The 989,629-nt window shown below is 41.4% G+C and overlaps 3 protein-coding genes across 6 annotated transcripts; 1 reads left to right on the plus strand and 2 right to left on the minus strand.

The window, feature by feature from the left end:
- Positions 1–43,347: 43,347 nt before the first annotated feature.
- LOC145349307 (E3 ubiquitin-protein ligase TRIM62-like) lies at positions 43,348–80,020 on the minus strand. The gene is made up of 6 exons (XM_080197808.1): positions 79,457–80,020; positions 68,215–68,310; positions 59,389–59,622; positions 57,600–57,622; positions 47,188–47,336; positions 43,348–43,892 (listed from the first exon to the last, which is right to left on the minus strand). Exons 1-6 carry the CDS (start codon positions 80,018–80,020, stop codon positions 43,348–43,350), a joined length of 1,611 nt encoding a protein of 536 aa, XP_080053934.1.
- Positions 80,021–120,109: 40,089 nt separating this feature from the next.
- Positions 120,110–945,485, plus strand: nbeaa (neurobeachin a). Of its 4 annotated transcripts, XM_080197464.1 has the most exons (58): positions 120,110–120,450; positions 251,769–252,000; positions 262,975–263,075; positions 265,138–265,233; positions 273,505–273,626; positions 274,470–274,596; positions 282,016–282,135; positions 283,025–283,171; positions 295,472–295,669; positions 305,100–305,233; positions 329,271–329,379; positions 330,976–331,128; positions 333,130–333,298; positions 364,361–364,440; positions 364,707–364,769; positions 367,007–367,104; positions 368,520–368,612; positions 371,106–371,214; positions 379,981–380,062; positions 399,813–399,936; positions 402,176–402,368; positions 407,234–408,250; positions 418,570–418,790; positions 425,434–425,587; positions 429,924–429,932; positions 431,503–431,683; positions 442,552–442,682; positions 447,777–447,884; positions 452,598–452,766; positions 485,914–486,352; positions 498,281–498,435; positions 505,776–505,905; positions 517,324–517,451; positions 543,962–544,023; positions 570,341–570,405; positions 572,655–572,763; positions 585,421–585,587; positions 650,252–650,376; positions 726,395–726,538; positions 730,285–730,421; positions 799,421–799,538; positions 799,702–799,804; positions 803,715–803,830; positions 805,970–806,082; positions 833,782–833,922; positions 846,074–846,193; positions 863,853–864,005; positions 869,282–869,449; positions 903,854–903,916; positions 904,249–904,338; positions 910,017–910,209; positions 913,604–913,675; positions 917,835–917,990; positions 920,628–920,798; positions 933,504–933,605; positions 933,778–933,974; positions 934,720–934,871; positions 943,943–945,485. In XM_080197464.1, the coding sequence occupies exons 1-58, from the start codon at positions 120,139–120,141 to the stop codon at positions 944,031–944,033; spliced, it is 8,832 nt and encodes a 2,943-aa protein (XP_080053590.1). In that variant the 5' UTR covers positions 120,110–120,138; the 3' UTR covers positions 944,034–945,485. The 4 variants fall into 4 exon arrangements, with proteins under 4 accessions (XP_080053590.1, XP_080053591.1, XP_080053588.1 ...); XM_080197465.1 differs by lacking the exon at positions 903,854–903,916 and having other exon boundaries at positions 120,111–120,450; XM_080197462.1 differs by lacking the exons at positions 120,110–120,450; positions 251,769–252,000; positions 262,975–263,075; ... (21 more) ...; positions 429,924–429,932; positions 903,854–903,916 and adding an exon at positions 431,121–431,209 and having other exon boundaries at positions 517,324–517,457.
- Positions 726,417–735,580, minus strand: mab21l1 (mab-21-like 1). The gene is made up of 2 exons (XM_080197466.1): positions 733,712–735,580; positions 726,417–726,504 (listed from the first exon to the last, which is right to left on the minus strand). The coding sequence occupies exon 1, from the start codon at positions 734,982–734,984 to the stop codon at positions 733,905–733,907; it is 1,080 nt and encodes a 359-aa protein (XP_080053592.1). The 5' UTR covers positions 734,985–735,580; the 3' UTR covers positions 726,417–726,504; positions 733,712–733,904.
- Positions 945,486–989,629: the final 44,144 nt, after the last annotated feature.

The raw sequence follows: 989,629 nt of genomic DNA on the forward strand, positions 1-989,629 counted from the left end.
AATAATTAACTACTAATGGACCTTAGATGTGTCTAATTGACAACAGGCAATGTTGTTTTCCAGCAATTGCACCTTATGGCATCAAAATAATAGAGCAGGTTAAACTTAGCCGTTCCTGTGAAGCAGGATAGTGTTCTTATCCCTATAAAATACTCTATATCCTCTCTTGTACTGACTGATGACAGGGAGTATCTACTAGTTGTAAATAAACATATCTTAATCACAAAAATCAATCGATTGGGAACCCTTCTCTCTTACACTGTGGTAACATTATACTACATTTTTGACCAACCACAGCATCTTTTCCCTTGTTACTTGTGGGCTACCTTAAATCTATGGTCATTGAACCATTACTTGAGCTCTTTGGTATCCTTGTTAACATTTCATACACTATTAACTTTAGTACCTATTAAAGCCCTGTTATTTGAATATTTCAGTACACAGGGATTGTTGTTAAAGTCATTTGCATATTTTAATAAATCCTTCATTCCAACTCAATTACCTTACCTCAATACATAACTACCTACAGCTTTATCAAGATGTTCCTTTTGAATATTTGCTGATAACCAAAAGTGAATCAATTATTAACAAAGGCAAAATGGCCCTTTTCAAATCATCAGCTATTGACATTTCATCTATTCCTACCAGAAAACTTAAAATATTTGATGGCAAATTAATATGCGGGATTGAGAACAATACTATTCGGACAAATCTGCTCCTAGATAATTATGGCCTTCCTTCCCCAGCATATGAGCACCTTCTACAAGATTTAAAATAAGTATATCTTTTAAAAAATCATTCAAGTATACATCAGTTCACATGCTTTGGCCGACAGGACTTTTGATCAGCATTTTAACCCTGCTTTTTTGACTGAGAGTAAGAGAAATGTTTCAGTTCAGGAGATTACATAAAAGGCGTCAAATAAATAGATGCACAAGATTAGCATCTTCAAACCACAGCAGACGTTGGGTCGGTCTCTTGAAAATTGAGTGTTTTAATAATCTGTGACATTCCGGGGTTGCTAGGATACCATGCATGTTTCTGTTGTGCTCTTAATTGGGTGTACCGAGGATTAGTAAGAAATTGGTTCACAAATGCAAGTCACAGAGCTGCCTCGTTTTCCCCTGCAGAAAACAAAAATATCTTTAAACCAATTACATGGAGAAGGACTCTGACTGAATGACCCTCAAAATATCATTCCGAAAGTTTACAATCAAGATTAAAAATGAGCATCATGGAGGCACAGCTGTTAAGATGTGCCAGGGCAACAGTATGTGTGACTGGTTTCATTAGTTGTTGTCATGACCCCACCCCCCCCGGCTAGGTAGGTCTTCTTACCATGGGAACAGTAAGTGACAGCTTCCCCATAGCTTTTTTCATTGAAGTGTACTCCCTCCTTGCCAATCTATTGGGAAAACGGAGCATTAGAAATCCCAAATGGATTCTGCCACCTGCTCACCTGGCTGACAGAAAACAGCACAGCGAGGAGCAGCTGTGTGAGTGAAAATTATGAAGGAGGGGGAAAAAAAAATAACGTGACTAATTGATGCCGTATTCTGAAATTATATTTTGCACCGTTTTCCTCTTGTGGACTTGCGCCACATCTCGCATGCACACTGATCTCCTGCAGCACCACTCTGTGGTCAGCTACCAGGAGGTGACGTGCGTGGCCTTCTGATTTTCCATCTTATGCTGAGGGAAATGACCATTCAGTTCCTCTATGCAACTGCATGGTGGAGCTTTGACACAGTACGCAGAATAATAAACTGAAGTGCTGCCACACCACAGCACAGAATATCAGATCACTGATGCCATGTCTGCAAGCTACATTCTCAGTTGCTTTTAATGTTTTATACATGGAACTGTCATGTTTCAACTAACCTTAACATGTGATTGACAGCGAGATACTTGTTTCATTTATAGTAATGATGAGAAACCTCTTTAGCAATATAACTGAGAAATACAAAATTCTCAAAATGCTATTTTGTGGTTACTAGAGGTAGAAGTTTCAGATTATTTGTGTGGTCGAGCTGATGATCTCTTCTTCTTATTGGGTGTTTGCTCTGCAATTGGAGGTTATTATAGATTAAAGACCAGAAGTCAGCGAATAAATATAAATTATTGTAATTGATAACTAAAGCACATACCTAAGTGTGATTCAAGATTGCTTCAAGTGTATGGATAATCTATTTTTGGTTTAAATTTGTACTTGCAAGACACAATTGTCATGTTTTTATAATAATGCAAAGGCTTATTGTGTGTTTGTTTATTTAGACTAGGCACAGGAGGACATATGAACATGAATAGAAAACTTGAAGACACATCAGCAGCAGAGCTGTGCTTCTGTGCTCTGCTGAAAGCCCAGACCAGAGGGGACGCTGCATGGGATGTTGTGGAGCAGAGAAAGGATGTCCCGGGCCAGAACAGAGGAGGAGTGCCCTGGAGAGAAAGGGTTGCCGGGGGGGTGGGGGGTGGTGTCTCCCTAAACAGAGGGGAGGGGGAGGGTGGGAGTTATTCTGAACTGGAGTGAAATGGGTGGGGGGGAATGTCTTGGAATGGAGCATGGGGGATTGGGTTGGGTTGGGCTAGGGTTGAGGGGGGAGGCTGGGCTAGACAATGGTTGGGGAGGGGGTGAGGGCTGGTATCAGGGTGGGGTGCTGTGATGTGCCCCTGGAAGGGGGCAGGGTCATGTGTGAGTAGCGTGTCCAATGCAAAGCTGGGTCTGGGTTATTTATTTCCCTTCTAACTCTTTCAGAATAACTATTAGGGTAAACTGGCAGAATTATCTGAAGTTAACGATTTAAATCACTTTTGTCAGATGGTTCCCAGCCCAGTGCAATTGTCCAGAGGGAGTGAGTACTTTATATGAGTACTTCATAGAGGGATTCCCCAGTGCATCATTGGGGTACCCCGAAAATGCAGCATTCAAGAACCAGGAAATTATGGGCCATATTTTTCTAGTGATGCCATGCTGCAATTCCTAAAGGCACACACAACTGTTTTTAAAAAGACCCTTCCCCTTTCAGTGAAGTACAATGATTTACAATGCACGTTTGCAATGCATGTTTAATTATCAATACGTAGGTGTATAGAATTGATGAATCTAAGAGCGTCTAAAGTGTAGAGATAATATGCTGTAATCATAACATTGTTAGGAGGTTTCTTTAATTGTTTACAGTAATCTGTGAGATTGTAATTCTTTGATGATGTTCCTGCTTTCATTTGTGATCTTGTCCTGGATATAATAGGACTATACAGTGGTACAGCTGGAGTGGATCTACTTTGTCCCCAGTTACACATCACCATTGCACCTTTGTGTGTAGTGACTTCATAGGATCTTGATTCTGAAGGAATTCTTATCACTTTGGCTGGTTAGCAATACTGTCTGTGGGATCCTGGATGTGAACTTGTTCCAACAGCTTTGCAATCCTGTATCTATGTTTTTATTATGCACATTGCTCACCTTCTCTTGTGGTTTTCAAAGTTCATAGAATAGAATCAATGGCATGGAGACAGTCCCTTTGGCCCAGACTGGCACATGCCAACCAAAAAGCCCATCTAATCTAACCCCATTTGCCAGCATTTGGCCCATATCCCTATAACCATTTCCTATCCATGCCTTTCAAATGTTGTCAATGTCCCTGCCTCAACCACTTCCTCCGGTAGCTCATTCCACATAAGCACCACCCTCTGTGTAAAAAAGTTGCTCCTCAGGTTCCCATTAATTCTTTCCCTTCTTAACTTAAACTTATGCCCTCTAGTTCTTGATTCCCCAACATTGGGAAAAAGATTCAGTGTATTCACCCTATCAATGCCTCTCATGATTTTGTACACCTCTATAAGTTCACCCTTCAATCTCTTACGTTCCAAAGAAAAAATTCCTATATGTCAAATCTTTCCCTATAACTCAGACTCTTGAGTCCTGGCAACATTGCTCTCTAAGGAGAAAGTAGAATGGGTAAAAGTAAGTAGGTTGGCAAGCCATGGTCTGCTAAGCTTGAGCCCTGCTAGTGATGGAATAGTTGCACTTAAAGGTATCACTCTAAGATGTAACATTGCAGTGTGTAGATCTTACTTGTTCTGTCTATATTTGAGATTTAGGGATTTCACCATGTGAACCATTCATTCAGTTAGGCCATTGGACCTAGGATAATGAGAAGAAATAGTGTGATCAATATTGCACTTCTTGCACTCATATCCCAAAATAACTTACCAACAAATTGTGGACCATTATCCATAATGATCTCTCTAGGAACACCAAGTGAACTGAAAGTAGCACGTAAAGTATGAGTGACATTTGTGCTTGATGTATTTTGCGATTGCCGAATAATGGGGTACTTGATAAAATAATCAACAATGATCAAGAAGTCAGTGGCACCGTCTTGAAAGAGCTTTCATTACCATGGGTAGGAACATCATGTGGAGTGGGTGGTTCTTTGTGCTGACTTGGCGTATGCTTACCACATGCCTTCCACTTCTTAACAACAATTTTAATCTCATTGTTAATGCCCAGCTAATAAACAGACTCTCTTGCAAGACTTCTCATCCAACCTATGTCCACGCATGAGTGATGAAATTGTTGAAGAATATCAGCTTGCAAAGGTTCTGGTACAATGACCTGCCAATCTTTAAAAATGACTCCCCAAAAGATGCCTAGCTCATCCTTTAGAGCCGAAGTGGTCTCATCTGTTCATGGGAGACATGCTGAATTGAATCAGGCACAACCTCAACTCCAATTGAATGATGGTTTTCCAAGCTTTCTTTAATGTGGAATCTTTCACCATTCCTTCTTATAGCCTTCTTTGTGTTGAGCAAAATGTATCCAATCAGTTGATGGACTTGCATTCTTCTGCAAATGTAACTTGCAGCTCACCTGAAATTGCCAATATTTTTAGAAACATTCTGGATAACAGGTTGTGGACTGAGGTGATAGGAATAATTTCTGAGAATCTGCTTTATGAAGTCTGACTGATTCCATTGCAAGGTCATGGTATGCCAGTAACCCTGCTGGGCCTTTGGACTTAACAATGTAGAACATCTGTGAGAACCAGAGGATTAACTGCACTTCACTCCGGGAACCTGCACGTTAGTGAACTCTTATACACTGAGAGTTATACAACAGTAGCTTTCGCTATGGTCTTCCATGTCTGTGGATACATGCTCCTGTGTCAGTCTTGCTCATTAACGAAAAGTTACCGTATTACTTGGGGTGGGTAATTTGAATATTGATAAATACTTTGAACTGTGTGACAGCATTCATGTTTTCAATGAGATTGATGGAGTGAAAAGCCCTTCATTTCATCATGCACATAATTGTCATGTTTTAATTTGTCAGTCACTTTATATGGATGTTTCTGATGGGATACCTGACGTCTATTCTTATTGCTTGGAGCGATCGGTTCAATGCATGGCTCTTTATAGCTACATCAGTCTTTGCTGTAATGCACTGCTATTGCCAATGGCCCTTTCTGCCACATTCTTTGTAGCATTGATGGAAAGCTGAGCATTTCCTTGGTTCATGCAGAAGGTCACAACTTCCACATGCCTTCCTCGTTTAGGTGTTCTACTGAGTGTGTCAACAATTGGGATTCAAAGCTTCAATGAGTTGTGAGGATTGTTTTGTATTTACATTCACCCTTGTGTAGGTGTTCAGTGCTATACATTTTGCACTTGTCGAAAAATCACTGTTTGCCCTTTTCTCTGCATCCACTGACAGAGTGGTTTATGGATTCTGTAGGCTGTTGTCAACATTACATGGCTGTTAACTATATCATACCCATACTTAACCTTGCTGCCATGCTATTTGACCACCGCTGAGCACCACATTGTTTAGAAGGGATCACTGATGCACACCACATTGAAATTTTATCATGATATAAAGGCACCAGTCAATCCTAAGGGAATAAGTGAATATGTGTGATCATTTAGCTGAATAAGACATTTGGAAAAATATATAACATCTGTCACGATCTCAGGATATCTCAAAGTATTTTATAGCCAATGAATTACTTTTAGAACTTTGGTTACTATTGTAATGGAGGAAACTCAGCAGAAACTTGCCCACAGCAAGTCCCATAAACAGCAGTGATGGTATCAAAGAATCTGGTTTACCGTTACTGATTGATAGATAGATATTGGTCTGGATACCAGGAGGAACCTCCCTGCACCTCCTCAAAATAGTAGGACCTTTTGCGATTACCTGAGAGGACAGGCAGAGTCTGGATTTGTGGCTTATCAGAAATACAGCACCTCTAGTCTGAAAAGCAACAACTCACAATTAACCTCTGCTTTCTGCCTTTTAGCCAGTTTTATATCCACTTTAACACTGCTCCTTACGTTTATTTATTATTCACAAATCAGCTTACATTAATACTGCAATGAAGTTACTGACATTACCTGTTAGCGTCGGGATATCATCACTCCGCCTATGTTCCCTGTGCCTGCACACCTTGCTCCATTTCACCTGACAAAAGAGCAGTGCTCCAAAAGCTTATGATTTCAAATAAACCTGTTGGACTCTAACTTAGTGTCGTGTGACCTCTCATCTTGTCCACCCCAGTCCAACACCGGCATCTCCACATCATGTGAAAATCCCCTAGTCGTCATACTCCAGCGCTTGTTCGGGTACACTGAGGGAGAATTTAACTTAGCCAATGCACCTGATTAGCACATCTTTCAAATTGTGGGGGGAAACTGGAGCACCCAAAGGAAATCCACACAGACACTGAGAGAACATGCAGACTCCGTACAGACAGTGACCCAAGCCATGAATCGAACCCAGGTCGCTGGCACTGTGAGGCAGCAGTGCTAACCATTGTGCCTCTGCGCTGGCCTTTACTCCCATGGGCCATTCTGCCACTGCTCCTTTACTCCCTTGAGCTATAAATTTAGTAACAACTCTATTATGTGGCTTTTTCATCAAACTATTTCTGGAAATCTATAATCACAACATCCAATGCATTATCTTTGTCAAATGGGAAACTGCCGTTCATAGAGAAGAAAAGAGAAGGTGCAGAATGTAGTGTTATAGTCATATCTAGGGGTGTAGAAAAAGATCAACTTAATATGAGGCAGGTCCATTCAAAAGTCTGATGGCAGCAGGGGAGAATCTGATCTTGAGTCAGTTGATACGTGACCTCAGACTTATGTATTCTTTTCCTGATGGAAGAAGATGGAAGAGAGTATTTCCAGGGTGCATGGGGTCCTTGATTATGCTGGCTGCTTTTCTGAGGTAGCAAGAAGTGTAGTCAGAGTCAATGGATGGGAGACTGGTTTGCATGATAGGTTGGGCACCATTCACAGCCCTTTGTAGTTTTTTTGGTGTCTTGGAACGAACAGGAGACACATCAAGCCGCGAAACAACCAGAAAGAATGCTTTCTATGGTGCATCAATAAAAGTTGATGAGAGTCGTAGCGGACTTGCCAAATTTTCTTAGCCTCCTGAGAAAGTAACGGCATTGGTGAGCTTTCTTTACCATAGCATCAGCATAAAGGGACCAGGACAGGGTTTTGGTGATCAGGACACCTAGAAACGTGCAGCTCTCGACCATTCCACTTCGTCCCAATTGATGTAGACAGAGGCATGTCCTCCACTAGGCTTCCTGAAGTCTCTGACTATCTGCTTCAATTTATTGACTTTGAGGGGGAGATTATTGTTGTCACACCAGTTCATCAGATTCTCTGGCCGGAGCTCCACCACCTTGCCTGCCATGGAATCGGGACAGATGAGGGTCTGATAACAGAAATCTCCATTGACCTCATGTGGGAATTTCTGGTCTTACCTGAGCGTCGTCATAAAACTCGCTCTCTTTCTCTTTCCTGTACTCTGTCTCATCTTTGTTTGAGATCTGATTCACTACGGTGGTGTCATCAGAAAACTTGAAAATCGAGTTGGAGGGGAATGTGACCACACAGTCATAGGTGTATAAAGAGTATAATAGGGGGCTGAGGTGGGGCACCAGTGTAGAGGACGATCGTGGAGGAGGTGTTATTGCCTGTCCTTATTGATTGCGATCTGTGGGTTTGGAAGTCTAAGATCCAGTCACAGAGAGAGGAGCCAAGCTCCAGGCCAGGGAGTTTGGAGAGGAGTTTCGTAGGAATAATCGTGTTGAAGGCCGAGCTGGAATCAATAAATAGGAGTCTTATAGGTGTCTTGTTATTTAGGTGTTCCAGGGTTGAGTGCAGGGCCAAGGAGATAGCGTCTACTGTGGATCTGTTGCAGCGGTAGGTAAACCGTAGCTGATCCAGGTAGTCCGGGAGGCTGGAATTGATTTGTGCCATGACTAACCTTTTGAAGAATTTCTTAATGATGGATGTCAGAGCCACTGGGCGTTAGTCATTAAGGTATATTGTCTGGCTTTTCTTTGGTACAGGGATGATGTTCATCTTCTTGAAGCAGATGGGGACTTCAGGCTGGTGTGAAGAGATGTTAAAGATGTCTGTGAATACCCCCGCCAGCTAGTCCGTGCAGGGTCTGATTTAATTTAATTAATTTGTTCTGCTCCTGCTGATCCAATTTTACACCATTATCCAAAATTCAAACAATCCCTGTTCTGTGCTTCATCTCCGATTTCTCCCAGGTCTGTTTCATGTATACCTGTCCTTCTTTTTCTTCTCACATGCAATATTTCACACTCTTTGACATGACATTTTTGTTACAATTCTGCCCATTTATAAATCTAATTTAATTAATTTAAACTGTTTCTGCTAATCCAACTTTCCACCTCTAGTTTGGCACTATCTGCAACTTGAACAGTTGTTACTGGGTTCCTGCATCATAGTGCTGCTTGCTGCAGCATTCCACTTAACACTGCCTCCCACTTCAACATCACTCTTCTGACAAGTACCCGCAGTATTCAGCCCTGAGCTGGTTTGAGGGGGAGTTGGAAGATTTGAGGTGAGCAGAATCAAGGAGTCGCGCAAATTATCCAGCTTGAACCCTGCTTTGAGAAGACCAGAGAGACACAGAGTTATGTTCTTTGTATTGTTTCCATTGTTGCTCCTCGGTAGGGTGGCATTTCACAAATACGTGTGCAGCTAACCTTGCACTGTGGGGTAGAAAGCATCATCGAGGCTGGTATTTTTCAAATGCGTTGGTTCTACGATAGTGGCATCATGCCATCATGCAAAAAATCCTCCTCAATAAGTCGTAATGAATTCAACAGGAAGAACAGATTTTGTCGAAAACAAAAACTAAACATCAACAGCCAGGTTGATTGAAAGAATCGACCTGCTGTCTTACGCTGCAAGTGCCCTACTTACGCTCAATTTCCCTGTTTGATCAGACAACAAGAAAGGAGTGTTAACAGGGAACTGAAGGGAGGTAAGCTAATTGAAGGAACTGCCCTGCCATATTGTCTTTCAGCCATAATAAGGAGGACATGCAAACAGAAACGTACAACCCATGTGGTTCAATGTTTGATCTGTGTAAATACATAGTGTTAACTTTAAAAATTCACTTTGGACATTCTCAAATGGCAGCAGTGGCTCAAAGGATGAACTGTGACAGAGTCTTTTAATAATTATTCAGTGTTGATATAGTAAGAAAAAGAAGCAGACAACAGATCAGGATCTGACCTGGAGTCACGAATTGAACTTTGCGTTGAGGCCCACAGTCATCTGTATAAAAGACTCGTCCCTAGATAATCAATGCTACCCAAGAAATGTTTCCTGATCAGAAGACACATTGACCTGTCCGATCCAAACTAAAGGGAAGGCAATGGTATGGTGCTATTGTCACTGGACTAGTCAACCAGAGACCCAGGATAACATTCTTGGGACCCAAGTTTGAATCTCGCCACAGCAGATTTTGAAATTTGAAGCCAATAAAAATCTGGAATTAAAAGACTATGGCTGGAATCTTACCACCCCACCGACCGTGGGAATCAGAGCGGGCGAGGGGCAGACAATAGAAAAGTCTGCTGACCTCAGGAGGGATTTTATGGTTTTGGGACAAGGGAGGCCATAAAAACCCACCCTATGAAATCATTGTTGTTTGTCGTAAAAACCCATCTGATTAAATAATAGAGAAGGAAATCTGACATCCTTACCTGTTCTGGCCTGCATGGGACTCCAGATCCACAGCAATGTAGTTGACTCTTAAAAGCCCTCTGAAATGGTGGAGCAAACCACTCAGTTCAAAGCAATGAGCAATAAATGCTGGCCCAGCCAGCAATGGCCATATCCCTTGAGCAATTTAAAAAAGGACTCATCCCAATCTATGCTAGAGATGAAATGATTGCTGAATAGATGACACATCATCCTTCCTGATCAGAACTAAACTGCATAAATATAATAATGTAGAATAAACTGCAACAACTCTGTTATGATCAAACCCTGGGTGACTGACAAACACAAACACACATACACACACGCGCATGCGCCCTCCATTGAAGTTCCTTTGAGTCAAATTCCGTGGCATCCTCCCACTGCGACATTCCATGGTCCCTCTTGGAACTGAGTCTAATCCACACAAGAACATTCCAGATTTTCCATACTAATTCAGTCACTGAACTACATTTTCACAACTTACATTCATGGTCATCTTTGATTTGTACATCCTTTATAAAAAAAACGTATGTTTTACAAGTCCAATATGTTCCATCAGTAATTTGGGACTATGATCCATTGTCGTGATAACTCTAAATTGCCAAAAGAACATAAGAACATAAGAACATAAGAACATAAGAAATAGGAGCAGGAGTAGGCCATCTGGCCCTTCGAGCCCGCCCCGCCATTCAATAAGATCATGGCTGATCTGTCGTGGCTCAGTTCCACTTTCCCGCCCTCTCCCCATAACCCTTAATCCCCTCTCTTATCAAAAACCCATCAACCCGCTTCTTAAAAATATTTAGCGAGGCAGCCTCCACCACTTCAACGGGCAGAGAATTCCAGAGATTCACCACCCTTTGAGTGAAGAAGTTCCTCCTCAACTCCGTTCTAAACCGCCCCCCCTTTATCTTGAGGCTGTGCCCCCTAGTCCTACTGTCTTTTTTGAGCGGGAAGAGTCTCTCCACCTCTATCCTATCCATCCCATTCATCATCTTATACGTCTCAATGAGATCTCCCCTCATTCTTCTAAACTCTAACGAGTACAAGCCTAGTTTATTCAGCCTCTCCTCAGAGCTCAACCCCCTCAACTCCGGTATCAGCCTAGTAAACCTCCTCTGCACTCCCTCCAAGGCCAAAATATCCTTGCGCAGGTGCGGCGCCCAAAACTGCACACAGTACTCCAGCTGCGGCCTCACCAATGCCCTATACAGCTGCAGCAAGACCTCCCTACTTTTATATTCAATCCCCCTCGCTATGAAGGCCAGCATCCCATTCGCCTTCCTGACCACCTGCTGCACCTGCAGGCTGGGTTTTTGCGACTCATGCACAAGGACCCCGAGGTCCCTCTGCACCGTCGCCTGCTGCAGTTTTTCGCCACGTAAGTAATAGTCCTTCCTACCATTCTTCCTACCAAAGTGGACCACCTCACACTTGCCAACATTAAATTCCATTTGCCATTTCCTGGTCCATTCGCCCAGCCTATCTAGATCCTTCTGCAGACTCTCCACACCCTCCGCACAATTTGCCTTTCCCCCAATCTTGGTGTCATCAGCAAATTTCGACACCCTACACTCGGTTCCCTCCTCCAGATCATCTATATAAATGGTAAAAAGCTGAGGCCCCAGCACCGACCCCTGGGGTCAAAAGTGTTCAGTTGAGGTCCACCAAAGACCAAATAGATGGAATTTCTGAGGTAGCTCGAGCACAGCTACAACACTGACATCTACCTGACAAAGTGCACATTATCAAGGTGTGCCCTGTCCACCTAAAGGAGAATTCCAATCTGGCAAACTACTGCCCCATCAGCCTCCTTGTAATCATCAGCAAAATGATGGATGGTGTTACCAAGCGACTTTACTCACCAACAGCCTGCTCACTGATGCTCCATTTTAGTTCTGTCAGGAGCACTTGGCTCCAGAGCTCGTTACAGCCTTGGTCCAAACCTGGACAAGAGAGCTGAATGCCAATGTTGATTTGCAAATGGCTGCCCTTGACATCAAAGTAGGCTTTAAACAAATGTGGCATCACCTGGCAAAATTGAAGTCAGTCGAATCAGTAGACATCTCTCCAGCAGTTGAAATCATGCCAAGCACAAAGGAAGATAGTTGTGATTGTTGGAGGCCAATCATCTCAGCCCCATGATGTTGCTGCAGGAGTTCCTCAGGACAGTATCCTAAAAGTGAACCATCTTCAGCTGCTTCATCAATTATCTTGAAGAAGATAGTGGGCTGGATTAGGACATCAGAATAATGCGCAGGTTGTTCAGTCAGTCATCAATCAAAGCATCAGATATGCCAAGCCCTGCAGCAATGGAGAAGTGACAACGGGGACAGGCAGAGGATGCTACTTTAGTCATAATTATGCATACAGGCAGCATCAGGGTGATAGGAGCAAATGTGGAGTAGATCTTTTCTGCTACAGTGATACTGTCCCAAAATGAGGATGAGGAAGAAAAGGAACCTTAAACACAATCAGCTGTTCCTGCACATGACAGGTTACAGCTCCTCGAAGATCATCCATTTACTGCGGTCAGAATATGAAGAATTAACTAATTGTCGTATGAAGATCATTCTATGGAATGTCAGAACACTTCCAAACAACAATATGAAAACAGTGCGTAGAACAGCATGAAGGTAGGACTGGTACAACATTGAGAAAGCCACAGCTTGAGGAGGTTGGTGCAGGCTACACATTCTACTGGATTGGCAAGTCCAAGGACCAGACTCACCAGCCAGTCATGGGCTTTGCTATTTAATCTGAACTGGCACACAAGCTTGATTCGCTTCCTAAGGGGGAGGGCAAAATAATTAGAGAAAGACATCATCTGAACAAACTTATTATTTTTGGTGATTTCAATGCCTGAGTAGGCACAGACTGTAATACATGAGAGCAGTATGAGGACAAGACCAGGATTGGCAGAGCAAATGTCAATGGCCAGCTCCTTCTAAGTGCAGTGAGTCTGACCTGACCTTCACAAATCCAGTCTTCCAGCAAAGAAACTGAAAACATCCTGGACGAACCCCAGAACTAAACACTGGAACATATTGGATATTATTGTATGACAGAGAGATCTCAAGGACTTACATTCTACTCACTCCCTTAAAGGTGAAGAAAGCTGGTCTAACCATCAACTTTTCAGGAATATTGTGTCTTTGGTGATGAAATCTAAGGAACTTTGGCACAGAGATAAGCCACAAAGGAAGCTTAATGTGAATGTTCTTAAAGACATGGCCAAGAGAAAAGAACTGGAACACAAACCTTGCTACAGTTACTAACAAAATACCCCTCCATTCGGTTGATATGTTTTCTTACCTTGGGCAAAAGTGAACTCAGTGTTTGGCAGGCTCGCTTACAGGCGTTGGAAAGAACACAATGTTTGTCTTTGAGATCAAGGGGTGATTCTCCCAGCCTGCTGAGTTGGAAGACTCAAACGGAGGCCATTTTCCGGGCTTCCCACTGGCCTCTGTGAGTCTCAGGGCACAGCAGACTGGGAGAATCACCAGAAATATGCCAGAAATCAGCACAGAGCTGAATAAATTATAGCAATTCTGATTTTAATATTTTTTGCATCTAATTCATGGGCCTGGGGAACTGGCAGCCAGATCCTGCTGGAGTAAAGTCTCAGGATGCCAGGAGGGAGGGGATGTCCCCTGGACATTGCCAGCTTGGCAGTGCCAGCCTGGGCCCCAGCACTGCCCAAGGGGCAAAGTGGCAATGCCCACGGGGTTCGGGCAGTGCCAAGAGGGTGGGGCTCGAGGGGACGGGGCCTATAGGAGAGGGGACAATTGCAGGGGGTGCCACTCTGCATTTTGGACTGGGTGATAGAGGGAGGGAGGCCAGCAAACAGGGCTGGCCATCGGGGTCCGGGGACTGTCAGGGCTGCCAGTGGGGCAGGGAAATCAAGGTGAGCTGGGAAATGGGAGTGGACAGGTCTGGGGGAGTGGGGGGCAGTAATCAGGCTGCGGGGGCATCGGAGGGGCAAGCATGTGGGGTCACATGTGGGCAAAAGGCGGGGAATTATAGGCCGGTTAGTTTAACGTCTGTTGTAGGTAAAATGTTAGAATCTGTCATTAAGGAGGAAATTGCGAGGCATCTTGATGGGAATTGCTTGATAGAGCAGACGCAGCACGGTTTCATTAAAGGGAAGTCGTGTCTGACAAATTTACTGGAGTTCTATGAGGATGTGTCTAGGGCGGTGGATAGAGGAGAGCCGGTGGATGTGGTCTTTCTAGATTTTCAGAAGGCGTTTGACAAAGTGCCTCACAAGAGGTTATTGCAGAAGGTCGAGGGACATGGAGTTGGGGGTAGGGTGTTAGCGTGGATAGAGGATTGGTTGTCAAATAGGAGGCAGAGAGTGGGGGTCAACGGGTGCTATTCGGATTGGCGGATGGTGACTAGTGGAGTGCCCCAGGGGTCGGTGCTGGGGCCTCAGCTTTTTACCATTTATATAGATGATCTGGAGGAGGGAACCGAGTGTAGGGTGTCGAAATTTGCTGATGACACCAAGACTCCTGCTCCTATTTCTTATGTTCTTATGTTCTTATGTCACGGGGCTGGTCAGAGATGGAGCTGGTCAGCAATCGAGAGGCCAGCAAATGCGTTGATCTTGGCACTGATAGACCGGCACATGCATAGTTTCTCACTCAGCACTATGCTGCCGATCTCTCCAGGGGGAATAGGGCCCATCTCCTTCAGGCTCTCTGTGATGGACAAATTGTGGGGGATTCATTTTGAAACTCCCACTGAAAAAACAGAGTGATTTACTGCAGTTTTTACGCAAATTTAACAATTAGAATTTTTTGGGAAGAATCGCTCTTCTGCTCTCCACTTGTTCTTACATTATTTCTTGATGGCGGAAACTGAGATAATCTGCTGGCATCACATAAAGCAACTAGAAGCTTCCTATCTTTGCTATCAGTTTGCAACATCAGATAGCAGGATAAAATCACCAATGCTCTTGCAAAGGGCTACATCGAGAGTATGCTCATCAGGGGCCACCTATTGGGATTACCGGGTGTAATCTAACACTTTCTCCACCAAAATGCATTCAGTAGAAAAATCCAATCCCTTTTTGTCTTCAAAACTTGTATCGTCTTTTCAAGCTTTTAAGTAGTTAAGGTCAAGGAATGTTTGGTGTACCCACAGCTTAAATTGCAAATCCCACTACTGATACAGGTAATTACTTTCTTTCACACATCAAAAGCTTTATTCTGGGCTCTTTTGTGTTCTTGACTCTGTTTGGTGCTGTGTCAGCATTTTCAGCAGTTTGTGAGCTTTTGCTAGTTTTCTGGATTGACATGTTGTTAAGGTTGACTATCACCTTCAGGGAAATAATCTAATAAGAAGATGGAATTAATGTTATAGGGAACAGTCAAAAGCTTTTATGTAAGTGTATTCAGCTAGCCAAAGGGGTTTCGTATCTAGCAGAAATAGAATTTATAGATTTTAAAACTGTCATTCTCTCCCGTGGACATTTGTGTTAAAGTAATTTGATAAATGAAAGAAACGATGAGTCCTGACCAAGCTTGAAGAATTTCCAGTTTTTGAGATAACACTAACAACAATAGCAGCAACTTGCATTTATGCAGTGTATAGAATTTGGAAAAAGATCAAAGGGAATTCCATGGAAGTGTAAGGACACTCAGTTCAAGAAAGAGGATGTTTGAACATGGCTCTCAAAAGAGGAGAGGGAGTTGGAAAAGCAGAATAATTAGGGAAGGAGCTATAGAGCGTGATGTAGGTGAAAGCATGGCCCTCAGTGGTGGACTGAATGATAATGGCATGCATTCAGGCCAGAGTCAGAAAAACAAAGAGTTTGGGGAAAAGGGCTTTGCCATAAGAGCAACTTACAAAGATAGGTAAGGGTGAGAATATGGAAGTATTTCGATTGTAGGTCAGAAATGAAGCGGGTGATTGCCAAGCAAGATAGAATGTGGAGTAAAATTGGAGCAGCAGCATTTTGGATGAGTTACAGTTTATGCAGTATGGAGGATGGAGGTTGCGTGGCCAAGACAACATTGGAATAATGAAGCCTGATGGTGATAAAGGCACAGAGAGGGATTTAAATGACAGATGAGCTGATGAAGGAGAGGAGGGAGACAATTCTGCAGAGAAAAAAACAGAAAGTGCTGGAGAAACTCAGCAGGTCTGGCAATATCTGTGGAGGGAGAAACAGAGTTAATCCTTCGAGTCCATATGGTCTCAGAACATTAATTTGGTTTCCCGCTCAACAGATGCTGCCAAATCTGCTGAGTTCTTCCATCATTTTCTGAATTTATTTCAGCAATCCCTTCTGGCCTCACACCACTGACAGAGTGAGTGAGGGTTGTAGATTTCGCTGCATTTGACACCACCCCCCACCAAGTGGGAGTGTCTTTGCACCTCATGAGGCAAGGAAGCTCCCCATCATTGATACATCCTGACTGCCTTTGCACTAGAATGCACAGGGAACTCTGATCTTCTTCAAATAGTGCCATAACGCTCACCTTAACCTTCAGGGCTGTAGTTTAACATCTCATCAACAATGCAGCAGTTGTCCAGAACTGCATCAGAGTCACATCCTAGATTATCAGCTCAAATCCTGGAGTGGGTGTTGAATTTAGAACCAGGGTAATTTTCAGCTCATGGCCTCCACCCCCCCACCCCGCTCCATATTCATTCCCTCCAGATTGCCAGTGGGAGCAGGAAATCCCGTGTAAGTCCCAAACTGCAGTTTACACGAGTGGGGTTTCCCATTCCAATCGTCCCTCCTCTGCCACTGACATCATGGAAATACTGACATTGAATGTCTGCTAGTCCCCCCTCCCCCCCCCCACCTCATTATTCATTCACATTGGCACGAGGGCTTGCCAGATTGAATCACGACAGGTCCCCCACAATGTGCACCTGGCAAGCAGAACACATGCAGATGAGTCCATCTCCCAGGGGAGACAGGCATGCCCAGGCAGTATCCTAGCACTGCCCCATGGCACAGCCCCCCCCCCAGAATTGCTCCCTGGAACTGCCCCCAGTGCTGTCCCTTGCCCTCTCCCGGCAGTGCTCCTACATTGCCCTGCCACTGCCCCTAGCTCTGCCTCACCACTTCCCCCTGGTGCTGCCTAGGCACTGCCGCCTAACAATGCCCCCAGTGCAGGGGGGCAGTGTCAATAGGGTATTCCCTGGGGGGGGGTGCTCCCTTTGAGAGGTGGCGCTCTGTGAGAAGGAAGTTTCAGTGGGGGCTTCTATTTTTAATTGTTTATATTGAGGTACCCTTTAAAAATGACACCCTGGGTCTTTTAGAAAGTAAGCTGCTGGCACAGCGGGCAAAGACATCATGGAATTCCCCCCTCCTTCATTTTTTTAAACTAACTCCTGAAAAATACGGCGAAGGAAGCTGTCTTTGTGGCCGGTGGCTTCCACACCATTTTCCCACCCGTCATGCCGTTCTGCAAATAACTGAAGAAATTCTACTTAACATTTTGTCTTAGTGATTGGATAGCTAGTAACTTAGCCAATCGATACATTGGGAGAATGCTTTGATTCTGCAGATTCACATTGATCCAAAATGGTCAGCCATTTAAAAAAAGCAATAACAGCTGAGTAGTTTTTCTTAGAACAGGTCACTAGCTTGTCCCCAAAGGCATAAAGCTTGAGGGGTGCCCCTCCACATCCAACATGGCTGACCAGGAGCCTCTCCCAGTCTTACTGCCTGCTACTGGCACGTTGGAAGGATTTTTATACTCAACTTATTTGACTGCGTTATGAGTGCCCCTTCCTTGGCCATCAAGTCTTGATGTCGAATTCACATCCGGTGATTCTGGCTCAGAGGCACTGACGCCACCCATTACATCACAAAACCTCCACTCGTATTGCAAGGTAGCTGATATCAAATCAAAATTTGGCACTTTCAACGCCAGCATTGCACCTTAAATACTATCAATTTGACCTTTTGAGAAGCTTATGTGATGTAACTGGTTATCTCCCTGAGCCTCCCCTAGATTGGAGTAGCAATAAATCAGAACCCTTGGATTCTTTGCACACAGCACGTGCGTGTGAGAGTTGCTGGCATCAAAATCAATGGCAGAAATGCAGTGGCCTTTCCAAAGGGAGCTAGTGGACTGTCTGTCACCTTGACTTAAAAAAATCATAGAGCATGATTTGAGCCAAGTAAGAAATTGCCACAGACTGTTTTGCTCGATTGATATCTCTCTGTTGCTTTTGCAGTTGACTGGTAGCCTGGACAGCAATTCCTTTGTCAGTTTAATTGTGAATAACATATTGTCCTATTATTCCAAATCTTATTGATTTGTCTATTAATTGAACTGATCCAAATCGCCAATTCTGCTAAGAATGTTACTGAAAATCAGTTTATCCAGTCTGTTTTGATATGCTGGAAACATCTTTTTTTTTCAGCAAAAGTTCCCACTTGAAAGTTCTCTGATTGTTATTGCTCTAGAATTTGAAAGGGAAGTTTGGCAGGCCACTGGGCAACATCCCTATATCTTAGTTGGAAGCTCCGAGTGTGAGTCCCATGGTGACACACTGGTTAGCACTGCTGCCTCAGAGTGCCAGGGACCAGGGTTTGATTCCCAGCTTGGGTCACTGTCTGTGTGGAGTTTGTATGTTCTCTGCTTGGGTTTCCTCCAGGTGCTCCGGTTTCCTCCTGCGATCCAAAGATGTGTATGTTAGATGAATAGGCTGTGCTAAATTCTCCTTCAGTGTACCTAAGCAGGTGACTATGAATGTCACAGGGAATGTGGTGACTAGAGGATTTTCACAGTAACTTCATTGTAGTGTTAATGTAAGCCTACTTGTGACTGATGAATAAAATTTATGTGTTCATAACACAGACAAGTAACTTGATTATCAGGCTGTAGATCCTTCCAGCACACACTAATAGCAGGCAGCAAGTGCAGTCAACATTCCTGGTCAACTATGTGATTGGAAAAAAAAAGTTGAAACCCTACCATCACTCTCCATAGCTCCCGACTACAGCATGCAACTTAAAAGCGTATGTTTCCACAGCAACTCGTATTCCATGAGTGATCTGACACTACCACACTTCAATATTCTAAAGAACAGATGGTATTTTAAATACTTTTTGACAATTAACTACTTTGTCAAAAGGCCCATTTCCTGCATTAGCCATAAAAAAGTCAGTACGGAGGTGTACACAGAATCTGTAGCCTTTATTCAAGACAATATGCATAGACAAGAATGAAATGTGCTATGCACACTTGACTCAGAATAAATGGTTTGACCCATTATGGGGGCATTCTCTTTATGAAAGGAAGTGTTCTTTAAGTACATTGTATTCTTTGGGCTGTAGATTCTGAGTACAGTGCACCTCCTCATTAATATCACAAGTGTCACCTTTACATCAATTTTTCTCAATACGCAAGGGAACAAAGACTTTGCCTTCAAGGATTGTGTACCTTTAAGTTCAGTTTGGAAGTTTGTTTGAATGGCTGTCTGGTTGACAGGGTTACCAGATACATTGGAGGCATAAGAGGGAGATTTGAGTGCCTTGCACAATATGTTGTTGTATAATGTATTCTCATGGACACAATTGTCAGATCTGATTGGTTGAAAGGGATGTTCTGATCAAAATGGTACTTAAATAGATGTAATCAGGCATTAAGAGGCCTGCGAATACTGCACACCTCAGTGAAGAATTATGAGTTTGTACACACAGACAGGACAGGCTAACACCCACTCTGTAATTTATGTTTGAGTGAAGGAAGAATTTTCACACCTGGAACAGTAGAGAGATCAAATTTACATACACTGGATGGAAAATAAAATAACTTTACAATCTTTTGTTGTGTAGTTATGCAGATAAACATAATGCTTTTAAAATGAAATTAATAATCCTGGTGTATTTTGGCAAGCTAAGTTATACAACAGTCTTGTTTATTTTTGCACTCAGATGACCTGTGTTATGTCAGATTGGTATCAATGTCTGGTTAGGCACCTCGTGGTGTGTGCCTCTGGTGTGAAATATGGCTGCTGAAGGTGGCTATTCCTGGGAGAGCCCACTTATGGCATGCTTCAGATCTTAGGCTGGCCTGAACTCAAAAACAGAGACCAGAATGGGTGACTGTAGTGGACTGGGGAGGTGGCGGGTCGGGAAGAAGGACAGAGACATGAGGGCGCAGGTGAGGCCAGTCTTGGTTAGGGTGGGGGGGAGGTCAGGATTGATGGCAGGCACAGGGAACCTTGGGGTGGGAAAGGTGAGGTCCCACATGGAAGACTAGAACACAGACACAGCAGTGAGGGCAGGGGTGAGTCGGTTTTGATTGACAGGAATGGGATGGAATGAACACAGGTTCTAGAGTCAGAAAGTGGGGGTGCAGGGGGGTTGCTTATCGGACACAGGAGGATCGGGTTTCACAGACACTCATGGAGGAGCACAGGGAGAGAGTGGGCAGAATTTCACTGACCTGCCTGCCACGGGAATCATCGCAGGCGAATGGGTGGACCACGCAAAGGTCCTTGACCTTGGGTGGCATTTTCTGATCTTGGGGTGAGTGCAGTAAGAAAATCCTGCCCAGTGTTGTGGTCAGTCCTGAAACAACTGTGATGCTGAGTGACAGGCGGTCATAGTCCAGGGACTGAGGCCAAATGGTAAGGATGAGAGATTCAGGGCAGCCCCGGAGCTTCACAGGCGATACTACAGCACAATGGGTGGCACACACGTCATGGTCCTACTCCAGGGAGGGGCAAGGCCTGTGCACACTGGGGCTCAGCCTGGGGTGTAGGACATGGTCACAGTCTCACACCCGGTGGTGATGGCTGTGTCTGGCTCAGTATTGAACTGCAGATGAGATGCTCATAGCCAGGGAGGCACCAGCGTGCAGCGTGCCAATGGGGGAAAGGGAATAAAAGGGTGGAGGTAATCTTGAAGCTCTCTTCGGAGGTTCACCTCTGTATATCGCTGTGCCCACGGGGTCCAGTTGCAGAGCAATGAGGTCCTCATGGGACATAGTGACATCAACAGTGATGGGGTTGGGGTGGGAAGGGCAGAGGTGATGGTGGGTGGATAAGTCAGTGTCCACCCACCACGTGATTCACCGAGTTGCTCGTCTATGCAGAATTCATGAAGTTTCAAGTGGAAGGTCGGGGGTGGGATTTCCCATTGCGCCTGCCACAGGAATCGCAGAAGGAGGAGGGGAACCAAGCAGAGGTCTATTGACCCCAAGTGAGAATTTCCAACCTTGGAGCAAGTGTAGTGCAAAATCCTGCCCCAGGTATGAGAACACCAGCCCACCGATCAGCAGGAAATTCACCATTAATCCCACTCAGTCTTCCAGGGGCACTTCCTGGATTCTGAAGGATGTCTGTCAATTCATGTTGTACATTTGTCTCTGTTAAAGAGAGAAGGCTTCTTTTGTAGAAGATTGTAGGCCATTCTGTTCAAGATGTGCCAGCCAACTGTGGCTGCAGAAGGAAGAAGTTGAGGCATAACAATACACCTGGGGCTCGGCATGTGAGATCGTTGTTTTAAGTGGCTTTTCTACTTTGACGATACTCCCACATTTTGCAGGAATTCCTAATTGAAGCTGTGAAATGTGCTTTAATGGACAGATGTAGTCCCAATGGGAATGAAGAAACACTTCGCTGCCAGTGTTGCAGTGAATGTGGGTGAATGTCTGGAAAGCAGAAGTTCTATATCTCCCAGTGGATACACCCAGACATTTTAAACTTCTATCAACATGAAAATAAAAATCGCAAATGTTGAAAATCTGTCATAAAAGCAAAATGTTGCAGGAAATAAAAATTGAAAATGCTGGAAAACCTCACCAGGTCTTACAGCAAGATAGAGAAATCAGAGTTAACATATTGGATGGGATTCTCCAACCGTGCTTGCCCCAAAACCGGAAAATCTTGCTTCAGGTCAACGGACCTTTGCCCCCTGTGGTGGCCAGGACAGGAAAATTCCCCCCATTTGACTGCAATATGACTCTCCTTTGGAACTCAAGATGGGGCCTGTCATCAAAGGTGCTCTGATGAATGGGGCAATAATCATCGAATCCCTACAGTGCAGAAGGAAGCCATTTGGCCCATCGGGTCTGCACTAACTCTCTCCCACCCATGAGCACTCTCCCCACACCAAAACCCCACATAATAATCCCATTAATCCACCTAACCTACACATCTTGAGGTATTAAGGGGCAATTTAGCATGGCTAATCCACCTAACCTGCACATCCTTAGACTGTAGGAGGAACGCTAGGTTCCTCATACAGAGGTGATAGCAGATGCCTTAGTAATTATTTATCAAAATTCGCTAGACTCCGGGGAAGTGCCGGAAGATTGGAAAACGGCTAATGTTACGCTGCTGTTTAAAAAAGGTAGCAGACAAAAGGCAGGGAACTATAAGCCGGTTAGTCTGTAGTTGGAAAAATGCTAGAATCCGTCATCAAAGAAGAAATAGCCAGGCACCTAGAAAAGAATGGTTTGATCAAGCAGACGCAGCACGGATTCGTTAAGAGGAAGTCGTGTTTAACGAATTTATTGGATTTCTATGAGGATGTGACTAGTGCGGTAGACAGAGGGGAACCGGTGGATGTGGTGTTTTTAGATTTCCAAAAGGCGTTTGATGAGGTGCAACATAAAAGGTTGCTGGAGAAGGTTAGGGTGCACGGAGTTGGGGGTAAGGTGTTAGCTTGGATAGAGGATTGGCCGTCTAATAGGAAGCAGAGAGTTGGAATCAATGGGTGCTATTCTGGTTGGCGGTTGGTGACCAGTGGAGTGCTGCAGGGATTGGTGCTGGGCCTCAACTGTTTACCATTTGTATAGATGATCCGGAGGAGGGGGCTGAGTGTAGGGTGATGAAATTTGCTGATGACACGAAGATGAGTGGAAAAGCAAATTGTGTGGAGGGTGTGGAAAGTCGGCAGAGAGATCTAGATAGGCTGAGCGAGTGGGCGAGGACCTGGCAGATGGAGTATAATGTTAGCAAGTGTGAGGTTATCCACTTTGGTAGAAATAATAGTAGGAGGGATTATTGTTTAAAAGGCAAAAAGCTGCAACATGCTACGGTGCAGAGGGACCTGGGGGTCCTTGTGCACGAATGCAAAAACGCAGCCTGCAGGTGCAGCAGGTGATCAAGAAGGCGAATGGAATGTTGGCCTTTATAGCGAGGGGGATAGAATATAAAAGCAGGGAGGTCTTGCTGCAACTGTACAGGGTACTGGTGAAGTCGCAGCTGGTGTACTGTGTTCAGTTTTGGTCGCCACAATTGCGCAAGGATATATTGGCCTTGGAGGGAGTGCAGAGGAGGTTCACTAGGCTGATACTGGAAATGAGGGGGTTAGCTTATGAGGAGAGACTAAATAGACTGGGTCTGTACTCGTTGGAGTTTAGAAGGCTGAGGGGGGATCTTATAGAGACGTATAAGATAATGAAGGGGATGGATAGGGTAGAGGTAGAGAGATTCTTCCCTCTTAGAAAGGATAGCAGGAATGGAGGGCACAGCCTCAAGATAAGGGGGGGGGAAGCAGTTTAGATCAGAGTTGAGGAGGAACTTCTTCATTCAAAGGGAGGTGAGTCTCTGGAATTCTCTGCCCGTTGAAGTGGTGGAGGCTACCTCGCTGAATATATTTAAGTCACGGATAGATAGGTTTCTAATGGACAGGGGAATTAAGGGTTATGGGGTGAAAGCGGGAAAATGGAACTGATCCACTTCAGATCAGCCATGATCTTAGTGAATGGCGGGGCAGGTTCGAAGGGCTAGATGGCCTACTCCTGCTCCTATTTCTTATGTTCTTATGCTCTTATTAACCCAAAACACCCAAACGAAACCCACGCAGACATGGAAAGAACGGACAAATTCCACACAGACAGTGACCCGAGGCCGGAATCAAACCGGGGACCCTAGCCTGTGAGGCAGCAGTGCTAACCACTGTGCCACCATGCTACCCATAAATGGAGTAAGGCAGTGAAAATGGCCCCATTTCCCTTGCCCATGCTGCCGACCTGCTTCTTTGCCACCGGATGACACACCATCAGACCTGGGCAGAAATCTCCTGGAAAGATGCTGGTTGAACTCCTGTTATGCTGATTGAATGCTAATGACTTTTTAACTGAGGTGCTGAACAGAGAACGCCATACACTTCCCACCAGGCTGTAGCAGGTCAGCTGCTATTGGGAAGCAGAAAGAACCCTTCCATTACAATCCATAGAGATCCAAGAGGTATTACTTTGGTAAGGGAATTAGAAAATAAAACACAAGAGGTGAAACTTAATTTCATGAAACTATCCTTAAATAGAATGGAAATGAAACCTGATGAGAGGAAAAGGAACAAGGGGGAGTAGCACGGTGGCACAGTGGTTAGCACTGTTGCCTCACAGTGTCAGGGACCCGGGTTCAATTCCAGCACCTTGTCACTGTCTGTTTGGAGTTTGCACATTCTCCCCATGTCTGCATGGGTTTCCCCCAGGTACTCCAGTTTCCTCTCACTGTCCAAAGATGTGCAGGTTAGTTGATTGGCTGTGCTAAATTGACCCTACTGTCAGGGGGATTAGCAGAGTAAAAATGTAGAGTTACAGGAATAGAGCCTGGGTGGGATTGTGGTCGATGCAGACTTGATGGTCTGAATGGCCTCCTTCTGCACTGTAGGGATTCTATGATTCTATGATCAAGACAGCATCGACTAAGTGAGACAGTTAAAATGGCCTATGGACTATAAAGGATCCTTTTAAAACAAAGAAAGGTTATTAGGAGGTAGGCATTTCAAACATCTGCAATGGAAATGTAATAAACTGTAATGCATTCAGTATAATAGCATTATTAGTCCTATAATTTTACACTTCTCCCTGTTCCTGTAGGAAATTGCTGACCTGCCCCCAGCAACTGATGGTGATAGCATTATGAAATCATGAACACACTGCATGGAGAAATAGGAAAATGTAATTCGGCCCAACTGATCTGTGCAAGTTTACATGCGCCATGTGAGACTCCTCCCACTCTGTTTCATCGAATTCTCTCAGCATGTGCCCAGACTGATAGTTCCCCTCAGCCAGTACCACCAGAACTAGTTACCTGGTCATTTTCCTCATTGCACTAATCTGCATCCCATCACGGTGCAGTCAGTACAAGAGATTTGGAATATTTGTGAAAGAGGCCCTCGAGTAAGTCACAGGTAAGATCTATGGCCCTTACCAAAACATCAGGCAGTAACGTCCTCAGAGTGGCAGTCAGCGTCAGATTGCCACTCTGAACCCATCTACGTGTGTCACATTTCGTCCATGCCTGTCTCGCCTGACATTCTTGACTCAGACCAGATGAGATCCAGGCAGCACAGTGGGACCCTGGGTTTAGTGTCAAAGTGTAAAAAGAATGAGAGAAGAGGATGACGTTCCCGCTTTTTGACAGCACTAATTTCCATAAAGCAGGTGAGGTTAAAAGTGCCATTGAAAAGAACAGGCCAGTGAGATAGTAGCTGTCTAGGTAATCGTTTGGGATTTGGGGAGTGGGGAGGGGGAGGGGATCAGACATAGAGATGTGCGGGAGTTGGGGTGTCAGACAAGAGGTTGGTGGGGCCAGATATGAATCATAGAATCCCTACAGAGCAGAAGGAGGCCATTCGGCTCTTCAAGATTGCACCAGCCACAATCCCACCCAGGCTCTATCCCCATAACCCTACGTATTTACCCCACTAATCTTCCTGACACTAAGGGGAAATTTAGCATTGCCAATCCACCTAACCTGCACATCTTTGGACTGTAGGAGGAAACCAGAGCACCTGGGGAAACCCACACAAACACGGGGAGAATGTACAAACTCCAAACAGACAGTGGCCAGAGGCTGGAATTGAACCCAGGCCTCTGACTCTGTGAAACAACAGTTCTAACCACTGTGCCACCCACTGTGGGGCCAGGGAGGATGGACTTTTGTTGGTGAAAGGATGATGGACATTGGACGGGTAGGAGGGTTCAAAGATGGGTGAGTGGGGAGGATCGGACGTGGGGGAGTTGGGATGGGTGTTGGAAATTGGTGGGGCTTTGAGGACCATCTAGTCAATCTAGTCAGATTGGCACAAAGAGAGGGAATTCACTGGGTCAAGCTGGGTCGGGTCAGGTCAGGCGGCCGGAGATGTGGGAGAGATTCCCATATGGGTGAGGACGTTGGGTGGGGAATATCTTGGAGCTCAGTGGAGGGACGTCAAAGAATTGGTATGAATATCTAATATAGTTGCGCTGAAGTTTGAAGTAGTTTTATTTCTTCTAACTCTTTCAGCTATGAATGCAAAACTGACAGAACCATTCAAAGTTAGCAATTAAATTGCTCTGTTGGATGGCTCTCCGCACAACGCAATTGTCCAAGGGAAGTTAACACTTCTGAACAATTGTAGTGCAAATACTTGCCTGGGATCTTCCCAGATGGATTCCCCAGAGCAAATCTCCCCCCCCAATTCAGACTCTGTGGAGCCAGGAAGCTAGGGTCCATAGTGATTAAAATTAGCTTAATGAAAGCAACATCTCGAGTGTTTTCCCAATCATTATCTGATGGAGGACTGACAGCCCGAACATTGAAGAAGAAGTGAATTGATTCAGACACTTGGAAAAATATTCATTAGCAGCTCCAACGCTCCACATGGCTTTGGACCATGCTGAGTTTAGCAGCAAGAGAAGGTTTGAAGCTTACTGCCAAAGTGGACTATAATATTGATTAAAAACTATTCGAGCAATTAGGTTAATGGATGCACTTTTTGAGTTTGGTTTGCATCTAGTTCAGTCCTATTGGGACAAAGAATTTTCCAACTCCAAGATTTTTGAAAAATTGGAAAGCTCATTGATGTACGTAACTACTTTTCTCTTCTCTTTCACACTGGCCATTTTTAATATTCCTCTCATGAATAAAAGATATAACATTTTCACTGAATTGTATCGGACTGGAAATAACTAATTTCTGCTGATGTCCTGTTCCACATTAACAAGCATTTCGGTTTTATTTAACAAACTGTCGCATGCTACATGAAATTATAAATTAAAGTTCGTGTTCATATTTCACCACTTCTCATGTTGTTTTGAGAGCCATGTAGCTTTGTCATGTGTGAATAAATCAGTGTGAGACATGCAAGCCTGAATTCGTAATGGATTTCTGTAATTATCACATCACTGCAGGGAGCATTCATTCATTCGTGAAGTTCAGGGTGCATTATTGTGTAATCTCAACTGGTGCAGCAGCAGGATTGGTGAGGCTGCTGTACACTAAGTAAAATGGAGACAGTCTCTTAACGCTTGTTGTTTATACAGTGTATGAACAAAGCGTGTTGACAATTTAGGGACACAAAAATAATGCGAGCAATGTGTGGTCACTATTTGTTTCAGATTGAAACCCCAGACGATAGTGGGTCATGAGGTAAAGGCTCATTTAAAATATCTATTCTTTCAAATTAAATACCTCTTTTTGTAATAAAGGCATCATCATGTGAGAAACGCAACTTCTAAATAGAAAAATCACCACATAAAGAAATACCAAGTAACAACATCAGATTAATCATAACCTTATTTGTGGTTTGTTTCCCATATGAATCGATAAAAAACAAACATTACCAAGAATTGAAACTGCAGAGTTAATTAGCATTTTCAATTTCAAATTCATCATCGCAAGACAATAAATAAAGTGATGTCTCATTAACCATCCTAACAAGAATAGTAAAGCTTTCACTCTTCCACCTTCTTCCATCGGGTAAAAAATGTAAAAGTCTGAGGTCACATACCAATCGACTTCTTCTCAGCAGACTTTTGAATGGACCTACTTCGTATTCAGCTGATCCTTCTCTACACCCTAACTATGACTTTAACACTACATCCTGCACTCTGTCGTTTCCTTCTCTATGAACAATATGCTTTATCTGTATAGCGCACAAGAAACAATACTCTTCGCTGTATGCTAATACATGTGATAATAATAAATCAAATTAAATCAAATCAAATCAAACGATACTGCAGATACCAGAAATTGGAAAGAGTTCAGATCAGGGGTCCTCATTGACTGGAAACGCTGGGCAGTAGATAATGGTCACAGTGGTGCAGGGTCGCTGGCATCCCCACTGATGCAATTTCTGGGAGATCCATTGGGATTAAGCGCCAGTTAGGCTGCCTGCTGTTGAGATTCTTGGCTCCACCAGGGATGAATTCTTGGCAGCTGTTCTTCTGGGGGGCAGATATCCTGCCTTTGAGAGCTGCTGGCTGCTGACTGGGACTGGGCATGTTGGTGGTGCCAGTGCTGCAGAAGGTGGAGTTGGAGAAGCTCCATAGTGCAGCTGAGTGAGGTGGCAGAGGCCAAAACCAGTCAGAGGAGGCCCTACCAAGCGGAGGAGGTGTGGGTCACCATAAAGGGCAGCGTGGTATCTGCATCTCCAGGGTGCCCTCCATATCTGTTCAAGGTTTCTTCTGTTGGTCACAGGATACTTGAAATGGTGGGAACTCCACTCAGCACACCCTCACCTAGTACACCCTCATCCAGCACACCCCTCACCCAGCACATCCTGCCCCCCAGCGCACCACTCCCCCAGCACACCCCTCAGCCAGCACACCCCTCACCCGGCACACCCCTCACCCAGCACATCCTGCCCCCCAGCGCACCACTCCCCCAGCACACCCCTCACCCAGCACACCCCTCAGCCAGCACACCCCTCACCCAGCACACCCCTCACCCAGCACATCCCTCACCTAGCACACCCCTCACCCGGCACACCCCTCACCCGGCACACCCCTCACCCAGCACACCCCTCACCCAGCACACCCCTCACCCAGCACACCCCTCAGCCAGCACACCCCTCACCCAGCACACCCCTCACCCAGCACATCCTGCCCCCCCAGCGCACCACTCCCCCAGCACACCCCTCAGCCAGCACACCCCTCACCCAGCACACCCCTCACACAGCACACCCCTCACCCAGCACACTCCTCAGCCAGCACACCCCTTACCTAGCACACCCCTCAGCCAGCACACCCCTCACCCAGCACACCCCTCACCCAGCACACCCCTCACCCAGCACACCCCTCACCCAGCACATCCTGCCCCCCCAGCGCACCACTCCCCCAGCACACCCCTCACCCAGCACACCCCTCACCCAGCACATCCTGCCCCCCCAGCGCACCACTCCCCCAGCACACCCCTCACCTAGCACACCCCTCACCCAGCACACCCCTCACCTAGCACACCCCTCACCCAGCACACCCCTCACCCAGCACACCCCTCAGCCAGCACACCCCTCAGCCAGCACACCCCTCACCCAGCACACCCCTCACCTAGCACACCCCTCACCCAGCACACCCCTCACCCAGCACACCCCTCACCTAGCACACCCCTCAGCCAGCACACCCCTCACCCAGCACACCCCTCACCCAGCACACCCCTCACCCAGCACACCCCTCACCCAGCACACCCCTCACCTAGCACGCCCCTCACCCAGCACATCCCCTCATCCAGCACACCCCTCACCCAGCACATCCTGTCCCCCCAGCGCACCACTCCCCCAGCACACCCCTCAGCCAGCACACCCCTCACCCAGCACACCCCTCAGCCAGCACACCCCTCACCCAGCACATCCTGTCCCCCCAGCGCACCACTCCCCCAGCACACCCCTCAGCCAGCACACCCCTCACCCAGCACACCCCTCACCCAGCACACCCCTCACCCAGCACATCCCTCACCTAGCACACCCCTCACCCAGCACACCCCTCACCCAGCACACCCCTCACCCAGCACATCCTGCCCCCCCAGCGCACCACTCCCCCAGCACACCCCTCACCTAGCACACCCCTCACCCAGCACACCCCTCACCCAGCACACCCCTCACCTAGCACACCCCTCACCCAGCACACCCCTCACCCAGCACACCCCCCACCCAGCACACCCCTCACCCAGCACACCCCTCACCCGGCACACCCCTCACCTAGCACACCCCTCACCCAGCACACCCCTCACCCAGCACACCCCCCACCCAGCACACCCCTCACCCAGCACACCCCTCACCCAGCACACCCCTCAGCCAGCACACCCCTCACCCAGCACATCCCCCACCCAGTGCACCCCTCACCCAGCATCCTCCAACACCACTACTCCAACTCTAGCCCCCTCCACCACCCCCACAAGCAGCCTTCAAACATGCTTGGCAGGGTTTCCTCGACGATCTGTCCCCTACACCCGTGGCTGGCTGAATACCGGCGCTGACGGGATGAGGCTTCAACATGGAATTCCCTCACAGGATTGTAGCTCTTACCTCTGCCACTCTGCCAGTTCCCTTACTGTTTACTGTCAGCACAATGGAGTCACCAGTGAACGGCCTTTGTCACTCAGTAACCACCCCTTGGTTTTCTGTGGAGGCTCAAATGGAGCTGGGACGGTGGACTTACAATACTCATGAAATTGCAAGCCCACCCTGTCAATTTGGGATGGATTCCAAGTTGCCCCCACCCAAAAAGTCAGGCGGGAGCCTGTCCACAATACTGCCAGCTGGTTCTCAGTCATTTAACATTGGGAGCACTGTTCCATGCCTTAAGGTGAGACTTCTGTCCCACCTCAGGAGGAAGTCCTGCCTTACAGAGTTGTCAGTCACCCAATTGAATGGCCAGTCGCTCTGTTGGCCAAACAGCACCGGGTGGGAATAGTAACCACTACTGGAACTACAGACAATCCAAGTGAATCCAGACTCCAAGGTAAGTCCAATGTATCTTCAGGGCCAGGCTGGCTAGCCCTTGAAAGGAAGGGAGATTTTGAGAGGCTGGGGAGGCAAAAGTAAAGCAAATGTGTGATCTTAGGGACGGGGATTTTGGGGGGATAGAGGGCCCACAATGGAGGCCCCTGCCTTTGCCCAACACATCCCATGAAACTAAAGCTGTTAGGCTACTTGTTCGATGCAGGCCTCTTCCTGCCACAGGTAAAAGGAGGTCTTTAATTAATTGCCCATTATATGCCACTTAAGGCATATAACCTAAGGGTTAATGAGTCACCCTACACATCTACTGCGGTTCCTAACATTTGAGATGGGTGGGGCAGGGGAGATAGGTGATGAGCAGGCCAGATGCTGGAATTTATCTTCCTTCTCCATCAAACTCACCTACATAGGAGCATAAGATCCAGCCCTTCGTATCCAGCAAAACAGAATGAAATGTAATTACCTACCCCTCAATGAGTAGCAAGCACCAAAGACTTTACTTACTCAGCAATAGCTTGTGGTTTGCGAACTGCAAACCACAAGTTATTGCTAATATCTTAAGCTCGAGTGGGGAAGGAACTAAATATATAAAAGTTTATCATCACACTCACTTTCACAGCCACTGGCAATGCCATCCTTGGCTATTCTGAGGTTCCAGTTGTGTTTTCAATAATTGCAGATTTCAGTGATGATGTCCTTATTGAAAGCAGCCGGTGTCTAATTCTTTGTTCCTCATTGAGGTTCAGCTAGGAGAATTGCCACCAAGCACCATGGATGGTGTGGCCTCCAGCTGTGAGCCCTCCACTTCTTTCATCTTCTAGCAGCTTCTCCTTCTCTGTGCAACCTCTGTTCATCCTCCAAATTATCCTGCCTTCGCAGGTAAATGCCTGCTCATGCACCCAAGTCTGGGGACAACTGGTTTGTGTGGAAGCCTTAAAACCAACAAACTCCCTTCCAGCACCTGCCATACCTCACCCTGCAGAGTTCTGAAACTTGAAGCAACAATGGAAAGCAGTTGTAGAATCTTAACAGCAACAAGGAGTAAAATAACCTGCATGTCGCTGATAACCAGTTTAAAAAACATTGGTATGGGCCATTCTTATTGTTGAACGTTAAACCATTGAGGTTTAGAGAGAGCATTAGCTGGACCATCGAGCTCCAAAATGGCACCAGCGGCATCATCAGAGCTGCTGTTTGATCTGCTTGCTCTGCATACTTCCTGCTGGCACTCACCATGTACATTTCAACAACCTACATCAAAGTGGTGTTATCTCACCCACAAGTGCTGTGGATGTCGGCACTCATGAGTGTACAAAACACTGGGATGAATGAGCCCAGTTCTTGTTGCTTTATCATTTATTGTAAAGGTGTTTCATTGACTGTATTAGGTAAGTAATTCTAAGTTTTGACCCAAAAACAATGAAAGAACACTGACGTGGTTCAAGTCAGGATTGTTCCTTATTCTGAGTGGATCTTGAAGGTGATGATGTTCACCCGATAAAGCTGCTTTTCACCTCCTTAAAGGCTGACATATCAGGCTGAGGAGATGTTCTCAAAATAGGTTTGGTGAATCACTATAGTGAAAATTGACAGCAGGTTATAGTTCAGAGTTATTTTGTGGGCAATCCTTTCGATCCCTGTAATGATGCTCTGGCCAGAATTTTACTGGCCCACTCACCAAGGAAATTGGAGCAAGCGAGGGACAGAGCATGAAAGGTTCATTGACATCGGGTGGAATTTTACTGTTTCATTATGAACAAGGCCGTAAAATCCCCTCCCCATATCGCAGACTTTATTAATGAACACAAAAAGGATTTACTGATAAAAATCTTATTTGATTTATTATTGTCACATGTATTGTTATACAGTGAAAAGTATTGTTTCTTGCGAGCTATATAGTCAAAACATACTGTTCATAGAGTACATGGGGAAAAGGAAAGGAGAGGGTGCAGAATATGCAGTTACAGGTAGGGTGAAGAGAAAGATCAGCTGAAATATTTGATAGGACCATTCAAACTTCTGATGACAGCAGGAAAGGAGCTATTCTTGAGTCTCTTGGTTCATGTTAAATCCACCCTTCAAGCTGCTGCTTTTTTTTTCCTTCTGGCATTCATTTTCAAAAGTTCCTGGCCTCTCCAGGATAATGAGGCAATTAAACCTTCTTGGAACTCAATCCATTATGTTTGCAAGTAAAGTGGAAGTAGAAAAGTACAATATATACATTTCAATATTATCCTGATGTCCAGGAGAGAAGGGAGATCCTAAGGAGAGGAGGACAACTCAAACTAAGCACAACTGATGCTGCAGCAGATTATAAATTATTCCGAAACAACTGTGTCTCGGATTACAACTGCATCACGTGTGCAGCTAACTCTTTCCATGTCTCTTGCCTAAAAGGACTCCATCTCCAGGTGTGATTCGCAGACATCTTCAACCTCTCTTTACAACAATCTGAAGTCCCTATCTGCTGCAAGAAGACAACCATCATCCCAGTACCAATGGAAAAACCAAGCAGTGTGTCTTAATGACTATCGTCCAGTGGCTCTGAAATCCATCATTATGAAGTGCTTTGAAAGGTTAGTCATGGCATGAATCAATTCCAGCCTCCTGGACTGACTGGATCTACTACAGTTCACCTACCACACAATAGGTCCACTGCAGACACCAACACTGGCCCTGCAATCAACACTGGGACACATAGATAACAAAGACAACTATGTCAGACTCCTATTTATTGACTACAGATCAGCCTTCAACACCATTATTCCTATGGAACTCCCTCTGCGACTGGATCCTGAATGTTTTAACCCACGGACCATAATCAGTAAGGATAGGCAACAACACATCCTCCACGTTTATCCTTAACACCGATGCTCCACAAGGCTGTGTTCTCAATCCCTGACTATACTCCTTATACACGTATGCCTGTGTGGCCAAATTGGCCTCCAATTCAATTTTCAAGTTTGCTGACAACACCATTGTAGTGGGCCGGATCTCAAACAATGATGAGACAGAGTACAGGAATGAGATGGAGGATCTGGTGAACTGGTGCAGAAACAATAATGTCTCCCTCAATTTCAACAAAACGAAGAGATTGTCATCAACTTCAGGAAGCGTAGTGGAGAACATGCCCCTGTCTACATCAACAGGGACTAAGTAGAAATAGTCGAGTGCTTCAAGTTTTTAAGTGTCCAGATCACCAACAACTTGGTCCCCATGCTGACACTATAGTTAAGAAAGCCCTCCAACACCTCTAATTTCTCAGAAGTCTAAGGAAATTTGACATGTAAGCTGAGACTCTCATCAACTTTACAGATGCACCAAAGAAAACATTCTTTCTGGCTGTATCACATCTTGGTAAGGCTCTTGCTCTGCCCAAGACCACAAGAAACTACTAAAGGTTGTGAATGTAGCCCAATCCATCACACAAACTCGCCTCCCATCCATTGACTCTGTCTACACTTCCTGCTGTCTCAGCAAAACAGCCAGCATTATTAAATACCCCATGCACCCCAGACATTCTCTCTTCTAATTTCTTCCTTCAGGAAAAAGGTACAAAAGTCTGAGGTCACATACCAACTGACTCAAGAACAGCTTCTTCCCATCAGACTTTTGAATGGACCTATTTTGCATTAAATTGCTCTTTCTCAACACACTAGCTATGACTGTAACACTACATTCTGCCTCTCTCATTTCCTTCTCTATGAATGGTATGTTTTGTTTGTATAGAGTGCAAGAAACAATACTTTTCAATGTATACTAATACACATGACAATAATAAATCAAATCAAATCAAAAATGATAACCTACTCTGAGTCCCAATTGATCACACACACCATGTGACCCTTACTCTGCTGTGTTGTCCTTAAAGGGACAATCACCACATTCCCACAATAACTAAAGTCAAATAAATTGTTGGCCTGTTTCTTTGAGCAGCCTTTGATGATTCCACAAGACCATTGATTGGGTCACTCAATGCTGCTACCAATGAGCAGAGGAGCATCAGCAAGTGTACACTTAGTGAATTTGAGCTTCTAAAATTGCAATCAGGAGACTACACAAATCATGGGATCTCAATTTGGACATTGTACATGGTTTCTTGTCTGAAGCAGGCAGTGCTCCAGCTGCATTTCTCTGGATTTACCAATGATGGCAGCAGCTGGAGTGCCAGCATAGCTGAGGTGGTAGGTGTGCCAATGTAATTTCCATTCCATTACTGCCCATGCAGGAGGCATGGTGGCACAGTGGTTAGCACTGTTGCCTCACAGTGCCAGGGATGCAGGTTCAATTCCTGGCTTGGGTCATTGCCTGTGCGGAGACTGCACATTCTCCCCATGTCTGCTTAGGTTTTCTCAGAGTGCTCTGTTTTCCTTTGAAAGACATGCTGATTAGTTGCATTGGCCATGCTAAATTCTCCCTTAGTGTATCCAAACAGGCGCCAGGGCAGGTGACTAGAGAGTTTTCACAATAACTTCATGGCATTGTTAATGTAAGCCTACTTGTGACATTAATAAATAAACTTTTTTTAAATACACTACATAGAGGTACTTCAAATAAGCCTCGTTAATTGGTCATTTATATCATTGCTGTCAGTGGAGCCTTGTTACGTTGGTCTACAACAGTAGCTGTATTCCGAGAGTACCTTTGCCTGTGAAATACTTTGGGAGATCGTGTGGATAAAGGATATATAAATACGAGTTCCTGCTTTATCGGGCATTGCTCTTAATATCAGATTCATTACTGACTTAATGCTCACACAATAATGCATTACATCTGTTCAATAACTCCGCAAGAAAGAAAGTCTGCAGTAATTACAAAATAAATAGAATGAACAGTTAACTAACCATTCCACAGTGAGCAGACAACACGTGTTAACATGACAGACTGAATCCACTAAACAGCTGCTCTAATATGCAGTCATTATCTCATGCTTGGTTTAATTGTTGATATTTGTTGTACATAGACTTGTTTTCTCACATCATCATTTTTATCCCCACACCCCCACCACTCCCACCTGAAGGCATTTCTTTCTTGCAAGGGGTATTAGTCTGGATAACTTTGCATTCCCTCTGGTAACTGGCCATTATCCATGTGCGAGCCTTCACGTTGAATGGCAGGGGAACAATGCATCCTCCGTGGGTGTCACAGCCGAACCCAATCTTATCTTCGCCCAGTGTTAATGTTCATTCAAAGTCGATGTCAGGCAGGGGTTGCTAGGCTGCTATCAGGAGCAGGAATCAGTGCAAAAAGAAATTCTGCACTCTGAGTCAGGAGCATTTAGGTCAGCTGTAGCCTCATTATGCCATACTGATGGAGATAAGCTAATTGACCTCAGGTTGGAGGCCAAATCTGGCACTTTCTTGGTCTATTCACAAGATGAACCCACTGAGCCAGTTGAGGAGTCAGTGATGCTGTACATTTGTTTATCAGGTGATAATACAAACACCCCTTTTTTTAAGGAACCTCCAACCTAAGACTTGCACATAATTGGATGGCTGTACTCGTGATGAAACGAAGGAAGGAAGTAAAATGTGGCACAGGGTCATAGAATTAATTAGGCAGCAAGGTAAAATACAAAAATACATGGAGCAGCATGAAGCAACAGTAAGTATCCCTCAATCCAATATAATTTTCTAAAATACTGACTTCATTGAGATTGTTCCTTTCACATGACCCCAGAACTATTTTGAATAAACTGTCCTTGTTAGTGGCAGAGTTTATGATTAATTCACTATGTCACTTATGTTGCACTCAGAAATAAACCTGCCTCTTTGCATGAAGGGTGTTACGAACAGTCATCTCAAAGAGAAAGCCACCTCTCTCCCCTCCCTTTCCGTCTCTCCCCATTCCTTCCCGCTCTCCCTTCTCTCCCCTCCCCTTCCCTCTCTCCCCTCTCCTTCTCGGTCTCCCCTCCCCTTCCCGCTCTCCCCTCAAGTGTTTCAAATTCAAATGCATAGTATGAATGTGCATAATTAGGACAATGATTTATTTATATAGTAAGTACTTCTGCCCCAGTGAGATCAGATGCTCTAACCCAGTGTTTCCCAAGCTGGATTCTATGGAATCCTTGGGTTCTATCGGAGGTTTCCAAACATTGCGCAGAAGCAACTGTTGAAATTTTGAACAAAGCTGTCCTTCCTGCTCATCCAATTGGAGGCGGCTTTTGTCCTGCATTGGCCACTGGTAGGTGTACTAGTCAGCCTATCAGAAGCCAATATACTGAGAAGCTGGCCTCTCATTGGATGAGGCGGAGAAAAGGCCAAAGTGAGCAATAAAATTCTGAGTTGGGGGTTGCACAATTGAAAGCAAAGACAAGCAGTGAGTCAAAGTCCAGTCGCAGAACGAAGGCAAGGGCAGAACGAAGGCAGGGCAGAGCGAAGGCAGCAGCGGAGTGAAAGCAGAGTCAGAATGAAGACAATGGTGGAGTTAGGCCAATGGCAAAGTGGGCTGTGGATGGCAAATGGCAGGCAAGGCGGCAGAGCAAAGGACAATGAGCTGCAATGTGGGACATGGGGTGAGGCAGCCATGGGGAGAGGCAGCCATGGGGTGAGATACATGGGGAGGGGCAGCCATGGGGAGGGGCAGCCAGGAGGAGAGGGACATAGGGAGTGGCAGCCATGGGAAGAGGCAGCCATGGGGTGAGGGACATGGGGAGAGGGAGCCATGGGGTGAGGGATATGGGGAGGGTCAGCCATGGGGAGGGTCAGCCATGGGGAGAGGCAGCCATGGGGAGAGGCAGCCATGGGGAGAGGCAGCCATGGGGAGAGGCAGCCATGGGGAGAGGCAGCCATGGGGAGAGGCGGACATGGGGAGAGGCGGACATGGGGAGAGGCGGACATGGGGAGAGGCGGACATGGGGAGAGGCAGCCATGAGGAGAGGCGGACATGGGGAGAGGGCTATATCTGTGAGCAAACGAAGCAGTTTCAAACTTCCCATTAAAAATGACAAGAAAATCAGACTTAATTAATTTGTTGAATAAAACAAAATATTTTAATGATAATAAATGCATATATATAGGAAAAGTCTTCTATACATTTGTTTTCTATGTTTGTACCTATTTCACAAAAAACGCTTCAATATAATCTTCACTATAACAAGAACGTTTAGGGTTCCCTCAATGTTCTTGAGAGGTCAGACGGGTTCCGTGACTGGAAAACTCTGCTCGGGCCCTTTTATTTTGTCAAACACAATATAACAATTTGCATGTTTGATAGTCAGTCATTAGTACCCTGAGCTACCTCACTTAAAACAAGTCACAGTTACAGTTAATCTTAGTTAGAGTGTTTTTTTATTTTAAATTCCTCTTCAGTTATGACTTATCTCAGTCAACCTGCTGTTGAGCATTGGAATTGGCCTTTGCAATCGACATTCTGGAGAGAAAAACTGCCCAGTGTGTTTCTTCTGATCACACTCCAAGGATTCCTGCAGGAATGTATCCCTGCCAATGTCAGGGGATCTGATTTGGTTGTGATGTGCCCAGCAGTGAAATAGCTTGTCATCCTTAATCCAAAGCTCACACAATGACTATTGGGATGAAGAACCAGAGGGCAACAGGCCGCAGTGAATCCATATCAGAGCACACAGCCAATGCTTCAGAGAGAAATCAGGAGGACAGAAAATTAGAAAAAGCGTTGTCAGGAACAGAAATTTCTCACATCGGTTATCAAACCATGGAGAAAGGTCAAAAAATATGGGAATTATTATTAGTAATATTATCGCATCAATACTTAATGGGTTCCATTGACATCCTTCTGTTATTTTTGAGCATCTATAGAATCACATTTATATCATCCATCATTTTTATGCCAACTCTTTTCTCCAGAAACCAAAATTAATTTCACTGTCCTATTCTTCCTGTTCACTGCCATGTTCAAATGTTAGCCCATTTACAAAAGGGACAAGTACTTGCATTCTAATAGCTGACAGAGAAATGGCTCAAAAGGCTAGTGAACAGGTTCAGCAAGTAATTAGGAAAATGAATAAAATGTTATCGTTTATTGCCAGGGGAACTGAATACAAACGTTTGGAGGTTATGTTTCAGCTAAGCAGAACACTGGTGAGGCCACAACTGTCGAACTGTGTACAGTGTTGGTCACCTTACTTAAGGAAGGATGTAAATGCATTGAAAACAGTTCAGGGAAGGTTTACTAGACAAATACCTGAAATGGGAGGGTTGTCTTATGCGGAAAGGTTGGACAAGCTAGGCTTAGATCCATTGGAGTTTAGAAGAGTAAAAGGTGACCTGGGATGTCCGTGAAGGATTTTAACAGGGTGGTTGTAGAGAAGATGTTTCCTCTTTTGGACAATCTAGAACTCGGGGTCATTGTTTAAAAATAAATGGTTATCATTTAAAATGGAGTTATTGCAAAGGATTTTTCACTCAGAGAGTCGTGAGTCTTTCAAACTCTCTTCCTGAAAAGCTGTTGGAAGCAGAGTCTTTGAACATTTTTAAGGCAGAAGTGGAGAGTCTTGATAAGCAAGAGCATGATAAGTTTCAGGGGTAAGTGGGATGCAGATTTGAGATTACCATCAGATCAGCCATAATCTTATTAAATTGTGGAGCAAGTTCAAGGGACTGAATGGCCCACTCCTGCTCCCTGTTCACATGTTCATTTGTCACACAAATATGTAAAGCTTTCTTGTGATCATATAACTGACAGTGTTTTTGAGATTGTAATAAACATTCTAGAGGCCTCAAACTTTTAAATGAAATTTGAGCTTCCAGTTAGTAGCTGAAAGAATGACACAACAAGATTTCACATTTAAAAACTTTTAGTGTAACAAGCAAATTAGGAGCAATATTACCTAAGCAGTATTTGTATAGGCAACTTATACTTTAAACTACTGAACAAATCTATCCCTTTTTACTTTAAACTCAGCCATAAAACATAGTTCACAATTATACTTTATACTGTCCCTTAAGTTGACATTCAATATGCTTGGAATCAGTTCAAGATGATTCTTAACTCCCAACAATTTGCATCTGTTCTTTTCCTTTCCCAGTCTGATAACTTTTAACTCTTTTAACATTTCATGATAAGGTTGTTTCCTGGTGATTTTTCCTTCGGCACAGACTATGTAAATCTTCCAGCCTCATTTCAAATTCTCATAAAGTTGGTTGGTCTCCAACAGCTCCCTCTCTCTTGGATATTGGAAGACCATCTATGTCTTTGCATTTTCAGTGATACCTAAGAAACCCATCTTCTCTCAAAGCCCACCCCCACAGCCATTTGAATCACATGGGGCTTGTATCCAGGTAGAAATGCTGGTTAGCTATTCTTGAGACCTCAACTGTTTTTATTCTGGAAGTAAATAGACAGTTTAAACATAATTGTTTACACCACAACATGCTCAACACCTTCCAGGAACTTTGGGGACTAGCAGTCTGACCACTATAAACACAGGTACTGTTATTTTGTCTCTAATTCTGAACATCTTCCACTTTCTTTCCAGAAAATAACCCAGACTACCCTACAATCATTAACAGCCATACAATGCAGGCTATTGACAGGGAGAATTCAGCAAAGCTCACATGGCTCACTCAATTACATTCCAAATTAACGATACGGTTCTGAAAAATAACCCTCTTATAAACCGCACATTTGTAATAGGGCTTACAATGTTAACACAAGACAAACAAACTGATTCAGACTCTGCCTCCTAGAACTTCCTAGGAGGAATTTACCAGCAAATGCTGAAAATAAATAAACAACCCACTGCACAAAGTTTGATGCATAAGGCTGGCTCTTTTGGGTGTTATAGATGCCTCAGAGATCCAGAACAATGACTGCAACACGTGCTTACTTTAGGGTCCATTGCACCAAACACCATATTGGTTGAGGAGTTTAATGTGCATTCAGGGAGCATCGACTGGAAATATGCAAAGTAGGGAGATTATGATACCAATTAAGATGTAACAACAGTTTTATCCTCGTCTCACAATTTTGAACATTTGCAATTTTGGACACCTTCTCTTAATCACAAATGAGCACATTAACCAACAGGAAGAACCTCCCACAAGTACCATTTGAAAAGGTCATTGACTACTTTCAATTCGTTGTTGATTGTTTCTCCTGGCTGTTGTTACAAATGTTAAAGAGGTGCTTTCTCGAGTTCTTTAAAATGACTAATGTCTACAAGAGTGGAATGGCAATTGCTGAATGATTTGTTAGGTAAGGCTTCTGCACAAACTTGTTGCTCCCACATATGGGTGCAATAATAGACATTCCCCTTAGAATGGAGTACAATTGGGATAATGAGTGGACATGGGAGAGTGCAGGGCAAGCCGACAGAAGAGAAAGGAGATAGATGGACTTGCAACAGGAAATTATATACATCCTGAGAGGAAATCTCCTTCCTGAATCTTCTCACAGAAATCTGCCACTTGCTGCAGGTGTAATTGCAGCCTCAGAGCAAGGCTGCATTGCCACTGGCTGTAAAAGTGATGATAGCAATGAACTTTCACACACCTGGATACTTGCAGCTGAAGCTGAAGCTGGAGGTGTTTGCATAGTCTCCCAGTTTGCAGGAGGTCACTGGTAAGCACTATTCAAAGACAGGTAATTACAACCCATTCTCTCTTTCCAGAGAGCAGCAAATGGAGCAAGCGTACTACTTAGTGAGGACTGCAGGACACCCTCCCCTCCCCCATTGACTGCATACATAGTGCATTGTGCATGTCAATTCTGAGTAGCACTATTGCCAAAAACAATTACACTCTCTCAATGCACAGCCAATGTGTTATCGACCATACACTGTGAATCATACAGGTCAATACCTGATATCCTGGAAGCGGTTATGATGCCATCATGCTGTGGCAGTCCACTGTGTCATCAGAATCTGAACCATTTTGACATGCCTAAAAGTCAACTAATTAATCACTATTGTGCATTCCTTTAGTTCCTGTTTTCCTCTCCTAATCTTTCTAACCAGTGACTGCCACGTAGCTGGTAGAAGACTTCTGAATTTCAGTGGGGGAATATTGCAGAAAATCTTGGAGGACAACCTTGGGCAGCTATGGGCTTAGAAGGTCCAGCATTGGACTGCTCTGTAGTATAAGGGTCTAGAACATGTGGAGTTAAGATGGAACCAAGTACATTACCACCCACAGAGTGAATGTAAGATAGCACAGGATCTACACTTAGGAGTCGGTCTAGTGTTGGATAGAGTCGTGTGTACAAGCAAACATAGATTCATCTCCTAGCTTAAACCCTTTATTCTATTTATGTGTATAGTTCTTCAGTTAATAAATACATTCAATTAACCTGATCAAGGCGAGAAAGATTTCATTCATTGAATAATATCCAACAATGTACAGCATGGTGGCAGTGAATGGAAAAACCCAAAATCTTGCAAACAAAGTATAGGAGATGTAAAATTCTGCAAGACTAAAGAAAAATTCAATGCAGCTTTCTGATGCCATCATCAAGCTCCGCAAACAGACATGCAGAGGGAAATCACTCAGCTTAAAAACCTATGATGAGATAGTGGGAATATTGCAGGGCCGCTTCTCACCTAAACCTTTGGTCATTACCGAGAGGTTTAGGTTCCATAAGTGTGACTAACAAGAGGATGAATCAATTACACTGTTCGTAACTACTGAAGAAATTAGCTGAATACTGTGAATTCGGGGATATCTTGAACGACACCTTTAGAGACAGACTAATGTGTGGGCTAAGAAACAAAGCTGTCCAAAAGCGGTTGTGGACAGCAAATAACCTAAACTTAAAGAAGGTTTTAGATGTCGCTGTCTCCAAGGAATTGGCAGCCAAGGAATAGCTCAACAGTTACATTTGTGCACTAGAATCCATGAAATGAGATCAGAACACAGACGTAAGTTCAAAATTGACACTGATGTGCAAAAGTTCACCCCTCTCCCAAAAAAATGATTAAGTGTGGGAAAATTGCGATCTGATTCAGTGCCGGCATGTCTTGCATGAATCACACATGTTTTCTCACCCAGAATGACAGTCATTTTTTTGGGAAAGTTCCACCCAAGGCTTCCAGACCATTTGAACCTACAAATTAAAGTGGGGAGATATTATAATAATGTAAATACGAGGGTTGAACTAGTATGACTTAAAGTATATTGGAGAATCTGTTATGAGGTCAGGATGTTGACATCCATCTTGCTCCTTTGAACAATGGTATCTGCAGACATGTTAACAGCAGTCTGTACCTCCATGGCAGCAAGCTGATCTTGCCAGACATCAAGTCTGAGTTTCTATTGGGTAGTTTCTGATTGTGATGCAAAAGCACCTGAGCTATTGGTCATTGGATGCAACATTATGGTTTGCTCCACAAGTGTGGCAATGTAATTGGCCTCCAATTGCATGCGAAATGAATAAACTCCAAGCTCTGTGCCAAACCCTTTGAAAAGTTTGTGTTGGGTTCTACCATGTTCCTTGACATTGCATTTAAGATTTCTGGCAAGCCTGACAATGTACTGAAATTTTCAGCCCCATTCAATTTTACTCTCGGTAACAAGGGGCAAAGTGTAAAATCGGTTCCCTCCTCCACCCTCCCTCAATCCTGTGGATTTCCTGATTGGCAAGCCACATTAAAATGATCCCACTTGAAATCACTGTCCTTTTGGTTTGCATTGAGGAAATTATTTGAACTGAATTTTGAAACAAGTCAGAGGCTAAATTCCTTTCAGTTGCAAAACAGTTAAAGGAGCAAAATTTCCCCCTTTACTGTTGCAGGGGTTTACAATCGGGTAAAGAGCTTCAGTAAACTTGTGGTAAAAGGGAACTAAAAGTGTCATTTTCTCAGCATCATAAAATGCCAGCACTCCTCCAGTATAATTCAAGTAAACACCAACTCGCTCTAGCTTACCCCTGGCAGTAACTTTTAGGGATACGTTGTTGTGCCATGCCGTATACTGCTCGCAGCTACATTCTAGAGACCATGACATATTGTTCCTGCCTAACCAACATTTGCCTTTCCTGGGTATGGATGAATAAGCAACCCCAATCTCCCAGTCAGACTTGCTCTTCACCACTATCTCCCAGTAATGATTGCCAAATGTAAACCCTTGAGAGCCAAGCACGTACAAAGTGTCATCAAAGCGTTTGGGGCTATAAGGAGCCTTTACAGCTGTATCGGTGTAGCGTACGATTGTTCGGTCTTCTGAAAGGTTAAGGTTTTCATTTGCAGTTACCGGGTCAAAAGTAATTGTCATCGCATCTGTGTTGTTGGGATAAGGGAAAAAAAAGCCCATTAAACTGAAAATATTTAACACTAGATTGCATTATCTTGTAACGGTAAACATTTAATTATTGTTCATCAATGGCAGAATGTTCAGTTAGATAATGTGATGCGGCAGAACAATTGTTTCAGTAGGCCTTGACCCAAGTTTGACTTAACTAGTAGCATAAATGTAATAAAAGTTCCTCAATTGTTGCACAGAGACAATAATGATGTGGAGATGCTGGCATTGGACTGGGGCGGGCACAGTAAGAAGGAACCATGAGCTTTCGGAGAACTGCTCCTTCCTCAGGTGACTCTCCTGATGAAGGAGCAGCCTGACATTAAGAAAGAATGTCTGCTAAAATGAAGGTTTAAATGAATCATTATCACAGAATCCCTATAGTGCAGAAGGAGGCCATTCGACCCATTGAGTCTGCATTGAATATAATCCCACGTAGGCCCTATCCTGTCAAGGAAACCAGAGCACCTGTTGGAAACCCACGCAGACACGGGGAGAACATGTAAACTCCACACAGACATTGACCCAAGTCATGAATCAAACCCAGGTCCCTGGAGCTGTAAGGCAGCAGTGCTAACCACTGTGCCACCCATATTTAAATAATTAGTTAAATAATTAACCTGCTTCCCACAAGCAGATTCATCGCAGCACTTGTCCCATCCTGGTTTAAACTGGACATGAGGCTGGTTAAGTTCCTGTTTCAGTTTTTTGTATTTTATCTGTTGATGTGGACCCCAACCCACACATTTTTTGGAAGGTAAAAATCAGGCCATGGAGTTGGGAAAAAAGTAACTAAACTTTAGGTGGGATCCTACCAGGATAGTTTTGATTTTGCCAATGTTTAGTCGGGGGGCTTGCTTTGCTGACCCAGGGTTTGATATCTAATGGACAGCCAGACAGCGCTGAGTGGGCTGAGGAATCATAAACTGTGCCCACATATTCCTGCAGGGAGAGTTTGCTATTTGAATCTCACACAGAAGTGCCCAGTGGAAATTGGAGGTTTATTTAAAGGGAAAGAGAGAGCAATCATAAGGAGACCCTGTTAAGACATTAAAATACCTTCCAGAAGCCAGTTGAGAGTGTAACTGGCAAAGATCTGGGAGAAACTGTAAGGGGATTGATAAGAAATATAGCTTCATTTTGAGGAAATGATATATCACTTTTGAGGCAATCATATTTTGAATTGAGGTACATCTGTACTTTAAAAATGTCAGAATGTCCTGTGGTAATATATTACTAAGCAACTGTTATTCATCAATGATGAGATCCGTCAGGATTCGTGGTGTAATTCATGACTGAAACATTATTTTCATTAAAAATGTAACTACCATGCAGAAAAGAATAATGTGAAAAATCCCACATTAAAAGAAATGGTCCAAATGTTCAGTCACTGGTACATGTCAGGACCCTGAGAAAGTCTTGACATTCTCAATTCCATGTTATTGACACGCAAAGCCTCTGTTCAGCGTATTCCACAATTCCTACAACAGTGCGATTGGATGGCCATATCCATAGGGACCTGAACTGTATGCCCTATACTTACCTTGGCATTTACATGGATGTGTATAGAGCTGTTCAAAGCAGGTGTAAAGTCTTCTCAGCAGCATAACCCTAAGTCAATCAGGTAAAGTGTCAAAGCACTCCAGCACCCACAGAAAGGTTCACCCCACCCTCCCCACCTCACTAAGCAATGTTCACAGCTCCCCCCCATTCCTCGAAATGATCATTTCACCCACCTGCCCAACAATGATCATCTCCCTATAATTAAAGCAAAATACTCTGGAATCTGAAACAAGAACAGAACATGCTGGAAACACTCTGCAGCTCTGGCAGCATCTATGGAGAGAGAAGATCACCTCCCTCCCTCCTAACTTACCACCCCATCTCCTACTGTATAGTGCTCAACCTCTCCCACACTCGCCTCTGTATCCACCTACCAGAATCCATGGCAGGCTCCTGTCCAGCTGATGTCAGGAAGGTCAGCTTTGGCAGCGAGTGAAGGGTTGAGTGTTTCTGTGGGTTGAAGAAGGAGTGGACACCAGTGCAGCAAAGGAGAGAAGTGAACACTCTCAAGGGGCGAGGGAAGGGTAGTGAACCCTGTCAGGGGTGAGGGAAGGGAGTTAGTGTCGTCAGGGAGTGAAGGAGGAAGTGACCCCTGTCAGGGGCGATGGAGGGGAGTCAGTGCTGTCAAGGAATGAGGGAAGAAATGAACCATTATCAGGGAGTCAGGGAGGGTGTGAACACTGTCGGTGGGTGAGAGAGGGAGTGAACTGTCAGGGATGAGGAAGGGAGTAAACTGTTAGGGAGCAACGGAGGAGAGTGAACACTAGCAGGATTTGAGGGAGGGGAGTGAAGATTATTAAGGAGTCATGAGTGTTCACTCCCCTCCTGCACCCCCAGGCATAATTACTTCCAAATTACACATTTCTTTTAGGGCCACCAACACCGATCCACCTGTTGGTTCTTAGCACAGAACACAACTTTTATTTATATAGTGCCTTTAACATAATAATATATCACAATGTGCTTGACAAGACTTGGGGCGGCATAATGCACAGTAGTTAACACTGCTGCCTCACAGCGCCAAGAACCGGGTTGAATTCTTGGCTTGGTCATTGTGTGGGGTTTGCATGTTCTCTCCTTGTCTGTGTGGGTTTCCTCCAGTGCTCCAGTTTCCTCCCAAAGAGGTGTAGGTCAGGTAGATTGGCCATGCTAAATTGCCCCTTAGTGTCAGGAGGATTAGCAGGGTAAATACATGGGGCTACAGGGATAGGGACTGGGTGGGATTGTGGTCAATACAGACTCGATGGGCCAAATGGCCTTCTTCTGCACTGTAAGGATTTTATGACTATAAAACATAATATGACACAAGGAGTTATTAGGGCAGATGACCAAAAGCTTTGTTACACAATTGGGTTTTACAGAGTGTGTTAAAGAATGAAAATGAGATAAAGAGGCAGGGGGATGTAGCGAGGGTATTTCAAAACCAAGGTGTTAGATATCTGAAGATGTGGCTACCTATGGTGGAGCAATTAAAAATAGAGATAATCCAGGTAGTCAATCTGAATTAGAGGAGTGGGAGGAATGGCCAATATACATGTAAAATCTAATACAGTTTAATAAATAGGATGTATAAGCACATTATTACTTTCAGTGACATAAATAGCATTTAATTTGTTATTTAAATTTAATTTAAATTATTTATTGTAACCTTTTCAAATTGTCAAAGAATGAGAGCTATTGCAATATTGGTGAACAAATGTTCAGACTCACATGTCAGTAGGGCTTTCCTGACTGACGTATCATTCTTGGACAAGCTGTTGAAGAATTTGCTGATTGACTTCATCAAAGAAGAAAGCTTGGCCTCATCAACCACGGTATCATGGATAACTAGTCTCTGCTTGTTCAGTAAGGAGTTGATGCTAAAAGATAAAATAAATTAACATGCAAGTTGTGTCATCAGAATGTTACAGCATTAACGACAGGCACAAAACATTTTAAACCGAAAATCCAGGTAGATTTAAATATATCTTAGGTATTTAAGTTACTGAGATCAGCTGAGGATCCATTGTGTATAGTATGGTATAATCCACTGGAGACCTACCTGTCACACTGAAGGTGCCAACTGTATGCTAGAATTGCTAACCAGTCAATACTGAGGTTAAGCCTCAATACTTGAATACTGCTGCAGCTTTTCATTAGTCACGAGAAATAGACACTGGATAGTAGGCTTCTGTTAGCCATGTTAGGCTTTTACCTTCATAGAGTGGAATGATAGAATCATAGAATCTCTACAGTGCAGAAAGAAGCCTTTAGACCCGTCAAGCCTGCAATGACAGCAATCCTAACTCAACCTCATTCTTGTAACCCCACATATTTACCCTGCTAATTCCCCTGAGACTAAGATTCTATTTAGCTTGGCCAATCAACATCTTTAGACTGTGGGAGGAAACTGGAGCACCCGGAGGAAACTCACATAGACACAGGGAGAACGTACAAATTCCACACAGTCACCGAAGGCCAGATTTGAACCAGATCCCTGGCTTAGCAGGATTCTACTTGGTATTTGCATGAAGCAGCTATAATTTGACAGGGCAATTTGTAATTTCATTGCAATCTTTTGTTGATATTTCCTACTGAAGCCATGCTCCCTTCTTAAAGTTGTATTTCTGTAATCTATCTGAGGTTTTTGGAAGGAAACAACCTTTGTGCAGAGTCTAAACAGCATCCCGGGATGTTTCACCAGGCACCTCTTTCCCTCTCAGGGGAGAAAACGTGTGATCGGTGAGAACGCAAGGCAGCTATCTCCATACCTTTAGGATCAGGAACAAGTCATTGGCATCAGGACCGAGGCAATTATATTTCCTCATTTCTGAGGAGATCTGTATACTGATCCCCTAAAGAATCTGGACTAGAACTTTCCAACCTTCTGTAGTCAGACTTTGAAACCACTTCAAGGATGACTGCTGCCATGACATTCTTCAGTTGCTGAACTGTTCCAAGCAATAGCTAGACATATCTGACTAACCTCTGAAATATGTACATCTTTACCATGCAGCTGCTGGTACAAGACCAGGAATTTCATTATTACCCCCATGGACTGTTGCTATCAAATGGAGGATTACCACTAGAGCCCTTTCACAAAATCAGGAGCCTGACTTAAAGAAGGCTACAGTGAGACTTATATAGAATCCTGGCTCTTGGTGAACAGAAGGCCTCAGCCTCTAAGGAGTTTTTTTTTTAGCAGTGCCTGAACAAAATTAATGCGTGGCCCAGCTTTTGCCAAAGAGGCTGGCACTCTATCATGGTGAAAACCCTGGGAATGGACAAGTTTTCTAAGCCCTACCCCTGGGCCTGGCATTTCCCATCTCCACAGGAGCAGGAGGGGAGTTGGGTTGGGGTTCAGGCATGTGTGATTCATGGAGGCAGCTGACTCCACAGATTTCCAGTTCCTGAACCCCAGCTGCATGAATCCTGGAGATAAGAGAATGCTGAACTTGATGGATTCTTTGGATAGCCAGGTTCTTTGGAGAGGTAAGAAACTCTTTGGTTAGGGTTCCAGGTTACCTTTGAGAGAGTTAAGGCACCCTTTGAAATTGTGAGAATTTAACATGATTATACACTTTTAATGCACAAACTCATTGGAACTGTCCAGCTGTCAAGGAACTGTTCAGTTGTCAAGGAACTGACAAGGAACTGTCCACATGTCCAGGAAATGTCAAAACTGTGAAAGCTGTCCAGGAATTGAGCAAGGATATGAGGTGAGCTGGCATGGAGGGGGTAAGGGCAAAGTATGTTGTGTGGGGGGGTTCATGTGTTAACATAAATAGGCAGTAAGTTGGAATAGGCATATGGGGGAGACCATGGGTGTAGACAGAGGGGTTGGCATAGGTTGGCCTAGATGAGGCACAGAATGTGTGTGTGTGTGTGTGTGGGATGAGTTGAGGCCTGTTTTTTAAAATTTAAACTCATTGCCATGTCACAGAGGCAGAACTCCATACCCATCAACTTCTGCATTTGTTCTAGGGCCACCCAGCCTGACTGCGATTTCAGGCCATCCGTCCCACCCCACCAACTAAAAATCCAAGCTGTGAGTGGACATTTTTAAATGCCGGGTTCAGAGAATCAGAAAATCAGCCAGCTCTGCACAACCAACCTGGGGATAAAAATCTGGGCAAACAGCTCTGTGAAAGGCAATTGACACGGATCATGGGGAAGAAGGGTCTGCCTCAAATAGTGGCAGACACAGTCTCTCAATCAGGAATGAGAAGAGATTCTGTACGCTAAGACCTGTCATTGTACTAATCACTCCTCTGAGTTTAATCAGCATCCTTTTAAGACAGGAGGTGGAATTTTACTGGCACCCTCGCCCCAAATAGAACAGAATTCCCTGTTGGCCTCAGGCAGGGTTTTGCGAGCCTCACTCGAACGAGGTCATAAAATACCGGCCAGGGTGACTCAAACAGCGCCAAGAAGTAACCGTACCAACGATCCTGTATAATGTCAGTTAAACTCCAGGTTCTTGTGAAAGGTTACCTGCACCAATTACTCTGTTTATCTCAGTAAAACTTTTGATTTGATTTGATTTTTATTGTAACATGTGTTAGTATACAGTAAAAAGTATTGTTTCTTGCGCGCGAAAGAGACAAAGCACACCGTACATGGAGAGCGAAAAGAGAGAGTGCATAATGTGATATTACAGTCACTAATAAGTTAATTCCTTATAAACACACCTCAGCACCCGATTTGCTTCAACTATGACTTCAGTTTTGGTATGAACGTTCCAGCTTCTGATCGTGTTCAGGTTGTAATGTAAATTCAGTCGTGGTTGAACTAATTTCGACTGTGAAATGATGTGAGACTTCCGGCAGGGGGTGGATTCACACCACTTCAGTTTGACACCACATGCAGCTTGGCGTCAAATAAGGTTTAAAAACTACCCAAGGGAGTTCTACTATGAATAATGGATTAGACAATGCAGATGCTCCCACAAGCACAGCCTAAACATTTAAAAATGTAACTTCCGCGATAGAGCTTGACACATGCATTTAACTATGCACTTACAGTGTTCTCTCCTCAGCAGAGGAATTGGAGTCACAGCCAGGCAGGACCCAAACAATGTCTGAAGATGGTGGCTGCTGTTGTTGCAAATATATAATTCATGTTTCATGTGTTTTAAAAGGAACCTTTTTATTTTAGAATATAACTTGTAGTTTTAGGAATGAAAGTTTTAACTGTAGAATATGGGGTATATGTGATGCAGATTAGCCGGGAGGTTATGACATTTCAAACATCAGAATAGAAGAGATAGAGCTATAAAGGACTGGACAGCATACTCCAGATTGCCCACCTGGAAGAAAAGCCAGCACGGAAGCAACCTGCTCCATACCAGCCTGCCACATCAGCCTGAAAAGCATATTAATGGGCACTGCTAGGACAATAAGCAGGCCAACGAATCCCGGAACAAGATAAGGCCGAGAACCTCCTCATGAACCTGCTCCTGGATCTGATCAAACTTGCCATAAACAGGTGCAGGCAGCAGACAACCGAGGGGTCATCCTACCCAACTGCCTGCCCCTCTACCAAGGCCACAGTCACAGCCAGCTATCCCTGGAAAGAGAGCATGCGATATCCCTTGGAAGCGTTCCATGCCCACTGGACACTGCAGCAGCTGGGGTGTGTTATCGACCCCTCTAATCACATTTTAGTTTTTTTTCTGCTTCATCTTTTGTTTCAAGCGGTTCCCTTCTTTTTGGGGGCTACCCTTTTTAATTTGTCCCTCAGTTAATTTGATTTAGTTTAATTGTTTAGTCAAAAGGAGTAACCGATTTTTTTTTGTTGTCACTGGTTTTTTTGCTGTTTAATCTGAAAGGCTGGTTTTGATAAGCGTCGTCATGTGTCACATATTTCCCAAACTACTCTCGTCCAATTTAACACAGTGCATTCAGTTCTCCACATGGAGAGGGTGGGGTTTATGATGTTGATTGAGCTGTTCCCAAGTTGATTGTGACCCAGAGTGTGTTAAAGTTGCACTCCTGTCACGATGAAATGCATTCTCCATTCTTAGTGAAAGCAGTTGTTACTAATTGAGGAAAGGTTAGGACAGAACATGGAAGGAAAAGACGATTTGTGTCTATGTTCTCTGGGCTTTGTGAAAAAACCCCAATTTAGGAAATACTGGTTCCAGATTCTTCCTTTACTCTGAATTGAAGCTGAGTACATTCTACTGAATGCGTATCATTGGATTGTTTTTGCTATACTTTGTTCAGCAGTTAAATCTATATTTGAAGGTTCTTGAAAACAAATGCTTGATGGTTGAGTAAATATGTATTTTTGGGAATAATTAATAATATTATAAAACTATATATTGGTGGAAATCACAAGTTTTCTTCTAAATATTCAAATTGTCTACAGCTTAGTGAACTTCACGAATTTCTCATGTTCTATGTATGTGCATTACAGAAAATATAGATCTTCACCTAGATCTGTGGATGTTTTCTGGGAGGTAGTCAGAGACTATTGATGTGTGGCACTGTTGTTAATTAGCAATGACAATGATTATAGAGTCTGCATGTGCAGTACAAATTATTTGAGTCAAAATTATCTTTATCAGTTCTGTACTGGCTCAAAGTACTTCATACCATGGGCTACAGTTTCATTTCTGCCCTGACTAGAAATGGTCACAAATTGAAAACTTAAAAGAGGAAAGAATCAGGAGTCGAAAACAGGTTCAATCCTGCTTTCCTTCCATTTAAAACAAGGGCAGCAGGTGCCATTATAACGATGCAACTCCCCATCACCCCCACTCTCACCCCCAACCCACCCAATTGGGCTCCTTGCTCTCTATCAGATAATAATTCATGCCCAGGCAAAGTAGAATTTTAAAAATTTCCCCTATGAAATCTGTCCATAGATATCAATGAGATGAGTATTGTTATTTGTAGTTTGGGCTAAGATTAATTGAGGGAGAAAAGTTGCCAGATATTTGGAGGGTTCTCTGCTATTTTTAAATTGGTATCATGGAGTATTTCAATTTCCACATGTGCAGTTAGGAGTACAGGCACGTCCAGAGCTGCCTGTATCACATTAGATAATGAGCTAAAATCATAGCCTGAACTCTGAACCTTCTGACATAGAGGTGAGAGCACCACCAATTATGCCAAGTTGTTTCAAGATATAGAATAGCTTCAAGTAAATAGTGAAAAAGATACACAGATGAACGTTTTGTCAACAGATGTAGAATCATAACAAACAATCATGAATATTATTCATATATATTGATGAAGGGACTTGCACAAAATAGAATATGCAGCTTGTCATACTTGGAATTCAGTTTGAAAAATAAACTCTGAATTTTCAAAATGGATGCTCACTGTAACTGAGTGAATGCCCACTTATTACAAAAATCAACAGAGTGCCAATATGCTGAAGGAATTGAATGGAGAGGATTATTGTGCTTTCATTTTTGCTCATAGATCTGCTCGCACACAGATCAGTTGGCATGTCAAGCAATGCCCAGGAGCAATGGCATGACTGGAGTGGACATGAGGCTGCTGCATCTCTGCAATATCGCTCAGCAGCAATGGCAACAGCAGCCTTTCACAGGTGATGGTTTGTGCCATGGTGGTCAACTCTGCGTTTGCTATTGCCTGGGTGTGTCTCAGGAGCCCCCCACATTGGATGGCAGTCCCTGCTGCATTTACTGCAGAGGAAGACAATGGGCTGAGAAGGTGTGTGATTTGCTCGTCTCTGCTTTCTCTTGTTTTTTCCTAGGCCCTCTTCTCAGCCAGCTGAGATTTTAGTTTCTGCTGGCCTCTTCCAATGCCCTTCCTAACAGCATCCTGAGGTTACAGGTGTCAACAACTGACTCTCAGTTGTCAGTATCTACCACCTTCATACTTCATTTGCAATTGTCCATATAGTGGAGGTCTGGATGCCCAGGAATTTGTTACCAGTGGCCAATTCACCATACAGAAGGTCTTTGGGTATATGGCCATCATCCATCCAATGAACACAGCCAAAGCCAGTGCAGAGATAATTGGTTTAGCAATGAATGCATACCAATGGAATTAACACGACCGAGGACCTCTGATTGGTGACCTTTCCTGCCAAGAGATGCCAAAGATATATCTGTGACAGTGAAACTTTTCAGCCTTTTTCCTGCCTAGCATACTTTGTCTTGGTATCACCAATGTCCAGGAGTGTGCTAAGGGCACAGGCTTGTAAACTCATGGTTTAATATTCTTGGTCAGATTGCTGTTGTTCCACACTCTCATACTCTGCTTGGACATAGCAGCTGCAGCTTTTGTGATGCATGTATTGATTTCAGCACCAAGTGACAGATTGCTGGTGATTCTGCAGCCTCGATATGTGAATTTATCATGAACCTCTAGCACAAGAACATAAGAACTAGAAGCAAGAGTAGGCCATCTGGCCCATCAAGCCTGCTCCGCCATTCAATAAGATCATGGCTGATCTCTTTATGGACTCAGCTCCACTTACCCGCCTGCTCACCATAACCCTTCATTCCTTTACTGTTTAAAAATTTATCTATCCTTGCCTTAAAAACATTCAATGAGGTAGCCTCAACTGCTTCACCGGGCAGGGAATTTCACAGGTTTACAACCCTTTGTGTGAAGAAGTTCCTCCTCAACTCAGTCCTAAATCTGCTTCCCCTTATTTTGAGGCTATGCCCCCTAGTTCTAGTTTCACCTGCCAATGCAAACAACTTCCCTGCTTCTATCTTACCTATTCCCTTCATAATCTTATATGTTTCTATAAGACCTCCTCTCATTCTTCTGAATTCCAATGAGTATAGCCCCAGTCTATTCAGTCTTTCCTCATAAGCCAACCCTCTCAACTCTGGAATCAACCTCGCGAAATTCCTGAACAAGGTCCTCTGTACAGCAGCATGCTGCAATCTTTTGTCTTTTAAATAATAGTCTATTTTGCTATTATTCCTACTAAGATGGATGACCTCACATTTACCAACATTGTACTCCATCTGCCAGATCCTCGCCCACTCACTTAAATTATCTATACCCCTTTGCAGACTTTCAGCATCCTCTACAGACTTTTCTCTTCCACCCATCTTAGTGTCATCTGTAATTTTTAACATGCTACTCTTGGTCCCCAACTCCAAATCATCTGTGTAAATCATAAACAATTGCAGTCTCAACACTGATCCCTGAGGCACACCACTAGTCACTGAGCGCCAAGCAGAAAAACACCCATTTACCCCCACTCTTCGCTTTCAATTAGTTAACCAATTCTCTATCCATGCTAATACATTACCAGTAACACCGTGCATCTTTATGTATAGGTTTCCCATTGTCCACTGCACATGTAATGTTCTCAAATTGTTGAGAATGTCACATTGTTAATGCTGATAAATAGTAGTACATCAACATCCCGAAGCATGACATTTGACTTCCTGAGACCAATGTTCCAACCAAACTCTTTACTGGTATGAGGGTGACAGTAAAAAGTCAGATGAGACTGGAAAAACCAGCAGATCCAAGCTACCACTAAGCAGAGCGCATGATGGAGACAAGTCTTTGGGCACCTCAAGGGTACAGAGAACAATGTTGAAACTGGTACCCAGCACCCCATAGGAAAAGCACCAAGTTAGATTCTAAACCACACAAAACATACATGTTTTCATCAAGGGAATCACAAAAGCAACACACATACACATTATTTATTTGTTATATTCGTTTGCATTTAATTCAACAGGATGGAAAAAGCTGTTTAAAATTATCAACAAGAATAACAGCTTGTATTTATACAGTATCTTTACCTTAGTGAAAAATGACCCAAGGTGCTTCACAGGAATGTTATTTGACATATCAAGAAGTTGGTGGTGTTGTGGTATTGTACGGAATAATAATCTAGAGACCTACAGCAAGTTCTGGGGCCCAGGTTCATATCCCACCACAGCAGATGGTGACATTTGAATCCAGTAAAAAAAATCTAAAATTAAAAGTCTAATGCTGACTATGTAACAAGTTTAAGGGCAATTACAGATGGACACATCATTTGAATGATTTTTTAAAAATTGTGACATACTGTTTGGGCCAAGTACAGTGGGATCTGTTTCTTCACCTTTGAGCATTTCAAAAGGAAGAAAGATACACTAGACTGATGAGGAGCAATGTTCAGTACGTTGAGTAAAATGAGACTTTTGTTAAAAAGAAAGGTTTACATTATTAGAGGGCTTTTCATAGCTTCAGAATGTCCCAAACTGTTTTATAGCCAATTAAGTACTTTTCCAGTGTAGTCACTTCTGTAATGTATGAAATGTTGAATAAGTAGCACCTATGATGTGGTCTTTCTGGATTTTCAGAAGGCGTTTGATAAGGTACCTCACAAGAGGTTACTGCAGAAGGTCAGAGGACATGGAGTTGGGGGTAGGGTGTTAGCGTGGATAGAGGATTGGTTGTCAAATAGGAGGCAGAGAGTGGGGGTCAATGGGTGCTATTCGGATTGGCGGTTGGTGACTAGTGGGGTGCCCCAGGGGTCGGTGCTGGGGCCTCAGCTATTTACCATTTATATAGATGATCTGGAGGAGGGAACCGAGTGTAGGGTGTCGAAATTTGCTGATGACACCAAGATTGGGGGAAAGGCAAATTGTGCGGAGGGTGTGGAGAGTCTGCAGAAGGATCTAGATAGGCTGGGCGAATGGGCCAGGAAATGGCAAATGGAATTTAATGTTGGCAAGTGTGAGGTGGTCCACTTTGGTAGGAAGAATGGTAGGAAGGACTATTACTTACGTGGCGAAAAACTGCAGCAGGCGACGGTGCAGAGGGACCTCGGGGTCCTTGTGCATGAGTCGCAAAAACCCAGCCTGCAGGTGCAGCAGGTGGTCAGGAAGGCGAATGGGATGCTGGCCTTCATAGCGAGGGGGATTGAATATAAAAGTAGGGAGGTCTTGCTGCAGCTGTATAGGGCATTGGTGAGGCCGCAGCTGGAGTACTGTGTGCAGTTTTGGGCGCCGCACCTGCGCAAGGATATTTTGGCCTTGGAGGGAGTGCAGAGGAGGTTTACTAGGCTGATACCGGAGTTGAGGGGGTTGAGCTATGAGGAGAGGCTGAATAAACTGGGCTTGTACTCGTTAGAGTTTAGAAGAATGAGGGGAGATCTCATTGAGACGTATAAGATGATGAATGGGATGGATAGGATAGAGGTGGAAAGACTCTTCCCGCTCAAAAAAGACAGTAGGACTAGGGGGCACAGCCTCAAGATAAAGGGGGGGCGGTTCAGAACGGAGTTGAGGAGGAACTTCTTCACTCAAAGGGTGGTGAATCTCTGGAATTCTCTGCCCGTTGAAGTGGTGGAGGCTGCCTCGCTAAATATTTTTAAGAAGCGGGTTGATGGGTTTTTGATAAGAGAGGGGATTAAGGGTTATGGGGAGAGGGCGGGAAAGTGGAACTGAGCCACGACAGATCAGCCACGACAGATCAGCCATGATCTTATTGAATGGCGGGGCAGGCTCGAAGGGCCAGATGGCCTACTCCTGCTCCTATTTCTTATGTTCTTATGTTCTTATAACAGTGACACCTACACTAATGAATGAGATATGGCTTAAGGAAGGAAGATTAGCAACAGACCTAGAAATCCAATAGTGATAGTAGATTTGATAATTAGAAGGACTGAACCTTTGCAGTCCAGTTTGGATGCAATGTTGCCTGCCTTCCATTAAAGTCAGTGGTGTAAAACAAGATATAATTGGATGCCTGCTCAATATCATCTGTTTCAAGACAAGATCTATATACTTGCAGAAAGAACATTTGCAGTGCATTGAGGGCCTCAATTGTTAACCACGTATGTCTCCATACTTTTTCTATTTGCATTTTGCCCCTATAGCCTGTTCACTTGGACACAGTCTCCTTCGGCTACATGAAAGAGATTGCACTTGGACCACTAACATCTACAAAATGACCTCTGAGCCACCTGAGATTGGCCTAGCAGAGGAAGATCAACTTCATTTAGGCAAATTGAGCAATACCATTTTCCAAACTCTTTCAAATTGTTGGGAAAAATTGTTAAATATACAACCCTGTGTCATTATATTTAATAAATTTCCAATGGTTGTGCAATTAGCTTTTGATTAGCCCTTATATTATATATACTTATGTATGATTATATGTCAGAAAACCAAATGATATACTGAATTTCTTACTTACCGATATTCATTGCAGTTTGCTCCCTGAAAAGATAGCAAAAGAGTTTCAATTACATCAAATTAGATAGCACAGAGATAGCCATTCAACCCTAACAGTTTATGCTTCACTTGAGCTGCCTCTCATTCTTCCTCATCTAACTCTATCAGCATAATAATCTATTATCTTATATATACTTATCTAGACTTCCCTTTAATGCATCTATTCAATTCACCTCTCTATTCCCTATGGTAGTGAGTTCCACATTTTCAGCACTTTCTGGATATTTAAGATGCCTTGGAATGCATTCCTTGCTGGTCTCCTCTCTGCCACCATTTGTAAATTTGAGATCATCCAAAGTTCTGCTGCCTGTGTCCTAATGTGCACTAAGCCTCATTCACCCAACAACCCTGTGCTCATTGAGTATATTGGCTTCCAAATAAACAATGCATTGCTTTTAAAATTCTCATTCATTTTCAAAAACCCTGCCTTGTCCCTTGCAATTCGAGCCACACAAATTCAAGGCATTGATTATCTCCAACAAGGGACAATAAAACTTCTCCTTGGCATTCAGTGGCATAACCATCACACAGTTCCCCTTATCAACATCCTGGAGGGTTTACCATTGACAAGTATCTTACCATATTGTACATATATAGTGACTACAAAAGCAGGTCAGACACTGAGACTCCTGAAGAGAGCATCTCACCTAATTGCCCAAAGTCTATCCTATCATCTATAAGGCAGATGGGGAGATAGGAGTTTGATGGAACACTTTCCACTTGCATGGAATGGCATGGCTCCAATAACACTCAAGAAGTTTGAAACCATCCAGGACAAAGCAGGGCTTGATCCATTAATTTAAATATTCACTCCCTCCACCATCAATGCACAGTGGCAGCCGTGTGCACTATAAACAAGGTGTACTGCAGCAATTCCCCAAGACTCCTTTGACAGCACCTTCCAAATCTGTAACCTCTAGCACCAAGGAAGAGAAAAATAACAGATGCATGGGAATACTAGCAAGTGCAAGTTGCTCTTCAAGCCACTCAACATGCTGACTTAGAGTTACATCACCTAACTATAAATCTAAACTTAACTCTTCACTATCACTGGGTCAAAACCCTGGAAATCCCTCTGTAACAGCACTTTGGGTGTATTTACACCTCATGACTGCAGTGTTTCAAGAAGGCAGTTCACCACTACCTTGTCATGGACACTTGGTTTCCGTCATTTCCATCAGTCCTACAAACTCCCCGGGTCTCTGCTATCTCCAAATTCTGGGAGATTAAGCATTCCAGCTTTTAATCACTCCACTATGCCTTTAGCTGCATTGGCCAGTGGTGGAGGTCATGGTGCTGTGGGCCGAACCTGCTTTTATCAGAGAACTCAAGAAGAAGAACAATCCTGTGAAGATCCCTGGAATATTTGTACTAAGTTAAAGATATTTGATTTCTTGGCGACTGTCTTAGTCTGATAGTCTCTATATATCACTCTTCACCACAAATGGAAAACCTCTCTCTCTGTGCCTACTGCACCAAAAACTCCCATAATTTTAGCGGTTTCTGTATGGTCACCTCTCAGCCTTCTCATTTCAGGAGAAAAGAGAACCAAACTGTTGATCCTTTCCTAATTGGTATAACATTCCAATTCTAGTCTCATGCCAGTATATCCTCTTCAGTGCCTCTATATCCTTTTTATAATTGCTTTCAGACAAATCTGTTGGAAGGAGAACATTACACAGCTTTTAATGTTAATGCGTTAAGAATAATAGTGAATAATACTCCTGGAAAGTCATTTAAAAGTAAGTTACCTTTAGAAATCTGAATGAGTCACTGTGATTTAAAATGGTGTTTATCTGCTCAATAGTTCTATTTAAGTCATCAAGCTCTTCCACCCAGTCTTTAGTCTGTGCTTCAATGTACAGTGTGGCAGCCTGACGTTCAGCTTCAATGAATTGTAGGGTCTGCTGCTCATCCTCTTCAATAAGTGCTTTAATCCCCTTATAATGCTGTATAGCTTTTTCTAGATATCCAGAATACACTTCCTATATGAATTAATGATCCAAAAAAGAAAACACTTTAGATTGCTTTCATGCAAATGCCCATATTCGAATATTTATATCTTCATTTAAGGGCACTTTTTAAAATAACCCAAAAATAAAGAATCAAGGAATTGTGAAAAATAGTTAGTCTAACATTACAGTAGTATCAGTAATGGTAACTATGAAACTATTGGACTGGCATGGTGCTATTGGACTGGCAAATCCAGCTAACTCATGTTCGCTCAGAGCAAGAAACTTGCCGCACTTACCTGGTCTAGCCTAGATTTTTTTACCCTTTCATAGAGATGTGGGCATTGCTGACTGGACCAACATTTATTGCTCATTCCTAATTGTTTGTGTGGAGTTTGCATGTTCTCCCCATGTCTGCACGTGTTTCCTCCGAGTGCTCTGGTTTTCTCCCACAGACCAAAAATGTGAAGATTAGATGCATCAGCTATGCTAAGTTGTCCCTTAGTGTCCAAAGACATATAGGTTAGATGGATTAACCGTGGTAAATGTATGGGATTACAGGGATTTAGGATGGGGGGGATCTTGCTGGGTAAAATGCTCTTTTGGAGAGTTATTGCAGACTCGATGGGTGAATGGCCTCTTTCTGCACTGTACGGTTTCTATGCAAAATTGCCCTTGACGTCAACCACATTGTTGTCAATCTGTTGTCACATGTAGGCAAGACCTGGCAGATTGCCTCCCCTAAAGGACATTAGTGAACCAGGTGAGTTTTTATGACAATTGACAATGGTTTCATAATCAGAATTAAAAATCTGATTTTTAATTCCAGGTTTTTATTCAATTCAAATTTCTTCATCTGCCGTGATGAGATTCAAACATGTTGTATGCGACATGAGCTGGTTTATGGACAGATGCATCTACCTGACAATGTGGAAAGTTGCTTAGGAGTGTCATCTCCACAAATACCAAGGGAAAATCCAATCTAGACAAAAAAATCTCATCAATTTACAGTAAAGTGATGGGAGATGTAATTGACAGTGCTATCAAGCATCACTTACTCACTGGTAACCTGTCAGTGCTTAGTTTGGATTCTGCAAGACCCACTTGTCTCCAGACCTCATTATAACATGAATCCAAAGCCTACAAAGGAGCTGAATTCCAGAAGTGAGATGGGAGTGACTGCCCTAAACATCAAAGCAGCATTTAATGGAATGTGGTAATAAGCGATCCTTGTAAAGTTGAAGTAAATGTAGACTACATGTTTCCTCTTATGGGGAAATCTAGAATAAGAAGTCACAGGTATAGGTTGTGAGGCAGTAGATTTAAAACTGAGATGAGGAAGAACTATTTCTCACAGAGGGTGGTGAACTCATAGAATTTGTTGCCCCAGAACGCAGTGGAACCTGAATCATTGAATGGTTTCAAGAGGGAGCTAGACATATGTCTGATAATAAAGGAAAAGAGGAATATAGGATCATGTGGGGAGGTGGATTTGAGACAAGGGAAAGATCAGCCATGATCTGATTGAATGGCGGAGCAGGCTCAAAGGGCTGAATTTGCCTACTTCTACTCCAAGTTCCTATGTTCCTAAATGGGAATCATGGGGAAAACGCTCCACTAGCCAAGGTCATAGCTAACTGTTATGTTACAAGTGGACAGGAGCCCTGACCCAATAGATGTAACTTTTGTTTTCTATTTGGAAACATGGATGGACAGAATTATGGCAATTAACATTTTAAAAAGAATAAAACATTTATTAAACATGAAATGATTCACTGTAACACAATACTCTTTCACCCCACCGATAACTTCACAGATTTTAAAGGATAACACAAGTTACAAAATGTTATACTATGACGTTCTCAGCAAGAACAGAATGCATGTAAGCCAACAACCCAGCTGTAGTCAGAAACACTTCACTCTGATGCCAAGTGGCAGATGCCATTCACTGCTACTTATGTGGATTTCTCATCAAATCCCCCAGATGATATCACACTGTAAGCTAATTTATTTAATAATCCTCTTCATCTCTTGAAGGACATAATGCAGCTCTAAGCCAATTTGTCTCGCTAGAATTCTAACTTCCACATGAGTGTTTCTAAACACCACTCTCGAAAGGACACACCTTGGAATCTTCTCCCAAATAATGCTTTCTGTCAGGTTTCTACACCCAATGGTCCACTTCCAGGATTTGACTCTCTCCTTTCAGTATTCCTCTGCCTTGTATGGCCACATGTACTCAAGCTTCTATACAATCTCTCCGGTACCCGGGCATACCAACAGAACACTACTGCTTCACAGACTGTGTTGAAGTGTCACCAACCTCAGAATTATTTCAGAAGTCTGGCTTCTCACCAGCCAACTTCACCAGGTTTGCACCTTTCAGTTTTGAGTGCAATTTTCTCAAAAAGATTAAATGATAAATGGGAGAGCAAATGGGAGATTTCCTTGCCAATTTTTTCAGCGAGGTAACTCAAGTTAATTTATGCCATTCTGTGCAAAACATAAGAACATAATAAATAGGAGCAGGAGTAGGCCATCTAGTCCTTCAAGCCTGCCCTGCCATTCAATAAGATGGCTGATCTGAAGTGGATCTGTTCCACTTTCCCGCCTGCTCCCTATAACCCTTAATTCCCATGTTTCCAAATAGAAAACAGAGGCCATAATGTGACTCTCGCCATGGAGGGTGGGTGGAGTCTCAGCTCATGTGTGAGGCCAGTTGCTGAGCTCTGGGGGTGCCAATTCACAGGCATCCTGAGATCTATCAAACCCTACACCCCCAGCCATCCCCACCCACCCGATAGACATCACTCCATTCCCATTAGTTCCTGCCCCCTCAGACCCTGGTCCTGATGCACAGTGCCAAGGTGTTCAGTGGGCAGTGCCAGGTTATCTGGCGGAGAGTGCCAGGGTCCCAGTTGGCACTGCCCCATGCGCACTGCCCAGCCCTGCCCCCTAGCCAGTCAGGGGGCTTCAATGGCCTCCAGTGCATCTGGTGTGGCCATCACATCTGGTTCCCTCCTGAGTGTAATCCTCATTCAGCAAGGGGACTATGGTTGATTGAGTCCCGGGCTTGTTAATGATATACTAAGCATATGCTAAGAAATTGTGCACAAAACCAATTTTTTGTCCCTTGTCCTATCTTACCGGCTCAGCACACCATGGAAAGCCAATAAGTTCCAGCTCTTTGTCTTTAACTGGGAGCCTTTCAATGCCCTTTCTTTAACTTCACCTTGTTCAATTTCCAGTTCCTTTTGCTCCTTTTCCTTCAGTCTTTCTGGGACTTCTTTTTTCATTCCCTGGTTTCTAGGACTATTTGTTGTTTAGCTTCTGGCACTTACTGTCTTGCCTTACTCCATTGTCCTGCTTCTTTCCTTGCAGTTTCTGTAAAAGCTGCTTCCTTTCCAGCCACCTGGTTCCAACTGCTGCTGGGTCTACTTTAGTTTAAAGCTAAACTCAAAAATTATTTCTAACCTAAAGTGGCCCGTGATTGCTAAGCAGCAGCTTGATCTTTCTTTAACACTTGTTTGTTTTCATGTTGTAAACCCTCTACTCACAATGCACGCACAGTCTGAAATGAGATCATAGAAATCATGGAAATCAGCCCATCGAGTCTGCATCGACCCCACCCAGACACTACCCCGATATCCGTACATATTTTACCCACTAATCCTCTAACCCATGCATTTACAGTCAATTTAGCATAGCCAATCAACCTAACCCACGCATGTTTGGGATGAAAACCCACAGACGTGCAAGTACTTTTGTTTAACATGAATCTAACTAAAGTTTCAACACTTCCTTACACACAGAAACTACAAATACACAGATACTACAGAAACACAAAATGAAACTCACTTAAATTTATAACCTATATCTAATGACCAAAAATACAAATATAGATTATTTAAAACTATCTCTATTCCCTGCCATAACATAAAGGAAGATGGTTACAGTTCTTAGGGGCCAATAAATGCGGCCTCATGACATTACTACAGAAGTTCCTCAGGCTAGTGCTCTAAGTTCAAGCATTTTCAGTTGCTTCATCTATGACCTTCCCTCCATCATCAAGTCAGAAGTGGAAATGTTCATTGTTGATTACACAGTGTTCAGTTTTATTCACAACTCCTAAGATACTGGAGTAGTCCATAGCCACATGCAACAAGATCTGATCAACATTTAGGTTTGGATTGATAAGTGCCAGGCAATGACCACCTTCAACACATCTCCCTTTGACACTGAATGGCATTACCGTCGCTAAATCCTCCACCATCAACATCCTTGGGGTCACCGTTGACTTGGAGCTCAACTATACCAGCCACCTAAATACAATGGCCACAAGAGTTAATATTTTGCGACAAGTGACGCATCTCCTAATTCCATAAATCAGGAGTGTTCCAAAGGCTGGCAGATTGCATCAAACAGCATGTCCCAGCTGCTATTCACAATGGACAAAGTACAGACTATACCCAGCCAACACGTGTTTGCCAAACTCAAAACTCAATGTTCAGTATTAGATATGATTCCACAACTGGACAACATCTGCTAAATAATCTTCAGTGTGTGAAGAACCGCACTGAGAACTAATTTAACATTGCCTGTTGGGATCACAGTATAGCATATTTGTGTGCATTGGAAACTCTACATATTAACACAAGGCCCTGTTCTTTGCAAGCATAAAGAACAAGTATAAAGTTTGAGCCTGTTTCAGCTGAATGAAATAAATGCCAGCCATTCGCTGATTCATTCCCCAGGGCAATGTCTTGACCAATCAATGTCAAATTTCAATGCTTGGCAATTATCCATGGCAGCGTCTCAACCAATCAGAGTCCACTTGCCAACTAATCAGCACTCTCCTTTCATTGCATAAATTGTTGTTTTACCTTATACTGTTATTCCTGCTCCTGAAGGGTGCAAGACAAAAAGTTTTGACATGTCCTTTTTTTCACAATAATCCTCTGTGTGCTAAAAATTATGCTGACAAACAATTTAAGATTGTCAGTCAGGCTTATAGTGTGGCACATTTGCATGTACTGGAAGCTACATGCATTAATACATAAGGCCCTGTTCTTTACAGACAGAAAGAACAGGTACACACATTGTACACACAATGTACACACATTAGTTCATTCCCCAGGGCAACACCTTGATCAGAGTCAAACTACCTGGTTTAAATTTTAAACAATGCATGGCAGTTAACTGTCAGTCACCATTAACTGATATATTCTCCATGGCAATGACCCTGCCAATCAATCAGCACTCTCTTCTCATACAGTATGAAGTTGTTGTTTCCACCCCCCCCTCACCTTAGTATTATTATAATTTTCCTGCTAAATACAAAACAAAAAGTTTTGACAAAATGTATTTTTTCAACAATATTTGGATTTACAAAATACATTCAAGAAGATGCCACATTAAAGATTTATGCACAAGATAAGGCAATGGAGTTTGCAGTAATATATTAGCATGGATAGATGGTTGGTTCATGGATTTGAAACAGAGAGATGGGGTAAAAAGAGTATGTTCAAGTTGGCAGGCTGTGACAACTGGAGTGCTACAAGGTATTGGAACTCAGGTATTTATAATCTATGTTAATGACTGAGACAAAAGGATAAGGGTAATGTACCTAAGTTTGATGATTGTACAAAATGAAGTGGCGATGCAAGCTTTGAGGAGGACACAAAGAGACCACAAAGAGATATAAACCAATTGGATGGAATCTTGCTGGCTAGGATGAGAAAACCAGCTTGTAGGTTTCTCTCCAGATTCTCTGGCACTCTGTGGAGAAAAAAATCTGAGGCGTGGTTTCTGCCATCATATTGAGGGCCCGATAGAGTTGACAACAACAGATCAACAGAGCCTGGGAAAGGGTGCTCCAATCTGCATTAAAAATAAACTCCCCACAACAATCCCATGGACATAGAGGAGCACCCCACAAGCAACGGGGCAACCCTCCCCATCACCCATGAGCACTGGATCATCCCCCCAACCCAAGCACAGGACCAAACACCCTCCACACAAGTACTGGAGCAACTCATCCCACATGGTGGCACTGTGGTTAGCAGTGCTGCCTCACAGAGCCAGGGACTTGGGTTCAATTCCAGCTCAATGGTCTGTGTGGAGTTTGCACATTCTCCCTGTGTCTGCATGGGTTTCCTCCAAGTGCTCTGGTTTCCTCCCACAGTCCAAAGCTGTGCGAGATAGATTAATTGGCCATGCTAAATTGATCCAGTGTCAGGGGGTTAGCAGGATAAATATGTGGGCTTATGAGAATGGGACCTGGATGAGATAGTGGTCAGTGCAGACTTGATGGGCCAAATGGCTTCCTTCTGCACTGTAGTGATACTATGATTCTACATAGGACAAAACTGCCTGACCCAGCCATTAGAATGCAAATAGATTCGCATTCTAATCAGTAATCTGTAAACTGTCTGCGCTTTATATGCTCTGTCTGAGGCCAGAACTCTCCATTCACCTGAAGAAGAGGGAAACCTCGAAAGCTAGTGAGTTTACTATCAAATAAATTGGTTGGACTTAAACCTGGTTTTGTCAGACTTTTCACTGGGTGCAGGGTGCCCAGGCATGTCCTCCTTCCACCCAGGGGTGTGGCTGGGGGAACTGTACTTACTTTTGTAACCCCGGTGTGTTCTCCTCAGCTGAGTCCCATTTTTCAATAGCCGTTGTGAAATTTATGGAGGAAAAAGCCTTTAGATACACTTCAATGAGGCTCCCCCAGCAAGGGGTGTGGAAAATTGGAAAGCGAGATCCCGCTAGCGAGAATCCCATTTTCCAATTCTCACGGGATTTTATGTCCTTGATGCCATGGGCGCACATGGCAAATGCAGGTGAATGGGTAGCAAAGTGGCCAATGAAGTATAGTGTGGGGCAGTAAAATATTATTGTAAGAACAGAAACGTGGAATATTTCTTAAAAAATTCTGAAATTTGTTAACGTTGACAGTAAGAAAGATAACTTGCACAAGGAACACCAACAGTCAGCATATTGGTATAGTACGCAATTAAAAAAGCAAATGGCACATTAGCCTTTATTGCAAAGCGATTAGAGTACAATAATAAGGAAGTCTTGCTAGATATAGATGGGACTCTGGTGAGATTATACCTGAAATACCGTGTGCAATTTTGTCTCCATATTTAAGGAAGAACTTACTTGCTTTGCAGACAATACAATGAAGATTCACCAAAAGTGGTGTCTGGGATGAAAGGGTTAGCCTATGATGAAAACCTATGTCTGGGGTTCACCGACCTCATCCATGACTGGGATTTTCCGGTCCTGATTCTGCAAATGGAGATTTAGCTGAATGCCAAATTCTCCATTCTCGTCAGCAGACATGGCAGGACATACAACATGGAGAATTCCGACCTGTTTTTTAATTGTAAATTGGGTCTATGTTCTCTGGAGTTTAGGAGAGTGAGAGGTGATCTCATTGAAACAGTCAAGATTATGAAGGGGCTTGACAGGGTAGATAGTGAGACATTAGTCCACAACTTCTTGGTTCCCCAGCATCGTATTTGTAGAGTACCCGAATGATGCACTGGGGAGTCTCTCTAGTAAGACTTTACTCAGCAATTATCCAGAAGGGCTAACCTCCCCGGGACAATTGCGCTGACAGGCAACCAATGGCAAAGCGATTTAAATTGCTAATTTCAGATGGTTCTGCCAGTTCTATCCTCATAGTTGCTCTCAAAGGGTTAGAAGGGAAAAAGAATTTCTAACTCTAAACTACCTATTTTAAACACCCAGACCCAGCCCAGCATGGGTGAACCCCAAACCTAGGATCCCCCCCTCCTCCACAATAGTGGATTTCCCACATCACCCCCACCCCACCCCCCACTCAGCCAGATCAAACATTGGACACCCCCTTCCCACTGCCCCCTCCCCTCACCCTCCTCCCTTCTGCATATCTCCTGCACTGACTCTTATCTTGCCCAGCCTGAGTGAGGAAGATCCAATAAGACAGTGGCTTTGACATCCCAGCAAAGGTGATTTGCCAGTGATTGCCACTCTGAAGAAGTTACAGACTATTATTTTCCCTGGCTTGGGAATCTAGAGCAAGGGAACACAGTTTCAGAATAAGGTGGGGCGGGGGGGGTGATTCATTTAGGACTGAGATGAGGAGAAATTTCTTCACGCGTGGGATTGTGAATCTTTGGAATTCTTTATGTCCAAGGGTTGAGGTATGCAGTCATTGAATATATTTAAAGCTGGGTAGACATTTCTGGTCTCTCAGGGAATCAGGGAACAGGTTCAAGGGGTTGAATTGCCTCGTCTTGCTCCTAGTTCTTATGATCAAGGAATATAAGGAACAGGAGGGAAAGTGGATTGAGCCGAAGATGAGCCTTGATTTTATTGAATGGTGCAGCAGGATTAATGGGCTGCATGGTCTTCTTCTGCTCCCATTGTCTTCTTCATTCAAAAACAGTTATAACCACTGAAGTTCCATTTTCACCCAAATTAACCCCTAACATGTATCATTCATATACACAACTTTACCTACATCTTATCCAAAACGTACATTTCTGTATCATCTCGATGTTATATCTTTACTTCTTAGACAAGAAGATTATTTCCTCTAAAAATGTAATTAGCTTTTAAGATAACACTTACTAACACTTGGGAATTCAATTCTCGAAGGTGTTTGACAGCTTCTTCTGTTTTTGTCCGCTTCACATTAAGCTCCTTCATTTTTGCTGTGAAAGACAGCTGATAAGAAAGAAAAAGGAATTAATTACTGCACTCACCAGTAACCTGTTATTTATACAAGTCCTGAGAAGTATTATAGTGTGTCTCATCATAAGGGCAAATTGCTTCATGATAACGCCTTCATGAAGTGCACAGTCATAGAAGAGATTTTCAAAAGAGCACTCAGTCAAGCCTGGTAAATGTTCTTTTAGCTGCTATAGCAACCGTATCCTGTAGTAAGTTATCTAAGTTCTTATTATGCTCAGGAGAGCTGTGATGTTAGCAGCTATGCTGGAAGCTTTACAGTGCTTGTTTTGCATTTTTGTCCAAGTCTTGATCTTTCTGTAGTGTCTTCAAAAATGAGAGTGGAGGAGGGAAAGCATTTCAGGGAGAGTTATAATCAATTGATGTCATGGCCTAAATAAATCTCTTGTGTACACAATAAAGAAAATCAAACAGCAACTTTCTCGGCCATCTTGCTTGCTGCCTAGTAACTGGCCCTCAAACTGGTGTCAGCAGAGTTCTCAAGCAGGTTTTGCCATGTACCCCACTGGGTAGAAATAATACATGCCTCAAGGAACATAAAGGAGAAGGAGAAATAAACACCAACACTTCTGAATAATCTGGAATCATAGATTAAATGGCAAAAATCTTTTTGGTGGATTTTAAACGAGATTGTTTTAGCATCTGAAACAACTTTACGCAGCTGCAATTCGAAAAGATCAAAGCCCAGTGTAATGCATACAGGACAGTGAGGAAGAAGCCAATGGATTTTCTGTGGTAATATTTTAATTAGGTGTTTTCCCAAAGTAGTATAAGAAGTAAATTGTTCATCTCCAATGTGGTTGAGTTCATACAACTAACACAACTGTATTGCAAAGTATTGAGGAAGCATGCAGAGATTTATTTACTTTTTTTCAGACCTGTTCTTAATCAATTTGAATTTTATACTTTGATCAAGGCTGTAGTCATAGCATGGAATCAGAATAAATCCAAAGCTGATTAGATCTACCATTAATAATTGACAGGTTTTGAAATTGTATAAAACAATCAAATAGAACCACAATCACCAAAGTTAGAAAAATCAGTCAGAAGATCCATTTGCCACTAAAGTTCAGTTTTCCACCTGATGGAAACTAAGCAGGCTATTCACTATTGTCTCAAAAAATTGTATTATTCAGCTATCAATAGCTGCCTTGGCCATGGTCTCTTGTCCTGAATACCCAAATCCCACCCACCAGGTTGGCATCTTTGACAGTGAGTTCACCAAGAATCAGATCTTTTAAAATCTGTCATGAGATGTGTACGTTGGTGGCAACGCCAGCGTTTTTTGTCCATCCCAAATTGCTCTTGAAAAGGTGGTGGTGAGTCACCTTCTTAAACTGCTGCAGCCCATCTGGTGTAGGCACACCTGCAGTGCTGTTAGGAAAAGAGTTCCAGAATTTTGACCAATCAAAAGTAAAGGATCAGCAATAATCCCAAGTCAGGACGGGGTATGGCTTGGTAAGGAACCTGCAGATGGTGGTGCTCTCATGTGTCTGCTGCCTTTGTCTTTCTAGGTGATAGAGGTCATGGATTTAGAGGGTACTGTCGAAAGAGGCTTGACAAGTTGCTGCAGTGCTTCTTGTATATAGTTAACACTGCTGCCTCTGTGGAGAGAGTGAATATTTAAGGTGACAGATGAGTTGTTGATCAAGTGGGCTACTTTTTTCTGGGATGGTGTTGAGCTTCTTGAGTGTTCCTGGCACTGCACTCATCCAAGAAACTGGAGAGTATTCCATCACACTCCTGACTTGTAGATGGCAGACAGGATTTGGGGACTCTGAAGGAGTTGTACCCATGGCAGAATTCCCAATTTCTGACCTGCTCTTGTAACCACATAATTTATATGGCTGGTCCAATTAATATCTTATCAATGGAAACTGCAAGATGTTAATGGATGTTCATTGAATGAGGCCAAAGTGTTAAATAGCCTGGGACTTACACCAGAGAACTGAACCAAGCTTGACACCTGGCCCACCAGCTCCACACTCTCTGCTCGCCCCAAGTTAAAATTGGTACTTCCAGAAATCATGGGCAGCATAGTGGCACAGTGGTTAGCACTGCTGCCTCACAGCGCCAGGGACCCGGGTCCAATTCCCGGCTTGGGTCACTGTTTCCCCATGTCCGCATGGGTTTCCTCTGAGTGTTCTGATTTCTTCCCACAGTCCGAAAGCTCTGCTGGTTAGGCGCAGTGGCCATGCTAAATTCTCCCTCAGTGCATCCAAACAGGCACCGGAGTGTGGCGACAAGGGAATTTTTCACAGTAACTTCGTTGCAGTGTTAGTGTAAGTCTACTTGTGACAATAATAAATAAACCTTTAAAACTTTGATAATCAGAAGAGATGTACAATGGGAAGTGAAATTGATTTCATGCAGTTTCCAATATCACCCAAAGTCAAAACTACTCCAAAGATCCTTTGCAAAAGTCACACAGGGAACTAATGTGGACAAATATTCAGAGGTTGTTTTGAAATGAAACTACAACAATTGAGTTTAATTGATAGCTTCAGTGACTGGACCAGTCACAGTGATTTGTGCCAATCATGTAGTTGCTATTCTGATTGATGGATATGCAAATCTGAAAGAACGTTAAGGAGGTTCAGTGGAACATCTAATTCTGATAAATATTTTATGTGCTCCAGCTGCTGTAATTTTATGCTAGAATGTTTAGAAATATATGAATCCATGATCAAATCTTCATATTTAGACACTTTATTGGTTATTAACTGGTTCTATTAACCAACATTCTAAGTAGACTTGCTGAGTGTTGTGTACTCATGTTTGTTCCTAGCTGGAACAAGATCACTTTAAGAGCCTGGTCACGTGACATGTTGATGACATCATCAGCCATTTGAGCAGGAAAATTGGCAGTGTATTCTAACGGCCTACACAGAGTAAACACCTTTCCAATAAAATCTTGTCTGCTTGTACCTTTGTGGTTGCAAGGCTATCCCTTAAACTTAACACAAAGAAAACTGATGATGAGGAAGTTGGAACCACACTGGCAGACTGGCAAAAAAATACGGAAAAATATCCTCGGTCTGTGCTGCAGACATCCAAAAAGGATTAAGCAGATAAAAACATCACTACACCAAAACTGCAATGGGAGGGGGGGGGGGTGTGTGGCGATGGGGGGGGTGCCAAATTGGGTGACAGCTATCAATGGAACCAAACTTCAAACAAAGATTTTGGAGAAAACAACATTGAAAAAAAGTTTGCCATGTGCTCTGCCAGAAAGATCACGGGGAGCATTATGAGTACAAAAAGGACCCTTCAACAATAACTTAGACCTGAGGGTTTTGCAAAACTTGGAAGAAAACAGGCTGAGCTCAGGGTTACTTTGTTTGAAAGAAAACAAAGTGAGGAAGTGCTAAAAACTTTGTGACACACTGTACTTACACAATCCCTTCCCATCGTAAACATAAGAACATAAGAAATAGGAGCAGGAGTAGGCCATCAAGCCCTTCGAGCCTGCCCCGCCATTCAAATATGGTGAGAGTTTTTGACGCTGTGGGACCGTATGATGAGAACGCTGAGCAGTGGGGTTCATTATCCAAACAAACTAAATTGTGGCGGGACATAGTAGTCCCATCTTTCCTGAGCTCCATGGGGTAGAAAACATTTGGGGTGGGGGGGGGTGCGGCGATACTCCCAAAAAAATTTCAAGTGTCAAATTTGCATAAAAACTGGAGTAAATCACATTGTTTTTTTCTGCGGGAGTTTCAAACTGAATCTCCCATTCTGTGCATCACAGAGTGTCCTAGCATGAAATTCTTTGGCCGGAGTCTATTCCTGCTGGAGAATCCGGCGACATCATAGCGCAGAGCGGGCCAGTACACATGCACCGATCAGACCGCGCCGAGATCGGTACATTCGCAGTATCCTGCACTGCCAGCCTCCCGATCGCTGGTCAGCTCAATCACTGGCTAGCAGAGCAACCCCACCACGGTCTGATTGCCGACCTCCCAAACATGTCCATAGCCTCAACACCGCACCAACCCCCCCACCTTCCGCAGCACCAGTCTCACAACCCCTGCTGCAGCCCCGACCTCCCCCAGCAAGCTGACCCCACCCCCCCAACTCCCAGCCCCAATCGCTGGCCTCCCTCCCTCTCTCTGTTCATCAGCCCGAGTGCAGAGTGGCAGCGGGACTCTCCCCCCCCGGCCCCACCAATCTGCCCCCAGAGGCCCCACCCCATTAGGCCCCACCCCGATTAAGCTGATGCCTGGTAGGCAGTGCCGAGGTGCCCCCTGGGCATTGGCACTTTGCCCCTCTGGCAGTGCCAGAGGACCGGGGCTGACACTGCCAAGATGACAATGCCCGGGAGGCACCCCCTTTACCCAACTCGATTGACCCCCCCCTCCCCCTTTCACTCCCGCAGGCTCAGTCCACCAGCAAGTGAAGAGCTACAGCAAACCTTGCTGAAGTGACCTACTCGCGACGCCAGGCGCCAGGTGGGAGGAGACGCTAGCAGGTCCAGAGCCTTCAGTCTCAGATCCATTAATGGGATTCAAATGATATTATGATGCTCTGCGCCAGAAATCTGGTGCCCAGGTGATCACAGAGGCCGTGACACCCAGTGGGGAGCCTGCGAAACAACCTTGAGTCTCCCGGCCCATTGCACTACAAAAGCAGCGCAGCAGGCTGGGAGAATCACCCCCTCAATCTCCTGCGAAGTTTGGTGAGCCTGAAAAATCAGGCTTGAAAACCTATGATAAGATTGAGAACAATAATGCAGGGCCACTTCTCACCTCAGCTTTTGGCCATCACTGAGAGGGTCAGGTTCCATAAATGTAACTGACAGAAGGTGAATCAATCACGCAGTTCATAGCTACTGTCCAAACATGTGTAGGTTAGGTTGATTGGCCGTGCTAAAATTGCCCCTTAGTGTTCTAAGATGCTTAGGTTAGAGGGATTAGCGGGTAACAATATTAGGGATATGAGGGTAGGGCCTGGGTGGGATTATGGTCGATGCATACTCGATAGGCACTGTAGGGTTCAATGAGATGATTCTATGATTTAAAGGTGTTCATAGAATCATAGAATCCTACAGTGCAAAAGGAGGCCATTTGGTCCATCGAGTCTGCACCGACCACAATCCCACCCAGGCCCAATCCCCATAACCCCATGCATTTACCCTAGCTAGGCCCCCCTGATGCTAAGGGGTGATTTACCATGGCCAATCCAACTAAGTAAGAAGTCTGACAACACCAGGTTTAAGTCCAACCGATTTATTTGATAGTAAATTCACAAGCGTTCGGGGTTTCTCCCTTCGTCAGGTGAATGGAGAGTTCTGGCCTCAGACACAGCATATAACAGCAATCCAACTAACCCACACATCTTTGGACTGTGGCAGGAAACTGCAGCATCCGGAGGAAACCCACACAGACACAGGGAGAATGTGCAAACTCCACACAGTGACCCAAGCCAAGAGTTAGGTGAATGCTGTAAATTTGGAGATGTCTTGAACAACATTATTAGAGACGGATTAGTGTATGGGTTAAGAAGCGAAGCTATCCAGAAAAGGGTGTAAACCAAAAGTAACATAAACCTAAAAAGACTTTGGGAGTTGTGATCTCTATGGAATTGGCAGCTCAGGAAGCCCAGCGATTAAGCTCAAGCAATATGGTACATAAGTTATCAGCTGAAACCTGAACACAGACACAGGTTCAAAATTACAACTTATGTGCAAAAATTGGGCACACAGCAGCAGCTTATTGGAGTAAAGATGCAACAATTGTGGTAAAAAGGAGTACATTGATGAGGCATGTTGGAGGAAGAAACAACAAATTCCAAACAATAATTATAAAAGGAAAGAACCTGGTGTATCAAATGGAAAACTGAATAGAGGGAGAAGATCCATGGGATATTAAAGAGCTTGAAAAAGAACCAGCGTCACAGATAGATGATGAACTGTCATTGAATGTACTAACCATCATGGGCTTGGTAAATCATTCTTGGGTCACTCCTTTACTAAATCGACCACAGATGAAAATGAAGGAAGACACTGGAGCAGTAGTTTCTTTGGTACTGGAACAGTTTACCAAGAGGAATTACGACATATTGCCTTAAAACCCTCAAAGATAAAACTAAAAACTGATATTGGGCATATCGTTCCACTGAGGGGCCATATCAATGAAAATGTGCAGCTAAATGGACAGATCACAGACTTGCCCCTGCACGTTGTTAAAGGAAACTATCCAGCATTAATGGGGAGAACCTGGCTGGAAAAGATCAAATTAAACTGAGCCTAGGTGAATCTCATGTCAGATTCTAAAGCAGGTCATAAAATCATAGAATAGAACCATAAAGTCCCTACAGTGCATTAAGAGGCCATTTGGCCCATCAACTCTGCACTGACAACAATCCCTTCTCGGCTCTATTCCTGTAACCTCTCAGGTAGGTCGACCAAAGATTTTAAAGGAAAATGCCATTGTCTTTAAAGGAGAGCTAGGAAGCATGAAAGAGACCTCAGTCAAGTTAATGATTAAGATCGAAAGTCAAGCAAGATGCTTAAAGACTAGGTCAGTGCCATATGCAATCAAGCCTAAGGCCGAGGCAGAATTAGAGAGGCTGGTCAAGACAGGGGTCCTCAAAACCATTAATGTAAGTATTGGGACACACTGCTAGTGCCCATGATGAAGAAAGATGGTTCAGTATGCATCAATGGTGATTTTAAAGTCGCTTTAAAACCAGTACTGTGTACCCCCAGCCTTTAATTGGTAATTTATTTGCTGGGTTAGCTGGAGACCAGCATTCCAGTAAAGTTGCCCTTAGTCAATCTTAAATCAAAATAAATATGGATCCAGATTCGCAACAATATTTGACAATTGTGGCACACAAAGGGCTATTCAGATATAAAAGACTTCCATGTGGCATCATATCTGCATTTGTTCCCACATGCCATGGATCAAATTCTAAGTGGACCAGAAAGAGTCCAGTGCTGCTCAGATGATATCTCAGTTACTGAAAAGAATGAAGAAGCGCATCTTCGCAATTTAGATGCTACATTCTAGAGACTACGGAAGGAGAAATGTGAATTCTTCAAATCTTCTATTGAATACTTGGGGCACATCAATTATGCAAAGGGACTGCACAAATTTCCTTCAAAAGAAACAACCATAACTGAGACACCTGCTTTTCAAACGTACATCAACTTTGATTGTTTCTGGGCTTATTAAACCATTATAGAAAATTTGCCCCTAACCTGGTAAATATTGTCAAGCACTTATACAATTTCTTGTGTCAAAACTGGAAGTGGAAGTGGGTGGATCAGTGCAGGAAGGCCTCTCCCCACCATCACTGACATTCTACCAATAAACAATAGTGGCCTCCTTGCGAGCTCAGTGGTGGCCCTCTTGACCAGGTATGCTGTGGCCCTTCGAGAATACTCCCAAGGTAGCAGCTCCATTGAAACAGCAACCCTGCTCTCAGCAAAATCATATCCCCTTTCCATGGGCTGCTTGGCTGATCCCAGCAAACCTAACGCCCTTACATAGGTTCAGGGGCCTCATCCATGGTTACTGATCCTGGACAGCTGCAGTTCCATTTGGCGACCACCCTGGTGGTGCTGCTGGGACTGAACAACCAGCAGCCCTTGAAGATGGGAACTTTACCCTTGGAAGGACAGAAGCGCCAATGCCACACAGTTAATAGGATTGTGTGGTGACTTCCAAAAATACTGCAATGGATTTACCTCTAGCTTTCAGTATGTCATCATTCAGAAAATCTATTTTTTAGTTGTTCAGGCCAGAATACTCTTTGAATCGTAAAGTAAGTGCCTCTTTGAATATTTTAATTACGTTTCTGACTGATACACAGGAGTCCCTCATTGCCTGCAAACCCACCCTGGTTAAATTATATCTGGGTGGCATCGTGTCAAGTTCCAAACCTGACCTTACACTTGGGGGGTTTCAACCTCCACCACAACCAAAGCCATTTTCCTTTGGCAATTAAAATTCCACCCATGAGTTCAATTTCTGCAATGGCCTAGTGGTATTTTCGGTGATGATTAATCCAGAAACTCAGGTAACACTCAGGGGACCTGCCACGGCAGATGGTGGAATTTGAATTCAATAACAAAAAGTCTGGAATTAAGAATCTATTGGTGACCATGACACTATTGTCAATTGTTGGAAAAATCTATCAGGTTCACTAATGTCCTTTAGGGAAGGAAATCTGCCACCCTTACCTGGTCTGGCCTCCATGTGACTCCAGAGCCACAGCAATGTAGTTGACTCTCAATTGCCCTCCAAGGGCAACAAGGAATGGGCAATAAATGTTGGCTAGCCAGTGACGTCCATGTCCCACGTATGAATAAAAAATAAATAGTTCTGGAATGAAAAACTAACCTCAGTAATGGTGACCATGTCCCTATCAGAATGTTTAACAGCTCAATTGGTTCACTAATACTGTTTGGTGACAAAAATCTGCAATCCTTTCCTGGTCTGGCCCTTTTGTAGCTCGCTATAGCAATGTGGGTGACTCTGAACTGCATTCCGAAAATGGCCGAGCAAGCCAATGAATGGGAATTCAGGGTGGGCAATAAATAAAAGTGATGCCTCCATCCTGTAAACTAAAATTATTTCACTAAAGCTAGCTATAACTTTTTGACTTTATGATTTTAGGATTATCATTGTCAGGTATAAGAGGCTGGCCTCCCTCACACTGAAACCAAATTTACCATAAATGTTGACATTGAAGTTTGAAGCCTTGAAAAATCCCCCTAAATCAGGGGTCGACATATACACTGTGTATAAAAGTGAACCACTGACGTGGGTGTGGGTGGTCGCCATTTTGTAAGATCATCAGTATCCAATGCAAACAATGTGTGTGTCTTAATCACCTGTGCATTTCACAACACAGCCTGTACAATCTGTTCAATCCCTTGTGCCCAATTAAAGAGTAAAACATGCATTTGTGAGGTGAAAAATTGAGACTGGCAAATAATAGGAGTACATGCAAAAACATGTGTCTGAAAAATGATGTTGTCTTATATACAGTGATTTATGGTAAGTCTGAGTTCAAGTCAAATTGTAAACAGTTGTCTGAGATCGCTTCTCATCCTTTGACACGTGTTGAAAAGGCATACTTCAGAAGCGTGTATGAAATAGAAGACCTGGCTATGGCCAAAGTCAGTAGGCCTCTGAGAGTAGGAAGGAAGCCTGTCTGCAGGTAAATTTGTCGACCATAGGTATAGCAGTTCCTGCCTACAGCCCTGCCATTGGGGCATGGAGCTTTCGTACAGCTGCTGCCAGAGGCTATCCCCACAAGTGTGAGCTTATCACTAAGCAGGACAAAGCCGAGAAGATCCCAGCCTCACCTATCCCCATCATTAGCTTCCCAATTTGCTAATTATAGCTTACCTACCACTGCTGGGAGGGTAGTGTGTTCACCAATGCCCTGCTCCCCAGAGATTTCCCAGAGGTGAAAATGCATCGTCCAGCCAACCCAGCATCCTAATTCCCATTTTACCTCCTGGTCCCAGTTTCAAAACCCACCTCTGTGGGAACAGTTAAGCTCCAGCGCTATGTCATGAATGAATATGATTTGGTGGCCATTACAGAGACACAGTTGTACGGTGGTCACAACTGGGAGTTAAATATCCAGGGGTATCAGATTATTTGGAAGGACAGACAAGAAGGTAAAGGAGGCAGTGTAGCACTGATATTTAAGGATGACATCAGGGCAGTAGTGAGATATGATATAGTTTCTATGGAGAAAAGGGTTGAATCCATTTTGGGTGGAAATTAAAAATAGTAAGGAGAAAAAGTCACTGATAGACATAGTCTGTAGGGCATCAAATAATAACATCATGGTGGGTCAAAAAATAAACAAAGAAATAACTGATGCATGTAAAAAATGGTACAGCAATTATCATAGGTTATTTTAATCTACATATCGATTGGTCAAACAAGTTCAGTCAAGGCAGCCTTGAGGAGAAGTTCATAGAATGTACCCGCAATAGTTTCCTCGGACAGTATGTAATGGAACCTATAAGGGAGAAAGCTATCCTAGATCTGGCACTGTATAATGAGACAGAAATAATTAATGATCTCACAGTTAGGGATCCTCTCAGAAGGAGGGATCACAATATGGTTGAATTTCAAGTACAGATGGAGCATGAGAAGGTAAAATCCAATACCAGTGTCTTGTGCTTAAACAAAGGAAACTACAACGAGATGAAGGAGGAATTGGTTAAGGCAGACAGGGAGCAAAAACTTTATGGAGGGACAACTGAGGAACAGTGAAGGACTTTCAAAGTGATTTTTTACAGTGCTCAGCAAAAGTATATACCAGTGATATGGAAGGAATGTAGAATAGGTATAATCAGCCATGGATATCTAAAGAAATAAAGGAAGGTATCAAATTGAAAGAAAATGCAAACAAAGTGGCAAAGATTAGTGGGAAACTAGAGGATTGGGAAATCTTTAAAGGTCAACAGAAAGCCATGAAAAAAGCTATAAAGAGAAGTAAGATAGATTATTAGAGTAAATTAGCTCAGAATATAAAAACAGATGACAAAAGTTTCTACAAATATATGAAATTAAAAAGAGTGGCTAAGGTAAACATTGATCCTTCAAAGAATAGGAAGGGGGATTTAATAATAATGGGAAATGAGGAAATGAATGATGCATTGAACAGGTATTTTGTGTCGGTCTTCATAGTGGAAGACACAAAAAACATGCCAAAAATTAATGATAAGAAGGCTATGGCATGTGAGGATCTAGAAATGGTCATCATCACTGAAGAGGTAGTGTTCAACAAATTAATGGAGCTAAAGGTAGACAAGTCTCTTGGCCCTGATGGATTGCATCCCAGGATATTAAAAGGGGAAATAGCAAATGCACTCAAAGTAATTTACCAAAATTCTGGCCTCTGGTGTGCTTCCGGCAGATTGGAAAAAAGGAAATGTGAAGCCACTATTTTAAAAAGGAGGTAGACAAAAGGCAGATAACTATATGCAGGTTAGCTTAGTATCTGTAGGGAGGGGGAAGTGCTTGAATTATCATCAAGAAAGAAATAACGAGACATCTGGATAGAAATTGTCCCATTGGGCAGAATCAGTTAGTGCAGATGTTCAATTCTGTCATTGCAATATCAAATGATCTCAATTCACCCTTACCTGGATTTCACTTTTTGCTTCTTCTATGGTCAAGATTGAATGATTCTTATGCTTCCCTATAATACTGCACAGACTGCAAATGATTGAATTATCTTGTTTGCAATAGAGCTTGAGAGTTTCCTTGTGCTCTTCACACTTCCGCAAAGTTTTTGCTTCTATGGGGTCGATCAAAACATGGTCTTTGAGTAGTGGTTTCTCACTGTGCGGGCGAAGATGGGTTACGCAAAAGAATGTCTCGCACTGGACACAGCTCATTGCAGCAGGTACATCTTCCTCAAAGCAGTAGTCACAGATAGTTTTTCTTTCCTGGCACATTGACAGTTTCTCAACCTTTTCAGCCAGTTTGGCATTCTTAAGCAACCGTGGCTTTTCAGCAAACTCAATGTGGCATTCTGGACAGATATAATGCTCCTCTGGTGACTTGTGCTTCAGATGATCTTGAATGCATCTTAGGCAGAAGCTGTGGTCACAGGTGAGAGTTATCGGGTACGAGAATATCTGCAGGCAAATAGAACAAGTAACTTCATCCTTGTAGCTGTCCACAGGTTTAATGTAACCAGCCATTGTGACCATGTAACAAAATGGAGGGTGATCAACTATTTATACACTCATGGGATCTTCCATTGTTCTTTACCTGTATTAGTTTATTTGAGCATGTAAAGAAACAATAATTTTCCAACTGATTTTCCTTAATAATTGCAACAATCACCTTCTTAGTTTTAATAACCATCTATTGTGCAAAACATCTGAGAGAATTTTGCTATTTTTTTCAAAGAGAATGGTGTAGTCCACAGATGTCTTTTTCCATTTAGGTACTGTCAGCAGTTGGAATATTGAACTTTATAAATACTTAATATTTGTTTTAATTAAATGAGTATGACATGAAATAAGATCCCTGCTCACTGGTTATGCAATTTATGAAACATAAAGGGAGGGAGTTAAATGTGATAGAGGTGAAGGGATATAGGCATTGGTAAACTGTTCAAAGATAGCTGAATGTTTCAAATCACCCTACTTGTAAAATGGATTTCTTTTCATTCAAGGATCTTGTACTGTATATGTTGCAATGTGTTTTGATGCACAAAGCATATCACTGGAATGATGAGGTAATCAACTTGATCTTCTCCAAAAGTGCAAACAGTCAAGTACAAACTCCTGCTTAAGCAAAGATTAATGAATAAGGTAATCTCAGCAAGGTGATTAAATGGTGCTGCAATGAATCTGAATGAATCTAAGGAAAGGAAAAATTCCTTCTGTGAACTATCCAGTGGCACTGCTTGTTGCTGCTGTTTACAGCCAATGAATCATTTTTTGGCCGCTGTTGCTTTGCTGAGTGCAGATTAGCAGCAGCCATGTATCCAGAGGAAGTAGGAAAGTAAGCTGGCAAAAGGAATGAAATGTAGTTAGCTGTTTTAGGGGCAAAGGGCGGGATCTTGGGCTCACTCTCTCCGTGCGCGGGAATTGCAACGCGGGCTCAAACTGCAGAGAGTTTGAGAAGACGTGAATCTCACTGGGGAGATCGGGTTTCTAACCTTGGACTAAACTCATTGGCGGAGCATTGTGGAACACGTCAGGTAAGGGTGGAAACCTAATTTGAATGTATCAGCATATCATTAGCGAGCACTCACAGCGCATACCCACCCCTCATTAAATATTCAGCTGGCGCCAGCATGACATCACATCAGTGCCAATTGCAATAACTCTACATAAGCATAAATCTGGCACCTATGAGAGAGATGTCAGAGGTGAGTGACGGATGGCCATTAATTCTCAGGCAGTCCAATACTCAAGTGGCACCAGGGAGAATGCTGGGGATGCAAAGAAGTGCAGCGCGGGGCCAGGGGTGAGGGTCACTGTTGACTTTGTTGAGAGGGTGATTTGGGAGATGTGAGCAGGCCTTAGAGGCCTTATCTTCCCTTCATGGCAGGACGCCCTTACTCCAAAGGGATGTGCTGGCTGCCTGCAGAAGTTGCTTCCTGGTTCCTCCATGCAGGATTAGTGTTCAAACAGTAGCTGAGTGGGTGCCCTTCCTTGTGGGGAGCTGCAAACTGGGTGGGAGGAGGCCTCAACAGAGGGGTGATCATCAACTGGATGCTACTTAACCACGTGAAAAAGTTCTTTTCTCATATCACTTTTGTTTCTTTAAAATCTGTAACCTCTCATTCTTGATCATTTTTGATTTTGATTTGACTTGCTTTATTATTGTCACATGTATTAGTATACAGTGAAAAGTATTGTTTCTTGCGCACTATATCGACAAAGTGCATAGAGAAGAGAGTGCAGAATGTAGTGTTACAGTCATAGCTAGGGTGTAGAGAAAGATCAATTTAACATAACGTACATCCACTCAAAAGTCTGATTTTATGAACAGGAACAGATTTTGCCCATTCTGTGCTGACCCTTCATGATTTTGAATTCTTCTATCTAGCCTTCTTTTCTCTAAAGAAAACAATCCCGACTTCTATCTACCTTCAGAACTGAAGTTTCTCATCCCTGGAACCATTCCTGCCAGTGATTTTCATGGGCAAGTTTGGTTGGGAGTGGTGGAGTGGTGCTGCCAGCATTGACTGTTTGGGAGCAGGTGGTAGGATGAATAGAGTGCCGGCATTGATTGGGAGAGGGGTGAGATGCTTGCTCTGATAGAAGGGAGAGGATGTTGGGTCTGATCACAGAGTGTGGGGTAGAAGGCCCAGGCTTTGCTGGTGTGTTTAGGCCCTGCCCCTTTTCATGACACCCATTTTTTTTGTCAGAAGATCTGGAGAGAAAACCTCCTGTTTCTCTCATAGAAACATAGAAACTAGAAGCAGCAGTAGGCCAGTCAGCCCTTCAAGCCTGCTCTGCCATTCATTTTGATCATGGTGGATCACCAAATTCAATATCCTGAGCCCACATTTCCCCCAATATCCCTTGATCCCTTTAGCCCCTAGAGAGGAGTATGTCAGTTTGCTGACACTTCGCCATTTTTTGGTAAGATTCTACTCATGGTCACGTAATCTCCTTGATCTTGGACTCTGTGCCCCATTAATAAAACCCAGGATACTCTGGTTGTAGTTTTCCAGCCACATTGCACCTGGAGCAGATCGTGCTAAACCGGGAAAACTGCATGTGGGCCTGAAGTCAGGTTCGGCACCTGGTACCAAACAGTTTGTGATCTTCCTCGTCCTGCTCTGCTGACACGAAATGGATCTCACCCAGAAAGAGCACAGGGCTGATTAGCATGAGAGTGACTGGATTTCAGTCTCATTAGCAAGTTCAGCATGCAATAATCTCTCCCTTCTCACTCCCAAGATCCTCAGTCTGTTCCTCAGTGACTGGCCCATGCTTTGTCTCTGCCATCCATGGCTACAAATTCCTGCTTCAGACTTTCCACTGAGGTTGCCAGCCTTGCAGCGTTGGTCTGGGTGTCATGCAATGCCAACACCATCTCCTGCACCTGAAGGCTGTGCAACTCTTTCCCAGCATTTTCTACTTTTATTTCAAAACTCTGAAATTATTCAAGACGATGTGACAAAGAGAAATGGTGGAGTGCACAAAATGGAAGAAATGACCGCCTTTTTCATTTTAATCTTTGCCAAGTTATCCTTGCAATACTTTAATGTAATAGTCAGCTGACTTTGATTTATAACATAAAATGTAAAATGCTTTTCACATTAGTGTACAGCAATTCCAAAGCTATACAATGAGTCGCAATGTGGGAATAATGAGTCAAAGCACATCACTGGTTATAAATGTTCAGTGTCCATGTATATGACACAATTAGCAAACACGAGTTATTAATGTGCCTATTAAATTCTTCTGAAAGTGTCAAAGATTGTACGTACATACCAACTAATAGCCAGTAGTTATTAAAGGCAGAGTATTGAGTTTGACCACCACAGATTTTTTAAAAATGTTGCCCTTTTCAGCATGAAATCAAACAGATTGCAGTAAAGATTCATAATATAAAAACATAAAATAGCACCATCATTTCAAGTGCTTACCAACCATTTAAATAATGATTATGGAATTAATATTAAGCCCTGCAGACATCTTGGTAATTACATCCTTCTTGAGGATTTGGTTCGTCTTCAAGCCCACAGGCAGGGGGCAGGTGCATATTCATTAATCTTATTACTTAACTGACTGCTTTTTTAATTATAAAACAATGGGAGCCTATGACGCCAAACCTTCAATTTGTATATTCAAATGTGTCTGCATGTGTTAGTAAAAATGTTACTGACAAATGCCTTAATGTTGCATTCATTCAGTGAATCTCTGGAAGGTTCAAGAAACTGGTTTCAAAGATTGAAATGTTTGTTTCATGACATTCATAAAGCAAAATACAATTATTATCTGAGTCATTCTTAGGATTTTTTTCATCCTCTTTTTCACAGAAAGGATTTGGGAAAATGTTGTTATCCATACTGGATTTTTAAAACCAATGTGCATGAATTTCTGCTGAGGTTTCGGCAGAGAGCGACCTTCTCGACCAACTGGGCCAAATGACTTTTTTCTGCCCCGTAATTTCTATGTAATTCTTGTGAGATGTTTTGCTTTTCTATTCTTCATACCAAAGTGGATAACCTAACAATTTCCCACATTATATTACATCTGCCAATTTCTTTGCTCACTGGATAAACTTCCCATATGCCTTTGTAGATTCCTTGGGCCAGATTTTCATGGAGTCAGAACGACTCCAGGCTATTTAATGGCTGATTTTTGGTGGTGCATGATAAGAGCATGAGGGATGAGTGACACCCTGCATTCCCAACCTGGCCAGTTCTGTTTCAGGGGAGATATCTCCCAGCTTCCTCCAAGGGGCATCACGGTGGCATGGAGCAGCACAGTGGCATGGGCAGCACAGTGGCACAGTGGTTAGCACTGCTGCCTCACAGCGCCAGGGACCCTGGTTCAATTCTGGCTCCGGGTCACTGTGTTGAATTTGAACAAAGAACAAAGAAAACTATAGCACAGGAACAGGTTCTTCAGCCCTCCAAGCTTGCACAGACCATGCTACCCAACTAAAACCCTATGCTACCCAATTTAACTAAAACCCCCTACCCTTCCAGGGACCATATCCCTCTATTCCCATCCTATTCATGTATTTGTCAATCCACCACTTAAAAGTCACTATCATATCCGCTTCCACTACATTCCCCAGCAGCGAGTTCCAGCCACCTACCACTCTCTGTGTCAAAAACTTGCCTCGTACCTTTCCCCTTGCACCTTAAACCTATGCCCCCTAGTCTTCCACCCTAGGAAAAAGATTCTGACTATCCACTCTGTTCATGCCCCTCATAATCTTGTAGACTTCTATCAGGTCACCCTTCAACCTCCGTCGTTCCAGTGAGAATAAACCAAATTTCTCCAATCTCTCCTCAGAGCTAATGCCCTCCATATCAGGCAACACCCTGGTAAATCTTCTATGTACCTGCTCCAAAGCCTCCACATCCTTCTGATAGTTTGGCAACCAGAATTGAACACTATATTGAAGTGCAGCCTAACTAAGTTTCCACAAAGCTGCAACATGACTTGCCAATTTTTAAACTCAATGCCCTGGCCGATGAAGGCAAGCATGCCATATGCCTTCTTGACTAATCCTCCAGTTATATTGCCACTTTCAGTGACCTGTGTACCTGTACACTCAGATCCCTCTGCCTAACAATACTCTTAAGGGTTCTATCATTTACTGTATATTTCCTATCCGTATTAGACCTTCCAAAATGCATTACTTTACATTTGTCTGGATTAAACTCCATCTGCCATTTCTCCACTCAAGTCTCCAACCGATCTATATCCTTCTGTATCCTCTGATGGTCCTCATCGCTATCTGCAAATCCACCAGCATTTGTGTCATCTGCAAACTTACTAATCAAGCCAGTTACAGTTTCCTCCAAGTCACTTATATATATCACAAACAGCAAAGGTCCCAGCACTGATCCCTGAGGAATGCCACATGTCACAGCCCTCCATTCGGAAACACATCCTTTCATTGCTACCCTCTGTCTTCTATGACCAAGCCAGTTCTGTATCCACCTTGCCAGCTCACCTCTGATCCCATGCAACTTCATCCTCTGAACCAGTCTGCCATGAGAGAACTTGTCAAAGGCCTTATCATGTAGACAATATCCACTGCCCTACCCTCATGACTTCCTCGAAAAACTCAATCAAGTTAGTGAGACATGACCTCCCCTTCACAAAACCATGTTGCCTCTCACTAATACGTCCACTTATTTCCAAGTGGAAGTAAATCCTGTCTCGAGTCCTGACACTACTGGTGGTTAGCACTCTGCCTCACAGCGCCAGGGATCTGGATTCAATTTCGGCCTTGGGTCACTTTCTGTGTCAAGTTTGCTCTTTCTCTCCATGTCTGCGTGGGTTTCCTCTTGGTGCTCCAGTTTCCTCCCATAGTCGAAAGATGTACAGGTTAGGTTGATTGACCACACTAAATTGACTCTAGTGTTAGAGGGATTAGCAGGGTAAATGTGTAGGGTTACAGGAATAGGGCCTGGGTGGGATTGTGGTCAGTACAGACTCAATAGGCCAATTGGGCTCCTTCTGTACTATGAATTCTATGATTTTATGAATTTACAGAGTTGAGCCAGCTTCTCCATCATCCATGGTTCACTGCCTGTCAGAGAAATTGTGAACCACAGTCTGGATCAGGGAAACTTTTGAAGGCATGTTCAAATGGCCTTACCTATGTCCCCTCCTTGGCAGCTCATGCCCCCCACCCACCCCATAGCCCTCCAAATCCTCAGTGCTAACTTATGGCATTTCAATGCCCAGAACCTGTATGGAACCTCTGAACCCCACAGTAACAATAGCATATGTGGACATGCTTTAAAAAATAACTTCTCATTGATAATCTTACTTAAAGTATCATTAACAGAAGGTGGAAGATGAAGGATAATGTGAGAGGTGTGAGATAAAAATAGAAAAGCAGAGGAACAGAGAGACTTTGGAGTCCATGTCCCTAAAGGTGGCTGGACAGGTTGATAAAGTGGTGAAAAAGGTGTATGGGAATCTTGCCTTTATTGGCTAAGGTATGGAATATGTGAGATTATGCTGGAACTATATAAAACACTATTTAAACCAGAGCTGGAGTATTGTGTGCTGTTACTTTTGTTGCACCATAGAAAAAGTGTGATTACACTGAAGAGAATATAGGGAAGATTTATTAATATATTGTTAAGGCAAGTTGCGAGGAAAGATTGAATAGGCTAGGGTTGTTTTCTTTGATACAGAGGAGGATAAGGAGGGAATCACTGAAGTGTGAAAAAACATAAGAGGTACTGACAAAATGGTTAGGAAGGCCACGTTCCCCTCAGTTGAGGAGCCGTTTACCACGGGATGAGGCAGGACAGTGGATGTCTTTCTCAGCTAGAGGGTGATGGGAATCTGGATCTCACTGTCTGAAATGGTGGTGAAGACAGATACTCTCATAACTCTCAAAAAATGCTTAGATATGCATTGGAAATATCAGAACATACAAGGCTGTAGACTAAAAGCTGGAGACTGAACAACAAAGAACAAAGAACAAAAAAAAAACAAAAAACAAAACAGCCCAGGAAAGAGGCCCTTCGGCCCAACGAGCCTGCGCCACCATTTTAACACTACCAGTCCCCCCCTCCACCCATGACCCTTACCTATTGTTTTATGGCCATCCACATTGAGGGAAACTAATTTAGGGACAATTTATTACTGCCAATCAGCCTAATAGCACATCTTTGAATTGGGATTAGGCTGGATGGTTACTTGCCAGCCAGCACAGACACAATGGGCCAAATGGCCTCATTTTGTGCTGTCATCTTGTTCTCCTGCTGTGGCATACACAAGTTATGATGCGATCATTTCAAATCCTATTTAAAATGATTCTGAGATGTTTTGCTTTCTGTAACGTGGGATTTTTCATGTTGAGGGATTTGAAGGTACTTGTAGTTACTATCGTATGTTCTGAATCGTTAAGCAACATCTGGTATTGCAGTTATCTCTTGATGAGGATCCTTCTAAGAATCTCACTCTGGATGGAGGGAGGGTGAATAAACTAGGCTTGTACACGTTAGAGTTTAGAAGAATGAGGGGAGATCTCATTGAGACGTATAAGATGATGAATGGGATGGATAGGATAGAGGTGGAGAGACTCTTCCCGCTCAAAAAAGACAGTAGGACTAGGGGGCACAGCCTCAAGATAAAGGGGGGGCGGTTTAGAACGGAGTTGAGGAGGAACTTCTTCACTCAAAGGGTGGTGAATCTCTGGAATTCTCTGCCCGTTGAAGAGGTGGAGGCGGCCTCGCTAAATATTTTTAAGACGCGGGTTAATGGGTTTTTGATAAGAGAGGGGATTAAGGGTTATGGGGAGAGGGCGGGAAAGTGGAACTGAGCCACAACAGATCAGCCATGATCTTATTGAACGGCGGGGCAGGCTCAAAGGGCTAGATGGCCTACTCCAGCTCCTATTTCTTATAAGTGCAAGTGAGAAACTTCTGAAAGGAATTCTGAACCTTCCAACTGAGTGCATAGTACCTGAGCAGCGTTACTGCTGCCCTGAGAGGGCTGTTTCTCATAGAGGCTTGGAGACTTCAGAAAGAATGTGAGCTGCTTTATAATTTCCAAAAAGATGCAACCAACTGCAGCATTGAACATTTTGTGTCCTGGCTCCAGGTTGCCAGCAGCATCATTTTTCTGCAGTTCATGCAGATATTAAACAAATGGATAGACCAGAGTGTCGTAGCAATTGAGTAAGCATGCCTCCAATCTAATGTTCACAAATGGATAGCTGTAACTCCTGAAACATTGTTGAGAAAGTGATTGTGCATTGCCAGCAACATCATTTTTCTGCAGTTCATGCAGATATTAAACAAATGTTTAATATCTAGACATATTCATCCCTTCCCCATGGACATCCAAAGCTTGGACTGTGGTTTTCACATTAATTGGATGTCCAGTGAATCTCTGTCCATATCATCCGGCAGGTTCTTTCACACACTACTATTACCTTCATCAATCACGGAAGAGTCCACTCTATCAATGTACAAAGGGTTTGCAATGATTTGCAGTGCATCAAGTTAATCTGTGCTGGCTTTCACAGCAGCTGCCATGATAATTACATATTGTGTTAATCATCCATCCCCCATGATTTTTCATGCACGGTAAGTTAAAGGTTGGCTGTTTGGAGCCAAAAATGATCCCTGCACATCTGGCTTGTGGCTCCTTGAGAGAACAACAGCAACAACCCAACAACAGAGCTCCACTACAATCAGATTCAAATAGTAATTTGGTAGTACAGAAGTTGAGCTTTGCTGAAAAAAGACATTTTGTCAAAGCATTTTGTTTTGCAATCTCAGAACAATTGCAAGAATACCAATGACAGGAGAAACAACAATTTCATATTATATGAGAACTGAGTGCCGATAGGTTGGCAGGTGTATCTTAATTGCTAGAGCTGTTGCCATGCAGAATGTACTAGTTGATTGTGACTGACAGTTAACTGTCAAGAATCATTTGAAATTTAAAGCAGAAAGCTTGACACTGGTCAAGTCATCACCCTCTGGAATAAATTAGCAAATTACTAACACTTATTTTGTTTAACTGAAACAGCTGCAATGTGTGTACATATTCTTTCTGTCTGTAAAGAACATGGCTTTGTGTATTAATACATGTAGCTTCTAATACATGCAAATGTGCTGTACTATGAGTCTGACTGACAATCTTAAATTTGTTGTCAGTGTAACTTTTAGCACACTCAGGTTTATGTCATGAATGATGTCCAATCACAGAATCACATCTAATATTGGACATTGTGTTTTGAGTTTTGCAAGTGCAGGCTGGTTGGATCCTATGCTGAGTCTGAATAGTAATAGGTACATGCTGTTTGATATGATCCGTCAGTCTTTGGGACATACAGCCCACATACTTAGCATCTTACTGGTATTGAAATTCATATACCACATTATTCAATTGTGTGATAGGCAGAACATTTTTTGGCTTAAAGGTAGCAGCTTTTTGGTGGTGAACATTGTTCATGTTGCTACAGAATAGTAGCAGCATGAAACAGCTAGCTTCACCTATTACTCAGATTTTTTGAGGTACAACTTGTCCATGCTGCCCAGTTTTTAGTATTAGGCTTGTCCCAATTGCCTGTGTTTGGTTCATACCCTATACTCATTTAACCAATGTAAAAAATATTTAAAAGGCTGTTAGAAGCCTTTTTTTAGAAAGTTGTTAGAAGATATTCTATGAACTTGTCCAACTTGATAAAGAGTATCTCTACCATGTGCATGGATAGACCAGAGTGTCGAAGCAACTGAGTAAGCATGCCTCCAATCTAATGTTCACAAATGGATAGCTGTAACTCCTGAAACGTTGTTGAGAAAGTGATTGTGCATTACCATCAGCTAATTCTTTTTGTTCTCCACTGCAGATACTCACAGATAGTTAAACAACCAAAAGGATAGACAGCCTGCCCCCGGCTCTCACTCCGCCTGTGCCCCCAGCTCCACCTGCACCTTGACATCACTTCTGAGGTTGCCTCAGAATCCTCAGAAGATGCACCATCACATCATTCCCCAGCACTCTACACCAACAGAGAGACATTCACCTTGGTGGGTATTCATTTTAGAGTGGATCCAGGGTCACAATCTGGTGAGAACATCTCCGACATGGAGGATCTGACAACACTCAAAGGACTGTTGGAGACCATGCCCGTGCTGAACCCCAGGCAGATGACAAGCCTCTGGATTTGACCTCAAGAAACCTGATGGAGATGTGGAGACAGGCAGAAGAACACCTGGCACAGAAGCCAGAGGCCACATGTAGACTTGAGTAAAGGCTGGGGTGGACTTCTACTCTGTGAGTACTGTCATAGCTTCAGCTATGGTTTCCTCCATAGAGAAGATGGCAACACCACAGCAGGTCCAGTCATATAGAGTCCTCAGTAAATGTGGGAAATGCGCACAAACCTGCACCGCATCTCACCAAACATAGTTACACTGCAGCAATGGCTAGGTGAGAGGGGGATGAGGCACTTCAACTTCCCTCCAACTGCCTCTTCTCTTCAAGATGTCAGGGAGATGCCATCATGCAATAGGGAGCAGTAGCACCAGAAGGACACCCTGGGGCTTCATCTTAGAAAACTCCAAAGGTTCTCTCTCTCTACCTCCCATCTTCCAGCGACCCCATCATCTCGAGTGGGTCAGGCTGAAAAGGGTGCACCTGCACTTGTTCAGGAGACCCTCAGCAAGTCAAAGTCCCCTAAGCCTCAGACCACCAAAAGACAACCACCAAGGGTATAGTCAACAGGCTACCTCCCCCGCAGCAATGGATGTAGGGGCTGAACCCAGACATTTAATAGAAAAATAAAGAATATTTCTTCCTAGTCATCAAATGAAACATCTGGCTCCTCCATCTCATCCTTTGCCAAATCATGGAATCATAGAGTCCTAAAGTGCAGAAGGAGGCTATATGGCCCATTGAGTCCGCACAATCCCACCCAGCCTCATCCTGGTTCCCCCTGACACTAAGGGGAAATTTAGTATGGCCAATCCACCTAACCTGCACACCTTTTGACTGTGAGAAGAAACTAGAACACCCGGAGAAAATCCATGCGGACACGGGAAGAATGTGCAAACTCCACACGGACAGTGACCGAGGCTGGAAGTGAACCCGGTTCCTGACGCTGTGAGACAGCACTGTGCCACCGTGCTACCCAATTTTCTGTATCAACAGATGATTACCCAGGTACACATCATCCCTTTGCTAAGTAAGGTTGTGCAGGTTACAGCAAACCTCAATGATCCTAGACATTCTTTCTGGTGAGTATTGAAGTGCTCCACCTGAGTAAACAAGGCAGTGGAACCCGATTATTAACAGTCCTGTTATCTGCTCTATTGTTATCTTTGCTGAGGCATCGGCAGCATTGTACTCCTCCTCAGTGGCACTGCAGGTTTCACAATGGTGCCATCAGCCAGGTCCTTTGTGCATATGCCCTATTAACAAGGAGCCAACCCTGCAGTCACTGAGGGGAATAAATACTTGTGGCATCTGTTCAGGATGTAAGCATTGAGAGAGTTCCCTGAATAGTGCACGCACACCTGAAGGATTTGTTTTCTGTGATCACAGACCAGCTGCACAGTCATAGAGTGAAACCTTTTTTGCTAACCAATGCTGGACTGGTTTCAGGGAGCTTTCAGTACCACATGTGTGCAGTCAATTGCCCCTTCCACTTGTGGGAATCCTACAATTACAGCAAATCCCACAGCTCTGACTGGTTGTCTGTCTGTCTGTCTCTGGCTGTCTGGTTCTCTAGGTCTGCACTGAATCTGACAAAATCATTTGCTGTTCTGAAGAGCATGTGGCAGACTGAGATATTTTGCACATGTTCCTGTAGAACCTTGAAAAGAGCCACTGGAGAAGTTCAACGACCCTCTCAACTTCAACACTAGCAGAATTGCATTACCTCCCAGTCCTCACGGTCACAGCTCTTCATGGAGCAGCTGGCACTGGCATATCTGAGTTACCACATCCTGCAACATCATTAGCCACATCTGCCATTATCTCTCAGACATCTCTAGGTAACTCCACTACCTGCGGTAGATACGATTACATGTCAATGCTCGCCATTACTCAGACCTCTGGTTACCAGCATTCTGCAATGTTTGACCCTCTGCTGCCACTCCCTGCTGATGTTCTGGTAGATGCTCTGCATGGCCGTGGGTCACCATCTAGGAGTTCCTCCATAGCTGCAACAAGAAGTGCCGGTTTGACTTGCCCCAGCTTCACGTCTGCCTGAGATTTTCTGTGAACAAGTTGCAGGGAATGATCTGGTCTGCATATTCTTTGAGGACTTCCCTCATATCCTGAGCACTTCTGCCCAATGGGAAATCCTATATTTAGCATCAAGCAAACCCTTACCACCACCAACCACATCGTGATCAATCCAATCCTGAAGGAGCTAAATTGATATCTCTTCTTGTTGATTTAGCCATGTACATGGAGACAGGAACATTGACGCTAGAGTTGGAAGCCATGACAGTGCACTCTATCACTGCTAATCTTCCTTCCATCATCCTCGAGCTACAATCCAACACACTTGCCTTGACCTCAGATAAATTCCACTCACCCCCTTGTGTGCAACCGGCTATCAGGGACATGTCAGATTCCCAAACAGAACTGTACTCCCCCCCACTTAACCCTCAACCTGTCATCCATCATTTTCCCACTAATATCCTTGAGCTTCCTTTGATTCTCAGCATCTTGAGGATACCATTTCCAATATGTCTCCTTCTCTTCCCACTGTCATCCTGGACTCTGGACTTTCAATATTGAGGTTCCATACATGGTTCCATGTCCTCCCGATGTTTCCCATCCTTAGCACATGTGTGCTGCTGCCTACAGATGCATCATAAAAAGCATCCTTTCCGGTTGTATCACAGTTTGATGTGACTCCTGCTCTGCCCAAGACCGCAAAAAACTGCAAAGGGTCGAGAATGAAGCCCAGCCCATCATGCAAACCAACTTACTATCCATTGACTTTGTCTACACTTCTCACTGACTCAGGAAAGCAATCAGCATAATTAAGGACCCCATGCATTCCAGACATACTCTCTTCCACTTTCTTCTGACGGGAAAAAGATACAAACGTCTGAGGTCATGTACCAACTGACTCAAGAACAGCTTCTTCCCTGCTGCTTTTGAATGACGTACCTCTCACTAAGTTGATCTTTCTCTATACCCTAGCTATAACTATAACACTACATTCTGCACTCTCTCCTTTTCTTCTCAATGAATGGTATGTTTTGTCTGGACTGCGCACAAGAAACAATACTTTTCACTGTATGTTAATACATGTGACACTAAAAATCAAATCAAATCAAACCTCCGTCCCTTCCTTCCTCCATGTCTCGGTCAGCAGAAGTGTCCTCCAGCTCATGATCTTGCTGGGATCTTGCTGGGTCAAGCATCAATAATACCATGTTTGGGTGTCCATACAGAGGAAAACATACCTGAACATGGTTCTCATACAATTGACTCATGATTACTAGGGAGTCCCTTTAATCAGCCGATTGTGCTCATCTTTAACTCTGCTCACTGAAAACACTCACTCCATCTTAGGGGGGATCGCACTTTCACAGCAACTGCATTGAGACTAAAAGAAAATGGTATGCATCACCTTTCAAACATGTTCCACCACCTTCCATCCTGTCTTCAACCAACTTCCCCCATCACCCTTGACCCATCCCAATATAACCAATCCTCTCCTCTGTTACTCTTGAACCATCCTCATTAACCTTGACTCTAGAACCATCATCCTCCACATGCCATCTCTTTCATCTGAGCCCACAAATGTTACTGTCCCCATGCCTATCTTGACCCTGATCCCCCCGTTATCCATGCCACCAGTTTTGTCCATTTCCCTGGCTCCCCCCATGAGATCATCCACTAGCTGATCATTACCCTGGCCTTGCCACCCAACTGCATCCCATTCCCCTCTCTCACTCTGACTGCTTCCTCCATTGCACAGTTCTCTCAGTTGAATCCCATGACCTCACTATGGACAGCACCAACCCTACCTGCTAGGGCCTCTCTTTCCCACTATCGGTCAGAAGCCCCATCCCAATCCATTCACAGGATCCCCACACCCAAAACACAAAGCCTTTCCTTTCCAACCACATATTTCCATCCTCAGCCCCACATCTTTCACCCTCATTAGCTTCAGCTGATACAGAACCTTGCTGCTCATATTCTATTTCTCAAAATATTTCACTCATCCACAACCCCTGTGTTTGCTGACATAATTGTCAGCAATCTCCATCTTATAGAGACTTACAAGATAATGGAGGGGCTAGATAGGGTAGAGGTAGAGAGATTCTTTCCACTTAGAAAGGAAACCAGAACAAGAGGGTACAGACTCAAAGTAAGGTGGGGGGGGGGGGGGTGCAGTTTAGAACAGAGTTGAGGAGGAACTTCTTTTCTCAGAGGGTGGTGAATCTCTGGAATCTCTGCCCATTGAAGTGGTGGAGGCTACCCCGTTGAATATGTTTGTCACGGTTAGATAGATTTCTGATAGATAAGGGAATTAAGGGTTATGGGGAGCAGGCGGGTAAGTGGAACTGATCCACTTCAGATCAGCCATGACCTTATTGAATCGCGGGGCAGGCCTGAAGGACTAGATGGCCTACTCCTGTCCCTATTTCTTATATTCTTATGTTCTTACATTCTTCAATGTCTCAAATTTAAAATGATCATATTTGTGCTCAGATCCCTTCAGGGCCTCATTTCTCCCTATTTCTATAATCTGCTCTGAGCTAAATGTACCTCCCCCCCACCAAAAACTCTGAATTTCTCCAAATCTCTGCCCCTGAGTTTCCACCACTCTGTATGCCTCAACACTGACAACTGTGGTTTAAGTCACCTAAACTAAGATCTGAAATTTATTTCTTATCTGCTCCAATTCTCCACATCCTTTGAAACCATTCTTCGGACCAATTTGCTTTTGGCTAAATATCAATTGTTTTCTGATTTTTGCCTCTATGAAGTACCTTAGGATGTTCTCTGCATTAAAGGTATTATATCAATACGTACACCCCCCCACTACTCCCACCCCACCCCACCCTCCCACGTCTGCATGGGTTTCCTCCAGATGCTCCAGTTTCCTCCCGCAGTCCAAAAGATGTGCTGGTTAGGTGCATTGCCCATGCTAAATTCTCCATGTACCTGAACTGGATCAGAGTGTGGCAACTAGGGGATTTTCACATTAATGTAAGCCTACTTGTGACACGAGTAAATAATTTTTTTTTTAAAACTTAAGCTGCCATTGCTATTGGTTAGCTTTGAGCCAGTGAGTCCAAATATCATTACCAAGAGAGGAGCAAAGAAGGAATGAATGTTGAACAGTTAATTCCGCTAACATCCCTGGAGGTTAACATAATCATTGGAAAAGGTGCTGAGACAACTAACTGCACTCTGACAACTCAGAAGGAGATGATTGCGTAAGTTTCTGGAATTACTGCTAAAGCTGTCAACATCAGTAGCAACCTGAACTCATTATATTTTTCAAGTGTCCAACAGACTTGTTATTAATTATATTAACTTGTCAGCTGTGTTAAGTGGATTCTAATCATAAAATCACCTCGTCAATTTATGCCAGTTTCAAACATTCAGCTTAATATCAATTCATAATCATCCAGCCAATTGTTGGTGAATTATGGCAACAAACTGAACTGCCACTGTAATCTCCATTATTAACTGTCATTTAATCATATTTACATTGTAATTATGCATACTTTAATATGCAAAGTTTAAATGCAGCTAATTGTCTATGGGTGATTATGAAGAAATATTAGTTCATGACTTTCTGGTTTGACTTCGCTTATTTGAACATTTGGCAAGAAGGGGTTAATGCACTGATTCAGTTGCTTCAGCATATTCTAATCATGGGGGATGGTAGTGTGTAGGTGTTATTAGAATCCAAATTGTTGATGTAAAACAGGTTTAATGAGTCACCTAACCTAAGGCATCTAACCTTTACCTGATCAAGGGCAGTGAAGTTCTGGTTCTTTGACGAAGAGATATATCGAAGGAGTCATTTTTATCTGGTGCTCTGAAGTCATGATTTCTTTCAAGATTTATTAGGGACCAATCTCTTTACAGTATCCTTTACCAGAACTGAAGATGAGAAATGCGCAGTTACCACAGTAAAAGGTGAAACAAACTGAAGGACAGGGAAGGAGTAAGAGAGTCAGGTATATCAGCTAAGAGAAAAGGTAATGGATTGAATTACCTGTAAACTATTTAATATAAAACAAACAATATAAGGGTTAATCCATTGGAGGCACATTATGGAATTATCTACTTTAGGGCAGATTCATAGAATCCCTATGATGCAGAAGGAGGACATTCAGCCCATTGAGTCTGAACCGACCCTCCAACAGAGCATCTTTACCAGTCTCTATTCCCGTAACCCTACATATTTACCCTACCAATCCCCCTAACCTACACATCTTGGGACACTGAGGGAGAATTTAGCATGGCCAATCGACCTAACCTGCACACCTTTGGACTGTGGGAGGAAACTGGAGCACCCAGAGGAAACCTGGGTGCTCCACAGGAGAACTTGCAAACTCCACCCAAACAGTGACTCAAGGCATGGCACCATGAGGCAGCAGTGCTAACCACTGTGCTACCATGCTGTCCTCTGTTGATTTCTCCAGGCCTGACAGTCTTGCACTTTGCACCTCAGTTGTTCATAACAGCCTCCCATTTTCAAAGTTGTCTAACATCAATTTTCTCTTTCTTGTCTACATCTATCCAACAAAGGACATTAAAAAAAAATACAAGTACTGTAGAATGAAGACCTGGAAAAGATACATCCAAACAAAGTTGGGAAAATTGGGAAAATAGAGAAAGTGACAAGGGGGAAAAGGGTAATCTGCAAAAGCAGCACACCTGAAATTCAAATAAAAATTGCTGGCAAAACACAAAAGTGCCAACAATTTTGAGAAAGGAGAAACAAACTGTCTCAGGCATCCTCCAACACTGGCTTCTGATGAACAGTCTCCATCTCAAGTTTAAACCTGATTCACCTCCTCCAATAAACTCATTATTTTGTAATTATTAGTTAACATAAAGGAAAAAGAACATGTCGATAAAATCTAAAGTTACTAAAGTGAGTGCTGATGCATTCCAACTTGCACTGTTCGTTATTCTCTCATATAAAGTTATATGTTTTCTTTTCTATTTTCTGTATATTTTCCCTGACGTTCAGATCAACAATTGTCATTGGAGCACACAATTCAAAATGACTAAATGGCAAAAAAATTCTTTATGTGTACCAATGCGAATTCATTGGCAGCACCTCCCAAACATGTGATCTCCATCACCTAGAAATAGAAGAGCAGCAGGTGTATGCTTTCATCACTTTGAAATTCCACTCCAAGTCATACACCTTCTTGACTTGGGCATATCAGGTCATTCATTCATTCATTATCACTGGAAATTCTGGCAGACAACATTGTGATAATACCTTCACTACATGAACTGCAGTGGCTCAAGAGCTTCCTTGGTAGGAATAATGGTAGGAAGGACTATTACTTACATGGCGGAAAACTGCAGCGTGCAATGGTGCAGAGGGACCTCGGGGTCCTTGTGCATGAGTCGTAAAAACCCAGCCTGCAGGTGCAGCAGGTGGTCAGGAAGGCAAATGGGATGCTGGCCTTCATAGCGAGGGGGATCGAATATAAAAGTAGGGAGGTCTTGCTGCAACTGTACAGGGCACTGGTGAGGCCACAGCTGGAGTACTGTGTGCAGTTTTGGTCGCCGCACTTACGCAAGGATATTTTGGCCTTGGAGGGAGTGCAGAGGAGTTTTACTAGGCTGATACCGGAGTTGAGGGGGTTGAACTATGAGGAGAGGCTGAATAAACTAGGCTTGTACTCGTTAGAGTTTAGAAGAATGAGGGGAGATCTCATTGAGACATATAAGATGATGAATGGAATGGATAGGATAGAGGTGGAGAGGCTCTTCCTGCTCAGAAAGGACAGTAGGACTAGAGGGCACAGCCTCAAGATAAAGGGGGGGCAGTTTAGAACAGAGTTGAGGAGGAACTTCTTCACTCCCGTTGAAGTGGTGGAGGCTGCCTCGCTAAATATATTTAAGACGTGGGTTGATAGGTTTTTGATAGGCAAGGGGATTAAGGATTATGGGGAGAGGGCGGGAAAGTGGAACTGAGCCATGACAGATCAGCCATGATCTTATTGAATGGCGGGGCAGGCTTGAGGGGCTAGATGGCCTACTCCTGCTCCTATTTCTTATGTTCTTATGTTCCTCAGGACAACCTGTAATACATGATAGTGACACCCACATCCTCCGAATGACTTGAACAATATTGTTAGTCGATGAGCCAAGTCTACAGCAAGAAGAAAAAAGCTCACCAAAAATATAAATTTAATCAATTAAGCTACAAAACCCGAATAAGCGTTTTAGTGACAACAAATCTTTTTATTTGAGCTCGTACAGGAAAATACATTTTGCTAGTCTTTTTCATGCCGCTTTCACAAAAAAAATCACAGAATCATAGGATTTTTATAGCAAAGAAGAAGGGCTTTCAGCCTATAGTTAGTGTACCATCTATCCAAATGAGCAATTCTTCCAGCAACGTTCACTTCCTTTCTCCATAATCCTGCATATTTTTTTTCTATTAACAGCCTTTTGGACGCTTCAGTCAAACTTGCCTCTGCCATTTTGTTAGTCAGTACATTCCAGGCCTTAGCCACTCACAGTTTGCAAAGGTTTTTTCTCATTTCACTGTTGCTTCTTTTGTCCTCTTGTACCTTAAATCTGTGCCCTCTTGTTTTTGTTCCTCCCCATCTACTCTCTCCGGGTCCTACTCTGAACACCTCTAATAGATTTCCCCTCAGCCTTCTCCTCCAAGCACATCAGTTCTAATCTCTCCAACCTGTATTTATAACTGAAATTCCTCAGCCTTGGAATCATTATTGTGAATCTTTTCGGCTCTCTCTATAAATGTCTTTTTATTCTTCCTAAAATGTAGCAAGTGTAGCAATTCTTCAACAGAGGCTGAACTGATGTTTTTTTAACAAGCTCAACCAGTTTTCTTGAGGGTTGGGGATTAAGAATAGTTATCAGGATTAGTAGTGATGATTTAGGTTGTACATTTTGGAACACCTTGATGGTAGTTCAGGAAAGAAAACAAGGAAGCAGGTAGACTTTATTTTGAATCAAGCAAACAGCACTTTTCTGTGTCACTGTAATCCATTAGTCTGACAACATGTTTAAACATGATTATACTTATGCAAATACACTCAAACAAATGTATTTTCACTTTATTTGCCAAGTGTTGACTGGGTGGTAATGACACTAAAACAGGGTCAAATTTCTTGCATTATATTAATCATATTAGCACCACTAATCGGGTCACTGCCACTGACACCCCCAATGTGGCCCATGCCATTTAAAACAAGGCCTCCCATCGTGTGTCTTATGTGCCAGCCAAATTTTATATTTATTCATTCAGGATGTTGGCACTGCTTCCAGGACCAGCTTCTCGCGTTGCATCGTCCTTGAAAAGTTTTAATTAACGTTATATATGTGGGGCGTAGCTCCTTTAAGGGAATGGGTCATGTGACCCTGGGTGTTGGGAGAGCTGTTGGGATCTGCCCAGAGTGGGCAATCTATGTTGGGATTGTGGTGTGACAAGACCTGAATAAAGAGTTGTGTTCCCTGACTCCAGTTTAGAGGTAGTTATTAAGAGAAGCTTCGGGACTACCAGATTTAACACCTGACCACAACACAGTGCAGTTAAGCCAATTTCGTGTGAGACTGAGTTCACGTATAGGTGAAATATTATTAAAACTGGTTGGTTTTTTAATGGCTTCACTGTCATTTTTACTGATACCAGCTTTTTATTTTCAGGCTTTTTTCAGGAGATATGCCCTTTTAATATGGCAATTGGGTTTCCTTGATGGATATAGGAGCCAAATTTCTACCTTAAGCAGGGAATGTTTGGAGTTGGCACAGCAGAGGATTTGACCAAATGAAAGCAGAAAGTGCTGGAGAGACAGAGCAGGTCTGATAGTATCTTTGGAGAGGGAAGGATTGTTAATGTTCAAGCCCAGTATGAATTTTCTTTGGAGCTGAAGATGTAGAAATGTGATGGGTCTTATGCTGCTGAAAAAGAGGAAGGGGAGCTAGATAAAACAAAAGGTATGGTCCGGAATAGGTTGGAAAATGGGAGACATTAAATACCAAAGATGTCATGGAACAAAAGACAAAGGGAATTTTAATGGTAGCAGTAGTAAAGAAATGGAGCAGAGGTCCAGGAGAGGTGTGTTAATAGCTGAATCAAGATCAGCTTTGTCTAAAAGCAAAAACTAAAAAACAAGATACAAACTGGAATTTGGGGAGAAAATTTTCAAAAGGGAGGACAGGGTTCACGGTCTGAAGTTGTTGAACTCAATGTTTAGTCTGGAAGGCTGTAAAGTGCCTAATTGGAAGATGGGGTGCTGTTCTTGCATTGGGCTTCACTGGAACATTGTATCAGGCTGAGAGCTGAATTGTGAGCATAAGAGAAAGGTGGTGAATTGAATTGGTAAATGATTGAAGGTCAGAGTCATGGTTGTGAACTGAGCTCAGGTAGTTCCGCAAAGCAGTCATTCAGTCTGCGTTTGGTCTGCCCAGTGTAAAGAAGACCAGATTGTGAGCAGCGAATACTGTGGACCAAATTGAAAGAAGTACAAATAAATCACTGCTTCACCTGGAAGGACAATTTAGGACAAGTGAGGTAAAAAATATTGCACCTCCTGTAATTGCATGGGAAGGTGTTATTGAAAGAGAATAAGATGTTGGGTTTGATAGAAGAGTGAACCAGGATGTCTCAGAGGGGGAACAGTCCCTTCAGAATGCTGACGGGAGAGGGGAGGGGAAGATGTGCTTGGTGATGGCAACATGCTGGAGATAGCAGAAATGGTGTGGGATGATCTTTTGAATTCAGAGGCTGATGGGGTAGAAATGTGGAACTTTATTGTGGTTCTATGAGGGAGGAAAAGGAGTGAGGTCAAAGAGGTCAGGAAATGGGGTGGACACTGTTGAGACTTTGACCAGTTCAATGGACAATGGATGGGAAGAGGCTCACATGGGTAAATCTTGAATTAATTTTATTGACCGCGGAGTAACAGGAACACTCCTCTGTAGCTCATCAAAATAACTGGGCCACTGCCAGCTTGAGAATCCACCCACCAAAATTATTGTATGTGTTCACCCCATCCCTGCTCACCAGAAATTACATGCCCTGAGAAAATTCCAAGCCTTCCTCTGTCAAATCTAGTTAGAGTTGCATCAGAATGCTTGTTTGTTGCAATGCAACTGATCTGGCAAATGTAAAGGCGCAAAATCAGAGGGGCCACTTCACTTTCAGAATGCACAGCCAACCAAGTTTAAAATAATCCATTTGAATGCAAGTAACACATCAGAGGGGGAAAACCTGCACTGTGTCATAGAGGAGCCAACAGATTGCCAAAGGGGTCCATCATAGAATCAAATTAAGTTTGTAAGAGATGGATGGCAGAAGGATTGTTCATTTCAAGTGTATCTTTTGGCCAGAAGTGGAAATATATCATCTATGATTCATTAAGTGCTTCACAACAATTCACAATGAATTGGGTAATCACAAGCTTCCCAGCTGCTCAGATAAGAAGAAAGCCCTGTTAGAATTGATAGTGATTGCAATGGGGATTGTAATATTTACTTGTACATCTAGAATCTTCCCTCAAGGGTGGGATTTTCTGACACTTCCCACCGATGGGATTTCCTGTGTGGTGTTGGTCAGCGAGGGGGGTGAAGTTGAGGGGTGGTTGGGGACTCCAGTGTGGGTGGTGGGAAATACAATGGGAGAGTGGAATCCTCGGTTTCGGGGTATGGGGCAGTCCCGTAGGAAATGGTAGTGTGGGGAGGGGAATACCATGCAGGTCTCGCTCTGTGTGTTTATGATAGTTACTCTCTGAAGTTAGGAGTGCTTCATTTCCTTCTAAATCTTTCAAAATAACTATGAGCATAAAACAGACAGAACCATCCAAAGTTAGCAATTTAAATCACTTTGTCAGATGGTTCCTAGCATTGTATTGCTTCACCTGGAAGAAATATTTCGGAGCCTTGGACAGTGAGAAGAGATAAAAGGAGAGGCTTTGCGCTTCCTGCAATTGCATGGGAAGGTGCTGTTGAAAGAGAGTGAGATGTTGGGAGTGATCGAGGAGTGGACCAGTGTGTCACAGAGGGGAAAATGATCCCTTCAGAATGCTGATGTTTGACGGGTGGGGAAGATGTGCTTGGTGATGGCATCATATTGGAGGTATCAGAAATGGTGCAGGATGATCCTTTGAATACAAAGGCTGATGGGATGGAGCATGTAGAACTTTGTTGTGATTCTATGAGGGAGGGAAAGGCATGAGGGCAGATTGCAGGAAATGGTCCAGGGGAAGATAGCTCTTCTGGACAATTGCCCAGTAAATTCTTACATGGGAACTTACAAGTGGGATTCCCCAGCACATCTTTGGGATAACTCCCAAATACAATGATGGGGAGCCAGGACATTATGGTCCCATATGTTGTATTGTACTGGAGTGAGCTTTCCAGTTATTTCCAGTTATGGGATCTGATGTAAGAGAAAGTTGACATACCTGCTTTTAGCTGGCGGCCATTTTCACTTTGAATTGTAAATTTTTGTAGCATTAAAGAAACATTTGTGACCTTCAGGGCAATCTTTCATTGGCATTGAAATATTTTATTTATTTATAAATCATTCTCAATTGACAGGTAACACCGAAGCATGTATATCTCCCACAGGGAAACAATGACATCGATGATCGTGGAGTTATGTGTTTCTGCACACAAATATCAACGGCAGGATTCAACAGACTCCCCTTATCCTGTGTGCATATGCAAATTTCAAGGAAACATTGCAGTCAACTGTAGCTAAGGCCCCAGATGAGCAGGATACATTCAAATGGTGAGACCAAACTTCAAACTGTAGTGGCATGATTCCATAAGAGAAACTGCCAGGTGTGGCTGAACACAGGCACAGAACCAAGGATGAGAGAAAAGCCTGTGCTGTGACATTACAGCTAAGAATGGAATCTCACAATGTGCTTATCAGGAAGGATGCGTTCAAATAAAGAAGCTGGCTTCGCCAAAGTCATCCTACTTTCTATTGTCTCATTTTACTTTCTACTGTCTTCAGCTCTGATGAAGTGTCATCCAGGCTCGAAATGTCAGCTCTATTCACTCTCCATAGATGCTGCCAGGCCTGTTGAGATCTTCCCAGTATTTTCATTTTTGTTTCGGATTCCAGCATCTACAGTAATTTGCTTTTAGTTTGCATAAGTAATTGTTGAGTACTCCCCCTGTCATTTCTTTACTGGTTTCTCTATTTTCTTTGATTTTGTTTTCCTCTTACAATGAAAGAAAACTATAGAGAAGAAAATAAAATGCATTGCATCTGTATGAAGGACCCATGAACTGATAACATGTTGATTTTGTTGGGCATTTGTGCATGTGCTTCAACTGTTACAAAAGGTCAACAGCAACCGCCACATTGTGTTTGGCTTCTTACCAGAGCCTACTTGTATCTTTCATTTTGCCAGCTTTGTACAAACAAATGTCCCTGATGCTGCCGATAAGGTCAGAGCTCTTTGATGTCAATGGCCAGAAGTCACATTTGCTATACTGCTGTTGGCACAAAAATTTCAGGGCCTCAATTTTTGCAATACTATCCTTCACTTCAAAAGGCTTGTTGTAATTTAACTTCAAAACAAGCTACATTCATCATGAAAGAACACAATTTTATTTTCTATTTAAGAGGTCTCTTGTTCCCAACTCTCCTTTCATATTCTTTGTTTTGTGAGATATATAACAGGATAGCAATAAAAATTTACGACTAGAAAGGCTCAGCACCGAGATCCACTAAGTGGATTGAATCTGTGCCTCTTAACTGTTTCTTTTATTCCTCAAAATCTGTTTTTGATAAAACTATTCATATGATCACTGTAATTTTATCAAACATATTTTCACAAATTGAGTCTTCAATCCACACAATACTTTGTTCCAAGTTTTTATTATTTTTATTACATATTCCCCTGAATGATGTATGACCTTTATATGTGCTTTTTAAAATGATAGTCAACAGGGGCATTAATGGATCAAAGCCTTTGGCCCAGATTTTAACCATGATGGAGAGGCTATGCATCAATGCAGTGCTAGAGAGTGCCCCATTTGTCTGAGTTTAAAACCAAGACCCCATCAGACTCAATGTCTGATCATCAAACTAGACAAGACCCACAGTGATGCTTCCCTATAAATTCTCCACTGGGCCATCAGAGAAAGATGGGAGCTGCCCTTTGTTGAAGATGATATCAAAACACCCTCCCACCAGACTAAGGAGACCTGGATGGAGATGGCAAAGGAGGTGCTGTGAGATGACAGATTGAAACTGGTTCAGTGCAGAAAATGAGTCAATGATTTCCCCAATATGCAAGGATAAGTGCTGGTGTTGCATCATCAACAAGAGTCTCTCATGTGGTCATCAATAATATGTGGACAATTAAGCCCAAGGTATCAACCATCCCTAATTTTACAGCATCATCCATATCTGAGTCCACTGCCCCGTGTCCCAGACTACATGGCGCCAGGATGCTGTTTGTCCCATAATTTGGACCTTTATACTTCGCACAAGTGCAGTACCTGCTCTCGTCCTGCCTGGAGACCGTCACAGGTCTGAACTAAATGGAGGAACAAGACTTGCAGGGGACCATTTATTGCACAATGTAAAAAGCTCTATAATTGCTCCAAATCTTTGTCACATTTTTAACTTTTTTCAGTTTTGATGTAAGGCAATCAATCTGAAACATTAACATTGTTTCTCTCTCCACAGATGCAACTAGCCTTGTTGACTATTTCCATTATTTTCTGTTTTTACTTCAGATCTCCTACAACCACAGTATTTTTTTTTACTTGTTTCCTATCCCTATGTGTCTTGATTGCATTGTGTCAACCACACAGTATGGGATTGAATGTACACAAATGCCAGATTGGAGCTGGCTGTTCACCTTCTCTGAAGGACATTAGTGAACCAAACTGGGATTTTACAACATCCTTATATTATAAGTGGTAACTGATGATTAACTAAACATTATTGAATTCAATTTCACAACTTTCTTCATCAGGATTTAAACACATTGAGTTACTAGCCCATGACCACAATTACTATACTCATTGTTTTTAGACAAAGGAAGCTGGTAATGGTTTTGTGTTTGCCATTTATAACTCCTTTAGATCCTTTTTTCATTACTTCACTTTCCCTCAGACGTTTGCCTTTTACTATCATCCCTCTTCTAATGTTAACATTTCTGCTTTCCACCCTATCACAGATCTTCCCTTTTATTCCTTCCCAGCTCTGTTTTTAAAGTTTATTTATTAGCATGACAAGTAGGCTAACATAAACATTGTGATGAAGTTACTGTGAAAATCCCCAAGTCGCCACACTCCAGTACCTGTTCAGGTACGCTGAGGGACAGTTTAGCATGGCCAATCCACCTAACCAGCACATCTTTTGGACTGTGGGAGGAAACGGGAGTACCTGGAGGAAACGCACATTGAGATGGGAAGAATGTACAGACTCCACACAGACAGTGACGCAAGCTGAGAATTAAACCCGGATTCCTGGCATTGTGAGGCAGCCATGTTGACCATTGTGTCACCATGCCACCCTGTACCTGCTTAAAAACTATTACATCTCTAACTTTATTCCAGTCCTAATCAAAGGTCATTAACCTCAAATCTCGAGCCCTATTTCAACTCTGTTCAAGCAAAAGTTAATTGAAGTCATGGCATTTTACTCTGCTTCTACATCTACAGATGTTGCCTGACCTGCTAAACATTTCCAGTCATTTTCTGTTTTTATAACAATAGAAAATAGGAATGGATGAAAACAGGATAGCAGATTAGGCAGATTTAATAATTTACAATACACTGAATTGTATTTACTGTACAACAGTGGGTTAGACTCTAATCAAAAAAGTCAATTATCCTTTGTTTATCTTCAGGCAGTTTCTTGTTCTTTTGTAGAGCCTATAGTGCACTGAGGCATGTTTGCATATTATTTTCACCATAAGTGCTTGGTGATTTTGAGATGCCCACACATCCCAAGTGTCCCCATTCATATAAAGTAATCCTCAGGCTACTATTATAGTGCCAAACTGAATCTGGGGTAAAGTCTTGTTACAACTAAGTATCCTTCGACATGAAAGAACAAAACAATTAGTAGAGAAGAGTCTCTTAAAAGTCTACTTGTGGCAGGTACTTGTGTATAATAGAATTTTTTTCCAAAGCGACATATTCATTGTGATTCATTTCCTGACGTTTGGTGTTCAAAGGACAACCACGGTCCTTTCAGTGCTTAGTGCCCATAATTGCAGTAGCAATTGACATTGAATCATACCTGTCTGTTGCATAGAACATATCTTTCTTCCTAAATCATTTCATAAACTCAGCTTTCAGCAAGTGCAGAGCTACATTGTTCATCTAAATTGCTGTGTTAGCAGCTTTCCTGGACCCCTTACACAATTAATAGATTTAAGTGCTTTCTCATTGCATTTAATAAGCACTAATGTTCATTATTAATGCATTCTCATTGGATGTCCCACAACTCTGATTGGTTGAGATGTTGCCATGGAGAAGCAATGGGGAACTATAGGCTCCCCATGCCTCTATTTAATTCAAAAAAGGCAAAAGGCTTGAATATATTCCTTTTGTTTACACAGAACAAGTCCCTGCATGTAAATGTCTGTCAGTTCTAGCAACCATAAATAAGCAACATCACAAGCTCAGCTGGTTGTCTAAAATTGGTTGTCAGTTTAACTATTAGCGCACTCTGGATTGTTCAGCAAGTGCTGTCTACTTACAGAATCACAGCTAACAGTGGACAATTTGCTTTGGAATTTGCAAGCCCAGATTATTTGAGTATGGTTTTAAGCCCAGACTAGAAATTCCAAGGTATTTTGTGAAGTTAGCCTAAACTCCCAATTTTACGTTTGATTTTTGGCATTGGTGAGCATAATGTGTTTCACCCACTGTGATGCAAGTGACCCACTAGGATATTTTTTACCAAACAAAGTTTATTTAAGAACATAGTTCATATGTAACAAAAATAATTAGCATAACGTTTACCAATTACAAGACTTAAACATGTCACAGTATAACTCTTAACAGATAATTATCTAAATTGCTCCAATTTAAAACAATATCCCTCAGACATACACCTTCTTCACCATGTCTTCAGAATTAGTTAACACCAACACAAGTATGCTCATGTGATGCTGGACTTCTAGCTTTCTAACACCTATGGACAAAAATCCAAGTCAGCAGTTTTCAGAGAAGGATATATCCTCAAAACAGCAAAACCTCAGAGAGGTAAACTCAGTCTCTGGCAGCTTCCAGTCTCCAGATATCAGAAAGTGGAAATGAGAATGACTGCTGTCCCTTAACTCAACAGCAGCATCTAGCCAGCAACACTTAGGGCCCAATTTTAACATCACGTTGTGCCCGTTTTCAGGCACGAAAACTTGGTAAATTTGGGCGTGAGGTGAATAGCAAGCTCTGCCCCTGCATCTGCGCTGATTCCCCCTTTACCAAGCGGCTAACATGACTGCAATAGGCACTGCGCCCGAAATGGTCACTGTCATTTATATTGACTGATTGGACTGGACCCCCAAACTTACCTCCATTTCCCCTTTTACCACCGCATTCGCCCATCCAGATTTGACGAAAAACAGACATGATCAGCAAAGGTCTGTTTTGGGCACTCCATCTTCTGAGGAGGTAAGTTCAGAGTTTGCGTCAGTTCTCTGACTCAGATCAATGGTGTGGGGAGAGGAAGGGGGCCAGATCATTCTCTGCTGTGGGGGGAGGAGGGAGGCAGGATCATCCTCTGGTGGAGGGGGAAGGAGAAGGGAGGCCCAATCATTCTCTAGTGCGGGGGAGGACGAAGGAGACCAGATCATTCTTTGGTGGGAGGTGGGGGAGGAGGGAGCTCTTTGGTGCGGGGGGATAAAGGGAAGGGAGGTGGGCCAGATGAATCTCTGGTGGGGGGAGGATGGGGGGCAGGGGCAGGGGAGTCCATTGCTGGTCTGTATGCGATCAGTGGGGAGGAAGTAGGGCAGGTGGTTGCGATCAGTCTGGGTAGTGGGGGGGGGGTGGATAAGCAGGACAGTTATGTTGTGGGGGTGAAGCAGTGTATGTGGGGGCCATCGCTCCTGGCCCAGGAGCGATGTGACAGAGGAACGTTTTTCAAATGTCATTTTACTGCGCGCGTGCAGGTGAAGACTCCAATCAGAACAGCAGTGTTTTGGGCACAGTAAGTCCTGCCCACAAACTTCTGCAGCACCATTCAGATGTGCTGCTTTTTTTTCAGGCCAAGTATGTATGGGGGCACCTGAAAAAATGGTTTACAAGTCACACCCACGTTTAGCATTAGAATCAAAATGGTGAAACCAGGTCCTTAGTCTTCAAAGCTCCACTCCAGAGAGGGAGAAAAACATTGCAGTTTCTCTCAGCTCCAAATCAGCTTTGGAAAAACCAAACTAAAACTGGACATCCATTGAAGCATAGCTGTCCCCAGTCACATGACATGCCCTGTCAATCATCCCCAATTAAGCTTTACTCTGCCGTCCCAGGGGAACACTGAAACAATTAAACACTGCATTAGTTCATATTAAAACCAACATGACATGAATTATACTGTTTCCGTAACAATAAAGGACACTGACTACAGACAACATGGCTCCAACAAAATACCAGGGATTGCTAAAACATTCTGCTGAGAAGCATGATTAAAATACATTTCTTAAAGGTACAGTACCATAATGGTCTGTACCAAACAATCAGAGGAACATCTAATTTTAGACATCTACTTTGGATGATGACTCAGCCAATCAGAGTTGACCTAATCAGCACTCCTTTCTCTTACAGTATAAATTGCTGTGATAGCTTGAAATTGGGCATCTTTGCATTTGATCTGATAAGTGTACAACCAAAAACTTCAGCAACCAATCCCCCTTTCAGCAAACTGTAAAACTCATTTCTTCGTTAACATGGAAGTTTTAAAGTTTAGATTTTCCTTTGGTGACCATGTGCTGTAAATTATATAGTCCAGACGGAAAATCGGCCAGGTTTTCAATTATGCTGTAATTCTATTCACTTAAGAATCTGAGCCATTTGCCACTGTTACTCTTCGTGGTCAGATTTAGTGCAATAGGGACAGCGGTAATATAATTGTGTTGCATTAGCTTACGTGTTGTACATTAAATGCCAGCAAACCCGACTGAAATATCTTGATCTATAGGCTGAATCTGTTTCGACATTTTGGGCAGCAGCTAAATTATCAGCTGTCCAAGGATGTGACTCACCACCACCTTCTCAAAGGGCAGTAAGGGGTGGGCAATAAATGCTGCCTAGCCAGTGACACCCACATCCCCAAGAATGAATTTTAAAAATTAGGCAATTATTCGCCATTTCTTTTCCATTTTGCACCTTCTTTCTTGTGTTTGTAAACTCACTCTGTAATCAAACGTTCTAAAACATAAACTTCTATAATCAGGGAGTACAGATTATTCAATATGAAAAGGCCAACTTCAAAGGCACAGCCACTCATAGAATCATAAGTGCAGACATTCAGCCCATCGAGTCTGCATTGACACATGAGAAATACCTGATCTCCGACCTAATCCCATTTATCAGCAATTGGCCCATTGTCTCAAATGTTATGATGTGCCAAGTGCTCGTCCAGGTAGCTTTTAAAGGATGTGAGGCAACCTGCCTCTACTACCCTCCCAGGCAGTGCATTCCAGATCATCAGCCCCTGGGTAAAACATTTTTTCGTCGCATCTCTCCTAAACTTCATACCCCTCACCTTGAACTTATGTCTGCTCGTGACAGCTGATCCCTATCCACTTTGTCCATGTTCCTCATAATCTTGTATACTTCAATCAGGTTGCCCCTCAGTCTCCTCTGCTCCAATGAAAACAATGCAAGCCTATTCAATCTCTCTTCAAAACTTAAATGTTCCATCCCAGGCAGCATCTGGTGAATCTCCTCTGCACCTCCTCCAGTGCAATTACATCTTTCCTATAATGTGGCAACAAAAACTGCACACAGTACTCTAGCTCTGGCCTCACCAATGTTCTATACAACTCCAACGTGACTTCCCATCTTTTGTAATTTAAAAGTCTATTGATAAAGGGAAGTATCCCATATGTCTTTTTCACCTACTAGCATGCCCTCCATCTTCAGAGATCTATAGACAAACAGGCCAAGGTCCCTTGTTCCTCACAACGTCCTAGTGTCATGTCATTCATTGAATAACCTCACATTCACACATCATCATCATTGCAACAAGCTATCAAAATACAATATCTTGTTGCAAATAGGAGCTTCAAAAATGCCCAATGGTTGAACAAATAACAGCAAGGATTTGGTTTGACGTAAATATCAAAATAGTCCATTTCAACATTCAATGCCAAATTAGGGTCCAGAAGATTGATGCAATGCATCAGTTTTCTACATCGCTATCTGCAAACTGGAGATAAGAATCACCTTAGTTCCCTATCTTATAGACAACTCTATATAGCTACCTTTGAGGTTGCATAATCTGCTGCTTTCTGCAAGTTTCCCTGGCCTGTTCTTCTTGCACAAACCCGCTGAGTTAATGGACAAAAGACACAATGAGAAGAACAACCATTCACCCAAATCATCACGGAAAATAATCGGTAGAAAAGTATGATGAAGTTTGTTATTCTAATAAAAATGTCAGGTCTGGTAAGACAATGATATATCAGGAGATAATGGTAATACCCCATTTTCCCAACAAAACGTGGTGATTTGATTTGGTTTATTATTGTCACATGCATTGGGATATAATTGAAAGTATTGTTCCTTGAGCACTATACAGACAAAACATACAATTCATAGAATAAATAGGGGAGAAAAAAAGGAAAGGATGCAGGATATAACGTTAAGTCATAGCTAAACTGTAGAGAAAGATCAGCTGAATAAATGGTAGGTCCATTCAATAGTTTGATGGCAGCAGGAAGAAGCTGTTCTTGACTTGGTTGGTACGCAATCTCAGACTTTTGTATCTTTTTTCCTGATGGAAGAAGATGGAAGAGAGTATGCCTGGGTTCCATGGGATCCTTGATTATGCTGGCTACTTTTGCCAGGCAGTAAGTGTAGACAGTGTCAATGGATGAGGGAGGCTGGTTTGCGTGATGGACTGGGCTTCATTCACAACCCTTTGCAACTTCTTGTGGTTTTGATCAGAGCAGGGGCCACGGAGCAGGAGCCATACCAAGTCATGATGCAACCAGAAAGGATACTTTCTATGGTGCATCTTCTACTGTGCATGATGATTGGATCGTTCCATCTTCTCTAATGTGAGTCTTGTCCGCAGTGTACAAAAATTGTATGTTTATATTGTTTTCATATTTTCTGTTCTGTAAATGTCTTTTTTTGAAAAGACATCGCTGTATCCAATGAAAAGAAAGGCATTCATTAGTTTGTGGTGTTCCGGTCTTGCAGTGCGAGTATTCTCCACATGAGGACACAAAGCAGCAAATATACCACAGCCCAATTGCATGAAATCGGAAATGATCAGTTTTTGGTGAGAATTATCAGCTAAAGGTACAAGGGTTTTTTTTAAAGTTTTTTTTCTGTAAAACCCCTTAATGTTGCTTTCAATTCCGTTTTTAAACAGTTTCTTCGAACACTTCTCAACATAACTTCCTCGTTAAGTCATACAAATTTCGCCAGAACTACAATTTCGTCCATAGAAATGAATCAGCACCTTCAAGCGTGACGTGTTCATGTACATTGTTGTCATTCAATGTATTATTATCTAAAATATCCATTTGCTTTTGAGTTCGAATTGGAGAAATATAAATATGAACTTTATTCCTCGCTATTTATTTACACCATTAAAATTCCTCGTACTCCACTCTTCAGCATCACAACCAAAAAAAGGATGTGATCATCAGTGACCGTGTTAACTAACTACATCACCTTGACGCAACAGTTCTACATGTTTTGACACGCTTGTTGTTTTGCTCAGACTTCACACATAATAACATCTATGCGCGATTTTTTTCCATGTACGGCGCAACTAAGAAGATGCAGAGTTCATGAAGATGGCAATAATAATGTACCTAAGACGTTAAGGAGGAATCGACTGACTTCAATATTTTAATAATTCCGGATGTATTGTCATTCACGGTTTGCAGAAATCCGAGCTGCCATCCACGAGAAAATAAAGGATTCCATCTAATTACGAAGCTTGTCTGCGTGCTGCGATGCTTTCGGACAACAGTTACCTGACCCTGGCCTGCTATTCATGCGTGTGTGTCACCAAATGTCTGTAATTTTCAAATTAGCAATACACAAATTTCAGTTGCCTTTTGCTTTTTTTGTCAACTGGCAATTCTACTTTTCTTTGGGTGGATGGACTGCGTTTCTGGGATAGTGCCAATACTTGCAGTGGTTGCCACATCGTATTTGTTAGGGGCCTAACCAATCAAAATACAGCATTAAGCATACGTCTGCAGTAAGCATTGAATCACAGCATCCCTACAGTGCAGAAGGAGTCCATTCGGCCCATCAAGCCTGCACTGACAACAATCCCACCAATGCCCTATCCCTATATGCCTATTTAGTTACTTACTAATCCCTCTAACACTAAGGGGCAACTTAGCATGGCCAATCCACCTAACTCACACATCTTTGGAGTGTGGGTGGAAACTGGAGCACCCAGAGGAAACTCATGCTGACACGGGAGAACGAGTAAACTCTGCACAGTCACCCAATGCTGGAATTGAAATGGGTCCATGGTGCTGGGAGACAGCAGTGTTAATCATTGTGTTTCCATACCACACTGAACACTATACCACCGTGGTCACAGTGGTTATCACAGCTGCTTCACAGAGCCAGGGACCTGAGTTTGATTCCCGGCTCCACACTGTGTGGAGTCTGCACGTTCTCCCCATCTGTGTGTGAGTTTCCTCTGGGTGCTCCAGTTTCCTCCCACATTCTGAAAGACGTGCTGGTTAGATGCATTGACCTGAACAGGTGCTGGACTGTGGCAACTAGGGAAATTTCAGTGGTTTCATTGCAGTGTTAACCTTATTTGTGACTAATAAATGAACTTTAAATTATACGAACATATCATCATCATTATCATAGGTAGGTCCTTGGTTCTTGCTGGTGCTTCATCCTAAGCCATTTTCTTGGCAGTTTGCAGGTTGGTTTGCCATTGTCTCCTACTATGTAAATATATATAATCATAGAATCATACAGTGCAGAAGATGCTTTGACAAAGTGTCATTTGGACTCGAAACATCAGTTCTTTTCTCTCCTTACGGATGTTGCCAGATGTGCTGAAATTTTCCAGCATTTTCTCTTTTGGTTACTTTTTAAAGGATATGAGGCAGCCTGCCTCTGCCACTCTCCCAGGCAGCGCATTCCAGACCATCACCAACTTCTGGTAAAAAAGTTTTTCCTCATAGCCTCTCTAAACCTCCTGTCCTTCACCTTGAACCTATGTCCTCTCGTGACTGACCCTTCAACTAAGGGAAACAGCTACTCTTTACCCACTCTATCCATGTCTCTCATAATCTTGTACACCTTGATCAGGTCGCCCTTCAGTCTTCTCTGCTCCAATGAAAACAACTCAAAGCCTACGCAACCTCTCTTCATAACTTAAATGTTCCACCCCAGACAGCATCCTGGTGAATCTCGCCTGCACACCCTCCAGCACAATCACATCCTTCTGATATGTGATGACCAGTACTCTAGCTGTGGCCTCACCAAAGTTCTATACAATTCCAACATGACTTTCCTGCTTTTATAACAATTTGATAATTTAAAGAAGGGACAATTTTATCCACCAACTCATCCATCTTTTAATGATTTGAATCTAATCATTGCAAAACCATTCCTCACACAGTCATGGCCTGCCTCAGCCTATGAGGTATCAAGCAGTTTTGAACTTGATACACTTTTCTTCCCCAGTACATGGTACCAAATCTAGCCACATACCTGGATGCCACCCTTTAGCTCAGCTTAAGTCTGATATGAAGGCACATGGAATTCCCAGACTGGCTTAAGTCACACTCAAATCCTTATAAGAAAGTCACAATGCTGAGTCATATAGAATTCCTACAATGCAGAAGGAGGCCATTCGGCCGAGCCTTCACCAATAGCTATCCCACCCAGGAACTCCACATAGTTATCCTTTTAGTCCCTCTGACACTAAGGGAAAATTTAACATGGTCAATCCGCCTAACCCACACATCTTTGGACTGTGGGAGGAAACCCACGCAGACACGGGGAGAACATGCAAAGTCCATACAGTCACCCAAGACTGGAATTGAACTCAAGTCCCTGGTGCTGTGAGGCAGCAGTGCCAACCACTGTGCCACCATGCTATCCCCTATGCGGCTTTGTTTTCAATTTTGTTAAATTGAAAAATGCAAAACTCATTTGCTATTCATAGACAGAAGAACTGGGATAGCATGTGATGCAGTTCATTGATAAATTGTTCAGGTAACTGGATAGCTGAAGCAATTATTTTAAAGCAAAAAAGAAAATGCTGGAAAATCTCAGCAGATCTGAAGCATCTGTAAGGAGAGAAAAGAGTTGATGTTTCAAGTCCAGGCAACCCTTTGTCAAAGCAAAGTGATTATTTTAAAGCTCATTGTTGAGCCATTCAGGGGAACAGAGTTAAGGCAGGTTATTAAAGCAAGGTGAAAATACAAGTAGTAATCAGAGTTTAACTGAGAGAAAGGCGCAGTAGAGAGAGAGTAGCAGAAACATGGAGGGCAAGAGCTGGGAGACATTGCACGCATTCAATATGGACATGGGAGAAGTACAATTTCCTGTGTTGACTGTCAGAAACACAGATCCAGAATTATATACTTTTTGCTAAAAATAATTAAAATAAATATTTCAGCCTGAGAAAAAGATTAATAGTGAGAGAGAGAGCATTACATTTAGCCTCATAAAAAGGCCACGATTGAGCTGATTGCAATGTACCATTTGTAATAAACTTGCTGAATAAGATATATATCATTGACGTGGTCTGTACATGCATGCAGCAAGGACTGGCCAATATTCAAGTTTCAGTTACTAAAAAGCAAGTAACATTCATGCTACACAAATGCCAGGCAATGATCATCTTCTATAAGAGAATCTTATCATCTCCCCTTGATGTTCAAAGGCATTATCAACATTAAGCCCCTACCATCAATATCTCAGGGTTAGCATCAATATGACTCTTAACTGGACCAACCATAAAAATGCTGCAGTTCAGGAGCAGATCAGCGTATGGGAATTCTTTGACAGGTGACACACCTCCTGACGTCCCAAAGTCTATGCACCAATGTACAAGACACACGTCAGGAGTCTGAAGTAAAAACTTTCCATTTGCTTAGACATGTGCAGCTCCAACAACAATCAAAAAACTTGATGCCATTCAGAATAAAGCAGCCCTTTTGATCAGCACGCCATTCATCACCTAAAACATTCACACCCTCCACCACTGATACACAGTGTCAGCAGTGTGTATGATGTGTACAAGATGTACTGTAGCAATTTTTTATGGTTCCTTCAACAGCACTTTCCAAACTTGTAGCCTCCAGAAATATAAGGGTAGCAGACGTATGGAAACATTGCTTGCAAATTCATCTCCCAACCAGTTACCAGCCTGATTCGGAATGATATTAACATTCCTTCATTGTCATTGGGTATAAGTCGCAGAACTCCCTTCTTTACAGCACTGTAGATGTACCCACATCAGATGGACTGCAGCAGTTCAAAAAGATAGCTTACCACCACCTTCCCAAGGGAAATTAATATCAGCAAAGCGATGCTCACATCCTATGAAAGAATAATATAAATGAGCACCCCATCCACCGTGTTCAACATTCACTCCCTTCTCAATAGATGCACATTTGCTGCAATGTGTACCATATAAAACACTGCAGCAACTTGCCAAGCATCTTTCAACAGCAACTTTCACATTCACAACCTCCACTAAATGGACAAGGGCAGTCAACATAAGGGAACACCATCGCTTGCAATTTCCTGCTAAGCAACATACCATCCAACTAGGGGTTAGATTGTCCTTTCTTCACTATCATTGAGCCAAAAAACTGGAACTTCCAAATAACAATCTGGGTTACTGAAACCACATTGACTGAAACAGTTCAACATGACAGCTCACTACCACCTTCTCATGGGCAATTAGCAATGGGCAACAAATGCTGGCCTTACCAGTGATGCTCACATCGCATAAACATATAAAATATTGAGAACCCCTTCCTTTGTGTTACAGTATGGCACTAAGACAAAAGCTGAAAGAAGAAAACATGCCAGATTGTATCCATATTATATGAATTATTGCGCCAATTTCTAAAGTCTCCAAGGAAATGTTGGACCAGGGAATACCTACATTAAGAACCCACTTCTTCTGTTCGTGGCTATCTTATTTCAATGTGAGTTAGCTGCAGAGCCAGCTCTGCTATTCAATAAGGTCACATCTGATTTGATTGTAACTTCAATCGCACACTCCTGCCTATGCCTGATAACTTTCCATCTCCTTGTTAATCAAGAATCTATCCAGCTCTGCCTTAAAGATATTCAAAGACTCTCCTCCACTGACTTTTGAGGAAGAAAGTTCCAAAGATTCAGAACGATCTGTGACAAAATAAATTCTCCTCTGCTTTGTCTTAAATGAGTAACCCTTTATTTCTAATTCTCCAACAAGAGAAAACATTCTCTCCCTCTCCATCCTGTCAATATCCTTCATGATCTTAAATGCTTTGATCATGTCACCTCTTATTCTTCTAAACTCCAGTGGATACAAACCTAACCTCCTCAACTTTCTTCATAAGATAACGCTCCCATTCCAGATATTAGTCTAGTAAACTTTCTCTCTTAACCAGATACCTCTACACTTAAGCTCTGCAATCTCTCATCATTTAGATAATAGGCTTCTTTTCTTCCTGCTAGAATGGGCAATATCACCGTTGGCTACATTATATTCCATGTGCCACATTTTTGTCTGTTCACTTAGCCTATCTATGTCCTTTTGTAGTCTCCTTATGCCCTCTTCACGATTTATTTTCCTACCTATCTTTGTGCAGTCAGCAAATTAACAACCATATCTTCCTTCCCTTCCAAGTTGTATAAATAACTTGTAAAAAGTTCAGGCCTCCAGGCCTAACACTTGCAGCATACCAGAGGTCACATCCTGCCAACCAGAAAAAAAACCCCATTTCTGCCAATTCTGCTTCTTGTCAGCTAACCAATTTCCAATCCTTGCCAATATGTTAGGTTTTCAAAACAATGGTTGCGGGATGGTCCTAAACATGCAGCTTAAAGACAATCGCCTTAAAGACAATCATCAAAGCAAAAGAACAGAAAGTGTGGGAGTGAAAACGAGAAATAGAATAGAAAAAAAATGTGGAGAAAAAAATAAATGGGACTAGTAATGAATGCATTTAAGAAGGGAAGTACACGACGGAGGAAGTAATTTGTGATTGAATCTGATGGGATAGGTGGGAGAAGGTTCTTGTGGAGCATGAACGCCGACATTGACCTCTTGAGTCAAATAGTCAGCTTCTGCGTTGTAAAACACGATGTAAGAAAGAAGTGCGAGGGAAAGTCAGGGGAGAAGTTAAGGAAAGAATCAAAGAACATCTCTGATAGAAATGGTAGCGACTCCCTTCTACTCATTCCATCCAGCCCTGTCATCACTCCACCCTACCTTTATGTGGGTCAATCCTTCCCCAGTTTATGTATGCATTCCATTTAAAATAAATAGCCTGTGAGCAATGCCACGGAAGATCAGTTGTAAATTATGAAAAAGTGATCTTTTCCTCTTGAAGATCAATTTTAAGTGATTGCATGAAATATTGCTACAATAAATCTGACATTAAATACAAGGCCGGTACATCTCGACCACTAGTGAAACAGTGCAGATGCTGGAAATCAGGAACAAAGCTTGTATTGGAAAATATTTAAAACACGACAATGTCATAAATAAACAATGTCAGTGCAATTTTCAAAGTATTTAGTATTTATGCATGTAAACGTGTTTTTCGTCAGAAGGTATTATGTGCATTGGTCTATAAAATGAAAGAAGCCCGGAGTTTTACTTGCCTCTATGAAACTTACGACCAAGACTTTTCATTTTATAATCGCCTCCTCTTAACTGGCCAATTTTATTTGAAAATGTTCCCATATAAATAAGAACGAATAAAGTAATTGCGAACCATGTAATCATATTGCTGCTCTACTTGTGATTTGACTATTGGAGCTTTTGTTAATGAGATATTTAGAATTGGACAAAGTTAGTTTCCTTTAGGTTCATTACAAATGGTATAGAGTAAAATTACACAGTTTCCAATTGTGTTTTAGCTATCCATGGAACCAAGCTCTTTAATGGGAATTACTTTTTTTTGAAGCAAAACAGTGCAACGCACTTATAGGTGATTTTTCTACTATGGTCATTTTTCTATGACAGCACTAAATCATTCTCAAAGAAATCTGAAATAAATTCTTCTCAGCCTGTTCTAAGAAACTTTCCAGCTAATTTTGCTTGTTCGGGACCTTCGTTGCTTTATTTTTGCCTCACGCAAATAAAATGATTGTCCTTCAATGATCCACACTGCTTTGTGTGTGTTTGGTTGATCTTACATGGCCGTCTTCCTATTCTGTCAGAAAAAGGTAAATGCCGAGGACAGGAAAGATCTAACTTCATCCAATCCCAAACAATAATACATCGGAAAGCGATCTTGCATTTGTATCTAAGTTATTGTGGTCATGCTTTGAAATGATCCATATGAAAGTTACTTTTCCCAATTTCTCAAACACAGTAGCAAGAACAAGTAAAAAAAAGGAAACACAATTGTTTTGACTAGCGGCTTTGCTGAAGATCTTTATTGAACAGTTATGAAATATTGAGACTCTTGAGATGCTAATTTTTCAGAAATGTTATGGGGATATCAGGATGAGTTAATTTGGTTTAATGATCTTCCGTGGAGTTAACCGGATTTCCAGGGCGAAAGTGGGAATGTGAGTTCTTGAGATGATCGCAAAAAAAAGCCCTTGTACTTTCTTAATATCAAACACATTTCCGCACAGACAAACCCTGACATATGAACAGGCAAAATGATAATTATTTTGAGCATAATACTTTACAGGTATATTTAAAAGGGCCTAAAAATTTATAACAGACTGAAAATTAAAACATGTGCAGTTTGATCTGAACGATTGATTAATCGTCCCATAATAAAAATTCCACTTTTAGTATAAGTGAAACATATATTTGCAATAACCCTTTATTCCGTAACCCTTTCGGGAATATAATGACGCAATTGCAGATTTTTTCGGACGTATTTTATTCACAATGAGAAAAAAAGTCCTGCCAAGTGCTGCTTTGAGATGTCGAGAATGAAGCATGCATCAGAATAACACCTTTGTAGTTACAATCTTCAATCGCTTTAATGGGGTGGCGGCGACGGGGTGTGGGAGTAGCAAGGGGATGAGAAAGGTTTTTGCAGACGGAATAACAAACGGGTTGTGCACCGGTTTCACGCTTTCAGCTGGGGCTTTGTTGATGCTCGGTGCAGCTGCTGCTGAAGCTTTTCTTCCTGTTGGAACAAGCTGATGTCTTGTGCTGACTGCTTGGGAGCTTTTGCACCATGTGCACTTGTCACCTGGGCACCTGAGACTTGTCTAACGGGACCCCGCCGGCGCCCAGCGCGCATGCGCGCGGCAGCCGACTGCAGCGAGGGGGCCAGAAGATGGCGGAGAAAGTGGTTCGGGAGCGAGCGAGCGGCGGCAGCAAAATAAACCTCAACCGTTCGCTTTAAAATTAGCAGGAGAAATAGAAGCAAAAAAAATATATATACAGAAAAAGGATCACCTTTTGTGATGAATCAAAGGACGGATTGTTTCCACCTAGCTGATTTTTATTAAATGTGGGTTGAATTCTGCTGAGCTTTTTTTTCCAGAATATTCGACACCCCCCCTTTCCATTCCCCCCCCCCCCCTTCCCCCAACCATTGGTGCCGGTGAGGAGCTCGGAGGACATGGCGAGCGACAAGCCGGTGCCGCTGCCAGTCAGTATGCAGCCGCCGGCTCCGGTGGGAGAAGGCGCCGGCTCGGGCTCGGCAGGCGGAGCCCGGGCTCTGGAGCTCGGCACCAAAGCGCAGCCGGCAGGAACAGCGGCGGCGGCGGCGGCAGCAGCAGCGGCAGAGATGGTGGGCTCGATGGTGTCCATCTCCGGCATTAACCCCTCGGTGCCCATCAGGAATATTAAAATGAAATTCGCTGTTGTCATCGGCCTCATTCAAGTTGGGGAGGTCAGCAACAGAGATATCGTGGAGACGGTGCTTAACCTGGTGAGTGTTTTGGAGTGTGGCAATAAAATGTGTTTATGCCCTTGAGAATTGTGGTTGGGGAAAGAATGGGAGATATTGGTCGTATTTTTAAAAAACACAAACGTTGCCGTGATTTCTTGCATGTCTGACACATTTAAATATTGTTTTGGAAAACCGATGTAGAATCCAGTGCTGTGGGGAGGATTTATTGTCGCTGGTTGTGTCGCACCTGGCTGAAAGGGAAAATGTTTCTCCATTAAATAAGCAGAGATAGAAATCCGGACCACAACCATGTAGAGTGACTGGCATGTTAGCTGCGTCCAAATGACTGGGGCCCCGTGATTTTATGGAAATTGGTCTGTGTGGACTTTATGGAAATTGACGCGAAGAAGGGACAGTCGGATAGACTGTGGGTATCATCTGAACGCCTTGCCTGTGAGATTGTTCTCTTGCGAATAAAATATTCTGATTTACTTTTCTTTTTAAACATTTGAAAACATATTCCTTGCGGTGTAAGACGTCAGCACTGCCTTCCATCGATCCGCAGACGTTGTTTGCCTTTTGACAAGTTGCGGTTCAAGTCCCGAAGGTCCTGGTTCTACCAGACCAATGTGTCAGATTAGTATTATTTGACTTTTTATGGGGATGGTTGAGACAATCGCAAAGTACAGTGGGATGGCATGTTGAGGCGCGCAGTGTTTCACTGTTTTAATGTTTGAAAGTGCTGTTCTCGATCGATTTCCTAGACTATTTAAGATATTTCTACACTATCACTGTTTCCAAATATACAGTGCCCGAAATCCGAACGCACACGAGCATACAGATGATAGTAGCGCCTTTACTGGCAAAGAACTGGTTTGAATAACAAATTAGGTTTGGGAAGATAGTGCAGTAGCAGTGTACTCTCACTTCCTCGATTCTGAGCAGATGGACGAGAGGACCACTGTGCTTTTTGGAAATTTACCAGACCTACTTGAAATTGATAAATGAATGCTATACTATTCACCTCAACTTAATCTGAAATTTGTCAGTTGGGAAGCCAATGATTGAGAGATACCGCTAACATCTTAGAAACCGCAAATTGACTGCTGTGTTATTGATTTGCGTAGTGCTTTCCAGAAGCGTTCACCCCTGCACAGAAAATTAAGCCTTTCATGTTTATACCAAAAGCCATTTTTTAAAGTTACCAGTAAATTTTCTGGAAGAATAACACCTTATTTGTGTAGAACAAGTTCTGCTAATTAACTTTCTTGCTCTCCTGATTTCAAGGTTACCTTTTTGGGGACTGAAAAATTGTATAATGATAGAGGACCGAAGGAGACTTCTTGCCACATCATGTCAGTGCCGGCTCTTTGAAAGAGCTGTACATTTAGTTCAACTCTGTTCCTTGCCTTTTCCCATTGTATGCATATTTATGTACGTCAAATATAATCCTAATTCCATTTTGCAAATTCTAATGGAATCTGTTTTTGTTACCTTTTTAGGCAGTGCATTTTAGCTAACAATTCATTCTTCAATTTTCTTTCTTCATTTAAGTCTTTGAATACCTTAAGTCTGTGATATTTGATAATTAACTCTTGTACTGGAAACGGTTTTCCTTTATTTACACTCCAAAACCCTTCATGAGTTTGAACACCACTATCAAATCAGCCCTTAACATTCACAGCACTGAGGAGAACAATCCCAGTTTATTCAGTCTGACCAACTACTGAAGTCTGTCATATCTGGTCCCATTGTTGTAAATTTCTGTGTAATCTTTCCAAGTCCTTAACATCGCATAAATGTACAATCCAAAATTGACCACAATTCTCCACCAGGGGCCTAACCAATCTTTTATAATGTTTAGCATAACTTTCTTTTGTATCCATTCGTTTGGAAGTCAAGAATCAAATATATCTTTTTAATAGCCGCATCAATTTGTTCTTACTCCTTCAAAAACAGTATGCATAAACTTCCAGGTATTTCTGTTCTTTGACCCTCTTTTCAAATTGTGCCATTTAGTTTGAGCCAATAAGTAGAAACCCAGCAGAGCAGAAGGTGGCCATCTGGCCCATCGAGTCTGCGCTGACAACACCCCACTCAGGCCCTCTCCCTGTCACCCCAAATATTCACCCCACTAATCCCTCTAACCTGCACATCCTGTAACACTAAGGGGCAAGTTGGCATGGCCAGTCAACCTAACACACACATCTTTGGACTGTGGGGGAAAAAACTGGAGCACATGCAGACGCAGGGAGAATGTGCAGAATACGCACTGACAGTGATCCAAGCCGGAATCGAACCCAGGTCCCTGGAGCTTTTGAGGCAGCAATGCTAACCACTGTGCCACTACGCTGCCCAATTTAGATTGCTTCTTTTAATTTAAAACTTCTTGGCATTAAATTTCATCTGCTCGTTTCACCAATTTATATCCTGTTCCTATTTGTTACTATTTTTGTCGTTGTTTACTATATTTGAATGTCATGCCACCTGTAAACTTTAAAATGATTCCCTGTCCATACAAAAGCAGGTGTTTAATGAATATTGAAAAGAGCTTAATTATTAATACTGTGGCACACCATTTTGTACTTTACTCCAATTTGATAAACAGTTTGATCCAAATTGACTCTGAAGCAAAGTGTAATGGTCAGATGTATTTGTGATCATAAGTGTTTCCAGTGGGATTCCAAAGAATGCAATACTCAGTCCCCTGATTTTTAGACATAGACATTGGCCTCCTTCTGCACTGTAGAAGTCTTTCAGTCCATCGAGTCTGCACAATCCCATCCAGGCCCTATCCCCATAACTCCATGCATTTACCCTCACTAGTCTTCCTGACACTAAGGGGCAATTTAGCATGGCCAGTGCACCTGACCTGCACATCTTTGGACTATGGGAGGAAACCACAGCAGCCAGACGAAACCGACGCCGACATGGGGAGAATGTCAAACTACTCACAGACAGTGACCCAAGTCAGGAATCAAACCCAGGTCCCTGGTGTTGTGAGGCAACAGTGCTAACCACTGTGCTACCCATTTTCTGGGAACATCAATGATTTGGACTCAAATGTAATTTATAGATGATACAAAAATTGGATGTGTGTGACTAATGATGAAGAAAAGATGATGTGCCGGTTAGGTTGATTGCCCTTTTGTGTCTGAGGGATTAGTGGATAAATTACTTGGGGTTACGTGGATTGGGCCTGGGATGGGTTTATTGTCAGCAGGCTCCATGGGCTGAATGGCCTCCTCCTGCACTGTTGTGATCTTCTATGATCGAAATCATTGGACTTGTGAGCTGGGTGAACATTGGTAAATAAAGCTCAATTCAGAGAAGCATTGGGCAGAAAATCCCATTGGCAGCAGTATGATATGGATAGGTTCTATTTATAATGAAAGTATTATTCCACTTTTTTTTAAACTCCATCCTTAAAGTTATAAAGCCAGTGCTCAGAATGGACCGTGGAAATCTAAATCTATTCCTTGCTTGCTCCAAAAGCCAAATTTAAAATCCAATTGAATCCAATTCAAGGTCCCCATAAGAGAGACAAAAGATCCAAGCTGACAAGACAAAGCATAGCACCCCACTTAGGGTTGATCCGACTCTTGATCTTAGCCATATTAAAAGACATAAAGTGTGTTTCCCTCCAGGAGAATGAACTAATTGTGGGCAACAATTTTTGGTGGTCTTTCAGCTAATAGCAACCAATCAACTTCAGAAATGCTTTCCCAGGTATAGTATATGCTTTGATGAGTTTCTGACAGTTAATGATATTATTGGGACTAAACATAGAAATTAGAAGCAGGAGTAGGCCATTCAGCAAAGTAGCACATCTCTAATTTTCAGTTTCTTTTCTAATTTTCAGTTTCTTTTCTTTAAATCTTATCTGTGCAGAATGCATACATTCAAAATTCATACAATGCGATGTAAACACCATGTACGGTAAAGTATTCCTTTGTTCAGATGCAAATTACGTTCCTCTTGACTAATACATTTCCATGCAAGCTGCCTAAGATCATGTAGATGTGTTAACTAAGATTTTAATTCATAATATGACATAACAAAATGATGTATTAAGATAACTGAAATTGCCAAAATTATACAACAATTTAGAATCATAAAGTTAAAGAGCATTTCAGTAATGTTTTACAGTAATTCTCTGTTAAAGAATTGTATAATTTGGTTTCTTGGTGTAAAAGTCTTTGCAGCATATTTTCTGTAATTACTGATTTACAGTTGTTGTTTGAATTCAAGCATAGTATGCCATCTGGACCAGCTAACCTATCCATTTTTGTGCATTGCTGGCCTTCCCAGTGCATCCTCTCTCTCAACTTTCACCATATGTGTTACCTCCACTGTCTCAGCTTCTACAAATATTTTGTGAACTTTCTCTCCCTAAGTAAATGCAAAATACTCATTCAGTATTCTAGTTCTGCCCTATCTCTCAACATATATCACCCTTTTTGTCCCCAGAAACGACCCACTCTATTTCTTCCTGCTTATTATCTACAAATAAAGTTTAGTAACTGGTACATAAAACCTTCCTGATCTTCTTACAGGTTTTGGTGTAGAATCAGATTTTGCACAGTTGGCTTTTGATTCAACACTCAAAGAAGGTCTGTTTCTTTTTCAGAAATTGGTGCTTTAGGCACTCGAAGTGCTGTAGATTGTGCTTGTGATTTTGTTTATCTCTTGCCATGATCATGTGATCTGCATGGACATTTCTCATCTTTACATCAATTTCAAATAAGTATCTTTTGTTCCACATACTTCTATGTTTCCCACACCCCACTTTGTGACTTATGAGGGAAGTTGAAGCAAATAGATCCTTTTACCTGAAACTGCGTTGTTTTATTTGTTATATACTGATGTTTCTGACAGAACTCTTTGTGTTCAACTTTAACAGTTAAGTTTGGTAGTAGCAAATTCAAATGTATCCTTAACCATCTCTTTATTGAAAGCTGAGCAATTGTGTACCTTGTAGTGGAGTCATCTAGACTTGTGCAGAAAATTAGCCAGTCACTATTTTATACTAAAGAGTGGGGTGGGGGCGGTGGTGTGGGACGGGGAGTGGAATTAAGTACCAGCAGACATGAAGTGGTATTAGACAAACTAATAGGACTGAAGGCAAATAAGTTCTCTGGCCCTAATGACTTACATTCTAGGATCAAAAAAGAAGTAGCTACATTGGTTGTAATTTTCCAAAACTTCTTGGATTCTGGAGAAGTACAGCTGGAAAACTGCTGATGTGACACTCCTATTCAAAAAGGGAGAGAGGCAAAAAGTTAACTTAATGTCAATTAGCCTAACATCTATTGTTGGAAAAATGTGGGAATCAATTAGTAAGGACGTAGTAGCACATTTAGAAAATCACACTCTAATCAAGTCAGCGTAGGTTCATGAAAAGGAAATAGTGTCTGATTAGCGTTTTTTGAGGAAGTCTCAACCAGACTGGATAGAGGGGAGCCAGTCGATGTGTTGCTTTTGGACTTCCAGAGGCATTCGACAAGGTGCCTCACAAAAGGTTAAGTCAAATGATAACCCATGGTGTTGGAGATAGTATATTTGAACGGATAGAGAATTGGTTAATGAACAGGAAACAACGAGAGGGGATAAAGCGTTCTTTTTCAGATTGGCGACCTATAACCACAGGGATCAGTGCTGGGACTGCAACTGTTTGCAATATATATTAATGACTTGGAGGAAGGAAGCAAATGTAGTGTAGCCAAATTTGAAGACAACACAAAAATAGGTGGAAAGGCAAGTTGTGAAAGAGCACCAACAGTTTACAATGAGATATTGATAGGATAAGTGGGCAAAAGGTTGACAGATGGAGAATAATGTGGGAAAATATGAAGTTCATTTTGGAAGGGAGAACAAAAGAACATTATTATTTAAATAGAAGCTGCAACACAAAGGGACTTAAGGGGTACTTTGGCACAAAACACAGCTAGCACACAGATGCAGTCGGTAATCAGGAAGGTTAAGAGAATGTTGACATTTGGTTGGAATATAAGAGGAGGAAAGTCTTGCTGCAACTGTACAAGATTCTGGCGAGACCACATCTGGAGTACTAAGAGCAGTTCTGGTCCACTTATTTCAAGAATAATATTATTTCATTAGCGGCAGTTCAGAGAAAGTTCACTAGGATGATTCCTGGTATGGAGGGATTGTCTTAAAGAAAGGCTAAACCGATTGGGATTTTACTCATTGGAATTTAGAAGAATGAGAGGTGATCTCATTGAATCATATAGGATTCTAATGGGGCTTCACAGGGTAACTGCTGAGACAATATTTCCTCTCATGGGAGAGTCTAGGATCAGACAGCATAATCTCAGGATAAAGGGATGCTAATTTAAGGTTGAGAGAGGAAGAATTTCTTCTGAGGGTTGAGAGTCTTTGGAATGCCTGGACAGCTGTGAGGCAGAGTCCTGGTGTATATTTAATGCTGACAACATAGATTTTTGATCAGTAAGGGAATCAAGGGTTATAGGAAAAGGGCAGGAAAATGGACATGAGAAATGATGGATCAGGCTTGAATGGTGGAACAGGCTTGAGGGATGAAAGGCCTACTATTTCTTATGGATTAATGGAAATTTGAATATCATACAGCATTTGTTTCTTGAGTGCTTCTTTAACTATCGTAATGGATCTTTTAACTGCTCTGTTGAATGTTAGTTGTTAAGGAGTAGTAACAGTACTTCATGAAATTTTGGAATAGAGCGGAACAAAATTGAGGATCGTTTTCTGTTTTTGTAATCAGTAACAAGCAAAAGCAGACCACAACTCACTGCCTAATCACTGATCAGTTGTCACTTGCACACCATCTTTTGCTTGCTTGTATAGCTCCTCTTCAACCTGGAGTTTACAAGACTGGGCTGATTCCCTTATTATCAATATACTGATTTATGCATCAGGATGTGGATTTGGATGTGTATCTTCACACTGATTATGCCTTCGTTGCTGTCCTTGAAAATGTTGTTGGAACTATTCAACTGTTGATCAACTTTCAGCTTGGAAAACATGCTTCTAATCTAACTTCCGTGGTTCGTGGACATAACTCACTACAAGACTAGGTAATTTGAGGAACTCCCTGATGTTAGACATTGCACTTATCCAGATATTTCTAATGCTTCACCAGAATTGGTTTTCAACTTAACTGTGTTTGAAGTACTTCATAAGTTTGCTCTTAACATAAGAACATAAGAACATAAGAAATAGGAGCAGGAGTAGGCCATCTAGCCCTTCGAGCCTGCCCCGCCATTCAATAAGATCATGGCTGATCTGTTGTGGCTCAGTTCCACTTTCCCGCCCTCTCCCCATAACCCTTAATCCCCTCTCTTATCAAGAACCCATCAACCCGCTTCTTAAAAATATTTAGCGAGGCAGCCTCCACCACTTCAACGGGCAGAGAATTCCAGAGATTCACCACCCTTTGAGTGAAGAAGTTCCTCCTCAACTCCGTTCTAAACCGCCTCCCCTTTATCTTGAGGCTGTGCCCCCTAGTCCTACTGTCTTTTTTGAGCGGGAAGAGTCTCTCCACCTCTATCCTATCCATCCCATTCATCATCTTATACGTCTCAATGAGATCTCCCCTCATTCTTCTAAACTCTAACGAATACAAGCCTAGTTTATTCAGCCTCTCCTCATAGCTCAATCCCCTCAACTCCGGTATCAGCCTAGTAAACCTCCTCTGCACTCCCTCCAGGGCCAAAATATCCTTGTGCAGGTGCGGCGCCCAAAACTGCACACAGTACTCCAGCTGTGGCCTCACCAATGCCCTATACAGCTGCAGCAAGACCTCCCTACTTTTATATTCAATCCCCCTCGCTATGAAGGCCAGCATCCCATTCGCCTTCCTGACCACCTGCTGCACCTGCAAGCTGGGTTTTTGCGACTCATGCACAAGGACCCCGAGGTCCCTCTGCACCGTCGCCTGCTGCAGTTTTTCGCCACGTAAGTAATAGTCCTTCCTACCATTCTTCCTACCAAAGTGGACCACCTCACACTTGCCAACATTAAATTCCATTTGCCATTTCCTGGCCCATTCGCCCAGCCTATCTAGATCCTTCTGCAGACTCTCCACACCCTCCGCACAATTTGCCGTTCCCCCAATCTTGGTGTCATCAGCAAATTTCGACACCCTGCACTCGGTTCCCTCCTCCAGATCATCTATATAAATGGTAAATAGCTGAGGCCCCAGCACCGACCCCTGGGGCACCCCACTAGTCACCAACCGCCAATCCGAATAGCACCCATTGACCCCCACTCTCTGCCTCCTATTTGACAACCAATCCTCTATCCACGCTAACACCCTACCCCCAACTCCATGTCCCCTGACCTTCTGCAATAACCTCTTGTGAGGTACCTTGTCAAACGCCTTCTGAAAATCCAGAAAGACCACATCCACCGGCTCTCCTCTATCCACTGCCCTAGACACATCCTCATAGAACTCCAGTAAATTTGTCAGACACGACTTCCCTTTAATGAAACCGTGTTGCGTCCGCCCTATCAAGCAATTCCCTTCAAGATGCCTCGCAATTTCCTCCTTAATGACGGATTCTAACATTTTACCTACCACAGACGTTAAACTAACCGGCCTATAATTCCCCGCCTTTTGCCTGGCACCCTTCTTAAACAACGGCGTAACATTAGCCGTTTTCCAATCTTCCGGCACTTCCCCGGAATCCAGCGACGTCTGGAAAATAACCACCAAGGCATCCACTATAACCTCCGCCATTTCTTTCAGAACCCTCGGATGCATTCCATCCGGTCCTGGGGACTTGTCCACAATCAGCCCCTCCAGTCTGTCGAGCACCACCTCTCTAGTAACAGTAATGTCATTAAGACCCTCCATTCCTACCACCTTTCCATCTCTAACACCCGGCAAATTATTCACGTCCTCCTCCGCGAAGACAGAAACAAAAAAGTTATTCAAGACCTTAGCCATATCCCCATCCCCTACCACTAGCTCCCCTTTCTCATCCTCTAAAGGACCAACGTTCACCCTAGCCAGCCTCTTCCTTTTTATATATTTATAAAAAGTCTTGCTATCCTTTTTTATATTAAGTGCTAGCCCAGCCTCATAGCTTCTCCTACCCTCCTTTATCAACTTCTTTGTCAATCTTTGTTGACATTTAAACCTTTCCCAATCCTCTTCTCGCCCGCTGCTCTTAGCTACTCTAAATTCCTCCGCTTTTAATTTAACACTTTCCTTCACCTCCTTCGTTATCCACGGCTTATTACCTCTCTTCCTACTGTCCTTTTTAACCATCGGAATAAATTTCTGGTGAGCACCAAGAAAGATCTCCTTAAAGATCCTCCACTGCTCCTCAGCAGACCTACCTTCCAACGCACTCCCCTAGTCCACATTTGCCAATTCTTCTCTCATCCTACCATACTCCCCTCTATTCAAACAAAGGACGCATGTCCGGGAACCCACTTTCTCCTCCTCCATCTGCACCAGAAACTCCACCATACAATGATCACTCTCTCCAAGAGGATCCTTCACCGCAAGGTCCCTAATTCTACCCGCCTCATTACATAGCACCAGATCCAAGATAGCTCGCTCCCTCGTCGGCTCCAACACACACTGTTCAAGGAAATTATCCCGGCAGCATTCCAAGAACTCCTACTCGAGCCCACCTCGTCCAACATGGGTCGACCAATCAATATGCAGATTGAAATCTCCCATAACTACTGCCGTCCCATTCCTGCACGCCGCACTTATTTGCGTGTTAACAGCCCGCCCCACCTCCAGATCATTATTTGGGGGCCTATAGACGACACCCACCAGCGTCTTCCTCCCTTTGCTGTTCCTAATCTCCACCCACAACGATTCCACGTTCTGCTCTTTGGCTCCGATATCATCCCTTGCTACCACCTTGATACTATCCTTAATCAGCAGAGCTACGCCACCCCCTCTTTCCTCCTGCCTATCCTTCCTAAACACTTGATAGCCCTGTACATTCATCTCCCAGTCCCTGTCACCTTGCAGCCACGTCTCTGTAATGGCCACCAGATCGTATCCATTTGTGTCGATCTGCGCCACCAGCTCATCCACTTTATTCCGAATGCTTCGTGCATTCAGATAAAGCGCTTTCATCCCAGCCTTCACCTGGACCCTATTTGCCGTAACGCCACCAATTGGGACATCGTCGGCCTCTTCCCTTACCTGTACCCTATCCTTAACTTTAGACCTCGTAGCGTCACCTACCCTCGCACCCTCCCCCCCCCTAATTAGTTTAAAGCCCTGTCTACAGTCCTCTTTACTCGATTCGCCAACACTCTGGTCCCAGCACGATTCAGACCAACCCCATCCCGCCCGAACAAGTCCCACCTACCCCAATACTGGTGCCAATGCCCCATAAATTCGAACCCATTCCTCCCACACCAATCCCTGAGCCACCCATTCACTTCCTTTATCCTGTCAACCCTACGCCCGTCTGCACTCAGTTCAGGCAGCAGCCCAGAGACGACCACCTTGTCGGTTCTACTTTTTAATTCCATTCCCAGCTTCTCATACTCCCTCCCCAGATCCTCAGTCCGCACTTTGCCTACGTCGCCGGCACCCACATGTACTACAACGACCGGGTTCTCACCCTCCCACTCCAGGTTCCTCTGCAGCCCAGCTGCAACATCCTGTACCCGAGCACCAGGCAGACAACACACCCTTCTGTGCACTTTGTCATTGTGACAAAGGACAGTGTCAATACTCTTCACCCCACTATCTCCAATCACTACTACGTTCCTTTTCCCCTTCTCTTTGCCTATGTCCTGCTGCATCACTGTACCGTGTGCAGTTTGCTCACCAACCTCACCTGCCTCGTCCTCTTCCAGACTGGAAGCAAGAACCTCAAACCTGTTATGCAGATTAAGAGGCTGAGGCCTCCGCTCCTCACCCCCCTTCCTCCTCCTCCCAGCAGCCCCCTTTTGTCCCTGACCCTTAGATTTAGCCAGTCTAGGGGCACCCTCTCTCCCCCTGATGAGCCTCAGTGTCTGTAGCTCAGAGGCCAGCTCATCCACCTTGAGCTGGAGCTCCTCCAGCAACCTGCACTTACTGCAGACATGGTCACTGGGAAGGACCCTGGGGTCCGCCAGTTCCCACATCATACAGAAACCACACATCACATGCCCCTCCATTATTCACTGTAATTTTTTATGGGGAAAAAATTTTTTTCCTTGTTTCTTGCTGTAGTAGTTTTGAAAAAAATTTTTTTCCTTGTTTTTTTTTTCAAACAAACTCACCTGGCCTTTTTTCCTTCCAGCCCTTTTTGATATTAAGCCCTATTAACTCACTCTGCTGCCCACTCACTCCGCTGCCCGCTCAGACGCTGCCCGCTGTCTACACCAGGCCTCCTTTTAAACCTGGCGCTGATTTAAAGCAGGCTGGTCCACAAATGCCTTTTCACCACACCCTCAGAATTCTTAAAGCAGTAAATACAATAAATAAATGCTTTAAACAGTTCTACAAAGAGTAAAGTGCTTTAAACTTATTTTAAACAGGTTTTTAACAGGTAAAATCTTAGCTCTCTCTCTCTCAGCTCCAGCAAACAATGGAAGGCTTCACCGTGTAACCCCTTGATAATTAAAGCAGGCTGGTCCATTGTACCGCCCTCTGCTCAAAATGGAACAATCTGCAGCTGTATTGATGCACATGTTGACGTACTTTTGATTTACCAGTTTTGTGTAAAAGTCTGTCATTTTGAATAATTGTTTGTAACATGAATTTTGCACAATCCTAGCTTCCCTTGTTCAGGTATTCTGGTTTCACTTCAAGATTGTGAACTCCACCTTGCAGTATCAGTATTTTTCATTAGCATTGCATGAGTTCTCTTTCCAGCTTTCGTCTTCATCAAGCTGTTGCATGATGATCACCTTTTGTCATTTGGTGTTTCTGTACTTGTATGGAACATACTCTGTTCCACCTTCTTCTGTCGGGAAGAGGACATAGAAGCTGGAGGACATGTACCAACTGACTCAAGAACGGCTTCTTCCCTCCTGCCGTCAGAACTTTGAATGGACCTATCTTGCATTAAGTTGATCTTTCTCTACACCCTAGCTATGACTGTAGCACAACCCACTTTTCACCAGTACTCTTCAACTAGGTCTTTCATGTTAGGCTTGACCGACGTATCTTGAGTGGACAGAAACTGTACTAGTAACTTGTGTAGGACAAAATTCCTGAGCAAAATTTCTTTGCCACCTCCATGGTAAAAACAGTCTTTCACAGTTTACATTTGAGATCGTGTGTATGTTCATTAACTTTACTTGGATTATTTTGTCCACTGATCCACACAGTTTTCTGCCATGTAATGTACGGTCTAAGGTTATGCCAAAACTGCAAAGTTGTCATAAATTCTTCAGTGCTGCAGTCAACTTACTAGTATTTGCTACTTTATTCACTTCTGATTCCAAATTTGAAGCTTTCTGCCCTCTCTTGTGGCTTAGGATTGAAATGCTCCCCCAACCTAGTGATTGTTCAGAGTGGCACATTTTTTGCCTTGCTGTGAGCAGAAAAAAATGTTAGTGTGCCATATACCTCTGGCCCAATTTCCGTTAGCAAAATTGCTTTTTTTGCACTGAAGAATTGTTTTACTCTGAATTTTGACCTTTTCCACCTTCAAGTTCCAAAATGTTGTTAGCTCTGGAAAACATGCCCCTTCTTTCAGTGTACAAATTGATTCTTGAGCCCTTTTGTATGTCCCTTGCCATCCAGTGTATTCTGTGGATGCTGCCATATTCCATTTGCAAAGTGACACAGTAAGCACTTTACTGCAGCAGTCAAATCAGTCTGGTTCGTGGTTGAAAATGTCCCTTAACCAGATGGGATATTTTAATTAGATGGACAGTAGGACCCTGTGGCAGCCTAGTTGACAACACAGCCCCTGTCAACAAAATGAAGGAGATGGTCAGCGACTTCAGGAAGTGTAGTGGAGGACATGCCGTGTCTACATCAATGGTGACAAAGTAGAAATGATTGAGAGCTTCACATTTTTAGGTGTCCAGATCACGAACAACCTATCCTGGTCGTCCTCTGCTGACACTATAGTTAAGAAAGCCCAGAAGTGCCTCTACGTTTTCAGAAGACAAAGGAAATTTTGCATGTCCGTTATGACTCTCTTCAACTTTTATAGATGCACCATAGAAAGCATGCTTTCTGGTTATATCACAGCTTGTTATGGCTCCTGCTCTGTCAAAGACCTCAAGAAACTACACAGGGGATGTGAACAAAGCCTAGTTCATCACTCAAACCAGCCTCCTACCCATTGACACTCTATGCTTCCTGTTGCCTCGGAAAAGCAGCCAGCATAATTAAGGACCCCAAGCACCCTGGACATATTCTTGTTCCACCTTCTTCCGTCGGGAAGAGGACATAAGTTGGAGGACATGTACCAACTGACTTAAGAACAGTTTCTTCCCTCCTGCCATCAGATCTTTGAATGGACCTATCTCGCATTAAGTTGATCTTTCTCTACACCCTAGCTATGACTGTAGCACTACATTCTAGACTCTCTCTCCTTCTCTAGGAACTGTATGCTTTGTATAGCGTACAAGAAATAATATTTTTCACTATACTAATACATGTGACAAATCAAATTAAATTTGATGGGACAGTTCCAAGCTCTGATACTTGCATGCGTGCTTACTGTGATGAAAGTTCAAGCTTTACAGCAGTTCTACTCCATTGTCTTGGAAAGTTCTCATCAGCAAAGATGTTCTTCTCTTCTGTTTTTAAATCTCCAATTGTTCAACTTAGTCTGCTGTAGGGCTCTGATGTTGTGTTGGGGACCTTTTTTAACCGATTTGGGTTGGGTTCTATTACAGTTTTTAAAACGCTGGAACAAATATCTCACTTCAGCCATGGCTTGGCACTGATTGCTCCCTGCTCTTTTGCTCCATGATGGAACTGAGCATTTCCCAGATATGTACAAAAACTTACCCACACCTAAACAAACTTCCTAGGCTCTCAAGTTGATCCTGAATATAGTTGCTTTAGCATATCCATCTTAGTTGTCAGTTTTGTGGCATATCGATGGCATAAATGAAGATGTCTGACATGAGATACAGCCAGTTCACAAGGGTAAGTTTATTATGTTACTTTTCATTGTGCATGTTCACATTAACATAATATATGAATACATTACAGTAATTGGTCATTTCAGTGAGTGAGCTGTTGCCTTAGAAGTGAAGTACATGTTTATATTTCGGTATTACCATAAATTAAACATCATAGGTTGAAGGGATTAGGATTTTCGAACTAGAAATGTGAAGATGGCATCTACTTCACTGACTTCTATGGTTAGATCAGACACCTGGGATTGATTGTATAATGTCATGCATTGAGAATTTTGAAGTCTCTGAATTGTTTAAGTGATTATTTTACTTGTTTGCAAATACATGGAATTGTCATGTAAAGTGGCGGTTGCATTTTTGAAAATCGTCACTTTGGGTGAAATACCTTTGAGCGAAGCATCACGTAGGAATCAGTGTTAAAGCCAGAGTTAGGTCCTGAGGATAAAGTCAATGTAAAAGTTGAAACATTGGACCATACAAGCTGGAATACTGCAAAGTGTAGTACCATAATTAACTTCAAAATTACTGCCTTGCCTGTAGGCTTCTTCCTTGCAGCGACCACTTTAAAGCACCAAATATACAATAGGTTCCTCAAACTGAGGTAGCATACAGTACAGAGTAGTACCCCTGTACAGCAAATACTCTTTAAAAACAGTTTGCAGCAATTCCTCAGGTACGTACTAGACAAACAGTATCTGTATTGTTTAATACACAGTGGAGAATTATTTTTTGAAAAAACAAGAGTCTACAGAGTTCCTCAACAGGTACAGGATATAGGACAAAAAAGCGTAAAAATGAAGTTAGTTGAACCTGGCGGGTGTGGGTGTGACGTAGTACACGAAAATGCAATTAACAATGTTACTTTAATGTACAGCAAGGACAAAATGCAATAACAATCATGGGCCAGACACCACTCTCAGAATCAATGGGCCTTGTTGAGCAATCACGTAATCACATTGGGGGCCCTCTGGCATCATTATAGAACATAGAACATTACAGCGCAGAACAGGCCCTTCGGCCCACGATGTTGCGCCGACCAGTTAAAAAACAATGACCCTCTAACCTAAACCAAACCCTTTCCATCCATAAACCTATCTCTTAAACGCCCCCAAACTAGGCGCATTTACAACTGCAGCAGGCAGGGCCTTCCAATCCCTCACCACCCTCTGGATAAAGAACCTACCCCTGACATCCGTCCTATAACTACCACCCCTTAACTTAAAGCTATGCCCCCTCGTGCTAGCTTTCTCCATCCGAGGAAAAAGGCTATCACTGTCCACCCTATCTAACCCTCTAATCATCTTATATGTTTCAATAAGGTCCCCTTGTAGCCGCCTTCTTTCTAACGAAAACAACCTCAAATCCCTCAGTCCCTCCTCATAGGACCTCCCCTCCATATCAGGCAACATCCTGGTAAACCTCCTCTGCACCCTCTCCAAAGCCTCCACATCCTTCCTATAATGTGGGGACCAGAACTGCACACAATACTCCAAGTGTGGCCGCACCAGAGTTTTGTACAGTTGCAACGTGACGCTGCGGCTCCTAAATTCAATCCCCCTACCAATAAACGCCAAGACACCGTATGCCTTCCTAACAACCCTATCTACTTGATTCCCAACTTTCAGGGATCTATGTACACATACACCTAGATCCCTCTGTTCATCCACACTATTCAGAGTCCTACCGTTAGCCCCCTACTCTACACATCCGTTATTCCTGCCAAAGTGAATTACCTCACACTCTTCCGCATTAAACTCCATCCTCCACCTCTCGGCCCAGCTCTGCAACTTGCCCAAGTCTCCCTGTAGACTAAGACACCCTTCCTCACTATCTACCACGCCTCCGACTTTGGTGCCATCAGCAAATTTACTAATCCACCCAACTATACCCTCATCCAGATCATTTATAAAAATTACAAATTATAGCAGGGAACACCATTTTAAATGGGATCCAGACATAAAAATAAACTCCCTTAAAACTAAACCATTTTAAAAGGGGACAGTTAAAATAGGGATTTATTGTATTACTTGTTTTGCTTTGGATTTGAATTGCTTCTGCCATTTTGTGATTTTTTTTTGATTTATTACTGTCACGTCTTAGCATACAGAATTATGGGTTATGGGGAGTAGGCGGGTAAGTGGGACTGATTCACTTCAGATCAGCCATGATATTACTGAATGGTGGGGCAGGCTCAAAGGGCTAGATGGCGTACTCGTGCTTCTATTTCTTATGTTCTTAGACAGTTAAAAACATTGTTTCTTGTGCATTATATAGGCAAAGCATACCATTCATAGAGAAGGAAAGAAGGTGGTTCAGGATATAGTGCTACAGTCATATCTAGGGTGTTGAGAAAGATCAATTTACTACGACGTAGGGGCATTCAAAAGTCAGACCTTTGAATGACAGCAGGTTCTTGAGTATTTGGTACATGACCTCAGACTTTTTATCTTTTCCTGATGGAAGAAGATGGAAGTATGTGTGTCTGGAGTGCATGGGGTCCTTGATTATGCTGGCTGCTTTTCTGAGGCAGAGCGAAGTGTAGACGGTGTCAATGGATGAAAGGCTGGTTTGCTTGTTGGACTGGGCTGCGTTCATGACCCTTTGTAGTTTCTTGCGGTCTTGGGCAGAGCAGAAGCCATACCAAGCTGTGATATAACCAGAGAGAATGCTTTCTATGCAAATGGTGAGAGTCATAGCGGGTGTGCCACATTTCCTCGCTCTTCTGAGAAAGTAGAGGTGTTAATGGGCTTTCTCAACTATAGCGTTAGTGTGAGGAACCAGGACAGAAGTGTATTAATGGCTTTTTTAATAAAATACTTGAACAAAATATGCAAGGATTATTTAATTTTTGTTATACTCAACATATAGGCTAGTTAATATTAGACTCTGAAATGGGGAGGGGTTCGAATGACAAATTCAATACCGGGGATCTTCTAAGTAGCTTTGGTGGAATATTGACTTAAAATTGAAGAAAAATCAAATGCTTTGTTTGACATTAGTGACCATTAGATATTAGCGCTGTGAGGGAAAATGTTGATACTGGTTATGCATACTATCTAAATATATTAATTTTTCTCAAAATACTGTATTTTACATATAGTTACAATCCCTGCAACTGGGAGTAAGCTACCAACACACCTCAAGAGTTACTAATTAGGCTAGTGTCCCCAAACCCCTACCCCACCCCCCAATTTATTCGTTTTGTATTTATTCATTTTTAGATTTTCTACATTTAGTTTTTAGTTTGGTTATGTTTCATTAGCTTTTGCATATTTTTCTTTTCCAGTTGATTTGTGTGATGTTTGGAAAAATAATTCTCATGACATTTGGATTTAGTAGGGACGATTGGAGAGGAAAAGTGGCGGGAAGAATTTGAGGGCAATAGAAAATAAAGCGATTGGGTAATTCAGAGTGCACTTTGAATGGCGGCACGGTAGCACAGTGGTTAGCACTACTGCTTCACAGCTCCAGGGACCTGGATTCGATCTCCAGCTCAGGACACTGTCTGTGTGGAGTTTGCACATTCTCCTCGTGTCTGTGTGGGTTTCCTCTGGGTGCTCAGGCTTCCTTCCACACTCCAAAGATTTGTGGGTTAGGTTGATTGGCCATGCTAAAATTGCCCCTTAGTGTCCTGAGATGCGAAGGTTAGAGGGATTCATGGGTAAAATATGTAGGGATATGGGGGTAGGGCCTGGGTGGGATTGTGGTTGGTGCAGACTCACTGGGCCAAATGGCCTCTTTCTGCACTGTAGGTTCTATGATTCTAAGTAGAGAATGCATGATTAGTTTAATCCCTTCTTGATCTTAAACTGCTATTGGAGCAAAGAGTCCAAAAATATTTTCAAGGGAACTAGCTGTTTTGGGAAAAAGGTGAATATTTAAATGGTAAGGGTGAGGTGGAGAGTGGGATCAGATGGGATGGAGAAACATACCTGATGATCTATTCAGCATTTTTCTGTGCTTGTAACACTTGGCAAATATTAGCCCTGGCCCTCTATCTCGGTTCAAAGTCTACTCCAGGGACATGGAAAACACAATCTCTCTTCATATTGAAAACTCTCCAGCCCAGGCAACATCCTGGTGAATCAACTTTGCACCCTTTCCAGTACTATCACATCCCTCCTGTGATGTGAATTCCAGTACTGCATACAATGCTCTCGCTATGGCCTAACCAATGTTTTATGAAGTTCCAACATAACCACCCTGCTCATAAGCTCTGTGCCTAGGCTGATAAAGGCAAGTATACCAAATGCCTTCTTAACCATTTTATCCACTTGTCCTGCTGTCTTAAGGGACCAGAATATATGCTTGCCAAAGTCACTGTGATCCTCTGTTTGACAGGGCTCTGCCATTCATCATGTTTTCTCTTACCTTGTTTGTCCTGCCTAAGTGCATCACCTCTCACTTATCCGGATTGAATTCTGTTTGCCACTGATCAAAGCATCTATATCCTATAACTTAAGGCTATCTTCCACACTATTTACCAATTTTTTATCGTCCCTGAATATACTGATCAATCCTTCTACATTCAAGTCTATATCAAAGAACAAAAAAAATTACAGCACAAGAACAGGCCCTTTGGCACTCCAAGCCTGCACCGATCATGCTGCCCGACTTAACTAAAACCCCATACCTTTTTGGGAACCAAATCCCTCTCTTCCCATCCTATTCATGTACTTATCAAGACGCCCCTTAAAAGTCACTACTGTATCCACTTTCACTACCTCCCCCAGCAACAAGTTCCAAGCGCCCACTACTGTGTAGAAAAAAATCTGCCTCGTACATCTCCTTTAAACCTTGCTTCTTGCATCTTAAACCTATGCCCCCTAGTAATTGACTCTTCCACCTTGGGCAAAGGTTTCTGACTATCCACTCTGTCTATGTCTCTCATAATCTTGTAGACTTCTATCAGGACCTTGTAGACTTCTATCAATTTTTATTGTTATATCAAGTACAAATGGCAAGCACCTCTGATCCCTGAGAGATCATGTTGGACACAGTTTTCCAGTCTTAAAAATGTCTCTTGACCATCACCCTCTGATTCCTGCCACTCAACAAATTCAAGATTCAACTTGCCAAATTTCCTTGGATCCCATGGGCTCTTAGCTTTGCTATCTCCCATATGGGACCTTGTCAAAAGCCTTGCTGAAGTCCAAGACTACGACAAATGCGTTGCCCTCATGTATACACCTAGTCACCTTTGAAAAGTTCAATCAATTTGGTCAGACTTGCTCTTCCCTTAATAAAATGCAGACAAATTCTGTTTTTCAAAACTACTTCTAATAGTTTCTTGTTAGGGTAGCAGATCAGAAACCACAAGGTATATTTTGATGTCAGGCTGGACTCCCAACAATTTACTATTTTGGCATTCATATGAGGATAGAGTGTTTAACTCTAGGCATGATTCCACTGACAAGCTAGTGAGCTTTTATCAAAAGAAATTTTATTTAACGACAAAGTTTAACTATAACAATTGAATCAGCTTAACTTCTAATAATTGAACAATACTTAAGGCAGAATAGAATTCTTAATTGCTGACCGTTCACTGTGAATTCCAATTCAAACAATATTCCTGTTACACACATAAACCCCCTCTTTAAAATTAGCCAGCAAAACCTGCTTCTTCTTAGGCTGCTGGTTTGGAGCTCTGAAAACCTTTTGAGAGAGACGTGTCTTGCTTTTTTTCCAGACAGTAACTGCTGGTTTTAAAAATGAAAAAGAAACTTTTTCTCTGCAAGCTTAGCTTCTCCCATTAAATGTATGACTCTGTCCCTATCAATCATTTTATTCTAAACTTTACTCTGAAACTCCTGGAGAAACCTAAGTAAACACAAATGCATGAGCTCACCTTAAAAACAAATACCCCAAGTACTTATCCTGGTCTCCCAGCTGCTGATTTAAAAGATTTTTAAAATTAGCACCCTGCAAACAGATCTGAATTCTAAACACACCCCTTTATAAGAAACATGATTCTATAGGCACAGTATTATCACATTTCTTACTACTGAGATTAGACTGACTGACCTGTAGTTTCTTGGCTTACCCCTTCCTCCTTTCTTGAATAACGGCACCACATTGGTTGTCCTGCAGTCCTGTGGCACCTCTCCTGATGCACTACAGGAAATGATGTCCCGAGGCATGGTACATTGGGGAGACCACGTAGACTCTACGACAAAAGCTGAATGAGCACCGCTCGACAATCACCAGGCAAAAGTATTTCCTTCCTGTTGGAGAACATTTCAGCAGTCACAGGCATTTGGCCTTTGATCTTCAGGCAAGCGGCCTTCACAACACATGACAATGCAAAGTTGCTGAGCAGAGACTGATAGCCAAGTTCCGCGTACGTGAGGACAGCCTCTGCCGGGATCTTGGGTTCATTGCACACTATATGTAACCCCCACAACATGTCTGGGCTTGCAAAATCTCACTAATTGCCCTGTCTGGAAGCAATACACACCTCTCTAACCTGTGCTTAGCCCTCTCTCCACTCATTGTCTGTACCTTTAAGACTTAATTACCTGTAAAGACTCGCATTCTAACCATTATTTTGTAAATTGAGTTTGTGTCTTTATATGCCCTGTTTGCGAACCCACTCATCTGATGAAGGAGCAGCGAACGCTCCAAAAGCTAGTGGCTTTTGCTACCAAATAAACCTGTTGGACTTCAACCTGGTGTTGTGAGACTTCTTACTATATGTTCCTCTCCTGTGGCCAGAGATGAGTTGAAAATTATTGCCAGCACCCCTGTTATTTCCTCCCTTGCCTTACTCAACAGCTTGGGATACATTTCACCCAGCTCTGGAGATTTATCTACTTTTAAGCCTGCCGGACCATTCAGAACTTCCTCTCTGTCTGTTTTAATTTCCTTAATTGTGTCACAGTCTTTCTCTCTCTAGTGAACACCGACACAAACTTTTCATTTAGAACCTTACCTACGTCCTTTGGTTCTGCGCAAAAATTACCACTGTGGTCCCAAATGGGCCCTACTTTTTCCCTAATTATCCATTTACCCTTACTTGTAAAACAAGTTTGGATTTTCCATTATTTTACCTACTTGTATCCATTCAATTCCCCCTTTTCGCTCTTCTAATTTCCTTTTTAAGTTTCCTCATGTACATTCCAGTCTAGCCAAATCATATCTGATGCTATTTAAAATCAGCCTTCCCCCAGTTCTGAAATTTGATTTCAGCCCATTCCTTGTCCTTTTCCAAAACAATCTTGAATTGCTGAATGTTCCCTCACTGATACTTCAACCCCTTGCCTGGCTTTGTTGTTCAAGTCCAGGACTGCCCTCTTTTGTAGGACCTTCTATATACTGGCTTTAAAAATTCTCCTGGATGCATTTTAAGACTTCTGCTTCCTCTAAAATTTTCACACTGCAACTACCCCAATTGATGTTGGAGAAGTTGAAATCCCCCACTATCACTACCCTGTTACTTCTCTGCAATTTGCCTACATATCTGTTCTTCTGTTTCCTTTGGACTATTACGGGGCCTGTAGAATGCTGCTAGCAATGTGAGTACTCCTTTTTTGGTTTTTAAGTCCTACCCCTATGGCTTCATTTGAAGAACCTTCCAAGACGTTGTCCCTCCTTACTGCTATAATTGATTCCCTGATCAAGATTGGGACACTTCTTTTGCCCCCTTCCCTGTCTCACCTAAAGATCCTATATCCTTGAATATTGAGCTACCAATCCTGCCCCTCTCTCAACCATGCCTCAGAGGAAACAGTGACATCATACTTCCATGTTTTAATTTGAGCCCTCAACTCATTTGCCTTGCTTCCGTGAATTAAAATAACCATTTATTATTACTAAACTCCCTTGTGTCTTAACTGGCCTATAACATTTATGTCTTTCTGATTTACTTGCTGTCTTTTCTAATTTTGGCTGTGCTTTTCTCCTTGCTAAACTGTCTCTCAGGAACCCACATCCTTGTCAAGTTAGTTTAAACCCTCCCCAACAGAACTAGCAAACCTCCTTGCAAGGACGCTGGACCCATATAGACTCAGGTGCAACCTGTCCACCTTGCACAGGTCCTACCATTCCCCAGAAACAATCCCAAATATCCCAAAAATATCCCAAAAATCTAAAACCCTACCTTCTGCACCATCTCTCCTGCCATGCATTCATCTGGACTAACCTTCTACTTCTAAACTCAAGCATGTGGCTCTAGCTGTAATCTAGGAATTACTACTTTCTGGGTCTTGTTAATGTACGTTCTAGCCCCCTAAGTTCTGCTTACAGGCCTTCATCCTTTTTCTACCTATGTCATTAGTACCAATATGTACCACGATTTCTGTCTGTATGCCCTTGAACAGTTACATGGCTTCAGTAAAGCAATATCCTATCCTGGAATCTCTTCAGTGGCCGCAGAAAGATTTGTCTGCTCCCCTTACAGTTGAATCTCCTACCACCATAGCCCTGCCATTCTTCCTCTTCCTGTCTTGTGCAGCACACCCATCCAAAGTGCCATGACGAACTTATACTAACTTTATTTCCCTTGTCCTACTTTGCCTTCTTAAATTACTTTATAATAATGAGCCCTACTTACTCATTTGTGTTGTTTTTCAGTTAATCCCTGCTTCCAAAGAAGAAAAACAACTAATGCCCACAGTTGCCAAACTGCCATTCTCCGCGCTGATTGCACAGAGGCCTTTTTTTAATACAGTGAAACCCCTAATTTATGCACCCGGATATAACGGGATGAATCATTGGGCCCTTTTGTTTTTGCTCTTTCCAGGGAACTGAAAAGTTTTTGGTGAGTTAATTTCATTATGTTCAAGCAAGGAACACTCGATGGCTTTTTTAAGAAATAAACTGTTTTTGTTTGGTTTATTAAAAAGCTTTATTAAAAATTAATTTGTGTTTTAATTTCTACTATAACAACAATTTATTCGTGGAATTTTTAAGTTAGAAGGTAATTTACTTGCCAGATGGTAAACGTGCAAAAAACGGGTCAAATAGGGCAATAATAGGGTGTTATATGATGTTAGGTCAACGTTGGGCCAGTTTGAACGCTGATTTTCTTGAACCCCAATTTAGCACGACCCCGCTTTTTTTGTGATAACATTTTATGAACCGCAACCATCGCATTACAACGGGGCAGGACTGTACTTTGTCTCAGCTGTTTCAGGAACTAGTTTAAACAGTTGGGCCACAATTAAATTAAACTCAGCCCCCATGCAATAGGAGGGATTTGTCTACCCTTTAGAATTCAACCTTGCTAAACAGTTAATATTATCAAGGATCTAACTGTACATAGTACTAGATTTTAAGACAAGAGATTAACTCTTAAATGGCCACCCATGCCAAATAACCAAAGAATTTATGATAAATCTTGCAGGAGTAAACTAGACAATATGGAGCCCAGAATGTTAAGGTGAGGGTCCCAAACTTTATGGAACGTAGCTGATTTTGCTCAAAGTAAACAAGTCTAAAGTTTCATTGGTATACGTTCCAGAATGATTTTATATCAATTCTGAATTGAAGGAGGCTTATCACTAATCCACGGGCAGAGGATATTCTTCTGTGTTGCAAATTTTAGGATGTTGTACAGCCTTTTCCCATTCGCATTATTGACCTTTATTTGGGAAACCCAGCATCAGCTACAAGGGATCCAACTCCTAAGGCTGTTTCAAAGATCCTCTCAAGCATTTTAGCACCATTAAACCAGTAGGCCTTAATCTTGCCACAGGAATAGAAACAATGCAGGTGATTCCCCACATTTATCCCGCACTTTTGGCACAACGAGGATATGGCAAGATTAAACCTGTGCCTAAGCTTGGAGCAATATGCAGATGGTGCAATATCTTAAGCTGAATTTCTTTTGCTCTGTTACAAAATGAAATTTTATGAGCACATTCCCAAATATCACCCCAAGTCTTTTCGTTGATATTTACTGTGAGCTCACTTTCACAACGCAATGCTGTGGCGATTCTGTACTTTTTGAGGAATGTATTTTTTTGTCATGTTTCTTATAAATCAGATATTACGATTCAACTCTCTTTATAAGGTGCCGATATAAGAAAATAAGAACATAAGAAATAGGAGCAGGAGTAGGCCATCTGGCCCTTTGAGCCTGCCCCGCCATTCAGTAAGATCATGGCTGATCTGTCGTGGCTCAGTTCCACATTCCCGCCCTCTCCCCATAACCCTTAATCCCCTCTCTTATCAAAAACCCATCAACCCGCGTCTTAAAAATATTTAGCGAGGTAGCCTCCACCACTTCAACGGGCAGAGAATTCCAGAGATTCACCATCCTTTGAGTGAAGAAGTTCTTCCTCAACTTCGTTCTAAACCGCCCCCCCTTTATCTTGAGGCTGTGCCCCCTAGTCCTATTGTCCTTTCTGAGCGGGAAGAGTCTCTCCACCTCTATCCTATCCATCCCATTCATCATCTTATACGACTCTAACGAGTACAAGCCTAGTTTATTCAGCCTCTCCTCATAGCTCAACTCTGGCATCAGCCTAGTAAACCTCCTCTGCACTCCCTCCAAGGCCAAAATATCCTTGCGTAAGTACGGCGCCCAAAATTGCGCACAGTACTCCAGCTGCAGCCTCACCAATGCCCTATATAGCCGCAGCAAGACATCCCTACTTTTATATTCAATCCCCCTTGCTATGAAGGCCAGCATCCCATTCGCCTTCCTGACCACCTGCTGCACCTGCAAGCTGGGTTTTTGCGACTCATGCACAAGTACCCCGAGGTCCCTCTGCACCGTCGCCTGCTGCAGTTTTTCTCCACGTAAGTAATAGTCCTTCCTACCATTATTCCTACCAAAGTGGACCACCTCGCACTTGCCAACATTAAATTCCATTTGCCATTTCCTGGCCCATTCGCCCAGCCTATCTAGATCCTTCTGTAGACTCTCCACACCCTCCGCGCAATTTGCAGTTCCACCAATCTTGGTGTCATCAGCAAATTTCGACACCATACACTCGGTTCTCTCCTCCAGATCATCTATATAAATGGTAAATAGCTGAGGCCCCAGCACGACCCCTGGGGCACTCCACTAGTCACCATCCGCCAATCCGAATAGCACCCAATGACCCCCACTCTCTGCCTCCTATTTGACAACCAGTCCTCTATCCTATCCACGCTAACACCCTACCCCCAACTCCATGTCCCCTGACCTTCTGCAATAACCTCTTGTGAGATATCTTGTCAAACGCCTTCTGAAAATCAAGAAAGACCACATCCACCGGCTCTCCTCAATCCACCACCCTAGACACATCCTCATAGAACTCCAGTAAATTTGTCAGACACGACTTCCCCTTAACGAAACTGTGCTGCGTCTGCTCTATCAAGCAATTCCCCTCAAGATGCCAGCAGCCCACATGCTGAACATGCGAAAGAATAATTATTTCTAACTGTTCGAGTGTTTGTTTTAATTTTAAGTTATTGCAGTTTTGTTATTTTTTGGGTTATCCCCTACGGTTTCAGAGTAGAGTTTAATTATGTTGATCGACGTGTGTGTCAGTGGGAGAAACTGGGCTTACAGAGAAAAGCAGGCAATTGCTGTTTGAATTTGAATAGGAACTGCAGCTCTTTCTCTATCTATCTCTGGAAATTAAAGTCAGAGAACTGCTAGAAAATGAGTATCTCCAGAGATCCACAAAAGGCAAAAATTATTTTTTTCCCACTGTTTCTCTGGGATTCTGCTGTTTGACAACAGGTCTTTTCTCTGCAAGCTGCTGTTTGAGAGTCAAACACAGGTGTCTCTCTCTATCTCTGCCTTGAGGTGTTGAAAGGCTTGAGAACAGGTAATTCGAGTAAGTATGTCTAATTTTGCATGCTGATTCTGAAAAGGAGTTTATATCTGAGGAGTATTGCGTAATTTGGAACTAATAGTGATGATTAGCAGTGTAGAATTGTACCTTGTCATGTTTAAGTATTTCAATTGGTAAAAGTTATTCTAATTCGTTATTGTTATAGTTAATTGTATTGTTTAATAAAGTTGATTTTAATAAAATCTTCCTAGTGGATCAGCAGAATCACATATGGAGTGAAACACCTTATGTTCACACTAATGCCAAAATCAAAAATAGTTGGGGTCTTGGCTAATGTCATCATACACCTTGGAGTTTCTGATCTGGTCCTGAATACAACTAAGGATGTGAACAACAGAATTTAGGATGACCAAGTATACAACGGGTAGAATTTATTTTTTTTTCTCTCATGGGATGTGAGCATCACTGGCCAGCATTTGTTGCTCATCCCTAATTTCCCTTGAGAACATGGGGAGACACCTTATTGAACCACTGCAGTCCATCTTGTGTAGGTCCACCTACATTATTGTTGGCAAGGGAATTCCAGGATTTTGACTCAGTGACCGTGAAGGTGATATGATTTCAAGTCAGTGTGGGGTGTGGCTTGGAGGAGAACTTACAAATGGTGGTGTTCCTGTGTTTCTGTTTCCGTTGTTATTCTGGGGTCAAGGCCCTGGGTTTGAAAGATACTGTCAAAAGAGTCTTGAAAAGTTGCTACAGTGCATCTTGAATACACTGCTGGTGGAGGAGGTGAATGCTTAATGTGTTGAATGATGTGTCTTTCAAGCGGGTAGTTTTGCCCTGGGTTGTGTTGAGCTTCTTGAGGATTGTTGGTGTTGCGCTCATCCAGGCAAACTGGCACGTATTCCATCATATAACCTAGCCTTGTAGATGACGGCTAGGCTTTGAGGAACTGGGAGGGAAGTTACTCGCCATAGATTTCCTAGCTTCTGACCTGCGCTCAGCCTTAGGATTTATAAAGCTAGTCCAGTTCAGTTTCAGGTCAATGGTAACTCCCAGGATGTTGATGAAGGAGTCAGTGATGGTAATGTTATTGAATGTCATAGGAAAATGTTTCCGACTGGCAATGTTCATTGCCTGGCACTTGTGTGGCTCAAATGTTACTCGCTAGAATGTGAGACACCAATGAATCAAATCAAACCAAAAAACAAATAGCGTGAATAGGGTTAACATAAACATAAATATCAAGAGCTTCAACAGCAGACTAGCTCATGCAGAGACGGAATTGAGGGCAATGTTGCAGAGGTGGAAAAAATGATTTCAATGATAATGATATACCAGATGAAGTTCATCTTGGAGTCAAATATACCACCAGTGTTGTGAAGTTTAGTTTAGTCTCAGGCAGCTGTGAGGGAGAGAGTTGGAGTCGGAAGCTGGAGAACAGAGTTTGGAGTGACAACCAAAAGCAATTGCTTCAGTTTTCCTAGTATTTAATTGGAAGAAATTTCTGCTGTTCCAGTACTGGGTGTTGAATAAGCAGTCTGATAATTTTGCAATAGTGGCAGAGTCGAGAAAAGTTCTGGTTAGAGATAGTTGGGTATCATCAGTATACATATAAACTAATGTTGTGCTTCTGAGTGTGCCACCAGGGTAGCATATAGATGAGAAATGGGAGGGGATGAAGGATAGTTCCTTGGTGAATACCAGATGTAATGGTGTAGGAACAGAGAAGGAAGCCATTTCAAGTGATTCTCTGGCTACAATTAGACAAAAATGGAACCAGGTGAGAGTAGCCAAATCCAGCTGGACAACAGTGGAGGAAGATGGTCTGGTGAACCAAGTCAAAGGCAATTGCCAATTCATGAGGATGTGGAGGGGTAATTTACCTTGATCACATTTGTGAATTTGATAGGAGACGTTTTGGTACTGTGACAGGGACAGAAACTTGTTTGGTGGGAATTAAACATGGAGTTCATGAAAAGGTGGGCTAACTTCATAACATATTTTTGAGTTTCTAACCTGGTCCCTAATAGTGCCCAATCTATTATCACCACATTTAGAACAAGTGTTGTAAAAATTTACTAAGTGACTGGGCTCCACAGAGAGCAGGATTTTGCATCAGGATTAAAGATAAGAATTAAAACAAACAGCACCAGGGCTTGCAGAAGCGCAACTATTTCTGCATTCATCATGTGACCCCCCAATCACCGCCCCCTTCCACCCCACCTCCCTACCTCCCAACACACCTTCACACCCACACACCCCTTATTCCTTGCAGCAATTTCTTGTGTTTTAGGATGCAACTAGGAAGATGTAGGTTATCTCAGGCTTAAGTGAAACATGAACAATAAAATCCATGCAAAAAGCATTACATTCTTTTTGTTTGATGGTTGTGTTACCACCACTAATGCGCTGGTCATTCAGTGTGGCATGTGATTTTTTTTCCTCTTTTGGCCCACTGTACTTGAATTTTGTAGTTTTACAATAAAAGTATCGTCAGCAGTTTAAAAGAAACGAAACACCACTTTGTACCCTACCATTTAACCCTTTAGCGCTGCTTGAGAGCAATAGTTCATCCTGAAGATAACAGTGGACATTCCTGCAACTAGCTGTTTTCAGATAGGTGAACAGATCTTCAACAGTTTCTAGTGTAAAGTAAGTTTCAATGAAAATGAACAGATAATTTGCACAAAAGGAACAGACAACTGATATTTTCAATCCTAATTTATTTTGGGGAGTTTTAAGACATGCCCACTGCAATGGAGTTTGAGACATGATGATTGTTTGCTGCATCTCTTTTGTTAGCCACCAAGCCAAGCTCCTCAAAAGTCCTAAGAGCCCTCACCTTGATCTTGCATTTCTTCTTGTGGCCCCTCGGAACTCATTTTGTCTTGCATCTTGCTCTCTCAGTTCTATTGCTACTAACCTGGTGACCAGTGTACTTCTCTTCCTGGCAACCAAACCAGCTGACCTTGTTAACCGTTTCCCTTTCCCCTTAAATCTACTGCCATCAGCCACTCCTCAAAAAAATCAATCGTTGACCCATCTGTCCTAGCAAACTGACACCTCATCTTCAACTTCTCTTTCCTTATCAAAGTATTGTCACCCCCGAAATCTGTGCCTATCTATCTTGCAGCCCATTTCAAAATCACAGATGACAACTTGAGTTTGTCATTGTGTTGTACTACCACTTTATGGCCTTAATCCATATGAAATCTTTGACATAGTTGAACATATCATCTTCTTTTGCCTCTCCTCCTGTCTATCTGAGTGGCACTTCTATCCAATCATAGCAAGGGAATCCCTGCAATGGCAGGAACCAAAAAGAAACGGAGAAACAGGCTCCAATTAGAGAAAGAGCCATGGGAAGCAGCCCTTAAGTGAAATGGTGGACTTGGGAGAAGCCCTATAAGTTAAAGGGATCACAAAAGAAACCCCAAAGAACAGAAATGTTGATAACTCTGCTGCAGGCTGTTGAGGCAAGGATATACCTTTTGGAGCTGTAGACTACGATTCTCATGGGAAAAAATCAAAATGCTGCCACCAGCAGGAAGATTGCCTGATTCACTGGAGCCAGAATCAGTTGACGCTGTAACAAGCACGAACTCTATTTAAACACTACTCGCAGCATTGCTCGCCATTGTAGGCAAGCAGATGGCTGGAAGGAAGGCAGCCTCCAGGTCCCTGAACTCGGACCCTAGACCAGATGCTCAATGCAGTGGCGAAGGGGAGGGTCACACATTTCTTTCATATGGGTCGAAGACCTCCTGGAAGTTTCTTCAACCCTGCTTGGGAAGTAGTGGTGCAGGCATTAAATGCCAGCAGCCTGACCAGGAGGGACCCAGCTTACAATGTTGCAAGATGATGAATGACCTTAGAACTGCAAGGGTGAGTACCCAACTGTTTGCCATGGCACCACTGTTGACACCTAACCGGTAACCCCTTCAAGTCCTAACCATGCCCCTCACAACAGCATTTATGCTGGGTACTGTGCCACACATATCACCTGATGGTAATGAAGGGCATGCTCTGCTGAGATGGATCCAGAAAGATCCAGAGGCAAGAGTTGAGGGCAGTCATGACCTTCATAGCCACTGGAAGCGTGTGTCCTCTTCTCCCATTGATGCCAGCTCTGTCAGAACCTGCCTCTGGATCTTTCCAGGGCTTCAGTGGGGACCCATATGGCATCTTCCAGATCTCAGCCCATAGGTACATCCATGAGGTCACAGATGACCTTTATGCCCAGGCATCAGATTACAACTCTCAAGGTGGACCATGGCCACACGGATATCAGTCTGCAGGTTCCTTTGCCTTCCCAAAATGCCTAGGTCCAGGGCACAACCATGTCGCTCCGAGAACTCCATTTCAGCGGAGCATCCCCTTCATTACCATCAGGTGACATGTCAGAACCTGACACACGTGCCGCACTGTCTCCCAGTGCCATTACAATCTTCAATAGCACATGTTGGCTGGCAGCTCATGGAATGAACAGTGCTTTGTAAAAACCTTTGGACACCCTCTTCAGCCTGATGGCTGGACAGCTCCTGAGTCTCAGCAGCAACCCCTGATTTTTGGCTGCTTGCTCAGGTGGTGCTTGGTCAAACTTCAGCTAGCCATGGTACTCTTGCCACTGCATTTCTGCCTCAGCAGCAGCAATGAGAAATACTGTCAACTGGTCTGGCTCAATTCTAGAATTCATAGCCATTCTGTGAGGAGTTGGAGAAGGAATGAAAGGGTGATTCAGCAAGGTCATCCATCCTTGGACACTTCCCTTGTCATCCTGCAGATGAAGCCAGTCCAACCCCTTGCCATTCCCGTCTCCCTTATCACTTAACTTGCACAGTAATGGATAATTGATGCTGCCGATTTCATCTTATTGTTGTCAATGGCCGCCTCACCGAGGGAAAGCCCTCCTATTCCTCCATGGTAGTGGAGCATTTCATTTTCTGTTGAAAATGGATTCTCCTCTGTGGCCCCGTGCCTTCTGGATCCACCAGTATTGTCAAGCACTCCATGGTGCAAGGCATCAGACAAGATCCAAGTGTGGTCCACAAGCGTCAAGCCCTGCCTATGACTGCCTCTTCCCTTGAACTCACCTTGAATGTTGTGAATGATGACAGAGTTACATTTATCAATGATGATGGACACTTGACAGGAGACTAGTCTGTTGTAGGTAAAATGTTAGAATCCGTCATCAAGGAGGAAATAGCGAGGCATCTTGAGGGGAATTGCTTGATAGAGCAGACGCAGCACGGTTTCATTAAGGGGAAGTCGTGTCTGACAAATTTATTGGAGTTCTTTGAGGATGTGTCTAGGGTGGTGGATAGAGGAGAGCCGGTGGATGTGGTCTTTCTTGATTTTCAGAAGGCGTTTGACAAGGTACCTCAAGAGGTTATTTCAGAAGGTAAGGGGGCATGGAGTTGGGGGTAGGGTGTTAGCGTGGATAGAGGATTGGCTACCTAATAGGAGGCAGAGAGTGGGGGTCAATGGATGCTATTCGGATTGGTGGTTGGTGACTAGTGGAGTGCCCCAGGGGTCGGTGCTGGGGCCTCAGCTATTTACCATTTATATAGATGATCTGGAGGAGGGAACCGAGTGTATGGTGTCGAAATTTGCTGATGACACCAAGATTGGTGGAACGGCAAATTGCGCGGAGGGTGTGGAGAGTCTGCAGAAGGATCTAGATAGGCTGGGCGAATGGGCCAGGAACTGGCAAATGGAATTTAATGTTGGCAAGTGCGAGGTGGTCCACTTTGGTAGGAATAATTGTAGGAAGGACTATTACTTACGTGGCTAAAAACTGCAGCAGGCGATGGTGCAGAGGGACCTCGGGGTACTTGTGCATGAGTCGCAAAAACCCAGCCTGCAGGTGCAGCAGGTGGTCAGGAAGGCTAATGGGATGCTGGCCTTCATAGCGAGGGGGATTGAATATAAAAGTAGGGATGTCTTGCTGCAGCTGTATAGGGCACTGGTGAGGCCGCAGCTGGAGTACTGTGTGCAGTTTTGGTCGCCGCACTTATGCAAGGATATTTTGGCCTTGGAGGGAGTGCAGAGGAGGTTTACTAGGCTGATGCCGGAGTTGAGGGGGTTGAGCAATGAGGAGAGGCTGAATAAACTAGGCTTGTACTAGTTTAGAAGAATGAGGGGAGATCTTATTGAGACATATATGATGATGAATGGGATGGATAGGATAGAGGTGGAGAGACTCTTCCCGCTCAGAGGACAGTAGGACTAGGGGTCATAGCCTGAAGATAAAGTGGGGGCGGTTTAGAACGGAGTTGAGGAGGGTGGTGAATCTCTGGAATTCTCTGCCCGTTGAAGTGGTGGAGGCTGCCTCGCTGAATATTTTTAAGATGCGGGTTGATGGGTTTTTGATAAGCAAGGGGATTAAGGGTTATGGGGAGAGGGCGGGAATGTGGAACTGAGCCACGACAGATCAGCCATGATCTTACTGAATGGCGGGGCAGGCTCGAAGGGCTAGATGGCCTACTCCTCCTCCTATTTCTTATGTTCTTATGTTCAATGCTGGCAGGAATGTGAGAGGGCACAGGCATTATTTGGAGTAAATAAGAAAGCCCATAGGATGCACAGGCCACCATCTTCCTGTTGAATGACACATTCCATAGTACGGGCCAGCCAGTGTTGGAATTTTGACTTCAAAATATCAGTCAAGGACCTCGCTCCCATTCCATCCAGCCCAAGTACTTGACAGTTCAGCCCTGTTCCCTTTTAGTGGCTTGCAGCTAGGCCCTCTTTCTGGAAAGATTCATGCCTCCCAACTCTTCCAGCCCAATCCAGCAGGCTCTAACCCACAGGGCCAGTGGCATCAACATCAGGGTTGGTAGAGCTTGACTCTCTGGCCTTATTGTTGCGTTTTCCAGGAACTCCATTTCATTCAGGGATCCTTGTTTCTTGTGAGCTGAGGTAGATGCTAGTGTGTTGCTGATGTAACTGATGACCAGGCTTGAGTATCATTCCTCAGATGTTGGAGTGCAGCTTCAACTAGACAGTAATGACATTGAGAGTTAGGCCTTGTTGGAAGCAGAACAGATTGATCATTTGGTACGGAAAGCAGGCCATCCAAACTTCTCATTTCTGTTAGAAATGGGAAGCTTCGCAGGCAAGGATAAAAAGACTAAACCAAAACAAAATGGTACTAGAAAGCTTTCCTTCTAAAGAGGAAGGTTTAGTTGGGAATAACATTCTGTGAAAAAAAGGGCCCAGACTAAACAACTGTGCTCAAGAAAGGAATTGGGGTCAATCAGGCATGAGAAGATCATATGAATAACGCAGGCATTGGTCTCCCCTGCAGCTGTCAGTCAGTGAGCTTTATGCAGCTCATGTACTGAGTGTTCCTTATGTTAGCCAAGCCAGCCAATACTCTCTGATGTGGTTTGAGCTTTGAGTGAAACAGTCCTGTGACATGCTATGGAGCGGAATGTGATTGTGAGCAGCACCTGATAAAGGGAAACTGGTGTCAAAGGAGTTCAAAGTCCTCTAGTAATAATTGTGGCTCCTGAAATTAAGAAACGCCTATCAACAACTTAGAAGGCTCACAGATGTTCAGGGGCATGCACGCACGCATTTCCATCTAAACAGGAGACTTAACATGCAACAGGCAGGAAACGTTGATATCAGTACTAAGGGACCTGAAATTTAAATCTCTCAGCAAGACTTCCTACCATCCCACAGCGAGGTGGAGGGGTGGCATGTTGGCACAGTGGTTAGCATTACTGCCTCAGTGCCCAGGACCCGAGTTCAATTTCAGCTTAATTAAATGCAAATAGGCAGACATGCAAAATAAATAAGTTCCCACCTGCATTGGGTTGGAACCTGATTGGGGGGCTGGTGGGGCCAGTTAGGTGACTTGCAAATCGCTTGGCGCCCAGCGGGAATGTCATTTGGCCCTTGTACCGAAAGCAACAGGGCCTTTGGGATTCCCAGAAGAACTGAAATTGAGTTTGGAAGTTGATACTTGAGAGCATCTGTTGTGTAGTATGGTGTGTTTGACCACAGTTTGCCATAAATAGGTTCTTGAAGAGAAGTGAAAAATCCCACTCTGACTTACGTATGCCCAAAAGAACAGAACCTCAGGAGGAAAAAAAAGGGTTTCTACATAGACAATACAGCAATCGTTACTTGGCCTTTGGATTTTCATGGACAGGTGAGATCTCTTGCCCAATCCCAGAAAATCTTATTTGGAGGGAGAGAAACTCAAATGCTGCAATGGTATGAAGAAAATTAAAGTTTCATTTTGCTGCAAAACAATGTTCACGCCCCAGTACTTCAAGATCTGAGATAACAAAATGTAAAGCATGATCAATGTATGATAGAACGTGTGCGGGTTTCAGAATGTGCAAGTGACAAGTTACCTGGTGGCTGAGCTTGCAAAATCGAAGAAGACATGCAGCATATCCAAAACCCTTATTTTGTCGGCATGCAAAAGGATTGTGAGATTAATGTTGGGAGCTTATGCTGTCAAAGAAATCAACGAAGTTAAAAGCAAAACACTGCAGATGCTGAAATCTGAAACAAAAACAGAAATTGCTGGAAAATCTCAGCAGGTCTGACAGCATCAATGGAGAGAGCCAACGTTTCGAGTCAGGATGCCCTTTCGTCAGAACATTCCTCTTTCTGATATACTCAAATGGCATGTTGATGAAATGTCAGTTTATATTGAACAGGTGCTGCAAGAGAAATTAGAGGAAAATTTACCTTGTAGATTGATGACTCCACAGATATTAGCGGACACCGCCAAATCATAGTTGATGTCAGGCACATCCATGGATTTTCTTTTGAACAGAATTTCTTCCTTTGCAAAGATTGCTTGGTAATGTGAACGGGGAGCAAACATTTCATGTCACAGTTGCTGAGCTGGAGGAAAACAGTTTTAACTGGACCAAATGCAATAGCATCTGTATTGACTGAGCAGCTTCTGTGACAGGAAAAGTCAAACAATTTGATTAAAATGAGAGAACAGAATTCTGATATCCAGGTCAACTACTGTATCCTGTATCATGAAGTCCTTGTTGTGAAACAACGTTATCTGAGTTGACTACAACATTAAATCAAGCAATGAAAATTGAATTATGTGAAATCACGTGCTTTGAAATTGTGTTTGTTTGCTATTTTTGTGTGAAGCCATGGGAGTCAAGTACTAGGGTTTATGTGTGTACACAAGTGCGGTGATTGTCTAGGGAAAGATCTTTTTGTGTTGTGAGCTCTGTAATGTGCTGAAAGAGTTTTCGGCTCTGAATTGCTGCATAAAGATTTAATATGTAATACAAAAACTGCTGGAAAATCTCAGTAGGTCTGGCAGCATCTGTGGAGAGACAAAGGGTCATCCAGACTTAAAATGTTGACTCTATTCTCTCTCCACAGATGCTGTCGGACCTGATGAAGCTTTTCTGCATTTTCTGTTTGTTTCAGATTCCAGCATCTGCAGTACTTTGCCTTTATTTTCATATATGATGATTCTTGGTGTGCTAAGCTTGCACATCTTTCAGATTATATTCAGCCACCTGAATGAGCTGAATGCTGAAATGCAGGAGGAAAATGAGAATATTGACTGCTACAGATGAATTTCTGTTTCAATCCAAACTGGCCTTTAGGTCGGAAAACATAGCGAGTTGGTCAGTTAACATGTTCAAGCTGGCATCAGCAAATCTTTTTGGCAAAACTCTACTCAACCTCATCTCCGCACATCTTAAAACTACCGGAAAAGTTTGAATGCCACTTACCCAGTCAAAATCACGGGGAGGATGTGATTCATTGAGTTCAGTTTCTTTTGAATTATCAGAGAAATTGTCACAAACTGATCAAGATAAATTTGCAGTTTGTACACGATCTGAAGTTTGGATTGTACATAAACAGGTTGTTTGGGGGACAAGAATATCCACCTATTTCAGATTGCACTATAGCAGTATTGTTACCTTTCCCATAATCTATCTGTGTGAGTTGCTGTTCCGAACACTGACTGCTATTAAAGAAAACAAAAGGAGGTAGTGCCTGTCAGTGGAACAAGTCCTCTGAATGCCCTATCATCAGTTCCTCCCTGGATCAAGAGACTCTGCTTGGAGGCAGGCCCAGTTGTCACGTTAACGTTGTGTAAGGTGCTGCTTCAGTATTTCCTTCATTTATGAAATTGTGTATATTTTGAATAAGGAGTATTGTATTTAACATGCAACTGGTGATGAGGCTTTCATTGTAAACTAAATAAATTTGTATTAAATGGGTGTATTGTGTTTTTAGAGAACAGTAGTTGGAGAAAATAGGAAATGTGCTCCAAATTTTCTTGTAGTATGAAGATATGCTGAGACACACAAGACTGGGCACCACTGCCCTAGATGCATTCTACTCTCTAACCATTATCTGCAGAATGTTTATTATCAACTCTAGGAGTGAATTAACAATTGCAATCTATTGAGCTATGCTTTTATAATTTTTAGATTTTTGTTTTTCTTTTTATAATCTTTTTTGATTACCTGGTTTAACTTGTCTTTTCCTGTCAGTTCAACTGTCTTCTAACTTGGCTTAATGAGCAGAACCAGTTACTTAAATCTCAGCAGCTGATGAAAGGTTATCTAAGAATGCTGGTTTTGAAAATCCACGTTGATAACCAGAGAAAGGTTACAGCACAGAAGGAGGCTGTTCAGTCCGTCTTGTACATGCCAGCCCAAGAACACCGGATGCGCTTTCTAATCCCACTTTCCTTCACTGGGCCCATAGCCTTATAGCATACAGCACTTAAGGTGCAGATCCAGGTAAGTTTAGCGTCTCTGACTCCACCACCAACTCAGGTAATGAAAGCCAGACACCTACTATCCTGTGTAAAAATAAAAAAGAATGTTTCTCCTCATGATTCCTCTAAACCTTCTGCCACTTTTCTTGAATCTATGTCCCCTAGTTCTAGATCTCCCCACCAAGGGAAACAATTTTATCCTGTTCACTATGCCTCTTGCTCTCATAATTTTGTATGCCTCTATCAAGTTATGCCTCAGCCTTCTTTGTTCCAAGGAAAATACACAACCTATTCAATCTCTCCTCATTGTGAAGACCTGTCAACATCCTTGCAAACCTCTCCTGCACTCCAGAGAAATTGCAACCTTACTGTAATGTGGTGACCAGAACTGCACACAGTACTCCACTTATAGCCTCAGCGGTGTTTTATACAATTCCAACATTGTTGCCTTAATTTTTTCTTCTGTAGCTCTGCCAGTGAAGGTGAGCATTCCATATGTCTTCTTTACAGCCTTGTCTACTTGAACTGCTGCCTTTCAGGACCTGTATACTTGTACATCAAGGTCTCTCACTTCATTTACTCTCTTTGTAATATTCTCCTTTATTGCATAATTCCCTAACTGTTTGACCTCCCTACATGCATTATTTTGCATCTCTCTATGCTAAAATCCGTCTGCCACTTTACCGCCCATTCCACCAACCCATCAATATTGTTTTGGAGATTATAGCTCTTCTACACTGTCCACTACTGGGAAAATCATTGTATCATCTGAAAATTTTGCAATTGTGCCTCCCCACGTTCTTGTCCAAGTTGTTAATACATAACACAAACAGTAAGGGTCCTAACACCAAGCTCTATGGAACACAACCTGAAACAGTTTTCCATTTGCAAGGGCATCCATCAACCATTACCCTTTGTTTCCTGTTACGAGCCAACTTTTGATCCTGTTTGCCACATTAGCCTGTATCTTATGGATTTTTACTTTTTTGACCAGTCTGCCATGTGGGCCGTTGCCCAACACCTTGCTAAGTTCCATGTAGACAACATCCGTTGTACTATTTTCATCAACCCTTCTTTTCCCTTCCTCAAATAATTCAATAAAATTTATGAGACAAGAAATTTATTTAACAAATCTATCTTGATCATCCCTGACTAGTCCATGCCTATTGTGACAGTTAGTCCTATCTTTCAGAATTGGTTCTACTAATTTGTCCATCACCGATGTAAGACTAACTGGCCTATAATTGTTTGGCATTTTCTTCAATCTCTTTTTGAACAATGGAACTGTATTTGCATTTCTGCAGTCCTCCAGTAGCTCCCCCGTATCTAGTAAGGGTTAGAAAATCAGCCTCAGAGCATCTGCTGTCTCCTCCCTTCGACAACCTCAGAAACAATCCATCTGGCTCTGGCGACTTATCAACTTTCATGGATTCCAATCCTTCGAGTACTTTGTGTCACTTCATGATAATACCATCCAATATCTGTATTCCTCCTGGACTTCTGTAGCTGCATTATCCCTTTCCTTTGTAAACACGGAGATAGAATAGTCATTTTGAACCCTTCCCACAGCTTCTGCATTATCACGCAAGTTCCCTTCTTCACCTCTGATAGGTCCCACTTTTACTGTAACTAACTTTTTACCATTAATATATTGGTAAAACATCTTTGGGTTTTCATTAATTTTACTTATTAATCTTTTTTTCATGACCTGTATGATTTCCTTGTTTCCTTTTTTGCTTTGTCCCACAACTCCCTTTATTTAGAACATAGAACATAGAACATTACAGCGCAGGACAGGCCCTTCGGCCCACGATGTTGCGCCGACCAGTTACAAAAACAATGACCCACTAGCCTATACCAATCCCTTTTCGTCCATAAACCTATCCAGAGATCTCTTAAACGCCCCCAAACTAGACGCATTTACAACTGCAGCAGGCAGGGCATTCCAATCCCTCACCACCCGCTGGGTAAAGAACCTACCCCTGACATCCGTCCTGTAGCTACCCCCCCTTAATTTAAAGCCATGCCCCCTCGTGCTAGCTTTCTCCATCCGAGGAAAAAGGCTATCACTATCCACCCTATCTAAACCTCTAATCATCTTATATGTTTCAATAAGATCCCCTCTTAGCCGCCTTCTTTCCAACGAAAACAACCCTAAATCCCTCAGTCTCTCCTCATAGGACCTCCCCACCATACCAGGCAACATCCTAGTAAACCTCCTCTGCACCCTCTCCAACGCCTCCACATCCTTCTTGTAATGCGGGGACCAGAACTGCACACAGTACTCCAAGTGCGGCCGCACTAGAGTAGTGTACAGTTGCAACATTACACTGCGACTCCTAAATTCAATTCCCCTACCAATAAACGCCAAGACACCGTCCAGGCTTTGTTCTTTGTGCCTATTGGTGTGCTTAAAAACATAAGGATTTGCAACACTTATGAGAAAATAAACAGTTATAAGCCCAAGGAGGAATTGAGACATGTTTAGGGTGGGTTGTTCTGTTGGAACATCTGATAGGGCTGTTCTGGACTGCACTATTTTGGGCCTCTGGCACCTCCTATTTCTGTCAGTTATTTTTACTTGTTTTCTCATGCCTCCATTTCTGCCTGCTTCACTAGCACACCTCAATTGCCTCAGCTCTTTGCAGACTCTGTGTGCTACTAAATATCTTGTACGCTTTCATTTTCTATTTGATCTTCCCCTGCATTCCTCTGGGCAACTGGGGTGGGGTGGGGGGGGGCAATTATTTGGCAATACCGCTCTTATTTTTGGAGAGGTCATGTCCACTTTGTACATTTAAGATCTCATTTTTTAGTGCTTCCCACTGGTTTTCCACTGATTTATCCTCCAACAGTGCTGCCCAGTCCATCTTTGCCAAGTCCCTTCTCATTCCTGTAAAATTTGCCTTTCCTTACTTCAAAAGTTTTACTCTTGCTTCATCTCTGTCCTTTCCCATGGTAATACCAAATTAATGGAATTGTGATCACTATTTCCATCTGGTCGCCAAATGTTGCTTCGCCTACTTGTCCTTCTTCGTTCTTCAAAAATAAGTCCGGAATTGCATCTCCCCTTGTAGGGATTGTCACAAATTGGTTGAAAACATTTTCCTGGTCAGACTGCTTGCATTTTTTTCCTACCGTGTCTCTTGCATTGTTTGAATCCAGGTTGATATTGGGATAAAGTCTCCCGCTATTATTGCCCTCTTGTGCTTGCAGGCAGAAACTTGACAACATATTTGTTCTCCTATCTCCCTTTTGATTAGTTGGGGGTCTGTAGTATACTACTAGTAGTTTGACTGTCCCTTTTTATTTCTAAACTCAAACCATAAAGCCTCGTTTGTTGACCCATTTTGTGTATCAGCTGTTTTCATAACTGGAATTGATTCTTTAACCATTATTGCTACTCCCCCTCCTTTTTTATACATCTCCCACTCTATTGTGTCTGAATATTCTAACCAGGGATATTGAGCTGCTAATTTTGTCCCTCCTTTAGGCAGGTTTCCGTTATAGCAGATGACATCCTGCTGTCATGTCTACCTGTGCCCTTGACTCAGCTACCTTGTTTGTAATACTCCTTGCAGTTTAACCCGGTCAATTTCCCTTGCTGAACACTTTTTAAATTTTGCTTCTCCTGTAATTCCAACTATATCACTGCATCTTCTATGTCACTGGTTAATGTTCTACTTCCATTTTTTTGATTTGAATCTGATCCTGTTCCATCCCCATGCTGCACTAGTTTAACTACATAAAAGTAGTTTGATCTTAAAAATAATTTGGAAACGTGCACTAAGCTAAACTATTCAGGCTGTTTTTGTTTCAACCACCCTCTAAATTTTGAAAAGCAGTTCAAACCATTCTAATGTTTAATATTGCATTTGACATTATGGTAACATGATTTTTATTGCACTACAATTAGCATGAAGATCATAATGTGACTGGTTTAAAGGAACAGTCACCTTGTCAAATCCAAACCAAAATACTATACTTTTCTGTCGCAGAAAGAATACCTGAAAAGTTAAGAAAAATTACATATACTGAAAAACTGAACCTGAGTTAAAAAATATTCGAAAGGAGTGATGGCCAGTTGATTGTATCAATTCTTTCCAGATACCAATGAAAGAAGCAGTAGACACTAGAAATCTTGGTGTGCTTAAAAACATAAGGATTTGCAACACTTATGAGAAAATAAACAGTTAAAGCCCAAGGAGGAATTGAGACATGTTTAGGGTGGGTTGTTCTGTTGGAACATCTGATAGGGCTGTTCTGGACTGCACTATTTTGGGCCTCTGGCACCTCCTATTTCTGTCAGTTATTTTTACTTGTTTTCTCATGCCTCCATTTCTGCCTGCTTCACTAGCACACCTCAATTGCCTCAGCTCTTTGCAGACTCTGTGTGCTACTAAATATCTTCGAATTCTCTCAGTTTGCATCTTATTGTATTACATTTGTCATTTAACTATTTCCTGTTTAGAGGTTTATAATGTGCATTGTTATGGTATTAATATAAATTTTTACAAAATAAATTTACATTTTATTTTTTAAACAACCTTTATTGTACCAAAGTTATTTGCAATGCAATAAAAATCGTTATCACAGTGCCGAATTTAATATAAATATTAGAATGATTTGAACTGTTTTTCAGAGTTTAGACATGAGGGTTGGCGCAAACAGCCTGACTTACTTAGTTAAGTGCACATTTGCAAATTATTTTTATGATCAAACTATTTTCTTGTATTTAAACTAGTGTAGCAGGGGGATGGGATCCCAGGAGTAGGATCAGGTAGATCAGATTCAAATCAGGAAAAGGGAGGTAGAATATTAACTAGTGATATGGTACCTGAAAATCCTAACAGCACTGTCCTTTATTCTATTTTCATTTCCACCCAAGAATTCCCCAATAATTTATAGGATTTTGAGTGTTCTTTTACTTTTCCTGGGACCAGATGAAGATGTGTCACAGCTATTGGGAATTTGCTTTGATTCTCCTCAGTGGTCCTTTTTTTGAGACATGACATTTCTTGGGGTCCTTTTACCAGTGTCAAGCTGATGCACCCTTCAATTCTCCTTCAATACCTTATGGATTGTGAACTGTGCAGCTCAAGTTTGGACCTCTTTACATGCTTTATTAACGATTCCATATCGGAAACACCCCTGGTTTCTGACATCCCTCTGCTACTAGTTACAGCCGCTTTACAGCTCCTAATCCAGCCTTTAACTGCACTTTTAAAACTAGCAGATGAAAAGTACATCCTAAATAACCCTACTTGGGTAGGAACATAGAAGCAGGAGTAGGCCACTCAGTTCCTTGAGCTTGACCCACTATTTTCCCATATTATCCCCAAATCCCTTGATGCCAATAGTATCTAGAAATCTCTGACTTAACTTTGCTCTGACGGAGCTTCTACAGTCCTCTAGGGTAGAGAATTCATAATATGTCCATCCTCCTAAACCCTTGAGAATCCAGGCCCAGTCTCCACAATCTGTGCTCATACAACAGTCACATCATTCCAAGTATTAGTGTAGTGAACCATCACTGTGCTCCCTCCATGGAAACTACATACTTCCTTATGTAAGGGGCCCAAAACTGTACACAATACTCCAAATGTGGTCCAGCAAAGATTCCGCGCAACTGAAGCAAAATGTTTTTAATCCCTACACTCAAATTCTCTTGTGATAAAGGCCAACATAACAAATGTCTTCCAAATTGCTTTTTGCACCTGCATGTTAGCTTTCAGTGATTCATAGAATCGTAGAAAAACTACAGCACAAACAGCCCTTTGGCCCACAAGTTGCGCCGATCTTATCTCTACCTACCAGGCTTACCTATAATCCTCAATCATATTAAGTCTCATGTACTTATCCAGAAGTCTCTTAAAAGACCCTAACGAATTTGCCTCCGCCACCGACGGCAGCTGATTCCACTTACCCACCACCCTCTGAGTGAAAAACTTATCCCTGATATCTCCTCTGTACCTACTCCCCAGCACCTTTAAACCTGTGTCCTCTTGTGGCAGCCATTTCAGTCCTGGGGAAAAGCCTCAGAATCCACCTGATCAATACCTCTCATCATCTTATACACCTCTTTCAGGTCCCCTCTCGTCCTTCGCCTCTCTAAGGAGAAAAGATTGAGCTCTCTCTCAGCCTATCCTCATAAGGCATGCCACCCAATCCAGGTAACATCCTTGTAAATCTCCTCTGCACCCTTTCAATGGCTTCCACATCCTTCCTGTAATGAAGCAACCAGAACTGAGCACAATACTCCAAGTGGGGTCTGACCAGAGTCTTATACAGCTGCAGCATTACCTCCCGACTCCTAAACTCAATTCCTTGATTGATGAAGGACACCCAGGCCCCTTCAGGGGCGCTAACAGTTCACAATCTTTTGCTGTTTAAGAAGTACTCTATACCTCCCTGATAACCACTTATACACATTATATTTCATCTGCCATGTTCTTACCCAGTCACTGAGCCTTCCAGTTCCCCACAACTCTGCTTTCCACCTATTGATGTGTCATGTGCAAACTTGGGGATATTACATTTGGTCCCCAGATCCAAATTACTGCGATTATGATCAGCTGGGGTCTTGCGTACTGAACCTTGTGGTACCCCATTAGTCACAGCATGCCAATCTGAGAATGATCCATTTATTTCTACTGTTAACCAAACCTCAATCCATGTCAAAATATTGCCCTTTATGCCATGTTAACTAACCTTTATTGAAAACCTGAAAATCCAAATACACTATATCCACCATTTCCCCTTATCTCTACTGCTGGTAACATCCTAAAAAAATATTCCCAGTAGATGTGGCAAGCATGATTTCCCTTTGAAAAGTCAATGATGATTCACACCAGTCAGGTCATTATTTTCTAAGTTGTCCAGTTTCACATCCTTTATAATAGATTCTTGCGTTTTACCAACCACTGACAATAATCTAACAGGTCTGTAGTTTCCCATTTTATGTCTACCTTTATTAAACAGTGAGGTTATATTTGCAACCTTCTAAACTGTTTTCCTCTGTGAAGGCAAAGTAATTATTCAGTTTCTTTGTCATTTCCCTATTCTCCATTATAAATTCTCCTGTCTCTACCTGTATTGGACTACGTTTGTCCTTGCCAATGTTTCCCTTTTTACATACCTACAAGAACTATTACAGTCTGTTTTTATATTATTTGTCAATTTTCTCCCTTTATCAGTTTCTTGGACCTCAAAGTCTGAAATACTCCTAATCTTCAAGTTTACTACTTTGGCAACTTGATGAGTCTCTTCCTTTGATCTAATACAATCCGTTGAAAGTATTGTTGGTATTAACTGGTTAAAAAAAAAGTTTCCACTCTATCATTATGTTTGTCTATGCAGTCATAATGGCACAGAAAACTTTCAATACACGTGGTGTATGCTGGCTCGAGAGCAAACCATTTCCTTGTTCTCTTCAAAGTCCTGCAATTGCCTATCCAATTTCCAATTGAAATTATTCATCATTTTGGCTGCTGCTGCCCCATTAGGCAGAGAGTTCCAGGTTATTACCACTTGTTAGGAGAAAAATTCTTTTTCACACTTCCACTATATCTCTTGCCCAAAACCTTAAATCTGTGTCCCCAGTTCTTATGCCATCAGCAGTTGGAAACAGCTTTTCTTTGGTCTCCCATCTCTAAACCTGTCATAATCTTGCACACCTTTATCAAAGCTTCACTTGTTCTCTTTGCAACAATGGAGATTAACTTTAGCTTTTCTAGCATAACCTTGTGGCTAAAATCTCTCAAACTTGGAACCAATCTGATCAATCTCCTCTACATCCTTTCAAGAATCTTCATTTCTTTCCTAAAGCTGTTGAATAGAACAGTTCTATATAGGTACAGCATAATTTCCCTACTTTTGTACTCAATATCTCTATTTATGAAATTCAAGATACTATGTGCTTTGCTAATTGCTCATAGTGTCCTGTCACCTCCAAAGATCTGTGCAGGTGAACCCCAGGTCCCTTTGTTATTGCACATTCTTTTGAACTGTGTTATTTGGTCTATGTTGCCTCACCCTTTCTCTTCTTCCAAAATACATTCTCACCTTTGTATTAAATTGCATCAGCTTCTTGTCTGCCTATTCAGCTAAACTATCTATGCCCCATTGCAGTTGATTTGTATCGCCCTTGCTGTCAGTCATTCCAAGTTTGGAATTGCAACAACTTTTGAAATTTTATTTTGCGTTTCAATATACAAGTCAATAACATATATGACAAAGAAGCAAAGGTATTGGCACTCAATCACTGTCTACCATCCTCAGGGCTGAACAACAATCATTTATCATGACTCACTGTTTTCTGTCATAAGTCAATTTTTATCCATGCTAACTCCTGTTCCGTGGGCCGTAATCTTGTTAACTATCTTTTTGTGTGATACTTTTCAAAGGCTTTCTTAAAATCCATACAGATAAATCCATTGCTGTTCTTTGATCAACTTTCACTGTTACTTCATCAAAAAATTCAATTAGATTAGTCAAACATGATCTGCATTTTACAAATTCATGCTGGCTCCCCTTAATTAACTCAAACTTCTCCGAAGTGCCAGTTGATTTTTTTTTTATCTCTCCCCTGATTATTTTTAAAACCTTACCCCACCAGTGGTATTACTGTAGTCACAGGAATGTCCTTGCATGCTTTTTAATTGTCACATTTACCACCCTCCAATTGTCTGGTACCTCCCCTGTAATGAGGGAAGATTATGACAAAACTGTCTGCTACTTCCTTTTTTTTTAACAACCTGGGGTGCAAACCATCAGGAGCTGGGCAGTCTTTCCTTTAAACTCTTCCTATCAAATTTTACTCCATTCATTTCCGCTACCATTTCCGTTTATGCTGATATTTTGTCAGCTTCCATTCTTTAGTAAACAGTGTTGCCAGGCACGTCCAAGCATTATTCCTAATAGATCCTATCCCACCTTTCACTACCTATTATTTACGTGCTGATAGAAGATTTTTGGGGCCCCTTTTATGAGAATGGGCTAGTGGTTAACATATATTCTCTACTTTCCAATTGGTTTCCTCTTTACTTCCCCTTTCAACTTATTATGTTTGGCCTATATCTCACTTAAAGAATTCGCCTGATATGCAGTATACACCTTTTATTTAATATAAACAAAAAATGCTGGAAATATTCAACAGGTTAGACACTGGATTGGGAAACCGTTCAAATTTCAAGGTTGATGACCTTTTATCATGAACAAAGATACTCAGGGAAGTTTTTAAGCCTGTGGAAGAAGGAGGCAGGCAGGGAGAACCAAAGGAAAGGTCTATGACAGGGTGGAGGGCAGGAGAGATTAACTAATAAAATATTTGATGATATGAAGATCAAAGAGCATGCTAATGGGTATAGTAAAGAAATAAAGATTGTGTTCAGATCAGGTGTGAAATCTATATTAAGTCCATTTAAAAGAAACCTAAAGGGATCAAGAAAGAAATAAACCAATGGAAAAGTGAACAAGAGAAAACACATTGAACAAGCTGGAGGCAGAGGACATGATCTAAATCTTTCAAATTCAGTATTGAGTCCAGAAGGCTGTGAACTGTTCCTTGAACTTCTTTGGTGCACTGTAGCTGACCGTAGATGGGAAGGTTAGAGTGGGAGCAAGGTGGAGAATTAAAATGATCAGTGATAAGCTTGAATTCTGTTTGCACACTGAATGAAGGTGTTTAGTAAAGTGGTCACCCAGTCTACATTTGGACCCCCAATATTGAGGTGAACATAATTGTGAACAGCAAAAACAGTACATTATATTGAAAGAAGTTCAGGCAAATTGGTGTTTTACTTAGGAGTGTCTTCAGAGTGTTGAAAGGGGAGGGAAGGGAAAGATGTATTTGGTGGTGGCATCATGCTGGAGCTGTTTTTTTTTCATGCTATTGCCTAATTCCCCCTCATGCAAGGAACCCTGGCTTTAATTCCTTTATCTTTCACTCTTGTCGGAATGTATTTGACCTGGACCTGAAATATCTCCTCTTCAAAGGTCACCCGTCGTTCTGTTAGTTTTTCTGGAAACTAACCTAATTTAGAAGATCCATCTTAGAATGTTCCTTGCTCGTCTGAAATACTAATTTAAAGGTAATGAGACATTTGCGCTTGCCCAAGAGTTTTCCCACAGTCATTTAATCCACTGCATTCCCTGCACCAGATTCAGCAATGCCTCCTTCCTATTTGGATTGAGTGATCAAGAAATGTCTCTTGAACATGTTTCAGAAGTTTCCCCCCCTCCTACCATCCAATCAATATTCGAAGAATTAGAGTGCTTCAGATTTGACAATTTATTGTTCAAGCGCATCTGTCATTTACCTGCAGATTTGTTCCTTTATCTCTTTCTCGGAGTTGTATAGGATACCCACATTAATTTGGCTATTCCCTTTGTTCGTCTCAACTATAACCAAATATATTCTGTTTTTGTGCTTTCTGTTTCCAGAGCAGGCCATGCTCTGTTTCCAACACTGCAAAATGGTGGTGCAGTGGTTAGCACAACTGCCTCATAGCCCCAGGAACTTGGATTCATCTTTGGGTGACTGTTTGTATGGAGTTTGCACAAACTCCTCGTGTCTCTGTTGGTTTCCCCGGGTGCTCCAATTACCTCCCACGATCCAAAGATGTGCATGTTAGGTGGATTGGGCATGCTAAATTGTCCCTTAGTGTCCCAAGATGTGTAGATTAGATGGATTAACCATGGTAAATGTGTGGGATTACATGGATCGGATGGGATAGAGGGCCTTGGTGAGATGCTCTGTCAGAGTTGGTGCAGATTTGATGGGCCAAATTTCCATTTTATTCTATAGGGATTCTATGATTCTTTCCTAATGAGTACTACAACACTTCCTTTTTTACCTTCAGAATACTTTGCTTGGTGAATATTAAGTACCTAGTCCTTACGTTTTGAGGAAAGCTATTTCCTTTTGATTATTGACTCTAGCATCTTGCCAATAATAGAATTAAACTAACTGGCCTATAGTTTCCTGCCTTCTGCCTTTCTCCCTTTTTTAACAAGGGGGTCACATTGACTGTTTTCTGATCTTTTGGTACCCTCCTGGAATTTATCAAGTTATGAAAATTTTCAACCAATGGGTCCACTATCTCTGCAGACACATCCATTAAAACCCTAGCAGGTAGTTCATCAGGTCCTGGTGACTTGTCTGTCTTTAGCCCCTTAAGTTTTTCTAATGCTCTATCCCTTGTTATTAGGATTATTGTAAGTTCTACCACGCTAGGGGCGATTCTCCCAGCCTGCTGCACTGCTCTAGCATGTCTCCCAGACAAATATTTGTAGCATCATCATTTCTGTGCTGGAAATTGTTGAGGAGCTGATTTAAATATTAAAATTTGAATTTGCGTCTAATTAGCAGACCTGGGATTGAAGCCTCCAGGCCCACTAGCATCTCCCCCCTACCCCTGCCCCCCACTAGGAGGGTTTACAACAGCTCTCTGCTAATGGGGAACAACTGGCTGATCCTGCTGGAGTGAACAGAGGCCATGGATGTCCCCTCAGGAGGGGCTGTCTCCTGGGCACTGCCAGTCTGTCCCCTGGTTCTGCCCAAGGGGCACCTTGGCACATAGGTTGGGCATGCGGATTTTCAATATGAATTTTGCTAAGGCACTCCGCGGTGCTCAATGCGAGAGATTCAGTTTTAAAATCAATGGGAGCTACTCCAGTTTTCACACAAATTTGACACTTAGAACTTCTTTGGGAGAATGGCCCTGTTATTTGAAATCAACCCATAAATGTCTTCCATGGTGAAGACTGTTGCAAAAAAAATTTAGTATATTCGCTTTTTTTTGTTTGATGTTATCAGTTCTTCTGCCTTGTTCAGTAGAAGTCCCACATTTACTTTAACCACTCGTTTCCTATTTATATATGCATTGAAGCTCTTACTGGTTACTTTAATGCTGCATGCAACTTTTCTTTCAAAATTCATTTTCTCCCTTCTTATCAGCTTTTTAGCCTTTTGCTGTTGGATCCTAAAAACCTCCCAGTACTTTGGTCCACCACTATACCATGCTTCTTTGTATATCCTTTTTTTTGACTGGGATGAACTCCTGCAGAGCACTTTAGATCAGCTGCTTGAATATCTGTCACTGCTCACCTATTGGCCTGTATCTTAGCTTGTTCACTTTAGACAATTCTGCCCTCGTACCATTATAATTGCACTTTATTTGAAGACACTAGTTATGGAACTATGACATTCACCCTTAAACTGTATCTGGAACTCTGTCATATTGTGTTACTACCCTCTAGGGGGTTCTTAACCACAAGATCCCTTACTAATCCTCCTCCATCACACAAAACCAAATCTAAAGTAGCTTGTTCCTTGGTAGGTTTCACAACATACTACTTTAAAAAAAATCTCTGATACATTTCACAAATTATTTTTCTATGCTACCCTTGCTGATTTGGTTTGTCCAATCAAATTTAAATCCACATGATAATTGCAGTTCCCTTCCAATATTTGTTATATTGATATTTCCCGATTTATGCTCTGACATTTTTTTAGAGGTCACATTTTGGGAGTCTGTAGACTACTTCTACCCCTGTCTTCTTTTCCCTGTTACTCATGATTTAAACCAAACCAATTCTACAACACTATTCACTACCTTTTATATCATGATTCAGCACTGCTTTGAAACCTTCTTTGATTAACAATGCTATCCCACCTCCATTCCTCTTTGGCCTGTTCTTTTGGAAAACTGTATATGCTGGAATATTGAGAACCAAGTCCTGGTTATCCTGCAGCCACATTTCTGTAATAGCTAATGCATGATACTACCTACACCTGTGCTATGAACTCACCATCAAGCATTCAGAAAAAGTACATTTAGTGTTGATTTTTACAGTGAAGTTTAAAGTTTACTTATTAGTGTCACAAGTAGGCTTATATTAACACTGCAATGAAGTTGCTATGAAAATCTCCTGGTAAATAACTCTGGATTTGCTCTATGTTGCATATTTTTGTTTATATTTTTTGCCCTGCCTTGGCCTGTCACACTAGCCAAGGTCCTCCTCACTATCCTGTGCCACTGCTCCCTTGTATGTGCTTGATTCTTTAAACTTTCCATTTTTGGACACACACACACACACACACACACACACACACACACTCTCTCTCTCTCTCTCCCATCCCCCACCACTGTTAAAATGAGATTTGAAAAACAAGAAATGCAAATGCCCAAAGACTTCTGGGTTTCAGATGGTACTAATATAACAGGAAGTCAGAAAGAAAATTCCACTCAGTAAACATGTTGGTAATGGGTTGCATTTTCTTTTGATTCTATTCTTTATTTTTATTCTGTTTTCAAATTCATTCCCACTTTGTACTTCAGCTATAGTAAATATTTACAGTAAAAACTTTAATAATGCGTCATGGTTTACTTATAAAACTGTTTCAAGGTCCACAAGATTGTGGCATTGTTCCACTCAAGTTGTTGAGCATTCACAGCAATACTGTTATATTGCTGTTCTGAAGTGGAACTTGTGCCAGCTGGCGAGATCTAAAAACACTGAAGTGCCTTTGTGCAGTTTCATTATAGTAAGGTCATTTGGAACATGGATTGAGCACTGACACAGGGTTGCCTCTGGGATATATGGGAACCCTTTTGTTTATGGTTGATGAATGTAATTTGAGGATATCTTTAAGCAGTAGCAGGTGTCAAGATTTGAAATAATTGATATTAAAAAAGCGAGTAGTTGTAGTATACAGCTGTCAAGCATAGGACTGGAGGTATTCCATTAAACTAATGGTTTAAGAAATGCCAGGGATCAACAGGATATAGTGATAATGTAAAAATATTTTAAGGTGACAATTGGATTTGATGCCTGCAGTCAAACATACAGATTGGGTTGCTCCTGCATCTTGAATGAGAGATCTGATGGCCTTAGCCATTGTATTTGGCAATAACGTGTGTGGTCTTCTTGGCGCCCTCATGAGATGGCCTCGAGTTTTGCAGCTGACAAATATCATGTCTTGGGTCTGATAGTTATTTTTTGTAATTCAGATTTAATCACCTCATAATATTTCGTTTTTAAAGCAGCCTGGATGTGGTCGCTGCAATATGTTTTAACTGATGAGATGGAGTTATTCACGTAATTCAAAAATATCTTTTACCGAATCATAGAATAATGCCCATCATGCCTGTGCCAGTTTTCAGAATTTTTCAGTTAGTAACATTCAACTGCTGTTTTCACACAGCCCTTCAAATTTCTTGTTTGTAAGTATTTATCAATGCAATTTTGTTACTTGTTACTTATTATTGAATGTTCTTCCATAATCCTTATAGGCCAGGGTTGTGTGAATTGTGGCTCACAAGTCTCATCTGGCAATGAAGAATTTACATCCAGCCCTCAAGTTGCTGTGCATCATAATTATTTAAGCACTGATCACTTGAAATAATTGTGTAAAAACCCACTAACTGATTTTCATCAGTGGTTGATTAATATCTGTCAACTTAAATGTTTTGTAGCCTATCAGTTTACTGGGATATGACATTGCCAAAACAAAGCACTTTGCAGTTCCTATATGGGCTGCTGTATGTCTGACATTTAATCTACACATGAAGTGTGAGCAATCTTGAAAAGTAGCAATGTGAACTATGGCTGCCAGTTAGGCTTTTCTTTAAAAATAATGAGCACTGTAGAAAATGAGGACAGGGAATATCGGGTTTTCAACAAAGAAATGAATGCAAAGTATTTTGTTGCACAATTGACTTGAAGGCTGTTTGCCTGATTTGTCAGAGGCGTATCACGGTACTTATGAGCTAGGTTCAAGTCACAGAGGATTTTTTTATTCAATAAAAAGTTCAACAAGGGAAACAAATTTGCGTGAGAGGGTGTCTGGATGCACTGAATGTCATGCTTCCATGATATAAAATAGCAAAAGTGACTACAGGAGAGTTCCCTAATTTAACTGGAGTAAAAGTGGGGCTTCTAAAAGAGTATAAGTAACAAAATAAAAACCCTGAGAAAAATGCAATTTTTCTGCATCATGAGGCTTTCTGCAGAAGTGTCCTTGACATTGACATTGATAATGTTGTTTACAGATTAATGGAAGTAGTGAATTACATTGGTGAAGTGGATGTAATCATCAGCAATTCATTTCTCTTAAAGACATTGATTGCTGAACACTACGACAGATTTTATCATACAAGTGTTAAATGGCTTAGCCTAGGAAAATTATTGTAGTGAGTGTGGGAGGTCAGGAGATGAAATTCACACTTTGCTGGTAACGCAGGTGAAAGAAAATTATTTTCCTGAATTAAAGACTTCTAACTGGGAATGCATTGTTCAACAGTATTATTTCAACGTAGTAGCAGCGAGGAGCACGAATTGCCTGTCCTTTCTCTGAATGACATTTGTTATCTCATTACTGCTATTTGGCAAGGCACTTACTGTTACTCCTTGCCAGCCTGCATAGTCTGCTTCTGGCTGTGTCAAGGCGATGCAGTCCAAAGCTGTTCAAGGTCATCCTTTAAGGCCACTGCAATCTCTGCTGCTGAAATTCAGAAGCCTTTCACAAACCATACTGTAGCCCATGAGGTAACACATGCCTACAAATACTAAATGGGTAAGAGTCATGGAAGATACGGATTGCACAAGGTTGATTACTTTATCTATTTATGGGATGTGGCAATTTTTGATTTAAAATGCATTTTGTCATGTGTTAATGGTGGCTTTTGTTTTAACATTGTGACCAAGAGGATTCTGCAATGGTCAATAACTGAGGAAAGGCAAGATGTGAGACTGTTGGTGATGGAAAAATGTATTTGGGTTGTTTTCAGTAGTTCCACAGTTGGGTAAATTTAACACAGCTCAGCACTAGCTAGAAAGGAACTATGTTGGTTGCTATCACTGTTTTTCCTTCTTATTTGTGTCTTCCATTGCTGCTTGCTTTCTACTGCCAACTTCTGTTGTCGACTGGTTACTATGCAGCAAGTGGCAAAGGCTGTGTCTTCGTGCTAGTGAGGTAGAAGAGAAACAGCAGAGAGGATGAATCTTGGCATGCACTCTTAGTGAGCATTGTAGGGATCCTCCAAAATACTGCAGGCAGTGGAAATATTGTTTAAGGTCTGATTTGTCTGATCTGTATTTTGTGTGGCAGGAAGCCTTTTGTTATGTGTATATTGTGGACCGGTGTTGCAGCATGTGCTCAGTGAATAGCCCTCATAACTCAGTAATCAGCTTCTGGTTTGTCATGATGGCTTACATGTTGGATGAGGTGGGCTCGAGGAGGAGTTCTTGGAATGCTGCCGGGATAACTTCCTTGAACAGTGTGTGTTGGAGCCGACGAGGGAGCGAGCTATCTTGGATCTGGTGCTATGTAATGAGGCGGGTAGAATTAGGGACCTTGCGGTGAAGGATCCTCTTGGAGAGAGTGATCATTGTATGGTGGAGTTTCTGGTGCAGATGGAGGAGGAGAAAGTGGGTTCCCGGACATGCGTCCTTTGTTTGAATAGAGGGGAGTATGGTAGGATGAGAGAAGAATTGGCAAATGTGGACTGGGGGAGTGCGTTGGAAGGTAGGTCTGCTGAGGAGCAGTGGAGGATCTTTAAGGAGATCTTCCTTGGTGCTCAGCAGAAATTTATTCCGATGGTTAAAAAGGACAGTAGGAAGAGAGGTAATAAGCCGTGGATAACGAAGGAGGTGAAGGAAAGTGTTAAATTAAAAGCGGAGGAATTTAGAGTAGCTAAGAGCAGCGGGCGAGAAGAGGATTGGGAAAGGTTTAAATGTCAACAAAGATTGACAAAGAAGTTGATAAAGGAGGGTAGGAGAAGCTATGAGGCTGGGCTAGCACTTAATATAAAAAAGGATAGCAAGAGTTTTTATAAATATATAAAAAGGAAGAGGCTGGCTAGGGTGAACGTTGGTCCTTTAGAGGATGAGAAAGGGGAGCTAGTGGTAGGGGATGGGGATATGGCTAAGGTCTTGAATAACTTTTTTGTTTCTGTCTTCACGGAGGAGGAAGTGAATAATTTGCCGGGTGTTAGAGATGGAAAGGTGGTAGGAATGGAGGGTCTTAATGACATTACTGTTACTAGAGAGGTGGTGCTCGACAGACTGGAGGGGCTGATTGTGGACAAGTCCCCAGGACCGGATGGAATGCATCCAAGGGTTCTGAAAGAAATGGCGGAGGTTATAGTGGATGCCTTGGTGGTTATTTTCCAGACGTCGCTGGATTCCGGGGAAGTGCCGGAAGATTGGAAAACGGCTAATGTTACGCCGTTGTTTAAGAAGGGTGCCAGGCAAAAGGCGGGGAATTATAGGCCGGTTAGTTTAACGTCTGTGGTAGGTAAAATGTTAGAATCCGTCATTAAGGAGGAAATTGCGAGGCATCTTGAAGGGAATTGCTTGATAGGGCGGACGCAACACGGTTTCATTAAAGGGAAGTCGTGTCTGACAAATTTACTGGAGTTCTATGAGGATGTGTCTAGGGCAGTGGATAGAGGAGAGCCGGTGGATGTGGTCTTTCTGGATTTTCAGAAGGCGTTTGACAAGGTACCTCACAAGAGGTTATTGCAGAAGGTCAGGGGACATGGAGTTGGGGGTAGGGTGTTAGCGTGGATAGAGGATTGGTTGTCAAATAGGAGGCAGAGAGTGGGGGTCAATGGGTGCTATTCGGATTGGCGGTTGGTGACTAGTGGGGTGCCCCAGGGGTCGGTGCTGGGGCCTCAGCTATTTACCATTTATATAGATGATCTGGAGGAGGGAACCGAGTGCAGGGTGTCGAAATTTGCTGATGACACCAAGATTGGGGGAAAGGCAAATTGTGCGGAGGGTGTGGAGAGTCTGCAGAAGGATCTAGATAGGCTGGGCGAATGGGCCAGGAAATGGCAAATGGAATTTAATGTTGGCAAGTGTGAGGTGGTCCACTTTGGTAGGAAGAATGGTAGGAAGGACTATTACTTACGTGGCGAAAAACTGCAGCAGGCGACGGTGCAGAGGGACCTCGGGGTCCTTGTGCATGAGTCGCAAAAACCCAGCTTGCAGGTGCAGCAGGTGGTCAGGAAGGCGAATGGGATGCTGGCCTTCATAGCGAGGGGGATTGAATATAAAAGTAGGGAGGTCTTGCTGCAGCTGTATAGGGCATTGGTGAGGCCACAGCTGGAGTACTGTGTGCAGTTTTGGGCGCCGCACCTGCGCAAGGATATTTTGGCCCTGGAGGGAGTGCAGAGGAGGTTTACTAGGCTGATACCGGAGTTGAGGGGATTGAGCTATGAGGAGAGGCTGAATAAACTAGACTTGTACTCGTTAGAGTTTAGAAGAATGAGGGGAGATCTCATTGAGATGTATAAGATGATGAATGGGATGGATAGGATAGAGGTGGAGAGACTCTTCCCGCTCAAAAAAGGACAGTAGGACTAGGGGGCACAGCCTCAAGATAAAGGGGAGGTGGTTTAGAACGTAGTTGAGGAGGAACTTCTTCACTCAAAGGGTGGTGAATCTCTGGAATTCTCTGCCCGTTGAAGTGGTGGAGGCTGCCTCGCTAAATATTTTTAAGAAGCGGGTTGATGGGTTCTTGATAAGAGAGGGGATTAAGGGTTATGGGGAGAGGGCGGGAAAGTGGAACTGAGCCACAACAGATCAGCCATGATCTTATTGAATGGCGGGGCAGGCTCGAAGGGCTAGATGACCTACTCCTGCTCCTATTTCTTATGTTCTTATGTCAGCACCATGACTGCTGCCAGAATACTGGGCATTAATCTACAAATGTTCATACACCAGCTAGATGAAGCAGTGAAACCTCTTCCAGTCCTGGTAAATCTGAGGGGGTGCCTGAGAAGCAGCAGATGCCTGCAAAGCAAAAGCATGCAGTCAGTTATACCCTGGACAATGCCTCCCTCTGCTCTAAGGCTGCAGAAGATTGCAGATTTCAGTGAGGATCTCTAGTGAAGTGTCAAGTGTCAGATCAAGTCCAAGATCAGGTGCAGTGCCCTTTCTTGTCAGTTTGGATCATATACCTATCTTGTGGGGACCATGAATTGGATTTAATTTGAATTTGCTTGCTCCAAAATCCAAATCCAATGAGTTGGATCTGCCTGGTCCACTCTGTGTTTTGGCTTTCTAACTTTAAGAATGGAATTGATTTAAAAAAAACACGATCTGCATACTTCTGCTGGATGCTCCCTGTGCACACATTAAGACCAGTAACTTGGCATCTTGTGTATCAGCATGTGCCTCGTACATCACTCTGGAGGCAGAATCGTATTCATAGTGCTGAAAAATGATACTGAAAATCCAAATTTTGTGGCCAGTTGCTGCTTATGAACTTAATGAAAATCTTCCATGATTTTGAACCTTCCTTCTCTTTCCCCCCCGCCTCCCAATTATTCTTTGAACTTTTTCAGTTCAAAGAACAGCAACCCCACTTTCCTCCAGTATCTCCACATAAATGAAATCGTGTTCCTGGTACCATTCTACTAAATCTCCTCTGCATCATCTCTCATTAAGTAACAATTTCTTTTGCAATTAAAGTCAAATTGTCTTCTCTGAAAAAAATTTTCTTTGGTTATGGTAGACAAATAAGAGGTTGAACTTAGGCTAATTGTACTTTGGGATATGTAGAAAGATTAAGATTGCCACTTGTAGACCTGTCTTTCATGTATTTGGAAAACTGTGTTGCCCTTTTAAAACAGAAGTTTCTTTGCTTGTTTTTGGTTTACCACTCTGACTGCCTTTGAAATTTTCTTTGTTGTTTATTTCGATGCTGTTCCTCGAAGGAAAATGTTAAAAGTGCATTGAGTAACTCGTGTCATCATGAGATTGAGCACCTCAGGACCTACGAGTTACCGAAAGGAGCATTATTCCATGTGATTCCAAAAAATGGCCAGCCATTTAAATACACGGATTGAAGCTGTGACAAACATTGAGAAGCTTAGCACATCACTTAAGTTACAAAAAAGTGAAAGGGAAGGTTGGTGCAATAGCTGCAGGTCATATTTTTACACTTGGTTGCAAGTCCAGCTTGAACCATTAGGATGAGAAGAACGCGAGAACTTAAATTGTTTTCAATTTTGTTTGTAATAGCTCTTTGCAAAACAGGTAATAATTTGGCAACAACTGGGTATCCCTAAAGGCTGACACTTGTCAATAGAAACGTAATAACAATCTCTTGAAATACATTGCTAGAGCTGTAAGGAATGCATGTTATTTATCTGTAAACCTGGGAACTTGGTAGCACTACGTGCAAAAAAAAGTTCTGTCTGTAGCATTGATGTAGCTTGCCATGATAGCTGCGAATAGTGTTATTTCCTTTTCCTTTTTTTCCTTGCACAAAGAAAACTAATGCATTCTTTTGGATGGGAATGTATGTGCAGCTCACCATTGTTTTGTTGCAGCTTCATATTTCAAGATCTTGAGCAACTCTGGGACATAGGAATAGGAGTAAGCTATTTAACCCTATGCATCTGTCCTGTCATTCAGTGATCATGGCTGATCTGCAACTCCATATGCAGCCAGTTCTTTGTTATTACAAATGTCTTGTTTTATTCTTTGAATACTTTGAAGCAATAGTAATTCACTTCATTTTAATTTTGCCAAGCAGTATGAAGTATTTTTGTATACACCTCATTTTTCCCTTGGGTTTAGCTTTGATGTATTGCCAATTTATGTACGTTGATTTTAAGTAATTTATTGTACTCTTGATTCCATGACTTTAAATGATTAATTGTTCCAGAGTAGTTCTGTATTTTGTCTTAACGCTATAACGTTTATGTGGAATATTTTACAATTAGGGATAGGCAATAAATGTTGGCCTTGCAGTGATGCTCATACCCTAAACTAACACACAAAAAAGAGTTTAGTTCAGTGCAGCAGCTTTTTTGAGAATTTTAGAGGTATGGGTAAAATATGCAAAACATGCATTTGTACTTGCTATATTTGTCAATATAAGCAACTGTAGAATAGGAAATCCTTGAAAATACAATTTTTGAAAATCTATCTGTAAATCCGGAATGATGCACAAGGCCAGACTAAGTGTTTCTTTGGGTAGGTTGGTATGTTGTCCTAAAATAATGCAGTTATTTACTGGGCAGTTTTTGGGTGACTTCTGAGATTTTCTTTTAAATGTTTATCATGCATGATCCAGCGTTAATCGCTTTTGGCCTCAAATATTTTGCTGGTAATCCATCCCAAAATTTCTTGCTAATGTCGATTTTTAGCATAGGTTTTGAGATCATCTATGAGTTTCCTTTAATAAAGATGTGGAATAAATGTTTATTCGTAACAAACTGAAGAGCATAGGTTATTAATATGAGATAGTGGTTAAAAAGCCTTGAGACAACCATATAAGGTTTGTTAACTTGACTGAGATGCCTCATGAGATATCACTGAGAAAAGAGACATGCTTTCGAAGCTGTTTGTTATTGCAGTTCATTAGGGCTGACGTGATGCCAGATTTCAAAGGAAGCAACAATTTATGTTACATGAGAAACGGGTGCTGATTGACTGGCAAGTTGGCTTTAATGAGCAGAAATGTTACCATGGAGAATGTGCCACGGAGCAGTTGTCCCCCATGTTTTTGTTTAATTCAAAAAGGGACGTTTGGATTTTGTTCAATGTGTTGTTCAGAATCACATGAAATGTTTAACATTATTTTTGCAAGTGTGAGCTATTTTCCACTAAGAGAGTGCTGCTGTCAAGCAAAAAAGATGTTCTGTCTACCACACGAACAAGTACTTTGGTAAATGAGTTTCAGTGCCAATGAGTTGCCAGGTATGTAAGCTGAATGTCCCAGTGACTGGTTGATCATGTCAAACAGCATGTCTCTTGGGCTGTTTGCAACTGGTAGTGTACTTAACCGTACTTAGCCAGCTCATGCTTGCAAAATTCAGAACATAATGTCCTACATAAATGTGATCCCACAATTGGACAGCACTTATGTATGCGCTAAGAATAACATTAATAACCAGTTCAAGATTATCAGTTGGAATAGCAGTGTAGCCTTTTAGCATTTGCTGGAAGCTACATCTATATTCATATGCAAGGAATTGCCTTCTGCAAGCAAAAGGAAAATGTCCAAGCGTTGCACCTTTTTTGATTTAAACAAAAACGTGAGGGACAGTAACTCCCTGGTGAATTCTCCACAGCAGCACCGTGACCGATTTAGAACCAGCCTGACAGTTAATCAGCACCATCTTCTCATGCAGTTTAAATTGTTGCTACCTTTGAGATGTGGCATTTATGCATCTGTCCTGATGAGTGCAGGATGTCTCCTTTTTCTAGCAAAGCTCAGGTTCTGTTCTACAAAGTGTCATTTATGAGATAGCAAATGAAGTAAAAGTAAGGAAGTTTTCAACAATGAGAAGCTATGCGGTAAGCAATGTTGGTAATGAGAGTGGTTGAGAGGAGCAGAGAAATTGAAATGGCCAATGTTGTGCTGATAGTTCTCGATGAAAAGATCAAGAGCAGGTAACAGGCCAGATGGAGCGGTCCAGGTGGAGGAGATTGCTGGAGGTGGGTGAAAGAATCTGCTAAAAGGGGGGAGGATTCCAGGCTCTCAACTGGACCTGGAAAAAATTATCAGATTTGTTTACATTTTCCATCCTCCTCTCTCCTTCATCTGGTCCATGTCTGACACTTTTTTTCTTTTCCTTGACCTCTCTTCATTTCCAGTGATAAACTGTCCATGAGTACCCATTCCAAGCCCACCGATTCCCACAGTTACCTTGACTACAGCTCTTCACATCATACATCCTGTCAGAGCTCCATCTTTCTCTCAGCTCCTTTGCTTCTACTGCATCTGTTCTGATGCCAGTTTCCAAACTAGCGCTGCCTTCTTATGGTTGACACAGCCCTTGATTGCATCCCACCCATCCTTTGGGTCACTGCTCTCACCACCACCACCTACTCAACACGTCTTCCCCTCACTCTCCGTCAGCTTTCTGCAGGGACTATTCACTCCTGGACACCCTAGTTCACTCCTCCATCATTCCCAACACCTCACCCCATGCAATCGTAGAAGGTGCAACACCTGCCCCTTTACCTTCTCTCTGCTCACCATCCCAGGTCCTAAATACTCCTTTCAGGTAAAGCAGCATTTCACATGCACCTCCTCCAATCTGGTCTATTGTATTCGCTGCTCCCAATGGGTCTGCTCTACATCGGAGAGATCAAATGCAGATTGGGTAGCTGCTTTGCTGAACACCTTTGGTCTGTCTGACCCAGACCTTCCTATCGCTTGCCACTTTAACACACCACCCAGCTCTTCTGTCCTCATGTCTGTCCTTGGCCACCGTCACCCCATTTCGATCTATTTTTCTTTTAATCTCATTCATCCGCTTTCATCATCCTTCTTTCTCACTTCCGTTTTTCACTTTTCCTTTCCTGTTTTCCATCTGCATGTTTGCATGTTTTCCCTGTATCTGCATAGGTTTCCTTTTGGGGCTCTGGTTTTGTCCCATAGTCCATGCTGGTTGGGTGCATTGGCCATGCTAAATTCTTCCTCTGTATACCCAAACAACGCCAGAGTTTGTCTAGGGTGACTTGGGTATTTTCACAGTAACTTCATTGCAGTGTTAATATAAGCATACTTGTGACACTAATAAAATAAACTTTCAAACAGAAACATCAGATGGAAATAAGGTGAATTGGAGTCAAATTTAGAATGAGAAATAAAGTGGGAGAGAAAAATTCAATTAATGCAAAAAATCTGAAGTCTTTATATTTTCTGTTTTTTAAATCTTTCTAAACTTAACCAATCTGATAAATGCCTTAAAAAAAAAGCTAGTTAATTTCATTCCAGAGTTTGAGATTATCTTTGTTGTCTTCAGTCAGTTGCACCTGCAAAAGGAACATTAATTCTGTACCAACCACACAGTTCCCAACAGGAACACTGAACCACATCAATTAAATCACACAACTATTGTTTGGACAATATTTTCTATAAGTGACAAAAAGTATCCCTTAAGATTGCTTGCATGAAATGTTATTTTCATATCTGCTATTATTGACAGGTATACCTGTAAATCTGTTAGATTGTCACACTTTACCTATCCATTTCAAGAATGGCTAGAACCTGTCGTGTATCAAAGCATTCACCTGCAGGTCGTGATGCATCTGGCTTAAGAATTCCTAATTTTACGGTTGTGTTCCCAAACAAGGATACCCACTTTTTACTGACATTAATCCTTTAATTTCAACCTGAACACCCAAACAGAAATGTCAGGCATGAAAAGTTGCATCAAAAATATTTTTATAATTTCTATAAATGCACAAATTATAATCAGTCAAAAAAGTTAGCATCTAATATCAGCTGTGAAGCTCTACACATCATTTTTTAGTTCCTGTGTTACAACTGGGATGGGAGGAATATGCAGATTCTGTAGACCCTCTACTCCATGGATTATAACAATGTTCATTTCACTCACCAAAATGGCCTATTGTTATCTTCACTATTAGATGCAGAATACAAGAGACTTTAAAAAGCCTTTTCTTTCGATAAAATCAGAACAATTTATTTATTATGCAACAAAACCTCTTTTTTAAAAACAGATTGGTTAAGTTTAGAAAGATTTTTTTTTAAAATGAAGACTTTAATTTCTTCTTACTTTAATTGTATTTTTCTCACCCACTTTATTTCTCTTTATTTAATTTGACTCCAATTCACCTTATTTTGATCTGTTGTTTCAGTTTCTTTCTCAATTCTTTAAAAAAAACAGTTGAAATGGACTGTTAGTTCTTTTTAGACTAACTTCCCATTTATTTGAGGTACCAAAGGAATGCTGCCCTGATTTCTTGCAGATTATCTGTAGAATTAGGTCTATGACATCCAAAAAAAAGGCAAATGCATGGTCAATGTGTGCTTTTATTCTAGAGTAGTGCCTGTCTGAGAAATGATATTTGGCCCTTACCTATTTCATGTATTTATTTAAATTGAGTGAATGAGATCAAGATGATATTTAAACTGCTGTTGAGCCAAATGGCATTCTATCTGGTTAATATACAATCTGTAATCGGAAACAATCCCAGCATATGCATATGCATGTGTGCGCACAAAACAGATCAGGTCTCTGCAGACATTGGTGTAAGGGAATGCTATAAAGAGAATAAAGTTCTTAAAGGACTTGATGCAGTCAATCTGACAGAGCACAGCTCAGTTCTCTGGAATCTAATCAGATGGATCTTCAGTGAAATGCTCTCTTTGTCACCTGTACTTGTCGCAGCTTTGTTGGCTTTCAGAATGCATGAATCAGACAGATGAAAATTTTCTGGTTGAAGGGGAACACTCCATTTGGACTGCAGGCACTACAGGGAAAGAGGGGAGCAATCTTCCTTCACAGTTTGCTTCCAAGGCACAACTGAGTTCAAAATAAAATGTTCAGAGAGAACCCCTCCTCACCCCAGATGGTTTCAGCCAATCAGCAGGAGCCCAAGGCCTGGCAACAGGAGCCTTTACATTTCCACCAATTAAGCAAAATAACTCTTAACAGGTGCCTTACTGGACATCTAGGTGAAATCATGTGGTTTCTTGAAAAAAAGCTTGGTCACAGATTAAAGTGAACTTGTAGGCTTTTAAAAAAAATGCACAAATAATTCAAAGTCTGTGGAATACGTCTGTTGAAATTTTGCCCCATAATTAGAACTGCAGAAACTCAAACTAGGGTAGCTGTCATTTCCTAAATGATGTGTACATTGAGTTAGTAAAGTTTTGCCTTATCTATTAACACCTCAGTAATAACATTTCCAAGCTTTTTTTTTGTGTTCTCTAAAGCTATCTGACAGATTCATGAGTTACCTGTTACTGCAACTGAGTGTTGGAGTCATAAAATCTATTACTGAATCAGGGACAGGGACTCAACCAAATTAACGTAAACAAGATAACAGAAATGGAGAAATTAGTGGCACTAAAGATGGACAAATCCCCAGGACCATATGTCAGTATTTTAAAATACGTTCGAGTGAAAATTCTATAATCTTCCAAGTTCTCTTGATTCTGAATTTACATTTCCCTTTACATAGGGAAATTGATCATGTGACTCTCTAAGAAAGCTCAAAGGAAAACCAAACAATTATAAAGCAGTTAGCCTAATGTTATTGAAAAATTGCTCATCTGTAATTAAATACAGTATGACAGAACGCCTTGAAAATTTTGAAGAATTCATGTTTAATGAACCTGATTTGAATTTTTTTTGAAGAGGTGACTGAAGACAGGGAAACCTTTATATGGATTTCCAGAAGCATTTAATAAAGTCCCTTTATAAGAGGCTGTCAGTTGATGTTCATGGAACTGAAGGCAAATCATTGACCTGGCTAGGAAACTGATTGATTGGCAGAAGTTGGAGAGAAGGGATAATGCACGTAGTTACTCTACTTGGCAGAATGCAAGAATATAAGAAATGGGAGAAGGAATAGATCATATAGCCCCTCAAATCTGCTTTGCCGTTAAATATGCTCATGGCTGATCTTCTGCTTCAGCTCCCCTTTCTTGCCTATCTCTCCAATTCCTTGACTTCCTAAGAGACCCAAAATAGATTATCAGTCTTAGTCTATTATGACTTCTGGGGCGGGAAAAGCTACAACAAGAGCTTATAATAACATGAAGCCTTTACCAAATGAAAATTCCAAAGTTGTTTCAGAGAAGTATTTTAAAACAATGTAAGAAACCATTCCTTCCAAAGATTCTAGCCCTTGGAGTAAAGAAACTTCATCACCTTAGACCTAAAAGATTGGCCCCTTTATCCTGGGACTTTACATCAGTGTTCTAGAATCCCTAGCCAAGGGGAAACAACCACAGTGCTTCAATCCTATCGTGTCCCCTTCAAACTCTTGGTTATTTCAATGAGGTATCTCTCGTTTTTCTAAACTCCAGATAATATGGGCTGAGTTTATACAGCCTTTGTTCACAGGACAACTCATTTCTCATTTGTGACTATTGGTATTCCACAAGTATCTGTGTGGGGACCTCTTTATTAATTCATGACTTTGTGGGGATAGGAAGTCAGGTATCCAGATTTGTTGATGGCATAAAGATTGGTGGAAACAAAGTTACAAATATACATTGATTAAAGTGAAAAGGCAAAACTGTGGAAAATGGATATTAATGTACACAAACATGAGATCATCCACTTTGGTTCTGAAAAGCATAGAACAGGATAATTTCAAATGGTGAAAACTGTAAAAATAGTACATGTCCAAAGAGACTTTGGTTTAAGTTCACAGATCACTAAAATGTTATGAACTAGTACAAAATAATAGACATGACACAAGTGGTTGCGAAGTGACCAAATGCTGGGACCTGAGTATTGAAGGATATGTGATATTTATGAAGGACAAAAGGAAAGGAGAAAACGGAGTGGATAGCTGTGTTAATAAAAGATGAGATCAGCTCAGTCATGACAAGTAATCTTGGTTCAGAAGATCAAGGTGTAAACTTCATTAGGGTGGAGATGAGAAATAGGAAAGGAAGTCACTGGTTGGAGTAGTTCATAGGCCTTTTAGGTACACAGCAACAAACAATGGAGGCTTGAAATAAATATACTGTAATTGTGGGTGACTTTAATCTTCCCATTAATTGGACAAATCGAATTAACCAATATAATCTGGAGGATGATTTTACAACAGTGAATTCAGGATGGTATCTTAGACAATACATTCTGGAATCTGCCAGGGAGCAGGATATTTTGGATTTGGTAATCCATAATGGGACAGGAAGGACCTCATTGCAACAGATCTTCCAGGCAAAAGTGATCATAATATGATAGAATTTCACGTTCAGTTTGAGAGTAAGAAATACCTTTTCAATTGCCTTCACTTAAGTTTAAGGTAGAATTAGCTGAAGTAGACTGGGTAAATAGGTTTAAAAATAAATGATAGGCATTGGCAGATGTAAGAAATCTTAATGGGACCTTTTTTAGAGAGCTATTTTACAATACTCAACAACAAAATTTTATTGAAGAACGACTCTATCAGAAGGATGCACTGTTCTGTCCAACCAAGAAAGTGGTTCTTTCTTGATTCTTTAAAAAAAATTGATCCTTTTTAAAAAAAAAGGTGCACAATGCTGCGAAGATTAGTGGTAGGCCAGAAGATTGGGAAAGTTTTCGAAACTAGCAAATGATGACTTAACTTCTTCCCCTCTACATTTTTTTTTATCAAGAACTATAAAAACAGATAGTAGAAGCATCTCCAAATATATAACAAGGAAAAGAGTAGCAAACATGAGCATTGGTCCCTTATAGAGTTAGACTAGGAAATTAATAATAGAAAATGAGAAATGGCAGAGGTTTAGATTAAATATTTTTGTTTTCAAGAGTAGAAGGTACAAAAAGCATTCTAAAAATAGTGAGAAATCAAAAGGGAGGGAGAAACTTAATCAGTACAACTATAGAAAAAGCAATGAAAATACTAATAGGGCTTGAGGCTAACAGATCTATTGGACCTGATTGCCTGCATTATAGATGCATAAAGGAAGAGGATGCTGAGATACTGGATGCATTGGTTGTAATCTTCCAACATTCTAGATTCTGGAAAGAGCCCAGCATGTTGGAAAAGCACAAATGTAACATCTCTGGTCAAGAAAGATGGGAGACAAAAAGCAGGAAGTTATAGACCAGTTAACCCAATATCTGACTTTGGGAAAATGCTAAAATCGATGATTAAGTAGGAAGTATCAGGACGTTTAGAAAATCATAATACAATCCAGAGAAAGTCAATATCGTTTTGTGCGAGGGAAATTGTTTTGACAAGTTTATTAGAGTTCTTTGAGAATGTAACAAGCAGGGTGGATGAAGGGGAACAGTAAATGTAGTGCATTTGGATTTCCAAAAGATATTCCATTTAGTGCTACATCAATGTTTACTGCACGAGAAAAGAGCTTAAGGTGTTGGAGGTGATATATTAACATGGAAAAGGTATAGGTTACTTTCTACTTTAAAAAGTATAGGAAATAAAGAGTTGGGAAAAGTGGATCAATATTTCCATGCTGGCAAATTATAATGAATGGAGTGCTGCAGGGATCTGTAGTGGGGCCTCAACTATTTACACTGATATTAATGACTTGATGAAGGGATTGATTGTATCATCAACAAATTTGCTGAAGCTACAAGTATAGGTAGAAAAGCAAGTTTTAAGGAGAATACAAAGGGATATAGATAGGCTAGTGAGTGGAAAATGTAACAGATGAATATAATGTGGGAAAATGTAATGTCACAATCCAAGCTGATACTGGAAAGGCTTGAACCCAGAATAAAAACTTGGATTGATAGATCCTAACTTTACTGAGAGAATTCACAGGAGTCTGTTGATTAACTTTTCAGACAAAATATTGACCCAGAAAAATGAACGATATTGGACCAGACAAAAAGGTTGGAAAGATCTCAATACCAACATCTGAAAATGATTTAAATGATCCTATCTTTTACTGCAGTAATATCTTTACAGACACATTCAGAATCAGACAGAAAATTGACAAATATCTAACATTCACAGTCAGGCTAAGTATGCAAGCTGAAATTTTGCTGCAATTTTATGGGGCATTGGTGAGACTGCACTTAGTGCTGTGTGCAGTATTGGCCAATTTAAGAAGGGGTGTAGTTGCATTCCAGGCAGTTCAGCGATTTTGTTTTTGATTTGTTCTTTCACTGGGAGTGGGCATTGATGACTAGGCCAGGATTTATTGCCCATCCCTAATTGCCCACGAGAAGGTGGTGGTGAGGCGGTGGTGCCTTGAACTGCTGCAGTTCCTGTGGTGTTAGGGTGGGAGTTTCAGGATCTTGACCAAATAACTTTGAAAGAACGGTAATAAATTTTTAAGTGAGGATGGTGAGAAGCTTGGAGGGGAACATATCAGTGGTATTCCCATATGTTTACTGCCCTTTGTCTTTCTTGATGGTAGCGGTTGGGAGTTTGGAAGGTGCTGCCTAAGGAGCCTTGGTGAGTTCCTGCAGTGTATCTTGTAGATGGTATATGCTGCTGCCACTGTTTGTCAGTATTGAAAAGAGTGGATATTTGTGGAAGGGCTGTTCTGTTCTTGGATGGTGTCAAATTTCTTGAGTTTTGTTGGAGCTGTACTCATCCAGGCAAATGGAGTATTCTGTCACACTCCTGACTTGTGCCATGTAGGTGGTGGACACGTTTTGGGGAGTTACGAGGTGAATTACTCACCTGTGACTTGCTCTTGTAGCCACAATGTTTATGTGACTTGTCCAGTTAAGTTTCTGGCCAATGGAAATCATTAGGGGGATAAGGCCATAGTAATACTATTGAATGTCAAGGGATGATGGTTATAATCTCTCTTGTTAGCGATTACTGGGTCATCAGTAATGGTCATTATTAGGCACTTGTATGGCACAGATATTACTTGTCAGCCCAAGGCTGGACATTGTCCAGGTGTTGGACAATCTGTGTTGGACGTAGACTGCTTCAGTATGGGAGGAGTCATGAATAGTGCGAAACATTGTGTAACCATATGCGAATATTCCTAGTTCTGACTTTATGATGGAAGGAAGAACATTAATGAACAATGAAGATGATTCGATTAAGGACACTACCCTGAGGAACTCCTGCAGTGATGTCCTGAAACAGAGATGATTGACTTCCAACCATCATCCTTTGTGCCAGTTATGATTCGAACCACTGGAGGGTTTTCCCCCGATTTCCATTTACTCTAGTTTCGTTAGGACTCTTTGGCATTCTACGTCAGATGCAGCCTTGATGTCATCCTCTCTCCTCGCCTCTCAAGTTGAGCTGTTTTGTCCTTGATTGAACCAAGGCTGTAATGAGCTCAGGAGTCGAACTGAAACTGAGTTTCAGTGAACAGGTTATTACTATGCTATTGCCACTTGATAACACTGTTGAGGACCCTTTCATCATTTTGCTGATGATGGAGAATAGACTGGGGTGGTATTTGGCTGGATTGGATTTGTCCTGCTTCTTGTGTATAAGCACAGTGAGAAGTCTCACAACACCAGGTTAAAGTCCAACAGGTTTATTTGGTAGCACAATTGTTGGAATATGGTTGGGGCCCTTAAATTTCACAGAGCCTTTGAGAACGTGGTAGTCAGCCTCCCTTTTGAACTGCTGGAGTCCAACTGATGTTTTTCCCTCCAGAGTTCTGTTTGGAAGGGAGCTCCAGGATTTTGACTCAATGATGTGAAGAACAGCCATATAATTCCAAGTCAGGATGATGCTTCATTTAGATGGGTACTTGCAGATGTCAGTTTTCCTAGTAAATATGCTATCCATGACCTAGGTGTTAAAGGTCACAGATTTGGAAGATGGTGTTAAAGAGCCTCGGCGAGTTTCAGCTGTGTGTCTTATGGATCTTGTATACTATGTCCGCTGTCGCTGCTAAATCGCAGATCCATTAAGTGTCTATTACATAATTACATAGATTATAGTTGAAACATATATAAATATATATGTCTCCATTTGTAATGGAACAAGTAGCCAAGCTTGATATGTTGCAAATTCACCCCACCATGCTTCTTCCCCACTGACAATGCAAGGTTTGCCCTGCCTCCAATATGGGGAAATTGTATTTACATAGCAGTTGCTATTTTAACTATGGATGTTAGGAACCTGTAATAGAAAACAATTAGCAGATAGTACATGAAAACATAATTTTAATCTGGTACATGCTTGCTATATTTTCTAAACAACCACATTTCCTGAAATGTGGTAACCTAAGCTTAATAAGTTTAATTTAGTATAAAAGGATTTGTTATAATTATCTAAAATGGAGGAAAAATATTGTCCTTAATAACTGAATTCTTTGATCCAATTACAGAATGTTTAATAAATAATGGTTAACTTGTTCCAAATAATTTTCATTGAAGAAAGCAGTGTTCAAGAAACAGGACATAACATTAAGCGAAAAGATCGGCAATTGAAATCAGTCATTAATTAATACAACACAATAAAGTCTTGTTTAAGTATTTAGATAATCCTCACCTGGCATGTTTTGGGTGAACTACACTCTTAATATTGTAAGATTTATTCAGAATCTTAAATGGTATTTTTCGATTTAAGGAACTTGTGTTAAAACTCTTACAATCGGGGGAATGTAAATCCCAGTTGAAACAATAAAAATGCTTGTTTTAGTCCCAGTGCTTTTTAAGAGTGCTTTTGCATAGTGTCATTGCATATTGAAGCTATCTAGTTGATGCAGTATGTACTCAGTGGCTAACAGTATGTTTTCTAAATGATGCTGCTATTATTGACTAAAATAAACTTTTTTGTGTTTTTTTATTTATTAGTTCATAGAATATGGATGTCATTGACTCGGCAAGAGTTTATTGCCCACCCCTAATTTCCCTGGAGGAAATGGTGGTGAGCTGCTGTCTTGGACTGTTGCTGGTATGTGGTGTAAGTACTGTTAGGAAGGACTTTGACCCAGCTACAGTGAAGGAATGGTGATCTAGTTTGTGGCTTAAAAGGGAAACTTGCACCTGCTGCTGCCCCAGTTTTTTGAGGTTCCTGGTTTGATATGTGCTGTTGAAAGATACTTGGTGACATGCTATAAGTGCATCTTAGACCTGGTATACACTGCTGCCGCTGTGCTTTGTCCTGGATGGTGTCGAGCTTTTTGAGGGATGTTAGAGCTGCACTCATTCAGGCAAGTGGAAAGTAATTCATCATGCTCCTGACTTGTGCCTTGTAAATGGTGGACAGGCACTGGGGAATCAGGAAGGGAATACTCACCTCAATTCCCTGCCCCTGACCTCCCTTTTTATATGGTTGATCCAGATCTGTTTCTGGTCAATGGTAACCCCCAGAATATTGAGAGTTTGGGATTCAGCAATGGTAATTCCATTGAATGTCAGATTCTTGCTGGAGATGCTTAAGTGGCAAGTAACAGTCACGCTGTTCATCAGCCCAGCCTGATTGTTGTCCAGGTCTTGCTGCACATGGATGCAGACTGCTCCACTATCTGAGGAGTTGCGAATGATGCTGAACGTTGTGCTATCATCCACAAACATCTCTTGTGACCTTATGATGGATGGAACGTCACTACCCTAAGGAACCTCTGCACAGTCATCCTGGGATTGAGATTGATGTCCAACAATCATAACGTCTTCCTTTGTGCTAGGTATGATTCAAAACAGTGGCGAGCATTGTCCTGATTCCTATTGACTTTAGTTTTGTGTTCTGCCAAATACAGCCTTGATGTCTAGGACACTCGCTCTCACCTAACCTTGAGTTCAGCTTTTTTGTGCATATTTGGACCAAGGTGTAACAAGGTTAGGAGCTGCGTGGCCTCAGTGGAATCTGAACCTCAGCATCAGCGAGCAGTTATTGCTGAGTAAGTGACACTTGATGGCACTGTCAACGACCCCTCCCACTACTTTGACTGAATAGATTGATGTGGTGGTAATTGGCCAGGTTGGATTTCTCCTGCATTTTGTGGAGAAGACATAATAGGCAATTTTCCATATTGTAAGAAGTCTGACAACACCAGGTTTATGTCCAACCGATTTATTTCTTATCAGCTGATAAATAAATCGGTTGGACTTAAACCTGGTGTTGTCAGACTTCTTACTGTGTTTACCCCAGTCCAATGCTGGCATCGCCACATCAGTTTTCCATATTGCCAGATATATGCCAGTGTTGTAGCTGTACTGGAACAGCCTGGCTAAAGGCACAGCCAGTTCTGTTATAACTAGTAAGGCCAGCATACCCTACGTGAGGTAGTGGTGAACTGTGTTGCCTGAAATAAAGCTTTGTGGCTTGAGAGGGCATTTTCGGGGGCAGTTAAGAGTTAACCATGTTACTCAGTGTCTGGATTAGAATGACAGATTTCCTTTACTAAAGGACGTTGGTGAACTAGCAGATGGGTTTTTTATGACAATTGGGTAATTACATGGTCTGATACAGTTTTTTTTATTCTAATTTTAATTAATTGAATTTAAATTCCCCAGCTTGTGTGGTGAGTTTTGAACTTTTGTCTCCTGTGCATTTGTCCAGGCTCTGGATTGCCAGCCCAGTAACATGAACCATTATTCTATGGAGTTTAATGCGGAGAAGTGTGAGGTAATTCACTTTGGTAGGAATAACAGATGTGTTGAGTATAGGGCTAACGGGAGGACTTTGAATAGTGTGGATGAGCAGAGGGATCTAGGTGTATGTGTACATAGATCCCTGAAAGTTGGGAGTCAAGTAGATAAGGTTGTTAAGAAGGCATACGGTGTCTTGGCGTTTATTGGTAGGGGGATTGAATTTAGGAGTCGCAGCGTCATGTTGCAACTGTACACAACTCTGGTGCGGCCGCACTTGGAGTACTGTGTGCAGTTCTGGTCCCCACATTACAGGAAGGATGTGGAGGCTTTGGAGAGGGTGCAGAGGAGGTTTACCAGGATGTTGCCTGGTATGGAGGGGAGGTCCTATGAGGAGAGGCTGAGGGATTTGGGGTTGTTTTCGCTGGAAAGAAGGCGGCTAAGAAGGGATCTTATTGAAACATATAAGATGATTAGAGGTTTAGATAGGGTGGATAGTAATAGCCTTTTTCCTCTGATGGAGAAATCTAGCACGAGGGGGCATGGCTTTAAATTAAGGGGAGGTAGTTATAGGACGGATGTCAGGGGTAGGTTCTTTACCCAGAGGGTGGTGAGGGATTGGAATGCCCTGCCTGCTGCAGTTGTAAATGCGCCTAGTTTGGGGGCGTTTAAGAGATCCGTGGATAGGTTTATGGACGAGAAGGGATTGGTTTAGGTTAGTGGGTCATTGTTTTGTAACTGGTCGGCGCAACATCGTGGGCCGAAGGGCCTGTTCTGCGCTGTAATGTCTACTAGGCTGATACCGGAGTTGAGGGGGTTGAGCTATGAGGAGAGGCTGAATAAACTAGGCTTGTACTCGCTAGAGTTTAGAAGAATGAGGGGAGATCTCATTGAGACGTATAAGATGATGAGTGGGATGGATAGGATAGAGGTGGAGAGACTCTTCCCGCTCAAAAAAGACAGTAGGACTAAGGGGCACAGCCTCAAGATAAAGGGGAGGCGGTTTAGAACGGAGCTGAGGAGGAACTTCTTCACTCAAAGGGTGGTGAATCTCTGGAATTCTCTGCCCGTTGAAGTGGTGGAGGCTGCCTCGCTAAATATTTTTAAGAAGCGGGTTGATGGGTTTTTGATAAGAGAGGGGATTAAGGGTTATGGGGAGAGGGCGGGAAAGTGGAACTGAGCCACAACAGATCAGCCATGATCTTATTGAATGGCGGGACAGGCTCGAAGGGCTAGATGGCCTACTCCTGCTCCTATTTCTTATGTTCTTATGTTCTATGTTCTATTGTATCTCAATTCAACATTGCATTACAATCACTTAAAGTACAAAAGGGACATTAATACGATTGTCGGAATTTTACTGCCTTGCCTGCCCGAGGCTCGTAGGATGCCAATGGAGAATGCCATTTTGCGGGCCTCACCTGCTCCAATTCTGGGGCGGGTGAAGTGGTAAAATTCCAGCCAATGTGTCTAATTTTGTTTTCATTTTTAATCAATAATTCCGGGATTGTTAACAAATTCTAGAAACCTTTCTTCCTTATCAGCATTCTGCTAAATTTGATAAGAAATGTTCTAAAACTTGAGAATTTGAAAATGTTTCTGCTGTTAAAAATGTAGTTTATGTTTTTGGTGGACGGGAATGGCAGAGGAGGTGGGGAATCGAGCAGGAGACTGAAAATGGCTTTAATGCTGGTGGGATTTTCCCTTTCGATTGTCCCCACGCTTTGCCACTGACGTAAGATCCTGATTTTAAAAATTGGATTCCAATTTACATCTAATTTCTAATGCAGATTAGGTGCTACGCCTGATTGTACCCCCACTTTGCACTGTCCATCCATGCTGATGTGAATCATGACAGGTCCTTCATGATGTGCACCTGGTGAAGCAAATCCATCCATCAGATGTGCACAGGTGAATACAATCATCAGGGGGAAGAGAGTCTAGCCCTGGAACTGGGGGGTGGGGGGGTGTCTTCTGTGTTCAGGAGGCTGTGGTGGGTGAGGAGTTTCATTGGCGGGGAGAGGGGGTCTGTTTCCTTGTAAACCTCTTGTTTTTTTTAATGTCGTGGCACCCTTTAAACACGGCACCCTGATCTTTTGAAAGTCAACGTTGCTGGTGGGCAAAGCTCATTCAGAGCTCTATGTCGTGGGACCTGCCTCCTGGTTTTTTTGACTGACAAAAGAAATTGCAGGAAAAGCTGACAGTGCACCTGGGGGTTACAGTTGCTTTTCCAACCCAAGTTGACACTTAGTCAAAATATCAAAAAATTCTGCACTATAAGTGCATGAGAATATTTTTCTCCTTTCTAAGGAAAGTTCTCATCAGAGTCTCTTCACAGGTGCCTCAACTGTTTTGTCTCCCAGTACTTTTTTTTAATATTTCTTATATCACATAACTGTTATTAACCTAGTGTTAAGTGAATTTACATTTGTCATACCAGTTTAAATTGGAATACCCAAAAGTAACTGAGTGAATTAATTAATTTTTGCCAACCAGCAAAGAAGAAATCTAGTAACAGTCAAGCAATGAACAATTCATTAACTTTCAATGTTGAATAACACTACCTAAAGCCAAACATTGCAATGTAAATAGTTCTACAATGAGCCACCTAGCAATTTGAATAGCAGGTTGTAAAAGCAGTTTGTTATTTCAGTAAATTACTGTTAACTGAATTATTATCAAATTTTAATTGAGGTGAATGCTTGAAATCGGTTGGTCAGATAAAGAAAGATATGTAGATAGCTAACAACTTTAAGCAGCCAGTTTATTGAAAGGATTAGTGTATTATTAACTGTATTTGAATGGGCCAGTTCCTTGATCTCAAGAAACATATGCATTTAAGTGATGAATTTACATCTCTTGCAGCTGACTTGTACAGTCATGCAATTTGCCTTCTGTAACCAGTCTCTGTTTTTGATACACCTGACATTTTAAAGGTTAGCTTTTATGTGGAAGGCAGCACAAAAATAGAAGACTAATGAGAGTAGCAGGTGTCTGCCAAGTGGTGTCTCAGGCACCTTTTTGCATATATTAGTTTAAAAAAGCCCTTTCAATTGAACCGACCAATTTGAGTGATGCATGTCAAACATGATGTCATTAAATTTAAATTGCCAGGTAAGTGCTCTGGCTGACATCCAAGTTAATAAAACAAACAAAGTAGGCTTGCAGATCACTTTCTTCTCAGCTACTTGACCTTTCTTTAACGCAGTGTTATAAGAAATTACATATTCATAGCACACTGAGCAATTTATCTCTGATATGTTTCTTCGAAAATGGCCTTCAATCTTTATGAAACAATGTTTTTGTATATCCAAACCTTCATAATTTATAAATAGTTTTAGCCTTTTTAAAAATATTCCTGACACCTAATATAATGACAGACCCTCTTTTGAGGAAACCTGTAAATTTTAAACTCCACTTTGGGGCAACATCCTAGACGTTTTACAGGATGTTTTGCCTATGATATCTCTTCTAATAAGTACATTTATTGTGTGTGGATAGTTCTTCTTTGCTTCCTTTTGCCCCCTCGGTTTTTCATATTATTTAAACATTTTATTAAACAGCTTGCTTCCATCAACTTTTTCAGTACTTTTCAGGATCGGTAGCTCTTCAAAAAAGGTCCCCACCATGTCTGCGCCATAGATAGCAATTTTACCGGAAAGGAATATTATCAGTGATGTTCATTAAAAATTCAATAGTTGAAAGTGCTTAAAAACTATCGCAACGATGTTTGACCAAAGATTCCTAATAAACTGCTATCACCTTAATAGAAAGATTCCGATCAGCTCTATAACTGGGTCAACATGTTGAAAATGGAAATTAACATGAATAAATACACTATATCTAGGTTAGAAAATGAAGAAATTAGAGCAGGGCAAGTTGAGGAGCTATCGTATTGCTGTTTTTAAATTCCTTTCTTGGGACCGTGATCCCCTTGCATCATGCTTCCTTTTTGACTTTGGTGCTACGTATTAGTCTCTTGATGAGAATTAGGTTCCAATGTTAACATTTTATCTCGCAGATTGAAATAAAAATGTAGAGAATATTGGATTTCTGAATATAATTGCCTCACTTCCTCTTGCTTTGCATGCACTATCTTGATATATTTTTACTTACTTGTTCACTTACTCAAGCTTTGTTTCTGGAGAGCACGAAGACAGTCTAGACCCAGTCGACCCTGAGGGAATTTTTCTCTAATCTTGGGTTGGTACTGAGGTTGGAATAGCTGCCCAGTAACAACTTGAAGTGGCTATGATTAAAATCAGCCACTATTCTCAGATTCTAAGGTCTCTGCTGTCACCTACAGGGTGGACTGTACTCAGGTGGGAATGGTTCAGTAAGTACTCAACATCAATCTTGAACTCTATGAAATCTGATGGCTTCAAGTCAAAAATCATCAACATAACAATGCATTTTTCCTTAATTGTTGAATCAATACTTCTCAAACTTGAACATCACTTAGAGGAAACTCTTTTGGAAGTGAGGGACTTTACTATTCGCCACCAAGATGGGTTTGATAGCATTGAACTTGCAGCATCCTAAAGGATTTCACTGCCAATCTGGACATGAACCTTCAATCAATTAATTAGCTTAACTTTTATCAATTGAAGTACTTAAACGTGAAAGGATACAATTCTTAACTGCTACTGTTAACCAATTTCTCTTGATTCTAATCCAAGGAATATTCCTCACAGACTTAACTCCCCTTCAAAAACATCAGCTGGCAAACAACAGGCTTAAGTAGTTTGTACTTGCTACCAGTGCTAGAACCTTTGAACACACTGGGGAGAGATATGCAAAGAGACATCTGTCTTTGAACCCTCAGACAACAGCCTCCAGAGAAAGAGAAAAACACCTATTGTTTCTTGTAGACCCTAGCAAATCTGCCTGCTTGTTTGTGTAAGCTTAGTTCCTCCCATTTGCACTTGACTTTTTCTCTTGTCAGTCAACATATTCTGAAACCCCAGAGAAAGGGAAAACTCTAAAATACACAAAAATGCATTAGCTCAGGTTAAAACACTCACCCCATTATGTCCAAGCAATTATTCTCCTGCATTCTCAGCATGTGGCTGTCTGGACAAATCAGCACCGTAAAAACAGAGCTGACTTCTAAATATTCCTTTCACAAGAAATATGATATAAATACATTTCTTTAAGGGACAGTATCATCACAATGTTCCTCCATATTATTCTCATGATTTTATGGACTTTGCTGAATTAGCATCAACAAATTATTTTTTAGGAGAGGGCTTCAATTGTCATCTAAATATTTTGATAAGCTTCCTATAGCTGGGAATCCAGCTACTCAACAGGTGAAAGCACTAATGTCTGTATGTGATGAATTGGGATATTGGGATATTTGGATGTTTGGAGAACATTGCACCCTGTTCTGGGGGGTTTTCTATTGGTGTTTTGATTCTCTTAACTTAAGAAAACTGAAGAATTAAATTTGCAAAAGGAAGATCTTTGACGTAATTAAAATTTATTAAAAACACAAAAAATCATTTACAAGGCAAAACATTAACCTCGGCCATGGGAGGCCTTTGGATGGTCAAGTAGTTCTGAATCAGTGCTAAAGACCCCTCCAAAGATCTGAGGCACTAAACCAACATCCAATACAATTATACCTTTCAATATCTAAGATACTCCTAATTAGCTTAGATGTGATTTCATTTCATGTTAGCATGTCAGTCCAAAATCAGACATTACCTCAGCCAATTGCAGTGCACTACTTGACTTGATCTTTCAATTATCAATCAAAAAAAACTGATTTCCTCCTCTTGGCATGGCTTATTTCCTCATTGCTATGTCTCTAATGAGAGATATAGCAATGTCTCTCATTACCGCCTGAATACCTTTCCCGTTGGCATATTGCCAGAATAAACTGATGGTGTCAATTCTGGGCCCAAGAACTGATACTTTCTATTTTCTGTTTTGGACAATAAAGCCTTTTACTTTAGACATGGAATGTTGCAGTATCGGTCCCAAACTTGAAACTACATTATAATTCTGCTGACTAAATGGATTTAGCTGTTGAACTCTTGAACTTCTATAGCCTCTGCAGTGCTCATGTTTTGACTGAGGCAAACAGATATTTGAATTAAATTTAATATATTTATAAACAACAATAAAGTCATCTCCTGTTCATTTTAATAGTGGTTAGCATTCACTTATGAGCAAATTGTTAACATTATCTTGTTAGGTGAAAGTCATTTTGGCTCTTTCCTTCCCAGCTGTTGCGAAAACTAAAATTGCCTATGGCTCTGCTACTTAACTCGGAATCCCCTTCCTAAGGACAAAGGTTTCACTGCCTTCCCTGCTCCCCACCAATGTAATATCAGAATTGATTATTTTTTCCCTGCCAAAAAAAATTACATTCAATGGTTCCCTGCTCCATAGGTAATATTGTAATCTCTGATCATGCCACAATCTTCCTGGATTTTTTGTTCAGTGATTTATTAATAATCCAAATTATGGAAATTCAATGCATCTCTTTTTTGCAAGAGAATTTCTAAATGACTGACAAAGAGTAAATTCCGCACTGACAGCTAGAAATAAAACTGGCCAACACTGAAAGAAAATGTGGTAAGAACCCTAGCATTGGAAGAAATTAATGCAGTCCAAATAGTGTTAGATTCCTTATTGATTCAACATGATGAAAGAAGTGTAAAATTTGCAAAACAAGAGCTATGTGAATTTGGAAATAAACCAGGTGTGAATACTTTGCTCAAATAAATGAAAACAAGTTACTGAGAATGCTAGAATCTGAAACAAAAATAAAGTTCTGGAAAATCTTAGATCTGACAGCATCTGTGATGGAAAACAGAGCTAATGTTTTGAGTCTGGATGACCCTTCTTCGTCAGTACGTTTGACGAAAGATCATCCAGACTTTCAACACTAGCTCTGTTTTTCTCTTCACAGATGCTGTCAGACCTGTAGATATTTAGCTCTTCTTCTAAAGGAAAAAGTAGACTCTGAAACTATTTCTTCTGTATTGTATTCAAAGGGCAATAGAAATATTTAAGACTGAGGATCTTAGTAGGACATTTAATGCACTAATGCGTAAAAGCAGTTCTTCTGTTTTTGAACTCCCAACGATTTCTGAAGACCAAAGTTCAACCTTAAACATCCCCATTTCTAAAAGGGGAGTATTACCCATATGGAAAGACCTTCAGTCTGGTAACACTCCATGATCTGATGGTTTTGGAAGTGAATTTTGTAAGAAATTCAAATATATGCTGATAGAACCTTGAGTGGCATGTAAACCTATTATTTGAAGTAGACAGCTACCTCAGTCTCCTAGAGAAGCAAATACTTCTTTCATTTTGAAGAGAGGCAAAAGCCCTGAAAATTGTGCCTCCTGTAGATCAGTCTTGCTTTTAAATGTTGATGTGAAATTTTACTGGCATTGCACCTATTTAAAAAAAACTTTTTTCTTTAATTATCCAGAGTGATCAGACTGGGTTTATAAAAGGCTGTAAATTATGTAACAATGTCAGGAGATCATTAAATATCATTCAGGTTTCTCAGTGTTGAAACGCTGGGATAGATGAACCAGCTGTATTGTTTTCTCTATGCATTAAAATTTTTATGCTGTAGTGTACCAGTTTTATTGATGTTGTTATGCTTTAAAAAAAACACTCAAGAATATTTTCCACAAAAAACAAAGTTGCTCGTACCATGTTATTCGGGCTTGGATTGGCAAGTGGCAGCTCATCTGCAAGTAGTCATAAATTACCATCTTGACCAAGAAAAATGAGGACAGCACCTACAGCCTTCTCTATCATGACCATTAGCAGGTCTCTGGCTAATTACCACTTAGGGTAACCAGTGATTAGAATTTATCAGTCACGTTAACACCGAGGCTGTAAGAGCTGGGTAGAGGCTGCTCAGTGATGAGTGGCTCACCTTTTAACCTCTCAGTCCAAATTTCTACATTCTCCACTGGAATACTTGGCACTCTTCTGGATGGTTGTTAGCGGGTGTTAGCGATGGAAAGATGGTAGGAGTGGAGGGCCTGAATGACATTATTGTTACTAGAGAGGCGGTGCTCGACAGACTGGAGGGACATATTGTGGACGTGTCCCCAGGACCGGATGGAATGCATCCAAGGGTTCTGAAGGAAGTGGCAGAGGCGATAGTGGATGCCTTGGTGATTATTTTCCAAACCTCGCTGGATTCCGGGGAAGTGCCGGAAGATTGGAAAACGGCCAATGTTACGCCGTTGTTTAAGAAGGGTGGCAGGCAAAAGGCGGGGAATTATAGGCCGGTTAGTTTAACGTCTGTTGTAGGAAAAATGTTAGAATCCGTGATCAAAGAGAAAATAGCGAGGTATCTTGAGGAGAATTGTTTGGTAGAGCAGACGCAGCATGGTTTCGTTAAGGGGAAGTCGTGTCTGACGAATTTATTGGAGTTCTATGAGGATGTGTCTAGGGCGGTGGATGTGGTGTTTCTGATTTTCAGAAGGCGTTTGACAAGGTGCCTCACAAGAGGTTATTTACAGAAGGTCAGGGGGCATGGAGTTGGGGGTAGGGCGTTAGCGTGGATAGAGGATTGGCTGTCAAATAGGAGGCAGAGAGTGGGGGTCAATGGGTGCTATTCGGATTGGAGGTTGGTGACTAGTGGAGTGCCCCAGGGGTCGGTGCTGGGGCCTCAGCTATTCACCATTTATATAGATGATCTGGAGGAGGGAACCGAGCGTATGGTGTTGAAATTTGCTGATGACACCAAGATTGGTGGAACGGCAAATTGTGCGGAGGGTGTGGAGAGTCTGCAGAAGGATCTAGATAGGCTGGGCGAATGGGCTAGGAACTGGCAAATGGAATTTAATGTTGGCAAATGTGAGGTTGTCCACTTTGGTAGGAATAATGGTAGGAAGGACTGTTACTTACGTGGCGAAAAACTGCAGCATGCGACGGTGCAGAGGGACCTCGGGGTCCTTGTGCATGAGTCGCAAAAAACCCAGCCTGCAGGTGCAGTAGGTGGTCAGGAAGGCACATGGGATGCTGGCCTTCATAGCGAGGGGGATTGAATATAAAAGTAGGGATGTCTTGCTGCAGCTGTATAGGGCACTGGTGAGGCCACAACTGGAGTACTGTGTGCAGTTTTGGTCGCCGCACTTACGCAAGGATATTTTGGCCTTGGAGGGAGTGCAGAGGAGGTTTACTAGGCTGATTCCGGAGTTGAGGGGGTTGAGCTATGAGGAGAGGTTGAATAAACGAGGCTTGTACTCGTTAGAGTTTAGAAGAATGAGGGGAGATCTCATTGAGACGTATAAGATGTTGAATGGGATGGATAGGATAGAGGTGGAGAGGTTCTTCCCGCTCAGAAAGGACAGTAGGACTAGAGGGCACAACCTCAAGATAAAGGGGGGCGGTTTAGAACGGAGTTGAGGAGGAACTTCTTCACTCAAAGGGTGGTGAATCTCTGGAATTCTCTGCCCATTGAAGTGGTGGAGGCTGCCTCGCTCAATATTTTTAAGACGCGGGTTGATAGGTTTTTGATAGGGGATTAAGGATTATGGGGAGAGAGCGGGAATGTGGAACTGAGCCACGACAGATCAGCCATGATCTTATTGAATGGCGGGGCGGGCTCGAGGGGCTAGATGGCCTACTCCTGCTCCTATTTATGTTCTTATGGTTGAAGCCAAAACAACACCAAAATTTAAACACCATCCAGGACTAATCAGTTGACTTGGTTTGTACCTTTGCACTGGACGTGATTCCAATTCCCATCATCACTTGTCTCACCACAGTTGCAGTACATGAAATCTATAGGATACATTGCAGCATTGGATACATTCAACCGCAAAGCCCTCTGCTGCAAGTTCTACCAGAAAAAATCACCTCATGAAGGAGCAGCGCTCTGAAAGCTTGTGATTTTAAATAAATCTGTTGGACTATAACTTGATGTCGTATGACCTCTCATTTTATCCACCCCAATCCAACACCAGCATCTCCACAAAATATCTGTTGGACTATAACTTGATGTCGTATGACCTCTCAGTTTATCCACCCCAATCCAACACCAGCATCTCCACAAACTATGAAGACAACCATGTTGTGGGAGCACATCACCGCTGAAGTTTTCTTCCAGGTTCAATTATAAAAGATGATATATGAGAATAGTAGACTGGGTGACCCATTGAGCCTGCCCTACCATTCAATATGATCGTAGCTGATCTTCTGCTACAACTCTTTCTGCCTAGTTAACATATCCATCAATTCAGAGAAACCCAAATTCTCCAGTGACTAGGTAGCACTCTTTCTCCTTGATGTTCTTCAATGCAGCTCAGACTCCAGCTCAGCAACTCCTGAACTGAAGTTGCTCGAGCACCAGACACCACAGGAATGGCTGTCTTGAGATTGTAGTGCTCTTCACAAACTTATACCCATCACAGTTATGGAATGGCACCTATCCAACCTTATCTGTTTAACCTGTTGAATTTATCTTGGATTGTCTTGGACCTGCACTGCATTTTTTCATTGTCCCTATGCCAGTATCTGGAAATCGTTATGTGGCTCCATTTTTAATTACCATCACAACATGGATTGATATCTTTAAGAAGAAGGCCTACCACCACCTTTTAAAGACCAGTAAAGATGTGCAACAAATGCTAATGCTGTCAACAACCAAAGATCATACTTTTCTAAATGCTTTCACTTTGTAATCAAAAGTCAGGTTTTTTCATGTAATCGTGAAATTTACAGTTTCCTGTCAGCTCCAGAATTGATTGATTAACATAACAGTATTTTTATAGACATTAACAGTAAAAGAATTCAAAATCAAAGTGAATAGAATGTCTTTAGGAAGCCAAAGACAAGATGCTATTTGGTTGGAGGTGGGAAGAATAAAAGAGCTAATACACTACTTGGTGTATTTTATAGGTCACCCAATAGTAGAATGGAGATATAGAACATAGAACATTACAGCGCAGAACAGGCCCTTCGGCCCACGATGTTGCGCCGACCAGTTAAAAAAACAATGACCCTCTAACCTAAACCAATCCCTTTTCATCCATAAACCTATCCACGGATCTCTTAAACGCCCCCAAACTAGGCGCATTTACAACTGCAGCAGGCAGGGCATTCCAATCCCTCACCACCCTCTGGGTAAAGAACCTACCCCTGACATCCGTCCTATAACTACCTCCCCTTAATTTAAAGCCATGCCCCCTCGTGCTAGTTTTCTCCATCCGAGGAAAAAGGCTATCACTATCCACCCTATCTAAACCTCTAATTATCTTATATGTTTCAATAAGATCCCCTCTTAGCTGCCTTCTTTCCAACGAAAACAACCTCAAATCCCTCAGTCTCTCCTCATAGGACCTCCCCTCCATACCAGGCAACATCCTGGTAAACCTCCTCTGCACCCTCTCCAAAGCCTCCACATCCTTCCTATAATATGGGGACCAGAACTGCACGCAGTACTCCAAGTGCGGCCGCACCAGAGTTGTGTACAGTTGCAACATGACGCTGCGACTCCTAAATTCAATCCCCCTACCAATAAACGCCAAGACACCGTATGCCTTCTTAACAACCTTATCTACTTGATTCCCTACTTTCAGGGATCTGTGTACACATACACCTAGATCCCTGTGTTCATCCACACTATTCAGAGTCCTCCCGTTAGCCCTATGCTCGACACATCTGTTATTCCTACCAAAGTGAATTACCTCTCACTTCTCTGCATTAAACTCCATCCGCCACCTCTTGGCCCAGCTCTGCAACCTGTCTAAGTCTCCCTGCAAACTATGACACCCTTCCTCACAATCTACCACACCTCCGACTTTGGTGTCATCAGCAAATTTACTAATCCACCCAACTATACCCTCATCCAGATCGTTAATAAAAATTACAAATAGCAGTGGCCCCAAAACAGATCCCTGAGGCACACCACTAGTAACTGAACTCCATGACGAATATTTACCATCAACCACCACCCTCTGACTCCTATCTGCTAGCCAATTCCTAATCCAATTTCCTAGATTACCCTCAATCCCATTCATCTGCATTTTCTGCAGAAGCCTCCCATGGTGAACCTTATCAAATGCCTTACTAAAGTCCATATATACCACGTCAACTGCCTTTCCCCCATCCACCTCTTTGGTCACTTTCTCAAAAAACTCAATAAGGTTAGTAAGGCACGACCTACCCGCTACAAAACCATGCTGACTATTTCCAATCAATTCATTACTCTCCAAATAACTATAAATCCTATCCCTAATAATTTTTTCTAAAACCTTGCCCACAACAGAAGTAAGACTCACCGGTCTATAATTCCCGGGGAAGTCTCTGTTCCCCTTCTTAAACAATGGGACAACATTCGCTATCCTCCAATCTTCCGGTACTATACCTGAGACCAACGACGACCTGAAGATCAGAGCCAGAGGCTCTGCAGTCACCTCTCTTGCCTCCCAGAGAATCCTGGGGTAAATCCCGTCTGGACCAGGGGACTTATCTATTTTCAAACCCTCAAGAATATCCAGCACATCCCCCTTATCAACTGCAATACTGTCTAGTTTACGCCCCTGCAACCCAGTGTTCTCCTCAGCTACATTCATGTCCCCCTGCGTGAACACCGAAGAGAAATATTGGTTCAATGCCTCTCCAATCTCTTCCGGTTCCACACACAACTTCCCTCTGCTGTCTGTAACTGGCCCTAATCTTGCCCTAACCAACCTTCTGTTCTTAACATACCTATAGAACGCCTTAGGATTCTCCTTAATCCTATCAGCCAAAGTCTTCTCATGTCCTCTTTTAGCCCTTCTTAACTCACTCTTCAACTCCCTCCTAGCCAATCTAAAGCTTTCTAGTGCACTACCTGAGCCGTCAAGTCTCATCCGAACATAAGCCTCCTTTTTCTTTCTAACCAACGAATCAACTTTTTTAGTGCACCACGGTTCCCTAGCTCTACCAATTCCTCCTTGCCTGACAGGGACATACCTATCAAGGACTCGCAGTAGCTGCTCCTTGAAAAAACTCCACGTTTCAGACGTTCCCAGTCCCTGTAGTCTCCTAGTCCAACCTATGCTTCCTAATTCTCTCCTAATAGCCTCATAATTACCCTTCTCCCAGCTAAAACTACTGACCTGAGGTTCATGCCTATCCCTTTCCATCACTAAGGTGAACGTAACCGAATTGTGGTCACTATCACCAAAATGCACACCAACTTCCAAGTCCAGCACCTGGTCTGGCTCATTTCTCCATATAAGAGGAGAATTACCAAATAATTGGTGTCAGGTGCAAGAACTATAGAGCAGTGATAACGGGAGACTGAGTAATCAATAATTGAAAGCAGAGACATAGCAAGAGAATTTGAACAAGCATTTTGCATTTTACTGTATGTTCAAGTTACAAAAAGCACTTCAAGAACAGGAGAAAATCATGGGGGTAAAAGGGAGGCAAGAACTTAAACCGATTGCTATCATTAAAAAAACATACATAAACTAATGAGACTAAAATTTGACAAGTCATAGAAACTAGAAGCAGGAGTAGGTTATTCGGCCTTTCAAGACTGCTCCGCCATTCGTCTTAATCATGGCTGATCTTCGAATTCAATATTCTGATTTCGCACCCCCCCCCATCCTTGATCCCTTTAGCCCCAGTAACTATATCTAATTTCTTCTTGAAATCAGGCAACATTTTAACCTCAACTACGTTTGGTGGTAGTGAATTCCACACATTCACCACCCTCAGTGAAGAAATTTCTGCTCACCTCAGTTCTAAAAGGTTTATCCTTTATCCTCAAACTATGACTCCTAGTTCTGGACTCCCTTACCATTGGGAACATATTTTCTGAATCCACCCTGTCTAACCCTGTTAAAATTTTGTATGTATCTATGAGGTCCCCTCTCACTCTTCTAAACTCCAGTGAATGTAATCCTAACTGACTTAATCTCTCCTAATATGACAGAACTGCCACCCCAGAATCAGCCTTGACATTCGCTGTACCCCCTTTTATAGCAAGGACATTCTTCCTCCGATAAGGACGCCAAAACTGCGAGCAGTATTTTAGGTGTGGCCTCGCCAACGCCCTATATAATTGCAGCAAACATCCCTATCTCTATACTCAAATCCTCTTGCCAAGAAGGACAGCGTATCATTTGCCTTCTTTACTGCTTGCTGTACTTGCACACTTACTTTCAGCGACTGATGCACAAGGGCTCCAAACTCTTGTTGGGTACCTACCTCTCTGTTTACACCCATTCAAGTAATAATCTGTCTTCCTATTATTGCTACCAAAATGGATAATCTCACATTTATCCACATTATACTGCATCCGCCGTGCAGGTCCCCACACGCAGCCTGTCCAAATCACACTGAAGCATCCTCCTATCAGCTCACCCTTCCACCCAACTTTATCATCTCCAAATTTGGAGATAATACATTCTGTTCTCTCTTCCAAATCATTGATATATATTGTGAACAATTGGGGTCCTTACACACATCCCTGCGGATCTGTCACTAGTCACTTACAATCAGAAAAGGACCCATTTCTGCCAATTCTTTGTTTTCTATCTGATAACCAGATTTCTCTCCATCTCCATCTCAAGATCCATTAATAAGAAATTAGTAGCAGGACATGTAGAAAATTGTAATACGAACGGGCAGAATCAACATGTTTTTAATAAAAGGGAAATTGCGTATGAGAAGTTTAATAGAATGCTTTTGAGGATGTTACAAACAGGGTAGTGTTATGAACCCATGGGTACCCATTAACTTTTAAAAAGAAATTCAAACCCCAAGTTATTAATTGAAAGAAATTATGCCACAATATTTTGGGTTTTAAATAAACACTTTCACTGCACAACAATTAAAGCAAATCTTTACTAACTTAACACTTAAACTTTATTGTTTAAGTCCAAAACTAAACGGATCACTTCCTGTTCTATTTTTAATTCTGCCCTAAGAGTTCCATATACATTACAAGATATTGAGGTTCTGTCACTTCTGGAACCAAATCAGGATCTGACACATGTCTGAGGATTGACTTTGACTTTCCTCCATTTCCCAGTCTGGCACTTAGATTTCCAGATTGCTGTCTGAGGATGCCACTGCTGATTTCTTCCACTAGCTTTATCAGGAAAATTCAACAATGCTAATTTTTAATGGACAGGGATTTTTCATCCCAAGCATAGGCTCCATTCACAATTCCTGCATTGTAACTCCAAATCAGGAATACCTCTGATTCCTAATGGCTTCAATGCATTATGTTCTGGCTGTTTCCTCTAAGTCTTCCAAGCTGTCTGTTTCTCAATACACAGATAAACCCAGTGCAAAGGATTGAATTCCTCCAATCAATCTCCTTGTAACCTGGCCATCTGGGAAAGAGAATTCAATTAATTAACTTCAATTCCCAAACTTCTCCTTTGATCTGAAAAGTACATAAATATTTTAAGACCGTCCCTTGTTTACCTTTTCCTTCCAAACCTTTCTTTGATCTGGGACCACATGAATAATTTATCTCTCTTATGGAGACAACTATAGATATCTCGATTTTACCAAGATTCAGCAAGGGGTTGGCCATTCTTCAATGTTTTCATACTTCTAACTGATCTTTTTAAAGTTAAATAAACACAGACTATCCTTTGAATTGCAATTACTTTAGGTTTTGTTTATTGGCCTGTCACTCAGGTTTATCTCATCTTACATTTTAAATTTAAATTCCCAACTCCAGGTTAAATTCCTGAAGCATATGAATATACAGTTGCATGATTCATAAAGGGAAATTAGCAATGTATAACATTTAGATTTTTAAAGAAACTTGATAATGTGCTACGTATAAGGTTGCCATGCAAGATGCACAATCAGCAGGACAAATCCAACAGGGCCAATTACTGCCCCATCAGCCTACTCTCAATCATCAGTAGAATGATGGAATGCATTCTCAGCCATGCTATTAAGCAGTACCTGCTCAGCAATAACCTGCTCAGTGACACCCGATTTGAGTTTCATTAGGGTAACCCAGCTCCTGGCATCATTGCAGCCTTGGTTCAAACATGGACAAAGAGCTGAATTCCAGAAATGAGTTGTGACATCAAGGCCGCATTTGACCAAGTGTGGCATCAAGGAGCCTTAGCAAAACTGGAATCAACGGGCATCGGGGCAAACTCTCCTCTGGGTTGGAGTCATATCTGGCATATAGGAAGATGGTTCTTGGGGAGTGCGGGGGAACGGTCAGTCATTTCAGCTCCAGGACATCCCTGCAGGAGTCCCTCAGGGTAGTGTCCTAGGCCCAAATTCAGCTGCTTCATCAATACCTTCCCTTTGTCAAATGGTCAGAAGTGGGGATGTTGGCTGATTGCTCAATGTTCAGCACTATTCACAACTCCTGAGAAACTGCAGCAGTCATGTTCAAATGTGAGAAGATCTGGGCAATATTCAGACTTTGGCTGACTGGTGGCAAGAAACATATATGTCATGCAAATGTCAGACAAGGACCATCACCAGTAAGAGACAATCTAACTGCTGCCCATTGACATTTAATGATATTACCATCACTGAATTCCCCCACTGTCAATATCTTTGGGGTTACCACTGACGAGAAACTGAAACTTGGATAAACACAGTAGCTACAAGAGCAAGTCAGAGGCTAGGAATTCCATAGTGAGTAACTCACCTCCTGACTCCCCAAAGCCTGTCTGCCATCTACAAGGCACAAGTCAGGAGTGTGAAGGAATACTCCCCACTTGACTGGATTTGTGCAGCTCCAACAATACCCAAGAACTTGACGCCATCCAGGACAATGCAGCCCACTTGATAGGCACCACATCCACAAACCTCCACCATCGACGCTCAATAGCAGCAGAGACTATCTGCGAGATGCACCAATATCTACAAACTCATCAAAGATCCTTAGACAGCACCTTCCAAACCCATGACTACCTTAATCTGTAAGGACAAGGGCAACAGATATATGGGAACACCACCACCTACAAGTTCCCCTGCAAGCCACTCATCATCCTGACTTGGAAATATATCGTCATTCCTTTCCAGTCGTTGGGTCGAAATCATGCAGTTCCCTCACTAACGGCCTTGTAGGTCAATCCACAGCATGTGGACTGCAGCATTTCAAGAAGACAGCTCACAACCACATTCTCAATGGCATCCAGGGATTGGCAATAAATGGTGGCCAACCAGCATCGCCCATGTCTCATGATTGAATGAAAAAAAGCCCATGCTATTGGTCTTAATATTGGCAAGTAAAGAAGATTGGCTAACAGCAAACAAGTTGGGAAAAATTGGTGATTTCTACATTGACAAACCAAAGATAGTGGAGTGCCACAGGTATTAGTGCTGGGCTTTAATTACGTAAATATTAATGACTTGAATGAACATAAGAACATAAGAACATAAGAAATAGGAGCAGGAGTAGGCCATCTAGCCCTTCGAGCCTGCCCCGCCATTCAATAAGATCATGGCTGATCTGTCGTGGCTCAGTTCCACTTTCCCGCCCTCTCCCCATAACCCTTAATCCCTTCTCTTATCAAAAGAAGGGATTGAGTGTATTATCACCAAATTTGCTGATGTCACAAAAAGAGGAAATCAGGTTATGAGGACGGCACAAAAGGATATAGGTAGGTTAAGTGAATGGACAAAAATTTGACAGATGGAGTATACCGTGGGGGAATGTCAGATTGCCTTCTTGGGTGAAAAGGATAGAAAAGGAGCATATTATTTAAGTGGACAAGAGGCTGCAGAGGAATCTGAATGTGCTTGTACACTAATTACAAAGAAGTTAGCATGTGAGCACAGCAAATAATTAGGAATGTTGCAAAAGGGCTGGTGTGTAGATGTAGGAACATCTTGTTACAGTTGTACATGGTGTTGGTGAGACCAGACCTAGAGTACCATAGACAGTTTGGCCTTTTTAAGGAGGCGTATAGTTACTTTGGAGGTAGTTCAGAGAAGGTTCCTGGAACGAAGGGGCTGTCTTCAGGAAAGGTTGACCATATTGGATCAAAACGCATTGGAGTTCAGAAGAATGAGAGGTGGTCTTATCAAAACATTCAAGATTGTAAGGGGACTTGACAGGATAGATGCCAAGAGGATGTTTTTCTTGTGGGAGAATCTCAAAACTAAGGGACACTTTCAAAATAAGGGATTTATTATTTAAAATGGATGTGAGGGGGAATTTCTTCTGTGGGTCATTAATCTTTGGAGTTATCTAATCCAGTGAGTTGTGGAGGCTGTGTCACTGAATAAATTCAAAGCTGAGTTACACAGATTTTTGATTTACAAGGGAGTCCAGCGTTTTAAGGGGCAGGCAGGAAATGGGGTTAAGGTCACAATCTGATCAGCCATTATCTTGTTGAATGGTGAGTAGACTGAAGATGCCAAATGGCCTATACCTCTTGTGTTCTTATTGTGGTTTTATTGGCATTTATCAAGATGAAAACTTGGCCAAAGTAACGGTAAATGGGGAGGTTGCTGGAATACTGGATGAGACTGCAAAGGAATTCCAGGAATACTGGATGAAATGAAAAATAAAGAGGAGATACTAGGAAGATTGACAATACCTTCAACGGGGTAAGTCACCCAGTCTGGATGGGCACAACTGGGTTGCTGAGGGCGCTAAAGGAAGAAGTTGAGCAGGCCTGTAACAATTGTCGAGTCCTGCTTAGATTCAAGAGTGGTGCCAAAGGACTGGAGGATTCAAAATGTTTCACCTTTTGTTCAAAACAGATAAACCCTACAGTTAGATTGGGCAGTTTAATATCACCCTGACAGCATCTATGGAGAGAGAAACAGAACTAAAATTTTGAATTAAATATCAGAGCTCTTTGCAGCCAGATCCAAAGAAGAATTTCTGACAAAGAGTTTCTAAGAAGAGAAGGCTTTCTGCCCTAACGAGCGGAGTGTTCACAATAAAGTGGATGAATTATCACACAGTAGACGTAATTGCATTTGATATAGTCAGGATTATAGACAAGGAACGGGCCTGCAGGGTGACCAAGGATGGGAACTGAGCATCCAGGGACATTCATTGTTTAGGAGGACAGACAAAAAGGTAAAGGTGCTGGAGTTGCATTACTGGTTAAAGAAGAAATTAACTCCTTGCTGAAATTATGGAATCTACATGGGTTGAACTAAAACACCAAAGGACAAAAAAAAGTTAGCAGGTGTTGTATATAGACCCAGCTGCAAGACCCCAAACTGTAGTGGTGATGTTGGGAATAACATTTAACAGGAAATAAGAGATGCATTTGATAAGGAACATCTGTAATTATGGCTAACATAAATAATTTATATAAAATTGGGCAAATCACAATACCATAGAGAAAAAATTCCTGAAGAATATATGGGATGGTTTTCTGGATCAATACATTGAGGAACCAACGAGAGAGCAGGCCATTCTAGACTCAGTATTGTGTAATTAGAAACAAATAACTGGTAATGTAGTGCGAGACCTCTTGGAGATGAACGACCATAACATAGAATTTTTCACCAAGATGGATAGTGACACAGTTGATTCTGAGACGAGGGTCTTCAGTTTTAATAAAGGGAATTATGATGATGTGAGGTGCAAGTTGGCTATGATAGGTTGGGAAATGTTACTTACAGGATGACAATAATTAGATAATAGTTAACATTCAAGGAGTGTATGGATGAACTGCAACAACTGTTTATTCCTGTCTGGTGCAAAAGTAAAACTGGAAAGGTAGTCAAACCATGGCTTACAAGGAAAATTAGAGAGAGTTTTAGATCCAAGGGAGATGCATGTAGATTGGTCAAGAAAAACAAAAGACCTGAGGATTGGGAGCAGTTTTGAATTCAGCAAAGGAGAATCCAAGGGATTGATTAAGAAGGAGAAAATAGAGTACGAACATAAGCTTGTGGGAAACAAAAACTGACTGCAAAAGTTACTATAGGTATGTTATGAGAAAAAGATTGACAAAGACAAATGCAGCTCCCTCAAAGTCAAAAATTTATAATGGGGAATAAAGAAATGGCTGACAACTGAATACATACTTTGATTTTACCTCCACAAAGGAGGACATGAATAAGATACCAGAAATGTTAGGTTAAAAAATGGTTTAGTGAGAGGGAGGAACTGAAGGAGATCAGTATTATGGTGTTGGGAAAACTAATGGGATTGAAGGCCAATAAATCCCCCAGGCTGGGTAATCTACATTCCAGAGTATTAATGGAAATGGCCCAAGAAATAATGGATGCATAGGTGGCCATCTTCCAAGAATTTATAAAATTTAGAACAACTCCTACAGATTGGAAGGTAACTTTTGTAACCCCACTATTTAAAAAGGGAAGTAGAGAGAAAATTTATAGAAGGAATTATAGACCAGTAAGCCTGATTTTGGTAGTGGGGAATATTTTAGAACACGTTGATTAGTAGTGTCTCAGATCTAGATGTGAACCCGTTAGAACAAATCGCAATTACAAAGGAGGAAGTGTTAGGTGTTTTTGGAAGCATTAAGGTAAACAAATCCCTTGGGCCAGATGGTATCTGTCCTAGATTACTGAGAGAGATGAGATGAAATTGCTGGGCCTCTAACAGAAATCTTTGTTTCTTCATTGGACACAGGTGAGTTCCCAGCAGATTGGAGGATTGCAAATGTGGTCCCATTATTTAAGAAGGGTAGCAAGGATAACCCAGGTAATTATTGGCCAGTGAGCTTGACATCCATGGTAGGGAAGTTGTTGGAGAAGATTTTTAGAGATAGGATCTGTATACACTTAGAACTGATTAATCTCATTAGCGATATACAACATGGTTTTGTACAAGAAAGATCATGCTTCACAAATTTGGTTGAATTTTTTGAAGAGGTGACAAAAATGATTGACGAGGGAAGGGCCATGGATGTCGTCTACATGGATTTTAGTAAAGCATTTGACAAGCTCCCTCATGGCAGGCTGGTGCAAAAGGTTAAATCTCGGGTTCAAAGGTGAACTAGCTAGATGGGTACAGAACTGGCTTGGCCGTAGAAGACAGAGGGTAGCAGTGGAGGCGTCTTTTTCTGATTGGAGATTTGACTTGTGGTGTTCCGCAGGGCTCTGTACTGGGACCTCTGCTGTTTCTGATATATATAAATGATTTGGAAGAAGATGTCGCTGGTCTGATTAGTAAGTTTGCAGACAACACAAAGATTGTTGGAGTTGCGGATAGTGATGGACATTGTCAGAGATTACAGCAGAATATAGATAGGCTGGAAAATTGGGTGGAGAAATGGCAGATAGAATTTAATCTAGATAAATGCGAAGTGATGCATTTTGGTAGATCTAATGCAGGAGGGAGCTACACAATAAATGACAGAACCATCAGGAGTATAGACACAGAGGGATCTAGTGTGCAAGTCCACAGATCCTTGGTGAAGAAGGCATATAGCATGCTTGCCTTTATTGGACGGGGCACAGAGTACAGAGGTTGGCATATGATGTTGCAGTTATATAGAATGTTGGTTCGGCCACATTTGGAATACTGCGTCCAGTTCTGGTCGCCACACTACCGGAAGGACGTGGAGGCTTTGGAGAGAGTGCAGAAAAGGTTTACCAGGATGTTGCCTGGTATAGAGGGTATTAGCTATGAGTTGAGATTGAGTAAACTAGTGTTATTTTCCCTGAAAAGACAGAGGTTGAAGGGCAACTTAATAGAAGTTTATAAAATTATGAAGGGCGTAGATAGGGTGAACAGTTGAAACCTTTTCCCCAGGTCAGAAATGACAAACATGAGGGCTCACAAGTTCAAGGTAAAGGGGGCAAGGTTCAATGCAGATATGCGGGGGATGTTTTTTACACAGAGGGTGATGGGGGCCTGGAATGCACTACCAAGCAAGGTGGTTGAGGCAGAAATGCTATGATCATTTAAGACTTACCTAGATAGTCACATGAACAGACTGGGAATAGAGGGATACAAACAGATGGTCTAGTTAGGAACATACGATCGGTGCAGGCCTGGAGGGCCGAAGGGCCTGTTCGTGTGCTGTATTGTTCTTTGCTCTTTGTTCTAATCCATTATCCAAGATTTTATAGCAGAGCACTCAGAAAACAGGGTCAGCATGGATTTACAAAAAAGGAAATCATGCTCGACAAATCTACTGTAATTCTTCAAGGATTCTTATGTACTGAGTAGAGTTGATGAGGGGGCGTAGTGGATGTGGTTTATTTGGACTTTCAGATGGCTTTTGACAATGTCCCACAAAAGAGATTGGTGTGTAAAATTTGAAGCACGTGGAGTTGGAGGTAATGTATTGAGATGGATAAAAAAACTGGTCTGCAGACAGGAAACAAAGAGTAGGAATAACGGGTCTTTTTCTAAATGGCAGACAGCGACTAGTAGAGTACCACATGGATCAGAACTGGGACCTCCAGCCATTCATTATATATAATAATGATTTAGGTGAGGGAAATAATATATCTCCAAATTTGCAGATGACTCAAAGCTGAGTGGGAGGATGAGTGAGTTGTGAGGAGGTGGCAGAGATCCTTCTGTGTGATTTGGACAAGTTGAGTGAGTGGGCAAAGATTGGCAGATGCAGTATAATTTGGATAAATGTGAGGTTATCCACTTTGGTAGTAAAAACAGGAAAGCAGATTACTATTGGAATGGCCATAAATTAGGAGAGGGGAATGTGTCACAAGACCTGGGTGCTGAAAGTAAGCATGCAGGTGCAATAGATAGTGAAGAAGGCAAATGGACTTCAGAGTGAGAGTATTTGAGTACAGGAGCAGGGATGAGTTTCTGCAATTGGAAAGGACCTTGGTGAGACCACATCTGGAGTATTGTGTACAGTTTTGCTCTCCTTATTGTGGGAAGGATATCCTTGCTCTAGAGGGATTGCAGAGATGATTTACCAGATTGATACCTCAGATGGCAGGACTGACATATGGGTAAAGGTTGAGTTGATTAGGATTGTATTCATTGGAGTTCAGAATAATGAGGGGGGATCTCATAGACATCTATAAAATGCTTTCAGGACTATACAGAATAGATACAAGAAGAATGTTCCTGATGGTGGGGATGTCCAGAACCAGGGGTCAGAGTCTGAGGATATAGGGAAAACTGTTTAGAACAGAGACTAGGTTGGTAACTAGATATTTAAGGTGATTTGCAAAAAAAACGCAACATGAGGAATAACTTTTATGCATGTATGGTTAGAATTTGGAATGCACAGCTTGATAGGCAGGTGAATACAGAATCACTTGTGATATTCAAAATGGATGAATACTTGAAGGAATAAAAGGTGCAGAAGTACAGGGAAGTAACGGGAGTAGGACTAATTGGATTACTCTTCAAAAGAGTTGGTTCAGGTTTAGTGGGCCAAATGTTCTTCTGCACAATATTGTTCCATGATTTTTATCAATAGACATTCTGATCTTGACAGACCTTTAGACCCACATTTTTATTGTACGTGATGGAGTAATTTTTTACAGGTTGACATGTTTATACCAAAAATGCCAAATGGCTAAAGCAAGAACTATAGATCTCTCATGGTTTGCATTACTGCAGTATAAACCACCCTTAAAAAAGAGACCTGGTAATAATTCTGGCCACATCACTTTCAGACAAGGTTTCAAAGGAATTAAAATATAAAATACTAGAATAATATTGGATTCACACATATAGAGTTGTGTTAATTTTTAATATATATGAGTCAATCCACAGGTTCTGGTGATCAGATGACAAAACATTAAACCATAGTATCATATAACAGAAGGAGGCTTTTTTTATGAGGGTCTTTGGAATCTGGAATGCATTGCCTGGGAAGGTGGTGGAGGCCGGAAATTTTACAACCATTAAAATATTTGGATGAGTACTTGGAATGTCATAACCTTCTAGGATATGGGACAAGTGCTGGAAGATGGGATTAGCACAGCTTTAGTGATAGTTATTATCAGTGCACATTTAAATCTATTTGTCCCAAACCTCTCCACCATTGCTTTCTGTTGGCTTTTTAAAAGAGCTGCCAAAATAATTCCTGTTCCCTGTTCTTTCTCCATATCTGCAAATGTTTCCTTTTCAAGTATAAATAATTTGAAATCTTGGGAGTGATTCTCTCATCCCGCTGCACTAATTGTTTAGCTCAGTGGGCCGAGAGATTCAAGTGCCAGCCAATTTGCGCAATGTGCTGGATGTCTGACCCTGAAAGCGTCTCCCAGCGCCAGATTTCCGCCGTTGTCAGCTCGCGCCGGAAATAGCTGTGGAGCTGCATTAGATATTCACCTCCTAATTTAAATATTATTTAAATGTAGTTACTACCTAAGAGTATTTCACTCCAGCAGGGTTTGCAGTGGATCCTCACTTTCTGGGAACTGGCAGCCCAACCCTACTGGAATGAATGGGGGTGCAATCTAGCCCTCCAGGCAGTGGCTGGTGCCCTGTGGGCATTGGCACCTTGGTAGTGCCAAACTGGGACTACTGAATGGGCAAAGTGCCGATACCCAGGGGCTACCTTGGCACTGCTCATTGAGCATGGGGTAGTGCCAAGGGAGCAGAGCCAAATAGGATTGTGGCCAAATTGGGGAGCGGGGCTTCTGGAGGCAGGGGTGGGGCCTTTGGGGGTGATTGATGAGGCTGGGGGGATCCTATTGCCACTCTACAGTTGGGATTGGTTGGGGAGGAAGGGTGGCCAGCGACTGGGGCTGGCCATCAGAGTAGTGGGGAGGGGGCAGCCTGCTGGAGGGATTGGGGCTGCTGGTGGGGAAGGGGAGGTGGGAGTGGGAGAGGTGAGGCTGGTCCCTGGCATGTTTGGGGGGCGAGCGATCAGGCTGTGTTTGGGGTGAGGGAGAGATTCAGCTTTGTAGGCCAGCAATTCTGAGGCCAGCAGACTGAGGCCACTGCACATCTGCTGATCTCTGTGCCGACAGTTTGGTGCATGTACCATGGCATGCTCAGCAGAATAGGCTCCCGCCCGCCCACTGATTTTTAATGGGATCTTTTAATGGAGCTTTAGATTGGTTTCACAGGTCGGTGCAACATCAAGGGCCAAAGGGCCTGTGCTGTGCTGTAATATTCGATGTTCTATGCAAGTGTATTCAGTAGTGCACAGTGTAGGAGATTCAGTTTTAAACTCCCTCTGAAAAAATAAGTGTGATTTACTGCAGTTTTTATGCAAATTCAACTTTTAGAATTTTTTGGGAGAACTCCCCTGCCCCGTTTAGTGTGTGATGTCTCCCAAAAGCTAATCTTTATTAGATCAGTGGGGTAGATGACCTGACAACCGCCATAAGATTTATCAACTGCTTTTTAAAGTAATCATTGTAAACAAGTCAAGTTGCTTCATTTTTGCCCCGTTGAAATTCATAAACAGGTTGTACATTTCTTTAAAAACTATACTGCAAATGTTTTCTAAGAAATTTCTAATGTCAAAATTTGTATATGTACCTGTTGCAGTTCACTGTAATGAGAGTAGGTAGCGCTAGAATAGGTGATCCAATGTTGGATTTTCAATCATTCTTTACATAGTCCCTGTAGCACCACCATGTGGCATTGTATGATCCTTTGCCCAAAAATAACTGAAGATGCTTTGAGAAAAAAATTCCTCAAAAATTGAAATTTATCTATTCCAAGAACTAGGTTTGAAGCAAAATCAACAAACAATTTAGTGCATTGGTTTAATTCCAAAACTGCAGTCTAAGCATGTGCATTTTGCCTAACTTATCATCAGATTCAATTGAGCTGCTTAATATTTTTTTCTGACTTTTAGCATTTTCTGCTCAGCTGTTTCAAAGTAACTTGAAGAAAAGCTAGAAACAAACTTGAAGAACTTTATTCAAGTTGCATTTCAAAAAACATTCTGAAAGAGAAGTAAGATGGATCATACCAATTTAGTTTTTGTATTCTGTAAACTCAAGAAAACAAACTGGATGTCTTATCCTAATTTGAATCATTTTTATATGAAAACATGGATGCGATATTACTTGCCATTCACTCCACACTTCTACTGCAGTGAAGTAGGAGAATTTGGTGGCCAGTCAAATTTCCGATCACTGCAACAGCATGGGAAAATCCCACTGGCGTGAATACTGGTAAGATTCCCGCTGGTGAATTTTCACAGCAGGCAAAGCCTCTTTGAGAATAATGGAGAAGTAGGTGAACATCAGATTGGATGAGGAGGCCGATGGCCATGCCCTTTGCGGAGTAAAGGGGTGCATTAAGAGTGAGGGGGAGGATATTCTGTTGCCAACTTGTTTATTTTTTAAAAAAACTTGCATTCTTTTTCTGACAATGAGGAAAGTTAATAGTGATCACATAATATGTTTAAAGTCTTGCCTGCACTTAAATACCTCAGGATGCTCTGCTGTTATGTAACCCTCACCTCCTCTAAGTTTTGCTGCTCAGTCTGTAGAACCACAGAATTCCTGCAGTACAGAAGTAGGCTGTTCAGCCCATTTAGTCTCTGAAATAGCATCTTACAAAGGCCCATCGCTTCCCTGGTCCCGACGCCTTTACCAACCTATTCGGCATGTCCACTACGACTCTCACCAACAGAAAACGTCTTTTCCGGATATATCACAGCTTACTATGGCTCCTGCTCTGAATCAGACCGCAAGGAACTGTGAAGGGTTAGGAACATTGTAGCCCAGTCTTATCACGCAAACCAGCCTCCCATCCATTGACTGTGCCTATACTTCCCATTGCCTCAGACGAGCAGCCAGGACATACTCTCTCTCACTTTCTTCTATCGGGAAAAAGATACAAGACTCAGATCAAGTACCAACCGACTCAAGAACAGCTTCTTCCTTGTTGCCATAAGGCATTTGAATGGACCTACACTATGTGATTAAGCTAATTTCTGTCTACATTCCAGTTACGACTGTAACACTATATTCTTCATCCTCTCCTTTCCTTCTCCCTGTATACCCAATGAGCAGTATGTTTTGCCTGTATAGTGTGCAAGAAATAATACTTTTTACTGTATCCCAATACATGTGACAATAATAATAAAACAAACCAAATTTACACACCTTTGGACAGTAAGGGGCAATTGAGCATGGCCAGTCCAGCTATCCTGCACATCTTTGGACCGTGGGAGGAAACAGGAAACTGGAGCTGCCAGAGGAAATCCACGCAGACAGGGAAAGAACATGCAAACTCCACACTGTCACCCAAGGCTAGAATTGAACCCAGTTCCCTGGAGCTGTAAAGCAGCAGTGCTAAACACTGTGCTACAATTCTGCCCTACGATTCTACAAGGAATTCAAAGACTTGTTGTTAGATCAACTAATTGGTACATATGATCACTCATTGGACATGGATTTGTTCCTGCATTAGCTCCATAAGGCAAATATTTCCCAAATCTTGTTGCCCCTCCCTCCTGGTCCAGCAATGTTTTATCTTTGTTTTCAAGTGGTCTTGTTCTTCCTTATCTCTAATTTTCTGCAAGCCCATAACCTTCTGAGACATTTGTACTCATCTAATTTTGGCTCCTACAGCATTTCTGATTTTAATCGCTCCACAACTTGGCATGTTTTCAACGGCCTAGATACTAAGCTCTTGATTTTTATGCCTCCACTCCTTCGCCTCTCTCTCTTTCCCCATTTAAGATACTTCAATACCTACCCTTTTCCTCTTTTGTCCCAACTCTTGGTCATCTGACTTGAATGTCCATGTGTTTTTTGGTCTCACTTTGTCTTGTAATGCTCCTGTAAAATGCTTTATTACATTAAAGAATTATTTCATGAATGATATGAACTTGGTGTAGTCTCAGACTTGCAAGCAATGTTACAGGAAATCTGCTAGTTATAAATTTGTGGGTGGGATTTTTCTCCCTCTCCATGGCACGTTTTGAGTGAGGTGGCAACAGAATTTATGGTCCTGCTTTTGTCAATGGCGTTTCCAGTTGAATATACATCTTGCTGCCTGGAAACCCGCAGCGGACTGTGCAGTCGGCAGGACAATAACATCCCGCTGGTGTGAATGGCAGCAAGATTTCAGTGAGGGACTTTCTTTTATTCATTCATGGGACATGGATGTCGCTGGCTGGGCCTTGAACTGAGTTGCTTGCTAGGCCATTTCAGAAGACAGTAGACAGTCAACCACATTGCTGGGTTTGGAGTCACACATCGGCCAGACCAGGTAAGGATGGCAGATTTCCTTCCTTAAAGGACATTAGTAAACCAGATGGGTTTTCCTGACGATCAACAATCGTTGATCAGTAGATTCTTAATTCCACATATTTTTGATTGAATTCAAATTCCACCATTTGTTGTGGTGGGATTCGAACCTGGGTCCCCAGAACATCAGCTGAGTTTCTGGATTAATATTCTAGCGATAATGCCACTAAGACCATCGCCTCCCCATGTTTTCTCCCACTGTTTCACATGGTTTTTAGCTGGGGGTGGTGTTTAGATGTAGTTTAGTTGGAGGTATTTGATGTCTGTGCTGAGGTTGAAGAGGATACTTTATGAAGTGGATTTATGCTATGCTTAATCATTGTGACAGCAGTCAATTAATCAGACACATGACCACAATGGGTGATCAAATATTCCTCGGCCTGACCTCTGATGACTTAACTGATTTTACATTTTCCTCCCTCACTTGAGGTATTATTGGGTAATTCATCATGCGTTTTTGAATTAAAGGTTGGAAAACTTAGGAGCTGGTACTTTTTCATCAGAAGTAAACTGAATTTTAAAGCCTACAATCTTCATCAAAATGGGTGATGCTTTATTTTGTTCTTGCCATTTGAGTAAAACAGTCAATCTAATAGCACGTGAATGTTCTGTAAATTTCACAAATTTCATTTCGTATTGAAATATTTCAACTTGTGGAAAAATGAAAACAAAGGCAACAATATGTTAGAAAAAGCCAGTCTGTTAAATAGGATGAAGATATCCAGTCAAATTGGATTAATTTATATGTATTTTTGTACAATTACCTTATTTAATGGTATGCTTCTGCGTATGCTCCTCTCTTGTCAAGTGCGTCTTTTTCATAGGGCAAATGAAGACAGATGTATGTGTAGCTGAATGTAGAGGAGACCTTTGTTTTTGACAACTAATGCAGTGACTAAGACAATAGAAAATGCACCCCAGAGAGCTTATGCAGAGAATGGATTGCTAAAAAAACTATTTACTGCCTCAGTTAAATGTTAAAAGGTTGTCGATATTTTGAAAGAATAACGTCTTGGGAAATGTTTTTGTGAGAACCCGAGGCTGATATGCCTTCATTGGAAATGATTTTATCATTTTCTTTTTTCAGATATATTAAACAAAATATAGTTTTTCCTTCCGAAGGGGAAATCTTTCTTTCCTGTTCTTTAAGAGCTTTAGGGTTTTTGTCCTTGTTGTAAAATCAGAGAAAGATACAGCACAGAATGAATCATTTGGCCCAGTGTACTTGTGCCCGATCCATGAGCGGGATATCAAATTAGTTTCACTCCCATGTTCTTTCCCCATAGCCCAGAAAATGCTTCCTATTGGAGCATGTATTCCATTTATTTTTAAAAAGTTATTATTGACCTTGCTTTCATCAGGAAGTGCATTACCCACATCAGTCCTTCAATCAAATTAAACACTATTTGCCCTTAACAAATTTTTGCAGGCTTTCCTTAATGAATCCATCTTTATCCAGATGATTGTTAATATTTTCGCAAGTTATAGTTTCAAAAGGTTTTTCCATCACCAATGTTGGTTAAACTGATTGGCCTGTAATAGCTTGGCTTACCCTTGTGCCCATTTTTACCTGTGCTCTGGCAATTTCTACCCTTTCTTCTCTGTTACCTGAGATGCATCTCATCTGCTCCAGTGACTTCTCGACCTAAGCATAACTCAACTAATGAATACCTTTCCTTTATCAAAGGACAGTAGCTTAATCCCTTGATGCTGAAATCATGCTATCATGTCAGAGTTGAGAAGTTGGGGTGAGTCATGTGATGCGAGTTTCTGAGAGTCCTGGTGCTGGTCATTTTTAAACCCTTTACCCTGATGCAAGACTCATAGCCACTTTAGCCTGGATATATTCTGTTCGATATCCTTGGAACATTTTTGGGGTAGTATTAACGACAGAATGTCGGGAAAATCCTCAATAAAAAGGAGCAGTTGGAGGCATCCGAGGTAGAGGTGGGCCCTCAACATGACAACCAAGTTGGGGAACAGGCTGTGGGCCCGGTGCTGTTGAAAGCGTAGCAGGAGATGACTGCAAACATCATCACTGTTTTAAATGTTAACCTCCTTGTTTTGACACAGAACATGAATGTTCACTTGGATAACCAGCCTCTCTCTGTTGACTCTGTCTACACCTTAAGGTTAAAGGGTAGGTTCTTTACCCAGAGGGTGGTGAGGGATTGGAATGCCCTGCCTGCTGCAGTTGTAAATGCGCCTAGTTTGGGGGCGTTTAAGAGATCTGTGGATAGCTTTATGGACGAAAAGGGATTGGTTTAGGTTAGAGGGTCATTGTTTTTTAACTGGTCGGCGCAACATCGTGGGCCGAAGGGCCTGTTCTGCGCTGTAATGTTCTATGTTTAAAGTTTATTTATTAGTCACAAGTAAGGTTTACATGAACATTGCAATGAAGCTACTGTGAAATTCCCCTAGTCACTACAGTCCAGTGTCTGTTCGGATTACTGCACTTGATCAGCACGTCTTTCAGAATGTGGGAGGAAATTGGAGCACCTGGGGGAAACCCACGCAGACACGGGGAGTACATGCAAACTCCACACAGACAGTGACCCAAGCTGGGAATCGAACTTGGGTCCCTTGAGCTGTGAGGCACCAGTGCTACGGACTGTGCCACCCTGTGTCTCAGCAAAGCAACCAGCATGATTAAAGTCCCCACCCACATCGGACATTTTCTCTTCCACCAAAGAAAAAGAAAGTCTGGGGTTAAAAAGAAAGTCTTGAGCCAATGGACTCGAGAACAGATTCTTCCTTGCTGACTTCGCAATTTTGAATGGACCTACCTTGGATTAAGTTGATCTTTCTCTACACCCTAGCTATAACGTTTTGCACTCTCTCGTTTCCTTCTCTATGAATGCTTTGCTCACAGGAAACAATACTTTTCACTGTATGCTAATACATGTGACAGTAATAAATCAAATTAAATAAACTACAGCATACTGGCAAGAGGCCCAGTGAGGGGCAAGATAAGAAGCCTTAATGTCGAAAGTGCCACTACTTTTGTTGAGACTCGGCTATAATCCTTAGGCAGCCATTGCATGGTATGGCAGATATCCTGATGAATCTGGAAAATCGGGGCCGGAGGAAGAATATCCGTTTTCTAGAGGGAGCTGAAACCAGGTTCCCCGTTAAAATTTTGAAGGTTGGCTGCCACGTTTTTTAACTCCGAATAGAAGGCAGGGTGAATGAAGTGTGAAGGGGCGCATCATATCCTATTCTTGAGGCCCGGGGCATCCAATGTCCACGGCCTATTATTTTCCATGGCTTCGGAGAGTTTGGAAGGATGCCAGGTGTGTGGGACCTGGCTCTATGATGGGGGCGAAAGTCTCATTCTTCCAGGACTTATTGGCAACAGTGCAGCAAAAACACAAAGGCTTTAATGTGGTTAGAAAGTGGTTGAAGGCTTTTGGAATTCAGTATGCATGGTGCTGTTGTCCTGAGGGTCACTCTCGAAGGATCCATTAGGATGTTCGACAATCCTGCTGAGGCTTCGGCTTTTTAGAATCTGTGAAAAGCAATAACTCAGAATCGTGATCTGAGGCTCCTTGTTAATTCTGGATTGTACCCCCGTAATTATTTCCTCTTTTGATCCACATTTTCATATTGAAGGGGATAGTTGCCATGAGGCAAATTTCACCAACTATCCTGTTTAGAGTCATATCCTGAAGTTTGTCATTGCTAATCTTGTTAACAGTTGAACATGAGCGTGTATGGGGTGTCAGGGAGAGGTAGTACCTCTGGTAGGGGAACATGTCGTGTCCTTTCAGGGCGGTTTGTCTACCCTTTGTCCCCACCTGGCAATCAGTTCGCACCTGTGGCTCCCTGTAGCTGTTTGCATGCCACAGCGGCCACGGCCCGGGCAACGGCTTCGACAAGCTGGCTGAACCAGGTGAGGGTAGCCGACAGGTCTCAACCCTTGGTGAGGTAGGGAGATGTCTATCCCAGCATGTGAAGACAGACTCTGGCGGATTGAGCGGACAAAACCAATGGAAAGTCCAATGCTCAAGAAGGCAGTCTCTGCAAGCGTTGTGGAACGCGCAGAGCAGGACAACTCACAGGAGACATCTTGGTCATCCACTGCACCAAGTCCCATCTCCAGCCGTCTTGACATTTGTCTTGCCACTGGATCTAGATGGGAATTGGGAAGAGAGAGTGAGGCTGACGCTGCGCAACTCTCCCTCACTTGAATCCAAATCAAGCGCTAGTCTCGACATCATCACCACCATCGTCACCATCATCGTCCTGTTCAACCCCTGAAGTCCTGTGGCAATGGACGAGCGACAAAGCAGCAGGTGTGGATACTACAGCTCCCAGTGTCATGGACCTGCACATAGGCGGCTCAGGTCTAATGGTCATTTTCCGCTGACCGAAGCAGCAGTGAAAATTGACGTCTACCTGTGCAACTGAGCAGTCCTCTTCAGAAACGCACTGCTCACCTCCGTAGAATGAGGAAGGGGCTAGAAAAGATACCCTAAACATTGCCTGCTTCATTACACCCTGGCCAGTTTACCGCGGCTGGCGGGAATCCCATCTTGCGGTTGAACAAATGAAATAAAACACAAGGTGACACCACTCACCATTGGCATTTGGAATGTGCGCATGCTTTTGGACAACCCTACAGCAGACAGACCAGAGCCTTAGTTGCCAGAGAGCTTGCAAGGTACAACATTGACATTGCAGTCCTGAGTGAAACTCGTCTTGCCAACGTAGGTCAGTTGACTGATACTGGAGGTGGATACACTTTTTTTTCTGGAGCGGTCGCAGCAGTGATAAGTGTCATGATGCTGGAGTTGGATTTGCTGTCAGGAATCACCTTGTTCGGAAATTTGATAGTCTACCCAAGGGTGTGAACGACCAGCTTATGACATTACATCTTCTGCTACAGAACAGAAGTCAAGCCACCCTGATCAGTGCCTATGCCCCCACAGTGAACAATCTGGATGAGATGAAAGACAAGTTCTATGAAGAACTAGACACCCTACTATCAGCAGTGAGCAGTATTGACAACCTGATCTTGCTTGGTGATTTCAATACAAGAGTAGGGTGGCAGGGAGTCATTGGGAGGCGTGGAGTGGGCAAGTGTAATAGTAATGGCCTACTCTTACTGAAGACCTATGCAGCACACGATCTCCTCATCACCAACACAACCTTCCATCTCCCTACCCGTAACAAGACCTCTTGGGTGCACCCCGCTGTAAACATTGGCATCTTATCGACAATGAAATTGTCAGGAGAAAAGACAGGCAGGATATCAGAGTAACCAAGGCCATGTGTGGAGCTGACTGCTGGACAGATCACAGGCTCATTGTCTCCAAAATGAGGCTCCGCTTCAGACCCAGAAGACGACCACAAGGAAGCAAGGTTATGAAAAGAATCAATGTGGCCAGGCTAAAGAACACCAAGAACACCAGCATTGGCTGAAGACCTAGAAATCAAGCTTGCTGACATACACCTCGCAGGCAGCGCTGTGAACGACTGGGAACACTTCAGGGATTCCTCCCATACATCTGGACTGAAGATGCTCGGGCCCTCTACCCATAAGGAGCATGACTGGTTCGATGAGAATGATGAGGAGATACAGGCTCTACTTGTTGAAAAGCACCGTCTTCATCGAGCCTGTCAGAACGACCCATCATCAGCTGCCAAGAAAAATGCTTTTATCAGTGCTCGCAGGACAGTTCAGAATAAACTGCGTAAAATGCAGAATTCCTGGCTGAGCACCAAGGCAGATGAAATACAGGGATACGCTGACAAAATTGACTTGAAATGGTTCTGTGAAGCCCTCAACTCTCTACTGACCTCAATCTCTCAGGAGCTCCCCCCTCCTGAGTACAGATGGTACAACTCTCATTAAATCAAGAGCTCAGATCCTGCAGAGTTGGGCTGACCACTTTGAAGCCGTCCTCAACCGACCATCATCTATTAACGATGAGGCAATAGACAGGATTCCCCAGGTTGATACCAACAGCGCCATGGATGACCCACCGGCTGTAGCCGAAGTCACGAAAGCTGTCAGCCAGCTATCTAGTGGCAAAGCCCCAGGGACAGATGCCATACCTGCAGAGATCTACAAAGCTGCTGGTCGTGTACTTATCAACAAGCTTACTGAGTTATTCCAATCCTTTTGGAAGCAAGGATCCATTCCTCAGGAACTTAAAGATGCTTCCATCGTATACCTCTACAAGAGGAAGGGCAATCGGCAAGTATGCGACAACCACCGAGGAATCTCGCTGCTTTCCATCACAGGAAGAATCCTCGCAAGAGCCCTGCTAAATCGTCTGATCACTCAACTGAGCTGGGCCTGCTTTCAGTCGCAGTGTGGCTTCCGCAAAGGTCGCAGACTATTGACATGAATTTTGCTGTGCGCCAATTTCAGGAGAAGCGTCAGGAGCAGAATTGCGAACTCTACACAACCTTAGTTGACATCGCGAAAGCCTTTGACACCTTCAGCCAACAAAGCCTGTGGAGGATCATGTCAAAGTTCGGCTGCCCCCCCCGCCCCCCCCTCCAAATTCATTCAGATGGTATGCTAGTTCCATGATGGCATGAGTACTGGATGGCAGAGAATTCTCTCAGGCATTCCCAGTCACCAATGGTGTCAAACAGGACTGTGTGCTCGCACCCACACTGTTCATATGATGTATACTGCCATGCTGAATGATGCCTTCCAGGACAGGGAATCAGCCTCAAGTACAGAGTGGATGGGAAGCTCTTCAACCTGAGGAGACTTCAAGCTGTTACCAAAATGAAGGAGACTGTTCTGAGAGATTTCCTCTTTGCCAATGACTGTGCCCTGTATACTGGCTCAGAGCCAGAGATGTAAGTCAGCATGGACAAATTTTCCACGGCTTGTGATAATTTTGGACTCACCATCAACATTAAAAAGACTGAAGACATGAACCAGCCTGCTTCTCATGCACCGTACACAGGATTCATCACAATCAAAGGGCAGAAACTACAGGCAGTGGAGCAGTTTACTTATCTTGGCAGCACCCCCTCCCAAGCAGTGACTATTGATACAGAAGTTAAGCAGAACTTGTCTTTGCTGTTCTGATGTTTCGATAGACTGCGCTGCACTGTATGGGAACGTTGAGGAATCAGCCCAGCAACAAAACTGAAGGTCTACAGTGCCGCGGTACTCACTATCCTCCTGTATGCCTGTGAAACGTGGACTGTGTATTGAAGGCATACGAGACAGCTCAGTCATTTCCACATGACTTGTCTTTGCAGAATATTACGCATCAGATGGCAAGACAAAGTACCAGACACTGAAGTTCTCTCTAGAGTAAGTCTACCATCAGTCCACACACTGCTGATGAGAGCGCAGACCTGGTGGGCAGGTCATGTCATCCGTATGTCAGATGAGGACATACCCAAGCAGCTCGTTTTTGGGGAACTCTGCTGGAAGGCGCTCGTATGGAGGGCAGAAGAAATGTTTCAAAGACACACTCGAGGCCTCCCTGAAGTCGCTTGACACAGACACGACCACCTGGGAAACCCTGGCACAAAACAGCCTCATCCACAAAGGCTGTCAAGCTTATGAAGCAAGGTGTATTGCTGAAGCACAACTTAAGCGCGAGCTGCGCAAGTCCAAAGCCACCAGCGCAACAACTACAGTGTCTACACAAGCCTGTCCAATATGTGCCAGGACGTTCCGTGCCCGAATTGGCCTGATCAGTCATCTTCGGACACACCACAACCAGCCTCAAAATGACTAATGGTGTCGAGGTCCTCATCGATGATGATGGATGAACAGCAACAGTTGAATGTACCCCTGTCATTCCATCTCTTAATCGATCCTGTTACATAATTTATCACATTGATGGGCAATTCTATGAGTGTACATGATAGAGAATTTTTGCTTGTTATCCTGATCACCCCATTGCTTGAGAAGGAGAAAATTGACATTGCTGTGCTGCAGGAAACTCACCTGGTTGACAGGGAGCATCTCAGATGCAAGAGATGGATATGGCCGGAGTTTTTTGCTGCTTTCTGGAGTAGCAATCAAAAAGTAGCAGTGTTGGTTACTAAGAATCTGCCTTTTAGTTTGACAAGCTGTATAAAAGACAAAGGGGTTAGGAATGTGGTTGTCAAGGGATTGTTATATGGGGACAGTGTATTGATACTGACTGTTTATGGTCCACTAATTATTCCCCAGACTTTGTCCTCTAAGCTCTTTATGGAATTTGTTGAACTCGCCTCTATTATTTATTTATTGGTGGTGATTTCAATTGCCATCTTAGCACACTCCCTGTTGCAATAAACCGTACTCTCTCTCCAGTTAGCTAGACTGACTTCCAATTGTTGCAGCTACTCCATTAATCTACACTTGTTTCCAGCCAAGAATAAGATAACTAAACTTCTAGCCAGGTCCTCAGGTCTTCTGCAAGCTAGGCGTTGGCCTCAGCTTGTGAAGAGGTGGGTTATTTCAATGTGTGGAGAACTTTGCATCCTGAGAACAAAGAGTTCACTTTCTATTCAGATACTCATTTGTGTCACACCAGGATTGACTTTTTTTTTGTGCCATAGAGATCCTGAAGTTGGTTGTCACTTGTACTATAAGTAGTATTGTGATCCCTGACCAAACCCCAGTTTTTTTTGGATTTTGTCTCAAGGGGGCCCACCCAGGTCCTGGAGATTTGATGCACCTTTACTTAAGGGCCATAATTTCATTTTATGCTTCAAGACCAAATTTGATGCTTGTTATTCAGTTAATTCTCTTTCTGAAGACCTGAGGTCCTGGCTAGAGGTTTGGTGATCTTATTCTTGGCTGGAAACAAGTGTAGATTAGTGGAGTAGCTGCAACAATTGGAAATCAGTCTAGCTAATTGGAGAGAGTACAGTAAGAATAAGATCTACAGTAAGAGATCGTTTAAGGAGATTTTCTCGGTACTCAGCAGAAATATATTCCGACGGTAAAGAAGAACCGTAAGGGAAGGGATAACTAGCCGTGGTTATCGAAGGAAATAAAGGAGAGTATTAAATTAAAAACCAATGCATACAGAGCGGCTAAAAATAGTGGGGAATTAAAAGATTGGGAAAGATTTAAAAAAAACAAAGAATGACTAAGAAAGCGATAAAGAAAGGAAAGATAGAGTATGAAGCTAAACTAGCTCTAAATATAAAAAACGATAGTAAAAGTTTTTACAAATATATAAAGAGGAGGAGACTGGCTAAAGTGAATATTGGACCCTTGGGGACGAGAGGGGGAATTTAGCGGTGAGTAGTGAGGAAATGGCTGAGGCTTTAAATAAGTTTTTGTGTCAGTCTTCACGGAGGAGGACACAAATAGCTTACAGAATATTAAAGATAGAGGGATGGTAGGAGATGAGATCCTTAATGCAATTACTGTCTAGAGAGGTAGTGCTTGGTAGATTAATGGGACTGAAGGTAGACAAGTACCTGGGACCGGATGGAATGCATCCCAGGGTTCTGAAAGAAATGGCAGAAGTAATAGCAGATGCCTTAGTAATTATTTATCAAAATTTGCTGGACTCTGGGGAAGTGCCAGAGGATTGGAAAACAGCTAATGTTATGCCGCTGTTTAAAAAATTAGCAGACAAAAGCAGGGAATTATAGGCCGGTTAGCTTAACGTTCGTAGTTGGAAAAATGGTAGAATTGATCATCAAAGAAGAAATAACAAGACATCTAGAAGAGAATGGTTTGATCAAGCAGACGCAGCACAGATTCTGAAGGGGAAGTTGTAATTAACGAATTTATTGGATTTCTATGAGGATGTGACTAGTGTGGTAGACAGAGGGAAACCGGTGGATGTGGTGTTTTTAGATTTCCAGAAGGCGTTCGATAAGGTGCCTCACAAAAGGTTGCTGCAGAAGGTTAGGGTACACGGAATTGGGGGTAAAATGTTAGCGTGGATTGAGGATTGGCTATCTAACAGGAAGCAGAGAGTTGGAATCTATGGGTGCTTTTCTGGTTGGCAATTGGTGACTAGTGGAGTGCCGCAGGGATCAGTGCTGGGGCCTCAACTGTTTACCATTTACATAGATGATCTGGAGGAGCAGGCTGAGTGCAGGGTTACAAAATTTGCTGATGACACAAAGATGAGTGGAAAAGCAAATTGCGTGGAGGGAGCGGAAAGTCTGCAGAGAGATCTGGAAAGGCGGAGTCAGTGGGCGAGGACCTGGCAGATGGAGTATAATGTTAGCAAATGTGAGTTTATCCACTTTGGCAGAAATAATGGAGGGATTATTATTTAAAGGGTGAAAAGCTGCAGCATGCTATGGTGCAGAAAGACTGGGGGTCCTTGTGCACAAATTGCAAAAACTCAGTCTGCAGGTGCAGCAGGTGATCAAGAAGGAGAATGGAATGTTGGCCTTTATAGCGAGGGAGATAGAATATAAGAGCAGGGAGGTCTTGCTGTGCCTGTACAAGGCACTGGTGAGGCAGCAACTGGAGTACTGTGTGCAGTTTTGGTCCCCTTATTTGCGGAAGGATATATTGGCCTTGGAGGGAGTACGAAGGAGGTTCACCAGACTGATACCGGAGATGAGGGGGTTAGCTTATGAGGAGAGATTGAATAGACTGGGTCTGTACTCATTAGAGTTTAGAAGGCTGATGGGGGGAACTTATTGAGACATATAAGACAATGAAGGCGCTAGATAGGGTAGAGGTAGAGAGATTCTTCCTGCTAAGAAAGGAAAACAGAACTAGAGGGCACAGTCTCAAAATAAGGGGGGGGGGGCACTTTAGAACGGAGTTGAGGAGGAACTTCTTCACTCAAAGGGTGTTGAATCTCTGGAATTCTCTACCCATTGAAGTGGTGGAGGCTACCTCGTTGAATATATTTAAGTCACAGGTAGATAGATTTCTGATAGACGAGGGAATTAAGCGTTATGGGGAGAAAGTGGGAAAGTGGAACTGATCCACTTCAGATCAGTTGAACGGCAGGGCAGCTCGAAGGGCTAGATGGCCTACTGCTGTCGAAGGGCTAGATGGCCTACTCCTGTTCTTATGTTAATTCTTGTCATGTGAAGCTGAAAGAAATTTGTGTAGTTAGGGAGGCATTGGACACTTCGTTGAACCAGTCTGCAAAGAGGAGTTTGACATTTGCTAAGAAGGAGTTGCATGAATTTGGGAATAAACCAAGTAGGCATTTGGCTTTTCTTACTGGAAGAAATCAGACTCCAGGAGAATTGCTTCCATGGGAAATAGAAAGATTTATGCAGAATATACTAAAGAGGCTTTGAAGAGTTTTATGCCAATTTATGTAAATCAGAAAAATCTAAGGACACTTGGTATTTATGGCGTGTTTCTTTTCTTCTCTTGAGCTTCCTTCTGTCTCAGATTTGAGAACAGTTTTGAATGCAATCTCTAGGGAGATGGTTTCTGCCATAAAGGAGCTTCGGCCTGATAAGGCATCTGGGCATGACAGTTTTGGGTGTGAATTCATCATAGAATCATAGAATATTTACAGTGCAGAAGAGGCCATTTAGCCATTGAATCTGCACTGATTCTTTGACGGAGTGTCTTACTTAGGTCCTCTCCTCACCTATCCCCTTAACTTCACGTATTTCCCATGGCTTACCGTCTAATCTACACATCTTTGGTCGCAAAGGGACAATTCACCATGATCAGTCCACCTAACCTGCACATGTTTGGACTGTGGAGGAAATCAGAGCACTCAGAGGAAACCCAGGTAGACATGGGGAGAATGTACAAATCCCACACAGTCCCCAAAGCCAGAATTGAAACCAGAACCCTGGAGCAATGAGGTAATAGTGCTAACTACTGTGGCACCTACAATTCTACAAGGGATTCAAAGACCTGTTATTAGATCCATTAATTGGTATGTATAATCATTCATTTGGCGTAGGTTTGCTACTTCATTTGCTCCATGAGGCTAATTTTTTTTGATCTTGAAACTGAGCAAGAATTCTGAGCAGTGTACCTCTTACAGACTCGTTTCTTTATTGAATGTGATTTGAAAGTGCGATCTAAGGTTTTGATGATGCATCTCGAGAAAATTCTTCCTGTGATTAGGCTGGATTTATTAAGGGTTGGGATTCATGCAGTAATGTTAGGAGATTGCTGAACATTATCCAGGTCTTCTAAAATGTGCTTTGGATGGGCTAATGATTTCCTCCGATGTCGAAAAAGCCTTTGACAGGGTAGAATAGAGTTATGTGTTCCATATGTTGCATACATTTGCATTAGGAGGGGACTTTGTGATGTGGATTTAGGTACTCTGTAAGAATTCAATGGTGGCAATTCTTACAAATGATTATAAAGCGGAGAAATTTGGCCTTCAGAGGGGGACAGATAAGGGATATCTCCTGTCTCCCCTTTTGTTTAGTCTAGCTATTGAATTTGGTACAGGCTGTTGACTCCCAACTTAATGGCTGTCCAGTGGACATAGGCAGCACAAGATTTGCTTTATCTCCAAACCCAGTATCTCTGTTCCTGCTATTATTGAGGTGGTGGCCTGATTTTGGATCTTTTCAGGTTATAAGACTAATTTTGTGAAATTGGAGACTATGACCCTGGGCAGTTGAAGGAGTTGGCCCCTCCTATTCGTTTTCCTCTGGGCATTCATATTATCCCTGATGTTTGGCAGCTGTGCAAGGCTAACTCCCCTCCATTATTGGCCTCCGTTAAGTGGAACTTAGATCATTGGTCACCTTATTGATTTCCTGGTTGGGTAGAATTGCCTTGATTAAGATGAATTTCCTCTGCAAATGTTACCTATCCTGAGGTTCACTATGGTCGTTAAAGAAATTTGAGTCATTTAGTTCTTTAGTTTAGAATAAGAAAAAGTCTTGTTTAAAATTAGCTAAGTTGCAGTTGCCTGGCTCCAAAGATGTGTAGGAGATGCCAAGTATTAAGCTGTACCAATTAGCTTCTCATCTTCGATTTATACGTGAATGGGTTAGGAGAGACCTTTCCTCCATGTGGCTTCATGTTGAAGCTAATTAGTCCTTGTGCTCCTTGCAGTCACTTATATTTCTTACAGATTCTAAGATGGTCTTAGACAAGTGTGATAATTCCATCGTTATCAACACACTTGGAAGATGGTCCGTGAGTTGGAGGGGAACCTAATTTAACTTTTTTTGACAATTCAGGTTAATCTGTATTTTCCACCAGATCTTAAGGACCATGGTTTTGATATCTGAGGGGATAGAGGTCTCCATAGACTAGGGAAGATGTTTGACTGCACGATCCTCTTTTAAGCAGCTGTGTCAACAGTTTGATATTCCAAAGTGTTCAATTTTTAGATATTTGCAACTTAGAGACTTTGTCCTTAGTGAGACAAGTCTTCTTTTGATGCTAAGATTTCTCTGGTGGATAAAATCCTGCTATCTGTGGTGCTCAGGCATTTAATTATTAAGTTTTACAACACTCCCTGTTCTAAATCGGGTGATAATACATTGGACACGCTATGACCGTCGGAGAGTGACTTCACAGTAAATATTGACGAGAAACATGAGGTGATATTTTGGAATGTGCTAACAAAATTTCAGTTTGTAATAGAACAAAAGAAACTGTCTGTATATAACTCCAAGCTTGTGGCACAGGTTTAACCCAGCCATCTCCTTGTGGTACCAGAGTGCCGTTTGGATGTGGGGATTACAGGATTTCTAATCCTGTATCAAGATTAAGGCCTATTGGTTTAATGTTCTTAAAGAGTTGGAGAGGATCTTTGATATGGCCCAAGAAATGGATCCATTGCATCTGATACTGGGTCCCCCAGACCAAAAAAGTGGTAATGTGAATGGGAAAAGGCTGTGTAATATCCTAATATTTGCAGCAAGGAAGAATGTCCTTTGCTTGTGGATTAATGATATGCCTACTTCAATTTGGAATTTTTGACCTGTTACCTCAAGCTAAACTGGATACATTCCACGGAGTTCTCGGCTCCACATTGTCTAGTTCGCTCCTATGAGGTTTTCCATAAGTTCTGTGGCTCTATCATTTTATCTTGCGAGCTTGGTAATGCACTGCTGAGTCAATTGTGGATGTATCTGTTATTCTCTTACCCAGTGTTCCCCCATTTTTTGATATTTCATGCAATATTCTAACTATGTTGGGAGTTGTGAGTTTTAAACAGAAACAAAAAGATGTGATTTGCACGTGTAGATTCAAAATAACAACAGATTTATTGTAGGAGCTGTTGTCTGTATTGAGTAGAAGATGAAACTAAAACCAGAAGCTTGTGAAACACTGCAATTTCATCATCAAATCATGTGATTGGCTCTTAACGTACTCATGCAACCGCTTAAATATATAACATTCCTCACCCTTCTATGATTGTGACAAAAAATTGTTATGATATACATAGGATCATAAGCACTCTAGATGCACCATTACTCTCAAACTGTCAATAAGAAAGTCAGTCAGGAGGATGTCTATACCTTCTTGGTTGTATAGTGCATTTTGGAATTTGGCTGAACTTGACCCTAGAAATATGATGGAACTTTAGAAGACACTTCTTCTCTTGGAACTAATTCTGCATTATCTCACATGGGCATAGTATGCAGAGACAGTCATTAGGTAATTCCGATTCAACTATGTTTTCCATAGTAGTATTTACAACACTAGGGACCAAAGAAGTTGGTACATCTGGAGATGATTTGGCAAAATCATTGAGATGCCAACAGTTAGTCAGTATGATCTAACTAAACTAGTTCATCTTTGGTTTGAACTGTGTCAGAATTGAACCTGTTTTTGCTAAAACTACAGCTCATGGCTTTATTACGCACTCATACTCGATCTCCTTGTTGAAATGAGTGTTGTTTTGCCCTCACTTCTTGACTAGTAACTTGAGATTGTTGTTGATGCTCTACCATTTCTGAAGTTTCTGGAGGTAATAACAAATCAAACATAGGTGAGGTCAGAGATAGGTGTGTGAACACTGTGGAGAATGTCAATATATCAAAGGAGGAAATGTTGAATATCCTAAATTGCATTAAGGTGGACAAGTCCGTGGGCAGATGGGATATATCCCAAATTACTATGGAGGCAAGGGAAAAAAATAACTGGGGCCTCAACAGATATCTTCACATCCTCTTTGACCAAAGACTAAGTTCTAGAGGACTGGAGGATAGCCAGTGTTATTCCCTAATTTAGGAAAGGAAGCAGAGATAATCCAGGAAATTCTAGACTGTTGGGCCTGACGTAGTGGTGGGGAAGCTTTTGCAGAAGATACTGAGGGACAAGACATATGCACATTGCAAGAAGATGGATTAGTTAGTGATAAGCAGCATGGTTTTGTATGGGGAAGGCCATGCCTCACCAACTTGAATGAATTTTTTGAAGAGGTGATAAAAGATATTTGATGAGGGAAGGGCTGTGAATGGACATGGCTGGCTGGTGCAAAAACTAAAATCACATGGGAATTGGGGTGGGCTGGCTATAGAATTGACTCGGTTATAGAGATGATGTGGACATGGAGCAGTTGAACCAGGAACACTCCTCGTCACAATGGATGTCTCAACACTCCACACCAGCATCCCCCACGACGATTGTAACGCTGCAACTGCCTCGGTGCTCGACACCAACAACTGCCAATCCCCAGACGCAATTTTACATCTCATCCGCTTCATCTTGGACCACAAAGTCTTCACCTTCAACAACCGGTTCTTCATCCAGACACACGGAACAGCCATGGAGACCAAATTCATACCTCAATATGCCAACATCTTCATGCACAGGTTCGAACAAGACCTCTTCACTGCACAGGACCTTCAACTAATGCTATACGCTAGATACATCAATGACATTTTCTTCCTTTGGACTCATGACGAATAATCACAAACAACTATATGATGACATCAACAACTTCCATTCCACCATCAGACTCACCATGGACTACTCTCTGGAATCGGTTGCATTCTTGGACACACATCTCCATCAAGGATGGTCACCTCAGCACTTCGCTGTACTGCAAGCCTACGGATAACCTCACGATGCTCCATTTCTTCAGCTTCCACCCTAAACATGTTAAAGAAGTCATCCTCTACACACAAGCCCTCTGTATACACAGGATCTGCTCAGATGAGAAGGATCACAACAGACACTTCCAGACGCTTAAAATTGCCCTCATAATAACAGGATGAGGCGCTCGACTCATCGATTGACAATTCTGATGCACCACAGTGAAAAACCACACTGACCTCCTCAGAAGACAAACATGGGATGCAGAGGACAGAGTACCTTTCGTCGTCCAGTACTTCCCTGGAGCGGAGAAGCTAAGACATCTTCTCTAGAGCCTTCAAAACGTCATTGATGAAGACAAACATCTTGCCAAGGCCAGCCCCACACTCCCACTTCTTGCCTTCAAACAACCACACAACCTCAAACAGATCATTGTCCACAGCAAATTACCTAGCCTTCAGGAGAACAGTGGTTACAACACCACACAAGCCTGCCACAGCAACCTCTGAACGATGTGCTGGATCATTGACATGGATACCATCATCTCACATGAGAACACCATTCACCAGGTGCATGGTACATACTCTTGCAACTCGGCCAACGTTGTCTATCTGATACGCTGCAAGAAAGGATGTCCCGAGACATGGTACATTGGGGAGACCATGCAGACGCTGCAGCAACAGGTGAATGAACACCGCTTGACAATCACCAGGCAAGAGTGTTCTCTTCCTGTTGGGGAACACTCATCAGTCACAGGCATTCAGCCTTTGATCTTCAGGTAAGCATTCTCCAAAGTGGCCTTCATAACGCACAACAATGCAGAATCGCTGAGCAGAAACTGATAGCCAAGTTCCACACACATGAGGATGGCTCCAACCAGGCTCTTGGGTTCATGTCACACTATTTGCAACGCCCATGACTTGCCTGGGTTTCTCACTAACCGTCCTGGCTGGAGACAATACACATCTCTTTAACCTGTGCTTAACCCCACTCTTCACTCACATTGTCTGTACCTTAAGACTTGATTACCTATAAAGACTCGCATTTCAACCATTATCTTGCAAATTGAGTTTGTGTCTATATATGCCCTGTTTGTGAACACAATTCCCACTCACCTGATGAAGGGGCAGTGCTTTGAAAGCTTGTGGCTTGTGCTACCAAATAAATCTGTTGAACTTTAACCTGGTGTTATAAGACTTCTTACCTTGGTTATAGAGGATGGAGAGGTGGAAGGCTGTTTTTTTCTGAATGGAGATTTGCAGGGATCAGTGTTGAGACATTTGTTGTTTGTAGTATATATAATGTGGAGGAAAATGTGGGGGGTCTGATTAGTAAGTTTTCAGATGACACAAAGATTGGTGGAGTTGCTGATAGTGCCTGAGATTGTCAGAGGAGAAACAGGATATAGATAGAGACTTGGGCACGGAAATGACAGATGGAGTTTAATCTGGACAAAAGAGGTGATGCATTTTGGAGGATCAAATTTAAGTGTGATTCATACTGTCAATGGCAGACTCCTTAGGAACATTTAGATATAGAGGGATCTGGGTATGCAGGTCCACAGTTTGCTGTAAGTAGCAAGTGGTGATTAAGAAGGCATATGGCATGCTTGCCATCATCAGATGGGGCATTGAGTACGAGAGTTGAAAAATCATGTTGCAGCTGTACAAAAACTTGGGTCGGCCACATTTGGAGTATTGCGTGCAGTTCTGGTCACCACACTATCAAAAGGGCATGGAAGCTTTGGAGAGAGTGCAAAGAAACTAAGGCGTTGCCTGGTTTCGAGGATGTTGCCTTGACTATGAGGAGAGGTTGAATAAAGTAGGATTATTTTCATTGGAAGGACAGAGGCTGAGAGGAAAACCTGATAGAGGTCTACAAAATTGAGAGGCATAGACAGGGTGGATAGCCAGAAACTTTTTCCAAGGGTGGAAGTGTCAATTACCAGGGGGCACAGGTTCAAGGTGAGAGGGGAAAAGTTGAAAGGAGATGTGCAGGGAAGTTTTATGCGCAGAGAGCGATGGTTGCCTGGAATGCACTGCCAGAGGAGATGGAGGAAGCAGGCACATTAGCAACATTTAAGAGGCAATGGGTGGGTACATGAATAGGAAGGAAATAGAGGGATATGGACCAAGTAAGGGCAGAAGGTTTTTTTAGTTGAATTAGGGCATCATGATCAGCACAGGCTTGGACGGCAGTAGGATCTGTTCCTGTGCTATACTTTCCTTTGTCTTTTTGGTTCTCAGCTTTTTCTTTAAGAGTAGTAATGCAGGTGAACTTTGGGTAGTCGCAAGAATAGTTTTTTTTTATATAAGGTGTCAAAAAGCTATTCACACAACTTGTAAATGGACCATGCCCTTTCCTTCAAATCCTTCAATTGATCCGTTAGTTGCTGGATGATATTGTGCAGATTTGATACACTATATTCCATTTACTTTGAGATAATTCTTAAGTTCTTCTGAAGTAAACTGTGAATGACTGTTGCTCAGAATCTGTTCCAGTTTACCAAGTCTTGCAGAACTTTTATTCAGTTTGTCAATGGTTTGTTGAGATGCAGTAGATCTCATGATAACAACTTCTGACCACTTTGAGTGTGCATCAACTATCACTAAGAATATGTAATCCTCAAACAGACCAGCAAAATCTACATGTAATCATTGCCATAGTATTTTAGGTCAAATCCAAGGGTGTAAAGGAGATATCAGTGGTGATTGAGATTCAGCGATCACATTTATCTGCAAATATGCTTGGGGAAGACTAATCTCTCTGATTTCTGCCCACATGGTAACACAGCAAACAAATCCTTGTTTGAAGGAAGCACACAACACTGGATTTATGGTTGTTTTAAAATCACCACAAATACAATCTGAACTTGGTTTCATGATAGGTACGATGGGGATAGCCCACTCATTGTACCTGGCTCTAATGCACCAATGTTAACAAGTTGTACTAATTTTTCTTTGACCTTGGGATGAGCTGCATTTGGCACCACTCTTACTTCGAGATTTTTGGTTGACCATTAGGCTTTATCTTGAATTTCAGTTGAACAGCTTCAATGAGCCAAGTGTCTTTTTGAACATTGTCTTTTATTTATCCAGATGGTCTCTTTTGTCATCAACCAGCCTACTGACATCACTCCAATTAAACATTTACCTTCTCTAACCATGATCTCTCAAGGAGCTTGAAAATTACCGCAGACTACATGGAGAGGCAACTCTGCTGCTTGTCCACGCAACACTACTTTGACCATGATGCATGTAACCTTTTAACAGCACAATCTCTTCCATGTATGTCCTTACAATTGCATTAGCTGGTTTAAAGGAGGAAACTTCAACTTCTGTTGGTCTGTAGTTTAGGAATTAAAAATACAGCAGCACCACTATTAACCTCTATCTTAATATGTTGTCTGACTTTGGAATAACTGGACGTGATTCATCCTGTATGGATAAGACGTTCAGTTGGAGCTCTTCAAAATGTTTCTAGACATTCTCTTCTTCTCAGTATATTCTTTTTTTCTGTGTTGCAAATGTTTTTTGTAGAATGCAACTTGTTCTTCTTGAAGGCACCCAGATCCTCCTCCTGAATTTTTTTCTCTGGAAAAGCTGGTCCAGTCCAACAAGCTTTGACAATGTGTCCCATTTTACCACGATTTTTGCATTGATTATCCTTGCTCCGACATTCATTCACAGGCACATTTTGGCAGATCTTCAACATGTTTGTTGCTATTTTGACTTCTTGTGGGCAGGCCCCAACTTTGTGGACCTTCATTCTTGCACAAATTGAAACGTCTTTAGCAGCCAGTTCCTTCGACACTGATTACTACTGCTGTTTTTAAAACCAAAGCATGTTCAGAAAGCATTTCTTTGAATAGCTTTGAAGAGTATCTTCTAATGACTCAGGAAACTCACAATGTTGTGCCAGCTTTTGTAAGATCAGTGTTTTCACCTTCCACTTGATTTCTTCGGTGAAACATGAACTATTCTGTGATATCAGCTGCTTTGGAGAACAATGTCCTTCTCAAGTCATCGTAAGTTTTGGTTCCTGGCTTTGCTGGATGAGCCAAGTAGTGGAGCAAATTGAAGGAATTTCACAGTAACTTCATTGCAATGTTAATGTAAGCCTTACTTCTGACTAATAAATAGACTTGAACTTTTATTGCATTGAGAGGAGCTGGTATGAGCAACTTGTTGGCAATTTTGTTACGCAACATTGCATTGGAACTCCATGAATCGTTTTCTTCATTGAAAGGACCCATGGATCCTAATTGTCCCACCCTTTCTCTTGTAGGTACCAGTGATTCAAGACTGCTCAGTATATTTTTTTCACCGTCTTCCCAGCACTCCTCTTTTCACTCTGGAGGCCATAGACTTGCTAATGTTTTCTTTTCTTTAAAGGCCCCAGCTATACAGCAAAGCAGCTCTTTTTTTTTCCAAATATGCCAGAAAATGCTTGGAATCTCGCCCTTCCCTGATTGGAAAAAAACACTTCTTTAAAAGCCATGCAAAATTCTTTTCTCTTGTTTTGTCTTCCTGCACTGGCACTTGAATCTTTGATAATGTTGTTGCTTTTCCCACGCCGTCTAATATTTGAAGTGTGAGGACCCACAATGTTTTTTCTTCTATTTAGGATTTTTTCTCAATGTTCTTGATGAAACAAAATCCTGACTTGTTGCCAGTTTTCTCTTTGTCATGTCCTAACTGTGTTGGGGATTGTGACTTTTAAACAAAAAGAAAAAATGTGGTTTGCACATGGAGATTCAAGAGGTTCATTGAAAGATGTTCTCTGCAGAGAACAGAAATTGAAACTAAACAGCACCCTGTTGAACACCCCAAATGACATCGCCATCAAGTCATGCGACTGGCTCTTACAGCAATCAAGCAACAACTTATATATTTAACACTCTCCATCTTCCATGATGAAAGATGTCATAATTTGCCTTTTACAAATCCATGCTGGATTTTTTAAATTCACATTTGTTCGAATGACCTCTTTCTGCACTGTAGGGATTCTGTAATTCTAGTCTATGATTGCTAATTGTGCTGAATTATCATTTCTAAAAATATTCCCACTGCTGAGGTTAAACTGACTGGCTTCTAATTGCTGGGCTTATCCTTCCACACTTTTTTGTCAGTGTCTCTGGAGTTTCTATCCTTTATTCTCTTAAGTCACCTTTTCTGCACACATCCTTTCCTATTGAATTAAGTTTAAATATAGCCTGCCTGTCTAATACCTTTTCTTCATCAGTTTCTAGCCCATTTAGTATCTGAGTTATGCCCTCTGCCTCTGTTGAACAATCCTTTCTTTTTGGACCCTAATCACCACCTGCCGCCCTCCCCACCCCGCCCCTTTCCTCTTGCTATTTATATTGGTTGGGAGACTTTTCGATTCCCTTTTACATTAGTTGCCAATCTCTGCTCATAGTTTCTCTTATTTGCTTTCTTCATTTCCCCTCTGAACTTTCTACTCAAACATATGAGTTAGGAGCTGGAGTCAGCCGTTTGGCCCCTTAAGCCTGCTCTGCTATTCAATAATATCAAGGCTGATCTGATTGTGGCCTTTGCTCTACATTTCACTTACCTTTCATCCTCTTTGTAATCAAGAATGAATCTAACTCAATTTTAACAATATTAATTGACTGTGCCCCCACTGCTCGCAGAGTTGCAAGGACTTACAATCTTATGAGGGGAAAACATTTCTTCTCATTTCCCTCTTGAATGGGAGATCCTTATTTTAAACTCAGTCTTAGTTCGAGTCTCTCCCATAGAACATAGAACACTACAGCACAAAGGCCCTTCGGCCCACAAGTTGCGCCGATCACATCTATACCCACCAAGCCATAGAACTATCTGTAACTTCCAATGCCATTAGATCCCATATACTCATCCAGAAGTCTTTTAAAATACCCCAGCGAGCTCACCTCTACGACCACCAATGGCAGCCAATTCCACTCACTCACCACCCTCTGAGTGAAAAACTTTCCCCTAACATCTCCTCTGTACTTGCTTCCCAGCACCTTAAACCTGTGTCCTCTCGTAGCGACCATTTCAGCCCTGGGAAATAGCCTCCGAGAATCCACCCTATCTATTCCTCTCAACATTTTATAAATCTCTATCAGGTTGCCTCTCAACCTTCGTCTCTCCAGGGAGAAGAGACCTAGCTCCCTCAACCTATCTTCATAAGGCATGCCTCCCAATCCAGGCAACATCCTTGTAAATCTCCTCTGCACCCTCTCAATAGCTTCCATATACTTCCTGTAGTGAGGCGACCAGAACTGCGCGCAGTACTCCAAGTGGGGTCTGACAAGGGTCCTATAAAGTTGCAGCATTACATCCTGACTCCTAAACTCAATCGCTCGATTAATGAAGGCCAGTACACAATACGCCTTCTTGACCACATCCTCCACCTGGGAGGCCGATTTAAGAGTCCTATGGACCCAGACCCCAAGATCCTTCTGCTCTTCAACCCAGCTAAGACTCCTACCCTTGATATTGTACTCCTGCATCCTGTTGGTCTTGCCAAAATGGACCAGTTCACACTTATCTGCATTGAAGTCCATCTACCACTTCTTCGCCCAGTCTTGCATCCTATCTATGTCACGCTGCAACTTCTGACAACCCTCCAGACTACCCACAACATCACTAACCTTCGTATCGTTGGCGAACTTACTAACCCATCCCTCCACTTCCTCATCCAGGTCAATTATGAAAATGACAAACAGCAAGGGTCCTGGAACAGATCCCTTGGGCACTCCACTGGTGACCGACCTCCATGCAGACAAAGACCCATCCACAACCACTCTCTGCAGGCAAGCCAGTTCTGGATCCACAAGGCCAAAGCCTCTTGGATCCCATGCCCTCTCACCTTCTCAAGAAGCCTTGCATGGGGTACCTTATCAAATGCCTTGCTGAAGTCTGTGTAAACCACGTCCACCGCTCTTCCTTCATCAATGTGTTCAGTCACATTTTCAAAGAACTCAACTAGGCTCGTAAGGCACGACCTGCCCTTGACAAAGCCGTGCTGATTATTCCTGATCATACTAAACTTCTCTAAATGCTCATAAATCTTGTCCCTGAGAATCCTGTCCATCAACTTACCAACCACTGAAGTCAGACTCACTGGTTGGTAATTAAGAACATAAGAACATAAGAAATAGGAGCAGGAGTAGGTCATCTAGCCCTTCGAGCCTGCCCCGCCATTCAATAAGATCATGGCTGATCTGTCGCTGCTCAGTTCCACTTTCCCGCTTTCTCCCCATAACCCTTAATCCCCTCTCTTATCAAAAACCCATCAACCCGCGTCTTAAAAATATTTAGTGAGGCAGCCTCCACCACTTCAACGGGCAGAGAATTCCAGAGATTCACCACCCTTTGAGTGAAGAAGTTCCTCCTCAACTCCGTTCTAAACCGCCCCCCTTTTATCTTGAGGCTGTGCCCCCTAGTCCTACTGTCTTTTTTGAGCGGGAAGAGTCTCTCCACCTCTATCCTATCCATCCCATTCATCATCTTATACGTCTCAATGAGATCTCCCCTCATTCTTCTAAACTCTAACGAGTACAAGCCCAGTTTATTCAGCCTCTCCTCATAGCTCAACCCCCTCAACTCCGATATCAGCCTAGTAAACCTCCTCTGCACTCCCTCCAAGGCCAAAATATCTTTGCGCAGGTGCGGCGCCCAAAACTGCACACAGTACTCCAGCTGCGGCCTCACCAATGCCCTATACAGCTGCAGCAAGACCTCCCTACTTTTATATTCAATCCCCCTCGCTATGAAGGCCAGCATCCCATTCGCCTTCCTGACCACCTGCTGCACCAGCAAGCTGGGTTTTTGCGACTCATGCACAAGGACCCTGAGGTCCCTCTGCACCGTCGCCTGCTGCAGTTTTTCGCCCCGTAAGTAATAGTCCTTCCTACCATTCTCCCTACCAAAGTGGACCACCTCACACTTGCCAACATTAAATTCCATTTGCCATTTCCTGGCCCATTCGCCCAGCCTATCTAGATCCTTCTGCAGACTCTCCACACCCTCCGCACAATTTGCCGTTCCACCAATCTTGGTGTCATCAGCAAATTTCGACACCACACACTCGGTTCCCTCCTCCAGATCATCTATATAAATGGTAAAAAGCTGAGGCCCCAGCACCGACCCCTGGGGCACTCCACTAGTCACCAACCACCAATCCGAATAGCACCCATTGACCCCCACTCTCTGCCTCCTATTTGACAACCAATCCTCTATCCACGCTAACACCCTACCCCCAACTCCATGTCCCTCGACCTTCTGCAATAACCTCTTGTGAGGTACTTTGTCAAACGCCTTCTGAAAATCTAGAAAGACCACATCCACTGGCTCTCCTCTATCCACCGCCCTAGACACATGCTCATAGAACTCCAGTAAATTTGTCAGACACGACTTCCCTGTAATGAAACCGTGCTGCGTCTGCTCTATCAAGCAATTCCCTTCAAGATGCCTCGCAATTTCCTCCTTAATGACAGATTCTAACATTTTACCTACCACAGACGTTAAACTAACCGGCCTATAATTCCCCGCCTTTTGCCTGGCACCCTTCTTAAACAACGGCGTAACATTAGCCGTTTTCCAATCATCCGGCACTTCCCCGGAATCCAGTGACGTCTGGAAAATAACCACCAAGGCATCCACTATAACCTCCGCCATTTCTTTCAGACCCTCGGATGCATTCCATCCGGTCCTGGGGACTTGTCCACAATCAGCCCCTCCAGTCTGTTGAGCACCGCCTCTCTAGTAACAGTAATGTCATTAAGACCTTCCAGTCCTACCACCTTTCCATTGCTAACACCCGGCAAATTATTCATGTCCTCCTCTGTGAAGACAGAAACAAAAAAGTTATTCAATACCTTAGCCATATCCTCATCCCCTACCACTAGGTCCCCTTTCTCATCCTCTAAAGGACCAACATTCACCCTAGCCAGCCTCTTCCTTTTTATATATTTATAAAAAATTTCCTGGGCTATCCCTGTTCCCTTTCTTGGAAATAGGAACCACATCCGCAATCCTCCGGAACCCCTCCCATCTCCATCGACGATGCAAAGATCATCGCCAGGGGCTCTGCAATCACTTCCCTCACCTCCCACAATAACCTGGGGTACATCCCATCCGGTCCCGGCGACTTATCTATCTTGATAGAATTTAAAAGTTCCAACACATCCTCTCTCTTAATATCCACATACTCAATCTTTTCAGTCTGCCGCAAACATGTAGTACAATCTCCCAGATCACTTTCCACTGTGAATACCAAGGCAAAGTACTCATTAAGCATCTCTGCCATTTCTTCCGGTTCCACACAGACTTTTCCCCCTTCACCTTTTATAGGTCCTATCCCTTCTTTTCTCATCCTTTTACTCTTCACATATTTGTAGAACGCCTTGGGATTCTCCTTAATTTTACCCGCCAAGGCCTTCTCATGACCCCTTCTGGCTCTCCTGATTTCCTTTTTAAGCTCCTTTCTACAAGCCTTATACTCCTCTAGATCCTTAACATCTCTTAGCTCTCTGAACCTTTTATACACCTTTCTTTTCTTCCTGACCAGGTTCACCACAACCTTCGTGCACCACGGCTCCCGTGACCTACCAAAACCTCCTTGTCTCATCGGAACGTTGTCATGCAGAGCTCCAGTCAAACGTTCCTTGAAAATCCGCCACCTTCCTTCTGTACTTTTCCCCAAGAACACCTCCTTCCAGTTTACTCGTCCAATTGGCTGCCTGATCATATTTCCCCTTACTCCAGACAAACACCTTCCTAGCTTGCCTGATCCTATCTCTTTCTGATGCTATCGTGAAGCAGATAGAATTGTGATCTCCATCCCTGAGATGCTCTCCCAGCGAGAGATCCGTCGCCTGTCCTGGTTCATTAGCCAGCACCAGGTCAAGTACAGCCTCTCCTCTCATCGGCTTATCCACGTACTGTGTCAGGAAACCCTCCTGAACACGCCTAAAACTCCTCCCCATCCAAACCCCTTACCCTAGGGATATTCCAGTTGATGTTTGGGAAATTAAAGTCTCCCATCACGACAACTCTGTTATTACATCTCTCTAGGATCTGTTTCCCTATCTGCACCTCAACTTCCCTGTCACTATTGGGCGGCCTATAGAAAACACCCAGCAACGTTATCGACCCTTTGCTGTTCCTAACTTCCACCCACAGAGACTCTGTAGACAGTCCCTGCACGGCATCCACCTTCTGTGCAGCCATGACACTGCCCCTGATCAACAGTGCCACTCCGCCACCTCTTTTGTCCCCCTCCCTGTCCTTCCTGAAGCATTTGAATCCCAGCACTTGAAGTACCCAGTCCTGTCCCTGAGACATCCAAGTCTCTGTAATGGCCACCACATCACATTCCCAAGCAGCAACCCACGCCCTAAGCTCATCTACTTGTTCACTACACTCCTGGCGTTAAAATAGACGCACCTCAGACCCTCGGTCTGGGCACTTCCCTTCTCCGTTACCCGTCTAACCTCCCTCTCATACTGTCTACAGTTCTTCTCTACCTGGGAGCTAACCTCCTTACTTTCAGTCTCCTCATCTCTATTCCCTCCCCCCATCCTTTCTAATTTAAAGCCCCCCCAGTAGCCCTAGCCAATCTTCCCGCCAAGATATTGGTCCCCCTGGGATTCAAGTGCCACCCGTCTTTACTGAACAGGTCACACCTGCCCCTAAAGAGGCCCCAATGATCCAGGAACTGGAATCCCTGTCCCCTGCTCCAGTCCCTCAGCCACGCATTCACCCTCCACCTCATTCCATTTCTGCTCTCGCTCTCCCGCGGCGCAGGCAGCAATCCTGAGATTACTACCTTCGAGTTCCTCTTTCTCAGCTGTCTACCTAATTCCCTATAATCCCTTTTCATGACCCCTTCCCTCTTTCTGCCTATGTCAGTGGTACCTATATGAACCACAACCTCCGGCTCCTCACCCTCTTTCAGGATGTCTGGGACGCGTCCAGAGACATCCCGGATTCCAGCTCCAGGGCGGCAAACCACCATCCGCAAAAACGCCTGTCTGATCCCCTCACTATGGAGTCCCCTATTAACACTGCCTTGCTGCTCTTTTTCTTACTTTTTTGAAGTACTGGGTCAGGCTCAGCTCCAGAGACCTGGCCACCGCTTCCTCCCCCAGGTGAGCTGTTCCCCACAGCAGTACTCAGACAGGAGTACTTATTTTGAAGGGGGACATCCACCAGCATGCTCTCCATCACGTGAGCTTTCCCCTTCCTAACTGTTACCCACTTGCCTTCTTCCCGTTGCCCCGGTGTGACCACTTGCCGATAGCTCCTGTCAATTACCTCCTCGTTCTCTCTAATGAGATGAAGGTCCTCGAGCTGCAGTTCCAGTTCCTTAACCTGGTCCAATAGGGACTGCAGCTCCACACACTGAGTGCAGATACGGATGTCTGGGAGACCAGGACCCTCCAGGACCTCCCACATATTGCATTGGCGACAACATACTGGCCTCACACTCATACTTGCCCTTTTTAGAAATACAGAAAAAAGTAGTAAAAACTTATAAACTTACCTTGCCTCACCCTTTTTGCTTAGGCCCTGTGAGTCAAAGCCCTTCCAGCTCACACAAAAGAAACAAAAACAAACTTAACAGTTCTCACTCCGAGCCCCTCTCTCTCTCTTTTTTAGGTTAGAGGAGGTGGGAGGGTGGGGTACTTTACCTGTGTAGAGTTTCGGGATTCCTCACCAGTCCAGTTTATGGTAAGGAAAGAAAAAACCCAAGTCCCTTTGCAAACTACTTCCGGTTTCCGGAATAAAATTAAAAAAAAACTAGCAAAGTTAATTTTAAAAAATCACTTTAACTTATCCACAAGCTCTCCTCTTACAAATCACTGCCTCTCTTCAGTGCTCCCAAGGAACCATAAAGGAAAACATTCTTTCAGTATCCACCCTGGCAAGTACCCTAAGGATCTTGTGTTTCAAAAAGATCACCTCTCATTCTTAACTCCATTTGACACAGACCAACCTTGTCAAACCTTTCTTCCTAAGATAACTACCCCATTCCATGTATTAGTCCAGTGAACAGCTTGCACCCTGCACCCTGGCTGCATGGCGCCTCTCTCACCTTGAACTCTGGCTGCTTGGCCCCAGCTAGCACCCCAGATGCTTGCTGCATGCCCTGCTCTCACCTTGAATTTTGGCTGTGTGGCACCTGCTCTCAGCTTCATCTCTGGCTGCGTGGCCTCTGCTTGTACCCCGGATTCTGATTGTGTGCCCTCCCTGCTTGCATCATGGAATCTGGCCACGTGGCTCCTGATTGCACCCTGGAATCTGTCTGTGTGGTCTTCACTTGCATTTCTTGTGAATTTTGCAAACAATTCAGTGGTGATTTTGGTCTGTCTTCTTTCATAGAATTTTAGAGGTTTACAGCATGGAAACAGGCCCTTCGGCCCAACTTGTCCATGCCACCCTTTTTTTTAAAACCCCTAAGCTAATCCCAATTGCCCGCATTTGGCCCATATCCCTCTATACCCATCGTACCCGTGTAACTATCCAAATGCTTTTTAAGTGACAGAATTGTACCCGCCCCTGACCACCCTCTGTGTGGAAAAAATTACTCTCAGGACACTTTTGTATCTTTCCTCGCAGCTTAAACCTATGCCCCCTAGTTTTAAACTCCCCTACCTTTGGGAAAAGGTATTGACTAGCTGATCTGTGCCCCTCATTATTTTATAGACTTCTATAAGATCACCCCTCAGCCTCCTACGCTCCAGAGAAAAATGTCCCAGTCTATTCAGCTTCTTATAACTCAATCCATCAAGTCCTGGTAGCACCCTAGTAAATCTTTTCTGCATTCTTTCTAGTTTAATAATATCCTTTTCTATAACAAGGTGACCAGAATTGCCCACAGTATTCCAAATGTGGCCGTATCAATGTTTTGTACAACTTCAACAAGATGTCCCAACTCCTGTATTCAATGTTCTGACCGATGAAACCAAGCATGCCAAATGCCTCCTTCACCATTCTGTCCACCTATGACTCTACTTTCAAGGAGCTATGAACAGATACCCCTAGATCTCTTTGTTCTGTAACTCTCCCCAACCCCTACCATTATATGAGTAAGTCCTGCCCTGGTTCAGTCTACCAAAATGCAGCACCTCGCATCTGTCTAAATTAAATTCCATCTGCCATTCGTCAGCCCACTGGCCCAATTGATCAAGATCCCATTGCAATTGGAGATAACTTCCTTCACTGTCCACTATGCCACCAATCTTGGTGTCATCTGCAAACTTACTAATCATGTCTCCTATATTCTCATCCAAATCATTAATATAAATGACAAAAAATAGTGGACCCAGCACAGATCCCTGAGGCACATTGCTGGACACAGTCCTCCAGTTTGAAAAACAATTCTCTACAACCACCCTCTGGCTTCTGTCAAGAAGCCCATTTTGTATCCACTTAGATACCTCACCCTGGATCCTGTGAGATTTAACCTTATGTAACAAGCTACCATGTGGTACCATGTCAAAGGCCTTGCTAAAGCCCATGTAGACAACATCAACTGCACTGCCCTCATCTACCTCTTTGGTTACCCCTTCAAAAAAATTCAATCAAGTTTGAGATTTTCAGTAGGAGAAAGATCAGTGCACCTCCCTAATTAATGGCAGTTAATGTCAATGCTCAAAGATTGTAGCAGGCAGAAAAATTGGAAAAGTTCTTTTAAAAAGAAGTCAGCTATGTGTTTAGCTTGGCCTGGAGCTGAGGCCAATTTGGAAGTGTTTCTTCCAAGGCAATAGTTGAATCTAGAAGTCCTCATTGAGAAAAGATGATAGCAAATGTTTCAGGTTGATGATCTTTTTATCAGTTTGTCCATCAAAGTGTGCTCAGTTTCACTAGGGAAATTTCAGTTAACACAACTTATATTTTCCACCTCTAAACTGTGGATGACCGTGAAGTTTATCAATTCCTGGAACCCACCTGCACACAATCATCAGTGCATTTCTAATTTCGAAGCAAATAACGTTTGCCAAGTAACTTGACAAAGGAATTTTAATAGTCATGAATGATACTTTGCAATTTGTTAAAATTATGGCAGATGAATGTTAATGTTATTGTTAATTTAATTTATATTTACTCTAATTTTTTATTTTTACTAAATATCTTTAAAAAGCTTCTTTCGGTCCAAATACTGACATTCTATAGTAAGAACTGCAATAGAGTTTAAATGGCTTTTGCATTTAAATTATCTCTTTTCCTGTGAATGGCTAATTAATCATGAGCCGTCTGGGTAAACTATTTCCTATTATCATACTTCTTAACCTAATCATGTATCAAAAATGTTGCAGTCACTTTATAGAAAAAATGGCAAAGAAATCCTGAACTGTGACAGATATCCCTTCCTCCAGGCAGGGTACCTATGAATACTGTGCACTTGTTAGTAGGTGCCACTGCCATGCCTGCTATTGTCGCACACCTTCCTGCCCCTGGAAACCTGACCAAGAGGCTTGTACTCCTTATACTTGCCACTGACCTCTTGCACCAGCAATAATTTAATGTATTGAGTAGCAGGATCCTGACTTGCCAGTGCACATTAATTCTTTAAATGTTTGCCATTACTTAGCTATTGTCATATCTTTTAATCTAGTTTCCCAATCTGCTTGGCCAGTTTGAGAGGGGGAATTTTGATGGATTGATGAAGTTTGGGAATACACATAAGGCTTAAAATGGAGGATTATCAAGATGTTAAAGGATGGGGGTGCAAATAAGAAAGTTGGAGGAGGTTACAAAGATTGAAAGGTGTAAGAGCATGAAAGGATTTAGAAACATGGATGACAATTTTAGAATCAAGGTGTTGTCAGACTGAGTCATTGTAGGTCAGTGAAAGGTGCAAATTAGGTTGGATGGAATGTTGGCTTGGGGAATCTGGAGGTGACAAAGACATAAATGAAAGTTTTTAGCATCAAATGATCCGAAAATAGCAGAGAATGAGTGACATTGTGGCTATAGAAATAGGTGATCTTGGTGATGTATACAATGGGAGGTCTGATACCTTCGAAGAGCAGTCAGTGAATTGCTGGAAAGATGGTGGCATCTTAAATTAATAATCCAAACTCCAGGCTCTGGGAAAATGGTTTCAAATTCCACCATACTACTAGTAGAATTTACATTCAATTAACAAAAATGGAATATATATAGTTAGTTTCAGTAATGATGACCATGACTAACATCTGGGTAATTAATGTCCTTTAGGGAAGAAAAGATGCCATCTTGATTGGGTTGGTCTATATGTGACTCCAGGCCCATGGAGCAGTAGAACATGCTGAATGATGTTTGCTTTATCGATTGATAATCTGAAATGGTTCAACCTACTAAATGCTCAAACAACAATCCCAAACCCCCTTCCTCCTCTCCCATTACCAGGATGGCGCTTTTAATCAAGATATCAATTTTCCCCCCATGCATTATATCTAGTACTTAACTGTATTGAAGTTCATCTGTAATAATTTTAACAAATTGCAAAGTAACATTTATGACTATTAAAATTCCTTTGTCAAGTTACTTGGCAAACGTTATTTGCCTCAAAATTAGAAATGCACTGATGATTATGTGCAGGTGGGTTCCAGGAATTGATAAACCTCACGGTCATCCACAGTTTAGAGGTGGAAAATATAAGTTGTGTTAACTGAAATTTCCCAAGTGAAACTGAGCACACTTTGATGGACAAACTGATAAAAAGATCATCAACCTGAAACATTTGCTACCATCTTTTCTCAATGATGACTTTTAGATTCAACTATCGCCTTGGAATAAACACTTCCAAATTGGCCTCAGCTCCAGGCAAGATAAACACATGGTTGACACTTAACTGTCCTGAAGCCATTAATCCCATAAATGAATAAAGAAAAAAGTTGGCACAGAGTCAAAATATTGAAGATGCTAGAAATTTGAATAATTAAAAAGAACTGGAAACACTCAACAAGTCAGGCATCTGTAGAGAAAAAGAGTTTATTTTTCTGTCAGTGATACCGATGGAAGATACTTGACCCTGAAACATTGGCCAGAATTTTACTATTGCTCCTGCCACAGGAATCAGAGCGGGGGAAGAGTGGACCAGGAAAACATCCGTTGACTTTGAATATGATGTTGGGTTTTGGACGAGTGAAGCTATAAAATCTGCCCAACAACTCTGCTTACGCAGATATACAACATAAGAACAGACCATTCCACCTGTGTGCTTTTCTTCAGTGAACTATTGGTGTTACTTTAAGTAGGCCGATAGTGTTCTTTTTCGTATTTAAAGTGACTTGTGGTGTTGTTTGAATTTTTGCAGCACGTTGTACATTGCCCATAGTAAGACAATAAGTTGATTAGAAAATGTCTTCTTTCCCCATGGAATTGTTTTTCTAAAAATGTTCTTGTCAATTTTCTCCATTCTCCAGTCCTATTCCTCTCCCCCTTTCTCTGATTGCATTGTTTACAAGATGAGAGAAAATTCCATTATTCTTATGTATTCTTTATTCTTAAGAGTAAAAATAAATAGATTATTTGATTGGGGGTCATAGTTGAACCCTATTCTTTTCTGCCAAAGATTCACATGTACTTAACACTTACTGATTGTTGGTTGGCACATTGGCTTATTTTATCCTTGTGAGGCAGGGGAACTAAGGCTATAATGTTGCTGCTATTGATTCTATAGATGATTTAGTTAACTCAGATGGAGTTGAGATCAGGCACAGAACCCTCTTAGCTTCTCTTCTTTACTAGGTGAGCTTGCTGAGCCAAAGGAGAACTTAGTGAACTGATTGTAAAAATTACTCATCGCAACCATTTTAGCCTGATACAGGTGGAAATACTCTGATTTAAATGTTTTGAAAAATTTGAAAAGTTGTGTTAAATTGTTTTTTGCTTTTCTCTGTTTTTCCCCCATGACAGCTGGTTGGAGGAGAATTTGATTTGGAAATTAACTTCATCATTCAGGATGCAGAGAGCATAGCATGCATGATAGAACTTCTTGAACACTGTGATGTCACCTGCCAGGCTGAAATCTGGAGTATGTTCACAGCCATTCTGCGCAAGAGTGTGCGCAATCTTCAAGCGAGCACAGAAGTTGGCCTTATTGAACAAGTGCTGTTAAAGATGAGCAAAGTGGATGACATGATAGCAGGTAGTAACTATTTAAGCCATGCTGATACTATTGAATCTGCTAAATTATAGGACCCAATTTGAACTCTGCAAGTAAATGGATTTGAATGGGTTAAAATTGGGCCCATAGATTTCAAAGTTTAAAATCAAGCATAGTTTTTACCTTTTTTGTTTCGCAGCAGTCTCTTCTGGTGAAACAAAGTGAATTGACAAAATAAAATGGTGATTTTGATTGAGACACTTATTGATTTTTACAAAATATTAGAAAGTATGTTACTTTGAGTATTCTGTAAATAATTTAACAATTGTATGTATCTCTTCCTCTTGTCCTTCTACAACTTCACTTCTCTTATCCTGCTCCACTTCTGCTTTTCACGCTCTTACATGTTTTTCATTTTCCTCCAAGTCTGTTTTCCTCTCTGTTTTGTTTGGTTCCCTCGTCCTGATTTGCTTTTGTCATTTCTGGAATTGTTTTTCACTCTCCTATTTATGGCTGGACAACTGGCTCGTGATGCAGCGCAATGCCAACAATGTGAGTTTAATTCCTGTACTGATTGAGGTTATTCATGAAGGCCCCACCTTTTCAAAATTGCTACTCACCTGATTTGTGGTGACCCTCAGATTAAATCACTACCAGTCAGCTCTCTCTCAAAAGGGAAAAAATTCAGCCTATGGTCATCTGGGACTATGGTGACTTTATCGTACCTGTATGTTTTACTGTTCTCCAATTATTTTTTTTGCTTTTCATTTTCTCCCTCACTTTTCCCTTCTCTCTAATTTACTCCCCTCATTTCCTACCTCCTTCCTCCTTGATTTGGGTTTCCTCTTCTCTTTATTCCTCTTATTTCTTCATGCTTCTTACAGAATCACAGTTGCTAGACAGGAAGACAATAAACATATGAAAATGAAGGACAGGAAAAGACATCACCCATTTTATCTTGATGAAATATATGCATATAGACTCCCATGCATCCCACCTGCCACCGCATTAACCAGCCACCAATGCTGGAGAGGCAAAAAAATCCAAGAAATGCTCACACCGACAAAGCAAAAACTGAGGATAATTATGCTCCAATCCAAAGGCAATCAATCAGAAAGACATTCCTCAACATCTCTGCTTTAATAGATACGATTTTGGCCTTAATCAGAAGTTCATCCAACACCCTTTTGAATGTTTGCAGAAAATCCACACTCCTCACATGAACTGGTCCTGATTCTAAAAATAAATCCTAAAGTTAATCTAATTTGATGCTTACTTAATTTATACTTATGCTTCTTAGTCGTCCATTGCCAAAAAGCTCAAACGCTCTATCCACATGGACCAAATCTCATGTTTTCATTACTTAGACTTTAATCAAGTCTCTATTTCTATATTTGTTATGGCTGAAAATTGAAGGCAGAAAATTAATAAACAGATGTGGAAAACAGGAACCAAAGGATTGAAAACAGAAAACAAAGGGTTTGGAAGTACTTAAAATGGTATTTACTCTGAGGTAAGGTATTTAGTGGTTAGGCAGATGAGCTAACTGCACAGATAGATGAAAATATGACACAGTTATTACTGAACCTACGAGGGAGCAAGCTATCTTAGATCTGGTGTTGTGTAACGAGGCAGGTAGAATTAGGGATCTTCTTGTGAGGGATCCTCTTGGGACGAGTGATCATAGTATGGTTGAATTTTTGATGCAGATGAAGGATGAGAAAGTAGGGTCCCGAACCTGTGTCCTCTGTTTGAACAGAGGGGAGTATGATAGGATGACAGCAGAATTGGCGAGTGTAGATTGGGGGTGCAGATTAGTTGGTAGGAAGGCTGAGGAACAGTGGAGGATTTTTAAGGAGATCTTTTTTGGTACTCAGCAGAAATATATTCCGATGGTAAAGAAGGAATGTAGGAGAAGAGATAACCAGCCGTGGTTATCTAAGGAAATAAAAGAGAGTATTAAATTAAAGGCTGATGCTTTCAGAGTGGCAAAAAGTAGTGGGTGATTAGAAGATTGGGAAAAATTTAAAAATCAACAAAGAATGACTAAGAAGGTGATAAAGGAAGGAAGAATAGACTATGAAACTAAACTAGCACTAAATATAAAAAAGACAGTAAAAGTTTTTACAAATATATAAAGAGGAGGAAGCTGGCTAGAGTGAATGTTGGACCCTTAGAGGATGAGAGGGGGGATTTAGCGGTGGGAGATGAGGAAATGGCTGAGGCTTTAAATAAGTTTTTTGCCTCGGTTTTCACGGACGAGGACACGAATAGTTTGCCGGATCTTAAAGATAGTAGGATGGTAGAGAGGTAGTGCTTGATAGACTAATGGGACTGAAGGTGGACAAGTCCCCAGGACCGGATGGAATGCATCCCAGGGTTCTGAAAGAAATGGCAGAGGTGATAGTGGATGCCTTAGTAATTATTTGCCAAAATTCACTGGATTCCGGGGAAGTGCCAGAAGATTGGAAAACGGCTAATGTTACGCTGCTGTTTAAAAAAGGTAGCAGACAAAAGGCAGGGAATTATAGGCCGGTTAGTTTAACGTCTGTAGTTGGAAAAATGCTTGAATCCGTAATCAAAGAACAAATAGCGAGGTACCTACAAAGAATGGTTTGATCGAGCAGACGCAGCAGGGATTCGTTAAGGGGAAGTCATGTTTGACGAATTTATTGGATTTCTGTGAGGATGTGACTAGTGTGGTAGACAGAGGGGAACTGGTGGATGTGGTGTTTTTAGATTTCCAAAAGGCGTTTGATAAGGTGCCTCATAAAAGGTTGCGACAGAAGGTTATGTTGCATGGAGTGGGGGGTAAGGTGTTAGTGTGGTTAGAGGATTGGCTGTTTAATAGGAAGCAGAGAGTTGGTATCAATGGGTGCTATTCTGGTTGGCAGTTGGTGACTAGTGGAGTGCCACAGTGACTGGTGCTGGGGCATCAGCTATTTACCATTTAAATAGACGATCTGGAGGAGGGGGCTGAGTGTAGGGTGACGAAATTTGCTGATGACACGAAGATGAGTGGAAAAGCAAATTGCGTGGAGGGTGTGGAAAGTCTGCAGAGGGATCTGGATAGGCTAAGTGAGTGGGCAAGGACCTGGCAGATGGAGTATAATGTTAGCAAGTGTGAGGTTATCCACTTTGGCAGAAATAATAGTAGGAGGGATTACTATTTAAAGGGCGAAAAGCTGCAGCATGCTACGGTGCAGAGGGACCTGGGGGTCCTTGTGCATGAGTCGCAAAAACCCAGTCTGCAGGTGCAGCTGGTGACCAAGAAGGCGAATGGAATGTTGGCCTTTATAGCAAGGGAGTTAGAATATAAAAGTAGGGAAGTCTTGCTGCAACTGTACAGGGTACTGGTGAGGCCGCAGCTGGAGTACTGTGTGCAGTTTTGGTCGCCGCACTTGCGGAAGGATATATTGGCCTTGGAGGGAGTGCAGAGGAGGTTCACTAGGCTGATACCGGAGATGAGGGGGTTGGACTATGAAGAGAGACTAAATAGACTGGGTCTGTACTTGTTGGCGTTTAGAAGGATGAGGGGGGAATCTTATTGAGATGTATAAGATAATGAAGGGTGTGGATAGGGTAGAGGTAGAGAGATTCTTCCGGCTTAGAAAGGATAGCAGGACTCGAGGGCACAGCCTCAAGATAAGCGGGGGGGTGGGGGGGGGTGCAGTTTAGATTGGAGTTGAGGAGGAACTTCTTCACTCAAAGGGTGGTGAATCTCTGGAATTCTCTGCCCGTTGAAGTCGTGGAGGCCAACTCGCTCAATATATTTAAGTCATGGGAAGATACGTTTTTGATAGACAAGGGAATTAACGGTTATGGGGAGAGAGCGGGAAAGTGGATCTGATCCACTTCAGATCAGCCATGATCTTGTTGAATGGCGGGGCAGGCTCGAGGGGCAAGATGGCCTACTCCTGCTCCTATTTCTTATGTTTCTTATGAAACATAGCTTAAGAAAAGGCAGGAATTGTAGTTCAGTATTTATAGCTATGCAGTTTTCAGACAAGATGGAGAAATAAAAGGGTGTGGATTGCAATATTGTTTAAATGAACAATTACAGCTGCAAAGCAGAGGGCTGGGATGTGGTGAGTGCTGATATGCCAGTGGGATCGTGAGATAAGGTCATGTGGATTGAACTGAGGGGCAAAAAAAAGGAGCAGTTCTTCTGCTTGAAGTATATAGTGTCGTAGCAGTCAGAAGATAGAAGAGCACATGTGTAGGCAAATGGCTGAGAAGTATGGAAGCAATAACTTATATTTAAAAAAACACCTTTAATGTAATGACATCCGTAAGCCGTTTCACAGGAGAATTATATAAAAGGATATTAGGTCAGATAATCAAAAGCTTGGTCAAAGAAGTAGTGTCCAATTGAAGGAAAGCAAGTTAGAGGTATGGAGGTGTGTAGAGGAAATTTCAGAGCTTGGGACCGGGGCACCTGTTGGTATGGCTACCAATTGTGAAACAATTAAAATTGGGAATAAACATATGTACGAAACATACAAAATAGGAGCAGGCCGCTCAGCCCTTTTGAGCTTGCTCTACCATTCAATAAGATCATGGCTGATCTGACTGTAACCTCCTGCCTACCCACCTGTAACCTTTTACCAACCCCTTTTTTAAATCAAGGATATAGCACATAGAACATTACAGCGCAGAACAAGCCCTTCGGCCCACGATGTTGCGCCGACCAATTAAAAAGCAATGACCCTCTAACCTAAACCAATCCCTTTCCATCCATAAACCTATCCACGGATCTCTTAAACGCCCCCAAACTAGGCGCATTTACAACTGCAGCAGGCAGGGCATTCCAATCCCTCACCACCCTCTGGGTAAAGAACCTACCTCTGACATCCGTCCTATAACTACCACCCCTTAATTTAAAGCTATGCCCCCTCGTGCTAGTTTTCTCCATCCGAGGAAAAAGGCTATCACTGTCCACCCTATCTAAACCTCTAATCATCTTATGTTTCAATAAGGTCCCCTCTTAGCCGCCTTCTTTCTAACGAAAACAACCTCAAATCCCTCAGTCTCTCCTCATAGGACCTCCCCTCCATACCAGGCAACATCCTGGTAAACCTCCTCTGCACCCTCTCCAATGCCTCCACATCCTTCCTATAATGTGGGGACCAGAACTGTACACAATACTCCAAGTGCGGCCGCACCAGAGTTTTGTACAGTTGCAACATGATGCTGCGGCTCCTAAATTCAATCCCCCTACCAATAAACGCCAAGACACCGTATGCCTTCCTAACAACCTTATCTACTTGATTCCCAACTTTCAGGGATCTATGTACACATACACCTAGATCCCTCTGTTGATCAACACTATTCAGAGTCTTACCGTTAGCCCCATACTCTACACATCTGTTATTCCTGCCAAAGTGAATTACCTCACACTTTTCCGCATTAAACTCCATCCGCCACCTCTCGGCCCAGCTCTGCAACTTGTCCAAGTCTCTCTGTAAACTGTGACACCCCTTCTCACTATCTACCACACCTCCGACTTTGGTGTCATCAGCAAATTTACTAATCCACCCAACTATACTCTCATCCAGATCATTTATAAAAATTACAAACAGCAGTGGCCCCAAAACAGATCCCTGAGGCACACCACTTGTAACCGAACTCCATGACAAATACTTACCATCAACCACCACCCTCTGTCTCCTATCTGCTAGCCAATCCCTGATCCAATTAACGAAATCACCCTCAATCCCATACATCTGCATTTTCTGCAGAAGCCTTCCATGGTGAACCTTATCAAACGCCTTACTAAAGTCCATATATACCACGTCAACTGCCTTACCCCCATCCACCTCTTTGGTCACTTTCTCAAAAAACTCTATAAGGTTAGTAAGGTGCGACCTACCCTCCACAAAACCATGCTGACTATCTCCAATCAATTCATTACTCTCCAAATAACAATAAATCCTATCCCTAATAATTTTTTCTAAAACCTTGCCCACAACAGAAGTAAGACTCACCGGTCTATAATTCCCGGGGAAGTCTCTGTTCCCCTTCTTAAACAATGGGACAACATTCGCTATCCTCCAATCTTCTGGCACTATACCTGTGACCAACGACGACCTGAAGATCAGAGCCAGAGGCTCCGCAATCGCCTCTCTTGCCTCCCAGAGAATCCTAGGGTAAATCCCGTCCGGCCCAGGGGACTTACTTTCAAACCCTCAAGAATATCTAGCACATCCTCCTCATCAACTGCAATACTATCCAGTTTACAACCCTGTAACCCAGTGTTCTCCACAGCTACATTTATGTCTCCCTGCGTGAATACCGCAGAGAAATATTGGTTCAATGCCTCTCTAATCTCTTCTGGTTCCACACATAACTTCCCACTGCTGCCTCTAACTGGCTCTAACCTTGCCCTAACCAATCTTCTGTTCTTAACATATCTATAGAACGCCTTAGGATTCTCCTTAATCCTATCAGCCAAAGTCTTCTCATGTCCCCTTTTAGCCATTCTTAACTCACTCTTTAACTCCCTCCTAGCCAATCTAAAGCTTTCCGGTGCACTACCTGAGCCCTCAAGTCTCATCCTGACATAAGCCTCCTTTTTCCTTTTAACCAGCGAATCAACTTTTTTAGTGCACCACGGTTCCCTAGCTCTACCATTTCCTCCTTGCCTGACAGGGACATACATATCAAGGACTCGCAGCAGCTGCTCCTTGAAAAAAACTCCACATTTTGGACGTACCCAGACCCTGTAGTCTCCTAGTCCAACCTATGCTTCCTAATTCTCTCCTAATAGCCTCATAATTACCCTTACCCCAGCTAAAACTACTGACCCGAGGTTCATGCCTATCCCTTTCCATCACTAAGGTGAACGTAACCGAATTGTGGTCACTATCACCAAAATGCACACCAACTTCCAAGTCTAACACCTGGTCTGGCTCATTTCCCAGCACCAAATCCAATATAGCCTCACCTCGAGTTGGCCTATCTACATACTGCGTCAAAAAACCTTCCTGCACGCTTTGTGCAAAAACTGACCCCTCTAATGAGCTAGAGCTATAGCTATTCCAATCAATATTAGTAAAGTTAAAGTCCCCCATAACAATTACCCTATTACTTTCACTCCTATCCAGGATCGTCTCCGCAATCCTTTCCTCAACCTCTCTAGAACTTTTAAGAGGCCTATAAAAGACTCCCAACAGGGTGACCTCTCCTCTCCTATTTCTAATCTCAGCCCATACTACCTCAACAGACAAGTCCTCATCAAACTTCCTCTCTGACACTGTGATACAATCCTTGACTAATAATGCTACCCCTCCCCCCCTTCTACCTCCTTCTCTACTCCGACTGAAGCATTTGAACCCCGGAACCTGCAACAACCATTCCTGTCCCTGGTCTATCCATGTCTCTGAAATGGCCACAACATCAAAGTTCCAGGTACTGATCCACGCTGCAAGTTCATTCACTTTATTGCGAATACTTCTCGCATTAAAGTATACGCGTTTCAAACCCTGCTCTGCTCCACCCCCATGATGCCGTGCATTGCAGTCCCCATCTATGCCCCCCTCACTTTCATCCCTGCTACTCAGGATCCCACCCCCCCCTCTGAATCAGTTTAAACCCCCCTGCGTAGCCTTTGCAAATTTTCCCCCCAAGATATTGGTTCCCTTCTGATTCAGGTGTAGACCATCACTCTTGTAGAGGTCCCACCTTCTCCAGAATGAGCTCCAATTGCTCAAGAACCTGAACCCCTCCCTCCTGCACCATCCCCTCAGCCACGAGTTCAAACTTTCCCTCTCTCTGTTCCGCTCTAAACTATCCCGTGGCACAGGCAAGAGTCCCGAGATAACCACTCTGACTGACTTGGCCTTAAGTTTCCACCCCAACTCCATAAATTTCTGCTTAATATCCCCTTCCCTTAACCTCCCTATGTCATGCGTCCTCACATGAACTATGACTTGAGGCTGATTTCCCTCTCCCTTAAGAGTCCTGAACACCCTCTCTGAAACATCCTGGACCCCAGAGATATCTATCTCTGCTCTGAAAACATTCAAAGATCTCCTCCTTTTGCCTTTTGCAGAAGACAGTTCCAAAGTCTCACTAGCCTCTGAGAGAAAATGCTTATTCTCACCTGTCTTAAATGGGAAACCCCTTATTTTTAAACAATCACTCCTGGGTTAGGGTTAGAGTTCTAGGTTTTCCCACAAGAGGAAACATCGCTGCCACATTGATTCCATCAAGACCCCTTACGATCTTGTGTGTCATCAAATCGCCTCTTACTCTTCCAAACTCCAGCAGATATATGCTTAGCCTGTTCAATCTTTCCTCAAGATAACCTGCCTATTTCTGGTATTAGTTTACTAAAGCATCTCTGAACTCCTAACTCATTTATATCCTTCCTTAAATAAGAGGACCAATACTGTACGCAGTACTCCATACGTAGGGTAGGATTTTCTTCTCCCTCTGTGGTGTGTTTTGTGGCAGTGGGAGGTGGTGCACTGTTTGGTGGCAGGATCTTATGGATTTCCCATTGTCAACAGTGTTTCCTGTTGAACTCACCCCTCCCACCAGGTGTGCCATTGGTGGAACTTTAAGATCCCACCAGCGTAAATACCAGCAAGATTTTGGCATAGGTCTCACCAGTGTTCTGTGTAACTGAAGGATAACCTCCTTAAGTTGATAATCAATTCCCCTTACAATAAATGATAATATTTTATTAGTTTTCCTAATTACTTGCTGTATCTGCAATCAAGCCTTTTGTGATTCATGTATCAGGGCACCCAGATCCCTCTGCAATTTATCACCATTTATATAATATGCTTTTTTAAATCCCTTTGCCAAAATGGATAATTTCATATTTACCCACATTATACTCCATTTTTCAGACCTTTGTCCACTTGCTTAAATTGTCTATGTTTCAGCCTTTAATGTTCTCTTTAGGATTTACTTGCCTACCTATTTTTGTATCATCAGCAAATTTAGCAACCAAGTCTTCGGTCCCTTCATCCAAGTCATTTATATAAATTGTGAAATGTTGAGGGCCGAGCACTAAACCCCTGTGGCACACCACTAATTACATCCTGCCAACCAGAAAAAGACCCATTTATTTCAACTCTCTATTTCCTGTTAGCTAGACAATCTTCAATCCATTCCAACATGTTACCCCTTCATGGCACTTTATCTGGAAACCCAAGTGCTGTACATTCACCAGTTTTTCTTTTTCCACAACATGTGATTTCTTCAAAGGGCTCCAATAAATTGGTGAAGTATGACTTCCCCTTCACAAAACCGTGTTGACTCTGCCATGAACTTTTCCAAGTGTCCTGTTATAACATATTTAAGAATGACTTGTAATATTTTCCCTTTCTATGCCCAACGCCTCCAACCTTCTTCACTCCCCATGTTCCTCCCACTCCTCCACTCCCTCTCCAATCTCAATGCCCCCTTCCCACTCCAATCCCAGCGCCTACTTTTAACTGTGTCCTTTGATGCAGAATCAGCAGTGGAATTTAATGCTAACTACTTGAATTGTTCTAAAACAAATTAGGAGTTTTGTATTGGGCAGAAAGACCACAATTTTCTGTGGATTTGTTTGTGGTTTGAGCATTTTAAGGTGAAAGTTTTAAAATTTCAGCCCAGTTGGTATCGGAAAATAAGCAATATTTTTCATTCAATTTTTTTCACTACTTTCCTTATCCAGAGCTTCCAAGTGACCATTCATTTGCAGTACAGAACATAGAATATAGAACATTACAGCACAGTACAGGCCCTTTGGCCCTCAATGTTGTGCCGAGCTATGTCCAATCCCAAGATCAAGCTATCCCACTCCCTATCATTCTGGTGTGCTCCATGTGCCTATCCAGTAACCGCTCGAAAGTTTCTAAAGTGTCCGACTCCACTAACACAGCAAGTAGTCTATTCCGCACCCCAACCACTCTGAGTGAAGAATCTACCTTGGACATCCCTCCTATATCTCCCACCATGAACCTTATAGTTATGCCCCTTAGTAACAGCTACATCCACCCAAGGAAATAGTCTCTACACATCCACTCTATCAATCCCTCTCATCATGTTATAAACCTCTATTAAGCCGCCTCTCATCCTTCTCTGCTCCAATGAGAAAAGCCCCAGCTCCCTCAACCTTTCCTCATAAGAACATAAGAAATAGGAGCAGGAGTAGGCCATCTAGCCCTTCGAGCCTGCCCCGCCATTCAATAAGATCATGGCTGATCTGTCGTGGCTCAGTTCCACTTTCCCGCCCTCTCCCCATAACCCTTAATCCCCTCGCTTATCAAAACCCATCAACCTGCGTCTTAAAAATATTTAGCGAGGCAGCCTCCACCACTTCAACGGGCAGAGAATTCCAGAGATTCACCACCCTTTGAGTGAAAAAGTTCCTCCTCGACTCCGTTCTAAACCCCCCCCCCCCCCCCCCCATCTTGAGGCTGTGCCCCCTAGTCCTACTATCCTTTGCGCGGGAAGAGTCTCTCCACCTCTATCCTATCCATCCCATTCATCATCTTATATGTCTCAATGAGATCTCCCCTCATTCTTCTAAACTCTAATGAGTACAAGCCTAGTTTATTCAGCCTCTCCTCATAGCTCAACCCCCTCAACTCAAGACCTACCCTCCAAACCAGGCAGCATCTTGGTAAATCTCCTCTGCACTCTCTCCAATGCTTCCACATCCTTCTTATAGTGAGGTGACCAGAACTGAACACACTATTCCAAATGTGGTCTCACCAACGTCCGGTATAGTTGCGGCTCTTAAACTCAAACCCCCTGTTAATAAGCCTTCTTCTCAGCTTATAGTGGTATATCCAGAATAAATGCACACAAAACTGTAATTGAGATAAAAATGTGCTACTTAAGATAAAAATGACAGATTCTGGACAAGCTTTTCATACCTATATGACTTAGAATTGAGATTCCCAGCAATGCTGCTTTATTTTCTCAGGTTGCTTCCTGGTTGTGTTCTTGTAATGACATAAAATGTATCAATTTCCAGCTTTCATATTTATGGTGTGAAATATTTATTTGCAGATCTGCTGGTTGATATGTTGGGTGTTCTAGCAAGCTATAGCATTACCGTCAAGGAACTCAAGCTGCTTTTCAGCATGTTGCGTGGAGAAAATGGATTCTGGGTAAGTTTCAGTTTTATGATGTAAGACTTAAGCAGTGAAACCAAAGCCCTTTTATAGTAGCATATAACAAGAAAGCAACAAGTGAGAGGAGCTTTGTTGTGAAGATTGAGGCCATCTGATCAGCTGCTACTTCCCTTCCTTCCCCGAGCCCACTGAACCAAACTTCCTCTAAACTTTGTCCCAGTCCTGAACTCTCAAATTTCTGTGGTTTCTCTTATATCTTACATGCCCTCTGAGTTCATCTTGTCTATGAGATTCAACTTCTTCCTTGATCCACTTTCTATTAAATTGCTAACCACCCAAATTCCCTTCATGACCCCATGTTAATTGATATCATGAATGGCTCTTGCTCTTTAGGTACTATCACTTGCTTTCAATTCTGCTGTCATCAGTCCCTCCTCAAAAAAAAAGTCAACCTTGACAAATTACCATCTATTTCTAACATTTCTTTTCTCTCCAACATCTTTGGATACGCTGTGTTATTAGCTTCCAAATTCAAAAAAGAAAAAAAGAAAGACTTGTAGTTATATAGCATCTTTATTTGATGCTGAATGTTCCAGAACTCTTTACAGCCAATGACATAGTTGAAAGCAAAGCTCATACAATGGGCAATGTGATAATGGCTGAATAATCTGTTTGGGATTTTGACTGAGGGATAAATATTCGCCAAGGACAGCAGTGATAAATCCCCAGCTTCTTACGTCCACTGGTGCAGCACTTAAATCAGCACTGCACTGGAATATCAACCTGGATTGTTGCACTGAAGTCCTGGAGTGGGTGTTATTGAGGTGAGAGTGTTACCAGCTGAGCCATAGGTGAAACTGTGATCCTTAGATTTGACATCATTATCCATGCCCATCTTTCCCAGACACCGTGCCTAAATCCCTTCAGGTTTCCACCTTGCCAGAGAATGGAAATGGCTCTCATCAAGGTCACAAATTACATCCAGTGTGACTGTGGTACAGATAGACAATCCACCTTCTTGCTTATGTACGTATCTGCAGTCTTTGCAGTTGACCAAACCATCTAATGTTGCTCCTCTGTTATCCATCTGGATGGCATTGCTCTTGCTCGGTTCCATTCTTATCTATCTAATTGTAATAAGAGTATCAGCTACAATGACCTAATTTCCTGCTCCAGTACAGTTACTTCTGGTGTCTCCCTTGGATCTTTCTTTGGCATCCTCCTATTTATGGATGAAGAGAAATGTAATATGATTATCTTCAATCTCCTCTACAAACTCAGTTCTATGGCTGCTGACTTCATCCCTCTCTCTGGCATTTGTTGACTAAACTAGACTGAGGCTCAACTCAGAGATAATTACAACACCAAATACACTGTGGTGTTGTAATTATCTCTGAGTTGAGCCTCCAGCCACAAATCTGTGTCATGACTAAGATTGCATATTTCCACCTTCATAATATTGCTTGCCTCTGCTCCAGTTTAAGCTCATCATTTTTGAAACCTTCATCCATGCCCTTTCTACCTCCACATTTGACTACTCCAATGTTTCTTGCCCCATGAAGCTCCTTAAGGCATTTTGTAAGGATGAGACTGTGGCATTGTGGTAATGTCACTTGATTCATAATGCTGGGGGTATGGGTTGAAATCCCATCATGGCAGTTGATAGGATTTCAATTCAATTATTAGATTATAAAAGGTCTGGAATTAAAATGTAGTCTTAGTAACGGTGAAACCATCAGGAAATCTGCCATCTTTACCTGGCCAACAATGTGTGACTCCAGATCCATAGCAATGAGCTGACTCTTAGTTGTCCTCTGAAATGGCCTAATAAGTCACTCAGTTCAAGGGCAATTAGAGATGGACAACAAACGCTGGCTTTGCCAGCAAGACATCCCATGAAAGAATGTCATTAGTTCCTGTGGTAACACAGATCAGTTGATTTTGCGTATATTAACTGTTTGTGTTTAGATAATCTGATTTGACTGTTTTGCTTAAAACAAATCTGCTAACTAAATCGCAAAGATAATATGTTGTCATAGATGCTCAATCAATAATATGCAAATAGATTGAAGACTTGTAATTCTAATTTTTTTCACAGCCAAGACATGCAATTAAATTGCTGTCAATTCTGAATCAGATGCCACAAAGACAAGGCCCAGATACCTTCTTCAATTTTCCTGGACGGAGTGCAGCAGTAAGATTTATCATAGATTTAATTATTTAATCCTGTGTTTACTATTTTGTACATTTAAAGATTCGCATAATCTTGCTCCATTTTGCAAGTAGCATCTCAATACCAGGACTTCCTTCAGCAAATTAAACGACTCACTTTTGACTTTTTTGTAGAGGAAGAAAATCTTTTGAATTCTAATTACAAAATAAATACCTATGTAGAAGGATACTTAGCTGAATCATGTTTGGCCCCAAAAGTATATTCAGTTATCTTCTAAATTTCTTCATTACAGGTGCTATTAATGCATTGAAAATAATAGCCTACTATAGATCTGAAATTTTCCTTTCACTAATTTAAACTTGGCCATACCTCCATTATAAGGTTGACTCTGGATTTAGATTGACCTTTCCTGTGCCATTAATATCTTGTGAAAATATATAGTTTCTGATCTTCTGACATCATATATGACCATCATTATGATTATTTTCTGGACTTCCTGCACTGCTTGAATGTACACTTCATGTATAAGTTGCTGAAATTGGCTGCAGTACTCAAGGTGCACTGTGAATATAGTTTCAGTGTGATATCCTGATACTTTTTTTCCCACTGTTTCAGTAATATATAATGCAGCATTTAATTTGTTCTGTTTGCTGCACTGAAGTAACTGGATAACACTCCTGAGAGCATTTTCAACTTCAACAGTGAATTTCTTTCACCTTCTAAATTAGCAAGTAATCATGGAACATATACCCTTACATGGATTTGTATTGAACTTCATCTGCCACTATGTTAGTGATTTACAGATTTTTTTGTTAAATGAATGCTTGGCCTGTGCTCAGTTATGCAATATCTTCTGATAGGCAGTACGGTGGCACAGTGGTTGGCACTGCTGCCTCATAGCACCAGGGACCTGGGTTCGATTCCTGGCTTGGGTTACTGTCTGTGTGGAGTTTGCATGTTCTCATCATGTCTGTGTGGGTTTCTTCTGGATGCTCCAGTTTCCTCCCACAGTCTGAAAGACGTGTTGGTTAGGTGCATTGACCCAAACAAGCGCCAGAATGTGGCAACTAAGGGAATTTCATGGTAACTTCATTGCTGTGTTAATGTAAGCCTACTTGTGACCAATAAATAAACTTTAACGTTATAGGTATTAAGTATGAGTAGTAACAATTTGAATATACTTGGTTGATTCTACCAAAAAACCTCTTTGTTTCTCTCAGTTTCTCCTTTTTCCTTTCTCTTCACTTTCTTGTTTCAAATTTTTCTCCTCCTTCCAGTTTCCTCTCCTCCCTTTCTTCATTTCTCACTCCCTCCTTGTTTGTTTTTGTTTTCTTTCTCTCCCTTCAAGAAAGGCGCTGAGTCATGCCTGAGGTATTGTATCTAAATAGTAGGGAAAGGACCTTGGATCCAGTCATAGCTGACATATTTTTACATAGTGGAAAAGGGCATTAGAACAAATTATGACAGAAATCTTTGTACATAGCGGTACAGTGAGGGAGAAGGGAAGGATGGAGAAGAAATTTTGACTGAGAAAATTGTTATAATGTAGTGTGAATACCAGCAGTAATGGATTTATGTTCTAGTGCAATATTACAATCGATCTGTCGGACTTGACAGTGCCAATGCCATCCTGTTCAGCCTCCCAACATAAACTTGTGCTAAGGCAAAACTCTGGTACCATATCTTAACTTTGACCATCTCAAATTCACTAATTACTACTTTGCTTGCTGAATTACACTGGCTCCATCGAACCTGTTCTCACATTCAAGTCGTTCATGGTTGATTTGTGACATACCTCCATTTAACCATCTATGCCTCCATATCCCTTAATACCTTTGGTTGAAAAGTATCTGTCAACCTTGGATTTGAAATCAAGAATTGACTGCCATTTGTGGAAGAGAATTTCAAAATTCTACTGCTTTTTAAGTAGAAGCATTTCTTAATTTCATTCATGAAAGGCCTGGTTCAAATTTTAGTCAAAATCCCCCAGTCCTGGATTTCTCAACGAGCAGAAATAGCAAAATGCTCATGACTTTCCGCACTCCAGAGAATCAAACTCAAGTTTGTGGAATCTTTCCTTGCGATTCAACCTTAGGAGTCCAAGTATTATTTGGCAAACTTCTGAATTAGCTACATGACTTACTGTAAGTATAATGCAGTTAAACAGATGTCTAAGAAAAAATATTTAGAAGCATATATCTTCATTATCCAAGCTACATCAAGAATTTGATGGTTGCTAGTAAAAATATTGGGTTGGAATTGCTGTGATAAGGCATACAAGATGAAGGCATGTAAAATGGTTGGCTCCAACGTATCCCCTTCTGATGAGCTCAATGCATTCTATGTCTGTTTTGAGCAAGAGGTCAGTGAGAGCATGCCCTCCACCCTGGAAGAACCTGTATCTGAGGTCACCATTGCGGATGTCAGAGCAGCTTTCTCAAAGGTTAACTCATGGAAAACAATTGGTCCAGATGGAGTACCCAGACGCGCACTCGGATCAGCTGGTGGGGTATTCGCAAACATAGTCAACCTTTCTTTACAATAATCTGAGATCCCTATCTGCTTTAAGAACAAAGAACAACACAGCCCGGGAAACAGGCCCTTTGGCCCAACGAGCCCGCACCGCCATTTTAACACTACCAGTACCCCCCCTCCACCCATGACCCTTATCTATTGTTTTATGGCCATCCACATTGAGGGAAACTAATTTAGGGACAATTTATTACTGCCAATCAGCCTAATAGCACGTCTTTGGGGTGTGGGAGGAAACTGGAGCACCCGGAGAAAACCCACGCAGGCACAGGGAGAATGCGCAAACTCCCACAGACACTGGCCCAAATCCATGTGTCTGCATAGCAAACAGTGATAGTCACTGAGCTGTCATCTTGCCCAGCATCTGGTCCAGTTTAAACACACACTAACGACGTGAAGCACTAGGCCAATCTCGAACAACCAAGAGCAGCCCTAGTACGACCCATCGTGTGTATGCCCCTCGTTGGACAACAAGGCAAACCGACTTAAAACCTGTGAATGAAAGGAGAAAAAACATTATCATACCACATCCATTTACCTTACCAGCGACACCCCAATGCTAATGAACCTTATTTAAAACAATCTCCTATATCCACCCATCTCCAACCCACTCATGTGCCTGTCTAAGTTACTCTTAAACAACTCTAGCATGCTTGCCTCCACCACCTTACTTGGCAGAGCATTCTATACCCCCACTACCCTCTGTGTGAAAAACCTCCCTGTAATATCTGTGTTATATCACTTCCCCCTCACCTTAAGCCCATGGCCCCTCGTACTATGTGTCTCTATCATAGGAAATAGCTTACTTCTGTTTACTCTATCTATACCCTTCATAATCTTATATACTTCTATTACATCCCCCCTCAGTCGCTGTCTTTCAAGTGAAAAGAGCCCCAATTTCTTCAATCTTTCCTTACAACCCAGTCCTTCCATACCAGGCAACATCCTGGTAAACCTCCTCTGCACTCTCTCCAGAGCCTCCATGTCCTTCCGGTAGTAAGGCGACCAGAACTGGACGCAGTACTCTAAATGCGGCCTAACCAACGTTCTATACAACTGCAACATTAGACTCCAGCTCTTATATTCTATACCCCTTCCTATAAAGGCTAATATACCATAGGCTTTCTTCACAACCTTCTCCACTTGTACTGCCACCCTCAAAGACTTGTGCCCTTGCACCCCCAGGTCTCACTGTGATTCTATACTCCTTATGGGCTTACCCTTTATCATATAACTCCCCCCTGCATTATTCCGGCCAAAATGCATCACCTCACATTTATCCGGATTAAACTCCATTTGCCATGTATCTGCCCAATATACCAGCCTACCACTATCCCGTTGTATTGCCAGACACTACTGCTCACTGCCTGCCAATCCAGCCATCTTGGTGTCATCAGCAAATTTGCTGATCACACCACTTACTCCCTCTTCCAAGTCATTTATATACACTACAAAGAGAAGAGATCCCAGTACTGAGCCCTGCAGCACACCACTAGTGACAGACCTCCAGCTAGAAAAGGACCCCTCCACTACTACTCTCTGTCTCCTCTTTGCAAGCCAGTTCTCAACCTATCTAGATACCTGGCCACATGTCCCATGAGCCTTAATCTTTTCTACCAACCTACCGTGAGGGACTTTGTCAAACGCCTTACTGAAATCCATATAGACGACATCAACGGCTCGTCCTTCGTCGACCGCCTTTGTCACCTCCTCAAAAAATTCTACCAGATTCGTAAGGCAAGACTTCCCCTTTACAAAGCCACGCTGCGTATCCTTAATCAGATCGCAACGCTCTAAGTGCTCATACATCCTATCCCCTAAGAATCCTCTCCATCAACTTGCCTACCACTGACGTTAAACTCACCGACCTATAGTTACCCGGGTTATCCCTCCTACCCTTTTTAAGCGAACGTGGTACCGTTGTTTTAAGAAGACAACCATCATCCCGGTACCTAAGAAAAGCCAAGCAGGGTGCTTTAATGACTATCGTCCGGTGCTCTACATCCATTATTATAAAGTGTTTCAAAAGGTTGGTCGTGGCACGAATCAATTCCAGCCTCCCGGACTATCTGGTTCCATTACAGTTAGCCTACCGCCGCAACAGATCCATAGCAGATGCCATTTCCCTGGTTCTGCCAGAACACACATGTAACAAAAACTCCTTTGTCAGAATCCTATTTATTGACTACAGCTCAGCTTTCAACACCATTATTCCCATGAAACTCATCTTCAAATTCTGTGGCCTGGAGTTTGGCTCTTCCCTCTGCGACTGGATCCTGAACTTCATAACTCACAGACCACAATCAGTAAGTATAGGCAACAACACCTCCTCCACAATCATCCTTATCACTGGTGCCCCACAAGGCTGTGTTCTCTGCCCCCTGCTATACTCCTTATACACCTATGACTGTGAGGCCAAATTCTCCTCCAATTCAATTTTCAAATTTGCTGATGACGTCACCTTAGTAGGTTGGATTTCAAACAATGATGAGACAGAATACAGGAATGAGATAGTGAATCTGGTGAACTGGTGCAATAACCTCCCCCTCAATGTCAACAAAACAAAAGAGATTGTCCTCGACTCCAGGAAGCGTAGAGGAGAACATGCCCCTGTCTGCATCAATGGGGATGAAGTAGAAAGGTTGGAGAGCTTTCAGCTTTTAGGTGTTCAGATCATCAGCAACCTGTCCTGGTTCCCTGATGCCAACACTATAGTTAAGAAAGCCCACTATCACCTCTACTTTCTCAGAAGACTAAGGAAATTTGGCATGTCAGCTATGACTCTCACCAACTTTTACAGATGCATCATAGAAAGTGTTCTTTCTGGTTGTATCAGAGCTTGCCCAAGACAACAAGAAACTACAAAAGGTCATGAATGTAGCCCAGTCCATCATGCAAACCAACCTCCCATCCATTGACGATGTCTACACTTCCTGCTGTCTTGGCAAAACAGCCAGCATAATTAAGGACCCCAGGCATTCCAGACCTTCTCTCTTCCACATTCTTCCGTTGGGAAAAAGGTACGAAAATCTGAGGTCATGTACCAGCTGACTCAAAAACAGCTTCCCTGCTGTCATCAGACTTTTGAATCGACATAGCTTGCATAAGTTGATATTTCTTTACACCCTAGCTATAACACTACATTCTGCAATCTTTTGTTTCTTTCTCTATGAATGGTATGCTTTGTGTTGTGCTCAAGAAACAATACTTTTCATTGTATGCTAATACACGTAACAATAATAAATCAAATCATCTAACAACTTTGGCCTTCAGATTTGCCTGTATCTTCAAATCTTTTGTTCATAAAATTGTTGGAATCGTGATCAGATAAATGAGTAGTAAGGCAAATAGAGCAGCTGGCAGCTGAAAGAATGAGGCAACTAGCAGGATTATTTTGTTAACTAATGGGATTTAAAGACTGAGCAATGCATTATTTAAGTTCTGTGAAGGAGATGATTTCAATATTAAATGGTGAAGTGAAAGGGAAATAGAGGGAAGGAAAGCTTGGATTGGGAGAGATTGGGAAAACTGATAACAAGTAAGAAAAACCTTCAATTTAAAATTTTTGAAGTACCTTCTTAAAAATTTAAAAAATCGATGACATGAGATTCCACAATCCTCAAGTTATTTTTCGGTGCCAAAGCAGATGATTTACCTTCATTGACACTTATTACATTGTTAAAAGCTTTCCTAACATTCTGTTGCTGGTTTGAGTTCCTCAAAAATAGGAAGTCTAAGTGCAAGATACTGTTGTCACCAAGCTGACAACAGAGTGGTGCAGCTTGGACAGTGCACTGAACTGTGCACCTGTTCCTCACCTAAAGTTGTACCATTTTTTGCTGTTACTTTGATAGTAGCTCCTGGCCCCTCATCTGCTTTGGATTCCGTATAACCCAAAGATAGATGAACTAGTGGACTTATTGAAGTATCCTTCTTTATCTGTACCAAAATGTATTTTGTCCAACAGGACCAAATATGTAATATCTGTATGAGCAGAATAATAAAACCTGTCTAAAAAGTCTGTAATTTATATCGGTAAAGCAGCTTTACTTTTCTTGCTATGAAATTCTATGTCCGTCACAGAAAATTTAAAATATAAATTGAATCACCATTGAGCTTGAGTTGAGAGGAATTTGATATCAACACATATGCATAAGTACACATAAATAAAGAAATAAAGGTAAGATGCAACATTTTGAATAATTTCTGTTCCAGAGGTAGATGGCACTTATGTAAGACTATCAGCTGTCCAATACACTGATCTTAAAAGTATTATCTAAACAACCACCCCTGTTAGCACAACTACATATCATGAAACTTGATTATCCGTTAGAGAATTGATATTCCATTACAAGGTATGAAGTAACATTGCAACTCTGACTCACATGCTGTGCCTTATCTAAAGGGGGAAAATTGTTGGATTTTTCAACGCAAAATGCCGTATGTAGAAACGCCATCTTTGAAAGGGTCCAAAGGGGTAGTTAGGAAACCCAGTGCCTGATCCTGTCACAGCTGTTACAAAGTTGCCTTTGCATGGGCATCTTTGTAGCTATTGTGAAACAAGAATGAAGAAGTGTGCCTCATTGGGCACTGTCACTGGGTCACATTATTAAGAACAAAAAACGTACAGCACAGGAACAGGCCCTTTGACCCTCCAAGCCTGTGCTGATTATGATGCCCTAACTCTACTGAAAAAAAAAAGCTTCTGCTCTTACTGGTCCGCATCCCTCTATTCATGTACCCATCTAGATGCCTCTTAAATACTGCTAATGTGCCTGCTTCCACCATCTTCACTGGTAGCGCGTTCCAGGCTCCCACCACTCTGTGAAAACCTTTCCTGCTCCTCTTCCTTAAAGTTCCTCATCTCAAATTGAACCTGTGCTGCCTTGTAATTGACACTTCCATCCTATCATAACAAAGGCTCAATTGAAGCATGAATACATTCATGGTGTGTACACATCGCCCTCATGTAAATGTAAACGTTAGTCCTTTTTCTCCCTGCTACGTTTCTTCAGAGGTCTCAGCCATCAGATTTTCTGTTGCTGCTGTCCTTCCTACCTAGTTGCCATCACAGCAATTCTTCTACTGATTCTCATTTTGAAGCCACAAACACCTCTTTAAAAGTATTTCTTTAACCTTGATCACTGCTGCCTATATCCTAATTTGTACAAACCCTGTCAGTAATCATCCCTGTGCATGCTGATTTACATTGGTTCATGGTCTGGAATGCTTCAATTTTAAGATTTTCATTATTACGATCAAATCCTTTCATGGTGCCATGCATCTCCTCCTTCGCTCCCCCAACCTCTACAAGTCTTCAAAATCTCTCTGCCCCTCCAGTATTGTTAACTTGTGCATTCTGATTTTAATTGCTGCACCATTTCTGACCTTATTTTCAACTGCTTTGGCCCAACTCCAGAATTCTGTCCCTAAATCTCTTCTCCACTACTTTTTAGAATCTACCTCTTTGATCAAATTTTTGATCATCTGTCTTGATATCACCTTCTGTGGCTCTCTTTCAAAATATTTTATTGCCGTGGTTCTTATTTAATGCCTTGGGATGTTTTGCTTCTTTACAAATGTACAAATGCGAGTTGTTAAAATATTCCCATTGCTGATCCAGGTCTTGTCAAGAATATGGCTGACCATCATATACTTTATGTTGACTGGCAGCAGACAACATTATTCTGGCAGCATGTAATCAATATGTCCACAGGCTTTAGTCATAATTCTGAAATCTGTTACCTTTTACTTTTCCAGGCCATTGCTTTGCCTCCAATTGCTAAGTGGCCTTACCAAAATGGTTTTACTTTAAATACTTGGTTTCGCATGGATCCGCTAAATAATATAAATGTGGACAAAGACAAGCCCTATCTCTACTGGTATGTACTCACGATTCGCTTCTGCATAATAACAGTGGGAAAATATGTTTTGCATGTGGTTTAAGCAATACTTTATTGTGGTCATCCTGAATGGAAATGGAAATTTTTTTAATAAAAAGACTTGAAATAGTAAAAATTGCCGTTTCCATGGAAGTGATTTATATGTGCTTCATATTTCTTTGCATTTGATTTAGTATTTTCAGTTTCTGTGGCAAATGCAATATACAGCATCCATTAATTGTCTTTTCATTAGACTTTAATTAACTTTTGCCCTTAATTTTCACTTAGAGATATTGTCTCGTATAGATTTAATAAAGAGCATTAAATCATGCATTATTCCTCACTTCTAGAAAAATAACTCCGCTCAAAGTGTAGCATTGAGAAATTAATAACTGTGAAGAATGAGGCAGACAGATTTTTAAAAAAAATCAAAGCAGAAAATCATGTAGATGCAGAGCAGCTTCATTAGCACGTGAAAAGAAAGAAGGCTAGTATTTCTAATTGACTTCTATCATCAGATAAAAAGAGGAAAAACAGACCATTTCTGCAGGACTGACAAATGAACTTTGAGGGAGCGGGGGAGGATATGTGTGATTTGATGTGTTAAGTTTTCTAATGTTTCTAACAATTTATGATGTTTCGTCCCATTAACCCTAACCCTTTTCCCAGATGCAGAGATGAAATTGGGAACCAGTGTGTGTTGAATGATGTTTCCTTACTACTTTCAAAATTAAGCAGTATTAATGTCATGTAGCAGTGAACCTAAAGAACCATAATTTATCTGCAACAAACCTGTAATTTTTTGTGAAGACACACAATAATAATCCATTTTGTAATTTGCAGCTTTCGAACAAGCAAAGGAGTTGGCTATTCGGCACATTTTGTTGGAAACTGTTTGATTATAACATCATTAAAATCAAAAGGAAAAGGTTTCCAGCATTGTGTGAAGTATGATTTTCAACCAAGAAAGGTAAATACATGATATAACTAACATTAATGGACTGAAAGACACATCTTATGAAAGACCACATATGTTACTGTGTCAAAAAAAATTGTTTTACACTGTCAAATGAGTAGATTGATTTTTTTTAATTTCATTTGTCTTCTGTGATTTATATTCAAAGTTAAAACTTTTATGATGCAGGTTTTGACTATAGTGCATAATTATTAAAAAGTCTAGGTTCAAATGTTATGCACTTCTGTAATGAGACTTGTGCTTCATATATTTCTAACACAAGTTCATCCTGGTGTATTCTATTGCTTGATGTAATAAAATACAACAACAAGCTGGCAGGGTGTCAGCTTTGGTTCAGTAGTCATATTCTTGTCTCTGAATCAGAATGTTAACGATTCAAATCCCACTCCATGTGATTTGAACACAAAATCTGTGCTGACAGTTCAGGTTAATGCTGAAAGACTGCTGCACCATCAGAGGTGGGCATGATAGATCCAACCATACTGTTAGAACCAAAGAATTCCTATGGTGTAGGAAGAGGCCATTTGGCCCGCTGAGTCTATACCAATTCTCTGAAAGAGCATCTTATCTGGGTCCCACCCCCCCCTTCCCTGTAACCCTATACATTTACCATGGCTGATCCACCTAAACATCTTTGGACACTAAGGGTCAATTTAGCATTATCAATCTATCTAACCTGCACATCTTTGCCCATCTATTCCAAGATAAACAAGGGAGTTTTTCCCAATGTCTTAGCTAATATTCATTCCTCAATAACCATCACTAAATCAAATTAAATGGCAATTATCTAATTGCGATGGCATTGGTTAGTAATCAGAGTCCAAGAATAATGCTCTGGGGACATGGTCCGGCAGGTGGTGGAATTTGAATTAAATATATTAAGAAATCTAGAATTGAAAGTCTGACAATGACCATGAAACTTTTGTCAACTGTCATAAAAACCCTTCTGGTTTACTAATGTCCTTTTAGGACAAGAAACTTGCTGTTCTTACCTGGTCTGGCCTACATGTGATTCCAGATCCACAGCAATTTGGTTGACTTAGATGTCCTTTGAAGTAGCCTAGCAAGCTGTTCCATTGTATCATTTTGTTAAAAAGGATGACCTAGCATCAACTTAGGCATGGAAATGATAAGGGCAAACTCAACCTAGTTGACCTTTTAGTGTTCTCCTTGGAAAAACCTGTGGGCTTATACCAAAATTGGGTGAGCTGTCTCACATACATCAATATCCATCACCAAGAGTGACGCAGTAGCACTACTACTGACTGAGCTAGTCAAGTTCTAAAGAACATAGCTGCTAGACTAAAGGTCTGTGGCAGTTGGCAAGGGAACCAACAAGAAGGAAAATATTCCTGACCTCTTGCACAGGAATGACCATTGCATCATCCTTTTGGAAACAAAGCCTATCTTCACATTGAGGGTACCTTCCATTGTGTTGTGTGGTACTAGTAAAGTGTTAAATGGGATGGATTTTGAACAGATCTTGTAACTCAAGACTGGGCAACCACAATTGTACTCGACCACAATCTGTAACCTCATGGCCTGGCGTATCCCCCATTTCTACCATTATCACCAAGCAAGGGTACTAACCTTGGCTCAGAGTGGAGCACCAAGCATACCTAACATTGGCGTATCAATCTGATGAAGCTTTAAGCAGGACTACTCGCATGCTAAACAGCTTGAGCAGCAAGTGATTTCACAATCAATGGATATGACCCAAGCTCTGCAGTCTTGCCACATTCAACCGTGAATGGTAGTGGACGATTAAACAATTCACTGGAGGAGGAGGCTCCACAAATATACCCATCCTCACTGATGGCGGAGCACAGCACATTAGGGCAAACAATAAGTCTGATACATTTGCAACAATCTTCAGCCAGAAATGCTCACTGGATGATCCAGTTTGGCCTTCTTCAGAAGTCCCTGCATCACAGATGCTAGTCTTCATCCAATTCAGTTTACTCCATGTTGTATCAAAGAATGACTGAAGGCATTGGGAGTGCAAAGGCTATGAACCCTGACAATATTCCACAATAGTACTGAAGACATGCCCCAGAACTTGCACCCTTAACAAATCTGTTACAGTATAGCTACAACAATGGCAACTACCCTGCAATGTAGAAAATTGCCCAAGTTATGTCCTGTACACAATAAGCAAGACAAATTCAACCCAGCAATTACTGCCCTATTAATCTACACTTGATTAGTAGTGAAGTGGGAGAAGGGGTCATAACCATACCATCAAGTGGCATTTTGGTTGCAGTAACCTGTTCACAGACATTCAGTTTGATTTCTACCAGGACCATTTAGCTCTGACCTCATTACAGTCTTACTCAAATGTGGACAAAAGATCTGAACTCGAGGTGCGGTGAATGTTACTGCCCTTGACGTTAAGGCTCCACTTGACCAAGTGTGGCACCATGGAGCCCTAGCAGAACTGGAGTCAATGGGAATCGGGGAGAAGGCGCTCTGCTGATTGGATCATACTTAGCACAAAGGGTAGATGGTTATGATTGTTGGAAATCAGTCATCTCAGCTCCAGGACTTAGTGCAGGAGTTCGTCCGAGTAGTGTTCTAGGCCCAATCATCTTCAGTGCTTCATCACTAATCTTCTTTCCATCATAAGGTCAGATGTTCACATGTGATTGTATAATGTCTAGCACCATTCACAGCTCATCAGATATTGAAGCAGTCCATGTCCAAATGCAGTATAGACCTGGAAAATATCCAAGCCTGCATTGACAAGTGCCGAGCAATATTCACACCACACAAATACCAGATAATGATCAGCTCCAATAAGAGCGAATCTAACTATTACCGCTTCACATTCAATAGCCATGCTACTGCTGAATCCCCCTCTCAACATCCAGGAAGGTTATCATGGATCAGAAACTGAATTGGACTAGGCATAGAAATACTGTGGCTACAAGAGCAGGTCAAAGGCTAGGATTCCTGCAACAAGTAACTAGCCTCCTGACTCCCCAAAACCTATCACAATCTACAAAGCACAAGTCAGAAACATGATGGAATCCTGTACCTTGCTTGGATGAATGCAGCGCCAACAATGTTTGAGAAGCTTGACACCATCTTGGACAAACTGCTTGATTGATACCCCATGCATAAACATTCACTCCCTCCACCACTGATGCTTTGTAACAGCAGTATGTACCATCTACAAAATGCACTGCAGGAATTCACCAACACTTCTGACACAGCTTCTTCCAAACCCATGGCCACTATCATCTGAGTGGACAAGGAAGCAGATACATCAGAACACCACCATTTGGAGGTTTCCTCAAAGTCACCCACCATCCAATCATTTCTTCACTGTCACGGTGTCCAAAATCCTGGAATTGCTTTCTTAACAATACAATGAGTGGACCTACACCATATGGACTGCAGTGATTCGAGAAAACGAAAAAGAGTGGCTAAAGTAAACATTGGTCCTTTAGAGGATAAGGAGGGGGATATAATTACTGGAAATGAGAAAATAGCTGTGGCACTGAACGGGCATTTTGTGTCAGTCTTCACAGTGGAAGACACAAATAACATGCCAAAAATTGATGAAGGTAGACTATGGCAGGTGAGGACCTAGAAACTATTATCATGAAAGAGGTAGTGTTGGGCAAATTAATGGGGGCAAAAGGTAGACAAGTCTCCTGGTCCTGATGGAATGCATTCCAGGTACTAAAAGAACATAAGAACATAAGAAATAGGAGCAGGAGTAGGCCATCTAGCCCTTCGAGCCTGCCCCGCCATTCAATAAGATCATGGCTGATCCGTCGTGGCTCAGTTCCACATTCCCGCCCTCTCCCGATAACCTTTAATCCCCTCTCTTATCAAAAACCCATCAACCCGCGTCTTAAAAATATTTAACGAGGTAGCCTCCACCACTTCAACGGGCAGAGAATTCCAGAGATTCACCACCCTTTGAGTGGAGAAGTGCCTCAACTCCGTTCTAAACCGCCGCCCCCCCCCCACCTTTATCTTGAGGCTGTGCCCCCTAGTCCTACTATCCTTTCTGAGCGGGAAGAGTCTCTCCACCTCTATCCTATCCATCCCATTCATCATCTTATACGTCTCAATGAGATCTCCCCTCATTCTTCTGAACTCTAACGAGTACAAGCCTCGTTTATTCAGCCTCTCCTCATAGCTCAACCCCCTCAACTCCGGCATCAGCCTAGTAAACCTCCTCTGCACTCCCTCCAAGGCCAAAATATCCTTGCGTAAGTACGGCGCCCAAAACTGCACACAGTACTCCAGTTGCGGCCTCACCAATGCCCTGTATAGCCACAGCAAGACCTCCCTACTTTTATATTCAATCCCCCTCGCTATGAAGGCCAGCATCCCATGTGCCTTCCTGACCACCTGCTGCACCTGCAAGCTGGGTTTTTGCGACTCATGCACAAGGACCCCGAGGTCCCTCTGCATCGTCGCCTGCTGCAGTTTTTCGCCACGTAAGTAAGAATCCTTCCTACCATTCTTCCTACCAAAGTGGACCACCTCACACTTGCCAACATTAAATTCAATTTGCCAGTTCCTGGCCCATTCGCCCAGCCTATCTAGATCCTTCTGCAGACTCTCCACACCCTCCGCACAATTTGCCGTTCCACCAATCTTGGTGTCATCAGCAAATTTCGACACCACACACTCGGTTCCCTCCTCCAGATCATCTATATAAATGGTAAATAGCTGAGGCCCCAGCACCGACCCCTGGGGCACTCCACTAGTCACCATCCGCCAATCCGAATAGCACCCGTTGACCCCCACTCTCTGCCTCCTATTTGACAACCAATCCTCTATCCACGCTAACACCCTACCCCCAACTCCATGTCCCCTGACCTTCTGCAATAACCTCTTGTGAGGTACCTTGTCAAACGCCTTCTGAAAATCAAGAAAGACCACATCCACCGGCTCTCCTCTATCCACCGCCTTAGACACATCCTCATAAGAAATAGCAAATGCACTAGTGGTAATTTACCAAAATTCACTGGACTCCGGGCTGGTTCTTGCAGATAGAAAAACTGCAGATGTGATGCCACTCTTTTAAAAAAAGGAGGTAGACGAAAGGCTGGTTAGCTTAACTTCTGTAGTAGGGAAAATGCTTGAATCTATCATCAAAGAAGAAATAGCGAGACATCTGGATATAAATTGTAAAACGCAACATAAAGGGAAGGCCATGTTTGACTAATTTGATGGAATTCTTTGGGAACTTTCACGTGTGCAGTGGACAACGGGGAACCTGTGGATGTGGTGTATCTGGATTTCCAGAAGGCATTTGACAAGGTGCCGCACCAAAACTTTCTGCATAAGATAAAGGTGCACGCTGTTACGGGTAATGTATTAGCATGGATAGAGGATTGGCTAACTAACAAAAAGCAAAGAATGGGGGTAAATGGGTGTTTTTCTGGTTGGCAATCGGTGATTAGTGGTGCTCCTCAGGGATCACTGTTGGGACTGCAATTATTTATGATTTACATAAATGATTTGGAGTTGGGGACCAAGTGCGGTGTGTCAAAATTCGCAGATGACACTATGATGAGTGACAGAACAAAGTGTGCAGAGATGCTGAAAGTCTGCAAAGGGATCCAGATAGTGTAAGTGAGTGGGCAAGGATCTGGCAGATAGAGTACAATGTTGGTAAATGTGAGGTCATCCATTTTGGTAGAACAACAGCAAAATGGACTATTATTTAAATGGTAAAAAATTGCAGCATGCTGCTGTGCAGAGGGATCTAGGTGTCCTTGTGCAAGAATCACAAGGAGTTGGTTTGCAGGTGCAGCAGGTAATTAAGAAGGCAAATGGAATTTTGTCCTTCATTGCTAGAGGAATGGAGTTTAAAGACAGCGAGGCTATGTTGCAACTGTATAAGGTACTGATGAGGTCACACCTGGAGTATTATGTACAGTTTTGGTCTCCCTACTTGAGAAAGGATATACTGGCACTGGAGGGGGAGCAGAGGAGATTCACTAGGTTGATTCTGGAGTTGAGAGGATTGGCTTATGAGGAAACATTGAGTAGACTGGGGCTATACTCTTTGGAATTCAGAAGAATGAAGGGAAACATTATAGAAACATAAGATTATGAAGGGAATAGATAAGATAGAAGTCGGGTAGTTGTTTCCACTGGCAGGTGAAACTAGAACTAGGGGCATAGCCTCAAAATAAGGGGAAGCAGATTCAGGACTGAGTTGAGGAGGAACTGCCCAATGAAGTAGTTGAGGCTACCTCATTGAATGTTTTTAATGCAAGGATAGATACATTTTTGAACAGTAAAGGAATTAAGGGTTATGGTGAATGGGCATGTAAGTGGAGCTGAGTCCACAAGAAGATCAGCCATGATCTTATTGAATGGCAGAGCAGGCTCAAGGGGCCAGTTGGCCTACTCCCGCTCCTAGTTCTTATGTTCTTATGAGAAGGCTGCTAACCATCCCCTGGAGTGCAATTGGGAATGGACAAGAAATGCTATCCTAGCCAGCGAAGTCTACACCCTATGTTTTCTACATTATTAAAGTATTTCATTGTTTGTAAAACCAAATGCCAGGAGAGGCACTGTGACTACAATTTATACGCTATTGAAATGACTGGGTTCAAGCTAATGTGTGATCATATAGAGCAAGTTTTCAAAGCTGAATACCCACAGTCTGGTTCTCCTTAACAGCATATGAAGTAACCAAAAGAACAAGCAAAATTCTGTTTATAATAAGATAACAAAATGTTGCAGATGCTGGAATCTGAAATAATAATAGATCATGTGAGAAAACCCAATCAGGTCTGCCAACACATCCATCAGGAGAGAACCAGTTGATGTTGCAAGTCATAGACCATTTGACAGAACTAAAAGGAAGCAGAATGCTAGAACAAAGGAAATTGTGAAAAAATAGCAACTTTAAGACAAAGGGCTTGGTTGGAGGGGAGGAAGGAGATGTTTTGCTTTGACTTCAATGTATGGAATATTTAAAAAAAAAGGCAAGGGGGTTTAAGATGGAAGAGAAAGTTCAAAATCTAAAGTTGTCAATCTCAACTTTGAGTCCCGAGGCCTGCAACATGCCAAACTGGAAGATGAGATGCTACTTCTCCAGGCTTCACTGGGCTATAAGACATAGAAGCAGAATTAGAGCATTTGGCTCATCAAGTCTCCTCTGCCATTCAATCATGTTTGATATTTTTCTCATTCCCATTCTCCTGTGTTTTCCCCATAACCTCTGATCCCCTTATTAATCAAGAGCTGAATCATTGCAGCAGGCCAAGGATGGACTCTGCTTACGTTTGCTATTGAAAAAAATCAGTGTTTATTTTCAACTGACTGCTTTACCTGATAACACATTAAAATTAATAGACTGTATGTTTGGACCATGCAGATGTCAGATATCATTAATATTGATGGTAAAAGTATATTTTGTATATTTTTCAGTGGTATATGATCAGCATTGTGCATATCTACAATCGCTGGAGAAATAGTGAAATTCGTTGTTATGTCAATGGTCAGCTGGTTTCTTATGGAGATATGGCTTGGCATGTCAACACTAATGATGTAAGTTCAATGTAGGTTAGTGGAAAAATAAATGTGTTGAATAACGATTTATTTGAACAGGTGCTAATTAAAATGAGGGACCACAATGTATCAAACTTCTTATATTTATCGCATTTCCGCTTGTTAGTGTTTCCAGAAGGAATTTTATAATACCAAATCTCTCAACGAACCTTTTTACTTTTTTTGACAAAGGAATGTAAAGTGATCATGTGTAATGCAGTTATTTACATACTTTGATGCCTGAGGTATAGCTCATTGCACCAATGCTGTTGATTAAAGGGGGTCAAGAGTTTTGAATCAACTCTGAATGATGGTGCAGAGATGATTTACCAAAATTGCCCCAAATATAGGCAACTTTAGTTCTGTGGAGTGATGAAGGAGACCGGAATTATTTTTATACCTATACGCAATCAAAGGGATTTCAATAGCATAAGTAAAGAGAAAATATTTCCACTGGCAGGAAAGATCAAAAATCAGAGGATCTAGATTTAAAGTAACTGGCAAAGTAATGAGAGGGAAATGAAGGTTATTTTTACGTTGAGTTATGATCTGGGATGCACTATCTGAATGAGTGGGAGAAACACTTATCAGCAACTTTTCAAAGGAAATTGGATGCTTTCTTTAAAAAAAAGTTGTGGTGCTGAGAATAAAGAACAGTGGAGAACACCAATTGGATAACTCTTTCAGAAAGAATTAGCATAGGCTTGATGGTGCAAAGGCCTCCACTTGTGCTGTAAATTCTCTGATTCTGAGCTGCAGTCTCTTAATTCTGCAGGAAAATGTTTGTTTTCACTGCTTTTCAATGTCATCTGATAAATTAAAGTTAAATTCAGTGTTCAAAATGCATTATTAAGCATTCATCATTATATTATTGGTTTTCTTTGTGTAGAGTTTTGACAAATGCTTCCTGGGCTCATCAGAAACTGCGGATGCAAATAGAGTATTCTGTGGCCAGCTTGGAGCTGTATATGTGTTCACTGAAGCACTTAACCCAGCACAGATATTTGCAATACATCAGTTAGGACCTGGATACAAGGTATGCCTTTATGGTTTAGTGGAAGGCGAGTCTTTATTGTGTAATGATTATCTGTATGTGCAAGATATTTACTGAAATTTGAACTTGGAATTTATGATTATGATACTATATGTACAAGCTCGTGTGAGGATATTTGTCCTGTCTTATGAATTTAGTGTCCCTCCATCAGGGTTTTTGTATCTCGTTTATAGAGGTTTTTGCATTAACTACCTTAGTCAGAAGTATACACTTGCTCTTTGCATGAAGAAATTCTTCATTCAGTCTGTCCTTATCTTTAAATCACCAGGATTAACCTGGACATGTTGTTCTTTTCTTCTATGTTAATGTGGCACTCTGGATTAACTATATCTATGCCTTAGTATCTTGCATTCTTCTGTAAAGGTGCAGCAGAACATCTGTTTCCAATGATAAATAACTCCAGTTTCTCCATCCTTTCTGCACATATTAATCTGTTGATACTAAGGAGTTTTTGTACTTGACTGGAACTTTATTGCTATTCGCACTGCATTAATGGCATGCATCATTATTTCATGTTAGAAGGAAATAATGAGTTACCACATTGTTTATGCTATGCCATACTTTATTGAAATGTTTGTACTACTTTGCTGATACTCTTACTGATGAAAAGTTCATTATCTTTTTCTGACCGCCATTGCAATCAGTGATGATTTACACCTGTATTCTCGTTGATGGAAAAATGTTGTAGGTGGCTGGTATTGATGTAATTCATAACATTCACATGATCCTGAGAAGACAATAAAGACAAAAGACAAAAATATTGAATGGCCTTATCTCTGTAGCATAAAAATTTGTGACAGACTTTTTGGGTTTTTTTTCACTTTTGGTAGGCTTGCTGGGTTTGTCTCCTATGAATGACTTAAGACCCTCACTCCTCTGTGCTCAGGTGAAAGAATTGTAGTAGCCTACCAACTGAGCTTTCCACTGTTCTTAACTATTGTGTGAGACCTAGAAGAGGGCAAAGGAAGGATGTGCCATAGAAATTGCTTCCATAAAATTGCGATAATGTAATCACACTCTCCCTTCTCTGCATTTTATTTATTTCTTATACTGTTTTCAGTAAAGCTTTTTTTGTCCTTGACCTTCTGAATTTCCTATTCATGCACTGAATTTAATTATACTTATTGGCCACTGCTTTTAGGTTGCCTACTTAATATGCCTCTTACTGCATGATAGAACCTAATTGTGTATAATTTATATTAATGATTTGGATGAGAATACAGGAGACATGTTAGTAATTTTGCAGATGACACTAAGTTTGGTGGCATAGTGGACAGTGAAGAAAGTTATCTCCAGTTGCAACAGGATCTTGACCAATTGGGCCAGTGGGCTGACGAATGGCAGATGGAGTTTAATTTAGACAAATGCAAGGCGATGCATTTTGGTAGATTGAACCAGGGCAGGACTTACTCAGTTAATGGTAGGGAATTGGGGAGAGTTACAGAACAAAGATCTAGGGGTACAGGTTCAAAACTCCTTGAAATTGGAGTCACAGGTGGACAGAGTGATGAAGAAGGCATTCAGCATGCTTGGTTTCATCAGTCAGAACATTGAATACAGAAGTTGGGACATCTTGTTGAAGACATTGGTAAGGCCACACTTGGAATACTGTGTGCAATTCTGGTCATCTTATTATAGAAGGGATATTATTAAACTAGAAAGAGTGCAGAAAAGATTTACTAGGATGCTACTGGGACTTGATGGATTGAGTTATAAGGAGAGGCTAAATAGACTGAGACTTTTTTCTCTGGAGTTTAGGAGGCTGAGGGGTGATCTTATAGAGGTCCACAAAATAAATCGGCTAGACAGTCAATATCTTTTCCCAAAGGTAGGGGAGTCTAAAACTAGAGGGCAAAGATTTAAGGTGAGGGAAGAGATACAAAAGAGGCAAGAGCGACTATTTTTTCCACACACATGGTGGTGAGTGTCTGGAACAAGCTGCCAGAGGTAGTAGTAGAGGCAGGTACAATTTTGTCTTTCAAAGCATTTAGATAGTTACATAGGTACGATGGGTATAGAGGGATATGGGCCAAAATCTGGCAATTGGGATTAGCTTAGAGGTTTAAAAAAACAGTGGCATGGATAAATTGGGCTGACGGGCCTGTTTCCATGCTGTAAGACTTCTATGACTGCAACAGGAACATAATATGGAGAAAAAATAGTCCTGAACACATTGCAAGAAATATTTTCTCAAGACTTCCCACTTGGCAGGAAAGCAAGCATTCAGAGCAGGAGCAGTTAAAGCAGTGAGTGTTCAGAGCAGGACCCCTTAAAATGGCGGGAGTTCATAGTGGGACATGTTAAAACAACAAACAACAGTCTGAGTTCAGGGTTGAGGTGGGGAAAATAAATCAAAGTGTGACATCACTGGGAAACAGGTAAGCAATTGGTTGTTGAGTGTTTTCTTTATTTATCTTCCAGAGCTAGTGTAAGCTATTAGTAATTGTAAGGTTTCACTAGTAGTAAGCCATACTAGTGGTAATAAAGATTATTGGTAGTATTTGTGCTTATTCATTAAAGTAATTTACAGTACAGATTTCAGGGCAGCTGATATGCTTTGACTGCAGAATGTGGGAGCTCCTGGATGCCAGTGTGATCCAGGGCAAAACATGTCTGTAGTTAGTGTCTGTGGCTTGAGGGGCTTTAGCTCAAAGTCACTGTGCTGGAGACTGAACTGCAGACAGGGTGGGAGATGGGAAAAAGTTACCTAAACACTTGAATCTTGGATTTTGGAGAAGTGTAGGAGGATTGGGAAACCGCCAATGTGATATCCCTGTTCAAAAAGGGAGGGAGGCAAAATGCATGTAACTGTAGGTTGGAACTGATTAAGGGAGTAATAGCATCACATTTGGAAAATTATCTAATCAAGCAGAGTCAGCATGGCTTCATGAAAGTGAAAGTGTGTCTAACAAATGTGAGATTTGAGGAAATCTCAGCCAGAGTGGATAGAAGGGAACTAGTTGCTGTGTTTTATTTGGACTTCCAAATGGTGTTCGATAAGGTACCTCAAACGGTTAAGTCATCAGCTAAGAGCCCGTAGTGTTGGAGATAATATATTGGAATGAATAAAGAATTAGCTAATGAGCCAAAACATAAGTGATGATAAGGAGTTCTTATTCAGGTTCGTGACCTGTAACTAGTGGGATTTCACAGGCATAAGTGCTATGATTGCAACTGTTTACAATTTATATTAATGACTGGAAGGAAGTGAATGTACTGTATCAGTATTTATTTGCAGATGATGATTGGTGGAAAGGCAAATTGCATGAGGGGTACAAACAGTTAGAAATATTGATAGCCTAAGTAAATGAGCAAAAAAAAACCAATCCTTCAGTACATTACAACCAATGCATCTGCCATCTCTAGCAACTTATTTTAGGATCCAAGTATGCAAGCCATCAGAGCCATGGGCACTAGCTGCCTTTAGCCCCATTAGGTTTTAAAGTATTTCTCTCGTGATGGAGATGGTGCTTTTAGTGTTAAAAAGATGTTTGAAGTATCTTCCACCATAAAGACTGATACAAAATAGCTGTTGACCTCCTCTGCCATTTCCTTGGTCCCCTGAACCATCTCCACAGATTCATTTTCTAAGGGGCCTACGTTTATTTCGACCACTCTTTTTATATTCCTTATGTTAGGGACCAGATTAGAAACTTTGGTGTTTTATGAAGTTAGAATAGACTAACTATTTTTGATTTTGGCATTAGTGTGAGCAGGAAGTGTTTCACTCCAGGTATGATTCTACTGACCCACTAGAAGCTTTTATTATAACAAACCTTGGTTTAACAATACAGTTTAACTATCAAAAGAATTAAGAACTTTTATCAATTGCAATACATAAACATGACAAGGTATAATCCTTAATTGCTTGCTATCTATTAGTTCTAATTTAAGCAATATTCCTTATATACTCAAGCCCCTCTTTAGAATCGGTTAGTAAAACCCAATAGACGTATGCAAGTTGCCAGTCTTCAAGCCTTTTAACACCTCTGGATAGAGATAGGGAAAGACACCTGTCTTCTGAGTCAAACAGCAGACTTCAGAAAGACCTGTCTTCAAACAGAACTTGATAGAAAGCAACCCTTGCAGACATCTGGAGAGAGATACTCATTTTCTAGTAGCTCCCAAACTTCATTTTCCAGAGAGAGAATGAGAAAGAACTGCTGCTCCTTTTCAAATTGAAACAGCAACAGCCTGCTCAACTCTAAGTGTAGCTCCATCCATTTTCTTGACTACTTGTCAATCAACCACCAGCTCTACTGAAACCTCGGGGGGGAAACCCAGAAGTATCAAAATGCATAATCTCAGATTAAAACAAACACCAACTAGGAGCAATTATTCTTCTGCATGCTCAACATGTGGGCTGCCAGTTGCAGACAATTAGCACTGTAATCAGAGCTGAAGTTTAAAATATTCCCTTAAACATGACAAACTTGCTTCTCAAAGACACAGTATTGTCATAGTCACTCGTTTACTCAGTATTTTCTGTCCTATTTTTAGTCCTCCTTTGCTGAATTCATCTTAATCTTCAGGGCTACCATTGACATTTGTCTCCTTATATGCTTATTCTATCAAATTAATACTCTGCTTAACTTATTTGGTTAGCCATGGTTGGTTCATCCCGATACTCTATCCTCCTTACTGGGATATATTTTTGCTGAGTGTCATGCAAAAGAGCACACCTCAAATACTTGCCACTGCTTCCTTAATGTCTTTTCAGCTGAACTTCCCACCCAGTCCACTTTAGATAACTCTATCCTCATTTCAGTGTACTTCCCTTTAACTTAAACAGTTGTTTTTGACACGAGTTTCTCAAACTGAATATTAATTTCTATATTTTAGCAGATCCAAGATAGCTTATTCCCTGGTTGGCTCCATGCCATATTGCTCTAGGAGCCTATCCCCAATGCACTGTGAATTTTTCATAGCTACCATTTCTAACTTGATTAACCCCAATCAAAAAGATTAAAGTCACCTTTTTTTTTCACATGCTCCCATTATTTATTGATTTATACCCTTTCCTATAATGTGCTACAGTTTGGAGGGTTTGAGAGACTACTACCAATGTCTTTTTCCTTCCTATTTTATTTACCTCCACCCAAATTGACTTTTAATCATCTAAGCCTAGATAATCAGTTATCATTGTTTCAATTGTTTAACAGTGCTACTCCATTTTCTTCCCTCCTGTCTTTCCAAAGTCAAATATCCTGAATGTTTAGTTCCCAGTTTTAAATTTTTAACCATGTCTCCATAATGACTAGGTGATCATGTCAGTTTACCTCTTTGTGCCTTCAGTTCATTTACATTATTCCAAATGCTGCTTCTGTGAAGTTACACAGCATTTTGGTTTGCATTTTTGCCGTTTTTAATAATCCTAGCTTTTCTTTGTACTGTAGTCCTATTTGCCTGTTGCCCTTTTTTGCCTTGTCGACTGTTCTTTCATTACTGTCCTTGTTTCTCGTTCCCTTGACACTCTGCTTCGGTTACCAGCATCATCATTCTAGTTTAAACTCTTGCTAACCACAATAGTAAATACTTGCCTTTGGCATCAGTCCTGGTCCTGTCCAGGTGTAACCCATCCAATTTGTACTGGTCTCACCTTCCCCAGAACCAGTCCTAGTGTCCCAGGAACCTGAAACCTTTCCAGCCGTGTATGATCTGATATATCCTCCTATTTCTACCTTTGAACATAAGAACATAAGAAATAGGAGCAGGAGTAGGCCATCTAGCCCCTCGAGCCCGCCCCGCCATTCAATAAGATCATGGTTGATCTGTCGTGGCTCAGTTCCACATTCCCGCCCTCTCCCCATAACCCTTAATCCCCTTGCCTATCAAAAACCTATCAACCCGCGTCTTAAAAATATTGAGCGAGGCAGCCTCCACCACTTCAACGGGCAGAGAATTCCAGAGATTCACCACGCTTTGAGTGAAGAAGTTCCTCCTCAACTCCATTCTAAACTGCCCCCCCTTTATCCTGAGGCTGTGCCCTCTAGTCCTACTGCCCTTTCTGAGCGGGAAGAGCCTCTCCACCTCTATCCTATCCATCCCATTCAACATCTTATACGTCTTAATGAGATCTCCTCTCATTCTTCTAAACTCTAACGAGTACAAGCCTCGTTTATTCAGCCTCTCCTCAACTCCGGTATCAGCCTAGTAAACCTCCTGTGCACTCCCTCCAAGGCCAAAATATCCTTGCGCAAGTGCAGCGACCAAAACTGCACACAGTACTTCAGCTGCGGCCTCACCAGTGCCCTATACAGCTGCAGCAAGACCTCCCTACTTTTATATTCAATCCCCCTTGCTATGAAGGCCAGCATCCCATTCGCCTTCCTGACCACCTGCAGGCTGGGTTTTTGCGACTCATGCACAAGGACCCTGAGGTCCCTCTGCACCGTCGCCTGCTGCAGTTTTTCGCCATGTAAGTAATAGTCCTTCCTACCATTATTCCTACCAAAGTGGACAACCTCACATTTGCCAACATTAAATTTCAGCAAGTGGCACTGGTAGAATCCTGAGATCACTATCTTTCAGTTTAGTTGCTCATGCCCTACATTGCTTTAGGATCTCATTTTTTTCAGCTTATGGCATTGGCACCAATGGCTGTTCATCCTCCCCATCCAGAATGTCTTGTAACCACTCTGACACACAGAGGCAATGTACAATCCTGGAGCCTTATTTACAGCTACAATACCTATTCCCCTTACAGTCAAATTTCCTATAACTATCACATATCCATACCTTCTCCTCCTCTGACATACAATGGATTCAACTGTGGTGCAACAAATTAGGCTGTTACTGCTCTCCACAGAGATAATTCTCCCCAACAGTATTCAAAGCGGTATGTCTGCTTTACAGGGGGGTTCTTGCACTCCTTGCCTAGTGGTCTTACTCTTTCTGGTGGAGACCCAGTTTCTTCCTGCAATGTGACCATTTCTCTGTGCTAGCCTCAATACTCTAAGCTTCACAGTGCTCCACAGTGTCCTCAGCCACTGCTTCATTCCCAAAATCCAGGTTTCCTGTAGTTGCAGCTGGAGATAGTTCCTGTACATATATTGGCTCCGGGCAGTGTCAATATGCCTTGCTTCCCACAAAGTAGGAGGAGCAAACCATGGCTTTGAGCTTTCCTGCCATAACCCCATTTGCTCCTTTTAAAGTTTCACACTGTCTGACCGCCACGGCTCTGTACTACAGCGTTACATAAAGTCCCTCTTTTATTTAATGTTCCAAGTTCCCCAAGACCTGCTTTCTAATTTAAAGAGCCAAAGTACCCACCAATCAGAGAAAAGAAGGGACTGATCACCTCCTCCCTCTTTCACTGAGCACAAGCTGCACATTAATACAGCATTGAAGGAGCTGTTTCTTGTGGCCCCTAATTCATGGTATCTGATACTGGATCAAACAGTGCAGAAGGGACCCTTCAGCCTATCGAGTCTACACCAACACATCAGAAAAACCTGAACTGTCAGCACTTAGCCTGTAACCTGAATGTTACGATTATGCCAAGTGTTCATCCAGATACTTTTTAAAGGATGTGAGGCAATCCACCTTTACCATCTTCCCAGACTGTCACCTCTCTAGGTAATAAAGTTTTTCCTCACATCCCCTCCCAAACCTCAAAGGTCTGTCCTCTCATGACTGCCCCTTCAGCTAAGGGGAACAGTTATTCCTTATCCACTCTGTCTCTCAATCTTGTACACCTCAATCAGATCACCCCCATCCGTCTTCTCTGCTCCAATGAAAACAATCCAAACTTAATTAACTAGCTGCAGCTAAGAGCATGTAAACTCCAGTTTTAAAGCTGCAATCATCCAATCAAAAAAGCAACTTGCAGTTAATTGCTATATTAAAGATCAAACTAGATTTTAGATTGAAATTGGCCCTTAAATTAATTATTCCTTGAACCTTACCCCTTGAGACTTCTTGTTTCACCAAACTTCAGCTGCATTCTGATACAAGGCAGCACTCTAGTGCAAACAAAATAATACCATTTATATAGATGATCTGGAGGAGGGAACCGAGTGTAGGGTGTCGAAATTTGCTGATGACACCAAGATTGGGGGAAAGGCAAATTGTGTGGAGGGTGTGGAGAGTCTGCAGAAGGATCTGGATAGGCTGGGCGAATGGGCCAGGAAATGGGAAATGGAATTTAATGTTGGCAAGTGTGAGGTGGTCCACTTTGGTATGAAGAATGGTAGGAAGGACTATTACTTACGTGGCGAAAAACTGCAGCAGGCGACGGTGCAGAGGGACCTCGGGGTCCTTGTGCATGAGTCGCAAAAAACCCAGCTTGCAGGTGCAGCAGGTGGTCAGGAAGGCAAATGGGATGCTGGCCTTCATAGCGAGGGGGATTGAATATAAAAGTAGGGAGGTCTTGCTGCAGCTGTATAGGGCATTGGTGAGGCCGCAGCTGGAGTACTGTGTGCAGTTTTGGGCGCCGCACCTGCGCAAGGATATTTTGGCCTTGGAGGGAGTGCAGAGGAGGTTTACTAGGCTGATACCGGAGTTGAGGGGGTTGAGCTATGAGGAGAGGCTGAATAAACTAGGCTTGTACTCGTTAGAGTTTAGAAGAATGAGGGGAGATCTCATTGAGACGTATAAGATGATGAATGGGATGTATAGGATAGAGGTGGAGAGACTCTTCCCGCTCAAAAAAGACAGTAGGACTAGGGGGCACAGCCTCAAGATAAAGGGGGGGCAGTTTAGAACGGAGTTGAGGAGGAACTTCTTCACTCAAAGGGTGGTGAATCTCTGGAATTCTCTGCCCGTTGAAGTGGTGGAGGCTGCCTCGCTAAATATTTTTAAGAAGCGGGTTGATGGGTTTTTGATAAGAGAGGGGATTAAGGGTTATGGGGAGAGGGCGGGAAAGTAGAACTGAGCCACGACAGATCAGCCATGATCTTATTGAATGGCGGGGCAGGCTCGAAGGGCCAGATGGCCTACTCCTGCTCCTATTTCTTATGTTCTTATGTTCTTTTATGGGCTCTGATTTGAGACTTCTGAAACTGGATTAAACCAGTTGTCTGATTAACTAGCTTCAGCTGAGAGCCTGGAAGCTCCTGTTATAAGGCTACAATTTAACTTGCATCATTCAAAAGAGCAACTTTAGATTGAATTTTAGATTGAAATTAGCCCTTAAATTATTCCTTAAAATTTATCCCTTGAGACACCCTGTTTCCCCCAAACTTCAGCAGTACTTTAATGCAACAAGACAGCACTCCTCAACTATCATTACAAAGAACAATTTAAATGAACATCCATCTCATTTTTATGGGATTTTGCTCTATGTAAGTTAGTTTTGTGCGTAAATGAATAGATTCCAAAGTGATTTGTGGAAGTGCTTCAAGGTATTCTTCAGAGATGTAATAAAACCTTACATAATTTTAAAATTTCTTAAATTGCTCAGTGCTGATAATCTGTTCTGTAAGCGTTGCCTCAGGTATCTATCTTCTTTTTGGGGCCTTTGAATTTTGTTCCTTTCAAGAAGTCTTCTTCCTTTTTGCTGGATTGTCATTTTCGATTTATTTTGGTCTCTATGCATTGTCACCGTGCAGTCATAACACAGCTAGTACTCCCTAGCTCTGTTTCAGCACTGCTTGTGTTTCTACTTCTACCTTTGCTTTAAATTCTTTGAACCTATCACTAATCTAATTTAATTAGAATGTCCCTTAAAATTTATATCCAACTGCATCCTTCCCCTTCTGATTGCAAACTTCTTTTGTGTTGCCTCTTCCATCTTCATACTCACCCCAGCTGAGATTCAAGCAATTCCTATTGTTTCAGTCTCAGCTGAATTTTGTTATTTGAATGCAAATAACAAAACACTTGCGTAATTCTTAAGAATTAAATAAATTGTAGACTAAAAGAAAATAACTTCAATAGAAGGATAAAGCAAAAAAGATGCTTTAAAGAAAGGAGGCAGGGATAAGAAAGTGGATGGCAAGAAACTGGTGAACAAATGTCAAATCTTCATTTTAATTAAATTTTTGTGGTTCCTATTCTTTCTCTTTCTCACAATAAACAATGTGAGAAGAGGTCCTTCACTTTAAATAGATGTAAATAAATTTTGATATTTATTTGGACATTTGTTCTTTGCACTCTTGAGCAGCTTCTATTCTGCTTGTATGATCCTATAGTTCTGACTCACTACAGGCCTTAGTCTCAATCCTTCTTTAACATCCTTTAGTATTTGTGTGTCTGTGGAAAATTAAAAAAAAAACTTGCATTTACAGAGTGCTTTTCATGATCACCAGACATCTCCGAGCACTTTACAGACTAAGGTGCTTTTGAACTGTAACAAATTTCAATAATGTAAGAAACATAGTAGTCAGTTTGCACACAGGTAATTTCAACACACAGAAATGTGATAATAAACAGATAATCTGTTTTTGTGATGTTGATAGAGGGTTAACCATTGTCCAGGGCATTGATGGTAATTCCCCTGCTCTCATTTGAAATAAAATGCATTGGGATCGTCTACATTCATGCAAGCAGGCAGATGAGGCCTTGTTTTGATGTTAATCTAAAGCACTTAACTCTCTACTGCATTTAAATATTAACATTGATTTCTTTTGCTTAAAACCCAGAGTGGGACTTGAAATTGGAATGTTGTGACTCGAAGGTGAGAGTGCTACCAACTCAGCCACCACTGCTATTTTTACTTAACTGTAATGATATAAATTTGATCAAAAATATTTATAATTTTTAAAAATTCATTGGCCAAACCATGCTTTTCCTCATCCTGTTTCTCTGCCCTGCCTGTTAGGATAAGAGGCAGTAGCAAAAATGTTAATTAGGGAAGATATGTACTCTGAGCATGGCTGTCAATTCACTGCACTGAATTACTTTTATTTTTTCCAAAGAAGTCTTATTTAAATTGATTATTCATCAAAATAACATCATTCTTCTCTATCAACTTTCTGCTCTGCAGCCCTAAGCCACCCAAACCTATTCTCTCCCAACCTTGGTTGACCCGATCCCTTCCAGCTGTGGCCATTGGCCCTGACTTTTTTCCCATTCAGTTCTCTCACATTTCAACCCAGGCTCACATCCCATCCTTAGCTCCAGGCTTTGCACTCATTGTTAAAGTGCTACTAAATGCCTTCCTGTTTCCTCCCCCTTTGCTCGCTTTTGGATGTCACCCCCTACTCATTCCTGGCTTGCCCTCACTCTTTGGCCCACAGTTTCATTTCCCTCTTGAGCCAGTTGCAGTGGTTTCCGGACATGCCAGTAATGGTCAGAGCCGAGGCTCCAGATCTACCACATCAGTGATGGGAAGAACATCTGGCCTGGGATAGAAGTGCATCTCAGCACTGTCCCCAGTCTTGCTGTGGGGCATCCTGCCTTTTAAATAAAAGAGGTAAAAGACAAATTAAGTCAATCAGTAAAGGAACATGTGAGAAGAGACTGAAGGAAAGAACGACGCAGAGAGAGAATGAGGAAGAAAGAGAGAGAGAGATAAGAGCTGATGAAAAATTGTATGTGGGAGGCATAGAAAAAGAGAAACAGAACAAATGGAGGATTGGAAACAATTATTAAGTGTGAAAGAAAGCAAGAGCACATGTCATTTTGACGATGAAAATATAAGATCAGCGAGTAAAAATTTAATATTTAAAAGAAGTCATTGTGACAACAAGGTTGTATTTCTAATTAAGCATTTTAGATGGAATAGAATGATAACAGAGTATATTTAGGTGTTATAGAATGGTAAGATTTGTAATCGTGATGGGGTGGGAGTGAGTGCATGATTCTTAAAGTCCAAGGAATTGAGAATTGGTAAGCCAGTTTCATTCTTCGGATATAAAATCAAATTAACCCATACTCACAGAATTAAATTGTCATTTCTTTGCTGGCTTTGTGTTTTTTAGTTTTGACATACTGAGCCTGATCCTGGTCTGTTGTGTTATGTGCACACTTCACTGCATGTTCAGTACAACCATCTTCCAGCTGTTCCTCAAAAGTGTTAAAAATACACCAAACATTAATAAAAATGAGTTTATTTTAGGCTTTTACAGGAAACAATGTCAGCCGTAAAGACATGCATATAAAAATAATGCCGCATAAATAATTTTGAACGCATTGTTTACTATACTTGTGAAAATGCCTGCATAACTGACTTGTTTGAGTATGGAGGAAGCATTGTATTTAACAAATGGTGTTATTTGTTATTGTTCTAAACTCATGTTTTTCTTATACAGCTTTGTGAACATTTTCTGCTTTGTTTTGTTAATATTATGAAATATTTCAAATGTTCTGGAAAACGTAAATCAACATATTATTTTTCAGAGTACCTTTAAGTTCAAATCGGAGAGTGACATCCATCTTGCGGAACATCATAAGCAAGTACTGTATGATGGGAAGTTGGCTAGTAGTATTGCCTTCACGTATAATGCCAAAGCTACTGATGCACAGCTTTGCCTTGAGTCATCGCCAAAGGAAAACCCTTCAATTTTTGTACATTCTCCGCATGCACTCATGCTGCAGGTTAGTATCAAAATCCTATCCTAATATGACCTATGATTTCCAAATAACTTAAAAGCAAACTCCAGTTAATTAAGTGCTTGACCATGATGAGATTTAGTTGATGCCATTTACAAAATTGTGTTGATGATGATATTACTTTGATTGCTATCACTTAATTGGATACAATATATATTGGAATGTTACAGGCATTGCTTCTCAGAGAATGTAGATGCATGAGGGAATACCATGTTGTTTAAAACAACTGACGCACGTTTTTCAGTCAATTTATCGAGCTGATAAAATATTTTGTTCTTAGTTATATCTTAGTGATATCCAATTGTGATGAGACAAATTGAGTGCCATTCAATAATTTGAACATGCTCGGTCATTCGGTAAGATTATATCTGATCTGGTGTGGTCTCCACTCCACTTTGCTATCTGTGCCCCCACTACTCCTTGTCCCCCTTATCCATCAAAAATCTCTCTAACTCTGCCTTGAATAAATTCAATGACCTAGCTTCTTCTACGGAAGAGAATTTCACATACGATCGACCCTTTGAGAAAAATAAATTCTTCAAATCTTTGTCTTAAATGATAGACCTCTTAATGGTAGTCTCTCTGACAAGTGAGACATCTACCCTTTAAAATCTTATATGTTTCAATAAGATCCCCTCTCATTAACTGCAATGAGCATAGTTCAACCTTTCTTCTTAAGGTAAGGCCCTCATCCCAGGAGTCAAGTGAACTTTTCTGTGCTGTTTCTAATGTAGTTACATCTCTTTTCAAAGAAAGAGACCAAAACTATACACAGCATTCCAGATATAGGTTGGAATTCTCTGACCTCGCCTGCGGCTGGGATCCTCCGGTCTTGGTGCAGTGAATGGAGATTTAGCTGAGTGCTAATTTCTCTGTTCTCACTGACAGGCTTCAAGAAGAGAGGTGGGGCAGGGGAAGGCGGTTGGTGGGGAGAGATGCAATTTGGGGGGCATATGATATTGGAGAATTCTGGCTGTAGTCTCACTAAGTCCCTGTATAGCTGCTGTAATACTTCCCTACTTTTATGAAAAACTGCAGCAGGTGACGGTGCAGAGGGACCTCAGGGTCCTTGTGCATGAGTCGCAAAAACCCAGCTTGCAGGTGCAGCAGGTGGTCAGGAAGGCGAATGGGATGCTGGCCTTCATAGCGAAGGGGATTGAATATAAAAGTAGGGAGGCCTTGCTGCAGCTGTATAGGGCATTGGTGAGGCCGCAGCTGGAGTACTGTGTGCAGTTTTGGGCGCCGCACCTGCGCAAAGATATTTTGGCCTTGGAGGGAGTGCAGAGGAGGTTTACTAGGCTGATACCGGAGTTGAGGGGGTTGAGCTATGAGGAGAGGCTGAATAAACTAGGCTTGTACTCGTTAGAGTTTAGAAGAATGAGGGGAGATCTCATTGAGACGTATAAGATGATGAATGGGATGGATAGGGTAGAGGTGGAGAGACTCTTCCCGCTCAAAAAAGACAGTAGGACTAGGGGGCACAGCCTCAAGATAAAAGGGGGGGCGGTTTAGAACGGAGTTGAGGAGGAACTTCTTCACTCAAAGGGTGGTGAATCTCTGGAATTCTCTGCCCATTGAAGTGGTGGAGGCTGCCTCGCTAAATATTTTTAAGACGCGGGTTGATGGGTTTTTGATAAGAGAGGGGATTAAGGGTTATGGGGAGAGGGCGGGAAAGTGGAACTGAGCAGCGACAGATCAGCCATGATCTTATTGAATGGCGGGGCAGGCTCGAAGGGCTAGATGGCCTACTCCTGCTCCTATTTCTTATGTTCTTATGTATTCCCCTTGCAATAAATGCCAGCAGTCCATTTGCCTTTCTCATCACTTGCTGTACTTGCATACAAACTTCTTGTGATCTGTGTACCAGGACACGCAGATGTCTCTGCACCATCAAATTCTGCAATCTCTCACCATTTAAATAATATACTACTTTTCTCTTTTTTGATTTATTATTGTCACATGTATTAACAGACAGTGAAAAGTATTGTTTCTTGTGTGCTATACAGGCAAAACATAACTGTTTATAGAGAAGGAAACTAGAGAGTGCAGAATGTAGTGTTACAGTCATAGCTAGGGTGTTGAGAAAGGTCAACTTAATGCAAGGTAAGTCCATTCAAAAGTCTGACAGCAGCAGGGAAGAAGCTATTTTTGAGTCAGTTGGTACATGACCTCAGACTTTTGTATCTTTTTCCCTGAGGAAGAAGGTGGAAGAGAGAATGTCTGGGGTGTGTGGGGTCCTGCTGGCCGCTTTGCTGAGGCAGCGAAAAGTGTAGACAGAGTCAGTGGATGGGAGGCTGGTTTGCATGATGAATGTAGCATGGGCTACATTCATGACCTTGTATAGTTCCTTGTGGTCTTGGGCAGAGCAGGAGCCATACCAAGCTCTGTTACAACCAGAAAGAATGCTTTCTATGGCACATCTGTAGAAGTTGTTGAGAGTCATGGCTGCCATGCTAAATTTCCTTAGTCTTCAGAGAAAGTAGAGGCCTTGGTGGGCTTTCTTAGCTGTAGTGTCGGCATAGGGGGACCAGGACAGGTTGGACACCTAAAAACTTGAAGCTCTTGACCCTTTCTACTTGGACACAGGTGAGGTCCCAGAGGATTGGCGCATTGCAAATGTAGTACCGTTGTTTAAGAAGGGTCAGAGGGATAACCCAGGGAATTATAGGCCGGTGAGCTTGACTTCAGTTATAGGCAAGCTAATGGAGACGATCCTCAAGGATAGGATGTATGAACATCTGGAGCGCTGCAATCTGATCAGGGATACGCAGCATGGCTTCGTTACAGGGAGGTCGTGCCTTACGAATCTAGTGGAATTTTTTGAAGAGGTGACAAAAACGGTTGACGAAGGACAAGCCGTTGATGTCGTCTATATGGATTTCAGTAAGGCGTTTGACAAGGTCCCTCATGGTAGGCTGATAGAAAAGGTGAAGGCTCATGGGATACAAGGCCAGGTATGTAGATGGGTGGAGAACTGGCTTGGGAGGAGGAGACAGCGAGTAGTAGTGGATGGCTCCTTTTCCAATTGGAGGCCTGTCACCAGTGGTGTGCCGCAGGGCTTGGTACTAGGACCTCTTCTGTTTGTGGTATATATTAATGACTTGGAAGAGGGGGTAGGTGGTGTGATCAGCAAATTTGCTGATGACACTAAGATGGTTGGATTGGCAGGTACTGAGGAGCAGTGCCTGGCAATGCAACAGGACATAGACAGGCTGGTAGATTGGGCAGATAGATGGCAAATGGAATTTAATCCGGAGAAATGCGAGGTGATGCACTTTGGCCGGAATAATGTGGAGGGGAGTTATACGATAAAAGGTAGAACTATCCGGAGTATAGATACGCAGAGAGACCTGGGGGTGCAAGTGCACAAGTCCCTGAAGGTGTCGGTGCAGGTGCAGAATGTGATGAGGAAAGCGTATGGTATGTTAGCCTTCATAGGAAGAGGTATAGAATATAAGAGTAGGAGTCTGATGTTGCAGTTGTATAGAACGTTGGTTAGGCCTCACTTGGAGTACTGCGTCCAGTTCTGGTCGCCGTACTACCGGAAGGATGTAGAGATCCTGGAGAGAGTGCAGAGGAGATTTACCAGGATGCTGCCTGGTATGGAAGGGCTGTCTTACAAGGAAAGATTGAATGAACTTGGGCTGTTTTCCCTTGAGAGACGTCGGCTGAGGGGGGATCTAATAGAGGTTTATAAGATTATGAAGGGGATAGATAGAGTAAATGGTGGTAAGCTTTTTCCGTTATTAGAAATGGATAGAACGAGGGGTCACGAGCTTAGGGTGAGGGGGGCTAGGTATAAGACAAATATTAGAGGGCAGTTTTTCACGCAAAGGGTAGCGGGGGTGTGGAATGCACTGCCGAGTAAGGTGGTGGAAGCAGGCATGCTAGGGTTGTTTAAGAGTCACTTAGACAGCCACATGAGCGGGCTACATATAGGGGGATATAGTAGGCCTTACTAAACATTGTAGGCTTGGGAATACGTTTTGCCTCAGGGATGTTACAGTCTTTAATAATGAATTTTTTGTCTCCACAGGCATTTAAGTCCAGCAAGGGGGCATGCATGCGGCAGGTTGTAGTGGGCTGCTCTTGGACGTTGCTTCGGGAGTTGCCTATTGCTGCATGTCGTTAGTGTGCTTAAACTGGACCATCTCGAGGGCAACATGACAGCTCAGAGACTATCTCTGTTGCTGTGCAGACACATGGATTTGGGCCTGTGTCTGTGGGAGTTTGCACGTTCTCCCCGTGGTTGCGTGGGTTTCCTCCGGGTACTCCGGTTTCCTCCCACATCCCCAAAGATGTGCTTTTAGGCTGATTGATTGGGTACTAAATTGTCCCTAAATTGGACCTCCCTGATCCTGGCACATTAGGCGTAGACTAAAATCATGAATAGGACACTGAGACAGTGGGACGGCGGCGCGGGCTCGTTGGGCCGAAGGGCCTGTTTCCCGTGCTGTGTTGTTCTTTGTTCTTTGTCACCATTGATGTAGACAGGGCCATGTTCTCCTTTATGCTTCCTGAAGTCAATGACAATCTCCTTTGTTTTGTTGACATTGAGGGAGAGATTATTGTTGGCACACCAGTTCACTAGATTCTCTATCTCACTCCTGTGCTCTGTCTTATTATTGCTTGAGATCCGACCCACTACGGTGGTGTCATCAGCAAACTTGAAACATCGAATTGGAGGGGAATTGGCCCCACAGTCTTGCGTGTATAAGGAGTATAGTAGGGGGCTGAAAACACAGCCTTGTGGGGCACTGGTGTTGAGGATGCCTGTGGAGAAGGTGTTGTTGCCTATGGTGGTCTGTGAGTTAGGAAGTTCAGGATCCAGTTGCAGGAGGTGCCGAGGCCCAGGCCACAAATTTTGAAATGAGTTTCGTGGGAATAATAGTGTTGAAGGTGGAGTTGTAATCAATAAGTAGGAGTCTGACATAGGTGTCCTTGTTATCTAGGTGTTCCAGGGTTGAGTGTAAGGTCAGGAAATGGCATCTGTGGTGGACTTGTTGCAGCAGAAGGCAAACTGTAGTGGATGCAGGTAGTCTGGGAATTGATTGTGCCATGACTAGACTTTCGAAGCACTTCATAATGATGGATGTCAGAGCCACCAGCTGACAGTCGTTAAGGCAAGCTGCTTTTTTCTTCGGTATCGGGATGATGGTTGTCTTCTTGAAGCAGATAGGGACCTCAGATTGTTGTAAAGTGAGGTTGAAGATGTCTGTGAATACTTCCGCCAGCTTTTTTCTTAAGTGAAGAAGTTTACATTTTCCCGCACTATACTTCATCTGTCCAGTCACTTAACCTGTCTAAATTTCTTTGTGAGTTCTCTGCCTCTTCTTGACAACTTGCACTCCTGTCTGTCTTGGTGGTGTCATTGACAAATTTAGCTACCATACCTTCAGTGCATTCATCCAAATGATTGACATAGGGTGGAATTCTCCCAAAAAGTTTTGCCCCAGTGGGAAAGCTGGTGAGATTCCACTGGCTCATTTGGTGCAATTCCGTTTGCAATTCACCCACACTAAGAAATTATTTTGGAACCAAAGTCTCCCCCTGCCCCCTCAGGAGCTTTCCCCAACATGTATTCCCTTTTCAGTTTTTTTACACAGAGGGTGGTGGGTGCCTGGAACTTGCTGTCGGGGGAGGTAGCGGGAGGAAGTACGATAGTGACTTTTAAGTAGTGGGTTTACAAAAGCGCGAATAGGATGGCAATAGAAGGATATGGTTCCCAGAAGAGTAGGGGGTTTTAGTTCAGTCAGGCAGCATGGTTGGTGCAGGTTTGGAGGGTTGAAGAGCCTATTTTTGTGCTGTAATTTTCTTTGTTCAGGTGCCTGTCACCACCACCTCTCAAGCCCTGTTGACATGGCCAACCAGGTCATGTCACAGTACACACTGGGGGTTCGGAGAATCCCAAAAGGAGTTCTTGTTAGCAGTAACTGCACTGTGGCCCCTCCTCTGCGATTCTTCGGCCCTAGCGCAGTTTGCACTTGAGCACTTATTTTGATTCTCTAGAAAGCAAGTCATCTGGTCCACGGAACCTGTCAGCCTTTAGGCCTAATAGCATTCCCAGCATCTTTTCTCTAATGATGGTGATTGATTTTGGTTCCTCCCTTGAGTTCACCAATTGATTTTCCAAGAGTTTTCGAAGTGTTCTACAGTGAAGATGAACTCAAAATACCTGTTTAATGCCTTTGTCATTTCCTTGCTTTCATTATTAATTCCCCAGACTCTCTTTCTCTAGAAAAGTAACACCAGTTTTAGTTTAAGTTTTCCTATTTAAATTCTTGTACAAACCCTTACTATTTGTTTTTGTTATTAGCTAGCTTTCTCTCTTCATCTTTATCCCTTTTTTTCACTCATTCTTTGCTGGTTCTTAAGGTTTGACCAATCTTCTGACTTACCATTAGTCTTTGCAGGTTTGCAGTATTTCACTTTGATGCTATCCTTAACTTCCTTATTCAGCCATGGATTATGAAAGAAAGAGTCTTTTTTTCTCATTGGGATAAATATCTGCTGAGAGTTATTAAATGTCTGCTTAAATATTTTCCACTGCATCTCTACTGCCCAATTTTTTATCCTAGTTTCCCAGTTCACTTTAGCTGGCTCTGCTTTCAAATCCTTATTATCTTTACTCGAGTTTAAAATTCTAGTCTTGAACTTGTGTTTACTCCTTTCAACTGAATGTGAAATTCTTATCATGTTATGATCATTGTTACCTAGAGGCTACTTTTTATTTATTAATGTCAGAATAGGCTTACATTAACATGACAATGAAATTACTGTGAAAATCCCCTAGTCACCACACTCTGGCGTCAGTTCAGTACACTGAGGGAGAAGTTAGCATGGCCAATACACCGAGTCACGTCTTTCCCGACACGAAAATGTTATTGAACATGCGGGTTAGTGTATTTTGAAAGAATCCTGTGCAGTCTTGGCTGTGTGTGTTTTTCATTCCGAACCTATTTTTCGGACTATGAGAGGAAATTGAAGTACCCGGAGGAAACCCACAAGGACACAGGGAGAAAGTGCAGACTCCATGCAGACTATGACCCAAGCTGGGAATTGAACCCAGGTCTCTGGCACTCTGAGGCAGCAGTGCTAATCACTGTGCCATCATGCCACCCACTAACTATGAGGTGAATGATTAATCCTGTCTCATTGTTTATTATCAAGTCCAGAATTGTGTACTTCCTTATTGGATCTAGAACATGCTGCTCTAAAAAAATTATCCCCAGTAGACTCTTATGTTTCAGGCCACCTTAACCGTGCCAAATCCATGTGTAGACCGAAGTCAGTCACAACTATTGCGGTACCTTTCTTACACACCTCATTTATTTTTTCCCTTATACCCTGTCCTGCTGTGCAACAACTGTTTCGAGCCAAGGTCATTTCTCACTACTATGCCAATGACATTCTTCGTTAACAAAACTATCCACCACCTTTTACTTGCTTCCTACCTTTTTGAAATGTCAAATATCCTTCAATATTTAGATCCCAGCCTCTGTCACCTTGCAGCCATGTCTCTATAAGGGCTATCAGGTCATGCAGCTGTGTTAATAATTGATCTATTTTCATGCAAACTCTGCACGCATTCAGATTGTATTTAACTCTGTCTTTTTACAATTTTTGTACTCTCCAGTCTTATCTGCTGGTGCACTCAAGTTTGTATTATCTTGTCCTTTCCTGCCATACTTTGATGTTAACATTACCCAATCATCACTCTGATCTACTACCTCATTGTTTCTCTTTGATATACCATTTCTCCTCTTGCATGTCCCCTTTCCCCACATCCCCGCCTCAGCTACTTAGTTTAAAGCTCTCTCTATCATCTTAGTTATATGATGTGGAGATATCAACTTCATCACTCACCTGATGAAGGGGCAGCACTCCAAAAGCTTGTGATACCAAATAAACCTGTTGGATTTTAACCTGGTGTTGTGAGACTTCTTACCTTATATGACTTAGAGGTTTACAGCATGGAAACAGGCCATTTGGCCCAATTTATCCATGCTGTCCTTTTTTTAACCACTAAGCCAGTTCCAATTGCCCACATTTGGCCCAAATCCCCCTAAACCCATCTTACCCATGTAACTGTCTAAATCCTTTTAAACTACTACCTCTGGCAGCTTGTTTCAGACACCCACCACCCTCTGTGTGAAAAAATTGCCCCTCTGCACTGTTTTGTATCTCTCCCTTCTCACCTTAAACCTATGCCCTCTAATTTTAGACTCCCCTACTTTTGAGAAAAGACATTGATGATCTAACTGATCTCTGCCACTCATTATTTTATAGACCTCTATAAGATCACCCCTAAGGCTCTTACCTGCAGGGAAAAAAGTCTCTGTCTTTCCAACCTCTCCTTATAACTCAAACCATCAAGTCCTGGTAACATCTTAGTAAATATTTTCTGAACTTTATCTAATTTAGTAATATTCTTTCTATAATAGGTTGACCAGAGCTGTACACAGTATTCCAAGTATGGCCTTACCAATGTCTTGCACAACTTACACGAGATGTAGTCAGTGTTCTGACCAATGAAACCAAGCATGCTGAATGCTTTCTTCACCACTTTGTACACCTGTGACTCCACTTTCAAGGTGCTATGAACCTGTACCCCTGGATCTCTTCTGTAACTCTCCCCAACACCCTACCATTAACTGACAACCTGCCTTGGTTCAACCTACCAAAATGACAGAGTACTGACTCACCAGAGCACTGGTCCCAGCATACTTCAGGTGAAGACTTGTGGCAGTATCTGCCTGCCACAACTGACCTCTTTAGCCATCTGCAAAAGTGCGTCGTATGAAACTACCCCATCCTTGTCAGATTTGATTTGTTGCATGGCCATCATTTTACATAGCTGCGGGAATGTCAATGTAACAACAGACTAGATAGAGAGGTAAGACTGCCCTATTCTCCTTGGTCAAGAAGTTCAGAATCAGGAGATATAGCTTTAGGTGTGATAGGAGGTTTCAGGGAGATTCAAGGGGAGAACCTTTCCCAGAGAGTAGTGGAAATCTAGATCTTGCTGCCTGAAAGGGTGGTAGAGGCAGAAACCCTTAAAATGTTTAACAAGTATTTTGATGTACTTGGGGTGCTGTAGCCTACAAGACAAGGCCCAAAAGTTGGATAGTGGGAGTAGACTGGTTGGCTGGTTTTTGGTCAGTGTGCACAAGATGGGCTGAATGGCCTCCTTCCTGGCCGTAATAAATGTTTATGATTTCTGTGATTTCCTCTCAACAGTTATGTGGCACTAATAACCAACTTGTGTGCCATCACAATATATTGATAATATTTGCATCACTGTATTGCCCAAGTAAACTATAATATTTTAATATTTCAGCATCTCAGAAATGAGATGTTGAATGCATTGCTTTAGGACATGTAATAATATTTGTTGTGTTCTGCTTTCCCTTAGGATGTAAAAGCTATTGTGACACATTCGATCCACAGTGCGATCCATTCTGTTGGTGGTATTCAGGTTCTTTTTCCACTTTTTGCACAGTTGGACTGCCATCAGCAAAATGACAGTCAGCTGGAGACCACAGTCTGGTAAGTATTAGAAGAAAAATATCTCAGTGCTTAGACTTAATATTCTGGAAAAATATTTAAATATAGGTGATGACTTCATGCCTCCTTCAAAATGCCAGCACTATATTGTTTCAATTTTAATAAATCAAATGACATAATACTTAGGACCATCTTAATTTCTAAGTCATTTTGGTGATATAATGGTAAGTTTGCAGAAGTATTTTACTGATAAGCAGTAACTTGTACTTATATAGAATCTTTTTGGTCTGAACCGTGCTGGGACCAGAGTGCTGGCGAATCGAGTAAAGAGGACTGTAGACAGGGCTTTAAACTAATTGGTGGTGGGGGGGGGGGCGGGGGGGGGAAGGGTGCGAGGGTAGGTGACGTTACGAGGTCTAAAGTTAAGGAGAGGGTACAGGTAAGGGAAGAGGCCGAGGATGTCCCAATTGGTGGCGTTACGGCAAATAGGGTCTAGGTGAAGGCTGGGATGAAAGCGCTTTATCTGAATGCACGAAGCATTCGGAATAAAGTGGATGAGCTGGTGGCGCAGATCGACACAAATGGATACGATCTGGTGGCCATTACAGAGATGTGGCTGCAAGGTGACAGGGACTGGGAGATGTATGTACAGGGCTATCAAGTGTTTAGGAAGGATAGGCAGGAGGAAAGAGGGGGGGGGCGTAGCTCTACTGATTAAGGATAGTATCAAGGTGGTAGCAAGGGATGATATTGGAGCCAAGGAGCAGAACGTGGAATCGTTGTGGGTGGAGATTAGTAACAGCAAAGGGAGGAAGACGCTGGTGGGTGTCGTCTATAGGCCCCCGAATAATGATCTGGAGGTGGGGCGGGCTGTTAAAGTGCAAATAAGTGCGGCGTGCAGGAATGGGACGGCAGTAGTTATGGGGGATTTCAATCTACATATTGATTGGTTGACCCATGTTGGACGAGGTGGGCTCGAGGAGGAGTTCTTGGAATGCTGCCGGGATAATTTCCTTGAACAGTGTGTGTTGGAGCCGACGAGGGAGCGAGCTATCTTGGATCTGGTGCTATGTAATGAGGCGGGTAGAATTAGGGACCTTGCGGTGAAGGATCCTCTTGGGGAGAGTGATCATTGTATGGTGGAGTTTCTGTTGCAGATGGAGGAGGAGAAAGTGGGTTCCTGGACACGCGTCCTTTGTTTGAATAGAGGGGAGTATGGTAGGATGAGAGAAGAATTGGCGAATGTGGACTGGGGGAGCGCGTTGGAAGGTAGGTCTGCTGAGGAGCAGTGGAGGATCTTTAAGGAGATCTTTCTTGGTGCTCAGCAGAAATTTATTCCGATGGTTAAAAAGGACCGTAGGAGGAGAGGTAATAAGCCGTGGATAACGAAGGAGGTGAAGGAAAGTGTTAAATTAAAAGTGGAGGAATTTAGAGTAGCTAAGAGCAGTGGGCGAGAAGAGGATTGGGAAAGGTTTAAATGTCAACAGAGATTGACAAAGAAGTTGATAAAGGAGGGTAGGAGAAGCTATGAAGCTGGGCTAGCACTTAATATAAAAAAGGATAGCAAGAGTTTTTATAAATATATAAAAAGGAAGAGGCTGGCTAGGGTGAACGTTGGTCCTTTAGAGGACGAGAAAGGGGACCTAGTGGTAGGGGATGGGGATATGGCTAAGGTCTTGAATAACTTTTTTGTTTCTGTCTTCACGGAGGAGGACGTGAATAATTTGCCGGGTGTTAGCGATGGAAAGGTGGTAGGACTGGAGGGTCTTAATGACATTACTGTAACTAGAGAGGCGGTGCTCGACAGACTGGAGGGGCTGATTGTGGACAAGTCCCCAGGACCGGATGGAATGCATCCGAGGGTTCTGAAAGAAATGGCGGAGGTTATAGTGGATGCCTTGGTGGTTATTTTCCAGACGTCGCTGGATTCTGGGGAAGTGCTGGAAGATTGGAAAACGGCTAATGTTACGCCGTTGTTTAAGAAGGGTGCCAGGCAAAAGGCAGGGAATTATAGGCCGGTTAGTTTAACGTCTGTGGTAGGTAAAATATTAGAATCCGTCATTAAGGAGGAAATTGCGAGGCATCTTGAAGGGAATTGCTTGATAGAGCAGACGCAACACGGTTTCATTAAAGGGAAGTCGTGTCTGACAAATTTACTGGAGTTCTATGAGGATGTGTCTAGGGCAGTGGATAGAGGAGAGCCGGTGGATGTGGTCTTTCTGGATTTTCAGAAGGCGTTTGACAAGGTACCTCACAAGAGGTTATTGCAGAAGGTCAGGGGACATGGAGTTGGGGGTAGGGTGTTAGCGTGGATAGAGGATTGGTTGTCAAATCGGAGGCAGAGAGTGGGGGTCAATGGGTGCTATTCGGATTGGCGGTTGGTGACTAGTGGGGTGCCCCAGGGGTCGGTGCTGGGGCCTCAGCTATTTACCATTTATATAGATGATCTGGAGGAGGGAACCGAGTGTATGGTGTCGAAATTTGCTGATGACACCAAGATTGGGGGAAAGGCAAATTGTGCGGAGGGTGTGGAGAGTCTGCAGAAGGATCTAGATAGGCTGGGCGAATGGGCCAGGAAATGGGAAATGGAATTTAATGTTGGCAAGTGTGAAGTGGTCCACTTTGGTAGGAAGAATGGTAGGAAGGACTATTACTTACGTGGCGAAAAACTGCAGCAGGCGACGGTGCAAAGGGATCTCGGGGTCCTTGTGCATGAGTCGCAAAAACCCAGCTTGCAGGTGCAGCAGGTGGTCAGGAAGGCGAATGGGATGCTGGCCTTCATAGCGAGGGGGATTGAATATAAAAGTAGGGAGGTCTTGCTGCAGCTGTATAGGGCATTGGTGAGGCCGCAGCTGGAGTACTGTGTGCAGTTTTGGGCGCCGCACCTGTGCAAGGATATTTTGGCCTTGGAGGGAGTGCAGAGGAGGTTTACTAGGCTGATACCGGAGTTGAGGGGGTTGAGCTATAAGGAGAGGCTGAATAAACTAGGCTTGTACTCGTTAGAGTTTAGAAGAATGAGGGGAGATCTCATTGAGACGTATAAGATGATGAATGGGATGGATAGGGTAGAGGTGGAGAGACTCTTCCTGCTCAAAAAAGACAGTAGGACTAGGGGGCACAGCATCAAGATAAAGGGGAGGCGGTTTAGAACGGAGTTGAGGAGGAACTTCTTCACTAAAAGGGTGGTGAATCTCTGGAATTCTCTGCCCGTTGAAGTGGTGGAGGCTGCCTCGCTAAATATTTTTAAGAAGCGGGTTGATGGGTTCTTGATCAGAGAGGGGATTAAGGGTTATGGGGAGAGGGCGGGAAAGTGGAATTGAGCAGCGACAGATCAGCCATGATCTTATTGAATGGCGGGGCAGGCTCGAAGGGCTAGATGGCCTACTCCTACTCCTATTTCTTATGTTCTTATATTCTTAACAAAGTAAGGTGTCCTCAGGTTCTTCACAGGAGTGGGGTGAAACAAAATTTCACCAGCATTATGATGGATGATCAAAAGCTGGACCAAGAAACTAGGTTTTAAAGAACATTTTAAAGCAGGGCAGAGAGATTTAGGGAGGGAATTCCAGAGCTTAAGGCCTTGATGGATGAGTGAATTGATTATGGTACTGTGGTGCAGGGAACCATTCAAGTGAGGTGGAATAAATAGGAATGTAGCAGTAGTAGGGGACTGTATAGTCAGGGGATAGACACAGTTCTCTGCAGCTGTGATCATGAGTCTAGAAGGCTATGTTGCTTGCCCACGACCTGGGTTCAGGACATTCTCTCAGGACCAGAGAGGGAGGATCCAGTTGTCATGGTCCACATGGGAACCAAGAAGATAGGACGAAGAAAAGGTTCTGCTGAGGGATTATGAGCCACAAGGGTTTAAATTAAAAAGCAGAACCACAAAAGTGATGATCTTTAGATTACTATCTGAGCCACAAACAAATTGGCATAGGGTAAATATGATTAGACAATTGAAGGTGAGGCTCAAAGATTGATCTGGGAGAAATGGGTTTTGGTTCATGGGGCACTAGCACCAGTACTAGGGAAAGTGGGAGTTGTATTATTGGAATGATCTTCACCTGAACTCTGCTGGGACCAGTGTTCTGGTGAGTTGTGCAACTAAGGTGGTAGAAGCTATGTGCACCTCATCAACAGCATTACCCTCATCAACCCTCTGTTACACTATCAAGTTAAACTCTAGCAAGTTAGTTAAAAACTATTTTCCCTTAAGAAATTCATGCTGGCCTTCCTTAATTAACGCACATTTGTTCATGTAACTATTAGTTTGTTTCTAGAAGTTTTTTCACAACCAAATTTAAACTGACTGACCTATAGATGCAGGATTTATTTTTACACCCTTACATGACTAAGGCTCTAACATTTGCACTTCTCCACTCCTCTGACACTACCTCTGAGCTTATGACTGTAAAGTAGAGTCATAGAAGTTTACAGCATGGAAACAGGCCCTTTGGCCCAACTTGTCTATGCTGCCCTTTTTTTTAAACCCCTAAGCTAATCCCAATTGCCCGCATTTGGCCCATATCCCTCTATACCCATTGTACCGATATTTCTATCTAAATGCTTTTTAAAAGACAAAATTGTATCTGCTTCTACTCCTACCATTGTACCTGCTTCTACTCCTACCTCTGGCAGCTTGTTCCAGACACTTAGCATCCTGTGTGTGAAAAAATTGCACCCTGGACATTTTTGTATCTCTCCCCTCTCAACTTAAACCTATGCCCTCTAGTTTTAGACTCCCCTACCTTTGGGAAAAGGTGTTGACTATCTACCTTGTCTATGCCCCTCGTTATTTTATAGACCTCTATGAGGTCACTCCTCAGCCTCCTATGCTCCAGAGAAAAACATCCCAGTCTATTCAGCCTCTCCTTCTAATTCGATCCATCCATAGTAATGGACAATGTCTTCGCTATTTCCATTCTCACTTCTATCAGCATCCTTGGATGCATCTCATCTAATCCTGGTGTCTCACCAACTTTAAGTACAAATAGCTTATAAAATATGACCTCCTTTAACTATAAACCCATTTATTGCCTGAATTGCTCTTCTCACCATGGCCTGAGTACAGTAAGAAGACTCATAACACCAAGTTAAAGTCCAACAGGTTTATTTGGAATGATGAGCTTTCGGAGCACTGCTTCTTTATCAGGTGAGTCACCTGATGAAGGAGCAGCACTCCAAAAGCTCATGATTCCAAATAAACTTGTTGGACTTTAACCTGGTATTGTGAGACTTCCTATTGTGCCCACCCCAGCCCAAAGCCGGCACCTCCACATCATGGTCTGAGTGGCATATTTTTCCTTGCTAAAGACCAGTGGGTAGTATTCATTTTAATACCTCAACTATGCCCCCTGCTGCCATGCATTAATCCCCTTTTTGGTCTCCAATTGGCTGTAATCTTCCCCTTACCTTATTTTTAAAATATTTATATGCTTATAGAAGAATTTGGCATTCCCTTTTATCAACTTTAAAGTTAAACTGTGTGAATTTAGCATGGTCAATGCACCTAACCAGCACATCTTTTTGACTGTGGGCAGAAACTGGAGCACCTGAAGGAAACCCATGTAGACACGGGGAGAACATGCATATCTGCACAGTGACCCAAGCCAGGAATCAAGCCTGTGTCCCTGCGCTGTGAGGCAGCAGTGCTAACCACTGTGCCATTGTATCGCCCATTGTGCCATCGTGCTGCCCATGGTTATGTTAGCTGCCTTTTGATGCCACCTTTTTGCATCTCCTATTTGCTTGTTCACCTCCTCACCTAACCTTCTATATTAAGTGTTGTTCTCAATTGTATTTTTGATCGGACATCTTTCATAAACAATCTGTTTCGTATTTATCTTAATTTCTATCTCATTTGTCATCCAGAAAGCTCAGAAATTTTTGCCTTATCTTTCCGTTTCGAGGGTATATACCTTATCTGTGCCTGAACTATCTCTTATTTCTCAGTAGCCCATTTTCCTGCCAACCTTCTGATTATAATTCAGTCCATATCTGTTCTTATCCCAGTGAAGTTGGCTTTCCCGCGGATTATTATTCTTATACTGGATTGTTCTTTGTCATTTTCCATAATCTCCCTAAACAATAATCACTGTCCCCTAATTTTTCACCTACTGACACTTTATCCACTTGGCTCACCTTATTCCCAAGAACCAGGTCCAACAGTGGCATGGAAACATACTGCTGTAGAAAGTTCTCCTGAACACGTTGTAGGAACTTTTGATCCCTTGCCCTTTACATTACTACTATCCCAATCTATATTTGGTTAATTAAAGTACCTCACTTGTGGGGATCTGTGACATTGACTATCAGATGCTGCATATGGCGGGCTAATAGACATCTTGTTAGGAAGGTTGTGTTCCAAAATCTATGCAAAGCCCTGCACCAAGTTGAAACTGGACTCATCCATGCTCGTTGCCATTGAATATAGGATTTGCAGTGCTTAAAATATTTGTTTATGTACACCCATCAGTTTTCATCTGTAACCTGGCCAATAGGAGTCCTTATTTGACTCTCTGCAGCAGAACTAGACAGCAACCTCACCTTTCAGTAAACTGATAATAATTCTTTACCCTGCACAACTTGCACTTGTGCCCAGGATCTCATCTCTAACCCTAACCCTAACTCTCCTCTATCTTAACTTCTGAAATACATGCAATGTCAGTCTCTCAGATGGTGGTTGTGAGTATAAAACTGGGTGTTTATGTCTCTTCCTTGTTGGCATCTTCTTCCACTGACTGAGAAAGTTCCAGTTCTCGGGTATTTGAAATGAAAAAAGTGGAGAACTATTGAGTTTTGATGAGGGAAGAGGAAAAAGTAAGTATATCCAGACACCATTTGCAGCTTTCAGATCAGAAGAGATGGTAGGATGAGAGGAGGATGATTAGGTATGCTTATAGCTTCATTATTGAGTTCCTCCCAATGACTAATGACTATGGTCTCAGTGATGCCTCTTCCCATTCAGTAATGTCTTCCCATACAATCTCTTCCATGGAATTTTAAATACGTAGGCACACTTCCTCAAGTTCTTCCTTAAGTCCTGCTGCCTATTGTTATGTATTATCCTCCGTAATAAAGAGAGAAACATGCTAGTATGTATCTGGGTGATGTGGCTGTCATGGTTGAATAGTTGCTGGTGTGTGTAGGGATATGGCTTGCAACCATGTTAAGTCTATGGGGATGAGGGATAGCAAATAGGGGGACAGTTTAGAATGGAGTTGAGGAGGAACTTCTTCACTCAAAGGGTGGTGAATCTCTGGAATTCTCTGCCCGTTGAAGTGGTGGAGGCTACCTTGCTAAATATATTTAAGACATGGGTAGATAGGTTTTTGGTAGGCAAGGGAATTAAGGGTTATGGGGAGAAAGCGGGAAAGTGGAACTGAGCCACTTCAGCTCAGCCATGATCTTATTGAATGGCGGGGCAGGCTCGAAGGGCTAGATGGCCTACTCCTGCTCCTATTTCTTATGTTCTTATGTTCAAATGAATGTTGAGATTGAGTAGTGATTGATGAGACTTGTTGGCAAGTGATGAAATAAAATACTACTGCCACTTGCAAGTTCCCCTCAAGCCACGCATCATCCTGACTTGGAACTATATTGGCATTACTTCATTGTCGCCGGGTTAAAAACCTTTCCTGACAGCAATGTGGCCTACCAATATTAGATGGACTGCAGTGGTTCAAGAAGACAGTTCACGCTGACTTATTAATTAAGAATGTGTAATCAATGCTGGTCTTATCAGTGATGTTCACATCCTATGAAAGAATTTAGAAAGCAGGTGTTTTTTTTTTAAAAAATGTACTTGTTCATGAGATACGGGCATCTCTTGCGAGGCCAGCATTTGTTGTTCATCCCTAATTGCCCTTAAACTGAGTAGTTTGCTAAGCCATTTCAATGGATAATTGAGAGTCAATCCATTGCTATGGATCTGGAGTCACATGTAGGCCAAGCCAGATAAAGATGGCAGATTTCCTTCTCTAAAGGATATTGATGAACCAGCTGGCTTTTGTTTTACAACAAACGACAATGGTTTCATGGTCATCATTAGGCTTAAAATTCCAGATTCTTATGGAATTCAAATTTCACCCACGTCCCTCAGCCTGGGGTATTAGTCCATTGACAATATCACTATGTCACTGCTTTCCCTATTATATAGATGATGTAAGGAAGTGAACAGTGGATGATGCTAATGGTGTAGTTAGTAGGATGTACGTTTGAAGATGAACTCACTCATCTTGGTGACTCATGCCACGTTGTTAAACTCATCCCTACACTGCTTCTGTGAATACTTCGGACACTGAGCTTCTTGATCTCACTGCCTTGGGAACATATGTCTACCTTTCTGCAGATCCTCTCTCCAACTCTTCCACCAAGGCTCCAGTATATCCCCCTGGTGCTTATTCTGTTAGCTATTGTTCCATGTATCGCAGCCCAGAGTGACATTTGAAAAACTCCCACTGCTTCTTGAAGCCACAGTGCACCTCCCTTTTCAGAGGTAGCAGTAGCTACTCTTAATATCACGTCCTTTGCTGATGCATGTAGCTGGTGGACAATGCAGGAAATCACGGAATTATTCTGACATAGGCAACCATTTGGCCCATCGTGACTGCATTGTTCTTCCAAATGCGCAAAGTGATTTCGTGCCATTCCCCTGTCTTTTCCCCAAACATTTGCATATTGTTTATATTTACATAATCATCTAATGCCCTCTTAAATGCCTTGATTGAATCCGCCTCCACTGCACACCCAGGCAGTGCATTCCACTACTGAACCACTTGTCTGTTTTTTTTTCTCGTATCGCAGTAGCTTCTTTTGCGAACCACTTTAAATCTGTGCTGTCTCGTTCTTGACCCTTTTCAAGTGTGAACAGTTTCTCCCTATCTACTGAAGCCCCCTCATGATTTTGAACATCTCTAGCAATTCTGCTTTTAGCCTTCTCTCTTCAAGGAGAACAGTCCCAACCTCTCAATTTACCATCATAATTGAAGCTTCCCATCTCTGGGACCATTCTTGCAAACCTCTTCTACACTCTTTCCAATATATTCACATCCTTCTAGGATGGCATGGCGGCACAGTAGTTAGCATTGCTGCCTCACAACGCCAGGGACCTGGGTCCGATTCCTGGCTTGGGTCAATGTCTGTACATTGTCCCTGTGTCTGCATGGGTTTCTTCTGGGTGCTCTGGTTTCCTCCCACAGTTTGAAAGATTAACTGGTTAGGTGCATAGGCCATGATAAATGTAGTGTGGTGCCCAGAACAGTACACAGTACTCCAGCTGAATATGCATCTAACAAATATTTAAATGAACATGCAAAACCAATTTCATGTGCTGCATGTAATGCAATATTGGACATAGGTTTTAATTTTTTGAAATTTATTCATTCCTGGGATGTGAGCGACATTGGCTAGGCCAGCATTTAATGCTTCTCCTGAATGACCCTTGAAATGATGATGATGAGCACCTTGAATTGCTGCTGTCCATGAAGTGTAGGTATATACCTACCGTGCCTTTATGAGGGGAGTTTCAGGATTTTGACCCAGGGATAATGAAAGAATGGAGTTCCAAGTCAGGATGGAATGTAGCTTGGAGGGAAACTTGTATTTGGTACAGTTCCATGCATCTGCTGCCCTTGTCCTTCGAGGTGATAGAGGTCACAGGTTTGTTGAAGTGGCTTAGTAAGTTGCTGCAGTGCATCTTACATATGATACACACTGCTGTCACTGCACTGGTGATGAAAGGAATGAATGTTTTAAGGTAGTGAGTTGGGTACCAATGATTTATCCTGGATGGCGTCCAACTTTTGAGTATTTTTGGAGTTGTGCTCATCCTGGCAAGAGGAAAGTATTCCATCATACTCCTGATGTGTGTCTTGTAGGTCTCCAAAAAGCTTTGAGAAGTCTGAAAGTGAGCTACTTGCTATCAAATTCACAGTCTCTGTCCTGTTCTTGTAGGCACAGTATTTATGAAGCTGGTCCAATTCGGTTCCTGGTTAATCATAACCCCAGGATGTTGATAATGGCATAATCGGTTAATGACATACTGTAATCCACAGAAATGGACATGAAGATCAGCCAATTTCTTTCCCGTTGCCAAAAATAAATGATGGTTCACCAAGATTTGATGGATAACCTTATTGAGAACAGATGTTTATATATTCAGATGCTTGTACGTGACCATGTTAACTCATTGACGTTACACTCCAGTAAAACCTTTAAGTAAAAAATATATTTATATTTAAAAATGTCTTGTATATACAAATGGAATTCGAGTCTTTAAGACTCAAAATATCAGTCTTTCCCCTCCATACCATCCCCCTGCCAAATATTATCATCACTTTACTTTGAGGCAGGGTTCTTTTACTTCCATTGTTAGCAGCAGATGATGTTATTGTCTCCCTCGTCAAAGATAATGTCCTTTGTTTTTCTTCTGCTTCTGAAAGAGTCTTCTGTTTTCTGATATTGCTTGAATGGAATGAGCAAAGCCAAGTATTTCAGTTATTGCAATTTCTTCTTTGAGCAGTATCCAACTGGTTGACTAACACCTTCCAAACCCATGACTGCTACCATCTATAAGGACAAGGGCAGCAGATACATAGGAGCACCACCACCTGGAAGTTCCCTTCAGGTCGCTCGTCATCTTGACTTGGAAATATATTTCTGTTCCTTCGCTGTTCTCGGGTCAAAATCCTGGTACTCCCTCCCTAATAGCACAATTGTTGGGTCAAAATCCCTGAATTCCCTCCCTCGACCACTTGGACCACTAGATAGCTTACCATCACCTTCTAAAGGGCATAGAGATCAGTAATAAGTGCTGGTATAGCCAGTGATGCCCACATCCCATGAATAAATTGAAAAAAGACATGGAAGCGGTTGGTTGATAGGTCAAATCTTCAGGCTTATTGAATTCGACAAATGTGAATTTCTTTGCATTTGCATGAGCTCCCTTCTCAGGAGTGGAGACAACTGGATCTGCGAGGGACATTCTGTACTGAGGAGAGGATAAATAGAGAGCCAGGCTCGGGGCCTTGACTTACCTTCTCGGGAGCGGAGACAGCCGAACCTGCGAGGGACATACTACTGAACAGAATGTGTGAACATCATTTTACAACAAAGAGTAGGGAATCTTGTATACAAGAGTAAGGAAATTTGATAATAGAATTAACTTAAAGGCTTTGTGTCTGATTGCAGAAGGCATTTTAAACAAAATTAATTAGTTTACAGCGTAAATAGAGACAAAGAGGTATGATTTGTTGGTGATTACTGAGATGGTTAAAAGGACACCAGTCTGGGAATTCAATATCCAAGGGTACTCAGTATTTCAAAACGATAGATAGAAAGGAAAAAATGATGGTGTAGCTTTGCTAGTTAAGGAAGGAATCAGTGCTGTAGTGAGAAATGACATAGGCACTGGAGATCAAGATGTGGATTCAGTCATGGTAGAAATAAGAAATAGCAAAGAAATCCCTGGTGGGAGTAATCTATAGATCCCCAAACAATAGTTCTGCTGTGGGACACAGTATAAACCAGGAAATACTGGGGGCTTGAAAGAAAAGCATGGCAATAACCATGGATGATTTTAATATGCACACAGGCTGGAATAATCTAATTGGCCAGGCTAGCCTTGAGGGAGAGTTCATTGAATATATTAGAGATTGTGTCTTGGAGAAATATGTTGTGGAGCCAACCAGGGAGCAGTCTATTTTGGATTTGGAATTGTGTAATGAGCTCATTACGAGGACCTCATAGTAAGGATCCTGTAGAGAAGAGTGTTGATGGTATGATAGGATTCGAACTTCAGTTTGAGGGCGGCAAACTGGAGCCCCAAAGAGAGGCATATCATGTTGCAAAGGCCAGTGGTAGGCTGGAAGACTGGGAAGCTTTTAAAGATCAACAAAGGATTACTAAAAAAAACGAGCAAAGATAAATTATGAAAGAATCCTAGCACAGAATATAAAAAAAAGCAAAAGTTTTTGTAAGTAAATAAAAAGAGAGTAGCTAAAGCGAATGTTGGTACCTTGGAGGATAAAACTGGAAGTTAATAGTAGGCAACACAGAAATGGCGAGACACTAAATCAATATTTTGCCATCATCCTAATAATATCAGATAATGCAGAGGTAATAGAAAGGGAGAAATTTTGAACAATCATCATGAATAGGGAAATAGTACTCAACGAACTACTGGGATTGAAGGCAGACAAGTTCCCAGGGCCTGATGGCCTACATCCTAAGGTATTAAAAGAATGGCAGTAAGATCATGGATCCATCGGTTATAATATTCCAAAATTCCCTGGATGTGGAAAGGTCCCAGTGGATTTGGAAAATGCCCTTCATCAAAAAGGGAGGGAGGCAGAAAGTAACAAAACTATAGATCAGTTAGTTTAACATTTGTTGGGAAATTGTTAGAATTCATTATTAAAGAAATCATAACAGGACATTTGGAAAGTAATCCATCAGAGTTAGCATGGTTTTATGACAGGTAAATCATGTTTGACTAATTTTCTAAAGTTCTTCAATGATGTAACAAGCCAAATTGATAATGGAGATCCTGTTGATGTGGTATATCTGGACATCAGGAAGGTGCTGCACATAAGGTTATCACAATAGGTAAGATCACATGGGGTTAGGGATAGTTTAAAAACATAAAAACTAGAAGCAGGAGTAAGCTATTCAGCTGTTTGAGCCTGCTCTACCATTCATTTTGATCATGGCTGATCATCAAATTCAATATCTTGACCCCTCTTTCTGCCCATATCCCTTGATCTCTTTAACCCCAATAGCCATATCTCATTTCTTCTTGAAATCAGACAATGATTTGGCCTCAAATACATTCTGTGGTAGTGAATTCCACACACATCCAGAAATTTCTCCTCACCTCAGTTCAATCATCATAGAATCCCACAGTGCAGAAGGGGGGCATTCGGCCCATTGAGTCTGCACCGACCACAATCCCATCCAGGCCCTATCCCAATTACCACGTACATTTACTCTAGCTAGTCCCCCTGACACCGAGGGGCAATTTAGCATGGCCAATCCAGTAACCCGCACATCTTGGACTGTGGGAGGAAACCAGAGCACCCAGAGGAAACCCACGTAGACATGGGGGGAACATGCACATTCCACACAGACAGTCACCCAAGCCAGGAATTGAACCCAGATCCTTGTTGCTGTGAGGCAGCAGTACTAACCACTGTGCCACCTTGCCACCCCAAAGATTCTCAAAGGTTTACCCCTTATCCTCAAACTATGACCCCTCATTCTGGACACTCCCATCTTTGGGAACATTATTTCTGAATCTATCGTGTATCCCAGTTTTTATGAGATCTCCTCTCACTCTTCTAAACTACAGTGAATATAAGCCTCACCAACTGAGTTTCTCCTCATATGACAGACTTGCCATCCCAGGAATCAACCTGATAAACCTTCACTGTACTCTCTCCATAGCAAGGACACCCTTCCTCAGATAAGAACACCAAAAGTGCACACAATACTCCAGATGTGGCCTCACCAATGCCCTATTCAATTGCAGCAAAACATCCCTATCCCTATACTCAAATTCTGTCACTATAGAACATAGAACATTACAGCACAGAACAGGCCCTTCGGCCCACGATGTTGCGCCGACCAGTTAAAAAACAATGACCCACTAATCTAAACCAATCCCTTTTCGTCCATAAACCTATCCACGGATCTCTTAAACGCCCCCAAAAGGCCAACATACCATTTGACGCCTTTACTGCCTGCTGTACCTGCATGCTTACTTTCAACGACTGATGCACGAGGACACCAGCGTTTTGCTGAGTATTGACCTCTCTCAATATCTACCCATTCTAATAATAATCTGTCTTCCTATTATTGCTATTAAAGTGGATAACCTCAACTTTATCCACATTATTACTGCATCTGCATTTATTAGCTTGGATAGCAGACAGGCTAACTGACAGAAATCAAAGAGTCAGGATAAAAGGTCTTTTTCTGGTTGGTAAGATGTAACTAGTGAGTGTCACAGGGTTCAACTATTTGCAATCTATGTTAATGACTTGAATGCAGGAAAAGAAGGTACTAAAGCCACATTTGCAGATCATACTAAAATAGGATAGGAGGTTGCAATGAGGAAATATGTTTACAAATGGGTATAGATAGGTTAGGTAAGTGGGCTAAAATGTCGCAGATGGAATTTAACATGGGTAAGTATTTAACATGGGCAAAGTATTAGAAAAAATTATTAGGGATAGGATTTATAGTTAGTTAGAGAGAGCACGGTTTTGTGAAGGGTAGGTTGTGCCTTACTAACCTTATTGAGTTTTTTGAAAAAGTGACCAAAGAGGTGGATGGGGGTAAGGCAGTTGACATGGTATATATGGACTTTAGTAAGGCGTTTGATAAGGTTCACCATGGAAGGCTTCTGCAGAAAATGCAGGTGTATGGGATTGAGGGTGATTTAGTTAATTGGATCAGGAATTGGCTAGCTGATAGAAGACAGAGGGTGGTGGTTGATGGAAAGTATTCGTCATGGAGTTCGGTTACAAGTGGTGTGCCTCAGGGATCTGTTTTGGGGCCACTGCTGTTTGTAATTTTTATAAATGATCTGGATGAGGGTATAGAAGGATGGATTAGTAAATTTGCTGATGACACCAAAGTCGGAGGAGTGGTAGATAGTGAAGAGGGGTATCATAGTTTACAGAGAGACTTGGACAAGTTGCAGAGCTGGGCCGAGAGGTGGCAGATGGAGTTTAATGCAGAGAAGTGTGAGGTAATTCACTTTGGCAGGAATAACAGATGTGTAGAGTATAGGGCTAACGGTAGGACTCTGAATAGTGTTGACGAACAGAGGGATCTAGGTGTATATGTGCATAGATCCCTGAAAGTTGGAAATCAAGTTGATAAGGTTGTTAGGAAGGCATACGGTGTCTTGGCGTTTATTGGTAGGGGGATTGAATTTAGGAGCCGCAACATCATGTTGCAACTGTACAAAACTCTGGTGCGGCCACACTTGGAGTATTGTGTACAGTTCTGGTCCCCACATTATAGGAAGGATGTGGAGGCATTGGAGAGGGTGCAGAGGAGGTTTACCGGGATGTTGCCTGGTATGGAGGGAAGGTCCTATGAGGAGAGACTGAGGGATTTGAGGTTGTTTTCGTTGGAAAGAAGGCGGCTAAGAGGAGATCTTATTGAAACATACAAGATGATTAGAGGTTTAGATAGGGTGGACAGTGATGGCCTTTTCCCTCAGATGGAGAAAGCTAGCACGAGGGGACATAGCTTTAAATTAAGGGGTGGTAGTTATAGGACGGATGTCAGAGGTAGGTTCTTTACCCAGAGGGTGGTGGGGGAATGGAATGCTCTGCCTGCTGCAGTTGTAAATGCGCCTAGTTTGGGGGCGTTTAAGAGATCCCGTGGATAGGTTTATGGATGGAAAGGGATTGGTTTAGATTAGAGGGTCATTGCTTTTTTCTTAATTGGTCGGCGCAACATCGTGGGCCGAAGGGCTGTAATGTTCTGTGTTCTATGTTCTAAGTGTGAGGTTATTGATTTTGGTTAGAAAAATGGAATGACAACTTATTTGTAAATGGAGAGACTTCGGAGTGCTTTGGTGCAGAGGGATTTGGGTGTCCTTGGGCATGAATTACAGAAAACTGGTATGCGGGTTTGGCAGGTAATAAGGAGAGCAAATGGAATTTTGGCATTTATAGCTAAAAGAATAGAGTATAAAAGTGAGGAAGTGATGCTGCAACTATACAAGGCATTGGTGAGACCGCACCTGGAGAACTGTGCATTGTTTTGGTCCCCTTATTTGAGGAAAGATGTAGTGGCATTAGGGACTGTTCAGAGGAGGTTCATTAGATTGATGCCAGAGATGAGGGGTTTGTCTTATAAAGAGAGATTGAGCAGTTTATGCCTTTGCTGTCTAGAGTTTAGAAGAATGAAAGGAGATCTAATTGAGACATAAGATGATAATAGGTAATGACAGAGTAGATGTAGAGAGAATGCTTCCTCTTGTGGGGCAATCTAGAACATAAGATCATAGTTTTAGGATAAGGGGTAGCAGATTTAAAACTGAAATGAGGAGAAACTACTTCTCTCAATGGGTTGTGAATCTGTAGAATTCACTACTCAGCATGCAGTGGATGCCGGGACATTGAGTAAATTTAAGAAGATAGATTTTTATTTAGTAATAGGTTGAATGGTTATGGAGAATGGCAGCAAAGTGAAGTTCAGGCTGAGATGAGAACAGTCATAATCATATTGAATGTTTGAGCAGGCTCGAGCAGCTAAATTGCCTATGGACCTAATTTAAGATAGTAAAATTATAGTGTTCATCACTGGCACGGATCAAAGTGAAGTTGGAGACAACTTCAATAACATGAACCAAAGTTGTTCGTTTGGAGCAACTTTGTAATTGAAAGGCACAGGAGAGTGCCGACTTAGTTTTTGCCACTTCATATGATTGTGGAACTGAAGAATTTTATTCTTGTTCACAGCATTGGCTGGATGCGTATGGAGCCAACCTTTACAGATAAAATTTGGGCATAAGGGCATACAAAAGGAGAACATGAGTAGACCATTCTGCACTTTAAGCCTGCTGTACTATTTAGTAGATCATGGCTGACCTAACTGAACTCCACTTTCCTTGCTTGTCCACTCACTTAACAATACTCCATAAAAATTTAGAAATAGCAACACAGCATCTGCATAATTATGGAAAGTGCAAATACTTTCCTTAGTTGGCTTTTAAGACAAGTCTAAACTGCATCCTATGGTAGAGCTGTTCTTTATCTGAGAGAAATTCCAAATTTAAACTGGCATATAGTTGCTGTTCCGAAGGATACAGTTGCTGCACTCCTGTCTCATCAAATGGGAACTAGGTTCAGGACTACCTGTGTGCTAGTTACTTATCATAGAATCATACAACGCAGAGAAGCCCTACAGCCTATCAAGTCTGCACCGACACATTAGTGTTATGGGTCAGGGCAGAAACTTCAAAATGCTTTATGGAGACCGCCGGAACCAAAAGTTTTTTATGTTGAATTTGGCGAGGCTGAGCATGGTATGTTTCATTTCAGGTATGATTCAACAACCAACTAGGAAGCTTTTATAAAACAAAGCTTATTTTAGAATACAGTAAGCATGTATTGTAAGAAAAAAATTACCAAGAACTTTAAACAATTACAACAAAAAAAAAGAAACCAACCATAATAATGTACCAAAAACACTTAATAGAATATTAAAGCTGTTCCAACAAACCAAAACCTTTTGTGGACAAAACCATTTTCACAGGCTTAATACAGCATAGATTAAATCTTACTTGATTAGAATTGAGTCTTTTCGAAGGTTGCACTTCCCTTCCGGAAGGCAAAACATTGCCTTGAGATAACCAGCAGAATTTCCAAATAGAATAAGGAGACAGAGATTTCAGCTTCTTTCTTGCTTGATGCCTCTGCTAAAACTAAAAGCTAAACAGCAGCCTCAGAACACTCAAAACTGAAACCTAAAACTCATTGGAAAAAAACACTATACAAAAACACATGACCTTTTCTCCTAACAATGCAGGATCGTAAAACTAATCCCAGAGTAAACACAAACAACCCCCATTTAAACTATTTAAGAAGCAATAAAAGGGCTCACCATAGTCAAGCTGACAATAATGACATCACTGAAGCTGTGAGCTAAAAACCACTGAAACTGAGAGCTGCAGAAATCATTTTTTTAAAAAAAATCTTTCTTAAAGGGACACTAATGTCTCATTAGAAACTCGTAGCCAATCCCATCTGCCAGTATTTGGCCCATAGCCCTGAATGTTATGATGTGCCAAGTGCTCATCCAGGTAAGGATGTGAAGCAACCCACCTCTACCACCTTCCTATGCAACACATTCCAGACCGTCACCACTCTCTGGGTAAAAAAGCTTTTCCTCACATTCTCCACCACCTCTCCCTCCACCCCCCGCCCCCCCCCAACCACCTGCTCCTCACCTTGAACTTATGTCCTCTTGTGACTGACCCTTCAACTAAAGAGAACAGCGACTGTCTCCACTCTGTCCATGTCCCTCATAATCTTGTACACCTTGATCATGGCACCCATTGGTCTTCTCTGTTCCAATGAAAAGCTCTAACGAAAACAACCCAAGCCTACACAATCTCTCTTCGTAATTTAAATGTTGTATCCCAGGCAGCATCCTGATAAACCTCCTCTATGCCTCTTCCAGTGCAATCACATGCTTCCGATAATGTGGTGATCGGAATTGTACACAGTACTCTCGCTGTGGCTTTGCCAAAACTTTTGGCTGGGGCAAGCTTTGTGATGCCACTTAAATGCTAATGTATTCAAAACATGGGTTAACGTTTTGTTTCAAAGTAGTTTCTCTCATTGTTTCCACTATGCTGAAAAACTACATCGCTCTGCAAATGTTTTATGGCCTTCAGTTGCAGGTTTAGAGAGAGGGGATATGCATATAGTAGTGAGGAACCTGCTCCGTGATTCTGAGGACATAAACCAGTTTTTGAAAGGAATCAGCACTACCACAACAATCTGGAGCAAAATAGTGGGTTGTTTGATCCCTGATACTTTGCATGATCAGATTTGGCACTGGTATCAATGAATTATGAATACAGTTCCACCCCCTAGGATGTGGGAGGCAGACAATAGTGGCTGCATCAATTTTTGTATGACTGAATTACATAGGCCAAAAATGCATTCAACACTTAAGATTCTTCTTTAGTACATGTGCATACATATAAATGACTTATAGTAGATTTATTCTTGTGCATGTTTTGGAGAGATTGGAGTCCCAAATCTCTGTAGCAAGTATAAATTGAGTGAATTGAAAAGGCTTTTATTTTACTATAGTTTGATGCTTCAAACAAAGTAGCTCTGTTTAATAATACCACAGAGCTGTATACGCTAAAAGATATAGCATAGAAAAATACCCTTTGGGTACAGTAATCATGGCTATCACTTCAATCGCACAACATTTTAAATGAATCCTAAAGTAAAAATACCCTTATAGTTATTTGTAGTACAGAATTTGAGTATTGCTGAAAAAGTTTTTTGTCTTGCAGCATCAGGATAATCACAAGAAAAGCAATGTCAGGGGAATGAGTAACTTCATATGGTTTGAGAGGAGGGTGCTGGTTGGTTGGCACGTGGATAGTGATTTGTCAAGGACTGGCCATGGAGAATGCACCAGTTGATGGTGCCTGATAGATAACTGCCAAGCATTGTTTGAAATTTAAACTAGACAGTTTGATTCTGGTCAAGGCATTGCCCTGTGGAATGAACCAGTGAATCTCAATCACTTACTTTGTTTAGCTGAAACAGGGACAAGATGTGCACATGTTCTTTCATTCTGCAAAGGACAGAGCCCTGACTATTAATATATGTAGCTTCCAGTGGACAGAGAATTGCCACACTGAGAGTCCAGAGATAATATACTTATGGAAGTATTGTGGCCAACTCAGGATTCCATTGTGCCCTAAGCAGAAATCTTGTGTGGTGTCATTAATTTGGATCTAGTTGTCACTGACTTGGTATCTTTGATGCCGGGGTTAGATTTAGGTGCACAGTTATATCACCTTTAAATTTCTAGTCTATAATGAAAAACTATTCTGTCTATGCTTAAAATGATAAGGATTCTGGTTGATGTCTTATTTGAAAGACTTTCAAAATTAGGACCCTATTAGTTAGAACAATATAGATTACAGGTCATGTTTAAAATTTTGAAAGGATAGGACCGTGTAGATAGTAGCTGAATGTTTTCGTTAGTTTAAGGGAGGGACTGTAGATGCAAGGGCTGGAATTCTCTACACTCACCCAAGGCTGGGATTCTCCAATCTTGCTGCGGTGAATGGAGTTTTGGCAGCCAAATTCTCTGTTATCAGTGGCGGGATGAACAAGATTGGAGAATCCCAGCCAAGGTGCAAGAGATGTGGACCAGAAAGCAAAAGCAGTGAGGCTAAAAACTTACTTACATTGTAGGTAATTGAAGCAGAAATTTTCAACTTGAAGGTTGGATTGGATAGCTCAATGAAAGAAAAGACAAAAGAGGGATATGGAAAAAGGGGAAGTAAATGATTAGGTTGGTTGCTTGTGTGTAGAGTGGATGTCGATGGGAACCAATTGGACTGAATAACTTGTATTCTTGTTGTAATTTGCACGTATTTCTAAACGTCACCAAAAGATAGAGGCTAATGATGAATGCCCTGCATCAATATTTGAGAACCTATGGTTACATACAAACATACAAATAAGGAGTAGGAATAGAACACTCGTCCCCTCAAGCCTGCGCCCCCATTCGATAAGATCGTTGCTGATCAAATTGTAACCTCGACTCCACATTCCCACCTATCCCTTTAACTTGCGCCCTCTTGCTTATCAATAATCTATCTAGTTCTGCCCTAAAATTATTTGAAGATTCTACTTCCACTGCCTTTTGAGGAAGAGAGTTCCAAAGACTCATGATCCTGAGAGAAAATGAATACTCTTCCTCACTGTCTGAAATGGGTGACACTTTATTTTTAAACAGTGGCCCCCTAGTTCTAGATTCTCCAGCAAGAGGAAACATTATTCCATATCCACAAGCTTTATTGATCCCCTTCAGCTCTTTTGAGAGTGTATATTATTATCATAGCTGTCTGCTCAAATTGCTGCAATCATTTTTAAAAAATCCTCCAGCTTTAGCAATAAATCTGTGATGTACCGATTACATTCTTGTTATAATTACATTTTCATTTTTATTTCAAAACTACCGAGTGTTGGAGGGATGGAACTTTGCCCTGAATCATGATACATGTCCCTGATAACAACATGTACCTCGATCAGTGGAACTCAGTGCCTCCAATGAAAAATTAATCAAGTCAGTTAATCCTGAGACAAAAGAATTTATTTGCGATTTTAGTTTTGCAATCAAAGAAATAAATTTAGTAACTGAATGATACGATAGGCCATGAAATAAACATATGGTTACATCTAATTGTAGAATCATAATATCCTGTCACAACTTCTACCTGCTTCGTTTTATTGGCAATGTTAGAAATCTTACATTTCTCCATGTCATTAATGTAAATAGTGAACAATTGCAGGCCAAAGACTGATCCCTACAGTATTCTACTAGTTACATCTTTCCACTCTGAAAAGAGCCCATTCCAACTTTCTATTTTCTGTTTGTCAGCCAGTTTTCAATCCGTGCCAACACATTCCCTCCAATTCCATGGATGTTTTATTATATGCACCAGCCTCTTATGCCTTTGAGAAATGCCTTTTGGAAATCTAAATATGCTGTATCTGTAGATTCCCTTGTATCTATTCTCCCTGTTACATTTTCAAAGAATTTGAGCAAATTTGTCAAACATGATTTACCTTTAATAAAACAATGTTGATTAAGTTTGATTATATTTGACTCAGTTGGTCTATGCTGGTGATTGTAGCTAACCAGATTTCGGAACTGGAGCTGCAGGTGAACTCCCTGTGAAATACCCACAATGCTGAACAAGTTGTGGATTGAATACATAGTGAGATGATCACACCATAGGTGAGGATTACGCAGGCAAAAAAGGAATGGGTGATCCTCAGGAACAGTAAAAGACTCGGGAAGGTAGTGCAGGAGTTCCTTGTGGTCATCCCCCTCTCAAACAGTTATACCGCTCTGGATACTGTTTCCCTTAGGGGAAAAGAACAGCAGCCAAGTCCAAATTCACAGCATCGGTGGGTGGGATTGCTGCACAGAGGGGTGGGAGGAAAATGAGTGGCAAGGCTATGGTGATGGGGATTCAGTAGTTAGGGGCACAGACAAACACTTCTGTGTCTGCAAACGTCAATTAAGGATGGTGAACCCAAGATGCCATGGAGCAGCTGCAGGGCATTCTCAAGAGGGAAGGTGGACAGTCAGTGATCATGTTACACTGGTACCAACAATATGGGTAAACTAAGAGATGAGGACCTGTAGGCTGAGTACAGGAGATTTGGTGATAAACTCAAATGCAGGACCTCAAATATAGTAATCTCAGGATTACTCTCAGTTCTGCATGCTAGCAAGAGCAGGAATAAAAAGATAGACTAAATTAACATGTGGTCGGAGAGATGATGTAGCTGAGAGGGATTCAGATTCTTGAGGCACTGGGACTGGTTCTGGGAAATGTGGGACCTGTTCAAACCAGCCAGGCTGCATCAAGGCAGAGCTGGGACCAATGTCCTTACAGAGGCTTTTGTTAGTTTTGTTGGGGAGCATTTAAACTTGTGTGGCAGTGGGATGGGATCCCAGAAGTAGGTAAGATTCAGATAAGGAAAATGGAGATAGAGCATTAGCTGGTGATGTTGAAGATGTAGTGATAGACTTGGAATTGCAGGAGAAGCAAAGTTTAAAAATTGTCCAACAAGAAAATTGTTGGGGTTAAACTGTTTAAACTTCAATGTAAGGAATATTACAAATAAGGTAGGTGAGTTAAGGGCACAGGTAGGTGCATGGCAACAAGGTGTCATTGCTATAACAGAAACCTGGCTAAAGAAGGGAAAACACTGGCAGCCCAATATCCCTGGTTGTAAAATCTTTGGACGTGATAGAGTGGGAGATAAAAAAGGAGGGGGAGTAACACTAATGGTTAAAGAACCAATTCCAGTTGTGAGAAAGAATGATGCACCAAACAAACAAAGCTTTATGGGTTGATCTTAGAAATTAGAAAGGGACAGTCACATTGCTGGGAGTGTACAACAGACCCCCAAATAGTGAAAGGAGGTGGAAGAACAAATATGTTGGCAAATTTCTGTCTAAGAACAAGAGGGCAATAATAATGAGACTTTAACTATCCCAATATAAACTGGGATTCAAACAATGTAACAGGAACTAAGGGAGAAAGATTAATGTAGTGTGTCCAGGAAATTTTTTTCAAGCAGCTAGTGACAAGCGGTGAGGGGGAGAGTCAGGCTGAGAAGCAATGAGTGGAAGAATTGGGCAGGGCAGGGATGAGCGAGAGAGTCGAGCAGGGGAGAGGTGAGTGGAAAGGATGAGCGTGGAAACAGTGAATGAGAGACTCGGGCAGTGAGAGGCAAGCTGCAGCGTCAGTCGGGGGAGCGGGATAGTTGAGCAGGGGAGTGGTGAGTGGAGGTATTGGGCAGAGAAGCAGCGAGCGGGAGTGATGGGCAGAGGAACGGTGAGCGAGAAGCACCTCAGGCAAGGGAGGTGGCGAGCGGGAGACTTGGGCAAGAAAGTGTTTGACTGAGAAGTTGAGCAGAGAAGTAGCAAGTGGGAGAGAATATTGAAGAGCGGAAGAAGTCAATCCAAAATAGTGCTGATTGGCAGATTGGGTGCACGTGCTCCGTTGATTGCGGCACAAAACAAATTCAACGCCTTGAACATAAATACTTGTTCATAAGTTGGCCTATTTGTTGTCTAAAAATTTGATCTAAAAAATTTGACTTTTGCACTGTTATATACTGTATTCATACATCACATTGTAAATCTGAGGAATCTATTATACAACATTTTACACCCATGTTCTTCTGATTCCTTACATGGCAGAAGACTTAGGAAAACAAAGTTATAAAAATAATTTGAACTGTTTCCAGATACGTTGGGACATGGAGAGCTTGTTGCTGTGGTATGATTGTTGTAGCTGGCTTGTTTTCATTCCAACCCTCTTTTTTTTTCTGTTGCACATTTCCTGGTTAATTGTGCATAGGTTTCTATCTTTTGATCTCTTGAACATCCTGCCAAAGGTTCTGTGAAAATAGCATATGTAATTTACGTAATCCCTTGCCTGCACCTACAGTACAGAAATACACAAACTCTGCTTGACCATTCTGCGCCTCATAAAATGTGAGGTTCACTCTGAAGATAATTGTTAGAACCATAGAATCGCTACAGTGCTGAAGGAGGCCATTTGGCCCATCAAGTATGCACTAATATTCTTCAAGTGGAAATGTTAGCAGTTCTCCAGTTGTGAACTTCTAGCTTTAAAATTCATTTAGGTAGTTTTGTTCTTAAAATAATCAATCTTTGTAGCAAGCCCTATGGAGAACTCCATAAGAATGGTAAGGAAAACTGTTCTTTTTGAATTTTCTAACCATATTGATATATCTTTGTGCAGTGCAACCCTTCTGGCCTTTCTGGTTGAGCTGCTGAAGAGTTCAGTGGCCATGCAAGAACAAATGTTGGGTGGTAAAGGATTCTTGGTAATTGGCTACCTCTTAGAAAAGGTAAGTCTATCAAGATACACAACATATTATGCCGCAGGGATCGGTGCTGGGGCCTCAACTATTTGCCATTTATATAGATGATCTGGAGGAGGGGGCTGAGTGTAGGGTGTCGAAATTTGCTGATGACACGAAGATAAGTGGAAAAGCAAATTGTGCAGAGGGTGTGGAAAGTCTGCAGAGGGATCTAGATAGGCTGAGCGAGTGGACAAGGACCTGGCAGATGGAGTATAATGTTAGCAAGTGTGAGGTTAGCCACTTTGGCAGGAATAATAGTAGGAGGGATTACTATTTAAAGGGCAAAAAGCTGCAGCATGCTATGGTGCAGAGGGACCTGGGGGTCCTTGTGCATGAGTCGCAAAAACCCAGTCTGCAGGTGCAGCAGGTGATCAAGAAGGCGAATGGGATGCTGGCCTTTATAGCGAGGGGGATAGAATATAAAAGCAGGGAGGTCTTGCTGCAACTGTACAAAGCACTGGTGAGGCCGCAACTGGAGTACTGTGTGCAGTTTTGGTCGCCGCACTTGCACAAGGATATTTTGGCCTTGGAGGGAGTGCAGAGGAGGTTCACTAGGCTGATACCGGAGATGAGGGGGTTGCACTATGAAGAGAGGCTGAATAGACTGGGTCTGTACTCGTTGGAATTTAGAAGGATGAGGGGGGGATCTTATAGAGACATATAAGATAATGAAGGGGATGGATAGGGTAGAGGTAGAGAGATTCTTCCCGCTCAGAAAGGACAGCAGAACTAGAGGGCACAGCCTCAAGATAAGGGGGGAGCAGTTTAGAACGGAGTTGAGGAGGAACTTCTTCACTCAAAGGGTGGTGAATCTCTGGAATTCTCTGCCCGTTGAAGTGGTGGAGGCTACCTCGCTAAATATATTTAAGACACGGGTAGATAGGTTTTTGGTGGGGAAGGGAATTAAGGGCTATGGGGAGAAAGCGGGAAAGTGGAACTGATCCACTTCAGATCAGCCATGATCTTATTGAATGGCGGGGCAGTCTCGAAGGGCTAGATGGCCTACTCTTCCTATTTCTTATGTTAACTTAATTTAGACAGTGGAAATATATCTGGTTGAGCCTGGTTGATGAAGTTAAACGAATAATGATTTATTTTATGACATGTAGATAAACTTGTTTCTCATAATACTGATTTTAAAAGCTTTTGAGATATTATTGAATAATATTAAATAAGGATAACTTACTTTTTATAATGAAAGCTGTGACATTCAGTAGAATTCAAAACTTCCGTTAATTTTGTCAGAGAGCTTATTTGCAAAGCTTCATTTTTTATCTTGTGTGCGAACAGGAAGTCTTTTTGAAATAGTGGGCTAACTGTGTAGTTTCACATGCTTATATAATAGCTAAATATTTACAGCTGCAGAGATAGGTATGTTTGATTTTTGTCAGATTTTGTTGTCATATGATGCAGTTATGCTGAATGACACAGTGGCGTGAAAATTTCAGTTTTTCCAAACTTTTTTTCGATGTTTAAAAATTACTTTGTATAGATTATGTATTCAGGGGGATAAAGATCATGATTTAAAAGAAAATTCAATCACTTACCACATTTTCTGATTTTTCTTCCTTCTTCGTATAGTCATCCAGAGTTCACATAACACGAGCCGTCCTTGAACAGTTTTTGTCTTTTGCTAAATATTTGGATGGTTTGACCCATGGAGCGCCTTTGTTAAAACAGTTGTGTGATCACATCCTATTTAATCCTGCCATCTGGATTCATACTCCTGCAAAGGTATGTTTTTAAAGAATATTAGGAACCCTTGAATGTGGCTGGGAATGCACCCTCCTTTCTGTTTTAACTTACTGATTTTCTGCACAATCATTTTGCCCCACTCTATGAGGATACTGATTCTTTGCTGGGGTATCAGACTTGTGCTTTTCTTCGTGTGTGAACCTTGATGGTGAATGTTTGCACACTACAAGAGGTTTAGAAACCAGGTAGTAAATTTCAGACAAGAGGACATTTAACGTAGTGTTATCAGGAGAATTTATTAAGTGCCAAAAATTATAATTAACAGATCAGGGCAATCTGCATTCCAGTTCAGATGGTTCTTGCTTCCCATATGGTTCTAGTGGTAACTTATTTTCTCTTGTCTCTCCCTACATCATCCTTAAGTTTGTATAACAAACCTCTCCAAATTTTTTGTTCTTGTCTGTTGTAGCCAGGGCCTTTTTCTGTATTCCAGTGTGTGCTGTCACATTCTAATTAATCAATGCATACATATCACTGCTTCAGTTAATCTTGTTATTTCATCTGTCAATGCTTTCATTAATTGTGGCCTCAGGTCTGAGTACGTGCCGGACAGCAAATATTTAACATGTAAACCATCCATTGTTAACTCTTTCCTGTATAAATATTCACTGGGACATGCTGACTCCTGCATTCATAAAATCACATAATCCCTATAGTGCAGAGGGGAGGCCACTTGGTCCATCGAATCTGCATCAACTCTCTGAAACAGCACTTTATCCAGGCCCACCCCATCCCTGCAACCCTGTGCATTGACCGTGGCTAATCCAATTAACCTACAAGTCTTTGGTCATGAGGCAATTTAGCATGGCTAATCCACCTAACCTATGCATCTTTGGACCCTGTGAGGAAACTGGAGCACCCGGAGGAAATCATACAAAGGAAAAATGTGCAAACTCCACACAGACAGTCATCCACTGGAATTGAACCCAGCTCGCGGGTGCTATGAGGCAGCAGAGCTAACTGCTGTGCCACCTTTATGCTCCAAGATGAATCCATTTGATTATAGCTCCAAGTCAGCTAAGTTCTGAAATTCCTTTCCTAAACCACGACACCTCTCTGTCTCATTTAAAATGCTCTTTAAAAACTACCTCTTTGACAAAGCTTTTCATGAATTAAATGTCTTCTTTGGTAAGGTTTTAAGTTGTGTCTGGTTATGATCCTCTGAAGTCCCTTGGGATGTTTCACTCTGTTAAAGACACAATATAAATGCAAAAATAATGTGAATGTTGGAAATCTAAAATAAAAACAGGAAATGATGGAAATTCTCAGCAGGTCTATTTAGAGAAAAAGAGAGTTAATCTTTCAGGCCAATAAACTTTTATCAAAACTGAGAAAAGGTAACCATGTATTAGATTTTAAGCAATTCAAAGGTGGGGAGGAAGGTGCAAAGGAGAATACAAGGTCTGTGATTGGGTGAAAGGCAGGAGAGATTAAATGATCAAAGAGTTGGTGCTGCAAGACCACAGATAATAGAAATGGGACAAATAAAGAAATAAAAGCTGTGATTAGAGGGACATGATTGACAGACTGATGAATTGTTCCTGTGCAAAAGCCATGAAAAAAGCAAAAAATAAGAGAGGAATATCAAAATCTGCAAAGAAAACAGAGACAAGATGGGCAGAAGTAACAGGTCTGAAGTTGTTGAAATTGATGTTGAATCCCAAGGCTGTAAAATGCCTAATCGTAGGATGAGGTCCTCAAACTTGTATTGAACTTCATTGGAACACTGCAGGAGGCTTAAAGAGGCCAGAGTGAGAGCAAGGTGGGGTGTAAGATATTGCCTGCTATTTTAATTGCATGCTAATATTGGTAAACTAATTGAAGTTTTTGATGAAGTGTTAATAACTGCACAGCTTTGAAGGCTTTACTGTAATTGAATGTATATATAAATGATTTAATTATGTTAATATTTCATTTTTGGGCACACGTTTAATTGTGTTTAGCAGCTGAGACAAGTTGTCTTTTATGTTTAATTTCTAGGTGCAGCTTTCCCTTTATACCTACTTGTCTGCTGAATTCATTGGCACAGCTACAATCTACAGCACTATACGTAGAGTGGGTACTGTGCTGCAACTAATGCATACACTTAAGTATTACTACTGGGTAATTAATCCATCTGATTGCAGTGGCATTTCTTCCAAAGGGCAAGGTAAGAATTATATGAAGCTGTTTTTCTAATGTTACAAAAAATGCAATTAACAGAATCTTCTCATGTTACTCCTTCAAAATTCTAATATTGCCGCTTTCAAATGTTTGAGCATATTTGATTACACTTATTTGACTCAACAATTGTAATAGCTGCTTAATATAATAGCTACAAAACGCAGCTTAGATTTACAAGCGATATAATTAAAGGAATTTTGACATTAAGGTGCTTTCTGATAAACACACAGATGTTGATGGAGAAAATTTACTTAATATTTCAGTAGATTAAAAATATCAACATGGGTACCAGAGCAGGCCTTTGAGCCTGCTCAAAAATCAGAACTTCTTGAACAATATATCTGGTATCTTTACTCGTGGAACTGGCTTACATTAATTTAGTCGGTCTGCTTGTGATGAAAATACCAATGCAACTGGTCTTCTAATGATAAAGAACTCATCCATGCCTTTGCTACCACTAGGCCCAACTACTTCAAAGCTGTTTTAGCCAGTTTCCCACCTTGCGCCTTCTTTGACCAACATGCTCTTCGTCCCATTCAGCCGTCACTCTCTTTCTGACCTGTATTGGCTCCCTGACAACACCCTGATTTTACAATTCTTATCTTTCCTTTCAAACTCATCCATGACCTTTCCTTTGCTCTCTTTCTAACATTCAACTGTCTAAGATCTCTGCACTCCTTCAATTCTGGCCGCTTGCACATCCCAAGTTTTCATTGCTCTATTATTAGCAGCCCTGCCTTCAACTGTCTCGGGCTTAATCTCTGAAATTCCCCCTCTAAATCTAAATGCGCAGTTACCACCCCTGCCTCCTTTAGGATGCTCCTTAAAACATACCTCTTTCATCTGTTCTAATTGGCTTGGTGCCAATTTTTGTTTGATAAAGTTCTTGTGAAGCATTACGGGATTTAAGAAAAATATTCTTTCATGGGATATGGGGGACATTGACAAGGCCAGTATTTATTACCCGACCCTAATTGCCACAGCTGAGTCGTTTACTAGGCTATTTTGGAGAGAAGTTAAGGGACATCGCAGTTTGTCTGGATTCATGTGGTTTGAATCATAGAAACTCTACAGAAAAAAGCCATTTGGCCCATTGAGTCTGCACCGACCACAATCCCACCCAGACCCTACCCCCATATCCTGACATATTTACCCGCTAATCCCTCTAATCTACACATCTCAGGACACTAAGAGGCAATTTTAGCATGGCCAATCAATCTAACCTGCACATCTTTGGACTGTGGGAGGAAACCCACACAGACACGAGGAGAATGTGCAAACTCCACCCAGACAGTGACCCAAGCCAGGAATCAAACCCAAGTCCCTGGAGCTGTGAAGCAGCAGTGCTGATCACTGTGCTACTGTGCCGACTGGGTAAGGATGGCAGATTTCGCTCCCTAAAGGACATTAGTGAACCAAATGGGTTTTTAACGACAATGATAGTTTCATGGTCACAGCTATTAAACCTGTCTTCAAATTCTGGATTTATCAATTAATTGAATTACAGTTTAATTTATTGAATGAGACTAGCTGTATATTCCAGATTTTATGAACCGAATGTAAATTCCACTAGCAGCCATGGTGGGATTTGAACCCGTGTCCCCAGAGCATGAGCCTGAGTTTCTGGATTACAAGTTGAGTGGCAGTGCCACTGCACTGCCACTCCCTCCCCCATGTTTATAGTGTTAAAGACACAATGTAAATTACAAGTTGCAAGTTCTTGTTTAGAAGACAAATAAGAAAACTTAGTCATGAACAGGAAAAGAATCTTGTGTTGTAGTTGTCAACTCCTGTTCGCTTTTGTATTGATTGTTGCAGTATATTTTGTTGTTTTATTAGCACTTTACAGGTTGATGGCTGAATGCATGAACTGTGCTAAAAATGGAATCACCTGGAAAAAAGAAAGATTTTCTGAAAGTCAAACTAATGTAGGCAAATGGGAAACTATAACTTCGTGCTAGCACAAACGATGTGATAGAACTTTGGTATGAAGTCACCCAAATTGGATTTTGGCAAGTGGTTTTTGACCATTTCAAGGTAGTTTTCACTGACAGCTGTATAGCTAGTTAGTGTGATGTGAACTTAAGTGTTTCTGGGTTGAATTTTTCCAGTTACTTTTTGATCATTATTTCTCACAATTTGCCATGAGAAAAGACTAAATGGGGCAATGGCATGAACACAACGTAAAGGAGAATGAAATTGAGTAGCTATTAGTCCCAAACTGGTCTCTGTCTTTCTGCATGCTGTTGGTGTTTCCAGTGGGTATGGGGGAGAGTGGTGGAAGCTCACCAAAACAACTGAGGGCTTCGTTAACATATGGAACTGAAGGTTGGACATCCTGTATGCAATTTCCCACCATTTGTCATGCAGAACATTCAAGTTCAATCATCAAAAAATTAGTGTTGCTAGAAACTGAGGAGGGTCAGGTGACAGTTTATTTAAAGAGCAAAGGAATAAAATGTCTGAAATAAATATATCAGGGGTGGCTCAGTGAGTAGCAGCCTTATCTTTGAATGAGAAAATTGCGAGTTCAAGTCCCATTCAGAAACTTGAGTGCAAAAATGTAGAGTAAAATTGATTATTGCAGGAATGCTGCATTATCAGAGGTGCCATCGTTTTGATGAGATATTAAACTGAGCCTCTCTGCTCAAATGGATGTAAAAATCCATGACATTATTTCAAAGAAGAGCAAAGGAGTTGTCTCTGAAGTCTTGGCTAATATTAATCCCTCAATCAACATCATTTAAAAAATAGATTTTCTTGTCAGTGTGATGCTGTTAATCTTGATCTGGATGTGAATTATGACAATTGATGGTAAAAAAGTTATGTCAGAATTGTGTAATTCCAGACAGATATTGATTTCAAACTATAATCTGCAGAACAACTTTTTCAAAGTCACTGAAGATAACTTGATCATTTGCTTAATTGTGTGGCTTGGAATGGCTTATTTTGATATGTGTTTGACTAAAGTTATCTTGCATTCAAGTGTTACTCTTTTGTTATTGACTATTATGCACAATGTTTTGACTTCTTTGGCTCAATAAAGCTGCCAAACAGCCTTCCTCAGCCAAAAGGATGGAGATAGTCTGGCCAGCTGACCTCCATGACCATTTTTGCTACTGTTCTATAATCAGTGGGTGTTTTTTCCCCCCATCAAACTGAGATGAAAGATCCCTTATTACAGGCTGCTAACCTTGTTTACCCAGTGGCCTGGTTGAGCTCATTCCCAAGCAGTCTTCTGTTGAGGCAAGCCTACATGTGCTATTGCACTACCTGTGATTCGTGTGTAGTTGTCACATGGTGAGACTTTACTCCCGCTGTTGACACAGAGTAAAGCTAAAGAATTTTTTTTCCCAATTTTCTCCCCTTCTCTCCTCTCCTGAAGGTGGTGACTCATGCTGGGGTATGGTTCCACAGGCACCAGCAGCCCTCCGGTACCTCACCCAAGGGTCTGTTCTTCATGTGTGAGCCTATACGGTGAGTATCGGTGGGCTATTCGACTGTGGGGCATCATTGCCAAGGGAGTCCTTTCTGCACCTGATGTCCATGCATGCATTTTTGGCAAGATAGCTTCATATTGACCTGGAGTTGATAGTTTGCTGACTTTTTTGTGCCCCCTCTCTACTCTGAAACTTTGAATCTTGAAGTTTGTGTTGAATTTGATTGGAACAGTGATAGCAAGCTTGGAATGCAAATTAAAGGCAAAAATTGAAATCTCAAACCATAGATCAAGATTCTGCTGAGAACGTAACTGTGTTTAGGTCAGCCTTCAAAACTGGGATCTGATAATTATATTTTAACCAATATGAGAATGGATTGCACAACAGTTCAACACAAGTATTGGTGATATGTGCAGTAATTACTTTGTGTTGAGGCGCTATGGTCCTAATGGCCCAACTGCATAATTTTGGATGATTGAAAAATAATAACTGATGAACATATTAAATTAGTACTGTATTATCCAAATTAACTTGTTCATACATTCTGCTACTTTCTTTTTAAATATATTGCATTAAATTGGTTGTTGAGCTGTGTTTTATAAATGAAGACAAAGGAGTTGTTAGTAAACTTCTGAAGAATAAAAGATGTATGTTATGATGTCACATGGAAAGGAGATATGGAAAATGAGCTTCAGTCACTTCCTTACATTTTTTCCACTCCCCTAAATTAAACTTATAGCATAATTTGGAATCTGCGTTCATCATCAAGATGCTTTCTCTTTTTCTTGTAACCTAAACTATAACGTTTTCTTGCATTATTTTTCTGAGGCGAAGAATTGAGAACATAATGTAATTAACAAAAGCTTCTGTCAATTAACTGCTTCTGAAAATCACAAAGGTCTAATATGCCAATTCTTTCTGGAAAAATTGAATCCTACAGCAGTAACAGTTGTAACTATGTGAGACATTATTCTCAGAGAGACTGCGCTGAGACAAAAGTTGACCAGATTTAGTAGGGGTCCTTTGAATGTATTTGATAATCAGTATGTTGCACATTCAATAAGGAAGGATGCAATAATTTACATCGTGAAGTAAGAGAAATGAGCGAACTGTGGTTAGATGAATTCTTTAAAAATAATACCTTAGCCGAATTAGAAGAATTGACGATAAAGATGTTGAGCTGGAAATCAATTATTTTTGGTTGGATGAAAGATGACCTTGCCCATTATTAAATTACTGGAAAATGTAGCTGATCAGTGGATAAACAGTTCCACAAAGATAATACAAGATCTATGTGATGTATTAAAGAACATAAAAGTAAACATTCTGTAGATTAATAACAAAAATAGGACTAAGATTTGTTTTTTCAGGAAGGAAAATTGATACATATTGTGGCAATATTGCAGTAAAACAAAAAAAGGTATCGAAGGAAACCAAGATGAAAATCCTCAAGTATGGGTAAAGAAAATAGCAAGGACTTTTTACAAGCATGTATGAATCAAAAGGGTAGTCAGTGAATGGACAGGACCACTTGCAAATAATAGAAACTCTACAGTGCAGAAGGAGGCTATTCAGCCCATTGAGTCTGAATTCTACCTCGGCCCACACCCCTGCCCCATTCCCATAACCATGTGCATTTACGTGGCCACGAACCCTAAGGGGCAATTTAGCATGACCAATCCACCTAACCTGCATATCTTTGGACTATGTTAGGTTAGGTGCAATGGCCATACTAAATTCTCCCTCAGTGTACCTGAACAGGTACCGGATTGTGGTGACTAGGGGATTTTTCACAGTAACTTAGTAGCAGTGTCAATGTAAGCCTACTTGTGACTTAGAATGTGCAAACTCCACAAAGACACCAAGGCTGGAATCGAACCCACACCCTGGTGCTCTGAGGCAGCAATGCTAATCACTGTGCCATCATGCTGCCCATAAATGAAGGAAGTCCTTTTAATTTTGAATGAGGGAGTGGTATGCTTAATAAGTAGCTCCCCTCAGTTATTAAGGTGGGGGGGAAATAGTGCCCGAAGATGATGTTAGAAATCTGTTATTGGAGGTACAATTGGAAAGAACTTATAGTTTAAAAATAAGTAAAGAAGTCACCAGGCTAAATGGTATGTGTCTCAAATACTGTCGGGAGTGGGGAGCAGAAAGCTGATTTTCTTTCTGAAAATTGGAGTTTTGCTGAAAGATTAGAGATTTTCATATGTTATATCATGGATTGAAAAATGGGGAAAGGGTCAAGCGAGTATGTTACAGTTCAGTTAGCCTTGTATCAGTTGTAATTGCTATAGACAATAAAATATACACTTCGAATGGCATGGACTAATCAAGGGCAGTCAGCCTGGATTTGTGAAGGATAGATCACATTTGGCCAATTTAATTAATTTTTGAGAACATTTGAGTGTACAGCTTAAGGGAGTATGGCTATTGTAAAATATAAATTAGAATATAAATTTTAAAAACATAAGACACCACAATGAGGACTTGTTAGAAAGGAAAAGCTACTGAAGAGAATGTAGCTAATGGATGGACATATTATGTGGCGATATAAACAGTGAGGACCAGTAAATTGATATTTTTGTGTTGGTGAGTCATAGCTGATAGAATGCATCGGAGATTTGCTTTCATTTATGTACATATTTAGACATGGTCACAAGATTAATGATTTTTAATTTTGAAGATATCCTAAATTGGAAGTTTGGCAAACCATAAGGAATTGCAGATTATAACACGTAATTGAATAGTGGTAATAAACAACTTGAAAGGAAAGGTCAGATCAAAAATGTGTGTGGTTTGGTGAAGGAAGGTCAAGACCAAATTCAGTATTAAATTCAAATAGAGTGAGAGAGAGAGAGAGGATTATGGACATCACTGTGGGGGAAAGGGCAGGGCACAGATGTGGGTGTGGTGAGAAGGAAAGGGAACCTCTCTGTTGTCTTTGCAAGGCCTGGATTTCATACCACTGAAGAGAAATGAAGTGGATTATTTCCCTTTCGAGAATTAGATTTTTATTAACTTAGGTTTGACTTTGCTGACAGTGGAGGGGAGAGAGAAGGAATTGAAATGTTTCCTGCGTTAAATTTTCCTTTGGGTGCATAAGGGTTCCAAAAACAACCGTGTCATGATTTTCTATCATTGACTCAAAGCTGAGGGTCCTTTTTTTGCACACCACATACTTTCGCTCTAACTTGGAAGAATGATCTTTCTGTTCCAGCAACATCATGATAGCTAGCTTTTGTATAGCATCTTTAATGCCTAAAACAGGAGTCTTATGAAGCAAAAATAGAGACTGAGCCACAGAAAGTCCTTTTAGGGCATTTTGCTAAAAGCTTGATGAAAAAAGTAGGCTTTAGGGAGCCTCTTAAAAGAGGAAAGTAAGGTGGGAAAGTTTATGGAGGCAATGCCAGAGCTTGGAGTTGAGGCAGCAGAAGGCACAGTCATTTGTGAAGATGCAATTTAAAATCAGGGATGCTCAAGAAGCCAGAATTAGATGAGCTTGGATAGCTCAATGGTTATAAGTTAACTGCACCTACATCTATACGAAAGATAACTGATGGATTAGAAACCAAAGCAAGTCATTGCAAGAAACTTCGACATAGAAACATAAAAAAAAGAGCAAAGATATGCCATGTGTCCCACTGAGCCTTCTGCGTCATTCAGTCTGATAGTGGCTGATCCTCTATCTCAATGCCATTCTCCTACTCTCTACCCCCTTGATGCCTGTACTGTCTAAAAATCAAACTTTTTTTTCTTAAGTACACTTAGTGACTTTGCCCACACAGCTTTCTTGTTCTTTGAGTGAACAAGTTTCACCTCATCTCAGCCCTAAATGCCCTACCTTGTTTCATTAGACCGTGACCCCTTGTTTTAGACTGCCTAGATCCAGTCTGTCCAGCCATGTCAGAATTTTATACATTTCAGTTAGATACCCTCTCATTCTTCTAAACTCCAGTGAATACCTGCCTAGTTGATGGAATTTCTCTTCATATGACAATCCTGTCAACCCAGGAATCTGTCTGGTGAACCTTTGCTGCTCTCTGTTTAGATAAGCATATATTTTCTTAGATAATTTTACAGCGCAGTACAGGCCCTTTGGCCCTCAATGAGGAGACCAGAATTGCACACAACACTACAGGTGTGGTCTCAGCAAATCCCTGGACATCCTTCTGTATTCAAATCCTGTTGCAATGAAGGCCAACATACCATTTCCCTTTCTAACTGCTTGCTGCACTTGCATGCTTGCTTTCAATGACTGGTGTACAAGCTCACCCAAGTCCCTTTGTACATCAGCATGTCTCAATCTAATACCATTTATTTAATACTCTGCATTCTATTTTTCTACCAAAATGGATAATTTCACACTTACCCACATTATACTGTATATGCCATGTATTTGCCCATTCACTTAACTTACCTAAATCGCTTGGAGCCTCTATACTTCGCCCTCACCACTCATAATAGCACCTAATTTTGTGTCCTGGCTATGATCAATTTGGATTTAGGAAATGCTGTGGACTTTAGTAAAGCGTTTGACAAGGTGTCTCATGGCGTGCTGGTGCAAAAGGTTAAATCTCACGGGGTAAAAGGTGAGCTAGCTAGATGGGTGGAGAACTGGCTTGGCCATAGAAGACAGAGGGTAGCAGTGGAGGGGTCTTCCTCTGGTTGGAAAAAGTGACTAGTGGTGTTCTGCAGTACAAACAGCAGAGGTACTGGGACCTCTGCTGTTTGTGATCATGTATAAATGATTTGGAAGAAGATGTAGCGGGTGCAATCAGTAAGTTTGTGGACGACACGAAGATTGCTGGAGTTGTGGAGAGTGATGAACATTGTCAGAGGATACAGCAGAATATAGGCTAGAAAATTGGGCGGAGAAATGGCAGATGGAATTTAATCTAGATAAATGCGAAGTGATGCATTTCGGTAAATTTAATGTAGGGGGGAGCTACACAATAAATGGCCGAACCATCAGGGGTATAGACACACAGAGGGACCTGGGCGTGCAAATCCACAGATCCTTAAAGGTGGCACCACAGGTGGAACATAGAACCCTACAGTGCAGAAAGAGTCCCATTGGCCCATCGAGTCTGCGCTGAACACCATCCCACCCAGACCCTACCCCCATATCCCTACATATTATACCCACTAATCCTTCTAACCTATGCATTCCTGGACACTAAGGGGCAATTTCTTAGCATGGCCAATCAACCTAACCCGCACATCTTTGGACTGTGGGAGGAAACCGGAGTACCCAGAGGAAACCCATGCAGACATGAGGAGAATGTGCAAACTCCACACAGACAGTGACCTGAGCCGGGAATTAAACCCAGGACCCTGGAGCTGCGAAGCAGCAGTGCTAACCACTGTGCTACCGTGCTGCTCAAAGATGGAGAGGGTGGCAAAGAAGGCATATGGCATGCTTGCCTTTATTGGATGGGCATAGAGTGTAAAAGTTGGCATATGATGTTGCAGCTATATAGAACGTTGGTTAGGCCACATTTGGAATATTGCATCCAGTTCTGGTCGCCACACTACCAGAAGGATGTGGAGGCTTTGGAGAGAGTACAGAAAAGGTTTACCAGGATGATGCCTGGTATGTAGCGACATAGCAATGAAGAGAGATTGGGTAAACTGGGGTTGTTCTCCCTGGAAAGGAGGAGGATGAGGGGCAACCTAATAGAGGTGTATAAAATTATGAAGGGCATAGATAGGGTGAACAGTGGGAAGCTTTTTCCCAGGTCGGAGGTGACGAACACAAGGGGTCAGTAGTTCAAGCTGAGGGGGGCAAGGTTCAACACAGATGTCAGGGGAACATATTTTACACAGAGGGTGGTGGGGGCCTGGAATACACTGCCAAGCAAGGTGGATGAGGTGGACACGCTGGGATCATTTAAGACTTATCTAGATAGCCGCATGAACAGACTGGGAATAGAGGGATACAAACGAATGATCTAGTTGGACTCATGAGTGGCGCAGGCTTGGAGGGCCAAAGGGCCTGTTTCTGTGCTGTATTGTTCTTTGTTCTTTGCTGCAGCAGTGATGAAAGTGTTAAATGAAAGAAGCAGAGTGTACCAGTAAGAAGTACACATCTGCTTTGTGGGTTATGAAAAAGCTTTCGACAAGGCAAAGTCCCAAAAGCTGTTGAAAGTGCTGCAGGCAATCAGTGTTGATTAAATAGATAAAAGAATGATTGTAGCTCAATACATGGGATTGCTTGCTACAAACAGGACAGTATTTGATCATAGCATCACAGGGCAGAAGGAGACGATTTGGCCCATCGAATCTGCATCAACTCTCTCTTTGACAGAGTGTCTTAGCCAGCACACACACACACACACACACACACACACACACACACACACACACACACAGTGGAACTTGTTAAGCAAGATTTACACATACTTGTGAAAAACAGTGAAGTAACATCGGAGATTCTTATTCTGGTTGCCAGGACTTGAGTGTTGCCAGCATGGATGATATGTTCCTCTTTTCCTATCCCTGAACTGATGTTGAATTGTGTTTAGGAGAATCCTACCCCAGAAACCATGGTGATACTGTACTAACAAAGAATCTGATTTTACAACTTTTATGTCCACTCCTTATTATTCCTGAATCCCTTCTTTGGAATTAGTCCAAATTTACCTGTTCAATTGGATGATGGTGCGAGTCATCTGATGTCACCCCACCTCTGTAACTAGAGTTTTGTAAACTAAAGGCAAATATCCATCTTTATTCCTCCAGAGTCTACATTCAATTTTGAACATCTCCGTTAGGTACAAAGCAGTTACAAAGTCGCATCCTCTTACCAGTAGTACATATAAACATTCACATCAACGTGCTCTAATCCACGATCCCACGAATACTAAACGTTAATAACACTTCTTGTCAATAATGTCAAAACAGAAAGAAAAGTTTTCCTCAAATACAGATGTTGTGCCCTACAAATATAATTAGTTAATTAAATCAATGCATGGTTTTGTTTGAAGATAAAGTGTCATCCTAAATTCAAGCTACTGTTTAGCAATTTCTCCCATCCACACACTCAGGCAACTTAGTCACAAAACCATAACACGGAAACATAGAAATTAGAAGCCGAAGTAGGCCATTTGGCCCTTCGAGCTTGTTCCGCCATTCGTTTTGATCATGATGATCATCGAATTCAATATCCTGATCACCTTCCCCCCCCCCCATATTCCTTGATCCCTTTGACTCCAAGAATTATATCCAATTTCTCCTTGAAATCAGATGTTTTGGCTTCAGCAGTTTCTATGGTAGTGAATTCCACACGTTCAACACCCTTTGGGTGAAGAAATTTTTCCTCACCTCAGTTCTGAAAGATTTAGCCCTTATCCTCAAACTATGACCTCTAATTCTGGACTCTCCCCACCATTGGGAACATTATTTTTGAATCTATTGTCTATCCCTGTTCAAATTTTATAAGTTTCTATGAGATCCCCTCTTCTAAACTCCAGTGAATATAATCATAACTAATATAGCCTCTTCTCAAATGACAGACCTGCCATCCCAGGACCTGATAAAGTTCAGTTTCTCACAAACAACAGGTACCAACTTGTAAAGTATCCCAACTGCTTTGACTGCCCATTATCTTGCAAACAGACATGCAAATTGAGCGAATTAAAAAGTGGTTAAAGGGTAAAATCCCCTGATGTTACAAACCAGCAACAAACCCTAAGAAATAGTAGTTTTATCAAAATCTTGCATCAGGGTGCTGAATGGCCTACTGTTGTTCCTATGTTCCTCTATCATCAAGTAACTGTGACAAGGTTGGATTGGCTTTATTCTAAGGAATACAAACTTGTTGAAAGAAGTAACCAAAGTAAGATTGGAGAAGTATAGACCAAGGGGAAAGAGACTGATGATGTCAGATAATTTGAAATTGAAAATGGGAGACTCCTATGAGCAAATGAAGAGGAAAGCTCAAGATTGAGAAGCTTGGAGAAATGAGCAAAGATCTGCCCTTACTTAGATCATGACTACTACTATCCTGGTAGCTTGTGGGACTGGAGGAGATTAGAGATAGAGAGGCAAAGCCATGCAGGGATTTGAAAACAAGGGTGAGAATTTTAAAATTTAAGTTGTGTTTGACTGGGTGCCAATACAGGGAAGTGAACACAGATGTTGGCTGGATAGGACTAGAATCATAAAATCCCTACAGTACAGAAGGAGATCATTCAACCCATTGAGTCAGTACCAACCACAGTCCCACCCAGGCCCTATTCCTGTAACCTCACACATTTACCCTGCTAATCCCCCTGACACTAGGGGCAATTTAGCATGGTCAATCAACTTTACCTGCACATTTTTGGACTGTGGGAGGAAACTGGAGCACACAGAGGAAACTCATGCAGAGATGGGGAGAAAGTGCAAACTCCACACAGTGATTGAGGGTCCCTGGCACTGTGAAGTAGCAGTGCTGACAATTGTACCACCATGCAGTTGATAAGGAGGATATGCTAGATATTCTTGAGGGTTTGAAAATAAGTCCCCTGGGCTGGACGGGATTTACCCTAGGATTCTCTGGGAGGCAAGAGAGGCGATTGCGGAGCCTCTGGCTCTGATCTTCAGGTCGTCGTTGGTCACAGGTATAGTGCCAGAAGATTGGAGGATAGCGAATGTTGTCCCATTGTTTAAGAAGGGGAACAGAGACTTCCCTGGGAATTATAGACCGGTGAGTCTTACTTCTGTTGTGGGCAAGGTTTTAGAAAAAATTATTAGGGATAGGATTTATAGTTATTTAGAGAGTAATGAATTGATTGGAGATAGTCAGCATGGTTTTGTGGAGGGTAGGTCGTACCTTACTAACCTTATAGAGTTTTTTGAGAAAGTGACCAAAGAGGTGGATGGGGGTAAGGCAGTTGACGTGGTATATATGGACTTTAGTAAGGCGTTTGATAAGGTTCACCATGGAAGGCTTCTGCAGAAAATGCAGATGTATAGGATTGAGGGTGATTTAGGTAATTGGATCAGGAATTGGTTAGCAGATAGGAGACAGAGGGTGGTGGTTGATGGTAAGTATTCGTCATGGAGTTCGGTTACAAGTGGTGTGCCTCAGGGATCTGTTTTGGGGCCACTGCTGTTTGTAATTTTTATAAATGATCTGGATGAGGGTATAGAAGGATGGATTAGTAAATTTGCTGATGACACCAAAGTCGGAGGTGTGGTAGATAGTGAGGAAGGGTGTCATAGTTTACAGAGAGACTTGAACAAGTTGCAGAGCTGGGCCGAGAGGTGGCGGATGGAGTTTAATGCGGAAAAGTGTGAGGTAATTCACTTTGGCAGGAATAACAGATGTGTAGAGTATGGGGCTAACGGTAGGACTCTGAATAGTGTGGATGAATAGAGGGATCTAGGTGTATGTGTACATAGATCCCTGAAAGTTGGGAATCAAGTAGATAAGGTTGTTAGGAAGGCATACAGTGTCTTGGCGTTTATTGGTAGGGGGATTGAATTTAGGAGCCGCAGCATCATGTTGCAACTGTACAAAACTCTGGTGTGGCCGCAGTTGGAGTATTGTGTGCAGTTCTGGTCCCCACATTATAGGAAGGATGTGGAGGCTTTGGAGAGGGTGCAGAGGAGGTTTACCAGGATGTTGCCTGGTATGGAGGGGAGGTCCTATGAGGAGAGACTGAGGGATTTGAGGTTGTTTTCGTTGGAAAGAAGGCGGCTAAGAGAGGACCTTATTGAAGCATATAAGATGATTAGAGGTTTAGATAGGGTGGACAGTGATAGCCTTTTTCCTCGGATGGAGAAAACTAGCACGAGGGGGCATAGCTTTAAATTAAGGGGTGGTAGTTATAGGGCGGATGTCAGAGGTAGGTTCTTTACCCAGAGGGTGGTGAGGGATTGGAATGCCCTGCCTGCTGCAGTTGTAAATGCGCCTAGTTTGGGGGTGTTTAAGAGATCCGTGGATAGGTTTATGGATGGAAAGGGATTGGTTTAGGTTAGAGGGTCATTGCTTTTTAACTGGTCGGCGCAACATCGTGGGCCGAAGGGCCTGTTCTGCGCTGTAATGTTCTATGTTCTATGCTACCCTAAGGGTGCAGGTGGCAGAGTTTTGGATAACCTCAAGATTTTATGGAGAGTAAAATGTAGGAGATTGGTCAGGAATACTTTGGAGTAGCCAAGTCATAGAACCAAGCTTGTTTTACCAATGTAATGGGAGAGATTAGGTTTGCTCTGGCCACACAATTAAACCCACAGATTTATGGAAAATTAACTCTTTGTGCATTCTCTATGTTGTTTTAATTGATTTGCTTTGAAACAAGATGGAGTCAAGAGATCAGGTGACCTTTCTCTCTCAGCTGGAGGTTAGTCTGCTCAGGGCATTAAAAATGCAAATTGCCTTTTGGGATGTTCCACTGAGAAAATGCAACATGTTACTACTTGTGGATTTTAACAGCTGCTGTTGTCCAAGTACCTGTACAAACTACTGCACAATGGCCCCGCAGGTTTATTAGCTGCAGAATGAAATCCCACAGAAAGGATGTGAGAAGAACTTATTTTATCTGAAAGAGATACAAATGGCCAAAATGCAAATCTTATTGTGTGTCAAATCTTAAGTCGTCAGGGGCTATTTGTGCAGACAATGGGAAAGAGTCACTTGAGGAAACCAGCTTTTGTTAAGAAACAGTTATTGATTCACATTTTGAGTGCAGGCTTAAATCAAGCCAGTTATTCTGGGGGACAAAGAGACTCAGAGGAAAGTGATCCTGCCCAGAAAATGAAGGACCATGCCTAGAATCCACAAATAGGTGGAGGAGCCTTTTCCTACTAATTTGAAGAACCAAGCCAGACCTTTGCTACAAGGTCTTGATTACAACCTGACTGGAACAAAACCAGAAACTTGCTGCTGCATGGAAGAAAGCACTATAAATTTGTCGCCAGAAATTTCCAGCTTCCATTTCTTCAGTGAACCAAAATGGAGTCATCAGGTCTACAGTGTTTTAAGCTTCTGACTCAAAAGACTAATTAACCGTTTGGACTTTTTACAAACTCAAGTGCTTTTAATTACTCTTCTGTAATCAGTTTTTTTGTGTGTGCCCTCTGTGAATGATTGTCATTGTGAATACATTTGGATATTGACAAACTTTTTTTTTTGTTTTAAACTTATGAGAAATGTTATCTTGTCTTTTCTTGAGATCACGATATTTAAGGGGTAAAAACACACCCTCTTAAAAAAAAATCTATTTGCAATAAGTCGAGAAGAGGAAAGAAAGGGGAACCATTCTACTGTCCACCTGTCGATTTGGTTTGGGAGTTGTACATGCCTTTTATTGCGATGATGGGCTGAATTTTATGAGAATGATTCTAAGTGTCCTGCTAGTGTGTAAGTGGGAGGGTTACTGATCCTTTTTTTTGGATGAGTTAAAAAATCATCCAACCTTATGGATTTAAGTCATTGAAAACATGGGCTAGACCATTTCTTGCAGCTGCAGGCAGTAGGCTGCGTTTAATTCAAAAGCCACTCTGCGAAGGGAACTATTGCGCATACGCAGATCTGTGTCTGTATATGCGCAAGAACATCTGTAGAGGGAGCTATTGTGCACATGCAGACCTCAATTCTGCACATGTGTAATTTCAACAGCAGGCATCTGACAGACAGAGAGGCAGGCAGGCTTACAAACTCCTCCCCCCCCCCCCCCATGCCCCCTCACTGGGAATTGCAGGCACCCACATCCGATTGTGAGCCCCACACCACAAGGACATGCAACCCCTGTCAGCCTCCCCCATTTCCTAGACCTATCACCCCTCTCTTTCCCCCACCCCCGATCTGATTGTGATGCTGAGTGGCAGCAGGCCCCCTGCCCCCAATACGATCATGAGACAGAGTGCGCAGTCGCTCTTACCTCCCTAGTTGGATCACCGGCAGAGTGGTAGTGTGTTCCCCCCCTCCTCCATGATTGGGCTGCCCTTTCAGGCTCTGCCCCTGGCAGTACCCAAAGGTGCCTGATGGACATTGACAAGGTGCCAGGCTGGCACTGCCAAAGGGGCTCTCAGTCACCTGGGGGGCCTCAGTGGCCTGTGGTTCCATTGGTGAGGCCAATATGACTCCCCCATTTTGTGACAGAACTTCTCGCGGCGGGGCCATAAAAGAAAGCAAGGCTGGACAATTCAGCACTGGACTCGCTAAACAGATGTAAATTAAAAGTATAGTAAATTTGAATAAATTATTCAGCCTCTTGCTCATTTGTGGCAAGAGGCTGACCGTGCTGGAAATCCAGCTCTCATAAGTTCACAAGAGCCATTGATGGGCAGGGTGAGCCCATAAAATCTGGCCAGTGTCAGTTGAACCCCCGAGGCAACAATTATGTTGCATATGGAGCCAGACTTAAAAGTATGGTTGTGATTGGTACTTAATTGCCAGCAAATGCTAGAAATACGCAGAGGGTGGCTACTTGAGCAGTAGACATGCATCACAGGATTAATGACACACATATTTGATGAATATATTCTACACTCAGAATTCATTTGGAAGGAGGTTAATGTCCTAAATTTTGCTGTTGAAATAATGGTAGGGTTAACAGTTTAAGCTGTATTTTGGCATCCATTACTCAACACATCTATTAACAACTTGGGATAGCAAGTCACATATCTGAGTTTGCAGATGGCATGAATGTGGGACGCATTGTAAACAGTGTAGATACAAACATAAAATTATAAAGCGATATTAATTAATTTACTGAAGAGACAAAATTCTGGCAAATGGATTGCAATATAGATAAATGCGAGGTTGTCCATTTTGGACCTACAAAGGAAAGAACAGAGTTCACCATTTAGAAATTACTCTGTTCTTCCCTTTGTAACTTTTCACCATTTAGAAATTAAAGTTACAAGCAGTGGAGATTCTAAGAAACTTAGGGTTCTTGTGCATAGATCAGTAAAATGTCATGAACAGCCACAGAAAATAATCGGAAAGACTAATGGAATGCTGGCCTTTATATCTAGAGGACCAGGATGGAAGAGAGTAGATATTGTGCTGCAGCTATACAAGGCCCTAGTTGAGAGTAATTCTGGACATCTGGAGTGGGATTCTCTGGCGCACTTGCCCCAAAACTGGAGAATCCCACCCGAGGTCAATAGACCTTTGGTTAGCAGCCCCCCACCCCCCACACCCCCCCCCACACCCCCCCAACCCCCCACTCCCCTGCCCCCCAACCCCCCACTCCCCTGCCCCCCAACCCCCCACTCCCCTGCCCCCCAACCCCCCACTCCCCTGCCCCCCAACCCCCCACTCCCCTGCCCCCCAACCCCCCACTCCCCTGCCCCCCAACCCCCCACTCCCCTGCCCCCCAACCCCCCACTCCCCTGCCCCCCAACCCCCCACTCTCCTGCCCCCCAACCCCCCACTCTCCTGCCCCCCAACCCCCCACTCTCCTGCCCCCCAACCCCCCACTCTCCTGCCCCCCAACCCCCCACTCTCCTGCCCCCCAACCCCCCACTCTCCTGCCCCCCAACCCCCCACTCTCCTGCCCCCCAACCCCCCACTCTCCTGCCCCCCAACCCCCCACTCTCCTGCCCCCCAACCCCCCACTCTCCTGCCCCCCAACCCCCCACTCTCCTGCCCCCCAACCCCCCACTCTCCTGCCCCCCAACCCCCCACTCTCCTGCCCCCCAACCCCCCACTCTCCTGCCCCCCAACCCCCCACTCTCCTGCCCCCCAACCCCTCCCCCCCTCCCCCCCGCCCCCTCTCCCCCTCCCCCCCGCCCCCTCTCCCCCTCCCCCCCGCCCCCTCTCCCCCTCCCCCCCGCCCCCTCTCCCCCCCCTCCCCCTCGCCCCCCGCCCCCCCCTCCCCCCCTCCCCCCCTCCCCCCCGCCCCCCCTCCCCCCCTCCCCCCCGCCCCCTCTCCCCCCCTCCCCCCGCCCCCACTCTCCCCCCTCCCCCCCGCCCCCACTCTCCCCCTCCCCCCCGCCCCCACTCTCCCCCTCCCCCCGCCCCCACTCTCCCCCTCCCCCCCGCCCCCACTCTCCCCCCTCCCCCCCGCCCCCACTCTCCCCCTCCCCCCCGCCCCCACTCCCCCCCTCCCCCCCTCCCCCACTCCCCCCTCTCCCCCCCTCCCCCCGCCCCCTCTCCCCCCCTCCCCCCCTCCCCCCCGCCCCCTCTCCCCCCCTCCCCCCGCCCCCCCTCCCCCCCTCCCCCCGCCCCCTCTCCCCCCCTCCCCCCCGCCCCCTCTCCCCCCCCGCCCCCTCTCCCCCCCGCCCCCTCTCCCCCCCTCCCCCCCGCCCCCTCTCCCCCCCTCCCCCCCGCCCCCACTCTCCCCCCTCCCCCCCGCCCCCACTCTCCCCCCTCCCCCGCTCTCCCCCCTCCCCCCCGCCCCCGCTCTCCCCCCTCCCCCCCGCCCCCGCTCTCCCCCCTCCCCCCCCCCGCCCCCGCTCTCCCCCCTCCCCCCCGCCCCCGCTCTCCCCCCTCCCCCCCGCCCCCGCTCTCCCCCCTCCCCCCCGCCCCCGCTCTCCCCCCTCCCCCGCTCTCCCCCCTCCCCCCCGCCCCCGCTCTCCCCCCCTCCCCCCCGCCCCCGCTCTCCCCCCTCCCCCCCGCCCCCGCTCTCCCCCCTCCCCCCCGCCCCCGCTCTCCCCCCCCCCCCCCGCCCCCGCTCTCCCCCCTCCCCCCCGCCCCGCTCTCCCCCCTCCCCCCCGCTCTCCCCCCTCCCCCCGCCCCCGCTCTCCCCCCTCCCCCCGCCCCCGCTCTCCCCCTCCCCCCCGCCCCCGCTCTCCCCCCTCCCCCCCGCCCCCGCTCTCCCCCCTCCCCCCCGCCCCCGCTCTCCCCCTCCCCCCCGCCCCCGCTCTCCCCCCCGCCCCCGCTCTCCCCCCGCCCCCGCTCTCCCCCCTCCCCCCCGCCCCGCTCTCCCCCCTCCCCCCTGCCCCCGCTCTCCCCCCTCCCCCCGCCCCCGCTCTCCCCCCCTCCCCCCCGCCCCCGCTCTCCCCCCTCCCCCCCGCCCCCGCTCTCCCCCTCCCCCGCTCTCCCCCCTCCCCCCCGCCCCCGCTCTCCCCCCTCCCCCCCGCCCCCGCTCTCCCCCCTCCCCCCCGCCCCGCTCTCCCCCCTCCCCCCCGCCCCGCTCTCCCCCCTCCCCCCCGCCCCCGCTCTCCCCCCTCCCCCCCGCCCCCCGCTCTCCCCCCTCCCCCCCCGCCCCGCTCTCCCCCCTCCCCCCCGCCCCCGCTCTCCCCCCTCCCCCCGCCCCCGCTCTCCCCCCTCCCCCCCGTCCCCGCTCTCCCCCTCCCCCCGCCCCCCCCCTCCCCCCCCGCCCCCCCCTCCCCCCCGCCCTCCCCCCTCCCCCCCGCCCCCGCTCTCCCCCCTCCCCCCGGCCCCGCTCTCCCCCTTCCCCCGCCCCCGCCCCCGCTCTCCCCCTCCCCCCCGCCCCCGCTCTCCCCCTCGCCCCCGCTCTACCCCTCCCCCCACGCCCCGCTCTCCCCCTCCCCCACGCCCCGCTCTCCCCCTCCCCCCACGCCCCCGCTCTCTCTCCCCCCCGTCCCCCCCCCCCACTCTCCCCCCCGTCCCCCCCCCCACGCCCCTCCCCGTACCCCCCCCACTCTCCCCCCCCCACTCTCTCCCCCCCCCCCCCACTCTCTCCCCCCCCCACTCCTCCCCCCCCCCCACTCTCTCCCCACCCCCCACCTCTCCCCCCCCCCCACTCTCTCCCCCCCCCCCACTCTCTCCCCCCCCCACTCTCCCCCCCACTCTCTCTCTCCCCCCCCCACTCTCTCTCTCCCCCCCCCACTCTCTCTCTCCCCCCCCCCCACTCTCTCTCTCCCCCCCCCACTCTCTCTCCCCCCCCCCCTCACTCTCTCTCCCCCCCCCCCCACTCTCTCTCCCCCCCCCACCTCTCTCTCCCCCCCCCCACTCTCTCTCCCCCCCCCCACCTCTCTCCCCCCCCCCCCCACTCTCTCTCCCCCCCCCACTCTCTCTCCCCCCCCCCCCTCTCTCCCCCCCCCCCCCACCTCTACCCCCGTCCCCCGTCCCCCCCCCGTCCCCGTCCCCACCGTCCCCTGTCCCCCCCACTCCCGCTCCCACTAAAATTCCTGTGGTGGATGGGATGGAAGAATTTCCCCCCACGTCTTTAGTAGGCTATAATTGGCCTTGGAGGGGAATGCAGCCAATGGGGACTTCTCAATGGTTAAGTTATCTAAATAGCAAGAGGAGAATATTAAGCAAACAAAGTTGTTCCAAACAGTCTCTTGGTCGTACAAAGCTTGAATATTGCTGAAAAGAGAGAGGTGTTGCCAAAGCTTTTTGCCTTGTGCTCATCAGGTCAAATTTGAAACAATCGCACCAATTAATACTACAGAAGAAAAAGGATGCTGGTTGGTTGGCAAGTCGATTCTGATTGGCAGAAGCATTCTAAGAAGAAAGCCGGCATGCATGCTCTAGCAATTGGCTCATTGAATCAAACAGCATGTTTCTTCAGTTGTTTGTAAGAAGTCAGTAGTCAACGAGCTCATTTCATGTGAAGAGAGACTTGCAAAACTCAAATCAGAATGTCTTTTGTTAGATGTGATTCTATGATTGGCAGCACTTGCTAAACAACTGTAAGTGTGTGTGTGTGTTAAAAAGTGTGCCAACAGCCAATTTAAGATAGGTAGTCAAACTCAATGTGGCTCATTTAGAGCTTGCTAGAAACTACTTACATTCATATACAGGGATCTGTTATCTGCAAACAAAAGGTTCAACTCTTTTTGTACCTTTTTTTGAATTTCCCAGGAACTTGGGAGCTAATAGTTTTCTGTTGCTTTCCGTGTGGCTATGCCTCAGTTGATCAACTTGCCAACAAATCAGTATCCTTTTCTCCTTTAATATAAATTGTTTTTGGTTGTTGAAAATTTGACATTCTTGTTTGTCTTGATGTGTGCAAAATGAAAAGCTGTCGCAACATGTTTCTGTTCAGCAATATTCAAATTGAATATTGAAATGATAAGACTGGTTTAGTTTATGCTCCGACTGCACAAATACAGCAACTTTACAACAAAGCATGTCAATAGTGATGTAGACAGTGAAATGCTGTTGTTGCTATGCTAACAGTGAAGTGACATAACTTGGAAAGCAACTTCTGAATGTTGACATTTCTTTGCCTATCTGTTCTTTTCCTGAAGTTTCTGTATTGCTTACATAAGAGTCGCCGTAAGCACCTTAGCCTCACTGTTACTTTGACAAAATTCTTATAAAAATGTATTTGTTCAAGATTTGTCCTAAACCTGAGGAATGGTATTGTCTATATACAAGAGAGAGATCTTGGTAAAAGTGTAACTAGGAGGTCAATGGCTAGATTTCACATCACCTAGTGAGTATCATACCCTTTCTTTAAAGTGCATGCTTGTTTCTACTGGCCCCATTTTTCATGTGAAGAGAGAGTTTTCTACATAAAGATTTATTCTACGCTGCTGGGTTTCATGAAATCCATGCCTAAATGCACCTTTAAAGCTAAAAGTCGTGGTGGTTTTGAAACCGCTCTTACATGACAAGCTTTTTAATATTTTTGCTAATCACAGTACCGTCAGTTGATGCAGTAAGTACTGCAATTAAATGTTGACACTTTTAAATGGGCTTTGCCGTTGACAAAGCTTGGAACTGGAATTTTGCCCATGCATTTTCAGACAGACTATCGTGATAGCATATACATCCATTTTATATATTTACATACATTCACACAGTTTTCAAAAGTTTTTGGAAGCAAATGACTTTGTTTTCTTTTCAGATTTGATCATTTTAAGTTTGAATGAAAATCTGGAAATAGAATAGCTGGTCTCTGTGAGAGAGAGCAAAAAGTTGTCACATTGTCATAAAAATCTAACTGGATCACGAATAGTCTACAGTGAAGGAAACTTATTGCTAAGGAGAAAGCCTGAACGTTACAGCAATTAACTCATTGAATCAAACAGCATGTTTCTTCAGTTGTTTGTAATAAGTCAGTAGTCAACGAGCCCATACTTGCAAAACTCAAATCAGAATGTCTATTGTTAGATGTGATTCTATGATTGGGCAGCATTTGCTAAACAACTGTAAGTGTGTTAAAAAGTGTGCTAACAGCCAATTTAAGATAGTTAGTCAAACTCATAAGTGGCTCATTTAGGCTTGCTAGAAACTACTTACATTCATGTACAGGGGCCTAATCTGGTTCATATGTGAATTGCACCTAATGTGGTTCATATGTGACACGGATCTATGGAACACCACCAGAGTGAGAGGCATGGGAGTGCATTGGTGTGAAGGGTAACATGTATATTGCATCTGTAAAGCAATCAGCTTGTATTTTACATGTTTTTAAATTGCTGTTTCATGTTCAGTGCTTACTCCAGCCAGTCATTATATGGCTAAAGCATTGTAGAGGGATAAAATAGAAATGCAGTCACGGATAATGGAGTTTATGAAATACTATAGGCAGCATTTGAAGAATGGAGAATGTGAGCTGGAATGTTGGGTGAGAAATTTCCAGAGTTGAAAAAGTTTGAAGCAATAGTGATATTTGTAATTGGTCACTGATGTCAATCATTACACAGCATGTTTGCTACCTGTGCTGTGATAGTTCATGCCAAAAGTACTACTTTTGTGCATTTCATTGATCGAGTCTTGAAATCCAAATAGAATGCATGTCTCTTTTCAAAATTTATACTGTGGGCATTGGTTGGCTGGTTGCTCATATCAACAATAAAATTGGCAGAGATCTCAAAGATTGCATATAACACATCCAACTTTTCCTCGCTTGTTAACTGTTTTTCTTCAATATCAGTTCGTTTTCCTTGAACTTAATTCCAAGAAAAGGAAATAATTATTAAATGTGCAAGTAAAATTTGATGTAGGGAAAACATGTCTCCACATCACATTTCTACTATTTTTCATCTAGCAAATATCAAGTTGTAATCCCAAAATCCCTAGATTTACTTGTTTGGGGACAAATGTGCTGCAGGTTGTGGTACAGTTTGTAAGAAAAAAAATGATAGAAAACTTCCAGATTTTTTAAAATGTAACAAGTGAGTTCTCATTATTTGAGAGATCATCTAAAAGGTTCTGTTGATGGAAATTAAATACTGAGTAGTTTAAGGTATTAAGGTGAACAGGCTTGGGTCTCTTTTCTGTTGAAAACATAAGACTGAAGGATGACCATTAGACAGAGGGCAGAATCTTCTGGCCATTCATGTTGGTGGCTTTGCAGATCCTGCTGCAGTGAAAGGAGATTTGGCTGAGTGCCAAATTCTCCATCCTCGTTGCAGTAGCAGCAGTGTGGATGGCTGGTAAGATCATGCCCTGAGTATATCCACTTGTGAGGAAGAGTAAAACTGGAAGCCACCAATATAAAATTAAATCTAATAGGAAATTCAGAAGCAAATTTTTTGCCCAAATAATGTAAATCTCTCCATCACATGGAGTGTTTGAACAAGTGATATAGATGCATTTAAGAGTGATTCAGTAAGCATATGAAGGAGAAGTGAATAAGGAGCTGTGCCAATGGAATTAGCTGATGGAGGATGGGTTTGAGGCAAATATCCTCTTTTTGTTCTTTCACAGAATGTGGGCATTACTGGCTAGGCCAGCATTTAAGGCCCATCCATAATTGCCCTTAAGGAGATAGAGCTGAGCTGCTCCTTCAACTGCTGCTGTCCATTTGATATAGGTACACCCAAACTGCTATTAGGGAGGGAGTTCCAGGATTGTGACCAAGTGTGAGTGATAAAATACCATTATAGCTTCAAGTCAGGTTTGTGTGTGGCTTGGCGGGGAAGTGTCAGGTAGTGGTGTTCTCATGCACCTGTTGTCCATGTCCTTCTGGGTGTTAAAGGTTGCGGAAGGTGCTATCAAAGAACCTTGTTGAGTTGCTGCAGTACGTCTTGTGGCTGCTGCCACTTCATGTTGCTGATGGAAGTAGTGAATGTTTAAGGTGGTGGTGGGATGCCAGTCAAACAGGCTTCTTTTACCTGAACTGTGTGGAACTCGTTCAGTCTTGTTGGAGCTGCATTCATCCAGACAAGTGGATAGCTATATATTCAATGTGAAGTGTTCTTTGAAGATGCGATATGATGGGTTGACATTAATATCTTGGGATACTCATGTTATACACAAGTAAACCAAAAGATAATTGAGTAGTGTACCCTGCAGTGTTCGGTCTAGAAATTTTCAGGTGTTACCAAAATATATTTCACTGAATTGTCCATTTGAATAGCGTCTATTTAGTAATTGGACGTTTAATTTGCTGTGAAATTGGTGAATTTTCTTTGTGGTCGGAAAACCATGATAATGCCTAAAAGATATTGCGGTTTAAGTCAAAACATACATACTCAGTCTTCAGGTTTTTAGAAAGGCCAGTTTTATGTGTTAGAGAATTTAATTTAAAGAACATGAACTTTAAAACATTTATTATTGATACATTCCAATGTTATTAATTACAGGATATTGTTAAGTTATCTTTTCATTGTAAAAGGCCAAAGCATTGCTGTTGTGGTTGACATCGAAACATATGTATATCTCTTCATTACAAGAGCATTATCAAGGTCCTTTTAGTAGTAGAATAGAAGTTATATTCCATTTATGCACTGTTATATGTTTATAAGTAATTTTTTAGGATAATGAATAGTTATTTATTTTCTTTCTATGGCACAAATCATGCTCAGTTCATAGTAAATACATTTGATCGGCTCCCAGTAATGAACAAATATTTTTGAAGTGTCAACTAGAAGTTTGTTTAGTGGCCCCATTAAACTATTTGTTTTTCTAACTTTCCCACTGGAGTAGAAACATTCTGGGGTCGATCTTACCGCGAAACGGTAAAATCATGAGCACTGAAAAATTGGGCTCGCGCCTGATTTCTTGTGATCTTGCAGGCACCAGATATCCGGCAAGATCAGCCTCGGGCTCTTTCTGGGCAATACGCTGATCTCAATATTTAAATTTTATTTAAAGTAGTATTGAAATATTACAAATCAGCCTGGGATGCAATCAGCTGGGAGGCCAGTGATATTGCACAGAACAGAGAGATCTGCACACGCACAATAGCACCTTCTGCTGCAATGTGCCAGCTTTTGGGAAAGATTAGGCCCTACCCCTCACCCTGCTGGCAGGAAACAGATCTTACTTCATTTTGTCCTCTGTGAGATAAGATTCGATTTTTAACTTGCCCAAAAAAAAGTGATTCTCTCCCATTTTCTTGTATGTTTGGCACTTAGAATGTTTTTGGTGAGATTGCTCCTTCCGTTTTCAACTCAGTCCTTCCTAGTGAGAAATATTTCCACCCCGCCTGCCATGGGAATTGGAATAGGTGGCGGGTCGACAATGGGAAGGTCCATTGACCTCAGGTGGGATTTTATGGTTTTGCAACAAGCGAGGGTGTAAAATCCCACACGTGGAACAGATAGCACACTATTCTTTAATCTACATCTGCTGCAAGATATACTCTGAGAATCTTTTTTTCTGCTAGCAGGAAGCATTCTAAGTGAGATGGGCAGCAACAATCCAATATGTAGTTAGAAAATGCTTCAGCATGAGATTTATCACATGCTGTACTTGATACTAAATTGCCTATCTCAGTGAGCGACTTTGGGGGAAAAAAAATCAACTGGTAAGGGCCCTTTTAAACTTATTTAAAACTTTATTGTTTCATGGTATATGAGTGTAATTGCCTAGGCCGGCATTTGTTGCCCATCCTTAACCATCCTTGAGAAGATGGAGGGGAGCCACTATTTTGAATGTCTGCAGTCATGTGGTGTAAGTAAACGTACATTGCTGTTAGGAAGGGAGTTACATAAATTTGAGCCAGTGACAATGAAGGAACAATAATATAGTTCCAAGTTGGGATGGTATATGACTTGAAGTGGAACTTGCAGGTGATGGTGTTTCCATGCATCTGTTGCCTTTGACCTTTTAGGTGGTGGAGGTTGCAGGTGCTGTTGAAGGAGGATTGATGAGTTTCTGCAGTGTATCTTGTATAATGTAAATACTACTGCCACTGTGCATCGGTGGTGGAGGGAGCAAATGTTAAGTTGATGGTTGGGGTGCCAATCAAGTAACCGCTTTGTCCAGGATGATGTTGAACTTGACTGTTTTTGGAGCTGCAGTCATCCAGACAGTTGGAGAGTATTCTATCATACCCCTAATTGTGCCTTGTGGATGGTCAGCAGGCTTTGGGGAGTCAGGAGGTGAGTTACTCACATATGATAAAAGCAAAATACTGCAGATGCTGGAATCTGAAACAAAAACAGAAAATGCCTGAAAACCTCAGCAAGCCTGACTGCATTTGTGGAGAATAGAGCCAACATTTGAATGGTTATCCTGACTCGATAAGTTGGCTCTATTCTCTATCCATAGATGCTGTCAGATCTGTTCAGATGTTCCAGCGTTTTCTGTTTTTTGTTGTGGTGAGTTACTGACCACTAAATTCCCAGCTTCTGACCACTTTCTGTTGTCATACTGTTTGTGGTTGGTCCAGATCAGTTTCTGATCAATGGTGACCCCCCAGGATGATTGATAGTGGGGATTTCAGCAATGGTAATGTCATTGAATGTCAAGTGAAGGTGATTAGATTCTCTTGCTGAAAATGGTCATTGCCTAGTACTTATGTGACCGTAAGACATAGGAGCAGAATTAGGCCACTGGGCCCATTGAGTCTGCTCCAACATTCAATCATGGCTGATTTTTTTTTTCCTCATCCCCATTCTTCTGCCTTTTCTCCATAACCCCTGATCCCCTTATTAATCAAGAACCTATCTATCTCTGTCTTAAAGACACCCAATGACCTGGCCTCCACTATCTTCTGTGGCAAAGGGTTACATAGATTCACCACTCTCTAGCTGAATAAATTCCTCCTCATCTCTGTTTTAAAGAAGTTGTGCCCTCTGGTTCTAGTTTTTCCTAGTAGTGGAAACATCCTTTCCACGTCCACTCTATCCAAGCCTCACAGTATCCTGTAAGTTTCAATAAGGTTCCCCCTCAACCTTCTAAACTCTGAGTACAGACCCAGAGTCGCAATCATTCCTCATACAACAAGATCTTCATTCCAGAACCTCCTCTGGACCCTTTCCAAGAGCAACACGTGATGTGAATGTCACTTGCCGTATATCAGTCCGGGCCCTAGCCCGAATGTTATCTGGGTCTTGCTAAATATGGATGTCGATTGCTTTCGCATCTGATGTGTTACAAATGATGCTGAGCATTGTTGAATCATCACTTCTGACCTTGTGGTGGAGGGAAGGTTGTTGATGAAGCGCACCACACTTAACTAGTAAGTAAGTTTTATATCTTTGGGGGTATGTTTTGTAAGTCTTAAATCTGCATCTTGTCTGTGCCTTTGATCCTCCTCCCCATGGCAGTTTTTAATATCGATAATATGATTATTATTGTGAATATCTAGTTCATAACTTATGCCCAGGATTCTCTCAGCCCATTGCATTGCTTGAGTAGTCAGCAGGACACGGGACACTGGGGGGCCTTTAGTGGGACTTACGACCAGTATCCAGCTGATCGTGATTCTCCAAAGCCTGTTTTTTTCAGTGTAATCAGCTCCGCACCATAAATTGCAATTTTCTTATGTTTGTGGGCCTGGGATGGTAGTTTCCGGGCCTGCTAGCATATTCTACCCCCGCTCTCCAGGAGAGGTTCCCACCAGCGGGGATTACAGCTCCTCCCCACAAATGAGGAACGAGGATCATCACCCCACTGGTGGGGACAGAGGCCATTGGGACCCTCCTGGGAGACCACCTCAAGGGAGGTGTCTAGCACCTGCCACTGCCCAGGGGCACTGTGGCACTGCCTACTGGGCAGTGTGTAGGGAGCACTGGGAGGAGCATATTGGGGGGGGGCATAATTGGTGGTGAGGGGGGAACCTGTGCCACTCTGCAATAGGATTGACGTGTAAGGGGAGTGAGGGGGCGATGGCTATCAGAGAGTGGGTTGGGGCTAGCCATTGGGGTGGAGGCTGGTGTCAAACTGGCATTGGGCTGGGAGATTAGGACTGGCCAGGGGTGGGTCCCATTGGTTGGCGATCTGGGTGTGGGGAAGTCGGGAGGCCAGCGATTGGGGAGAAGGGGGCATGGGAAAATATTGGAAGGCCAGTGATCGGGAGGCTGATGTTTGGGTGCAGGGTGGGGCAGTGCGTATGCGCCAATCTGCTCACTGACAGATTGGCGCATGTGCAGTGACACACACAGCACTATGCTGCCAGCCTTTCCAATGATATGAGGCCCCACCCCCCACTTAGCAGAGTGAATTATGTAGAGGCACTTTATGATGTATAGGGTGTCAAGAGATTCGTTCAGGTAAGTACACCCAAAAAATGGGTGGGAAATTCTTCAGTTTTTCTGCCCGTTGGGCACTTTTTTTTGGGGAGAATCCTGACCCATATGTTTTATTTTTGTTTTTATAATTAAAGTTTTAACTGTAGAAAATGAGGACATCTGGTTAAGAAACTGATGAAGTAGAGTAAATGCTAGTTCTATCATCCTTGACTTAGCCTGTAAGTGGAAGCTGTATTCTGTATAAAAGGTTTGTAAGGGGAAAAATGACTGGAAGTTAAAGGAAGCAATTGACAAGAATCCTCAATGTAAGGCAATTAACCTTTTTGCAGCTGGAGTTTTTGAAATAATTAGCTTGGTTGCAGTTTTAAGCAATAACAGCAGGCGGTTAGAAACCAAGAGTGTTTTCTGATATTTTAAGCAAGAGTCCCTTAGGAGGCCCTTGTTTGAGCTACGGAATCAGTAGTTATGAGATTTTAAAGGAAAACTGGAGAGTCACTTAATGGAAGGGCCTTCATGAAATCCTGCACGTTGGCAAATAACCAGAACCCTAAAGAGCAATCTGGAGTAAATTCTGCAGAGCTTCAAGAGAAGAAATGAATGTACCTTCAAGATTTTATCAGTTAAGGGAACTCTTGTAGGTGGGGGGAACTAAAAAAAAAATAGGTTTTGCCAGCATGAATTTTTGTAAGCATGTTAAGTTCATAGTGCTTACTTTAATTTCTCATATAAACATAAAGATAATAGTTCTGTTTTGTTAAAAATGTGCAATCTGGTGGCATTGTTCTGTCAGTTAATTCCTGGTTGTTTGGATTTCTTCTTTTCAATGTTAATGGTCCTGAACAGAATTACAGAAAGAGGCCATTTGGCCCATTATGTCTGCGTCAACTCTGAGTATTTTATTTAGTGCTGTTCTCCTCTTCCCTGTAATCTGCACGTTCTTCCTCATCAAATAAGTCAAATTCCCTTTTGAATGCCTCGATTGAACCTGCCACCATCACACACTCTGGCAGTATATTCCAGACCTTAAAACTTTGTCACATAGCAAATGGTTATCATATTGCTTTTGCTCCTTTTGCTAATTACTTCAAATCTGTGCCCCCTTACTCTTGACCCTTTAATGAGTGGGGGCAGTTTCTCCTTATTTACTATTTATCATGCTAAAATTATTGGCCATGCTAAAATTGCCCCTTAGTGTCCTGAGATGCGTAGGTTAACGGGATTAGTGGGTAAAATATATAGGGATATGGGGGTAGGGCCTGGGTGGGATTGTGGTCGGTGCAGACTTGATGGGCCGAATGGCTTCTTTCTGTATGGTAGGGTTTCTATGATTGTCAACCCCTCTTGATTTTGAATATATCAATCCGATCTCCTCTCAGCCTTCTCTCCTCCAAGAAAAACATTTTGAACTTTTGCAAACTATCTTTATAAACTCATCCCTGGGACCATTCTCCAATGCCTTCACTATTTTCCAAAAGTGTGGTGCCCTGAATTGGATGCAATACTCCAGTCAAGGCCAAACTTAAGATTTAGACAGGTTTAGCATAACTTTTGTGCTCTTATACTGTATGCTGTATTAATAAAACCTGGGATACTGTGCTCTATTAAATGTGCTCTCAACATGCCCTTCTACCTTCAATGACTTATGCACATATACACCTGCTCTTGTACCCCCTTTTGATGTGTACCCTTTATTCTATATTGTGTACTTCTGTCAAAATGAACCGCTTCACATTTCTCCACATTGAACTTCGTCTGCCATCTGTATACCCTTTCCTTCAACTTGTCTATGTCCCTTTGAAGTCCAATATTATCCTCCTCTCAGCTTACAATGTTTTAAATTTTTGTATTGTCTGCAAAGCTTGAATTTGTGTCCTATACACTTAAGGTCTAAGTCATTAAAATATATTTGGAAAAGCAAGGGACCCAACACTGATCCCTGAGGAGCTCCACTACAAACCTTCCTCCTGATGGATCAAGGAAGCATCCATCAACCATTACGTTTCCTGGTACTTGGTCGATTTTGTATCCATGTTGCTATGTCCCTTTAAATTTGCTCACAAGTCTGTTGTAACAGTATTGTCACAATGTAATTTTATCTTTGCATTGATAAGTTGTCAGAAATGTAATGCTTTCTGTCACAAATACATTACTTGAATGCATTCTGCTTTGAAAATCTACTCAGCAAAGAATACCAAAATTGAAGATGGTACAGGAAAGCAATTGAAAAGTTACTTTTCATAAAATACAGAACTCTATATTCGTCAACATGATTTAAATTAGTACATTAATTTCATAAGACAGCTTTTAAATGTTTGTTGTAAAAACGGTGTAGTCTGGAACTTAGCAAAGCCATAGTTTCTTAGTAACTTCTGGCATGATCAGTCATTTTGTAAGTATAGAAAAGTACTGAATTAAAAATGGGAAAATTGTTTGTTGGGTGGGACTAATGGCCTTTTCACACCAAAGAGAAACAGGGTGGGGATGAATGGAATGCCATCTGAGTAGATCTATATGGGCGTCACTTAAATGGTACGACTTGAAATAAAACTGACCTAGTTTTGATAGATTCCATACATAGTTAATGACCAGTAAAACTTTATAGTATAGCTTTTAATTATACAAATAATTTAGTAGCAGGTTCCCCAATAATATGCTGTGTGTTAGCAAGGGAAAGGTGCCGCCCACCTGACCGCACTCCAATCCTGAATCTAGTGGTACTACGCACCAACTGGAGTGGCTATCCTCAGAAAACCAATGACTTGCTGTGTTAGGGTGTCATTACATTTAGGGGGAATCCTGACTTACAGATGTTCAGTCGTAATCCCACAGATGGTGGGTTTGCACCATTGGCTCCCCAGTGAAGCATGTGCACCAAATGTCTGTACCATCACTTCCTCTTGCACTGAGCAAGATTGAGTGCAACACACATCAGTATGGTGAAATTAGTCTGTCTCAGGACAATCTAAACTCAGCTCATGTTCCCTATTAGTGGGGGAACAGTGAACGAATTCACCTTTGCAATTACTATTTTACTCAAATTAACTGTTGAAATTTCTAAAACAAATAGGATAACTGGTAATTGGAATTGTACTTTGTTTCTATAATTTAATTCTTTTTCTTGTATTCAGCTGCACTGTAGAAACCTTTGATCGGATCTTTTTCACTCTGTAAAGTTTGTTTTCTTAAACTGGCACAAGTTGCTTTAGATGTTGCCTGAATTTTTATAACTCTAAAATCTGTTGTTAAGGATCCATTTGTATGTTTCAGGAATTTGCATTATAGGAAAAGAGTGCAGGTCCTGGAAATGTACTTATAGATTTAAATATTTTTTGAACTAACATTTGAAAATGCATGACAGAAAATATTCTTTTTGTTTTAAGATGGCCCTCGTCCATCTCAGAAAGAAATTATTTCATTACGGGCTTTTATGCTGCTATTTTTGAAGCAACTAATTTTGAAGGTAAGAACTGAAATTTATATTAAATGTTTGAATTGATTCACTTTTCTGTACATTCTGATTTAGATCAGTTAGATTAGTGAAATCAGGAAAGAAGATCATTCCTGTGCATGAAACATATTTCCTACAATTGCAATGTATCAAGAATTTAGTGAAAATGCTGAAAATATGTTTGGTGCTTAAAAAAACTGAGTTGATCAAATATTTGGTGATCTGACTTTGTGTGTCATTGTTAGAATATAAATTGTCAATTGTACTTTTTTAAATAGGATCGTGGTGTGAAGGAAGATGAACTTCAAAGCATTCTTAACTACCTGTTAACCATGCATGAGGTAAATTCCGAAAAAATTGACATTTCTTTTTTCTTACAACATAATCATATTAATCAGGATAAGAAATACAAAAATAGAAAAATACACTATAAATGTATGCATTATAGATATTTATTGGGATTCTCTCTTATAAGTCATAAGTAATTTTGACATATAAAGTGTGCTTGTTATTCTCAATAGGCTTAATGAATTAACTGGAGAACACAACCATACAAATCAGGAAAGTCCTAGTTTCAGTCCAAGATCTATTGTAAGTTAGTTCATCACAGTGCATGTGTCTGGATGTTAGGAGAGGAAGGGATTGCATTTAGTTGAAATAACTTCCATGGCCAGACAGCCCATGTGTATAGTCTAGGCCAACGTTTTCGAAACGTTTTTTGGCCATGGAACTCTTTTGACCTCAAGTGTATTCATGGAACACCAAAGAAATATGCTTATAATGTTAAAGAGCTAAGCCCACAAAATTTGATAGGTACAGATATACAAAGACACATTTATAGAAGTATTTTTTATTTCTTAAATGTACATATTTGTTATAATTGTTCTCTTATTTAACAAAGTACTTAAAACTGATCTTTTTGTCATTTTTAATGAGAGGAGTCATGCTACTCTTTTGCTCAAATTTGTTTAATTTTTAGGAGTGCTGCTGGAAAGCTGGATTCTCATTTCAGATGCACACTTACTTTCATCTCTCAAATGTGCACTCTCATCTCGCTGTCTCATGCACATGAGTACTCACTTCTTTCTCTCATACTCCTATCTTTCTCTCTCATCTCTCTCTCACACACGGTCAGCTTTCTATCTCTTACACAAACCCCTCATTTCATGCCGTCTCACATTTACACAACAACACTTTCTCATTCACATGCCCCTCTCAGACAGATGCATGCAAGCACACACGCACAGTATCTCACCTCTCTGTCTTTCACTCAGACCAATCTCTCTCTCACTCACCTCTCTTTCACATTCACACTCACCCTCACCTCACCTTCTCTTACACACATTCACCTCCCTCTCTCTCTCTCACATTCATACGCACACATCTTTCAAAGATACACCTCTCAAGATGGCATAATGATTAGCATTGCTGCCTCACGATGCCAGGGATGTGGTTCGCGTTCCTGTCTGTGCGGAGTCTGCATGGTTTCCTCCTGTAGTCCAACAGACGCGCTTGTTAGGTACACTGATGATGCTAAATTTACCCTCAGTGCACCCAAACAGGTGTTGGAGTGTGGTGACTAGGGGATTTTCCCAGTAACTTCATTGCTGTGTTAATGTAAGCCTATGTGTGACACTAATAGAGAAACTTAAATTTGCTTCCGCTCCTGCACCAGCTCTACTGTCTACCTTACTCCACATGCACATTCTGGATGTTAGAGGACTTTTTTCCTGCTGTTTTCAGCTTTTCCAATCAGAGACTGGCTTGTCACTGCATTGGCTGCTCTCTCTGCCAATACAGGGAGAAACCAGCCTCTGGACCAGCAGCTTCATTGCATTTTCTGAGTTTTATACATACGTCTTGCCTACCACAACCGTTGAATGTTTGCGATGGGACCCCAAGGTTCCGCAGAACCGAGTTTGGGATATACTGGTCTAGACCCAATGATGAAAATAAGCCATTTGCAAAGTTACAATCCTCATGAAACTGTATCAGAGGCAGAAATCAACAACTTAAGGAGAAGAAGAAATTGAAAAGGAGAGTAAAGCTTTTATTTAGTTTTGTAAAATCAGTTGCAATCTGAAATCTTGAAATTATTGGAGCATAAATGTGGCAATATATTTTAAGTACCATAACTACTTAAATTTACAGCATTGATTTACGTTTATATAGCACCTTTAACTCAACAAAATATCCCAAAGTGCTTCACAGAAGCATTTTAAAAATAGTATGACACCAAGTCACAAAGGTAGTTAGGTCAGACGACTAAAAGTTTGGTCAAATTGATGTGTTTTCAAATGCCTTAGAGGAAAACAAATTTGTCCACCACCCTCATGTATTTTGAGCTTGGTAGGAAGTTACTGTTGAGCACTATCTCTGAATTGAAGAGAGTTTTATTTTGTTTGGGGGGAAAAAAGAAAATTACTGTGGATGCTGGAATCTGAAATGAGGGGTCATCCAGACTTGAAACGTTAGCTCTGGTTCTATCTGCACTGATGCTGTCAGACCCCCTGAGTTTTTCTGGCATATTTATTTATTTTGTCTGTTTTGCTGACTGGCTTTCTGTTCCATGAAACAGGATGAAAATATTCATGATGTCCTGCAGCTGCTGGTTGCACTGATGTCAGAGCACCCTGCATCAATGATACCTGCTTTTGATCAACGAAATGGAATACGGTGAGGACATATATATACCATAGCTACCAATAAATCAAGTAGGGAATTCAGGCAAAACTGCTTTATCTAAAGAATGGTAAGGATGTGGAAATCATAGAATCCTTACAGTACAGGAGGAAGCCATTTGGCCCATCAAGCCTTTACCATCAACAATCCCACCCAGGCCCTAACCCCATAACATTACGTATTTACCCTTCTAATCCCGCTGACACAAAGGGACGATTTAGCAAAGCTAATCAACAAGGGTGGCACGGTGGTTAGCACTGCTGCCTCACAGCACCAGGGACCTGGGTTCAATTCCGGCCTCGGGATACTGTCTGTGTGGAGTTTGCACGTTCTGCCTGTGTCTGTGTGAGTTTCCCCTGGGTCCTCTGGTTTCCTCCCACAGTCCAAGGATAGGCAGGTTAGGTTGATTGGCTGTGCTAAATTGACCCTCTTGTCAAGGGCTTAGCAGGGTAAATATGTGGGGTTATGGAAATAGGGCCTATGTGGGATTGTGGTTGGTGCAGATTTGATGGGCCAAATGGCCTTTTTTTGCACTGTAAGGTTTCTAACCCACACATCTTTGGACTTTGAGAGAAAACTGGAACACCTGGAAGAAACCAGGGAGAACATGCAAACTCCACAATCACCCAAGGTTGGAGTTGAACCCAGATCCCTGGTGCTGTAAGACGGCAGTGCTAACCGCTGTGCCACCGTGCTGCCCACAATGCTATCTCAAGGAGCAGTTGAGGCAAACAAACAGATGAAATCAAAAGAAAGCTAGATAAATGTGAGAGGGAAAGGAATAGAAGGATATGCTGGTAGTGCTAGATGAAAAGTTGTGGTAATTGTGAGGCAAAGATTAGTTTGGCTGAATGACCCATTTCTGTACTGTAGACTCTTTAACATTTGCCTGTGCTGATTGCACCATGAGCTTTACTAGTTGTTCAATAGTTGTCATTTTTATTCAATCTGTTTGCAGCTTTTCATTGTGAAAAAAGTATCTATTTCTTGTGTTAATATTGCCTTTTAAATGAAATAATTGAGTTTACAAATAAAAATTGTCTATTTTAAGTGTTTGCAGTAGTGCCTTGAAAATATAACATATTTTTGAAATATGGCAAATTTCTTGGCCAAAAAAACACTTTTGTTAATTTCCACGTCTGGAGTAGAGACTATTTTCTTTAAAATTTTCAGACTTTTAAATTATCTGAACATATTGAAATACTTTTTCACAGGGTACCCACATTTCAAAAGAGACAGAAGAACATGTTACCTTGTTTGGTTTGTTTTAAAGAACAATTTTAGGGTGACATTCAGCTCTAGATAACAAGTATGTGAAAGTTGTAAAAAGTTTGTAAGTGAAAAATGACTCTGATTTCATTTGTTTTAGTAAATCATTGTAATTAATATATCTTTATTGTCCCATCCAGGGTTATTTATAAGTTACTGGCTTCAAAAAGTGAAAGCATTCGAGTTCAAGCATTGAAGGTTCTGGGGTACTTCCTTAAACACCTTGGTCACAAGTGAGTCCCTCCAAATTCATTTTCAAAGAATTTTTCATTACTTTTAAGGTAAATCCACTCTATTCTTTCCATGTTCTCAAGCTGCAAGAAGCCTTTGGAATGCAAGAGCCATAACAGTGTGGAGAGCCATTACAGCTTCAGTGAGAGTGATTGGACAAAGTATTGAAACTTTCATTTTTATATTGCAATTAATGTATTTTGGGTTGAAACTTATCTCAATATGCTTAGTTTTAGCAGTTCAGTACTAGTCTTCTTTTGAACCTGTTTATTTGGTGCCCTGTGATCCAATTTGAACTGGTATGAAGTAGCTATTTATGAAAGAGGCGTAACAAATGGAAAGAAAAGTAGACGATGGTTATGAATACTAAAAACACTATTGGAGAAGAATCAAGAGATGTCAAAAAAATTAGAAAACACAAAATTAATGAGGCTTAATACATCAAAAATTTAGCAAATTTGACTAGTATGCATATGAGTATGCAAACATGCAAAACATACTTGGAAAGCTAAAATACTGGATGCAGCTACTGTAATGGAAATGTGGCTTGAAATTGGTCAGGATTGGTAACTTAATATTCCTGGCTATAATGGCCGGGGGAGAAAAAGGGAGTAAAGTTGTGGTGTTAGTGAAGAACTTCCTAATGGTGCTAGAATATGTGGATGCCCCAGAGGGTTGCATTAAGGCAGTATGTATGTGAAAGGAGTTAAAAGATGGAATGGGAAGTACATCACAGTAGTGATTAAATACAAGTAGAGACATTCAGCCCAATTTACATGATAAGGGCTACAGGACAATTATAGCAAGAAAATTAATAATATAAATTATAATAACGATAGCACATATGTTCAAAGTAGAAAATGATTTTTTAGAATGTAATCAGGACTGGTTCTCAGAACAATATGCTCTCAGTCCAACTAGGGAAGGAATTATTTGGAGGAAATAAAGGGGGTATATAACTGACCTGAGTAGAACAACAGTTTGAGAAATAGTGACCATAGCATAATTAGGGTCAACTTAAAAATGGAAGTGGGTGATAAATAGCTGAAATGAAGCTAGTGGTCAATAGGATAAGAAGTGAATTGTCCGCAGTTATTTGGGGAAAAAAATACTATCAAATGGGCTGACAATTCAACAATAACAAATATTCTAGTTTCTGATCCTCCAAAGGATTTTTTTATCACTATATTTTTCATTTAAATAATGGGATTCAGATTTGAATGTGATCTTTAAAAAAAAAATTCTTGATCATGACCAGTGCATCTAGGGCATATTTTGTTGCTTTCTACCATGAAGGTGGAGTGATGGGGAGCAATGTGGAATCATCTTTTTGCTCTTCTGCATTATGAATGAGAATGGCTTGGGAGCAAGTGATACATTTTTACCCAATACTTCCCACAACTTTGAAGTCAGCAAACATAACTGGAAGAAGAACTGTTGTTGCTTTTTATAAGGTGATGTTTAAATATCTGGATTTAGTAGTCTTGATTGAAACATTTCCATGGATGGATCGGCAGATGGAGAAACTAAATTATTCTCTTCCAACATCTGTTAATCTTTAATATTAACATATCAAATATGTTTTGTCTTGCTACCAATCGATAATTAAAACCACAGCATTGACTGACTGGAATGAGCTTGGGTAAATGGATAAAATGCCCTTTGAACTTCAATTCTTTGGTTCATTTTGTTTCAAACATAATTGGGATTTCAATACTGAAGACTAAAAATCAGGAGTCAAGTGTTCAATTTTCCAAGTGGAAGCAGCTTCCAGTTTAATTACCAATGTTGAAAACCGAAATAAAGCCACAAAGTTTCTTGTTTGTAACAGGATAAATACTCTGCTTTAATTGCACATGCCTTTTTGGAGAGTTATGTGTTTGTGAAACCAAATGATCAAAGTGGGGTGGAGAAGGAAAAATAACTGTCTATGAATTAACAAATGGATCCCTGAAACTTGGTTTCAACCAGTGTTAAGCATCATGAATCAAAAGTAATTACTGGTTTTCATCTTATGGTTGTATGTTGTTTATTGTGGGTTCAGAGTGGCTACGTACCACATGTACATATGTAACATTTAGTCCACTTAAAATAAGGAAATCATTGTGGCATTTCTTTGGAACATTGTGATATTGGACACATGTAAGTCGATATTGTTAAATGTCTTGACTATTTTAAGTTTCTGACCTTTCAGAAACTACAACCACTGAAAAATGAGCAGTAACATTTGTATTAAGTTATTGAATCATCTTTATGATGTGTCAATAGATCACAATCTTAACGTGGCTCTGATATTGCTCTTGACTGAAAATGGTAAAAAAAAGTCCGAAATTGGAAAACCTGAATATTGCAAATAGGAACCTTTGTGGCCTGATTTGGAAAAAAGACTTAACAAAAGTGGCTCCTAAATGAAGGCAACATAGATTTAGGTAAATTTTTCATCACAGTGCAAAATGAACTAGTGCCGTCATGTCTAGTCTAATTGACTCTTTCAGAAGGAAGGTGGAAATCATGCACACGCATAGTCTATTCACTTTGCTTGGAGAAAGGCTAATGCTGCACACCAATACTCTTACCGTAACAACGTACAACACACTTTATGAGGTAAGGCATTGATCACCAGGAGACAACCATATCAACTAATGTAAATGTTGTGAGAAGTGTATGCTAGGTACAGTGTCATTCAAAGGTGAATTTATTGCTTTTTTTTCCTGCAGCTATAACAACAGTAAATATTTATTTTTGTTAGGAGCGTTTATCAATTCCTGCATTCTTATTGTATTTGTGCAGAAAAGGTAAAGTTGCAATAGTGTCGGTATTTTGTGCAGTACTTTTTTCTTATTCCTAGTAAAAATATATTTTTCGTAAGTTGAGCGCTTCTGGAATAATCTGTGTATTCGTACTTGCTGCTCGTAAGTTTAAATGCTTGGGCTTTACAATTAGTCCCTATTTACAGCATGTAGTTCATTGGAGATCATGTAGATGATTCTTAATAGCCACTTGAAGTGGCCCAGTCTGTTTTTTTAATACAATTACTATGACAACTTGGGATTGACAATGAATACATTCCTACATCAGTCATAAGCCAAACAATTAAAAAATTGAGATGCCTGCTATGTCCCACTCTTGAAAGACAGAAATTGCTTGCTGTTAGGCTAGTACTAATACAGAAACCAATGAATCAACAAATACTGAATTTTACAATTCTTCAATAAACAATCTGAATTAGTCCGTAATAGATTAAATAGCCTTGTTGAATTCAGTCCATGGAGCCTAATAAGTATCACGTGAAAAAGTCAGATAGATTTGATGTTGTACAGTGATGGCACATATCTCAGTATTTCTATGGAAATTGGTTTCCTAAGAGAACTAAAACCTGTATGAGGTTTCTCAGTAATTATTCAATTAAAAAACCTCAAGTCAGAGTTATTAATCTTACAAAAGCTACAGATGTAAGAAATATTGCATTGAATAATGATGAACAAATGCTTGAAGGTCACCTGGGATGAACAGAGAAGTGTACACTAAACCTTGAAGTGAAAAGATTATTCTTCTTGTTGAAGATTTTAAAAAAAATGGATAGGAAATGAAATAAATGCAAGCTAGAAACAGATTTATGGACAGCAGCGTTAATTATTCCATATCTTCATATCTACATTAGGTAGGACCTTGTGATATTGCCTCAACATAATGTTTAAGTACAAAATCCAGACTGTGATTCGTATTTTAGTTAAAGAACTTAGGATGCACCTGCTGTGAGTGTTCTCCTATTTGGAAAAATTATAATATGACCAAGACATATTTATATCACAAATTTAATAAGTTTATGTTCCACACAGCATCATATTATTATCAAACAGAAATGTGCATCTCCAGTAATTGTATATTAGAATATGTGTAATGGAGGAACACAGAATCATTCCATTGCAACAAAATTTTTGATATCCTTTTCAAAGTTTAAAGTTTTTGAAGTTCAAAGTTAAAGGGTTAAAGTTTTTTAAAGTTTATTTATGAGTGATATAGGTAGGCTTACATTAGTACTGCAGTGAAGTTACTGTGAAAATCCCCTAATCGCTACATTCCGGTGCCTGTTCAGGTCCACTGAGGCAGTATTAACATATGATTGTGAAAGATATGCATTTAGAAACTATGAATTTCAGTCTCTATTAAAGTTTACTGTTGTTTCTGATGCTGCACCTAATCTAAATGTGCTCCCATTTATGTTTTGATTTCTAACTTTCATTAATCAATAAACCTAACCCTCACTGTACATTATGACTTACTCTTACCAAAAACAGATTTAATATTGACCAGGATGGTTGGAAAGAAAGGTCTTGTTGCTGACAGTTGTTTAACCGTTGCTTATCAAAAGCATTGAAAATATCATCACGTGATGTAGGCATGGGAAAGGAAAGTATTTTGTTTCTGAATGGGCAGTGTGTTGAAGTGATAGGCAGACTTATGATCAAGTGGCAGAGCTTAATTAACTAATAGTTTCCTACATTTTTGGATTATTTCATTTGAGAATAATAGGATTGGACCCTTAAAGATATATGTCTGTACTGTATGTGGTTGTTATCCAGATAGGTACCTTAATTTGTTCAGCTTGTACATACGGCGAGAAATTGAAATTGGAACTTTCCGGGGAATATAGTAATGAAATCCATAAAGAATGCTCCAGAGTTAGATCACGATGAACCACGATTAAAACAGTGTTCATAAAAATCACATATACTGAATAAAACACAATAGAAAATATTTTGGGCAGTATTTTATAGCCTTGCTTGTCCCAAAACTCTAAAATCCTGCCCAAGGTCATTGAACTTCCTCATGTTCTGCCCCTGGCTCACTCCGATTTCCGTGGTGGGCGAGCCAGTAAAATTCCAGCCTTTAAATCTACTTTCCCATCCAAGAGGGAATTGAAATTGTTAAATAATGCAGAACACTAGAGACCAGTTCTTCTTTTGATATTCAGAGACAAAAATATCAAATTATGCTTCAAAACGAAACTGTTGTGCACCACAGTTGAGAGAAGATCATATGCGTGCCTATGGCAGAAGTATTATAAAGGGATACCCATGAGATATTCCTCCCATTTTAGATGGCAAATTTGTATTCATATATGGACGTTGAACTTATTTTCAAGAATGTCAATCTCAGTACAATGAAGAACCTAATGGCCTGGATTTCTCTCTTAGCAGCTTGGAATTGGTGTTTGCCGTTCATCCCATTGGCAGTTTCCTAGAGTTCTTGTGGGCTTGTCAGCAGAGATTTCCCCTAGAGTCATAGAGTCACAGAGTCATAAAGGTTCACAGCATGAAAACAGGCTCTTTGGCCCAACTTGTCCATGCTGCCCCTTTTTAAACCCTTGAGCTAGTCCCAATTGCCCACGCTTGGCCCATATTGCTCTGTAGCCATTTTACCCATGTAACTGTCCAAACACTTTTTAAAGACAAAATTGTACCTGCCTCTACTACTTCTGGCTTGTTCCAGACACTCACCAGTGTGAAGAAGTTGCCCCTCTGGACCCTTTTATATCTCTCCCCTCTGACCTTAAACCAATGCCTTCTAGTTTTAGATTCTCCTACCTTTGGAAAAAGATATTGATTATCTAGCTGATCTATGCCCCTCATTATTTTATAGACCTCTATAAGATCACCTCTAAGATCCTACGCTCCAGAGAAAAAAGCCCCAGTCTATCCAGCCTCTCCTTATAACTCAAACCATCAAGTCCCAGTAGCATCCTGGTAAATGTTTTCTGCACTCTTTCTAGTTTAATAATATCCTTTCTATAATAGAGTGACCAGAACTGTATACAGTATTTCAAGAGTAGCCTTACCAATGTCTTGTACAACTTCAACAAGACATCCCAACTCCTGTATTTAATGTTCTGAACAATGAAATCAAGCATTCCGAATCCCTTCTTCACGACTCTTTCCATCTATGACTCCACTTTTAAGGAGCTATGAACTTGTACCTGTGGATTTCTTTGTTCTATAACTCTCCCCAATGCCCTACCATTAACTGAGTAAGTCCTACCCTGGTTCGATTGCCCAAAATGCATCACCACACATTTATCTAAATTAAACTCCATCTGCCATTCCTCAACCCACTGGCCCAATTGATTAAGATCTCTAGATAACCTTCTTCACTGTCCACTATGCCAGCAATCTTTGGTGTCATCTGCAAACTTACGAACTATGCCTACTAAATTCTCATTCAAATCATTAATATAAATGACAACAGTGGACTCGGCACTGATCCCTGAAGCACACCACTGGTCACAGGCCTCCAGTTTGAAAAACTCTATACAACCATCCTCTATCTTCTGTGATCAAGCCAATTTTGTATCTATTTGGCTACCTCACCCTGGATCCTGTGAGATTTAATTTTATGCGACAACTTATTATGTAGTACCTTGTCAAAGGCCTTCCTAAAGTACATGTAGACAACATCAACTGCACTACCGTCATCCAACTTCTTGGTTATCCCTTCAAAAATCTCAAATTTGTGAGACGTGATTTTCCAGTCTCAAAGCCATACTGACTGTCCCTTATCAGTCTAAATGCCTGTAGATCCTGTCTCTCAAAATACCTTCTATCAACTTACCCAGTACAACTTACCATCAAAATTGGTCTTGCCCCAATTTAGAATGTTAACTTTTGGGCCAGACCTATTATTCTTCATAGCTGTCTTAAAAGTAGTGGAATTATGGTCACTTGTCCCAAAGTGATCCTTCAGTAACACTTCTGTCACCTACCCTTTTTTATTTCCCAAGAGGAGGTCTAGTTTTGCCCCTCTTTAGTTAGACCATCCACATACTGAATGAGAAATTCCTCCTGAATACACTCAACAAATTTCTCTCCATCCAAGCTTCTAATACTATGGCTGTCCCAGTCAATGTTGGGAAAGTTAAAATCCCCTAACATTACCATCTTATTTTTCTTGGAGCTTTCTGTAATCTCTTACATATTTTCTCATCAATTTCATGCCAACTATTTGGGGGTCTATAGTACAACCCTATCATAGTGATTTCCCCCTTTTTTGAGTTCAGCACCTGTAGACTCAGTGGGTGAACTCTTGGATATATCCCCTCGCAGTACTGACGTGATGTTTTCCTTAATCAAAAGTGCAAATCCCACTCCTCTTACCTCCTATTATCTTTCCTATAGCATCTGTACCTTGGAACATTGAGCTGCCAGCCATGTCCTTCCCTTAGCCATGTTTCAGTAATTGCTGTAATATCCTAGTCCTATGTACCCATCTATGCCGTGAGTTCATCTGCCTTGCCTGTCAAGCCTCTTGCATTGAAATAAATGCAGTTTAATCTGAACTTCCCTGGCTCTGTCTTGCTTTTGCCTGATTTGCCTAGTACTAGGATTACTGACACTGCCTTTACTATTTAATGTGTTCTCTAACTTCAGCACTGTCCTCAACCTTCTCTTCTGTCTCCATATTGCTTTGGGTCCCATCCCCTGCCAAACTAGTTTAAACCCTCTCGCTTGGCTTGAGCAAAACTCCCCACTTAGGATATTAGTCCCCCTCCAGTTAAAGTGGACATGTCAGCCTTTCCGCAGAAGAGATCCCAATGATTCTAAATCTCCACCCCCTGCACCAACTCTCAAGCCAAGCATTCATCTGTCTAATCTTCCTATTCCTACTCTCACTAGCACATGGCACCGGTAGGAGTCCAGAAATTGCTATCTTCGAGGTCCTGCACTTTTGCCTTCTGCCTAACTCTATATTCACACTTCAGGATCTCATCCCTTTTCCTCCCTATGTATTTGGTACCAATATGTATAAGGACTTCTGGCTGCTCCCCCTCTCCCTTAAGAATGCTGTGCAATCGCTCAGAGATGTCCTTGACCCTGGCACGAGGGAGGCAACAGACCATCCTGGAGTCTTGATTGTGGTCACAGAGATGCCTGTCTATGCCTCTAATCATTGAGTCCCCTATTACTACTGCCTGCTTGCTCTTTGCCCAACCTTACTTCACAGCAGATCCAGGTGTGGTGCCACAGGTCTGGCTGCTGCTGGTATCTTCAGTTGAGAGGCTATCCCCCTCAACTATATCCAAAACTGTTTGAAAGGGGAATAGCCGCAGGAGACTCCTGCACTAGCAGCCTGCCTCTCCTGGCAGTCACCCATCTACCTGACTGAACCTGTGGTGTGACAATCTCCCTGTATCGGGGGCAGAGAGTGTGCTCTGCCCCTTCTACGCTCCCAGTGTGTTCATCTGCTGCTCCAACTATACATTGAGGTCTATGAGGATCTGCAGGTGGATGCGCTTCCTTCAAACAATGTTGTCAGGGAAACTAGATTGCTCCCTAATTTTCCACATCTGGCAGGCGGAGCATACCACTGCCCTAGCTGCCATACTGCCCTTATACAGGTAAACAGATAAAATAATCTCAACTCACCTTTCCCCTGCTCCCCTCCCAGTGACTTTTTTTGGTTAGAGGAAGAGGTCGGGAGGGAAGCGCTGAAAACTAGTATTTGGGTTTAATTGTCCCTTTACAACAGCTCCTCCACAACCTACTTCTGGTAGCAGTGACTGTGTCAATGCAAACCTTACCTGAAATAGCCAGTGTCCTACTCTGCTGCCCACACCTGCTCGCTTGTCTTCACACAAAGAGTGTGTCTTCTGGAGGTTCATCTTCTAGCAGCAGTGACTGCGCTTATGTCAATAATACTGGAACAGTCAATCAGCGTTGTTGCTCTGTTGCCATCACTTGGATGCTTTGCCTTCGCACGAAGACAGAGGGCATCTCACAGAGGTCCACCTTCTGGTAGCAGTGACTGTGCCCATGCAAATCTTACCTGAAACTTTTTTTTCCAAAAATATACTTTATTTGTAAAAATCTCAAATAAACCATTGCAAATCTATATGTCTTTGAATTGCAAACAGTGCAGAGTTAAACCTTTTTACAGTTCTATACAAATTACAGTCATAACATTTCAAACCTTAAAACTATATACATGCCTCAAAAATTACCGTGTGCCATTATTTCTCAGATTGGCACTCAGTTACGCAGGTCGAGGGTGTTCTGCAGTTCCCGGGCCCTTGGTCTGCCTCCGTTAAAAGGCCTTACAGTGTGGCCTTTACTGAACCACCTTTTTTCCAAAAATATATTTTACTCATAAAAATCTCAAATAAACCATTGCAAATCTACGTGTATTTGAATTGCAAACAGTGCAGGATTAAAACTTTTTACAGTTCTATACAAATTACAGTCATAACATTTCAAAACTTAAAACTACATACATGCCTCAAAAATTACTGTGTGCTGTTATTGCTCAGATTGGCACACTGGTACGCAGATCAAGGGTATTCTGCAGTTCCCAGGCCCTTGGTCTGCCTCCTTTAAATGGCCTTACAGTGTGGCCTTTCCCCATTTTGCCTTTGCAGCAGCTGCTCCAATCTTACCTGAAACAATTAATCAGCATTGTTGCTCTGCTGCCCTCACCTGAATGCTTGCCTTCATATGAAGATGGAGGGTGTCTTCCAGATGTCCACCTTATGTTTGCAGTGATTATGCCTAGGCAAATCTTACTTGGACCATCTAATCAGCATTGCTGCTCTGCTGCCCTTACCTGGACCCTTGCCTTCATAAGCAGATGTAGGGTGTCTTCCAGAAGTCCATCTTCTGATCGCAGTGACTGCACCTATGCAAATCGTATCTGGAACAGCCAATCAGTGTTGCTGCTCTGCTGCCTTCACCTGTACCTCACCTCCAATCTGATCTCTTGAAGTCCATAACTTCTACAGGGCCTGTTGTATCTGTGAACAAGGAAAGCAATAGCAAGACTCTTAGTCAATCAGTTTGAAGCATTCTCATTGAGAAATACATGCTGGAATTTTACTGCCACATCTGCCCTGGAAAGTGGGGGGGCAAGTCTCACAGAGCGGAATTCTCCGTTGGTCTTGGGCAGGATTTTACGAGCCTCGCTCAAGCGAGGTCGTAAAATATTAGCCGCAGAGTCTAAACCAGGGAATGTAATGCACAAAATATGATTTAGAGTTAAATGATGTATAGTAAACTAAATAATTACTTGAGAGCATATGGGATTAAAGGAAAGATATAAAAAAGCAGGAAAAAAATCAATTCCTTAAATCTTCAACATTAATTTTGTTCTGTGGAAATGAGACTCGCACTTGCAAAGTTATATTTTTAGACAAGAGAGACTGTTCAGTCATTATTACTTCTGTGGTTTCAAAACTCACTGCTGAATGTTCAAGTCCTGACTTTCTCATCTGTTTTTAATGTGGAACTAGTGGGCAAATACAGCAAGTCCATATTGTTGCAGTCATTTTAATAACAAGTCTTTGGTGAGAACTGCGGCAGTTCATTGTCTGGAGGAGCATGGTATCTCAGATAGCAACTTAATGGATTTCTGCTTTTAACCGTGTAAATGCTCTCTCCATATTTCTTCCATTACAACAGTCGGCACTGATACACTCATTGCAGGTTTCAGGCCAATGTTGGGAAAATAGTAGATATTTATATGTAGTTGAGAATTCTGATTAATTTTAAATAGCCAACATGAGGATAATTAGCAGCTAGTGTTTTAATATGTGGTTTGAGAATAATACGCAAAAAATAAGATATTTAAGGAATATATTAATAAAGTCTCTAAGAAATGAGTTTATAACATGCCAGTAAAATGGAAGATACCAGGAGAAGTCAGGTACAAATTATGCAGCAAATTAAATTACCCATGTATGTCAGGTGAGACAATAATGCCAAATGATAAAAGTGCCTTTGTTTGGTATTAGAGCTGGTTTTTAAACTGGTTACAGAAATGCTGAATCATAAGAAGCCATTTTTGGGGGAGAACTTCCGTAAAATGGACAGACAAATTATATCAATATTTTACGTGTCAGATTATAATTTGAGCATCAAAATTATCATAGATCGACATATTGATTACTAAATTAAACTCTGTAAATTAATTACTTAGGTGTATTTTGAGATAATTGAAATAACCAAACTATGTAGTTGACCAAGCTTCTGGTACGAAAATGGAAATCTGTGGAGAAAGCTCAGTGGTGCTGTTGTGTCATTGAGCCTATCTTGGATCTCTCCTTTGGCCAAACCTATTAGATATTGGCCAAAGTCTTTGTCCGTTGTATGTTTTTTGCTTTGTATTTTCTATGTTTTAATAAAACTAGTTTTAAAAATACATTTTATAACGCTTTGAAGACTGAGTTTTGTTTACCTTTGCAAGTGTTTACTTATCAAAGTTACTTTCAAACTTTCTAAAATAATCCGACCAGCAAAATAGAATTCCCCACTTCATATGGATATTGAATGAAGGTTTGCTTGTTACCATGAATGATTATGTTAATATCTTTTATTTTTTGTTTAGATTTTGACTGAACAAGTGTGCACACAAGTTGTTCATAAACCTCATCCAGAACCTGACTCAACAATAAAAATTCAAAATCCAAGTAAGTATAGATAATATTTATCTTATTTATTCATGCAGTCATTTGAGTACTGATACAGTACAGCTGTAGAGCAGTATTGACAAAAGCCTGGATGACTATAATTTGATGAAATCATAATGTACGTTGAAGATTTCTTTGCAGACTGTGTTATGCTGTAAAATAAAACAGTATTCCTTTTGTAAAATGTTGTATGAAGTGACATATATTGCTTTACAGGAAATGGACAAACTGAAGAGTTAGAAAATTATTTTCCCCAATTGCAGTTCAAAGTTAAGGTTACAATGCTCTCCCCTTTAATATGCCTGGTGCTACAGCATGAAAATTTGGATAAGACCAATGTAATATCAATTAAGAAGTCAAAATCAACGCATACAATGACATATAATTCAGTATCTCTAAAAATACATTTGACTAAGGACGTCCATCAATATAAACTTAATACTCAGATGTTTACTGAATAGTGTGTGAAAGGGATTTGAAGTTCTGATTGTAAAGAGTGAAAAATTACATTTTGAATTTACTTTTAATGTTGTAGTTCTTGACAATTAAAATTTCCAAGTCAGGCAAGCAGTTTATCATGACTGAAGTTATACTACAGAAACTGTTTGCAGACTGCAATTTCAGAAATCATGGTTTATTTGTGCAGGTCGGACAATAAAGAAATTAAAAGATTTATTTATCTGTGTGTTCACCAAGAAATTTTATACTGTGGAATAATGAGTGTTCGAAACACACTGCAAAATGTGAAGTATATCTGAAGAGACTTGATAAAGACTACAGCATGGATACACTGCATACAACAGCATTCAGAACAAACATTATAAAATTGAATTTCAGCAAAGTTATAGTACATGGAACAGTAATTTTAGCAACCACCATTTTGCAATGCAATTTATTGACTAATAATTTAAACGTCGTTTTTTGCGAAAATAATATTTTATAATCATGGAAATTTGTATTAAGTCAGTGCACTTCTACGGCCATTTCAATCTGCATTTTGGTAATTTTTACTGTTACCTCCCAATTTTGTTTTTGTGTGTTGTTTTCCTAATACTCTGATTTTGAACTTAAAATAACAAAAGTACCTTTTTATGAATTGATGCCAACTTTACATATAATCAAATTGTAGGCAGAGTTTACTCTCATTTGGTTGAGTATCACAGGTTAGTTTGAAATGGACTTAGGTATACTTCATTACTTCCGCCGTTTTTGTAAGAGTACACCTTGTCAACAATGGTTCATTTGGAATGAAAGAAACACTAATGTTAGAGCCAAGGTAATTCAATTGGAGCTGCTTGTGATTTTGTTTATCTATCATTTGAGTCTCTGATCACATATGGGAATTCATCACCATGTTTGAAAAGTCTCCAAATAAAACTGTTACATTTTTTGAAGTCAAGTTTCTGTTTTCTTCCTAATGATACACTATAATCGTAGGGTGTACCCTATTAACTTTAATTGAGTCTGGCAAGTAATGAGGTGAGGGACCATATGTTTGCGTAGATTTACTGCTGGCGTTTAAAACCTGCAAGTTAGCAGAACAGTATATTAGTAAGCTCTCCAGATTAGACTACCCTATTGACTTGTGGAGTTATCTGGAAGTAAGGTGAAAAGAGTTGCAGCACCCAATGTCTCTTTTTCCAGTTTCCATAGATATGTCAGGTTTGTTGTTCAATCATTAACAATCTCTTAGAACTCTGCTAGGCTCAAAATCTTGAATAAGGCACTGGGGATTGGACTAAATTCCAAAGGCTTACTACCATCTGTTTCATCATTTAGGTGCATCTGCTTGAACCGTAAGTTCTAATAGGTTGAACTTATGTTAAATAGTTTCACAAAAGGAAAGCCCAACAAAATTTACCTTTAGATCACTGTTCAGTGTATCTGCCTTCTCTTCATATGGGCGAAAGCAAGAAACAGTACCTATACACTCATCCACATACTGGAGGAGTGGGCTTGAGTAGGATTGGATCATTAATGCCCCACAAAAAGATAGGCATAGCTTTTATTTGCAGGAAGTGAGACAAGTTAAAGGAGAAGTTGTTCAGTGAAAACCAGTTCATTCAGGTGGACAAGAGTGGTGGTGGATGGGAACTAGTACACCTCTGTTCGGGGGACAAATGCAGAGCTCTCGGACAATCCTGAATGTTGGATAGAGAAGAGAGATTGGATGCCCCTTGTGAAAAGAAAGGGGTTTGTGCCAAGAAACTGGAATTTACTGAAATGACTTGGGGGTATCAGAAAAGTCATAGATATAGTGGGAAGAGACTGGATGGGGGAGTAAAAATAGAGTAAGTGTAGGGAGGGAAGTTCAGAAGTGATGTTAGGGGTAAGTTTTTCACTCAGAGGGTGGTGAGTGAATGGAATCGGCTGCCGTCAGTGGTGGTGGAGGCGAACTCGCTGGGGTCTTTTAAAAGACTTCTGGATGAGTATATGGGGTTTAATGAGATTGAGGGTTATAGATAGGTCTGTAGGTTGGTAGGTGTTGATGTGATCGGCGCAACTCGTGGGCCGAAGGGCCTGTTTGTGCTGTAGTGTTCTATGTTCTAAATAAGAATAGGAACAGACAAATGACTATACCAGCGTAGTCCTGTTTGTAGATTTTAGGAAGGTGGAATAAGCAGACTGTTCAGGGTCAAGGGACTATGAGGTTGGAAGCTGTGGAGGGAAGATCTCAAAAAGAGATAAGGTCAGTGACAATTCTGGAACCAATAGCTTAATGTTTGGTGGTGGGATCATGTTCGGGAGAGGTAGGAAGAAGTGTCTGAGACTTGGTACTCAACTTCTGCTGTCAGTAAGCTGGATAAAACCCTTGCCAGCAGGCTTCAGAACAATGTCAGGGTTAGACCTGAGAGAATTGAGTACAACAAGTTGGATTGCACGAGGGGAAAGAAAAATTATAATTGCCAAGAAAGCAATTAAATACTTGAGTCTGGAAACGACAATGGCATAGAGTTCAGTTTCAGCAACAGCTCCTGAATGAATACTTTGCGTCGGTATTCACGAAGGAGAGGGGTTCGGAATCGTGCGGTCTCTTGGAGGGAGCGGAGGTTCAGTTGCAGGATATAGTTATTACAAGAGAGGAAGTGCTAGGGCTTTTAGGTAGCGTAAGGACGGATAAAGCTCCGGGGCCTGATGGTATTTATCCCAGGCTGCTTAGGGAGGCGAAAGATGAAATTGCTGGGCCTCTGGCGCACATCTTTGTCTCTTCTTTGGACACAGGTGAGGTCCCAGAAGACTGGAGGGTAGCAAATGTGGTCCCGTTGTTCAAAAAAGGTAGTAGGGATAACCCTGGGAATTATAGGCCGGTGAGTTTGACGTCGGTGGTAGGGAAGTTAATGGAAAAAATACTTAGGGGTAGGATGTATGAGCATTAGGAGCGTTGCGATCTGATTAGGGATATGCAACATGGCTTTGTTAGAGGGAGGTCTTGCCTTACGAATCTGGTGGAATTCTTTGAGGAGGTGACAAAAACGGTTGACGATGGGAGAGCCGTTGATGTCATCTATATGGATTTCAGTAAGGCGTTTGACAAAGTCCCTCACGGTAGGCTGGTAGAAAAGGTTAAGGCGCATGGGATACGAGGCCAGATAGCTAGGTGGATTGAGAACTGGTTGGGAAATAGGAGACAGAGGGTAGTTGTGGAGGGTACCTTGTCGGGCTGGAGGCCAGTGACCAGTGGTGTGCCGCAGGGCTCGGTACTGGGACCTCTGCTCTTTGTAGTCTACATAAATGACTTGGAAGAGGGAGTAGGTGGTGTGATCAGCAAGTTTGCTGATGACACCAAGATGGCAGGGTTGGCGGGTACAGAACTGGATTGTCAGGTGATACAACAGGATATAGATAGGTTGGTGCAGTGGGCAGATAGGTGGCAGATGGCATTTAATCCTGACAAATGCGAGGTGATGCATTTTGGAAGGAATAATGCAGAGAGGAGCTATGTGATAAAAGGTAGGCTGATTAGGAGTATAGACGTACAGAGAGACCTGGGAGTGCAGGTTCACAAATCCATGAAGGTTGCGTCACAAGTAGAGAACGTTGTTAGGAAGGCTTATGGGATGTTAGCCTTTATAGGAAGGGGCTTAGAGTATAAAAGCTGCCGTCTAATGCTTCAGTTATACAGAACGTTGGTTAGACCGCATTTGGAGTACTGCGTCCAGTTCTGGTCACCTTATTACCGGAAGGATGTGGAGTCTCTAGAAAGGGTGCAGAGGAGGTTTACCAGGATGTTGCCTGGCATGGGGGGACTGGGTTACGAGGAGAGATTGAAGAGACTGGGGCTATTCTCCTTGGAAAGACGGAGATTGAGAGGGGACATGATAGAGGTATATAAGATACTGAAGGGAATAGATAGAGTTAATAGTGAGAGACTGCTCCCTAGACTGGGTACGAACACGAGAGGTCATCACTTAAGGGTGAGGGGGGGGAGGTATAATTTGGAGGTAAGAGGAAGGTTCTTTACGCAGAGAGTTGTGGGGGTCTGGAATGCGCTACCGAGTAGGGTGGTGGAGGCAGGAACGTTGGACTCGTTTAAGATGCAGTTAGATAGGCACATGAGTGAAACGAGAATGGAGGGATATGGTAGGGGCTATTAAATAGGGTTAAACCTCGGGAGACACCGGAAGGGCAGGCTGTATGATTAATATTTTTTGTCTTTATTCCACAGGTGGAGGTCCACCTCGTGTCAAGCGAGGGGCATGCACACGGCGGGTCGTGCGTGGGCTGCTCTTGGAAGTCCAGGAGTGGCCTAGTACTTCATGTCGGTGTGTGTGCTTGATCCTGGACCGATAGACGGGCTCCACAACAGCTCAGTGACTAGCACTGCTAGCTGTGCAGATACATGGATTTGGGCCTGTGTCTGTGGGAGTTTGCGCATTCTCCCTGTGGTTGCGTGGGTTTCCTCCGGGCGCTCCGGTTTCCTCCCACACCCCAAAGATGTGCTCTTAGGCTAATTGGTTTCCACCAAATTGACACTATTTCTTCCCTGAATCTGACTGAGTAGGGTCCCATTCGTAGACATGCAGGGTAGAATAGGTGTAGGGCGATGCGGCGGCGCAGGCTCGTTGGGCCGAAGGGCCTGTTTCCCGTGCTGGGTTGTTCTTTGTCTTTGTCTTTGTCAGATGAACAGAGGTTTGCACATTTCTTTAAAGTTTCCTCAACCCAAGAATGTCTTCTGTCTTAAACCAGTTCATGAGCAATTAAAAATGCTAGTGTCTTGTCTGCCCTGATTCCCTTCAACAGCAACTCAACTGGTCCCACTCTCCTACTTTTTCCCTGTTGCTCTGTATTTTATTCTGCTTTGTGTAAGTCAAGTTTGTTTGCCTCTGCCACATTTTAGATTCTAACCACTCACTGGAAAAATGCTTTTCCTTGTGTTTCTTTTGGTCCTTCTGCTGATGTCTTCTAGTTTTGAAATCTTCTGCCAATTGGGGACAATTCTTCCCTCTCTATTCTGCCTAAACCCATCTTGAATTTAAACACCTCAATCAAATCACCTATTGACCTTTGCTTCTCAAAGGAAATCAACCCCAGTTTCTTCAAACTAGTCACTTAACTATTGTGCTCATCACTGGAACCATTCTTGTATATCTTTTCTGCATCTTCCTTAATGTGTTCACATCCACCCTAAAAAGTCATGTCCAGAATTGGACAGAATCCTCCAGTTGAGCCCGAACCAACGTTTTATAAAGGTTCGCTGTAGCATCCTTTCTTTTATACGCCTTGCATCTATCTGTAGAGTCCACGATCTTGTAAGCTTTGTAGATTGTTTATTAAACCTGTCCTGTCGCTTCCAACAATGTGCACACATTTACCCCCAGGGTCCCTCTATTCCAGCACTCCTTTACCACAGTATCCTTTATTTTATATATTTTTTCTAATTCTTTAACATAATGGATCACTTAGCTTTTTTATTTCTCGTTTCTTCGTGGGATCTGGGCATCGCTGGCCAGGCCAGCATTTAGGCGCTCGTGCTGCCGCTTTGAACCATTGTCGTCTATATGCTGTAGGAACCTGACAGTGCTATTAGAAAAAGAGTTCCAGGATTTTGACCTAGCCATAATGAAGGAACAGTCATATAGTTCCAAGGATGGTATGAGACTTGGAAGGGAACTTGCAGGTGGTGATGTTTCCATGCATCTGCTGTCTTTTCATTCTGGTAGAAGAGGTTGCGTGTTTGGAGGGTGCTAACAAAGAAGCCTTGGTGAGTTGCTACAGTGCATCGGTAGATGGTACAAACTGCTTCACTGTTTGTAAATTTTTATTATGATGGATGAGGTGCCAATCAAAAGAGTTGCTTTGCCTGAACAGTGTTGCGTTTCTTGAGTATTGTTGGAGCTGTAGTTGTCCAGGCAAGTGGAGAGTATTCCATCACATTCCTGATGTGAGCATTGTAGATGATGGAAAGGCTTTGGGGAATCAGGAGGAAAGTGGCTCTCCACAGAAATTCCAATCTTGCACTTGCTGTTGTAGCCACTGTATTTATGTGGCTGGTCCAGTTCAGTTTCTGGTCAATGATAACCCCCAGGATGTTGTTGCTAGGGAGTTCAACAAATAATGCCATTCAATGTCAAGGGGAGATGGTTAGATTCCCCTTTCTTGGAAATGATCATTGCCCAGCACTTGTAAGGCCCGAATGTTACTTACCACTTATTAGCTCAAGCCTGAATATTGTCTTGCTTGGACACGGACTGCTTCACAGTGTGTAAATTTTTATTATGATGGATGAGGTATTGACAGTGATGCTGAATGTCATGCAATCATTCATCAACAGCTCCATTTCTGATCTTATTATGGAGGGAAGGAAACTGGTGAAGCAGCTGAAGATGGTTGTGCTTTGAGCACTACCCTGAAGAACTTCTGCAGCATGTCTGGCACTGAGGTGATTGATCTCCAATCATCATAGCCATGTTCCTTTGTGCTAGGTGTGACTCCAACCATTGGAAAGTTTTTCCCTTGATTTGCATTGATTTGGTTTTGCCCTGATCAGGACTCCCTAATGCTACACTCAGTCAAATGCTGCCTTGATGTCAAGGGCAGTCAGTCTCATCCTGCATATCTTTGCTCTTGGATGGGGATGCCTGGAAGAGAATCTTCAGTAAGATGAGCTTGTGAACACTGCCATCGAGGATGTTGATTGAAGCAGGATGGTCCAATAGAGATCTTTGGCAGCAACTCATGAAGAACATTTCAGACAAACAATCCCTTCTCCTGTGAATTAACAATCAGTCCATCATCTTGTCTCCCAGCCCTTGCATCCTCAAATAAACCGAATGCTCAAAAACCAAGATTGATATTTATGTTAAGCAGTATCGTAGTGTAATTAGCTCCTACAGGAATACCGATTTGCATATAAAGTTTATTTATTAGTCACAAGCAAGGTTTACATTAACATTGAAATGAAGTTACTGTGAAATTTCTCTAATTGCCACGTTCCAGTGCCTGTTTGGGTCAATGCACCTAACCAGCATGTCTTTCAGACTGTGGAAGGGAAACAGAGCACCCAGAAGAAACCCATGTAGACACGGAGAATGTGCAAACGCCACACACAGTGGCCCAAGCCGAGCTTCGAACCCTGATGCTGTGAGGCAGCAATGCTAACCATTGTGCCGCCCATATAAAGATTTCAAAGAGCATCACACAAATGCCTGCACACTAGTTATCACCTTCCGCAATGTCCTCATGCTCATATTTATACCACTACAGGTGCTTTCCCAGGGTTGCAATATGAAAGGCTCATAACAAACTCAGCTTGAGCAACCGTGGAGGACAGTAGTGTGGCTGAAACATCTTGCCAAGGCAGACTGCATCAGCTGACTTATTCACATCAGATTGGCCATTCGTTCAGGGGCTCGTGGGATCCAGATGTGATGGCATACTGAAAGATAATGTCATATTCCATTCGTAGGCATGATTCCAGAGACATGATAGTCTCTGCTATCAGGTTATGATTCAGGATACCTACTGATCAGTGGGATATTAGTGATCTGACTGATCAATCTAGCCGTTGAGTCTCCCGTCTGATAGAGGTGATGATTAAGACCAAAATCTTTTTGGCCTCCGTATAAAGCTTCCAGAGAGATATTATTAGTGCCACAGACTCCTGCAGAGAAGGCACAACAGCACTGTATTAAGATGACTGAATGTCTTCATGTATAACTGTTAAGTATTCATGCCATGAATTAGAAATTCATATTCATTGGTAATAGGCTCCACACACAGTCTGCCATATTGCAGAATTCAGGCAGTTGAATGCATTCAGGAAATCATCGAGCACCACGGTCATCTTTTAAAGGTTGATTTCCCAAAATTTGCATCTCAATCCTCTCCAGCAGCCACAGAATCACAGAATTGCTACAGCGCAGAAGGAAGCCCTTTGGCTTATTGCTTCTGCACGGTTTTGCAAATGAGCAGTTCACCTAGTGCTGTTCCCCCATCTTCTCCCTGTAATCCTGCACATTTGGTAAAAGAGGGCCATTTGATCAAATGGAATGTACATCCAGCATTCATCTTGGATGAACACATCTGCAGGATGTGTCACCAGCTGCAGAAGCTCGACTATCAAAACTTAAGTGGTGTTGGAGTAACTGTGGTACATCAGTGAGGCATGGAACTACGTCAATAACGTATTTAGATCACACTGCAGGTTAGGAGTGTGCAGACAGAGAGGGAGTAGATGACTATCAGGCAGCCTAAAAGAAGAAGGCAGGTAATGCAGGACTCCCCTGAATTTGTTTTGCCAATAGGTTTTCAATTTTGGATACTGGTGAGGGCGAAGGTTTCTCGGGAGTGCAGCCAGAGCCAAGTCTGTGCCATCATGAGTGGCTCTGCTGTGCAGGCTGGGAGGAGGAAAAGTGAACAGGTACTAGTAATATGGGATTTGATAGTCAGAGGATCAGTGACTGCAGAATGGTGTGCTGTGTTTCTGGTGCTGGGGTCAAGGATGTCACGAAGCAGCTGTAGGACATTTTTCTGTGACAAAATGAACAGCCAAAGTTCATGGTCCACAATGACATGGGAAGAAGAGGAAATAGGCTCTGAAAGCAGATTTTCGGGAGTTTGGAAGGAAATTAAAAGCTTTAGCTCAAAGCGTATTCTCAGGATTACTCCCAGCTCATGTGCTTGTGAGCATAGGAATAGGAGGATTGAGTGATTGAACATGTGGAGAATTGGTGGAGGAGGGAGAGCTTCAGATTTCTGAGGCATTCGGACCAGCTCTGGGCCACATGAGACCTGTACAAGAGGGATGGGTTACACCTGAACAGGAGCTGGTCTAATATTCTCGCAGGAAGATTTGCTAGTGCTGTTGGGGAGGATTTAAATCATCTTGTCAGGGGAACCTGAGGGTTGCTCAGCTTGGAAGTAAAGTAAAAGTAGAAAAGTAACAAGCAAATTTAGATGATGATCAACTAGGCTGAGAAATTGGAATAATGTTAAAAAGATTCTGCCTGAATCCATATAAAATTCACAGCAAAGTAGATGAATTGTGACACAAAAAGAGTCCAATAGGTATGATCTAATTGCGTTGTGGAAACACGGCAACAGAGTGACCAAGACAAGGAGGTGAATATAATAGGTATTCGATATTTAGGAAGGACAGGCAAAAAGGTAAAGGAGGTGCTGTTGTGCTAATATAAAGGATAGAATCAGTACATTAGTAAAGGAGGATGTCAGACTGGATGAATAAAATGTGAAATCTGTTTGGATGGAGCTAAGAAACAGTAAGGGACAATAGTCGTTGGTCGGAGCCCCTGAGATCTGGTATTCTACACCTCAGTGTATTGAAAGTGGTAGCTATGGAGACAGTGGATGTATTGCTGATTATCTTCGAAAATTCTATAGATCCTGGGAAATTTTTTGTAAGGAGTCTCACAACACCAAGTTAAAGTCCAACAGGTTTATTTGATAGCAAAAGCCACTCACTTTCGGAGCGCTGCTCCTTCGTCAGGTAAGTGGGAGTTCTGTTCGCAAACAGGGCATATAAAGACACAAACTCAACTTACAAATTAATGATTGGAATGCGAGTCTTTACAAGTAATCAAGTCTTAAAGGTACAGACATGTGAGTGGAGAGAGTGTTAAGCACAGGTTAAAGAGATGTGTATTGTCTCCAGACAGGACAGTTAGTGAGATTTTGCAAAGTCAGGCAAGTCGTGGGAGTCACAGATAGTGTGACATGAGGCCGTCCTCGTGTATGTGGAACTTGGCTATTAGTCTCTGCTCAGCGACTGTGTGTGTCATGAAGGCGTCTTGGAGAACACTTACCCAAAGATCAGAGGCCGAATGCCCGTGACCGCTGAAGTGTTCCCCAACAGGAAGAGAACGCTCTTGCCTATTGATTGTCGAGCGGTGTTCATTCATCCATTGTCATAGCATCTGCATGGTCTCCCCAATGTACCATGCCTTGGGACATCCTTTCCTGCAGTGTATCAGGTAGACAACGTTGGCCAAGTTGTAAGAGTATGTACCGTATACCTGGTGGATGGTGTTCTCAACCACCAAAATAGATCCCATCAGTCTTGCAGTAGACACAGAGGAATTCATCAGGCGAATGAGGCTGTGGGAATTCTTCCACAAACCCCAAGAGGCCAACAGTGCAGCAACCGAAGAGGAAAAGAGTTGAATTGGACCCTCCAGAAGGCCGCTGCCCTTGACTTGACATGTATGCCCAAGCCATCAGGAGGTGCGTCAAAGTCAGATTCATCAGCCACACTCAAGACAGCCCTGAACATCATCCAAGCACAACACGACACCATCTGTGCTCTCAAGACCAACCGCAACATTACCATCAAACCAGCAGACAAAGGAGGGGCTATCGTCATACTGAACAGAACGGATTACTGCAAAGAAATGTACTGACAACTGAACAAGGAACACTACAGACAGTTAGCCGCAGATCCGACCAAAGAACACACCCATCAACTCGACAGACTGATCAAGACCTTTGATGCGGACCTTCAGAGTACCCGCTGTGCTCTTATCCCACATATTACCTGTGTTGGAGATCTCTACTGCCTCCCGAAGATACACAAGTCAAATGCACCCGGCTGTCCCATTGTATCAGGCAATGGGACCCTGTGCGAGAACCTCTCTGGCTACGTTGAGGGCATCCTGAAACCCATTGTACAAAGAAACCCCAGCTTTTGTCATGACACTACGGACTTCCTACAGAAACTCAGCACACAGGGAGCAGTTGAACCAGGAGCACTCCTTGTCACAATGGATGTCTCGGCACTCTACACCAGCACCCCCCACAACGATGGCATTGCTGCAACTGCCTCCGTACTTAACGCTGACAACTGCCAGTCTCCAGATGCAATTTTACAACTCATCCGCTTCATCCTGGACCACAATGTCTTCACCTTCAACAACCTGTTCATCCAGACATATGGAACAGCACAGGGACCAAATTTGCACCTCAATATGCCAACATCTTCATGCACAGGTTCATATAAGACCTCTTCACTGCACAGGATCTGCAACTGATGCTATACACTAAATGCATCGATGACGTTTTCTTCCTTTGGACTCGTGGTGAACATAAGAAATAGGAGCAGGAGTAGGCCATCTAGCCCTTCGAGTTTGCCCCGCCATTCAATGAGATCATGGCTGATCTGAAGTGGATCAGTTCCACTTTCTCGCTTTCTCCCCATAACCCTTAATTCCCTTGTCTATCAGAAATCTATCTACCTGTGACTTAAATATATTCAATAAGGTAGCCTCCACCACTTCAATGGGCAGAGAATTCCAGAGATTCACCACCCTTTGAGTGAAGAAGTTCCTCCTCAACTCCATTCTAAACTGTGCCCCCCCCCCCCCCCCCCCCCCCCCCAAACCTTATTTTGAGGCTGTGCCCTGTGGTTCTGTTTTCCTTTCTAAGCGGAAAGAATCTCTCTACCTCTACCCTATCTAGCCCCTTCATTATCTTGTAAGTCTCTGTAAGATCTCCCTTCAGCCTTCTAAACTCTAAGGAGTACAGGCCCAGTCTATTCAATCTCTCCTCATAAGCTAACCCCCTCATCTCTGGTGTCAGCCTGGTGAACCTTCTCTGTACTCCCTCCAAGGCCAATATATCCTTTCGCAAATGAACAATCACTGAAACAACTATATGATGACATCAACAAGTTCCATCCCACCATCAGACTCATCATGCACTACTCTCTGCAATCGGTTGCATTCTTGGACAGCACTTCACTGTACCGCAAACTCACGGATAACCTCACGATGCTTCACTTCTCTAGCTTCCACCTTAAACATGTTAAAGAAGCCCTCCATATACACAGAATCTGCTCAGATGAGGAGAATTGCAACAGACACCTTCAGACGCTGAAAGATGCCCTCATAAGAACAGGATGTGGCACTCGACTCATTGAAAAACTGCACCGTCTTCCTCAGAAGACAAACACGGGACACGGCGGACAGAGTACCCTTCATCGTCCAGTACTTCCCTGGAGTGGAGAAGCTATGACATCTTCTCCGGAGCCTTCAACATGTCATTGATGAAGACAAACATCTCGCCAAGGCCATCCCCACACCCCATTTCTCGCCTTTAACCAACCGCACAACCTCAAACAGACCATTGTCCGCAGGAAACTACCCAGCCTTCAGGAGGACAGTGACCACGACACCACATAACCTCTGCACGATGTGCCGGATCATAGACTTGGAGGCCATCATCCCACGTGAGAACACCATCCACCAGGTACACTCTTGCAACTCGGCCAACGTTGTCTACCTGATAGGCTGCAGGAAAGGATGTCCCGAGGCGTGGTATACTGGGGAGACCATGCAGACGCTATGACAACGGGTGAATGAACACCACTTGACAATCACCAGGCAAGTGTGTTCTCTTCCTGTTGGGGAACACTTCAGCAGTCACAGGCATTCGGCCCCTGATTTATGGGTAAGCGTTCTCCAAGGCGGCCTTCACGACACACGACAACGCAGAATCGCTGAGCAGAGACTAATAGCCAAGTTCAATAAGGATGGCCTCAACCGGGATCTTGAGTTCATGTCACACTATCTGTGACTCCCACAACTTGCCTGAATTTGCAAAATCTCACTAACTGTCCTGTCTGGAGACAATACACATCGCTTTAACCTGTGCTTAACACTCTCTCCACTCTCATGTCTGTACCTTTAAGACTTGATTACTTGTAAAGACATGCATTCTAATCATTATTTTGTAAATTGAGTTTGTGTCTTTATATGCCCATTTGTGAACAGAACTCCCACTTACCTGATGAAGGAGCAGCTCTTCGAATGCTAGTGACTTTTGCTACCAAATAAACCTGTTGGACTTTAACTTAGTGTTGAGAGACTTACTGTGTTTACTCCAGTCCAACGCCGGCATCTCCACATCATGACATTTCCTGTAGACCAGAAGATATTAAATGTCACCCCTCTGTTTTGAAGGGTGGGAAGGAAAGAGGCGAATTGCAATGCAGGAATCTGTTATAAGGGATGTGATAAATGAAGGCTTAAGATAATAATGATTTGCTTGAGCGTAGTTAGCTTAAATTTATGAATAGGGAATTATGTCTGAGGATCCTGTTGGAATTTTTTGAAAATGTTCCCAACAGAGTTGATAAGGCGAATCAATGGATGTAGTGAACTTCGATTTTTGGAAGGCTTTTGAAAAAGTTTCCCACAAGTGTTTCATTGGCAAAAATTGAAGCAAGGTAGCATAAGGATCAGTACTTTGGTCCCAGCTGTTCACAATATGTATCAAGATGTGGATGTGGGGATCAAATGTAACATTTCCAAGTTTGCAGATGACACTAAGCTAGGTGATGCTGTGTGTTGTGAGGGAGGTGCAAAGCAACTTCAAGGGGATTTGGACAGACTTACTGAGTGGGCAAATAACATGGCAGATGGAATATAATATGGAAAAATGTGAGGTTATCTGCTTTGGCAGGAGGAACAGACAGGCGGAGTATTTCTTAAAGGTGAGAGATTAGAAAGTGTAGATGTATAAAGGGACTTGAGTTCCCTATTCAATAAGTCGGTGCAGTTCTGATGAATGGTCATCAAGACAACAAGTTCTATTCACTCTGCACAGATGCTATCAGACCTGGCTGCTGGGATTTTTTGGCACTTTGTATTTTTGACCCAAGTTAAACTGATAGACCTGTAGTTCCTGGGTTTATCTTCATGCCTCTGTTTGATCTCAGGTGTAACATTTAAAATTATGCAGTCCTCTGGCACCATCCCGAGTTGAAGGAAGACCATTGGCTTTCTTCTGTCTCCTTGGATGCACCTTACCAAATCCTTTAAATTTAGTCAGTTTATCTAATACCTTTTCTTTATTAATTTTAAATTCTTCTAGCGTATTAATTCCTCCTCTTTCACTGTGACTTGGATAAGATATTTTCCTGTGGTTAACACAATGTGAAATATTCATTTTATACATAAGAACATAAGGAATAGGAGCAGGAGTAGGCCATCTAGCCCTTTGAGCCTGCCCCGCCATTCAATAAGATCATGGCTGATCTGTCGTGGCTCAGTTCCACATTCCCGCCCTCTCCCCATAACCCTTAATCCCCTCGCTTATCAGAAACCCATCAACCCGCGTCTTAAAAATATTGAGCGAGGCAGCCTCCACCACTTCAACGGGCAGAGAATTCCAGAGGTTCATCACCTTTTGAGTGAAGAAGTTCCTCCTCAACTCTGGTTTAAACCGCCCCCCCCTTTATCTTGAGGCTGTGCCCCATAGTCCTACTGTCCTTTCTGAGCGGGAAGAGTCTCTCCACCTCTATCCTATCCATCCCATTCATCATCATATATGTCTCAATGAGATCTCCCCTCATTCTTCTAAACTCTAATGAGTACAAGCCTAGTTTATTCAGCCTCTCTTTATAGCTCAACCCCCTCAACTCCGGCATCAGCCTAGTAAACCTCCTCTGCACTCCCTTCAAGGCCAAAATATCCTTGCGTAAGTGCGGCGCCCAAAACTGCACACAGTACTCCAGCTGCGGCCTCACCAGTGCCCTATACAGCCGCAGCAAGACCTCCCTACTTTTATATTCAATCCCCCTCGCTATGAAGGCCAGCATCCCATTAGCCTTCCTGACCACCTGCTGCACCTGCAGGCTGGGTTTTTGCGACTCATGCACAAGGACCCCGAGGTCCCTCTGCACCGTCGCCTGCTGCAGTTTTTCACCATGTAAGTAATAGTCCTTCCTACCATTATTCCTACCAAAGTGGACCACCTCTCACTTGCCAACATTAAATTCCATTTGTCAGTTCCTGGCCCATTCGCCCAGCCTATCTAGATCCTTCTGCAGACTCTCCACACCCTCCGCGCAATTTGCCGTTCCATCAATCTTGGTGTCATCAGCAAATTTTGACACCATACACTCGGTTCCCTCCTCCAGATCATCTATATAAATGGTAAATAGCTGAGGCCCCAGCACGACCCCTGGGGCACTCCACTAGTCACCAACCGCCAATCCGAATAGCACCCATTGACCCCCACTCTCTGCCTCCTATTTGACAGCCAATCCTCTATCCATGCTAACACTTACCCCCTACTCCATGCCCCCTTACCTTCTGCAATAACCTCTTGTGAGGTACTTTGTCAAACGCCTTCCGAAAATCAAGAAAGACCACATCCACCGGCTCTCCTCTATCCACCGCCCTAGACACATCCTCATAGAACTCCAATAAATTTGTCAGACACGACTTCCCCTTAACGAAACCGTGCTGCATCTGCTCTATCAAGCAATTCCCCTCAAGATGCCTCGCTATTTCCTCCTTGATGACGGATTCTAACATTTTACCTACAACAGATGTTAAACTAACTGGCCTATAATTCCCTGCCTTTTGCCTGGCACCCTCCTTAAACAATGGCGTAACATTAGCCGTTTTCCAGTCTTCCGGCACTTCCCCGGAATCCAGCGACGTTTGGAAAATAACCACCAAGGTATCCACTATCACCTCTGCCATTTCTTTCAGAACCCTTGGATGCATTCCATCCAGTCCTGGGGACTTGTCCACAATCAGTCCCTCCAGTCTGTCAAGCACCGCCCCTCTAGTAACAATAATGTCATTGAGACCCTCCTGTCCTACCATCTTTCCATCGCTAACACCCGGCAAATTATTCACATCCTTCTCCGTGAAGACCGAAACAAAGAAGTTATTCAAGGCCTCAGCCATTTCCCCATCCCCTACCACTAAGTCCCCCCTGTCATCCTCTAAGGGTCCAATGTTCACCCTAGCCAGCCTCTTCCTTTTCATATATTTATAAAAACTCTTACTATCCTTTTTTATATTAAGCGCTAGCCCAGCTTCATAGTTTCTCCTACCCTTCTTTATCAACTTCTTTGTCAATCTTTGTTGACTTTTAAACCTCTCCCAATCCTCTTCTCGCCCACTACTCTTAGCTACTCTAAACGCCTCCGCTTTTAATTTAACACTTTCCTTCACCTCCTTCCTTATCCATGGCTTATTGCCTCTCCTCCTACGGTCCTTTTTAACCATCGGAATAAATTTCTGCTGAGCACCAAGAAAGATCTCCTTAAAGATCCTCCACTGCTCCTCAGCAGACCTACCTTCCAACGCGCTCCCCCAGTCAACATTCGCCAATTCTTCTCTCATCCTTCCGTACTCCCCTCTGTTCAAATAAAGGACGCGTGTCCGGGAACCCACTTCCTTCTCCTCCATCTGCACCAGAAACTCCACCATACAATGATCACTCTCCCCAAGAGGATCCTTCACCACAAGGTCCCTAATTCTACCCACCTCGTTACATAACACCAGATCCAAGATAGCTCTCTCCCTCGTCGGCTCCAACACTCACTGTTCAAGGAAACTATCCCGGCAGCATTCCAAGAACAACTCCTCGAGCCCACCGCATCCAACATGGGTCCACCAATCAATATGTAGATTGAAATCCCCCATAATTATCGCCATTCCATTCCTGCACGCCACATTTATTTGCGCGTTAACAGCCCGCCCCACCTCCAGATCATTATTTGGGGGCCTATAGACAACACCCACCAGCGTCTTCCTCCCTTTGCTGTTCCTAACCTCCACCCACAATGATTCCACTTTCTGCTCTTTGGTTCCTATATCATCCCTTGCTACCACCCTGATGCTATCCTTAATCAGCAGAGCTACGCCCCCCCTCTTTTTCCTCCCGCCTATCCTTCCTAAACACTTGATACCCCTGGACATTCAGCTCCCAGTCCCTGTCACCTTGCAGCCACGTCTCTGTAATGGTCACCAGATCATATCCATTTGTGCTGATCTGCGCCACCAGCTCATCCACTTTATTCCAAATGCTTCGTGCATTCAGATAAAGTGCCTTCATCCCAGCCTTCACCTGGACCCTATTTGCCAGAACGCCACCAACCATACTCACGCCCCCTACTCCCTTTATTATTGGGACATCCTCGGCCTCTTCCCTTACCTGTACCCTCTCCTTAACTTTAGACCCCGTAATGTCACCTACTCCCCCCCCCAGTTAGTTTAAAGCCCTACCTACAGTCCTATTTACATGATTCGCCAGGACTCTGGTCCCAGCACGGTTCAGACCAACCCCATCCCACCCGAACAGGTCCCACTTACCCCAATACTGATGCCAGTGCCCCATAAATTCAAACCCATTCCTCCCACACCAATCCCTGAGCCACCCATTCACTTCCTTAATCTTATCAACCTTACGCCCATCTGCACTCGGTTCAGGCAGTAGTCCAGAGATAACCACCTTGTCGGTTCTACTTTTTAATTCCATTCCCAGCTTTTCATACTCCCTCCCCAGATCCTCAGTTTGCATTTTGCCTACGTCGTTGGCACCCACATGTACTACAACGACCGGATTCTCACCCTCCCACTCCAGGTTCCTCTGCAGCCCAGATGAGACATCCTGGACCCGAGCACCAGGCAGACAACTTTCTGTGCACTTTGTCATTGTGACAAAGGACAGTGTCAATACCCTTAACCCCACTGTCCCCAATTACGACTACGTTCCTTATCACCTTCTCTTTGCCTATATCCTGCATCTGCATCACTGTACTGTGTGCAGTTTGCTCACCAACCTCACCTCCCTCGTTCTCGTCCACACTTGAAGCAAGAACCTCAAACCTGTTATGCAGATTGAGAGGCTGAGGCCTCCGGTCCCCACCCTCCTTCCTCCGGTCCCCACCCTCCTTCCTCCTCTCAGCAGCCCCCTCTTGTTCCTGACCCTTAGATTTAGCCAGTCTAGGGGGGTTGATGTCTCTTGCACCCCATTGACAATGGCACCCTCTCTCCCCCTGATGAGCCTCAGTGTCTGAAGCTCAGAGGCCAGCTCATCTATCTTGAGCTGGAGCTCCTCCAGCAACCTGCACTTACTGCAGACATGGTCACTGGGAAGGACCCTGGGGTCCACCAGCTCCCACATCACACAGAAACAGCACATCGCATGCCCCTCCATTATTCACTGTAGTAGTATTGGAAATTTCCACATGAACTTACCTGGCCCTTTTTCTCCCCAGCCCTTTGATCCTAAGCCCTAATAGCTCACTCTGCTTCCCTCTCACTCCGCTGCCCGCTCCGACGCTGCCCGCTGTCTACACCAGGCCTCCTTTTAAACCTGGCACTGTTTTAAAGCCTGCTCACCCACAAATCCCTGCTATCCACTCCCTTAGAATTCTTAAAGCGGTAAATACAAAAAGCCCACAAAAATGCTTTTGAATGATTTAAACAGTTCTACAAGGTAAGTTCTTACTACGAAAGTGCTTTAAACTTATTTAAACAGGTTTTTAACAGGTAATTTCTTATCTGACTCTCTGCTCCCTCACTTGTCTGCCTCAGCCTCTCCCCAAGCTTCCTTTCACATATGCCCTTTTCGTTCCATAATTGACCTTACTCCTCTTCTCAACCACCCTTTGACTATTATATGCCTGTGGAAGACTTTGAGATTCCTTTTAATGTTGGCTGCCAGTCGTTTCTTATACTCCCTCTTTGCAGCTGAGCCACCCATGGACTTGGCTCAGCCTGCACTCCTCAGATGAACCATTACTGTCATCAGTATTCAGAACTGAACAGTGGTTGCGTAGTGGGATGCAATGGCATAGTGGGGAGGCAGTGGTGTATTGGTACAGTCACTGGACTAATAATCCAGGTTAGGTGCATTGACCATGCTAAATTCTCCCTCAGTGTACCTGAACAGGTGCCAGAGTGTGCAACTAGGGAATTTTCACAGTAACTTCATTGCAGTGTTAAAGTAAGCCTACTTGTCATACTAATAAATCAACTTAAAACTTAATATTCCAGTTGATGTAATAGTTGAATGGGAAGATCCCAGAATAGAACCCTGGCTCAAAATACTGTAACTTCTACTTTATTTAGAAAAGGTGGATGAATAGCATCATAGGACTGTTAAATTATTATTAACAGCAAGGGGAAAAACATGAAAAATTGGATTATGCTACAATACTTCCTCACTTCCCCTTTGCTTAACAAATACACACAGATTTTAAAATTAACATGGCCTCAAATAGTACAGGATACACATTGGCTGGAATTTTACTGTCCTGCCCGCAAGGGAGTCAGAGCAGGCAAGGGGCAGACCATAGAAAGGCCATTGACCTTGGGCAGGATATTCTAGTTTCAGGGCGAGCAAGGCTGGAAATTCCTGCCCATTGGGTTTTTCAGGTGGTTTGACGCTCTGTCCAGGGCCCACCTGATTTACGTTATATCTGCAAATCACTTAGTTTATTTATATCTACATGTAATTTCATGTGTAATTTACTATATCTTTCTTTTAGTGATTCTCAAGGTGGTTGCCACTTTGTTGAAAAATTCTACACCAAGCAGTGAGCTGATGGAAGTTAGACGTTTATTTTTATCGGATATGATAAAATTATTCAGTAACAGTCGGGAAAACAGAAGGTATGTAACACAGCTGAGAAAGACTGATTTATGTATACCTTTTGACTTTTACATACATGTCATGTATTTCAGTAACTCATATACCTGCACGGCAAATAAATTTAGTTGAGCTTGTCTGACGATATGTGTGTGTGCTTATGCCCTCTCAAATTTTCCTTGTTGAAAATAAATTTTTGACCTGTACTTTTTTCTCATGTTTTCTGCCTCTCCATATTTAATGAGCTACATTTTTTAATTTTTTTGTTTTTATTTCTTTCACTCCTTGATTTCCTGGACATCCATCTATGTGCATTTCAAATTATTTGCTTAGACATAGTTTACACACCCACAGCAACTGATTGCATCAAATTCCTGTCAACTCATGACATTTTGGTTGCAATCGTTCATTTTCACTTAGGAAATTAGGTATTACTACAATTGTATTCCTGTTATTTTTCTCTACGTGAGGATTCCCAATTCTGGCAGTCTATTTTTTGATGGATTATTTGTGATCAAGTGGTTTTTCTCTATACCTTTTCCAGTTCAGTTAAAAACATCCTGTAGTAATTCCAAAAGTTATACAATACTCTTGATATAGCTAATCAGCATACCATAAGTTAAATTGTGGCCTCTTTCAATTTACATTACAGTATCCAGCACCCCTTTTCACTTTAGACAGTAACCAATACCTGAGGCCTTATTATAGTGTAGATTTTTTTCCCCGATTTGCTTTTAAATATATTTTACTATTAATCATATGATCTTCCTTCTTAATAACCCATTAATTATTTCTCGGCTGATTTTATACTGAACAGCATCAAACCGCAACTGCTCGTTGTCCACCCAACTCTCCAAACAGCTGTCGTTTGTCAATATCACTGTACCAAATTACCTGCTGCGTACACGATGGTATTTGCAAACAGCTGCTGGGGGTGATTCTCCCGGCCCGCTGTGCTGCTCACGTAGTGCAGCTGGCCGGGAGATATCAGCGGGGGACCTGTAGCGGGATCGACGTCCAGCCAATTGTGACTTTCCTGGACCTTTTTTTAATGTACTCAACCTCAAGCCGGAAATCAGTATGAGACTGATTACCATATTAAAATTGACATTTCAATATAATTAGCTAGCCTGGGGCAGTGTGCGCTGGACACACTCGTTTCTCCCACGCCCACTTAGAGAGGTTCCCACCTGCAGGGATTAAAGCTGATCCCCAATAACGAGGACTAGACATGACCATCCCACTGATGGGTATAATCACGGAGGCCAGCACACAGGGGTGTGGAGAGGTCACGGCAATTGGGAAAAGGCGGGGAGTCGGAGATGACATTGGGAAGTAGGTGAACATAGAACATTACAGCGCAGTACAGGCCCTTCGGCCCTCGATGTTGCACTGACCAGTGGAACAAATCTAATGACCCTCTAACCTAAACTATTCCAATGTTATCCATATGCCTATCCACTGACCATTTGAACGCCCTTAAAGTTGGCGAGCCCACAACTGCTGCAGGCAGGCCATTCCACACCCTTACTACCCTCTGAGTAAAGAACCTACCTCTGACATCCGTCCTATAATTACCACCCCTCAATTTAAAGCTATGTCCCCTCATAAATTCAGGAGACTGGCAATGGGGTCGGGGTGGAACTAGTGCACATGCACCAATCTCCCCACCGACAGCTCGGCATATATGCAGTAACCCACTCATTCATGGAGTCCCGGAGATTCATTCCACTCATCTCACCCAAAAAACAGTAGGAAAATCTCCCGTATTCCCGCCTATGGGCACTTGGTTTTCTTTGGGAGAATCGCAACCCCCACCCCAATGCCGCTTCAGTCCTCCATTCTGTTATTAACCCCAACTTTAAACAAGACGTCTTATGATTTCTTTCAAAATAAACATCCTTTGCATCAATTTCTTGATGAGGAAAATTACAAAAATTACAGCTCACATTTCCAGTTTCTGAAGTCTTTTCTATTTAATTAATTTTTCACTCTATTGAACAATACAGTGAAGTTGAAGATGCGTAAAGTGTTTTAGTTGTGTGGCTGGCTACTAAAATTAAGGTTGAGCTGAAAGGTGTGGTTCTCCTGAAATGTATCCTGATATATGTATCTATAAGCAGCCATAGCTGAACTTTATGTCGATGACCAAGGACTGTTCTTGTAGGTTTACTAAATTAGACACAGATGTTGATGATGAAACAAAGAGTGTATTGATTGAAATCTATTCTATAAATGCACTTTTCTACTGTGTTTTTTTAGGTGTCTGTTGCAGTGTTCCGTTTGGCAAGATTGGATGTTCTCCCTTGGATACATAAATCCAAAATGCTCAGATGAACAGAAAATCACAGAGATGGTGTACAACATTTTCCGTATTCTCTTGTATCATGCAATTAAGTATGAATGGGGCGGCTGGCGTGTTTGGGTAGATACTCTCTCAATAGCTCATTCCAAGGTAGGGTTTGTTTAGTTGTAAAATTAATTTCAGTAAATCCGCAGAGGTTGTCTATAAAAGTAAATGTTCAAATTCTGTTGTAAAGTGCATTCCTATTAATCCATTGAAAGGTCCTTTCTATTGTCTTCTGTTAGGCTCCATTCCCATTAATAAGTCCTGCTGTACTGACACTAGAGTAGTGGACAGCGACCTAGCTTTTAGTTGAGAGCAATTACTTTATCCTACAATACTTTGATAAAATTCAGCTGACTATACTAATCAACATTTATGAACTGAAAACTATAAATATATAATGCACAATGTCGTGGGCAGTTCATTGTCACCCTCTTCTGGTAAATTATAAAAATTGCAATGTGGCTGTCTTGACATCTTAGCTCTTTCCTCACACTGTTCATTCCATGAATAATGGTTCATTCCATGTCTTGATTATAATGCAAATCAGTTTTATTATTTTGACAGTTTCCTTTTAGCATGTTCTGTATTTTTAAAAAAAAGCTGTAAACCAATATACTATGGATATTAAATCAAATTCTGCTTGTATCTTTGGTTGATGTTGTCTAGCTGCTACAGCTACACTTCCAGCTTGGATTTCATAGTGTTGTCTTTCCCCGTTGTGTTCGAATTTAATAGTTGATATTGTGTTATTCATGCTAAGTTTTCATTTCTTACATTGTCCTCCACTCAGGAGGAGATAGGATAATAGACTTAAAATAGTCTATTCTGATTAATAAAATGCAATTTAACTGTCTTCCCTTCTAGTATCTTTTTTGAAGAGAAGATGTGAAGTATTTAACCATCAGGCAATGAAAAAAAGATTGCTCTGTCAATCCAGTTTCTAGCCTACTTTAAGCCTTTTTTAAATTGTTTGATTTATTTTACATATGCACCATATATAAGTTTATACGTATTTTTGGATTCTGTTGCCATAGCTGTTATCAAAACAACATGAATTACAACAGCACTGCTCTTCAAAGATTTTCCTATCTTAGATTATTTTCTGAAACTGTCAACAATTGTTAGCATAAAATAATGTAGTGTGCATTAATCTTGTAATAAAAGTTAGAGTATCTGTTGGTAGTGATCCTAGTCCACACAGAAATATTGTTGGTATTGAAGTTTTGAGGGATGTGGAAAAAGTTACCCAATTTTGGTTCTACCTTAATTAGCTGGCTTTCTGAGCTATTAAAGTTAGAGTTCATTGACCATTGGCAAATTGGCAAGAACAATGGTAACATAACTCAAGTTTCCCTTTCTAGGCTGAAAATAAGGCATCTTTCTCTGCTTATCTATTCTTCCTTTCTTTTTAACTTCTAAAGTCAACTGAAAAAAGTGTAACCTTTTCTCACTGCACTTTATCATTTGCCTCATTAGCAAGATGCTAGGCTCCCAAACTATTAAACAGTTGATCAGAAACTTATTTTAAGTGTGTTGTAAGGTGTTAGGCCTATGGTCTTATTAAGGTATTCATAACCTTAGCTAGCTCAACACTAAGAATTTATGAATGACTAAAAATTTATACTTCTGCTTCTAGTTTCTGTGCTTCTGCATACATAGGTAAAGGCCTAAACTAAAAGCTGCCTCAATGCATGCTTCTACACATGGCTCTGTCCAACACTACTCAGACCCCTAGGTGCGGGCCATATGTTCTCTCACATCATTGTGTGGGCAGTACTGTACTCAGTCCCACATTATCCCATTATGTACCAGACCATTATACTGAGGTAAAGTTGGCCGTAGGCTATCCTCCTTAATCTGAGGCTTAGCACACCTCAGGCGAGAGGCAAAGTTGAGAATGTGGGCATTCATGAATAATTACAACTCCGTCTGTCTTTATCTCACATATTTATAAGTTATCACAGTTTACCCCATCTATTTACATCCTTACTGCTACCCTATTTCCCCCTCAAGTCTCTGAATTCATAGGCCTTATAATCCTTTCGTAACTTATTCTCACTATTGATTACTGGGCTGTTTCACTGCAGCAAAATTTTGTTGAATTGAAGGCTGGTCTGGCATCTGGGTCTCTTTTCATTCTCTTATTCTATTCTCCAGCATTGAATTGTTCTTTGTCAGTTTCCCAGTTGCAGTAATAGTTGCAGGTTGGTTTTTATGAGGCAGAAGAACTCTGCATAACTACAGAGATAGTGGATGCACTGGCAATAATCTTCCAATAATCCTTAAATTCTTGAGAAGTCCCAGAGGATTGGAAAACTGCTAATGTAATACTCTTAATCAAAAAGGGAGGGAGACTGTAGTAATTCAGCCAAGCACCAGTTTTCCATCATCAACATCCTTTATTGTGCACCAAAGGAAAGCGCCACAGCTGCGGGTTCCAGTCAGGTAGTCTTCACCTCAGGACCTACAATTTTGGTCCAGGGAAAGTAACAGGCTTAAAACCTCCGCCCGCTTACTGCTTCCTACTGTGCAAGCCTCTGCTCGCTCAGTAAGGCAAGCTGTACTCCATGAAACCCAACAGGGTTAATGGTTGGTAATTATGAACAACTGTAGATGTATTGATAGAATATCTTCACACCAAATATGATCACTAACCCTTCCTTATCCAAAATGTCCTGAAAATATACACAATGGACTCTCCATCCTGTCTTTCCAGAGATGTGAAAGCGCCACACCAATCCCATACAGGAAGTTAATAGAAGTTCTTGGATTCTGGGGAAGTGCCGGAAGATTGGAAAATGGCTAATGTTACGCCGTTGTTTAAGAAGGGTGCCAGGCAAAAGGCAGGGAATTATAGGCCGGTTAGTTTAACGTCTGTTGTAGGTAAAATGTTAGAATCCGTCATCAAGGAGGAAATAGCGAGGCATCTTGAGGGGAATTGCTTGATAGAGCAGACGCAACACGGTTTCGTTAAGGGGAAGTTGTGTCTGACAAATTTATTGGAGTTCTATGAGGATGTGTCTATGGCGGTGGATAGAGGAGAGCCGGTGGATGTGGTCTTTCTTGATTTTCAGAAGGCATTCGACAAGGTACCTCACAAGAGGTTATTGCAGAAGGTAAGGGGACATGGAGCTGGGGGTAGGGTGTTAGCGTGGATAGAGGATTGGTTGTCAAATAGGAGGCAGAGAGTGGGGGTCAATGGGTGTTATTCGGATTGGTGGATGATGACTAGTGGAGTGCCCCAGGGGTCGGTGCTGGGGCCTCAGCTATTTACCATTTATATAGATGATCTGGAGGAGGGAACCGAGTGTGTGGTGTTGAAATTTGCTGATGACACCAAGATTGGTGGAACGGCAAATTGCGCGGAGGGTGTGGAGAGTCTGCAGAAGGATCTAGATAGGCTGGGCGAATGGGCCAGGAACTGTCAAATGGAATTTAATGTTGGCAAGTGCGAGGTGGTCCACTTTGGTAGGAATAATGGTAGGAAGGATTATTACTTACGTGGCGAAAAACTGCAGCAGGCGACGGTGCAGAGGGACCTCGGGGTCCTTGTGCATGAGTCGCAAAAACCCAGCCTGCAGGTGCAGCAGGTGGTCAGGAAGGCGAATGGGATGCTGGCCTTCATAGCGAGGGGGATTGAATATAAAAGTAGGGAGGTCTTGCTGCGGCTGTATAGGGCATTGGTGAGGCCGCAGCTGGAGTACTGTGTGCAGTTTTGGGCGCCGTACTTACACAAGGATATTTTGGCCTTGGAGGGAGTGCAGAGGAGGTTTACTAGGCTGATACCGGAGTTGAGGGGGTTGAGCTATGAGGAGAGGCTGAATAAACTAGGCTTGTACTCGTTAGAGTTTAGAAGAATGAGGGGAGATCTCATTGAGACGTATAAGATGATGAATGGGATGGATAGGATAGAGGTGGAGAGACTTTTCCCGCTCAGAAAGGACAGTAGGCTAGGGGGCACAGCCTCAAGATAAAGGGGGGGTGGTTTAGAACGGAGTTGAGGAGGAACTTCTTCACTCAAAGGGTGGTGAATCTCTGGAATTCTCTGCCCGTTGAAGTGGTGGAGGCTACCTCGCTAAATATTTTTAAGACGCGGGTTGATGGGTTTTTGATAAGAGAGGGGATTAAGGGTTATGGGGAGAGGGCGGGAATGTGGAACTGAGCCATGACAGATCAGCCATGATCTTATTGAATGGCGGGACAGGCTCGAAGGGCTAGATGGCCTACTCCTGCTCCTATTTCTTATGTTCTTATGTTCTTTCTTAGGTTAGAAATGGGCCAGTAAGTTAGATGACAATTACGGACATTTAATGTTAGAAAAAGCCTTGGCCTGTGGAGCTTATTAGGACCATCTCCAATATTTTTGTACCAGATCCTTATACTACAAAATAACACACCCTCACCTTAAGAAAAGTCTCATAGCAAGGTGAAATATTGGCTAGAGGTACAAGATTTTTTGGAACAATCATTTGCTACCATGTTAACTAACGAGAAGAGTACTGCACCAATTTTAACAGGTCTTTTTAAGGTATTGCTAAAAATGAAAAAGATTTGTTTTGGACTGAAGGCAAACCTGTGAAATTTGATTTGTCATACATCGAGTGCATTGTGTGACAAATCTATTTTGTGGCAATGTTTAATTTTGATTCAGTTATGATTTACATTCCTGATATATAAATTATATATAAACTGACAAAGTAAAATTATGATTCCTAACAGTTTTACAAGTAGATGGACTTCAAGTTTTTCTTTAACTCCTGACCAGTACGTGTTTCTTTTGATTAAAATGTTTTAAACTGATGCTCATTGTAGTTAAGAGGCAAAATCCTTGGTACTAATTGTAATTCAGATTTAATTGCATTTTTTCAGAATTGCAAGCAGATTGTTTTAAAACAGATTTGAATGAGTTAATCCTTTTGATATATGTAACTACCATTGATTAATTATAACTAACATGCCTGTTTCCAAAGGTCACCTATGAAGCTCACAAAGAATACTTAGCCAAGATGTATGAAGAATATCAAAGGCAAGAAGAAGAGAACATCAAAAAAGGAAAAAAAGGTAGTGTCAGCACAATTTCTGGCCTTTCAGCTCAAACAGTGGGATCCAAAGGAGGCATAGAGATCAGAGAAATTGAAGATGGTTCCCAGACTCAGAGCCCAGAAAGTGAAACTGACTATCCTGTCAACACAGATTCGAGAAATCTCTTAGTTGAAGCAAGAATACCCAATAATGGAGCAGGCGGTTCAGACAGATCAACAACTGGAGTTCATGTGGAGGTTCATGATCTCTTGGTGGATATCAAAGCTGAGAAGGTAGACGCCACTGAAGTAAAACTTGATGATCTAGACCTGTCACCTGAGACGCTGGTAGTTACAGAGAATTGTAACCTGGTAGAGGTAGAATCTTTGTTGGACAATGTTTATACCTCTGCAGTTGAGAAACTTCAGAACAATATTAATAGCACTTCCATTCCTCAACAAAGGGAGCAGAGAGACAGTGGTCCCTTGATATCACTGGTGGATGAAAAGGATGATGAGCCTGTTAATAGTACCTCATTTCTCTTTGATAAAACAACAAGCCAACAGGAAAAACTACTGGCTGAATTGCCTACTACTGACAATCTTTCCATTACAAGTGTGGCAGAGAATCAAATACATATGAGTGCTAATGACGATCTGGGGCTGTTAGCTCATATGACTAGTAATTCAGACATTACAAGTCCAAAATCTATAATTGAGGATAAGGATTTCAAAATCCCAACCAATTTTGAAGAAATGAGTATCCTGTCTGAATCTGATGGAATTGTTCCAAAAGTAATGGAATATACTGAAATGATTGGCACACCCATTGATTCAGAACTATCTTCAAAAAAAGCTGCTAGTAATTTAGATGCTGCTAGTACAGTATCTGACACTGACAGATCTGATGATGGCAAAGAAGCAGGGAAGGAAATCAAAAAGATTCAAACCACCACTACAACCCAGGTAAGATTTATAAATTGCATCTGTTTTGCTGATGCTGTTATTGCAAACATGGGCTATAATTTTTAAAATTACAAATTAGGATTTAGCACTTTTTATTTTCTTTGGATTGTGAGTGGAATGTACTTTTGTTTGCCACCTATTCTACATTTATACTTGTTTATGTTCTTTAGTGTTGCTGTTTGCCATGCAGAGAGCAATGTTTAATGTGAGGTTAAGGGCAGGAATTTACCTCTGCTTAATGACTGTTTTGTGGCAGGAAAATGCCATAAAATCAGACTTAAAGTGGCTAGCACGAATGACACCGGTTTTTGCAACTGGCCTAGTTTCATGACACCCAGATTTCCATCGTGGTCAACCTTTAGCCGGAAATGGGCTGGTTAATTTATTTAAATTTATTAAAATAGGTATTTTGAATGTGTTTAGAGAGCCCGGTGCTCAATTGTCTGGGCTCGCTTGCCTTTATGACCTTGCTGGGAGAGGTTCTCTCTGGACGTGGAAAACACCTGCCCCCATGAATGGGGAACAGTCATGTTGGAACGAGAGGCCATTGAGGCTCTGCGGAGAGGCCGAGGGAAAAGCGGGGTACCCCTTGGGCAGTGTCAGACTGGCACTACCAGCCTCACACCTTGACAATGTCATCTTGGCACCTGGGCATTGCCCACTCTGCACCTGGGCAATGCCCACAGGACAGTGCCAGGGGATGGGGCCAATGGGATGTTGGGCTTGTGGGGGCAGTTCCACTGGGCAGTTTGGGTGTGTGGGGCCAATGGGATGGAGCCTGTGAGGTAGGGGTTAATGGTGGATGGAGTCTGTGGGGGCAGTACTGAGGCAGCGCCTGTGTGTGGGCAAGGCATGTGGGGGAAGGACCAGTGGGGCTGACCTTGGAGGGAGGAGGTCACTGCTACTCTGCATGCGATCGGTGGATGAGAACGCTGGGGCCGCAATCGGTGGGGGAGGGAGATTTCCATGATCAGTGGCGGGGGGGGGGGGGGGGGGGGGGGCAGGGGCAATGCACCTTGGGCCCCCATGATTGCGGGGGGCTAGGTGGGTGCTACTTGCAGCTGCCTGCAGTAGCAGGGGCCTGATGGCCTCCTTTTGACTGTCAGATGCCTGCCACTGTTAATGCGCATGTGCAACACCAAAGGTCTACACATGCGGGTTATTTGTCTCTACAGGCTGTTGGGTGTGTTAAGTCCTGCCCACTACCTTCTGTAGCAAGAAGCGGACTCACCAAAAATTTTAATGACAGAGTGCATATGATTGGGCCTGAAAATGTGCCCAAAAATGGGTCTGGAACTCTCCAGGTTTCATACCCGCTCAAAAATTTGAAAACATCTCGTAAAATTCCGTCCTAACAGTTTCATGACATCCAGAATTAACCCTGCAAAAAAACTACAGACTAAGCTTTTCAGCCTTTGCATTACAGATGCCAGACGTGTATTGTTGACCGAGGTATGAGGAAACTATTCATCTTCCGATTCACCTCCTTCCCCGCACCCCCTTAGTCTTCAAGCACTCATTGGTATACTTATAGATTTGCTGCTTATCCTTTGTCAGTCATTTGGATGCTTCTAACCAATGAATACAGAACAGATTCCCCCCACCCCCCCCAATATCACCTTAGTTTGAGGCTGTCATTTAGTTTATCTCATGCAGAGGATCATTTGATAGGCCTCATCAGACACGTGTGCAGATAAGAGGATATAAGGAACTATCATATTGACTTTGGAACATCAACATGGAAGCCTGATTCAGGAGACCTCAATGTTTCTAGGAGCCCTATGTCTTATTCCCATAGGAAGAAGGAAAATGGCTTTCTGCTGAAGGCCGTACAACATACCTACTATTTCTATAAGAGTTCTATAATCTAAAAAATACAATTTCTTAACACAATGCGTTAGGAATCATGTTAACTTTTAGGTTTGTTTTGCATATTTGACTCATCCAGCGAAATATTGTGGATGTAAAACCAGAATTTAGCAATAGCTTGCAGAGAAATGCTGTGTCAAAGATAGTTACAGAATAATTTGTTTAAAAAATATTAATTCACAGGATATGTGCATTGCTAGTAAGGCCAGTAATCTGGCCATCTCAGATTTCTCTTGAGAAGGTGGTGACAGACACCTTCTTGAACTACTACTATGTTAAGGTTCCAAGAACATCCCTAACCCCAACACTGTAAGAACCCAGAACCTAAGTGCAAAAAAACAAGGATGAAGCTTTTCATATTCATCTTCAGTTAGGGGTTTTAAGTGCATGAACCATCATGGTCTTAAGTTTCTACTATCACAGATGTTCATTTGAAGTTAATGACAGTAACAAACAATAGCTGAACAAATGGGATTTGGCAAAGATAATGGAACCCAACAACTTTCCAGCTGCAGTGCTAACAGACTGTGTTCTAAAACTAGCTGTATCTCTAGCCAAACTTTTCCAGCAAAAGTGCGAAACTGGCATCAACCTGACAGTGTGGAAATATATTTTAAATGTATTTTTAGTGGGACGTAAGCATTGCTGCAAGGCTGCCCATCCCTAATTGCCCATCTGTGAATTGAGGGGCGTGCTAGGCCACTTCCGAGTACAGTCCACATTACTGCGGATCTGGAATCAAATGTAGACCAAATCAGGGAAGATAAAGGACGTCAGTGAACCAGATAGGTTTTTATGACAATTGATGATAGTTTCATAGCCACGATTACTGAGACCAGCTTTCAATGTCCATTTTATTAATAATCAAACTCAAATTCTACTAGTTGCCAAGGTGGGAATTGAACCTATGTCACCAGGACATTAACTTTGGCCTCCGGATTGCTAGTTTTGTGACATCACCACAACGCCATCATCTCCCCATAATTGTCTAGGTATGCCATGTCCAGATGCATGGTGCTATTCTTCATGCTCTTTGTTCGTTACTGAAACAAGATTGAATCCAAGCAATAGTAGAGTGAGGAATATGCAGGGCTATGAGGTTATATAAACTGTGGTGTAATTCTAATTCTGTTGATAGCCATGTTTTGAGCAACTAGATCTAGGTTTGGTGCAGTGCTACTTCTGCACAGCGCATTGCATGGTGTCATCAATGTGGAAATGGCACTTCCATGAGATGTATTTAATGGTTACTTTTATCAGTGCTGCCATGGATGGGTACATTTGTGAAAATAGATTGGTGAGGACAGGTTTGTGGGTTTTCCCATGTGTTGGTCCCCCTCACCATCTATGCTGAGCCCAATCTGATAATTATGTCCTTCAGAACTCAGCCAGTTGGGCAAGCAGTGGTGCTGCTAAGCTACTATTGGTGATAGACTTTCACCCACCCAGAATATGACTGTCATGTTACTTGATTAGCCTCCAGGACAGCTCTTACACTTTCAGCACAAGCCCCAAATGTTAGTGAGAGGAACTTTGCAGGGTCAACTGGATTGTGTTTGCCTTTGTGGTGCACCTAATTCAATACCCAGGCCAATGCTGAGTGGTCCATCTGATTTTATGCTAATTCACAATTTTTCCTAGCCATTAGATGCAACCATATGGCTAAATTCATTTCACTAAAGCCATCAGCAAAGTGCAGATAGTATGTACCTACATCACCCAAGGGATGCAAACAACAAATTGCTTTAAATCACAATCTTTATCTACTTTGTAACTTGCACTTTTGAATAAAAAATAGGTGGTAGCATGTTTGCGACATGCTAATATTTGATGGAGTAACAAAGGTCGACTGCCTTATATCAGTCATTGTTTAAGAGTTAGCTTTTTTCTAATTTCCTGTCCCACTTTATCATTTCATAAAGGGGCATGCATGCGGCAGGTTGTAGTGGGCTGCTCTTGGACGTTGCTTCGGGAGTTGCCTATTGCTTCATGTCGTTAGTGTGCTTGAACTGGACCACCTCGAGGGCAACATGACAGCTCAGAGACTATCTCTGTTGCTGTGCGGACACATGGATTTGGGCCTGTGTCTGTGGGAGTTTGCACGTTCTCCCCGTGGTTGCGTGGGTTTCCTCCAGGTGCTCCGGTTTCCTCCCACATCCCCAAAGATGTGCTTTTAGGCTGATTGATTGGGTACTAAATTGTCCCTAAATTGGACCTCCCTGATCCTCGCACATTAGGCGTAGGCTAAAATCATGAATAGGACACTGAGACAGTGGGACGGCGGCGCGGGCTCGTTGGGCCGAAGGGCCTGTTTCCCGTCTGTGTTGTTCTTTGTTCTTTGTTCTTTGTTCTAAAGCATGATGGTAGCAAGGATGACGGAAAATCTATGTTTATGATGATTTTAGGCTTCGTAGCATTTAACTGAGGGAGCAATAATTTCCCTAACCAGATTAAAGAAATGTAACTGTGCTTCCAAGCTGGCATGATTGCTCGTGGGCACAAGGTTATTACAAATCAAAAAAAGACTAATGCTTTCTTCAGTATTATTTGTTCAAAAACACTTCAGGTTCCATGTGTATGCTGACGATAGCCAGCTTTATCTTAGCACTCCTCCTCCTCCTCCTCCTCCTCTGGATCCCATGCCCTAAGAGGGCATAGGTGATCATGGGCTTCCACTGGATTGGTCCATGATTATGCCTGGCAAAGGACTGCTGTGATTTGCCATTTCCTTTTGCAATATGGCTGACCAGAAAGCTCTTCTTCTTACTGCCTGCCGTCAGCTACATTGGAAGGACACATAGGCTGATAATCAACCTATTTGGAAGTATTATGAACATACTCTCTGTAGTCATCAAGTTCTGAAGTGGGATTTGAACCTAGACCTCAGGCTCAGGTAGTGACATGACCCACTGTGCATCAAGACCTCCCTCACTTTCTCATTATTTCTCTCAATCCTTCTGCTTCCTTTGATTTGTCTTGTTTCTTGTCCGACATCATAAAATCAGACAACGCAGAAGAGGCACTTACGCCTAGCGAGTCCACACCAACACATTTGAAATACCGGAATTCCCACCTAATCCCATCTGCCAGCACTTGGCCCATAGCCTTGAATGTTATGATGTGCCAAGTGCTCATCCAGGTACTTTTTAAAGGATATGAGGCAACCACTTCCACCACCCTCCCAGGCAATGCATTTCAGATGATCACCACCCCCTGGGTAAAAAAGTTTTTCCTCTCATTCCCCCTAAATTCACTGCCCCTCACCTTAAACCCATGTCCCTCATGACTGATCCTCCAACTAAGGGAAATAGCTGTCCCTTATCCACTCTGTCCATGTCTTTCATAATCTTGTACACCTCGATCAGATCGCACCTCAATCTTCTCTGCTCGAGCCTATCAACCTCTCTCTTGGCTTAAGTGTTCCATCCCAGACAGCATCCTGGTAAAGCATGGCATGGTGGCACAGTGGTTAGCACTGTTATCTCACAGCGACAAGGACCTGGGTTCAATTCCGCCCTTTGATAACTATCTGTGTGAAATTTGCATGTTTTTCCCGTGTCTGTATGGACTTCCTCTGGGTGCTCTGGTTTCCTCCCACACTCCAAAGATGTGCGAGTTAGATTGATTGGCCATGATAAATTGTCACTCAGTGTCAGGAGGATTAGAAGGGTAAATATGTGGATAGGGCCTGGATGAGATTGTTGTCGGTGCAGACTCGATGGACTAAATGGATTCCTTCTGCGCTGTAGATTCTATGAATCTCCTCTACACACCCTCCAGTGTAATCGCATCCTTTTAATAACATGGCAACTAAAACTGCACAGTATTCTAGCTGCGGCCTCACCAAAGTGCTATACAACTCCAACATGGCTTCCCTGCTTTTGTAATCTATGCCTCAAATGATAAAGGTAAGTGCCATTTTCACCACCCTACGAACATGCCCTTTTGCTTTCAGAGATCTGTGGACAAATACGCCAAGGTCCCTTTGTTTCACATAACTTCCTAATGTCCTACCATTCATTGAATACTTTCTTGTCAAATTACCCCTTCCAAAGTGTATCGCCTCACATTTTTCAGGGTTAAATTCCATCTGTCAATTCTCTGCCCATTTGACCATTCTGTCGATATCAGTTTGTAGCCGAAGACTCTCCGCCTCACTGTTAACCACCCATCTAATCTTTGTGTCATCTGCAAACTTACTAATCCTACCTTCCGCATATTTATCAATGTAATTTATATAATTGACGAATAATAGGGGGCCCAACACAGGTCCCTGTGGTATGCCACTGGACACTGGCTTTCATTCACTGAAAGAAGTCTGATGAAGGAGCAGCGCTCTGAAAGCTAAAGAGTGGGAACTCGCCACTCACCTGACGATGGAGCAGTGCTCCTAAAGATAGTGGCGTTTACTACCAAATAAACCTGTTAGACTTTAACCTGGTGTTGTGAGACTTCTTACTGTGCTTACCCCAGTCCAACACCAACATCTCCACATCATTCCAGCCATTGAAGCAGCCTTCTGTCATCATCCTCTGTCTCCTACAACTGAAATTAGAAGTCTCAGAACACCAGGTTAAAGTCCAACAGGTTTATTCGGTAGGATAAGTCCTCAAGTGCTTACCCTAGTCCAATGCTGGCATCTCCACATCATCCTACCAATGCCCCATACAATTGCAGCAAAACATTCCTATACCTATAACTAAATCCTCTCACTATGAAGGCCAACATACTACTTCCCTTTTTATTGACTTCTGTACCTCGCGCCTTCAGTGGCTGATGCATGGCGACTCCAAGGTCTTGTTGAGTATCCACCTCTCTCAATTTGCTTCCATTAACATAATAATCTGTCTTCCTATTATTGTTACCAAAGTGGATAACCTCATATTTATCCACATTATATTGCATCTGCCATGCAGATGCCCACAAACTCAGCCTGTCCAAATCACACTGAAGCATCTTTGCTTCCTCCTTATAGCTCACCCTCCTACCCAACTTTGTATCGTCTGCAAATTTGGAGATAATACATTCAGTTCTTTCTTTCAAATCATTAATATATAATGCAAACAGTTGGGGTCCAAGCACAGATCCCTGTGGAACCCCACTAGTCATTGACTACCATTCAGAAAAGGAACCATTTATGCAATTTGCTTCCTATCTGCTAATTAGCTTTCTATCCATCTCGTGAGTCGTTCATCCAGACTTGGAGACTTATCCACTTTTAAGGCTGCCAACACCTCCAGCACCTTGTCCTTCTCTTTGTCAATTTCCTCAAGAACCTACGATTTCTCTGCCTGAATTCCATCCCATTGTCTTCATTCTCTTGGGGGAAACAGATATGAAGCATTCGTTCAGCACTCTACCAATGTGCTCTGGCTGCAGCCACAGATTGCTTTCTTCGTCCCTAATGGGCCATACTCTTTCCCTGGTTACCTTCATCCCATTGATATACTTATAGAATATCTTGGGATTTTCCTTACTTTTACCAGCCAGAGCTTTTTCATATCTCCTCTTTGCATTCCTAATTGCTTTCTTAAGCCCCACCCTGCACTTTCTATACCTCACTAATTTCTCCATTGATCTACTCTCCTTGTACTATTTAAAAGCCATTCTTTTTCTTCTCGATGTATCTCTGGTCATCCATGGTTCTCTGGGCTTGTTATTCCTACCTATCACCCTTGAGGGAACATGCTGGGCTTGCCCATTCCCCATTTCCTTTTTGCATGCCCACCACTGCTCTTCTTTAGATTTTCCGCTTAGTAGCTGTTCCCAGTCTACCTTGGCCAGATCCTGTCTTATTTTACTAAAATCCGCTCTTCCCCAATCCATAATTTTTTTAAGCTTTTCTATTTCCTGACATAACAAGCTTAATTTGTACAAGTTGTGATCGCGATCACTAAAATGTTCCTCAGCACCACCTCAACCACCTGTCTGGCTTCATTCTCCAGCACAGCTCCTTCCCTTGTTGGATCCTCTACATATTGATTTAAAAAGTTCTCCTGTACACATTTCATGAAATCTACTTCATCCAAGCCCTTAACACTTGTGTGTCCCAGTTAATGTTGGGAAAGTTGAAGATAATATATAAAAAGTTAATGTAATCACCCTATTGTTATTTTTATCTATAATAAACACCTAACAATGTGGTTGACCCTTTTTCATTCCTAAGCTCTACCCACAAAGCTTTATTTGATGTCCTCTCCAATATATTATCTCTCCCTACTGCAGTTACTGACTCTTTAACTAATAATGCAATGCCTCCTCCTCTCCTGTCTCTCCTTAAGATTCTATGTCCTAGAATGTTGAGTTGCTAAATGTGCCCTTCTTTCAATCATGTCTAGATGATAGCTACTATATCACAGCTCCACATCTCAATCATTGCCCTCAGCTCATTCGTTTTATCTGTTATAATTCCTGGTGTTACAGTAGGGGCAATCCAGCCTGGCCTTACTCTCTTGAAACTTTATACAACTGCACTCGCTCTAACTTGTTTATGTTGCTGTATGATACGATGCTGCTAACAGTCTATGTCCCCTCTCCCGACCAAATTAGTTTAAATTCCTCCCAATGCAGTCGCAAAATGTCCCACAAGGATGTTAGACACCTTCTAGTTCAGATGTTCCATTCGTACAAGTCATAAGAACTAGGAGCAGGAGTTGCCATCTGGCCCCTTGAGTCTGCTCCACCATTCAATACGATCATGGCTGATGTTTTTGTGGACTCAGCTCCACTTACCCACCCACTCAGTGTAACCCATAATTCCTTTACTGTTCAAAAATTTATCTATCCTTGCTTTAACAACATTCAATGAGGTAGCCTCAACTGCTTCACTGGGCAGGGAATTCCACAGATTCACAACCTTTGGTATGAAGAAGTTCCTCCTCAACAAGAGAAATTTCTTCCAATTAAATATTGGGAAATTCAAAGGCATTGTCTTTGGCCATACCACTTGCATATTGCTTGATCTCCAAATGAAAGCCATTTTCTATATAATATGGTACAATGGTCTTATTGTTATAAAGCAACACGTCATAAACCTGTCATGAACAATGCCACTAAAAATCTACCAGTAGTGTCCCAAATGCTTTAATATATGTATACCTGTGGACAAATGTTTACACTTTTACTGGCTTGACAGTTGGGTTAATTGGCAGCATGTCACTACTTTCTGTCGGATGTTCTATTAAGTATTAGATTTTCAAACTATGGCAATTTAATTTCAATTTTGGGGGTTGCAATTCTGACATGTTGGGCCCGATTCTCCCAAAAAAATTCTAAGTGCCGAATTGACAGGAAAAATGATGTAATTCATGATTGTTTTTTAGTAGGAGTTCAGATTTGAACCTCCCACACTCTATGCACTACAGAGGTCACAATCATGAATATCATTAAAAGCTCAGAGAGGTGGGGCTAGATGCCACTCCCACCAGCAAACTACCCCACTCAACATGCCCCAGTCGCTGGCCCCCCTCCAGCCGTGATCAAAACCCAATGTGGTGGGACCAACCACCCCCAGCAATCACCTCTAAACCCACATTAGACCCCACCCTCTTGGCACTGCCTCATGCCTGATGGACAGTACCATGGTGCCCCCTGGGCATGGGTACTTTGCCCCTTGGGGCACAGGTTGGCACTGCAAGGGTGCACATGCCCAGGGGGCATCACCCTATTACCACTCGACTCCTGGGGGGGGCCCTGATTGCCCCCCCTTCACTCCAGCAGGTCTCCCGCTAGTTCCCCGAATGTGCGGAGCTACTCTAAACCCCGCCGGAGTGAAATACTCCCAATAGGGTGGGAGTTGCTATTGGGCCCAGAGAATTCAATCCCGGGCCTGATAATTACATTTAAATTACATTAAAAACTGATTAAATTCACTCACCTGATTTTCCCACTGGTTTCCAGCATGGTTTCAACCATGCCTGTGATGGTGGGTGACAACGCATGCATCCCACAAAATGGTCGACATGCGCACCTCCCAATCCAATGCTCCAAAAAACTAGCTGTCGCGATGGGAGAATTGGGCCCATTGTCTGTTTAAGACTTTACAGTGCATAGAATATATGTAACTGGTTGAATTAACAATGAAATGTAGTAGATTCTATCTAGGTTTAATTTTGTAATTTGATTAGAAATTTTCTCAAATTTACTTCAATAACTAAATCCAGTTTAAATTGAATGGTAAGCCACAATTTTCAGTATGTTTTAGGTGGTAAGTTTTTAAAAAATTATTTGCTATAATTGAATATGTAATGGATATACCATGATACTGCGCTTCTCTGCTGTATTTGTAATTTTTGTTTTATTTCTATCATAATGTGGTCTATTCTATATTTAGTTTTTTTAAAAAAAAATTTGCTTAGACAAATAGTCTGAGTCTTTTGTGGAGGATGTTGAAGATTTATTAATTTTTAATTAATTTAATTATTTAAGATTTAATAATTTTTAATTTATAGGCTGTTCAGGGACGAGGAGGTGGTGGGTTACAAGAAAGAGACCTTCGTGTTGACCTGGGTTTCCGAGGAATGCCTATGACTGAGGAGCAGCGACGACAGTTTAGTCCAGGACCACGTACCACCATGTTCCGCATCCCTGAATTTAAGTGGTCCTCCATGCATCAGCGTTTGCTGACAGATCTGCTTTTTGCTTTGGAAACAGATGTACATGTTTGGCGGAGGTGAAGACACATTAGTGTTTTTTTTAATAAAGGACAGTAGAACTTGAATTTAAAAACAATATAGAAAATAAATAAATTGTATTTGTATAATCCTATTGGTATCCTTAATATGTCACAAAATGCTTTGAAGTATACTGTTGTTATTTAGGCAAATGTAGCTAATTTATCCAGAGTATAGGTTCACAAATAGGCAATGAATGACTGACCTGTTGAAAGGTTTTTGTGGTGTCGGGTAATTGTCCATGTGGTTTAAACTGCTGCACGTGCACATGGGAATGAAAAGTACTGTAAGAGAATAGGTAAGTGGGGAATGTGGCGATCCTACACATCTTACAACAGAACTTCAATCTATTCAAATTCAGTCTGCAAATTTAACGTTCTGTTACATTTTGTGTGAACTTTTTCTCACTTTCTGTATGTACATTTGTGATGGATGATTCTCATGTAAGCTCATTGCTCTATGCAAGTTGCCCAATACATTTTCACAAGTGGTCCAGAATGCTTTCTAAAAATCTGTCAATATTCCTTCCTTAATAACTGCAATTTCTGTTGTCCCAATACAAACAACTATATAACAGTTTAAGTAATTACATGTTTCACAACTGCCTCATTAAACATTTCCATTAGTCTGCATTTTATATTCTTACTCTGTCACAGGATGTTTTGGTGTTACTGTTTAGGCTAGTGTTTGTTGCCCATCCCTTATTGCCCTTAAACTGCTGCAGTTCATGTGGTGTAGGTACAGCCACAGTACTTTTAGGAAGGGAGTTCCAGCATTTTTACCTAGTGACGGTGAAGGAACAGCAAATTAGTTCCAAGTCAGGACGATGTGTGATTTGGAGGAGAACTTGCAGGCGGTGTTCCCATGAGTCTGTTGTTGTTTTCTTTCTAGGTGATAGAGGTTGCAGGTTTGGAAGGTGCCCTTGGAAAAACCTTGGTGAGTTGCTGCAGTGTAGCTGGTATACACTGCTGCCACTCTGCATTGGTGGGAGACGGAGTGTATGTTTAAGGTGGTGGATGGAGTAACAATCAACTGGGTTGCTTTGTCCTGGATGATGTCAGGCTTCTTGAATGTTAGTGCTTCACTTGCATCTTTAAATAACTTCATGACGTTTTAATTGAAATTGAAGGCTCTACCAAATGCCAGGACTTGCTATTTTTGTGCATAGCAGTAACTCTGTGAATGGATTGTACATCCACAGTATGCCTAATTTCATAGAACCAGTACTGTTCAATCAGTTGTACTGAAACTCTTTGCCAACCATAATTGAATAATTTTACATGTCAAAAGGTAAACCAGATGAGATGTTGTTAAATTGCTCGCTGAGTTTAGTCCAAAATTCCAGGAGGTTATGTAGTCACTGTACACTGCCCTAGTCTGACACATCTTCAGTACCTTGTCTATCTCTGACCAGATGTAAAGGCAGCTTTGAGAAGAGCAATGGATAACGACTGGATAATCTACACCATTCTTGTAAAGAGGTGCCTTGGAAGGGCTTTCTTATATCTTATTTTAGATTGTTCGATATGTGGTACATTTGGAAACCTGTTTAGTAGTTTCCAAAGCCAGATACTAAGAAATCCACCGAAGAGAACTTCTTGTATTTCAATTTGTCACTGGGACAAATCTACTCACCTGTTTCCAGAGAGGTTGGGTGCAGGTTAGAAATTGCCATGAATTCGGAAATCCGCACAAATGCGTATGATTACTGCAAGGTTAACTAAAGCTGTGAAATTCGTCAGCAAAGGGCATTATCTTCCCACTGTACATACAACTGAAACCATCTGTGTTCTACATGGTTATGTGCCGTCAAGTGGTTTAAAAAAAACTCATTAAATGAACTAGCTCTTCAGGTCCAATTAATAAGCTGGGCCAGATAATCAAGATCAACAATGCTCTAATGTGCTCTCTGCTTTCCCTGGTGTAGGTATTGGCTGGTTGAGTCTGCATTGGAATGTTGACTTTATCCCAGTCATTCATTGCCAGGCACTTAGGAAGGCCATCACATTTCGGTCATTAACTGAAAAATGCAAACTTAAACCCTTACTGTCAGGACAGCAGATGCCAGGGACTCTTCACAAAAGCAGCCCAATTCACCACAAAATATCAAAGTACATTCCCATTGTCCTTGTGACCACAGCCTGGACATGCAAATACCCTGTTGAAAAATGGTTCCACTAATTGCAGTGCATAGCTTCTGCAAGGGTTGCATCTGAATCATAGGAGCATAGGAACAGAATTAGACCATTCAGCCCATCAAGCCTGCTCCGCCATTCAATAAGATCATGGCTCATCAGACACTTCAAAGCCTTTTTCCCACAGTTATGGGCTACAATAACCTTTGGATTACTGTTAATCAGAAATCTATCAATCTCTACCTTAAACATACTTAATGATTGAGCTTCCATGGCCCTCTGAGGTAGAGAATTTCTAAGATTCACAACCATCTGTGTAAAGGAATTTCTCTTCATCTTGATCCTAAACGGCTTCCCCCTTATTTTGAAATTGTGCCATCTGGTTCTAGATTCCCCAGCTAAGGGAAACATCTTACCTACCTCTACCCTATCTATTTCTTGAAGTATTTTGTAGGTTTCAATGAGATCACCTCTTATTCCTCGAAATTGTAGAGAATACAGGCCTAACTCGTCCAATGCCTCTTTATAAGACAGTTCCATCATCCCTAGGACAAGAGTGGTGAACCTTTGTTGTACTTCCTTTATGGCAGTAATATCCTTTCTGAGGTATGGGGACCAAAATTGCACACAGTACTCCAAGTCTAACCAAGCTTCTGTACAATTGAAGCAAGAGCTCACCACTCATGTGTAAAATCCTCTTGGATTAAGCCTAATATTCCATCGGCCTTCTGAATGTCTTGCTGCACCTGCATGTTAGTCTGCAGTGACTTATGGACAAGGAGATCCAGGTCCCTTTGTCCGTCTATACATTTTAATTTCTTAACTTTCAGGAAGTACTGTGCACATTTGTCCATTTTACCAAAGTGGATTGCCTCATATTTTTCCATGTTCTATTCCATCTGCCCTGTTTAGTGCAGTTACGAGTGGTGTGCCTCAGGGATCTGTTTTGGGGCCACTGTTGTTTGTAATTTTTATTAATGATCTGGATGAGGGTATAGTTGGGTGGATTAGTAAATTTGCTGATGACACCAAAGTTGGAGGTGTGGTAGATTGTGAGGAAGGGTGTCATAGTCTGCAGGGAGACTTAGATAGGTTGCAGAGCTGGGCCGAGAGGTGGCGGATGGAATTTAATGCGGAGAAGTGTGAGGTAATTCACTTTGGTAGGAGCAACAGATGTGTCGAGTATAGGGCTAACGGGAGGACTTTGAATAGTGTGGATGAACAGAGGGATCTAGGTGTGTGTGTACATAGATCCCTGAAAGTTGGGAATCAAGTAGATAAGGTTGTCAAGAAGGCGTACGGTGTCTTGGCGTTTATTGGTAGGGGGATTGAATTTAGGAGTCGCAGTGTAATGTTGCAACTGTACACTACTCTAGTGCGGCCGCACTTGGAGTACTGTGTGCAGTTCTGGTCCCCGCATTACAAGAAGGATGTGGAGGCGTTGGAGAGGGTGCAGAGGAGGTTTACTAGGATGTTGCCTGGTATGGTGGGGAGGTCCTATGAGGAGAGACTGAGGGATCTAGGGTTGTTTTCGTTGGAAAGAAGGCGGCTAAGAGGGGATCTTATTGAAACATATAAGATGATTAGAGGTTTAGATAGGGTGGATAGTGATAGCCTTTTTCCTCGGATGGAGAAAGCTAGCACGAGGGGGCATGGCTTTAAATTAAGGGGGGGTAGCTACAGGACGGATGTCAGGGGTAGGTTCTTTACCCAGCGGGTGGTGAGGGATTGGAATGCCCTGCCTGCTGCAGTTGTAAATGCGTCTAGTTTGGGGGCGTTTAAGAGATCTCTGGATAGGTTTATGGACGAAAAGGGATTGGTATAGGCTAGTGGGTCATTGTTTTTGTAACTGGTCGGCGCAACATCGTGGGCCGAAGGGCCTGTTCTGCGCTGTAATGTTCTATGTTCTATGTTCTATGTTCTTATCCACTTACTTAGTTTGTCCAAATCCTCTTGTAACTGCTTCATATTTTCTTCACAACACACTTTCTTGCCTTGCTTTGTATCATCCATGCACTTGGAAATATTATGTTTGGCCCCCACATCCAAATCATTGATATGCATTGTGAACAGTTGGGGCCCAAGTATGATCCTTGCAGTACCCCACTACTACAGGCTGCCAACGTGAAAATGACCCATTTGTTCTTATTCTGTTTTCTGCGTGTTAATGGATTCTTTATCCATGCCAGTATATTACCTCCTATCCCATGTGTTTTTATTTTGTTAATTTACCTCCTATGAGGACTTTATCAAAAGCCTTTAGAAAATCATAATGGATACCAAGCCTTGGATTTATTAACAGTGTGATCATATCTGTTGCCTTCATACAACACCTTCCAATAGCTGTGGTGTGAAGCGCCACCATTTCCTGATTAGTTATCAGTTTTTTAAAAATCTATCTTCAACTTGGTGGATATATCTGCATTGAACAACTTGCAAAGAGCATCAGCCTTGAAGTTCTACGAAATGTAAGTTAGACCTAGTTGTCTTCAATCCAGGTGCTTATGAGAAATAGTTGGCAAAAGGGAATATCCTGATGTAAGGTTAACTCCCCACCAGTTAGCCAGAAGTCTACTCAGCTTCAACCATTTCCACTTTTTGTCATTTCCTAGTTTGGCCTTGGGACTTGAACATCTGACAAGTTTCTGAAACATGCAAGAGAGCTAATGAACACGTCTTCAATTCCACAAACTTAACCTGCCATAAAACTTTGCTGTCATTAATTTTGCTTGTCTTATTCAATGCCAAGCTTTGAATCATATCAACATGATCATTGAAGACTTTATTCAGGATGACCTTGTTATCTTCAAACTCAAATCTTGAAATGTTTTTCTAGATGACATCCTATCTGCCAAATATAAGCTTCCAAAACACTGCTTCCTATATCCTACTCCATCAAATCCTGTTCACTGAACATCCCCTGTTCTTGCTAACCTTCATTGGTTCTTGGTTCCCCAACACCTGCAATTTAAAATCTGCATCTTTGTGTTTAGACTCCTTCATGGCCTTCTGTGACCTGGTATCTAATTTTGTTCAATGTACTTCTGTGAACTGCCTCAGGATACTTTGCTACATTAAAGATGTTGTATAAATGTAAGTTGTTGTCATTCCCAACCTCTCCCAGTCTTTTAATTTCAAGAAGTCTACCTTCCTCTGACTTGTACCTCTTGTACATATCCCTCTTTTTCAACTTCATCAATGGTGCCTGGAATTCCCTTACAAAATTTCTCCCTCTTGTTGTCCTTTAAGACCTTCTGTAATGCTCATATTTTTACCAAGCTTTCATCACATCCTTCCTAGTGTTTCCCTCCTTTAGTTTGTTGTTTGTTTTTATCTAATCAAATCTTTGAATTATCTTGGGGTGTTTTTCTACTTCAAGGGTGCTAGATAAATATAAGTTGCTATATTACTTGTAAAGTTAGCCTCAGCCAAATCCAGGTAATGAAAGGGGTCAACAATTAAAGTAGATATTAGGGATGATCTTACTGGCTCATCCTACCAGTCGATTGATTAGGCGAGCTGGTAAGATCGGAGAAGAGGTGAAAAATCGGACTTGTGCTTTGGCTTCCTGCCTGTTGTGCTGTCACCGGCCCTGTTTTGCTAGTGAAATCAGGTTTGCACCCATAAAGGGCATGAAGCCCATTTGAATATTTATGATGTCATTTGAATATGATTAGTGTCCTGGATACTGTTGTCCATGCTCACTGGAACTTATCTGTTCATGTACAAACCTTACCTGTGGGGACCAGACGTGATGGCTGCACTAATGGGACCAGAGGCTATTGAAGCTCCACAGGTGGTCAAGGGCAGGGCAGGCAGTGCTCCTTGGACAGTGCTATCCTGGAAGTGCACACTGGGTGGCCAAAGGGCAGGGGCCTGAGGGGAGGGGGCTGAGCCTGAAGGGGACAGGGCCATAATGGGGGCAGGACCATGACAGAGGGTGGGGCAATGACAGGGGTGATGTCATGGTGGGGAGATAGTGACAGGGGAGCTCTGCAAGGTGGGGAGGTGGGTACCCTGCATCGCCTCAATTACGCCACTAGAGCTCAGCAGCCAGCTTCCTGGCTTGAATAGCCTCTGCCTGCTCTCGTTGCTAGTGAGAATAACACTTGGCTCTTTTTTGTCTAAATGCCTTTGTGATTGCATTTGGGGGCATGTTTTCACACTCATTTGGCACTTAGAATTGTTTTGGTAAGATCACTCCTGCTTTTTGTATTTTCCTGTTCAAATCTTTCAAATCCTCTGGAGAAATCTGAATGTAAAACTGTACCTGTGACTGCCATATGCTAACAGTGTGAGATAGTCACACCAAAGAAATCAGAGACTATTATTTTGCTGACTCTTGAAATTTAATCTAATTTCCTTTCCTCTTAATTTCACTTGGCTGGTTAAAAGTTTGATTGCAGTAAATCTAACACAGCCTAATGTTTCTTTAGTGATTTAACAATTTCAGACTAGCAATTAAGGAGTAGTACCATTGTTATTTTAATAATTTGTGTTTTTGCAGCCACACGACAAAGTCAGTGATGGATTTTGTGAATAGCAATGAGAACATTATTTTTGTGCACAATACAATTCATCTCATTTCCCAGATGGTAGATAACATAATCATTGCTTGTGGAGGAATTTTGCCTTTGTTATCAGCGGCCACATCCCCATCTGTAAGTATGAAGCAGGATGCAATCTCATGTTATTGACCAGAGTTAGTCAGCAGTTCTATAAAATAGTGTAATATTTAAAATTCTATATTGGACAGAAATGATTGTGTTAAAGTAACATTGTTAAAGTAAAATATATCTACCTTTTTAAGTAATTTAGTAATTACAAAGTAAACCACTAATTTAACAAATATCAAGTTTTAGGTTTAACATGCAGGTGTACAGATTACATGATTGTGCAAATAAGTTTGCTGTCAACTGTTTACTTTGCATTCCATGTTGTTATTACAACATAAATGTAAAATCATCTGACTGAATTTTAAATATGAGTTCTTCATTCTATGCTTTGTACAGAAGTAAGATGTGCTGAAACAGTAATATTACAGTGAAGTGTACTTCAATGTATGCAACTTATCTGCCAACATGTTCATTATGTAAAAAAGAAAAAAAATCCAATTTGGGTTGCACAACAGAAGTGTGTGAGCGAATTGTGCCATGGACATGGGTGGGGTTGACACTTTGGTTAGTTCTGAGGTACTCAATTTTAGTAGCTATATATATATATATGCTCATGGCAAAGATTTGTTCATAAACTGGGAACATTCTGGCACAGCAGCTGAAGGGAGTTGCTGCTTAATGAAGCACTGGCACTTTCTTTGCTTTGCAGGTGCTGGATTTGGGTTTTGCTGGCATATTAGAGACGGCTGAAGTGAGTGCAAGGGCCCAGAGAGGATGGAATATTATTCCCTTTGCAGAGAGAGACATGGAGATAATTTTGCAAGAGGCAAAAGAAAGTGGGATTGCTTATTTAGTTTGAAGCAGTAACGGAAAGCAGCTGCCTGCTTGTGGGAAGCTTTGCAAAAAGTATGTAAAGTTCCCTGTATTCATTTATTTTTTTCACTTACCTCAGTTTGCTCACACTTTTTTCTAAAACTTACTCTATTCCAATCTGGTGCCCTTATTTTTGTCTAACTTTCCTTTTCTGTTTGCACTTTATGGATAAGTTGAGCTTTGGAGAAGCGGAACAGGAGATTCTGGTAATAGGGTAGGGGAATTGATAGAGAGAAAGTTGGATGTTCAGGATCAAAATGAAGGGGGTTAGAAAATGAAGGAAGTTTAGCTCATTGAGAACGTGAGGAAGCAGCAAGGGTCAGATATAAACAGTTGAGTTTTATTTTGCTGGTGAAGGTACTGCTTACTCTAGGGTTGGAAATGTCAGGGATGTGGTGTTATGAAGCTGTTAATAGAGAGGGTTATCTTTACCCTCCAGGATCATCCTACAGTAGTGATGGTTTTGACAGAGGACAGCAAGACCCAAGTCAAGTTAGGTCTGGAAATGTATAAACCAAGCCAGGGTACATTAAAAAGGCTGGTGTTTATGTCCTTTAGAGTTACGAGAACTAAGATCAGGGTCATTCAAAGGAATGGGAGATTAAGCTTTTGCTGGGGAGAACATTCATCTGACTTAGTCATTGAGTAAATACTAGATGCAGTAATTTAAATTACTAATTAAATTTGATAATTATACAGACACAATGGTGTTGTGGTAGGTGAAGGATCAAAATAATGGTGTATGGAGGGCCAAACTCTAGACATTTTGAATGTTTGAGAGTGCAATTGTAAGCACAAAGTGGATTGTGGGGTAACATGAAGGGATTCCAAGTGGGTTGTAAGAGCGTATGGGTATTTTTGTATATGGAATATGAGGAAGTAGTTGGAGAAAACCTGTCAATGATCAAACCAATAGATCTTGGGATGTAAGCCTGACTTGAATATTACGGTGAATGTGGGTAGGCAGGTTTCTATGGGAGGGAACTGCAATTTTTCCGAAAGGTTTTGGAGATACCAGTGACATCCAGATTATCTTCTGGAAACATTCATCTATTTTGAGTGTTTGTCCCCAGCGCTGGAAGGAAAATATTTTAAGATTCATTCTATGCAAGCTGTCTTGACCTGTGTAACTGAAATGTTTAAATTGTTACTGTCACCATCAGACTCTCTGCCTCTTTTACCCAAATAGAGCTACAAAGATTATCCATAGAATCCCTACAGTGCATAAGCAGGCCACTTGGCCCATTGAGACTCCATCGACACTCTAAAAGAGCATCTATCCAGGCCCACACCCCCTCCCTATTTCCTTAACCCTGTGTATTTAACATGGTTAATCCACCCAACCTACACATCTTTGGACACTAAGGAGCAATTTAGCATGGCCAGTCCACCTAACCAGAGCATCCAGAGGAAATCCACGCAGACAAGGGGAGAAAGTGCAAACTCCACACCCCAAAGCCGGAATTCAACCCGAGTCACAGGAGTTCTGAGGCAGCAGTGCTAACCACTGTGCCACCCTGGTCTTCCCTCACAAATTGTTGACGTTTATATTGAGATGGTATTTTTAAGCATTCAACTGATTCAGATGAACTGCACCCTTCCAGAACAGAAAACAGCTCATTTATCTACAAACACAACAATTTCTGTCTTATTTCATGACTCCTTTAAGTCATAAAAACAATTGGCACTTGTCTTCTGAGTAATTGCAATCGACTGACTACAGTCTAGGGATGATTGAGCCATCTGCTTAATCCTCAAATTTCTCCTATAATGGCTTTTTACAAGAACAGATTTCCGATCCAGTATGTACATTAATATTAGTGTGCAAACTCTTTAGTCCTTTCATTTTTTTCCCTTCAGACCACCCACCTTACTACCCAAAACCTCTTCAAAAAAAAACCATCTGAGTGAACCACCTTGATCTTGAATGGCTCAGCATTGATGTATAATGGCAGCTTGAATGGTGCCAGGAATCTCCTTGAACATGTTCTTGTGGCAACATATAACTTGAGCATTTATAAACTCAATACGGTTGCTATTCTGTTAACCTGGGTTCCACCAGTGACTTTCGGAACCCTAGTTATAGTGAAAAAGTGAAGACCTCCCTCTTGATTGATTTTCTTTGGAACAATTGTGACATTCTTATGACGTGGCAAACAAATCGTCAATGACCTGTTGTGTCCAGTACCCTCATGTAGATAAATTGAAATAACAAATGCTACTCAAGGCAGCTTAAAAGCACCAGAAGCAAGGATCTTCAAAGCAATTGTGGCTTTTACTGTAAAAGGCAGAGCTATTTCTATCATGCACAAAATTTGGAGGCCTGACAGCAACAAACAGAAGACTTCCGAGACTCTTGAGTTTCTAGTAAAGCATATGTGGTGTCGACAGAATTTGTAAGATGTGCCCACGTTAACTATTTGTCATCTTACACTGCCACCTTGTACAAGAGTAGTCTGCTCAGATCATCTCCAATTAAGACAAATTTGCATCCACTCATATTTGTAGAATAGCTTCTTCTCATCAACTAGCTTCCTTAATGCAAGGGGGATTCCCAGTTAAAATATTCATTTTTTGTTGGGGGGGGGGAGCTATTTTTACTGAGAATGTCTTTCAGAATGGTATTCAATAGTGGTGAAGAAAATGGGAAAAGTAACAGTAAATTACAAAGTAAAGGACAGTAAGACAAAACAACTTAATTGTCACTTGCAATATATCTTTAAGAACCCAAGTTTGGAAGTATGATGGAAGTGCATGTGTCCTTGCTTCAAGCATTGAAATGGTATTTGATTGCAATTACTGGAAAATGCAAGGGAGGAAAGTTTTACCCGAACTTGCGAACTTTTCAGATCTCTGTTAAAAGTTGAATACCGCGTTTTGTGAGCTACTGTGAGTAATTAGTAAGCACAAAAAATTATTAACTGGTACCACACAGCTAGTAATTTTGCAGTCTCTATCAAGCTTTCTGTCCATGGTTGGTACATGCATCCATTATTCCATGGTGCATTGAATGGAAAATCTTCCTGATTACTCCTGCACATTTATTGTCGATCTTAACTCTGCACCAGGATGTGAGTTTTGATTGTTTGATTATTTTTGTGCACAATTCATTTTTGATCTTTGTGGCATTCCAGAAGCAGATGGCAGTGTTGCATTTTGAAAAATTAAGATACAGAATAGAAATAATTTTTTCTCAGTCATGTTTCAGTATTTGAAATAATTTAAATTATTCTTTTGGAAAACCATCCATCAAAATGATTAATGTTGAATTTGCCATCTAAAACTTCCTTTATAAGTTTTAGCAAAGGATAGTTCCAGCATGTTCAAAATCAGCAATTCAATTATTAAATCCATAACCCATTTCCTTTCAGTTATCACTAATTGAGTTTTTAAGGCAGAATATAGTACATAAGAAATTATGATTTTAAAATTTAATTTATTTTTCCTTCTCTAAATTAATTCTTACCGTTTTCTTTTTGTGTTGTATTTTTGCATATCACATGTCCAGAGTTCTAAGGTTAGTATTTCTACTTTTTGATTTTAATTGAATTTAAAAGTGATTAAATCTTCCATATAATCACTTAATATGGGAACGAATAATGTCTCAGTTTTAATTAATGATTTAAGGAAGTTAATAATTTGTTACAGTGGAGCACTCTTGTCTTGGTTTTCAATATCTGAACTGATAATTTACTTGGAAAGAAGAACAAGTATTCAGAAAAGGGGGGTTTTCTGCTTGTCTACTGTAACATCAGTGGATGAGTCATGGAAACTCATGAAACACGCACAGATATTTTCCTGGTAGTTCTGAGGAATTTCCCACTGAAATGGCAGGTGGGAGAACCTCCATGGAAATTCACTTGCAAAGTGATGAGTGGTTAAAAAATATTTGCATTATTTGCAAATGTTTCATATCCTGCAAAATATTGATCACTAAAATGTTATTCATGTAAATGACCAATAATATTCTCTCTCACAACTATAATGCAAAATTAAAAAATGATTGAAATACCAAATAGTATCTGAAAATATTTAGTTATATGCAAATTGAAAAATTCCAAGTATCAGTTAGTGTATAAATATCATTTAAGAGCTGAGAATGACAAGAGAAGCATTTGAATGAGTCGCAGATGGTATTTAGGTGTGTGCAGCCAAAAGAATGCAATAAAGGTTGGCTTGCATGATAATTGATATATCACTCAAATTAAAAATTGCATTACTAAAGTGCTATTAACTTGAAAAATATCAAAGTGTCTTGTCTTCAAAGTTGTGTTAATTTTTATAGCACTGTGATATGACTTTGCCATGCTTCAATTACACTTGATCATTATTATCTTATGCTTAGTGATTGAAGTTTTATTTGGGAAAAACAGTGAGAGATTAGAGTCCCTGAATTTGAATTATTTATTTTGATTCTCGGAATATTTCAATCATGCTTTTTAAAGCCTTAAATTTAACAAGTTGAGCTTTCAAAAGTATCCTGAAATTAATTTGAATACTTTAATATCAAAGTGTATATCCACAGGGAATGTTGGTAATTTACAGTAACACAATCAGTGTCGAAATTGCACTTAAACATATACAGCATATATAATTTTCTAGTATCCTGCTTGATAGCAATTTTCTGTTTCACTGGCCCTTCCTGTATATGTACAGATTTTCCTTATAAACTTGTTATACCCACTTTTCCTCCCACGTGTTATTAAAAACTGTTGCTATCTTCAAAAGACCAACACAGTGGATTCCAGAGCCCCAGTGGACAGTGGGAGACTCCACAGCCCGGGCAAGTCACTCGTAAGTTAAAAAAAATTATATATGCTGCATATACATTTTACCTAAGATAAAGTAATTGAAGTGTTCAGCTTTATTTTCATAGTATATGATAGCATGAGAAGCTATCTATTGTAGTAGAAGCTTGTAAGATGCTACCATCCAAGTTTTTTTAGTAAATAAGCTGAAAATTCAAGCTTAATCAACGACAATATTTTTCTGAATTAATTTCAACAGTGTGCTAAAAATTCGGTATTTTTGAAGAAAAAGATTTGTGATACTATTACATGTGTGTTTTGCCTGTTTTTATTTAAAAGACTGAGCTGGAAAACATTGAGGCGACCCAAGGCATGTCAACAGAGACAGCAGTAACATTTTTAAACAGGCTGATGGCCATGGTTGATGTCCTAGTTTTTTCGAGCTCACTCAATTTCAGTGAAATTGAAGCAGAAAAAAACATGTCATCCGGAGGCTTAATGCGGCAATGCCTGAGGCTTGGTGAGTCTGTACGCTTTATATTTGTAGAATCTAAAAATAATTATGACACAAGGAGGCCACTCGGCCCATCATACCTTCGACAAGAGCAACTTAACTAGTCCCAATCATATATCTATAGTACTGCATTTTTTTTGTCATTTCAGATGCTTAATCAATTATTTTCTAAAATTCATTATTGAATCTGCCTTCATCACACTTTCAGATAGTGCATTCCAATCCTTACCATTTGCTGTGTAGAGACATTTTTTTCCACATTGCTTTTAATTCTTTTGTCAAGCACTTCAAATCTGTTCCTTTTGGTTTTCAACCCTTTTGCCAATGGCAGCTGTTTCTCTATCTTCTTTTCCTACACTCGTCATGATTTTGACCATGGTTATAAAACCTCCTCTCAAATTTCTCTAAGGAGAATAATGCAAGCTGTTTCAACCTAGCCGTGTAACTGAAATCCCTCATCCTTGGATCCATTGTTGTAATTTTTTTCTTCATTCTTTCTAAAGTTTCCACATTCTTCCTAAAATGTCGTGCCCTGAGTAGGACATAATTCTCTGATCACGGTAGTGTGTTTTATAAAGGTCCATTGTAACTTTTTGCTTTTGTATTCTGTGTCTCGATTTAGAAAGGCCAGGATCTCATATCCTTTGTTTAACTGCTTCCTCAATTCCCATTGTCACCTTCAATATATATATCCCCAGATTCCTCTGCTCCTGATCTGCCTTTTAGAGGCTGTTAACTTTAAATTGTATTTCAAATTCCAGAAAGAATAGCACATGAAAATTTCTTGTTTTAAAAATGTTACTGGATCAAATTACTAAATACACTATTGACTGGACTCTATTTTCTTTTGTTGGCAACTCACATTTCAAACTGTAGAAATAAATGGTTCCTTTTTACCTATGACACATGGAATTACAGCTCTTATTCCGTTAATCCCAATTTTCAAAAGTTTGCTTCCTTTTTACATTTCCAGCCTAATAGCCATGGTTGATGTCCTAGTTTTCTTGAGCCCACTCAATTTCAGTGAAGGCCCAGAACTATCTCAAACTGAAGTTTACCTTGTAGATTTCGGTCTCTAACTCCAAGCTAGGAGTTAGAGAATGAAATCTACAATGTGAACATCATAGTTCATGAGCTTGGTGAATACATTCCCAACCATGCTCACAGGGTAATCAAGTAGAGTCTGGATTTTCTCAGTTTACTGTGTCTGGTTGATTCTATCTTTTGCTGCTTAGCTCTCAAGTTGGCTACAGATCACATGAGACAGAATTGCAATACCGTCTGTCTGTGATTTTCATGGATTTGTAGGGAAGCTTTTTAAACATCTCAAAATGGCTTCCTCTGTCCTCTTACCCATGGTAATGGGAAATGTGATAAGTTAATTAATTATCCTTGAACCCAACTTCCTTATCTTTCTTTCCAAGATAAAGTTTACAACGCAACTCTTTACAACTTAGATATTAATACCTTTCTGGGACTTTGGAATACTCAGCGGTCGACACATTGTAGCCTTAGAAATTGTTGTAATTGTTCTTGAGAGTAAATATGTTGCATCGTCCTCTGAGTAAAACAATTTAAGTCTCTCTTGGATCTCAAACCACCCAGGCTTACTGTCAGACAATGCCAGAACAGGTCACAAGACTACTTTTATTTATCCCACATCTAAAACTACAGTCCCAGAAAATGAACTAAACGTTATGAACTAAAAAATATGACCTGATAACATGATCTTGCAAACTTCAGAATTGCAATCATTCATTGTGCTAATGTACATCACTTTTACTTTCCTAGATAAATCACATCTGCCATGGATCTGCCTTTTCTGCCAGCTTGCCCATGTCCTTTGAAGCCTATCACTGTCCTCCACATAATACTTCCAAGTATCATGTAATTTGTAAATTTTGAAATTGTGCCCTCTGTACCCTAGTTCAAATTACAAAACAGTAAAGCAGTGATATTACTACCAACCCCTGGGGAACATGGCAGCATAACCTCCTGTTATCTGAAAACAATATTTCACCAAAACTCTGTTTTTTTGCTACTTAGACAATTTCAGATCTGTTCTGCCATTGCCCTTTTTATTCCATAGGTTTAGAATTTGCTGGAATTTTATCAAAAATCATTTGGAAATCCAAAGATACCAGATTTTCCAGGCTATCATCATCAACCCTCTGTTCCCTTATGCTCCTGGGGAAGACTGTTAACTTTCAAAAAGAAATCGGAACTCCTAGTTGTTAACTGAAAGCACTATGCCTCAAGTTACATGTTTTTCATGTTTTTAACAAAAGCTTTTGCTGTATAAGACTCTGTATAAATGGAGTTAAACAAAGCACTCATTATTAACACGTCAGACTATATTTTGTAAACACTTTGATGTTAAACCCAAAATCTCAACAAACAATTCTCATTCTGTTTAAATTTCACCCAGTAGTTCCCCGTACGTTACAGGATCATGAGAGTTCTCTTGGGACCAAAACAAAGTGTGCCACAGGTCTCGGGAAATCACTCCAATTCTCCCCAGTGTTCTTGGTCTTTTCCAAGCTGTGGCATTTCTTGATGTCCTTTCATTGGCATTTGGTTTGGTAGTCATCCAAGAGCAATGGGAAGATGGCAGTACTTAGAAACCTATCACCTCGGTTAGAGATCACTGTTACAAAAGTCTCTTACAGAAATGTCCTAGGCCTAACCATCTTCAGCTGCTTTGTCAGTGATCATCTTTTCAACATAATGCCAGAAGTGGGGACCTCACTCACTCAGTGTTAGGCTTTATTTGCAGTTTCTCAGGTAATAAAGTAACCTATGCCTGAAAGCAGCGTTCAGGCTTGGGCTGAATTATGACAACTAAAATTTTTTTTACACCCATGCCTGGCAATGGTCATCACCAACAAGGGAAACTAAATACCTCCATTTGACATTCAGTGGCCATTGTTAAATTACCAGATTTAACTCCCTCACCATCAACACTTGGGGTCATTATTGATTTAAATTGGTCAGTATTTAAATATTGTGGCTATAAGACCATGTAAGAATCTGGGCATTGTCCGAGAGTAACTTGCTTCTTGATGCAGCAAAGCTGTTGACAATCTACAAAACACAAATCAGGAGTTACTGCTTGGTAAACAGCACCTGTGGTGGGTTACTTTCTCCCAACTCTGAGAATCTGCAGCAGTGAGACCAACTGCGTTTTTCTTTGTGGCCAGGTGTTAGAACTAGCACCTTACTTTGAACAACTTTTGAACTTAACTGTCTGTTCCAATGGCAACCAGATTTATTGCCAGGCAGAATACAGCACAATTTCACATCCTCCTTCAATTCCGGGGCTTTCTGTAACTTATCAGAGACTAATTAAAACATAACTGTCATATGAAGTCCAGCGATCCTAACACAGTTTATTGTCACTGAAGGAATGTGCACTTCCACGCTATTTCTATTACATTCACAGAATATCCAATGGGTTACATTACAAAAAGTTTGGGGGCAATTCTCCCAGCCTGCTGCATGGGGTAGCAGGCTTCCCATTGGATGCCACAGCTGCCATGAGTCTCAGGCGCCATCAGTTCCTGTGCTGATTTCTGGCGCAAAATTGTATTAATTATTCAAATTCTCATTTAAATACAATTTGAATCCCATCAGCAGGCCCAGGACTGAAATCTCTGGGCCTGCTAGCCTCTCCCACCCAGCCAAGTGTGTTTCATTTCAGTGGGGTTTACAACAGCTCCCCGTTTGTGGGGAGGCTGGTGGCCCGACTGTGCTGGAATGAAGGAGGGGTATCGAGGCCCACCAGAGGATCAGGGGTAAGGGGGTGCCTTCTGGCCATTGGCCATTCAGTGCCAGTCTGGGCCCCTGGCACTGCCCAAGGGGCAAAGTGGCAATGCCTAGGGGACATCTTGGCACTGCCCACTGTGCATTGGGCTGTGCCAAGAGGAGGGGGAGGGGAGGATCAGGAGATTGGGATGGTGGGGGGACGGTGAAGCTGATCCACTCAGCACTATGCTGCTGGGCTCTTCAGCTGGTATAGGCTTCGCACGCAATTTTTTCATGTGAATCACACTAGTGCACTCTGCAGTGCACTGAGTGTGGGAGATTCATTTTGAAACCCTGAATGAATAAAACAACGAGGTTTACTCCAGTTTTTACGTGAATTGGACACTTAGAATTTTTTGGGGAGAATCGCCCTCTTTGTTTTTCATATTGACAAATGTGGCAACCAATTTCCAAACTGCAGCATCTTTTATTAGTTTGCTGACAGACGACATTTGGTTATGATTTTACTGTGGAAAAATACATCCCTTAGCCCATTAACTTCAACCTCTCTCACTTCAGCTCACCTCACTTCTGTTCCTTCTATCTTATATGTCAATTGTGTCTCAGTTGGTAATCATCCAAGTCAGGAGGTTGTGGGTTTACATCTCATTCCAAGACTTGCGCACAGAAATAAAGGTTGACACTCCTGTGCAGTAGAGAGGGAATGCTCCAATGTCAGAGGTGCAGACTTTCAGATGAAATCTTAAATGAAAGTGCTGTCCGTTTAACACAAAAATGATCATAAAAGATCCCATAGCACTATTTCAAGAGAGTCATTCCTGGTGTCCTGATCATGTTTATACTTCAATCAACGTTACAAAAGCACATCATTTGATCATATTCACATAATTGTTTGCAGATGATTACTGAGCATTATTTGGTTGTAGTGCTTTTTGCATAATGGCAGTAACTACACTTCAGTAATATTTCATTAGCTGTGAAGTATTTTAAGATGTCTGGTAGTTTGTAGAGGTGCTGTTTAAATGTAAGTCTTTTTTATAGCAATTATCTCATCCAATTCTAGTAAATTGTGGTAAATTGGATTAGACACTGGCTCAATGGAAGAACAGTAAAAAGTCTGACAACACCAGGTTTTAGTCCAACCTATTTATTTGATAATATTCTCAAATTATTATCAAATAAATAGGTTGGACTAAAACCTGGTGTTGTCAGACTTTTTACTGTGTTTACGCCAGTCCAACGCCGGCATACCCACATCAATGGAAGAAGCCAGAGAGTGGTTGTGGAGGATTGCTTCTCTGAGTGGAGGCCTGTGACTAGTGGTGTGCTGCAGGGATTGGTATTGGGTCCATTGTTGTTTGTCATCTATATCAATGATCTGGATGATAATGTGGTAAATTGCATCAGCAAATTTGCTGATGATACAAAGATTGGAGGTGTAGTGGACAGTGAGGAAGGTTTTCAAAGCTTGCAGAGGGATTTGGACCAACTAGAAAAATGGGCTGAAAAATGACAAATGGAATTTAATGCAGACAAATGTGAGGTATTGCACTTTGGAAGAACAAACCAAAGTAGAACGTACAGGGTAAATGGTAGGACTCTGAAGAGTGCAGTTGAACAGAGGGATCTGGGAATACAGGTACAGAATTCCCTAAAAGTGACGTCACAGGTGGATAGGGTTGTAAACAGTGCTTTTGGTACATTGGCCTTTATAAATCGGAGTATCGAGTACAAAAGTTGGAGTGTTATGGTAAGGTTATATAAGGCATTGGTGAGGCTGAATTTAGAGTATTGTGTACAGTTTTGGTCACCTAGTTACAGGAAGGATGTAAATAAGGTTGAAAGAGTGCAGAGAAGGTTCACGAGGACGTTGCTGGGACTTGAGAAGCTGAGTTACAGAGAGAGATTGAATAGGTTAGGACTTTATTCCCTGGAGCGTAGAAGAATGAGGGGAGATTTGATAGAGGTGTATAAGATTTTGATGGGTATAGATAGTGAATGCAAGCAGGCTTTTTCCACTGAGGCTAGGGGAGAGAAAAACCAGAGGGCATGGGTTAAGGGTGAAAGGAGAAAAGTTTAAAGGGAATATTAGGGGAGGGGATTGCTTCTTCAGACAGAGAATGGTGGGAGTGTGGAATAGCTGCTGGATAAAGTGGTAAATGTGGGGTCACTTTTAACATTTAAGAAAAACTTGGACAGGCTCATGGATGAGAGGGGCATGGAGGGATATGGTCCAAGTGCAGGTCAGTGGGACTAGGCAAAAAATGGTTTGGCACAGACAAGAACGGCCAAAAGGCCTGTTTCTGAGCTGTAATTTTCTATGGTTTTATGGTACTGTTTGTAGTGCTAATCCACAGGCAACCGTATTCCATAATTTTTTACTCACAGCCTGTGTCTGTGTTTCAAGGTATTTCAAGCTTTCTAAACATTTCTATCCTAACGTCCATGGTCCGAAGATTAAAAAACTGTGGTTTAGATTAACTTGGCAAAATTTAAACATGAGCCACATGACTTACCCAGAGTGGGCCCGTGTAAGATACTCTTTCAGGGAATTGGTGCAGAATGAGTCTGCATTGCAGGAATTTTTTGGTAAAGATTGTGAGAGGAGAGGTGATTGAGAGATTTGAACACAATGATGTGTTTTTTAATATCAAGGCTTTGCTGGATTGTAAGACATAGGAACAGAAGTGGGCCATTTGGCCCATCGTGTCTCCTCCACCATTCAATGAAATCATGGCTGATCTCGTATCATAGAATCCCTACAGTGCGGAAAGAGGCCATTCGGTCCATCGTATCTGCACCGACTCTCCAAAAGAGCATCTTACCCAAGGCCCACCCATTCCAGTAACCCTGAGCATATACCATGGCTAACCCACCTAACATACATAGTTTGGAACAGTAATGAACAATTTAGCATGGCCAATCCACCTAATCTGAACACTTCTGGACTGTGGGAGAAAACCCATGCAGACACAGGGAGAACATGCAAATTCCACACAGTCAACCAAGGCTGGAATTTAGAAGAATGAGGGATGACCTGATTGAGACATATAGGATTCTCAGGGAGCTTGACAAGGGAGACTCTAGGACCAGAGGGCATAATCTCAGAATAAGGCTGGAATTGAACCCAGGTTCTTGGTGCTGTGAGGCAGCAGTGCTAAACACTGTGTCACTGTGCCACCCTCCTCATTTCCATCTTCAACTCCAATGAATGCAGATACAACTCACCTAACCTCTCCACATAAGAAAATCCCACCATACTTGGATCAACCTAGTGAACCTTCTCTGGATTGCCTCTAATGCCACTATATCTTTCCTTAGATAAGGGGACCAAAACTGCTCACAGTATTGTAGGTGTGGTGTAACTAATGCCTTGTATAGTTTTTGCAAAACTTCCCTACCTTTATATGTCATTCTGCTTGACATAAACACCAGCATTTAATTTGCTTTCCCAATTACCTGCTAAAGTCGCATGCTAGTTTTTTGCGAAGACCCCCAAAATCCTTGTGTGCTGCAGTTTTCTGCAGTCTTTTTCCACTTAGATAATACTCAGCTCCTTTATTCTTCATACCAAAGTGCATAACTTCACATTTTTCTGCATTATATTCTATCTACCAAGATTTTGACCACGTACTTAACCTGTCTATATCCGTCTGTAGTCTCTGTGTCATCCTTACCATGTTCGTTCCACTTGTTTTTGTGTGACCTGCAAACTTGGCAATAGTACATTCACTTCCCTCATCCAAGTCATTAATATATATTGAAATAATTGTGGCCTCAGCATGAATCCCTATGGCACTCCACTAGTTAGTTACAAGTTGCCACCCTGAAAATGCATCTCTTATTCCAAATCTGTCTTCTAGCATTTGGCCAATCTTGTATCCATGCTGATATAGTACCTCTGACACCATGAGCTCTTACTGTATTAAGAACCTTTTGTGTGGTACCTTATTGAATGTTTTTTGGAAATCCAGGTAAGTTACATCTACTGGTTGGCCATTAGATGTCCTGTTCGTTACCATGCTAAAGAATCAGGAACCAATGTAGGGAATCAAGCACAGGGATAATAGGCGAACAGGCCTTCAAGGTAGGATAAGACCAACAGAGCTTTCAATGACTAAAGATGGAAGGTCAACAAGGAGAGAGAATATTGGAAAAGTCAAGTGTGGATAGTTACAGATAGTTTAAACTGTAAATCCAAGCAGTGTGTATCCTGATTCAGAAGCTCACAACTTCTGTATAGAAAGTTGTACGTTTTGCCATTTGCAGAATTCTAGATTTGGGTATTTGCCTATAGAGTTCAATATCAGAATGGAACTTAATACAAGTAGATTATTTCAACTATATCTCCATCTTAATCTGAAATATTAGCTTAAATTATGTGTTTAAATGCTGAGTAGGATTTGAATCCATAAGCTCTGACATAGGTTCCTAAATCTTGCTGCTGTTTATACTGGCAGGATCGTACAGTCCTGCCAACGGAGTACCCCTGTCATGGGTTTTCCAGCTGCAAGGGATGCATTCAATGGGAAACCCAGTTGACAATGATGGGGCCATAAGATCTCGCCACCAGTGACCAGCAAAACATGCTGCGGGGGGAGGAATGTCCCGCCCAACAATGAGCATTGTACCAAATGCACCAAGCTAATGGGTGGGATTTTATGGCCTTGTTCGCCCTGGAACCATAAAATCCTGCCCCAAGGTCAACAGATCTTCCTATAGCCCATCCCTTGCCTGCTCCAATTCCTGTGGCAAGCGGGTAGATAAAATTCTAGCCAATGTGCAAAATTTTTGTCCTCTTGTTTCTTTCTTCAGTACTTTAGCTTTATCCCTTTTACTTGTCCACTATATTGTACTCTTGTTTCTGACCCTTTATAATCTATGTCAGGCATTAAACTCTTGAATTGTTAAAGTACAGTACAGTACTCTAGCCAACTGTCTGCCAGAACAATTCAACAAGTCACACTTCCATAGCTGTGCAATGTTTTTCTCAGGTACTTATCGAATTCCTTTTTAAAATCCTGTGATTATACCTGTCTCCATCATGTTCTCAGACCATGTCCTCTAGATCTCAACCACTCACTGAATAGAAGTGTTTTTTCCCTTGGTGCCTTTGGTTCTTTTTCCACTTACTTTTGATCTCTGTCTTCTAGTCCTCGACTCTTTCAATGATAGGGTAATTTCTGGACCCATCATTATTTGGAACGTCTTTTTTAAAAGCTCCTTTCAACCTCCTCTGAGGAGTACAAACATAAAAACAGAGGAGAATTTATAGCTTAGGTGGAGGCCATTTGGCCCATCCTGTACATGCTGGCCAAAACAGTTATCCAACCTGATATCTTACCTGTGCTGCACTGTTGAATGAATCCATCCACGTGTAGTGAATAGTAATTGGAATGTTTCTCTTGGCAGGATAGGGGGATATTTAATTTCATGTCAGTTTTTTGATCCTATAGCTTGCACATCAGAATCATTTTCCTGTCCTTACAATTCAATACAGTACACACTTTGTTTGTTTGAAATTTTGCAAAAGAACCATTAGATTATCCATTACTTTTAATTTGAGATTTTAAGACTCTTGTTTGCATGCGCAGACATAAGAACAAAGAACAAAGAAAATTACAGCGCAGGAACAAGCCCTTCTGCCCTTCAAGCCTGCACCGACCATGCTGCCTGACTGAACTAAAACCCCCTACCCTTCCGGGGACCATACCCCTCTATTACCATCCTATTCCTGTATTTGTCCAGACGCCCCTTAAAACTCACTATCGTATCTGCTTCCACTATCTCCCCCGGCAGCGAGTTCCAGGCACCACCACCCTCTGTGTAAATGCCTTGTACATCCCCTTTAAACCTTGCCTGTCGCACCTTAAACCTATGCCCCCTAGTAATTGACTCATTCACTCTGGGGGAAAAAGCTTCTGACTATCCACTCTGTCCATGCCCCTCATAATCTTGTAGACTTCTATCAGGTTGCCTCTCAACCTCCGTGTTCCAGTGAGAACAAACCAAGTTTCTCCGACCTCTCCTCATAGCTAATGCCATCCATACCAGGCAACATCCTGCTAAATCTTTTTTGTACCCTCTCCAAAGTCTCCACATCCTTCTGGTAGTGTGGCGATCAGAATTGAAAACTATATTCCCAAGCGTGGCCTAACTAAGGTTCTATAAAGCTGCAGCATGACTTGTGAATTTTTAAACTTGGTGCCCTGGCCGAAGAAGGCAAGCATGCCGTATGCCTTCTTGATTACCTTCTCCATCTGCTTTGCTATTTTCAGTGACCTGTGTACCTGTACACCCAATTCCCTCTGCCTGTCAATACTCATAAGGTTTCTGTCATTTACTGTGTATTTCCTATCTTCATTAGACCATCCAAAATGTATTACCTCACATTTGTCCAGATTTAACTCCGTCAGCCATCTCTCTGCCCAAGCCTCCGACCTACCGATATCCTGCTGTCTCTTCTGATGGTCCTCATTACTATCTGCAAATCCACCAACCTTTGTGTCATTTGTAAACTTACAAATCAAACCAGTTATATTTTCCTCCAAATCATTTATTTATATTATGAACAGCAAAGGTCCCAGCACTGATCCCTGAGGAGAGCCACTTATCACAGCCCTCCATTCAGAAACACATCATTCAACTGCTACCCTCTATCTTCTATGACCAAGCCAGTTCTGTATCCACCTTGCCAGCTCACCTCTGATCCCATGTGACTTCACTTTCTGCACCAGTCTGCCGTGAGGGAACTTGTCAAGGGCCTTACTGAAGTCCATGTAGACAATATTCACTGCTCTACCCTCATCAATCGTCTTCGTCACTTCCTAGAAAAACTCGACTAAGTTAGACAAGACCTTCCCTTCACAAAACGATGTTGCCACTTGCTAATACGTCCACTTATTTCCAAGTGGGAGTAAATCCTGTCTCAAAGAATCCTCTCCAATAATTTCCCTACCACTGATGTAAGACTCATTGGCATGTAATTACCTGGCACAAAAAGCAATGTATTTTTTATTTTGTTTTGCATATATTAAAGTGACGATTTAAAGCTGTAAATGTGAGAAGAGAAAGGATTGTATTAATAATGTCTGATTATACCTTTGCAGTTTGTTGTGTTGCTGTGAGAAATTGCCTGGAATGTCGTCAGAGGCAAAGAGACAGGGTGACAAAAACTTCAGTGGTGAGCAATAAGCCCCAAGAAAATCTTCAGAGTATAACAGGATCCAAAGCTGCCAAGGTAATGCAATGTAGGATAAATATTGTATATTACATTTCTTCTTTTGGTCTAATAAAGCTAACTTCTAGATTTTAATAGTGGATCAAAGGAACTGTTATGAATGTCAAACATAAGTTCAGAGTGGAGGTTGTGAACTTTAATTCCCGATGGGTCTCAGAGATTTTGCACATGTGCAGAATGAGAGTGGACTATAGATGCTCTGCATTCTTATGTTTATTGGGCCCATCATGCCAGTGCCAGAAGAAAAATGACATCAAAATTGAATTCAGGTGACTGAAAGCGAAATACCATAGCTGGCAAATGTCCCAAACAAGGGATGGGGAGAGATCCCAGATAGAGAGGTGAGACGTTGGAGAAGCCCAAAAAGAAGAGTCCCAGAGAGAGGTAGGAAGAGCTCCAAGTTCAATTAAAAAGAGAGGAGCACATAAAAAGGAAAAGGGCTGTGGGGAGCAGACTTGCAGTGATGAAGTCAGTTGAAGGCTGGTGACTCCATGCTCTGGGCTGTTGGGGCAAAGGTAACCCTTTGAAGCAATAGTGTTCTTCTTGGCCTGCCAAAGATGCACCAAAGCATCCTTTCCGAATGTATCACAGCTTGGTTTGGCTCCTACTCTGAAACTGCAAAGGGTTGCGAATGTAGCCCAATCCATCACTCAAACCAGCCTCCCACCCATTGACTCTGGTCTGCACTTCCCACTGCCTCGAGAAAGCAGCCAGCACAATCCTGGGCCCAATGACGATGCACCTCAGATATTCAAGTCTAAAAACATATACCAGCAGATTTAAGAACAGCTTCTTTCCTGCTGTCATCAGACTTTTGAATAGTCCTATCATATATTAAGCTGATCTTTCTCTTCACCTGTAACTGCAACACTAAATTCTTTATTCTATCCTTTTCCTTCATGTACTTTATGAACTATGTGTTTGCCTGTATAGCACGCAAGAAACAATATTTTTCACAGTATCCCAGGGCAGCAGGGTGATTAGCACTGCTGCCTCTCTGTGCCAGGGACCTGGGTTTGATTCCCAGCTTAGATAACTGTTGTGTAGAGTTTACACATCCTCCCCGTGTCTGCATGGGTTTCCTCTGAGTGCTCAGGCCTCCTCCCACAATCTGAAAGACGTGCATTGACCCGAACAGCCGGAGTTTGGCGACTAGGGGAGTTTCATAATAACTTCATTGCAGTGTTAATTAAGACTGCTTGTGACTAATAAATAAACTTTACAATATTTGTGACAATAATAAACCAAATCAAGATCTGAAGTTGAGTTTGTGAGCTGGTGCTTGGGCACATACTTCGGAATCCAGGGAAAGATAACCTCAGGAGACAAGATTGAAGCCTGTTAGTACGAACTGCTGCCAGTGGATTTTTATAAAGCACTTGTATCCATTTAACAAAGTCCACCCATCCTCCTTGGCCCAAATTTCTGCAGCATGTATAATCAATAATTCCACTCCACCCAGTCAAATGCTTTCTCTGCATTTAATGGGATCACTCAGCTATCTATTGTCTGATTTTGGAAGTCCTGAATAATATTTAATAACTTCCCAACATACATGAATTCTGGCTCTTTAAGAATCCAGTCTGATCACCCTGGATAAGAAAAGGGAGGATTTTTTCGAGATGCAACACCAGTATTTTAGACAACAATTTCAAATGTCCAATCAAGAGTGAAACTGGCCTATAGGATCGACATTCCTCAGGATTCTTGCCTGCCTTCAAAATTAGGGAGATATTCTCTTATGGAAGTGACTGGGGCAGTAGATCTGCTTCGAATGAATGATTATACCTACCAGTCAGAAGATCTACTATTAGCAAATTCCTTATAAAATTCATTCCCAAAACAATCAAGCTCCAGAACCTTTACAGAGTGACAATCTCTCAAGGCAAAAAAAATCTTCCCCCTTAGAAATGGGGGCATTTAGAGTCAACCCTTCTTTGGTTTTTTGAAATTCTGGTGAGATTGAAGGAAGGAAAAAAAACACTTCACATGTACTACTGCATCTCTAGACTGATCGATATTATATAAATCGGCATGGAAGCTTTTAAATGCCTTATTGATCTCCTCTGTCTTAATCATGCTGTTATCCTTGGAATCTAGCAGAGGAATAGCCCTAGAGTCTACCACCTTCTTAGCGAGTAGAGCCAAGTATCTACTTGATTTATTTCCAAACTCATATAGTTTTTGTTTGGCAAACTTTGTACTCCTCCCAGCATGTTGAGCCAGCAAGGAGTCCAGTGCTGTTTGGATTGCATTAATTTCTTTCAGCATTGAGTGGCTATGTTACCTTCCTTTCTATTTCAGCCAACTTTACTTCAAGCTGCAACTGTAGTTCCAGCATTTTACGCTTTCTGTTGGATCTCCAAAATGACCAAACCCTTTGCAAAAGCCTTGCAGATTGCCCACAGGATTGAGAGGCACACTTCAGAGAGGGAATTGACTGAGTAGAAGAGATCAAATTCGCTCTGAAAGTACAAGATAAAATTATGATCTTTAAGCAGAGAAGCATTAAATCTCCAAGATCTAGACCAAGGATGAATCCACTTGAATAGAAATTCCAGGAAGACAGGAGCATGATCAGAGATCACAATACCATCTATGGAGCAGGAGATAACTGAGTATAATATTGATTTTGGTGTGAAAAAAGAATCAATTCTAGTTTTACATTGGTGGGAATTGAAGAAGAAGGTGATCTCTTTATCTTTAGGATGTAATGTTCTCCAAATATCAAAGTTCCCCATTTCCTTGCATACTAATGCTAATGCCTTTGCCTGTTGTGTGGAAAGACTCCTAGTTATGGGAAGTCCACCCATCGAAAGATTGAGATGAAAATTGAACTCCCCACCTGTGAAGGAATTTGTTGATGGTAATTCAGCAAAATCCATAAAGACTTTAGTAACAAAATCAGGCAAATAATTTGGCGGAGGGGGGTGGGGGGGAACGGCTATAGACATTCGTCATCAAAATGCTTTCTCTTGCAGCAACAATCACGTGTTCGAAAGGAGACAAGCGATGCCATGAAAAGGGCTAGTGCAGAATGCCCTTTCTGCGTTGTAACTCCTGCTATTAAAACTTCAGCCACTCATCCATCTCCCAGCAGTGGCACTACTCATGTTATCGTGATCAGAGCAAGGGAGATCATAAAACTATACTACCATCATATGCATACGGATGAAAGGAAGAGGGGTATTTTTACACAGCCCTAATGTTATATAATCTGCATAGATTATTCCCGAACTAGAAAGGGCACACTGAGAAATATTTCCCATTAAAGACAAATGGAAGTCCCTGCTAATCTTAAGGATTAAAACTCCCTGTAGTGCTTAATTACTAGATCATCCCAGTCAGAATGATAAATACCAATACAGATTCAGGAAGGAATTTTAATAATAAGGGATGAAGTCCAAATTTTTCAATGAATTGCTGTCTGCTATCTCGAACTATTGCTTTCCATAGAGTTCATAAAAGCCATGGCTTGGCCAGATTGTCAAACATCTTTGTAGAGTTGTCAAATGTCACCCTCAATGTAGCAGGATACAGCAGGGCATATTACACTCCCAGTGGCTTTCAGTCATCCTCTAACTCCATCGAAGCTCTTGCACCTATGTTATATTGCCACTGAGAAATTCTGAATGAAAGCGATCTTTGCTCCATTGTAGAGGAAGGCCCATTCTTTTTGCTGCCTCCAGTACCCTTTGGTGATCCTCGAAGTTATGAAAATGCATAATTACGGCCCAGGTTCATTGATTGTCCCCAGGCCTCGAAGACAGGATACAATGTGCCTTTTCTAATTTAATGCGCCCAGTTTTCATTTCTAAGGTAAGAAAACGTGGTAGCCAGCTCTCAAAGAATTTAACTGTGAGCTTACCCTTAGCTTCTCCTGGCAAAATGACAATCCAGATATTTTTCCTTCCTTGATTCTCCAGATTGTCAAGGAATTCTGACATACCATGCAGCTGCTTTCCAAGGCTTGTAAGCGTGCCTCAACCAAGGAAGTTGAATTTTTGACAGTAACAATTCTGTCCTCCACTTCATCAAGCTTTTTGCCAGTATTCTGCAGTTCTATCGCATGAGCACTGATATTTTGTGCTAAAAGACTGAGCTTCTCATTAATGATCTTAATAATATCAGCAATCGTCAGTTATAATGCCTTACAGTGCCAGATCAAGATCCATGTTGAGGAATTGGCTCTACCCCAGTTACTTCTGACTCTCATCTTTGTCTACAATTTACTTAATATTTCTTGGCATTTTGTAGCAAAGGTGTAACTCAAAATCTTTCAAGGATACAAAATGGAGTTATCACTCCTGCGTTAGGAAAGTATGCACTGTGTAAGTGCAATAAATGAAAGGGTTACAGGTTGAGTAGTGCCACAGCTCATGGAATCATAGCTATTTCCTGTGCTCGCATCACCTGACCTGCTCAGGCAGATTTTTGATGTACAGTTTTATGGAGGATAGGCCGAAAGTAGAGATAAGGTAATCATTAAATAAGTCATGATCTTATTGAATGCCAGAGCAGGCTTGAGGAGCCAAATTGCCTACTCCTCCTATTTCTCTTGTTCATACAAGGTGCAGGCTGGCAGTTCTTTTAAATTAAGGTTGTTGGGTTATATGGGAACCCACAGTGTAAAGAATCAAAGAGCAGAATATCCATTTCAGTAGCAAACTGTTAGTATAACACTGCATGTATCAATGGTTCACTTTTTGATAATGTTCCTGTGAAGCATCTTAGAACATTTAAAAGGCACTATTTAAATGCTAGTTGTTATTGCTTGTGCAATATTTCTGCACATTCGTCAAACATTTATCACTTAATACAAATTCCTTGCCTTTCAGATTGTCACAATTTTACTAAGGAAAGACCCTTTTAGTGTGCATTCTTCAAATGCATGATTGTTTATATGTTTAGATTCTAAGAATAATTTTGTGAGAATGAAGTCCCACTGAGCATGATGTTGGAAATAGGATTCTAGAGTTTGACCCCTATTTAGCCTATGCTTGGAGCTCTCTTACATGTGCACTTTCTTGTTTCTAAAGTTGGTACCAATAAAGTACTTTGAACAGTATTTTAATAAGGTGCTTTTTTTTTCAGACTGGTGTTGAAAATGTTGCTAGTAATCTTTCTCCAATTAAGGATCCTGACAGATTACTGCAAGATGTGGATATTAATCGTTTGCGAGCTGTTGTCTTTCGTGATGTGGTAATTATTTTACTTAAATTATTTTACTTTGGTCATTGGATTTGCGGTTTGATTATTTAATCTAGGCATTTCATAACGAATGAAGTAGTTCTTACTTCAAAATTCAATAAATTACTAACATGCTAGACTCTTAAAAGAAAGGAGAATGAAATAATCTTCAGGTGATCTTGTCAAAAAAAATTCTAAGTCCCGAAGGAGCGTGAATTTTAGCTCTATTTTTCAGTGAGGCCACAAATGAAATCCTTAGGCACCTAGAGCAAAAAAGTGATGCACAGTCTGATTCCTGCCAGTAGGGGAAGGGGCAGGGCCCAAGCTCACCAAAAAGCTAGCTGCTCACACCAGAGTGCGCAATTGCTCCTCTCTCTGTATATTGCCCACTTCTTCCCCCCTTCCCAGCTGAGCAGCACCCTTTCTCCCTGGATGTTGGGCCTCCTTCCTTCCCAGGGCAAGGCTGATCACACCAGAAATCTGAGGCAGGCTGGTAAGATCATAAAAGGCGCAAAAGCAGTTGAGAACTGGACTTTTCGGCTCTTACGTGATCTTTCCGACTCGTCTCCATCAACTGGCGGGATGAGAAGGTAAGATTGCCCCTAACCACCACATTTAACAAGATTATTTTTTGGTAACATTTCACCTATATTCCTGCATTTTTCCGTAAAATGATGCAATAAGGAAAAAAATGACCTTGCAGCAGATAGCTGCACTTTCTAATACTGAAATATGTAATCCAGCTGAACTGAACTTTTCAAAATTTCTGCTTACTCAATACAACAACTATGTTCAGTTACTAAAACATTTACTGCACTAATTTACTTAGTCTAAATGTAATTTTATACGTGTGTATCGCAATATATGTGAATGGTGCATTGTTCAAAATGTAACATTTAAAATATTTCTCTGCAGAGCTTATGGGATTCTAATATGTGATATTTGTTATTTATAATTTACTATATGTAATTTTCTGTTTACATTTTGCTTTCTGCATTTCTGGTCAGTCTTTTACTTTTGAAGAAGGAAGCTTATGTATTTCTGCTTTTCAGAGATAGAATATCTTAAAAAAAAAACTCCTCCTAGTGGTGTCTTTGAAATCCAATTTTATATGAAAGAAGAAAACTGGATAAGGAAAATTTTATAACAATAGCTAGTATTTTATTTCAGTATGATTAGCATTTATGTTCATGATTTGTATAAATATAACCTGTGTCTTGTTTTTGATTAAATAATACAGTGCAAAAGCATTGAAGTGTTACAGCTTAGCAATTGAATTGTTTTGAAAATACAATATATTCTTTTCAAAAACTAGTGAATGTAGTTATCAAAAATTAGTATCCAGTATTTTCTTATGTTTGCACAGACTTGCATTCCTTTTTCATCTCCGAGAGTAGATTCCAAAATTCTTGTCATTTAGAAAGTCCTCTTTGCAATTCCCCTCCTGCTATCTGCTCAAGCCCCACATTCCAACTGTGAATCTGTGCCTGCCCATTCCACTTCATCATTTGTATGATCCTGCTACTTGTAATTTTCTTTCAAAATCCTTCTGCCATGATTCATCTTTCCCTAACTTTGAAGACCTCCTTAAAACCTACCTCTTCTATTTGAGTCATTATTGGGAGGTGGTGTCATTGCGATAACAGAACTTGTCTAGTCATCAGAGGCCCAGACTAATGCTCCAGCTATTCAGGTTCAAGTACCACCATGACAGCTGATGGAACTTGAATTCAATTAATGAATTCGGAAGTACAACTCAGTTGTATCAAGCAAAGTGCAGTTAATTTCCGAATAGCACTATGGGCTGTAGCGGTTCAAGAAGGCAGCTAACCTTCTTCTTGAGGGCATTTTGGGATGGGTAGTAAATGCTGGCCTCACCAATGGCACCCTAGTCTTGTGAGTGAATAAATAATGAATAAGAATTCCCTCATGTTCTTCATTCTTTTATTAGAAACGTTGTTACTCTTTATCTATCTTCTTAGTTTCTATTATTATACTTGGTCAGATCATCCATTTACCTCCACATCTCAATTGACTAACTCAAGTTTATCTTGTTTTCATCCTAGCTCCATTCCTTAATCCTATACATCATCATGATGAATTGGATTTTCTTAAAGGCTATATCTTTCTTAAGATGAAGTTCCCAAAAATGAATAATATTTTACATGAGGCACAAATTAGCACTGTATGTAATTATAATAATTATTTTCTTTTCCACTCTACACCATTTATAATGCAGTTCTGCATCTCAGCCTAACAGGAAATCATGATCATCTTCCAAATCAGTGTATACTTTTAAAAATGCCCATATATTCTGTTTCTGATGATAAATTAACTCTTCGAGTGTTAAATTCACTGACCTTGGTTTGCCAGTTCTTCATTTTCTAAACACCAATCCTCTGGTACTATTCATTAATCCAATGAACTTTAAGAGGTTAGAACTAATGTGTCCCCCATTTCTTCAGCTATTCCTTTTAGTGAGAACTCGGATATTTGTCTGACCACAACATCGCTATTTTTTCCATTAGTTTTGGAGAAGTTAGGACTGTTCTCGGAGAGGAGAAGGTTGAGAGGAGATTGGATAGAGATGGTCATATTCATGGAGGGGCTGGGCAGATAGGGATAAACTGTTCCCCCTTGTGAAAAGATCAAGAACACAAATGCATGGATTTAAGGTGATTTGCAAAAGAAGCAAATGTGATGTGAATTTTTTTTTCACGTAACGAGTGATTCGGGTCTGAAATGCATTGTCTAGTAGTGAAGGCAGGTTCAATTGAGGCATTCCAAGAGGGCATTAGATGACTACTTGAATAGAAACAATTAATTACTTGAATAGAAATAAGGTGTATGGGGAAAAAGCAGGGAATGACATTAAATCATGTTGCTTGTTTGGAGAGCGGTGCAGATAAGATGGGCCAAATGACCTCCTTCTGTGCCACAACATTTCTGTGATTCTGTTTATGTTCATCCTAATAAATTTTGCTGTTTCACTAATTTTTCGTCTTCTCACTATCTTAATATCATACCATCCTCCTTTACTGTGAAGATTGAAGCAGAATGCTAATTTAGCCATTGTATGTTTTTTACTGTCTTGTCATCTATTGTCATGCATAAGACTGCTTTTAATTGGCACTTACTTCTTTGTCAATCTTGTTTCTTGATATAATTATTGGACCCTTTGCTGTTAGCTTTGACACTATTTGAACTTCTACCATAATCCTTTATCTTTATTTTCTGCTTTCTGTAATCTTCTTTTCTTGTTGTTCTGTGCCATCACGTAAGAGTTTCTGGTTTGTTTAATATGACTTACATAAGAACATAAGAAATAGGAGCAGGAGTAGGCCATCTGGCCCTTCGAGCCTGCCCCGCCATTCAATAAGATCATGGCTGATCTGTCGTGGCTCAGTTCCACATTCCCGCCCTCTCCCCATAACCCTTAATCCCCTCTCTTATCAAAAACCCATCAACCCCCGTCTTAAAAATATTTAGCGAGGTAGCCTCCACCACTTCAACGGGCAGAGAATTCCAGAGATTCACCACCCTTTGAGTGAAGAAGTTCTTCCTCAACTCCATTCTAAACCGCCCCCCCTTTATCTTGAGGCTGTGCCCCCTAGTCCTACTGTCCTTTCTGTGCAGGAAGAGTCTCTCCACCTCTATCCTATCCATCCCATTCATCATCTTATACGTCTCAATGAGATCTCCCCTCATTCTTATGATTATACTATTCTCAAAGTCATTGTCTTCAACAATGTATACTTATTTTGTGAATGCATTATTGGTCTTTTGATTTTAGTTTTATTTGCTTTCTTTCCAGTCCAAAGTTTTCTAAAATTTCAGAAGTTAGTTTTCCTGACATCCCATATTTTAGTTAGTTGCTCACCAAGCCTGATTGTGAATTCAAACATATAAAAATTACTATTTTCAAGATATTTGCTTAATATCAAATAACTAAGTTATGAAATAACTGATCTGTTACACAACTACAGCAATTATCATAAATCCCCTTGTAGATTTGAAGATATGTTGCTTTATGAAACTCTTATGAATACATTCATTAAATCTATTCTTTATCTTATTGTTTTGCTAATGCTTTGCCAATTCTTTTACAAGTTAAAATCTCATTATTCCTAGATGTTTGATTTTACTGGCTTTTCTTAAGTGCATAATCATATTAAGTCACAATAATCAGGAGACCAATAAAGTACTCCCAGTACCACCTCAGCTTTGTTATTGCTTCACACTATCTGCATTGATACCATCTGCTGTCATGAAGATCTCTTCTTCTGAATGCCAAGATAGTGTATAATTTGGTATTTAACAGTTTGCTAATACCGTTACCTACCTCCATTCCTTAACCATGATTTTTAAAAATCCTATCACTCAATGTAATTTAATTCATAATCTCACACAGGTGGCTGCTAGGTTGCTGTATTTATCATCGTGTTATGAATGTATGCTTCTGATTCTCTCTGTTATTGTTATACTTCCAGCATTGGTCTATGAACACGTATATTGGTTTATTACCTTTCCTTTCTCGATTCACTGCTATATTCCATACTATTGCTTCTCTTGCCTTTAGTTTACCATCCACATTTAACTTCTGCAAAACTACTCTACTTGACCCTAAACTACTTATTCCAAGATTGTGATTCGCACTGCCTCTCTATCTTAGTACTTTCTGTCCTTTCTCATTTGAGTTGACTCATTGACAATTTTTCTTTGCAGGATGACAGTAAGCAGGCTCAGTTTTTGGCTTTGGCTGTTGTATACTTTATCTCTGTACTCATGGTATCAAAATACAGAGACATACTGGAGCCGCAACGTGAAATTGCAAGATCTGGAAGCCAGATAAGTCGAAATATTCGGCAGGAAATAAACTCACCAACGAGTACAGGTTAGTGTTTTGAACTTCCTGTTTTTTGTTGTTTTATTATTCCATTTTTAAGGTGCTGCATTTGCCCAGAAAGGGCACAGTTAAAATGGGTTTAACTGTACAGTTGTGAATAATTATTGTAAAATATGCTGTGCAAACTTTACCATTTGCACTACGTTTGCAATGAATGCTAAATTTTGTTTAAAGAGGATAGTAAATCTTTCAACATCTGGTACCTTGATTGGATGGGTGAACAATCCAACAAAATAGTCCTAACAATAACCTCGTAATCTTTTGGATCTGAAATTACTCTTTGCCATGTTTAGGTACTGCAAAACGTAAAACTCATTAATATAGGTCATGCCTTGCCTGCCTTTCAAACTGAGAGAGTTTGAGTTGGTCTGAAGTAGTCAGGTGTAAAGAAATATATTTTATTTTTGTGGACAGGTATAAATTAGGGTTTCAGTTTGCAACATTACAAGACTGTAGGACTTATAAAACACACCTTGTACATTTTACGTTTTAAAATACTCAGTTTGTGATGAAGAAATACAGGTGCAGTGAAGGAGAATACTGACCTTGCTATTGGTGTTTTCATTCAGCTAGCTGATGATAGAATCTTCTTAAACTGGCATGGTTAGTTCAGTTTCAAAATCATTCAGACTTTCCTCATTAAGATAGTCTGCATGATTGCGGTTTTCTTTCAACAAAAATCTGGAATGGTGATTTAGAAAAAAATGCAATAACACAATTATTTCACACATGCAAGCATTTCCAGTACTATCATACCAGAGAGTTTGAAACGGTGCGACCTTTATTGTGAATGTTATCCTAATACTTTCTCTTCTGTCCAGTATCAATTGATGTGGATATGCCGGCGTTGGACTGGGGTAAACACAGTAAAAAGTCTGACAACACCAGGTTTAAGTCCAACCAATTTATTTGATAGTAAACTCGCTAGCTTTCGAGTTAGTCCCTTCGTCAGGTGAATGGAGAGTTCTGGCCAGAACTCTCAGACGAAGGGACTAGCGAGTTTACTATCAAATAAATCGGTTGGACTTAAACCTGGTGTTGTCAGACTTTTTACAGTATCAATTGAACAGAAGAGGTGGCAAAGTGGATAAGGGAATGGAATTACTACCATGTGCATAGGACTCCTTTCTAACCTAATATGGAATAACCCTAACAGGGAATATTCACTATTGGATTTAGTAATGTGGAATGGTAAGAGAAGTAAAAGTAAGGGAACATCTAGGCAATAGTGACCTATGCATTATGATGGAACCAAATTAATAGATTGGAGAGAAGCTGATTTTGAGGAGCTTAGAATGGAACTTTGATAAATAAAATAGACAACTATATTGACAAATAATGCAAAGCAGTAGTGGATAATATTTAGAGACATTCAGCAAGGTACTGGGAAAATGTATTCCATTAAAAGGAAAGAACAAACTAAATACCTCTGAGACCCATGAGTGAATAAAGACATAAGGGAACTATTGACGATTAGAAAGGAGGCATACATTAATTACATATATAGCAGAAAAGTGTATGGTAAGAGAAAATGTGAGGAAATTGGGAGAGGTCATCAAGATTATTAGGAAATCAAAAAGGAGCTGGAAGCAAGGAACATCAAAGTATTTTACAGGCACATTAGTTAGAAAAGGAAGGCTGGAACATCAATAAGACCATTAAGGGATGGACAGGAAAAAACCACAGGTAGTCATAAAAACATGGTAGAAATATTAAATAATTATTTTGCATTGGTATTTACCAAGGAGAAGGAACAGGTTGAGGTGACATTAAATGCTGAGATGAATAAGAGATGAGTGATTTAAGTGAAATAAAAAAGCAAATGTATTGAATAAACCAATCAAAGAAGCAAGTCTGTTTGTTTACCAACTGGAAACCGTGGATAAACAGGGATATCCATAGACTTCAGCAGGCAAGGCCTGAGGCATTCAAGTCAGGTGACCCAACATAGACAAGAAAGCCAGATACGACCTAAGGAGATCCATCAAAAATACCAAAAGACAGTACTGGACCAAGCTAGAGTCCCAGGCTAGCCACACAGACTCCCGCCGACTAGGGCAAGGTCTGCAAGACATATCAGGCTACTGTTAAGGGTGTGTAAAATCACCAGCTCCAATGCACCCTTCCCTGATGAGCTCAATGCATTCTACGCCTATTTTGACCAAGAGACCAACAAGAGCATGCCCTCTACCCTGGAAGCCTTGGATGAACCTTTACCTGAGGTCACCATTGCAGACGTCAGAGCAGCTTTCTCAAAGGTCAACCCATGGAAAGCGACTGGCCCACATGGGGTACCCGGATGAGCACACAGATCCTGCATGGATCAGCTGGCGGGATATCCGCAGACATCTTTAACCTCCCTTTACGACAATCTGAGGTCCCGATCTGCTTCATGACCGTCATCCCAGTACCAAAGGAAAAGCGAAGCAGCGTGCCTTAATGACTCGGCCGGTGGCTCTGACATCCATCATTATGAAGTGCTTCGAAAGGCTAGTCATGGCATGAATCAATTCCAACCTCCCAGACTAGCTGGACCCACAACGGTTCACCTACCTCCGCAGCAGATCCATAGCAGACAGCATCTCCCTGGCCCTGCACTCAACCCTGGAATACCTGGATAACAAAGACATCTATGTGTCAGACTCTTATTTATTGATTACATCTCAGCCTTCAACACCATTATTCTGACGAAACAAATCTCCAAACTCTGTGGCTTGGACCTCAACTCCTCCTTCTGTGACTGGATCCTGAACTTGCTAACCCACAGACCACAATCTGTAAGAATAGGCAACAAAACCTCCTCCACGATCATTCTCAACAACTAGTGCCCCACAAGACTGTGTTTTCAGCCCCCTACTATACTCCTTGTGTACCTATGACTTTGTGGCCAAGTTCCCCTCCAACTTGATTTTCAAGTTCGCTGATGACACTGCTGTAGTGGGTCAGATCTCAAACAATGACGAGACAGAGTTCAGGAATGAGATAGAGAAGCGTACCCTTGATAGGTATGTCCCTGGCAGGCAGAGAGGGAATGGCTGAGTGAGGGAACCATGGTTCACAACGGAGGTTGATTGTCTTGTCGAGAGGAAAAAGGAAGCGTATGTAAGAATGAAAAAACAAGGTTTAGTTGGGTCGCTTGAGGGTTACAAGGTAGCTAGGAATGAGTTAAAGAAAGGGCTTAGGAGAGCTAGGAGGGGGCATGAGAAGTCCTTGGCAGGTCGGATAAAGGAAAACCCCAAGGCTTTTTACTTTTACGTGAGAAATAAAAGAACGACCAAGGTGAGGTTCGGGCTAGTCAAGGACAGTAGTGGGAACTTGTGCATGGAGTCAGAAGAAATAGATGAGTTGGTGAATGAATACTTTTCTTCAGTGTTCACTAAGGAGATGGGCCATGTTTTTGAGATACAGGCTGATAGGATGGAGGAGGTAGATGTTCTGAAGGAAGATGTATTAGCAATTTTGAAAAACCTGAGGGTCAATAAACCCCCTGGGCCAGTTGGGATACATCCTAGGATACTTTGGGAGGCAACGGAGTGATTGCAGATCCTTTAGCTTTGATCTTTGGGTCCTCACTGTCCACGGGGATTGTCACAGTAAGAAGTCTCTCAACACCAGGTTAAAGTCCAACCAGTTTATTTGATAGTAATCCCACAATCCTGCGGGGATTGTGCCAGAGATTGAGAGAGTGGCGAGTGTTGTTCTTCTCTTCAAGAAAGGAAATAGGAATGACCCTGGTAAGGAGGAAATAGCGAGGCATCTTGAGGGGAATTGCTTGATAGAGCAGACGCAGCACGGTTTCGTTAAGGGGAAGTTGTGTCTGACAAATTTATTGGAGTTCTATGAGGATGTGTCCAGGGCGGTGGATAGAGGAGAGCCGGTGGATGTGGTCTTTCTTGATTTTCAGAAGGCGTTTGACAAGGTACCTCACAAGAGGTTATTGCAGAAGGTAAGGGGGCATGGAGTTGGGGGTAGGGTGTTAGCGTGGATAGAGGATTGGTTGTCAAAAAGGAGGCAGAGAGTGGGGGTCAATGGGTGCTATTCGGATTGGCGGATGGTGACAAGTGGAGTGCCCCAGGAGTCGGTGCTGGGGCCTCAGCTATTTACCATTTATATAGATGATCTAGAAGAGGGAACCGAGTGTAGGGTGTTGAAATTTGCTGATGACACCAAGATTGGTGGAACGGCAAATTGTGCGGAGGGTGTGGAGAGTCTGCAGAAGGATCTAGATAGGCTGGGCGAATGGGCCAGGAAATGGCAAATGGAATTTAATGTTGGCAAGTGCGAGGTGGTCCACTTTGGTAGGAATAATGGTAGGAAGGATTATTACTTGCGTGGAGAAAAACTGCAGCAGGCGACGGTGCAGAGGGACCTCGGGGTCCTTGTGCATGAGTCGCAAAAACCCAGCTTGCAGGTGCAGCAGGTGGTCAGGAAGGCGAATGGGATGCTGGCCTTCATCGCGAGGGGGATTGAATATAAAAGTAGGGAGGTCTTGCTGCGGCTGTATAGGGCATTGGTGAGGCCGCAGCTGGAGTACTGTGTGCAGTTTTGGGCGCCGTACTTACGCAAGGATATTTTGGCCTTGGAGGGAGTGCAGAGGAGGTTTACTAGGCTGATGCCGGAGTTGAGGGGGTTGAGCTATGAGGAGAGGCTGAATAAATTAGGCTTGTACTCGTTAGAGTTTAGAAGAATGAGGGGAGATCTCATTGAGACGTATAAGATGATGAATGGGATGGATAGGATAGAGGTGGAGAGACTCTTCCTGCTCAGAATGGATAGTAGGACTAGGGGGCACAGCCTCAAGATAAAGGGGGGGCAGTTTAGAACGGAGTTGAGGAGGAACTTCTTCACTCAAAGGGTGGTGAATCTCTGGAATTCTCTGCCCGTTGAAGTGGTGGAGGCTGCCTCGCTAAATATTTTTAAGACGGGGGTTGATGGGTTTTTGATAAGAGAGGGGATTAAGGGTTATGGGGAGAGGGCGGCAATGTGGAACTGAGCCACGACAGATCAGCCATGATCTTATTGAATGGTGGGGCAGGCTCGAAGGGCTAGTTGGCCTACTCCTGCTCCTATTTCTTATGTTCTTATGCTGGCCTTCATAGTGAGGGGGATTGAGTATAAAAGTAGGGAGGTCTTGCTGCAGCTGTATAGGGCATTGGTGAGGCCGCAGCTGGAGTACTGTGTGCAGTTTTGGTCGCCGCACTTACGCAAGGATATTTTGGCCTTGGAGGGAGTGCAGAGGAGGTTTACTAGGCTGATACCGGAGTTGAGGGGGTTGAGCTGTGAGGAGAGGCTGAATAAGCTAGGCTTGTACTCGGTAGAGTTTAGAAGAATGAGGGGAGATCTCATTGAGACATATAAGATGATGAATGGGATGGATAGGATAGAGGTGGAGAGACTCTTCCCGCTCAGAAAGGACAGTAGGACTAGGGGGCACCGCCTCAAGATAAACGGGGGACGGTTTAGAACGGAGTTGAGGAGGAACTTCTTCACTCAAAGGGTGGTGAATCTCTGGAATTCTCTGCCCGTTGAAGTGGTGGAGGCTGCCTCGTTAAATATTTTTAAGACGCGGGTTGATGGGTTTTTGATAAGCGAGGGGATTAAGGGTTATGGGGAGAGGGCGGGAAAGTGGAACTGAGCCACGAGTGATCAGCCATGATCTTATTGAATGGCGGGGCAGGCTCGAAGAGATCGATGGTCTACTCCTGCTTCTATTTCTTATGTTCTTATGTTCTTAATTATAGGCCAGTTAGTCTTACTTCGGAGGTCGGTAAGTTAATGGAAAGGGTCCTGAGAGATAGGAATTATGATCATTTAGCTGGCTGTCTCATAGAAGACAGAGGGTGATGGTGGAAGTAAAATTTTCAGACTGGAGGCCAGTTACCAGCGGTGTACCACAGGGGTCAGTGCTGGGTCCTCTGCTATTTGTGGTTTTTATCAATGACTTGGAAGAGGGGTCTGAAGGGTGGGTTAGAAAATTTGCTGATGACACCAAGATTCGTGGAGGAGTGAATGAGGTGGCGGGCTCTTGCAGGATGCAAAGAGACATTGATAGGATGCAGAGCTGCGCTGAAAAGTGTCAGATGGAGTTTAACCCTGATAAGTGCGAGGTGATTCATTTTGGTAGGACAAACTTGAATGCAGATTACAGGGTCAACGGCAGGGTTCTGAGGAATGTGGAGGAACCGAGAGATCTTGGGGCTCAAATCCATAGATCTGTGAAGGTTGCCACTCAAGTGGATAGAGCCGTGAAGAAGGCTTATAGTGTGTAGTGTTTATTAACAGGGGATTTGAGTTTAAGAGCCATGGGGTTATGCTGCAACTATACAGGACCTTGATGAGACCACATTTGGAAGCATGGGAGAGAGTGCAGAGGAGATTTACCAGGATGCTGCCTTGTTTAGAGGGTACGTCTTATGAGGAAAGGTTGAGGGAGCTGGGGCTTTTCTCATTAGAGTGGAGGAGGATGAGAGGCGACTTAATTGAGGTTTATAAGATGATGAGGGGGATAGATAGAGTGGATGTGCGGAGACTATTTCCTTAGGTGACTGTAGCTGTTACTAGGGGACATAACCAAAAGGTTCATGTTGGGACGCATAGGAGGGATGTCTGAGGTAGATTCTTCGCTCAGAGAGTGGTTGGAGTGTGGAATGCACTGCCTGCTGTGATAGTGGAGTTGGACACTTTAGGAACTTTTAAGCGGTTATTGGATAGGCACATGAAGTATGCCAGAATGATAGGGAGTGGGGTAGCTCGGCACAACGTTGAGGGCCGAAGAGTCTGTACTGTGCTGTAGTCTTCTATGTTTCTATATTTCTAGAATTTGTTGAACTGGTGCGGCGACAATAATCTCTCCCTCAATGTCAACAAAACGAAAGAGATTGTTATCGACTTCAGGAAGCGTAAAAGAGAACATGTCCCTGTTTACATAAATGGGGTCAAAGTAGAAAGGATCAAGAGCTTCAAGTTCTTGGGTGTCCAGAACACCAAAAACATGTTGTGTGCCCCCAGGCCGACACTATAGCTAAGAAAGCCACCAACACCTCTACTTTCTCAGAAGACTAAGGAAATTTGGCATGTCAGCTACGACTCTCACCAGCTTCTATGGATGCACCACAGAAAGCATTCTTTCTGGTTGTATCACAGCTTGGTATGGCTCCTGCTGTGCCCAAGACCGCAAGAAACTACAAAAGGTTGTGAATATAGCCCAATGCATCATGCAAACCAGCCTCCCGTCCATTGACTCTGTCTACACTTCTCGCTGCCTCGGAAAAGCAGCCAGCATAACTAAGGATCCCACCCACTCTGGACATTCTCTCTTTCACCTACTTACATCAGGAATAAGGTACAAAAGTCTAAGGTCACGTACCAGGGACTCAAGAACAGCTTCTTCCCTGCTGCCATTACACTTTTGAATGGACTTACCTTGCATTAAATTGATCTTTCTCTACATTCTAGCTATTACTGTAACACTATGTTCTGTACTCTCTCGTTTCCTTCTCAATGAACGGTACGCTTTGCCTACAGCGCAAGAAACATTACATTTCACTGGATGCTAATACATGTGACAATAATAAATCAAATCCAATCAAATCAAACTCAAAGAGAATAAAGTTTCTGCATGGCTGGCTTGCATCCAAGTATTTTTTTAAATCTAGGAATAAGACATCAGAAGCTTTACTACACATATCTAATACTTCAATAAAATAAGGTGTAGTGCCAGAACACTGGAGGATAGATAATATAATTCCTAAACTTCAGAAGAGAGACAAAATGTATCCAGGGAATTATAGACAAGTGTTATAATTCAAGTCAGAAACTCCAAAGCATTCTCTGAAGGCCTCTCTCATCATATTTTGCATTTTGAATTTGGCTAGGATGAGCATGTGATATTTCACTTCAAGTATGATTCATCTGACCCATTAAGGAACTTCCATGAAGCAAAGTTTATTTGAGTGTACAGTTAACATGTGGAGAAATAAAATTAACAATAACTTTTACCAATTATGAACAAGAGAAAAAGCAATTATGATATAGTGAAACCCTTAATGAATGTAGGAAATGTTCCAATCAAACAAATTCTTTGCCACAGGTTTAACACAGTAAAATACGAATGTTCACGTGATGCTGAAACCCAGTTCCCTGGGTGGAGAATTGAAATTCTGATTTCTCAGTCTTGTAACTTCTAGCAGCCCTCTTGATATACACTCAGATAGCTTGAAGTCAGAACAACTTCCCAAATAACCAGGGAGAGAGAGAGACTCTAGGCAAGCTAATCACCAACAGCAGATTTTCCATTCCAGGAAGGCCAAGAGACCTGCTTCCAGCTAGCCAGCGGACTGCATAATAGGGAAAGAAAGAGAGAAACGCTGCTTTCCAGTCTGATGGACACTTCCTTCTAAACTAAAACAGCTGAAAGAGCTTCTGTCATCTGACCTGTCAACCAGCCTTCCCCCTAATGACTCAGTGTTGTAAAACAAATTCCAGAAAGTACCTGCACCCACAGTAAAAATAAACAAAACCCAATTTAAGCCATTGAAGCAGCAATGAAGGATTTTTCACAGCCAGCCTGGCAACACTATGGAAAAAAAAACTGAAGCTGGGATAATTGCAGAATACAGGATTTAAAAAAACAAATTCTTAAAGGTACACCAGTGTCATACTAGTCATCTTAAACATCAGCGTGAAGAAAAATAATAGAATCACTGAAATAGAAGCGCATCCAAAAATGAAAAATATAAGAATAAGTAAGTCCTATCAGATTTCCAAAAAGAAAATATGTTTGACTAACCTTACTGAACTTTTGGAAAAAGGAGAAAGTAGACACTGGTAATGCAGTAGATGGAATTTATCTGAATCTTCAAAATTTCTTTGATAAGCTATCTCATGATGAACTAATACAATATGAATTGAGGGGGTAAGTGACAGAATTTTTGGCATCTGGCTCCAAGAAAGCAGAGTGTTGGTGTGAAGGGTTGTTATTCAGCTTGATGGAAGTTGGAAAGTAGTACAGCCACATGAAGTGCAGGCAGCATTTTGCACAATTTACATTAATGCCTTGGACTTTGGAATCAAATATACAATTTCTAAATTTGCAAATCATACCAAATTGGGCACTGTGGTCAATACTGAGGAGGACAGCAACTAATTACTAATTAATATGCTGAATGGGCAAATAATTGTTAAATGAAGTTCAGTGCAGATAAATGTGAGGGAGTAGAATTTGATAGGAAGAATATGGAGTCACTTATTTCTTGGAACGTGGAAGTCCACATAGGGTAGAGGAACAAAGGAATCTTGGAGTATGAATACATCAATCACTAAAAGTTGTACTACAGATTAACAAGGCCGTTTAAAAAAAAAAACAAGGGCGAGGTTTTATTTCTAGTTAGACCCTACTTAGAATGTTGCATGTCATTCTGAAGCCCATATTACAAAAAAGGATAGAGAAGCACTGGAAAGGTTGCTGAGAAGGTTTACAAGCACAATACCTGAAATGAGTGGGCATTCATATCAGGAAAGGATGAGCAGGCTGGGTCTCTTTCCTCTTGAAAGAAGAAGGCTGAAAGATTTAATAGAGGTTTTTAAAATAATGAATGAGTTGATAGACTGAATACAGAGAACATGTTGCCACAAGGCTGTGCTCCTGCTCCGGACTTACAAGCAACAACTGAAGCAGGAGAATCCGATAAAGAAAGTCGTGCAATGTTGGTCTGAGGAATCGGGTGATCTCCTACAGCTCTTCTTCTTCGAGTTGGTGGACTGGTCAATATTTAAGAACTTGGCAAGGCGACCAATCCGAATGTGTATGCCACCACAGTAACAGACTTCATTAGTAAGTGTGTAGAAGACTGTGCCAAAGAAGCAAGTCTGTGTGTTTCCCAGTTGGAAACCATGCATGAACAGGGACATCCACTGCTTGCTGAAGTCCAGGTCTGAGGTGTTCAAGTTGAGTAACCCTATACAAGAAATACAGATACGATCTACGGAGAATCATCAAAGATGCCAAGAAATGGTACTGGGCAAAGCTAGAATCCCAAGCTAGCCACGCAAATACCCACTGATTATGGCAAGGTCCACACCACATACTAGGCTACAAGGTGAAGGTGTCTAAAATCACCGGCAACAACGCACCCCTCCCTGATGAGCTCAAAGCATTCTATACCCTTTTTGAGCAAGACGTCAGTGAGAGGACATTATCCACCCTAGAAGCCTCAGTTGAACTGGTATCTAAGGTCGTCATCTTAGATGTCAGATCAACTTTCTTGTAACTTAACCCATGGAATGCGACTCACTTGGATGGAGTACCTGGATGAGCACTCAGATCCTGTGTGGACCAGCTGGCGAAGGTATTCGCAAACATCTTTAGTCTTTCTGTACTCCGATCTGAGGTTCCTACTGAAAGCCAAGAAGGAAAGGGATATCCAGGGCTTTTGTGCTGGACTCTTATTTATTGACTGTAGCTCAACATTCAACGCCATTATACCAATAAAACACTTCTCCAAACTCTGGGGCTATGGGCTTGACCCTCCCTCTGTGACTAGATCCTTGACTTCCACAATCAGTAAGGATACGTAACACCTCCACCATGATTATCCTCAACAACGCAAGGCTATGTCCTTAGCTCCATACTATACTCCTTATACACTTACGACTGTGTAGCCAAATTCCACTCCAATTCCATTTTCAAGTTGTAGTGGGTTGGATCTCAAACATGGTATGCTAGCATTTCACTTTTGAAGTCTCCTTGTTTTACCAACGTCTGTGCAATGAAATTTGCCATTTTTCTCTTGTTAAGGGATGGGAATCTGCTGTGGTAATTTAGTTATGTTTTAAAGATTGCTTCAGCCACAACTATCTTTCTAGGCTCCCAATACTTGTATCAGATTCAGGTCATTTCTTAAATTTGGACTTTGGCCAATTTTTTTTGGTTAGATTTTGGCTTATTTGTTGTAGGTCTGGTCCCAGACCTGAGATCCCAATTTCTGTTATGGATAGGAGAGGCAAAACTGAACTCCTTTAGCCTCTCACCATCTGTCTGTAAGCAGAGTGTCTTTACTTTAATAATAGGCTGTGGCCTTTAGTCCGTTGTTTGTGTAGCTGAAGGACCTTTTTAAAGAAACTTGCTGCAAAAACTCAAGATGAGACCCATAGAACCATAGCAATGATACAGCACAAAATGAGCCATTTGGCCTATCTTGTCATTGCTGGAATTGGAAATTTGGTTTATGGTTTTTGAACCTGAGGTAAGAAAGAAGAATGTCCAGTTTCCAGTGGGTACAAAAATTGACTTCAATTTTACAAAGAGTTTTTTTCCCAATAATATCCAATGAAATGTTATGTTTTGAGAAACTGGTAACTTTTGGTGAGCTTAGTTTTATTAAAGGTAAACCAAGAAGTGATCCTGGGCCAGCAGCGATCCAAACATGTTTCCCTTCCTTCTGGTTCTTAGAAACAAAAGTATAAACATAATTACTTAATTTATGGGTGTCCTCCAGCGCTTCTAAGGATTGATGGTTAGGCTACTATATGCTGCAAAAATAATTCCAGATGTGCAGATATATTATTCCGAGCTAGCCTCTCTAACTGTTGAATACGAGTTGAATGGACGCAGAGGCTTGCAAGGGCACATAATATATTCTGGTGGGGAATTTCAATGGCCATCAATAAGAGTTACCTGCACCATTACTGACTGAACTGCCCAAGTCCTAAAGGAGATTCTGCCAGACTGAGCTTGCAATAGGTGGTGAGATCCAGTAAACGGGAAAAACCTAATTGACCTTTTCCTCACCAATCCATCTGTCACAAATGCATGGCCAAATCGCTATGAGCAACCACCACATGGTCTTTGTTGGAAATAAAGTCTCATCTTCGCACTGGGAGACCTCCATCATGTTGTGGGATTCTACCACCACACTAAGTGGGATAATCTCATGGCAGCTCAAAACTGAGCATCCAGGAGTTACTTTGGGGCATCAAATGCAGAATTGTATTTAAATACAGTATATAACCTCATGATATGGCATATCCTTGAAGCCAGGAGATCAATCTTAGTTCGCTGGAGTACGTCAGAGAACATGCCTGGAGCAGCATTGGGCATATCTGAAAATGAGGTGAGGCTGAAATACAGGATTGCATACATGCTAAACAATAGAAACAGCATGCTATTGACAGAACCCAGTCCTGCCACATCCAGTTGTGAATGGTGCTAGATAATTAAGCAAATAAGTGGAGAAGGATGCTCACCACCTTCTCAAGGACAGTCATGGGTGAGCAATAAATGCTGGCCTAGGCAGCGACACCCACATACCCATGAATGAACTTTAAAAAAAATCTAGCATCTGTAAAGAGAAACAGAGCTAATATTTCAGTTAGATGATTTTCCTCTGAACTTGGAAATGTTAAGTCTGTTTCTTTCTCCAGGGATGCCTGTAAGACATGCTTAATGTTTCTAGCATTTACTGTTTTTATTTCAGATTCCCAACATCTGCAATATTTTGTTTTTCTCCAAAAACATTCCCAGTCCTTGATGACAGGGGAACATGACAGCTTGATGCAAAAGATTAGGGCAAAGCATCTGCAACTGTCTTCAATTTGAAATCGTGATTGGTCCATTTTAGCTTATTCTTGAGGTTCCTGTTGACGTGGTTGCTTGTCTTTGGATAACTTGATTCGTTCTGCTTGATATAAAAAACTGGCTGAAAGTGCTGGATACAAAAAAGACGGAACCTGACATCGATAATACTGAAGATCTGTGCTCCAGAGCGAGCCTCTTGTTTATCCAAGCTATTTCATTAGAAGCTAAAGCATCGGTATCTATTTGACACTGTGGAAAATTGTTAAGGTTTATACTGTCTACAGAAAGTAAGACAATGTAATCTGGCCAATTGCCACTTTAGCAGTCTACTCCCATAAGAAAAGTGATGGAAGGTGTTATCAACAGTGCTAGCTGTGATGCTACTGCGCCTTTAAGAAAGCTTTTTTAAAGCATGTTCTTTGCATTTATAAGCAGCCCAGTCTTTTTCATTATGGCACTGAGCTGCCTGAGCAGTTGTCCTTTTATTGCTACTGAAATTATATAATGGGCCTTTTGTTTATTTTTAATCTGGGTCTAATGCAATGTCCTGGAGTTTTACATGTTTTACAACCCTTTTTGAATTGTCTGGTTTGTGACTGATTGACAGGTCAAAGTCAGGTGACTCCTTCATAGGGAAATACAGAGTTTCTTTCAGTTTGGCTATTTAGAATCGAGACTGAGAACAATATTTCTTTTAGTCTCCCTGGTATTGGAAGGCTGACTGCTGGTGGGGCAGAGGCTGTTGGGGCTTCAGATTGCAGGCAGTATGTTTCTGTCTCTCTCTCCTCGGTATTGGAAGTTTGGTTCTTGATGGCTGACTAGCTAGTAATTGGAGGTAAGGAATGCCTCTGTCTCTTGAAGTGTGCTGAAAGTTCCAGGGTTGGAACACCTCAATGTTTTCAATTCAACTTCCAAAGGAGTAAGCCACATCAGGCGTTGGAAAGCTGCAAAATCCAGGATCGTATGAGCATACTCACTATCTGCGCTAAGCCTTGAATGGGGGTGTATATTTATAGGGTGTTTGCATTGGAATACTTTTTTTTAGCTCTAAGGTATATACGATCTCATTGTTTTTTTTCTTGTCTGTAATGGATAAAAGTTATTGCTAGTTTTCTTTCTATGTGTTAACTGTATTCTTAAATAAACTTGTTTGATAAAAACTCTCCGTGGATTGCTTGAATCATAGCTGGAGTGAAACATCTTATGCTTACCCATGCCAAATTCGAAGTGCAAAACTTATGATCTAGACTGACTTCATAAAACACCTTGGAGATTCTGACCTGGATCATAACATAACAAATGATACAGTATGAGTTCTACCAATTTTGATGAATACACAATGTTTGGTAGCATTCTCAATTCTTCAGGTACTGAAGCAATCCATGTCTGCATTGAGCAACTATATTCAGGCTTTAAAAAAAGTAATTTTTACACAACGCCAGTGCAGGCAATGACCATTTCCAACAAGAGAGAATTTTACATCTCCGCTTGACATTTCAATGGCAATATTATTGTTGAATCGCCCACCATTGATATCCTGAGGGTTGCCATTGACCAGGAACTACTGGACCAGCTGTTTAAAAAAAAGTGACAATAGTGTGCTTTTAAAAAGTACATTTATATCATGGGCCTTGTGAAGGATATGTGTAAGAGCCTGCTCTGTTTAAACGATGCCACACTGTCTGCTCCAGGTAGCCCATATGTTAGTATGCAGAAGAATAATTGATCTTAGATAATGTGGTGGTTGTTTTAACCTGAGCTAATGCATTTTTCTTTATTTTTTGGGTAGCCTGCTTGGGTTTCAGCATAGAGTTTGATTAGGTTGATAGAAACTGAGCCGTGTAAGAGGAAGGAGCTAGGCTTACAGAGACAAACAGGCAGATTCTGTTTGTCTGCAAGAAGTATCTCTCCCTGGAGTTGGCTGCTTAGGACCTGCTAGAAAATAAGTTTCTCTCCAGATGTTTTCTGGAGGCTTGAGGACTAGCAGCACGCACAAGCCTGTTTTCTTTGTTAACTGATTCTGAAGAGGAGTAAGTTTATGAGGAATATTGCTTAAAGTGGAACTAATGGAGACATTAGACATTAAGAATTGAATTGTTTCATGTTTAAGTATATTAATTGCTAAAAGTTAAGTTAATTCATTTTGTTGCAGTTCAACTATTTTTTAATAAAGTTTGTTTTGATAAAAGTTTTGTAGTGTGTCAACAGAATCACACGTGCAGTGAAACACCTTATCCTCACATTCATGCCAAAATTATAAGAATAGTTGGGGTCTTGTCAGGTATAATAAAACTTGGGGCTTCTGACCTGGTCTCTAACAAAATATTGTGGATACAAGAGCACCCGGGGGTGAGTAACCCATCTCTTGACTTCCCAAAGCCTGTCCATCATCTTCAAGGAGTGTAATGAAATAGTCTCCACTTGCCTCGTGGAGTGCAGCTCCAAAAACCCTCAAGAAGCTTTGTGCTATCCAGTACAAAGCAGTCTGCACCCCATCCACCACACCAACTTGAACATTCACTCCCTCCACTACAGGCACACATAAGCAGTACACAATACTGCTAACAAGATGCACTGCAGCAGCTTATCAAGGCTCCTTCAACAGTACCTTCCAGACATCTACCACTGAGAAGAACAAGAGCAGCAAATGCATGGGATGTCACCACCTATAAGACCCGCTTCATGTCACAGACCATCCTGCTCTGGAACTATATCAACATTCTTTCACTGTTAATCGGTCAAAATCCTGGAACTCCTTCCCTCATTATTATAGGTGTACCTACACCGTGTGGATTGCAGTGGTTCAAGGCAGGGGCTCCCATCTTCTGCACGTGGGCATTTAGGCTTGTGAAATAAATGTTCACTCATTTCCCAAAAGTCAATTAACAGACATGTTGTCAAAACTTGCTGCCTGGCATTCATTGGGACAGATAGGCTAGAATGACAATAGTAAAGGGAACAACAATTTATACTGCATGAGAAGAAAGTGTTGATTGATTGACAAATTTACTCTGGTCAAAGCATTCCCATAGAGAATATATCAGGGAACAGCAAATAATCGTTCCCCAGCGCATTCTTCAAGACAATTCTTCTACCAATCTGAGTCCACTGAATGCAAGGTGAAAAGCTTTGACAGCATGTCTCATTTTTCCAGCAATACTCAAATTTTGTACTATTAAATGAATATTTTTAAAACTAAATAGTTAATGACAGGTTTTAAGCTGGGTTTTGAAACTGATGTTAGCACTCGATCTTCTATTTCATGTGGCTACCTTTGTACCTTGGAAGCCACTGTCTTCAAGTTTGGTAGCTGGTGTTCATCTGGCGAAAATAGGGCTCAAGAAATGATGATCAAAAATTGGTACCCTCACCACAGATATCTTGTCCAAAAATCAGATTCACTGTGAGTCAATTCATTCCCCTCGATGTTTTGTCTTAGTAATGATCAGATTTCCTCTCACTCATTTCCATAGTAAGCTGCATTTTTACACAATGTTGTGCCCCTTAACTATCAGTCATTCCCCAGTTTAGATGGTTAGATTACTACTTTGAAGCTTTTTATATTGCCTTGCTAATGTGGCCACTAGGAGGTGTATGAGTCTGGAATATTGGCTGGAAGAATTTTTCTCTTCTGTTGTGTTGGAAGACCTTGATTAGTTGATATGGGGTACCTAATTTGATCTCAAAAGCTAAGCAAAGTTAAGTTTGCTAAATATTTCTTTGGGCAAAAACCTTTGTATGCCAATTAAAATAAGTTTTTTAATCTTATGATCTAGCTTTGAAGTTCAAAAGAACAAGGAAGAAAATATTTGTTCTGTAATGCTGTGTGACAGTGTGACCAGTATGAGGAGCTTTGCACAAAGGAAATCAAAGTTGCAAACCCACAATTCAGAACTTTATCACCATGTGTAGAACCTTGAAAGTTCAGTGTCACTTCAGTGCTTCACATAGCTTGGGACTTTTCAAAATTATGCAATTAGCTCACGTAACAATTGAATCATTGCAATTATTTTTTGGGCCTGGCAACATTACTTAGATAATGTAACTATAGATTTAACTATGTTTTGGAATAGAGAGACATGGGGCCCAATTTTACCATTGCGTTGCGCCTGAAAAACGTGGTAATGTTGGGTGTGAGCCATTAATGCGATCTGTGCCGTGTCCGTGCAGATTGCCACTTTACTGAAACCTGGGAATGGCGGTGATCTGCTTTGCGCCCAAAACGAGCGCAGTGGCAATTTAAATGCATTTGCATGCATTTAAATTGAATTAATGAACTGCCCGCCCAACTTTATCAGCATTTCCCTCTTTCCCACTGTGTTTGCCAATCTGAAACTGTGCCATAATGGACTTGCTAAGTAAAAGTCTGAATCGGGCACTCCAGCTGCTGAAGAGCGTGTTCAGAGCTTCCAACGACTTTCTGACTCAGATCAGTTGTGGGGAGGAGGAGGGAGGTGAGTCGGATGATTCTGTGGTTGCTGAGGGGGAGGAGAGTGAGGCCAGATTGTTGTCTGGAGGCAGAGGGAGGGTTGGGGGTGAGTGAGGCCAGATAGTTGTCTGGAGGAGGCGGGGTTAGCTGAGTGAGGCCACATCGATGTCTGGTGGGCAGGGTGTGGGGGAGGCCCGATCGCTCACTGGTGGGGGGAGGAGGCAGTTGGACCTCTGGTGGTTGAGGGGGGGGGGGGAGGAGGCAGATGAACCTGTGGTGGGGGTTGGGGGGTGCAGATGGATTTCTGGTGGGGGGTTGGGGGGGGGAGGCAGGGGAGTCCGCTGTCACGCTGCGGGCGACTGGGGGGGAGGAAGGATGGGCAGGGGTGGCAATCAGTCTGGATAGTGGGGGGGGGGGGGTGGGGTGTGGATAAGTATGACAGTGATGTGTGTGGGTAGTTGGGGGGTTGGTGGATAAGGGGGACAGTGATGTCTGTGGGGGTCATTGCTCCTGCCTTTCGCTCCTGGACCTCTTCGCTTTCTGCAGCCCGGGAATGATCTGACACAGGAGCGCTTTTTCAATTTTTTTCTAACTGCGCGTGCACAGTTCAGAGCTCTGATTGTTTCAGTTGCACTAAGCCCCACCCACAACGCGAATGGGACTGGAATTTTTTTTTCAGGCTGAACGCACATGGGGGCACCTGAAAGCAGATTTCCAAGTCGAACCTGCATTACGCCCAGATTCAGCACTTAGAGTGAAAATGGCAGAATCAGGCCCAAGGTCTGGTGTTCCATGATAATTTCAGCTCTAGGTGCACAAATTGCATGTGTAGAAAGTTTGCAAATTACATATACATATATCACACTGAAGTCTCCACTCAAAGCCCAGCATTTTGAGACAACCTGAAACATGGAAGTAAATGAGAACAGAGGATGAAATAATACAATAGCAGTTGAAAATACCACAGATGCTATAAATTGAAGCAAAACGAAAATTCTGGAAACAGTAAGTTGATCTACGGTGAGAAGTAGCAAGTTATCTTTCAGGTGTTCCCCTCCATAAGGACTGAAAGATAAGATTGACAGCTTATTGGAAACAAGAAAGTGAGGAAAAGAATGAAAAAAAGTTGACCAGCAAAGAAAAGGAGCTGTAAAGTGATTGAGTGGCAAATAGGAAATTGTCAACTTTCATAATTCTGTAACATAAAAGGATGAGATACATTTGAGTAAAAAAATTTTGATGTGACCTAGAGAATGTAGGACCATTTAAGCAATGTTGCCTAAGCTGGAGAGAAGAGGGCATGAAAACTTGGTGGAACAGGTCCAAATGCCCACTTGTGGTGAACACTTGCAGACTGTGACGTAACAATGGGAGAATCTACATTTCAAGCACCAAACCGGGTTCTCATGCATGGTGAAAACACCATCTTACATTATCATAGAGAAAATGGGAGCTATGGTTAAGATCTAAAGTAATGGAAATCAATATTAAAGCTAAATGGCTGAAAAGTGCCTCAGAGAATTATGATACCCTGTTCCTTGAGCTTATGGTAAGCTGCACTGGAACAGTGTTGACAGCCAAGGACAGAAAGAATTAAATGCAAATGAGAAGGAAAATTAAAGTGCGAGATTAAAGTGGAGAAACTCTGGATTGTGAACAAATCAGGCTGTGTTTAGAAAAGTATTTACCCAATCTGCATTCTGTCACCTGAATGTGAAGGAGACCAATCTGTGATAAGTGAATGTAGGAGATTTGGTTGATTAAGTTACCTGTAAATCTCTGTCCCTCATGGAAGGAGTGTTTAGAGTCCTGGATAGAAGTGTTGGCGGAGTTGAATCAAGGAACTGTAGTATCTGTTGTATTTGCATTGAAAGGTGCTAAGGGGTGGAGGTCAGGCGTCAGGTTGCATGAATAAAATTTAATGGGTAAATTAAGTTGTTTTGAAATGTGTAATATTCATTTAATCTATTTAAAGTCTGAGGAAATAAATATAACAGTTCAAATGTTTTTCTGAAAAAATACTTTGAGGGGCATTTTTTCACGCAGAGGGTGGTGAATGTCTGGAACAAGCTGCCAGAGGTAGTAATGGAGGCAGGTACAATTTTGTGTTTTGAAAAGCATTTAGACAGTTACATGGGTAAGATGGGCCTAGAGGGATATGGGCCAAATGCAGGCAATTGGGATTAGCTTAGTGGTTTAAAAAAAAGGCGCATGGACAGGTTGGGCTGAAGGGCCTGTTTCTATGCTGTAAACTTCTAAGACGCAATGATTTAATTGATTAATTCAGCAACAAATGGTGTTGATGAAAGTGGATTGAAGAAAATTGAATAATAAGCCTGGAGAATGGAATTTATGGTGTTAACAAGTACGACCAGAAAAGTAGGAATCTTTAGCATGATTAATAAGTTAAAACTGAGACCTTCAAATCATAGCAAAATGGAAAGTTTTTTAAGCATAAAATATGACTTCCTAAACTGGGTAGTAATTAACACAGATTAATAGGTTATAGTCCCTGCTTCTGCTGCAGACAACGCGTGCATTAAAAACCTGGACTGGACTGCTCATGTAGAGTTCTCAAACCCTGACTTTGCAATCTCTGGTGGTCTGTTTTGACTTCTTATACTTTTTGGAGCATGGGTATCTGTTTTCACTCTGCTACAAAGAACATAATTTCAACCTCATTCCAGTTCTGCAGTTGGTCCAGCCATTTTAAATACTAAGGAATAGCTTTCCTTGCAGCTTGCCAATCAAAGGTGATTGTTTAATTTTTTTGGCTACTGAAAAGCCGATCAAGAGGAGCCCAGGTGACCCGAACAGGGCATGGGCTGCAGTGGCCTGGGGTTGAAGGACTGAGAGTGGGTGGTCCCATTAAAAATGACAAAAAGGTAAGGCTTGGAAGTATCTGTTGAATAACACAACTTTGTTGTGATCATGGCTATATAAGAAATAGATCTTTTAAGTTTGTTTTTGCATGTTTGTCCCTATTGTGCAATAATGATTTTTTTGTGGTTCAATTCAATATAACAAGAATATTTCTTCGGAGTTCAAAAGGGTTCCGTGGCTAGGAAGGTTTGAGAGACCTTGCCATCAACTGTTAATTAGTCCCGTCCTTTCCAAATTGTTTGAGCCAGTTGACCAGTTACCAAGGCATGCAATTGATTTTTAATTTGCCCTGAGAGCCTGATATTCGCTCTTACTCTATCTCTTGCTTGAGTCAGAAAATTCTGGTACATTTGGATAGACATCAATTTATACCATTTCAAATCAGACAGGTTCAGCTTCGTGCTTTTTAAGGGAAATATGTTAGCCAAAATTGCAAAGATTAACTTAGATTTGGAACTATAGTGTTTAAACTTATACAGATCAGTGTTAAAGCCACAGAATTTGAATATGTGGTTTAAATCTTTTACAAAGTGGAATTCTAAGACAGTGTTCTCCCAGCACTAGCTTGCACGCCTTATGAACTCATGCATTTTTCTACCAGAGCATCTATTATTATTAACACCCTCTAGTGGTCAATTGACACAATTTGTTTTTGAAAGTAAAATTTAACTTTTTTAGATCTAATGGATATACTGCATGTTTAGCTTGACATAGACAATGAATAGCTTGTAATTTGGCATAAACTGTTGTTGAATTGTAGCATGCTTTATTTGTTGTACACAGCATCAATCCTGCTCATCACATTTCTTCATCAGGTGAGGGGATATAATATCACAGGTCTATGCATTTTGTCCTTACTTTGGTTCAGTATTATTGGCATAAAACTAAGCAATAATTTTTAATTCTATGTGACGTTTGGTCATTTAGATGAGTTGGGGTGAAGGGAGACAACGTAAAGTTCACCTGATACATATCTGTGTACCTAATTAATTCCTAGGGCTTTCAAATCTCTGGTCTCTCTATCTCTGGCTTGCTCTCTTTGGATCACTTCAATTTTGTAAAAGGCCAGAGCACCACCTTAAACCACAATGGACAAATTCCCCCACTTCCAAAATTCCCAGACTTCAGCACAATGTCACTGTGTTTGGTCTTCAGCTGTCACCTCCGTATAATTTAAGTGGCATTATCACCAGGATACATAGCCAGATTCTGGGCGATCTTTACAACAGAAAATATGCTTTATGATCCCCAGTGTGAGAAAGAGAATCTATAAAGCATAATCTTGGTCTTTCAGCCATTTCTCAGTTTCCCTTTTTAATTAGGGCCTGCCTCAAAAAATACAAGTTTTTAAATTGTGGATTTCATCAGACAATATAAATCAGAAATCAGCAAAGAATGAGCAAAAAAAAAGGGAAAATAGGAACATGAGCAAAACCTAATAAAAAATATAAAAAACTGTAAAAGTTTTAACAAGTATATACAAAGGAAAGAAGTAGCTAAAATGAATCTTAAGGTGGAAGTGAACAGTGAAGATTGGAAATTGATAATTGGAAATGAGGAAATGGCAGATATTTTGGACAAGTATTTTGTATCCCTTCACAGCAGAAGACACAAGAAGTATTCCAAGCGCAGGGAGCAAAAGGGAGGGAGGAACTTAAAACTATTCCAAGCATTAGAGAACAAAATACAAGGAAAACTAATAAAACTTGAGGTTGACAAGTTCCTTGAACCTGATGTCTTGCATCCTAGGACCTTAAAGGAATGACTACAAAGATGTTGGATGCATTGGTTGTAATCTTCCAAAATTCCCTAGGTTCTAGAAATGACACAGCGGATTTGAAAGGAACAAATGCAACACCTTTGTTCAAAAAAGAAAGGAGATAAAAAGCAAAGAACTTTAGGCCAGTTAGGTGAACATCTGTCACTGGTAAAATGTTAGAACCCATTATTAAGGAAGTAGTAGCAGGACATTTAGAAAATTATAATCATACAGAGTCAGCATGGCTTTGTGAAAGAGAAATCATCGGCCAAGTTTTACAGGAGGGCACACATTGCTCACCTCCCTGGAAGGAAAGTCTGTGTTGCACTTTTCAATGCCTACCCCTCAGCAATAACATCCTAACGGTAAGGGTCAGACATCTTTCCCTCGGTAGGAGAAAGTGCCACTGTCAAGTTGCAGGTCAATTTGTTTGGCTTAGCAGCGAGAATTGCAAGCAGACCCATAAGTAAGAGTTTTGGTATCTGGAGTGAGATAAGTCTGGGCTTTTAGAGTGGAAAGGGATCAGGCATCCAAGGGGGTGAGGGGAGTGCATTTTAGAGGCCAAGTGGGAAGAAACAAACAGTGTGGGGGGAGAGGTGCCCTTAATGTGCACAAGGAACCCCCAATAGATGTAACTCCCCCTTTTCAGCCTTTTAGTCAGTTGGCTTAAAATAGTGGCCCGCCCATGCCAACCATATAATGGCATGGGCAGTGTAATATGGGGGTTAGTTGGCTTGTTAAAAAGCTCAATTGCATTTTTTTTAAAATGGAATTTGCAGAGGGCAACATCCCGATGGAGGATAAGAAGATTTCTATCATCGGCTGTGTGAGGTGCTAGTGAGGCCACACCTAAGAGTACTGTGTACAGTTTTGGTCTCCTTACTTGAGAAAGGATATACTAGCACTGGAGAGGTGCAGAGGAGATTCACTACGTTGATTCCAGAGCTGAGAGGGTTGGCTTATGAGGAGAGACTGAGTAGTCTGGGGCTATACTCACTGGAATTCGGAAGAAAGAGGGGACGTCTTATAGAAACATATAAGATTATGAAGGGAATAGATAAATTATAAGCAGGGAAGTTGTTTCCACTGGTGAGTGAAAATAGAACCAGGGGACAAGGCCTGAAAATAAGGGAGAGCAGATTTAGGACTGAGTTGAGGAGGAACTTCTTCACACAAAAGGTTGTGAATTTGTGGAATTCTCCGCTTAGTGAAGCAGTTGAGGCTACCTCATTGAATATTTTTAAGGCAAGGATAGATAAATTTTTGAACAGTAAAGGAATTAAGGGTTAGGGTGAGCAGGCGGGTAACTGGAGCTGAGTCCACAAAAATATCAGCCATGATCTTATTGAATGGCGGAGCAGGCCCGAGGGGCAAGATGGCCTACTCCTGCTCCTAGTTCTTTTGTTCTTCTGTTCTTATATTTGGATTTCTAAAAGGCATCCAATAAGGATGTGTAAGTCATTTTCAGGCTGGCAAACTGGAGTTAGAGTGTCATAGGTATGAGTGCTGGGGCTTAACAATTTACAATCCACATTAATGGCTTTGATGAAGGGATTGGCTTTATTGTAACCAGTTTTGCCGATGACACAAGGATAAATAGGAAATCAAGTTGTGAGGGGGTACAGATAGGAATATAGATAGGTTTGTTGATGAGTGGGCAAAAAATTGGCAGTTAAGAGTATACTGTTTGAAATGGTGAGATTATCCCCGCTGACTAGAAAACAGAAAATGAGAATATTATTTTAATTGAGAGATACAGGAGAATGCTGCAGTACAGAGGGATCTGGGTGTCCTTGTCCATGTATCACGAAAATTAGCATAATGGTACAGCAAGCAATTAGGAAGGCAAATGGAACTTGGCCTTAATTGCAAGGGGTATGGAATATAAAAATAAGGAAGTCTTGTTGCAGTTATACAGTGTTTTGGTGAGACCACACTTGGAATACTATGTATTGTTTTGGTCTCCTCACTTAAGGAACGATACACTTGTATTGCAAGCAGTTCAGAGATAATTTACTAGAGCCTCCTTCTAGGATGTCTTATGAGGAAAGGATAGTCTTATACTCCTTAAAATAAGGAGAATGAGAGGTTATCTTATCGAAAAATAATTTATTCTGAGGGGGCTTGGCAAGTTAGACACTGATAGGATGCTTCCTGTTAGGAATCTAAAACTAGAAGCTGTAGTTTAAAATAAGGGATCTCCCATTTAAGACCAAGATGAGAAGGAATTTCTGCTCAGTGGGCCAAATGGCCCCCCTCTGCACTGTAGGGTTGTATGATTCTCTTAGTGTTGTTAGTGTTTGGAATTCTCTTCCATGCAGCGGAGTCTGTATCACTCAATATATTTAAGGCTGAACTTGACACTATTTTGATTGACAAAGAGTTAATCAAGTGGCAGAAATTGCAGTTAAGGCTACAGTCAGGTCAGCCATGATTTTACTGAATGGAAGAGCAGACATGGTAGGCCAAGTGACCTATTTCTTTTGGTTGTATGCCCTCAGCACTTATTATACAGAATCTTATTTCATCACTGGAGACATATGCTCAGGGTCTTCGTGGGCAATCTTGCCACAAAATGTTAAACTCCAGATGAGAGTGAAAGTGGGAGAGAATCATGCCCATTTTTTGGGTGAGCTCTATGCCACTTAGAGGAAAAAAATGAGGTAAAGTGTGATTATCATCAGTAGGGGGAGTGGATGGAGTCTATTTGTGCCAGGAAGCCAGCTGCTGACTGCTAGAGGGCACCATTGCGCATGCACTGATCTTCCAGTGCACTAACTATTTACAAGAGTACACTGTTAATACACTGGGAGATATCTCACTCACCTCCTACCCCCTATAGACATCACTCCTCCACCCCCTGAATTGCGCTCCCCTGTCTTATCACCCCGCCAATCGTAGCACCTAGCCCCAGTTTTTTGCCCCCAACACCGTTCCGGTCGCCCCGCTGATCGCCACCCCCAAGCTGACACCCCACCCCCCCCCCGATCGCAGCTCCGTAATCCCCAATTGCAGTGTACATAGCCTTAGGTTCTGCCTCATCAGATCCTGCCACTTCAGGCTCTGCCCCTGCTCTTAGACCCTGCCCCTTTTCCTTGCTCAGTACCCAGTGAGCACTGCTGGGGTGTCAGGCTGATACTGCCAGGGTGCTAGCCTGACAGTGTCTGGGTCTGAGGCTGGCACTGATCAAGGGGCACTGCTGCAGGCCATCCAGGGATCTCAGTGGCCAGGCAAAGAGGCCATCACAACAGATCCTCGCTGCAGGAAACCATATGTGATTCTTGCTTGTGAGGACCTAGACCAGTGAAGCTGATAAGACGTGATTATAATTTTGACATATTACTAGTGAGCTTGGACAATTCTGTCCAGGCTCATTAATAATATTCAAATAATATAATCACGCTGGCTTCACAGTGCCAGTGGTATCACGAGAGGCGAGAGTCTGGCGCAATTCCAGTTTTTCACCTCTCTCGCAATCTTACCAGCTCGCCACACCGATTGCCTGGTGAAACAAGCCAATAAGATTGCCCCCCTCATCTTTCAAATGGATTAGTTATCCATTTAATACCTAGTTACATAATTGAACAAATACAGGACTTCTGTATGTCACCCAAGTTGTTCCTGCCTGAAAATGGCCAACTTGGTAAAAAAGAAATATGGAATATCTTTCCATTGCTATCAAAAATTGTTAAATATTTTCTTGCTATCTTGACAGAACCTCTATATTTAATGGATCTATAGATTTTCAGATCTCCATTTCACTCGTCCATAAAATTTAGTGTCCAGCATTGCATTCTAACACTAGCTGGGTTAGGATGGCTGTCTTGAGTTCTAATTAGCTATTATTGACTTTGGATCAGTGACCAAAGCAGATGTGTAGTTCAGACCTCATGCCAAGCAATTTTCTGCTTTGTACCATACCTTGCATTCTTAAGCAGACATTGGCAAACAAACCAAGAAAAAAACAGGAAGCTGTCTGCAGTTTGACAAATAATTGACCAGCACACAGGGTACTGCTACCAAAAGTTCATTTGAATGTGCGAGTACTATAAAATGGTAGTAATCCACAATGGAGAATATGAATCTACGCCTACCCATCATTAAAAATCCACCTACAGCAATAGAAAGATGTTTTATTCACTAATTTAGAATCTGTTGAAGCAGAGTAGATGGAAGTTATCCTCAATTCCGAGGAACGCCAAAGAAGGAAAGGCATAGTTAAAAGATCAATTAAGACAAGAATTTCAGATTGTATATTTTCTCACTATACCTTTGTTTAACTGAGTTAAATATAATGTTTGTAAAGTAAGAGTGTTTAAAATCCCATCTTTCAGCCAATAAGATAGGGAAGATTTTCAACATAAGTACATTTTAAAGATGAGTGGGGTATATTTTTGAGACCTCTCACCTGCCGGAAACAGGGTGCTGGCACCCCAAAAATAATGGCTTATGATTTCCTTCCGATAGTGTGATTGCCGCTCTTTTCCTAAGAGCCTTCAAACAGGCATATCCTCCACGATCAGGCAGTGGAACTTTTAATCTGCTAATTGGAACCTTGTGACATTTGGAGAACCCTGATTGCTATTTTATGACCAACTACAGAGAATGCCAGTGGAGCAAGCTTGCCACAGTTTTAGCAGGTCGTCCAGTTAAAAAAGAAAATAGATTTTAAGTTTCACGACTTTTGTGAGGCCAAAAAGAACAGAATGCTTCACGTAAAGAGCCAACATTCAGCCCCGTATCACAAGGGAATCACCTTCCCTGGGGCGCACCTGATATTGCATTGTTCCAGTATCGGTGAGCTTTGTTGTAATGTCATTTTCTGCCCTCAGTTTGTATATCAATGAAGCTTTGAACTCAAAACGGATTGTGCCTCCTTGTCAGAACTGTTGGGTAGCTGGCTGGAATGCTCAGTCACTCAAATACTACTCAAGTGGAAAATTTTCCTAGGGTTCTCTCAGTATTTTATGGTAAACTTCTCAAAGTAATATCTTTCTAAAAGTGAAATAATATTTTCTTGATATGTTGAGTTTAAAATTTATTTTACATAAATTGGATGATTTGAGTGAAATATTTATTCAAAATATTATTTCTCTTCCTTAATGTCATTTAATAAATAAGTTGCTATTTTGCACCACTTGGCAAAATATTCACAATTCTATAGTCAGAATTTTATGTTGCATTGACTTTTTTTTACATGTTTTGATTTTCATTATGATGTTCTAGGTTTAGAATGCAACAAATTTTTTTTGGAGTGTCTTTATTTATTTTGGATATTTATTCTCAAATGAGAAATTAATTTTTGTAAATGTTTTTATCAAAGACAATTTCCAAATACAAGTCAGCTGTTTCACCTGCTCAATCAAATCTGTGCCTAGTCGAACCGTGGTCATTTGAAGTTTCCTGTTGTTGTAAACCAATGTTGATTTAATTCACATGCGTTATAAAACAGAGTACCTGCATTAACAAACTTAACTGGTAATAAATTATTGTGGTACACTTCATAAATCATGGTAAAACAAGACTTTCGAAAAGGGTGTAACAAATAGGCTGCAGCTCAACAATTGATGTTACTGACAGAACTGATGCCCATATTTTTGGATAATTTAGGGGTGATCTCATTAGCTGCTTTGATAAAAGGTATTAAAAAAGCATCTGGCAGCTAGCTGACTCAGCTAAGGCCAGAGGTCACTGGATCTGGTAATGTGCTGGCTGTCTGTGCAAGGTGATCTGACTTAGTGCTACAGGAAACAGATGAGAACTGTCCAGAATTTGTAAGTTTCGTAACTGTGATGATCATGGGTAGTAAAACTTATGTTTCTGTACTTAATACACATCATTTTTATGTTGATGGAATGAAATAAACATAAATTGTTGAACGATTGTTCAAATATAATGTCATTTAATTTTTGCAGCATTAGGTAGTTGTAAAAATATTTAGCAAATTATTTTTGTTACAAGCTATCTAAGAAAAGACATGGACTACCATTTCCTAGCCCTGTTGTGGCGGGACCCTGCTGTGGGAGATTTGTTAGCTGAGGTAAAAGTCCATTGACTTTCTGTAGGACTGGAAGATCACTGTGATGCGTGGAGCTGGAAAATCTCGCTCATGGTGTTTTTGGAATTTGCAGAAGGAGGCCATTTGGCTTATCGAGCTGATGCCGACAATATCTGACCCAGGCCCCAACACTGTAACTCCATGTATTTGCCCTGCTGATCCCCTTGACACTAAGGGGCAATTTAGCATGACCAACCAACCTAACTTGCACATCTTTGGAGTGTGAGAAGAAACTAGAGCACCCAGAGGAAACCCATGCAGGCACATTGAGAACATGCAAACTCCACACAAACAGTAAGGTCGGAATTGAACCCAGCCCTGGTGCTGTGAGGCAGCAGTGCTAACCACTGTGCCCCATGCTGCCCAACTATCATGTCCGGTTGAAAAAAGTTACATAGAACATAGAACAGTACAGCAGATCAAGCTATCCCACTCCTGATCATTCTGGTGTGCTCCATGTACCTATCCAATAGCCTCTTGAAAGTTCCTAAAGTGTCCGACTCCACTATCACAGCAGACCGTGCATTCCACACCCCAACCACTCTCTGAGTAAAGAATCTACCTCGGACATCCCTCCTATACCTCCCACCATGGACCTTATAGTTTTGCCCCCTAGTAACAGCTACATCCACCCGAGGAAATAGTCTGAGCACATCTAATCTATCTATTCCCCTCATCATCTTATAAACCTCAATTAAGTCGCCTCTCATCCTCCTCTGCTCTAAAGAGAAAAGTCCCAGCTCCCTCAACCTTTCCTCGTAAGACCTACCCTTCAAACTAGGCAGCATCCTGGTAAATCTCTTTCGTACTCTCTCCAATGCTTCCACATCCTTTTTATAGTGAGGTGACCAGAACTGCACACACTATTCCAAATGTGGTCTCATCAAGGTCCTGTATAATTGCAGCATAACCCCATGGCTCTTAAAGTCAAACTCCCTGTTAATAAACACACTATAAGCCTCCTTCAAGGCTCTATCCACTTGAGTGGCAACCTTTAGAGATCTGTGGATATGAACCACATATCTCTCTATTCCTCCACATTCTTCAGAACCCTGCCGTTGACCCTGCAATCTACATTCAAGTTTGTCCTACCAAAATTAATCACCTCGCATTTATCAGGGTTAAACTCCATTTGCTACTTTTCGGCCCAGCTCTGCATCCTATCAATGTCTCTTTGCAGCTTGCTAGAGCCCTCTACCTCATCCACTACTCCACCAATCTTGGTGCCTTCAGCAAATTTACTAACCCACCCTTCAGCCCCTCTTCCAAGTCATTGATAAAAATCACAAATAGCAGAGGACCCAGCACTGATCCCTGTGGTACACCACTGGTAACTGGCGTCCAGTCTGAAAATTTTCCCTCCACCACCACCCTCTGTCTTCTATGAGACAGCCAGTTACTTACCCAATCGGCCAAATTTCTTTCTATCCCACACCTCCTCACTTTCTTCATGAGCCTACCATGGGGAACCTTGAATGTAGCATTCTTGAATGTGAAATGCATACCGTTCTCAGTGGATGCTTCCATATTTGTATGGTAAACATTGAGTGTGATATTTTACTGTAGTCATGAAGCTCAACATGTCTCAATTTGTACTAGCACTCAAAGTGTGATCATTTTTTATTTAGGTGAATATTAGTGGTAGTGAAGAGAGTGGATATGTTTCTAATTATAAACTTTGGTATTCTGTTTGTTTTCATGTGTAACATCTGTCAGGTGATCAAATGACCCTTGCTATTTCACTGTTTTACCCAGTGGTTAGTGACTAGGTAGTGTTGATTTGTTTCCAGTGGATGAGCTGGGCATTTTTTTCTAACTTGGTTCAACACAGCAGTGGAGTTGCACAGCGTACATTGTGGCAAATCTAAATGGTGTGAGATCCTCCCTTCCAGGGAACCCTCACCATTCAAGTCAAGTTGCGCGTTCATTCTGGATTTAAAACTCATCTGGATTTAAACTAATAAAAAAGTATGTTAAATGGAAATGTTCTACAGCAGTGCTAAAGTTCTAGTGTAAACACAATCAAAGAAGCCATATTTTAGAATGATGTTAACTAAATTGACGTTCAGACTGCTGTTGCTAATTGCTGTCCAGGGATCCACATTTCATGTGAATTTGTGTAGATGTGATGAGAACATCATTATAATGCCCCTGATGGCTAAATAACCTGCCAACAGAAGATGTCTGGGTTCACAGATGATAGGTATTACATTGTTGAAGTTGATGTGTCAAAGGGTGCCTAGTACTCGTGCAATCACACCCCATAAGTAATCAACACTTTCTCAGGGTAAATTGCAAAGGAAACTGTTTTGGTCCCATTTAAGTAGAAAAGAGAGGAAAGGAGATTATTTAATTAATTAGAAACACAAATAGCAATATTTCAGACTCAAATTTTATACTTTCACCTTACAATGTTCTTCATGTTTCTGTGTGCTGTTATGCATTCAGAATAAAACTATAAAAATAAAATTATAAGTCCAAAGCCATCAAAGTACTATTTTTATGGCTTGTTCAAACAAATTGAACATTTTCTTTGGCTCCATCATATTTCAAAATAGTTTACTAGATTTAGGAAGTGTCACATTAAAATCTAAACAAGTGTTCCAAGCAGTGTAATACAATGTTGTAGAATAACTAATAATAACTCGTGATATAATTCAAGTGCCATTGAGACTTTTAATTTTATATTTGTAAAATTGAAATATTTGTTGTGAAATTGTGGATTTTGTCCAATATCCAACTTCATTTTCTTAAAATGTTAGATTTTTCCACTAAATTGCTTGTTTTGCTTCAAAATACTAGATTCTCCTAAGTAGTTATATTAAATACACTGCAAGAATTACAGTATATATGTGACAGATCACCATTCTAGACCTGGCTCTTGAATATTTATACATTTCTAGTCATAACAATAAATGTTTCAGTAGTCTGAATCTAATATAAATCTGCCAGTTATTCAACATGGACGTGAATTGGTTCAGTGGATAAGTATGCAGAATGGTATTGTTCTAAGCCAAAGGAAACAAAATTGATCTAACTGTGGTCTTATCTTTAAATTAGTCATTTGGCTTTCAGATGAGGATAGAATCCAAATATGTTGCGGTGCCCTCATAGTCTGCTGACATGGCCTAAATTTGCACCTGTAGGGAAATCAAATACTCAAAAGAGGAAAATTGAGACAAGCCAGAAAAAAAGCAATTAGCATGTCAAAATTGAAATCAAGTTTTTAACGTGTAGTATTTAATAAGACACATGAATAAGAAAAACTATTTAATCTTTATAATGATGTTTTAAGCTTAAATATTGTATTGAAAGAAAAGGAAAAACAACTGATATTCTGCAGATTCTATTTTCAGGGAAAAGTTTGATAAATTTTATCCAACAAAGTAACTGAAAGCTAGAATGCATTAAAATTGTGTAACTAAGGAGTGGCAGTGATTGTACAGTGAGGTAAAAACAAAATAGCATTGTCTGCCTTTTCATAAAATCCTATAGAAAAGCAGATAGTGACAAATATAAAAAAGTAAATCATACTGGTAAAATGTTTAAATAACATCTGATCTTCACATTTGAGTTTCGGAAGTTGCAGGAGCTGTTTTGTAAAGTTAAAGTTTATATAGTTATTTTGAAAAAAGGGAGAATTGTGACAATCTGGTCTTACAGCTTATGTCTTACTCCTCTGAACAATTCTGCTGTTTTGGTGAAATTGAAATAAACCTTTAGCAGATTTATTGTAAAACATTTTTTAGAGCTTAATCTGACATCCTGAAGGAATTGATATTTCACTGTGTGAGAAATTCAGTTATTTTGCTCCGTGATGTTGAGTTTACTTTTGTTGTTATGCTACAGATATATTTCTACTTTAAAAGCAACATATAAATGCAAATTGTTGGTATGTTATAAAGTGAATGTCATCACAATTTTTAAGATTTTGAGAGAATGTTACTGAATCTTGTTTAAGATTTCAAAATAATTCTAAATGTCATTGATTTTCCAATAGCTTGAGATTACAAACTGCTAAATTACAACAGTCAACAATTGTAATAATTAAAAACTATATTTTAGGTACCAGTTGCTCAAGAGTGTTTGTTCATATGCCTACCTTTAAGAAAAATACATTTCTATATATAGCCTGAAGATTGTCGTTTCTGCCTCCATTCATTTTTCAGTTGGAATGTTTTTGATTTTTTACTTTTTAATGGGAGATAATAAGTAAATGGATAAAGAAGTGCCTTTACAACATTGACCATTTACAACTTAAAAAGGCTTTTAAAATTAAATATCACTGCAGCTTTAAAATAATAGCTTTCTTCATTACCCTTTCTAATGCTTTGTTAAATATTGTTTGAGGGTGGGAAGATATATGGTCAAAACTAATTTGCTGCTGTTTTTATACCACACAATAGTGACTATGGAAGTTAAGAAAATTACCTCAACACATTAAAGATATCATTCTAAACTAGTCTGTTTTTAATGTTTAATATAAATGCCTCATGAAATTCAAATGTATCATAGCCAGTATGGAGGTGTGACAAATGTGTCCACATAGAAAATTAACGATACATCACGAGTTACCTGACCATTTGTTATTGTAATTATGTATCTACATTCTCGATATAAAGTTGGTTTTGATTCAGTAGTAGTTACCCTGGATTAGTTTTTTAATTTAAGTTTGCAAATACAAACAATGTTCCAGAAAGATGGAAATAAATACATGATTAAAAAAATCTATCAGCCAATTTCATTTCATATTAATGTGTGAAATGCAACACTGATTTGTCATAATATGCAATGTTTTACAGATAATGCAAAAAAAGTCTAATAGTATACAACAATGTCATTTTAGAAAACACTTTGGTGCAATGTTTCCACTTGATTGCTGTAATGCCAGCTCAAATATTTGCACCTGCAAATTATGACACAGTCATAAATAAAAATTCTCCTGCAGTATCCATTAAAGAATATGCTATTTTTCCGTTGTCTATGTGCAGTTTCATCCCAGCGTGAATGTAAGCAAATGCACTAATTTTATCATATTTGGTACTGCAAGATTACAAATGACTGTGCCTGATATTAAAATTATTTGGAGCTATGATAGAGACATTATTTTAGTGTTTGAATATTTTAATTGTTAATATTTGCCTGCATGGAACACTAAAGGAAAAGGCTGTTTACATATTCTGTTCAACAATTCCAAACTGAAAGCCATATCTGAAAAATGCATTTGTATGTTTTGACATTGCACTTTGCATGGGTTGTTTACGGCTTACTCTGGGCTATGAAAGCTGTTATTTTTGGGTAAACCTATCTTTTCTTTGAATACCATGTTTAGCAATAAAAAGTGATCTTGTTGAATGTTAACGTAAGAACATAGTTTTGACTGCACATTTGCATCTCCAGAGTTTGATAACTAATGATTTTTTTATTTACAGAGAATCCTATTACTTTCCCTGAAAGCAACAAAGAAAAAGAAATTCTAACACCAGTTGAAGATATACAAGTTGAAAGCTCTATTCCACATACTGATTCAGGCATTGGAGAGGAGCAAATAACTGGTCTCATGAATGGCTCTGATTTGGAAACGGGCACTGTGCCAGATGCAATGAGTGAACTTCTATCTTCCTTCTCCTCCGAAGTAAAGAAATCCCAAGAAAGTTTAGCCGAGAGCCCAATTGAAGTGCTGAAGCCAGCTGCATCTGTAACAAATGTCAGCCAAGGAAAAGGCATGAATGTGAAGGAGATTCTGAAAAGCCTTGTTGCAGCACCTATGGAACGTGCAGAATCTGGGGCTGAACCTGTATCGTACCCTGATCCTACTGTAAAAAGAGAAGCGCAGGCTATTCTTCCAATGCAGTTTCATTCCTTTGACAGGTGAAGAGCCTCGATGTTGTTTTAATTTATTCACCCACCAGAGTATTTATGAATGTGAGTGATGAGGTGATATTGGTGAGAGGGGGAGAGGTCTCCAGGGGCTTCAGAAGCAGATTGAACAGCAGCATCACATAGCCCAAGCCTGTCGTCTTCACAGCTCAAAGCCATAATGGGAGGTGGCAGCCTGAAATGAGTTGCCACTGCAAAGTGTATTATTTTTGAAATGCTTTCACACAAATCACTGAGCTCCGCATACAACTTTGTTTCATGGTTTAATGTCATCACGAGGCACAAATTGGTGTGTCTAATTGTTTGCCACCTGCCAGTGAAACGAACTGCCAAGAAGACAGAAGGATCTGTTTGTCTATCAGGCATTCGGGCGATTGAGAGTGACAACATCAAAAATTTCACTTCAAAGTCTGAAGCTTTGATCGGCCTTTAAGAGACCCCACTCTCTTGTGCTTCTGGTCAACTGAATTTTTCAATTAGTTTAAATATATTAGGTTCCTGCTGTCTCATCTGTCTTTAGGAAGATGTAATTATATTATGAACAGTCTAAACAGATTTCTAGTCAGAAAAGGTCCAAATTCCCATGATGGCACTTCTAATAATTAAAAAAAAATCTTTAGAAAACACACTTTATTGTAATTTTGTGCACCTATTAGCCATGCTTTAATTTGGTTACATGGGCAGTCTGCTGTTCTTTATTTGTTAGACAATTTTTTTTAGTTTTAAAAGAATAAATGCAGTGTAAATTATGAATAAAAAATGTAAAGTTGTACTAATTGCTAAACTAAATTATAGTTTAATTATTAATGCACTGGAATAGAAACAAACAACTTAGAGAAACATTTCAAGGATAATAAAATTCCGGACTCCAAAATAGATACTGTGATCAATTGAAAGGAAATCTACTACTTAGTCTCAGTTGGATACAGCAATTGCTACATATTTGGAATAAATTGAACCAGAGACATGGAACTTTCCCTCTTACATTTTAAGTTTTGCATCTTTTGGAGAATCATTCTGCATGTTGTGCTGCTGAAATGAAGTTTTTTGAGCACTTCATTCCAGCCATTTTCCTGTTTGTGTCAGGATAGCAATATATGCAACATAATAGATTCCTGAATCATTCATGATTTGGGAATGTAAAAAGCCCAAAACAATTGATATATATTCTGAAAGTAAAATCCATTTTTCCCCTTGATATTAGTTCCCTACACCACCATATACAATGTAGTGAAAATGGCAAAGTTATCCCGAGGCCTTTTCCAATATCTAAATATAGTTTATTTAAGCTTGCTGGTAGTCCAAAGTTAGTTGAAAAAGTAACCTGTGAGGAAAGCACACAGACTATGCAAAGGAATATAAAAAGATTAGATGGGTAATGTGAGGTTATACACTTAGATAGGTAGAATGGAAAAACAGAATTTTTTTTAAATGATTGGAAACTATTAGGTGTTGATTTTCAGGTGTTGGTGTCCTTGTATAAGGAACACAAATTTAACATGCAGGTACAGCAAGCAATTAAGAAGGTAAATAGTATGTTGATCTTTCTTCTAAGGGGGTTGGAGTATAGAATAAATAAGGCATGCTGCAATTGTGCACGGCCTTTGATGAGATTACATCTGGAGTAACGTGTGCAGTTTTGGCCTTTGTATCAGAGGAAAGGGTGCAACAGAGATCTCAGAGGTTTATCCTATGAGGAGTAATTGAATTGATTGGACCTATAATACCTAAAATTTGGAAGAATTAGAGTGATCCTTTGAAACACACAGAGCAGAATTGTCCCATTTTGAGATTAAATGCAGTGATGGGCGGCCCGGCACAACTGTCCCATCAACCAGAATGGCAGGATTCCATACCAGATTCTGCATTTGGATCCTCGATAATTATGCAGAGGCACATTTCCTTTTCTGGTGGGCCTGCCATCATGAGCCCTTGCCTTACCCTCACCCTGCGCAGACAGCTGCACTTCCATATTGCCCCTTGTCTTTGTCACATCCCTCTCCTGATCCACCTGCCATTCACCCTGCACTCCAACCCTGGCCAGACTTTGGCCCTTTGTTGCAAAGGCTGTGTGAGTATCATAGCACAGTGCTATTCAGATGGACATTAGTGGCACCACTGGGAAAGGTGACTCAACCTCAGGCACAATACTGAACTGAACTGAAACATCCTGGGTCCAGCATAGTGCTGTCCATGAAGACCACCTTGGAATGGGGATAGAAGGCAGGAACTGGTCTGGCCTTGCAGATTGGTGTACAGTGCATCTGGTGCAGTGCAACACTATGGCAGAAAGCTTTTTTTTGCACTCACCCCGAAGTTCCTTGTCAACAGAGGGCTATCTTGTGCATGCCATTCTTTTACAATTGGGTTTGATGCCAACGTAATTTCCCACTGGTGTGAAGCAAGGTTGGAAGGCCTGGCGGGATATCAGAGGGCAACTGTATTAATGGGCATTCATGAGATGCAAATTAATGCAAATGGTGTTTACACACTTGCCAGCAGAATGACTGACCTTCCAGTGGGAAAATTCCAGTGTTATTTTGTACTGGCGGGTTTTGAAGTTTTTGTTTCCACAACTTCTCTGTGCGCACCTGTCATGAAACCCATCGTGGGTGAGTTGGAAGAATTCCACCCATTAACTTTAGGAGAGCTTGACAGGGCAAATGCTGCAAAGTTGCTTCCCCTGCCCCCAGAGTTCAGAATTCAGGAATACACTCTTAGGATAAAGGACCATTGCGAACTGGGACAAGGAAAAAATTCTTCACTCAAAGGGTTATAAACCTTTGAAACTTTCTATCCCAGAGGCCTGTGGATGCACAGTCATTTACTATATTCAAGGGTGAAGTCAATAGATTTTTGAATTCTTAAGAACATAAGAAATAGGAGCAGGAGTAGGCCAACTAGCCCTTCGAGCCTGCCCCACCATTCAGTAAGATCATGGCTGATCTGTCTTGGCTCAGTTCCACATTCCCGCCCTCTCCCCATAACCCTTAATCCCCTCTCTTATCAAAAACCCATCAACCCGCGTCTTAAAAATATTGAGCGAGGTAGCCTCCACCACTTCAATGGGCAGAGAATTCCAGAGATTCACCACCCTTTGAGTGAAGAAGTTCCTCCTCAACTCCGTTCTAAACCGCCCCCCCCCTTTATCTTGAGGCTGTGCCCCCTAGTCCTACTATCCTTTCTGAGCGGGAAGAGTCTCTCCACCTCTATCCTATCCATCCCATTCATCATCTTATATGTCTCAATGAGATCTCCCCTCATTCTTCTAAACTCTAACGAGTACAAGCCTAATTTATTCAGCCTCTCCTCATAGCTCAACCCCCTCAACTCCGGCATCAGCCTAGTAAACCTCCTCTGCACTCCCTCCAAGGCCAAAATATCCTTGCGTAAGTACGGTGCCCAAAACTGCACATAATACTCCAGCTGCGGCCTCACCAATGCCCTATACAGCTGCAGCAAGACCTCCCTACTTTTATATTCAATCCCCCTTGCTATGAAGGCCAGCATCCCATTTGCCTTCCTGACCACCTGCTGCACCTGCAAGCTGGGTTTTTGCGACTCATGCACAAGGACCCCGAGGTCCCTCTGCACCGTCGCCTGCTGCAGTTTTTCGCCACGTAAGTAATAATCCTTCCTACCATTATTCCTACCAAAGTGGACCACCTCGCACTTGCCAACATTAAATTCCATTTGCCATTTCCTGGCCCATTCGCCCAGTCTATCTAGATCCTTCTGTAGACTCTCCCCACCCTCCGCACAATTTGCCTTTCCACCAATTTTGGTGTCATCAGCAAATTTCGACACCCTACACTCGGTTCCCTCCTCCAGATCATCTATATAAATGGTAAATAGCTGAGGCCCCAGCACCGACCCCTGGGGCACTCCACTAGTCACCATCCGCCAATCCGAATAGCACCCATTGACCCCTACTCTCTGCCTCCTATTTGACAACCAGTCCTCTATCCACGCTAACACCCTACCCCCAACTCCATGCCCCCTTACCTTCTGCAATAACCTCTTGTGAGGTACCTTGTCAAACGCCTTCTGAAAATCCAGAAAGACCACATCCACCGGCTCTCCTCTATCCACCGCCCTAGACACATCCTCGTAGAACTCCAGTAAATTTGTCCAGTAAATTAAGGGTATAGAGAGATTTGCCATCAGGTGCAAAAGTAAGTTAAAACTAAGGATCAGCTATGAACTTGATAAAAGGGTGGAGCAAGTTCAAATCCAATTTTTTAAAAATTATTTCATGGGGTTTGGGTGTCACTGGCAAGGCTGTTATTCTCCATCCCAAATTGCCCTTGAACTGAATGTGTTGCTCAGCTATTTCAGTGGGCAGCTATGAGTCAATCACTTTGCTGTGGGTCTGCAGTTATGTAGGTCAGACCAGGTAAGGATGGCAGATTTTCTTCCATAAAGAACATTAATGAACCAGATGGGTTTTTTCAACAATTGGTGATAGTTTTCATTCGGTCATCATTACAGAGGCCAGCTTCTATCTCCAGGTATTTTATTAATTAAATTTAAATTCCACCAGCTGTTGTGGATAGATTTGAACCCACGTCCCTGCGCATTAGCCTGGGCTAGTCCAGTGAACACTAAGGCACCATCTTACCCTATCTCTTACGTTCTTAATACCATTTCAAACTGGTACTAAAGATTGTGCGCAAGGGAGAATGATGATTATACTTTCCTTCCCAATGTGAAATCTTTGGGGGTTTTTGGGATAATATTGAGACTACTAACTATTATGTTAGTGTTACACAGACATCGCTTGATTCCCCCACCCCACTGGTATCTACTACAGCAGAGCACATCGCTCACATTCTTTGTAAGTGATTGTAAGGCTCATCAGATGAACATTTCTTTAAATTATTAAGTTCCTTAAAATAATATTTGATGAGAGCACATATTTGCTCACCCATCTGAATGCTTTCCATGACTCCAGAAATTTTTGTTGATCTTTTTCTTGTCCACTTTACATATTGATTCAGCACAGTTGCTATTAGTTCTCATTGATAAGAACATAAGACATAAGAGCACAATTACAACATATGATCCTTCCAACCTGTTCCACCATTCAATAAGATCATGGTTAATCTATTTCAACTCCATTTTCCTTCTCTATCAGTCTTGAATGTATTCAACAACAGAAATTCGAATTTACAGCCCTTTAAGATGGAGAATTCCAAAGATTCTCAATCAGTTGAGGGAAGAGTGTTCTCCATATTGCAGTCCTAAATGGCTGACCTCTTGCCCTGAGAGTATGAACCTTTGTTTTAGATTCTCAAGATAGAGGAAACATCTACTTTGCATCTACCCTACCACCTTTCATTCTTCTAAACTCCAGAGAACATGGATGTAATTTACTCAATTTCTCTTCTAGAGAATCCTCTCATCTCAGTGATCAGCTGGTTGAAGCTTTGTTCAACCCCTCCCTCAACGGTATGGAAACCAAAACTGTACAAAGTACCTCAGATGTGATCTCACCTATACATTTACAACAAAACTTCCTTACTCATGTAATTTGACTCCCTCTGAATAAAAGCTAGCATACTAGTTTCTTTCCTCATTGTTTGCTGGATTGCAGGTTAACATTTTATGATATTGGGTTTGAACTCCATCTTTTCCGTCTGCTTCTCATATATTTTGATTATCAGAGAAAGCAAAATTTTATCTAGCTCAGCCTTAGATATATTCAGTGATGGTGCATCCACAACCCTGTGGGGTAGAAGATTCCAAAGATTCACAATCCTTTGAGTGAAGTCATTTCCCCTAATTTTAGTCCTAAATGATTGACCCCTGATCTTGAAACTTTGTGCCTTGTTACAGATTACCCAGCCAGGGAAAACAATGCTTCAGTGCCAACATCAGTCTAGCCTCTTTCTAATCTTAAATGTTTTGACAAATTCACTTCTCATTCTTCTTAACTCGAGTATAGATGTAATTTACTTAGTCTCTTATCTTCAAACAATACGATCATCCTGGGAATGGATGTAGTGAATCCTTAATGTACAGCCTCCAAGAATATTCTTGAATATGGGGACCAAAATCCCACCAGTATTCCAGGTGTGGCACCTTATTGAATTGGTTCCTCTTTATCTCCCCTGTAGTTACACTAACAAAAACATTATATTTATCAAACTCAATTACATTTTCATAACACTTTGTTGACTCTACACTTCTAAATTCTCTATGACCATGCTTCCAATGATATCTGGCAGTTTGCCTTCTACTGATGTCAGGCTAACTGTTCTAAAGTTCCCTGTCTCTCTCTCTCTCTTTCTCCCTCCTTTTTTGAATGGCAGGGTTACATTTGCTACCCTTTGATCCAGGAGGACTATTCTAGAATCTGGAGGATGCACAACCAAGATTTTATGCATTTTATCCTAAATGCCACGACACATCGAGAAGATGTTTTGTACTATTGGGGATGAGGCTAGTGTAATTGATAACAATAGAGCAATAACATTGCCAACTATGCACTCTCCTTTATCTCACAATACCAATTATAATTTGATTGAAACATGGGCTGAAAGCCAAAGGATATTCATGGCTCATCATTTTTGCTCCCAGATTATGGTTCTCCATATTGGTTGACGTTAATTCTATATAAACTAGTCCTATCCCTGCTGTAATATATAATAGCTAGTTATCCAAATTACTGCAAATAATATTCAAAATTGCCAGAACAGCAGGACTGTTTAAGTAGGGATGATGACATGATAATGCCACTGAGCTCAAAATCTGGGGACAGGCATTCAAATCCCAAAATGGCAAATGATGAATTTAAATTCAGTTCGTAAATTCTGAGATATGAAGTTAGCATCAGTAACAGTGACTATGAAACCATCAGCAATTGTTATAAAAACTCATCTGGTTCACTAATGTCCTTTAGGGAAGGAAATCTACCATCCTTACCTCGTTTGTCCTTCAAGTGGTTCCAGATCCAACATAATATAGTTGACTCTTAACTGCCCTCTGAAATAATCCAGCAACCTGCTTAGTTCAAGGCAATTAAAGATGGGCAGCAAATACTCACCTTGCCAGCGATGCCCACATCCCATGAAAGAATAAATAAAAAAGGACAGTAGATATGAGAACATTTAAAAAGGCAATTGGAAAAAAAGGTAACTACTGCCTAAATAGAACTGACGACAAAATAATGGCTTTTAATTACTGATTATTTTTGCTAGACAGAAATCTGAATCTTAGTTTTTAACTCCTATCATCAAGTTAAAAATTAGTCAACGGGGATGACTCCAGTGACAGTCGCAAGCATCTTTTTAGATGTAAATCTAGCTTTTCCAATTTATTATGTGACTTGTGTAAACAGCAAATAATTTAATCGAGAGAGAGAATACCTAAAATCTGAATGTTTTGAAATTGTATTTTCAATTCATTTTTCCCAACTCAGCAGTGCCAACTATGAGGGGAAAGGGGGGAAGGTTAAGGCCGGGGATTTATTTGCCATGACTAATTAATCAGCTGCATAAAATTAAATTGTTTCTGGATCAGGCAGAGCCATGTTTAGACAGCAAATCAGCTTTTGTTCACTGGCAGCTAGAACATAGATCATTGTTGTGAGATGCAAAAAAAAACTTCCCTGTCATCTAACCTGTGCGGTGAAGGGTTTAGGTTGCTGAGACATTGGTTAAAGTAACCTTCCTTGTTGGAACCTCTCTTAATGTTCTAACAGACTTCTCCCATGCGCCTATTGTAGCAAAGCCCCAGTTACTTAATTTGATTGGAATGAGCTGGGCCCTTTAGTTATAACAGTGCCATCTTATAGTGGCTTAATCCATTTGAGATGACATCTGATAACTCTATCTTTGTTTACTAACAATCCCTATCTTCATGGTAACCAGCCTGAATTCAGTCAATTAGACTATTCAGCCTGCTAGAAATCCAACTTTGGCAGCTGACTGGACTCAGTTTCAATTTGTTTGAATTTGAATGTACAGTAGTATAATTATCCAGTTAAACACTGCTCAGTCTTAAACCAATGACTTGAAAATAATGGGCGTTAACTTCCAAACTCCCTCATGGAGGTTCATAGGTACTTGTTTGTATAGCAATTGCCTTGACGTGTGAGCTTCCTCTGGGCAATTGCCCTGCATTGGGAACCATCTAAAATGTCATTTAAATTGCAAACTATGGATAGTTCCAGCTGTGTTACACAACTGGTAACCTAGAAAATCTAAAACTACTTCTAAAATTTAGGTAACTATTGTACAAGCACAGATTGGCGTGACCCACAATGTCCATCAAGCCCTGATGTCTGACCCTACCCCTGTCCTTCAATCCCCATCCATCCCCTAAATCCATTCTAGTTTAGATGCTTGAAAACCTCAGCAGGTCTGGTAGCATCTGTAAGGAAAGAAAAGAGCTGACGTTTCGAGTCCAGATGATCCTTTGTAAAAGCTGGGGTTTCTTTTGGTTTCAGATTCCAGCATCTGCACTAATTTGCTTTTACACCTTTGATGCTTACTTTCTCCCTGGCCTGTAAATTGCAATGGACGTTTAAAACTTACCTGGTTAATGGCAGCTAGTGGTGTTTAAAAAAAAAGGAGCATGTCCTGCTTCAAATTGCCTCTCCTGCACTTTGATGCTGGGCTTCAGAGACAGCTGTGCTGCCTGTTTCTCATCTAGCCTGAGTCAGAAGGTCTGTCGAAGCAGGCACGGAAGAAATTTCACTTAAATGGGTACATATTGGCAATCTGATGCTAACTTGCACTTCAAGGAAGTTACAGCCCATACTCTCCCCAATCATGTTAAACATAACGTCAATGAACGAAAACATCAAATAGTTTTTCTTAGATAATAACATTCTGCCTAAAATAGTCGCCATGGCTTTAATGGTGGTAAACTTTGCTTGATAAATCTAGTTTTTTTTTACGGATATAATGAAGTTGCAAATATCAACAAGTATTGGCTCAATAATATTATAATTGGCACTGAGGCAGAAGGGGATTAGTTTCAAGTCCCAATCTATTTGCATGAGAATACACTGTTTAATAGATGAGGTGAGCATTAACAGGTCCTGTGAAGAGTCTGGAAATGGTGTCCTTGCAGTCAGCATTTCAGTGAAGCATCCTGGGAATGGTATCCTCGAGGTCAGCGTTGCAGTGGGAATGCTGTACCTACAGTCAGCATCGCAGTGAAGTAGTCTGGGATTTTTGATTTAATTTATTATTGTCTCATGTATTAGCATACAGTAAGAAGTATTGTTTGTTGGGAAAGGTGTCCTTGCAGTCAGCGTTCCAATGAAGCCGTTTGGGAACGGTGTCCTTGCAGTCAGTTCTAACTGAAAAAATTAACTGAGAAGCACCAGGTATAAGTAAAAACCAGAGCCAGCATAATAAAGTGATAAGTAATTATAATTAATACAAGGATGAGTAGACTGAAGTAGAATTAGACAAAGAGACTAAGTTAAGGTAAGAAGAATACCTTTCAAGACTAAGTACTCTTAAGTTTAAGACATGGCAGGTGAAGCCAGCTAAGTGGAATGTATGATCTGTCATCTGTGCGAAGCCACGGGAATACCGTCATGCTAGATGCAGGAAGTGTTTCCAATTGCAGAAACTTGAGTTCTGGGTTTTGGAGCTCAAGGGGTAGCTGGAGTCACTACAAGGCTGAGTTTTGTAAATAGCATGCTTAAGGAGGTGGTCACACTGCAGCACAAGGGATTGGAGGAAAGAAGGGTGACCACCAGGCAGTCCAAGAGAAGCAGACAGGTAGTGCAGGAGTCCCTTGAGGTCCTCCTCTCAAATCTGTTTTCCATTTGGAAGTTGATGAGGCTGCTGGTTCCCCAAGAGAGTGCAGTCATGGCCAAACTTCTGCACCACAAGCAACATGCAGGATTGGAGGAAGAAGTCGAAGAGCGATAATGATCAGAGATTCGTTAGTTAGGAGAACATACAGGCATTTCTGTGACCACAGATGTGACTCCAGGATGGTGTGTTTCTTCCCTAGGGCTGTGGCCAGGGGTGTCATTGGCTGCAGGGCATCCTAAATGAGGAGAATGATAGATGTTGTGGTACACAGCATCCTAAATGAGGAGAATGATAGATGTTGTGGTACATAGTACCAACGATATAGGTAGAATGAAGGATGAGGCCTTGCATCAAGAATTCATGGAGCTAGGCAGCGGATTAAAAAGCGGCACCTCAAAGATAGTAGTCTCTGGATTACTCCCAATGCCACATATCAGTGTGTACAGAAATAGATTAGGGCAGATGAATCTGTGGTTAGAAGATGGTGCAGGAGGGAGGATTTTGGATTCCTGGATCACTGGGACTGTTTTTGGAGGAGGTGGGACATCTGCAAGCAGGACTGTCTGCACCTGAACCAGAATGGGGTTAACATCCTTGAGAGTGTGCTTGTTATGCTGTTGGGAGGAGTTTAAATAGTCTGGCAGGGGGAGGGGACACAGAGCATTGGTACAATAGGGGCACAACATACTATAGTGAAGGAACCAAGACTCATATTGTGGATCTTTTCTTTAAAGATGTATGACGGGATTAGATTTATTGTTGGTGTACTTTGAAACTTTGCAGAAATAAATTTACGAGGATGTTGCCTGGATTGGGAGGCATGCCTTATGAAGATAGGTTGAGGGAGCTGGGACTCTTCTCCCTGGAGAGACGAAGGCTGAGAGGCGACCTGATAGAGGTTTATAAAATGTTGAGAGGAATAGATAGGGTGGATTCTCAGAGGCTATTTCCCCGGGTTGAAATGGTCGCTATGAGAGGACACAGATTTAAGGTGCGGGGAGGCAAGTACAGAAGTGATGTTAGGGGTAAGTTTTTCACTCAGAGGGTGGTGAGTGAATGGAATCGGCTGCCGTCAGTGGTGGTGGAGGCGAACTCGCTGGCATCTTTTAAAAGACTTCTGGATGAGTATATGGGATTTAGTGGGATTGGGGGTTATAGATAGGTCTATGGATTGGTAGGTGTTGATGTGATCGGCACAACTCGTGGACCGAAGGGCCTGTTTGTGCTGTAGTGTTCTATGTTTAAATAATTGTCATCGTTAGTCATCCAGATAACTTAGAGAGCTCTGCAGTGTCATTATGTTATAGTTTCTGAATATAATACCAAAGCCTTTTAGCTTACATTGATAAATAATGTGAAAATGCACATCTCTTCATACAACCCACTTTAAAGAAAACTACTCATGGGCATCCAACTGGAGTCAGTTTATTCCAATTAAAAGGAACTATTGGGAAAAGTATCTGTTTCTCTCATTAGTGAAAAATATAAAATTACGGCTTCAAACAAAAGTGCAAATTTTGCACAGCAAGGCAAATAAATCTACTTTATACAGAGGCTGGTTCTTCCTTTTGCTTTGGAATAACATCAGTCCTTTAACATGACCTCATTTGTATTGTTTTGCCCATTGAGAGCGGGGCTGGGGTGAAAGAGAAAGAGTGACAAAATTACACATTGAGCCCAACTGATCTGTGTTGGCATTTGTGAGTCAGACAAGACTCTTTCACCATACTTCATAGAGTCACAGTATTTTACAACATAAAAAGAGGGCCTTCTGCCCATCGTGTATATGCCAACATCAAGCACCTACCTTTTCTAATCCCAGTTTCCAGCATTTTGTCCACAGCTTTGTATACTATGGCATTTCAAGTGTTCATCTAAATGTTTCTTATGTTGTGAGGCTTCCTGCCTCTATCAAACCATTCAGCATAGCCTTCTAATTCTCCCCCTTTCTGCTTTTCTAGCTACTCCTTAAATGAGTCTGTGTTATTTGACAGTGTAAAGGGAGTATGTCATACATACTTGTAAGGAAGGTAGATTTTAGTATTTTAGTAAAGATACTTATTCATGTAAAGCACAAAGCTATACACTATCTTGATGACAGGACATTATATTTACTGTATTTTTCTTATCTTATTAGGAGTGTCGTTGTACCAGTAAAGAAGCCACCTCCAGGCAGTCTGGCCGTCAATACAGTTGGTGGAGCCGGTACTCCGAGTAGTCTAGTCACTGGCAGTGCAACCAACGTAATCTCTCCTGCAGCAGCTACACCAAAAAGTATGATAAATACCACAGGTACAGTCAACAAAGATATAGTTATAAAAGTTGAGGTCTCATTGAGGAAAGTAATCGAAATAAGTGTAAATTAGAGATTTCCCACTTCACTATGGAATGTCATTAACATGCTTCAGTAAGATTATGTAAAGGACCAAGACAATAATTTTGTTTTCCACATATATACTGATGAGGGCATGGTTGTAAGCATAGTCAAAAGTTCTTCCTCTTAGTCCACATTATTGCAAGAGCTGTGCAAATAATCTATTGGATGAATTACTATTTTTAAGTCATCAACAAAAATATTGCAGTGAATAACCATGGTCTGACTTGTCTCAATTACAAATTGCAAAAGGTACATACATTTGCTGAATATTATTTAATGTACCATTCAATTACTATTCAAGTCAAAATTAAACTTCACATACAAACCTGGGATTTCTTGTTTAATTTTCTTGTTTAGGAACTAGAAGCCAGAGTAGGCCATTCGGCCCCTCGAGCCTGCTCCGCCATTCATTTTGATCATGGCTATTAACCAAATACACAATGCTGAGGAATATACAAAAGTAGTGAATATTGCCTATTTACTTTCTTCCCCCTTGTCCACAAAGGAAGTTATGACCGTGAATTCAGCAGACAGGGGAATAAGACTACATTTACAGCTGTGATGATACTTGGTAGTATTTGATTTTTCTGTTTTACTAACGTTGAAAGATTTTTCTAATTTCATTATGTAATTATTGCATTGAACTTGTTTCCAGGATCAGAGAAATATAAGAAGACCAAGACCATTTCGAAAAATATTCGGAACTAGCCTCAAGTTCTGATGCAGATTATGTGACCAATTGATAAGGCATATCGTTATTTCTGTTGAGTTTTAGGCTAAAAGGACTGACCTGACTTTGTATAGGGCCTTAAGTATCGTCAGAACATCCCAAACTGTTCCACGGCTAATTAATACTCTTGAAATATGGTTTATATTATGTAGCATTGGCATACAGCAAAGACAAGCAGCAATAAGGTAAATGATCACTGATCTATTCTTTAAGGATATCATTTAAGGAATAAATGTTGGCCAAGGTACTGAGAGAATTCCCCATTCCTCTTCAAATAATTCCATGAGATCTTTTACATCTGCCTAAACTACCAATGTTCCCTTAGCTTAATGTCATGTTGAAAATTGTAAGCATTAACTTATATCTGTGTGCTCCTGTTCTGAAGTGGGCTTGAATCTCAAACTTCTGACACAAAGCCAAAAATGTTATGACTGCGACAAGTTAGCATTCAAAGCATGTCCTGTGTACTTTGAGCCTCTGTTACAAAGCTAATGGAGCAATCTTCCATGCATTAGAGTGCCTGTATTTTGCAGCTTATTATCTGGGTAATTCCATTTTGATTTTCAGCATGATTGGGACAGAATGCTACCCTTTCAGCACGCTCACATGCACACCCCACAAACCAAGCTCACTCCCCAATATTTAGACATTTATGAATTAAGGAGAGAAGAGTCCTTTCTCATGAGATAAAATAAGTTTGAGAAGTACCCAGTTCATTAATATCCTTTAGGGTAGGAAATCTGCTGTCCTTATCCGGTCAGGCCTACATGTGACTCCAGAGCCACAGCAATGTTGTCGGTTCTCAACTGCCAATGGGCAATAAATGCTGGCCAGCTGGCGATGCCAGTGTCCCATGAATGAACTAAAAAAATGCACAGGATTTATACTGCATACAGTTCAAAGCAAAGCTGTTTGAGACTACAGTAATTTTTTCTCTAATTTGTTCCAAAGCAAAATCAGGCCGTGACACTGCACTTGTACGGCAAGTTTAGCATTGGTCTGAAGTGGAAATTATTTCGCACTGACGTTAAACTTACTGCAGTTCACCCAGAATCTCAACATCCTTGAAACGTATTTGTTTTCAGTTGAAGGATCCTGCACTCAGTCCGAGCTCTGCAGAAATTTAGTAATCAAGTACAAAGGTACCATTATCTAGTCTGGTCATTTTCCTGTCCCCTTTGAGCAATTTACTTGTACGTGTGCATTTGTTGAGAAGCGTACTTTGATATTATCAGTATTTCTATTTTAAATGTCTACCAGGTATTCTTCTGAAATTGGCTCAGCCATTGAACCTGATTTTGGTTGTGTGTGGTGAACTGGAAAGATTGGTACTTATTCTAAAACACTATTTGGAATATTTGATTAGTAGTCCAATTTGAAACCAGTGCTAACAATAGCAGCTGATTTGTTCTTTCAAGACTAATGCAACATTTTTTGTACTAAAACCACAAAAACATAAAAATCGCACATGTCTATGAATTCTGTGAAGTGATGGGTTTGCAATTTCTGAAAAGTTGATTTAATAATCCTGGTTGGCTTCTCAATGCTAACTGGTTTCAGAGGTGAAGTTATTGTAGAGTAAATTAACAGGCAGCATTTATTGGCTACCTGTAGATTACCACCCAACCTCATGAAAACAATGACTATCAAATTAGAGAGCACAGTTAAGAAGGCACAGAATGATTTAGCCCCAATATGCACTACTAGAGCACTGTTCCGATGTAGACTTTCCACTGATGTTCCTGATCTAAACCTCATTACAGAGATGGGAGAAAGTAGGTTGTCAAGGCTATTCTTGTACATTTTCCGAGCAAGAGGTCCTAGCACAATGTTGAAGCAGGCTTGTGACCAGATATCTTTTTAGTGAAGTGGTATGTGAATCTTAAGGTGATCCATGAAGCGATCAAATAAATTTGCTTTAAACAAAAATGTTTTTCTGTTAATTCTAGTTTACAAAACACAACATTGGATTTTTGTAAAAATTACATGCTAAATGTTTGCACATAAACAGCTGTGCCACTGCGGTAGCATTCTCCGCTTCTGAATCAGTAGGTTTAGAGTTCTAGTTACATTCCAGAGATTTGAACACAGGTTCTTTTTCCCCAAAAAATATACTTTGTTGATGAAATTTGTGAAGGTAGGTTCCAAAACATTTCAAAAAAAAATTTAAGAAAGGAAGTGCGGCTTGAACAGGTTGGGCCAAAGGGCCTATTTCTATGCTGTAAACCTCAATGACTCTAGGACTCTAAATTGGATATCAAGTGCAATAAAATTCAACTTTTCTGCATACTGCATGTTGCACTCAGATCTCAATACAATTGCAATTCACGTTGCATTGATATTTACTATGTACATTCCATATCAAGCATACAGCCCAAGTGTTTATGCAGAATTTCCAGCCTCTTGGTATGTATACTATGGCAGGCAGGCCTTTCCTTAGTGCTCCTTTGGAGCAGCTACCTCAAGCTTTTAGTACATTCCTCAGCACGTACCAAGCAGTACCATGGCGCATTGGTTAGAACTGCTGTGTCACAGCCCCAGGGACCCAGGTTCAATTCTGATCTTGGGTGACTCTAGTGGAGTTTGCACTTTTTCTCTGTGTTTGTGTGGGTTTTCACCGGGTGCTCCAGTTTCTTCCCACAGTCCAAAGTTGTGTAGGTTAGGTGGAGTAGCCATGGTAATTCTGCTGGGCTACAGTGATGGGGGCTGCATAAGGAGCCTTTTTGGAGAGTTGGTGCAGACTTGATGGGCCAAATGGCCTCTTTATGCACTGTAGAAATTCTATTCTTCTAGTCCTGGTTCTTGAAATGTGCCAGTCTGCAATATTGGGCACTCCTTGTACTCAAAGACCAACAGGTTTTGGCAGACCAAGCATCATCTTTCATTGGGTTTAAGATTCTCCAGCAGCAGTTATGTTTGTCTTGATCTGTGTCCCTGACAACAAATCATAATTGATGTTTGTCTTGGTTTGTGTCCCTGGAAACAGCCCATAGACAGAGCATTAGACTCTAGACATTGACAGTTCTCTTTCCAGAACTGCTTTGCAAAGGCACATTCCAGAAGCAGGCAGATGACAATCTCTTGCTTACTAGAGCCACTTTGAGGATAGTGTGCAGTGGCTCTGAGACTTTAGGTGAGTAAAAAGGATCTGATGGGAGAATGCTTTCTCACCACTAGCCAAGCTATACCTTGGTGCTTGTTTTTAAATGTTCTGGTTGTGAGGAATTCTGCCACATGAGTTTGACAGCCTCCTCAGCGAACTATCCGACAGGATCCACCATGTCTTTTTTTCCTACAAGGCCCCGAGATTGTTATATGCGGATGCTGTCTGATGGACTTGTGGTCAATGTTGTTTTTCTACACAAACTTCCCCACAATGAACAGATGGTCTAACAGATTGCTCCGGAATGGTCCAATGTAGTCAGACCCATCCTTTGTAACAGCTGGGACAGGTATAACCTGAGCACATAGTGACACTTGTGCCGAAAACCACCCAACCTCGCTTACAGATGGAATTCTCCAATGCAGCTGCAGTGAATGGAGTTTTGGCTTGGCACCAAATTCTCCACTTGCTGGCAGCGGGGGCAGGGTGAACGAGATCAGAAAATCCTGTCCTTGGTGTTCGCAAACTGAGGGTCAAAATGCGGCCTGACACAGTCACACATGAAGATAGCCATTAGGGTGAGGACGATAGTGGGTATCGGCTTTCTTGTGTTTACAAAAAAACAAATTTATTAACCACGAACCCCGAGGGAAAGAAAATAACAAAAATTGTGACATCTCACATGCACATCCACACATACATGGGCATTTGAAATAGGGAATTCAGAGTTCGATTAAAAACAAAAATATATGGTGAAGTGTCCTTTGTACTGAAGGTGTATATTTTTAAGCATTACGGCTGATTTGGGTTCGCTGATTTCATGGATGCGGTCCGAGGTTGCTGCTGCAAATAAGACATGAACTGGGTTCACTGGTAGATTTCTAGTGAAGTTGACTTCTGAACTGAGTAATACACTTGCTCCGAGAGAGAAAGACTAGCTTTCAGCCTGCTTCCTTTGCTGAAAACATTCTTTCAATCTCTGCAGTGGCTGCAGCCTGGTTTGAAATACCTCAAACATTGTGTATTTCTAAGATGTTTTGGGTGTGTTAGTGGCAGCCATTGTTTCAATATCTCATCACTCAACATTTTAATATCTCTTCCTTAGACAATGAGTTTCTAAGTTATGGCAAGTGGGGTTGATTGTCCCATTCTGGCATGCTAATTTTTTGGTGTGTAAGGTCGGGAGATGCGTGAGTGCACCAATTCATGAGATTTGTGCATGCGTTCCCAATGCATACGTGTCTCCCACCTCTGGAAATCTGGTGCGGTTGGCATCATGCAGGAAACTGGTGGGATCACCAAGTAAGTCATTTTAATCTATTTTTAATGTCATTTGAATGTCATTATCAGGGACTGAATTCTTTAGGCCCAATAGCATCTCCCACCTTGCCAGTAAAAGTTCACTCCAGCGGAGTTTAGATTTGCTCCACACTTTTGGGGAACCAGCGGGAGAGCCTGCTAAGTTAAGAGGGGAATCGGGGTCCCCTAGGGAGTGGGGCAGCAGGGGGTAGTACCCCTGGGCATGGGCACCCTGGTGGTGCCAGCCTGTGCCCCTGGGCACTGTCCAAGGGCAAAGTGTCCATACAGGGCACCTTGGCACTGCCCACCGGGCATCAGGCAGTACTGTGAAGGTCCTGGGCTGGTTAGCAAACTACAGGTGACAGATTGGGGCCACTGCACATGCACATAGGCCTGGAACTGTCAGACTCTAGTGTGAATGGGCCCTGCCCCGCCCCGAGTTTTTAATGATATTTCCGATTGTGATCTCTGCATTGCACAGAGTGTGGAAGATTCGAGTCTGAAGTTGCACTGAAAAAACAATTGAGATTTTTCCTGCCAATTCAACACACAGAATTTTTTTTGAAGAATCGCCCTCAATATCAAGTCTTCACACTTTGCTGAGGGTGATTTGTTTGTTTTTCACCTTCAACTTGGAAGTTAGCTTTGCATATTGAAGTCAGCAGCACTGAAAGGAGAGGGTTAGAGTAAATCAAAAACAATGTGAGCATGCAGGGAGAAATCTGAGTGCTACTTTGCTATTGAGGAAGTCCAGCGAAGGTTCACCAGACTGACTCTGGGATAGCCGGACTGACGTATGAAGAGAGATTGGATCGACTGGGCTTGTACTTACTGGAGTTTAGAAGAATAAGACAGGATCACATAGAAACATACAAAATCCTGGTGGGACTAGTCTGGCTAGATGCGGGAAGAATGTTCCCAAAGTTGGGGAAGAGCAGAATTGGGGGTCACAGTGTAAGTATAAGGGGTAAGCCATTCAATCCTGAGATAAGGAAGAACTTCTTCGCTCAGAGAGTTGTGAACTTGTGGAATTCTCCACATCAGAAAGCTGTTGAGGCCAGTTTGTTAGCTACGGGTTCAAGAGGGAGCTGGATGTGGCCCTTGTGGCAGGGATCAAGGGTATGGAGAGGAAGTGGGAGTGGAATACTGAAAGTGCAAGATCAGCCATGATCATATTGGATGGTGGTGCAGGCTCAAAAGAGCCGAATGGCCTACTCCAACTATTTTCTATGCTTCTGTGTAGTTTGGAACTCCTTATGTGATGTCAGGCTTCAAATTTGACGTGGGGCAAGTGGGAGCAGCTAATTGGGTGACTACAGTTTGAGAAATATTTACTACTTTTATCACTTACAAACTATAAGATGTTTATTTTGTGGTTTATAGTTTATAGCACCCCCTCATCCCGTACCCTCCCCCCCAACACTGATTTTTAGCATGCTGAGACACTCTGCATTGCACAGAGTGTGGGAGATGGATTTTGAAACTCGCTGAAAAAAACAGATCATTTGAGATGGATTTTGAAACTCGCTGAAAAAAACAGATTGTTTCACTCCAGTTTTTACACAAATTCAATACTTAGAATTTTTTTGGGAGAATCGTCCCCAGCATCTTCGACTGTGCAGAAAGACATTTCTGACTGTGCAGCACTACTCCATATTGAACCGAAATGCAAACTCAGATTTGTGCTGAAGTCTCTGGAATGGGGTTTGGATCCACAACCTTTTGTCTCCAAGGTGAAAATGCAACCAACTGGATCACAGCTGACATTGAATTCTATTTAAGGAGAAATAGATGTAATTAATAGACAACAAAAATATATCTAATAATTATTGAATTTAAAGTATAAACTATTATAAACCAATTTCATAATTTAGGTGTTTTTACAAATAATAAAATTGGCTTTGAGTTCATAAATGCAAGTTGTGAAATACACCTCCAATTTCCACATATTAAAATTGTGATATTGGAATAATTCCTTGGAGTTATTATTGCATATAAACCTTGCATCCAAGTAAGTACTCTTTTCATATTAATCTGGTTGGAATTCATGACTTGTTATTGACATATTACAATATAGCTATTCTGTCGCTTTTCAGTTTATTCCTTGAACTGTTTTTGCACAGGTGCTGCGGAGGCTGCTTCGACTTCTTCTTCCTCATCCTCATCCAGTTTTGTGAATGGTGCTACCAGCAAAAATCTTCCAGCAGTGCAGACAGTTGCTCCAATGCCAGAGGATTCTGCTGAAAACATGAGGTTAATTTCAGTCTTTGTTTTCAATCCTCATGAATTCCACTTTTTTACAAAATGCAAAACTAGGATGACTGGGAGAAACATCTTTGGTTGAGAAGGTAAAACCATTGTCCTGAATGCCAGTGAGCTCTGCAGACCAGGAAAGTCATGATGTGGATATGCCGGCGTTGGACTGGGGTAAACACAGTAAAAAGTCTGACAACGCCAGGTTTAAGTCCAACCGATTTATTTGATAGTAAATTCACTAGCTTTCGAGGTTTCCCTCTTCTTCAGGTGAATGGAGAGTTCTGGCCTCAGACAGAGCATATAAAGCACAGTTTGTGCATTATACATTCTGTCTGAGGCCAGAACGCTCCATTCACCTGAAGAAGAGGGAAACCTCAAAAGCTAGTGAGTTTACTATCAAATAAATCGGTTGGACTTAAACCTGGTGTTGTCAGACTTTTTACTGTGTTGACCAGGAAAGTTGCAGGTTTGATGCCTGATCTTAGTTTCAGATCTCAGTTATGGTGGGTGCTGCAGTCGATCCTATTTATCTAGGATTAGGGGAAGTAAAATAAAAGCAGGATTTTTCCTTCATAGAAACAAAGGAGCAGGAATAGATCATTCGCCCTTTGAGCCTGCACTGTATTCAGTATGAACATGGTTGATCCTCTATCTCAGTGCCATACTCTCACTCTCTCCTTGTACTCCGAGATACTTTTGGAATCTAGAAATCTGTCCGTTTTCTTCTTAAATATATTCAGTGACTTGGCCTTTACAGTCTTTTGTGGTAGAGAATCCTGCAGCTTCACCACCTTCTGAGTGAATAACTTCCCCCTCAACTCAGTCGTAAATAGCCTATCCTGTATCTGGAAGCTGTGACTTGTTGACAGCCAGAGAAAGCATCATTTCTGCATCCAGTCTGTGCAGCTGTGTCATAATTCTATATATTTCAATGAGGTCCCCTCTCATTCTTCCAAACTCCAGTGAATATGGACCTAGTTGGTCTACCAGTCCTCTCATGACTTTTAAAATCCTGACTGGACAGGCTAGATGCAGGAAGAATGTTCCCGATGTTGAGGTAGTGCAGAAATAGGGGAGGCAGTCTAAGAATAAGGGTAAGCCATTCAGGACTGAGATGAGAAAGAACTTCTTCACTCAGAAAGTCATGAACCTGTGGCATTCTCTACCACAAAGCTGTTGGGGCCAGTTCATTAGACTTGTTCATGACCGAGCTGGATGTGGGCCTTGTAGCTAAAAGGATCAAGGGGTATGGCGAGAAAGTGGGAGTGGGATACTGAATGTGCATGATCAACCATGATCATATTGAATGGTGGTGCAGGCTTGCAAAGCCGAATGGCCTACCCCTGCACTTATTTTCTATATTTCTGTAACAGTCCTGCCATCCCAGGAGCAATCTGGTGAATCTTTGTTGCACTCTAATGGGAGGTATATCTTTCCTTAAGTAAGGAGATTGCGCAAGTACTTCAGGTATGATCTCACCACAGCCCTAGACAGCTGCAGGAAGACATTGTTACTCCAGTACTCAAGTGAGCTTGCAATGAAGGCCAACATACTATTTTTCACCTTAGCTGCTTGCTGTACCTTCGTGCTTGCTTTCAGTGATTGGTGTTCAAGGACACTCAGGCCCCTTTATCACCATTCCAATCTATCACCATTTAAATAATACTCTGCCATTCTGATTTTTCTACTGAAGCGGATAACTACATCGTTAATCCACTCTCTACTGCACCTGCCATGTATTTTCCCACACACTCAAGTTGTTAAAACTATCTTAAAGCTTCTTGGCGGCATGGTGGCACAGTGATTAGCACTGCTGCCTCACAGCGCTAGGAACCCAGGTTCAATTCCTGGCTTGGGTCACTGTCTGTGTGGAGTCTGCACGTTCTCCTTGTATGTCTGCGGTTTCCTCCCACTGTCCAGAAGACGTGGTGGTTAGGTGAATTGGCCATGCTAATTCTCCCTCAGTGTACATGGGCAGATGCTGAGGTGTGGCAACTTCTGGATTTTCACAGTAACTTCATTGCAGTGTTAATGTAAGCCTACTTGTGACACCAGTAAATAAACTTAAAACTTAAACTCTTGCTCAGCACTAACATTACCACCAACTTTTGTGTCACATCCAAATAATTGATTATATATTGTGAATAGCTGGGGCCCAAGTGCTAATTTCTGTGGCACCCATAAGACATAGGAGCAGAAGTAGGCCACTTGGTCCATCTACTCTGCTTCACTATTCAATGAGATCATGACTGATCTGATGTGATCCTCAACTTCATTTTGTTGCCATATCCTCATAATCCTTGAATCCCTTACTCATTAAAAATTTGTGTATCCCTGCCTTGAACATATTTAATGGGGTGGCACACGAGTAGCATGGTGACACTGTGGTTAGCACTGCTGCCTCACAGTGCCAGGGACTTGGGTTCGATTCCCGGCTTGGGTCACTATCTGTGTGGAGTTTGCATGTGTCTGCGTGGGTTTCCTCCCATGGTCCAAAGGTGTGCGGGTTAGGTGGATTGGCCAAGCTAAATTGCCCCTTAGTGTTAGGGGGACGAGCTAGGGGAAATGCATGGGGTTATGGGGATAGGGCCTGGATGAGATTGAAGTCGGTGCAGACTCGATGGGCCAAATGGCCTCCTTCTACACTGTAGGGATTCTATGAATCTTATGACCCAAACTCTACTGCCCTCTGAGGTAAACAGATCCACCAATTCACTGTCCTTTGAAAGAAGAAATTCCTCCTCATCTCTGTTTTAAATGAGTGACTCCAGACTCTGAGATTATGCTTTCTGGTCCTAGACTCTTCCACAGGGGTAAACAACCTCACAGCTTCCACCCAGTCAAGCTCCCAGAGAATCTTATGTGTCTCCAACAGGTCACCTCTCGTTCTTTTAAATTCCAATTTACTGGCTCAACCTCTCCTCGTAAGAAAGTCTCTCATACCTGGGATCAACCGAGCAAGTCGTCTTTGGCTCCCTCTGATGACAGTGTATCTTTCCTTAGATAAGAATCATAGGATCCCTACAGTGCAGAAGGAGGCCATTCAACCCATCAAGTCTGCACTGACCACGATCCCACCCAGGCCCTATTCCCACAACCCCATGCATTTACCAAAGCTAGTCCCCCTGACACTGAGGGGCAATTTACCATGGCCAATGCACCCAACCCCTACATCTTTGGACTGTAGGAGGAAACCGGAGCACCTGGAGGAAACCCATGTAGACACGGAGAATGTGCAAACTCCACACAGACAGTGACCAAGCTGGGAATCAAACCCGGGTCCCTGACACTGTGAGGCAGCAGTGCCAACCACTGCTCCACCATGCTGCCTATTTCAGTTGATGCTGCATTTAGTGTTTGGGAAGAATGGGTTCCGGATGTCCATTTCCCATGGTGAAAAAGTGCTTTCTGATTTCATTCCAGAATGGCCCGTTTCGAATTTCAAGGTTATGTCTTCCCATTCAGCATTCACTCAACAGGTACACTCGCTCCTCTGTAATGACCTTTATAAACTCCTTTAGTGTGGTAAACTCAAGAATTAAACCATCACTTAGCTTTCTAAACTTACGCCGGTCTTCATAACTTAACTATTTCAACTCTGGTATCATGCCACCAAAATTGTTGCACAATATACTCCTTCACTTGCCCTCAGTCAACCATTTCGGAGTTAAAAAAAACATACGTCCATTCTGTTCAATTCCCCTTACCTACAAGAATCAGATGCTTCTCAATAGGTGTTGCTGTTCGTTAAAAGTGCTACCAGCCCTGGACTCTATGTTCCTAAATACTAGACGCCTTGATCTCACTCACCTCATACAGCCTGAAAATCTTCCAATCTCCCGATGCTCCTCCAATTATGGTCTCTCCTCTATTCATTGCTCCAATGTTGCTGCTGCCATAGGCCTGAAATTCCCCACAACTCTTTCTTTCCCTTTAAGGCGCTCATTAAGAGCTGCGTCTTTGACCCAGCTTTTGATCACCTGACAGAAGATTAGCTTATGTTGCTCAGCAACAGATTTTTTTGTCCCATCACGCTACAGCGAAACACTTTGGGCAACTTTACGGTATGGGGAGATGATGGCTGAGTGGCATTATCGCTAGACTATTACTCCAGAAACTCAGCTAACGTCCTGGTGACCCGGGTTCGAATCCCGCCATGGTAGTGGGTGGAATTTCAAATGAATAACAAAATATCTGGAATTAAGAATCTACTGATGACCATGAAACCATTGTCGATTGTCAGAAAAACCCACCTGGTTCACCAATGCCGTCTAGGGAAGGAAATCTGCCATCCCTTACCCGGACTGGCCCACATGGAACTCTGGAGCCACAGCAATGTGGTTGACTTTCAACTGCTGTCGGGCAACTAGGGATCGACAATAAATACTGGTCGGCCAGCGACGCCCATGTTCAATAAATGAATAAAGAAAAACGATCAAAATGTGAGCTGTTGTAATTTTTGCTGGGACAATGAGAACTAGAGAGGGAAATCTGGGGCAAACCTTCAGTTCATCAGATGGAATTGGCCGAACCACTGAATACAGTTGGGGAGTTTTAAATGTGAGTCACATCGAAAACTGAGCATGATCCCTCAGGTTCAATTCATTGGAGCAGATCCTATCCGTGCAACTGGCCAATCAAAACTGCAGATTCTGCCAATTGCGCTGGTTTGGAAAGAATAATTGTGCTTATTTTCTGAGATGCACAGAGAATGTACAGGCACATTGAATCTGGAAGCAGGAGTAGGCCATGGGGCCCCTTGAGCCTACTCTGCCATTCATTTTGATCATGGCTGATTATCGAATTCAATATCACATTTTATTGGAATTCTCCGGCTGTCCACACTGGTGGGATTCTCCAGTCCCGCTGACAGCACAGTCCCGTCTGCGGGAGGGTGATGTTAATGGGAATTCTCATTGACAGCGGCGGGGCCAGAGAATCCCACCAGTGTGGACAGCCGGAGAATTCCAATAAGGGGGCCAAAACTGTTCACAGTATTCCAGGTGTATTTTAAATAGTGCCTTGCACAATTTTAGCAAGACTAACCTATTATTATACTTCATTCCCTTTGAAATAAAACCAACATTCCATTTGCCTTCCCTATTACCTGCTGAACATGCATCCTGCTTTTTGTGATTTATGCATGAGGACCCTGAAATCCCCCTGTGTTGCAGCTTTCTGCAATCTTCCTTAATTTTAAATAATAGTTAGTTCTTTTATTCTTCCAATGAAACTGCATAACTTCACATTTTCCAACATTATATTTCATCTGCCAATTTTTGCCCACATTTCATCTGTCTATATCCTTCTGTGGACCCTCACCCTTTGCTTTCTGACTTATTTTTTCTCTCATCTGCAAACTTGGCAACTCACTTCTCTTGTCCTAGTCATTAATATGTATAGTAAATTACTTATTATAGTCTATTACTTACGTGGAGAAAAACTGCAGCAGGCGACGGTGCAGAGGGACCTCGGGGTCCTTGTGCATGAGTCGCAAAAACCCAGCTTGCAGGTGCAGCAGGTGGTCAGGAAGGCGAATGGGATGCTGGCATTCATAGCGAGGGGGATTGAATATAAAAGTAGGGAGGTCTTGCTGCAGCTGTATAGGGTATTGGTGAGGCCGCAGCTGGAGTACTGTGTGCAGTTTTGGGCGCCGCACCTGCGCAAAGATATTTTGGCCTTGGAGGGAGTGCAGAGGAGGTTTACTAGGCTGATACCGGAGTTGAGGGGGTTGAGCTATGAGGAGAGGCTGAATAAACTAGGCTTGTACTCGTTAGAGTTTAGAAGAATGAGGGGAGATCTCTTTGAGACGTATAAGATGATGAATGGGATGGATAGGATAGAGGTGGAGAGACTCTTCCCGCTCAAAAAAGACAGTAGGACTAGGGGGCACAGCCTCAAAATAAAGGGAGGGCGGTTTAGAACGGAGTTGAGGAGGAACAACTTCACTCAAAGGGTGGTGAATCTCTGGAATTCTCTGCCCGTTGAAGTGGTGGAGGCTGCCTCGCTAAATATTTTTAAGAAGCAGGTTGATGGGTTTTTGATAAGCGAGGGGATTAAGGGTTATGGGGAGAGGGCAGGAATGTGGAACTGAGCCACGACAGATCAGCCATGATCTTATTGAATGGCGGGGCAGGCTCGAGGGGCCAGATGGCCTACTCCTGCTCCTATTTCTTATGTTCTTATGTAAATAATTGTGGCCCAGCAGTGATCTCTGTGGCGCTCCACTAGTTACAGGTTGCCATCCTGAAAATGCTCTTCTATTCCAACTCTGCCTTCATTAGTTACCAATTTGATATCCATGCTAATATACTACCTCCAACTTCACTTTCCCACCATATCCTCATAACTTACCTTAGGGCTCTTACCTTATTAAGTAACTTTTTATACAGTACCTTATCAAACACTTTTTGGAAATCCAAGTGTGTCACATTTACTGGTTGGCCTTTAGCTACCTTGCTTGTTACCACCTCAAAGAATCGGGAACCAAGAGTAAACCTTTGGGTGGTACCTTATCGAACACATTTTGGAAATCCAGGTATATTACATCAATTGGTTCTTTATCTATCCCACTTGACTCCATCTGCCACTCTGAAAAAAACATTTATTCCCACTATATTTCCTGTCTGCTGACCAATTCTCAGTTTATGACAATACATATCACCCTCTTAAACCCATGTGCCTTATTTTGCACTCTAACCTCTTCTTAGGGATTTTATCAAAAACCTGAAAATCCAAATACATGACATCCACTGGTTCTGCCTTATCTATTCTGCTTGTTACAGCTGCCAAAATTTCCAGTAAGTTGGTCAAACATGATTTTTCTTCCGTAAATTCATGTTTAATCTAGTTGATATTTTCTAAGTGTGCTGTTATCACATCCTTTATAATGGACTTTAGCATTTTCTCCACTAATGATGTTAAATTCACCATATCCAATCGTATCCAAAGACTTTGATTAAAAAGGTGTTAAAGGCTGACCAAATTGAGGTCACCTTTATTTCCTCTCTCCAACAACTTCCAGAATTGCATTACAGTTACATCATGAGGGCAGAATGTGGCACAGTGGTTAGCACTGCTGTCTCACAGTGCCAGGGACCCAGGTTCAATTCTGGTCCCAGGTGACTGACTGGGTCCTATTTTACCATAATGGGTGCGAAAATGTGATAAAGTCGGGTCTGCACAGATGGCCACTTTACTGAGACCCGGGAATGGCTGTGATCCAATTCGGACCCGAAATGGATGCAATGGTGATTTAAATGTATTTGCATGCATTTAAATTGAATTAATAAACCGTTGCCCAACTTTATCAGCATTTCCCCCTTTATCACCACATTTGCTGATCCGGAATAGTGCCGAAATGAACATACTGAATACTCCAGTTGCTGAAGAGGCGAGTTCAAAGCTTGCAATGGCTCTCTGACTCAGATCGGCGGTGGAGGAGGGAGGCGGGTCAGATGTTCCTCTGGGTGCGGGGGGCGGGGATGTGAGGCCAGATCCTTGTCTTGGCGGGGGGCGGGGGGTCAGATGTATCTCTGGTGGGGAGGACGGAAGCCTGATTGTTGTCGGGGGGAAGGGGAGAGGAGACGGGTTTGATGTTCTTCTGTGGAGGGCCGGGCGGGGGGGGGGAATCGTTGTCTGGTGGGGGGAAAGGGAGACAGGTCAGATCATTCTCTGGTGAGGGAGTGGGGAGGGAGGAGGAGGTGGGTCAGATGCTCCTCTGGGAGGGAGGGGGAATGAGGCCTGATTGTTCTCTGGTGGGGGGGTGGTATGAGGCCAGATCATTTTCTGGGCGGGGAGTGAGGTCAGATCATTCTCTGGAGTGGTGGGGGAGTGAGGCAGATCATTCTCTGGGGGGTGGGGGGTGGGGGAAGTGAGGCCAGATCATTTCTGAGGGGAGTGAGGCCAGATCATTCTGTGGGGGTTGGGGGTGGCAGGGGTCCGCTGCCACTCTGCGGGCAATCGGTGACGGAGTAGGGGATTGCGATTGGTCTGGCTAGTGGGCGGGGAGGTGGATAAGGGGGATAGTGATATCTGTGGGGGCCATTGCTCCCGCTCTTTGCTCTGGGGCTGCTTTCTCCGCTTTTTGCAGCTCGGGAATGATCTGACATGGGCGCAGCTTTTCAAATTTTTTTCTAACTGCGTATGCTCAGTTAAGAGCTCTGATCGTTTAAGGCGCGCTAAGCCCTACCCGTAGTGTGAATTGGACCCGCAATTTCCTTTTCAGGAAAAAGTGCTAATGAAGGCACCTGAAACAGATTTCCAAGTCGGATCTGAATTGCACCCAGATTCAGCACTTAGAATGAAAATGGTAAAATCAGGCCCTCTGTGTAGAGTTGGCACATTTTCCCTGTGTCTGCGTGGGTTTTCTCCCACATTCTAAAGATGTGCAGGTTAGATGAATTGGCCATCCTAAATTACCCCTTAGTGTCTCAAGATGTGTAGGTTAAATGCATTAACCATGGTAAAATGTGTAGTATTATAGGGATAGGATGTGGGAAGAGGGCGTGGCTAAAATACTCTATTAGAGATTGGTAGCAGACTTGCTGGGCTGAATGACCACCTCTGTACTGTAAGGTTTCTATGATTCTATGAACTTATTGCCAAGAGAGACGAATAACCGTTTGAGACAAACACTGAGAGTTCACATGGGGGGCAGCATTCTTAGTAGAAGAGGGAAGACAAAATGAAAAATAAAATTTTGGTATTTCTTTATATGTTTTTGTGTTTATGATAAGCACCAATGATTTTCAATCTTGAGATATTCAAACTTTATATATATTATATGTACTATATTATAAACTCTGATTCATGTAGAATTTTTCAGTCTAAACCAAAATAATTCCAACAAGCAAAAAAATTGCAGTTCAGACCTATATAGTACAAAGTGGATTGAGTTGGAGTGATGAAACTGTAGAACTCATTGACTGAGATGAATGGCATAGATGCATAGAAAGGGAAGCTAGATAAGTACATCAGAGAGACAGGCATAAGATGAAATAAGAACATAAGAACATAAGAAATAGGAGCAGGAGTAGGCCATCTAGCCCTTCGAGCCTGCCCCGCCATTCAATAAGATCATGGCTGATCTGTCGTGGCTCAGTTCCACTTTCCCGCCCTCTCCCCATAACCCTTAATCCCTTCTCTTATCAAAAACCCATCAACCCGCTTCTTAAAAATATTTAGCGAGGCAGCCTCCACCACTTCAACGGGCAGAGAATTCCAGAGATTCACCACCCTTTGAGTGAAGAAGTTCCTCCTCAACTCCGTTCTAAACCGCCTCCCCTTTATCTTGAGGCTGTGCCCCCTAGTCCTACTGTCTTTTTTGAGCGGGAAGAGTCTCTCCACCTCTATCCTATCCATCCCATTCATCATCTTATACGTCTCAATGAGATCTCCCCTCATTCTTCTAAACTCTAACGAGTACAAGCCTAGTTTATTCAGCCTCTCCTCATAGCTCAATCCCCTCAACTCCGGTATCAGCCTAGTAAACCTCCTCTGCACTCCCTCCAGGGCCAAAATATCCTTGCGCAGGTGCGGCGCCCAAAACTGCACACAGTACTCCAGCTGCGGCCTCACCAATGCCCTATACAGCTGCAGCAAGACCTCCCTACTTTTATATTCAATCCCCCTCGCTATGAAGGCCAGCATCCCATTCGCCTTCCTGACCACCTGCTGCACCTGCAAGCTGGGTTTTTGCGATTCATGCACAAGGACCCCGAGGTCCCTCTGCACCGTCGCCTGCTGCAGTTTTTCGCCACGTAAGTAATAGTCCTTCCTACCATTCTTCCTACCAAAGTGGACCACCTCACACTTGCCAACATTAAATTCCATTTGCCATTTCCTGGCCCATTCGCCCAGCCTATCTAGATCCTTCTGCAGACTCTCCACACCCTCCGCACAATTTGCCGTTCCCCCAATCTTGGTGTCATCAGCAAATTTCGACACCCTGCACTCGGTTCCCTCCTCCAGATCATCTATATAAATGGTAAATAGCTGAGGCCCCAGCACCGACCCCTGGGGCACCCCACTAGTCACCATCCGCCAATCCGAATAGCACCCATTGACCCCCACTCTCTGCCTCCTATTTGACAACCAATCCTCTATCCACGCTAACACCCTACCCCCAACTCCATGTCCCCTGACCTTCTGCAATAACCTCTTGTGAGGTACCTTGTCAAATGCCTTCTGAAAATCCAGAAAGACCACATCCACCGGCTCTCCTCTATCCACTGCCCTAGACACATCCTCATAGAACTCCAGTAAATTTGTCAGACACGACTTCCCTTTAATGAAACCGTGTTGCGTCCGCCCTATCAAGCAATTCCCTTCAAGATGCCTCGCAATTTCCTGCTTAATGATGGATTCTAACATTTTACCTACCACAGACGTTAAACTAACCGGCCTATAATTCCCCGCCTTTTGCCTGGCACCCTTCTTAAACAACGGCGTAACATTAGCCGTTTTCCAATCTTCCGGCACTTCCCCGGAATCCAGCGACGTCTGGAAAATAACCACCAAGGCATCCACTATCACCTCCGCCATTTCTTTCAGAACCCTCGGATGCATTCCATCCGGTCCTGGGGACTTGTCCACAATCAGCCCCTCCAGTCTGTCGAGCACCACCTCTCTAGTAACAGTAATGTCATTAAGACCCTCCATTCCTACCACCTTTCCATCGCTAACACCCGGCAAATTATTCACGTCCTCCTCCGTGAAGACAGAAACAAAAAAGTTATTCAAGACCTTCGCCATATCCCCATCCCCTACCACTAGCTCCCCTTTCTCATCCTCTAAAGGACCAACGTTCACCCTAGCCAGCCTCTTCCTTTTTATATATTTATAAAAACTCTTGCTATCCTTTTTTATATTAAGTGCTAGCCCAGCCTCATAGCTTCTCCTACCCTCCTTTATCAACTTCTTTGTCAATCTTTGTTGACATTTAAACCTTTCCCAATCCTCTTCTCGCCCACTGCTCTTAGCTACTCTAAATTCCTCCGCTTTTAATTTAACACTTTCCTTCACCTCCTTCGTTATCCACGGCTTATTACCTCTCTTCCTACTGTCCTTTTTAACCATCGGAATAAATTTCTGCTGAGCACCAAGAAAGATCTCCTTAAAGATCCTCCACTGCTCCTCAGCAGACCTACCTTCCAACACATTCCCCCAGTCCACATTCGCCAATTCTTCTCTCATCCTACCATACTCCCCTCTGTTCAAACAAAGGACGCGTGTCCGGGAACCCACTTTCTCCTCCTCCATCTGCACCAGAAACTCCACCATACAATGGGCAGAAGGTTCATGAACACTGGTATGGACCTGCTGAACTGAATGGTCTGTTTCTGTGCTATTGCATTCTATGTAATTCTATGACGTGATCCAATTTTAATAACATTTTTTTCTGTTTCTAAACAGTATCACAGCAAAACTTGAACGGGCTCTAGAAAAGGTTGCTCCATTGTTACGTGAGATCTTTGTGGATTTTGCTCCATTTCTTTCAAGAACTCTGCTGGGCAGCCACGGCCAAGAACTGTTGATCGAAGGTACAGGTGCTGTATGGTTAACTTTTATCTACATGATGTCTATGTAACTTTTCTGTGAAATAGTTGACAGGATGGTTGCTGACTTTTGCATTTTACTTTGATGGTGGAGAGAACCAGGCATTAGAAAACTTCTGTTCTTCTAGGTGGTCAGGTCAAGTCATGAAAGATGTAACTAAGGCACTGGGACTTTTGGCAGGTGACCTGTGTAGCACAAATGTGTTGTAACAATTCTGTGATTAGCGTACTTGTTTCAGTTTTCTGCAAGATATTCACCTTCACAATATGGCCAGGTCTACAGTGGGGAGACAGAACAGAAATTGGGTGATCATGATGCTGAACTTGCGTGTCCACTCTGCATATGTGACCCCAAACTTCATGTCATTTTTTTCACTTTGCTTTCATGGTGATCTCTCTGCCCTTGGCCTCCTGCAGTGTTCCAGTGAAGCTCAACATAACTTCAAGTAACAGCACCTCAGCCTTCGAATAGATCCTTTATATTCTTCCAGGCTCACATTGAGTTCCGCAGTTTTATAGGTTACCATCTGCCGCCATTTTGTTTCTATCGGTTTAATGTGGCTCAATGTCAAATTTTGCTTGTTAAAACTCCTATGAAGTGCCATAGAGTGATTTATTACGCTGAAGACACAAAATAACTACAAGTTGTTATGAAACAGAAAATGCTACTAACACTTTGCAGGTCAACAGAATCTAGTAGAAGCAGTAGAGGAGCTTGGAGAGTTGGTGAAAAGAAAGTTGGTTGCTGTCAGCATACCAGTAGAAGCTAACTTGCCTGTATATGATATCACTAAGGGGCAGCATAAAGATGAGGGAGAGGAAAAGCGAACGATTGACCCTGAGAGGACACTGGAGTTATGTTGTGCTGCGAACAAAAGCAGTGCCTTTGTTGAAGTTGCATTTTCTGAATTTGGAGAGGTGGAAATGGAACCATGTAAGGTAGTTTAACAACTCTGGATAACAAAGTATGGTAATACATTTTGAAAGCTGCGGAAATGAAATGAGATAGTACACGATAGCCACAATGACAAAGGCCATCATTTATTACTTCGGTTAGGATAATTTGGAATGCTGTGAGAGGAGGGGAAGCTGGAATGAAAAGATTTAAATAGGAAAAATTGGGGAAAGTGCTGCAGAACTGGGAAGTGATGACATGTAAATGGACCTTAGAGAAGTGTTTACAGGAGATCTTTGCTTTTTTTTCCTCTGTAAACACACTTGGGGATTGATCAAATCATGAATATTCTTAAGCTGTCTCCAATGTTTAACTTATTATGTTTCTGTCTACTTTAAATTACAAAGAAATGCATTGCACCATTAAGTTTACCTTTAAAGAAATCCTTTATCTAATTAAATTTTAATGTATGGTTTAAAGGAATAAATTGTAAGGTTATGATTTATTTTTCACTCATTATGCTAATTATAACTCAGTTGCACATCATTCATGAATAACAGCACCAATGATGTTTGGGACAAAACTTATAACCCATGGGCTTTCACAATGTATCCTCTGTGTATTGATTTAAGGTAAACATACATGCAAACATTACGCAACAGTTAATTAGGAAGCAAAACTTAATAGAACTATACACCATATGGAAAATTGGACCTCTGCCTCATTAATATTTGATGAGTGAGCTGCAGCTGAATGCCACACCTCCACAAGTATTGAAAATGATGAATGTCAGGCCACTTGCCTCGCTTATAATATCCTAGAAGGAGGATTAGAATGAACAACCTGGGAAGGGGAGAGCTTAGGGATTGACGACAATGTTGCAAAGCTGGAGGAGCAATCCTAGCTTTTAAAAAAATATAAAAATAGCTTGCTTTCTGACAGCCAAAGCAGCTCCTGAAGAATCATGATGAGTGTAGGCACCTATTCCGCTCATCCAAAATTTCCCAAAGAAATCCTTGTATTTGTGTTAGCCCCTAATTAAAGTATGCTTCCTTTGGGCAGCTGCCCAAAGCATCTAAAAAGTGGGTTTGAGGAATTTAGCCAGAACACAGGTATAGTTTGGCATGGGCTCTTCCACTGTAAAGTTTTCAAGTTCCAGTCTTGCACAAGTTTAAGCTCAGAAAATGGTCACAGCACATACCAATTTCTACCCTCAGATCTCTTTGTCCACTTTAATTTTTTTAAAAATGTAAATGCAACTTCAGTACACATTTTGTTTCTGTTATCAGTCAGGCCACTGGATAATGATGATAAGTAAGGTGTTTTTTTTCCCCTACAAGCAAGAATAAGCTCAATTATCACAGTGGTTAATTGCTTTTAGTTGGAAATACTGCATTACAAAAGGAAATAGGAAAGGGGGGAACATAACAATCAATGGAGCTGGAGAAAAAAAGCCTTCAACATAGGGTGTGATTCTCCTGAATTGGTTGTGTGTCGACACCAGCTCGTAACTTGTGGAGAAGAGGAGGGCCATCAGCTTTCCGAGGGTTGCCAGGAGACTACCTGCTGATATGATGTTGAAGGTTTGGGATGTAATGACAGAGTCGGTGAGTTCCAACAGTGTCACCAGTAGGACTGACCCAGAAGAAGATGAATGGCCTCCTCCGAGCTGTAATGGTGTGTACCTAAATGTCTGCCCGTGGCATTACTCCTGTCCCTAACATCTGACATACTACCTTAAACCCTTGTAACTTTCAAACACCTGAACTACCCGTACTCTGGGACAGCCGCAATCCCAATCACAAACTGTCATAGGCTAGGCACAATGCCCACACATACCACCTGTTGTGAGTCCACTGCCAGGCCACCATCTCCACAATGTCCTCTTTGTGTACTGGTAGGACAAGGCAGCCTATAACAGGAGAGAGCATGGAAAGACGGTTGGGCGGGTGTGGGGGTGTCGGGGTGGTGGTGGTGGTGGTTGGTGGTAGTAGGCTTGCTCGAACTATGCATCTTCATCCACTTTGAGCATAGGGCTCTGGAAATCATGGGGAAAACCCTGGAGGTGAGCTGTAGCAGAATGCAAGATCAGTATGCCCCAAGGAAGTGAGAATCTAATGCACCTTTTAGTAGATGACCCTTTCTGAAGTGAGTCTATCATCTCCCACACCCTTGATATTCCCAAAAGCTGATGGCATGCTCTCTCTCTTTTAAGATCTCCGTCACATGTGGCCAGCCTATCTGGGGTCATAGCTCCCCTGTTCAACATCTCAAAGCACCTGGACCATGGCTGTGGGAGGGCACCAAATTCTTGGCGCTGCTTTCACCCGCTCAAAGACACCTTGGTGGGACATGTTAGTGGACAGGCCTTTGGGATACTCTCTGGTGAGCACCTCAGTTGGAAGTGGGAACTTCCAAGGGTGCAGGCAGTTTGAGGCCTGATGGTTACCCAGAAAACAGCTGCTCCTAAGTTTCACGTTAAGCCTCTGGAAAATGGAATGCCACTACTGTTCGTGCTGCAGAGGCAGAGCCAAGTGTTACAGGAGGAGTTGTCAGCAGCATTCCTGCAAATGCAGCTGGGGATGTCCAGAAGCCTTTATATGCAGCAAATGGTGTCAGCATTGTGTGATATCCCGGCCAACACTGCAAGGATGGTGTCCGCAGTGTGACCTCTGTCTGCAGGTTGGACCTCTGATCTTCCCACTGGCCATGTGCACATCAGCCTGGGATGTCCTGGTATCACAGCATCGCCTGTCTGTGAAGCTGATTCCCTTGTCCTCTGCTTGCCAGTGCTTCAGCTGAGGGTGACCCTGAAAGACACCAGGTACCTCAGAGGGCCCCAGGATTTAGATATTGTGCCCACTTCCAAGGTAGCATGCACAGAAGGGAGTAGAACCCCTTCCAGTTTATGAAGGACACTCCCTGTCGAGATGGCCCCTTGGCCCTGGGACTTCCTGGCAATGATGAACTGGTGCGATGATAATAATTCCTCGCTCAATTTCAACAAACAAAGGAGATAGTCATCAACTTTAGAAAGTGTAGTGGAGGACATGCTCTTGCCTATATTAACAAGAGGTTATTGCAGAAGGTAAGGGGACTTGGAGTTGGGGGTAGGGTGTTAGCATGGATAGAGGATTGGTTGTCAGATAGGAGGCAGAGAGTGGAGGTTAATGGGTGCTATTCAGATTGGCAGTTGGTGACTAGTGGAGTGCCCCAGGGGTCGGTGCTGGGGCGACAGCTATTTACCATTTATATAGATGATCTGGAGGAGGGAACCGTGTGTATGGTGCCGAAATTTGCTGATGACACCAAGATTGGTTTAACGGCAAATTGCGCGGAGGGTGTGGAGAGTCTGCAGAAGGATCTAGATAGGCTGGGCGAATGGGCCAGGAACTGGCAAATGGAATTTAATGTTGGCAAGTGCGAGGTTGTCCACTTTGGTAGGAATAATGGTAGGAAGGACTATTACTTACGTGGTGAAAAACTGCAGCAGGCGACGGTGCAGAGGGACCTCGGGGTCCTTGTGCATGAGTCGCAAAAACCCAGCCTGCAGCTGCAGCAGGTGGTCAGGAAGGCTAATGGGATGCTGGCCTTCATAGCGAGGGGGATTGAATATAAAAGTAGGGAGGTCTTGCTGCGGCTGTATAGGGCATTGGTGAGGCTGCAGCTGGAGTACTGTGTGCAGTTTTGGTCGCCGCACTTATGCAAGGATATTTTGGCCTTGGAGGGAGTGCAGAGGAGGTTTACTAGGCTGATACCAGAGTTGAGGGGGTTGAGCTATGAGGAGAGGCTGAATAAACTAGGCTTGTACTCGTTAGAGTTTAGAAGAATGAGGGGAGATCTCATTGAGACATATAAGATGATGAATGGGATGGATAGTATAGAGGTGGAGAGACTCTTCCCACTCAGAAAGGACAGTAGGCCTAGGAGGCACAGCCTCAAGATAAAGTGGGGGGGGGGGGCGGTTTAGAACGGAGTTGAGGAGGAACTTCTTCACTCAAAGGGTGGTGAATCTCTGGAATTCTCTGCCCGTTGAAGTGGTGGAGGCTGCCTCGCTCAATATTTTTAAGACGCGGGTTGATGGGTTTTTGATAAGCGAGGGGATTAAGGGTTATGGGGAGAGGGCGGGAGTGTGGAACTGAGCCAAGACAGATCAGCCATGATCTTATTGAATGGCGGGGCAGGTTCGAAGGGCTAGATGGCCTACTCCTGCTCCTATTTCTTATGTTCTTATGAAGTGGTCGAGAGTTTCAAGTTTTTAGGTGTCCAGATCACCAACAGCCTGTCCTACTCCATCAGTGCCAATGCTATAGTTAAGTAAGTCCATCAACGCCTCTGCTTCCTCGGGATGGTAAGGAAATTTGGCATGTCTGCTACGATTCTCACCAACTTTTACAGATGCTTCATAGAACGCATTCTTTCTGATTATATCACAGCTTGGTATGGCTCCTGCTCTGCTCAAAACCACAAGATATTAAAAAGGGTTATGAACGAAGCCCAGTCCATCATGCAAATCAGCCTCTCATCCACCGATTCTGTCTAGAGTTCCTGCTGCCTCAGAAAAGCAGCCAACATAATCGAGGACCCTCACACATCCCGGACGTACTCTCTTCTACCACCTTCTATCTGGAAATAGAAAAGTCTGAGGTCATGTACCAACCAACTCGAGAACAGCTTCTTCCCTGCAGCCATCAGACCTTAAGTGGAACTCTCTCATATTAAGTTGATCTTTCTCTGCATCCTGGCTATGATAGTAACATTATTTTCTGCATTCCCTCCTTTCCTCCTCTATGTACGATGTGCTTTATAGCGCACAAGAAGCATCACTGTATACTAATACATGTGACAATAATAAATCAAATCAAATCAATGGCAGAGAATCCTGCTGCCTGGCATCCTGATAGGTCTTGTCCAGATGAAAGGTGATGTGGTCTGATGCCTGGGCATACTGGGCATCTGTCAACTCACAGATGCACCTGTGGGACGGGGGAAAAGGTTGAAGGGAAAAGTTGCGCAGCTTCCTGCACAGGCCCTGCTCAAGCCCTGAAAAGTGCCAATGGTGAAGAAGTTCATAGCAGCCGTAACTTTCACCAGGAGCGGGTGTCCTTCTCCTCCTTTTGGTGCCAGATGTGTAAGAATCTGGCACAGGTACTGCTCTGTGCCCCTGTGAAGGTGCATAGTCTTTGGAAAGTTTTATCCAACTAAAGAATGTTGCTACTCAGAGATTTGTGCCTTTGATGGGAGCTTTGCAGCATAGACCGATGTTTAAAATTAGAATCCTGTCATATCTCTAGGACGGGTCCGAGATTATAAATGTAATCCAGTGGAATAAAGATGAGGGACCAGCTGCGGGGCCAAACGCGAGTGCATAAGCCGTCATAGAGCAGTGACTGATCGTATCAACAATGAAGCCTTTGGTGTGACATGGGCTGTCTGCCAACTCAGCTTTCAGCTGCTAATGGTGCATCTGATCCTTGTGCATAGTAGTCTCGGCTATGTCCTGCCCTCAACTGCTGTGGGGCTGTGAATGAAGGGAGATTAAAGAGGTGTGTCAGCAGCTTGGACGCAGTGAAACCTGAAAGGTAGAGAGCTCTGGTGAAACTGACATACCCTGTGAGAGAAAGAAGCTCAGAGATGAATGCCAACAGCTGTGGCTTGTGAAATAAACTGTTGTGAATGGATTGTTGTAGGAAGCATACTGGATTGAGTGCATTGCTCGTGTTTAACTGCACCATGAAGACGTTTAGCCAAGGCACCACTGTCCCAAGGGAGTGCCTCTGCAGTTACTCCCATCTCACCAGCACAAACCCCCTACCCACAGGTAATTAGTAAAACCCCCTTTTATACCATGGGATAAAGTTCAGAGTGACACTTAGCACCTTGCTCCCCCTACGAGTCCATACAACCAGGTCCCAATTTTCAGGACCTGCACCAAATCATGCCTATGTGACTTATGGCTGTGGACACAGGAGCATTGCGGGAGAGCGGAGAATCATGTTTCCATCAGTTAGAGTCCTGGACCAGAACACCAAATTATGTTTGGATACTAAACTGGACCCCAACAATTTTTCTATTTGGCATATGTATGAGATAGGATGCTTTGCTCCAGGAGTAATTTCAATGACAAATGAGGAATCTTTTTATACTAAAACAAGCTTTATTTAATGACACAGTTTAACTCTAACTCTACTAAATGAAGCAGCATAACTATTAACAGTTGAACAATATAATGAAAGAAAACAACACTAATTACTAACTTATCATTGTTTCAGTTCCAAATAAACAACATTCCTCTTATGACTTAAAGGCCACTTTAATATACAATCACATATACACTTGTTGTAATAAGTATAAATAGCTTTGGAGTTTACTGAGAAATGTAGAGCTTTCAGGAGCCTGCAAAATCTGTAAACATCAACCAGAACAGCCAAACTCCTACTCTTTTCTGCAAAAGCCTTTCTTCTCTGTCACAAACCTGGAAATGCATATAAACTACATCATCACGTGATCCTGTCCATCATTCTAATCTGAAATCCCAGGGGAACTTAAGCAAATAAAAGTTCATTAACTCTACTTAACATAATCCCTTGCAAGGCCAAAATGAGTAATTATCCTGATCTCCTAGAGTCTGAGCGGCATTCCCTCCAAACATAGCGAGTACCTGTAGAAAAAAACCTGAATCTTAAAACATTCCTCTTGAACATAAAATATAGCAATAGCACACTAATATCACAGAACCCAATAATCACACGCATAAAAAGAGTTTTAAATATTCATCGAGTTCACACCTGCCGAGATTGGGAACCTGACCGTGGTCAGGTTTCCGCCCACACCAGGTTGTGATGCTCACAGTGGGCTGGGAGCATTGCAACGGGTTTGCCAACTGGCAGGAATCCAGTTTTAGAACCAGTAGTTGATTCAGTAGACGTCAGGATTCCCCCAGGGGCTAGCTGGCTCGGTGAATCCCGTCATATAATAGCATCAAGACGATTTGAAATTCACAACGCCATTGCCATCATTTGTATTTACAAATTATCACACTGAATTTGTAAGATATATTTAGTTTTATTCAATGGCAGGAAAGACATATTCGATGTATTTGGGGCTCTAACCCAAATTTTTAATTCCTCTTTAGCCACGGGGTAGGTGCCAGAGGACTGAGAAACAGCTAATGTGGTTCTGCTATTTAACAAAGGTTATAGAAATAAGCTAGGGAACTACAAGCAGTGAGTTTCACATCACTGGTAAGGAAACTATTGGAGATGTTTCTGAAAGAAAGCACTCGTCTCCACTTGGAGAGGCAAGGCTTGAACAGAAGGATTTGATTGAAATTTTAAGAAGGTAACCAGGTATGTAGTTGAAGGTAGTGCAGTTGATGTAGTTTATATGGATTTCAGCAAAGCCTTTGACAAGGTCCCAAATGGGAGACTTAAAAAGATGACAAATGCACATAGAGTACGGGGTAATTTGATAATGTAGATTCAAAATTGGCTTAGATGTAAGATACAGAGGTTGATGATAGGCTGCTTTAGTGACTGAAAGCCAGTGTTCAATGGCATACCACAGGGATCTATTAATTGTTATTTATACATACAACATAAATGAATAGGTGGGGGTTTTGGATTAGTAAGTTTGCGAATGATAGAAAGACTGGCCGGGTAGTTAACAGTGAGGCTGAGTATCTTGGGCTATAAGAAGACATAGCTGGGATGATCAAGTGGGCAAATAAGTGGTGCAGATTGAATTTAACACTGAAAAGTGTGAGGTGATGGAATGGTATTCATCTCTGAAGATGAAGGGCATATTAGTAGAGTGGCAAAAATGGCACAAGGGACACTTGCCTTTATCAATCGAGACATAGATTATAGAAGCAGGAAAGTATAGCAACTTTGGTGAGGTCACAGTTGGAGTACTGTGTGCAGTTCTGGTCACCAAGTTGTAGGAAGGATGTGATTGCATGGGAGTGAGTGCAGAGGAGGTTCATCGGGATGCTGGAACTTTTAAGTTATAAAGAGAGGTTGGATAGGCTTGGGTTGTCTTCGTTGGAGCAGAGAAGACTGAGGAACAACCTATTGAAGTGTACAAGATTATGAGGGCATGGATAGAGTGAATAAGGAGCAGCTGTTCCCCTTAGGTGAAGAATCAATCGTGAGGGGACATAGGTTCTTGATGAGGGCTGGAGATTTAGGGGGATGTGAGGAAAATCTTTTTTACCTAGAGGGTGGTGAACGTCTGGAATGCACTTTCTAGAAGGGTGGTTGAGGTGAGTTGCTTCACGTCACGTGGGAGATCAGACTTTTAATGTGTGTCGGTGCAAACTTGATGGATCAAAGGGCTTCTTTTGCATTGTATGATTCTATGGCAAGATAAAAGTTCAATTTCACTGAAGCACTAAGGTAGCATGGTGGCACAGTGGTTAGCACTGTTTTGTGGCTTGGGTCGCTGGCTGTGTAGAGTCTGTATGTTCTTCCTGTATCTTTGTGGGTTTCCTCTGGGTGCTCTGGTTTCCTCCCACAGTATGAAAGACATGCTGCTTAGGTGCATTGGCCATGCTAAATTCTCTCTGTGTACCCAAACAGGTACCAGAGTGTGAGGACTGGGGAATTTTCACAGTAACTTCACTGCAGTGTTAACGTAAGGCCACTTGTGACACTAATAAGTAAACTTTTAAAAGCATTGCCTCTTCATTCGATTTATTCATTCAAACTATTCTTTCTTTGTTAATTTTAATATCATTGCTGTTGCATTTATTGATTTACATTTTTGTAACAATTATAAACTATAATAGTTTTGTGTGGAACTTTAGCAAGAACTACCATATGGTAAAAATATGTTTTAATTTACAAACCACAACAAATCTGCAAACTAAATTTGAACCCAGTTTCCTGTTGTTTTCATTTCCTACATGACACTTTTTTTAACTCTGACTCTGGAACCCATGAATAAAATGTTGAGGCTCCCAGGGCAACTCTGTCCTGACTATATGCCACTCAGGTACCATCTCTGATGGTATATGGTTCCAGTGGGACAGGCCATACCTAGGGATGGTGATAGTGGTCTCTGGGTCACTGCAAGGTATGATTCTGAGAGAATAACTATGTCAGGCTGTTGCGTCTTCGTAAGCATGGTAAATTTTGGCCCTTACCTTTCTGTAACATTCTCCTGGCCTGTAATTTCATGGGAAATGGGTGGAACCCCATAGAAATGGCATAGATATGCCTCTTTTCCATCAGTTCACATGATTCCCTGCTGGAGAAGCTGGGCAGCTTGCAAAAGAGAAATAACTCTGTTTCATCTGCAAACAAAGACAATGATCATTTCCTGTTGTTACAGGTCTGTGTGTCAAAGTGAACGACATTTTGAACAGAAAATGCATTTAGCCAAAAGCTAAAGGACTGACCTTCATTCTAGTGAACCAAATTGTAGGGGAAAGAAAAAAACTACTTTGTTTAAGAAGGGAAGTAGGGATAATTCAGGAAATTATAGACCTGTGAGCCTGATGTCAGTGATGGGGAAGTTTTGGAGAAGATACTGAGGGACAGGATATATGCACATTTGGAAGAAAATGGACTAGTTAGTGACAGACAGCATGGTTTTGTACAGGAAAGGTCAAGTCTCACCAACTTGATTGAGTTTTTGAAGCAGTTACAGAGATAATTGATGAGTGACGGGCTATGGATGTAGTCTATATGGACTTTAGTAAGGCAAAGCCCCTCGTGGCAGACTGACACAAAAACTAAAATCACATGGGATTCGGTGTGGGCTGGCTAGATACAGAACTGGCTTGGTTATAGGAGACAGAGCTGATGTAGAGGGTGTTTTTCAGAATGGATATCTGTAGCTAGTGCTGTTCTGCAGGGATCAGTGCTGGGACCTCTCTTGTTTGTAGTATATATAAATGATCTGGAGAAAAAGGTGGATTTGTAAGTTTGCAGATGACATGAAGATTAATGGAGTTGCTGATAGTGCCAGGGATTGTCAGAAGGTGCAACAAGATATAGATAGATTGGAGACTTGGGACACAGAATTGGCAGATGGAATTTAATCCGGACTAATGCGAGGTGATGCATTTTGGAGCATCAAATTTAGGTGTGAATGACACTGTCAATGGCAGAACCCTCAGGAACATTAACATACAGAAGGATCTGGATGCAAAGGTCCACAGTTCTGTAAAAATGGCAACACAGGTGCCCAAGGTGATTAAGAAGGCATATGGCATGCTTGCCTTCATCACCCAGGGCATTGAGTACAAGTGTTGGGAAATTATGTTGCAGCATGATGGCATAGTGGTTAGCACTGCTGCCTCACGTGCCAAGGACCCCAGGTTCAATTCCAGCCTCAGGCGACTGTCTTTGTGGAATTTGCATGTTCTCTCTATGTCTGCACGGTTTTCACTGAGTGCTGTGGTTTCCTTTCATATTCCAAAGGTGTGCAGGTTAGGTCGATTAGCTATGCTAAATTGTCCCTTAATGTCATGGGATTAGAAGGATAAATAAAGTGGTTACAGAGTAGGACCTGGGTGGGATTGTGGTCAGTGCAGACTTGATGGGCTGAATGGTCTCATTCTGCACTGTAGTGATTCTATGAGCTAAGTAAAACCTTGTTGAGGCCACATTTGGAGTGTTGTGTGCAGTTCTGGTCAGCACACTACCAGAAGCACTTGCAAGCTTTGGAGAGAGTGCAAAGAAGGTTCACTAGGATGTTAACTACAAGGAGAGGTTGAATAAACTAGGATTGTTTTCACTGAAAAGACAGAGTCTGAGGAGAGACCTGATAGAGGTCTACAAAATTATGAGAGGCATAGACAGGGTGGATAGTCAGAGATTCTTCCCCAGGGTGGAACTATTAATTACAAGGGGACGCAGGTTCAAAGTGAGAGGAAGATGTGCGGGATACGTTTTTCACACAGAGAGTGGTGGGAACATGGAACGCACTGCCAGAGGAGGTGGTGGAAGCAGGCATATTAGGGTACATGAATAGAGATGGAATAGAGGGAATCGGACCAAGTTAGGGCAGAAGGTTTTTTTTTTGAAGTTTAGTTAAGGCATCATAGTCAGAATAGGCTTGTCAGGCTGAAGGGCCTGTTTCTACGCTGTAGTTTTCTTTGTCCTGACCAATACACTTATTACTGATGCAGCTGTTCATGAAAATGTCAGCAGGAGTGATCACTGCATAGTCCTTGTGGAGATGAAGTTCATACTGAGGATACCCTCCATTGGGTTGTGGCGCTACCATAATTCTAAATGGGATAGATTTTAGACAGATCCGCTACTCAAACCTGAACATACATGAATTGCTGTGGGCAGTCAAAATCAGCAGAATTATGTTCAACCACAATGTATAACCTTATTACCATCATTATTGATGATTATCATCAAGCCTGGGAATGAAGAGTGCAGGTGAGCATGCTAGAAGCAAGCAGCAACATACCTGGTAAAGCTAAAACATAGGGTTACTTGCATGCCAATGAGCAGGTGATACACAGAACTCAGCAATCCCACAACCCATAGATCAGATCTAAGCTCTGGAATCCTACCACATCTAGTCATGAATAGTGGTGGACAATTCAACAACTAACCATAGGAGGTGGCTTCACAATTATCCTCTCTATCCAGAAGTATCAAGTGGATCATCCATTCAGCCACTCCTGAGATCCCTAGCATCATAGAGGCCAATCATCAGCCAGTTTGACTCTCTGCATGTGGTTTTAAAAATGGCAGAAGACACTGCATTTTGCAAAGGTTTTGGACCCTAACAACATTCCAGCAATAGTGCTGAAGATTTGTGCTCCAGAATTAACTGTGCCCCTAGACAAGTTGCTCCAGTACAACACTAGCATCTATCTGCCAATGTGGAAAATTGCCTAGGTATTCCCTGAACACAAAAGGCAGTCTAAATCTAGCTCAGCCAATTACTGTCTGTCAATCTACCCTGATCATCAGCAACTCATGGAAAGTGCGATCAAGTGGCGCTTACTCAGAAATAACTTGATCATTGATGCTCACTTTAGGTTCCGCTAGGGTCAATCAGCTCCTTATCTCAGCATGGCTTTGGTCCACACATCGGCAAAAGAAGTGAGGTGAGAGTGACTGCATTTCACATCATGAAAGTATGTGAATTAGTCTGATTTCAAGGGCCCTAGCAAAACTGGGTGTGCAGGTAAGGAGGGGAGGGGTGTGGGAGCAGTGGAAACTTTCCACTGGTTGGAGTCACACTAGCTCAAAGAAAGATGGGTTTTTGTGGTTGTAGTTTAGTCACCTCCATCCTGGAACATTGCTGCTTGAGTTCCTCAGGGCCGTGTCCTATGTTTAACCATCTTCAGTTGCTTCATCCATCGTCTTTCCTCCTTCATAAAGTCAAAAGTTCAGATGTTTGTGATGATTACACAATGATTCACCATTTGAGGCTCCTCAGATACTGAATCAGTCTATGTCCATGTGAGCAATCCCTGGACAATATTCAGGCTTGGGCAATAAGCAGTGCATCACCCAAGTGCCGGGCAATGACTATCTCCAACAAAACAGAATCTCTCCATCTCCCCGTGACATACAATAGCACTACCATCACTGAATCTTACACTGTCAACATCCTATCACACTACTGACAAGAAATTGAACTGTATCATCCATATAAATACTGTAGCTGTAAAAGCAAATCAGAGGCTAGGAATTGTGCAGAGAGTAGCTTGCCACCTGACTCTTCAAAGTCTGTCCAGAAGGTGCAAGTCAGGAGTGTGATGGAAACTTTCCACTTGCCTGGATGAGTTCACTCCAACAGCATTCAATAGACTCAACATTACCCAGGACAAAACAACCTGTATGATTTGCACCCCGTCCATCAGCTTAAAAATTAATTTGCAAAACCACTGGCCCATAGTGGCAACAGTGTGTACCAAGTACAAGATGGAGTACAGCAACTCACAATAACAGCACCTTCCAAACCTATGACCATTACAATCTAGAAGAATAAGGGTAGCCGATGTTTGAGAAAACCAATTTGCAAGTTCCCTTCCAACCTACTCACCATCCTGAGTTGGAACTATATCGCTTTTCATTCACTGCCACTGTGTCAAAACCCTCACTAACAGCAATTTGAGTGTACCTAAACAACATGAACTGCAATGGTTCAAGGAACACCTTCTCAAGGGCAATTATGGATGAGCAATAAATGCTGGCCTAGTCAGCAATGCCCATATCCCTTGAACAAATATGTTTGTATAATGTATATATCTATTCTGCAATATGAATTGGAACTATTTTTGAAATCCTTAATAATAGTGTTTTGTTTAAGTGGTACAGAGCTCAGCATGAAAATTGATCAGAGTCCTGAACCAGGCTACACTTAGAAGCATGGGATGCATGAAATGTCTTTATTTTCTGAGGTTGAATTCATTCCTAAAAATAGGAATAACAAAGTTTGAAGTCTTGTCATTCTCAATTGAAAGCTCTGTTGCTTCAATCCTAATTATATCTGATTCAAAATGATTTTTGAATCAGATATTATAAAATAATATTTTAAGAAAAATTAACTTAGTACAATTTTGTCTCTCAGCTTATTAAAATTAATTTACAAGTCAATCCAAGTGACACAGATTCTTTCCTAAATTAAAATTTATTGCAACATGGCTTAATAAATCAATATGTTTTTGTTAATAGTATGTTTGCATAAAATGATCATTGTGTTATAGCATAGATACATTCTAAGTTTCTAATTATACTAACACCACAGCATGAGCAGAAGATTTTGAATTTCATAGAACAGATACTGTCATAAATATAATTGATTATTAAAACCATTTTCTAATTGATTTACTAGTGATATTCTACAAAGCGGTAATTCATGGCAAAAAAGTGGATGCAGCAGTTAATTAGCATATTCTATAGCACAAGAAAATGAAAAACGTTGAGCACCAGCTGCAAAATAGTCCTGAGCCAAAGTGGGCCATTTAGAAGTAATTACTATCCATCTATTATAGTGCTGATTAGAAAGGTCATGCACCCTCTTCTGCATCCCCCAGTTGTAGCCCTTAGACATGTGGTCAGTGCTATAATTACACACAGAGAAAATCAGTGATGTAAATAAACTACTCAACATGGCTGATTAATAAAAGCCTTCAGCTTTGGAATCTTGCCCATCAGCTAGTTTGAACCAGAAAAATTATATTTTTCAACTGATGCAATGGAAACCATTTTACCTGACATTAGGCTTGAAAAAATAATTTCTGTTCAATAGGTTACACCATGTGACTTTTGGGACATATATCATATGCAGCTCTAAACTAGACCAGTCCCATGTTATGAGACAAAATCATAATTATACAAAAATAACTGCTGTGAAAGACAATATCAAAATAATAGTCACTTAACATAGCAGATCAAACCAGATTGGGCCACTATGGGATTGCAAAAATTGAGTAATGAATAGTGATGAAAAACAATAATCATGTTGTTTTAGTTTTTGTTCTTATTTCAACAAGTATATTTTGTACAATATTTGGCATAGATTTATTTTCCTTTTGAATTCTAAACTATGAAAAAAATTGCCTGGTAAAATTCACATAAAAGTGAACTTGGTCACAGTTTCCTTTAACCTTGTTTTAGAAAATATGTTATGAACCAAGCCCATGAGAACTTGCAAGCTTAATTGCAGTGGTATTTAAAGTACAGGAAAATTTCCATGGTATAGATATATCTAGTATAAACAATGATTTAGGTTTGCATTTTCTCTTGTATTAGATTGCATAGTCCATATTTTTATTCTACGTTTGTTATGTTTTGGGACTGCCCTTTTAAGGTAAAATTGAGTGCAGAAGAGGGTCATGTGACCTATTCCAAATCCTACTTGACAAGAAACGAAAGTGACTTGGTTGTTGTAGGGACAGTGAGGCCCAAGCTGTTTCAGTGGGAGAAAGATGCAAGATGTTCATACCTTTGGACAGTGGGAAGAGCATTTGTGCTGATTATTAGGTCCAATTCTCAGAGGGACTTATGAGAGATTCCAGGCTTTATAAACAGTTATACTTTAAACTGTTTAATTCCAAGATAGAATAGATTTGGGGGTTTTGAAGATAATTAATTAGCATTCTCCCTGGTTTAAAGGCCTATGTGATACACGTAACCATATAGATGGACTTTGCGAGGGGAACAGGACGTAAAAAGCCATTGTAGTATTGGCTTACAGGGTTTTCTTAGGATATCAGAAGTTCACAAACAAGTTAGTCAGTAAGAATTTGAGACAGCGCGAAATAGGGAGAGGGCGATAGCAGAGGGGTAGAGGCACCCAGCCTCTATTGATCACACAGAGGGTGGTAACTTGCATTCAGACTGAAGAGACTAAGTTTGTCAGAATTTGAAAGATTTGCAGCATTTGAGAGTGAGTGATCCCCAATGTGACTCTTAGATAGCTTGGGGATTAGAAGTTATCTGGTTAGAATATTTGTATTGGTAAATGTTACATATAGGGTATAGTTTTAAGAGTGTTTAATATTTCTGTGTAAAGGAGGGTAAAACCTACAGTTAAATTCATGCTAGACAAAGGTGATTGTATGTTTGGGAGTTGGTTTCAATTCCAACTATGCTTCGATTGTGCTTAGAGAGGGTTGTGGTATGAAGAGTAAATAAAAAGCAGAAGCATGTGAGTGTTGCTTAGCAACTGAGGGCCTTTTAAGGTAGGATGCTTTTAAGTTTTAGTTTTAGCTGAATGTGTTGGCTATTAAAGGTAGGTCATCAAAGAGTGAACGTCTCTCAACTCTGCCAGATGAAAGACTGGGGAATCCAAGGGAGCTGCAAAGGGACAGACTTTCCGAAGAACCAGATAGCCAGGGAAGTGGGATATAAAGTATAGCTTAAGAAGACGGCAGTTAAGAGAACAAATACCAAGGTATTGCTCTGGAGAATTCAAGGGAGCAGCACACAAAGTGTTGTGAGTGAAAGAGATAGTAACCAGAGCTAATGTGGGACAGCAGACTTCAAAGGTAGATCAAAAGTCATTTTAATTGTGTCCGGGAATCTAGCGTTGAAGCAGCTATGGACAATTTGCACAGCAATCCAGATAAAGAAATCCTGAAGAAGGAGTTACAAAACTTGGATGCTGGATTTACTGTTATAAGTAGAGCTGAAGCTTTGTTGGAAAGAGTAATTTAAAAAACATGGACTGGATTTCGGAATGCAAATTGGTGATGGAAAGCATTCTTGTGAAAGAAGATTTAAAGTGTGTTTTTTGGGAGTGGTGTTTGAAAACTTTCAAACAACTTGAGGGATTTTGAGGCGTTTACTTGGGTTCAGAGTGGGTAGTATATTTGACCACAGCCGATTTGTGTACTTAGATGGTTTTCGTGTTACTGAAACCATTGTAATGTAAAATGCACTTTGTAATCTGTGTTAATCTTAAAATCTGCATTTGTTAAATTGAGAGAGTAAGTGAGTATTATTGCATAATCCAACTTTCATGTTTAATAAAAAATGTTTTCTTGTTGTTGAAACCAATTAGTGACTCAGTTCCTCCATATTTTCAAAAGAAAAAAGTATAAGTTATGGTTTTTTGAGCCAGGGTACCATTTTGGGATCGTCCCGTCCAGTTATAACATCAACTGGAATCAAAAGACAAAACAATCAGAAAGAATCAATGTGATTTTCTGAAAGGAATATCTTGTTTAAGCAGAATCCAGCTATATGGGTCATTTTCAGTTTTGAAGTCTAACTAGTGGGGTGTCACAGAGATTAGTGCTGGGGCCTCAACTATTTATAGTCTGTATTAATGATTTAGAATGTGTGATTAAATGTACTGTAGCCAAATTTGCTGATGGTACAAAGATAGGTAGGAAAGCAAATTGTAAGAAAGACACAGAGAGTCTGTAAAGGATTACAAATAAATTAAGCGAATAGGCAAAAAGCTGGCAGATGGAGTATAAAGTGAGAAAGTGTGAAGTTATCCACTTTGGCAGAAAGAATAGAAAGGCAGGATAAATGGAAAACCATTCGTATAGAGGAATCTGAGTGTCCTTGCACATGTATCACAAAAACTTGGCATATAGGTACAGCAAGTGATTCGGAAGACAAATCAAATGTTGGCCTTTATTGCAAGTGTGTGAAATATAGAATTATGGAAGCCCTGCTACAATTGTCCAGACCATTGGTGAGAGTGCATTTAGAGTACACCATACAGCTTTGGTCTTCTCACTTAAAGAGAGGTATACTTAAAGTCGTAGGGGTTTACAGGCCCTTCGGCCCAACTTGTCCATGCCACCCTTTTTTAAACCTCTAAGCTAATCCCAATTGCCTGCATTTGGCCCATATCCCTGTATACCCATCTTACCTCTGTAACTATCTAAATGCTTTTTAAAAGACAAAACTGTACCCGCCTGTGCTACTACCTCTGGCATCTTGTTCCAGACATTCACCACCCTTTGTATGAAAAAAAGGCCCTCTGGACCCTTTTGTATCTCTCCCATCTCACCTTAAACTTACGCCTTCTAGTTTTAGACTTCCCTACCTTTGGGAAAGATATTGATTATCTCGCTGACCTATACCCCTCATTATTTTATAGACCTCTATAAGATCACCCTCAGCCTCCTACACTGCAGAGAAAAAACTACCAGTCTGTCCAGTCTCTCCTAATAACTCAATCGATCAGTTCCCGGTAGCATCCTAGTAAATCTGTCTGCGCTCTTTCTAGTTTAATAATACCCATTCTATAATACGGTGACCAGAAGTATACACAGTATTCCAAGTGTGGCCTTAACAATGTCTTGTACAACTTCAACAAGAGGTCCCCACTCCTGCATTCAATGTTCTGACCAATGAAACTAATCATGCAGAATAGCTTCTTCACCACTTTGTCCACCTGTGACTCCACTTTCAAGGAGCTATGAATTTGTGTCCCTAGATCTCTTTGTCCTGTAACTCTCCCCAAAGCCCTATCAATAACTGAGTAAGTCCTGCCCTGGTTCATACTACCAAAATGAATCACCTCGTATTTATCTAAATTAAACTCCATCTGCCATTTGTCAGCCCACTGGCCCAATTGATCAAGTCTTGTGCTGGAGGCATTTCAAAGATGGTTTATAGGTTGATCCCTTTGGCAATATTCAATCCATGCAGCAGAGTCTAGCCTGCCAGCTGGAGTGCTATTGAGAGCCCCATGTTAGTTCCTTTGAGTAAAGCCCAAAGTATTAAGTGTCAGAAGTGGCCAGCTATAAGCCTTCTCTGGGATCAAGGATCCGGGGGCAGAGATTCCTCACCTCTGCTAGCCAGTTGGGCCAGCAGCTGAGCACTATAACAACAGCAGTTTTCGGCAGTGCACCTACCAGAAGCACAGGATCAATAAGAGATCCAAGCTACAAGTGAGCCAGGCTGAGATGGGGGCTGTGGGGTGGGAGGGGGAAGGTGGGCTGGCAGCAAGGGCATAGAGATGGCTCTCAACAGAACATAGAACATTACAGCGCAGTACAGGCCCTTTGGCCCTCAGTGTTGCGCTGACCAGTGGAACCAATCTAATGACACTCTAACCAAAACTATTCCAATGCTATCCATATGCCTATCAACCTGGGTGCCAACTTTCAGGGAGCTATGCACATGTACCCCGAGGTCCCTCTGCTCGTCCACACTACTAAGAGTCCTTCCATTAGCCCTATATTCTGTACTCCTGTTATTCTTATCAAAGTGAATCACCTCACACTTTTCCGTATTAAACTCCATCTGCCACCTCTCGGCCCAGCTCGGCAGCCTATCTATGTCCCTCTGCAAACTGTAACATCCATCCTCACTGTCTACAACTCCTCCGACCTTGGTGTCATCAGCAAATTTACTAATCCATCCTTCTACACCCTCATCTAGGTCATTTATAAAAATGACAAACAGCAGTGGCCCCAAACAGATCCTTGAGGTACACCACTTGTAACTGCACTCCAGGTTGAATATTTCCCATCAACCACCACCCTCTGTCTTCTATCAGCTAGCCAATTCCTGATCCAAACTGCTAAATCACCCTCAATCCCATGCGTCCGCATTTTCTGCAATAGCCTACCACGGGGAACCTTATCAATCGCTTTGCTAAAATCCATATACACCACGCCAACTGCCTTACCCTTATCCACCTCTTTGGTCACCTTTTCAAAAAACTCAATAAGGTTTGTGAGGCACGACCTACCCTTCACAAAACCGTGTTGATGATCTCTAATCAATTTATTTCCCTCTAGATGATTATAAATCGTATCCCTTATAATTCTTTCCAAAACTTTGCCCACAACAGAAGTAAGGCTCACTGGTCTATAATGGGCACTCCCTTCCCAAAGTTGTCTCTGCATAAGGAATCTAGGTTCCCGCTCCACACTTCTTTGGAGCAAAGCTGAGAAGGTAGATGGATCCCCACCTGGCACACTCCTGATTAAATGAGCACCCTTCCTCCAAGTCTGCTTTTGGGGAAGACATTAAGTTCTGCTGCTGGAATGGAAGTGTTGTCTTATGAGAAAAGATTGAGCAAGTGGGCCTTGGTTCATCAACATTTAGATGAAGCAGAAGTGATCTTATCAACACATACAACATTCTAAGTGGGCATGAAAGAGTAAATGCTGAGAGAATGTTCCCCTCATAGGAGAATCTAGAATTAGGGGTCTGAGTTTCATTTAAGACCGCGATGAGGAGGAATTTATTCTATCACAGTGTCATTAATTTTTTGTATTCCCTGCCCCACAGAGCAATGGGGTTCGGTTATTGACTGTATGTTGAGGCTGAATTAGGCAGATTTTTGATAGAGTGCAAACAATTATGGAGGGCAGATAGGCAAGTGGAGTTAAAGCCAAAATCAGATCAGCCATGATCTTATTAAATGGTGAAGCAAGCTCGAGGAGCAAAACATCTTACTATTGCTCCTATTGTTTAGAGTCACAGAGGTTTACAACATGGAACAGGTCCTTTTGCCCAACTTGTCCATGCCACCCAGTTTTTATCATTAAGTTTGTTGGAATTGTCCACATTTGGCCCATATCCCTCTATACCAATCTTATCCAAGTAACTGTCTAAATGCTTTTAAAAGACAAAATTATACCTGCCAATACCATTACTCCTGGCAGCTTTTTCCAGACTCTTACCACCTCTGAGTGAAAAAATTGCCCGTCTGGATCCTTTTGTATTTTTCCTCCCTCCTCACCTTAAACCTGTGCCCTCTAGTTTTAGACTCTTCTACCTTTGGGAAAAGATGTTGACTATCTAACTGATCTATGTTGTTCATTATTTTATAGGCTTCTATAAGATCACTTCTTCTACATTCCAGGGGAAAAAGGTCCTGGTTAACCAGCCTCTCCTTATAGACATCAAGTCCTGGTGGCATCCTCGTAAATCTTTTCTGCACCCTTTCTAGTTTAATAATACCCTCTCTATAATAGGATGACCAGAACTGGTCACAGTATTCCTTGTGTTCTATTTGTACAGAATTGGCTCAGTCATAGAAGACAGAGGGTAACAGTGGAAGGGTGCATTTCTGAATGGAGGGCTGTGACAAGTGGTGTTCCTCAGGGATCAGTGCTAGGACCTTTGCTGTTTGTAATATATATAAATGATTTGGACAAGTTAAACAAAATTTAACTTGTTTGATAAAAAGTTTGTGGATAACGCAAAGGTTAGTGGATTTGTGGATAGCGATGAGGATCATTTGAGGATACAGCATGATACAGATCGGTTGGAAACTTGGGCAGAGAGATGGCAGATGGAGTTAAATCCAGACAAATGCGAGGTAATGCATTTTGGAAGGTCAAATGCAGATAGGAACTACATCGTAAATGGCAGAAGCGTTAAGAGGCAGAAGGATCTGGGTGTACAGGTACACAGGTCACTAAAAGTGACAATGCAGGTGGAGAAGGTAGCCAAGAAGGCATACGGCATGCTTGCCTTCATCGGCTGGAGCATTGAGTATTAAAAATTGGCAAGTCACGTTGCAGCTTTATAGAATCTTTGTTACGACACAAAGATGGGTGGATTTGTGGATAGTGATGAACATCGTCAGAGAATACAGCAGGATATAGTTAGGCTGGAAAATTAAGCAGAGAAATGGCAGATGGAATTTAATCCAGATAAATGCGAAGTGATGCATTTTGGTAGAACTAATGTAGGGGGGAGCTATACAATAAATGGCAGAATCATCAAGAGTATAGACACACAGAAGGACCTGGGTGTGCAAGTCCACAGATCCTTGAAGGTGGCATCACAGGTGGAGAAGGTGGTGAAGAAGGCATATGGCATGCTTGCCTTCATAGGACGGGGCAGGAGTATAAAAGTTGGCGTCAGATGTTACAGCTGTATAGAATGTTGATTAGGCCACATTTGGAGTACTGCATCCAGTTCTGGACGCCACACTACCAGAAAGATGTGGAGGCTTTGGAGAGAGTACAGAAATGATTTACCAGGATGTTGCCTGGTATGGAGGGTCTTAGCTATGAGGACAGATTGGGTAAACTGGGGTTGTTCTCCCTGGAAAGATGGAGAATGAGAGGAGACCTGATAGAGGTATATAAAATTATGAAGGGCATAGATAGGGTGATCAGTACGAAGCTTTTTCCCAGGTCAGAGGTGACGATCACGAGGGGTCACAGGTTCAACGTGAACGGGGCAAGGTTTAACTCAGATAGCAGAGGGACATATTTTACACAGAGGGTGGTGGGGGCCTGGAATGCACTGCCAAGCAGGGTGGTGAAGACGGAGACGCTGGGATCGTTTAAGACTTATCTGGTTAGCCACGTGAACAGACTGGGAATGGGGGGATACAAATGAATGGTCTAGTTGGACCAGTGAGCGGCGCAGGCTTGGAGGGCCGAAGGGCCTGTTTCCTGTGCTGTATTGTTCTTTGTTGTTAGCTGAACTTGGAATATAGTGTTCAATTCTGATCGCTACACTATCAGAAGGATGTGGAGGCTTTGGAGAGGATACGGAAAAGATTTAGCAGAATGTTGCCTGGTATGGAGGGCTTTAGCTATGAGGAGAGGTTGAAGAAGCTTGGTTTGTTCTCACTGGAAAGACAGAGGTTGAGGAGCGACCTGATAGAAGCCTACAAGATTATGAAGAGCATGGACAGAGTGGATGGCTTTTTCCAAGGGTGAAAGAGTCAATTACAAGGGGCAAGGTTTAAAGGAGATGTACGAGGCAAGTTTTTTCCACAAAGTATGGTGGGTGCCTGGAACTCACTGCCGGGGGAGGTCATGGAATCAGATACGATTGGCAAGCAGCGACCTAATGGGGTACCGCAAGGGTCCGTGTTAGGACTCCAGCTATTCACAATGTATATTATGATTTGGATGAAGCAACTAAATGTTATAACTCCAAATTTGTAGATGACACAAGCTGGATGGGATGACTTATAAGGGACGTCTTGACAAATATAGGATAGGAATGGAGGGATAAGATCCCTGGAAGAGTAGGGGGTTTTAGTTCAGTTGGGCAGCATGGTTAGTGCAGGCTTGGAGGGCTAAAGGGTCTGTTCCTATGATGTAATTTTTGTTCTAATGTGACTGATCCAGCTGAGGTTCTTGTGAATGGTTTATTATGCAGTGAGTGGTTAGATCAAGGATTCACTCACTGCGAGTATTGTGGAGGTAGATTCAATTGTGGTTTTTAAAAAGGAATTGGATAAGTAGTTAGAGAGAAAAATCTGCAGAGCTACAGGAAAGAGGTAGGGAAGTGGAACCAGCTGAGTCGCCGTTACAGAGAGTCGGCATGGACATGACTGGCAATCTCCAGGGTCTTGTTGGCAGAAGATGCGGCAATGCCATTGATTGTCAAGGGGAGGTCGTGGTTAAACTCTGTCTTTGGAGCCATGTGTTGTGAGTATACTGTATCATTCCAAACCTGGATTTTGCTCAGGTATTGCTGCAAGTGGGTACAGACTTTTTGAATAACTGAGGAATTGATAATGGATTTGGGCATTGTGGAATTATTAGCAGATAGATCCACCTCTGACATCATGGAGGGAAGAGCATTGCTGAAGCAGCTGAAAATTCATGAGCCTAGATCGTTGGCTTTAACGACTTCTGCAGTGATATCTTAAGGATGAGATAATTGGCCTCCAGCAGCCACAACATCTTCCGTCCTTTGTACTGCATATGACTTGTACCATTGGAAAGTTTTCCCTAACTGATTCCCATCTGGGTGTGCGCTCTTTGGCAGTCCACAGGCTTTATGCATTTTTTTGCCAAAAGATTATATAACTTTTATGACCCTCAGGAAATCATTGTGCCATTGTTTTGTTCATTGCCTCTTGTTTTGCCTCAGCCTGACGTCAGTAAGGGGAACTTCTAGAGTCCATTATCAAAGATTTTATAGCAGTGCAATTGACAAAATCAGATACAGTTGGCATGGATTATAATAAAAGAAATTGTGCTTGACAAATCTACTAGACTTTGAGGATGTAACTAGTAGAGTTGGTGAATGTGGTTCATTGGAACTTTCAGAAGGCTTTCAACAAGGTCCCACATAAGAGATTAGTGTATAAAATTAAATTAACGTATTGAGATGGATAGAAAACTGGTCAGCCGACAGGAAACAAGAATAGGAATAATTGTGGTAATTTTCTGAATGGCAAGCAGTGACTGATGGGGTACCACAAGGATCAGTGTTAGGGCCCCAGCTATTTACAATGTATATTAATGGTTTGGATGAAGAGACTAAATGTTATAACACCAAATTTGTAGATGACACAAGCTGGATGGGATGATGAGCTGTGAGGAGGATGCAGAGATGTTTCAGTATGATTTGGGCAAGTTGAGTGAGTGGGCAAACGAATGGCAGATGCAGTATAATTTGGTTAAATGTGAGGCTACCTACTTTGGTGGCGAAAACAGAAAGGTAGATAATTATCTGAATGGCTATAAATTGAGTGGGGAATGTGCACAAAGGCCTTTTTATCATGTCCATGCTGACTATCTGTAATGGCGACTCACTTGGTTCCACTTCCCTACCTCTTTCCTGTAGCCCTGCAGATTTTTCTCTCTTTAACTATTTATCCAATTTTTTAAAAACCACAATTGAATCGACCTCCACAATACTTACAGTGAATTAATCCTTGTTCCAACCACTCACTGCATAATAAACCATTAACAAGAACCTCAGCTGGATCAGTCAATGATTGTAAACGAATCATTGAAGATAAGTAGGAATGCAGCAGTTGGCAAAGAAGGCAAATGGTATGTTAGCCTTCATAGTGAGAGTATTTGAGTACAGGAGCAGGGATGACCTGCTGTACTTGTACAGGGCCTAGGTGAGGACGCATTTGGAATGTGTGCAGTTTTGGTTTCCTTATCTTTGGAAGGATGTTTTTGCTATAGAGGGAGTGCAGTGATGGTTTACCAGATTAATTCCTACGATGGTGGAACTGACGTATGAGTTAGTTAGAACTATATTCACTGGAGTTCAGAAGAATGGGCTGTGAAGGGGGGCCTTTAAAATTCTGTTACTTACCTGCTGAATTCACATCTCCTGATTCTACTGTATGTACTTTATCAAGGATATTTTGGAAATCCAAAGATATTGCCTCTACTGATTACGTGATCTACTCTATGTCAGCAATGGCGTAGTTGATAACATTCTCACCTTTGAATCACAAGATTGAGGGTTTAGTGCATGAATTCAGCAATCTAGGTTGGCACTTCATGCATTCTTGAAGGAGTGCTGCACTGTGGTGCTATCTTTCGGATGAGATGTTAAATTGAGCCCCTTCTGCTCTCTCGTGAATATAAAAGATCAAACGCCATTTTGAAGATGAGAACAGGAATTTTCCTAGTGTTTCTGACCAATTTTTATCCCTCAATCAACATCACAAACACATAAATTGCTCATTATCACTTTGCTGATTTGCAGTGTACAAGTTGAGTGTCATGTTCCTTATAAGCCAATAGTTAACACATTTAAAACTATGTCATTGGCTGTAAAGTGCTTTGAGGCACCTGGTGGTTGTGAATTACATATATATGCAAGTCTCATTTCCCATTTTCTGTTTTTTTTTAAGAATTCAAGCATGACCCCATTTGGAATCCAGACTAACTTATGTTTCCAGTTTCTAAACTTTTCTGTTACATCTGTTTACAACCTCTTATTTACCTTTCTGTTTTCTATTACATACTTGTGTACCAGTATTGCTTCACCATTCCCATGAAGCAAATTGGCCTGTTTTTTTCCTTTTTCCTTCAATGTATTTAAGGAGGTTGACAAAATATGTGAAATTGTTATTTACCTAAATTTTTTTTAACCTTTGTAAGTTTTCCTAATCATTTATCTTGGTCACCTGACATGCTTTCAAGGTACAAATGATGGTTCAACACTCTGCAAATGTTTATCTTTGGTTACCAGTGCTATTTAAAGTCTCTGCAATCTTGCATATTGACAGAAAAATGAGCTGACAAAGGTCATCTAGACATTGGCTATACTCTCTCTCCACAGATGCTCAGACCAGCTGAGATTTTCCAGCATTTTTCTATGTTTGTTTCAGATTCCAATATCTGCAGTATTTTGTGTTTATTTTGCATGATATTGAGCTAGGCATTGTGCTCTAGAATGTACTGTCTCTTGTTATAAATTAACCATATATTTCTTTAAACAAAATTATTTGTAATCTTTTGCAGGTCTGGTGTGTATGAAGTCTAGTACCTCAGTCGTAGAGCTGGTTATGTTGCTGTGTTCACAGGTAAAGTACTTCAAAGAAATATTTCCAAAACTTTATAGTTTATCTTCTATTTAGACATGAAAAATGTAAATCACCAACAAAAATCTATAAAGAGAGATGATTCTTAAAGCATTAAGATTTATGACTGTTAAAAGAAATTTGATCCGAGGTTAATGCTGTTGGGACACGTGTTCAAATCCCCCGACAACAACTGGTAGAATTTGTATTGAGTTAGTAAATCTGGAATTAACAACAAACCTCAGCGAAGGTAGCAATGGAAACACAGTCAATTGTAAAAAAGCCATCTGGTTCACAAATGTTCTTTTAGGAAGGAAATCATTCCTTATCTGATGGGTCCTAGGTATGATTAAAATCTAATTAAAAGAGCTGAACTGAAGATGTGAGGTGAGCATGACTGCTCGTGACATCAAGGTAGCACAGGACTGAGTGTGAACATGAGAACATAACCTAAGAAATAAGAGCAGGAGTAGGCCATCTAGCCCTTCGAGCCTGCCCCGCCATTCAATAAGATCATGGCTGATCTGACGTGGCCACTTTCCTGCTCTCTCCCCATAACGCTTAATTCCCCTGTCTATCAGAAACCTATCTACCCGTGACTTAAATATATTCAGCGAGGTAGTCTCCACCACTTCAACGGGCAGAGAATTCCAGAGATTCACCACCCTTTGAGTGAAGAAGTTCCTCCTCAACTCAGATCTAAACCGTTCCTCCCTTATCTTGAGGCTGTGCCGTCTAGTCCTGCTATCCTTTCTAAGCGGGAAGAATCTCTCTACCTCTACCCTATCCATCCCCTTCACTATCTTGTATGTCTCTATAAGATCCCCCCTCAGCCTTCTAAACGCCAACGAGTACAGACCCAGTCTATTTAGTCTCTCTTCGTAGGCTAACCCCCTCATCTCCGGTATCAGCCTAACACCAGGGAGCCCTTGCAAAGCTGGAACTGATGGGAATCAAGGAGAAAATTCTCCACTGGTTGGAGTCATTCCTAACTCAAAGAAAGGTAGCTCCATTTGATGGGCAACAATCATCTCAGTAACTGATCATTGGTGCAGGGGTTCCACAATTAGTGTCCTAGGCCCAGCCATCTTCAGCTGCATCATCAATGACCTTCCTTCATAAGATTAAAGTGGGATGTTTGCTGATGATTGCACAATGTCCTATACCATTTGTGACGACTCACATACTGAAGCAGTACGTTTCCATTAGCAACTGTGTGTGCAAATGCAGCAAGACCTGGACAATATTCAAGCTTGGGCTCGTAAGTGGCAAGTAACATTGCCTGGCACTCATGTGGCACAAATGACCTTGTTTCAAAAGTGAGAATCTGACCACCATTCAATGACATTTCCATCGCTGAATCCCCCACATTCAACATCCTGTGGTTTATCATTGAACTGGACCAGCCATGTAAGTACTGTGGCTACAAGAGTAGGTCACAGGCTGGAATTTCTTTGGAAAGTAAGTCACCTCCTGACTTCTCAAAGCTTGTCCATCATCTATAACACACAAATCAGGAGTATAAAGGAATACTTTCCACTTGCCTGGATGAGTGCAGCTCAAAAGTCGAGATGTCAACACCAACCAGGGCAAAACATCTTGACTGATTGGCAGCCCAGCCAATACATTAAATATTCATTCCCTCTGTCATTGATGCAGAATTGCAGCAGCATATTCTGTCTACAAGATGCAAGGATAGTTTGATAGCACCATCCAAACTTCAACGTTCACCAGCTATAGGGACAAGGGCAGCAGATGCATGGAAACACCCCCACCTGCAAGACCCCTCAAAGCCACAAACCCTTAGGATTATATTGACATTCCTTTTCTGTTGCTGGGTCAAAACCCCCCTTTCTAACAGCACTGAGAGTGTAGTATGACTTGCAGACATTCAAGAAGGCAGCTCACCACTACATTATCAAGGTCAGTAAGTGGTCAGGAATAAATTCTGGCCTAGCCAATGACGCGCGTATCCTATGAAAGAGTAAATAAATTAAAGAATTGTATGTTGAGATTTCCCACTTTTTGTTGTTTTTTCTCTTATTCTTGGATGTCAGATATTGTGAAGGTCCCTCATGCTCCTTTGTTTGAACAGAGTTTCAGCCTACTTTGTTGGATCATGAAGATTAATGAAGTCTACCAGAATCCTCTTTCAAAGTGTCTGTGATGATAAGCATAACAATTTTTTTGCTTGGGGAAATAGAAAAGGGACATCACTTAACTGACTATTGCTCCTTCTTCACTAAGCAGTCAATAGATGCTGAAAATCAAAGTCTTTCAAATGCAGTTCCTGTTGGGTCTTTTCCAGAACATAACCCTTATGGATGTAAAGCATCCATTTTATTGTGTGCTACTGTGGCTTTTGCAAGAATCTCATGAAATGCTGCATTTGCAAGGATGGCATTGCTATTCTTTTTATGTTTTTCTTGGTTTAAAATTTATGCATTGCATTTTTGGCTAATCATTTTGGACATGGTAAAGATGCAGGATTGGAAAAACTTTCAATTGTGCTAAGTCATCCATTTAAATGGATCAGTACTGATAGTTGATACCTTTTAGCATTGTATTTGGGTTCTTATATTGAAAGGTTGAATTTGGTGGTGAACGTCACAAACGTCTAACCCCGTCAAGTAGTCATTAAATTGCCTATCTTGGATAAGATTCAGCCAGCACAGCCCTTGTACAATATTGTTTTAGGCAGTTTTTCAAAACCCCTGTGTTATATAATTGATTAATTTGATTATTTTAATATCACTGGCAACTTATAATACTGCATATACCGTTAATGCATGTTTCACAAAATGATGTACATTCCTTGTCAAAATTATAAAAGTAAATTGAACGACCAGAGCATATTAAAAATGATAATGTAATACACCAAGTGTAACCATAGGACAATTGGTGGTTCAATTTGACAAACGAAACAATTAACATTTCTCGGTACCTTCTGTAATACTATTATGAAAATTCAGCTGCTTTCATTTAAGTCGATTGTTACAAGATATAAATCATTTATATTCTTAAGCAGCAGTGTTACATTATTAAAACAGAATACAAACCATTATAGTTGAAAACCCTAATTTTTTTGCCTTGCAGATTCGGACCTCTTGCAAAATTTTGTAAAATTTATGCACAAAATGCCCAAATAGTAAAGGTGTTTTATGCCCTTTTGCAATACCAATGCTAATGCAAAAAATCTCTTGCGTCTACATGATTCATTGTTAATAAGTGAAAACAAATATAAATATTAACTGCGTGACTTTATTGCCTGCCAATATCTGATATATTTCCATTTGATATCAGAAGTAGATGTCTCCTTTCCATAAATGATCCCTTACCAAATGGTTTAGAACCCACAGCTTTCTTATTTCGCAGAAAAGATCAAAGCTAAATTTAATAAATATACCAGACACGTTCACATACCTGCTGTTACAAGTCCTGCATATATATTTCAGTGTTCATCTGCTCGATTCACGTAAGGAAGCCATTAGATGCAAGTCAACTTTTTTCCCCCCGGTATGAGTGATTGCTGAACAGAGAGGCAAGAACTGTGTTGGCATGAATCCTCTGTGGAATTAAGGCATCAAAAATCTCCTGCAGGGCACTTGTGATTTTGTGATTCCAAACTTCAGTCCAGCTTTCAAGAGAAACTCCTTGTGGTTCATAATGATCCTTTGAGCAGCAAAACATGGCATTTATGGAGAGCTTTGTAGCACTTAAAGTGAGGTTTTATAAACAAGTTGGTGTTAAAAGAGCTTCATCTGCAATCCTGCGTTTTACTGCATTGTACCGGAAAGCAACACAACATGTGGATATTGTCTCCTAATGATTCCATCATCTAATCATGAGACGAGCTTTACTCATTTCTTGGCTCCAGGAATTCCTACCATTAAGGACCCAAGAGATGAAACTTTGCCTCGTGTATTGATTAGGACTAAGAGTTTGAAATTTGAGCTTTCTTCCTGTGTCCTTCACAAGGCTTTATGGTATGAATCTAAACCTGACTGCTGAAGAAAATGCGATATAAAATTACAAATGCATTAGTGTAAGTCAAATTAATGTTGCAGCTATGTCACAGAGGAAACGATTTTGATTTATTCATTCTCGATTTGTTCTGGAAAATCGTATGTTAGGTTTGAGGTTTTTTTTTCAGTTAAACTGCCACAGAGTTATAAGATCAAGAAAGTATACTTTTTCCTTTTAACTAAAATATTTAGTTGATTAAACTTGTTAATTTCCATTAAGGAACTGCATATAGCATTTTTTTCTCTTAATTTACCAGATTAAATTTGCACTAGTCAAGCTGTTTTTTAACATCAGAAATTTCATGTTAACAACTTCAGATTGCCAGTTCTTTTTTAGAAAAAAATTGTGCTGCTGAGCAAAACATTAACCGCCAGAGGCTTAAGTCTAAAGTATGTTCTAAATTTACATGAGGTTTCGGATTGCAAACGTCTGAAAGTGCATGTCATGCCTAATTCAATTCAGATGGCCAGGCCTTCAGACTATGAAGGATTGCAATCAGGTTTCCTCTACAGGGGCATTTTCTGTGCTTTACTGAAAAATATATATTTTTTTACATCCACATAATGCCATCATCAGAAGTTTTAAACCAAAATATATTTTTCCCAGCAATCCATTTATTGAGTTCAGATCAGTTTCAAAGAGCCAAAATTTATCTGGCTAGTCACACAATCATATCTATACCTATGAGGTTATTACTTTATAAAAATTATGCAAAATTTGTTGACAAAAATAATTGTAAGTTTTCAGTTGGAGATACTTATATTTATTACATGCTTTATGTTTGTTTTGACTTTTTATTAATCTGTCCACACATTGTTAAAACAATCACAAATAGGAGATTTATGGAGAGACTACAAGTAGATGTATTCAAAGATTGATTAAAAGTGGTAATTAGCCATGAATGTACAACCCTTTCTATCAATAGACATTCCAGTTTCCCATTTTATAGCTCAAAGAAACGCAAAATGAATTTTCTAGTTTAGTTTTTTTTACTTAGTTTGAATATTGTGAACAGTTCACTCTCAGCTTGGCTATGGTACAGTTATAAATTACATTAGAGATTCAGTGTGTTTTCCCCAATTTCCCTTAAATGCAAAGTGTCCTGTTGGGAACGATTCCACAGATACAAAAAGTGCTTTGATATCTCAACCATGTGTCAGTTCTTCATATATGAAACTTGACAGTGACTCCCAGTTGGCTGATTGAAAATGGATGCCTTGATTGCCAAACAAAAACAACTTGTATTCATTTAGTGTCTTCATTCTAGTAAATATCTCGCAGTGCTTTGCAAGAGCATGATAAAACAAAATCACATGAGATATTAGAACTGTTGACTTAAAACTTGATCTAAATATATGTCTTAAAAGAGGAAAGAAGTATAGAACAAAGGTATTGAAACATTTTTTCCTTTATTCTTTCATGGGATGTAGTGGCGTCACTGGCAAGGCCAGCATTTGTTGCTCATCCGTAACTGCTCTTGAAATGAGTGGCTTACTAAGCCACTTTCAGAGAGCAGTTTGAGGTCAACTGCTGTGGGTCTGGAGTCACCTGTCGACCAGACCAGGTTAAGATGGCAAATTTCCTTCCCTGATGACATTAATGAACCAGATGGATATTTATGGCAATTAGTGATAGTTTCATGGTCACTATTATTGAGAGTACTTTATATTCAATATTTTTGTTAATTAAATTCAAATTCGAACAGCTTCTGTAGTGGGATTGCAGATAAAGCTCGTTTAACACAAACTTGTTTTGAAAACCTCACTAAATGCTACAAGCATTAGCCTGAATCTCTGGATGACTATTTCGGTCACGTTATCATTGTACCGTCATCTTCCCATAAACATATAGCCTTGTGGGCCACAGTGTGGCCCACCAATGATTTGTATCTAGTCTGCCAACTGCTACAGTTATCCTTTTAAAAGAAATGGAATGTACCATGCTGCAAGTTAACTTAAGGTCTGAATTTCTCCAAGGATTTGTGGATTTTCCCACCAACTTCTCCCACTGTTCATATTTTAAAACAGGGTGGATGCATGAGGCTGAGCCTATTCTGTTTTGACAGGATTAGTAAATGGGACACGGATTGGGAAATAGAAATGGTACAGTCCAGGAAATGGCTGCCATCATTTAGAAATCAGTGAGTGAAAGAGGATGGAGGCAGAAAGGGGAAGAGAATGAGAGAGGGGAGGGTGAGAGAGGGAAAGACAGAGATGAAGAAGGTGAGAGGACAGAGCCATCCATCACTCCAATTACCACCCCCACCCCACCCATCCATATTATCTCTTGGGCAACTAGTCCCCCACTTAGAGTTTTGTCATTGTTGTATAAGGATCAAACATAGAAAGGGTTAATGTGGGACAGGGTACAATACTGCCCATATGGTGTGCGATGTAAGGGGATACATGACCTGAATCTAAAGGGCAACCTTGTACTGGACAGAAATGTGTGTAGAGGCAAGTATGGAGACAGCTCCTTGTTTAGACCTTATCCTGTACATATGCACAGTTATGAGTAGTTAATGTATACCATACCAGACTCAGAATCTCTTTGTGAGACCTACCAAACTACACACAACATTTTACAATATGGCAGCAGTGACTGGAACAACCTAGAACCTCTCTGAATGGAGATGAAATCAAAAAGCTGGGAGATTAAAAGAGCAACATTCTGACCTGACAAAAAAAAGATGAAATGAAGATGTAGAAGGACATTCCCAGAAAAAACCTCCAACAAGCATATGAGCAAGGAGCAGGAGGAGGCCATCCAGTCCCTTGAGCCTGCTCTGCCATTTAGTTTGATCATGGCTGATGTGATAGTAACACCAAATCTGCACTCTGCCTACTTCCTAAAGCCTATCACCCCTTTACTCACCAATAATCTATATATCTTCACCTTAAAAATATTTAAAGACTGTACTTCCAAAATGGCTTAAGGAAGAGACCTCCAAAGAGTCGAGACCCTCTAAGTGAAAAAAATCTTCATCTTCAATGGGCAACCCCTTTTATTTTAAAGTGACCCCTAGTTTCAGATTTTCCCACAAGGTGAAACATCCTCTTCACATCCATCCTTTCAACACCCTTCAGGATCTTAAATATGTTTCAATCAAGTTACCTCTTACTCTTATAAATTCCAGCGGATTCAAGCCAAGCATTTCTAACCTGCCATCGTTCAGACAACCCACCCATTCTAGGTACTAGCCTTGGCTAGACATGTTTAAAAAAAGCTTTTAAGTCAGCTGTATTCTGAATTGGTGTTTTAAACGTAATGTGAACATCCTGAGTCCAAAGACAGTGCCTGACCACATGCCTGGCCAAGCTCACTCCAGATGAATAAAATGTGAAATAAATAACAAATAATTGGCAATTACAAGCTCTCAGCAAAAGCGTGAATCAATGGTTTCATGACCTGAAAATTCTTCAATACTGCAGGGAAGGTTCAGAAAGGTCAATCCAGGGAATTGCTGCAAAAAATTTAAAACACAGAATGTGAACACCATTGCTGTGAGTCACCAAATCCAACAAGCATTGAAAACCTCATTGAGAAGTATACGGCAGCACCATCTTGGATTTCCAAACAGCATTTAAAGTTATACAATCATTTAATTTTAAATGACCATGGATGAAAAATTTACCTTACCAGACTGGATTAGAATTATCCAAGACCCAGACCAATCATAAAATTGGGCATCCCAAGAAGAAATCTTTTAGGTTACAGGACATTTTCTGGATTAAGTAGGAAATCAGAGAAGTCCAAATAAATACAACTTTTATACATCTTTGGTGTATATGCTGATGAAATAAATCTAATGTAATTAATTGAAGAATCCTTTGCCAGCTTTGATGGGATCTTAAAATCCCTTGACAAGTGTTTTAATCTTCAGTTGATGAAGAACACACAAGACAGATGGAAACTCCCTAATCATGCCAAGAAAGGGAAAAGGACAACATCCAAGCAAACCACATGATGGTGGCAGTGAGGCAACAAACGATCTGGAAATATCTTTTTGAAATCTGCAGACTTAACCAGAGTTGCAACAGCAAGTGGCAGTGCAGAGTGAGTAACTAGCTGTGAATGAAGGAAAATTATCTGATGTAACTCAAAAGGACCAGCCTTGCAAAAAAAAACAAAATCATAAAATGTTTATATCAAAGCTGATTTAGAAGATTTAAAACACAAGATTGAAGCTGAGAATATACCTTTGAAAACACAGGTCTGAGAACACATACCAACTGATTCAAGAACAGCTTCACTGCTGCCATCAAATGTTGAAGGGACCTATCATATAGTAATCTTTCTTTTCACTTTATCTGTAACTGTAGCACTATATTCTGCACCCTCTTCCTTTCCCATATGCACTCTATGAACAATATGTTTTGTCTGTATACTGTGCAAGAAAAAGTATTTTTCTGGTAAGGTAATATTTTTCAATAATAATAAGCAAATCAAATCAAAATATGTTAAACCTATAATATTCAATGAACCAAACTGTTTAAAATCTGAACGATCAAATTTTTGAAGCGTCACAAAAGAAACAAAAAGGTTGAATGTTGAAAAGAATGTGAATCATGTGCAGACTCAATATGTATCTCCTGAAAAGCACAAGGAGGAGATAACAATTCTAAATGTTAGCAAATTGAAGTAGAAGAAGGAGGCACTGTTAAATTTGAAGAAAATTCAAGAACAAGTGAATGAGCTTTCCTTAGAAAAGGGAAACCTGTTGAATAATCTTTACACACTACAAAGATCCTTCAGCTCAAATTTTATTCTGGGAAATTACTTTGAGAACCAACATGAATTTAATGTCATTCTGAAAGAACTGAAGAATCAATCGACAGAAAAGTCTCAACAAATATATTCCTGGAAGAAGTGAAGGGGTATAAGAAAGAGACTGCAGTATTGAAGAAAACCTATTGGGTATTTGGACAAAACTTTGGAAAAACATTATCTTTTCAAAGATACAAGTGAGGAAATGGAAATCAAGAGCCAAGAATGGCAAAATAGAAGTCCTTATAAAAGAGCATGAAAACCTCAAACAATTGACAGAAGTGCATTTAAAAAATATAAGTTCGAAGGATAGCACTGAGTATTTTTTCTGCCAAAGAAAATCTGGTTAGTGTAGAGAACCAACTTTCACATACAAAAGATGTTTTTGATGAGGAAATTCGAAAACTGATGAACAGAACCGGACTGTCACTCAGAGCTATAATGCTTGAAACAGCAGGCTGTACATTGCCTGTTGTGAACAGCAGAAAGTACGTGCAGTTTGATGTGTTCCACCAGTCGGAACATTCGGCCTACATACCTGGCATCACATCGGCACTGTAATTCATATACCGCATTACTCATTAATGTGATAGGCAGTGCATCTTTTTGATTTGACAGCAGCATCCTGTTAGTGGTTAATATCACCCTTTTTGCTACTGTATAGTTATAGCATGAAATGGCTAACTTTACCTGTTGCTCAATTTTTTGAAATGCCTTACTCTTCTAGAGTAATCTGAGGTAGACTGGGCACATTTAGGACCGAAAATGGTGGCGTTAAAGCCATTTGTGAGTTTGTGTGATACGGCAAGCCTGGTTTAAATGTGAACAAAAGCTTGGCAGTTAATTGTTCTGTGGTGCATTTTCCATGGTAATGCCTCTACCAGTTAGATTTGACTTGCCAATCAATTAATACTCTCTTGAGCAATATAAATGGTTGCCCCCTTTATTATTGCTATTCTTGCAAGCTATCCTAATAAGTTTAAGGTAAAAAGCTTTGGCAGCATGTCTTTTTTTCAACAATACTCAAGTTTTGTATTGCCAAGTGACCAGTTATTAAACTGAGGCTTTCCTTAACTGGGAGCTAATGTAGGTCAGTGCACACAGAGGATTTTGGTGAATTGAATTTGGTTTGAATGAAGGCACAGGTACTAGAGTTTTGGATGACCTCAAGTTTCCAGAGGGCAGAATATGGCAAGTGTAAGAGGAATTTCTCAGGATGTCCCACTGAGGCATCTTGTATTTAGCTGATCTCAGCAAACACAAAAACTTGCAAAAGACATTATGCAATTAAAGACATTCTTTATTTGACCAAAACATATTGGGAGAGAGATGGTCAGAGGATTCTAACCTCTCTCTGACGTCACATCGCATGAGCACAACAAATGTACATTTCTGAAGGTTTGATCTTCCCACTCCACTTGTCCTCTGAGCTGGGTGGTCCAATTACATTAATGCACTTTATTTACTTTGGCCAATAGCATCTACCTTCTAGCAGAATTAGGAATTCATTAGTCAACCAAACCCATAGATTCTCCCCCCTCCCCCCCATTGCCTGATAACCTCACCTACGCAAATCCAATGGGTTCAGGGGTCGCTCCTAACACCTGCAGCTCTGAGGATGAGAAGGGAGTCACCTTTCTTGACTGTTTTTCTGTCTCCTTATCAGTGGAGACTGAATTGCAGCTATTCATTACAGCTAGAAGCTGATTCCTTCTATTCATTTCAAAAATCTTGATAGCTTGTAGATGCCTGGTCTGCCCCTAATAATAGGACATATGTCCTATACTTCTTTGTTCCAAAAGAATGCAGTCTGTCTAATTAAACTTATTTCCCATTATGTCAAGGGGTAAACTGCTTGTTGGCCCAAGCACACAAGAAAGTACAAAAATGTGGTTCAAATCTACAATACTTGTTCAAAAAGGATTATATATGTGCTTATATAGACAATATCTTCATATAACGTACAAGTGAGGTACGTTGTGAAACCTTTGACATAAGTAAGGCACACTGTGGTCCTATTTTAAACTAATCTACTTTGTTTTAATAGTCTCAGAACCAGGGGTTTCTGTATCCCCCCACTACAGCAAGACAATTAAGTGTGTTGGAATTGTCAAGCCTATAAGTAGCAAGACATGGTTGAGGGCTTCAGCAACAAATAGGCTGAGGCAGGGGTGGAGTTGGGCACTGTTACAGAATGGAAATAGGTGGCCTGATTGAGTGGCAATGTGCTTGTAACTTCATCTTGAGTCTTGTCCAACTCAGAGAGTTGGCAGGGAGAGGTGTGGAGTTGGTGGCTGGGAAATTGATTTTATGCTGTGAATAGCAGATGATGGTTTGAGTCTTCTGAATATTTAGTTGAAGGAAATCTCTGTACATCCAGTGCTGGGTGTCAGACAAGCAATCTGACTATTTACTAAGTCTAATCATGTTCCCACCTAATGCCTACCCATTGGAGTCATTGGTAACAGTCAAGAATGAGAACTTGTATGATTTCCATCCTCCTCTGCAGCCCAAGGGCACCTATATCAATTGTCACATCCCATCTGTTGCCTTAGTCATGATCATCTAACTCAGTGTAAATTGGTTATTAAATTTTGGGCCGTCCAGCTTTTCGGTGGTGGGGGAAATGCTGAAGTCAATTATAAAGAATACAATAACTGAACATTTGGAAAGGATCTGTCCAAGTCAGCATGGATTCCTAAAGGGAAATTATGTTTGAAAAATCTTCTGGAATTTTTTGAGGATGTGACCAGTAGCATGTACAAAGGTGAAGCAGTGGATGTTGTGTATCTGGACTTTTAAAAGGCTTTTGACAAGGTCTCACACAATAGATTAGTGAGCAAGGTTAAAGCTCATGGTACTGAGAGTAATGTATCGACGTGAATAGAGAACTGGTTGGCAGACAGGAAGCAGAAAGTGGGAATAAATGGGTCCTTTTCAGAGTGGCAGGCAATGACTAATGGCGTACCTCAGGGTTCAGTTTTGGACCCCAGCTATTCACAATATGCAGTCATAATTTGGATGAAGGAATTGAATACAATGTCTCAAAATTTTTGCAGAGGGCACTAAGCTGGGTGACAGTGTATGCTGTGAGGAGGATGATGAGAGGCTACAGGGTGACTTGGGCAATACTTGGCAAATGCAATATAATGTGAATAAACATGAAGTTAATCACTTTGTTGGCAAAAACCAGAAGGAAGGTTATTATCTGAATGGTGGCAGTTTAGGAGAAAGCGAAGTGCAATGTGACCTGGGTATCATGGTGGAACAGTCGCTGAAGGTTGGCATGCGGTTTCAGCAGGAAAGCTAATGGCATGCTGGCCTTTGTAACAAGAGGATTTGAGTATAGGAGTAAAGATTTTTTTTGCAGTTATACAGGGCCTTGGTGAAGCTACACCTTGAGCATTGTGCACAAGTTTGGTCTCCTACTCTGAGGAAGGACATTCTTGTTAATGAGGGAGTCCAGTGAAGGTTTACCAGACTGATTCCTGGAATGGCAGGACTGACGTATGAAGAGAGACTAGATCAACTGGTATTATACTCACTGGAATTTAGAAGAATGAGAGGGGATCTCATAGAAACATATAAAATCCTGATGGGACTTGGCTGACTAGATGTGGGGAGAATGATCCCAATGTTGGGGAAGTGCAGAATTAGAGGTCTCAGTGTAAGAATAAATGGGTAAGAAATACAAGACTGAGATGAGGAAGAACTTCATCACTCAGAAAGTTGTGAACCTGTGGAATTCTTTACCACAGAAAGCTTTTGGGGTCACTTTGCTGAAGAGGCCCTTGCGGCTAAAGGGTTCATGAGGTATGGAGAGAAAATGAGTGGGATATTGAAAGTGCATGATCAACCATGATCATATGGAATGGTGCTGCAGGCTCAAAGGACCGAATGGCCGACTGCTGCACTTGTCTTCTGTGTTTCTAAATTTTGATGAATTAATCCAGGACTAGGCAGAGTCTTCACCCATTAAGCCATTGGGATTTTATTTTGTTGTAACATTTTACATAATAGTATCGCTTTCAAAGTTTAGCAGTTTTTACAGCAATAGTTCACGTGATTTGATTCTGGAAAAAAAAAGAAAGCTAGAAACTCAAAACACATTTTTAGAATTTGATTTTTCTCCATGTTGATATAGTTGGAAAGAAGTATAACCTGAAGTTTGTATTTGGTCAGAACAGAGATAATGTGATACATTCTTGGCAAGATCTGTGCTTGATTATTGCTACAGTCTGAGCCAATATCTATCACAGCTGTGGAATTGTATTTACTTGAAAGCTGTTCAAGTGGGCCAGCTCTGCACTTCCTTTACGAAATATGTTTCTTTATTCCCTCCCCCAACTACCCCCACCCCTTCTACTTTCTCTTTCCATTTTGCTTCTAAGCAACTTTTGTTCTATTGCAAATAAAGAACAAAGAAAATTACAGCACAAGAATAGGCCCTTCGGCCTTCGAGGCCTGCACCAACTATGCTGCCCAACTGAACTAAAACGCTCTACTCTTCTGGGGACCATATCCCTCCATTCCCATCCTATTCATGTATTTGTCAAGACGCCCCTTAAGAGTCACTATCATATCTGCTTCCCCGGCAGCGAGTTTCAGTCACTCACCACCCTCTGTGTAAAAAAAACTTGCCTCATACATCTCCTCTAAACCTTGCCCCTCACACCTTAAACCTATGCCCCCAATAATTGACTCTTCTACCCTGGGAAAAAGCTACTGACGATCCACTCTGTCCATCCCACCCATTATCTTGTAGACTTCTATCAGGTCACCCCTCAACCTCCATCTTTCCAGTGAGAATAAATCAAGTTTCTCCAACTTCTCATAGCTAATGCCCTTTGTATAAGGCAACATGCTGGTAAACCTTTTCTGTATCCTCTCCAAAGCCTCCACATCCTTCTGGTAGTGTGACGATCAGAATTGAACGTTATTCCAAGTGTGAGCTAACTAAGATTCTATAAAGCTGCAACATGACTTGCCAATTTTTAAACTCAGTGCCCCAGCTGATGAAGGAAACATGCTGTATGCTTCTGTGACTAGCTTGTCCATCTGTGTTGCCACTTTCAGTGACTTGTGTATTGGTACACCCTGATCCCTCTGCCTATAAATACTCTTTAGGGTTCTGCCATTTACTGTATATTTTCTATCTGTATTAGACCTTCCAAAATGCATTACCTCACATTTGTCTGGATTAAACTCCATCTGCCATTTCTCTGGCCAAGTCTCCAACTGATCTATATCCTGCTGTATCCCCTGATGGTCCTCATCGCAATCCGCAAGTCCAACAACCTTTGTGTCGTCCTCAAACTTACTAATCAAACCAGTTACATTTTCCCCCGAATCATTTATATATATATTACAAACAGCAAAGGTCCCAGCACTGATCCCTAAGGAAATGAGCATTGTATGACTAGTGTATTAGTTCCAAATTTTAGGAATGTTAATTGAAAACCTGAACATATGAAATGATGGAAATTTGTCCCCTATTGTAAGACTTGTAAGCTGCCACTGCCTTCCCCACATCTGTCATTGAGGAGGAATACATGGTGTGGAGATGCCAGCATTGGATTGGGGTAAACACAGTAAGAAGTCTCACAACACAAGGTTAAAGTCCAACAGGTTTATTTGGTAGCAAAAGCCACTAGCTTTCACAGCATTCTGAAAACTAGTGGCTTTCGCGACCAAATAAACCTATTGGAGGGTGTGTATGGGGTGTCAGGGAGTGGTAATACCTTTGGTGGGGGAACATGTTGTGTCCTTTTAGGGCAGTTTGTCCATCCTTTGTCCCCACCTGGCAGTCAGCTGTCACCTGTGGCTCCCTGTAGCTGTTTGCATGCGAGAGCAGCCACACCCCAGGCAACGGCCTCGACAAGCCGGCTAAACCAGGTGAGGGCAGCCGACAGGTTTCAACCCTCGGTGAGATAGGGAGATATCTATCCCAGCATGTGAAGACAGAGTCCGGGGGATTGAGCGGAAGAGACCTTTGGAAGGTCTGACGGTCAAGAAGGCGGTCTCTGCAAGCATCGTGGAACGCGAAGAGCAGGACTAGACACAGAAGACGTCCTGGTCATCCACTATGCCGAGTCCCACCTCCAGCCGACTTGACTCTTGTCTTGCCGCTAGATCTAGATGGGAATTGGGAAGAGAGAGTGAGGCTGACGCTTCGCAACTCTCCCTCACTGTAATCCAAATCAAGCGCTAGTTTCGACACCATCATCATCATTATCATCAGTGTCCTGTTCAACCCTTGAAGTCCTATGGCGTTGGGCGAGCTATGAAGCAGCAGGTGTGGATACAATGGGAGCTGTAGTCACAGACCTGCTTGCAGGCGGCTCAGGGCTAATGGTCAATTTCCGCTGACCGAGGCAGCAGTGGAACTCGGCGTCTACCTGGGCGACTGAGCAGTCCTCTTCAGGAATGCACTGCTCACCTCCATAGAATGAGGAGGGGGCTAGAAAAGGTCCCCTAAATATTGCCTGCTTCACTACACCCTGGCCAGTTTACTGTGGCTGGTGGGGATCCCATCTTGCGGTTGAACACACAAAATAAAATACAAGGTGACACCGCTCACTGTTGACACTTGGAACGTGCGCACGTTTTTGGACAACCCTACAGCAGACCGACCAGACAGAAGAACTTCCTTAGTTGCCAGAGAGCTTGCAAGATACAACATTAGCATTGCAGCCCTGAGTGAAACCCATCTTGTCAACATACGTCAGTTGACTGAAATTGGAGCTGGATACACTTTTTTCTGGAGCAGTCGTGGCAGCAACGAGCATCATGATGCTGGAGTTGGATTCGCCGTCAGGAGTCACCTTGTTCGAAAACTTGACAGTCCACCCAAGGGTGTGAACGATCGGCTTATGACATTACAGCTTCCGCTACAGAACAGAAATCAGGCCACCCTGATCAATGCCTATGCCCCCACAATGAACAATCTGGACGAGATGAAAGACAAGTTCTACGAAGAACTAGACGGCCTACTATTAGCAGTGAGCAGTACCGACAAGCTGATCTTGCTTGGCGATTTCAATGCAAGAGTAGGGTGTGACTCTGCAATCTGGCAGGGAGTCATTGGGAGGCATGGAGTGGGCAAGTGTAACAGTAATGGCCTAATTTTACTAAAGACCTGTGCAGCACACAACCTCCTCATCACCAACACAACCTTCCATCTGCCTACCCGTAATAAGACCTCCTGGATCCATCCCCACTCTAAACATTGGCATCTTATTGACAATGAAATTGTCAGGAGAAAAGACAGGCAGGATGTCAGAGTAACCAAGGCCACGTGTGGTGCTGACTGCTGGACAGATCACAGGCTCATTGTCTCCAAAATGAGGCTTCGCATCAGACCCAAGAGGCGACCACAAGGAAGCAAGGTTATGAAAAAAATCAATGCGGCCAAGCCAGAAAACCCCAGCATAGCTTCAGCACTGGCTGAAGACTTAGAAATCAAGCTTGCTGACCTACACTTCACAGGCAGCGCTGAGGACGACTAGGAACGCTTCAGGGATGCTATCCATACATCTGCGCTGAAGACGCTTGGGCCCTCCACCCGCAAGCAGCATGATTGGTTTGATGAGAATGATGAGGAGATACAGGCTCTATTTGTTGAAAAGCACCGTCTTCATCGGGCCTGCCAGAATGACCCATCTTCAGCTGCCAAGAAAAATGCTTTTACCAGTGCTCGCAGGACAGTCCAGAATAAACTGCGTAAAATGCAGGTTGCCTGGCTGAGTGCCAAGGCAGATGAAATACAGGGTTGTGCTGACAAAAACAACTTGAAATGGTTCTATGAAGCCCTCAACACACTCTATGGACCTCAATCTCTCGGGAGTCCCCCCCTCCTGAGTACAGATGGTACAACTGTCATTACAGAGAAGGCTCAGATCCTGCAGAGATGGGCTGAACACTTTGAAGCCATCCTCAACCGACCATCATCTATTAATGATGAGGCAATAGACAGGATTCCCCAGGTTGATATCAACAGTGCCATGGATGACCCATCGGTAGTAGCCAAAGTCACGAAAGCTGTCAGCCAGCTATCCAGTGGCAAAGCCCCAGAAACAGATGCCATACCCACAGAGATCTATAAAGCTGCTGGTCCTGCACTTATCGAGAAGCTCACCGAGTTGTTCCAGTCCTTTTGGAAGCAAGGATCCATTCCCCAGGAACTTGAAGATGCTTCCATCGTACACCTCTACAAGAGGAAGGGCAATCAGCAAGTATGCAACAACCACCGAGGAATCTCGCTGCTCTCCATCACAGGAAGAACCCTTGCAAGAGTCTTGCTAAATCGTCTGGTCACTCATCTGGAGCTGGGCCTGCTTCCAGAGTCACAGTGTGGCTTCTGCAAAGGTCATGGGACCACTGACATGATTTTTGCTGCGCGCCAACTTCAGAAGAAGTGTCAGGAGCAGAATCACGAACTCTACACAACCTTTATTGACCTCACGAAAGCCTGTGACGCTGTAAGCCGTCAAGGCCTGTGGAGGATCATGTCAAAGTTCGGCTGCCCCCCCAGATTCATTCAGACGGTACGCCAGTTCCATGGTGGCCAGTGTACTGGATGGCGGAGAATCCTCTGAGACACTCCCAGTCACCATTGGCGTCAAACAGGGCTGTGTGCTCGCACCCACACTGTTCAGCATGATGTTGACTGCCATGCTGAATGATGCCTTCCAGGACAGTGTTGCTGGAATCAGCCTCAAGTACAGAGTGGATGGGAAGCTCTTTAACCTGAGGAGACTTCAAGCTATTACCAAAGTGAAAGAAACTGTTCTGAGAGATTTCCTCTTTGCCAATGAATGTGCCCTGTATGCTGGCTCAGAGCCAGAGATGCAAATCAGTATGGACAAATTTTCTACTGCTTGTGACAACTTTGGATTCACCATCAACATTAAAAAGACCGAAGTCATGCACCAGCCTGCTCCTCATGCACCGTGCACAGAACCCATAATCACAATCAAAGGGCAGAAACTACAGGCGGTGGACCAGTTCACTTATCCTCTCCCAAGCAGTGACTATTGATGCAGAAGTCAACTGCAGGATAGCAAGGACAAGTTCTGTTTTTGGTAGACAGCGCTCCGCTGTATGGGAACGTCGAGAAATCAGCCCAGCAACAAAACTGAAGGTCTACAGCGCCGTGGTACTCACTACCCTCCTTGTACGCCTGCTTTACTGTGCATCAAAGACATGCAAGACAGCTCAATCATTTCCACATGACTTGTCTTTGAAGAGTATTACGCATCAGATGGCAAGACAAAGTACCAGACACTAAAGTTCTCTCTAGAGCAAGTCTACCATCAGTCCACACACTGCTGATGAGAGCACAGACCCAGTGGGCAGGTCGTGTCATCCGTATGTCAGACGAGCGTATACCCAAGCAGCTCCTTTTTGGGGAACTCTCTGCTGGATGACATTCACATGGAGGGCAGAAGAAACGTTTCAAAGACACACCCAAGGCCTCCCTGAAGTTGCTTCATATTGACACGACCACCTGGGAAACGCTGGCACAAAACCACCCTTCTGGCGCTGCCTTATCTACAAAGGCTGTCAAGCTCACGAAGCAAGGTGTATTGCTGAAGCACAACTTAAGCGCGAGCTGCGCAAGTCCAGAGCCACCAGCGCAACAACTACAGTGCCTACACAAGTCTGCCCAATATGTGCCAGGACATTCTGTGCTCGAATTGGCTTGATCAGTCATCCTTGGACACACCGCAACCAGCCTCAAAATGACTAATGGTGTTGAGGTTCTCATCGACGACGCTCGACGAACAACAAACCTATTGGACTTTAACCTGGCGTTGTATGTGAGGAGAAGTAAACAGAGATAGTATCAGATTCGAGGAAGAAGCATACAAATCAGCAAGAAAAAGTAATAGGCCTAAGAATTGGGAGCAATTCAAAAATTCAGCGAAGGAGGATCAAGCGATTCATTAAGAAGGGAAGAATAAAGTATGCTAGCAGGGAACATAAAAACTGACTGTAAAAGTTGCTGTAGACATGTAAAGAGAAAAAGTTGGACAAAAGCAAATGTTGGCCCCTTGCAGTCAGAAACGGGAGAATTCATAATGGGAAATAAAGAAATAGCTGAGGAATTTTGCTTCAGTATTCACAAAGGAATAATGTGCCAGAAGTGCTGAAACATGTTTTAGTGAGGAGCTGAACAAAATCAGCATTATTTGAGAAATAGTTTTTGGGGAAATTAAGAGGATTGAACATGGATAAATCTCCAGGTCCTGATGTTCTTCATCCCACCTTGGGATGAGACCTTGGAGTCTTTGTGCATCAGTTGCTAAAATTAAGTGTGCAGGTACAGCAGGCAATAAAGAAGGCAAATTGTATGTTGGCCTTCATAGTGAGGGGATTTGAGTATAGGGAAAGGGATGTTTTGCTGCAATTGTATAGAGCATTGGTAAGGCCACACCTGGAGTATTGTGTGAAGTTTTGGTGTCCTTATCTGACTAAGGATGTCCTTGCTGTAGAGAAAGTACAGCAAATGTTTATCAAGCTGATTCCTGGGATGGCAGGTCTGTCATATGAGGAGAGACTAAGTCAGTTAGGATTATATTTGCTGGAGTGTAGAAGAGTGAGAGGGGATCTCATAGAAACTTATTAAATTCTAACAGGGTTAGACAATGTGGATTCAGAAAGAATGTTACCAATGGTGGGGGAGTCCAGAATTAGAGGTCATAGTTTGAGGATAAAACCGAGGTGAGGAGAAATTCTTTCACCCAGAGGGTGGTGAATGTGTGGAATTCACTACAGCAGAATGTAGTTGAAGCCAAAATGTTGTCTGATTTCAAGAAGAAATTAAATATAGCTCTTGGGGCTAAAGCGACAAGGGATATGGGTGAAAGGAGTTCAGGATATTGAATTCGATGATCAGCCATGATCAAAATGAATGGTGGAGCAGCCTTGAAGGACCAAATGGCCTACTCTTGCTTCTAGTTTCTATATTTCTAGGAGGAAGAGTAGACAGTGTTTTGAGATTTTGTTTTGAGAAATTCAGGTGCAATTTTATTATTCATGTACTTGGTCTAAACGTAAGTTAACCACGCATGTCCAAAACATTAATAAGTTTACTGTTTCTGTTCATAAGCATATTAAAATGCTTCTTTTATTTCATAAAGAAAAATTGACACTGCAATGTGGCCTTACCATGTCTGATAGCAGCAACTAGGGAGGTTTTCACAGTAACCTCATTGTAATGTAAATGTAAGTCTGCTTGCGACACTAATAAATAAACTTGAAACTTGATGGAATGTATGTTGCAAGCTGTTTAGTAACGATGTCATACTGATTTATTATAATGAAGTGAATGTTTTGTTTGTCCATCAGTACAAAAGTAACTGTACGACTCAGACTTTATAAACACATTTTCTGGTGCTTTGGATAAAGCACATGCTGTTACCTGTATTCCAAATATTAAAGATTAATAAGGAATAGAACTGAGTGTGTACTTTTACATGCGCAATCATCCTTTGTTAAATTGGATATGAGATACACACTGCAGTATACCTTGGTTTGCTGATACAACATCGTCCTCTACATTTAGCAGTCTTAGAAGATATTTAAGACAACTTATGATCATGTTCACTTTGTTTTTCTCGTGCACACATGCATGTTTGTTGAATTACAGTTTTAAATTAAATTAATTTGAGGGATATGGGCTTTGTTGGCCAGCATTTAATGCACATCCCTAAATGCCCTCAGGAAGGTGATGGTGAGCTGCCTTCTTGAGCCACTGCAGTTCATGTGTCCTACAGTGCTGTTAGGAAGGGAGGATTTTGACCCAGTGATAGTGAAATAATGACGATGTATTTCAAGGCAGGATGGTTAGTGGCTTGGAGGTGAATTTCCAGGTGGTAGTATTCTCAGCCCATTGTATTACATTATAAACATCCCTTCCATGGCCAACAAGTTGTGGCGTTGGATTGAACCCATAGCTTCCGGTGCAGATATAGAGCCACTACCACAGTGCCTAAGACTTCCTTACCCCGTGTTGTTGATAGTGGGGAATTCAGTGATGGTAAAGCCATTGAATTTCAAGCAGTGATGGTTAAATTCTCTCTCGTTGGAGATGGTTATTGTCAGGCACTTGAGTGACACGAATGCTACTTGACTGTTTCAGCCCAAGCCTGGATATTGTCCAAGACTTGTTGCATTTGGACATGGGCTGCTTCAGTGTCTGAGGAGTCATGAATAGTGTTGAATTTGGTGCAATCATCAGTGAACATTGCCACTTTTGGCCTTATAATGGAAGGAAAATTATTAATGAAGCAGCTGAAGTTGGATGGACCTAAGATATTACCCTGATGAACTCTTGCAATGACGTCCTAGAGCAGAAATGATTGATTTCTAACAACTATAACTAACTTCCTTTGTGTTAGATATGATTCCAATCAAAGAACAAAAAACATAGAACATTACAGCACAGGTACAGGTCCTTCGGCCTTCCAAGCCTATACCGACCATGCTGCTCGACTTAACTAATACCCCCTACCCTTCCGGAGACCATATCCCTCTATTCCCATCCTATTCATATACTTGTCAAGACGCCCCTTAAAAGTCACTACTGTATCTGCTTCCACTACCTATCTCGGCAACGAGTTCCAGGCACCCACTACTCTCTGTGTAAAAAATCTGCCTCATACATCTCCTTTAAACCTTGGCCCTCGCACCTTAAACCTATGCCCCCAAGTTGAGAGTTTTCTCCCTGATTCCCATTGACTCCAGTTGTGCCACGGCTTTTTGATGCCATACCTGGTTGAATGTGGTCTTAATGTCAAGGACAGTCACTCTCACCTCACCTCTACATTTCAGCTCTTTTGTCCATGTTTGAATGAAGGTCGTACTGAGGTCAGAAGTCCAAGGTCAGTGACCTTGGCGGAACTCAAATTGAGCATCAGTGAGTAGGTTATTGCTAAGCAAGTGCCACTTGACAGCATTGTTGATGACCCTTTCCACCACTTTGATGATGATTGAGAATAGACTGATGGGGCGGTGTGAGTTTAATTTGTCCTGCTTTCTGTGTACAGGATATTTCTGTGCAATTTTCCACTATACTGGGTAGATACCCAGTGTTGTCACTGTAGTGGCAAATTCTGGAGAACAAGTCTTTAAGTATTTAGTTAGGAAAATTTTGGCAGTTTGCACAGTATTATTTCTTCAGGGAAAGAAGGTCCCATCCCAGAGAGCTGCCAGCCAAACTGAATTGGCAGGCTGATCTGTAATCCCAGCAGTACCAGAAGACAATAGTGGCCATTGTTGGAATTGCAGGCTGTCCCAAAGAAGAAGCAAAAGGTCTCCCAGACTTGAGGTAAGTCCAGGCATTTATAGCAGGCATGGCCAGGAGACAAGTGAGGAGGGCCGTGTTACAGAGATTGGAATGGTGGGGGAAAGTGGGGTATCATCTTGGGCAGGGGAAACAGGCAACCCTCCCCAAAAGACCTCCCTGTCCATTAGCCTCACATACAGTGAAGGTGCAGGCCCCCACTTAATACTGCAGGCTGGGAAGTTGCAGTGGAAGAGGAATGAGACACTTTGATGGCAATTAATTGTCTACTCAAGGGCCTTAATGTACCTAAAGGTGGGGGACTGCTTGATGGCTTACCTACTCCCTATAGAGGTTGGGGGTGGGCAACAGCTTGGAGGTGATTTGGAAGGTGACTGGCTTCCATCTTGAAATACGTTGGCCGGGGACTGGAAAATACACCGCATTGATCTCCCTGGAAGTCAAGGAGCTTACAGGTTAGTTCAGAAGTCCAGAGAAGAAAATAAGTGTAGAGTTGTAATTAAGAAGGCAATTACAAAAGAAAAACCAGGGCATGAAAAAATATTGTCAAGTACAATCAAGGAAAATTCAAATATGTTTTATAAATGCACTAAAAAGTAAGATGATAATCATAGGAGGAGTTAGGTCTTTTCAAGACTGAAATGGTAACGTGTGCGCAAGTGGAAGATGTGGATGTATGTGGTTCTTAATGCATATTTTGTTTACTTTTCACAGAAAAGGGCGGTGATGCAGACATTGCAGTTGAGATGAAGAGTATGAAATATTGAGTTAGATTAACATGAGAGGGAAAATATTAAGGGATTTGGCATGGAAGCTAGATAAACAGGAGAATCAGATTAAATGTTTCCAGGCTGCTAAGCGAAACAAGCAAGGAGAGCCAAAGTAAAATAAAAGGTTCAAAATGGGTGCAGGATCAGTGAGACCCCCAAGTGTATATACACAAAAAGTTGTTGGTAGCAGGGAATGTTGAGAAGATATTTAAATGACATAAGAGATCCTGAGTCTCATAAATAGGGGCATGGAGTGCGAAAATTATAATGAATCTCTATAAAATTACTGGGCACCACGCTTTAGGAAGGATGTGAAGAATTATTTAGAGAGGGAAAAGAGTAGATTTAGAAGAATGGTTCCAGTGACAAAGGTCTTCAATTATGTGGACAGATTGTTCTATTTAGAAAAGAAAAGGCTAATAGATGATTGAGTAGAAAATCATGAAAGGTCTAGGCAGAGTAAACGTTGAGAAACTGTTCCCATTATAGAAAGGTTGAGAACCAGAGGACAGTACTTTAAGATGAATGGCAAAGCAGCCAACAACACCATACCGGAAAACATTTTCACACAGAGATTGGTTAGGATCTGAAATAAACTGCTGGAGAGCGTGATGGAGACAGATGCAATCATGGGTTTCAAATTGAATTAGATAAGCACATGAAGAAAATATATTTCAGAGCTACAGGGAAAGGGCAGGGATGTGGGAGAAGGTGAGTTATTCTTGCAGAGTGCCAGCATGGACATGATGGGCTGAATGACCTCCTGTGGTGCAGCAGTTCTAAGGAGGAAGGAAGTTATAATGAACCTCTATAAGGGCACTTTAGGAAGTAATATGAAGGATTATTTAGAGAGGCTAAAGAGTAGATTTAGAAGAATGGTTCCAGTGATGAAATAGCAGAGATTCTGACCATCATTTTCCAATCCTCCCTAACTACATGTGTGGTTCTGAAGAACTGCTGATATTGTATCACCATTGAAAAAGGAAGGAAGGATTCAGCCAAACACTTACAGATCAGTCAGCCTAACCCCAGTATTGGGCAAAGCATTTTGAGGGACAGTATAAATCATGCATTTAGAAAGGCTGGAAATAATCAAGGACAGTATGGATTTGTTAAAGGAAGGCATGTCTGACTGGTATGATTGGATTTTTTTTCAGGAGATAACAAGGATGATAATGGCAGCAAGTTTGAAGTGGTCTTTATAAATTTTGGGAAGGTTTTTGATGATGCGCAATCTGACAGACTGGTCAGAAAATTAAGAGCCTTTTGGGACTCGAGGGCAATTTTGGCTGTGTGGCAAGAAGCAGATGTAGTAGTTGATCAGTGTTTATGTTGCTGGAAACCAATTTCTAGTGGCTTGCACAAGACTCAATACTTGGCTCCTTGTTTTTCAAGGTGTATATTTAGACTTTAAATGTGGAGAGCATGACTAGATAGTTTGCAGATTATATAAAAGTTATTTTTGTGATTGGTGAGGAAGGAAACTGTAGACTGCAGAAGATATGAATAGGTAGGGGAGGTCGGCAAAAAAGTTGCAAATGGACTCCAGTCTGGTAAGATGCTCTTTTGGAGAATCGGTGCTGATTTTGATGGCTGAATGTTCCCTTCTGAACTGTAGGGATTCTGTGAAATATGAGGTAATGCATTTAGGGAGAAAGATGAGAAAATACACAATAATTGTACTGCAGAACTGAGGAGTTCACTGAATGAGGCAGATCAGGCAGCAAAGGTAGTTCAGAAAACATCTGAGAGACCTTACTAGTTGAGGCGTATAAGAGGAGGAAGGTTAGGATAGAGCATATAAAATATTAGTTTAGCTCTGCTAGAGTTCTGCCTGCAGTCATCACATTACCTGCACAATGTGATCAAACTGAGGGGATACAGAGAGAATTTATGAGGACTTTGCCAGAAGTGGAGTATTATAGCTATGAGGAAGGATTGGATAGGCTGGGGTTGTTTTGTTTTTGGAACAGCAGAAGCTGAGGTAACTTGAAATTGATGGGGACAAAATTATTGAGGGACTGTACTGGAGTGCAGAGGAAGAATTTATTTCCTTTTGCAGAGAAGCCAATAACTGGGGGGCATCAATTTAAAGTAATCAACAGAAGGATTAGAGGGCAGTTGAGAAGTACTTTGTTTTCATCTATAGTGTGATGGGGGCCTGAAAGGGTGGTAAAAATGAAAACACACATTGCAACTTGAAATACTTGCATATGTGATTTATGTGTTATAATTAACAAGTCTCTAATCAAAGAGTTGGAAAATGCAATTAAGTTGTATAGCTAATTTTCAACCACCAGACTCATGAGAGACCTTCTCTTACGTCATAAATTTATGACGTTTCTGTACCTCTATAAAATTGCTCACCTCTGTCCTTACACAATTCATCTGGAACTAAAACATTCACCCATGCCTTTGTCACCTCCATTCTCAACAATTCCAATGCTTATTTGGGCAACTTGCCAAGTACTATCCTCCATAAATGCTAACCCATATGAAACTCAGGTCTGTATCCTGCCCAGCTCAAAGTTCCATTTGCCTTTCACCCCTGCCTCGCTAACCTATCTTGGCACCTAGTCCTTCATTGTCTCCAATTTAATATTCTCATTTAAGTTTTCTTCATGGCTTTGTACAAGTAACCTCTTCTAGTTCTACAGCCGCCACTCATCTCCCACCTTGAACTTTCTGTTCTATCAAATTTATGCTGCTTTCTTAGATCCATGCCTTTAACAACGCTACATGGGTTGGTTAAACCTAAAAGTATTTAGACAAATCAATAACATTTAAGGCAACAACAAAACCTAACCTTAGCAAGGGCAATGATTTTTGATTTATTATTATCACATGTATTAGTATACAGTGAAAAGTATTGTTTCTTGCATCTATATAGACAGAGCATAAGGTTCATAGAAAAATGAAGGAGTGAGTGTAGAATGTAGTGTTACAGTTATAGCTAGGGTTTAGATCAACATAAAATCAGCATAATATTAGATAGATTCACTCAATGGTCTGATGGCAGCAGGGAAAAAGCTGTTCTTGAGTTGGTTGGTACGTGACCTCAGACTTTTGTATCTTTTCTCTGACGGAAGGAAGTGGAGGAGAGCATGTCCGGGGTGCGTGGGTCCTTGACGATGCTGGTTGCTTTTCTGAGGCGGCAGGAAGTGTAGACAGAGTCAATGGATAGGGGGCTGCTTTGCATGATGGACTAGGCTTTGTTCACAACACTTTGTAGTGCAATCTATTACAATCTTGAGCATTTGGAAGTTTTAAAAATATAATGTTTTTTATAATTATATCAATTGGAGCTTGTAAAAGTTTATTTAATTAAGGTATGGAATTCAGAAATATACGACCTGACATTACTTATTTTTTGAATTGCATCCTGTACAAATTTGATATACACATTTCAAGTAGGTTTAGTAACATAGTATTTTGTCTATTTTTCCAGGAATGGCAGAACTCTATTCAGAAGAATGCAGGACTGGCATTTATTGAACTCATCAATGAAGGAAGGTAACCAAGCTTTATACTGTCCTTCTGCTGCAAGGTAGAGTCCAGGAAGATGCTAGGTATTCTACAGGAAAATATTCCTTTTTTTTTAAACTATCTACCAATGAATAGTTTGATTTTTGCTATGGTGAAATTGTGGAGTGGCGCAGTGGTTAGCATTGCTGCCTCACAGCAATAGGGACCTGGGTTTGATTCCGGCCTTGGGTGACTGTGTCAAGTTTGCACGTTCTCCCCATTTCTGTGTGGATTTCCTTCGGATGCTCCAGTTTCCTCCCAAATTCCAACAATGTGCATGTTAGGTGGATTAACCATGGTAAATGCACGGGTTTACTGCAATAGGGTTGGGGTTGGACCTGAGTAAAATGTTTTTTTGGAGAATCAGCGCAGACTCAAAGGGCCTCCTTCTACACTGTAGAGATATGATTTCTGAAAAGAGTTTAATCGCTATGAATTTAAAACAATCTCAACTTTTGGTAGCAGTATTCTAGCAACTCTATCAATATAACATTGTACTCTTCATTTTCCACAACGTCCTGAAAAATGTGCAGTCAATAATGATATTTTTCATTTTGTTTGTGGACAACTGCTGAAACAGCAGGGAAGTTTCATATTAAGGATAAAGGGAGTTTAGCCTCTAAACCAATCTGCTACCCCATCTGTTCAGGAATATGTGTTGTGTATTTTACAGTAGGTGATTTCATTCTCAGCATATTAATACAGCATCGCTTAAGCCCTAGGTTCTGTCCAAGGTACTGCAGTCAGTGGCTAATAATTCTCACCAACATATGGGCTGGCTTAGAACTGTTAACTATCGCTGTAGACCTCATGACCTACAACCGACACAGAATTTTGATTCTTCTTTCACTTAACAGTCTGTGCTTTTATCTTTCTTGTGAATCAAGGTGTCATATTAATGGCTTGAGAAATGGTGGGCAAAAGTCTATATAGATTGTATGAAGATAATTAATTATCTGATTAAAATATGCATGTGCAACAATAATACAAAGTTATTCTGTAAAATGCAGTTTCAGTGAACAATTGGGAGAATCTCCATAAATTTGAATATGTGCAATGTAAAGTTCATAATGGTGTATACCAATCAGCTTTTATCGAAGTTGCGCAGTAGTGAAATAAAGACCCACAGCTGTCTGTCGCTGTTTAAAATGTATTGTGGTATGATTGATAAATCAACCTGTCAATGTGTCTTTTTAAGATTTACTATCGCAAAAATTGTATTTTAAATGGATTTGCTTGAATAATATTTCACTATGTATATTTTCAACATTGTAGCAGCGATGAAGAATTTTCAGATGGAATGAAGAAGAAAACTAATCATTCTAACCAGCAAGAAACCATCTAAATGCTAGCTATTCATCATAGATTAAGAATGTAATTGTGCAGTTGTCTACAATTAACAGGGCATAAACAGTTGATGAATGTGCTGTGGTTTAAGTGCTTTGTGGCTGGCCAGAAATTATGAACAGGATCATTACAGGAATGAAAAAGCACCTCCATAATTAAAACAAAGCATATTTAATGATGTGTAAAATTACACATAATCCCCACACAATAAGGACTGTTTTTCCCAGAATAAAGTGAGAATCAGACTGGTAAAAGGTTGTTGGAATAAAAAGAGATTTTTATTAAGTGATAAATATGCATATTAGCAAATTGGAATTTTAAAAATAAAAACAATTAGGGTATTGAAACTCGTTTTCCTGCATGTGGTATTTGATGGATTTTAGCATCATCACTAATTAACCAGGCTTTTTCAGCTATTCATTCTTGAATTTTCCAGAAGTAATATCACTCAAATTATCTACCTGTGTATTTGAACATAATTCAGTTCTTTTCCTGCTGCTGCACGGTATTTATCTCATGTCATAAAATTCCAACAATGCATAGTCATGAAAAATATGAATTTTCTTTAATGACAGCCAACTAAGTAGTTATTTAATTCAATACTTTCTATAACTAATTCAGAATTATAAATGAAACATACTTCATTATCAGTGGATGAGTTATGTATTGTTTTTATTCATTTTTGTTATCTATTAATTGCAGTAATTTATATTTTATTATAAAGACAGTTTTGATCTATACCTTTCTATCACCTGAATTTTATGAATGTATGTATGGAGGCAATGGACTTTAAGCAGTTGTATGCAGAATATCTATTTATTCAAAGCATTTGTCAAGAACACTAGACTAAAAGAAGACTTATGATATTCCTGTGCTCATTTTTTTTAAAGATTGTTGTGCCATGCCATGAAGGATCACATAGTTAGAGTGGCTAATGAGGCAGAGTTCATTCTGAACAGACAGAGGGCAGAAGATGTTCATAAACATGCAGAATTTGAGGTAAGTTGATTTTAACAGTTTTTTTATTTCAAAGCAGAAGCCACAATAGTGGGAAACAAAATGAATCCCATATTTAGTACGCATGGAAGATTTTTCATTTTAATTCAAAGCTTGTTAAAAGCCTTAGTCAAAAATAGTTCGAGTGGTATAGCATTGCCTTTCACAAATATCTATAAAACTTTTATGGTTCTGATGAAACTTCTTTATCAGACAGGCAACTGTCAATTGAACTATCAGTTCATAGATAAGTCAGATGAAACATGTTGCAATTAATGGCCAGAAATAATCGTAGCATTTCAAAGGTATGACAGTTTTTATTATTTTTTTTATTAGTTCACATACCTTTGGCTTTGATGAATTGTTTAGAATTCTGTATATGCAGTGATAGCCAAAAGCAGTCACAATACTTTGGTGCTTATTAGTGTCTATCAGCTCACGAAAGGTTGGCATTTCTGGAGCAAATATTGAGTTAGTTTAAATTATGTAAAAGAGTGAAGGAGCAATTTGTCCATTGTGTGTATTGCTCTTTTAAATCAAAAGTCAAAACAAATTTTATGACTGACTGCTGATGCCATGGCTCCCTTACTGGATAACTGCAGATGGTTATTTGCACAGCATTAAATTATATGCTAAATTTATTTCGAACTGTGGGCCTGGAGTGGCTGTCTGTCATTTTAATGGAACATTTATACCTCTTCTTTGCCTAATCAAAAACTAATTTTGACAAAAGCTAATAATACTGTATCAATTTAGATTGATTCATGCTTGCAGGTGAATACTGTATTCAGCCATTATGCACATACAATAGAAAAAAATTGACCAATATGTACCTTCGCAATAACTTATGGCAACCAGGATCTTAAGATAGCATGAACAACAAAAAGTTTCGGATGCTATAAATTTGAAATAAAAATAGAACATGCTGGAATGCTCAGCAGATGAGGAATAATCTGTGGTGAAGGAACATAAGCGTTAATAGCCAGCCACCACTGCCAGCGAGAACAGAGAAATTGGTACTCAGCCAAAACTCCATTCACTGCAGCGGACCAGAGAATCCCAGCCATGGGTGAGGTTGGAGAATCCCGACCAATGTTTCGGGTTGATAGTTTGATCAATATAATTAAGATGAAAGATCATTAACTTTAGATGCTAACCTTGTTTTTCTCTCTTCACATTTGCTCCCTAACTTGTTGAGTATTTTTAGTGTTTACAGAGATTAATTCAGAGAGAAAGTAGGGCAGGAAGGTTATGAATTTCCAATGTTTTCATTGGACTAATTTTGCCTTTGTTATTAAAGGGTATGCTGCACTAAAAGGAGTCCTGCAATGTACCACTTTTCCATTTTTAAGAACATCCATCGAGCCGCATTGTTTCAAACATGAATTACCTGGTGTGGGTAGTAATGAAACTGTGCCTATTTTGATTGTGCAATAACTTGATAAAATACCTTTGTGGCAACAGTTTTTTAAGAGAAATAATCTTTAAATGTTCCACTGTTTTCCATCCTCTTCCAAGTTGAAAATGTTTTTATCATCCTCACCAGTTGTTGGAATTTCTCAATGAAATACAGGTGTCCTGGTCTTAGTTACATGCAATAGTTGAAGATAACCCAAAAAGTAACTTGTAGCCTAATTTATATAGGAGAAGAGTGCCAGGCCTATACTGATTAAAAAGCTGCTTTGCAGTGTAAATCGATTGGTGGGGGTGAGGGGTCCCGCTGCCACTCTACAGTCGGGATTGGTGGGAGAGGGAGGGAGGCCAGAGATAAGGACTAGCCATCAGGGTGGTGGGGTACAGCCTGTTTGGGGGTTTGGTGGGGGGGGGGGGGGTCGGCTCTCAGGGGGCTGGGACCGAACATGTTTGGGGCCCAGTGATTGGGTCATTGGGAGTTCAGTAGGCAGCAGTGCAGGATCGTGGTGCTGGCCAGAGATTAAGCTGGATGCCAGCAGACAAGGACCACGGCGCGTATGCCGATCTTGGCCCAGACAGATTGGCGCATACGCAGTGGCCCACTTGGAGCTACGCTGCTAACCTTTCCAGCAGGGATAGGCCCCACCCATTGGTTTCTGGAGTGAATCACGCTAGTCGAACTCTAGTATACAGAGTGTGACAATTCATTTTGAAATTTATGCTGAAAAAACAGCGTGATTTATTCCAGTTTTTACTCTTTCTACACAAATTTGACACTTAGAATTTTTTTTGGGAGAATCCCACCCAGAATATTTGTTTTAGGTGAACGGATTGAGTGGGATCCAGCACCCCAAAGATAGAGGAGGTGATGGTCTCATGGTATTATTGCTAGACTAATAATCTAGAAAGTCAATTAACATTATGAGGATCCATGTTCAAATCCTGCCATGGCAGATGGTGGAATTTGAATTCCACAAAAACTACGTGGAATTAAGAATCTACTGATGACCATATTACCATTGTCAACTGTTGCAAAAACCCATTTAGTTCACTAATGTCCTTTAGGGATGGAAATCTGCCGTCCTTACCTGGCCTGGCCTGCATATGACTCCAGAGCCACAGCAATGTGGTTGACTCTCAACTGCCCTCAGGCATCTCGGGATGGGCAATAAATGCTGGTCAGCTGGCGATGCCCATATCCTACAGGTGACTAAAAGAAACCAATAGCTACAGAGGGTGCTGAATTTCGGCTATTTAAAGGCCGATCTTGGTACCCTGGGACTCCTTCCAGTTGTAACAATGACAGCAAAGCAACAAACAGCCTGCTAGCCTTCACTCTTCACACCCTGTCAACCCATGCCCAATCAATACCAACTGATGCAATGTTATGCCCCTCATACTCTCTGTGCTGAATTTTGCTCCTTCACCCACTCCATATGTTCCTTTTATGCAAGGTATGGCCCTCTACCCATTCTTGATGATTTTCTAAATGTCCTTCTGCTACTTTTTTAAATAAAGGGTTCTAGCATTTTGCCAATGATAGTCATTGGGTGAACTGGGTTATAAGTTCCTGCTTTCTGTCTCTGACCTCTCGTAAGCAGAGATATAACGCTTGTGATTTTCCAATCCACTGGGACCTTTCTAGAAACTGGGGCATTTTGGATGATTACAACCAATGCATCCACCATTTCTGCAGCACTTCTTTTAAAACCCTAGGATATAAGGCCATCAAGGCCACACAGATGTACGAGGCAAATTTTTTTACACAAAGGGTGGTGGGTGCCTGGAACTCGCTTTGGGGGAGGTAGCGGAAGCAGATACGATAGTGATTTTTAAGGGACGTCTTGACAAATACATGAATAGGATGGGAATAGAGGGATATGATCCCTGGAAGAGTAGGGGGTTTTAGTTTAGTATGACAGCATGATTGATGCATGGTCAGGCTGAAGAGCCTGTTCCTGTGCTGTAATTTTCTTTGTTCTTTGTTCAACTCCAGGGGATTGTCAGTCTTAAGTCCCATTAGTTTTCCCGTTACCTTTTCTCTAGTGATAGGGAGGAATTTAAAGCAATCACTATATTGATGATCTTTTATCCTTGAGATGCTTTTTGTATCTTCTGTTGTGAAGATGAATACATAATACTTGTCAAAGCCTCTTCTATTTCCTTATTTTGCATTATTAATTCCCCAGTCTCACTCTCTTAGGGGATCAATGCTCATTTGAGCTACCCTTTTCCTTTATATATATTTGCGGAAGCTTTCATTGTCTGTTTTTATTTCTTATCTCTCATTCTTTAACGTTTTAGTCATCCTTTGTAGTTTCAAAAGCTTTCCCAATCTTCCGGCCTACTAATAATCTTCATAGCATTTCTTTCAATTTAGTTTCACCCTTAACTTCTTGCAGGGATTGGTGCAAAGATTTTATGTTCAGAAAGGGGCAATCATTAATGCTGTTGCTATTGATCACTATCTAATTTTGGAAATGCATGTGATCAGCTATGATCCCACTGCTACTTTGCAATTCAATATTCTGTGGATGACCATTCTGCGCGGTCATGAAGAATAACCACTTGATTGAGGGATGAGGGCCTACATGGGCCCATAGCACCATCTTCCAACAGGTGAAAGGAGAAGGGAAGCAAGGAGCATTGACGATATGTTTTTTAAAGGATGCCTTTAAAGTAAATTCACTGTTAGAAAATGCTGGAAATTTCCTTTTGAAAAATCACTTTTAAGAAGCCCTCTCTTTTCATCCATACATTAGTTTCCACTAAAAAGCTCAGAGAAGAATTCATGAAACATATTATCTCCATGAGATTTTGAGCACAACTGTTGGAGTGCCAGTCTGGAGAATATTCTCCAAATATTGCAATAAGCTGAATTATTGGCAATTTTGGAAAGATACAATCATAAAAATTTATGGCACAGAAGGGAGTCACTCAACCTTGCTGGGTGAATAAGAACTATCAAGCCTAATCCCACTTTCCAGCTCATAGTCTATAGACTTGTCAGTTACGGCACTTAAAATATATACTGAAAGTAACATGATTTCGATGTACAGAAAGCAATGAATTTTATTTTTTTGAGACGTCTTGGCAATATTCATGAACTCATACTTAAGAGGATACCAAATAATTAAATCTGGAGACCAGAAGTGCATCACGTGAGAAGGCATCAGCTTAAAGCGGAGAAAAATCAAAGTGAAATGTCATGGACAGAAGCATGAAAGGAAAGAATCAGAAATTAAGACTATTGGAAGAGGAAAAAGAGTAGAATATAAGCAAAGCAGCCAATGAAAAATAGAGCTTAAGCAAATAATCTTTAGAAGACACTGAAAACAAAGCGTGATAACAATAAGGAGACTTCGAGAAATGTGAATTGAAAAAGGCACAGGCGGTAAACAATAGCAAATGTATAGTGCATAAGCTGAGATCAGTATTTTAACTGGATGCAAGTGAAAACATAAAATGAAAACAATTCTATTGCTGTTTTGATGTGCTTATGTTAATGTATATTTGGATTTAAAAAATTGTGCGGGAAAAGATGTTCAAGCATCAAAATAAATGCACTTCCTGTACTCTTTTATGAACTGCACATTGAAATATTTGTCCACACCTTGATATATTTAACTGCACAATAATGAGATCAACTTCTAAGAACAGAAAATATTATGGCATGCATTTGATCTAGGCTACAGCATACCCATCAAATTGGAACCGTTGCTCATCTGTAAATCACACTGCTGTTAAATTTGTCAAAGGTGAATAACATGCACCTTGTGGATGAAAGGAGAATATGGCATCTCAGTTTTGATGAGTTTCTTATCTGGCCACAGCAGCTTCCTTAAATCTACAGCTTGATACACTAGCTCTTATGATCTTTGCCCTAACTGATAAAGTATACGACTCAGTGCTGGCAGTTGGCACTAAAAATAAACATAACCTTTGCTTCATTGTGTCAGGATGTTGACAGTAAGTACTTGTCAAATGGAAGGTGTCCACTGCAACTTTATTATTAGGTGTTAGATGAAATATTTTGGAAGTAAGATAAAAATGTATTCATGATCAACCTGTGCCCTGGTACAGCTTTACAGCATAAAACAGATCAATAACAGATAGGATACTTATCAGTTTTGTGCACTGTAACCCAAGATGACAGTATTAGATTGAGTTAGCTGTTATTTGAAAAAAATGTTGAGATATAAGAACTGACAGAATTTGATATAAAATGGAAAGATTCAATTATCTTTCAATGTCTGTTAGCAAATAAGATTCTGGACATCAGCGTTATTCCCTAACAACGCTTTCTTAAACCTGTCTTACTCCATATGTGATATAAGTTAAGATGTTTCCATTAGTATGTTATGATACCTATATTTCAAAAATCTATTAATCTTGTTTCAGTAGCAAAATGTCCAGCATATATTGAGAATTATAAGAAACAACAATGAACTTCAAAATAGCACTTGATTTCAAAAGATGTTAGGTTTTTTTGCACTTACAAATTGTGTCAATTTCCTAATTTGATGCTTTTACCCATTCTGGGTTGGGATGGATGCCCTTAGCCATTTGCTTCTCGACATAAGCTGTCAATGCTGCAACATGACTGACCAATAGGCGTAATGTATTGTATAGCAGGCACAGATTTTCTTGTCACTCCTTTTCTTTCTCTGCCTTTTTCTCATTTTCGCTCTCCTTTTCTCACTGTCTCCCTTTCTGCTGGTCAGAAAAAGAATTACAGTTACTTACATTGCCAACTGATGAAATAACCTAAACTGAGATTGAATTAAATTGTTTATTGTGTGACTTCATTACCCAACATAATGTTGTAAATATACTTACTTTGGTTTGGTAGATATTATTACATCATGCACTGTCCCTTGCCTGAGATAGTGAGGCTGTGTGAATGGTCTTAACTATTCATTAGTAGGAATGGTTGAGTGACACATGTTGATTCATTTTAGGTTTTCCCTTTTTCCCCATTCAGACTGAAGTTTGGAAACTTATAGTGGGAGGAATTGCTATGTCGTCTTATATCTAGTTGGGTTTCTATTCCGGCTTAAATCATTTTGCGCTTATGTGCTTTAATTAGGTGAAAATTGTGTCCAATAGTAGATAATCCAGCTATCACATCATTCTTAGTGCTTACCACCGTTTTTTTATTGTGACGTAGTTATATTTGTTGTGCAACCTTGTACCGTATCTGTAATTTCCCTTTTGCATCTTAGTCTTTAATTTTTCATAACTGCAGTTGTGAACTGTAGTATTAGTAGACTGATCAATGTAACAACTTAGAGGCATCTTAGAAATTAGAAATGGCGTGCAAGATAAAATGTCATTAATCCAACTGTTTCATAGACTTCAGAAATTCGGAAGTAATTTCCAAATGCGCAATCTATTTTTACTTATGTGTTTAGGATATGGAATTTGGGAATAAAGGAAACATTTATTACCAAAACAATGGGCACAAGTCCTGTCAAAAGTCAAATAAACACTGTGCAGCTGAAGTAATTTTTGGCCAGACCAAGGATAAGTAGACGGCTCCCATCCATGAAGAGCATCAGTTAGCGATGGGTTTAATAACACTTGGTAACTTTAATGGTTATCTTTCTTCTTCTCTTGTGCCAGCCTACAAATTAACATAACTAAGTAAATACAACCTTTGATTTACTAGATCTATGCCATTAGTAATATACTGCATGAATGTGTCAAATCTCATCCAGTTAATCCGGTGCATAAAGGAGAAATATATTTGTGGTAAATAACTCTGCCCTTGTTATTTTTAGGAAGGTTTGGTGTACTATTAATACTATTATATTAAGGATGTAATAATTAAGCTTTGGAAAGCAGTGATAGGATTAGTCCAAGTCAGCATGGATTCACAAAAGGGAAATCGTGCTTGACAAATCTTCTGGAATTTTTTGAGGATGTGGGCAGTCGAGTGGATAAGAGTGAACCAGTGGATGTTGTGTATCTGGACTTTCAAAAGGATTTTGACAAAGTCCCACACGAGATTAGTGAGCAAAATTAAAGCTCATGGTATTGGGGGTAACGTATTGACATGGATAGAGAACTAGTTGGCGGACAGGAAGCAGAGAGTGGAAATAAACGGGCCCTTTTCAGAGTGGCAGTCAATGACTAGTGGGGTACCGCAGTGTTCAGTGCTGGAACCCCAGCTATTCACAATATACAATAATGATTTGGATGAAGCAATTGAATGTAATATCTTGAAATTTGCAGAGGACCCTAAGCTGGGTGGCAGTATGTGCTGTGAGGAGAATGCTAAGAACCTGCAGGGTGACTTGGACAGGCTGGCTGAGTGGGCAAACACTTGGCAAATGCAATATAATGTGGATAAATGTGAGGTTATCCATTTTGGTGGCAAAAACAGGAAGGAAGATTATTATCTGAATTGTGGCAGTTTAGGAAAAAAGAAAAGTGCAACGTGACCTGGGTATCATGGTGGATCAGTCACTGAAGGTTGACATGCAGCTTCAGCAGGTGATGAGGAAAGCTAACGGCATGCCGGTCTCCATGTCTTGCTGCAATTATATAGGGCCTTGGTGAGGCTGCACCTTGAGTATTGTGTGCAGTTTTGGTCTCCTAGTCTGAGGAAGGACGTCCTTGCTATTGAGGAAGTCCAGCGAAGATTCACAAGACTGATTCCTGAAATGGCAGGACTGACACATGAGGAGAGACTCAATTGACTGGGCTTGTACACTGCAATTTAGAAGAATGAGGGGGAATCTCATAGAAACGTATAAAATCCTGATGGGACTAGACAGGCTAAATGCGGGAAGACTGTTGTCTATGTTGGGGAAGTGCAGAACTAGGGATCACGGTCTAAGATTAAGGGGTAAGCCATTCAGGACTGAAATGAGGAAGAACTTCTTCACACAGATTTGTGAACCTGTGGAATTCTCTACCACAGAAACCTGTTGGGGCCACTTTGTTAGGTATTTTCAAGAGAGAGCTGGCGTATTCATAGTGGCTAAAGGGGTCAAGAGGTATTTAGCTAAAGCAGGAGTAGAATACTGGAAGTGCATGATCAGCCACGATAATATTGAAAGGCTCGAAGTGTTGAAAAGTCTACTGCTGCACCTATTTTCTATATTTCTGTTTCTATATAACATTTACGGAGGGATTAGGTACTCTGAAACACATTGCAAATGGACGTACTTCCACTGATTAACCTGGGAAGTATAGGAGGGTCAATAAAATCCTTTTGCCTCAGAGTCAGGATGTTTTCTGCATCCATATATGTCATCCCATTGTTTTCATTTGAGTCTCCTCTACATTTAGAATTAGGTTGAACAAAAATATTTTTTAAAAAGTATCTACATAATTAACTTATTGTAAACACTGATTTAGAGGATTTGTTAAGATATAATCAGCCAAAATGTAGTTTTGGGAGGTAATCAAAGGACCTGTTGCACTACATACAAACATATGAATTAGGAACAGGAGTAGGCCTCTTTGTCCCTGAAGCCTGCTCGGACATTCAATATGATCATGGCTGATCTGCTTGTAACTTCAACCCCATGTTCCTGCCTACATATAACTTTTCACCTCCTTATTAGTCAAAAACCTATCCAGCTCTGTTTGAAAAATATTCAAAGACTGCTTTCAGTGCAGTTCTTTTGAGAAAAAGCTTATCTAATTAAATAATCTTCGTGCAAATGGTTACTTTTTTTATATTGTTTCCTTCTAATTCATCGTAATTATGGCCAACCAAGCCACAGATCTATAATAGTTTATTATATTTAAGTTATATATCTTCAGTGTAAAAGTAGGCTTGCTAATACTTTGGCAAAAACATTCAGTGGAAATTGAATGTTAATTGATAGAAGTTTAATAAACTTATGAAAATCCTGGATCTTAATTGGCTCCCTAATCTTTAGAAAATGAGTAACATAGAACATGGGATCAGAAGTAGGTCATTCAACTCTTGAAGCAAGCTCCATCATTTGTTAAGATCATGGCTGATCCTCTATCTCAACACCATAATCCTGCACACCTTTAGAGTCCAGAAATCTGTCTATTTCCGTTTAAAATATATTCAGTGATTTGGCCTCCACAGCCTTCTGTGGTAGAGAATTCCATAGCTTTACCACCTCTGAGTGAAGAAGTTTCTGATCACATCAGTCCTAAATGGCCTACCCAGTATCCTGAGATGTTGATCCTTTGTTCTAAAACTTTCAGCTAGAGGAAACAATTCCCTTGCACCCAGTCTATCCAGTAATTGAACCCGGGTCCCTGGAGCTGTGAGACAGCAGTGCTAACCGCTGTATTACCCTGCCGCCCAGTTCACTTTACTTGGTTTCATTTTATATTCTGGAATATACAATGATCTTTTCCATTCGGGCTTCCTGAGTCATTACATTCTCCCACTACTTTTCCTCTCTTCCTGTGAGGCTGAACCATTAGTGGCGCCGCACAGCTGGTTCTTGCTGCGTTCCCCTAAAAAACCATCTCCCCCAACAGTATCCAAAACAGAAAACCTGCTACAGAGGGAGATGGGCCTAGGGAATTCCTGCACTACCTGTGTAGTGCTTTTGCTCTGTATCGAGGTCACTCATTCCCTTTCTGCCTATGCACATACCTATGGTGTGACCACTTCACTCTACATGCTATCCATATGAAGATCGCATCCTTTCAGATGCCCCCCAGTGACTCTAGTCTCAACTTCAGCTCTGAAACGTGGATTTCAGGTAGCTTCAGCTGGAGACGTTTCCTGCAAACGTGGTAACTCCAGACACTGGAAGTGCGCCTGACTTCCCATACCTCAGAAGAGAAATATTCCATATGGCCGAGCTGCTCTACCATGAGTTAGCCTTAAATTACTCCTTTTACTTTTACATCCTCTAGTTTAAGATGCATCAAGGGCAGTAGGAATGCTTACATAGGAACATTAGAACTAGGAGCAGGAATAGGCCATCTGGCCCCTTGAGCCTGCACTACCATTCAATAAGATCATGATTGATCTTTTTGTGGACTCAGCTCCACTTACCCGCCCGCTCACCATAATTCCTTTACCATTCAAAAATTATCTTGCCTTAAAAGTATTCAATGAGGTAGCCTGAACTGCTTCACTGGGCAGAGAATTCCACAGATTCACAACCATTTGTGTGAAGTTCCTCCTCAACTCAGTCCTAAATCTGCTTCCCCTTATTTTGAGGCCATGCCTCTTAGTTCTCACCTGCCAGGTGAAACAACTTCCCTGCTTCTAGCTTATCTATTTCTTTCATAATTTTATATGTTTCCATAAGATCTCCCCTCATTCTTCTGAACTCCATACAGCCCCAGTCTACTCAGTCTCTCCTCATAAGCCAACCCCCTCAACTCTGGAATCAACGTAGCAAATCTCCTCTGCACCCACTCCAATGCCAGTACATCCTTTCTCAAATAAGGAGACCAAAACTATACATGCTACTCCAGGTGTGGCCTCACCAGCACCTTATACAGCAACATAACTTTGCTGTTTTTAAACTCCATCTCTCTTACAATGAAGAACAAATTTCCATTTGTCTTAATTACCTGCTGCACCTGCAAACCAACTCCTTGTGATTCTTGCACAAAGACACCCAAGTCCCTCTGAACAGCAGTATGCTACAATTTTTTACCATTTAAATAATATTCCATTTTGCTGTTATTCCTACCAAATAGATGACCTCACATTTATCAACATTGTACACCATCTGCCACACCCTCGCCCACTCACTTAGACTATCTAAATCCCTTTGCAGACTTTCAGCGTCCTCTACATACTTTGCTCTGCCATCCATCTTAGTGTCATCTGCGAATTTTGACACACTACACTTGGTCCTGAACCCCAAATCATCTCTGTGAATCGTAAACAATTGTGGTCCCAACACTGATCCCTGAGGCACACCACTAGTCACTGATCGCCAACCAGAAAAACACCCGTTTACCCCCACTCTTTGCTTTCTGTTAGTTAACCAATCATCTATCCATGTTAATACATTACCCATACTACTGTGCACCTTTATCTTATGTAACAGTCTTTGGTGCAGCACATTGTCAAGTGCCTTCTGGAAATCCAGATACACCACATCCACAAGTTCCCCATTGTCCACTGTACATGTAATGTCCTCAAAAAATTCCACCAAATTAGTCAAACATGACCTTCCCTTCATGAACCAAGTCCAACTTACCAAGGCTGCTGCTCTTCTTTCTGAGGAAAGGTCAAAAAGAAAAATATAAAAATATTTGTGGACAGTGTAATCATCCTGTTTTACTTGAAATATGAGTCTAATGAAACCATTTGGTGCTGCCCTGATATAGCTGTAAATGTAATGTAGACTAATTGTTGTCATGCTACCAAATGGAGCAACTTTATACCACTTCAAGCTGAATGTAAGTGAACATGAATCCACAGCAAAAATTACACTTTCCCGTATTGTTTGGCTCTAAGTCTGTCTTAGTCTGCAAGATCAGTGGAATGTATTAGAAGTAGAAAAGTATTCCTTGGTGTATTTGGGAGAACGCTACTAAAATTGAGCATTAAGATATATTGTTAAGACGGAGGTATGAGCTTTCTCATGAATGTAACCTGTAGAAAACTTCACTTGAGAAAAAGCTTGCACTGACATGCATTGACATAAAATGAAAGATTGTAAAAGATTTCCTACTTCAGGAGAGGATTAGTTCAATGTGATGAACATAAATCCCTATGCTTCCTAGAAAAAAAGATGAATAGGTCTGAACAAGCAGTATGGGCATTGGAACCTATTCAGACATTCATTCTGTTACTATATCAGAGTGGGTTTTAATATTAATCTTTCTAGCCATAATTGTTATTTTACAGTTTGAAAACTTAAAGAAACTTCCTTTATCTGTCAATCTTGTGTAGTTTTAAAATTACTGAGTTTTTTATTCATGCATTTTTGCCTTAATACTCAATTTCTCTACAAAGAAATTCCATCATATAGCATTTTATCCTTTGGGTATTTGTTCTAAAAGTTTCTCATTTCTTATTTCAAAAAGCAACATATTCCTTAAAAATAATTACATTGGTTTAGCAATTTGAACCATATGCTTTAAATCTTTATTTTAGTATATTGATCTAATTCTGTTCATCTATGATTTGGGTTGCATGCTCAATGGTTTCACATTTATTTGTTGTGTGACATTACTTATTTTGTCAGTGAATTTTAATGAGTTACCATCTGACAGATCAGTAATATGTTTTGCTTCTAATGAGTTCACTTTATTAATTTTTATCAACAGTCCCAGTGTGCTCAATACACGGCAGATAGAAGGGAAGAAGAGAAGATGTGTGACCATCTCATTAGTGCTGCAAAACATCGAGATCATGTTACGGCAAATCAGTTAAAGCAGAAAATTCTCAACATCCTTACAAACAAGCATGGTGCGTGGGGTACCATATCTCAGAGGTAGGTCTTCATTACTGCAAAAATCAAGTGTAATGAGAGTGTCTGATGACATGATTCCATAGAAGTTGGTTTCAATGTGCTTAGGGGTCATTTTGATACTTGCCTCTTTTATTGAGTATTAAAGCAAGCACATTCCTTTGGTTAGTGACCAAATCAGGAAAATCAAGTGATCTTTCAGACTCTTTTGCAACCTTTTATTAGCCAATTTACCACATGGCAAATTTGTTCATGTAAATGTTTACTGTTCAGTTCATTCTTAGATCACCGATGTTTCTAAGTTGTAAAGAGCAAATGGATTCCTTTAACTTTAGGGCTATTTGGTGATGTACCACATTGATACAGTATACTAGAATGTGAATTAATACTAATGATTTCCTGACCTGTTGTACATCTGATCTTTACCAGGCTATGCATTGTGTCAAGTGGAGGAAAATCATTTCTCCACATGAGGCAATTTAAAGATAATGATTTTATTCCCTGTTTGGGAAGTTTCTAGTGGCTGGTTGCAGCATTACATTATGAGATGGCTTGAAGCAATGTACATATGTGCCCTTCTTGAAATACAGTGGAAGGATCTAGAGATTATAAATAATAGATGTCAAAATATTTCTGTGAGGGGGGGCACTATTTTAGGTTGCTTATCATTTTGGGAATAACCAAGAATTCAAGGTTGCGAATAGTGTGGTTCAGCCTCAGAAGGTTGCCAGGGAAAGGAGTGAAATCAGTGGCTAGGGAGCAAAGTTTGCTGCAGGGATTGATGACCACAGCTTTGGTCACTTTATTATTTGGTTAGAGGAAATCTCTGCTCATTCAATACTGGATGTCGAACATGCAGTATCACATGCAGCAGAGGGCTGGTCATGAGTTAAAGTTGAATCATTGAATGATTCAGGCACAGAAGAAAGCCATTCAGCCAGTGTGTCCATGCCAGCTCTTTGCAAGAGCAATCCAGCTTGCAATAGGAGCCACCAACTGGAAGACTCCCTCCAAGCCACTCACCATCCTGACTTAGGAATATATTGTTGTGAAGTGCATTAGACCTTCTTATTACATTAAAATACATGAATAAATACAAGTTGTTGCTCAATTTAGTCAGCATGCAGCTACTCATTAGTCCTTGGAGAGCAAGTTTCAATCCTTTTCACTACTTCCCCTTCTATGCTTTGTTCACCCCTATTCTCATCTCTTTGTTTACCAATGAACTGAAGAAAAAATACCCTCAGTAAATCATAATGGGTTGGAATTGGAAGACAAAATGCCAGGAAAGGCTGATAACTTGATGAACTAAGACTTTTGCGAAAGAAGCACAGCAGAAAATGAGAAGTAAAGCATGAGCTCTCCGCATTGCATTTTCCCCCTCCATTTTGAACAGGTTTCTGGAGTTTCTGACCTCCTCCATGTCTTCCGATTGAGAAAAGTTCTCGCCAACTGTAATTCCATCTCACTGGCTTCCCTATTCTGATTAATTTCCCCCACTATCCTCTTCCCCTCTGGCCATTTATTCTTCTCCATGGGCTGTCTGTCCCTTTCCTCCGCTGAATGCCACAGCTGATCTAAATTCACCGTCCGAGCTACATAAACCTTCCAGTTGCTGGAACCCCTGCACCCCTCAAGTTGTTTTTTATAAGTGTTTTTCATAAGCACCTTTAATCTTTCACACACAAAAACACACTGTTCAGTATGGAGTTCTCCCTGGAATCAGTGCAATCAGAACAAAATCTGCTTCTGGCCTTCTATTTCCTTGGCAAATTTAACTGTTCTGGGGAAACCTTATCCAATGGCTGAGGTAATTCTCCTGTAGCAAATCCGCCAACCCTAAGATGATTTTCTAACCTTGCAATCCCTTCCTCTTCCCCTCTGTCTTCTCTCATCATTTGCTCCCTCATCTGGTTTACACACACCTTTGCCGGAAGCTTCCCATCTCCCTCTCAATCCTAATCCCTTTTCTTAGCTCCCCCTTAGAGATCCCTCTCCCTCTTTTCTTTCTCCGCCTTCCCCATGCCATATTTTTGTTTGAATACCTACACCGATCAACCCTGATTGAACTGTGAAGTTCAAATTGTTCTTTGACTTTTAAGCCTGTTGAAAATGTATTATAACCACTTTTGTTTTAAACATACAAATAATTTTACTTTTAGCCCGAGTATGAAATATATGGAATATGAGTCTTTCTCTTGTTTTATGTTTAAGTTTCAGAAGCAATTTAGGTTTAATTTAGGTATTTTCTTCTCGAATCGTATTCATATTTTAGTTTTAATATTGGGAAAATGGATAGTTGTTGTTAGGGAGGGGGGAGACTTCAAGCGTATACATATTTAAGGTTTATGTCAGAAATGATTAAAGCTTCTAACCCTATTAGGGAGCAAGCATTGAATTAATTTATGTATAGGCTCTCCCAAAAAATCATAAAACAGCAAGGCTTGCTATTCTCGGCAGTCTGTTATTCCACACTTGTGATAACCTTAGAACCTTGTAAACCAGTCTTGTTCAACTGTGACAGAGATAAATGCCTGATTTCTTGCTTATGTTTTGTGTTTGTATCCAATAATTACAATTTAGAATTTTATTTATTTTGGGAAAACAGTAATGAATTGTGCACAATTTTAAATGCCAGCTTGTTTAGTTTGGTTTTCATGCAAGTAAATTTTTCAATTTTCTAAAAACTAAAATAGTTAAGATATTGAGTATAAGACATTGCTTGTTATTTTCTTGTAATTACATAAAACTTTATGTAGATTTAAACAAAATTCACTTAGAGAAAACTTATGAATCCATTTTGACCCCAGCATTTATTTATGATATCAGCACAATTTCATACAAATATCAGCAAAATCAAATTATTTTAGTTTAAAAATTGACAGATGTCTGCTTATTTAGAACTGACCAATCTGAACTTAATGTTGAATCGTAAACTATGCACATAGGTAGTGAAATGGGTAACGCAATTTAGAATTGTATAAATTATGAATAAACAGTGTTATGGCACGGCTAATGGATACTATTGACCTGCCCCAAATCCCAGAAGTGAAACTTGAGACAGCTGCCAAAACTATATATTTTTTGCAATTTGTATAGTATGAGACGAGTTTCTGAAATCCAGAAATGATGTCCTTGACTATTTATGATGATTTTATGGCAAAATAAATGTTTATTAAGAATTAAAAGAATTACAATTAAGTATAGAAAAGGCTTCACACCATTCAAATGGTTTTAAAATAGTTCCAAAAGATATTAACCTAACTCTCCGCAGAGTTAAACTCCCCTTTTCCTGTTCAGCAACTTTTTTATAAACTTTAAAATTTATAGAATCCTAGTAATCTATTTCCACAGCTATGAGGAGAGATTGGAGAAACTTGGTTTGTTCTCACTGGAACTACGAAGGTTGAGGGGAGACCTGATAGATGTCTACAAGATTGTGAGAGGCATGGACAGAATGTATATTCAGAAGCTTTTTCCCAGGGTGAGTCAATTACTAGGGGGCATAGGTTTAAGGTGCAAGGAGCACGTTTAAAGGAGATGTACGAGGCAGATTTTTTTACATAGAGAGTAGTGGATGCCTGGAACTCATTGTGGGGGGAAGAAGTGGAAGCGGATACGGAAGTGACTTTTAAGGGGTGTCTTGACAAATACATGAATAGGATGGGAATAGAGTGATAAGGTCCCTGGAAGAGTAGGGGTTTAGTTAAGTCGAACACCATGGTCGGTGCAAGCTTGGAGGGCCGAAGGGCCTGTTCCTGTGCTGTAATTTTCTTTGTTCCTTGTTCACACAATGCTTTTGCTTTCTCTTGGAGGGTCCTCTGGGATTGAAAACTCCTGGTTCGACTGGCCAGGCTTTGTTCACACTGCTTTCTATAAATTCCAACCAGGTATACCTGCTGTCTGCTGGAAGATCTAAACAGCTATGCCCTCACGTAGGTTTTAATATTCTCTTAAATATGTTCTTTCATGTTGATTTCTCCATTGTATCACCCAATCTCTTTAGAAATTCTCTCTCCCAGTACTGACTGAATTAATTTCTTTAATTTAGCTCTTAGGATTAAACAAAAAGTAAGCTCATCCAACCTTTATTTCCATACACTTTTGTTGCAATCGGTATATATTCTCCTTTGAACCAAAACTGTCCACTGAAATCCACTCCCACTACTGCCTGATGCCGATGTAATGCCTCTCTGGGTTCATTATTAAATGAACCAGTTCTTATTGTTTGTTCAGATTCTAACAGTCACCCTGTCTCAAGAAATAGGACAATTATGTTGCCAACAGAAAAATATTACAATTCTTTTGTTTTCATGACAACAATGGTTCTACAGAATTTGAATATTTCTGAAAAGAGAGACATATTGCTGAAGCTTTTCATCTTGCCCTCATCAGGATAAACATGAGAATACCAGTAGAAAAGGTTGGCAGGTCAACTCTGATGGGCCAGGGCATTGCCATGGAGAAAACAAAGGCAAACTATAGGTTACTCAAACTCCCTGGTAATTTAAAAAAAGTCATGCTGTGGAGATGCCGGCCTGGGGTAAACACAGTAAGAAATCTGACAACACCAGGTTACCTGGTTGTCAGATTTCTTACTGAATTTAAAAAAAATACAGGGCCTTTGTTTACAGAGAATAGGCTCCAGTGTATCAATTTGTGTCATTTACAGCAAGTGTAAATGAACCATTTTCTGAATTCAACTGATCGTGCCAAATTGGTCATTAGTGCAGCTGATTAGTAGATTAGTGGATTATGTAGTAAATGCTGCCCAATTTTCCTTATATTCAGTAAGCGACCACACAAAAGAGTACTTAATAAGATAAGAGTCCATGATATGGGGTTGTATATTAGTATGGATAAAGGATTGGTTAACTTGTAGAAGCCAAAGAGTTGGGATAAGAGGAGCATTTTCAGGATGGTAAACTATAACTAGTGGAGTGCCAGAGGTCAGTGCTGGGGGCCACAATTATTTACAATATAAATGATTTGGACAAGAAAGTGAATGTACTATTGCTAAATTTGCACATAGCAGAAAAATGAGGCAAGAAGACAACGAGTGAGGATGGCACAAACACCAGAATTCTACCACCTCGCCTGCCACTGAATCAGAGCAGGAACGGGGCGGACAATGGAAAAGTCCATTGACCTCGTGTGGAAGTTTCCCGTCTCACTCGAGCAAGGCCGTAAAGTCCCAACCAAAGAATTTACGGGGTTGGTGTAGACAGGTTAATTGAGTCAGCAAAAGTTTATCAAATGGAATATCGTGTAGGAAATGAAGCACAGAAGGAGTTGGGTATTCTTGTGTAAATCAAAAAAAGCTAGCATAAAAGTTCAGCATGTAATAAGGAAGGAAATGGACTGTTGGCCTTTATTTCAAAGGGAATGGAGTATAAAAATAGGGAAGTTTTGCCAAAGCTATGCAAGGCAATAGTTAGACCACATCTGGAAAAATGTGAACAGTTTTGATCCCCTTACCTAAGGAAAGATATACAATCATTGGAGGCAGCCTGGAGAAGGTTCACTAGATTGATCCCAGGTATGGAGTGATCTTTGCGTGAGGAGAGATTGAATAGGTTGGGCCTGTTGTCATTGGAGTTTAGAAAAATGAAAGACGACCTCATTCAGACATACAGGATTCTCAGGCAGATTGACAAGTTAGAGACTGAGTGGTTGTTTTGAAAGGGCCTAGGACCAGAGGGCATAATTTCGGAGCAAGGAGTCACCCATTTATGACAAGACATGAGGAAGGTAGAGGTTCTGTGAAATTGTTTGCCACAGAGGGCTTTAGGATCTATCATATTGGGTTCCCCCCGGGATCTGACTTGTCCAGTAATAACATCATCTGGGATTGCAAGAACAGCAGTGATCCTTGCACTGATACTTGTGGAACATCACTTCCCACCTCCACCATTCTGAATAATTATTTTTTATTCCCACTCTCTACTTCCTGTTTTGAAGTTGCAAAGCAATCATTTCTGCGACTTGTCCCCATTTCCACATTTTCAAACCTTATTCATTAGTCTGTTATGGGGCACTTCATCAAGGATCTTTTGAAAATCTGGATAAATCATATCTACTGGCAATCCCTGGTAAAGATGGCAGATTTATTTCCCTGAAGGCCATTAGTGAACCAGATGGGTTTTTATGACAATTGATAATAGCTTCATGGTCACTATTATTAGCTTTATTGTCTAGATTTATTCATTGAATTTAAGTTCCCCAGCTGCTGAGTTGGAATTTGAATCCATGTCCTGTGTCCTGAGACCATTAGCCTAGACCTCAGGATTACTAGTCCAATGACATTATCGTGACACCACCATCACCCCCTGCATGGACACTGGCACAGTGTGGTTGGCCTAAATGACCTGTTTCTATGCTGCATACACTACGTAATCCCGTGTAAGCCTTGCAGTTCAATTAAATTAGGTATAGCTGACAGCTAGTTTTTAACCCCAGTTACAGGGGAATTGAATACTTTGAAGCCATTGCTTATAATTGTAGATTAAGGCTTCCATATAATAGTTATTGACAAGGAGCTCATTTGTTTACTTTGTGTACACTTTTCCATGGTTTGATGCATTGGCAGGATCAATGTACGGCTGAAGTGACATGTTCAGAGAATAAGGGAAAGGTTTCAATTTTCGCAGTGCAAAAGTAGAAGTAAATAGATGAGTTTCTGAATTTTTTTGAAAATGGGTGTTCTTGAGCTTGATCTTAATAATGTAAAAGTTTGTCCTCCTAGATGTAAGTGGTATGTACAAAATGTTCATGGTCATAAGGCTAAACTTGCCTGATTTTATTTCTTATTTAGGAAATTTACAATGGTTATGCACACAACTTGAGTGGAGGACAAAAAGTATTGATTAAGCAGTAAGATGACTAATCAGTTAATTTATTTTCTGTAATGGAAATAATGTGGCCTCAATATTAATGCCATATTGGATGGGGTTGGATGGGAAGGTTAAATAGGAGCAGTGTGACCCCAAATACATACACTTGTGCCTGCTTTTTTTTTTACAGTGGTAGATATTGACATTGCCAGTGTGTCCCTGCGGAGAAGTAAGTCACTTAATTACGATAATTAAATCAAACTTCCACAGAGTGACTGTGAACTCAATTTAAAATTGATCAGTGTAGCAAGACTTTCCTGGTTGATGGGAGGCTCAGCAATGAAAAGCAGGTGAAAACTGCTGGCTGCACAATGTTTTACAGTTCTTTGAACTAGGAAAAAAATGACTGTCCTTCATGGCTCCTCAGGGATGCCTTTGGCCTCCTCCGGCCTCAATCATTGGTACTTCCATTTGCCGATCTCCTCGAGCCCTCCCAAATGCAGGCCTCTTTCTCACCCCAATTTTCTTCATTCCATATCCCTGCCCCGCCACCGGCAGCACCGAACCAACCTTAACCACGGGCCCCTTGTTGTGTTTCAATTGCTGGGTCTTTCTGCCCTGTCAATCATTGGTGATTGCTTTTAAGAGTCCCTAGTTGAAGCTACCAGTCTTCTCAGCTGTCCACTTGGCCAGTTGTTAGTGGGAATTGGTACAAAAAAAAAGTTCTACCATTAAATCGGCTTGAGCTCTTCATCCACAGCCTTGTCAGGTTCTTCAGCTGTTTAAAGCAATGCCTACATGCTGTCATTCCCATGTAAATATCAGGACTCAAAGCCAGGGTTTCCTTATACTACTTTGAATAGAACTGTGGAGTAAAACAGCCAATGCCAATTGGCTCTTAATTGTGTAGCAGCGCCAACAATTTGCTGGACTGAAATATTGTCTTAATTTCTGTTCTCAAGTTCTGGTGTAGAATTTTATCTCTTAAAATTCTGAACCTGAAGTGAGATTACGACCTACAGCCCAGCTGATTAAGAGGTAAATTCAAAGGTGATGTGTAGATTGCATCAAACTTGGATATTAGAAGCTGATAGGTTGGAGATGATCTTAAAGAGGAAAGTTGAAAGAGACAAGAAACACAGTAGTTATTGATTAAATAAACAAAATAAGCAATTATATAATAGGTTTTTGATGCAGAGAAATGCTGTAAGTAAAAGAGATGAGAATGGACTTGCATATGTTTCACACTTTAGATACCTCACAGAAATATCCCAAAGCACTTCATTTACAATGACCTACTTAAAAATGCAGCATCAGTTGTTTCATAAATAAATAGGTGGTAGCCATGATATGGGGATGTCGGCGTTGGACTGGGGTGGGCACAGTAAGAAGTCTCAAAACACCAAGTTAAAGTCTAACAGGTTTATTTATTTGGTTTATTTGGTCACTCACCTGACAAAGGAACAGTACTCCAAAAGTTCGTGATTCCAAATAAACGTGTTGGACTTTAACCTGGTGTTGTGAGACTTCATCCTGCGCCCATAAATAAATAAAGCAACCAATTTACAATCAACAATGTCCTATGGATTTATAAGATGGCCAATCAGCTAATATTTATTTGATAGTAATAAGAAATGGTGGCTAAGATGTTGGAAGAATTGTTTGCTCTTCAAATTGTGCTTTGGTCTATTGAAGCTACAATGGAACTTGGGACAAGAGAGTCTTTAGCTCCTTGAGCACATGTCTTAATTCCATCTGCTTTGGTCCTGTCACCCATAAAAATGTTATCAATCTCAGTTTTGACATTTTCCATTGATCTATTCTCATCAGTTTTTGTCGGGGGGGGAGGTTCCCAGTTTCCACTACCCTTGTATGTGGTAAAGTGTTTTCAAACATAATCTCTGAACACCCATGAGATCTTAAACTAGAGAGAGCATTAATTAGGTGAGCAGATAGGAGTGTGTGGTTTTTGAATTTGAAGTTTTTCTCTCCAAACTGGAGGAGTAGCTTTAACTAGTACTGAAGTGATACAAGTATTCCATTAAATTTATAGCTTAACTAGTGAAACCACTTGATGTAACTATTATTTGAACAATATCCCTGAACTTAATTAAGTGAATGAAAGACATTAAAAGTGGCAGAGCAGGTGATGTTTTGCAGCTGTAGCATGTGAGCTGGTGGACATCTGTGTGATCTACAGTAACCATGTCAATTTAAAGTGTTTGCAGCTTGAGGAACTTGAGCTCAGAGTTGATGAGTTGGAGCCTGAGCTTCAGAAACAATGATGCATCAAAGAGGGGAAAGTTACCTGAACAGTTTGTTCCAGGAGGCAGTCACACCCCTTATGCTAGGTACTTCAAGTTCTGATAAAAGGAAAATACTATGGATACTGGACTCAAAAACAAAAAACAGAAAATGCTGGATCACTTCGAGTCTAGATTACCCTTCATCAGAGCTAACAAGGGGTCATCTAGACTCAAAATATTGGCTCTATTCTCTCCCCGCAGATGCCAGATCAGCTGTGATTTTCCAACATTGTCTGTTTTTACTCCAAGTTTTGTCTGTGGCCAGGAACAGGAGAGTGTGAGGCAGGTATGGGCATCAAAAGCTAGCACTGGAGGAGCCTTAGTCCTTCAAATTGGCCAACAGGTTCTAGATTTGTACAGCTTGTGTGGACAAGAGGATGCATAGGCAAATCACAACAGAACATGAATCTTGTCAAGCTGAGGAGTTAAAAGGAATGTAGTTGCAGTAGATGACAGTATAGTCAAGTAGATATGAAGGGTTCTCTGCAGCCGAGAGCAGGAGACCATCCACCCTGCCCAGTGCCAGGGTTAAGGATATCTCCTCCAGGATGGGGGGCAGGGGAATCTCAGTGGAAAGGACAGGATCCAGTTGTCGTGGTCCATGAGGGTACCAGCTGCGTAGATGGGATGAACAAAATGTTTCTGCTCGGAGTATGAGCAAGTAGGGACTAAATTAATTTTTTACCATTAAGGTAAAAATCTCTGGATTACTGCTTGAATCACAAGCAAATTGACACAAGATTAAAATCAGGGAGTTGAAAGCATGGTTCAAAGACTAGTATGGGAGAAATTTATGGGATACTAGCACTACTACTGGGAAAAGAGATACCTGTATCATTGGGCCAGCCTTCACTTGAACTGTGGTGGCACCAGTGTACTGGTGAATTGTATAACTGGAACTGTAGAGAGGACTTTGAACTAAATAATGGGAGTGATTTGATGTGAAGGGAGTGAATTAAAGAGGAGGTCAAGGCAAAAGTATAGAGTAATTATACAGGTAATGATAACCAGATTCAAAGCACACAAATGTAAGTGTTTGCAGCAAATAAGGCCAGAATAAGTAAAAAGAGTTTCTCCAGCATTTTCTGTTTTATTTCAGATTTCCAGCATCTGCAGTACTTTGCTTTTATGCAAGGTTTATCTTATTTTCTATCCAGCACTGTAACACAAGTGCAGTATTAAAGTCTTGTGCAGATTTGGGCATTGCAGAAGGAGAGAGATTAAGTGGTTGGCACAAAACAGGCAAATGTTCAATTTGAAGGCAACTTTACCAGTTGAGAAAATGTTCGATTTTCATTTGAGATTGGAAAAAGTACAATCTTGAATATATGAACAATAACCTAAAAGTTGAGTCATCAAATATTATTTGTATTAGTTTTGATTGGTGTACCAAATCAATGAATGATTAGCCTTCTGAATTAAATGAAAATGATAGACCACGGTTAATGTTGATATGGACGGGACCAGGGGCAGAAGACCAACTTTTCTGACTTTAATAGCTTGAGGACTGGGCAGTTTTAATGTCCAAGCCTCACGTCAAGCTCCTAATCAGTTGCCCATACATAACTAAGAAAAAGCGGCAGCTGATCAGCACATGAGAGGATTATGTCAGACAGCAGGAGGCTGCTGACAAAAACTGGAAGGATTGTTTCTCCAACGGGATGAAGTTTTGGGAGAGCTTTGCAGTATGGAGGAAGCCATTAGTAGCAAAAGTCTAAATTTCCTTTGTGGAACGAGAGAAAGCAATCCCATTCTTTTTGGCTCAACAGAAACAGAAAGTTTAAAACTGGCCTAACTGTTTCTACAAGTTCATTGCACTGTTCACCTGGTGGGAAGCAACAATAACTTCAGACTATTAAAATGTAAAGGATTCTGAGGTAGTTTGACAAGCTAGCTGCTGAAAAGATGTTTCTGCTCATAGGTGAATTTGGAATGAGGGGGCATAGTTGCAAAAAAAGGGTCCAAATTAATACAGTGATGAGGAAGAATTTCTATTCTTAAGGAGTTATTAATCTTTAGAATGCTATTCCCCAGAGAGCAGTAGAAGCTGGGACATTGCATATAGTCAAGGCTGAGATAGGCAGATATTTGATCTACAAGGGCAATGAGCATTATGCAGGAGGTGGCAGGAAAAGAGTTGAGGCTATGATCAGATCAGCCATGATTTTATTGAATGGTTGAACAGGTTTGAGGGACATGGTGGCACAAGGGATCCGGGGTCACTGTGTGGAGTTTGCAAGTTTTCACCATGTCTGCATGGGTTTCCTCCATGTGCTCTGATTTCCTCCCACAGTCCAAAGACAAGCAGGTTAGTTGGATTGGCCATGCTAAATTGCCCCTTAGTGTCCAAATATATATAAGTTAGGAGGATTAGCCATAGTAATGTGGATGGAGAGGCAATGGGTCTGGATAAGAATCTCTTTCAGAGAGTTGGTGCAGACTTGATGGGATGAATAGCTTCCTACTACACTGTTGGGATTCTATAGTCTCTTCCTGCTGCTATTTCTTATGCACCTATGTTTTTATCTAAGTATTATTCTGTACAATTAGTGACTTGCAGATTTTTTGTCAGTTTCATATTATACATACCATTTAGTCAGCAAGTCTATAAATTGTTGTTAAAAATGAAATTAACACCTAATTTTAATGTAGTTGTCTAATCCAGTACCTCAACAATGCCAAATTGTTGGGATATCTTTTCTCCTAAGATATGTTTATACCTTTTTTTCAATTTAGATTGATGCTTTTTGACAAAGTGATTGTTGTTTGATACTGATATAAAAATAGTAGGTGCAAAGAAATGTCATGTGGCAAATCGATGTTAGAGGCACAATGTCACATCACGTCCAAGTTTAAATGCAAAATATTCTTTTGAGTTTTCTCATGCTGCTTAGCCGCTGTATAATTCAAGTTGTCCATTTGATCTCCTAGGCAATTTATAAACCTAGTGTTGTATTTTTCATAAAGTAAAGAAGCCCATCATGCTTCCTAATATTAAAAAGTAACAATATGGGAGCGAAACCTTGTCACAGGAATTTTCCAATGAAAGTAAAATGCAGGGTCACCACCAGGTGCAATCCATAGCTCTCAGTATACTGGATATGTTTAGGATTTTGCAATTACTAATAGTAAAACTCCAACCTTGAATAATGAAGTGTAGATTCTATATACATTGCACATTGTATTTAAAGGCCATTGAACTAAGCCATCTGTGGAGACGACTGTACCAGGTTGCTAATTGTTTTAGTTCCATTGATCGATTGACAGATGCTTGGTACTATACGTGCTTCATTTTCTGGCAGAAAACCTATCACAACTTGGTTTACTTGTTTTAAATCAAAGTGTTGAAGAAATATGTTGCTATCCGATTAGAAATAAAGTTAATCCTACGAGACCTCTCCTATCTTGTGAAATTTGTGGTTGCTGGTATATTGATTTCCTCTATCAATAATAAAAGCTGTTGTACTACCCCATTGCCGCACTGTACTAAATTTTGAGGCCATCTGTCAGTAAGGCAGTGTAGAGAATGGAGCACTATTTATGTTTATGGCATTTTAAGTAACTGAGTAAAACCTCTGGTATAAACAGAAAATGCTTCTGTTTTTGTCACTCCTGCTGGCTTCATTGGTTGACCTTGACATCACCGCAATCTTAAAATATTCCCCAGGGCACTTCTATAAAGTAGATAGTGCTATAGAAACTGTCATTTGTTTCAACTGAAAGAATGTTCTCTGTTGAATCATAATTGCACAATATCTCTTACTTGGCCTTGAGTGTAGTCAGATTTCAAGGCCTTAATTGTAATAGGGAAAAGAGTGCCACATTATATATGGGTTTCTGCGCAAATAAGGACTTGTGTGAAGGCGGTCTGTTGTATGTATATTTACATCATAAACCAAGAGATGAAAGCAAGGCAAACAAATTGCATTCATCTATTAAAGCAGCTTGAAATACAGTAAAAACAAATGTCAATGAGAAGATTAAAGTTCATTTTCTTAGTACTATTGTTTTCAATGAAATACAGTATTTGAGCATGCTGATTTGTAAGCTTCAGTCTTTATTGTTATATATATTCTCATCAAATGTATGTATATAAAAATAAAATTGTGTAGCAAACTGTCAAACCAAGGGTATCAAAAGAATTGGAGTAAAGATGTGTAAATTGAATTGAAATGCAGGTGATCCAATGGAATACGATTCAAACAAGTTTAAGGGCTAAATGGTCTTGTTCTATTTCTCATGTTCCTAAGGTTTCCTCCATCATCATCATGTGTGTCCTGCCCAAAGGCAGAAGTCCTTGGCCCATAATCTTCTCCATGCCTCTTTGTCATGTGCCAGTCTTCTCATTTCCTAACAACTTCTTTCAAGCAATCCAGTATTGATATTCTCTTCCTTACTGTTCCTCTTTTTCCTTGAAATCTTCTTTCAATAACATCAATTACTGCTCTGTTTCCTCTTAAGATGTGCCCCGGCTCTCTCTGTTCATTCACTGTCTTCAGCACTTCATCATTTGTTTTTTTTTCTGTGCGGCTGATCTTTTCCAAGTTAGTCTCAACTTTCCACATGGTCCAAGCCTCTCATCCATTCAAAACAATCCTCCAAAACTGGCTCTTCACAATTTTCTAATTGAGTTTATTCAGCTTTCTGATTAACAACTTCCTTTTTAGTAAGTACAGCTTTCCCCTTTATTATCCTTGTTTTTATTTTTCTGTTGTTGCACCTTCCATCTGTAAATATTATGCTTCTTAAATACTTGAATTCTTGCACCCATTCCAGTTCTTGTCCTTCTATGAATATAAGAATAATTCTTGGAGATTTTGAGATATGCATCACTTCAGTTTTGCAGATGTTCACTTTCATTTCAAAGTTCTGTCTGCTGTTACTATATACTAGTTCTTGTAATCCATCTTCTGTCCTTTTTAGGAGTCTGGTCATCTACAAAATCTGAATGATATCATTCATCCCCAATCTTAACACCAAATTATATCTTAAAACACTTAATTATTGTTTTTGCATTGACATAAAAGAGGACTGATGATTAACAACACTCTTGTTGAGCTCCTCTTTCAATTTCACAAGGTTGCAAATTGCCATGTGTTACTCTGAATTGACTACTCTCAATGTTGCTGCTTGTTCCATGTGCAGATTTCTTATGAGTCTTTTATCTTTCCAGTCTATTTTGATGTCTTTCAGCACTGTCAAGAACTTAATCCAATCAACCCAATCAAATGTGTTTTTCAAAGTCCACAAAACAAGTGTATACTTCCTGTATTCACCCTTTAATCTTCTAGTGATGATTGCTTCTCTCATCCCTTTTCCTACCTGGAATTCCAAACAAGCCTTCTCCAATGTAGTTCTGCACTTTCCCACCCATTACAATTCTCAAAATAACCTTTGAAGCATGGAGAATCAGACTAATTGTACAGAAGTCAGACCATAGGCAGCATGCCTTTGGCTTCTTTCTTAGGGTGATCATTATTTTTTGTGTTAAGTCCTTTGGCCATTCTCCTCTAAGTACCTGTCTATACACAGCTTAGTGAACATTGATATTACATTCTTCCCCATCTTTTAATCAACTCTGCAGGTACTTAATCCATTCCAGCCACTTTTTCAGTTTTTATCTCATTGCTCCTCTTATCTCACTCTCCAGGATTTCTGTCCCACCGAAATCCTTGTCAACATGGCTCTCCTTTTCTCAGTCATTTGATGTTTTTTATTTTTAGCATTTCGTTCTTCAGTATGCTCCTTCCAAATTTATTTCACTAGAGTTTGTTGATAAAATTACACCTTTCTTGCTCTCTATTGCTATCGTTTTCAATCATTCATGCTGCATGCTATAAATCCCCTTTGCTTTTGCACATGTAGGCACTATCCTTCCTAACTGATCCAATTCTTCAATTGTATCATGCTGCTGTTTTAACCATGTTCTCGTGCCTGTAACGTTTAATGTGTCTTTAACTCGTTATTCAAGTGTCTGCATTTCAGCTTGTCTTCTTCAGTATTGATAGTCTTCCACTTTCTCCACCTTTTGCACCATCGTAATTCAGTAACAATACAGATCAAATATTTTCGTGAAGTTTGGGGTGTGTTAAATTAACATTAGAATATGACATATATCTACTTACTATCAATTTGTTATGAAAATAATTCTGAGTATAAAATGCTAATCTTGAATATCTGGCTTCCAATTTTAAATGTTTTGACTGTGTTTTAAGCCATTCATCAGAGAATCATAGGGATAATACAGCACAGAGAGAGGCCATTTGGCCTGATGTGTATGTGCTATTTCTTTGAGAGAGTTATTCAATTAATTCCATTTCCCAATTCTTTCCCCATAGTCAAACACACTCACCTACCAATTATCTATCTAATTTTCTTCCGAAAGTTATTACAGAATCTGCTTTAACTACCCTTTGCAACAGTACATTCCAAATTATTATAACTTGTTGCATAAAGAACATTTATCTTGTGTCACATGTGCTTCCTTTGCCAATTACTCTGGTTTGTCATAGGAAATAGATTTTTCCTTACTCCTTCAAAAGTGTTCATGATTTTTAATATCTCTATCAAACCTATCTTTAACCTTCTCTGGTTGCAGGTGAAAAACCTGTTTTTCCGTCTTTCCATGTAAGTCTTTCATCTCTGGTATCATTCTAGTAAAGCTCTGGCACCCTGTTCAAGGCCTTCACATCCTTCCAAAGAAATGGTGTGCAGAATTGAACACTGTATACGAGCTGGGGCCTAACAGTATTTTGTGAAGATATAGCATAACTTCCTTGCATGTATCAGTTTATAAAGTGAAGGATCCCATATGCTTTATTAACAGCCTTTACACTATAAGTTTTTAAAGTTTATTTATTAGTGCTTCAAGTAGGCTTACATTAACATTGCAATGAATGCCTTCTTCACCACTCTGTCCACTTGTGACTCCACTTTCAAGGAGCTATGAACATGTACCCCTAGATCCCTTTGCTCTGTAGCTCTCCCAAACACCCTACCATTAACTGAGTAAGTCCTGCCCTGGTTCAATCTACCAAGTAACCAAGAAGGTATATGAGGGCAGTGCAGTTTATGTTGTCTACATGGACGTTAGCAAGGCCTTTGACAAAGTACCACATGGTAGGTTAAATCTCTCGGCATCCAGGGTGATGTAGCTAAATGGATACAAAATTGGCTTGACGATAGAAGCCAGAGGATTGTTTTTCAAACTGGAAGCCTGTGACCATGGTGGGACTCAGGGATCGGTGCTGGGTCCACTGTTATTTGTCATTTATAGTAATGATTTAGATGAGAATATAGGAGGCATGGTTAGTAAATTTGCAGTTGACACCAAGATTGATAGCATAATGGACAGTGGAGAAGGTTATCTCAGACTGCAATGGGATCTTGATCAGTTGGGCCAGTGGGCTGACGAATGGCAGATGGAATTTAATTTAGATAAATGTCACGGGATCCAGGGTGAGGTAGCTAAATGGATACAAAATTGGCTTGACAACAGAAGCCAGAGGATTGTTTTTCAAACTGGAAGCCTGTGACCATGGTGTGACTCAGGGATCGGTGCTGGGTCCACTGTTATTTGTCATTTATAGTAATGATTTGGATGAGAATATAGGAGGCAAGGTTAGTAAGTTTGCAGCTGACATCAAGACTGGTAGCATAATGGACAGTGGAGAAGGTTATCTCGGACTGCAATGGGGTCTTGATCAGTTGGGCCAGTGGGCTGACGAATGGCAGATGGAGTTCAATTTAGATAAATGTGAGGTGATGCTTTTTGGTAGATTGAACCAGGGTAGGACTTACTCAGTTAATGGTAGGGTCTTTGGGAGAGCTACAGAGCAAAGAGGTCTAGGGGTACATGTTCATAGCTCCTTGAAAGTGGAGTCACAAGTGGACAGAGTGGTGAAGAAGGCATTCATTGGTCAGAACATTGAATACAGGAGTTGCGACTTCTTGTTGAAGTTGTACAAGACATTGGTAAGACCACACTTGGAATACTATGTCCAGTTCTATTGTAGCAAAGATATTGTTAAACTAAAAAGAGTGCAGAAAAGATTTACTAGGATGCTACCAAGACTTGATGGTTTGAGTTATAAGGAGAGGCTGAATAGACAGTGACTTTTTTCTCTGGAGTATAGAAGGCTGAGGGGTGAACTTATAGAGGTCTGTAAAATAATGAGGGGCATTGATCAGGTAGGAAGTCAATATCTTTTCCCAAAGGTAGGGGTGTCTAAAATTAGAGGGCAAAGGTGAGAGGGGAGAGATACAAAAGTGGCCAGAGGGGCAATTTTTTCACACAGAGGGTGGTGAGTATCTGGAACAAGCTGCCAGAGGTAATAGTAGAGGCAGGTACAATTTTGTCTTTTAAAAAGCATTTAGACAGTCACATGGGTAAGATGGTATACAGGGACATGGGCCGAATGCAGGCAATTGGGACTACCTTAGGGCTTTAGAAAAAAAGGGGTAGCATGGACAAGTTGAGCTGAAGGGCCTGTTTCCATGCTGTAAACCTCTATGACTCTAAGTTACTGTGAAAATCCCCTAATCGCCACATTCTGGTGCCTGTTCAGGTACACTGAGGGAGAATTTAGCATGGCCAATGCACCTAACCAGCACGTCTTTCGGACTGTGAGAGGAAACCAGAGCACTCAGAGGAAACCAGCACAGATACAGGGAGAATATGCAAACTCCACACAGGCAGTGACCCGAGCTGGAAATCAAACCCAGATCCCTGGTGCTGTGAGGCAGCAGTGCTAACCACCATGCCACCCCCGGATGTCCTGATATTCTCAAAAAGTACCGCACAACAACCCCACCCCCCCATCCACCCCGCCATGTTGCTGAAGAAGTCATATTGAACTTGAAATGTTAACTCTGTATCCTTCCACAGAGGCTGCCTGACCTGCTGAGTTTTTATTTGCATAAATTGGTTGAAAATATACAGTTTAATTTCTAAAAACATATTTTGGGATTCCATTTTTAGAACATTTACAATATTTGGGGGTAAAGGGTATTTATTGATGTGACAAAAGATGCTTCAGGATATTGGGACGGGCACTGACATCACAATCTCAAGTAAAACTACATATTCTATAGTGAGCATCCTGCATAAAACTTGAAGCCTGACAGCCCAGAAAGATATTGGGGCAATTCTCCCAAAAAAATTCTTCAGTGTTGAATTCGCTTAACAACTGGAGTAAATCACGCTGTTTTTTTCAGCGGGAGTTTGAAAATGAATCTCCCACACACTGTGGACTGCAGATTGCACCAGCTTGATTCAGTTGAAAAAACTGGGGGCGGGGCCTATTCCCACTGGAGATGCTGGCAGCATAGTACTGAGCAGACCACTGCGCACGTACTGATGTCAGCACTGAGATTGGCGTACGTGCAGTGGCCCTGCACTGCCAGCCTCCCTGTTGCTGGCCAGGTTGATCACTGGCCAGCCCCGCGACCCGTACATTGCAGGCCATGCGACCCCCCCACGCAACGGCCTGCTCACTGGCCCCCCAAAGCACACCTGGACCAGCTTCAAAACTCTGCGCCCCCCCGCAGCCCCTGCCCCCAGCAGGCTGCATCCCCACACCCTCCTGCCACCACGCCTCATCCTGGTGGCCAGCCCCGATCACTGGCATCCCTTTCTCTGTCACTAAGCCCAAATGTAGACTGGTAGGGGAACGCCATGCCCTCCAATCGACCTTGGAGGCCCCACCCGATCAAAGCCCTCCCCATTAGGCCCTGCCCGATGCATGGTGGCAATGCCAAGATGCCCCCGGGCATTGCCAGTTTGCCCCTAGGGCTATGCCAGAGGGCCGAGGCTGGCACTTTATGACAAATGAGTAGCACTTCAAAAGCTTGTGATTTCAAATAAACCTGTTGGACGATAACCTGATGTCGTGTGACCTCTCATCTTGTCTGTGTAGAGTTTGCATATTCTGCATTTGTCTACATGGATTTCCTCCTGGTCCTCCAGTTTCCTCCCACTGTCCAAAGATTTTTTCATAAATGACCTAGATGAGGAAGTGGAGGGATGGGTAAGTAAGTTCGCTGATGACACGAAGGTCGGTGGTGTTGTGGATGGTCTGGAAGGATGTCAAAAGTTGCAGCAGGACATAAATAGGATGCAGGACTGGGCAGAGAAGTGGCAGATGGACTTCAACACAGATAAATGTGTAGTCGTCCATTTTGGCAGAACCAACGGGATGAACGAGTACACTATCAAGGGCAGGAGTCTTAGTAGTGTTGAAGAGCAGAAGGATCTTGGGGTCCGGGTCCACAGGACTCTTAAATCGGCCTCGCAGGTGGAGGATGTGGTCAAGAAGGCGTATGGTGTACTGGCCTTCATTAATCGAAGGATTGAATTTAGGAATCGGGAGGTAATGCTGCAACTTTATAAGACCCTTGTCAGGCCTCATTTGGAGTACTGTGCGCAGTTCTGGTCGCCTCACTATAGGAAGGACGTAGAAGCTATTGAAAGGGTACAGAAGAGATTTACAAGGATGTTGCCTGGACTGGGAGGTATGCCTTATGAAGTTAGGTTGAGGGAGCTGGGACTCTTTTCCCTGGAGAGACGAAGGTTGAGAGGCGACCTGATAGAAGTTTATAAAATGTTGAGTGGAATAGATAGGGTGGATTCTCAGAGGTTATTTCCCCGGGTTGAAATGGTCGCTACGAGAGGACACAGATTGAAGGTGCGGAGAGGCAAGTACAGAAGTGATACAAAGAACAAAGAACAACCCAGCACGGGAAACAGGCCCTTCGGCCCAACGAGCCCATGCCGCCGCATCACCCTACACCTATTCTACCCTGCATGTCTACGAATGGAACCCCTAACTTAGCCAGATTCAGGGGAGAATAGTGTCAATTTGGTAAAATCAATCAGCCTAAGAGCACATCTTTGGGGTGTGGGAGGAAACCGGAGTGCCCGGAGGAAACCCACGCAACCACAGGGAGAATGCGCAAACTCCCACAGCCACAGGCCCAAATCCATGTATCTGCACAGCTAGCAGTGCTAGTCACCGAGCTGTTGCGGCGCCCGTCTACCGGTCCAGGATCAAGCACACACACCGACACGAAGTATTAGGCCACTCCCGGAACTACCAAGAGCAGCCCACGCATGACCCACCGTGTGCATGCCCCTCGTTTGACACGAGGTGGACCTCCACCTGCGGAATAAAAAGACAAAAACGTTAACCTTACAAGCCTGCTTTTCTGGTGTCTCCCGAGGTTCTAACCTTATTTAATAGCCTCTACCATAACCCTCCATCCTCGTTTCACTCATGTCTCTATCTAACTGAACCTTAAACGAGTCCAACGTTCCTGCCTCCACCACCCTACTCGGTAGCGCGTTCCATACCCCCATAACTCTCTGCGTAAAGAACCTTCCTCTCACTTCCAAATTATACCTCTCCCCCCTCACCCTTAAATCATGACCTCTCGTGTTTGTTTGCGGGTAGAATTAGGGACCTTGTGGTGAAGGATCCTCTTGGGGAGAGTGATCATTGTATGGTGGAGTTTCTGGTGCAGATGGAGGAGGAGAAAGTGGGTTCCCGGACACGCGTCCTTTGTTTGAATAGAGGGAAATACGGTAGGATGAGAGAAGAATTGGCGAATGTGGACTGGGAGAGCGCGTTGGAGGGAGGGTCTGTTGAGGAGCAGTGGAGGATCTTTAAGGAGATCTTTCTTGGTGCTCAACGGAAATTTATTCCGATGGTCAAAAAGGATAGTAGGAGGAGAGGTAATAAGCCGTGGATAACGAAGGAGGTGAAGGAAAGTGTTAAACTAAAAGCGGAGGAATTTAGAGTAGCTAAGAGTAGTGGGCGAGAAGAGGATTGGGAGAGGTTTAAATGTCAACAAAGATTGACAAAGAAGTTGATAAGGAAGGGTAGGAGAAACTATGAAGCTGGGCTAGCGCTTAATATAAAAAAGGATAGCAAGAGTTTTTATAAATATATAAAAAGGAAGAGGCTGGCTAGGGTGAATGTTGGTCCTTTAGAGGATGAGAAAGGGGACCTAGTGGTAGGGGATGGGGATATGGCTAAGGTATTGAATAACTTTTTTGTTTCTGTCTTTACGGAGGAGGACGTGAATAATTTGCCGGGTGTTAGCGATAGAAAGGTGGTAGGACTGGAGGGTCTTAATGACATTACTGTTACTAGAAAGGCGGTGCTCGACAGACTGGAGGGGCTGATTGTGGACAAGTCCCCAGGACCGGATGGAATGCATCCGAGGGTTCTGAAAGAAATGGCGGAGGAGATAGTGGATGCCTTGGTGGTTATTTTCCAGACGTCGCTGGATTCCGGGGAAGTGCCGGATGATTGGAAAACGGCTAATGTTACGCCGTTGTTTAAGAAGGGTGCCAGGCAAAAGGCGGGGAATTATAGGCCGGTTAGTTTAACGTCTGTGGTAGGTAAAATGTTAGAATCTGTCATTAAGGAGGAAATTGCAAGGCATCTTGAAGGGAATTGCTTGATAGAGCAGACGCAGCACGGTTTCATTAAAGGGAAGTCGTGTCTGACAAATTTACTGGAGTTCTATGAGGATGTGTCTAGGGCGGTGGATAGAGGAGAGCCGGTGGATGTGGTCTTTCTAGATTTTCAGAAGGCGTTTGACAAAGTGCCTCACAAGAGGTTATTGCAGAAGGTCGAGGGACATGGAGTTGGGGGTAGGGTGTTAGCGTGGATAGAGGATTGGTTGTCAAATAGGAGGCAGAGAGTGGGGGTCAATGGGTGCTATTCGGATTGGCGGATGGTGACAAGTGGAGTGCCCCAGGGGTCGGTGCTGGGGCCTCAGCTTTTTACCATTTATATAGATGATCTGGAGGAGGGAACCGAGTGTAGAGTGTCGAAATTTGCTGATGATACCAAGATTGGTGGAACGGCAAATTGTGCGGAGGGTGTGGAGAGTCTGCAGAAGGATCTAGATAGGCTGGGCGAATGGGCCAGGAAATGGCAAATGGAATTTAATGTTGGCAAGTGTGAGGTGGTCCACTTTGGTAGGAAAAATGGTAGGAAGGACTATTACTTACGGGGCGAAAAACTGCAGCAGGCGACGGTGCAGAGGGACCTCGGGGTCCTTGTGCATGAGTCGCAAAAACCCAGCCTGCAGGTGCAGCAGGTGGTCAGGAAGGCGAATGGGATGCTGGCCTTCATAGCGAGGGGGATTGAATATAAAAGTAGGGAGGTCTTGCTGCAGCTGTATAGGGCATTGGTGAGGCCGCAGCTGGAGTACTGTGAGCATTTTTGGGCGCCGCACCTGCGCAAAGATATTTTGGCCTTGGAGGGAGTGCAGAGGAGGTTTACTAGGCTGATACCGGAGTTGAGGGGGTTGAGCTATGAGGAGAGGCTGAATAAACTAGGCTTGTACTCGTTAGAGTTTAGAAGAATGAGAGGAGATCTCATTGAGACGTATAAGATGATGAATGGGATGGATAGGATAGAGGTGGAAAGATTCTTCCCGCTCAAAAAAGACAATAGGACTAGGGGGCACAGCCTCAAGATAAAGGGGGGGCGGTTTAGAACGGAGTTGAGGAGGAACTTCTTCACTCAAAGGGTGGTGAATCTCTGGAATTCTCTGCCCGTTGAAGTGGTGGAGGCTGCCTCGCTAAATATTTTTAAGACGCAGATTGATGGGTTTTTGATAGGAGAGGGGATTAAGGGTTATGGGGAGAGGGCGGGAAAGTGGAACTGAGCAGCGACAGATCAGCCATGATCTTATTGAATGGCGGGGCAGGCTCGAAGGGCTGGATGGCCTACTCCTGCTCCTATTTCTTATGTTCTTATGTACCCAGTCTAGGGAGCAGTCTCTCACTATTAACTCTATCTATTCCCTTCAGTATCTTATATACCTCTATCATGTCCCCCCTCAATCTCCGTCTTTCCAAGGAGAATAGTCCCAGTTTCTCTAACCTTTCCTCGTAACCCAGCCCCTCCATGCCAGGCAACATCCTGGTAAACCTCCTCTGCACCCTTTCCAGAGACTCCACGTCCTTCCGGTAGTAAGGTGACCAGAACTGGACGCAGTACTCCAAATGCGGTCTAACCAACGTTCTGTACAACTGAAGCATTAGACGGCAGCTTTTATACTCTATACCCCTTCCTATAAAGGCTAACATTCCATACGCCTTCCTAACAACCTTCTCCACTTGTGACGCAACCTTCATGGATTTGTGAACCTGCACTCCCAGGTCCCTCTGTATGTCTATACTCCTAATCTGTCTACCTTTTATCACATAGCTCCTTTCTGCATTATTCCTTCCAAAATGCATCACCTCACATTTGTCAGGATTAAATTCCATCTGCCACCTATCTGCCCAATGCACCAACCTATCTATGTCCTGTTGTATCACCTGACAATCCAGTTCAGTACCCGCCAACCCTGCCATCTTGGTGTTATCAGCAAACTTGCTGATCACACCACCTACACTCTCTTCCAAGTCATTTATGTATACTACAAAGAGGAGAGGTCCCAGTACTGAACCCTGCGGCACACCACTGGTCACTGGCCTCCAGCCCGACAAGGTCCCCTCCACAACTACCCTCTGTCTCCTATTACCCAGCCAGTTCTCAATCCACCTAGCTACCTGGCCTCGTATCCCATGCGCCTTAACCTTTTCTACCAGCCTACCATGAGGGACTTTGTCAAACGCCTTACTGAAATCCATATAGATGACATCAACGGCTCTCCCATCGTCAACCGTTTTTGTCACCTCCTCAAAGAATTCCACCAGATTTGTAAGGCAAGACCTCCCTCTAATAAAGCCATGTTGCGTATCCCTAATCAGATTGCAATGCTCCAAATGCTCATACATCCTACCCCTAAGTATTTTTTCCATTAATTTCCCTACCACCGATGTCAAACTCACCGGTCTATAATTTCCAGGGTTATCCCTACTACCTTTTTTGAACAGCGGTACCACATTTGCTACCCTCCAGTCCTCTGGGACCTCACCTGTGTCCAAAGAAGAGACAAAGATTTGCGCCAGAGGCCCAGCAATTTCATCTTTCACCTCCCTAAGCAGCCTGGGATAAATACCATCAGGCCCCGGAGCTTTATCCGTCCTTACGCTACCTAAAAGCCCTAGCACTTCCTCCCTCGTAATAGATATCTCCTGCAACTGATCCTCCGCTCCCTCCAAGAGACCGCACGATTCCAAACCCCTCTCCTTCGTGAATACCGACGCAAGTTAGGGGATGTTAGGGGTAAGTTTTTCACTCGGAGGATGGTGAGTGAATGGAATCGGCTGCCGTCAGTGGTGGTGGAGGCGAACTCGCTGGGGTCTTTTAAAAGACTTCTGGATGAGTATATGGGGTTTCATGGGATTGGGGGTTATAGATATGTCTACAGATTGGTAGGTGTTGATGTGATCGGCACAACTCGTGGGCCAAAGGGCCTGTTTGTGCTGTAGTGTTCTATGTTCTATGTGCAGGTTAGGTGAATTAGCTATGCTAAATTTCCCCTTAATGTCCCAAAATGTGTAAGTTAAACGGGTTAGCAGGGTTATGTGGGGTCATGGGGATGGGCCCTGTATTAGATGCTCTGTTCAAGTGTCATCCTCCTTCTGCACTATCAAGATTCTATAATTCTATGAGTTACATGATTTTGACCCAGTGAGAGTGAAGAACGGAAATATTGATCCAAGTCATAATGGTGTATGACTTGAGGGGAACTTGCAAGTAGTGGTGTTCACATACACCTGCTGTCCATGTCCTTCAAGCTGTAGAGGTGCCAGGTTTGGAATGCGCTGTCTAAGGAGGCTTGTCAAGTTGTTGGAATGCATTTTGTAGATAGTATACACTGCTACCACTGTGCAAGGGTGTGGATGTATAAGATGGCTGATGATGTTTTGATCAAGTGGACTATTTTGTCCTCGATACTGTCAAGCTTTGAGTATTCATGGAGCTGCACTCATCCAGACAAGTGTCAGGATTTCATCACACTCCTCTTGCTGGAGATGTTCATTGCTGCGCACTTGTCTTACAACTTCAGGCTAAGTCTGAATGTTGTCCAGGTCTTGCTGCATGTGAGCACATACTGTTTTCATATCTCAGGATTTGTAAAGGTTCTGAATTGCACTCAGTGTACATCCCCATTTCTGACCTTGTGATGCAGGGAAGATCATTGATGAAACAGCTGAAGGTGGTTTAGTTTGGGAAACCACCCTTTGGAACTCCTGTGCTGATGTTCTGTGGCTGTGATAATTGACCTCTAACAACTGCAACCATCTTTGTGTAAAGTCTGACTCCAAGTTTCCCTTCTAATTCCATTAACTTCAATTTTGCTAGGATTTCTTGCTGCTGCATTAAGTTAAATGCTGCCATGATGGCAGTGAGTCTCATCTCGCCTATGGAATTCAACTCTTTTGTCTATGTTTGGGCCAAGGCTGTTATGAGCTTGGAGCTGAGTGACCCTGATGGAACCCAAACTGATCATCAATGAGCAGGTTGTCACTGTGCATACCATTTGATAGTGGTGTCAATAACATTTTTCATCATTTTGATGATGATTGAGAGTAGCCTGATGGGGCAGTAATTGACCAGATTGATTTGTCCTGCTTTTTGTGGACAAGACACACCTGGGCAAGTTTCCACATTGCCAGGCAGATTTCTGTGCGTGTAACTGTACTGGAACAGTTGGGCCAGGATGCAGCTAGCTGAGGAGTATAGGTCTTCAGTACTACAGAAGGGATGTTGTCAGGGCTCATAGTCTTGGCTGAATACAGTGCCTTGAATCATTTTTTGGTATCATATGGAGTGAATCAGACTGGCAACTATGATGGTGGGGACCTCGGGAGGAGGAGGAGATGGACCATCCGCTTAGCCATTCTGGCTGAAGATGGCTGCAAATACTTCATCTTTGTCTTTTGCACTGATGTGCTGGGCTCTCCCATCATTCAGGATGAGGGTTATTTTGAAGTCTGCTCCTCCTCCACTTAGTTGTTAATTGTTCAGCACCATTCACAATTGGACTGCAGATCTTTGATCCACTGGTTCTGGGAACACTTAGCTCTGTCTGTAACGTGCTGCTTCTGCTGTGTGATATACATGTTGTCTTATGTTGCAGCCCAGTTGGGACGTCATTTTTAGGTATGCTGGGTGCACTCTTCATTGAACCAGGGTTGGTCCACTCGCAGAGCAAGAAATATGCCAGACCATGAGATTACAGATTGTGATTGAATACATTCCAGCTGCTGTTGATGGCGCATTGAGTCTCATGGATGCTCAGTTTTGAACTGCTGGATTTCTTTTGGGAATTATGTCTATTGTCCCCCACCAGATTTTTTTTTTCTCTATCTTGCTAATTAACTTTGTAAAAGCTGCTCGGGCAAGAGAAATTACACCATATTTTCAAGGGATTATAGGCACTGTTACAGCTGAGCAGCTCAATCGTTTTCAATGCTACATTAACTTTTCCATTATTGCTTCTGTTGTAAAATATGAAAGCCTTTAAGTGCTTCAAAGGTATTGCCCATTGCAAGTTTTCTAGTATTGATGCTGTTTTTATATGTTGCCTTAAGAACCATGGCTTTGGAAAAAAAGACTGTCATTAGTGTTTAATGTTACAGTCGGGAAAACTGAGGCTGCTATAAAGGAATAAATGTATTTTTCCAGAACTTCTTGAAATAACTTTTGTAAGAATAGGCCATTATTCAATGCAGGATCAAAGCAATCTCCATGAAGATATTTGAAGGAGCTAATCAAAGATCAAGAATCCACATAAAGGAAAACTATCTACTGAAAGATTGCTAACAGATAAAACTTTAAACATTTAACAATAGTTCACTAAAAACAGGGTGGCACAGTGATTAGCACTGCTGCCTCACGGCACCAAGGACCTAGGTTCGGTTACAGTCTTGAGTGACTCTGTGTGGAGTTTGCATGTTTTCCGTGTGTCTGCGTGAATTTCTTCTGGGTGCTCCGATTTTTACTCACAGTCCAAAGATGTGCAGGATAGATGAATGGCTATGCCAAATTGCCCCTTTGTGTTCCAAGATATGTAGGGGTTAGCATGAATGTGTGGGGTTGTGGGGATATGGCCTAGGTAAGATGCTCTGTCAGAAAGCCAGTGTAGACTCAATGGGCTTATGATAGGGGACGATTTTACCAGAATTTTCTGCAGTGTGTCTATTCTGGCATGAATCTCTGCAGCTCAACTGACTATTTCCTGAGCCTCTTAATCTAATGGAGACTCTTAGAGTCTACAACAGGTTTCAGTCAGACCGAGGCACCATCTTTTAAAGAGTAGCTCAATTGAAACACAAAGTTTACTCCCCCCAGTCCCATGATCATCGCAGGCATCCCCATACTGACCACCCCCCCCCCACCCAACAACTTCAACAATCATCACCAGTATTCATACCTCCATCCCCTTCCACCCCCTCCACATCATTGCTGGTATTTACATAACCTCCCAGTGCCTGCTACCTCTCCACACCACAAATAGATAAGCTCTCCCGCAATGAGACTCCTCCTACGATAAGCCATTTACATTGATATTAGGTCAGATGACCAAAACCTGGTCAAAGATGTTGGTTTTAAAGTGTCTTAAATTTGTAGAATTACAACTTGGCCATTCAGGCCAGAAAACACCTCTTCCCTCAAAGGATAGTGGAAAATTGGAAACCCCTCACCTTGGATGCTGAGTCATTTGAAATTTTTATGACTTAGATCGATAGATTTTTGGAGGACAAAGTCATCATGAAATATTAAAAATTAATGTAAATTTAAGTTATTGTAAAATCAGGCAAGATTCAATTGAATGGTAGAACATGTTGCTTGTTTCTATTACAATGGATTGGAAGAATCAAATTGTTTTACTTTACATCAGCATCCATTTCTTTAATAATCATAAAATTCATCAGAGAAATTACAGCTACTGAAGTACTGGGGAATACAGCAAAGAGTGAATTTTTGTGGAGGGAACTAGTATTATTGGTTGCAATGGTATTTTTTTCCCTTCTGTAATTGCTCATGTTTTTATTTACTCAAATCAAAAGCATAGCATGGTAACTATTTTGCAAGCTCTAACTTAGTTTTTGAGCCAGTCACTTGGGGGATTTTTAGCTACTGTTATAATTTGTGCTTTTTATATCATTTCGTGGGATGTGAGCATTTGTTGCTCATCCCTAAATGCCCCTGAGAAGGTGGTGATGAGTCACCTTCTTGAATTCTTGTTGTAGGTACATCCACAGTTAGGAAAGGAGTTCCAGGGTTTTGATCATGTGATGGAATGGCGATATAGTTTTAATGTGGAAATGCCAGCGTTGGACTGGGTTAAAACAGAAAGAAATCTCACAACACCAGTTTAAAGTCCAACAAGTTTATTTGTAGCAAACGCCCCCAGCTTTCAGAACACGTTGTTCCTTCGTCAAGTGGCTGGGAGTTCCGATATAGATATTTCTTTCCGATATAGTTTTAAGTCAGGCTTTTAAGGGACCTTGCAGATGGTGGTGTTCTCATGCATCTGCTGTTCTTATCTTTCCAGGTGGTAGAGGTCGTAAGTTTGGAAGATGCTGTTAAAGCTGGACTTAGTGAATTGTGCAGTGCAGTTTGTATATGCTATGCACTGCTGCCACTGTTATTGTTTATGTGGGGGGTGGGGGGTAGCATTTTTAAAGTGGTGGATGGGGATCAACTGGCTGCATTGTTTTAGATGGTCTCGGGCTTCTTTAGCTTTGAAGCTACACTCAGCCAGGCAATTGCAGAGTATTCCTTTACACTCTGGAAAGACCTAAGGTGAGTTATTTGTTGAAGAATTCCCAGCCGCTGAACTGCTCTTGAAGCCACAGTATTTATGTGACTGGTCCAGTTCAGTTTTTTGGTCAATGGTATCCCCAGCATGATAATAGTGGGGGAGTGCACTTTCACAGTCTTCATTGGTGAACACAAAAATTATTTATTAATGAGAAAGGTACAGCAACTGCATCGCTGCAGCTAGCTTCCAAAAGGTCTCTGCCTAGGAGCCTATTGTGCCATGGGATCATTTCACATTGAGTCCTGATTGGTCACCCAGGTTAGGTAACCCTTAATTTGCTGTTTTTTTTTATTCATTCAAGGGATATGGATGCAGCTGGGTGGGCCAGCATTTATTGCCCATCCCTAATCTAAGCAACAACCACAATGCTGTGGATCCGGAGTCACATGTAGGTCAGACTGGGTAAGGATGGCGGATTTCCTTCCCTAAAGGATATTAGTGAACCAAATGAGTTTTTGCAACAATTGGCAATGATTACATGGTTATCATTGGACTTATTATATTCCAGATTTTTATTTTCCAGATTCACATTCACCATCTGCCATGATGGGAATCGAACCCAGGTCTCCAGAGCATTCCCTTGGTTCTCTGGATTACTAGTCCAGTGAAAATGCCACTGCCTTCCCATAAAGGGACAATGACTGCACTCCTCCCCCTTTAACTCCTTTATACCATCTTCAATTACTAATTCAGTTCCTCCTCAATACCAACCATGCACATGAGTTGGACAACTAAAAGTTGATCTTTGAGGGGGCTACCTGTTTCTTATAGAGCCGTGTAATTCGGTTGACTTAGATGGCTCTACAGGATTGATATTAGCAAGAACTGCAATAATAGGTATCTCTTCTGGCACAGACTATTTGTCACTATTTTCTTCCATGGAGACCTTAGATACATCGATAAAAGATCAAGCAGGTTTTTTGGTTCTAATGAGTTTGAAAACATTTCTTGATGGTAACACTAACTGCTAGAGCATTGCTCCACTCCTCAAGTGGCCCACGTGTTTACCAACTATCTGTCCCTGCACATCCACTTGGTATGAAAGGGGTCTTATCTTAGAGACAATAATTCCACGGATCCAATTTGATCCACAACCAAAGTTTAGCTTACTTTATTTATTAGTGTCACTAGTAGGCTTACATTAACACTGCAATTAAGTTACTATGAAATCCCCTAGTTGTCACTAGGTACGGGTACACTGAGGGAGAATTTAGTATGGCCAATGCGCTTAACCAGCACATCTTTCAGACTGTGAGAGGAAATTGAAGCACCTGGAGGAAACCCATGCAGACACAGGAAGAATGTGCAGACTCCACACGGACAGTGGCCTGAGCCAGGAATCGAACCTGGGCCCCTGGCCTTGTGAGGCAGCAATGCTAACCAGAGTGCCGTTGGGTATACTCCTTCATTACCATTAACAATCATGCTGTATTATGTGAATCATGGCTGGTTTCCTGATTATTTTGGCAGGTTGCCATCATCCCTATCAAATTTGGAAACGCGAGGCTCGATCTCGTTCTGAGACGACATCTTATTAGCAGTTTTCCTGGTGCAACTCCCGTTGTTGCATTTGGAGTGGTATGTTAGCTAATGAGGAATCATGAGATTTTGGTCGCCAAGGTTCCTTCTGACAGTTTCTTTAACCCAGACTTGAAAGTTTGGACTTTTGCAGCTCGTTGGTTTGATGCTAGGTGGGAAGGTTGAGAATGGTGAGGTTTTAAATTCAGCACTTACAAATACGTTCCGTTGTCTGTTACCATAACTTCAGGTAATCCTTGAGTTGAAAGCATTTGTGTAATCTTTCAATGGTACCATGCAGTGCAAGTGACTTCATCTCAAAAACGTCCATCTGTATAGAGTGCATCAATAATAAGCAAAAATGTTTTATTCAAGAATGAGCCAACGTAAGCAATTTGGATTCGTACCCATACTTGCCAGGCTATTCTCAATAATGCAATGGGGCTGTAGCAGGCAACCTTTGGTGCAGTTGGTATCATTGACAGTGCTTGACTAGCTTCTTGATATCAACATCAGTACCAGGCCACCACACAACTGCCAAGCATCTTCATCTTAGAGATGCCAGGATGAATGCTGTGTAATTCAGTTTGGAGTATATTGCCATCCTGCCAACTCAATTCAGCCTTGCAGATAAAGAATAGTTTCACTTCCTCAGAAATCGGCTCATTTACCCATCTTATAAGTATTTTGTTTCTCACTTTGGACAGAAGTGGATCTTGATTTGTTTAGTTTCTGATCTTCTTTGTCGATACTGGCAATGTGTCTAAAAATTAATACCATGATGATTTCTTGTGGTACTGAAGTACATGTGAAACTTTCTTGCAAGAGTAGGGGGTTTAGAGCATCTGCATTCACCAAATGTGTTTCAGTTTGGTGCTTGAAAGTATATTCATAGGCCGGCTGAGTTAATTTGTATTGTTGAATTCTTGCCGAGGCATTTTAGCCTTGTCCTCTTTAAAGAGACCCAAGAGTGATGAAATGTCTACCATGTAAGTATTAGTGGAGTTTCCTGACGCTGAAAATTATTGATGGTCCCTCCTCCTTGATCTGTGACTAGCTTTTTCAGCCTCTGTGGAGATTCTAGACACATACTTCAGCTAATGTTCTGGGGACCTGGGTTCAAATACTACCACAACAGATAGTGAAATTTGAATTCAATAAAAAATTTTTGGAATTAAGAACCTACAGATGACAATGAAACAATTGTCCATTGTTGGAAAAACCCATCTGGTTCACTAATGTCCTGTAGGGAAGGAAATCTATGGTCCTTACCTTGTCTGGCCTACATGTGACTCAGACCTACACCAATGTGGTTGACTCTCAACTGCCTTCTGAAATAACCCAACAAGCCATTCAGTTTCAAGAGCAGTTAGGGATGGGCAATAATTAGCGATGTCCATGTCCCATGAATGGATAAAAAAAATACCCTATTGGCTTTTTAGACACATCATTCATCTCATGGGACAACACTGCACTAACAGCATATGGAGAAGCATTGCAGGTCAATATAAGTTCTTTAGGTGGGTCAAATTGAGGAATACAGTAATGCTTCATTCTGTTGAAAGCTCCTATGTGAGGACACCTCCAAGACTAATGATCGTGTTTCTTCAGCAGAATATGCAAGGGGGCTAATACTGTCGACACGTTGGTAAAAAACATCCATAGTAATTTGCCATCCTCCAAAACAATTTGAGTTGAATTGTGTTTGTGGAATAGGTGCCTCGTTTATCGCCTTGACCTTGTCTCTCATGGGGTGTGGTGCTTATGCATCTATCTGGTGCTCCAGATAGATCACCTGAATGGCTTGAAAGGTGCAGTTTTCCTTGAAATCTCTTTAACACCTGTTCTAGTTTTGTTAAATACTTGGCCTCTGTCAATCTAGTTGTAAGGACATCAAGGTATACTACAACATGTAGTAGTCCCTGAAGCAGACTCTCCATTGTCCTTTGGCACATGCCAAAGATATGCCAAAAGATAGGCTCGTGTACTGGAATAGGCCTTTGTGTGTGTTAATTGTGACACACACCCCCCGGAAGCATCATCTAATTCATCTAGTTGCTGGTATGCGTGACTCATATCCAGCTTATGTAAGATTAACCTCCTGCCAGCTTTACATTCAGGTCTTTAATTCTCAGGATTGGATATTTAACTAACTGAAAGCTTATGATCACTGCAGTTGCGGATGGCCTTGTCCAGTTTCAATATTGGAACTATAGATGCTGCCAATTCTGAGAACTGAACTGGTGGACTAATGTGCAGTTCTTCCAGCCTGTTTAACTCAGTACCCACCATCTCTTGTAATTCTTGTGATTTAAATCAGAACAGAAGGAAGCCAGTTGGCCCATTGAGCCTGCACCAGTATTGGTCTTGCCCTAAAGAATTGGAGAGTCACCTTGGATCCATATAAAGCTTAGTTTGAAGCCCTTTGATTTTGCCTAATTCATCACAGAAGACACTCTCATATTTGCTGATCAGTTTGGCCATTCCCTTTTCCGCGCTTGAAAATCTCAGCTCAATTTAACTTGGTTTCTTTAAGCCAATTGCAGCCGAGAAGATTTGGTCCTTCACCTGTCACTACTGCCACTGGGAGCTGATGGACTGTTATCCATTGCTCATTGCTACCATTGTGGCGCCTTTTATTTTTATTACTTTTCAGCGCAGTGGCATAGTTGTTAGCACCGCTGCCTTACAGTGTCAGGGACCCAGGTTCAATTCCGGCCTTGGGTCACTGTCTGTATGAGGTTTGCACATTCTCCTCATGTCTGTACAGGTTTCCTCCAGGTGCTCCGGTTGCCTCCCACTGTCCAAAGATGTGTGGATTAGGTTGACTGGCCATTCTAAATTGACCCAAGTGTCAGGGGATTAGCAGGGTGAATATGTGGGGTTACGGCAATAGGATCTAGGTGGGCTTCTGGTCGGTACAGGCTCAATGAGCTAAATGGCCTCATTCTGCACTGTAGGGATTCAATGATTCTATGATTGTCATGTATAAGGCTTCAACTTAGCATAAATGCTCTTCAAGTTCAATGATTGGACTCTCTGTCTTAGTTAGTGAAATGTATGCTTGCACATCACAGTCCCTGATACCCCAAATCCAATTCCATCTTGATCCCATTTACCCAGAGCATTGCAGTAATAGAGTTAATCTTGCCTGTTTTTAGATTAAACAGGGAGTGAATACCAGAATCACTGGTGCTAGACTCTTCCACATTGTATACTGGTAACATCTTGGTTGACCAATTACTCAACGATCATGACTTAGCTGTGCACTACTCCTCCTTCTTTGACAATAAAAACACTCAGCCTCCTTAAACCAACATGATTCACGAGTGTAGCTCCCTCCACATCTGTAACATTCCCCTTTAAACATTACTGAATGATTGCCTATTGTATACCTTATTGTTTTGTTGGCAGCTGAAATTTTTCCCCACTTTGTCTCTGCTTCTGCAGTTTTGATGCCATGGCTGGCTGTAGGTTCCTGCCCTAACTGGTAAACAGTGCAATTTTTTGCGCTGTGCAGTTCTTCTGCACTTTTTTCTGCACTTTCTATGGTCAGCTATATCTCCATTGCTCATTTAAAATTTATGTCAACCTCTACAAGCAATCTGCATTGAATAGTGTTGTTGTTCATGCCACAGACTAACCTATCCCATGACATATCATTTAGGGTCGCTCTAAAATCACAATACTCTGATAATTGCTTCAGTTTAGCAATGTAAATCACAATTGATTCTCCTGAGGCTCTCGCCATCAAATTAAGATGGTATCTCTGGAGTATGACTGATTATTGAAGTTGCAATTGAGCCTTCACCACATCCACAAGCTCACTAAATGATTTGGAGTCAGGCGTGCCTCGGAATGTAGGACTATGAATAAGGTTATAGATTTGAGTTCCACAAAAGCTTAAGAGAATCACTTTGCATTTTGTCTCCTCCCCTATTTTGATTACTTGGAAATAATATCCAAGGTGCCGTGGAGTAATCTCATGGATCTATTTGCCCAAAGAGAGGCATTCTGGTGAGTATGTTTTTTCGATTAAAAGAGGATACTCATTGGTATCAGAACAGAAGCAGTGTCAGTATAATTTATCCTCGTTGCCAGATGTAGAGATGCTGTTTCAAAAACTTCATTAGTGAGCATAAAATGTATTCATTAATGAGAAATTTACAGCAGCCGTATGGTTGCAGCTAACTCCCCAAATTTTTCTGCCTATGAGCTTTTCTCACTGTGGGTGATTCCACACTCTTGCATCCCAACTGGTCAGCCTGGCCAGGTGACCATTATTCTGCTGTTAAAGGGAATATCACCACAGGGAGCCAGCAAACATATGTCAGTGGGAGCTGGTTTGATTCTCTCTTATGGACATGGTCATTGTCTAACAGTTGTGTGGCGTGAATGTTACTCATCAGCCCAACTCTGGACATACTATGGCAAGCAAAAAGTTTTATTAAAGCAGTTTCAATATGTGGTATAATTACACTGTGTAATTATATATTACAAACATTACAATTTCCCTGACATGTTTCCACAACAGAATTTTTTTTTAAATCAACATATTTTTGTTTTAGACTTGTTGGCAAACCATGTCGAAGTGAATTGGGTTAGTTTTTTTTGCGACAAATCATTTTGAATCCTGTTCATTCCGCTTAGATTTTTTTAATCTCGGCAATGAAGTTTCTGATATCATGATGATTTTTGTTGTGTTTTCTTTCTTAGCACTCAGCTTCCCACATGAATATACACAAGGGCAAAATCTAACAAAAAACTTCTGCCATCATGGGATTTACTAAATTACTACAATGAATGCTTATATAATTTGCTTAACCCATTTTTTTTGCTATAAAATAATTATAAAATATACAGAGTTTATAAAATTGTTGTTACTGAATCAAATATTCAAGCAGTCTCAGTGATTTATGTTCCAGTATTGAGGTTGAATCAGAAAATCAATGTTTGCAAAATTGAAACAGTATGGCTTTGTATTGATCCGTACTGCTAAATCAAAACTAAAGGCTTTGTAACAGCTTTTCTAGACAGGTTGCTACCCAGTAATGGGCAAACTATCAATTTGAGCTTTGCACTGATAAATCAGCTTGAAAATTGGATGTCATTTTTTTTTCACTGTGGTAGTGATTTTTTTTGCCCTCTAACCTTTGTTGACCTATTAGATTGGGTTATAGGACTAAGCATAGACATCAGGAAGTGCTTGCTGTGAGTGACATTTAGATTAATGTGTATGTATTTCATAGAAACCAAGATCCTATTGTTATGTGATCCTTAAATGAAATTGCAAAGTGCAGCCCAAGCAAACAATGTTGTGCATACGCTCTTTTAATGATGAATGTTCATAATATTCTGATCTAATATAGATGACTATTGTTTGTGTTGCATATTTTCTTGGCTTTGGCTGTTTGCACGTGTAGTGAGGTGCTGAGGCCAGCTTTTGATCTGAGCTTTTTTCTGGTTTGTGGAAGTGTTGAAGTCCTCATTTATAGAGCTTTGCCTTGACCTGCTTGATTTCTGTAAAAGGTTCTAAGCAAAACATTTATTATATACCAAACACAATCTTGGGTTGATTAACGTAAAATATCTACTAAAAGGCAGATGGAAAAACTAAAATTTCCAACTTGACTTAATACTGTGAAGCTCACGGACACCCTGTCCACTGTTGTACATTCCAATGTCTGAAGCAGATCCTAAGTTAACCTGACTGTTTATTGATCCCAAAGTTTTCCATTGTATAATTACTTTTTGCTGGAGAAAGATGTGGCAGGTATTGATCTGGATGGAAGCTTTTGAGTAGCTGTTTTCCTTGACTAACAGTGAGTGTCATCTTTCAGCCATGATGAATGGTAACAATCTGGCCTGCTGTAATTACTTGCCAATGGAATGAACCTTTCATCCCCTCTGCATCGTAATATCCCATAATCATCTTCATCTTTGAGCCCAAATCACTGAACTATTGATTTTAGTTAACTGAGGTGTAATCATACATTTGCGTGCTACCCCATTTATAGATTTGCTCTGATGATGATAACTGGAAGTTTAAAGCTGACAAACTTGATGCTAATGAGTAAAATGCTCTTTTTTCTGTATTTTGCATTTTTTATTCCATCTAGCGCCACCATCATTAATTGTTCTTGAATCATGAGAGGCTCACCTAAGGGCAGTCTAAATCTTGGGGCTTGGTTAAATTAAGGCTGGAATTTAAAGTAATCTGAAAGGTTACCAGTTTTACAACTGCAATATTGGACTGGAATTAATGACTACCAAATTCAGTATTCATTGTTTTATTTTGTCTACATTGCTTTTATTTCTGTGGCTATCATATTAAATCAGATTTCTTAATGCTTATGAAATTACATTTTTTAACTTTCAAACATGCATACTAATTATAAAAATATTATAATTGAATCTGTAGACTCCATTGATATGACAAACCAATAAACCAACTATAATAATGAGATCATTGGGTCAACAAAGGGAATATAAAATTAAAAATGATTCTGCATGACATGTGGCCTTTAGATAGAGAGTAAGTAGGACCAGATAGTATTGCAGCTAATATGTTTTTAAAGTTGGAAATTGAAGTGCTATATTACACAATGTTGCAAAGCCATGCTTTATATCAAAAATGACTTTGTCTTTACTGGCTGAAAACCACTGATTGAATTTTAAAAAGACTTGCGTAATATTCAAGTGATTTGACACCTCATTTTCTAAGATGGCTAAACATTTGTATCACTGTACAGGTTACATTCCAAAACCATTACGTGGAACCAACCTGTCTACAGAACCCATCAAAGATAATCATCTGAGAAGAATATGAATGAGCCACATCTCCTGAGCCAGTTGCAAGATATCTATTCTCAACTGGGTGGAAACAAGCATTAGATATAATCACTTCAGACAAAAAATCCTGGCTGAGAAAGGAATTAACCCAGCCATAGTCTAATGAAATTAAACCTGCACTCCACTCGCCATAACTATATTTGTGTCTCTGGTCAGTCAGTTGGAGAGAGGCGATCATGTGACAAGCCAAAAAATTAAGAAACAGTTTTCTCCAGGCCACAGACAGAAGCAGAAAATATGCCAAAGTGGCAAAACTCTTGTGTAGGCATTCCTGTCTCGGTCTTTCTTTCACCCTGTAACTAACATACAAGTTTGAGCCCTGTCTGCTGCTTAGGGGCAGCGTGATGGCACAGTAGTTAGCACTGTTGCCTCACAGTGCCATTCGATTCCAACCTTGAGTGGCTGTCTGCTTGGAGATAACACATACTCCCCGTATCTGTGTGGGTTTCCTTTGGAGTGCTCTGGTTTCCTCCCACAATCCAAAGATGTGTAGGTTAGGTAGATTGGTCATGCTAAACTGACCCTTAGTGTTCAGGGGGTTTAGCAGTATAAATACGTCTGGTTAGGGGATAGGGCCTGAGTGGGATTGTTGTCGATGCAGGCTCAATGGGCCAAATGGCCTCCTTCTATACTGTAGGGATTCTGTTCCATGATTCTGCGACTATCAATACACCACAGGCAGCGATTTAAAAAGAAAAATCAACCCAGGAGAAAAGATAAATCGTTTATCAACATGTTTCAGTCGCCTTGATGCTGGATCCAGAGGGCTGATCAAGCTCAGCCTGAAACTCTCCCAGTCTTTGGTTTGATTTGATTTTATTATTGTCAGATGTATTGGGATACAGTGAAAAGTGTTGTTTATTGCGTGCTATGCAGATAAAGCATACCATTCATAGAGTACAAAGGGGAGAAGGAAAGGAGAGGGTGCAGAATGTAGTATTATCATCATTGCTAGGATGTAGAGAAAGATCAACTTAGTATAAGGTAGGTCCGTTCAAAAGCTGACGGCAGCCGGGAAGAAGCTATTCTTGAATCAGTTGGTACGTGACCTCAGACTTTTGTATCTTTTTCCCATTGGAAGAAGGTGGAAGAGAGTATGTGTGGGGTGAGTGGGGTCTTTGATTATGCTGACTGCTTTTCTGAGGCAGTGGGAAGTGTGGATAGAGTGTGGATGGGGGGCTAATTTGTGTGATGGACTGGACTACGTTCACAACACTTTGTAGTTTCTTGTGGTCTTGGTCAGAACAGGAGCCATAGCAAGATGTGATATATCCAGAAAGGATGTATGGCTTTCTATGGTGCATCTGTAAAAGTTGGTGAGAGTTTTAGTGGACATGCTGAATTCCCTAGCCCCACCCCCCCTCCTCCCACAAAAGTGGAGGAAAGTAGAGGCGTTGGTGGCTTTCTTAGCTATAGTGTTGGCATGGAGGGACCAGGGCATGTTGTTGGCAATGTGGACACCTAGAAACTTGAAGCTTTCGACCATTTCCACTTCATCCTCGTTGATGTGTAGACAGGGACATGTCCTCCACAACACTTCAATCTGTATACCAGACCTGAATACCTTTAACTTTTATTGTACTCTTAAGAAGTGTGTGTAATCTTTCTTCTCACTCTTTTTTATTGCCATGTGTATGATCTTTGAGAGAGTGTGTGTGTGAAAATTTGAGCGTTTTTATTATTTTTACTTAGACCAAATTATGTACAATAAATGCTGTTCTCTTTCCTTAAAAATCTCAAGGAAACTATTCTCTTTCCTTGAAAACCCAAGGAAGCCTGTCTATATGTCTTTTACAGTCAGTTACAGTTTGCAAGCATACCCATTTTTAAAAAATGCTTATTGTGGTCAAACGACTGGGAGTAGAGAAGAGCCACCCTCACCTGCTTGTAACATTAGACTAGACAGCTTCCTTTGCAAACTCCTAAGATGTTTAATTATGCAAGTAGAATTATCTTAGAGCTTGCATTTATTTTGAATCATCTTGGGATGAATTTCTATGTAAGAAGTCTGAAGGTGAAGTTTTCCCTCTTGTCTTCTGTAACTTCATTGAAAGAGTTATCATTTTACCAGGGTCTGCAGCTTTCCACTAAAGATTTTAGCAGATAACTGGGAGAGCCTCACAAATTATTTTTCTGCATATGCCTAACAGTGTATTCGAGTGAAATGAGAAAACTACACTTGATCACAGAACCTTACATCATAGGCTGTTACAGCAAAGAAGCAATGTTTTCAGTCCATCAAATCAAAGGCTTTTCTCCAAATTGCTCACAGAGCAGATTGTCCCTCTGCACTGGGTCAAAATCCTGGAACTCCCTCCCTAACAGTACTGTGGGTGTACTCAAAGCACATGGACATGATACAACAAGGCATGGAAACACAGAGGGATCTTGGAGTGTATGCTCACAGATTCTTAGAGGAAGCAAGCTTTAGACTGCAGGTGATATAGATGGCTTCCTCACTGTCAATCACACTGCCATTTTCTGTATCACCTGCAAATTTCTTCTTAACTTCTACATTGGAATCAATGTGCAGGAGCTTGACACCATGGGAATGGCAATGGCAATGGGGGCTCAAGATCCGGCAAAACCTCGTTGGTGTGAACCTAATTTTCATACATTTTAATCTATTTTTATATAATTAAATACCCCTCCCGCCAGATACTGACCACTGACCGTAATTTCAGACTTTACCAACATGCCAACAACGTCAATGAGGTTTACAACAGGTTCATATCTGGGTGAACCTATCATGGAGTAAGAGCGAGTATAGCCTCTGGGGGAGAGGAACATGGCCAGGCAGTACCCTGGCAATGCCTCTGGCAGTGCCAACCTGTGCTGGTTCAGTGCTGGGGCAGACTGTAGTGGCAGCTTCGTGGGGAGATGGGGGGAACTCATTCTTTTATGATGGAGGGTGGGAGCTTGGGATGCAGCAATAGCTGTTTGGGTGGGGGGGTTGGGGAGAAGGGGTCTGATGCTCTGACCAGTCTACTTGTTAAGTCCTCAAAAAACTCAATCAAGTCAGTCAGATGTAATCTCTTAATAATGCATGCTGAATTTCCTTGATTAATCTGTCTTTCTAAATTATGGTTTATACTATTCCTCAAAATTCATTGTAATATTTTGCCCACAACTGAAGTTAAGCTAACTGCCTATAATTACTCTGATTCTCCCTTTCTCCCTTTTCTAACAAAGGTACAATTTTGGCAGTCCAATGACATCAATCTGTTAATCAGTGAAGATTGAAATGTGATGGTTGGAGACTCTGCAATTTCCTCCCTAGCTGTTTCTAATAATATAGGATATATTTCATCTAAGCCTCACAAAGCATCTATTTTCAAAGACATCAAATGCGTTAGTATATCTCCTCTTACAATGTTTATCCCATCCAACATTTATCCCTTCCAATATTTAACATCCTTCCTCCTTAACAATGGCATTATAATCATTGTCCCCTCTTTTGTGAAGTAAGCTGAAAGGTATTCATTAAGAACCTTGTCAACATCCTCTGTCTCCACACACACAATGTTTTCCTAATTTTCATATCAGTTTCACGCTACACTTTCTATATTCATCTAATCTTCATCCAGTATTAAGCCCCATGTTTGACCTGAGCTTCCTCCTTTTGCCTCATCTTATCCTCAAAACACCTTGTTCTTTCTGATTATATCACAGCTTGGTACGACTCCTGCTCTGTCCAAGACTGCAGGGAACTACAAAAGGTTGTGAATGTAGTCCAATCCATCATGCAAACCAACTTCCTATCCGTTGACTCTGTCTATATTTTCCGCTGTCTCGACAAAGCACCTGGGTAAAAGATACAGAAGTCTGAGGTCATGTACCAGCCAATTCAAAAACAGCTTCTTCCCTGCTGCTGTCAGACTTTTGAATGGATTTACCTTGCATTAAGTTGATATTTCTCTATACCCTAGCTATGATTGTACCACTACATTCTGCACTCTTTCCTTCTGTATGAACAGTATACTTTGTGTACAGGGTGCAAGAGACAATACTTTTCACTAATATGTTAATACATGTGACAATAATAAATCAAATCAAATACTCTGGGATCTAAGGATTTGACTGCCTCATCATATTTCCTTGGGGGGCACATTTGTCCTGAGCACCTTGACTGCCTCCCTTTGCTCTAACACTAATTTAATCTAATAAGCAGTAAAAAGAAATCCACCTTTTATTTGCACTTTTTAAATTTATGCTGACCATTGTATGTTTAATTACCATGATTGAAAATGAAAACAATTGTCTCATCAGCTATTTGTATGAACAGAAGACAGTGTAGGAGCCATTTAACTAAGTTATGTGCCTAGATTTACCATCTGTACATGTCGTTATCTTTTACTACCTATGTTAGGGAACTCACACAGCTGTGTATATGGCATTACCAATATATCAAGGGAAAAAGAATATTTGGTCAGTTTTCAGCTTGTGGCTGACGGGGACAGCGGCAATCCAAGGAGGCAGCTGGCCACCACTCTCTCAAAGGCAATAAATGATGGCCTGGCCAACAAAGTCCACGTACCTTGAAAAATATTCAGTAGTCTTAACTACAATTGTAAAGGGATTTGGGATACTGCACCTTGAATACTTTGTGCAGTTTTGGTCACTGTATTTAAGGGAAGGTGTACTTGCGTTGGAGGAAGAAACAAACTTTCACTTGGTTCATTCCTGGGATGTGAAGGTTATCCTATGATGAAAGGCTGACTAAGTTGGGATATATGCTCTGGACTTTTAAAGAATGACTAACAGCAGGGTTGCCATGGAAATGTGCCAGTTAATTGTGACTGACAGTTAACTGCCAAGCATTGTTTGAAAATTTAAATCAGGCGGCTTGACCCTGGTTACGGCATTGCTTTGAGGAATGAACCAGTGAATGGCTGCCACTTATTTTCTTTAGCTAAGACAACCATAATGTATGCACATGTTCTTTTTGTCTGCACAGAACAGGGCAGCATGTATTAACTATTAACTGATACATTCTTCATGTCAATGCTTCCACCAATCAGAGTCCACTAGCCAGCCAATCAGTGCTTTCTTCTCATAAAGTTGTTTTTCTCCTGACATTAGTATTTTTGCAATTGCGCTGATAAGTGAAGGATGAAACATTTTGACAAAACAAAGTTTTTCAGCATTACTCAAGTTCTGTACTATCAAATTACTTTGATTTGAGTTATTATTGTCACATGTATTGGGATAGAGTGAAAAATTTTGTTTCTTGCATGCTGAACAAACAAAACATACTTTTCATAGAGTACATAGCTGTTACGAATAGGGTGAAGAGAAAAATCAGCTTAATATATGATAGGACCATTCAAAAGTCTGATAGCAGCAGGGAAGCAGCTGTTCTTGAGTCGGTAGGTATGTGTTTTCAGACAGGCCACGGAAGGTGGTAGAGAGTATGCCTGGCCTGCGTGGGATCCTTGAATACTCCAAGGTAATGGGAATTATAGACAGAGTCAGTGGATGGGAGGCTGGTTTGCATGATGGGCTGGGCTACATTCACAACTCTTTGTAGTTTCTTGTGGTCTTGGTCAGAACAGGAGCCAAACCAAGCTGTGGAATGCCCTCTATGGTGCATCTGTAAAAAATTGGTGAGAGTCATAGTGGACATGCCAAGTTTCCTTAGCCTTCTAAGAAATTGAAGGCGTTGATGGGCTTTCTTAACTGTAGTGTCAGTGTGAAGGGACCAGGAACAGAGTGTTGGTGATCTGAACACCCAGAGACTTGAAGCTGTTGCCATAGACAGGGGCGTGTTCTCCACTGCATTTCCTGAAGTCGATGACTATCTCCCTTGTTTTACTGACATTGAGGGAGAGATTATTGTCATTGCACCATTTCATCAGATTTTCACTCACTCTTTCCTGTACTCAACTCATCATTGTTTGAGATCTGACCTACTTAGGTGATATCATCAGAAAATTAGAAAATGGATTTGGAGTAGAATTTGGTCACATAGCCATAAGTGTATAAGGAGTATAGTAAGGGGCTGAAGACACAGCCTTGTGAGGTGTCAGTGTTGAGGATAATCGTGGAGGAGGTGTCATTACCTTTCCTTACTGATTGTGGTCTCTGGGTCAGGAAGTCTAGGAACCAGTCGCAGAGGGAGGAGCCAAATACAAGCATTTGTATACCTCTCCCTTAAAAAACTTCAACTTCCAGCAACCTGAATGACACTCGCAATATTTAAAGAGGAATCCTCTTAACTACCTTGAGCCATATCCCCCATTCCAGTAAATTCTGAGGAAATATGCTTTAGCTTTAACTTTGTCACTCATTATCATCAGTTTCCTTTAATAGCACTGTTTGTTTCTGAAGATTCCCTAAAAGTTCCTGTTACTGATGTTTATTTACCATTCAGCTTCTAACAATTTGCTTTACTATGTCTTGTCTATGGCAACAAAGGCATACCGGTTTCTTCACATCGCTTTTATTCCCTACACTATCATTTATATTGATGAGAACAGCTTCTCTTAAATAATGTAACCGAAGTTTTTCTTTAGCCAGTTCATACTGTTTAATGTCTTCCTCTTTTAAGCTCATGCTTTTACTTTTCCTTTCTTTCATTCTTTCTTTTTCCTCTTTTTCCATTTTGAGTTTTTTTATTTACTTTTTGCAAGCCTAAGTTTTTAAGTGTTTAGGTGGGTTGCTGAGTAAGTGATGGGATCTGTCGTGGTTGCATCTACCATGTACCATGTATTCAACTACAATTGGCTGGTTAATTCAGTTCTACCTCACATTGATTCTGAACATTGGAGTGTAAGGTGTATTATAAATTATTTAATTTTTCTGACTTTTTACGGTCAAGCTGATTTTGTTTGTTAAAAAGCTGTGGAATATTGTAGTTTTATTTTCTTACAAAGTACTTGGGTTTGCAAACTTTTTCTACTTTAAACAAAACATTACTGGTCCCTAACTGGACTGCACCAAAAATTTGGAGTCCAGGATCATAGCATATATTCAAAGCTCTTGCAGAATTTTGAATCCACGGACAGATATGAGTGCTAGGACGTTCTGTGGTCAGAGCAGTTAAGTTTTTCCATAATGAATTTTTCTGTACAGATTGAAAAGCAGAATGGCTTTGTCAATTGTTACGACTTTTATGGAGAGGGGAAATTTACCCTGAGTGGTTTCCAATATGTGGAGATGCCGGTGTTGGACAGGGGTAGGCAGAGTAAGAAGACTCACCTGATGAAGGAGCAGTGTTCTGGAAGTCCTGTTATCAAGTAAACATGTTGGACTTTAACTTGGTGCTGTGAGACTTCTTACTGATTTCCAGCAATTAGATTATTGGACCTGAGTATTTGTTGCAAAAATATTTTTAGGCAGCAGTCCAAACCTCTGTTCTCTCTCCACAGATGCTGTCAGACCTCCTGAGATTTTCCAGCCTTTTCTGTTTGCCTCAGAAGCTACTGTATATTTAATGTCTTTTTCTTAGCCTCTTTGTCATGTGAAGCCCTAGTGTTTCCTCTTCCTCATCATTCCTGACATGAGAGTTTCGAAGGTGTGCTTTGCAATATATCTGATCCCAATTCTTTTAGTTATTTGGTGTTGTAGTAGATCATTTACAAGCAGAATTTTTAAAATATCTGTAGAAAGGTGAAATATTCTGCAGATTATTGATGTAGTCAGCCAACATCACTGCCTCAATATACTGTTTGCTTTCACCCTAGGCTACATCTGGCCTTTTACTGTTCACGGCTAAATTGAAATCAATGTCTGGCTTAACAAAATGCAGATGAAAGTCATTCTGATCATATATAGTCATTTCCGCAATCCTGTCAGGCTCCAATTTCTTGCATGACCACTGGAAATGGGATACATATTTGATAGCCCTAACTAGCTACATTTTCTGTTAGGTCAAGTTGTCAGAATGGAAATGCAGACCGGTTTGTACCATCTGAAAATGTTGTATTGTTAATAGGTATGATGTCATTATTGGTTAAATGCATAGTCCATTTTGTTGCATTGGTTATTGGTTAAATGCGTAGTCCATTTTGCTGCATTGTTGAAAATACTTGATCCTTCTGTCTCAGATGGTGTGCTATTATATAGTTTAATCTTTAAAAGGGCACCAAAGTATATAGTCTATTATGAAAAACTCCACTCTTTCTTCTCTACCTCAGATTTAAGTTCCTGCTTTGATTGCAGACATTTATTATAACTATCTAAAGTCTAGGGAATTGCTGCAGATTCCTTTAATGGAACCATTTAAAAGAAGTATAACGGTGCCTTATTGGAATAAGAGAACTGAGAAGCACTGAGAAATGGTAATATGATGCCATTTAAGTCAATTTAACAGTGCCTATAAATATACTAATTATCCATGGGTTCAAAAGTTGTTTTTTTTATAATGAATGCTGATTAAAAGAATTTGTATTTGTTGATGGGCGAGTGGTGAAATATCAAGAGAACATGATGAACAACAGCAATGAATCAGTATTTCTTGCAAACCTAATCAGGAGATGGTTTTCAAAATCATCAGCCCATTACAAATTTTATACAAAAAAGAGGAAAGTTTTTATTTCTAAGAGGGAAACCATCACCAGTTCAGCTGTGCTTTGTGGTTGCCACAGATCCCGTATAGCTCTCAGCTTTAGCTAGTGATGACTCTCACAGGAAAACTTCTTGAATGAAATCGTTGCACAACTCTGGTCTTTAACCAAGCACCCACCCATTGCCCATCCATCCAATGGATCCTGTCATGTAGTAGTGCTAAGCAACAAATTTGATGTGCCATTAAAAGGAAGGGAAACTTAACATTTGGTTGTGCAACATAAAAGAATTACAATAATTTTGTGTTATGCGTTCTGCTACTTCTGCATAGTTAATCCTATGTAACTTCAGCAGAGGTGGAGGAGAGCTGCTCAGATTCCCATCCAGATCTCTCTGGATCCATTATAAACACCTCCAACTCCTCCCAAATCCATTTTGAAATTGACCATTTAAATTGTTGATATTGTGCCATGCAGAAGTGGACTATGCTCACTACTCTGCATGGAGACACAACTTTAAAATCAAAATTTATGGATTCATTCAAGCTGAAATTAGAGAATTTGTGTGGAATTGGTGTCTGGATTTTATCCATCTCCACATTCACTTCCCACTCAGAAGCCACCTTCTCATTAATATTGGTGCCCATATGTTATTTGGTATTCAAACTGATTTATTACTTTTACTCCTAAATCTCACTTCTAACAGTTTTCAATGGTGATAGCTCTGAAGAATACAACAGTATTTTGTAAACAGCAATATTGTATACAATTATAATTATTTGTTTAAATTCTACCAATTGAGTTGCATCATAATGGAGCAGTCCTCTTTTCACAGCATTTCCTAATATACCACATATCTGACATGAAGTAATATACATTCTTTATAGATCCCTCCATTACTACTTTTCTACCATTTAATTTCCTTTCCTCCAGTGTCGATTCTGTTTATTTGAGAGTTGACATGATATAAACAAAATGTCAGCTGTGAAGATCACTATTTTCCCCGTGAAAGTAACTTTGTTGTGGCCGAATTTAAAATGTTGGTTGGCCAGAAATGAAAACAAAATTAAAAACATATCCACAAAACTGATTATGGAATCATAGAATGGTTACAGCAGAGAAGAGGCTATTCAGCCCTTTGTGTCCATGCCCACACCTGCAAGTTTACCTTTACAATGCAATCCTGCAGCTTTTTCTTCTGATAATTATCTAGTTTTATTTTAAAAGCCATGACTGAATTTGCCTCCACTACACGCTCAACATACAAATTAGAAGCAGAAATAAGCCACTCGTTGCCTCAAGCCTGCTTCACCATTAAATAATATCACAACTGATTTGATTCTAACCTCATCTCCAAATTACCACCTACCCCTTGAGAACCTTTCACCCCTTGCTTATCAAGCATCTATCAAGTTCTACCTCAGAAATATTCAATGACTCTACTTCCACTGCCTTTTGAGGAAGAGAGTTTCAAAGACTCACCAACCTCAAAAAAAACCCTCCTCATCTCTGTCTTAAATGGGTGACCCCTTATTTCTAGATTGTTCCAAAAGAGGAAACATCCTTTCCACATCCACCCCATCAAGACATCGCAGGGATTTATATTTGTTTCAATCACATTGCCTCTTACTCTTCTAAACTCCAGCAGACTCAAGTCTAGACTGTTCAATCTTTCCTCAAAAGACAACCCTCTCATTCTGGGCATTAAGATAAAGTACCTTCTCTGAACTGCTCCCAATACATTTACATATTTCCTTAAAATCGGAGACAATACTGTACACAGTACTCCAGATATGTTCTTACCAATGCCTTGTATAACTGAAGCATAACTTCTCTACTTTTGTATTTAATTTCCCTCACAATAAATCATAACATTCTTCCAAATTACTAGCTGTATCTGCATACTATCCTTTTGTGATTCATACACTAGGACACTGAGATCCCTCTGCATCTCAGAGCTCTGCAATCTCTTTACCATTTGGATAATATGCTTCTCTTTTATACTTCCTGCCAAAATTTTAACATTCTCCCACGTTATACTCCATTTTCCAGATCTTTGCCCATTTACTTAACCCACCTCTATCCCTTTGTACCCTCTTAAATGTGTTCACAATTTTCTTTTGTACTGATCTTTGTATCATTGGCACATCTGGCAGCTATACCTTTCAGTCGCTTTATTGAAGTCATTTTTATAAATCAGGAAAAAGTGAGAGTCCAGCACTGATCCCACTGAGGTGGTGATCCCACTGGTACCCATTTATGCCTACTCTCTGTTTTAACAATCATCCATCCATATTGTTATGGTTCAGGTCAGAAACTCCAAAGTGTTCTATGGAGCCCGCTGGGATCATAAAGTTGTGCATCTTGAATTTGGCTAGGATAAGCATGATATGTTTCACTTCAGGTATGATTCAGGTGACCCACTAGGGAGCTTTTATCAAACAAAGTTTATTTCAGAAAATAAGAAAATTAACAAGAATTTTTATCAATTACAAACATGAAACAAACAATCATGATAATGCATAACCCTTAGCAAAGATATCTACAATGTTCCAATCAAACCAATCCCATGGACGTCACAGGGTTAACACAACATAGACTAATGCTCACATGATACTGGAAATTGAGTTCTTTGGTTGAAGTCTGCAGTTCTCTGGATTCACTCTAAATAGTTTGAAGACAAGACAGCTTTCCAAAACACCAGGAAGACTCTGGTCCAACCCCAACAACAGCAGGTTTTCACCTTTCAGGAAAACAATATCCTGTTTTTAGCTAGCCAACAGCATTTTCAAAACCACAGGGAGAAAGGGAAAACATTTTTTTTAGCTTGCTGTTCCTTCTAAAACTAAAGCTCAACCCTGCGGCACCAAACTAAAAATAAAAAAAAACTGCCCAAAAACACATGATCGTTTTCCTAACAGTGCAGGATCACAAAACTAATCACAAAGTAAACACAAACAATTCCATTTAGACCACGTAAGTCACAATAAAAGAATATTTCCAGTCAAGCCAGCAACAGTGACCTCACTGAAGCTGTGAGCTAAGAAACCAGTGAAGCTGTGAACTGCAGAAGTCATGTTTAGAAAAGATCTCTTAAAGATACACTAACGTCCCTATATGTTACCCCTATAACATGAGCTTTTATTTTCCACAATAACCTTTGATGGGATATCTTGTCAAATGTCTTCTAAAAATCTAAGTATAGTACATCTAGTGATTTTATTTTATGCACAGCTGATGTTACTACTTCAATCGTCAAGTGGACTGGCCATGCTAAATTGTCTTTTAGTGCCTCAAGATGTGTAGATTCAGGGAATTAGCGAGGTTAAGTACATGAAATGAGGAGCCTGGGTGGGACAATCCGTGCAGACCCAATGGGTCAAATTGCCTCCTTCTGCACTGTAAAGATTCTATTCTGTGATAAAGAACTCCACAGAATTGGTTAAATATTATTTCTCCCTCAAAACCATGTTGACTCTGTCTGATAACCCTGAATTGATCTAAGTGCTTTGCTTCAATAATAGCTTTGAACATTTTCTTTATGACGGATGTTAAGCTAAATGATTTGTAGTGTCTTATTTTCTGTGTCCACCTTCATTGCAGCTCTCCCAGGCCCCGCTATGACACCCTCAAGCCCTGCTTTGCCTTTCCTGGGCCCTACTCCAGCCCTTGCCCCTATCCTCCTTTCGCTCTCCAGCACCTGAAACTTACCTTCTCTCTGATCGTTGGTTTCACTTTGTATTTGTTGCTGATAAATTTATAATGAGCCTATCAACAGCAATTGCAGGGGGGAGCCATTCTGTGTTTGTATGAACAGTTTTACAGCATTCTTCCAATATATGTAATTGAATGTCCAACAAATTTGGCAGGGAAAATCCAGAGGGTTCTGGGCCTGTGGGGGGAAGCCTTGTCAAAGCGACTGTGGTGATTGTTGTTACTTAATAAAGATTGATTTTGTTCTTGACTGTAATAGAGTGGAGGTATGATAATTAGTTGTTCAATTTTTTTGCCAACAGTGCCAGTGGAGCAGCACAAAAGTCCCATCAAATTATATCATAATGGTACATAAAAGCAGTAACTACTCACCATAGTTTTCTGGAATTGCAAGTTTTCAGCAAGTTTAGCCCAATGCCTATATTTACAGAACAACTTATTGTTCATGTCTTACCCACTTAATATATATTTGTATAATAGCAATAGTGTCAGTACTTTTGCTGATCAGATACTATGAGTTCCAGAGGCCCTGCCACTTTTTCCATAAACATAAAAATATTTATTACTTTGAGGGTGTTAGTTACATTTCATTAGATTTGAAGATGTCTTCATGGTCAATAACGGTAGGTTTTTATTGATTCTTAGAACTATTTATAAATATACATTAAACTGTACAATTTGGGAGTTGTCTCCATACTTGCTGAGGCACGCAGCTCTATCCAACACAAGACCGACCCTTGATGCAGGTTACGTGTTCTCATATCAATGTGTGGGTGATACTGATACTGTGGAAGAAAAACCCACAGAACTAGCACTGCCAATGACACCATCCCACTCATGCGTGCAACTATTACAGACATCAGCAAATGTGTTTCGATAAGAAAGTACTTGTAATAACTCTATAACACTTTCCTCCTGTCTTAAATCCAATCCCCATTCGTAACAGAAATATAGAAAACTAATGTTTTAACTATACGTCAGTCTTTCAGGAAGTTTGCGACTATCCTGTCATCTGTGCAGTACCACTGGTGACTTTGTCAATTCCTGTGATGCTTGATGTAGTTCAGCTGAACTTATGGGTATAAGAATAGGTTGAGTATCTGTACATGAGTGTCCCTCTCCAGAAGTTGAGTACACTGCTTCATTTGCTTAGCACTCACTGTGAAAGTCTTTCAAGTAAGAAAATTGCCTCGAGGGAATAATAACTCGGCTGGCACATCAGGTAAGGGAAGACAACTCAACGCATCTGTGTTTGCATTGTCTTTCTCTGCCCTGTACACAATATTGAACTGGTAAACTGACTGTGAGAAGCCATGGGAGGAATACATTTGGATGCTCTGAAAAGAGTCTCATCAGTGGCTTGTCGTCAGTACATACAGTAAATGAACGACCATAAAGGTTGTTCATTTACCATATGTAACCATTTCACAGTGGAAACAACAGCTGGATCTTCCATGTCTAACTATGAAAATCCCTTCTCAACTGCTGTCAATGTATGCAATGCAAAACAGTGGGTTTTTCTGATCCGTCCTCCATCATATGAGAGAGTACTGCCTCAACCCCATTAAATGGGGATCACGCGACAGAATGAGTTCCCTGCCTTAACCAAAATGAATCAGCAGATTAGCTGATTGTAGCAACCCTTTTATGGTCTTGAAATATTTATCTTGTGTTGGCACTTACTTCCATTTGGCTTCTTTGTGAAGGACTAGATATAGTGGTGCAAACACTGTTGAAAGGTCTGGCAAAAACTTCCCATAGTGATTTACCATACCCAGAAATGACCTGGGCTCTGACACATTCCTGGGATTTGTAGATTCCTTAATAGCTCAAACATTTTCTTCCAAAGGGGGATATACCGTGCCTTGTGATTCTGTGATCTAGATTTCCACACTCAGTGCAGTGCATGTAAAATGCACTTGCTACTTAGACACAGTCCTGGTTCTGAAAATCTCTTTTAACACTTGATCCAAGTTGCTGAAGTGCTCCTCAGTTTTGCACTTCAAAACTGAGGAGTTTTTTAAGATGTCATTCAAATAAACTGCTGCATGAGGAATATCTTGGAACAGATTGTCCATTGTCCTTTGAAAGATCAACGGACTCGATACTCCAAAACCAGACGGTTGTAGTTGAATAACCCTTTTGAGTGTTGATCGTGACATACTACTTTGAAGAAGCAGTAAGAACATTTTCCTCTAGAGAGGATATACCTCTGGTAAGAGTTGCTGGCAGGCATGATTCATGTTAAGCTTTGAGAAAATCTTTTCTCAGCATGGGTTAAAAACAGCTTCCACTCTCAACAACAGGTAAGTGTGCAACTGGGAAGCCTGATTGCAGCTGCCCAACAAGAGAACTGAATGAGCTCAATGATTCCAAACCTTTGCAGCTGCTCCAATTCACCCTCCATTTTGCCTTTCAAGCAATGAGTAGCCTGAGGATCTATAAACAACTTAACTGTGGTACCATGCAATGTACCCAGTTCATCTTTGAACTCTTTGGGGTATTTCTATCACCTTTGTGTACTTAATCTCACCCCGGTTCAATGGTATTTTTCTGAGCCAGTCACACCTTAGTAGACTTGGCTCCTTCCCTTTCATCATCAGGAGGCATGCTTTCATTTCTTGGTTGTTGTCTGCAATATCAATCTCTAACACCCCAAGCAATCATATGGTCTCTCTGGGTGCGTCTGAAATTTGATCTCTCCCTGAGTAAGGGCAGGTGCCTGTTTAGTGCCTGTTTAGAACTCCAAGTCTTCCTGAAGATGTCTTCACCTGTTGCCGATGCAGAGGCTCCTGTGTCCACATGTATCATGATTTGTTGACCATGGACCTGCACTGTGGCATAAAAAGGCTCCGCACAATCCTCATTCAATTGTAACATATTGCAGGAGTGCTCCCCTGCCTGGTCTAAGCTTTCCAGGTGATGCGTAACTGACTAAGGCTTTTTCAAATTTGAATCTCCCGGCTCAGCCTTTGACTTGCTCTTAGCTCCTTAGCTAAATTACTCTTCTTGTTGCAATGGTGACAAACAGCATCCATAAACTTGCAAAGATTCGCATAGTGTGACCCTCCACACCTAAAACACTCCATTGACTTCACCTTTTTACTTGCAGCCTCTTTCTTTACTTGATGTAGTGCACCCATCTATGTTGCCACCATAGGTCTTCTGAATATCTTTTGCACTGCTGACAGCCATTTCCACGCCCTGAGAAATTCCTAGAACTTTCTTAAAAGTAAGCGTGGATTCTTCCAGCAAACGCTGCTGAATGCAGTCATCGATAACCACAAACTAGTCCATCCAGAAGTATGTCTTCCAAAAACATCCCAAAATCTCAATGTTCTGCGAGCTAGCATAATTCAGCAACAAGGTAGCTGCAGATTGACACCTCTTCTGAAAATGGCTATGAAACTTGAAACAGTGAACAATCACTGAAGGCTTTGCATTGGGCTGATTTTGAACGAAGGCAACTAAATTCACAAATGGAACCCCCCCCCAAATTTCCATGGCTTGAAGATCTTCGTCTCACACACACTCAGGAGAATTGAGCAGCTTTTAGCCTCATCTACAATTTCATTTGTCAAGGAAGAGTTTTCTAATCTTTTCACATATTCACTCCCGTCCTTTCCTGTTCTCTTCTGTGAACTCACTAATAGTCACAAGCATAACCATAGTGATGCTAGCTTGTCCCTTCAGTAAATCTCAAAAGAATCTGCTGACTTGAGCCTTGGACCACCACTCACATTGCAAGTTAGTTACGCACTTGTGAAAATTTTCCTGTTAGCTTGCAGACCATCGAATTGATGCATTCTATTGATTGCTCCATTTTCTCCTTGTTGCTAAAAAGATGCGGTAGCTTCACCCACCAAAGGTAGTTGAACGCATCAATAAATTCAAACTGCTTTATGTACAAAGAAATCTTGAAATATGACACAGCAAGAATGCAGGATTGGGAGCAGCAGCTAGTATACAGGTCCCTTGTGAAAGACTAAACCACTGCTACTGATGTTGTCATCCTGTGAATGCACACAACCATTACAGACATCAGCAAATGCATTTAAATAAGGAGATGCTTATAACACTCTGAAACAGTTATCTGATCCAATCTCTTCCTGTTCATCAAAACAATTCCCCCTCCATCTCTAAATCTGCTTTCATGAGTTCCATTTACTCTATCCAGTTTGAGAAATAGTAACAGATGTGTAATCAATACCTTATTTCATACTGGATCTGCAAATTCTAATTGCATAACTTCAGACCTCTAGTTAATAGCACACTTTATGAATGGCATCACATGTCAGTTACGAACCCTCAAATATGAATGCCGCTTGTTTAACTATGTATGTGTTTTTGATCAGTTCTATTTGATGTGTCACTGTACCATTTCAGTTCAAATTATTTCCAATCCCCATTTAAAGGGCAGTTGCTCGTTCTCTAAATATTAAATGAAATCCAATCGTACCTCATTTTTCATGATTGTTTCTTTCCATTAATTACTTACATATGTAATTTTGAAATTAAGCGTGAAAACATGAATACCAGGCTCTTTAAAATGTAAAGAAAATACTAAGTAGCTTCAGTAGGTGATTATGGTACACCACTTTTCAGTGTTTGTATTCTATTAGAGCAGCTGATGAGAAGGTAGAACTGCTGCAACTACTTGAAACCTGGTTTTCATATGCTAGGTTTAAACATATCTACAATTTGGTAAATTCACTTAACATGCAGTTATATTAATAATTGATAGTAATTATTTTTAATCTAATTGGCAGTATTGCAGTAACTATGAAATGCTATGTATTCAAAAGGCGGTTTTGATTTAATGGTAAAACTAAGTTTGCAAACATTTTCTATATATTGGGATGTACTCTAATCATTCAAATTGAACTGCCACAAAGTTTTCCACCATGTGGAATAATTTTTATGTATAAAATGGAGACATGTAGCATATATTATATCAGCTTCTAGTTTTATTCTTCAGATTTCTTTCCATAACGGTTCATAACTAGTTTTTTTTTGTTAGATTATGGGCACAAATTGATAGGGACATCGTAGAACTTTGACCTTGATTGTTCATGGAATAATTCCCTTGCCAGTTGCACATGCTCAGTTGATCTTTGTTGGAGTGAATAAAGAAATATTATAGCCTAGAGGGAGCTTTAGATTTGAGGGCTTCAGAGGTTCTTTCATAATAGTCCATAACTCCATTTATTCTTCCTTCATAAATTAGCACCCCTAAACACCTGCAACAGCTATGAAACAGTACAACCTGACCTTCTATTTTCATGTTTCAGTCCTATTGCCATAGAATCTGTCAGAAACTTTCAACTTCATTTTATAACAACCACATTGTAGGTTAAGTAGGCATGTATTCTTTTATAGGTCAAAACCACAAAATAACCATAATTCTTGGGAGTAACAGATTTCCTATGCAGATAACTTTTACTCCATTGTAAATGGGACCTAATATATCTAATGCAGTAAATTAAATGCACAGGAAACCATTTTAAAAATAAGGGAAAAAAAACTAATGAAGTACACAGTTTTGATGGGCTAAAATAATTCCTTGCACAGAAGAAGAATTAGAAAACAACAAATTATATGTATAAATACTCAAGTGTGAAAATTTCACATGGTATAAGGTGGGTGAAGATATGTAGTACAACAGTTTTTCCTGGCAGTTTGTGGTTATCAACGCTTAACAGCAAATTAGGTTTTCAAGTATGCCTCACAGTGATTGATTGGAGATGTGAATAATAAATTTAGCCTGCTTTGTACAAACCTTGGCTACCATATTTTTCTCATTGTGTACAATTGGTAAGTAGGAAGTGAAAGTCAGGGGAGCTAATTATTTCTACAGATTGCCTAACTGATGAATAGTCTGTCATTCTGAGTTATAGCCTGAAGATTTATTGTGGTTTGAATTCAATGTTTGGGTCATTACAGATATTCAGAAATAATTATCAAAGATGAAAGGGAGCAGGCATGATAAAGTGTGTGATATTTCAGGGCTGTATCATAATCAAACATTCAGCATATAGAATATGATCTTTCAGAAACCAGACCTAATGTTTTGTGTTAATATAAAATAATGTACATTGAGAAGGACAGTGTTGCTCTTGAGACTCTTAACACATGCCTCAATAAAGAAAGAAACCAATTGGCAAATATGTTAGAAATTTAGAGGTCTCAAATCATTATATTTGTAATGCACAATGTAATAATTCAATACAGAGCTTTTATCTTCCTGTCTGTTTTAAGTATCTTCAGTTGCCGTTTAGCTTAATGGTTCACTTTTCAGCAGAAGCAGAAGATTTTTGGCAACATTGCAAAGGTTCTTAATTTTGTGCCAGTAGCATCTTTGACTACAATATACCGTATTTCTATATTTTAGTGTATCACATAATTTAGACACAGCACAATAGTACACTGTGTGTACTTTACATAAAAACCATTGCTATTTGTGATCATTTTCCATATAAACAGCAATTCACCTTGTGAATAGAGTGAACCATTTTTCAGTTACACAATACGCTTTTATGATCCTAATCAGGACAGGACTAACTCAAAAATTTGGCCCCTCTTTATCACATGATGATGAGATTGTTTTGATGCCTCTGTTTAATTGGAAATAATCTTTATTTGTACGTTTCAGAACCTTAAAAACTGAAATCCACACATTTTCTTCAATTCCAACTCCACAGTGTTACTACAATGAAAATTTTCATTAGAAGTGCTTTGCAATTGAAATACAGAAGTACCAAATGCCAAGCAGGAGGAGAAAAGTGATAAATGTAAAAAGTTGAAAGAACAGTAGAACATACAAGAATAAGAAATCGGAGTAGGGAGGAGTAGATCATATGGCCTATCAAACTTGTCCAATACAGTCATGTCTAATCATGGGCTTCAACTCCATTTTCCTGCCCACATACCAAAAGTCTGCCTATCCCTGCCTTAAATTATTCAACAATAGAGCATCCACATTCCCTGGGATAGAGAATTCTGAAGTCAAGCAATTTTTCCTCATCTCAGTCCTAAATGATTAGCCCCTTACCCCGAGTCGGGGTCTCCATGCTTTAGGCTCCCCAGCCAGTGAAAACAATCTCAGCATTTATCCTATCAAGCACTTTTAGAATCCTGTAGGCTTCAATGAGAGTGCCTCTCATTCTTTGAAACTGCAGAGAATATAAGCCCAATTTACTTAGTCCGTCATCAGAGAACAAACCCCTCATCCCAGGAATAGATCTTGTGGATCCTTGATTTATGCCTGTAACGCAGATATACCCTCTGTTAAATGTGGAGACCAAAACTACACGTGGTATTACACATGCGGTCTCACCAACACTCTGTACAATTGCAGCAAATGTTTTTTTTTGTTCTTGTATTCCAGTCCCCTTGCAATAAAAGGCAAACATGCAGTTTGCCTTCCTAATATTTTGTTGCACCTGCATGCTAACGTTCTGTGTTCCTTGCACAGGCACATCCTAGTCTCTTTGAACACCAACACTTATAGGTTTCACACCTTTTAAAAAATATTCAATTTTTCTCATGACCAAAATGAATAATTCAACACTACCCCAAATTATTCCCTCATTTTGCTATTTTGTTGCACACTCACTTAACCTGTCTGTATCTCTTTGCAGCTCTCTGTGTCTTCCTCACAGCTAGCCTAACCACCATCTTGGTATCATTGGCAAACTTTGATACATTACCATCTGTCTCTTCATCTAAGCCAGTAAAAAAAGATGTGTCAATAGCTGAGGCCCAGCATTGATCCTTGCGGCACTCCACAATTCACTGCCTGCCAACTTGGAAAAAGAGGAAGGCTCACAGGAGAATCTTTAAAAATCCATTTTAAAATGGTCTAGAGGTGGCAAAGCAAAGTTGCAGAGGACAGCAATATAGTTGCTGAATGAATGGTTGCCTGCAGTGAAATAGGGAGAACAGAGCACATAGAATAGCCAACAGAGCAGTGGATGTGTGTGAGATTATAAGGCAAGAAAAGATCAAGGTCATGGAGAGATTTTAAGTAATGATAGTAATTTTGGAGAGTAAACTAGTCTTGGAAATTCTTGGTTGAGAGGCAGGTACGCAAGTAAAGCCATGAACATATTGGATGAGGTGAAGCTTCTGAATGGTCAGTGTAGAGAGATTAACATTCAATTGCAAGAAGCTTAGCTTATTCAGATTTTAATGTCAGTGAGACAGTTGAAAATTTCAGCAAAGGTCTTTGGACCAAGGCAGGAGTAGAGAATTAGACTAAAGGCGGAATTCTCAGTTTTTGAGACTAAGTGCAGTGAGGCTAACTGTGGCACGGTGGCAGAAAATCTTTGTTGCACTCATCTCAAAGTCCCTTGTGAACTGAGGACTGCCTTATGTATACCATTCTTTGGTGATCAGGTTTTAGATTGACGAGATATTGGTGGGCAGCTGTTTTAATGAACATTTATGATATGCAGATGAATGCAAATGGCATTCATGCCACCAGCCAACAGGAAGACTGACCTGCCAATGGGAAAAATGCAACATGATGTTATGCCAGCAGGTTTCTGACTTTTTGGGTCCCATTAGATTTTTTGCTCTCACCCATCACCAAACCTGCTGGGAGAATTCTACCCTAAGTTTCATTAATAGACTGCATTACAATGGATAAAGCTAAAGGGGCACCATGATTTGTTTAACTATTTGAGAAAAAGAATGGCTCCCTGAAGTAAAACTGCACAAAGAGGAAGAGAAGCTTTGGTAATCTAGTGGCAGGTGTGAGTAAAAGTAGGAAAGAGCTGTCATAATGAGAAATTGGGTGAAAATGAATATCAACAGGGTTGAATGTACAAAAACCACAAACACATAGCATGACATTTGTAACTTTGACAAGTGTAACTTCAGGATGTTTTTAAAAATTCATTTATGGGATGTGCTGTTACTAGCTAGACCAACATTTATTGCCCATCCATAATTATCCTTGAGAAAGTAGTGTTGAGCTGTCATCTTGAACCGCTGCATTTCATGTGAAATGGGTACACCTACAATGCTGTTAGGGAGGCAATTCTTGGATTTTGACCTTGTGATAATGAAGGAATGGCCATATATTCCCAAGTCAGGATGGTGAATGGCTTGGAGAAGAATTTCAAGTGGAGATGTTCCCACTTATATGTTGCCCTTGGACAGAACAGAAATCAAATTGGTTGATTAAAAGTAAAAAAGGGACTGGGAGGATCATTTGTGAAGTAACAAAATATTCAAGGATAAAATACTGCAGATGCTGAAAATCTGAATTAAAACAGAAAATGCTGGAAACACTCAGCAGATCAGACAGAATCTGTGATAGAACAAAGTAATTGTTTCATATCTGTGACCTTTCATCAGGACTGAAAAAAGTTAGAAAAATTATAGGTTTTGAGCAAGTGAGAGGGGGTAAATGGAAGAAGAACAAAAGAGAATCTATTCAGAGTGTAAGGCTGGACAGATTAAATGACAAAAGATTTCATGGTACAATGCCAATGGTAATGGCAATGGGACAAGTTGAAAAACAAAAGCGTCTAAAGCAGTATTACAGCTGTCCAAATGTAAATTATCATAGAATCCCTACAGTGCAAAAGGAGATCATTTCGCCCATTGAGACCATACTAACCACAATCCCACCCAGGCCCTATCCCTATAACCCCTACATATACCAGACTTCAGGTACCCAAATTTTCTATACTTGGCGTTTTAGGTGGGGAGTAGATACGAGGCTTCTGAACAACATCCACTCTTCTAAAGAAGACTGTGAAATAACATTTCCACGAATCAAGAGTCAGGTAATGACCATCTCCAATGAGAGAATCTAATCACCTCTTCTTGACATTGAATGGCGTCACCATCTTCAAATCTCCCATCAACATTCTGGGTGACACATTGATTAAAAAGTTAAGTCGACCAACCACAGAAATGTGGTTACAAGAACAAATTAGAAGCTGATCAAACCTTTCCAACATCCACAAGATACAAAGCAGGAGTATGATGGAATGCTGTCTACTTGCCAGCAGCACTCACATGTATTTTTCACTGCCCCTCTGTTCTTGCACTGAAATTATACCATTTAGCTTACGCTCATGAAAAAGTTGGACCTTATTGGAACATTACAGAGAGAAATGTGACCGTGAAAGTGTTGACTGAAACCTTTGCTCCAGTTGATTGACAAACATTTATTTATTAAACAAAATATAAACCGTACTACAAGATGATTCCCTGTTTAAAACACACAAATGATTCTACCTCCCTTTGCTACCATTACAAATTCCTCGGCATATGTTTAAATAAACAATACTTGTCTAATGATTTCTAGTGAAATTGTGGGGACATCACCACTGAAGGTTTAAGCTTATTTTGTTAGTGCCTGTTAGGGTACACTGAGGGAGAATTAAGCGTGACCAATTCACCTAACCAGCATACCTTTCGGACTATGGGAGGAAACTGGAGTGCTCGGAGGAAACCCACGAAGACATGGGGAGAACATGCAAACTTCACACAGGCAGTGACCCAAGCTGGGAATCAAACTCTGGTCCCTACCGCTGTGAGGCAGCAGTGCTAACCACTATGCCACTGTACCACTTACCACATTGTATTGGCCAGGCATGATTGAGGATCAAATTACGTCTTCAAGATGAACACATGAGCCTTCCTTCCACAATAGGTTTTCCTATAGGTTGTTACTGACTTGACTAAGTCTGTGACAATATTTATATATTTCTTGTGACTGTGTGTTTCCTTGCATTTCTTTGTTCCTTCGGATTAATACAGATGCTCAAGTTAATGGCTTCCCATCCTTCACAATCATTCCTCTTATTGTGAAGAGTGATTGTTTACAACCATTTGTTCATATCACACATCTGACACCTCAAACTGATAACAATCAGTTTTTGAAGTCCAGACCTCCGGTTGTCTTGTATCATGTGGTAGAGCTGCCTGTGATTCCTTTAAGGCTGCACGGTGGCACAGTGGATCGTACTGCTGCCTCACAGCACCAAGTACCTGAGTTCAATTCCAGCCTTGAGTGACTGTCTGTGTGGAGTTTGCACTTTCTCCCATGTCTGTGTGGGTTTTCTTCAAGTGCTCCAATTTCTTCCCACACAACAAAGCTGTGCGGATTAGGTTGATTGACCATGTTAAATTGCTCCGTAGTGTCCCAGGATGTATAAGTTAGGGGGATTAGCAGGGTAAATATGTGGGGTTACAGAGATGTGGCCTTGGTAGGATACTCTGTCGGAAAGTCAGTGCAGGCTTGATGGGCCGAGTGACGGCCTTCAGCACTGTAGATTCTATCAAGGAGATCTTACCAAAAAAACTGCAATTGTCGAACGAGCATGGAAATGGGAGAGAATCACACCCATATTTTAGGCGCACTTCCAGTTACAATCATACGGCACTTAGAAAAACAGTCAAGACTTGATTCATGCCAGCAGGAGGAGGGTTCGGAGCCTATTCACACTGGTGTAGTGGGTGGCTGAGCTCTGGGGGGCAGGGCCTTGCACAAGTGCCCTGATCACCCAGTACATAGTGCAATAGGAAATCTCGCATCATTGCGTCCCCTCCTCCCTCACCCCCCGCACCTCCAGACATTGGAACCCACCACTAATTGCTCCTGTGCTGGGCACCCCCATTCCTCCAAAACCCATATGTGATCCCAGCCAGTGAGGAACTTGACTGGCGAGCAATAAGGGCAAGTGAGCCTGGACAATAGTGTCCTTGACTCCCCAGTTGTGTTAGATTTTGAATATTGAAATCGGCTTCGTGCCCTTTCTGGGTGTGAAGCCAATTTCACTGGCAGAACAGGGCCGGTAAGTCACAAGAGACAATAAACTGGGCACAAACCTGATTTTTCACCTCGTGCTGATCTCATCAGCTTAGATGCCAATCGAATGGCATGATGAGCTTCGAAGGTCACCCCCTAGAGATTCTGTAAGTGTCTCTAACGTAGCCAATTTTCCAACAACATTTAGGCCAGTGTCACAAAAGCAAGTTGGTGAATTAAAATAGCAAGCAACCAGAAGTTCAGAGTCAATCTTAGGGACTGAGTTGAGGTGTTCCACAGATTGGTCATCCAGTTTGAGCTCCCCAGTGTAGAGAAGACCATTATTACGGACAGTAAATACAGTGTACTAAATTGAAAAATGTACAAGTAACTGTTGCTTCACCTGGAAAGAATGTTGGGGCCTTGGACAGTGAGGAGAGGACACAACCTTTTTTACTGGTGTTTGGCTCTATGACCAAGCACACGTTAAATAAGTAATTGCCCTACAGTATCCCTTTTAATCTTATCCTTCACATCAACTTCACTAAATATCATCATGTTCACCCATGTGACATTATCATCATTCTACTCCTTGATATCTCTAGGGACTCGGCCACTGAAATGTCTGTCTCCAACAACTTCCTTGTATCCCTTTACCATTTGCAACTTTCTACCTATCTCCATCTCCAATCCTGGAATAAAACTGCACCACAGTTACCTAATCAGTTCGTTCTCTAACTTGTCTTTCTCTAGCTGTCCAGCATCTGGACACTGTTGATCAGGTAAATAGTTCTCCATTTCCGCATTCAATCCCCATCATTCCTTGAGTCAAATTTCCACCTTTTGCACCCGTATGTCTCAGGGCTGCAAGCAATGCATCAGCCGAACATTGATTTTTTTCATCCAACACTAAATTTGTCTAGTTCATATTAAGGGGTTATAACTTGCAATGAAATGGTAAATGAATTGGATTGCCACTCTGTTTGAAAGTACTTACGTGAAAATCAAGGCAGTCCTATCTTGCCTGACCTTCCAACCGGCAGGCAAGATTTGTGTGGTGCAACTCACTCCAGGGGCAGTTGAAGGTAGATAAGCCATGCCCCTTTTTTACAGAACTAGCTGCTGTAAACCAAACAGGTTTAAAGGTCTTTGACAAGCCAGAGGGAAGGTAAGTGGATAGGATTTTAGGGGTGGGGTGGGGGAGGGATAGTTTGGTCAGGTTGGATCTGGCAGGATGGAGGAAGATCAATAAGAACGTGGTGGTAGGGGAAAGGAGTTTAGCCGCTCCAGCCTGTCCCAGGGCAAGGAGATTGGACCTGTCCTGGCCATGGGAGAGCCCTTCCCAAATATTTAACACTCCTCAATGATTAAAACTTAGCTGCTTTGTTACTCTGTGCTTGGTCAATCAGAATGTCATCCATTGTTTTCCGTTGATGATCTCTTTTAATGGGACTGCCCTGTTGTGATTCCACTCTGATTTGACCCAACAAGCTGGTTGATCACCATCAGAGGCTTTTCTTACAACTCCTGCATTGTCACCTTAGGAGTTTTTGAATGATGTGGCACATTTGTGGTTCCTCTGTGAGCATTGAGAGGCAACAAAGTGGTGTAGAACCAATGTCAGTGAAATAAATAACTAGTCAAGCTATTCTTTCTTTTGGTGGCTTAATTGAGAGAAGAATGTTGGACAGACCACAAGGAAATCTTCTTGCTTTTATTCAGAAGTATAATGGGATATTTTAACATGCAAATTGGACTTTGCTTTAACATACCCTATGAAGGATTGTCAGCCTAGATTGTGCATTTGAAGGAAGAACATATATATCCGTGAGTAACAGGAGATACTTTCCTATATCTATGCAATGTGTTAAAAGTCTTATATATAATGCTCATCCCCTAAAAGTGTCACACTTACTTCCTGTCATACTTCACCTGTCATTCTGTATGACTCGCAATGAGCAGTGTTGTGGGTTATAGTAAATGCTATTTAGAGAATATATTGTACATGGCAACATATCCTCCCAGTCGCCATGAGCGACACCACTGGAAATCTGCTGGTAGAAGAAATATTTAATAAAGAGTGCGAACATTAACAGCATGCACACCAACATTTTCAGAGTACAGTGACTACAACAGGAAAATGTGCTTTCATTAAATACGAGAGTCTGGGATAATGGATTTTGAGATAGCAAATAAGATAGGGATTGAAGAATACTGAAAAGCGTAGAGGAACAGGGGACCTTGGAGTGTATGTCAACAGATCACTAATTGTAGCAGGACAGCTACATAAATTGTTAAAAAGGCATACAGGATATGTTATTAGCTGAGGCATTGAACATAAAAACTGGGAAGTTATGCTGGGATAGTATAAAACACTAGTTAAGCCATAGCTAGAGTACTGTTGGAATTTAATTCTGATCACCACCTTACAGGAAGAATGTGATTGCACTAGAGGATGTACAGAGGAGATTTATGTAGATGCTCCCAGGAATTTGAGAATGGAGAATTTTAGCTATGAGGAAAAATTTAATAGGCTAGCGTTTTTTTCAAACAGAAGAAGCTGAGCGGAAATTTAATTGCTAGCTATAAAATTGTGCAAGACCTTCACTGATGTTGTAATAATAATTTATCCAGACAATTACCACATGCTAGAACTTTTGGAGCTCTAATTCAGCTTTATTAATAATGAATAAAATTGCAATTTTCTCAGGTTGCTTTTTGCCTGTGGGAATTATTTCAATGAATATTTCAACACATTATTTTAATCGTGGTTCTGCAACCTCAAGTAAAGCAATATTTTATAGTTCCAAGTTCAGTCTGCAGAGGGACTATAGTCATTAAACTGCATGCTGTTTGGTTTGAGGTCCCATTGCATGATTTACAAGCCTTGTTAAAAAACCCTGTAAAAGGAGGCAAGCTGTGCCATTTATAAATGTAATTTGATGCTGTATTTGCTAATGGTCTTGTGCTGATTTATGTGGATGGCAGTATGTACTGCTTTGTGACTCAGGGTAGTTCAGTTTGTTAATACTTCTTTATTGTCACATAATACATTCAAAAAGCCATTTTTGTTGAAATTTTATATGAATGAGTTGAATGGATATCAAAATGTGGAAGTGGGAAAACAGTATTTCAGTTGAATATTACCAGGGTTAACCCTCTAAAGCCATTAATGTCTTTTTGTTGAATTTGCTACTGAAATTTTCTATTTTCTTCCATGTGCACTTAATGTAAATGGGAAAAAATGCTCCATGTATCCTTTCTGTACCACTGTTTCGTAGCTTTCAGTCTTATGTTCTTTGAATATTTAATAGAAAAACAGGTTATTTTTCAAACAAAAACCAAACCTTTTAACTTAACTGAATTGAAGCATGATAATACCCACTGACTCTTTCAGCATACTAATAATAATTATGTCTATATATGTTTTGTCTTTTTGCAGTCAGCAGCATGATTTTTGGCGATTGGACTACTGGGAAGATGACTTACGTCGCCGCCGTAGGTTCATACGCAATGCTTTTGGATCAGTACATTCTGAAGCCCTGTTGAAGTCTGCAGAAGATTATGGTTAGTTTTCAATTTTGTTTTCACTGCAAAGGGATTACTAGGAGAAAAGAAGATTTGCAATGACAGGTGTATTTGTTGAATCATTTATAATCTTCTATGGGCGACACGGTGGCACAGTGGTTAGCACTGCTGCCTCTCAGTGCCAGGGATCCTGGTTCAATTCCAGCCTCTGGTGACTGTCTGTGTGGAATTTGCACATTCTTCCTGTGCCTGTGTGGGTTTCCTCCAGGTGCTCCAGTTTCCTCCCACGCTCCAAAGATGCGTGGGTTAGGTTGATTGGTCATGATTAAGGGGAGTTGTGTCTGACAAATTTACTGGAGTTCTATGAGGATGTGTCTAGGGCGGTGGATAGAGGAGAGCTGGTGGATGTGGTCTTTCTTGATTTTCAGAAGGCGTTCGACAAGGTACCTCACAAGAGGTTATTGCAGAAGGTCAGGGGACATGGAGTTGGGGGTAGGGTGTTAGCGTGGATAGAGGATTGGTTGTCAAATAGGAGGCAGAGAGTGGGGGTCAATGGGTGCTATTCGGATTGGCGGTTGGTGACTAGTGGAGTGCCCCAGGGGTCGGTGCTGGGGCCTCAGCTATTTACCATTTATATAGATGATCTGGAGGAGGGAACCGAGTGTATGGTGTCGAAATTTGCTGATGACACCAAGATTGGTGGAACGGCACATTGCGCGGAGGATGTGGAGAGTCTGCAGAAGGATCTAGATAGGCTGGGCGAATGGACCAGGAATTGGCAAATGGAATTTAATGTTGGCAAGTGCGAGGTGGTCCACTTTGGTAGGAATAATGGTAGGAAGGATTATTACTTACGTGGCGAAAAACTGCAGCAGGCGACAGTGCAGAGGGACCTCGGGATCCTTGTGCATGAGTCGCAAAAACCCAGCTTGCAGGTGCAGCAGGTGGTCAGGAAGGTGAATGGGATGCTGGCCTTCATAGCGAGGGGGATTGAATATAAAAGTAGGGAGGTCTTGCTGCAGCTGTATAGGGCATTGGTGAGGCCGCAGCTGGAGTACTGTGTGCAGTTTTGGGCGCCGTACTTACGCAAGGATATTTTGGCCTTGGAGGGAGTGCAGAGGAGGTTTACTAGGCTGATGCCGGAGTTGAGGGGGTTGAGCTATGAGGAGAGGCTGAATAAACTAGGCTTGTACTTGTTAGAGTTTAGAAGAATGAGGGGAGATCTCATTGAGACATATAAGATGATGAATGGGATGGATAGTATAGAGGTGGAGAGACTCTTCCTGCTCAGAAAGGACAGTAGGACTAGGGGGCACAGCCTCAAGATAAAGGGGGGGGGGTGCGGTTTAGAACGGAGTTGAGGAAGAACTTCTTCACTAAAAGGGTGGTGAATCTCTGGAATTCTCTGCCCATTGAAGTGGTGGAGGGTACCTCGCTAAATATTTTTAAGACACAGGTTGATGGGTTTTTGATAAGAGAGGGGATTAAGGGTTATGGGGAGAGGGTGGGAATGTGGAACTGAGCCACGACAGATCAGCCATGATCTTATTGAATGGCGGGGCAGGTTCGAAGGGCTAGATGGCCTACTCCTGCTCTTATTTCTTATGTTCTTATGATAAATTGCCCCTTAGTGATAGGGTGATTAGCAGGGTAAATACGTAGGGTTATGGGGGTGGGGTGTGGGTGGGTGCAGTGGGCCGAATGGCCTCTTGCTGCTTTGTAGGCATTTGATATTCTTCGGAATTTAATTGCTGATGACTAGATAGCTTTTTGTAGTTCATTTTAGCACCCCTGTCAAACCATTTAACCATTTCAATATCATTTACTCTATCTTAACTAAGAATACAATGATAGTCAACTACTGGAATTTTCAGGCCATTCATGCCAGCAGGATTCTCTGGTTTTGCTGCAGTGAACGGAGATTTGGCTGAGCGCCAAATTCGCCATACTCGCTTGCAGCGGCAGCAGGGTATGAACGGCCAGAAAATTACAGCCCTGGAATTTTCCATTGGCTATGAGTTGTGCATCCAAATAGTTATCCAGAGTAGAATTTAAATTGCAGCCATGATGTGCCAGCCTGAGAACAGAGCCAAATTCAGCTTCTGGCCTCATTTAAATGCTATCAGCAAGTTGAGGGCCCTGCTCCAGCTTACCTGTTGGGGGAGACATAAATGAGCTGGTTTCAATGCTGGAGAAATGGCAAATTGTGCCTAAGATGAGGAAAGGCAGAAACATACAATTTATTTTCTGTCCTTGAAGGAGCATTATTGTTTCTCCTCATCCGATGGACCAAAATGCCAAATTTCCTAGGACTTCTTTTTGAGTGTTCCCCACCAGTTCCCCCCTTTAAGGACAACTGATTAGGCTACTCAACAGGTGTACCTAAGCAGAGCGTACACACTTGAGCATGAATTTTACAATTGGCTTTCTACAGTCGGTGAAAGACCTCAATTTACATATTTATGAAGCCTAATACCTGTCCTAGGTAAATTCCCATGTTGAATAAAGGTCATCTTAATCAATAAGGGATATGAGGCATATCCAGTGAAAATTAACAGGATAGATAATGACATAAAATTCTGAGGCCTAATGTGGATATTACACCAGGGAAGAAATAGAAGGCAGAGAGTTTAATTTCTTCCCAATGTTGTTATTTATTAGTACATATAAAGCTAAGTAGGTTACAGTGAAATTTTATCATTGATGCATTAAAAAGAACGAATTGACTGCATCCTAAGAGGGTTAGTGAATGTGGTTAGCACCTTTGTGCAATTTCAGAAACAGAAGTTTATGATTTTGAAATTGAAATTGCCCAAGATTGGGTTAATATTGTTCTATTATAACTTAAATTTGAGTGGTTAAAATACACATTTAAAAAGGCCTCAAAATAACAAAAAAAAACCCAGAGTTACCATTGCCTTGGTGATTATACTGAGTTGACTAATTTTTCAGGTTGTCAAGCGAAAGGGATTTGGTTCAGCCTGCTGGTGCACATTCTGCCACCAGTGTTGGAATATAATTAATAATGAGTTGTAAGCAGCCTCATCTTGTACAAAACCTGTAATCTTTTATTAGGAATACACTTTAGCTCTTGTTTGTGAAGCCCTCAGTAATTGGCAATTTGTGGAGATGTGAGTATCCCAGAATCCAATTTATACAATTCACTTGGGCACCTAACCCAACTAATGTTAGTACAACTGTTGTATAATAATGTTTTAACTGAGCTAAAGCTCAACAAATTCTGCTGATCATTTCAGCTACAATGTAGAATTGTGTAAATATTTTGGCTAACATCTATCTCCTATTTTTTCAATCTTTGCCCTACCAGATTTCCACCATTACTTTGTAAATAAAACCAGCAATATCCAAAGCACCTTAATCTTGAATGACCATACTAATTATTGTAGGTTTTAAAAATAAACTTTATTTTAGAATTGGAAGTGCACACTTTTCAGTTGTTTCATTCTGATCATTTATTTCAGTGAAATGTGGACTCAGATTTTAAAAGTGGAGTGGGAATGGAGTTTGCAAGTACCAAAGCAAGCAGTGCATCTACAGAGTTTGAGAACACAGTGGCCTTGCAAGCTTACTGGCACAATCTCAAGTAAAAGTTCCCAAAATCTGGCCTGACACCTGGCTAAATTCATTGACTCGCCAACAGGTGAGAGCAAGACTTAGTGGCAGGGTACCACAAGGTGCAATGGAGACTCATTTGTGTGCATTTGTGGGAGGAATGTTTTGGGGATAGTTGAGAAGGACTGGGAGTTGCATTGCTACTTGTCCTGACCTACAGAGAGATCTAACAGAAATATTTTTTATAAAACTTATTTTGGCAAGCATCTTTTGCCATGGTCCGTCTAGGCTATGAACAATGCAAAACTCCCACTGATGTGAGGGCAATATTGTGTCTTGGTACCAGTGACATCAGTGGGTAAAGTTTCTGAATATTAAGTAAGCCTTCACCAGCCTTTAGCAAAAGCCTTGTTAATGGTGTGATTCATTCTCATGAACATTTGCTAGCCAAGAATGCAGTGGATTGGAACCAGGTGATAAAAGTTTCAAATTGTATCTGCTCTGAGATGCCATTCTCATTATGGTCAAGAGGAGCTAAAATTGCATTGGTGGTTAAATTGAATCATAAAGTGAAGGCAATGGCATGGCTTATTGGTATTGTTTCTGAATGAGTAATCCAGTTACCCAGGATAATTCTCTAGTGATTTGACTCATATGTGGCACAAAGGAAGATGATTCTTCCTCAGCTGGAAGGCATCACTGCAATGGTTCCTCAGGGTACTGTCTAGGCCCAACCATGTTTAGCTGCTTCATCAGTGGCCAGTCATCGTAAAGTCAGAAGTCGAGATGATTGCATAATGTTCAACACCGTTCGAAGCACTTTGGATAATGAAGCAGTCCGCATCCAAAAGCACCAAGACCTGGCCAATATCCAGGCTTGGGATGACAATTCTGAAATAATATTTGCACCACGCAACTGCCAGGTAATGACCATCTTCAACAAGTGAGAATCTAACTATTGCCACTTGATATTCAATGTCATTACCATCACTGAATGCCCTACTATCAACATCCTGGGGATTATCATTGACTGGAAACTTAACTGGACGAACCATATAAATACTATGAATACAAGAGTAGGTCAGCAGCCAGGAATCCTGCAGCGAGTATCTCACCTCCTAGCTCTGCAAAGTCTATCCACCATCTACAAGGCAGAAGGGTATCATGATGGAATACTTCTCTCTTGTTTGGATGAGTGCAGCTTCAACAATAATCAAAAAGCTTGATGCCATCCAGGACTAAACAGCCCATTTGATTGACACCATCCACAATCATTCACTCCATCCACCACCAACATACAGTGGCAGCAGTGTATACCATATACAAAATGCACTGCAGAAACTCATCAAGGCTCCTTACATAGCATCTTCCAAACCCATGGCGATTACAGTCTAAAGGGCAAGGCAATAGATACATGTGAACACCACCACTTGGAAGTACCCCTCCAAGCCACTCACCATCCTGACTATATCGCCATTCTTTCATTGTCACTGGGTCAAAATCCTGGGACTCCTCTCTTAACATCATTGTGGGTGTACCTGTTAGCACCTGGACCGTAGTGGTTCAAGAAGCCAAATCACCATCATCTTCCCGTGGGCAATAAATGCTAGCCCAGCCAGCGAAACCCACATCCCATGAATAAATAAAAAATAAATTCTAGATCAAATAATTTGCCTATCTTTGTCAAAGGAAAAATGCTATTGACAACTGTGTCTTTCTGTATTTGCAAATTCAGAGGTGAATTATGTTTCCTTTTAATCACAATATCATTAATCTCAATTTTCTCCCCATTGTGTTCTACTGGAGTGCATATCCGAAATTCTGATTTGAAAGGCGCTTGGGCTACGGAACAAGATTTCAGTACTTGACACTGGTTCTCTGCAACCATCTGGTAAAAGTGTGATGCAAGTACAACCCAAGGGGGAACCCTTGCTGATTTTCCCTCCCCCCGACAACACAATGCTGTGCCTGATGATCTGGTCAAGATCAGCAATTCACCATCTGTGAGAAAGCTTGAATTTTAATATCACATAAGGCTGGGATTCAAACAGTCATCAATCAATTTATGGTGCGGGACCACTAATATATTATGCCTTTTTTCACCACATAAATCCACAAAGAGGTTTGAGGATTCCTTCAACTCCATTCAATTATCCAACTAACTGTAGAGCATATGGTCGATCTCTAGATATCCAGGTGTTGCAGGAGCAACATCAGCTTAGAAATATGACCTTGATGTAGCACCATAATTGAGTGATAGAAATTAAACCAGAAAGAGTTTAAGTTGAAAATTTCAGATAATAAAGAAGGAAAAATGCTTTCTGATCCCTTTTGGATGATATTTGGATGTAGCAGAAGATTCTCTACAATATGTCGCTCATCCAAATAGGAGATCTTGGCCCAACATCAGTCTGAGAGTTAGTGTTGAAATGTCTACAGTCATGTTTAAAAAAATCTGTGGAAAATGTTTAAGAATGCTTTATTGCTAGGCGTCTAATGGAAGCATGCAGGGTAAACAGAACAGCTGAAAACTTCTGTTAAAAAAAAATTAGATCCTGTACCAATCAATTTTTACGCACTGTGAGGCTGCCTAACAGTGGAAAATAGTGGCTGGAATTTCCCAGGTGTCCTGCCATGGGTTCTGCTGTGGCCAGGTGGGCAATTCATTGTAATTTCCATTCAGATCGGTGGGATTGGAAGATCATGCCAGCATGAATGGCTGGAAAGTTCCGGCCAGTGTTTCGGGTGTACGCGCACACTTCATGGCAGGAAATGTTCCTGACTCCAACATGGTAAGGGAGTTTGCAGTGAATAATTATTGACAGATGGCAACAAGCAGAACAACCTCATTACGATGACATTTTCAAATGCTATGCTATAGCTTTTACAGTATTTTGATGTCAAGCCACTGAATACAGTATCAAATGGCATGGAGGTTCCCCTCTCAATCCTGTCAGTAGTGTTTAGAATGGTTGTGATAACTTGTAGAGTAGTTGCTGGATTATTTCTTAGAATCATAGAGTCATGCAGCACAAAAAGAAGCCCTTCGACTCATCATGTCTGCGCCGGCCATCAAATCCTACTTCTACTAATCCCATTTTCCAGACCTGATCCATAGTCTCGTTGCTATGGAATTTCAAGTGCTTATCTAAATGCTTCTTAAATGTTGTGAGGGTTCCTGTCTGTACCATCTTTTCAGACATTGAGTTCCAGATTTCCACCACTTACTGGTTATTAACCCCTCCACTAAGGGGAAAAGTTTCTTCTGTCAGCTCTCCCTATGTCTTTCATAATTTTGTACACCTCAATCAGGTCCCCCTCAGGCTTTCCTGCTCTAAGGAGAACAACCCCAGCCTACCCAGTTTCCCTTCATAGCTGAGGTGCTCCAACCAATGCTAAGATAAATGCAAATTACTGGGGTTGCTGGAACCTAAAACAAAATCCCCTCTGTCTTCTGGCACTAAGCCAATTTTAGATCCAATTTTCCAAATTGCCCTGGATCCCAAAGGCTCTTAACTCTTGATCACACTCCCTTGTGGGACTTTATTAAAAGCCTTCCTAGATTTTTCCTTCTGGCAGCTGGTGCAATTGCACATATTGTGGTGCTTTTGTATACTTTTGAACTATTTGAATATGCTATAGGATGTGTTATGGCTGATGCTGAAGCCCATTTTTCTTAACTTGCAAACATGTACTGTAACAAGCTGTTTCCTGCCATGGTGGTAAACCCAAAGCTGGTAAACTTTTCTCTCGGAATTGAACCTAACTGGGATAGTGAAGAGGGGCCCCAAGAGCTCATCATGCTGCTAGAAGAGAGGAGGGGAGAAGAGCTCGCAGTGGAGTTCATGTTCAAAGATTGTCTTTAAGAAGCACTTCACTTACCTCCGCTTCAATGAAGACTCTTCACTGGTTGCAGTCAGATTGAGCACAGGGAAGATGGTTGTCCTTGATAAAGGACAGTCATCTCAGCTGCAGGAGTTCCTTAGCATTCTAGGTGCAATGATCTTCACCTGCTTTATCAGTGGTAAACCGGCTGTGGAGAGTTCGCAGGTGAGTTATTGCTGCAGAATTCCTAGCCTCTAACTTGCTCTTGTTGTTGCAGTAGTTATATGGCTGGTCCAGTTAAGCATCTGCTCATTGGTGTCCTTCCAGAATGTTAATAATAGAGATTCACCAATGGTAATGTTATTGCATGTCAACAGAAAATGGTTTGATTTTCCCTTGTTGGAGATGATAATTGCCAGGCACTTGTATGGCACAAATTACTTGCCATTTATTAGCCTAAATCTGAATGTTTTTGTCCAGACCTTGCCACATGTGGACATGGATTGCACCATTATGTGAGGAGTTATAGATGGCGTTGAATATTGTGCAATCATCAACGAACATTCCAATTTCTGACCTTAAGAACATTTCAGACCCAGGACATCACATCATCTACAAGTCAGGAGTTTAAAGGAATACTCTCCACTCGATGAGTACAAATCCAGCAACATTCAAGAAGCATGACTTAATCTGGATCAATGCTGCGTACTTGATCGGTACCCCATCCACCACCTTAAATATTCACTCTCTCCACTACCAGCATTCAGTGGCATAGTGTATAACATCTACAAGATGCATTGCACCATTTCAACAAGCCTCCTCTAACAGCACATTATAAACCTGCAACCCCTACCACATAAAATTACATTGACAGCAGAGGAACAGGAACAGCACTGCCTTCAAAATCTCCTCCAAGCCACACATTCTCCTGACTTCGAAGTATATCATTGTGCACTTACCTACAACAGGTGAACTTAAGCACTTCAAGATGGTTGCTCACTAACACTTTCTCAAGGGCAGTTAGGGTAGAAACAAATATTGGCCTTGGCAGCAATGCTCTCATCTCATGAAAGAAGTTTCAAAGAAAGGAAAGCCAGAAAATGGAAATAGGTGATAGCATTGATCTTACTATAATCTTCCAAGGTTCTGTCACTTCAGGATACATTCCTTCAGATTGGAAAATTTCTTCACTATTTACGAAAGCTTGGAGAGAGAACCTAAGGAATTATTGGGAAGTTAACCTAACAATTGTCACCAGGAAATTACTAGAGTCTGTCACTAAGGATGGGAAGATTAAAAATATTCAGCTGAGCAGAGAACAATTTGTTAAGAGTAGATCAAGCCCGACAAACCTGGTTGACTTTGTTTTTGCAAAGGTAACTAAATTCGTGGACAATGGAAATGCCAATGGATTTATTTAGATGGATTTCTAGAAGGCATTTGATAAAGTCTATTGTAAGAAACTGTCAGCTAATGTTGAAATTTTTTGAATTGAAGGCAAATGAATAACCTAGCTAGGAAACTCAGAGTATGGATAATGGGCAAGATTGACTTAGGCAGAATCAGGAAGATGGTAGGGTCCTCACATTACATTCTCTTACCCAATTAAATGCCCCCAATTCCAAACTTGCTTCTGGGGGCAAACAGCATTAAATTGTTCTCAGTTTGTGCTCTGATGAGCATATTTGAAATGAGAAATAGACTTTTGTTCCTTTGTGATTGTATGTTGAAAGCTATGATGGAGATGAAGGAATTGTTGAGTAGTGGGGCTGGGGGTGCTGTGAAGATATTTTGGAGGAATTTGAGAACTGAATTTCTGTACTTGTTGCCTTTACGAAATCATTAAATTTCTTTCTCCATTTAAGCCAGGTCATCACTGTCCAGCATTGCTCAATTGTGGTCTTCCAGCTTTTGGTTAGGAGTAGCTTTGTCCTTGCCCTTGCTTCCTCTATTAAGATTTCCAGGGAAGGATCAAAATAGCAAAGATAGACTTTAATTCATCAAGCAGGAGATGTAAGTTCATTTTAGCAAATGGATGCTTGCCTTAGATGGACCTTAGGTTTACTGCCAGAAATTGTGCACAACAGGATACAAATCACCTAAGTATCGCAAATTCATGTTGTTCCATATATTTCAATGCTGACTGCCTTTTGTGGGACGCCGATATAGTATATTTTCTTCAATTAGCCTTCCAATTGCTCTTTCCCTCAGTTACAACTTAAAAAAACAATCAGTTGTATCTACTCTTTACAAATTTCTCTCTGCACAGCTGAATATTTTCAGGAAGACATCTCAGACAACAGCTTCCAAATTTTTATGTTTAACTACCCATCGCTGGAAGCCACTATCTAATTTACACACCAGTAATTGTGAGCATCATTAATGTTTATCACTATAACAAAATTTGACCCATTGCCCTTTTGCATTATTTTGTTTGTTATAATTTTCAGTAAAGAAATTAACAACAGCAAATCTATTCCTTAATTTCACATTGGACAATTACAAACTATTACAGGTGCACCCTTGACACATGTAAGATTTCAAATAACATTGTTGTATTAATTTTTCACCAGTATCAGACCCCTGTGCCTGGTTGAAGTGCTCATTTATGTATTCTACTGTTTCTACATGATGGTTCTCCAGTGGCTCCAATGTGGAAGGAAGTAGGTCTTGTTATCTCAATTCAGTCTAAGGAAATTCTAGTAGTCAACCACTTCTAGAACTTTAGCCAGAAGGAGCTCAGCTGGGATTGCAAAACTGCCTAACTACAGTTATAACCTTGCCTGGCTTTCTTTTTAGCACAGAGATAGAATGGCACCAGTGTGTGGTCATTTTGAGAGATGGTTTCAATCTAATTGCATGATTGCCCTGCTCCTAAGCCACAGCTACCATCTGCAGGCTGCTAACCTTGAGATTATTGAGTTAACTAAAGGCCCATTTGTTTAAAAGTGAACTAGAACCATCAATGTCTTCATAACTGAATCTAAATGTCTTCCAGGCTGCCTGGAACCCTTCTTCTCCCAAATCTTTTTCTGCTACACCAAATGTACCTTTCCTGTTTCACCCTTACATCTCACCTGCATTTTCTAGTACCTTGTGGGCATTTAGAACCCTGGGGGCGGCACAGTGGTTAGCTCTGCTGCCTCACAGTGCCACGGACCCAGGTTCGATTCCAGGCTTGGGTCACTGCCTGTGTGGAGTCTGCACATTCTCCCCGTGTCTGCATGGGTTTCCTCTAAGTGCTTCAGTTTCCTCCCGCAGTCCGAGAGATGTGCTGGTTAAGTGCATTGGCCGTGCTAAATTCTCCCTTAGTGTACCCAAACAGGCGCAGGAGTGCGGCGACTAGGGGAGTTTCGCAGTAACTTCCTTGCAGTGTTAATGTAAGCCTACTTGTGACTAATAAATAAAATTTACTTTAGATAGTATTTGATTGCCCCAACTGCAAACTGCTTAATGAAATGAATTTCATGCTGTTAGTTCATACTGTGTACCCAATAGACTAAACTAAAAATTGGATGGATCCTACACTGTCTTCCCAAGATAGCTGTTGCTTTCATCCCAGCAAACTCTCATCAGCTTCATGCTGGATTTGACCCCATTATTTAATTGAAGGTACTTAGTTTGGATCTGCATTCATATTGTCTCCTGTAACTGTCAAGTATAATTTTGATTTTCTTTGTGTAAATATGGCAGAGAGGCACATGTTCTGCCAATGTCTGTCCTTTGTGGCTACATTCAAAACCTCTGTTGTAACTACTTCTGATCAGTCACTACAGTAAAGGCCCAGTGGGCCAAGCAAAGCAACAACATGCAGCAATAATGACAAAGTTAATCAGTCATTTCTGTGGCAGAAAATAATGAGGTATGCTGAAGAAGGCAGATGGGAGAATTTCTGTGCTCCTCAGAGATATGTCTGTGCAGCACCCGATTCATCTAAGCATGTACACCCATCCAGTTATGACCTTGAAGATTGGAAAGATTCTTGTAACAAATAAACTGCTGAATCAATGTTGACTAGGAATGCAGGTATATTATGAAGTTATGGCTTTTGGTAAACAGAATTCTGTTGTGAATAAATGGAAATGTTATGTCGGAGATGAGATAAGGCAGATAAGGCATTAACATCTGTTCACCTCTCATCAAAGCAATCTGTCAGGCTAGCACAAAAAGTTAAATAAAACATGATAGAAAAAAGTCACAGGATTTCTACTTATAAGTTTACAGAATAGAGAGTGCACTTTTGGAGATACAGAACAATAGGTGGAGCACTTTAAAAATTGAATATTTAAGATTTAAGGCAAGATTGTTGCACAATTTAATTGAGATATTTCCAAAATTCTGTATTACTTATAAATTGCCTTCATTTTAAAGTTCCTAGCTCCTGAAGCCATGACTGCAAACATATTCTTTTAAGTTTAATTGCTTAAGCTATAATACAGTTTAAGCTATAATCCGAGTCTATTTTTAAACATTAATTATTTATTGTAACCTTTTTCTTTGTGGAGTTTTCAGTATCAATTCCACCTCATGGTCATAATACTGCCTCATAATCTAGAATTTCTAGAAAGTTTGAATTAAGAAAAAAATTTCATATTTATAAAATTTTGAAAATATTTCTTGTCTGACCATATAGTAGGTGATCAGACTGCACTTAGATAGTTTTTGTGCCGCACAATTCAAGTTCAGATTGCAGTCATTTTTAGGGATGATCAAATAAGGTAAAGCCATTATCTATGGTGCAGGAAGGACCATAGGTATCTTTCTCTTTTGGTGAGAGACAATTGGTTATTTGGCTTGAGGAGAAGCACTCAGGATCAAGTACGGAGCAAGGCAAGGAGGAAAGCCTCCATGAGCTAACAGCTAGCATGGGGGTTGAACCCATATGCTGTCATCATTATGTACCACAAATGAACCACCTAGCTAGCTGAGCTGACCAACCCTCGTACTAGATCAAGTACAAGTGAGCAAAATCTACTTTTTATCAAAGTATTTTTATTATTAGAAAATTAATTTTATCATTAAAGTAACCGACTATTATTTTACAGCAGTTCAAAGCTTTCTAAGGTGGATAGGCTTTCTTCATAGTCTGAATATCGTAGCCAGTAGTTACAGCAATACTAGGCAATGGCCTAGTGGTATTATCACTAGATTTTCAATCCGGAAACTCAGTTAATGTTCTGGGGGCCCAGGTTCGAATCTGCCACAACAGATGGTGGGGTTTAAATTCAATAAAAAATACCTGCAATTAAGAATCTATTGTTCATTGTCAATAGAAACCATTGTCAATTGTCGGAAAAACCCATCTTGTTCATTAATGTCCTTGAGGGAAGAAAATGTGCCGTCCTTACCTGGTCTGGCCTACATGTGACTCCAGAGCCACAGCAATGTGGTTGACTCTGAATCACCCTCTGAAATATCTCAGCAACTACTCAGTTCCAGACCAACTAAGGATGAGCAATAGATGCTGGCCAGCCAGAGATGCCCCTGTCCCACAACTGATTTAAAAAAAAAGAAAGTTTATTTCCTATTAGCTAAACCTGTCAGAGTTAAGGAAAAATTTATGATTAAAATAGTAACAAAGGCTGAATACTACAGAGAGTTGGATGTTTTTTCTCAGATTGAGGAACTTATCAGAGATTTGTTTCTTATTTTTTCTTGATATATTTACTTATACTTATTTATATATCTATACTTATTTATACATCTGTACTTATTTATATATCTGTACTTATTTATAACTATTGTTGTGTTTCAGAAAGTTCCTACAACATTGCCTCCATCCACACCTATGTATCCCTATTGCCTCAAGTCCCAAGACATACATCCATCACCTCTAGATTCAGTTTCTCAAATCATCACTTTGCTGACCATCCATCCTCAACATTCCATGTCCTACAACTCATTCAAAATTTAATTCTGTGTTCTGCCTCACATTAACCCCACATAGCAACACTTCTGGTACTTTTGTTTGGTTTCATTAAAGGGAAGTCGTGTCTGACAAATTTACTGGAGTTCTATGAGGATGTGTCTAGGGCGGTGGATAGAGGAGAGCCGGTGGATGTGGTCTTTCTGGATTTTCAGAAGGCGTTTGATAAGGTACCTCACAAGAGGTTACTGCAGAAGGTCAGAGGACATGGAGTTGGGGGTAGGGTGTTAGCGTGGATAGAGGATTGGTTGTCAAATAGGAGGCAGAGAGTGGGGGTCAATGGGTGCTATTCGGATTGGCGGTTGGTGACTAGTGGGGTGCCCCAGGGGTCGGTGCTGGGGCCTCAGCTATTTACCATTTATATAGATGATCTGGAGGAGGGAGCCGAGTGTAGGGTGTCGAAATTTGCTGATGACACCAAGATTGGGGGAAAGGCAAATTGTGCGGAGGGTGTGGAGAGTCTGCAGAAGGATCTAGATAGGCTGGGCGAATGGGCCAGGAAATGGCAAATGGAATTTAATGTTGGCAAGTGTGAGGTGGTCCACTTTGGTAGGAAGAATGGTAGGAAGGACTATTACTTACGTGGCGAAAAACTGCAGCAGGCGACGGTGCAGAGGGACCTCGGGGTCCTTGTGCATGAGTCGCAAAAACCCAGCCTGCAGGTGCAGCAGGTGGTCAGGAAGGCGAATGGGATGCTGGCCTTCATAGCGAGGGGGATTGAATATAAAAGTAGGGAGGTCTTGCTGCAGCTGTATAGGGCATTGGTGAGGCCGCAGCTGGAGTACTGTGTGCAGTTTTGGGCGCCGCACCTGCGCAAGGATATTTTGGCCTTGGAGGGAGTGCAGAGGAGGTTTACTAGGCTGATACCGGAGTTGAGGGGGTTGAGCTATGAGGAGAGGCTGAATAAACTAGGCTTGTACTCGTTAGAGTTTAGAAGAATGAGGGGAGATCTCATTGAGACGTATAAGATGATGAATGGGATGGATAGGATAGAGGTGGAAAGACTCTTCCCGCTCAAAAAAGACAGTAGGACTAGGGGGCACAGCCTCAAGATAAAGGGGGGGCGGTTCAGAACGGAGTTGAGGAGGAACTTCTTCACTCAAAGGGTGGTGAATCTCTGGAATTCTCTGCCCGTTGAAGTGGTGGAGGCTGCCTCGCTAAATATTTTTAAGAAGCGGGTTGATGGGTTTTTGATAAGAGAAGGGATTAAGGGTTATGGGGAGAGGGCGGGAAAGTGGAACTGAGCCACGACAGATCAGCCATGATCTTATTGAATGGCGGGGCAGGCTCGAAGGGCCAGATGGCCTACTTCTGCTCCTATTTCTTATGTTCTTATGTTCTTATGTTTGACAATGGCTTTCTTTTCTCCATCATTTTGAATTTAGAATCCTCATCCTTGTCATGAAATTCATTCACCACCTCATCCAATCTTATCTCAGCAACCATCTGCAACCTTATATTGCATCCTTTGATTTTGGTCCTCTGACTGTGACCTCCTATGAATTCCCCCTACTTTTGTTACACCAGAGATGGCAGGACCTTCTTTAGCTTCAGACCTACATTTTGACATTGTTCCACATAAGTACCTCTGCTTGCCTACTTCCTTCATCTTTAAGGTCTTTCTTAAAATATGTATGGGGAAATCTTACCACAGAATAGCAGTGTTGTGAGAAACACCCTGGTTTTCTCTCCAGATCTGAGGATGAGAAAGTAGGGTCCCGAACCTGTGTCCTCTGTTTGAACAGAGGGGAGTACAATAGGATGAGAGAGGAATTGGCAAATGTAGATTGGGGGCACAGATTGGTCGGTAGGACTGCTGAGGAACAGTGGAGGATCTTTAAGGAGATCTTTTTCAGTGCTCAGCAGAAATATATTCCAATGGTAAAGAAGGAACGCCGGAGAAGGGATAATCAGCTGTGGTTATCGAAGGAAATAAAGGAGAGTATTAAATTAAAAGCTGATGCATTTAGAGTGGCTAAAAGTAGTGGGCGAGTAGAGGTTTAAAAATCAACAAAGATTGACTAAGAAATTGATAAAGAAAGGAAGGATAGACTATGAAGCTAAACTAGCACTAAATATAAAAAAGGACAGTAAGAGTTTTTATAAATATATAAGGAGGAGGCTGGCTAGGGTGAATGTTGGACCCTTAGAGGATGAGAGGGGGGATTTAGTGGTGGGAGATGAGGAAATGGCTGAGGCCTTAAATAAGTTTTTTGCCTTGGTCTTCACGGAGGAGGACGCGAATAGTTTGCCGGATCTTAAAGATAGAAGGATGGTAGGAGTTGAGGGCCTGAATGCGATTACTGTCACTAGAGAGGTAGTGCTTGATCGACTAGCGAGACTGATGGTGGACATGTCCCCAGGACCGGATGGAATGCATCCCAAGGTTCTGAAGGAAATGGCAAAGGTGATAGTGGGTGCCTTAGTGATTATTTACCAAACTTCGCTGGATTCCAGGGAAGTAAAAAGTCTGACAACACCAGGTTTTAGTCCAACCTATTTATTTGATAATATACTCACAAGCTTTCAAGGGGACTGCCTCTTCGTCAGGTGAATGGAGAGTTCACCTGACGAAGAGGCAGTCCCCTCGAAAGCTTGTGAGTATATTATCAAATAAATAGGTTGGACTAAAACCTGGTGTTGTCAGACTTTTTACTGTGTTTACGCCAGTCCAACGCCGGCATACCCACATCATGACTACTTCCAGGGAAGTGCCAGAAGATTGGAAAACGGCTAATGTTACACTGCTGTTTAAAAAAGGTAGCAGACAAAAGGCAGGGAATTATAGGCTGGTTAGTTTAACATCTGTTGTTGGAAAAATGCTGGAATCCGTCATCAAAGAAGAAATAGCGAGGCACCTAGAGAACAATTGTCTGATAGAGCAAATGCAGCACGGATTCGTTAAGGGGAAGTCGTGTTTGACAAATTTATTGGAATTCTATGAGGATGTGACTAGTGCGGTAGACAGAGGGGAACCGGTGGATGTGGTGTTTCTCGATTTTCAGAAAGTGTTTGATAAGGTGCTGCACAAAAGGTTGCTTCAGAAGGTTAGGGGGCATGGAGTTGGGGGTAAGGTGTTAGCGTGGATAGAGGATTGGTTGTCTAATAGGAGGCAGAGAGTTGGTATCAATGGGTTCTATTCTGATTGGCGGTTGGTAACTAGTGGAGTGCCGCAGGGATCAGTGCTGGGGCCTCAGCTATTTACCATTTATATAGATGATCTGGAGGAGGGGGCTGAGTGTAGGGTGACGAAATTTGCTGATGACACGAAGATGAGTGGAAAAGCAAATTGTACGGAGGGTGTGGAAAGTCTGCAGAGGGATCTAGATTGGCCTGAGCGAGTGGGCGAGGACCTGGCAGATGGAGTACAATGTTAGCAAGTGTGAGGTTATCCACTTTGAACATAAGAACATAAGAAATAGGAGCAGGAGTAGGCCATCTAGCCCCTCGAGCCTGCCCCGCCATTCAATAAGATCATGGCTGATCTGTCGTGGCTCAGTTCCACTTTCCCGCCCTCTCCCCATAACCCTTAATCCCCTCGCTTATCAAAAACCCATCAACCCGCGTCTTAAAAATATTTAGCGAGGCAGCCTCCACCACTTCAACGGGCAGAGAATTCCAGAGATTCACCACCCTTTGAGTGAAGAAGTTCCTCCTCAACTCTGTTCTAAACCGCCCCCCCTTTATCTTGAGGCTGTGCCCCCTAGTCCTACTGTCTTTTTTGAGCGGGAAGAGTCTCTCCACCTCTATCCTATCCATCCCATTCATCATCTTATACGTCTCAATGAGATCTCCCCTCATTCTTCTAAACTCTAATAGTAGGAGGGATTACTATTTAAAGGGCGAAAAGCTGCAGCATGCTACGGTGCAGAGGGACCTGGGGGTCCCTGTGCATGAGTCACAAAAACCTAGTCTGCAGGTGCAGTAGGTGATCAAGAAGGCGAGTGGAATGCTGGCCTTTATAGAGAGGGGGATAGAATATAAAAGCAGGGAGGTCTTGCTGCAACTGTACAGGGCACTGGTGAGGCTGCAGCTGGAGTACTGTGTGCAGTTTTGGTCGCCACACTTGCGGAAGGGTATATTGGCCTTGGAGGGAGTGCAGAGGAGGTTCACTAGGCTGATACCGGAGATGAGGGGGTTGGACTATGAAGAGAGACTAAATAGACTGGGTCTGTACTCGTTGGAGTTTAGAAGGATGAGGGGGGATCTTATAGAGGTAGGGTAGAGGTAGAGGTAGAGATAGAGAGATTCTTACCGCTGAGAAAGGACAGCAGGACTAGAGGGCACAGCCTCAAGATGGGCGGGGGGGAGCAGTTTAGAACAGAGTTGAGGAGGAACTTCTTCACTCAAAGGGTGGTGAATCTCTGGAATTCTCTGCCCATTGAAGTGGTGGAGGCTACCTCGCTAAATATATTTAAGACAAGGGTAGATCGGTTTTTGGTAGGCAAGGGAATTAAGGGTTATGGGGAGAAAGCGGGAAAGTGGAACTGAGCCACTTCAGATCGGCCATGATCTTATTGAATGGCGGGGCAGGCTCGAAGGGCTAGATGGCCTACTCCTGCACCTACTTCTTATTATGTTCTTATTATTATCTTGCAACACTCTGCCTAAAAGAACAAGGGGGCGTGTTTCATGTTATCATGCAGGGGGAATGGGGCCTCAATACACCGGCAAAACCTGGCTGCATGGCGATCGGGGAGCCATCTTTAAAGGATGCCCCGATCGTAACAGGAGTAAACCCCGGCCACAAGCTCACCAAGGAGGTCTCAGGGGCACTCTTCCTCACCTCCCAATTGGAGTCGGCACTTCTCTCCCTCCCATTTCCCCCCGATCATCGCCCCCAACTCGCACTGTTAGATCCTGTACCCAACAACCCCCTCAGTGGCCGTCACCGGCATCCTCTGTTCCTCTGTCTGCTCCTGGCCCACAAGCAAATCTGAATGAATCCTCCCCACCAGCCCCATTAGGTTCCTACTAGAGCCTGCCCTTTGGTACAGGTTGGCACTGCTATATTCATCCTTACACCCCTGGGGAGACCCCTACAACAGGTTCACATCCAGGTGAACCTGTTGTAAATGGTGTCGGTGTGACATCATGCCAGCACCCACTGAATTTCTGGTGAGGGGGAATGTCCTGAGAGAGTGCTCACTAATGGCAAGTTAGTACATTAACATGAGCTTCCTGGGGTCCTGCAGCATGTTCCATGCTACTCTGCTGGCAAGGGTCCTGGAAGAGCAGAACTCAGAAACTTGCTAATGCGCAACACAATTTCCAAGTCTCCAGATTTTGAATGCGCACTGCCATTCTCGCGGGCAGAGAACGTGGGCTCAAAATTGCTCCTATCCATTTGACTACACTTCAGTTAACCAACCTCATCTCTCCATTTATAACATCCACTTCCTTTTTCCCTTGTGCCTCAAGCATTTTAGGATTTTTTTTACATGCAAGTGCATAAATAGAAATACCAGTTACTGTTTTGTCCTTCGATATGCAATATCTCCATATGGGACAAATAACAGTACTATGTTAAAACAAGATACGATTTGTGATGTATTTTAATCCAATGTTTTCTTTTTGGACTCGCTTTAGAGTTGTTACAAAATTAGTTGGCCATTTGAAGCACTTGCATTCTATGGCCGGAATTCTCCAGCCTTGCATGCTCTGCTGCCATTGCCAGCAAGAACAGACAATTTTGCACCCAGTCAAATCTCCATTCACAGCAGCGGGAACGGAGAATCCCAGCTGCAGGCGAGGTCAGAGAATTCCAGCCTTTATATCCATAGCTTTTGTAGAAACTGCTCTATGTTTGAAATGTAACATTAAGTAGGTGTCCAAAAGATTTATTCCACTGCCTCTCCTAAAAGATGGCCTTAGGCAGAAAGAAAATGTATGTCATATTAAGTCAGTATTTGATTCTATTTTAGGGAATGCTGGTTTAAATTATTAATATTAGCAACTTTAATAATTTATAGTATTAATGCATGTGGATATAGAGAATAAAAATTAATAAATAATTAGGGAATTAGCTTTAAAATGTATTTGATTGTTTCACAAAAATTTGCAAGTCACCAATTTGAAAAAGAGGAACAATGGGACTAAATAACAATACATCTTTCACATCAAGTTACTATGGAAACGTGCTTTTATAGCAATTTATTTTGCTATGTATATTCGTTATAAACAATGTACATAGAATTAGTATGTTTGAAATTCAGTACATGTTTACGTCTATGATTGTAAGTGTATTCTTCGAAAATACATAACATACTGCAACTGGGAGGCAGGGAACAACTTCAATTATTGATGCTCCTTATAGCATAACAACAAGGCTTGCATCCCTTTTAGCTTCATGTCATTCCTTGAATTATCTCAAATGTGTCATAGCATGATATATCACACCGATAGAAATAGTAATGGCAATCTTAATTTTATATACACCTTATGGTGCTGAATAGAAGTTAGGAGTCCACTTATTTTATTGTACTCAAAGCTGTAAAATTTTCCTCTTGATCCAAGGTACCTCAAGCTCTGTGAAGCACAGATAAGTTGACGTCTTTCTGTTGTATGACACCTAGATGTCTCAGTTTCAGCTTCCCCTGCAGTTACATGGTCTTGATTTCTGTCTTTGAAAGTCTCAGTGATGCTTCTGCAGAATAAATATCATTCTATTCTTTTATAGCAATAGCAACAACTTAAATAACAGCTTCAATGTCACGAGGCACTTCACAGGAACAGTATACACCAAAATATGATACACACCACAAAGATGATATTCGGTCAAATGACCGAAGATTTGGTCATATAAGCCTTAAAGGGAGAAGGCGAGTTAAAGAAGCAGAGAGGTAGGGGAGAACTCCAGAGCTTAGGCAACAAACGGCACGGCCACCAGTGCCAGAATGTTTAAAATTGTGACTGCTAAAGAGATCACAATTAAATGAACACAATTATCTCAAGGGTTATGGATTGGTGGAGATTATAGAGATTGAGTGGAGCAAGGCCAGTCTGGTATTTGAAAACAAGAATGATCAAGGGTTAATCTAACAGTGAGCTGAGGAATGAAATGTAAATGGGTCTTCTATCAAATTGTGGGCCATGCAGCAGTATCTCAGATTACCTCAAATTTACGGGGAGTAGAGTGTGAGACACCAGGTAGGAGTGCATTGGAATAGTCATGTCTAGTGATCATAAACATATGAGTGAGAGAGGGGACAAGTTGAGCAATGTCCTGAAGGTGAAATTAGGCAGTCTTAGTCATTGTGAAAATGTGAGATTGAAGGTTCACTTTCCGGTTAAGTATGAAACCCAAGGCTGTGAACAGACTGATTTAGTCATAGATTGTTGCATAGTTTCTAGGGATGAAGTTGGTAGCTGGGCAACAGAGTTTGGAGTGGTGACCAAAATCAATGGCTTTGGTCTCCCAATATTTAAATCATTGCAGGAGATTCCACAGTTGGAGGAACACTTAGACATTTCTGTAACCTTCATCATGAGTCCCAAATAGTGTGTTGCTAATTGGTGCCAGGATAAAGGACATCATGGGGAAGGTAGAGAATATTCTGCAGGAAGACGGGAGTGAGTCAGAAGTTGCTGAATGGCCTCTTTCTGCACTGTAGAGATTGATTAAATGATTCTAAGTTGTGGTAAACATTGGTACCAATTACATTGTATTATGAAATCAAAATGTATCTTGTCAAGAGCGGAACACGGGAACTACAATTGCTGGCATTCCTCAAGTGGTTTAAGAAGGTGCCGACAAAGAGCAGGTGGTGCATACACAATCCCTTATTTTTATAGTTCTTTTGGCCAAGAACAAGCCCAGAGCATCTACGCAAAAAGAAAACAGCATGAAATCGTCAGTCAAATGGAGTGCCATTTCAGAGAAGAGTTCAAGGCAGGGAACAGAGAGAAATCCCAAAGGAAAAGGAATCAGGGAGAAGTCACAAAGGGAGAAGAGACCAGGAGAAGTCCCAAAGGGACAGAGTAAGGTTCTAATTAAGAAGGAAGAAGAGCATAAGAAGAAGCTCCAAGTAGACACAGGGCTGTGGTTAGAAGACCTTAAGTGGAGACAGCACAGGGAAGCCTTGACAAAGGCGGCAGCAGAAATTTGGTGCCTCCGTACTGTGAGCCTTTGTGGCAAAACCCCTTTCGAGTAGTGATATTCTGCTCAGCATGACCATTGAGCTGAAGTTGTGCTTGTGAATTGGTGCTGGGATATAGACACGGGAATCTGTGAATAGATAGAACCTACTAAAAAGGACTATGAGGGATACAAGACCAGATTTAGAATGCAAGCATACTTTTTTTAGTTTATTATTTCATTGATATGTGTGTTGCTGGCTAGGCTAGCATTTATTACCCATCCTTAATTGCTCTTGAGAAGATGGTGGTGAAGATGATGCCTTCTTGAACTTCTGCAATTCAATCGGTAGAAGCCATGGGGTTGGAAGTTGCTGATAAGGATTTTTCTGGATGTTGTCCATCATCTTGAGTGTTGTTGAAGCTGCACTCATCCAGGCAAGTGGAGAGTATTCTGCTCTGGTCTCCTCTTCATTCCTGTGGTTGCTGCTGCCTCAAAAAGGTGAGCCTTTGTAAACCATGCTGAGGTCCGTTGAATTAAAAATCCCTCACTATAAAGGCGAACATTCCATTCGCCTTCTTGATCACCTACTGCACCTGCAGACTAGGTTTTTGCGACTCATGCACGAGAACCCCCAGGTCCCTCTGCACCGTAGCATGCTGCAGCTTTTGGCCTTTTAAATAATAATCCCTCCTACTATTATTTCTGCCAAAGCGGATAACCTTACACTTGCTAACATTATACTCCATCTGCCAGGTCCTCGCCCACTCGCTCAGCCTATCCAGATCTCTCTGCAGACTTTCCACACCCTCCACACAATTTGCTTTTCCACTCATTTTCATGTCATCAGCAAATTCCGTCACCCTACACTCAGTCCCCTCCTCCAGATCATCTATATAAATGGTAAATAGTTGAGGCCCCAGCACCGATCTCTACGGCACTCCACTAGTCACCAACCGCCAACCAGAATAGAACCCATTGATACCAACTCTCTGCTTCCTAATAGACAGCCAATCCTCTATCCACGCTAACACCTTACCCCCAAGTCCGTGCACCCTAACCTTCTGTAGCAACCTTTTATGAGACACCTTATCAAACGCCTTTTGGAAACCTAAAAACACCACATCCACCGGTTCCCCTCTGTCTACTGCACTAGTCACATCCTCACAGAAATCCAATAAATTCGTCAAACACGACTTCCCCTTAAAGAATCCATGCTGCGTCTGCTCGATCAAACCATTCTTTCCTAGGTGCCTCGCTATTTCTTCTTTGATGACGGATTCAAGCATTTTTCCAACTATAGGAGTTAAACTAACCGGCCTATAATTCCCTGCCTTTTGTCTGCTACCTTTTTTAAACAGCGGCGTGACATTAGCTGTTTTCCAATCTTCCGGCACTTCCCCGGAGTCCAGCGAATTTTGATAAATAATTACTAAAGCATCCACTATCACCTCTGCCATTTCTTTCAGAACCTGGGATGCATTCCACCTGGTCCTGGGGACTTGTCCACCTTCAGTCCCATTAATCTATCAAGCACTACCTCTCTAGTGACAGTAATCGCATTCAGGCCCTCATCTCCTACCATCCTTCTATCTTTAATATCCGGCAAACTATTTGTGTCTTCCTCCGTGAAGACCGAGGCAAAAAACTTACTTAAAGCCTCAGCCATTTCCTCATCGCCCACCGCTAAATCCCCCCTCTCATCCTCTAAGGGTCCAACATTCAGTCTAGCCAGCCTCCTCCTCTTTATATATTTGTAAAAATTTTTACTGTCATTTTTTATATTTAGTGCTAGTTTAGCTTCATAGTCTATCTTTCCTTTCTTTATCACCCTCTTAGTCATTCTGTTGATTTTTAAATCTTTCCAAATCTTCTAATCGCCCACTATTTTTAGCCACTCTAAACACATCAGCTTTTAATTTAATACTCTCCTTTATTTGCTTCGATAACCACGGCTGGTTATCCCTTCTCCTACAGTCCTTTTTTACCATCGGAATATATTTCTGCTGTGTACCGAAAAAGATCTCCTTAAAAATCCTCCACTGTTCCTCAGCCGTCCTACCGACCAATCTGCGCCCCCAATCTACATTTGCCAATTCCGCTGTCATCCTATCATACTCCCTTCTCTTCAAACAGAGGACACAGGTTCGGGACCCTACTTTCTCATCCTCCATCTGCATCAAAAATTCCACCATACAATGATCACTCGTTGCAAGAGGATCCCTCACAAGAAGATCTCTAGTTCTACCTGCCTCGTTACAGAACACCAGATCTAAGATAGCTCGCTCCCTCGTAGGTTCCGTTGCATACGGTTCAAGGAAACTATCCCGACAGCATTCCAAGAACTCTTCCTCAAGCCCACCGCGTCTGACTTGGGTCATCCAATCAATATGCAGATTAAAATCCCCCATAATGATCGCCGTTCCGTTTCTGCACGCATCAATTATTTGCTTGTTTATAGCCCGCCCCACCTCAAAGTTGTTATTTGGGAGCCTATAGACCACACCCACCAGTGTCTTCCTCTCCTTACTATTCCTTATCTCCACCCAAAACGATTCCACGTTTTGCTCTTTGGAGCCTATATCTTCCCTTACTACTGCCCTAATATTATCCTTAATTAACAGAGCTACCCCACCCACTTTTTCCTCCCGTCTATCCTTCCTAAACACTTGATACCCCTGGACATTCAGCTCCCAGTCCCTGTAACCTTGCAACCATGTTTCCGTAATGGCCACTAGATCATATCCACTTGTGCTGATCTGTGCCATCAGCTCATTCACTTTGTTCCAAATGCTTTGTGCATTCAGGTAAAGCGTCTTTATACCAGCCTTTATCTGGACCTTATTTGAAGAAACACTACTAACCTCTCTCATGCCCTCTACTCCTTTTATTATTGGGACATCCTCAACATTTTCCTGCACCCGTACCCTCTCCTTTACTTTAGATTTTGTAATTTCCTGCACCCTCCCTCCCCCCTAATTAGTTAAAAGCCCTATCTACAGTCCTAGTTATACGATTCGCCAGGATTCTGGTCCTGGCACGATTCAGACTAAGGCCATCCCATCTCAACAGGTCCCATCTGCCCCAATACTGGTGCCAATGCCCCATAAATTCAAACCCATTCCTCCCACACCAATCCCTGAGCCACCCATTCATCTGCTTAATCCTATTTACCCTGTGCCAATCTGCATGTGGTTCAGGTAGTAATCCAGAGATAACCACCTTGTCGATTCTGCTTTTTAATTTGATTCCCAGCTTTGCATACTCCCTCTGCAGATCCTTAGTTCCTATTTTGCCTATGTCATTGGCACCCATGTATACCACAATGACCGGAATCTCACCCACCCACTCCAGATTCCTCTGCAGCCCAGATGAAACATCCTGGACCCTAGCACCAGGCAGACAACACACCCTTCTGTATTCTTTATCATTGTCACAAAGGACAGTGTCTATGCCCCTAACTGCACTATCCCCAATTACCACTACATTCCTCTTCTTCCTCTTTGACCTGTGTCTGCACCACTGTACCGTGGGCAGTTTGCTTGTCAACCTTGCAGCCTTCGTTCTTGTCCACATTGGCAGCAAGAATCTCAAACCTGTTGTGCAGATTCAGGGGCTGGGGCTATTGGGTCCCCCCCCCCACTTCCTCCCCATACCCCCCTCCTTCCTCTCACCCTTCCTCCCCACCCTCCCCTCCTTCCTCTCACCCTTCCTCCCTACACTCCCCTCCTTCCTCTCACCCTTCCTCCCCACACCCCTCCTTCCTCTCACTCTTCCTCCCCACACTCCCCTCCTTCCTTTCACCGGTCCTCCCCACACTCCCCTCCTTCCTCTCACCCTTCCTCTTGTCCTTCCTCCCCTCAGCAACACCCTCCTGTTCCTGACCCTCAGAGTTAGTCAGTCTAGGGGGTTTGACTTTCTCTTGTAACCCATTATCCAGGTTACACTCCCCCTCCCTAAGTGCAGAAGATTCCACCTTCTGTGTCCCTGAGTGCATAACCTTCATGCTATATTGTCCCACATATTTTCAAGCCATAACATATATCTGCAAAAGAAGTTTTATATATACAGTTATATGAAATGTGGTCACAGGCATGCAAACTGTGAATACCTGGTACATCCACTTGTTTGAAAGTTCAATGCCACCCATGTACCCTGTGGAATTATTGTGGCACCACATTAAATTAGCTTCATGCATACAGGTTATTTAGAGCCAAGCAGAAAAACAGGCATTGGCCTGCTCAGTGAACCAGTACATTAATTTTTGTTTCCTGAAGGAAAAGGTTGAAGATGGCGAATGGAAACACTTTATACAGGGCATGTTATAGCTGTCTCAAAATATATGATGGTATCAAAAAATAAACCAGTTCACAAAACTTTCCCAAAAATGCCCCAGAGGGAAGTCCTAGTAATAAAAGAACCAGTTACGCTCTAACAAAGGAGTATCTACATTACATCAGCAATAGATAACTTGGAATTTTTAAGTAAAATGAATCTGTAGATTTTTGATACTCACGTCTATTTCAATAACAAAAATGCAAGACAAAGGGCCGGATTATTAATCCTTGCCCACAGCTGAGATTCTCCCATCCTACTACAGTGAATAGAGATTTGGCTGAGCGCTGAATTCTCTGTTTACGCTGGCAGGCGTGGCTGGCTGATAATCGCTGGACAATTCAGGCCAGAGCCTAATAATTGATTTTAGAGCATGAAAAATATTCCACAAAAGCAAAACCTATATTTAAACATTTATACATGTTGAGATCAAGTTAGGGAATATATTTTGTATTCCTTTGCTGTCATGATGTAGGGATATAACATCCAATTTTTTTATTAGATACTACCATAGAGGAGGAGTCAGTCTCAACAGGGTGACTAATGTGCCATTACTGTGGTGTATGTTAGATCTCAATTAAATATTAGCAGGATCAGTGGATGCAATTAAGTATTTACCAAGTAGTCCTTTGTTGTTTTTATGTATATTTGTAGTACTATGATATTATCTGCAATTCCTGTTTATTCATGTAACCCATAATTTTAATATCATTAAATTAGAATCAAAGTATTTACAACACAAAAGAAAGCCATTGAGCTCACTATTCCTCTTAGAAACCATTATTTATTAAGTTCCTTTCTGTGTAACTTTTTCAGTTTTAAAGTATTTATTCACTTCTCTTTTAAAAACTATTGTGGGTTTTGCCTCCATTCTGCTGTTTCTTATATGGCATTTCATATATTAATGATGCAAAAAAAATCTACTAATTGCTTCTTTTGTTGGTAATCTTAAACTAATGCCTTCTAAAAGCTAAAATGGATACTTTGCAAGCAAGAGTATTTTTTGTGTTGCCTTTATATCTGTCCATCTCAAATATTTTTCTATGTATATAAAAATTTCATAAAGCTTAATCCTTCACTTGCAAAGATATTTAAAGCTAAGGTTCTGAATAAGGTTTTGAAAGGAATAATTACTTAACTATATATTTAAATAATTAAAAAATTAAATTATTGAAAGAATTTTGTACTTTTTGTAAGGCACTTTTTGAGTTGTCTGCTTGAATTTGACCTCCAGACAAGATGTACCAAGCAGTAGACTGTCCATTAATGTATAGGTTACATTTACCTGCATCTGGATCCTTCCAAGTCATTTTAGATGAAATGTACTATATTCATAAGTTACAATTCACCAATGTATCAAACATGGCAAAAGCTTTATTCATCAAGAGAACCATTTTTGTAACTCCTCAAAGGAAGGAAAGGAACATTTTACTCGGGGCATGTTTTTCAAAACTGCAGGGGGTCTTTGAAAGCATATATGTATCCATCATAAATAAGAATCTCATTCATGCCTTTGTGTAAAATAGCTTCCAGTTCATTATGATTCATTTTGTGTTATTTTCCACAATTAATTTTATCTCACTTAGTTTTTGAGCATTTCCATTTTCTCGTGCACATGAAAAGTCCTTTATTAATTCTTCAGGTGTTACGGTGTGCCCCTGGATTTGGCAGGGAAAGATCCATCCTTATGATGGAATCCCAGACCAGAACCTCAAGGTATATTATGAAGCCAGACTAGACTTGAACAATTATTCTATTTTGGCATAAATGTGAGGAAAGGATGCTTCATTCTTGGAGCAGTATCACTGACAAATTTGGGATTTTTACATGTCAAAACAAGGTTTATTCATAGCTGTTTAAGCATAACGGTAACAAAGTGAAGCAGTTTAACTCTTAACAGTTGAACAATCTTCAAACATGAAAAAAACTCTAATTTCTAACTTAGCACTATTTCAGTTCCAAATAAACAACATCCTTCCTGTAGTTCTAAATGCCACTTTAAATACAGTTGGCAAACCCAGGCATACTTGCTATAAACTAAGGCAGAAGGTCTTGCAGCTGCCAGAGTGCTGTTGTGGGGAGAGAGAGCAAATTTCTGTCTTTAAACAGCTACAGCCAGCAACTGAACTCTAAACTGAAACTAAACCAGCTACAGACCTAGTTCCTCCCGTTAACTGCAACATCACTAATCCCTAATCAAAAAGCCCAGCTTCCATTCCTTTAATCAAAAAACCCCAGCGACCTTTTTATCTGTAAACTAAAAACCATTAACTATCTTGTAAATAAACACTACATGGCTAAAATGAGTTATTATCTTGCTTTCCCAACATGTGAGCTATATTCTCTCCAAATATACTGACTACTTGTAAAAAAACTGAACCTTTAAAACATTCTGCAAAAACATAAAACATGCTGCAAAAACATAAAACATAAGAATAGCACAATATTGTCACACTTACCCTTTTAAAAATCAACCAACAATATGAAAAGACGGCTTCATTTTTGTAAAGACTCTAGTTTTTCGTATTATTAGTTCTTGTATACCTTTTAACAGCTAAATATGCACAGTTAACAAAAATGCATTCCAGTTCAGTCTTTCTTTTCTAACATTGAACCTTCCCTCCTTCATTCACATCAAAATCATGATAAAGCATCTGCAATCACGTTCTCTTTCTGCCATGTGTATAATCTTCAAATTAAATGGCTGTAACAATAAGCTCTATCTAAATAAGTCTTGCAGTTTTATCTTTAAATGTCTCCAAAATTTCAGTGAATTATGGTCAGTGTAAACCATTATGTTTGATAAATTGCTGGCAACATAAATGTTAAAATGTTGCAATGACAACATCGAACTCGATGTTTCCTTCACAATGGTTGAATATTTATTTTGATGAATGTTTAATTTTCAGGAAAATTAAGTAGTCTTGTTGTCCTTTCGTTGTCTTCTCCTAACAGCATAGGATCAGTATCCTTTCAATTGCATCAATGGCCATCTTGAATTACTTTGCATAATTTGGCATCACCAAAACTGGAGCAATGATTAACACAGTTTTCAGATTGTCAAATGCCTCCTGACATTCAGACATCCACTGAAATTTTCTGCATTATTTCAGCAGTTCAGTCAGTGGAACACCCGCTCTACTAAAACCACCAACCAGAGGACACTGCTATCTTACATTCCCTGTAGGTCTTGACCTTTCTTTGCATTCTCCAATGATAGAGGTTTCTCAAATCCCTTCTTCAAATCCAAATTGGGTTCTGCCAATAGTTTTTTTGGACTGCCGCCTCATTAATTCCGCAGATCAGCATATCTCGCAACATGTCGTTCACGGGTGGCCTGAATTCACAGCACTCTGCCAGTTTTCGCAACCTAGTCAGAAATTCGCTGACAGATTCCCCAGGGGCCTCTCCTGCCATAGTTACACTGATAGTCGTCTGAGACCCTGCATGCTGACAACAGGATTCCTCTTTGCTTCACATCTCCCTCAATGCTGTTGGCCCAAAAAAAGTAGCACGTACACTGTATACCAGTCTTCTATACTTGCTTCTTAGGCTTCAGGTTTCCCAAAAAGAGGCATGTTTCTTCCTCGAGAATTACTTGTCTCAATAGTAAAGATGGTCCAGAAGAAAGAAAACACTTGTTTTACTCCTCATCACCAACATAATAATCTTACCGAGGCCGGTCTTCCTTCAATAATCCCCTTTTATTTACAATGTTATCTTTCAATAGCTACAAAGTGTAGATCAGCCTGGAGTCTATCACTTACCAGCCTGAGTGGAGCCAGCTGGTTTTAACATTCCCCCCCGCCACCGCTCCTTCTTTCTTGGGTGAGCTTCCACTTGCTTAATAGGGTAGCTTATATTCAGCGAGGCCCATGGGGAAATCCATTAATGATTCCCTATGGCCATCGAAATAGAACGGCTGCTACCTTTCCTGATAGTACAAAGGTAGGTAGGAAAGTAAATTGTGAAGCGGAATAAGGAGGTTACTATTAGGAAAACAATTAGTTTAACTAATTTCGTTGCTGTTGGAGATAGATAGTGAGAGTGTAGGCAGCTCTCATGGTTCTGCTAAAAGTAGTTGGTTTTAGAAGGCTAAAGAAGGAATATCTCTGTCTTGCCAGTTGAAAAGTCATACTACGGAGTAATAGTAATGGAAACAGATAACAGAAACCTAAAGTTCAGCAAGCTAAGGAAACTAGAGAAATGAAATTTCCAAGAAGACTGAAGTTAACAGAACAGAGGAAACATAAATTACTGTTCTCTAAAGTCACAGAGTTGAAAAAGCATTGGATCATGAGAGACCAAAAAGATAGCTGCAGTAGTCTTAAGGTTTATGAGAAATTACTGAAGTTTTGGAGACGTTATTTGAAATATCTGTGAAAATCAGTGGCTGGACCTCAAAGTTTATGTAAAAACCTTTAAGACAAAGGAAAGCTGAAAGGAGAGGCATAAAACCTAAAAGTGAAACCTTGATGGGAGCAGCATTTATATGCCACTTGCAAAGAAATTATTCTGGCAGGCTTTCTTGAGTTTAAAACATAAGAACATAAGAAATAGGACGAGCCTGCCCCGCCATTCAATAAGATCATGGGTTAGGTTTCATTGAGATCAAAATCTACCCAGGTAAAAGATAAACTGCTGTTTTGGCTTTTACAACATATACATGCACCCACACAAGCATGCAGAATTACAAATTCAACTTTAGGAAATCACTTTCTTAGCAAAATTAAAGCTCAGTGCAAAAAAAAAGAATGAGTTCACAGATTGTGTCCTTTTCTGGTATTTGTAGCTGTGGCTGATTTTTTTTCACAGTGGACTTGAAATTCCAGTAGTTGAAGTTCATGTAAACAACAATTTCTGGAGACATTTTTTTAAAACATAATCCATCCTTTGCAGAAGTCAATGACTTTTGGCATGCGAGGTTTCTTTCAATAGACATTCTTTACCTCTGCTGGATTTTAAACTGACATAGAGATAGAGGGCAGATTTTATGGCTCGCTCATCCCGAAACTGTAAAATCTCACCCAAGGTCAGTGGACTGTCCCGTGCCCCGCCCCTCACCAGCTCCAATTCCCATGGTGGGTGGGAGGGGCGGCTGGTAAAATTCCAGCCAAGGGTCTTGAACTCGGTAGAGAAGGGGAGAGGGAAAGTATTGCTATCCCATTGGCAAGTCCTTCCAGACTACTGCTTGGCAGCTTGCATGTTGTTGTAAAACAGATTTCAAAAATAGATATACAGGTACATGACCTCTCCTCATGCTCATTTCAAGAAAGTATTTTATTAGCTCATGTCTGGACAGCTTGTGACTATTGTTTTATGGCTGTGTTAGACTCTGTAATTTCCTAGTCATTAACTCCTGAATAACCTCCTGATGAGATAGAACAAAATACCTTTCCATATAGCTGTTGCCTTGCTAGATCTCTGGTCTCTGCTTAAGAGGTATTCACACAGATATGCAAATATAAGTTCCAATACAGTTTCAGTCAATCTTTTGAAGTAGTTATTGATATCTGCAGGTGTGAAATTTCATCAGAGGACGTCTGGGCATGTCTTTCTTGTATTCCACACTGGAGCTTTCCAGAAAACTGATCAACTTGTAATACCAGACCTTGGGTGGCTTGTGGCAGCTATCTTAAGTCTGTGTCTTGCCTTTAAAAAGAACATTTTTTAACAGTTCCAGTTATGTTTGAGCATCCGATGAAATTAAAGTTTAGTATCACTCATGCAATTGTCAAACCACTGTGACAAACCGCAAACAAATCAGTCCCACTATGCTCTCTCAGAAATTCTCCAAAATTTCAAAGTCACAATAAGCTCATTGGACACTGATTCCTTGTTTCAAAATGATAGTTTTCTATAATTTCAAATTGCTTAGACTTGTATTGCTGCTTAAGTTTACACAAAGGCTTTACTGGACAGGCAAATCCTTGAGTGGTTCATATATTTTTGGGCTTATGTCAGTCAAAAATATCACTCTTCTCCATTCCCAAACGGTCTGGTTGACAGCTGAAGTATTAGAATCTTCAAGGAGTTTGTTGGATGAGAGAAAACTTTTATCTGCTCCACATATGCACCGAAAAACCCGATCTGTACTTCCCCCAGTTGCCTGATAGTGATGGCTAATAATAGTGTAGCCAACTTCGAAGGTTGGTCCACCCACATGTACGACACTCATTTATCCAGACTGGATTTTAAGCCATTGCCTCACAGAAAGAACATGCCAGTTCCTCTGAAGGTTTAATGGAAGCTTCTGAACCCAAACTTGTACCTCATTGCCTTATTGTGATATCTTTACAGAACAAAAATACTTGTGTACAGCATGCAATGTGGTACAGAAGTAAAACTAGTTTGACCTTGTTATATACATATATGCAGGAATTGCCTGAGGCCACAGGCCAGGTGACCTGTTTCTGGTGATGACTGAGGGATAAATATTGGCCAGGACACCGGGAATAATTCTCCTGCTCTTTTTTGAAGTAGCATCTTGAGATTTTTTTTTGATCCACCTGAGAGCACTTTGGTAGGAATAATGGTAGGAAGGACTATTACTTACGTGGCGAAAAACTGCAACAGGCGATGGTGCAGAGGGACCTCGGGGTCCTTGTGCATGAGTCGCAAAAACCCAGCTTGCAGGTGCAGCAGGTGGTCAGGAAGGCTAATGGGATGCTGGCCTTCATAGCGAGGGGGATTGAATATAAAAGTAGGGAGGTCTTGCTGCAGCTGTATAGGGCATTGGTGAGGCCGCAGCTGGAGTACTGTGTGCAGTTTTGGTCGCCGCACTTACGCAAGGATATTTTGGCCTTGGAGGGAGTGCAGAGGAGGTTTACTAGGCTGATACCGGAGTTGAGGGGGTTGAGCTATGAGGAGAGGCTGAATAAACTAGGCTTGTACTTGTTAGAGTTTAGAAGAATGAGGGGAGATCTCATTGAGACATATAAGATGATGAATGGGATGGATAGGATAGAGGTGGAGAGACTCTTCCCGCTCAGAAAGGACAGTAGGACTAGGGGGCACAGCCTCAAGATAAAGGAGGGGGCGGTTTAGAACGGAGTTGAGGAGGAACTTCTTCACTCAAAGGGTGGTGAATCTCTGGAAGTCTCTGCCCGTTGAAGTGGTGGAGGCTGCCTCGCTCAATATTTTTAAGACGTGGGTTGATGGGTTTTTGATAAGCGAGGGGATTAAGGGTTATGGGGAGAGGGTGGGAATGTGGAACTGAGCCACGACAGATCAGCCATGATCTTATTGAATGGCGGGGCAGGCTCGAAGGGCTAGATGGCCTACTCCTGCTCCTATTTCTTATGTTCTTATGAGAGGACAGACTAGATCTTAGTACTGAATGACATTATTGTTACTAGAGAGGCGGTGCTCAACAGACTGGAGGGACTGATTGTGGACAAGTCCCCAGGACCGGATGGAATGCATCCAAGGGTTCTGAAAGAAATGGCAGAGGTGATAGTGGATGCCTTGGTGATTATTTTCCAAACGTCGCTGGATTCCGGGGAAGTGCCGGAAGATTGGAAAACGGCTAATGTTACGCCGATGTTTAAGAAGGGTGGCAGGCAAAAGGCGGGGAATTATAGGCCGGTTAGTTTAACGCCTGTTGTAGGAAAAATGTTAGAATCCGTGATCAAGGAGAAAATAACGAGGCATCTTGAGAATTGTTTGGTAGAGCAGACGCAGCACGGTTTCGATAAGGGGAAGTCGTGTCTGACGAATTTATTGGAGTTCTGTGAGGATGTGTCTAGGGCGGTGGATAGAGGAGAGCCGATGGATGTGGTGTTTCTTGATTTTCAGAAGGCGTTTGACAAGGTGCCTCACAAGAGGTTATTACAGAAGGTCAGGGGGCATGGAGTTGGGGGTAGGGCGTTAGCGTGGATAGAGGATTGGCTGTCAAATAGGAGGCAGAGAGTGGGGGTCAATGGGTGCTATTCGGATTGGCGGTTGGTGACTAGTGGAGTGCCCTAAGGGTCGGTGCTGGGGCCTCAGCTATTTACCATTTATATAGATGATCTGGAGGAGGGAACCGAGTGTATGGTGTCGAAATTTGCTGATGACACCAAGATTGGTGGAACAGCAAATTGTGCGGAGGGTGTGGAGAGTCTACAGAAGGATCTAGATAGGCTGGGCGAATGGGCCAGGAACTGGCAAATGGAATTTAGTGTTGGCAAATGTGAGGTTGTCCACTTTGGTAGGAATAATGGTAGGAAGGACTATTACTTACGTGGCAAAAAACTGCAGCATGCGACGGTGCAGAGGGACCTCGGGGTCCTTGTGCACGAGTCGCAAAAACCCAGCCTGCAGGTGCAGCAGGTGGTCAGGAAGGCGAATGGGATGCTGGCCTTCATAGCGAGGGGGATTGAATATAAAAGTAGGGAGGTCTTGCTGCAGCTGTATAGGGCACTGGTGAGGCCGCAGCTGGAGTACTGTGTGCAGTTTTGGTCGCCGCACTTACGCAAGGATATTTTGGCCTTGGAGGGAGTGCAGAGGAGGTTTACTAGGCTGATACCGGAGTTGAGGGGGTTGAGCTATGAGGAGAGGCTGAATAAACTAGGCTTGTACTCGTTAGAGTTTAGAAGAATGAGGGGAGATCTCATTGAGACGTATAAGATGTTGAATGGGATGGATAGGATAGAGGTGGAGAGGCTCTTCCCGCTCAGAAAGGACAGTAGGACTAGAGGGCACAGCCTCAAGATAAAGGGGGGGGCGGTTTAGAATGGAGTTGAGGAGGAACTTCTTCACTCAAGGGGTGGTGAATCTCTGGAATTCTCTGCCCGTTGAAGTGGTGGAGGCTGCCTCGCTCAATATTTTTAAGACGCGGGTTGATAGGTTTTTGATAGGCAAGGGGATTAAGGGTTATGGGGAGAGGACGGGAATGTGGAACTGAGCCACGACAGATCAGCCATGATCTTATTGAATGGCGGGGCAGGCTCGAGGGGCTAGATGGCCTACTCCTGCTCCAATTTCTTATGTTCGTATAATGTCTTATCTGAAAGATGGCACCTCTGACGTTGAAGCACTCTCTCGGTATTGCATGGAATTTCAGCCTCAATTTTTTTATTCAAGGCCTAGAATGGGACTTCAGTCCATAATCTTTTGACTCAGGCGAGATGTTAAAATGATAGCAAACATATTCTACAAATGCTAACGGCATGCTTTGATCATTTAAGTTTGTCAGATGAACCTGTGGTGATGAAATCTCAAAATTTATATATAATTATTTCTATATGTATGTCTGCACTCATTGCAAAATGTTCAATTCACTTTCTGATCAAATATCCTTTGATTGAATAGGTTTTGGATTCCTAGGTTTCAGGATTAAGAGTGTTATTATGTACTACTTTGTTTCCATTTTTCCCTTGCATACCTGGTTTTATATGTTTTATGCCAGTGATTAACATTTGGAAACAGTCGAAATCACTATACTAGAATATAGAATTTTCTGAGGATACATACCTTCTCAATCTCTGTTTTCTCCTCTTACTTTCTCCACTTACATACACTCATATATCCTGGTAGACTTCCCACATAAAGCTTCATTGTGTTTTCGTTTTGATTTATTCTTCCATTTCAATTTGTCATTGCAACTATGCCCATAAATATGTTTACTTTCCAATTGCTTTCTTTCTCTTTTGACTAAAACTCCTTATTTTCTAACCTGCCCAGGAAATAAACATTGTTGGAAAAAAAGTATTTGACTGGACCATTAGTTAACAGAAGAGATTTAATGATCATACAATAAAGATTATTATTTTCAGCAGTTTATTATTTTTCTTTTAATGTTATATTTAATATTGACCCTTATTTTGTATTTTGGAAATGACTGCTTTTCCCTGTGCTAGATTGCCTTAAAATCAGTAAAATCTATTAGTGAAACTGTCAATAAAAAAACTGCTTCCATTTTCGCTTCTGCAATCTAATAACCTTTTTGTTACTTGGAGGCACTTCACATAATCAGAGTATATTGTCAGCTTATTGGAGTTGGACAAGCATGAAATGAAAGTCACATTAATATTGATCCAAGTCTTTAGCTGTAGCTGTAAGTGTTTTACTTACAAGTGTCCTTGATATCCTATCTTGCTGAACAATAGCAACTGATGTAATGTATTCGAGGTTCTTACAGGCTTATTAACCTAGTTACAATTATATTGTCATCAAGCACTTCTACATTTATAAAGTAGTTTAATTTCATTCACCTTCTTGAATGTCACGTCTTCAAAGGAAATACTGCGTTGAATTTTGACCTGCTACAATAAGAAGTGGTCACTTAAGTGTGAAAGTGACTGACAATGTCCAGTGAGTGTATTCTGTCAATAAATTTCAAATAATGAAAAGAATGTAAAATAACAAGCAGCTGCAAAGGTGGAGGATGTTAATTATTTCAGGAAATAAGGCACGATAAAGGTTATAACCATGTTAAATTTGAACTGAATGTTACTTCGGGAAAATATGTTGCAAGGATTCGTAGTTACATACACTAAAAGATATTGGTCTTGTATGCAAGATTTCTCGAGCTCAGCATCTGAAACCAACTTCTTTGATTTATCCTGTTAAATCCCCTTTTTGTAGAATGGCGGCAGACTTGTCAAATCAGATAAAAGTAGGTCTGTACATCCGTCACTATTCTGTGGAATTCTTGTATAGCAGTTGGAACCCGTGAACAGACTCAAGCTCCTCCGATCTGATGAAAAGACTGATATAAAAACAGCTAAACTGTTGGAGGCATTACCTTCAAATGGAGCTTTATTGGTGGCATCTTTTCAAGTGCCTACTGTCCCATCTGCATTTAAAACAGACCATAAGTGAAACCATATTATGAGAGAAGTAGGAGTGCTGACATAATGCTTGTGATGGCCCTGATCCGACTTTTGGACAGATCTCAATTTCGGCAGACAGAATACTTGTCAGGAAGAGGTAGAGATGCAAACAAGAATAAAATGATCTAGTTACAATCCTGGTTTCAGTTTTGGTTCTGATCACGTCGTTTCTGCCAGATCCTGATTCTCTTCCCCACCCCCCTCCCGCCTCCAAACATTGGCAGCAGAGGTTGGTAGCTGGCTATTTTAAGCATTCATAAAGGGATCCATTGCTATAGTCATAGAAAGTTGGAAGTAGGTTTGGAATTTATTTTCGTAATAGTCGTTTATGGGTTTTCAAACTGAAAGAAGACATACATATTTAATGTCCCTTACTGATTTAGGTGCTGTAAAAATGTTGTCTGATGCTCAAAACTGATGCTTTTTTTGCAGATCCTTCAAAATTAGCTGCCCAACCATAGCCAAAATTGTCAAGCTGTTAATAAAATGTACAATTTTAAAATCTAAATCTATGTAAATTTTGGCATAGCTTAAAAAAATCCACATTTGTTGCCCATTTCTGGTTATCTTTCAGGTGGTGGTAGTGGGCTTTTATTTGGAATTGCTGCAGTTGAGAGGTGAAGCTGGTCCCACGTTGCTATGACTAGGGAGTTCCATGGTTTAAGCTCAATGACAATTAAGAAATAGTGATCAGGATAGTTTCAGACTTGGAGGTGATGGTGTCCCAATCGATGCATCTGCTGTTCTCCAATTAGAAGCTGAATATCACAAGTTTATAAGTTGCTTCTGAAGAAACCTTAGAGATTTGCTACTCCCAAAGTCATGAATTGCTGATGGTACAGGAGTGACTGTTTAAACCAATAGATGAAGTGTTGATTTGACCGACTGCTTTGTCCTGTATCGTGTTGAGCTCTTTGATTGTTGTTGCAGTTGCATCCATCCAAGCAAGTGGTCTTCTGCCTTGAAGGTGGTAGAGAGACTTTGGAAAATCAGATGGTGTGAGTCACTTGTTGCGAAAATGTCCATCTTCAGATTTGATATGGTAGCTGCAGCATTTATATAGCTGCTCTTGTTCGTTTTCTGGTCAACGATGATCCTTAACATGGTGATTGGAGTTCAAAGGATCTGCTACAGTGATATCCTGGGGATCGGATTATTGACCTCTAATGATCTCAATCTTTTGACTAAGATCAAGCTTCAGCTCAAGCCCAAGAGGGGATGCAACACCTCATCTTGTGAGCTTGGACCTTGAATTGGATTCAGTTGGACTTTAGTTTTTGGAGCAAGCAAGGAATGGATTTGGGTTTGCCCAGTCTATTCTCAGCATTGGCTTTGTAACTTTAAGAATGGAGTAAAAATTTAATGATCTCACCTTTTTCCTTTTATCCCAGGAATGATTCTAGTCAGTGGAGAATTTCATTTGATCCCCATAGACTTCAATTTGACGAGCACTCACTGCTGTTACACTTGATCAAGTGCTGCCTTGATGTCAAGGACAGTTATTCTCACTTCACCTGTTTAATTAATTTTTACATCCATGTTTGGACCTGGGTTGCGATGATGTCTGGAGCCAAATGCTTTTAACACTATCCAAACTGAGCATCAGTTAGCAAGGAAGTGGTGTTATCATCTTGTTAATAAATTCCACTTCCTACCCTCCTTGCTCGCTGATATTGTAAATGGATCCCAGTGCACTGTCCCCATATCAGCTGGTATCAATCCCTACATAAAATCCACCTTTGACTCCCTCAATCATTGCAAATTATCGTCCTATCTCCAACTTTTCTTTCCAAAAACCTTGACTGTAAGTTATGTTTTAAGCATATGCCTATCTTTCCTGCAGCTCCATGTTGATGCTCCTGTCAAATCAAGTCCCTGCTGCAGCATTGAAATGACCCGAATCAAAGTTACAAATGACATGCTCTATTACTGTGGTTCCTCATCCTTCTCGGTCTGTCTTTAACCGTTGACATGGTATACCACAACACTGTCCAACACCTCTTCTTCTTTATCCAGCTGAGTGGAAATGCCCTTGTCTAGTTCTGCTGTTACCAGCCAAATCATAGTTAGAAACTCTCATGCACTTATTTCTCATTCTGCCCCTTCACCTATAGCTCTGAAGTTCTTGAGGTATTTATCGTTTAGTTCCTGATGTTTCTTATCTACATATTGCCATTCAGCAACATCATCCAAAGACACACAATAAGGTTTCACATGTTCATGTCATACAACCAGCTCAATCTCACTGCCATCTCTCTGTTGATTGTGTTGTCAGACTGCTTGTTCAGCACCCAATCCTGGATGAGCCACAGTTTCCTAAGTTAAACATTTGGAAAACCAAAGCCATTGACTTTGGCCCCATTCCACATATTCCCTTCCCTCCCTTTGCCACAGACTGTTGATAACCTCACATTGTTAATGATCGGGAGTAGACTCATGGGGCAATAATTAACCAGGTTGCAATTCGTAGAATTATACATCACAGAACAAAGCCACTGAGCCCATCATATCTGTACTTTAGAAAGAGTTATTTAATTAGTTCTACTCTCTGCTCTATAACTAGTTCTTTTCCAAATATTCTCTTTTGAAAATTGTTAATGAGTCTGTTTCACCATCTTTGTAGGCAGTACATTCCCGATCATAACTTGCTTCATAAAAAGAAGTCTCAACAGTCTTGATTCTTTTGCCATTTATCTTGAATTTGTTCTGGCTACTGATTGCACAGCCAGTGAAAGCAGCACTCCCTTATTTATTCTATCACAGCCCTTCATGCTTTTTAGTGCCTATTTTGTTTCCTCTTAACCTTTTCTTGGGCTAAGGACTTGGCATGCTCTTGTGGACAGGACACATCTGGGCAGTTACCCATTTTGAGTAGATGCCAGTATTGTAATTGTACATGAACAGCTCAGCTAAACCTTGACAGTTCTGGAGCACAGGTCTCCTGCACTACAGTTGGCATCTGTAGCTTTTGTTGTGTCTAGTCTATTCAGCCATTTCCTGATGTTCTGTGGAACTAATTAAATTGTCTGCATACTAGCATCTGAGGGTGAGAACCTTGGAAGAGGCCAGAAGGGATCATCAACTCAGCAGTTAAAATTGAAGAAATTCTTCCTTGTTTGAAGTAATTCAGCCTTGTTTGCACTTGTGCTCAGTGGCGGTTGAGGGTGGAATGTTCATGAAACCTCAACCATGCCTTAAGTTGTTTAATTGTCCACAGCTGAACATGACAAGAATATCTTTGACCTACTTTACATTTTGTGGAATTCTTAATTCAGACTATGACAGGCTGTATTTTCTGTTTAGCATAGATGTAACCTTGTGTTGTAGTTTTGGCAGGTTATCAGCACGTGAAGTTTGCTTAGTTCTATTCCTAATATGTAGTCTTCCACACCTTATTAAGTCAAGATTGGTGATGAGGGAAGAATGAGCAACATACCAGCCTGCAGGTTACTGATTATGGAGCTGTTTGGTTCTCCTGCTGCTGATGTCCCACAGTGACCTATGGATGAGATGTTAAACCAAAGCACCATCTGCGTGATAATGTGTCACAGTTTTGAAGAAGTGGAGAAGTTATACCTGATCTCCTCGTCAATATTTATCCTTCAGTTAGCACCACAAAGTACATTATTGGTCATTATCACATTGCTGCTTGTGGGAGTTTGCAGTGCCCAAATTGGCTGCCATGTTTCTTACATGAAAACAAATATTATACTTCAAAAGCATTTAATTGGCTATCAGATTTTTTGGGACATCCTAAGTTGTGAAAGGTGCAATAGAGCTGCTTTTATGGATAGCCAGTTTTGAGCTCCTAGCTCTGTTCATAATCTGTTCCATTTTCATTCGAAGTGCCGAATCTGGGCGTAATGCAGATCCGATTTAGAAATCTGCTTTCAGGCAATTCCATTCGCTCTCAGCCATTTCCAGTCCCATTCGCGCTGTGGACGGGGCTTAGCGCTGCCAGAATGATCGGAGCTCTGAACTGCACATGCGCAGTTGGAAAAAAATTTGAAAAAGCGCTGCCATGTCAGTTGCTTCCCGAGCTGCAGAAAGTGGAGAGAGTGGCCCAGGAACGAAAAGCGGGAACGATGGTGCGCACACACACATCACCGTCCCCCTTATCCAACCCTCCCCACACTACCCACACACATCACTGACCCCTTATCCCACCCTCCCCAGTATCCACACACATCACTGTCCCCCTTATCCACCACCGCCACTACCCAGACCAGTCGCTACCTCTGCTCCCCTCCCCACCAATTGCCCCCCCACCAGAGATCCATCTGCCTCCCACCAGTGAGCAATGAGGTTTCCAAACCACCCCCCCCTCGCCGCCGATAACGATCTAGTCCCCTCCAGAGAATGGTCTGGCCTCACTCACCACACCCTCCCCCCAGACAATGATCTAGTCTCACTCCTCCTCCCCCACCGCAGCCAGACAACAATCTGGCCTCATTCCCCTCCCCACCCCCCCACAACCAGAAAATGATCTGACCTGCTTTCTCCGCCCCCACCCCCCTCCACTACTGATCTGAGTCAGAGAACCATTGGAAACACTGAATGCGCTCCTCAGCAGCTGGAGCACCCGATTCAGACTTTTGTTTAGCAGGTCCAGTATGGCACTGTTCCGGATTGGCAAACGCGGTGATAAAGGGGGAAATGCTGATCAAGTTGGGCAGGCAGTTCATTAATTCAATTTAAAGACATGCAAATACATTTAAATCGTCATTGTGCCCGTTTTGGGTGTGAAGCGGATTGCCACCATTCCCGGGTTTCAGTAAAGTGGCAATCTGCACAGATGCGGGCACGGATCATGTTAATGGCCTCACACCCGACTTTACCACATTTTCACGCCCGAAAACGGGCACGAGGCAATGCTATGAAGTTTGTGCTCAATGAAGATAGGACTTGGTGCCCATAGAAACCATATGATGATTCTGCATACAAATACTGACTTAAACAGATGCATCTGTGACTGATAAATTGGTGAAAAAAGAATCAAGACGGTTATTTTCTCATAATGGTTCTCCCACCCGAAACCCCAACCTATACTGGTAGTAGACATTGAAATTCCTAACCAAATGCACTTTTTCTCCCCTTAATGCTTTCTCTAACATGAAGAAGAATGGATCATTGGCTGAGGGCAAGCAGTAGGTAAAAATCAGCAGGAAATTTCCTTTCACTTATCATGCACATATTTAGTCTGAGGCCATGAAATTGTATAGGCTTGGGAGTCAATCCTGAGGATTCCAAAAACAACTATTCCAGACTAGGTACCAATTAGTCCCCACTTCCTCTGACCTACTGTGGTTAAAGACATCACCATGGATGTGATGTGAGAGTCTGGGTTGTTGGCTGACAGATATGATTATGAGTATGGCTTTGCAAGGCTGTTGCTTAACTCGTCTTTGAGACAACTCTTTAGTTTTGGCATTCGTCCCTAGACTTTCTTGAGAAGGATTTTGTAGGATGAACTGGGCCAGGAGTTTCTTTGTGCATCCTGATTTGGTGCCTTGGTTACAGCTAAGTCATTTGTCCAGTTTTATTCTTTTGTCCCTTTCTAGCAGCTTGATACAACTGAGGCTTGCTAGGCAACTTCAGAGTAACTGAAGAATCAACCAGGCTGAGTGGGATATGACACTCATATAGACCGGATTGGTCTGCAACTTCACATTACCAGTTCACTCATTTCATGTACATGCTTTCAACCACAAAAATGATTTAGGTCCCCACACCAACTCCTCCAGATAGCTGAAATGTACACTGCTCACCTGATTAATGCAATATGCAAACGTCACCCCTATTGAGTTGGTTGCTCAATCATTGCAGGCCTAATAGTGCTATGACCTCATACCTAGAAATTCTGTTTGGAATTTGAAATCTTCCATTGTCCATTTGACATAATATTTGTGTGTTAAGCTTTGTCATAATAAAATAACTTCATCTTCCTGTGCATGTTGACCTATTTTCCTCCCTCTGAAAAGTTCCAATGTAGTAAACATCATACTGCAAAATCTGTCAGCATCTTGAATGCACATGTGAAATAACAGATGGAAAGGCTGCACTACAATGTTGCAGTTTTCTGGTTCAAGTTATTATTTTATAAATGATTTCCACTCCTGGGTGTGACATGAAGTAAAATGTCTCCAATGCCAAAAATACCTCCATATGTGTATTCCTCAAATATATCTAAAAAATATTTCAGTGGATGTCCCACTGATCAAGGGGAAGGATGCCAACACTGAGTAATGAAAGTCAAAGCACGTTATTAGGTGATGTCATGCTTTGATTGTTAAAAGCTTTATGATTGTACTAGGAAGAAAGGAAGTAAGGGATTTGACAGTTTTGAGATTTTCTGAAAGCAAAAGGAAAAGTCTGACATTTGTCCAGCAGCTTTTCACAGCTTCAGGATCAATGTTTCCTGTAGGTTGTGTGTGCACAGCCATACAGCAATCCAGAAAGTTTTGCAGGACTTGTTATAACTTGGTCTCTTTAACCTATTGCGCGTAAAGATTTAATGGTATCATGTATTCAAATGAACAGGCCAAGCACATTAAATTTAGAGTGGACATTGCTCATGATGTCCCAAAGTTATTTATAGTCAGTAAAATACTTTGGAGTGTGGTCAGCATTGTAATGTAGAGAATTGCAGCCAGAAATTTGTACTCAGTGGGCAATTTGTGCAAAGCAAGATCCCACCAATAATATTGAGAGCCATGGCTAGACAATTCTTTTTTCAGTTACTTTACTTGAGGCATAAAGATTGGTCAGGAAACCGAGTGCTCCCCATTCTTCAAATTGTGCCATGGGTTCCTTTGGGTTCACCTAAGGGGCAGCTGATTAAATGAGAGAAAGTAAATGGAGGAGCTGTCCTGACAGACCCGCAGGGGCAGTGGAGAGGGGCATCAGTGCACAGAGCAGGCTAGCCAATCAACCAAAGTACTGAGCATGTGCTATGGTGTGTTCTTATAAAGCCTTTCTCTATTCTGAGCATGTGGAGTATTTGGGCAGACTTATGTCTGCAAGACGGTCCTGCAAATCCAGATCTGTTCTATAGTACTTCTGTTTTCTTTACTACTGTTTTGTTAAACTTCATTATTTATTTATATAAATAAGATTCTTTTAACAACACATTTGACTACCTTGGAAAAAAGTGGTGTTTTTTTGTTCAACACAGCAACAGAGGATTGCATACAGTCAGTAGCTCTCTTTATTCAATGGAAGTTCAAGTTAGCAGCGCCATGGCTATGTTTGGGGTGGTCAAAGAGTTTAATGAGCGAAGTGAGTACTGGGCAGAATACATGGACAGGCTGCAGCATTTCTTTTTTAGCAAAGGGAATAGAGATGTGGCAAAGCAGCACAAAATTCTGCTGAGTCTGTGTGGGGTGAGGACTTATAAGTTGATGAGGAATCTGGCCATGCCACGGAAGCCAGAGGAGATTTCATTTGAAGACTTAGTCGCTCTCATCCAGGACCACCATAACCTGAAGCCCTCGGTGATTAAAATTTCATAGCTATTTTCGAAAAGCAGGTCTATCTGTCGCTAACTTTTTGGCAGAATTAGGCTGGCTTTCCGTACGCTGTGATTTCGGAATAGTCTTAGAAGTGGTGCTCAGAGACAGGTTGTTCTGTGGCATTAATGAGGACAGCATTAAGCATTAGTTGTTGGAGTGAGTCATATTTACTTCTAAGGTGGCTCCAGAAATTTCTTGAGCATGGAAATGGCTGCTGACCATGCCAAAGATACTCAGCAAGCTAATGGTGGTGCCCATGTGGATTGCTGCACCAAATACAGAAAGAATTTTCCAGAAAAAAAGTTAAAGCAGTGAAGTGTTTTAGAAGTGGAGGACCACACTATGCCAATCATTGTAAGTTTATAGACGCTGTTTGTCACTAATGCAGCAAGAAATTTAGCAAAGAAATGCAGAGTCAAGATGAAAGCCGAATATGAAATTTAAATTTAAAGAAGCCTTGATTAGCTCTGCACCACGTGGAAAGCTCGGCGCAGACACAAGAGCATAAACATGTTTACTGCTAATGAGGAGCAAACAGGGCCTATTTTCGCTGTTGATGGAGAGTAGGTCAAGATGGAGGTGGATACAGGAGCCTGCACATCTGTAATTAGTGAGGAAATCTACAAGTGTGGGATTCTAAGTGAGACCCAACTCTTAATCCAGCATGAATTAGTCTTTGGATGTACACTGGAGAGGTCATCTTTGCTCAGGGCATTGGAAGTCCATATTGCATATAACAGACAAGAAGCCTCCTTGTGGTCAAAGGGGAAGGGACTGAGCTTGCTAGCTTGACTGGCTCAGCAAAATTCCATTAAACTTGGATGAGATCAAGCACACAAGTTTGACTTAGGATGTTGTTATGAAATATCTGGATGTGATATCTGGATGAACTGAGTGCATGAGGAGGAAAGCAGAGGAGGAGTTGGAACAGCTGCAAAAAGGACTTGAATCATTGAGCTTCTTCAGTTTTCTTGTTGGGCAGCTCTAATCATTCCTGTCCTTAAAACAATGGTATGGTGTGGATATGCAGTGAGTACAAGTTCACCATTAACCAGGTTTCTGAGTTAGATGCTTATCCATTTGCTAGCGTGGAATTCTTGCAAGAGGCAAGATGTTTTCAAAATTGGGCGTGAGCCCAGCATATCAACAGCTCTTGCTACAAGAAGAATCTAAACAGTATGTGACTATCAACATGAAAACAGGGTTGTTCAAGTACAATTAATTAGCTTTTGGCATACTCTCCAATCTGGTGACCTTCCTAAGGATGATATACAACTTGGTTATAAGGCAGTCTACTTAGATGACATTTTAATTATGCATAAGAGGGGGGAAACCTCAGCAATCTGGATCAAGTTTTAAAAAGGTTTTCAGAAACGGGATCGTGTCTGAAGTGGAGCAGGTGCATTTTTCAGGCACCGAGCATGGAGTATTTAGGCCACAGAATTACTGCACAAAACTTATTTCCTATGGAATGAGTGCGCAAGGATTAAGGAAATTCCACAGCCCAGGTCACTTTTGTGTTTGATAAACTATTATGGAAGGTTTTTGCCAGACCTCTCTACAGTGTTACCCCACTGTATCTACTTCTGTACAAAGAAACCAAATCGAAGTGGAGTCTGCACAGAAGAAGGCTTTCAAAAAAGCACTGCTGCATTTGACTAATTTGCCAGTCCATTTCGATCCAGACAGGGAACTTATTCTGTTATACAAATGCCTTGCCTTAAGTTGTTGAGGCGGTACTTTCTCATGTAATAAAGAACAGGTCTGAAAAACCCATTGGTTTCCCATCGAGGATGCCGACAATGGCCGAAAAGGGATATACACATTTGAATAAGGAAGGTCTAACTATCATTTTTATGGTGAAAAGATTCAATCAGTACCTCTATTGTTGTTTGTTCACCATTTGTCTTGACCACAAGCCGTTGAATTGCCTTTTCATCGAATAAAATATATTCCTCCCTTGGCCTCAGCAAAAATACAGTGCTGGGCGTTACATTGTCAGCATATTAATACAGCTTCATGTACAGGGCAGAGAAGAACAATGCTAATAAAGATGCGTTAAGTTGTCTCCCTTTACTGGATTTCCCAACCCAAATATTTAATCCTCCCAAGATAATTTTTTTTTACGAGAGAGAGTTGCCAAATCTCCAGTGAGTGCGAAGCAAATCAAGCAGTGGAAGGATAAAGATCCTATCTGTCACAAACCAGAAGATTTCTGATGCAAGGAAAGCAAACCCATCGTAGAAGATGATGGGTTGAAGCCTTATGTAAGGTGTAAAGGTGAGACACATGTACAAGATGATTGCAGTTTGTCCCCCACCACCACCACCGCCCGCCCCCCACCCCAACCACCAGTCGTTTAAAAGTAATGAATGAAATTCATGAGGCTCATCCAGGTATCTCTCAAAAGAAGAGTCTAATCAGGTCATATGTTTGGTGGCCATATTAATGATCTGGTGAAGTCCTGTTCCGCTTGTCAGGTAAACCAGACTACGGTTGCCGCCAACATCTCTTCATCCTTGGGAGTGGCCTGATTGGCTGTGGTCCAGATTGCGTATGGACTTTGAGGGACGTTTCATGGGTCACATGTTTTTGATTGTCAGAGAGGTGCTTTCAAAATGGTTGGAAGCACATATGAGTAATGTCACAGCTCCTGTCATAATAGAAAAACTACATCAAATTTTCGCAACTGATGGGTTATCAAATTCACTTGATAATGGCACTAGGTTTACAAGTGAGGTGTTTCAGGAGTTCATGCAAAAGAATGGTAAATGTCATGTGCATACTGTGCTGTTTCATCCAGCTATTGGGGCTAAAGGGATCAAGGGATTTGGTGTGAAGCTGGGATCAGGATGTTGAATTAGATGATCAGCAATGATCATAATGATTCTCCCAGATTACCTGGATCTACTACACCTATCACTGGTACAGGTCCACAGCAGACGCCATCTCCCTGGCCTTACATTCAACCCTGGAATATCCAGAAAACAAGGACACTTAGGTCAGACTCCTATTTATTGACTACAGCTCAGCCTTCTACACCATTATTCCTACAAAACTCATCTCCAAATTCTGTGGTGTCGGGGTTGGCCCTCCCTCTGCGACTGGATCCTGAACTTCCTAACCCACAGACTGCAGTCAGTAAGGATAGGCAACAACACCTCCTCCATGATTATTCTCAACACCTGTACCCCACAAGACTGCGTTCTCAGCCTCTTACTATACTACTTATACACCAATGACTATGTGGCCAATTTCCCCTCCGACACAATTTTCAAGTTTGCTGATGACACCACCGTAGTGCGTTGGATCTCAAACAATGATGAGATGGAGGACAAGAAAGAGATAAGAGGATCTCGTAAATTGGTGTGACGACAATAATCTCTGACCAATGTCAGTAAAATGAAGGAATTAGTCATTGACTTCAGGAAGTGTAGTGGAAGACATGCCCCTGTCTATATCAATGGGGATGAAGTGGAAATGGTGGAGAACTTCAAGTTTCTAAGTGTCCAGATTATCAACAATTTGTTCTGGTCCCTTCATGCTGTGCTACAGTTAAGAAAGCCCACCTTTACTTTCTCAGGAGGCTAAGGAAATACAGCATGTCTGCAGTGTTACAATACTACCATTTGGAGTATTGAGAGAGTTTTGGACCCCGTATCTAATATGGGATGTGCTGGTCTTGGGAAGAGTCCAGAAGAGGTTTACAAGAATGATCCCTAGAATGAAGAGTTTGTTGTATGAGGAACGGTTGAGGATTTTGGGTCTGTACTTGTTGAAGTTTAGAAGGATGAGGGGGGAATCTTATTGAAACTTACAGGATACTGCGAGGCCTCGATAGAGTGGATGTGGAGAGGATGTTTCCACTAGTAGGAAAAACTAGAACCAGAGGGCAGAACCTCAGGCTAAAGGGACAATCATTTAAAACAGAGATGAGGAGGGATTTCTTCAGCCAGAGATTGATGAATCCATGGAGCTGTTTGCCGCAGAAGGCTGTGGAGGCCAGGTCATTGAGTGTCTTTAAGACAGAGATAGGTTCTTGATTAATAAAGGGATCAGGGGTTATGGGGAAAAGGCAGGAGAATGGGGATGAAAAAAATCAGCCATGATTGAATGGCGGAGCAGACTCGATGGGCCAAGTGGCCTAATTATGCTCCTATGTCTTATGGCCTTGTGGTCTTATGGTCTCACCAACTTCTACAGATGCACCATAGAAAGCATCCTTTCTGGATGTGTCACAGCGTGATATGACTCCTGCTCTGTCTACACTTCCCGTTGCCTCAGAAAAGTATCCAGCATAATCAAGGGCTCCGTGCACTCCGGGCATTCTTCTTCCGCCTTCTTCCATTGGGAAAAAGATATAGAAGTCTGAGGTCATTTACCAACTGACCCAAAAACAGCTTCTACCCTGCTACCATCAGACTTTAGAATGGACTCACCATATTTTAAGTTTATCTTTCTCTACACTCTAGCTATGACTGTAACACTACATTCTGCACTTTTTCTTTCCTTCTCTATGAACGGTATGCTTTGTCTGTATAGCTTGCAAGAAACAGTATTTTTCATTGTATACTGTATACATGTGACAATAAACTAAATTAAATCAAATCAAAAGAATGGCAGAACAGGCTCAAATGACTTACGCCTGCTTCTAGTTTCTATGACTTTGGCTCAATTATTTTATGCACTTCCTTTTTTACCACTGCTGCTCATGTGATGCAGAGACTAGACGGTTGTCAGTCAGTTAGAGTGAGGGGCAGATGTTCCACCTGCAGCTAACTGATGCTCATTAAAGTGTGAAATGGGTGCAGGGCAGGCAGAGTCAGAAGAGCTGCATTTCCCACCAACTCTTCAGGTGGCGGGAAGGGAAACCCCACAATCCAAAATATCATGACCAATGTGGTGGCAGAACTGAGATAAAAGACATATATGTTTGTTGCACCATTCAACTAAGTGGCCAGATCTGCAACTGCAGCATCAGAAGCTGTCACATTACTGGGAAAATCCTACTGAAATGTGACAATGGATGCATTTCAGTAGGGGCCTGATTAACATAGAAATTCCTTAGGGACTGTTAACATAGATTTTTTTGAACAGAAAGAAACCAGAACATACTGATTTTAATAATGTATGGAAATAGAGCTAATTCATTGTATTTTGATTTACTTCTTAATGAACTCTCCTACTGCTTACTCAAGGTAAACTGTGGGATGGGGGTGGGGTTCGGGTTCTTTTCTCATTCAGGGCAAGTAAATAATTGATCTTTGAAGAAGCACAATTGCATTTATTACTTTAAGATTTTACAGCTTCAAAGCAGTTCTTTCATCTTTGTAGATGTATTTCCTCATTTTAGTCGCTGCTCTTAGACTTTGGAACAGTGGGACAAACATTTGAAAAGACAAAGCCTTCATGGAAAATTGTTTCGCAAACCTTTTGTTGTTTGAGGAAGGATAAAATATGTATATAACTGTGACCACAATAAAGCTGTACATAAGAGATGTATGCCACATTTCATATTTGGCACTTTCCTGTTTGTATTTTGTGTTCTGTTTGACTTTTCATAATATTTTCAGACAGAGCAACAATTTGGAAAAGTAAAACACTTCCATGTCATCTGTGCTTAATTGAGAAAAAGGAAAATACCAATACGATGGGTTCCTTTGCACTATAGATATATAGTGATATATATAGTATAGATATGTTAAAAGTAATTTATTTAAAAAACATCTCTTTAGATAAATGTTTGCGATACAAGTTGCTTGTGGACTTGGATGTAAGCAAAAGTAAGTTTGAAGGGAGATCTAATTAATTAACCTAAATTATTACCGAGTTTTACATCACTAAGCCCAGTAAATGAATTTCAATAATTGCAAGATTAGTCTTGTAAACTGTATTTAGACAGCAGACATTCTGACCATGAAAAAAGCCTGTAGGGTGAAGTTCTGTAATTCAAAGCACTCAAAAGCATCTTGTTTTTGGGTGTATCTCTAAACTGGAGACATCTGCAAATCCTTGAAAGTTAATTTTGCTTTAAATTCTTATATGTTTTTTGAAATAATTATTAATTGTCAAGGAAATAAGTGTAATAGTTCTGTTTGATATTCACTGAGCATAGCACAAAATCTAATTAGGTCAAAATGCAAAGATTTCAACCTTCACCATCACATAGGAATTGCTATCTCACAAAGATCAGCATTAGCTGGAATGTTATCCCTTACAATATTTCAGACCATTAGAAGATATTTGTTATGTATTTGTATTAATTTTTATTGGTTTACTGAGCTCTGTTGTATTAAGATGTTCATGTATTAGCCGGACGTGATGTCATAAGTCTCTGGCATGGGAAACAGGCAGAGAAGAAGTAGCCATGTAAGAGAACACAGCTCCATAAAAAAACTCCATTGTTTTAAACCCTCCATGCTCCCTAGTGTCATTCTCCAATACGTAACATTGAAACTGGTGACGAGCACAATGAAGAATCGCTTGCTAGCCACCCAGGAAGACAAATTTACTGTCAGGACCAGAAAAATTTAGGAAAAAACTTTTAGCCTGTGCGCACACAGGTGAGCTGTGTGTGTTAAGTTAGAGGCTGAAGCTCAGGTTGTTTCCTTGTGTGAAAGAAAAGAAATGCATACTTCGATTAGAAGAATGGTGACACAATGGACTATTTTGACAATTTTGGGCAGGCGAACAGAATAGCTGAAGATATTAAGGTGTCCAAGCTTGATAGGGGTTTGCAGGGGTTGGGGGAGTGGGGGTGCAGGGTGGGGTTGCTGGCAGAGGAGGTTTAATCTCTTCCATAGTTTAATGTAACCTGAGAAACTAGGCACTAAAATGTATGAATCTTAGATATTTTAAGCACATTTTTCTCCGAAACCTTTGGTGATTGATTACAGAGCGCTTTAGATTCACAAAAGAAACCAAAAAGAGGGGAAGTAAATTGCATAATTCATGGCTGTGCTTAAAAGACTTGCAGAATATTGTGAGTTTGAAGATGTGCTAAATGACACTGTTTAGGACAGATTCATCTTTGGTCTGCACAGCAAAACAATACAGAAACATTTGCTAATGGAGAATAACCTCACTCTGAAAAAGGCTATGGAAGTTGCTGTTTCTATGGAACTGGTTGCAAACGAAGCTCAGAAATTGAGTTTGCGTACTCGAATACATAAAATGGCAGCTGAATCAACACCCAAGAAACTCAAAATTCATACATCTTACCTGTGTGCAACTATTGTACAGCTGAATGCTGGTTTTAAGGCATAGGATGTGATTTTACCATTTTCATTCTAAGTGCTGAATCTGGACGCAATTCGGATCCGACTTGGAAATCTGCTTTCAGGCACTCCCATATGCACTTAGCCTGAAAAAAAATCACTGGTCTGAATTGCGCTATGTGGGGAGGGAGCTTAGCGCACCTGAAACAATTGGAGCTCTGAACTGAAAAAAATGTAAAAAAGCGGGACCGTGTCAGATTGCTCGCGGACTGCAAAAAGTGGATAAAATGACATGGGAATGATGGCCCCCACGGACATCACCCCACCCCTACAACATCACTGTCTCCTTTATCTATCCACTCCCCTCCTCCACAACTACCCAGACCGATCGTGACACTCTGCTCCCCCATCCCCCCCCCACTGATTGCCCATAGACTGACAGCGGGACCCCCATCCCCCGTCCCCTCCATCAGAGATCCATCTGGCCACCCCCACCACCAGGGAGCGATCGGGCTTCTCCTACCCACCCCCCACCTCCACCACTATCAGTGAATGATCGCACCCCCCTCCCCCCCCCCCACCCCCACCCAATGAGAGATACATCTTATCTGCCTCCCTCCTCTTCCCCCAAACCAGAGAATGATCTGGCCTCCCTGCTCCCCCCACCTCAGATAACGATCTGGCCTCAATTTCCACCCCCCCCCCCCAGCCCCCCGAGAACAATCTGACCTCAATCCCCTTGTCCCCCAGAGGGTACATCTGACCAACCTATCTCTTCCCTCCGCACCCTCTCACGAGAGAATGATCTGCCCTCTTCCCTCCCCCCTACCTGACAACGGTCAGGCCTCCCTCTTTCCTACCCCGCCCCCGACCAGAGAATGATCTGATCTGCCTCCCTCCCTCCCCACCTCTGATCTGAGTCAAAGAGCCATTGAAAGCTCTGAACTCACCTCTTCAGAAGCTGGAGCGCCCAAAGCAGAATTTTATTCAGCATGTCCATTTTGGTGCGATTCTGGACTGGCGAGCACGGTGGTAAAGGGGGAAATGCTGATAAAGTTGGGTGGACAGTTCATTAATTCAATTGAAATGCATGCAAATGCACTTAAATCGCTGTTGCGCCCATTTTGGGCGCGAATCGGATCATGGCCATTCCCAGGCCTTGATAAAGTGGCCATCTACATGGCCTCACACCCAACTTTACTCTCTTTTCGCGCCCAAATGGTAAAATCGGGCCCATAGTGTCAAAGTTGTGGGAAAAAAAGACACATAAATTGTGCCTGTTGGAAGAAAAACGAAGCTCTAAGTGAAAACAAAAACAAACAAAGACTACTTTTAAACAGGACAAAAGATTCATGTTTTCAAAAGGGTCAAGAGAAACATTGCAACTCAGTCTGAGGAGGAATCACTGAACATGCTGGCCAGGGTTGGTGCTACACGCTGATATTGGGTCACTCCACAGCCAGTCAGGATGGAAGTTGACACTGGGGTAGCAGTCTTGCTGGTGCCAGAAAGTATTGTAAGTGGTCTCACAACACCAGGTTAAAGTCCAACCAGTTTATTTTATAGTAAACCCACAAGCTTTCAGAAACATTGTTCCTTCGTCAGGTGTGTGGGAAGTTCCACACACCTGATGAAGGAACAACGTTTCCAAAAGCTTGTGGGTTTACTATAAAATAAACTGATTGGACTTTAACCTGGTGCTGTGAGACTTCTTACTGTGTTTACCCCAGTCCAACGCCGGCATCTTCACATCATGCCAGAAAGTATCTACAGGGAGAAACTCAAACACATTTCCCTTGAAGCCATCAAAGATAGTGCGGAAGACGTACTCAAGTAAAGTGGTTCCACTGAAGGGCCACATCCAACTAGCTGTGCAACTTAATGGGCTAACAGCAGATTTGTCTCTCCACGATTCAACTGAACTGGGTTGAAGTCAACATGATGGCCAATGGACAATCAGGCCTCACAGTTTTTAAAAAGCACACTGTTGTATTTGATGGAGAATTGGGGAGCGTGAAATTTGTTACATTTAAATTCAAAATAAAAGAAAGCCAAGCAAAATGCTTGAAGGCAAAGTCTATATCAAACGTTCTAAGTTCGAAGATGGAAGCTGATTTGGAACGACTTGTGAAAACAAGAGCCTTGGAACCCGTTGGCATTAGCGAATGGGCCACATCGATTGTTCTCATCATCAAGAAGGATGGATCTGTAAAGATTTGCAGAGATTTCAAGGTCACCATTAATCCAGTGCTATGTGCGGAATAGTACCCATTACCCCATGCTAAAGACTTGTTTGCGAGATTGTCAGGAGAGCAACATTTCAGCAAAATTGACCTGGACCTAGCTTATTTATGGACAAGAAGTCAACGGAACTTCTGACAAAGGCTTGTTCTAACAGTGAAGATTGCTGTTTGGTATCATCTCGGATCTTGCATTGTTTCAGTAGATCGCCACCAGTCTTCAAAAATCTCCTTCAAAGGTTATAGAGTTACCTGTCTCTCAGAATAATAATCAGTTGCATTCCTAGGATTGTTGAAGTATTACGGAAGTTTTTTTCAAACTTGGCAACCACTCTGAAACCATTATACAACTTCCTGTGCCAGATCAAGATGTGAAAGTGGTCAGATCAATGTAATAACATTTTACTGCAAGCCAAAGAAGCGTTACTCAAATTGGAAGTTCTTATCATTTTGAACCTATTCTACCCCTACAGTTAGCTTTTGTATGATAATGTCCCCTCATGGTGTAGCAGCGGTGGTCTCCCACATCATGCCTTCAGGTGAAGAAAGACCCATTTCTTTTGCGTCTCAAACCTTGAGCAGGGCTGAACGTATCTGTGCTCAGATTGAAAAGGAAGCATTAGGGATCATCTTTGGAGTAAAGAAATTCCATCAGTTCATCAGCATAATCATCCACATGAAGGAATTAGCTAGAAGTTATTTCTGGTGGCCTGGATTGGTTGCAGGAATTGAAAGGAAAGCTAAAACATGTTCTTCCTGTGTAAAGTAAGAAACCTGTCACCCTTAGCAGGTTAATGGAAGACAGTGGTGTAGTGGTATTGTCACTGGACTAGCAATCCAGAGGTCGCTGTGATGAAATTGAACAATCCAGAAATCCAGGATATTGCTCTTTAGATCACCAGCAAATGGTGAAATTTGAATTCAATAAAAATCTGGAATTAAACATCTAATGATGACCATAACACCATTGTCAATTGCCATAAAAACACATCTGGTTCACTAATGACCTTTAGTGAAGGAAATCTGTCATCCTTACCCGGTTTAGCCTATATGAGAGTCCAGACCCATAGCAATGTGGTTGATTGTTAAATACCTTCTGAAATGGCATAGTAAAGCACTCAAATCAAGGGCACTTAGGGATGTGCAATAAATGTTGGCCCAGTGATGCCCATATCCCCTAAACAAGTTAAAAAAAAAGAGGCTGCATTCATGGGATTGGCCTGAAGAGGCTTGGCAACAAGTGCACCTGGATTTTGCAAGACCTTTTGAAGGCCACATGTTCTTAGTAATGGTCGGTGCTCATGCTATGAGGCCAGAGGTCACTGTGATGAAATCTACTATAGTGAATTTAGAAATATTTTGTCATTTTGGATTCCCTGAACAACTGATAAGTGATAACGGACCTTAATTTGTCTCACAAGAATTCAAAAGTTTCTTTCGTGAGAATGGTATTCAACATATTTGGTCCACACTGTATCATCCTGCTCCTAATGGACTAGCAGAACATTTCGTTCAAACCATGAAACGTACTTTGAGAGCAACCAAAGATTCGCTGATCAAATGTTTAAGTTCCTACTGGTGTACAGGAATACTGCACATTCTTCTACTTTTGGACAGAACAGAGCTCACAAATGTAGGATAATTATAAAGTTAAAAGGGAGGTCAGAACAATACTCTTCACACAAAAGATAGTTTGAATGTGAAATCTACTACAAATCAATTTTGAAACAGTGTTTGTGAATTCTTTGTAAAGGATTTAGATTTTTGCTTTGAAAAATGGCATGGAGAGTTAACAGTTGATTGGGATTACAGTGATTTATTATACCAGTAGAAACGTGATGGGCTGAATGGGCTATTTGGCATAGTAATATTCAATCAGCATCCTTAATGTTTGGCATAGAAAAAAATATATCTTCAATGTTATTTGTTAATTGTACCATTTTCTGCCAATAATATTTTGATTGCTCATCTTCTTCAAGCATATTTTGACTGGACCAGCCATGCTTTACTACTGTGGCCAACAGAATATGCCAGTTTCTCACTTTAAAATTTTTACCGTACATGTATTAATCAAAACAAATGACCTTGATGGTAACCATCTTTCTTCATCTTACAAACTTTGAAAATGTGTATCCATGTGCAGTACAAGGGTTTGTCCATGTAATGACCTTAATGAGGCCCATGAGGTTGGCTTCTTGGAGTATGAGTGCCCTGGTTGAGGTAACGATTGCCTGCCCAATCAGGGAGTCTCACCAATGTGTGTCAGGGCTGCTGACACTCCAAATTCTAATTTTATATCTGAACCATGCTTAAGTGTGGAGATATGTTTGTAAATAAAGGGAATCTGGTGAAGGGACACCAGCCTCTGAGGAGTTATTTCAATCCAATGCAAATTATTTCTGCTTACAAACATTACAGATAGATTTAGCTTGATACAAGTATCTCAATATCTGAAGCAGGGGAATTTCATTACTTTTAGGTCAGGGAATCAAATATGGGCCAAGATCATGCATTACGTTAGTCCCTTAAAGTGCATCAATTAATCATGTCTTATGTTGGCTCATGTATCCCATGAGAAGATTTAGAAACAGATCTTACCTATTGGATGGCAAAACAGCAGACAGATTACTCTGATCAACTCCTGGTATTGTGATTTTGAGAACCAGGCTGTATCATGATATATATATTCTTTACTCAGAGGGTAGTAAGGGCGTGGAATGCCCTGCCTGCAGCAGTTGTGGACTCGATAACTTTAAGGGCATTCAAATGGTCATTGTACAGGCATATGGATAATATTGGAATAGTTTAGGTTAGAGGGTCATTAGATTGGTTCCACTGGTCGACGCAACATCGAGGGCCGAAGGGCCTGTACTACACTGTAATGTTCTATATAAGCTGCGCATCACAAATTGGCATCCCAATGCAGAATGCCAGTTCTTCAGCAGTGGACCCAATTCTTATTTCAGGCGGATGCCTTGGATGACCTCAGGACACCTTATCATATCCAATGTGTAACGAATACCAAGTGTACACGCCAAACGCCATGTTGGATCCTTAGCACTCAATTTTCACCTGAAAAATGGGCTGTGTGTTATCCAATTTTTAAGCCGTGAAGTATTATAGTTTCAGAAAATGCTAAAATCAAGGATGGTGGTGGATTGGCAGTAAGCTGATCACAGATACACTACTCTTGGAGGTTAATTAGGAGCTACTGCAAGTGAAGGAAAGTCACAGGGAAATTCCTGTAGTGTTTCACACTCTTGCAGGCTGTGTACTCTCTGAGCCACTTTTTTTTTGGGGGGGGAGGGAATATTAAAGACTCTTTGAAAAAAATATTTCTAAACCATAGGGAATATTTTCCAGTTTCCCTGCTGGAGCAGCAAACTTGCAGAGTGGATCACTTGCTCATTATAAAATGTTGGCTCTATTCTCTCCACAAATGCTGTCAAATCTGCTGAGATTTTCCAGCATTTTCTGTTTTTGTTTCAGATTCCAGCATCTGCAGTATTTTACTTTTATCCTATATGAAGGTGACAATTAGTTCTTTGATATATATTTTATTTTTGTAAAACTGGTGAACCAAAAGGTAATGATTTTTACTCCAAGATTATTTCTGATGTCATTTTCTTCTCAGTTCATAATAGGTATAACACAAGTACTTGCGATTAAAGTTCATTTTAAAGGATAGTTGATAACTCTGAAACATCTGCTAAAGACGATTGCAAAGAAACTCACGCAAATTTGAACACCAGTTTAAATGGAAACTAGTGATGTGAAGAAAAGGCAAATAAATATGAGTCTTGTCTTTAAGACAGTACCTGTCAGTATTTTCATTGAGCAGAAATTTTCTAATCATGTGTCTACATTTGTAGAGATTGTCAAGCAGAACAGGAGTACAAAATTTAGAGTTGTTCAGATGGAAATGTCCTTTTCATAGCTTGCACCATCAGATAACCTGACAACTGACTGGTAATCTGTACAATTGATAGGGTTCAGATTTAGGTGTTTTGCCTTGTTCTGAAGAGCTAGACTTGAACTATATATATATATCCAATTTCAAAGAAAAAAGATCTGCGTTTCTACAATGCCTTTAATATCCTGGGATGTCCCAAATCCTTCACAATAAACTACTATTGAAGTGTAGTCAGTGTAACCTCCTTGTGCTTCTTCGAATTAGTGTCTTGGGATTTTTTACATCAATCTGAGAAAGCAGACAGAACCTTGTATTAACAGTTCATCTGAAAACTGACAATCCTTCAGTGGTGCACTGGAATGTCCCTCCAGATTTTGTGCTGAGGTCTCTGGAATGGACATTGAACCCAGATCTTCTGATCCAGAAGTGTGAGGGTTCCACTACTTCAATTGGAAAATGTTTGTAAAATAACCAAGATGGTGGGAACAGAAGAGATATGAAATAGATTTTTTAAAATCCAGAAGTAAATGGGTGTAATTATAGAGATGAACTGTATAAAAAAAAGTTAATTTATTTTAAAAAACGTTAATTAAACCTGACGGGCATTACTATATTTGTTTTGTTTTATGAGCAAAGATTTAAAACAAGCCGCTGGAGCTTGCAGGTTATCCTTGAAGGGAAAGGATGAGTAACGGAGGCATGTTTAAAACTTTAGGATAGATGTGAGTTTCATTTGATAGGGTTGAAATGTTTGGAAGAGATTATAATTGGTGGTACTGGAAGAGAATCTGGGAGTATTTAAAATAAATTATTTAGCTGGAGATGAAGGGAAAATAAAACCATTTAAGTGAAACCCGAAACTTATGTGAAGAGATGAATATTACAATGACCGTCAATCAGAAATGTTAAAAGGAAAGGAAAATTCTCTTGGGAGGAAAACAACAAAGCAAAAGACAAAGCACTCCGTGGAGAATGGGTATGATACAATGCTGAGAGTTAAGGGTTTTAAAAAACTAAGTAAAATAATATGTTGATATTTCAACATCCTATATTTTACATCTAAAATCTAAATGTGTGTGTCTGTCTACATACAATTACTTGATTATTGATTTACTCATGTTCTCTCCCTTCTGCGGGATGAGAATTAAAACATATCTATTTTTATGATACTTTAAGGATAGATTGGTGATTACTCTGTAGATACCATGAAACAGAGTTGTAAAGTACTTCAGAGTATTTTGCATGTTCAAATTCCTTTATTCCTGTGTTGGTTAGACTCATAGACATTTACAGCACAGAAGGAGGCAATGCAGCCCTTTGCGTCCACACCAGTCAACAAAGATCTGACCACACTAATCCCATTTTCCAGCACTTGGCTTGTAGCCTTTGAGGTTATGACAGCACAAGTGGATATCTAAATACTTTTTAAATTTATGAATTTCTGACTCAACCACCCTTTAAGGCAATGAACTCCAGACTCCCACCACCTTCTGGGTAAAACAGTTTCTCCTCAACTCTTAGCCTTCTACCTCTTACCTTAAATCTATGTCCCCTGCTCGTTGACCCCTCTCCTAATGGAAAAAAGTACCTTCTTATCCGTCCTATCGATGCCTTGCATAATCTTAAACATATCCATCAGGTCCCCTCTCAACCTTCGCTGCTTCAAGGAGAACAGCCCCAGCCTACCCATTTTTCCCTCATAGCTCAGATCCTCCAAACCAAGCTGCATCCTGGTAAACCTCTTTTGCAAAGTTCCAGTGCAATCACATTCTTCCTATAATGTTGTGACCAGAATTGCATGCCGTACTCCAGTTGTGGCCTATCCAGTATTATATACAGTTCCAGCATGACCTCCCTACTCTTGTATTCTATGCCTCAGCTAATAAAGGCAAGCATCCCAAATGCTAGGTATGATAAAGTGTTTTCCATGTTGCACTGGTAGCTTACGTGTTTTGTTTAGAAGGTGCTTCTGAAGTATGATGTAGGGATTTGATTAATTTGCTCATTTGACCTTTATTATTATGAGATCATATTAATATATATAAGCTCTAAATTTGCTCATAGCTTTATGCAGGGAACTCAAAAATTATTATGAAAATGCATTAAAAAAAATTAAGACTTGATCAATAATGTACAGTTAGTTCACTAGGGGCAGCATGGGGCCAGGGACCTGGGTTCAATTCCCGACTTGGGAGACTGTGTGGAGTTTGCACGTTCCCCCCATGTCTGCGTGGGTTTTCTTTGGGCGATCTGGTTTCCTCCCACAATCCAAAGATGTGGATTAGGTTGATTGGCCATGTTATGTTTCCCCTTAGTGTCAAGGGTTTAGCAGGATAAATAACTGGGGTGATGGGGAGAGCACTTGGGTAGGATTGTGATTGGTGCAAACTCAATGGGCCAAATGGCCTCTTTCTACTCTGTAGCGATTCTATGAACTTATGATTGGGCTTTGCAGATATGGAAGTTGTATTGCTTAGAGATTATGGATACACTTTTGTCATTGTATAAGGTTTGCAAGCTCTACAACAGCTATACAAAGCTATTATCTGTGGTATTGCTGAATTCACTAATGCTGAAATGTTAAAGAGACATTGTTATTAAAGTTGACTGCTGCATAGTAGTTTAAAGCATCAGAAAACATCCTTCTTTTCCACTTGTGCTCTATTATAGTTTTCAAACTGCAACCACACTGATTATTTCCAGAACTTCAACTGCAACAAGGTTAACTGCCTTTTATTGAAAGGAGGATTTCTTCCTTTAGCTTCTAGCGAAACAAATTTTCCAGTGGTTCTTGCTTTTTCCAACTGAATACCAGCTCTCACTTGCAGGCTGCATCTTTACATTTACTGCAGGTATAGGTCTGAATTTATCTCTCAACTTCCAAGGATCTACAAGCTACGTAAGACCCAAAGCTTGACAGTCTTTTTTAACCAGTCTTCCAAACATCAACCTGCTGCCTATTTTCCTCATTGCATTTACAGAAATGAACTCAAAAGACAGTCTGACTAAACTCCACCCATCTTGTTTTATTCGTTCACGGCTGTGGACCAGTATTTGTTGCCAAAACCTAATTGCCCTTGAACTGAGTGGCTTGTTGTTCATTGCAGAGAACATACAAGAGTCAACCACATTACTGTGAATCTGGAGTCATATTTAGGCCAGCCCAGGCAAGGATGGCAGATTTCATTCCCTAAAGGGCAATAGTGAATCAGATGGGTTTTTACAACAATTGACAATGGTTTCATAGTCATTATTTAACAATTAATTCCAGATTTTTATTGGATTCAACTTTCACCATCTGTTATGGTGGAATTTGAACCAGGGTCCCCAAAGTATTACTCTGGGTCTCTGGATTACTGGTCCACTGATAATACCATTTTGTCACCACTCCCTGGCAATATGGCACACATGGGCCATGATTCTCCCATTCACGCCCGCCATTTTTCTGGCGAGTCCAGCCTTGAACAGGGATTTGCGCATGCATGGGGAGCGCGTGTGCATCCCCCAAAGCCGGCAAGCAGTCGCCCGCCAGACTAAGCTGGAAACCGGCGGGAAGGCAAGTAAGTAATTTAAATCTTTTTAAATCTTTTTGAATCTATTTTAAATATGTAGATTAGTTAATTATTGGGACCTTTCAGGCCCCGATTGAATCTCCCAGCCTGCCAGGAGTACTTCATTCCCGCAGGGTTCAGACTAGGTCCCCACGTTCCAGGAACTAGCGAAAGATCCTGCTGGAGTGAAGGGGGGGGCAATTGGGGCCTCCCAAGGGGTCGGGTGGTGAGGGGTTGATGTCCTCTGCACATGGGCAGCTTGGCAGTAGCAGTCTGTGCCCTGGCACTGCCAAAGGGGCAAAATGCCCATGTCTGGGGGCACCTTGGCACTGCCCACTGGGCATCAGGCAGTGCCAAGGGGGCAGGGTCTATTGTGGGTGGGGCCTGGATGCAGTTGGTGGGGGTGGGGGGCCCCATTGCCACTCTGTAATCAGGATTGGTTTGGGATGGGGGAGAGGGCAGCGATTGGGGTCGGCAAGGGGGCTGCCTCTGGAGTGGAGCTTGCCTCTGCAGGGGTCTGACCCAGGGAGTCAGCGGGGGAGGATAAGGTCTGCCAGGGTACGGAAATGGGGGGATCATCACTGATGGGGTGTGGGGCCTGGGCATCAGAGCGCTTCAGGACAGGGGGGTGGAGGGGGTCAGGGCTGGCCCAGGAATTGTTGTGGGGGTCGCGATTGGGCCATGGGGTCTGGAGGGGGCAGCACTGCTGAGATCCCGGGCTGGCCAGTGATCAAGCTGGCCAGCAAACAGGAGTTTGAAAATTTGAGGCCTGTGCAGAGCTCCAGAATTGTCAAACTCTGGTGTGAATAGGCTCTGCCCCCCTGGGTTTTTAATGAGATTCACGACTGGGCCCTCTGCATTGAAGAGAGTGTAGAGATTCGGGTGAGAAGCTGACCTGTCAGAACTGCCATGATCTAGAAGTTTGCTGCCAATTCAGCACTTTTGGGAGAATCGTCCTCATGGTCTTTTCCAAGGTTGAAATACAAATTAACCATTTAACTTTAAAGCTTCCACTAAGCCTGAGAAAGCACATAAATAGCATCTCTTTTACTGAAATAACTGCAGATGTCACGTCTCTAGTTTTTTTAATTGAGTTTGACCACCTGCCATTTTATGACTCTCACCATTTTTCTTTGACTTTATTCTGTAAGCACAAGTTGCTTTCTGAATTATAATTACCTTAAGTGTGGGTAATTTTCCAGATTCTAGATATTTACCAGGGTTTTTCGCACAGAACTTGCACCTAATGTTCAATTTTTAAAACTGAAAATCTATAGCTGTAACGCATATGAATGATGACAGTAGGCATACATAACATAACCTGCTGGGTCAATATCCAGGAACTCCCTCCCTAACAGTATTGTGGTGTACCTAAACCACATGAACTGCAGGGGTTCCAGAAAGCAGCTCATCACACCCTTCTCAAAGGAAATTAGGAATGGACAGTAAAAACGTTGACCAAGCCAGTGACCCCTAAGGCCTGTGAAAGATTAATAAATTTAAAAAATGGCAAAACTGCAAAAATATGTAAATCTACTTCTTAAAACGTTTGTTTATTTATGAAATCTAAATTTAGTAGATTAGTCAAACATGATTTCCCTTTCCCAAAGCCATGTTTGCTCTGCCTGACCACATCATAATTTTCTGCCATAACCTCCTTATAATAATGGATTCTAGCACTCTCCCTGCGACAGATGTTTGGGAAACTGGCCTAAAGTTTTTATGTTTTATGCCTCCTCCCTTTCTTGAATATGACATTTGCTATTTTCCGGTCTGCTGAGACCCTTCCAGAATCTAAAGAATTTTTGAAAATTTATCCAATGCATCCACTACCTGTGCTGCCATTTCTTTGAAGACCCTAGATTTCAGGTCAACTGGTCCTGCAGACTTGGCAGCCTTTAAGTGTAGTAGTTTTCCTAGCACTTTGCCTAGCAATGGTGTCTGTTTAAGTTCATCCCTCATGTCCACCTCTTGATTTTCAATTATCTTTGGGAAGTATTTTATGTTTTGTACCAGGCACAGTGAACCAAAATACCTGTTCACTGCCTCGAACGTTTTTTTATTTTCCATTATCAATTCCCTAGATGCATTTTATAAAAGACCAGCACTATTCAAATACTTGTAGAAACTTTTACTATTTTTTTTAATATTACTAACTCTCTTTTTTTATATTACTAACTCTCTTTCTCTCGTACTATGATTTTTGCCTCCTCATTATCTTTTTTCTCATTCTTTGCTGGTTCTTAAATCCTCAGATCCAAGACTCTCCTTTGCAAACTTGTGCAGTGTTTCTTTCAGCTTAATATTATTCTTGATGCATCCTTGATGTATCCTTCTCCAAGAGCTTTTCTTTCTCACTGGAATAAATCTTTGCTGGGAGTTATTAAGTATCTCCTTAAAAGTCTGCCACTGCAAGTCTACTGTCTTATCTTTTAACCTAGTTTCTCAGTTCACCTTAACCAGCTCTGCTTTCAATCCCTCATAGTTACCCCCTTTATTTAGATTTAAAACACTTGTCACGGACACACAGTTCTCGGTTTTGGGTCCGAGACCTACAAATTAAGGTCCTATATCCAAACTTGACTTGTACAAAAATATTGAACATCATATTAGTTCTGCATTCTGTGATTTCATTCATGAACCCATTTATCCTGAGAATGCTAATATGTCATGAGCATTCAGCCTCTGATCTTCGGGTAAGTGTTCTCCAAGGCGGCCTTCACGATACACGAAAAAGCAGAATCACTGAGCAGATACTGTTAGCCAAGTTCCGCACACATGAGGATAACCCGAATTGGGATCTGGGGTTCATGTCACACCATAACTCCCACGACTTGCCTGGGCTTGCAAAATCTCACTTATCGTCCTGGCTGGAGATAATACATACCTCTATAACCCTCTCTCCACTCACATTGTCTATACCTTTAAGACTTGATTAAAGACTCGCATTCCCACCATTATCTTGTAAATTGAGTTTGCGTCTATATATACCCTGTTTGTGAACACAACTCCCCACTCATCAAAAGAAGGAGCGACACTCCGAAAGCTTGTGCTACCAAATAAACCTGTTGGACTTTAACCTGGTGTTGTGAGACTTCTTACAATGCTAATATGTACCAGGAGCACAGTTAATATGTGTTTTTATGGACAGAGACCAGTATGAACAATGTTATTCATTTATCGCTGGATTACAAAAGCAGTACTGCTGATGTATTACATAAAGATAGGATATATAGGGTATCACAGTCTTTTTTCCAGCATTGATCACTTGTAGCTAAAGATCGATTGGTTCCAATGACATCATTTGTCAAACATGTTGCTTTTGATAAACAACTGATTTTAGCACATATGTTAAAGATTAATTTATTCCATACTTTTGTTTCTTCCTGATTTTGTCTTCCCATTTTGTAACATTTTAGCTGAAGTAAAATGTCAGAATAAATTATAATGTACTGAGCATGAGTAATCAGAAAAGAGGAGCCAGGTCAGCAAGTCTGCCAAGCATCTGAGACCAAGGACATCCAATACAATGACTGTGGGAAATGTTTCCTCATTTCAGCCCTACATGGTCTTCCCTGAGACCATGTTCCCTGGTTCTAGATTCCCCAATCAAGAAAAAATCTTCCCTGCACTTAGTCTATCCAGCTGTTAGAATTGTATACATTTCAGTCAGATCTCCTCTCATCGATGGTACAGTGATTAACACAGCTGCCTCAGAGTGCCAGGGACCCAGGTTCAATTCCCAGCTTTACGCATTCTGTGTGTGTCTACATAGGTTTTCTCCAGGTGCTCCGATTTCCTCCCAGAGTCCAAAAGACATGCTGGTTAGGTTCATTGGCCGTGGTAAATTCTCCCTCAGTGTATCTGAACAGGCTCCGGAGTGTGGCGATTAGGGGATTTTCACAGTAACTTCATTGCAGTGTTAATGTAAGCCTATTTGTGATTGATTAATAAATAAATAAATGCTACTGAATACAGACCCAGTCGAACCAATCTCTCCACATTGGACCCGTCCTGCCAACCCCAATATCAGCCTTGTGAAGTTTCTCAGCACTCTCTCTATGCCAACTATATCCTTTCTTAGGTAGGAAGACCAAAATTGCACACAATATTCCAAGGCCCTGTATAACTACAGTAAGACATCCCTGTTTCTGAACTCAAATTCTCTTGTAATGAAGACCAACATACCATTTGCCTTCCTAATTGTTTGCTGCACTTGCTTCCTTACTTTCATTGACTTGTTCAGGAGAACGCCCCTTTGTACATCTGTACTTCCCAATACATCACCATTTAAATAATACTTCTCCTTCCTGTTATCAACACTGAAGTGTATAACATCACAATTAGCTACATTGTACTGCCATGTCTTTTCCCACTCATACAGTGGGCAGAATTCTCCCAAAGAAATTTGAAGTGTTGAGTTTGCATGAAAACTGGAGTAATTCATGCTGTTTCTTTTTCAGTGGGAGTTCACAGAAGAATCTCCCACACTCTGTGCACTGTAGAGAATACCACCCTGAATATTATTAAATTTCGGGGCAAGGCCTATTCCCATCGCAGAGGCAGCATTCAGCATGCAGAGCAGGCCACTGTGCATGCACTGATCTGTCAGTGCCGAGATTGGTGCACGCGTACTGATGGCCTCCCGATTGCAGGCCATCCCCATGACCCCTACAATATCGGCTCTCTGCCTGCCCACAGCCCAATCACTGTTACCCCCCCAACTATTGTCTGACCCACCCACAATTTCCCCCCCTTCCTGGCCTGTTGCGATGTCCAGGACACCACCCCCCCTGCCTCCCCATCTTCTGAACCAATCACTAATGAACTGCGAAGAGTTTCAGTCATGGAGCTTCAGTTAGGCTAGTGAATCCAATGTCTATTCTGAGCAGTAATAAGACTTAGTATGTTAGAAAAATTGCACCCAGAAGCAAAGTATGGCAGCTTTTTGGAAATGTAAAATGAAAACAGAAAATGATGGGAGTGTTCAGCATGTCAGGCAGCATCAGTAAAGAAAGAGTTAACATTTCAATTTGGTGACCTCTCAGTAGAAATCATAGGTAATTAGACTGAATTTGAAAAGCCCTAACTTTCTGTGGGGTGTAATTCATATGAAAGTATAAGCACCACACTGTTCAGTGAATTTGAATGTAAAACTAGACAGTGAGATGCCGCTTCCACACAATTGTCAGCGGAGTGGTGCATCTCGGACTGCACCTTCTGAATTTTTGTATTTAACTGCATAGCTGTATTCACCTGATATTGCTGTTCAGTTTATACATGAGTAACAATGAATATTGTTAGCCTCACATTTATTTCTATAGTCTGTTATGGCTAACAAAAACATTCTGGCTTATTCTGTTGTATGCAATGGGATAATAAATATAGTTATATTTATTTTCCTATCCAGAATTTAAATCTTATGTTTTAATGGACGATGCAAATAAATTTTCAGATCCAACTCCAGGTTCTTCTATTGCCCTGGGAGAGAAATATGAACTCCTCCAAATGTTTCTGGCTTTCCCCAAATTTTACAACCCATGGATGATTTTTGAATTTGGATCCCTTCTAATTTTTTTTGGAAGCTTTCCTCATATAGAATACACATAAACGTAATCTTGTATCAACATTTTACCATGAACTTATGGCTATCAGGGTGAGAGATCATGAGGTTAGAATAACCTGAGAGGGCTGATGTTGAGTCTGCAGAGAAACACAACCATGAGGAAAATAAATTCTCATACCAATAACATAATTTATAATTGCACATAAGTGATAAATTTTATAATATATTTTTCTAACTGCTTCACTTGGTTTGAAATTAATTAACTCCTAGAGAAGATTCAAAGACAATTATGATTGAGGGAGACCATTCAGCCAATATTACTTCAATTCAGAAGCACCCTGTAATCCTCGCATTACGGTAATAAATTGCTTATTTAATGCATCAAGGATTTTGACTCCACAAGGATTGACGAAGATAGCATTAATGCATTTAAGGGGAACCTTGATGCATATGTGAAGGTGAATCGAATTGGGGAATATGAGGCTGGATGAGAAGGGGTAATTAGAGTGAGAGTAGATTTGTATGGGCATAGATGCTGACTTTGACAAGTTAGAGTAAATGGCCTAGTTTTGTGCTGTATATTCAATGCAAATTTATTCCAAGTGATGATCACTTTGTATGAAAAATAACTACCTGATATCAATCCTAATGTACCTTTTGCCATTTTCAACCTATGCCCCCTGTCACTCCCCCATCCCACAATCTACAGTAATATTCCAGATTTACCATTTCTATATCATTCATACATCTCTTAAGATCACCTTTCAGGTACCTCATTTTCAGACAGAAAATCCCATGTGATTGATCTCGCTGTTGTACAACCTTGTGGCTTTTCTACGCTCTGCAGTGCCCATAAAATTACAAAAAAAGATATGGCACAAATGGAGGCCATTGTGAAGACTCTTTACACAAAAGAATCATCTAGACCCACACTCCCTCCTTTTCTTTGTAGCCCTGTAAATGTTTCTTTTCAGATAATTATCCAATTCCCTTTTTGAAAACCATGATTGAATTTACCTCCAAAACATTCTCAGGGAGTACATTCCATATACAAACTACTTATTGCTTAAAAATGTTTTTCCTCATGTTGCCATTCTTTTTCTTTCAAATTATAAATTAGTTTCCTCTGATTTTCCAACTTTCTGATACAGAGATGCCAGTGTTGGGCTGGGGTAAACACAGTAAGAAGTCTCACATCACCAGGTTAAAATCCAACAAGTTTATTTGATAGTAAACCCATTAGCTTTTGGGGGTTGCCCCTTCGTCAGGTGAGTGGAGAGTTCTCCACTCTCCAATCTTCATCTCCAATCTCCATCTTCTCCAATCTATCCACATAACTGAACTTCCCCATCCCTGGAACCATTCTTTTGATTCTGTTCTGCATTGTCTGTAATGGCTTCACACTTTTCCTGAAGTGTGATGCCCAGAACTAAACACAATACTGCACTTGAGGCCAAACCAATGTTTTATGCAAATAAATTATAATATGCTTGTTTTTGTATTCTTATTAGCATGTTTCCCCCCAATATCTATTGACTGCTTCAAAATATTTGACGTCACCTCACAAATATCTTCTCAATCCCTTTCAGAATCTAGATAAATAATTTCTATTTGTGGTTCTCTCTTATCTGTTATACTTGGAGAAAGTAATATTCAGAATATTGGTTCTGTTGCACCCAAGTTGACGTTCATGATTTTGATTATTTGAAATCACATGATCAGATAAAATAAACAAATAAAATCCCTGTTCTGTAGCCTCCACTTGATTGATACTGAAATCCTTCAAAGCTAAAGGTGGCAGATGTGTAGCAATCACATTCTTGAATCCACTGGTGCAGATGTTTCTTGGAAATGCTTTAAAAATGTTTGAAGGCATTGCTGTAGGAAGGCCCATAGAATGTCAACAACGAGGTGCATTAGGAGGGCCCATCAGATGAATGGTTTTAAACAATTAACATTAAAATGTTCATTATAAATGCCCCTATAGCTAGAAAAATACTTAAAATATACTTCCCTAACACATATTTTTAACAGTGATAGTATTGTGTTACCTTTACGTTAAGTAAGCCATTCTCAGAACATTAGGTAAGAGAGACAGCACAAGTATTTATTTGAATGGATATGCTAGTAGTTTGTGCCTGATGTCAGAGTTTTTGATACCTTCTCAATGGATTTTAATATGTGTAAAATATATAACCAAACTTTTCACTCTTAATTTCCCATTAAGTTTCACAATAATAATTTTATTTGTATCATCTTTCCTGTAACATCCAAATATAATGCTTAATAAATTGAGATTTTTAAGAGTTTTGATCCTAGTGATTGCAGATGGTTCAAACATTTATTTAATATAAGACATTAAACTATTTGATTTAAGAAGTTTAGATGAAAAATCTTGTGATATTCCCTACACAGATGCTGAGATTAGATTATTTTTTGTGAATAGACAAATCAGAATAATCTCTCCACATAAAACGTAAAATGGAATTAGCATCTTGGCATAACACACTGATGAAAATTTGTAATTTTTCAATTTCAGTGTCATGCCATCACTCATTTCAGTGAAACTACACTTTATTTTGTAAAATGGTAAATAAATTTGGGAGCAAATGATGTTTCAAATCTGAATTATGATGTTACATCATTAAGATAAATATGTAGGCAAGAAATTGCAAGGAAGTTGCATCATTAGATTGATGTATTAATGTCACTCACCATTATTCATTTGTAAAAATACAACAGTTTGCAGAATAAGAACATGCTATGTGTTCTGATATTTGGCAAGTTGCATGACTCTGCCGTTAGCCTCCCTAAAGCTGATAAAAATAGCTCACCTTTGTCATTATTGGTAATTGTGAAAATGTTGTATTTATCCTATAATTATGAACAACTTCTGTCTCAGCTACTTAGGGCTGGTAATTATTGCGGTGGACACTAGTAATTATTTAATTTTTAACTGACATGGTGCTGAAGCTTGGATGCCTGTGAAGAGACCAGTGAAGCTGTGAAGATTCACGTCAGCAAATAGTAAATTGTTCCTGGAGTTTTTTTTTACAATTTGTTTCATTTGTCTCAGCAGTATTTTGTACCAGTCTTGTCTTCCACACTCCATTTCATGTCAGCAGACAACTTTCAAAATATAGAGCTGTTTTGACATACAGAAGAAGGTCATTGATTCAACTGTAAATTAAGTACATTTCTTTCAGAAAATAGCACCTTGAAATACTATATCATTTCAGACATGGCATGTGCTACATCTATCGTGCTTGAAGAAAAACAGTAACTTTGGTTCTCTAATTCCCAGACCTTTCCACTACTGGAAGTTTGCTTTCGTTGTTTCTGGATATGTTGTAGATTCATTGATAAATTGAGCCTTATGACTGGTCAGCAACTTCATTATGATTCTTATAGGCAACTATCGGCATGCAAGAAGTCAAATTAAAGGGACTTGATTTTCATTGTTTAAAGTTTATTTATTGGTGTCAGAAGTAGGCTTACATTAACACTGCAATGAAGTTACTGTGAGAACCCTCCAGTCACCCCCACTCCGGCGCCTGCTCGGGTACCAACGCAACTAACCAGCACATCTTTCAAAATGTGGGAGGAAACCGGAGCACCCGGAGGAAACCCAGACACATGGAGAATGTTCAGACTTCGTACAATGACCCAAGCCAGGAGTCGAACCTGGGTCCCTGGCGCTGTGAGGCAGTAGTGCTAACCAGTGTGCCACCGTGTTGCCCAGTCTCAACATTCCACTGAAAGAACTGCAATTGTGTACCCACTGTATCTAATCATAATGGGTGGAGACACAATTCCATATTTCATGGGTCAAGAATATTTGTGCATTTTGCACACCTACGTAACTTCTGAGGACCCGTAAATATAACTGAGCCACAATGCCCTTTTCTGTTAGTTCTTTTTAATTTCCTTTTTGCTTTTCCTGTCAGTCGTTTTCTTCTTTCTCAATCCACCATCTTTATTTCTCCTCTTAATTTTCCTTCTGTCTCAATTCTTCCAATTTGCCTAGTTCCTTCTCAATCTTTCTCTTGTTTCTTGGTTTTGTTATTTTCTTCAATTGGTCAAGGAGATGGCTTTCAGAAAGCTAAGTTCATGAGATCCCAGACACAATATAAACATTATCTATCCATGATCAGACCAAAATTCTAACAATTGGCAGCAAAATGTATATAATCTAATGTCAATGACAGGTAGATAAGTGCAAATAGCAATATTCACTACAAAATCTCCCATTATAGCAACATCTGGCCTGTATCATGAATACTTGGGTATGAGGTAGTACAATTTAATCTTTCCAGGTTTGTGTATTGCCAAAATATGGCCAGATTGTTTTCCTACCATATTTGTTGATGATTATTTGTTGATTATAACAGATAATACATAAAGGGCCACATAATCTTTAATATAAACATAAAAATTGCTCCTGATTTGATGATTGGTCTCCTTGTCGTATAGACTAATATTTACATTCTAAGGGTCAGAAAGTTGTTATCCTGTATCTTTAACCTTTGCATCCTTACTAATTTTAATTTGTTTTCTATCAAATTGTTCCATTTTGTATCCAGTCTAACATTGAAATAAACATAGAAAATACTCAGCATCTGTAGGTGAAGAAACAGTTAATATTTCAGGTTGTTGACTTTCGTCAAAGCTAGAAAAAATTAGGTACGTGACAGATTTTAAACAAATACAGAATCAGGCAAAGTGGAAGGAGAGGAGGAAAGACATAGGGACAGCAATACAGTCAGAGAGAGGGGGAGACAGTGACAGAGAGATGAAAGTGTAGCATTGATTAAGCAACAAGGGATTTAAAAATATGGCTTTGCTTATTTCAGAATCTCACATCTGGCTTTGCATTCATAATTTCCAGTCAGCAGTTCTTATAAATCTGGCAGATAGAGATCAATTGAATTCAAATATATATTTATTGCATTAAAGAATGTACACCGATATATGTATTTGGAAGTCCATTGGATTATTTTTGACAGACGGTTAAGCTTCATCATCCATGAGAGAAAAGGAAGAAAAGGGGGAGGGGTGACATTATTGAGTAAGGAGAGCATTGCAGTGCTGGGGAAACAGGGTGTCCCAGAGGAATCGAGGACAAAATCTATTTGACATTTAGCTAAGGAACAAAAGAGATGCAGTTACATTGCTGAGTGTAATCTATAGGCTACCAACTAATGTAGAAGGAAGGATGTAGAGTAACAGATTTGCAGGAAATTACAAAGAGCTGCAAAAAAATTACAGAGCCATTATAATGGGGGACTTCAATTCCCTGAATGTAGACTGGCATAGTGATAGTGTAAAGGGCATTAAGGGGCAAGGGTTCCTAGAGTGTATTCAGGAAAATTTTCTGCAGCAGTATGTTTCCAGTTCAATGTGAAAGGAGACTTTGTTAGATCTGATTCTTGGGAGTGAGGCAAGCCAAGTGGATCAGTTGGCAAGAGGACAATATTTAGGAGATGGTGATTATTGTATTATAATGTTGGGACAAAGAACATTCCAGGGTGAGAAAAATTAACTCAGGGAAAGCCTATTTCAGTGGAGTTAAAATGGATCTTGGCCAAATAAAATGGAGTTAAAGGCTGACAGGAAATGGTAACAGAACAATGGGCTACTTCAAAGAAGAGATAGTTCAGGCAAAGTCAAGGTATGTTTCCCCTTAAAGGAAAAGTAGAGCAAATGAATCCAGAGCTTCCTGGATAACAAAAGAGACGGAAATTAAGATAAAGGAGAAAAGAACTATTTATGGCAGATGTCAGTTAGAAAATGTATTTAAGAAACAGGCTGAAAGTAGAAGATTCAGAGGAGAGGTGAAAAAGCAAATGAGAGAAGAAAAGAAAGTATGAAAAGAGACTGACAACCAAAGTAAATGGAAATCACAAAGTGTTCTGTAGGCCTAAAAATAGCAAAAGGATGGCAAATGGGAGAATAGGGCTAATGGTTAGCACTGCTGCCTCACAGCGCCAGGGACCCGGGTTCAATTTCAGCTTTGGGTGACTGTCTGTGTGGAGTTTGGATGTTCTCCCCGTGTCAGTGTGGGTTTCCTCTGGTACTCCAGTTTCCTCCCACAGTCCAAAGATGTGCAGGGTTAGGTTGATTAGCCATGCTAAATTGCCTCTTAGTGTCAGGGGATTATCGGGGTAAATACATGGGGTTAACGGAGATAGAGTGTGCATGGGATTGTTGTCAGTGCAGGCTCGATGGACCAAATGGCCTCCTTCTGCACTGTAAGAATTCTATGAAAATGTGATTGTACCATGGAGGAGCAGGGCACAGCTGAGGTATTAAATAAATACATTGCATCTGTCTTTACCAAGGAAGAAGATACTGTCCAGGCCATGGTGAAAGAGGCAGTAATTCAGACACTAGAAGGATACAAAATTGATGAGGAGATATGAGATTGGCTGTCTCTGCTTAAAGTTGATAAAGCACCAGGATTGGATGAGATGCAACCAAGGATACTGAGGGAAGTGAGAGTTGAAATTGTGGAGAAGCTGGCCTTAATTTTTCAGTCTACCTTAGATTCAGGATAGTGCAATGAACTGGAAAATTGCAAATATTACATCCTGATTCACAAAAAGGATACAAATATAAACCCATCAACTATAGACCAGTCAGTTTAACTTCAGTGGTGGAAAACTTCATGAAACAATTATTCAGGACAAAATTAATAGTCACAAATGCAGGTTAATTAAGGAATGGATGGATTTGTTAATGGTAAATTGTGTTTACTGAACTCGGTGGAGTTTCTTGAAGAGATAACAGAGCAGGTTGGTGAAGGACAATGCTGTCTATTTGGTGCTCGCGGACTTCCAAAAGGGATTTGATACAATGCCCACAACAGACTAGCGATCAGTTACAGTTCACTGAATAAAAGGGACAGTAGCAACGTGGATATGAAATTGGCTGAATTACAGGAAACAGAGAATGGTGGTTAAGGGATGTTTTTGAGCTGGAGTAAGCTTTTTCGTGGTGTCCCCATGGATCGGTGTTGGGATCCTTGCTTTTCCTGACATATTAATGACCTAGATGTAGGTGTACAGGGCAAAATTTCAAAATGATACAAAATTTGGAAGCATTGTGAACAATGAGGAGGACAGTGTAAAACTTCAAAAGAATATGGACAAGTTGGTGGAGTGGGCAAATAAGTGAGGTTCAATGCAGAGAAATATTAAGTGATTCCTTTTGGTAGGAAGAACATGGAGAGAGAATATAAAATGAAATACAATTCTGAAGTAGGTGCAGGAGCTGAGGAACTTGAATGCGTTTGTGCATAAGTGATTGAAGGTAGGAGGAGAGGTTGAGAGTGTGGTCAGTAAAGCATATGGTGACCTAGGCTGAGAGTACAAGACCAAGAATTTTCTGTAGCACTTGTATAAGATATTGTTCAGCCTCAACTTGTGAAAAACGTTTTCATCCGGCCAGTGGCTAAGGACTAGGATAAAAATGGTGGAGGCAGGTTCATTTGAAGCATTCACAGAGGAATTATGTTGTTCTATAGGAAGAAAGAATGTGTAGGGTAGAAGACAGGAGAATGGCGCTTCATTACTTATTCAGAAAGCCTATGCAGGCATGATGGGCTGAATGACCCTTTTCTGCTCTGTAACAGTGTTTGTGTTCTGTGATATTACTATAGTGGCGTCTGATTAAATATTAGTACTTACCAGGGCTTATGGTGCGAATCCTCGCAATATTTCAGACTTAGTATCGATTTTAAATACTTTCCATATAACAACCTGAAAAATCCTCAACCGAAGCAAATTTTACCTTTTGGTGTATTTTAATTTGTTGCATTCTGGACCACAGAGTCTGTAATGCCAATAGCAGAGATGTGTTCCATAACATTTGTTAGCCTTTACCAGGCAAAATACGCCGGGGGGCGGGTGGAGGTATCAGAGAAATGGCTGATCCAATGAGGAAATTGTGTGTTCCACAACCTTGCAGTTTATTGCTTGTCACTTTATTCATTGGCACGTTGGCTGCTGGGTTAACTTTATATTTTCGAAACAAAACTGGCAGGAAGTATTCACGGTGTACATGACAAGCTTATTGTGGATTGAATGTGTGCTGTTTTCCCACGGTGCTCCAAATCTCAGCACTTGATTTCTAAGAGGTTGCAACATTTTGAGAATAAAACGAACTCCCCCTACTAATTTATTTTGTTTTGTTCGACGGTTGCCGATCGTCAGCGGCAAATCCGTACCGTCCCCTCAAATAACAACTTCTCTCCTATTCTCATCTGTCTATAAATAGCGCATTGAGCCCTAGAGAAACGAAAAATACAATGCAAGTGTCTGCTTTCGTGAGAACAAGTATCAATTGCATCGTGGACTCCGGATATTTCTATCCACCAGGTGGAGCTCAGAAATAAATTGTAGCAAGAGGTTGCGATTTCCAAAGTGGCCTGAAATAAGACAGCTTCTGTTTTTTTACTGATCGTCCGGGAAAACGAAAACATAACTTTTCACCGTGATGACCATGATTGATCATTAATTTTAATTTATTTTCAATTAATTTTGGAGTTCCTGGACATTCCGCTCTTTGCAATTAAAACGTTAACTGTTCCCCACCCCATAGCAGTTACTCGCCTCCCCTCTGAGCATTGTGATTGACACATTAAAACTCAATTGAAATAAAAGCAGTCACATTGGATCCCCATGACCCGGACATAAACCATCCCCTTCTTGCTTTGAGTTACGTGTGTAAACGCTAATAGAGAAAAGGGTTTAAAAAAAACATGATTCTTGATCAGGGCCTGAGAGCCAGCTGGCCAAAAAAGCGTGCTAGACATATTTTGGTTTATGTAACAAGTTGTTAGACAAAGCCAACGTGAGCGCAGAGTATCTGCGCACTGTCTTAAATGAAAAATCTTTTTAAACGATAGGTTTTACACAGGGTTTTCTTTCCTAAGGGATAGTGTGGTTTTATTTTGTTATATTCGCATATACATGTATTATCTTTAAAACGACACAAGATAACGGTAATATATGTCTAACACGTGATTGAATTGGGCATATAAATGAAGATTTATTCAACAAAATATTAATTTTCTTGTGCTTGGTTTGCTAATGCACACACACATTTGGTGCGTTCGAAAAAAGAAGTCTTGAGGTGTAATTACTTGTTTTCCGGAGCACAATTTTATTCTGAGACTTTAATATATGGCCTGCAATCAGAAAATAGGTAATGTTGCAAACGTTCGTGCGATTATTGTGAGAGATGCTCATCTTAGATCCGCCAAAGGGAGCTTTCGTAACTTTTAGCCTAAGGCGGAGACAATGAGTGTCTATAAATAAGTGTCTAATGTGCGTTGCTCTTTTTGGGGAGCCGGCGCAAACACGTTGGGCCGAATGGCCTCCTTCTGTGCTGTAACAATTCCATGATCCCTTGGTGTAAATTATTGAATATCTCTTGTTGAATGCTTGGTTTAACACAGTTGTGTACGGGGGTTGAGTTATTTCAACGTCTGATTTCTTTTGCAGGTACGGATGAGGATGTTATAAAGTCGAAGAAAACTTTCCGGACCCAAGCAGTTGTAAATCAGAACGCGGAGACCGAGTTAATGTTAGAGGGCGATGACGATACTGTCAGCCTATTGCAGGAGAAAGAGATCGACAATTTAGCAGGTAATCATCAGTATCGTGAGAGGATGAGACGTCCTGTTTAGCAGCTAACCGCCTTATGCTAATGAAGGACGCACTGACGCACAAAAAGAGCTCAAACGAAACCTTGTCAGTGTAGTGAAAGAGATCGATAGTTCAGAGAAATATTCACAGCGTGCTGGGTTTTGCTGCAGGATAACACCCACCATACTGAAAACGCGACCATAATCTGTCAATTTTCGAAACTCAAAGGACAAGATGAATATATGTGCTGGGACATTAACTATCATTATGTTGCTCATCCATCTTCTGAAAATGATGCAATGCAATACTTCCTAATATAGTTTGCTATTTAACTTAAAAAGCAGATGTGCTCACTTTTAAAATGTAACGTTTAAGGTGTAAAATTAAACATAAATTAGTTGTGTAAACTTTATGAACTGAATAAAAAGATATTTTCTAAAAGTATGCATATAATTCGATAAAACTGAAAACAAGACAAGATCCGAATGTATTTAAGCGCGTTCAAAATAATTACGAATTGTATTTTTGAATCGAATATTCCCTTTCGCGGATTTAGATTGCATCTCTAACGACTTGATCACAAGTTGCCGTGCTATTTCTTTAAAAAAAATAATACATCCTGTTCACTTTTATTCCAGCGCCTTTTTGTCCTCGTGTCTTTATTTCCAAAGGCAAGTCACAAGTTTTCGGCAACTAATCTCTGAAGCAAGGCACTTTTTACCTTAGTAGTTGCTTTACAAAAACTCTGAAATAACAATCTAACGCAGTAGTGTAATAGAATGTAAAAAAAACTAGCATTGTAATAAATAGCTAAAATTAACATTCTTTTCAGAAGATGGATGTCTAGGGATGATTGCTTATTATTTGTTTAACCAAATATTTTCCCAATATCCCATATTCCTTCGTATAAAAAACTGATCTACTAATATTTGCTGTTTCAATTGATTTTTCGCTATCGTTAAACTTTTTTTTAACAAACCCAAAACAAAATGGTAAATTTAAGGGACATTTGCTTAACTCATGATTAATTCCAGGCAAACTGCATTATTAACACCGAATTATTTTTAAGTGCACATTATATTCAGCACAAGTATTACCAAAAAAATGAAGAAAATGCAATGACAAAAGCACAAATCAAAACCTCCAATACTATTTCTTTTTGCTTTAATTGACTGTTAGAGTTTAAAGATATCGAACTAATTTCAGTCCGCATTGTTGTTTTAGGTTACTTTTTATTTACACCTCATTGTGTGTTCATTATTTTCTCGCCAGCTTGGGCCCGGCTCATGATCTCAGCAGTCTGGCTTTGTTAATAACTTGATCTGTTGCATACTCGATTAGTCTGAGACAAACCGCTGTTTTTTCTCTATCCACTACTCTACGGTTTCCACTTGGGCGGGGTTTATTTCTTGAGCGCCGAGTAACCCGCAATTTCCCGCTCTCATTTTAAATGAAAACGACAACCGCGGCCCAATCGGTTGATTTGTTATCCCTAAGTGTTTCCCCCCTCCCCGATATCTGAAAGCGTGAGTGATCTGTGCTGACTCCTGATCTGTAGGCTTGGATTCCATTCATATTTTCCTTGTTTCACGACTGTCCCTTTGCTCTGTAAGAATGGATCTCGACATCAGAGCTATGCTTTCCTACTGCCTACCCATTTTTTTTGTTTCTGACCTTTCCCTTAACTGCACTGCCTTACTCCCGATCTATATAATCCCAAATCTGATGGATCTCCTAACCTTTGATTTGGCGTTTTCTTCCCTTTGTTCTAAGGCCCACGTCATCCATATACCTGATTGTCAATGTCTCTGCCATCTCCAGCGTTACTCTTTCCAATTTACACCCAAATGTCCATCCCAGCGCTAGCTAGGTTCCATTTAACGGACAAATGGTGAGTGTTGGTAGTATGGAAGCGTCAAATCAAGCACTCCTGCTGCTGCTAACTCCACTGATCACCGTATTTTGTGCAAGGGAGACATCGAAGGGCCTTTTGGTGCTTTATGTAGATTTAAATGTTCATTTCAAATAGAACAAAAGTTTGAAATGACTGAACCTTCAGTATCCACTTCATGTATATTGCTTGCGTTGATATAAACTTGCACGTCAGCTAACTTAACTGGAATGATGATGGATTGATAAAAGCACATGTTTACAACATTGGACAGTTTAACAGCCTATCTTGTCCATCTAATATATTTGTTACGAATCATATATTCAGTCCTTTAGGAGAGCTGTGGCGTTGAATCAATGCATATAACAAAACCGTTTTCTCTATCAGTGTAAATAGCAGGAAACATTCCACACTGTTACACCAGCTGCATAAAGGCACATTTGAAAGATTCAATCTTCCGTAAAATCGGGCTAGAGCGGGTCCGATTAGTTAGTATTTACTGTTCGATTCAAATGATGTTCTGATAGCACATTGTCGCCGTTTTATGCCCGGAGATGTCGAGCTAAAAAATAATTATTCCATTGTTGATCATTTCTCTGATATTTGAATGTGTGCATATTTGAGTATTAGTTTATGCAAACATTTTAATATTGAATCCTAATTATGGAGCCGGGATCCCATGAGAGATTAAAACGTAATCCTTTTCTTACGGCTGCACTGGATTAACCTCATATTGTCCCAGTCTTTCTCTAATTCCCTCCAGGCTACAGTACAATGTTTATATTCTCTTGAAATGTCCAACGCTTCGGGTGACTATGCAGTTTTGGAAAGCGCCCTCCCTCCGAAAAAAAATGCAACATTGACAAATTCTAAAAATTTGATCTGAATTGGTAAACATCTCTTCTGAGAGTTATAAAAGCAAAGAGCTCCGCGCAGTGCCTTTCTCCGAGCACAAAAGAAGAGAGCTTTGGGAATACAAACCAAATCCACTTGTAATCTTGCAACAATATCGAACATAATTGGTTGAGCAACCCAGATTAAGATTGATGAGAGATTAAAGTAGCGCTTCAGTGCAGCGATCGATAGCAAATACCAATCGTAAAGATTTTAGTTTGGCTAGTTGTGGCTAGATATGGGTAATATAGAGGCAAGTGAGTGTTCGGGATCCAGATGATGACATTTCACGTGATCAAGATCAGCTGATTGAGATCAGAAATATCCCGATAAAAATTTTAGATTTTCATGGAATGTGGAACAAAAACTGAAATATACTAGGCTCATCTCTGTTACATTGACAGTGATCAACATGCCCGAAGATGTTATTTGAAAGCTGGTAACACATTTCGCAATGTGTAAACACGTTCTGTATCATTAAAAACTTTGGCTTGTTTTCAGTACTCTACAGTCGTGAGATTTTTTTGATAAATTTGAGAACGTACAAAGCGTTGGATGCTAATTTTACACGTTATGGGTAATAGGACGTTCAAACCAGTGAGATGTACCTCAGATTACGCCCTGAAACTAAAATGTTTCAGGATCTTTTCAAGATACCTCCTACAAATGTAATATCTAATGAGATCCGATCTTTCGCATGGTGATCTCAGAAATTATCAGTAACACAACAATTATCCTCGAAGTCTATATGCTCGCAGTGGGAACATTGTGCGTGCTAATTAATGTTCTACGAAGTCCGTGATTGAATGTGAACACTGGTGTATGGTGCATGATGAAAAAACTTCCGTAAGTAATTGCGGTAAACCCATTTTGTCAAAGTATTGTATTCAAAATGACCCATCTGTTTGAAATGCCTGCCAAGGTCCATCGTGAAAATGAAGATCTGTTTGTCACCTTGCAGGCCCCGTTGTCTTGAGCACTCCAGCTCAGTTAATCGCACCGGTGGTAGTTGCTAAAGGAACCTTGTCCATCACCACGACAGAAATCTATTTTGAGGTAGACGAGGATGACCAAGGATTTAAAAAAATCGACCCAAAAGTAAGTTATTTTAATTTTGGCACGGTAGCTGTTTATATCGGAACTATTTTATTGTATTTGTGGTTTGTTAAATCGTCCTTCTCAATCATTTTTAATTACACTTTATCCAATATTAAAATGCACTGTTCGTGGAAAAAGATACCGACATTGTCTGAAAACGTAGACGAACATTAACTTATTCTGAATCTTGAAATGCACATTTATTTTTCCCAACAATATAAAATGAGAAATTACGGTAAGTTGTACCACTGCCAATTTTTGCATCGTCTTATGTTGTCACAAAGTTGGAAAAGATTGTGAATGTCTTGTCATTATCAACATGTCCTGTCATTATCAACATGTCCGTACTATGTTTAGAGTAAATAGAAATAAGCCGAGATAGTTGTGCAAATATTAAACGGATAGAAGGCCGTTTTCTGGGAGAAGAAACGGAAAGCAAGCAGCTTCCAATTTTTGTTAATTGCAATACTTGCATATTCTTGAAAATCTCATTATTGTGTGTTTTTTTTTTAAAAGTGTTTTCCTATTTCATTCCTATCCCTTTGGTATTACACATATTGTCCCCAGCGGCTCGGTCGAAGTAATATGTACCCAATAAAGTTGATCGACCCGCATCTTGCAGCCATGTCAGTTCCACATCTTAAAAGAAACACCGCCTATAAAACTAACTTTTGTGGCCGAGCCAGTTTCATACTTGGACCAAAGGTGGAGTGCGTTGGGATGTAGTAATAAATCCGGGTTCTAAAATTTAAATCCCGTAGCTGTGCTCGCTGAAGATTATATAGTTCTATATATTGATCACGTGCTCGAAGCACATTATGAAATATTCTAAAAGTTCTGTATGCGTGTTAGTGTATGCGATATTCAGCACTACAAACACACGTCAAAAAAGTGTTTGATATCTGCATCTCCGGGGACTCGTTTATTTAAAGTAGCCGATACAGTTTGATGAGCCTTAAGTGAATAAAACTGGCAGGACTAAAGACGGGAGTTGATCTTTAACCTGTCTATCCGGACCTACAAAAAAGTTGATGGCTTTTTCAAACCACCATGTTCAGGCCTTGGCCCAGTTTTTATTGCTGCTGTTGTCTCGTATGTCGCCTGCAGACCAAATATTTACAATTTTGCAATTTCTTAAGTATAGTTGGTAGGACCGAGTGACACAGCAATAGTTGATATCCAGTTTAGTTACGAGTAGTGACTCTATTCTGATGTAATGTTTTGAAGCAAACATCCAAATCTATTGTACCAAATGTAGGATTTAATTAAGCATAAGGATCTCCATGGATTTCATTTTAGTGCTAAGCTTGATCCACCTGTTTCTCTCTGTTGTTTTTATTCTATTCTCATTTTTGTTTGCGTTAAGTTACATTATATTTTTCACAACCATTATAATTGACATAACAGTAAATCTGAATATAACATTAGCGTGTAACTATTTTATCAATACTGAACTGAAATAAAATGAAGAGTTTATATTTTTGTTTTCACCCTGGTGTACTGCAAAGTAACATAAGGCAGAGAAATTTCGGTCCATTTAACCCACTGGTTTTCATAGTCAACAATGGTTACGGACATTGTTGTGCATTTTTTATGCTGTCTTTTAAAACGTGTTTTGAACCATCAGCACAAAACGTTGTTAACATATTGTTTCATTTGATCATGATTTGCACTTATATTTATAACTCATTTGTTATTGCGAAGTCAGCTTATTTCAGCTTAGTCCACACCTTCGCATTAAATTTTACTTCTGCTCTTGCATGAAAATGCAATTATTAGCTGCAGTACTTGATTGTATTGAAAAACAATTGTTTGGGTGACTATTGGAAGAAACGTAAAACGATTCAGTAAAACCGTCCACGGTTTCGTAAAGGCCAATGACTTATTGCATGCACGCTTCGCTAGCAACGAAAAATTGTATAAAAATTAAACTTGGTTTAGAATATTTGAAAATGCATTGCACTGTCATCGTGCTCAAATCCCCGAAAGTACAAATTAGTTCCTTTGTAAGTTTTTTGGTGGGATGGGAGTAGTTATGATGCTAATGCGACAGTCCGCTTTTGTTGCATTAAAACCAAACTGTTTTGTTTAGCTCGTTATAGTATTTTTGTTCATTTTCCTATCGAACTTGTATTTCTGCTGTATTTACATACAGCTGAAAAGTCAATGGCCAGAAGAGATAACCGATTTTATATTGCTCTGCGCCCATTCAACACTATCTCGAAGACCGAGACCTTTTAAAAATACTTTTGAGACAACAAAAAAAAGCAAGTTGGCATTGTACATACATGGCTATATCATTTCTCATTAAAATTAGCTTTAAAAAAATCACCAGTGAGTTTGCAGACTTGTTGTAATTAAAATATTAAACTATTCCTCGCTGGGGTTTCATAAGCTGCAATTTCAAACGTAAACATATTAAACGACCGTTTTTCAGACCGCTCCCTCATTTATTTAATGAATACATTGGTGATCTTAAACATCATGAGTGATCTTCACGTTTATATTATGCATGCCTTATTCTAAATGAAACACCATTTTAATGCAATAATATGTTTGACAAAATATAATTTACGCGTTTTTTGGATACAGAATTGCAACAGCATAGGTTTTGTACAGGCATCTTAAAGATTAGTTACCGAAGCATAACCGATTGATTATTTTCATTCCCAGTTTGGTTTGCACATATCATAACAATTTCCTAAACCTTATAGTATCTGTTTTATATTATTGGCCTCAAAATATTATAAACCTTCAGACAGGCTGGGTCATTCAGAACAATAGCTAGGTTTTTATAAACTATAACGTATTATGGCGTTTTTGAATCTTTTATCTTTTATTGAATTTTTAAGCAATTGAAGTGCGGGCACGTTGTAGATATTATTGAAGCGGGCAACAGTGATTAGTCTTTTTACTTCAATTATAGAATATTTGACATTACAAACTGCGAGCGATGGAGATTTTAATCATTTATTTTATTAACTTCAAATTAAATATTTTCAGCAACAGGAATTTCAAAATGTTCTTAATCACAAAATGTTCTTAATCCAGTGTTTTCCAAGTGCATATTTTCAATATTTTCTCCAGTATTCGATATTCAAGCATTATGTATAAGCAATGTTCATACTTCCATTTGGGTATAGTTTAAATAACAATTCAAGTAATGTTGGAATGAGTATTAAAGGAATGAACAAGCAAAAATCTGGAACGATCACTGTCGCCAGAATGTAAACTTCTGCATTAGACACATCAGATAGCAATAAACTTCAACGATATTTATCTACAAATACCTTGATGGCAATGTCTTCTTTTAGCAAAAAATGTCCAGCCGTATCCAAAAAGATGAAACCAGTCAGCCAGTTCGCCTAAGAATTCACGGTACACAAAACATCAACAGCCACAACTGAACGACAAATGCGAGTTTGTTTTTTTTAATATGTAACAAAATAAAAACCACAGTTTAAATGCAGTAAGTGTTCGTTTTCAAAGTTTTTCTAAGCTTTTGGGGTTGGTGAGTATCTCCCTCGCCAGGCGCCAGGTTTGTTTGGCTGCGTTTTCCAAAGCGGTATGTGGTTTGCCCTGAAATAAATCTAGATTGGGTAAGAAATAGTGTGGACATCTGCGACACTGAAGGCAGGAGATGAGCTGCAGTAGAATCCCGTTTAGGCGATCCCCCAAACACGACTCATCCCAGTCCGATTCCCTGGGATGTTTCTCACATTCGTAGGAAACCAGAGTTTTCATGTGGTAATTATTGAGGGGCTGCCCAGGGAGTTCAAGGTGCCGGTCACGCAAAGTTTTGAGAACGGACAGACATTTCTTCCGACAGCCCCCGAGCAGAAGCCTGTTCTCGGCCTCGGCGAACTGTAAAACCCAAGCATCGCTCTCGGCTGAGCTCTGCTTGCCGGAAAGGGAGTAGCACTCTTTGGAGAGCAGGTTGAACCCCTCGGCCTTGACCTCTGCCACCCGGTTCGGCCCAGGCCAGGGGATGTGGGGTAGTGGCCAGTGCGCCGCGCTCCTCGGCCATATCCCAGTGCATTTGAAGGCGGGAGTGATCTGCACGATGTAGCGGTCCCTGATCCGGAGCTTCACTTCACTGGTGTCGGCCACCATCTTCACCACGTCCCGGTAGCTACATTTGTCCACAGCCTGAGCCACCAGCGTCTGAAACCTGGAGCGGATCTTCCGCGCAGAGAGATAACCCGAAGCCGTAATGAATTCCACCCACAGAGACATGCTCCTCTTGCGACCGTCGCTTAGCTTCAGCACGGCGCATCCAGGTAAGGAACCGTCGTCCACGAAGTTGAAAACTCCCATCTGGTTCAGGTAGAGGACCACCTCGAATTCGGTGGGAGAAATGACCTCCAGCCCCTCAAAGCGGCTGTCGATCTCGTTGAGAGAGCTGATAAAGCGTGGCTCCTGCACCTCGACTTCCTTCAGCACGTCTGACACCACTTTGCACACTTCCCTGATGGTCTTGGCTATAGCGGCCTTCCGCGCTTGACATTTCTCGTTGTAGTACTTATTGAGGTGGTAGACGAGTTTGGCTTGGGCAGCTATCATATTGGGGCAGAGATCCGGGTTGTACACCGGAGTCTCGCAATAAGCTGACGGATCCAATGCGGCCGGTTTTACAGGCGCCAACTTCAGAGAAATGAAATCAGCAATAAAATGAGGTGCCGTAATAAAAAGAGAGACACTTGCAACGCTGCCAGTCTCAAAGCAGAGCGTTCATAATAAAAAAAATCTGGACGGCAGCCTAGGGACCCCGAGACACCAGCAGCAACTTCGTGTTTGTTTGTTTGCTCTTTCTCTTGCCCGCGCGTTCTCTCTCTCTCTCTTTCTAAGTTGTCAAGAAACAGATCAAGTGTATCCCAGCCTGTGCTTCTAGAGCTGCTGATCAGTTTGGAGGAGCACAGATGCTCTGTGGAGTGTAAAATATAAGGCAGGGCCGGGCGTCGGCATCCAATCGCTCTTGGGCTCGTCATTGCCTGCCACTAAATAGAGCTAATTAATCCTAGCATTTATAAAGAAACTCAAAAGTGGGTGTCTGAGACGAAAAGGGAATGCTCAAAAACAGCGCAGTCGGATTGTCAGAGGAATACTTGAATTTTTTTTGTTGTGTGTGTGCATGTTGTGGATATTGTTGGACAGAGCAGCTATTTGGTAATATATAAATAGATGCGGTATTTGATAGCCAGCTGATCTATTAGCCCTCTCCTTCTACCAGTCTGGGCAGTGTTTACAGTTATGAGGTGTTTGTATAGGCAGGTGCTAATGGCTTGTTGTGGCTGTAGGTTCTCGTCACTTTCAAAGAAGAAAGTCCGGTTTCATCGAAGCTCCATCTGATTGTCAGATAACTGCTCAAATCCAGTCTTAGAAGGCTTTAGTCCGACAGTTTGGCTGTTTTTTTAAGTGACGTTTCACGTTTCCTATTGGCAAAAAAAGGTGCAATTAATGCACATTTTAACAAAAATAGGTTATGAAACATTCACTTAAGTCATGTGCTTTGAAAATATTAAAATTGTAACCTCTTGGAAACAATCTTAAAGTAAAGTTAGCCCAACAGGAAAACTGACATGAAACAACATTAGCCTTAAAATCTGTCAATGAGGTGCCATAGGTTTACTCTGCATGTTGAGGAACGGTTTGCAGTTTCAAATGATTATTTCATCTTTCGGGGTTACAAATACTCTCGGGACGGTTTTTTTTAAACAAGTGATGCCGTTTGCCGGAGCTACTGCGCTCGGAGATTTGCTGTTTAGTGCATTGTAAACCGTGCCTTGTCATTGCTCTTAGAGACTGCTGGCGGTGTGATAAAAGGAGATAATTACATACCACAAAACGGGGGACTGTATTACGGGATATGTCACTTTTTTGTAAAGCGAAGTTAACAACCTGTTCTGTCCGTTGCGGTGAGAAGTATCGCAAATGAATGTATGTTGATAACTCACCATAATTGACGCAGATTGATTCGCAAAATGAGTCGGATCGTAGGTTAGCTCACCAAAGCCATTGGTGGAGCTGTTTGGCAAAAACCCTTTCAATGTTGGAGAGGCTTAGAATGTATCATTTACAAACTTCGTTAGTTTATTAATGTGAGAGGGCAGTTCACAAATATGTTTTGTTGCCCGTGTTGTAAATCAAATAATCTCAAATTAATACTTACGGAATTCGAGTGGATCTTACAGTCTATGCCGCTTTCATTAAAATAAAAACACGATATTTATTTGCCATTCAGTTAGACTCCCAAACAACTGATTGAGTATGAATCAAAGTTAGAAAGATTCCTTGATTCTATTATCACTTGCATCAGCTCTTCGCAACGTTCATCTGTTACGTTTCTTTTCGCTGAATGTCGTTAACTGTAACGTTGTTTTATTTTTAAGCTGTGGGCTAGCGCAGGGATATTAGATGGCATAGATATCTATCGAGGCGAATTTGGTAATGCTTAATTAGCTGTTAGAATTTGTGTTAAATAAAGCATTTGACAATGGAGCCAGATTGCAAGCATCGAATCCGCCAGATTGAAAAAAAGCTTTGCATCATGTTTTTTTGGCTGCTGCTGATTTTTTTAACTAGTTAATCGAATAAGCTATTAATCCGTCGTTCGAAATTAAAAAAAATTGCGTTATAGATATGCCCATTCTTATCTACATGATAAATGACGGTGCCTCTATTATTCCAATAGTTCAAGGTGTAATTTTGTCTTGACCAATGTGGACTATCTTAGGGAAAATAGTGTAAATTCTAAAGATTTACTTTCTTTCAATTTTCCAATAACTTGACACCGAGGTTCTAGAATCGCATTTAACATGACATACAGAACACCCTATATAGTGTAGAACGAACACATGGTTTAGGGTGTCTCGATATGGTAGATGATTGGGAGTAGGTAGGATCTAAATACGGTAAATATTTTGAAGCCAGTATGCCACAATAGATAGATATATAGATCTGTAATATTAGTCTTTTGGTCCACAGAGACTGTATCACGTTTATTAAAAATGAAATGAGCATCATGCTCTACTGAGAGAATTACAGCTGGCTTGTAAAATACAATATTTGATTAAGTATGTTAAAAGGCAGTGAAAGATGGAATGCGTTGCTAGCCATTTTATTTTCTATCAACAAGAAATAGAGGAGGATGATTAAAGAAAGTTCCAATTTCAAATGAAGTTTGTTTGTACTAATCAATGGAAGATGAAAAGAAATTCGGCTTTTTAGTTAGATTTATGGGACTTTGTTACATTTAATATTCTGCTTATTAAATATTTAGCTAACACATATTGTTGACAGATCCAGAAAAACCTCTATCTCCCTATTCTGGCCGTGTCTTAAGCTATCAACACATGCATTGGTGCATTGAAGAACAGTAATGTCATAAAACTAGTCAAACATCAGAAGAAGCCTGGTGACTATAATGTTAAAATGTAACTAAAAAAGTAAATAAAACAATTTCCCTTGTCGTGTTCTCTTTCCCATTTCCTTCCTTTTTGCTAATTCTCTCCTTTGTTTTCTATTCTATTTCTCTTTCCTCTTGTCTTCTGTTTTTAGTTTTTATTTTGGCTTTATTTTGCCTTAATTTCTTATCCATATATTCAATACAAATTATTCTTTAGATTCCATTTATTTTTAAATTCATGGTTTTACATTCTTTTCCTTTGTGAAGTCCTATATCCAATTTGGATATAGAATGCACGTTCCAAACACTGGTCTTCAATTGCCGGAAAGCTGTCTCCAGTGCTGTTTTTCAGCCAGAACGATAGAAATGCAATTTTTTGACACATATTAATGTATCAACCCATAAATGACTTTTGCAGGGTAAGTTATCTTGTCCCTGGCACCAGCTACTGAATCATACCTGAAAGACATTTCAGATTAAATCTATCACCATATACATTTCAGTAAATCACTAAGGTGCATTATCCCTTTTTAAAAATTGTAGCAAAACATTGATTCTATTATTAAAAGTAATGTTTAAAAAAAAGGTTTGAAATGCCTGCAGTTCACTAGTTATCGATGGACTGTTTCACTGATGATGTCACAAGATTGACTATTGGCCATGTTAATAACAATATCTGTTCAACTTGCATATACTGTCATTCTGTAGTACAGTTAACACAAAAAGAGGTTGGCAAAATAACTAGAAACAATGTTTAAGGTTTGATTTTGTTGAATAGAGGCTCTAGTCAGGGATACCTTGTTAGAATGTAAAATATGTTAGTAGGTTGATGGTTTAGACTAAAATAAATAGCTTACAAACTCAATCCATATGAAAAAATGGGAACAAGTGCAGTGTGAATGGTAGTTTGTCTTAAAGTTCAATTTTTCTACATTCCATTTGTCTGGCCATTTTATATTAACTTCGGTCTTTGCATTGGGGATATTGAAGGGGAACTATTAATTTACAGAATTGGATTCTATAGTAAGTTTATCATTATGGTAAATGTTTCAAACATGGCATGATTATTTCCTCAAGTTGCGGTCATTTTCTTTGTCCTTACCTTTAAAATATGTTTTCCGTACACAAAGTCCTCCATTGTAAGTTTAATTTTTTTTAATGCACAATATCATAGAATTTGAAATATTGTGCACAAGAATGCAAACAAGTGTATCTTTGAAACAAATTTTCAAGTTAAAATCAATCAACCAAAGGGACACATAGTTTATGTTTCATAATTTGGATGTCAGCTGTTTAAAGGTGTATTCGCATATCATGCTTATCATCGTTCTCAATTTTTCAAGATGCTAAAAATAATACGCATACAAGGTCACTGTTGGATCAAATTGATCTACATGCCCAGCACCTAGTGGTTTGAGATCCAAACTGCAGATCACAGACTGGGATAAATTCATACTCTGTGATTCACTTCCAAGGGTAAAGTAGAACAGAAAAAATGAGGAAGAAAAATAATTCTACTTTTTTTTCTTAATTAGTACCTTTCTGAGGAAAAAAAGTTGCTATAAGTCTTAATCTTTTCAGAATTAAAAAAAACTGTTGCATACATATTATAATGTCATCACATGCACATAATGGCAAAGTAATATTAACTGGCTTGAAATCCGGGAAAAAGTTGGGAAATACCAGAATGAGCCAACAATCCAAACCTAGAACAAAGGTAGTAGGGTAGTAATTCACTTCCAGCTTGCTTGCTGGAATATGAACATACAAAATAGGAGCAGAAGCAGGCCGTTCGGCCCCTCAAACCTGATCCACCATTCAATGAGATCATGGCTGATCTGTTGGTGTTTCAAATTCCACATTCCTATCTACCCCAGTAATCTTTGTTTCCCTAGCCTAGCAAAAATCTATCTCTGCCTTAAGAATATTCAATGGCATGCTTCCACCATTTTCTATGGTTGAGAGTTCCAAAGTCACACAACCTTCTAAGGAAAAAAAAATCCTTATCTATCAGACAAAAATCCTTAACAGCTGTTAATTGCTATTAATATTTGAGAATTCATACCACTGCACTGAAATGATGGAATGTCAGAAAAACTGAATTTGAGATATTTTGCATGATACATTGATCATATTAGGATCTGCTATTTTACAGAACATATTTCTTAGGTCTCTTACAGTGGTTGCTGTTAAACCTTTAAAATATTTCCATGGGTGGGTACAAATTTAGATTCATATTTGTATTTTGCTTATACTTACGTCGCTTGATATAAAATCTTCACTTTTCAATATCATGTGTTGTACATGCTATTACCAAGGAAGTTATTAGCATTATGCGAGACCTACACATGATTGTCACATGCTTTCATTAAATTAACCATGAAGTGCTTGAAAATTCTTTGCAGCATATAAACTACTCACATTTGTTTTCATGAGATGTTTCATCAGATAATTCTCTATAATGCTGCGTGTTTACTTTTTATATACAAATACTATTGTTTAAGTAACAGATAATAAACCAAGATTATGTTTATAATGCAAAAGTACTATTTTATCTTTTGAACCATTACAAAAAAGATATGAACTAAAGAAGGTGTTTAGTTGTTGCAAAATATAAGCCTGCAGACTGTAAAGGGATAATTTTAACACCTCCTCCTCCCTGCCCCCTTTCCCCATAACAGGAAGGGAGTAGAAGCAAATAGAGAATTGGGGGGTTTAAGAGGCAGGTCAGTTTGGAGGATCAGGAGCGGGGGCAGATGTTTGTGGAAGGTAGTTTGGTCAGCAAAATCTTTAAAGGACACAGTGCCTCCATTTTAACTCAAGTTTTATTTTTAATATGTGTAGGCTGAGAATTCCTGAGCCACAGGAATCTCAGCAGATGATATGAGTTGGGAAGGCTGAATCCATGTGTTAAGTGCTTTAGTTGCATTCATGCATAGGATTGCTTCCTGTGGCACACCAAGCTTACCTTTCAGGCGCCCCGGGTTTGTCCGACACATTTTCAGCCTAATATTCAATAACCCTCTGCGATTCTTAACTTTCCCTGAAATGGCTGATTCCCCTCATCCTCCCACACTTCTGGATTCCCATCATCCACTCCAGGTGTTCCTTTCATTCCCCAAACCCTTTCCACTAAAAGTGTCAGACCTACCTGTCATGCACTTTCTTGTTGCTTTGCAACTCAACATGCTAATGGACAAGAAACCCATCCAGATCCTGTAGATAAAGTCAGCAAGGTCTGTGGGAAACCTATTTTCCAGGTTTCCTGTCCAAAAATTTTCCCATCACTCTTTTCCCAGTGCTGAGTTATTAGCAGATCCTCAGAAAGCACATACTTTATCTCTTGCGTCTGAAAGCATACTTTATCTTAAGCAAGACATAGTACTGTACATCTTAGAAATTGTATTGTCAAGCATTGGTAAGCTATTTCAGAGCAATGAAATAATGCTATGAGAATGACTTTCGTCAAATTTCTTTTTAAATATACAATATACTTACATAGTTCAGAAAGATTTTGTGACAGTTATAATAATTTGGCTGATTTGCAATATTTAAAATGTTTGTGTAGAAACAAGCTATAGAAGGATTGCATGAACAATAACTTTCAGACCATTGTTCTTAGATATTAGAAATATGAAACACTTTGCCTCCCAGATTTGATGGTTATCTTCAATTTTTATAGTTCTGCTGGGCATCTGCCTTTAGTTATAGGAGTGATATAAACAAGTCCATATCCTGCTGAATATTTGTCGCACAGTATTTACAATTATTGGTCTCTGATAATTGTATGAATTTTATATGAATCACATTGACTAAGAGAAAAAATGTGTATTAACATGATCATATAGTGTTGCACATTACAGTGGTCAGTAGATTTTGGCTGTCAAAGCATTGCGAGCAAAAAGCTCAGACTTTGATTACCTGTAACTTCCTTGCAAACTACCATTACATCTCTAATCTCCCTTTCCCCTTCAAAGTCCTTCAATGTGTTGGCATCTCCAAAATTTGTTCCTATCTTTCCTGGAGGTTCTTGGGGGTGATTTTGAGTCCACACTCTCCATGTGCGGAATGGTGGCTTGCTCAAGATCCAGAGAATGCCATTTGCGCTAGCTAGTTTCTGAGTTCTGACTACTGGCCCCTTGTCAGTGGAGTGGAGTGAAACATGCCACAAGACAGCAGAAAGCTCAGTTTAATACACTGGCATGTTATTAGTGAGCACTCTCTGCCCTCTCACTAGATATTCAGCGGACACCAGCGTGACTTCACCCCAGTGCCATTTACAACAGGTTCACCTAGATGTAAACTTCTTAAGGGATCTTTCCCGGGGCATAGAGAGTTTAGCTCTGCGAGGAGAGTCATAGCCAGGCAGTGACCTGGCATTGATCTCTGGCACTGCCTCTTGACACAGGTTGGCACTACCAGGTTGGCACAATAAGAAGTCTCACAACACCAGGTTAAAGTCCAACAGGTTTATTTGGTAGCAAAAGCCACTAGCTTTCGGAGCATTTGCTGCCCCTCCGTCAGGTGAGTGGGAGTTCATGAACAGGGCATATAAAGACACAAACTCAATTTACAAAATAATGATTGGAGTGCGAGTCTTTACAAGTAATCAAGTCTTAAAGGTACAGACAATGTGAGTGGAGAGAGCATTAAGCACAGGTTAAAGAGATGTGTATTGTCTCCAGACAGGAGAGTTAGTGAGATTTTGCAAGTCCAGGCAAGTCGTGGAGGTTACAGATAGTGTGACGTGAACCCAAGATCCCGGTTGAGGTCGTTCTCATGTGTGCGCAACTTGGCTATCAGCCTCTGCTCAGTTTCTCTGCGCTGTCATGGAGAACGTTTATCCAAAAATCAGAGGCCGAATGCCTGTGACTGCTGAAGTGTTTCCCAACAGGAAGAGAACTCTATTGCCTGGTGATTGTCGAGCGATGTTCATTCATCCGTTGTCATAGCATCCACATCATGACTGCCAGGTTGGCCATGCTCATGCCAACCTGCTAGTGTCAACAGGTAATACCAGCCTTTGCCAAAGGGCAGGACCTAGTAGGAGCCTCATGGGAGTTGGGGGTGTAGGATTCATGCAGATGTGATTGTGGGCTGGGAGCGGATGGTGGAGCAGGGGATGCTGATGATGGCTGCTGTAAGCAGGAGAAAAGGGGCAGATGATCGGGGAGAAGGGCAGGAGGGAGATAAGTGCCGTCACCAATCAGAGTTGGGGGAGCCCCTGAGTGGTCTGGGGAAAGGTTTATTCATGTTCTGATTGTGGCGCCCTTTAAGCATGGCACCCCAATCACAGTGCAGCTGGGCCCCTCCCATGCATGATGGCATCAAATTCACCCAACTGTATTTTTTTGACAGATTTTTTTTGTAAGATTTTGTATTTTTTTGTAAGTTCTGGAGAGAAATCTGACCCAACTGTTTTCTTGCCAGAACCAACACTCTGCCAAATTTTGGTAAGATTGGCCCCATGTTTGAATCTTTGCAGACAGCTGCGGCAGCATCAAAACAGCTCTTACTAAAGTCACAAATGACATTCAATGTGGCAAAAGTAAACTTTCAGCCCTCATCCTTTCCAACTCATCTGCAGCCCTTGGCACAGTTAATTACACCATCCTCCTTCACGACTCTCTCTATTGTAATACAGCAAGGTGGGACTGCTGTCACCTGGATCCATTCTTATCTATCTAATCTTGCAGAGAACTATTTGCAATGGCTAGCCTTTCTGCTGCCTCTGGTGTCCCCAAATGATCTATCCTTGGCTTCCACCTATATCTCATCTACACACGGTCCTCAATGACATAATTCAAAAGGATAGCGTATGTATGTTGACAACACTCAGCTCTACTTCATTACGACCTTCACTGTTGTTAATTCATCAGGCTGCTTACCTGACATCAGTTAAGGGATGAGCAATTAAATATTTGGAAGACTAAAGTCTTCGGTCCCTGCTCCAAACTCTATTCCCTAGCTACTAGCTCCATTCCTTTCTATGGCAACAGTTTGAGATTAAGCAATGTGTTTGCAACCTTGGTGCCACATTTGATCCTGAGGTGAGCCTCAGACCTCATATTTGTGCCATCACTAAAACCACATATTTCCACCTCCAAGACATCACCCGATTTTGCCTGTCTCAACTTGTCTGCTGGTAAAATACTTAATTGTGCCTTCATTACCTCTAAACTTCATTATTCCAAAGCATTCTTGGCAAGTCTTACACATTCTACCCTCATTAAATATGAGGCTATCCAAAACTCTGGTCTTTTGAGCATTATGATCTTAATCACTCCACCATTGGTGGTTACGACTTCAGTTACCTAAGTCCTATGCTCTGGAGTCCCTCTCTACATCTCTTTGCATCTCTACCCCGCTTTCCTCCTTTAACACACCTTAAAACGTATTTCTATCATCAAGCTTTGAATATGATTCTTATGTGGCTCATTATCATACTTCGTTCAGTAATACTCTTGTGAAGTGTGTTGGGATGTTTTCTTGTGTTAAGACACTATATAAGTTATTATAAATTGACAAAACATGATTTTACATCAATCTTAAATAACTTCATTTGATATAATTTTACCATTTTTAATTTGCCTTAATTCAACACTAATTATATGATTGTTAAACATCTTGTTCTGAATATTTTTCTTGTGTTAAACTTAGTCAAAGAAGCCAAGTTGAAATAAGTCTCATTAAGGTTTCATTTTTAAAATAAATAATTGCATATTTCATTAATTGAAGAGTAAGATAGTAATCTCTTTTTTAGAATGCATCTATACTGTTTTATCTCTATCATTGTGCCAACCACAGTTAAAACCACTCTTACTCAGCAGGAATAAATGACAGATGTAGGTGGTTTGTTTGCTTTGAAGTGTCAGGTAATACAATTTAAAAGACGGTGTTTTTTTGTATATATTTTGACAATCTCATGTTTATTTCACAATGGATCACTCTGCTTTGAAGCAAAGGGCAACAGCAAAACCTACAATTAGAGAAATGTAAAATTCCTGGACTTAAAGCACAACATAGAAGTGTCTTTGTGATGGATTTGAAACTGAAAGCAGAAAGAGATTTACTGACTGCTTGTTACTCTATCCAAGGCATATATGCAGGCATTCCTTAACTTTCACTGCCTTTCCTCAGAACACTACATCAGAGGATTCTTTAAGCTTCCCCACCAGGAAAACGTCTTTCTTCCCATGCTATGAGATGAGTGCGATTATGGTTGAGATCTGCACCTCCTAATTTGCCACATCTGCACTAGGTCATACAGGTTCAACGCTGTAGTGCATTTGTTACAGTTAAATACTGTAATGCTACGAGTTTGTGGTCTCATTTCAGAATTGACCTCTAGTAATGAATCTGTGACTGCAGACGATCAGTTTCATTTATTATCTGGCTGCCTTGAATCAGTGTGGAATGTCTTTTTCTTCCTCTGTAATACACAGCTCTGTCTTCAACATGTTTAAGAAATGTGATATTGACGTATTCTTGGTAATATAGATATAGTTCTATCAGAGAATCTCTTCCCACCTATCTTATTTTTTTAAATATGGAGTAACGTTTAGAATCTGCAAGTTGCTATCATTAATGCAGAATATGTAACTATAGAATGTGCTTGGCTACCATTTATGTCAAACTGCTGTTTCACAGGATCCTTTGAGTGTGTGTTTTACTTAATTGAATAATATCAGCAAAGTATAACTTTTTATAAGCTGAGGGTGACTGAGGACATTATTTTTGTTGGTATGTTTTACAGTACCAGCAATCTAGGTTTGGTAACCAGATTTAGCAGTTCACAGTTGACTTTATTAACAGTTTGCAGCAAATTTGTCTCCCCTATAGCATGAACAAGTTTTCTGTCGGCATAGGCACATCTCCATCTCAAACTAGGAATTTTTATTGAGAGCATACATGCATTTTTAATAACTATTTGCCAGTTTATAAATTATCAAGGAAGTAAATGGCTTCAGATTGTTTTGAAACTTACTCCATGTAGTGTTTATTTCAAACAGTGAGACAGGGTCCTCCAAGAATCGTTTCATATTATTGCACTCCAGAATTATATTGTGGCCTGACTGTAAACTCGACCGTTATGCCTTGTCGCAATGGAAAAGCGAATCTATAACATAACTGTTAAAAAATGTATTATTCATACACAATTAGCAGCAAAAAATAGATTTACCATGTTGTTGAAGTAGAATATTATTATTGAACACCTTCTTTGATGTTAATATTAGATATTGCAAAATGTCAGTGCAGGACACTTCAAAGAGGAAACATATTTTCTGTGACTGGTTTTCCCACTTTAGCTATTTGAAACTAAGAAGTTTAAAATATATTGCTGCTGATTTCTATTTGACTGAATGGGACTTTCAATTTGAAGCCCAGGTATGAAATTGGCATGGCAGATTGGCTGCATCTTATCATAAAAATCTTGCAATGCAACAGGAGGTCATTGGGCCCATCATGTGTGCACCGCCAACAAGCCCACCCATGCCCTATCCCTGTAATCCTACGTATTTACCCCGCTAATCCTTCTAACCTACGTGTCCCAGAATACTAAGGGACAATTTAGCATGGCCAATCTACCTAATTCGCACATCTTTGGAGCGTGGGACAAAACCGGAGTACCCGGAGGAAACACACACAGATACAGGGAGAATGTGCAAACGCCACACAGACAGTGACCCAAACCAAGAATCGAACCCAGGTCCCTGGACCTGTGAGACAGCAGTGCTAATCACTGCGCTATTGTGCCGCCCTTATTAAAATTACTCGGTTTTCATACTTTTTGCAATGGATTTGAAAATCAGAGGGCCCTATTTTATCGTTTTAATCCTAAGTGCTGGGCGGGCTTGAAACTGGGAGTGTATCAGATCCAACTTTTAGACCCATTCTCAGGTTCCCTTATATAGACTCTGCCTGAAAAAATAGCAGTGATTCTGAATTGCGCTGCAGAAATCTGTGGGTGGGGCTTAATGCACCCAAAATGCTGCAGCTCTGATTGGCATCTCCAATTGCACATGCTTGGAAAAAAAAGGGTAGAGAAATACTTCCCTGCTACATTGTTCCCAAGCCAGATAATATCTCCCCTGTGACCTCCACAGACATTGCCTCACCCCTACAATACAACTGACCCCCTTCTCCCCCCCTCACCCCCTCGCTACCCAGACCGATCGTGACCCCCTGCCCCCCTTCCCACCCACCAATCACACGCAGAGTAGTAGTGGCCTCTCTTCTCCCCAATCACAGAGCCATCTGACGTGCCTCCAACCCCCTCCACCAGAGAGCCTTCTGACCCCGATTTGAGTCAGAGTGTCTGGACGGGTGAACATGCTGGTAAAGGGGGAAGTGCCGGTAAGTTTGAACTGCAGCCCTTTGAGTCAAAGTGACGTCATGCCTGTTTTGGGTGCAGTCCCTACGGTGGCCATTTTCGGCCATTGGTAAAGGGGGTAAACAGGTGCAACCTGATGATTGTTTCAATAGTAGTTGGTTGATCCATACTGTCAGTCTTCTTTTGGGTAACAAGTTGGAATTCTAACCTAATACTAATTTTGCTTTTCCTGGACAATTAACGAAAACAATTTTTTGTCAGCTGAAGTTAAACCGACGTGTGTACATGATCAAATTTTAAAAGTTTAAACTGTTCTGTTAATTGTAGTTGATATTTTCCAAACCAGCAACGTTGCAATAACATTTTTAGGTGTTCTTTGGAATGAGTATTGATTCAAAATTTCCAAAAATGAGGCAGCATTACTTGCCTAACAATGACGATTGACAAAAAAAGGTGAAAATTAACTTAAATATTCCTGTTAATGATCCAACATTTGTTGGCAAACTAACAGCTAGTTAAGGCCATTATTAGTATATAAAAATTCTAGCAACTTGAGCCAAGGAAGAGATATGGCATGAATTGCCACAAATTGCTGGATGAATTGTGCTGCTCCATCGTTGGCCTCAGAAAAAATGAAAATTCCCTATCCGCCTCGAGTGTCAAGAAACCACGATATTTGCGCTTTAAGGATAAAATAAACTCGCCACGTAAAGTTAGGACTCCAGCAATTTGGGATCAGTATAAATAAGTTAATTTATCTGAATTTCCTCCCAAATTCTCCCATTGTAATCTGTGCCAGAATATTCAATTTGGGTGGCACGGTGGCACAATGGTTAGCAGTGCTGCCTCTCAGCACCAGGGACTCGGGTTCAATTCTGGCTAAGTGGCATTTTCACATTCTTCCCTTGTCTGTGTGGGTTTCCTCTAGGTTCTCCAGTTTCCTCCCACACTCCAAAGATGTGTAGGTGAGGTTGATTGGCCATGTTCAATTGAACCTTGGTGTCCCAAGACATATAGGTTAGGGGGATTAGTGGGATAAATAGTGAGGTTACAGGGTCAGCCATATGAGTATGAGTTGGTGCAGAACCATTGGGCTGAATGGCCTACTTAATAGGGGTTTTATTCTACCCCATTCCCTTGCCATTTTGACTTCCTCTAACAGTTGCTTATTGTAACATTTTATTTTTTTGATGTGAACTGTGTTGCTTTACAAATTGAAAGAGCATTTGAAAAGCTGCGTGCAAATTTGAGATAGGTCACTTTATATTGAACAGAGGAAAGGGACAAAACTAAAAGCTTCTATATGATAACGCAGAGATGAATTAGCATTTCCTTTGAAATTTCTGTCTGGTTCCAGACAGTCAACTCATAACTTCTCCCCAAAAAACAACTGTAGACATGCATATTTCACTTGTAACCAGTCCTTATTATACACATAAAATTATTATGAACAGATTGAAGAGTCAAATTAGGCTTTGTTTTTAAACTAAGGTGATTTTGCACAGATTCCCCCCAGTGGTCCAGCTAACATATGATTGCAGTAATTGGTCAAACTGACTTGACTGTGTTCTTTCAACCACTTTGGCTTTTGACTGTTCTTATTTGACTATGAAGTGACACTGCAGTATCACACATTCCGTAATCATTTCTTGTTATCAAACCAACCAAAGAATAATTGACCTCATTAACTAAAGATGGATTTATGCTAAGGTGAATAATGGTGCTGACCTGTTGACAGATGTGTTTCATCTCTTCACTTCTATGCTTTAGCACACAGATTAATTTTGCAGTCAAGTAGAAATTAAACTCAAAATCTTTAATGGAGCACAATCAATAAAAGGGTCATCTTATGTCTTGAGCTTAAATGCAAGTTATTTGGGATTACTGACAGAGAAACATTTTAAAGATATTAATGAATGGATCTGAATGTCATTCCATGATGTCTACACAAGTAAAAATAAAAGTTTAGAAATCGTGCTGGCTGAACATCAGGCAAACTATTAATGCCCAATACTCAAACAGTTTCATTCATGTGCCAAATTAAGTATTGTACCAAGTTTATAATTATTACATTTCACCATGTCACATTTGCAGAGTCCAATACATTAAAATAAATCATTTTTGCACATCACACCCCATTTATAACATTTCGTGGAAGAAAAAAAAATTGGATTGATAAACAAATAAAGCAAAAAGGAAACCACAGCAACCCCGTGTTAGCAGTGTTGATTGGCTCAAATATGAGAATGCAAACTATCAGTCAGCATTTGCCAAACTGCAAAAAATGACTATAATCATAAACCAATTTATATTTATTTTCCAGTTACTTGTACACTTGTGTCCTTCCATAATGTATAAAATCTGTTGCTATAATCATGACGATAGCAGTCAAAATTTAGACATGAGAGTTCACGTGACAATAACAAAGGAAAGAAGCCAATGGTGAAAGCAGTTTATATGTCCCTTAATAATAGCTAGACCGTAGGACAGTGCAGGTGTTTAAATCAACAAACATTGAGGGCTTGTAAGAAAGGGATTACAGTAATCATGAATTATTTTAATTTTCATATTCTGGTTAAACTAAATTAGCAAAGCTCTCAGGATAAATTCATAGTCTGTATTCAACATAGTTTCTTCCAAATCATTCTAGAACCAATGCGGGAACAAGTAATTTTAGACCTGGTAATGTGGCAGGACTAATTAATACTCTTACTATGATGGATCCTCGAGGCAAAAGTGATCATAACATGATAGAAATTCTCATTCAGTTTGAGGACAAGAAACTTGGTTCTGAAACTAGTGTCTTCAACTAAAGGTAATTTACAAAGATAGCCAACTCTGTTTGGATACATTGAACTGGAAAAATAGGTTAAAAGATAAGACAGTAGATAAGCAGTGTCAAACGTTTAAGAAGATAATTTGTAACTCAACAAATATGCGTTCCACTTGAGAAAGAAAGGCTCTTTGAGAAGGATGCAGTCTCTATGGTTAACTAAGGAAGTTAATTATGGTATCAAATTGAAAGATAAGCCATACAATGTTGTAAAGATTAGTGGCAGGCAGGAAGATTGGGAAAATTTTAGACACCAGCCAAGGCTGACTACGGATATAATCGAAGGAGAAATTTGAACATGAGCAGGGCCATTACGAGATTATTAGGCTTCCTCGGCAAAACTTCAGCCTTGCATCCCCAACACAATTAACATTTGAAAATGATTACTGTGCATTAATATGAATGAAAACTATGCTTTCATAATTACAGATTTATTTTACAAGGAAAAGGAGAATATTATGATACCGATTGTACATTCTCATTGTTTTACACTTTTCACAGGATATATATGAAAAGGAATGGAAGCTATAATATGTTACATGGCTCACATGACATAATGCTATGTATTCCTGCAACAGTAATTAGATTATTATATGCACAAGTTACACGATCGGTAATCATTATGACGAAGTGACTAGATTAAACTACGTTCTTTGATAGTATTTATTGGTTCGCAGTTTTGGAGTAGTCATGTAGATTTACAAATTTGTAAAACTGTCGTATAAAAGAATGATAAATATACTATGAAATTTTGGGAAAGATAGCAATGTGAGTTCTTGAAAACCTATATGCATGTCACTATTTGTCAATGTATATCAGTAGATCTCGACATTTCATTCCCATTGCTGAAGCCTGTTGATTACTTATGTAGTTTCATGAATACTTTATTCAGTTTTGTGCCATCCCCTCTCCTGAATTTTGTTACCTTAGGTGACTACCTAGTTTGCTTAAGTGGCTGCACTAACCCTGAATATGAGAGTGAACTAACAAGGAATATGAAATCAGTAAGAGTTTCTACAAGTATATAAAAAGGAAAAGAATAGTTGAAGTAAACAGTGATTCCCTTAGAGGAAGAGGTCAGTGAATTAATACTGGGAAATAAGAAAATGGCGTAATCTTAAAACAAGTACTTTCCATCTGTCTTCATGGCAGAAGCATCCCAAGAATAGTAGAAAATCAAGGGGGGGAAACAGAAGGAGAACTTAAAGCAAACATGATCACTGGAGAAAGAGTGTTAAGTAAACTAATGGGACTAGGAAGGCTGGGTGAACCCTGTGACCTGATGGCATGTATCCTAGAGTATTAAAAGAGGTGGCTGCAGAAATGGTGAATGGATCTTCCAAAATTTCCTCAATTCCCTAGGTCAGAGCAGATTGGAAAACTGTGAGTATAACATATGTGTTGGAGAAACAAGGGAGATAGAAAGCAGGAATTTACAGATCAGTTAGTCTAGCGTTATTCTTGGGAAATGCTGAAATCCATCATTAAGGAAGTAGTAACAGGACTACTTCCTTAATAATTGTGATTTTCTAATCATAGTATAATCAAGTAGAATCAATATAGTTTTATGAAAATGAAATCTGGCTTGAGAAATTTATTCAAATTCTTTGAGGATATAAAGCAGGTAGTTAAAGGCAAACTAGTAGATGTACTGAATTTGGATTTCCAGAAGGTATTCAATAAAGTGTCAATTAAAAGGTTATGGTACAAGCTAAGAGCTCATGGCATTGGCAATGATATGTTAACATGGATAGAAGATTGACCAATTTACAGGAAACAGAATTGGAATAAATGGGTAATTTTCAGGTTGTCAAATGACAAACTAGTGAAATGCTACAAGGATCATTGTTGGGTACTCAAATATTTATGACCTGTGACTTGGGTGAAGAGGCCAACTATTCTAGCCAAATTTTACCAATGATACAAAGATAGACAGGAACTCAATTTGTAAGGTGGATACAAAGAATCTGTAAACCTGATAGATTAAATGAGTGGGAAAATATTTGGCAGATGGTGTAAAATATGGGAAAATGTGAGTTTGTCCGCTTTGGCAGGAAGAATAGAAAAGTGGAATATTATTTCAATGGTGAGAAGAGTGTTGAAGGTTGAGGAAAAGAGAGATCTGGGTATCTTTGTACATGAATCACAAAAGGTCAGCATGCAAATACAGCAAGTGATTTGAAAGACAAATGGAACGTTGGCCTATATTGGAAGGGGATGAGGATAAAGTTTGGGAAGCCTTGCTGCAAATGTGCAGGGAATTGGTGAAAACAGACTATGAGTATTATGTACAGTTTTGATCTCCTTCCTTAAAGAGGGATTTACTTGCATTGGGAGCAGTTTAAAGTTTACAGGACTGATTCCTGGGATGAAAGCATAGCCTTATAAGAAAAAGTTGAAAATATTGGGCCTATACTTATTATACTTCAGAAGAATATAAGATGATCTTATTGAAACAAATAATATCCAGAGGGGTAGATGCTGAGGGGATGTTTCTTCTCAAGAGAGAATTAAAACTAGTGGGTCACAGATTAAAAATAAGGGGTCTTCCATTCAAGATGGAGAAGAGGAGGAATTTCTTCTACTACCTACATTTCCATTTCTCTTAGTAACCTGCAATAAATCTGGACTTGGACTTCTCCATTCTTAGCATAGATAGCCTTCCTGGTACATCCTTTCTATTAATTTTCACCTCATCCATTATCTCAACTGCCTCCACTTCTCCATTTATTGGCATCCTTTTCCTTACCAAACACCAATACAAACTACACATTATGTATTCTAGCCTCACTTTGTATCCCTAAGTATATATTACTCTCTTTGTTCCTTACAGACCTGACCCTGCCTCTTACCTCCACTTACTATTAAGATGTCGTTTGACAATTTTTGGATTTCCTTTTAAATTAATTGCCATTTTGTGCTCAGATTCTTTCTTCACCCAGTCTAATTTTCTTCTTCATACCCCCTCTGAACTTACCATATTGGGTATGTATCTCATTTGAAAAATTCACCTGATACGCACCACATTTTTTTTGTTTCATCGTATTCTTTATCATCCTCATCATCCAAGGAACCTTGGCTTTGGCTCCCATACCGTTGTCTCTTGTTGGAATGGATCTTGCCTGGACCTGAAACAGCTCCTCACCAAAGTTCAGCCATTGTTGCAGTTTTTTCCTGTCAGCCTTTGGTTCTACTTCCCCTTTGCTAGATCTCCTCTTACCCCATTAAAATTACCCTCTTCCAATTTAGAAGTTCTGTTTTTGATTGTTCTTTGCTCTTCACCATTATGAATCTAAACTCTTATGACGCAATGATTATTCTTTCTTATATGTCCTCCCACAGAAGTTTGATCCACTTGGCCCATCACATTCCCCAGCACCAGACGCTGCAATGCCTCCTTCCTAGTTGTATCAAGAACTTACTGATCAAGGAAGTTCTCATTAACACATTTCATAAATTCCTTTCCCTCCTGATCCTCGGTCCTCACACTAGCCCAATCAATACTTGTCTAATTAAAGTCCTTCAACTGAGCCATGGATAGCATATATTTCATATTGAGATTTATAGCAGAGATACACAATGCAAGTAATAGATTTACCACACAAAGACTTTTAAAAGGATCTGAAAGTGAGAATGGACGTTGGCACTTTCATTGTTTGGTAATGTGACCATTAAAAACGCTACATAAATGCAAGTGCTGTCGTTGAAAAGTAAGACATAGTTGGAACCATGAACTATAAATTTGCAGGGAATATCCTGGGGCTATCGAAGCCCTTACTTTGAATGGCATGTGGAATTCTTGGTACCAATGCAAGGGATATATGTGCATTGGAAAGGGTACAGAGAAAAGCAATGGAGATGACATTAAGTGAAAAGATAAATCAAGCTTGAATTCTAAGTTTAGGGAGAATATGTTAGTTAATTAGTTAGGCCGCACTTGGAATATAGTGTTCAATTCTGGTCGCCACATTATTGGAAAGGCGTGGAGGCTTTGGAAAGGGTACAGAAAAGATTTACCAGGATGTTGCCTGATATGGAGGGCATTAGCTATGAGGAGAGGTGGAGAAACTTGGCTTGTTGACACTGGAACAATGGAGATTGAGGGGCAACCTAATAGAAGTCTACACGATTATGACGGGCATGGACAGAGTGGATAGTCAGAAGCTTTTTCCCGGGATGGAAGAGTCAATTACTAAGGGGCATAGGTTTAAGGTGCGAGGGGCATGCTTTAAAGAAGATGTACAAGGCAAGTTTTTTTTTACACAGAGGGTGGTGGGTGCCTGGAACTCACTGCTGGGGAAGTAGTGGAAGCAAATACGATAGTGAGTTTTAAGGGGCATCTGAACAAATACATGAATAGGATGGGAATAGATGGATATGGTCCCTGGAAGGGTAGGGAGTTAGTTGGACAGCATAGTCAGTGCAGGCTTGGAGGGCCGAACAGCCTGTTCCCATGCTGTAATTTTCTTTGTTCTTTAATATGATTAAGCAGAGATTGCACTGTGGTGAATTATATATTTATTGGTACAGATAAGGTGAAGACAGAATATTACTCGATGGTCAGTCAGGTCAGTAAAAAGGACATCAGTTTAACAGTGAAAATGAAGTTAAATATGTTTTTTGAAGCAAAGACTTCTTTACTCAGTGTTTGGAATGATCCACCATTTAAGTAATGCAATCTAAGATTTTAAGAGAATTTAGAATGCAATTGAATACCAGACTAGTAAGGTGAAAGTCAAGTTCAAAAAGCCAAATGGCTTTTTCTTTTCTTGTCTGTGACTTTTTATCCTGGGCATCATCATTCAGGGAATATGTTAGGACTTTGGAGAGGGTACAATGGAAATTTACCGCATTGTTACCAAGGATGAGGGACTTCATTATGAGGAGAGGTTGGGACTGTTTGTGAAAGAGAGGAAGTTGAGAGATAACCTCGTAGAAGTTTTCAAAATGACATGAGGTTTTGGTAGAGTAGACAAAGAAAAATTATTCTCTGTAATGAGTGAATCAATAACTGAAAATTATAGACTCAAAACTTTTGACAAAAAATCAGGAGGGGAGATGGGAATTTCTTTCACTCAGGATCTGAATGCTCTACCTGAAAAGGTGATGGAAGCTGGTTCCATAGATCATTTTAAAAGGGAGCTGGATACTAAAAGATGAAGCCAAAAGTAGGGACATGGGACTTAGCACAACTGTTCTTTCAAAGGCTGAAAGTACCCCCCCCTCCCCCACCACAGCCAAAAGAAATTCCTAGCCAGAATGGCATGCAATAATGTGAAATTTTGTGTTACGGTGCAATTGAGATATATTGGAATTAACTGAAGTATGTATGTTGCCTAGGCACACATTTAACTACATGATTGAGATTGAGCATCCAATGACTTGTGCTTTTTATTAAATTTTATTCATGGATAAAGAAAAGTCATTATTTAAAAATTTCCAGCATAGAATAATAGAATCCCTAGAGTGCAAAAAAAGGTCATTCAGCCCATTGAACCTGCACTGACAACAATCCCACCCAGGCTAGATCCCGCTATCCCCACGTATTTACCCTATTAATCCCCCTGATACTGAAGGTCAATGCACCTAACTTGCACACCTTTGGACTGAGAGAGGAAGCCCAAGCACCCTGTGGAAACCCACACAGACATGGGAAGAATGTGTAGACTCCATGCAGACTTCAGCAGTAGTGTTCAGGAGGAAAGTTCTCCTTATTCTTCATGTATAACTGTTATCCACAAATGACTAACATGTTTACCAAGTTGATGAACTGAATTTCTAATCGCTGAACAAAAATTAGTGCATGTGGTTACAACAGTTTCACTATAGCCACACCCATATCTAATAAGCAATATCTATTGGCTGACACGGACAACAAAAAATACATTGGGTGGAATCTTGTGGAAACTAGGAGTCGATGGGGGGGCAGGGTAGCATTTGGGAGGGACATGCCTGCCAGTTGAAGAGCCCAAGAGAGGTCTATGTTGTGTCCTTTTTGCGAGGCCAGAAGTGAGCCTTAAATGAGCATCTCAGGGACCGAGTTCCCGCGTACTGACAGTTGCTGGCTAGTCAGAGGGGATTAGCCGCAGCGATGGCTACTGCTGGAATAGCAATCACCGGACGCCCAGGATTGCAGAACAACCCAGGCCACAGGTGAGTAATGGCAGGAGGGGTTTCATGTAAGTGGGATCACAGTAGCTTGGGCAGAGAGTTTGCCTCTCCCTGATTTCAAAGAACTGACTCACTCCACCCCCCCACCACCACCACCCCCCCACCACCACCACCATCACCACCACCACAACCCCCGCACGGAGACTACCGGAGAACACAGATTTATTTGTTATGTGTGTTGCTGCATGGCTACAGAATCATCTGCAGTTGGGTTAATATCACTGAAGGTGGGATGACACCCTTAAGTGATCATTAATTGTCCTCTTAAAAAATTTGATTGGTGGCAGGACAGAAAGGTTGATCACGGGCCTTCCGCCCCAGATTTAATCAGGAAAAGGCAGGATGGCAACATGATGCTCACCTGCTATCCTCTTGCCCGATGAAATGCCTTCCCCGCTTCCAAACATGCCATGACAGAGAACAGGAGATACCATCCAACAATGTTATCGTAATATAAGAGAGCTAAATGGCGTCATTGTAATTTGTGTAATTAAATAGTAAGGTGCTAGCAGTATTGAACATTGTAATGGTTTTACTAAAGTGAACTAAAAGGAAAAAGGAACTATGATATAATGACAAACAAGTTTTCCAATAACTGGTTATATAAGTAATAGTTGTCCAAAAATACAATTAATGATAGGTTATTATTTAATAATAGTTGTGCCTTTTTGAGCCAGACAGTAATCTGCAGTTCTCTTTTGCTGTAAGGAAGCTATTTGCTCTCTGTAGTGTGTTTGAGATTAAACATTCAAATATGTGGTGGTTTAAGCCTGTGACTCATCATCAATTTAGCAATGCACACTAGTGTACAGTGCCTTCAATCATTATAGCTCTTAAGTAGCTCCACATCTCTCTACATTATAATTTTTTCAAATACAACCAGTGATACTCGTTAAGCAATTAACTTAATGGCCTTTTAGGTTATGTTTATTTATAGCTTTATTTAAAGTCTATATAGATGGATCTTTGAACTAGTATTTCCAACTTTCTTTTAGTTTTGCAAGCTCACTATTCATTTTACTCATTTCTTTTACAACAATGAGGCAAAAAACCTGCTGTGTGATGAGTGCAGATAACAAACATATAAAACCATTGACAGAAAAGCTCAGAAGTAATTAAATGAAAATTTCCTGATCTCCTTCATCTCATTGTCATGGGTGATAGTTTGGTGAGTTTCCTCAAAAAAACAAAGTTTTGAACTTGTCTGTAATTATTATTTGTTGGTAATTATCTTGAATATTGGATATTAGTGTTTTTTTTGTAATTTAGTGCAAATTGTTGGATTTAGCTCATTGATTTAGTACTCTCTGCTGAATCATGAGATTGTAAGTTTAAGACCTCCTCCAGAGATTTAAGCATATTATCTAGGTTGACACTTAAGTATGCTGTTGTGAGAGTGTTGCAGCTTTGGAGGTGCCATTATTCATGTGAGGCATTAAACCATAGCTCTCTCTGCTCTCTCAGTTGGACATAAACTATCCCATGGCACTTTTTGAAGGAGAGCGTAGAAATTCTCCTGCATTCCTGGTCAACATTTATCTCTTAAATGCTAGCGAAAATCTCGCTATTTATCTCATTGCTTCTTTTGGACCTCACTTTGTACAAATTGGTTATGTTTTCTTACATTACAACAATGCTTGCACTTCAAAAGTGGGATTTTTGGCGGGGAACACTTTGGGATAGTCCTAGGCTGTGAAATACACTATATAAATGACAAATTATGAAATGACTATTGCATTAATAGTTGTAGCTAACCCTATCCCTAAAAGATTTTAATCCAATCTACTTAGAATAAATGTGTTCTTGTTACATGGTTGGGAATCCCATATTCCTGCTGAGTGAACACTCCTCTGAATGTAGCTGATATTTCTTACAGTCTTTGATGTTAGCTGTTTTCTAAAAGAAAGTGTAGTTTAAAAATCAGTGTCAAATTTCTGGTGTACACCAAACAATTTTTTTCCAAATTTATGTTTGTTTTGCTTTTTCAATTTAGACTCGTTACTTGCATTGTAAATATTCTGTCGTTTTGTTGAGTGTGCCGGCTAAGAAAATGGAAATTGAAAATAGTGCATTGTTCCCCAAATCTGCTGTCTGCGTGAACACTACATTTTTGAATAAAAAGGCTGCTGCTTTTATATAAATTCAGTACTTTCATTTGTTTTTCTGGCCACACTGTGTTAATGGAATTTTCCCTTGTGTGCATCTGCGGGTCTACAATTTGGCCACGGGCATCTGTAGACCTTGTGGTGATCGCTATTGCAAGCAAAAGCCATATGTGTTTAAAGGAAAAAAAAATCTCTCTATTTTGCTTGCTTTTTTAACTGGATGGATAACTTTTGTGCCTCAGGACAGAAGAACAGAAAATACAAAATAATTAATTGCCTCCATTCTTGAGGCTGTTTGATTTTTCTCCACCAATATGGAATGGTTGTCAGCTTTTCTGATAAATGACTGCATGAATTTGCATAGATTTTACATTAACACAATTTTATTTTATTTTGGAAAACTAGTTTACATAATAATGCAGAAAATTACTAAAATGGTTTAGTTTTTCAGTGGCAGGAGATTGCTTTCAGCAGACATTGATAAATTTCTTTGTGTCTTTCATATAATTATTCCACCATGATTTAAAAGGACATAGTTTAGGCTGTTAGGTTTTTATTGCAGCATTAAATAGTTGGAACTTTATGAGGACAATAAAAATGTGATTAGTGTAACAGAAGAGTAAAAAAATAATGTATGCCTTATAATAGAGATTACATCCTTTTAGGAATTATCTGTTTGGGATGATGCAGTGTTAACAGATATTCTGGAAGACATTTTTGGTGATTTACAAAAATTACTGTCACTATTAAGGTTAGATACCTTACAGTCAAGTGTCATTGGCAAAAAGATAATAAAATTAAATAATGATGAGGCTTAGCCCTGATGAACTCTGATGAGAGATCTGTTACTACCACTCCTACAGCACTGGGACACCCTGGGTGCCAACTGTCAGTACTGAAGCTAATGATGACAAATGCTTTAGTCTATGCAGATTGTGGTGTTGGGTGACTGCTGTGATTACCTTAACCGTGTTCCTGTCTTAACCCTTTAAACATGCATTGGTGAAATTTTAGTCACCATTGTTAGGTGCCATAAATGGGATCATTTAAACTTGAATTTTCTGCATGGCTTAGTCATACCAGATTTCATAAAATATTTATTTGGTGGTGTCAATCACCTGAGCGTTGTTAGATTGGAGTTACTGTTGTTCTTGTGATTGAAGTAGAGCTCGCTGTTCTAAACATTTAAATGCATTTTATAAATGGAACATTTCAGCGTTTTCTCAGCCACACAAATTATTTTTCTGCAATAAAGTTTGAAGATAGCAAAGGGCGTACACATAAAGAAAATCATTTCAGATTATAAGCCTAATTGGGTATAAACATTCTTGTTGCCTAACTGCAGTTTATGAGTGGAAGCAGAATGTGTCTGTTTGTATTTTGCCAAATGGTGGCATTGACTTACAAACAAAAGAGCAAAATGTAGTGCTACTTGCACAGATTTCCCCAATTTGTTGCTTGAATGGGTTTTGAATAAGGTCCAGGACTTACACAAAAGAGGCCTTTCTTTACTTGAGTTTGTCCCATCTGTGTCATCTGGTCATTCTGCTGTAGAAGGTGTCATCATATGAATCCGAATGTACTAGGCAGTTGCTTTATGAACTGCTTCTAGAGCTTGGTGGAGTTCATAAGTTGTCTGATCCTTTGTGCACCATTCCCAATTGATGCAAGAGCATTCTGTTCAGCATATTATTATGTAATTATGACTAATGATGCCTGGAATATTGCTTTATAGAATATTGTATCGTTGCAGTGACCAGCTGCAACTGGTATTCAACTATCCCATTCAGCTATATTTTCTAGCTTCTTAACTAAAAGCAGTAGCACAGAACAGGGTGTTTTGTTTCTTTAAGTATTGTTACCTTGTCATACCATCACTTTTGGACAAGGTTGCATGAAACTGGCTGAAATCCTGTTTGCACTCATACCTCAAGCAACTCTGGTATAGATGACTTTAGTTACTGTTAAGCGAAGATCCCAATTGGCAAAATTTACACTTTACTAGACTTTTGTTGTTAAAATTGATCCATATAGATGGCCAGAGTAGAAAATAATGCAATGAAAATCCAATCTCCCCATTGACACCCTTCCTCATCTGGAAACAAATAGGAGAGATAATAAAGAATATGGCCTGAATTTGTAATTCTTCCACTGTAACTCCATGTTGCACTAATATGAAACATGCTGCCAAAAATAATAAGTTTTTATCCTGATATAATCATGATTGAAATTTGCATGATAGACATCTTAGAGTTGTCCAGAGTTAAGCTTCTAGTGCAAAGTAGAATTTAGGTGCATATTAAAAACAGAAAATTCTGGAACAATAAACAGCTGACCTGTCCACATTTGTGAAGAATAAAAACAAGTGCTGTTGCATATTGCCAGCGTTTCTGTTCTTGTTATCAGATTTCCTGTATTTACAGGGTTTTAAAAAATTATACTTTGGCCTAGCTTTCCCAGTTGACGGATATGAACTGTTCTTTTTTTCAAATTCCGTGGTATTTGCATTTTATGTCTGTCGGTCATTTGTAGCAACACAGTTCTAAATTAGGAATACAAGATAAATGGTATTCTATACTATACACTAAGAATTGTATTTATATAATTCTTATGAAAAACATTGTGCTTACACTGACTAAATTAATGTTACAAGTGTATTATAATTATAATTTCAGCATGTATTATTGTCGGAGCCATGTGTCCATTCTATATGAAATGTCCCAATTGGAAAAATCATGTTGGAGTAGACCTTGACATCAATCAAAGTAAAAATTGAGAGAAAAATTAAATGGGGCTGTATACTTGCTCTTATCCATTTTACATTATCACATGAAGGCCAAGGTTTACCTCGTCATGTGTGATGCTACAAAGTTAGGTGGGAAAGTAAGCTGTGAGGAGTACACAAAGAGACTAAGAGTTATGGAGAGGTTCAGTGAGTGGACAAGAACATGACAAATGGATTATAATGTGGGGAAGTGTAATCCACTTTATTCTCTAGAAGGAAAATTAGAAATACAGAATATTTTTAAAATGCTGAGAGACAGGTAGATACTGCTGTTAAGAGAAACCTGGGTGTCTTTGTGCATGAATTACAAAGTTAACATAAGAATATGAGAAGGAGGAGCATTTTGTTGATTCTTTTACAGAAGATGAGTGTTGCTAGCAAAGCCAGCATTTGTTGCCATCCCTAAATGCCCTTGAACTGAGAATCTTACAAGGCCATTTCAGAGGCAGTTATGAATCAACCATATTGCTGCGGATCTGGAGTCATATGTAGGCTGGACCAGGTATTGATGGCTTATTTCCTTCCCTAAAGTGCATTTGTGAACCAGATGGGTTTATGACATTCAGTAATAGTTTCACGGTCACAGAGACTACCTTTAAATTCCCGAGTTGAATAATTAAATTTAAATTCCACCAGCTGCCATTATGGGATCTGTTTCTGTACTCCCAGAGCATTCTCAGCCTCTGGATTATTAGTCCAGTGACATTATCACCATGCCACTTCCTCACCCCAATTGTATTGTGAAAACATATCTCTTCACTAGATACAGAAAAGTGTTAGAAGATTAGAGACTGGTAAATGTGACATCCATATTCAAGAAAGGATGTAAAGACAGCCCTATTAACTACAGGCCAGGTAGTTTTAAATCAGTGGTGGATAAGGATCAGAAAAAAAAAATTGGAGTAAACATCAAACAGGCACTTGGAGAGGATTGAGTTAATTAAGAGTAACCAACACAGATTTGTAAAAGACAGATTGTGCTTGACTAAGCTAATTGATTTTTTGATGTATAAACAGAGTAAATTGACGAAGGGAATGCATGGATGTTGGCTATATGGATCTTAAGGAAGCGCTTGCTGAAGTATCACATAAAAGGCTGGTTAACAAAATTGAGGACTATGGAGTTGGAGTGTCAGTGTCTATTTGGATAAAGGAATTGATGGGATCAGTACTAGGACAGCTACATATTGTGATATGTATAAACAATTTGGATATTGGAATGTAGAGTAAAATTTCAAAATTTGAGAAAGATTCCAAACTTGGAGGAGTGGCAAACAATGAAAATGATACTAACTCTCTTTCGTCAAGAAAAAGATACAAAAGTCCGAGGTCACGTACCAACCGAATTCAAGAACAGCTTCTTCCCTGCTGCTATCATACTTTTGAATGGACCTACCTTATACTAAGTTGATATTTCTCTACACCCTAGCTATAACTGTAGCACTACAGTCTGCACCCTCTCCTTTCCTTCTTTATGAACAGCACGCTTTGTCTGTACAGCATACAAGAAACAATACTTCTCAGCGTATAGTAATACATGTGACAATAATAAATCAAATCAAAGATATATTTCCAAGACAGGATGGTGAGTGGTTTGGATGGAAACTTCGAGGTGGTGGTGTTCCCAGGTGTCTGCTGCTCTTGTCCTTCTAGATAGTAACATTCATGGGTTTTGAAGGTGCTGCCTAAAGAGCCTTGTGTGTTCTTGCAGTGCATTTTGTAGATGGTACACAGTGCTGCCACTGTGTGTCAGTAGTGGAAGGAGTGAAAGTTTCTGAATGGGGTGTCAATCAAGCAGGCCGTTTTGTCCTAGACAATGTCAAGTTTCTTGCATGTTGTTGAAGCTGCCCTCATCCAGGCTAGTGGAAAGTATTCAATCACAGTTCTGACTTACGCCTTGTAGATGGTGGACAGATTTTGGTAAGTCAGGAGGTGAGTTACTCACCACAGAATTCCAAGCCTCCAATCAGCAGTTATAGCCTTGGTATTTATATGGCTGGTCCCATTGGGCTTCTTCTCAAGGTGATCCCCAGGATGTTGATAGTAGGGAATTCAAGCATTGAATGTCAAGGGATGAAGGTTAGATTTTCTTTTGTTGGAAATGGTAATTGTTTGGCACTTGTGAAGTGCACGCGTTACTGGCCACTTGTCAGCTCAAACCTGGATATTGTCCAGGTCTTGCAGCATTTAGACATCAACTGCTTCAGTATCTGAGGGGATGCAAATGATGCTGAACATTGTGCAATCATCAGTGAACATACCCACTTCTGATGGAAAGAACATCATTGATGAAGAAGCTGATGATGGATGAGCCTTGGAAACTACCTTAAATAACTACTGTAGTGATGTCCTTTAACTGAGATGATCGATTTCCAGCAACCACAACTATCTTCCTTTTTGCCAGCGATGAGCCCAACCAATGGAGAGGTTTTCCCCGATCCCAGTTTCACCAGAGCTCCTGGATGCCACACTTGGTCAAATGCTGCCTTAACGTCAAGGGCAGTCATTCCCACCTCATCTCTCGGGAGACATTAAAGTACAAAAGTGGAAAGGTTATGCTGAACCTTTATAAAGTTCTGGTTAAGCCAAAACTTTAGGCCAAAACTATCATCCAGTCTGGTCACCACAGTTAGAAAGGATGTAAGGTTCCTTGGGCAGTTGCAGAGGAAGTTTACCAGAAAAGTTCCAAGAGTTGAGGGATTTTAGCTACAAATTTAGGCTGAGGAAGCTGGAGTTGTTCTCATTGGACTAAGAGGGATTGAGGTGAGATTATGATAGCTTTGAATAAGTAGACAATGAAAACCTGTTCCTATTAGCTGATGGTACAAAGACTAGGGGCACAGATTGAAGAATTTGGGCAAGAGACACAGAAGGAGTGTGAGGAAGAGCTTTCTTGTGGAGCAAGTGACAATGACCTGGAATTTGTACCGATGAGAGATGGTGGAACAGCAATGATCAAAGATTTCAAAGAAAGTTGGAAGAAATAAATGTGAAGGGTGATGGGGATAGAACAGGGGAATGGGACTGACAGCATTGTTGCCAGCATGGAATTCATAGGTTGGATGGCCTCATTCTGCAATGTAAATGACTCTATGGGCCAAATTTTATGGGCCACGTGCAGATGGAAAAGCAAGTGAGTGGATCCATAAATTAGGATATCAAGCCATTGGTGGCACACCTGCCTGCCCACTTCCCCACCCCCACCAAAGTTTTACAGGAGACAGAGGTTTGATGACTTGTCTTCCTGTGACCCAATTGAGATGCTTCAATGGTAATAAATGCCCAATTAAAAGCCTCATCCCACCATTGCTTTTATTTATCAGGTGGTTGGAGAGGTCTGTGCTTATCATGCAAACCTGCCCCTTTGATTCTGCAGGCTGCTGGATGGAAATGGAGAGAGAGTAGCTGGCCTCAGTGCTGAAATGATCTCCTTCACAACTGCTTTTCCTACTCACATTCATCCTTTTCCCTCAGCATCACCTAACATGCCTCCTCCCTTGTCAGATCCTTTCAGCCTGGCCCCTGCATGACCCTGGAGGTACTTGAATGTCTGGATCTATTACTGAATGCCTTGGCCTACCTGCAGAACTGGCAGTGGCCACTGCTCCTGCTGGGATGCAGAGCTACTGGCTTCCAGTTGGCCAGCAGTACGATGAGATGGGACTTTTTCCTGGCAATGGACAGAGATTCAGTTCATACTAATGAAAGGACTTAAAGCAGGGAAGCCAACCTGACAGAGGCACATTCACCCCTGACATTTACTTTGGGTACACAAACTCTCTGTCAGCGAATAATCCAGAGAATATAAATCTAAGATTATCTAAAACTCTGCTGCCCTTATACCACGTCAAGACCTGTTCATCCATCATCCCTGTGCATTTTGACATAGGAGTATCACAACACCAGGTTAAAGTCCAACAGGTTATTTGGTAGCACAAGTCACAAGCTTTCAGAGCGCTGCTCCTTCATCAGGTGATCATCAGACATATTTTGACATATACTGACTTCTAGTCCATCAGTGTGTCAGTTTTAACATTCTTAACATTATGTTCAACTCAGTTGCCTTCCTTCAGGAACTCTGGCTGGGATTTTGAGCCAGGCAAAAGGCTATTGACTTTGGTGGCGCTTGGAAATCTCACCGGCGTGCAGAGCCAGAGAATGTTGCCATATGTTTCTCTGAATCTGACCCAATAACTCTGGGTAGTAAAAATTACTACCAATTAGCTCTTCAAGTCTACTTCACCATTCAACAAATCCATGCCGGATCCTACCTTTTTTAATTGCTCCTGGGACGTGAGCTTCTGTTAAGACCTGCGCTTATTCTTTTTTTTTCATATTTCCAGGAGGTAACACAATTTCCTTCTGTGTCTGCTCCTGCAATAAATCTCTCCCTTCTGTCACTTACTAAAGCTTTCAAACTCCCAATTTTCCATCTTTTGCCCTTTGTTTGACATGGTATTTCTGTAGCCGTCAGTCCATTCAACCACTCCCATGCATCTGCCTTTAATGCCTTTGTTCATGGGGAAACTATGACTCACTCCCATGCTGGTCATTCTACCTCTATAGACTCCATTGTGTTTCCCTTTATACATCTGCTGCTGGAGCCATCGTCTATGCTTTTGATACCTCCAAACTCAATTATTTCAATGCTCTCCTGGTTGGACTCTCATCCTTCATACAATATCTAAGCTAGTCCAAAACTCTTGCCCATATTATATGCTGCGCCAAGTCGTGCCCACTCATCATTCTTGTACACATTGACCTACATTGGCCCCACTCCATCAGTGTCTCAGTTTTAAAATTCTTATTGTTATGTTCAAATCAATCCGCTTCCTTCAGGAATTATGGCAAGAATTTTACAATACAAAACAAATTCTAAGTGTCCAGATAGCGTGAAAATGGGAGAGTTGCAGATCCATTTTTTGGGTGAGATTTTATGCCCAATCTTGTACACGTAGTGCATGAAAAAATGGACTATGACTGTTTCTAGCTACTACAGGCAGTGGGCAGGACTTAATTTGCCAGCTAATAACAGAGGGAGCTATCGCACGTGTGCAGACCTCTGTCTCTGCATATACACAATAACAACAGCAGAGGCCTGACAGAGAGAGAGAGAGCTGTCAGGCCTCTGGCTGTTGGAGCCAACCTCAACCAATGCCCTCCCCATGCAATCGTAGGGGCCAACGGCTGATCGCAAGCCCCAAACCACCCTGAAATATAACCCCCATCATCCAGACCAATTATTCATCCCGGTTGCCCCGGCCTGGCCCTGTCCCCTGGCACTGCCCAGCACTCATTCTTCAGCCCTGTGTCAATTTCTCCCTCGTTTTGTTCTTGTAAAATGCCTCAGAACATTTTCCTATGTCAGATCACTATTTCAGTGTTGCTATCTGAATGTTTCTGCTTTGTGTTTTTCATCTTCAGTTGGTTCACCATCCCAATTTCTCCACTCCCCCCAATTTCCAGATGTCTGTGTCCACCATATTGTTCCTTGTTGTTAAGTGTTCTGAGACGTTTTCCTGCATCGGTCAGAACATTGAGTACAGGAGTTGGGACATCTTGTTGAAGTTGTATAAGACATTGGTAAGGCCACACTTGGAATACTGTGTGCAATTCTGGTCACCCTATTATAGAAAGGATATTATTAAAACTAGAAAGAATGCAAAAAAAATTTACTAGGATGCTACCAGGACTTGATGGATTGAGTTATACAGGGAGGCTGAATAGACTGGGACGTTTTTCTCTGGAGTGTAGGAGGCTGAGGGGTGACTATATAGAGATCTATAAAATAATGAGGGGCATAGATAATGTCGATAGTCAATATCTTTTTCCAAAGGTAAGGGAGTCTAAAACTAGAGGGCATAGGTTTAAGATGAGAGGGGAGAGATACAAAAGTGTCCAGAGGGGCAATTTTTTCACACAGAGGGCGGTGAATGTCTGGAACAAGCTGCCAGGAGGTAGTAGAAGAGGCAGGTACAATTTTGTCTCTTAAAAAGAATTTAGATAGTTACATGGGTACAATGGGTATGGAGGGATATAGGCCAAATGCGGGCAATTGGGATTAGTTTAGGGGTTTTAAAAAAAAGGGTGGCATGGACAAGTTGGGCTGAAGAATGTGTTTCTATGCTGTAAACCTCTATGACTCTGTGTTAGGATTATATAAACGGAAGCTGTTCCTTGTGTTGCTTTGTCCTTATAATGTCAACATGCTATTGCATAATGGTCACTTCTGCACTAGTGACCATTATGTACTACTACTCAGATACTGAAGCAGTTTGTCCTCATATACAGTAAGACCTGAACAATATTCAGGCTTAGGCTGATGTGTTGTAGAGTATTATTTGCCACTTAAGTACCAGGCAACGACCATCTCCAACAAAAGAGAATTTAACAATCACCTGTTGGAATGCTGTTAGAGAGCTGGATCCCACTCTCCAACAGCACTTCAATAGACAATCCAAGAGATCAAGAATTGTTTTTGAAATAGCTTAACGACTCAATTGTATATTGTAATAAAACTCAACTTTGTTTATTGCTTGCATCAGAAGTCCCACATACAGTTCGGATGCCACTCATGTAGAATCATGGTACAAACCTTGGGTGGCACAGTGGTTAGGCCCTTAGCGCTGGGGACCCGGGTTCAATTCCCGGCTTGGGTCACTGTTTGGGCAGAGTTTGCACGTTCCCCCTGTATTTGTATAAATTTCCTCCAGGTGCCCCGGTTTCCTCTCATAGTCGGAAAGACATGCTGGTTAGGTGCATTGGCCATGCTAAATTCTCCCTCAGTGTCCCCAAACAGGTGCTGCAGTGTGGCGACTAGGGGATTTTGACAGCAACTTCATTGCAGTGTTAATGTAAGACTACTTATGATACTAACAAATAAAAATGCTTCACTCTTAAAAATTAACATTGCATACACAACTGCAAATTCTGACCAAAATCTTCACTTTGAAAACTTTCAATACTGTCATCTATCTGGTTTGTATTTGAGAGAGGCATAAAAGTATATTTCCCTTACTCTTAGATGTGTACTTTCTAAATGTGAATAAAGAGAACCATTGAAACAACTTGTATATTAAGCTTAAGCTCGCACACATTTTAATGATAAATCAATATTTCAAGTGGAAGACTGTAATAGCATATTACTAAACTATTTTACATATTTAGAATCATCCCTGTTTTTGTATACAAGTGCAAAAGCCAAATACTTGCAATACTGAGTCACTTTTGAGTGCAGACCCAATATAAGTCAGTAGTTCATATTGTAGGCTTGAAGAAGTTAGCTAGTTAAGGTTTTGGTTTGAACAAATCTTTTTTGATATGTAACTGGTTAAAATATTAAAATCCAAACTAAAGTTCAAGTATAGATAAATTTGAACCGGTTGAACAATTGCTGTTTGAATGTATAGGCTGAAAAATCAATGTGTATTTGATGTTAGTAAAATCAGAATGTTTAACAATGTCCTGAAGTGGTGCTTGCTTTTCAACAGTGACACTACTTCTTAGGTGTCTAAACACAAAGGAACTACCACAGCGAATGAATGCTGGTGTTGACACCACCTAACAAGCAGGGATTATGCGTTTACAGAAGAAGTAATATGATAGGTCAAGTATAAGAGGCTCTTCTCAAGAGTACTTCACCACATAATGAGTGATTGACTAGGGAGTGCGGAGCTGCCATTCTTGGCTTCATTTCGGTGTTGATGCCTGTTTCACTGCACCAAAGCCCTCTTGATCATGTTCAGCTGCTCTGTTCTCATGTGGTGAATAATGGTGGGGAAAAGCTGCTTTTCTGTCTCATTTTTCTTTCTAATTTACACATCCAAACATTTTTTGTTTGCGTTCCCTATTTGCTATTCTCTTTTGTCAATGCATCGTTCTCTTTTGCCTCCAGGCTATGAACTAATTCCATCTTCTGTAATTACTGCATGTTTTACACCTGTCTGTATATTATAGACTGTCTTGCTTCTGTATTAGGGCTATTTTCTGGGAAAAGAAACCCATTTTCCAATCCAAATAGTAGTTTAGATTTCTTACAGAATACACAATTGAGTGTTGAGCCATTTTCTGAAACAATCCTTGACCTTTTGGATTTTATGAAGACAAGTAAGTGCTGCGCTTCAGACAGTTTGTGTTCAAACAGTGTGCTGAGAAACAGTGCCCTGAGCTTTGTTCAGCTTGAATGAAACAGTGGTTGTAGTCATTTTAGGATCATTAACACCCTGAATGCACAGTATCGTTCAACAGTGTTTGTTCAACAGCTGCACTTTCCCTATAATAGCATCTTATTAAATTTAGGTCAAGCACACTCTGAAGATTATCACAATGAGAAAACTGAAAAGTTACCTGTTTAAGGAAGCAATTCATTAGATTTTAGTTAAGTGACAGCTGCAATTCATCGCCTAATCTTTAAGTTGTCCATGGCCAGAGTAAGGGCCTTTTATAGTCTAGTTCCTCAGTCTATAAAACCCAGTTGAATAAACCAGGTCTGTTTTATACTTCAGCACAGCCACAATCCAATTAGGAATGAACAAGGGTCAAATTAAGGAGACTTTACGCTTCATGTTTGCATCATTAGCTATAGAACGTTTTGTGTGTGTGGGGGAGGATGCGAGAAACGGATAGACACAAAGCTGTCATCTACCATGTGGTGCAGCACTGAACTGAGGGAGGCACAGCAGGCTAGCGAAAACATTTCTTGTCTTATGGGGCTATACTGCTGTAGATCAGCTGGTATATAGTTGTTTGTAGAAGGGGGAGGATTGGGGTAGGGGGTTACAGGTGCAACCTGGGGTTACACCAGAAGATAAAGCCCAGCTGTATACCTATTCTTTTCTTGTGGTATGTTGCCTTTACACAAATCAGTGAGATAGCTTCAAGTCAGAACCCTCCTGAGCACTCATTATCTTAAATACAATAATTCTAAGCTGATTGCTGTGTAAAGTAAGCCTGCTGTTAGTTTTCTATATTTAACTGAATTGTTTAATTATGTCCAAGATATATTTTAACTGGTATTTTTGATATTTACTGATCATTTTCTGATGTGATTAATATTCCAAACTGGTAGTTTTGTTAACTTGTTACATGTTAAATTGTCAGCACAATTTTATTAACAATGGTGGGCACAACTAGTATATAGATTACTGAATTAAAGAGATTCCTGATGAGCAAATGTGCATTTATTTGTGATGAAAATCTTGTATTTCTAAACTGTTTGTAACCATCTCATCTTTTCGGTTATATTACCACCTATCAACATGTTCAAAATTAATATTCCATTGGTTTCTACGCTTGATTAGAGGACCTTAAGCTGATTAAACTACTTTATTGGCACATTCAGTGTAAGATGTGCTGACATTTATAAGAACTATGCACATAAAATATAATTTGAAATAAAATTCCATTTCCAACAGCGTCCCCTAAAATACCATCATAACAATGTTTGAATAAATACAGTTTGAAAATATAAATATTGTTTCTAATTAAGATAGCAAAAGTATACATTCTTCTCGTGCTCCCTTTAGAAATATATATTTTTGCGTACTGAATATGCACAACAATCCAGGAACTCTAAATTATTTTATCATTTCAAACTTCAATCCTATTCGCATCCCACATGTGCCGAAGGAGTTAATTTGCAAATTATTTGCTGTTTTTGTCCCACTTATCCATTACTCTGTGGAGAATGGTAAATTATTTTGTAATTTCTAATCTCAACTTAAGAGTTTTTAATTTTATCCCTAAATCCTGCCGCTCCGCAAATCTTGCCTCTGTAGGTCCTTAACTCAACATTTCATTCAAAATGTGACAGCTTTGACAACGAAGCAACAATTTGTTATCATTTATGTTCTGCCTTTAATGGAGAAAAATAATTCAGTGCACTGCACAGGGGCATGAATATAAATAGACGGTGCGTCAAAGGAGGGCAGATTAGGAGCAGTACCCCAAAACTTGATTGAATTTTAAGGATGGTTTTAAATGAAGAGAAAATGCTGAAGAGTATGAAGATGGTTACAAAAATAGGGAAGCATGAAGTCATGGAGGGATTTCGAAATAAGGCTGACAATTTTGAATTTGAAGCATTAGGGAAACAGGTACGAATGTAGATCAGCCAGGACAAAGGTATAGATTAAGTTGGGTTTACTGATGGTCGGGATTTGGGTTGAGTGTGCCGAAGTTTACAGAAGGTGGAGGATAGGAGAGCAGCCCAGAGATGGTCAAGTCCAGAGTTGGAAAAAGACATGGATAAGAATTTCAGCAAGAAGTGAGCTGAAATAGAGGTAGAGGTGGATGAAGTTACAAAAGTGGGAGTAAGGCCATGCACATTGTCATAAAAGCAGGTGGATGGAGGCTTCATTGGAAGAAGGCCCTTAGTAAACACATTTTGAAGCATGGCTATGCACATCAATGAAATAAAAAATGTGGTACTTGTAAATAAAATTCTGTAGTCAACTCAGTGGCTACCTTAAAGGTATGTTATAGAAAATCACTGCCTCCAGATTGGTGTGGCTCCATGAAAGAGTGCTTCACACAAATAACACCTTGGGTCAGAAATACACTGAAGCTGAGACAAACATGCATTTCAGATGGAACTCCGATCCCCATCAGAGGTGTGTCCGATCAGAAAATCTAAAGCTATTTGCTGAAGGCATTATAAGGTGTGAACTTAAAATGTGTTGGCTCAAGGGAGAAATCATGACAAACATCCCCCAAAGTAAAAGATTTACTCTCTTCAAAGTAATGTTTAAATAGAATAAATTAGAGATTTCAGAGTATACCAATTTGCTGGAAGTATTTTTAACTTTTACTACTACATTAACCAGGCAATAGTCAATTGGAAGCCTGTTTTACTCCTCACACCATCTATTTGGTTGACGCAGAAAACTGTAGAAATGGCTTCCAATTTGTTAATAACAGTTATACATCCAGCAGTAACTTCAAAATTTCAAAGAAGCAATTTTAAAGTGCAAAAAATGTGTTCAGGAATTCTACTTATTTGGGGTAAAAGTAATATAGTGTGACTTTCAAAAGCACCATTTTTTTAAAAGCAGTCAATATATGTAATTCTGAGCTAATTTTTTAAAAATTGCAAGATTAGTATCCTTATTGTTAAAAAAGTACATTCTGAGATGCAATGTACTTTAATTCTGCTTTACAATATTCAACATTTCACTTTTTACAGAAAATAATTTACCAGAAATTATGGGGGTGATTCTCTGGCCCGCATGCTCAGTGGCAAGTTATGTTATGGCTGGAGAATTGAGCAAGAATTGCCAAGTGTATTTGTGTCGAGGAGAACCCATTTTGGGGTTCTCCCCAACCTTCCAAGGTGACGGAATCTGATTCACTCCCAGCAAGGGCATGAACCATATTAACATATTCAAATCTGCATTTAAATCTTCAATACTGGGTTTTAGCCAGATTCACCCAATTCCCAGTATTCGCTGCACGACCAATGCAAAAGGAAGCTGGTGGGAATCACTGCTGGACTCCACAAACTGGGACCAGGAATGATGGCCAGGCTATGGTGGGTCTCGGAGGCCATCAGAGCCCCTGGGTGGTTAGGGACATGGCTAGACAGTGCCCTAGCCAGGTTGGCACTGCCAGATTGATACTGCCAAGGGGCAGGGCATGGTGGAAGTGCCTGAAGGGGTGGATCTAATGGCGATGGGGCCTGAAGACTGTGGATTCAAGGCGATACCATAGTGGGGTATTGCTCACTTTGGGAGGGGTGCAGTGCCAGCGAGGACGGTTGGGGTTAGGGGCAATCATCTAAATGCCTGTGTAGCAGGGGAAGGAGAGGGTGACTCAGACATTTAATGATGTGGAGGAGGTTGCCTGGGGTCAAGGGCAGGCAATGTCTGCAGTGGAGGGGAAGGGGGGGCTGCGATGTGTGTGATGCGGACTGGGGGAAGGAAGGGTGTCACGACTAGGCCCTTCAACTTTGAGATCGAGGAGCTGGTTTTGCTGGGGTCTTTAGATTCCACACATCTGTTTGCCGGTGGCAATCACCCCACGGTCTTAAAAAATGCTTAAGTATGGGGGGGATTGTGATCTGGTTCTCACTGACCCAGCCAGCAGAATTCTTACTGTTTTTCCTCCTGAAGATGACAATCAGTTTTGGGAGAATTCTGCCCTATCTTTTCTAGGTTTCGGTGTTATGATTTCATCAGTTTAAAAACCATTTAAGCATCTTCTGATTTCTACAGAGATTGTGTGCAAAGAAGCCTACAAATGGTTATAATAATTTGATGGGCTATTTTACAATGAAGGTTGAAATTCAGGAAAGAACATTTTACAACCTAATTTCTATCATCAAGATGGCTCATCAGATGTAAAAGTTAAACATTTGTTTTAATGTTCTTTTTCATCTTCCATTAATCCATACATTTTAGATGTTATTATCTGCATTTGACTTGAATGGAAATAAGTGTCTACGAATAGTTCATGGTGTGTTCGATGAAGAAAATGTCTGGTTAAATAAAACGATACTGCATAATCAGTGTTTGTTGATTCTGTGCATAAATATACAAATCCATAGTATTCAGCCTTTATCTTTCAGAGGTGGTTGAGTTAAGAAATTGATTCAGTTGCTTTTGGTTATAAAGGATTGAATAGAATAGAACTGGCAAATTTTCTTTGTGCTAATGTAGAATTGTTTTTGAGTATCTACTGTAGTCTGTAAAGAGAGAACTTTCATTTTCTTTCCCATAATCCCCCGGGTGGAAAGTTAGAAAAGGCTTGAAGGGTAATAGGAGGCACAATGTCACATGCATTTTGCTGTTCAGTAGTTTGATGTGCTCATTTGCTGATACGAAAAGACGAGGATCAGAAATTGGGTTTGTGTTTTTAGCTTCTTGCAGACTTGCAGGCATATGAACCCAGCCAGTAGGTCATTAACCCTAGAGAAAACAGCTTGCATTAATATCCTCTAATCCTGTATAATTAGTCAAATTACTGCACGTCGACCAGCTTGTCATGTGTTGTCAGATTGGTGTGCACACTGGGGTGTCCAGGTCCCCTTGGAATGCCACTCTGGGTAAGGAAGCCATTTGGTTTTAACAATAATGATTGCTAGAAGGAGAACATTTAAAAAATCTTGAACAGCTTCATAATTTTTTGTGCCATTAAACTGTTAAAAGATGATACAGGTTTGAGCAATTAGAATTCCTTAAAGCAGAAATCCACAAACTGCTAATTCGCCCTGTTCCCTGCTATCTCTCACAAAACTACGGCATGATTTAGGATTAATAACAATAAAAAGATTTAAACTATATAATTACAAGAGGATAAACTATAAATTATCTAATGGACTCAAACACAGATTATCAGCTGCCAAAGTGTCCTTCAGTGGGACCTACTTTCCTACAAAAGGGCATAATTAGCATAAATTTACAAGAGCCCTTGTTCCAACAGCATGGAGAAAATGTGTATTACGTTTGCATTAGCACAGAATTGCTTGTTGTGCTTTTGGCAATGACAGATAAGTCAGTGTAATTCCACATTATGGTGGAAATGATGCTCCAAATTGTGAATGCATCCTGAAGGTGTCACTGACAATAATCTTCAAAGCGTACACTGGGAAACAGGGCTATATGTTTTGTGGATGATATACTGCCAATGACAGGAAGAATTATATGACTGAAGACAAATCTGTAACATGTTATTAAGCAATTTCACGTGAATAACGGGATAAAAGGATAATGGATGGGGGTGTCATTATTACCTTCACATGGAGGGAAAGCAAAAGCAAAGGTAGAGAGACAAGATTAATTGGGGGATGGTGCAGCATTCATTGCTCATGAGCCCTTTGTGCAGCAAACTGGAGCTTTCCTGAAATTCCAGTCCTTTAAATGCTTAGAGCCACATTTAACACATTTGGCAGAATGAGTTGAAAACTGACAGAGCGTGTTTCAGTTGCCTCACAGCTCAAATCCACCAAGTCCCTAAGCATGCCTATCACATCCCATGTATACTAAAGGACAAAATGTGAAGGCAACACGCAAGATTTCTTCACAGCAGCTGTTGTTTTACAAGATTTCCAATAAGCCTGTCTCACCCCCAGCAGAATATATGAATGCTGCAAAACATTAAAGGGCAAATGTAAAAGCTTGGACCATATATTTCTAAGTACTCCCAATACTGTTTATAAATTATTCATGAGTAAAGTTTTTTTCCTGAAAATACAATGTGAATGGAAACAAGATGCTGGAAACAAATGACCAAAAGTACCTGAAAAGTAAAGACAGGCTAATTGAATTCTGACACTTTTTTGAGGGGCGGGGGGGGGGAGGAATTTAACTTCAAAGCACAAGTGGATTTGAGAATGAATGGCTGGTTAAAAAGCGCTGAAATTGACAGCGTATCAGGAAAGCAGCTTCATCCTGCTGACTCCCGCATTAGCTGCAGCAAATTTGACTGCGTGAGAGAAATCCCCTTGGGAGAGATGAGTTGTTAATTTAAATATGTTAAAGAATCATTAACAACTATTTTGCAGGGATTTTAACCTTAACTGTGCATGTATGCATGGGGTTCCCGGGCTTCCTGAAAGCAAGAGGCGAAAGATCCTGCAGGTACTGAGATCTCACACCTGCTTCTTTGCCTACGTAAAAGGGTTTTGCTGGGAGTGTGCTATTACTGTTTTGGAGGCGATTTCCAATTCCTTGGTGGCCATTTCTACTATTTGGAGATTACTTGCACCACAATGGAAATTGCTTTCACTACATTGGAGACTTGGGCATCTAGTTTCCATTTTCCATCTGTCATACATTAAATCTTCATTGGTGTTGCCTCAGACAAGGTCGAAGAACTGCAGTGGCAGCAACCTTGTCCTTAAAGGCCTGGTGCTCCACAGACGAGAATGGACAAGCACACCCACAACACAAGGTAGAGAATCAACTCCCTTGACACATCTGAATACCATTGCTTTAGGAGGCTCAGTGTATCCCATCAGCTCATTGCTGACATTTATAGCTTTAAGTGGGTAGCTATTGTCTGTTCTTAATTCAGTGTATTCAGAGGGCGGAAGATCTCATGGAAGATGGACTGCAGCAGCAGGATGAATTATGATGACAGCTCCCTGGAAATATTGCACACATCTGCATTCCGGTCCTTTTTTGGTTAGAAACAAGCTGCACAAGTCATACCCTTACAGTTCACAAACACTCCTGGATGATCTGGGGATGCCTTGATCACCATGTCTGTGCAGTTGTCATGTCCTGTGAGAAGATAGCCAGAGCTGTTAAGTGGATCTGGTGGTCATACTTTGCCAGTCCTGTCAAATATTCCCTCCACAATCATTTCAACTATCTGCAAACTTTGACAGTTGACTGCAATATCCTTTCCAATGCCTCTCCACTGTCATTCATTTAGACTACTCATGTGGTTCCATTCTTATCTACCTAATTGGAATCAGAGATTCAAATGCAATGACTTCCTGCTCCCAAATTGTTACCTTTGTTGACCATCAATGATCTGTCCTTGATTCTTCCTATTCCTCATCTACATGCTGCCCCTTGGCAACTTCGGCTAAAGACACATCATTAGCTTTCATCATTTGGCTCCTGAACAGCTAAATTATTGGATAGCTTATCTGATATCTAGTACTGTTTGAGCTGAAATTCCTTCCAATTAAATATTGGAAAGACTAAAGCCATTGTTTTCAGTTCCCGCTCCAAACTTCATTCCTTATTTATTGACTCCATTGCTCTCTCTGGCAACAATCTAAGATGAAATCAGTCTGTTCGCAACCTTGATGTCATATTTGGTCTGACCACATGTTTATGCCATCACTAAGACCGCCTATTTCCACCACTGTAGCATTGTTTGAATTTGCTAGTCTTAAATCATCTGCTGCTGAAGTGCTCATCCATTCTTTTATAGCCTCTACATTGAACTATTCCAATGTACCTCAATGGTCTCCACATTTATGTAAACTTGAGGTCATGCAAAACTCTGCTCCTGTATCTTAACATGCATTTGCCAGTCACCTCTGTTCTCACTGAAGTGTATTGCTCAATTGCTTTAAAAGCAACCAATGTCTTCATTTTAAACATCTTATCCTTGTTGTAGAATCTGTCAATGTCCTTTCTCCTTCCAATCCCTGAAATCTCTTCCAGCCCTACAAACCTTCCAGATAGTTGCAATCCTCTAATTCTGGCCTCTTGCGCATTTTCAGTTATAATTGCTGTACCCTTGGTGGCTGTGCCTTCAACTTCTTTGCCCCAGGCTTATTCCAGGGACCTGCAAGAAATATTTGCAGAATACAGTTTGCCTCCCAAAACTGCATCACATAGGTGACTGCCACATTTGTCAGGAAAGGAAGTTACATGTGAGGCCAGTCATAATGAGTGAGTGCCCAGGTTTGCAGCTCTGGCTGTCTTCTCACAGGACATGAACAACTGCACAGACATGGTGATCAAGGCATCCCCAGATCATCCAGGAGTGTTTTTGAACTGTAAGGGTATGACTTGTGCAGCTCCTTTCTAACCAAAAAAGGACCGGAATGCAGATGTGTGCAATATTTCCAGGGAGCTGTCATGATAATTCATCCTGCTGCTGCAATCCATCTTCCATGAGATCTTCCGCCCTCTGAATACACTGAATTAGGAACAGACAATGGCTACCCACTTAAAGCAAGACTGCTGACACTGGGAAGGAACTGGAGCAATGGGGCTCAAAAACATTACAGTCATAGCCATATGAGCACAATAAGAAGTCTCATGATACTAGGTTAAAGTCCAACAGGTTTATGTGGTAGCACGAGCTTTCCTTTATCAGGTGAAAGCTTGTGTTACCACATGAGCTTGAACTTCAGCCTAGTGTTGAGACTTCTTACTGTGCCCACCCCAGTCCAATGACAGCATCCCCACATCATGACAGCCATATCATGATGAGATGTGAATTAAAACAAGCTATCTGGACCATCAGATCATATGAAATAGTAGGAATTGGCCATCAAAGCCTTCAGAGGTGAGTGGGCCACTTGTCAAGCAGGAAAATGGTGTAAACAATTATTTTTTGTGATGACTAAATAACATGATGTTACATTTTTATGCACATACCCTGATGCATCTTCAAATCTCCGTGGTTCATGCTCTGTGGCTTGAGCAGAGATAAAGGCAGGCTGCTCAGATCTTTGCTTTGACTGCTAAAATGTTCTTGGCTGAAGGGTTTTGAAGCCAATGAGGGCCCTGCCAAAAACTGCTCTACACATCTATGCAGGAGAAGACTTGGCCATCTGAATGAGGCAGCATATGGGGCAGTGACTGAGAGGGAGGGGAGCAAAGAGTCAGAGTGGAAAAGCTTTGCACATGATCTTCAGATTACCTTACTCTTTTTCTCTATTCTTCATTCCATGTATCATTGAAGTGCACATTCTTGCATAGCTGTGGAACGCTGCAAGGACAAAGCAAGATTTTGTTCAAACCAGTTAAGCATTAGGATCAATGCATTCTATGCCCTCTAAACTTCTGTCTGTCTTCACCATCTGCTCTTGCTTATTTGTGATGTGTGGGACACAGGGGAAAACCCAATTGCAGTCTTAGTCACGGACATTGTGTATTTGGTCTACCAGATTGAGTTCCTCAATGCCACGTTAGCTTGTGATAGCCTCATGTGATACATGGCTTCTTTGTCAATAATCACTCGAATGAAAAGTCAGGAGTTGAGGGAGAGCAGGACCAGTGAAAAGCCAAGAGGGCAGCAAGAGAAGGGCCAGTGAAAGGCCCAGGAGTTCACAAGAATGCAGTGAAAAGTCAGGAGATCCGTGGGCATAGCACGTTTGTAGGTATGATCATGCCACAGCATAAGAATATGCAGGAAGAGAAGGAATGGGTGAAACCAGACAATCAAAAAGGAATAGGCAGGTAGTCCAGGAGTTCTATGAGTGTATCCCACTTGCAACAATGATTCAGTCCTGAAAACTGACGAGAGTGATGGTTCTTCTGGGGAGTGCAACCTGAGCCAAGTCCATGGCATCACAAGTGGCTCAGCTGTATAGGGGAGGTACAAGGAAGACTGGAAGAACAATAGCAATAGGTGTTTCAATAGTTAGACAGATAGCTAGGTGTTTCTGCAGCTGAAGATGTGAAACCAGGGTGTTGAGTTGCCAGACAGCTGTAAAGTATCCTGAGGAGGAAGGGTGAAAAGCCAATAGTAGTGGTCCATGTTGGTATGAACAACATAGGCCAAAAGAGGACTGTGGTCCTGCAGTTAGAATTTAGAGAGTTAGATTCATCCAACCAGTGGCTAAGGTCTGGGATGCACTGCCTGAAAATATGGTGGAGGAAGATTCAACTGAAGCAATCAAAGGGAATTAGACTGTTATCTGAAAAAGAAGAAAATGGAAAAGACAGGAGAATGGCACCAAGTTCATTTGGAGAAGCAGTTCAGACATGTTGAGACAAATAGGCTTCTTCTATGCTGTACCAAAACATAGGAAATGGGGATGGTGCAAGCCCAGCATGTCCCTGCAGGTTAATAGGTAGGAATAACAAGCCCAGAGAACAATGGATGACCAGAGATATTCAGGATACAATGAGAAGGAAAAGAAAGACTTTTAAAAAGTACAAAGGGAGCAAATCAGTGCAGGCATTAGTGAAGTATAGTGGAACAGGGTGGAGCTTAGGAACGCAAAGATGGGATATAAAAAAGCCTTGGCTGATAAAAGTAGGGAAAATCCCAAGATATCCTATAAATATATCAATGGCAAGAGAATAACCAGGGAAAGAGTAGGGCCCTTTAGGGACCAAGGAGGCAATCTGTGGGTAGAATCAGAAGACATTGGTAGAGCATTGAATGATTACTTCACATCTGTCTTCTCCCAAGCAAATGAGGGCAATGGAATTCAGAGAGACCATGAAGTTCTTGAGCAAATTGACATTAAAAAAAGAAGACAAGGTACTGACAGCCCTAAATATGGAGAAAACTCCAGGTCCAGATGAATTGTGCTCTCAGCTACTATGGGAGGCAAGGGAGAAGAATGCAGGGGCTCTGACCCAAATTTTTAATTCCTCTCTGGCTACAGGGGCGGTTCCAGATGACCGGAGAACAACTAATGTGGTTCCACTATTTAAGGGTTGTAGAGATAAACCACAGAACTAGAGACTAATGAGTCTCACATCAGTGGTAGGAAAATGACGAGAAACTTCTGAAGGAGAGCATCTATCTCCATTTGGAGAGGTAAAGCTTGATTCAGGGATAGTTAGCATGGCTTTGTAAGAGGAAGGTCATGCCTAACAAATTTGATTGAATTTTTTGAGGAGGTGACTGGGTGTGTAGACGAGGGTAGTGCAGTGAATGTAGTTTATATGGGGGATTAGCAGGGTAAATACTTGGGGTTATGGGGATGGGGCCTGGGTGGGATGCTCTGTCAGAGTCAGTGCAGATTCAATGGGCCAAATGGCCTCCTTCTGCACTGTAGTGATTCTATGATTGTTTACAGCATGGCTTCACTCGTTGAAGTCACATTTTTTACATGGGCTATTCTCCTAGAATGAAGTACTGGGGTGCGCTAACTAACTTGGCATTCAGTGCTCTCCTGGTGTAGAAGCAGCATACTGTGGAAGTTTTCAACTGCTGTGCCTTGAGAACTGTCCCAGTATGCCATGAAATTTTGTACAAAGATATAAAATGTCCACATTGAAACTGGCAGTTCTGCTGGAGAAGAAGTTCCAGGTCTGGGTGTCAGGTTGGGAGTCTTTCAGATCCCAAGAGTTTCCCTTATTGTTTGAACACTCTGATTAAATTATCCCTCATCCTTCTTAACTCCAGGGAATACAAGTTTGTGTAATCCCATTACAACTTAACCCTCAGGGTGAGATTTTTCCAGATATTGAATGGGACACCATTTTTAAAGGCATCTCCAGCACTCAGCAACCAAACCAGTTAACTTTGGAACCCCACTGGCATTTGCTCTCCCCCCACTATCTGCTCGGGAACCCCAAGTCAAGGCCAGACAGTACTCAGGCATCACTGTCCCCCAAGCACTGCACTCACATGAGCTCCTCTGGGAGGTCTGCTTACCAAGTGCACATCTTCAGAGACCATTTGGACTTCATGCTGTTATTTCACCATAGATAGATTTTTTGATGGGGGAATGATTCCGGTGTACAGACCTGATAGTTACATGGTAATTTATTCAAATGTAGTTCCTGACCTTGAATGTCAGAAAATGCACCTGTCACTGATTGAGGTGGGGGGATGGTGGGGATAGGGACAATCACATTATGTGTTTATGCTGTTGTAAAACCCAACTTTGCACTTACTTTTTACTTCCATTCTCAAACTTGCCCAATGCACTAAGATCTGGCTTTTAGAGTATAGGTTTAATTCTGGTAAATCTATGCTGCACTAACTCCAAGGCAAATATATTTTTACCAAGCTATGGTTCCCAGAACCAATCATGGTACTCTAGATGTGATCTAACCAAGTCTTTGCACAGCTGACGTGTAATTTTTATGTCCTTTAGTTATAAAGGCCAGTATTTCATTAGCTTTTGATTATTTAAATGATCTGTGTATACGGTTCCCAAGTGATTTTGGACCTCTACTTTTCCAGCATTTCACCAATTAGGCAGCCCTCCAATTTATCATTTTTAGGTCCAGTGTGGATGACTCCCTCCCTCCCCCAACAATTGCCTACATTGAAATCCATTTGCCACAGTTTTGTCCATTCATTTAATCTATTAATATCTTGTAATTTCATCCTTCTATCTACGTTGCATAATTTTGTGTTAACAGCAAACTTGGATATATGGTTTTTCTTTCCCATCAATTAATTTGTTAATAAATGCAACAAATAGTTGAAATCCTTGAGATAGCATTAGTCATTATCCTGCCTATTAGAGTATTTGCCCCTTATTCCTACTCAGTTTCCTGCCACTGCATGGTTTTCTAACCATGTAAATAATTTGCCTTCAATTCCATGAGCTTAATTTTGGCTGCATCTTAAAGAAATACTTTATCAAATGTTTTCTAGAAGTATCCTATTCATTATTTTAGTCACCTTTTCAATAAAAATTAATGGATTTTTCAAGCACTGCCTAGTCTTCACAAATTCATTCTATATCTTTGATCAGTTTATAGTTCTCACCATGTTCACTCTGTCCTCAGTTCTATTCTAGTAATACCCCGACGACAGATATTAGGCAAGCTGGACTGTAATTCCTATTTCCCTCTCTCAACCTTCTTAGTTGAGTGATGTTCTAATATCTTAAGGTATGGTTTTAGAATTAAGAGAACTTTGGAAGATTGTAGTAAGGATGACTGCGATATTTTCACCTACTTCTTTTAAATTCTATTCCAGGAATAGCAACCACCTTATCCAGGAGTTTTGTCACTCTATAGTGCTATTAATGTCTTTATTTCCATCGTTCCTCCTCCATCAGTTTCCATGAGTCTTTGTCTCTAATTCGATATTAGTTATCTTGGGGTCACCAATTTGCTATCCTCTCCCTTTGTTCTAAATAGATGTTTTTGATTTATTATTGTCTCATGTATGAGTATATATGAGTGAAAAGTAATTCTTCTTGCGCACTTTGCAGACTAGAAAAGTATACCATACATAAAGGAAAGGAGGGTGCAGAATGTGTTAGTCATAGTTAGGGTGGAACAAAAGATCAACTTAATATGAGGTAGGTTCATTCGAAAGGCTGATGGCAGCAGGGAAGAAGTTGTTCTTGAATCGGTTGGTACGTGACCTCAGACTTTTATATCTTTTTCCTAATGGAAGAAGGTGGAAGAGTATGTCCGGGGTGCATGAGGTCGGTGATTATGTTGGTTGCTTTTCCGAGGCAGCAGGAAGCATAGACAGTCAATGGATGGGAAGCTGGTTTGCATGATAGACAGGGCTTCATTCACGACCTTTCATAGTTTCTTGTAGCCTTGGACAGAGCAGCAGTCATAACAAGTTGTGCAACAACAAGAAAGGATGCTTTCTATGTCGCATCTGTAAAAGTTGGATCCAGTCATACCAGACATGCCAAATTTCCTTAGCTTCCTGAGAAAGTAGAGGTGTTGGTGGGTTTTCTCAACTATAATGTCAACGTGAAGGGACCAGGTCAGGTTGTTGGTGACCTGGACACCTAGAAATCTGAAGCTCTAGTTGTTATTCAACATGTTTGCTATTTCTTTTATAGTATCGCCAATATCCACTTTCAAAGGGATTATAGAGAATTATGGAAAATATAACTATAATTTTTTTGTTGCTTCTGTTTTATAACTTCTTTTTCCCTTTATCCATTCTTGGGATGTGGCTGTCACTGGCTCAGCCAGCATTTATTGCCCATCCCTGAATGGCCTATTTCAGGGGCCATTTAAGAGTCAACCACATTGCTGTAGACCTGGAGTCACATATAGGCCAAACTGGGGAAGGATGGCAGATTTTCTTCCCTGAATGACATTAGTGAACCAGTTGGGTTTTTATGACAATCAACAATGGTTTCATAGTCATCATTAGACTTTTAGTTCCAGATTCTTATTAAATTCAAATTTCACCATCTGCCATGGTGGGATTCAAATCCACATCCCCAAAGTGGGATGCATCCGCCCCGTCCCCCTTCCTGCCTGAGATAGGAAAAAGCGTAAATGTAATTTTCCCACCCTACCTGCATCTGCCCCTGCCAGCCTAAAAATTTCAGTTGAGCAGAATAAAACCCTTAAGCGGCTTAATAGTAAATGGATGGGTTTCCCACCTGCGGTTTCCTGGGGGAGTACTGTCTTTCAGTTTTACTCCCCCTGCCTTAGGGGCAGTGTAAAATTCTGCCCCAGGCATTAGCCTGGTAAACCTTCCCTGAACTGCTTCTAATACATTTATGTTCTTCCTTAAATAAAGGTGACTAATAGGTACACAAATTCCAGATGTGGCCTCACTTGTCCCCTATACAATTGAAGAGTAACATCAACTTTTATATTCAATTTCCCTCACAATAAATTATAATTCTATTACCTGTACAGTCATCTTTTGTAATTCATGCATTAGGAGATCCAATTCCCTTTGCACCTTCGAGCTCTGCAATCTGTCACCACTTGGATAAAATATTTTTTATTCTTCCTTCCAAAATGGATGTTTTTCCACATTATACCCCATTTGCCAGATCTCTACCTACTCACTTAACCTATCTATGACCTTCTGTAGCCTCCCTATGACCGCTTCACAACTTACTTTCCTATCAATCTTTGTGTCATTTGCAAATTTGATACCACCCTTCATCCAAGTAAGTTATATAAAATGGGAAACAGTCGAGGTTCCAGCATTGATCCTAATGCACACTACTTTGTTATATCACGTCAATCTGAAAAAGACCCATATTTGCCTACTTTCTGCTTCTCTTAAGAGGCCAATCTTCTATCTATGCAAATATGTTACTCCCTATAACTTGAGCTTTTATTTTCTGCAATAACCTTTGATGTGATACTTTGCTGTTGGAAATTTAAGTACAGTGGTTTCACTTTATCCACAGCGCCAAGGAACTACCACAAGTTAGTTAAACATAATTTCCCTTTCACATAACCACATTGACCCTTCCTGATTACTTACTGCACTTATTTTTAATAGCTTCGAACATTTTCCCTACGACAGTTGTTAAGCTAGCCGATATATGGTTCTCCGCTTTCTGGCTCCCTCTATTTTTGAATAATGGAGGTACATTTGCTATGTTCCAATCTAATGGGACCTTCTCCAAATCTAAGGAGTTTCAGAAAATTAAAACCAATGCATCAACTAGACATTTATTTTAAGACCCTAAGATGAAGTCCATCAGGACCCAAGATCTTGTCAGCCGGCAGCTCCAGAAAGAGAGGGCTGCACTGAAATCAACTTTACCTCCATCTAGAATCTTACTGGCTGTTTTTCATTTCTCTTTCAAACACTGCCGAACTTGATCATATTATGATTGCTATTAAGTAAATGTCTGTGCTCTGTTGGGCTGTTAACAAAACCTGGCTCGTTACTCATTATTGAATCTAATATGGCTTGCCCCCTTGTTGGTTCTCGGATATATTAATGGAGAAATTATCTTGAAGACACTGAAGAATTCTTTCTGACATGAGCTGCTCATTTATTGCAGTCTGTATGAAAGTTAAAATTTGCCATTAAAACTTCTGTCCTTGCTACACTTTTTTGATCATTGTGCATTGCATCAGTTCACAGCTGCTAACAGGGGACCTATACAAAACTCTCCCTGCAGTCCTCTCCTCCCCCCACCTCAGAATAATTTCTGCCCAGTATAATAAAAGGTAAGCAGGCAGTAGAGGCTTGATGGACAGAATTAAGAAATAGTAAAGGGCTTAAGGCTACAGTCAGAGATTTTTGGAGGGGGTCTCACCCCGGTAATTGGAGAGCTAGTGGCAGCCCCATGTTGCTTTTCCTGTGGTCCCAATGCAATTTGTGAAATCTGATATCTACCTAGCCAGCAGTATGCCTCCCACATGATTACTATCTCAGAAGGGTGCAGATCCCATCTGAGTGTTACTGGCCAGAGTTCAGCAGCTTTTGATTGCTGGCAGCACCACCAGCAGGAGCAGTGCCTATAACCAATAATGCTCTGAGGCCTTCACCAGGGACCGTCACTGAATCCTGGAGATTGGAAAGTGGGGTGGGATGGGGGTCACAGGGAGAAGATTGCCAGTGAAGTGGGGAGGTGGGCTCAGAAGCAAGGGTAGGTAGAGTGAATTTCAGCACCTATTCCCACTTTCCATAGCCAGATCCCTTAATCAGGCATTCTCACGCTAGAAGGCCGTTGGTAAATTTAGCAGGGGGTGGTCCTCGCCCAGTTCAGTTGCAATCTTCTCCATGGTACAATTTCATCCTGATCCAGTGCTGGTGCCTGTGTCCTATGAAATAGCACCCGTTTTCCACACTGCTGTTTCAGCCACATGATCTGCATATCCCTATGCCAATTTGCATGTGGCTTGGATAATAATCAGATTAAAACACTTGAGGTCCTGTTCTTTCATTTGGCTCCTAGTTCCTGATACTTTAAGCATGACCTCTTGTCTAATCTTCCCTATATTGTTGGTTCCAATACAGCAGAACAACTGGATCCTTCCCATCCCTCTTCAATATCTTTTAGCCTGTTCATGATATCTCTCAACCTGGCACAAGATAAGCAGCAAATCATGTGTGACTCTTGATCCTAAAGACAAAAGATGCCATCTGTCTCCAAATTATTAAATCCCCTACACATTATGCTTCACCTCCTCCTATTCCTAACCCTCCAACTCCATTTGGATAACCTCCTGTGCCATGATACCATGGACAGCATTCTGGTTGATATTCATCAATTATTAAACAAATGAGTAGATAACAAGCATTTAGCCTGTTGAATGGGATCAGTTTCTGCAGATCCTTGCTCTCTATCTTACTTAGGTTCCAGAAAAATTTGAAATAGAGGCAAAACTACAGATCTGTTAGTCTCACTCTCCACAGACTCCTATGCACTACAGCCCAGGCACAGGACATAATCTGCCACATCTTGATCTATTTTATTTATGCCTACATGTTGTAAGATTCTTTGACATAACTTGGAATAAGCATTTACACACCGAATTCAATCGAACAGTATTTGGGCAGATTTTACAATGGACAAAGGAACCCTAGCTTACCATTCAGGTAGTGAAGTTAAAAATGAGCACATGAACATTAATGTAACTCCTCCCTCAAATATTATATATATACTGCTCGTGCAGTTTTATATTCTCAATTCTTATTCATATGCCACTGAAATGCTGTCATATGCTTTTTTATTGACATTTGAAAAGGCGTATTTACATTTTGAAAATATTTTTGCATTTATATTGACTTCCATGAAATCATAAGAAATAACAACAGCAGTAGGCCATTTGGTACATCAAGCCTGTTCCACCTTTCGATAAGATCTGATTTTACCTTCTGGCTCTGCTCCCCCCCGCCCCCCCCACCACCACCACCACCACCACCACCACCAATAACCCTTGACTCCAGCGTCAAAGAATTCTGCCTAATTCAGCCTTGAATATATTCAGTGGCCTAGCTTCCACTGCTTTTTGTGGAAGAGAATTCCAGAGACTGGCGACACTCAATGAAATGCTTTCTTAAAGGAAAGACTGCTTACTTTTAAACTATGTTCCCTAGTTCTAGATTACTTTAGAAAGGGAAACCAAGATAATGGGGGAACGATCTTACCATCACGCCCTGTCAGCTGATAGGTGGGGTGGGCCAGTAAATTGTGAGAAATCAGGTTTGTGCTCAATTTCTCGCCTCTTGCGATCTTACTAGCACTGGATTTCTGGCACGATCAGCCTTACGCCCATTCCCAGCACGAGGCTGAGTAAATTATTTAAATTTAATGTAATATCATTTAAATGTGATTAGTGAGCCCTGGACAGAATTGTCCAGACTCACTTGCCTGTGTGGCTTCATCGGAGGAGTTTCTCTCTGGCAAGGATCACATATAGTCCCTTATAAGAACATAACATAAGAACATAAGAAATAGGAGCAGGAGTAGGCCATCTAGCCCTTCGAGCCTGCCCCGCCATTCAATAAGATCATGGCTGATCTGTCGTGGCTCAGTTCCACTTTCCCGCCCTCTCCCCATAACCCTTAATCCCCTCTCTTATCAAGAACCCATCAACCAGCTTCTTAAAAATATTTAGCGAGGCAGCGGCCATTTAGGCCCCCCCTCACCCCCGGGAGATCGAGGGCAAGCTGATGTGCCCTGGGGGGTGCCAGCCTGGCACTGCTCAGTTACTGGGGGCGGGGGGGGGTGGGGGGGTGCGGGTGGTGGCGCAGCACAGAGCAGGAATGGGTCGGTCAGAAGCAGGGGACAGGGGGAACCGCTGCGCACTCTTCATAGTGATCAGTTTGGGGGGTGGGGGTGTGGTGTGGGAGCAGGAAGACCAGAGGGGTAGTGATCAGTCTGGCGGGGGGGGGCGGTTGGGATCATGGACAGCTGCAAGGCCCCTCGGTAATAGGGTATCGTGTTTAGAGGCCTGCCAGCTATATCTAGCAGAGGCTGTGTGACAAGTTTCTATTCTGTCAGAGCAGAGAGTTGCACATGTGCAATTGCACCCTCTGCTGCTATCAGCCATCTTTCAGGTGATCTAGGTCCCACCCATTCCCCCTACTGGCGAGAAATGGATTTTGGGATTTTTTTCATGCAGATAGCGTAAGATTTGACATTTGGACTCGTTGAAAAAGATAGATCCGAAACACTTACGTTTTCACTCTCATTCTGGACTTAATATTTTTCATAAGATCACCCCCAATATCTATCCTGCCAAGGCCCTCAGAATCTAACTTATTTCAATCATCTGTAGCAAGACTTCCTACTTTTATACTTCATTTCCTTTTACAATAAAGGCTAACTTCATTGTATTTACTTTCTTAATTACTTGCTGTACTTGAATGCCAACTTTTTGTCTTTCATTTTGTCCTTCAGGATATACAAATTCCTCTGTACTGCTGCTTTCTTTTTATTCATTCATGGAATGTGGGCCTCGCAGTCTGGGCCAGCATTTATTGCCTATTCCTTAGTGGTTTGCAAGGCTATTTCATAATCTATCTATATCACTTATTAACTTACTTTCCTACTGATCTTTCTATCATCAGTAAATTTGGCTACAGTACAGTCTACTTCAAATCCAAGTCATATAACAAGATTATAAAAATATTGGAGGTCCCAGCACTGATCCCTGCAGCAGCCTGCTAGTTGCAATTTGTCAACTTGAAAATTACCCATTTATCCCAACACTGTTTCCTGTTCGTTAACCAGTCATCTAGCTATGCTAAAATATCATCACCAACATCATGAACAGTAAACTTTAATGCTGATTGTCTGATGAGGAAAAGTTGGACAGGAGCGGCATGGTTGGAGTGTGGCAGAGGAGTTAGCATGGCTGCCTCACTGCGTCAAGGACCCTGGTTTGATTCCAGCATAGGGTGACTGACTGTGAAGGTTGCATGTTTTATTCTGTCTGCATGAGTTTCCTCTGGGTGCCCCAGTTTCCTCCCACAGTCCAAAGATGTGCAGGCTAGGTGGATTCACCATGGAAAATCGTGGCCTTATGGGAATTTGGGGGTTAGATCTGGGCGAGATGCTCTTTTGGAGAGTTGGTGCAGACTTGATGGGCCAGATAGCCGCCTTCTGCAATGAGGGATTCTGTGGTTCTACACCAAGGCCTGTATCCATTGAGAGTTTTGAAGTGTAAGAAGCAACTTGATTGATGCATGTAGCATGGGATTTTACTGCCACTTTACCGTGGGAAAATACCTCAATTGGGTGTAAAGCAGTTGGAGTGAATGGCGCCGGCTTTCACGACTGGCAGAATGTTACGGCAGTTGGATTTCTGGTGCGGACAGCCTCTCACCAGAAATGGGAGAGAGGCTGGTTAATTCCCTTGGTGAGGTAAACACCTTCCCATGTTTAGGAAACAGTCATGTTGGTCTTGCTAGTGGAACCAGAGGCCACTGAGCCCCCCACCCCGGGGAGGCCAAGGATAAGGTGCGGGTGCCTCTTGGCAGTGGCAGCCTGGCACCTGGGCTGCAATTGGCGGAGGCGGGAAGGGGGGCCACGATTGGTCTGGATGGCAGAGCTGCATCTCGGGCCACAGGTCCTCGATTGCTGGGTTGGATAGGGAGAGGAGGGGAGCTGCTTGAGACTGCCTGTAGTAGCAGGGGCCTGACAGCTCTCTCTGTCTGACCCTTGCTACTGCCTTGCCACCGCACATGTGCAGCAATCAGAGGTGTGCATATGCACACTACCTCCTCCTACAGGCCGTTAGTCCTGCCCACAGCCACTCTGGCCAGAAACTGACCACTCAAATTTTGCAGACAGACTGCGTGAGATTGGGTGAGTTTTCAGACCCAAAAAAAAGAACAGTTTTGGAATTCTCCCGGTTTCACATCCATCCGATAATATCCTTCCATAATATCCTGAAGGGTCTTAACAGGGTGAATGTGGAAAGGATATTTTTTCATGTCAAAAAATTTAGAATGGGGAAATCACTGTTTAAAAATGAGGGGTTGCCCATTTAAGACAAAGACGAGAAGAAACCTTTTCTCCCAGAGGAAGATAAGTATATGGAACTCTTCCACAAAAGGCAATGAAATTAGAGTCTTTGAATATTTTTAATGCAGAGCTGAACAGGTTTGTGATAAACAAGGGGATAAAAGGTTATTGGGATAGTCGGGAATATGAAGTTGAGGTTACAATCAGAACAGTCAAGATTGTATTGCGTGGCAGAGCAGGCTTGAATGACCTACTCCTAATTCATATGTTCACATGTATATAGCACCTTATCAAATGCCTTTTCAAAATCCAAATACTTTACATCTACTGGTTCCTCTTTATCCACCCTGTTTGTTATATCCTCAGTGAACACTAATAAATTTGCAAACACTGTTTCCTTTTCACAAAATCAAGTGCCAGATTGTATTACAATTTTCTAAATGTTCTGCTACCACCTCCACAATAATGGATTCTAACATTTTTCCAATTACAGATGCCAGACTTACCAGATCATAGTTTCCTCCTTCCCATCTTCTCTATTTCCTGAATAGAGATACAGTTTACCAATTCTCAGATCTTTCCAGAATCTAGGGAATTTTGTAAGATTATAACCAGTCATCCACCATCTCTGGAGCCATTTCCTTTCAGACCGTAGGATGCAAGCTGTCAGGTTCAGGAGACTTGTCAGCCTTTATGCCTATTAGTTCTCATAGTACCTTTTCTCTGTTGATCATGACTGTCATTTAATCCCTCCATGTCTCCTCTTTTTGGGTATGTTTTTATGTCTTCTACTGTGAAGACAGATAAAAAAGTCTTCAAAGTCTCTAATTTTTTCTTCTTTCCCATTAATCCTAGTCTCAGCCTCTAAGGTCCTACACTCACTTTGATTACACTGTTCCTTTTTATTTACTTAAAGAAACTTTTAATATCCGTTTCTATATTTTTCTCTAGTTTTTCATACTAGAATTTCTCCCATACATCCCTAACTTTGTTGATTAGCCACAGATGGTACTTCCATCTTGTGGAGTCTTTCTTTCTCAACGGAATATATCTTTGTTGCAAGCTATGGAATATTTCCTTAAATGTCTGCCATTGCTTCTCTACTATCTCACCTTTAAATCTGTTTTCCAAATTCACGAAACTAACTATGCCTTCATGCCCTTGTATTGGCTTCATGTAAGACACTAGTTTCAGACTCTTGTTTTTCATCCTCAAAATGAATAGTAGATTCAGTCATTTAATGATCACTGTTGGCTAGAGGCTCCTTTACTGCGAGGCCGTTTATTAATCCACATGACCAGACTGAAAAGGCCTGTTGTCTAGTTGGTTCCAGAACATATTGTTGTAAGAAATTGTCTGAAATACATTCTATGAATTCATTCTCCAGGTTACTTTTGCCAGTTTGATTAATCTAATTTATGTGAAACTAAAATTTCCCACAACTCCTGCAACTTTTTTTACAAGCCCTATAATTTGTACTCAGTTTTAGTGTATCATCAGGTTGCCTGTAAATTACTAACAGAAGTAATGTTATTTCCTTTGCCTTTTCTTATCTCCATCCAAACCGATGTGACATTTTGATCCTCTGAACCAAAGTCATTTCTCACTACTGTGCCGATTTTACCCTTTACTAACAAACCTGCTCCACCTCCTTCTTCTTTCTCCCAAAATGTAAATACCCTTAAATATTCAAGTTCAAGCCATGACCACTTTGTACCCATGTCCCTGTAATGGCTATCATAAGAACATAAGAGTCTAAGAACTAGGAGCAGGATAGGCCATCTGGCCCCTCGAGCCTGCTCTGTCATGAAATAAGATGATGGCTGATCTTTTCATGGATTCGCCTCCACTTACCTGCCACTCATCCTAACCCTTAATTCCTTCACTGTTCAAAAATTTATCTATCCTTGCCTTAAAAACTTTCAATGAGGTAACTTCAATGGGCAGGGAATTCCACAGATTCATAACCCTTTGTGTGAAGAAGTTCCTCTTCAACTCAGTCCTAAATCTACTCACTGTTATTTTGAGGTCATGCCCCCTAGTTCTAGTTTCACCCGCCAGTGGAAATGACTTCCCTGCTTCTATCTTATCTATTCCTTTCATAATCATATGTTTCTGTAAGATCTCCCCTCATTCGTCTGAATTCCATTGAGTATAGCCCCAGTCTACTCAGTCTCTCCTCACAAGAGGTTATTGCAGAAGGTAAGGGGGCATGGAGTTGGGGGTAGGGTGTTAGCGTGGATAGAGGATTGGTTGTCAAATAGGAGGCAGAGAGTGGGGGTTAATGGGTGCTATTCGGATTGGCGGTTGGTGACTAGTGGAGTGCCCGAGGGGTCAGTGCTGGGGCCTCAGCTATTTACCATTTATATACATGATCTGGAGGAGGGAACCGAGTGTATGGTGTCGAAATTTGCTGATGACACCAAGATTGAGGGAACGGCAAATTGCGCGGAGGGTGTGGAGAGTCTGCAGAAGGATCTAGATAGGCTGGGCGAATGGACCAGGAAATGGCAAATGGAATTTAATGTTGGCAAGTACGAGGTGGTCCACTTTGGTAGGAATAATGGTAGGAAGGACTGTTTCTTACGTGGCGAAAAACTGCAGCAGGCGACGGTGCAGAGGGACCTCGGGGTCCTTGTGCATGAGTCGCAAAAACCCAGCCTGCAGGTGCAGCAGGTGGTCAGGAAGGCGAATGGGATGCTGGCCTTCATAGCGAGGGGGATTGAATATAAAAGTGGGAGGTCTTGCTGCGGCTGTATAGGGCATAGGTGAGGCCGCAGCTGGAGTACTGTGTGCAGTTTTGGTCGCCGCACTTACGCAAGGATATTTTGGCCTTGGAGGGAGTGCAGAGGAGGTTTACTAGGCTGATACCGGAGTTGAGGGGGTTGAGCTATGAGGAGAGGCTGAATAAACTAGGCTTGTACTCGTTAGAGTTTAGAAGAATGAGGGGAGATCTCATTGAGACGTATAAGATGATGAATGGGATGGATAGGATAGAGGTGGAGAGACTCTTCCCGCTCAGAAAGGACAGTAGGACTAGGGGGCACAGCCTCAAGATAAAGTGGGGGCGGTTTAGAACGGAGTTGAGGAAGAACTTCTTCACTCAAAGGGTGGTGAATCTCTGGAATTCTCTGCCTGTTGAAGTGGTGGAGGCTACCTCGCTAAATATTTTTAAGACGTGGGTTGATGGGTTTTTGATAAGCGAGGGGATTAAGGGTTATGGGGAGAGGGCGGGAATGTGGAACTGAGCCACGACAGATCAGCCATGATCTTATTGAATGGCGGGGCAGGCTCGAAGGGCTAGATGGCCTACTCCTGCTCCTATTTCTTATGTTCTTATAAGCCAACCCTCTCAACTCTGGAATCAACCTTGTGAACCTTCTCTGCACCCCCTCCAGTGCCAGTATATCCTTTCTCAAGTAAGGAGACCAAAACTGTGCACAGTATTCCAAGTGTAGCCTCACCAGCAACTCACACAGTTGCAACATAACTTCACTGTTCCTCTAGCAATGAAGGACAAAATTCCATTTGCCTTCTTAATTACCTGCTGCACCTACAAACCAACTCCTTGTGATTCTTGCACAAGGACACCCAGGTCCCTCTGCACAGTAGCATGCTGCAGTTTTTTTACCATTTAAATAATAGTCCATTTTGCTGTTATTCCTACCAAAATGGATGATCTCATGTTTAGCAACATTGTACCACCTGCCAGACCCTTGCCCACTCACTTAGACTATCTATATCCCTTTGCAGACTTTCAGCATCCTCTGCACACTTTGCTCTGCCACTCATTTTAGTGTCATCTACAAATTTTGACACACTACATTTGGTCCGCAACTCCAAATCATCTATGTAAATCGTAAATAATTGTGGTCCCAACACTGATCCTGGTGGCACAATGCTAGTCACTGATCGCCAACACCCGCTTACCCCCACTCATTGCTTCCTGTTAGTTAACCAAATCTCTATCCATGCTATTACATTAGCCATAACACCATGCACCTTTATCTTATGTAGCAGTTTTTGGTTCAGCACCTTGTCAAATGCCTTCTGGAAATCCAGATACACCACATCTACATGTTCCCCATTCATTTCAAATTATGATTTGTGCATTTTGTTATGAGTGGCATATGCATTTGGATAAAGAGCCTTCCATTCTGTCATTTTACCATTGTTTTGTATTCTGTATGCTGTTTCCCTTCTTGTTGCACTCTGGTTATCATTCCCATATTGCTATCCTATATCATTGCCTTGTACTTTCCTTAACTTCCCGAGTCTCCCCTCATCTAAGCCAAATCTTATCCTAAGCCCTCGTTATACAACTCACCAGTACTCTGGTCCCAGCATGGTTAAGGTGAAAGCTGTTCCACCAGTATAGCTTCCCCTTTCCCTTGTACTGCTGCCAGTGCCCTGTGAATCAAAACTCATTTCTCCAACATCAATTTTTGAGCTACACATTCAACTCTCTGATCTTTTATTTAACATTATTTAAGATAATAATCTCATGATTCAGTAGTAATCTTGAGATTATTACCTTTGCAGTTCTGCTTTTTAATTTAGTTCCTAGATGTACATACTCCCACAGCAGAGCCTTGATCTTAGTCCTATCTGTGATGTTGGTACTCATGTGGACCATGACACCTGGGTTCTTCCCCATTCACTCTAACTTCCACTGAAGCCCCAAGCACACATCCTTAAATCTGGCAGGCGACACAGCCTTCAGAATTCAAACACACAGCTGCAAAGTACAATACTTTAAATGTCCCTTAACAAAACTATATTACTTCATACTTTCCCCACTTGAATGACTCCCTTCAGCATGGTGCTGTGATCAGTTTGTTCATCTCTGCTGCAGTTCCTGTTCTCATTCACACAAGTTATAAAGAGCATCAGACCTGTTGGACAATTGCAAGGGCTGAGGGTCCTCCACAGCTACCTCCTGGATCCCCATATCTGAATCACTCAGTCATACCCTCCTTTTCCTGACCATGGAACAAATCAGAAGTTTCTAGCCCATGAGGGTGTAACTAACTCCTGAACAAAGTGTCCAGGTAATTTTCCTTTGATGCATTGCAGCATCCAAAGTTCAGACTCCAGCTCATCAACCTACAGACTTTGAGTTGCATATACTTAGTACAGATGCAATTACCATGAATCACAAGATGTCCACTAGGTCTGATATGCTACAACTACAATACATCTTTATTGTGTTTTAGTAGTTTCAGGTAGTTATCTTAAGCATTTAATAGTTTATCTGTAAATTTAATGCAATACTTACATCTTCCCAATACTAGTTTTACTGCCCTGTTTTGAGGGATTAAAATTTCACACCCATCAACCAATCACCTACCTGCTCATCTAATTAATGCCTTTGAAGACTCCCAAGCTCCTGGAGGCAGCAAAAAATGTATAAAAAGCAGCAGTTCCTTTCCCATCTAGCACTGAATTCCCATCTGGACCAAATTCCCAAGTTAGTACTCATACCTCAAAGCACTCCGTCCTCACTCTCACACACACACACTCTAATAGCAAAACCTCTCGCTTTTATACTGGGCTAATGATTCACACCCAAGTTGCAACAGCTAAACCAGCTTCCTGTCACAGTAATTAATCCTATTCAAGCAACTAGGAAAGATCTACATAAAACCTTGAAATAAGTAATAGACTGCCACCATGGCCATAATGTGTTTTTGTGATGGGAAATTAGCCAGGGTTCTCAGTCCTATTTGTGCTCATATGGATAAGAACATTATTGGACTTAGTTGTGGCGCTTCTTATAAACTGCCACTAACTCTTGCCTGAACTCACACTTAATAAATGCCATTTGGATTATATATACCAGATGATGACTATAGAAGTCAAAACTCAACAGCAGCTGAGTTGAATATGATAAAGAAGTATGAATTTTTATGGAAGTAAATGGCCTCTGTGGTTCTCATGAATTAGGTTAGTGTCCTCATCTATAGCCAGATGTAATTATGAGGAGCATGAATGCTTAGTGAAGAAGGAAAGAATGAATTTGTGCTTTAAGTAGCATTTTTTTGCATCTTCAGGACATCTCACAAATTAATTAATTTATGACTGTTGTGATATATATGTTATCCAATTTGCATGGAGTAAGATCCCACAAACGACAATGAGACAAATGACCAGGTAGTGCTGATTTAAAATTCAATTCAATTTTGCATTTCTTTTGAGCTAATCACAAAGGTAGTTTGAGGAAGAGTAATAACAGTGCACATATACAGTCCAATAGAAGTCATCCAGAACAGGAATTCAACAAGGGTAGAAGAATCACAAAAATATTTCTGTTAGTTGCGTACAGACTACGTTTCAAAACATACTTGAATGTACTATCTAGTGTAGCACATTTAAAACCTGAATTAAAAATCAAACCTAATAATTTACAATAGGTATGGTTTTCAACTTTATGGGGTCGTTGAAATTAATATTGTTTTAAAATTACATGCCCCACTATCTTGTTACACACTGTGGATTGAAAACCTTCATTGTCTTCAAATGGCCAATTTACTTTCCATAGTGTTACATTTGCTGTGATGGATTGCTGACCATTTCCAATTCTAAATCTCAGGCAGAATTGATTGCACTTATTTAATTGTAGAGTGTCCCTTAATTTAGACCGTTGGTATAATCTGAATTTTGCAATCTAGCTAAATATTTTGGTACAGAATGAATATCGCATTCCTTAAAGATGATTAAGAAGATTAAGAATGCAAATCTTGTAGATTAATTGCTCAGGCAAAGCAGTGAGCTTCACCTCTATCTCAAGTAAATAGTGATAATGTATTTTCAGAGCTGACTATAATATGGTTGTCATAGGGCAGATTTTAATATGTTCAAATTTTTTAACTAACCTTAAGATGCAGCAAATTTCTATATCTAAGGGAATGGAAATGAGATTAATTTTTTAAAGCTAGGCTAAAGGTTGACGTGTGAAAAATTGAGTTAGTTTGCAAAAAAGAAATTTGTTTCTTCGAGTAAAAATTGAGGTCAAGAGGCCAGAGCTTGCCTTGCTCCTAGATGAGTGAAATGAATCAAACAACATGGCTACAGGAACGTGTGCAGATGTATAATTTAATGATGAAGCTACATTCATTATCTTGGAGATGTTTGTAATATGGCTGATGTTACCTTTTATAATGAATTTTGTTTAATATATGCTTGGCCTTTAAGTGATTTCTGAACTGATAGCTGCTATTTTTTTTTAAATAGGCCAAGAAGGAATGCTCTTGGCCTTATTGCTGCTTGTCGTTTTTTGATTTACATTACCACCATGTGTTTTTTGGTTATATTAAACAGCATGAAACTCATCTGCTCGGAGTATCTTTTAATTACTGTGTGCAAATTTCATCTGTAATTGAAACAAAAAGCTTTTCAGCCATCTTCCCAAACCATCTTGACAAGCTGAAACCTGAATGTTATTTTCTGGTGCTGCGATTAGATTGGGGCTGAAGTCTCCAGCTGGCAGGCCTGTCTATGACTGGAGGCGGCCTGTCCCCAGTGCTTGTCATTTCCTGACATGCCTGACAGGACAAGGAGAGCCGTCCCAGACAGATTCATTAGATGGCATTTTCTACAGCTGGGCTAAAATGAGGGCTGCACTTCATCACAGCAACTATGAACTAACTCTGTAAGGCCCCTTGTTGGTTTTAACCAAAGCCATGTTGTTTTAGCAATTTTTGTTTTGCAATATTTTAAAATCTTTTGACATGTTTTCCTTAAGTTTCCCTGAAGCTCACACCTCATGCATTATGCTGACGTTGATTCTAAATCCAAGCTGCTGCTGTGGTTGAGACCATTGTGATAGGATATTGAGCATTTTATTCATTCATGAGATGGCGGAGCTTACCTTTCACCTTATTGTTGGCTGCCATTTCTTTAGTTCATGGTCTCTATGACAACTGTTTAAATTGGGATGAGTAACTGTCATCTGGAGTATTACTGAGAGAAAAGTGTTAGTGAGCATAAAGTCCCATAGATAGAGCATTTCAACATAATCCAATTTTAATTGAGCTCAAGAGACTTTGATGTGCTGCATAAGGTCAGGAAGGAGCTATTCCAGGGAGAAATTAAACCAGCCTAGCTAGGCTTCAGTACTACTGACTGTCACCATTTTAAATGAGCATTAGCATCAGCCTTAACCTTCCCCTGTGGAACATCTCACTTCACTTCCAACATTTCTCTGCCTTCTACCATATGCGAAGGTTGAGGGACTTTCATTTTTTTTAACACCTCCTTGATTAAGTTTGAAAAGCATGAAGCTGACCTGAGATGCACAGAAAGCTGTCAATTGGGCCTTCTTTGTAAGTCAGGGTGGGAAAATAGAGACTGGAAAAGGATTATTTTCACTTGTCAGTTAAAGCCCACTTGATTTTTTTTCGAAAGGCAGGCTGCCTTTAACCTGTACCATTGTAACAGTTAAGACTTATTTGGTAACCAAATAACATTAAAAGCAGTTCTGGTTTGTTTTGTTATAAAATATATGTGTAATGCCTTGAACTGAAAAAACAACACGGATCTGTGATCAATAGGAAAATGCATCTTGATAGTTCTGATGGGTCTTTTGTGAAAAGGGAAAGGCTCCTTTCATCTCTTTCTATACATCAGCAAATCCTCTGTGGTATTCTCAGTACAAATTTTCTTAAGAGCACAAAAGGAGCAGAAATTCTACCACACTCCTTCTTAACCCTTTGAGAATTACAATTTTATTTCTGAATCATTTCTGCAGGCTCCGTGAACAAAATATTTGATCGAGTGTTGTATATATTTCTTACCTGTTTTCCATTGTGATATATACATTGCATCCATTTAAATATTTTGCACAGAAAAATAGTGCCTCAAAAATCTCATGTTAAAGACCTATGAAAAAAATAAGCCTTTGACAGTCAGGAAGTTTTGTGTTCTTAAAAAAATAATTTAAGGCAGTTTGAGATTTATCCAGAAACAATAACTTACTTTAACAGTGAATGTGTTTATAATAGTGTTACGTTATGTAAGTATATTTAGGCTGTGTTCCAAAACTAACAGCACAACTGAGTGCACATCCCTGCCTCTTAACATACACCAGCAATCACAAATAGATTGACTAGCTTTCGTCAAAAAAATTTTGGTTCTACTTTCCAAGGATCAAATTTTTCAAAATCTCTTCATACCTTCCTTAACGTTACATCCAAAATTAATGGGAAAGTTAAGGTCTCAAATGAAAATAGTTGCAGATTGTACATTTGTTATTTCTTGCATAAGTATGAACTTAAACGAAAGGAATATTCTCACAGAAGCATTTTAATTCTTTGGATCATTAAAAATGTTGTGTTACAGTGCTTTAATTAAACAAAGTAAATACATGTTTAAATTTCAGGTTCTTGCTTACACTGAAGGTTTACATGGAAAATGGATGTTCAGCGAGATACGGGCTGTGTTTTCAAGACGCTATCTCCTCCAGAGTACTGCCTTGGAAGTTTTCATGGCCAACAGAAGTATGTACTGTTATAATTCAGTTTTCTGTTTGAAAGTGATGTAAATGCAGTCTTAGATGCTGTCATAAAAATATGCATGAAATAGTGAAGTCTTTGAGAAAAATATAGTTCTTTATTGTACCTTGGTTCTTTAAAATCATGTTTTTCTTATTTTTTTCTGCAGCTTCTGTAATGTTCAATTTCCCAGACCAAGCCACAGTGAAGAAGGTTGTATATAGTTTACCTCGTGTTGGAGTTGGCACTAGTTATGGTTTGCCACAGGCCAGGTATTCAATAAGAATGTTTTTATAGAAAATTCCTCCTGGGTTTTTGTCTCAAATCCAGTATCCCTAAAATACAAGTTGTTCTAACCCAGAACAGCTTTACTGTAGAGGGTTCTATGTAATGATATAATGCATCACAAATCTCTTTGTCTGTTTCTTTACCAGCAGCCATATGTAAAATGTTGGCTCACCAGTCTAGATAAAATCATTCTTTATAAAATAAAAGCAAATTACTGCAGATGCTGGAATCTGAAACCAAAAGAGAAAATGCTGGAAAATCTCAGCAGGTATGGCAGCATTTGTACAGATGCTGCCAGACCTGAGACTTTCCAGTATTTTTTGGTTTCAAAATTATTCTTTAGTTGTTCTCACAAGTCCACTTAATTTCTCAAAGTCATAAGAAAGCACTGAGAAAAGACTATTTAGTCATTTATCCTGTACTTCGTAATTTGTTGCATGCTACGTACATTGATATTTAATTGAAAGGAATTGTTTCCAGTATGTTTTGACTAAACAGATACATTGAGCTTCTGCAATATATAAAATACTTGCATGAAATCTCTTGCTCTTATCACCTGAATGATAAGCAACTGCATAGAAAATTAGTGCTTGTTCTTATCATGAATCTTTTATTTAAAGTCCAGTATGCAAAATCTTAAATCTATGCTTTTATTGCAATGTCACTTTCTTGTTATAACATAAGCGGTTCTGCATAGGATGATAGTATGAATTAAATGCACAATGTGAAAGAGTATTTCCTTAGGTGTAGGAAAATGCTTTGTTGAAATGGCGGCGCGGGCTCGTTGGGCTGAAGGGCCTGTTTCCCGTGCTGGGTTGTTCTTTGTTCTTTATTTTTGAAAGAGTATGCCCCTGACGTCACCTGTGAAATAGCTCAATTACATCAGAGAAACAGAAGTGATTTGATAATAAAGTTGAAGATATATACCCTGAATTCTTTTAGTAAATAGTAAATTGCACTTTTTAAAAATGATTAGTTATTTTTGTTGAGTGAGAGTTGGGGCAGCAGAATGAGGGTTATTTGACCATGAATGCATTTTTATTATTGATTATGTAGCATTAGATGTTTCACTGTTTAGGTTGTTTAAAAAACCTTTAGCTATAGGTAGAACGGTTGAGATGCATGCTGATCAATGATTTTGCTACAAGACTTAACAAGTTAGACTTGTTGACTTTTGTCTATTCATCATCACTATGGTATCACACTGAATAATGAAACAGGGTAATTGCATATCACACCTTGAGAAAGCTTGATAAATGAGAACTGCTGCAGGTTGTTTCACAGCAGCGACTGTGCACTGCAGCCTACAGAGTAGCAACATGTTTATTTTGCATAATAATTATACCGTTTGTATAAATTGTACAAAGTTGTAATCTTAACCATGAAATAGACGAGGAAGGATAAACAAATCTGCACTTGTACTGATACTTGTTATCCACTGTGATGTTTGAAGTAGCATTTCTTCTCACTGTCACCAAGGACAATTAGGTTATCATCCGGAAGATATAATAGATGGTCTCATTTTTCTTTTACGTTGCTTATCCTTCATATTTTAATACCCTTGCAACTCAGTAAAACATGGAACTTAAAATTAGATTTTCCCTTTAATAGCTGTCTGTTGGCAATTGCTTTTTATTTCAATAATTCATTATAAATCTCTAGCCTGAAACAAATAAATTGCTGATGTAACTAAACTACCCAGTCAGCAATATTCAGTATGACAGTTGAGGCTGATATCAGTTGTCATTCTTTACAATATCACCATTCTAATTCCAAACTTAAAGTTTACATACAAGCTTCTAGGCTGTGCAGGAATAGGATTCTTCAAAATGTGCACTACCTATTGTAAACCTCCATACCTGTACATTTTATTGTTTTATTACCATCAATTTTACCTTTTAGCATTGTGTTAGAACACCTTAGCGGTTGTTTGGGGTAAAATGTGATGCAGTGTGAAGTTATATTTGCTTATCAAAACCACCTGTCCCTTTCAAGGCATTCACAAGGCCACAAACTAAACGCTCTGCTATAATTGGCAATTATATTCTGGTCTTGCAATGATGATTTATTCTGCCTCTTACAGTTCCCCATTCCAAAAATTGAAGATAAATTTGTGCTAAAATTAAAGTAAAAGTTTATTTACAATTGTTTCCTTTTAAAATTTGGGTCAGGATTTCAGGAGCAGTTTTCATTTAAAATGCTTTACTCGTAGCTACTAAATACCTGTAATAATCTGCTATAGATTTTCACCAGTTTCAGTTTATGGGGTCGATTTTCTGGTTGATCCAATTACTATGAAATTGTATGATAATGTACTTGTTATTGATTAATTTGTCAACTAGTTTTAGTACTTTAATGACTTGTTCACTGGATTGTGCAATGGAAAATGCTTGCAGCTTAGTTAATAATATCGCGGATTTTGATAAATTCTGAAAAGTAGTCTTCCCGGTTTGGTGCCTGAAATGATATATATTGTTGGTAAATTACAGCAGTTAAACTGACTAATGGATTTTGTTCATGGCAATCATGGAATAGTTGGGTCGCAGGTTCTTGTGAATGTTGAGAAAGCTAATATTTATTTGACATCAAGAAAGATCAAATTGGTTAGGATGATCACATCTAATTTAACTACTAGATTCTAAATAGTCAACCCAGAACCCAACAATAGCAATTTCATGTCTATTGTAATATCATTTCATTTTGAAATTTAGTTCCTTTACAGTTCTTGGTGACTCCCGCTAACAAATTGGTTTTTAGTGTTATTATTAAGAAATAATCCAGGATAAGGTTCATGAGAATGGGAGCCCCACTCAAGAATCAGCGTCAACATGACATGATGGTGGCACAGTGGTACAGTGGTTAGTGCCGCTGCCTCACAGTGCCAGGAACCCTGGTTCAATTCTGGCCTTTGATAACTGTGTGGAGTTTACACGTTCTCCCAGTGTCTGCATGGGTTTCCTCCAGGTGCTCCAGTTTCCTTCTACCGACCAAATATGTGCAGATTTCGTGGATTGGCCATGCTGAATTGCTCTTTTAGTGTCCAAAGATATGTATGTTAGATGGATAGCCATGATAAGTTGGAAAATGGAATAGGGTGGGAGAAAGCCTGGGTAAGATGCTGTTTTGGAGAGTCGGTATACACTCAGTGGACTAAATGTCCCCGTTCTGCATTGTAGGGATTCTACTAAAAAAAGACAATTTTCCTACAAATACTTAACTTTGAGAATTCTGCTTGAAAATTAGTTGTACACTTTTAACATATTTTTCATACTGCATTATGTTACAATGTCATGAAACACAGCTACTGTAGGCAAGATGTGTCCACCATTTGGGCAGATAGTACATATTTTCAATAGCCTATTTAATGTTATTTTTCAAAATTAATAAATCTGTTATCTCACTGGAAAATTCCATGATTAGTTGGCAAAGATCCTCTTTAAGGCTTATGAATTAGTACACCAAACGGATTAACCAACTCTCAATATGCTTCATAATTATTTTTCACCCAGTGCATGACATTCATTTATAATCTCATTTCCTATGACAAATTCAGATGTTTGATTACATTGAGTTCTTAAACTTTCCATTACAAAGGTTAGTTTCACTACAGCAGACATTAGGAAAGAACACAAGTATTCTTTTTTTTAAAAAAGCAGAAGAACAGAAAAACAAATTGTTAGTTGCTCAATAAAGCTGATTCTAATATTAGAGGGCAGTAAAAGTTCCACTGCTTTGAAAGGAGAAAAAAATGCAGGCTGCTTACCCGATTCCAGAAAGACAGGTTTTTTTTTAAGGTGACCTAGAGAGACAAATACTTTTTGTCACTGTAACTGTGGATAAAATCAAATGTGTGTGATCAATAACAACTCTTCCCCCATGTTTTTGGATTAACAGGAGAATATCGTTGGCCAGTCCTCGCCAGCTTTTTAAATCCTCCAACATGACACAACGTTGGCAACGGCGGGAAATTTCGAACTTTGAATACTTGATGTTCCTTAACACTGTGGCAGGTACATTGTAGCTTTTTGGTTCCACCTTATTTGTTTTTGTATCAAGGTTTGGCTTGATAGTTTGCACTTATCCAGTGGTATCCAGCTGCAGGCCATGATGGAGACTGAAACTATCCTATTAAATTTTATCAGGAGACACATAACCTGCCACAGTGACTGTAGATTCATTTATTGTTACTGGGGTTATTCTGTGGTCTCACTCTGCCATTTCCTTTGTTGACAGCTTTGTCTGAAACTGAAGCTTTATTAGAGTCCACAAACCATTTTCAGAGTGTGTCTGGAAATAATAACGAGAAAATGTAATTTTAGTGCTTTGTCACTCAGACAACAGCAACTAGACAGTAGAACAAGAATGGCACAGTATTTTGTTCAGTACAACATCTTGAAATGTGGCAGATTAATAGAAAACAACATAAATATACATGAAAATAGGAGATTTTGTGTTTGTATCAGAAGGTAAAACAAAGGGAGAGTATTTTACATGTTTCCATACAACAAATGCATTTTCCACTGTTTTATTTTCTGATGTGTGTGTGTTTGAAGTTTGCACTGAATAATTATGTATATATTTAATTGCAGCATGTGTTGAGCTTATTATTGCCATCTAATTAGATGTAACTTGAACTGCTTACATGGAGAAAAATCATAAAAAGCTCTTTACTAATGAACTGGAGATGACAAAAATGTCTGTAACGTGTTAGGAAGCAGACAAGCAGAGGAATAACAATCATAAACATGCTATATTCATTTACATTAAAAACTGGCTTTCAGCAATGTTTTATCTAAGGTTTCTGGTCAAGCAGGTTTGTGTCTTGTTTTAAAATTAGACTGGTATAAAAAAAGTTTCATCAAAATCTGAGAAAATTAACAAGTTTAATTTTAGATACACAAGTGGGCTAGAAGTTAATCATTTTATCAGGGAAGCTTTCCTGGCAGTTTGAAATGGTTTTTATAAAGTATCCTTATCTCAATAAAGCTCCTATATCATCCTGTGAATGGTGAGAGAAAGCAGTTTTGAAAACTCATTAGAATGACCTAAGCCCCAGTCCCCAAACAGGAAGAATGTGAGAATTGTGAAACCAAAAGTGACAACGTCTACTGCAATTTTTGTCATACAAATTTTTCCTGTGAGTTTAAAATGTATAATATCCATCTGAACATAATATATTAAAATAACATTTATACCAGGGACATTTTGTAAAAATTGCTGCAGGCTTGGATCCATCACCTTGATATTTGCCCTCATGCCAGACTCAGTAAAGACACAAAATTGGAGTTACAGGCCTCCTCCACAACAGGTTCCCAAGGGGAAGGGTGTGGGATGGGGTCATGTGAGACACCTTTGACTTCACCTGAATCAAAAGATCCTGCTGGTTGCCAGTGGCTCACCGCAACAACCAAGGGAAAACCCGCCACCAGAGAGCTAGAAAACCCGGCCACTGATAAGAACACTTATGGATTTCAGAATTGATGAAAATTCCACCTGCGGTGGAAAACAACTGAAAAAAAAATTGCCATTTAATTAAGCATACAATTCTTTACCAACTCATTCTACATTCCATGCAACACCAGTAGATATAAAGGTGAAGAAAATATTGCCCGTTGTCATTCAGCTTACAGAAAGCTGAATAATGTGAGGATGCTGCTGTGCCACTGGAGGTCACAGGTTTCTCATGTTTCAGCTGAACACAAAAAAATCCCAGAATGTGTGCCATTTGTACACAGAGGATGCTCAGCAGAACAAGCAGACCGTGCTTCATTCAGAGGAATTTGTACCAGAGCATTGAAGGAAATGCTTTGACAAAGGGAAAATGATGACCAAATACAGGAAGTAGTAAGTGGAATATAAACATTTGTAACTACTGTTTTTTCTCAGCATATGCTAAGATTTCAAGAGTCGAGAAGATTTTAGTAATTATTTTGATTCCTGATGCTCTCAGTTTCTGCCTTATTAAGGGATTATTTGCTTTTCCAGTCTTTAAAACACATTTTTACACCAATATCATGCATTTTGAGGGTAATACGATAGTATTTAAATATATTCATCAATCAATTATGTTTTCAAGTTTATTATTTTACTTACCATATATAAAACAAACATATTGTGAACATTTCTTCATATTATCTCTTTGTTGTCAGGTCGGACTTACAATGATTTAAATCAGTACCCAGTGTTTCCTTGGGTTATTACAAACTATGAGTCTGAGGAGCTGGACCTGACCCTACCAGGCAACTTCAGGGACCTATCAAAGGTATCTTTCAACAATACCTATTCCAAGACTAACTTCTTTTGGCACTGGAGGGATTCTAAATTTCTGCTGTAGTTTACCCAGGCCATAAGGATTTCATTAAGTAGGTACATGATATTGTATTAAAGCAGAAGAATAATCAATTCGAGTACCTGGATGAGGTAACATTTTTTCAGTTATTTTAATTTTGCTATTGCTATTATGTATGTGTATATATTCAATGCTGTTATTTATGCCAGAACTGTAGTAGATATTGTTTTCACCAAAACAGCAGCCAAGTTAAGAAGACCCAACATTTCCTGAGTTAACGCGGAATCCTAGTCTTGCAACTTCAGCCTAATGAAATGAAAATTAGTGGAGAAAGTAATTGTGCTTCTACATAGTATGCTTTCCACAACTGATTTGGTTGCTAAGTGATTTTCACACCGAGGCAAAAATAACTGTTAAAAGAGCTTAACACATTAATTGGCAAAATGTGGTCTAAATTGGATTGCTCCCAAAAATGCGTGCAGGGATTTCAGTGCACAATTACCTCATGCCCGTTTGATGCATTATAGACAGCACACTGTCCTCGTGCTGTCTTTTTATGGTCACAACTTCTGCATGCAAGCCTTTCCAGTAGCTGCATGCATCAGCAGGGACCCCAGTATCATTAGATGCTACTAATTTACCTCATAAAAGGAAGGTAAATTGTGGTTATTGGAGGTGCTGACAGCATTCAGCTGAGCAACACTGAACAAGGGCCAATGATGGGACAGAGCATGCAGCAAGGATTTTCAGTGCTGCACTAGATTTCTTGTTGGAGGAGGTGGCAAGGAAGAAATAGGTCCTGCATCCACAGGGAGACAGGATGAAATCTAGATTCACGATGAGAAGGCAATGGGAGCAGATGACCAAAAGTTTTACTCCAGGGGCTGAGATGCCATGAGGTAAATTACCTCACATGAGTGGTTAAGGTCATTGAATGCATTCTCAAGGTTCTGTATTGTATCAACTGCACCACTGACCTCAACCACTGCTCAATTCACATCCTACTCATCACTCACCTACCAGCAATTTCTGTCAGTCATACCTAACACACATATATTTCCCCTCACCCTCACACACTTAGCACTGTTGCCTCGTACTACATATCACTGCTTTCACACACACTTAATGGTTGAGTCCTGGCCTAACCATATTGCATAACACTTGCTGACACACACTCCTTTCTTTTGCAGGAAGAAGAGGTGCACAACTGGAGGCAGCAGCACCTAACCAAAGGGTGACAGGCATGCTTGCATGTTCTAATCTCCCCAGGGAGGAGTCAGAGGAAGACCAAGAAGGCACTAATGATAAGGGCACACAACCTTTTGATTTCACGCTCTAAGCTATCAGTTCAGATACTGCACTTGTTGCATGTATCTTAGAGAAAGGATTAGGGGTAGGAACTGGATGTATTGAAGCACTCTGCACAAGTGCCTCACAACCAACTTTCTGGATGGAAATGTCACACATGAGCTCTGCTACAGAGGACTCTGGTGAACACTTCAGTGGGCCAGATTAGAGAGCACAAAATACAGCAGATCTGATAGCATTTGTGGAGGAAGAGTATAGAGCCAATGTTTCGAGTCTGGATGATATTTTGTCAGAGAACACAGTTGATGGGTATACACAGCTAAATGCCTGGTGCATTTTGAAGCGTGCTAATAGACCTTGTTTCAATGCCAATGAACATAGAGGTGTCTGCTTTAACCTAAAACAGGGATTCAGACAGTGCTCAGAGACTCTTGTCTCCAGAATGGATTTGGTGGCCAATAGTATGAACACAGTTCTGCACACAACCATGATACAGCATCTGATGACCAATATCTCAGCTTTCGTTGTGACACCACCAGTCTCCAATAAACATTTGAAAGCTGCAATTGAAGCTCAAACTGATTTCATCCTGATGTAATGCGAACTCAGATTGCTGCCAACATAACTGGGGATATCACTTGGATTAATTCAAGCTTGGATATCTCTGGACCATTTCAGGCATCATGCAGAGACCTTAATGGAAGTTCACAGTCTGCGATCCATCACAGTATAAAGGTTTTTATGGATCCCATATTCAGGCATGCCCATGGATACATCTCATTTGCCAATGGCAACACCAGTCAAGCAGAAAGAACCAGAGGTTTTGCAGACCAGATTGGATTTTTGAAGATGCAAAGGGTTGCCAATTACATACATGTGGCAATAAAGCCTTCATCTGGATAGCCAGGGGCATTTGTCCATTGAAAAGGACATCACTCCATCAGTGTGTGCAAATTATGTGTGATCATAGACAAAAGATATTGCAGGTGTGTGCACCATATGCAGAGAGCAGTTATGACGCAGCCATACTTAGGCATTCTATGATGCCAGGGATGTTCAGTGGCCTAGAACCTTTGGATGGCTGGCCTCCGGGAGATAAAGATTATCCTCTTAAGAAATAGCTAATGAACCTAAATGAGAATTCAACACACAGAACCTGAGAGGAGTATATCAATAGCCATAGGTTCACCAGAGCATTGGTCAGCCCAAAATGCACTTTAGATGTTTCTTTCCATCAGGTGGCGCACTACAAAATGGTCCTGCTAGAATCTTATAGTGTTGTCTGCTCTGCCTTGTACAACCTAACCCTCCAGAGAGAGGAAGCCCTGGCAGAGGAAGATATGACGAAGAGAGCCACATTCTTTGTGAATGGGTATGATGAGGAGGGTAAGCTGTGCCAGCCAGCTATGCAAGCTGCACAGGATACTTATGATGCCTGAGAGATGCAGGATTTTCTATACTGCAAATATTCCACTGGCAATGTGCCACCTGTTCAGCTATAACACCTTTATCACGCTTGCCTTTTCGTAGTATCTCCCAGGCATGAATACCAGGGCCGTCTGTGCATGTGCCAATGTAGTGGTACCAAATGAGGCCAATCAGAGGGATTCACATTAGGACAAACGTCCTTCACAGCATGCAGTCAATCCAAATCAAAACCATTACCTCAAGCACATGAAACACTAATGCAATTGGTGTATCAAGTGAGAACAATTTTGTAATAACAAAAATGACTCACCAATTTTCATAACTCTCAACACTGGACAACAGCCTCTGAACCTTGGTGATTGATGTGGTGTTTACATGTGCTACAGTGTGGTGCTCTAGCCTCACTAGCAGCTGTGCTGGAGACAGGCTGCTGACTCTTATACCTCTTTACCTGGGCTGTCTTTGGCGAATGTTCTCTGACTGCTCGAGGCTGCAAGGGCCCCAACGTGATGGGAGTCACCTGCACAGTGGTAGGATGCTCAGCCTTTGCCATGGCACTCTGAGGCATTTGTGTCAATGGCAGAGTGACAGAGGAGGGGCTGTCCCACCAGAAGTACGCTGACAAGTGCTCCCCTTTGGCGGTGGCGGCTGCTTTTCTGCACCCATGAGGTCTGTTTGTACCTCCCTGTTTTCCTGAGGGGAACCAGGACTTGGATGTGACTCCAGTTTCCTCATCCCCTGTCATCCTGACTCTTGGCACTATAGCTCAGGGAAAAGGTGTGATGAAAGTGTACGATGATATGTAAATATATTGTGTGTTTTTATATGTTTCAGGAGAATATTTTAAAGTTAGTGGTTTTTTTTACAAATAGTCAGTATGTCTGGAAGGAAGACTGCTCAGATGCTGGGAGAGCAGAATAATACTCATTTCAACCTTGCAAGCGTTTATGTTAAGTAGAGTTAATGGACTTTTGTTTACTTAAGATCCCCTGGGATTTCAGTCCAGGTTGATTGACAGTGTCATGTGATACTGTGGTTTATGGTCAGAAGAGAAACATGTTTTTGCAGCAAGGAGCTGGGATTTGACTGCTCTGTTTGAAGTTAGGAGAATTTAGCAGACTTCTGAAATTTCTATGTCTCTTCAAAAACTCCAAAGCTGTCTACATTCATTATAGCAAGTATACTTAATTTGCTAACAGCATTTAAGTCACTAAGAAGAATGTTGCTTATTTGGAACTAAAATAATGATGTTAGAAATTAGAGTTGTTTCTTGTCATGTTTAAAGATCGTTCAACTCTGAGGAGTTAAACTGCTTATTTTATCAGAGTGAAACTTAAACTGTGTTATGAATAAAGCTTATTTTGATTTTAAAAATCCCTAATTTGTCAGTGAGTTTATCCCTGGAGCAAAGCATCATATCCTCACATTTATGCCAAAATAGAAAAAAATGTAGGGGGTCTCATCTGGCTTCACAATATACCTTGGAGTTCTGGTCCAGAATAGTAACAAAAATTGGGGGCTCTTTCCAGGACTAAACAGTATAATTCCTTGTTTGGTTTGGGATTAATGAATTTAAAGACAGGGTTCTGAAAGAAATGGCACAAGTAATAGCGGATGCCTTAGTAATTATTTATCAAAATTCGCTGGACTCTGGGGAAGTGCCGGAGGATTGGAGAACAGCTAATGTTACGCCGCTGTTTAAAAAAGGTAGCAGACAAAAGGCAGGGAATTATAGGCCGGTTAGCTTAACGTCCGTAGTTGGAAAAATGCTAGAATCCATTATCAAAGAAGAAATAGCAAGACACCTAGAAGAGAACGGTTTGACCAAGCAGATGCAGCACAGCTTCGTGAAGGGGAAGTCGTGTTTAACAAATTTATTGGATTTCTATGAGGATGTGAGGGGACTGGTGGATGTGGCATTTTTAGATTTCCAGAAGGCGATCGATAAAGTGCCTCACAAAAGGTTGCTAAAGAAGATTCGAGTGTACGGAATTGGGGGTAAAGTGTTAGCGTGGATTGAGGATTGGTTATCTAACAGAAAGCAGAGAGTTGGAATCAATGGGTGCTTTTCTGGTTGGCAGTTGGTGACTGGTGGAGTGCCACTGGGATCGGTGCTGGGGCCTCAACTGTTTACCATTTACATAGATGATCTGGAGGAGGGGGCTGAGTGTAGGGTAACAAAATTTGCTGATGATGCGAAGATGAGTGGAAAAGCAAATTGCGTGGAGAGCGCAGAAAGTCTGCAGAGCGATCTGGATAGGCTGAGTGAGTAGGCGAGGACCTGGCAGGTGGAGTATAACATTAGCAAATGTGAGGTTATCCACTTTGGTAGAAATAATAGTAGGAGGGATTATTATTTAAAGGGTGAAAAGCTGCAGCATGCTACAGCGCAGAGGGACCTGGGGGTCCTTGTGCACGAATCGCAAAAACCGAGTCTGCAGATACGGCAGGTGACCAAGAAGGTGAATGGAATGTTGGCCTTCATAGCGAGGGGGATAGAATATAAAAGCAGGGAGGTCTTGCTGCAGCTGTACAGGGCACTGGTGAGGCCACAACTGGAGTACTGTGTGCAGTTTTGGTCCTCGTATTTGCGAAAAGATATATTGGCCTTGGAGGGAGTACAGAGAAGGTTCACCAGGCTGATACCGGAGATGAGGGGTTTAGCTTATGAAGGGAGATTGAATAGACTGAGTCTGTACTCGTTAGAGTATAGAAGGCTGAGGGGGGATCTTATAGAGACTTACAAGATAATGAAGGGGCTAGATAGGGTAGAGGTAGAGAGATTCTTCCTGCTTAGAAAGGATAGCAGAACTAGAGGGCACAGCCTCAAAATAAGTAGTGGGGGGGAGCAGTTTAGAACAGAGTTGAGGAGGAACTTCTTCGCTCAAAGGGTGGTGAATCTCTGGAATTCTCTGACCGTTGAAATGGTGGAGGCTACCTTGCTGAATATATTTAAGTCACGGGTAGAAAGATTTCCAATAGACAAGGGAATTAAGGATTATGGGGAGAAAGCAGGAAAGTGGAACTGATCCACTTCAGATCAGCCATGATCTTATTGAATGGCGGGGTAGGCTTGAAAGGCTATTTGGCCTACTCCTGCTCCTATTTCTTATGTTCTTATGTTTTGGGTGTTGAGGAACAGGTGCTCTCTTTCAGGTGTTGCATTTGATTAATTTAAATGGGGATTGCCTGAAGAAAATGATTCTTCTGGTTTTCCTGCATGTGTAAGAGGTCACTCAGAGCGGTTTGCAAAGGGTGGTTAAACAAAGCTTTTGGATTTGGCAAACAAGCTGCAGTTGACTATACCTAAATGGCTGAGGGAGACAGAGATAATTTCAGTGTTAGCTCAACACTTAAGTTTTCCAGAAACAGTCTGAAGCATTGGAATTGGCTAAAATTCAATTCCAAATAAAACAGTTGCAACATGAAACAGAATTGAGCCAGTTTAAATTGGAATTAGAAGCAAAGGAAAGAGAGAATGGCACTGGCAGAACAAGAGGAAATAGAATTAGAAGCAAGGGAAAGAGAGCAATGGCAAAGGAAAATGGAGAGCATTTGAACTCAGGAGCTGAAAAGAAAATGGAAGAACAAAGGATGAAAGCTGCGAGGTTAGCAGTAGAAATGGCAGATGATTTTGAATTAGTTCATAAATCAATGTTTGGTTTTCAGCTCTATTTCAATCTGTTGCAGGAAGCATTTCCTCGAATGTTTCCCAAATGTGTGGTCACCAGAACACAAAGCCAAAGGATGAAACTGGAGGAGGAAAAGAGTAAAGATAATGAAGCTGAGGTTCACTTATCAGAAACAATGTTTAACTAAATGGTTGATAAAGAACAAGAACTGGTGGAACACACAATGGATGTCTTTAGTTCAGGAAAGTTTGCAGAATTACAAAAAAGGCAATGGAATACAGTCAGCATTCATACCCTGCATCTCATCAGTGATCTGCTGGGTTTGGCCTTTCCATGACAGTCGCCAGTCTGTCAGTGGAGGAAGCCTTGTATTCTGAAGACAGTGATTGCAGCATTCATAACCTGGATGAATTCCTCCTTTACCTGTATCAATGCTCATAACACTTCTGGATTCTTTGTCACATCTCCACCCAGCGTTGCATGTCCAGCATCTGCCACTTGACAGATGACTCCAAATGCTGTTCATCAACCTGGGGCTCAGCATCCAGGTTGTCTCCAGTACTCCTCCACCTGCTAGGGGGCTGCTCTATCTCAGTTTCTGACAGCTGATCTTGCAACTGTGATTTGTGTGCACTAGTGTTGGCTTTGTTGAGCCAACCCATTGAGATGCACGTATCTGTACTGCTGCTCGGTGCAGGGCAAGATAGGATGCTGAGGTTCCTCCTCCTCAAAGGTTAATGTTGGTTCTTTGGGGCTCGTGGCTATAGGGGAAACCAAGGAGAATGGAGGACACCATCATCATTTGAGGTAACTTCAGAGAAACATGCTTCCGAAAAGCATGAACGCTCAGCACTTTGGGAGCATCTTTGGTGGAGAAGCATTCAACAATGCACAAGTGCATTCCTACTGTTTGACTTCTATACAGTCAAAATCTTGGGACAGTTTTGCAGGATTGTAGGTTTTAGCTACAAAACAGATATTAAAGGAAAGTATCATTAGGACTAGCCTTTGGTGGCCTCAATGCTGTTTACTTACTGTCCATGTGTGATATTATTTTCTTTCCGCAATAAACAATAGATGAAATTGTTGCAAAAGTCTGTCACAATTATCAGATTAAATTCAATATTACTTGATACATGTAATGTCCAGTATTCACTGGGGGACAGAAATTGTGGCTTTTTAATAAATCAATTAAGTACATTTCCCTGGAATGCTTAGCTCAAATGTTAAGACACCTATGGTGTATGAAAACAAGCCATGTGTAAAAAGTAATGGTTAATCCTAATATAACTAAAGTGATTTAAAATATATAAATCATTACCTTAAAAGGCACATAAAGTGTGACCAAGCTTTGGGAATGCAAACTAGATCAGGCAGCTTTTGATTTTCACTTGGTTTTTAATTCCCTTAAATAGTTCATCCCTTGGGGCCTCTAGCCTTCCTCTCCTTAAGTTTTCTCAGATTAAGGTTGTATTCGTATACTAAACAGAGAATTTTATTTTGTTTGAGTACTCTGTACAATTCCATTCCTTAAATAGTGTTTCATGTCGAACAGTTTTTTTCACTATAATCATGATAAATGATCACTAAACAAAGACATGTATGATTTCAAACTAAAACTAGTCACTCTTTGCCTATTGTGCATTGCAAACAAATTTGTGCTTTAGTACAGAAGTTGTTCAAAGAGCAGGACTGTTGAGCGTCTGTTCCAGAGATAAATACACCCGATGATAGATTCATACAGACTGTTAATTTTGTGTAGACTGCTGCTGTCGACAAATTGTTTATTGCATTACAATGCATATTCTGTTAAAATTAAGACTTATTCCTGTTAAACTGCAGTTTCTTACCTAATTAATCTTCAAATATACATTTTTTTAAAGTAAACTGATGTGACTCTACTGCTGCTGCTTCATCCTGCTATGTTACAGTATGAAAGTACGAAGTTAACTTGGTCTCATATGAGTCTACAGCCTGCACATCTTTTCAACTAGTTTGAATAGTCTTAGGTAATATGTCAAGAGTTTTAATATTAGTGCACAGAATATGTCTTTAAAATAGTGCATCATTCCCAAAGTTAATATAAAATAAACTGTCTACAATTTTGGCATGTTGCATTGCCTTGTATTATTGAGCTGTTTGAGATGAGAACATCTTTTTAGTTTGAATATTAATGAGTGAAAGGCTGCATGATCATTTATTGTAAATTAGCACACTGAGAATTATTTAAAATCCCAAAGTGGACCTAGAATTCTAAAAGCTGGTAAATGCATACTGAGTCTGTTCATTAATACCAGTATAAATGGAAATCGTGATTTGTGACATTATTTTCAGTTGCTGCAACTGATTTTCTTGACTTCACAGAAACAATTTTACTGCAAGATTGTTAAGAGTTCAGGAACTGAAGGAAACTAGACTTAATCTAATCCACAACTAATCAAGACCATTTCTTTACCCATAATCGAGCACCTGATATATTTTGACGTTTTGATTTTGCATCAGAAACACTATTATTTAAATTCATTGCTTTCAATTTTAGTTAATGTATTTCAATTATTTTTTTGTTATGCCAAGTTTAATTTATAATTCAGTTTGTTCTGCATGCAGCATATCACATACGTGTATGTATAAAATTATCAGGATAAAGAATAGAACAAATAGAAAAGCTTATTTCATGTTGATGTCAATTTTCATCTGTTGCAAACTTTGGGGTTGATAAATTGAAGTTGGCATTATGAACAATTTGCTGGATTTCTTCACAACATGGTGAGCTTTGCATAATTGTCAGCACAATGCCATTTGTTCTGCCCAGTGCTTATTCACCAGTGTTTATCTGGGAACTCTGGTTTGTTAGATTTGGAGCAGGAATCCTTTCATCTATTGTGTATATTTCAGCTTCACCAGTCAGAGTTTTCATTCTAGAAAGGAGATGTAGTTCATCAGATGTCTGAAATGGCAACATCATTTAACCCTTTGTTTGGTTGAAGTAGCAGTTCTGCACTTACAATTATAGCAAGATTAGTTGACTAATTGTTTTGTCCAGTGTTGTGAATTAGTGATTGTCCTTAGCTTCTTTAGCTGCAAAATTCAGCTCTGTTGCTCACTGGTGCTAGCGTCACAGAAGCTTGGACCACAGCCGTTGCTTCATGCCATGCTCGTAAGAACATAAAAGTAGGCTCCAGAAACATGCACAGTGGGAAGATTGTGAACTTGGACACTGATTTGGCACCCACCTTGTCATTTTGGACCTCCCAGGTCCTATGACTGAAATTTCTCAAACCCTCTCAGCTGAACATGCATTCAGCATCACAAGAAGCAACCCCTCCCACCGCCAACGTAATGTGCCACCAGCAGTGAGGACTTTCACGCATGATGCTTTTGTCTTTATTTTGCTCCTGTACAGTGAGTGGAAGTACTGTCATTATTCAAGGAGTTCCAACAAGTTATTTGAGTCAGAAGTGAGCGATGCTAAACTTCGCGAAGGAGATTAGAGGAGTTTCAAGGTCTGTTCACTAGCACAAATGGGGATCATAGTTGTAGTCTCTTTCAGGTTGCTTTATGACAGGGACCTGGAACAAAGGCAGTAGATAGAGGAATTTATGCATAAAAGGAGGAGGTAGAGGGCTCTCAATAGAAAGCAGAACTCCCCACTACCCCTCCCATTCTGCTTGTTACCTATCAAAAATCTATCTAACTCAGCCTTCAATGACCTATTTTCCACAGCTTTCTGGAAAAGAGGATTCTATAGAATAATGACGCTCTAAGAGAAACAAATTCTCATCGCCATCCTAAATGGCTGATGTCTTGCTTGTGTACAAGGTCCTCAAGTTCCAGTCTGTCCTACAAAAACAAAGAACTGTGCCAATCATGATGCCCTAATTAAACTAAATTGAACCTTCTGCCTTTACTCCATCATATCCTTCTATTCTCTTCCTATTCCATCCAATTGCCTCTTAAATGTTGCTAATGTGCCTGCTTCCACAACCTCCTCTGGCAACGCATTCCAGTTACCCACCACTCTCTGTGTGAAAAACTTCCCCCGCAAGTCTCCCTTAAACTTTCCTCCTCTCACCTTGAACCTGTGGCCCCTCGTAATTGACGTTTTCACCCTGTCTATGCCTCTTATAATTTTGTAAACCCATATCAGGTCTCCCCTTGGCTTCTGTCTTTCCAGTGAAAACAATCCTAATTTATTCCACCTCTCCTCATAGCCAACACCCTCGAGACCAGACAACATCCTGGTGAACCTTCTTTGCATTCTCCCCAAAGCTTCCACATTCTTCCGGTAGTGTGGTAACCAGAACTGCACGCAATACTCAGAATGAGGCCTAACCAAGATTTTATATAGCTGCAACATGATTTCCCAAATCTTGTATTCATTGCCCCAGCTGATGAAAGCAAGCATGCCATATGCTTTCTTAATTGTTTCTTGATTTTCAGAAGGTGTTTGACAAGGTGCCTTACAAGAGGTTATTACAGAAGGTCAGGGGGCATGGAGTTGGGGGTAGGGTGTTAGCGTGGTTAGAGGATTGACTGTCAAATAGGAGGCAGAGAGTGGGGGTCAATGGGTGCTATTCGGATTGGAGGTTGGTGACGAGTGGAGTGCCCCAGGGGTCGGTGCTGGGGCCTCAGCTATTCACCATTTATATAGATGATCTGAAGGAGGGAACCGAGTGTATGGTGTTGAAATTTGCTGATGACACCAAGATTGGTGGAACGGCAAATTGTGCGAAGGGTGTGGAGAGTCTGCAGAAGGACCTAGATAGGCTGGGCGAATGGGCCAGGAACTGGCAAATGGAATTTAATGTTGGCAAATGTGAGGTTGTCCACTTTGGTAGGAATAATGGTAGGAAGGACTATTACTTGCGTGGCGAAAAACTGCAGCATGTGACGGTGCAGAGGGACCTCGGGGTCCTTGTGCATGAGTCGCAAAAACCCAGCCTGCAGGTGCAGCAGGTGGTCAGGAAGGCTAATGGGATGCTGGCCTTCATAGCGAGGGGGATTGAATATAAAAGTAGGGAGGTCTTGCTGCAGCTGTATAGGGCACTGGTGAGGCTGCAGCTGGAGTACTGTGTGCAGTTTTGGTTGCCGCACTTATGCAAGGATATTTTGGCCTTGGAGGGAGTGCAGAGGAGGTTTACTAGGCTGATTCCGGAGTTGAGGGGGTTGAGCTATGAGGAGAGGCTGAATAAACTAGGCTTGTACTCGTTAGAGTTTAGAAGAATGAGGGGAGATCTTGCTGAGACGTATAAGATGTTGAATGGGATGGATAGGATAGAGGTGGAGAGGCTCTTCCCGCTCAGAAAGGACAGTAGGACTAGAGGGCACAGCCTCAAGATAAAGTGGGGGCGGTTTAGAACGGAGTTGAGGAGGAACTTCTTCACTCAAAGGGTGGTGAATCTCTGGAATTCTCTGCCTGTTGAAGTGGTGGAGGCTGCCTCGCTCAATATTTTTAAGACGCGGGTTGATAGGTTTTTGATAGGCAAGGGGATTAAGGGTTATGGGGAGAGGGCGGGAATGTGGAACTGAGCCACAACAGATCAGCCATGATCTTATTGAATAGCGGGGCAGGCTCAAGGGGCTAGATGGCCTTCTCCTGCTCCTATTTCTTATGTTCTTATGTTCTTAATCACCTTGGCTGCCTGTGTTGCTACTTTTAGAGAGCTATGGACCTGTACGTCCAGATCCCTCTGTATGTTAATGTTTGTAAGGATTCTGCCTTAGATCCTCCAAGTATCTATCCTATCAACTCCCCTCAGGATCTTTTGGATGGGATTTACAGCCTCGCTCGAGCAAGACTGGTAATTCCTGCCTGAGGTCAATGGACATTTCCGTTGTCCACCCCTCGCCCACTCCGATTCCGTGACAGATGGGGCGGTAGAATTCTGATGTATATGTTATTATAATATCAGCTTTCATTCTTCTAAACTCCAATGTACCAACCAGTTCAACCTTTGTTCATAAGATAAGCCCTTCATCTCACTCTGAACTGCTTCTAACGCAGTTTTACCTTTTTTCAAAAAAGACAATGAAAACCATACACGGTGCTCCAAATGTAGTACAGCTAAAGGAAAACTTACTTCTTTTATATTTCATTCCTGTTGCAATAAATGTCTCATTTGTCTTCCTACTCACTTCCTGTACCTGCAAGCTAACGTTTTGTGATTCATATCCACAACACTTGCATCTCTCTGTTCTGCAAATTTTCTTAGTTTATGTAATACATAGTTACTGCTTTTTTAAATTCTCCCTGCCAAAGTGGACAAGTTCACACTTTTCCACATTACACTCCATCTGCCAAATTTTTACCCATTCAGGTAACTATTTATATCACTTTTTAGACTCTTTATCTCTTCTTGACAACTTGCTTTGCTACCTTATCTTGGTGTCTTTGGCAAATGTAGCTACTATACATTTGGGCCCTTCATCCAAGCCATTGATATAATTGAGGCCTCAACACTCCACTAATTTCACACCCACTGTTTTTAGATCCTAATGTGCAGGTCATGAGGTCCAAGGGATATGTCAATCTTTAGCTCTAATAGCTTTCCTAGTATCTTCTCGCTGCAGATTGTTTTAAGTTCTTTCCTCCTTTTCATCTCTTGGAACATGTTCTAAATATTTTATAGTGAAAAATGGTATTTTGTAGTGACACAATAACTGTTGAACACTTCTACTATTTCCTTGTTTCCCATTATTAATTCCCTAGACTCGCTGTAGAGGACCAACACTCTGTGGGAAATTGGTATCATCTGCATTATTTGCAACACCTTCAAATTTGGTATCATAGAACATAGAACATAGAACACTACAGCACAAACAGGCCCTTCGGCCCACAAGTTGCACCGATCACATCACCTACCAACCTACAGACCTATCTATAACCCTCAATCTCATTAAACCCCATATACTCATCCAGGAGTCTTTTAAAAGACCCCAGCGAGTTCGCCTCCACCACCACTGACGGCAGCCGATTCCATTCACTCACCACCCTCTGAGTGAAAAACTTACCCCTAACATCACTTCTGAACCTCCCTCCCCGCACCTTAAATCTGTGTCCTCTCGTAGCGACCATTTCAACCCGGGGAAATAGCCTCTGAGAGTCCACCCTATCTATTCCTCTCAACATTTTGTAAACTTCTATCAGGTCGCCTCTCAACCTTCGTCTCTCCAGGGAAAAGAGTCCCAGCTCCCTCAACCTAACTTCATAAGGCATGCCTCCCAGTCCAGGCAACATCCTTGTAAATCTCCTCTGCACCCTTTCAATAGCTTCTACATCTTTCCTATAGTGAGGCGACCAGAACTGCGCACAATACTCCAAATGAGGCCTGACAAGGGTCTTATAAAGTTCCAGCATTACCTCCCGACTCCTAAACTCAATCCCTCGATTAATGAAGGCCAGTACACCATACGCCTTCTTGACCACCTCCTCCACCTGCGAGGCCGATTTAAGAGTCCTGTGGACCCGGACCCCAAGATCCTTCTGCTCCTCTACACTACTCAGACTTCTGCCCTTGATAGTGTACTCGTTCATCCCGTTGGTTCTGCCAAAATGGACGACTACACATTTATCCGCGTTGAAGTCCATCTGCCACTTCTCCGCCCAGTCCTGCATCCTATCTATGTCCTGCTGCAACTTTTGCCATCCTTCCAGATCATCCACAACACCACCGACCTTCGTGTCATCAGCGAACTTACTTACCCATCCCTCCACTTCCTCATCCAGGTCATTTATGAAAATGACAAACAACAAGGGTCCCAGAACAGATCCTTGAGGCACTCCGCTGGTGACTGGTATCCTCAGCAGATTTTGAAATTTTGCTCTGTTTTCCAATATCCATGTGATTTATATATATCAAATAAAGCAGTGGGCCAGATATGGAACCTTTAGGGTCACCAGTACCATTTTCCATCCTGAAAACTAACCATTTAACACATCTTATAATTTTCTTGAAGTCATTTTTTTTCCCATGCTGTCATTGACCCTCCACAAGATCTTAAGATGTAGGAGTAACAGTATGCCCTTCAGCCCATTGAGTCTGGTCTGCCATTCAATATGATCATGACTCTTCTGATAATCCTCAACTCCACTTATCTCCATAAGCCTTTACTCCCTTACTGATTAAAAGTCTGTCCATCTCAGGTCCATGAGCCTCAATTTTATTTACCAGCCTTTTATGTGGAACTTTCAAGGATTTTCTTAAAATCAATATAAATAACATCCATTGCATTCTCTTCGTCAACATTCTCTGTTACATCATTAATCAAGCACATTGCACCTTTTACATACCAGTGTTGGTTCTTCATTTATCCAAGACCCTGCTGCTTTTCTCCCTGCTTATTGTTTCTGATGCCACCAATGATATTACACTGACCAGCCTGTAGTTACAAGGAATGCCCTTACATCCTTGAACAAGGGTGTTCCATCTGGCATGTCATATCTAGGGAGGATTGGAAGATTGTTGCCCAAACCTTACAGTCAGCAGCAATGCTGCACGTATGGCTGCTGCCCAGAGAGATTTTCATGACCTGATGCTCCTCCCCACTTCTTCCAGGATCTACCAATCCCTGTTGACAAAGAAATAGGCAATGCAGTGTGTCCCACCCAATTCCACTAAGTGAAGCAGTGTCAGGAGAAGAGGATATGCTCCCTTTTTACAGCAGTAGCTGCTTTATTCTGGTATTTACAGGTCTGATCTTTTAATGAACAGTGTGGGTTTGAGTATCAGTGAATGAATGAATGAGTAAGTAGATAACTGAGTGAACGGGGAGATCAGTAAACGGGGAGGGGGGTGGTGGGACAGGGGTGTTATTGGGCCTGGAGATAGTTGGTTGATCAGGAGGCTAGTTGGGTCTGGCTGACATATTATTTGGGTCTGTGGAGATGGTCAGGTCAGGGGTGAATAGAGTAGTCGGGTTTGTGAGTAGTCAGTTGTGATTGGGTCAGGAGTAGTTGGTTGGTCAGGGAGTAGTCAGTTTGTGGAGTAATTGGATGGTTGGCTGGGTCAGAGGATATAGTTTTGGTGGGGTGTGTACTCAGATGATAGGGGTAGCCAGGTCTGGTGGGGGGGGGGGGGGGGGGGGGCGGTAATTAGGTGATTGGTGGGGTTAGTCAGATGGTCAAGCAGTTATTTGGGGAAGTTAGTTGTGGAGTCATTCAGCTGTTAAACAAGGCTTTAACTGTCTAATATTTCCTGGGTAACCCTCAGGGTAAGTTGCCCATACCTAGCCCCAGACTCTGCCCGAAGCTCAGAATTGGAGACATTCACACAGGCTCCCAGGGGCCTGTTGGAAATTTAAATTTTCAGGGCAATTCACATATATGTCCAAAGACCGAAAAATTTGGGAGTAAGATGAGACCTTCTACTTCAAACTTCCACCTGGGATCCAAGCCATCCAGACCTGGTGATTTATCCACTCTAAGCATAGCCAGCCTTTCAATTATATCCTTCCTATCAATTTTCACTCTATCTCTTACCTCTGCCATCTCCACTTCAACTAATAGTTTGTAGCATTCTCTTCCTTAGTAAACAGTGTTGCAAACTGCTCATTTAGTATGCTACCCAGTTTCTCTAAGGTCTTAATTCCGCGTCACTGCTGCTTTACAATTTCTCATTTTCATAGCCTTCTGCTAAGTACCACCATCGTGTCCTCACATTCTAAAATAAAAAAATCACAAATAAGTTATTCCATAACAAGTTTATCTAACAACATTTCCAATTATACCCACAAAATTCATCTATCCGCTCCTGTGCATTCCCTTGTTTTCTGTCTTGTAGGTGCCTTTGCCTGGCCCAGTGCTCCTATGCAACGATGCCCCTCTGGCTGCAGCATAACTGATGGAAGGCTGCTGATGAACTTCACTGCCTGAGGCTGCAGGTAACCTCACAAGGTAGCCTCAGGCAGCTCTGGGTTTTGTGGGCCTTGCTTCTTCTTTGCCAGCTTGACATGGCTGGCTAGATGAAAGGCAGTAGTAAAGTATTAGTGGAGCAGCAGTGGTGGGAACACAAATGATGTCATCCTGAAAGAGGGCAGCAGGCTTTTATAACTCAAAGCCACCACCATTCCCCTGGGGCAGTCCCTCATTGATTCTAATAATCTATTGGAAAACAGATTGCTGGGATGCCCTAAGAGCTTGCATATCCCTTTTGATATTGCTATCTACAGATATAATGGCAGATTGTGACTTCATGCACCAAACTGGTCCTGCATGGTAACAAGCTTGGATCTCAATGTATCAATCAGAGCTTCTACTACAAAACTGAGACATTAGATGGCTTCTGCCAGTGTCTTAAGGGATGCTGAGATGTTGAGCACCTAACACCGCAAGTGCTGTCATGGAGCTGACCACTGCTTCTGCTTTGGAAAGGATGAGCTCATTGCTCTGTGTGAAGCTCTGGACCAAGTCGGAGCTGGATTCGTCCATGTACCTTGACAGTGATAACCGGCTTTGTGACAGATCTGCCAAGGCGCCAAACATCTCAGCTGGCTTGCCCTTCTGTGTTTTCCTGTGTACTGCCTCATTAACATCCTTGTCTGAGTCTTCTAAAGTGGAATTTATATGCAACATACCCTTCCTGTGAACTTGCATGCATGTTATCCTTGCTCCCTTGGTTGGTTGCAGCCCACTTATGTCCACTGATTCACCATGTACTGATCCTGGCTCTATACTAACCTTTAAAGTACGCACAATGCCATTTCTGGATTGGTGACTGTGAATGTCAAATGGATTAATGGTATTTCTTCATCAGACATCCGTTGTTGCATGGTGAGACTGCATTGGCTGACCAAGTGGTTGTTCTTGGGTATCTGAAAGCAACAATGCAGAAGAAAACAGTTTAAGCAGAGGAAGGGGTTAGAGTGGAAAATAGAAGGTCCGCTGTCTTGTCATCTGCATTTACACAACATGCCAGATTGCGAAATGAGACTAATATGAAATTTTAAAAGGTGCATAAAACAGGAACATGCATCAGCTTCAGTCACTGCTGGCTCTCTAATGTAGAGCATTATCTCCTCAAAGGGACTCAGGTGATACAGATGTGCATAGTCTCCAATGTTTTTCTGTTGCTCCCTGTGGTTATGTGCGATCTAGTTCTACAAGGCAGAGGGAAGCATGTCAATGAGAATGTCAGCTGCCGCATGCTTTGGTGATATGCTGTCATAGCTGCACAGCTGGAAATCTGTGAAAGCTGCAAGACGTTGGTGAGATGCTGGCAGCTTTGCTAAGTACGTGAGGGTGAGGTGGTGCAACTGGAAGCTAGACATTAGTTCTGATTGTTGAATGATAGGCTGTAGCACAGAGCAGTGTGAGAGATCAATGGTGCACTGGGTAGGAAATGGCATTTGCAGATATATTTGCCGAAGGCAAACACTTGCATAAGGTATTTGATTTTTTTGCAGTACTGCAACCAGATCCTGAGGGCAAAATTCCTAAAATTCATCTCCCAGGCCACCAGCTTCTATTCCTCTGCAGGGTATGCCTTGGATGATCCCATTCTCCTTCAAAAACAAAAAGGCCTCCACCATGCAGTAAAGATCAAAGAAACTCTCTCTGGCCTATTGGCAGTCTTCTTCCTTTTTGCAAAGACTTTCAGAAGTAGTTCCACCTTCCTCTTCAGCTTTAATGTATCTCCTCTTTGAGAAGGCCAGACGGTCTTTGAGAAGTGTAGACTAACTAGATATCATATTCATCAAAAACCAATTTGAACTCCCTGATGAGCTTGCAGTCAGTGAGTATAACATTTTGTGCTTTGTTGCATGTCACAATTATTGAGCAATCAGCATGAAGTTTATTTGTTACCTATCTCATGTCGACTGGGATTGGGTAATCGTACATTGTGATCCTGCACTTGTTAAGTAGCCTAATCGAATTTTTACCTCTTTTTCCTTTATCTAGTATTTACAAATGTTCACATAGAAAACATATAGACAGTGTACTGCTGGAAATTTCCATGCTTGTTCTGAACATGGTGAAGTAGATTTGCACCAAACTATTTATGGATAATTTGCAAAGGATTACAAGATGTAAAATTACTCGAAGAATTAAATTGCAGGTGCTGCTGACTAGTTTTCTATTAGTAGAATAGAACATTCTACTAATTATTAAACTGATTTGAAACCAGATTATATTTCATGGATTAAAGCCAAATTGGATAATAGAATGAACAAATGCAAGACAACAAGGATTAAAAGGACTGAATAAAAAATAAACTGGTGGGGTCCTGCAGTGAAGTGTTCAGTCACCTAATCATGTATTCATAAATAAACAATAGGATAGTTATTTCTTCGAAGTATGATATGACTTGTAACATAATGACCGGAATTTTCAGATGTTGACCACAGCCAAGATTCCCCAGCCATGCTGCAGTGAATAGCATTTTGGCTGAGTGTCAAATTCTCCATTCGCGCTGTCAGCGGTGGCGGGGCAAACGAGATCAGAGAAACCCAGCCAATACTTTCTGTTGATGACAAGTTGTCCATTCTGGTGATAAACAGAACATAAATTGATGGAACCATTCAGGTAGTTTGCCTGAGGATTGACTAATAAATTAGTACCTTTATCCGTGTTAAAATCTGTTAGAGGACTATAATAGGCCAAAACCCTATTCTATTTGAGCAAAACTGAAATCTGGGCATGCTTTTTTCAAAAAGACATTGGCCAGAAATTTCAGCCACTCATTGCTGCAAGCGAGCACGGAGAATTTGGCATTCAGCCAAATTTCTGTTCGCTGCAGGGGATGCAGAGAATCCTGCTGGCATGAACGGTTAGAAAATTCCAGGCAATAATGTGTTGCAGAGGATTGAACAAAGGACATGGATGATTTGGGAGCCAGACCACAATAAAGACTAAAAATAATAATCCAGATCTTTAAAATGCTAAGAGGAATAAATAATGTAGCCAAAGCAGGTTGTTTACACTGTGGCCTGAAATTAAGGAACTGAGTTCTGAAAGACTTCATCCTCAGAATATGGTGGATGTTTACAATAAAACACAAGTTAATGTCATGTTGTTGAACATCTTTTTTTACTTCAATGAGTATCTAATTTAGAGCCATGTTGTGTGTTAGAATAAGTGCAAAATACTCATTGCAATAAAACCTGTTGAGGTTTATACAGGTGCCATTCTAAGAAAGGAATATAGAGTTAAATAAGCATCTGAACTTCTTAAATTTTGCTCAGCTTATTTTGTTGAAGAGGAGACATGGAGAAAGCTGAATTGACTAGTTAAATCAATGAGGTAAATCTCATGATTGAGTGGATTGTGCTGGTCATATTCACTATCTTGGGCAATATTCAAATAAAACATTTAACTAATAAATCAGTTAACCAGGTAATTAAAATGTGTATATTCTGCAATAAAGCAATCAGTCAAAAAAAGAATGCAAGCCATTTCCTGTTAACCAGGCTTATATTAAGTCCACACCAGTGAGCTGACAGATAATCTTTTCTGGCAGTAATATGTTAATGTTTTTTATTTACCTCTAATTAAAAATGAAGCCATGCTCATGTTTAAGAAAATAAGAATACTTTTTTTTTAAGAAGGTGACCTTTTCTGACTGAAAATTCCAATCTGTTTGGCAGATATGCAGGAATCAACAATAAGCATACTGGAATTTTTCATGGATCTGTCTATTTTACTAGGCAAATATAAAAAGTTGCAAAAAAGATGAAATTCTAAAGGTGTAAGAGAGGAAGGAAACACAAATAGATAGGACTGCAAACTCTTCACTGTGTCAATTTTCTATTGGTTGTTTTTGCACAAAATTCTGATGGCTTTTATATCAATGGCATTCCAACGTCACAACTGGTTTAACATGGTTCTGTCTAAAAGGTATTGAAGGACATCACCCTATATGAGTCACAATTAGTGAATGCACCCACAGCTACTTTGAATACTTTAGTTCATGACAGCTGCAGTTTTTTGCTAAGTGCTGGAAAAAATATATAACATCTGAAAATCATTTATGCAGAACTAAATTGTATATGCTGTTTGCCATTATTGATGCGAAAATGAGATGTTCAGCTTCATTTATTTTAAAGCCTGTTCATTACTTTGAATAGTTTCACCACTGGTTCAATATGATCAAAGTTTGCATTTGTGTAAAAGTGCACAACTGTACACACCTAGTTGCCAAGGGGAAGGATTTATTTTCATTAACGTTGAAGGTATTTTGAAGTGATTGATAATCAAGCTGATCTACTTCTCCAGATTGATAGGCTGGTTTATACAAGAAATGATAATGCCTTGGGCTGATAATTGAAATAACACAGATGAATGCAGTTAAGCATGACTGGTCTAGTTAAATTGCACAATAGCCAGAAAAAAAAGTGAAGATCCTGTATTCTTTTACATATCACAGAAACCAATGATGTAATGAAAAGGAACAGTCAAACTAAAAAAAAAGCAATAAAGTAGAGCACACCATTATAGGCATTTGGGCTGAATTCTAAAAAAAGCAAAATTACTACTAATTCCAATGTCAATTTCTTTGACTACAAAATGTGATTGTGTTAGGAATGTCCTGAGCAGCTGAAAATATATGACAGTTCTGAATGACAAGCAATCTAAAGAACCATGATAGATCATAAATATTTACAATTCAGAGCTCACTTACAGCTTAGTGATTTTGCTTTTTGAACAGTGATATTCTTTTCCAGTACATGTATCACCAGACTCCAGCACATGTAACAGCCTATCAACTTACACGCTGTTGAATTTAAAGAAGTAAATTCTCTGTGAACATAATACTTAACGTTGGAATGAAGGCAAGGAAGATACAACTCATGAAAGGTTTTAAACCATGTCCAACTAAATAAGCAGATGATTCAGATAGATTAGCATAGTAAATACAGATCCAGCATGTTTAATATTGTAGAAGGTGGAAAATTATTAGGCAATTTTTTTTGTGTTGGGTTTGTGCAAATTGAGATGAGCCATAGCAATATCATCATAATATTGTAGATGGTGGAATCTGAAACAAGAACAGAGGCACGCTAAAAAATGTTCAGCAGGTCTGGTAGCCTCTATTAGGGGAGAAACAGAGCTAACGCCTCAAGTCATTTGACTCTTCGTCAGAGCATAGTAATGCTTTCCATTTAATAATACTCTTGCGAACCCTTGAGTCAAATCAAATGCATATATATTTGGAGTAGTCCCAGATATAAAAAAATAGAAAACCCAGGAACCTACATAGACATACCATTATACCCAGAGATGCACATAGAAGTATCAGTAATTTTTACAAAGGAAAAATACTGCAGATACTGGAACTATAGAAAAATAAAATCAACCTGAAATGTCAACTCTGTTTATATCCACAGATGCTGCCTGACCTGCTGAGTATTTTCAGCATTTTCTGTTCTTATACCAGTAACTTCTGTTTGTGTTTTGGGTTTGTTTTGGGGAAGAATGTGGCAGGAAAGTTGGGGAGACAATAAAGCTTGAAGTTATTTAAGTAAATGTCCAAACCAGAAGGCTGCAGAGTTCCCGGGAAGGAAAATAAGTTACAAGGATGATTTGTATCTGCATTACGCTCCATAATCAGGATCGAGCTGTCTTGTGTGCTTCCAATTCTAAAATGTTCATTTTTACATCTCAATATCTATGTTCTTTAACTCTTGCCATAAAACTTTATATGTTTGAGGTACTACTTTGAACCTGGATCCCTAAATTGTTCTGCTCCTCCAAATCACTCAACTTTCTGATAAGATTATCAGTTAGGCTCACTTGCTAGAAGCTCCATATATTTGTTAGTGGCGACGTGTTCTCTGCAGGCAAAAGAAGCATTTCCAGAATTGTGCCTTGTTTGCATTAAACAGAAGTGTGGAGGACAGTTATTCTATAGCAACCAATCAGAGTTGACTTGCCAATCAACCAGGATCCTTTTCTGGTGTCCTGTTTTTTAGCAATATTCAAATTTAAAATAACCCCCTTGCTTTTTGTACTCCATTCCCCCATTAATATTGTCCTGCCAACCTCTCCTGTCACCTTCAATAACATACCAATTTTTTATCCGTTTTCTGGACACAAATATTGTCCCTTTTATTATGTGAATGATAATGTTGCTCGCCCGTCTGTTGTACAGCACTATATCAAATATGTTTTGAAAGTCCATGTACAAATGTTACCCCCAGCAACCCTCTCTGTTAGCACTTCAAAAAATTCCAGTAGGTTAGCTAAATATGATTTATCCTTAACAAATCCATGCTGACTTTCCTCAACCTGCATTTGCTCAATTGACAATTAATTTTGTCCCAAATTGTTGTTTCTGGAAGTTGCCCCACCACCGAAATTAAACTGATTGGCCTGTAGTTGCTGGCCACACAGTCCTTTTTGCATTATTAAACAATAGGCATTTTAAATATGTTTACTGTTTGCCAGTTTTGTCATTTATATGCTATTTGCCTGACATTTCTCAAAAGTATAAGATTTATTTTTGTTCACAAAATATGGAAAACAAGGTTGTATGTGAAAATTGGTGGAGCCTCTTTAGAGCAGCATAACACTGGTATGAAAGAACTTTTCCCATGACGTCCAGGAGTGAGAAATGCAAATGTTTATTTTATCATTTTACAGTAGTTGAGAAAGTATTAGCAAAGCTTTTGGGTTAGGTCGTGTTGCACTTTCAAGAATGTGCAGCAAGACCTTGTGGTATAATACAAGTCAGGTAGGGTCAAGCCCTAGGGATTACAGTGAACATTTCACACACTCTGAAAACTTGTTTATTCATGACTCTAAATGCAGAGCTCTGTGTTTCCTTCAGCTGTACGAGGCCTTGACAAAACCACATCTGGAGTACTGTATACAGCGCTTAGAGTGTCCTTATTTGAAAAATATATGATTGTTTTGGAAATAGTTCAGAGACATTTTACTTATTTCATTCCTCAGATGAAGGGCTAACCTTACAAAGAAAGGTTGAGCATCTACACATTGGAGTTCAGAAGAATGAGAGGTGATATTGAAACATATAAGACCCTGAGGGAACTTGATGGGGTGGACATCATGAGAATGTTTCCTCTTTTGGGAGAGACCAAAACTAGGGGGCACTGTTTAATAATAAGAGACCTCTCCTTCAAAATAGAGAGGAGGAGAATTTATTCTCTGAGGGTCATTAGTATGTGGAATTGATTTGCAATCCTTCCAACAATGGGAACAGTTTCTCCTTATCTACTCTGTGAAGAATCCTGATGCTTTTTAATACTTTTAACAAACCTCTTCTCAATTTTCTCTTCTCCAAGGAGAACATTCCCTCTTTCTTTCTTTTATTCACATAACTGAAGTTCCTCATCCCTGGAACCATTCTCAAATCTTTTCTGTATCCTTTCCACTGCCTTCACTTTCTTTCTAAAATGTAATGACCAGAGCTGGGCACAAAACTCCAGTGATGACTGAACCAATACCTTTGCAAGCTTATCATAACTTCCTTGTTTTAGTACCCTCTGCCCTATTTATAAAGTTCAAGATCCCATACGTTTTATTAATTAAGCTGGCAACCTCCCTGCCATCTTCGGTTTTCTGCACTTACACCCCAATGTCCCCTCTGCGCTTGCAAACCCTTTAGAATTGTACCCTTTGTTTTATTTTACCTCTCCCTATTCTTCCTACAAAAATAAAATCTTTCACACATCTCGGCCTGCTCATTTAACCAACCTCTCTACATCCTTTTGAAATTTAACACTATGCACCTCACAGTTCGCAATACTTGTATCTTTGAGTGATGTCTCCAACAAGCAACCTGTAGATGAGGAAGAAAAGGAAAGCAAGCATAGATCCTTGTGGCTCCAGGGATAACAGTCTGGGATGGGAGGTGTAGTATTTTCCACACATGCTCTGACTGTGCTTTCTTAGGTAAGAATGGGACCACTGAACTGAACAATGTAGGAGACTAACGGAAGAAAGGTACAGTGGTTGATTATGTCACAGATTGCAGAGAAAAGGAAAAAGAAAATGCAATGCTTGAGCTGCCAGCCCCCAACACTTCAAATCTAACATTTCTCTCCTTTCGTTTAAATTCTTCATGGCCTTGCAAGTCCCAATTTTGCAACATCTTCCAACCCAACAACCATCCAGATAACCCTGCAATCCTCCAACTCTAGTCTCTTTTGTGTTCTGTAATCCCTTCATCCCCACCATTGGTGGTTGTGCCCTCAGCCACTTTGGCCTGAAGTTTGAAATTCCTTCCCAAAGTGTATTTGCCTTAGCACCTCCCTCTCTTCTTTTATGAATCCCCTTAAAACCCATCAGTTTGGCCAAGCTTTGTCAGCCTGACTAAGAATGGACATTGGATGGACGTTGACTTTTCTCAAATTTGAAAGCATCATATAAATGGATGTTTTGTTTTATTGTAATTGCTTGACCTTTGTTCGTTGCCCCTCTTAATAATCTGGCTGACATGAATAATCCATGACAGACGACCTGCACACTTAACACTTCATGCCAAAATACACCCATGTCCTCAATGTAAAAGAATTTAAAATAACAATTTCTTCTTTTTCACTTGTGTAAAAACATCAGCTGTTGCTCTGAGGATGAATAATCCTCAAGTAGAATGTCTCCAACCCCAGATACTTACGTAATTATTCATGTGTAAATGAACCCACAGTCACCTGCTCATTCAAACACACAACTTCAGATCATCTTCAACTACAAAGACTCACAAAGTTATACCTTGTCAGGTTTTTGGACAGAAAAAATCCCTCCTAAAAGTCCTAGAAATTAAATCTGTTGTATATATAGGACATGTTTTTGTAGACGTGTAATGCAGGTTGCTTCATTTAAATTTAAAGAATTTTTTTACACACTGGGCTGCTTTGGCATGCAGAAGTTCTCAGCAGTACTGGGAAGTTAATGTGATATAAAAGACAACACTAATAATCTTATTAGGAACAGAACTACTGACTCATATACGCAACCATCTCAATTTCATTATACCCTTGGCAACTGAGTTCCCTTGCAGCTTTAAATGCATACATACTTGTATCTTCTATGAAAGATGCCTGCATTCGTTATTATATCAAATAAAGGTTTCTGACTTTTTTTCTGTCCATGCGCTTCCTTTTTTTCTGCTACATGCTTTGCACCCACTTGCAAAAGAAGACGTCAATTTTTATAGTTGTAAAATTGTTCCAGTTTTTGGGCATTTCTGGAGTTAATGTCAGTACCATTGTATCAAGGACAAGTTGTATTATTGGTAACTGAAAAGACCACTGAGCAATTTTCATACTTTCCTCAGACAGACCTAACTTCAAATCTGTGAAATAATTGCTGCAGTAAGTTTAAACTGATGTGTAAACTTTGGAAGTCCAATGCTGTACTATCAAAGTTACTGAGATTCAGTCATTAAAAATTGGCCTCTTATGTATTTGAAAGTGGTGGAGTTGATATTTGTTTCTATATATAAATATAAATTAAGTGCTCAAGGGATTATGCTTAATGAATTGTGTGGTCTGACTACAAATACAAGGAACAGTTGGGTGAAAGTTCAAATACTTACTCAAAAGTGTTACAATATTTAGTATTCATTATAATAGTATCAATTTATTCATAAAAATAATGGGTAGGGTCATATAATTATTCTACTGGACAATTGATCCAGCGAATGAGTTCAAATTCCAAGATGGAAGATCAAGAATGCCAATACCATACCAATAGTAATAAACTGCCCCTAAGTTTTTCTATTTTATACTTTTATGAGATGTAGGCATTGCTGGAAGGGCCAGCATTTGCTGCCCTTCTGGAATTGCCCACAAACTGAGTGGCTTGTGAGGCATTTTAGAGGGCAGTCAAGTGTCAAATACATTGTTGTGGGTCTGGAGTGAAGGCTAAAGATGGCAGCTTTCTTTCCGTAAAGGTTGTTAGTGAACCAGATGGGTTTCTACAACAGTGGTCATTACAGAGACGAGCTTTCAAATTCCAGATTTTATTGGTGGGATTTGTACCTATGTTCCTCAGAGCATTAGACTGCGCCTCTGGATTACTAGTCCAATGACAATACCACGATACCACTGTCTCCCCTAAGTGTCATTCATTTCTGTCCCTGCTAGGCCCTGACAGCAAGATGAGAGCACCCTCACCATATGGACTGAAGTGATGCAGGGAAATTAGGGATGTGCGATAAATGTCAATCTTGCCAGCGACAACCAGATTCCAAGAACAAATACCAATAATTGCATGAGCCATTTTAAAGTGTATGTGTCACGTAGCTTCAAATACAATTGAAAGTATAACAACAGTGGCTAGAATTTCATTGGCGATAAAGCGGTCCAGCATCTAGAAGGTGTTGTTAAACATTTAGGAAAGACATGCAGAATAAAGTTTCAACAATTTTGTGGAAGGATAAAAGTTTTTTCTGTTAAAATTTTCATTACATGTGCATTTTAAGCATTTTTAAGATATAATTTTAACCAAATCATTCCATGCTGTTTTATGTCAGAAAACACCCTATGCATCTTTCTTTGAATATTTTTATCTTAAAATCCACAGTATGTGTTGGGTTGTTTCTGATTCATGTGACATCACTGAAAAACACAGACAAGTTTAACAATTCTGCACTGCAGGATTTAGTTGTCAAGCTCTGGACATAGTCCAGGCCTTGTAGATAAAGAAAGAGTCATGCTAAATATGCCAATTAAGTGTTGCAGGGGTAATATTTCAAACATTAAATGTTTTGAAATACTACATTTTAGGACATTATCTTAGAGAAAGCTCATTACTGTGGTTGTTAACCGATCCACTCCTTTATATTTCTTTCTGCCGTGTGATTGAAATAAGGAATTTCATGGCTCTGTGCTCTGACTGCCATATAACCGGCAAAAGAGTATGTTTATACAGCATCCTGGAAATTAAATGACTATGAAGTAAATGCAATTCACAAAACACAAGTTAGCAGACTGTTGAACAGTTGGACAAGCAAAACGGATTCAAATTTGAAGCACTGCCCTGTGATTTATCTGGAGAGGTTATCAGTCTGTCACCTCCAAAGCTTTTATCAATACCGTTTTTAGCCACAACAGTAACATTTTGTCATGTAAACGTTGTAATTAATTAACTAATGTATTTAATAAGAAGGAGAAGCTTTAAAACAATTCATGCAAATATCTGAAAATAATGTTTCCTTTCAAATTTTTGTGGTAATAGAGAAGTGTTATTGTCTCCCTTACAGAATACAATGATAGAGAATTTATTACTGGAAATCTATCACTATAATTATGAGAAGCAAGCTACTTTTGAAAAGCGACTTTGTATTTTTTCAGTTACTATTCAAACTAAATCAATCCCTTGTCATATACACTTCTTCCCTGACAGCCTATCGGATCTTTGAACCCAAAACGTGCCGTATTCTATGCTGAACGTTATGAAACATGGGAGGATGATCAAATTCCACCTTACCATTACAACACCCATTATTCTACAGCTACTTCCACACTATCATGGCTTGTCAGAATCGTGAGTACCTTCAGTTACGTATTATTTAAGAATTACATGATCTACAATAGAAACAGAACTTTCAGCCTAACTGGTCCAAATCAGTGTTGTTTGCTATGTTCTTGGGAATCTTACTGTGGATTTTTTTTTAAAGGTGACATTGTGAATTTTTTGAAGACATAGCAATGTGTTTAGTTATTGTGACTTCTCTGTTTCTAATACCCTTCCCAACCATAAGCTTGAATCATTACAAAGTTGAAGGCAGCACATTAATCTTCTCTGAAGCTTTTGCTTTCTTCTGCAACTGGCATGCAACTCAGAGGCCAGCAGCTCTTGTACCCAGTAGTGCCATTCAGGAGGCAGTGGCTGCTCCCAAAAGCCAGACACCAGAGTTATAGGGTAGCGGAGAGACCCAAACCACAGGGTGTGAAATACTGTTTGGCAGGGTAGAGTTTGTGGACAGACAGGTGCAGGGTTTGACATAAACAACAGAGGGTATCTCTCAGAGGTTCACCACCCCCTGCCCTCTTCCTGATGTTCAGTCCTTCCATCAGGCCTGGAAGTGATAAGTCGGCCATAGGGTCTGACCTGCCATGCACAGCATGTGCTGACAGGGCCACCAGCAGCTGGATTAATACCAGCGGTGGTGGGATAATTGACAGCAGAATAAGAAGTTTAGCCTTCTTGCCCTTAATTCTGGCAGAAGCAGGAATGTGGCAGAGTTCCGATACACCACCGTTCCACATGAGTAAATGCCCTTCCCGCATCCAAGTTCACCACCAGTGAGAGCACAAGATTCCAGCCAAAAATTGTGGTCAGTGGACAAATAAAGAACGAAAGATGTACCTAAGTAGCGGTAAGTGGCAAGATAGCATATGCAAAGTTTGGGGCCAGGATCTTAGAATCCCTACAGTAGAGAAAGAGGCCATTCGGCCCATCGAGTCTGCACCAACCACAATCCCACCCAGGCCCTATCCTCATATCCCTACATATTTACCCACTAATCCCTCTAACTTATGCATCTCAGGACACTAAGGGCAATTTTAGCATGGCCAATCAACCTAACCCGCACATCTTTGGACTGTGGGAAGAAACTGGAGCACCTGGCGGAAACCCATACAGACACAAGGAGAATGTGCAAACTCCACACAGACAGTGACTCAAGCTGGGAATCAAACCGAGATCCCTGGAGCTGTGAAGCAGCAGTGCTAAGCACTGTGCTACTGTGCCGCTCATCTCTAACCTTGTCTGTGGCTTCAGTGAACGGAGATTTGTCTGAGTATCAATTTCTCCATTCTCGTTGGTAGTGGTGGTGGGGCATTAACGGGCAGAGAATTCTAGCCTGGGAGTTATGGAAGAAGCAACAGGTCAAAAAGGCAACCCTACAATGAAAAAATATAAAATGAGTATGAAGTTATGATCTAAAATTATTGATTAGAACCTCTGCTTCCATTTTGGTTTACTATTTTACTCATAGAATCATAGAGTGCAGATTTTTTCATTGTTTCTTTCTTTGCAATATCACCTCTGTGACCATAACCATCTGTAGAATGTTCGATGTTTGCTGTCAGTTCTATCCTATTGCAGCAGTCACTCACTTGGTAGATAAAATACTTGTTTAAGTTTATATCAAACTTTCAAAAGAATGTAGATATATGGTATAGATATACAACTGATTTCCATTATTTATTTCTGAACATTGTTACAAATGTTACATTCTTAGCACTGTCATGAGACCTAAATGATCAGAGGTATTACATGAAACTAGTGTAGGTCCTCACGAGTTTTCAGTCTGTAACAAAATCACTGAAACATTTTTTTAAAGCAGGCATCAGTATTTAATACTATTAAAAAAGAAATGGGATTGGTACACCGAGTGTAACTTTATTAAAGCTTTGGACAGGCAGTCAGCCATATCTAATAAAACTGATTAGGTTGCACAGTTTGACATGAAATTACAAAATCAGATTAGGCAATGACATAACCTTTGGGTTGTTCTGCTGCATGGATTTCTGATGTTTTTACAGAATGTGCTAAGATTATCCTGCAATTTCATACTACTCTCTTCGGTGAATAACTAAAATTTGTGTGGGCAAAAGTCTCTGAGTGGGGAAAAATGTAAAACCTGCTTTCAATTCATATTTTGTTCTTCTGCAGTATTTGTTGTAAGTGAAGAATAGGCTTATTGATAAGAATCAGGATCAAGTTGTAAGCAAAACATTGAAACATCACCAGTACTGCCATATATAAAATAGATTCCAGTTGCATGTACATTTACGCCAACTGGAATGTCAGATTTATTTATTTGTGTAGCTTTTTTTGGCTGATTGCATCAATACATTTTGTTGCGCTAGTGGTTTGAAATTCCAGCATTATCATACTTTTAAAAAACATTGCAACTATCTTTTAAAAAGTAACTCCTTGCAATGCTTCAGAGGCATTTTATCTCTGATACGTACAAGAAAATGTCCCATACTTACACTGTTCAGCCAAACTCTCATGGAATTGCTTATAGTGAGTTGGGACTTCCAAAAGAGCAGAGATGTTATGCTAAGAGAACATTGGGGTGAATTTTACATCCCGCCCACCATGGGAACCTGAGCATGCTGGACCATGGAAAGGTCCGTTGACCTCAGGTGGGATTTTCTGGTTTCGGGGCCAGCGTGGCTGGAAAATCCCACCCGCTGACTTACCAACATTGGAATGCAGTCCTTGCATTTGCAAGCTTTTTAAGAACGAGGGGCAGGCTTTGACTGTACCGAGATAAAGTCTGATCTTAGCAGATTTTTAAAATTCGTTTGTGGGTTGTGGCCGTCACTGGCAACACCAGGATTTATTGCCCATCCCTACTTGCCTTTGAAAAGTTGGTGGTGAGCCAAAGCCTTGAAACTCCACAGTTCGTGTGGTTCAAGAAGGCAATTCACTACCACCTTCTCAAAATAATTCTGAAAGGCAATTTTGAAGAAATTACTGTAGTCTGCAAACATTGCAAGTTTCAGTGTTGATTGTTTCACTTCTTTATGTTCCTATGTTAAAATACTTAAGTATAAATCATCTGCCATGTAAAATTAAAGAATGGAAAATGACAGGCTGTGGCTGTGCAATTTTCCAGTGTGCACTTGCGGAAATACCGATGCAGAAAACTTAGCTTACAGTTAATGAGTTTGCCAATTTGTACAGTTTTTAATTCCAACTTACAATGGTGACTAGCTTTCAAAAAGGCAGAATTTTGTAAGATCTGGAGAGAAAACCGACCAGTTTGTCTGGAGAAAAACATTCCCGTTTCTCGCCAGAAGCAACACTTTGCCATTTTCTGGTAAGGTTTCGCCCAATGAATCGGAAAATGTAATGCTTTTATAACAACAGTGGAATCATTGGATGCGATGCATAATATATTATCAAGGCCATTGAGTTACAGCAATTAAGTCCGTCAATCCTATTTTAATTATTTTCCTTCTGCTTAATTTTCATGTTCCTGTACCTATGTACTCAAATTATCATTAACCGCAAGATGTGAGGAAACATGTACTATGTTTTGAGCTTGCGTCCAGCAAAAGAAAACTGAGGGGTAGTGACACAAAGTATGGGAAAGTGAGGAGGCAGGAAGCCGGAGGTAAGCATGCAGTTGTGTGAAGGACAGTAGGCAGTAACAACCTGGCCCCCTGGCACTGCCTACCAAGCATCAGTACAGTGCCAAAGGGCTGAGGCCTACTGGGGGAAGAGCCTGATTAGGCGGGGCACACTGGGTGCGATTGGTGTGGGTGGGGTATCCTGCTGCCACTCTGCATTAGGGATTGCAGGTAGCAGGAGGGAAGGGGCTGATTGGGACTGGGCATCGGGGTGAGACTGCTGAGGACATGGTGTCAGGGAGATCAGGTTTGGCAGGGTGGGAGAGTGGAGCGAAATTAGGAGATGTCCAGGAGGCCAGAAATTGGAGAGGGTGGAGTTGCACAGCCAGCGATGCCGGGGTCGCGGGGCTGGCCAGCGATTGGAAGGCCAGCAATGTGGGGCTACTGCGCATGCGCCAATCTCTGCTTTGACAGATCAAAGCATGCGCAGTGGCCTGCTCAGCGTTGTGCTGCTGACCTTGCAAGTGGGAATATGCTTCGCCCACAGGTTTTCAGTGTGAATCTCCCTGAGGCTCTCTGCAGTGCACAGAGTGTGGGAGATTCATTTTGAAACTCCTGTGAAAAATCCAGCAGGATTTCCTCCAGTTTTTACATGAAATTGGCACTTAGAATTTTTTTGGGAGAATCCTGACCTGTTTCTCTCCCACATTTGCTCTTGCTGAGATGACTAGTGAGCTAATCAGTAACAAATGTGAGAGAGAACCATTCTCTGATTGGAGCCGCAGCTTTCCTCACTCTGAGGCCTGGAGATATGCTGTGATGGCAGTGGTGAGTATCCTTGAGAGGAAGGGAGGTTTTCAGGGTGGGGTGGAAGAGTCAAAGTGGCAGCTGGGCAAGGGGAAGGTCACTGCTGGATGGGGGCAATGCTGCTGCCCAGCCAGGGACAAGAGGCTGCCGCAATGTGGGGAAAGTGGCTGCTGGGCATGGGGCAAGTGGCTGCCAGGGCATGGAGCAAGTGGCTGCCAGGACGTGGGGAAAGTGGATGTAGAGGCGGAATAAAGGGAGCATCTATGGAGCAGATGGAAGAAACTGACCGCTGGTGGTGGGGAATGAAATTTGGATAAGGTGGAGATGGAGAGACACTGGCTGCTGGTTGGGGGCAATGAAACTGGGAGCTGGTGGGGTTGGGAGAGACTGGCTGATCTGATGTTGGTGAGCAGACACAAGGCTGGTGCCTCCCTTCCAAGAAGGCCTAAAGATCCTGACAGTGAACCGACAGGTAACTTTCTCTTGTGGTTCAGAAGTAGACATCTTTGAGAAGGGAAAGTTTGGGAACATTCAGGGTTTCTACAAAACAATTAAAATATAATTAGTTAAAAAGCTCCAGGGCATAGTGCTGTGCGCTCTTTAAGTAGAAATCTCCAGCCTCACTCCAAAGGCAATTTTATTTTTGATTCTTATAGCCCTCTATTCTTTAACCTTCCATTTGGTTTGCGGATGTCCAAGAACAAAGAAAACAAAGAACAAAGAAAATTACAGCACAGGCACAGGCCCTACGGCCCTCCAAGCCTGCACCAACCACGCTGCCCGACTGAACTAAAACCTCCTACCCTTCCGGGGACCGTATCTCTCTATTCCCATCCTATTCATGTATTTGTCCAGACACCCCTTAAAACTCACCATTGTATCTGCTTCCACTGTCTCCCCCAGCAGCGAGTTCCAGGCACCTACCCATAGAAGAAAAAAAATTGGTCACCCCCAGTTTGACCTCTTTGTGACTCTAGATCCAAAGCAATGTGGTCCACTTTTAACCGCCCTCTGAAATGATGTAGCAAGCCACTGGGTTGTATTCAAGAAGGCAGCTCCTTACCACCTTCTTAAGAGAAATTCAGAATAGATAGTAAATGTTAGTTTTTTCAGCAATGCCCATGTAGCATGAATGATTTTCCTTCTCCACCCAGAAGAATTCTCAAGCTGTCCCCTCTTGGGTTCCTACCTTCATCACATTTGTTGCCTTGCTTTTGAATTTTGCATACTGTAAGCATCCTTTCACCTCAAAATAGTTGTTCTTTCAATGTGCATTGGTATTCAAAATTAGAACAGCAGGAACAGAAGTTAGCTCTAGAGCAGCATTGATGAGGGAGCCAACAATAGTGCTGATTCTTATCTGCAAGCCTAAATACATGATCTGTGATCTGAAATGCTGGCTATCTATGTTAAACATAGTTGTAATGTATGCCATTTTCTCCCATTTGTTTCAGATCTTTCCTATCTCCTCTTCAGTTGTAAATTGTTGCTGATTTATGATTGTGAGATTTGAGCCATTAGCTACAAGATTTATTACTTATATACAAAAGAAACATAAGAAATATAATCTGATTGACAAAGCAGGTGCTAACAGCAGCATTATTTAATATATTCCAGCAGTAAGTTGCAGGTGTTTGAAGAACAGAGGTAGTTTTATAATAGACCACAAATAGCATGCAAGTAGTTTGCTAAGTTGTATATTTTAATAAGAAATGCAATGTTCATAAACAAAAGTACTTCTGAAAACACTCCTACGTCTCCTGTTTTGCAATTTTATTCCCATAAATGCCCATAAGCCCCTAACAGTAAATGATATGGAACTGAAACTACAACCATTTAACTAAGTAAAATGAAAAATATTCTTGATGAAAATATTATTGTGGTTTTCTGGCAACAATGGAAGGAACTTTCTGGTTCTTGCCAGAAAATTTGAAGCAAAGTCAAAAATTGGATTCTCGCCAGTGGGAAATCAATTTGGATTTTTCCCCTTACCTTTTCTATGGTGGGCTGATGACATGTCGGATTTCCTCCTTGCCCATATCGGGAACTGCACTTATCATGCATTACTACATTGTGAATGCTCGTTAAAAACTGAACCAACCGGAGCCATGTTTCGCCCTCCTAATTATGTACCATGCCAACAGGAAATTAGACCAGTCCGCCCTCACTTCACTCATGACTTTGAGGTGAGAGCAACATTCAAATCCTTCCCTGCACAGCACTGTTCTGGTTTCTCAGTGCGATGCCACACTGGTGGGAATGTAGAGTTGGTCTGCTGTTGGTGGGTGTCTCAGAGAGAGCAGCACTCTTTGTGTTCTGTTGTTCTCAGGGAGAGCTGCAGTCTCAAACAGAGACCTGGGGTTGTATTCTCCCAATAAAATTCTGAATCTCGAATTCACATAAAAACTGGAGTAAATCCCACTGGTCTTTACAGCGGGATTTTCAGAATGAATCTTCCACGTTCTGTGCACTGTAGAATGCACTAGCATGATTGATGTGAAAAATACTAAGAGCATAAAGCTGAGCAGGCCACTGCGCACGCACTAATCTGTCAGTGTGGAGATCAGCGTATGCGCAAAAGTCCTGCACTGCCAGCCTCCCAATCACTGGCCTAACTGATGGCTGGCCTGCCCCCACAGCCCCAGCCCTGATCCCTCCAACCACAATGGCCAGTCCTGATCACTGGCCTCCCTCCCTCTGTCACTAATCCCTCTGCAATGTGGCAGCGGGACTCCCAACCCCCACCAGTCGCCCCCATTAGGCCCTGCTCCATTAAGCCCCACCCTCTTGACACTGCCCAGTGCCTGGTGAGGTAGGCCTAGCTGCCCCCTGGTCATTGCCACTTTGCCCCTTTGTCAGTGCCTGAGAGTCCAGGCTGGCATTGCCGGACTGGCAATGCACAGGGGGCACCTCCCTTACCCCGGACTCTCAGGCCACCAGCAGAGGAATCGTTGTAAGCCCCACTGGAGTGAACACTCCTGGCGGGATGGGAGAGGCTAATAGACCAGGAAATTTCAGTCCCAAGCCTGCTAATAGGATTCAAAATGGATTTAAATGAGAATTTGAATAATTTATACAGCTCAGCGCTGGAATTCTGGCACTTGGAGACACTTGGAGGCTGTGGCGCCCAGCCAGTAGCTGCTAAATGGCCTTTGCTTGATCTTCCTGGCCTGTTGCACTGCAAAAGTAGCGCAGCGGGCTGGGAGAATCACCCACCCTGCATTGCAAATGGGATGAGGTGAGGAGAGTAAGAGGGCGAAGGATGACAGAGGCCATGAAAAATGGGGAATGGTGGGGTGGAAATGTAGAGGAGGATGGCAAACATGTGAGGAACAATGGTCTATGGTAGGTTTGGGAAATGGGGGGTGCTGCACAATGGCAGGCAGAGAGAAGACCAAGGGTGGAGAAGTTGGAGTGCAACATGGAATCCTACAGTGCAAACACAGAAGTAACTGGATGGGAAAGGAGTGTATGAATGGGAAGGGGATGCTTGCAACTCCAGAATAGGAGGGGGGATTGTGTTAGTGCGGCACAAGAGGGATGGGTTTCATGGAGGGGAGTAGAAGGAAGACTGTGTTGTGACCATACGTGAAGGAATGCGAGAGCTCAGTGAAAGACTGTCATTGTCCCTGGTCTGGGGCCAAGAGGTTGGAGTGAGAGATTTGACATTCCACCATTCCACAAATAGAAAATCAGCTTTTCAGGTCCACTGACTGTTTAGGAGTAATTATGAAGTTAGCACACTGACTTATTCGACAAGTTGTAACATATTCAAGTGTATGGCTAAGTTGATAGCATTGAAGTGGAAGTTCTTGTAAATTCATAGTTTTCCCATTGATAATGGTTGGGGTTCTTCAACAGCATTGTTGTCAATGGAGATGCGTAGAATCATTGACAACCATTTCTTTACTTATGCAATTTTTGCACAAGTGCAGACCTCTGAAGTTGCTGTCAGTTTCATTACTATGTTCAATTCAGCTCAAGATTTTGAAATTTGCATCTTCAGTTTAGATTGGGTGATAGGATAACGGAATGCGCCTTTCTACCTTAACCGAGAAAATCTACTCCAGCGTTCATTGCCGTTCTGAACTGTTCTCAGGTTAAAATATTGAGTCAAAAACATGTTGAATGTTTCTCTTGGTTCACCTTCTCATTTGTTTTATTGATATGTGTTTTGTTGTCATTCAGGATTGGATGTCTTATCAGTCCATAGAGGTTATTCTTTGATAGTTTTTATTGGTTTAGATTTGTTCATCCTCTATCTCTTCAGTTATAGTTTACTTCAATTTTACTTTAGACAAATTAGTAAAATGCAATTGTAAAAGTGTGAAGGCACAATGATTGCAAAGTAAATACACTGCAAATGCAATGCCTTTATTGTAAACCTCCCTTGGCATTACTAATGGTGAGGTAGAGAGGGCATTAGATACCTCTTAAATAGGTATCTATCGCCAAATGTTACAGGGAAAAGCTTTTGGACTAATATATTGCCATATATTTTGATGTAGACAAATGTAAGAAAATACTTAATAGCAGTTGCCAGCACATAAAAAACCATTATATCTGTGTTGCCTCTTTACTTGGGCAATCAAAAATGAAATTCCATTGTTCTGTTATTTTAAAAAGGTAAAGTTTTATTCATTAGTCACAAGTAGCTTACATTAACACTGCAATGAAGTTACTGTGAAAACCCCACTAGTTGCCGCACTGTTTGGGTATACTGAGGGAGAATTTAACATGACCAATTCACCTAGCTTGCATATCTTTTGGACTGTGGGAGGGAACCAGAGCACCCGGACGAAATTCATGCAGACATGGGGAGAACGTGCAGACTTCGTACCGATTGTGTTCCAACGTCTGGAATTGAACTTGGATCCTTGGTGAGGCAGCAGTGCTAACCACTGTTCCCTCTTTGCATATAATTATCTGCATATAATCATGTATGCTCTTCCCTTCCAAGTAAATGGAATAAGAAGCAATAAATGTTTATCAGTATAAATAGAAAAGGAAAAAGTCTGTGATTCCCAAAAAGTTTTAAGTCAATATGACAATGTGAGGCTGTCACCAAGTAAGCTAATGAAATAAGATTCCATCTCATGTCTATTTGAACATAAGAACATAAGAAATAGGAGCAGGAGTAGGCCATCTAGCCCTTTGAGCCTGCCCCGCCATTCAGTAAGGTCATGGCTGATCTGTCGTGGCTCAGTTCCACATTCCCGCCCTCCCCCCATAACCCTTAATCCCCTCGCTTATCAAAAACCCGTCAACCCGCGTCTTAAAAATATTGAGCGAGGCAGCCTCCACCACTTCAACGGGCAGAGAATTCCAGAGATTCACCACCCTTTGAGTGAAGAAGTTCCTCCTCAACTCCGTTCTAAACCACCCCCCCTTTATCTTGAGGCTGTGCCCCCTAGTCCTACTGTCCTTTCTGAGCGGGAAGAGTCTCTCCATCTCCATCCTATCCATCCCATTCATCATCTTATATGTCTCAATGAGATCTCCCCTCATTCTTCTAAACTCCAACGAGTACAAGCCTCATTTATTCAGCCTCTCCTCATAGCTCAACCTCCTCAACTCCGGTATCAGCCTAGTAAACCTCCTCTGCACTCCCTCCAAGGCCAAAATATCCTTGCGTAAGTGCGGCGACCAAAACTGCACACAGTACTCCAGCTGTGGCCTCACCAATGCCGTATACAGCTGCAGCAAGACCTCCCTACTTTTATATTCAATCCCCCTCGCTATGAAGGCCAGCATCCCATTCGCCTTCCTGACCACCTGCTGCACCTGCAGGCTGGGTTTTTGCAACTCATGCACAAGGACCCCAAGGTCCCTCTGCACCGTCGCCTGCTGTAGTTTTTCGCCACGTAAGTAATAGTCCTTCCTACCATTATTCCTACCAAAGTGGACCACCTCGCACTTGCCAACATTAAATTCCATTTGCCAGTTCCTAGCCCTTTCACCCAGCCTATCTAGATCCTTCTGCAGACTCTCCACACCCTCCGCACAATTTGCCGTTCCACCAATCTTGGTGTCATCAGTGAATTTCAACACCATACACTCGGTTCCCTCCTCCAGATCATCTATATGAGTGGTAAATAGCTGAGGCCCCAGCACCGACCCCTGGGGCACTCCACTAGTCACCAACCGCCAATCCGAATAGCACCCATTGACCCCCACTCTCTGCCTCCTATTTGACAACCAATCCTCTATCCACGCTAACACCCTACCCCCAACTTCATGCCCCCTTACCTTCTGCAATAACCTCTTGTGAGGTACCTTGTCAAACGCCTTCTGAAAATCCAGAAAGACCACATCCACCGGCTCTCCTCTATCCACCGCCCTAGACACATCCTCATAGAACTCCAGTAAATTTGTCAGACACAACTTCCCCTTAACGAAACCGTGCTGCGTCTGCTCTATCAAGCAATTCCCCTCAAGATGCCTTGCTATTTCCTCCTTGATGACGGATTCTAACATTTTACCTACAACAGATGTTAAACTAACCGGCCTATAATTCCCTACCTTTTGTCTGCCACCCTTCTTAAACAACAGCGTGACATTAGCCGTTTTCCAATCTTCCGGCACTTCCCCGGAATCCAGTGACGTTTGGAAAATAACCACCAAGGCATCCACGATCACCTCCGCCATTTCTTTCAGATCCCTCGGATGCATTCCATCCGGTCCTGGGGACTTGTCCACAATCAGCCCCTCCAGTCTGTCGAGCATGAATCAAAGGAAGTTCTAAGATAAAAACAGAAAGTACCGGCAATTGTCAGCAGGTCTAGCAGCATCTGTGGAAAGGGGAACAGTTGATTTTTCAGACCAGTGAGCCTACCTTATCAGAATTGGGGTACTTAGAAATGTGAGTTTTAAGTAAGGTAGGGAAAGCAGAATGTGGACGGTGGAGTGATGGATTGGGGGAGGGGTGAAATGAAAGTGAGGGCCTGTAATAGGGTGGGAAGTAATAGAGATTAAATGGCAAAAGGGTTGATGGTGCAAGGCAAAAGCCGATGGCAATGGCATAAATCAAGAAACAAAAGATGTGACTAGAGGAAGTATAAAAGGCAAAAGCAGAATCTTTACCTACAGCTAGCACTTATGGCGTTGAGTTTTTGATTTGAAATTATTGAACTCAGTGTTGAGTTCAGAAGGCCTGGACAAAACAGAGGTGCTATCCTTCAAGTTTAAATTCAGCTTTAATTGAAATGATATATGAGACCAGTGTCAGACCGAGAGTGGGGTAGAGAATTAAAATGACAGGTGAACGGAAGCTTGGGATCACACTTGCACACCGAACAGAGTTGTTCCACAAAGCAGCTACCTAATCTGTGTTTGTTCTTCCAGTGCAGAAGTGACAACATCAAGAGCAATGAAAACAGTCTCTTTTGTTCTCGTAAAACATATTCTAATTTTTATTACGTCACTGGCAAAGCTCTGATTAGAATTATGTGTGCGTGAGTCTTATTTAATTATCTTTAGGAATGAAAGAGCTTTTATTCCTATCTATTTGACAATGAAATACATGCATTTGTTCCTCACTCTGAACCTCCCCAAATTACATCATTAAAATTGTTTGAAATTGAAAGCTTATATGATAATGTTGTAAATATATATATACGTGCAAAAGTAATTGAAGTTAAGGTTTTAGGGTTTCCTTTTTTATTGTTCAGATCAGATGGGACATTTCTTCCTGCCTTAGAAGTGTCATTTATTAATCAGACTTCATTTAGCTACTATGTAATGGCTAATTCCAAAACTTCTGTTAAATAAATTCAACTGTTTGATTTTATTTTCAGGAGCCGTTTACCACATTTTTCCTTAATGCAAATGAAGGAAAATTTGATTATCCAGAGCGAACATTCTCCTCCATAGCAAAATCATGGCGGAACTGTCAGAGAGATACTTCAGATGTAAAAGTAAGTACTGCAGCTGACTGTATTCAAGCCCATGGAGGCTGTTATGCCACACATACCTGTTCATATTTGGATAATTCAGGAATTAACAGATGAGTTTACTAGTGCCACAACACTACTTTCTGCTCATCATTGCTTATGCATGCATTGATAGATATGCATGTCCATTACATTTTAATGTGGGCACAGTAAGAAGCCTCACAACACCAGGTTAAAGTCCAACAGGTTTACTTGGAATCATGAGCTTTTGAAGTGCTGTTCCTTCATCAGGTGAGTGTGGGGTAAGAGTCAACATTGCTATCATCTCAATATAAACATTAGAAATGGAGTATAAGAATGGACTACCAGGGAACATTTTAAATTTAGATCCATATCATGCTACAGTTAAGTAGCAATGTTCCGTTATAGCTTCAGACCACCTCACATCAGTGATTTCACACCTCTTTCTAATGCTGCTTTTATATTCCTCTTTATTAATTTGTATTCAAGGAAACCAGCTTTTGGTATTTTGACTGCTTTATCTGGTTTGCTTACCACAGCAACAGACTCAGAGACCTAAATAAATTGGCCTGCTGCTAAGGTAGCGAAAGAGAATTTAAGTCATCCTGTGGGAATCAGCTTACAGAAATTAGCCTTCCTGAATACAAATAAAAATAAGGTCTCTATAACACAGTTTGACTATTTAAAGCAACTTTACATCTGAATTACAGTGCACAGTTTTGCTTGATGTGATGGTTTGAATTGACACTCACTATCGGTAATAACTGTCCCATTATATCGAAGAAATATATTGAATAGCTTTTTCGAAGTGAAGTTTTAGCTTTTAAACTCTGCCGCCTTGGATTATACCTCACACTGTTTTAACTGTTTATCAAGGATGTGATGATTTTCAGAGTTCAGCATGAAATATGAAGGAGGATTTTGTGTCCCAATGTTGGGGTCAAATGGAGGTCAGGGCTCCGCACTGTGTGGGGAGCAATCATCCCACGACAGTGATTTCCCTGAATTGGCCAATGAATAGCCAGAAGGTAAGCTCACCATCTCATTAAGTGTAGTGGGCAGGCTGTTGAAGTTTAAGGATTAATACGAAAGAGCTGCAGCCTTCATTTCAGGTAAGAGAGAAAGAGAAAGAAAGAAGTGGGTGTCTTCTTCTTGACGTACTGTCTTGCAACTTTTAAAACTTTTAGATTAAAAAATGACCAAAACAGCCACTGCCACCATCAATGATGGGAATCCCCTCCACAGGGCAACTTGTGGCCACAGATGTGATCAGGCGGACAGGATTCTGAGCAGAAAACTTTAATATTGCAACATAAGTATCAGAGCAATGGCTTACCAGACATTTCTTCATCCAGTCCTGGAACATGCGTGGAATCCTTATGTGGTGAGAGATATAAATAAGACTGACGTGATCCAAAGATGGGTTGCACGTTTCTGTATCAATTTATGTGAGAACTATATCAGTGTCACGTGGGGAAGCATTGATGTAGTAATAATTTCACTGGACGAATATTTCAGAAGTTCAGACGAATGCTCAGGGAACACATGTTCAAATCCCAGCAAGGTAACTGTTGGAATTTAAAGTCAATTAATAAAATTCAACTATTAAATTGAAATTAAATTAAATTTTAGAAGCTAGTCTATTGTTGACCATGAAAGCATAAGAACATAAGAAATAGGAGCAGGAGTAGGCCATCTAGCCCTTCGAGCCTGCCCCGCCATTCAATAAGATCATGGCTGATCTGTCGTGGCTCAGTTCCACATTCCCGCCCTCTCCCCATAACCCTTAATCCCCTCTCTTATCAAAAACCCATCAACCCACGTCTTAAAAATATTTAGCGAGGTAGCCTCCACCACTTCAACGGGCAGAGAATTCCAGAGATTCACCACCCTTTGAGTGAAGAAGTTCCTCCTCAACTCCATTCTAAACCGCCCCCCCTTTATCTTGAGGCTGTGCCCCCTAGTCCTACTGTCCTTTCTGAGCGGGAAGAGTCTCTCCACCTCTATCCTATCCATCCCATTCATCATCTTATACGTCTCAATGAGATCTCCCCTCATTCTTCTAAACTCTAACGAGTACAAGCCTCGTTTATTCAGCCTCTCCTCATAGCTCAACCCCCTCAACCCCCTCAACTCCGGCATCAGCCTAGTAAACCTCCTCTGCACTCCCTCCAAGGCCAAAATATCCTTGCGTAAGTACGGCGCCCAAAACTGCACACAGTACTCCAGCTGTGGCCTCACCAATGCCCTATACAGCTGCAGCAAGACCTCCCTACTTTTATATTCAATCCCCCTCGCTATGAAGGCCAGCATCCCATTCGCCTTCCTGACCACCTGCTGCACCTGCAGGCTGGGTTTTTGCGACTCATGCACAAGGACCCCAAGGTCCCTCTGCACCGTCGCCTGCTGCAGTTTTTCGCCACGTAAGTAATAATCCTTCCGACCATTATTCCTACCAAAGTGGACCACCTCGTACTTGCCAACATTAAATTCCATTTGCCATTTCCTGGCCCATTTGCCCAGCCTATCTAGATCCTTCTGTAGACTCTCCATACCCTCCGCACAATTTGCCGTTCCACCAATCTTGGTGTCATCAGCAAATTTCGACACCCTACACTCGGTTCCCTCCTCCAGATCATCTATATAAATGGTAAATAGCTGAGGCCCCAGCACCGACCCCTGGGGCACTCCACTAGTCACCATCCGCCAATCCAAATAGCACCCATTGACCCCCACTCTCTGCCTCCTATTTGACAACCAATCCTCTATCCACGCTAACACCCTACCCCCAACTCCATGTCCCCTGACCTTCTGCAATAACCTCTTGTGAGGTACCTTGTCAAACGCCTTCTGAAAATCAAGAATGACCACATCCACCGGCTCTCCTCTATCCACCGCCCTAGACACATCCTCATAGAACTCCAGTAAATTTGTCAGACACGACTTCCCTTTAACGAAACCGTGCTGCGTCTGCTCTATCAAGCAATTCCTCTCAAGATGCCTTGCTCTTTCCTCCTTGATGACGGATTCTAATATTTTACCTACAACAGACGTTAAACTAACCGGCCTATAATTCCCCGCCTTTTGCCTGGCACCCTTAAACAACGGCGTAACATTAGCCGTTTTCCAATCTTCCAGCACTTCCCCGGAATCCAGCGACGTCTGGAAAATAACCACCAAGGCATCCACTATCACCTCCGCCATTTCTTTCAGAACCCTCGGATGCATTCCATCCGGTCCTGGCGACTTGTCCACAATCAGCCCCTCCAGTCTGTCGAGCACCGCCTCTCTCGTAACAGTAATGTCATTAAGACCCTCCAGTCTTACCACCTTTCCATCTCTAACACCTGGCAAATTATTCACGTCCTCCTCCGTGAAGACAGAAACAAAAAAGTTATTCAGGACCTCAGCCATATCCCCATCCCCTACCACTAAGTCCCCCTTCTCATCCTCTAAGGGACCAACGTTCACCCTAGCCAGCCTCTTCCTTTTTATATATTTATAAAAACTCTTGCTATCCTTTTTTATATTAAGCGCTAGCCCAGCTTCGTAGTTTCTCCTACCCTTCTTTATCAACTTCTTTGTCAATCTTTGTTGACATTTAAACCTCTCCCAATCCTCTTCTCGCCCACTACTCTTAGCTACTCTAAACGCCTCCACTTCTAATTTAACACTTTCCTTCACCTCCTTCGTTATCCACGGCTTATTACCTCTCCTCCTACTGTCCTTTTTGACCATCGGAATAAATTTCCGCTGAGCACCAAGAAAGATCTCCTTAAAGATTCTCCACTGCTCCTCAGCAGACCTACCTTCCAACGCGCTCCCCCAGTCCACATTCGCCAATTCTTCTCTCATCCTACCGTACTCCCCTCTGTTCAAACAAAGGACGCGCGTCCGGGAACCCACTTTCTCCTCCTCCATCTGCACCAGAAACTCCACCAGACAATGATCACTCTCCCCAAGAGGATCCTTCACCGCAAGGTCCCTAATTCTACCCGCCTCATTACATAACACCAGATCCAAGATAGCTCACTCCCTCGTCGGCTCCAACACACACTGTTCCAGGAAACTATCCCGGCAGCATTCCAAGAACTCCTCCTCGAGCCCACCGCGTCCAACATGGGTCGACCAATCTATATGTAGATTGAAATCCTCCATAACTACGGCTGTCCCATTCCTGCACGCCGCACTTATTTGCGCGTTAACAGCCCGCCCCACCTCCAGATCATTATTCGGGGGCCTATAGACAACACCCACCAGCGTCTTCCTCCCTTTGCTGTTCCTAATCTCTACCCACAACGATTCCACGTTCTGCTCCTTGGCTCCAATATCATCCCTTGCTACCACCCTGATGCTATCCTTAATCAGCAGAGCTACGCCCCCCCCTTTTTCCTCCCGCCTATCCTTCCTAAACACTTGATACCCCTTGACATTCAGCTCCCAGTCCCTGTCACCTTGCAGCCACGTCTCTGTAATGGCCACCAGATCATATCCATTTGTGCTGATCTGCGCCACCAGCTCATCCACTTTATTCCGAATGCTTCATGCATTCAGATAAAGTGTCTTCATCCCAGCCTTCACCTGGACCCTATTTGCCATAACGCCACCAAGCATACTCACGCCCCCTACTCCCTCTATTATTGGGACATCCTCGGCCTCTTCCCTTACCTGTACCGTCTCCTCAACTTTAGACCCCGTAATGTCACCTACCCTCGCACCCTCCCCCCCCAATTAGTTCAAAGCCCTGTCTACAGTCCTCTTTACTCTATTCGCCAGCACTCTGGTCCCAGCACGGTTCAGACCAACCCCATCCCGCCCGAACAGGTCCCACCTACCCCAATACTGTTGCCAATGCCCCATAAATGCAAACCCATTCCTCCCACACCAATCCCTGAGCCACCCATTCACTTCCTTAATCCTATCAACCCTACGCCCGCCTGCACTTGGTTCAGGCAGTAGCCCAGAGATAACCACCTTGTCGGTTCTACTCTTTAATTCCATTCCCAGCTTTTCATACTCCCTCCCCAGATCCTCAGTTCGCATTTTGCCTATGTCGTCGGCACCCACATGTACCACAACGACCGGATTCGCACCCTCCCACTCCAGGTTCCTCTGCAGCCCAGATGCGACATCCCGGACCTGAGCACCAGGCAGACAACACACCCTTCTGTGCACTTTGTCATTGTGACAAAGGATAGTGTCAATACCCTTCACCCCACTATCCCCAATCACTACTACGTTCCTTTTCACCTTCTCCTTGCCTATGTCCTGCTGCATCACTGTACCGTGTGCAGTTTGCTCACCGACCTCACCTCCCTCGTCCTCGTCCAGACTGGAAGCAAGAACCTCAAACCTGTTATGCAGATTGAGAGGCTGAGGCCTCCGCTCCCCGCCCCCCTTCCTCTCCCCGCCCCCCTTCCTCTCCCCACCCCCCTTCCTCTCCCCACCCCCCTTCCTCTCCCCACCCCCCTTCCTCCTCTCAGCAGCCCCCTCTTGTTCCTGACCCTTAGAGTTAGCCAGTCTAGGGGGGGGTGGATGTCACTTGCACCCCATTGACAATGTCACTGTCCCTCCCCTTGATGAGCCTCAGCGTCTGTACCTCAGAGGCCAGCTCATCTACCTTGAGCTGGAGCTCCTCCAGCAACCTGCACTTACTGCAGACATGGTCACTGGGAAGGACCCTGGGGTCCACCAGCTCCCACATCATACAGAAACAACACATCACATGCCCCTCCATTATTCACTGTAGTAGTTTTGAAAATTTCCACACGCACTTACCTGGCCCTTTTTCTCTCAAGCCCTTTTGATCCTAAGCCCTGGTAGCTCACTCTGCTTCCCTCTCACTCCGCTGCCCGCTGACTACACCAGGCCTCTTTTTAAACCTGGCGCTGATTTAAAGCTTGCTGGTCCACAACTCCCTTCTAACCACTCCCTCAGAATTCTTAAAGAGGTAAATACAAAAAGCCCACAAAAATGCTTTTAAATGATTTAAACAGTTCTACAAGGAACAAAGTGCTTTAAACTTATTTAAACAGGTTTTTAACAGGTAAATTCTTATCTCTCTCTCTGCTCCTTCACTCCTCTGCTCCAGCAAACAATGGAAGGCTTCACCGTGTGACCACCTGATAATTAAAACATTGTTGATCATTGTAAAAAGCCACGTGATTCACTAATGTCCTTTAGGTAGGGAAATGTGCCATTCTTAGCTGTGACTCCAGACCCATTGCAATGACTCTTAACTGCCATTTGAAATGGCATAGCAAGCCATTCAGTTGTATCAAACTACTACAAAACCTAAAAGGAATAATGAAATTGGATACAACACCTAGCAGTGAACTAGACAGCGGAAGTGAAAACAGTGATCCCAGACCTGTCAACCCTGCAAAGTCATCCTTTCTAACACCTAGGGGTTTGTGCCAAAATTGGGAGAATTGTCCCACACATTAGTCAAGTTATGATACTCATGGAATCATAATTACAAACAACATCCGAGACACTACCATCAACAACCCTAGATATGTCCTGTCCCACCAGGCGGCACAGTGTTACATAGTAGGGAGGCAGTTGCCCTGGAAGTCCTCAAAATTGACTCTGGATCCCATGAAGTCTTATGGCATCAGGTCAAGCAATGGTAAGGAAACTTCCTGCTGATTATCATCTGTTGTCCTGCTACTGTCCCTCTCAGGTTATGAATGAATACTCCTGCATCATTTGGAAGAAGCACTGAGGGTGGCAAGGTCACAAAATCTATGCTGGGTGGAGGAGTTCCATGTGCATCATGAAGACTGGCTCAGTAGCTGGCCAAGTCCTAAAGGACTCTAAACTGAGACTTTGACAGGTGGTGAGAGAACCAATAAAACAGGAAAACCTAGTTGATCTAATCCTCGCCAATCTACCTGTCACAGGTGCATCTGTCCATGACGGTACTGATCGGAGTGACCATCACACAGTCCTTGTGGAGATGAAATCCGATCTTCACATTGGGGATACATTCCATTATATTGTATGGCACTACTGCCATGCTAAATGGCATAGATTTCAAACAGATCTAGCAAATTAAAACTGGGAATATAAGGATCGCTGTAGGCCATCAGTAGAATCGTATACAACCATAATCTGTAACCTCATGATCTGGCATATCCTTCACTCATTCACTCAGCATCAAACCAGGGATCAAGTCTGACTCAATGAAGAGTGCAGTTGAGTGTGTCAGGAGCAACACCAGGCATATCTAAAAATGAGGTGCCAATCTGGTGAAGCTACAACACAGGACACTTGGTACGCCAAACAGCAAAAGCAACATATGATACAGCTAAGCAATCCCATGATCGACAGATCAGATCTAAACTCAGCAGCCTGACTACATCCAGTCATGAATGGTGCTGGACAATTAAACAATTAACTGAAGGAGGAGTCACCACAAATATCCCCATCATCGATGGTGGAAGAGCCCAGTTACAAGACAAGGTTGAAATATCTGCAACCATGTTCAGCCTGGAGTGCCAACAGGATGATTGATCCCGGCCTCTTTCTGAGGTGCCCAACATTATAGATGCCAGCCTTCAGCCACTTCAATTCACTTCACGTGATATCAAGAAAATGCTGAAGCCCCTGGAGACTGCAAAGGCAAAGAGCTCTGACAACCTTCCAGCAGTAGTACTGAAGACTTGTGCTCCAGAATTAGTCACATGCCAGTACATCTACAACACTAGCAATGTGAAAAATTGCCCAAGTAAGTCCTGTTCATAAAAAGCAAGACAAATCTAATTTGGTCAATTACCACACCCCCTATGCAGTCTACTCTCAGGCTTCAGCGAGTGATTGAAAGTGTAATTGACAGTGCTATCGAATGGCACTTACTGAGCCATAACCTGCTTACTAACATAGTTTGGGTTCTGCCAAGGCCGCTCACTTCCTGACCTCATTAAAGCCTTGGCCCAAAGGGCTGTATGTTGAACTCACGAAGTGAAGTGAAGGTGATTGCTCTTGAGATCAAGGCAGCATTTGAGTGAGTGTGGCATCAAGTAGCCCTAGCAAAACTGGAGACAATGGGAATCAGGGGGAAACTTGCCACTGGTTGGAGTCACATCTAGCACAAAGGAAGATAGATGGTTGTGATTGTTGAAGGGCAATGATCTCAGTCCCAGGATACTGCTGTGGGAATTCCTTAGGATAGTGTCCAACCCCCAACTATCTGTTTGACCACTAACCTTCTCTCAATCATAAGGCTAAAAGTGGGGATGTTCACAGATGAGTATGCTATGTTCAGTACTACTCACGATTCCTGAGATACTGAAGCAGTCCTTGTCCATGTGCAGCAAGAGCTGGACAATATTCATACTCAGGCTGATGAGTTCCCTTCCTTACAGTAATGTGGATATTCCCACTGCAACAGTTCAAAACGATAGCAAATCATCATCTTTTCCATGGTAACTAAGCTTGGACAATAAAAGTTGACCTAGCCTGCATTGCCCAAATCTCATGAACAAATAAAATAAAACCCTCAATCAAAAATTTGGAATGGGAATCATGACAACAAAGGAGGGAGAAAAGTAGACTGACCATTTTATGTAAAATATGGAACGGATTATTGGGAATTGACAGAACCAAATACCGACTGTCCTTGGGTAATGACAAAAAACAATGTAGCCATCCACACAAACTGCAAAGATTATGCGGGCAATTTGCCTAGCCTGCTGTGCTGCTATTTTAGCGCAGCAGGCCAGGAGACGCTAGCAGAGGCCATTTTGTGAGCATTAGCAGGCCTGATTGGGGGGAGGGGCCTCTGAGAGGTGATCAGTGGGGGTGGGGGATCCCGCTGCCACTCTGCATTCGGTGGTGACGTTGGGGGTTCAGGACTGCGGTGGGGGGGCAGAGGGTTGAGGCTGGCCCCAGCAAGTTCGGGGGTTCAGCGATCGGGCCATGAGGGAGTCATACAGCTGACTATGTGGTGGTCACAGGGCCGGCGATCGAGCTGTCCAGCAATCAGGATGCCAGCAGACAGGGGCCACTGTTCTTGTGCCAGTCTCGGCACTGACCATTCAGTGCATACGCAGTAGCCTGCTCAGTTCTGCCAGGCTCCACAGAGGGAATAGGCTCCAATTTTCAGTAGGATTTATGCTAGTGCTCTCTGCACTGTACAGAGTGTGGGAGATTCATTTTGAAACTCCCACTCAAAAAAACCAGTGTGATTTACTAAAGGTTTTACACAAATTCGACATTTAGAATTTTTTTGGGACAGTTGCCCCTTCGTTTGTTGCCAAGGCAATCTTTCTTCCCAAATTTCTTCCCAGTGGAGCAACTGGCAAAGGAAATAGTCATTGCCGCATCACTTGAAATTTCAAGACCCATCATTAGACTATTTCCATTTGTAAGTATTTTATTATCAGGACTACATATCAGTAGGTCATGTCTGGTTTAACTAGTGCTAACCATATCAACATTGGTGGAATACAGATGTTAATCTGAAATGCTGACACAACCAAAGGAGGAGCAGGCAAGCATTGAGGGCCTTGAAGGCTGCTTGGAGCATTGCGCTATGGTCCACCACAAGGAGGCTGTCTCCAGACAGCTGGCCTAGTTCCTAATGTCAGTGAAGGCCCAGAGATCAACTGGAAAATTATAGTTGACTTCTGTAAATGGCTGATTGAGGCCAATTAATTTCTCTTAACTTAGCTGGATACCCGCCCTTAAGATTCCACATCCAGGAAAATAACCCAGGGTTGGGATGTGCCAGCATACTGGCCAGCAGCATACATTTTTGCAACCGCTTGCGTCTGTATGCACCCTGATATTAGGGCAGAAATTCTGTTCATGAATATATTTGAATGAAGTACGTTTGCTGTATTCTCTTTCTTTGTTGCCTCCAAATTGTTGGCTAAGATATGTGTCTGAACAAAGTTAATTAACATGGTTGTCATTAATAACATGGATTACAAGCAAGCGAAGTACAGTACTATAATGGTTCTGCTGGTGTTGACTTAATGTTTGTCTCACTACAATAAAACACAGCAGGAATGGCATTCGTCCTCAATGTGTCATATTGTTGTGGTTCAATACAATGCTGGTTGCATTTGCCCAGGGCAGTTAATTAACCATTAATGACAAGTATTATTTTAAATGCAGTTTGTTCCTTTCAGCCACTTTTTCTTACCAACGCAACTTGGACCCAGTGATGTTATATTTCAATGAAACTCATTTAAAATAATGTCATTTCTGTCTGTCTGTCTGTCTGTTCTCTGTGCATTTTTTTGTGTGGGGGGAGAGAGTAGAAGTAACTTGACATGCAAAAATGCATTAAAGTGTATACACATTGTATGATTATGTATGTTGAATTTACAGGTAACTTGGGCATCTGATCAAAAGAAATGTTTGATATATGATCTTCCAGACCCCAAAATTGGTCAAGAATCTATGTTTTACAATCTTTCTTTATTAATCCTGGCCTCCTCCTGTGGTAATGAGAGCAAGCTGGGAAAAGAGTGGCTGTTAGTAAGATGACCTTTCAGGAAACAAGTCACCCGGAAAAGACCTTAGCTAGTCCAGTTGGCTTCACACTGATTTTTTAAAATGTAGTGACAAGCAAAGGAATCACTGTCCAGACTTCTTTTCTTTATTTAATAAAAACTGTTCAAAGTAACCACTGTGTGTTCTCAAAAGGCTTTGCAGGCCTCACAAGTTTGACAAAATGCCATTAAACCAGGGTAAATTAATACAGTTAATGGGCAGGGTTTCTGAATGATTAGTCAGCCCATTTCCAGAATTAATGGACGCTAAGGGGTAAAGAACCAGAAAAGATGGTATTTTTAAAAGCAAGCAGTGAATTACATTAGAAAAGTGGAAACGTATGTTTTGGATTTCATTTCACCGTGCAGCCATAATAGCACAATGTTGCAATAACAATGGAATGTAAACTTTACATAGGATGTGGTTTAAAAAAGTACAATTTTGATAAATTCAGTAGTAACAACCATCAGCTAAAGAAAGTCCTTAAAGTGTGGCTAAAGAGCCTTACGTGTCACTATCCAATAAACTGCATAATACGGTTTACTTACATTTTATTTACCTCCTCCACCCCAGCCCCCATCCAAATTTAGAATCCGGGACAGTCTGGAGACTGAGCAGCCTTGTGTTATTAAAATTTCATTGTGATATTACATAGAGCTGTGTGCAGAATATGTGCCGTAGTTGGAGTTTTGTCTTATTTCTTAGATGTATTTTAATTAAAGCAACATCAAAGAATATTACTAAGAAAGGTTTACATTGCCTCCATTAATTTAAACAAACTGTGCTTTAATGCTATGTATTGTAATACTGGAAAGTGGAGCATTTTTAGGAAGCCTAGAGGAAAATATATAACCATAAGAATGTCTTTGTAGATCACATCCCTGACACAATACAGGGCTGAAGTATCAAATTTAATTGGTTACTTTAGCGACTGTAGTGATTTTTTTGCATTATTATACCTCTGTGACCCTAGAAAAACCTATGTAGAGTTAGATTTCAAGCAGAGTGTCATCCGTTTTGATCATGTTACGCGTTGTAGTGCCTTAATGCTTGTAACGATGTAATCTGGTAAATTTAATCTGTTGCTAGGATTTGAGAAATTGGAGCTTCACGTTGCTTGTTTTTAAAAGAGCTGCCTCATGTTAGTGTATAGTGTAACAAGAGGTTTTCAAATTGTTTAATTCAAATAAGAATGACACAATTTCAGCAGTAAGAATTGTACTTAACCTTTGAACACTGAGGAAGTGCATAACCACTAAAGTCAAACAAGTGAAAGCACTGACAGGTGAGAGAGAGCAAATAAATAATGTGTAAATAATTTATGATGTGATTAGTTAAATAGCTTCCAATGGATGGCAGTGTGACTACAGAATAGCTCACAAAAAAAATCCCATTATTGGCTTTACCACTTATTCACTTGAGTATCAAAGCAGCTTTTACGATCCTGATACCAATGTTATGACTTTCAGTCAGAAAACAAAAATAATTTCAAATTATTGTGTTGAGTAGAAGTGAAATTCTGAGCAGAAATTTTTAAAATTCTATGACATCATTAACAAAAAGAAATTCAGAAAAGCTTATTACTGTTAATGGAGTGTTTGAAGATATATGCACCAAGATTTCAATATTGGAACCCAAGGCATTAATCTTCAACATTTCTTTTGTGTCTATAATCGGATAATTAAATAATTCTTGAGTTGTAAAATAGGTAAAACACAATGACTGAGATTTTGTGATCAGTGGCAAAGTAAGGGCACTTACTATTGACCTCAAAGAATGCTGGCCACAAAGATCTAAGAATCTCGGAGGTGTAATTTTCCCCCTTTCCCAACGGTACATTAAAGCTGGAGCCAAGTCAAGGGAACATCTTGGCATGTGGCAGCAGCAATGTGAGCAGGCAGTAGAGCAGCCATTTACACGAAAGTATTTGCATGCAGCAAACCAGGAAGTTAAAAACACTTATGACCCTTCACTTCTAATTTAGATTTTCAGATAGTGAAATAAATAATTACAATTGTACTGAGGTAGAAGCTATAATAGAGGTAAACTTCCAAAAATGGAAAAAAAAATTACGTGAAATTGTTTTTACATAATTGTACCATGACGGAGAAATTTAACATTCCATAAATGTAAACTTAGCTTTTTAGGACCAGCAAGGGTTTCATAGTAACTTTGAATTTAGCATCATGTTTAAATGTTCCATTCAACTAGGTGTAACTTTTTCAGGGTTTTTACAAGACTTAATAGCATAAGAGTGGGCTTAATTGATTTTTCCTACTGATTGCAGTCTGGGAGTTCCTCAGTAGTAGTGCACCCTCTAGAGAAGTATAGAATCACTGACAGCAACTTCTGAATTTACATGTTGTTCAGACTCTAGAACTTCTGGCCATTTCAGTGAAGCAGTGATTTCACTGCAAACAATGACAGTTTCATTGTTATTACTAGAGCAAAATATGGACTATTTGTTTGATTTCCACGCTGATTAATTATAGATGTTGGCCTTGTCAGGTAACATAATTTTATCATCAAGCATCATTGTAAAAATACATCATCTTAATCTTACATCTGTTTTTTGCACTCTTGGGTCCCTTTGCATCATTTCCCAACTAACCAAGTAGATGACTAATCATTTGCTGGCCTTTACTAACCTGTTCCTTTAATAGCTGCCAGGAGTATGTAAGGATGGAAGGAATATTCAAAACTTTTAACCTTTTCCTCCACCCCCTCTAAGAAATTGTCTTAGCTTCACCTGCCAGTCTGGGCAATGTGATGGACGTCAAACACCCTAATAAGATATTTTTGTTATCCTTCCAATGTCAGTGACGTTGTTGAAATTATATCTAATAGAATTCAAGATGAACAAAAATCAATAGTAGCTCACTTTATGCCAATCTAATCTTAAGCTTTCCTGAACATTTAAATTGTCATTTTTTCAGAATACAATAATGAAAACTTCTGTTTAAATTCTCGGTATTTTGGAGTTCTACAACGTTAAAGAAATTTATTGTATGTTTTTTAATGTACTAGACATGGAAGTTTAAATCCTGAAATAATTCTTGTAATAAACATTTCTCGACTAATTACTTAAGACTATTGATAATATTCTCTGCCTCATGAGACTGTTGTTGCAAAATTAAAGATTCAAACTTCCTTTTAACATTTTTAATACAGAAGATAAAGGGTATGTATGGTAGATGTGAGGCTGATTATACAAGTGGGAATCAGGCTGAATGTTGGAAGTTCATAGAAGTGGAAAGAAAGTATGAGGAGCAGAGAGAGAATATGAGAAGCAACTGGCAGATAGCATAAAAGGGAATGCAAAAATGAATACTAAAATGGTGGGAAAAGGAGGAATGATGCCAATTAGAGACCAAAATAAAGAGCTTTACATATGGAGATACATAGAAACGTACATAGAAAATAGAAGCAGGAGTAGGCCATTCAGCCTACCAAGCCTGCTTCGCCATTCATTATGGTCATCAAATTCAATATCCTGATCTTGCTTTCCTCCCATATACCTTGATCCATTTAGTCCCAAGAGCCATGTCTAATTTTGTCTTGAAATCACACAAAGTTTTGGCCTCAATTATTTCTTGTGGTAATCAATTCTACATATTCACCAATTCTGTGTAAAGAAATTTCTCTCCATCTCCATCCTAAAAGTTTACCCCTCAGCCTCAAAATATGACCCCTAGTTCTGGACAGTCCCACCACCTGGAAAGTTCTTTCTGAATTTATCCTGTCTAATCCTGTTAGAATTTTATAAGTTTCCATGAGATCCCCACTTGTTCTTCTAATCTCCAGTGAATATAATCCTAACCAACTTAGTCTCTCCTCATATGACTGTCTTGCCACCCCAGGAATCAGCCTGGTAAACCTTTGCAGCACTCCCCCTATAGCTGGAACACCCTTCCTCAGTACACCAAAACGGGTACACATTACTCCAGATATGCCCTCACCAACTCCCTATACAATTGCAGTGAGACATCCCCATTTCTATACTCACATCCTCTTGCTTTGAAGGCCAGTATACCATTTGCTTTCTCTACTGCACACTGTATTTTTGCACTTAGTTTCAGTGACTGATGTATGAGGGCACCAAGGTTTTGCTGAGTTTCCAACTCTGTCAGTTTACGCCCATTCAAATAATAATCTGCCTTTCTATTTTTGGGACTGAAACAGATAATCTAACATTTATCTATATTATACTACATCTGCCATGAATATGCCTATTCACTCAGCCTGTCCAAATCACACTGAAGCATCTCTGCATCCTCTTCACAGCTCACCCTCCCACCTAGCTTTGTATCACCTGCAAACTTGGAGATAATATATTTAGTTCCCTCATCCAAATCATTAATGTATCATGTGAACAGTTGGGGTTCTAACAGAAACCCCTGCAGTAGTTTCTGCTTGCCAGTTGGAAGTGGACCTATTTATCCCAACTCTGCTTCCTGTCTGCTACCCAGCTTTGTAGCCATCTCACGACATTACCTGCAATTCCATGCACGTTAACTTTACGTAGTAATCTGCTATGTGAAACCTTGTCAAAAGCTTTCTAAAAGTCTAAATAAACCACATTCACCAGTTCTTCCTTGTCAAATCTACTAGTTACATCCTTAAAGAATTAGAGTAGATTTGTCAAGCATCTACCTTGATATCCCTTTTGTAAATCCATGCTGACTTTGTCTGACTGTGCCACTACCAACATCAGGCTCACTGGTCTAGGGATCCCCATTTTCTGTCTACCTCCCTGTTTGAATAGTGGGCTTACGTTAGCTATCCCTCCCTCCTCCACAATCTGTGGACACCACTCCAGAGTCCAAAACCTTTAGGAAAATGACCACTAATGGACCTACTATTTCTAGGGCCACTTTCTTAAGTGCTCTGGGATGAAGGTTTTCAGGCTCTTGAAATTTATCCACCTCCAATCCCATTAATTTAACCAAAACCACTTGCCTGCTAATACTGCTTTCCTTCTGAGCTTTTCACTAAAACTTGTGTTTCTCAGAACTTCCAAGACCTTATTCATGTCTTCCTTTGTGAAAACAGAAGCAAAGTACAAATTTAGTTCTTAGGCCATTTCTTTGTACCCTGTTATGAGTCCCCCCATTTCTAACTGTTATGGGTCTACATTCATTTTTGTCAATCTTTCTCTTTTCACAAACCTTTAGAAACTTTTAGAAACCTACAGAGGACTTGGCTGAGGTACTAAATAAAAATATAAGGAATAGGAGCTGGAATAGACCAGTCAGCACCTAAGCCTGCACGACCGTCCAATAAGTTCATGGCTGATCTGATCATGACCTCATAACTATTTCCCTACCTATCCACGATAATATTTTGACTCCCTTTTAGATCAAAAATCTACCTCGTTCAGTCTTGCGTATGTTCAATGGGCCAGTCTCCACTGCTCTCTGGGGTACAGAGTTCCAAAGATTATGAAGCTCTCAAAGAAGAAATTGTTCCTCATCTCATCTTTAATGTGAGGCCCCTTATCGCCTTAACTGTGCCTTAGTTATGAATTCTGCAACAAGGCAAAGCATCCTCTCAGCAACTATGCTGTCAAGCCCTCTCATAATCTTATATGTTTCAATAAGATCACCTCTCATCTAAATTCCGATGCGAATAGGCCCAACCTGCTTAATCGTTCCTCACGAGACAACCCTTTCATCCCTGGGATCAATGTTGTGAATTCTTCTCTGAACTGACTCCACTGCAAGTACATCCTTTAAATAAGAAGATCAAAACTCTACGCAGTATTCTAGCTGTTGTCTCACCAATGCTTTACACAATTATAACTACAAGTCTCTACTTTTATACGCCATTCCTTTTGCAATAAAGCAAATTCGATTTGCCTTAATTAATTGCGGTACTTGCATGCTAACTTTTTGTGATGCATGTAAGTATACCAGATCCCTCTGTGTGCATTGCAAATAAACATTAACATTAAATGACATTAAAGTGCTTGTTAAAATGCAAGAAAAGCAGCAATTTATCCATTGGAGCAGTCATTTTACAAGAGTTCAATATCTTTCTCCCATTCTCTTAATGTGAACAAAATCCTCTGGCCTCTGCATAAATTAGAAACTTAACACCAGAAACAACAGTTTCTGAATAAATGCACATTAAATGTAGACAATCTTAAACAAAGTTAGCTAATTTAATGTGTAAATCTTTTATAAGTAAATACTAATAACAGAAAGTGCATTTACATTGAAAGTAGTAGGCGATTTCATAAACCATGGGTGATTCTGAAATTATTTATTTTTACCTGAATTGCGAAATTAGATGATAGTCTCAAACTAATGGTGAGGTACTTGTTATTAATATAGCATTTTAATTGAAGCCTCGTGGCAATGCACACAGTGCTATGACCATGTGCAATATTCAATTCAAACAGGGTGGACTCAGAGGAGAGAAGGATACGAAGACAAGGAATATTAGGGATGAAGGAAAGAGATGGGGAGTGAGAGAGAATAGAGAAAATGGGAAAACAGTGAGGAGGGGAAATATGTCAGTCAAAATGCTGGATGACAGGCTGAAATGAGTGAGGATAACTCAGCCATAAAACTTTATAAGTGGCAGAGTGAGGAGAATGGGAAGCAGGTCCACAGCTCTGTCAACCAGTGAGGAGTTCACCTGACGAAGGAGCAGCGCTCCAAAAGCTTGTGATTTCAAATAAACCTGTTTGACTATAACCTGGTGTCGTGTGACCTCTCATGTTGTCCATCCCAGGCATCTCCATATCAATGAGGAGAAAGCGGAAGTGTGGAAGAGCACAAAACTTTATTCACTAAGGAAGAAGTTACATCAAGCACTTATTGTTATTTAGTTACATCAGTGGCATGTTTTTCCTTGGAAATGGCAGAGATTTATAATTGACAGTCTTTCAATTTTAAATACAAAATTTACAGTAACGCAATATAACATTATGCTTCATTGCACAAAATCCTTGCTGCAGGTAAGATAACTTGTGCTGTTTTGTCTAATTGTTCTCATTATAATCAATTCTCAGACTTGGTGTGTTACCCATCATTGTCTAAATTAATGATAATTGTAATGGTGAAGTTTGGGAAAAAAATCTTGAATTTTGTGTCTCAACAAATGTGATTTTTAAAAATGCTTTGTTTCATTTTGTCTCTTTCTTAATCAGGAGCTAATCCCAGAATTCTATTATTTACCTGAAATGTTTGTGAATAGTAATAACTATAACCTTGGCATCAGAGAAGATGGAACCGTTGTTTCTGATGTTGAGCTTCCAATTTGGGCAAAGAAGCCAGAGGATTTTGTCCGCATTAACAGAATGGTAAGAATGATATCTGATTCTTGTAAAATGACTGCTGCATTGGATAAACTGCAAGTAGCCGTTTTTCCAAACTGCATGTGGCTAGACATTTCCCAGAGACTTATTCATTTAACCTTATTAAAGCAGAGTATTCAATACTAACATGATTTTTGTCTGACCTCTATGATGTCACCGAAGGACAGAAGCAGTGAATGTCCCTGATAATGTTGCATGATTGTTGGGTTCATCAATCATAATTTACCAGCTTTAAAAAGCTTCTCACAGATGTGCATCTGCAGTATTACTCAGCCATTCAATCCCAGCAGGCTTTTGCCGGGTGGTAACCATAAATAGAACACATTCAGCTCGTTGTTCAAGTATACTAAAGATGTGAGTGTGAAGGCTACTGAAGATAAGGGATTCTGGGATTTTTGATGTTCGTTTCAAAACTGCAGTGGACTCATCCCCACTGTTTATTCGTAATAATTCAGGTTTTCATCATATATAAAGTCTAACTATCCATCTTCACAACTTTACAAAATAACTTCCTTAATTTTTTTAATGTGGTCAAAGAATTCTCTGTAGTTAGACCAGATTCTCTTCTGAACTGAATCATTGGCTATCTTCAAATAATGCAGTTCTTTGCGTGACTTGACTGTAGGCCAACTGCAGTCAGCTTGAGGTCAAAGAGTTTGAACTGCTTGAAACTGGCAAAATGGAAGAAACAGATATTAAGCAGTTAAAAACTTAGAAGTTATTATGATTGCAAAAATAAAAAATCTATTTAGAATATTCATTATTTCCTACCAAAAATAAGTTGTACAAATTACTAAGCCACTGACTAATTTTTCTTTGCATTTAAGATATGTATTATCAGATGCCTTGCCCTAAAACTCACTGCTCCTAAATTGAGTGAAATATTTGTTCCTTTTCAGTTGTGGGCTAACGGAAGATGCGTTAGAGTAGCCTATGATATTTTAGCAATCAGTTTTCGTGCCTTTTCTGTGTTTCCTCGGTGTCTATATTTGCCTTGCAGATCCAAATGATTATTTTCCTTATTCTAAAGCCCTCTGTAACAGAATAATGGACACAAATATACTTTAAAATAGTTGCATAAACTTAATGATATTTTAATCATAATGACAACGAGATTTAATGATGCATTAACATTTCTATATTTGACATAAAATATAGAGAACACTATTTATTTGATGAAGGAATGCTGCAGTTTAGAAATATTGGGCTGTATTTTGCACTCATCAGCTGGGTGTATTTAATAATATGGGGCATGGGTGGACTCCAAAATCATCGTGTTAACATGCTCAATTGACCCTTGATTATTGAATTAAATATGGCGAGTGGGTACTGAAATTACTCTACCCATGCCATAGCACAGTTGGCATGGACAGTTGGGTGGCAGTCTTTTTAAAAAACGTCTTATATTGCTGGAAAGGAAGTGGGAGTACTCTCTTTGGGTGCCCTTTCCGCAACAGAGTCCATCCCCCATGTTAGTACCCCATCATCGTTCTTCCTGCCCGCTTGCTTGGATTGACCGACAGCTTCCTAGGGCAGGATAACCTCCCCAGTGAGGGGGAAATGTCTCATTGACAGTCAATTTAGCCTTCCCGCGGCATGTTATGGCTGCAGAGGCGACTTGATTCTGTGTTGACTTTTCTATGGGGTGGGGAGGTGTTTGCAAACTGTGTGGCTCCCCCCTCCCCCCTGTAATATTCTGCCCATTTTTAAAATCAATTGCTGCAATTTGACACCACTGATAAGGTTAGCATTAGTTGCTCATCCCGAATGTTTAAGGTAGTGGATGGGAGTGCCGATCAAGCCTAATAAGTGGTATTGAGTGTACTGAGTGTTGTTGGAGCCGCGTCCCTTCAGGCAAATGCACTGATTTGTGCATTGTAGATGGTCAACATGCTTTGGGAAGTCAGGAGATAAGTTACTTGCTACATCCCCTGACCTCCTTGTAGTTTCTATATTTAGATGACCTTTGAACTTCCTTCACTATCGCTGGGCCAAAAATCTGGAACTTCGTCCTGAAGCGCTGTGGCATTTTCAGAAAAATACTGTGAGATCATTTAAATCCATTTAAGCAACAAACTGAATCTCAGTTTAATATCTCATGCATAAGCAAGACTGAGAGTACATTGAGGCTTGAGCTGATATCTGGCAATTAACATGCACATCATATAAGTTGAAGCATTTGCAACAATCTTCAGCCAGTCTTCGACACGTGACCTGAACCTAAGAGATGAAATGAGAGTGATTCCCTTGACATCTATGATCAAGGGTTTGACTGAGTGAGGCATCAAGGAACCCTAGCAAATGTGAAATCAATGGGAATCAGAAGCATAGCTCTCCACTGGTTGGAGAGCCAGCATAAAGAAGGTGGTTGTGGTTGCTGGAAGTCAAATCACTGCAGCAATTCCTCAGGATTGAGGCCCAATCATCTTCAGCTACTTCATCAATGACCTTCCCTCATCCTGGGCGGCACGGTAGCACAGTGGTTAGCACTGCTGCTTCACAGCTCCAGGGACCTGAATTCGATTCCCGGCTTGGGTCACTGTCTGCGTGGAGTTTGCACATTCTCCTCATGTCTGCATGAGTTTCCTCCGAGTGCTCTGGTTTCCTCCCACAGTCCAAAGATGTGCGGATTAGGTTGCTTGGCCATGCTAAAATTGCCCCTTAGTGTCCTGAGATGTGTAGGATAACGGGATTAGCGGGTCAATATGTAACGATAAGTGGATGGGGCCTGGATGGGATTGTGGTTGGTGCAGACTCAATGGGCCAAATGGCCTTTTTCTGCACTGTAGAGTTTCTATGATTCTATGATAAGGTCATAAATGGGGATGTTCACTGATGATTGCACAATGTTAAGCATCATTTGCAACTCCTCAGCTACTGAAGCGCCCAGTGCCCCTTTGCAACAAGAATGGGTCTTAGTGAAATTATCACAGACAATGAATCCAGATGACCCAGGCTAATATTCTGGATATCCAGGTTCAAATCCCACCAAGGCACATGGCAGAATTGAATTCCATTAAAACTTAGAATTGAATTTAGATCTAATTGTTGTAAAGAACCCATCTGGCTCCCTAATGTCCTTTAGGAAAAGAAATCTGTCATCCTGACCTGGTCAGGCCTACCTGTGATTCCAGATCCACAGAAATGGTTGACTCTTAACTGTCCTCAGGGATGGGCAATAAATGCCAGCCATCCTGTGATGCCCGCATCCCTTGAACGAATGAAAAATAGAGTAACTCACTTGCTGACTCTCCAAGCCTGTTCACCCTGTGCAAATCACAAATCAGAAATGTGATGAAAGGCTCTCCACTTGCCTCAGTGAGTCAGCACTATCAATACTAAAGAAGCTGAATACCATCTGGACAAAGCAGTCCATTTGATTGGCACCTCATCCACTGCTTTAAAATTTCACTCCCTCCACCAACAACATACAGCGGCAGCAACTCACCAAGGCTCCTCCGACAGAACCTTCCAAACCCATGACCTTTACCACTTAGAAGCACAAGGGCAGCAGATGCATGGGAAGGCACCACCTACAAGTTCCCCTCCAAGTCACACAATACCTGATTTGGAACTAAACTGTTGTACCTTAACTGCTGCTGGGCCAAAATCCTCAGACTCCCTCTGACATAGCAGTGTGGGCATACCTATACCACATGGACAGCAGCAGTTCAAGGAGGCCGCTGAGTACCAGCTTCTCATGGACGATTAGGGACAGACAGTAGTTACAGCCATATCCCTTGAAAGATTTTTTGTAAATTGCCAGGCAATTGCTATCTCCAAATAGAGAGAATCTAACCATCTCTCAGTATTCCTTTTATTTTTCTTCATCCATGTTTGGAATGAATTTTGTTGTGTGCAATACCAAGATAATAGGCCATATTTTATGTGCCCTCGCTGGATGTGTTTTCGGCAGGGGAGAGGGGGAATGTAAAATAGGGCAGCTACCCATCACACTTCTATGTGGCATGATGAGATTTTGAAAGGCAATATATAAATCTAATGTTTGACCTTAGATTTCTCACATCCCTCCTTTTATTCAGACAGTCCAAATGGTGATTTGGCCCAATCCACGTGACATAACTAGGTCATGTTAACTGCTGTTGCTTTGCAAATAGGAGCAGTGATTACTGCATGCCTTGTGTGTGTTGTTAGAATGTATAGTTTGTCCTTCAGCCATACCATTTTTCTGCTACGACATTGTCAAAATAAGCAATGCCACAGAATTTAAACAGTGTTGAAAATTTCATCAAATTATTAAATTTGCCATGTGGCATAGTACATCTGATTTTTTCAAAATATAAAAACGGCATAGTTTCGGAGGGTCATTTGACAGCTTTTCAATGAGGAGATTAGAACCTTCAGAATTCTTTTATAAGAAGCTTTGGTCTAGTATTATTGCCTGACAAACTCTTAGATTTTAGTTAAATTACTGCCCTACTATAGAGAATTGTTTTAAATAAGAATTATTAAATAGAATTAGCACTGCTTTAGTTCGGGAATGCTCAGTCTAGTTTCAAATGGTCCAGCGAGTGGGCCCATACGCTTTGGTCTTTGTCTTCTAATATTCATCACATGAATATCTGCCTATTGTTGTAAGTTCTGGAGAGCTGCTTAAATATGATGATGGCAGCTAAAAATGTCAGCATAATTCAATGAACCATGCTGACTTGACCTTGAGGATGAGTGCATTATGATGATTTGTACTTTCTAATTCTTAAATTATTCGGTGAGTGGAGAAAATGAAAATGTATGAGGTCAGACTACAGTGATTTTATATGATCAGGCACATCTGTCATACATTTTCTTAAAGAAATAATATTCCTTTTTTGTCTTATATTTTAAAATTGCTGAAATTTCCATGCCGATAATGCTAATTGTAATTTTATTTATTGTAATGTAAATATTACTTACATAAAGTTTTGCTTGGATATTATGAAGGGATTGCCATGTTATAATTTTTACATTTTACTCAGAAGTGTAACCATTATGTTTCTGGGCAACATCGTAAAAACAGGCAGTAATTTGATGGTTACATGAATCAAATTCATCAACATTTATACTGCATTTTGAAAATGGCAAAAGTATTCTAGCGTAACAATTCTCCATTACTGCATTAAATAATATTTTAGGGTGGAAGAAAGAAAACCAAAACGCAAGCATAAAGGATGCAGGCTTGATAAATATTTTACCATGAGAATTGTAATACAATAATGTTCCATAGCTCTATTGTTTTATTATTTTTAAATGTCTTCGTGCAGGGTCTGGAAAGTGAATTTGTTTCTTGCCAATTGCATCAGTGGATTGACCTTATTTTTGGATACAAACAGCGAGGCCCAGAGGCAGTTCGTGCTCTCAATGTTTTCCATTACCTGACTTATGAGGGTTCTGTGAATCTAGACAGTATCACAGATTCTGGCATTAGAGAGGTAAGACCTAACAATATAACAGATGCAGTAATCAATGCACTTACATTCATTTTTTGTTAGAACTTTCTACAAATGCTGCCAGCAATGTTATGCTTCAGAGACCTACTCAATATATGCCCCTTAAAGAAAATCTTTGCACTGAATGCACAAAGCCTTTTTGTAGCTATTTGGCTGGGCTGAATGTTCATTGGGCTGAGGATGTGAGTTTGAAGACAAGTATGCCTGCAATTTTGATCTACTGGTTGGTGCACTGGTCTACCAGCATGTACCTGTCTCAGGTGTATTTTCATTGAGACTGACTCTGGGTCAGTAGTAGAAGGGGTTATAATGATGATAGCTACCTGCCTGACAGAGGTGGGAAGTTAAGGCAGATAATCAAAATACCTATTAAGGGTACTCATCAGACATCACATGGAATTTGCAGACAGAAGATGGACCCCGCCCGCTTAAGCCAAAGCCCAAATGGTGGTAGACCTGCTGCTGGCATCTTCATGTTCCCAAACCATGTTTCCTCCCAACTGCAGGATTGGGACCCAGGGACAAAAATTCAGCTCAGTGCCTTAAATTTAGGGCAGGATTTTCTGGCCACGTTTGCCCAAAACCGGACAATCCCACCTGAGGTTAACAGATCTGTCCATGGTCGCCTCTCACCTGCTACGATTCCCATGGTGGATGGAATGGGAAAATTCATTCCATAGCGTGTACCTAGTTTCAATATATTTGAGATTGCAGCAGAATTTTCTCGTCTCACCCGCCATAGGAAATGTAGTGGGCAGGACTGGACCTCCAAAGATCCATTTACCTTGAGTGGGATTTTCTTGGGACGAGCACAGCGAGAAAATCCCGCCCTGCATGATTATTTCACTACCAGCTTAAAGTTATAATATTTCCTGATACAGAATTTAACTATTGGTGCTAATGCCCACCCTAGTTCATCCAGTCTTATTATCCTCCCTGTCCCTAAAATTTGAAAATGTCTATATATTTCTAATATTTGTTCAGTTCCTTTAAAAAATTATTACTGATTCTGCTTTCGGTACAAAATTTTTTTAATTCTTCAAGCCCTCGGATTGTTTTTCAGTTTGCATTTCTTACTTTATTTCTTTTGGATAACCATCAGAACCATTTTCTAAGCTTATGGGGAGTTTTTAGAACCTCAGTAAAAACTTTGGAAATCTGAGTATAATTGCATATAATTCACATTGACTGTATAGAAGTCACAGACAAATCTTCAAACTGGTGAATTTGCCTCTTTTATGCCATGGAAATTCTGGATTTTTTTTACAATCTATGGAAGGTCCAAATAATCACCATGGAGCATGGATGGATGCACAGTATTTACTCTTCCAATAAAATGTAAAATGGAATAAGGTTTGGAACATTTGTCATGGCACAACAAGCTACTACAAAGATATAGTTATGGGAGATCCGTGTTTTCAAAATTCACCTTCTGTCTTTTCTTTAAACCCGGAACATCTCAATCCCTTTTAGAAAATAACCTACCTGAACAAAACATCTGTTAGGGACAATTGAAGGCAATTTTGAAATCATCAATGTGCCCCATGTTAACTTACTCAACTCAAACAGCGACTATCTCTGTCCTTTCCGTATTCCCTTTTTTTTTGGACAACTCTATTTGAAGGTCACAACATAATTTTAATGGGCCCAGAGAAATCCTTTTAGGAGTATTTTTGCACCATTTAAAGCTGTGTATACGTGCAACAAATCTGCCACTAAAAGACGAAACTCATCATTATCACTAATGTCATGGTATAGTATTTCACTACATTGAGCTGTGTAAAATGAAACCACAAAAAACCCTTTTAAACATTTGGGCTGTTGAGTAAACTTACACTGAGTAATGTCATGTGTGAGATTTCTACAGATAAATATATCTTAATGACAGGTCAATTAGTGAGATGATTAAATTAAGCTTATAGTTTCTTTACATTGTTCTGAATTGATAACATTAATGCACATTGTTTCCATCAAGAATGTTTTTGATTTATGCCTTCAAAACAGTTTTGTCAATGTACTGTGCCAGGGATTTTCATGAACAAAAGAACCACTAAGGGGTTTTTAATATTTATTCAGAACATTATGAATATGTGCCAGCTGGTATGCAAAGCTTAAGAGAAATATGCTCTGAAACTACAGTGCACCAGTAGAGCTGTGGTACTGTGCTACAGACATCCCTAGATATTTACCATCTGTTGTATGCAATATAACAAAAAATGCACAGCTATAAAAAGACTTATTAATAAAAATACTCAAAGTCAAGTAGAAAGCTTGCAGAAGAGCGTAAGAAATTACATTATCCAACCATCCCTTTTGGTCTTAATTTTGTGCAAAGCACAAGCTTTAGTAATCCTTTATATAATGCCATTAGCAAACTTAAATCCAAAATATAAGCAGAATATTTTGTGTTGAAAAACTAAAGTAATGTAAATAGATACGGCAGCTGACCAGGTAGTTGTGGTTTCACATCCCATGACTGCCTGCCAGTCAAGTTTGCCTGTTATAGTTGGGATAAATTTTGTTAGTTCTCTGTCAGGCTGTGTAAGTAGAATGTCTCTTTGAAGCAGAACATTTTGCCAAAAGGGAAAATAATGTCCTTCCCTGCCAAAAATATGTCTCTTGTTGGCAGATTACAGAGCAACATAGGCATGGGTCATGGGGAAGCCTGCAACCTTGTCTGACCTACCTAATAGATTTTAGAAACACAAGGAAGGGAGAATTAAGTAAAAAGTGCATGTCCCATATGTGCTCCAGCATGCTTCAGTGACATATGTTTTCTTCAAATCTTTCTAACTTTGTTCCACATCAACAAAGTACATATTACATCATACTTCTATTGTTCCACTTGGATAAGAAAGTAAGCAAATGCAATCCAATGTAAATCCACTGATACCAACTGCCACTTCTTGGTCGACTCAGCAGACAGTATAATCGTTTGGATATTGACTTATTTGTGACTGGTTTTCTATCACTGATGTTAAAAAAATTCACTAGCTAGAAGAAGATGAAATGCAAATGACAATCACGATTTAAGACGAAACTCTTGTTTCCTTAGCCAGATGTTCAGTTGCCAATGTACTATATAATGTGAATATATGATCATTTTCACTGAGGTCATTTTGTTTTGTTTGGCTTTAATGTTACCCTAAACATACAAACAATACAAAAAATGCAAAAGATGTGGGAATGAGATACTATCATTTGAAAATGACTGATCTAATTTCATGTCTGCTTTCTGCTGAATAATGTCTGCCTCAACTATCAAAACAATTCCTCAGAATGTCTTACACCCCATGTCAGTTCAACTTTGTAATTTAAAGTTCAATGTGGTATAAATTATACCGCTTATACACAGAAAAGCTTTATGTGTGCTTTCATTTAAAATGTCTCAATAACAACGTATGGACAAACATACCTTCAAAGTTTGTTTTGTGCAATTATAATGGAAGGAAAAAGAGCTCTGATAACATATTTCTGATTTCGGGAAAAAAGACTACACCAGGCAGTGTACGTGAATTTCCTCATTACTGGGGAGGATGGATGACGGCACTGTCTTTGCAGCATGCTTGCTTGTCATATAAGGACCTGACTTTTCTCCTCAAATGTTGAGATTGTTTGATGACAGTGCGGGGTTTTGTTTCATGGTGGTCCAACTTATAGGCTTTGAGATTGGCTTTCAGAACATCTTTAAATCTGAGTTTAGGGCATCCTGTGGTGTAGGTTCCTGTATTCAGCTAGCTGTAGAATACCATCTTTACACAGAAGGAAAAGGAGCAAGAGTAGACCGTTTGCCCCTTGAGTCTGTTCCATTTAATAAGATTCAACTTTGAATGTATTTAATGACACAGTCTTCACTGCTCTCTGTGGAAGAGAATGCCAAAGAATTTCCTCTGGGGGAGGAAATTCCTCTTCAATAATTGGGAAGCCCTTCATTTTGAAACACTATCCTTAGTTCTGGATTTCCCCTCAAGGGGAAATCTAGAATACCTTTGGATGTGAATCACAGGATTGGCCCAGTGAATCAGAACTCTAATGACCGTATTCTCAATATCAGGTACGAGACATCTTGGAAGAATTTTGGTGTTAGGAATTTTACCCCGTCACCTGATGAGCAGTGAAGATGTAATATATTTAATTGTTTATATGAGACTTGTGACTGTCTATGCCTCAGTGTCTCTTAGAAGTGATATGAGAACCACTGCCTGATAAATTTTTATCCTTGTTTTGGAGCAAGCTCTATGTTGCCTTCAAAGCCTGTAGGAAGCCTGCCTTTGGATGATTTCATCATCCAACATACTTTTGTTAGACAGAATACTCCCAAGAAAGCAGAACTTCTGAACTGAATTGAAGGGTGTATTGTTGCTTCTGATTATGGGGTCTTGAAGGTTGTGGCAAGATGCAGATTAGTGCAAAATCATTGTTGGTATAATCCAGGTCAGAAACTCCAAAATGTTTTTGAGGTCAACCATAAGTTTTGCATTTTGAATTTTGGCACAGATAAGCATATGATGTTTCACTCCAGGTATGATTCAAATGATCCACGAGTTCTGACAGTTCCTCGATTTTGGTTTTTAATTCTGCATTCATGTTGGGATTCATTACCAATTTATTTTTCTGTGACTGATACTCAAGTCTTCTTACCAGTTCTGGTTTTTGTTAGTAAACTCATATTTCAAACATGAAGGTTGGTTTTCTATACTAATTAGTTTTTCCTTCAACTACTCATTATTGTCAATAAGTGCCATGTGTTTGACCACAGTACTTGTTAGGAGTTTAGTAAGATCAACATGATCAGGTACCTACTGCAATCCAGTCATCACCATGTTACTTTCTCCAATAGTCAAATTATTATTCAATAAAAATCTACCACTTCCACAGGTAACCTAGGGACAATTCCACCCATAAAAAATATGATTACTAAGTCACTTTATAAATTGATGTTGCACAATAAAACAGGTGCATAAGTCTCATTAATACTTTTTCTTTCATCAAATTATCTGGAATGCAAATTGCATCATCAGCTACAATCAATGACTGATCTGCTCCAGTATCTCTCAAAATATTAATTTGTTTACTTGTTTTGTTAGAGGAGTAAAGAAACACTTCTCCCTTTGAGACAAAACATCTAGACTTTCCAGTAGCCCAACTTCATTTAGCAGTGGTCAAGGAAGACACCTCTTGACTACTCTGAGCCTATCCTCCTTTCTTCTTGGTTCTGGGGGTAACTGCTTCACGTGTACCACGGTCATGATTTCAGAACCCATTTCCTTTTCAGGTAAAGCTGTTTCTGAGGATTCCTTAAGCGTTCCTACAATAGTCAGCAGTTTGCCATTCAACTTCCAATAATGGACTTTCAGATGTCATGTATAATGGCAATAAAAGCATGCTGGTTTATTTTTACTCCTTTTATTCTCCATACTATCATTGGTCTTGACTGGAATATCTTCTGCTTTCTCCCTAAAGCAAGACTTTTTCCCTTTCCTCCAGTTTCCCTGTGGGTTTATAGATGGAGATCTACTGCCCCCTAACTGCCTATGGTGATGTATGATATCCATCTGCCAGAACCACTGCTTCTTGAATCTTAGAAATCTTACTATCTTCCAAGTGTGACCTCGTAGCTTTTGGGGTGCTATTTGGAAATTCTTCTATTATCATTAGCTGTCTCACATTTTTAAAATTACATTCTACCTTTAGTGATTGAAACTACCGGTCCCACAGCATTTTTGGTTCCACAAGCAAATTCGACACACCTTTCATTTAATCAAACTCATACGCCTTTAGCACCACAACTTTAACTATCGTATAATCTGGAGATAGTTCATCTTAAAGTCTAGAATACACATTCATAGCCTTCTCAACCAAAACATTTTGCAAATGAGAATTTATGTGTCTTAGGCCACTTTAGCTTTGTAGCCACCTTTTCAAATGAGATAAAATATCTCTTACCTCCATCTTCCGTGAATTTAGGCAGTAAACAAAAATGTTTGTTAAATCAAAGCTCCGAACAGGACCTAATTCCTCATCAGAGCTTCTAGATTCTCTTTTGCTCTGTAACCTAAGCTTTCCTCGAGACAGATCATGCTGTCTGATTTCTTCATCTCTTTCCAACTCAAGCTCATTTCCATTTCTTTTTCTGATTCTAGCATTTTAATTTCCATTGCTTTTGTTCTTTTTCTTTTCCCTCTTTTCCTAATTCAAGCAGCATGACCTTGATTGGTTAAGGCATTGCCCTGGAGAATGAATCAGGAAACGGCTGTCAAATACTTTGTTTTGCTGAAACAGGCGCAAGTGTATACATGTTCTTTCTGTCTGTAAATTACAGGGTTGTGTATTAATGTGTGGAGCATCCAGTAGAGAGACATGCACACGCTGTGGGCCCAACTTAAATTAGCGTCAGTATAATTCCTAGCATTCTGGCAAATCTTGTTCAATCACGGAATCACAACTAATGTTGGACAATATATTAAGTTTTGCCAAGCACTTGATGATTGAGTGTAGTATGTACCTTACCTATTGCCAATATTGGCTAGGACATGCTGTTTGATATGATTTGCCAGTCTTTGGGATATATGGCCTATAAACTAAGCATCACACAGGCACCAAAATGTATTTACCACATTATTCATTTGTGTGATAGGCAGAATGACTCTTTGGCTTAATGGTACCATCCTGTTAGTGGCAAATACCACTTGTGTTGCTACTGCATAGTAGCTAGCTTCATCCTGTTGCTTACATTTTTGAGATACCTTGCTCTTCCAGGATAAGCCTGGTCACTTTTTGGGGCCAAATGTGATGGCTTGAGACACATTCATGAGTGATATATAGCATGAAATGACCTGATCAGGGTTCCATTATCCGTACTTCTGCTTCAAGCTTGCATGGAGAACAGATGGCTCAGCACTATGTACAAGGTTGTCCATAAGATCAGTTTGAAAGTGGCATCTCTTTAGGCCTTACCTTATCTATGGCCAATTCTGCACAATTTGAATTGGCCAAATGGTTGGGTGAATTGTTCCAGTATTGAGCAAGTTTTCCATACTGTGAAGGAGGATTCCTTCATATTTCCGAACACTCTGCAGGGCTTGCACACCGATAGCAATACTGTGTTTATTTACTCATTTGATATTGCTAACCTATTCACCAATGTTAGAATCATGAAACCATGCAGTGCAGAAAGAAGCCATTCAGCTCATGGAGTCTACACCAACAACAATTCCACCCAGGCTCTATCGCCATAATCTCACATATTTACCCTGCTAATCCCTCAAACCTATGCATCCCGGGACACTAAGAGGCAATTCAGCATGGCCAATGCAACTAACTTGCACATGTTTGGATTCTGGGAGGAAACCGGAGCATGCGGCAGAAACCCATGCAGACATGGGGAGAATGTGCAAACCCCACACAGACAGTGACTCAGGCCGGGAATTGAACCCATGGCCCTGGAACTGTGGGGCAACAGTGCTAAGCACCATGCCACCTCATGTTGCCCTTATGGAAGCCACATATATTTGCTCTGAAACACCATCATGGCGATTTTGATTTACCACCATCGTATGGCCGCAGCTGGAGTAGTGTGTGCAGTTTTGGGCGCCGTACTTACGCAAGGATATTTTGGCCTTGGAGGGAGTGCAGAGGAGGTTTACTAGGCTGATGCCAGAGTTGAGGGGGTTGAGCTATGAGGAGAGGCTGAATAAACTAGGCTTGTACTCGTTAGAGTTTAGAAGAATGAGGGGAGATCTCCCCTCATATAAGATGAGACATATAAGATGATGAATGGGATGGATAGGGTAGAGGTGGAGAGACTCTTCCCGCTCAGAAAGGACAGTAGGACTAGGGGGCACAGCCTCAAGATAAAGGGGGGGCGGTTTAGAACGGAGTTGAGGAGGAACTTCTTCACTCAAAGGGTGGTGAATCTCTGGAATTCTCTGCCCATTGAAGTGGTGGAGGCTGCCTCGCTAAATATTTTTAAGACGCGGGTTGATGGGTTTTTGATAAGAGAGGGGATTAAGGGTTATGGGGAGAGGGTGGGAATGTGGAACTGAGCCACAACAGATCAGCCATGATCTTATTGAATGGCGGGGCAGGCTCGAAGGGCTAGATGGCCTACTCCTGCTCCTATTTCTTATGTTCTTATGTATGAATCAGTGTGCGATGAACTTATGAACTCAGCAACTTATGGAGTTGAGTTCAGCTTTAATGACACCTTGTATGCCCAAATAGATTATATTGCTATGGGATCCCCTCTAGACTCAGCAGTTGCAAACGTCTTTGATGGGTTCAGTGAGAAACGTGTCTTCGGTGGAATGACATCTAGCCACCTACCCTTTGCATATTTCCGATACATGGATGATATGTTTGCTCTATTTCAACCTGCAGCTGCATGTAATAATTCCCTTACATGTCCTAATGGGCTCCATCCTGCGCTCAGATTCAGTTTTGAGATGGAGCAGCCAAACAAACTTCTTTCCTTGATGTACTAGTTGAGAAATCTACCAAGAGCTTCTCTACCAGCGCCCACTGAAAGCCTAACTTCACTGGTCAAATACGCATTGGGATTCTTACTGTTGCAATTTATTTTCTTCTGCACAGACGTACGGGGTCAGTCCTCAGAATGCAACAAAAAGAAATAAGCAATTGCGGCCATTTCCCAACTGGTGCACGTGCAAGAGACCCAAAGATTGGTTCCCGATCTATGAATTAAAGATAAACACCTGAGTTTCAAAAGTTACTGGCCTGTAATTTCAGCATTTGGGCATTTAACATGTTTCAATTTTCTCTTTCTGTTATAATAGAGAAGGATTGGATAGGTTTGGGCTGTTTTTTTTTAGAGCAGAGAAGACTGAGGGGTTACCTCATTGAGGTGTACAAGATTGTGAGGGGCATGGACAGAGTGGATAGGGAGCAGCTATTCCCCTTAGTTGAAGGGCCAGTCATGAGGAGACACAAGTTCAAGGTGAGGGGCAGAAGGTTTAGGGTGGAAGTGAGGAAAAATTCTTTTTACCAAAAGGGTTGTGGTGGTCCAGAATGCCCTGCCTGGGAGGCTTGTGGAGGTGAGTTACCTCACAACCTTTAAAAAATACCTGGTTGAGCACTTGCACGACATAACATCCAAGACTATCGGTCAATGCTGGGAAATTGGATTAGATGGGAAGTCAAGTATTTTTTGTGTGTCAGTGCAGATCAATGGGCCAAAGGGCCTCTTCTGCACTCTATGATTCTATTTTAACCCCCTAGTTGATTTGAAAATTAGCTCATGCAGTATTCTGCATGAATAACCCTCAAATTTGAAAAGTCTAATCCATCAACAGAAATGTAGTAGAATATACCTCTTGGCCACTCATGAAGCTTGCTGTACACCCTGCTCTAGATTGCAAGAAAAGGTGTTAGTATCACAGGCAGCGTGCATCAGTGGTATCACAAAGAAAATCAGAGTTACACTCTTTTGCTGTAATGTTGCACTGAGGTTCAGGCTTCCCCAGGGTTATATAGAAATTGAACTAAAGGATCAGAAGCATTCTAAGAGCGCCTGAAACCTATCAAGAGCAGACTGTATGGAAATTCCCAGCAAAATCCAGGAAGTCCCTTGGCCTTGCCGTCATGAATTGGAGAGGCAGGCAGTAGGTCCCATTGGAAATTTCCAGCTCCCACCTCTTCTACACCCTTCCCTCATTCCCAATAGTATTCACACTTAGTATTGCATTAGATACTATTAGTATAGTATCCAAACCAATTTCAGACGGGTAGTGTTTTTCTTTCTAAGTAAATAATGGTAAAACTGTTGTTGAATTGTGTAGATTTTCTGTTGGTTTTTCTTGAGTTTTGCTTTTGAAATCAAGCCCACATTCTTCCCTGCATTTGTGGTTGGATTGCCCTTGAAAATGACAGTCTCGTCTTTATCTAATATCGCAATGTGTTGAGTTATTTCAGTGATTTTTTTAAATTAAAAGTACTTTGGTTGCCAAGAAACTAAAAGAGTCCTTAGTTCTTATAAAGGTGTAGCAATGACTACAGGAATGAACTATAATTGAAGAATTGTTTAGTGAACTGGAAGTGCTTAAAGTCAGTGACATTAACTCAATCCAATCTGGTGAGATAATGTAAGTTTTAAGTGTAGGCAATAATAGCTGGTAATAGATAGAAAGGGGTTACTGAAATAGATTTTAAAATAAATGAAACATGGAATGGCCCTTATGGTGCTATCTAGTGAGTCACATTAGTGAGCTCAAATTGTGTATTTATCTTAAGACTTTATTTCTCCTTTAACAATCATACAATATGCAGCATATGAGGCAAGAGATGGTTCACCATTTTATAATAACACTGATATATCATTTATCCATAAAAGTATGATTGTACATCACATTCAATTTAAGTGCAGGTCCCTTATTGTAAAAACATTAATACAATTTTTCCTTTGTTTCTCCAGATAATGAGGAAAATAAGAGTTTGAGGAGAATTTTGCAGTGATGTCACAGATAGTAATAGGCATTGTACTCCCAGTTTAAGGAAGTGGTGGGATCCTGCCATTTGAATGACAATCGGAAGTGTGGCATTTTTGAGATCATTTGCACACTTAGATGATTGTTTTTAATTAATTTAGTGGTATACATTATTCTTTATTTAAATTCTCCCTGGTGTAGGTCAAATCATGAAAATTTTGTCAGCAAAGTTGCTTCTTGTCTCACTGCTAGTGAGAGTAGGAATAGGAAGATTAGGCAGATAAATGCTTGGCTTAAGAGCTGGTGCAGAGGGCAGGGATTTAAATTTGTGGATCACTGGGATCTCTTCTGGGGCAGGGGTATACCTGTGCTGGAGGGGAACTAATATCCTGGCAGTGAAATTTGCTAGAGATGGGGGGGAGTTGATGGTTAAACTGGTTTGGCAGAGGGGTGAAACCCACGTAGTAGGGAAACAAAATAAAGTTGAGGACAGCGTGGAAGTTAAAGAGGGGGCACATTTAGTTGTAAAGGCAGTGTCAATAATCCTAGTATTAGACAGGTCAGGCAAAAGCAGGACAAAGAGCAAGGGGAATCTAGATTAAACTGCATTTATTTCAATGCAGGAGACCACGAGGCAAAGATGATCTCAGGGCATGGATGGAAATATGGGAGTGGGATATATAACTATTCCTGAAACATGGCTAAGGGAGGGACAGGACTAGCAGCTCAATGTTCAGGGTACAGATGATACAGGAAAGATAGAATAGGACTCTCAATGTCCTTGGGGTTACCATTGACCAGAAACTCAACTGTACTCACTACATAAACACAGACAAGAGCAGGTCAGAGGCTAGGAATACTGCAGCGAGTAATTCACCTCCTGACTCCCCAAAGCATTTTCACCATCTACAAAGCACAAGTCAGGAGAGTGATGGAATACTCCCCACTTGCCTGAATGTGTGCAGCTCTAACAACACTCAAGAAGCTTGACACTATCCAGGGCAAAGCAGCCACTTGATTGGCACCACATCTACAAACATTAAATCCCTCCACTACCGACGCTCAGTACCAGCGCTGCTGGTATCCAGAAGGTGCATACCAATAATTCACCAAAGATCCTTAGACAGCACCTTCCAAACCCATGACCATTTCCATCTAGAAGGATGAGGACAGCAGATAAATGGGAAAACCACCCCCTGCAAGTTCTCCTCCAAGCCGCTCACCATCCTGATTTGAAGATATATCATCGTTCCTTCGAGTTGCTGGGTCAAAATCCTGGAATTCCCCCCCAGATGACATTGTGGGTCAACCCACAGAACATGGACTGCAGCGATTCAAGAAAGCTACTCACCATCACCTTCTTGAGGGCAATTAGGGATGGGCAATAAACGCTGGTCAGCCAGCAATACCTATGTCCCACAAATGAATAAAAAAAGAGGTAAGAGAAAAGGAGGAGTTGCTTTTTGATCAGGGAAAACATCACGTCAATTCTGAGAGGAGATATATCCAAGGGTTCGCTAAGTCTTATGAATAGAACTGAGAAATAAGAAAAGGGAAATCACTTTGATAGGGTTGTACTATAGCCCCTAAATAGTCAGCATGAAATTGGGGAGCAAGTATGTAAGGAGATACAGTTGACTTCAAGAAAAATAGGGTGGTAATAGTAGGGGACTCCAGCATTGACTGGGACAACCCTAGCATTAGGGGCTTGGATGGAGAGAAATTTGTTGAGTGTATTCAGGAGGAATTTCTCATACAGCATGTGGATGGCCTGACTAGAGAGAGGACAAGCTTGACCTCCTTTTGAGAAGTAAGGAAGGGCAAGTGACAGAAGTGTTAGTGAGGAATCACTTTGGGACCAGCGACCATAATTCCGTAAGTATTAAGATAACTATGGAGAATGATTGGTCTGGTCCAAAAGTCAAAATTCTAAATTGTGGCAAGGCCAATTTTGATGGTATTAGGCAGGAACTTTCAAAAGTTGATTGGAGGAGCCTGTGGGCAGGCAAAGGGACAGCTGATAAGTGGGAGGCTTTCAAAAGTGTGTTAAACAAACTTCAGGGTAAGCACATTCCTTGAAGGGCAAGGCTGGTAGAAGTAGGGAATCCTGGATGACTCAGAATATTGAGACCCTGATCAAGAAGAAGAAGGAGGCATGTGACATGCATAGGCAGCTGGGATCAAGTGTATCCCTGAAGAGTAGAGAGGGTGATAGAGTAGAATTAAAAGAGAAATCAGAAGGGCAAAAGGGGGACACGAAATTAAGAGCATAAGAAATAGGAGCAGGAGTAGGCCATCTAGCCCTTCGAGCCTGCCCCGCCATTCAATAAGATCATGGCTGATCTGAAGTGGATCAGTTCCACTTCCCCACTTTCTCCCCATAACCCTTAATTGCCTTGTCTATCAGAAATCTATCTACCTGTGACTTAAATATATTCAACAAGGTAGCCTCCACCACTTCAATGGGCAGAGAATTCCACAGATTCACCAACCTTTGAGTGAAAAAGTTCCTCCTCAACTCCATTCTAAATTGCACCCCCCCCCCCATTTTGAGGCTGTGCCCTCTAGTTCTGTTTTCCTTTCTAAGCGGAAAGAATCTCTCTACCTCTACCCTATCTAACCCCTCATTATCTTGTAAGTCTCAATAAGATCCCCCCTCAGCCTTCTAAACTCTAATGAGTACAGGCCCAGTCTATTTAATCTCTCCTCATAAGCCAACCCACTCATCTTCGGTATCAGCCTGGTGAACCTTCTCTGTACTCCCTCCAAGGCCAATATATCCTTTCGCAAATAAGGGGACCAAAACTGCACACAGTACTCCAGTTGCAGCCTCATCAGTGCCTTGTACAGTTGCAGCAAGACCTCCCTGCTTTTATATTCTATCCCCCTCGATATAAAGGCCAGCATTCCATTCGCCTTCTTGATCACCTGCTGCACCTGCAGACTGAGTTTTTGCGATTCATGCACAAGGACCCCCAGGTCCCTCTGCACAGTAGCATGCTGCAACTTTTCACCCTTTAAATAACAATCCCTCCTACTATTATTTCTACCAAAGTGGATAACCTCACATTTGCTAATGTTATACTCCATCTGCCAGGTCCTTGCCCACTCACTCAGCCTATCCAGATCTCTCTGCAGACTTTCCACACAATTCGCTTTTCTTTAGCAGATAGGGCAAAGGAAAATCAAAAGAGCTTCTACAAATACATAAAGGGCAAAAGACTAGGGAGAGAGGTTTGTTTTTAAAAAGCATTCTGACAGTTCCATGGGTAAGATGGGTACAGAGGGATATAGGCCAAACATGGATATGCTGTGTACCCTCCTCATCCAGTCTGCATTTTTCTGTCCCCTCCCCTCTGGTCCATCCTAGACCCCCCCTCCCCTCCAGTCTGCCCTGCCCCTCCCCTCTGGACCCCCCACCACCCCTCCCCAAAATTCAAACTCCCCGGTCTCCCTATCTGGGTCTCTGGGTTACTAGTCCCATGAAAATGCCTCTGCGCCACTTGCTCCCCTGAGAGACGAAGGTTGGGTGAGACAGGGGCTTCAGAATCCCAGCGAAGATAAGGTCATTCAGAATGGCAATCTGATAAAGACTGGCACTCTTGAAGAGGTTGCGAACCACAGTAACGAACTCTAGAAATGCAGCTATTTCAACAATGTTTTTCTGTTTTGTTTGGAAAGTAAACTGGAAAAAAAACTGTTTGAATTTTTAAAATAGCATAATTGTGAAAATATATTTTTCTCAAGATGATAATTAGGAGCTTTTTACTGGTGGAAAATTTATTTGGTGCATTGACAGTCAACATCTTATGTATTGGTGTTTGAAAACAGTGAACCAAACTGTTATTCTTGTTTCTATTGTTGTCTGTTTTCCGATCACAATGATGACTAGTGTTGAAGGAAAATGTTCCACAGTTTGATTATATCCCCCAGCCATTCTGTGAAATGCCTGAGAAGTCAGACATTTTCAGATGTGATGATCAGCTAGAGGGTATTGATTCATTCATCCTTGACAGGTGACACTGCCGTATTCAATGCTAACCACAACAATTATGATGTTAAGATGTTAAGAAATGCGAGGTTAAGAAATGAGAGGAACCAAACATTTTTTTCCCTCACGTCAAATTAAAAACTAACACCTTCTCCCAATAAAAAAGCTGATGTTTGGACAATTTAGCCATACTAATACCTGAAGGAATATTTACAGACCATGCTATTTAAAGTAATGTTCTTGTTTTGTCCTGCATGGAAGGGCACTGAAACGGAAGTACGTGAAGTTGGACTAAAATACAGACTACAGAAATTCTACGACACATGATACTGGTAGTTTCAGGAAGTAAAGTTTTATGATGGGTTTTATCATTCTTAATTTCTGCTATTGGTTTTCTGATTGGAGTGCAAGGTTTTCAACAGAGTGTGAGTGAAAGCAGTATGGTGGCACAGTGGTTAGCACTGCTGCCTCACAGTGCCAGGGACCCAGGTTCAATTCCTGGCTTGCGTCACTCTCTGTGTGCACTTTACACGTTCTCCCCATGTCTGCATGGGTTTTCTCCAGACGCTTCGGTTTTCTTTCTCAGTCCGAAAGATGTGCTGGTTAGGTACCTTGGCCATGCTAAATTCTTCCTCTGGATCCAAGCAGGCACCAGAGTGTGGTGACTAGGGGATTTTCACAGCAACATCATTTAGCTCCCTCGTCCAAATCATTAATATATAATGAGAACAGTTGGGATCCTAGCACAGATTCCTGTGGTATCCCACTAGTCACAGCTTGCCAATCAGGAAAAGATCCATTTATTCCAACTTTTTGCTTCTTGTCTGCCAACCAGCATTCTACCCATCTCAAGACACTATTTCTAGCACCACTTCCTTAATTGCCCTGGGATGTAGATTATCAGGTCCTGGAGATTCTCCTAAACCATTTCTCTACTAATACTGATTTCCTTCAGTTCCTATGTAAAACTTATGCTTTTCAGAACTTCCAGTACATTATTTATGTCATTCTTTGTGAAGACAAAAGCAAAGTATAAATTTAGTTCCTCAGTCATTTCTTTGTTCCATGTTATGAATTCCCCATTTCTGACTATAAGGGATGTAGCTTAATTTTCAGCCACCTACCTTCATGTCTTATGACAATAGTAACATGTTGCTCTCTTTGAATTGTACTTAATCTCCCACACTGTCTTTTTGATTACTCTGGGAGGTGTTTCCCCACCTCTACCAACATTCTCACTGGAAACCAATTCTTTCCCAGTATTAAACCTTCTTTCTCTCTACCTTTTCTGTGTGTTTCTGAACAAAGTTTTGCTGATACCTAGATATGTTTGTGAGGTTGATTTAGCTCAGTTGCCTGGACAGCTGATGCAAAGTGATGCCAACAGTCTGAGTCTTATTCCCATACAAGCTGAGGTTTTTAATGAAAGCCCACCTTCTCAACCTTGTCCCTTGCCTGAAGCGTGATAATCTTCAGGTTAAATCACCAATAGCCAACTCTCCCTCTCAAGGGGGAGAGCAGCCTATGATCATCTGGGATTATGATGACTTTATTTTACCTATGTGTTTCAAGAACAACTTGTAACCATCAGCCACAACGGCTGCCTGACTTAGTTGAAAAACTTCGCAGACTGCTAGGTGAGACCACAAGGTTTTTCAGAATCTTGCTCCAGCTTCATAAACCTGTAGCATTGACCAAACACTGTTTCCTTTTCTCTTGCAAATTCCACAAAAGTTTAATCCTGTGCCTTCCTCAGGTTTCTAAATTTTTGCCCATAAACTTCTGGAACTAATTCATATGCAATGAGTACAGCAGTTTTAAACATATCATAATATGTAGATTGTTCATCTGAAAAGGTTGAATAAACCTCAAACACTTTCCCTACCAAAATACTTTGTAATGAAATTGTTCAAATTATCTTAACCATTATAACTCTGTAGGAGTTATAAATTAGTTATAAATTCTCAAATGTAACTAAATATATTTTACCTGCTCCCTCACTGAATTTACACAAGACGAATATCCCTTGCCAAATCAAAAACAGGAGTTAAACCTGACTGCATGCCAAGTCTGCCTGTTCATGTAATTAAAGCCTTTCTCTGACCAGTTCAAATTTCCTGGCTTCTGTCTCTCTTTGCAATTAAAGGCTATGTTTTTCTTTTACTCTCTGAAACTTTCTATCTTTTCCTCTTTCTTCCCCTTGGAATTTTCTCTTCCTTTTCGTTCCAACTTAAGTTTGTTTTCTTTTTCTTCCTTTTTGAGTTCAAACTTTTTCATTCCTCATTCTCTTTCAAGTTCAAGTTTAATAGGTGGCACAGTGCCTCACAGCTCCAGGGATCCAGGCTTGATTCCTGGCTCATATCACTGCCTGTGCGGTGTCTGCACATTCTCCCCATCACTGCATAGGTTTTCTCCGGGTGCTCCGATTTCCTTCCACAGAACGAAAGATGTGCTACTTTGGTGCATTGATCCATACTAAATTCTCCGTCAGTCAACCCAAACAGACATCTGAGTGTGGCAACTAGGGGATTTTCAGAGTGACTTCATTGCAGTGTTAATGTAAGCCTACTTGTGACAACAATAAATAAATTTTAATTCAGGTTGCTTATTTATAATTGAATCCTAGCCAATTCAATGTCTTTTTTCTGAATTGCCTTTTTTTGCTTCAATATTCAAGTAATAGCTCAACTGTTTCCACTTTCTTGGTGCTTCCTTTTAAATCTATTTCTATCTTTTCTGTCACTGTATTTAAATTAACCTTTGCTAACTGCTACGAGACGCTCAAAGTCAAGTCCTGTCTTTTGAGGAATAGGCATGACCGTTTTAACTTTTCACTGTGCAATCTGTTTTTTAAACCCTGACAAGCCTCATAGAAGCCGATTGAATATAGAGTTAGAAGATTATTGATCTGAAATTTGACAACTGTTAGGATTCCTGTAGAGACCAATTTTTTTAAAAAATAAATTTTAACTTCCATTTGATAGCTGAAAGGATGACACACAAAGATCTCACATTTGAAGACTTTTCCTGGAGCAAATAGACTAAAAGTGGCATTGAATAAACTTTATTGTTTTAAGCAACTTATACTTTAAACTACAGGACAGAATTTTCTCCTTTTAGTTTTTAAAACAGCCAAAAAACCTACTTCACAGGTGTACTTTGCGCTGTACTTTAAGTAGTCATTCGATCTTCCCAGACCCAGCCCAAAGTGATTCCTACTCCTCAGAGTTTATGTCCATTCCTTTTCTTCCCCAGCCTGGTAACCTGTAAAATTCTAACAGGACTAGACAGGATAGATTCAAAAAGGATGATCCCAATGGTGGGGGTGTCCAGAATCAGTTGTCACAGTCTTAGGACAGAGATGAAGAGAAATTTCTTCACCCAGAGAGTGGTCAGCCTGTGGAATTCACTGCTACAAAAAGTAATTGAGTCCAAAACATTGCGACTGGAATTGTACCGTCTTTCCCATCATGGGAATCAGAGCATGCAAGAGGCGGTCCATTAACCTCGGACGGAATTTTACTGTTTTGGGACAAGCAAGGCCTAAAAATCCTGCTCTTTATGTTTTCGAGAGCAGTTAGATATAGCGTCTGACATGAAGGAGATCAAAGGATATGGGGTGAAGCAGGATCAGGCTAATGAGTTGCATAATCAGCCATGATCACAATGAATGGCAGACCAGTCTCAAAAGGCTGGATGGACTCCTCCTGCTTTTTTTTCTATCTTTCTAGTAACTTTTAATCCTAGAACTGTCTTTCATGGTGAGCATTTTTCCTGGCAATTCTCCCTCTGCTCAAGCCAAGCAAATCTTCCAACCTCATTTCAAATCCTCATTAACTTGGCCCTTTTAAATCAAGTCTGAACTCCCAGCTATATTTTTGTACAGTGAGCCACGTTGACTTTCAATCATCAGCTGTCCCTTCCTCCTGGATTCTGGCAGTGTCTCAAATCTTATTCCTATGGCAGTGTGAGTCACATGAGTCTTGTATCCAAGTAGAAAGGATTGTTAGGCAACCTTGAGGCACCACTCTCTTTTATTTTGGAAGTAAATGGACAGTTTAAAGCAAAACTGTTTTTAACCTGACATTCCTAATATATTCCAGGACTTTGCAGATTCACAGATGCTGCAGCCATTGGGCACAATTTTACCTAAAACTTGGTAAAGTCGGGCGTGAAGCGATTAGACGATCCGCACCTGCATCCGCGCAGATGCCCACTTTACCAAGGCCCAAAAATGACCACGATCCGAACTGTGCCCGAAACAGGCGCTACAGCAATTTGAATGCATATGCATGTATTTAAATTGAATTAATAGACTGCCCACCCAACTTTACCAGCATTTCTCCCTTTACCATCGCGTTCACCTGTCCAGATTCAGCACGAAACAGACGTGCTCGGCAAAAGTCTGTTTCGGGCGCTCCAGCTTTTGAAGAGGTAGGTTCAGAGCTTCCGACAGCTCTCTGACTCAGACCCGTGATGGGAGGGGGAGGGAGGTGGGCCAGATCATTCTCTGGCAGGGAAGAGGGAGGAAGAAGTAGGAAAGATGTATCTCTAGGGGGAGGAGGAAAGGGGGAGAAGCCCGATCGCTCTGTGATGGAGGGAAGGAGACAGATCAGACCTATCTCTGGTAGAGGGATGAGAGAAAGGAGGCCTGATCGTTCTGTGGTGGAGGGGAGGGAGGAGAGAGGCCAGATGGTTCTCTGGTGGGGCGGGGGTGGGGGGAGGAGGCAGGCCGGATGATTCTCTGGTTGTGGGGGAGGAGGGAAGCCCAATCATTCTCTGGTGGGAGGGCAGGGGCCTGCTGCCACACTGCGGGCGATCGATGGAGGGGTGGGGGGGGCAGAGGGCCATGATCAGTCTGGGTAGTGTGGGGGTGGGGGGGGAAATGGGTGAATGGGTGGATAAGGGAAACAGTTATGTTGTGGGAGCAGGGCGATATCTGAGAGGGCCATTGTTCCAGCTTTTCACTCCCGGGCAGCTTTATCCACTTTGTGTGGTCTGGGAATGATCTGACAGGGACGCATCTTTCAAAATTTTTCTCACTGTACATGTGCAGTTCGAAGCGCCGATCAGAGCAGCAGCATTTCGAGTGCAATAAGCCCCGCCCACAGCGCAATTCAGACCCGTGATTTTCTTTTCAGGCTGAGTGCGTATGGGGGCACCTGAGAGCAGATTTACAAGTCGGATCTGAATTGCGCCCAGCTTCAGCACTTAGAATCAAAATGGTAAAATCAGACCCATTGTCTCCAATTTTACACCTTTCCAACAAACAAACCAGGCATCCTGTTAGTCTGTAACAGCCAGATCACCCAGGCCTGTCATTAGGCAGACTTCAAAACAGGTCATGTTTAAAGGCAGAGTCCCAAAAAAATCTGAGATAAACATAGAAACATAGAAAAACTACAGCACAAACAGGACCTTTGGCCCACAAGTTGCCATATCATATCCCTACCTGCTAGGCTTACCTATAATTCTCAATCGTATCAAGTCCCATGTACTCATCCAGAAGTCTCTTAAAAGACCCTATCAAATTTGCCTCATATTTGTAACACAACTTCTAATTTATTGTTGTATCATTGATTTGTTGACAATCTGTGCTTCAAGTTTATATTCAAAATGCTTCCAGCAAGATATGTTTTTGTGGTTTTGCTATTCGTTACCTTCATTTGATGATTGTCACTGTTTCAAAGGTGTTTGATGCCTCACTTAAGAGGTCTGGAGGCTTAAATGGTTGAACAAACTGTTTATTGGGAACCCATAACTACATATACTGTCAAGGTATAGCCTGCATGGGTGCTGTCTCTTTACCAATTCTCACCACTCTACTTCACACAATTTACCATCATGTGATTCATTATGTAGACAGTACTGTTTCCTCAGTCCCAGATTAACCCCTGCTCTGCCCAAACACCCTCACCCTCAAATTGCTAATAAATAAAGGTCTAAAAAGAACTTTTGTTATTTCTTCATGAGATGTAGGTGCAGCTGCAAAGCCAACATGTGTTGCCTATCCCTACTTGCCCATGAGAAGATGGCAATTAAGTAGTATGTAATCCAGTTTCTCACCTACTTGAACAAGGACAGTGTAGCTTGATTTCTACCACTTACATGATCCTTATGTTTGTATCAGAATGCCTGTAATGCACTCTCAGTAATGTCACGGCACTAGAATCTGATTCACCTGAGAATGATGGTTAAATACCTGAAATTTGCAGGTTTCAGAAAGAAAATGAAAACTAGACATTGCACGTAATAGGTTGGAGACAATTACAAGCAGCATATCTGCCATAGGGTTAAGAATAGTTTCTGTAAGCTTGATTTTAGTTTTCTGTGGCAACTTGATACACTCTGAATCCCCATATTTTTTGATGCCTTTGAGTTCTCTATCATCTCTTATTCACTAACCCTAGTGTTTTCCATTACAGATAAATATTAATTTTCTCCATAAACATCTTTCTGTGCTCATCGCCTCATCAAAAACTGCCACAGGGTGAAAAATAATATTTTGTTACCTAGTTTGTCAGTAACTAGGGCTAAATTGGATAGTCCCTGAAAACAGGCATGGAGCATGTGATTTGCAATCAATGCCCATTGATTGTAATGCAGGCATCATGCCAAATTTTGCAGTCTGCATATTTCCATGATCTCTGTGTTCAGCCACTTGCATTTATATAATGTTTTTCATAACCACTGGGTGCCTGAAAGTGCTTTACAGCCAATGGAGTACTTTTGAAGTGCAGTCGCTGTAGTAATGTAGAAAATACGGCACAATAGTAAAGTGGTAGTGCAGCCAATTTGTACGCAACAATCTCTCACAAACAGAAATGTGACAATGATCAAATAATCTGTCTTTATTTGTAAAAAGCAAAAGATTTATCTTTATTTGTGATGTTGGTTGAGGGATTAATATTGGCCAGGACATTGAGGAGAACATTCCTGCTGTTTTTCTAGTAGTGCCAGGGGATCTTTTTACTGAGAGGGTAGATGGGATCTGGTTTAATATCTCATCCAAAAGATGGCACCACGAACAGTGCAAACCTCTCTCAGTACCACACTGGAGTGTCTTTCTTGATTTATGCACTGAACTCCTGGACCTAGAACCTCATGATTCAAATGAGAGTGCTACCAATTCATTATGCTTGACAGTCTGATTGCACGACTGTTACTGACACACTTGGAGAACAGGTTGATGCATATCCAGATATAGCAGGATCTAACTAGAGCGGGAAGACACACTTGGATGCTGTAACCCTTGTGGAGAAGACAGCATTGGGCAATTTTGAGATCCACATTGCCAGGGCTCTGGCTGGTGTTAGAGCTTATTTTATTTATTTTGTTTTGCTAGGTAAGTAGTGGAGAACCAATTCTCATTTACAATAACAACCTGGCCAAAGCTATCAAAGATGGCAGTATCCTCTTACACTAATCAGCCTTCACACATCTATTTACTGCTCATCTCACGCTTTCTTCAGATTCTCTCCCTGCATGACCACCTTATTATTATGCCTTTCGTTTCTGAAATGCACAGAGGGTGCATCCTGCTCAGGCAGTGGAGAAACACTAAGCATAGTGCAATGAAGACGCATTACCATTACAACTCCACACTCCATTCAGCAGCTCAGATACTGACATTGCATGTATCTTGAGGATAGGTTTGAGGAGGAATCTACAAGTGGTGACATACTGACACAAGTAGCCACAGCCAGGGCAAAAAACAAATTCAGTGCAAGTGCCAGTTCGCCAGAGGACAGCAGCACACAATGTTTCCACTGGCATTTAAATAAGAACCTTGATGAGGCAGTTTGCAGTAGAACACTAATGATTATGGACAGGAAAATTATTGGTACATTCGCTTGCAGAAAGCCTGTGGTCAATGTCACAGAGTTTGGAATAGGTCAACACTATTCGGACACAAGGCTTCATGCAGAAATTTGAGTGCTTCCCAACATGGATGTGGTAGTCAATTCAGTTCTCATAATTGTGAACCCAACCATAATGCATCATTTGATCACCAATGTCACAGCGTTCTTTGCAGTACAAGCAGCAGTCACCCAACATCTGCAGTGGAAGCTCAAACTGCTGTCATGCAAGGGCAGCATGCTGCCATTATGCTGAGTGGGCAAATGCATGGCAGATGCAGTATAATGTGGATAAATGTGAGGGTATCCACTTTGGTATCAAAAACAGGAAGCCAGATTATTATCTGAATGATAATAAATTAAGAGAGGGAAATGTGCAACGAACTCTGGATGTCTTCGTACAACAGCCACTGAAGGTAAGCATACAGGTTCAGCAGGCAATAAAAAAGGCTAAATGGTATGTTGGCCTTCATAGCAAGAGGATTCAATACAGGAGCAGGGAAGTCTTGCTGCAATTATTAGGACCTTGGCGAGGCCACACCTGAAATATTGTGTGCAGTTTTGATCTCTTTATCTGAGGAAGGATGCTCTTGCTACAGAAGGAGTGCAGGGAACCAGACTGATTCCTGGGATGGCAGGACTTACATATGAGGAGATATTGAGTTGGTTAGGATTATATTTGCATGAGTTTAGAAGAATGAGGGGGTATTTCATAGACACCTATAACATTCTAACAGGACTAGATAGGGTAGATGCAGGAAAAATGTTCCAGATGGTGGGAGTAACGAGAACCAGGGACCATATCAGGTTACAGGGTAAACCTTTTAGGATTTCTTCACCCAGAGTGATGAGCCTGTGGAACTTGTTACCATAGAAAGTATTTGAGGCCAAAACATTGTATGTTTTCAAGAAGGAATTAGATATGCTCTTGGGCGAATGGGAATTAAAGAATATGGGGGAAAGGCGAGATCAGGCTATTGATTTGGATGATCAGCCATGATCATAATGAATGGTGGAGCAGGCTTGAAGGACTGAATGGCCTATTTGTGTCCTATATTTTATGTTTCTATGGCTACACAGTGTACAGAATTGCTAAGGCACTATGCCATAGTTGTGAAAATTATTCCATATAGCACAGCCCTCTGAGCTATCTCAAGATGTCACCATTCATTCTAACATCCCTGCTACTCCACCAGTGACCTTGCTATTGCCTGGCAGCTTGCCAGTGCAAATTGCTGTGACCACAGAATCAAAGAGTTATTATGGTGCAGCAGGGGGCCATTTGGCCTATTGTGTCTATACTGGCTCTCTAAACAAGCATCATAAGAACATAAGAAATAGGAGCAGGAGTAGGCCATCTAGCCCTTCGAGCCTGCCCCGCCATTCAATAAGATCATGGCTGATCTGAAGTGGATCAGTTCCACTTTTCCGCTTTCTCCCCATAACCCTTAATTCCCTTGTCTGTCAAAAACCTATCTACCCATGACTTAAATATATTTAGCGAGGTAGCCTCCATCACTTCAACGGGCAGAGAATTCCAGAGGTTCACCACCCTTTGATTGAAGAAGTTCCTCCTCAACTCCGATCTAAACTGCTACCCCCCTTATCTTGAGGCTGTGCCCTCTAGTACTGCTATCCTTTCTAAGCGGGAAGAATCTCTCTACCTCTACCCTATCCATCCCTTTCATTATCTTATACGTCTCTATAAGATCCCTCCTCATCCTTCTAAACTCCAACGAGTACGGACCCAGTCTATTTAGTCTCTCTTCATTGTCCAACCCCCTCATCTCTGGTATCAGCCTAGTGAACCTTCTCTGCACTCCCTCCAAGGCCAAAATATCCTTGCGCAAGTGTGGCGACTAAAACTGCACACAGTACTCCAGCTGTGGCCTCACCAGTACCCTGTACAGTTGCAGCAAGACCTCCCTACTTTTATATTCTATCCCCCTCGCTATAAAGGCCAGCATTCCATTCACCTTCTTGATCACCTACTGCACCTGCAGACTGGGTTTTTGCGACTCATGCACAAGGACTCCCAGGTCCCTCTGCACCATAGCATGCTGCAGTTTTTCGCCCTTTAAATAGTAATCCCTCCTACTATTATTTCTGCCAAAGTGGATAACCTCACACTTGCTAACATTGTACTCCATCTGCCAGGTCCTCGCCCACTCGCTCAGCCTATCCAGATCCCTCTGCAGACTTTCCACACCCTCTAAGCAATTTGCTTTTCCACTCATCTTCATGTCATCAGCAAATTTCGTCACCCTACACTCAGCCCCCTCTTCCAGATCATCTATATAAATGGTAAATAGCTGAGGCCCCAGCACCGATCCCTGCGGCACTCCACTAGTCACCAACCGCCAATCAGAGTAGCACCCATTGATACCAACTCTCTGCTTCCTATTAGACAACCAATCCTCTATCTACGCTAACACCTTACCCCCAACTCCGTGCACCCTAACCTTCTGTAGCAACCTTTTATGAGGCACCTTATCAAACGCCTTTTGAAAATCTAGAAACACCACATCCACCGGTTCCCCTCTGTCTACTGCACTAGTCACATCCTCATAGAAATCCAATAAATTCGTCAAACATGACTTCCCCTCAACAAATCCGTGCTGCATTTGCTCTATCAAACCATTTCTTTCTAGGTGCCTTGCTATTTCTTCTTTGATGACGGATTCAAGTATTTTTCCAACTACAGACGTTAAACTAACTGGCCTATAATTCCCTGCCTTTTGTCTGCTACCTTTTTTAAACAGCGGTGTAACATTAGCCGTTTTCCAATCTTCCGGCACTTCCCTGGAATCCAGCGAAGTTTGGTAAATAATCACTAAGGCATCCACTATCACCTCTGCCATTTCCTTCAGAACCCTGGGTTGCATTCCGTCCAGTCCTGGGGACTTGTCCACTTTCAGTCCCATTAGTCTATCAAGCACTACCTCTCTAGTGACAGTAATCGCATTTGGGCCCTCAACTCCTACCATCCTTCTATCTTTAATATCCGGCAAACTATTCGTGTCCTCCTCCATGAAGACCGAGGCAAAAAACTTATTTAAGGCCTCAGCCATTTCCTCATCTCCCACCGCTAAATCCCCCCTCTCATCCTCTAAGGGTCCAACATTCACTCTAGCCAGCCTCCTCTTCTTTATACATTTGTAAAAACTCTTACTGTCCTTTTTTATATTTAATGCTAGTTTAGCTTCATAGTCTATCCTTCCTTTCTTTATCAACTTCTTAGTCATTCTTTGTTGATTTTTAAACCTTTCCCAATCTTCTAATCGCCCACTACTTTTAGCCACTCTGAACACATCAGCTTTTAATTTAATACTCTCCTTAATTTCCTTCGATAACCACGGCTGGTTATCCCTTCTCCTACATTCCTTCTTTACCATCGGAATATATTTCTGCTGAGTACCGAAAAAGATCTCCTTAAAAATCCTCCACTGTTCCTCAGCCGTCCTACCAACCAATCTGCGCCCCCAATGGTCTCATGACTTTGTGCCATTCCCTTGCCTTTTTCCTATACCCCTGCACGTTATTTGTATTCAAGTAATCATCTAATTCTTTTTGAATGCCATTTTGAACCTGCCTCCACCACACTTCCAGGTAGTGCATTCCAGACCTGAACCACTTGCTGGAATTGAACCCGAGTCCCCATCGCTGTGAAGCATCAATGCTAACCGTTGTGCCACCATGTCACTCACATTTTCTCACATCACATTTTCTTCTTTTGTAAATCATTTTAACTCTATGGTCTTTCATTCTTTTACAAGCAAGAACTGTTTCTCCCTATCTACTTTGTCCAGCCCTGTCATGATTTTGAACAATTCTATCAGATTCCTCTTAGCCTTCTTCTTTTCAATGAGAACATTCCCAACATCTCCAATCCATCCTCATAACTCAAGTTTCACATACCTGAAAACATTCTTGTAGACCTCGTCTTCACTCTCAATGTGTTCACATTTTCCCACTAATTGGTGCCCAGAAATGTACACAATACTCCAGCTAAGCTCTAACTACTGTCTTATATAAATTCAGCATGACTTTCTTGCTCTTGCAGTCTACGCTCGTATTAATAAAGCCGAGGATAATATATGCTTTATTAACTGCTCTCTCCAGTTGTCCTGCACCTTTTATGCAAATATACATCCACTACTCTTTAGTCTTGCAACTCTTTAAAAGTTTACCATTTGGTTTATATTCCCTCCCCACGTTCTTCCTACCAAAATGCATCACAGCACATTTTTCCACACTGAACTTCATCTACCACCTATCTGACCACTCCCCGAACTTGTTCATGTCCTTTTGAAGTTCTACACTGCCCACCTCTCAGAATTGGTGTGAGTATAATCTACAGCTGAACCTTCAAGCTGAGATGCTTGAGATCATCATCCAAGGCTATCTTCAATCTCCCCCACTGAGAGTCAGCAACCTCCATTGGCCAAAATGCAGCCAGTAGGGTAGCATTGTGTCTGGACTCTGGGCAGGCAGAGACCCGTGGAAGGCCACACTATAGGAATGCACAAGGATAATTTTATATGCAGTATGGCATGATTACATTTAGAAATTTAGTTTGGCATGTTTATTGTGGGTTGGCTTTTTTTTTGCATTGTCACTAAGTGGATGTTGTAATAGTTATTGACAGAGAGAAGATAAGGTATTGCAGATTTGGTGGAGAGACAACTGAATTGTGGTTATTGATGTCACACTGGAATGAATTCTTCATGGACAATCCAGGCAGTAAGAAGCTATGTAAGTTGCCTATTCCCTTCTTCTTGCCTCCTCATACTCATAGAACAGAATCCCTACAGTACAGAAGGAGGCCACTCAGCTCATTGAGTCTACACCAACAAAAATCACACCCAGGCCCTATCCCTGCAACCCCATATATTTACCCTGCTAATCCCACTAACCTATGGAACCCTGGATACTAAGGGGCAGTTTAGCATGGCCAATCAGCCTAACCCACACATCTTTGGATTTTGGGAAGAAACCAGAGCATCCGGACAAACCCAGAATATAGGGGGAGAGTCTGCAAACTCCTGCTCCTCATCTGCTCACCATGTAGCTAGCGACATGGACTACTCCCCTTATGATGGTGAGCCGCAGGCTTTGTCATCCTCTGCCAATAACTACAAGGCTTCTTCAGAGGAATTCAGGCAACTGAAGCATGGGCTTAGATAATCTGTTCAGTGGTAAAGCTGAGCGCATTCTGCCATCCACAAAGATTTCCCTGACCACCCAAAGCTACAGGCCATTTCCTCTAGGATCTTCCACCCTCTTTATGGCAGTAACTGTCGTATCAAGTGACTTTTTAAAGATCCAGCCTTTTAATGAGTGTGTGGGTTAGTGAATGGATGAGTGAGTGAATGGGTTGGTGAGTGAGTGGGTAGTCAGTCAGGGATAATCGGGTCTGGTTGAGGAGGAAGTCAGGTCCAGTCGAGGATAGACATGTGGTCAGGATGGTGGGGGAGGGGAGTACTTGGGTAGTCAGTGTGGGTGATTGGGGGTGATCAATTGTGGATTTTTTCAACTGTTAGACGTATTTTAAACTGTCTAACATTTCCTGGTTAAGTATTCAGGTAAATTGCATGTATCTAGTCCATGTCTCTGCTCAAGGAGTCAGAGACATTCGGGGAAGGTCCCAGGCAGCAGAAAATCAGCCCATTGGAAGTTAAAACTGCACTTCCTGGCAATTCTCACATATGTCTAGCATCAGGACTTCTGCAGAATCTTCCATCATACATTCAGTCTCCGATGTTCCAGAAATGGGAAGACTTGGGCCAGTGTTTCAACATCCCTCAATTGCCTGCACTATCGCATTTGATGTGGCACTGACTTTCATGCTGCCGATGTGCCTGTGGATTGTGCACCGGAGACATCAATCATGTCACCAATGGATAGCCCCTGTTGCCCAGCACTGTGGTTTAACATAGTAGCTGAAATTCAGCTGGCACAGCAGACTGCTTCCAGACTACCAGGTATTGATGTGCATAATTTCCTGTTATGGTTACACACCAGCTGGATGTTGAGGGATTGGAATCTCTTTCGGTTCCGGTATAGGTCAGCATTCACATGTGGTACCTACAAAGCAATATTGTGTACAGTCAATAGCATCCTGCACCATGGGAAGCCTGCAATCCTAACAAAGCTCTGTGCTTGCTCTGCCTGCTTGTCTCTGGCAAGAGAAAACATGTAGCTAGCTTTCTTTAAATAGGAAGCCTCAATGATCTCTTTTACACAACAATGGATGGCAAACTGCAAAATATTGCAAATATTTCCCACTCTATCTTGGAAGCTGACGCATGAAGTTTCATTCCTTCAGTCACCTTCATAACAACTAGCAATTTGATCTTTTCCCTGGTCTGAGGGTGCATTTGTGGCTACAGCAGGTGGTATATTTCAATCTTTTCTGAAGCACAGGTATCTCGTATGTTGCTCTTTGCTGAAGTTCAGAGAGGAGAATTGCTACCAGAGCACCCTGGGCCGATTAAGAGAGTACAGCTTCTATGCAGCACTTAACTTAGGAATTTAGTGAGTGGGGAATTCAGTGCAGTGAGAGAAGAGGTGCTGATCTAGTCTTCTACAAAACAGGGAGCAGTTGGAGAGAGAAAAGCAATCAGACCTGAAGTTTACAGGCATTGATTAGGTGAGCACGTAGGTGTCTGGTTTGTGAAATTTATGGTTTTGAACCGCAGCTTAAACTAAGACCAGGGAGGTGTAAATCCTGTTTTAAATTTACACATTAACTAGATAAACTACTTAACATAACTACAAATAATTATTAAGTGATATTTCAAAACACGGCACTCTAATTGACTGAGCAGAATTCAGTGGAGACAGTGGCACAGGTGATGTGCGCTTCACCTTCATAGCCAGTAACACTCTCAGTCTTCCTTCACTCATTCTATCATTTGAGAACTTTTGGATTGCACTTTCTCTGGCACCCATCCATGATTGGCCCGACAAAGAGCTAGGAGCTCCTGACACATAGCTCAAGGGATTGTCAGAGTATACACGTCTCTCCTTCACTTTAAGGTGGCGACTCCCAAATGTGGCATTGAGTAAATCAGAGATTTGTATGTATGATTCAAAGATTGGTATGGGAAGAAAGACTTCTGATTCAGTGCTGGGGAAAGAAGTAGCTGTTTGGTTTGGATGGGCTGCATTTGTGACCAGTGTCCTGTGAATTGAGTAACTAGGGCTGTTGAAAGGGCTTTATACTATACAGTGGTGGAGTGTGTTCAGATGAGAGGAAATATAGAAAGTTACGCAGAAAGCAGCAATATCAAGATTGATAACTAGAATGTGACAGGAAGCAACAGAGGTGTACAGAGACAAAAAAAAGTTTGTAATGTGACAGAATTAATTAATGATCTCGTGGTAAAGCATCTTCTAGGGATACATGATCAAAATATGATAGAATTTCACATTCAGTTTGAGGGTGAGAAACTTAAGTCTGAATATGGGTCTCATCTTGAGTCTCATCTTTAATTAAAGGCAGTGACAAAGGTGAAGACAGAATTGGCTAAAGTAGGCTGGGGAAATAGGTTAAAAAATAAGACAGTGGATAAGCAGTTGCAGATGTTTGAGGAGATATTTCTTAACTCTCCACAAATATTACTCCATTGCGAAGAAAAGGCTCCACAAGAAGGAAGAACCATTGTAGCTAACTAAGGAAGTTAAGGATGGTGTCAGATTGAAAAAAGACGTACTGGGAAATTAATGTTGGAAAACAAGGAAATGATGGAGGTTGAAAAGTATTTTGTATCTTCATGAAGACCCCCAAAACATCCAAGAACAGTAGAAAATTAAGGGGCAAAAGAAAAGGAAGAGCATAAAACAATCATTATCACTGGAGAAAAAGTACTAGGAAATTACTGGGGCTGAAGTTGGACCTGATGGCCTTCAATCTAGGGTCTTAAAAGAAGAAACTGGGTGTATTTGTTTGTAATCTTCCAAAATTTCCAGAGAATTGGAAAATGCAAATACATCACCAACATTCAAGAAAAGAGGGAGACAGAAACCAGGAAACTATAGGATAAATAGCCTTATACCTGTCATTGGAAGAATGCTGGAATCAATTATTCAAGAAGTAATGGCAGGCCAGTTAGAAAATTGTAATCTAATATGAAGAGTCAGCATGGTTTTATGAAAGGGAAAATGTGTTCAACAATGTATCAGAGCTCTTTGAAGATGGGTAAAGGGTAACCAGTAGATATCGCATATTTGGCTTTCAAAAAATAATTCAATAAGGAGTCACATAAACTGATGATGTTACGGGTAATATATTAGCATGGATAGAGGATTGAATAACTAACAAGAAACAAAAAGCCAAGATATCCATTTTCAGTTGATCAAACTGTGCCTAATAAGGTAAATAGTTGAGGTGATCCTACAGGGATCACTTCAACTATTTACAATCTCTGTTATGACTTGGATGAATATATTTTAGCCAGGTTTGATGATGATGAGAAAAGATGGGAAAGCAAGTTGTGAGGAGGATGCACACGGTGGATTTTCCCAAAAAATGTCATAAGGGCGAAAAAACCAGAGCAATCCAGGCCAGTCTGTCCAGCATGGACCGGACCACAATCATCCCACATTTCTAAAGTAAACATAAAGGTTATTTATTAGTCATATGTAAGGCTTACCTTAACACTGCAGTGAAGGTACTGTGAAATTCCCCTAGTAATTGCAGTTCGGCACCGGTTTGGGTCAATGCACCTAACCAGCGCATCTTGCGGAATTTGAGAGAAAACCGGAGTAGAATAGGGAGAACATGCAAACTCCACACAGGCAGTGACCCAAGCCGGGACTCGAACCTGTGTCCGTGGTGCTGTGAAGCAGCATAGCTAACCACTGTGCTACCATGCTGCCAGTCTTGGGAGAGTGGTGAGTTTCGTGCTGGTTCTGGGAGGGGTTCCCCTTTGTGATCTGTGTCATAGCCCCCCTTTAATAGATCCCCTTCGTGATCACCACTCAGGCTCCACTCCCATACAGGCCCCACTCCCACTCAGACCCCACCTCAATTCAGGCCCCTCACCCTTGGCATCACCCCGGCACTGCCAGTGCTCACCTGGCGGTGCCCAACTGGTACTTCCAGTGTGCCAGGTGGACATTGTCATTGTGCCAGATGGACATTGCCAGATAGCCACTTCCCAGCCACTTACCGACCATCCAGGAACTTCAAAGGTCTCTGAGTCCCCTGGTGTGACCATCATGCCTGATCTTGCTAGTGGAGATCAGTAGTAATTCACGCTGAGTTTTCGCCAAGCCCGAGGGTTGGAAGACCCTGAGAGCTGGAAGAATCCAACATTGAATGGGCTAAGCAGATATAAGTGCTATTTTAAATATGCTAACCAGCCTCATGCCCTTTTTGGGTGAGATCCGGCTAGCGGCAGTGGCAAAGGACTGGGACGATTGCAAATTGTTTGGCGCTAGGCACAAAACCTGTTTTTAGACTCACATACAATTTTCCAAGATTGGTGCAATCTGTGCCAGGTGCAGCAAGACTGGAAAATCATGGCCAGAGAATATGCAAGCTGATATAGATAAGTGAGTGGGCAAAAATTGACAGATGGGGTAAAAGATTTAAGGAATGTGAAGTTATTCACATTGATAGAAAAGATAAAAATGCAACATATTATTTAAGTAAAGACTACAGGATGTTACATTATAGAGGAATCTGGGTATACCATACATGAATCACAAAAGATAGTATGCTGGTACAATAGATAATTGGGAAGGCCAGTGGAATGTTGTTACAACTGTATTAAGCATTGGTGAGACCACACATGGCGTACAGCACATAGTTTTGGTCTCCTTATTTAAGGAGGGATTTATTACCGTTGGAGGCAGTTCAGGGAATATTTACTTGGTTGATTCCTGGGTTGATGGGATTGCTCTATAAAGAAAGATTGAGCAAGTTAGGCCTATATCCATTGGAGCTTAGAAAAATGAGTGGGAATCTTATTGAAATATTTAAGAATCCCAGTCAGTTTGACAGGCTAGATGCTGAGAGGATGTCTCTCTCCCCTCCCTAACACACACACACACACACACACACACACACACACACACACACACACACACACACACACACACACACAAAACACCCACCTCCACCCCCCGGGGGAATTTAGAACCAGGATGGAGGGAGGAGGGAACATGGTGCCACAGTTTCAGAATAATTAAGGTGGATGTGAGGAGGAATTTCTTCTTTTACAGAGTCATAAGTCTTTGCAGTTCTCTATCCCAGAAAGTAGTGGAGGCTGGGTCATTGAATATATTCAAAACTGAATTGGACAGATCTTTGATCCATAAAGGAATTGAAGGTTGTGAGGAAAGGCAGGAAATTGGAGTTAAGGCCATGATCAAATCATCCATGATGTTATTGAATGGTGGAGCATGCTCAAGCAATTGACTGGCCTCATACTGTTTTTATGAATGCATGTTCCACTGTGTAACACTGAGAGTGTATTTGCTGGAAAGTTGAGCTCCAACATGACACTGATATTGTCAAATTAGCATTGTATGGAAATTGACATCATGATCTGCCTGCCCTTCATACCATTGGTGATGTTCCCTGAGCGTGTGCTAATATTTGCATCAAAATGATATCCACCCAATACAATTGTGTGAGTGCTTTGATGTCATTTTGAAGTTCTAAGAGCTCTCATGGAATCTAAAAGTGGGCACTTACAAGCCCAATTCTCACTCATTGTGTTTTGGCATATAGGGGGAAAGCAAAAACCTGTTTTACATAGAGTGCATTCCCCATATGGTGTGCAATAATTGTTCTTAACTCATCAGCAAAATGTAAAATGCTGGATACTTAAAGTCCCAGCATCAGCCTAACTGATCTATATTATCACAGTCTCTGAACAAAAGTAGGGGGGGGGAATTTTCCCATATTGCCTGCCACAGAGATCATAGGGGTTTTTGGGGGATGAGGTGGTGGACCATGCAAAGGTCTGCTGACCTCAGGCGAGATTTTGTGGTTTTCAAGCAACTGCGACCAGAAAATCCCACCCTAGGTTTTAACGTATGATAACGTATGAATGATGTAGCTAAATTTTCTGTAATTAACAAGATTCTGTTGAGGATGTCAAAGTTATTCATAAGAACATAAGAAATAGGAGCAGGAGTAGGCCACCTTCGAGCCTGCCCCACCATTCAATAAGATCATGGCTGATCAATTCGAAATTGAAAACAGTGGCCATTATCAAGGAAACTGCTCATGTAGTGAATACTAAATTAGGTGAAAACATATTGAACCTTTTAGCCTTAAGAGAAAAGAGTAACTTCTAATGGGGAACCCATTTCCAGTCATTTGTTTTTTATAGTATGTACATGTCTCCTTCACCACACCATCAGTCCTTTTAAACTTTGAGACCTGCTTACAGTTTCATCAATATAAGTGTAAAAGTTAATGTAATCAGAAAAATTGTAGTTTTTTTGTTAATATTTAACCTCTAGTTTTCAAAAACTGAACTGAGCTTTTGGACCTAGTTTTCCTGTTTTGTCAAAGCATACAGGGGCTACACGGTTGTAATGCTTTTTAATCCCATTTTCTCTGATTAGACCTTCTATAGAAAAAGAACAAATTACTGGCTACCTCTGGTCTTGGTAATAAAAATAGCTGGAAGGAATTTTCCTCTTGCTTGACAGGCTATGGCTTTTCATCTATGCACTGCTGACTGACTTGTCTCCTCTGTGAAACCAGCTATTTCCTGATTTTCCACGGTAGGGCATAATTGGTAGTTTATGTAACATTTAATTCATTACACAAGAGAATCTCTTTCTGTCAGTCAGCTTGGTTTATATGAGAATTGGAGTGCTGCAATTATCTAAACACAGCCCTCGTATGGAATATGTAACTAACAAGGTGGTCATTCTGGAAAGGAAAAATAAAATGATGCCCACTTTCTTCAAAATACATGAATGTGCGAGATGAGGTAACTATTTTGTCACGGAAATATGTCAGAATTATTTTTAATGGGCAATTAAATAATTGCCAATTCTTCACTGCATTTGTTTCAAAGGATAATTGCTTCCTGGCCTATGACCATTTTGTCTTTTTTTGAAGATCCCAGAGCCTTATTTCGTTAGAGATCCCTATACATTTCTCCTTACATCAGATTTTACAAAGGTATTTCAGTTTAAAGCATTGATATGATATATGTGTATATACAAGTCTGTAATCTTCCTGCATGTTGTCATCAATTAACATTTTTTATTGACCCTTAACCCGTAAGAGTGAGTATGAAGGAAGAAAAGAATAATTAATCTCAGCATGTTGCAAAAAAAATGGATTGGCCACAACTAACATTTTGCTTAATTTTACAGACTGCAAGAGAAGCACATTTGCTATGAATTTCCAGAAATCTTAGCTGAGCTTGGATGTGCTTGCATTGTCAAGCAGAACATTTACCCTTCACTTTGACGCATATTGATCATGACAATCTTTCTTTTCTCCCTCAGGCCATGGAAGCACACATACAGAACCTTGGACAAATGCCATCTCAGTTGCTTATTGAGCCACATCCACCTCGAAGCTCTGCCATGCACCTGGTGAGAAATAATGTGTTTGGAATCTGTTTTACCTGAACTATACCTGGCGTAAAAACAAAATGCCGGGTTGCAACAAACAAGGAAGGCACGATTCTACAAAACTGAAAAAAAAACTGAACAATCGGTATCTGGTTGTTACCACAAAATCATTTCCACAATTAAAACTACAGATAATTTAATCACCTGTCCCCAAATTAAGAACAGCCCAGAATTCTTCAAAGTTTGGATATGTCGTTTAACCAGTAAAGCATTGGAGTAGATCTTTTGAATTGGCACAGAAATTTATCATTGAACAGGAGTGCGTATCTCTTGACAGTTCTGAAACTCAATGCATCCCACATAATTTTATGTCCATTCATTTTAACTAATTACTCTCAGGCCTGTACTTCTTTTACTTAGCACATGCTACTATTGAAAAGTAAGCATTTCTTTTCTTCCCACCCCCCGCCCAACCCTGACAACATGGAGCGGGAGTTATCATGCATGCATGGTTACTGTAAGCTTAAAACTGGTGATCTAATCTGTAACAATGGATGAACAGGGAGTAGGAAAATGGTAAGCGAACCAGTAAGACACCAAATGGGTCGAAAATGAGTACTGATCACATGCGTGAGGATGAATGAAAAGCTGCAGAAGGGGACAATTACTGGAGGGAGATGGTGAGGGGAGAAAAATGTTTAGGGACTATGCTTGCTAAGCAGTCACTGAGAATCTGAGGTAACAGTATTAAAGGTTTGCAGTACTATTGAAATTAATAATAATAAAAGTGATGGGAGAGACTGGAATATAAATGATAAAAACTGAGGCAAATGGAGAGTAACTAGAAAAGGGGATGATAATGAGAATTTAAATAATGGAGCAGGAAAGATACATAATACAGAGAGGAGATAGAAATACAAGGGGGTACAACATTTTAAAACATTTAAGAACAAATAAAATAGATCTTCATCATTGCTGTAATAAAACCAGCAAAAATGATGTAGTGAATTGTAATAAAAGATTCTGAAGAAAATAAATGGCTGTAGTGTCAAACTAAAATGCAAAAAGACAAGATAATCATGAAAGATAGTAGCAAATGTCAACATGAGCAAAACTGCAGGACATCAACAAATAATATTTACCACATTCCCTCATCACATTTCAAATGTCACCACAAATTTATGTGACAACTTTAAATAAGGGAAAAAAAACACAGCCATTTGGCATTTACAAGTCACCCAGCAACTGACTGATGATATCTTTGTTAGTACATGAGCCCAGGTGGGAAATTTCAATTTCCTCTTGCCCACGTGCAGGCATTAAGTGGATCATTAAAATGCAAAGGGAGACCCATCTGCTGGCTCACTACCCCAGTGTGACCAACTACAGTTTTAAATTGCACCTGAAGCTAGCACTGTTGCCTCACAGCTCCAGGGATCCAGGTTCAATTCCTAGCTTGGGTCACTGTCTGTGCGGAGTTTGCACATTCTCCCTGTGTCTGCATGTGTTCCCTCCGGGTCCTCCGGTTTCCTCCCACAGTCCGAAAGAAGTGCTAATTAGGTGCATTGGCCACGCTAAACTCTCCCTCGGTGTACCCAAACAGGTGCCGGAGTGTGGCGACTAGGGGATTTTCAGAGTGGCTTCATTGCAGTGTTAATATAAGCCAACTTGTAACACTAATGAGGGGGTTGGACTATAAAGAGAGGCTGAATAGACTGGGTCTGTGCTCGTTGGAGTTTAGAAGTATGAGGGGGGGATCTTGTAGAGACGTATAAGATAATGAAGGGGGTGGATAGGGTAGAGGTAGAGAGATTCTTCCCGTTCAGAAAGGACAGCAGGACTAGAGGGCACAGCCTCAAGATAAGGGGGGGGGAGCAGTTTAGAACGGAGTTGAGGAGGAACTTCTTCACTCAAGGGGTGATGAATCTCTGGAATTCTCTGCCCGAAGAAGTGGTGGAGGCTACCTCGCTAAATATATTTAAGACACGGGTAGATAGGTTTTTGGTAGGCAAGGGAATTAAGGGTTATGGGGAGAAAGCGGAAAAGTGGAACTGAGCCACTTCAGATCAGCCATGATCTTATTGAATGGCGGGGCAGGCTCAAAGGGCTAGATGGCCTACTCCTGCTCCTATTTCTTATGTTCTAATAAATAAACTTAATAAACTTGTCTTTCAGTAAATAGACAGTTGGGCTTCGGTAATGTTATCTGATCCCTATTGCAATATTAATCCAAGGCCTGAGCATGGAGCCCTGTAGTTTCCCTGCCAGATAAAAAACTATCAAGAAATGGATTTAAGGTTAGAATAAGTCCAGAGTTTTTTTTAACGCATTTGTTTCCTTTTGCACTACAAATAACAGGAACTGTCCTCCAGGAAACATTAGGCCTTTCCTGCCTTGGGATTCCCTGACACATTTCTGACCATGATTGCCACCAGAACCCCTCCTGAAGACCTCTTACTCTAGGGGTCTGCTTTATTCCTGATGGCCATGCAACATTACCTGTTGGGTAGCCATTTCCAAGCTTTTCCTTTTAGATCTTTTTGGAAGTCAGATAGCAGGGTGCTAATGAGGCATGACCGTTAAAATTCACTATGTCTCCTTGCCATTGCTCCTGTATAAGCTATTTATTCACTATGACTGTGTACCTGCCTGGGACTTAAAATCAACCCTCAAATGACTTTTCCAATGACACTTGGAGAAAGTAACTCAAGCTGTGACCTATGGCCTGAGGAGCAATTATATTCTGATCTCATTCACTGTTTACTTAACATAAATTAGATTTTCTAAGTTTGAAGGGGCAGAGGGTGAGATGCTGCCCCCACTCCCTCCTCCCCTGCCCCACAGCATGTTTGTCAGCGGCAAAGGCAGTTCATCATTGGCCGCCAGTAGGATCTTCTGGTCCCACCGCTGTCTATGGCGTTTTTGTGTGGCTTGCCCATACTGTCACCTTTGTCAGGTCCAAAAATCCAGCCAGGGCCAGAAATTCCTGCCCATAGTTTCACTGTAGCAGAAAGATACATTGTACTTCACATAGTTTAATACCCTGTCCTTAAAGCACACTGCATTGCCTGACTTCCCATAAGATGATAGCAGGAGTACTACAGAAAGTTTGTTTGTATGGTTTTGTGTATGCACATGTACTGGAACCTAGAATTTGCAAGTAGTTACAACTGTCTTCTGGTTGTCCTTGTGAATTTCTAAGTAACAGTAAGTACATAGATTTACCTGTTTACAGTGCTGACCTAATAGACCAAGTTATCATGCTGCAGACCCTAAGACCACTTCAGCAGCAATGTCACAAGAAATCATTGCAAACAAAGAATTTATAATGTACTGTACATACAGAAAGACTAGATGTCTGACTTGGACAACTCCTTCAAAATCATTTTGCCCCCCTTTTTTTCCCAGCCTCAAGGGAAAAAGAAGATTTAATTAATATTTTAATCCTCACTCATTGTAATGATGCTGCAGCTGCCATTTAAAGTATAACCAATCAAAACATTGATACTATTTCTATTTTACTTTACTGCTCAAACTAAAACAAGATCTAAATTATTCTTAGTTCAAACCCATTGCATCTATCACAATAATAGTTGGGATTATAGCCAGTAGAAAATTAAAGTTGTTGGTAACATTTGGAGGAAAGTTAGAAATAAGCAAAGTAATATTTGCCAAGCAGAACGAGAGAAAGGCAACAGCCTAGTCAATATATTTAAAAACATGTCTTTAATTTCAGAAGAGTCTTTGTTTCAAGTAAAACATATCCTGTTCAAAATTCAAATTTGTTAAAACTTTGCATTATGGGATCCAGAAATCTGTGAGGATGCATTCTTTTTTGTGCACCTACATAGAACATAGAACATTACAGTGCAGTACAGTCCCTTCGACCCTTGGATGTTGCGCTGACCTGTGAAAACCAATCTAAAGCCCATCTAACCCACACTATTCCATTATCATCCATATGTTTATCCTATGACCAATTAAACGCCCTTAATGTTGGCAAGTCCACTACTATTGCAGGCAGGGCATTCCACGCCCTTACTACTCTCTGAGCAAAGAACCTACCTTTGACATCTGTCCTATATCTATCACCCCTCAATTTAATGCTATGTTCCCTCGTGCTAGCCATCACCATCCGAGGAAAAAGGCTCTCACTGTCCACCCTATCTAATCCTCTGACCATCTTGTATGCCTCTATTAAGTCACCTCTTAACTTTCTTCTCTGTAATGAAAACAGCCTCAAATCCCTCAGCCTTTCCTCATAAGACCTTCCCACCATACCAGGCAACATCCTGGTAAATCTCCTCTGCACCCTTTCTAATGCTTCTACATCCTTCCTATAATGCAGCGACCAGAACAGTAGGCAATACTCCAAGTGCAGCTGCACCAGAGTTTTGTACAGCTGCAACAGAACCTCATGGCTCTGAAACTCAATCCATGTACCCAATAAAAGCTAACACACCTTCTTAACAACCTTATCAGCCTGGGTGCCAACTTTCAAGGATCTGTGCACATGGACACTGAGATCTCTCTGCTCATCCACACTACCAAGTATCTTACCATTAGCAAAGCATTCTGTATTCCTGTTACTCCTTCCAAAGTGAATCACCTCACACATTTCCACATTAAACTCCATTTTCTACCTCTCAGCCCAGCTCTGCAGCTTATCTATGTCCCTCTGTAACCTGCAACATCCTTCCGCACTGTCCACAACTCCACCGACTTTAGTGTCATCCGCAAATTTACTAACCCATCCTTCTATGCCCTTATCCAACTCATTTGTAAGTTATAAAAATGGCAAACAGCAATGGCCCCAAAACAGATTCTTGCAGTCCACCACTAGTAACTGAACTTCCAGGATAAATATTTCCCATCAACCACCACCCTCTGTCTTCTTACAGCTAGCCAATTTCTGATCCAAACCGCTAAATCACCTGGCTAAGATTTTTTTGTCAATAACTCTACCAAAATTGTGGGGAAATGCAAACTCCTGGTACTGGCGATCCAGGCGTCACCAATACCAATTCCCTTGTTTGGGGTAGATAGAGATTCCGCTCCAACATGCCATTCCAGAATCCCAATAAAAGCTGAGGACCTGGCACATGTCTTGGCTATAATTTGGAGCCCTGTCATATACTTATAGTGAAGGTATAGTGAGCATGCACTGGAAGAGTGGTAGATTTTTAGTTGCACAGCATTTTATTCAGTTACCATGCTTTATTCACAGGGTTTGAACAGAAGGTGCCAATGCAGCATCTAAAGTTTGACTAAAATAATAACGTGTTTATTCTTACTACTTTGCTGAGTATCAAATTATTTAGAACTTCACAGCAGATGATTTACCAAAACTATTTTCGTTTATCTATTTGGCTGTTCTTTCCAATATATTTTTGTTTTGTTATTCAGTGATAGAACGAATGGATGTGTTTTTTGTACTGAATGTTTCTTGTACATGAAACCCCTTCTGTGGTACCTGATAATTCCAGCTCCACTTGGACCCCTTAATGCCTATCCCATTGTATGGTCCAGTTCTAGACTCCCTACATATGGGTGCTGTTTGTTTTGTCAAAATAGCAGCATATTTTCCTGATGCATGTAAATACTTTGCCTACTGTTTTTTCCCTGTTTTTCCAGACCTCCACATTAATTGTTTTCCCTTCTACCTCTTCTGTTTTCTCCTCTTTGTTTCTACTCAACAGTGTTTCCTTCCACAGAGCCCACTCATGTTTAAGGATCAGATGCAGCAAGATGTTATAATGGTGCTAAAATTTCCATCCAACTCCCCTGTTACCCATGTGGCAGCCAACACGCTGCCTCATCTAAGCACCCCTGCTGTGGTCACTGTGACCTGCAGCAGGCTGTTTGCAGTGAATAGGTGGCATAACACTGTAGGTAAGTGAAAACACTATCTTTGAATCTTTTTAATATTCATTACATGGAATTTTGTTACTTTGTGGTTATTCTTATTTTCAGTATTCCTGCTACTTCATGCAATGAGGTGTCAAAATAAATTGGTGGTGCAATAGACAAATGAGCATATATTTTGCATCATAGACTGGGATGATATAACTTTCTATTCCACTGAAATCAAATCTTTCCAAACTACCAATACTACCAAAATTCAATATGTGAACCTAGTGTTGTTTAAAAACAACTTGTTTCTTGCAAGTAACACATATTCTATTTGAAGTACCTTGTAATAGTTAAAATTTAGCATTGTGGGATATGAAAATCTGTGAGGCATGAAATACTCAGTGTATATGTGATAATTAATTTTTCCTTAAAATCACAATGGCATGTCTTCCTGTATTTCCAGATTATTGTCTATTTTCATGGGCTAAAACAAGAATTTGAATGGGCAGCAGGACAGATATAGGTACAATTATAGGATATTAAAGAACTTCATTGGATCACATTATTATATAATGCAGAGCATAGTTCCAGTATCCAAAGATGTGCTTGTTAAGTGGATTGGCCATGCTAATGTGCCCTTTAGTGTCCAAACATATATTGATTAGAGGGACTAGTCATGATAACTGTGTGGGGCTACAACGATAGGGAGAGGGCCTGGGTAAGATACTCTGTCGGAGAGCCAGTGCAGACTCAATGGGCCAAATGGCCTCTGCTGCACTGCAGGGATTCTATGACCTTATGATCTCTGCTGTAGCATTGCTGTTGTAAATTTCTGAAGAAGCAATACAAAAAATATATTGTAGTTTACACTTCTCCATTTAATTTTATCGTGGCCTTAAATTTAAATTGTAACAAAATTTCTGACAGCCTGTTCTGCAATTTTTTGTGACTCCAAATATTCAAGATATTTGTGAAACAGCTATACAAGCAACGGCTATGCCTTGACCACCTTACAAATAAACATTTTTCAGGTCGCGAAAACCTGTATAAAGATGCTGTTTCTGTTTTTATTAATTGATGTTAACAGTTACAGCAAATATCAATGCCCGTTGTTCCTTTAGTTTCTAAACTGAGATGTTATTTGTTGAAATAAATAAATTAATAGTGAAACTAATTGTCCTTTTTGGTTCTGTACATTCTGGAACATACCTTCAAATCATTTGGCTATTGATCTTTATGGCCTTTTCAGACAACCGTATGTTCTGATTAAAATGTATATAGCTTCTGAAAGTCAGTGGAAGCAACTTCATTAATGTTAGGACGTTTTCTCCTCGTGAATTTTGCATGTGATACAGTGGGGTATTTTTATATTTAGTTAATCCTTTCTATAAGATTATCTTTCACAGTCATTATCTTTTAGAAATGTTTTGCATGGCTTTTAATAATGCTGTAAGAAATATGGATTATATTTATCAAATATTCATTGTATATCAAATTATATATCAAATACTAAAGCAGGTCAAGTTGAAAATATCTGAATATTTGGTAAACAAGTAAAATAAATATTAAATATATCAGTCTGAAAGATTTTAATTTTTAGGAAGTAATATAAGTAATATGTTTGCTTTGTGTATTATGTTGTGACTAGTTTTACAACTTTTTCTAATAGCCATTCCTTCCTCCTCTTTTATCAGTAAGGGTTTAAGGAGAAATAAAGCATAGAACATAGAACACTACTGCACAAACAGGCCCTTCGGCCCACAAGTTGCGCCGATCATATCCATACCTACCAGGCCTATCTATAACTCTCAATCCCATTAAATCCCATGTACTCATCCAGAAGCCTCTTAAAAGACCCCAAGATGGCGGGTTTCTCTGTTACCGTCAGATAGATCATCACACTGTTTATTTGATGGGCTAAAAGTGCTGGATGGCATAAGCGGTAGTTGGTTGGCAGTTGTCATGTGAAGTTGGAAGGGGTACTGAGCGTGAGCTGGCCATGAACTTTGAAGAAGATCTGATGCCCAGGCAATTGCCTGTGGATGATTGGGATACAATTGAAGACTTTGACCCAAGTGTGCCACCCAGAACACCCCAAGAATACTTGAAAAGAGCCCAGATTGAAGCATCAAGATGTCATGAAGTAGTTGTGGCAAAAATTGACCCAGGAAAGTTGAAAAGAAATCAGACCGTGAATGTTTCACTATCTGGATGTCAACCTGCCCCTGCAGGATTTTCTCCCTGTCTCCGATGGCAGCAGCAGCAAGTAGCATGTTTGGTGTAAAACTCTTTGAAGGAGGGTAGTATTATTTACAAAATCTATGCCTAATGTTCTCTTTTATTCTCTCATCCTTGAACTCCACACCCGGTGGAATCTTCCCCACTTGACTTTTTCTAATGTAGGCCTAGACATTAAAGCACAACATAACCAACACAACTCCAATCTTCATCTAATGCCCATACAGTAAACATAATTAGATAATGCTCAGAAGGGAGAGTTGTGATTCAATTTTCTGCTCCATGGTTCAGAAAAAAATGAGGCAAATTTCAATGCCAATATTATTGCAGTGTCAAGATCATATAATTCAGCACTGGCAAGAGACCATGAGGTAGATTTGGGTTTTGCTGTCTGGAATATAATCTGGAGGGTCAAATTTTAATTCAATCAATTTCAATCAAATGAAAAGCAGGTGGGTTCTACAAAGGGAATGTGATCTTGTTGCGAGATTACCAAACAGACAATGAAGGCAAAATCTACCCCCATTTCTGGGAAGTACATGTTTTGTTACTTACTACATTGAAAAAAAGTGACACTGCTTTGTCTTAGTTTAAATGTTTTCTGGGCCATGTGAAACTGTCTTTACCATGGTGCACTAAACCAATGAAATATATAAACTAGCATCATGTTCTGGGTTGCAAACATTGCACGTCATTTTAAAAGCATTTAGACAGTTACATGGGTCAGATGGGTATAGAGGGATATGGGCCAAGTGCAGGCAGTCGGGGCCAGCTTAGTGGTTAAAAACTGGGCGGCATGAACAAGTTGGGCCAGAGGGCCTGTTTCCATACTGTAAGCCTTTATGACTCTGACATCAAAAGGCGGAAATACATAGTCCATCAGCCATTTCAGTATATCCGGCTACAACAACTATAATGTCTTTGATGCATGCTTGGCAAAGGTATAATGAAAGGAAATGCACACTGATTCAAAGAAGGAGATATTACAATGGCAGATCAGGAGCTTGTTCAAAGAGATATTTTAAGAAGAATCTTGGGTGATGGAGTTCAAAAAGCAAATTTCACAGCTTGGAAACAGATACAGTTTTGCCCATAACCCATTTTAATACGAGTAGTATACCCAAAGTAGTTGCATATTATAAGTTCATTACATTAATTCTATTATTTGTGAGACTTTTTTATTATTTCTCTGCAGGTCTTAGGGGAGCTCCAGGATACTCGCTGGAACAGGCCCATCATTTGCCGATTGAAATGGATCCATTAATTGGTAAATACAATTAAGGGCAATGTTTTAAAGAAATTAATTATAAAATTAAAATAAATCCATCACTAGTTCTTGGTTAATATTAGCATTAAAATATTTATGCAGGAATACAGTTTTGTTATAACTATGACAATTAAATTACCTGTCTTAATATTTGTAATCTTGATGCAAAAATTAGTTTTACTTTCACTCCAAACATAGCCACCCCTTCCCATCTTCCTTTCCCCTCTGCCCACAAATAATGAATAGTGCTTGCCCTCCAAGGAACCACTTGATATTACAGGGTGATGGGCCTGGGTTGGATCAGCGGATGTCTTCTCAAGGCAGGAGGGTGATAACAAGTCGCAGTGAAGGAAGCTGTTATGCTGCTCAGAATCTGATGAAGCCTGACTTCTGTTTTTCTGGTGTCAGCCCACTGACCTAGCTCATGCCTAACTGTGGGATGGGGGCATTTTCCTCTGGGCCATCATAAGGGAGGGAGGGACATAACCTGAGGTTATGGCTCATGGACTGGCGAAGTTGTCACACAAGGATGACTGAGACTGGTGGCCTCATGGCTCTCACTTGTGGATGAGGCTGGAGGGTATGTGGCAGGTTCAAAGGTTTGATAGAGAGATAAGTTCACTCACATGGGGAAGCATTATGAGTGAGACGGATGACACTTTAGATGTTCAAATATGTTCGATGTGAATTTTTACAGTCAGTGCCCTTTTCTCCTTATCTACATCTGTGAGCGTTCACCCATGCCAACTCAATGGTCCTCTACCTTCTTAACTTTCCATGGCCTCCCATTCATTCTAGGTATGTCCCCAGGAGCACGTCAGAGTTGGAGACAACCAGCTGCATTCCTCACCCTTTGGCCTGTGCTGCCTTTGGTGGGTACACTCTGAAGGGCCCAGGCGGACTTTCGAATGTCACATGCTATCTTGTTCTGCTCGCTGCCCAGTAGATGCACCAGTGTCAGGAGGGGTAGGATTCAGAAGTACTGCAGACTGCCGGGGTCTCCTTGATGGAAGATCCCAGGGTGGGCACCAGTGCTTCCTCCTCCACTGGGGTGCTCATTGGTCCCTGGGCTACTCCCTGGAATGGAGGGCAGCTGCAGTGAGCTCTAGAAGCCTTTGATTCAAGTAGGGCTGCCAGTCCTGGAGGCTCGCCAATGTCTGAGCCATGGTGGTCAAGCTCTCAGCCATGGTCCTGTGTGACTGGGCCAAGCAATGTGTGCTTCAGTAATGTTTACCAGCACTTGGGACATGTCCTGATGTGACTCGACCCTTCAGTGTTACACCTTAGCCATGGACATCACAGAATGAGCTAAGCCTTGGATGTCATCAGACATGGCTCAGACATCTTTCCCCAGGCTCTCCACTGGGGATGCCACCCTTGCAGTGTTAGTCTTGGTACTACATAATGCTAGCAGCATCTCCTGTGAAAGCAGATTTCCAGACTTCCCCAGTTGTGCCTGCATTTGCTGAAAAATCACTGACACCCTTTCCTGTAAAGCCTGCGATTGCATCTCGACAAGTGATGGAATGACTTTTTCCAGAGGTCAGACATCTGGCTTGGGGACAGCTGTTTTCTGGGATCCAGCAGCCCTCCGACTGCCCACTCCCCTGGAAATTCCTCCTTCCACCTGATGTTCCTCAGTAGCTGTGTTGTGCACATCCCATTGTGACCTAGAAGCCTGTCCACTCGCATGTCCCATGAGGTCTCTGTTTTGGTGGATGGTGCTGGTGAAGGCAATGGTGATAACTCGGTGTCCTCCATAGTGCTGTGCTCTGGGGTCTTCTGAGTGGCTGCTTGGCGGGGGTAATGAAGCCAGATAGCTGGCCTCATTTGATGGAAATCCTGAAAGACAAAGGATATGGGGTGAGCGTTTGCTTTGTGGCATGGTGGCCTTGCACTCTGCCACGGCTTGCCTATGGGGCTACCCAGCGAGGTCCATCGCCCTCACTTTAAAGGGCATAAGGACTCTGATATCAGCAAATTCCCCTGCCCGCCTTTTGCTGCTTGCTCTTGTTATGGACAGTGTTAACCTGCAGAAACATGAAGAGGACATTGTGAGGCACTCGCCTGGTGGGAATGTTTGTGGGGTGAGAGGGGAGATGGGCATTAGGTGGCATGTGTGGGCACTGGGCCCAGCTGTAGAGGAGGTTTGAAGGGGATTGCTGGGGCGAGTTGGGGCAGGGGGCGCTCTCTGAAATAGATGCTGGTAGGTGAAAGTTTAGGTCGCTCTAAGGTGACATGGAAGGGGATTAATGGAAAAATGTCAGGGTTAGGAGAGCTGCCAAGGGCAGGTGGGTGATCACCCCTTGTACCTCTAAGGAGGTCATTCATCTTCTTGCAACACTGTAACCCAATCTTCCTTGTCAGACTGCTGACAATTACAGCCTCCCCCTTGCATCCCAGGCTCGATAGAAGACGCTAGATGCGGATCTTCGACCCACATGAGGAAAGAGTGTGGCTCTCCTCTCTCTCACGGTATCCAGTATGTGGTCCTGGTCAGAGTCCAGGAACCTTGGGGCTGCCTTCCTTGCGGCCATCGACTTGCCTGCAGACAAAGGGTCATCTGGACTCGAAATGTCTGCTCTTTTCTCTCCTTACAGATGCTGCCAGACCTGCTGAGATTTTGCAGCATTTTCTCTTTTGGTCTTGCCTGCAGTCAGCATCATATAAACAGTGTTTATATGATGCTCTCACTTGTTGAGGAGCCACAGCTGATTCCTGATTCCAGTAAATCATCACCAGGGAAGTCAGGAGTAGCGTGATCCATGCTAGGGGAAGGCAGATAATTCATTAACATGAGTTGAATAGCACCTGGCAAGCACTGCCAGCGCCAGTGTGAAACATTCCAAGTTTCCCACTGACAACACTTTGGACTATATAGAGTAATTGGAATAAACAGCAGTTTTTGCCTATATTCCACATACCAGTTCAGTCTTGGACTAGAAAATACTAAGTTTCCAGTTTGTGTACAAAAAGTTATAATTCTCTTGCGTAAGTTTGACTGGGGAAAAAGCTTGTGAACTGAAAAAGTTTTTCTTATTTTATGACGTGGAGATGTCAGCATTGTTCTAGGGTGGGCTCAGTAAGAAGCTCCGAAAGTGTGTGATTCCAAATAAACCTGTTGGACTTTAACCTGGTGTTGTGAGACTTCTTACTGTTTCTTATTTTAGGGTAAGTAACCAACATAGCGTTCAGCTATGGTTACATTTAGATTAAGGTATGAAAACATTTATAAGGTAAACCTCCTTCAATGTATGGGACTAGATTTTTATCTTTACCGCTTGGATGGCAATCTGACTGGACCATCCACCCATTGTCGTACCTCACCAACGTATGTTCCAATGAAGTTAATGGAATGAAGATCCAGTGAGCTCTGAAAGAAGTGGACAATTCACCCCACCAGATTACCTGCAGACAGTGAAGACAGAAATTTAATTCACTGTTTCCTAACTAAATCTTATCTGTTAAATAACACAAAAATGAGAATATGTTGTTTTTTCTTTCCAATGTTTAGTATAAAGAAAGCTGAATCCAAGGACTCTTTAGATGTGGTTTGTTACCCCTGATCACTGTCAATCTAAGAATCTGTGCGTTCCCTAACATGTTCCTGTTGTTAGGTTCATGACATATGGTTACTGGGTTTTAACTTTGTATTTGTCTCTCTGTTTCTGTCACTCCAAGGCCTCTCTCAATAGAAAGACATGTTTTTTTTAGCTCCCAGAGTGATTGTTCTACTGAGAGGTTACTAAATCAAACTGTCTTGGAGATATAGGCTACTACTCTTGCTTTATTTTCATTTGAAAAGCACCGAAGTTTGGCCTTGCATGTCAAATTGTTTTTCTTCTGTCATGAGTGCCTCAGTTTATTGTTTTTTAAAACCTCTTTGAAGGAGATTTAAAAAAAACCTCAGTGAGAAAAATGTGCAAAATAAAAGCTAAACCAGTCTGATTTACTGGGAGGAGCAAATGTTTGTACACATCACAGATAAAAGCCTTTCTCAATTGCCATCTTTTAAATTCATATTTGTAGCGCTTTTGCCAAGATTAAGCGGATAATCAAGGTGGAAATTATGTTTGCTGAGAAGAATCTGACCAGTAGGTGTTTTGTGTCTGAGCTCAGCATGAACTTGAAATTATTCTTCTTTGTTTTCTCTTCACAGCCAATAACGCTGGTGTGAACAAGAGGCAGATCACAGACCTTGTGGATCAGAGCATTCAGATTAACGCACACTGCTTTGTTGTGACAGCAGATAATCGTTACATCCTCGTTTGTGGATTCTGGGATAAGAGTTTTCGAGTGTACTCAACAGAAACAGGTATGTGACAGTACCAAGTGACTTCTAGAAATTAAGGATTATGGTTTGAAAATTAGAGCAACCAATGGTATTAATTTCAATGTAGTCATGCTTGTGACATAGGGTTAACCCATCCATCTCTTCATTGTACCTCCTTGTAATGTAGGAGTGCACGGTAGAGACATTTATGATAATTATCTGAGGCTTCAGCTAAAAAAAATAGTTTGTTGATAAAATAGCATAAACATCAGATTTATTTGTAAATGGAAATACTAATCCAAGCTTCATACTGTCCAGGACACACGTTTTTCAAATCTAAATGTTGACACTAAAATATGCTGATACTTTTAATGTAACCATTTCTAAATTTAATTTTACTCTCCACTACTTTTCAATTTAAACGTAGAACATAGAAAATAGCAAGCTGCAAAAGGAAGGTGGAAAACAATTGGCAAATGAAAACATAAATCAAAATATTAATTCTAGCAAGAAAAGCTAATTAATCATTTCTGATATGTTCTGACTGAAAAGTTAATTCATTTAGCTCTTCTCAGCATTTGTATTTATATGTCAACTTTTTACCATTTAATTATTTGGTACAAAGGAATAATCTCAATTTGGCGTCATAAAGTGATCAATATGTTATTCCTTTTATCTTTATTTCTGTTGTCATCTCTCTGCATTAACTTCAGTCGCCATTTTTCATCTGAGCTGACATTAAGACTGTTGTCAGAGTATTTGATGTGAAGGATGTCACATACCTTCTCATCATCTGACAACTTGCAACAACAATTTGTTTTTGTACCTTTGGAGAGGTGTTGGAGAAGGATTATGTGGTCAGCCATGTCAAAGGCTTCAGTTGAGTCAAGAAAAACAAGGAGGGATAGCTTACCTTTGTCACAGTCATCATATAGGATGTCCTTTGTGTCTTTGATGAAGGCTATTTCAATACTTTGGCAGGGACAGAAGTTTAATTGAGATTTCAACATGGAGTTTTAGGAAAAATGCATACAGATGTGGGAAGAAACAAGTTCAAGGATTTTAGTGAAGAAAGGAAGGTTGGAGATGAGGCAGCAATTGGGAAGGATAGGGGGGTGATGGCTTGATTTTTATTTGAGCAAGGGCTGATGAAAACAGATTTGAAGGAAAGGGGGACAGTACCTGAGGAGAGCAAACCATTAACAATATTAGGTAATATGTGAAAGCAAAATGTGGACAGCAGCTTTATAGAAATGAGCTTAAGAGAGCCGGAGAATAGTCTCTAGGCAAAGCTGAGAGGACATAGCAGATAAACTACAGAAAAATACAAGTTCAGAAATAGGGCAGGAGAAGACTTCCAGAAGGTTTGGCATGTGGGCTAATAGAAAAGAGGGAAGTGACAGATGCAGTCCTTGTGTACTTGTGTACAATTTAGTTCACCATATTATAAAAATATATTCATGTTCTGGAGAAGTGCAAAAAGGATTTATAAGGATGATTCCAGAAATCCAGGGATATAGCAATCAGGAAGAAATGAACAGACTGTGTCTCTTTTCTCTTAAAAAGACATTTGAAGGTGACTTAATGAAAGGTTTTAAAATTATGGCAAGTTTTGATAGAGTTGTCATACAAATATTGTTTTCGCTTGTGGGGAAAAGCGAAACGAGTGGCTGTCAATTTAAGGCAATCACAAAAGAATCAAATAAGGAATTCCAAAGAAGCTTCTTTAACCAGTCAGTGGTTGGGGTGAATCATATAGACACATTTAAACATAGAAACTAGAAACAGGAGTAGGCCTTTCGGCCCTACAAGCCTGCTCCGTCATTCTTTTTGACCATGTCTGATCATCAAATTCAATATCCTGGTTCTCCCCTTCCCCCATGTCTCTTGATCCCTTTCGATCTAAGTGCTTTATTAATTTCTTGTTGAAATCAGACAACGTTTTGGCCTCCATGACTTTCTGTGGTAGTGAATTCCACACATTTTCACCATCCTCCAGATGAAGGAATTTCTCCTCACCTCAGTCCTAAAAGTTTTATCTCTTATCCTCAAACTATGACCCCTAATTCCAGATTCCTCCACCATTGGGAACATTCCTTCTGAATCTACCCTGTCTAGTCCTGTTTGAATTTTATAAGTTTCTCGGAAGGCTAGATGAAACAGGCAAAGGAAACAGAGGGTGGTGCTGATAGAGTGAGACAAGGAAAAGCAGGAGGATCAAATGGAGCATACATATTAGCATAGACTAGTTGGGCTGAGTGATCTGTCTCTTGTGTTGTTTCTGTTCTGCATTTGGTACCTTCCCACAGCAGTGCAACTGAAATCAAAACCTCAACAGAGTGTGAGATTTCACTTTGAGGTGCTTGTTAGTACCCAAATGCATGGTTCCACTGAATATTCATACCTCTTTAATTCAAAGAAAAAACTTGGCTCATTTTTTTATATTTATTTTAATATTTAAGCTAAGTTTACTTTATCAGAGGTTTTCCAAATAACTACTATTAGTAGGCATCCAAGCTTTCCAAGATTTTGAGTGACATCCATAAATTGATTTAGATGTCCATGTTTGCAGGCAAAAAATCTAGAAAGAAATGAGCCAAAGTACAACATAATATAGCCACATCATCCATATTCTTATACTAACATTTCAGTAAAACCTGACTTCATAATTATTTTCAGGGAAATTGACACAAATCGTGTTTGGACACTGGGATGTGGTCACATGCTTGGCCAGATCCGAGTCCTATATTGGTGGAGATTGTTATATTGTGTCAGGTTCTCGCGATGCGACACTTCTGCTATGGTACTGGAGTGGCCGACATCACATCATTGGAGACAACCCTAACAATAGTAAGTAGCTTTTGAAAGAAAGAACTGTCACTTAATGTTATGCTTTTTGTGAAAAGCTGAGTACAGCGGGATGATTAGAGCTTACTTGTCAAACTTTCCATAACCAAAATAAGAGCTATGAAAGAGTGGAAGAAATATAAATGCCAGAACTAATAATTAGCTGTTTTAGGTGTTAGAATTTGCAGTAATGAGTTTTCAGCAGCGCTGGGACATTAATTAAGATTTGTAGTTTGCCTATATGTCTTCCAATCTGTGAAATGAGGTTTGTTGCAGATCATAATTGGGAGAAAGAGAGTTATTAAGTTTTATTTCAGTTAATTCACATCTACAGAAAGTATTATTAAAAACAAAGAGAAAGATTTGTAATGTTTTTGAAACTACTTTGTCTAGTTAACAATTTATCGAACGTAGTTTTTATGGTAAATCACATAACATTTTTCACAATTGCAGTAATCCTGCTAGACTTTCATCGCTCACCTCATAATAACAAGTTACTCTTCTCTCTGAGACAAAATGATATAGCTTTCTAATATTTAGTAGAAGAGATAAAGTCTTGCAAACAGGAACAGCTCCCAGTGATTTTATAATGTGTATTCACATTGAACGTTGTAAATGTGTTGAAAAGATTTCTTTAGAAATAAAGTTACTTAGAACCTAATCCTTATTTCTGAACAAAGGTGTGCAAATATTTTGACACACTGCAAGTGTTAAAACAATCAAACAAGCATACTGTATCTATTAATACAGTTTCCAATTGTTTTGAGATCAGCAAGACAAAATGTCAGAAAGCTTGGTAGCAAACATATCATGCCATTATATCTAAATGTTAACACATGCAAACAGATGAACAAGCAAAGTATGGCTTTCCTTCCTATTACAAAATTAAACTGATTTTAATAATCTCACATTTGCAACTTAATGCATTCCTGTGGAGCTTATCACACTAGCCGATTCTGTTGGTGGTGTTGTAAAACAGTACTGTGGAACCTTACCTGTTTGTTTATTCAGCAGTGTGACATAGCTCTTTATAGCCTTACTTTTGAATCCCAAAGCATGCTGCCTGTGAAAATGATAGATACCTCACGGCAATGACTGAGGCTGCAGATTTTACATTCAACATTTACTCAGGGGGCTCCGTTTTCACTCTCCCCATCTGTTAGAAAACATGTGGGGGGTCAGTTAACATGGAGCAGGGGTTTAACTCATGCCTTTGTCTCCCCAATCTGGCTGACTGTAATATGAAATTGCAGGCTGCAAGGACATTGCGCAAAACAGGTGTGGCTTCATTGCATATGAGCAGAGTTGGCTCTGATTATGTAATCGGGGCCAAAACTGCTATTTTAAATTGAGGCCGGAGTGAGGGTGTGGTGATAGTTTACCCACCAGAACAAACCTGCCAAGGAGAAGATTCAAGGCCAGAAGAGGCCCAGCAAAGACAGGTAATCATTCAGGAGTTAAAACTGAACTCAGAATTTCCAATCAAGATATTTTCTTACATGGTAGTTATGGAGTGTTACCAGATTGTTTTTTACTTAGAGCAATTTTATTGTCCTACGAATGAATAATAATTGGACGTAAGATGTTGACATTGTTTAATGAATAAAGAGGAAACATCCTCTTTGCGATTGGGAGAAAATTTATTTGTTGGAGCAGAATGTCTGTATAAATGCATATGTTGCTTGCAATTTGGAGGAGCTTGAATTATTTGCACTTTATTGGTAAATTTTCCATGTAGTATATTGTCATCAAACATCACATTTGTACGTTTTGAAAGTGAAATTGTGATAGATCTAGTGTGCCGGATGCTTTAATCTGATGCAGAGCAATTCACAATTGAAAAAAAACTAATTTAAAAGTGATAAAAATTAATTTGCACTCTCTAATTGAAGCTGGTGCCCTGTGTTGAAGAGCTGCAAGACTCCGACATCTTATGTTGGAATAGAAGTTGATTGAATCTTTTTTTGTCAGGCAGGTGTGTTGCACTTGGCCAAGAATCCTCCAGAGCATTTTCTGCAATATATTACATTCAGCCTTTGACTGCTGTTCTCTTGAAGGGATCAATTCAATTCACACTGTGTCCCCAGGGCCTGAAAGTCCATTGATTAGAGGGATTTCACCTGACATTTCTCATTAGACAACTCCAAAGAGCACGCATGCATGCATTTTTTGTTTTTGTTTTGGGGGGAGGGTTCTGATCCAGAGTAAACTTAGCTATTGTATTCACGAGTCAATCATATTTAATTCAGTCCATTCGATCTGTGACTGGTCCTTTGTTTTTGAAATCCACAAGCCACTGCATTTTATTGTTACCTTTTTAGTATGATCATATTTGAAAAGTTTGTTTTCTTTGTTTTTTCCCCATTGTTTTAGTTTCTAATTTCTATCCTTTCATCGGCAAGAGGACTAGGCAGACAAGTAACCCCCACATTGTTCACTGGAAAATACAGTGTAACAGCCTAAAATGACTTGCTGTCTGATTTTTTTTCCACTTTCCTTCCTTGTAAGGAAATGTAAACCTCAACTCGATGCCTCCCCCTTATGGCCCGACCCTGACTGAGAGTGGAACATCCTGTGTGAACTCGGCCAATCCCATTGTACTTTGCATGGTGCAGTCTATTGTTACACCACCTTTAATCACCATTATTTGACTTTTAGATAATATTTCAAAAAATAATTATTTCTGGTAATTCTAACTAAAATATCATTCATTATTAAATTGTACAGAAAATATTTGCTTTGTATTATTAAAATCAAAATAATTATTGAAATTGCTGACAGTATATAAAGCCATAAGGGAACAAAGCTCCAGATTTATAGCATTTAATCAATCAGGTTTTGGCGGCTTTAAGAAGTAATGAAATCTGAACATCTTTGTTGAGATTGTGGCCTTTCCACAAATGTCTTGTGTTGACAATTAATGTAATCCTAAAAGAGTACAGTAGCTTTTTTGTTTAATTATTTATGAATTATGATAAAAAGGACCCCTGTTGTTTGCAGATGAAATTTCCCTACTTCCATTCAGCCTTTCAAACTGGCACTCCCATAACTCCATAATAAAAATTAATAATAATCAACTGTTGACACCTAGATCATATGGGTTATGTTCATTATATGTGTAGCCATCAGCATTTTACCAGCTCTGATTTCACTAATTAAGATTATCTTCTCTGATACAGTGCCATGTAGATTCCTGGACCACAATTTAATAGAATGTCCATCGAGGGTAAGGCAGCTTAAATGCAGGGGAAACCATGTGGGAAAGCTGGCCTAAATTTAGTCAGCAGCAGGAATGGGCTGATGTGGGGAACCATCCGACTGGTAAATTAAGCTCATTTTAGAGCCAAGGCCATTTAACCCTGAGTCCAGTGCGATTTAGTGAAGGCTCAAAGATTCTCCTGAACTCAGACCTCCTGAAGGCCACCCGGCAAATCCTGTCCAGTTTGTCATAGGCTTCCCAGTGGGATCCTTCCTTCAAAGGCATTTCGTTGCCAGTTGAGGGATTTGGCATTGGGAAAGGTGGATGCTCTTTGAGACCCACCCTTAAACTCCACTCTCCTCCTTCCTCACCAACAACCCCTTTCCTGCTACCATCAATCAGCCCACACTCACCTGTCTCCAGGGATCCAGTAATGATCTCTGGTGAATGCCTCAGAGCACTACCTGCAGCAGTCACTGCTCCTGCTGGATGGCTGTCAGGATGGGGTTTCCACCCAGCTGAGGATCTAGTTTTGCGGGAAATGCAATGTTGCCAGTGCCTTATTGCACTCCTTGGTGGGATGACATGAGTTTCCCACCTGCGCTTCCACTGATGAACGTAAGAACATAAGGAATAGGAGCAGGGGTAGGCCATCAAGCCCCATGAGCCTGCCCTACCATTCATAAGATCATGGCTGATTTGAAGTGGATTAATTCCACTTACCCACTTGCTCCCCATAACCCTTAATTCCCTTATCAGAATTGAACTGAACCCATGTCACCTACACTATATTCCATCTCTAATGTTTTACCAAAATGTTTACTAAATAGGGGAAACCAGTTGTAATTTGGCATTGTGTGGACTGATTACTGGTTTCTATTGAAGTTAATACTTTTAACTCCACCACAATTTTACTTTACTGTCATATGTCAGCTGCAGGTCAGTTGGTAGCACTTTTGCCTCCGTGTAAAAGGGCTGTTGGTTCAAGACCTGGTCAAGGATTTGAGCACAACAACCTGGGGTGACACTCATGCATCGTAACGAAGGTGTGCTGTAGTGTTCGGTAGTTCCATCTTTCAGATAAGACATTAAACTGTGGCCCCATGTGTTCTCTCAAATAGGTGTAAAAGGTCCCATTGAACTATTTTGAAGAAGAACAGAGGAGTTATCCATGGTGTAATAAAAACAGAAAATGGTGGAAGTAGTAGGTCAGGCAGCATCTGTGGAGAGAAACAGAGTTGACATTTCAGGTTGATGAAACTTTAGGAGTTCTGATAGTAACTCTAATTCTATCTGCCTGAACTACTGCGTATTTCCAGCATCTTGTTTATTTCAGATTTCCAATATTTGTTCCTCAATCATTATCCCCAAAGCAGATTATGTGGTCATTGTCACATTGCTATTAGTGGGAGCATGCTGTGTGCAAATTGGATGCAGTGTTTCCTACATTAGCGACTATGCTTCAAAAGTATTTTGTTAGCTGTAAGGTGCTTTGGGATGTCCAGTGATCATGAAGCATGCCATATAAAACTTCCTTTCTCTCTTCCATGACTCTAATTCAGGATTTGAAAACTTATATTAAAAAAATGCATATCAGAATAACCAGTCAGGTATTGGCATCTTTTAAATCAAAGATGAAATCTTGATTGGAGTCTGAGTCATATATGAACAAGTGTACTTTCAACTAAATTAATATTTCAAAGTATAATGGTTTAAAAAGTTGTTGAAGCTTTTGCTTAACATTTTTCAAAAGCAACTTCTCTCTTGGGCGGCTTGGTGACATAGTGGTGAGCATTGCTCCCTCACAGCACCAGGGATCCACGTTCGACTTCAGCCTTGGGCGACTGTGTGGAGTTTGCATGTTCTTCCCGTGTCTGCATCGGTTTCCACCAAATGCTCCAGCTTCCTCCCACAACCCAAAGATGTGCGAGTAGGTTGATTGGCCATGATAAATTGCCCCTTAGTGTCAGGGAGATTAGTAGGTTAAATATGTGAGGTACGGGGTAGGGCCTGGATTGTTGTCAGTGCAGGTTCGATGGGCCGAATGGCATCGTTGTGCACTGTAGGGATTCTAAGAAAAGAAATGTTATCGCTTTTATTGTCTGTTGCTGCAGAGTTAAGGATCATATTAATCCACTTAATGTTACATGCAAATAATACCCCCTGTATAAGGAAGGCTGTAACTCAAATGGAGTGGCAACCTTCTGTCTTCCAAGACAATGGTTTGCATTAACTCGGTATTAAGTATCACCTGGTGTGACTCAGGAGGCCCACGCTGGCATAGCAGTCTCTGCCTCGTTTGCTGCAGAGGAAGATATTGGACTGAGGAGATGAACCATTGTACAAAGTAAAGAGATTCAAATTGAAAATTCACTTTTATTTTTAAGTAGTTTTCATTCTTTGCCTGCATGCATGTTACAACCTCTAACCTCCCATCACATCTGTTAGAAATGGCTTGACAGTGACGGAATAATCAATTTATTTTTAAATGATTACTCTGATTCCGAACATCTGCTGTTGCAGAGACTAACCTTTCTGTGCCATGTCCCCAAGCTTCTCTTATCTATTAGTGAAATGGAAAATCAGGTCACATCCCTTTCAAAAAGCAAAATCTAGCTTTCAAGCTGAAGGAAACAATTCACCCAAATTGGCACTAAGTGTCCACGCCTGCGGGAAAACCTGAATGTTGCCCCCTGACATTGGCAGCATCTGTCATCAGGTGGAAAGAGCCATCTGAAAGATGCAAATGAATGCATCCTGCAAATCACAGTGACCAGTCCAGCTGTTCAGAGATTGGGGCACCCATTTTAAAGGATGCTCCGATCACCGTGTTCATGGACAGGCCCCCCCTCCCGCCAAAACCCAAAATTGTGACACTCCCTGCAGACAAGGGGAGTATCGGCAACCAGCCAGCCAACCAGAAAGGCATCCTCCCCCCATCATTGAAATAATAGGTCACTCATCCAACGCTACACAGACATGAGAGTGACCCAAATCCCCTCCTCATCCATCCCACTCCCCTCAGCCCCAGCCCCTCAGACCTGCTTCATAACCCCCTTAGATCACTTAAGACTCCCCACTGGCCACCATTCAGGACCTGCCCCTCAGCAGAACTGATGACGCACTGCCCCCCACATCTTCGCACTGTCACACTGGCCTGGCACATGGAGCCAGGGGAGAGGGTAGCAGTTGTGAAGGAGGTAGAAAGCTAAGGGCCTTTGAAATACTTCAAAACCTGGGGGTTGGGGGTTACAGATAACACCCCAGACACCACCATTACCATCCCTGGATATGATGGCCTAGAGGTATTATTGCTAGACTATTAATATAAAAACTCAGCTAATGTTCTGGGGACCGGGTTCAAATTCTACTGTGGCAGATGGTGGAATTTGAATTCAATAAAAAAAATCTCAAATTAAGAGTCTCCTGATTGCCAAGAAGCCATTGTTGACTGTTGGAAAAACCCACCTAGTGCACTGATGTCTTATTGGGAAGAAAATCTGCTGCCCTTACCTGGTCTGGCCTACATGTGACTCCAGAGCCACAGCAATGTGGTTAACTCTCAACTGCCTGCTGAAGTGGGCTAGCAAGCCACTCAGTTGTAAAAATTTTTACAAAGTCTCAACAAAGAAATGGAATGAACGGACCACTTGGCATCAATCTAGGCACTGAATGGCAAAAAAACAAACAGCCCTATCAACCCTGCAAATTCCTCCATACTAACATCTGGAGGCTAGTGGCAAAATTGGGAGAACTGTCTCACAGAATAGTCAAGCAACAGTCTGACCTGGTCATTCTCACAGAACCATACCTTACAGATAACACCCCAGACACCACCATTACCATCCCTGGATATGATCAGTCCCACTGCAGGACAGAGATGGTGTCACCATGGCATACAGTTCGAAGGGAGTTGGCTAGGAGTCCTCAACATCGACTCCAGACCCCATGAAGTCTCATGGCTTCAGGTTAACCATGGGCATGGGAACTTCTTATTGGTTACCACGTACCGTCCTCTATTGGTTGATAAATCAGCACTCCTCCATGATGAACAACACTTGAAGGAAGCCCTGAGGGTGGCAAGGGCACAAAGTGACTCTGGGTGGGGGTTTCAATCTCCATCACCAAAAATGGTTTGGCAGCAGCATTACTGGTCGGGTCCTAAAGGACGTAACTGCTAGACTGTGTTTGCAACAGGTGGTGAAGGAACCAACAAGAGGAAAATACACACTTGACCACATCCTTATCAATCTACTGGTTGCAGATGCATCTGCCCGTGGCAGCATTAGTAAGAGTAACCATCGCACAGTCCTTGTGGAGACAAAGTTCTGCCTTCACATTGAGAATAACCTTCATGTTGTGTGGCACTATCGCCGTGCTAAATGGAATAGACTTCAAATAGATCTAGCAACTCAAGACAGGGCATTCATGAGGCACTGTGGACCATCAACAGCGGTGGAACTGTACTCTAGCACAATCTGCAACCTCATGGACTGACATATCCCCCCTCAACCATTACCATCAGGTCAGGGGATCAACCCTGGTTCAATGGAGAGTGCAGGACGGCATGCCAGGAGCAGCACCAGGCATGTCTAAAAATGAGGTGTTAACCAGGTGAAGCTACCAAACAGGATTACTTGCATGCCACACAGCAAGTAATAGAACTAAGTGATCACACAACCAACAGATCAGATCCAAACTCTGCCGTCCTGCCACATCCAGTTCTGAATGGTGGTGGACAATTAAACAACTCACTGGAGGAGGAGGCTCCACAAATATCCCCATCCTCAATGATGGAGAAGCCCAGCACATCAATGGAAAAGATAAGGCTGAAGTATTCGCAGCAGTCTTCAGCCAGAAGTGCCAAATAGGTGATCCATCTCATAGTCCTCCAGTGGTCCCCAGCATCTCAGATGCCAGTTTCCAGCCAATTTGATTCACTCCACATGATATCAAGAAACATTTAGGGCCCGATTTTCAAGGTAAATTCGGGTGTAGGGCCTTTAACACGATCTGCACCCGGAACCAATCAGATCGCGCCTTTATCGACACCCAATTTGGGCACGGATCTGGTCCATGCCCCAATTGAGCGGCCCAACGATGTAAATGCATTAGCATTAATGAACGGTGCGCCCAACTCTACCACCAAATCCCACTTTACCATCTTTGGATCCATTGCGGATCCATGCTGCTATCAACCTGCAGAATAAAAATCTGAAGTGGATTCCTATTCTGCAGGAGAATCTTCGAAGCCCATCCTCCTCGAACATCCTTCGCAGACCCCCCCACTAACCACCCCGGCAGACCTGCCCCTTGCAATCCAGACTCCCCCCCCCAGGAGGCAGGCCCCCTCGGCAGAGCGCACCCCAAACCTACCTGGATTTCTGCTCTCCCTCCACCATCCTTCTGACCTGCACTCGTTAATGTGGAGATGCTGGCATTGGACTGGGGTCAACACAGTAAGAAGTCTCACAACACCAGGCTGAAGTCCTGTTGGATTTTAACCTGGTGTCGTGAGACTTCTTACTGCACTCGTTGGACAGCCTGCAGAACCTTCCTGGCCTTCCGTTGGCGTCAACCGGAGGAGGGGAGTGGACTCAAGTGGATCTCTGGTTGGGGGGGTGGTGGTGGGTGGGGAGGAATGGACTTGGAAGAAACTCCATGACCACTTTAACCTGGTGTTGTGAGACTTCTTACTGTGTTGACCCCAGTCCAATGCCAGCATCTCCACATCAATGAGTGCAGGTCAGAAGGAGGTGGAGGGAGAGCAGCAGTCCAGGTAGGTTGGGGGTGTGGTCTGCCGAGGGGGGAGTGTGGCCTGCCTCCGAGGGTTGGGGGGGGGGTTCTGCCAGAGGAGCCTGCCTCCTTTGGGGGGGACCAATCGTGGGGGGGTGCGGGGGGTGGCTGCCTCCCAGGGGGATCCATTTGCAGCTCATCCTCTCCCCCATCCATCCACTCCCGGCTCTCTCTGCTGGTTTTGTCTTTCAGTTTTTTTTTCAAACTGCGCATATGCAGTTCAGAGCTCCGATCGTTCCGGCAGCTCTAAGCCCCGCACCACAGTGCAGACCAGACCAGTGCCGGCAAAACGCCTATGGGCGCGCTGGAACGAGGATTCCGGGCTTGGATCTGTTTTACGTCCGGATCCGGCCCTTAGCCTCATAGTATGCAATACAATGCGATACAATAGGTAGCGAGGAAGTCATGCAGTCTCCCGAGAGGGCATGCAATCACGAGGGTAATTGCAGAGGCCGCGATCGACATAAATATACAACCACTATGAAGAAAGAGGCTGTTTAGTTGCTTCGTACGTTTTCATATTGATTCATTTTGTTTTCATTTTACATTCAAATTGTAAAATAATTAAACAACACACTTTTTTTGCTTTGATTTTAAATACAAAATAATAACGTATAATGAATTTAAAATTATTTGGTATGTGTCGTGGTGCTTTTTTTATGTGCTCGCTCCCCCTAACTTTAGAACCTGGCTACATTTCCATCTAGAAGGGCAAGAACAGATACATTGGAATACCACCACCTGCAACTTCCCCTCCAAACTATTCACCATCCTGACTTGGAAATATATCGCTGTTTCTTCGCAGTTGCTGGGTCAAAATCCTGGAATTCCCTCCCTGATGGCATTGTGGGTCAACCCACAACACATGGACTGCAGCAAATCAAAAAAGTAGCTCATTATCACCTTCTCATGTGCGTCTAGGGATGGGCAATAAATGTTGGCCAGCCTGTGATGCCCATATCCCATGAATGAATAAACAGAATCTCTGTATCCATTCAATTTCAGTCCAGTCCTTTGAACTCTCATTTGATTGACAGCTTACTAGTTTGTACTCAGTATGCAGTCAGCTACATTTATTTACCTTTCTCTTCATGTTTGAATGCATCTCAAGTACCCCCATCATTCCTAACCACAATGTTTACAAAAATAGGAAATGAAAAGCACATAGCGGGTTGGAAGTTGCCTGCAGCTGCATGTGGTAAACCCTTTGTCCCCAGTCTGAACCCACCCAACCTCCAGGACCCTTGGGCAATCCTCCCTCTGTACCTTGGCAGCAGCAAGGGGCACTTGGGCATTGGACCTATTTCCTTAATCACCCTTAGAGTCTATCACGCCAGCGCCACGTTGATCATGACAATGATCAAAACTTACCCGATGAATCCCAAATGCCTTCATGCCTGTCAGCAATCCTGCCTGATTCATTGGGAAAGCAGGATCCCCGCTACCATTGACGAACGGGGCAGCTGAATCCTCTCCTAAGACTTCATATTATCTTTGCACTTAATTTGGTGAGTTGTCTGATATTTTCACAACCTTACACTTTTTTGAGTATATCTGAACCTTCTACTATTCTTTTCCCCTCAGGATAAAAGGATGACCTTAGAGTAATTATTTAATCAGCAGCTTACTTCAGTCAATCCTTCAGTTATTAGAATTAGACCATATACATTTGTTAGGAAAACAAAGATAGTTTTAAGGGAGTTACATTTGTATGGGTAAACATTAGAAATACAGAATAGTTGTAAGTTGGTTTAATTTAATGTTCCGTGCCTGGAAGGATAAAACTTAGAATTAGATCCATACTGGACAAAGATATGTTTGGAAGTAGAATAAGTTCCAGTTGTGATTCTGTTGTGTTTAGAGAGGGTAACAGCATGAAGAGTAAATGAACTAACAGTGATTGCTTAACAACTGGGGGCCTTGTAAGGTGGAAAGGCTTTTAAGTTTTAGTTTTAATTGGATATATTGCAGCTGAAAAATGACACTATGGAGTGCGCATCTCTGCTAGTAGCAAGACAGGATTGGAGGTGCAAAGAGACAGGCTTCCCAATGAACCAATTACTGTCCAGATAACCATGGAATTAAGACAGAAACAATGTTTTAAGAAGTCTGAAGTTAAGAGAGCAAAGACCAAGGTATTGTTCAGAAGAATTCAGGGAAGAGTAAACAATATGTTCTAAGTTAAAGAGAAAATTGGGCGGCACAGTGGTAAATACTGCTGCCTCACAGAGCCAGGGACCCACATTCGATTCCCAGCCTGGGTGACTGCCTTTGCAGAGTTTGTACGTTCTTCCCATGTCTGGGTGGGTTTCCTTCAGGTCCTCTGGTTTCCTCCCATAGTCTAAAAGGTGTGCTGGTTACATGCATTGGCCATGATAAGTTCTCCCTCATTGTAGCTGAACAGCACTGGAGTGTGGTGACTAGAAGATTTTCGCAGTAACTTCATTTCAGTGTTAATGTAAGTCTACTTGTGACAATAATAAATAAATCATAAAACCAAACAATTGCAGCAACCAGATTTAAAGTGAGAATGTGGACTTCAGAGGTAAATCAAAAGTTTGATGCTATTTTAAAAGAGTCCGGGAATCAAAGGTTAAAGTTTGTACAGCAGCCAAGAAAAGAAATCCCAAACAGAGTGGTGTGAAACATGGATACTGGATTTACTGTTAAAAGTGGAGTAGAAGCTTTGTTTAAAAGAGTCATTTGGAAAACTTAGACTGGATTTGGAATTCTGAAACTTGGAATGCAAGCTACTGATGCAAAGCATTATTGTGAAAGAAGATTTTAAAGCGTGTTTTGGAGAGTGGAGTTAGGAAACTCTCATGTGACAATTATCTGGAGAAATCCACAGACACTAACTTGGATTTAGAGCAGAGTGTATGGAAGTCACTACAGCCAATTTGTGTGTTTTAAGGGGTTTTATGTTACTGTGACCACTGAGCTTAAAATGCATTTTGTAATTCATGTTAATTTTACAGTCTGTGTGTATTTGTTAACCTAAGGGGGAAGTAAAGGTGTATTGTAGCATAATCGTGTTGAATAAATGCTTCCTTTTTGTTGTTAAAACTAATTAGCGGTGCTTTGAGTCTTTGCTTGCACGTTTTCTAAAAAAGAGTAAAAGTTACGGTCTTTTGAGTCAGGGTTCCATTTTGGGATCTTCCCATCCACTTATAGCTCTAACTGGGATTGTAACACTTTTCAGAAACCAAATCAGTAATATGAGGATTCCAAGTTCAATGATTGATTCCCTAGTGGCCACAGTCATTTCCCTCTATGTCAATTATGAGTTTCTTTCCGATTCTCCTGACTTCAGGTTTACTCAGCCTTTTTGGTGCTGTACTTGGTCAAATGTCACCATGATGTCAAGGGCAGAAACACTCACCTCAGTTAATGCATTTCCCTTAGCCAGTTCCAGTTGGAAGAGAAACCAAGCAAAATTAGAAATTAAATTAACTTGCATTACTATAGTGACTCCACAAAGAGAATTGGGAACATGTTATAGCTGGGACTCTCTTTTGGGCAATGGAAAAAAATAAAAGTGCTGTTAAAATTGCAGAGACATTGTCTTTTTAATGAAATGTATAACTGCTCAGTGTTGCCAACACACTTTAACTCAAAGGGTACTATACGCATAATATTTTCAATGGGATACCCCCGTTATATATTCTATTTACTTACTACTAAATGGCATGGTCTGTAATTTTTACCTTTAGGTGATTACCCTGCTCCTAGAGCTGTCTTGACTGGACATGACCATGAGGTTGTTTCTGTATCTGTGTGTGCCGAACTAGGACTTGTCATCAGTGGTGCGAAAGGTAAGCAGGCATGCCACAGCAGGAAGTATCACATTTTTGTAACTTTAATGAGTGTTTTCCCTTGAGCATGGATTAATCCCAAAGTGTCACTCCTTTAAAGGAATGAATAATTTCAGCCCTTTCCAGCAGATGTTTGAGGTTTGTTTCTGAATATATTCACATTCTTTTACAGAAGGACCGTGTTTGGTGCATACAATTACCGGAGATCTGCTTAGAGCCCTGGAGGGGCCAGAAAACTGTGTTTATCCACGTCTTATTTCTGTATCCAGCGAAGGCCATTGCATCATCTACTATGAGCGAGGAAGATTCTGTAATTTTAGTATCAATGGTAAACTATTAGGGCAGATGGAAACCAATGACTCAACCAGAGTAAGTGGCATACGAGACTGCAAAACATGAAGTACCTATCTTTATACTGAAGCAGACTTTTAGATTATAACTGTTCTGATTCTTCATGCCTTTTCCACTCTTGAAGACTGTCAGTTTAAAACAGTTTTCTTCTATGATTGTTTATTAAAGTGATTAGACTTCCTCTTTCATTCTCAGCTTTGAAACTTTCGAAGTGTTAGTTACTGTTTGGCCAGCTGAAAATTTCTAAGGTATTGTATTGGCACTTGATATGGATTAGACTACATCAGCATTCATATGGAACACAGAACATCCTTCAGCATTTACATTTCTGGCTTCAATGAGCACACAAGAAAAAGTAATCGAAATCTGAATTTAATAAATAATTTCTAACCAACAAGAAAATATTATTATAGTAAACTATTCACTTTTATCAGATAGAAATCTTCAGAATATGCCTTGCTGGATAGGCAGTTAATTGCCAATAGAAATTTTCCCAAACAGTCAGCCTTAAGTCGCATTCAGTGATCCTATTCTGCCCTACAATGTGTTTGGGTGCCATTCAGTAAATAAACAATGTGCGGCATGGTCCATCCACTTGTTCTGGATCTTCAGTAGCTATGCACCTCGTTTCATACTGTCTCCAATTCCACCAACATCTCTCCCCACCCCGCACCCACCCCCGCCAAGGTTTTGTTACTATTTATATAGTTAAAGGATTTTCAGAAATACTTCTAAATTGCTGAATACTATTTTCTTTCTCCAGGCATTACTTCTCAGCAGTGATGGACAAAACCTGGTAACAGGGGGTGATAATGGTGTGGTAGAAGTGTGGCAAGCCTGTGACTTCAAGCAACTATATGTTTACCCTGGTTGCGATGCTGGCATCAGGGCTATGGATCTATCCCATGATCAAAGGTAATGGAAACTTTTAAGTTTGTACATATGCTGAATAACATTTCCAATCTTATCTACTTTTCATTCATATTTCATTACTCTTTCAGAGAAAATACTTCCCAAAAAATTATTGGAGTGTGTGTGGTTTTAGGTACTCCATTAGAGGAAGGCTATAACAACCAGACAAGATGCAGCATAAACAGTGATGTGTTACCAAAGAGGAGGCTAACAGTTCTGAAAAGATATTTGCAAAGTTAGAATTTTATTTTATGGGAGGAGGTTAGGGAGTGATCTGATAGAGAATATAAATTATTCTAAAAAGGTCAAGAATGTTAATGGCATTCACTCATCAATAAGATAGTAAGTGATGAAAAATCATAGAATTACAATAATAACAAAGTTGAGAAAGATAATTACATAAAATGTGGCTAATATTTGAAATGTAATGCTAGGCGTCATTCTTTTCTGGCCACAAAAAAAGCTGGACAAATCCAACAGGCCATTTACTGTCCTATCAGTCTACTCTCAATAATTAGCAGACTGATGGGAGGGTGCTTAACAATTCTATCACGTAACACTTAGTCAGCAATAACCTGCTTACAAATGCTCAATTTCAGTTCTGTTCTCGGCTCCTGATCTTATTACAGCCTTGGTCCAAACATCGACAGAAAAGCTGAACTCCGAAGAGGAGATGAGAATGACTGCTCTTGAAATCAAGGCAGCATTTGGCTAAATGTGGTATCAAGAAGCACCAGCAAAATTGGAGTCAATGGGAATCAAGCACAAAACTCTCTACTGATTGGAATCATACCTAGCACAGAGGAAGATGACTGTGGTTGTTATAGGCCAATCACCTCAGTCCCAGGACTGAGTTCCTCAGGGTAGTATCTGAGGCCAAACCATCATCAGCTGGTTCATCAATGAAATTCTGCCATCATAAAGTCAGAAACGGAGAAATTGCATAATGTTCAGCACTATCTGGGACTCCTCAGGTACTGAAGCAGTCCTTGCCCATTTGCAGCAAGATCTGGACAATGTTCAGGCTTGAGCTGATAAGTGGCAAGTAATGTTCATGCCACTCAAATGCCAGGCAATGTCCAGCTCTAACAAGGGCAAATATAATCATCATCCTTAATAGTCAGTGGCATTACCATTGTTGAACCAATCAAGTTCAACATTTCTGGAGTTATCATTGATCAGAAACTGAACTGGATTAGTCATGTAATTACTGTGGCTGCAAGAGCTGGTTAGAGGGTGGGAGTGCTCCGGTGTTGAACTCACTTCCTGACTCCCCAAAGTCAATCCACCATTTACAAGGCCACGTCAGGAGTGTGATGGAATACTGTCTCATGCTTGGATGTCAACACTCTAACAACACTGAAGAAATTTGACACCGTTTGGGACAAAACAGTCCGCTTGATTGGCACTCCATCCACCACCTTAAAACATTTACTGTCTCCACCAGCAATGCACATTGACAACAGTGTATACTATTTGCAAGATGTACTGCAGCAATCACCAAGGATCCTTCAACAGCATTCTTCCAAACCCTCAATCCCTACCATCTAGAAAGATAAGGGCAGCAGACATATGGGAACATCATCATCTCCAGGTCACTCACCAACCTGACCTGGAACTATAATTGTCGTTGGTTCAGAGTTCTGGAGTTCACTACCTGACAGCACTGTGGATGTATCTACACCACAGTGATTGCAGCAGTTGAAGAAGGTGGCTCACCACCGCCTTCTCAAGGGTGATTTTTTTTTAAAGTCCATAAATTCTTTTAGAAAGTAATTTGATAGTTGCTTTACAATAATAAATATATTCAAGGATTTGGGTGGTCAGACTAAGTGGTTTCTGGAGAAAACATCACATAGACTTTATTTGTCAAACTGTCAGGAAATGGGGTTTTTAAGATTTTTTTTGGAAGATTTTAACCTATCTTCCAAATAAGTTTTGGTGTCTTTCTTGCGGTAGTCTCTCTGTGTCCTTTGGAAATGTTTGCTCCTATCCACGAAACCTATTGTCCCACCCAACTTTAATATCATCTGTAATTTTGGATATACAACCCTCAATTGCTTCACATAAGGCATTAATATCTCTGATGATAAGCTCAGACCCCTAAAAAGATTTTTGGGGAACATCATTGTCACATGCCACCAATCAAAGAATAAATCTTTCATATCTATTTAAGTATATTCTCTGTATAATATTTGCAAGATGCACTCTGTATTTCAATGAGTTTGACTCTGGTGAGCAGGTCATAAACTTGGTTAGTGCCAGTTCCTGGTTTTGAAATCGATATCAAACATTATGGATCTCACTAGTAATTAACCCACACAAGGATGATCTTTATTGTCATGAGGTTAACTTTCAAAGTTTGAGATCTGCTAGAATCTCAGCGTTAGGCTTCAATATTACCAACTCATTAAATGCAAGGCTATAAACATATCAAAGCTGCAATTTTGCAGATGCCAAACCAGACTAACTCCCAAATGCACACCTTAACTGCTCCTGAAGGAGTTCTCTTTGCTTTGTTTCAATTGTGATCCAGATCAATGCCCATAGAGGATGAAGGAGACCTATAATTTGTCTTACCAGCATTCTTCCCAAAAGCAGAAAAGTAATTGCTCTAGTAATCCCCTTAGCACCACAGGTGTCTTCAAGAACTCTTTCGGCACTATATCCCCATAAGAGTCTCAATTCTACATTTTCCATCGAAGAGCCAAGATCACTACACAGAAAAAAACTATGCATAATGAAGTGAGGGAAGGCCACATGATCAGTAAGACCTTGCATTAGGGGTTTCTTTGCACCTGTGTAAGAAGGAAATAATTAATTAATCCTACTTGTACAAATTTAATTTAAAACACAAGGAAACTGTAAAATATGATAATCAAATATTCCATATCATGAGCATCAAGATAAAAACAAATCTAGTGCTTTATTGTGAATTCCACTTGTAAAGGAACTATGAAATTTTTCATTTTGACATTAGTCGTATAAATGTATGACAAAGCATCAAGAGAAGCTAGATATATGTGAAGGAAATTATTATAAATAAATATTCATATTTCAGTTTAACAACAATTTTGTTTTCTTGAAACATCAGAAATATCATTTGTTTTTGTCAAGTGTTTGAACTTGCTGTGTTGTTTAAATAGAAGCACAAGGGTCAAAACTATTGGAGATTGATTGCTGCTACTTGCTGGAAATCATGCATCACAGCTATTGCAGCGCGGTACTCCCTCTTGCGTTGCTGAAAATTAGATTAGCTTTGAGGTTTGTTCTGCACTTATTACTTCCAAAGATTACGATGAATTTCTAATTAGGAAATCAAATGCCATGATGTTCAAATAGGATATCAAAGCTGCATTATGAAAGTGTATGTAGTTCTCAGTTTGTGTGGGGCTTATGCAAACAAGAACAATATGTTATAATTAAACATATATGCATCTAGAAGGCATCCCTTACAATTCAATAATTATATTCCTAATCATCAATTACATTTTCACACCTTGTACAGGATTCTTTCCCATTTATCACAATTTATAAAGAAAACTACTATCTCTTTGGACTATGCTGGACAGGAAATTTGTAATGAAGAAGCATGAAGATAAGAACATAAGAAATGGGGGTTATAGGTCATTAAGTATCCAAATACACCATATTTGTTGGTTTCCCTGTAAGAATGAAAACACTCAAGTTACATGTCAAAGCAGCTGCTTCAAGAAATACTTGAACTTGGACTCTCTGGGTGTTCTTAATATCACAATTGCATTGCACATTTTTGTCAGCTTGCCTGTATCAGTGAATTCAGGTGAATGAACTTTCAACATGTTGAAGCAGGTAAAAAAATTATCAACTTTCAACTATGAGACAAGAGCATTTGAATGGTCTCGCTATGCTTAATATCAACTGTGACGTTGCACAAAAGCGAGATTTTTCCTCAATATTTAGTGCATTTGACGTGCCAGAAAAGGGCTAGAAAAACAGCTGTTAAATAAAAACAATATTCAAATTATGTCTCACTTTTTTTGGTGCCCTCTTTTCATGTATTTTCATTTTTTTTATTATGACTAGGGGCCTCAAAAACTGGAAGTGGCCTGGGTCTGTCTAGACCTCTGAGAGTGCCTGCCTACCACTAATCATTGCCACATTATATGGTCATTCTTTGAATTTGATACCATTTTTAATTTCTTTATTTGGTCATGGATGATGCATCTTTCTTGTGGAGCCTTTCATTCTTAAGGAAGTGTGTCTTGGTCGAGAATTATGAAATATCTTTTGAGGTATTTGCCACTGCCTATATACTGCCTTTAGTTTTTAACCTTTTTTCAGTCCAATTTAGCCAACTCTGTTTTCGTATCTTTGCTAATTGACTTTATTATTTAGTTTATTTAGTTTAAGTTCTAGTTTCGGAACTAACTTTCTTACCCTCAAACTGAATGTGAAATTTTAGCATATTATCATTGCCTAGATGATCCTTTACTATGAGATCATCAATTAATCCTGCCTGATTACACATATCCAAATCTAAAATAGCCTTTTCCTTGTCAGTTTCATAATGTATTATTCTTAAGAAATTGTCCCCAATGCACTCAATGAACTTATCCTTTATCAATTTGAACTGTCCAAACTATATGAAGATTAAAGTCTCTTATGATTATTCAGGTACTTTCATTACAAGCCCCATATATTAAGGATGTAAAACCATTTTTATCATAATTGCACATATTTCGGCATATAGTGTGAAGTAGAGTGTGGGGCAGAGCTTGTATGTTTCCCCCACCCCAACCAAAGCATTTTCAATATCTTCCTTATTCTTCTCCTGAAATCAATGACTTAAACTCCTGTGTTGTTTTCTAGGCACTTGCAGGCACTGGCAGCCATCCAGTTTCTATTTTGATGTGCCAGGAGATTTTTTTATGTTTGTGAGGAGCAACACAACTATATTGGGTAATGTCCTTACCCGATGTCTGCACCTTTTTTGAGTCCGGAATGAAGCATACAGCCTATGAATCGTGTCCTAGGTTGGCATAGTTGAGTAGGCAAATCTGGGATTTCTTTGTATATCTTACTAATACCCAATTGATTGTACATGTTCAACCTTAAAGAAAGTTAGGATTTTAGGGAAAGGCAGAGGAAATAGTCAAGACCCACATCATTTGTTACATATTACATAATCAGGAAATAAATCTCAATTTTGCAAAAAAATGTTTGTACATATTTACCCTTCATTTGAACATAATACTAGAATAAGGAAAGTTTGCAAATAGCATGCATTGTTGGTGGTGTAAAATTGGATAAGTTAAGTTAGCATTTCTTAAAGCCAACAAATTGTTAGAATCTGATGGTCTGCATCCTAGAGTTTGCGAAGAAGTGCTTATTTGAGTTTTTGAGGATCTAACTTAGTAGGATTGTAGTATACGGATTTCCAAAAGACATTCAATAAATTTGCACAAAAACATAAGTAGTATACTAAATAAGGACTCTTGAATTTGGGGTTATTGTATTAGCACGGACAGAGAGTTGGTAGGGATAAATTCAAATTAGCAGGATGTGACAAGTGAAGTGCTGCAAGGGTCATTGCTGGAACCTCTATTATTTACAGTGAGCATTAGGCTAAATAGTGAATCTACGTTTGTTAACTATATGAAGTTGGGTAAGAATGTAAATTATGAAGAGGACTTAAAGAGGCTGCAAAGAGATGTAAATAGGTTAAGTGTGTGGACAGCAAAGTGGCAGTTGTGAGAAGTTAGAAAGTGTGAGGTTATGATAATAAGAATGGAAAAGCAGAATATCTTTTTAAATAGGTGTGTCTTGAGTCTGAGATATTGGGTGTAATTGTGCAAAGACAACAGAGTTAGGATGCAGGTACATCAAGCAATTAGGAAAGCAAATGCTCTGTGGCTTTTATTGCAAGCAGTCTGGGATATAAGATCAAGGAAGCCTTGCTACTATTGAATCGGGCTTGTCGAGACCACACCTAGAGTACTGTACAAAATTTTGGCCTCTGTTTAGAGGATATACTTGCCTTAGAGGCAGTACAGCAAAGGTTCATTAGATTATTTTCTTGAATAAAAGGGTTATTCTATGATGAGAAGCTGAATAAATTGGACTTATACTTTCTGACATTTCGAAGAATGAGATGTGATTTCATTGGAACATGTAAGATTCTGAAGGGGCTAACAGGATAGACACTGGGGGTTTGGGGGTGTAGTTTCCCCCAGCTGAGGAATCTAGAATATGGGGCACAGCCTGAGGATAAGGGGTCGATGATTTAAGATTGAGATTAGGAGAGATTTCTTTACTCGGAGAATTGTGAACCTTTGGAATTCTCTACCCCCAAGGACTTGTAGATTCATCATCATTGAATATATTCAAGACTGGGAGAGATTTCTGAGTGGACAGGAAAGTAGATTAAAAGGCAGAAGATCAGCCATGATTTCATTGGATAGCAGAGCAATATCCAGGGGTCATATGGTCTATTCCTGCTCTTGTTCCATCTGTTTTTATGGTTGCCTCCTAGATTATGTCCTTGTACTCCTTCCAGTTGCGCTCTCACTGGCACGAACAAATGAGGTGGCTGGCTATTGGGGGTTAGAAGGTGCCTCTCACATGAAGATGGCCCTAAACTTCCCTATAATTAGTCATTTACAAGAGCCTTCCTTAAACCAAACTATGAAATTGGATTACCACTCCAAAAACTAGGCTGATTTTGTGAAAATATTTTTTGGATAATACTCTTTTCCTTGAATTTTTTACCACTGTGAAAGCCTAAATAATCCTAAATAAGTTGGTTCTGGTAAAAGATTACAGACTTGCATTTTTAACTCTGCTTCTGTCTCTACTGATGCTTCCAGAGCAGCTGAGTACCTCCAGCATTTTCTGATCTTTTCCTAAATAATCAATGTTGGTTTTCAGAAAGTTGGGCTGATCTCTCTTTAAAGGCTTTCCAGCTGATCAGTTCTTTTCAAACTGAATTCTCAAACAAATGTATTGATTTGAACAGAACAGATTTTTAAAAAGGTAGCTGTAACTTGCATTTATATAGCTGTTTTTGTTAGGATATCCCAGGACGCTAAATGGCAGCAGTAACAGTACAGACGGAAAGTGGCACAGCTGTTCCTTCTGCAACATAAGGTTCATAGTTGCTTACACAGTTCATCTGGGTGCTTGCCAATCAATTCACCTAGCACTGGAATTTGGTGGAGAAATTTCCAAGCAGTTGTGGTTTTTTTCAAGCCGTGTGGCATCCATTCAGAGAGAAGTATTCTTCTGATGAGGAGAAATTGTAAAATGTTACTGGTCAACCTATCGATGGCATTAAAGAACACTCCAATTCACAGGTTCAGCTGTGAAATAGCTGCTTCAGGAAACAGCAAAAGTAGAATTACCTTGTTCTTGGAAAGAGGTGTAGAAGGTTACCATTTGCAACATTCAATGGGGGAACAGCTGAGAAGCAGTTTGCTAATCTGAAGGAACCTGGCCAATAGAAACCAACAACTACAATTTTACATTCAGGCAAATAATTGCACAAGGAGTAACAGGGAGTATTACTGTGATGTTTCCTTCATATTTATGAATCTGGCATTGAATCATTATTTGTGCCATGGTCTGCTCTCAGTAACTACAGTCACAAACCAGGCAGTTTTTAATTTTCTATTTGTGCATCAAGTATTAACAGCTGTCCTGCTTTTTGCTGCCAGAGAACCTCGCTGTGAGGCCTTTCACTTTGTGGCTTCTTGTGAAATCCAGTCCACTTTTCAAGTTTGAGTATTGAAGTTGCATTGTCAAAGGTCATATATGTGTGTGGGTCCAGAATGGGTTATTCTTCTTCAAACACTGTTGTGGGACATTGGTTGAGGTCCAGATAGTTGGGGTGGCATTCATTTTCCACGATTTAATGGACTTGCCAGAAGATGGTGCAACACAGTGAATGGAGAGGGAAACAATTTTTTTAATGCTTTCTTAAGATGTGGGCATCACTGGCAAGGGTTGCCCAGCTCTAACCGTTCTTGAACTGAGTAGCTTGCTAGGCTATTTCAAAAGACAGTTAACAATCAATCACATTGCTATGGATGTGGAGTTGCATGTAGACCAGACTAGATAAGAATGGCAGATTTCCTTCCCAAAAAGACATTATTGATCCAAGTAGGATTTTATGACAATTAAACAATAGTTTCATGGTCACTATCACTGATATGCATGATCACTTGCTGCATATGCCAGATTTAACTTAATTTAAGTTCCAATGGCTACCATGCTGGGAATTGAACCCATGTCTCCAAAACATTAGCCTAGGCATAAGGGTTACTAGCCCAATAATATTACCATTATAACACTATCACCCGCCACAGCATTGGCAACCAAGGAGTTGGGGGTGATTTCAGTAAATTTTCTGAAGTTGTCAAAATAACTTGTTCTCATTGCTATCTTTAACAAATGATGTTGAGCCATCTTGGAATTATGTCATAAATCCATTATTCTGGAAGGAATATTATTTTTAAAAAATCGTAAGTTGACTTAAGAATATGTATTTGGATATCTGATTCAAAAGCATAATTCAACCAGGACAAAAAAATAGCTGTTTTAAGAATCTACTGATAATCATGAAACCATTGTTGATTGTTGGAAAAACCCATCTGGCTCACTAATGCCCTTTAGGGAAGGAAATCTGCCATCCTTACCTCAGGACTCACCTGATGAAGGAGCAGCATTCTGAAAGCTCGTGATTCCAGATAAGCCTGTTGGACTTTAACCTGGTATTGTGAGACTTCTTACTGTGCCAACCCCAAACCAACGCTGGTATCTCCACATCATCCTTACCTGGTCTGGCCTACATATGACTCCAGAACAAAAAGAATGTGGTTAACTCTCAACTGCCCTCAGGCAACTAGGAATGGGCAATGAATGCTGGCCAGCTAAGATTTATGAATGAATGAATGAATTTATGAATGAATTTAAAAAAACATAAAATTGTCAGATTACTAAGATTTTCTTTAAGAACTTGTCTGTATGCATTATGCAAAGCAATGTTTTCAAAGTTCACATATCGAACGTAACATTATTTTGTATTTCTGTTACAGGACACTGATAACAGGCATGGCTTCAGGCAGCATCGTAGCTTTTAACATAGATTTCAACCGGTGGCATTATGAACATCAGAACAGATACTAAACTAATTTTAAGGGAGGCTGAAGTGTGATTGCCAGTTCCAGCTGAGAGCACAAGTGCTGCAGTGAACGCCTAGAAATTAGTGGTGGAACATGATGCCCTCTGCATTGACCTCTGTTATACATTCCATTACATTGAGCAATAGTTTGTACATTGTATTCTTCAAACATAAAAGCAATCTCAATGGCTGTTTTATTTTTTTCCTACCACTGAGCACCAGCTACCAGAAAGAAATGCCATATTAGTTTATGATTTAGTAATGTGAGCTGAATGAATCAATGTTAAGTAATATTTCCGAGTAATTTTAATGATAACATGTCAGGGAAAAATTTCTGATGAATGTGTCCAATTATTATTCATAATATTTCAAGCTAAGAAAAGGCCATTTTTAAAAAAAATTGCATCCCTCTTTATTTTCAGCAATATCCAATCTGTGATATAATACTTTTCATAAGTATTTCTTTAATATAAGACCTTTGATAGAAGATGAAGCATCCAAAACATCTGTTTCTAAACCAGTTTGAAATGCCACCATGAAATTCTGTAAATCTACTGTTCCTTAAGATAATTTTTCCAAAATAAAACTGATGGAGCTTGGTACAAAATAACTAACATGGCTTTGAGGATAAAGTTGACTTGGCTATCTCATTTTACAGTGTGGCAGTGAGATCCCCCCATTCTGTTTTGTGCTGTTGGTTTACAAACACAGTTTGGTTTCTGTACACTGTAAAATTTATCTTAATGAGGTGAATATTGTGAGATCTTGGCTCTCCAGCTTATAAACTGCATTTTCAGCTTTCCTCGTAGGCACGAGAATAGGAATATGTTGCATTTTTTTTCTACTGTAGCAAGAATCACTGTTAGATATTTCTGGCATATTATTCTAATTAAACACATTCATGGGGTTAAAAAAAATCACTTCATGTTTTCTTCTTTGTATATTTGGTGACTGTATTGTCAAAAGTCATAGATGTACATACTGTGTTGGTAGGGCTAAGAGGCATGTAAACAGGAATGTAGTTTTCTGGAAATTACACTCACTTGCAGTTGTTTATTTAAGAAATAATTATTGGATTCTTTGTATTGGCACTTTGCACCAGAAACATATCATTATTTATTGCTGTGATTATTGATTTGCCATCCACACTGTAATAGTAAATTTTAGCACTAAGTTCTTTACTTGTTGTTTGTATTTAAACAGTTAAAACCATGAAGAAAGTCTGACTGCATAATTAAGTTGTACATCACATGTGTGAGCAATATTATGAGTTTTTAGTCTAGGATTGGGAGGGGGGAATAAGCATCTGGAAAACAATTTCATTTCATCTGGAAATCACAGTGAACTATTTTGGATATACAAAATCCTTGAGCTATTGTAACGCTGTTTTATGGCAAAAATGTAAAATATGCCAGATGTGTGTCAGTTCAAAATTAAAATTGAAAAAATAAAATATGCAAAGAACTAATTTGTTTTGTTCATTCTTTTGTCAAGATGGTGATTGTGGAGCTTCTCTTGTCAAAGTCGGAGAAATGAGAATATGTTTTCACTTAATTGAAAATGCTTTTCTAATAAATGTAATTGCTTGTCAATTTTTCCCTTGGCAGTAAAACACAAAGCTCAAAATTCAAATAGAGTTTTTGGTGATCAGATTTTTAAATTAAGTTTGAACTGCAACAAGTCACAAAAACTGATGTTATGGAGAAACCCAGAAGAGCAATTGGAAGGGTGGAAGTCTCCCTCTGTCTTGAAGTTTCTAAACACTTGCCTGAATGAGTGCAGCTCCGACAACACTCAAGAAGCTTGTTGTCATCCAGGACAAAGCAACCCACTTGATTGCTAGCCCATTTACAAATATTCACTCCCTCTAACACTGGCTCAGCAATGTGTCCCAAGTGTTCGGGTGCCAGATCAGAAATCCCAGGATATATAATGAGCCAGATTAGACCTCAACAATTTTTGTAGTTTGGCATAATCGTGAGGAAAGGATGCTTCGCCTCAGGGGATTGATTCCACTGACAAAGTAGGGATTTTTTAAAATCAAAGCAAGCTTTAATAATTCATAACACTGTTTAAATATACCTCTAACAAAATGAAACCATTTGACTCTTAGTCTTTGAACGTGAAAAGAAATAAACTCTTAACTTCTAACTTATTACTGTTCAATTCCATTTAAGCAATATAGACATAAACATAAACCTCTCTTTAAAAATAGCTAGCAAATCCAGACATACTTGCTTCCTCTTGGATTAACAGCTTTGGAGTTTCCAGAGAGATTTTGTAGAGATCATAAGAGCCTCCAGGCTTCTAGCTTGAAACTAGCTGCAGTCAGCAACTGCTCTTCTTAAAATGAAAATGAAACTGCTTTTCTGTTACAAGCCTGACTTCCCCCCGCCCTCCCATTTCTAGTATGACATGTCTCTGTCCCTGTATACCTAACTCACCTTATTACTTTAAATACCCCATTAAGCCTTCTGTTGAATATACACATACATGGCTAAAATGAGTAATTGTTCTGTTTTCTCAGCATCTGCATTTCTACCAGACAAACTGACTAGAGAAATACACTGCATCTTAAAGCAATCCCCTTTAAACATAAAATATATAAAAAATAACACGGTATCATCACACAAGATGTATTTCCGATAAGAAATACTGGCACTGGAGGGTGTGCAGATGCGAATCACTAATTTGATTCCGGAGTTGAGAGGGTTGGCTTGTGAGGGTAGAATGAGTAGACTTGGACTACGCTCATTGGAATTTAGAAGAATTAGGGGGGTTGTTATAGAAACATAAAATTACAAAAGGAATAGATCAGGTAGCAGCAGGGAGGTTGTTTCCACTGGCGGGTGAAACCAGAACTAGGGGGCATAGCCTCAAAATAAGGGGGAGCATATTTAGGACTGAGTTGAGGAGGAACTTCTTCACTCAAAGGGTTGTGAATCTTTGGAATTCCTTGTCCAGTGAGGCTATCTTGTTGAATGTATTTAAGGCGAAGATAGATTTTTGAACAGTAAAGGAATTAACGGTTATGGTGAATGGCAAATAAGTGGAGCTGAGTCCACTAAAAGATTGGCCATCATCTTGTTGAGTGGTGGAGCCAAATGGCTTACTTCTGCTCCTAGTTTTTATGTTCTTACATAACTCATCAAAACTTCTTCAACAGTATCTCCCAAATCTCTGAACTCTACCTTCCAAAAGGACAAGGACAGGATATGCATGGAACACCACCATCTCCAAGTTCTCCTTCAAGCCACAACGATCATGACTTGGAACTATATCCCCATCCCTCCACCGTCACCGAGTTAAAATCTTGGAACTCTGTAACAGCACTGAGTACCTAACCACCTAGGCTAATCGGTTTTTACCAAATTGACACTATTTCTTCCCTGAATCTGACTGAGTAGGGTCCCATTCGTAGACATGCAGGGTAGAATAGGTGTAGGGTGATGCGGCGGCGCGGGCTCGTTGGGCCGAAGGGCCTGTTTCCCGTGCTGGGTTGTTCTTTGTTCTTTGTTCACCCGGACTACAGCAGTTCAGGAAAAGGACTCAGCATCATCTTCTCAAAGGAAATGAGGACTGCCCACATCCTGCAAATAGTGAAAAAACACTTTAATATGTTTGCTTGCAAGAGGTTCTTTTTCATTGCCTTCCAGTATGTCAGAAGGCAATGGAAGAAAATAAAATTAACAAAGTCTATTTAAAAGCTTTACATGCTATGAATTCAGAACCATTTGATTTATCCCAATCTAAACTACACACAAAGAATAGTTTCAGATTAGCTTCAATTTCTCAGAATCATCAGGCCATGATACTGAGAAATCATTTTGAGATGACAATTGGTCAGCATGACATTGCCAAATTAGTTCATCTTTGGTTTGAACCGTGTAAGAAATTGGACCTGTTTTTGCAAAAACTGTGGCTGATACCCATATGTCACTCCTGGCATAATTATGCACTAACAATTGATCTTGTTGAAATGGGTATTGTTCTATCCCTACTTCTCAATTAGCAACTTGAAGTCATTGTTGACGGTCTACTGTCTCTGAAATTTCTGGAGGTAACAACAGATCAAAGTTCTCAACTTTCACTTTAAGAGTAGTAATGCAGATGAACTTCAGGTAGTTGCATGAGTGGTGTTTCTATAAGATGCCAAAAAGTTATTCACACAACGTGATAATGAACCATGCTCTTTTGAAGTTTGTAAAGATTGTTTCAAGGATTGTATGAATCTTTCAGCCAAAGCATTGGTTGATGGATGATAAAGTGTGTATCTTATATACTGAATACCATTTACTTTGAGAAAATCCTCAACATCTTGTAAAGTGAACGATTATCACTAACAATCTGGTTCTGGTATACCAAATCTTGCAAAAATGTCATCACGTTTTTCAATACTTGTAGTAAATCTTCGGATAACAATTTCTGGCCACTTTGAGTGCGCATCAATAATGACTAAGAACATGTAACCTTCAAATGGACCAGAAAAATCTACATGCAATAATTGTCATGGCATTTTAGGCCACATATTTGGGTGTAAAGGAGACAACAGTGCTATATTTCTTATTCATACACAGGATTGACACAGTCCCACTTTTTCTTCAATTTGAGCATCCAGACTCAACCACCAAAAATAATTACATGCTAATTCCTTTCATCCAGACATACAAGAATGTCCTTCATGTGGTCGTTCAAGAACTCTTCCACACAGACTAGGAAGTATGATCACTTGGATTCCCCATAATAGACACCCACCTTGGACAGTCAATGCTCTTGACATATATGGTTTCAAATCAGGATGTACAGTGGATTCTAGCTATCTCTCTTTTCAATACTATATCCATCAGCTTCCCCATCAATCCTGGTATGTCTTGAAGTTGAGAAGCTGTTGCAGGCAAATGATCTACTGACAAAAAATAAAGAATATTAGCTAAACTAGTTGATGGCATCAGCTCAATCCTGAACAGTGTTGCCTTCCAGAGATCTGCCTCTGTTACAGACTTTGGAGAATAATTTGTGTTTATGCTGGTCTTGTAATCAGAGTTCCAAAGAAAAGTCATATTGAACTCACAAAGTTAGTCCTGTTTCTCTCTTGACAGATGCTGCCAGGCCAGCTGAGTTGTTTCAGCAGTGCCTGTTTTAATTTGTAAATGGTATAAGCTTGCATTTGGAACCTCAAAATGACATTTTTCCAAAGAACAAGGTGAGTGACGTGGATATCACTGACAAAGGAGGCCAGGCTGATGATCCAGGAGTGGCTACTTTCTATAAGCTAACTTCTTTAGGAAATCAGACAGTGATTGAGATAAGGCTGGTCGACATGACGAGATTAACTCAGTCAAACCCTCTTATTAAATTCTTGGAAGTAAAACATTTTTTCAGATTACAATCATTTTGCTTAGCATCAATTGTGACAACATTTTAGTTTTAACAGTTTAGTTCCAAGCAGCCTAATTATCACCACCTCTCACTCAAATCTTTCTCAACCTGTCTACTCCGATGAGAACCATTGCTGATATTCCCTTCTCTAACCAGAGATGCTGAGACCACCATGGCGCCCCCCCCCAGTCCCTTCCCCTTCACTGATCTCAGGCAGAGAGCTGTCGGGTACTCAGCACTTACCTCCTCACTAACTGGAGCTCCCAATTTGAACTTTTGTGGAGCATGTCTGTTTCGCACCGTTTCTGGATGGGCAAACACGACGGTAAAAAGGGAAGTGCCTGTAAAGCTGGGCATGCAACTTATTAAGTTAATTTAAATGTATACAAATGTGCATCAATTATGCCTGTCTCAGGCATGATCCTGATTGTGGCCATTTTCAGGTCTTGTTAAAGGGGCAACTGGCATAGAGACAGGCACAGATCACGCTATTCGCTTCACATCTGACTTTACCAGGTTTTCCCATTGTAAGAATGGGGATGATAGGTTATCGAGGGTAGGAGGGATTTTACTATCAGATCAGCCAAGATCTTGCTAAATGGCGGAACAGGTTCGAGGGGCTAAATGGCCTACTCTTGATTCTTGTTTGCCTGTTCAACTTGCAACTGAAATCACTTTAACGGCCTGAATTTCTGGTACTTACCCATTCATCCTTCATTAGTAAGTTAGGGTTCGTACATTCAAAAGTAAATGAGTTTTTAATAATGCAATAAATGTTAATTATTTCTGAACAACCTCCCTGGCTCTGAAAAAAAATCTTTTTCATTTCTCAGCGAATTAATTTTGCAGACATTTCCATCTTTTCTTTTCTCTCTCTCTAATTCCATCTTTTCTCTCTCTCTCTCCTTTAATTCCATCTTTATTTCCCAATCATTATTTTTCCTTTTCTACATGATTTTAAGTCCATTTTATGTTTACTACTTCCGACTGATTTGATTTATGCCCGTATCAATGAAGATTATTCCATCTGATTGATTGATTGAGTCTTGCCAGAGAGTGCTGTGTTTGGTCAGACAATATACAAGAGCAGGTATCAGTTCTAAAACTGATTAAAATGTTGTAGGCATCTGACAGCGAAGTGAAAGGCAAATGCCATTCCTTCACCATTGATAGCACAATCTGAATAATTAACTCATTTGTTCTCCGCATAATTCATGACTAACCTTCTGAGTATTTCCAGCAGTTCTTTTTGTTTTCCTACAATGTAATCCTGGTCATGTTTTAACAAAAATATGGAACAGATTTTTGTTTAAATTACTGAAACTCTGATGAAATTGTTAGCAATTTTTTTATTCATTCATGTGTGATGCGTGTCATTGGCCAGCCAGCATTTATTGCCCACCCCCTGGTTGCCCAAAGGCAGTTGAGAGTCAACCACATTGCTGTGACTGTGGAGTCACATGTAGGCCAGACCGAGTAAGGACAGCAGATTTCCTTCCCTAAATGATATTAGTGAACCAGATGGGTTTTTCTGACAAGCAACAATGGTTTCATGGTCACCAGTAGATTCTTAATTCCAGATATTTTTTATTGGGATGGCACAGTGGCACAGCGGTTAGATTGCTGCCTCACTGTGCCAGGGACCTGAGTTCAATTCCCGTCTGTGTGGAGTTTGCTCATAATCCCGTATCTGAGTATGTTTCCTCCGTGTGCTCCAGTTTCCTCCCGCTGTCCAAATATGTGCAGGGTTAGGTTGATTGGCCATGCTAAATTACCACTTAATGTCGGGGGGTTCGTAGAGTCAATACATGGTGTCATGGGGATAGGGCCTGGGTGGGTTTGTGGTCAGTGCAGACTCGATGGGCTGTAGGAATGCTATGATTCTATAATTGAATTCAAATTCTACCGTCTGCCGTGATAGGATTCAAACGCGGGCCCCCAGAACATTAGCTGAGTTTCTGGATTCAAAGTCTAGCGATAATACTACTAAGCCATTGTCTTCATTTTTGGTACATTCATCAAAATAGTATTGATTTAAAATTGCCATTAACAAAATTACACAATCTAGAGCAACCTGCCATCAATATTAGTTGTGACAATGTGATCTTTTGTATTTTATTTAAGTTGTCCTTATTGCCATTGTTGCTGATCAGCATCATATATCCTTGTCTAGATGGAATGATGTTGGACCGTGGGTTTACCGAAATTCAGTAAAAAGTCTGACAACACCAGGTTTTAGTCCAACCGATTTATTTGATAGTAAACTCACAAGCTTTCGAGGGGACTTCCTCTTCGTCAGGTGAATGGAGAGTTCTGGCCTTGGACAGAGCATATAAAGCACAGACAGTTTAGAGATTACTGATTAGAATGCGAATCTTTACACCTAACCTGCTGTTCAAGTCCTAAAGTGGCTGACAATGTGTGTGTGGCAGGAGCACTGATCACAGGTTAAAGAGATGTGTATTGTCTCCAGACAGCACAGTGAGTGAGGTTTTGCAAACCCAGGCAAGTCACGGGGGTTACAGATAGTGCAACATGAACCCAAGATCCCTGTTGAGACTGTCCTCATGTGTGTGGAACTTGGCTATCAGTGTCTGCTCAGCGACTCTGCGCTGTCGTGTGTCGTGAAGGCTGCCTTGGAGAACGCTTACCCGAAGGTCAGAGATCAGTAATCTCTAAACTGTCTGTGCTTTATATGCTCTGTGCAAGGCCAGAACTCTCCAGTCACCTGACGAAGAGGGAGTCCCCTTGAAAGCTTGTGAGTTTGCTATCAAATAAATCGGTTGGACTAAAACCTGGTGTTGTCAGACTTTTTACTGTGTTTACCCCAGTCCAACGCCGGCACATCCACATCATGACATTTACCGAAATTGGCAGGTTAAGTGATTCAGCAATGAACTGGGCTGCATCGCTCAGTCCCAAATCTGCTCGGTGGACCTCCTTTCCATTTCACTTGCTTTTTAATCAACAGAGAGGATCATTTTGTCTTTATGGCACTACAATTTTATCAGAAAGCTGAACTTCTGTTTCCATACTGAACTAACAGGAATCTGAAATCCACACACATTGTCTCTGCAGTGTGTTTTTACTCAAATACAATTATTTCATGAAGTTGTGATGGGCTAATGTTTGCCATGGTAGAAACGTTTGATTGTAACATTAGATGCAGAAAGTTTGGCTTTTCAATCATGTTATCAAATCAGGGCAGAAATGGACATCAATTTCAGAGCAATTACCGCGTAAGTGAAATCCAGGAGACGGTGTACAGCTGATTCCCGTAACTAAGTCATTCACTTTGAATGGACGATTTCACATTGAATAGGCAAAGGTAGTTGTGAAATTATTTCAATATCCCCTTCATTTTATTTGTCCAAATAAGCAAGTTCTTTATATATTCAAACTGTTGAAGTGATTTAGCAAGTCTATTTCCAGGTTTCACCTACAAAGGTAAGAATATTGAAACAAGAGTTTGGAGTTCTTTGTGATTTGTAAGCCATTTTTCATATTAAAGGAAAAGCAAGAGTGAGAATAGATCAAATTAACCGGGTAACTATGTCAGAACATAAGAACATAAGAAATAGGAGCAGGAGTAGGCCATCTAGCCCTTTGAGCCTGCCCCGCCATTCAATAAGATCATGGCTGATCTGAAGTGGATCAGTTCCACTTTCCGGCTTTCTCCCCATAACCCTTAATTCCCTTGCCTACCAAAAACCTATCCACCCGTAACAAATTTATTCAGCGAGGTAGCCTCTACCACATCAACGGGCAGACAATTCCAGAGATTCACCACCCTTTGAGTGAAGAAGTTCCTCCTCAACTCTGTTCTAAACTGCCCCCCCCCTTGATCTTGAGGCTGTGCCCTCTAGTCCTGCTGTCCTTTCTGAGCAGGAAGAATCTCTCTACCTCTTCCCTATCCATCCCCTTCATTATCTTATATGTCTCTATAAGATTCCCCCTCATCCTTCTAAATTCCAACGAGTACAAACCCGGTCTATTCAACCTCTCCATAGTTCAACCCCCTCATCTCCGGTATCAGCTTAGTGAACCTCCTCTGCACTCCCTCCAAGGCCAAAATATCCTTGCGCAAGTGCGGCGACCAAAACTGTACACAGTACTCCAGCTGCGGCCTCACCAGTGCCCCGTACAGTTGCAGCAAGACATAAGAACATAAGAACATAAGAAATAGGAGCAGGAGTAGGCCATCTGGCCCTTCGAGCCTGCCCCGCCATTCAATAAGATCATGGCTGATCTGTCGTGGCTCAGTTCCACTTTCCCGCCCTCTCCCCATAACCCTTAATCCCCTCTCTTATCAAAAACCCATCAACCCGCTTCTTAAAAATATTTAGCGAGGCAGCCTCCACCACTTCAACGGGCAGAGAATTCCAGAGATTCACCACCCTTTGAGTGAAGAAGTTCCTCCTCAACTCCGTTCTGAACCGCCCCCCCTTTATCTTGAGGCTGTGCCCCCTAGTCCTACTGTCTTTTTTGAGCGGGAAGAGTCTTTCCACCTCTATCCTATCCATCCCATTCATCATCTTATACGTCTCAATGAGATCTCCCCTCATTCTTCTAAACTCTAACGAGTACAAGCCTAGTTTATTCAGCCTCTCCTCATAGCTCAACCCCCTCAACTCCGGTATCAGCCTAGTAAACCTCCTCTGCACTCCCTCCAAGGCCAAAATATCCTTGCCCAAGACCTCCCTGCTTTTATATTCAATCCCCCTTGCTATAAAGGCCAGCATCCCATTTGCCTTCCTGATCACCTGCTGCACCTGCAGGCTGGGTTTTTGCAACTCATGCACAAGGACCCCCAGGTCCCTCTGCACCGTAGCATGCTGCAGCTTTTCGCCCTTTAAATAGTAGTCCGTCCTACTATTATTCCTGCCAAAGTGGATAACCTCACACTTGCTAACATTGTATTCCATCTGCCAGGTCCTTGCCCACTCGCTTAGCATATCTAGATCCCTCAGCAGACTTTACACCCCCTCCGCACAATTTGCTTTTCCACTTATCTGAGTGCCATCAGCAAATTTTGACACCCTACACTCAGCCCCCTCCTCCAAATCATCTATATAAATGGTAACTAGCTGAGGCCCCAGCACCGATCCCTGGGGCACTCCACTAGTCACCAACCGCCAATCCGAATCGCACCCATTGATACCAACTCTCTGCCTCCTATTAGACAGCCAATCCTCTATCCACGCTAACACCTTACCCCCCAACTCCATGCCCCCTAACCTTCTGAAGCAAGGAGGGATGTGTTGATTGCATTGTGGAATGCCTACAGGATATTGCAGTCGTACATCACTGTTACTTTTATACTAAAGTGCCAAGCGCTTAATTGGGTTCTCATTATTTTTGAAATGTTTTACAACTGAAATAAACTCAATAATACATTATCATTGCTGGATAATTCTTTTTGTTATATGTTCATTAATATTCACATGTGGAAAGGAGTTCTAGAAAACTGTTTAAATATGTTCTTTAAAATTAGTGTTGTTAAAGCAAATTTGGCACATCTGGTCTTTAAAAATTGAGATCAACATTTGAGTGAATTTCAGTTTTAGATTTTGTTCTAGAATTTATGCAATATTTTATTTATTGTTTTTAGGTTACCCACCAGGGCCCCTGCTGTTAATGTATGGCCAAAAGTTGGCCATTCAGATCCTGAGCTACCATTTAAGTTTAAGTTTATCTATTAGAGTCACAAATAGGCTTACATTAACACTGCAATGAAGGTACTGTGAAAATCTCCCAGACACCAGACTCCGGCACCTGTTCAGGTACACTGAGGGAGAATTTAGCATGACAGATGTGCCTAACCAGCACATCTTTCGCAATGTGGGAGGAAACCGGAGCACCTGGAGGAAACCCATACAGACACCAGGATAATGTGCAAACTCCGCACAGACAGTGACTCAAGCCGGGAATTGAACCCCTGCCCTATGCGCAGTGAGCCAGCAGTGCTATCAACGGTGCCATCATGTTGCCATAATTGGATCATGGCTGAAGTGTATCTCAATTCCATTTATTCCTTTGATACTCTTAGCAAATAAAGATCTGCTGATCTCAGTCTATTAACGGCAAATGGGCTGCTAATTGGTTATGGGACAACCAGTACCTGGTGTTGCCCCTCAGTGGGCTCCCCACTGAATTTTAGCTGGAGCAGGTAGGTCAGGGAATGGTGAACTTGGCTCCTCAGATCATTCAGCCCATTGTTTCAGGTCAATGATCAGATGGAGGATCATCAATCTGAAACATCAGTTCTGCTTCTCTCCACAGATGCTGCCCAACCTGCTGAGCACTTCCAGCATTTTCTGTCTTTATTACAATGGCTTACAGTCCTCATTTAATGATATGACAGACTGCTGCTTTGTAAAAAAATGTAGAAATACCTTGATAGATGGCTTTGTCACTGACTTCTTAAAAGCTAATCACAGGGTACTCAGGGCAAGTTACAGTTCAAGCAAATGCAGGGAAAGCTAGTTCAACATATAGCAGATCCAAACACCAGTGTTTACAGAAAACTGCACATCTTTATACCAGGCTACGCGCATACACAGATGTTGTTTAAATTTTGATCTGACATTACATATAGATCTCACCAGAAACAGGCACATCTTGTACTAGCCACATATTCATACCTACATCCTCTGCAGAGGCACCTAGCTTCTCTTGTATGACAACTGCCCTATTATCTAACTGGTACTAAGACAACTGATCTTGCTGTCTGACTCTAGGACTTGGTTATCGCTAAAGAAGTCAGCTAATGTAGTCCTTGTGAGGTGCTGGGCACAGATGGAGGTTCTGCTGATGTGTCTAAAACACTTTGTGAAGGTCAGTTGCTGTTAGAATGTACTCAATGTTGATTTTTGCAGTAGAAAAGTTATACTGACTCTTTGTAACAAAGGGATATGTCATCCTTTTTGATTATTTTCTTATTAATTCTTAAACCTCACTATATAATCATATTAGAACCTTAACCTTTGTTGTTTATTTCACTCATAAAGTGTGAAAATCAGGGACTCACAAGGCATAGAAATATATTCCCAAATAAAAATCCAAAATAAACAATTTGGTCACCAGGTTTAAAACCATTTGATTTATTTTTCATTGTAAGTTTACTGATGCAGGCAAATTTTCTAAAGTGAACCAAGGTTAAAATGATGTCTCTTATTTATCAGCAGGTCTGATTTCAGAATACAAATGTTATATGAATGCTGTTTTATCTGATGAGCTAGAAGGTGTCCTTTCCTGTTCTTACGCTCAAAACCCTGCTTGCTTGAGAGCATGATAGATATCTCAGCCGCTGTAGAGACATTAGTGTACAACCTTATCCAAATCTGTGGGTAGGATTTTAAAAACTGTTGGTTTCAGTTTTTCTAATTCATTCATGGGATGTATGTATCGCTGGCAAGGCCAACATATATTGCCCATCCCTAACTGTCTGTGAGAAGATTCTGGTCAGTCACCTTCTTGAACTGTTGCAGTCAACCTGTTGTACGTACACTTACACTGCTGTTCCAGAGGGAGTTCCAGAATTTTGACCCAGTGACAGTGAATTAAGGAATTCCTGTGACTTGGTGAGGGAAACTTGCAGGTGGTAGTTCTCCAATGCATCAGTTGCCTTTACTCATCTGGGTGGGAGAGGTCAAAGGTTAGAAAGGTACTATCGAAGGGACCTTGACAAGTTACTGCAATGCATCTTATAATTGATGCAGTCACTGAGCAATGGTAGTGGAGGGAATGAATGTTTGATGTTACATAGGATATGCAGCATAAAAACAGGCCACTCGATCCATTCAGTCCATGCTGCTGTTTATACTCCACTCAAGCCTCTTCCCATCTTTCCTCATTTACATTTGCCATTGCAACCATCTATTCCTTTTCCCTCATTGGCTGGCCTAGTTTCCGCTTGATTGAGTCTATGCCATTCACTTTAGCCACTCTCTGTGGTAGCGAGTTCCATATTCTCACCATCTTTGGATAAAGGAACTTTTTCTGAAATCCCTACTGAATTTCTTGCTATTATATTGATGGCATCCAGTTATGCTCTTCTCCACAAGATGAATCATTTTCTCTGTATCTACTCTATCAAAACCTTTCATAATTTTAAAGACTACTATTAGATCACTTCAAAGTCCTTTTTCAAGAAAGATATGTATACCCATGCATTTCTGGTATCATCCTTGTAAATCTTCTCTGCACCTTCTCCAGTGCCACTACTTCTTTTCTACAATATAGCAACTAGTACTGCACACAGTGCTCAAAGTGTGATTTAACTGTGGTTCAATATAAGTTCAGTCTAGCTTTCATCCTTCTAGAAGAAAAACCTAGTGCTTGTTTATTTTTTAATGGCCTTACTAATCTATGAGACAATTTTTAGTGATTGATGTATTTGTGCTCTGAGATCCCTTTGTTCTTCTACCCCAGCTAGGCTTAACCCTTCCAAGTGATTTGACTTTCCTATTTTTCCCACCAAAATGTACGACCTCAAATTTATCTGTGGTGAACTTCATTTGCAAATTATTTGCACATCCTGCAAGTTATTGGATATCCTCCTGTAATTTGTCACTGCCCTATTCTACCAACTATCTCCACCAGCCCCGATTTGGTGTCATCTTTGAATAGTTGATGGATGGGTGCTAATCAATTGGGTTGTTTTTCCCTGGATGGTATTGAGCTTCTTGTGTGTCATTGAAGCTGTACTCATCTAGGCAAGTGGTTAATATTGTCGATGTTAGGCAGGTTTTTGGGTGTTGGAAGATGAGATACTCATTGCAGAATTCCCAACCTCTGTTTTCTTGTAGGTCAGTATTTTCATGGCTGATTCAGTGAAGAGCCCAGTCAATGGTGACTTCCAGGACTTGATGACTTGGATTCAGCAATGGTAATTCTGGTGAACATCATAGGCAGGTGTTGAGTTGCTCTTTCGTTGGAGATGATCATTGCCTGACAACTGTGTATCATGAATGTTACATTCTATTTATCATCCCAACCCTGAATACTGCATAGGTCTTGCTGCACGCGCTCATTATCAGCTTCAGTATCTGAGGAGTTGTGAATGGAACTGAATATTGTACTATCATCAGCAACACATAAGAACATAAGAAATAGGAGAAGGAGTAGGCCATCTAGCCCCTTGAGCCTGCCCCGCCATTCAATAAGATCATGGCTGAGCTGAAGTGGCTCAGTTCCACTTTCCCGCTTTCTCCCCATAACCCTTAATTCCCTTGCCTACCAAAAACCTATCTACCCGTGACTTAAATATATTTAGCAAGGTAGCCTTCACCACTTCAACAGGCAGAGAATTCCAGAGATTCACCACCCTTTGAGTGAAGAAGTTCCTCCTCAACTCCGTTCTAAACTGCTCCCCCCTTATCTTAACACTGTGCCCTCTAGTCCTGCTGTCCTTTCTGAGCAGGAAGAATCTCTCTACCTCTACCCTATCCATCCCTTTCATTATCTTATACGTCTCTATAAGATCCCCCCTCATCCTTCTAAACTCCAACGAGTACAGGCCCAGTCTATTTAATCTCTCTTCATAGTCCAACCCCCTGAACTCCAGTATCAGCCTAGTGAACCTCCTCTGCACTCCCTGCAAGGCCAAAATATCCTTGCGCAAGTGCGGCGACCAAAACTGCACACAGTACTCCAGCTGCGGCCTCACCAGTGTCCTGTACAGTTGCAGCAAGACCTCCCTGCTTTTATATTCTATCCCCCTTGCGATAAAGGCCAGCATCCCATTGGCCTTCTTGATCACCTGCTGCACCTGCAGGCTGGGTTTTTGCGACTCATGCACAAGGACCCCCAGGTCCCTCTGCACCGTAGCATGCTGCAGCTTTTCGCCCTTTAAATAGTAATCCCTCCTACTATTATTCCTGCCAAAGTGGATAACCTCACACTTGCTAACATTGTACTCCATCTGCCAGATCCTCGCCCACTTGCTCAGCCTATCCAGATCCCTCTGCAGACTTTCCACACCCTCCGCACAATTTGCTTTTCTACTTATCTTTGTGTCATCAGCAAATTTTGACACCCTACACTCAGCCCCCTCCTCCAGATCATCTGTATAAATGGTAAATAGCGGAGGCCCCAGCACCGATCCCTGGGGCACGCCACTAGTTACCAACCTCCAATCAGACTGGCACCCATTGATACCAACTCTCTGCTTCCTATTAGACAGCCAATCCTCTATCCATGCTGACACCTTACCCCCAACTCCATGCCCCCTAACCTTCTGAAGCAACCTTTTGTGTGGCACCTTATCAAACGCTTTCTGAAAATCGAGAAACACCACATCCACCGGTTCCCCTCTGTCTACCGCACTAGTCACATCCTCATAGAATTCCAATAAATTTGTCAAACACGACTTCCCCTTAACAAATCCGTGCTGCATTTGCTCTATAAAACAATTGTTCTCTAGGTGCCTCGCTATTTCTTCTTTGATGACGGATTCCAGCATTTTTCCAACAACAGATGTTAAACTAACCAGCCTATAATTCCCTGCCTTTTGTCTGCTACCTTTTTAAACAGCAGCGTAACATTAGCCATTTTCCAATCTTCCGGCACTTCCCCGGAATCCAGTGAAGTTTGGTAAATAATCACTAAGGCGTCTACTATCACCTCTGCCATTTCCTTCAGAACCCTGGGATGCATTCCATCCGGTCCTGGGGACTTGTCCACCATCAGTCCCACTAGTCGATCAAGCACTACCTCCCTAGTGACAGTAATCGCATTTGGGCCCTCAACTCCTACCATCCTTCTATCTTTAATATCTGGCAAACTATTCGCATCCTCCTCCGTGAAGACCAAGGCAAAAAACTTATTTAAAGCCTCAGCCATTTCCTCATCTCCCACCACTAAATCCCCCCTCTCATCCTCTAAGGGTCCAACATTCACCCTAGCCAGCCTCCTCCTCGTTATATATTTGTAAAAACTCTTACTGTCCTTTTTTATATTTAGTGCTAGTTTAGCTTCATAGTCTATCCTTCCTTTCTTTATCAACTTCTTAGTCATTCTTTGTTGATTTTTAAACCTCTCCCAATCTTCTACTCGCCCACTACTTGTAGCCACTCTAAATGCATCAGCTTTTAATTTAATACTCTCCTTTATTTCCTTTGATAACCACTGATTATCCCTTCTCCTACGGTCCTTCTTTACCATCGGAATATATTTCTGCTGAGCACCGAAAAAGATCTCCTTAAAGATCCTCCACTGTTCCTCAGCAGTCCTACTGACCAATCTGCGCCCCCAATCTACACCCCCAAGCTACATTTGCCAATTCCTCTCCCATCCTATCATACTCCCCTCTGTTCAAACAGAGGACACAGGTTCGGGACCCTACTTTCTCACCCATTTCTGAAGTTACAATGGAAGGAAGGTCATTAATGAAACAGATCTACCCCAGTTCTCCAATTGCAGCTATTATAACAGAACAGGTAGGAACTGACTGACAGCCTCTACAAAATTGGCTGCACAAATGATGCTTAGGTAAGTATGGGAAAGACTTCTCACAGTAGAGAAGTGAGAGTATGTGGTAGAAGAGACCTAACCTTGTTTTTCTAGTCACAAAAAAGAGTACAGTAAAGCTTAATTGAAGGACCTCAGTTTCCCAGCCCTCTTCACCCACTGGGAAAGCCACAGCACATCCTTATTCCAGGCCAAAGTTAAAATTGCTGTGAAGGTGCAACAATGCCATTGGACCCTGGTAAAGGTATATGATTTAGCAGCCAAAGCTAAGGTTAGACTGCTTAACAAATTTTTTTACTCTTTTATGGGATGTTGGTGTTGCTGGAAAGGCCATTGATAACTCTTGCATTCTATGCCTGTGGTTAAAATTCTGCGCCCGACTACTTTTCAGTTCTTCCTCATTCTGTTTTGCCCTCTCATGGCTATTCATGGTGATATTAAGTTTGAGTTTTTGTTCCAGAAATGGAAGCTGTGTACTCAATTCCCTACCCATCAGCAACTATGATGGGAAACGTTAATGGTGAGGTTTGATAACTCAGAAGGCCTAGGCCTGTTTGTCTTCAGCAAATCTTTGATGGCTTTTATTCCTCTCTCAGCCTCTCTGTTTGTTTGAAGGTAGCGAGGCGAAATGGTTACATGAACTCAGGCAGATGAACATGTGGCTGAGGAACTCATGTAGGGGGCAGGGTTTCAGATTTCTAGATCATTGGGATGTCTTCTGGGGCAGGTGGGACCTGTACTAGAGAGATGAGTTACACCTGAACTACAAGGGGACCAATATACTTGCAGAGAGGTTTGCTAGTGTTATTGGGGAGGGTTTAAACTAGATTTGCAGGGGGATGGGAATCAGAGCAAATAGTGGAGCGGGGTGAAAATAAATGATGTTACTAGTTCATGCAAAATCACAAAAAGAAGGGTTATGACTGGTAGTAATAATCTTCTGAGGTGTGTCTATTTCAATGCCAGGAGTATTGTGGGGAAGGCAGAAGAGCTGAGGGTGTGAATCGACACATGGAATTATGACATTATAGCCATTAGTGAAACTTGTCTACAGGAGGGGCAGGACTGGCAGCTCAATGTTCCAGGGTTCCAATGTTTCAGATGTGATAGAGGCAGAGGGATAAAGGGTCGGGGTGGGGCGCGGTGGCATTGCTAGTCAGGGAAAATGTTGCAGCAGTGCTCAGGCAGGACAGATTAGAGGGCTTGTCTACCGAGGCCATATGGGTGGAGCTGAGAAACAGGAAAGGTATAACCACATTAATGGGGTTGTATTATAGACTACCCAATAGTCAGCAAGAATTGGAGAAGCAAATTTGCAGAGAGATAGCAGATAACTGCAGGAAACATAAAGTTGTGATAGTAGGGGATTTTAATTTTCCACGTATAGATTGGGACTCCCATACTGTTAAAGGTCTAGATGGGTTAGAATTTGTAAAATGTGTTCAGGAAAATTTTCTAAATCAATATATAGAGGTGCCAACCAGAGAAGATGCAATATTAGATCTCCTGTTAGGACAAGTGACGGAACTGTGTGAAGGGGAGCACTTTGGTTCCAGTGATCATAACGCCATTAGTTTCAACTTGATCATGGATAAAGATAGATCTGGTCCTCGGGTTGAGTTTCTAAACTGGAAAAAAGCCAAATTTAAAGAAATGAGAAAGGATCTAAAAAGTGTGGATTGGGACAGGCTGTTCTCTGGCAAGGATGTGATTGGTAAGTGGGAGGCCTTCAAAGGAGAAATTTTGAGAGTGCAGAGTTTGTATGGTCCTGAAAGGCTTAAAGACAAAGTGAATAAGAATAAGGAACCTTGGTTCTCAAGGGATATTGGAACTCTGATAAAGAAGAAGAGAGATATGTATGACATGTATAGGCAACAGGGAGCAAATAAGATGCTTGATGAGTATAAAAAGTGCAAGGAACTACTTAAGAAAGAAATCATGAGGGCTATAAGAAGACATGAGGTTGCTTTGGCAGTCAAGGTGAAGGATCATCCTAAGAAGGATCATTACTCCTACAGGTATATTAAGAGCAAAAGGATAGTAAAGGATAAAATTGGTCCTCATGAAGATCAGAGGGGTCAGCTATGTATGGAACCAAAAGAAATAGGGGAAATATTAAACAGATTTTTTGCATCCATATTTACTAAGGAGACTGGCATGGAGTCTATGGAAATAAGGCAAACAAGTAGGGAGGTCATGGGACCTATACAGATTAAAGGGGAGGAGGTGCTTGCTGTCTTGAGGCAAATCAGAGTAGATAAATCCCCAGGACTGGACAGGGTATTCCCTCGGGCCTTGAAGGAAACTAGTGTTGAAATTGCAGGGGCCCTGGTGGATATTTTTAAAATGTTGGTATCCACGGGTGAGGTGCCAGATGATTGGAGGATAGCTCATGTTTTTCCGTTGTTTAAAAAAGGCTCAAAAAAATAATCTGGGAAATTATAAGCCAGTAAGTTTGACATCAGTAGTAGGTAAATTATTGGAAGGAGTACTAAGAGATGGGATAGATAAATATTTGGATGGACAGGGACGTATTAGGGAGAGTCAACATGGCTTTGTGCATGGTAGGTCATGGTTAACTAATCTATTAGAGTTTTTCAAGGAGGTTACCAGGAAAGTGGATGAAGGGAAGGCAGTCGATGTTGTCTACGTGGACTTCAGTAAGGCATTTGACAAGACCTCACATGGGAGGTTAGTTAGGAAGGTTCATTCGCTAGGTATACATGGAGAGGTAGTAAGTTGGGTTAAACATTGGCTCAATGGACGAAGCCAGAGAGTGGTAGTGGAGGATTGCTTCTCTGAGTGGAGGCCTGTGACTAGTGGTGTGCTACAGGGATCAGTGCCGGATCCATTGTTGTTTGTCATCTATATCAATGATCTGGATGATAATGTGGTAAATTGGATCAGCAAATTTGCTGATGATACAAAGATTGGAAGTGTAGTGGACAGTGAGGAATGTTTTCAAAGATTGCAGAGGGATTTGGACCAGCTAGAAAAATGGGTAGAAAAATGGCAGATGGAGTTTAATGCAGACAAGTGTGAGGTATTGCACTTTGGAAGGACAAACCAAGGTAGAACATACAAGGTAAATGGTAGGACACTGAAGAGTGCAGTAGAACAGAGGGATCTGAGAATATAGATACATAATTCCCTAAAAGTGGTGTCACAGGAGGATAGGATCTTAAAGAGTGCTTTTGGTACATTGGCCTTTATAAATTGGAGTATAGAGTATAAGAGTTGGAATGTTATGGTGAGGTTGTATAAGACATTGGTGAGGCCGAATTTAGGGTATTGTGTGCAGTTTTGGTCATCTAATTACAGGAAGGATGTAAATAATGTTGAAAGCGTGCGGAGAAGGTTTACAAGGATGTTGCCAGGACTTGAGAAACTGAGTTATAGAGAAAGGTTGAATAGGTTAGGACTTTATTCCCTGGAGCGTAAAAGAGTGAGGGGAGATTTGATAGAGGTGTATAAAATTATGATGGGTATAGATAGAGTGAATGCAAGCAGGCTTTTTCCACTGAGGCTAGGGGAGGAAAAAACCAGAGGGCATGGGTTAAGGGCGAAGGGGGAAAAGTTTAAAGGGAATATTAGAGGGGGGGGCTTCTTCACACAGAGAGTGGTGGGAGTGTGAAGTGAGCTGCCAGATGAAGTGGTTAATGTGGGCTCACTTTTAACATTTAAGAAAAACTTGGACAGGTACATAGGTGAGAGGGGTGTGGAGGGATATGGTCCAGGTGCAGGTCAGTGGGATTAGGCAGAAAAATGGTTCGGCACAGCCAAGAAGGGCCAAAGGGCCTGTTTTTGTGCTGTAATGTTCTATGGTTCTATGGAACAAAGGCATGTTTGTTTATGAAATTATGAAACAGCTCATTAGCAAATTGTGGCCCAATGTCTGACATTAATATATCTGGAAACAAGATGTTTTGCATAAATTATTTTCAGGGATTGAATAAGTCCTTTGTTGTGATAGTGTGCAACCCATTTGCTTCAATCCACTGTGACTAGTGGTCAATGAAAAGAAGGAAAGTTTTCCACCAAAGTTCAAATAAGTCAATTTCCAGGTGCTTCCATGGGCTTCATGAAAAAGCAGAAGGTAATAGTGCCTCTGAGTTCTTGGCTGTTTACAGCACAAGATGGTTTGAAATAATTTCTTCTATGGAGCAAGTAATGTCTGGCTACCAGACTGATTGCTGCACTATTGTACAATATTTTGCAATTCCTAGATGACCTTGATAAAGTTTTTGAAGCATATCAAGCTGAAGTATTCTCAGTATGACTATTTTCTCATTGGAAGCTGGAAAGTCATCAATGACGGTGAGGTGCTTGTGTCAGCCTAAGTACTGCTGTGGTATTGGATTTTGGGAAAAACATCTTTCCATCTTTCAGATAATACTCTCAGACTTGGAGACATTTCTCATCTCATTGTTTGGTCTGTTTTATTTTCCATAGCTTTATCACAGCAGTTGATAAATGCTGAGTGATTAAGGATACATATGCTTCAATCTCCTCTGAAGTGTAAATCCTCTTGTTTGGTTCCTTCTGCTGTTATTTGTAATAATTGCCAAAAATCTCTGGCCTGATTTGTGAATGGGATTCTCTGGTGCTGTTGAAAGCACAGTAAGAAGTCTCACAACACCAGGTTAAAGTCCAACCAATTTATTTGATAGTAAACTCACAAGCTTTCAGGGTTTGCCCCTTTGTCAGGTGAATGATTCACCTGACTTTAACCTGGTGTTGTGAGACTTCTTACTGTGTTTACCCCAGTCCAACGCTGGCATCTCCACATCATGACTGCTGTTGAAAGCAAGCAGAGTTTTGATTGGAATTCGTTCTTACTTGTAGCAGGGCAGCCATGGAGGAGTTTGGAGAATCCCACCCAATGTGTCTGCAATTGTTTGCTACTCTTCTTGCACATACCCTGTAATGGAATTATGTCCCATCAATCTTAAACTGAATTATTGGATTCTGGGCAGCATCTTTGCAATTTCTTTCATGTTTCGTGGCTTATGGTTTGTTTAGATTTTCAAATGCAATCCAATAATATAGCTTCAACAATTTTTTAGTATCTACATTGCCACCAATGTCTCGTGGCATACCATTATTCTGTTTCTGTAGTACTCCCGAGGCTTGTTTGCTGTCTCTCTGCACTTGAAATAAAACTGCCCCCAGATCTGCAGATGATACCACTATTGTCAATATGATTCTGGATCATAAAATGGCAAGAGTTCAGAAAAGATTAAAAGTTGTTTTTGATTTGATTTATTATTGTCACATGTATCAACATACAATGAAAAATATTGTTTCTTGCATGCTATACAAACAAAGCATATCATTCATAGAGAAGGAAAGGAGAGAATGCAGAATGTAGTGTTACAGTCATAGATAGGCCATGGAAAAAGATCAACTTAATGCAAGGTAAGTCCATTCAAAAGTCTGATGGCAGCAGGGAAGAAGCTGTTCTTGAGTCAGTTGGTATGTGACCTCAGACTTTTGTATCTTTTTCCCGACGGAAGAAGGTGGGTGCATACGGTCCTTAATTATGCTGGCTGCTTTGCCAAGGCAGCAGGAAGTGTAAACAGAATCAATGGATAGGAGACTGGTTTGCGTGATGGATTGGGCTACATTCATGACCTTTTGTATTTTTTGCGGTCTTGGGCAGAGCAGGAGCCATACCAAGCAGTGATAAAACCAGAAATAATGCTTTCTGTGGTGCATCTGTAAATAATCCTTTCAAAAGCATTTTGCTGCTTCACATTCCAGAATCACTGTCAACCCTCTCTCAGTACAGCGATCTCAATGGCTCACTGATCTCTGCTATATTTGGTTGGAACGTGCCTATTTGGTTGACCATCCCAAGGAATTTTTGAAGCACCATTATGGTCCTGAGTTGTGGAGATTCTGGGTTTTGGTATACTCTTGCAGTTAACATCACATATACCAATGAAGAATACCAATATCTAGCATTGCTGCTGATTATTAAGATGGCAATATTGTGTGATACACAGAGGTCGTGCCAGTCTTGTCAAGAAGTGATCAGAGACATTCTGGTGGGATGTCATTGGCCTGGTGGTAAAACATTACATTTCCATCAGAAGAAACAGTGGAAATCGGGACTGTTAATTTTCATATAGGGTGAGATAAAGCAGGAACATTACTCAACCAAAGTCAAAATTGGGCATTCTCAATTTTGCCTGTGTTATTAGCATTCACATTGCTCTTGTTTCGAATGATTTGGAAGTAGATGGCCTGTTTTTATTGTGGAAAAGTAATGTGTTAAATCTGGGAGTATACACATCCTGAGGGAGAATCTGTAATGACACAACAAATCATTTTGTAGCTGTGCACTTCCAGCATGGAACTGCACTCAGAGGGAGCACTAGCTGGGAAATTGCAGGAATGCAGAGCCTAATAGTTTGTCCAGTAATTTAAATAGACAGAAAATCAGGCACTGCGTGCATATGATTTCCCTGAAAGCAACCAACTGCAAAATCATTCCACAAATGTTAGAATTTTAGTCATTTTGGATGGAACGTCTATATATTTGTCTAACAATGATCATTTGTGTAACTTACAGTTGACAGGACTGTCATTTTGCCCTAAACAGTTTATCATCTAATACTAGGTTTACTATTGGAAAATCTTTGGCCAAAGTGCTGACTAATGATGAAGGTGTGAACTATTCTTCCGATTGCAAATATCGGAAGATATTGGAAAATTGCTTCACTTCACAAACTGACTGCGTTAATGGCTTGGATTGAAGCAAAGACAGCTGGAACTAGCTTTGAACCTTCAGCATCTTTGCAAGAAAGACTTCAAACTTGTGCATGAAATGCCTCATAACAAATTCTGTCTTAAAATATTTGTATCCTTATTTTACTGGCAACAGCTTTTATTCCTTCAGTTGTATAAAGGAAGTATGCTTGTGCCCATAAAAAGATCTCCAATATATTTTAGCCCCTCAACTTGTTCCAGTCCTTTCTGTCCTGTTTTGTTTTCCCTATTGTGCTTTAATATTGAAAACTTTATCTTTATTGATATCTTCCTCGCTAGTCAGTAACCTTTCTAACCAATTAAGATCTGTATTGAGATTGTCTCTTCAATGCTTGGTTAATAGCAAAACTGTTCCAGAAACTGCTAGGTGCAAATCCACAATGTACTCTGGGTGGTATGCCATCCAGAAGATGATTCAGCAGCACCATTACTGAGTAAGCTGGCTGAGTCTTGAAAGATATATTTGTCAGCTGAGTACTGAGAGAACCAACCATCACGCAGTGCCTGATTTTCTGTCTATTTAAATTACTAGACAAACTATTAGAAACCTTACATGACCTTATTCTCACCTTGCTACCTGTCACAGATGCAGTTGTTGGCAGGAGTAACTACTGCATAGCTCTATTAGAGAATCTGGTGAATTGGTGCGATAATAATTACCTCTCTCTTGACGTCAACAAAATGAAGGACATAGTCATCGACTTCAGGGAGTGAAGTGGAGGACATGCCCCTGTCTACATCAATGGGGACGAAGTAGAAATGATTGACAGCTTCAAGTTTCTAGGTGTCCAGATTGTTAACAACCTGTCCTGGTCCCTCTATGCCAACACCATAGTTAAGAAAGGCCACCAATGTCTCTATTTTCTCAGAGGACTAAGGAAATTTGACATGCCCACTACAACTTTTACCCTTTACTCTACATTTAGCATAGAATGACCTGAGTGAATTCACAAAGGGTTCGATGCTGGGGCCTCAATTTTTTACAATTTACATCAGTGACTTAGATGAGGGGAATAAATGCATGGTATCTAAATTTGCAGATGACATAAAGAGGGATTTATGTTTTCTTGTGCATGAATCACAAAGAAGTTAATATGCAGGTGCAGCACAGTCAAGAAGGCTAATGGAATGCTATCCTTTATTATAAGAGTAGCTGAAGATCAAAGTAAGGACGTTATGCCTCAGGCAATTAGTGAGACCACATTTCAAATACCGTGTGCAGTTTTGGTCTCCTTGTTCAAGGAAGGATGTAAATGCACTTGAGGCAGTTCAGAGAAGGTTTATGAGATTGATACCTGAAATAAACAGGTTGTTTTATGAGGAAAGGTTAGACAGATGGGGTTCGTTTCCGCTGGAGTTTAGAACACTGAGGGGTGACTTGATGAAAGTATATAAGATCCTGAATGGTATTGACAAGATAGATGCAGGAATAATGTTTCTTCTTGTGGGTGAGTCCAGAACTAGGGGGCACTGCTTAAAATGAGGAGTTACCCTTATAGGACAGACTTTTTTCTGATGGAGGGCTGTGCAAGTTTGGAACTCTTCACCTCGGAAAGCGGTTACAGTGTGTCATTGAATAGATAGATAGGCTCTTGTTGGACAAGGGAATCACAGGTTGTTGGGTGTAAATGGGGATGTGGAACTCCAGAAAGGTCAACCATGATCCTATTGAATGATAGAGCAGGATTGAGGGGCCTAACGGTTTACTTCTGCTCCAATTTCATATGTTCTTTTTGGCCCAGAAAAATCCAGAACTGAAAGACATTCAGATCATTGGAAAAAGATGAGGAAGTAAAAGGATTGGCGACTCATGTGAAAATGGAGCATAATGGGTGCTGTAGATACAAGCAGACATAGGTCAAACCTCCAGACAAGACTGAGTACAGGTTGCAATCTACAAAGCAAACTATTAAAACAGCATGAGCTTAGGGTAAGATTGGAATCTACACTTGCCAGGAAAAGGGTATCGTACCATTACTGCTATTGTACTGATATTCATTCTCTCAAAGTGTCCTGATGAGTGCAAGATGAAAAGATTCTACGCGTCTCAAGTTCTTTAGTCCAAACAATTACTTTTGTATCTGAGCTAGAACAAAAGTGCGACAGTATCCTATTAAACAACTTCTCAGTGCCCAGCTGGAAATCAAGTTCATATGGAGGATTTGCCATAGTTATTTCCTAAATACTAGGTCACCATCCCCTACATATCTCACCTGGTCTCAGTCAGCGACCAGGCAATATTAGGGGGTGGGGGGATTTTATCCTTCCATGTCAGACAGTTAAAATATCCAGGTTTTTCACTCATCAGTAAACTGCCTTTTCCAAACTGGAATGAATATCCGAGTCTGACACCCAACAAAGCCAGCATGATCCTAATCCATGCTCGATGTGATTTAAGGAATTTAACCATGGTCTGAAAGGAGAGAATTCCTGCTCCACACACACGATCAACAAACAGAAGAGATTCTTACAGATAATTATTTTACTGTCATTTGTCAGACCAGTAATGACAGGATCTGAACCATTAATCCCTATTTGTGTATCTATCTCATTGCAAATTCAAACAAAGAGCCTTTAACTTTTGTTTTTTATACTAATTTTTGCTTGGGCTTTATTTGCTGATGCACCATTATCATTACATACACACTCTTTTTCTTCCTTTTCCTTCCTGTCACTCTGCTTGTCTTTACTCAAATTGCTAAATCTAAATTTCTCTTTATGTGAACCCCCCTCCCTCCCCCACAGATCCAATTTCTCCTTTTTGTCGCTTGCCATTTCTCCCACAAACTGAGGTCAGTGGGAGCACCTTGTTAAAAATGATTTCTGTTACTTAGGTCATAAATATAAATGTAAAATGCTGAGTGTTCTCTGCATAGTGTCATTAAAATGGAGTCTACACCATTTCCATGGCACAATGCTCTATTTCAAATTTATTGATTGGAAAATGAAAGCTCGTGTAATGTCCATGTCTCATCCCTGGAAAACACCTGGAAGCTTATTGCAGGATAATGGCAGTTCAAGTTAGAAAGGAACAAGGAAGTAGTTTGTAAGGAGACAACAACACGGCTGAATCGGGTCTGCAGTGGAGGTTTCCTCCATTAAGCATCAGACTCAAAAAGGCATTAACCAAAGGAGGCATGAAGTGAATGAATGGCATCAGGAGATAAAACTGAAATGAACTCCCACTGAGAACAATTACTTCATATTTTAATAGCGGAGAAAATCGGACACACATGAGAGAACTTGAAGACGAAGAATGGAGAATTGAATGAAACGTAAAATGAAATAAGGGAGCTGGTAGTAATAAAATAGTATAGGACAAAGTAGAAAAGAATGAATTAAATGAACTTATTTCTTGATGTTTTAATATCTGTGAATATGGAAGAAACAAACAGTAAGCATAACAGGATATGAAAAAATGTGGGAGCACTTTGTTACAATTATAAGGTTTATAAAATTCTTACATTCTGGGACTGTATCTTTAAATTTAAAGTAAATGAAGGGTCACTTGATCAGTTCTGCAGTCTGCCTGACAGTAAACTCAGTGTTTTGATTATCAGAGATCAAAGATGGCAATAGATTCTTTTGCTGGGAAGGATGTGCAAAACATTTACACTTGGAGACAGTGGTACCAGTCTTTAAGTTCACTGTTCATAGGACCTAAGCCTTTCAATGTCCCAGAAAGGTGTGTGTGTGCGGACATTGTGTAATACATGGTTGTTTTGTAGAGTGTCCATTTACTTCTAATGTGAAAAGAAGCTTTCAGTCAAAGCTAGCTAATTCACATTTCTACTTGGTTACAAGGTTAAAGTGTTTCACCCTGCCTTGGGGAAGAATGAGGTGGAGATGCCGGCGTTTTACTGGGGTAGGCACAGTAAGAAGTCTCACAACACTAGGTTAAAGTCCAACAGGTTTATTTGAAATCATGAGCTTTCGGAGCACTGCTCCTTCATCAGGTAAGTGATCGAATGATTACAAGTAAACCTGTTGGATTTTAACTTGGTGTTGTGAGACCGCTTACTTGGGGACGAAGGCAGAGGAAACCATTTTGAGATCAGGTCTTGGGCTACAAATCAGCAAATATCACATACAGGCATAAATTCCATGTGTTTGATTTTGTAAGATGCCACAGCAAGATGTAAGGCGGGTTTGGGGAGGGGTTGGGGGGGGGGGGGGAGGTGGTGGTGAGGTTTCTAGTCAAGGATACTGGAGATACTAAGAGATTTGTTTTGGCCAGGGGGAAGCAGAATAATCCGATCAGGTTTATTGATGATGATGGATTTAAGGAGCTCTCTGAAAACTGATTGGAGCACTTAAAGTGGTCACTCAAAGTTGTTGTTCAGTGTAGTACAGATACAGAACCTATTGGAAGCTGGGAGTTATGGTGACTGTAATTCCATGGACAGCGTGATGGGTGATGATAATACAAAGGGATTGCCACTGTCTATTATTTAAAATATATGTTGCTTATAAAATGAAAAGACTGTTTAGCCAATAATGTGTTTAGTCATTTGTTACAGTAAAAGTTTTAAAACATGAAATCTTTAAATGTTATTCTTTTCCTGGAGGTTCAAATTCATTTTTAAACATTATCAATCTCTATCAGGTGATATTGTCCACTATGTTCCCCAATATCATCTTCATCCATTCAATCTCCTCCTCAACTGAAGAAGGAACGATAATATTTATATTTTCTATACTCAACATTCCCTAAAAGAAACTGGAGGTTTGTTTTGGATCATTTGCAGATTGATATAATGACCACATCTCCAAGAAACTGGAATGAGATTGCTTCAACAACAAAAACAAAGATGCTGGAGAAACTCAACTGGTCTGACAGCATCTGTGGAGAGAGAATAGAGCCAACATTTTGAGTCTGAAAGATTGAACTCTGACGAGGGATCATCCAGACTCGAAACATTGGCTCTATTCCCTCTCCACAGATGCTGTCACACCTGCTGAGTTTCTCCAGCATTTTCTGTTTTTGTTTCAGATTCCAGCCTCCGCAGTATTTTACCTTTATAGAATAATAGAATCCTACAGTGCAGGAGGAGACCATTCGGCCCATCAAGTCTGCATTGATCACAAACCCCACCCAGGCCCTATCCCCATAATCCCATGATTTATCCTGGCTAGCCCCCCTGACACTAAGGGGCAATTTAGCACTGACAATCCACATAGCCTGCACATTTTTGGACTGTGGGAGGAAACCGGAGCACTCAGAGGAAAGCTGCGCAAACAACATGCAAACTCCACACGAACAGTGACCAAAGCCGGGAAGTAAATCCAGATCCCTGCACTGTGAGACAGCCATGCTAACCACTGAGCCACCGTGCCACCCCAAATGTGTGAGTTTGGTTCAACCTATTTTATATGTGAAATCCATACAAGCAACCGAAAGAGGAGCTTTGATTTTTGGATTCAATTAATTTTAGCTGAGTCTCCAGAGACGAAAGAATACAGTACTAAAATAATGTGGCCCAGCCTAAAATACTTACGATACAAATTTGAGCCACATTTCCAGAAGGATCCGTTCAATTAGTATAATTTCAACATTTGTGTTTGTAAAAGCATTGGTAATTTTTAAACCTTCTGAAATTTGTTAGCAAGGGATTGCAGAAGTGATTGTATAAAATAAAGTATAAAAAAATGCCATACTGAATATTGAAGATGAAGATTTGAGTATAAGTAGATTTGCTAATCATAAGCTCCCTCTGAGACCATTTAACCATGATATTAATTTGGATCCAAATCATTTCCAAAATTGCTATTATCACCTCCCAAACTCTATCAAGAAACAGTGTAACCTCTTTTTTAAAAATAATTTAATCTATTATCTCAGTCCAAATTCTTTTGCTTCAGAGACGCCTTTAATTTGGTTTTGATCCTATCTTTTTGTTAGGTCTCAGCGGCCGCAGTCAATTTAAATAAACATTTTGTCAGCTTGTACCAGTAGCCGGTTGACTTTTTCATTTAACTTCACTGCCCTTTTCAAGCCTATATATCTTCCTTTGCATGGTTTCTCTTTAACTTCCACCCGTTGTCCTTTCAAACACACAGTAGCACTTTTGTATTAAAGGCATTACACACTCTAGTAATCACACAGCCGCATTTATATTCCAAGGATGTTCTCTAAATGGAGATTTAATAATCCTCTTCGCAGAGATTCAGATTTTACAAGTAATTTAAGATGGATGGATCAGTGGAGTGATGAAAAGCTGTTCTAAAACTGAAAAATAAATTAGGTGTTAGAGCAGAATAGTTATCATAGAGCAGATCTCTTTTCATTTTTGATAAATTGACTGAGAAGTTAGATTATAGTGTTGAATACAAATGGTAAAAATAATCTTAAAGGCAAAGAAAAATATTTATGAAAACAGAGGAACAAAAATAATAAGATAATAATAATAAGGTGTTTTAATGTTCAGATAGGATCTTTAAAGAATGTAAGTGCGACAGCACTATTTTGGAGGGTCAGAAACTACTGTAAAAGGTTGTATATAAATTCTTGCCTCTTATGTTAACTCTGAAATCTGAAGTGTATTTGAAGGTCAGGAAGGTGTGTTATGCGAAGACAGTCAGAGAATTAAATAGCAACAAAACTTCTAGACACAACAAGGCAAGATTCTGATGATAATTTCAGGTTCATGATCATTACCTTCCAGCTAGTATTTTTGTAACTGGAAGATAGTTATTCTAAACATAGGCACCTAGAAATTATGGACCAGTCAGCTAACTAGCATTGGTGAGGAATGTTTGACAGTCATGTGAAAATATAGTCAGCTTTCCTTTACATGTTCGGAGGCTACCTTGAGCAGCCTGGGTGGGGTTCGTAGTAATAGCATATATCTCTTTGACTCTATTATTCTTACAAATATATTAGTGATTCAACTACTATCCAGTTGCTATAAATTGCTTAATTTTCAGAAGTCCTTTAATAAAATTATCCATAAGAGCTGCTTCAGGAAGGTTAATGTTTTTCAATGAAAAGCAGATTAAGTGACTGGATTGGAGATAGATCAGGCAGAAGGAAACAGGGTCACACCATCATGATAAATGGGAAGAGCTGTGCCTGAGAGACAGTGATGAGTGGAGGTTGCAGAGTATTTATTTCCTAGTTGTACTATCCAAAAATGCCAACAGTACAGCTTGTAATATAACATCGTAACATTTTTCTGATGGTGTGAGAGCTGTGAGATTAGGTGATGGATAAAGTAATGTCCAAAAGGCATGTTGGTTAGGTGCATTGGCCATGCTAAATTCTCCCTCAATGTATCTGAACAGGCACCGGAGTGTGGCAATGAGGGGATTTTCACAGTAACTTCATTGCAACGTTAATGTAAGCCTACTTGTGACACACTAATGAATAAAATAAGGAGGTTACATGCAAAAGTTGCTAAACAAATTGAGTGGCTGGAATAAGAAATGGCAGGTGGACCAGATTGTGGATAAAGACAAGTAAATGCATTTTGGAACATGTCTGGTATTTGCACAAAGTGTTTTTAAAGATGGAAAAGAAGAAAGGATTTGCAGATGATTTTTAATCATTCTTTAATAACTCAGCAAATCGTGCATTGGTTTTGCATCTCAAAGACACTTAAACTTTAAACACTTTATGCTGACCTTGTACAACTTGTTCATCCAGCCATATTACAAATACAAACATAGAAACTAAAAGCAGGAGTAGGCCATTCGGCCCTTCAAGCTTGCTCCACCATTCATTTTGATCATGGATGATCATCAAATTCAATATCCTGATCCCCTTCCCTCCCATATCTCTTGATCCCTTCAGCTTGAAGAGCAATATCTAATTTCTTCCTGAAATCTCACAGTTTTGGTCTCAAGTACTTCTATGGTAGTGAATTCCACCCATTCACCATTCTCTCGGTGATGAAATTTTTCCTCATCTCAGCTCTAAAAGATGAGGAAACCGTCACCAGCAAAAGCAGAGGAGGATTCTGGGAAAAGTCGAGTCAGTCACCTTGACTATATGGTGGGTGAAGGAAGAACTGCTCTGGTGACAAACAGGAGGAAGTTCATCCAGCAGAGGAGGATTCTGAGAGAAGTCAACTCAGTTCCTTTAGGGAAGATAACATGCTGTCCTTACCTGCTCTGGCCTACATGTGACTCCAGAGCCGCAGCAATGTAGTTGATTCTCAACATCCCTTGAGCAACTAGGCATGGGGAATAAATGCTAGCCAGTAAGTGACACCATGTCCCAAGACTGAATAAATAAAAAAGACCCCTCTTTTTTATTTATTCTCTGACTCCACTCCGCCCCAATATGATCTGAACTGGATGTGACATGACCAGAGGTTTTTGGCCGTTCTGGTTAATGACCTTTTGTTAGGGTTGGTATAATGGATTTTTTTCTCTAGTAGATGCTTTTCAGCTACTTACTTGATGAGAAAATTTAAATGGAGACTAGTGACAGCATCAGTGTGTACTTGATATATCATATATCTCATAATAGTTAAAAACATTGCCTTGGAAAAAAGTGGCATCATGCTCTTTCATGTTCCTTATATGGATGTCAATGTTTGAAGAACACACAATCAGGTGTTCATAGTCACATGTTGCCTTTTTATTGAAAAGTACTATGAAACAAGCATTGGTGAGGATCATGTAGCAAAGCCCACAAATTTTAAGGTTTGCTGTAAGTTTCACCACCATAATATTATAGGAAGGTGAACAGAACGACTTTGCCTCCTGGGTGGTGTGGTAGAACCAAAGAAACATCAGAGACATTGACCCTGCAATATCCAGACATATTTCTGAAAATTGATGCAGACAGCTCTGTGCTTTTGTACAAACACAAGGAAACAAAAAAGTTCTGCATCCTGTGTATGTAAAATTGTCATTTCCATAGTAATTTGAAAAGTTAGTCCAACCATTAGCACACAGTTCAGAAGTATCCTGAATTGCTCTTTTTAAGTTAACTAGCCTCAGCTGGAGCTGTAGAAAACACATTTGGGTACCTCCTTCACATACAATGCCCTTAAAGGGCATTGGTGACCATGGACTTCCATTGGATAGGTCCATGCTTGTCACAGTATTGCGGTGCCATTTCTTTCTGCAGTATGGCTGACCAGGGGACTCACTCACTCCTCATCACCTGCCATTAGGTAGAAGGGTTTACAACCTATTTGACCACATTATGAGCACACCTTTCATGGCCATCAAACCTTTTGAGTGGGATTTAAATCCAGAAATCCTAAGCCAGAGGTAGGGAAGCTGCCATTTCACCCACACGACCGCCATAGTTGTATTAGGAAAGGAAAAATCAATCAAGGATCCAATTCCCGAGTAGGAGCCAGCAACACTTTTAGGAAATGCACTTGCATGGGTATTAGGTAGGATTGGATCCAGCTGTTATAGCCCTGTGTTGGAATAATGTCCTACCATTCACTGTCAATGTTCAAACATTGGGCAAGGTACAAAGAGTGGCCAATTTCCCTGGAGCTGTAATTCAGTTCAGAGTACACACCGGTAGGAGAGAAAAGTAAGACAATAAAGTTCATAAAACAGCTACTGCTATAAACAGTAAGAAGTCTCACAATGCCAATTTAAAGTCCAGCAGACTTCTTTGGAGTCACGAGCTTTCAGAGCGCTGCTTCTTCATCAGATGAATGGAGAGGTAGGTTCACAAACCCCACATATATAGGTGAAGACACAATTGCAAGATAATTACATATTGGAATGTGAAGAATGGTTTGTCTGTACTGTCTGTACCTGTCAAGACTTGATTATCGGTAAAGACTCGCATTTCAACCATTATTCACATTCCAATCTGTAATTATCTTGCAATGGTGCCTTTGTCTATGTGTGCCATGTTTGTGAAAGCTACCTCTCTACTTACCTGATGGAGGAGCAGTGCTCCAAAAGCTCATGATTCCAAATAAACCTGTTGGACTTTAACCTGTTGTTGCCAGACTTCTTATTGTGCCCACCCGAGTCCAACACTGGCATCTCTACATCAATGCTATTAATAGATTGGATCCTTCCTTTAGGCAATGATTTAATCTAAGCAGAACGTGTGGTAGGATCATAAATTCTTTATAAATGATGATTTTAGTGCACATAGCATTGAGGCAATCATCCCTCTATATTCTACTGTACATCCCTACAGTTTCCTAGCTGGAAAAATCATTGTTACCCTTGAAAGAAATTTGGCAAAAACTTGCACCATAAATTGACAGATCCTCTCTGCTAAAGAACTATTATTTATGAAGTGTTTTATTATGTGCAATAAAACATAAGATAAGTGCTTTTAGATGGAGTACTCTTCACTAAATTATTCTCAAATGTCAAACATTCTGCCTTCTCCCAGCATTTCATATAAAGCACTCTGCCTGTTCAAATATCAATCCTTTTTAAAAAAATAAATGTATTATTGCTATTAAAAGAATGCTCAAATCATAATTCCTAGAGTTATATGTGCAATTGGTTTTAATCTTTAATGGTTTAAGAAAAGTGTATTGTAAGCAGTTCCTATAAACCTTGTTAAAATGTACTTTAAACACTCAGGTGTGTTTAGTGAGCTCTTTGCTCTGAATTTTGTTCCTTAAACTAACACTACCCAGCCTCCAACTGGAAAACTGTTCAAATACAGCTTTATTTCTGACAATGGCTCATCCCATATACACTGGAGGGAGAAAGTTTCACTGACTCAGGCCCTCGCTTAAGGATTAAATTGAACTCTCTTTATCAGAACCCCTTCATAGCGAGGGGGATTGAATATAAAAGTAGGGAGGTCTTGCTGCAGCTGTATAGGGCATTGGTGAGGCCGCAGCTGGAGTACTGTGTGCAGTTTTGGGCACCGCACCTGCGCAAAGATATTTTGGCCCTGGAGGGAGTGCAGAGGAGGTTTACTAGGCTGATACCGGAGTTGAGGGGGTTGAGCTATGAGGAGAGGCTGGATAAACTGGGCTTGTACTCGTTAGAGTTTAGAAGAATGAGGGGAGATCTCACTGAGACATATAAGATGATGAATGGGATGGATAGGATAGAGGTGGAGAGACTCTTCCCGCTCAAAAAAGACAGTAGGACTAGGGGGCACAGCATCAAGATAAAAGGGGGGCGGTTTAGAACGGAGTTGAGGAGGAACTTCTTCACTCAAAGGGTGGTGAATCTCTGGAATTCTCTGCCCGTTGAAGTGGTGGAGGCTGCCTCGCTAAATATTTTTAAGACGCGGGTTGATGGGTTTTTGATAAGAGAGGGGATTAAGGGCTATGGGGAGAAAGTGGGAAAGTGGAACTGAGCAGTGACAGATCAGCCATGATCTTATTGAATGGTGGGGCAGGCTCGAAGGGCTAGATGGCCTAGTCCTGCTCCAATTTCTTATGTTCTTATGTTCTAGAACAAGTTCTTCCTCCAATTGATAGAATCATAGAATGTCTACAGCGCAGAGGGAGGCTATTCAGCACATCAATTCTGCACTAATCACAAACCCACCCAGGCCCTAACCCCTTAATCCTATGCATTTTACCCTAGTTAGACCCCCTGGCACTAAGAGGCAATTTAACATGGCCAATCCACCTAACCCACATATCTTTGCAGTGTGCGAGGAAACCGGAGCACCCGGAGAGAACATGCAAACACCAAGCAGGCAGTGACCCAGGCCGGGAATTGAACACGAGTCTCTGGCGCTGTGAGGCAGCAGTGCTAATCGTAGTGCCATGTGCTGCCCGATATTCAGATGAATATCATTTTGAGCAGCAAAGTAAAGACAGGAGAACTCATGACTGATAACATTCAAAGATTCTTTTCCAATTTTCATAGTAATCTTTTACAATTGTTCAATCAAAGCTTGCTGGCACTTGAGAATGTGAAACAAAGGAGCACAAAATTTAAAGGCAATGATATAATATTAGTTCTTTAAAGCTTTAGTTTTGCAATTTCTCTTTGAAGCAGTGATTCCCAACATTTTATTTGTAATGGCGCACATAAAAACACTTGTAGGCACACGTTCTAATTCCTCTGTCTTACTCTCTCACTGGAAACTTTTAACCTCTCCCTGTTTTCTTGCTTGTTTATCTCTCTCTGTCCCTCTCGTTTCTCACAGGGTTTTTTGTGATTTTCTGCGCAGGAGCACGTGACCTTTGTCTTCAGCTCCAAGTCCCGTTGGTCATGTGCATGAGCCTGACCTATGTGATAAATATAAACCACACATGTACGTCTCATTCCCAGCTGGCGCATGTGCGGGAGAACCAAGATTCCTCAGGTCTCTGAGTTGTTGATCACTGAGCTGAAGATGAAGGTTAGTCTTAGTTTAATTACATGAATTTTGAATCATTTTGAATCTGTTTTCGGGCACACTTGGAGGCTCTTCAAGACACCAGTGTGCCATAATCAAAAACTTTTAGTACTGAAGAATTTCCATTGAAAGTGATCTTGCAATTTTACTTTGCACATCACAATGTGCAACAACAACTTGGGGGTTATTCTACCAGCCCACCCCAAAGACTCAAGCATGAGCTTCCCACTGGATGCCACTGCCTTGGTGAGTCTCTGGGCAACTGATTCCTGGCACCATCAACGCTGTGCCAGAAATTGGCGTGGAGATGTATAGTGTATACAAATACACATTTACACTTCAATAGCGGCTGTGGGACTGAAATCTCTGGGTCTGCTAGCCTCTCCACCCCCCCACTAGGCGTGTCTCATTCTAGCCAGGTTTACAACAGCTCCTCAAGGCCCCTCAAGAGACCAGGGGTAAGGCGGGGTGCCCCCTGAGCATTGCCACCTAGGCAGTGTTAGCCTAGCCCCGGCACTGCCCAAGGGGTGAAGTGCCAATGCATAAAGGGCACGTTGGTACTGCCTCAGGGCAGGGCCAGAGGGGGTGGGGCCTAATAGGGACAGGGCCATTGGAGAGTGATCGGTGGGGTTGGGGGGTGCTGTCCTGCTGCCACTCTGCAGTCCAGCTGAGTGACGGAGGGAGGCCAGCAATTGGGGTGGGAGGGGGGCATCAGCCTGCCAGAGGGGTCTTGAATGCCGGAGGGAGAGGGGAGTGATCGGTGTGGGCCAAGGGCAGGGGGCTGGTGTTGACGCTGGTCTGGGCATGTCTGGGAGGCCAGTGTTTGGGCCTTGGGGTGACGGAGATTGGACTATCCGGTGATCAGGAGGCCGGCAGTGCGGGGTTACAGTACCTGCACCGATCTGAGCGCTGACAGGTCAGCACCTGCCTAGTGGCCCCTCAGCACTATGTTGCTAGCCTCTCCAATGGGAATAGGTTTCACCCCCTGATTTTTTGTGTGATTCACGCTCAGGCACTCTGCAGTGTGCAGAGTGTGGGAAATTCATTTTCAAACTCCCGCTGAAAAAACAAGCGGGATTTATCCAGTTTTTACATGAATTTGATACTTGGCATTTTTTTGGGAGATCCCACTCCTTGTGTTTATACTTGCTCTTAACGTAATAAAATATCCCAAGGCACTTCGCAGGAACATCAGTCGATAACATTTGTCCCCAAGCCATAGCAAAATATTAGGACAGGTAGTGACAGCTCAAAGAGGTAGGTTTAAAGGAGTATCTCAGAGGGAGCAAGAGAGAGACTTATAAGAGGCAGAGAGATTTAGAGAGGAAATTAAGATGCTATGTGCCTATGCAATTGAAGGCATGTCTCCTAAAGTGGAAAAAGAAAATTGGAGGTTTGCAAGAGGCCAAAATTGGAGTAGTGCAGAGACAGAGATAGACAGAGATAGATAGTAAGTCACTGATGAATTTGAAGGCCTTTTTGCTGAGATTGCAAAATTTGAGGCAGTTTCGTATTGTGATCAAGCACCTGCTTGCTATTGGATGGAAAACATCTAAATTCATTCCATCCACATCTTTTTCAGTTCACAGAGAGGAGATTATCAGGCTGAAGTAGATTAAATTTCTGATCGCAAAAATGATGGGCACAATAAACTGATTATAGCACCAATTCCCTTGTTTTAACTTATCTAAGATGAAATGTTCAACTTCAATATGATTCATAAGAACATAACAACTAGGAGCAGGAGTAGGCCAACTGGCCCCTCAAGCCTGCTCCGCCATTCAATAAGATCTTTTCGTGGATTTAGCTCCACTTATCCGCCCGCTCACCATAACCCTTAATTCCTTTACTGTTCAAAAATTTATCTATCCTTGCCTTAAAAAAATTCAATGAGGTAGCCGCAACTGCTTCACTGGGCAGGGAATTCCATAGATTCACAAGCCTTCATGTGAAGAAGTTCCTCCTCAACTCAGTCCTAAATCTGTTCCCCCTTCTTTTGAGGCTATGCCCCCTAGTTCTAGTTTCACCCCCCAGTGGAAACAACTTCCCTGCTTCCATCTTATCTATTCCCTTCATAATCTTAAATGTTTCTATAAGATCTCCCCTCATTCTTCTGAATTCCATTGAGTATAGCCCCAGTCTACTCAGTCTCTCCTCATAAGCCAATCCTCTCAATTCTGGAATCAACCTAGTGAATCTCCTCTGCACCCCCTCCAGTGCCAGTATATCCTTTCTCAAGTAAGGAGACAAAAACTATACACAGTACTCCAGGTGTGATCTCACCAGCACTCTATATAGTTGCATATCCAATTGAAGTTCACATTTTGAATCTAAATGCACAGATCTGAATTTTGTTTTTTCTATATTCTGGACATCTTCCTCTTCTTCTTGGCCTACTTGTCTTGAGAGACAATGGGTGTGCACCAAAGGATCACCAATTGTTTTGGCAGCATCTGGCCCTCTCCTTCTAGTTCAGCCTCATATCTTTCCAGCTGCTATGTCTCCTCTCTTCACCTCTTTTCACTTCCGCCCTCATTGCTGTCAACCAGCACTAGCAATGGCCAACAACTTGCTCTCAACTTTTCTGGTCCACGTTGCAGGATTTCATATCACATCTGCAGATGTCTTTGAAGCTAAAGTAGGCTTGATAGGCCTGATCCCAGTGGCAGGTTCACTGTACAATATGTCCCTGGGGATCCTACCATCCTCCATGTGGCTTACATGTCCAAGTTATCTCAAGTGCCACTGGCACAGTGTGGAGTATATGCTGCTGATGTTGGTTACCTCGAGGATCTCTGTGTTGGAAATGAGGTCCTGCCACCTATTACCGCGGATTCATTAAAGATGGAACGCATTGAGGGAACCATTTTTGGAGAACATTCGTTATCCAGGCCTCTGTTGTAGGGCTGAATACTGAGGACACAGGCTTGAAACACTTGAATTTTTGTGTTCTATGTGAGTGCACCATTTTTCTACATCCTTTTGGTCTGTTTGTCCATTGCAGCAGACCACTTTCCAATGTGCCTGCTGATTTCTGTGTCAGGAAACAAGTTACTGGTAATGGTAGAACCCAAGAAGTTGAACTCTTGGACCACTTCTAGAGTGTGTTCACCAGTGTTAACAGATGGAACACTTCTGACATCCTATCCCATGATGTTGAATTTTCTTGAGACTGATGGTTGGGCCAAATACATGGTACTGACGTTCCAGCTTGCCTTCTTTTCTTTCTTTGTCTTGCTTGGTGCGGTGTTACAGTCCATTGTCATGCAATGGCCCTAAGCTCCAAGCATCTATTGGAAAAGATGGGCTGTGATGGCACCTTCTGATGAGGGACTGTGTGATGGCACCTTCTGATGAGGGACTGCCCAGTTTGAGGTGGGTGGTATCTGTCCGTTGAGACATACTGATCCCTCCCACCATCAAAGGCAGCCCGTGGTACCTGTTCTTTATGCTAATTGACTTGTGGCAGCTTCTTCCCTGCTGCCATCAGACTTTTGACTGGACCTATCTCATATTAAGTTGATCTTTCTCAACACCCTAGCTATGACTGTAACACTACATTCTGCACTCTCTCCTTTCCTTCTCAATGAATGGTATGTTTCGTCTGTGTAACATGCAAGAAACAAATACTTTTCACTGTGCACTAATACATGTGACAATAATAAATCAGATCAAATCAAATTGAACCTGGCTGTTAACCCATAACCCCTGCCTTCCATGTTGTTTGGTTGCTGTGGTGCGACTATGGAGTGACCTCTTCATGAATGGGATTTTGGGTTGCCCAAACGTCTGAACTCCCTTCTCGGCCTTGTGGCGGTGTCCAAAGGAGTGCAAAGCATGACATTTGGCACCAATTTGGTTGCAGAAGCGGTCAGAACATTCCAAAAATGACCCACGACAGCCTTACAGGACTCCACTCTGGATTTTCTCTCAGGGTTTACTTTGTTAGACTTAGTCCCTCCCATGATACCCACAAAGCAGTGGGGCTGGTATACCTGAGCAGGGACTCTGACCCTGATGTCAGCCAATGCCACCTGAGTCCAGGTCTCACAAAGTGTCGACACTCTCTGTCGTAAGTCAACTTCACAGTGGCTACCCACCACCTATGTTCTGGGTATAATGGAGACATAAGCCATAAGACAACTGAGGTGCTCGAAATCACATGAGCAAAAAAAAAACTAAGAAATGGCATCCAGAAAAGAGAACATCGGTATTTCTGCTATTTGCTTCAAAGAGAAAAGCTTCAGAGATCTTTAGAGGGCAAACTGAAGGGCAGCAGAAAGAGGGGTTGACCCAAGGATAGTTGGATGATGAACGTCAGAGTGGGTTCAGATATACAATGGATGTGTTAGGATGGCACGAGACAGATGAGCGTGACCCACCAGATCTCCTGGTAGGAGTAGTTACAAACAGAGGCAGCAGGAGAAATGATGCGATACGGACCCAATACTGCCAGGCTTGTGGTTCCTCAGCCAGTGTGTGAATATGTGGCTGTCATAGCTGGTTTCACCTGATGATGTGTAGTCAGTTAATTGAAATATTTTTCTATCGCTTACTGTGTAAGGTTTCCACGGGAGTTGGGGCTGCACTATTTTACACCAGTGGTTGTTACAGGGTTGTTGGTGAACCTTAACATTGAAAAATGTGAGGGAAGAAAATTAGCTTGGACCAGCAAAGCTTCATTTGCACATCAACCTCTGGGAACTAAACAACAGGGAGCAAATGACAGACGGCCTTATCATAGAATCCCTACAGTACAGAAGAAAGCCATTTGGCCCATCGAGTCTGTACCGACTGCAATCCCACCCAGGCCCTATTCCTGTAACCCTCATTTACCCTGCTAAGCCCGCTGACACTAGGGCCAATTTAGCATGGCCATCAACTTAATCCGCACATCTTTGGACTTTGGGAGGAAACCGGAGCCCTCGGAGGAAACTCATGCAGACGTGAGGGGAAAGTACAAACTCCACACAGACAGGGACCCAAGGCCAGAATTGAACCTGGGCCCGATGCTAACCATCATGTCACCTTACTGCCCTTAACTGGAGGAGTGTGGCACCCTGGAAAAATAGTAGACTTTATTACATCCTTCCCTTGAAGCACCCCTTGAAATAGGTGCAGATTAATGAGATAGTTTTCCAGGAACTCTAGTGTAATTATTGGGAGCTTTTCAATATGCATAGGACCTGGATACTTAATGAACTTTGCAGAAAATCAAAGCGCTTCAAGTCCTTTCAATGCAGAAAATGGCAGCTGTGCACATTTAATTATATCAGGGCTCCTATGCTCAGAGTGCATCCGCAAAATGCTGCAGAGACATTATTAACCCCATATTTCTTACTCTGTGGGAATGTCTGATTAGCATTGCTATTCAAGTCAAAGATAGCCTGTTTATAATGTCCAGCCGATTTTCATATTTCAGGTATTGCCAGCTTTTCTGTGGGAATTTCTATATTCTCTGCGGCAAAATCTTGAATGGTGTCGGAGGGCGACATTAACAAATTTGACCTTTCTACAGTTTTTGTATAATATGAGATTACTTACTCCAGGAATCAGCAAGTTAATGTGGTCAGACGATAAAAAGCTTTCCTCTGCAGGAACAACCGCTTATTTAAATATATGTTAAATCAGTTTAATAATCAATTTTTATGGTTCGTCCTCTTCAAGTTTTTATTTTGTCATGCAACACCGCTGAGCTGGGATAAGCTCCAACAGATCTGCTCCTTCTAACAATGTTGTTCATGAGCAGGAAGGTCCTTTAGCTGAAATTGCCTCCAGTTATCCCTTGTTAATTATGGGACGGATTTAGTTTTCACTCCAAAGCCAAATGACTTAAGAATTTTGATGTACGGTCCACTTCACAACCAAGGTCTTGAAGTTTATTTAATAGTCACAAGTAGGCTTACATTAACACTGCAATGAAGTTACTGTGAGAATCCCCTAGTCGCCATACTCCAACGTCTGTTCGGGTACACTGAGGGAGAATTTAGTATGGACAATGCACCTAACCAGCACGTCTTTCAGACTGTGGGCGGAAACCGGAGCACCCAGAGGAAACCCACGCAGGCACGGGAGAACGTGTAAACTCCATACAGACAGTGACACAAGCCGAGAATTGAACCTAGGTCCTTGGTGCTGTGAGGCAGCAGTGCTAACCACTGTGCAACTGTGCCACCCTTGTCCCCTTGAGGTCTTGTCTTCTTACTCCATGGCACAAGAGCTTCAGAAAGTGTCCCCTATTTTATTTCAAGTATTTTTTTAAAAGTTTTTAGGATTCACAGAGAAGTATGATTTCAGTTCTGCAATTCACAATTCTTATTCGTTCCTGGGAAAGGCCAATATTTGTTGCCTGTTCCCTATTTGCCCTTGTTAAGATGCTGGTGAGTCACTTTCCTGAGCAATTTCAATCGATCTGGTGCAGGTGCACCCACTATGCTGTTAGGATTTCCAGGATTTTGATCCAGTTACAGTGTAGGAACCACAATATTGTTCCAATTCAGGATATGCTATGGATTGGAGGGTAACTTGCTTGATGGTGTCCCCATGTGTCTTGCTCAGGAAATGCCAGGGGTTTGTGTTACTGGCACCGGATATTTTATTTAGGCTGAAGCAACCTTGGTAAAGATCGGGTTTGGCGTGTCAAAGATTTATGGAAACTGTGAATTCCAGGAAAAAATGACTGACATAACTTGAGATTTTCAAACTCAGAGGTTGGTCCTCTGACTTAAGTGCTTTTGATAGGTTCGGGACACTTCCAGATTGCCTGCCAAAGAAGCCTGAAAGTTTAGTTGATGAATCCTGAGACATCTGATGTCATTCCTGGAAGAAACTCCTGGATTGTGGCCCCAACCTCCATAGAAAAAAAATTCGAAGTGTGATCTTTGGAAGTCTGACAACTATCAACATGCATCATCTGACCAAGCACAAGATCTGGGTGAGACGTCAGCGTGTTAATGATGCGTGACAGTTAAACTTACCAGGCCGCATTAGAATTAGAATCACTGCACTACAGAACAAGGTCATTTGGCCCATCATGGCTGCACGAACAACAATCCCGTAAAGGCCCTACATATCCCCGTAACCTCACATATTTACCCTGCTAATCCTCCTGACATTAAGGAGCAATTTAGCATGGCCAGTCCATCTAATCTACACATCTTTGGAGGAAGCATCTTGGGCGGCACAGTAGCACAGTGGTTAGCATGCTGTTTCACAGCTCCAAGGACCTGGATTCTATTCCCAGCTTGGGTCACTGTCTGTGTGGAGTTGCACATTCTCCTCGTGTCTGCATGTGTTTCCTCCCACAGTCCAAAGATGTGCAGGTTAGGTTGGTTGGCCATGCTAAAATTGCCCCTTAGTGTTCTGAGATGCGCAGGTTAAGGGGATTAGTGGGTAAAATGTGTAGGGATATGGGGTAGGATTGTGGTCAGTGCAGACTCAGTGGGCCAAACGGCCTCTTCCTGTAATGTAGGGTTTCTATGATGATTTCTATGAAACTGGAACACCCAGAGGAAACTCACGGCAGACATGGGCAGAGCGTGCAAACTCCGCATAGGCAATCACCCAAGGCTGGAATCGAACCTGGGTCCTGGGCACTGTGAGGCAGCAGTGCTAACCACAATGCCACTGAGCCAGCTTGGAATCTATTTGAACAGCTGGCACAACTGCCCGTTTCAAAATCCATTTCAAGGTCTTAGGCAGGATTTTCAAACAGGAAAGACATTTGAAGGTGTCGTGATTGGTATTTACAGGTCAAGTGCCTGAAGGCGCAAAGTCCTCCTCTACTATTTTGTTTCATCACTGAATCTTATCACCCAGGTTCACGGCTGAGAAAAATATGATAGAGTTGGGGGATTATTCTAAACAGATTTTACAAATATGAGGGACACGCATGGGTATTTTACCTTGACATGAGCTGTCAGACTGGACTTGCTTAATGTTACCTTATGTTTCCAGAAATATTTGGCAATGAACCACATGTATAAGGGACTGATTATGAACACAGGAAAATGAGCTAAGAAGCATTTCACTTTCCAAATCATTCAAACGCTTATTATACTATAATATATGCCAGACCTGTTTCAGTTCAACAGTTCTAAAGAATTATCCTGGCACTCTGACTGAAGAGAATTGGATAGAATATATAGTTTAACTTAAGGGACTAAGAACATGATAAAAGCCATTTTTCTTTTTAAAAAAAACATGCTAGTTAAGAATCTAAAACAAAAGCAAAATGCCACAATTGCTAGGAATCTGGAATTAAAAACAGAGGCCGGAATCTCACGACCGTTAACGTAGGTGGGATTTTCCAGTCCCACTGAAGTGAATGGAGATTTGGCTGGGCACCAAATTCTCCATCCTCACTGCAGCGGCAGCAGGGCATGAATGGCTGGTGAGATCACGCCCAGATAAAGCTGGACATGTTCAGCTGGTCTGACAGGTAATGGGTTGAAGGGTAATGGGGAGAAGGCAGGAAAATGGGAATGGGGAGCATATCAGCCACGATTGAATGGTGGAGCAGACTCGATGGGCTGAATGGCCTAATTCTGCTCCTATGTTTTATGAACTTATGGCAGCATCTGTGAAGAGAAAAACTGAGTTAACATTTTGGGTCACGGATCTTTCCTCAGAACTGTAGCTCTGACGAAAGATCATTGATCTGAAATGTGGGGCGAAATCATACCAAAAGATCCCCATAACCTCATGTATTTACCCTAGCTAGTCCCCCTGACATGAAGGGACAATTTAGCATGGCCAATCCACCTAACCTGCACATCTTTGGACTGTGGGAGGAAACCAGAGCACCTAGGGAGGACCCATGGAGACATGGGGAGAATGTGCAGACTATGCGCAGTTACCCAAACTGGGAATTGAACTCAGGCCCTGCGAGGTAGCAATGATAACAACTGTGCCACCATGCTGCCCTTCTTGTCAACATGAAGGTCTTGAAGTCGTAAAGTCTGCTATGTATTCTTGATGAGTATATTTTTGTTGAGAGAAGGCCTCTGCTCCTATTGAAATATTATACTTTTCTGTCTGAACCTGATGTTTCTCTCAAGTTGCATTGTCTCACATAGACTGTGTAAGTTAGTAACTTATTTAAATTATACCTTTAACGGATTTTTACTTTTTAGTTTAGATATTTTAATTTTCCTTAGGTCTAAGAACACATTCCACACTTAAAAATTACGCATGCATGCATTTAATGCTAGTAATGTTTGTGATGTACACCTTGGTTGAGGAGCACCAAAATGCAATTTGTAAATTATGACTTTTCCAACACAGTTTCTGTCAACTCTGAGACTATCTGGGAGGTAACTCCAAAGCTGTCATACAGAAAGGCAAGCCACAGGAACAAAGAACAAAGAACATTACAGCACAGGAACAGGCCTTTCAGTCCTCCAAGCCTGCACCGCCCATGCTACCTGACTTAACTAAAATTCCCTACCCTTCCGGGGACCATATCCTTCCATTCCCATCCTATTCGTGTATTTGTCAAGACATCGCTTAAAACTCACTATCGTATCTGCTTCCACTATCTCCCCCAGCTGCGAGTTCCAGGCACTCACCACCCTCTGTGTAAAAAACCTGCCTTGTACATCTTCTTTAAGCCTTGCCCCTTGCACCTTAAACCTGTGCCCCCCAGTAACTGACTCTTCCACCCTGGGAAAAAGCTTTTAGCTATCCACTCTGTCTATACCTCGCGTAATCTTGTAGACT

Source organism: Carcharhinus amblyrhynchos, chromosome 10 (assembly GCF_965287045.1).
Source record: "Carcharhinus amblyrhynchos chromosome 10, sCarAmb.v2.hapA, whole genome shotgun sequence".
In the NCBI taxonomy this organism is placed as follows: Eukaryota; Metazoa; Chordata; class Chondrichthyes; order Carcharhiniformes; family Carcharhinidae; genus Carcharhinus; species Carcharhinus amblyrhynchos.

Coding starts and splice junctions, on each gene's coding strand:
- mab21l1 (XM_080197466.1), bottom strand. CDS start 734,984: ATGATAGCTGCCCAAGCCAAACTCGTCTACCACCTCAATAAGTACTAC.
- nbeaa (XM_080197464.1), top strand. CDS start 120,139: ATGGCGAGCGACAAGCCGGTGCCGCTGCCAGTCAGTATGCAGCCGCCG. Junction 402,369..407,233: donor TCTCAATAGCTCATTCCAAG/GTAGGGTTTGTT, acceptor CTGTTTCCAAAG/GTCACCTATGAAGCTCACAA. Junction 544,024..570,340: donor TTATGTTGCTGTGTTCACAG/GTAAAGTACTTC, acceptor CTATTTTTCCAG/GAATGGCAGAACTCTATTCA.
- LOC145349307 (XM_080197808.1), bottom strand. CDS start 80,020: ATGGCTGGTTACATTAAACCTGTGGACAGCTACAAGGATGAAGTTACT. Junction 68,311..79,456: donor AAGCAAAAAGTGAAATCCAG/GTAAGGGTGAAT, acceptor CTTTCTTATCAG/CTGTCTTTCACAGCAAAAAT. Junction 47,337..57,599: donor GCAAACTGCAATGAATATCG/GTAAGTAAGAAA, acceptor TTTATCTTTTAG/CATCAACTCCTTACTGAACA.